General features: G+C 41.1%; 21 protein-coding genes, 4 long non-coding RNA genes, 2 other non-coding genes and 1 pseudogene across 60 annotated transcripts; 14 read left to right on the forward strand and 14 right to left on the reverse strand.

Moving 5' to 3' along the window:
* Nucleotides 1–1022: 1022 nt before the first annotated feature.
* On the reverse strand, nt 1023–5014 carry LOC147337524 (uncharacterized). Its single transcript, XR_015124814.1, has 3 exons — nt 3817–5014; nt 3034–3111; nt 1023–2563 (listed from the first exon to the last, which is right to left on the reverse strand). It is a non-coding gene; the product is annotated as an uncharacterized LOC147337524 (long non-coding RNA).
* A 5895-nt stretch (nt 5015–10909) lies between these two features.
* Nucleotides 10910–19277, reverse strand: LOC147337525 (uncharacterized). Its single transcript, XR_015130971.1, has 5 exons — nt 18128–19277; nt 15599–15732; nt 13600–13736; nt 13057–13129; nt 10910–12709 (listed from the first exon to the last, which is right to left on the reverse strand). It is a non-coding gene; the product is annotated as an uncharacterized LOC147337525 (long non-coding RNA).
* Nucleotides 15294–26711, forward strand: LOC147337526 (uncharacterized). Its single transcript, XR_015130972.1, has 3 exons — nt 15294–15435; nt 15609–15647; nt 22788–26711. It is a non-coding gene; the product is annotated as an uncharacterized LOC147337526 (long non-coding RNA).
* Nucleotides 23491–36646, reverse strand: irf2b (interferon regulatory factor 2b). Of its 3 annotated transcripts, none has more exons than XM_086305503.1 (9): nt 36421–36646; nt 33417–33509; nt 33223–33322; nt 31880–32056; nt 31700–31746; nt 29890–30010; nt 29354–29506; nt 28431–28468; nt 23491–26584 (listed from the first exon to the last, which is right to left on the reverse strand). In XM_086305503.1, the coding sequence occupies exons 2-9, from the start codon at nt 33501–33503 to the stop codon at nt 26315–26317; spliced, it is 993 nt and encodes a 330-aa protein (XP_086161629.1). In that variant the 5' UTR covers nt 33504–33509; nt 36421–36646; the 3' UTR covers nt 23491–26314. The 3 variants fall into 3 exon arrangements, with proteins under 3 accessions (XP_086161629.1, XP_086161610.1, XP_086161620.1); XM_086305484.1 differs by having other exon boundaries at nt 29890–30013; XM_086305494.1 differs by lacking the exon at nt 36421–36646 and adding an exon at nt 36285–36362 and having other exon boundaries at nt 29890–30013.
* Nucleotides 36647–38317: 1671 nt separating this feature from the next.
* Nucleotides 38318–46722, reverse strand: LOC147337528 (caspase-3-like). Of its 2 annotated transcripts, none has more exons than XM_086305532.1 (7): nt 46652–46722; nt 45942–46007; nt 44902–45047; nt 44427–44555; nt 41620–41795; nt 40544–40664; nt 38318–38754 (listed from the first exon to the last, which is right to left on the reverse strand). In XM_086305532.1, exons 2-7 carry the CDS (start codon nt 46001–46003, stop codon nt 38525–38527), a joined length of 864 nt encoding a protein of 287 aa, XP_086161658.1. In that variant the 5' UTR covers nt 46004–46007; nt 46652–46722; the 3' UTR covers nt 38318–38524. The 2 variants fall into 2 exon arrangements, with proteins under 2 accessions (XP_086161658.1, XP_086161666.1); XM_086305540.1 differs by having other exon boundaries at nt 46666–46706.
* A 1974-nt stretch (nt 46723–48696) lies between these two features.
* On the reverse strand, nt 48697–56942 carry LOC147337529 (caspase-3-like). 2 transcript variants are annotated; one of them, XM_086305561.1, is made up of 7 exons: nt 56851–56942; nt 54099–54164; nt 53395–53552; nt 51090–51218; nt 50467–50642; nt 49771–49891; nt 48702–49516 (listed from the first exon to the last, which is right to left on the reverse strand). In XM_086305561.1, exons 2-7 carry the CDS (start codon nt 54158–54160, stop codon nt 49287–49289), a joined length of 876 nt encoding a protein of 291 aa, XP_086161687.1. In that variant the 5' UTR covers nt 54161–54164; nt 56851–56942; the 3' UTR covers nt 48702–49286. The 2 variants fall into 2 exon arrangements, with proteins under 2 accessions (XP_086161679.1, XP_086161687.1); XM_086305553.1 differs by lacking the exon at nt 56851–56942 and having other exon boundaries at nt 48697–49516; nt 54099–54199.
* A 254-nt stretch (nt 56943–57196) lies between these two features.
* Nucleotides 57197–65117, reverse strand: cenpu (centromere protein U). Of its 2 annotated transcripts, XM_086305677.1 has the most exons (14): nt 64689–65117; nt 62473–62527; nt 62227–62314; nt 61922–62129; nt 61681–61827; nt 61357–61441; nt 61192–61269; nt 61007–61097; nt 59588–59714; nt 59235–59313; nt 58759–58806; nt 57923–57984; nt 57609–57765; nt 57197–57525 (listed from the first exon to the last, which is right to left on the reverse strand). In XM_086305677.1, the coding sequence occupies exons 1-14, from the start codon at nt 64691–64693 to the stop codon at nt 57451–57453; spliced, it is 1305 nt and encodes a 434-aa protein (XP_086161803.1). In that variant the 5' UTR covers nt 64694–65117; the 3' UTR covers nt 57197–57450. The 2 variants fall into 2 exon arrangements, with proteins under 2 accessions (XP_086161803.1, XP_086161794.1); XM_086305668.1 differs by lacking the exon at nt 64689–65117 and having other exon boundaries at nt 62473–62547.
* A 53-nt stretch (nt 65118–65170) lies between these two features.
* On the reverse strand, nt 65171–83820 carry LOC147337531 (long-chain-fatty-acid--CoA ligase 1-like). Of its 8 annotated transcripts, none has more exons than XM_086305625.1 (22): nt 83435–83820; nt 76047–76244; nt 74526–74831; nt 74247–74361; nt 73189–73253; nt 72736–72837; nt 72416–72515; nt 71712–71887; nt 70111–70143; nt 69968–70019; nt 69805–69878; nt 68842–68919; nt 68603–68737; nt 68332–68466; nt 67907–68002; nt 67628–67700; nt 67418–67506; nt 67205–67321; nt 66969–67112; nt 66780–66884; nt 66424–66495; nt 65171–66304 (listed from the first exon to the last, which is right to left on the reverse strand). In XM_086305625.1, the coding sequence occupies exons 3-22, from the start codon at nt 74703–74705 to the stop codon at nt 66164–66166; spliced, it is 2082 nt and encodes a 693-aa protein (XP_086161751.1). In that variant the 5' UTR covers nt 74706–74831; nt 76047–76244; nt 83435–83820; the 3' UTR covers nt 65171–66163. The 8 variants fall into 8 exon arrangements, with proteins under 8 accessions (XP_086161751.1, XP_086161732.1, XP_086161722.1 ...); XM_086305606.1 differs by lacking the exon at nt 83435–83820 and adding an exon at nt 78290–78390; XM_086305596.1 differs by lacking the exon at nt 76047–76244.
* Nucleotides 83821–84117: 297 nt separating this feature from the next.
* On the reverse strand, nt 84118–116697 carry st3gal5 (ST3 beta-galactoside alpha-2,3-sialyltransferase 5). Of its 3 annotated transcripts, none has more exons than XM_086305699.1 (8): nt 116564–116697; nt 109383–109489; nt 96902–97019; nt 89744–89953; nt 88686–88819; nt 86977–87163; nt 86114–86272; nt 84118–85067 (listed from the first exon to the last, which is right to left on the reverse strand). In XM_086305699.1, exons 2-8 carry the CDS (start codon nt 109412–109414, stop codon nt 84810–84812), a joined length of 1098 nt encoding a protein of 365 aa, XP_086161825.1. In that variant the 5' UTR covers nt 109415–109489; nt 116564–116697; the 3' UTR covers nt 84118–84809. The 3 variants fall into 3 exon arrangements, with proteins under 3 accessions (XP_086161825.1, XP_086161815.1, XP_086161832.1); XM_086305689.1 differs by lacking the exon at nt 116564–116697 and adding an exon at nt 115696–116504; XM_086305706.1 differs by lacking the exons at nt 89744–89953; nt 116564–116697 and adding an exon at nt 115696–116510.
* Nucleotides 116698–117644: 947 nt separating this feature from the next.
* Nucleotides 117645–145884, reverse strand: polr1a (RNA polymerase I subunit A). Of its 2 annotated transcripts, none has more exons than XM_086305578.1 (37): nt 145567–145884; nt 144930–145038; nt 144625–144720; nt 144372–144521; nt 143989–144099; nt 143744–143829; nt 143074–143162; nt 142747–142827; nt 141975–142092; nt 141695–141836; nt 141431–141592; nt 141226–141348; nt 140907–141134; nt 140711–140818; nt 140489–140635; nt 138973–139164; nt 138638–138787; nt 138321–138504; nt 137450–137532; nt 135652–135810; nt 135166–135264; nt 134904–135056; nt 133617–133699; nt 133071–133236; nt 131271–131394; nt 130857–130951; nt 130559–130758; nt 129421–129588; nt 128454–128589; nt 128083–128237; nt 127872–128001; nt 127655–127762; nt 121264–121524; nt 118856–119056; nt 118427–118544; nt 118172–118336; nt 117645–117962 (listed from the first exon to the last, which is right to left on the reverse strand). In XM_086305578.1, exons 1-37 carry the CDS (start codon nt 145641–145643, stop codon nt 117862–117864), a joined length of 5058 nt encoding a protein of 1685 aa, XP_086161704.1. In that variant the 5' UTR covers nt 145644–145884; the 3' UTR covers nt 117645–117861. The 2 variants fall into 2 exon arrangements, with proteins under 2 accessions (XP_086161704.1, XP_086161700.1); XM_086305574.1 differs by having other exon boundaries at nt 127655–127765.
* LOC147337534 (small nucleolar RNA SNORA5) lies at nt 132687–132800 on the reverse strand. The gene has a single exon (XR_015125139.1). It is a non-coding gene; the product is annotated as a small nucleolar RNA SNORA5 (small nucleolar RNA).
* LOC147337535 (small nucleolar RNA SNORA5) lies at nt 137229–137365 on the reverse strand. The gene has a single exon (XR_015125134.1). It is a non-coding gene; the product is annotated as a small nucleolar RNA SNORA5 (small nucleolar RNA).
* A 78-nt stretch (nt 145885–145962) lies between the features above and the next one.
* ptcd3 (pentatricopeptide repeat domain 3) lies at nt 145963–153880 on the forward strand. Its single transcript, XM_086305718.1, has 23 exons — nt 145963–146071; nt 147867–147919; nt 148085–148124; nt 148233–148278; nt 148362–148430; nt 148622–148726; nt 148847–148970; nt 149176–149279; nt 149370–149531; nt 149648–149708; nt 150068–150150; nt 150431–150575; nt 150686–150736; nt 150840–150929; nt 151043–151071; nt 151235–151341; nt 151474–151552; nt 151827–151917; nt 152037–152122; nt 152238–152374; nt 152461–152502; nt 152807–152965; nt 153730–153880. The coding sequence occupies exons 1-23, from the start codon at nt 145983–145985 to the stop codon at nt 153773–153775; spliced, it is 1998 nt and encodes a 665-aa protein (XP_086161844.1). The 5' UTR covers nt 145963–145982; the 3' UTR covers nt 153776–153880.
* Nucleotides 153881–172424: 18544 nt separating this feature from the next.
* LOC147337537 (plastin-3-like) lies at nt 172425–182683 on the forward strand. The gene is made up of 16 exons (XM_086305730.1): nt 172425–172510; nt 174755–174841; nt 176127–176278; nt 176521–176650; nt 176779–176911; nt 176991–177072; nt 177150–177315; nt 177719–177858; nt 179064–179159; nt 179414–179600; nt 179687–179765; nt 179856–179970; nt 180707–180840; nt 181076–181199; nt 181375–181499; nt 181663–182683. The coding sequence occupies exons 2-16, from the start codon at nt 174781–174783 to the stop codon at nt 181793–181795; spliced, it is 1857 nt and encodes a 618-aa protein (XP_086161856.1). The 5' UTR covers nt 172425–172510; nt 174755–174780; the 3' UTR covers nt 181796–182683.
* Nucleotides 182684–187430: 4747 nt separating this feature from the next.
* On the forward strand, nt 187431–192243 carry LOC147337538 (cyclic nucleotide-gated cation channel-like). The gene is made up of 10 exons (XM_086262733.1): nt 187431–187519; nt 187784–187894; nt 188228–188419; nt 188502–188612; nt 188786–188892; nt 189050–189537; nt 189629–189907; nt 190006–190104; nt 190991–191368; nt 191491–192243. Exons 1-10 carry the CDS (start codon nt 187431–187433, stop codon nt 191674–191676), a joined length of 2040 nt encoding a protein of 679 aa, XP_086118859.1. The 3' UTR covers nt 191677–192243.
* Nucleotides 192244–193296: 1053 nt separating this feature from the next.
* Nucleotides 193297–196879, forward strand: LOC147337539 (calnexin-like). Its single transcript, XM_086262741.1, has 5 exons — nt 193297–193385; nt 195097–195170; nt 195658–195777; nt 195872–195971; nt 196405–196879. Exons 2-5 carry the CDS (start codon nt 195099–195101, stop codon nt 196485–196487), a joined length of 375 nt encoding a protein of 124 aa, XP_086118867.1. The 5' UTR covers nt 193297–193385; nt 195097–195098; the 3' UTR covers nt 196488–196879.
* A 1839-nt stretch (nt 196880–198718) lies between these two features.
* Nucleotides 198719–205098, forward strand: fgl1 (fibrinogen-like 1). Its single transcript, XM_086305783.1, has 7 exons — nt 198719–198849; nt 201310–201475; nt 201610–201769; nt 201847–201935; nt 203113–203201; nt 203729–203916; nt 204028–205098. Exons 1-7 carry the CDS (start codon nt 198793–198795, stop codon nt 204263–204265), a joined length of 987 nt encoding a protein of 328 aa, XP_086161909.1. The 5' UTR covers nt 198719–198792; the 3' UTR covers nt 204266–205098.
* A 785-nt stretch (nt 205099–205883) lies between these two features.
* Nucleotides 205884–226684, forward strand: snx25 (sorting nexin 25). Of its 5 annotated transcripts, none has more exons than XM_086305741.1 (23): nt 205887–206153; nt 206478–207149; nt 207891–207975; nt 210389–210454; nt 210911–211127; nt 211746–211918; nt 214942–215128; nt 215560–215630; nt 216667–216857; nt 218662–218793; nt 219731–219880; nt 220023–220148; nt 220235–220396; nt 220646–220777; nt 222263–222403; nt 222863–222976; nt 223258–223335; nt 224687–224770; nt 224861–224975; nt 225085–225151; nt 225333–225514; nt 225634–225734; nt 225826–226684. In XM_086305741.1, the coding sequence occupies exons 2-23, from the start codon at nt 206796–206798 to the stop codon at nt 225889–225891; spliced, it is 2994 nt and encodes a 997-aa protein (XP_086161867.1). In that variant the 5' UTR covers nt 205887–206153; nt 206478–206795; the 3' UTR covers nt 225892–226684. The 5 variants fall into 5 exon arrangements, with proteins under 5 accessions (XP_086161885.1, XP_086161895.1, XP_086161867.1 ...); XM_086305748.1 differs by lacking the exon at nt 205887–206153 and adding an exon at nt 206199–206314; XM_086305750.1 differs by lacking the exon at nt 210389–210454.
* Nucleotides 226685–227350: 666 nt separating this feature from the next.
* Nucleotides 227351–245047, forward strand: LOC147337542 (centrosome and spindle pole associated protein 1-like). Of its 5 annotated transcripts, none has more exons than XM_086305797.1 (29): nt 227351–227753; nt 228220–228395; nt 228568–228667; nt 228781–228884; nt 230340–230408; nt 231676–231938; nt 232039–232130; nt 232277–232373; nt 232485–232542; nt 232629–232897; nt 234051–234166; nt 234299–234440; nt 234671–234782; nt 235136–235174; nt 235802–235949; nt 236040–236168; nt 236402–236514; nt 236622–236771; nt 237870–238013; nt 239656–239769; nt 240311–240377; nt 240597–240723; nt 242928–243067; nt 243159–243287; nt 243391–243431; nt 243537–243597; nt 244014–244123; nt 244211–244358; nt 244650–245047. In XM_086305797.1, the coding sequence occupies exons 2-29, from the start codon at nt 228291–228293 to the stop codon at nt 244805–244807; spliced, it is 3345 nt and encodes a 1114-aa protein (XP_086161923.1). In that variant the 5' UTR covers nt 227351–227753; nt 228220–228290; the 3' UTR covers nt 244808–245047. The 5 variants fall into 5 exon arrangements, with proteins under 5 accessions (XP_086161923.1, XP_086161942.1, XP_086161951.1 ...); XM_086305816.1 differs by having other exon boundaries at nt 231700–231938; XM_086305825.1 differs by having other exon boundaries at nt 228568–228640.
* A 212274-nt stretch (nt 245048–457321) lies between these two features.
* il1rapl2 (interleukin 1 receptor accessory protein-like 2) lies at nt 457322–940361 on the forward strand. Of its 5 annotated transcripts, none has more exons than XM_086305892.1 (19): nt 457322–459055; nt 534478–534583; nt 745173–745342; nt 746528–746631; nt 772933–773119; nt 773202–773355; nt 843175–843249; nt 893520–893652; nt 901924–902069; nt 924115–924255; nt 925034–925094; nt 926418–926530; nt 934180–934325; nt 934936–935013; nt 935130–935246; nt 936055–936177; nt 937452–937682; nt 937845–937875; nt 938098–940361. In XM_086305892.1, the coding sequence occupies exons 2-19, from the start codon at nt 534499–534501 to the stop codon at nt 938184–938186; spliced, it is 2184 nt and encodes a 727-aa protein (XP_086162018.1). In that variant the 5' UTR covers nt 457322–459055; nt 534478–534498; the 3' UTR covers nt 938187–940361. The 5 variants fall into 5 exon arrangements, with proteins under 5 accessions (XP_086162018.1, XP_086161984.1, XP_086161994.1 ...); XM_086305858.1 differs by lacking the exon at nt 457322–459055 and adding an exon at nt 524355–524511; XM_086305868.1 differs by lacking the exon at nt 457322–459055 and adding an exon at nt 524356–524511 and having other exon boundaries at nt 926421–926530; nt 938098–940360.
* LOC147337544 (uncharacterized) lies at nt 620520–621399 on the reverse strand. The gene has a single exon (XM_086305845.1). The coding sequence runs from the start codon at nt 621339–621341 to the stop codon at nt 620646–620648; it is 696 nt and encodes a 231-aa protein (XP_086161971.1). The 5' UTR covers nt 621342–621399; the 3' UTR covers nt 620520–620645.
* Nucleotides 819971–821706, reverse strand: LOC147337545 (uncharacterized). Of its 2 annotated transcripts, none has more exons than XR_015131018.1 (3): nt 821572–821706; nt 820638–820827; nt 819971–820499 (listed from the first exon to the last, which is right to left on the reverse strand). It is a non-coding gene; the product is annotated as an uncharacterized LOC147337545 (long non-coding RNA). The 2 variants fall into 2 exon arrangements; XR_015131019.1 differs by having other exon boundaries at nt 820638–821308.
* LOC147337546 (uncharacterized) lies at nt 826228–828216 on the forward strand. Its single transcript, XM_086305901.1, has 2 exons — nt 826228–826729; nt 827620–828216. The coding sequence occupies exons 1-2, from the start codon at nt 826470–826472 to the stop codon at nt 827888–827890; spliced, it is 531 nt and encodes a 176-aa protein (XP_086162027.1). The 5' UTR covers nt 826228–826469; the 3' UTR covers nt 827891–828216.
* A 6006-nt stretch (nt 940362–946367) lies between the features above and the next one.
* Nucleotides 946368–958243, forward strand: LOC147337547 (beta-1,3-galactosyltransferase 2-like). Of its 2 annotated transcripts, XM_086305918.1 has the most exons (5): nt 946368–946510; nt 946779–946955; nt 954297–954474; nt 955450–955686; nt 956036–958243. In XM_086305918.1, the coding sequence occupies exons 2-5, from the start codon at nt 946849–946851 to the stop codon at nt 956633–956635; spliced, it is 1122 nt and encodes a 373-aa protein (XP_086162044.1). In that variant the 5' UTR covers nt 946368–946510; nt 946779–946848; the 3' UTR covers nt 956636–958243. The 2 variants fall into 2 exon arrangements, with proteins under 2 accessions (XP_086162044.1, XP_086162052.1); XM_086305926.1 differs by lacking the exons at nt 946368–946510; nt 946779–946955 and adding an exon at nt 950665–950817 and having other exon boundaries at nt 956036–958242.
* Nucleotides 958244–972935: 14692 nt separating this feature from the next.
* Nucleotides 972936–1030270, forward strand: LOC147337548 (mitogen-activated protein kinase kinase kinase kinase 4-like). 4 transcript variants are annotated; one of them, XM_086305947.1, is made up of 33 exons: nt 972936–973183; nt 974191–974256; nt 986127–986183; nt 988658–988783; nt 988918–989028; nt 990115–990205; nt 990398–990528; nt 992291–992345; nt 992507–992585; nt 993824–993996; nt 996977–997049; nt 997460–997586; nt 997833–997949; nt 998218–998346; nt 1002158–1002223; nt 1006588–1006902; nt 1008292–1008426; nt 1010484–1010621; nt 1012138–1012208; nt 1013541–1013620; nt 1015529–1015608; nt 1015817–1015911; nt 1016507–1016591; nt 1016741–1016908; nt 1017783–1017888; nt 1017986–1018141; nt 1018252–1018395; nt 1018689–1018823; nt 1018991–1019091; nt 1019783–1019932; nt 1024811–1024970; nt 1025356–1025495; nt 1025589–1030270. In XM_086305947.1, exons 1-33 carry the CDS (start codon nt 973127–973129, stop codon nt 1025670–1025672), a joined length of 3801 nt encoding a protein of 1266 aa, XP_086162073.1. In that variant the 5' UTR covers nt 972936–973126; the 3' UTR covers nt 1025673–1030270. The 4 variants fall into 4 exon arrangements, with proteins under 4 accessions (XP_086162073.1, XP_086162063.1, XP_086162083.1 ...); XM_086305937.1 differs by having other exon boundaries at nt 972937–973183; nt 998215–998346; XM_086305957.1 differs by having other exon boundaries at nt 972937–973183; nt 998215–998346; nt 1006588–1006884.
* A 1884-nt stretch (nt 1030271–1032154) lies between these two features.
* myot (myotilin) lies at nt 1032155–1067403 on the forward strand. Of its 2 annotated transcripts, XM_086305988.1 has the most exons (18): nt 1032155–1032270; nt 1038554–1038586; nt 1038836–1039022; nt 1039229–1039291; nt 1039416–1039557; nt 1044322–1044345; nt 1045027–1045146; nt 1045231–1045432; nt 1054511–1054730; nt 1054853–1055814; nt 1057042–1057192; nt 1057370–1057471; nt 1058065–1058102; nt 1059125–1059263; nt 1059378–1059585; nt 1059692–1059857; nt 1059978–1060111; nt 1064973–1067403. In XM_086305988.1, the coding sequence occupies exons 2-18, from the start codon at nt 1038579–1038581 to the stop codon at nt 1065113–1065115; spliced, it is 3009 nt and encodes a 1002-aa protein (XP_086162114.1). In that variant the 5' UTR covers nt 1032155–1032270; nt 1038554–1038578; the 3' UTR covers nt 1065116–1067403. The 2 variants fall into 2 exon arrangements, with proteins under 2 accessions (XP_086162114.1, XP_086162106.1); XM_086305980.1 differs by having other exon boundaries at nt 1045027–1045432.
* LOC147337550 (uncharacterized) lies at nt 1049195–1052011 on the forward strand (annotated as a pseudogene).
* A 107-nt stretch (nt 1067404–1067510) lies between the features above and the next one.
* On the reverse strand, nt 1067511–1072936 carry hdac3 (histone deacetylase 3). The gene is made up of 15 exons (XM_086306000.1): nt 1072756–1072936; nt 1071977–1072059; nt 1071680–1071822; nt 1071338–1071419; nt 1070654–1070710; nt 1070509–1070564; nt 1070290–1070423; nt 1069702–1069782; nt 1069536–1069609; nt 1069385–1069449; nt 1069194–1069283; nt 1069060–1069118; nt 1068731–1068810; nt 1068476–1068633; nt 1067511–1068393 (listed from the first exon to the last, which is right to left on the reverse strand). Exons 1-15 carry the CDS (start codon nt 1072808–1072810, stop codon nt 1068324–1068326), a joined length of 1287 nt encoding a protein of 428 aa, XP_086162126.1. The 5' UTR covers nt 1072811–1072936; the 3' UTR covers nt 1067511–1068323.
* Nucleotides 1072937–1090498: the final 17562 nt, after the last annotated feature.

Raw genomic sequence — 1090498 nt, forward strand, 5'->3', positions numbered from 1 at the left:
AATATATACCCATTTCAATTATTTATTTTTACCAGTGAAACCAATATAACATCTCCACATTCACAAATATACATTTCTGACATTCAAAAACAAAACAAAAACAAATCAGCGACCAATATAGCCACCTTTCTTTGCAAGGACACTCAAAAGCCTGCCATCCATGGATTCTGTCAGTGTTTTGATCTGTTCACCATCAACATTGCGTGCAGCAGCAACCACAGCCTCCCAGACACTGTTCAGAGAGGTGTACTGTTTTCCCTCCTTGTAAATCTCACATTTGATGATGGACCACAGGTTCTCAATGGGGTTCAGATCAGGTGAACAAGGTGGCCATGTCATTAGTTTTTCTTCTTTCCAGCCACGCTGTGGAGTACTTGGACGCGTGTGATGGAGCATTGTCCTGCATGAAAATCATGTTTTTCTTGAAGGATGCAGACTTCTTCCTGTACCACTGCTTGAAGAAGGTGTCTTCCAGAAACTGGCAGTAGGACTGGGAGTTGAGCTTGACTCCATCCTCAACCCGAAAAGGCCCCACAAGCTCATCTTTGATGATACCAGCCCAAACCAGTACTCCACCTCCACCTCGCTGGCATCTGAGTCGGACTGGAGCTCTCTGCCCTATACCAATCCAGCCACGGGCCCATCCATCTGGCCCATCAAGACTCACTCTCATTTCATCAGTCCATAAAACCTTAGAAAAATCAGTCTTGAGATCTTTCTTGGCCCAGTCTTACACACAACAAAGTAAAGCTATTTTTCGGCTACGAGCCCGACACGAGCCCGACGTATTAGTCAGAGGTCCCTTTACTAAGGTTCGGAGCCGTGGACCTTCAGTAATAGTAATAAATCTCACATTCACGTAGTTGTAAAAAGCATGATAATATATTAAGTAATCCAAAGTATTCCGAATACGTTACTGTCATTGAGTAACGTAACGGAATATGTTACAGAATACATTTTGGGGCATGTATTCTGTAATCTGTAATGGAATACATTTTAAGAGTAACCTTCCCAACACTGTTTAAAAGTCATCTTGACCATGCCTGCATTCCTAAACAAAGCTTATATGTAGGGATGGGTACCGGTATCTGGTGCCATGATGGCACCGGTTCTGACATAAACGGTAGTAACCAGACCGAAAAGCAGCGCACATTTCGGTGCTTTATTTCGGTGCTTCTTTTTTCCTGAGCTGTGATACACTTTGAATTCTAGCCAATCATTTTACATTTCCGAGGATAGTTGGCGGGTATAGGTACGTACGTTCTTTTAGAGCAGAGCTACAGATTAAAAATGCCCAAGGCGAAGCGGTCAAAAGTCTGGCTGTACTTCACAGCAAAAGATGCAAACTCAGCAGCCTGCAACAAGTGCTTTAAGGTGATACTGTGATACTGTCAAAGGAGGTAACATCTCAAATCCGATGAAACACCTGGCGACACATAGCGTTTTTTTTAAAAGCCGAAAAATGCGCCGTATTTGATAGCTTGCTGTGAGACCTCACACCGAGCGCATCTACTGCGGGTGTGGTGCCTGTTATCGGACCCGGAGTTAGCAACATCCCTAAAAACCCGAAGACGAAAGTCCTGGCCCCTAGCCCTGCCAGTGTAGCAGAAATGATGACGGATGATGATGGCAGCAGCAGCCGTTCTTCTCTGCGTGAGTAGCTTAATGTTGTTCGTGTGTAATTTACGTTGAGTAGGCTAACCACGTTATTAAATTAATGCATGTAAGGTGAACTAGCAAACATCATCATAGCTACATACGGCTGTCTTCTTGTTTGATTGCAGATACTCCCTTCACCCTGGCCAAAAAGGCTAAAATGACCAAAGAAAAAGTGGGAAACAGTTAAACATGAGAGGTTTTTGGTATCGGATAAAACCTAAACGATACCCATCCCTACTTATATGTAAGTTCAGTACAGAAAATCTGTAATCCTTCATCTGCCTGCTTTGCTTATTGGCTGCTTGCTTCTTCTTTACATGACTACCATCCTTTCCATTCATCTCCACACTGACATCGTTACTATAATCCAACCATTTTCTTTCCTGCCTTTTTTGAGCCAATCAGCCTCCACGCTGTGTGGTTTATATCTGTACTCTCCATCATTTTCCCTTTCAGACTCTCATCGTGCAACCTACCTCCTCCCCATCTCCCCATTTGACTCACAGTCACTCAGAGCTCCATCCATCCTGTAGTCTTCATCTTCACCACCAGCCACTAGACTAGCTTTCTTAAAACCTGTCACCACTAGGATTCTGTTCTGCCATGATAGGTCATCGGAGTCTGATCATCAAATATATTAATATGGCTATCCCGATAAATCATGTTCAATTCTTTCAAGTGCTCTCTGCTATCAGGCAATCGTCTGATTAGATATTTGCATTAACAAACAGTTGAACAGGTTTACCTTCTACACTTGGTGGCCACTTTGTATGTGTATATTTCATTCTTGAAAAAGCAGCTGGGGACAGATGAGCAGTGCCCGTCTATGAGCAGAATAATATACAGGGGACAGGTTGGGCTATGGGTGGAAATGGTGGCAGAGGTCACAGTGCAGAGCTCAGAACTGTGGAGAAGAAGAGAACAGCACAGAGGTCTAGAATTAACATGTTTCATTTTTATTTACACCACTGTAGTTCTCATAACAAAAACTTTGCACCAAAGGTTCCCACAGTGGAACTCCTACTGTAGGTAACAGTGGACTTCTGATAAGTCAGGAGAGCATCAGCTATTAAGACAGATCATCTGAATCCCTCAAATACTTGGACCAAATTGCATCCCGTATTTCTCACATCTAAAAAAAAAAAGATTAGCAGCCTTCTAAAGGGCCACAAAGTTCAGGAGTTATACTGAGGTGATGGCTGACATGGAGTATCGCCTTTACACTGACTACTGAGACATGCAAACAAGGCCAGTGAAAGCTTTCGGAAAGGTTTAGTTACTTGTACTGTAAGCATGCACTCGATGCCATTCAAACTATGTGAATATGACATGCTGTTAAAAGTGTTTCAGCACTTTCAGTTGCTGTTGAATTACCTTTCCACGGGCTTGAAAAGTGAGAGGAGCTTAAAAGCAGATCACAATCAGAGGGGGTGGAAGCCTCTTTTTTGTAAGCTGTTGGATAAAAACCAAGAGCATCTAAAACGTCAGTGCAAAGCAGTAACAAAAAAAGAGATGAGAGGAAAAAAGAAGGAAAAGAATACAGGAATTGGGAAAAGACAAGAATGTTTCGAGAAAGCAGATATTCTGTAAGGAAGGAGATAGAGTGATTGGAGGAGATGTTTAATGGGAAAAGTGAGAGGGTGGTTTAGTGAATAGACAGATGGATGGCTGTAAACAACACTCTGAGGTCATAATGACATGATACAGCTGTAGGACCTGTCCTCCTGACCTGCCATTACCACACACGAACACACACCTCTCCATCGTTAAGGATGGAAGTCACAGTGTTTTCCATCCCAGCAGCAAATCTCAAATCCTCCTGTTCATTTTCACACCAGTAGAAAAATGCATTATCTTCCATTTATTTTATCTTTCCGTCCTAGTAGAGCTGGGCGAATTGATCCAAATATCAACATTATCCATACCAATGCTGGTATTGATATCGGATTGATCTGGTTATAAGCTAACATGTTAGGCTAATGTGAGGTGTCCTAACAATTATAGTTTCCCTCAGATAAACAGTTTGATTACATTCTCGCACCATAACAGAATTTATTCGCTAACTGTCCAAGTCCAACAATGTTAGACCCGCTCCAAAGAAAGTTTTAGTCAACACAAGCTAAAAGCAGCGTTACTTGCCAAAATAGCAGTACTCACTGATGGAAAAGTTCTGGAAGTCCTCAACAGCTCACGTCTGTATGTTGTCATCAGTCAGAAGTTCACTGACTCATCGACCCATATAAGACTCTGTGACAGCCTCCTCTAGAGTAAATAGTTGTGGACGCAGGTAGACAGTGGACAGGAGACATAATGGTCAAATGAGCTGACATGGCTGAATCTCTTTCACTTTCAAAGAGAGGCAGCGAGAATGCCCAACAGCAGAACCTAGACTGAGGTTGGGTTATTTTAACACTAGCTGGGAAGCTTTTGTTGATTTTATGGTAACAAAGTATTGTTGTCAACTCACTTTGATATTATTTCACTTCAGCTGTCTTCAGTCAAATGACGCATGTGTGTGAAGAGGAAAAAGCAGTGCAACAGTAAATAACAGTAAATAACTCTCATACTGAGCTGACATGAGACAAGTGCAAAGAAATTAGATGAATAATTCCTGTGTGTGTCTGATGTCATTTATTATTTCACTAATAAAAACAATTCAGTACATTTATGTTCTTGGATTTATTTATGTGTCCCTTTTTATTTTACAAATGTAGTAATGCCGTATTTAAGGACAGTGTTGACTTCAACACTGAGGAATGTTTCCCAGTCTCTTCTTCACAGGGAGAAATACATCTTATTCATTTAACTCTGGTACTGGATTGGTACTCGGTATAAGCAGATACTCAGAGCCAAGATATGTGTAAGAATTAAATCAGTGAATCAACTACAATACTCAGGCATCAGTGAAAAAAGTGAAAAGAGTATTAGCAGGATTAGAAGCTAGCAAGCGAGGTATGCTAGCTAGCAAGTTAGCACATAAAGATACTGATATACACTCAGATAATCCTTAAAAATTCTAAAGTACAGCATCGCTGAAAACTAAAGAACACAAAAAACTAAATATCAGCAAGTTTCTGGTTCCTTGGTCACCAATATTCAGATTGCATTTCAGATCCTGAACCTAGACACCGTTCTTTACGGATTCAGACCTATTACACGATTCTGACAGACTATTTCTATTTCACTCTTCTCACCCTTTCTTGTGCATATGGTAGTTATTTTAATCGGCACAATCTATTGCACAAACAATTTAAGTCATTATGTTAGCAGGTATCGTGTACACATCGAAAGGAGCCAGCTGAGGTGGTTCGGGCATCTGACAAGGATGCCTCCTGGGCGCCTCCTGGGTGAGGTGTTCCGGGCATGTCCCACCGGGAGGAGGCCCCGGGGCAGACCCAGGACACGCTGGAGTGATTATATCTCTCGGCTGGCCTGGGAACGCCTTGGTGTTCCCCCAGATAAGCTGGAGGAGGTGGCTGGGGAGAGGGAGGTCTGGGCCTCTCTGCTTAGGCTGCTGCCCCCGCGACCCAGCCTCGGATAAAGCGGATAAAGATGGATGGATGGTATCGTGTACACCATGAGATTTTAAAAGGTTAGCTTTAATCTGTGCACGCAAATACGTAAACAGCGCTAAGGAAAAAATTGTAGACGAGAAAATAGTAACAGATTTTTAGGAAACATTTCTAAGCAAGAAAACAACAACTGCACAGCACTGCAACATACTGCAGAGAACAACAAATGAGCTTCAGCCAGTGCAGAGAATAATGCAAAAGTGACAAGCTAACAATAAACGGCTAATGGACAACATGTATCTACAGTATTTTATGAACTATGCCATTAAAACAGTAATTACTTCCATCTTTTTCTCCCTCATAACTCAAATGAATCGACTGAGTTCACTGCAGTCCTTCAGATGTTCACTTCTGCAGCTGTTCCTTCAAGTTGTCTCCCGAAAAACACTTCAGTTGTGTTTTGTGTGATTTTGTTTTTTCTTCTTGCGTTGTCCTTTATCCAACTTCTGTTGTCTTTTGTGTGCTTTTGCAGCATTTTTCTGTTTGCTGGTGCTTTTTTAAGTTGCAGTGCTTTTGAGCTCTCAGGGCCACCAATTCTTTGTCCCCTAATACATGTTTCTACGTCAGCTAGAAGCAGTCAGTTGGTGTTTAGTACAAAGAGGGAGTCCAGCGGCTCTGTTATACTGTGAGGGAGACTTTGATGGAACGGTTTGACTCCATTTGTCCCCTGAGAGGTACGGCTTACTGCAATTCAATACAAAGTTATTAGTTCTCAGTTATCACCTATATTCTCTGATAGAACATTTTTATCCTAAGAGCGGTGGTCTCTTCCAGCTTTACACCCCCCATCCATGGGGAATGAGGGTCATTAAATTATTTGATGACTATGGAAACTAGATCTCAACGTCAGTATGGGAGATTTTTGAGGAATTGTTGCATACCACTCCAAATCACTACCATCAGTCAGGGATACCTCATGGAAAAGTTCCACAAACAGCCTACTCCAAGGCTTTTTTGTGGCAGGACATGGGAACCACACTTTACCAAGACACTGTATGTTGGGTTTTCCTTGAGTTTTTCTCCAGCAGCCTGTTGGCTACATTAGCAGCACTGCACTAAAAACTGTCTGGGTTACAAATATGTCCAGGCATGCAAACACAGTTGAGTTGAGCAAATGTAAAACATAAAAGCTGGCCACCATGATGTCACCCGCTGGTTTGTGCAGTTCAGTGGTGACTTTTTAGCGGTTGTCATGCTGATCTTGTTGTTCTTTTCCATTCTTCTTTTAACCAGACGTGACAAGGAAGAGGTCAGAACAAGAGAGAAGTAGGGTCATTTTCTTATTGATTTCTATAAAATCTGACCTCTTTTTGCATACATGAGTCACCTTCTGCTGGCTATTAAAAGAACACTGGCTTGAAAGCCCCTTGCACTTCGACTACTGTGCCCATTTTTACATTCAGAGTGTGCAGTCTGTGAGTTTATCCCACAGAGATGTATATGCTCCAGGAAACAGACTCAGCCCTGAGTAATCAGAGTTTACTGTCACCACAAGGAGGGAGAGCCAGGTCCACCACACTTTGTTTAATGCTGATAAAATTTAAGGTTTTAAGGCTTCTTTCACTGCCTTTGTAAGACGCCCTCCTCTGACTGCACTTGAGCAGGTTGATATTTTCCAACTCATCCACTCTGAGAAATCTGATTTTACTGGGTGTCTTGTGCAGGGAAGGAAGGAAAAAGCATGCGGTTTGTTTTTTGGGTTTTTTTCTTTACAGCTCATCTCAGAGAATACAAAGATAAGCCAGAGCAGCACCTGCAGAAGGAGGGGAAGGCACTGTTGGACACGCTGTTGCCGAAAGCACAGAAACAAAAACTGTTTTAGACCAAAGATGGTGGTTTGATGAGGCAGCCAGCGCAAGAGAGAAAACAGATTATTTTACCTTTTCAAAAAAAATCTTGTGCTCATTATATCTGTCATTCCTTCTCTTTCTCTTTTCTCTCATCCCTTGCTTTGTTTGTGTCCCATTTCACAAGCTCCGGTTGCCAAGGTAACTGACATTAATTCATACGACCATCGATTCAGCGCTCCACTTATTACTATTTACCTCTGCAAGCCTCTTTGTGCTTGCGTGTCTAAAGCTGGGAGAGACTGCAATGTCTGTGTGTGATTTTAACTTTTGTCAACTTTTATTAGTGTCCAACTTCATATTCATGACTGCCTTTATTTCCCTTTTTCCACAGCTAACTTACAGATATAGCTTGCACACTGCTGCACACTGCTCCATTTGGAGGCTACAGTTTCATTGTTTGTACAGGAAAAATGAAGAAACTGGAGGGGAAAGGTAAAGAAGAATAGAGCAAGACAAAACGCACACACCTCGTGCCCTTAACGGGTCACTTCACAGCACGATATACATGTGAGGTGTTGTGTCACAACACACACACACTTGAACACTTCTGTGCACATCTCTCCTCGCACACACACAGAAACACACACACACAGAAACCACCTGACTTCATTATCTGCGCTCTGCTATCAGGATGTCAGCAGCAGCAGCAGCAACCATGGTAACAAGTAGAGGGAGAGGGAGACTGTTGAGATTCACAGCCACTTCACACCAACGCATCATTAATGTCATTTAACTCGCCCCTCGGTGACACGCGCTCCTCTCCCCGTCTGTTTCCTTCTTTCGCTCCTCTCCTGCTTTCTTTCCCTTTCCTCCCTGTTTCTTCCCCCAAACCTCCTCCTCCTCCCCAGCTTCACTTGTCCCTCAGCCCTCTCTGTCTCTCTCTCTGAGTCAGGTTTTTATGTGGGGCTTTGCTGATGACTCACAATACCTGGTTACTTCCCAAATGGAATGTGTGTGTGTGCCTCATTACAGCCCAGCTGCAGTGCACAGCTGCACTGGAGTCACTGTGAGGGTTAACCTGACCGTTATTCATTTCCTTTGACTCCTTGCACCAATAACAAAGATTATATCCGGTGCTACACCTTCCTTGCATCACATTAGTGCTGGAAATATGCGGGCGTGCCGGCGGAGGATCCCCGCATTAGAAATGAATGAGGTTCCAGCCAGCGAGGTGCGCCCAAACTGTGCATTCTAATATTTGACGCAGCCGATAGCATCTGCTCTGCACAACTATCTTAACCTCTCTGTTGTCATATTTCAATCATGGGTGAGGAGGGACAGTGGCCCGAAGACGCGCTCGGTCGTACACGCTGTGATGGTCTTCCTGTGAACTGGGGCAGTGAGTTCTGATCCATTTGAGGGACAAACCACGAGCCCGAGCACCATATTGTTAAATACAAGGTGCATGGTTTTAATATAAATAAAATGTATCAGTTTAAATCAGGGGCGGAATATCTTTCTAAAGAATACCAGAAAAGTTTCTCTGCTGGGAAAGAAATCAAAGACAGAGCCACGGGAACACAGGGGTGGAGTTAATAGATGGAGTAACACTGCCATCTTGTGGCCACAATGACAGCAAGGCTTTCCAAGTAATAATTCTCTGTCACAGCTTTGAGGAGACTGGGTTCAAATCATTTGTACCAGACGCCATACAGAAGCTCCGAGGCTCTGTAACGGTGGGGTTTGGAGGCTTTTATTTTGAAATAGCCCCAAACTATACATGCATAAGCCAAAAATATATATATTATCTACTTACTTGTAAAATCTACTGTCTACTGTCTCTACTTCCTTTTTACGCACTATTCATCTTTGTGAGGTTATCCTCTCTATAATATGCACTCATCAGACACATTATTAGGTACCACTTGTTAGTATAAGGTTGGACAACTTTTGCCTTCAGAACTGCTGTAACTCTTCATGGCACAAGATTCACCAAGCTGCAAAACTTTGGTCCATATTGATATGATAGCGTCACACAGTTGCACATCCATGATGCCAATCTGTTGTTCCCCCATAGCCCAACAGAGCTCTCGGAGATTGAGATCAGGTGACTGTGGAGGCCTTCTGAGTTCAGTAAACTGTCATGTTCAAGAAAACGGTTTGAGATCTTATCAGAGGTTCTTATTAATATTCTTTTTTATTAATAAGATTGTTGTTATCACTATCCTAAACATTATTATTACTATTGCTATCACTACTATTATCAGAAACAATATTTGTATTAGTACCTGTATCTAAATTTACACCTTAGCATATAATTGCATAATCTCTCTCTATATGGAATACTATATATAATATATAAATATACAATTATTATATATAGAACGCCATAACCAAGTGGCCGACATTGTACACAAAAACATCTGTATGGTCTGGAAGTCCTGAGGTCAAAATGGGAGACGCCACCAACAACAATGACTGAGCTTCGATCCTGTGGGACTTCCAGATACAGATGGACAAATTGGTGATCGCTAACCAACCGGACATAGTGGTGGACAAGCAGAGGAAGACAGCTACAGTGACAGATGTGGCAATACCGAATGACAGCAACATCAGGAAGTAGGAACATGAGAAGCTGGAGAAGTACCAAGGGATCAGAGAAGAGCTCGAGAAGATGTGGAGGGTTATTGCTGATTGTTGTGTAGCTGGGTGGGTTAGACCTAGACCGTTGTGGCAACATCCAGGAGCAGGTGTTGTAGGAAGGTAGGCCAGCTCACCAATATAGATTCAACAATTGACTAGCTCAGTAATAAACAGTCTCCCTGTTTAGGGTCTGGGAGCTTATTTCTCTTAGAGCTGACCCTTTTTCCTTGGGATCTGGGGGCAATCCAAAGCGATCTAAGTGATCTAGATCAGCATAGTTGTGCACTATATGCACACTACAACATGATAAAAATCAAAGAATGATTTCAAAGAATGAACAAGAACAGAGTCACTACTGGCCTGGCCATCAATTACCACTCCCTTACTGATGCAACATGGTACTCCTAATAACGATCATGCTGAGCCATCCTCATGGTCCAGTCTTACCTTTCTAGGTCTCACCCTCCCACCCCTTTTGTTTGTTTCTGTCACGGTCCTGGGTCAGTTTGGCCCAGCATTTTGAGTTTCTTATGTTTTGGTTTATTTTTGCATTATGGATTATTTCTTATTCTCTGCTGCTTTGATTATGATTATAAATATGTCTTATTCTTGGTGAGGGATTAGTTCTTATGTTCATGGTATTTCTCGGGATTATGAGTTATATGCAGTTTACTTTGTGATCCTGGGTTTATTATTGTATTAGTAGGTTTTGTTCAGTGTCAAGTCCGCCTCTCTGTCTAGCCCATGTCTTGGTAAAGTGTGGTTTCCTGTTTTATTGTGAAGGTCTGTGTCTTATGTTAGTGTGTCCAGCTTCGCTCTCCCTGTCTCATTAGCCCTGATCTCTCCCAGCTGTGTCTCCCTCCTGTCTTCCATTCCCTGATTACCTCCCTGTGTATATTAGCCCTGTGTTTTCCTGTGCTCAGTGCTGTGTCGTACCCTCAGATCCTGCCTGTATGGTCCAGTTTGTGTTTTCATGTTTGGTGGGCAATAAAGAGGTTTTCAGTTACATTTCCATCTCTGAGTCCTGCACTTGGATCCACATCTCCACCTGCATCCACACAGACCCCTGACAGTTTCCCTCCTCATCATTATTATCATCAGTGCTATTATTATTATCAGTAAATGGTAGTAGTAGTGATGTAAGCATCGATCAGAAGATGTGGACACCTAGTACCTTGTCTGGGATGCTTGGATCAGCCTGGAAAGAGAAACACTTTCCATTAAGGCTGAAATGCTTTTGACCTTAAGCAGCAAGTACACTGAAAGTTTCTATGAAACCAGAACTGTTTTCTGAACATAAAACTAAAGAATTTTGCACTGTTTAGTTCTCAAACTCACATAAAACCATTTTTTCTAACACTCTAAATGATTAGTGTCTCAGTCACAGAGCTTCATATTTGAGCAGAACTGAACATAACACACGTTATTCAAGGTGTTATTTAGTACCTGAAAGGTGAATCATATCGCCCTGTGGATGAAATCAGCCTTAAGGAAACAGCACTAAAAAAAGCCTATGTGACACCTGAATGCATAATACAATCCCTTCTTGCACCTGTGTATAACATCCAACACCCTCCGGGCAAATTACATATTTTGTTGATCATTGAAGTGAAAAGAGGTAAACCCCTGCAGCTCATCTTAAAATGTTAATGCACCCGTGTTTGGGATTTTTTTTTAGTGAACTTAAAACAACTTTGGCAGATGTGCTTGTAGCATGTATGCCAAGGGACTTTTATTCTGGATTTAGGAATCTAAAGAAATCTACCATGCTGACATACAGAACGCAGTGACCGACAATTTAATTAAAAAATAATACAAAGACATTAAGAGAAATACCCTTTTAAATTTTCATTTCTGAGAACAAAAAGACTGGAAAATCTGCATTCAGAAATGCATCAGTATATTTATTACATGTCTCATCGCTGTTTCACAAACTGTCATGAGACTGTGTTGAATGCTGAACACTGTCAGAGCTGCAAATGACCTCCAGCAGGACACTGGTGTGAATGACTGTCATCCAACAATCCCCATAGGATAGCAGAATTGGAGCTTTTTACAGATAAGAGCAGGTTCACCCTGAATACATGTTACAGACGTTAAAGGGTCTGCAGAAGCAGTGAAGAACATTATGCTGCCTGTAACTTTGACCTGACCGGTTTGGTGACGGGTTAGTCAGGGCTCCTGTGTCCTGCATGAAAGCAATCTTATTCTTTAGAACATCAACATCTTTGCTTTCCTAAACATTTTTTTCTAAATTTGCTATAAAATATATCTCAAATTAGACAATCTGTCTGCATTATTACACTATTACCAGAAACTACTAAATTTGATATAAACTTATCCACAGAGAATCCCAGACCTCCCTCTGCCCGGCCACCTCCTCCAGTTTAAACAGGGGAATTCCATCATGTCCCAGTCCTGGGGCATGCCCAGAACACCTCACCATGGAGGCATCCTTCTCAGATGCCCAAACCACCTCAACTGGCTCCTTTCGATGTGGACGAGTAGCAGCTCTACTCTGAGCCCCTCTTGAATGACTCTTCATCACGAAGGACTGATATCTTCACTGCAGCTGCCTCCTTGTGGGGCAGCAACTTATCCCTGATGCAGAGTGGGCACTCCACCCTTTTCCAGCTGAGGACCGTGGCCACAGATTTGGTAAATCTCATTCTTGCCACTCCACACTCAGCTATGAAACGCTGTGAGTGCTGGAGGCCACCACCTCATGGCTAATCAAGTCCAACAGGACCGCTCTTCAGCTTGATGGTGATTACCACCAACACAGCCACCAACCATCTTGCTGTAGCCTCAACATTGTCTTTTCCGACTAATGTCTCCAGCCTCCCTTAGAATGCTGTCGGGTTCTAGGTCTGTCCATCATGCTCCCCTGCCACCTGGTCTAACTTACCCCCAGCTGGAGATTAGTAGAAAACTCAGCTAACAACTGAGTATCTCTCAACCACACACACTAGTTCAGGCTCCCTACCCACCAGAGAGGTGACATTCAATGTCCCACTTGTCAGTCTAGACAGCCCTGAGCACCACCTGAAACACAATAATGTCATGAAAGCATATTTTTAAAAACTTTTCATTCTGATGATCTGCAGGACTCTCTAAACTAAGTTTGGTCTGCATTTCTTGAAAGATGATATCCCACAAACTGTTGTTTGTATTTACTCCAGTAAATTCTACAAGACATGCTGTGTAAATAAACAGCAACAGCATAGAGCGGTCATATCTCTAAGAAGAAGACAGGAAAAGATCAGTAAAGAAACAATTTCCTCAAACCAAAGCGCAGATGAAACTGGTTGATCTAAAGTATGATTAGTTCAGCATGATTAATATAAATGACACTGATTATTACTAATAAACTGGAAAACCAAAATACTTACCACTCAGTTGAAGTCTTTCTGTCCAACAGCTCCTTTTCTAGACTTGTAAGAGTTCGATTATATGTGGGGAGTGCTGTTCTCAAAGACAGTAAGAAGCAAGTAGGGGGAGAAAAAACAGGAAATTATTTAGAAGCTGATTTGGTCCTTAATGGCTGTGCAAGCATTATAAAAACACAGAAAGTCAATATAGACCTCATACAACCAAATTAGACTAGCACATATAGTAACAGGGACAGCCAGTATGAATGGGCTGGTATCCTTTTTAATAGCAATAATAATAACTGTATATAAATATAAAATCATCTTAGAACAGATTGCTTAAATGCTGGTGTGACGAAGTGCAGCAACAACACCAAATAGTAAAAACAAAAAAAGAAAAACACAGGATTTAGCTACATGGGCTTATTTTTCACAGCCCGTGCTCCGCAGCATCATCTGCCATTCATCTTCATAGAGCAGTGAGTGACAGGCGTCAGGCCACGCCCCTTGATTTGCTGAGGAAGGCACAAAAAAAAGTTTGAATAAAAGAAAACATTTACTCACCAAAATCAGTGTATATTACATCTAAGAATCACAGCAATGGCAACAATAATCTGTTAAACTGAAGCTTCTGCAGCTGCATCCAGGCTTGCTCAAAATATTCCAGAAAAACGATGTGCTCCACGCCCAAGCATGTTGATCTGTGCGAAGGGAGGAGGAAAGCAGTGACAAGGTATTTTCAAACCATATCATTTTATCCTTCTGCTACAGGGAGACTGCCTTTTGTCTGTTTTGCTGCAACATCTTTTAATAATGAAATAAAACAAATAAAAATGACCATTTTGTATGCTTTTATTTTAAATTTTGAGGGCATTTGTATGACTCTGTCTAGTTCTTTATTTTGTCTAAAAACAAAAATTGATGAACCTCTAATAATTTCAGTTGTACTGTACGCACAGCTGGGTGACTTGTTTGTAAGTTTTACATACAAAAGTCCAAAAATAATGAAAAAAAACCGTCAGATAATGAAGTAAATTATAAAATGTAGTAAAGCAACAATAGAAAGAGGCATGAAGGGGAGGCCAAAGGTTCAAGTAAAACAGGCTACCTGTGAGTTACTCTTTATCAGTACAGTATAGAGTAAATGTACTTAGTTAAGTACTTAATATTCCACCACTGAAAAACAAAATTTCATTTAATATTGTTGGTGTGATTTGGAGCTATGTAAAAAACTGAATTGAATTATGTTTTATAACTGCCTACTGACAGATCTATTTTTTCTTTCTGCTTTGCTGCACAACATCCTCTTTTATTCTCTACAAATCTCAGGACAGGCAAGACTGCATCCTGTTGCATTTACTGAAATCAAAAGCAGACTTTTGGGTTTGAGAGTCAATAAATCCATGAAAATGGCTCGGCCTGTAATGGGTTTCACAGCATCATGGACTGCAGTTTCTCAGATGACAACAGTGTACAGCTTAAAATCTATGATGTACCCATTTACATCAGCCAGTACAAAATACTTCAGCCCCGATTTTGTTGGTTTATCTCTCATTTACTGTTTGATTCCCAGCCTGGCCTTTGTAGCAACCATCCTCTCATATACAGAAATATTCTGCTTTGGATGATACAGGGATGTGCTTCTGGTCCTCATCATTTCCAGCAGAGGCCTGACCCGATGGAGACATTCATAAGACTCGCTGCCTTTTTTCTTTTCATTTTTGACATCTTCAGCCAAATTGCTCATGTCAATAATAAAACAAAACCACAGAAGGTGGAAACTCAGGTTTAGCAAAATTGTCATTTTCTGTTGTTTGCAAAATTCGTGACTTATTCCTGTTTAGATGGATCTGCTCCAGGTGAAGTTGGTTCCTCATCCAGGTTGTTCTGCCTTTTATAACTTAAATCGGATATTATAGTTGTAAGCTGCCCTAGAGCTCCCTCTAGTGGCTGCTTTGGGTTCGGTTACTTTGGGAAAGGAAAAAAATGAGAACGTGAAGAAGAAATAAAAGATGGCGGAAAGTGATACCGTAATGTTATCGTTCTAAGCTGATACGGGCCTTAAAATGTTGTTGCCTTGGACAAGATATGTCTGTAAGTATGAGTGTCGATAAAATAATTATTCTTTTGTTTTGTGTAAAAATGGTACGATAATTTGTACATTTGAAAGTTTTATCTTGTTAGCTTGCAGTAAGAGGGTAACAAGCTAGTTTACAATGTTAGTTAGCTAATACAGTATTTTGTACTTTAAGTTTTACGATGGTCAAAGAGAAGGCAATGGTCAGAGGCCATTCTTCAATAAATCAGCGCAAAAAGGAAAATAAGTCTGGTTATTGGAGCATCGTTATCTCGCTGTCTAGCTGGTGAAACTAAGAGACTCAGGGCGAGGACAGCATACAGGTCATTTTTCTCCTATGTGAACCTTCTGGAAGTTTTTCTCTGCCTTTCACTTTTTCTTGACATATTCTCTCAATAGTTCACTAAAAAATATTTCAAAATTCTGATGCTGCCACTTCTCCACTCCCGTCTCTCTCTCTCTGCTTCGTGTGTCATCAATACTTACCTGTGATTAGACCGTCGTTGCTTGTGCATTCCAGTGCTGCACCATAAAGGTAAAGGCTTGTCTTCTCAGCTTTCTGTAGAAATTTCTTCCTAGCCCAAATGTTTGATGAGTTATGGTAGGCAGAGTTTTCCCTTCTGTGTTCAGAAAAGAGTAACTTATGAATGATTTGTGCTATCATAAAGCACCACACATCCCCGTACAGCTCTGCTTCTCTTCTTTTCAAAACCGTTAACATTTTCTCCCTAGCATAAACGATGACGAAGTATTGGTCATTTAAAGAGTGCTTGTAAAATGGGCTCGCCAGCAGGCCCATGGTAAATAAAGGGTTAAGAAACCAAGTATGCTGGAAAATGCACCTGTTAGACATACTGTTTGTCTTTTTGTTTGTTTGTAAAGCACTTTCTGAATGAAGACAGTGTGGAAGAGACAAGATTTTACTTCTTTAAAAGTATGATCTTCAGACGCATTTAAAAAACAAGAAAGAGACAAAAAAATGTAATTTAAAGTTTTATTGAATAAATTTTAAAATATTTTGATCCAATGCAAAGCAAAGTTGTAACACAGAATGTCTCAGTGCAAAACAATCTACATTTAACCCCAAAAGGTTGATTCTGTTCATCTGGACGTAGCGTTTTCAGTGGGAGAAATGTTTTGTCACTCCCACTGAAAACGCTACGTCCAGATGAATAGAATCAACCTTTTTGGGATTTACCTACCTGGATAGCTGAGCATGCATCAACACAATCTATATTTAACGTATGCTAATTAGAGCTGGGCGATATGAGATTTTTTCATATCACGATATGTTTTTTTCATTTCAGGCGATAACGATATCTATCACGATATAAGCCAAATAACTATATTTGTAAGATTTAAATGTGCCGTTGCTCACAAGTAAAATGTGAAATAATCAGCAGCTTGTTTTTATTTAAATATTTATTTCCCATAATAAGTTCAACAGGGTAGATGTACTTAAGGAACATGAGACTTTTTCAGATAAATAAAGGCAAATATTGCAAACTACACAAAAGGCAGCCGCTAAAGCGTTTAAGTTTCAAAATAGAACAAACGAAACAGACTAAATTGTCAATTCCACTTAGAAACAAAATATTAATTCTAAAAATAAATCTTAGTTTGTTTTACAGAAGATCAGACAAAACTGACTAACTTTTGTCAATATCAAATAAACTGAGAACTAAAAGGAAATTCTCAATCTCTCCTTGTTGTATAGCTGAGCTTTTCAAACAGTTTTAACAGTTACTTTAGTCTGACAAAAGCCGAATGACGAATTAGCGCTTCCAGTCAGAGACTGAGGCTACGTCCACACGTACACGGGTATTTTTGAAAACGGAGATTTTCCGTTTTCGTTTTAAAAAATAATCCCGTCCACACGTAAAGGCAGAAATGAAGGAAAACGCTGCTATGAACATGCCAAAGCAGCAGGTGGCGCTAGATTCCTAACCGTGCAGAAATGTTGGCCAATCAGAAGTCTAGAAGCCTCGGTGGGAAAAAGTAAACAAAGCTGGGGCATAGAAGCTAGTGATGGGATTTCCGGCTCTTTCGGTTCGGCTCACTAAAAAGAGCCGGCTCTTTCGGCTCCGAACCGGCTCTTCAGGTTGTTTTGTTGCTTTAATTAATTTATTATTAACAGTATTATAAAATTATGCACAAAAGGAATTACTAACGTAAAAAAAGTGGTTTTATTTATATATGTTTATATATAAATATATGCGGTGGTCCCTAGAGACAAAACACGTACAAACTCCAAGACACATTTCTAGCATGAACTGAACTTCCAAAGCAGAGCTACTAGATCACTTAAATTACACAATTGAAAGCATGTGTGTATTGTTTGTGTATTTATACACAGGCACTCATATATATTCAAATAATTTTAAAAAAAATGTTCATTTACCTGTTACTACCACACAACAAATCCAGTCATTGGTACTTGCTGGCTTGTGTAGCCACTCGGTAACAAAAGTTCAACACTGCCCCCAGCATCCTGGAGCACTTCTGTTGTCTTTTGTACGTGTTTTGAGTTTTTATGTGCTTCTGAGTTTTTACGTGTTTTGGAGTTTGTATGTGTTTTTACGTGTTTTGGAGTTTTTACGTGTTTTGGAGTTTGTACGTGTTTTTACGTGTTTTAGAGTTTTTACGTGTTTTGGAGTTTGTACATGCTTCCGAGTTCGTACGTGATTTGAAGTTTGTATGTGCTTTATCTCTAGGGGCCACCGTAAATATACTTTTATTTATTCACTCCACATAAAATGTAATAAATAAATCATATAATACAAAAATCAACTATTCACATTTCAACTTTTAACTATTTAAATTTTCAGCTTTTTCCTTTTACAAATTTAAAGTGAAACAACACAAAACACTGCAAACCACAACACAATTAAATATAAATTAAAATATGAAAACAAAAAGAAACATGCACATTCTCTGTCAAATGGACCTGCATGAATAAACTTTCTGAATCCTTTATCATCTGCAACTGAAAATAGTTGTGGATGATTACTATACCTTTCTAATGTGACGTTGTTGTCCCTGGCTCTCTTTCTCTCTCTCCCCCTCTGGATCTGTTCCTGTGCTACTGAGTGTAACTACTGCCCCTCCCCCCTCTGCCCAGCGTAAAGCACAAGGCTCGCATGCTGAGTGAAGCAGAAAAAAAGTGCGAGAGAGAGGGTGAGAGAAAAAAAACAAAACAAAACACACGTGACGGCTCGCGATAAGGAGCCGGCTCGCGTCGTTCACGTCAAAGAGCCGGCTCTAAGAGCCATTTCGTTCGCGAACGACCCATCACTAATAGAAGCAGAACCGAGTCGTATGTGTGGAGGGACAGTAACTGTGTGTATATGTAAGCATTTAAACACTGCAGAGAGTAGAATTAACAGTAACAGTATTGTAGAAATCCATTTCACCGAAACAATAACGTGGCGCACAGTGTGACGCATGCACCAGTTTATTGTATTTCCAGACTTGCTTTCGGCACAATTTACAGTGCATGCTACTCTGTTTTTTGTCAGACTTGAAATAGCCGAAATACCTTCACACTACAGAACTTCTTTAGCTCTTCCGTTCGACAATCTCTCCGGCATTGGAACCATCATCTGTTTTCTCTTCGGTCACGCTCGGTTGATTTTTCTAGTCGGCACACTCATTTCCTCCATTACGTGCTGGCTCTATTACCCGCTGGCTGCTTCCCAAACAAACACAAGTGTGGCTTGGCACTTGTGCTGTACGTAACAAGTCACGTGACGTGACGCTGCGGCTGTGATTGGTTCGGCTCTGCGCTACTTAATTTGGATTGGCTGACCTTTTTTTTTTTTTTTTTTTTTTTTTAAGAGGACAAGAGCGGCGAGGTCTATCGCGATAGCTTAATTTCTCTATCGAGTAAAAGTTATATCGCGATACATATCGTTATCGTTCTATCGCCCAGCTCTAATGCTAATTAATGCTAAGAGCGTGTTTTTGATGTTGCAGATGGTAAACTGGTTCACTTTAAGTGTAAAAGAAGGACAAAAAGGTCCAAACAGCTGTTGTGGCCTTCTTTAAGCCAGAGCCTGTTCAAATGGACTGAGACAAAGTCTATAAAATTGTATAAACAGCACAACAACCCCAACCAGTCGCAGCAGATGGCCCCGCCCCTCCCTGTGCCTGGTTCTGCCGGAGGTTTCTTCCTGTTAAAAGGGAGTTTTTCCTTCCCACTGTCGCCAAAGTGCTTTCTCATAGGGGGTCATATGATTGTTGGAGTTTTTCTTTATTATTGGAGTGTCTTTGCCTTCCAATAATAAAGCATCTTCCAATAATAAAGCGTCTTGAGGCGACTGTTGTTGTGATTTGGTGCTATATACATGAAACATAAATCAAACATAATTCAGTTCAGTTTTATTGATATGGCGCCAAATCACATCAACACTATGGGTGGTTCACATCAAGTATCATTAGGATACACAGTTATGTGCATTATGAAGCCGTGCTAACCACTACAAAACTGCAGTATGCACATGTGTATCTGCAGCTTTTCCATCCTTTAGTCTGCTTCTATAGATTCTGTCTTAGCTAATTATAGGCCAATCTCCAACCTTCCTTTCATATCAAAAATCCTTGAAAGAGCAGTTGTCAAACAGCTAACAGATCATCTGCAGAGGAATGGCTTATTTGAAGAGTTTCAGTCAGGTTTCAGAGCTCATCACAGCACAGAAACAGCTTTAGTGAAGGTTACAAATGATCTTCTTATGGCCTCTGACAGTGGACTCATCTCTGTGCTTGTCCTGCTAGACCTTAGTGCAGCATTCAATACTGTTGACCATAATATCCTATTAGAGCGATTACAGCACGCTGTAGGTATTACAGGTACTGTGCTGCAGTGGTTTGTATCATATCTATCCAATAGACTCCAATTTGTGCATGTAAATGGAGAGTCCTCTTCACACACTGAGGTTAATTATGGAATTTCACAGGGTTTAGTGCTAGGACCAATTCTGTTTACATTATACATACTTCCCTTGGGCGACCGTGGCTCAGGGGGTTGGGAAGCGCATCTGTAACCAGAAGGTCGCCGGTTCGATCCCCGTACTCTCTGTCCTGGTCATTGTGTCCTTGGGCAAGACACTTCACCTACTGCCTACCATTTGCGCAACTTCTCTAAAATTAGAAATATCCTGTCTCAGATGGCCAGAGGGGCCGATGGCGCAATATGGCAGCCTCGCTTCTGTCAGTCTGCCCCAGGGCAGCTGTGGCTACAACTGTAGCTTGCCTCCACCAGTGTGTGAATGCGAGAGTGAATGAATAGTGGTATTGTAAAGCGCTTTGGGTGCCTTGAAAAGCGCTATATAAATCCAATCTATTATTATCATTAGAAGACATAGCATAAATTGTCACTGCTATGCTGATGACACCCAGCTTTGAAGCCAGGTAACACACATCAATTAGTTAAACTGCAGGAATGTCTTAAAGACATAAAGACCTGGATGGCCGCTAACTTTCTGCAAATTAATTCAGATCAAACTGAGGTTATTATACTCGGCCCTGAAAATCTTAGAAATATGATATCTAACCAGATTCTTACTCTGGATGGCATTACCTTGGCCTCCAGTAACGCTGTGAGGAACCTTGGAGTAATTTTTGACCAGGACATGTCCTTCAACGCACATATTAAACAAATATGTAAGACTGCTTTCCTCCATTTGCGCAACATTTCTAAAATTAGAAATATCCTGTCTCAGAGTGACGCTGAAAAACTAGTTCATGCATTTATTACTTCCAGGCTGGACTACTGTAATTCATTATTATCAGGATGTCCAAAAAACTCACTGAAAAGTCTTCAGCTAATCCAAAATGCTGCAGCAAGAGTGCTGACAGGGACTAGAAAGAGAGAGCATATTTCTCCTGTTTTGGCTTCCCTTCATTGGCTTCCTGTTAAATCCAGAATTGAATTCAAAATCCTGCTCCTCACATACAAGGTCTTAAATAATCAGGTCCCATTTTTGTTAATGACCTTGTAGTGCCATATCACCTTATTAGAGCACTTCGCTCTCGCACTGCAGGCTTACTTGTTGTTCCTAGAGTATTTAAAAGTAGAATGGGAGGGAGAGCCTTCAGTTTTCAGGCCCCTCTTCTGTGGAACCAGCTTCCAGTTTGGATTCGGGAGACAGACACTATCTCTACTTTCAAGATTAGGCTTCAAACTTTCCTTTTTGCTAAAGCATATAGTTAGGGCTGGACCAGGTGACCCTGAATCCTCCCTTAGTTATGCTGCAATAGATGTAGGCTGCCAGGGGATTCCCATGATGCATTGAGTTTTTCCTTTCCAGTCACCTTTCTCACTCACTATGTGTTAACAGACCTCTCTGCATTGAATCATATCTGTTATTAACCTCTGTCTCTCTTCCACAGCATGTCTTTTATCCTGTCTTCCTTCTCTCACCCCAACCAATCACAGCAGATGGCCGCCCCTCCCTGAGCCTGGTTCTGCTGGAGGTTTCTTCCTGTTAAAAGGGAGTTTTTCCTTCCCACTGTCGCCAAAGTGCTTGCTCATAGGGGGTCATATGATTGTTGGGGTTTTCTCTGTATCTATAAAGCGCCTTGAGGCGACTTTTCTTGTAATTTGACGCTATATAAATAAAATTGAATTGAACTTGAACACCAACCACTCACATTTTTAAAGAATGTGTCAAATAATAATAATAATAATGGATTGCATTTATATAGCGCTTTTCGGGGCCCTCAAAGCGCTTTACAATTCCACTATTCATTCACTCTCACACACTGGTGGAGGCAGCTACAGTTGTAGCCACAGCTGCCTGGGGCAGACTGACAGAAGCGAGGCTGCCATATTGCGCCATCGGCGCCCTCTGGCCATTACCAGTAGGCGGTAGGTTAAGTGTCTTGCCCAAGGACACAACGACCAAGACTGTCCGAGCCGGGGCTTGAACCGGCAACCTTCCGATTACAAGATGAACACCCAACTCTTGAGCCACGATCGCCCTAACAGCAGAGTCCACTACACCTCTGCACTGAGTTAACAATTATAGTTTTTCTTGCTTTGAGCTGCTGGGAGAGTTTTCCTAAAACTTCATGCTAATATTTCTAGGCTGTTCCATGAGCTCTCTGAGAGACCTGTGTGAATAAAAGCCCCAGTTTGTTAGCTGTCTATATTGTGGAGGGTTTTGCTGAGGGGTGTGTTTATGTTATCTACAGGATGGCAGAAAACTGACTTTTCAGACTGTTCACAATATTTATGTAAATCTGTGGCTGATTTAAAAAAAAAAAAGCCCATCATTAGAACCTTTGATCTAATGTCCCAATAAAGAAACTAAAGGAAATAAAGGAGAGAATTTTGAGCCTGGTTTTATCCAGTTCACGTGAAAATATTTCAGCAGATAAAGGAGCCTGTTTAAATGTCACTTTTCAGAAAAACTTTACAAATGTTGAGGTAGGCTCAAGATTTTTGCACAGTACTGTGGAGGTTTTTACTGAAAGCCTTTGTGTAAGAGAAATACAGCTGCTGTTCTGCCTTTGAACAGCAGGTGGCATCCGTGCGTAATCATAGTGGTGTGTTTTCCTTCCTATGATGACGCAGCACAAACATTTACATGTTATGTGAACACATACACAGTTTTTATGACTTTTGATTTTAGTTATTTGCTTTTGGTTAATATTTTGCTTCTCTTCATTACAGGGAATCTAATCTGGTTTTGCTGAGAGCAAAGAATGAGCTACTGCACAGCTGAAGTGAATTCCTTCTGTTGCCTCTTCTGAAGAAAAGCAAGAGCAGCAGAGCTGTGCAGACACAGAGCAGCTGGTGAAATAAGGCCTGTGGATACACAACACTAAAGGCCTGTTTACTATAAAGGAATGCGGTTAGCAGTTGTCAGGGTGACTGGCCGGCCATGAAGCGAGGTCTCGGAAACAAACAGGAAGTAAAATGAGAACTGAGAACTGCAACTGAAACTGAAAGGGCAGTTAGTGCTCTGGCTCAACTGAATGAGCTGTGTGTGTAAAACAAAGCAAACATCTGCTGCTCTGACAAAAAAGCCTAAACCGCAACACACAGAGTATTTTCCACTCAGAACACACTCTGCCTGTTACTCGGATGCAGTCATTGCATGTCCCTACTTGCACAAGTCAGCAGCAAAGCTTTAATTCTTATCTCAGAAGCTGAGCTCGGAGCCAACTTTGGCTCTGCCTTTTTTTGGTTACTGAGGAAAGTCCTCACTTTCAGAGAACTTTGTTTTTACTGGACGCTCTTATCTTAACAGCAATACATATTTACAGGGCCTGTGTCTGGGAAGCTGTAAAAACTGGACTCTGAGCTCTGTGATAAACTTTCAGCAGTTTAAATTTCTTTTACAGGTCGTGAATGAGGCCAAACAGCCTATATAAATACAAAAAAAGTTTTTATTCAGATTTACGTGGTGATTCACATGAAGTCATAATGTACAGACAAGAAACAGTGGTGACAGGTTGTGGTGAAAGCCTCTTTGCTGCATTGCAAGAAGCAGAACAATGATCTGGGTTTTTTTCCTTTCTTTCTCTCGTTTGAACTCACGGTTGCCCTTTATGGTAATAAGCTAAGTGCAAAAGAATAAGACACACCCCTGCTTTGAGTTATCAGTGGCTCTGAATCACATGAAAGCATAAAAATAAACAAACGAAAAGATTAGCAAAACGCACGATACCATGCCATCAACACTCATTGCTGACTTTTTGGTTGTAACGACATTGCGAGAGCAGAAATAAACACGACAGAAAAGTGCACTTTGGGTACTTAAACCTGGTCAGGTTGTTGTTTTGTTTTTGTTAAGGCAATACAAAAAAGGGAAGTGATGTCAGACCAGAAGACAAACTGGAGCTAGAGAATGGAAAGATCACTATAAAAACAGCAGTCCAGTTAATATGGCACATTCACATGTCTCAAACAATTCATCGCGACTGCTATGCATCTTTATTCTGCCTTTGAAGGTTGCGACCAAATGGCTGAAAATTACAATTTTAAAAACCCACAAGGTTCAAAATAAAAAAACATGTTTGTTATGGCTGTAGGAAAAAAAGAGAGTGATAAGTAGTAATAAAAGGCTTTAAATGTCACCCTTGAACTGAAGACTGTCACTGTGAGTTTGTGGCGCTCTGGCAATAAAGGCACATCAAAGATTTGCTATCGAGGAAGCCCAGAGCTCTGTGATTCAGCGAGAACCATAAATAAATTCACCACGATCGTTAATGTGCGTCCAGTGTTAAAATTCTCCAGGAGTTTGGTTTAGAAAATAAAAAGCATAACAAGTCACCTACTTTCCCTACTGTTTTCCTACTTGAGCTCTGCTGAGCTGTGCTTTAGCCTGCTAGCTGCCAACACATCTTGCACACTGAAAACATACTCCCCGCAGCCTGCGAGTCAGGGGCTGGTGATTCTCCACGGGACTTGATATAAACAGCTGGGATTGCAGTTCATCCTTCTGTCGACTTTTTGCATTCCAGCAGCTCGGAGTCATTGTGTTACAGGTTGTGGGGAGTACGATGTGCAGACTACTGTTAACGCAGTCAGGCTAGTGTTGGGCATCACAGGAAAACAGGACGGAGCTGAGCACTGGAATGCTGAGGAGGTCATTCACTCAGCTTAATAGGCTCGTGTTCAGCTCCATCTTTTTATCCTTGTACTCTATGAGTAACTTGGCATGATTCATAGTTTAATTCATAGATTAAAATAATCTTTTCTCTTGGTGCAGCCCCTCAGTTTATGCTCTTTCTTCTGATCGGCTGCATAAAAACAAAAGCTGGGATCGATGGGTGGTTGGTCGCTCTAAGATGACCACGTCAGGGCAATCTTCCTATGATTTGTACTTAACAGGTCTGCTTTAAGAAACTCCTCCAACACAAGGAATTTAAACCTTTGCAGTGCCGACCACTTCCTCATCCCTCCATGCTTCCTGTGGCAGTGCTACCTGCCTCCCTGCATGTGTCAGCAGCAGGCTAAAGCACACATAGTTTGAATCCAGCTACGCTATCAAAAGGCACACGCAATCAATAACAGCTATCCCACCCCTACACCCCACTCTCACAGTCACACACCCCAACACACATGTACACAACAGTGCTGTCTGTAAGGTGCTGAAGCAGCGTGCAGGCATACACAAGAATCAGCTATTTACATTATTAATACCAGTAGGGAGAGGTGTGTGTGTGTGTGTGTGTGTGTGTGTGTGTGTGTGTGTGTGTGTGTGTGTGTGTGTGTGTGTGTTGGTGAGTACTTTGTCCTGAGACAGACAGACAGACACACGCCTGCAGGGCCTCACGATGATTGTCGTCCTCTACACAGATAAAAACAGGCCTGTGATTGACGCCTGCTTCGCCAAAACAGAAGAATTTTTGAGTCACTGCTTATGAACACAAGTGGTCTAACCATGTGTCCCCAGCAGAGCCTTTCACGGCAACACTTGAGCTCACACTGTGTAAGATAAGGACATGATAATGACTGTTGACTGGAAACTGTGCACATCTTAAAATCACAACACAGCGGATGAATAAGATGATGCAAACATAAAGACTTTACTTGGGCATGGCGCCCATTTGGCTACATATTTTAGCTTTTTAAATTTTTATTTATTTATTTACCATTTTTGCTTCGTGCTTGGCAGGCATCCTGCCCTCAAACACCAGCTCCACTCTCTTGGAGTTAACGGACTTTAAACAAAGAACAAACCTATTCATATACACAATAAAATCTTGAAGAACTTCTGAGAAGTAAAAGCTAATTTTGCTTTCAAAGGTAAAAGTAGTGAAATTCCTTCACTGGCGTTTACTCAAGTGTTACCACGAAGCAGCGGGGAAAACCATCAACCAGCGACACACAGTGTCCATGGCTGAGCACATGGTGTTTTGCAGTGGTATGCTACGGTGCACTTGCTCCTAAATTTGATACTGCACATAGGTCTGCAAGTCCTCCACACATTGAAGTTAATTTTTACATCAGGAAGACGTGCAGGAAGTAGAAAGTGACCTTAAGTGCTCATCACTTTGTGCACAAGTCAATGATTTCCTCAAATGAAAGGAAAGAAAACAGAGAAAATGTTGGCCCAGACAGATATTAGGAAAAATCTAATTTTTGGAGGTTTGTCCCTTTTTAGGCCCCACATGGCTCTGACGGAGAAAACAAACATTTTCTGTCTTTCATATGGACTGGATGCAGTGATGCTACTCCCACGTGTTAGGTCAAGAGGAAGTGATGTCAGAGGTTTTCATAATGACACTCGCGCGCACTTCATGTGTGTGAGTGCCTGGCGTGGACACGAGAGAGTTCTGGTTGTAGGTCGGCGTCCAGCCATCGGTGTGGTAGCTGATGAGCGGGGAAGGGTCTCGTGTGCTCGTCACCTTGAAGTTGGGCTTGGTTGTACTGACAAACGTCGCCATGCCAGGAAGAGAACACGGGGGAATCCTGAGAACTGATGTGCTGTAGTCCCGCCTCCAGGCAGCACCGATACCCTGGAAGACAAAAGAAGAAGGTGATGTAGAAATATGATGATAATTTTTTGGAGATTTAAGAAATAATGTAAAAGGCAAACACCTACAACGCTCTATATTACAAGTTTGTCTGTGAAGGTTCTCAGTCACCCAGGTCATCGTAGTCTAAGGAGCTTGCAAAGAAAAGCATCTGGACTTCTGTAAGTTGCTTGAACACGTTTCACCTCTAATCCCAGAAGCTTCTTCAGTTGGAACGTCAAATTGTGGAGAGTCCCAGATTTAAGCCCTGTGGGAGTGGCCTCCCTAGAGGGACATGGACCCCCTAATGATCTTCTACCTAATCACACAAGCCAAAAAGGAAATCACATGACAGGGTGGAGCTAGGTTTCACAGCAGGTTCACCTGAAACCATGGCCCATTGTGACCTCCACCCGTTTTCACACCTTGGTTCGTGTGATTAGGTGGAGGATCAATAGGGGGTCCATGTCCCTCTTGGTGGGACACTCCCACAGGCCTTAAATCTGGGACTCTTCCACCATTTGACCAATTTAAAGAAGTCCAGAGGCTTTTCTTTCCAAGCTCCTTAGCCTGCTTTACATGTCACACATTCATATAATATCGGGGCTGCTGTAGCTGAGGAGACAGAGCAGGTCATCTAACAGCTGGAAGGTTGGTGGTTTGATCCCTGGCTCCTCCAGCTTGCATGTCAGAGTATTCTTGGGCAAGATACTGAGCCCCAAGTTGCTATTTGATGCGAGTGTGAATGTTTGATAGAAAGCACTTAGACCTAGTAAGAAGGGCTGAAGTAGAGTACCATTTATCAAACAGCACTCTATTGTATGCACTTGCTGTGCCTCACATAAATTACAATTAGCACTTAACCTGACATGCATGTTTTTGGGCTGTGGGAACAAGCCGGAATACCTGCTGCAAACCCACAGAAAGGCTCGAGTTGGGATTTGAACCACGAGCCTCATTGTTGTGAGGTGACATTGCTAATACCAACGCTTCCTGCTGTATTTATTGCTACAAAGGTTAAACATGAAACCATTGAAAATGTGACCTGTCTGGGAGTGTGTGCGTATGATTACGCATGCACATGACAAGTAAGACATATGGACTGTGTGGCTGTCACGTACAGGCCTGCAAACAGGTGATTTTACGAAGCCTGTTATAAATAATGTGTTTGGTTCTCAAAGGAGCATAAATTTGTTTCGTGTGATTAGAAAATAAACCTTAAGTCTTGTGACAGAAATCTGCTGGTTTGGTTTAGTTATTAATCTTTTACTGTTATTTTTTCTTTATTTGTTTTTGTTCTGTTTTATTCTTCAACTGTCTGACTTTATATAAAAAGGTTCCATATTATTGTGAGCCAAAACACATGTGTAGGTATTTGTGTGTGTGTGTGTGTGTGTGTGTGTGTGTGTGTGTGTGTGTGTGTGTGTGTGTGTGTGTGTGTAGATTAGACTACAAAAGACAGCTTCATATCAAACTGTTAATATTTGAAAGCAGTAGTTCCTGACAAGACCCTCCCTTTTCTCACTCTCACTTAACATTACAGGAACATTACGCACACGCACGCACACACACACACACACACACACACACACACACACACACACACACACACACACACACACACACACACACACACATAACAGGACTCTTGTGGTCTGGTAGGCAAACTTCACCTGGAGCTTTAAACTCAAAGCGGTGCTCAGAGAAGTAGCCACACGTGCACACACACAATCACACGCCTTGTTCAAGCCGTACGGTTGAAACAGGTAAAAACCTGTTTATCTGAAAATCAGACCGGTTAATGATTCAGTTATTACTCTCTCCCCTGTACGTATAATCAGATACTAACCTCTTTGATGTTTTCTGTATCACTTTCTGTGTCGCTGCCTGTTCAAAAAGAGACATGCACACAACTATTACTCCCTCTTACGTCACACACATCAAAGGGAAAAACATGCAGAAAAATTACGTTCAGTTAAAACCATGATTTACAGCAGAAAACCAAACTGACTACGCCAGCATCCGCCAGTACTGTTCTCAAGAAAACAAGGGATACATGAATGACGTCCATTTGCACCCTGACTCATAAAGTAATGGTGCAATTTAAGAAACACGAGAAAGAAATAAGAAGCAGAAAAAGGAAGATGAAGACTCTGATAGTCCACTACAAACTGAAAGAGGCAGCTCTGCCTGAACGACTGACTGGGGGAAGAAAAAACGATAGCTACACATACACAGAAAAGAGGGTGCTGATGAAATGAGTAATGGCAAATCAGTGAGGCTCAAGTACAATAACCTCACAGCCCCACACATAATAATCACAGTTAGAGATCTGTTTAACAGGAGCAGGTTTTCCTCCTCTCTACAGCTGGATGAGCAGCTTTGCCTTGTTAGTTCTCTACAGGTAGGGCGTAGGAAAGATGCTGGTGGATGTTGAAACCTAAGACAGTGCTCTGACTGGTATCAGCAGGTCACCAGGTCACAGTTTCGATATTTCACAAGTTGATGGAGGCACAGAGCAAGTGTCATTTAAAGAGAGAGAAAAAACAACTGATCTGATCTTGACACCAAGATAATGCCACCGCTCTTCACTCTACAGAGCGTGCTCTGTGTCTGCATTCGTAGCGCTGCTCTAAAAAAGGTTACTATGTGGTCAAAGCTCCTTTGAATAACTACACAGCGGACACTCCTACGAGCCTGCTCCACCCTAACTAACGTATTTATGTTTCTCCTTGTAACAAAATGTGGCGAGGTGCAGTTGTGTTGTCTTACCGCCGCACATAGACACAGGAGAGATCTGCAGCGGGTACGGGTGGGAGGAGCTAACAGTCTGCTCCTCATTCTCAGTGGTCACCTCGATTGTTTGACAGACAAATGGCAGCTGCTCACTGGTGATCACATGGTCTTCAGCTTGACTGTGGATCACTGAGGATGGACAGAGAAGAGTCAGGATGAGTGGGTTCATAATCCTTTGTATCTGTAATGACCTTATATGTGAGTAAAGTACACCAATGTCTCCTCTCCAAGCACTTGTCTTAGTGAAAAGTTGTAGTTGGTGTGACGACAATCAAACTTTAAAAAGTTAAATGATACTGAGTGGAGAAAGGGAGGGTTTCGTCATTGCATAATGTGCGTGTTCACGCTTCTTGTATTTCTCCTTCTGATGCAACACCCTCAGGCCTGCCACTGTGTTACAAACCTGACTCATCTGCTTAGTCATTGTAAGCACAGGTCAAAAGCAAACAGGTAGCACATACACACAAATGGGATAAAGGTAATGGAAAAAAAGAGAGACGGTGGTGTGATACCTGACACACTGTCTGTCACTGTCAGCTCCACTGACTCCATCTTGATTGTTTCATGTTTGGTGTAGTCAACAGGTCCAGCATCAGCTTCAAGAAGACTGTTGTCTGGAGATGGAGAGCTGACCTTCTGGTTTCAAGAAGGAAAAACGATTTTTAAATGATGGACGATCAAAGTCTAAAGACACTTTATTTCCATAACAAAGAGCTGACGTCAGTAATCAAAATAAGCGGTAAGACAACACGCCAAACACCTGACCATACAGCAGAGAAAGAAGAAAAAACAATAAGCCAAGACATACAACTGATTAAAAAAAACTATATATAAAGTTAATGCTACAGTGGGCACATTTTTAAGCATTAAATGGTTTTTTGCTCGTGTCTAAACAGAAAATAAGCCTTTCCCTGACTTTCAGCTATCTCACACTGACTGCTGTTTGAAAGATGCTGGATGGGTTTTCCGCTACAGTCCCAGAGTGCCTTGCCTCTGCTCCCAGCATTAACAGTGAGATTAGAAATGGAGTCACAGTTAAACAGACAAGCTCCACACAACAGTTAGTAAACAATTTGTCCACATCAGTGGTTATACTAATGTTAGCCAGAAGAAAGCCAGTTGTATCTACTGAAACTAGTCAAGAAAATCATATCATGTCATCATGTTGCAGGTTTCCCAGCACTGCCATTGGCAAAAATACATTGAATGGAAAAGCTTATCTGATCAGCTAACTTGATCCAAAATACAAACTTGCATCACACTGAGTATGTGGTACTGGCTGCTCTGTCATGCATATGTTGGCTTCATTGTCATTTGTGGTGGGAAAAAAGACCATCAACACAACGCTGAGTACAGTTGAGTGTTTTAAACACTGTCTGCAGAGTTTGAGTCTATAAAGGAGATATCTACATCACATCTATTCATACACATCAGAAATCCCAAAGGTTGTACCAGGAATATAATAACTTTAATAAACTCTAACTGCCTTGAGCCAGCAAAGAGATGATATGTGTACTTTAAAAAATGAAGGGATTTATAAACAGCTTTGTTAGAAACGAGCTGCCCTGACAGAGAGCATACTCAGACACAGCCTGATATCTGCATCAATTCTGCTATAAAAACACATTTTGCCAAAATATACTGAGCTAACCAACCCCACCACATTAAACAAGTGCACGGCTTCCTTTTTTTTCTTATTCAAATTTCCTGTTCCAAAGCAAACAGCTTGACCCTGTGATGTTCTGCTATATCTGATTTTTTTGACTCCTATTTCTAAGCTCGTTCTTTCAGAAAGTGAGAATAAAAATGCCTGAACAGATTTTCTTAAAAATGTTTTTCTCCAAGTAAAGCTTCAAGATCCACCTATTCAGCAGCAGTTACCGGTCGGACTTCTGACAGGCAGAACAGAATTCCGGTGAGTGTGTGGTACCACACCTTTTTTTCCTGGTAAATTTCTCTGTCATGTGTGGAACTGAGCAACAGTTGATTGTTCAAAGTAAGATAAAATGGCAGGTCGCCAGCTCAAAGGCTGCGTGTCATTTCCAGAAGTGTTTTCTTTGCCTTGGCAGGAAAAAGCGCTCACAACACTTCTTAGTAAACCATTTCTGTCATACCAAACGTGTTACCAAACCAGCCAGGAGGAAAAGCTGCTTATCAGCTGCAGGTTAAAGTTTGAAATAACTAAGTGAATCCTGAAGAAACATGATTGTTCTAACATGCTGCTGGTCGCCAGCACTGCTCCAGGATCTCTATCTTTGCTGTTTCATTCCTCTACATCCTACTGTAGCATTGATGTGATCTCCATCCCGTACGTTTATCTACCTCTTTATTTCCTTTGGACTTTCTCTCCTTGTCTGCCTTCTTCTTTCCTAGAAAAAAAAAGAAAAAAAAACATTCAACTGAGTTTCCAGTAACCTCAAACAACAAAAATGAGGAAACAATTGAGTTTCGAGGCAGAATGATAAAACTGAAAGAATTTATGACGACAGCAGCAGCACTCACCTTTCTTGGCATTTCTCTCTGAGGAGGAGAGCATCTTATAAACTCTGAAGGCATTGGTTCCCTTTTTGATGCTTTTGTCCTTTACCTCCTCGATGTCTGGCAGGCTGTTCATGGCACAGCGAAAATTAGCCTTCCATGTCTTTGGATCAGGACGGTCTACACCTGGCTGGTATTTACCTGATTCAGACACAAGAAGGAAAAAAATCACTAATTTGTCTTTTTGTGGTGGATTTCAGAGAACAGCTTCATCACTATGGAGGCGATCATTTCTCAGCTAACCAGTGTTACCAGTATGCATACTGACTCTTGTTGACTCTATAATATTAGCTACAAAGACTCTACTTGGTTAGTTTTTGCTGTTTAATTTTACAGCAGCTGGTATTATGTGACATGTTCACTTCAAGTCAGATCATAGTGAAAAAACAAGGAAAATATATTTCTTTGTCTTATTACATAAACTCATTTAATATGATACAATTAGACCATTTATTGGTCAAACTAACTATTGCAATCAAGTACAGGCACCACCAACAAGACTGCAGCTGCTTTTAGCTCGATCTGTAATAAAGTAGCATTTCTCTCAGTGGAAAAATTAACCTGAAATATTTAAACAATGTAACAATTTCCCTAATATTATCCACCAATGAGGTCATGTGACTGGTTTGCTTTGTTTGTTAGCAGGATTACTCCGAGGTGAGGGTTTACGCAGCTTAGCAGTGATTAACGTTTGATCTGGATCTGGGAATTTTTAGAGGGGTTCTTTACCACCAAGGAGCAAAAGTTGGACATTTTACATCATATGTTCTCACATACCAACCAAACTGAAATGTAAAAAGCGATTGGGAGACATCATCTGACAGTCTTCAAACGTCCTTCTAGCAAAGATTACACAGATTATGTTTTCTCATTTACTGCTGTAGCAAAGCAGTGGGGATTACCCTTACACAGACATTGTGTGCTTCCTAACAAAGTTACCTGAGAGCAGGTACTCAAGCTGTTCAGCACAGAGCCAGCACACGTGGTGTTTACATCAGGTGAAAAATATGGAGTCAAACAAATGCAAAAGGATCTCATTATTTTAGGGACGGTAAACAAACAAGAATTTCCTGATGTTACTGTTCTCCGTTTAAGTGAAGCTCAACTTGGATCCTTTTTGAATGTTACTGACTGGGGTTAGCAACGAAGAGGAACACTACTCCCAGTGATATCGAAATGAGGCATTTTATAAATCAAAACTCTCTGAACTTAGTCACAGAAGTGTTTCAGTGTGTAGCAGGCATGAAAATCAGAACCGCTAAAAAGGAGAAGCAGCAGCAGAGGCTGCAGTTAAATCTGTGCAATACCCGTGTGTATGGCCCATCTCATGAAGAGCGGAGCATCTTTCTCCAGGTCCCAGCCATGACGGGCAGCGTGCATCCAAGGAATCTGGAAGATCCTCTTCTCCTACAAACAATTTACATTGTTTACATCATCTTGAATTTCAGTGTGTGTGTGTGTGTGTGTGTGTGTGTGTGTGTGTGTGTGAGACAACACTCACTTTGTTAAGCCATTTCAGCCCTGGAATCTGACAGGATTCGATTTGTTCCTGTAACCAGGGTCTCATCCTCATTCGTTCTACTGGCATTGCGGTCTGTGAAGTCACACACACAGAAACGTTATTATGAATGTGTGAGCACTGGTATTGATACTGGGATTCAAAGATGTTTTTTTACACATTATAGCATATTGTAGCAACTTTAAAAAAAATAACAGAAATGCTGTAATACGTGATCTGCCGTGATGCTCACTGTGCAAGAACACTTAAAAAATCTTGTTTCACACAGGATGAACGGAGCGGCTGCACCGAGCCAACGACAAACAAGAACGATTCTGAACCATGAATCACCCAGAGCTACTCAAGTAGAGCTGGAAATTAGCATAGCAGCCCCCCACTGATGTTTTTTCCCCATTCATAGTCATCATTTCAGAGTGAGGTGTGGAACACAGTTGAATCAGATCTGTTTGTGCTTGTAAAGATAAAACTCTTGGCCAGGCTCTTTAATGTGTTCGCAAATAACAGCAGCCATAAAACACGATTCATAAATAAAAATGTCAGCTCATGTTTGTAGCTCTACACTCAGCCTCACACTGTTCCAGAGAACGACACCTGAAATGAAACAACAATGGACCAAGAGGAAAAAATGAACACAGAGCTCATAACCGTCCCAGAAAACTTTAGCCCACCCATGTCGCTACATTTGATTTAAGGGCAGAGTGATGATCTCTGCACACAAACCTGATCAAAGTCCAGTCAGGCAGACACTCCCTGCCAGCGCAGTGCTTCCCCAACAGGTTAAACAAGGTGAAACAGCACAGCATCAAATCCAAAATATCCCACTAGGCTGAGCCTTTCAGCTGTCTCTGTCTTTCAGAGTCTGCTCAGTGAAAGCTCACAATATCACTACAGAAAACACAAGCTGAAAAAGATACAAGGAGTGCAGCACAAATGGCACACATGGGCAAAACACAGGGCCCACGTCCCAATTCAACACAGCCCCTGGTGCCCAAAAATGAAAACTAAACAACCCACGCAAATATCAATAAGAGACAGCTTTGTGTCACCAAATCTCAACGCAAATGACTTCAGCAAACACAAACTGATATTTCACCTTTAAAGTCCTATCAGCGCACTAAGCTCTCAGTGGTTTGCACACCTGAAGCATCTTTGACTTGCTCACTGTTAACAACCCAGTCAAGCTGCCATCAGGTGCAGGGCAAACGCTCCTACAAGCAGATCCAAGTATGCTGCGGGTGCTTCAGTTACTGCTGACCTGAGATCAGTTACACCTGTGCATGCAGCATTCAAAAACAAACTCAAAACCTTTTTTGTTTGCACAGGCTTACACTTGTTTACTTTAAAGCACTGTAATCCTACATGTTTTTATCTTATACATGAAGCACATTAAGTTTACATATGATAAAATGTGCCATTGCTGTTTAACTCAGATGCAACAGGGGGCGCTGCACCGATCACTGTGCAAACAAACTGTGCTGTGCGCTTCAAAAGCAGACTTTGCTGGTCTTGGAAAGACAGACAACCGTCTCAGGTGTTCCCAGCAGACTACATGACACACAGCATCAGTTAGAAATCATTCACACAGGTTACTTACAGTCACACTAGCGACTCAGGACAAGAAATTTATTTATTTATTCACAGATAAGACAGCTCATTAGTTCATATATAGTAAAAACGACCCAGGTATCTCTTCATCCTGATTTATCACCCAAGTTCTGACCGCAGCTTACTTCACACGTTAAAAGCAGCACGCTCACATTCACAAATACGAGCATTTGTTTGTTCTTAAATTACGTCTGTGGATATTAATATTTTATTAATATTTTCATCATTCACAGACATGCAGTTTAACTACAGATATACTTGTAAAAACTTACAGTTTTATTTCAGAGTATGTGACGCTGACAGAAGACATTTTCTAACAGAAAGACAATTGAAGGGAAAAAAAGACCCAGATCTATTTTAACGCATTCGCCAAATTCACTTAACTCAGCACGATGTCATGTTTCCGCTCCGTTTTTCAGAGAGACAGACTGCATCTAAGTCCTCTGAGAGAACAGCACATGTGTGAATACATTTCAATAAGCAGATGTTTAATAGGTGGAAGGGGGAATCATCACAGCGGGACTTTAGGGTTAAATGAATGCGGTTAAACCGTTGACGCAAACTATACTGATTTCTGACCAACATGTCATCACAGTGCGTGGCACTATGTGTGCTTTCTTCTGTTTTTTACTAATTGCACAATGAGGAACATTTGCTGCTGATAATGCGGAAAAATTGGATCAAGAAGAGTTGAAATATGTATTTACACTGTGTACATAACGGTGTCTACACAAATATAGTCCAACTGTACATTTAAAAATATAACATTCAATATTATAACATCAATACTACTTTTTAAATTATTAATAGTATTAGTATTATTATTTCTTCAGTGTATAGCACATTTATTTTTATACTGCTAAACATGGTAAGTTACCTGTCACGGAGTGCAGACAATATAACACTTGTAGTGTTTTCAGTGTAAATAACACGCACTAAGACCTGAATACTGTTCACGGCTCAGTCCCGCTGCTACTCACATTATAACACGGTAAATACACACAGTTACAAACAGATAAACACTGTACACTTCAAAGAGCGGGAGGATGCTAGCAAATATTAACAATTCCAGGTAAACAGCCACATCAGCGCTGACTTTCCAACGTTAGTAACGTGTTTGTTCTGGAGTCGAGTCTGCTTTAGCAGCAGGGGTCAAGTCAGAAGTTTATCGCGCCCTGTGTGTCTACCGCCTGCCACCGAGCTGACCCAAAACAACGAAGTCAAAAGTGAAAATAAATCCCATACCGAGTCATGAAACGCGGAGACAAACTGCAGAACTACTTTCACTTGAGCTAGGGATCCGTCATGTCGCCCTGTAGGAAGTCAGTGTGGCCAGGGGAGCGCAAGGCAGCGACGTTAATATGCGGAAATAAGATGTTACCTGTTAGATTTGGACGGCCTCGGGCTCCACAGTCCCGCTGTCGGAATAAGAAGAGCAGCCAAAGCCGGACAGATTAACGTGTTCGAGGTTTTAAGTGGAAAAGGGAAAGTGTGGTCGTCGTTTATTTCTGTTTCTGCATTCAGACCGAAAGCAAAACAACGGCCGCTTCGGGAAGTGGGGGCCAGAGCTGGAAATCCCCCTCCTGCTCTCGTGCTCTCGCTTTGGGTCGGTCTCGAGCGTCGTGAAGTCTCGCGTGCGCTCGCACACGCCAAAGCGAAGATGGCTCACTCCGTTGTGTTTTGGGGTTTTTAATTATCTTTTTTACCATTCACCTTGCCACGCCACTGCAAAACACCAACATTAAATCACTGCACGACTAGGCTACATATACATAGCTCAGTGACTAGTACCTGAATACATGTCCTGGCTAACTGTAGCAAATACGTGTTTAAATGTGCAAGCAGGTGAAACACGACGGAAATGACTCCCCCTCCCCCCAAATCGTTTATTCTTAGGACATAGACGATCTTTGAGCTGAATTTCATTTTCACTTCCTCTGTGTCTCTCTCCCTTCGTCGCCCCCACAGCTCCTCTTCTTTCTCCGCCACTGCAACTGGAAACGAAACTAGAAACTTCTCACAATTGTGTGTGTGTTTAAGGGGTTGGCAGCAGCACACCTGCCGTTGTGTGGAAAGGACACGTTTGTAATGTTTCTCCTCTAAGTGTGTAGCTGTGGCCCAGAGTCAAGCTGCAGTTTAGAGTAGTGCACGCAGTGATTCCGTTCATTCTTTCAAAAGAAGAATCGAAACTGAGCTGTGCAGTTTCACATGAAAATGTCTGCAAGCTAGCAGCAGATCGACAGATTCCCAACACAGCAGCATGTATGCATGACATGTGTCTGTTTTTAATGGAAACTCTGAAGATAAGGCTTCCACTGGCACACTCACACGTACTGAATTTCCCCATTCGTTTATGATTGTTACATTTGGTGTTATTTGTTCTGCCGGTGAGTCACTCCGCACACTGTTTCTGTTTACAGCAAAGAGAAAACAGCTTTGTCAAAATCTGGGAATGGAAAACGTGATGTCTGAGAAGCTCCAACCTCCACACTCGATCCTCAACAAATGGAAAGTGTGTGCCAGCTCTCCACGGGGTCAGGGTTATCTCTGTGACACACACAGCTGAGCCCGGGGAGGGGTCTGACAAACCTATCCAAGGAGTTTGTATTTCACAGCAGTGGGCCCCAGACAGAAGCTGCCTTCTACGCAGAATACAGACGGTTAAAAAGAAAAACGGAAGAATTAGAAAAAGAAGAAGAAGAAGCTGACAACTGTCTAAACAGAAAGTCTTATTTCTTTTCTCGTTTTCAAATTAGCACTTCCACATGGTCGGTGCATCAAGGGTTAAACTGGGCCACAGTTTCAGTTCCTGAAACCTGCTGAGTCATTAAAGGCCTCTGAGAACCACGTTAGTTGTTCCTCTGGCCTCCTCTAGTGGCTGCATGTTCACACCGTTGGTTCAAAATACAAAACATCTGGCCTGTCATATGGTCAGCTCTATGAGTGTGTGGACTGCTGCTTCTGCACGCCACCAGAGTGGACTTTAAGTCAAACAAAGAAGATGTGACTGAAGTGCGGACCTTCAGCTTCAATTCAAGGATTTTAACACATGTATTGAATTAAATGTTTTACACATAACCTCCCATTTTCAAAGGCTCAGAAAGAACTGATGATTCAAAGTGTTGAACCTGAGTTTGGTAGATGTTCACTGGAACTCTCAATATGAGGTCCAAAAACATGCCATTGTTAGGCCGACAAAACATAAACCTACGACAGACAGCAAAAACGTGCGGAGCGCGCAGAAAATACAGATGGAAACTGTCACAACACTGTTAAGGGTTTTTTTTTTCACTTTAATACAAACATACATCCAACACTAAAACACTAAAATCAATGAAAGTATCACTAATCTAAGTGCCAATTGTGCAAATGGGTTTAGTCACATTTAAATCACTATCATCCTGCTTTGCATCAGCTGCAGCACAGCACCAGACTTTGCATTTGGTCAAGGAGAACAAAGATGATTGAGGTTCAACCATGTAAATCTAGACGGGGAAGTAAAAGTCTTTGGTCAACATAGAGACGATACAGGGGATCTGCTTATTGCAACCAAAGCCAGGCAGGTTGCTGGAGGACTCGAAGTAGCGTGAAACACCATAGTTGACTCGCGTCATGATCTGCATCAGATCCAGCTTCCCACTGTAGCGCTCCAACATCTCACACAACATCAGTATGAACCAGGAGCCGTAGGTTGTGTTTCTCCATGAGTAGTATCCTGCAGGACGACTGACAGTGTTAGCGCTCTTAGAAAACACAACGAGGAGGCGATCGTTCACTATAATACACAATCCTGACACTAATAGTAGCTGGACTGGTGACTGATACAAAACACTGATCTATGGGAGGGCATCTGTTTAGTTCAGCTGTGTGTTTATTATTACTACCATGGTACTCAATTTAATTTAATATCATTTTATGCAGTAAGATATCGATAGAACTGATACCGGGGCTGGTATTGGATCAATACTAGCCCAATACGCTCAATGCTTTAGTTTGTCTGTCCCCTGTAAGTTGCTCCCATTCATCAGAAAGGAGACATGTGGAAGCAATGCTCCTCTCATGCAGGCACACTTTGCTCCGCCCCTCCTCCCTGCTCTACTGCATTCCGATCTCCTGCGGTCATGTGACTCAGCAGCATCAAGCAGAGCCATGTAGGTTGCAGTGAGTGAGAAAGCAACACATTGTTTAGAGGTAAGTTACGGTTGTTAGTCATTGTGGCAGAGGTGTGGCCTCTGGCCTGCTGCAGGGGAGGGACAACACAGTGAGCTCACAGGAAGGCGTGGTTGAAACACAGGTGTGCTGGCTCAGTTCTTTTTCAGTGACAGCAGAGCAGAAAAACGTGTGTGTGGCAGCAGCCTTGGAGTGACCGTTTCCAGCATGCAGAGCACCAAAGCAACAGAATCTACTGCCATAGACAATAAACAGAATAAACTGACAACGCTGTGTGTGTGTGTGGTCCTTGCCACAGTCATCTTAGCTGTTACTTTAGCCGACTGATCACCTAAAGGCTGTATTAAGACATTTAATTATATATCCAGCCCAGTCAAATCAGTTAGCTAAATGATGGTACTGGAGCAGAAAAAAATATACCTCAAAAATGAACCATGAAAGATGTCTGAGTATAATGAAGAGTTGTATTTTATTCATACAACAAATTAAAAACAGATATTCCAGAGTCAAAATCCACGAAAAGCTAAACTAGTTATTGTAAAAAAAAAAATCACAGAGGTTTAGTGGTCACTAAAGTGTGTCCAGAAATGTTAAATTGATGATGATTTATGTCATAGATCACGGCACTCTGCTGTCCTGCATCAGTTGCCTTTTCAAGTTAAAAGTGTCTATATTTGGCACGTCTGTCTGTTTCTGAACTCAGAGTTTTCAGAGTTGTGTTTAATTTTTGGGTTTTTATTTCCATTCTTTCTTCAGGTCATCTGGTTCTTGATATTGTTTCTGTCTGTTTTCATTGGGTTTTTTCATTAGTATCCTGTTCCTCTTTTCTTCTTAGTTAGAGTTTGTTCTTTTATTGTTATTCATCCCATAACGTTCTTGTATCCACATCTCCCTGTTTCAGTGGCTTGTTTTCATTTCCTCTCTTATTTTGGTAGTCATTGTCTCCTGTGTTTTGCATTTAGTTTGACATCTCTTGTGTCATTATCCTAATAGTTTCCACCTTTTTTTCTCCCACATGTTTGAGGCATATATTTTAATGTCCCATTTCTGTATGTGGGCTACATCCCGAGCTTAAAGCATTGATCTTATCGCAGTAAGCGTGTAAATCCCTGTCTCTCCTATGTTCTTTACCAAAGTGTCTATTTTTTACCTGCCATTTCTTATCTTTTAATTTTTTGGAGATCAAGTATTATTTGCACTTTTTTTGGTCTTTTTTATGGACTTTGCCATCAGTTCAAATAAAGCTCACCTTTTCCCACTGCCTTCCATGTGAGTCCACCCTTTAGCCAAAATGTGATGTAGCCTATTAAGATAACAGAAAACACTGTTTGTACCTGGAGCGGTGGAATAGGCGTATAAGAAGTCGGCCTCCACAGGAATCTTCTCAGACGTCTGCTCGTCTCCTACACTGTCGGTCTCAATGACTCCCTCATCCAGGTTTGTACCACGGCATGCCTGAAAAGGAAGGAGAAGCAGATATTATCAAAGCCCTTCTTGAAGCTCCACTTGGCAAACATCTTGAAACATCTGTATAAACATCTGTATAAAGTCACCAGTCAAATTTGATAAAAGCAGCTTGTATGTACTTTTTCAAAAGCTCCATACATCCATTCATTTTCTGTCACTTATCCATCTCTGTGTCGCAGGTACACTAATCCAAGCAGAGATGGCCAGACCTCCCCTACCCAGCTGACTGCTCCAGGTGAGGTGGCTGGGAATAAGCTAGGCGTAACTACCTGAATGTTTCTGGTGGATGGAGGATGTAATGTACAGCTAGACATCCAGTTTTTTGCAAGTATTTTAAATCTTAGCACCAAAAGCATTCAGGTTGTCACAGTCAAGCAGGCGTGTACATCCGTGTGTTTAAAAGTTGTTATAACTTTCCAGAATGGACTAAACCAAAAACAGAATTTCAGGAAAAAACTGTGTCTGTCATCCTCCTGAATACTGAGGAAAACAAGCATCTTTCAGTTGAACTCATTTTGACCAATACAGAAAACAAAATGAGTCGGCTGGGTCTCAGGACTCATGTTGAAGTAGAGCTGGGTGTAATACCAATGCGTACCACAAGATGGTGCAGTGACACAGTGTAACATTATTAAGAGGAACTTGTCATTTAGAAGGAAGACTGGCAAAAGGCTACGCCTCCTGAGGAAATGGGGATAACTGCTCTCTAGTATTTGGTATTAGCTGCACCTGTTTTACGGTGGCATCAACTGTAGAAAGGGAACATAGTCTAAATGTTGTAACATGTAGTAATTAGCTTTTTCTCATTGAAAGTGAGTTTAGACTCCTTATCAAAGTTCCAAAGCAAATTACGATCAATGGAAATATTTTACAACTTGATCAAATACAAATGAAAACATGACTGTATTCACAGAAGTGTAGCACACTGGCATAATTAACTAACCTGAATGAAGAAGAGCTTTGGCTTCCCCACCAGACCCGCACAGTAGTCTCCTCTGAAGCACTTTGCCAGGGTATCGAACCTTTCGGGGCCATCGGTGCCGTAAATCACACCCTCATCTCCATGACTAAGCAGCACACACACGAATGATGCATTGTTCTTGTGGTCCTCTTTGGATGCTGGAAACACAGCAGAGTAGATGGGAAACAATATGAGTTATTAGTCCAGTTGTTTTAAAGAGTGCTACTAAAATAGGTTTAGGTTTTTAGGGACTTCATATTTCTGCAGTACATGTACGCTGTTGGAGCTCCTGCCTATTAAAGCTCACACTCCCAAACAGTCCAGTCTGCTTTTATTTGTTAGTTAGCATGGCCCTCTAACAACTGCTAGCAGAAACACAAAGCTTTGGTCAATTAGGAGGGCGCAGGTGGCTTGTTAACTCACTTTGTTAACTCACTTTTACAGCCACGTGAAAAAGAATGAACACCATTCTCAGTTCTAACATTTTGCATATCAAGTTAAAAATGATTTAAGATAAGGTAAGAAACTTGGACAGGGTGATAAGATCCAGGCTGGAAATCTGAAGACAGCAGGTTAAAGTCAGTTATGGCGTTTAACAGGAAGCTGGTTGAGCAGCACAGACGTGGGATTGATTTATTCCTGAGTACGGGCCACATGTCTCTGGAGCAGGGTGGGGAGGGTGTAGCTGACTGAGCCGAGGGGCAGCTGAGTGTAATGAACTCAGGTGTGTTGCTTGGGCAGTGGCAACACACAAACAGCCTCTGATTAACTCATAATTGGTTGTGAGATCTTGCGTCATGGTGTTGGGGTTAACACTTTGTAACCTTGTACATACAAAACATCCCTGATTCAAGAGGAGACACACACACAGGTTTGTGTACTCACTGTCCTGCTCCCAGTATATGTGAGGGTCGTGTCAGGAAGGCCATCCAGCATAAAGCTGTGCTCAGCCATCATGTGGATCCATCCTCTGGACTGATCCACTTAGAAATAAAGAGCAGCTCAAAGTACCCCTCTCTGTTCCTGAGGATTTACTTCAGTTTGTGTTCTTGCACAAATTTTCACTTACAGCCAGGGGTCAGCCAGGGGTCAGCCTTGGAGTGGATCTATTTTTACCCTGTAACACGCCCATTTCACTAAATTCCAGGGTTCCACCAGGAGATGGCGCTCTCTTCCAAAAAACTTGGACTTGGACAGTTAGCTATAGATGACCTTCTCAGCATTATTATAGGGTCTTTACCTTATAATATAAAGCACGTTGAGGCCACAGTTTAGATTCAATACTGAATAAATAAAACTGAAATTCACATTCTTTTGAAAGCTTTCATTGTAAATGTATAGTTTGACCACTCAGACTTTTTGAGGCAGGACTGAGCAAACAGAAGCAACCTCATGGTGTCTTCCCAAAAACGGGACATTAGAGGACTACAAAAAAGAAGCAGTCTATCCTGACATGTGAATTCCATACGTTTAAGATTTTCCTGCTTGATATTCGGTTTTCGTTGTTTCTGTTAACACCGACAATTTGAAATAAAATAAACAGGCGTGTTGTCAGATCGTTGCACCAACTTCTTCTTTTTAAAGGAATTACTGTTAAGTTACTCTGTAAGTTACACTCTGTGATAAATTCAACATGATGTCACAAAATTTGCAGATGTATTAACAACAGTTTTCGTAACATACTCTGGACCGCATACTTTTAAAAACGGATTTTAACAGTAAAATAAAAATCGAAAACTCTTTTGTGATTCATTTTATTAAAGGTCAAAACACACCGATGGCACTAAGAAGGCTTCACAGACAGGCAGAGACGGGCTTTGCTGCTTATCTCTTCGATCATTAAGAGGCGATGATATTCAAACGAAGCGCGGCCGCTGAATTATGAGCGCTAAAATGAGAAAAGCAAAAGTCCCTCATTTGAACTTTGTCATAAAGTTTGAAGGGGAAAAAAGAAAATGATTGTTTTTGTAACAGAGTTCTGTAAATACTTTCTGTCTCTGAATCCTGGAATAGCGTTTACATGTGTTCGAATCACAGCCGGCATCTAGCGGATATTTGTGTTTGGAAGTCGTTGGCCTTCTGTTTGAACGATCAGCTATGTGTGATTGATTTGATGCTCTGCCTCTCTGACCTGTCTGTAAATGCTGGCCTTAAAGTTACTGCAGCGATTTATCAGAGATGTGCAGAGCGCTGGCGGTTAACGCAGCAATTTACTGCATTTTAAAATGATGCAATTCTCAAATTATTATTAAAACTACAGTTAAGTCATCTATGTAATATATTTAAAGTGTTTATTTATTCATTCATCGTCAGACGGTTCCTGCAGTTTCGCATAAATTCTGCGTGGTTTATTCCCTACAGTCAGGTTTAGGGTCACATGATGATGATGAAGCTTTGACTGAACAATCACAAGGAACCATTTAGGAAAGAAATTAAACAGATATAAATCCTGAATAATTTAAACTGCATAGTTTAAAAAAATCGTAATCTTCAGGTGTTGAGAGTGCTGTTTCTATAGTTGCTCATTAACATCAGGTCTTTTTAAAACCTGGTCAAAATTAAGTTTTTCCACATCTATCTATCTAAATTTATATGACTGCACATACACCTGCTGTTGCATTTGGAGTGTCTCTTTCACAGTGCAAAAAGAGTAAACGAGCATTAAACTGAATCACAAACATGATCCAGCTGCAGACAGTATCAGCTGACAAACTGACTTCAGCATAACGGCACGGGGAGGATCGTTCTCCACACACACGTAAACATGAATGAGCCAAAACTCTTCTTACCATCTAGCATTAGTTTCTTCATCTGCGCCGCAGTCTGGTTATGGTGCACTTTGACCTTGTAGCCCAGCTTACTGAAGGTGTTCTCAACATTGGCAGCATCAACATCTGTGCCATCACGAGTGCTCATCCCTGCAGAGACACACCAGCGAAAAGGCAGCGCGCTGTAAACATCAGCGTCTTCAGTGTATTTTCAAAGAGGACGTGTATCCTGACTTCACCCTGACTGTGACACTTTGGACTGATAACACTGAGCCTGATCTTTGTAGCAATGACACAAACTCCAGTTTCTTTTTGTCTTTTTAATCAAGTGTTTCTTTAAACTGTCACAGCACGATTCCTCTCCGCTGTAACTCCATGAAAGACAGCAGTAGTCAATCACAGTGGTGACTATGGCAACAGGAAGGCCCAGGCAGAGGCCAAATCTATTAGTGTGTGAGTCAGTGTGGCCCGAGCGGCAGGATGGACCCACTGTTACCTATTGTTGGGTGGAAGTTCTTGTTGTTGATAACCAAACAGGTGCCGATGCATGGGTAGTCCATCTTGTAGCGGTAAGAGTCAGAGGCTTCTGGTCTGCTGCTGTTCGTTTCCTTGGTCTTACCCTTTCCTGCATTTGCTTGTTTCCTGAAAGTGTACACACAAACAATGTGATTACCCTTCACTGAAGAACTTAAGAACTTGTTTAGCGGGCATCATACTTAGAAGAACATTTTAACAACTGTGCAGATACATATTGTAGATAAATATCTTTGTTTAGGTCAGGTGTTACTACAATGCCAAAATTGTTTCCAGGGGTCAGGCAATGCTCAGAAAAATTAGAAAAACAACACTTAGTAAGTTAAATGATGAAATGAAAGGTTAATGACAGGAAAATTAGAAAAAGTGCAGCTTGTTTGGAAGAAGAAAGCCTCTTCTCTCTAAAAAGAACACGGTAGCAGGGTTTCACATATCTGGAGAAAACCAAAAAGAGCACCTCATGCTGACTGAGGGGGATGATTTGGGCTTGGTTTGCAGATACAGGACCTGTGCACCAAGCAGACAGGCGTTGAGTCAATCATCAACTCCTCTACATAGCAAATTATTCTAAAATGAACTGTGAGGCCATCTGCCTAATAGCTAAAGCTAAGGCTCATATGATCCTGATGGCACCGGCAAATCTAGAACAGAAAGGCTGAAAAAGCAAAGAATCAACGTGCTGCAATCACCCGAAGTCCTGTAACGAGACCCGAAGAGAGCTGTGCATAAATAAATGCCTGCAAAGTCTCAATGAACTGAGGCAATGTAGCAAAGAAGAGCGAGCCAAAATTGTGATGAACTGATAAGGACATCACTGTAGAGGAATATTTGCTTATACAGAAAACAATTACTTCAAGCTTGTGTGGCTAAACGTGGTTCTGCAAGCTGCTGAATCATTGGGTGTGCATGTTTTTCACAGACTGTACAGCATCCTGCAGAAACTTTATGTTTCATATGACTGTACGCGGAGTCAGACAGTGAGCAGTAATGCACAATAGTTACCACAATTTGAAGAGGCTGGCATCCACCACGTCCCCCTCCCTCTGCTTGTCACCATCAGCCATGTTCCTGTGCACAGAACAGAGAAAGAAGTCACCACAGAAAGAGGACAAAACACCCTGTGACTCCTAACAGTCTAACAGAGCACGCCAAACTGTGCAAGGTCAAACTAGGAAGTTGCTCACATGAATATTAATTGTTTGGTTCAATGCAGTTTATATTGTTGGGTGCATGGAGGCACAGCCTGACATGAAGCAGATTCTGATGTATCCCCACAAAAAAGCAGAAGCTAAACCAAACTTAAGATGTAGCTCATAGCGAAACAAAAACCATATACACCCATTTTATAGTACAAAGGACAAAATGAATCTCTCTATTTCATTACAAACAAAATCTAAAGTTCAATATTAAACTCTCATTTTGTTCCCGGACAATATCAGGATATGAGTTTGATAAATTACCCCAACACTGGGATGAGGTGCGTAAAATGTAACTGCAGACAAAAACTACAAACCTAACATACGACAACTGTGCATTAAATTGTTACTACAGCTAATGTTACACAGTAATAAAGACGAGTGAACAAAGTCCTAAAATTGATATCCCCACGCTGCTTTTTTAAACAGTTTCATTTTAGTTACAGCTCCGTCAGAAAAACATATAAGTGAAACAAAACGGCTCACAGGAGTAAAAACCAATAAAGTGGAACATACCTAAATAAACGTACCCTGTAACGAGACAGTAGAAAACAGTAGAATGCGCTTTTATGACATCTGTGACATAAATAACGTCAAACAGGAAATCTCTCACTTAAGACCTGAGACGGTCGGGACGCCGTCCCAGTGTGGGCGGGAGAAGACAACGTCACTTTTTAAAAATCCAACTTTATTAAGAACAACAAGACATTGTCAATCTTTATATCGGGAAATTTCATTTACATAAATGTAAATTTCAAAACTCAACCCCATCATTTAATTTGTTTTGATTGAAATTGAATATTACTTAAACTCTCTTAAATTAATAAAAAAAAAAAAAAGGTTTATCATTGATTGAAATTCATTCAGAAGCTTTTAACAAACGAGCTGTCATAATTACAACTTTCAAGTACAAAGTTGTTATGAAGTCTGTCACATCCCTCTTTTTTCCTTTCCTTTATTTATTTACCCTTCTTATTTCATTGTACTGTTTATTGTTACTCTTATTTGCCCTGGATATCTACTGTACAAACTGAACTGGAATGACTGACTGTTCAGTTTATAATTTCAGTTCGAAAAAAAAAAAACGAGAACAACAAGACGAAACATCAGGCTGGCAAGAACACAGAAGGAGTAGAGAAGATGCAAGTTAGTATACCATAGAGACAAAGCGCCCGGGGTCTCTACTCGTTCAGACACATTATAGGAGTATATTCAAATGTTTAAAAAGGCGACACGTTGTTATTCTTGTTGCCCATTACTGAGAAAATATATATACAAAAGTAATTGAATGAAATTTTGCTTACTACAGGAGAACTTGGATTTATGAATATAGAATTTGGACAGTATAAGAAGCAGGTTCGTAAATTAAACGTGACAACTGAGTTTAGTGTCAATATCCGTGTAACCAAACTATTCCAACATAAGGAGAAACGAGGCTAAAATAACTTCCTTTACTTTGTTGGTCAAAAAGAATTCTTGTGGTCAAAACTATATTTGTGCCAGCAGATATTTTCCACAGAGCCGGACCAGTTTGGTCGAAAAGAGGGTAGAAATGTGCAATCTCGAAGATACAGGTTCCTTTGTCCCGTTCTGCTTTTTAGAGGTTGGAAGAAAACAAGACTTGCAAATTTCAGCTCCAGAGACCCGAGGACGCAGAATGGGTTCTGTTTCCTGTTCAGAGGCGCGAAGTAACAACGTTACTAAAGTTCTGTGCTTAAAGGACCGCGCCATCAGTTTTTGAAAATATGATCAGTTTAGGGGAATTTTCTTAATTTTTTAAATTGCAGAGCAAAAGAAAATCAAAGCCAGTGAAAAAATAAAGATTCCATAAGGAGGTTGAAATTCTACATCCAATCAAATGTGAAAGTGTCTTTTATTGTGGCAAATTCAAAATTCAGTAATCATTTATCAAGACTGCTTTTTTTCATAAAATGACTTCAGTTATTTGTGAGGCTTGAACTTCTTTACTTGTCCCTTAAACATATTGATAATTTATCCCATGTAATTTTCCATAATGCTTTAGTTTAGACATTGCTGGTGCAACTTTGCTCTACATACGATCTCGGGTGTGTTTGTGGTAGCATTATGTTACAGGTTATATCCACACATATGCTTTTAAAGCAAATACTACTGAACCATCAGCTGACCTGAATTTTCTTCAAACGTTTCAAACCAGCTGTGTGAATGATTTGGTCAGTTGGATCAATGATCTTATTCCTGTGTGTAAAATTCAGAATAAAACAAGTGCGATTTTGACAGGTGATATTAAAGTTTCCTCTGTGAGAGATACGGCATGTAAACAGTTGAGTCAGGTTGAGGTCTGGACTTTGGGCCATTGCAACACAATGAAGTGTCAAACCTACAGCATTGTGTACACCTCCAGGACATTGCGGCGTGCAGCTCGGATCTCAGCTGACCCTTCTCACCCTGGACACAGTCTGTTTGACCTGCTCCCCTCAGGCAGGAGGTTCCGGTCCATCCGCACCAGAACCTCTCGCCATAAGAACAGTTTCTTCCCCTCTGCTGTTGGACACATGAACAATAACCATATGACTGTCCCCGCCACTAACACATGACCCTACGCTGTGTTCACTGCATCATTCTATGTTTGGCACTGATCACCACCTGCACTCATGTATATATCTTTCAACGTAGCACTCTTAATTCTTACTCTCATGTATATATCTCATGTATATCTCATGCACATATCTTTCCACGTAGCACTTTTAATTCTTATCCCTACTTTTATTTTTTCCATGTCTATTTAAGTGTTATTTATGACACCATGTTTGCACTGAAGCACCGCAGCAATTTCCTAATGTTGTAAACCTGCTCAACATTTGGCAATAAACCCCATTCTGATTCTGATTCTGATTCTGATTCTGATCACATGACAAAAGATGGAAGCTGTCGCATCAGTATAAGTTTTTTTTATTGTAATATATTTTTAACTATGGAACTAATAGTGTTTTGTGTTTCCCAAACAAGACCAAACACTAAAATCATCCAACACTGATGTGTTTTTACCTCAGTGCAAAGTGCATTTGGGTATAGTGACAATTAAATCATTGTTATCCTGCTCAGAACACCACAACAGACTGTATACATTCAAGGTGGCCAGAGGGTAGATATTAGGTTCAACCATGTAAATCTAGACGGGGAAGTAAAAGTCTTTGGTCAACATAGAGACGATACAGGGGATCTGCTTCTTGTTGCTAAATCCAGGCAGGTTGCAGGACGACTCAAACTGGCGTGAAACACCGTGGCTGACTCGCGTCATGATCTGCATCAGATCCAGCTTCCCACTGTAGCGCTCCAACATCTCACACAACTTCTGTATGAACCAGGAGCCGTTGCTTGTGTTTCTCCATGAGTAGTATCCTGCAGGACGAGTGACAGCGTTAGCGCTCTTAGAAAACAAGTTTGGACACCACATGTGACACATCAGCTGCGTTGTAGACCAAAAAAAAAAAAAGGAAACAGAAAAAGGGAAGCATAGACAGAAAATGAACAGGACAATGTGTCGATGCTTGTTCTTCACACCCCAACCCATCGGTTTATGAGAATGACCCAGAAGGTGGGTCCTGAGGTCGGGACATCACTCTAAAATGTCCCGTCTGAGAAACTGTTTGTACCTGGAGCGGTGGAATAGGCGTATAAGAAGTCGGCCTCCACAGGAATCTTCTCAGACGTCTGCTCGTCTCCTACACTGTCGGTCTCAATGACTCCCTCATCCAGGGCTGAACCACGGCATGCCTGAAAAGGAAGGAGAAACTCAAAATCGATCTCATATTTGGCACACATCTTGAAACACCTTAGGGAAACTTGGGCGGGCAGTTATTCGAAGCATTATCTAAATGAACTTGAATTTCAGCAGCACCAGGACATATAAACAAAAGTTATCAGTCATACTGGATATTAAGAAAAAGGGTTAAAGGTATATTTTGTAAATTCCAATCTTTAAAAGTAGTTTAAAACCTCCCCACATTAACTAAAGCTCTCGAACAATGTGAAGAAACATCTGGACTTTATATCCAAAACATCTGTGTTGGGCAAGTTGTCCTCAAAGCTCCTGGAGGAAATCAAAGTGGCTAAAAAGTGGGTGTGTTAGCTCTGACTCATCAGTTAAATATAAAGAAATTCAATGGTTACATTTTTTTCATGTACATTTAAAGTGAAAGCACTGTTTTGTTTTTAAAAGTTATAAAACAGATGACAATTAAAGCAACACTTTGAACTTAATAAACTACTAATGAAGACGTTACTATATAAAGACTGAAACACAGGAATCAACATCGCAGAAGTGTACCACACTGCCATAATGAACTCACCTGTATGAAGAAGAGCTTTGGTTTCCCCACCAGACCCTTGCACTGCTTTCCTTTGAAGCACTGTACCAGCGTATCAAACTTTTCACAGCCGTCAGTGCCGTATATGACACCCTCATCCCCATGACTAAGCATCACACACACAAATGATGCATTGTTCTTGTGGTCCTCTTTGGATGCTGGAAACACAGCAGAACAGAGGGGAAACACCAAGGAATCATTAGTCCAGCTGTTTTTAAACAACCCCCTGATGCCAACTCACAAGCCAGTGCTTTTATTTTGGCGGAGCTACTCTAATAGAATGAACAAAAATAAAATTTTCTGGATATTTTATGTTCCTTCACATCCTTTTTCACTCTTCTTTCTCAATGGGCTAAGGCTACTCTCCTAAAACGACTGGGATGATTGGTTAAAACCAAACCAGACAGTGCCTGTTATGTAAGTGTAACTGGTGTAGCTCTATAACATCCGCCAACTGCTAACAAAAAGCTATAGCAACATTAGAACAACTGCCGTCTGGTGGTTACCACAACCACAGCATTTCACTACAATCAGCTCACAGGTTGACTGTAACAGGATGGAGAGGTTTTTGTGAATACAGAGGTAAAGCTTTAACGTCTTCTTACCGTCTAACAACAGCCTTTTCATCTCAGCCACAGTCTGGTCATTTAATATTTGGACCTTGTAACCCAGGTTTTTGAAGGTCTTTGCAACACTGGCAGCATCAGCATCTGTCCCATTACGAGTGCCCATCCCTACAGAGATACACAAGCAGAAAGGTAGCACACTATAAAGTCAGCACCGTCTGGGAATCCTGGAAATAAAATCCAAACAGAATGCAATGATTTAAAATCTCATAAGCTGATATTTTATTCACAACAAAACTTAAAAAAACATCAAATCAAGCTAATACATTTAACTATTTCATTCTAACCCAGATTATCTGTGTTTAATATTAAAGTTTGTTAAATTTAAAACATGTAAATGTGACAACTATTAAAAAAAAAAAAAAAAAAGAACTGGAGAAAGAGGCAAATACTTTTTCACAGCACTGTAGGGTTACCTCAGGTTAACTGGCCACATGTCAGTAACATGGTTGGGTATCATATCATGATTGGACGCCCAGAATCTGGCATTAGTGCCTATGGAACTAACAGCCTTCACATCTGGGAGGGTGCCATCACCATCGTCTTTTAAACTGCATTCTTTATGTGGCTTCGTACTAGAAGAGTACGGGTGCTGAACTGGCCTACCTGCCTCCAGATATTTCACCACCTGCAAACAGCTGGAGCATCACGAAACAGGAACATGACAAATAAGAGCCAGGAGTGCGGTACAGGTAGAGTCCTGATATTAAACAAGAACGGGAGAACGGGACAGCGCTCGTTTCCTCTGCTCTGTGGTCAATGAAGTGTTGGTTCAAGAGTTAGGAGTTTGCCTTGTAATCGGAAGGTTGGCGGTTCGAACCCGGGTTTGGACAGTCTCGTTTGTTGTGTCCTTGGGCAAGACACTTCACCCGTTGCCTACTGGTGGTGGTCAGAGGGCCCGGTGGCGCCAGTGTCCGGCAGCCTCGCCTCTGTCAGTGCGCCCCAGGGTGGCTGTGGCTACAATGTAGCTGCCATCACCAGTGTGTGAATGACTGGATGTGTAAAGCGCTTTGGGGTCCTTAGGGACTAGTAAAGCACTATACAAATACAGGCCATTTACCATTTGGTCTGTGAGATCTGTCGCTGCATTCTGTTTTACATTTTAGTTCCAAGTTTGTTTTGGAACTGGGATTGTAACTGTCACAGCAGGATTCCTTTGTACTGCAACTGCACAAAAAGCAAAGCAGTGCAAAGTACTTCATTTGACTTTTTGTACATTTGGAAAAATGTGGGAAAATCCCATCTCCCTTTTCACTGCAGACACTGGGATTTGTCACAGCAGCAGCTGTAAAATGATCCTACAGATGCTACTACTGTTACACCACAACATGTGCACATTTACAACTGGGTGAAGTGAGAGGGAAACATCTGCACCATAGAGGTGTCATGTCTTACAAATACAACACTATTATTGAGCATAGTGTAAAAAGAAAACAAGCACTCCCCGACATTCTATAAATCTGGATAAGGTTATAACATACAAACACTCCTGTGACAGGAAGTCCAAGAAGGAAGAGTTCGGGTCTTAGGAGGTCAATCAACCACCATTCAATCTCCAAACACGTGCTGGGTAATAACATTTAAAGGATCTTGTGTTGGTCTTCACTGTATTTACATTTTATTCAAGGTCATATCCATGTGAGGTACATGTTTTCTTTTCCTATTGTGATAAGTTAAAAACTAAAAAGACTGTATCAGGTTGTTTTTATGCCACAGTGTGAAGTGTGAGGCACAATGTAGCGCAGCTGATGACATTTGGAAAATTAGTGAAGTTTGGAACGAGCACTGTGACGAGGCAGTTTTAGACGAAGACAATGATCATGAAATGCAAAGTGTCTCAGTCCATCTCAATGACTGTCTAGACCAGGGGTGGGCAATTCCAGGCCTCGAGGGCCGGTGTCCTGCAGGTTTTAGATCTCACCTTGGGTCGACACACCTGAATCACATGATTAGTTCGTTACCAGGCCTCTGGAGAACTTCAGGACACGTTGAGGAGCTAATTTAGCCATTTAAATCAGCTGTGTTGGTTCAAGGACACATCTAAAACCTGCAGGGACACCGGCCCTCGAGGCCTGGAGTTGCCCACCCCTGGTCTAGACCCACTGTTACCTTACCACTGTTGTATCTAGCATTTTATTTTATTCTATTCTATTGTGTACAGTATCTCATAGATATATCAATCCACTGTTTTTTTCTCTAATTTTCTATGCAACTTTGCACTGTCCACTGCTGTAACAAAACAAATGTCCCACACGTGGAACTAATAAAGGTTATCTCATCTTACCTGTTTTTGAGTGGAAGTTCTTGTTGTTGATAATCACACAGGTGCCAATGCAGGGGTAGTCCATCTTGTAGCGGTAAACATCAGAGGCTTCTGGTTTACTGCTGTTCCAGTCCTTTTCCTCAGTAGTCTTGCAACTTCCTGCAGCCTCTGCATTTCCCCTGATGGAGCACACACACACACACACACACACACACTCTGACTCATGACTGCCCTGTACTTAAAACATGAAGAACTTGTTTAACACCGTCACACATAAAAGAAGTTGTTAACAAGACTGTAGCTACTGTAGCTAAACTTGTTTGTTTACCCACGACTTCAATGAAAACGTACAAGAATATCACACAGATTGGTTTTGAAATGTCATTGTACCAGATAGAACTTCAGAGCATTGGTGCAACTAAGCATTTTCACATGTACCATTTTCTTTTGAGCAGCTCTTGTACGCTCAGCTTCTTTACTAATTAATCCTGCTGGTTTAAAACCATACTGTGGCAAACTGAAGAATAAACTGCTGGCTGTCAAAGTGAAGATGACGGTAACATAAGCCACTTGTGTTAAAATATGAAGGAAAACAACCTGAGCCAAGGTCAAATCAGCCAGGAGGTGCACAAGTCTCCACATTTCAGCAAACAGAGCTGCTACAGTAGTTAAGCTTTCTCAACACGTGGGCACTCAGACAGTGAGCAACAACGCACAATAGTTACCCATTTCCACAAACTGCAGCATCTACAGTGTCCCCACCTCTCTGCATGTCACCATCAGCCATGTTCCTGCACACAAAAGGTGGCATAGAAATCACCACAGGAAGATAAAGAAACCAAACACCCCGTGGATCCTCTCCAAAGGTGGACCACACCCCTACTAACGCTTGCAGTTGGTTTAAAAACACATGCATTTTCGTTTAGGCTGATTAGCTTCCTCATTTTCAAGATTTAAGATCAGTGATGTAGATCATGCTATAGCATTTCTTCATTAGAAAAAGGAGAACAATTACTTTACAAGGAAATACATGCCATTCTCAGTGTTTTCAAGAAAGAGCTACACTTTCTGGAGAAGTGTATTTTTGGACTCTGGTTGGGTTGTGCAAGTTGTAAAACTGTGAAAAGCATGACTAAAACGTTTGGAGTTGATTGATGTGCAATTCTTGAATAATAATAATGTATACTTTACTGATCCCCGTGGGGAAATTCCTCTCTGCATTTAACACATTTACTCAGGGAAGCACACACCAACAAACTGGAATGGGATTCTTCTTTTTTTGCAGTCCCAACCTGTAAGGTCATGTAGCTTGATAGAGTATGCCAGATTATACAATCTCAAAGTGGAAAGAAAAACCCCACAACAAGCACAATAGTTACCCTGGAAGCTGTTTGGTAACAGGGATAAGATAAACCTTTATTAGTCCCAAACGTGGGAAATTTTGGGGTCATGGCAGAAGGCACAAGAGCAGTAAAAATAAGAAAAACATTAGACCAGTGGTTTGGTGGTTTGTGGGTTTGGTGCATACACTCAACCTTGTGTTTACCAACATAGAATCTACTTTATGGATTAACTAATATGTCAATATATAAGTTAAAGCAGTTTAAAAGCATACTCAGGAAGAGCCACTCCTGTTAAACCACACCAAACTGTAGCTCATAGTGAAACCACTGACACAACAGGAAGTGTTTTATAAGGATCATGAGAAAAGTTACCTCAGTGTGAAAGAGAAAATAACTGTCAACATGAAAACAGTGAGTCAGTATCTTTCTGTTTGATTTTTTTAAATTAAATTCTGAAACATCCAGATGTTAGTTTGATAAATATAGGTGTATGAGAACACTGCAGTACATAATGTACACGTTGTAAAATATAAAGGTCTGTCAAAATGAAGACTACTAACATAAGCCAGCTGTATATTACGATGCTTATTTTTCCTACATTGTGTGTACTAGTACATGGCACTGGTACATATGCCACCAAGCAACTGGTCACTTAAGCCTGTCGCTTGGTGTCAGCAAGGCTACGTGATGAGGTCATATTTTCCGATGCAGATAAAAGCCTTTGGGTGAACTAAGACAGTTTTCCTCTTTTAAATGGATATTACACTTGTACGGAATGGTGTGAAGGCACAGCAGTTAGTTTCAAAAACAGCAATAGTATTTTATGTCTTTTGTTCATCTCTAAAAATATATTTCATTTTCCTGTAACTGCGGGTGCTGTGCTGAACAGTAGACCGTCGTAAATGACTCATGGCCGATAATCTGTCAAAAACACATCTCTCATGAAAGCCATTTCTGTCACCAAGTAGATGTTGAGATGAAGTTTTGGCAAAATCACTTGTACAGACATTTACCCAGGTAAAAACTGATTGCCACCAAAAATGTCTTTTTTTCAACAGAGATTTGTCCCAGAGAGCTGCAAACAAACATAACATCACAGTTTTATTAAGATATTTAAAATGGCCAAAAAGGGCTGATAATGTAGGTGCAGTAAGGCTGTATAGACATAGGAAATACAGACAAACAGGTCCTGTCTTTATTTTAAATATATAACCCCTCCATAAATGTATGGTCAGTCTATTTACCAATATAAGCACACTGAAACATCAAAAATCAGTTTCTAGCACAACACTGGCATCAGGAGGAATACCAATAATTAATAAATGCCCTCAATGAAATTCTTTTATATTTTAAGTCGCCCATTTAGTGAGCTGGGCTACCTCTGGACCCTAGACCCATGTTCAACAACTCAGGTTTAGAGGATCTCAGCCTGTCATAAATACTGGTCACGTGATCTAGCCAAAGTGAAAAAACCACAAAACCCATGATGCTTCCTGTAAGTTGTTCATTTGACTATTATTAGTTAGGTTTACTTTTGGGGTTAGGACCACAGACTGCTGTTTCCACACACCCATGTGTTTGAATGTTAACATATTCAAAGCAGACTAATACTAAGGAACAACCATTACTGTTTAACTACACCAAGTTAGAGCTAATAACGAAACTGCAATGATAACAAAAAATTATTTACAACCCTTCTATCAGCACGTTCTTGTTTTTACGTTAAGCCAATTGAAATACTTCCACGCACCATACCTGGATGTTAGCTTAATAATTACCCCGTACATCTGTGGGAATATTCCATATGAATTATATAAATGCCGTAAAAGTGAGTCCCACTGCAGACTAGTAGCACAAACTACAAAAACCTAACATACGACAACTGTCCATTAAAGTGCTACTACAGCTAATGTTACACAGTAATAAAGGCGAGTGAACGATGACCTAAAAATAATACTCCCGAGCTGGTTTGTTAAACAATTTCAGTTTAGTTTACAGCTACGTCAGAAAACGCGTTAGTGAAGCAAATAGTTGATAAAACACGTAAATATCAGCGGGAACACGGTAAACCCACGCAGCGAGTAACTCATAAGGGTAAATACGAACGGAGTAGAAAACACCAAAATAAACGTACCTCTTAATGAGACAGTAGAAAGTGCTTTTATGAAGTATGTTACATAAATAAAGCCAACCAGGAAATCTCTGTTAAAAGTTTATACCTGAAACTTTGAGCCAATGGGAACGCCGATTCTGTGTGGGCGGGATGACGCTACTAAAAGACAAACGCTGATTGGTTTAGACAACTATTGTTTAGTTACCAACAATCCCTTCTCTTTTCTGCACAGGCAGGTGAAATGCTGTGACAAATAATTATCAGAAGCTCCGCGGAAATCCCAGTAGCAGTTCAGACTGCTTCCGGAATTTCTTTCCTTTTGTTAAATAAAGAAAGTAACTGAACTACACACGCACACAAACTCTGGTTCCGTTATTTGAATTTATTAAATACAATATGAATGTATTCATATTATTAATCTATAAAACGTGTCACATTCTTCTAGTAATCATCCAGTTTACATTTATGATCTAAATGAACAGGACAGTGTTATATACAAAGCCTTATCTACACCATACATTACAATCCAAACCGTCAAGCTGCTTTCAGTCTCTCATCTCATATTGTGCAGTCTCTGGGAGTTTTAAACGTTCTGCATTTGTGTCATTTCCCAGACTCATTTTAAGTCTCTTTTCTCTCTGCTGTTTTAATGTGCTTCGTCTCCAAGAGCAGAGCTGGTAAGCTGGAGGCCCCGTACTGGAAAAAGGAACCAGAATTCAGCTCATCATTGAAATACACAATACAGTATTTGGGTATTTAATGTTGTTGTGCATCTCTACCGTCTCTTTCTCATTGGGGTGTTTTTGTCTGTAGTCCAGGTACTGTCGGTTGAGCTCTCTGATGTCATGGAGGAAGGCCTGGCTTCGTCTCAGGTCAGCTAACCGCTGCTGAAGTTCAGCTTTCTCCTTCTCCAGCAACCATGCCTGCCTCTCTGCTCTGTTAGAACAATCACACGAGGTCAGTAGTCAGTGAAAGGAAAAGAATGTAAACTTTTACATTCTCCAAGACCTAGTTCTTTCACATAAATGACTCTATAAAGACATAAAAGTTATAACAGGCTGTTTGTAAACCATGTGTGTGAGCTGCTGCTCACCTCATCATCTCATGCTTGGTATCAAACAGTCTCTGCGTGTTTTTACGGATCAAAGAGCCCACCTAACACAGAACAATGGAAACAAGCACTTTACCCAACCTACAGAAATACAAGCTGCTCTGTTATCCTTCAGTGCAAAGTATGGACGCTGACTTTGAGCTAAACATAGGTATCAGTACTCTGACATAAAATCACAGTAACAGTATGTTCATGTCTAACACATTCTGCCAGCTCATACGGAAGGTAAGGAGGCGATATGGAACGATTAAATGACTAAAGTTCTCGTCTTATCTTCCAAGAGTATAAAGTGGATTATTGTCGTGCAGACTAGAAGTTCAAGGACACACAGAAACGTCAAAATGAGCCTATTGATCTGATTTTGACCGTTTTGAATGAGTCAAAGTTGAGAATCATTAACTAGCAGGGAGGTGGTGTGGTTAGATGCTTATGTAAATTCATCGTGATGGGAAGTTTAGGACTTTAATGAGTTCTTTGAACTTTTTCCAGTGCAATGATTGTGCAGCACAAATCTTTAATGACTTAAAAACCAAACAAATCAAAAAACAAGACTTTGTTTGAATCCATTTAGGATTTCCTCCAATCCACACAGGGTCAAAAGAACACAAATATACACACACAATAATATTTAATTCAATGTCCATTAACAAACTGCAGCTTGACTGAGTGCGTTTGGTAGCCTGATCGATCCATTCCAACCAGTCCCGATGTGTGTTTGGGATCCTTGATCAGAGGTGGCGTACTAACATGCTACTAGGGTCACAATTTAGTATTTTACCATGCTTACATTAGTAATGCTGACCAGACGTCATAATTACCTTGTTGTTTTCTCTTTTTAAAACCTTGAGCTCTTTAAGTGAAGTGATCTGAAAGAGACAAATACAGTGTTTGATTTAATGATGGCTGATCAACAAAATGCTGCTGTCTATTAGACTCAATTCATGGAGAAAACAAATCCAAGTTATATCATAAGTCCATTCGTGACATCTAGAGTTTGAAGTAGGATCGACTACTTATTATGTCGTTAGATGAAAAAGGCCTTGTAGGGACCTCCCTGCATTTCATGATGTTTAATGTCAGTAACCAACAAAATACTTAGCATTACAATTGTCACTGTAATCCTGTCCTTCTATAGTGCTTTACACTCTAATATGGCTACACAATGTATGAGTTACTGGTATTACACTGTTGGTTTAATCCAGCTTGTAGCATCCTTCAAAACAACACAGAGTAAAGCTGTGTTGTCCTTGACAACCTCTGTTTGACATCATGACCAGAATCAGGAAAGTCTGACCTTTTCTGTGAGCTGGTCTTTGACATTGCTGGAGAAACAATCAATGGTGTGTCTGACAGCTTTAGACCCCACAGACTCCCTGAAAGCAAGCAGAACAAAGTAATGCTACTGGCAACCTGAATGATTACCTCTACCAGCATGCTTGCAGTTTTCTTGCATCCTGACTCAGCCTTTGAGCTTTTCTAAAGTAAACATCATTGCTTCAATATTTATCTGTGATAGATATCTGTGTGAAACACAGCTGCTGTCAATGCAAAGGCGTTAATAAAAATGACTGTAATGTGTACTTAAAGCCTAGATTACAGGCTACAGAGACGGTCACGGTGAATGAGCGTTGAATTTTGGAAATTTACCTGTACTGCTCACAGAAGTCAAGGAAGGAATCCAGCAGCACCTCCAACTCTGTCCCTCTGTGTTGGCCTCGTTTCTTCCTCCTCTGCTCGCCTGTGCTGGCCTGTTCTGGTTCTCCGGATCCACTGCCTTCGAGGGGAATCATCTCCATTATTTAATCACTCTGAGCAATAATTTTTTAAGGAAAAATGTCAATTACAATTAAATTACAGTAATATTAAATAAAGCACAGGGCCAGGCTCACTGAGATACTTTTCCCAGTGATGTGGTTAGAGTCTGTTTCGGTTCTTTCTGATGAAGGCCAACTGTGACTGCATCAGCCACACATGGGCAAAATCAATCCATACATTCACCTCCTTAGTTTGGATTCCAGTTATTTTAGCAATATAATTCATTAATGTCTCTACTTTATCCTAACAATGATATTATGAGCACATAGTAGCATTGTGTGGTTATACTGGCTGCTTCCTGTCTGGGCAAAAGGTGTGGCCAGGTGCAGTTATGTTATTTTGTGTTTGTTTCCCTCTGTGAGTAAATGGTTTGGCCAAACCACTGTTACCCTCCTTTGTCTTTGTGCTCAGTTTACTCATTTAAGTTTCTGGAAGTCACTTTTTGAGTAGTTATGCTTAGTTGAGCTTCTTTATGAATCCACTAATTTTATTTTTAAATTTGTCTTTTTGGGGGGTAAAATGGTGTAATTGGCTGCTTGGTCCATCACACCAACAGTTGATACAGTTCAGAAACAAATGTTTGTTGTGTTAGTTACAAAAAAACAACAACAACAAAAACCCCCACAACAACATGTGATCAGAACCTTTGCAGTAAGGCGACAGTGTTGACTACAACAGCCTCCCACCTTCATGCCAACTGCATGTTTTGTGAAACACTGCCACAGATACTGATTACAAATACACTCATTGGACATTTCATTAGGTACACCTGCATAGTGTTGGGTTGGACCCTCTGTTGTTTTCTAAAATGTTGCAATTTCTACAATCAGGAATGTGATGGAAACATTCCACAGAGATTTGCTCCACAGTGATATGACAACATGTTCAAGAAACCAGTTTGTCGCGATTTGAGCTTTATGACATGACGTGTTATCGTGCTGGAGGCAGCTATCAGAAATGGGTACACTGTGGTCATAAATGGATTCACATAGTCAGCACCAATACTCAGGTATGTATTTGCTTTTAAATAAAGTTGATAATACTGAAACCCAAGGTGAGCCAAGAAAATATCCACACTATTACACCGGCACCAGCAGCCTGAACCATCAATACCAGGCAGGTCATGCTTTCATGCTGTGTGTACCAAATTCTGACCCTTACATCCAAACGCAGCAGCAGAAATGAAGTCTAATCAGACGTTATGCATTGTAAAAGTGATAACAGACAGTAACTAGTTCTCTTTGCTCTTACCTGATGAAGACTTCCTAGCTTTGGATTTCTCGTACAAAGACTTTTTCATTCTTCCCAAGCTTCCCCTCACGGCCTTCTTTGGACTTGGATTCTGAGGAAATGACATGAAGAAAAAGATGCAAAGTTAGAATATAGCCCATATTTGCCACTGTTGCTCAAAGCTCTGTGCTAATGCTAGTCCATACCCAGCTGGAGTCTACATCCACATCCTCCTCATCAGATGAAAGCACTCGCCTGCTCTTCTGTGGGGCGGGGCCAGAGCTCTGGAACAAATCATTATTTTCAGCACATCTGACATCTCAACTCTATTTTTATTTGAAAGGCTTTATGACCACACAAGAGCTCCTCACCTGTGACTGACTGTCACTTGATCTTCCACTAGCAGACTCACTTTTTCTCTTCTTGTCCTCCTTCCTTTGCTGATTATTCACAGGCCTAGTGGGACACGGACAGACACACACACAGATAAATAAACCAGTAGGGATATAACATAAAAGTCAGTCACTTCAGCATCATTACTCAGACAGTCAAGTTCAAGTTGTTTGTTTAAGTTCTTCCAGAGTGGGGGGGGCAGCTTCTGTACTCACAGTCATAAATATTTGGGTAAGTAGAAAGGAGCTTCTAGAGCTTTGAGGGGTTTTTAATGTCATCACACTCTTTGTACAGGGCCTCACCTTGCACTTCTCCTCTTGGCAGGCTTCTTCCCAATTAAACGCTTCTGTATGGCTTTAGGAGCAGGCTGACTGTCCTTCTCTGGGACAGATTTATGTACCTCCACATGTGGCTCTGCTTGTTCATCTGCAGTGGCTTCCTTCTCAGGGCTAACCGGTGCATACAGGAGGTTTAAAAAAAAAAAAAAAGAAGTCAGCACTCACGTCACAATAAACTAGTAAGTGCACATTAACTATACCTTACCTGGTTTGGCCCTTCTCACCAGCACTTCTCCTGCCCCTCTCTACCTTCTTTTCTTCCTTCCTATTCTCTCGACCTTCCTCTGCCACATTCCTCTTTACAGCAGATCCACGCTGTCCGCCGGTGGCCTTTCCTGGGTTTTCTGGTCTGTTCTGTTCTTCTTCAGGCACATTTAAATCTTCTTCCATGGCGGTACTGTGCAGAGGGTTGCCTGGGCAACACAAGCATCATGTGGTCAGCCAAAGTTCATTAGGAGCAGAAAATGTATAACAACACATGACAAAGGTACTCAGATTCAATAGTCTTACCATAATTTATCTGTAACCCTGCCAGGAAGCTAGCTTTGTCTATAGAGGACAGGTTGGTGGAATCCATTTGATCAAAAGCTGACGCTTTCTAAATTTGAGCAAAACAAAGTGGAATAAAAGTATAATTAGGTGCTTTAAAAAGTTGCCCCACAACAACTATTTTTACGTGTTTTTCCTCAACGATGCAGCAAACAAAAGAAGGACCAATCGATCTGATCACACTGAACCAGTCATGGATGAACTTACTTCGCTCTCCACTGGAGGCGCTGCCGACACTCTGGTTCCCCGTCGCTTTTTGGCACTGCATAAACAAAAGGCCATATGTTATTACAGTTTTTTCTGAATGCTTAAACCCTAACTGTGATTCCTGTAGCACAATCTCTAAAACTATTCAGACTTATAGCAAAACCACTCACTGAGTTTGCAAAACTAAAAGCACAAAAACTGCTTTGCACTCAGTTTGCAATTTTGTAACACACACTTTGCAAAACTGTAGGCACAATTCACTGCACAACACTCAATTACCAAATTTCCAACACAGTCCTAGCAAAAGTATACACATGTATGGTTATCATTAACACTAACTTGCCAACTGTCTGGCACACTTTCACACGTGAAAACTTTTTTAGATAATTAGTTCACTTTGCAATCAGCCTAAGCACTATAATACAGGTAAGCTGTGTGTGCGGAGTACAATGGAGGGAGCAGAAAGAGTGAGAAGTAGAGGAGGCCGAGGAAGAGGACGTGGAGGTGAAGAAGTAGGATGAAGAGGACGACAAGGACAAGGAGGAGCAAGAGGAAGACGAGGAGGGGGGAGAGGAAGATGAGGAGGGGGGAGAGGAAGGGTAGGAAGAGTAAGAAATAGAATTGCTGATGACATCAGAGCTACAATAGTGGACCATGTAATCAACTATGGAATGACCCTGAGGGAAGCTGGCCAACGGGTCCAGCCTAACTCGAGCTGCTACACTGTAGCAAGTACCATAGGGACATCTTGAAATGAGAATCGGTTAGTACAGTCACTTCGCACAAAGATTTGTAGCACTGCCATATGCCAATGAGAAACACACCAATACCATTGATGTAAAAATACTGAAATTGTTACTTTACAGAATTGCTAGATGACCAGATGCTGGGGGCAGAGGAAGCATGTTCACTGCAGACCAAGTAACCCATATAGTCATTATGGCGATTGCAAATAATCCTATACTTGGAAATAAACACTTGTGTTTGTTTTGATGTGTTTGAATAAACACCAGTACTTGAAGTTTGGATCCCTCTATGCTTATGGATCTATGACAGAAGTATGAGCTCAAACTGACATAGCCTACCTTGTGCACAGAGAAAGCAAAAGCCAGATGTGTTTTGTATTCATACCATCAGTGTGCAGTTGGTGCATTGTGTGCTTAGTAGATGATGGCTTGTGTGTACTGTTTGATACGGAAACACCATTTTTACGAAGGTGTGAAGAGTTAATCTAGCTGTGTTTGCTTTTGCAAGATAACTACAATGTTTTGATTATTCGGTGACAGGTTTTCTTATTTGTGTGAAGAGTTTTGCAAAATTAGCCAATAGTTACAAAAAATGTGCTTAAGCAATCAGAAAAAACTGTAACTGGCTCTGGATGCTGGGTTTGTTCACCTACCAGCCTGGTTAAAGAACGCAAGGCTGTGGTGGAATTCTTACCTGGATAGACCCAGGTGAGGCTATATCGATAACGAGAGCCGGTTATATTCTTAAAATACTAAAAGGAAAGTGCTTCATGATTACCTCCTTTAGCAGAGGACTGTCACTTATGTTAATAGAGTAGATAGGCTGTCCCACACTTTACAGTGACACACCACCCAACCATTCAAGACAAACCATCACTCGATAAGTGGCTCACATCGTGTAAATACTCATCTGGGTTTCCTATTTCATGCCACAGTCAGCTAATATATTTTAAACCTTCCACGTTCTACGTTACACCCACATGTGAAATAAAAACATTGAGCCAGTGGCAAAATGTGCTTCTTATTAAGAGGCCGGCTCTTGTGCCGAATGTAGATTAAAAGAAATAAGAGCTTATCTGCTACATCGTTGTTGTTGTTGTTTTTTTTATTGAATGTGAGCAAGCTCAGAGAGATGGTGATCAACATCAGAAAGAAGAGGGCGGCCATACAAATACTGAGAACTGGCTGTACATATAAAGCAGGCTCTGGCTCTGTGAATGGCTCCAAACGAAGCACTTTTGAAGCTGTGACCGCCATCACGGAACAGATACATACCACTAGTTGTCACACTCTATAACACAAGTGTGTTTCTCTTTTCGTTATTCGACAGTATAACTTCCCTCACTGACATCATGCTAACAGCAGCAGGTCAACGAAAAGTTTCTTTTAGCAAACAAGGTGTTCCGGTATGTATAAAGAAATATTTCTTGTAGTGTTGAAATGTTAGAAATCAAAACGGAAAGTTCTCACCTCATTGCGAACAACTGTAGGTTTAGTACGTTATATAAGCTGTTCGTCGGTCGGAGGAGCTCAAACAGCTTCCCGCTGCTCCCGCAAAATAGTTCAAGTTCCGGACTGTACCATTCCAGTCACACAGGGGTGTAAAATAATACAATAAAAATGTGCAAGTGGGGGTTATAGAGATAAATTAACTGCATTCGAGACTCAACTTTAACTTTGCCTTAAGTTGCTTTGAATTCACTATATTCGAAAGAATGTTTACAGTGAGAATAAAAAAAAAAAAAAAGCCAACCCCACAGCGGATTTGAACAGTCCTTATTTCTACGGAATGCGAAAAAGACCATAAAGAACTTTTTTCGAACCTTCGAAAGCAACGAAATCTGGGACACAAATCAGTGACTGATATCAATACAAAAACAAATGCGACTGATTAAATATAACAAGAAGAAATGAGAATCTTTAAATTTTGTGCATTAGTGAAGCAATGTACAAACATTACACCGATTTTTTTAATCAAATATTTTACAAAATGTGACATTAAAAACAATTATAATACAAATCAATGTTATTTTTCCTTGTTATCTAAATAATGCATTATTTAAAAAACCGATTCATTCACCAAATCTCTTCCCTTCCTGAACCCACTATAAAGTAATTAAACATTAACAAGGCTTTCCCTCTGTGTCTGCTCCGTATGTTCCTGAGTGACTTCCCTGTGTACAGTAAGCTAACATTGAATTGTTTCATCTGCTGATCCCCCTAGACAAGCCCTGACTGCAACTAAATTAATTCATGCAGACAATGAAGGAACCAAGTGAAACAATCTTGCTGTTAAAAATTTCAACACTAAAACAAAATCATGACATCAAACTGTCTCATCAATGCCAGTGAACCATTCTGTGTGAGAATGATGCAAAACAAAAGTGCACAATGTGTGTTTGCTTTTTGCTGGCCTGAGATTTGTGATGTGACAAAGTTGAAGTACAAACAAAAAACAGCTTCTTCAGACTCAGCACCTTATCAGCATCATCATCATTAATATTTAAATATCAAGGACTAATCAATTCCATCAACAGTTAAAATTGACTTCCTGTCTTGCGTACCACAGATCCTGTAGTCAAATTATTTTTGTGTTCTGTTGAGCATGACAATCGTGTTGTTTGGCCGTGAGAACTAAAGCGAGTCCTCAGGGTTTGTACTGTAGTGTCCTTGTCTTCGTCTATGTCCATAAAATCACATTACTGATTTGATAAGCACCATTGTGTGTGTGGAAGTAGTTGTTACTTTTAATTAAGCCAGGTAATAAAAAGATAACCTGCTTTGTAGTACAGGCCTGTGATGATGGCCTCAGAGGGTCTCATTCATTTGCTTTCTGTTGTGTGCTTCAGCTTGTACCTCAGTTATTCTTTCCCCTTTTAATTGAATCTAAAGCACCATTAGAAGAGCTGCCGCCTATTCTTCCCTCCCGCTCTCCACTTGTCCTTCTACATTTTGATCCCAGCGTATAACTCGTCGATCTGGGATCTGAAGTACTGGCGCAGTTCGTTCCTCTTGGCCTTCATTGTTGGAGTGAGTAGGTCGTTTTCGATGGAGAACAGCTCGGTGTGAATGCAGATGGCTTTTACCTAAAGAACAGACATGTGGCCAGGTGGTGTTAGTGACAATAATAATATTACTTCTAATATTTGATGGAAAAACAATTCAAAGTATACAGAAATACTTCAACTATGACTGAGTGCTGTACCTGCTCAAAGGACTTGAGGCCTCCTGCCTTGCCCAGCCTCAGCATGTCTTCCAAGATGGCTGCTTTAACTTCCTAAATACAGAAGAATGAAAAAATTCTCAATATATTACTCAATATTAACATTGTTAAGCTGCTGAACACTGGCCTATGAGTCATTCAACCATAAAGAGAAACCTAAACAACAGACGAACCAGTGTTGTGTGTACACATAATAATTAGCCATCAGATTTTGCCTTATAAACCGTTTATATTTGCACATATTTCTATAAATCGCTCCACCTATTTCACCTGCAGCAAAAATATAAAGAAATAAGGGATGGCTCAAGACTTTTGTGCAAGCTTTCTGAATCCATTACCGCTCTGCCACATAGTTCCAGGTAGCTGCCCTGCAATCCCAGCGTCCTCCTGGTCCAGTCAGACAGGAAGTCGGGGTCAGGAACCACCACTGCTACCAGACACGCCTGGAGGCAAACAACATGTAAATGTATCTCATTCAAAGTGGACTTTGTTCTAGAGAAACTTGCAGTTTTAAAGAGAGGACCTACCTGCAGACTGTCTCCATGCACAAATACCTGCGCCACCGCATCACTCCTCATGTAGATGTTCTCTATCTTCTCAGGAGCAATGTACTCGCCCTGTGCCAGCTTAAAGATGTGCTTCTTTCTGTCCACGATCTTCAGGGTGCCATTCTGTAAACAAACACGCGCACGCACTGAATCCTGGTGTGGCCACAGACCACATATGTATTGAGCTTAATGTAATGAACAGATGAAGAACCCACCGGAAGCCATTTCCCAATGTCTCCCGTGTGGACCCACCCATCTGCATCGATGGTCTCTGCTGTTCTCTCTGGGTCATTTAGATAGCCTTGGAATACGTTGGCGCCCTTCACGCACACCTGGAACACATACGCACACGTGACTAGTGTGAATGACTGAAACAACTATGGACATTAAGTAAGCTATATGTGCTGATGTCAGCTTTTTAGTTTTACCTCTCCCTCTCCATTTTCAGCCAGGTAGTTCATCTCGGGTACATCCACCAGTTTAACTATGTTACAGGGCAGAGGCGCTCCAACATGACCTGTTGAGATGAAGTCAGTTTGAGGTCATCTTCAGATCAGTAATCATTTCATACTTTTACATAGTTGGTTAAAGTAGGTTAAGTAAGGTTGGTTAAGTTCTGCAGCTTTGTTATGTGCTACCTGCAGTGCAGTCTCCAGGCATGGTCACTGTGCAACCTGCAGTGCACTCGGTTTGTCCATAGCCTTCATAGAACTGAGACAGAGCACAAACCACAATTATTATTATAATCGTTAGTGATGCTGCTGCTACAGACAGAATTATGCAACATGGAAAATGACAAAAGGAGGGCGGGGTGGATCATCCCAGAGGACATTACTGTGATGTCACATACTACGGAAGTAAAACACCACAGGATAACAGTAGATTACATTCAGCAATTGTGTGTGTGTGTGTGTTACCTGACAGCCTAGTGCAGCTCTGAGGAAGGTGAGAACAACTGGAGATATGGGAGCTGCTCCTGTTATCATGAGACGCACACAGCCACCAAGACTGGCCTGCAGAGGGCAGCACATCACATTATTTACTTCACAGCTGCTCAAATGCATCCCAAACAAACTCACTCAGACATTGTTAATGCTCTGATACTACAGTGTTTTTGTATCGTCATTGTTTGCTCTGTTTTCCATTTTCCTAGAATGGAAAATTTCCTTTTAATAAAGTGGATCCCCAGGTAACGAGTAGGTTGGTATTTATGTTTTTTTTTTAATTTTTTCACTGTTGTTTAAAATAATAAACTGTATATATTCATGGACAATTAGTCATTTTGTCATAACAGCAGCTGACAAAATAGTATTAAAATAAAAGCGGTGCTGGCTCTGAATACCTGGACCTTGTTGAAGATGAGCTTATCCCATATACTGTCTTTCCTGATGATGCCTTTCATGATCTCAGAATGCTTCCTCTTGAAGGCAAATTCCAGCAGCCAGCGCTTCCAGGGTGAGTTGGCCAGACCGAAGATCTACACCAGAAGAATTACCAGGATTAAACAGAACAACATCAGTAAAGCTTACGATCAGCACTGCATTTATGCAAAATCGTATCTTTATAAGATATCATAGCACACAAATGAGCAGAGTGCTTACACTTCTTCATACCTTATCATACATTCTGTTTAAGAGTCGTGGAACCACGGGGAACACCGTAGGCTTCAGCACCTTCATGTCATCTGACAGTCGACGAATATCTCCCTGGAAATAACCAATCCTGGCTCCATGTATCAACATGACTCCCTACCAGACAGGGAGAGGAAATTTGGGACAATGTTATTAAAAGGAGCCTGACACAGCAGGCCGGAAGGAATCCTCCTTGATTTTTAACGACAGGTGGAACAAACCTGCACGACCCTCTCAAACATGTGAGCCAGGGGCAGATAGGACAAATGGATATCATTGGGAAGCACTGGACAGGTGGTCTAAAACAAACACACACAGCAAGCAATCAACACAAAGACAAACACACATGCACAAAGACAGAGATGGAAAGCATTAACCTTCGTAATCCCCCCGCCCTCCCCAGCATGTAGGACAGATGCAGAAAAGACAGCAAGCTTCTTCTGAAGCGGTCTGAACGTACGACTGGAGAGAAGAGGGACGAGACCATTAAAGGTCTTAGTGAGCTGTGTTTTCTCTATCTTCCCTTCAGCATTTTTCCTTTCCTTCTCCTTCCTGAAGCTGCATAGACACTAGAAGCGATGTGCAGTGATGTGGGGACAGGGCAGAATAAAAATTAAGGCTATTTGGTGACTTTGAGTGTCTACTGGTGAACAAACTCCTGGTGATGAAAAGTGGGCAGTACCCACAATCAATAAAGTCTCAACTTCCAGGCAAGCACCTGAGGAAACTACTAGACTGACATACGATACGTTAGAGCTGGGGAGTCAAACATAAGGCCCGGGGGCCAAATTGGTCCAACAAAGACTGCAATCTTTGGACATACATTTTACACTTTTTGTTATATTTTCATAAGTTTTACAGTTTTTCCTACTGATAAAGAGACAATTCATATAACATCAAAGTAACAGACAAACAAATGTTTTCTTTAACTACTATAGAAACTTTAGTTTTCTACATTGAGTCCGTAGTAATTCTGAAATGTTTTCTGTAATTTTGCACATTTATTTATTTACAATTTAAGCCTTAAGAGTCACGGCAACAGATTACTTTCATTTACTAGAAAAACATTTTCATGTTATGTAGAAAAACTCAGAAGGGTCACCACAAGGTCTCAAACGACCAGCTTCAAAGAGATGTGCGATGAGCAAACAGAGAGATGGTCTATGATTACATCAGCACCTCACCCCTGTAATCTTGATGACAGCTGAGCAGTTGGAGACAATATTCCCATGTGTCAACATAGCTCCCTTTGGTTTTCCTGAAAGTGCGTACAGGAGACATGGCAAATATTTTAGTTAACTCAAATCAGAGTGGCTGCATGTCACTGTGAGTCTGTGGATGTGTCACCTGTTGTTCCACTGGTAAAGCAGATGACTGCCATGTCCTTGGGCTGAGGGGGCTGAAGAGATGGAGGTAAAAATGGATCAGACAGCATAACAGACAGCATCCTCAATATTTAGAGACAGTCTAACAGGCCTGTGTTTACATACCAGTGGTTCCTGGTGGTTGGCCTTCCCTATGGCCTGTGCAACAAGAAAAGCAGGTTAACTAACAGATCTGAGAATACAGAGATAAAAGGAAATGATGACAACTGAGACAAAACAACAGGAAACGTAGGCCGAAGAAGTAACCATCTAAGAAACAAATGAAAGTGAAAACAGGCCAAATAAACACAAAGCAGCAAGGACAGCAAAACTAAACTATTTGCCTACTTCCTGGATTATTAGCTTTTTGCACATCTGTCACACTGAAATGTTTCAGATTACTAGAAAAATTTGAATTTTACACAAAGTTAATCAAAGTAAACTTTTCATTAAGTAAAGATGAAAAGCTATCAAAGCCAGTCTGGCTCTGTGTAAAAGCTGTTAACTGGTTGTGCCACCCTCGTATTTGTGATAACCGATAAATCTGAGACGAGCCTGTTCTTTTTGGTCAGCAGTGATTTTCTCCTTGTAACTCTCCCATGATATCATCTCTTTTCTTATTGTTGAATCATGAACTTTGACCTTACTGAGATAAGTGAGGCTTGCATTTCTTTAGATGTAGTTTTATTTTTGCGCTACCTCCTCGATGTGTCATTGATGCACTCTAGGAGTAAATCTGATTATGTGCCCAATCCAGGGATGGTTCACTCGAACGTTTCTAGATTGATCCATTTGGGCTCGCCCTTAGAACTGCATTTGTAACAACTTTGTAACTGATAGATGTCAAGGACTTTGTTTCCTTTTGGTCTTTTAAACTTTATTTCTTTTAACCTACTTCACTTTGTTAGACAGGTTTAGCATTTCAGTGATTTCATGAGTCAGAAGGTTTGACAGTAATCAAATAAAATTAAACTCAACTTTCTGAGAATGTGGTTAATGGCATTTAAATCATGGTTTAAAAAGGGGGGGGATCAATAACTTCACACATAGAAGGTCTGGGAAGCTTTTTTTCTTTGAATAAATGAAGTTATAATTTTAAAAGACTGCATTGTGTATTTACACCTCCCACTGTCACAGCTGGACACAGGGAGGTGTTTAGCTCAGTATACACATTTTGGGTATTTGGGTCAGATCACATTTAAGTGAATCGCTCTGGAGTTCATTTGGACTCGCACAGAGACCACCTCCTCCAAAGCGTCTCATTGTGGTGGTTCTGGTCTGCACCAGAGTGTGATTACTGTGCTCACATCTGTCCAAGTGAACCACACCATTGACACGGATTGAAAGGTGGGGAGCGTCCCTTTTAATTGACAGCAGTTCTCTGCTAGGTTGGATAGGTTTTCTTTCCCCCTTAATAAATGAAGTCATCGTTTAAAACTGCATTTTGTATTTACTCTTGCCTTTGTCTAATATTCCAATTTGTTTAATGATCCGAAAGATTTGAAAGTGTGAGAAATATACAAAAAATAGAAAATCAGGAAGGAATTGAGTACTTTTACAGCACTGCACAAAAACAGAAAACAAAGGAGAAGCTGTTGAAGGAAAAGAATAAAGTTTATTAAAGGTAAAAGCAGAAGAATGAAATAATTACACACAAAAGACAAAGAAATTACGATAAATAATAATAATAATAATAATAAATTTAAAAAAAGAAAAAGCCTTCTGACCATCATCTCCTGCAGGCTGAGGATGTGGATTCCAGCCTGCTGTCCCCGTTCGATCAGGCTGGTGTTCGGGCTCTCCATTAGAACAATTGTTCTCACACTGTGTTTCGTGTTGTTAATGCAGTCCAGCACTAGATTGACTTTATCCATCACATCGCACACTATAGTTGAGATAGAAGCTGCAAAAACAAATAGCAGATAATCAGCTGAACGTCTTCAGAAAAACCTCTGCCATGTATCCAAATCTTCAACATTATGCACTCCACACTGTATATAAATGCCACTTGTTTTGCACATATTCAACTCTGTATATTTTATATATTTTATTATTATTATTATTATTATTATTATTTTTTTTTTTTTTTTTTTTTACTATTTAATTTGTAAAAATGTGTATACACACACACACACACACACACACACACACACACACACACACACACACACACACACACACACGCAGGAAAATATTTAGTATACACATCCAGAAATGCATACACTATTATATATTGTACATATATTTATTAGTTTCAGGTTGGCCATTCTTGTATTTTGCTCGTTTGTGTTGTTGTGTTTGCACATCTCTGTTGCTTGTGGGGCTCGCACACAAGAATTTCACTCGCATGTGCTGTGCCAGTGTGCCTGCACATGTGCTGTGACAATAAAAGTGATTTGATTTGATTTGATTTGAAATCACCATTGTTTACCTTTGTCTATAATATAGCTGATAGCCTCTGTTCCCAGCGTGTCATACAGAGGGACTGACACCAGAGAATAGGTGTAACACGCCAGCTCACTGATGGTCCACTACACACACAAATCAGAATCATCAGAATCAGAATACTTTATTGATCCCTGGGGGAAATTATTTAAACAAACATTACAAGATTAAGTTTGATAATGACTCCGTCGTCAAAAAGCAGCACATTCAGGTTCATCTTAGCACTGAAGTAATGAGGCTGTGAGATCATAGAGCAGCTGCTTGTTAAAGTAAAGACTAAAACCTTGAAAGTGTGCGATTATGTACCTCTGGTCTGTTCTGAGAGAATATGCCGATGTGAGAGTCGGCAGTCTTGCTGTTTCCTTTGTGAAGAAATGCAGAACCCAGATTCTCTGCTTGCTCAATTACCTAACACATAAACACACAGACACACACACCAGCTGTTAATGCTGACAAACTCAACCTTGTTCAGCCTCAGAAATCAAAGTTTGATTTATGCTCATTTTGCCTTTTCACCTTCTCATTTACATGTGATCACATTTAGCACAAAGTTACAAAGTGACGATTTCAGATTTGCATACAGAATAAAATGACGCACTTGCAGAGTGAATGTCACCGGCAAACAACGTGACCAAAAAGACGAGGTCACCTTTTTGACCACCACTTTGTAAACAACTGTTTATACTGACTGCCAACTGTAGCTTTCACCCTGGAGGCCATAGTGTTTATACAAGGTGAGCTAATCTTGGTATCTCTTACCTCTCTGTAGGAAATCCATTCATAAGGCTGTTTTGGCTTCCTGGAGCCGACACAGGGACCGTTACCTGGACGATGAAAGAGAAGAGTTACTACAGTGGAAAGTTAGAGCAACCTAATGTCACAAATTCAAAAGTGTTCCCAGGATGTCTTCATACACATATCCCTATTACACATATAGATGATTACACTTCCTACCCTGCATGCTTGGCTGCTGGCACAGCAGTAAACTGAAGTGTTGACTATTTTGTCAGGCTTCTGGCATTAAGAAAGAGTACACAGGTCCCAAAGTCAAACAAACACTGCGGCATCACTGAGAGTTAAAAACTGTCTAAAGTCTTTCATCTTTAATAAAATGATCAGCGTTGCTGCTTTACCAGGTGTAACAATTAAGTTTAACATCCAGGCATCCATGAAAACAGGATTTAATAAATTTAACGGAGTTAGAAGTTAGCAGGAAGTTAGCTCGCTAGTTTCTACCTAAACATGATATAGCATGTTCTGACTGAGAGATTTCTGAAATAATTTAACTGTGCCTTTCATCTTCTTATCTAAATATGGACTTCTGGTTCCAAAACAACTGACACAATGGCTCTTATGGTTGGCACATACATGTGACAAAGCTGTTCCTCTAATGTGGAAAAACCACATGAGTGGTAATCCATGTCATTCACTTTCTTTTTCAGACCGTTCCTCTGCAAAAATGGAAAAAGGGTCCCATTTTTAAATGCTCATCTTTAAAGCAGCAGCATACATGTTTAATATGAAAACTGTAAAAACAACAGTTGCGGTCTCTACAGCTAAGTTTGCCTTAATGATCGCGTAGGAGGTTAATTTTTACATAACGTGTGTCATAAAATTGTATTAAAATATCTAAATATTCAAATAAAATATCCATCTTTTATATACAGTTTTTGTATTCAACAAAGTCAAAGTTACTATGAGATGTTAAACACATCATCACTACTGCACCAGTGCAGTTAAGGATGAATCTGAATGCGAGCTTGATTTATACAGTAAAAGTACCACATTGGGATTAAATTGTATTACTGGTGACTTACTGGACACTCTGGCGCCTCTGAGAAAGAATTCATACAACGTAGTGGCATCATCATAGATATGTGTCAAGGGACTGTCAGTGGTCAGTAGAACTGATCGGCGTGCCAAATCTCCACCCTCACAATGACAATGAAACAGATTGTGAATGCAACAATAACGACAGCAGCTGGAACGTTTCTGTATGAAAAATCTTGTTAGAGAATTAATGACAGCAAGTAATTTGTGGGTCACATCATCGATCAGCATAACTATCCTGTGACTCTGACAGGGACCAAACTTACCTGAACCTCAACTGACTGCATCTGCAGGTCACAGACCTGTGGGAGGGGCCTGGATCGTGTTGCCAGGTAATAGGTTGTTGCAGCAACCACAGCCCCAATGCTGACTAACACAGGGGTGGACATGTTTCTGACGTAGCAGCTGACATCTAGATCTGGCAGGTTCTGAATAAACTCCTCCATGTTATTTGCGATGAGGTGCCTTCAACAACACTGACTGCTCTGCTCTGTTCGTCCAGGTGCAGTTAGACTGAATGCCCTGAGGTGTGGTTGCAAGCAATATGAAGACGTTTTTGGCCAGGAGTTCACCTAGAAAGAGCAAGAGAAGACACATCGTTATTGTACTTTGAATCTTTTTTTATCCATAGTTTAGTAAAGTAAGTAAGTAAATTTTATTTATATAGCACCTTTCTAGATAAAAGATCACAAAGTGCTTCACACAGGGAAGACAAAGTATAAAACAAAAGCAGACAAAAGTTAACAAAATGAGTACTTCAATGTTTTGGTCAGAAGCCTTGCTGCAGCGTTTTGGACAATCTGCAGACGCTCCAGGGAGTTTTTTCTTAGAGATGTAAACAGTGAATTACAGCAATCCAATTATGATAAAATGACTGCATGAATAATAATCTCCAGTTCAGTACGAGACTTAATTTAGAAATGTTTTGTTAAGTGATAAAAGCAGGCTCACCAAAGTGAGCCGGGTCAAAGATTACCCCGAGGTTCCTGATGGACGATTTCACAAATGTTGAAAGAGGACCAGGAGCATTCATTATCTTAGGTACATGTCTGTCAGGAGCACATACAAGGACTTTGGTCTGTCCTTCATTAAGTTGGAGAAAGTTGTCGACCATCCAACCTTTAATGGATTCTAAGCACTCATTCAGAATCTGCAGCTTAGAAACATCTTGGGACTGGATATCATCTGGGTAGCAAATGCCCTCAAAGGGGCTTAAAATATGCTGGAGAGGAAGTAGATACATTAGAAACAATAAAGGCCCCAGCACAGAACCATGTGGCGCACCATAGGTTATGTTACGACCTGGCTCAAAAGCCGCAACATAAAAAAGGAGACGAATACCAGAGTATAGGTGAGAAGAGGTATTATCTTAGAATGGAATACCAGGTCGGCTAAAATGGCTGATGCCATCAAGGCAAAGACAAGCGAGCTCCCTGGGAAGCTTGCCTCAGGTATGCTTTTATCCACACCTGACTAGGTGTGGCCAATTAGCACCAGCTGAACACATTGAGATGATTAGGGGCTACAGAGGGACGTAGCACCTCCTCCCTCAAAAGGGTTCCTCTAGGACCCCTAAATTCATTAAAAGCCCCTCTGAAGCCTCTAGGTCCTTGACCCACAAACCTGAAATAAAAGTAAAAGCTTAGAAGTGGAAGATGACCGGTATTTAGAAACTGTCACAGAAAAGTATCGTTCATATAGATATGAGGAGAACCACTCCAAGGCAGATCCAGATACACCGACCCAATGTTTCAGCCTTTCAAGCAGAATTCGATGGTCAACTCTACCAACATCAGGAGAACAGAACATTTTCCTGCATCATTTTGCATCAAAATGTCACTGGAGACTCTGAGAAGGGCTGTATGTCTGTGAAGGTTCTCAGTCATCCAGGTCATCGTAGTCTAAGGAGCTTGGAAAGAAAAGCATCAGGACTTCTTTAAGTTGCTTGAAGACGTTTCACCTTCATCCGAGAAGCTTCTTCAGTTCTAGGGTCAAATGGTGGAGAGTCGCAGATTTAGACAGAAGTCAGATATCGGCTGCTGATTATAACCAAATCTTCAAGCCGACACACACAGACAGCAGTGGCTGATGTTTATGAAAGACTTTGGTCTAATGTAAGGGCTGTTTGTTTGTTAATAATAATCCTGTGCACTGAAGCGTGCAACATCTCTTTACTGTTAAGTACAGAAACCAAATGAAAGACTGCTGCTTTTCCCGTACAGTAATAGCAGGCGATCTCGTTCAGCTGTGACTCACGTTACAGTGCAATTGGATCGTATATCATATATTTAACAGATTCTCCCAGGCATCAGATGTATTCGTCCCATTCTGTGCCAGTGTTGTTGTTTAATAGTTGGAGGAGTTCTCAGCATTACAACAAAAACACAGTTAAGCCTCCCTCATCCCAGTTATTGCCCTCGCTCCCACCCTCTCCCTCTCTCGACCCTCATGTCAGGCTCGTGTGTCCCAGCCTACATCTCTCTATGTTTCCTGTTTTATTATTGTGCGTTCCCTGTTCGGTGTGTTTAGTTTTGCTCCCATGTTCATTCATGTGTTTCCACACTAAATACACCTCTGTGTGTTAGTTTTCTGTCAGTCGGGGTCAGGTCGTCTGCGTTCCATGTTTCAGGTATTCGTGTTAAGCATGTCCAGGGTTTTCATGTTCAATTCTAGTTTAGCCAATTTAGGTTATTCTTTATTTTTGTATTGTTTGCTTTGCCCTTTATTTTTGTAATTTTTCCATCAGCTATAACAAAAGCGCTTCATTTTGTCTGCGTTTGGGTCCACATTTCTTAGTCCACACAGTCTCCCAGCACAGACTGTGACTGCAAAGCTGTTGAAGAATAAACAGACTGGAAAGTGTGACATCTTCATGTGAGAACAGATGAAGACGATGACCTTATGGTCCAGACCAGCGGTGGGCAACTCCAGGCCTCGAGGGCCAGTGTCCTTGGTCAAATACAGCTGATTCAAATGGCTAAATGGCCTCCTCAACATGTGTTGAAGTCCTCCAGAGGCCTAGTAATGAACTAATCAATTAATTCAGGTGTGTTGACCCAGGGTGAGATCTAAAACCTGCAGGACACTGTTGCTTGAGGCCTGAAGTTGCCCACCCCTAGTCTAGACTCTAGAAAACACAGACAGCACTTCTCACAGCAACACCAAGGCAGACCCACGATTTGGACTTCTCCTCTCTCAGCTCTTAAAATGAAAGTTGCTGCATTCTCATTAGCAGGATAAAAGAAAAACTGTCTGTAAGACTGAACTGAAGTGTGAGAAAACAATCCTACTTAAAGCACAGCTTGAGTTGAAATGTACCTCAAGAGTTCAGGTTCCTGTATCAGCTGTGCCCTCTCTCACAGTCACATTCTGTTACTCTACATAAACTGCATAACAAAATACATCACTGTTAAATGTTAATGCTATTGTTTCTCTTTTAAGACCAAGAAAAAAAACATTGAAATTATAGAGTGCTCAATTCTTTGCACGTGGTCAAAATTATGAATTCAACAAGGGGTCGGATACTTCTTTCCCCGACTGCACATATGCAGAAAGAGTTCAATCAATTTCAGAAACTTAAATTACAAGTAATATTATTACAGAAAAGGATTTAGCATTTTTAAATAATCTTTTTTATTATTTTGGCAGACCACCCACCAATTCAGTTCAATTCAATTTATGTAGCATCAAATCACAACAGCAGTCACTCTAGCGTGCTTTATATTATAAGGTGAAGACGCTTCCACATTACAAGGAAACCTTCAGTCTAGTTTCTCATCCTTTGATTGCAGAGCGCTTGTTTCACCTACACTAATACTACTCAGTGTTTCATTTCCCAGCACATGCATGACAATAACATGAGCCAGTCTCTTAAACTGGAATAACCTGTAAAAGAAGAGGCTTAGCTGTGAATGCTAACTGTACAACAGTTAATAATAACAGGATAATGCAAGAACAACACACGACACACACTATTTCCGTATCCCCGTGTGTGTTTCTCCATGTTTTAACGTGTTTCTCACCCACTAACCTGTAACAGAGAGCAGCCAGGTGAGACACTGAGCATCCAGTGGCAGGGATCCTGCAGTTTTTACTGCCGCTCTGCCTTCACAATGCACTAATGCACCGTTGACACGCAACAGCAACAAACATTCTTTTAAGAGGTCAGGCGGGGCCACGGGAGCCCTCTAATTGGCTGGCTCCTGGAAAACGATCAGTCTAACTCAAAGTCAAACAATCAATGCATGTTTCTGTAATTTAATCTGATAGTGAAGACTGGGAGACCAAACCAAGCAAAGTTAAACTTGTTCTAATAGCAGTTAAATGCAGAGTATCTTCAAAATTAATAAACAACATCAATGCGGTCTCTTTGTCTGGTGACGCGTCTCTTTCATTTGTCTCATTCTCACACAGTTACAGCCTTCTTGCAAAGGACAGCAGGTTTCAGCAACGCCTGAGTGCCTTCACCTTTGCCACAGTGACCTATGACCCACATGTGGTCAGCTGAGCAAAGGAAAAACTATCTGACACAATGTTCTGGGGCAAAAGTGTGTGTGACCATACATGAAGTTATTTTCTGTCTTGTGATTGTTAAATATTGACTCATCTGTGTTTATCATGTGAACATGGTTCTCAACAGCCTTTAAGCTTAGGACAATATTCCCTCTGTGCTCGGTGCTTTCTATGTCAGCATGACCAGACCAACTTCCTTCTTTAAATCCTGTCAACTACACAACAGTGGACGATCACCAATTACACACACATCACTACAGTGGGCACATACTTCCTCCATGTCTTAAAAAAATAAAAATAAATATTTTTTAATATTGATGGTTAAAGAGCTGGTACTCATACAGCACTTTTCTCCTGAATTTGAGCACTCGGGCGCTTTCATGCTCACAATCATCCTTTTATCTGTATCCAAGCATGAGCTGCTCCTCACAAACACACTCACACTCTGATGGATGCATCACGGCCAACTCAGGGTTTAGCATGTTTTTTGGTTTTTTTTTTCTCTTTTTGCCTGTCCTCTTTGGCTCTTTTGCCATCAGAATTATTGTCTAAAGGCGAAGAAAGATGCCCAACGGACTTACTTTACCAAATTGACTATCCCAGCCTTGCCGTAATGGTCTATTTGATTCACCTTTTATTGTTTATTTTATTTTTTATTTTCACTTGCTAGATACGGGACAGACTGAATGAGGAAAAGAGAAGGGAGAAAGAAAGAGGGAAAGAAAAACAGCGGAGAAGAGGGACGGGGATAAAAAACAAAAACCAACTAAATAAGCAGACAAAAAAAACAAACACATCAATCACCTGGATCACCTGTTGAGAATGAAAAAAGAAAACAAGCAGAAGAAAACGAGAGCAATAGAATAAACAACATCACAATGATCTATGGGAATATGACAGTAAATACTAAATATTGAACATTATTGTGCAGCACCTAAGATCGACAGCGCACAGTGTGCTTTGAGGTAGGAGCCAAAAAGGGTGTAGTTTGTGTGTGTGAGCAGCCGTGTGTACACCTGTGAGCATGGACGCGCTTGTTTTTAAAAGGTTCCTTCATGTAATGATCTGCTAGAGGGTGTGGGGGGGCCACTGCCCCGTCCACCAGGGCATGAAGCAGGTATGGAGGAGATCAAGACTCCAGACATCCAGAGGCCCCCAGAACACAAGAGACCAAGGAAGACCAACAGAGGGGCAGCCACGCCACTGTCCCAGTAAGAGCTGAGGAGAGTCCCAGATGAGGGGTCACTCAGCAGCCGCGGAGCAGAAGCCAGGGGGGGTTGCAGTGACGTGCCCGTGAGCTCCGCCGGCAGCCAGCTGTGCCAGAGTGGCCTCAGGCCGAGAGGCCGAGGCCACCCCACCCCTGAAGTGGCCCGAGCGAGCCCCAGGCTCCAGGCCCCGATAAGGAGCCACCAAGGAGTGAGCCAGTGTGTACCTGGGCGCCCATCCCCGGACACAAAGAACCACCAACGCACCGATGTCTGAGGGCGCCTGCCACCGGCAGGGGAAGTGGTGGTGGGGGGAGATAGGCCTCCATACCTTAGAGGGCCTGAGATGTCTCCAGAGAGGTGGCGACTGATACCCAACCTGACATATAGACACAGACATACAGGCACACACAGACACAAACATCCATTCCCACCCTCATGCTCTCATATGCACTTACTCCACACTCAACCAACGTGGAGACAGACATAAAGAGACGCTGTACACACAATCACACTCCCCAAGCGTACTCTAAGAACCGGGTCTAGGTACCCTTGCCCCTGGAGGGGGAAACTGCACCCAGACCCAGGTGGTGTTACCCTTTTCCCTGCGGTGGGGAGAAGCAGACCGCCCCGACTCCGCAGCAGCAGGGAGGCCCCACACTCCAGACCCCAGTCGGACGGCCAACTCCTCCTCCTGGCCCCCCCGCTCCAGCAGGCCGCAGAGAACGGGGATGTGAGAAGACTCCAAACCTCCCTCCGCCAGGCTCATATGTAGTGTTGATGCATGTGTGTTCTAAGGTGCATTTAAAACCCAGGAGGGCATGGAGCTACCTGCCAGAGAGCAGCAGGTAAGCGCACAGCCCCTCCTGATAGCCCTCAGTGTCTACGTGTATTTAAAATTGAGAGGTGGGCAACGACGCCAGGGGTGAGGTGTACACCCTGATGGTACTTTGGATTCCGTGTATCGTGCCCACCCCCAAGATCCTATATGTATGTGTTATGAGAGTGTGAGTAATGTGAATGTCTAAGATTTTGAAATAAAATTGAGGCACAGGCAGCCAGAAGGGGACAGAGGGGGGGATGCCTCCCCTGCACCCTGGTGCACCCATTCTCATGTGGTACTCATGGCCATTGATCAATGGTCATGAGAATTTGCATAATTACGATTAAGGAACTGACCTCCCAGCCCATTGGTTTCAGTCATTATGCAAATGTACTGTTTATAAGATTTGGGGAAACCTGCAGTCAGCTGAGACTGAAGAAGTCACTTGGATGAGTGACGAAACGTTTCTCCCACAAACGCTACGTCCACATGAACAGAATCAACTTTTGGAGATATAAAGGAGAACATCACAGGATGATACCTGCAGGTCTGACAGCAGCAGGTGTATCACTCCTGTTTCTACCTGGAGACAGCAGTCGCCTCATTGTTCTGACACACAACACAAAACTATCCACAACACTACACACTAACTACACAAGACAACACATTAACTACACACTACAAACACGCTAAACGTCACAAATCTCTCTTCCTAAACAACCAAATGTCGTATTGCCATATCATTTTTGATTGGTCGACATGGTGCATTTTTCCACCAACACGAAAGGGCTGTTTTTTGATTTGGTTTTGGGTTTTCTTTATTTTTTGCTCATAAGCAGAGAGTGCTCGCTGCGCTGTCCTTAGACATTAAACGTGACGAAACTATTGAGGAAAAAACGCTGCATATATATTGTTTATCACGACTCTGGTTTTACGTGGCCTATCAACACAATTTATAAACTGGTATATATCACTTTGTTGCTTTGTCTTTAAGTGGTCATGTGATTGGCTTACCACGACTACTTTATTCTTCCTCAGTCAAACAGCAGCACTCATGCGATTGTTTTGCCCCCTTAGCTCCAGGTGTTGTGCCAAAAAGTTATCGTCGGGCAGAAAGTGATTGCCGTCTGCAGGAGCGCGCAGCTGCTTAAAGGTGTAGCGCCCAGATTACTTACAGCTACTTCCGTACAACTGATGCAGTAAGCTGAGCACAGCTTCAACCGTCTGTTGAAAAATAGTAACGCGACCGCAATTTTCTTGTTAGTAACAGTAACGGCGTTGTAACGATATTCCATCCATTTTTTCCATCCATTTTCATCCGCTTTGTCCGGGGCCGGGTCGCGGGGGCAGCAGCCTAAGCAAAGAGGCCCAGACCTCCCTCTCCCCAGCCACCTCCTCCAGGGGGCATCCTTGTCAGATGCCCGAACCACCTCAGCTGGCTCCTTTCGATGTGGAGCAGCAGCTGCTCTACTCTGAGCCCCTCCCGGATGGCCGAACTTCTCACCCTATCTCTAAGGGAGAGGCCAGCCACCCTTCGGAGGAAGCTCATTTCTGCCGCTTGTATCCGCGATCTCGTTCTTTCGGTCACTACCCACAGCTCGTGGCCATAGGTGAGGGTAGGGACGTAGATCGACCGGTAAATTGAGAGCTTCGCTTTTACACTCAGCTCCCTCTTCACCACGACGGACCGGTGCAGCGTCCGCATTACTGCAGCTGCAGCCCCAATCCGTCTGTCGATCTCCGGCTCCCTTCTCCCATCACTCGCGAACAAGACCCCGAGATACTTGAACTCCTCCACTTGGGGCAGGAACTCATCCCCGACCCGGAGTGGGCACTCCACCCTTTTCCGGCTGAGAACCATGGCCTCAGATTTGGAGGTGCTGATCCTCATTCCCGCTGCTTCACACTCGGCTGCGAACCGCTCCAGTGCGAGCTGGAGGCCCTCACCCGATGAAGCCAACAGAACCACATCATCTGCAAAAATCAGAGATGAGATTCTGAGGCCACCAAAGCGAAAGCCCTCCGCCACTTGGCTGCGCCTAGAAATCCTGTCCATAAAAATTATGAACAGAACCGGAGACAAAGGGCAGCCCTGGCGGAGCCCATCACCCACCGGGAACGAGTCCGACTTATTGCCGGCAATGCGAACCAAGCTCTTGCAACGGTTGTATAGGGATCGAATGGCCCGTAGCAATGGGCCAGACACCCCATATTGTAACGTTGTAACGATAGAAATAGTAATTAGTTAGATTACTCGTTACTGGAAAAAAGTAACGCCGTTATTCCCATCACTGCAAAACACACACACAAATACACCAACACAGTAACGACTAAAGTGTTGTGTTGTTGCACTTTGCCAGCTTTTAAAACACAACCTCCAGCAGCTTGTTCATGCCCCGCCTCCCTTTAGCAGCGGTGCCCGGAGACACATCTGTCTGACAGCGCTGACTGGACTTAAGGTCGGAATGGAAACTCCCCCCCACACACACACCGCACTAGCACTATTAAAAGCGTGCACAGCATTTGTCATATCATAATAATTTATCATATTAATAAGTGCGCGTGCAAACACAGGTTAGTGTTGTTTTCTGTCACGCGCCACCTTTATGGTTTCGCTTGAATATAATTAACTTACCTGATTTCTAAACGGAGCTCGCTTTGATATTCTTCTTAATGCCAGCTGGGATGTGCTGTTCTCCTATTAGCACACTTTCTTTAGCATACTGTATCAAAGCCAGCAAACGCACTATTATTTCTTTCAGTCGTGATTAACTGACTACGGTGAGCTGCTGTCGCTTACTTCGCACCTGTTCCCACGACTTCTTCCCGGTTTCTCGCTCCTCACCTCGCGCACACCTGACCAGCCAATCATGGCATTACATAAGTTTCAAACTTCCGGACAAGTGTTTCTCAATAAGTTAGCAGTAAAAGGTTCAATGCGTAAAATACTAGATCCATGATTCAGCTTTGCGTTCACCAGTCAGTCTTTAAAAGGCGTGTTTTTCTCACGGGTCACTTTATGACAAGATGCAGCGTGGAAGGTAATTTCACTATCAGGGTCTCACATGGCTTGTCAGACCAATCAGCTGGCTAATCACTGGCTCAAAGCAGACTGTAAACTGCTCTCCTTTTAGTGTCACTCAGAGTTAATGAGAAGCAAGTAACTGTCAATATTTAGCCTGCAGCGTCCATCGACCTCCACACTTTGACTTTGTGTGCACCGCTGCAGGCAAATAACTGAACAACATAAGCATAAAAAAACAAAACCAGGCATCAACATACTACATCAAAAATAATGAAAAACTAAAAACAGAAGACTTTCTTCTTTTTTGGACTTTATTAATGAAGACCGACACAGGATGCTCACATGGCTGCGACATATTAAAATTCAGATCAGGAAATTGGATGTTAACATGAAAAAGTGCAAGTCAAATAAAACTACAACGATGTAGAAATAATAAAAATAAAATTATAAATCACATTTTATTTTCACCACAGATATCAAAGATCAGCCACTCGGGAAGAGCAGCAAAGCAGACTTTTTCAATATCACAACGAAGTGAATCTGCTAAAAACAGCTGAAGACACTTTGGTCCAATCTGTGCAACTGAATACAGATTCATTTTGTTCCACTGATAATTTACTGCTGTACAAACATAATTTTAACTTGCATCAGAACAATCACAACAACCATGATACCGAATAACACTGTTTACAAGTTACTGGTCGTGTTCCACAACTAAAAGTAACTCAAATACTGAGAAGCTCCTGATGCATTGCTGATGAGAATCAGTTATTACAAACTGGAAGCTTTGCAACACGTGTGTGTGAGCAAAGACAAGACTGTGGTCCAAGGCCCTTTCTCATTATAAACAAAGCAGTTCTTCATAAAGTGTTTTGTTAAAAATATCCTGTGACTCTTGCTTGACTTCTGTTCAGTGCCTCAGAGAGGATATGAAAATGTTCACACCACAAAAAGGAAGCGCTCTGCACTAGAAGGCTGTGGTGGGTCAGCTGTGGCAGTAGGAGCAGTGGATCCCCCCTGTCAGGTCAGTGATGGTTCCCTCTCTAACCAGTCTTTGCAAGAGCTCAGTCTCTCTGTTCACGTTGTGCATGCTCTGCTCCAGCATGGCACTCATAGGCAGCTGGTCATAGTAGTGCAGTGGCGCCCCGTGCTGGGAGAGGTTGTAGCCAAAGCCTGCCAGGCTGACCTCGTCACACAGCAGGCTAGCTAGAGTCAGCGCAGACACACCTAGAGTGGGAATGTTCTGCAAATATATGTAAAAAAAGGGTTAAACTTTCTTAAAGAGTAAAGACATTTGTTTCTGTCTTCCTGTTGCAGATTTTTCACATCATTTTATTTTCTAAGCAAACTGACTATGGTTGAAGTAAAGAAGGAAAATGGACAAGAGTGAGACACCGGCAAAGTCAAAGTAATATAGGCCATAATAAATAAACTATGACTTAGCTTACTGTAATATGCACAGACAGGTAAACCGATAGTATCACGATATTAGCCTTTTGTTAACACCTTTCCCATGTCTGCCTGTAGCTCATGAGAACAGCAGCTCAGTGAGCTCCATTAGAAACCTCAGCGCTGAGTAACAACTTTATTCTTGTTCAGAATGACTTTATTACTCCAACAGAGTCGAAGACAGAGGTTAACATAACTTGACACACAGAACCACTTCTAAGCTTTTATTTTCTAATTTCACTAATCTGATCATTACAACTTAAATGAGCTCAAATCAGAAATGGTCACATCTGCTGCTGTTAGATAGTACTGCAATAGTCAAAAGTGACCACAAGGGGGAGTTGCTCCAACACAACAGACTGCAGGCTGGCTACAGCAGGCATGACGATTAAACCTGACACTTGGCACAGTGGCAGATGGACAAAGGGATGTTTTACTGTGCAAACAGATATAACTTGTTCTTTATTAGAAGGTTTAATTCCTAAGCTGGGCTAGCCCGTCTTTCTACGTGAAAAATAATAAAAAAAAAAAATACACAATACAAAGGCATTTCAAAAACGACTTCAATGAATCAGTAGTTTAAAAAGTATTTTTAAAACTGACTTCAGTTTTCACTTTAACCAGGGGTGGGGGAACTCCAGGCCTGAGTGCAGGTGTCCTGAATTGCATGGCTAAATTACTCAGCATGTCTTGTTCCCCAGAGGCCTGGTAATGAACTAAGATCTAAAGATCTAAAACCAGAAGGACACCAGCCCTCAAGGCCTGGAGTTCCCCGCTTTATACCAGATTTACGAACAGACACACTTTCACTTAATGTGTGGTATGTGAATCATCAATTACCTGGTCCCAGCCCCACAGGCGTGGCCTGGGAAGAGGATATTTCAGGAGGTCCAGTGCAGTCTCTCTGATCACATGTGGGTTTAGAAGTCTGAACTTACTGGCTTTGAGAGGGATTCTATCTGGAACCTTCTGCCAGAAAAAGAACCAATCCCACAGAGGCTGCAACACAAAGCACAAACTGTTGGTTTCTCAACAGCTCAGAACACTGACTCACAAGAAAACAGCAGTGAGATCTGAGACTGTGTCACACTTTCACGTAGAAGATGATACTGAGGAATTCACAAGTTGACAATGACTTATGGAGCTAGCAACGGAGACGTTACATAATCCAAGAGATCCATGTGATTAAACCACAGGTAGGGGAGGAATTCCTGGAAGCACACTTCAGCCAGACGTCTCACATATAATGTCTGATAAGAGCTTTTCTGATCTTTAAAAATGTCTCTCGTGCTTAGAGGCTATTTGTACTGCACATGATTTTTATTTTTATCTAATACTTTTTCTAATTTATTTTCTTCAAAGCTTGCTTTTATATTAAAATATGAGAATTGATTTCTAATCTTCACCTTACAGACAATCCCAAACTGTGCTATTACAGTGCTGCTACTATTTCCATTCAGTTTAACAGGATCATTCTAACATCTAACTGCATTTAAACATCTCAGTGTTTTTGACTCAGTGCAGCCATCATTATATTTATAAGTAGTCAGATTTTCCATATTTATCTGTTTCTCCAGGGTGTATTCTCCAAGATGGCATATACTTAAATAATATTGCTTTAATCCAAGAACACGAGCTGATTTATTCGTGTGAAGGTGGGTTGCTGGTTAGTTTGATCAGATGAATTCAGCAGTGCTACTCACCACAGAGAGCTTGTTGATCATAGCAGAGCTCCAGCTGATGTCTCCGCTTTTATACACCACCGTCACAAACAGAGTGTCTGGGTCTGTGTCAGCCCAGCTAAGAGGCGTGCCCTCCGGGTAACTCATCCTGATGGTGGTTCGATTCCCAACGTCAATGCTGAACTTTCCCAGTGGACCTCTGTTTAACCTGAGGGACAAAGAGCCAAAAGCCGAATGACTTTCTATAGTAATATTAGTATGAAATCAAGAAACACCCCACGATATGATCCATCCATTCGCTTCCGCTTATCCTTTTCAGGGTCGCGGGGGTGCTGGAGCCTATCCCAGCTGTCATAGGGCGAGAGGTGGGGTACACCCTGGACTGGTCACCAGTCTGTCCAAGGGCCAACACACAGAGACAGACAACCACTGGCGCTCACATTCACACCTATGGGCAATTTGGATTAATCAATTAACCTATCCCCACCAACTGCATGTCTTTGGACTGTGGGAGGAAGCCAGAGTACCCGGAGGGAACCCACGCAAACACGGGGAGAACATGCACGCTCCACACAGAAAGCCCCCGGCCTGATGGTGGAACTGAACTCAGGACCTTCTTGCTGTGCGGCAACAGTGCTAACCACCGTGCTGCCCCCCACGATATGATATTAATCCAATATTTCACTCACGTTGCGATATTATTGCATTTTTTAACAATTTACAATCCACTGCTATCAGCCTGTGAATCTGTTGGTAATTACATGCAATACGTCTCTGCAGCCACTAACTGATAAACTGTCAAAGATCACATATCTGCTGCTGTCTTCATGGAAAGAAAGTCACATCTAACTATTACATTTGCACTCAGTAACCGTCCTGTTCTATAGGAATATCACCCGAATACAACAATAATTTGTTTAGTTAAATATCGATATTTGGTGTTACTGCCACTGTTAGATTTGTATTGTTGATTGTCATTTATGCTTAGAAATATTTACTTATATATGCTTAGAGTTTTGTAATTAGTTGTAGATTGGTAGAGGTTTTGATCCTTGATAGTCTGCAAACTTTGTGTGTATTAGACAGCACTTTGGGAGCATGAGAGGTCATACCGTGTCTTATTGTTTTATGGTAGGATTAACGTAGCTACGTCTGTTCTAGTCTAAGTGCTCTTTGTTTAGATGAACTGCAGGACTTCCTCACCGTGTTATCTAGGATGAACCATCTAGGGTGAGGGGGAGGCTACCCTCTTCCTGACCAAGGATGTTTAACCCTTTGATCAGCAACACACACACACACACACACACACACACACACACACACACACACACACACACACACACACACACACACACACACACACAGGCAAGGTACTCTTTGTTTGTATGTAGACGTCGTATGTTAATGAACCTATGCATATTCATGTAACCTCAATAAAAGGGCAGTGTTACAGGAGGACGGACGAGACCAACTGGAGTCAAGCGGTTGTCCGGTTCTCTCCCGTGCACGAGTAACATGAAGAACTTTGCCTATTTGTGTCTTACTTAGCAGTGTAATTATATTGTCTTAACGTTCCAGCGAATAGGTTTATGCTACAAACCTAACAGCCACCTCAAACATTGCAATACTATGCTGTATCGATTTTTTTTTACCTGGTCAAACATGCATTCAATATGGTCAGGTAGGCTGTTTATTTTGTTCAGGTTTACTCATCAAGCAACAATTCTGACCTGATAATGGTGTCAAAGCGGTCAATCACCGGGCCAAGCTCCAAGCCTTTGAGAATGCCTCCGTTTCCCATGACCAAACAGCGCTGACATTTCCCTGCAGCCTTCTCAGGCTGTGGTGAGTCTGAGGCTGGTAGCTGCAGAGAGAAATTCACACTATTACATCTGTGCTCTGAAAAAGACTGATGCACAGGCGCACAAGTCCGTGGCTTACCACTGACTTGTGGTATATACGTGCATTCAGCTGCAGTGGTATATGTTCTGCATAGTGTAAACCAGGGGTGTCGAACTCCAGGCCTCGAGGGCCGGTGTCCTGCAGGTTTTAGATCTCACCCTGGGTCAACACACCTGAGTCACCTGATTAGTTCATTACCAGGCTTCTGGAGAACTTCAACACATGTTGAGGAAGTAATTTAGCCATTTAAATCAGCTGTGTTGGATCAAGGACACATCTAAAACCTGCAGGACACCGGCCCCCGAGGCCTGGAGTTCGACACCTGTGGTGTAAATGGAACACAAAAAAATAAGAGGAACACTTTCTAGCAAGAGTACGTCAAGTCAAGTGACGTCATTTAAACTTTTGGGGATACTGATGTGATCAGTGAAGCAGCAGAGGGGGTTGTTAATTACTTTCAGCTGCTCTTAATGAAATTAACAACAGGTGCTCCAGGGGAACAAAAAGACAACCGCAGGAGCAAGAGTGGTTCCACAGGTGGAGGCGCTCACATGTTTTCCCTCCTTATCTCTTCTCACTAGTTAGCTAGTTTTGCATTTGGATAAGATCAGTTTCAGGACACCAGCCATTGTCTCACTGCATGCAAGCACGTTGGGGCCATGCAAACTACTGAGGATCATTTTGAGTTGCTTAGCTGCTGCATCTTTTTTTTCACTTTCATTTTTGGGTGTGTCTTTGAATTCAGCCCTCTGTAGGTTGATCATTTTCATCCCCCACCCTACTGAGAAGTGTTTATTATTTTTTGAGCAGTGGAAATCACTCAGACACTGAAGGATCTTAACCCCCCCGCCCAAAAAACAAAAAAAACAAAAAAACCTGCATTCACCAGTTTTTGCAGTTCTGCTACTTTGCTCTGAAGACCTCTGAACCCAAACGGCGGGGGATACAAGAAAAGGTCATCGTTCAGCGGTTCATCTTTCCACAGGAAGGGCTGGACATTGTGACTGGAAGCAGGGAGATGAGTTAACAAGCTCTGTCTGGTGTTGCCAGGGCGACACTGACTCTCTAAGACTCTCTGCACATATTCATGCACCAGCTGCAGGAAGAAGAAAGGAAAGCCAGTGTTGGGAAGGTTACTTTTAAAATGTATTCCACTACAGATTACAGATTACATGCCCCAAAATGTATTTTGTAACGCATTCAGTTACGTTACTCAATGAGAGTAACGTATTCTGAATACTTTGGATTACTTAATATATTATCATGCTTTTTTACAACTACATGAATGTCCTATTGCTGTGTGATTTATTACTATTACTGAAGGTTACTCTCCATACCAACACCAACTAGATGTTTAAATCTTAATATAAATGAATAACAGTAGGTGGACATTAGGTAAGGCTGCACTTTTTGCAGCGATCTCGTATAGAAAACTATTCGGCGCGTATATAAAACAGGTCCACGGCTCTGAACTGTAGTAAAGGGACCTCTGGCTAATACGTCGGGTTCGTGTCGGGCTCGTAGCTGAAAACTAGCTTTACTTTGTTGTCTGGGTCAAATTTGCTAGCGAGAGACAGAGAGAGGCGTTGAAAGGCTGCTCCAACGTAACTTATTGTTTCAGAGGAAAACAGGAACACAGTGTACAGTCGAGTCTTAACAGCTTACTTACAACTGGGCTACACTGGGCTGCATTCTTTAGGGCGATGCCTGTAACTCTCTGCCTTCATAATTTTGAATAACAATTAAAAAAAATATTTCTTCACATCTTTCTGTGGGCCGCAGTAGACGTGACATGGGCCGTGAGATTGTGACACAGGCATTAGAGCCTCTTAATGCGTGTTTTGTTTGGATTTCCACCGGCGTGGAATTACCAAAAATAAGAGAGATCATAGCCGAACATATGAAACAGGAAAAGACCGCTGTGTAATCCATTTATTTCAACAAAGTAACTGTATTCTGAATACCACATTTTTAAACGGTAACTGTAACAGAATACAGTTAGTCATATTTCGTATTTTAAATACGTAACGGCAGACCGTTTTCATCTTAGAAAATAAAATAATGTCAAAAAGGGAATGAAAGTTTAACTGATTGAAAGACATATGGATCTGATAGATGGGATTATGTAAAAAGCTGAATACAACACAACAAGCTGTCTGCACACCAAGTAAAAAGTGTAATGCAGCACTTCACATCCGGGGCGCTTATCTAATTTCATGACCTGGCTCAGGTTTATAAAAAAAACAAAGCAGCTTCAAACGCCACGTCTTCTGTTACAGAGGCTCGTTCTCTTGTGGTTTTTGCATCTATATCAGAACAACAGCGCAGACACACAGGACAGTGTCAGCTCAGTTTCAGGGCCAGTTAATGAAACGATGAACAACTAGATCAGGTTTAATGTGTAAAAAAAACTGGCACCATTAGCTCACGTTACGGCTGCAGTTATCGATTATTTTCAAAATTGAGTAATCAATTAATTATTCCATTGATTAATCGAGCAATAGGTTAAGAAATACTTGTGTTATTATTGAGAAAATGCAAAATATGTAAAAAAAACCCTCAAACAAAGTCAAAGGTCAAATAAGATCTATCCAAATCTAAACAAATCTAAACTATATTAGTGTTTTTGCACTGCTGCTTTACAGGATACAGACAATGCTGGACAACACCTCCCACCCACTCCATGACGTGCTGGCCAGTCACAGGAGCGCGCACTGAGACTATTCATATTACCACTGAATAACACAGAAATCATCTTTCTGTACAACTTCTCCATTTAATGTACAGTTGCACCCTTTCCACGCTCTATAGTGAAAATAACATAAGTTTTACCAGTTAGAGTAAAAAAAAGAAAAAAGAAAAAAAAGAAAAAAAAAAAAGAAAAAAAATTATATATATATATATATATATATATATATATATATATATATATATATATATATATATATATATATATATATATAATTATTTTAGGGGTGCAACAATACTCTATCGATATTGAACCGTTCGATACAGTGCTTTCGGTTCGGTACGCATATGTATCGAACAATACAACATTTATTTTATCAACTTTCCTTCTTACGATGTTGTCTGTGTTGAGCGCTCAGTGGATCTGCGCTCGACAGTGCAGCCTAGGTGGAGTAGTCGAACACAGATTCACTGAGCGCAGCGCAAGCTAGCGAGACAGAAGTTAAGCTCTCCTTGCAACATGGCAAATTGAACCTCCCCCACCCTGATTCAGATGTGGCGTTTGGAACTATTTTGGTTTTCATGTGACGTATGACCCTGAAGGTAAGCGCGTCATGGACTAAAGTAAAACAGTATGTTGGATGTGCCACGCAATGCTCAATTACATGGGTGGGAACTAGTGTGTTAGCGCAGTTAGCGTGTTAACGTGTTGGCCGTCCAGCCCCAGGCACGGGGCAATCCGCGGTATCTCGTTAACTGAGATTTGTTGTGGCGTTAACGTCATTTCAGCGAGATTAACGCTGACAGCACTAGTGGGAACACAACGAATATGACTGCACATTTACTCCGACAGCATCCTAGTGCAAAGACAAGTGGAAGCAGACAAAAACAACAAGCACGTATGCTTTTTTTGTATCGAAAAAATATCGAACCGTGACGCCAAAGTATCGAACCGAACCGTGAATTTTGTGTATCTATATATTTATTAGGGGTGCAACGATACACAAAATTCACGGTTCGGTTCGATACTTTGGCGTCACGGTTCGATATTTTTTCGATACAAAAAAAATGTTCATGCCTTTTTAATTTGTCATTTATTAAAATTATAAATATATATTTTAACTCAAAAGTACAGTTTTTAAATTTAATGTTGCTGAAACAAAAAAGTAATAAAAAATAAATAAATATATCTCAGGGCTCGCAAAATTTCAAAATCCCTGGTAGCCCTTCGGGCAGGGACTCTTCAGTTTTTGGTAGCCCAAAATAAATTTAAGTAGCCCGAATAAAAAAGAGAGCAATTTTTTGATTGATGTTTTGTTTCCTTTACAATATTATACATTAAAGTATAATATTGTAAAGGAAACAAAACATCAATCAAAAAATTGTTGAAAAACAAATTACAACATTGTATAAAAATTACAATCATCAACTCAAATACTTGGTTGTAATTGAACAGAAATTTCTATGAACTTGTAAGAACTGTGTAGGACATGAATCAGTCTGTGTCAGATCCTGAATTTGAAATTTCCACTGAAGTCACCGGTAAGAGGCAAGTGGAACCAAGATCTAGGACATTTGCTTTTTGAAGTTTGCAAAGACTGCTAAATTTTGCCAGTGGTAGTTCACTCTTTGCAACATAGTACGCTGTTTTAAGCTGATTTTCAGGTTTATTTTTAGGATGTTATTTGCAATTGGTGTTTGTTCTGGGAAAGATATTGCAGACTGAGCAATAATGCATTTCTTGCATTTCTCATGGGTTCTAATGGGGGCCTTTCTTAAAATGACTGGTCCCAGTAACAAAAGCGCTTGTCGACTCAGAAATTGATGGAAAACCAACAACACACCCGGCAGAACATTATGTTATTTACACGGGTGCACATAAGTGGTCCGCATGTGCGCATTCGCTGTCAAAATAAAAGACGCGCACCAGATAAGAAGTTGCAACGCACGTTTGCGTCCATATAAAAAGCACTGTTTTTGTCCGTTAGAGTGGGATTTTCACGGCACATTCCGCACCACATCTCTGTGCGTTCATCATTTGTTTGAAGCCAGCTCACCTCCTGCAACCACTTTTCCGAGAATATGTGCTTCTTTTGTGGTTCTGACTCCTGCTGACATTTCTTTGGAGGTGGAGGAACAAGTAATTGCTTAAAGGAGCTTCTTCAACATCTTTAAGAGTTCTAAACAAATGTCTGTCCTCCTCCAGAAAATCTTATGTACGCAAACTTGCAACTTCTTATCTTGTGCGCGTTTTTTATTTTGACAGCGAATGTGCACCTGCGGACCACTTATGTGCAGCCCTGGTTATTTAGCTCGTCATATTGCAGCCACAGAAATTATTTTGTCCATGAAACCATAAGGCTGCACTTTCTTTTTGCCTTATAGTCTGATTTGTCATAACTTCTCCGTTTTGTGGTAAGCTTTTCTTTGGCTGTCACTTCTTCACCCTGACCTGTCTTATTTGGCTCAGCAGAACTAAAATATATATCCTGCTGCTTTTACACATGCACACACATAACGCTCAGCGATTCTCTGCGCGATCAACCTCTCACATGTTTAAGCTTGCTGCGGGAGATTTCACTCGTCATGTTTGCATAGTAAGCTAACGATTGATAAGACGATGTCAGAGGAATTGGTGCGCAGATTATCATCACTCACCAATCAGTGCTGTCGCTCTCTATACACAGTTCGTGCGATTGCAAAGTGAAAGCAAAAAACAAGCGCAAATTCAAACGCGATTTCAATATGTCACATATTGACAGTGGCTCGCCGATGCCAATGACATAATTACCCAGCTACATTTCTGAAAGAATGCAAAAGCATATTTTTCCTTCCTACGATAGCCGACGGGCAGGGCAGAGATAGATTTTGGTAGCCCGACTGGAAAAATAGATAGCCCGACATCCTGGGGCTAGCGATTTTTCTAGCCCTGTATCTGATTGAGGAATCACTCATCTTTGGAAAAGAGAGTTTATTACAGAGAAATGGCTCTTTCCAAAATAAAAGCTATACTATACGCTTCTTCTGGGCTATATTCTCAGCAGCATATTAAACAAATCAGGTCCCCATAAGGAGATTCATGTGCTAACGGCTGTCTAAATGACTCGGGTAAAGTTTGTAGCATGCGTGCTTGTTGTTTTTGTCTGGTTCCACTTGTCTTTGCACTAGGATGATGTTGGAGTAAATTTGCAGTCATATTCGTTGTGTTCCCACTAGTGCTGTCAGCGTTAATCTCGTTGAAATGACGTTAACGCCACAACACGGCAAATCTCCGTTAACGAGCTACCACGGATTGCCCCGTGCGTGGGGCTGGACGGCCAGCACGTTAACGAGCTAACTGCGCTAACACACTAGCTCCCACCCATGTAATTGAGCATTGCGTGGCACATCCAACATACTGTTTTACTTTAGTCCATGACGCGCTTACCTTCAGGGTCATACGTCACATGAAAACCAAAACAGTTCCAAACGCCAGATCTGAAAGAGGGTGGGGGAGGTCCATGTTGTAAGGAGAGCTTAACTTCTGTCTCGCTAGCTTGCGCTGTGCTCAGTGAATCTGTGTTTGACTACTCCACCTAGGCTGCACTGTCGAGCGCAGATCCACTGAGTGCTCAACACAGACAGCATCGTCAGAAGGAAGAGCGCAGGGCAAGCTAGCGAGACAGAAGTTAAGCTCTCCTTGCAACATGGCAAATTGAACCTCCCCCACCCTCATTCAGATCTGGCGTTTGGAATTATTTTGGTTTTCATGTGACGTATGACCCTGAAGGTAAGCGCGTCATGGACTAAAGTAAAACAGTATGTTGGATGTGCCAAGCAATGCTCAATTACATGGGTGGGAACTAGTGTGTTAGCGCAGTTAGCTCGTTAACGTGTTGGCCGTCTAGCCCCATGCACGGGGCGATCGGCGGTAGCTCGTTAACGGAGATTTGCCGTGTTGTGGCGTTAAGGTCATTTCAACGAGATTAACCTGACAGCACTAGTGGGAACACAACGAATATGACTGCACATTTACACCGACATCATCCTAGTGCAAAGACAAAAACAACAAGCATGCTACAAACTTTACCCGAGTCATTTAGACAGCTGTTAGCACATGATTCTCCTTATGGGGACCTGATATGTTTAATATGCTGCTGAGAATATAGCGCAGAAGAAGCGTATAGTATAGCTTTTATTTTGGAAAGAGCCATTTCTCTGTAATAAACTCTCCTTGCCAAAGATGAGTGATTCCTCAATCAGATACAGGGCTCGCAATATCGCTAGCCCGACGCTAGCAATTTTTCCAGTCGGGCTACCAAAATCTATCTCTGCCCTGCCCGTCGGGCTATCGTAGGAAGGAAAAATATATGTCAATGCTTTTGCATTCTTTCAGAAATGTAGCTGGGTAATTATGTCATTGGCATCGGCGAGCCACTGTCAATATGTGACATATTGAAGTCGCGTTTGAATTTGTGCTTGCTTTTTGCTTTCACTTTGCAATCGCACGAACTGTGTATAGAGAACGACAGCACTGATTGGTGAGTGATGATAATTTGTGCACCAATTCCTCTGACATCGTCTTATTAATCGTTAGCTTACTATGCAAACATGACAAGTGAAATCTCCCACAGCAAGCTTAAACATGTGAGAGGTTGATCGCGCAGAGAATCGCTGAGCTTATGTGAGTGCGTGTGTAAAAGCAGCAGGATATATATTTTAGTTCTGCTGAGCCAAATAAGACAGGTCGGGGTGAAGAAGTGACAGCCAAAGAAAAGCTTACCACAAAACGGAGAAGTTATGACAAATCAGACTATAAGGCAAAAAGAAAGTGCAGCTTTATGGTTTCATGGACAAAATAATTTCTGTGGCTGCAATATGACGAGCTAAATAACCAGGGCTGCACATAAGTGGTCCGCAGGTGCACATTCGCTGTCAAAATAAAAAACACGTACAAGGGTTAGGGTTAAATTTAAAAACTGTACTTTTGAGTTAAAATATATATTTATAATTTTAACAAATGACAAATTAAAAAGGCATGAACATTTTTTTGTATCGGAAAAATATCAAACCGTGACACCAAAGTATCGAACCGAACCGTGAATTTTGTGTATCGTTGCACCCCTAATATATACACACACACACACACACACACACTATATCAGTTATGCTACCAATCTCAGATTTGTACTCCACTGTAGACACTATTGGTTTGAGACAGGATGTATGTAAACGTCTGACTTAAGAAGGAAGGAAGGGCAGAGTGCTGCACATGTTGAACTCTTGCAGACCTTTACCCCATCACGATTCTTCACTTCTGAATACAGATAAGTCACTAAACCCACACCATGGACACTCTGCTCTACTGTGCTCTCACCTTTCTATGTGCAGGGTTGATGACCCACTCTGCAGGTTTGATTGGTCCTGTGCTCAGCAGTTGCATAGAGACCAACACCAGGCCGAGGAAAACCACGACAGCTGCTGCCAACACACGTCTGAACACACACACACAGAAAGCACACAGGGCAAACATGACCAGAAATTTAGTTCATTTTATTATAACCCCTTTCATTGAGCTGGCCGCAATTCAATGAGTGCTTTGCAGAAAACAGACAACGTAACAACAAACTCGAGATTAAAAACAAAAAAGCAAAATAAAAGAGGTGAATACGACAGGGCTTGTAAAATGAATACATACATAATTTATTTATAATTTATGAACAAATTTTAAATATTTATTATTTATAATTTGTTCGTGCTAAAAATAGACTTGAAGAAATAAAAAATGGTATTGTGCAAAAAAAAGAAAGCTACATGAGGAAGTAAGTAATTTTCATGGACTTAAACTGTTGGAAATAAATGTGTAAAATTACAGGAAGTATTGTGGATTTTGTTTTTTGTTTAAACTGTAGTCAAAACAGATATTCTTCTGTCATTTAATTGTTTATTTCTTGATTACTTTGTGTAATATGAACGTCCATAAAGGATCAGTGGGATCAGTTTTTATCAGTAGGAAAAGCTGTAAAACTTGACAATACATAGTCCAAAGTGTCTGCTTGTGCCCGTTTCTGCTGAGCAGCAGATCAAACAAGTTAATAATAATAAATGTCTTCAAGCCTGTGAGACTCGACACTGAGCCACAGCTCTGTGGTACATGCACACACTTCTGCACCTCTGATGTTCAAAGACACTTTGTAACTAGAAAAATGTGCATTTCCTGCGAAAATGCAGTGTGGATGCTTTAAAATAAATGACTACAGTCTGATTCAGTTTTTTTCTGAATCGAAACTGTTCACTTGTCTGACTGTTTCATTTCCCCATCCTACATCAGCTATTCTGGTTAAACTGTGTGGTTTAAGAGTCACAGCACACTATCTGAGAACAGTAAGGCAAATATTGCAAACATTTGGCAGACTAGCAGCCACTGCGAGAGGACAGATCTGAGCAGATAACTCCAAGCCACAAACTGTTGTTCAGTATTCAACAGGCTGAAGAAGCAGGTTAAGCTAATAGTCTGAGTTTGTTACATCAAATGATAGTCAGTTTATTCATTTCCTGATTGATAAAGTTGAGCACAGGGCTCATACGACTTTTCAGGGTCAAAGTCAAGCACTTTTAAGCACTTACAAGGTCTATTTTCAAGCTTTTCCGGCACATTATCAAAAAAAGAATGCATGATTGCATCACCTCAGTAAGACTAAAACAAATCATCTTAGGTTGACTTAAATGTCCTTTGTTCCCTTTTTGTTAAAACAGAGAAAAACACACCACACAAAAATACTGCAAAAGCAAAGGGCTGCCTTATATGCATATAGTGTATAAACTGAAAACACACATTTCACTTAAAAATTAAGATGTGAAAATGTGAACAAATCAACCTGTAAGAGATATTCATCTCCCCTTGAAAATAAACAAGCCCACAAAACAAGAAAACTGCACCAAACACCACAAAATAACCCACAGCAAGTCTTCTCATCAGATATTGATGCTTCTTTCCTATATGACACACAAAATAGGAGACAGATGTTTGTTAGTGGGTTTTTTTTAAAGTTTATTCCCAATAAAACTAACAGTGTTTGACTACACTGCTGTCTGTATTATTAAATTATCACCTTTAAAGTGTTTGTGCTGAAAACATCATGTACAGTGAGACAGGCATGGACTACAGCACTGACTGGGAGAGGCTGTGAACAGATGACAGACTCAGTTCAATTCAACATATAAGACTTTAAGAATGCACAAGCATCTATCTAAAATCTGTTTATTTAGTCTATCATCTGTGATATCATTATGTACAGTTATAATGTATTGTATCATCTCCCTTAAATAAACAGGCAGCCTTAAAGTATGAAACATTCATGAACGAAACACAAACATGTGTCTACTGTCTCAGTGGCTGACAGTGTCCACAGGCCTCAGTGTGAGCTTGAAGCCGTTATATTGTTTAAGTTGTTTCATGTGTCGGTGCTCACGATAAACCGATTTTGAAAGTCGGGGAACATCGTTAGAACAAAAAAGTGTCTATTATTTGTGCCCATATGGATCAGTCATATTACCATTATTACCAAAGCCACCAAGTTAATACTTGAAAAAGCTGCATATTCCATAAATATTCCATTAATAATAATAATAACTTTATGTATAAAGCACTTTCAAACAAAATGCTGTACAGCTATTTGAAAATAAAGAGATAAATGAATAAAAGCAATACAAGTTAAAAAACACAATAAAAGTTAAAAACGATAAAAATGTCAAAGACTAAATGGCAGAGAATGGAGACATGTAGGATAGGGTGAACAAGTGGGTCTTCTCCCAATAGTCTTTTTTCTGGCTCTAGGAACTTTTAACAGGCCAGAGTCCTGAGATCGGAGAGCACGGGATGGAACATAAAGGTGTAAAAGATCGGAGAGGTATGAAGGTGCCAAACCATTTAAAGCATGGGTCGCCAATCCCAGTCCATGAGGGCCGGTGTCCCTGCAGGTTTAAGATCTCACCCTGGGTCAACACACCTGAATCACATGATTAGTTCATTACCAGGCCTCTGGAGAACTTCAAGACACGCTGAGAAGGTAATTTATCCATTTAAATCAGGTGTGATGGATCAAGGACACATATAAAACCTGCAGGGACACCGGCCCTCGTGGACTGGGATTGGGGACCCCTGATTTAAAGCCTTGTAGGTGAGCAGCAGGACCTTAAAATCTGCTCGAACCTGACAAGCTAGCCAATGAAGGGATTTCAGTACAGGACTAATGTGCTCACATTTTCCAGTTTTAGTTAAAATGCAAGCAGCTGCATTGTGCACCATCTGTAAACCTCTAAAACTTTTCTTTGGCAGCCCACAAAGGAGAGCGTTACAATAATCGATATGTGAAAACACGAATGCATGAAGAAGAACCTCTGCAGTGTTTCAAGTTATTGTCAGGATATTATTGACGAGACATGACAAAGACGTGCAAAATGCAAAATGTGCCAATATAGTATAATTTAGGTGTTCAGAGCTATGTGACTGAGTGCGCAAATAAGCATGTTGTTCCCAGGTCCAGTTTGTAGTGCATTTGTGGGTTTTTTTTTGTTGTTTTTGAGTCCTTTGATGAGTATTGTAGGTGTCTGTAGAGGTGTATGTGTATATCAGTCCTTCTGTGGTAGTGAGTTAAGGGCCCTGCCTGCTTGGGGGAAGAAGCTCTTGCTCTGGTCGTCACGGTTTTAATGCTGCAAAATCCTCTGCCAGATGGAAGGAGGGAGAACAGTGCATGTGAGGGGTGGAGAGTGTCCTTCACTATGTATCAGGAGAGGTCAGCTGATATGTGCACACCAGGAACTTCACACTAATGACCATCTCAGCAGCAGATCCGTTGATGTGCAGTGGGGTGTGGGCCATTGAGCTCTTCCTGAAGTTAACAACCATCTCTTTAGTCTTCTGAACATTTAGAGACAGGCTGTTATTCTGACACCAGTCCACCAGGTGTTGTACCTCCTCTCTGTATTCAGACTCATCGTTGTTGGTGATGAGACCCACCACTGTTGTGTCATCTGCAAACTTGATGATGTGATTTGAGCTGTACTGTGCAGTACAGTCATGTGTTAGCAGGGTGAACAGCAGTGGGCTAAAGCTGCAGGTCATCAGCATAACAATGAAAGGTTACATTAAAAGAATGCAAAAGAAGACCAAGAGGCAGCAAATACAGCGAGAACAGCAGTGGGCCAAGTACAGAGCCCTGAGGGACCCCGTGCCCCACCGCACAGAAAATCCCTGATAACGACTGTGTTTAGACTGTTCCTTCCCATTCTATGCAAGGCCACCTGGGTTGGCTGGAAGACTGTTTACTTAGCCTAGCAGGGCGAAGGACACTGTCTGGAAACACACACACATACATATACACTGATATGCACACACTCACCCCCCCTCCCTTTCCAAACGCCTTCGACGCTTATTCCCTTCCGATGCAGACGGTGGATCAAGGAGACAAGCGCACAGGCTGCAGGCCCGGATGTACTGTCTAAATCGGCTGTCTCTCACCCTTTACTGCCATTACCCTGCCATTTACCCTGTTGCTTGTCATGTGTTTCTTTGGTGTATTAAGAGTTTTTTTTCATGTGCTATGTGCAGAGGTGTTTTTTCTGTTCTCAAACTGATCTCCCTGTTGGAGCTCAGTCTGGGGGGAGTTATTTTTTTTTCTCTTTATCTTTCCTCATGTGGTGCATTTTCCACTGTTATACCTCTCTGACCTGTCTTCCCCATGTGATGTTTGTGTAATGTATGTATGGTCAGAAGGGTAGGTCGGCGCTGGCAAAGGTCGGCAGCCTTAACCCAATTTCCTTCGAGGTCAACCTTCAGGATCAATAAAGTTTTATTGAATTGAATTGGTCTAAAACCAGACTGAAATGCTTCAAACAGATTGTTAATTGACAGATGCTCAGTGAGCTGCTTGAAAACCACTTTTTCAAAGATCTTGGACAAAAAAAGACAGATGTGAGATGGGTCCATAGTTTACAACCATGTCAACATCCAGAACAAGCTTTTTCAAGATTGGCACTACCACAGCTGTTGCAACATGGCATTTGGGTCTTCAAACTAAAACAGGAAAACAGGAACATAAATAGTGCATCATTGCCAGACCTGGCCCACATCTGGTTGACATACACCCTGCCATGACACCAGTCAGTCACAAGTGCCAGCTTAATACCATAATCGGGCCAGATATGGCATACCACCGCATAGACCAGACCTTCCCAAAGTGTGGGGGGCGCAGAGCCATTGCAGGGGGGGCGCGGTATGAAAAGGGGGGGAAAAAACAAAACGCTTGGACACTGCTAGCACGGGGTGCCCACACAAACGCAAAGCAGGAGATGAAGCATCGCTGAATAAGTTTCCAAACCAACTTCATTCTAAGCCAAAGACTAGAAAATATGGTGAAGCAAATCTTCCCTTTGGTTTCACCTGCACAAGTGCCGAGGTACGTCTCCCTGCAGAATTGCTTTTCCCTGCGTCGGGAGCAGCGTTGGGCTGTTTAAATCACGGACAAACAGGATCCCACAGTTGTTTATGTTTTTAAACCCATTTTGCACAGAGAGCATTTTTTGAAAAATGTATTTATAGCAATGTTGAACATTATTACACAGGAAAAAAAACAACTACATGTAAAATAATCACACCGTAACGCCTCGTCCACACGTAAACGCAAAAAAGGTGTCATGGTCTCCGTGCCTGCCCGGCCAGCCCCACAAGGCTACATGTGTTGTTTGGTTTTCTCTCTCTCTCTCTGCCTGGTTGGACTCACTGCAGGCTCCCGCCCTTGGCCCACACACCTGACAACCATCAGCTGTCATCACCTGGAGCACTATTTGAGGCTGGAACACAGCTCCTCTCGTCGCTGGATGATTGTACTACAGACGTTAGTGATCCTCCCAGCTCCTGTGAACCTGTGCTTTAGTATTCTTGTGATTTGTGATTCTGCTACAGACTTTCCTTCCTGGACCTATGACCTCCCTGCTGTGTGAGCGTGTGTGAGTTTGGGCAAGAAGACGTGAGCGAGTGTAAGAGAGCTTCCCCGTAATTCCCTGGAGTTTGGATTTTCCCTTCACTGTATATATTGTGCACTGGTGCTGTAAATAAACTGTTTTTGGAGATGTCAAACAGCTCTGCTCTTGAGTTTCTACTACCAGTTTGTGACAAAAGGAGTTTTAAAAAAGCTCCGTTTTCGGTGATTCGAAACGCTGTTTACGTGTGGACGAAAGGCCCAAACGCATAGAAACAGCTGCGTTTTCAAAAAAATACCCATATAGGTGTGGATGTAGCGTAAAAGAGTTAGTTTATTTCCTTACTAGCCGTAATTTATTGCAGATTACTTGTTTAATTGTTCACTAAATGCTTGAGGTGTGAAATAAACAGCAATGGAGCAAAATATGGGTGTGTGTGGTTGGAGGATGTGTTTGTGCGTGCGCGCGTGCGCACGGGCGCGAACATTTTTCTTGTAAAACAAAGGCGGGCCCGGCAAAAAAAGTTTGGGAACCACTGGCATAGACCGTGCCATCTATGCCAAGCCTGGCCCATATGTGGCTGACGTACCACTTACCATGCCAGAAGTCAACCAGCAGTGCCGGCTTGACACCAGATGTAGCGACAGACCTGCTTGCTATGTGGGTCTGTGGTTCGACCTAGAACTGGATCCACCTGAAGGTTCAAAAGGCTTGGCACACCACCCCCAGGTCAGAGTACACTTGCAAGTCAGGATGGATATGAAATTTAAAAGGTTCATAAACTGGATCAGACCCGGTTCAAGTTCAACTCCAGCTCATTTCTCGCCGTATACTAACTGGATATGTTTTCCATTCACGGTGGCTTATTTTATCGCAACACGATCTGTAACCATTACTGATGACAAGTCATCATCCCAAAGCTACACTGAAATATTTAAAATCCAGCTTATCCATCTTACAATATGTTTGCCTTTACATTCAATACAGACTCAGAAATATGTCAGTAACAGTAACTGTTCAGTAACATTTACTGACACTGAATTCTGACTCTAGGTTAGGTTAACATCTCTGCCACAGCTGTAACAGAGCCAGCATCTATCAGTGAAGGCTGATGTTAAAATAAAATATTAAGGAACAGTTATTCTGTAAATCACATTCATCATTTTCTATCCAGTAATGGCAGAAATAGTGAGTTTCTCTATAAAGGAGCAGGACTGTTAAAGTCCATTGGTATTTAAATGTTGAGGGCAGATCCGCTTGGTGTCTGTTTAATAGGGATGAGTACCGGTATCCGGTGCCATTATGGCAGACCGAAACCAGACTGAAAAGCAGCGCACATTTCGGTGCTTTATTTCTGTGCTTTTTTTCCTGAGATGTCACACACTTTGGATTCTAGCCAATCATTTTACCTTTGCGAGCATAGTAGGCGGGCCCAGGTACGTACGTTCTTTTAGAGCAGAGCTACAGATTAAAAATGCCCAAGGCAAAGTGGTCAAAGTTTGGCTGTACTTCACAGCAAAAGATGCAAACTCAGCAGCCTGCAACAAGTGCTGTAAGCTGATACTGTACAAAGGAGGTAACACCTCGAATCTGATGAAACACCAGGTGGCTTATAGCATTTTGTTAAAAGCCGAGAAATGCGCCGTATTTGATAGCTTGCTCCGAGACCTCACACGGAGTACATCTACTGCGGGTGGGTTGCCTGTTATCGGACCCGGAGCAACATCCCCAAAGACCCCGAAGAGGAGAGTCCTGGCCCCTAGCCCTGCCAGTGTAGCAGAAATGATGACGGATGATGATGGCAGCAGCAGCCGTTCTTCTCTGCATGAGTAGCTTAATGTTGTTCGTGTGTAGTTTACATTGAGTAGGCTAACCACGTTATTAAATTAATGCACGTAAGGTGAACTAGCAAACACCGTCTTCTTGTTTGATGGCAGATACTCCCTTCACCCTGGCCAAAAAGGCTAAAATGACCAAAGAAAAAGTGGAAAACAGCTAAACATGAGAGGTTTTTGGACAAAGTTTGTGTTTTTTCCCCATTGATCAAGCACTGCTTCCAGCCAAGAGTGATACCATAAATCCCCTATAGCTGCAGAAAAGGCTAATATTGTTGTCTTTTTACAAAAAAAACCCAGCTGAACATGAGAGGTTTTTGGACCAATTTTGTGTTCTCCATTCTTTAAGCACCGGTTCGAGCACCGGTTCAAGCACCGTTTAAGCACCGGCACCATTTCAAAAGTACCGGTTTGGTACTGGTATCGGATAAAACCTAAATGATACCCATCCCTACCGTTGATGCCTGGTGAACTAGAATAACAGGTCCATCAGTCAGTTAGCTCAGTTTCACTTTTGATGGCAGAAACTTCAGGACATGAGCACACAAGTATAAGAAATATGCAGCAGGGCTATAAATCGAGCTTCACAAGACGGCTGTGGAAAGGAAGAACTGGCAAACACGAGAGGACCTGACTACCACTGCTCACCCACCAGGTGCTGTGCATGTCACAACTATCACAACCATGGGTCATTTAAATAATTACCTTTTTTAAATTTATTTATTTATTAACCTTTATTTAACCAGGAAGATCCCATTGAGATTAAAAACCTCTTTTTCAAGGGAGACCTGGCCAAGATAGGCAGCAGCAGATGTCTCACAGTTACAGAAATTACTCAAACACAGGCAGCAACAACACACATGCAACAATAAGTGAAAGAATACAAATAAAATAAAAATAAAATTCAATAAAATTCAAATAAAATAAAAAGTCAGTTAAAATGACAGTCAATCTAATTGAAACAGTTGCATGTTATGGACTTGGCCTCAAGGATTCGTAGTTTAGATTTAAAATCACTTAATGAAATGAATTCAGTCATTTTCCATTCCTTCTGCAGTTTGTTCCAGGCCGAGGGTGCTAAATGGACAAAAGCTCTTTTACCAAGTTCAGTTCGGGCAAATGGAACAGAAAGCAACAAGTAACCATGCGGACGAAGAGAATACCGACCAGCATGTTTCATTACAAGCAGGGAACATATATAAGAAGGCAGCAACCCAAGTATCGCCTTATATATAAAACTGTATAAATGAGAGTTCCTCCGACTTACCAAAGCAGGCCATCCTACCTGAGAGTATAACTCACAGTGGTGAGTCTGAAATTTACAGTTAGTGATGAACCTCAGACAAGCATGATACACAGAATCAACCATTCGAAGACATTGAGCAGAAGCATTCATATATAGAATATCACCATAATCCAGCACAGGCAAGAATGTTGCAGCAACAAGCCGCTTCTTTGTATTAAAAGAGAAACACAACTTATTTTGAAAATAAAATCTCAGTTTTAACTTCAGGTTTTTCACAAGATTCTCTACATGTGGTTTGAAGGTAAGCGAGTCATCAATTAAGATTCCCAGATATTTATAGGTGTGAACCAACTCTATTTTATTAGAGTGGTTACTGATGGGCTTGTTTGGGCTCGTCTCCTTGATTTAGAAAACAACATGAGCTTTGTTTTGTCTGCGTTGAGAACAAGTTTAAGCTGATGTAATGAGTGCTGGACAGCAGAAAAGGCTTTCTGCAAGGAGTCGATGGCTTGGACAAGAGTTGAACCACAGCTGTAAATAACTGTATCATCAGCATAGAAGTGCAAGTTTGCATCTGGCACATGTAGACTAAGATTGTTTACGTAAATGATAAATAGAAGGGGACCTAATACAAAACCCTGTGGCACTCCGCTGTGCACTGTAACAAAGTCAGAACATAGACCGTCAGATTTAATGCACTGAGTCCTGTTACTGAGGTAGTTTGAGAACCATGCCACTGCTCTCTCAGAGAGTCCTGACTGGAAGAGTCTAAGTTTTAAAATACAATGATCAACAGTGTCAAATGCTTTTGACAAATCAATAAAAAGGGATGCACAGTGTTGTTTTTTATCAAGTGCAATAGTAATATCATTTACCACTCTAATTGCAGCTGTGATAGTACTGTGATTCTTCCTAAAGCCTGATTGATATTCAGATAAAATGGCATTGATGTGCAAAAACTCCTTTAACTGCTCACACACAAGAGCTTCAAGAACTTTGGCCAGCACAGATAGATTAGATATTGGTCTGTAATTAGTTAACACTGCTGGGTCGCCCCCTTTTATACTAGAAGTGGCACTGAAGTGGAATAGTATGTGCCACCATCAGCTAATTGTTGAAGAAAATGCAAGACTTCCACAACCTGCCTCCACTTACAAAAACCAAGGTGTTCTCCTTCCATCCTGTGAAGGATTCTCTTTTACTAGAAAGCACTGTGTCCTTTCAAACAGCAGAGGTAAACCAGGAACCACTTGAGGCGATCAGGCTTCTGACTACACTCTTCATGTGATTTACATGCAAAGATGGCAAAGTAATGAAGAAAGAATAGTAATGAATGAAGTAATGTAGTAATAATGTGTCTAGTAATAAAGAACTTACAGCTTCAGATAGGTTAGAACGTTGCATGCAGACTGAGAAAAAATTAGAACAAGCTGTGCCTGTTTTCTGCAAGTTTCAACTGGGACTCTGCCTACATACGTGTAAGCAGTTTGGAATGACATGTGATTAATATCAGAATGAGTGGGAGCTTCTTCTTAAGTATGACACAGACATAGTTCGTCTCCATGGCGTCAAATGATCTGTTTGAACTTTCATTTTATTGCTTTCTTTTGTTAATGTCCACAAAAGCCACAGCCACTGAAAACCAAATCATTTAACATGAATGAGGAAAGTGCTGCTATTCTGTCAGATTCATGTCTAACTATGGGCAAAGCATGTCGGGATGTTGAATAGTTGAATAGTTAATTGCGTATTAAAATTGACATTTTTTAACTTAAATTTGTCATTTCTTAAAATGTAAAGGGATTTACAAAAAACAAAACTGAATTAAAAACATATTTTTGAATTCTGCATTAAAAAACTGATTTTTAAAAATACAATTTAAAAAGTCAAATAAATAAACAATACCTTCTTTTTTTTCTTTTCCACCAATCCTTTTCAATTTCATTTCGATGTCTTTTTGCATATTTTATTTCACAACTCATTATTAAATTACAAAATATTGTATTTATTAGGGGTGCAACGGTACACAAAATTCACGGTTCGGTTCGGTTCGATACTTTGGTGTCACGGTTCGATATTTTTTCGATACAAAAAAAATGTTCATGCCTTTTTAATTTGTCATTTATTAAAATTATAAATATATATTTTAACTCAAAAGTACAGTTTTTAAATTTAACCCTAACCCTTGTGCGCATTTTTTATTTTGACAGTGAAAGCGCACCTGCGGACCACTTATGTGCAGCCCTGGTTATTTAGCTCATCATATTGCAGCCACAGAAATTATTTTGTCCATGAAACCATAAAGCTGCACTTTCTTTTTGCCTTATAGTCTGATTTGTCATAACTTTTCCGTTTTGTGGTAAGCTTTTCTTTGGCTGTCACTTCTTCACCCTGACCTGTCTTATTTGGCTCAGCAGAACTAAAATATATATACTGCTGCTTTTACACACGCACTCACATAAGCTCAGCGATTCTCTGCGCGATCAACCTCTCACATGTTTAAGCTTGCTGTGGGAGATTTCACTTGTCATGTTTGCATAGTAAGCTAACGATTGAAAAGACGATGTCAGAGGAATTGATGCGCAAATTATCATCACTCACCAATCAGTGCTGTCGCTCTCTATACACAGTTCGTGCGATTGCAAAGTGAAAGCAAAAAACAAGCGCAAATTCAAACGCGACTTCAATATGTCACATATTGACAGTGGCTCACCGATGCCAATGACATAATTACCCAGCTACATTTCCGAAAGAATGCAAAAGCATTGACATATATTTTTCCTTCCTACGATAGCCCGACGGGCAGGGCAGAGATAGATTTTGGTAGCCCGACTGGAAAAATCGCTAGCCCCAGGACGTCGGGCTAGCGATATTGCGAGCCCTGTATCTGATTGAGGAATCACTCATCTTTGGAAAAGAGAGTTTATTACAGAGAAATGGCTCTTTCCAAAATAAAAGCTATACTATCCGCTTCTTCTGGGCTATATTCTCAGCAGCATATTAAACATATCAGGTCCCCATAAGGAGAATCATGTGCTAACAGCTGTCTAAATGACTCGGCTAAAGTTAGTAGCATGCTTGTTGTTTTTGTCTTTGCACTAGGATGATGTCGGCGTAAATGTGCAGTCATATTCGTTGTGTTCCCACTAGTGCTTTCAGGTTAATCTCGTTGAAATGACCTTAACGCCACAACACGGCAAATCTCCGTTAACGAGCTACCGCCGATCGCTCCGTGCATGGGGCTGGACGGCCAACACGTTAACGAGCTAACTGCGCTAACACACTAGTTCCCACCCATGTAATTGAGCATTGCATGGCACATCCAACATACTGTTTTACTTTAGTCCATGACTCGCTTACCTTCAGGGTCATACGTGACATGAAAACCAAAATAATTCCAAACGCCAGATCTGAATGAGGGTGGGGGAGGTCCATGTTGCAAGGAGAGCTTAACTTCTGTCTCGCTAGCTTGCCCTGCGCTCTTCCTTCTGACGATGCTGTCTGTGTTGAGTACTCAGTGGATCTGCGCTCGACAGTGCAGCCTAGGCGGAGTAGTCGAACGCAGATTCACTGAGCGCTCAACACAGACAGCATCGTCAGAAGGAAAGTTGATAAAATAAATTACAAATGTTGTATTGTTCGATACATATGCGTACCAAACCGAAAGCACTGTATCGAACGGTTCAATATCGATACGAATATCGTTGCACCCCTAGTATTTATATATGGAGGACTTTCCTGGTCCTCCATATATAACCACCAAAATCATTGCAAGTCTTCTGTGTTCTGAATATCACCTGTGTGCTGCCCAGCGTATCTGAAGCCTCATGCTGGTCTCTCTGTTCTGGGACGTCTTCTGGTCTCTGCTGTAGACTGAAGCCCTCTGACTGTCAGGAGTCCTGACCTGCACACACAGGCATGGCCATTACCAAACATTGAAAACAGTGGATGTTCTATGCATGACTCGAGGTTTTGGTCACTTAAAAATACTCAGGTTTCCTGCACACAGACTTTACTGAGCATCTTCCTCAGCTCATTCCAGTATGAAGGTCACCATATGAGATGAATTAATTAGTGGACAAACACAGCTTTTATTTTGAAAGTTTAGTCACTAGAGCCCAGTATTGGCTATTTGCAGATATTTTGGTGTCTGCATTTATTGGGGGTCATATAATTAAAATTTAAGAAAGGAAAGAGGAGAAACACCCTTCAACTATGAGTGCTAATGTTGCTGAATGCCCTCTGACTAGGGCTGCTCAATTAATCGAATTTTAATCACGATTACGATCTGGGCTTTCAACGATCATTAAAAATGACTGAGCCGATTATTAGCCCCTCCCTCATTTATCCGCGACACCTTAAAGGCCGGTCCGTAAAAATATTGTCGGGCATAAACCGGTCCGTGGCGCAAAAAAGGTTGGAGACCGCTGATTAAGAGGACCCGAGGGAAGCTCGGAAAGCTAAGCAGAAGTTATTTGGAGAGGAGAGTGACTGCTGTTGGTTGAAAAGAGAGGTTAAAAAAAACTTCAGTGGTGTTGCACACTATTTTATATTATTTTTTAAAGTCATTGTTAACCCTTTAAATCCGATCAGAGCAGCACGCTCCGTTTTGTGTAACGATTTTTAAATCCCTGTAGAACCTGAACCGTGTAAGCTAGCGCAATAATTTGTTTTGTATATGAAACCGGAGGAGTTGTACTTACATCTTATGCCATCAGCTTGTCCTCGGTCATGGTTTTCTTCCACATATAGCTTTGCAAAAATTGCATAAAAAGTGCTTGCAGGAACAAAAACATAATATTCCAGAAACACACTTTGCCGATCCGATCAGCTGTTCGTAACACTTCCCACAGTGAAACAGACATCAGCGCGAACTATCGCATGTCCGCCATTTCCTGGCCGAAACCGGAAGTGACGTCATTTTTGCGGAAATGTAGTTTTTTACTTGTAGGCCTTAAAAACCTATACTGGTCATGTTTGACTTTTCTGAATAGTTTCTGTGATGCTTAGAACTCAAATTGCACAGCTGGAAATAGTTTATTTTGATGCACCTGCTGTTTTCTTTGCAAATTTGCATCATAGGATTGTTTTTTCGTTTTTTTTTGCAGTGTATATAAAAATTGGTGTATCTCCAAAATAAAACTATGAAGACACTCAAAATAAATTTCCTGTTGTTGTAAACTATTTTTTGCAACTTTTTTGTATTTAAAGTTTTAAGGGATAAACCTCTTAAATTTCTCCAAGTAGAAATATATGTAAAAAACAAAACAAAAACTATTTTCAATTTTTTTGTAGTTTATTGCACTTTTTTGCAATTAATGTAGTTACTATGGACTTAATGCATACATATTATTAAAATATGGGCCATAACAGTTGTATAGCAACTTGAAATGCTCCCACAAATGGCACTACTACTACAACATGTAAAAAAATAATATAAGCTCTGGTGGACTTGGTTCTATGGTAGGTCTTAAAGGGTTAAATAAATATCGTCAAATAATCGAGATCTCAATTTCAGTGAAAATAATCGTGATTATCATTTTTGCCATAATCGAGCAGCCCTACCTCTGACAGTCACACTCTGTGTCAGCAGCACGTATTTGGACCAAAAAATAAATCTACAAGAACACACGCACACACACACACTCAACCATGAAATTTTATGTAACATCTTATCAGCAAAGACTCATAAAGATCACATCATTTTTATGGAGACTAGCTGACAGTGTAATTACTGTAAGATAATTTGTTCCTTAAAAGCAAGCAAAAACAAAAGCAGTTAAAAACACTATATTAGTGTAACCTGTCACATTGTGCTCTAACTCCAACTCTTTAGTGCACTGTGCTCCACAGAACGTAGGCTTACCACACAGCTGTAACGTATTAACAGTTATTAACTTAAACTGTCACTTGAACTTAAACTGTCCTTTCTGTGCACTTTGTTTTTTAAACATGCATTAAATTAAAGTCGATTAGGTCAATTAAGCATTATAAGGCGGAAGGTGGGGGGTGGTTCCCTTTCTTTTTTGCTGGGAGTTGGCAACCCTATAAGTTAGGTTATTTAATATTTCTGCTAAGTTCTCTTTAAAATACCAGAATAGGAAGGATGGTGCAGCTTTAAGTTTATTAGACTGATCACTTTTGCTGAACTATTAAATATTTTGGGTGCAGTGTATTTTTTGCATGCAGGTGTAACAGAGTAGCTTTAGTTTAGTTTAGTTTTTTTAAACTTGAGTATGAACTTTGTAAAATTATGATATTATTTTATGCCATGTTATACCCCTAATTAAAGATTGTGAATTATTATGTAGTTTTAGTTTGCATTATTCTCCTGAATTAGAAGAAGCTGATAACTATTGCATTAGTTAAACTGATTTGCATTACATTAAATTGCTGACTTGTTGTGAATGAATGATATTGTTTTATGATGCATTATATTGCTGAGTTATAAGAAATACTGTTCGCAGAAGGTTATTGTCTAATTTGTCTGAGTAGAAGAGAACAGAGTGTGCTGGAGTTTTCTGCCCCATTTCAGCAGGAGCAGATAAACAGGGAGCCAAGGTCGTAGCTTAGGCGCTGTGTGAGAGAGAGCATGTGAATGTTTAGGCTTTTTATGATAAGGTGGAGGCACCAGAGGTTATAAAAGTTTGAGCAATGCTCCACCATTTTGAGATTTTGAGGCTGTCTGCATCAGTGTCCATCTCCCACGTGTGTGATCATTAAATCATCGTTTGACTCAACCCGGCCGGACCAGTGTTGTTATTGTGGTTTTTTCTCTTGTCTCCATCCCCAATATTTTGAACCTTAACAACTTATACAAAATGCAGAAAGATATTAAAAAAAAAACGTTTTATTGATTATAAAATATGCTATATCGGTATCAGCAGATATTGAAATTTATGATATCGGTATCAGACATAAAAAGTGGTATAGTGCCATCTCTACCATAGAGTGAGATCAACCAGACTGCATTAACTCAAAACACTCCTAGCCTTCCCTATTTAAGAAGAAGTTTCTAACACATTATGCTTTTAGCATGTACAGCACTTTGTGAACTCTGGTTTTATGTTAAAGTGCTTTATAAATAAAGGTGGTATGGTATGGTGGTACATTAAATGAAAAGAAAGGCAACTTTGGAGATTCCACTCATTGTAAAACAAAACCTTATAATTCTGAGTCAATGCCGAGACCATACACATAAGAACAAGAAGACACCACAACCGAAGACTGCCGGGAAAAGTGGGTGAAGAACTTATTAAATAGGAACCTCCCTGAAACTGAAAAGAAGAAGCTAACCAAAGGACTCAATTTTGCCATTTCTCCACCACAGCTGCCCATAGTGGACCTCATCACAGGCACAGAAACAGCGATACGTATTAATAAATGAATACTTCCTATGAACAACACCTATGAGCCCTTAAGACAAGACCTCAGAAGCAACTATAAAAATAAAGTCATCAGTTTGAGCGGTTTCACTGCATCCTCGGTATCTACAAGTAGGCATCACGGGGCTGTGTGGATTCAATAATACAGGGAGTGCAGAATTATTAGGCAAATGAGTATTTTGTCCACATCATCCTCTTCATGCATGTTGTCTTACTCCAAGCTGTATACCGATATCATAAATTTCAATATCTGCTGATACCGATATAAATCCGATATAGCATATTTTATAATCAATAAAACGTTTTTTTTTAAAAATATCTTTCTGCATTTTGTATAAGTTCATACTCAAGTTTAAAAAAACTAAACTAAACTAAAGCTACTCTGTTACACCTGTATGCAAAAAATACACTGCACCCAAAATATTTAATAGTTCAGCAAAAGTGATCAATCTAATAAACTTAAAGCTGCACCATCCTTCCTATTCTGGTATTTTAAAGAGAACTTAGCAGAAATATTAAATAACCTAACTTATAGGGTTGCCAACTCCCAGCAAAAAAGAAAGGGAACCACCCCCCACCTTCCGCCTTATAATGCTTAATTGACCTAATCGACTTTAATTTAATGCATGTTTAAAAAACAAAGTGCACAGAAAGGACAGTTTAAGTTCAAGTGACAGTTTAAGTTAATAACTGTTAATACGTTACAGCTGTGTGGTAAGCCTACGTTCTGTGGAGCACAGTGCACTAAAGAGTTGGAGTTAGAGCACAATGTGACAGGTTACACTAATATAGTGTTTTTAACTGCTTTTGTTTTTGCTTGCTTTTAAGGAACAAATTATCTTACAGTAATTACACTGTCAGCTAGTCTCCATAAAAATACAGGAAATGCAGAATTATTAGGCAAATGAGTATTTTGTCCACATCATCCTCTTCAAGCATGTTGTCTTACTCCAAGCTGTATAGGCTCGAAAGCCTACTACCAATTAAGCATATTAGGTGATGTGCATCTCTGTAATGAGAAGGGGTGTGGTCTAATGACATCAACACCCTATATCAGGTGTGCATAATTATTAGGCAATGTCCTTTCCTTTGGCAAAATGGGTCAAAAGAAGGACTTGACAGGCTCATAAAAGTCAAAAATAGTGAGATATCTTGCAGAGGGATGCAGCAGTCTCAAAATTGCAAAGCTTCTGAAGCGCGATCATCGAACAATCAAGCGTTTCATTCAAAATAGTCAACAGGGTCGCAAGAAGCGTGCGGAAAAACCAAGGCGCAAAATAACTGCCCATGAACTGAGAAAAGTCAAGCGTGCAGCTGCCAAGATGCCACTTGCCACCAGTTTGGCCATATTTCAGAGCTGCAACATCACTGGAGTGCCCAAGAGCACAAGGTGTGCAATACTCAGAGACATGGCCAAGGTAAGAAAGGCTGAAAGACGACCACCACTGAACAAGACACACAAGCTGAAACGTCAAGACTGGGCCAAGAAATATCTCAAGACAGATTTTTCTAAGGTTTTATGGACTGATGAAATGAGAGTGAGTCTTGATGGGCCAGATGGATGGGCCCGTGGCTGGATTGGTAAAGGGCAGAGAGCTCCAGTCCGACTCAGACGCCAGCGAGGTGGAGGTGGAGTACTGGTTTGGGCTGGTATCGTCAAAGATGAGCTTGTGGGGCCTTTTCGGGTTGAGGATGGAGTCAAGCTCAACTCCCAGTCCTACTGCCAGTTTCTGGAAGACACCTTCTTCAAGCAGTGGTACAGGAAGAAGTCTGCATCCTTCAAGAAAAACATGATTTTCATGCAGGACAATGCTCCATCACACGCGTCCAAGTACTCCACAGCGTGGCTGGCAAGAAAGGGTATAAAAGAAGAAAAACTAATGACATGGCCTCCTTGTTCACCTGATCTGAACCCCATTGAGAACCAGTGGTCCATCATCAAATGTGAGATTTACAAGGAGGGAAAACAGTACACCTCTCTGAACAGTGTCTGGGAGGCTGTGGTTGCTGCTGCACGCAATGTTGATGGTGAACAGATCAAAACACTGACAGAATCCATGGATGGCAGGCTTTTGAGTGTCCTTGCAAAGAAAGGTGGCTATATTGGTCGCTGATTTGTTTTTGTTTTGTTTTTGAATGTCAGAAATGTATATTTGTGAATGTGGAGATGTTATATTGGTGTCACTGGTAAAAATAAATAATTGAAATGGGTAAATATTTGTTTTTTGTTAAGTTGCCTAATAATTATGCACAGTAATAGTCACCTGCACACACAGATATCCCCCTAAAATAGCTAAAACTAAAAACTACTTCCAAAAACATTCAGCTTTGATATTAATGAGTTTTTTGGGTTCATTGAGAACATGGTTGTTGTTCAATAATAAAATTATTCCTCAAAAATACAACTTGCCTAATAATTCTGCACTCCCTGTATAGTCTAATACAACACATCACACAGACCCATCGCTGTCCCTGAATTATTATTCAACAACTTCCTGAATGAAAATGTATTCCACCCAAACCTCAGCCTACTTTTTTCTTTTGTGCATCTATCTCTGACTGCACGAAATGTCCAGAAAAGTGGACATCAAACTCGGAATACTATGCTGAGAAACAAAAATACAAATGTGCAGATCACAGTTGTCTTTTCCTGCCAAACATTTACAAAACGCTTTGTGTTTTGTTGACCCTCGTAAACTGAGTGGCACATGATCAACTCTCTTACCAAGTCTTGTGATACAAGATACATCCTCTTCATTTACACAAGGGTGTAACCTGCGGTTGTCTTCTGATAGGCGCAGCTCTCTTATACTTATCACTTCGTGCTTATGTGCCAGAAGCTAACTTTCCCCCCCCTCAAAATACTATTTAGACTCTAACATCGAAATTTCGACTTTATTCTCAAAATTATTCGTAATATTTTTTTCTTAATGCGGTCCCATTGCTCCCTCGTATTAAATCAGTATGAGTGTTTACTGCATCCCTGCTGCCGTTAAGTGGTAAGAACTCCAGGGACAGATTAAGAAGCCTTTTATAAATGCTCGGAGAAAAGGCCGGGGCGGCGGGTGTCTGACACAGTAAATGTGGCCTGTGAAGGTAAATGATTTTATTGCTCCGAGTCTCTTAACAACCGGCCTACCAGCCCTTGAAAAAGTAAAAATAAAACAAAGCTAAACATTTTTGCTTTTCGTAGCTTCGGCTTTCTCCTTCTTTGCTAACGTCCTGCGCAGAGCCGAGGATTGTGGATAAATGCGCCATAACGTTTTTACAAACGCTGTATAATTAAATTCCGCTAAACTGCGTGAAAATATCACATGGATAATCAACTGCTTATTTACAAGTAACGCAAATATTTTTAATACAGCGAAGCTTTTGTAATAGGACAAAAAAAAAAAAGAAAGATACAGCACCAGCGGCCGACTGTTAATATCGGCAGCTTCAAAATGTAGCAAAACACTGACCAGCAACGAAGGCTCAAGTCAGCTTACAGGCTGACCATTGTGTCCATATCGAACCAAACTGTATTTTACCCCCAACTGCTGACGCCTTTCAAACCAGCTTCTACTGTTTCGCCTCATTTCGTTATGACTCACCCTTCCATAGATATCCACGAGCGGTCACGGCGCATCCTTATCACATCTCGAGATTCTGCAGCTTTATCAGACCACCTTCACTGGTCGGTCCTACCGCAGGAGACCAACCAACCAATCAAATTGCGTAAAAGTTCCCATCATTTCCGTTCTTTTCGTAATAAAAGCCTCCCAACATTTCAGTGTCCCGTTAGCGCTACAAGCAACGGTAGCTGTTTGCAAAATTTGTCCACAAAACATGTTGTAAACTGAAATGCACAGTAAAATCCGTTAGATTTACTCTTAGAACAGTAGTAATGCAGATTTATAAATCGAGATAAATACACAGAACCAACTTTACAGGTTACACAATAAGGTTTAGGATAAATAAGCCAGAGATGTAAAAGTGTAAATAAATCAGGAGAGAAACAGTAGATACATTTTGTCTGGGTGCAGGACTGGATCAATGCACCCAAGTCACACTGGACTGGTGGACTGTGACCTCGGAATATTTTCAACACACTAACTATAGTTTTCTGGGTGAGCTTATGCTTTAAAGTACACACTAATTACTCAGCCACCTACACATTACACATGCAGGAGCTGCTTACTCATGGACACCCATATCATGACGCTCTAGAAAGTTTGGAGTCAGCAGTGACGGCGGTTTTTGCTCACTGTGTGCCTCAGCACTTGGTGATTATGCCAACTTTAGTCATCTTGGATGACCTGTTGCACTTCTTAATCATTATCTCTGCAGTAACAGATATTTTACAGACTGACAGTAGCATCCTGATAGAGTACGGCCCTTGAACACAGTGAGAGCTTTAGAATGACACACATATGTTTGTAAATCTAGACCTCATGACCTCAATTCACTGAAAAGACTGACCTCTGTTCAGAGTCTTGAGCTTGAGCTAGAGTAAGTAATCAGATTCATCTTTTTTTCCTTTACCAAACGAACTTAATAAAGACACTCTGGACCTGCTCAAGGCCTGTCTATAATGCTGAATGACTATTGTTGTGTTCCCAAAAACATAAATTGATGTTGTTTACAATTCAAACAGTCCCAATACTGTCACAAAATACATACATAACAAAAATACAAAATTCAATATTCCTTTTATTAAGAAATGAAAACAAAGTGACTTATTCCATCAGTTTTTATGTTCTTTTAATGAAACGTTGCAGCCTGGAAGGCTTTTGCTAAAAGGAAATAAACATATTTACTGATGCATTCTGTAGAGGATGTAAGGAGCCTGCAGACCGGATCAGCTGTGATCTTATCACATCATATCTAACCACTGTCAGCATCTCTGTCTCTACTGCAGAGGCTGCTTCAGTTCAAAGAGTCCTGTTCCACCTCTGACTACTTTCCCCACCACCAGGCAGGCTGAGGGTGACACTAGCTGATCATGTGATCCTGAAGGGGGGGGAAGAGGAAGAAGAAGAATACTTTACTTAACAACAATGCTGAAAATGTATTTCTATACATTTACTTCTGACTAATGATCAAATCCGATTTAGTACATAGAAAAAACAAAGAGCCTAACGCTGGTAGACCAGTAGCGACCCTCGTAAACTGTGATTTCTCTTCAGCTTTCTATGCTTTATCAATGTTGTCATCCTTACCTAGCATGGTGGCCTGCTTGAGGAATTTGTAGCTGGTCTCGAAGGTCATCTGCTGCAGAGGAGAGGAGTTGGACCGGATTGCGTGTCGGTTCAGTGGCTTATATACACCTTCATAGCACATGTAGTCTGCTACCAGTGATAGATGTCTGGGGTCAACTTCAATACCTGGAGAGAGACGGAGGAAATCTGAGTGATTCTGAGAGCTTTCCTGGTTTGGGGTTTTTTGAGTACGAGTCTAAATAAGAGCATGTTTACCATAGACAGCAAAGACATTTTTGATCTCTTTCTCTATGACCTTCAGAGCCACCTCAATTCCATATGTCTTCGCCATGGCGTGCACCTCATTGGAGTACAGTCTGTTGATGTCCAAGATCTGGAGGAAAATAAATAGAGCTGCAGTGTTGGGACAACTGAAAACATGCAGTCTGGTAAGACAGAGCAACACAAATACAATAAGAAACTGCAGAAGCCTTTCCAAACTACAGAGGCGATATCGCCACAGTTACTCTCTGTATTTCTGATCGGACCAATCAAAATGTAGCTGGAGGAATCTTATCTGTAACCCAGCAACTTGTAACTCTGACCAGCTGTTTACCTTCACTTAATTTAGAAAGGCTTGCAGATGTGCAAAAAAACAAAAAGCCACCCTTATAAGCACGGCATTGTTTCAATTTCACCACCTACATCACTGTACTTGAAGATTTCATGCATGTTGATTCCCTCAGTGTTCAGAACGGTTTCCTTTTCTCCGGTCTTTGTTGTCGTTTCGCTGAGCAGGCAGCGCGTCAGGCCCTTGGTCTCCATGATGACGGCATTCTGGGCCAGCGATGTCAGCACCGAGGTCAGATCAAAGTGCACCTTGCTCACAGGTAATGCCAGGTCAACCTATAAAGGAGACAGATGAGAGTTAATCTACTTCCTGTAGCTGCATACCTTAGCGTCATGCGTGTCAGTGCAATCGCAATACGTCGTAATTTCCAAAAGTCCTCAATTATACAAAACCCAGGCTAAAAACCCCACAAGGATCGATGCACAGGTTGTCTTCTGGAGGGAGATCGTCTTTCACACCAATTGCGCAATTGCACACTGCTGGCACGGTGTCTGTGCACAGAAAATCTGTGTTGCGCACAAAAAAAACCTAACCTGAATTGAAATTAAAATAAATACGTTAACAATTCTGTTTTGCAGTGTTAGTCAGTGAGTGACTGAACGATGCCACCTTATCCCATAGTCCAGCCAATGATGCGATTCACATTCGTATATACGCAGCTAATCAACGTCGTTGACAGGCTATGACAGCGTCCTTATGTGCCGACACCGGTGTTTTAGCTGGCAAAGTGGCGTGGCTGATGTGGAGTGAAGCCACGTTAATGACAACGTGGACAACGGTTGGAGATGTGAGCAGGACAGACAGAACAATTGACGGGAAAAGTGTGGACTTCATACCAGTTTCTAAATTGTGTTGACCGGCCACGTAAAACCAGAGTAAGGCATTCACTTTTGGCTCACTCTTTCTTCACTTCCACACGGGGCGGCAGCTGAGGTGAGGTTCTATTTGGGTTTTATTTTTATGTATTGTTTAAGGGAATGAGTAAATCTGTTTTCCTGTTTTCTTTCAGCTGTGGCAGTCCATGTGTGTCTTTGTTTCCTTCCTTCTTTGCCTTAATTATTTGAGAATAAAAGGAGAACCCTGAGAATAATTCTGAATTAGATGGCTGCTTTTTCTTATTCTAACCGGATGAGCCCATGATGCTGATTGCTTCAGCCCTGAACCTTCCTTCCTTCAAAACAGTTTTGTTGTGTGTGTCAGAACAATGAGGCGACTGCTGAATGTTACAGGTGTTACAGCAGTGATACATCTGCTGCTGTAATCAGGTATCAGGCTGTTGTTCTCCTTTATCTCATAGTGGACACAAATTATTTTTTGGAGTGGCACAAATAATTTGTGTGGCATCAGATTTGATGCAGAACAGCTGATTGTTCTGTAAATAGTTTGAAATGTTTATTTTAAAAAAAACGCCTTCGCTGCATTTTTAGGGAAACAGCTGCAAAAAACTTTGTTTGCAAAACTCAGTTACTTTTTTGAAGAAGTAACTATATAATTAATTGCCCAGCATTGGTCATTATTTACTGTATTTTGCAGACAGAGTTACAGACTCTCTCCCAGACCACAGACTCATAATACAAGTCAGAACTTTATTTTTTTTAAAAAGAAGAAAGTTGAGTTTTCAAAATTGGAGTTCAAGTTATTTTTACTTCCAAGTGTTAACATACTACACAGGTCATGAACAAGATTTTTTAAATTGTCATTGTAAGTGGGCTAAAGCAGTTAATTAGAAGTAGTCTAACATAAATGTAAACGCTGTAATTTGATTATTTTAATAAACCATGTAACTTGGATGGATTCGATGCTGGCGTGACCACAGTGCTCATGTCTGCTGTTGCTCACAGTGGTCCACAGTGGGTCGCTCAGGGAGTTTGTGTGTTTGCTCAGACACATGCAATATTAGAGGGAACATTGTTTCACACCAACCCTCTGGACTACCATCCACCACTCTTCACTGTGGTCTTCAACGTCCTTTATCCAGTACATTCACTGTCCTCCTCTGCACATGTCCACATGTTTTTAGTTTTTATTGTGGCAAAACTCATCAGTTACTCCTGCAGTTTAGACATGAACGCTGCAACCCACAAATCTACCAGTTCATGCATTCACAGCAGCCACAGTAAGAGCCTTTGTAGCCTTCCTCTTTTCAAAGATGGCACCTGATAATGAATGCTAATGACGTGTTATCTTACAGTAATTACACTTAGGAAGGAAACTTGGTGAGAAATGTGCTTAATTGTACAATTTATGATTTCCTTCCTGCTCTTCTACGCAAACTGAGTGAAACTAGCATGACCAGAAGTAGAGGAAACAGTTGCTCCTGAGGGCCAAACATCTTTGCCTGTGTGTGTGTGTGTGTGTGTGTGTGTGTGTGTGTGTGTGTGTGTGTGTGTGTGGGTGTGGAAGCAACAAAGTGAGAGCCATCTCTAAGAGAAAGTCAGTGTTCATTTTTCAGAATCTACTACTCTGACATGCACACACTCACCTCACACCAGAGTTCATGCTTGTGGTCATAGCTGTATCTCTCTATGGCTGCGTTTGACTCCAGCACAGAGTTCACTCTCATCTCACTCTGCGACTCTGCTCCTTCCACTCGTTTTTCTCCCTTCTTCCTCTTCTCTGTTCTCCTCCCGTTAGCCTGAGGCTCCTCCACAGCGTTTGTCTCCTCCTCCGCCTCTTCCACGCCCTGGTCCTCTTTATCCTCTGGGTCATCGCCATTGTCTTCCTCCTCGCTTTCATAGTCCACCTGCAAAAAAATGAGCCTGCTAATCTTTCTGGCCTTTTGGTAACAGGAAGCACGTTTCTTTGTGAAATAAACTGATATCAAACATCAAACAAAGGAACATATCTGAGAATGAAAGTTAATCACGGACCACAGAAACCTCAAGGTGCACGCCCTCACAGACAGAAACTTTCCACCGTACTTCACTGTCTGCACTCCTTTGCCTTTGCATATGATGTTGATCATCTGACAAACCAGAGGAACCTGACACTGAGGGTTCGTTGTGTTAAAGCACATATGTTAAAAATGTGTTTAACACATGTGCTGCATTGGCTCAGATACAACACATTGTGTGAATTTTGACACACTGTTTTAAAACAAAACCCACGCTGTGTCCAAATTCACGTTCAATGTGTCCAACACATTTTGTGTGTCATTCTTTAAACACATCCTTTGTAAGAGTGTATGAGTCTTACAAGTGTGGCGCATATTATAAACATATAAAACATAAAAAGTACTGAGTGAAGATTAAAAATGGCATGTGACAGACAGCGCTGCTTTTATCAAGGAATTCTCAGAATTTTTAACAAACATACATTCAAACTATAATATGATAATTTTAACCGGTGATTTTAACCTGCACATAGATAATCCTTCTGACCCTGCAGCAAAAGAATTCTTAAACATTCTTCACTGTTTGGATTTTACCCAGCACGTCACGCAGCCGACTCACAACAGAGGACACACTCTGGACCTGGTCATCACCCATGGGCTGTCCACCAGTGTGTCCTCTGTTGTTGACTTGGCTGTCTCTGACCACTACTGTGTGTTTTTTAACATCACCGGTTTTATTCAGCGGGAGACCTCGGTGCGAACTGTGAGGAGGCGCTATCTAACCTCTGAAGTGGCTGCAAATTTTACCAGGGTTTTAGACGAATGCCCCCCTGTGATTTTACCTGCACCCTGCGATCTGATTTTTAATCATTTCAACAGCAAACTGAAGAAAAGCCTTGACTCTGTTGCTCCACTCACCACCAAAAAGATTAACGTAAAACACGTATCACCCTGGAGAAACGAAGAAGTCAAAAAACTCAAAAGAAATTGCAGGGCAGCAGAAAGGAGATGGAGGAAAAATAAAAATACTATCAACCATCAAATATTTTGCGAGCAACTTAAAATGTACAATAATACATTAAGGAATTCAAGAAATTCATACTTCGCCAAAATAATCAGTAATAACAAAAATAATCCCAAGGTCCTCTTTTCCACCATAGATCATTTATTTAACCCTGATTTTAACAGCTCCCAAAGAAACCCCACAGACTCACTCTGTGAGCAGTTTGCAGACCACTTCAGGGGAAAAATCAGCGCCATCAGATCTGATTTTTTATCTAATCGCGATATGTTTGTAAACACATCTGAGGGCTCGATTGTACCTGAGGAGACACTGGACAGCTTTGTCCTGGTTAATGTTTTCTCCACAGTGAGACCCACCACATGTCTTTTAGATCCAATCCCTTCTTCACTCTTTAAAACACTTTATGGATTTTTTGAGGCTGAGCTTTTATACATGATGAATTGCTCTCTTCAGTTGGGTGTCTTCCTTGCTGCCTTTAAAATGGCGGTGGTGAGGCCCCTTCTGAAGAAGAGCAATTTGGATTGTAATGATTTTAATAACTACAGACCTGTATCCAACTTACCATTTTTAAGTAAAATCTTAGAAAAACTTGTTTTTACTCAGATAACTGATTTTCTCAATGATAGACAGATCCTGGAGATATTCCAGTCTGGATTTAGGGTGAACCACAGCACAGAGACGGCTCTCCTAAAGGTTTTAAATGATCTTAGATGTAACTGGGACTCCCAAAAGCTCTCAGTCCTGGTGCTACTGGATCTAAGCGCAGCCTTTGATACAGTAGACCACGCTATTCTTTTAAACAGACTGAAACACATGGTGGGCCTCTCTGGTGCTGTACATAACTGGTTCACTTCCTATCTCTCTGACAGAACTTTTATGGTGAGTATGGATACATGCTCCTCTAAGATCCATAGAATGACATGTGGTGTGCCTCAAGGGTCGGTTCTAGGCCCTGTACTTTTTAATTTGTATATGCTCCCTCTCGGCAGTGTCATCAGGAGGCATGGAGTGAACTTTCACAGTTACGCTGATGACACGCAGCTGTACATCTCCGTGTCTCCTGATGACACCAGACCAATGGATGCCCTTTTTAACTGTATCTTAGATATACGATCTTGGATGGCAGAAAACGTTTTACAGCTTAACCAGGACAAAACTGAAGTTTTAATCGTCGGTCCTGAGGCTCAGAGAGAGAAACTCTTGTCTAAATTACAGGCATTTTCACTATGTCCTTCGCTACAAGTGAAAAACCTGGGTGTTATTTTTCACTCTGAGCTTGGTTTTATCCCACATGTTAAACATGTAGGGCTGCTCGATTATGGCAAAAATGATAATCACGATTATTTTCACTGAAATTGAGATCACGATTATTTGACGATATTTATTTAACCCTTTAAGACCTACCATAGAACCAAGTCCACCAGAGCTTATATTATTTTTTTTTTTACATGTTGTAGTGCCATTTGTGGGAGCATTTCAAGTTGCTATACATCAATACAACTGTTATAGCCCATATTTTAATAATATGTATGCATTAAGTCCATAGTAATTACATAAATTGCAAAAAAGTGCAATAAACTACAAAAAAAATTGAAAATCGCTTTTGTTTTGTTTACATATATTTCTACTTGGAGAAATTTAAGAGGTTTATCCCTCAAAACTTTAAATACAATAAAGTTGCAAAAAATAGTTTACAACAACAGGAAATTTATTTTGAGTGTCTTCATAGTTTTATTTTGGAGATACAGCAATTTTTATATACTGCAGGAAAAACAAAAAACAATCCTATGATGCAAATTTGCAAAGAAAACAGCATGTGCATCATTTTACTGTGGGAAGTGTTACGAACAGCTGATAGGAACGGCAAAGCGTGTTTCCGGAATATTATGTTTTTGTTCCTGCAAGCGCTTTTTATGCAATTTTTGCAAAGCTATATGTGGAACGAAACCGTGACCTAGGACAAGCTGATGGCATCAGATGTAAGTACAACTCCTCCGGTTTCATATGCAAAACAAATTATTGCGCTAGCTTACACGGTTCAGATTCTACAGGGATTTAAAAATAGTTACGCAAAACGGAGCGTGCTGCTCTGACCGGCTTTAAAGGGTTAACAATGACTTTAAAAAAAACAATATAAAATAGTGTGCAACACCACTGAAGTTTTTTTTTTTTTAAACTCTCTTTTCAACCAACGGCAGTCACTCTCCAAATAACTTCTGCTTAGCTTTCCGAGCTTCCCTCGGGTCCTCTTAATCAGCGGTCTCCACCCTTTTTTGCGCCACGGACCGGTTTATGCCCGACAATATTTTCACAGACGGCCTTTAAGGTGTCGCGGATAAATGAGGGAGGGGCTAATAATCGGCTCAGTCATTTTTAATGATCGTTGAAAGCCCAGATCGTAATCGTGATTAAAATTCGATTAATTGAGCAGCCCTATAAACATGTAACCAAAATTGGATTTTATCATCTAAAAAATATAGCCAGAGTCCGCCCTATTCTCTCTCGGGCCAACACAGAGATGCTGATGCATGCTTTTATTACCAGTCGCATTGATTACTGTAATGCCCTGCTCTCTGGTCTTCCTAAGAAGAATATTTCAACTTTACAACTTTTGCAAAACTCGGCAGCTCGTGTGCTGACGAAGACCAGAGGGCGGGCCCACATTACACCGGTTTTAGAATCGCTGCATTGGCTCCCCGTGTGTTTCAGGATCGATTTTAAAGTTCTTTTATTGGTTTTTAAATGTCTTAATGGTCTTGGGCCTTCTTATCTCTCAGATCTGCTTTTACCATACGAACCCTCGCGGACCCTGAGGTCCTGTGGTACTGGCCTTTTAATTGTCCCTAAAGTCAGGACACATACTCACGGAGAGGCAGCTTTTCAGTGGTATGGTCCTCATCTGTGGAACAGCCTGCCGGAGGAGCTCAGGGCCGCAGAGAACGTACATGTTTTTAAGAACAGGCTCAAGACCCACCTTTTTAATTTAGCTTTTACTTAGCGTTTATTTATTTTATGCTTATTTATTCTATCCTGTTATTCTATTATTAATTTAGACTTTACCTAATATTTATTGATTTTATTCTTATTCATTTTTTAATCTTCTTACTATATTTATATTTATATTGTATCCTGTTTCTTATTTATTTTATCATTTTACCCTGTATATATCCTATTGTGTCATATCTCCAGTGTTTCCTCAGAGGGCGCTCTCTGCACCGGGGCTGTGATCGACTGTGGCTGCGGGGTCTCTGGGGGTCCTCTCAGCCTGGTTGGGGGGCTCCTTGGCCTCCCTCCTGCTGTGTGCCCAGCCTGGAGGCTGCGGTCTGTGACCGCCTCCCGGTGCAGACGGCTCCCTGTTATAGTGTTTCCTCACTTGGCTCATGCGAGCCCAGCCCAATTTTTACTCTTTAAGTGTGCGCGTGTGTGTGTGTGTGTGTATGTGTGTGGGGGGGGGGGATATGTGTGTATTCACATCATTTATGTTAATGAGAGTGTGGGGAGTGAGTTGGAGGGTGGGGTGGGCTGCTTTTAACTATGTAAAGCACTTTGTGCTACATTTTTTTTTTGTATGAAAAGTGCTTTATAAATAAAGATTGATTGATTGATTGATGTGACATTTCACCTCTGACCCCGCCTTCAGATCTGAAGGCTAGAGTGACAATAATGTTATACAGCCGTAAAACTATATTTCTTGCTGCTATTGTTTGTACTGACAACATACACACGGGGAAGCACATGTTCAAAAGAGCACATTACTTTGGACGTCTGACTTTTTCTTCAAGGTCAAATAAATGAAAATTACTTAGGAAATGATACTGATATATGAAGATTCCCATGTGACTTCTGACCTCATGTCTAAGTTTCACATCTGTTGTGTGTTGTTTTCGATCTGGGACAGTTTCCAATTTCCTTGTACTATTGGCCTGGGTGTGACAGTGCAATTATCTTTCTTTCTTCCAAGCTGACCCCAAAATGTGTTGTGTCTTTAAAGCAGTGTTTCCCAACCACTGTGCCGTGACACATAGGTGTGCCGTGGAAGATGATCTACTTCCACCTGATTAGTACTCTAAGCCAGAAGTTCCCAAAGTGTGGGGCGCGCCCCCTAGGGGAGGCGCAGAGCCATTGCAGGGGAGGCCCTGTATGAATTAAAAAACAAACAAGAAAAATGCTTGGACACTGCTAGCATAATGGACAGGTTTTTGACGGGGCTCCCACAAAAACTCAAAGCAGAAGATGAAGCATCGTCAAACCAACTTCCTTCCAAGCCAAATACTAGAAAATATGATGAAGCATATCTTTCCTTTGGCTTCACTTGCACAAGGTAGGTCTCATCTGCAGAATTAGTTTCCTCTGCGTTGGGAGCACGCGCTGGGCTCTCCAAATCCTGACAAACAGTATCCCACATTCTGGATTTTCGCGAAGATTTTCTTGTAAAAGAAAGGGGGGCCTAGCAAAAAAGTTTGGGAACCACTGCTCTAAGCGATCGCCGTGAATTATATTCTCTTCCAATAGAGGGCAGTACAACTGCCTGCTCTAATTAAAAGAGCTGCCAACTGCCAGTAAAACAGAAGAAGATGAAGAAGACATAATATAATTACATAATAGCCATGCTGTGAGACCACGCAGCATAGTGATCGATAAATATTTGAAAAGAAAAAGCAGTCAGTCTGACCCGAATCCTGGAGAAAACGCAGACCCAGGTGAAGGGCCTAGCATGAGTTGTGGTGTACTGGAGACAAACCGAGCCAATTTCACCATACCTGGTGCGCAGGGAAAAATGATCAATAAGTATAATAAGTAATGAGTACGTGGAGTGGATCAGTACCAAGCTGTTCAAAAACGACTCCAACTTCATCCCAGCGGAGGACTCCCACACCTCATATTTAAACATCTCATGCACTGTGTCTGGTTTCCTGTTTTGTATCTGTCAGCCTCCCCACGATCGCCCACTGGCAGTTGCGACAGGCAGGAAAGAGAGTGGGCTTCAAGCACACACCACATTTCTTATCTTCATACCTCCTCTTCCTGTTTGCCTTTCCTCTTCGCATCCGAAGCGTCAGTATCTCCTTCATTCTCCTGGTCGTCAACGATCTCTCGCTCCTGCTCTTCCTCTCCATCATCTAACTGCTGAATGACAACGTGACAAAGGTTTGTTTTTGCAGTGGGAAAGAAAATGTTTGAACACCACATGTGCTGTAAATGCTTCAAAAGAACACTGAATTAAAAAACAGACCCCTCCTGAGGCAGCTGCTCCATTGCCGTCATCATCCCTGTCTCTGGCGGTGGCCCTCCTGGTCTCCACAGCGATGGAGGCCAGCTTGGCAGAGCGCTTCTTTATGGCGTCGAGGAGGAGACGGAAGAACCTGGAAGGACGAAACAAAGCGTGAGGAAGGTGAGGAACAATGACAGTGCTTCCTTTATGGCACAGTGAAACAGACACACACCTGGTTTCCATGTAGTGGAGGATCTGCTGCGGTGACAACAGCCTATCATCAGAGTAGCGCTCTGGAGGCAGGAAATGGAAGGTGATTTTGAACACCCGCAGCTTGTGGTGATTTTCAATTCGCAGCGTCTCAACCACACCCACCTTCTGCAGCACCTGTTCTCACACACACACACACACACACACACACACACACACACACACACACACACACACCTGCAGTGAGTTCCTCCCGCTCATTCCTCACATGCAGCCACAGTTAATGACAGGCAGGATCAGGGAACATGTGCCAGGCAATAAAGATTAGAGGGAGTGAAAATTGGGAAGGTGAATAAGTAAGCAAATCAGACGCGCAAGAGAAGTGATTCCTACCTCAGCTAGGCACACCCGGGCCAACTTCTTACGAAGCACTTTCACCCTCTTCAAAGCTCTCTTGTTGTTGAGCACTGGAACGCTCATCATGGGGGTTTTAATGTTGGCGCTGGCCACCATCAGGATCTCTCTCAGACTTTGAGGAGGACACACACAAAATGAGAAACTGAGGGAAGGTATAGTGGAAGGCTTTGACAGACAAAACAAAAGCCTCTGACACAGGGATGCTGCCAGCAACCCGCTGCACACGTAGTGCCACCCAACCTTAATGTGAGTATGAACTAAAAATACAGTTTGCCTGTTAGAGGATTTTTAAGTTTTATTGTCATGAAATGCAACTGAGTGATATACTGATAAGTGTTTAATATTTCTGCTTATGCAAAGGTCTTTCTATCATGAACTCTCTGAACAGTCACATCACAACACCACAATGAGTTGTGAAAACAAGCTGTTATTGTTAGATTAAGTTCCAGAAACCGCATGTTCTCTCCCCACGAGTGAAGAGCGTGCAGCTAAGTTCCTGTTTTATCTTTGCTTTGCCATGTGACATCACTATACTGAGTGTATAAATAAAGATGCAAGACAAGTGTGGGGTGTGTGAGTCTTGTTGGGCTCTCACCCGTGCACGTTACCTGCTGAACTGTCTGAGTGTCATTTCTTCACCTGAGTGTTTGATAACTGTTCACCCCTAACAAAACCCTTTACAGACACAGCTAACTGGAAACAACTGTAACGTGTTGGCCCACTCCTCAATTTCATTAATGAGTGTGCAATTTTGTCCGTAATTCTATTTTTTCAAGCCGCCGTATTGTTGTTCGACTGGTTCAACCAGCACCTCATGCTTCCTTCGGCCCACACTTCTTTTGAATCAACCAAGTGCAAAAGCTTATTAAAGTGTGCAAAGACTCTTTTAACGGCACTATGACACTGTTGTGCCCCCACATTTGCGATGAGGACGAGTCATTACCGAGGTATTCCCAAAGTGACGTTCATCTCTCCTCTGCCAGCAAAGTGGAAGGTGTTGAGAGTCATCTGGGTGGAGGGCTCACCTATGGACTGAGCTGCCAGCAGACCCACAGCTTCACCTGGGTCACACAGCGAACGCTGCCACTTATAATGCAGCAGCTGGCGAAGGCTGAGGACAAAAACAGAAAGTTATAGCCTGCACAAGTATCATCTGTCCCAGCTGTTTCCAGCTGTTCTAGGTACATGAGCGTAAAAACCCCTTTGTCTATATTTAGCCTCGAATTACACAAAGAAAGCTCTCAGTTTTCATTCACACGTGCTGTCATCACTTTATTTGGTGGTTCTCGTCCTTCGTTTAATTAGAAATGCACTTCTGGGATCTTTCTTTTCGATCAGGTTTTCCCAGGACTCTGTGCATCCCTCTTTAACAGGAACAGTTTTATCAGGCTTTCACATTACTGTGTAGAAATATTTGGACCACTCCTCTTGGCAACCTTACTTTCCTGGTATTTGGCATTTGTTTACACACAGCTCTTGTAAATTTCAGGCAGACTCACATGTGGACTTTGAGCGCTTACCAGCACTTTATCCTTTTTCAGCTGCTCTCGTTTAGATTTGCTGCTGTGCTCTGAATGCTGCTCTGTTGCATAACCCTATTTTGGCCAAACTGTCAGCCTAACCCTCTAAGAGCACTTTGTATACACAGTTTGTGGTCAGCTCGATCACTGCAAGGTGTCCAGGTCCTGTGGCTGCAACTGGAAATGATCACCGCTCCAACACTTTGTCTGATGCTTGTCCTGATATGATGTGTGGCATTTGTGCAGATGCAGCTTTGCTAACCAATGATGTGGTTCTTTTGTAGAGAGAAGAGCCAAACAAGCCTTTTAGTATGTTTCTATCTGAACTCTCATGAACTTTAACATGGTAACTGAAGACTGTAGAGTCTACGATGTCGCTCTTGGGGTTTTTTGCGGTTTCTATGAACATTGCATTCCTTTGCTATGATGTTTCTCTGCTTTTAGATGTGCTCACACTAGTTCATGATCATTAAATGAAGTGCTTTTGATCAGCAAAGCACAGGCATTCTCTAAAACTGTAATAGGTATTTGTCCCCATTTGAATATTCAGACACTGAATACCTGTGTGTGTCCAGTCTGTCTTGGTTCGCAGTGTCTCTGCTCTGCAGGTATTTCTCTGTGATGCCATGAAAGTTTTCAGAGATTGATCCAAAGCAGACATCAGGCCTAAACAGGCCCAGCGACGGCTCCGGGCAGTGGGAGGACTTCCTGCAGTATTTGGATCTGCTAGCTTCATCCAGAGTGTGCCACTGTTGTACAAGCTGTGAAGTGAACAGAATTCAGTACGCTGTTTATTTCGACTACATTGGAGGTCGGGAGTTCACGTTATACAATATGTGCTGAGGAAGAGCAAACGTACCTGCAGCACAGCAGGATTTCTGCCACAGTCGGCCTCTACTTCATCAGTCTGTTTTAATTTTCCCAGCTTCTTCTGGGAAAAAAGCAAAAACGCTCCTGGCAGAGATGAAAACATGGAAACACAAACATTAGTTACAGAGGCAATGCACAAATATGCATGCAACGATTCACTGGACTCTCCTGATGAAGTTGCTGCTACGACCTACAACAGTTCAAAGTGGTAATTTAGACAATTTTTTACTTTTTCATACAAAAAGAAAAGTTTTACAATCAAACTGTGTGATTGGAAAGAGTTGGGCAGACATGTCAACCATCAGCACTGGTCCAAGATTTTACACTCAGTGCATCTCGAAAATATCATTCGGGCAAATATGTGGGAAATAATTTCCCTGCAAAGACAAACATTTTTACATACCACTCCGTGGACATGCTAACTCTCTCTTTGCTTTCCAGCGCTGGATGGCAGCAAAGTGCTTAGTGGCACTTTGAGGGTCTAAACGTGCTAAAATCTCATCCAGGCCCTGCGACCTCCTGATGACCTGGCAGGAAGGAAACACACGTCTCCTTCATTCAAACTGGCATTGTACACAGGAAGTCATTTGCTCTTTGCACGTCACTGTCACTTATTGTTGCTCGCCGGCAGACATTCAAGCACCAGCTGCCTTGGTATATTTGTCACTCTGACAATTTTACTATCCTGTTATATCTAAATCACCAAAATCCGGCACACGCGTTTGTAGCCGCTTCAACTTATCGCCTCGAAAGTGAGGAAAGTGTATCTCGGGACTCGCCAGCTGTTTATTCGCTCGTCATTTCTGGAGGTCACTGACTTTGTGCTGCAAATCACTTCTTATGGTGGAGGCTCCTTAAAGCTTTGTCCACGTAAGAAGCAATTTCAGACAGATGTGTTGACCAGAGACCATTGACATTTACTCCCAATATACATGGTGACTACCAATGTGAGCGCAGGATAATCACACATGACAGGTTAGAAAATATAGTAGAAGGTTACCTAGGCAACCGGAGTCTGCCAAGCATCAGCTTGAAAGAATGGCGCAATAAACAAATCAGTTCCTGTCTGCTTTGGCGTTATTTTCTGCCTCTATTCTGAGCGCACGTAAAAATATTTGCAAGTGCAAATTTTGCATTTTGAGAAGAAAATTATTTTGCATAAAGAAAAGTTTAATTTAGCAAAAAAAATTCATTTCTATGTGCAAATGTATTTGAGTGTTTGCTATTATCCATATACACACACAATAATGTGTGTGTATATGGATAATATATATATGTAATATATATGTGCCACAAAACCAACCAATCACAAGTCCGTGATTGGTTGGTTTTGTGGCACACTTATAACGGCGTACAGAAAGAGTTGAGCGTGCACGGAGGAAAGCTGCTGAGAGCGCGAGCGACACACTGAGAGCAGGTGTGCAGATGTCTGTGAGCACACAGAGCAGAGATCTGAGCGCGAGGGGCTGTTATTGCATATGTATATGGATATTAGCAAACACTGAAATAGACTTCTTGCACGCAGCAATGAATTTTGTTTGCTCAAATTAAACTTTTCTTAGCTCAAAATAACTTTCTTCTCAAAATACAACATTTGCACTTGCAAATATTTTTACGTGCGCTCACAAAAGAGGCACTAAAATAATAACGCCATAGTCTGGGCGCATTCAGATTAATGTGGCTTAGATTTCTTTTTGTAGCTTCATGCTAAACTAAGCTAACAGTTAACAAATATTTATAGTTTTGTTAACAGCTGGGCTAATACAACAAATCGTCATGGAAACTGCACAGTATTATCTGAGTTGCTGAGCACTAATGTGCTTGTATGCAGTACATATTTATCCCCCACCGAGGCCCATGACCTGCTCCTTCACTGTAGCAGCCATTTTGGCCAGTACCAACCACAGAGGGGGGAGCACTGAATTTGGCTGCGATCTTCCACAGCACTATCACAGGAAGCTGTAATGTGGCTGTGAATCAACAAATGGTTTGTGTGCAAAGTTAAGGTTGCGGTTAACAAGTCGTTTACCATCAAAACCTTTTTATAACTTGTCGAGCTGTACGCAGACAGTACACAGATGATGAAACACTGAGCCAGCCATGCGTGTATCATCAGCCATGGCTGGTAAAGTTTAGCTTTGCAGCACTACCTTGATATGTGAACCGTCTCAGATTACCATTCACATCCTCGCTGTGTTCGTACCTCATAGTTGTCTTCTATGAAGGGGAACTGTCTTGGTTGCAGGAACTGAGTTTTGGGGATATCTAGTCCGTCCTCGCCGTACAGGAACTGGACCACAGAGCCATCGCTGTCTCTTACCGTCAGGTCGTACTGCACTACCAAACCCTCCAGATGTTTTATGACACATCTGCAGAGGAAATGGTTTGAAGGAGGCAGAGGGGCAGATGTGCCATATTAATGACCTTACACTGTGTTTGAAACACCTGCGTTTGATATTCTCTGCTGCTCACTTCCACACATTGCCACATGGAAGCAACATTTCCCTCTGAAATCAAATCAACTTGCTTCTCAATCTCATATCAAAACAGGGTTTCTGGTTACAAATCATCTCTGTTTGTGTTCACTCCAAAACGAAGACTAATGCTTTATCCGACCACGCTGGCATGCAAAGAGATTTACAAAGCAACAGTGAGTAAAATTCGTATAATATTTGCATTTCTTGCCACAGACAGACACGGGGAGCATTTCTGTGTTTTTTGGGGCTTGTGTTAGTAAAACTTTTGTTACCTTTGCAGATATCCTGATCTGGATGTTTTCACGGCCGTGTCGACCAGTCCTTCTCTGCCAGCCATGCAGTGGAAGAAAAACTCCTGAGGATGAAAGAAATGCATCATAAAGGAAGAAAGTATTCAAATCCTGTGCTGTGCCACTCCAGACTCTGATCAGGTGCCTCATATTTGCCTTTATTATCTTTCAACTGTGCCCAACAGAAGCAGAGTTTACTTTAAAAAAACCATCAGCAGCAAACCTGAACTCTAAGGAGCTGCTCTTAGCAGCGAGGTTTAGCTCTCTCTATAGAGCATAAAATGAGAACAACCGCATTGGGATCCTTTACAGGAAGTGGTCTCGGTGGGTTGAACTCCAGTGGTTCTTTTATGGTATGAGTGTGAGCCACCCTCAATGCATAGGGTCTCTCACAGCACGCCATCACGGCTGAGGTAAGTAATTTCTTAAATGATCCTGAGGGTTATGGAACAAAAACCTCAAGTGGAAGACCCCAAAAAAATTCACCAGCACTGAGCCGGAGGATCCAATTGGCTGTCCATCAAGACACTGGACGATCCTCGACCCAGATTAAGGCCGTTACTGGTGCCGACTGCAGCCCTATAACCATCAGATGGCATCTGAGACTGAAGGGCTTCAAAAACAAACGTCTTCAAAGGCCTCGTCTCCTTGGACGCCACAGAATCAACCGTTTGGACCAAACATGCAACACTGAAAGGTGGCAGAGAGTTTTCTTCTCTTATGTGACCCTCGTCTGTGTGGTAACGCCTGTGTTTTTCAACAGGACAACGCTACAGTACACAATGTTCTTTCAGGAGAGTAACATCACTCTTTTGGACCATCCTGCGTGTTCCTCTGATCTAAATCCAACTGAGAACCTTTGGGGATGGATGGCAAGTTTACAGAAACGGACGACAGTTCCAGACAGCAGACGCCCTTTGTGTGGCCGTCTTCACCACTTGGAGAAACTTCGCTCACCTCATGGAAACGCTTACATCAAGCATGCCGCAACGAATTTTTGAAGTGATCAATAATAACAATGAAGCTCCTCATCACTGAGTTCATGTCTCAACTTTGATTTCTGTTTTGGGGGGTGTACGAAAATGAAAATATGATTTTTTGCCATTTTTCAAGCCGTCTTAAACGTTTGAGTGTGGATGTATCTAAATCTACAAGACAGCTAAATGTTCAAAATATCAAAGTCTACCTCCTTAAGTAACGTTATAAAAAAAAAACTTAACCTGGCCGCACAAAAGGAGCTATCATGTAAAAGTGACTTTTAAACGTTACCTGTGGTTTGATGCCTGTGAGGAATCTTCCAGAAACAAAGCCTCCAGCACCGGGCGCAGGGTCGTAGGGCTGGAAGCACGGCAAGAATTTCCCAGAGGGCATCAGTGGAGGCCTACGGCCCTCCAACTCAATCTGACCAAGCAGACAGGAAATCTGAAACACACACCAACACACAGGTCAGGACATCTGTAGCTTAACACACCTGGCTATCAAATCAAAAGGAAAGCCAAGGTGAATGTGAGAGCGAGGGGGAGGGCCGTACCTGCATGGTGTTCACTGTAGACCCCTTGGCTCCTGATTGGACCATCAGCTGGAGGTTGTTGTCTGGGAAAGAGGTGTGTAGTCCAACTGGCATACATACCTAACCAGCATACAAAACAACGTGCACACTGCATTAAACCAAACACGGAGTGAAACCTGTCTGAGGGTGTCTGAGTTATAGAAAGGAACGATCTAATGCTTTAGAAGATGCAATTAAAATGGATAAATCTATAATGTTGTTAAAAACAGTCTCAATAACCAATCATGACAACACTAGAGCCCAACAATAAATCAACTGATCTGATATACAGGATGAGATTAGACGTTTTCTGACATACATTTTTACACATTCAGAAACAAATCAAATGAGTTTCTTTAGACGCCTCCTCTGCAACGACGCAGACATGTGACTGGACCATTAAACCTTCTATTCTTAAAGCAAACAAAGGAGGAACAACGTGGCTCTGAAACAGCAGTGACAGGTTACCTTGTTGATATCATTGTTGACTTGGTTTGCCACTTCTTTGAACTTGTGGTCGGCCGTGATGAAGTCTCTCTGGTCTGGGTTGAGGTGAGCATCCTGCCAGCGACTCTGAGCCTCGGCTTGGTCCACATTGGAGGGCAGATTAAAAGCAGCCTGGAGCGCCTGAATGACAAAAAGAAAAAAGGAAAAACAAAAATAATAAAGCACCGAATCTTTAAAGCCACCATGTGGACAATCTGAAAATATGTAGACTTTGCTGCCCCCTATTGGAAATCACCTAATGCAGCAACCACTTGCAGATTATTATCACCATAATGTGAGTGAAGCAGATACAGGGTTCATAGGCCTTTTTCAGGGTCAAATTCAAGCACTTTTTAAGCACTTTCAAGGTCCCTTTTCAAGCTTTTCCAGCACATGCCCCCCCGAAAAAAAAGAATGCATGTTTCAATTCGCATCACTTCAGTAAGACCATGTGAAAATTAAAACAAACCATCCTCGGTGAACTTAAACACCTTCGTTCACCTTTTGTTGAGAAATAGAAAAACGAACCACACAAAAATACCGGTACTGCAAAAGGAAACGGTCGCCTTATATACATCATGTATAAACTCAAAATGCACATTTCACTTAAAAATTAAGATGTGACAATGTGAACAAATCAACTTGTTAGAGATATTCTTCTCCTGTTGACAAACTGTATCAGCACAATTTATCTAAATTCAGACAAAATTTAAAATATGAGTAGAAAGTGATATTTTTGACTGTAAAAACCAAAAACATGTTTAGCGAATCATTTTGATAACTTGAAATGCAAACAGAAATTTTTGCAAACAACAAAGTTATTTGGTATTATTTACCTAAAAATACAGCCAAGGCTCAGACGTTTTTTATATAACCATTTAAAATTATTTACAGAACAATCAGCTGTTCTGCATCAAATAAGAAGGCACAAAAACTATTTATACAACTCCTAAAATAGTAGGGGTGGGGAAAAAAATCGATATTGTGTAGTATCGTGATATTTTCTTTGCTAATAATGTATCGATACAGGGACAGCAGAAATCGATATTTTGTTACAAAAAAAGTTTTTGTGGACTGGAACTCTGACTTCAGAGCGCTCTCCTTAGAAAACTCAGTTTTTATGGAACCCTGCAGATAACACAGATTCATTTATTAAGAGCACGTTTCTATAGTGGTTAACAGCTAAACACAGCTTCCTTTTTCCCCATTAATTAGCCACATCCGCTATAGCTGACAGTGTCACACTGCACACTACAGACCATTCTACACCCTCTCATCTGATCTTTGTGGCTCTCACATCTCACCACAGCCACGAACTGCTTTCATCTCATTCTTGTCATTCCCACATTCAGCCTACAAGCACAGTGTTTCACTGATGTTTGCATTCACACGTCCTCAGTACGAACGAGTCTTATAACACGTGTTTTCCCAGTGATTTATAAACCCAGCTGCCTGCTGAAACGTCAGCGTTGTAGAAGCGTTATTGTGGACACAGCAGAACTGGAAACAGCCTTACACACAGACACTTAATGACTGTGTACAGGTAAGCGTAATATAATTACTGTGTGTAGTACATATTTATCCCCACAGGCCATTTTCCAGCACCATGGGGCCCATGAACTACACCTTTACTGTGGCAGCCATTTTGGCCAGTGGCGTCCAGGAAGGAGGAAGCACTGAATTTGACAAAGCTGCAGTTTAGTCTCTCTGTGGTGTCAAATGTAGAGCGTGCGTTCATGCTTGCAGGCTGTTCAGTGAAGACCACATTAGCTTTACTCACTTTGGTTCCAATCTTCAGCGACTCCTTAATAATTTTCTTCCTCCGCTTGTTGGCGCCTGGTTTTACCAGGATGTCCTCCACACCTGGGCACAGGTCAAAGGAAAAAGTTAGTGTTTCTGTTCCTTGTACACAACTGACAAACAGGTGAATCATCAGCATTTAGCAATCATTTCCCAAGTGCTGGTAAACAGAGCAAGGAATTTTTAATATATCCCTTTATGCTGGATGGTTACATTATTTTTTCCCCTAAAACCAAAAACTACCAGGATGAAAATGATGATGCAGTTGTGCATCCTTTATGCTGGCTAACAGCCTGCAGTCGTCTCATGCACGTCTCTGGAGCAACCCCAGCCTGTCCTTCTCTGGCAAACCTCTCCAGATCCTCCAGATTTAACTGCCTTCTAGCGAGGACCCTGGTCTTTGGTTCACCCGACAGATTTTAAAGTCAGGACGTTGTGCAGGTCAGTCAGCAACGCTCACTTTGAACTTCTGGAGGTCGTTCTTCACCAGGACGTGTATTTAGGTCGTTGTCATGTGGGACGACACACTGCTTAAAGTTGTGTTTCAAAATCTTCACACATCCTTCATGGTTTCTTCCACCTTGATGAGATTCCCAGTTCCAGACACACTGAAGCGTCCCCGCAGCATAATAGTCCCACCACCGTGCTTCCATGTGGTCTCTCTCTTCCTGCGTTCTCCAAACATCAGCAGCGTTTCTTAGTTTAGTCTCATCTGACCAAAGGACAGCTCGAGTGTGCAGAATCTTTCTCCAGGTTGCTCTCAGTGTACCTGACACATTTGTGTGATTGCAGTAATACTAACAGGGTTCAGGGGAGGAACGAAGAACACTGGTCAGTATCCGGGTTCTTACCCAGAGTGAAGCCTCTGTAGAGCTGCAGGTATGCAGTGAAGAGTCGAGCCAGACAGCTGAGCAGTTTGCCGCTGGTTTCCCCTCCATACAGCTCATAGCAGCAGTGCACCAAACCGTAAGCCGAGGAGCCATAATGAGCTTTGTCCAGAACCCCAACTAACAGCTCCCCCTGACGAATCACCACCTGAACACAAAGACGTTCGAAAGAAGAGGAGAAGCAAGCGTCAACGCCACAAACCAAATCAGAAATACAAGATCCCTGGTCTCCTTTAGTAACTGAGTAATTCGAGTACTTTTGGCTCGAAGAGTGTACATACCTGAGAGTCACACATGCTCTCGGGTTGGTACCCTGGAGTGGCTCGTGGTGGGACCTGGATCCACGCCTTACTAGGAATCTTTGATTTGCCAGCCAGGTTGAGAGGCACAGCTTTCTCTGGGATCACATTCAGCAGGAGGGTCGACACCACCTATGAGGAGCACCGAAATCATCACACAAGAGATGTTGAAGCCATGAATTCCTTATTTTTACTATTAGAGTTCAAGACGATGGATAATTAACACGCTGACCTTTGACTAAACTCTTTCGTTCAGCTTCCAGCATCACGCTGAAAAGCTTCTATTAAAACCAAAACTCAAATGTACGTTCGCTCACCTGTTTTCCCGTCCATAGCTGCTGTGGTTTGAGTATTGCTGGAGGAAGTAACTTCACCCTGCCCGGTTTGTCAGTCAGCCCTCTGTACACCAGCTCAGTGTACTGGTCTTTGGTGAAGAAGCAGCCTCGTATTGTCATCCTTGTTCCTGACACCATGTGGTCCTGGATCAGGCCTGCTAAAGGTTTACCATCCTGAGGAGAGAAGAATGAGAAGGTACAACCTGCAGTTCATGAGAGGAAGGAGGCCCTTACTCCAGATTCACAGTGGAGTACTTCGATGCACGCAATGGAGCGTTGTCCTGCATAAAAACCAGAATCAGGTTTGGGAGTTGAGTTTTAGTCTTTAACCCCAAAAGGTCCAACGAGCTCATCTTTAGTAACGCCAGTCCAGACCAGAACCCCGCCTGCACCTCGCCGGTTAATTTGTCTTTTTAACGCCAACACAATTCTTGTGATCGTGTTGACTAGGGTTGGGTTTCTGTGATCACACACCAATATCTTATTTCAACAATGCTGCATCCCTCTGAAAGACTTTTTTTTTTGCCTTTTTAAAGTCTATTAAGTTTATTGTTTTGGCCCAAAAGAAGCTGCCTAATAATTATGCACACCTAAATAAAGACTTTTGATCTCTTAAGGCCACAACTTCCCTTACTCCACAAATACAGGTCACCTGATGTACTTAGATCCAAAAGTCATTCAAGGTTACGCAACTTGATCGTTAAAAATTAAATCAGTCCGTCTTTGAGTAAAAGTGAAGGTTATTGCTAAGCTCATGGATATGGAAGCCTGTTTCTGCCACTAAAAATAACAAAACAAAACAAATTCATCTTTCTCAAAAAAGTAAATAAATTTTGACTTATTAACTCAAAATTTTGAGAAAAGTAACTCGAAATTTCGAGTTAGCGCTGCCAATCAGTAACCTACGTCAATGACGTCATTTCCTTGTTACCCAGAAGCTGAAGCCCTCGGCTACAAATGCTATGCTAAGCTAGCAGTACTGCAGCCAGTCATGAATGCACACATTTCTGAGTATTTTCAGCGTGGCTTCACAAATGATGAAATTCTTGTGTTATTAGCTGAATCACATGGCGTTAATATCAGCAAACGTACTCTCAAAAGCGCCGATTTGTTGCGATCCGGTTTTGAGTGCACGTTAGTCTGCGCCATATCCTTCCGGGTAACAAGAAAATGACCTCATTCAGGTAGATCACTGATGGGCAGAGCTAACGCCAAGTTTCAAGAAAACAACTCAAAATTTCAAGTTATGGATACTTTTTTAAAATTTTTGTGGCAGAAACGGGCTTCCATACATGAGTCATTAAAACCAGAGGCTCTATTTCCATAAGCAGGAGTCTCCCCCTGCTGGCCATTAGAAATAATAGAAGTTTAGAGGGTTTTTATTCGTGGTCGTCTTACATGTATAATCCAGTCTGTTTATAACGTTTTGCAGCTATAATCCCTGAGACTGTCGGGCTGCAGTGTTAATCCTGTGTACTGTCTGCATACACACACATACCTTGGGGACGAGGTACTGCTGGTCAGTGCTGACTAACGTGTAGGCCTCGGCTCGGCCCAGCTCACTTTGAGGGAAGTGAGCGTTCATTTCATCCCCATCAAAGTCAGCATTGTAAGCTTTACAGTTGGCATAATGGAGCCTCAGCACCTGGAAGATCGAGTTGAGATCAAGTACAGATCAAAGTAATCCACAAAGCACAGCGGCTGAGGAGCTCGGAGCTACCTTCTCTCCTGGTAAGATGCGTGCACAGTGGGCTTGGATGGAGGGTCTGTGCAGAGTCGGCTGTCTGTTGAGCAACAAAACATCTCCGTTCTTTATGTGTCGATTCACCTGAGCAGACGAAACGCAGCTAGTGAGCGCTCACGCAGGGCGTTAAATCTGTGACTGACTGCTGTTTCAATCCACGCAGCTGACTTACGATCTTCATGGGCATCTTGCGTGGACCTGGAGAGGGTGTCAGCAGCTCCTTGGCCACCGCCTCCCTCTGTGCGAGGCAGGTAGGGGAGAGGATGGTTTTCCTGCCGTCCTCGTTTATCACCATGGAGGCACCGGGGTGGACGTTGGGCCCGTTGAGAACGGCCTGCCGGAGCTCCTTCACATTCCAGGGAGTGACTGGCTGAGGGTAGGTCAGCTTGGTGGCGAAAACCTGCACGGATACACAAAACAGCCAGAAAACTTTGAGCTCCAGTCCTGATACCATTTTGATCTCGTCTTCTTTAACAAAGGTAGGGATGTACCATAGGTATTCCTATCTCGTTGGTGCCTATGTACATGTCTGGGCAGATGACAGATCTTGCGGCGTAGTCCACACGTTTGCCCATCATGTGTTTCCGAAATAATCCGTCTTTCTTCTCAAGGATCTGTAACGTAATGTGAGAAACTGTAAGGTTTACTTGCCTAAACCCTGGTCAGCTGTGCTCGTGCTGGTGTGCAGCGAGGTACCTGTCTGATCCCAGGGTATTTCTCTGTCATCAGTTTGTCCATGTCGCTGTCAAAGACGATGTTGACGTGGCTCTGCAGGCGGACCCACACGTTGTACAGTTTATCTGTTAGAGTCGCTCCCAGGATCCCGGACAGAAACGACTGGTCCGTCTGCTCGACAGCCTGAAAAGAACCACATCCACTCTGCCATCACAATCTGGATGGAAGAAACGCTTCAGCTGCTCAGCTTCTTACACTCTTCATGTTTCATCGTCTCCGACTCACCTCTGTCTCCGGGACAATTTTCTCGCCAGCTATGAGGGCCAGGAGTTTTCTTATGATGTCACAGTCCTTCATGACAGCCTGCATGTTCACTGTCTGACCGTTAGTAAACATCTGGTCACCCAGGCGATTGATTGGACGATACCTGACGGGGGAGATGAGGAGTGTAGTGTTTGAATAAAAATAAGCTGCTCGTACAGCAGTAACAGATTACAGGTCGGAGTGGTAGGTGTTTCAGTGTAAAACAAACAGGTGCTACTGTGCCAACTGTGTAATGTTGTACCTGCATGGCGGGACCACAAGCAGCTCCAGGAAGAAGAGGTCAGGGTAGAAACTGCTTCCCCCTTCTTTGGACCACATGCACTCCTCCAGCCCAGAGAACAGACACTTGAGGAAGAAACCTGAAGAAATAACACAAGTAGTGCTTTGAATTCTGCTCACACACACACACACACACACACACTAAAGTTTCGTGACTGTAAGGTGTGCACTCAGGTATTTTTATGACTGGCCACGTTATACATGTATTTGTATGAGAGCATGAGCACGTTCTTAATAAATGCAGAGCAAAAATAAACAATAGTAAAAGCCAAAGCGATCTCTCTCTTTTTTTAAACTTGTTACATTGCATTTTACACATATGTAACGAGCAGCTTCTTTCATGTTGGCTCTCTAACACACCCCCAAACCAAACGTCCAGCTTCAAATACTCAGAAATGCTGTAATCTCCTCACTGAAACTGGAATAAGAATCATATTTTAATACACAACAACCTTCCAGCACAATGAAGTTTGACAGAGCTGAAAGGCAGCTGAAGTTCCCTCTTGTCTTAATGGGACGCTTTGGCCAATCACAGGTTTTTTTCCTACTAAATCACAGGTTAAGCAGTACACGCTGATCTGGGAGAAAAGACTTTAAATCTCACATGCAGCTGAAAGTCAGGGTTGACTTTTAATCCACAAGAGACATGTGGGTGAATGTGTCTGCGTGTGTCTGGAGGGAGGGGCTTAGAAGAGCCTTAAACATGTAACCTGGAGCCTTTATTTCTGGCCTACCTTCCTTTTCCCACACTTTGTTGACGTGCTCTCGAGCAGTGCTGGCAGTCATGTAGACTCTCTTTCCACGCAGCAGATCTTCTGCAGGGAGACATGGTTATGGATCAGAGTGAGAGGAGGTGCGTGCAGCCACCACTAAAACAGACGTATATCAAGTCCACCACAAATCACAATTAACCAGACATTTGTTCAGCAGTGAAACTGCATGACAGAAAAGGCAAGTTACGCAGCAGCCGTCGAGCTAACAGTCAGCTTGATTTTGTGCCACGTGTGCGGACTGTGCTGTGTTTTGTCTGTTTATCTGCATTTCCTGAAAACACTGCTCACCTTCAGTTTTGTCACTGGTTTGAGCTCCTGATGGCATCGTGACAATCAGCTTACTGTTGTGTTCGTGACGCACTGTAGACCTGCCACAACTACACAAACACACACAGAGTGCATGACTAATAATAATAATAATAATAATAATAATAATAATAATAGATTGGATTTATATAGCACTTTTCAAGGCACCCAAAGCGCTTTACAATACCACTATTCATTCACTCTCACATTCACACACTGGTGGAGGCAGCTACAGTTGTAGCCACAGCTGCCCTGGGGCAGGCTGACAGAAGCGAGGCTGCCATATCGCGCCATCGGCCCCTCTGGCCAACACCAGTAGGCAAGTAGGGTAAAGTGTCTTGCCCAAGGACACAACGACCGAGACCGTCCAAGCCGGGGTTCGAACCGGCAACCTTCCGATTACAGATGCAATTCCCAACCCCCTGAGCCACGGTCGTCCCTACGTCACAATAAGGGAGAATATATTGTTTATATGTAAGTATAAACCTCTCCATTATCATGTATTACATTACAGCGAGGGATGATTAAACTTTGACTTGAAGACGACTTTAGAGCAACACTTTTCAACACTGACATCCAGTAAAGACACTATTTGCTGAAATCATAAACAGGATGAATATCAGTGACAGATGTGTGCATTCCATCGAGTTACCCGCAGTGAGGACACTTCCTGGTTTTCATATGGATCTTCCAGAAGTCGTTAATCAAACTGCCTTTCTTCTCAACCAAGTGCTTAATCTGAAACACACACACACACACACACACACACATGCCAAATAAACAGAAAAACTGCACAGCTGACACAAATGCACATCGCAATCTGATTTACGTGCGGTTTTATTTCATTCACAAAACATCTCCATGCATTCCTTCATGAGTCTGTAAGTGTGTACTCACAGGTTTGGTGTTCTCTGAAGTCGCTGCGTTCATTCCAACTGTGGCGTCTGTAAACACCTGCAGCACCTGCACGACCTCATCGACAGTCGCTTTGACATTCTCCTCCATGTACTAACACAAACACACACACAGAGTCAAATGAATCAAACATAAAGAGACTAACACTGACCTGTGATAATTACAAAGCACAGAGAAGCAGAAGTGAAAAAACAAAACAGTGAAAGACCCCATCGTAGGAGAAGCTGCTGCAAGAGTCCAAACTCGGTTCATTTCTTTTTAAATCCCTTGTAAAACTAACCACACCTGTCAAAACTAGTTTGCTCCGTTTACTACACCTGGCCCTGTGTCGGTGCACTTCATGCCATCGTGAGTGCAGAACCCACCTGGCCGAGAACTTGTTCGATCTGGTAGACCTCCTGCATGGCTCCGTGGTCCAATAACTTGAGCTGGTTCAGCAGCAGGTGCATGGCTGCTCGAGGACATGTTAGCATGTGACACGCCAGGCACGAGCCACGGATCAGCAGGTAGAGTTTCTGAAGAGAGAGGTCAGCGCAGACATTAAGGTGAGGAAGGAAAAGCAGATGCTTAACACTGCTACTCTTTGTAAGCGTGTATGTGTGCATGTGAAACGCTTACATCAAAGAACAATGGATTATACACAGGTAGAGGTAACTCTATGTGTCCAAGGTGGCCTGGGCAGTTGTTGAAATCCTGACAGCAGGTTGAACACACCTGGGTAAAAGCAGCAACACACAACCATGAACACATGAAAACAACACATTCAACTGATCATTGTTTATTCCGAAATCTACAGATTCCAGAACATTATGAGCCCTTTTTGGTGGATTACTTCCTGAAACTTAAGCTGTACAGGCATAAAACCTAAATGGGAAATAAAATGGTACGGACTAATCTGTGACAAATGCATCTGAAGATCTTACCTCTTTGATGTCTGCTGGTCCCAGAGCCAGATCATACAAGCCGTTTGGGGCCACATTCCCAACACCATCCAGGAACCTGAAGTTAGTGATGGCTTTCACACTCAACTTTCTGCATGAGGGAAATTCGCAAGATACATAGATTATTAGAAATGCACCAGTTTGTAAACCAAACCTCAGCTTTCACACAACAGCTTGTTGGAAATTAAGAGGACATTAGTCATGACAGGGGCACAACAAGGTTTCACTGGCTATTTTTGAATCATGGTACATAAAGAAAGTTCAGATCAGACATTTTTGACGTTATTATCGATGCATTATGTCTTTACTACAGTTATACTGAATTTCTAGCAGCTCTTGGGTCTGTTCCGAATAGGTGCATATCTGTGTTTACTCGATGACACGTTCTTTATCACAGCATACTGGGAGGCTGGACTGTAAAGTAGCACAACGGTAATAACCTTATAACGGGAGGTCCTTACACGTTTCACAGATGAACACACATTAATAACAACAACACAGCAACCACAAGACATACTATGCGCTTTGTGAAAAGCCAGAACTTCTCATCATGCTGTCTCTTGCGTGTTGTTTTGAACTAGCACTTAGCGCGTAGCTAAAAACCGACCAGCTCCTTCACCTTATCTCTTCGGCGGAGTAAATGCCAAACGACATGCCTTCCAAACGCCGCCATGGCACTTCTTTTCCGAACAACATCTTCTTTGGCGGGGAATTATCAGCACTTTTTACCCGTTTACATAGATTACTTCATGGCGCTCAGTGAGAAGCTATTCCTCCTGTTTCACACGTGGGGCCGTAACACGTAAGTTTCTACGACAGGGGAGACACGAATAGGTATGACTAAACTTTCCACAACACCTGCTGCATGTTTAAAGTTTAAATGACCACACTTAAAGATAAATATTCTTTTTTGTTCTACATGAAAGGGAAAAGTGCACTATATCCTCCAAAATGTCACTACTTGTTATTTAACTCCCCCCTCCGTCTTAGCACAGATAGTTTCGTCCCTCCCAGAATCCTTCAGTTTGTAGCAATATGGCGGCGCCCGGTAGGCACATAGGGCACTCTGTGCAGAGAAACGGACGATTTATTCTATATAACCTCGAGCAGCTGTTGGGCCACAGGTAGGACGAGTTGATAAATGGTTATTTTAAATACGGGCGTTATTCATTCGTCTCCTATGTTGTGTTTTTTATTTGTTGCGACAAGAGTGCGACAGCTGCAGCAGCTAGCGCCGTCTGACAGGAGGTCATGTCTTCACGTCGTTTACATCAGAGAGCTGCTAGACGTGTGAAGCCCCAACTAACCAGCTACCTGCACGGATTCTTAAATGTCTACATTAGTGAGGAAAATAGTAACTAAAACGTTAAAAAGCGTCACACCTGCATTTTCCACAACCATTAACTGCCTTTTGTAATCCTCGGCACATAAGAATATATCTGACACAAGGAGCTAGAGGTGCTGAATAAGCTGCTGAGATGTTAGCTATGACGTGTGAATGTAACAGCTGAAATGTCCGAGTTTGCTTGGAGGACCCTCTGCAAACAAGCAGGTCACAGATGAAACAGTGGCAGAGCCTTACTGATGTGCTGTCTGGCCAATACTCATAGACGATGCCAGATGTACATAATGTGACCGCCGTGAAAGCTTTTTTTTTTTCTCTCCTTTTTCACAAAAGTCGGCTGATGTTAGACAGGAAGTGTGGGAATGAGAGCGAGGCAGGTGTAACAGTGAAGATGTAAGGTGCAGAGGTAGTGATGGGCAAATTTAAATTCACCCAGAATAATGGACGAGAGCACAGGGAAGGTTGGAGACAAGTGTCAGGGAGATTTGTGACAGAAGTGCAGTGGTTCCCAAACTGTTTTTTGCTAGGCCCCCTTCATTTTTTTTAAAATTCATAACACCCCCCCCCCCCCCCCCCCCCCCCCCCACACACACACACACACACACACACACACACTAGGGCTGCCACAAACGATTATTTTGATAGTCGACTAGTCACCGATTATTTTTGCGATTAGTCGACTAATCAGATCATCATCCATTGGACGTAAAACGTTCAGCTTATTGCACCAGCAGCATCTGCTCTTATATAACTATCATTAGCTTACAGCTTTAAGTGTTTAAGGTATGTGCTAACTAAAAATAAAGACAAGATGATAGTTTATTAAATTTCAATGAAATTTGCAGATTGTTTCGGTGAAGTTTAATAAACTCCTTGCTTTCTAAAATATAACAGGACACCGGAGTATATTCTCGAGCATCTCACACTTCTGATAATCAGCTGTCTGCTTGATGTTTATTCAGCTGTGTAAAAACTATAACTTTAATCTCAGCCAAACCGATTTACTCAGGAACAAATAAAATACTAAAATAAGCCAAACAATAACATTTGTAAGTTATCTAAGTGACTTATATATCATGTTTAACCTGAGCAGCGAAAGACAGCGGTGTGTTTGAAAACGATCTGCCGGGAGTCCGGTGTTCTCACGGCTCGAGTGAGCCTTGCCCCGGCTAGATATCGAGCTAGTGGGTAACAGACGTCTCTGAAAACATCGGAGCGCTTTTGAAAATATGTGGTGTCTTGATAAACTGAGCAGATACTTGAGGTTTACACAGCTACATTCTCGCCTGAAAATATGAGCTGGTGACACAACAGACTTGAGCAAAGCAACCCAAACACTTAACAGTTTAATTCTAGGGTGATTTGTTGTGTTGACGTTAGTGGAAAATAAACCAGACCGCTGTTAAGTGAAACATATTTTAGTGTCGATAGAGGAGCGCTTAATTTCAGCCGACAGACCTGTGAGGATACATCATCCAGTTAAAGCAGGTGTAGCGCTGGTCGTGTTTTTAGATTGAAGTGTAACAAGGATGGAAAAAATCATTCTGGCTAAACTGACAAAAATGATCTTTCAGGGGCTTCGGTTGGACCTCAGCTCTACGACAGCAAGCTGCTGAAGCCAATAAAGGTAAATGATATAAATTCAGTGTTTGTTAGTCAGTGGGTTAAATTTAGGAAGCATTTAGATTTCATCAATGAGTTTAGTTGAGCAGGAAAATATTGAACTGAAAGGAGCATTTATTACATCAAAGCTTTCATTTTTAATCTTCACGTCTCGTCAATTGTGTTGCAGAATCGACAGAGTCCGTTGTCATCCCCAGGAAGAAGACATGGTATGAGCTGATCTGACTGTGAAGTGGGGTATTACAGCCTCTCATGCTCTTTTGTTTAAAGCGTTCTTTAAATGAGGCATTAAAATCATGTTTTTCTTTATCAAACAGGAGCAGAGAGGCAGTGCTGGAGGCGCTGGCTTCAACTGTCAGCAGGGTGAGAGCACCTTCACATTTTTCACTGTATTCATGAAGCTGGATTTTTAGCTTGGACTGACCGCCTTTTCTTTGCCCCTGCAGGATCCCACAGCATATCCCTACCAATTCCAGGATGATCCTTACCTCTCTCCCAGGACTTCTACTGAGTTTGTATGTTAAAACATGTCTTTATGCTTGTATGTATATTTAGGGACACTGTTAGTTACATCAGACAGTTTCTCTTTTTATTTAATTCATTTCAAGAGTCTTAGATCAGGTAACGCAGACAACTTTGTTTTTTGCCTGTATTGCTCATTACTCTGCGAGCAACCTAATAAACCAGCTTTATTGTATCTCTGCAGAAGCTGTTCTCTCTCTCTCAGGAGTCCGGCAGATCTGCAGCCAAATACATCGTCAACAACAACCCCAAACTCTTCACCAAAGACTTTGCAGAACCTCATATACCCGTAAGAAATACACAGCAGTGTGTGGAAGTGTGGGTATGTAGTGTAGTGCTGCTCTCGTATTGTGCGGTTCCTTTTCACTAAGCAATTGGTTGTCGTGTCTGTGTGTCGGTCTGTGTGTAGTGTCTGATGCCAGAGACTGTATCCCTGCGTCTTGAGGAGGTGAGTGAGGAAGCACTGAAGGAAAGGATCACCCTGAGGAAAGTTACAGCTGCTGTTGACATGTATGATCAGTTACTGCAAGCTGGTGAGAACACACGCGCACACACACACACACACATGCACGCACAGCATGAATATCGTAAAGCTGTACTCCAAATACTTATTTACTCTGCTATTGTGTGCATCAGTAGTATAGGTGTTGTCTGCAGAAGTTCTTTGCATTTTACAGAATGTTACTTTGGAGCTCAAAGCTTCACATTTAAAAATGTTTTTTTGCAATTTTTTTTCAGGCACTACTGTCTCCATGGAAACAACCCATAGCCTGCTGGACCTTATCTGTCTCTACAGCGACAGGGACCCCGTCCAGGATGGGGAGCCACAGACAGACGACGCAGTGAGTTCCCGCCTGACGTAACATTAAAGTAGCTGCTCCAGTGAAAAGGACGTTAGCACTGCAGGATACTTCTCTGTTTTTTCTCCGCAGGAATTTGGAGAGGAGCTGAAGAAAAGGAAAGCACGGGTCCGCCGAGCTTCAGACTTCCTGAAGTTCACCTGGAAAGAAAACAACAATGCGGAGAGAATCTTTAACCTGCTGCCAGAGCGGGATACACGCTGTTACTCTGCTCTCATCAGAGGCATGGTCAAGGTAGGCGTGCATCAGAGTCACAGGCTAAATGCAGGCCTGCAGCATTGCAACAGCAGTGAAAGGGTCATTTTAGTGTATCCTAATATTCGTGTGTGTGTCTGTGTGTGTCCCCACAGCATGGAGCCTATGCAAAGGCATTCAGCATGTACACAGATATGCTTAACAACAGGCTGACAGGTGAGCTGCTTTGGTTAATATCACTGCTTTGGTTAATATCACTGCTTTGGTTAAATACTGTATAGAGGTCATGTCATTGCTTCTAGCAATCATGTGGCCTTTCGTGTAGTTATTCTTCTCATCATTTAAATGAGTCTTGAACTTAAATTGAATGAATTTTGTGTCTTCTTACGGTGATAAGGAAATATGTTGTTGCATCGAAGATGGAAAAACTGGAGGACTCTTATAGCCCGACTCAGAGTTTAACTGTGGGTGTAATGGGGTGGCCAAGTACTTTTGGCCATATATTATGTATTTTTGTATATATTTTACATTATATATGTAATCTGTTAACTAATAACCCAATCGTTTCCCTTCAGCTGATGTCCACATCTTCAATGCTCTGATCTCAGCAGCTCCAGATGTCCGAGACAAATTTAATGAGCGATGGGACCTCGTTGCTGTAAGACCCTTCACACTGATTTATTGATCGCTGCTGCACAATGCTTTTGTATTTAAAAAAAAAAAAAAAAAAGGCAAACAAACACAAGTAATTTGTCCTGTGGTAAAGAGGTTTTGTATTTACTGCCATCTTTGCACTGGTAGTTTGGTCGTTTCCAACCTTTTAAAGCTAAAGGTCATCCGTGTTCACGCTCTCTTCTCCATTGGACCCTTTCTGGTCTCCTAGTTAATCAAATCAAATCAAATAGTTAATATTCACAATGGCGTCTCCTTGTCTGCAGGAGCTGTTGAACCAGATGAATCAGCAGAAAGTTCGTCCTGACCTGTTGACCTTCAACAGCGTCCTCAAAGCTCTGAGACGCTGCGGCTTCTTGGCCAAAACACAAGCTCTGCACACTCTGAATGAGATGAAGGCGCTGGGGATAGGTAACACTGCCATTCGTGTTTTATTACCTGGTGTTTTACAGGCAAGTCTTATTTTTTTCTCTGAGTGTGTGTGTGTGTGTGTGTGTGTGTGTGTGTGTGTGTGTGTGCAGCTCCCAGCCTGGCCTCCTACGACCACATCCTGGCAGTCTTTTACAAATCAGGTAGCCCTGCAGTTGCTCTCATACGTGACCCTCACAGGCATCTGCGCTGTTTGTCGGCTGCATGCTTTTAAATGTGCATTCACCCCATGTGTTTCCTCTCCAGCCTCTTCTGCACAGAACAACACTGATCTTCTTCAGGAGGTGATAGCTGAGCTGGAGGGACGCATCTTCACCTGCCAGGACCCTGACGATGGTATATCACGGCGCACGACAGATTTAGCAAATGTTTCCTTTTGTTCGGGTAGAACAAACGTGCGGACATGTGGATGGTAAAACTGATGCTGTGTTCTCTCTCTGTCTCTCCAGTTCTGTTCTTCTCCAGCGCAATGAGAATAGTGAGTCCTGCTTTACAGTCTCGACAGTCTCATGGCAGCGTTTGATTCTTAGCTCCCAGATCAGTGGTGACACAATTATCAGTCATACATTATAATTAAAGGAGGCTATGCCCTGCTTATACAGCGTGACCTGTTTCCGCGTGCATGCTTTTTGTCCTTGCAGTGTTTGGACAGTAAAGATCTGGAGCTGGGATATAAAATCCAGAGTTTGGTAGATGTCGGGGAGAACTGGAGGCTGCTGGGAGACTCCTTCCAGCAGAGCATTTACTAGTAAGTAGGAACCCTCTGCTAACTTCCAATGATGTGGTCGTGTAATGCAGTATAATCACTCTGAATCTGTATCTGATCCAGTTATAAGCAGTAAACGTGGGTAGGTAAACAACCATTCTCCCTCCTCTGCAGTGGTCGCTTCTTCAACCTGCTGTGCATGATGGAGCACATTGATGTGGTGCTGAAATGGTACAAGCAGATCATTCCCTCGGTCAGTGCATATCTGCTTCTCTCCGTCTGCTCCATGTGCTTATATTATATGCATATGTAAATGATATTTAAATATATGCACATAATGTCTCAGTTATAATCTGTCATCTTTCCGGGTCACAAGTGCGCTAAGTTGAGAAAAAAAGGGGAAAAACCTGATTTGTTTTGGAAGATTCTTTGGCTGTCTCTGTCTTTATAAAGGAAAAAATAAAGAAATAATAGGTTTCACCTTCAGTCTTGCTTTAACTACCTTTCCTTATATCCTGCGTTTGTAGCTCTACTACCCCAACCCTCAGGGAATGAGGGACCTGCTGCAGGCCCTGGACACGGACAGCCGTCTGGACTTGCTGCCTTCTATATGGAAAGGTGAGTTCCAAGATGCATTGTTCAGTGCATATCTTGATGAAGAGTAGACAATGCATTGATTGTTTAAAAAGCCCCTTCCTCTGCATGTCAGGATCTGTCACATTGACCTGTTTTTTCAGACATCAAGACTCTCGGGCACGATAACAAACCCGATCTGGTGGAGGAGCTGCTCAGCCTCATGGCCAGAGAGAAACACAGTTCTGAGGTCAGTCTGACGACATTTGTGTTATCAGTTTTCGCCATCTGGACAGTGATGTTGAGCGAGTTAGTAATGCCAACCTGAGTGTGTTTCTATGAGCTCGCCTGCCTTTTGCCTGCAGGTTCAGGAGTCCTTTGCAGCATGCGCTCTGGATGTAAAGAGTGTATTTGATTTGAGGCCCAGTATAGAGTGGAGCGCCGCCTCCCTCTCACACATCACCACACTGCTGCTGCGAGCTAACAAGACCCGACAGGCCTGGTGAGAGCGACAGCCGCACATGTCAGGAGGAGAACTTTTACTGTATTCTGACTTGGCTGCAATCTAATGTCACCTTTTCTCTGCAGGGAGATGCTGCAGCTCTTCAAGTCCAGGAACAGAGTTCCTTCGTAAGTCTCACTTCAGACTAGACTCATAATGAGTGATGACAATGACAAAGCCCACACTCCTTCATCATGTCACACATGAACAACAATTGCTATATTTTTATGCAGAAAACTTCACCTGTGTAACTTTATTTAGGACATTTAAAAACTGATATTAAAGAGTTTGAAGAGAAGACAAAAGAAATCCACTTTCTTCTTTTCAAGCTCTCAAAGCTACTGTGAGCTTGATGATCCAGAACCTGCACAGACAAACCCTTGTGTTGGCTGAGTTGCCTCTGACTCTGTTTCCTGCTGTGTTACTCTACAGCGAGGGGCTCTTGAACAACTTCCTGTCAGTGTGCCACAGTGACGGTGACTCCCAGAAAGCAGTGCAGTTGGTGCAGCTGTCTGCAGCCTTCTGCCTGCCAACAACATGGAGGCTAGCAAAGAGAGCACTGGCTGAGTTTGAGCTGACTGAAGAGCAAAGGTAAGCAGGATACATGAGAGAGATATCTGGATAGATATATAGTTTTGTTATTTAATTACAAAAAAACCTCAAGATTGGATATTTGGTTAAATTGCCCTTATCAAGTTACACTGTTACCAGATTTTATGGGTTTTGATCAGTAAACCTGGCATAATTCTGGCTGAGGTCTGGATTTTGACTAACTCAAATGTTCTACATCATCCCTCCACCCGTGGTTGGGGTCACTGCCCTGCTGAAACATTCAGTTATGTTCAGCATCCAAGGTGGCTGGAGGTTATACTCAAAACTTCTAAGGTAGTCTGTTTCCTTTGCTGAAATGTATCAGTTCCACTGACCATAAAACAGCCCCAGAGTGATGCATCCATCACGTTGTCTCATCTGTCCAAACATGCATGTGGTTAATCGTGGCTAGAAAATTCAAGCACCGTAAACCTTTACCACTGGGGGCAGTATTATGAGCTTAAACTTGCAAAAGATTTATTACAAAAAGTGCTTTTATTGGATGGATAGATGGATGGATTTTGAGCTGTTGTTTTCCACTTGGTGAATGATTTCTTCAGACATCAGCAATGACATCATAGCTCCCAATCCCAATGGTCGGGCATTGCACAGCTACAAACATTTCACCCCCATGTCATACTGTGTGTGTGAGAGAGATTGTGAGACTGTGAGAGTGTGAGACAAATAAAATTTGAATTTGAATTTGAATCCCATTTAATCTGCTAAAGCTTACACACTGTATCTCGTCTGTCTGGCCCTTCCAGAGCTATTTTATCTGAGCTGGAGACTGCAGGAGAGCCGTCTGACTGACACAACACCAAGTGACCCAGCGTAGACTCGCATCTTCTAAATGCATACAGAGTCTGTACTTTCCTGGATTATCTCTGGATGTAAAATAAATACAATGTGACCCTGTCCTTGTTTTTTATTGTTTGGTCACTAGGTGGTGCTGTTTTACCTGATTGTTTTCAGCTCTGCCTTTTATGAAAAATAGTTTCATGCTCGCTCAAAACCATTTTAATAGTAGAAGAAGAGCATCTGAAACGTATAAGTGCTTCTTCTGATTCTACAAAATGAATAAATAATAATAATAATAATAATAATAGCACTAGATTTACTGTCCAAGACGGATGGTCTACACAGTTCATGGCAATTAGCTGTGTTGGTGGAGGGGAGGGGGCTGGGGGTGTGTGGATGCATTCAGTGTGTGTGATAACAAAACAACTTCCTGAACTTACTGATAAGCTGCTTCCTTAAATGTCATAATTTGAGATCTGGAATGCTGCTTTGGCCGTTCTTCAGTGTCTCCTCATAGACCTCCTGCATAATTACAAGAAAGTTCCAGATGTTAAAATTCCTGCAGAATCAGGTATGCACACTGAGGCTTTCTGTCCTGCGTGTTTGGACAAGACATGCCGTCTGATATGCATTTATGTATCATTCCATCTCATTCAAACATTGCTCTGGACCTTTAACACAAAATTTTTGGGGCAAAGATTCATTCAAGCATTCGAAAACAACTTTACTACTTATTAAATTTATTGCTATTGTGTATTTATGTTTAGCTGCAATCAGTACAGAGAAAACCCTTACATCATGTCTGTACCTGTGTGCACGTGGGAGGTGCTGGGAACAATATAGGTGTGTTCGAGCGTGTGTGTGTTTCAGTCAAAATAGTTTTCACTCCACCAATCATCAGCCGAGCTGGCAGCACAACCAAATAAGGACAAGTGGACTGAAGAAGGAGGAGGGTGGGGGGGTACTTTAAAATGGGGTGTGGTCTTAGGACAGCATCGTTCTCAAGAGGAACAGCCTATTACCACACACACACAAACACAATCGCCCTCACATGCTCTCACTTCACCCTTATTTCTTCTTCTGAGACAAACCTGAACGATCCGGCTGATGACACTCACCTATTTAAGGCTAACTGTGGGTGTAGCTAAGGGACAGAAGTGCCCTGCATGAGCTGCAACGACGGGACGCGTGTAAAGTTACAACATCAGAGTTTAATTTGCCTTGATTAAAGGATGAAATGTAACCAAATACTTAATACCTTCCAAAAACACAGACACACACACAAATAGTCTGGAGCAACAGTGGAAGCAGAAGCATTCTTTTCTCCCACTCCTTAACTGACTCAGCATGAGTGTGCGGTACTGCAGCGGAGGTCAGAGGTCAAACCTGTTCACAAACACAGGATGTTTTTTTTTGTTTGTTTTTTTTTGAAAATATTTTTATTGAAAAAAGAAAACAGTACTTGCAGTTACCGAAATACAATCAACCTTTCTTAATTTTCCTAAGTAAATTAACATATATATATATATATATATATATATATATGAAAAAAACAACAAAAAAAACAAAAAAACAAAACAACGCCCCCCCCCCAGTCCCACACAGATCAACACAACCATCAAACATATTAGAGGAATATAACAGTAACAAAAGTAGATTTAAACAGGCAATACCTCTAGACTAGCAAAATAAGAGATAAAGGGTTGCCACTTGTGAAAAAATTTGGCTGTGCAACCTCTCAACGTATATTTAATTTTTTCAAGTTTTAAAAAAAACATGACATCTTTAAGCCACCGGGAAATAGTAGGATACTTAGCAGACTTCCAATGCAACAATATTAGACGTCTCGCTAATAGGGATGTGAAGGCTATAATATCCCTTTGTGTGGAATCAAGTGTAAGTGAGCGAGCAGGAATCCCAAACACAGCAATCAGAGGACAAGGATGAAGAGTTACCCCAAGAACAGTTGACATAATAGCAAAATACCTTGTCCAGAAACCTTGTAGCTCAGGGCACAGAAAAAACATGTGGCTAAGGTAAACACAGGATGTTTTTGATACCTCAGTCTGGTAATAGCAGGTTGTTGGTGATAAAAATGAAGGGACATGAGAGGAAAACATCATCGGCAGGAGGAGGATAGGGGCATACTGGTTTGACCTCAAAAAAGCATGCAACTGTAGGTACAGGTCTCTGATGGTGAACTCGCCAAAGCGCAAACTTAGTGGAGACCATGCTGTAGCAATTCCAAAACCATGGAGCGATCTGCCTTTAGAGATTAGACAGACCTCTTTGCTGCCTGTTTTTTAAATCACTCCTGAAAGCCCACCTCTGTACTGCCTTTGACACCATGTGAGATGTTGGTTTTAGTTGTAGTTGTAGTTTCTGAAGAAACAAGATGGCGCCGAGTATGGCAGCCTCGTCGCGAGCTCCCCCAAGCAACAGCTTTTTTCTGTGTTTACCATCTCACCCTCAACGTCGCAAAGACAAAGGAGTTGATAGTGGACTTCCGGAGGTGCAGAGAAGTGCACGCCCCCATCACCATCAACGGCGCTGCTGTGGAGAGAGTGAGTAGCTTCCGGTTCCTTGGTGTACATCTGGCTGAGGATCTTACGTGGTCAGTACACACAAACAAAACAGTGAAGAAGGCGCAGCAGCGCCTCTTCTTTCTCAGGAGACTGAAAAGATTTGGCACGAACCCCCGCATCCTCAGGACCTTCTATCACTGTGCCATTGAGAGCATCCTCACTGGATGCATCACCACCTGGTATGGCAACAGCACCGCCTACAACCGCAAAGCTCTCCAGCGAGTAGTGCGGTGCTCTGAACGGATAATTGGAGGTGAGCTTCCCTCCCTCCAAGACATCTACAGGAAGCGGTGCCTGAGGAAAGCGGGGAGGATCATCAAGGACTCCAGTCACCCCAGCCATAAACTGTTCAGACTACTTCCATCAGGAAGGAGGTTCTGCAGCATCCGGTCCCGAACCAGCAGACTGAGAGACAGCTTCTTCCACCAGGCCATCAGACTGCTGAACACGTCATAGACACCTCAGCTTCACTACTGGAACTTTAACATTATGCACTCCATACTGTACAGAAATGCCACTGTTTTGCACATGTCTCAACTCTGTATATTTTTTATATATTTATTTATTGTTTAATCTATTTAATTTGTAAAATATGTGTACACACACACACACACACACACACGTAGAAAAATATTTAGCATACACATCCAGAAATGCATGTATATATATATATATATATATATATATATATATATATATATACAGTACATATATTTATTAGTTTCAGATGTAGCCATTCTTATATTTTGCTTGTTTTACGTTATTGTATTTTGCACAACTCTGTTGCTTGTGAAGCTCGCACACAAGAATTTCACTCACATGTACTGTACCAATGTACCTGCACATGTGATGTGACAATAAAAGTGATTTGATTTGATTTATTTTAGTTTGTCTGTGAAGGTTCTCAGTCATCCAGGTCATCGTAGTCAAAGGAGCTTGCAAAGAAAAGCATCTGGACTTCTTTAAGTTGCTTGAAGACGTTTCACCTCTCATCCGAGAAGCTTCTTCAGTTCTAAGGTCAAATGGTGGAGAGCCCCAGATATAAACCTAGTGGGAGTATCCCCCCACAGAGGGACAAAAGGACCCCCTGATGATCCTCTAATCGCCTGAGCCAAGGTGTGAAACTGGGTGTGGGTCCCAATCAGCCAGAGTTTCGGGTGTGTTCATTGTGAAACCTGGCCCCACCTTATCATGCGAATTCCTGAGATCAGATGGCCCAGGATGTGAGTGGGCGTTAAGGCGTCTGGGAAGGGATCTCAAAACTGGATTATAGATGGCAGAGAGTTGGTGTCGTAAACCCCCGCCTCTGTTCAAAGATGGTCGCTCACAGTGGACATAGATGCTTCTTTCACTCCTCTTTCAAACCATCTGTCCTCTCTGTCCAAAATGTGAACATTGGCATCCTCGAAAGAGTGTCCTTTATCCTTAAGATGCAGATGGACTGCTGAGTCTTGTCCTGTGGAGGTGGCTCTTCTGTGTTGTGCCATGCGCTTGTGAAGTGGCTGTTTGGTCTCTCCAATGTAGAGGTCTGAGCATTCCTCGCTGCACTGTACAGCATACACCACATTGTTAAGTTTGTGTTTTGGCGTTTTGTCTTTCGGGTGAACCAGTTTTTGTCTGAGCGTGTTGCTGGGTCTGAAATACACTGGGATGTCATGCTTGGAGAAAACTCTCCTGAGTTTCTCTGATACACCGGCTACATAGGGAATGACAATGTTGTTGCGTCTGTCCTTCTTATCCTCCCTCGCTGGTGTCTGGTCTTCTTTTCTCTGCCTCTTTGCTGACTTTAAGAACGCCCATTTAGGATAGCCGCACGTTTTGAGTGCTTCCTTTACATGTGTGTGTTCCTTCTTTTTCCCTTCAGGCTTAGAGGGAACATGTTCTGCCCGGTGGTGTAGGGTCCTAATTACTCCAAGTTTGTGTTCCAGAGGGTGATGGGAGTCAAAGAGGAGGTACTGGTCCGTGTGTGTGGGCTTCCGGTAAACTTCGATGTTGAGTTTGCCGTTCTCTTCAATGTGCATGGCACAGTCCAGGAAAGGCAAACAGTTGTCCTTTGTGTCTTCCCTGGTGAACTTGATGTTTTTATCCACAGCGTTAATGTGCGCAGTGAAGGATTCCACTTCTTGTGTCTTGATTTTGACCCAGGTGTCGTCCACATATCTGTACCAGTGGCTGGGTACTCTTCCTTTGAAAGAACCAAGAGCCTTCCTTTCCACTTCCTCCATGTAAAGGTTGGCTACAATAGGTGACACGGGGGAGCCCATGGCACAGCCATGTTTTTGTCTGTAAAAGCCTTCGTTGTATTTGAAATATGTAGTGGTGAGGCAGAGGTCTAACAGTGTGCAAATCTGATCGGGTGTGAAGTTGGTCCTGTCCTCCAAGCAGCTGTCTTTTTGTAGTTGTTTTCTGACAGTCTCCACAGCCTCCGTGGTGGGTATGCAAGTGAAGAGAGAGACTACATCAAAGGACACCATGGTTTCATCTGGATCCAGGGTAAGTTTCTGGACCTTGTCGGTGAAGTCGGTGGAGTTCTTGATGTGGTGTGGGGTGTTCCCCACGAGAGGAGCAAGGATGGTAGCAAGGTGTTTAGCAATGTTATAAGTGGCTGCGTTTTATTTTAGTTGTTTTTAGTTCCTTCTATGCTATTTAATCTTATTTTTTTATTATATGGCTGTTTTAATTTTTTATGTATTATGTGTTTTATTGATTAATTTTTGCTGTTTTCCTTTATTCTCTTGTTTTTAACTTAGTTTCTGTACAGCACTTTGGTCCTGTGCTGGCTATTTTAAAGTGCGTTATAAATAAAACTGGGTTGGATTACAGTAATTATCATAATTAGTATTATATTTATTTATTCTCATGACTTATTTTTATGATTATTATTTCGATTATTCGCGAGTGCTCTTGATGACACTAATGAATAGCTAACTGTGATTAAAAAGCCAATTAGAGAGACAATTAACTGAACATCATTATTAAAAGGGAATAGTAACAATAACAATACAGCGCTGTAATGTAACAAATAAATTACTCCCAGTTCTCACTTTTTCAGAGTATTATATGTTCTGTAACAACATGTTAGAACAGTGGTATCATGATATCCCTGGTCTCTTTCAAAAACACGGGACTATATAAAAGTTTAGGATATGAAGTATAAAATATAGTAAACAGTATAGTCATGAAGTATAGAATACTTCAGCCGACACCCTCTTTCCGTGTTGTCGTCCAAAAGGATCGTGCACATACTGCATGGACTTAGACAATACTATGTTGTCTGCGTGCTTTTAATATATTGTCATATTCAAATACATGTAAAGAGGAATGCCCACATGTGCATATCAAACCTGTATGGTACAGTTATGGGAAAATGTTTTAGGTGCCTGACATGTTAACCTTCATGTGTTTGATCAGTCCCTGCTCCATTCATCCAGATACAGACGACACAATGTGTCGCTGGATCATGATACCATCGTTCCTACAGACAGTGTATGCTTTCTCTACTGCAAGCTGCTATGGTGATTCTCATCTTTTGTGTGAGAGCCTGTGCTCTATTTTCCCCTAGGGATCAATAAAGTATTCTGATTCTGATAACAGGTGAACAGCATGTATTGGTTTGATTTAGGCTTTTAATCTGGGCCGCATTCCATTTGTGTGAGGGAGTTTTAGGACACACTGACATTGGATAACGCTGTCTGTCACTGCACCTGTAAATTTCCTGTCAAACAAAACGTCTTAAGTTACTTTTTGTTGTTTATGATAATATTTAATTTCCAGCTTAGTGTGACATCTCATTTAAGCTCTGTGAACTCATGGCAGTGTAATGTAGCTTAATGGCTTACCACTGTTTACTCTGATTAACGTGCACCACAAAGACACCTGGCCACACAGCTGAGTAATACAATCCTTACGTGGATACACAGTGTGAGCTTCTGTTCGGTGTATCTGAACATGTGTTTAAAACAATCGATCCATCCTGCCAAAACTGCACAATGCTCAGTCAGTCGGCCTGTTCCTGACTCTCTCCCATCTCCTGCTTGTCCACATCTCTTTCTGTTTCGTTGTGTTTTTGTCAGTGTGTCTCACAGGCATTACTGGAGAGCAAACAACACTCAATTTGAGTGTGTTTGGCTTACTCACGTCCTTTCAGCGCTATCACATGAGCTGGCTGAGCAGCTTCCAGCTCAAATCCAAGGTTGTTGTGTGGCTCTGTGGTCTATGCTTCAACTACTTTTTCCTTTGTCATTTCAATTAGAATCATGGGCAATGTTTGAAGTTGTATTTGAAACAATTCAATATACATTATTATCTTATTATTGTGTAACATTACAAGGCACCAAAAACAAGGGCACTGTGTAGGGCCACACCTTTTACTCTTGCATGAATTGCAAAAAATCCTTCACTAACAATGGAAATGAAGGTGCCAGTTCAAAATGGGTACACTTTTCATTTTTGAAATGAATTCTAACAACAATTAAAGATGCTTTGACACTTTGTGACAACCAATCCCCCCATATGGTTGGTTGTCTCTATTGTTTCAGTAAAAAATGGTGGTAAAAAATAAAGTATAACTTTTTTTCAGACCAACACATCAGTGAGTTTAGACATGAATATCACCTGGTGCTCCTTCCATATAAACCTTTCATTTGAAGTAGTGATAATTTGTGTGAACTTTTCAATGTACAGTCCTGATCAAAAGTTTAAGTGCACTTGAAAAATGGCAAAAAAATAAATAAAATCATATATTGCATGTTTGGATCTTAACGGTTCCAAGCAGAGCTTCAACATGCAACAAGAAGAAATGGGAGTGAGACAAAACATTTTTTGAGCATGCAGTTTCCTGAAAACAATCAGATCAGAGGAACAAGCAGGATGGTCCAAAAGAGTGATGTTATTCTCCTGGAAGAAGTCCCTTGTCCTGCGGGCGCTGTGTGCTGTAGTGTTGTCCTGTTGATAAATCCAGTGGTTACCACACAGATGAGGGCCCTCAGTCATGAGGGATGCTCTGTGCAACATCTGGACACAGCCAGCAGCAGTTTGATGCCCCTGCACCTCCTGAAGCTCCATTGTTCAACTGAAGGAAAAAGCACCCCAGATCATTATAGCGCCTCCTCTACTGTGGCACCTAGAAAACATCTCAGGTGAGATCCGCTCGTCATGCCAGTAACAATGGAAACCATCAGGACCATCAAGGTTAATTTTTTTCTCATCAGAGAATCAAACTTTCTTCCATCTTTCAATGTCCCATGTTTGGTGTTCTCTTGCAAAGTCCAAACGGTCGGTTCTTTAGAGTCCAAGGAGACAAGGCCTTTGAAGCCCTTCAGTCTCACCAAGTGACAAGGCTGTCACTTGGTGTTCGCTCGCTCTGCGGTAGAGTATCACTTCCTGTTCCTGCTCAAACACAGTGGTGTTTCTGAGTAGCTTATTTGCTTAGCAATTTAATTAACAACTTTTAAATACATTCTTTTTCATAGTATAATCTTCACGTGCTTCATCCGAAGCACACTTTCTGTGTACTCACTACCTAATTTATAGCCAAAGTATTCACTCACTGTCTCTGTACTGTTTCGCTAGCTTAGCTTAGCTCGTAGCCGACTCGTTAGCACCATGGCTACTTCACCTGTCCCTCCTGCACTTTCTTGCTCATTGTGTCAGATGTTTAGTTACTCCTCGGCCTCCTTTAGCAGTAATGATATCTGTAACAAATGTAGCATATTTGCAGCTCTGGAGGCCAGGATTACTGAATTGGAGACTCGGCTTCGCACCCTTCATTCACCCATAGCTGGCCAGGGCCCTGTAGCTGGTGCAGCCGAAGATAGCGTAGGCCCCACTAGCTGTTCCCCGGCAGACCCCAAGCAGCTGGGGAAAGAGGGCGGCTGGGTCACGGTGAGGAGGAAGCATAGTCCTAAACAGAAGCCCCAGGTACACCACCCACCCGTTCATGTGTCTAACCGTTTTTCCCCACTCGGCGACACACCCGCCGGGGGTCAAACTCTGGTAATTGGTGATTCTGTTCTCAGACATGTGAAGCTAGAGACACCGGCAACCATAGTCAATTGTCTTCCAGGGGCCAGAGCAGGCGACATTGAAGGAAATTCAAAACTGCTGGCTCAGGATAAACGTAAATTCAGTAAGATCATAATTCACGTCGGCAGTAATGACACCCGGTTACGCCAATCGGAGGTCACTAAAATCAATATTGAATCGGTGTGCAACTTTGCCAAAACAATGTCGGACTCTGTAGTTTTCTCTGGTCCCCTCCCCAATCAGACCAGGAGTGACATGTTTAGCCGCATGTGCTCCTTAAATTGCTGGCTGTCTGAGTGGTGTCCCAGAAACGATGTGGGCTTCATAGATAATTGGCAAACCTTCTGGAGGAAACCTGGTCTTGTTAGGAGAGATGGCATCCATCCCACTTTGGATGGAGCAGCTCTCATTTCTAGAAATATGGATGTTAGGTATTTTAGTACCATGGTAGCATTTACTGGATATTGTTTTATAGTGACATTATGCAGGAAAACTCTGTCATTCAATAAGGCCCCTTTGTTTTAGTTATTTTTCTCTTTGACCCAAGAATTGATGTGTGAGAATCACAGGCTGGTACAAGGTTGAAATACCACAGAGATCACTCCCTCAGCTACATTAGTTTCTTAATCTTTTAGACGCCTGTTGAAGGCCAAATGGTTTGTTTCAGATTTCACTAATGTAAGAACTCTTCGTTTTGTGCCTTGAAAATATGTCGCTGAGATAATCACAATTGTAGCTGAACTAATAAACTACACAAAGGATGCTTCTTCACCCAAGGGCAGGAAGACGCTGCCTTATCTTGGTCTGTACTGGTTTAAACTGATAATCTGCTGTCTCATGAATTTTACCCTCTATATAAACTGTTGTACTTGTGAATAAAGTTGAGTCACTTTGGGAAGACAATCTAAAGCAGTCTCTGTTTTCTTGTTCTCCCAAGCTGCTCCCGAGCTGCTCGTACTAACACGCTGAATGGCATGCTTGAATATTACTTGAGAATATATTTAACTGTTTCCAGGGCCTACTCCGTGGATCGGCTTCCTCCGAGGCGTGGACGTCTATCAGCAGAGAATGTACCTTCACCTATCAGCAGAGAATGTCCCTTAGTCTGTAACACAGTCAAATATATTCTCAAGTAATATTCAAGCATGCCATTCAGCGTGTTAGTACGAGCAGCTCGGGAGCAGCTTGGGAGAACAAGAAAACAGAGACTGCTTTAGATTGTCTTCCCAAAGTGACTCAACTTTATTCACAAGTACAACAGTTTATATAGAGGGTAAAATTCATGAGACAGCAGATTATCAGTTTAAACCAGTACAGACCAAGATAAGGCAGCGTCTTCCTGCCCTTGGGTGAAGAAGCATCCTTTGTGTAGTTTATTAGTTCAGCTACAATTGTGATTATCTCAGCGACATATTTTCAAGGCACAAAACGAAGAGTTCTTACATTAGTGAAATCTGAAACAAACCATTTGGCCTTCAACAGGCGTCTAAAAGATTAAGAAACTAATGTAGCTGAGGGAGTGATCTCTGTGGTATTTCAACCTTGTACCAGCCTGTGATTCTCACACATCAATTCTTGGGTCAAAGAGAAAAATAACTAAAACAAAGGGGCCTTATTGAATGACAGAGTTTTCCTGCATAATGTCACTATAAAACAATATCCAGTAAATGCTACCATGGTACTAAAATACCTAACAATGGACAAATTTATTAAACCCCCCAAAATATGACTATCCAGAGTTGGGACCAGGAAGCAGAGTTGCAGTCTTACACGCCTCTCTGCAGCTTCTCTCCTCCTGCTACCCCCCCAAAAACCCATCTCCATAGAGACTGTGTCAGCTCCTAAACAGACAAAAAACAAACTAAAAACCAGCAACAAACAACTTAAACATAAACAATTACAAAGAAAGAACAATAAAGTATCCACATCTGAACCAAAGAGTAAAACAGTGAAATGTGGATTATTAAATATTAGGTCTCTCTCCTCCAAGTCTCTGTTAGTACATGACTTAATAATTGATCAACAAATTGATTTACTCTGCCTTACAGAAACCTGGTTGCAGCAGGATTATTATGTTAGTTTAAATGAATCAACACCCCCGAGTCATTCTAACTACCAGAAATCTCGAAGCACAGGCCGAGGGGGCGGTGTGGCAGCAATTTTTCACACCAGCCTATTAATTAACGAAAGACCAAGACAGACTTTTAATTCATTTGAAAGCCTGATGCTTAACATTGTCCACCCCAGCTGTGAAACTCAGAAACCAGTCTTACTTGTTGTCATCTATCGTCCACCTGGGCCTTACACAGAGTTTCTGTCTGATTTCTCAGACTTTATATCTAATTTAGTTCTGAGCTCAGATAAAATAATTATTGTGGGTGATTTTAACATCCATGTAGATGTTAAAAATGACAGCCTCAACATGGCATTTAGTCTGTTATTAGACTCAATTGGTTTCTCTCAAAATGTAAAAGAACCCACCCACCACTTTAATCACCACTTTAATCTAGATCTTGTTTTAACATATGGCGTAGAAACTGAACATTTAACAGTGTTTCCTGAAAACCCTCTCCTGTCTGATCATTTCCTGATAACATTTACATTTGCAATAATTGATTACACAGCGGTGGAGAGTAGACTTTATCACAGTAGATGTCTTTCTGAAAGCGCTGTAACTAAGAATATAATCCACCCACTGTTATCATCTTCAATGCCCTGTACCAACATAGAGCAGAGCAGCTATCTGAACGCTACCCCAACAGAGGTCGATCATCTTGTTAATAATTTCACCTCCTCACTACGTACGACTCTGGATACTGTAGCTCCTGTGAAAACTAAGGTCTCTAATCAGAAGTACCTGACTCCGTGGTATAATTCTCAAACACGTACCCTAAAGCAGATGACTCGTAATCTGGGGAGGAAATGGCGTGTCACAAATTTAGAGGATCATCATTTAGGCTGGAGAAATAGTTTGCTGCTTTATAAGAAAGCTTTATAAGAACAACCCCAGGTTTCTCTTCAGCACTGTAGCCAGGCTGACAAAAAGTCAGAGGTCTTGTGAGCCAACAATCCCTTTAACGTTAACTAGTAATGACTTCATGAACTTCTTCACAAATAAAATTTTTATCATTAGAGAAAAAATTACCAGTAATCATCCCACAGATGTAATATTATCTACAGCTACTCTTAGTACCATTGATGTTAAGTTAGACTCTTTTTCTCTAATTGATCTTTCTGAGTTAACTTCAATAATTACTTCCTCCAAGCCATCAACGTGTCTTTTAAACCCCATTCCTACAAAACTGCTCAAAGAAGTCCTGCCATTAATTAATTCTTCGATCTTAAATATGATCAACCTATCTCTAATAATCGGCTATGTACCACAGGCCTTCAAGCTGGCTGTAGTTAAACCTTTACTCAAAAAGCCATCTCTAGACCCAGCAGTCTTAGCTAATTATAGGCCAATCTCCAACCTTCCTTTCATATCAAAAATCCTTGAAAGAGTAGTTGTCAAACAGCTAACAGATCATCTGCAGAGGAATGGTTTATTTGAAGAGTTTCAGTCAGGTTTCAGAGCTCATCACAGCACAGAAACAGCTTTAGTGAAGGTTACAAATGATCTTCTTATGGCCTCTTACAGTGGACTCATCTCTGTGCTTGTCCTGCTAGACCTTAGTGCAGCATTCGATACTGTCGACCATAATATCCTATTAGAGCGATTAGAACATGCTGGAGGTATTACAGGTACTGCACTGCAGTGGTTTGTATCATATCTATCTAATAGACTCCAATTTGTTCATGTAAATGGAGAGTCCTCTTCACACACTGAGGTTAATTATGGAGTTCCACAGGGTTCAGTGCTAGGACCAATTCTGTTTACATTATACATGCTTCCCTTAGGCAGTATCATTAGAAGACATAGCATACATTTTCACTGCTATGCAGATGACACCCAGCTCTATCTGTCCATGAAGCCAGATAACACACACCAATTAGTTAAACTGCAGGAATGTCTTAAAGACATAAAGACCTGGATGGCCGCTAACTTTCTGCAAATTAATTCAGATCAAACTGAGGTTATTGTACTCGGCCCTGAAAAGCCTAGAAATATGGTATCTAACCAGATTCTTACTCTGGATGGCATTACCTTGGCCTCCAGTAACGCTGTGAGGAACCTTGGAGTCATTTTTGACCAGGACATGTCCTTCAATGCACATATTAAACAAATATGTAAGACTGCGTTCTTCCATTTGCGCAACATCTCTAAAATTAGAAATATCCTGTCTCAGAGTGACGCTGAAAAACTAGTTCATGCATTTATTACTTCCAGGCTGGACTACTGTAATTCATTATTATCAGGATGTCCAAAAAACTCACTGAAAAGCCTTCAGCTAATCCAAAATGCTGCAGCAAGAGTACTGACAGGGACTAGAAAGAGAGAGCAGATTTCTCCTGTTTTGGCTTCCCTTCATTGGCTTCCTGTTAAATCCAGAATTGAATTCAAAATCCTGCTCCTCACATACAAGGTCTTAAATAATCAGGCCCCATCTTATCTTAATGACCTTGTAGTACCATATCACCCTATTAGAGCACTTCGCTCTCACTCTGCAGGCCTACTTGTTGCTCCTAGAGTATTTAAAAGTAGAATGGGAGGCAGAGCCTTCAGTTTTCAGGCCCCTCTTCTGTGGAACCAGCTTCCAGTTTGGATTCGGGAGACAGACACTATCTCTACTTTTAAGATTGGGCTTAAAACTTTCCTTTTTGCTAAAGCATATAGTTAGGGCTGGACCAGGTGACCCTGAATCCTCCCTTAGTTATGCTGTAATAGACATAGGCTGCCGGGGGATTCCCATGATGCATTGAGTTTTTCCTTTCCAGTCACCTTTCTCACTCACTATGTATTAACAGACCTCTCTGCATTGAATCATATCTGTTATTAACCTCTGTCTCTCTTCCACAGCATGTCTTTTATCCTGTCTTCCTTCTCTCACCCCAACCGGTCGCAGCAGATGGCCGCCCCTCCCTGAGCCTGGTTCTGCTGGAGGTTTCTTCCTGTTAAAAGGGAGTTTTTCCTTCCCACTGTCGCCAAAGTGCTTGCTCATAGGGGGTCATATGATTGTTGGGTTTTTCTCTGTATCTATAAAGCGCCTTGAGGCGACTTATGTTGTGATTTGGCGCTATATAAATAAAATTGAATTGAATTGAACTGATTGGATCCTCCGGCTCAGTGCTGGTGACATTTTTTGGGTCTTCCACTTGACCTTTTTTGTTCCATAACACTCAGGATCATTTAAGAAATTCCAAATAACCGTCTCACTGTGTCCGACCTCAGCAGTGCTGTGAGAGTGGACACAGCACTGACAGACCCCGCTCATGCAGTTCAACAACCCGACCACGTTCAAAAAGGGAACGTTTTTTTGCCTTTGCCATCAGAACGTCATAACAGCATGACTACTGATAGAAAATGACAATGATTCCACATTTTCGCACAGATTTGCACATGTGGTCCTAAACTTTTGATCAGCTGTAAAACAGCCCTGTTTCAGTTTAAGCCTTATTTTCAATAAACCGCACGCTCAATAAAACGATCTCTACTTTTAAGATTAGGCTTCGAACTTTCCTTTTTGATAAAGCATATAGTTAGGACTGGATCAGGTGACCCTGAATCCTCCCTTAGTTATGCTGCAATAGACGTAGGCTGCCGGGGATTCCCATGATGCACTGGGTTTTTCCTTTCCAGTCACCTTTCTTACTCACTATGTGTTAATAGACCTCTCTGCATTGAATCATATCTGTTATTAATCTCTGTCTCTCTTCCACAGCATGTCTTTTATCCTGTCTTCCTTCTCTCACCCCAACCAATCACAGTAGATGGCCCCGTCCCTCCCTGAGCCTGGTTCTGCTGGAGGTTTCTTCCTGTTAAAAGGGAGTTTTTCCTTCCCACTGTCGCCAAAGTGCTTGCTCATAGGGGGTCATACGATTGTTGGGTTTTTCTCTGTATCTATTATTGTACGATCTACTGCACAATATAAAGCGCCTTGAGGCGACTGTTGTTGTGATTTGGTGCTGTATAAATAAAACTGAATTGAATTGAATTAAAATGGTTTGTCTCACTCCCATTTCTTCTTATTGCTGCACATTGAAGCTCTATTTGGAACCTTGGAAACTTGGATCCAACCATGCAAAATATGATTTTTTTGCCATTTTTCAAGTGGTCTGAAACTTTGATCGGGACTGTATAAGCAGTGAAATGTAGGAAGTTTCAGTGCTGATATAATCTATCCATGATTAAAGCCACAAAACACCTGAGAACAGATAAGAGCATTTGAAGCATTTCCATTAAAAAAATATCAGTAGTTCTTGGTATTTGTTAAAGACAAACAGCCTTTTTGTTTGTTTTTAACTTTTCCAGCACATAGTCTTGACAGTAGTAAATGGCCTGTATTTGTATTTGTATTATATAATACAAAAACAACAATAACAACAACTAGTGTGTTTTCCACAAAATGACCAAGGACCGACATGGACCGATTAGGTCAGACGTGTGATATCAACACAGTTTATAGCGGCCTCTCATGTGGCGATAACAAGCAATGGGACGACCAACCCACAAATTTCTATTCTAATAAGTCATTCTTTTATTACATATGAACACAGAACCAACGATAAAATGCAAAGTTGAAAAGAGTTTTCAAACGACAATAATTCTGTTTTAAAAATGTAGAACAGAGCCTGCTCAGCACTGCCTTTGCTCCCTGTGTAAGTTCATGTTGTGGCTGCTGGACTGGGGTCAGTATGCACTCAGCTATAGCTTTGCATTTGCATGCTGTCTGTGCGGATGCTTGCAAAGAGCTTGTGTTGTGTCAGCAGTATAAGGCAGTTGTTTCTGTCCTGGATGCAATTTACACTTTACCATCACCTTCTTGTTCTTTTATGCAATAAATAAAGGTTTTGTCCATATCTGCACTCCTCAAAATCCATAAATTTTCCTCCTCCTCCTGGCACCAAACCAAGATCAACTGATCGTAGTTGTGGCTGGAGTCAGAGCATATGATCTGGACCAACTTCAACAGGGTGGCATTTGGCTTTTATTTAAAAATATATGTATTAAAAAATGTAGTCACTTATGAGCAGCTGTGCTTCCAAACTTAAATAATAAATCAGTACACTCAGGCACCTTTACAGGCTACACAACAGATTTAAAGAAAAACGAGTGAGTTTGAACGAGATTATAAACAGGTATGCATAATTACAAATACATGCATAGTACAATGCAAATGCACTTGTGCCTTAGACTGCAATGTGTACAGGGCAGGAGAGATGCTTCCTCTATAGCTGCAGAAGTGATTCAGTGAACTCAACACACACACACAATGATAGTTGGAGCTAAGTTGTGAACACAGAATGTACTCAACACATTTCCTATGATTTTGGAGTCTTTCAGTGAGAACATAGTTACAAAACTGGAGCACAGGCTGATAATTGACCTTTCGTTTTTAGTTCCAATGAAACATGAGGGGATGCTTCAAAAAGTCTGCCTTCCAGAGGCCGATCCACTCCAACACCAGTGTCCTCTTTAGCCATGAACGTTATCACAGTTGTTGCAAATGCACTAAGCCGCTGTTAGCTGCTTAACTTGAGCTTGAACTGCAGTAACTTAACTATAGTTTATTATTACTTTGGTTGTAAAGGTATATTAGTAGAAATCAGCTGAGGTGGCACAGTGACCTTTCTGGATGCTCCTTTTTCTGCCAAAGCCCTTTTATAACCACAACACTGAATAAAAAGGATCTTTGCTATTTATTGATGTCAGTTAAAGACAAATCCCCAGGCCAGCTGCAGGAGATTTTTTTGTTTTGTTAAAAGACGACTCAATATATCCAAGCTTTGGCAAACAGAGCTCATTCTCTATGACAATCAGGTTCAATCGCACAGTGTTTTGTGCACAAGCCAGTGCGGTCTAATCCAGCACTCATTAGTCTAGTATAAGGTTACAAAAACGACTAGACACTGGTTTCAGTTTACTTTTGCATCACTGGATTCATTCATTACAATAACAGCCATGAATTGCATCCCTTCTCTGTGTGGCTTTTTGGAAATGTCTCGCTCAGTGTCTGGCACAATCAAGGAATTGTGACAGTTCTGACAAGATGAAACACATCAGTCCACTGAGGGAGAGAGACATCACAGAGCAGGGGGAGGAAGGAAAGGTATGAGAAGAGTAGGAATGGGAAGAGGAGCAGGAGGAATTCCTACATGTACGGACTGGTAGGAGCAGCAGGGCTCTGACTGTTTACACATATTGTTTTAGAAAATGTAATAACCTGTAGAATAATCTGAAGCAGACTATAATTTAAAAATAAGCACATGACTGATGGTGATGCATATTAGAATTTGAGATTGATATAATGAGTTTACTATCTCATTGGACCATTTTGTTGGCTATTACTTACTGTGGGCGATCGTGGCTCAAGAGTTGGGAGTTCGCCTTGTAATCGGAAGGTTGCCGGTTCGAGCCCCGGCTCAGACAGTCTCGGTCGTTGTGTCCTTGGGCAAGACACTTCACCCGTTGCCTGCTGGTGGTGGTCAGAGGGCCTGGTGGCGCCAGTGTCCGGCAGCCTCGCCTCTGTCGGTGCGCCCCAGGGTGGCTGTGGCTACAATGTAGCTTGCCATCACCAGTGTGTGAATGGGTGGATGACTGGATATGTAAAGTGCTTTGGGGTCCTTAGGGACTAGTAAAAGCACTATATAAATACAGGCCATTTACCATTTTACTTTGGATTCATGCTGCCCAAACAAAGAAACTTTTCTGGCATTCTTGATAGAGTGTATGTTTTATTTATTTTATGTTTTATACTAAAGTTTCTTCTGCTTATCTGCACATAGCAGTTACATGTGAGTTGAGTTTAAATAAACATTTGCCAATGATGTTCTTTCAGTGGCACATAGGTGTGGCAACTGCTTTGATATTAATTTAACGATTACAAAAACTTTACTAATGCTGGCTAACAGCAGCTAACAGCAGCTAACAGTAGCTAACAGTAGCTAAAGGCAGTAGTGTTTACAGACAGAAAAGTCTAGGATATCTTCAAAATGTATCACTGTATCACTGTAAATAGATGTGGAGACTTTGAGATAAACATGGACTAACAGCCTACTGTCACTATGAAGAGTGAGATGAGAAGGTAAGAAGAGAGAATTCTGTTAGTGGTGAGATTTGACACACTACTTTAATTTAGAAATTTTACAGTTACACTTATATTATGAGCACTTTATGTAGCTAAGATAGCACCAAGATAGCACTTTCTAACGGGGTGTTCACAGATTTTGAATAAGTTGCTCAGTTTGAGTTTCTTTTCAAATAAATACTCCCACATATGTGAACCAATGAGGAACATTTACACTATTAAAAGCTCAAAAGTATCCTTTGAAGGCAACATGCCGCCTTTCACAACCTAGTGCTTACCTTTGTTTACATGTTTACATGTACAATATATTGATATATGTTTTCATTTAAATAATCTAGAAATTTTTCTTACTCTACCGTTAAACATACCAAAAATTCCCTTATTAAGTAAAAGGTTGTAAGTGGTTGTTAAATAAGTTATCAAAGCTGTGAAAAGATGCCAGATATGAGACCTGCTTCCAGATGGATTATAGTTAGTGTTAATGTAAATAGGCTAAAATTGTTAGAACTACTTACATTAGTTTATATATAATGTATTTCAAGTCTGCCCATCAAAGAGTTTATTGTTTGAAGTTGAGAAACACAAGCTATTAATGCTAATTAAGCTACTGTTAGTGTTACTACATTTTATTTGTTTAGCATTACATATCAGTTGGCCATAAGTGAGTCTTCGTGTTTCTCTCTGTTTCATTAGTGCAGAATTTTATGTTCTTGGTAAATTTCGCCATTGTCTCCGAAGAACACCACAGACAGTGTTTTCTTTTGCTTGGTGCTCAACATGACCGCGGGCATGAGGAGGAGGCTTGGTTAAGGGAAAGGGTGGCGCCGAGGGGGCGGAGCGGCTCCCTTCTCCGGGCGGCGTCAGCAGAAGAAAACGGGACAGAGGGGCAGAGCCAGGCCGACAGAGAGATTGGTTTCCCCAGGTGATTTTGCCCCATCCGCCGACTACAGGTAAGCACAATGAGAGTTTCAGGGCGTTTTCTCGTGACTAATGACAGGAGGGAAAGACTTTTATGCATCGGAAGAAAACAATTTAAAACTCACTGCGACACATCAGCTGTCCGTCCATTCACCTAGAAATCACATTTTACAGCTTATGTGGGGATGCTTGTAGAGACTGTATTCAATAATATTTTAAACATATGCTAAAATACGCAGTATTTGTGGGTTAGATGGCTCATGGTATGCACACATGGTAGTTAAGCAAAATGTCACCTTGTGTATTACTTTTATTCTTATTTCATGACTTTGTCTTCTTGGAATACTATATAACTTCTAAGTTGCGTATATTATTACAGCATATTGTGCGTTACTTGCAGCCTGTCTGATAAAACTCCCACTCAGGCCTCAGCCACACCGTTAATAGACGTGAAAGTGGCTTTTTCTTTCAGTGAGTGCTAGAATGTGATTGGCAGACGGTGCAGCAGCAGCGGCCGGACGAAGTGCGTCGTCACACTGAGCATGTGCCAGGCTTTATAAGCTATGAACATCATTCATGTGCGCGGGCTCTGCCTAATCTATCTGCAGTACAAATTGCATGCAGACAGCCAGACTTTTACAGCGGGCTGCAGTGCTGTTCAGTCAGTGTCACGTCTCACAACAGAGGGGCAATTTTGAGGTGGTCGGTTTGTCCAAATAATAGTCCCCCCCCCCCCCCCCCCCCCACACACACACACACACACTAATAATAATACTCATAAAAGGATTTGGATTTATTGGCAAGGACACGTCCATCTGAAGGTCTGATCTTCCCAAAGCAGTGACACCTGGTGGCGGCATGATATGTACATTTCCTATAAACTGAGTATTGTGAACGAGTTGCTACACAATTAAAATGTTTAGATCATAATACGATATTTTCGAAATAATCCGAATCACATTTTTTGCCTTTAAAAGCCTAAAAACCTGTGAAATCTAGCTTGTAAAATCAAAATAAAAAAACAGCAACACTTTTTAAATACCTCTATGCTGTTTGCACCAGTTCAAAGCAGTAGTGTGATGTGCACATATTTGGGCTGGTTTGCGTTAGGAGAGATGCTTTTCCTTTCTTTATTCAAATAACCGTGGGTATAGCTAACTGCCGTCTGATCACCACTGTTGTCTTTTTAAAGGGGCATTTTTGTTTCTAGTTTTTATAGAGATATTAGAAGGCTTGTATTCAAGTGCCTGTATCCATGTGTATCTGGTTGAGAAACCACTGTTTGCATATTCACGCTCAGCTTTGCCTGTTAATTTGTTTGTCATGCTGTAACATGATCAGGGTGCGTGAGAGATTTTTGTTTCAAGAGATGCAGCCCTAATAGGAGCTCAGTTTTTGGAAAAAAAAAACCTTATTGAGTGAGAAAACTGTTAAAACTCATTTATTATATAAATATTTTTTAATAAATGTATTAATATAAATATGTATTTGTATGCATGTAATTAATTTCTAGTTCAATTTCTGTTATTACCGCAGCCCACCTGCAGTACCTGTGTGGTCCACCAGGGCCCCACACTTTGATAGTCACTGGCCTATTGGATGGCTGTACGAAATGATCCCTAATAACATTTAATATTTTTGGTATCATTGCTGGAAAATTTCACATTGAAAATGGAAATTGGTGCCAGCTGCATATTTGGAGCCGCTCTGCTGGACAACCTGTGTCATTACAACAAGCTTCTTGTCTTCTATTTCTAGCTGCTTTCAATAATGATATTAGTGTATGGCTATTATACCACTCAGGCTCTATGCTGTCATGTACACTGACATGCCATTTCATTAGTTACACCTGTTAAGTACTGAGTTGGACCCCCTTTAACTTTCAACGCTGCCTTTATTCTTCATGGCATATAGATTCAACAAGGTGCTGGAAGCGTGCCTCAGAGATTTTGGTCCATATAATAATGGATTGCATTTATATAGCGCTTTTCGGGGCCCTCAAAGCGCTTTACAATTCCACTATTCATTCACTTTCATATTCAAACACTGGTGGAGGCAGCTACAGTTGTAGCCACAGCTGCCCTGGGGCAGACTGACAGAAGCGAGGCTGCCATATCGCACTGAAGGGCGAACTGAAGCACTGCAGCCAGTTCAGTCACAATGCATGCATAAGAAATCTGCATTTTATAAGCCTTTTATGGTCATTACTCCTGATGCTCTGTGCGATGTGTCCGGAGTTGGTACGCAGCACTTACACGCATCATTTGCCTGTGTAGGTGTCAGGTGTCTCACAGGTGTCGGAATGTCAAAGTCTTTCAGTGCCGAGGAGATGGCGGAGATAAAGGAGGCCTTTAACAAAGTGGGTGAGTAAAAATGTGTGTGTTTGTGTGTGTTCGTTCACATTGCAGAAAACTATGAATTAGCCACTTATTTTTGACTGTGTGGTGTACATGACTGTGAAAAGTGCCTCTTTGTGCACGCCTGTGTACGTGTGCAGGATCTGGCAGACAGAAGCTTTGATACGCCTACATTCCCGTTATTGTCTAAAGCAGCGATCCCCAACCCCCGGGTCACGGACCGTTAGCGGGCCGTGAGAGTTTGGTACCGGGCTGCGAGAGTTGAAGCTCAGGTGTGAAATTGATGATTTTCAGGGTTTTTAACGCTAACTCGGTTTCACTGGGTCTTTTTTCCCATTTTTTTGGTACCAGGCCGCACAGAAAAAATAAAAAACTTACTAGTGCACGATCAACTGTCTTTTCTTTTAAAAATAATCTGAGTGTTACTTCCCATTCACAAAAGACCCACGAACTGCTTTAAAAGCTTTAAAAGTATGTTCGAGGCATCAACTACTTTGGATAAAAGTCATGGCAGAATATTCCAAGATTGCCACAACAGCACACACACACTACCTGTGTGAAGCGGGGTTTTCTGCGGTTCCAGCTACCAAAACAAAATTGCGGAGCAGGCTGAGCATAAGCAACACACTTCAGGTGTCATTGTCTCCCCTCTCATTGATTTAGCATTATGGTGAATTATATATTTTCATGTTCTTTATAAATGTTTTGTAGTCATGCGTCTTATTTTGAAAGAAATATTTACGCGTTACCATAGCGACCAGAGAGCATTAAGGGGCAGAGAGGAGGATGTTACTCTCAATGTTGTTGGTGCATTTCAGGAGGACGCTGCTAATAAAGTTACACAATTACACAGTGAATTTGCTTATTATTAATAAATTTACAAAATAGCACAGTTTTTGTCTTGGTCGTATCATTTTATTTGGTTGTATTTATCTGCGACACCTTAAAGGCCGGTCCGTGAAAATATTGTCTGACATTAAACTGTCCGTGGAGCAAAAAAGGACCGCTGCACTAAAGGAGCAATTCAGTAAATTTTACTCCAGAAAAGTTGGAACACTGTGTCACGTAAGAAGAGAAAAGAATGCCATGATTTGCACATCATTTCAATGGAAAATACTACAGAGTAAACATAAGCTGAGACTTTAGGGCACTGACTCTTAGCATGTCACAATGGCAGCACTTTAAATCTCGCCCTGCATATCTGGAAAACTGTAAATAAAGAAATAAAGAGTAGAAGTTTAAGCTTAAGTAAAGTTCTCTTTCATTTCCTGTCTTGACACACCACGTGTAGATGCGGATGGCAATGGGTACATCTCCTCCACCGAACTTGGCAATCTCTTCCGAGAGGTTGGCTGTCCTGTCCCGGGATACCAGCTCAGACAACTCCTCCAGAAGCTGGATCTGAACAACGACAGCAAAATTGAATTATCAGAGTTCGAGGCTGTAGGTAACACTAGTTAACTAACTGTAGTAATTCACAGCTTTACTAACAGTTTACTCACAGCAGCCAAAAAAGTAAACATGTTACATAAAAATCTGTTTATATACTAATGTACTGTAAAGAAAGGCAAAGTACCATAACATATTAAGTGATAAATGACTTATATTGGTTAATATCTTGACAAATATACAGTAACCATGGTTTGATTGTCTGTAAGTTAGCGTGTGTTTGCATATATATTCAGCTCTTTAAGGAACTCAAGGACGACCGCATAGCCCAGAGTTTCAGGAAAGCTCTCAACAAGAAAGAAGGCATTGTAGCCATCGGGGGCACCAGCGAGCTCTCAAGTACAGGAACTCAACATTCGATCTCTGGTTAGTAACGCCATATATAATATGTGTGGTGTCACCGCCTGGTGGAGTCAGAGAACTCTCTGATCAAACAGCCTCAGGTTTTAGTCGTCGCAGAAACAGATCTGACACTTGGCTTTGTCGTATTTCAGAGCAGGAGCGCTTCGCCTTTGCCAACTACCTCAACTCGGCTTTGGAGAAAGATCCCGACTGTCAGCACGTTCTCCCCATCAACCCCAACACCGAGGATCTGTTTAAAGCTGTCGGAGATGGCACCATGCTCTGGTAAAGCAGTTTTCTTTAGACGCTGTTTGTCACGTTCAGGCAGTGCGCTAAGATGCTTCCCTCACGCTCACTGTTTCAGTAAACTCATCAACCTATCTGTGCCTGACACCATCGACGAGAGAACCATCAACAAAAAGAAACTGACTCCTTTCACCAAACAGGTCAGTTGGTTCCCTTTCACATCTTAATCGTGTGCTGGCTTAATGCGATTTAACCCTTGACCCTTCATATCCTACAGGAGAATCTGAACTTGGCTCTGAATTCTGCTTCAGCCATCGGGTGCCAGGTCGTCAACATCGGAGCTCAAGATCTGAAGGAGGGGAAACCTCATCTAGTGCTCGGGCTCCTCTGGCAGATTATCAAGATAGGGCTGTTTGCCGATATCGAGCTGAGCCGCAATGAAGGTGGAGCACAGATAGATTTGCAGATAGATTTGTCTGTGGAGAGGGAATTTTGCAAACATGCAAAAAGTAAAACACAATTTAAAGGGGACCCATTATTTGTTTTCCTATATTTTCTATCATTTCACTTCCTGGCCACAAAAAAGTGACTCACTGTAAAATGTCACATTGACCCGCCTTTAGCTCTTCACTAAGCTTATGCAGTGTCACTACATTTACTTCTATCCAAAGCTGCACTGACTTCTTTGACAAAATCTGAACCCTCTGTGACAGTTTGAGCCCAGTGAATCCCAGATAAAAAGGAGAGTCCCAGGATCAGAACATGGAAGTTTATATAGCAGTTGTCCTTTAAATACATGCTGGAGTTTAGTTTAGGCACCAGAGTCATTCCTCTCTCTTTGTATAGCTATTGCAGCGTTGCTAGAGGAAGGTGAGAGTCTGGAGGAACTGATGAAGCTCAGTCCTGAAGAGCTGCTGCTCCGCTGGGTCAATTTCCATTTAAAGAAAGTCGGGATGAAGATATCAAACTTTTCTGCTGATGTTAAGGTAAGAAAATGTAACCAGTCGCTTCACTGTTTGCTATTAGAGACTGAATCCTTATTTGATCTTTTACAGATGTTGGGTCACAATTTAAAAAAATCACATTCTCTTCAGGGTAATATGCCTGTGACAGTATAAACACTTCATTCATGGGTTGTAGCTCTGACACACGGGCGTTTGAATAGTTGCTTAGATTAAACATTAAACTAGAATATTTAAATGATGAGGGCAGAATATGCACAAATAGTCCCTGTGAAACAGAAGAACGTTTGTTTTCCACTCATGGCTCTGTTTGAGTTCACATATCTGATATCGTCATGTCAGGCTAAACACAGCTACCTGCTTTTCTCTGAGCTTTCTCTTCATGAGGGACAGCCAATCAGAGGGAAGCTGGCTAAAGGGGAGGGACGTTTTAAAGACAGAGGATAGTTTGTTTCAGGTAGAGGATGAACTGATTGTCTCCACCAAAGCCCAGCATAAGCAAAATAATTATAGGTCAAATTAAATAGATCAGCGGTCCCCAACCACCAGAGTCGTTTGGTACCGGGGCGCAAGAGTTGAGGCTCGGGTGTGAAATTTATGGTTTTGGGGTTTTTTTATCTTTATTTTCTATCGTATTTATCGTTAACTCGGTTTTCCTGGGTCTTTTCCCGTTTGTTATGAATAAATCTTCTTTTTTTGGTACCGGTGCTGTTTTCATTTTGTTGTGCTTATCCGCGACACCTTATCCGCAACATAAACTGGTCCGTGGTGCAAAAAAGGTTGGGGACGGCTGAAATAGATGTTCAGTAAAATATTAAAAAGCAAAGGCAGGTTGGCTCTGCAGTTGGCTGCAATTAACTGTATTCTGCTTTCATATAAAAATTTGTAAATGCACTTTTATTTTTGCACACATTTACACACATTAAACACACATTTACATTTATTTTGCATGAGTATTGTCACATATTGCAACAACACATAATGCTATTGAAATCAACCCTGAATAAATGAATAAATGTCACTCAAAATTCATGTTTACTCTCAAAATGCTGACTTTAACTAATCAAACTACGCTAAGTACAAGTAGAATATAAATATTACATTTAATTGAATTTTACTCCTTCATGTTTGTTGAGGGTGAAGAATCTTTTTTTTAGCGCTGGGAATAAACATGAGCGCTGTCTGACACGGGTCTGTCTCTGCCTTTGTGCACTTCTGTTCCCACGCAGGACTCCAAGGCCTACTTCCACCTGCTCGAGCAGATCGCCCCAGATGGCAGCAAAGAGGATGTTCCCCATGTTAACATTGAAATGAGCGGTCTATATGTGAGTTTGCTTGAAAGGCAGCATGTCGTTTGCCTTGTAGATTCTTTGTTTGTAGTGCTGTTCTAGTCAGGCCTAACCCTTCATACACACCCTGCATACACACACACACAGTAGAAAAATGCCCCAGTGATGTCAGAGAAAATGGTTCAATTTCTTTATTTGAACGCTTGAAAACTGAGAACTAATACAGAGGATGAATCTGTCATTTAAATACATGCATATCACACGCCTCTGTGCCTGTGTGTGTGTCACAGGAGCAGGATCTGGTAAAGAGAGCAGAGTGCATGCTGCAGCAGGCCAACCGTCTGGGCTGCAGGCAGTTTGTCACTGCCACCGATGTTGTGAGTGGAAACTCTAAGCTCAACATGGCCTTCGTGGCGACCCTTTTCAACAAACACCCGGCTCTCACTAAACCAGAGAACCAAGAGTGGATTGTGGAGAGTAAGCATGGATGAGCATTTCCTTTCTCGCTCCTGTAGTCGCTGAGGTAAGATCCTGTGGCTGACTCTGTCTTTCACGATCTCCAGGTGAGACCAGGGAGGAGAGAACTTTCAGGAACTGGATGAACTCTCTCGGCGTCTCTCCAAATGTTCATCATATCTATGGGTCAGTGTGCGATCTGTACCGTTTAGCAACACTCTGATATGTATTTTACATGTGCATGTTCACCTCACACGCCACTGTGTGTGTGTACAGTGATCTGCAGAATGCCATAGTGATTCTGCAACTTTATGAAAAGATTATGGTTCCAGTGGAATGGGACAAAGTCAATCGCCCTCCATTCAAAGCAGGAGGAGGCCACTTAAAAAAGGTAAATACACAAACTGCTTCATTCAAAGAACAGTTTTTAATAAAAGATGTTCACGTGGAAACGACACATACACATTTAATGGGTGTGTATGATGCTCATTTCCAGCTCCATATATTTATGCCTTAGATTGGGTCTTGGTGGAGCACCTTGTTTTGTTTCACACTCGACACACATTCTTCCCGTCTCTTTAAGACAACCGTTTTCTTATTGGCTGCCCCTCATACAGAGACAGTCTAGTCAGCAGATGTATGGAGCTTGTATGCTGACAGTCTAAGCTTAGGTGATCATATTAAGGACATCTTACTCACAGCGATGACAGCCAAGAATAGAAAAACTGTCTTAGTGTTTAGATCAGCCTGAAAGCTGAACTTATGACTCGTGAAATATATTAAAAAATGTTGCAATGTGTAAAACGTTAGTAAAAACAGAATGTATCCAGAATGTATCCATCCATCAACAACATTAACAAATCTCATAAATCCATATTTTACTCACAGTAGAATTTAGAAAAAACTGCATCTACAGATTGACCTTTTTAGTATTATTATTTAAAATGGTAATCTACTCTTTTTAAACATTTGATATGTTTTCTACTATAAATTAAATGTGGCTTTTGAAATTTGCAATGTTTTGTTTGTGTGCGTGTAAAAACTAGGATTCCCAAAAAAGTTGGGACAGTGTATAAAGTGTAAACAACAAGGTGCAGATCCCAAAAATGTCTTTCTGCGCACTGCAGATTGAAAACTGTAACTACGCCGTGCAGCTGGGGAAGCAAAAAGCCGGGTTTTTCCTGGTGGGGATTGGTGGACAGGACCTGTACGACGGAAACCCTACTCTAACCCTGGCACTGGTGTGGCAGCTGATGAGGAGGTGATTTTCTTTTGATTCCTATGTTGGGTTTGCAGTACAATCGAGGACAGATAGGGGGTACTGCTGTTTCAGGATGGAAACCGAAAAAGTCAGAGCTCTCTCACCAAGTTCATCGAGTTTAATGCACTGAGCTGTTATGATGAGACACATCGGTGCACTGATGATTAAAAACACCGGGGCTTATGGGAAATATAGTGCTCAGTAACGAGGCTAATATTCTCACATCCACATGCAGGTACACGTTAAATGTCCTCAAAGACCTTGGACATGGAGAAGTTGCTGGAGATGATGTGATCATTTCCTGGGTCAACAAGACTTTGTCTGGCGCTGGCAAGACTTCCTCTATAAAAAGCTTCAAGGTAAAAAGTTACACTTTGCCAGAGAAAGTATGCATTCATTACACAAACTAGCCAATTACTAGTGTAATGTGAGATATTTTCACATGTATATTCTGTTTTGTCATTGTGGATTATTGCTTGTGAAGAGTGAAAGACCAGCTGTGGATGTGTGATGCTTGTGTGCTCTTCTGTTTAGGACAAAATAATCAGTAGCAGTCTGCCAGTTCTCGACCTGATTGATGCCATCCAGCCGCAGAGTGTCAACTTTGAGCTGGTTAAAAAGGAAAATCTGTCAGAGGAAGACAAACTGAACAATGCCAAGTAATCACCTCTGCTGCTCCGTTTGTTTCCAGTAGTTACTGGGCTTTTGTATTTCATTACATTGCTATCTAGAACCTTAGCTGGCAGTGGGGCATTCTGATTATTACATCAACGTTGTGATGATGAGGTGATACACTCTAATTACCATCCTTCCTTTCTCCAGGTATGCCGTCTCCATGGCGAGGAAGATTGGTGCCAAAGTCTACGCCCTGCCTGAAGACCTGGTAGAAGTCAACCCCAAAATGGTGATGACCATCTTCGCCTGCCTGATGGGGAGAGGGATGAAGAAAGCTTAAAGGAGACACGCTTGCACCTAAAGACAAACAGACACACGTGTAGTGGGCATAGATGTACTGCGTTGTTGTTTTATGTGGTTATTCTGAGCTAACCAAAACAGAGTGAATCCAATCTGAGTGTAAACAGTAAAGTGCAGTAAAGTGGGACTTCTTTAACGGCTACATGATATAAAGGTTGAGGTTTGGTTTGGGGCTTTTCTTTGGATCTCATTTTTACGATCGTTTACGAGGTGATCATCGTCTGTGCTACTCGCTGAGATGAATCTAATAGAGCGCTGACTATCACAGGGTCTGAGCCATGCATGCTAGGACTGTGCGAAGGGGAAACCTGTTAAGAAAATATGAAATTGTGTCTTTATGTTTGTCTTTAAGTTATGACACGTGGCAAATATTCAAAAACAACTACTTCACATCTCACATAGAAGCACCTAATGCTGCCTTTCCTCCATTCCTGAACATATTTAACATTTTCTCAGCTGCTTTTTCCTCTCAACTTCCCATGTGTCAGTTATTGTTCTCGAGCCATAATAATCTTTCATGTATATGACCAAAGCTGTGCTACATTATAGGCAGATAATATATTCACAGAATATAAAACTGAAACCTGTTTTAACCTTCAATGTCTATTAAATGCTTTGACTAGGATTTTTAACCCAGAACAGCACATCTGTAGTGCTTTTTTCTAGCGCTTTGTCTGTAGACGGTCTGTTCCAGCATAACACTTGAATTCAGTAGCTCTGCTTTTGCTGCCATGATGACTGCAATAAACAACCTCAAAGGTTTAGTCCCGGATTAATTTAAAGTCATGCGAGCAATACTTTCAATGTGTTGTGTGCACAATTACGTCTGTTATGGTAAACAATAAAATCTTTTTTCATATATTATCTAGTTTTGTGTTCTGTGTGATTTGTTCTGTTGCCGTTTCAAGCGTGTTATTGCAACAACCACACATTTACTTACTGAACAGAACCAATAGCAGTCATTCATTTCCATTTCCTTAAATATTATTATTGAGATTTTGCTTCCATCACGTAGCAAATAGCACGATGTTATATTTATTTGTATTTAGCAATTAAAGACTGTTTTACATTTAATTGATGGCACAGCTGAGGCTACTCTGAATTTTCTTGGTCTACTGAAACAGGATATCATGGATAAATGTAAGTTTCATTTTTAAGAGAACTCAGACTCCTGACAGGGACTAGAAAGAGAGAGCAGATTTCTCCTGTTTTGGCTTCCCTTCATTGGCTTCCTGTTAAATCCAGAATTGAATTCAAAATCCTGCTCCTCACATACAAGGTCTTAAATAATCAGGCCCCATCTTATCTTAATGACCTTGTAGTACCATATCACCCTATTAGAGCACTTCGCTCTCGCTCTGCAGGCCTACTTGTTGTTCCTAGAGTATTTAAAAGTAGAATGGGAGGGAGAGCCTTCAGTTTTCAGGCCCCTCTTCTGTGGAACCAGCTTCCAGTTTGGATTCGGGAGACAGACACTATCTCTACTTTCAAGATTGGGCTTCAAACTTTCCTTTTTGGTAACGCATATAGTTAGGGCTGGACCAGGTGACCCTGAATCCTCCCTTAGTTATGCTGCAATAGACATAGGCTGCCGGGGGATTCCCATGATGCATTGAGTTTTTCCTTTCCAGTCACCTTTCTCACTCACTATGTGTTAACAGTCCTCTCTGCATTGAATCATATCTGTTATTAACCTCTGTCTCTCTTCCACAGCATGTCTTTATCCTGTCTTCCTTCTCTCACCCCAACCAATCACAGTAGATGGCCCCGCCCCTCCCTGAGCCTGGTTCTGCTGGAGGTTTCTTCCTGGTAAAAGGGAGTTTTTCCTTCCCACTGTCGCCAAAGTGCTTGCTCATAGGGGGTCATATGATTGTTGGGTTTTTCTTTGTATCTATTATTGTACGATCTACTGTACAATATAAAGCGCCTTGAGGCGACTGTTGTTGTGATTTGGCGCTGTATGGTAAATGGCCTGTATTTGTATAGTGCTTTACACGTCCAGTCATCCACCCATTCACACACTATATAAATAAAATTGAATTGAATTGAATTATACATAACAGTCATTTCTTTTGTGTATGTGTGTGCTGCTTAAGTATTACATCAAAGAATTGGCTTTAACTTCAGTCAGTCTGCTCAGCAAACAGCAGCAGGTTAATCCAAATCTTCTACTGGGTTGGGGGGTTGGGGGGGGGGGGGGGGTGGGTGGACTCATGCTTGAGAAACTTTGAGATGATCTGAGCTCTGTGACGTTGATCGTTATCTGAAGATGCATACACTGTGGTTATAAAGGGATGGACATGGTCAGCAACAGTACTCGGGTAGGCTGTGCGATTTATGCTCAATACTCCCAAAGTGTGCCAAGAAAGCATCAGCCCACACCGTTACACCACCACTACCTGCCAGAAGCACTGATAGAAGGCAGCATGAAGTTGCAGCAAATAAGCAGACTCATCAGAGCAGGCAACCCTTTTCCAATCTACTGTTGTCCAGTTTTGGTGAGCATGTGTGAAATGTGGCATCAATGTACAGTACTGTTTTTACCTGACAGGAGCGGCAGCTGGTGTGTATTGTGCTGCTGTCGCCCATCTGCTTACATTGTTGCCCATTCAGAGGTGCTCTTCTGCATGGCTTGGTTGTTTTTGAGTTACTGTTGCCCTCCTGTCAGCTTGAAGCAGACTGGCCGTCTCCTCTGACTGCTGGGATCCACAAATTATTTTTGCCAGAAGAACTGCTGCACACTGCATATTTCCTCTTCTCTCTGTAAACACTAGAGAGGGTTGTGTGGGAAAATCCCAGCAGATCACAGACCAGCCTGTGTGATACCATCAACCACGCCACATTTAAAGTTGTTTAAATCACTTTTCTTCCTCATTCTGATGCTCAAACCGAACTTCAGTGTGTTTCCTGTACAATCATGCCAAAAATTCATTGGGTTGCTGCCCTGGGATTGGCTGATTAGATTCACATTAGCCAATAGTTGAGCAGTTGGTCCTAAGAAAGTGGCCATTTTACTTATGTTTATATTTAGGACTCAAGGACTAAAGAAGTTTATTGTCATTTCATATGGTGTTACCCAGCCTGAAACAAAATGCTGTTTCTCACCAGCCTCTACAGTGCAATAAGCAATACAGTTTAAAAGAATAAGTTTAAAAAAGAGCAGTAAAAAAAAGGCATAAATAGTATAAGATCTAAGTTCTAAAACAAACTCCAGTCACATGTCACATTCGTTTGGGTAGATAGCAGCAGTCCTTTCACAGAAGTCCTTTCACAGATTTAATATAATGATTACAAATGATTTCCATAAACTTTGCAGAAACTATCAGGACGCAGTTACGGCTGGCTTGTAAGGCTGGAACACAACAACCATTTACTCTCTAATGAAGGTCATAGTAAATGGTAAATGGCCTGCATTTGTATAGCGCTTTTCTAGTCCATAGGACCCCAAAGCGCTTTACACTACATTCAGTCATTCACCCATTCACACACACATTCACACACAATCACACACAATCCATTCATCCATTCTGCTTATCCTTATCAGGATCACGGGGAGGCTCCTGAAGCTCATATATTACCCAATATTGAAAGCACAAAACCAAAAAGGAACAGCAACCTAACACAAAGGCCAGATTGCTGCTTTACGAGGGACCGTAAAGGAGCAGAAAGAGCAGAGGCAGAAGCCACTATACTACATCTATCATCAGGGGGCGGGTCCTAGGCCTCAAAAACACAAATCACAGCCAAATGTATGCACAGACAAGCAAACAATAGCAGTGCTAGCGATCCATAACCTTGTTTTAACTAATTTTACATACAGCCTGCTTTGATCTTAAGTGGGCCGGACCAGTGAAAATCTTTCTGTCAGTGTGAAGACTTTTAGCTAAACACTTAATCCCTGAGATGTCTTAATATTGTTATTGTACATGTACAACAATTAGTAAATGCTTTTTAAAATAGAATAAAATTGTAGGTTATTATGTGGCAGGTAGTGGAAAAACTGTAACTTTTTCCATTGAATTGTTTATCTATCTATTTGGTGTAGTGTGAAAGTCTTTGTCAACAGCAAATCTGTCAAATTTATGAAAAAACTGTTTAAAGTTCAAAATCCATGCACTCCTTCACATTTTCCAAAGCCTTCGAGCTGCCCAGGTTGGAATTCTTCGCTGAGCTGATTCTGGTCCCCGGGCCTTATGTTTGATGCCCCTGAGAGTGTTAAATACAAGTTCAGAGTTATCTGAAGCAAAAAGGAGCTAAGCTGTGATTTACAGACAAAGCATTATGTTAAAATGTGTTAAGACACTGATGGGAACCGACATTATATTTGATTTGCTATTTTGCTAAAATGACAGACAGAATCCATCAAGGGTTTAAGTGATGTTTTCAGTGGAGGCAGCGTGCACAGTAGCATGACCTAACATGGGTGGAATGCAGGTAGCATTAACTTTATTGAATATACAGCAAGGTGACTATCTCCAGGCTTAAAATGAGCAGGAGTTGTTTTTGTGAAACAAAGGCTTAAATATTTGCAGCTGTCCTGCAATATAAGAGGGAAAACTGGGATAGGTCAGTTGAGCTTCTGACAGGTTGTTAATGTGTCTGCAGTGCGGTGTATTTGTCATCACTGCAGCAGTGGAGCTGCTATCATGATTGAGAGGCAGCTGCTTCACTTTCTAAATGTGTGCTAGTAATAACTGAGCCAATTACACGTGACACTCGATCCCAGAAATGACTTTTACCCTGTAAGGCACTCGTGTTTTCTGTCATTTTGAACAGACATGTCAACATCCCGTCACAACCAATCAAAACACATGGTGAAAACACGTTTTTGGATAGATGGGTATATTTTTGTGTTGTTTTGTAATCCATCTGAACAGAGCTGAAATAGTGCAGGTGCACTCACAAAAATCTCTCTCAGTAATCAGCAGAATACACACACACATGCACAAAGACACATTTCCAGATCAGAGGCCACTTCAAACGAGATTCTTGAATTCAGATGAGCATGCTGGTGAAAAGAAACACACACATATATGCACGTACACACACAATTTGCAATTTAAACGATGCTTTTTTCCCCCCCGAGTACCACGTGATTGTTCCTTTTATCGGTTACATTTGTTCACTCCATCCACCGTGTTATGTGTGTATTGAACTCGAGTCTGTTCATCGTGTCTTATAGCCTGTAAAAGACGTTGAGTTTTGTTTTGTGTTTTTTGAAAGAAATAATACTTTGGCGAGATGCACAGGATCTGAGCTGATGGACTGACCACCTGAACGCTGGAGCATCAGAACAGTTACCAGGTTTGCTGAATGGATCACTTTTGCATTTCTGTCTCTCCCTCTTATGATCTGTTGTCATAACTACTGTACAGCTTGTTGCTATGTCATCTGGTTTCTGTGGTGATGCTCGACAAAGGATGACCTCGTACTAGATGACCTTCCATATAAGTGCGATATGTGGGTGTGAGTGTGCACGCGTGAGTGTGTGTTCTGACACATATTCTGACATATACAGTCGACCTGGCTCCATGTGTGTGTTTTGTTGTGTTGTGTTCTTTTCGCAGTGAACAAAATGAAAATGACTTGAGTGTTGCTGTGTTTGCGTCTGTAGGATGACGGGTCTGGTTCAGGATTCTCACAGGCTGTCTGTGAAAACATGGACAGAGGAGGAGAGTGACCGAGCTGAGAGCACACTTAGCAGGTACACACACACACACACACACACACACACACACACACACACACACACACACACACACACAGGTACAGGTATTGTTACAGTTTAGTTGATGCTTAAATCCGTATTCTTTCTCATGGCCAGCAGGGGGCGACAACCGTGATAGCAAAATTAGTCCAAGTGGACAGAAGGATAATCACTAGTTTCAAGTTGTTGAAAGCTCTACACACTGTTTGCTGAGTTACATGGTTTGTGTGTTATGTGTTTTGTATGTGCATGAATACACAGAGGACAGTCAATATGTGACGACACTTCTTCAGAGCTACAGCAAATGGCAGCCATTGACAGGAGAGATGCTGGTTCCCAGAATTCCTTTCGGGCCCGAGGGGCTCTGTCCAGGTATGATAGCTGATTTTCAGATGATAATGGAGTAAAACAGTACAAGAGTGAATGTTTTAGCTGGATACAACCACAATAACAAAACAACAATACAACCTTGGTCAGAGGGCCCGGTGGCGCCAGTGTCCGGCAGCCTCGCCTCTGTCAGTGCGCCCCAGGGCAGCTGTGGCTACAATGTAGCTTGCCATCACCAGTGTGTAAATGTGTGTGTGAATGGGTGAATGACTGAATGTAGTGTGAAGCGCTTTGGGGTCCTTAGGGACTAGAAAGGCGCTATACAAATGCAGGCCATTTACCATTTTACCATAACATTTTCTGCCTGTTTGTCTTCAGGATAGTCAGTATGGTGATGACCCTGAGAGAATGGGCGCAGAAGAGTTTGGCTGAGGAGACGGAGCGACCGGATTCTTTCCTGGAGCGGTTCAGAGGCCCTGCTAACATGGACATACAGGCGCCGCCCAGCAGGTTCAGCCACAGCCGTACCGGCTCAGATGCAGATCACGAAATCAGACGCTCCAGACGCACGTGAGGAAACTACAGCTAACATGCAAACAGTGTGAAACTTCAGTTGATGCTTACTGTCTGTGTTTTGGGTTCTCTCTGTCAGGAGAAAAAAGTGTAATATTGTGGTTTTATCTCCATCTGATGACGCGTACTATTACTGGCTGATGGTGATTGGTGCTGCAGCCTTTTACAACTGGACCCTGCTAGTTGTCAGGTAGGGAGCTGACATTGACATAGCTTCCGCTAATACAAACGGTCAAACTCCCTCTCAGAAGCAGATTCCTGTTTGTGTTATTACTCTTACTAACACGTCTCTGGGGCAATGACATGTGTCTGGAATAGCAGATTGATATCATTTTTGTCACTTTGCTGTTTGTATTTCTTTAGGGCTTGTTTCGATGAACTCCAGATGAGAAATGTGCTCATCTGGCAAGTGCTGGACTACACCTGTGATGGAGTCTATATCCTGGATATTGCTGTTCGGCTTCACACAGGTACTCTGATAAGTTTCCATCATGAAACAGACAAGAAACTACTGAACATGAAATATTATGACACTGACCTCTTTTTTGTTCCTGATGGAATCTTAATTCAGGTTTCTAAAAATCCCAGAAGTGGGACATTGTATTTACATTTATTATGTACATCAAGGTTTCTTGGATCAAGGCTTGATGATCAAAGATGTGCGCCGTCTGAGAGAAACCTACATTCGAACGTTACAGTGTCAGTTTGACATCTGCTCCATTCTTCCAACTGACCTCTTGTACCTGATTGTTGGAATCGGCTACACTCCGCTTCTTCGATTCAACAGACTGCTGCGCCTGCCCCGTCTCTTTGAGTTCTTTGAGCGTACAGAAACACGAACGGGTTACCCCAATGCTTTCCGCATCTGTAAACTGATTCTGTACATCCTGGTCATAATCCATTGGAATGCCTGCGGATACTACAGCTTCTCCAAAATCCTGGGACTGGGCTCTGACTCATGGGTTTATCCCAATGCGTCTGACCCTGAGTTCGGCACCTTGTCACGAAGTTATATATACTGCCTATACTGGTCGACCATGACGCTGACCACTATAGGAGAAACTCCTCCACCCGTTAGAGATGAAGAATATCTGTTCCTGATATTTGACTTTCTGGTAGGTTTATAGCTTACTCAAACCCTATACAAAAGGTGTATACTAGTTTTTCCAGTCTGCTAAAACAATTACTACTGGTATTTCTCTCCAGGTTGGTGTTCTGATATTTGCCTCCATTGTGGGTAATGTTGGATCCATGATTTCTAATATGAATGCAACAAGAGCAACCTTTCAAACACGTGTAGATGGACTCAAACACTACATGCACTTCAGACATGTCAGCAAGGTGCTGGAGCAGCGTGTCATCCGCTGGTTTGACTACCTTTGGACCAATCAGAAGACAATTGATGAACAAGAAGTCCTCAAGAGTCTGCCTAATAAACTGAGAGCTGAGATAGCTATCAATGTTCACCTGGACACACTTAAGAAGGTAAAGACCCATATCTTACCCTTTTACCTCACTTGGCAAAACTAGTCAAACGATCTGAAGTTCCTAAATGTTGCTTTTGTGTCTGTTTTTGGACCTAGGTGCGTATCTTCCAGGACTGTGAGGCAGGCCTCCTTGTAGAATTGGTGTTAAAACTCCGACCGCAAGTTTTCAGTCCTGGAGACTACATCTGTAGAAAGGTATCACGTTTACTGGTTTACCTAACTGTATATATGCAATAGATAGAAGGGCTGTACAACGTCACTGTCCAACAATTCTGCTAAAATTTACAAAGCACATACACAAAAATAAATTCATTAAATCTTTCTTCGACTTTCTTACGCCTTCTCCTAAACTGTTTGGTGACTGGACCTCTGAGGCAGATGAGACTTCCCTCAAATTCCTTGAGGCTCTGGATGTGGTGGGGCTGTCCTGGTTGACATGCCTTTGAAAGTTCGCGTGCCTTTGGATAAAAGAAATGGGGGCTGGTTTCCCTTCAACTTCACTTGGATCCCAGCCTCCCTAGCAAGGTCTATGCCAGGGTGCTGGAGAGGGAAGCCCACTTTTTAGTCAAACCTCAAATCCAGAAGCAACAATGTGGTTTTCTTTCTGGTTGTTAAATCCTGGACGAGTTCTTTTCCCTCATAGATATTTGAGGGTGCATCGGAGTTTGCCTAGCCAGTCTAGATGCGTTTGTGGTCTTGGAGAAGACATTCAACCATGAACCAGTGTCCTGAGGAGGATGTTTGGAAGAAAGGGGGATAGGACCTGTTGTTACAAGCTATTGGATCAAACACAGAATTTGCTTGTGCATGCATGAATCCAGGGCTGTACATGCATGTGCATTCTTGTACAAGCAAAGCATTACAACACTTGTAAAAAAAACAACCCCCCCCCCCCCGAAAAAAAAGCTCCATATCATTGCCAATAGCCAGAAACTTCATAGGCACATGTACTTCTTGGTAGCTGAAGCTAGTAACATACCTAGCAATACCCGGTTATCAAGATAGTTGTCATAATTCTCTTTATACAGTGTTGCTGTTAAAAATGCTAATGTATATTTTTTGTCTGTCTTTTTTATCCAAGGGAGATGTGGGTAAAGAGATGTACATAATTAAAGAGGGCCGCCTGGCAGTGGTTGGGGAGGATGGCGTCACACAGTTAGCTGTTCTGACCGCAGGAAGTTGCTTTGGTGAAATCAGCATCCTAAACATCAGTGGCAGCAAGATGGGGAATAGACGCACGGCTAATATTAGGAGCCTTGGATATTCTGACCTGTTCTGCCTTTCCAAACAAGACCTGATGGATGCGCTACAGGAGTTTCCCCATGCCAGGGCACAGCTGGAGCAGAGGGGGCGGGACATCCTGATGAAGGAGGGACTTCTGGAGGAACTGAATGTGTCTGCAGGGGAGGAGTTGGAGACGAAGGTGGAGAGGCTAGAAACCAGTCTTGATCGGTTGCAGGTCAGTACTGTTATGCTGAATATTGTAGCTGGTGGTCTTGTTTCTCATAACACAGTTTCTTGCATTATGGCTCTTTGTTTTTGAAAAATTAGAATGACTAATAACATTGATGTTACTTTCAGACGTGTTTGGCCCGTCTGCAGAGTGAATTCAACTCATCCCAGCTTCGACTGAAACAGCGAATAACGGCCCTGGAAAGCAACATCCCCACAGCAGCAACTGGCAGCGGCTTCCTGTCAGATGCTGACGGCAATGAGAGTATTTCTGGTGGTGACAGTGTGCGAAGTGAAATTACCTTCCGATTTTAAATAATGTCTTAAATTAGTTTTCCTGAAATATTTAGCATAATTTCTTCTTAGAAGTTTCTTTTAGTTTGAAGCTTTCTTAATACCACTGAACAGTTGCTCACACCTTTATGATTAAATATATAGATAAAATTGCCAGTATACAGTAGAGTAATGCAATAAATAAACAATGCTTGAGAGAGAGAGAACCTAAAGACGAAAAATACAGCTGACTTATGTCCTAATTATGTCTTAATCTACTATTTGGCATGCATTAAAGGTACAGTATGTAAAATCTCACCACTACACGTCAGCAGATTGCGATGTGAGAATGTAATCAAATTGTTTATCAGAGGGAAAGTGGGATTTTTAGGACACTTAAGCCTCACATTAGCTGGTATAATGTTAGCTTATGTTTTGTTGTTGTTGCATTTTTTAGTGGCTTTTTGTTAGCTGTCTGAAAACAGCAGGTTTGCATGCCTAACCTGCTGACACTAGCTAACTGTGACAGTAATGAAAATGTTTAAGCCCTAAATTCATTTAAGGACATGAGGCTTGAGGCGAGGAGGAAGAAAATGAGGTGCAAATGAGGAAGGAGAGTGGGCAAGGGTGTAGGAGGTGAATGGAGGCATAATGAGAATGAGAACAATTTTGCCACTGATTTCTAGCCACATACATAAAAAGACGATTACAGCGATGTCCACTTTGGCCACTGTATTTAAGATTTGTGTGACAAAAAGGCAGCTTCCACAAAGCCACTTTGTATTTTTCATGGATTAATTATGAGTTTATGAGAATGGACCAGTTTGTTGGTAGACTTAATTCAGCTATAAGTACAATAGTAGTTTTATGTTAAATAACTTAAAAAAAAAATACTTACTATACCATCAAATCATCTTAAACGTAATCACATAAGTGTGAAGGTTTTTCTGGTCATGTGGTTGGTTTGGTTTGTCTTTGTTAGTATGCCTGTTAGCAGGATTTTTCCCATGGAGCTTTTATCAGTGGTGGGCCTTGCTCCAACTTAGAAATGATTAACTTAATCATCTGAAAAAATCCTCTTGTTCTCAAGAAATAATAATACATTTGGATCAGATATCCTGGGGATTCAGTTCATGGTGTGGAGAGACTTTCAGCCCTGTAAATGATTTCAGACTGGGTCCCTCTTATCTACATTATGCTATCATACAGTGTGCATTTTTAGTTTATGAGGACTCCTGCTGTTCAAAGTGTTCCACTGATCACATTTTCTGTCACAGCCCATTTCCTTTCATTTCATTTCATCCGCTCTAATTAAAGAGATTAATACAGAGCATGTCTTTCATCCTTCTGTCTAAGTGATCACAGATAAAACAGCATGAGTCATTTTATTATTTTCAGTGTTTTTAGCATGCAGTTTAGTCTATTTCTCAGAAACTCTGAAAAAGTATGAACAATTTTGTTATTAAACGGTATATTTTTAACACAAATACTGAACATTTATTAACAATAAATTACATCATTTGAATGCATTCTTTTATACTGTGTGTGTGTGTGTGTGTGTGTGTGTGTGTGTGTGTGTGTGTGTGTGTGTGTGTGTGTGCGTGCAAGTTAATAACGGTGTCATACCCATTATAACATGGTAACTGTATAACTGCGGTCATGTCAGCAACTGATTTTAGAGCAAAGTCCAACACTACATAGCTGTGAGATTTCAGGAAGTGAAACGGGGAAAAATCACTGTTGAAAAGCAGGTAAAAAAAACCTATTTAAAAACAATTTATTTGCCTCGTTGTTCTTTTATTTTCGCCCTTCACTGTTAATCTTTATCTCTCTTGTCGCTGCGTTTCTCTCTCGCTTGCATTTGACTTCATCTTCTTGTTTTCCTCTGCTTTAGTTGCACTTTTTTCTTCCTGCCTCTGATCATTGTAGTCACAGAACAAATAAATAACGAATGATTATGATTGAAATCACATTTTTTCTTCCTTCAGAATCTTTGAACGTGGTCTTAACCAAGTATGCTTAGGTCATGCATGTGTATACAGTAACACCTGTAGACAGTATGAGTATTGCTGAAAATGTGTTAATACTTAGTGTTTCTGACTCATGTCAAAAACTGTTTAGTTCAGTACAATTCACAGTTTTCTGTTGTGTTTTATTATTTATTAAGATTAAAAGACTGAAACACCCCATATTCAGATGATTTCTTACGGGACTAAAATTAAAGTCTTCCTCAATGAACACATTCATCCAAGGGTGATTAGGGATGAAGGACCAGAGCATCTCCAAAACTGTGACTCTTGTGGGGTGTTCACGGTCTGCAGTGGTCAGTATCTACCAAAACTGGGCCAAACAAGGAAAGACTGTGACCCAGTGACAGGATCATGCAAAGGCTGGCCCATGTGGTCCAATCCAACAGACGAGTTGCTGTAGCTCAAATTGCCAAAAATCGTGATCCTGGTTCTGGTATAAAGGTGTCAGAATGCACAGAGCGTCGTAGAGTATAGGGCTGCATAGCTGCAGACCAGTCAGGGCGCCCATGCTGACCCCGTCCACTGCTGAAAGCACCAACAATGAACATGAGAGCATCAGAACTGGACCATGGAGCATTGGAAGAAGGTGACCTGGTCTTCATTTGGATGGTTGGATTTGTTTGCAGCACTTACCTGAAGAAGGCAATCCAGCGTAGGCAGTGTGATGCTTTGGGCAATGTTCGGATGGGAAACTTTGGGTCCTGCCATCCATGTGGATGTTACTTTGACACGTACCATCTACACGCTTTCATGGAAACAGTACGCCCTCATGGCTGTGGCCACTATCACAAAGCAAAAATGGTTGAGGAATGGTTTGAGGAGCACTGTGCATTGACTTGGGCTCCATCTTCCCCAGTTTTAATCCAGTTTAATCATCTGTGGGATGTGCTGGTCAAACAAGAACAATTCATGGAGGCCCCACTTTGTATAACTTACAAGACTTCAAGGATCTGTTGCTTACATCTTGGTGCCAGATACCACAGCACACCTTCAATGGTCCATACCTCAACCATTTAGGCCTGTTATTGTAGCATAAGGGGAACCAACAGAAAATTAGACAGGTAGTCAAACTGTTACATCAGAATATTTAAAAGAAGGTGGGTGGGTGTGGGACAGCTCTGTGAACATACTGGGGACTATGCCAATTATAGAGAATCATCTAGAATCATCTATACTTGAAGATGCCATTGTTGCCAAAAGTTGTTTTTAACTATAAGGTCTGTACTATATATAATAAATGGAATATTTTAATCTTTATTATGAACAAACTGATAAAGGACTACAAAATCTATTTGGCTATGATTGTTGTGGATAGATTGATCAGAGAAAATGAACTGAATTATTTTAAAAGGTTTGGAGCATATAAAAAAAGAGTCTAAAGACATTCAGATCTCATTGCATGCGTGTGTGTACACCTGTACTTGTATTTTAGGGATGGACACCAGCTTTCTGGTGCTGTGCATGATGCTGGCAGCAGATGTGACACCAGCTTCTGCTACAGCAAATGTAAGAGTTTTACTGCATTTATTCTTTTTTTGTATTCACTAAAGATTGTATACAGATTGTATACAGTGTAATATTGTGAAAAAAATGTTTTTTTACTATTATACTTTTTCTTTTCTTATCTTTAAGGCATGCCTAAAAAAAACATATAGAAATCTGCCACTATAGATGCGGGTTGATATAACAGACTAATAGTTTTGCTCTGCAGTCCATGCACCTAGATTACTTACACACCACCTAGTGGTCAGATGTAGAAATGCATGGCATAGAAATGAGTCAGTCATGTTTCCTGCTGATTTTATGACCCCGAATAATGGTCTTGGTCACATTTTTTTTAAAATCCAGTACTTTTGTTTGTTACTTGCCTTCTTCTAATTTTTTGGCATTTTACATTCATGTGATCATTTTACAAGCTGTTTTGATCTTTTATCCATCATTATATGCAGTTACTTTATTTATCTAATGACATATTTGTTTATGTGCGCTCTAGCCAAGCATCATAGAGACCCTCATTCTGGCCACTTTCCAGCGTCCCTGGCTCTGGGGTCTCTATGTCTTTGTTGTTGGACTCCCCATCGTTCTCTTCATAAGCTTCATGTGGCCAGACAAGGTACATTATACTTAAGAGTAGTTTGGTCTTCCAGAGAAATACGACAGCTCCAAAAAAACCTAAATCTTTAACTGTGTGGTGTGCTTGCTTACAGAGGTTTGGTCCCCCTGATCAACCATATTACTATAAGAAGAGTGATGAGGATCAATCAGATGACCTTGAGCTCTCACCACCAAGGAAATCGATAGAAAAAGGTAATTTATTATTATTATTATTATTATTATTATTATTACATGAATGCAACAGAAGTAGTCTATTTCTACAACATGAAATTTAAGATATGTAATGAAGAAATAAGTAAAGCGTTATCTGAGCTCTTAGGCAAAGATCTTGTGACATTAATTACACAGTGTTTGGAAATAGCTAGCTTATATTTTCTTAAAATTAATTCAACAGCCCTTTAAGTTCCTTTGCATCATATTAATTGGGCAAAATTATATATATATATAATTATATACAATTTCCTATTTGTTTTTTATTGGAACCAGACAGTGATTATCTAATTTAGCTAGTTTATAACAATTTTTTGTTTTTTTGACAAAGTCTAAGTAGGATTGTTACTAAACCTGCGGCCGGCCATGGAAACTGTTGATGAAACTTTTTGTCTGTTTCTGTATGTGTATCTAGATTCATGCACCAGAGCAAGAACCTCAGAACAGGAAACCCAACAAACTCACAAGAACCTGCTGAGAAGAAAGGCTAAGGAATGAATGGCATCCCCTTACTTAGGCAAACTAAAAAAATGAATATAACCAATGTATTCGTATTTAGTTGCATATATATGGGTCCTATCATCACCCCACAAAACTGCTCAGGAATTATACAGAGGAACACGAAAGCTAACCTGACACCCCCTCCCACCAACTCACTACATCTGCAGGATATGCTGCAACAAGCTTGATTCACAGAGGCCGAAACCCACAGTTAACTGGACATAACATATGCCGTGTGTTGGGAAATGACACATTACTGCAGTAACTAAGTACTTCTATATATCAGTTCCTCTTGCCTGCTGTGTACATAACTGGTTCCACCAAAAAGTATACCTGTTTTTGAAGCTATGAACTTGAGTCATAAAAACTAATAAAAATTTAAGATCACACCAGAGGATTTTTTTTTAATGTTCATCTTCTACAGTCTTTGCTTGATTCCTGTTTTGGCTGTTACAATTGAACTGTACACTGGCATTAGAGGAAATAATTGCGTTCTTGCTAGAAAATAAGTGAGAATAAATGTCAGTCTGTCCATTAGCCAGTTTAGCTTAGCACAAAGGCTAACTTCTCTATCCACATGCTGCAACATTTTCTAAGAAACATATTTAAGATTACTACCTGTTATGAAGTTTACTTTTACTTGTGAGTAAAAAATGAGAACATCTGTTTGTCACAACAGCTGTACAGATTCTCAGTTGATATCGTGCACACATTGCTTGAGAGTTGCTTGTGATACAGCCACCAGTAATGAGGGAAAAATCTATTCTCCAGTTAGAAGCTGAGTGTTTCTTTGCTGTGACTAGGTGAAATCAGATGCAAGAGTGTGCTACATCCAAGGCCTGTTTATGATTGCCTTGGCCACTAGCTGATTGCTGTGGTTGCCTGTAGTTTGCATGGAAGATACAAACTCTTCTGCAAACACTTGCTAACGACTATTTGAGTAGAAACATTATAGGATGAACTGGAAATGGTGAACATTCACCCTCAAAGTAAAAGTTGCACTTCATTGCTACAGCAACATATTTCAAAAAGTGTAATGTTTTCATTGAAGGCTAATGTTCTCCTCTTCTGGTTTTGTGTTTTATTACCACCTGGAGTGTAGTTGGACAGTTTTTACAGATGAGCTGGTGTGTTCTGTGTAAAGTACAGGCAACCGCGGCAATCTGCAAGCAACCAAAGCAAAAGAGATGGTTTTTTTGCCAACTGGTCAGGCAATACACATTTTTCTGTAGCAACCAGTGGTTGCCAAGCAGTCAGTGACCAGTCTCTAGGACTGCGTGACTGGGCTTTACCAGTCAACTTTCACAGCGACTACCAGCAACTTCAAGCAATCACTTGCTATTCTGTGATTGTTTCCCATCCCTGTGTGACTGGTGATTTATTTAGTTGATCCTACATTTTCAAAAATAGTGGACAAATTAACATCACATGGTTAGTTGTCACATGACCACTCATGCTAAACTAAGCTAACCTGCTACTCCAACTATATATTTAGCATACAGATGTGAGAGCGGTGGCAAGTACCTTGTTTAACTTTACTGAAGAAAAAGGCATATTTACACAATGTATGCCTGCTGTGACAGCCAACACTACTATATACTATTACATCCTCCTACAGCATCACTGTCTAAAGCTGTCATTGTTTGGTTATTAAAGCTTTCAACCAACAGAAAACTTGCCTCTTCTTCCCTTGAAATGAAATCACTAAAAGCCAATTAATACAGTCGAGTCTCTTTGTAATCCTTTGAGACAAAATATCTTCTGCTCTTCCTGCTCCTGTTAGAGTTGACCTTCAGTGGCATTTAGCTGCTGGCAACATCTATTTAAAATGGCACAACACTCACTCATCAACAAAATGACTACTTGACTCTTTAATGACACTGACAAAGAATGCAATACAGATCAGTGATAAGTGGTGGATGGATCTGCAGACTATCATCAAATGCACATTTTTGAAAAGGAATAACTTCAAATAACCTTCTGCTAAAATTGTTTGAAAAAAGTCTGTTCTCTTATTTTATGGTGTTTTCCTGAAACCGTGGCTGGATTTTGGGAAGCGGACATCTGTTCTGGATATTTGCTGCATATTTCTTCACTGTAGAGAATCAGGTATTTGGTCAAGTTCTTCTTGTTCTTCTTGGCCACAAACGTGGTTTTGTTCCAGCTGAGGGGAAGATCCAAATAGCAGCATTTGCTCAGGGGCAAAAATCAAAGAGATAAAACCAAACTGGAAAAAGCGAAATACTTATTCATTTGCAACTTCTTGCCACTTAGGGTGTTGTGATATCCAAACACGAAGAGGATGAGAGGCTCTCTGTTGCTGCTGCTCATACTGACAGCTTATATCCAGTCTCTGTGTGTAAGTACGTGGATCTGACACATTTCTTTTTACATAATTTACCAGGTAGGCTGATCATTTGAATTTAATTTTAAGTTGTATTTACTTCATTTTTTCCTAAACCACAGCAAATGTCAAATGAAGTTCTTCTGCCTAATATATGATGTTAGCTGTGTGTCGTATTGACCAATTAACAATGCAATCTACCATTTAAGCATATTTTGACAAATGATGAAATCAACTTAGCCACGTAACTCTAATTATGTCTTTTTTAACCTATTTTAAATTGCAGGACATATACAAACTCAGAACAGTTCATATTTAAATATTTATGAAGATTCATTGTAGGATCAGATTAAAGTTGTACCACTCAGGAGGCAGAGCCTCAGGTTACCTACCAAGTGGAAATTTGATAGCTTGATCACTGGCTCTTCTGGGGCCTGTTCTTCGTACCGCGCTAAGTGAGTTAGCTGGATGAGATTGTTGACGATTTCGCGTGATCCTGGATCGTTCGGTTCCCCGAAGCCCATCCGGGACTTGCTGTCATAGCAACAGAGCCGTAAGCGTAAACCTGCTGGGGAGCAGGTTTACTTTATGTAAACAGGATTAGATCGCGGCCACGCAGGTATGTCCGCGTCATTCATACGAAAGCAACAGCGATATTCCACCACTGTTTCACCATAAATAAATAACATCAATGTAACTAAAGATAATGCAGCACTTGATCCTTTTATTGATTTCACACAGATACATACAGGTCATTCCCTAAAAAAGGGAAATGTACTATTAACATTCTATTACATGTATGTGATTATTACAGATGTAATTCATATTTCAGAGTAGTAATTGTAAATTACTTTGTGTAATCAAGATGAGAGACCACGGCTATAAAAGCGAAGGTGGATTTGGGAAGTCTGTCGCAGTCATATCCTGTCCGTTTACGCGAGCAACCCATTGCGGAAGGTGCAAGATTGATAAGGAGAGTCCTCAGAATTCAGCGTATATTGCGGGACAGACAGGATCCTTTAGCTCAGCGCGACAGTGTGCTCATAGAGAGATATCGATTTTCCCGTGAGGGTATTATTTACTTAACCAACTTGTTGACGAGGGGGTGCAGGACCACCACCTGTCTTTTTTTTTGCTCTGCCCTTTTCTTGGTTGCTGTTATGAACAAACAAACAGAGTATTCCAGGGTCTCTTTCCAAGAGACGACAAGCAATATAAGTGATAAATATTACCATTCTGTAGAATATTCTTATATTTCACTTTTACTTGTTCCCATGTTCTAGTGGGTCCTGTTGTGGCTCTAATGTGAAAGGGGATATAATATAACATATTATGATATAATATAATGTAATATAATATTGGATAATATGGTGTGATATGATAAATCTACCCTACCGCCTACTGGTGTTGGCCAGAGGGGCCGATGGCGCAATATGGCAGCCTGGCTTCTGTCAGTCTGCCCCAGGGCAGCTGTGGCTACAACCGTAGCTGCCTCCACCAGTGTGTGAATGTGAGAGTGAATGAATAGTGGCATTGTAAAGCGCTTTGGGTGCCTTGAAAAGCGCTATATAAATCCACTCCATTATTATTGTTATTATTGAATTACTTACGAGTTTGATTTGTCAGCAACTTTCTGCCAGCCCTCTCTCCTTGCTTTTGCAGCCTTTGCAGTGTTCCCTTGCGTTTTAATTAAACTCTGAAACTCCTGAAATCCCTCACTCAAGAGTTCTTGCTCTGCTGCCGAAAAATACCGAGCGCGCTCCTTCGACATTTTCGCCGACCAATCAAAGGGTTGCCGATCAATGTTTCTACTATCGATGCGTAGCCCCTGTTGGGCCACCCAGTGATCTCACATTACTTCATCCAGCTATACTAATCGTCAACAACAGGTGTGTTCGGGGAACCGGAATAGCGAGCTCAGAGTTAGCGCGATGATTTGGTCTTGGATGTTTCATTTGATCTTGGATGTAGTAAGCGACGTACGAAGCACAGGGACCTGGTCTGCACAGGCAAGATACTTAACTCCGAACTGCCCGAGTATGTGTCAATGGTAGGCAAAGTGTTTAGGCAGGCAATAAAGAGTGGAAGACTGCTGTATAAGTACCAGGCTATATTTCCCCAAATGATTCAGTTTGAATTGTACAGCCTGATCTTGAATTTAACATAAGAATAAAAGTAAGTATTAAACAATGGCACTTTATGTGGCGTATCAGATTTCAAAATTATAGTTATTCAGCTTGTCAAAACTGCAAATGCACATAAACATTAACTGGATATGAAGCTTGGAGCAGAGGGTTAAATGTTGAAAAGTTTTAGTGATGTGTTACAGGGTTAGATTCAGTTTTGTTGTATAATCTATGTTTCACTCTGTATATCAGCATAACATTGGATACCTATCATATGTTATGTGTAGAGGAGGGAATGAGAATGAATGATGATTCTTACAATTACAGCAGTACAATTATGTGTGTGTAGGCGTCAGACAGTTGCCGTGAGGAGGCGGCTCGTCTGCGGGAGCGGGAGAATCTTCTGAAGGGCCAACTTCAGAAGCAAGAGCTTCTTCTGCACAGATTACAGCTCCTGAACCAGCCTCGTAACAACAAAGTCAGAGGTGACCAGAGCCAGGACAGACAGTATGCAGGTCAGGGCAACACCTTCAGGACTAGACTAAAAATATCTTCTTTGAAAATCTCCTGCCGCAGAATCACAAACCAGATAATGTTTTAAATACAAAATATGTGTCTACATATTTAAATTTGAGGGTGTATGCATCAGATTGCTCCCAGGTCTTCAGCGCTGGCCACAAATCCAGTGGTTTATACAGAATCAAAGCCAATGACAGCCCTTCTCCAGTCCAAGTGTACTGTGATATGAGCGACGGAGGTGGTTGGACCATCATTCAGAGACGGATCAGCGGAGCTCGGACATTTAACAGGTGTGTCTTACATCTAACAGCAAGGGTAAAAAAAATTTAATTATTTACATTTTAAAAAATTTCTATTTGCCTACAAGGTCATGGGAAGAGTACAAGAATGGTTTTGGGGAAATGGATGCAGAATTTTGGCTCGGAAATGACAACCTGCATTACATCACCGAACAAGGTATTAGCAATGTACTATATTATTCTTATTGTTTAAAGGAGCAGTAACTGATAGCATATATTATCAAGTGGAACACAATAATGGCAGAACATATGGCTTTTGTGTTGTTAACATGTTTAATGTTATGTATTTTCTTCTATTTAATCTCAAAAAGCTCCTAAAACATTCAGTGATCACTGTTGACCTCCCTCGGCTTTTATTACCGCTAATCATTTATTTAAGATCAGTTTTTAAAACCTTAGAATGTAACTACAGCCCAGGTAATGCAGCAGTATATGAATGACTAACCTCGTATTGTGGATGGATTATCTCAGTTGTTCTCCTGGCTGAAGTTTGGTCCTTTTACAGCATCCTGCCATGCGATTACATTTGTTCCTGACCACCGAGAACACTCACGTTAACTTTTATCGAGTGGAAAAAAAGTTAGCTTGTTTATATTGTGCTAACATAGCTGTGTCGCTAGCAGTCACGTAGCACATCATTATATACCAGCTAGCCCAACTTCAGTAACCCTACAAACGTCACTGCTGTTTAGTTTTCTGTCTTCATTTATGCTGGAAGTGATAACAGAGCTGTACGTTTTAATTTGTTTCCAAAACTCCGCAGTCAGGACATGCTATATTATATTTAGATAGAAGCTAGCGAGCTAACTCCCTGCTAACTTTTAACTCCGTTAAATGTCATAAATTCAGTTTTCATGGATGCCTGGATATTAAACTGAATTGTTACACCTGGTAGAGCAGAACGCTGATCATTTTATTAAAGATGAAAGACTTTAGACAGTTTTTCAACTCTCAGTAATGCTATAGTGATCATTTGATATATGGACCTGCAGCGGAGTTTAGACCCAGACACGGCTAGTGACGTCAGACTGAACAACCGGATTAGAGGAGATGAGGTGCTAGCTACAGCTACATCTGACCGTCACAGTTTAGTAACACTAAATTCCCATAAACCAAATACAGCCTGTTGAGATGTGATTGGTCAATACTTGGACTACAAACATAAACCAGAAAGCTTTGAGTACAAAAACATTGAATGCATAAAATCACATGGTGCACAAAATAAGTTATTACTGCTTAAAAAACTGCTACAGATCCTTATTGTGTTTGCAGGGGTCAAGATTTTAAATTGGTTTAAAATTGTCATTTTTGTTATGTTCATGTGTTTGTTCCAGGGAATTATACTCTGAGAATCAACTTGGAAGATTTCGATGGTAACCAGCGCTACGCTGAGTACAAGAACTTCAGAGTCACGGATGAAAAGGTAACGATGCTAGGCGACCGCTAAACTAATAGATAGTAGTCTTGACAGTCATTTAATGTGTTTGATTGTTGCTGGGGAAAATAATCTTGAATCTCATGCATGTCTCTGATATATCTTATATCTGTTTTTCTTCTCTCTATGAGATTGTACCATTTTTAAAGGATCGATGCTAATTGAAAGATACTGAACAGAAATATGAAGCTACAGTCAGCTGCTGGTTAGCTTATCATAGCATAAAGACTAAAATTTGGGAATTGTAACATAAGAGGGTTAAGTTTTCTCATTCTGAGTCGGTCTAATTGAATTTTATCCATCCATCAATTGAAGTCCCACTCCCCCAAAACAAGTTCAAGTTCTTCCTGGTGGGTCCCCAGATATTCGAAGACCAGATGAAATTTATGTAATCTCTCCAGTAGGTTCTGGATCTTCCCCAGGGTTTCCCATCAGTTGGGTAACTTGTATCATACTTCAGCTGTTATTTTAAACTTATAGCAGCTGACAATCTCTTATTGTATCCTTCTTTTTAGGATCACTATCGCCTTAGCTTTGGAGTCTATGTAGGTACAGCTGGAGATGCTCTTTCTGGAACCTATCAGGTTGGGGTTTCAGACTGGGCCAGCCACCAAGGCATTAAATTTAGCACCTATGACCAGGACAACGATAACTACAAGGGAAACTGTGCCGAAGAAGACAAAGGAGGCTGGTGGTTCAACAAGTATGGGGTTTGCCCATTCATCAAAAGATTTGCAAAGATGGAAAAGTATTTATCAGTCATCCATTATCATAAAAAATAACAAAAGGATATTTGTTTTTTCACACTCCTCAGGTGTCACTCAGTCCATCTCAATGGCAGATACTATCCCAGTGGGTACTACAACTCTGTAACAGATGATGGTGTAGTTTGGTACACTTGGAGAGGATGGTGGTACTCTCTGAAAACCAGCATCATGAAGCTGAGACCCACTGCCTTCGAAATTGATCCCATTGATGACCCCAATGTGGTTCATCGCAGCCCCGATTCACAGGCCGAAGAAGATCTCAAATCAATTGTGGGTAGAAACTAATTAGAAAACAGTACTTTTACAGTAATACTGTAAACATTTTTTCCTGTGTTATTGGACTATATCTTAATGGTAAATGGCAAGTAGAGAAGTAAAAAGTGGATTAACTCGAATTCATTATTTTTCCTATACCGGTATTGGGAATATAAAAATAAACAACCCTTCTTAGCTTATCTTAGTAGGAGATGCTTATGAAATGCTGTTTTATAGCTCCATGTTACAAGAGGAAGTAGAATGCACACACAGCTGTCTGTTTTGGTGGAGAAAAGGGGAATCTGATGTCAGTGTGTGTGCCAGACACAGGCGCAAACATTGAAGTGAAAGGAGCCATTATCATGTCACTGAAAATAGTTGTAAGAGGAGTTGATATTGTCATAGATAGACAACATAGCACTGAAGCCAATGCTATTTCTTTGGCACACACAAACAGTCTGCCCCAGTGCAGCTGTGGCTACAACTGTAGCTGCCTCCACCAGTGTGTGAATGTGAGAGTGAATGAATAGTGGAATTGTACAGCGCTTTGAGGGCCCCGAAAAGCGCTATATAAATGCAATCCATTATTATTATTATTATTATTATTATTATTATTATTATTATAAATAGAGGCTTAAAAATACTATGCATGGACTGTTATCCACTTACAGGCTGCGGACACACCGTCAACTCCATATTCCTCTTATTTGAATTATAACCATGATTCCAGAACATGCAAGTCCTCCCTGTTATTTCATAATGCTGAATTAACTAGTTGTGTTGTTCTAATGCTGTTGTATTTGTTTCTATTCTTTTATTAAAAACGTTAAATATCAAATTTCTTGTGACACCTTTATTTGAATTCTGACATTTTGTGAGCACATTTTGCTACTCCACATGCCAAATCACTATCACTCAAAGGTGGAATTTAACCTTATCCACAACTTTTTGCACTCTTTATTCTGTACCGTTTATGGCTTACTAAAATAAAATAATAAAATAATAGACTCCCACATGACTTTGTACAGGACTGCTTGCCTACATATTGTGACGAGTAAATGTATGAATCGATGTATGTTAATGTTTAATTTTTCGTCTAGGTCAGGTTGGACTGAACGCCATCGACCAAACAGCAAGGCTTATATGTAATCTGAAGAAGGATACTGACAATAAAAGAAAGCCACCCAGTTTACTTGACTGACAATGAATCCATGAACTGACAACTGTGTATTATCACTGGATCGCTGGATTTTTCAAAGGAGGATGGCTTATTTTATTTTTATAAAGCCTTTTGGAGTTAATAATGGCCTAACTACAAATTTATGCCAATCATTACTAGTGCGTCAATTATGAGAAAATGCAAGCCTGTGATTATCATTATAGAAAGTAGGGATGAGGGCAACAGGAAATCGGAATGCAAAATAAATATGTGTGAAATCTAAATTATCATTGTGTAAATACACAGTATCGCCTTTGTTTAAGCCAGTATCTGTAAAATTAAAAAAATCTACGCAATCATAAGCCAACTATTATCCTGTATCTGGCGGTGTGCTTAATTAGCATAACCAACTTGCCCGATGGGCGGTCCTTTCCCTGCTACAGATAGGTTCAAGCGAAAGCCCCGTCCAATCACACCATCTCCAGAGTTAAAACAGACGCGCCGTCGGTGGTTAATGCCGGCGCTGATTGGCTAACACCCTTTCACGTTTAGAGAGATTGTCAGTCAGCTGGAGCTCAAGTAAAACAACACAGTACTTGTTTTTTTTTATCTTTCAGGGGCTTTTGAACTGGAGACATTTTTTCTCGCTGCGTTTATGGCACCTTTAATACATTACTAAACGGCCCGTGGAACATTCTTTTACGGAGAGAAAAGCGGGAATGTAGCGTTGTTATCGTCCACCCCAATTTTTAACGATAGGTGAGTAAGCTAACGTTAGCTGAAGTTAAATTGCTTAATTAGCACGCGAGCTAGTTAGCCGCCTGTTGCAGTTAGCTTGGCAGCCAAAGAACACAGAAGTTCGAGGTTGCTCGACTCTTCCTTGTATTTTATAAATTTTTTTCTTCCTCGTTTTGAAGCAGGTAACGGCAACTTATGCTGGCTTTCTAGCGTAGCTTCTTGCTAGCTTAGATTGTAAACGACAGTCGGTGAGCTACCCTTCCACCGAAAGTGTCTCCAAGGTGACGGTGGTTGTTTCTCCATCCATTTACTCCCTGCTCTCTCCCTGTCTCTGCTTTCTGATAGCTCCTGACGCCTTTCCCAGGAGAAGCCCGGTGCCCTCTTTTGTTGTCTGGAGCGCCGTGTTGTGGCTGAGAAAGCTCTCGGGGGTCCGTGATTGTTGCTGCCAGGCGGGCCGACGCTAGGAGCGTGGGGGAACATAGCGGCGTGTGTCTGGTGAGGAGATGTCAGAGCGGGGATGCCTCTTTTTGGAGACAGTTTTGTAGGCGAGGGTATACACGAGTGTACACAGTATACCTCTCGCTGGGACTTGGCGTGCAAACCAGCGGAGCGAGGTTTCAGCATAACTAGCAGTGACACATATATGGATGGTGGGGTCGCAGTATGCCCACCCCCTCGAGTACCACTACATCACCGGCTGGAGGGAGAAGCAATACTGGGGGAGAGGAAGCGGGGCCCATGTCCGCAGCTTCTACCTCCTCAATCGGCTCATCTTTCCGGTTCGTCCCAGCCTTCTGCCTGGGCGTGGTGGCAGCAGTAGTATTTCAGCTGGCATGGGGAGGCCTGTCTCTCACCTCGTTCTTCTTAAAGCTCTTCATCTATGTGTCATTCGCCCTCCTGTGTTTCCTGGCTGGGAGCTTTGCCCTGCTGGTCAGGAAGAGTCCTCTCAAAGTCAGCTGCTTTAACCGGAGCAGGAGGCAGCCTTCTGAATGGCTGGAGTTCTTCAACAAGCTCATGGTAAGAAGACCCCTTAAATTCATTAAGGGACATGCAGCACACCTCCAGGAACGCAAACTGTAGCTCTGTGCGACATCTCATTAGGATCACACTGTGTCTCATCAGAAAACATTGTTTACTGCTGACATGCAGACTTATATCTAAGGGCTTTTTGCACACTCTGCGTTATTGACAAACTAGATCTGTTGAGCATCTGATGTTTTACATTTTGCCTCCTGATTTGGCCTTCTCAACCATTCCACCCCCTTGTTTCCTGCCCCAATTAATTTCCTTCCACCTCAGCATTTGTACCCAATCTGTCTCTCTGATGATGTCTCCCGACTCTTTTATCCTTGCTGTGTTCTATAATAGAAGAGGTACAGTCATTCTTCTGGATTTAGCCTGATTCGCAACACTGAGCACATGCATACACACAACAAATGGTAATTTATTCTTTAAGGAAAGCCTTTGGGTGTTTGCAGCCGGTTGGTGGCATCCCTCAGCCCAGCGGCTGCCTTTCATCTGTGATGTTTGATGTTTTGTGGCGCTTATGACTTATTGATGTCGACAGTTGATGAGTATTGTCACAAACATTAGTCTGAGTGACATGTTGCACGAGCTGTGACCAATTTAGGCTGCTTCATTTGTCATGATTTTAGGCCTTCTGGACACACAGTTCTAAGTCCTAGCTCTCTTCTCTCCTTGTATTTCCTGTTTTTATGTTGTTCCTTAACTGGAATTGCCTGTTTGGCTACTTTTCAGGTTCGTTTTTTGGTGCCAGTTCAGGAGTCAAGCCAGAGCAGGAGGGTGGTGGTGTCGCACAATGTGGACAAAACCCTGAAGGAAGGTAATTAGTCACCTGTTTTATGGCACATTTATGTGAATGCATGAGGAGCTATTGATGTGTGAGGAGATTTTGATATTCTAGCAGATGATGTTAAAAAGAACTTAAAACCCCCAATTGCTTCTTCTGTTTCTGCCATTTTTGTGGCATCCTGTCTTTATAGAGTAAAATGTGTGAGCGAATCAGGATTCTGAAATTGGATCATATGACAGTCAGACGTCTGAGATCACTTGAGAGTCAAGTGTGGTCATTTTTTGAAAGGCTTTAAATTGGCGATTGCAGAAGAGTGAGATTTTCATTGATTATTCATGCTACTTTTTTGAAGGACTTCAGAAGCAAAAAAAAAACAAAACAAAACAAAAAAAAACTTCAGAAGCAAACATGAATGTGTCTTCCTCAAAATTTCAGTTTCAGTTATTTCAGTGTTTGAATTCCACGTATAAAAAGTTCAAAATTCCATAAAAAGACTTTTCCTTTAGCATTTATGCTCTTTTCAAGCTCTGCATTATTTTTTGTTTTGTTTTGTTTTGTTTTGTTTGTGGACTCTACCGTAGTAGCTTATCTTACATTGGGCCTCGGTCTAGCCTCTCAGTTCATAACACTGTCTGAAACAAAATGTTTCAGCTCCCTTTCCTGTCCATTAATGCTCCTGATTGGCTGCCACTCTCAAACAAAATACATGAACAGCAGCTGTGGTCTTAACTTTGAGATGACTGTAATAAGGACATCCATTCTCACTGGTGTTATTCAGAGTTGAGAGCTGGGAAAACGTAAAATTTTTAAAATGTAGTACTTTACAGCATCAACACTGCCTTCTCTCCAGTCATTGAATTAGACATATTTTGGTGGCATTACAATACATTGTATAATACTGCACTTCGACAGTGGTGATTCAAAAGGATAGTCATGTTGATTCTTATTGTGGCTGGCTCTGTTTTGAAAAAAAAAACTTTGCTTTTTTTCATATTGAAAACTTGAAGCTTACACAGCATTAAAATCTGTTTTTCACTCTCAGTAGTATTAGGAGACCTTTCCTGAAATGACTGACTGATGGAAAAAGTTTCAACTTCTGTTTTTGACAAAATTGCTGACTGACGGAGCTCTGCTTCTGTCATTCACCACGACCTGTCACCCATCTCTCCCACACATTAAACCAGTAGAAGGTTAAAGACACGTACACACTGGGAGCCGCAAACAGACACTTGCACACCCATGCACGCTCAGTAGATCAGTGCATGTGCCTGCCAAGTAACAGATGGCTCCAGGATTTACACTGAGGGTGTGTGTTTGCACATCCTTCTGTGTGTTTTTAAAAAATGGTCCTTTGATTGCAGTGTGATACAAGTTTGACATTATTAGCTTTATAATCAAGACGGGCTGTGTCAGTGAACTGATGCCTTGATATACCTTGATGTGTTTTGTGGGATTCTTTAGAGTTATGCATTTAAAGCAAGCAGAATGCTTGCATTCTAGTTAGAACCTTTCCAGAGGAGCTTACTGTGAGTGCTCAGCACAAAATACCTTCTGAACTGTGTCTCATTTATTTTATTCATTTTTTTTAAAAAGATGAAGGAGTAGTATGAGAGCATAATGTTGTTTGAAGTGGAAACTGAGAAATGGCGCAAATCCAATTGTGCAAGATTGGTCTTTATCTGTTATTAGAGTGCTAACCTCTCTAACCATTCATCCCCCCTCTTCATCTGTTTCTAAAGCACTGATCCTGGTCAGTTCCAGTGTCTAAAGGCACACATAGAGGTTGTATGGTCGCTTAACTTGCATGTCTCTGGTTAAAGGGAAAAACCCCAAGAAGGTGACAAAGTATGTGCTTTACAGTCATTCCTTACAAGAGTGAATGCTGGTCATGTCCGTTGTGAGTATTAGGGTGCTTCTCCTCCTGTTCTGCAACATACAGTACATGTTGATAATGTGCTGTATATAATCTACAGAGGGTTCACTTGGATCACTGCATACACTTCAAAGACAGAGAGATTCTGCATTTAGTTAAAAGATCACAACAGAACAATTGGTTTGGTTCACACATTAAAACTGAATTTCACAGAGAAGGGGAAGTGCCACACTGTACTTCAAAGCATAACTCGATCAGTATGCAGTTATTCAAGTGATAATATTAATTTAATTTTTACAGTTGAATTCATTTTTTACGTATATGTTGTACTGTTTAGAATACTGGACGAGCTGCTCATATTTGGATTGCATCTGATTTTTTTTTTTTTTTGTGATTTTGCTCTTTGTGCAGTTTGTAAGTTAAAGATTTGACCAGTAAAATCTGTTTTTCAGCAGCTAGTTAAAGCAGAGCGCTCACTGTTAAGCTATGGTGTTCCCAGGGTTAAAATTAACCTTCCAGTTGCAGCCGTCTGTGTGGAGTCTGGGTGTGTTATTTATATATTTCTGTCAGTTTTTTTTCCAGGTGCTGTAGTAGGTGTCTCCTCCTATATTCTTCCTGTAGTTACATCATTTGAAAGTGAGTGTGAGGGATTGCCAGTGTTTTGTTTGTTTGTTTGTTTTTGTGCATCTAAGGGTCAGCTCTGTGATGAGGTGGTGAGCTGTCCAGTTTCCAGTTACAGCTTTCCCCTCACAGAATGAATGCTGGGATAAGCTCTCGGGGGGGAGGGCTGGGGACCGTTTACAGAAAAGCGGGCACAGAAAGTAGATGATGGAAAGCGTGAACCACCCTCCAGCTTTCATAAGCTGCACCTGGGCTTTCGGGAAATGAAACTCGATGCACCCGTTGTGGTCTTCAGTGGCTCATTGAAAACAGAGTTTATACAGGGTTTGTGTTTTGTTTTGTTTTTTTTGTGCATCAAAAGTTTGAAATGTAAAAAAGCCATTTGGTGTTACTGTCAGAAGAGTACTGACTGCAGCTGTTTGTCTATTCTAACAAAAACTGGATTTAGATTTTCTTTTGCTGTCTCCGCAGTGTTTGACTATGCCTACAGAGACTATATCCTATCCTGGTACATTCCTTTGAGTCATGATGAAGGCCAGTTGTACTCCATGCTGTCAGAGGACTGGTGGCAGATGATCGGGCAGTTGAGATCCAGGCTTGCTGAGATCGACCTCGTCAACGTAGTGTGTTATGACAGCATCCGGATTCTACACACACACTTCACCGACCTCAAAGCTGCATCTGCAAGGTGCACTAACACACACTCTTTAATTGTATGAAGTTCTCCCACAATATTCATCACCTGCAAATCAAGGATGGGAAAGCTAGTGAAATAATGTGTTGTTACTGTCAGAGTCACTGAACCTCTAACAGCTTTCTTTGCACAGGTATGACTCACAGTTGTTTATCAGGAAATATGTTCCATCTTTGATTTGTTACTGAAAAAGATTTCTCTTCCCACCAGTGTCCATACCTAGTACCATAATTTTATGTACACAGATGGTGTGAAATTACTGCAATTTGGTCCAGCGTAACCGCATTAAAATCCCCCTTCAGTGTGTGCCAGGTACACTATCACACATGTGTGTGCAGGAAAAAGAACAGACAGAGCGATGATTCACACATCATCTGGTTTTATTATCTTGGCCAGTCAGACGAGACTTATGATTTGATTGCACTGCTGTGATGTCTGGTCTGCCTAATTTCCAATTGCTTGGGAACAATGTAGCAGCAGCAGCAGCATGTCTTTAGAAGCAAAAACAGCGAGCTACAACACAGCTGAAGTATGAATAACAGAGGGAGCGAAGCTTTAGCTCACGTAATATAATCGGACATCTAGGGTGTATGTGTCTGTGTGTCTCCCCAGACCAGAGGAAGTGGCTCGGCCGTTTCCTCTCCATCCCTGTTTGGTCAGTCCGGAATCGGAGCTGGCCTTCCTCCGCTGTGTAGCCAGAATACTACTGCTATGTCTGCTGCCACAAAAGGATGCCAAGTCGCACACACTACGCTGCTGTCTCACTGAAGTCATCACTAATAAAGGTACATAACTTCCTTGGGGATTAATAAAGAATTCTGATTCTAATTGGTCATTGTCACATACATGCATTATTGTTGTCAAAGAATAATATGTTCTGTTTTAATGTACTGTTTATAAGTCATTGCTTTTTTGTCTTATGGATTGTTATTACAAGTAGCAGTCGTTGAATGTTTATATCTTTATTTTGGCTCTACTCCAAGTCATTAAACACAAGAGTACCGTAATTGTCGGGCTATAAGCCGCTACTTTTTGCACCAGCTTTGAACCCTGCGGCTTTTAGTCAGGTGCGGCTTTTCTATAGATTGTCCATGATTTTTGTGATATCGTAAGACGATTTGTTTTGTTTGTTCCGCTGTTGTACGGCACTACGTTGCCTGGCGGAAGGAACAGGATTTTCCCCTGATTTTAGCTTGTGCGGCTAATATTCAGGTGCGCTTTGTAGTCCGGGAAATACGGTAGTTGAATCAGCTCCACAGTGCAGACATGGTGATGAAATGTGCACCATCCTCTTGGTGGACTCCGTTTGTCAGTGTCACACTCCCATAATTGGGGAATTAAACATACGCTGTGAATGAATTTCATTTAAATAGAATGAAACTTTACTCAACACATTAGGACACAATCCATGATAAGCACAGTTGTAATTAAAAACACAAATGGTGTCTCCTTTCCTCTAGTTGTTTAATAGTTGCACCTGCTCAGTGAAAGAGATGTAACACTGAGGTGTTGTTGACATAGATGCATAACACTCGCAGCTCTTCAGGTGTGTTTGATAAACAAAGAATAAATATACAATTCTGCTGAATAGTTTTACTCTTTAATATACAATACTATGTAGAACTCTTGAGTTCTTTAATTTCTTTTGATTTTGCTAGGAAAATAAGAAACGGGTGCAGCGATTTATTGAATCATAGCCAAGCATACATGTCAATACAATAATATAAGGCAAAAACAGTGTCTGTACAATTCTCACTAGCTTTAAAGTCAATATTTGTATGACCACCTTTATTCTTCAGCACAGTCTGGTATAGTTCATTTCAGGTCTTCTTTGGGTGTTGGCTGTCTTTTGTTTGTTTCTGTGTCGATGAACTCACACTGCCTCAGTAATGTTGAGGTCTGCGCGCTGGGAGGCCAGTGTGTGTTCCAGTGTGTTCCCCCTTTTTTTTTTTTTTTTTTTTTTTTAAATATCCACACATGCTTTTACTGCATTGGTAAAATGCAGTAATCATCACTCCATTATCACTTACTCCTGCCACTGATTCTTTTTTTTTTTTTTTTTTTTTTTTTTTTCCTTTTGGACATATCTCCACCTTTTATCCCATTTCTGGTGACGTTTGAACAAACAGTATTTAGATCAGCTGCAGGGTCAGACGGATTTCTCAGGTCCTGTGTCACGTCTTTGTTGGTTTTTGCCTATTACATGACTTTCACTTACTCTCCATCTGCTGTAGATTGCTTTTTATGCCTGTCACTTCTTCTTTTGTCCTCTACTTTGCCAGTTTCCTCATTTTCTTTTACCTTTTTTTTTTTTAAAACCATGTAGATGTAAACTTTGTCAAGATATGACAAGATCACCTTGTTGGTGCATTTTCTGCCTGTCAAAGTGTCCTGCCGTTGGGATTTTTACTAGATTTGAATAAAGAAATTGGAACAAATATTATTGTGACAGGCTTTTAGCAACAAAGCGCCTAAAAATACAATATAAACTGTCTCTTTGCTAAGTTTCCTGGTATGTTTGGAGACAGCATTGCTTCTTTTCTTGAATTAGATGCTTGCTTTTTTTTTTTGAATGAATGACTCATAGGTCAGTGTGGCTCAACAAACAAAAACATTCCTCTGGACAAAGACTGGACTCGTATTCCTTCCAGTCTTTGTACCTTGAATAAAGACCAAGGGATGAGGGGAGTAACAATAGTGAAAATAATAATTTTCTTACAAAGGATTCAACTCAGAGAGATTATTAAATAGCCAAAGGAAAAGGCTTTGCTGCTCACTAGTAGCTCCACCATTAATTTCAGTCCAAACTCAGGCAAAGCACTTCACTACAGCTCATCACTCTCAGGCTGGCACACACTGAGTCCGAGCAACTCCACACCAGATCTTTTTATAGTGTTGGATGATGATTGGTGAGCAGAGCATGCTCCACACTGGTGGCTCCTCACAGGAAAATGTGTGGCAGCTGCAGGCAGGGGAGAAGGAAAGCAGAACACACCCACTAACAACACCTGTTAGGGTTGTAACAAAATATAACAAATGACGAGTGGCCCAGTCTTTGGACATTACTGCATGTTATAAATAATTTAATTGTCATCTAATTATTGAGCATTGCAAAATGTACTCTTAGCTGTTGTAACAGCACTGACTCACAAGGGAAGTGTGGCAGTGAAGCAAGGAGAGGAAAAAAGAATGCAGGAAGATACAGAACACTTTTTCTTCTTCTCCTGCATTGCAGCAGAGCGTCACACTGTTACTTCTGCACTTGGCTCTTGTTTCCAGAGTACATGTTGGTTTACATGGTGTGAAATGAAACAAATGTTCAATTTTGCTGGCCCGACACACGAATCAATGGACTTTTGTTATTTATCTGTAATGTTTTGCTGCATGTTTGAGCTGTTCTGGAAAATTTACCTGATGAAAAACCAGAAAACTTCAAAAAAAGTTGGAATTCAACTGAGAAAAACTGGAATCTTACAAACTCTGTGGTCATCCTTTCCTCTTGAGCAGGTGTGTTGTCAGTGTTGTTTTGAATGCAGCTGTTGTTGTGTTCCTACTGTGAGAAGGAACGATGAAACGATAGTATTAAGAAAATGTGTGATATCTTGATGTCTAGCTGCTGCTCTGTTTCTAGAACTGCATTCCTCAATTTCCCACACCTAGGATTTTTTTTAATTTTTTTTTAATTTTTAAGATCAGTGTCTCATTTTATTATGCGTCACAGAAATCTGTGGTTCTAACTTCATCAAGAGCATTTGTCCGTCCTTTTTACATCAACGTATTTTTATCTTTGTGTGTGTGTGTTCTCCAGTCCTGAAGCCGTTGGTAGAGGTACTCAGCGATCCAGATTCCATAAACAGGATGTTGTTGTCTCAGCTGGAAAAGAGGGAGCAGCAGGCTGAGCAGCAGAAGAAAGCCTACACCTACGCTGCCTCCTATGAAGACTTTATCAAACTGATATCAACTTCTACTGATGTCAATTTCCTCAAGCAACTCAGGCATGACAGTGACAACGTGCACACAGACACACACACAGTAGATGCCTACATTACCTCATTTAAGTAGACTATCCTGTACCTACATAGAGTCAAATTAAACAAACCACGTGTGTCCTTATATACATAATGACAAACATGTTAACCAGGCAGTCTTAGCCACCAACATGTTTGCTGCTCAGGGGTTACCATGGGAACAGACAATGTCTCTGCAGCAATATACTTGATCTAAATGCGGGGTAGACATGATACTGCTATATTGTCTCGTTAGTTTGAGAAATGGTGGCTCAGTACTGGCTTCTTTTTGAAATGTTTCTTCTTTTTGTTTGTTTTGATTTATTTTGGCCTCGTCACTTTCCATACTATATTTCCATCTTTCTGTGACGTAATTCATCTAATAATTGTATTTGTCTCCCGTCTTTCCTCCTTTGTAGGTATCAGATCGTGGTAGAGATTATTCATGCCACCACCATCAGCAGCCTGCCTCAGCTCAAGAAGCAGAAAGGTACAGACAACACTACAGTTTCCTGCATTTAAAACCTCAAAAGTATGGCAGCGTTTCAGTTCACGTTCACTGCCCCTAAAAAGCTAGCCAGGTATGCAATATAGGCATTCATTCATAGAAGTAAACAATAAGAGTACAGTCACAATTCTGCTTGTTTTGCAACAATTTGAAGAGAAGTGATGTGAACATTTATCTGTCAGACACTTGCAATATGCCTGAGTTCAGCCTCGTGTCAAAGACTTTTAAGGACCAGGAAGTGACAATGAAAGCGAAGTTTCAGGACAGCTGTGTGAGCGTGGTTATAATGACATTACCAGAGTGACTTTAGTCGTAAATGTATTGCAGCAAAGGCTGATTCCCGTCAGTTTCAAACTTTTACATACAATACTTACCTTCAGACCCAACCACTGAGTCCCATCATTAGTGTTGCAGGTGGTTGGGTCTGAAGGTAAGTATTGTATGTAAAAGTTTGAAACGGATGGACACACAGCACCAGCTGATACAGATTTACAAACAAAACAAGGGAATGAGTGGATTTGAACTGCCCTGCAGTGCAGAGCCTAATTTTTATTCTCATTGATTGAGGGGGGGAAATGGTCCATAAACTGTCTCCATGTGCACTTTTAAACACTATACTATCTATACTGTGTGATCCTGCTGGACTACACAGTATAGACCAGCACTTTTTCAATTTGCTTTTGGGGATTTTGGAGACCCAGTACTGGTTTCTGTTTGCACAGGCTGTTTGCTGTTGAAACACACAGTCCCTGTTCAGCAGTGAATGAATTCATGAGTACATTTAAAGGCCAGTCGGCTGTAGAAACTGCAAGTGCATTCACATGCTGTATCTGAAAATCAATGACCAATAAAGTTCACTTGCTGGTGTGCTTAGCTTGAAGCACATTTTCATAGAATCAGGCCATCGGTATGTATCAGCTTTATCCCGATAGTTCAGTGGCTCCACACCAGGTGATTGTGCGCCTTTGTGTTATTATGTGGCCAGAACTTGCTCAGACAGACTTTCCCTCTCCCTTAGAGAAAAAAGGTAAAGAGTCAGCAGCCATGAAGGCCGACCTGCTGAGAGCCAGAGATATGAAAAGATATATCAATCAGCTGACTGTTGCTAAGAAACAATGTGAAAAAAGGATCCGCCTCCTTGGAGGGCCAAACTATGAGAATAGTGAGGAAGGAGGGGCCGATGACAACGACGAGCCTCAAAGCCAGAAGGTAAATAATATGTCATGTAACTCAGCGGTCCCCAACCTTTTTTGCGCCACGGACCGGTTTATTCCCGACAATATTTTCATGGACCGGCCTTTAAGGTGTCGTGGATAAATACTAGAGATGGACCGATCCGATATTACGTATCGGTCCGATACTGACCTAAATTACTGGATCGGATATCGGAGAAAAATAAAAAATGTAATCCGATCCATTAAATATCACGAAAGCACCTCACAAAACTTGCAACACACCGTAACTCGCCTCAGAACGTTAGCACGTCGGAGCAGTATGCATCACGTGATAGAGCGGCTGTGGCATGCGGGACCTGTCGGTGGTCTGGATAGCATTTGGAGCTTCGCTAGCAACCCGGCATTTCATCTCCGACAAAGTTATCCCGAGAGAAGTAAAGCAAGTGTGTAAGTCCATCTCTGAATGTTTGTAAAGCATTCCTGCGTTAAGCTTAACAAGCGATATATGGAGCGACTGCCTCTTCTTGCTGCTACTTCAATCATGAAACTGCTTAATGATCAGCTGATCGGCTTTTCTGTCGCGAGTCCGTCTCTCTTCTTTGTTTTTGGCCCACTTTGCACCAGAAAGAGGAAACCAGCAGCTGAACAACAGCAGCACGTTTAAGCTTGATCAGCTGTTGTTGTTAGAATGTATTTAATATTACTTTCTACTCGAGGATCTTTTTCTACGTAGCTGACTGCTGTAACTGTGCAGGGGTAGATCTAGCAAAGTTTAGCCAGGGGGGCCGATAGGGCATTAACAGGGAAAAGGGGGCACAAAGACATACTTTTCTTTCTTATTCTCATTTAAAATGTCGAGCTTTTAATAAATAATTATCTGAATCTTACACCCAAAGTTTTAATCTGATGTAAAATGTATAGAAGTCCATTACTGTATATAGTAACTATTAAGTCTAATATACCCTAGTAAGCTATAGTACTTTTTCCTTTGGGAAGGTACCATCTGTGCAGTCTGCAATTTTGTTGAAGAAAGATGTTGAATCTATTTAATATTTCTTGAAAAATAATTGATTTCTGTGCATTTTTTTTCACACTGCATCAAATTAAGGTTGATTACGTCGATTAAGCATCATGAGGTGGAGCGTGAGGGGTGGTTCCTTATTTTTTTATTTATTTATTTATTTTTGTTGTTGCTGGGAGTTGGAACCCTATTAGTTAGGTTGCTTAATATTTATGCTAAGTACTCTTTCAAATACCAGAATAGGGAGGATGGTGTAGGTTTAAGTTTATTAGATTGATCAGTATTGCTGAACTATGAAATAATTTTTTTGCATACAGGTATAACAGAATAGCTTTAGTGTAGTTGTTGTTTTAAACTTGAGTATGAACTTATACAAAATGCAGCAAGATATTTAAAAAAACAGTTTTGTTGATTAAAAAACACTATATCTGATTCATATCGGTATCGGCAGATATCCAAATTTATGATATCGGTATCGGGAAAAAAGTGGTATCGTGCCATCTCTAATAAATACAACAAAATAAAACTAGTACCGGTACAGAATAAAAGAATTTATTCATAACACATGAGAAGACCAAGGAAAACCGAGTAAACGATAACAAAATAACGCTGAAAACAGATTTAAAAACCCTGAAAACTATACATTTCACACCTGAGCCTCAACTCTCGCGGCCCGGTACCAAACGACTCAAGGACCGGTACCAGTCCGAGGCCCGGGGGTTGGGGACCGCTGATGTAACTAATGCGGTCTCTCTTCATTTCCTGTAAGGTGTGAAATTACTTTGGTTCTTTTTAAAAATTCTCTCCCCTTATGCAGATTCTCCAGTTTGATGACATCCTGTGTAATCCAAGTTACAGGGATCATTTCAGAGTTTACATGGAGAGAGTAGATAAGAGAGCTCTGATAAGCTTCTGGGAACTGGTGGAAACACTGAAAACTGCCAACAAGGTAACGGCTGCACACATTCAAGAGCTCGAGGTGTGACGAGGCGATGGCATTCATACTGAGATGTACACAAAAGTAGAAAATTGGAGTGCTTGATGTAATTTTATTAAACAGTCTTGTATAAAGAAACGTAGCATAAAGCTTTTTGTGAGTCCAGTGCACAAAATCAGACTTGAAAATAACTGCACATAGTGTCAGCAAATGTCTTTTGCTTTAATGTCTTTAAACTTGGAATCTGCTGGTGTGTAACTGACAGTTAAAAGAAACTTTATTCGTTTTATTAAAAGCTTTGGTGCAGCTTGTTAGTTCATCTACCGTCTGAAGCAAACTATTTTCACTCACCTCCTTTATAGCCAGTGATGTGACCAAATTTAGGATGTCCACTTGCATTCGCACCACAAAGACTTCAGGGTAGAAATAAGAAAAACAGAAACTTGAGATTTTTGCTCACAGAGATTACATTAATTCAGTTTTATTTAAATAGTGTCAAATCACATTTGCCTGTTGAGAAAACCCCAACAATCATATGTCCCCCTATGAGCAAGCAGTTGGCGATAGTAGGAAGGAAAAACTCCCTTTTTAACAGGAAGAAATCAGGTAGAATCAGACTCTGGTATGGGCAGCCATCTGCCTTGACCGGTTGAGGGTGAAGGGAGGAAGACGGGACGTTAGTTAGTATTAGTCTCTGGATCACTAACACTAACTAATGATAAATGTAGAGCTCTGTATAAACACAGTGAGTGGGGGGGAAGAAAGGTGAGTGAAGAAGTAAGATAATTTTATTCAGATTATTTGTTATTCAAAACTTTGGTCATGAGCATCAGCCATTGTAACAGTTTGTGAATGTGAAAATATAAATATATATAAATCTAAAAAAGGGAAGCAAAAAATGTTCAAAACGGTGAGAAAAGTATGTGAGAAAATAATTTTTGTTTGACAGAATGAGGTGCCCCAAATTGTTGGGGAAATTTACCAGAAGTTCTTTGTGGAGAGCAGAGACATTCCAGTGGAGAAGTTTCTTCTGAAAGAGATCCAGCAGAGTTTGGTGGGGAACAGAGGAACACAAGTCTTTGTTAAACTACAAGAACAGGTATGTGCTGCTCTGCTTAGCCAGCTGCAGCTACCTGTAGCTACAGCAGCTGACGGTGGATTTCTTGAAAATCTCAAAAGAAAGCTGTTGAACTTCGATCATTAAAAGCGTGTGTAACAGTGGAAACTGACACATCCCTTAGGTTGCTGAGACAATGAGAGAGCGTTACTACCCCTCCTTCCTGGTGTCCGACCTCTACGATAGGCTGATCAGACGAGACGACCATCACAGCCAATCGCGGTGTAGCCCAGAGGAAAAGGGAGAAGGGGTGAGGCATTCATACGCAAACGACACACATGCATACAATACTAAATGAATGTGTTTAACACTTGTTTTTCTTTATATCCTCTGAAGTGCCAGGGTCTAGATACAGGAGAGGTGTGTGACGAGGGCAGTAAAGGAATCAATGAGCAGGCGAGCTATGCTGCTACTAAACTACACCAGCTCTATGACAAACTGGAGTACAAGCGACAAGCCCTGGGCTCAATCCAGAACGCACCCAAACCAGACAAGAAGGTAACAAAATATAGGTCAATGTGCTAAATACAGTCTGTTGGATCACTTCAGTATTGAGTATCAGGATGTTGGAATGGGTTAAACTCCCATTTATCTGATGTGGTCCCTGCTAGAGTATGTGACAACTTTAAAGTAAAGTAGAGCTTTGAAAACACCTCTGAATGCAAAGACTTTTATTTATTGTGGTTCAGCATAATGTCATTTTACTGTAACTCGTGTGCTTATCTGCCTCTGGTGTGTGCTTTGCAGATAGTAAGCAAACTAAAAGAAGAAATAGGAGCCATGGAAAAAGAACACAGCGAACTTCAGCAACACATCACAAGGACTGACTGGTGGTGTGAAAACCTGGGGAATTGGAGGGCTACGATAACTACAGCTGAGGTAAAAGGAAACAACAAACCTGAGTGTAGAAACGAATGATGCACTCACCTAAACAGTTTACAGCAGTCTGCAAGCATGCCCTTCATCCTTTATGCTCTTGCACAGAAGAAACAAATGAGCCACACAGCACAGATAATTTAATACTCTGCATACTTTATGCTTAAGTATAGAAGATAGATTGGACAACACATACATTTGTATAGATCAAGCACATTTCTGTTCTTTATCTATACAGGACTAGATTCACTAAACTTCATGCAGCAATCACAGAAATGGCCCAGTGGGAGTGGAAAGTTCTGTGGTTGATCTACTAACAGTGCACATTAAATTCATAGAAGAACAGAAATCATCATTTAGAGTCAGATCGTGTATGTGTGTGAAAATATTACTGTTACTTTGATGTGTGTAGAAGCATATTTTTCTTTCTTTCTTTAGTTTTTCAGGCTGCATGTTTTTAATGAAAAGTTAGTGTTAAACATTGTAACATTGGATGTTAATCAAAGACACTGCAGGTTTGCCTGAGTGTCTCGTCCTTCAAAACTCTTACACATAACATGCACTAAGGCCAGCCCTAACACTGTCCTATGTTAATGAATATTGACAGTATCTCTATAATGCTAAACGATTGTTTTTCCAGCCGACATTAAATCTGACCCTAGTCATTCACATTTCATTCATTTTGTTCTTTCGTGTACTTACGTGTGTAAATCCTTTGTAAATTTATACTAAATTATAAAAATATATTGTGACAATGAAGGACCCGACAACAGCAGCGTTGCAGTTCAACACATCCTTTATTGACGGACTTCCCAACATGTGCAGCTTTCTGGCTGCCCTGCTCCTGTAGCACACAACACCGCCCTCTCCTCCGGTCCTGGCAACATCTTTAACAGGGGAGACATGATTAGATGATCAGGGTCAGGTGTGTCAGCCTCCCCTGACAGTACACTCTGAACTCCACTGCTCCACCCTTCCCCTGCAGCTGAGCCACACCCCACCACATATATATTAATGTGCCTGAATAAAGAATATCCAGGTTGTGTCAAAAAGAATCCTCTGATTTCAAAGAGCTTAATTTCAAGGCCACTCACCGATAACGACTTAATTGCGCATTGTTAAAAAGAGTGGATCTGTGAGCAGCATAACGACAGCAGTGGCTGCATTGACTCAAAAGTATGGGACAGATTTGACTGTGGTATGGACTAAAGCTGTGTGGCTGGAGGGGGACACATTGAGCACTTGGGAATATTGTTTTTATATTCTTTTTTTCTTTTTTAAAGTATATTCTTTATTTTAAAAAAGTGTCACCTTTTGATATCAGATTCTTTTTGATACGCCCTGTATGGATGGATACTACATCTGTCCATTTTGGGGTTGTGTTTTTTTTTTTTTTTTTTTTTTTTTTTTTTTTTTGGAAATTCCCAAGTAATCTCTCTCCAGAGTAAAGAGGTGGTGGTTTATTGTGTATGTTTGTGTGTATTTCAGGCTGCAGAGGAAGGTGGTGAGACTGTAGCTTGTTACAGTGTGTGTGTTAGCCTGGTGGAAGGAGAAGAAACGGCCAACAGTCGCTGGAGCGTCCAGAGGAAACTCACTGAATTCCAAATGTTGCACCGCAAACTCACAGAGGTAACAAGGCACCAATCCTGCACACATGGATCAACAGCTGCTGCCTTGTTGTTTAAATGCTTAATGTCCCCTGCACAATAAACCAGTAAGGTCATCAGCTCACTGTGTAGCACTGAAATGGAAAGACTCTCAACAAAAAAAATAATGTGATGATGGATTTACTGCAGCCTATGTGCCACAGAAAGCAGAGACTGCTGTTTGTTAGAAGCATTTCCAGTCCTCTGTGTGACCATCTGTGGTCACTGTACAGTGATAAATTGGTTTAGATGAAATCTAATATCTGTGACATCTGGAGAGCTGCATGCTTTTAGTCAGTCTGCTCTATTGACTAATTTATGGTTGTTAATGCATTTCTGAATCTAACAAGAGTAAACAGAGTAGCTGTTGAAATCAAAAATACACATATTTTTGCCTCCTGTTAGTGTAAAATCATCACCTGTTAATGTGTCTCTCCTTCAGTGTTTTCCATCACTGAAGAAACTCCAGTTACCATCACTCAGTAAACTTCCCTTCAAATCTATTGACCAGAAGTTTTTGGACAAAAGCAAAACACAACTCAACACTTTTCTCCAGGTAAACAAGCAGCTGCTGCATCTATATTTTATATCTCTATCACCTGCTGTGATACAATCACAAATGCTTCACTTTATCTCTACATTGTTAATTATAACACACAAAAACCAGGGTGCTGAATCACAACCTATTTCAGTCTATGAAATGTGTGAGCTCTTTTAATTAAATATTACACTGTAACGAGGTCTGTAACCTTACAAAGTCTGTGCTCACAAAAGCTTATTCTGCTTATGATCACAGCTGTTGATGATAACGTCAGGTGTGTGTGTGTCGTGTGTTAGCGTCTCCTAACAGATGAGCGGTTGTGCCAGTCAGAGGCTCTCTATGCTTTCCTCAGCCCGTCTCCAGAACATCTGAAGGTAAGCCATTTCTCATATTTCAATTTTAAAAAGAACGGGGAATAATATGCTTATTTCCATAAATGTTTGCACATTTCTTTTTTTAAAATTTATTGCCTGTACATAACAACAATGGATTTGAAATAAAGTTAACTCAATGGGATTAACTGACATATTAGATCAGCTCTGTAGGAGTTACAGTTTCCCTATTTTTACAGATTCATCAGTGATTGTACATATAATAATTATTTTCTTAATTCTTCACGTTTAATGACTACCAGAGGTTTGCAGCCCATAGACCTCATGCGATGCTGGATTTTCCTGTCTGAGGCTATAAATTTCAATTTTTATTTTTTCATAAAATAATGAAGAAACAGGCCCCACCCAGACGTGAAATTGTTGTCTTGCAATTGTATATTTTATTTAGCGTCTATTAAATGGAAGTGCAGTGACAAAATGCAGTAATTCATGAATGTTACAGCAGTTTTTGTTATCATTCTTTTTTACCTTAAAGTCCTCACCTTATTCCAAATCCACTGTGTGGGTGTACAGTGTGAAATGACCAAAATTGTATCACATATTTCCTTTCTTTTCAAAGCCACCACTTTGTCCTAGAGCTGGGCGATAGAACGATAACGATATGTATTGCGAAATAACTTTTCCTCGATAGAAAAGTTAAACCTACCCTGTTGAACTTATTATGGGAAATAAATATTTAAATAAAAACAAGCTGCTGATTATTTCACATTTTACTTGTGAGCAATATAGTTATTTGGCTTATATCGTGATAGATATCGTTATCGCCTGAAATGAAAAAAAAAAACAAACATATCGTGATATGAAAAAAATCTTAAATCGCCCAGCTCTACTTTGTCCTGTTTTAATACTTTTAAAAGTTAAATAACCATTTAACTTCATTAAAACTCTATTTTAAACCCCAAACCAGAAGAAGCATTAGTTTCCTGTATTAGTTAATCAGCTAAAGTTCTCTGACATGAGTTGTGTTTGTTACTTTAATCTGAAATTTTGACCCTGTGAATTTAATGAGCGGCAATTACTTACATCAGATATGGGCCATTAAATACAAGGTTATTGCTCTAATTACCAGCAGCTTATTGATGCTCTTTTACGCACATTTATGGCTTTGTGCAGTGTTCGAGCAGCAACACTGGCAGAGCCGCTTCATAAGAGGGTCACTACTCATTTGACACTGGCACCATTAATGAGGAGATGCTGATTACAGGGCCGTGTTTGTGGATTCACAGGGATCCTTTCATGTTTCAGACCTTCCTGATAGGTGTGTTATCTGGATGATTTTGTCCATTGTATGCAGACCATTTTATAGTAATGATATCTTGTATAACGTTTGAAGGTGATGTCTATTCAGAAGAAATCCTCTTTCTCACTGGCCTCCTTCCTAGAGAGGTTACCTGGAGATTTTTTCTCCCATACTGAGGTACACACTCATGCACGACGAGTAAAGCAGCATTCCCATGCTGTCCTGCATCCTCATTTGCATGATGTGCGCTGTACGTTTTCTTCATAGGAGGATGGCGATGACGACAGTGACTTGTCAGACTACGATGAAACAGACGGGCGGAAAGATGCTCTGGCTGAACCCTGCTTCATGCTCATAGGAGAGATCTTTGAACTCAGAGGAAGTGAGCAGGACACTGTTTTGATGTTACACACGCTCGTGTTGGTGAATTCTAACTGCCTCAGAGTCTGTTTATCTGAATACATTCCCTCTCTGTCTGTCTTCCTGCTCAGTGTTTAAGTGGGTGAGGAAGACTTTAATTGCACTAGTCCAGGTGACATTTGGACGAACTATCAACAAGTAAGTACTAACAAGTACTCTTTTAGTCAGTGGTCTGGCAGTATTGTTGATCCAGAATAAAATATCTCATCTGTCGAGTCCAGATCCAGAGGCTTTGTTAACTTATGCAAGGTAGAGAGTGTAACACCTATTGTACATTTTCCTGAGATGAAAGTTTTCAGGCCTCTGTTGTGTATTTCAGACAGATCCGGGACACTGTAAACTGGATCTTCTGTGAACAGATGTTGGTGTGCTACATCAGTGTGTTCAGGGACACCTTCTGGCCTGATGGCAAGCTGGCGCCACATATCAAAGCTCGAACGGACTATGAACGCACTGAGACCAAGGAGCGCGCTCAGCAGAAACTACTTGACAACATCCCAGGTAGCAACACACACACAGGCGTGACTTATTATTTCATTTATTATGATTGCACATGTTTGCAGTGTAAAAGAAATAAAGAATAAAGTGCTTGATTCAGCATGCTTTTCCTCGTCCACCAGATGCACTCACAAATCTAGTTGGCCAGCAGAATGCCCGCTACGGCATCATCAAGATCTTCAGTGCTCTGCAGGAGGCCAATGCCAATAAGCACCTTCTCTATGTAAGCATGACACACATTTCCAACATCTGCGTTTCATTAAAACAAGATTTCTTAGCCATTTATTTTTTCCCTGTCTCCCTGTGTTTGTTAGGTATTGATGGAAATGTTACTAAAGGAGCTGTGTCCTGAGCTCAGGGCTGAGGTGGACAGTATCTGAACACATGCATGAGAATGAGGATCGGCTGGTTCGTCTTTCAGGCCTTTCTGTAGCTGACCAATCACAAACTGCCAAGCCAAACAGGGAGAGGGCCATTGGGTGAATCCTCAGACAGAAAGCAAGCTGCGTTGGTCAGAGTTGAGATGCACGAAGACTCTGTTCAAAGAAATTTGCTGTGAACTGGTGAAAAGTTGGCCTGACACTCTCCTGACAAAGCTGCTGACAGAAGGGTGCATCTCTAAACCTGCGTTTGGACAGGGAGAAACCACAGGGACTTCTTCCTATCTAGACTGCAGTCTGATGAGACTGATCACAGAAGAACAAAGTGTATTTTTGACTTAAGCAACTCACATCTGTGTTTTTCTTTTAAAAATAATTATAATTCTTTCACTAGCACTGACATTCAGCATCTGTGCCAGAACAGACTGAAATGAAATGTTTCACTCAAATGTAAATGATGGTGGTTTGGTCGACAACTTCTTTGTACATCTTTAATTTTTAGAGTAGATAATCGACTGACTTGACTAAAGACAAAAAAAAGACAGTCAGACTCGCTGTTGCCCTCTAGAGGCGACCGCTGTGAGTCCCAGCCCACATACCTCTGAACATTCCTTCTACACACAACCTGAGCAACACTTGTTCTGTGATTCTTGTAATAAGGCTTATAATTGTGCAATATAATGTAATGTAAAAGTCATTGTGATGATTTTATTTATGATTTATTATTGATAGATTTTATTTTTACCAAAAATTGTTTAGAGAGCATTTATATAAGCAATAAATTGCAAACAAAAAGCGGTTGTGAGTTTTGCATTTCTTTGGGGGGGAAAAAAAGTGTGTGTATATGTACGTATGTATGGGGGGGGGAAAAAGCACAATGACGTAGTCGCTTGTTTAGAAAGAGCTTAGAGGTCACAGCAGAGATATGCAAGTATTGCGCTACATTTAGTAATGCCAACATATTAAGAGAACAATATTTGTCTCTCATATATAATACACTGTCAAAGATACTTGACTTTGAGTGAAGATTTAAGGTGATAGGAAATATAAATAACTGCAACAGCAGTGAATTCAAGTTCACTGGTGTAATAACTAATAATGGTTAATATAATAATAACTTTAATATTGGCCATATTATATTTACATTACCAAAGTAAGATGACTTTAGTCTCATGAACAACATTAGCTAATTGTTATTTACTAGCTAATCTTAAAATGACTGCTCAGTACAGAAATGAAGCCCAATAATCACGTTTTTACAGTCCCGTGGTCTCAGCCTCAGATACTTATCAAATCAAAGCTCATGTAGAAACAAACAAATGAACAAAATATTTTTTTCTTCATTTCTGTCAAAAAGTGCTGTACGAAACGTTTCCAGCGGTTAGTATCATAGTTGCTAGGCAACCTGGGCAGCGAGACGGAGGCTAGACCGTCCCATTTCACAAGCCTCGCACTTCCGGCCTTAGCGGTCTTTGAGTACGCGGCCCTTGTGGACCTTTAAGGCTGAAGACCCAGAATTGGGATAGAGCCATAGTGTCGATATGCTAGAGAACATGAGATTGAAAAGCCTGTGATATGTGAACGATTGTGTAACTAGCTTATAATGGAGATACAGAGAAAACTTGATTTGATGAATTCCCAAATAAAAAACATATGTTCCTATTAACACGGACACATCAACATAGTTTCAAATTTGAATGGTTTCTGATAGCTGACACATCACAAAGTATTCCTACACAGTATTTTATTTCGACACCTGCGACCGGAAGTACTGCTATTTGTTTGCGATATACAATCGCTCAAGACACCGCCATCCTTTTCAAGCTAACGAACACTGCCTCGCAATCATACACCACCTAATGGTAGGTTTGACTTAATTCTAATAACAACAGTACAAAGTTCCAGTAGAAAGTTAATGCTAGCAGCTCGAAGCCAAGTGCTCATTAGCTAAGATTAGCTTTCATGTGCTTTTGTGGTGTTTTTGCTAACTTTACTTTGCTTTCCATTAGTCAAAGCTAATAAGCAAGCGAACCATAGCAATTTAAGTCGGTTTAAACGAACCAAACACGTTCTGGGCGTTACAGTTACGAGCACTTTCCATGCTACATACTAATTGCATTATTATATTGCTAATTGCTAAGCTAATACAGTTAAGCGGGTTAATGCTATCTGTGCCTGGAACTTGACGCCGGTTGCCTGACAACAGTAAATTAAAGTGATAGAACCGACTTGCAAGCGAAGCGGTGTGTGCTGCAGTTCATATCAGTGACGGCCGTGACGCACTGAACCCTGTATAACATACATTTTTATCATTTGTTCTCGCTGCAGTGAGCTCTCTGTAAGCTCACTGTAAGGAGGATTAAGTTGTTGTTTCCAGCTCGGTTGTGTAACTTCGCCGGATGGAGATGGACGACGAGCTGGAGAACTTCATCATGGAACGCAAGGCGAGGGTGGCAGAGGATAAAGCCTGTTTAGAACAAGACCCCCCATACATGGAAATGAAGGTGGGTTAGAAATAGATAATTTTCAAGGCAGACCTTTTGATAAACGTCTGAAAAACAACACCGTTTTAGACCAAATAAGAAGTTTATTGAAGTTAAACTTTAGCCGCCCTCTTTGCCGTTATATGCTGTAACTAAGAAGTAATGTGGATCTTCTTTTCCTTCTGACTGACAGGCAAAACCCTACCGAGGCTACGGGTCTACTGCTAAGGAGAACATCCCTCCTAAGTCAAAAGCACAGGGAAGAGGTATAGATCCTGGCCACAATTTGTCACGTCAGTTCATACTTTAAGTTAAATATTATTTAAGTATTTCACTTGTCACTTGAGATTTGTTTTGCATAACACTGTTTACCTTCTGTCTCTATGAAATGTTGATGTGTTTTCAGAGGAGAGCTGCAGTGTGGGTCTCCCCCTTGGTGTGGAGTACGAGAGGAAGAAACAGAGGCTGCAGCACGAGCTTCGTATGGACTACAGGCGCTACATGACTCGGGTGACTGTCACACACTGCTCTGTTTATGTGTGTGTGTGTGACACTGTAGCGAGTTTGAGTTTTCAATCTATATGTGTCAGATCCTTATTCTAAACTTATACTTTTATGCTGCAAGTTAGCTATCACTTGTCTCAGGTTTACAAAAAAATTACATATCTTTTTCATTTTCTGAGAATTCTTCGGGTATCAAACTGCTTCCATTCTATAAATTGTTGGGGTTTAGTAGACCCAAACATCACAGTTTGCCACAATTCATCCAGCACTATCATCACAGCCTAAAGAGAGCTGCTAGCATCTCTGAGGCTGAGTTAGACTTCTGTGGGGAATCTTTGTAGATATTACTGATGTAAGTGGCTGAAATTGTTGTTGGCATTTATGCTTGTGTGTGCTGCATTATGGGTTAAGTACATTGTGATTGTGTTTTATACATGATGCCAGCCGATAGCTACAAATAAAATGCTGGGACTTTCCCCCCACCTGGGTCCCAACTCGTTGTCATTTTCCTTTTTTTTCGAGTTTGTCCACTTCTTTGTGGATATCCTCACATCCATTCCTATATCAGTCCCCTCTAGCAATTTGCTAACATTTGTGAGGCCTTAGATTGATCCTCGACATGTAGTTACATTTCCAAGGAGGTGCACTTTAGTTACAATGTAGGGTTTCAGTTGGCTTTGCGGTTACAACGTAGCAATATCATGAATTTCCCGCTTAAGTATAAATCTCCAGTAAGGAGGCAAATTTCACCAACTGACCAGGTCACACCTTTAGATGTGTGTGACTGTGCTGAGTGGGGTTTTTCTCTCCATCGTGGAAAAGTTTGCTGGGTATAGGATTTAGAATAAAATGGAGCATTGTTTCTTTGCAGTTTATTGGTGAGAAACTGTTCAATAAACTACATTTTTTTTTAGACATAGTTCTGAGAGAGATTGCAGACAGATTTCCGTGGCGGTGGCTCGGGAGGTAGGACAGATCCTCTAATCGGACGGTTGGTGATTTGATGTCTTCCTTTTGGCAAAATACTGAATTCCACTGAACTCCCAAAGTGTGAATGTGATGTTAGATAGAAAGCACTTGGACACATTGGGTGAATGAGGCATGTTGTATAAAGCGCTCGTCATGCTGTGTCACAAATATGACAAAGCTGTTTGGCAATTGAAAGACAGTCAGGAATAAGAAACATAGAAACCCAACTGAACATGTGCTCGGCCTGTTTATGTTGCTAATCCTGTGTTAATGAAGTAAAAAATAAGACAAAGGTTTCAGTTGTTCTCCATGTAATACAGTGACACACATGAAATATTACACACTCTACTGTAAACATCAGCGTTGTTGCGTACCTATCTGTACACCTGAGGTCGCAGCTCTAGCATCAAAGCCAGTTTTTAGATTCTAGCTACAGTCTGCTCATTAGGTTTACACCACCTGTTTCATCTCTGCTTTTATTTTATGTTACAGAAAAACCAGTTTGAACGTGTTGAGACTGCAGGACCATTACTCCAGTTCAATAACAGGAGGCCTGTCAAGGTAAATGCCTTAATGTCTTTTATGATTTTAATATATTTAAAGATTAGATGCTTGGCCGAACAGAATGGCTGCTAAAGTGGATGGTAGATGACAGCAGTCCTGCTGAAAAGAATTTTCTCATTTGTTCATTTGGAATAAAACACTTTTATTTACCAAAACACTATAAACACAAAAGACTATAAACACAGTTAAGATGCACTGTGAAAGAGCCCACACATGTTTTCATCAGTGATTCTCAATCCGGGCGACTCTTAGTGGAGCGGTTACTTGTGATGTTACCAGATGTTACATAAGCCATTGTCCTGCATGAATCAACATGTGATTGTTGGGAGGATCATGTTGTGGCAGTGCTGAAGCTGTCCTTTTTCACATGCAGGATGCAGCAGTAGAATGTCTGCTTGCTGGCACTATCTGTCGCTGGTACAGTCACACCTCAAACAGACATTTTCCTTCCTACGTAAAACTCTGTTGGCTCAGAGCTTCAGTGTGTGTATAAAAGATGGAGACACCTCAATATGTGCACAAACACCATGTGAATGTCAGTAAAGACTAAAGTTAAAAACTAAGCTAAAACAATAGATCAGCGATTGACGTAGAATGCTAAACACATCGAGTAAACTGTTGCAACAATAAAGGCTTTCATCTAACTTTATAAGCAATTTAAAGCTGTAAACTTTGAAACAGCACTACTCCAAGTGATACTCGTACAAATGCAGTAGTGACAGCTTGACAGTCCATTAATCCACTCTGATGTGATAATGAAAGACTGTAACATCTAATGTCAGATCAGACAGTAGCTTTGTTACTGTACTTGATTTCATCTAACATGACAAAACAAGCACGGTGGTTCGCGCACAAGAAGGCCCTGAGTTCAATTTCACCATCAGGCCGGGGTCTTTCTGTGTGGAGTTTGCATGTTCTCCCCATGTTTGTGTGGGTTCTCCCCGGGTACTCCGGCTTCCTCCCACTGTCCAAAGACATGCAGTTTGTTGGGTTAGGTTAATTGATTAATCTAAATTGCCCATAGGTGTGAATGTGAGTGCGCATGGTTGTCTGTCTCTGTGTGTTAGCCCTGCGACAGACTGGCGACCTGTCCAGGGTGCACCCTGGGTGTGCCTTATGATAGCTGGGATAGGCTCCAGCACCCCCCACGACCCCGAAAAGGATAAGTGGATGGATGGATGACAGAACAAAGGCAGCCTCTTTCTTTCTAGTGATCTCTGTTTATTTCTTCAATGTTGCCTTGTTATGATGGTGTGTCCTCTAGCCACGCCTGTCTGTGCTCAAACAGAAGGACGTAGCCACTCTAACAGAGGAGAGCAGGACGCTACACAGGCCTCTGTGCCTAGCTGAGGATGAAGAGAGGCAGTCGCCAGCGCTCTTCAGGCATCGAGACAGGCTGGGGAGGCCAACGGACCAGGAGTCAGAGGGAGAGGAGTGTAAAGATGAAGTGGAGCTGATTGAAGGCACAAGACGTATGGCAGTTAATGGCAATTATGAGAAGAGACGACCTACAAAGACCGATGGCAGGTAGAAGATTTTGTTTTTGTAGTGTTGATTTATGTGTTTATGATAAAAGTAGTGTTAAAGATAGTGACTTCTTTCTCCCTCATTTTATTTGTGTGTTTAGGGAAGATTCAGCTAGTGTTACCAGAGATGGACAGACATCCAGAGTGCGGAACAAATCTGCAGATGCTGAGTTTGCCACTGGCCTTTTAATAGGTAAAAAGACTTCCCGTGAGCAGCTCAAAAAACATCATTTGTGTTAAAACAGCTGAACATACAGTTACAAACTTATGAACCCTTTAAATGTGGAAAAGAATTGGGAAAATGAATTCAAGGTTTCAGATGCGGTCCCGTGTTTTCAGGAACAGTTGATACACATGAGGCTTTGCAGAGGAGGAAGGAGCGCTACCGACAGGAGCTGCAGGAGCAGATAGCTGAGCAGCACCGCAACAAGAAGAGGTGCGTCTTTATTTATGGTGCTTACTAGAAGCCCTAAATATTTCACCACTTAGCACTTAGTTATAACTTGCAGTGGCTGCAGAAATGGATACAAATTTGTCTTTGTTTCAGGGAAAAATATTTCGAGTTGAAAGTCGCAGCAACAGGAATAAATGACCCTGAGAAACAGGTCAGCTTACAGCTCATAAGCCACTCTCCTTTGCTCTGAGAATGTTTACACTGTGCAGGATATTTATCAGCTGTTTCTTTATCCAGCCGGACCGAATCAGACAGTTTGGACTGAGCAGAAGAAAAGGTGCCCAGGTGTCAGATCCTGTAACCACAGGTGATAGATCATCATCAAGTGCTCTACCTGACATCGAGAAGATTGGTGCTAGAGAGAGGGAAATGCCTCCCCTCGGGCAGGCTCACGTGGCCTTCCCGTCCCCTTTGCTGGAGTATAGCTCTGCCCTGGGCTTAGGTGGAAGTGGTCTGCCTCTCAACAGCAAGCCTGCCAACCCTGTGACGTCCATGGACATCCCTAGGTAGTAATACGAAACTTTACATCAGTTACAGTCTGAATGATTTCATAATGCAACACTTAAGATTAGGACAGGAGGCAACACTTGAGCAGCAAGTTGGTTGACAGTTTGACAGTGGAGCCAAATATGTCTGCATTGTTTTCATAACGAAATCAGTTAATAATAGCAATGATGTCATACTGCAGGACATGTTTAAATGAACTGAATGCAGCTGTGGAAGAGTAAACAGTATATAATGGCTCATGTCAGTGAGATCAAACAGTAATGATAATACAGCGTTTTGTTTTGGGAATCAGTGTCCAGTACGTGTTTGTGTGTTGAGAATCTGGATCCAGCAGAATTGACAAACACTGTAGTTAACGTTGCTCAATATAAAGATGTATATCGGATGACGATATGAAAACATCTATCGTCTCATATTATACGCTATCGTTTGTTTCGTGGTGTCACAAAAGAAACCGTTTACGGCAAATCTTTCCATCATTTTGATGGTCACTGTAGAATTTGTTGAAGTTCTCCCTTTTTTTTATATTTAATGTAACCACACTACAGACGGACAAGCGACTGTTTTTATGCGTTGTCGTTAGCAACAACGATCGCGTGGCTCCACAATCCGCATGTTTATTTTCCACATAAACCTTTCACAATAAAGTTGAAGATTTGAGATTTTTCAAAATAAACAGAATCATGTGAAATAGTATGCAGAGTGTTTACGGATGAGAGGCCAAAAAACCCCCCCAAAAACCTTAGAGCAGGCTTTTCCCCGCAGCACGCCTTGTAATAAATAGTCACAAAGAAAATTGCGGCCATTTCATCTTATGTAACTCCAGGTACACGACGCCCAGCTGAAAACACTTTGCAAGTCGAGTTGCCTGAGATTCATAGAGTTTACAGAAAATATAAAATTTTTGTGATACATATCGTTGTCGGGACGATAAATATGAGATTTTGGTCATATTGCACGGCCCTAGCTGCAGTTAATGAAAAGGACCTTAAAGAGAAACTAGAATGATTAACCGTTGCAGGGCTTCATGAACCCTTTAAAGACACTTAAAAAACACTAACTAGTCACAGTCCCAGCTGAATCCAGAAATTCATTCAGGATTGAATATTTATTTAGTTACAAATCACATGTTTTGAAATGGTTCCTCCCCAGACATCCTCTGTTTCATCCCCGCCCACCTCCTTCAGTGAGTGATGCATACAGAAGCCCCTACGTAGAGCCACATCACTACGCCAACAGAAGCATGCTTGATCCAAACATGGCCTACTGTAAGTCTGGGTCTCTGTTACATGGGAGTAAAAACACTTTCTGGTCTACATTACAAAACCTGATCTGAGTATAATTGGTATATTAGACAGGTGTTCTACTTTTAGTTTATTATGTGATTGATTTTCTTTCAGACGGGCACATGCCTGCTCCTGGTGCTGGCTTTCCCACGCCCTACTGGAATGTCCCACCAGGGGAAGCCGTGCCCAGCCAGCTTGGTAACCACAGCCCTCAGAGCCAGCACAGTGGCAGCAGCTTTCCTGAGCCTCCTATGCAGTAAATATCTACTCTTACAGTTTTCTAGAAGACAAGATGGCAGTAATTATATCTGTTATACCTGCACACACACAGTCATGTTAGTGAATCCTGCCCAGGCCAAGTAAACTCATTATAGTTTCCAACAGAATGGTAAGAACGTGGCTTTAACTCCTGTTTGTGTTTGCTGTAAGACATGGTAGTAAGACACACCAACCAAAGTGCTCATCGGGTCTCAACTACTCTAACAGGCCCAGCAACGAGACGGCTACTGAACCATCGCATGCCTACATGTTCCCTTCAGAGAGATCCAGATCAGCCAGGGAAAGGATTTTGAGCTACAGGGATGCTCTGAAACAACAGGTAGGTGAGATAAAAGGAACCCTTTTCTTTGTGCTGCCACCACCCAAAGAACTTAAATTTTGTTGGTGCTCGTGATACAGCAAATCTAGTAACAACAGTGTTAAAGTATAAGCACAGAAGAATGTCGATGGATGTGGATTTGATTTATATGATTAAGGGGGGGGGGGGGCTTTAAATCACCAGAGAAGCATTCAGCACCGTTGATATTTAAAGGTGAATAAATTTGGCCATCACGGACGTTTGTGGTGATGATGTTGCTGGGCTCCTCCTTTGTTATTTGACTGAAAACAGTATTGGTAGAGAGTTGAAGGTAATGAAATTTCACTGCATCCTAGTGTGTGATGTGTTGACAGGAAGCTTCCAGGAGTGGAAACGGTGAGCTTTACAGCAAGGTAAAATGGATAAGGTTCCCTGTAAGTTATCTGGAATCAAAAATCCTTCTCATGTATTAGTCGAGTTGGCTGTAGAAGTAATTCTGAGATCCTCCTCTGTTCAGTTACTTCATAACCAAATCCCACCCTGACCCCTTTTATTGTGAAAATCCTCTTTCCATCTGCTTAGCGTGCATTTTCCCCTGGTCTTCTCTTTAGCATACAAGATCACTGCAGACTCCCTAAAATGTTTTCCAGGTAGTTCGTCGCTGTGCTTTGGTTCCTTGTCGTTCTGGTGCAGTAATAACTTAATTCTTCTGCTTTTTTTGGTTCCATATTTGCAGCTCATGTTTGAAAGCTTCTGATAAACTGAGCTGAAATGTGAAAACTGGAACAAATGAAGTCAACACAAGATATTCAGTTTTACTTTTGTTTTGTTTTTTTAAATGTTTTTGAATTTATATAATAGGCATCTTGACACATTTAATGAGAAAACGGTGGTAACATTCATCACTGAGGCTTACTGTTTTCATCAATTGGACAGATAGTTGTGGTGAAAATAGAACATTTCACAGTGTCTTGGGAACATAGTTGTTGATCGCTGACATTTGATGAGTGTTGAATAAACCGAGAAATACTGTTTGTTAGATCCAGGAGCAACAGGAGCGGAGGCGTCAGGAGAGGGAGGACAGGGAGCGTTACGAGGCTCAGCTGGAGGCTGACATGAAGAACCACCAGCCCTGGGGGAGAGGTGGAGGAGGAGCGCCGCTGAGGGACAGCACTGGAAATCTCATTGGTATGTCCCGCTTTGTACCGTCTTTTTATAGTATGCAGCATGTAACGAATTCAGAGGAGCTGTTCTAACTTAGCCTGCCTGACTCTGCAGCTGATCTCAGTCAGATGCACAAGCTGAACAAGGAGGCGTACAGCAACCCGGAGCAGCGGCAGAGGAGAGCCACAGCTGCTGCGGCAGCCAGCCGGACTGAGCACCTGGACCCCAATGAGAGGGTTTCTGGTAGTGTGGCATCCATAGCACTAGAAATATGACTTTGCTTTATTTAGCTTTTGTTTGCTATCAGATTATTGGTGACACCACAGCCATAAAACACAAAGAAAACAGGCTAAAACTGGCTGTTACTTCAATGTTCAGAAACTGGCATCTCCACCGAGTAGCATATCAGAATATCCAGAAACAACAGCATTGAGACTGATACGTTTATTTTGAAAGATCTGTTTCATGTTTTGTAGGTTTCACCCATGTACAAACCCCACAGTTTGCCAGAGGCAAAGTATTTGCCAGCCAGCCCACAGAGCAACAGCTCCAGGAGCAGGACAAGTACAAAGCTTACCTCAAACAGCAGGTAAAAGGCTACGCAGCTGGGGGCATTTCTCCTGTCGGTATTATATGCTACGCTGTCTTGTTGAAAATCGCTGGTTTAGTTCTTTATCAGCCTGCATTTGTTTGCAGATCGAGGAAAAAATGCATAAAAGGGCAGAGGAGAGAGAACGAATCAGGCTGGAGGAAGAGAAGGAGGAGAAGAGGCTGGCAGAGCAGAGGGCTCGCATCCAGAGGGAGTACGAGGAGGAGCAAGAGAGGAAGAAACGAAAGGAAATGGAGGTGAGAAACTAAAATCTGACGGATAGAAAGGCTTCGATTTGATTCGACTCGACTCGATTGGTAATTTGTTTCAATCGAATCGAATCGAAGGCTTCATCTCTGACTTAGGCTACGTTCACACTGCAGGCGAAAGTGCATCAAATCCAACTTTTCTGACCCTATGCAACCCATATCCGATCATGGTATGACAGTGTGAATGGCACAAAACCGATCTGGGTCACTTCTGTATGTGTTACTGAAGACGATACATATCTGCTGTTTGAATGGTCATGTTGCATTAAATCCGTCTTTTACGTCACTGATACAAGACAGACGCCAATTATCAGCGCCGGAGAAGACATCGGGAACGCTTCCTGGCCATCCAGTGAAACTGTTGGGAAGACAACGTTGGAGAAACATGAACATTTTATTTGTACTGTATAATCTACAGATTCTGACAAATCTGCAACTATCCTTTGAAGCACCGCTCCTCTCTAAAACAGCAATAAGGATCATTATTAGGCCAAATGTAAATAACAAAATAACTTTATAACTTAAAGCAAAATTGGGAAATGTAAAGTCCGAAGTCTTTATATTAAGGGCCATCAGTCAAACAATACTGTTTGCTCTGAGTCTAAACAGAGCGTGTTGTGTGTGACGTCTTCTTTTGCGCATGCGGCCGCTTTGAGGGCCGTGAACCGTTCACACTAGAGCGCGTTTGCTGTCACATTTTATTTGCTGCGTGAACAAGCAGAAAAAAAAATTGGATTTGAGCATTAAGACATGCAGTGTGAACGTAGCCAAAGTCACTTTGAGTACTTTGGCAGGTGTTTTTATGCCTGTCTGTCGACCGATCTTTTCTGTGCAAGATGTAGTCATGAAACTGTGCAGATGTGTAGCTGAATTTAAAATCAGGGTTGAGTCCAGAGATGGGCGTTGGCCAACCCCTACAGAGTGAACACGCATGTAGTAACAAGTGCACACAGGTTGGACTGTAAATCATGTTGCTGGGGATTGCGGATGTTGTGATGGTCTCTAATTATAACACATTGCAAGTCTTTCTCATTTCCCTAAATCTTTGTCTTGTGCACTTCCTCTAATATTTTTTCTTTCTCTCAGCAAAAGGCCAAGAATGAGGAGCTGATTCAGCTGGCTGAACAGAGGAAGAAGGAAGCTGAGAGGATAAAGAAGGAAGCAGAGGAGAAGGAGAGTGCGATACTGAGGAGACAGTATGAGATTGAGAGACAGGCACGGGTGGAAGAGGTCAGTTCACAGATGTACAGCTGTGTCACGCTGTCCATCTTTTGACTTGATGCCTACTTAATAATCCAGGTAACAAAATCCCAGAAAGCAAATTGTCCCAATCATTAATCACTAAGAGTACTGATCACAGAAAGCTGTGGAATGGCTGAAATCACAGGATTGTAACATAGTGAAAGATACATTTTCGCCCCCTCGGTGGGTCAGAGACGGTCATTCCCTTTTCACATAAATGGTCTTCGTGACTCTGTGATCCTGCTTCAGTGATGAACTTATACACCTGGACAGAGACGGAGTCACTATGAGCTGGTAAATAGGCGGCTGAGTCCTGGTGTGATGAGGTAGCTCTTCTGTGTTGAGCCATCTGCTCAGCCAGAAGTTGTTCGGTTTTCAATGCTTTGGCACTTGAACCCCAGGGTTAGTATCTCAGGTGTTTGTGTGCGTTGGAAAGTGCTCAGGCACGGATAGATTGGGTGATTGAGAAAGTGCTTTGAGTGTTTAAGTTGAGCAGAACGATAAATACCAGTCCAGTTACTATACTGGTCTTTGTTTTGAGGGACGCGATCCTCGAGGTTGGATCTCCCCGAGTCCAGATGAACAAAATGAACTCCATTGCTCACTTTTGTTAACTGTTTACACTTATTGTGAAACACAATTTGCAGTACTGTCAGGGTTAAAGTCAGTTTATACAAGGAACAGAAGTATGAGATGCGAAGCAGACATCTGATGTTCAGGAATAAAAGTTATCATCCTCCATGTGACCAAATGTCTGCTCAGGTGTTGTATTTATGCTTCATATTTCAAGACACACATAACTACAAAGACTGGAACCAGTGACCAGCTGACCACCAACATACAAATACTGTATGTGTCTGTGTGTTCACTTGAATTATTTGAAGACACCCCTTCATTATTTTGATCCAAAGACCAAACAGTGCCACTATTTGGTTTATCCCTTCCCACATCAGCGGAGTTGAGCTACCGTGCATGGTGCTGGTGTGAGCACTGGGAGCAATTAGTTGGGGTTCAATGTTTTGTCCAAGGACACTCTGACAGATGGACAAGCCTGTCAGCCCTGTGGTTACTGGGCCACCTACCTCCTGAACGACAGCTGCTTCTTTTAATTTCTTTCCTTTGATTAGCTTTCAAGATGAAAATGGCCGTCGCTGATTCCACTCAGGACACTCTCACTCAGTTCAGATCACTTCAGTCCTGCTTTATTGGCATGATGGTTTCTGAAAAAGATATTCTCAAAGCACCAAAATACTATTAACAGCAGAGCAATATAAACATGATGATGTGGAAAAAAATAAAATGAAACAGTTTTTATATCAATATGTTTGATTAAATAGAGCACACAGATTAATTCACAAAGGTAGGGGTGTGTGTGTGTGTGTGTGTGTGTGTGTGTGTGTGTGTGTGTGTGTGTGTGTGTGTGTGTGTGTGTGTGTGTGTGTGTGTTCAATCGTGTTCTTAGGTCAAGATGAAGGTAGTCACCATTTGTAGGGACTTCTTCTCTTGTAGCTACACTGCTATACCCTTCTTCCAAATATTCTGAACAATAAGTTTCAAATAATCAGTTGGCTTATATTAACTGTAGTATTTTAAAGTTTTATGTAGTAAATCACAAGCTGTGTGTCTTCAGGTCTACAGGGAACCCTCACCTCCAATCCCCACTCTGCAGAAGAAACGTGGCCTTCACCAGTATACCCCCAGACCTCCCACTGCTGACAGCCAACACTCTACAGTCCCATCGTCTGTAAGTCTCTTACACTCACTTCCATTAGTCTGACAGCATCTTGAGGTTGGTTTATCTTATGTGAACATGTTTGAGGGTTGAATGCACCCAGAGGTTTTTTGTAAAAGTTGTTATGCTAATGTTACTCATCCAGACTGAGTAACACTTTCTGTGTAAGTTTCAGTCTGTTGCACATGTACACATTTATTTCATGTCTCTTATGCATAGCTTTTCAGAGTTACTCAGGTCACAGTTAGCCGGTGCTAACTACCTGCAACAAGTCTTTTCTACAAGTGTTTGCACAGATCACATCTGTACTGTGATGAATGATGATGTGAAAGGCATTAAAGTCAAAGTGACCCAAGACTCAATGACAGAATGTTACCAGCAGTGTTTTGTATTTAATATTTGAAAGGCTTAAACACAGGCTACTATAGCTGCACTGTTTTTAAGACTTTTCTTGGTCCAGTTTATTTAAAAGTTAGAAAATGTTTAATTTATTTCTCTGTAATAGAATATTTTCTGCTAAAATCCTTTGTGAATTAATCTTTTTGTTTTTAAGGAGCGGTCTCTGTCCGGTCTGCAGTCCCCTCCCGTCCCTGCTTGTAGGAACCAGTTGCGAGCTGCAGGTACTGTGTGAGAGCAAACATAGACGCCTCTGATCATATCTGCAGGATCTTTGTGTTGGGCTCAGTCTCCCATAAACAGTGTTACATTTTCTTTGACACTTAGAGTGATCCGTCCTTTCTTACACATCGACTCGGCTGTGTTTCTTTACGTTTTGTTGGTGCTGAGAAGGGTAATGATATTGAAAACACTGTATCAGCTATAGACTGTGTGTGTTTTAGGAGACCGTTGCGATCTGTTCAGTGAGCTGTCAGCATTGCGTCGGCAGCTCCGCAATGAACAAAAACGCCTGGAGGGTGACCTGCAGCAGGCGGATTGGGAGGATTTAGACTCTCCTCTGAATAACAGGTAAAACACATTCATCACTCATGCTGTAACCTTTGGCATACTAATGGATGCATATACATTTACTGGACTTCATATTGGATGTAGCTGTGCATCAGTTAATGCACATTGCATACTTAGATATTTCATATTGTAACCACCAAAAGTGTTCTTCTCTGTGTTTGTCGACAGCAGCTTTGCAGGCTTTTGCTTTCATGTTGTCACCAGGAGACTGTGTTACAGATTGCTCTTAGTTGTGCTGTTGTTGGTCCTTCAGAAAGACGTGGAGAAGAGTGAAGTTAGCAAGTGAAACTGAGTGTTTAATACACACTATCATTCACATTGAGCTACAATACCAGTAAAAGTTTTGTTACACCTTCTTTTTTAATGGTTTTATTTTCATGACTGTTTATGTTGCAGATTCTCACTGAAGGCATCAAAGCTATGAATGAGCACATGGAATTATGTAGTAAATAAAAAATTGTGAAATAACTCAAAAAATGTTTGATATTTTAGATTCTTTAAAGCAGCCGCCCTTTGCTTTGCTTACAGCTTTTCTCACTCTTGGCATTCTCTCCATGAGCTTCATGAGGTCGTCGCCTGAAATGGTTTTCCAACAGTCTTGAAGGAATTCCCATAGATGCTGAGCGCTTGTTGGTCCTTTTTCCTTCACTCTGCGCTCCATCTCATCCCAAACCATCTGCACTGGGTTTAGGTCAGGTGACTGTGGACGCAAGGCCATCAGGCGCCAGCACTCCAGCACTCTCCTTCTCGGTCACACAGTCTGGAGGTGTGTTTGGGGTCATTGTGCTGTTGAAAAATAAATGATGGTCCAAGTAAATGCAAACTTGATGGGATGGCATGTTGCTACTGGATGTTGTGGTAGCCATGCTGCTTCAGTCTGCCTTCAATTCTGAGTAAATCCCCAAAAGTGTCACCAGCAAAGCCCCCCCACACCATCACCACCTCCTCCATGCTTCACAGTGGGAACCATGCATGTAGAAACCAACGTTCACCTTTCTGTGTCGCACAAAGACACGACGGATGGAACCAAAGATCTCAATTTTGTCTCATCAGACCAAAGCACAGATGTCCACTGGTCTAATGTCCACTCCTTGTGTTTGTCTTGGTCCAGACAAATCTCTTCTGCTTGTTACTTTTCCTTAGTTGTTGTTTCTTAGCAGCTATTTGACCATAAAGGCTCCTCTGAACAGCTGATGTAGAGATGTGTCTGCTACTGGAGCTCTGTGTGGCATTTATCTGGGCTCTAATCTGAGCTGCTGTTAACTTGTGATTTCTGAGGCTGGTGACTCGGATGAATGTATCCTCAGCAGCAGAGGGACTCTTGGTCTTCCTTTCCTGGGGCGTCCTCATGTGAGACAGTTTCATTGTAGAGCTTGATGGTTTTTGCGGCTGCACTTGGGGACACATTCAAAGTTTTAGAAATTTTCCGCACTGACTGACCTTCAGTTCTTAAAGTAATGATGGACTGTCGTTTGTCTTTACTTAGCTGATTGGTTCCCGCTTGTGTGGGAAAATTCTAGCAGATGAGCAGTTACTGAAATACTGAGAGCAGTTTGTCTGGCACCAACAGCTATTCAATGTTCAAAGTGACCTAAACCACCTTTCCTTCCCTTTCTGATGTGATTGGCTGCCTGGGTATTTATGTTAACAACCTCTTGAAGAGATGCAAGTGGCTGTTAATGCTTTGTATAGTTGTGCTTGTACAGTCTTTTTGTATGTTTACAGTGTCTCACCTGTCCGTCTTCTCATTCTTCATTGTAGAACACACAACAGTTTCCCACTGACAAAAGTGGGCGGTGGGGTGGGTGGGAGTTGAGGAGATGAAATAAACAAGCATCTGTGCAAGTGCAGACTTATTGAATTTAAAAATCAAACCAGCAGTCAGAAATAACCTCCATCTCGTCTCTCATTTGATCATAATGAGTCAGTGTGCCACTCTGCACACACGAGCATAAAGATCCAGACATGTTTGTGTTGGTATATGTGGAGATGCAACATGAAATTACAGTGAGGCAGACTACATGTAGCTGAATGACTCAATCATGGAAATGAGCTAAAAAGCTTGGCGACCTACTGCTTATCGCTTTGACCATCGTTGATCCTTGGCATTGTCTAGCAGAACAAGCCAAACTCAGACAAAAGACTGATCTGCTCTTCCATAGAAACTGATATTTCTGTGCGTACACCTGTTTCCATTCCTCCAGGTATCGCGAGCGTGCTGTGGTGGATGTGTTTGATATGGCCAGGCTGAGGCGCCAGGCTCCAGTTCGTAGGCCTAACTCCAGATATACAGAGCCACGAAATTTGTTACGAATCCACGACTCCCTTCAGCTCAAGTACAGAGGTAACACAGTGATCTCAAAGTGTTGACTGTACTCTATTAGTAACAACATTACTTCACTATTATATGTTTACATTTACTTCTAATGTGGTAGATGAAGAATCGAGGTTGGGCTCCAGTGAAGTTCCTAAACTAGAGGAAGTAGGTGGGACCAGCAGACGGAGGCGGGACTACAGGGATTCATATCACCAGTTGAGCAGCCAGAGGTCTACGGTCCAGGACGGTCAGACTATATTTCAATTACTTTTTTTTACCCTGTTATTACTTTTCAACAGCCAAAGTGCCATCCATTGTTGATAATAAAGAATATCCTACTTGTGTTGCAGATTATTTCGACCTGTCCCCACCACGGCAAAATGATCTACTGGTGAGAAATAATGTTTAAGCTGCACAAAAATCCTGTGATTTGTACCGTATCCACCAGCTTGTAGTTATTAGAGTGGAACTGTGAAAAGAGCTGTGTGTATTTCAGAGGAGCGAGACCAGGGGATCTGCAAGAGGTTCTCTGCTGGAGTCAGAGAGTGCTTTCATTGGTAAGACATGGTGAAATAAAAGCATTTTACTGCTGGTGAAATCCACATTCTCCTTTTGAGTCATAGAGCTGCAGGCGTTTCACTGACTTCACAAGACCCGAGTCTTCATGGCAGACAGCCATCCCGAATTCTTTGAGCTGTTACAGTACTGACATCGCTTGTTCTCTGGATCACAAACATAATTTACCTCCTGCTTTGTTTGTTTGTGTTGTTTAGCTCATGCTGGAGAAGTATGACGCACACCTGAATGTATCTAACTTTTCAAGTTGAGAAAGTTTATTTCAGTGGGGCCAAACTGTATACTGCAAAATGACATCTGGAACTTTTTAATGTCGAGGATGCTTTAAGTGACGAGGATCACATAAAAAGTTGCAGCGATGTTTGAAATGACTGACTTTGGTTGTGTGTGTGTTAAGACCCTCTGGGCGATGGCTCGTCAGTGCTGCAAACCCCAGAACCCGAGAAGACTCGTCAGCTGTCGGCCCGGGAGAGGAGGAGGCTTTCCAGACAGTCACAGCGCCCACAGGTATTCTTCTTAAAAACCATCCGCGAGTCCTGGTCAAACACGAAGTTTATTTGCTGAAGTTTTAACTTTTTTCTTCCCTTTTTTCAGGAGCGAGCTGCTTCTGGCCACCCTGTTGGTCATCATGATGATTACTCCGGCCACGCAGTTACCAGACAGCGGCAGAATGAGGATGGGGAATGGGGAAACCGGAACAGGACGGGTCATCAGGCTCTCAGTCGTCGTGGCAACACAGCTGGTACGACTTCATATTTTTTTGTGTAAATGTGTTTCTCGTTGTATAAAAGCCCAGACCAGCATTCAGACCATCTTCAGGATTATGAAGCTCAGGGTCTAATATATCGATCATTATAAAATTCTGCATTAGGATTTTTAATGGGTTTGAAGTTTGCTCGATTCAGTAAGTACAGCATCGTTCATGTAAACCTGCAAACTAACAATATATATTTAGCAAATATTTGTTCTTATATAAAGCATGCATTGTAGCAGTGAAGATGTGTGTTTTCTGTGTTCACTTGTTTTTCTTCAGCACCGCTGGATCTGTCTAACGACGACGACTCTCCTCCGCGGTTTTCTCTTCATAATCGTCAGGGGTCTATAGAAACCGATCGCTGGATACGGCCAGAAACATCAGACACGCTGAAGTGTTTAGACCGTGCGATCAGAAGGGAGCGGCTGGCAACGTAGCACCTTGTCTCCTAAGATTTGGAGGGTCCTTTTGATTTTGAGTGCATAAGTTCAAAGTTGGTTTTAATTTATTGCTTTGATTAAAGATAAGTGTAAGTTACTGTCAAGGAAAAGATGTTTCTCTTTTTGCTTCTGTTGAAACCTCACAGTTGTAATCCAGTGTGGGAACCTTTGTGGTCTTTTACATGTAAATTATTGTTTTATTGAATCTATTTTTAAATAAATTATTTTTTACTTTTATGTACTGTGTTTTGGTTTGCTTCCTTTTACAAGACATATCGCTAAAGCAAATTGCTCTTTGCCTGTAATTTATGTTCATGTCAACAATTTTCCCTCAATTACTCAAAGGTTCAATTTTCTCCCTTTTCATTCATATTGCATGGCAAAATTAAGACTTCACTGCTGCATTTAAATGTGAATTACATATGCCAAGTCACACAAAGTAGCATCAAGTCATTAGGACAGCAATGTCACGATACTGGAATTTCAAATGCAATACTATTTTCAGTACCACAGAGAAGAATTTGATCCTGCAGCAACAGAAGTTATAGCAACCGAGACATATATTGAAAAGATTAACATATATTTTAAACAGATTTTCCCATGAGTTATAAGTTTGATCAAAATAAGTAATTTTCAGATTAAAATTTGATTATTTTGCAAATTTAGATAATTTTCTTGTATTGTCAGAGTAAAAATATTTTCATGTTTATTCATGTTTAATAAATTATTAAACAAATAATTAATTATTAAACACGAATAATTAATAAAGAAATAATTATTCATGTTTGATCTAACTGCAGTCAGCTAGTTGATATATTTTTAATGATAACAGATGGCTAATGTGGCTAATTGCTACATGGCTAATGCTAACATATTATGTATAAATTATGAACTTTTTTATGAATTACTTGTCCATTTTTAATATGTTTTTTGGGCAACAGATGGTAATTAGCCTTTGGCTATAATCTTGTATGTTTACATTCATGTAATTTCTTTTTTTAACATGCACTGTCCCAACTAAAATAAAAAAATAACGTGAGCACTGACCAGGTTAAATTTCATGATGGCTGTTTCATACTGCAGTGTTGCTGAAGCGTGAGCTATAATGACCATGAAAGTGTTCCTAAAGTGTTGGTCAGTGGTATCAATGTTAGCTACTTCAGCTGTGAACTAGCATTTTTGCTACATGTGCTATTCCAGAGCTGAAATGTTTTCTTTTTGTACTACCCAGAAAACACTGCTAACATAGCTGTCATTATTTGTGACTCTCAGCGACGTAAAAAGTAAAGGTTCAAATCTCTCGCAGAAATCGTCACTGAAACATCTCGAAGCTGTTCTATTACACACGGTCTTTCAAGCAGCTCTAGGATTTCTCTTAACTTGAACATCGTTTGCCGCCTTCTGTTCGGTGAGAACTCACGCTGACAAACATCGTGACCTCTCAGGATGAATGAATTATGTTCTCTCTCTATCTCGATAGACCCGCGAGAGCCGTGCTCTACATCGTATCCCCGACCAAAACTAGAGAAAACGGCACAAAAGCTGCACAGCCTGTAGCTGTTTGTTTATCATTTGTCTCCTGGGTTTGATTTTCTGACAAAATGAAAGCGGAGCTGTTTACCGTTGAAGTTCTGGATGTGGCGTTCATCTGCCAGGACGTAATTTGTAGCAGAGCAACACACAAAGCATAAACCAAGTGCTGGTGTGAATCCAAGACATGGATTACTGCCCAAAAGAGACAATTTCTGTTTATTTGTCCACCAAACTCAGTGGCAGTGGGGGATGAACACAGTGTTACTGCTGTGTGTGGTGGGAGACTAGATCTCTGCACTGATTGCAGAGATCGGAGTGTGTTTTTGGCTTTGTACTGGTTCTGCTGGTAGCTGTGCGGTTCAAGGTTGTACAATCCCAAACAAGAGCAAGTGTCTTTCTTGTGTGCCACGTTCTCTCGCCACTGCACACGTCCTCACCTTTTTACTCCTTCCTTCCTGGACTAACACTGTCACCCGCTCACACCGCCTCCCCCTCACTCTGTATGAGTGATGACCCTTTCCAGGATTGGATAGGAAGGAGGATAGAAGCCATCTAAACTCTGCTATGCCCCCATTACTCAACCAGACACCCCAGTGTCAATATAAATGCATACACACACTGCATCCCACTCAGCATTACACTGACTCAGGAAGGCCACAGCAACATAGCACAACTCGCAACTTCATCCAAAAATTGATTGTCCAGGCAAAAATCCTTTCACTTGGTTGAAACAATTTATTGCTCCGAACACATTTTATGGTCTTTAACTTAGTGGCCCAACCCAAACCACGAGAGCGGGAAGGCCTTCGCTCCCCTGTTGGCATGGAGACAGCTGGGATTAATGTCCAATATGGCGTCTATAAAATCTATACTCGGTTGTTTTGTTACATGGCCTATCTAAAAATGTCTGATTTTAGCCGATTTCAAACTGAATCCACGGGTGTGCGTTAAGCAGACGAGGTCCAGCAGAAAACCATCATTTGGATCGCGTCTTCACAGAAAAATCTTCCCCTTAAAATTGCCCCTAAGACTGATAACAAAATGAAATGCATGTGCATCATTAAAAAAAAAAAAAAAAAAAGCCTTAACTTCTTAAGTTCCTGAAATCCTTCACTTTTATATTCACACTCTATGCTGAGTGGCAAATCAGGGATTAATACGTTAGAGACGTAAATATATGATAGAGCTGTGATATTGATAGGTCTGTTCATTTATGCAGTCAGCATTCTCACACGTTTACATTCCAGGCCAATGTCATTAATAGCCCATAGAGGATGTTTTCCAGTCTTACTGAGAGCCTGTGCACACAGTTCCTACAGTGCTCTTTTTGTTATCTTGGATTTAAAGACACATACTGCTAAGCTGTCTGCAGCAGTTCTGTTGCATAATTTTTAACACCTCTCTTGGTCTGATGCCAGTTCCTCAGCAGTAAACACAGGCAGAGGTTTGCCAATCTGCAAAAAAAAACAACAAAAGTTTAAAAATTGTGGAACAGTTTTAGGATAATATTCCTCAATGTAAGTTTTTAAAGTTTTCACAATCTGCAGTTCATGATATCATCAAAACATTCTGAGAATCTGGAGGAATCTCTGTGTGCAAGGGACAAGGCCAAAAATGAGTCAATTTGGATGTTCGTAGCATTTGGGCTGCAGAACTGTCATGGAAATCAGTGCATTAGCTCAGGAACACCTCCTGACATCCACAAAGTGAAGAGGAACGTGACGAAGCTGAACAAGTGGAAAGCAGTTCTGTGGTCAAATGAATCAAAATTTTAAATTGTTTGTAAAAACATGGACACTGTGTCCACAGACCGAAGAGGAGATGCACCATCTGACTTATTGTCAGTGCTCAGTCCAAAAGCCTGCATCTCTGACTTTGGCAAAGCCTCCATCAGCACTGAAAGGTATATCCAGGTTTTAGGCAACATATGCTCCCAGCCACATTATCTCTCTTTCAGGGGAGGGCTTACATATTTCAGCAAGACTAAACAGCATACTACATCTGTTACGACAGCACGGTTTCGTGGTAGAATAAACCCATCATGAAATAAAAAATAAAAAAAATGCAGAAGAAGTAGACCCGGGACTGCTGAGCAGCTGGAAACAGTCAAGAACGGGGCAACAACAACAACTCGTCTCACTATCATCAAATCCAGTGGGCAACTGTGGCCTCCACTTCCTTAAAAAATAAAACGAACACACTACACGTGTGCTCTGTGTGTGTGTCAGTAGCAGTGCAGAGAAAATGCCGCCTGAGTAAATGACTTCGGTGCTCGCCTCGGACAGCGTGCCGAGGATCCCATTCATTTTGGTCAGTGTTATGAATCCTTGATAAGGCTAATGAAAGCCATTGCTCACTTATGCTAATCAGTCTCTTGAATTAGCCTGCCACTGGAGTGCCCTATTAGTGGAGATCACTGTGTAATGGATGATATCAGGGCTGCACTGCCCAATGCAGTTTGAGTGGGACTGCGTGCATGTGTGGATATGAATGATATAAATGATCTCTGCACATCTATATCTGAGTGTTTCGGGGAACAGGGCTGCCATAGTTCAAGCTGAACACAAAGAGGGGGAAAAAAGCTTTTTGAAGATTCTGCATACGATTTTCGATGTATTTTTAAAGTTGTTACTGGAAGCGAGCGACTCCACTGCACCACCACTGGATGGCAGTAGTGCATTACACTGGACTAGTTAATGGTACTGTAAGTTAAAGAGGCTCTCTCCCAAGAATAAATCTCAGACTGTGAAATAACATATTCACACACATGAGCCGGGCTGGGCTCATTTCAGTGGGCGCAGCGAGTATGATTAAAAAGATGAGAACATATTTAAATGTATGCACACTGAGACTGTGAACTCTGCCCATGGTGTATCACCTTCAGCCTTAGAGGAAAACTCACTTCTTTGTTTGTTTGCCTTTTTCTACACCACTCCTTCCTTCTTCATCCTCTTCCCCGCCTCCTCCTCCCTCTCATCACTCATAAAGTTCAAGCCGGGAAGCATTGGACTAAATTTTGGATCAATCACTTGATCATTCCCTACAACATCACCGCTACGCCCAATTTAGCTGACATACACACAGACGCAGACACTTGCCCGTGCAGATACACACTTGTGTGGCCTATCCCTTATGTTACCTCTGGGATGTAGCTGACAAATGACAGCACTACTCATCTGCCAACCTAGAGTCTCTTGCTCGGCAGGGTGTGTGTGTCTGTGTGTTGCAGGAGGGGGGGAAAAAATCGTTGAGGGACATGGGGAGATGGAGGGGAGCACTGGCAAGACTCTCGCTTTGTGATTGGTTGAAGTGAACATCCTGCAGAGTTATGGATTTTTGACAGAAAAGATGGTTTGCTTCGACCATGTTGCGCAGCAGACTATGAAAATCAGGTTATTTTCCTGCTATCTGAGTCCAAACCAAATTTTTTTTTTTTACTATATTGTTATTTTGCACAGAGGACAGCAGCGGCCATAAAAAAGGAAGCGAGGGATGTAAAATGGAAGATAAGAGAGCTTAAAGCTGCAAAGGGCTGCAACATTTGAGGAAATACAGCCTGTAGTGTGATTGCTGCTTAACCTTACCATGTTTTGCCTGTTGGACACATTTTTCAACTGTCATTGACAAAAACCTTCACATCAGAATTCAAACTATGCTTAGTTTGAGTCCAGGTTTTGTTAAACATCTTAATGTTCTTCTGATCTGTGCCCGATGCTACAGAATTTCATCCACCCGCTTCTTATCACCTGTTTAAGTCAACGAGGAAGTAGCGCCAAAAAGGCCTGTGTTGCTTGTTCCATTCTTTTAATTCCCCCAGTTCTTCTTGTGTGATTCCCAAGGCTTTCCGATGCCTGGTGGGACATGTAGTCCCTCCTGGCCAGCAGGAGCCATCTCTGCTCTTCAGGACTGTTTTGAGAGCACTGACTGGAACATGTTTAGAGAGGCTGCAACTTACGGCGACTTCACTGACTTGGAGGAGTACACATCATCAGTGTCCAGCTATATCAACAAGTGCACCGATGACGTCACTGTCTCCAAGATCATCATCTCACGACCCAACCAGAAACCGTGGATTACTGCGGAAGTGCGTGCACTTCTAAGGACCCGAGACTCTGCCTTCAAAGAGGGAGATAAGGTGGCGCTTAGAAGAGCGAGGGCTGAACTTTCTCGGGCCATCAGAGAGGCGAAGCGCGCACACGCCCAGAGAATCCACAACCACTTTAAGGACAGCGGCGACACACGACGCATGTGGCAGGGCTTACAAGCCATCGCTAACTACAGGACGACACCACCTGCCTGTGACAGTGACGGCTCCCTCCCAGATGTGCTTAACAACTTCTATGCTCGGTTCGACAGGCAGAACGACGTGGCGGCGAGGAAGACCACCCCTCCTCCGAACGACCAGGTCCTGTGTCTCACTACAGCTGAGGTGAGGAAAACTCTACGCAGAGTCAATCCGCGTAAAGCTGCTGGACCAGACAACATCCCAGGCAGAGTGCTCAGAGAATGTGCTGATCAGCTGGCAAATGTTCTCACCGACATCTTCAACATCTCTCTGAGCAGTGCCGTTGTCCCCACGTGCTTCAAGGCCACCACCATCGTCCCCGTGCCCAAGAAGTCTTCTGTGTCCTGTCTCAATGACTACCGCCCTATCGCACTTACACCCACCATCATGAAGTGCTTCGAACGGCTCGTCATGAGACACATCAAGACCCTGCTGCCCCCCTCACTGGACCCAATGCAATTTGCATACCGCCATAACCGCTCAACGGACGACGCCATCTCCACTGCACTCCATCTTGCCCTGACACACTTGGACAAGAAGGACTCACACGTCCGAATGCTGTACATAGATTTCAGCTCAGCATTTAACACGATCATCCCCCAACAACTGATCGGAAAGCTGAGCCTGTTGGGCCTGAACACCTCCCTCTGCAACTGGATCCTGGACTTTCTGACCGGAAGGCCTCAGTCAGTACGGATCGGGAACTGCACCTCCAGCACCACCACACTGAGCACTGGGGCCCCACAAGGCTGTGTGCTCAGTCCTCTGCTGTTCACACTGCTGACTCATGACTGTGTAGCAACACACAGTTCAAATCACATCATTAAATTCGCTGATGACACGACCGTGGTGGGTCTCATTAGCAAGAACGACGAGTCAGCGTACAGAGAGGAAGTGCAGAGACTAACGGACTGGTGTAAGGACAACAACCTGTCTCTGAATGTTGACAAGACAAAAGAGATGGTTGTTGACTTTAGGAGGACACGAGGCGACCACTCACCGCTGAGCATCAACGGCTCCTCTGTGGAGATCGTTGACAGCACCAAATTCCTGGGCGTACACCTGGAGAAGGACCTCGGCTGGTCCCTCAACACCAGCTCCCTGCACAAGAAAGCCCAACAGCGTCTCTTCTTTCTGAGAAGACTGAGAAAGGCCCGGCTTCCACCACCGATCCTGACCACCTTCTATAGAGGAACTATTGAGAGCATCCTGAGCAGCTGCATCACTGTCTGGTTTGGGAGCTGTGCCATATCAGACCGCAAGACCCTACAGCGGATAGTGGGAACAGCAGAGAAGATCATCGGGGTCTCTCTACCCTCTATTGAGGACATCTACACCACACGCTGCATTCGCAAAGCCACCAGCATTGTGGCTGATCGGACACACCCCTCTCACACACTCTTTACACTCCTGCCATCTGGAAAAAGGTACCGAAGCATTCGGGCACGCACATCCAGACTGTGCAACAGCTTTTTTCCACAAGCCATCCGTCTCCTCAGCAAAAAGGGACTGACTGATAAACACGCACACACACATACACTAACATTATCACTCAGCTTAACTCAAATACCTCAAAACATTGAGACTGGACTGACTAACCAACACAAGCGCAAACACACTGACCTACACCACCAAACCATCGCACACACCAACCTGTAAATGCTCTTTTGCACAATATTATTACTAGATATATTATTATTATTATTATTATTATTATTATTATTTTGCACTAACTTGTCTTGTAGCACCTTGGTTCCTGGAGGAACGTTGTTTCGCCTCACTGTGTATTTTTAAACTGTATATGGTTGAAGTGACAATAAAGTTGAACTTGAACTTGAACTTTGTTGCTCGGATCTGTCTCGGGGTCTCGTCCTTTTGAAATTCGTGCCCTGGGATGTGTCCTTATCAGTCTTTAAAACTCAGGAGCAGCGGCTCTGTCTGGATTCTTATTCTATGAGCACATCCACATTTTTCTGATCTCGGTCTTACAGTCGCCCCTAAACCTTCACGACCGCAGCGGAGGGTTCGTAACAAAGATCAGCGGATGAAATGTGCACTTCTTAAGTCATCCTCGCATTGTGTCCCACCCTCACCTCATCACAGTCCACATCCCCAGAGCCGGCGTTTGCTGCCTGTTGTTTGAACTGTGTAGGCGTTACACAATGTACTGTATGCACACGGTGAGTAGGTGGTCAGCTCCCAGATTTAAAACTCTTGTGTTTAAAAGAAACAAAAAGATTCTGCAGGAGTTGGTAGTACAGATACACACTTACTATTTTCTTTCTCCCTTTTTTGGTTCAACATTGGCACATTAGAATCATTTCCTGGTGTAAAGATGAGTAAGATCTGTGACAGGGAAGAACACTGCATGCTTATATTGTAGTTACCATAAGTGCGTTAGGGCAGGCCAACCTTGCAGTTCTCTGCTTTGTTCTTCTTCTGAACACTAATGGGGATTATAATTTACAAAATATACATCACGTTGTATTCAGTGAGTTGTATAAGTAGAAATTGATAAATGCATCATAAAAGTGTTTATTGAGGGTTTAGATGGAGGGAGCGGCCTGACTTCAACACAACCAGGCTTCATTTTGTGACCCCTGCTGCCCCCTGGTGGCTGTTTGAACAAAAGCAGATTTAAGCCCAATTTACTAAACAAGGCAAAATCCTCGAATAGAGCTCATAGGTGTGGTGAATTTCACAGGTGATTTACAAAAGTTGCTTCTAAACATAGACACAGTCAGTTCATTTTAATATCAAGCACAAAAAATAAGAAATGCATGAGAAAAAGACGATATCCACACTACGCTAAAGGTTAGTTCAGGGCTACGTTCATCTTTCATATACAGTCTATGGTAGATTCCATCTTCTTTCTTCTGTTTCAGCGCCACCACCCAACAGGAGCTGACAAACGCGATTTTGGTCCACGCTACACGTTACCCCCCTGCGAGCCTCTATCCTTTACCATTCCCCATAACACTGTTTAAAGTTTAAGATTCCAGACCTCCCGTCTCACAGTTGACGTTAACATTTTAACATTTTCAGCTCTTTCTAGAACAACAACAACAAAAAAAGTAAAATGAAAGAAATACCATTCTTGTTTAGTCCATTTGAAAACCAGCATTTTGACTGAGTCTTTTTCTGAGTGTCAGCATTTAAATTTGACAACCTCTTTCATCATATTGCTCCTTTTATTAGCCACTGGAAAAAAAGAGAAAAGACAACTGGTGGACGTTTTGTAGCAGCTGGCTTGTCAAGTCACTCGGCCACTTTAACGAAAGCTGGGAAATTACTGCTTTTACTGGTGAGAATTTATCTGTAAGAGCATTTAGCTCCTTTGTTTGACGTGCTTATCGTTTTTTTTCGCGTTTTAAATCGATAAAATCTAGCATCTGCTGAACTCTGATTCACCTTTCTCGCAGAAATCTAATTCCCGTCCGTGGAAGTGAGGAGTCCAAATTTGAGGGAAATCCCGGAAGGGCCTGCTGAACTGCGCAGAGGTTACTATAATGATGACAGAGCGTCTTCACCGACTGGAGGAAGTGAGGCTGAAAGTTACAGTGAGGCAGCGGTGGGAAGATTGAATCAATGCATCGATGAACCTGAACCTCAGGTTCATCGATGCATTTAAATGTACAGCAGCTTCTGCTGAGCGGGGGACGTGGTGATGGAGGGATGGAGAGAAAGATGGAAATATTTGAAGTAGCGATCAGGTAAAAACAGATGCTTTAATTAGCAGACTAAGAAATGCCTGTAGCTGTGTGTGAGTGTGTTTGATGGCTTTAATTAGTTGAAGTGTGTGATGAAACACAGAGGAAAATCAACAAAGTGGCATCTCTATAAAGGTTAACAACCACCCACCCTCTTCTCTCCTCCCTTCCCTTTCTCCCCAAGTAACAGAGGGACAGAGGAAATGAGAGCTGGACTCGGAATGAGAATGAGCGAGCAGAGACAGAAGAAGACGGAGTAAATGTCTTTAATCAAACAATAGCTCAAAGTGCTATCAACTTTATTTGCTACACACACAAAGACACACACAGGCGCACACATGTTGTTGCTGGAAAGTCTAAGAATTGAATTTTCCCCTCCAGAAACACGGGAGAGCTTTAGCTTCGAGCCTGTGTCTCAGTGTACAGATTACAGGTAGCAGCACAGAGATTACTGTGAAACTGGGGTGTCTACTTTCTGATGTCTCGCCTGCGGCCTGAATGAAGACAGGGATGTTTTTCCCTCTTTCTACTTCACTGCTAGGGTTGTTTTAATATTATTTAGGCGAGAGGAAACAGAGTTTGAGCGTGTAGCCTGGAGACAAGCGATGAGGAATGAAGGTGACAGAAGGGTGGAAGGAGGGGATTTATTTGGGTTTTTTTGGTTTCTTAAATGGTGGCTAAATGTTCACAATATGTGAATCAGAATTTGAGACAACTGTGACAGCCAGTCATTCACAGATACACTGATGTTAACCTGCTGTGTATGTAGCACCTATCCATGGAATTTACTTCTTCCATTCCAATCTCTTCACCACCATTGGGAATACCAAAGAGCTGTCAAAGGATATATAATGACCCTCAGTCACATTCAGTCTGGAGGTGGTGGATCAGCCCAAAACTACATGGGAGGAGCTTATTAATGATCTAATGGTAGTTGGGAATAGTCACCAAGAACATCATTGGTAACGCACTGCGCTGTAATGGACTGAAATCTTCATACATCCGCATAAACGTCCTCGTACTCAATAAGGCATATGTACAGGGCTTGCCAGTGAACATCTAAATGATTCAGAGAAGTCTTGGGGGGAAAGTGTTTTGGTCAGATGAAACCAAAAGTGAGCTCTTTGGCATCAGCGTCTCTCCAACTTGATCATGTTTGGAGGAAGAGAAGTGCTGAGTATGACCCAAAGATACAGTGAGAGGACAATGGATGTAAAATCTTGAACGAGAACCTTATTCCCTCAGCAGAACACTGAAGATGGGGGATGGATGGGTCTTGATGCATGCTCAGTCATCCAGGTAAGTAAATCCCAAAAGGTTGATTCTTGATTCTGGGCTTTGATCAGTAGTTGTTGATCAATGGTCATGAGAATTTGCATATTAATGATCAAGGAACCGACCTCCCAGCCCATTGTTCCTGCAGTGGTTCTAGTTTCAGCTGAGACTGAAGAAGTCACTTGGATGGATTTCTCCCACTGAAAATGTCCAGATGAACAGAATCAACCTTTTGGGGTTGTGGATGGGTCTTCCACCATGGCCACAAAGGAGTGGCTGAAGAAGAAGCACATTAAGGTCATGCAGTGGCCTACTAGGATATTTGGTTCCTACCACTATGAATCAGATCTTAGACTTTCACTCAAACATTTACTGTACAAAACATTTTTTTATGGTGAAGAATTGCTTTGCATCTGGTCCAGAAATCCTCACAACTTTTGGTTTCTGTTTAGAAATAGAGTCGTGGATGTACCCAAGAGGACTGGTGATGGTGGCAGTGTGCTTCATTGGACCAGTCTGACTGAGAATATCATACAGGGTGTTGTTGAAACACAAATCGTCAAACTGCCGTGCCAAAGACTTTCATCGGGCCTGTGTGCGTTGTCTGCTTCAATATCTATTCCTATTTGTATTGCTCAATCCTATTTTCCTTTATTACAGTTATTGACATTTTCCAGCAGACCGAAAATCACTTCTGAAGCAAATTTTACACAGTGGTAGGTGTTGTATAGACAACAGTTCCCTTTGTGTCATCATTCAATTGTCCAGGTGTCATGTTTCAGCTGTGTACAGGCAGGAGAAGGACCCAAACTCAAAAAGCTGCTTTATTGCAGAATGGCATGGAAAACTAAACTGGACCATGGATAAACTGACACACACGGAAACACAGCCATGAGGAAGACTACGACACTGACAAAGAGAAACACAGGGCTTAAATACACAGAGGGATAACGAAGGAATGAGACACAGAAGGAGAGCACAGCTGGGAGTAATCAGGCTGGACGAGACAAGGGAAGCAAAACTAGAATCACTCACATGAGACATGGACCTTCAAAGTAAAACAGGAAACACACTGACTGAACTCTAGACATGCAAACTTAACAGCAACTGAGAAGACAGAACATAGGGACCTGAAACATGGGACAGAAAGGCACAGTAGACACAACGTGGACATAACAACGCCACAGGGAAAGAGTAAAACAAAACACAGAACCTCTTAGAAAATAAAACAGGAAACATAATGAAACGCAGACATGACTACATGAACTTGACAACATAACAGACATGAAACACATGAAGGGCAAGGGAGACTTAACAGGGGTTGGAAGACACAAGGGGAATCTAATAACAAAGAACTAGAAAAACTCATGAGCTTAATCATATAAACATCCAAATAAACTAAACTCAAAACACTGGGTCATAAGACCCAGGATCGTGACACCAGGTGCATGTGTGTTTATTTATCACCATCATTTGATCTGTGTCAGATTAAGGCAATTTGTGACAAATAGAGATACGGCTTTTCTGTGTGTGTGTGTCCTATTTGGACTGTAAAGGTAAGTGTGAGGATTTTACTGCTGTTTTATAGTCCATTACAAGCTCTTTACTGCTGCCTCATGGCCCCATTCTGTTCTTTTTATTCTGTATCTCTTTATGGCGTTAAGTATTTAAATAATGGCAGCAGAAGGGGCAGCAGTGCTAGCAGGCAGCTTTTGGCAGGAGAGACAGCCAGCAACACTTCAGCGGCATTCCCACCCAACTGTCAGCTGTCTAACCTCACATTTTTGAAATATCTGAATTACTTTACTCATTCCGTTTATTTGATAAATAAAACTCCTGAAATATGCCACATCTGACGGAAAATAAAAACCGAGCGGTTTTGGTCAAATTGTTTTTATTCTTTAGTGACAATAGTGTCAGGCATATTTCAAACTGTCTAGAGATGAGAAGGACCCCCCCTCCTCCCCCCAAAACTTTAATATTGCACTCCTGTAATAGCCATGCATAGCAGAGGCTTAACATGGACAACCAACTTATTTTTTACGAGATTTTGCTCGACAGGTCGGGTACACTAACCTTTCCAAGTACAGAGTTTTTAATGGGAGAGCAAAGAATGGTCAGAATTAGTTTAACAGTCGTGTTAGAAACCCTCTCTCATACATGTAGCCATGAGATTAATCTTATGGTCTGCTGACCTGAAAGTGCCTCATGTGTTAGTACAAAATCCATCCAGAAGTATTGTTCTTCTAATCTTTATTAGTGTGAACGCTTGAAAAGCCTCTAAAATTTCTTTTCTCATTACTTAGGTTTTTCTAATTTACATTTAAAACATTTTCAGCTATTTTCCAACTTCTTCTGTGTAAACGTCAGCTTTTAGCAGTTCAGCACTTTGGTTTTCAGGTTAAATTCTGTTTTTTTTTTGTTTTTTTATCTCATTCAAAAATTTTAACTTAAATTCAGCAATTAATTCATTTCAGTGCATACATTCAGATTCAAGCATTCACACTGCAGTTTCTTCAGAAAATGCACTTTCTAGTTTCATTTTCCGTACATTTTTCGCCGTCTATCTCCTTCAAAACCGTTCAACTTAGAAAAACCATTCAAACACCGTTAGATTCCTACGGAGCCCTGCAGGGGACATGGGAGAAAAAAAAATTAAGACAGACTTTTGCGAGATCTCGCAAAACAAACTCGGGATCTCGCAAAACTTTTGCGAGATCTCGCAAAACAAACTCGGGATCTCGCAGAACTTTTGCGAGATCTCGCAAAACAAACTCGGGATCTCGCAGAACTTTTGCGAGATCTCGCAAAAGTTTTAGCCGCATTCTTCGGACGCTGGCTCGAAGCCGACCAGGAGGTCGAGGCACGATGTGCCGGGAAAGCGGTGTTCCTCCCGGCTCTAGTAGGTCTCGACCTCCCGTTAGCTTCGAGCTAATGGGAGGTTGAAGGCCGAAGAATGTGGCTAAAAGTTTTGCGAGATCCCGAGTTTGTTTTGCAAGATCTCACAAAAGTTTTGCGAGATCCCGAGTTTGTTTTGCGAGATCTCACAAAAGTTTTGCGAGATCCCGAGTTTGTTTTGCGAGATCTCGCAAAAGTTTTGCGAGATTTCGCAAAAGTCCGTCTTAATTTTTTTTCCTCCCATGTCCCCTGCAGGGCTCCGTAGTTTCCTATTCTTTTGGACATGTGTGGTTGTATTTCAATGGGGAGACCCTTCAAATTCTCCTTCAACTTACTCCTCTTTAAACTGTATCTACTTCCACATACATTGACGTAGAGCCACCATTAAAACTTTAAAACAAAGACAAGACATTCAACTATTCAACTTGTATTTATCTTTTTAATATCTATTATACTTTTTCTTCAGTTCCAGTTTAAGTTTCATCCTTTTTTTCAGCCGTTTCAGAGTTTATAATGAGTGTATATGGGACGGACTGTTGGCGCTAGAGTGAGACAGCTCAACTGCTAGAGTGAGAGGAGGGGGGAATTAATCTTAAAATCTTTTCTTAAAACTGCTGCTGTGTCCACAATGTTCGCTCTACAGCCATCATTTTACCCTCAAAACGTAGCCATCGCTGTCCTCTTTCATCCAATGTGTTTATTATTGCAATAGGTGTTATGGTTCTTTCATAAAGGTCACCAATGCACGGCCTCCTCCCTCCAACTCTTCCATAGACTCTAATGTTAAAATGGCTCAGAAACTTCTTTTGAAAATCAGAAGTACCGGCTGTCTTTACACTGTCACCACGTCCATATAATAAACTCCACGGGCATGAAAACTGAGATTTCAGTAGACTGGACATTGCTGGTGCTCACGATGAAAGAATTTTGTCAATACGACCTGTACTTTTCATTTGGGAAGGATTTGTTTCGGGCTGACATTTCTATTCATTTTAAGCAGCAAAAGTGAGGTGCATGTCTGTATGCATGTGTATGGAGCCATTGGGTGCAGTCACTATAGCAACCAGGCTCACACCTGCCTGCCTAACGAGCTCTCTCTCACTGTGCCAAGATTCATCTTAGTCTACGTTCACACTGCAGGTCTTGATGCTCAATTCCGATTTTTTTGATCAAATCCGATTTTTTTGTCTTCTCGTTCACAATACAAATAAAATGCGACAGCAAACGTGCTCTAGTGTGAACGCTCAAAGCGGCCCGCATGCGCAAAAGAAGATGTCACACACAACGCGCTCTGTTTAGACACAGAGCAAACAATATTGTTTGACTGATGGCCCTTAATATAAAGACTTCGGACTTCACGTTTCCCAATTTTTGCTTTAAGTTATTTTGTTATTTACATAATAATGTAGATAACCTAATAATTATCCTTATTGCTGTTTTAGAGAGGAGCGGTGCTTCAAAGGATAGTTGCAGATTTCTGTCAGAATCTGCAGATTATGCAGTACAAATAAAATGTTAACGTTTCTCCAACGTTGTCTTCCCAGCAGTTTCACCGGATGGCCAGGAAGCGTTCGCGATGTCTTATCGGGCGCTTCTCCGGCGCTGATAATTGGCGTCTGTCTTGTGTCAGTGACGTAAAAGACGGATTTAATGCGACTTGACCATTCAAACAGCAGTCGCTTTCTGAAACATCGGATATGTATCGGATTCAGTACCACATACGAAAGTGACCCAGATCGGATTTGAAAATATCGGATTTGTGCCGTTCACACTGTCATACCATGATCGGATATGGGTCGCATAGGGTCAAAAAAATCGGATTTGATGCGCTTTCGCCTGCAGTGTGAACGTAGCCTTAAACACTTCTCTTTCAACTGCTGCTGTGTCCACAGTGTTTGCTCTACAGCCATCATTTTACCCTCAAAACGTCGCCATCATTGTTCTCTTTCCAACACCGTGTCTTTCAAAGCTCAGAGATGTAAACTTTTTAAACTGTGTGGATCCAAGTGGAGGGATCACATTTTAGTCATTCAGTGATTTAAAGAGTATTAACTTTTAATATTCATTCAGATGTTTTCTGACTCTAAAATTTATTTTCTCATTACTTAGGTTTTTCTAATTTACATTTAAAACATTTTCAGCTATTTTCCAACTTCTGTGTGAATGTCAGATTTTAGCAGTTCAGCACTTTTGTTTTCAGGCAAAAATTTCTGTATTTTTCATGTAATTCAAAATTTTTAACTTAAATTCAACAATTAATTCATTTCAGTGCATACGTTCAGATTCAAGCATTCACACTGCAGTTTCTTCAGAAAATGCACTTTCTATTTCTGCTTTGTTGTGCAAGAGCTTAGAGTTAAGCTCTGAATACACTTAAGTTAGAGTTCAATAGCTGAGAGTGGTTTAAGACGTTCCTTTGCCACGGGCTGCATATAAAAAGCAGGGCACTACCACCGAGGCACCAACGTTTATGTTTTATACCTATTCTAGTTTCTGCCTTACTGGGTTTTATTTTTGGAGCCAGGAGTGGCCATATTTAGATTAGAGGGTGGTCCTAAGTTATCACCTGACATTAACAAGCTTGGCTAGCAAGCTACATCTCTGAACTGTAACCTTGATTAGTGCTAAGCAAGAGACAGAGAAACTTTAGAACAGTGAGTAGTTTCCTTTCCAAAACTGAAAAACCAAGTTTTTGGATCTTTACCAAACAGCAGGCAACACAGTTTGTCAGAAATACCATTAAAATGATCCATAGTGAAGAGTGACTCTAATTTACTGACATGTAGCTAACAGCCATTGGCTATAGCAGCCTACGTTGGCACACATATCAGTTAAAGTTGTCACATCTCTACTTTTAAACCTTAACCAAATCCACCTGGATTAGTTCTAGAAGGATGAAATCAGCCACAGAGATCAAAAAATGTTTAAAGGCTTTAAATATGTAATTTTCATGGCTAAAGTTGGGCTTTTTTTAAACGGGAGTCTGTGGTGATTCACTTTTGGAGCAGGCCCCAACTTCAACTTCAGCTTCACCAGTGAGGAACATGCAATTGCAAATGCACAAACATGATTAAAAATAACTGCACAGCATCCTCCGTTCAGCATAAGCTGCTGTACATTTAAATGAGCAACTCTGCCTCTGCTGCTCGCGTCATTTTCCCTGCAAATGCAGATTGAGGTCCAGGATTCATTTATTCAGTCTTCCCACCACCGCCTCACTGTAACTCTCACCCTGACTTACTCCTTTCACGAAACCTTTACTGAGAGAAAGCACTGAGACACCACTTTGTAGCCCAGCGTAATGTGACTTTTTAAAGAGACACCATTCAAAGCAGCCATTGCATCAAGCCTGTCCAATTCAAGTGCTTGGATTAAAGCCCAGCTGCAGACGAGTCACTCGTAGAACTGGACCTCTTCTGACATCATTGAAAACACAAAATGATATCATTAAATCATGTGCACTTAACCACTTAAAGCATCATACACAGCTGGAAAGTTGCCTTCTGTGCAACCTTCAACCTTATGGCCATTAATTCAAAGATCTGCCTCTGTGCCAGTGTGCAGCCTTCAGCTTTAGCTGGCTGAATGTAGCATGTAGCCACTGTTGATGGGAAGAGAGCAGCGAGTCAGACTGCTGACAGGACAATATTAATGCAAAGAAGGTTATTTCTGGCATAAAACGATTCCTTCATTTAAACTGATTGGTTTAAAAAGTAAAAAATAAAAAAGAAGTAGTTTTTGTACAGATAAAGGACTCATCGCAACAAATCATCATTTAGGAGAACAAGCAGTGAATCCACAAAGGCTGTTTCCTGTTGATTTTGAATGGAGCAGCTCCAGGTTTTGCCTGCGTGTGCGTCATTATGAAGCATCTGTTCAGCAAACAAGAAACAAAAGGGAAGAGCAGCTATACGGTGCCCGCGCTGGGTGCAATCCATCAGCACACATCATGAACTGTGTGTGCGTGGGTGAGTTTGCTGGTGACGGCGGTGGGGGTGTGTGCCTCAGAAGTGATTAGCGAGTGTTTTCAGCTCTCAGACGTGTCACGGAGGAGGGAAGTCAAACGACGCTCCTTAGCGCCCACACACACGCAGCCCGGCACAGTTTGACCCGAGTCTGTTGTCATCAGAATAGGTTGCTAATTAAGAAGAGATTCTCTCACACTGACAGCTTGTCGCTTGCCTCCCTACCCAAGAATCTTGTGAGGGACCGAGGGTATGTATATGTGTGTGTCACAGCACTGTTGTGTGTTGTGTTCTTCTGTCAAAGAGCTGTCCCATACCGTGAAGGGCCAGAAAGGTGATTTGTCTCCCTCAACCGTGCTCTGTGTGTCAGCGAGTGCCGCTGTACACAAACATGCACTTGTGCAGTGTGCACACAGGGCAAAATTAAGTTTAGTGCACAACTCTTACATAAAAGGAACACTTTTACAGAGAGGCTAATACCTAGTCTGCTGTCACTGTTTGAGCACTCCCAGCGCAATCTTTAAAGCAGAATCCCCCCTTCCCAAAATCAGTTTCATAAAATGTGAACATTAACATTTATTGCAGTGCTGTAGCACTTGAATGCATTAGTTTTAGACAGCTGCAGCCCTCTAAACTGGCAACTAAATGACTTTGTGTATTGACGAAGGTGTCACTTCAAAGCTGCAGGCAGTAATCGCTCAACTCTTTAGCTCTCTGCAGCTCTTCGCACTATGTAAGCAGAAAAAAGGACTTTTTTAACCTCATCCAGCTTTTTCTTGGTGGACACTGGGCAGCACATAGTGACTGAAAATCTGGTGGCCATGAAATATGGGGAGGTGTGCTGACCCCTCAATATATTCTTAAAATAAAACACCAAGCTGTTCCTAAACCAATCCGGAGATGTCTGCCTTTGGCCTTCTCCTCATCTAGGACCCGCCCCGGAGGCATCCTAGTCAAATGCCCAAAACACCTTAACTGGTTCCTTTTCATGTGGAGGATTAGCGGCTCTACTCTGAGGGTGAGATCATCACCCTCTTTCAGGCTGAGCTACCTTTCGGAAGAAACTCATTTCCGAATTGGGTAAATTATTTATTTTATGGACAAAGGTATTCATATTACTTCCACATTCTATTTTAAAAGGGGATGAATATGTGAATCAGAAGAACAACTCCACAAATTAGAAATGAGACCACTGAGGATTGTGTAAGTGCAAAGTAAATGCAGCCTCAAAGAGGTGCTAGCATGGCTGCTGACTGTCTCGGGTAATGGACACAAAACCAGAGGGAAAACTTCAAATGATGGTGTTATCAGAACGACAAAAAGAGCTCCAAACAAATGTTTTTATGTTAATATGTTTGCTACTGCAGGCTTATATAGTAGACTATAAGTGACTATTTCAGTTTTATCATGGTAAGCCGTAGTTAATGCTAAATGCTAACTGTTAATGCTAACTGTCGTTTTCCTTTAATAACAAGCTCATGAATTCAGGCTCAGAAAATGTGGTGGTTGTAAACAAGTTCTGCCATGAGAGGTCAAACGCACTGCAGTTAAGAAAGCACCAAGCAAAAGACAACTTTTGTGCACTTTTGCAACATTTTTTAGTTGCTGGTCCTATCTTAATTTGCAGTGCATCTAATCTCTTAGATTCACTGTCCAGTCCTATATAAGGCCATCTACTTGACATCTGCAAACACTTTGAGTTTACGGGCTACGCCGCTCATTTTAGGTAAAAAAATAAAAATCTAGGTCATACTATATTTTAGAATAGAGGGTTATCAATGCTCAACAGCTAAGGACTCGTTCTGCTTTCCTCGAAGCTAAGAAGGTGAACATGCCTTTTCTTTTACATTGTTAATGAGGACAAGTCATGTCTGGTGTGAAATGGGCCCTTTAATGCTTCTTTAAATATATTTTACTTACTGAACTGCTTTAGGACTCTACATGTTTTAAGCATATTCCATTTCTTAATTAAGTCATTGTAATTAGTCACTATCAGAATCATTATCAGGTGTAACGTATGTGGCTGTTCTTCCAAAGCATTTAAAGGAGTAGAAACATTAATCCCATATTTCTTTGAATAACAACTTTAACTTTAATGCTTATTTTAAATAATAACTCCATATTTGTAATTATTTATATGTTTTTGTTCCCTAACTAGTCATCATTTTGGGCTGTGCTCTCTCTCTCTCTCCAAACTGAATAAAACTGAAAAGATAAGGAGACATGAAGTAGACGAGCGAGGACAGAAACAGAAAGATAAAGGATGAAGTGAGGAAGAGATGATGAATGAGATAATCATTATCAAAATCCCACTACCCCCCCTTCCCTCGTCTCACTCATTCTGTCTCTTTGAACAAATTAATATCTTGATCACTGATATAATAAACTGTTGTACTGCTGTTCTCATGCTCCTCAGGGGAAAACACAAAGAGAGGACGAGGGAGGCAAATAATCTTTAAAAGGAAGTGAACTGACAAATAGATGAGAGCCTGTTTATGTGTGCAAGTGTGCAAATGAGACTGAATTAGAACTACACACAGTGAAAGAGCCTCATCCATATTAATACACTGCAGGTCATCCGCCCCACTCCTGGGACCGATGGCTTCCCTTGCTCTAATAGATCACACGCCATCTTTGATCACATGGGTGTTTGTTTTTAGAATGAACTCAAATTCAGCTTCGCCTGTGATATTTCAGCTTATTGACACTTGCTTGGCATTTTAACTTCATTACAACCAGTTTCTTTCGCGCTGGTGGACAGTCACCATGTGCTGCTCTGTATGTCCCAAACAGACTTTATTAATGTTGATTCCAGTTTGAACTCTCGGGGTTTTCATTTTGTTACTGATGGTGACTTGATCTGATTTTTTTTCCCTTTAGAAAATCCAGTTATATGGTTGTTGCACTGTGGGTGGTTATAATCCTTGTGTTGTCATGCTAGGACGTTTCTGTCTGCTTAAAGCATAAACAAAATTTACCCTGCAGGAGTTTTCTGAATGAACACGACAGCTGATCTTCTGTATTTTCAGCTGGTGGTGGTGGAAACGGTTGTAGGTCACAATCAGCCAGGGTTTCGGGTGAGCTCATTGTGAAACCTGGCCCCACCTTATCATGTGATTTCCTGAGGTCAGATGGCCCAGGATGTGAGTGGGCGTTAAGGCGTCTGGGAAGGATCTCAAAACTGGATTATAGATGGCAGACAGTTGGTGTCGTAAACCACCGCCTCTGTTCAAAGGTGGTCACTCACAGTGGACATAAATGGCTTCTTTCACTCCTCTTTCAAACCATCTGTCCTCTCTGTCCAAAATGTGAACATTGGCATCCTCGAAAAAGTGACCTTTGACCTTTAGATGCAGATGGACAGCTGAGTCTTGTCCCGTAAAGGTGGCTCTTCTGTGTTGTGCGTTTATGAATGTTTGGTCTCTCCGATCTGGGCATTCCTCGCTGCAATGTACAGCATACACCACATTGTTAAGTTTGTCTTTAGGAGTTTTGTCTTTGGGATGAATCAGTTTTTTGTTTTTTGTCGGTATGGTGATGACAGAATGGGAAAGTGGTAGAGATGTAAAGAACAGAGCAGCATCCAAAAAACCAGGAAAGCTGGCAGATGAGTGTTAACACATCTTTCTTACTGAACTTACATACAAGCTTCATCAGTGGTTAGCAGGTTTTCCCCTGTGGAAGAGAGGAATGTGGTGATACTGGAGCTACTTTTACCTGTTTTCTTGTCATTCATATTCACAAGAATAATGATGGGCTAAATCAACTCAACTCAAGTCATCCCTTCCCAGATGCCTTAATCCCCACTCACATCCTGGGCCATTTGACCTCAATAAATCACATGATAGGGTGGGGTTAGGTTTCACAATGAGCTCACCCAAAATCTTGGCTGATTGTGACCTACACCCATTTTCACACCTTGGCTTGTGTGATTATGTAGAGGATCAATAGGTGGTCCATGACCCTCTTAGGACACTCCCATAGGACTTAAATCTGGGACTGCACCAATTGCTCTGAGAACTGAAGAAGCTTCTGGACGAAATGTCTTCAACAAAACTTAAACAATTCCAGACACTTTTCTTTCCAAGCTCCTTGGACAACTCAAATCAAAATTCTTTCTGACCACAAAATTAAAAGTGAGCTCCCTGAAAGCAACGTAGTTCTTTGTAGCCAACAGATAATCAGGTTTTCCTGACTTCTCAGGAGTTCGGTATCCTATGGGGACTATGCTTCTATTATCGGGACCAGGCTCCCTCTTACAGTTTTTCGGGGGAAATTCCCTCCTCAGGGAGTAGAATATTCTGAAAGTCTAGAACCTCTTTTTGTACTTTTCAGTTTCCAATTTATTTCTGTTTGTGTGACCTTTTGCAATATTTTCTGGGCCTCGCCTGAAGTGTTTGCTGGGCTGACAGATCTGAGCATGACCTTTAGCGTGGAAGGAAAGTTTCTGGATTTTGCTAGAGATAAATAAATGTATTATCATGAATAAATCTTCTGTCAACTTGAAAATACAAAGATCATTTTCTCTGATCTTGATTTAATTATTTTTAACCAAATTACAAAGAATGAAGTCTTGATTGACTTTAAGCAGATATCAGAATCAGAATATTTTATTAATCCCAGAGAAAACTATGTGGTCACAGTCGCTCCAAGACAGTAAGAACAGTAACAAATTAAAGTCCCAATATAAGATAATGCACTATACAAGATATCACAAAATACCTCTAATAATGGAAATAGACCTAAAACATAAATATCCCAATTACACAAAATTGAAATATAAATAAAGTTGAAGTTGAACTTTGCTATTGTCTCTGTAGATGATGTGCAGATATCATATAATGATATATTGGTAAAATGTCTTTTTACTTAATTTTTAATCAATACACAGATTTAACCTGGAAATAATTAAATGCATGCAAATGCTATTATGGCTGATTTTCATTTCTCGATTTGTGTTTTTCTCTTGGTGTAAGGAAGGATCACAGTAACAATGTTGTATTGTATCTACAATTTAACTATTTATGCTAATTAGTGTGTGTTCTCACGCCATAAAACTTGCTTTCCCTTCTTGATAATCAGAAAGATCTTGTTACTGTCACAATGTGCTGCCATGATACTTGAAGTGTAAAGCGCCAAAAAGGCAATAATGCAAAGCGAACTAGTTGAGAAGCTATTTAACGTGCCACAGATTTGTTCACCTGTAGGAATGATTTCTTGAAGTGTTCTTTAGCAGGGTGAAATCAGTCTGAGGCAGAAGCAGCTCCACTGTATAATGTAGACCAGATTAGACCACGTCTACCAAGTTCACAGTGTAGCCCTTTGCTTGCTTTAGTGGCCTCTGACACAAAATGTTCCTGACCCCTGCTGTAGTCTGTTAGAGCTGCTCCAGCCTGCATGGCTGATTGACAAGTATTTTAAAAGGACATCTGATTGTGAACAGGTCTGAGGCTAAACTGTTCAACATCACTGAGGTGTGTTGCTGCATAAGTTGAACAGGCACCAAGATCATGTGAGAAAGCAATTTTCTGAAGCATAACTTTAATCTAAATCCTAAAGCTGACAAAATTATTTGTGGGGTTGCAAATCAGGCATATAAGCAATGGCTTTGCAATCAAAGAACACACACACACGTTAAAATGTATCATCTGTATGCGAGTATGCTGGTACGATGGGGTGAAAATCTTGTAAACTGTAGTAAATGCGTTTGCTTTTATATAATTATTGGCTTCTGTGAGTTTCCTGAAATGAGCAATCAATGATGCATCACCTACAAGCAACTAAATCCAAAAAAACATGACACACTGACGCTGACTCACAGCTTGGTTTGATAAAATCAGAAAATGGATTTCTAAATTCAGTCATGATTTTTTCCTTTTTAGCTTTAAACTGTTTTTTTAACTGTGCATCCAGGGCTTACTCGAGTGCATCCTGATGAACAACAGGAAAAAAAAACGTTCCTTTTTATCCATCCATTCGCTTCCGCTTATCCTTTTCAGGGTCGCGGGGGGTGCTGGAGCCTATCCCAGCTGTCATAGGGCGAGAGGCAGGGTACACCCTGGGCAGGTCGCCAGCCTGTCGCAGGGCTAACACACAGGGACAGACAACCATTCACACTCACATTCACACCTAGTGGCAATTTGGATTATCCAATTAACCTATCCCCACAAGTTGCAGGTCTTTGGACGGTGGGAGGAAGCCGGAGTACCCGGAGAGAACCCACGCAAACACGGGGAGAACATGCAAACTCCACGCAGAAAGACCCCGGCCTGATGGTGGAATTGAACTCAGGACCTTCTTGCTGTGCGGCAACAGTGCTAACCACCGTGCCACCGTGCTGCCTACGTTCCTTTTTATTGCTGTTGAAATCTGTGACCGTCACACTGGAGCTTTAACATCCACACGCATAAAAGATGCATTTACATTTAAACTCTTAGATTCATCTAGTTAATCTAAAGCATATTCACAAACAAATGAATAAACTGTACACTGTCCTCCACCTAAGCATGTATGCATTCACCCCCCACACACCTCATTACAGAGACAAAGCCATTCTTTTTGATTCCAAGCTGACGTCAATCCGAATCATCGGCACTCCCGGAGCATCTCAAAGGGGAGGGGGAACGAGGAGAGCAATCAACCCGATTAGGAGAACGGTGGATTCACAAAGTGGTTGACACCTATGGGGGAAATGTGAGGAGCAGGGAGGGAGACAATTGTGTTGGTGGAGGTACTGTCTTGTCTTGACTCCTCTCTGATCAAATAGGGTCTAAAATATTCCCAGCCAGGCGTGAAAGCGGGAATAAGAAATGTGCTCGTGGCTGAGGCAATGGAGGGACTTTTTGTACAAGGATGCCACGATGTTGCACTACCTGGTGTGGAGAGAAAACAGGAAACCAGACGGAAAGAGGTAATTGGACAGCTTTAAAAAAAAGTGTCTCAAAAGAATGAGGTGAATCGAAAAATCCAATTATCATCTCTATATCCTACTTATTCCCCAACACACTCGCACACACATACACCAAAAAAGAGATCTGTAGCAGAGATTGTCATCCTGCTGGTCGTCACACGCCTACCTCAGACGAACAACACGGGTCAGGACGCACAATCGCGCATCGGTGTAGCTCGACTTGTTGTGCTATGACGCAAGTCTTCTGGGGAACACAGCAGGTCGGGGCACACACATATCTGCACATACAGAATAGGTAAAGGTAGGTAAAAGGGTACTGAAGGAAACTGAGATGCTGACATGATGCTTCTCCAGTGCATACATCTGTGCTGTGAATATGAAATCACCAAGAATCAGTGCTACACATGCAAATGCTTCACAGCTAGCGTTTAACTGGATAAACTGCAAGTCGCATTTTTCGTGGTGTAGATGATGTGACTGTTAATCTTTCCAGTGTTGGTTTATTAAACACTTACTTGGTTACTGTTACTTACATACAGCAACCAAAGAGCCAGACTTTCTTCTCGTTTTAAAAGTGAGCAGTATTACTTTTTGAAAGGTTTTCAAACTTCTATTACTAGAAACGTGTCACAAAAACACAATTTGTTTTCATTTCTTTAGCTGAATCTATGAAAAATGCCAAAGATAACACAGCTTGACAGACACAAAATAGCATTTTTTGCACCAGGAAAACACCCCCCAGCAGATGAACTGTATCTGTAAGTCATGTCCTTGAGGAATAGGAAAGAAAAATCCAGCAAAGACCTGACAGAGGACCTGAGAGATGAATCTGGTCCTCCAGTTGATCAGTTTCAGTTTACTGTTCACTGAAGGCTAAGACAGGCTTCCTAAGCCATTCTTAGGAAAATCAAATGCCAAATGACAGATGAACTGGACTGAAAGTCAGCGCCAAGAGGTCTGATGGAGTGACGAATCCATAAGTATCTATGGAGGTGGCCAGGAGGTCCAACAGTGAGTGTCTATAGCCATCTGTAAAGCACGGTGGAGGCTCTGTCAATGTTTGTGTTAGCATTGGTCTCTTTAAAACTGAGGAATTATGAAAGCTGAAAAGCTGTCAGAGTTTGATCTACTGTCAAAAATAATCTGAAAAGGATCTGACTGGAAACAGCTTTTTTAAAATGACAGAGATCTCAAACACACTGCCAATGCAGTAAAAGCATACGTGGATAGAAAAGCACACAGTGGAACACAACAGTCATAGATTGGTCTCCCTAGAGGCCGGACCTCGACACTAGTGGAGCAGTGTGGGATAATGCTGACAGAAAATAAAAAGCAGCAACATCTAAAGAAGAGCTCTGAAAGAAGCCTAGAAAACGATTCCTGGAGACCAGTGTTGGTCAAGTTACTTGAAAAAAGTAATCAGTAACTAATTACTGATTACTTCCCCAAAAAAGCAATCCCGTTACTTTACTGATTACTCGTTTTCAAAAGTAATTAATTACTTAGTTACTTAGTTACTTTTTAAAAACACGATTTACAACCTGAATAGGTGATAAAGTGATAGATCTTTCAGCCCAATTCTACTTTTTCTGCATAATCCATCATACAAAATGTAATCAAATGGAAAAGTCCCTTTTAAAACTTGTTTTATTAGTTTTGATCTTTTAACTTTATGCATCAAGCAAAAATGTAATTATATGCAACATTCTCTGACTGGAAGAAATTTGTTTAATATTTAAACCTATTTTCTGCACATTCCAGCACAGAAAATAATTTTCTTTTGTGTTTACACTCACTCTTTCAAATAGATGCAAGTAAAAGACAGCAGAAAATAAATAAAGTCAAAGACTAGCGGCCCTTTTGCTCTATTTTAACCTGTAAAGCAGGAGTGGTGTAGGCGGAGGTTTACCCTGGAGCAGGTGAGCCGCAGCGGTCAGTGGAAGATTCCGCGAGTTTCTCTGTGAGTTTCCCATTACGTCGTAGCGCACTTGGTACTTGTTTGGAAGTTTAGGGGGTTTTTTCGCTGTAAAAAGAAGTTTTCTTCCCACGCACAATGGACGCAAATGTTTTTGTCACTTTTTATGGAATCAAACTCAAAGTAAGGTCAGTACTTCCACGCTTTAAACGCTGCACGCTCACACTCTCTCCCACACTCGATATATGATCCATTGTTGATCTGCACACAGCTGTTGTCACAAACGTCGCACTCGCCTACGTCACTGTCGTGAGACATTCTCACAAAAAAATCACGCTTTTAGTAACGCAGTAACGCAGCGTTCCTACGGGAAAGTAACGGTAATCTAATTACCGTTTTTGCAATAGTAATCCCTTACTTTACTCGTTACTTGAAAAAAGTAATCTGATTACAGTAACACATTACAAGTAATGCGTTACTGCCCATCTCTGGTTGAGACTTACTTGTAGAAATGATGAAAAGGCTTTCCTTAGAGAGCTCAGGCTGTGTTAAAGAATAAAGGTGTTCACACCACATTTTGACTTTCACACTCATTAGAATTGTAGAAACACTGTTTTTGCCATATTACATATACACACACACACACACACACACACACACACACACACACACACACACACACACATATATATGTGTATATATATATGTGGAGTCAACTGCAAAGGTTGGTACCTAAGGCAGGAGGAGTTGAGGTCAGGGAGAGGAGAGGAGAGGCACCAGAGTGCCTTTGGCCTTGTAGTGGGTTTATGATTGTGGACGCTTATTCCTGCTCTGTGGGGAAGAGTGTGTTTGATCATTTAACCATTTGATTTTATGCCTTTTCTTTTCAATGGTTCTTCAAAGCTTTTTTGAATTGGCACCTAAATGCAATCCCCGCTTTCCTCTATATTTTCCACTGCAATCTTTGTAACTTATGATCATGATCAAATGCAGGATCAAGGCGGAAGAAAGGTGCAGAGTTCACAAAAAGACTACAGACAAAGTCAGTGTCATTCTCAAAATATTTAGTAGATGCCTGTACCTGGGAAGACCTTGCTCAAAATAGAATAAACATGGAGAGATAAGGAGCCATAGATGTGCTCAGACAGGGAGCCAAAGTGAGAAGCAGGGAAGTATGAAGGACTCCAGCACCTTACATTAAAGGACCTCCACCACCATCCCGCGGGTGACCCTCATACACAGTCACAGATGATCAAATGAGTCTTTTATAATTTTTTTTATCTCAGTGTTCTCATACAGTAAGCTGGGTGTTAGCTCCCAGTGTGGTGTCAACACACCACATAACACTCCAGATTGCTGTTTGTGGATAATTATAGTTCTCTGTTGTATGCTCAAAAAAAAAATCATGACTTCTTTCAATGTAATTTCTGAGAGAACAGAAAACAGTGACGTTCCTGGATTGATCTGAAGTTATATTTCTTTGTGCTGTTTTATACCCACAAATACTATTGGAACAACTGTCAAACATATTTTTGACAGGACTATATTAAATTGTTAGAGCTCACTTTGTCCAAACTTTAAAGCAGATGTAACATACTTGTGATTGCTTTGTGATTTTTTTAAATAAAAAAGTAGTTACTGTTGTGATGCCAGAGGTCTGTACATAGTCGAAGAGAAGTTGAAGTTCACAGACGCAGCAAAGCAACCTTGTGTCAAACAAAAAAACAGACTCAACCAGCTCATTCTGGTGCCCCTGAAAACAGCTGGTTGTTGTATGTTGATACACATTGTTTCACAGATTTATTCATCAACATGTGTGAAAGTATCTGAGAAACTGACATTTTATGTAAATGATGAGTAGGAGAGGTGAAGTCGGTCTACTGTCTGTTTTTCTTTGGTTGCGTGCGGTGCAGTTGGAGCTGGAACAGCCTGTTTCAGACATCAGCTGAACTGGCTGACCCGCATAGTTTAAGATAATTAAAAGTACCAAGAGCCGATGTAGAAGAGGAAGAGTGTGTGTGTGTGTGTGTCCAGCTTTGCCTGCTTCTTTTTTAAAAATATTTTTTATTATTTGAGGTGTACTGTTTCTGTCTATTTTATGTTGTATTAATATCCATCCATCCACTTACCCAATTGTTATTGTTATTAGGAGGGGGTAAGCCAATCCCAGCTGTCGTAGGGTGAGAGGCAGTCTATCACAGGGCTGTGTGTAATTAGCAGCAATACTTTGATTTTGTTAATACAGAGGTGAAAGAGTATTTTGTCAAGGAGATTTGTCACTTTCTCACCTCTGTACATTACACTACTTCATTCAGATGCTCCCTTTACGTTTCTCCACAGTAGTCATATGCCTCCATCTCACCCTATCCCTATCATCCTGCGTGTCCTCCTTCACTACATCCACAAATTTTCTCTGTGGACAACTGCTTTCCATCTGTACATCGTATCAGCCAGCTCTCTCTATTATACACACCAGTCTCCTAACAACTCTTTTCCTTGTCTGTAGAAACAGTAGCACAGTTAACATCGGCACCCTGTTGGCCAACAGTGGCAGAAACTGTTGTTAACCTGGTCCCGTACCATGTCCAGTATGGAAGTCTTATTCTTTACAATTCACATACTTGTTTTTGGCAAAGACTTTACAACGGACGCCCTTCTTGACACTACGCTCTCCATTTATCTGGGTTTAGAGCTAGTGCAAGTAGAACGCTAACAGGGGATATGAAATCAAATGTGAGGATGTGATTATGGCCATTTCTATACACAGTCCCCCCGTTTTTCTCATTTCCTTCGGCGAGAGGAAAAGCAGCATTTGGTGATGTCCATGAGCTGGAGACCTGCCTAAGGTGCAATGATGCAAATATTAAAAACAGCCCTTATGTTTTCACAATTCGCTTCACACTGGTCAAAAGCAGTTTTATTTACTGTAATAAAATCACTGCATTCACTTGGAAGAGAGAAGAAATATAAAAGTGAAACACAGTTCAAGAAGGTCTGAGTGGTAGGGAGGTCCAGTCTCCTTGAGGCTAAATCCAGACAATGACAATCTTTCCATATGGAAAAGAAATAGTAAAAAATTAATAAGAGACTTGCATAAGATGTGGCCTACTTCATATAGTGAATTGCATAAGGCGTATAGATTTACTCATGAAAGTGGCCACTTTCTCATTACTTTCATATATTGTTTTAGTAAATATCCAAAACATACAAGTTTCATTTATATAATTCAATTTATAATTGATTTATATAATTTCATACAAGTTTCACACAAGACAGATACAAACTTTATAACATTTATATATATATATATCCATATGGAAAAGATATATATAAATCTTGTACGTGCTTTGTCTTTAGGGGCCACCGTATATATTTATATATAAACATATATAAATAAAACCACAGTTTTTTTTACATTAGTAATTCGTTTTGTGCATAATTTTATATTGTTGTTAATAATAAATTAATTAAAGCAACAAAACAACCTGAAGAGCCGGTTGTGAGCCGAAAGAGCCGGTTCTCTAAAAACAGCCAGAAATCCCATCACTACACTCTGCACTTTGAATACTCCGTTTGCCTGACAAACATCATCATTCAGATGTGGCATGCTTCTTATTTCTATAAAATACTACAAAGTGTAAGAGCCATTTGGACACAGATATGGCTGTTACAGTTACAAGCTGAGTCAGTCTTTGGTAGACTAGGCAGGTGAGGTTACAGCTCTGTGGCTGGTTGTCCAATGCTCCTACAGGGAGGCATATTTGGGAGTGCCGTGCTTCTTGTTTGGCAAATGAGCTGTAGTAGCCACACCCTGAACTGCAGGACGTGTGATGCTTTTGGGATCTTGTATCAATTTCCCAAATGTTCTGAACTCCAGATACATAACATTTTTCCCAGCTATTGTATGTTTTTTTTTTTTTTTTTACTATTTTTCCCAGTGCGCATTTGAGGTATTTTCTTTCATTTCCAAAGGACAGAAACAAAGTACTGACCTGATACCAATACCAGCATTGCTATCAATACTATTGATATTTGTAGCAATTCGCGCACCTATTACTTTTTACTAAAAGAAAGACATTTTTAGAATGAATTTTTTTCCTCCAAAAACTATCCATCTAGCCATCTCGGGAGAGGAGGTGCAGCTGCATCTTCTCCGGCTGGGTTCTGGCTGTTGATGGCCCCTTCTGTCCCCAAACTGTCTCTTCGGTTTATTGCCAGCTTTTGTTTGGCTCTTCTTCTTATCATTAAATATCTCCCCCCATTAGGCTCTATTTCCCGAGAAGCCAGAACAGCTATTCACCACATTGGTTTCCCTCCTTCCAAGCTGATTTAACATCATTTTGCCTTGGTGCCTTGTTTGCGCTGCAAAATATTCAGCGTTGGCAAGTCTGCACTTCCTACACAATGACATCAGTTTCTTCCTGAAAGGAAAGCAAAATCCCTCCAAATAATGCCTCTACATAACTTACTTGATATTGCTTTTGTATATAACAACATTCTCATGATATTAGTTGTTTTTTTTAAACATACACTAATTAACATTTTTTATCTCACTATTTTTCTTGGGTTGGCCGTGCTTTTCTGCTATTTTGCTGTCTCATCTCCCATAGACATTCCTGTTTTGCATTTTGAAAAATGTTCTGGAGGAAACCTGCCACTCAGCCTATGTTCACTGGCACTGGCAGTTGGAAGGAGGCTGGGGTTAATGACTGGGCTTGTAGCCCAGCCGCACAGCACATAACTGTGGCGCTAAAGATTGAATGTTGTGTGCCATCTAACATTTAATCAAGACCATGTTTCCCCCTCATTCATTTTAGTTGCCCAGAGGCCAACATAACACCCCATATTAGCTTGAACACGGAATCATTAAAGAGTCACAACAGCATTCAGTAGTAATAGTTAATGTTACTCTGATTGCTCTCTGGTTACTTCAAGCGTAAAGAATAATAGGAATTTAGGAGGTTACATAAAATTTCTTTTTTCCTTGTAAAAGTAAAAATTGTTAAAATTAAAATTATATACTGGAGTCAAAATTAATCGAAGATGATGGGATTTTAAACATTTTACTAAAATAAAAGACAAAAAGCAAAACAAATGTGAAATGTGTACTACTGTCTATATTGCATTTATAGCTCTCTCCACAGGAACTCATACATAGTTGCAGTCAAATACTTGTTTTTTCATCAGTACTGTGGCAGACATCATATATTTCTTGGTTATGAAATATATTTTCCACAGTGTTGTGCGCTTTTACATAGCCTGGATGAAACAGCACAATATGAAAGGCTGGTACATCATATTGAAGATCTAATTTTAGAAGTTCATCTTAGGAAATGCATACGCTGTTTTCTCAAATAAAAACCTGTAGATAAATCATGAGTCATCATTTAACGGTGAGGGTGGCACAGTGCACAAAAAAAGATCACACTGTGACATTACTCATCAGGTTCTAAACTAGTATTTTATTATTCTTTAGTTATTCATTTATAAAACCTTACATACTGCTCATCGTCTGGGCCTTCAAAGTATGGTCTGAGTCCATTTTGAACAAGAATTCCCTCATAACATACAATTACATCTGAAATTAATAAATGGATGATTAATGCTTAATTCCATTTACAGTGTGTAAAATTTTCACCACTAGATGTCAGTAGATTGCACTTTGGCTTTCTGACCTCTCCAATTCGAGTGCATAATCGTAGCATTGGTGACCCTGCGGTACATGTTTTAGTCAGCCATGAGAGATCAAAAACATTAAATTTAGACTGTCTATAGATTTATGCCTAAATTCGTGGTGTGTTTCTGCTATAGTCTGGATGGACCCGCTTTCTGTCCACAGTTTACCTCAGCTGTCAATGCCGACAAGCTTTAGAAGCGTCCATCTTTATTTACTCCGGAAGATGCTTTATAACTTTGACTCACTGACAAGTGTCGTACGTCTTTCACAGAGAAGCTCACTTCTGACTGATGACAGCAATACTGAGGTGAGTTGTTGAGGATATGCTGAACTTTTTTGATGCTGTTAGCCAGTGTTAGTCTCTGTTAGCCAGTGTTAGCTGCTGTAGTGGAGTTTGTGAAACTACCTTTGACGTGGAGGAAACTTGATTCTCTGATTCTTAGTGAATAAACTTATACAATGTGAGAATGTAATGAAACTGTTTATCAGAGGGAACATGTGATTTATAGGACCAGTGTTGGGACCAGTGTTGGTCAAGTTATCAGTAACTAATTACTGATTACTTCCCCCAAAAAGTAATCCCGTTACTTTACTGATTACTTATTTTAAAAAGTAATTAATTACTTAGTTACTTAGTTACTTTTTAAAAACATGATTTACAACCTGAATAGGTGATAAAGGATAGATCTTTCAGCCCAATTCTACTTTTTCTGCATAATCCATCATACAAAATGTAATCAAATGGAAAAGTCTCTTTTTAAAACTTGTTTTATTAGTTTTGATCTTTTAACTTTATGCATCAAGCAAAAATGTAATTATATGCAACATTCTCTGACTGGAAGAAATTTGTTTAATATTTAAACCTATTTTCTGCACATTCCAGAATATAATTTTTTTTTTTGTGTTAACAGTCAGTCTTTCAAATAGATGCAAGTAAAACACAGCAGAAAATAAATAAAGTCAAAGATTAGCGGTCCTTTTGCTCTATTTTCACCTGTAAAGCAGGAGTGGCGTAGGCGGAGGTTTACCCTGGTGCAGGTGTGCCGCGGTCAGTGGAAGAATCCGGGAGTTTCTCTGTGAGTTTCCCATTACGTCGTAGCTACTCGGTGCTTGTTTGGAAGTTTAGGGTTTTTTTTCGCTGTAAAAAGAAGTTTTCTTCCCACGCACAACGGACACTAATGTTTTTGTCTGGTTACAGGTAAACACAGTTAAACACTTTATCATAAAAATCATTAAAGGATCATTAATACTATTATTTTATTACTATTTAAACTTATAAATGTTCGTTATAAGTATTCATTCAATATCAATTAATTCTTTGAATACAAAACTTTTCCCACACTGACTGAGATGGCAGGTTAGATGTTTTTATAACTTACTTTTATATATTGTGGGTATTTGTGCTTGCCCAGTTAATAAATAAACCAGTGTATGTTGGGTGCCATCTCCAACAACGATGAGGCGGCCTACATGGATGAAGTGAAGAATCTGGCATCATGGTGCCAGGACAATCACCTCCAGCTGAACGTCAGCAAGACCAAGGAGCTGGTGGTGGACTTCAGAAGGGGTCAGCACAGAGACTACAAGCCCATTATCGTCAATGGAGCTCCAGTGGAGAGGGTGCAGTGCTTCAAGTATCTTGGTGTCCACATCTCCTCAGACCTGACATGGGCTGCCCACATTCAGGTCCAGACCAAAAAGGCTAGGCAGCGCCTGTATCACCTACGACAACTGAGGAAGTTCAGGGTCTCTCCAAAGATCCTCAGGATTTTCTATACAGGCGCTGTGGAGAGCATCCTCACACAGAACATGACATCGTGGTTTGGGAACAGCTGTGTGAAGGACCAAAAAGCTCTCCAGAGAGTGATCCGTACAGCAGAACGCTGCTGCAGGATTGCTCTCCCCCCGCTTCAAGACACCTACACCAGGAGATGCCAGACTAGAGCAGCGCAGATACTGAAGGACCATCCCATCCAGGCAACAAACTGTTCCAACTTCTGCAATCTGGTAGAAGGTTCCGCATCATCCGGGCAAGGACAGAGAGACTCAAGAGGAGCTTCTATCCCCAAGCCATCCGGCTTGGGGATAGAAGCTCCTCTTGAATGAATATTCTTGAATGAATATTCTTTATTGTCATTGTCACAGGTACAATGAAATTGAAAGATGTCTCTGGTCAGTGCAACATCACAAAAGATAAATACTTAAAAACTATAATTAAATACTTAAAAACTATAATGATAGGATATAAAAGATAGAAATACATATAAAATACAGTATTCTCATACCGTAGATACACCCAAGCAATCCAGGCCTAAGGCCCCATACAGACACTCAACATACGACCTAGTTGATATATCACTCAAACAATCAATCACTCAATCAATTTGTTAGCGCATCCAACAAAACATGTCTGAAAGCATTCCAACATCAAGGGCACAAATGACAACAGGGGCAATGAAAGTCATCTACTTTTAGTAGCATTGAGACATGATATTGCAATTGGGTAGAAACTGTGTTTGAGTCTGTTAGTCCTTGTGTATGTTGTTCTATACCGTTTACCTGAAGGCAGCAGTTCGAACATGGAGTGTCCAGGGTGTGAGGTGTCCTTTATGATGTTATGGGCTCTTTTGAGGCAGCGGGAACTGTGTAGGTCTTTCAGTTTGAGGAGAGGGCAGCCGATTGTCCTTTGGGCAGCGTTGATTACTCCCTGGAGTGCTTTCCTCTGAGCCCCTGTGCAGCTAGCGTACCATATGCCTATGCAGTACGTTAGTATGCTTTCGATGGAGGCTCTGTAGAAAGACACCAGCAGTCTCTGTGTGATGTTGTTCTTCCTAAGCACTCTCAGAAAGTACAGTCTCTGTTGTGTCTTTTTCAGTAGCTCAGAGGTATTCACACTCCAGGATAGGTTTCCCTCTATGCTGACTCCCAAGAAGCGGAAGTCTGCCACCCTCTCCACATAGTCGTCGCTGATGATTAGTGGTTGGATTTCTGTCTTGTGTCTTCTGTAGTCAATTATGAGTTCTTTGGTCTTTTTCGTGTTTAGGAGAAGGTTGTTATCCTTGCACCATGAAGATAGCCGCTCCACCTCATCTCTGTAGGCAGACTCATCTCCCCCAGATATGAGCCCCACCACAGTAGTGTCATCTGCGAACTTTACAATGGCGTTGCTCTGGTGGGCGGGGGTGCAGTCGTGTGTATAAAGCGAGTAGAGCAGTGGACTAAGCACGCAGCCCTGTGGCGACCCAGTGCTTAGATTTAGGGCTGGAGATGTGTAACATCCCACTCTCACTCTCTGTCTGCGGTCGGTGAGGAAGCTATTGATCCACTTACAGGTGCTGTGAGGAAGCCCTAGGTCTTTTAGCTTGGCGTCCAGTTTGTATGGAAGAATGGTGTTAAATGCCGAGCTATAATCCACAAAGAGCATACGCACATAGCTTCCTTGCCTCTCCAGATGTGTTAATGCTACATTGAGTGCTGTTGCTATGGCGTCCTCTGTCGATCGGTTTGCTCTGTAGGCAAACTGGTGTGGGTCAAGGCTGCTGGATAGGGCTGCTGTAATGTGGTAACGCACAAGTTTCTCAAAGCACTTCATCACCACCGGGGTTAGTGCCACTGGTCTATAGTCATTTAGGCTAGAGATATGAGATTTCTTGGGCAAGGGTATTATGGTGGAGGTCTTGAGGCAGGGTGGGACGTTTGACTGTTCAAGGGATTGGTTAAAAATCCTGGTGAAAATATAGGCAAGCTGGTCTGCGCAGTCTCTCAGCACACGTCCTGGTACGCCATCTGGGCCGGCTGCCTTCCTCGGGTTAACAGCCCGCAGGGTGCGCCTCACTTCATGCTCCTCCAGAGTGATGATGGTACTGCTGCTGTGGGCTGTATGGTGTAGCTGTTCCTCTGAGGCATAGGGTGCAGTGACCTCAAAGCGTGTGAAGAAGATGTCTTGAGTCTCTCTTGAGTGTTTAGGGCCCGGATGGGCCCTAAACACACACACCCACCCTCTCACATCATCTATAATTGACTGAGACAGGACTCTCTTCCAGATGCTAAACCAAGGCACAATGTGCATTCCAAATTCCTTTAATTTTAAATATGTTTATATCGTCCATTCTGTAAAATAGTCAGATGTCTATTCATATTAATGTACAGAATTCACCTGCTTGCTGCTACTACTGCACATTCACCCAATGTGTGTGTGTGTGTGTGTGTGTGTGTGTATATATATATATATATATATATATATATATATATATGTAATGTTCTTCCTCTACCCCCCCCCCCCCCCATTTTTGCACATGTCGAGGAGCGTGTCAGGCTACATTTCACTGGGTGTTATACTTGTATAACTATGAATGTGACAAATAAAGAACCTTGACCTTGACCACAACCTTCAATAACTTCACTCCAATTAAAGGAAGTGAAAGATATGATATCCTTGACTTTCCGCGTTGTGTCCTTCCTCGTTTCCCCTCAGATATTTTCCTTCTCTCTTCCTTTCTCTCTCTGCTCCTCTCCTTCTTTTCAAATTTGCTGTATTTTTTAAACCTTTATTTAAACCGAAGAAAATTAGTGCACATATTAGACGTTCATAAATTTGTGTCTACCACGCTGATAGCGGAATGGAGAGAGAGCAGGGATTGTACAAACCTTTACCTTAGAATGTGAAATAGAAAAACAGAAGAAATGAGGATGAGCCAAGAGTTTCTGTAAAATGGAGAAAAGTGAAAAAGTAAATGAGACCGATCGTGAATCAGCATGCAGCTGGCCTCTGCAAATCTCAGCTCCTCCCATCTGTCTCCTAAGTGATAATTATGTCTGTCTGTGCACCGCTGTATCTGCTCATTTTCTTTCCATCCTCCACTCCCGCTCCTTCACCAAACCTCTTAACAATGATTATCTATCACTTAACCTGTCCTTCTTGTTGTCTCTTAAGCATTTTTCTTACATTCCATCTTCACTCCCTCAGTTTTCCACCATGTGTCTACTGCCCGTGTCCCTGCTGATTGAGCCAAAGAAGAAGAAGCGATTCTGAGCTCTTTGTGCTTCCCTGCAAGCTACAATGGAACTTTAACCTGTTGCCTTTGTTTAAGCTCAGATTTGGGTGTAAGAACGATGCCATCAACATGTATTTTCTGTCCCCGGGTTTTCTACAACATCTGGGTTCAAGTTGTACAATGAAAACTGAGCCCCGAAAGTTTGTGAAGTCAGACAAAAACTTCTTGTTACACTTGCTGCTGTATAAATTGGTCTGACAGGAGATCTCCTATCTACTCAGCTCCAGATCTACAAGTGTTCTAGTGTGGAAAAAATAATGGGAAAGTATATTTTTAAAATGACTTGATTTGGTTATTTCTATATCACTGAATATATAGTACAAAGAAAAGTAAAGGTTGAAGAATAAGTGGAGAATCTAAGGAACACAAAAAACATAAGGCTTTGTCTGCAAAATAAACTATAGCAGCAATGACATAAACAGTTATTAACATGAACAATTAGGGGTTTGCACATTTGCACAGAAAGCACAGAGCACCGCACCGTGCAGAATATTGTGTATGTTTTATTGTTTGTGATTAATTAACGTGAGTTTCTCACTTAATCTCTGGCTCTCTTCCACAGAGTGTCTTTTATCCTCCCTCCCTCCTTTCACCTTAAGTCTTTCATATGTAAAAAAGCAGCTTTTTCCTTCCCACTGTCACCAAGTGCTTCCTCACAGGGGGGTAGAAAATCCTCCTTTCTGTCATTGTTCTGTTATTTTATTTGTGCATTATCCTACTGGAAGGGGGGAGTGGTTGCTATGGCAGCAGAGATGGAAAGGCAAGAATTTTTACTCTTGGCATGAACAGATTTTACAAGACATGGTGATATTATAAATTTTATTTATAGCACATTGCAGTACTGTACTGTGGAATTCAGCGTGATTTAAAAGCTTAAACCTTGTATGAGGTTACAGACTCTGTGCACTTCAGCTAATGCAGGTGACTGGAGCCGTTTCAACTTTGGTTTGAGGCTCTGGAAGATCATTTCTAGTTTTTCAGGCCTGAATAACAGCAGGTGTGAAAGAGGAAAACCATATAAGACAAATGGACAGTATACCTATTACATGCACGCTTTCCCTTATTTTCATATGAGTGGTCAGGTGAAGGAACAGTGATGAAGACTGTTGGGGTCACTACTTAAGTAATCTGTTATGCTGCTCGTTGCATTACTTCCTCTTTACACTCTAAAATGACCTGAAAGACATTGTCACAGATTAAAAATGTAAACCACAGTCCCACACACCAGCAAAATTTCCCAAAGTTCCAGAAGTTGGGATTGGATGCACTGCACATGCTTGCAAAGAGTTCTGTTAGCACTATAATGTGGTTGTTTCTGTCCTGGATGTAGTTTCCCCTTTATCATCACACTCTTGTCCTTTTGTGGAATTAAAATGAAAGCAGTGTCTATATCTCCACTCCTCAGTCCTTCTGCACAAACTGACATCAGCTCAGTTCAATCGAGCTTCTGTGGGATGTGCTGCACAACCAAGTTAAATCCACCTTGCAACTTACAGGATCTTAAAGGATATCACAGCACAGCTTCAGTGGAGTCCATGCCTGGACGGATCAGGGCTGTTCTGTTAGCTCAAAGTGGACCAACACTAAATCATGCAGGTGGTTATAATATATATATATATATATATATATATATATATATATATATATATATATATATTTCCCCGGGCGCCTGTTTAGTGGGCTGCCCACTGCTTCACTGAGTGAATGGGTCAAATGCAGAGAAAAACAAGTAATTTCCCCATGGGGATCAATAAAGTATCCATTATTATTATTATTATTATTATTATAATGTTATGCCTGATCTGTGTGTATATATACACACACATAACTGAAACAGCTTATTTTAGAAAGTGGTTAAAGAGAAGTGCAGCACCGAGGTCCGGTATAAGAGAACTGAGCAGTGAATCATGCAAAGCTACTTTAGTGTCCAAAAATAAAAATTAGGATCTGAAAATGAGCAATAATAGGCGCCCTTTTATAAAAGCCACACTTATTTTGGAGTCATTTTTTGTCTGCCAGTGTTCAAAAAGAGTAACATTATCTTGATAGCGTATTTTAAAATGCACGACTGTTGTCACAGTTGTATTCATACTTTGTGAACATTGATACGGCCTTTAATCTGTGATCTACAGTGTTATGATATTCTTTGCTGACAGTTAAAGAGAGGCTTATTTTTTTCATCGCTTGTTTCATAAAGCTTCTAAAAACTGTCCAATAAAATTGTACTCATATCCCTGTCTGTAAATCAGCCCTCTAATCAATATTAACGAGCTAGCACCAGGATTTGTCTCTTTATAAAAATCACCCGAGAGTCCTGAATGCCGGGTTTTCAGCTTTGAAAAGCTGGGAACAAAATAAAGGGCTTTAAAAATTTCTGCTCAACTGTGCACAGGCTTGTCATCATATATTTATCAACTGGCTATTGCAGATTAGAGCAGCCTCTCTTCAGATCACACTCACGGTGTATAATCATTAACCAGCGATAAGAGCTTTTCTTAATTTGTAAAAATGAACAGAGTTCCATATACTTAGAACATACAGGTAGTCGAGCCAGTTTATTTGTACACCGTAGTCTACATGCAATCAGGGAAACAGCCCGGTGCCACACAGTGCTTGATTCAGGGAAGATGTGGTTTCTTTTTTGCAGTCGGTGAGGATACTAGCATCAGTGACTGATATATAGAGTTAAGGTTCAGTAGCCAAAGAGAACTGCAGTAGGTGTGTTTGTTTCATATTCTCTGCATGATTTCAACCTTTCAAAAGCCCTTATATATTAAAGCTGCATTAATAAATTTGTGAACACCAGGGCTCTGATGATGATGATGATAAGGCCAGGAGTTAGTTTTCCAGTTCATCCCAAAGCTTGAAGTTGAATGAGGTTTGTCTCGGAACTGCTGTTCCAACGATCCTTCAGTTTTTTCAATTCAATATCATTCAATTTTATTTTATTTACAGAACACCAAATCATAGCATGCCATCTCCGGGCACTTTACATGCTAATGTCAAGTCCTTACAGTGTTACTGAAAAAAAAAGGAAACATTCCCTTTGGCCACCATGAGGAGAAAAAGAGGGAGGCTGGCTGTCCGCTGCGACAGTCTGGGGTCGAGGAGAGCAAAGAGAGAAAAAAATATTACCGAGCCGCAGACACCTGCAGGAAGGCAGAGGCAGAGAGAGAGGCCAGAGAAGAAACAGTACCAACAACAGGAGAGACAAGTCACAAGGTTCATAATATACAATAGAAGGATTTAAATGCATGGAGAATGAAAGGGAGGAGAGGTTGTCGGTATATTTTTGTGTTTTCACCAGGAGGCTGGGCCTACAGTATAAACACCTGAACCAGCTCTAACTCTAACTATAAGCTTTATCAAGAAGAAAAATAAGGCTGATGGCAGCAAAGACAAATTAAGTCTGTCTTTACTAGGGATGGGTACCGGTTCTGACATAAACGGTAGTAACCAGACCGAAAAGCAGCGCACATTTCGGTGCCTTTTTTTCCTGAGATGTCATACACTTTGGATTCTAGCCAATCATTTTACCTTTGTGAGCATAGTAGGTGGGCCCAGGTACGTATGTTCTTTTAGAGCAGAGCTACAGATTAAAAATGCCCAAGGCAAAGCGGTCAAAGTCTGGCTGTACTTCACAGAAAAAGATGCAAACTCAGCAGCCTGCAACAAGTGCTTTAAGCTGATACTGTACAAAGGAGGTAACACCTCGAATCTGATGAAACACCTGGTGACTTATAGCATTTTGTTAAAAGCCGAGAAATGCGCCGTATTTGATAGCTTGCTGCGAGACCTCACACCGTGCACATCTACTGTGGGTGTAGTGCCTGTTATCTGACCCGGAGTTAGCAACATCCTCCAAGAACCTGAAGAGAAGAGTCCTGGCCCCTAGCCCTGCCAGTGTAGCAGAAATGATGACGGATGATGATGGCAGCAGCAGCCGTTCTTCTCTGCATGAGTAGCTTAATGTTGTTCGTGTGTAATTTACGTTGAGTAGGCTAACCACGTTATTAAATTAACGCATGTAAGGTGAACTAGCAAACACCGTTGTAGTTACATGCGGCTGTCTTCTTGTTTGATGGCAGATACTCCCTTCACCCTGGCCAAAAAGGCTAAAATGACCAAAGAAAAAGTGGAAAACAGTTAAACATGAGAGGTTTTTGGACAAAGTTTTTGTTTTTTCCATTGTTCAAGCACTGCTTCCAGCCAAGAGTGATACCATAAATCCCCTATAGCTGCAGAAAAGGTTTCTGGACCAATTTTGTGTTCTCCATTCTTTAAGCACCGGTTCGAGCACCGTTTAAGCACCGGCACCGTTTCAAAAGTACCGGTTTGGTACTGGTATCGGATAAAACCTAAATGATACCCATCCCTAGTCTTTACTGGCCTCCACAATCAAAAAGTCCCATCCAATAAAGCAACTTTGGTGTGTGGTGGAATGACAGATTCACACCTCTGAGGCAGCTGGATGAGCCTGTCATGTCAACATTGCCCAGAATCTCAAAGGAACGAATCTATAGCACAAAGTGAATGAAGAGTCATGAAGTGACCAGTGTGTGCATAAATATAATATATGTCATCTTACTGGCCATGAAGGTATATCCATGCATCTCTATAGACCTGAAGTTATTTACCTATTTTCACATGTGCAAAAAGGAGTGTGCGCTTACATGAAAACATCACCACAGCTTGAACATATATGCCTGTTTCTATGCAGTAATACATGAGTGTGCTAAGGTATTACGTGAGGAAGATGACATGAAAACTGAAAAATATGAGCTAAATAAAGTTGAAAAGTATGAACTGGATTGGGAAAGGAGGGGCGAGGATGACAAGAGCAAGGAAGAAAGATGAGTAGAGGAGACAAAAAGGACAAGGCAGGAGATGTCACATACAGGATTTTGCTTGTGTCAGACCATGCGTGAGCAGTGTGTGTGTGTGCGAGAGGGATAGACAAGAGGGGAAAGGTTGACAAGCATATGATGTCATCAGGTGACATTTAGTTGACAGGGGCCATGCAACAGATGGGGCCGTGGGTTGAGAATGAATGTGCATGTGTCCTTACCCATGGCGGTCCTCATTGGTGTGTGTGTGTTGGGCATGGGGACACCTTTGGTTTCAGAAGTGATGTGACACTAATTGGTCCAAAAGGTTGCAAGGTTCAAGTTACACGGTGGTCATGTGGCGATCACGGTCAAAGTTTGCAGTTGCTCTGGCTTTTCAGTTATGCAAACTCTTCAGCTTCTTTTAAGCGCCGACCCTTTCCTTCATCAGAGAAGTACAGAATACAGAGTTCAAAGGGCACAGCTGGAAAGAAGCGGGAGACTAGCACCATATTGTGAATAACGTTTCCAGTATGCTAGTTCTGGGTAGGATATGTTGTGTTGGGTACCCGGGCAAACTGGGATACAGGACCTCCTCCTGTCAGGAATAAAAAAAAGTTTGCTTTTTGAAAACAAACTTATTGGCACTCACTGTTATGCATTCTTTTTGCCTTTGAGCACTGTCAACGTTGAGCGTCACAGAAATTGTATGGAAAACAAGCTGCCTTTCACAATGTGCTCATCTGAAAAAATTTAAATATCTGGGCTTGACAGTTGTCCAGATGACAGCCTGAATGAGGAGGGTAACGACACCACAGGTCATTCCTGAACAACAGATCTTTGGGAGAGTGGTATCTCCTCACTTATTAATACAAAGAAGGGAAACGTGTGGTTGGAGAAGGTGCACAAGCAAGATCACCACAACCTTGAGAGGAAAGTTGATTCAAGAATTTTGGAGATCTTCACCTGTCAGAAGCATCTTACCTGGAAAAAAAGAACTGAACTTTTGTTTAGTGGTCCAAAGTCCTCTTTTCTAATGAAAGTAAATTTTGGATTTATTTTGTAAACCAAATGTCCTAAAGTGTAGAGCAGGGGTCTCAAACTCCAGGCCTCGAGGGCCGGTGTCCTGCAGGTTTTAGATGTGTCCTTGATCCAACACAGCTGATTTAAATGGTTAAATTACCTCTTCAACATGTCTTGAAGTTCTCCAGAGGCCTGGTAATGAACTAATCATTTGAATCAGGTGTGTTGACCCAGGGTGAGATCTAAAATCTGCAGGACAACGGCCCTCTAGGCCTGGAGTTCGAGACCCCTGGTGTAGAGGAACAGTGAAGAGGAACAAAAACCAAGGAATCTGGAGTCCTGTGTGAAGGTGCAACAGTTTACAATAATTAAAGGTGCCAGCTGTCTGCCAAACTTGTCAGCACGTGCTTCCATCTTTCCATCCAAGCTTTATGGAGATGCTTGGATGCTCTTGCTGACCATGTTGTTATCGTTGTTGAATGACCAGCAAAGTAACCCATTGCGAACCTCACATGACATTGATACAGTAATTCTGATAAAGGAGCTCCAGCCTTGTACTGAGGGTATAAATTAATTAGGCTATTTCTATGAAAGAGTGATTTACTAGATTTTGGATTTTCATGAGCTATGAGCCATAATCACCAAAAAAAGCAATATACAATTTTTAGAATAAAAGTTTTGCATCTTCGAGAGACACTATAGATGTCTCATAGCATGTCTATAGAGAGACTGCAGTATGAGCAGCAGCGTGCATTCTGCCCATGTGTCTGCACAGGTCTACAGGTAAATTGTTGAGCACAGGCCACTGGATTTGTTACTAACACTCTGCAAGTGCTGCGTGTCCCATTCACAATGACTGTAATGACACATGTTAAAATGGGTTTGTTGCCTAATTGACTCTTTTGTCTGTGGCTGAGTGTGTGGCATTCAGACATGCACAATGTGTGACATGCAGGGTGAAGTCGTGGATAGAGTTATTGATCACTGTTGTTCCATCAGACGTGCACAAGATGACTTAATAACTTGTTTGAAACATTCTTTGTGAAAGTAAACTTTTCATAAAACAAACTCTGATATTTGCGCCCTCACGGTTCTTGATGTCTGCACTTTTAGCCTCTGTATACTTTATGATCACAGTCTTGGTTGTCTTTAGTTGTTTATCAGCCAGAAACACAATTTGAAAGTTCCTGTGGTTCAATGCAAACATTTCTCAGACTGATTTGCATAACTTACAAGCACTTCTGTTTTATTACGCTATCTTTAGGTCCTGAATGTTTGGAACTGCAGGTAAGTTGACATTAACCCTGGAAAAAATTTATGAATTGTTTTAGAAATTACAGTTACAATACAGCATCACACAGGGCACCTCAGGTCATTAGCACAGTCATTATGTCCTTAATTGATGTCAGTACACAGAATCTAAGAGGCTTCATGCAGTGTTTCCTGAACAATCATATCTTAGGAATTAAAAGTAATTGGAATAGATTTTCATACCTCAAACTAACTTTCAGTAGCAGGATGATGGTCAGAGGCCTTGTATTACCTTTTCACCATCCAATCCAGCCAGTGTGGTCAAACATCCCAAAGGGGAAATGCTTCTACATGTCTATTTAACACTGCAGCATTCTATATATAGACTGGAATAAACCTTTAATATTAAGGATTTATTTCAGTTCAATCACAGGGTTCTGTGCTTCCAACTATACTTGTCTCACTACAGAAGCTTCCTAGAGGCAGCCTTAAAGAATTCAATGTGACATGATGTCTAATTTCTTTAATTCTAACTTCAGAAAACCTGCAGTTGTATTTCATTAAAAAACAAAACAAGGTGTCTTACGAGATATTTTGCAATTGTCTTCAGTAGTACTGTGAGAAACATTCGAGCTGCTCTTTAACTCTCACATTAAACCAGTATAATTTTTTTCTGATTTTGGTAATGAATGGAAAATCGTTGCCTGTGGTAGGTATGTATGTATGTATGTATGTATGTATGTATGTATGTATGTATGTATGTATGTATGTATGTATGTATGTTTTCCATTGGGCCATTCTATATTATGATATTCTATTGGTGCTCAGTTGACCTGTCAAAAGGTGCAAATATATACAATTGTGGGATTTGTCTAAAATATTTGCATGCTCCATATAGATGCTGACACTCACTCTGCGTGAGGTAATGTTTATACACACACACACACACACACACACACACACACACACACAGACACACACACACACACACACACACACACACACACACACACACACACACACACACACACACACACACACACACACACTTCAGTGTGTGTCCTTAAAAGTGGGCCTTAAATAGGACTTAACTGTTGACCATTTTAAATGCTCATGAGTACTGGACAGCAACAAAGTCTATGTCTCCTTGTTGCTGCAGAGCATATTTATTGCTTTGGGGTGTTTAAAACAGTCATGTTCTAGCATTTCTGCTCACTGTGAGGAATGGCTAGCTCAATGGTTTGGAAAACGGCAAAAATGATTCCTGAGGGAGATTACAGCATAAAATACTGGGGAATACTGTAATGTAGGTTATGGAAAGACATGCTTTAAATGCACTGTGCAGTACCACTTATTGAAATGACATAGTGATATGCTGACGTACTGATACTGTAAAGCCCAACACTCATGTTTCAGCCTGATTTGCTTGGAATAAGACTTTCAAGAGCTGATGGATATTTTTTTTGTTTTGTTTTCCACAATTACTTACAGATAATTCAGTATATCAGTGCATAACTCTCTGATGTCTCAATCAGGCAGAAGTGACTTTTTCATGGAAAAAGTGTAATTTTTTCATTGATGTGTTTCAGTTACAGAGATGAATTTTGTTATTGTTGAAGGTTTGGAAAAACACTAGTAAAATACAAATATTCTAAAATCCTAGGATTAGGGTTGGGGTCATCACCAAATGATGCCTAAGAGCTCAGAGGGTTAATAAATGGCTGATCGATGTTGTGTCTCTTCATGCTCCACTGGGCATGGTCAGAAATCCAATTCAGCAAGTACAGCAACCAAAGCCTTGCCAAACAAAAACCTGCGTTGAGTGCATGGCGTCACGCCTACTTTAATGCTTGGCTTCCTGAAGAAAGAAACAATTGCGATGAAAAATCAAAGACAGAATGCATACCATTGAAAGAGCCAGCTGTTGGTACAGTCTGGCCTATGTTTGACCCTTCTGATCCAAGTTTAGAGTTTTCTAACATTTTCTAACCTCACTTTAAATTCCATCACATCCTTGCACCAAATATCCAAGATCTTGCGATGTGACATTGAGGTTGTGATTTAAGACAGTAAATTCTATGATAATTCATATTATGGCAACCCTGCTGCACAGTAGCTGCACACATTTACACAAAAACTGCAGCTTGAGTCATAATTTTACGTCAAACCTAACTGCACATCCTTTCTCGATATGTGGGGTAAATCAACCACTTTGCATCCCATTTCGTGCAAGCTCATTCTTATGGTAGAATGAAGGTGTGCTGATCTGTCACTGTCTGAGACATACAACTGCCCTGCTTGCTCCAGAGTCATTAACAGAGAGAGAAATGTGAGGTGACATGCACACGCCCGTACTGTAAAGATGCCAGGATGGAAATGTGTCGTGGCATGTAGATCAACTGTCGGTTTAGTGACTGCTTTGGCATCTGTCACTTTCTTTGTTTCCCATTGATACTTTCCCCCTGCCGTAGTCAGTCTGTATTTACACTGCCCATCTCATTAGGGCCCGAACACTGAGAGTGCGAAGGCCCTATTGTATCTGCTCCGTTGTTTCTTCTTCTTCTTCTTGCAAAACAAGGGCCTTTTTAAGGGCTTTAACATGCTCAAAAACTCATGAAATTTTGTACACATGCCAGGCCTGGTGAAAAATTTTGTATTTTAATGGTTTTACATATGATCACTGGGAAATGGCTCTAGAGCGCCACCTATGCGTTGTTAAATGCAGGTCTACTACCACATCGTTTGAGCTACATGTATGAAATCTGGCACGCATGTGTATCATGCCAAGATGAACAAAAAAGTCTGTGGGCCCATTGACGCAAACCCAACAGGAAGTCTGCAATTTTGAAGTGAATGTGACATTTTGGCTCTAATTTTGCCATTTCCATGCCTCGAACTTTTTCAAATTCCTCCTTGGGATTTGGTCGCATAAGCTTCATCTTTGGTCAGTGTCAACTACACACCTGGGCCATGTTAAATTGTGGAGCTTTTGAGTTTTTACAATACGGTGAGCCGGTGGCGCCACGGCGAATTTCGATGACTCGCCATGAAAATCTTATTGCTTCTCATTCTATCATACATTGTCCGATCTGGACCAAAGAGCACACATATGATAAGGCTCCACCCCTGAACATATTTCAACTGCCATATTTGACATCAGCGACAGTGCCACCTAGTGGGAACAGGAAATGTCATGTTTTACACTTTGGGGAATAGTATTGTGATGGGTGACATCTGCAGCCTCATATTTCTCCAGGAAAGCCTTAAGGAGTTGGTCTTGGGTTACAGTGAAAACTGTGAGTTTTCACGAAAGGGTGTGACCCCTAAAGCATGGCGAATTTTGATGTCTCGCCATGAAGAAACAAATAAGTATAACTCAATGAAATCCAGTCTGATCAGTACCAGACTTTACAGGCATGATGTCACACCGGCCATGAACAGATTGATATGCCCATTGTCAGGAATATGCAGAGCGCCACCTAGTGGCAACAGGAAATGTCATGTCTTTCACTTTGTTGTACTGATTTTCTCAGGTTCATCACGGCCACCTCAAAAGCGGTGAATGTCACCATCAGTCCTTCATGATGCTTCAGTGCGAAAATTGTGACTTCAAAGTGAACGGCGCACCCTGGTGGCAACGCGGTTCACCGTGAAAGATGAAGTGGCTTTTGAGGGGCTTGGAAAGTTTTAAAAAAGTCTTGAAATTTGGCGCACCCCTCCAATGTGATGAAGGCTTTGTTGTTATGTGATCATTTTTACTGAATAGTGCGAAATGGCTCCACAGCGCCCCCTACAAAATTTCAAAACATCAGCCCTTGCTCTGTGTTTTATCTATGAGTCTGAAACCTGGTAAGCTTATAGAAGATGTCAAGATGTACAAAAAAGTCTCTTGGAGCAATATCCCAAATCCAACAGGAAGTCAGCCATTTTAAAATTAATGTGTAATTTTGTCGACATTTTTCCCTCTTTTCAGGCACTTTGACGAAGTCCTCCAAGGGATTTGGTCAGATTGGACCGATCTGCAGTGCGTGGCATCTAAAGACCTTTGTGATGTTAAATTGCGAAGCTTTTTACATTAAGGGAAACGGGGTGGTCATGGCGGCACTTAGAGTTTGAATCGCTCGCCAAAAAGCAGTAATCTGGTGTCACTCAAAAACACAATGTCCAATCTCTCCCAAACGTCGCAGGCATGATGAAACTCGAGCACGGAAATGTTTGGTATGCCATTTGTCAGTAATGGTTAGAGCGCCACCTAGTGGGACAATTACAATCATGATTGAATGAGATGAAATGTTAGCTGGTGGTTAAATGCATGAATTCCATCAATGTGACATCAGATCAGACGTGCTGGTTGTAGGTGTTGGGCGTGGCTCGACACGCCGGGGGTGCGAGGGCCCTCGTAACGCTGCTTGCAGCTTTAATTTATTTTTGCTTTTCATACTGTCCTCCTTCTGAGACACCTGTCACTATCTTGTCCTTAAGGCTACAAACGCGTCTCCTCGCCTTAGTGTCACAGCAGGCGTATGCATGTGAGTGATTAAGCAAACGGCATGTGTGTAACTGCACTGGAGTGTGTGGTGTGTCCAGTCTTGTCAGCCATTCTGTCAGTTGAAAATCATGTTTAAGTCACCGAAGGCTGCAAAGTAACTTCTTTACACTGGAGCTGCAGGCTAGTCATTTTCAACAATATCCCAGCTGTTGCCTTGTAGAAATGTCAATGACTTACTGCACTTATAATGTTGTTTTTCTTTTGGATCTCTTTTCTTCCAGTTTGCAGTTATGTGATTGGGAGCTTTTAATACACTGAGACCATTAACTGGTTAAATGTACACAGTTTTCATTTGGGCAAGATTGGCTGAACTGTCATCCTTGTTATTTTAAGCCCTTGCCTAACTTGCCTTGTCTGCTCGCTGCTCATTTTCTTTCATTTCTTCCTCTCACACATCCATCAAATGATATATGTCAGATCTGCCAGGACTATTAGTTTCTATCTATCACTGGCCAGGTCGCGCTGATGCACCATCTCGACTTTCCCTCCTTACAGTCTCCTGTTTGAACTCTTCTTTTCTGCTACCAGCAGCTCGATCTTTTCACCCCTTGCAGTTGATTTGTGTCAAAGAAAAATTGTACAGAAAATTAGTTGATAAGGTTGAGAAATACATTCTTGTCATAAAGATAAAAACAACACCAAAAGGAGGTATAGCTCTTCAGGTCGGCTCTGTCCACACATTAAGTATGTGCTTTCCAATTCCACCTCACATATAATGTCTCCCCCCTCCTTTCATCACATTGCAATGTGCAAAATATGCACAGATATAACTTCATGTAGGAAGTATAGCAAGTTAAGTTGGTCAAAGAGCAATGAAGCTATTTCACATACACTCCTATTTTAATATTGTCTCACAATTGTATCATAGACGGATCCATATGGTAGCGCAATGTAATGTGCATCATATGCCAGGCCTCCAAAAATGATGTAGAGAATGTCTGAATCTTTTTTCATTTTAGCAGAAACAGATTCATTCACAATGGTCATCAGAACCATTGAGCTCCTTGATTTTGGAAGTGCCTGAAACTCTAAATCAGAAATTCTGTGGCCAGGCTTGTTTGTGAGGCTCACCTCCCCCCCTCTGCTCCTTTCTGGCATTACACCTGACTTTCTAAGTTTAAAATATTGGTATTGGGGATATTAGCCTTGTTGCGACCCGGCTCAAAAGCCACAACATAAAGAAGGAGACGAACACCAGAATGTCAGTGAGAAGAGGTTTTAACTTAAAATGCATAGCAGGTTGGCTACAATGGCTGGCACCACCAAGGCAAAAACTAGTGAGCCCCCCTTAAAGCTTGCCTCGGGTATGCTTTTATCTACACCTGACTAGGTGTGGCCAATTAGCAACAGCTGAACACACTGAAGAGATTAGGGGCTGCAGAGGGGCATAACAAACCTTTATCTACTATACTTGGTATTGATCAATACCAAAAATTGGACAATATTGGCATCTAGCTTTGGCCTCAACAGTGCCTCAAGTAGGAACTCTGTTTGTCAGCCTTTTTGCGTTACTGGTAAAAAGGAGTTGATTTGTACACAAAGATGAAAACTTATCCACAGCTTTTGGGAAAATTTGCTGCAGCAAATACAGAACAACATGTGCTGGTTGCAGCCTTTAATATTAACAGTCCGCTCTCCTTTTTGCTGTTCAGGAAACATTTAGAATTTCATTTGAATGTTTACCTGCCCGCCAGTGCCGTGTGTACTCATGTTTTCCTACCGCAGACCCAAGGGAAATACAGCCTTTACCCTGGCAGCATTTGTATCTTGCCCTGCCCACTGAATTATTAAAAAACATATACTTTCATTATACCCATGCAATGTGTTGGTTATAGATTGATTGTCTTGACATTTGAGAAAAGTCTCGAGGCATAGAATTTCAGGCAGGTGAGGTGCTGAGTTAGAATCTATGAAAGCAGCATCCGGGAAATATTAATTTCCTCTAACCTGGATATGTCTGAGTTGACTTGATTAGAACTGGACTGTGGCCTCTCTCTCTCCCTCTCTCTTGCTCTGCCTTCATTGTAGGTGCAGAGGTGTGTGTGTGTGTGTGTGTCAGTGTGTCAGTGATGGATGCATTGCAGATGGTCTAAGCTCCATCTAATTATGCTGTGGACACAAGAGGAAGTTCTGCACAGAGGTCACTCAGGACACACATACATACACAGCAAAGAATCGGCAAGTGAATCTGCTTCAGGTGCTTCTGCTAATATACTTTATCTTAAACAGTCTGCCAAAGTTAGAAATGTCACTGAGATGTAGACACCTTCACCACTTCAAGGTTACTCACTTATATTTTTCTATTGTACATGGAAATCTGTACATTTGCACATCCTCATTAGCATTTTTAAACATTTTATAAATCATCATCAATAATTATGGTGTCCTTAAGTCACTGATCCTCCACTAAAGGTTAACAAAAGTGCACACTGACTGCTTCTGTTAGTACTAACTGTAGACTGCGTGGATCTAATATAAGGCATTCTTAAGACAATAAGCACTTCAGTGTAAACAGGTAGGTGAGGTAGGCATCATTATAATATCATCATACAGACTTGAGGTCCAAATGTTGGGAAAAATACTCCTTTTTGTAAAGAAAAGAAAAAGCTGTTGAGCTATGATGAACCATCTGTTGAGCCCTAAGCTCTGCTAAATACAGTAAATGTTACTGAACAATGTTCTGAAGTTTTTCTAACCCATAGCAGGAAAGTAATTCCCCTCGATCTACAAGATGCTGCCTTCAGCACACTGGTTTAATTCACACGTTGGTAAAATCACCGTGCACTCGATTGACTTTGTAAGTATGTCATTGGATTTTTGCAAGAATGCAGTCACGGAAAGATTACTGAGCCGGTCCATAGGTTATTTGAAGCGACTCTTATTATTTCTTTTTGGAAAGTTAAAAGAAAAATCAACCACAAAGAAAAGCAGACAAGAGAAAAATAAAAAAGTAATCAGCACAAAAGATGCAAACTGGAAAAAGGAAACACACACACACACACACACACACACACACACACACACACACTCTACAACAACTTTGTGTGTCTTACTGTCGTGAGGGCATTTACTCAGTCTGCATAATGCATTTTAAACAAAACAAAAGGAAACAAAGAGAACTCTCGGAAAGGTTAAAAAAGTAGCAAACCACAGCACTTCAACTCTTGCCATTCTGTAGACATAAATGTTTCGCTTTACGGGCTCAGCCTCACTAATTCCAGTTAAGGTAAAACATTTTCCACCTAAAGTACAGTAACTGATTGTTATTGTGTGGATGCTTAAAGCATCCACACAATAACACTAAAAGCATCCACACTATTGAGTTCCTTCTTGGTGTTTCCGTACACTTTTCGCCGTGGATCTACTTCCACAATTTATGTGCTATTTTCACTGTTCAAATTTTAAACCATTCTGCTATTTCTGCTAATGATGGCTATATCTTTTGGTATTTTTCACTATTATACTTTTTAAAATATGAAGCTTTTTTCCTTTAATTTGAAATGAATGGGAAACTTCTGCAATTCTGCTAAAATTTGTTTTTGAAACTTAACTACTTCCTCATATTTTCACGTAGAACAACCATTCAAACTTTAAAATGATCTCAAATTATTGGGCTATTCAGGTATAAATCAGCTTTTTCAAATCTTTTACTGTTTTACTTTTATGCCTCTTAAAGTTTTGAGTTGCAAAATTGTGATTTTTCACAAAATACATGCGTTGTTATGGTTGCTATGCTCTTGGCTTCCAGTGTACCACTGAAGGTTTTGCAGTCTTCTTTTCATGTCCGAACAACTTCTTGCTACTTGCTCAATTTTCACTCAACTTCCACAATTATACATCGAAACGTAGGTATTTTTGCTGGCTTTCTGAAAATGCCACTATCATTGTTGTGGGATTCATAGACTTTTGGCAAATCTCCTCAGACCAACACAAAGTCGGAAAACTCTCCATAGAAAGTCAATGGAGAGTTTGTTCAAAATCACCGCTTGATTTCTGTAATGAGAGGCATTTTCGAATCGTCATATCTCCTTAATGAAGCAAAGTTAAGACATGAGGCTTGTCCCAGTATATCTTCAGACACTCCTGACGCTCACAATTCAAGGATTTCTTTCTCACCTATTACCGTTATGAAATGAGTTAGACTTGTTTGAGGGTAGGAAATTCGTCCTTCGCTCAAATTTCTTCAGATTTCAAACTCTGGAAATGAACCACTTTTTTCTCTCATCATAACTTTTTGTTGGATTTCCACAGAGACCTGAAAATTTCCATGACTGTTCACCAAAGCCTGCTGTCTCTTACGGTGAAAGAATGATATCAATGCTCCAAATAGATTTAGAGTTACAAAGCGTTATTTGAGGGCAAGTCAAGGCAGTTTTTGCTTCGCTCTACTCAGTTATGGTGCATTACAAGTCAAATATCTTTAATAATTCATATTTTAATGATAGATTGTTAACACTTTAAGATTCCCCCATCTCTTCTGAACAAAACGTTGTAAGAATGACCGTTCTAGCCCCTACGGTTAGGAAATTATGGCCATTTGTTTGAGGGGCGTCCTCACTATGAGAAATAGACTGCAAAAATCCTGTGTCTCTGTGCTGCGTGCACCTGTTTTGGCGGGAAAAAGTACACAGCCTCTCTGATTGGTGGATTCAAATTCAGCAGCTCCCAGGCTGCTTGACTGAGCTAGAAACTTACTTCTCTATCCCTGTGTGTGTGTGTGTGTGTGTGTGTGTGTGTGTGTGTGTGTGTGTGACAGAGAGAGAGAGAGAGAGAGAGAGAAAGCCTTTTAATGGGATGATCTCATTGTAAGATTTAAATTCAATATATTTAGACTGGTTGACTGAATTGGATCTTGTGTGTGTGTGTCTCTCTGTGCATGTGTGTTTCCTTATGTGTACATATTTGTGATTGTGTGGCTGTTATATATTTTTTTGCTGATTTTTTTCATTTAACAAGTATATTTGAGGGACCCTCAGCATGTTCAGCATTTTTTCAGTTGTCCATTTTGCTTTTCCAATTTTTCTCTTTAAGTTATTACTATTGTGCTAAATCATACTATTTCTGCTATTTTATAAGATTTGTGTTAAATATAGTATTTCTGCCAAATATAGTATTTCTGATTAATTATAGTTTTTCTACAAATCATAGCACAGTATTTTTGCTTTTTATAGGATTTGTGCTAAATATAGTATTTCTGCTTTTTATAGGATTTGTGCTTAATATAGTATTTCTGCTAAATTATAGGATTTCTGCTTTTTATAGTATTTGTTGTAAAACATAGTATTTCTACTAAATGTAGTATTTATTCTTAATCAAACTATTTCCATATATTACTGCCAGGTCCCCAGGCAGCCAATCCTCTGTGAGGACTGAGACATTTAAATTTACAAATCAGGGCCTGCATGGCTTCCCAGCCAGCCAATCATATCTGAGGTTTGAGGCATTCAAATTTGCATATTGAGGCCTTCACGGCTTGTAAGCCAACCAGTCATCCATGTCATATATCTCTAAAAATTCACATTTTTATTTTAAATAGACAACACTTGACGATTCCCCCATCTCTTCTGAACAAAACGTTCTAAGATGACCGCTCTAGCCCCTACGGTTAGGTAATTATGGCCATTTGTTGGAGGGGAATCCTCAATATAAGAAAAAGACTGCAAAAATCCTGTTTCTCTGTGTTGTGTGTGTGTTTGTAAAACCCTGCACTTGGTGCACCAGTTTTGGCGGGAAAAAGGTACATAACCTCTCTGATTGGTGGATTCAAATTCAGCAGCTCCCAGGCTGCTTGACTGACTAAGAAACATGGTGTTAACAGCCCCAGTTCACTTGCTGCTGCTGCTGTCTGTGTGTGTGTGTCTGTGACAGAGAGAGAGAGAGAGAGAGAGAGAGAGAGAGAGAGAGAGAGAGAGAGAGAGAGAGACAGACTTTTTATGGGATGATCTCATTGTAAGATTCAAATTCAATATATTTAGACTGTTTGACTGAATTGGATTTTGTGTGTGTGTCTCTCTGTGCATGTGTGTTTCCATATGTGTCCATATTTGTGATTGTGTGGCTGTTATATATATATTTTTTTCATTTAACAAGTGTATTTGAGGGACCCTCAGCATGTTCAGCATTTTTTCAGTTGTCCATTTTGCTTTTCCAATTTTTCTCTTTAAGTTATTACTATTGTGCTAAATCATACTATTTCTGCTATTTTATAAGATTTGTGCTAAATATAGTATTTCTGCCAAATATAGTATTTCTGTTAAATTATAGTTTTTCTACCAAATCATAGTACAGTATTTTTGCTTTTTATAGGATTTTTATAGGATATATTATTGCTTAATATAGTATTTCTGCTTTTTAAAGGATTCGTGCTTAATATAGTATTTCTGCTAAATTATAGTATTTCTGCCATTTTATAGTATTTGTGCTAAAACATAGTATTAATTTAAAATTACAATATTCATAGTTCATCACAGTGTCTCTGGTAAATCACAGTATTTCTGCTATGTTGTACTATTTTTCTAAATCATAGTGTTTCCATAATGTTTAAGTATTTCTGGCTAAATATATTCTTTCTGTTATCTTATACTATTTCTCCTAAAGTCTTGTATTTTTGAGAAGTTATCATGTTTCTGGTAAGTTAGAATATTTCTGCTAAGTTCTGCTATGCTATTGTATTTCTGCCAAGTATTATGTTTCCTCTAAGATATTGCAGTTCTGCTAAGTTATTAAATTTTAGCAAAGTTCCTTTGCTTCTGCAAAGTTTTTACAATTTCTGCAACTTTTCAGCTTTTTCAGCTAGTTTTTGCATACAGCTTCAGCTTTAAAGCATCCACACTGCATTTTCGCATGAAAATGAAAATTTTTCTAGTTGAGCACTAATTTTCAAGTAATGCATTTCAATATTTTGTGTGAGGAGCATGTTTTTTATTATAAAAAAAGCCACTTCTCCCACAAAAATGCAACATCCAGATGAACAGAATGAGCTTTCTGGGCATGATTGCTTATTTCTGCTTCAACAGGTTCGGGCTCTGGCTGCTGTGCTGGGGCTGGCATACACTCAGTTTTAACATCACTCTGGCTTCTTTAACACTAGCTTCGTGTTAGCATGCTGTGTTTGCAGATGTTTGTATTAGTTTTCTTCTAACATCCAGAAGTCTGCACGATGTGTTTCATAGTTTGTAACAAGCCTTTGACAGGTAAACATAACATGACCGAAAAAGCAAAAAAAAAAAAAAAAAAAAAGAGAGAGAGAGAGAGTGTTGACATAAGAAGAGAAAATGCTCTCAATTATGGAGACAGGCAAATGGTTCATTTATGTTTGATGTGTGTTTATTCCTCCCTAAATATCGTCGGTGAAGTTTGCCATGCACGTCAGATTTTCCTGCGCATTTTTATACCTCTGCCAACAGAGAGAGAGAAAAAAAATCACATTCTAACAGACAGCTGGTGCTTAGAATACAGTTGAATAACTATTAAAAAACAGATGATATTTAGATGATAGTTCAGTCTAACACATGTGCCAGTGAACCATTAAACGTCTGTGAAACTATGCAGTTATGAAACGTAACTTTAACCTCAGCCAAACCGATTTGCTCAGTTGTAAATAAAACAGCGAAGTAAACGTGACCCGACAGACAGAACCTGAGTGAATGAAGTCCAGCGTTTAACCACTGAGAGCTAAAACTCAGCTGAGGTTTCAAAGCTGTGTGCCGGTGATTGGACATCAGCCGCTGATGAAGCTGTTCGCCTATAAAGTGCTCTGTAAGGAAACAAGCTCCAGCAGCTCTGCGCTCGGGGAAAACACTATATTTACTTATCTTGTGCAGAAAAATGCGCTGACATTGCTTTATATCGAGTACCGGCTGCCCAGTTAAACTGTGACTATCACCAGGTAACGTAGGCGTGTTTCTTGAATTAGCAGCAGGTGTTAAACAGCTAACAGATGAGGAGGAGAATGCATGCAGGTAAACTGAGGGTCTGTTGAGCTGATTGCTGGTTTTGTGAGAAAAATGTCAGCTCGTTCTTTATGTTACAGAAGCACAGAGACACAAGACCAGGCGGAAAGAGACGATCGTTCGGTGAAAATGAGAATCTGCGAATGCAACATGTGTACGGAGCCCCGCAGGGGACATGGGAGAAAAAAAAAATTAGGGAGTAAAAAAAAAATTAAGACGGACTTTTGCGAGATCTCGCAAAACAAACTCGGGCTCTCGCAAAAGTATTGCGAGATCTCGCAAAACTCCAACAATGGCGGCAGCTACTTAGTTGTAATATTACTCTTTCTGGGTCACAAAATACACTTTTAAGATATTTTGAGGCGTGAATGTAGTTGTGTAAACATCAGATACCTGCTCGGTTTACAAGACATCACATATTTGCAAAAGTGCTCCGACGTTTTTGGAGATCTGACACCCACTAGCTCGAAGCTAATGGGAGGTCGAGACCTACTACAGCCGGGAGGAACACCGCTTTCCCGGCACATCGTGCCTCGACCTCCTGGTCGGCTTCGAGCTGGCAGCCACTAGCTCGAAGCTAACGGGCGGTCGAGACCTACTACAGCCGGGAGGAACACCGCTTTCCCGGCACATCGTGCCTTGACCTCCCGATCGGCTTCGAGCTGGCGGCCACTAGCTCGAAGCTAACGGGCGGTCGAGACCTACTACAGCCGGGAGGAACATCGCTTTCCAGGCACATCGTGCCTCGACCTCCCGGTCGGCTTCGAGCTGGCGGCCTCCGAAGAATGCGGCTAAAACTTTTGCGAGCTCTCGCAATACTTTTGCGAGAGCTCGCAAAAGTCCGTCTTAATTTTTTTTTTCTCCCTAATTTTTTTTTTTCTCCCTAATTTTTTTTTCTCCCATGTCCCCTGCGGGGCTCCGTACATGTGGAACACGGAGAGTGGAATATGTAAACAAACCGGTTAACGTAGCCCCCTCGGTGCACTCTGCATGCTAATTGTTAGCAGAGCTAGTGAAATCTCTTAAAACATCTGAGCACTTTTGCAAACATGTTCTATGTTGACAACCTGACCAGACATACGTCGCGACATTCGCGGCTAAAACACTGTTAAAAGTGTAGCTGGTGACAGAAAAACGGGGTATTTTAAAACTACACCACCACCATTGCTGCCTGTGATTTGATCTGCATTCTGGCTGCCCCAAGTCTACACAAGCAATCGATTATCTAGGATCGACCTGTTTTGACTTACTTTGCACGGCAACCAATCAAATGTTAGAGAAGCTGCATGGGCAGCGTTAACCCCGCCCCCTGAGTTTGATGGGTGAGGCTGACAGATAAAATTATTTCATGATGAGAGCCAGGCGCCAGGACTGCCATAATGAAATAAATAAATATATCATTAAATAATTAATTAAATGTGTCAATAATTAATTAAATGTGTCAATAATTAATTAAAATGTGAAATACATAAATAATTAATTAAATGTGGCAATAATTAATTAATTAAATGTGTCAATAATTAATTAAAATGTGAAAACCATAAATAATTAATTAAATGTGGCAATAATTAATTAATTACATGTGTCATAACTATTTATTTAATTAATTAATTCCAATTTTAATTAATTATTGACACATTTAATTAATCATTTAATGGTGTATTTAATTAATTCATTATGGCAGTCCTGGCATTCCATAAGTAAGAGGTCATCCACTGGGACAATGGGAATGTACAGTATGATGCACACAAGATTTACACAGGGAGAAAATCTAAAAAGAGAAGAAATGGGAATACACCAGGGTTTTCTTTAATTGGCACAAAAATACAAAGCGCTACATGCTTCATGAAAAAAAAAATGTATCTGTATATATATGTAATTGTTACAATCCTGGACATGATGAGTACAGAGGCTTGGACTCTGGGTTCTAGAAATAAGACTCTCTTTCCTGTGCACCTTCGTTTGAATCAATGTCTCTAAACTGCAAGCACATGAGACATTTTCAGACACCTTATTTCTATACCCTCGTGTACAATGTGCAACAAATCAAGCATAAAATAAACGAAAACAGAAAAATAATAAATAGTGGATCTTTAACATGAAGTTCATTTAAATCACCTCTGTCAGTGCGCCCCAGGGTGGCTGTGGCTACAATGTAGCTTGCCATCACCAGTGTGTGAATGTGTGTGTGAATGGGTGGATGACTGGATATGTAAAGCGCTTTGGGGTCCTTAGGGACTAGTAAAGCGCTATATAAATACAGGCCATTTACCATATTAATGTTAATAGTTTAGGAGACGCATGCTGTTGCAGCAGTTCGGTACTTTCCTTTGTGGTGTTTGGTTTGGCTGCTGCTGTGTGCAAGGGCGTAGATTTGGTTTTGGCATTGGTGGGGACGGATGATTCAACCACTGAACCCTGCCCTGTTTCTTTTTTTCCCCTTTTTGTCTTTGCTTCTTGATAAAAAAGGAGAAACATACTTGCCTACATATACTATTCTACATGCTTTTAAACCATTTAAAATTACAATTCATAGTTTTACATTTGAGTTATATAATGTTAAATTACTATTAAACAAATGACTGACTAAGTATTTTAGAGTTTAGTTTACTTCAGCCATATTTCATATAAATCAGGTATCATACAAAGATAAAAATAGCTTCAAATACAGTCATGACAATAAAAGAATATGACTTTAAGGACTTAACAACATTACTTCAGTTATAGTACACCAACATCTCTTATACAGGGAGTGCAGAATTATTAGGCAAATGAGTATTTTGTCCACATCATCCTGCATGTTGTCTTACTCCAAGCTGTATAGGCTCGAAAGCCTACTACCAATTAAGCATATTAGGTGATGTGCATCTCTGTAATGAGAAGGGGTGTGGTCTAATGACATCAACACCCTATATCAGGTGTGCATAATTATTAGGCAACGTCCTTTCCTTTGGCAAAATGGGTCAAAAGAAGGACTTGACAGGCTCAGAAAAGTCAAAAATAGTGAGATATCTTGCAGAGGGATGCAGCAGTCTCAAAATTGCAAAGCTTCTGAAGCGTGATCATCGAACAATCAAGCGTTTCATTCAAAATAGTCAACAGGGTCGCAAGAAGCGTGTGGAAAAACCAAGGTGCAAAATAACTGCCCATGAACTGAGAAAAGTCAAGCGTGCAGCTGCCAAGATGCCACTTGCCACCAGTTTGGCCATATTTCAGAGCTGCAACATCACTGGAGTGCCCAAAAGCACAAGGTGTGCAATACTCAGAAACATGGCCAAGGTAAGAAAGGCTGAAAGACGACCACCACTGAACAAGACACACAAGCTGAAACGTCAAGACTGGGCCAAGAAATATCTCAAGACTGGTTTTTCTAAGGTTTTATGGACTGATGAAATGAGAGTGAGTCTTGATGGGCCAGATGGATGGGCCCGTGGCTGGATTGGTAAAGGGCAGAGAACTCCAGTCCGACTCAGACACCAGCAAGGTGGAGGTGGAGTACTGGTTTGGGCTGGTATCATCAAAGATGAGCTTGTGGGGCTTTTTCGGGTTGAGGATGGAGACAAGCTCAACTCCCAGTCCTACTGCCAGTTTCTGGAAGACACCTTCTTCAAGCAGTGGTACAGGAAGAAGTCTGCATCCTTCAAGAAAAACATGATTTTCATGCAGGACAATGCTCCATCACACGCGTCCAAGTACTCCACAGCGTGGCTGGCAAGAAAGGGTATAAAAGAAGAAAAACTAATGACATGGCCACCTTGTTCACCTGATCTGAACCCCATTGAGAACCTGTGGTCCATCATCAAATGTGAGATTTACAAGGAGGGAAAACAGTACACCTCTCTGAACAGTGTCTGGGAGGCTGTGGTTGCTGCTGCACGCAATGTTGATGGTGAACAGATCAAAACACTGACAGAATCCATGGATGGAAGGCTTTTGAGTGTCCTTGCAAAGAAAGGTGGCTATATTGGTCGCTGATTTGTTTTTGTTTTGTTTTTGAATGTCAGAAATGTATATTTGTGAATGTGGAGATGTTATATTGGTGTCACTGGTAAAAATAAATAATTGAAATGGGTATATATTTGGTTTTTGTTAAGTTGCCTAATAATTATGCACAGTAATAGTCACCTGCACACACAGATATCCCCCTAAAATAGCTAAAACTAAAAACAAACTAAAAGCTACTTCCAAAAACATTCAGCTTTGATATTAATGAGTTTTTTGGGTTCATTGAGAACATGGTTGTTGTTCAATAATAAAATTATTCCTCAAAAATACAACTTGCCTAATAATTCTGCACTCCCTGTACATTAGCACCAGTGTTGGTCAAGTTACTTGAAAAAAGTAATCAGTAACCAATTACTGATTACTCCCCCCAAAAAGTAATCCCGTTACTTTACTGATTACTTATTTTCAAAAGTAATTACTCAGTTACTTACTTAGTTTTTTAAAAACACGATTTACAACCTGAATAGGTGATAAAGTGATAGATCTTTCAGCCCAATTCTACTTTTTCTGCATAATCCATCATACAAAATGTAATCAAATGGAAAAGTCCCTTTTTAAAACTTGTTTTATTAGTTTTAATCTTTTAACTTTATGCATCAAGCAAAAATGTAATTATATGCAACATTCTCTGACTGGAAGAAATTTGTTTAATATTTAAACTTATTTTCTGCACATTCCAGCACATAAAATATTTTTTTTGTGTGTGTTTACACTCAGTCTTTCAAATAGATGCAAGTAAAACACAGCAGAAAATAAATAAAGTCAAAGACTAGCGGTCCTTTAGCTCTATTTTCACCTGTAAAGCAGGAGTGGCGTAGGCGTAGGTTTACCCTGGTGCAGGTGTGCCGCAGCGGTCAGTGGAAGAATCCGGGAGTTTCTCTGTGAGTTTCCCATTACGTCGTAGCTACTCGGTGCTTGCTTGGAAGTTTAGGGGTTTTTTTTCGCTGTAAAAAGAAGTTTTCTTCCCACGCACGATGGACGCTAATGTTTTTGTCACTTTTTATAGAATCAAACTCAAAGTAAGGTCAGTACTTCCACGCTGCACGCTCATACTCTCTCCCACAATCGATATGTGATCCACTGTTGTTCTGCACACAGCTGTTGTCACAAACGTCGCACTTGCTTACGTCACTGTCATGAGACATTCTAGCAAAAAATCACGGTTATAGTAACGCAGTAACGCAGCGTTCCTACGGGAAAGTAACGGTAATCTAATTACCGTTTTTGCAATAGTAATCCCTTACTTTACTCGTTACTTGAAAAAAGTAATCGGATTGCCCATCTCTGATTAGCACTAAGGGAACACTGAATGACCTGGTGGGTTTTGTCCATAAAACTTCTCATCTAAGATTACCACAAAGTAAAAGATCTCTCAGCAAAATTATGCAACATTTTAGGCACTATTGCCCCTATCAAATCAGTGAGCTGGGATTTTTTTTATTCTAAAAATGAACTACTGTTACAGCAACAGACAAGGACTACTGGTGTCCCACACAACAACTCAATGTCCACTATGTGAAGGAGCCAAACACATGCCTTCGCCTCTCGTTAACTGAGATAAACTGCTGGCATATTGGTTTTACATCTACCGGTATACCAGGGCTGCCCAATCCCAGTCCTCAAGAGCTACTATCCTGCAGCTTTTAGATTCATCCCTACTCCAACACAGCTGAATCAAATGGTTTGATTACCTCTTCAGCATGCCATCATGTTTGGCAAAGGCCTGATAACAAGCCATTCATTTGATTCGGGTGTGTGGGAACAAGGATGCATCTAAAAGCTGCAGGACGGTAGCTCTCGAGGACCGGGATTGGGCACCCCTGAATACTGTCCAGTCTCTCCTGGTGGACATGGCATACAGCAGCATTGTTTAATCTCATTCGAGTCACTGTTAACCTTACCCATCTTTTTAGTCTTCTGAGAGCACTGAAGCTTCTTCTTCAGCCTCAGTACATGCGTTTTATCCTCAGATTAAAATTATTATTGTGTGCTTGATGTGCCTCAGCTTTGGCCCTGGCTCTTCCCCTCTGACTGCACTTGGACATATTGCCACCTGATAAAATAACACATTGATTCATGCTATATAAAAAGTGAGACATGTCAGATTCTTTGTCAACTATACACTAATGAATCAATTTACATCAGCAGCCTAACAATTGTCATGATAATAAATACTAGTTAATCTATAGCACCAAATCATCAGTCAGTCACCTGTGACCTCGCATCTTCACCTCTGTCTGAGCTACAACATGGCAGAGCTGCCTCTGTCACCTGATAAATAACAGTGAGACATTCCAAATACATGCAGTCACACATGTGCTTCAAATACAGTCATGAACCATCAAGTCATCATCCAATTTCACCTTGATCTTGTATCACCATTACTCTCTGAGCTTTGTGTTGGTTGGAATATTTGCAAAATCATGACTACCTCATGATATTTTGTCTCATAAATTAACCCTATGAATATGTCAGTACCATTAGGACGAAATTGTGTCACCAACATTTAACGTTAGACATATAATTTTAACAGCCTCTGTAAACTAATATCCTGGCTTGCTCAAGGCTGCCGTTTTCTCTGACAGTTTCAATCAAAATTAGAAATGCTACTCTGGGACTGAGATAACTAATAGTGCTGCATGTTGTGCAGTTAGTTTCCAAAACACGTTATTCATGGTTACATACAGTTTTAGATTGATGTGGGCCAAAGCCTAGCATAGCCTGTAATGTTATTATGACGGACACATTTTATGAGTGAACTTGGCTTTAAGTGACTTACAGGTTTCTTTGAAAAATACTTTCTTATATCCAGGTTCTTCCTTTTTGCTGCCATCCTCCTCTCCTCCTCGCAGCGCAGGTTTGCCACTGCTAAAACTAAACAGAGCTCCCTGAAAGGCACAGCTAATCACATTGGCCATATTTGTCACATGACGTAGGACTCCAGTAGAGAACATAATTTAACTCGTTCTGCACTGCTGGGTGAATGAGACGTTGACAGATGTTTTTTTTTTTTCTTTCTATCGGGTTAGTTTTTCTTTACTCGAAGAGATCAAATTATTCGCGGGGACAATTCAATAATCGCTGGATATTGGTGGGGACATGTCCATGCCAAATCTACGCCCTTGGCTGTGTGTATTGAATATAGCACGCTTCACTTTTTGCTGGGCGAACCACCACTACAGTGGACTTGTTCTTCTTTGACTGGGTTTCGCTGTGAACTGTGTTACGGTTGAATTCCTACCCTCGCATAACATCCAGGCAGACAAAGTAAGGATACTCAGCTCCCCATGGATTACCATGGGATATGACTCTGAAATGCAGACCCTTCTACCTACCAAGGGAGTTCACTGTTGTAGTGATCACTGTTGTTTAGATTCCACCTACTGCTAATGCTAACTCGGCTCTGAAGACAACTATACAGCAGCTTTAGCAGAAAGGTCAGCCGCTATCCTGTTTTCATTATTGCTGGGGATTTCAATCATGTGGATCTAAAGGCAGTGCTCCCCAAATTCCATCAACATGTGAAGTGCGATACCAGAGGATTCAACACACTGGACAAGGTCGACTGTAACATCAAACTGGGCTACAGAGCTAAGCAGCTACCACATTTGACCCAGTGTGACTACATGTTACTGATTATTCCCACATATACAGAACTATGGCAACTTGCCCTGATGATACCGTTTCTGCAGCTGCAGGGTTGTTGGAAAAGGACTAACTGGGGCATTTCTGAATATACAGACCTGGAATTATTCACTGGCAGGGTACAGTGTAATATCAAAACCTGCACTACACTGTTACTGTGAAAAAAAGCATCCGGGTTTTCCCCAACCAGAAACCCTGGATGACTAGGGAGGTCCAGCAGGTGCTTAAAGAGAGGAACTTGGTACAGTTTCACTCTGCCTGAAATCATCCACCATAGTCCCCCCCTCCAAAAAAAATGTTTCAAAAGACTGTTCATTCCTGTTCATCCCTCCCATCAAAGGTAGGAGATATGATGGGATGATATGACGTGACATATAGTACTACACATGTGATGGTGTTCCTTTCTGCTATTCTGCATAGGCCTGAACCCCCCCTCAGTGAGCTTGCTAATAACACTGGCCACGGATACCGACTACAGAATGGAGCAACCACCTCCTCTACATGACATCACGCTGTATACCAGGAGTGAATGACACATCGATTCTGTGATCCACACCACTAGGATTTACAGCAACGACATCGAAATGTCACTTGGACTGTAGTTGGGTGGTAACAAAGAGAAGGAAGGTAGTCAGAACTGAGGGGTCTGTACTACCAGAAGGAAACATTGCAGACAACTACACCTGATAATCCCACAGGCAAATAGGAACCATGAAGAGGCTGGTATGAAAGGTACAGCCAACAAATACCTACAGAGAGTAAGGCAAATCCTCAGGAGTCAGCTGAATGTAACAATGAATAAGAATAAGATCCGGGAAATCAACACCTACACCCTGCCAGTGATCAGATATCCTGCTGGAATACCCACTGATATCAAGACAAGGAAGCTCTTCACCATGCATGCAGAGTTTCACCCCAAATCCAGCACCCTGAGACCGTATGCTAAGCGGAAGGAAGGAGAAGGACTAGTGGCTGTCAGAAACACTGTCCAAGATGAGACAAACAGCCATGTGTACATCAGGAAGATTTCCACTACTGTCCATGTGCTTAGTGAATATGTCAGGCAGCAGAAACCCAAGAAAGAAGAGGAGCAAGGAGAAGAACCACCATGGAAGGACAGGCCCCTGCACGGTGGCTGGACAAAGCTGGACTGACAGCACAGAGGCACTAATCATGGCAGCACAGGAACAAGCTCTGAGCACAAGATCCATTGAGGCTGGGGTCTATCACACCAGGCAAGACCCCAGGCTGTGTAAAGATTCAATTCAATTCAATTTTATTTATATAGCGCCAAATCACAACATAAGTCGCCTCAAGGCGCTTTATAGATACAGAGAAAAACCCAACAATCATATGACCCCCTATGAGCAAGCACTTTGGCAACAGTGGGAAGGAAAAACTCCCTTTTAACCTCCGGCAGAACCAGGCTCAGGGAGGGGCGGCCATCTGCTGCGACCGGTTGGGGTGAGAGAAGGAAGACAGGATAAAAGATATGCTGTGGAAGAGAGACAGAGGTTAATAACAGATATGATTCAATACAGAGAGGTCTGTTAATACATAGTGAGCGAGAAAGGTGACTGGAAAGGAAAAACTCAATGCATCATGTGAATCCCCCGGCAGCCTATGTCTATTGCAGCATAACTAAGGGAGGATTCAGGGTCTCCTGGTCCAGCCCTAACTATATGCTTTAGCAAAAAGGAAAGTTTTAAGTCTAATCTTGAAAGTAGAGATAGTGTCTGTCTCCCGAATCCAAACTGGAAGCTGGTTCCACAGAAGAGGGGCCTGAAAACTGAAGGCTCTCCCTCCCATTCTACTTTTAAATACTCTAGGAACAACAAGTAGGCCTGCAGAGCGAGAGCGAAGTGCTCTAATAGGGTGATATGGTACTACAAGGTCATTAAGATAAGATGGGGCCTGATTATTTAAGACCTTGTATGTGAGGAGCAGGATTTTGAATTCAATTCTGGGGAAGCCGATGAAGGGAAGCCAAAACAGGAGAAATATGCTCTCTCCTTCTAGTCCCTGTCAGTACTCTTGCTGCAGCATTTTGGATTAGCTGAAGGCTTTTCAGTGAGTTTTTTGGACATCCTGATAATAATGAATTACAGTAGTCCAGCCTGGAAGTAATAAATGCATGAACTAGTTTTTCAGCGTGACTCTGAGACAGGATATTTCTAATTTTAGAAATGTTGCGCAAATGGAAGAATGCAGTCTTACATATTTGTTTAATATGTGCGTTGAAGGACATATCCTGGTCAAAAATGACTCCAAGGTTCCTCACAGCGTTACTGGAGGCCAAGGTAATGCCATCCAGAGTAAGAATCTGGTTAGATACCATATTTCTAGGCTTTTCAGGGCCGAGTACAATAACCTCAGTTTTATCTGAATTAAGAAGCAGAAAGTTAGCGGCCATCCAGGTCTTTACGACTTTAAGACATTCCTGCAGTTTAACTAATTGGTGTGTGTTATCTGGCTTCATGGACAGATAGAGCTGGGTGTCATCTGCATAGCAGTGAAAATGTCTTCTAATGATACTGCCTAAGGGAAGCATGTATAATGTAAACAGAATTGGTCCTAGCACTGAACCCTGTGGAACTCCATAATTAACCTCAGTGTGTGAAGAGGACTCTCCATTTACATGAACAAATTGGAGTCTATTAGATAGATATGATACAAACCACTGCAGTGCAGTATCTGTAATACCTACAGCATGTTCTAATCGCTCTAATAGGATATTATGGTCGACAGTATCGAATGCTGCACTAAGGTCTAGCAGGACAAGCACAGAGATGAGTCCACTGTCAGAGGCCATAAGAAGATCATTTGTAACCTTCACTAAAGCTGTTTCTGTGCTGTGATTGTAACGGAGCGGAAAGGCTGATTTTATTTCCAAGTTGTTTTGTGTTTTTTAAAAGGAAGGAGACCTTCCTAAAAACGGGCAGAGCAGTGGAGCCGCCAAGGGAAACACACAATTTAAACTGTAAGATTAAAAATATAATTTATTATATTTAAATAGTTAAAAATGTAAGATCAATTAAAACAACCTTGGCCAAGGGATAACACAATAAAAATCAATAAAACACAACATTAAAAGTCCAGTGGAATCCACCACAGCATAAAAGTCCCAGGGAGTTAAGAAATCCAGCGAAGTAAAAGGGAAACCCAGCGGAGTCCTCTCCTTCCTTTCCGCATTCGCGTCTTGATATGCTAGAGAAAGGGAGGAGCGGCAGTCACTATTCTTCCGGCAGTTTTTATTCAATAAAAGGGGATAAGTCAAAGACTTACCCCGGGTGGGCAGAGCTCTCAACTCCGCCCGCCGCTTCTTAAAAACTGCAACGCCACACAGCCGTCCCGTGCCTTCCGCTGGTGCTGTCTCCGCTCTCCCCGCTGGTACTGTCACTCTCTGCACTGGTGCCCTGTGCGCTGGTGCCCTGTGCGCTGGTACTGTCCGTTCTCCACTGGTGCCCTCTGCGCTGGTGCCCTCTGCGCTGGTGCTGTCCGTTCTCCCAACGCCCAGCTCCACCAGCCCCTTCGGCTTGCAGGCGCCGCCGCCGCCGCCGCCGCCTGGCACCACTTACTCCTGGCCGTCATTCTAGCCTCTCGGTCGAACTGCTTCCTTTGGTCTGCCAGGCCCTCTTATTGGCCTCTCTGGGATCTCTCGCAGGTGTGAACAGTTTATTATCAGGTAGGGGCGGAGTCTTTCCAGGACAGGTGTTCAATTTAAATAATAAAAACATGCAATAAAGCTCATACAAACAAACCCAATATTAAAATATTAAAACAGATAAAACATTGCAAAACATGCACAATAAAAACTCTAAATAACTTGTCCCGTTTCACCCCGTGACATCCCCCCAAGCTGAAAGATTAGCAGTCCCTGCTAAGGCCCAGCTGCCAATCATGAAGCTTTCTTGGAGTCCGGTTCCGTCTTCTACCCCCAAGCAAAAATATAACAAAGTGCACCATTCAGTCCAAGGCCACCAACGAGCAATCACTCTCACGTCCTCGTAGCATCGCTACCCGGAAGCCATAAGGTCCTACACTGCACCCGGCTGCTACCGTGGGGATACTTCCAGGCCTAACCTGGATCTCGTGCTTAATCCCAAGCACTGCTGCCCCACCTCCCGCAAGCCTGCAGCTGACCTCCCATGACAACCTCGGTTGGACGTTCTTCATTCATTCTTGGTGTGGCCAACACTTATACTTGTGCACACTGTCCATACTCATCTGCTCAAGGGTCCTTAGCTTTGGCTCCAACAATCCATCCTCCATCTTCTTCTTTTGTCCAACCCTTTAAACTTCAAACATACCGGGGCACCAGAATACACATACATCATCTTTGCTATTCCCCCAGCTACCCCAACTGCTCTGGCTCCGTATCCTGTCGACAACGCCAATTATGTAACGGAGCGGAAAGGCTGATTTTATTTCCAAGTTGTTTTGTGTTTTTTAAAAGGAAGGAGACCTTCCTAAAAACGGGCAGAGCAGTGGAGCCGCCAAGGGAAACACACAATTTAAACTGTAAGATTAAAAATATAATTTATTATATTTAAATAGTTAAAAATGTAAGATCAATTAAAACAACCTTGGCCAAGGGATAACACAATAAAAATCAATAAAACACAACATTAAAAGTCCAGTGGAATCCACCACAGCATAAAAGTCCCAGGGAGTTAAGAAATCCAGCGAAGTAAAAGGGAAACCCAGCGGAGTCCTCTCCTTCCTTTCCGCATTCGCGTCTTGATATGCTAGAGAAAGGGAGGAGCGGCAGTCACTATTCTTCCGGCAGTTTTTATTCAATAAAAGGGGATAAGTCAAAGACTTACCCCGGGTGGGCAGAGCTCTCAACTCCGCCCGCCGCTTCTTAAAAACTGCAACGCCACACAGCCGTCCCGTGCCTTCCGCTGGTGCTGTCTCCGCTCTCCCCGCTGGTACTGTCACTCTCTGCACTGGTGCCCTGTGCGCTGGTGCCCTGTGCGCTGGTACTGTCCGTTCTCCACTGGTGCCCTCTGCGCTGGTGCCCTCTGCGCTGGTGCTGTCCGTTCTCCCAACGCCCAGCTCCACCAGCCCCTTCGGCTTGCAGGCGCCGCCGCCGCCGCCGCCGCCTGGCACCACTTACTCCTGGCCGTCATTCTAGCCTCTCGGTCGAACTGCTTCCTTTGGTCTGCCAGGCCCTCTTATTGGCCTCTCTGGGATCTCTCGCAGGTGTGAACAGTTTATTATCAGGTAGGGGCGGAGTCTTTCCAGGACAGGTGTTCAATTTAAATAATAAAAACATGCAATAAAGCTCATACAAACAAACCCAATATTAAAATATTAAAACAGATAAAACATTGCAAAACATGCACAATAAAAACTCTAAATAACTTGTCCCGTTTCACCCCGTGACATGATGAGCTCTGAAACCTGACTGAAACTCTTCAAATAAACCATTCCTCTGCAGATGATCTGTTAGCTGTTTGACAACTACTCTTTCAAGGAGTTTTGATATGAAAGGAAGGCTGGAGATTGGCCTGTAATTAGCTAAGACTGCTGGGTCTAGAGATGGCTTTTTGAGTAAAGGTTTAACTACAGCTAGCTTGAAGGCCTGTGATACATAGCCGATCATTAGAGATAGGTTGATCATATTTAAGATCGAAGAATTAATAAAGATGCCCCTGAGACAATCCAGCATATTACAGCAGGGGACAAGATGCTAGCAGGCAGGGCATACATGGAACGCCATAACCAAGTGCCTGGTATAGTGTACAGAAACATCTGTGCTGAGTATAACCTGGAAGTCTCCAGGTCAAACTCAGAAATGCCCCCTAACTTGGTTGAGAATGACCGAGCTAAGATCCTGTGGGACTTCATAATACAGGCAGACAAACTGGTCATGGCTAACTAACCTGGCATAGTGGTGGTGGACAAACAAACTGCAGCATGTGACAATTAAAAGCCACCCTTTAGCTATTGAGAGTGACTCATGGTCAAAAGTAGCCATTCATTTTACTTGAATCCTTGAATCTCGCTCTTCCTGATTACATCCCTTTATCTATTTTCTTACCACGTTAATTTGACCTCTCTCTGTCTCTTCCTCACTCTGTTGTTGAGACTGTGGTCCCTCCTGTACTTCTCTACAGTCACAGCCTCCTGTGCTGTGAAGAGTTGTTACTAGTTGTTTCTGGTACTGCTGAGACAGTAAACTCTGTTCTACAAGCTGTGTGAGTGCACTGTGATGGTAGGGGAGGTCCCAGTGGAGTTAAGAGATTTAAGTAGGCAATCTAGTGTCGGTAATGAAAATGAACAAATGGGTTTGTAGGGCCGGTGCTCAGCAACCTTTCAATTCACCCATCGACCCAAAAGTGCTTTGGCCCACTGGGAAAATGCCCGGCATACCAGATTACTAGTCTGGGCCTGCAGATTAGATAAACTGCAGGAATGTCTTAGAGACATAAACACCTGGATGACCACTAATTTCCTGCTTCTAATTTCAAATAAAACTGAGGTTTATTCTACTAGGCCCTAAAAATCTTAGAAATGTGATATCTGACCAGCTGCTTCCTCTGGATGGTATTACCTTGGCCTCCAGTAACATTGTTAACATTGAGGTTTTCTCTGTTTTCTCTGTATTATTGTAGGGTCTTTACCTTCCAATATAAAATTGCCTTGAGGGTTACCTTGCCTGTAGGGCTATTGTGATTTGGTGCTATAAATAAAGTTTAATGGAATTGGTTTTTCCCTCTCGAACCAGCTCTTGACTTTATCACAGAGTAGGTGAAGTACTGTGTCACATGCTCTCCTGTAATAACTGGAATATGGTATATGCGGCCTCTTGGTACAGGCTTTTCAGTTCTTTTATAACAATCCGGTTGTTAAGTGATGACGTGACAAATCCTACTTCCGGGCCTAGAGTAGTCTGCGTTTAATATGGCTTTTGTGTTGTTAACATGTTTAATGTTTTGTATTTTCTTCTATTTAATCTCAAAAAGCTCCTAAAACAGTCAGTGATCACTGTTGACCTCCCTCGGCTTTTATTACCGCTAATCATTTATTTAAGCTCAGTTTTTAAAACCCTAGGATGTAACTACAGCCCAGCCAGCAGCAGTATATGAATGACTAACCTCGTATTGTGGATGGATTATCTCAGTTGTTCTACTGGCTGAAGTTTGGTCCTTTTACAGCATCCTGCCATGCGATTACATTTGTTCCTGACCACCGAGAACACTCACGTTAACTTTTATCGAGTGGAAAAAAAAAAGTTAGCTTGTTTATATTATGCTAACATAGCTGTGTCACTAGCGGTCATGTAGCACATCATTAGCTACAGCTAGCCAAACTTCAAACTTCATAACCCTACAAACGTCACTGCTGTTTAGTTTTCTGTCTTCATTTATGTTGGAAGTGATAGCAGAGCTGTACGTTTTAATTTGTTTCCAAAACCCCGCAGTCAGGATATGCTATATTGTATTTAGATGGAAGCTAGCGAGTTAACTTTCTGCTAACTTCTAACTCCGTTAAATGTCATAAATTCCGTTTTCATGGATGCCTGGATGTTAAACTCAATTGTTACACCTGGTAGAGCAGAACGCTGATCATTTTATTAAAGATGAAAGACTTTAGACAGTGTTTCAACTTTCAGTAATGCCATAGTGATCATTTGATATATGTACCTGCAGCGGAGTTTAGGCCCAGACACAGCTAGTGACGTCAGACTTAATGACCGGATAGTAATGGCGTGGTTCAGATTCTGGGCATTGAGTCAGTCATTCCTCTAGCATATAGCTCACCTGCTCAACCATGTGAGCTATAGTTGCACCCCAATACTGGACATTTCTAGGACTGCCCTTTCTTGTCAATTTCAATTGCAACCAATTCTAAAGGGGCAGGATTGAGAATGAGCAATTCCAAGCCTTAGGACATAGAAGCTGATAAAATAACGACTTATGGGCACGAAGATGAGGCATGGCCTCAAATGAAGGAATTCAAGCACTGAATTGGTTTTGAATTTGGGAGGATGGAGACTGCATCAATGAAACTACCCTGATTCTTGTCAGACTATTTACTGGTTTGTTTTCAAATCAAATCAAAATGTATTTCTATAGCACATAATAATGCACATAATAATACAACAAACTTGACCAAAGTGCTTCACAGTCGGGCACATCAATAGTATAAGACAGTTAGAATAAAAACAGTTAAAAGGAGGGCAAGAAAGAATATGGGTAAACAGCATAACTAGCCACAAAGTAACAAACTAGTTTGAATCAAAAGCCAGACTAAAACAATACGTTTGAAGACGCAATTTAAAAGACTGGATGGACTTGGAGGAATGAATGTAAGGACGGAGGTTATTCCAGAGTCTGGGTGCTACAATAGTAAAGGCACGATCACCTCTGGACAGCTTTGAGATTTTAATGTAGAGAGGCAAAGCTGTTGATTTGTTGGATGATGTACATTTTAGAGATGGACCGATCCGATATTACGTATCGGTCCGATACTGACCTAAATTACTGGATCGGATATCGGAGAAAAATAAAAAATGTAATCCGATCCATTAAATATCACGAAAGCACCTCACAAAACTTGCAACACGCCGTAACTCGCCTCAGAACGTTAGCACGTCGAAGCAGTATGCATCACGTGATAGAGCGGCTGTGGCATGCGGGACCTGTGGTGGTCTGGATAGCATTTGGAGCTTCGCTAGCAACCCGGCATTTCATCTCCGACAAAGTTATCCCAAGAGAAGTAAAGCAAGTGTGTAAGTCCATCTCTGAATGTTTGTAAAGCATTCCTGCGTTAAGCTTAACAAGCGATATATGGAGCGACTGCCTCTTCTTGCTGCTACTTCAATCATGAAACTGCTTAATGATCAGCTGATCGGCTTTTCTGTCGCGAGTCCGTGTCTCTTGTTTGCTTTTGTCCCACTTTGCACCAGAAAGAGGAAACCAGCAGCTGAACAACAGCAGCACGTTTAAGCTTGATCAGCTGTTGTTAGAATGTATTTAATATTACTTTCTACACCAGGATCTTTTTCTACATAGCTGACGGCTGGTAACTGTGCAGGGGCGGATCTAGCAACGTTTAGCCAGGGGGGCCGATAGGGCATTAACAGGGAAAAGGGGGCACAAAGACATACTTTTCTTTCTTATTCTCATTTAAAATGTCGAGCTTTTAATAAATAATTATCTGACACCCAAAGTTTTAATTTGATGTAAAATGAATAGAAGTCAATTACTGTATATAGTAACTATTAAGTCTAATATATATACCCTAGTAAGCTATAGTACTTTTTCCTTTGGGAAGGTACCATCTGTGCAGTCTGCAATTTTGTTGAAGAAAGATGTTGAATCTATTTAATATTTGTTGAAAAATAATTAATTTCTGTGCATTTTTTTTCACACTGCATCAAATTAAGGTTGATTACGTTGATTAAGCATCACGAGGTGGAGCGTGAGGGGTGGTTCCCTTTTTTTATTTATTTATTTTTGTTGTTGCTGGGAGTTGGAACCCTATTAGTTAGGTTGCTTAATATTTATGCTAAGTACTCTTTCAAATACCAGAATAGGGAGGATGGTGTAGGTTTAAGTTTATTAGATTGATCAGTATTGCTGAACTATGAAATAATTTTTTTGCATACAGGTATAACAGAATAGCTTTAGTGTAGTTGTTGTTTTAAACTTGAGTATGAACTTATACAAAATGCAGCAAGATATTTAAAAAACAGTTTTGTTGATTAAAAAACACTATATCGGATTCATATCGGTATCGGCAGATATCCAAATTTATGATATCGGTATCGGTGAGGTGTTCCAGGCATGTCCCACCGGGAGGAGGCCCCGGGGCAGACCCAGGACACGCTGGAGAGATTATATCTCTCGGCTGGCCTGGGAACGCCTTGGTATTCCCCCGGACAAGCTGGAGGAGGTGGCTGGGGAGAGGGAGGTCTGGACCTCTTTGCTTAGGCTGCTACCCCCGCGACCCGACCTCGGATAAGCGGATGAAGATGGATGGATGGATGGTATCGGTATCAGACATAAAAAAGTGGTATCGTGCCATCTCTAGTACATTTATGGAAAAAAAGAACAGGAATGCAATTAGAAGCTGTGGAAGTGAGTTTCCTTTAAAGACCTCGCCTTTAGGGATAGCTTCAGGAGCTCAGTCATTTGAGAGGATCTCACAGAACTACTTGTTGCCTGTATCAAGAATAAAAACATGAGTTTTTGGGGCATTAGCCTAGGTACTGGATGCATTTTGGGTAAGTTACAGGTCCACCCAGGAGAAGCTCTCATGATATGCTGAATAGATCAGGGCTCTCAGCTAACTCACAAAAACCTCAGTCTTGGAAGAGCTTGAGGTCTGGGCTTTGTTGCCCCCAGTCCCATAAACAAATAAGCAGTCTGAAATGGATGGATGGCTGTATAGATAAGATTAAATTGAAAAAACGTTGAGATCAACAATTTCCAAATCCTTGAATGGACCAACAAAGAGAGAGACTGTGTGTTATGAGGAGCCCTAAAGTGTGACTGCTGAGGCTGAATTACATTATTTTCCCCCAGGAGGCCATGTAACGGCGACCATGACTCTGATCAGACAGGGCAGCTTGTGTATAGTTATTTATGTCATTAGTATCACAAACGTTATACAGCTGAAGAGAGGGAGCAGTTATTCATATTGATTTTGCCTGAAGCAAAACTGAAATTAAAGCATATTAAATGCATGATGCAGCATTAACAGGAGTACTGTGGCGTAAAATCAGATGTGAAAGTTCTCCATGGTGTTTAAATGTATTATAGTGGATTATATACCTCTGACTATGAGACTGCAAAAGAATTTATACATAGGAGAGGCAATGGATACATTATCACACATGAGAGATGAATATAAAAGCGACACAGTTTGAGATTAATAATCCTTTTTTTCTGTCTGTTTCTGTTTGCAGGTTTAGGAACCAAATGCAATCCAGGCAGACTGAATTAAACAAAAAAATGAGCCTATTCATTGAGGGTTTTGGGAAAAGTCTGTGAAACATAAAGTCCAAAAGCAAAGCAAAGCTAAACTAAATCCACAACAACACAGGGTCAGGAATACAAAGAGACATCATAGATGGTCTGACAAGAAACAAAGGGACACCGAGGTTATAAGTATACACAGACACACCAAGAGGTAATCTGGGGAACTGGAAACAGTTGGGTAACAAGACACAGCTGAAAACAGTCAATGCAACGAGATGAGAAGTCAAACTAGACACATGACAACCATCAAAGTAAAACAAGAAGTCACAGATGAACACTGTCATGACTCAGGGTTTGTGTTTATTAATATTATCCTATGTTCTTGTTTATTCTGGTTATGTATTCTGTTAAGATATATAAGATATATAAAACTCCTTTGTCCCCACATGCCATTAGACTGTTTAACTCCTCACTGGAGGGGAGAGGAAATGGGGACAAGGAAGGGAGGGAACAACTGAGCTGTAGTGCTTTTTTACACTGTGCAATATTTGCAATCTTTGTTTTTTTCTTATATTCGACTGTATAAAAGGCTCTGGGATTTTATGTCTATGTGTGGGGTGGACTCGTAGGAAATGACATAGGCAGAAGTTGGGTGTAACGCCATGCTACTTGAGAAGGGGAGATTGTTTTCCGTGTTAGTTCTGTTTACCTCGTAAGCTGTGTTCCTGGTTGCCATCCTTCACGGTGATGCTCCAAGTGTTAAGTTCATGACTGGAAGTAAGTTTCCTTAAATGTGTTTATTTTCCGATTCTGATGTTGGCCGCGGCTTTAGTTACATTCTACCGCGTTGTAGCACCATTTTTTTTTTTCATCTCGTGACTAGAGGCATGTGCCGCTGGCCGCTGCCATTATGTAGTAATTTTATTCGGCCACACGATGGCGCCAAAGTCCCTTTGTTTACAGTAGGAGTGGATGTTTCGGCTATGTATGACATTCTCACTGTGCTTATTGTGTCCTTTCTGTGTTTGGAGCAAGAGATGTAAGATTGGCATAGTTCAAATCATATATGTTGTGTTATGTGTATATTCAGATGGATGTGTTGGTTTATTTCATTAAATTCTTTATGTTTATCTTGGTGAAGCTGTTGCTGTATATATTTATATACTCATGGCAACTTGTTTGTTACTGCAGACTGCTGGCAACACTGAGCATCTAGGTGGCAATAAAACAGCTGGCGGTGACAATCCAGCAAAGTGGAAGCCTGTTGTCCTCCTTCCTGTATCCTGACCGATACACCATCTTGTTAGCTGCTGAACCTAAAAGAACTAGCCCTCACCAAGTACTCCTCAACATCGACTGTCCAATAATCACTGTGCAATATACTCAAATGTGCAATAGTATTTATCCATATTATATATTGTGTGTTTATATGTGTATATTTGTATATATGGTATATTTATGTTTAATCCTTATATCCTTAATCTGTAACATGCAATCCAACCCTCCACCTCGTGATGCTTAATTGACGTAATCAACTTTAATTTGATGCAGTGTGGAAAAAAAAATGCACAGAAATAATTTTTTTTCCAAGAATAATTAAATAGATTCAACATCTTTCTTCAAAAGAACTGCAGACTGCACAGATGGTACCTTCCCAAAGGAAGAAGTACTATAGCTTACTAGGGTATATTAGACTTAACAGTTACTATATACAGTAATGGACTTCTATACATTTTACATCAGATTAAAACTTTGGGTGTAAGATTCAGATCATTTTTTATTAAAAGCTCGACATTTTAAATGAGAATAAGAAAGAAAAGTATGTCTTTGTGCCCCCCTCTCCCTGTTAATGCCCTATCGGCCCCCTGGCAAAACTTTGCTAGATCCGCCCCTGCACAGTTACCAGCCGTCAGCTATGTAGAAAAAGATCCTGGTGTAGAAAGTAATATTAAATAAATTCTAACAACAGCTTATCAAGCGTAAACGTGCTGCTGTTGTTCATCCGCTGGTTTCCTCTTTCTGGCACGAGGTGAGCAATAAACAAACGAGAGAAGGACTCGCGACAGAAAAGCCGATCAGCTGATCATTGATCAGTTTCATGATTGAAGTAGCAGCAGGAGAGGGAGGGAGAGAATGAGAGGCAGTCGCTCCATATATCAGTTGTTAAGCTTAACGTGGGAATGCTTTACAAACATTCAGAGATGAACTTGCACATTTGTTTTACTTCTCTCTGGGATAACCTTCTCGGAGATGAAATGCTGGTTAGGTAGCGAGGCTACAAATACACACAGCCGCTCTATCACGTGAGCACACTGCTCCTACATGCTACGGTTATGAGCCGAGTTACGCCATATCCCAAGTTTTGTAGGGTGCTTTTTTGATATTTAATGGATCGGATTACATTTAAAAAAAAAAAAAAAAGAATTTCTCCGATATCCGATCCAGTAATTTACGTCAGTATCAGACCGATACCGATACGTAATATCGGATCGGTCCATCTCTAAAAATAACATGGGCACCACTGCCAATCCCATTGCTAAAAACGGCCCAGTAAAGAACCCAGTAAACACGATGTTCCCTGCTGTCAGCGGTCACGCAGGAAGGTAGTGCAAGTGTCAGTCAGTGTAACAGTAAAAATACCTCATGGAAATGCTTCATTTCAGCAGGTTTCAACATAATCTAATCATTGGTCTAATACTAATATGCTAATCTTCTCTGCATAATATACATCCTCCCTCTAGGTACCATTTTCTGCAAATTTGATCTTGACTTTGACTGTTTTGCTGATGACACCCAGTTATATCTCTCCTGCAGGCCTGATTCAACCCTCCCTCCTCCTTCCCTTACTATCCAAATTAAAATCCTGGTTTAGCTCTAATTTTCTCAAGCTCAATGAGAATAAAACTGAAATCTTCCTTATTGGCTCGAAATCCAACCTTTTTGAAGGTGAACCATTTCTCACTCACCATCGATAACTCCACAGTTTTCCCTTCTCCTCAGGTTAAGAGCCTTGGTGTCATCCTAGACAGTTCACTCTCCTATAAATCGCACATCAATAATCTCACCTGTTCTGCCTTTTTCCATCTACGCAACATTAACAGATTACGTCCTTCTCTTTCCACCCAGTCTACGTCCATTCTTGTCCACAGTCTCGTTACCTCCCGCAGTGATTACTGTAATTCTCTTTTGCATGGTCTCCCTCATAAATCCCTCCATAAGTTTCAACTGGTTCAGAACTCTGCTGCTCGCATTATTACCAGAACCCCTCCTGCCAGCACATCACCCCTGTTCTTCAGGAACTTCACTGGCTCCCAGTGAAATTCCGGATAATATACAAACTTCTTCTGCTGACCTTCAAGGCCCTTCATAACCTTGCTCCTGCTTACCTGACTGACCTTTTAAGCACTATCTCTTCTGCCCGCTCACTTCGATCTTCTTCTTTTATCCAGCTTGCTGTGCCTTCTTTCCACCTCAGCACCATGGGAAGCCATGTTTTTATTGTTCTTCATTGTGTCATTGTTCTATTATGTGTTTTATCCTGTTGTACAGTGTCCTTGGATGTCTTGAAAGGTGCTTTCTAAATAAACTTTATTATTATTATTATTATTACTGATACCTAGTTTTCCTTCATGCATGAAATCCATAATAGTGACTTTCAACAGAAACAGGAGGAAAAAATGAAAATTTATTCACAGAGAAATAAAAGTTTATTCCAAAATGAGCTGTCAAGATAGATTCTTCTGTTTGTCTCCTTAATGCAGTTTTAATAAGAAAGTTATTGTCCCCGTGACTGAACACCTCTGTTATTTTCCACGTGGTAAAAGTGCTTTAATCTATATCCAAGTACATTTATTAGATGGGATTAGATGGTCATAAGAAACACAAATTCAACCCTCTAACTTTTACATTCAAGTTAAGTGATTCTCAAGCGTAGCCTAGAGAGCAATTGCCCTAATTTTTCCAGCAAAGAAAAAGCCAAGCTATTAATGGCTTAGCAAAGATAAGCCCAAACGGTGTTAATAAAAGATTGGATAATGATTTTTAAAGAACGGAGAGGGGACAGCACATAGGGCAGAAATAATTAATCACCTTGAATGGAAGTGGAGAGGAAAAGAGATGCAGAGCTGGGGAGGCACAAAAAGGCGAGAGAGGAGGGGAGATCAGGTGAAAGAAAAAGAGTCAAATGACTTAAGAGGAGGAAAGGGGAAAGGAAGGCAAAAGGTTAGGGGGAGACGGGGAAGAGATGAGAAAAAGATAAGGCCAGTACTATAAAAAGATACTGACACTAAGCAGCAATAATTAGTCTTCAGGTATGGATGGAAAGATAAGGATAAGAGAAAAAATAAAAGAGAGAGAAGACGGGATTGATGCAGGCGAGATGAGGGGGAAGAAAAAGGAAAAAAACAGTTTAGACATTTCCCATCAAGACTAATCTACGGAAGGAGTTAGATGATTAGTTAATCATCACTGAAATTACAAGTAATCAAAAATAAAGGGTTTAGCAGTCTCAGTGCCCAGGCAGTACTTTTGTAACAATAAGATCACAGTGATTAGACTGACAGCAGCAGATAGAAGAGGGATGCCGCTTTTTTTAAAGGTACATCAACAAAGAAATTACATGCAGTTGAGTCCAGTGTGGAAATGTCACTGAAGTTAACAAGGAGTGGATTCATATCTGAAGCTCTGCTACCTGAACTTTTTTTGTCCAATGTTCTCCTGCAGTTCTGTCAGCTGTAGTCTGTCATGTTCCAAATATGACAGCCATTATAAACACAGCATTTAAACTCAGTTCTTTCAGTAACCTTTCTCTCTAAACATACTGATGAACTCAGTTATTTTGGGTATCTCACTTTATTCTACATTTGTTACCCCCCACAGTGGCCCGACATCCACTTCAAGCAGAAAGTGGAGGAGATGTGCAGGAGATGAGAAAGTGAGCAGGGTGCTCTCAAGCTTTCTTATTGGTGTCCATTATGCAGTTACCTGAGAAAAGTTGGGAAATATAAACATAATCATGTCTTGTTGTTGGCTGTCATCCTGATTTTGACTGAAGTGTATTGGTACACAATCATGCTATATTCCAAAATTCTGGTAATATTACCATGTACCATAGTCCATGTACTATAGGGTAAGGAGTCAGTGGTCTGTGATATGTTTCATCTGATAAATGTCTTGTTGGTCATGTGTAGGTAATCGGGGAAACAAACGGTTTGATCTAAAAACAGAAAACATAGATAGTGTCCTACAGAGCAAATTAACGTACCGCCTGAAATAGGGTCTATATGCAGAATAGTCTATAGAACCATTGTGATTTACACATCAGTCACCATGCTATTTCAATTTGAAATAAAAGGCAGCAATGGTATTTGTTCATAGCATGGGGCTTTATGCATTCCTGTAGATGCGTATGCATACTCATGTGCATGTTGTTTTTCCATTCAGAGTCCCACTGTGGCAAAAACAAACAAGTTATTATTCCTGCTGCTTTCTTTCCTTTATATCAAATCTTTAAACAAATTGATTTTTTTTTAGCAATAATTTATACACACACACACACACACACACACACACACACACACACACACACACACACACACACACACACACACACACACACACAAAACAAAAACCTGGTTAAATTTCCTGGCACTTCAAGATCATAAGGAAAGAAGGCTGTTGTGGTCATTGGCATGCTGAAGGGGCCATACTGTGACGGGGATACAAAGTGGAGGCTTTCCTCACAGGGGGCAGCTTTGGTTTTGTAACCAAATGTTGCAATATGGAAACCAATAAAGCGGTGCCAATCGAAGTCAACAAGAGCCACTTTGAAGTTTTGTAACAGGCAAAACTGTAAATTTTCATCCTGGAGCAGCTGCGATTTTTGAACCTGCAACATAGAATGGCTTTTTTTTTTTTTTTCCATCTGGAGCATATATACTATAATTTAACTCCTTGATCAAAGCCTGCTTCATTGCACACAGGACCAGGGCCTTCCCATAAGAGATCCAGGGCTGCCAAAATGCCTTGTCCCACCTGAGTTCCATGGAAATACAACATGTTGAGTTCAAACTTGACAGCGTAATTGTTGTGGGTGGCATTCAGTGTCCCCTCAATGTCAAAGTTACTGACTTTGGTTTGGCAGACAGTGCATTGTCTGCAGTGGTTTCTGGTGTCTGTGTGCAGACGATTCGTTACAGGGCACCACAGGTCATTCTACAAATTACAGATTTGGAATATCGTCTATGATGTTCTGGTGTTTATCAGACACACTCAAGGCTAGCTATCAGACTATGCCCTGGATGGTATGGATACTCCATATCATTATGTACTAGAAAACCGCAGCTAACAGAGCTGGAGATTTAAGTCTGGAGAAGAATTCTAGCCACAGGAAATGACACACAGAAAGCTTAAGTGTCTTGATAACCTTGATCAATTAAAGGAGATAAAAACAGAACACCACAACGATGGCCTCTCTAAGAGTTCCCCCAGAGACACCTACATTGATATAAAGAGCACAGAAGGCCAAAACCTTGTGGTCTTTCCACAGCAAGGCATCGATTTAAATATCCAAAACCCAGTTGTCTAACTCCTATGCTTAAGCACAGCAATGAAGAGGTCAACATTCAGTCTGAGACCAAAAACAGCAAAATCATAGATGCAAACTTTCCAAACCCTAAACCAGTCAGAGCAGATGACTGTCCCTCCCTGAACTCAGTTCTGCCAAAAAATGAAATTTTTTCTTCCCACGGTTGCCAAATACTTGCTCATAAGGAACTGTCTGATTGGTGGCGTGGAAAATACTCTAGGGGAAATAGCTATTCGTAACCTGCAAATGCAATGGACTTGCACTCATATAGTGCTTTTCTATTGTTACTGACTATAAGTGCTTTTAACTCACTCGACATTCACACAGAACTTTATTTTATACACTTCAAACACTTTACCTACTTCCCACCCATGGCCAATTTAGAATGAACAATTAACCTAGCATGTATGTCTTTAGATTATGGGAGGGCCAGAAAATGTATTGCTGTAAGGAAACAGAGCAACATGATATGACAAAATGATCCAAAACCACAGTTTTCCTTGATTTAACCCATGCTGGTGGATCTGAACTCCACCTGAATACATACAGTATGTGTCATCTCAGGACACGCAACAGCCTCTGTTATTGTTCACATTACAGTTTGTACGCAAACACACACTCTGGGATTCTGAGTTCTCAGAAAGTTATGGATGGTTTTGGTACTATACAGTAAATTTGAAATCACAGATGCACCATGGTGGCCTGAGGCAATCTGAGTGTCAGCTCTATAACTGCAAGGTCAAAAGTTCATGCCTCCGTGGCCCGGCCAGGCTGTGGAAATGTTTTCAGTAAGCCAACATAGTGTGTCTGTGGTAGAGGTGCAGACTTTCTGGCTGGAAAAACTTTTTCTCACTAATAAATATATAATGCTGATAAAGCTGATAATACTGAGTGAGGATGTATATAATAATGCTTCAACCTCTATGGCTCAATTGTTCTTTTGATGAGTTGTTGTTAACATGGGGGAATATATCGATTAAACTGTAGTGCAGTAACCTTTTACTCAGGACCTTCCCAAAACGACGAGATAATTAAAAACTTCAAAATAATTTTCTTTCTACACAAAATATGGTACTGTATGCAGTGTTATGTTGTCAAATGTTTAAAAGAGTCTACTCTTCTTCAGTCAATGGTGTTTCTCGATATAATACAATATGATATTTGGGCATTTATATATAACCAGTATGCCAAAAAAAGAAGGACAAGAATGTAAATAATATAAACTCCTCTGCAATTGGAGGCATGTCCAACAACAACGCTGCCACTAGATAATTCACAACATGATCTAAATAAAGCACAAATTCAGACGTTCGTTGGCAGAACACACCTGCTAGAGTTGTTCATATAAAAATAACAAGTGATCAGGCATTTATTTTGAGTCTCAGTCTCTCAGAAAGGAAATCAGAAAAAGAAAAAATAGACACTACCTGAGAAAAATCTAATGAGAACAGCAACATTAAACACTTGTCCCTGGTTATTTTTGGCTTTGACATCAAAATGATGTTTAAGACTAGTTTATTAAATGTTGTTAGGTTCCTTTCATGTCCTCTCTCCTGTCTAATCAGCCATGTCTTTCTGTTTGTTAGCTTTGCTCTGTGTCTAAGGCCATGCATTTGTGTCAAGTTTGCATGTTTCTGTCTCAGTATTCGTTGTTTCTTGTTTTATTGTAATGACTAACTTCCTGATTATTCCTGATTTGCTCCTGCTGTGTTTTCCAACTGTTTCCATCTCCCTTGTTTATTTAAAGTGCTGTTGTTCCTCTTGTCTTTGTCAGAGCGGACTGTTCACATTTTAGTTTCCTTGTCTTCTCTCCCCTAGTGTCTCCTAGCTCCTCTGAGGTTTTAGTTACTTTACTTTTGGACTTTTTTTGCTTTTTGGAATTTTTGTTTTTTGTTCTCGCAGTCTTCATCAGCTCAAAAAACCAAAAACAAACCCTTTTGTTTAATTGCATCTTCCTCTCAGTGTCTGCATTTTAGGGGCTTGTTCACCACACACCCTAACACTCTGAAAAATGACTTGCCCCTCAGTTCCCACAATATCAGTTATGACCAAATGAAGCACTACGATACCCGTCCTGTGGTAACAGTTATCAAGACTGCATCAGTTTGTCCTGTAATGTAGGTCTGACACTACAGGAGCTAAACGGGACTGGTGTTAAATTTTTCTGTCAAATCTCAAACATGCACACACAATATCTGGAAGCAGCACTTTAAACACATGACAAGATATTAAGGTTATTGTGCCAAGGGGAGCGATAGGCAGTTTCATGAGATCTTATTAGGGGTGAAAATGACAGACAAAAATAGAGACTTGAGCCTGAAAAATTTGCTGGTTGGTTGTTTGCTTTGACGGAGAGCATGGGTTCCTGCTCTGCAGATTGCTTCACCTGTTTTCTATCAGAAGTCATTACCATGTGGACCAGATCTTCAGGTCATAGTGAATCATTCACAAATGTTTCTCCTGCAATCTTCCTCTTCCCATGTTTGTTCCCTGTTCCCAGCGATTCCATTCAGAGCTTAAGGACAGACCGCACTCCCCAGCTTTTTGCCTCCTTCCAGAAATTCAGTCTCTATTGTTTGAAAAGGCTTCCTAGGATCCCGAGCTCTCACCAGCTAACTACGTGCCGTCCTGGAACTCCTCAGCCTGTAAGACAGCTGTCTTCCTCCATCCCGGACTCAGGCACCTCCCATTCTCTCACAGTCTGCCTCACAGTCTAGCCCACAGCTTAGACTGACAACGCTGAGCCAGTGAACAAACCCAAATCTGCCCTTTGAGTTAAATAAAGACTTTAAACCTGCTGTTACTGTTGCTCAGCTTTACAACACAGCTGCAGATTAGCTTGTTTTTTCATCAAATTACATCCCCTCATTGATTTCAGATAATCTCATCGAATTGTTCAGTTGAAATCAGGTGACTTTCAACGTTAAGTCAAGTTCCATAACCCATTCTTCAATAACTTCTGCTGTGTTGGAAGATATCTCATACTCTCTCTGTGCCATCAGTACATACTGTTGGCATGAAGCGGTGTACATGAATTGCAACAATGGCTAAGTCGAGTGTTCCAGTTTCCCAAAAGAACTTTTCCTTGACCATTGTCACCGTCTTCTATTGGACCACGATCTTACACTCATGTCTCTATCCAGGGTTTTAATAGTTTTGCAATTTTCATTAGTTTTTATTTTTATTTAGTTTTGACTTCAGATTTTCTTTTTTATATCAGTTTTAATTAGTTTTTACCAATTGTTTGCTAGTTTAGTTTTTATTTTTTTTGAAAATCCTTAGTTTCAGTTTAGTTTTGATTAGTTTCAGTTATAGTTTTAGTTGTGTTTGCAATAATTAAGTGTAACAAAATCCCAGTTTCATCATATCAGTCATTCTCTTCTGCTTATCCTTGGGTATGTTGCTATTCCAGCTACCATACCCTGCACAGGTCGCCTGTCTGTCGCAGGGCTAACACGCAGAGACAGACAACTCACATTCCCACCTATGGGTTCTTTAAATAAATAAATAAATAAATAAATAAAGGCAGATGAACAACCATTGATACCAGGTAATGATAAAATGTATATCTTGGCCCCAATGAGACTATTAACTCTTGCAGCACCGGGTGTTCGTAATTTTGGTTCAAGTGAATTGATAAACTTTTTGAAGGCAATTGACTCACACAGTTATGTAGATATCCCCGTCCTGTTGTCTCAGGATGCATCACGCTGTCTTGCCTGGGGTTAGCTTCTGTTTCTGGGGATGAGGGTTGAGTGTGCTCCCTTACCTTCTCAAGGTAAGCTAGGTTAGCCTTCTTGTGTGAGCTTTTCAAGTGCACTTTAAGGTTTGTGGGATTTTTTTCCCTTTAGAAATGTCCCTCATAATTTGTCTCTTTCCACTACAAGACACTTGCTTTATCCAAAACACAGTCATATTCAAAGTAATCCCAAATTGGACTCTGGCGCTTTCTTCCGACTTTTCCTGACATGATTCTGCGCGTGGACGGAGCAGAAACACAGACGACTCGACTAACGTACTTGCCACCTGCTGGCATAATGAGACACAGCAAGAAAAAACTCTGGAAACTAAACTTCATTTTCACCCTTGACAATTGTATGACACGCACACATCTACGAAAACTAAACACATTTTTGCTATAAATTCAGTTAATTTTAGTTAGTTTTGTGAACACTCATTACAGTTTTAGTTAGTTTTCCTTTTTTTGTTTTTATTTTTATTTACGTTAACGAAATGTTTTTTCACTTCTAGTTTTCGTTATTTCGTTAGTTTTAGTTTTGTTCATGTTTGGATTACTTTTAGTATGTATGAATTTCTACATACGATGAGCACTCTGCAAGACCTACCCCTTAGGAGGTGGTCCTGCAAAGACGTGTAGCCTTTATCAAAGTTGCTCCTAACCTTTCTCAACTTAAAGACCTGATCGTGTATTTGCTGTCTAATACAGTCTTACCATCCTTTTTAATTTTATAAGAAAGAATCTAATTTTCTCTTCAGAATCAGTACAACTAAAATATTTTTGTAGCAAAATTGAAGTTTTGTCCTGACTACAAAACGTCTCATGATGAGCAAGTTTACTGTCTTCATTAATACTTTATAGACATTTTGGCTAAGGTCCAGAGAACAGTACCACTTGTCTTTATTTGGTGTTATGTAGTTTTTGCCCTCTGTTGTGTTGTTTTATTTAAAAGGTGCTCTTGGCTGAATACTTGTCAAATGCTTGACACTTCCAGAGTTTTAACTTCCATTTGTAAATGAAAAGATTTACACGGGTGAGACACACCAAAAGCTAACAAGATTCTTTTTTTTGACGCTTAAAGAAAATTTCAATTTTTCATCTGGTATTTTTCCCATAAATGTGGCTATTTTGATCCCTGAGATTTTACTAATTTAGAACACCTTGCATGCATCCCATTTCTCCCAATTAGATCCTTAACTCGTGTCTTTCCTTGTCCTTTAGACAGTAAAAACAATCAAAGAGAAAGGAAATGGGGTTAAAGGTTTTTTGTAGCAAGTTTCGATTAGTTTAACAATTATCCGAGTCTCTTATATGTCGAATCATTAATAATACTTGTGATCTGGGTGCAGTAAGTGTAAATAGATCTTATTCTATTCAGATTTAATGTGGAGGGCGTCTACAGTTCTGACTTACAATATAATTTCAGTGCTTCTTTTCAACTGTGTAGCTTTCCACCTTCTCACAATTAAAAACTTTACAGTCCCCTACTTGTACAAAAAATATGCAGAACAACTAACTTGAGGTCTTCCTGGTCAGTGTTGCAGTCTCAGGCTTGATAAAGGACATATGAATTTGTTTAATAAACCTCACTGGACCAGAAAAGGATGACGGTCGACTTTGCCGTATCTCTGAGGACACACAGCCAGAGAAGCAGCAATAAGAAAATAGGAACAAGCTGGTGCAGGAAGCAGAACAAATCAGAATGAAGGTATCAGCGGCTCTGACATGTACGGGCATGTTTTGATGGAAACAGTTACAATTTCTTGTCTAATTTAAAATGTTTGGAGGGATCATTTGCTTATGAATTATTGATTTAGGAAGCTCAGATGAATGGCTTTTTCACTTTACCAAAGTCACCTGCTGCCTCTGGCAGATATGATTTCACTTGACATTTTGCATATGGTGTAAAGTCTCAGTCATGCTTTGCAATTCAATGAGCTGAGGTGGTGAAACCACAGCTAAGTTAGTGAACTAGTTCATCAAATTAGTCTGGTTATGCAGAGATTACCTGTGAGCACAGACCTGGAATAATGTTGTGTTGGCAGGTTCTGGCCAGTTGAAATTGTAAAAAATATTAATGTTGATTTGATTACAAGGAAAATTTACATGTAAATTTGTTACATAAGTAAAATTTTACATTTAATGCAGTACAGTCAAATGAAATGTACCTGATTGATTTACATGCAGTTTATATCGAGCATAACTGCCAAGAATAACTTTTTTAGTGTGCAGTGTGTGAATTGTGCATGTAGGTGGAATTTCATAGTTGACCTGGGAACTTAAATAACAGACAAACACAGAAAAACCTATGGTTTCATGTGCTGTAATTATTAATCATTTTGCAGCATAATCTATGCCACTTTGAACATCAAAACCAGCAGATGAGATCTTGGCCGTCATTAGATCAGAATCAGAATGTGTATTTTTCTTAATAACTTGGCAGTCTTGGCAATCAGAGAACAAAAAATTATAATTGCAAATGACACACTTCAAAAACTATTTTTCCCATCTTTTGTCCAAAGTACAGTGTCTGGGCAGGGTTATGGTTATCGCCTATGATAATGTAGACCACAGAGGATTATAATACAGGATTGGAAACAATGGTTACATTAGCACAAGTTTCAGCTAAAAGAGCTCGGTACAGAGGCCAATACTAAGTGTCTCAGTGCAGGTAAAGAGGGTGGAGGTTCTGTGATGCCAGCACATCATTATATTCGTTATATTTTTACTGTATAATTCCTCAGCTGTTATTATTCTGATTGTTACCTTTATATCATGCTGGTCTTCTACAGCAAATACAATTGTGCTTCAAATAAAGCTGATTTAAACATCTATGAACAATGCAGATAAAAACTGTATTCAAGAAATGCATCTGTTGGATTATTTTCTTTATGTATTCACATTTACAATACAGCAGGAACTCAGCGTAATTGGCAATCCACAAATATAATCAAACAGTATATGAGCGACTTTGGTCTTTGCGATGCATGGCGCTCCCTTCACCCCACCAGTAAGGAATATACTTTTTTCTCACATGTCCATCACTCTTACTCTCGTCTGAATTATTTTTTGGTCAGCAGCTCACTGCTAAGCGACATTTCAGACACTGAGATTCACCCTATAGCTGTCAGCGATCATGGTCCTGTATCTTTAACACTAATGCACAAGAATAATACTACGCCAAGTAAAAACTGGAGATTTAATATATCACTACTTAAAGATGAAGACTTTATTAAATATTTTAAAAAAGAGTGGCACTTCATATTTAGACTATAATGACACTCCCGAAACATCAGCTTCTGTTCTATGGGAAGCAGGGAAAGCTGTGATGAGGGGTAAAATAATTTCTTTCTCATCACATAAAAAGAAAAAAGAAAACAAAAATATTCAGGAATTAGAAAAAAATATCAAATCACTAGAAGAAGCCTACGCGTCCCACCAAGATCAGGAAACATTGAACAAAATATGCAAAAAAACCCCAACTAGAATTAAATGAGATAATTGATAAAAAAACAAAATTCTTAGTACAAAGACTACGCTTACAAAATTATGAACATGGTAATAAATCCGGTCAATATCTAGCAAACCAGCTAAAAATAAATAAAGAAAAAACAACTATATGTGATGTTCAAGATTCATCTGGGAACACAATATATGAACCGATACAAATAAACAACATTTTCAGGGATTTCTATAAAACGTTGTATTCACCACAAATAAACCCATCTAAAAAGGAAATTGATCAGTTTTTGGACAACATAACTCTTCCAAAATTATTAGACACTCAAGCAATGGCACTGGATTCACCACTGACACCAGGCGAACTCCAGGAAGCCCTGATAAGTATGCCCAATAATAAGGCTCCAGGTCCAGACGGCTTTCCTGCAGAATTCTACAAAGAATTCTGGACGATTCTAGCACCAGTTTTCTACCGAACGTTGTTGGAAATTAAAGAAAAGGGCAGACTTCCATCAAATATGAATTCTGCAAACATTAATCTCCTGCTAAAACCAGGCAAAGACCCTGTATATCCCTCAAGCTATCGTCCAATATCCCTTATAAATGTAGACCTTAAAATAATCTGCAAAGCTCTCTCAAAGAGACTGGAGAAAATAACCCCCCCTTTTAATTCATCCTGACCAAACTGGTTTCATAGGCACTCATCAACAAATACACGTAGATTACTTAATTTGATAGACTACTCATACAGTAAAAACCTAGAAACTACAATATTCTCTTTAGATGCAGAAAAAGCATTTGACAGAGTTAACTGGAAATTTCTATTTGCAACTTTACACAAATTTGGTTTTGGATCCTCTTTCATAAACTGGTTAAAAATATTATACGATTCCCCAACAGCTTGTGTCAGAACAAATGACCAGACATCCTCCAGCTTCTGTCTCTTGAGGGGCACCAGGCAGGGATGCCCACTCTCCCCTTCACTGTTTGCAATTTTTATTGAACCACTAGCAGCAGCAATTAGACAGAATTCAGTAATTAAGGGCATAAAATGCAAGAACGTGGAACATAAAATCAGCCTTTATGCGGATGATGTGTTACTCTTTCTCCAAAATTCACAAACCAATATCTCTGGGGTGATTGAATTGATAAACTCTTTTGCAAGAATATCAGATTACTCAATTAACTGGTCAAAATCTACAGTTCTACCGATTAATTGCTCCTTCCATAATTCCTCTTCTACACCACTGCAATCGGGAAATATAAAATATTTAGGTATTAATGTTTCTCCCAAGCTTGCAGATCTAACTAAATTAAACCATATCCCACTTTTAAAGAAGGTAGAAGATGATCTGGCTAGATGGAAATGTCTACCCATATCACTCATGGGAAGGGTTGCCGCTATAAAAATGATGGTCTTACCAAAAATAAATTATTTATTCTCAATGATCCCAACTAAACCGCCACAAGATTGGTTCAGATCTCTAGATTCATGTATGTCCAAATTCCTTTGGAAAAATAAACCCCCACGTATAATCTTAAAAACACTACAAAAGACCAAGGATAAAGGAGGATTAGAACTACCTAACTTTCAGCACTACTTCTTAGCCAACAGGCTTCAGTTTATCTCAGGATGGCTAAAACATACCCTCTTAGATGAACCTTGGCTAGATGTACAAGCACTTTGCAATAATCTAGAGATTTCAGATCTACCATTTATCAGCTCAAACATCCAATGACATGAATGCTTTAAAAGCATCAACATCAGCTCTTCTCTGACAGCATGGTGGGAGTTTCTAAAATTGACGGAGTCTTCATTAATCCCATGCAAACGTACACCTATCTGAAACAACCCTGACATATTACAAAACAATAATATGATAAACTTTTCAGATTGGAGTGGTAAAGGAATCAAATATTTAGAACATATACTAGAAGGAACAGAATTTATTTCATTTGACAGACTAGTTACATAATATGGGATCAACAAGAAAAGATTTTTAGAATATCAACAAATTAAATCCATAGTAAAAAAGAAATTTAAACCGGGTCAAGTTGAACTACAAACACCACCAAGTGTGGTTCAATTTCTTACTCTTAAAACCTCCAAATTACTATCCAAAATATACAGAATGCTTTCTAAAACAGATGAATCAATATCACTTCCTATTGCAAAATGGGAAGCGGATTTATCAGTTAACTTAGACCAAAACTTCTGGTCTCAGATTTGCTTAAAAACCTTTCATCTAATTAGAAATCCCAGTCTTCAATTAATTCAATACAAAATACTACATAGAGTGCACTATACAGGTCATCGGATGTTCAAGATGGGCTTTACGTCTACCAACAACTGCTCACACTGTCAAACCAATACACCGGACAATTATATCCACGCTCTTTGGTTCTGTCCACCAGTTCAGAAGTTTTGGCGCGAGATATGTGAAGACTTATCGAAGTGTCTGAAATGTAACATTCCAACTTCCCCTTTAGTGTGTTTGTTGAGCAGCTTAGATAATGTCACTACAGATAAGAATATAGCCCATATGGTTTTCACTGCCCTATGCATAGCCAAGAAAATTAATTAATTAAAGTTAATTCTAACCAATATAGAAATTATCTATTAGATTTCATTAGTCTCGATACAGCCTCTGCCACCACATCAGATCAATTGCTCTAGGCTCCTTTGATTAGCTCCATCACCTAGTGGGGGTGGGGGGTCCCACCTTCGCTGTTGTGATTGGTGTGGGGGTAGGGACAGGCTTAGGGCGTCGGGGGGTTCCCCAGGAGCATCTTCCTTGGGGGGCTCAACCCGGGGTAGCGGTCATGGCCTATTAGGGGCTCTGTTGGCTCTTAGGTGGAGGTTTGCTCGTGGCTGCGTGTAGCGGGGCCAGGGGAGGGTCTGTGCTGACGGACGTGGGTTACTGACCTGGTAGCCTGGCTGCCCCTGGGTGGGTCCGGGACGGGCGTGAGGTTCTGGGGGAGCTCCGTCTCTGGGCTGGGGCCCTGGCTGGGCCTCAGGGGCTTGGGTCCTGATTGGTATGTTGCTGGGGTTGTGGGCGGGTGGGTGTATGGGGGCCCGGCCCTGGCGCAGGGTGCCACCAGTGCATCGAGCCACCTGGGGGGCTCTTCAACTGGTGGGGGAGGTTGTTACACCTTGCAGGAGCTCTCCTCTCTTCAGGAACTCACTCTGCAGGAGGGGGAGATACAGGAGAGGTGGAGAGGTGGAGGAAGATCTCAGCCTGGGCGTCTATTGTCTTGTGTAGTCTGGAACATGAGTGGATGATGGGGTGGGTGCAGTTTTCTCTGTGGTGGGGTTGGGTGGGCTGTCCCGGGCTCTATGGGGCCGGGCGGCGCTGCTGTTCTGGGCCCCGGTCCGGATGGGCCTGGGCCCCCTTTTCCTGGCGGGTTGCGGAGTATGGGGGTGCCTACTGGGGTCAGCGGGGGAGCTGGCCCCAGGAAGGGGTCACTTGCCCCTCCCTTCCTTCCCTCCCCATCTCCGGCTGCCTCCCTCTTCCCGCTCCACCACAATCACCCACACATGCAGGGCCTTGGGGTAAAGGTGTGTCACCAGGGTGCAGGGGAGGCATCCCCCCCTCTGTCCCCTTCTGGCTTCTTGTGCCCCAATTATATCTCACAACTTAGACATTCACATTACTCACACTCTCATAACACATACATATAGGATCTTGGGGGTGGGCACGCTACACGGACTCCAAAAGACCATCAGGGTGTACACCTCACCCCTGGCGTCGTTGCCCACCTCTCAATTTTAAATACATGTAGACACTGAGGGCTATCAGGAGGGGCTATGCGCTTACCTGCTGCTCTCTGGCAGGTAGCTCCATGCCCTCCTGGGTTTTAAATGCACCTTAGAACACTCATGCATCTACACTACATCTGAGCGGGCAGAGGGAGGATTTGGAGTCTTCTCACACCCCCGTTCTCTGCGACCTGCTGGAGCGGGGGGCCGGGAGGAGGAGTTGGCCATCCAACTGGGGTCTGGAGTGTGGGGCCTCCCTGCTGCGGTCTGCTTCTCCCCACCGCAGGGAAAAAGGGTAACACCACCTGGGTCTGGGTGCAGTTTCCCCCTCCAGGGGCAAGGGTACCTAGACCCGGTTCTTAGAGTACGCTTGGGGAGTGTGATTGTGTGTACAGTGTATCTCTATGTCTGTCTCCACGTTGGCTGAGTGTTGAGTAATTGCATATGAGAGCATGAGGGTGGGAATGGATGTTTGTATCTGTGTGTGCCTGTATGTCTGTGTCTATCTGTCAGGTTGGATATCAGACGCCACCTCTCTGGGGACATCTCAGGCCCTCTAAGGTATGGAGGCCTATCTCCCCCCACCACTTCCCCTGCTGGTGGCAAACGCCCTCAGACATCGGTGCGTTGGTGGTTCTTTGTGTCCGGGGATGGGCGCCCAGGTACACACCGGCTCACTCCTTGGTGGCTGCTTATCGGGGCCTGGAGCCTGGGGCTCGCTTGGGCCACTTTGGGGGTGGGGTGCCCTCGGCCTCTCGCCCTGGGGCTCGGTCACTCTGGCACAGCTGGCTGCTGGCGGAGCTCACGGGCGCGTCACTGCAACCCCCCCTGGCTTCTGCTCCGCGGCTGCTGAGTGACCCCTCATCTGGGACTCTCCTCAGCTCTTTCTGGGACAGTGGCGCGGCTGCCCCTCTGTTGGTCTTCCTTGGTCTCTTGTGTTCTGAGGGCCTCTGGATGTCTGGAGTCTTGATCTCCTCCATACCTGCTTCATGCCCTGGAGGACGGGGCTGTGGCCCCCCCACACCCTCTAGCAGATCATTACATGAAGGAACCTTTTAGAACAAACGCGTCCATGCTCACAGGTGTACACACGGGTGCTCACACACACAAACTACACCCTTTTTGGCTCCTACCTCAAAGCACACTGTGCGCTGTCGATTTTACGTGCTGCACAATAATGTTTAATATTTAGTATTTACTGTCATATTCCCATAGATCATCGTGATGTTGTTTATTCTATTGCTCTCGTTTTCTTCTGCTTGTTTTCTTTTTTCTTTCTCAACAGGTGATCCAGGTGATGGATATATGTATTTTTTTTTGTTTTTTTTGTCTGTTTATTTAGTTGGTATTTGGGTTTAAAAAAAAAAAAATACAATAAGTAGGATTTTCTTCACAATTCAGCCTTTGTCCTTTGTGTGTGTGCATACATTGTATCTTACATTTGTTTTCCCGTGTCTTTAAAGGTCTTATTTAAATTCACTTTGCTGCATTTGTATCTTTGTTCTCCATTGTTGCACAAACAATGAGAGACTTATGAAAGTTTAGAAGTATTCAGCCGCCTGGTGCTCACACATACTTGAGCTGTGGTTGTTGTGGGTGACAGCCGTGTAAAAATAAAGTTTAATTGGTCAAACTCTGCACAAGCTGTAACCTCTATGTACAACTCTCCCTGCTGGTAGGGACTCGAGCATAAAATTAGACCTGGATGTCCTAGCTGTGGCATTAAGGGGAAATGCTCTTTTGCTACTCCACGTGTTTCACTTTTCTTAGATGATGAGAAGACATGGAAGGACAAGCTCAAACCTCACCAGCTGGCTGTCAAGCCATAAATACACCTTTTGACGCCTCCCCTCCTGTCATCAATAGCTGCACACCGGAGAGCCTGAAACTGTCACAGTGGAGCTGCGGTCCAGAATGTATTTTACCATCCACACTTTTACTATAGGTATGGGCGAGGGTGCTGAGGTGAGGGAGATGACACTTTAACGGTTCCTGTGGGGATGCTGCATAAAAACAATGATCTCTTCTCCAGCAGGGAATCAAACCTCAGCTTCCCACAAGAAAGCAAAAACACAAGCATGGAATTATTAAATGCTCTGTAGTCTTTTCTGTACTTATTAAAGTATTGCTGTACTTTTTAATAAACTGCTGTCTATGCAAGTTCATGTAATTGTATTATATCAATTAAAGGTAATGCCTTATAATACAGCCTGCCCCATACAATTGTTGGGGTTTTCTCTGTTGTGTTATTGTAGGGTCTGCCTTATAATATAATACCATGAGGCAACTGTTGTTGGGATTTGATGCTGTATAAATAAAATTTAATTAAGGATGTAATTTCCCTTTAATTAAATGGAATTCCATTTAATTAAAGGGAAATTACAATGTAATAGTATTTACATAGAGATATTTAAAGGTGGGGACAGTAGAATAAGGGATCAACAAGTCAGTCTAAGGAGCTTGGAAAGAAAAGCGTCTGGACTTCTTTAAAAAAGCCCCAACAGTCGACTAAAATTGTATCTCAAAAAATGACTCAAAAGACATCACTCCGACGTCACTGTGTGCAGTGGGATCATTGTATATTTTACACATGTTTGTATGGGATATTGTATTTGTTTTAAATGTTATATACCTATGTGGTATGTGACTTTTGTTGCCATGATGCCAGGTCTCTCTTGGAAATGAGATTTTTAATCTCAATGAGATTTTTTACCTGGATAAATAAAGGATTAATAATAAAAAATTTGATCTCAGAAAGGGAACTATTGTTTGTTTTTTCTGCTAAATTACCAGGGAACTTTGCAGTATTTAAATTACTTATGCAGTACTTAACATTACCTATAGTATATTTTTTCTTTGATTCCTGTAAACACCTGACTTGTTGATGCCTGAAGGTTCTTAGTCATCCAGGTCATCGTAGTCTAAGGAGCTTAGAAAGAAAAGTGTCTGGACTTCTTTAAGTTGCTTGAAGATGTTTCACCTCTCATCCGAGAAGCTTCTTCAGTTTTTAATGTGGGTGTGTCCCCCCAAAAGGGACATGGACGCCCTATTGATCCTCTACCTAATCACACGAGCCAAGGTGTGAAAATAGGTGTAGGTCACAATCAGCCAAGGTGTCGGCGGAACCCGCTGTGAAACCTAGCCCCACCCGGTCATGTGATTTCCTTTCTTGGCTTGTGTGATTAGGTAGAGGTCCATGTCCCTCTCGGGGGGCCACTCCCACACGTCTTAAATCTGGGACTCTCCACCATTGTAATTCCCCATTTTTTTTCTAAATAATTTTACCATTTACTGTTTACATTTTAATGTAAATTTCAATGTTTTTAATATTTAATACATTTTAATACATGACAGTAAAACTGGTTTATTCATTTTAATTATTTAACTTATTTGTTTGTAACCAGGTTAAAGAAAAACAAGAAAATGTAAAATAACAGTAAAATTACATGATTAAACAATATTACTTTTATTAATCATGTAAATTCCCTGCACCTGTCATAGGCGTTTGCATTACATCCAACCCCCCCCCCCCCCCCCCCCCCAAACCAGTCCAAAGTTCAAACTTTGTTGGTGGTCCATGACCCATCCTGGACGTCACACCCAATACAGACATGATCTGCACGTCTACAGTATGTGACATTCAGTGTTTAATTGGATGGGAAAGTATTGTAGTATTTTGATGTACATTGTATTTTTCGGGGGACATATTATGGTATGGCTTAACCTTGCCTAAATTCTGGGTATCTTACATATTATGCTGTAATTTTAAGTTCAGAGTAAAGAAGTAAAATAAAAGTAAAAAGCAACAGTAAAAACAATAGTTAGTTATGCACATCAACATAATGAGTATTAAATAATCATAAAAACCCCCAAAGATGTAAAAAAGGCAAAGTAAGTCTTGTCATATTACGGCACCAACAAACATAATATTGTTTGTTTTTCTGCTAAATTACCAGGAAATCATGCAGCACTTACTTAAAATTACTTATTTTAGTATACCTACCTTTATTTGCATTTGCATGTAAATATAATTACAATTTAGTTTCAAATAAAATACAATGAATTTTCATTTAATTGCAGATAAATTATGCCCTTATTCATAGGTTGTATTATGAAGTGTTACCCATTAGAATTGTAAGATGACTTTTTTGCTATGCGAACCTTTCTGTTCTGTACACACACTTTTTCTGAGGATGTACAAACAACAAAGGAAAACAGGTGTGCTGTACACAAAGAGTTAGAAGTACAGACATGAAAGAAATATAAACAAAATACACCCACACATGCATACAAAGTGGATGTGTATCCACACACACACACACCATGCATAAATGTAAATAGATTTGTTTACACATTGTAGCCTATTCTAAGATACATTGTAGAATCCATCGAAGAAATGGAAGTCATCAATATTATGTATTGGGCTTTTCCAGTTTTGTGTGTTTGCGTGTGCGTGCATCTTGTCTCATATTGATTCACACTGCAGGCTACAAACCAGTCAGTGAACATGCTTCTGAATAAAATAAATCCGGCCTTAGAGGCAAAGCCTCTTGACACAGAGCTGTCATATCCCCTTATTCTCTGTCTCACACACACAAACACACACAGTTATGTTCAACTACCCACTGGTGCGATTGCAGCACCACTGAATGATTAATCACACCTGAGCTCTGTGTGTGTGTGTGTGTGTGTGCCACAAAAAGACAGTGCAAGACTAGGTGAGATTTGGCGAAGAAGAGATGGCTGCTCTGTCTCTCAGCTCCACACATGACCCTCAACCCTTTGGATGGAAAGATGAGACAGCATGCAGGCATGCATGGGCACATGCAAGCCACCGTCCCTTAAACTAACTCGATCCCTCAGTGAGGTGCTTTGGGCCAGGCTTTGCTACAGGTTCTGTTTGTTTTGAAGTGATGTGGTGATGTGCAACACTTTTGAACAGGACTGTGCTGATGGGCGACATGTTGGTGTACTGACCTGAGACCACCTTCTTCACAGACATCATCTTTTGTATGGATCATGTTTAGGAGACATCCATTTGTGAATAAGCATGATGCTAGTTACCCACACATTTGAACCCTTGTTTTAATGTGTGAAATAATTCATTACAGATGGTTATGCTTCTTTTGTTTAGAGCTTGTTTAGAGTTCAACTAAAGCGTTTTAAACTCAACCACTCACTGCAAGGTTTATGCCTTATATCAGCAGAACTGATAGTAACTCAAATTATTTTTATGCTTCATCCACAAGTATGTAATTTGGCATCTTAAGACAATAACAAAGTGCTCCACTATTTTTTTTCTGCTTTTTTCTAAAACAGTACAACAGTTAAAATGAATGAATAACAATAATTATATGCAATACTCTTTAATCAAAAACAATTATTGTTATTCATTATATTCTCACATTTACTGTTTTCAAAAAAGCAGAAAAAATCTTTAAAGCTCTTTATTTTGATTAAGATGCTGATGATTAAGTGTTTAATGTTATGCTTAATTAAATTCTGACTTCTGAGAATGGACGAAGTTTGGTGTCACCAGGACTCTTCCTAGAACTGGCTGCTCAGCCAATCTGAGCAATCGGGGTAGAAGGGCCTTAGTCAGAGAGGCGATCAAGAACCCGATGGTAACTTTGACATACAAGAACCTTCCAGAAGGACTATTTTTGCAGCATCACCAATCAGGCCTGTATGGTAAACTGGCTAGACAGAAGCCATTCCTCAGTGGAAGGCACGTGACAGCCTGCCTGAAGTTTGCCAAAAGTCACCTGCAGGATGCTCAGGCCACGAGAAACAAAATTCACGTACATAAATACACAGGAAGGATAATGAGGGACGTGCGAGGACACGGGGAACACAGCTGACACTGATAATCATAACAAGACAGGGCAGGAGCAAACCTAATGTGACGTACACTAACAGGAGACCATCAAAGTACAACAGGAATTACACAGACGCAGACCGGATAGCGACGGAGAACATGGGGAGAGCACAGACATAACAGACTGGGAAGGCATTGGATAAACTAAAACACTCTCGGGGCGATCGTGGCTCAAGAGTTGGGAGTTCGCCTTGTAATCGGAAGGTTGCCGGTTCGAGCCCCGGCTCGGACAGTCTCGGTCGTTGTGTCCTTGGGCAAGACACTTCACCCGTTGCCTACTGGTGGTGGTCAGAGGGCCCGGTGGCGCCAGTGTCCGGCAGCCTCGCCTCTGTCAGTGCGCCCCAGGGTGGCTGTGGCTACAATGTAGCTTGCCATCACCAGTGTGTGAATGTATAGGTGGATGGATGACTGGATATGTAAAGCGCTTTGGGGTCCTTAGGGACTAGTAAAAGCGCTATATAAATACAGGCCATTTACCATTTACAATAACATCAAATAACAAAAATACAGTAAAACACAAAACACTCGGTAGAAGTCCCGGGACCATGACATTCTTCTTCCAAAAAGACGACGACAACAACAAGCACACATCCAAGATAACAAAGACGTGGCTTTGTAGCCACTCTGTGAAAGTCCTGTGAAGGTCCTTGACTGTAAAAACTCATACTTGAATCCACCTCAGCAGCTTTGGAGAGGTCTGAAAATGGCTGTAACATGACAAAATGTGGACGCACTGTGAATGCTTCCCAGATACAGCTACTTATGGTATCACCCTGTCACTCTTACTATGTTCACACCCAAAATAATGCACATCAAAATAACCCAAAGATAAACCCTGGCTTTAATCATGTTGTACACAGTATCCTGTAAACTATTTTTCAATGTTAGTATTTCCTATGACAGGGAGATGGGGATAAGATGTTTCTTTGACTGTTTCATTCGACAGTGTTGCTGTTAAGCAGCCGTCAACCTCAAAATAACTTCCACTGGCAAATTTCCATCAGTTTGTAAATACTGTGTCTTCAACAAGCTGAAATTTAAACGGAACAAATCACTTTCAACAAGTGCTCGCTTGGCATTATAGCACCTCTAACCAACCCTTACACTAAACTCTAGAGTTTAAAAAACAGAGTTTGTGAGTTAGTTTCGTTTCCTGTTTTTTTTTTTTTTTTTTGTTTTTTTTTTTTTATAGTGACATATTCTCCTGTGGACTTAGATTTTGTTTTTGTCCACACATCTCCTGATTTTCTCTCCTATGGATAGATTTTTAAAAGTCCTGCACTCTGTACTATTGCATATTTATGTACAGAGTGTCATTTCTAATTTATGCACTTGGAATATCAGCATTTTATTCCACAGCTGTTGTTAGAATTTGAACATGGCACATCCTTTTTAAAGTTTTAAATGTTTTTTTTATGTGGGCCAGTAGGAGATGTTACTTTGCTCTGTTCACATGTGCTTTGTGATTCAAAATTCATGTGGTTTTAAACATTCGAATCATTCATTCATCATGCACAACTAACCTGGAATTTGCACATGTGCACACGTCATTAGAAAATGGTGACACAAACAGAGTCTGCCTGTCTCTGTGTTAGGCCTGTGATACACATTTCACTTGTCCGGGGAGTTCCCTACATCGTTCCCTATGACAGCGAGGATAAGTGGTTAAGGAAACAGGTGGACTGACTTTCCCCGTAAGGCTTGTTAAAGCTCTTTGTAGACAGTTTTTTGGACTTTGGCATTTACCTGCCACTTGCATGTGCTCTTGTCTAAAATGACCACCTGTAAATAACCACTGCCTGAAATTTAAGATTTGGATTAGGAGCTTTCCAATACTGTCTGGTGTCCTGTGTTTGGGTTCTTTCCACGGTGACTCATTGTAACGCACAGCTGTTCTACAGGAAAACAATACAGAAAATAAATATAAACGGAGGTGAAAAATGGCTTTGTATCATAGTATATTACTCATGCACAGTACTGCTTAGAATCAAAGTGGATGCATCTGACCCACAAAGTAAAATGAGCTGGACATCCCTGATATGCAAAGAACCAACGAACTTTGCAAATATTTATTAAAATTAAGCATAAATTACTACAAAAAGCGATACACTGAGCTGGTGTCCCTTATTGGGAAATATTCAACTCATGCTTCAGCATTTTGCTTTTTTCTCCTTCTCTGTTCGACTTTTACCTTTTTTCCTGACCTTAAACTTCACCAAGCAGCTCGTCTCAGTGTTATCAGTAGAGAAACAGGTAGACAGTTGCTATATGCGTCACTAAGAGACATGATGACATCATTTTTGTCACCAGGTTACAGTAGGGTGACTGTAGCAAAAGTGAGAGTCATGTCAAATGTGTGGATTCAGAGAGCTGTCAGCTCAAAGTGACCGTGAAGCCTGTGAGAACTGTTCTGCCATTAGTCTGTTGTTCAATCAGATGTAAATATATTGCAATACTGTGCTATTCTTACAGATACTACCAAGCTCTTATTTTTCCATCTCATCTGTGCTGTGATTTCTGCTTTTAGCTTCTTTGTTAAAAGATTAAAAAATGTAAAGCATCACACACTGTGTGTTCAAAGCCACTGACTGCCAAAAGAATGAGTATCTTTTAATGGAAGGAAACAAAAGATTGTGAATTTCCAACATTCCACTAAGATAGTTACTAGGATCAAGAAACATTTGAGGAAACATTATCCACCTCTCATATGCCGGAAAATAATAAAACTAGAGATTAGAGTTTTGTGCAATACGAGTGTTCAGTTAAGCTTTTCTATTTCCAGTGATGCAGTAGTGACTCATGCCAAAGCTCAGTAGGCCTGGAGATGGAGCTGCACCAAAGGGCCTACGGTGTGAGTCACACTCAGCCCCAATAGGATGTGCTTTTAGAGCAGCACAACAGAGCTGATTGTCATGAGTCATTCATGGTACCAACATTGTTTTCTTCAAATCAAAGCATTAATTACAGAGGCTTACAAAAGCATGTACCATACTTTAGCCCTGGAACAGAGCAGAAAGGTGTTCAATCCCTAAAACAGGAAAGCAGAGTAAACCATTCTCTCTGAGATCGTTATCATTGCTCTCCATTAATAAATCTAATAGCTGTCACAGCGTTCTACAGGGTGGGCCATTTATATGGATACACCGTAATAACATGGGAATGGTTGGTGATATTAAAGTCCTGTTTGTGGCACATTAATATATGTGAGGGGGCAAACTCCTCAAGATGGGTGGTGACCATGGTGGCCATTTAGAAGTCAGCCATCTTGGATACAACTTTTGTTTTTTCAATAGGAAGAGGGCCATGTGACACATCAAACTTAGTGGTAATGTCACAAAAAAGCAATGGTGTGCTTGGTTTCAACGTAACTTTATTCTTTCATGAGTTATTTACAAGTTTCTCTGTGTTCACAGCCATTGACATGTCGAAGAGGTTAACACGTGAGGAGCGGATCGAAATTGTGTTGATATTTGGTGAACGCAGTAACTGGGTCATTGCAGCAGATTTCAATGCAAGACAACCTACGAGACCACCCATCTCCCATGCTACAGTTAGCAAACTGCTTGCTAAGTTTTGTGAAACTGGTTCAGTGTTGGATTTGCCAAAATGTGGTTGCAAGAAAACTGTCACTAATGAAGAAACATCAGTAGCTGTCCTAGCTTCATTCAGCAAGAGCCCACAGCATAGCACTCGCCGCATGTCACTGGAGAGTGGTATTAGTCGAACATCCCTTCGGGGGATATTAGCTACTCCAGCTACTGCAGCATGTCAACGAGGATGAATCCAGATCAGCGCACAGAATTTGCAGAATGGGCAAAACAAAAATTGGAACAGGACCCTCAGTTCACGCAGAAGATTTTGTTCAGTGATGAGGCAAACTTTTATGTGAATGGTGAAGTTAACAAAGAAAACCACCGCTATTGGTCTGACACTAACCTACATCGGATGGATCCCTCCAAGACTGCTGGAACAACAAAAGTGATGGTTTGGTGTGGTATATGGGGTACAACGATAGTGGGTCCATTCTTCATCAATGGAAACCTCAAGGCCACTGGATATTTGAAATTGCTACATGATGATGTGTTTCCCTCTTTGTGCACTGAAGCTGGCACGTTCCCTGAGTTTTTCCAGCAAGATGGTGCACCACCACATTATGGGTGAAGGTCCGAGCATTTGATTGGTCGTTGTGGGCCAGTTGAATGGCCCCCAAGCAGTAGCGGTTTTTGATACGGGCGACACGGGCGGTTGCCCGGGGCGGCATCGTGGTGGGGCATCACGGGCATCAGCAAAAAAATTTTTTTTAAAAATGCTCGTACTCATGCTGCCCCGACGTCAGCCAGCGCATATTGGGAATGGCATAGGCACCGATCGGTTTTCTGTCGCCCATTTGCTGGGAGTAAGGGCGCCCTCCATTTGCGAGGTGCGCCTGCTGCTTGCGGCGCAGAGAGGAGAGGGTGGGGCGGCGGGGGATTCTCTGATCGGCTGGAGCAGCATCTAATAACCAACTCGCAAAATAAAACAAAATAAAAACAAACCAACAAACACGAAAACACCAGACATTATAATACAGACTTATAATTTGCACTGATGTTTTTTCGAAATTCTATACACGAAAAGTGAGCGTGAGAGCCCTCGGTGCACCTGCTTGCTGCTGAAGTCAAAGTAAACTTTATTGTCATCTCCGCTACATACAGTCCAGTATATAGAGAGACGAGACGACGAGGCTCCAGTTACAGCAGTGCAAGTAAACAAACAATAAATATAAGAAGAGTAAGAAAATAAATATACACTTTAGGACTCAGGGTAAAGGGATCAATAACAATTTAAAATTTACAGTTTGATGATTTAAAGTCTCACACACAACCCGTCAAAAGGGGAGGGGGCTGCTGCTACCAAATTAGTGATGGGTCGTTCGCGAACAAAATGGCTCTTAGAGCCGGCTCTTTGACGTGAACAACGCGAGCCGGCTCCTTATCGCGAGCCGTCACGTGGGTTCTCTCAGCCTCTCTCTCGCATTTTTTTTCCGCTTCACTCTGCACGCGAGCCTTGTGCTTTACGCTGGGCAGAGGGGGGAGGGGCGGTAGTTACACTCACTAGCACAGGAACAGAGCCAGAGGAAGAGAGAGAGAAAGAGAGCCAGGGACAACAACGTCACATTAGAAAGGTATAGTAATCATCCACAACTATTTTCGGTTGCAGATGATAAAGGATTCAGAAAGTTTATTCATGCAGGTCCATATGACAGAGAATATGCATGTTCTTTTTGTTTTCATATTTTAATTTATATTTAATTGTGTTGTGGTTTGCAGTGTTTTGTGTTATTTCACTTTAAATTTGTAAAAGGAAAAAGCTGAAAATTTAAATAGTTAAAAGTTGAAATGTGACTAGTTGATTTTTGTATTATATGATTTATTTATTACATTTTATGTGGAGTGAATAAATAAAAGTATATTTACGGTGGCCCCTACAGACAAAGCACATACAAACTTCAAATCACGTACGAACTCTGAAGCACGTACAAACCCTGAAGCACGTACAAACTCCAAAACACGTAAAAACACGTACAAACTCCAAAATGCGTAAAAACTCCAAAACACGTACAAACTCCAAAGCATGTAAAAACTCAGGGTGTTCATACTGGAGTGCAAAATTAAAACCAATGGAAGATGGTCAAGAAAAGTTCAAAGCCATCAGGTCCTCAGTTTAGAAAAAAGAGAAAAGAAGAGGAAGCTAAACGAGCAACAGATACAGGTAAGCAGATGTGTCATTGGATAATGGCAGGTCATCCTGAAACAATCAGAATCAGAAGACTTTATTAATCCCTAAGGAAATTATGTGTGTTACAGTTGCTCCAAGAAGAAATGGTAAAAATAGCAACAGTAACAGACTAAACTCCAAACCTGTTATCATTGTATGACGAATTATGATGGCTGTTTGGTAGCTGTTTGCATACTATGCATACTCTCTCTCTCTTCATATGTGTGTGTGTACAACAGCTTTGTGTTAATGTACAGTCCTTAATATGTTCTATGTGTGTGTGTGTGTGTGTGTGTTTGTGGGGGTGCCGGGGGGGGGGGGGGGGGGCAGAGGGAGTGTTCGCCCAGGGAGCCAAACAGGCTAGGACCGCCACTGCCCCCAAGGTCTCAAAATCTGACCCCCTTTGACTTTTATCTTTGGGGTCATCTGAAGGCAATTGTCTATGGTGTGAAGATACGAGATGTGCAGCATCTGAAACTATGGATACTGGATGCCTGTGCTGGCATTTCTCCTGCGGTGTTGCTATCAGTGTGTGAAGAGTGGGAGAAGAGGGTTGCATTGACAATCCAACACAATGGGCAGCACATTGAACACATTTTATGAGTGGTCAGAAACTTGTAGATAACTCATGAAAGAATAAAGTTACGTTGAAACCAAGCACACCATTGTTTTTCTTGTGACATTACCACTAAATTTGATGTGTCACATGGCCCTCTTCCTATTGAAAAAACAAAAGTTGTATCCAAGATGGCCGACTTCTAAATGGCCACCATGGTCACCACCCATCTTGAGGAGGTTGCCCCCTCACATATAGGCTACTAATGTGCCACAAAGAGGCCTTTAATATCACCAGCCATTCCCATGTTATTACGGTGTATCCATATAAATGGCCCACCCTGTACTTCAGGCGCTTCACTGACTGCAGAGTGTGTTTGGTTGAGTATAAATCTCAGTTCTGTAGTATTCAAATGTTTCCCAGAGAAGAGGGATAGAGTTAAAGACCCGGTCACAAGGGACGGGCCGATAACCTTGTGCACCGTGAAACAGGAATATTCTTTAGGTGCGTGGCGAGTGGTTGGTGGTTGCAATAAGTTGCAAAAAGTGTGCTACACCACAAACCTCCTCTGGTTGCTAACAGTTTGGAACTTTCCCTTAATTTGCATGGAAGAGTTGCTGTCTAACCACTGAGTGCCTGTAAAACTTAAATTGCAACACAAACCACATAGGAAAGGAAAAGTAGAGTTCAGCACGCACACTTAAATGTTTATTAGTTGATAAATGTTGTTATTGTTGCCACAAGTTATTTTTTTAATGTTCCCCAGCCCACCTTTCTTTTGTTGCGTTTTCTTTGTGCATATACACACAACCTTTAGGTTTCTTCCTGTTAAAAGGGCCTTTTTCCTTCCCACTTTTGCCAAGTGCTTGCTTATACAGGGTTGGCTGGTTGTTGCAGTTTTCTTTGTATTATTGTGCGATCTTTGCTTTACAATATAAACCATCTCAAGGTGCCTTGTGACATGAATATGTGCGATACGAATGAAAATGAATGGAATTCATTTGTCAGTAGCGGGAGTCGGTCAGACATCCAGAAACTTCCAGCTGCTCACTGTCTCCTGCAGCGGACCTGCAAATGTGCAGTGGCAGGTGATTAGGGGTGGGTTTTTATAATCGATTCATCGATTAAAATCGATTCTGGCTTGGATAACGTAAAATCGATTCATTAAAATCCTGAATCGATTTTTTTAATATAAATTTATTTTGCCCGAAATGCCAGAATCTCTGGTGACATCTCACAAAATTTCAAGAACCACCAAACAGTTAAGACAGTAAATGAGAGCAGGTACACGGATTCTGCACATAGACTTAAACACACAGCGCGACCCGCGGATCAGAATCAGTGAGATGTCGCCTTTCTCACCCGACGGCACGGACACGGTCGGGGCTGAAAGCCGACAGCTTGCTGATTCTGATCTGTCGGCGGGTCCGCACTTTGTGTTCACGCCCTTTATGAGCCGATTCTAAAGCTGTTAGTTTGATCTCTCTCCAAACAATATTGACCGAACCAGCAGCAAAAGAAGATTCACATAAACATCGTCATGAATTCACTCTGACTTTTACTGTTTTGCTTCCACCGTGATGCACAGCTCTCTCTCTCTCTCTCTCCCTCTCTCTCCTCCTCTCTCTCTCTCTCTCTCTCTGTACTTCAAGAACAGTTTCGCTTTCTTCATTATTCGCTTGCTTGTTACGCACCAGTCTACTGTTGTTTACAGCGCTGTCAGCCGCTGTTTTTTTCCTTTTTACATTCTTCCGAAAAGAAAACCTCATTTCTGCTGTTCAATACTGAACAAATTTAAACTTTTTAAAATTATTCAAAATGCAAAACGCTTAACCGTGTCTCTAATAAAACCGCTGTAACTTCAGAGGTGATGTTCATATGTTGATTAATGGTTTTCTTTCGTTTTTGATGTACTGTAGAATATTTTTATAAAATCCCAGGCCAGGAAAACCTTCATGTTTTTCTGTGTTTTAGCTTCAGCTACTTTGGCACAAAGGCATCTGCTGTGACGCTTACACCTGTGATAAAGTCTTGCGTCTGTCAGCTTCCTTTTTATTGACACAAAAATATGTAAATGTACTGATCTGAATTATAATATTTCTGACTGTCAAAATTTCCCAGATTTAAATCGAATCGAATCGAATTAAATTGAATTAAATCGAATCGTGGATCGAATCGATTCAGGACCTTGTGAATCGGAATTGAATCGATTCTAGAAATCAGTGACGATACCCAGCCCTACAGGTGATTTCCTTTGAGGGAGAGCAACCTGCGGCCTGTCACCATGGGTCGGCGGCATCTTGGAGATTACACACAATCATGAGGCAAACCTTTGTCTGCTGCAATAAGCAGTCAATGAAGCATTCGAAGACACTTCCAAGGCTGCACCGAAAAAGGAAAAATGGCCAATTCTCTCTCAGTCATGAATAACTGCACATGATACTCCAAACATCCTTTAGTCTGGATCACTTAACCACGCAAAGAGGAACTCAAGGTTCAGTGTAAGCAGCATGTGGGTTGGAAGGTTTAAAAAAAATTCGGATTTGTTGAGGGTAACAGATTCTTTTCTTTTCCAGATTTGAACACAGAATGGAGACTTGCCCATTAGAGGAAAAAAGTGGAAAAGAAATGTGCAATGTTTAAAGAGCACAAAGACAAAAAAAACAAAAAACTCTATGCACTTCTGCCTGCCTGTGGGATAATTTGGTCTTATGAACCAGTTTATAATGTTTAATGGTCTATTGAACACCAGATGTAAAGTGCTGCTCACCTCATACACTTTGCCAATTCAGATGGTTCCAGTGTTCCTTTTTTTTTTCTCCATCCAAGCTGGAACACAGGGTAGCATTTTTTTCTGATTAAGCAGAAAAGTGATAAAAACTGTTTGCTGGAATCAACAGATGAGAGCCTTGACTGCAAAGTCTTTGGAAATTTGCTTTGAAACAAAGAAACTGAGGATGGAAATGATTAAAACTCACATTGACATGAACACTCCAAGGTGACGGCACAGATGTTTTGTGAGGTCATCACAGATTCTGCGTTTTTAACAGCAGGAAAGACATCATGATTTAGAGGAGCTCGAGATAGCAAACTTATTCCAGTTTCCCTGAGGCATCCTTAATATCAGCCAGTTTCTTTGGGACTTTCATGAATGAAATGAAGTCGATAGGTTAATAGAAGATCAAAGCTTTCAGCTGAGCTCTGTTGGTTTGCCCAAGGAAAGAGAAATTCCTCGTAGCTCAAATTACTGTGGGAATTTGCGTTTGAGGATTTCTGTATGATGTTATACAGCATGAACAAGCAAGCAACAAAGTCAACTGATAACATCTAAAGATTCAAACCTAAAAGGTCTTATTTGAACTGTGTGTGTGAAATTCAAATATAACTAAATTTCTGAGATGTGCACAGAATTAAAGTTTTTAAATAAATCATTTCTTTAATTTATGGCAAAGAGTAGAGAGGTTACAGGAAAAGTGGATCGGAAAATGTCTTTAGCAAAGTATTTTTTTCTGCACACTGCATTCGCCTTCCTGCTGTCTCTGTCATTCTCTGCTTCCCTGCTGTAGCCACACACTAATATCCTTGACATCATCCCACAGTATCAAAAAGAGTGGCATGATACAGGTTAAAAATTTCCCATGAGCTAAAGACAAACAACAATAATGATAACAAAGATGTCTTTTCCAATTGATGTCCTTAATGGAACAGAAACGGTTGTGTCACGGCCCATTTACAACTCATCTTTGTTGGTTACGTTTAATTATTTGAGATATCTAAAAATATACAACCCCTCTCTATGCTAATTATAATCACAGTGACAATCAGCCACGAGAACAATGTTTAAACGACTCTTTTAGTGTTTATAAATAATTGTTTATTTTAACAAGCATAATATAAAAATAACAAATTCAATTAAATGAGCAATTTGGAGACAATTATTCCTTTAGTCAGAATGTATGATAAACATATTTGGTATAATTTACATAATGTAACTAAAAGCAGTTTATCCTGCAATCAGTTTATGTATGTGTTCACCTTAGCTGTTTAACTGTTAGCTGCTGATTATTCTGTACTTCAGTTTGAGAACAGAAATTGAAATTCTTTTGGCTATGTTGGTTATTTCTGGAATGATCAGAGAGGAAAAACGAGCCACGAGGAATTCAGCTGGATCAGCCTGCAGCGTTGTGCATGTCAGTGTGTGTGGAAGAGAGAGAGGGTGTGTTCAGGTTTAGTGCGCAACCTCATTTCACAGAGAACACAGGTTGAACAGTGTCAAACGATTGGTCACCCTATGACTCCCCCTGAGGCTATTTCAGGGACCGCACTCTCACACAGAGATGGCTGAGGTCTCACAGTGGCGCAGTTGGACAGCACGCAGCTCAGTGCTCGCTTTCTTTCTGCCTGCTGCCTTGTCACTTTCTGCTATGCACTGCTGCCGCTGCTTCGTCCCCTGCAGGAGAGACGAGGAATTGTTTAGGCTGCTTTCAGCTCATCCAAAGCCTCCTCAGCACACCGCTTCCCGGCAGCCCCAGACGACAGATGGCCTCTTTGCAGTTTCAGGCTAAACTGCAGGGAGCCGACAGCAGCAGGAAAGCCCTGATAGCCCAGCAGCGCCCGTCAACCCCGCAGCTATCTGCAAGCTTAAATCACGATTCTCCCAGTAATGTGGAAAAGAAGCAAGGGTTTGCATGGGTGGGGCAGTGCATTACATTTCCATTACCTAGAAGCAGTCAGTGGGGGCCTGACTTTGTTTGCAACACTGTGCCAGAGAGCAAATGAAAAGTGAACCTGCAGGAAAGCGAAAACACAATGAGCAGTGATTGCTTTGTTTTATTCTCTTAACTCTAGAAATGTTGACAAAGTGGTGACATCAAATTAATAAAGGGAGCAACTTTGCTTTAAGTGACTTTTTACTTGTTCTGATTAAAAAAAATAGACCTAATATTCTTTACAGAGTTCCATGAATAAAAATTGGTTTTTAGCTTAACTGAAAGCTTCAGCAGTAAAATGTAAGTAAAATCATATACTACTCCTTGAAGACGCCCCCCCAAAAAAAATAAAATAAATAAAATTGGTCGCAGCAGATGGCCCCGCCCCTCCCTGAGCCTGGTTCTGCCGGCGGTTTCTTCCTGTTAAAAGGGAGTTTTTCCTTCCCACTGTCGCCAAAGTGCTTGCTCATAGGGGGTCATATGATTGTGAGTTTTCTCTGTTTTGTATTTCCTTCCAATACAAAGAGCTTTGAAGGAACTGTTGTTGTACTTTTGCACTATATAAATAAAATTAAACTGAATTGAAAATTATGACATTTACAAGGTTCAAGCTGAATGTATTCTTGTAATAATCCTGTAAATACTGAATTACTTTCTTTTCCTCAACATGTTATTCTAACCCTGTGCTCTGTTTTCACAGGATATATTGTTTCTCTCAGATGGGGGCTTCATTGCATATCCCCTGGTGAAAAAGACCAATCAAAACAAACAAAGTAGAAATATGGAAAATATAGGCCACTTAAAAAAAAAATTAAACACCACTAATCTACATTAAAAAAAAATCATAAACCTGATAAATGACTGTAACAGATCTTAATTGATCCTTTGTAAGCTGTTTAAGGAAAGTTTTGGCACTTTTTTGATTTCAATGGTAAAGTTATCATTTTGGAGGATGAAATAGTCTCATAGTATTATTAAAAAAGGCAGGAGAGCTTTGTCAATAATGAAAACATTGCTGCTCTCCCTTCACTGCCTAAGATTGCCACCCAACTTTCTAGCAGACATACAGCCGTCCCTAGTTATGAATCTGAGTGCAGAATGATATAAATACATTGGATGAAGAGAGCAGAGGCAGAAGAGTGTATGTGATCTATGCCACCATAATCAATGACAGACAAACGGCTGACTGAACAATTTGCTGTTTTACTGCAGCTCAGGCTTGATTAATTACTTCATTCTATATTTGTTATACTTCACCTTTAATGACTTTGTTTATTTAAATGAGTTTTAGAGCATAGCTAGAAACAGTCATTTATAAGTTTGTACTCTTTGAGTTTATGTATCGCAGCATTTAATTAGACACACTCTGTTGTACTGCATGTAGAGTACATGAGAGCGACAGCTCACACCGAGTGCTTTGGAGACAACGTTAGAGAAGCGGAGATGGTTTGGACATGTTATAAACTATGAAGTGGACAAAGGATGTTGAAGGTGGAAAAGAGGAAGACTTCAGAGAAGATTCATGGATGCAGTGAAGGAGAGGCTGGTGTGACACAAGAACATGCTAAGGATAAATAATGGCACACACTGTGCTGTGGCATTCTCTTTACTATCATTAAGGATTGGCTCATTATGTTAATATTAGTAGAGGATGTAAATAAAAAAACAAAACAGAATGTACTATTTGCACAAAACGCTGTGTTTGAGAAAGGATGATGTCTCATGACATACAATTTATAATTACAAATCAGAAGCTTTATTTTTAAGCCAATAGTTATTTATGTCAACACTGAACAGTATGTTGACTCATAGGGACAGCCCACACAGCTCATTATTTTTATTGAGCCCTGTTTCTTTACTTCTTTACTGCCCTTTCCACCCTACTGTTTACAGAGCTGGTAACATTTAAACTAACTATCTAACTCTGACAGCTCAGTGAATCTTTGGTCCATATATCAGAGTGCAGACCAATCAAAGCTGGCTTTGGCACCAGAGTTTGGATCTGTTTGTTTACAGTAATTATCCTAACATCCCAAAATGAATGTCATTTATTGGTGTTAAAGTGCTACTCATAGCGTCTGGTAAATCTGTTTAAATCCAATAGTGTTTAATTCTTGGCAGAAGCTTGACGGGAGCGCAATAGCTGAACAGAGAGGCCAGTGATGAAAAAGGAACCTTTCCCCCGGCTCATTAAATCACAGCAGTGGCGCTCTTGTCATGTCGAGCCTCCCCAAGAAATAACCCTGCAGACTGTTCCAGGATATTGACCAGTACTTTGAGAAAAGCTTGTCTGCGGCACTCTTCTCGCCACTTAGCTGTAGCCCGACTCAGATTTGGGTCTCCATCTTAGCTTCTGATGTTTTCCTTTGGCGGTGCGGCGGGCATTTAATAAAAGATTCCACTCGGAGGATCTGTAGAGATTTATTGGTCCAAATGGTCGACTGATGGAGGGAGGCAGAGGTAGGGAACCCTGCCAGCTGACAGGAAAATGCACGCATGTGTGCACCAGTGCAATCATATTGTTCTTCGCTCCTTTCTCACTCTATGCTAATCATGCAGTAATGCCAAAACACACCTACACATGCGGGTGTATATTTTAGAGAGGAAAAGGCGCTCGTGCTAACGTACTAATCTGCATTCAAGCCCCAGCAGTAATTTACCTTAACATCACCAACCTGCCTGGTGCAAAGACACAGTGTGAAAGCGTCAGCGCCAGTGCACGTGGATGCCATAACTGGAAGTGCTAAAATATGTGTGTGTTTGTGTGCCCTTTGCAGTAATCCATTCTCCAATGCAGAGTATTTTTAATTAGTCAAGAAAAGCTCGAGAGGGGGTGGTTTCTGGGTGCTGGTCAATTTACAGCACAGACAGTGACATTAAACAAAGCCTCAGCTTCACAAACACACACTCGTCCTTATTGACTAATGCACATACACATGTTCAAACAATAACACAAAAAAACAAAAAAACATTAAAAACCAGCCATAAAATTGAAGCGCTTGGTCCAGAGTTACGCGGTTGTGTGAAGATGTGTTGTTATTGTTGTTGCTGTAATGTGCGCTTGTGATAATCAGTATATTGACTTACCAACATAATAAAACATGCCTTGTTTGCCATTTGGGAGCTGGAGGCACTCATCGCCGTTGGATTCATCCTGTTTATTTTTATTAAGGGATTTTAAAGCATCACTTTGTGGAAATATGTGTTTGCCAGTGCTGCTTTGTAACAGCAACCAGGGAACATAGAACTGGATTAAATAAAAAAAGCCAAAACAAACAGTTTTTGACTTTAGGGCTCCACAGTGTATCACCCTTTTCATAATGAGCAAAGCAAATGTTGTTTTCCATTATTAAAACATTTGTTACACTCTGTCCTCAATAAGTGTTGTCCCGACTAATGTCTGCTGCGAAATTCAGGCAATTTAACACTCCTCTAAACAGAAACTGATGAGCAGAACAGTTTGGCAGGTTCATCAGCGAGAGACTGTTGGTAGAAAAGAAATATCCCAAAACATTCTAAGCTCTTAATAACTAATGCTGTAGAATGTGACAGAAAATTCATTAAATGACATAAAAATGTCTTATTTATATAGAGAAAGCCAGACAGTGTAGAGGAGTGCAATCAGTGAATGTGGAAAAGTCTCCAACAAGGTGGAGCCAGTGCCCTGCAGGGCAGTTTCAATCGAGGCTACTCCTCAGTTGACAACCTTGAAAGTAAAACAGCCTTTTAATGGTCCTGTTACTAGTATGTGCTTGTTACAGTGGTTCATTCATTTGTTTTGCAAGTGTGACAGTGACAGTTTTGCAAGTGTGACACTGATCCCAATCAGGTTTGTAACATGCTACAAGTTGCTAATTGATGCTAATGCTAAAACTGAGTTCAACCTAGGCTTGACAGATATTTTATGATAAACTAGGAGAACAAGCAAAATGTTGCATCTAATTATAAACTGGAAAAAAAAGCTGAGCTTAATTTTTGGGACAAATTTTAATTTTTTAATTGTATTATTTTAGTGTAAGTGAAAAATATCTGCAGGAAGGCTGCTGCTATGTGTTGAGGTAAAACAGCGGCTTTAGGGCTTTTGTGCCAAAGGCACAACAAAGGACAAACGATTGAAAGGAACAAGTCTACTGATGTCTGTGCAGAATCTGCCATGTCATTAGTTCTAATTTTGATTGTGTTCTTGACAGCACATTAAAATCATTAGGATCTAGTGTGACAAGTGTTGTTTTTTAGGTGTATACTTTGCCTTTGTTGCCTTACTAAACACAGGCTTTGACAAACAGCTGTATCTGGATCAGATCCAGTGCTATTTTGAAGGAGGTCAAGTTCCTCTCAGAAAGGATGTTTGTGTTATGGGTCCCAAAACAGAATCCATACCACAATAACAAATGATACTGGTTCAGTGCCCTATGAATCCCTTAAAACATGAAAGAGTCAGAGAACAGAAGACATGAGCCACTTGTGTTGTTTCACAAATTTCCTCTTTTATCAGAATTAAGAGATCATAAGTAAAATTAAAAACTTCTATAAAACCAGAGGTTCTGGAGCATTCGCTCGAGTGTTAGCACAAGGCCATAATCCTTCCAGCAAGTTGACCCTGAGATCAGACCATGCAATGCTCAAAGAAACTGCTAAAACCCAAGAGCTACATCTCAGACTCTGCAGGCCTCAGTTAGCGTGTTAAATATTAAAGTGCATACGACATTACAATCAGAGAAAGACTGAACAAGTATGTCTTGTTGCCAGGCAGCACAGCTTAGTTTTGCAAAGCTGCCTTTGAGTAAACCACAAGACTTATCTGGACTTTATTCACAGGACCGTGTTTGGTGAAAACGGTGTAAACCAGCCCAAACTCCTCATACCAACTGTCCACCAGCTAGGCCAAAGTTTGCTCGTGAAACGGGGCAAGAATCCTAAGCACAGCAGCAAATAGTAACATGTAGTTGTCGAAAAGAATTGTCACGGCTCACCTGCACCTGTCTCAGTGACACTGGAGAGAGGACATCACTCACTGAAACCATAATAATGACAGGTTCTTGGCCCATGATGTCCCATTAGACGACCTCTAAAAGACTCTATTTAAAAGTTCCAACACCAGACACAGAGTTGGGGTTGAAAGCCTACCATTATAGCTTGCCACTTATTGCACCCCACTGCACTCTTGATGAAATCCATTTTGGTAATAGGGATAAAGGAGCAAATGCATAGGTACTACTACAAAGCATTCATTTGAACTGATCACAAATACTGCACTCAAAGGACAGGCAGCTCCAGCCTCTGCAAACTTCATGTAGTATGAATGGAGTACGTCAAGTACAGTGCAGCAGAAGTGAGAGCTGTATTTGCAGAGTATTTTCTTAAGAATTGGTTTTTTGCTCATAGGTCTACACTGTTACACATGCAACAATTTAGCAAAACATCAAAGAGACACCAAGCCAATGTAGAAAGTGGCTAAAAGAACAACAACAAAAATAAGAATTTGGTCCAAGTTACTTTCTTTACCAACTATGAGAGCATTATCATTATTGAGGGATGCGCTCTTCTAATTTGTTGTGCAACAAAATATGTGTACTATATCAGATTCCAGCAGTCATAACAGGTGGTAGACTTGTTTTTTGCTGGCAGTAAGCCATGCAAGTTAACACCTGTCACCTGACCAGAAGTAATTCAGCACCTACCCAAAGCCAGCCAATCAGACATAATGTAACACTTCTCCATTTCTCTACAGATTTGTATTTGTTTACAAATAACCCCCATTTAAACCTCATACTTCATTGTGTCACTTCAAAGGTACAAACTTACTTTGAAAACTTTCTAAATCTTATGGGAGATTTCACTTTTGGTGTGTGTATGTGGACCTCATGCTGTGGGTTCCAGCCCTGTTATTTCAGTGGCCATCAGCGTAATGGTGAGCACTTTTACAGCCACACACACACACACACACACACACACACACACACACACACACACACACACACACACACACACAGTAGGAAATAAATGCTGTACATTTGCTTCCCGTAGCTCGAGCCCTCCCTGCAGTATAGCACCTTGTTGCTTGTTATCCACTTTCCTGTGACTAAAAGGTGACCTGTTTGTGCAAGTGTGCAGAGGCATAAGTGAAACTGAAAGCAACATTATTAAAAATTCACAAGGAAAATTAAAAAGCATGCAGAGAAGGACGCAGATTACGCTAAACCTCACCAACTACCAGGCACAGACAGACAATAATGTCAATAAAGAGTCTTGAATAAACCATTAAATATGTAAACAGGTAAAATTGTTTTACTGCGTGCAGCTTCAATAAAAACGAAACAAACAAAAAAGCATCTGGTTGGTTTGTTAGTGAGTATTTTCTCAGGGTTTTCTGGAGAAATATCACCAAGGAAAGGAGTAAAACTCAGTATTTTTACTCTCCGGTTGGATGTTCTTAGCCTTATCTCTGTCTCTGCCCTTTCTTTTTATGTGTCACTGTGTTTCAGTAACTATTTGAACTTGTGGTCAGGGGTCAGCAACTGCTCTCAAACAGCCCAATTTCTCTTTCTGTGAAAGATGCACGTGTCTCAGTTTTCTCCTGCATTCCCACTCTTACTTATGTGGATTGTGGATGTCGTTTTAACAATTTATAAAAAGCCCAAGTAATTAAAAAAGTTTCAACACTCCGGTACATTTCAGAGCATTTAAAAGTACATAATTACTAATCTATTAATAAGCATTAACTGTCTTACTGTGGTACATGTTTTTATATGAATGTCTGAATTTACTAAGTCCCAGTATAAAGCTGCTGCTATGACTGGTAATTACAAACGAACCCAGTCACAGTGAACACCCCATCTCCATATGTTAGCGGACTTAGTTACGCGGTCAGGCCACTACCACAGTGTCAACTAAAATATCTGATGTGTTGCTGTGAATTTCATATTTCACACATGATGAATCATCTACTGACTTTTGGTGATACCTTGAGTTTCCCTCCAGCAACATCCTGGTTTGGATTTTACATCAAATTTTTCCAAAACTTTACAGATGGACTCTGATGAAACTTTAATGCTCCCTTCAGAATTATATGCACTTTGGAAATTGCCTTTTTTCATCCACTCGAAATTCACATTTTGGTTGATGCGCACATAACGGCATTTCTGTTAGCTTCAGCTGCCTTGCACACCTTGTTTTATTCTGTGCTAATTAGCAAATATTAGCATGCTAACATGATTAAACATTAGCATAGTGTTAGTATATCATCTACTTAAAAGGTAACTATCTGTTTAAAAGGCTGGTTTTAATCATTCCAATATACATGTAAATGACTAGTGGGTGTCCATCTGGAGGATGAAACACTTCAGAAAACTGAGAAAATCACATTGTACAGTGATAAAACTCCTGGTCTCCTGTTGGAACTTTGATCGTCTGGCTTTAGAGGATGTAAGTAGTTTGATATCAGATCCGGATGTCTAAAACCAAGAATTTTATACAATGTCAAACCTGAGACAAAAATTCATAGCATTAATAGAGCTGTATGACATCATCAGCAGTCTGTAATTTCCATAAAGGTTTAAAGAGACTGGCTCTAACAGTTCTTTCTAAACTTTATGAGGTAGAAAGCTGGTGAGAATAAAAAGTAATAAAGGTTATAAATATCCTGGAATGTGATTCACAACTAAAGCATGGATAAACACCTAAAGCATATTAAAATCATCAGTCATTTCATATAGTGATGAACAAATGTAAGATCACCAGAGGAGGCGTCAGCCTTGTAAGCAGTAAAATAGTGCTCTGTAACATGTTAAATCCTGTGGTGGTATGTGTACTTTAATCCAAACCATATTTAATGCTTAAAACTGGCTAACACCTGCCTCATGCAAATTTTCATCGCTCTTTTAAAACAAATTCACATATAGTTTCATTTCAATAAGGTGTCATAATCACCATCAAATAGAATCATAGCTACCTGCAGTGTGTGTGTGTGTGTGTGTTTGTTGCGCTCGAACACACACACACACTGATATGGGAGTAATATGAACTTACACTGGGAATTCAATGGGCTGATAACCTCTGAGAAAGACAGCTTTTCGTGCACAAAGTCAGATACACACACACACACACACACACACACACACACACACACACACCTGTATCAAGTACTGATTGAGTTTGCATTTGTGTATGTGTGTGCATGTGAGTGTTTGTGTGTGTAACTTACATCTTTATCTTGTCCCAACAATAACCATGTCTCCAGCAAGACCTTTCATTCCCACTGTGGGGAAATAGGATTAGTGTACACACACTCACTATCTCTGACAGGGTCAACACACGCACACACGTGCACACGCACGCACGCACGCACGCACGCACGCACACACACACACACACACACACACACACACAAAAGCCTGAGGCCAATATTGCTGCGCTACAGTACAGCAGGATGTAACCATTAATGTCTTTCATTGTTCTCTTGTTGCCAAACAGTGGCTGATAGCATATTGTGCATGAGTCAGTGCATTGGTGCTGCCATTTAACCTTTGGACGTGCACCGTCTTAGATGGGAGATATTAGCAGCTTTGCCCCTACCGTGTGGTCTCTCTGTATCATATATGAGATGCAAACTGCTCAAAGAATAATAACAATGCATGATGATGCAACCGTGTGAGTAGGTGTGCTCCTTAGCAGAAAACCACTGATCACCTCAGGGCTAGCTCTGCATTTACACATCACAGATAAGTGAGGGGAAAAAAACAAAACATCTTCTGACTGCTGCTTTAAATGTACGAATAGCGTATCGAGGCAGCAGGAGTCTTGACCTGCAGGTTTAAACGGCAGACCTGACAGGAAAATGTGGGAGAAGAGAGGGAAGTGGAATTTCCCATCATAACTGTTGTGGACCCTTGAGCCACATATTTCACTGCCAAGTGCTTTAGTTCAGGTGCCCGCTGGCTAGAAGTAGAAGGCCGTTGGGTATAACATATAAACATTATAAACAGAAAGATTAAATAATGGGATATGTGGTTAGTTCTCTAATATAAGAAGAAAGGTCAGCAAAGCCAAATGTGTTTATACTCATACTGAGTCCAGGAACCCTGTGAAAGAAGTTCTAAACATTATGAAGCTGGACACTCTGGTGACAGTGGCAGAGAAAAGGACATTAAAGAAACTGATGGACATTATGGACAATGCTGGGCATCCTCTGCACATGGCCATAAACAACCAGAAGAGTCTGTTCAGTGACAGGTTGCTTCTCCCAAAGACAAGAACTAACAGACTTAAAAACTCCTTTGTCCCACACGCCATCAGACTGTTTAACTCCTCTCTGGAGGGGAGAGGGAGGGGAAACAGGAGGACAAAGGAGGGAACAACTAAGCTGTAGTGCCTCTTCACCTCACTGTGCAATACCTTTTGTGCAATACTTTTGTAAATAGTCAACGGTGCAATAGACTCAATACTTGAAATGTGCAATTCACTTGTATTTTTATTTTTATTCCTATTTATTCTATTCATCCCCTTCGTATATTTTATTTATATTGTCTCTGTATTTATATATATGTGTGTGTGTATAACTCTGTAACTTCTGTCGGTGCTGTGCTTTTTTGGAAATCGAATTTCCCAGAGGAACCCACCCGAGGGATTAATAAAGTTCTATCTTATCTTATCTTATCTTATCTTATTTTTCATAGATTCTGATGTAAATCTAAATGAGGCATCGTTTTCCTGTCTCGCTTTGGTTTTATCTTCAGGCAACTATTTGAAGCCAGATCTCAGGTGTGGGCAACGTAACATCCCAACTGTGCTCCTGCCCTCTCTGCCAAAGAATTCTTTGTGTTATCTGTCCCCACAGTGTTTCTTCTCCATTCCCTCCCTCACATGTGCATCTTGGCTGGGGGTTTGTTCCTGCCTTGATCTGCACTGAACTTTAATCTTTTTTAATTCTTAGTAATGCATTGCCATTGTCCATGGTACATTATGTGCTCAATGCCACGTGCTGTGCAGTTTCAGAGCAACCCTCCCCTATTTTCCTCAGGTGTTCTTTGTGTGATCATCTGTCTGCCTGAATGAGCTGATAAGATGTTGTGCCTTAACTGAAGAGCATGTTGTTTTGTTTCGATCCCCAGAGCGCTTTATACTTATAGGATTATTAAATAACCCCGTGTTAATATGCCCATTGCAAATGGTCCTCTTATATTTTTCCTTTTTTATGTCAAATATATAGTGTTACAGTCGTGGGTGCTTATGTTAAATATGACCTGAGTTTGACGCCCCTGCAATAGAATGCCACTTGCAGCAGTAACACGCGCTTAGAGCAGAGGCTCCAGCTGTCCATTCAGCCCTAACCCTGTCAGTGTTTTCCAAAGTGATTCGTGAACAGAATGTAAAACACATTTACATGTATAGATTCATTCCAAATGGTCCTCTTGTATTTTTCCTTTTTTATGTCAAATATATAGTGTTACAGTCGTGGGTGCTTATGTTAAATATGACCTGGAGCATATACTCAGGCTTCAAACTGCTCTTAATTTTCAGATTCAGGTCCTTTTAATTCTACTCCTGGAATATTGACTTAAAAAGAGGATAAATATGGTCATCAATACTTTATGTATTGTGTAATTGATTATCTGGCACAGAAACCTGGCTGTAAAAATAAAAATGCTCCACCCACCTACTCATTAGCATTTGTGTTTGTGAAGGCCATCCAATCAGGAAAAAGTTAGATTAAAAGAAGTCTGGCCTGGAAGAGAGAGGAGATTAAACACCCTGCAATAGGACAGTGGATAACCTGAAGGCCTACATTAATAACCAGTGTAAGACTAATAATTATTTTGAACTGGAAGCTGCTTTCAGCTGGTGTTGAATGTGAGCATTATCAGCTTATCCTCAAGTCACAGTCACCAAATGGCCCTGTTTACTCCTTTATACTATATATTTTGCACGTGTGAAGTGCCTGCTGCTGACAAAACTGAAAACATATTAATGCACATACTGTCTCACCTGTGACACCATCAGTGGGACCTCAGATGTGGTCACATTGGTCTCATTTTGCTCATCATTTTTGACCTGATTAACAGGTGATCCAAAGTTTAATAATACTCGATGGCCGCTTTATTAGATACACCTGTCCAACTATTTCACCAGCCAATCAAAAGACAGGAACCCAGGACCAGGACTTGGTCAAGACAACTTGTATCAGACTAATAATAATAATAATAATAATAATAATAATAATAATAATAATAATAATATATACTTTGTGAATCCTGCAGGAATTTTTTTTTCTGCATCCACTCATTCAGTGAAGCAGTGGGCAGCCACCAATCCAGTGTGACGGTACCTTGCTCAGGAGTACCTCAGGGTAACCGTTCGGTGGATTTGAACCCCTGACTTTCCGGCATGGGGCAAACATTCTACCTACTGAGCTGTCTCTGCCCCAAAATGGTTGAAGAAAAGTGATTAAAAGTGGCATTGTTGCTAGCATCAGACAGGCTGGTCTCAGCAGTTCATAAACAGATGATCTACTGGGATTTTCCCACACAGCAAACCTCTCTAGAGAGAATAGTCTGAAATAAGAAAAGCAAAGAAAAAAAGAAAATAAACTGTCAGCTGAAGTTCTCTGGAAAATATCAGAAGTTAGAAGAGGATCACTTTCTTTGAGCTAATAGAAAGACAACTGCAACTCAACAGTAACAATAAATCAACAGTAATTTATTAAAACCAAAGTATGCAGAAAAGCATCTCTGAACACACATTGAACCTTGAAGCTTTGATTGTTTGCAGTAGTGAAAGATCAGACAATAGTGCCACACTGTCAGTGATGAAACGGAGGCTACAGTTTGCATTAGCCCTCCAACACTGGGTAACAGACGCCTGGAAAACATCGTCTGGTTTCATGAGACTTGATTTCTTCTGTAATATTTGGATGGTGGAGTCAGAATTGCATTAAAACAACAACAGGCTGGATCCTGTACTAATGATTCAGGCTGGTAGCAGTAACATAAAGGTTTGAGGTGTATTTCTTTGTCATACTTTAGCACCTTAAGTGTCACAGCTTACCTGGCATTTAAATGCTGATTATGTCCTTCCCTTTATGACAAATGTCTGCCCATCTCCTGATGTTTATTTCCAGCAGCATCACACATCAAGTCCCATGTTTCCAGCAGCTTGTTGAATCTGTGCCATGAAGAATTAAGGCACTTCTAAAGACAAAGGGGGTCACACCTGGTACGAGCTAGGCGTAACTAATGAGATGGCATTGTGTATGCACTCATCACTGCACCAAAAGCATTCAAAGAAAAATCTCATTCCTCAATTACAGCTGAATGTGAAAAGAAAGAAACAGTCTTTGTTTATGTGGTTTTGGATAAAAACATCAAAGACCGGATGCAAACATAAGAAATGGCTGAGTGCACTGCAGCCATAATTGTTGTGGTTTTATTGACAGATGTGAACTCCCAGCTGTCCCCTGGACTGAGTTCCAGACAAACAAGCATTAGCAGGCTACAAGCTGCCAGAACAGTTACTGTGTGAAGAGCTGAGAATGATGTTACACATCATACTTATACAGACCCTGGCAGCGTGGTGGATTTATTTTGCTGTCATGCTATTTTCAATCAATCTTGTATTTTCCTCATATTTAGGCAGGAAGGAAGAAGGAGGAATTTCATTAGAGGTTGTAATGCGTGTTGTGGCTATAAATTACCCTGTGTTTGTTTCATCCTTTCAGCCAGAGCCAAATCCAGCCAGTGTATTAGTTTAAGCTCTATTACTGAGTTATTTCAAATCTTATTTCTGGATCCAGTGTGCACGTGTGCCAAATGCTTTATGACCTTTTTTTTTTTGCAGTAATCTCTAACTGAGATTTCTCCTGTAAACTGTTAAAATTATAAAGCAGAGGAATAAATTATATATATGATTAATACAATGTGATGTATCTCACTCTACCGAACAGTGAACTGAAAGTTTTGAATGCAGCTTCTATCAAAAGTCATATCTTGCAACGATCTCTTCAAAGACTTTGTTTGTACTTGAGTAAACTACTGGATTGTGGCAAGGCAAGGCAAGGCAAGGCAAGGCGAATTTATTTGTATAGCACAATTCAACAACAAGGTGATTCAAAGTGCTTTACAGAGACATTAGAAACAAAAACAAATAAAAAGCATGATTTAAAATTGATTAAAACAAGCAAACAAACAAACTAACTAAACACACAAAACAGTAAAATCAAAACAGATAAAATCAGAAATAGATAAGATCAGTAGTTAGTGTAAGTTTTGAAATTTAAGCTTAAAAGTGTGGATTTGGTGCTTTATTCAAATGCAGCTGAGAATAGGTGAGTCTTCAGCCTGGATTTAAATAAACTGAGTGTTTCAGCTGATCTGAGGCTTTCTGGGAGTTTGTTCCAGATATAAGGAGCATAAAAGCTGAATGCAGCTTCTCCGTGTCTGGTTCTGACTCTGGGAACTGATAAAAGACCGGATCCAGATGACCTGAGGGATCTGGAAGGTTCATACTGGGTCAGGAGGTCACTGATGTATTTTGGTCCTAAACCATTCAGAGCTTTATAGGCCAGCATCAGAACTTTAAAGTCTATCCTCTGACGGACAGGCAGCCAGTGTAAAGACCTCAGAGCTGGACTGATGTGGTCCACTTTTTTGGTCTTAGTGAGGACTCGAGCAGCAGAGTTCTGAATGAGCTGTAGTTGTCTGACTGATTTTTTAGGTAGACCTGTAAAGATGCTGTTACAGTAATCAAGCCTACTAAAAATGAATGCATGGACTGATAATGTGCTGATAGTAATTATGCTGCTGCAGATCAGTTTGTGAAAGACACTTACAGTCAGTCACTGTATAAACTGGGGATGTTCCTGGTAACTAATTTTTAGTCAACTAAACAAGAGAAAACAATGTTTAACTAACTGCCTCGTGTAAAACTAAGAAACGGAACTAAGATTGGAATGAAGAGTGGTAGAAACTAGGAATTTCACTGTTCTCATGTATGGAAGCCTATTTATATTTACAGAAATACAACCTGATGACCACGATTGGGTATAAAAAGAGAACCTTAGAGATGTCGTTTTTCAGAAGTAAAGATGGTAGAGGTTCACCAATCTGCACAAAACTGTCTACAAATTGTGACAATTTTAGAATAATATTCTTTTATACAGTACATACTGTAGATGTCATCAAAAGTTCTGAAAATCTGGAGAATCAAAAATCAGTTCTGGATGCCTGTGATCTTTGGGTCCTCAGGTGGCCCTGCTATTAAAACAGGAATGATTCTATCTTGGAAATCACTGCACGGGCTCAGGAACACTTCCAGAAATCATTATGTGAACACAATGTACTGTGCCATCCAGAAATGCAGGCTGAAGCTCTGTTATGCAAATCTTTCTGTCGCTCTTCTCTAGGCCAGCAGAGCAACCTTCCCAGCGTTTAACACACGACCCGAGGCGTCTCATAGTAACGTGAAAGGTAGCCTTATGGTAGTAGAATATATGTTTACAGACATTGCTGGTAAACCCGTGTGTCTTATTAGTGGAGCTAATGTGGCTGTAATTAAGAAATTTAATTTAAGTTTGTCCTTACAACAGATGGAGCGCCGGTGTTGTGCGGTGAAAAAAGCGGACTAGTCAGCAGGATACGTGTAAAGATGCAGGAGGAGAACTGTACCGGTGAGTTAACAGCATATCACTGCATCACACACCAGGAAAGGCTGTGTGGTAAAGTCCTAAAAATGGAGCATGTAATGATCACCGTAACGCAAGCCATAAATTTTATCTGAGCTAAAAGTTTAACCGTCAATTTCAGTCTTTTATGTGGGAAATAGATTCAGAGTTTGCCGACATTCCTCATCATACAGAGGTCCGTTGGCTGAGTTGGGATAAAAATTCTCAATAGAGGTTTTGAGCTCAGCAAGGAAATCTGTCAGCTCATGGACATGACATGTATGATGCGGTGAAGGCATTTCAAGTGAAGCTGTCACAAATGCACCAGTGCAACCTGCCTCACTTTCCCTGTTGCCAAGTAATGTTGAACCAAGTCAGCGGACCTGCTGAACTGCACCTGTGCAGATTCAGATGGAGCTGCAGTGTAATGATGCACTCAAGGAAAGTACGATACTGATTATACAGTTACAGTTTGATGATACAGTTTATTAGTTCCATTCCTGAAGCAACGCCCAGCTCCGTCTACATGCGGCTCCAACCATGTGTATGCTTTTATTTATTTTTTCTGGGGTTTTTGGCAGCATGTTCATATTTCTAACTTGCATAATTTTGACAGGATATGTTTTTATGAAGAGCAAAATATTTAAAGTTACATTTTATTTTTTTAAGTTTATTTAATCTGGAATAATATTCCTGTCTGTTTTTATTCGTATTTCTGTTTAAAAAACATTGTTTTAGTGTGTTCAATAAATATTTATCTTGTTTGGCCCGTGACCTAAAGTGTGCCTTGAGTTTTGGCCCCCTGTGCAATTGAGTTTGACGCCCCTGCAATAGAATGCCACTTGCGGCAGTAACACACGCTTAGAGAAGAGGCTCCAGCTGTCCATTCCAGCCCTAACCCTGTCAGTGTTTTCCAAAGTGATTCGTGAACAGAATGTAAAACACATTTACATGTATAGATTCATTCCAAATGGCTCTCATGCCTTTTCACATAGCGTGGGAATGTTATGTGTTGGGATGAAAACGTGTTGAGGCCAGAGGTAATTACAAAAGGACTGTGATGGTTTAATAGTGCATCAATGGCTGTAGAATTAACAGCTAGCACATCTGGAATGGGCAACATCAATGCTCAAAGGTTTTGTAAAGGTTTTAGAGCAACATGTGCGCCCATCCAGGGGACATCGGTTTCTGCAAAGGCCTTGCATATATCAGCAAGTGTGCTTAATTGCATACTGGATTTACTATAACAGGATGCATGGCTTCATAGTAAAGAGATGGTTTCTGAACTGGTCAGCCACGACTGTTGGTTCAAGGTTCAAGGTTCAAAGTTCAAGGTTCTTTATTTGTCACATGCATAGTTATACAAGTATAACACACAGTGAAATGTAGTCTGACACGCTCCTCGACATGTGCAAAAATTGGGGGTGGGGGGGGGTGTAGAGGAAGAACATTATATATATATATACATACATATAGTATATACACTGGGTGAATGTGCAGTAGTAGCAGCTAGCAGGTGAATTCTGTACATTAATATGAATAGACATCTGACTATTTTACAGGATAGACAATATAAACATATTTAAAGTTAAAGGAATTGAAATGTACATTGTGCCTTGGTTTAGTGTCTGGAAGAGAGTCCTGTCTCAGTCAATTATAGATGATGTGAGCGGGCGGGTGTGTGTGTTTAGGGCACGGATGGCTTGGGGATAGAAGCTCCTCTTGAGTCTCTCTGTCCTTGCCCGGAAGATGCGGAACCTTCTACCAGATTGCAGAAGTTGGAACAGTTTGTTGCCAGGATGGGACGGGTCCTTCAGTATCTGCGCTGCTCTAGTCCGGCATCTCCTGGTGTAGGTGTCCTGAAGCGGGGGGAGAGCAATCCTGCAGCAGCGTTCTGCTGTACGGATCACTCTCTGGAGAGCTTTTTGGTCCTTCACACAGCTGTTCCCAAACCATGATGTCATGTTCTGTGTGAGGATGCTCTCCACAGCGCCTGTATAGAAAATCCTGAGGATCTTTGGAGAGACCCTGAACTTCCTCAGTTGTCGTAGGTGATACAGGCGCTGCCTAGCCTTTTTGGTCTGGACCTGAATGTGGGCAGCCCATGTCAGGTCTGAGGAGATGTGAACACCAAGATACTTGAAGGACTGCACCCTCTCCACTGGAGCTCCATTGATGATAATGGGCTTGTAGTCTCTGTGCTGACCCCTTCTGAAGTCCACCACCAGCTCCTTGGTCTTGCTGACGTTCAGCTGGAGGTGGTTGTCCTGGCACCACGATGCCAGAGTCTTCACTTCATCCATGTTGGGCAACATTGCTCTTCCAAGAGTCCAGCAACTGGTCTCCCCTGTTCCCAGACATTTATGGACTGTTGCTAGAAGAAGAGCGAATGCTGCTCAGGTGTAAGCATGGTCCTGTCCCTTTTTTGAGATGTGTTGCTGCCATCAAATTCCAAATGAGCTAATATATTTCTCTTAAAATAATGCATTTCCTCTGTTCAAACATTTGATATGTTTTCTCTGGTCTGTTGTGAATGAAATATGGGTTTCTGTGATTTTATAAATCATTTAGTTCTGTTTTGTTTTGGGTTTTTTTTTTTTTTTACATTTTTCACAGCATCTGAATATTTTTGGAATTATGTTTGTAAATGATTGTAAATGATTGGGTCTTGATGAATAGATTACAGAGATCTAGATGCTCAGTGCTTATGAAATACCTATACCTGATTATAATCTGGATTTCGCTCGAGAATAAAAAAGAAAACAAACAAAAACATACATCTTCTGCAACTTACTCCCACATCTCCCTTCAGCCTCTTATATTCTCTCTTCTTTGTGTCTGTTCAGTTTCTCCCTCTCTCCTCTCATGCTCTCTATAATCCAGCCATCCAGGGATGCTTTGGACAATAAAGCTGTCACAAGTCAATCTCTCCTGATAAACCAGTTCTTCCTGCTTTACAGCCAATGATGACAGTTTCCACGCTCCCAGACCATTTCATTGGATGAACTCCAGGAAGTGTTTGGATGGCGTTTTTGTATATCAAATCCTGCTTTGGGAAATGGGCTTACAGTGCTCAACACATCACGCCAAGAGTGCAGCTGTACACATAAACACATGATCACAAGCACAGACACACACACACTGTTTATGGTGCTCAATATTCACACACACATACTCACTTTGCATCATGTGCATGGAAGTGACACAGATTTGTGAAAAACACCACAGATGGATATTTCTTTTTGAATAAACACAGTCAAGTGATTGTTCAGCTCTTTCATAGTAAGGTTGTTGTTTATGACTGTGATCAATGTGTCCAAAACTTTTAAGCCAGTAGACCTAGAGTATATTTTTCCCGTGTGTGTGTGATGGATGTGTCTCTTTTTCTCTGTTAACTGCTCCTTCGGTTCAGGATATCACAAAGCAAACAACACAAACAACAAGGGCACCAAATAAAAAGAACAACTCAAAGAACCACCACTATACCATTATTGAGAACAATGACCATAACAGTAAAATCATCATCATCATCATTACAGAATGCAATTCAAGCAAAGACTGATGCTTTCTAAAATGATCAAGATTCAGCACGGTCAGCTCCGTGAGAATCCAGTCTGCAGCTATATATTTACATAAAGCCAATTTTCTCGAGTAAACAGTGCCATAAATGTCTTGTATATTTGTGCTTGCTGTCATATATAAAATTAACACTGCAGTGTTTGTTGTAAATAACTGATTCAGACAAGCATTAAGTTGCAGTTTATATTTTCAGGTCTATCCAGACATGACCTTTGAATGTCTGCATAATTTTCATGTTACACTTATTAAAATGTGCCTGAAACCTTTGGAGTTTATCAAACAATTAGTGATAGTGAGCTGAATTTAGAGTCACAAAAACAGATGTTTTTTAATCTTTATTTCACTGTTGCACTCCAGTTATAAAATAAACAATTTAGCACTAAAAGGATTCAGATTCAGATTCCCCGACGCACTCAACACAAATTTTACAATTCTCTCACTTATAAGTTCAAATGAGTGGAGTTATGGGTCAGTAAATGTACAATTTTTTGAGACATGAATGCTCCTAGACCACCCACAGGTGCGAAAGGGGAATTTTTTTCTTCGTGTGTGTGTGTGTATATATATATATATATATATATATATATATATATGTGTGTGTGTGTGTGTATGTATATGTATATATATATATATATGTGTGTATATATATATATATATGTATGTAAATATATATATATATGTAGCTTGAAAAAACCTGGATCCCCCGTAGCCGGTTACCAAGATTACGTGAAGTACCCTCAGAAGGTCTGCTGGATGATGTTAATGCAGCACTATGGACAATACCTACAACCACGATTACCGACACTAACAAGCTGATCTACAATATGGCAGCAGTGATCAGTGAGATGCTTGGCTACAAGTTGAACAGCCACAAGGGGCAGTACCCTCCATGGAGAAGGAGGCTAGAGGGCAAGATCAAAGTAGCACGGAGGGAGGTTAGCCAACTAACGGAGTTGCAGAAAGGTGCGACAAAGAAGGTGCATAAGAAATACAGCAAGCTGTCCATACCTGAGGCCTTGGAAACTGCCAAACAAAATGGTAAATGGTAAATGGCCTGCATTTGTATAGCGCTTTTCTAGTCCCTAAGGACCCCAAAGCGCTTTACACTACATTCAGTCATCCACCCATTCACACACACATTCACACACTGGCGATGGCAAGCTACATTGTAGCCACAGGTGCCCTGGGGCACACTGACAGAGGCGAGGCTGCCAGACACTGGCGCCACCGGGCCCTCTGACCACCACCAGTAGGCAAACACGGGGTTAGTATCTTGCCCAAGGATATTTGGCATGCAGCGAGGAGGCAGCCTGGGATCGAACCACCGACCTTCTGATTAGTGGCTGACCTGCTCTGCCACCTGAGCTACAGCCACCCAGTAGCAAAGTAACAAAGACTCACAGCCTTGGCCAGCCGCTTGAGGAGGTACACCAGAGAGATAGAAGGCAGGAGAATAAACCAGCTGTTCTCCACAGAACCAGCAAAGGTGTACTCTCAGTGGCAAGGGGACAATAATAATAAGAGAACAGCACCACCAAGGCTGGAGACGGAGCAATACTGGAAGAGCGTATGGGAGAAGGACGCAACCCATAACGGCAATGCTCAGTGGCTAGTGGATCTGAGGGCAGACCACAGCGACCTCCCTGAACAGGGTCCAGTAACCATCACAGTGGCAGATATCCAAGAAAGGGTCTCCAGTATGAAGAGTTGGGCAGCACCAGGGCCCGACATGGTTCACGCCTACTGGCTAAAGAAGCTGACTGCACTCCACGAGCGTCTGGCAGCACAAATGAACCAGCTGCTAGTTAACGAGAGACACCCGGAATGGCTAACTGAAGGTCGGACGGTCCTGATCTCCAAGGACCCCAAGAAGGGACCGGTCCCCTCCAACTACCGACCAATAACCTGCCTCAGTACTACATGGAAGCTCCTGTCAGGCATCATATCGGCTAAGATGAACAGGCACATGGGTCAATACATGAGCGGGACACAGAAAGGAATTGGCAAGAATATCAGAGGCGCAAAACACCAGCTACTGGTAGACAGAACAGTCAGCCGAGACTGCAAGACCAGACTGACCAACCTGTGCACTGCCTGGATTGATTACAAGAAGGCCTATGACTCAATGCCCCACAGCTGGATACTGGAATGCCTAGAATTGTACAAGATCAATGGGACCCTAAGAGCCTTCATCAGGAACTCAATGGGGATGTGGCGTACAACACTAGAGGCCAACTCCAAGCCCATAGCACAAGTCACCATCAAGTGTGGGATCTACCAAGGAGATGCTCTGTCCCCACTGCTGTTCTGCATAGGCCTGAACCCCCTCAGTGAGATCATTAACAAGACTGGCTATGGATACCGACTACGGAACGGAGCAGTTGTGAGCCACCTCCTGTACATGGATGACATCAAGCTGTATGCCAAGAGTGAACGAGACATCGATTCACTGATCCACACTACCAGGCTATACAGCAATGACATTGGAATGTCGTTTGGACTGGAGAAGTGTAGTCGGATGGTAATAAAGAGAGGGAAGGTAGTCAGAACTGAGGGGATTGAACTACCAGAAGGCAACATTGCAGACACAGAGGACAGTTACAAGTACCTGGGGATCCCGCAGGCGAATGGGAACCATGAAGAGGCCGCTAGAAAAGCTGCAACCACCAAGTACCTGCAGAGGGTCAGGCAAGTCCTGAGAAGTCAGCTGAATGGTAAGAACAAGATCCGGGCCATCAACACGTACGCCCTGCCCGTGATCAGGTACCCTGCTGGGGTAATAGGCTGGCCAAAGGAGGAGATAGAAGCCACTGACATAAAGACAAGAAAGCTCCTTACCATGCATGGAGGGTTTCACCCCAAGTCCAGCACCCTGAGGCTGTACGCTAAGCAGAAGGAAGGGGGCCGGGGACTGGTGAGTGTCAGCACCACAGTCCAGGATGAGACAATGAACATCCAAGAATACATTGGGAAGATGGCCCCAACTGACCGAGTGCTCAATGAATACCTCAGGCAGCAGAAACCCAAGAAAGAGGAGGGAGACGAGGAACCATCATGGAAGGACAGGCCCCTGCACGGTATGTACCACCGGCAGATAGAGGAGGTGGCTGATATCCAGAAATCCTACCAGTGGCTGGACAAAGCTGGACTGAAAGACAGCACAGAGGCACTAATCATGGCAGCACAAGAACAAGCTCTGAGTACAAGATCCATAGAGGCTGGGTTCTATCACACCAGGCAAGACCCCAGGTGCAGGCTGTGTAAAGATGCCCCAGAGACAATCCAGCACATAACAGCAGGGTGCAAGATGCTAGCAGGCAAGGCATACATGGAACGCCATAACCAAGTGGCCGGCATAGTGTACAGGAACATCTGTGCCGAGTATAACCTGGAAGTCCCGAGGTCAAAATGGGAGATGCCCCCAAGGGTGGTGGAGAATGACCGAGCTAAGATCCTGTGGGACTTCCAGATACAGACGGACAAAATGGTGGTGGCTAACCAACCGGACATAGTGGTGGTAGACAAACAGAAGAAGACGGCCGTAGTGATTGATGTAGCGGTTCCGAATGACAGCAATATCAGGAAGAAGGAACACGAGAAGCTGGAGAAATACCAAGGGCTCAGAGAAGAGCTCGAGAAGATGTGGAGGGTGAAGGTAACGGTGGTCCCCGTGGTAATCGGAGCACTAGGTGCGGTGACTCCCAAGCTAGGCGAGTGGCTCCAGCAGATCCCGGGAATAACATCGGAGATCTCTGTCCAGAAGAGCGCAGTCCTGGGAACAGCTAAGATACTGTGCAGGACCCTCAAGCTCCCAGGCCTCTGGTAGAGGACCCGAGCTTGAAGGATAAACCGCGATCCGCAGCGCTGTTGAAAAGGCTGTGGAAGTCCCTGTATTAAACACGTAGACCTGTGACACAAAAATCACCAAACTCGGACGACCACAGACTGTTTTCCTTTGTGGTGATGAAGGAAAATGCTGGGTTGGCATGTAAAAGGGCATTTATTCCCTTCAAAGACCTGCAGTTCAAAAAAGCGCCCCTCCGACAGCCAAACCCATCTGTTCTCTGATTGGATTGTTACATTTGTGATTGACATGACATTGACCAATCAGATGAAAGGAAGAAAAATAGGGTCAAAATCCGTACTTGTAACTTGCAGGGTTTTTTTTTCTAAGTCCACACACAAATCTTTTTTACGCACACACAAATCTTTTTTACACATACAAATCTTTTTTACGCACACACAAATCTTTTTTACGTACACACAAATCTCTTTTACACATACACAAATCTTTTTTACGCACACACAAATCTTTTTTACACATACAAATCTTTTTTACACACACACAAATCTTTTTTACACATACAAATCTTTTTTACGCACACACAAATCTTTTTTACACATACAAATCTTTTTTACACATACAAATCTTTTTTACAAGTACAAAATATTTATGACCACATTTTGAGCCCATAGCTTACCTTCAGGGTCATACGTCACATGAAAACCAAGATAGTTCCAAACGACAGATCTGAATGAGGGTGGGGGAGGTTCAATTTCGGCTAGCGTTGAGGCAGTTGCCATGTTGCAACGAGCTTAGCTTCTGTCTCGCTAGCTTGCTCAGTGGATCTGCGCTCGACAATGCAGCCTAGGCGGAGTAGTCGATCATTTCATCATTTCACAGACCGGCCTTTAAGGTGTCGCAGATAAACCATAAATTTCACACCCGAGCCTGAACTCTTGCGACCTGCTACCAAACGACCCGGGGGGATCGCTCCCCTACCACATCTGTGGGGAACACAGCTGCTGACCAAATGAGACAATTAAATGGTAAATTAAACGGGTTCTTATTTAGCACTTTTCTACCTGAGCAGTAAAAACACTTTATACAATATGCCCCATTCACTTATTGTTAGGATGCCTGGGTCGTTGACCCAGGGTATTTGAGTTTCTTATATTATTTATACTTTCTAGTCTTTGGTTTCTTTGAGTTCTGTCTTATGGTTTATGTCTCTGTCTTCTTTAGTTGCTCTGTCTCCCCTATCACCTGTATCCCCTTGTCTAGTTCACGTCTCTGTGTATCCTTAGTTCCTATATCCCCGTGTTCAGTCAGTGTTTGTGTCTGCCCTGGTCCCACGTCTCTGTTCCCTCTGTGGTGCCTGCATGTGAGTCTGTGTCTTTGTTCAGTCTGTGTTTTGTGTTTCCTGTTTTACTTTGAAGGTCTCCTTGAATCGCTACCTTATCGTGGTGGAGGGGTTTGTGTGTCACAGGGATCCCAGGGGCTATGTTGTCTGGGGGCTTTTGCCCCCTGGTAGGGTCTCCCATGGCAAATTGGCCCTGGGTGAGGGACCAGACAAAGAGCGATTCATAAGACCCTTATGAAAAGGACACCGAGGGAACAGTTTACCCTGCCCGGGATAGGGTTACCGGGGCCTTGCCCTGGAGCCAGGCCCGGGGAGGGTGCCCGAGGGCGAGCGTCTGGTGGCCGGGCCTTAGTCCATGGGGCCCGGCCGGGCACAGCCCGAAGAGGAGACATGGGCCCATCCTCCCGCAGGCCCACCACCCGCAGGAGGCGCCATAGGGGTCGGGTGCATTGTGTGCCGGGTGGCGGCCAGGAGCGGAGGCCCTGGCGGACTGACCCCCGGCTGCCAAGACTGGCAATAGGGACATGGAATGTCACCTCTCTGGTGGGGAAGGAGCCTGAGTTAGTGCGTGAGGTTGAGAGGTACCGGCTAGATATAGTCGGGCTCACCTCTACACATGGCTTGGGCTCTGGAACCAGTCTCCCGGAGAGGGGCTGGACTCTGTCTCAGTCTGGAGTTGCCCTTGGTGAGAGGCGGCGGGCTGGGGTGGGTATCCTAATATCCCCTCGGCTTGCTGCCGGTACGTTGGGGTTTTTCCCGGTGGACGAGAGGGTTTGTTCCCTGCGCCTTAGGGTGGCAGTTCAGAGTACCCAGCCTTCTTAGAGTCCCTGGGGGGGGGGGGGGGGGGGGGGGGGTGCTGCTGGAGGGTGTTCCACCTGGAGACTCTGTTGTCCTGCTGGGAGACTTCAATGCTCACGTGGGTAACGACAGCGAGACCTGGAGGGGCGTGATTGGGAGGAACGGCCTCCCTGATCTGAACCCGAGCGGTGCTCTGTTATTGGACTTCTGTGCTAATCACAGTTTGGCCATAACAAACACCCTGTTCGAACATAAGAGTGTCCATAAGTGCACGTGGCACCAGGACGCTCTAGGCCGTAGGTCGATGATCGATTTTGTAATCGTATCAGCAGATCTGCGACCATATGTTCTGGACACTCGGGTAAAGAGAGGGGCTGAGCTGTCAACTGATCACCACCTGGTGGTGAGTTGGATCAGGTGGCGGGGGAAGACGCTGGACAGACCTGGTGCACCTAAACGCGTAGTGAGGGTGTGCTGGGAACGTCTAGCAGAGGCCCCAGTCCGCGAGATCTTCAACGCACACCTCCGGCAGAGCTTCAACAGCATTCCGAGGGAGACTGGGGACATTGAGTCCGAATGGACCATGTTCAGCGTCTCCATTGCCGAAGCTGCTGCATTGAGCTGCGGCCGCAAGGTGGTTGGTGCCTGCCGTGGTGGTAATCCCCGAACCAAATGGTGGACACCAGAGGTGAAGGGAGCCACTAGGCTGAAGAAGGAGTCCTATCGGGCTTGGTTAGCCTGTGGGACTCCGGAGGCAGCCGACAGGTATCGACAGGCCAAGCGGAATGCGGCTCGGGCAGTGGCTGAAGCAAAAACACGGGTGTGGGAGGAGTTCGGAGAGGCCATGGAAAAAGACTTTCGGACTGCCTCGAAGAGATTCTGGCAAACCGTCAGACGTCTCAGGAGGGGAAAGCGGTGCTCTACCTGCACTGTGTATAGTGCTGGCGGAGCGCTGCTGACGTCGACTGAGAAAATTGTCAGGCGGTGGAAGGAATACTTCGAGGACCTCCTTAATCCCACTGACACGTCTTCCGAGGAGGAAGAAGAGTCTGGGGATGAGGGGAATGACCCGCCAATTTCCGGGGGCGAGGTCACTGAGGCAGTTAAACAACTCCTTGGTGGCAGAGCCCCTGGTGTTGATGAGGTCCGCCCCGAGTTCCTGAAGGCTCTGGGCATTGTATGGCTGTCCTGGTTGACACGCCTCTGCAATGTTGCGTGGAGATCAGGGGCAGTACCTGTGGACTGGCAGACCGGGGTGGTGGTCCCCATCTTTAAGAAAGGGGACCGGAGGGTGTGTTCCAACTACAGGGGGATCACACTCCTCAGCCTCCCTGGGAAAGTCTATGCCAGGGTGCTGGAAAGGAGAGTTCGTCCGTTAGTCGAACCTCGGATACAGGAGGAACAATGCGGTTTTCGTCCTGGTCGCGGAACACTGGACCAGCTCTTTATCCTCTCCAGGATACTTGAGGGTGCATGGGAGTTTGCCCAACCAGTCTACATGTGTTTTGTGGACTTGGAGAAGGCATTCGACCGTGTCCCTCGGGGTGTCCTGTGGGAGGTGTTGCGGGAATATGGGGTGTCTGGCCCATTGCTACGGGCCATTCGATCCCTATACAACCGTTGCAAGAGCTTGGTTCGCATTGCCGGCAATAAGTCGGACTCGTTCCCGGTGGGTGATGGGCTCCGCCAGGGCTGCCCTTTGTCTCCGGTTCTGTTCATAATTTTTATGGACAGAATTTCTAGGCGCAGCCAAGTGGCGGAGGGCTTTCGCTTTGGTGGCCTCAGAATCTCATCTCTGATTTTTGCAGATGATGTGGTTCTGTTGGCTTCATCGGGTGGGGGCCTCCAGCTCGCACTGGAACGGTTCGCAGCCGAGTGTGAAGCAGCGGGAATGAGGATCAGCACCTCCAAATCTGAGGCCATGGTTCTCAGCCGGAAAAGGGTGGAGTGCCCACTCCGGGTCGGGGATGAGTTCCTGCCCCAAGTGGAGGAGTTCAAGTATCTCGGGGTCTTATTCGCGAGTGATGGGAGAAGGGAGCCCGAGATCGACAGACGGATTGGGGCTGCAGCTGCAGTAATGCGGACGCTGCACCGGTCCGTCGTGGTGAAGAGGGAGCTGAGTGTAAAAGTGAAGCTCTCAATTTACCGGTCGATCTACGTCCCTACCCTCACCTATGGCCACGAGCTGTGGGTAGTGACCAAAAGAACGAGATCGCGGATACAAGCGGCAGAAATGAGCTTCCTCCGAAGGGTGGCTGGCCTCTCCCTTAGAGATAGGGTGAGAAGTTCGGCCATCCGGGAGGGGCTCAGAGTAGAGCAGCTGCTGCTCCACATCGAAAGGAGCCAGTTGAGGTGGTTCGGGCATCTGACATGGATGCCTCCTGGGTGAGGTGTTCTGGGCATGTCCCACCGGGAGGAGGCCCCGGGGCAGACCCAGGACACGCTGGAGAGATTATATCTCTCGGCTGGCCTGGGAACGCCTTGGTATTCCCCCGGATAAGCTGGAGGAGGTGGCTGGGGAGAGGGAGGTCTGGGCCTCTTTGCTTAGGCTGCTGCCCCCGCGACCCGGCCCCGGACAAAGCGGATGAAGATGGATGGATGGATGGATGGTCTCTGTCTTATCTCAGTGTGTTCAGTTTACGCTTCCTTTTTTCTCGTCAGTTCTGATTTGCCCCAGCTGTGTTTCCCTCCTGTTATTCATTCCCTGATTGCTCCTTCTGTGTATTTAAGCCCTGTGTTTCTCTGTGTCCGTGTCGCGATCTACCGTTTATTTTGCTGTGTGTTTTGTCCATCCACCGGTGTTAGTTTATTTTGAGTTTTTTCTAGTTATGTGATGTTTGCGTTCAGCATTAAAGCTGTTTTGGTTTAAGTTCTGTCTCCGGAGTCTGCACCTTGGGTCCTATCCCTGTCCGCACACAGCCGTCACCTAACAGAAGATCGCGACCAGAACATGGACCCAGCAGACTCCGTGTGGTATCGGCGACCCGCAGTTTCTGCCTTCCTCAAGGAGAGCGTGAGGCAGGAGGCTGGGCATGCCCAGGAGCTCCAGTCACCTTTTTATGGGTCACGTTTGGCTTTGGGAACGCCCCGCAGCCTCCAACCTGCCATGGCTACGGCCGAGCCAGCGCCTATGCCTCGGGCGATCAGGTTGAGCACGTGCTCAATCTCTCCAGTCGCTACACCTCCGCCTTCACCCCTGGATTACCAGTCCGACAAGAGGGTTAAGCGGCGGAGGAAGAAAGATTATGTGACGCCGGACGTTAGACTCACTCCACTGCAGTCCTTTGCTCTGTTTTTGGGACTGCAGCGTTCTGAGCTTCATAAACTCTCTGATTCCTCATCGCAGCCCGGTCCGTTGGAGGATTTACAGCCCAGTTTGCCACCCCCCACTTCCCGGAGGAGGCGACGCTCACACCGTCACCACTCTTTTTCTGCGGAGCAACTCCTGGTTGTGAGTTATGATTGCTTTCGTTCCTCTGAGCTGGAAAAAAACAATCATATGAACACTGCTAAGACTGAGACTATTAAGACTGTTAGACGTGGTGGTGGTAGGAAGCTAAAAAACATTTTAGAGGAGTCTGGGTTTACTGAGCCTGCTCCTTCGCACAATTGTGTTCCTGCTCCCAGGGCAGCTCGGGCCCAGCATCCCCCTGCACCTGTTTCAGTGTTTCAGGTGAGGGAGGCTGAGGTCCAGCTGGTCCCTGCTCTGGTGTCTAGGCTGGCTGAGCCTCTGCCTGTCGCTGCACCCGTACCAGCTCCTCGGGTGGGGACAGCAGCTGCCCAGCCGTTGACGGTGCCTGTCCCGGCTCCCAGGGTGAGGATGACCGGGAACCAGTTAGCTCCGGCACCCGTACCTTCTCCTCGGGTGGGAGTGGCTGGTGTTCGGCAGGTACCCGCACCTGTTTCTGACCTCGCTGGAGGCTCAGGTGAGCCCGTCCAGCAGTTTTCTTCAGGTTCTGGAGGCTCAGGGGAACTAGCTTAGCTTACTGCTAATCCACTGCCTTACCCACCATTAATACCATCTTTACAACAGTCGATACATATTAAACTTCTCTCCATAGCTCAGACATTAGCTCACCTATCGGCTCAGTCACCTGCTCAGTTACCGCCTCAGTTGTTTGCTCAGCCACCTGTCTCTGCTGGAGGGTCCGAGGAACCGCTTCAGCCGTCTCTTCCTGCTGGAGGATCTGAGGGGCCCGTTCAGCTTCCTGTCTCCGCTGGAGGGTCCGAGGGGCCCGTTCAGCCTCCTGACTCCGCTGGAGGGTCCGAGGGGCCCGTTCAGCTTCCTGTCTCCGCTGGAGGGTCCGAGGGGCCCGTTCAGCCACCTGTCTCCGCTGGAGGGTCCGAGGAACCGCTTCAGCCGTCTCTTCCTGCTGGAGGATCCATGGGGCCAGTTCAGCCTCCTGTCTCTGCTGGAGGATCCGAGGGGCCCGTTCAGCCACCTGTCTCCGCTGGAGGGTCCGAGGAACCGCTTCAGCTGTCTCTTCCTGCTGGAGGGTCCGAGGGGCCCGTTCAGCCACCCGTCTCCGCTGGAGGGTCCGAGGGGCCCGTTCAGCCACCCGTCTCCGCTGCAGGGTCCGAGAGGCCCGTTAAGCCACTTGCCTCGTCAGCTGGGGGTTCGGGAGGACCCAGTCAGCATGCCCGGCCAGCCTCCTGTTCTGCTCCGTCGCCGCCGGTGCCTCCCGCCTGGCCGGCCTCCTGACCTGTTTTCTGGGCTCTTGGACCATCAGCCTCCGGGCCGGCCCCTGACCTGCCCGGGTTTGGACTGTTGTGCCGTCAGCCTCCAGGCCGGCCCCCTGAACTTTTTCGAGACTGTTGCCTGGGCCTCTGCGCCTTTCATGGGCTCTTTTGTTTGTTTGCTTTTGGACGATGCCTGGGCCTTTGTGCTGTTGTTTTGGACATTGTTCCTGTGTTTTGTTCTGTTGCTTTCCGGGCTCCATTGTTTGTTCTTTTTTTGTTTCTGGCTCCTTGTTTGGTTTTGTTTTGAGCCCTCCATCCTGTTTCCCCCGCCGCCCACCCTGGTTGGGTTGTTTTTTTTGTTTTTGTTTTGGTGTTTTGGTTTGGGGCTGTCTGGAAGCCAGCCCTTAAGGGGGGGGGGGTACTGTTAGGATGCCTGGGTCGTTGACCCAGGGTATTTGAGTTTCTTATATTATTTATACTTTCTAGTCTTTGGTTTCTTTGAGTTCTGTCTTATGGTTTATGTCTCTGTCTTCTTTAGTTGCTCTGTCTCCCCTATCACCTGTATCCCCTTGTCTAGTTCACGTCTCTGTGTATCCTTAGTTCCTATATCCCCGTGTTCAGTCAGTGTTTGTGTCTGCCCTGGTCCCACGTCTCTGTTCCCTCTGTGGTGCCTGCATGTGAGTCTGTGTCTTTGTTCAGTCTGTGTTTTGTGTTTCCTGTTTTACTTTGAAGGTCTCTGTCTTATCTCAGTGTGTTCAGTTTACGCTTCCTTTTGTCTCGTCAGTTCTGATTTGCCCCAGCTGTGTTTCCCTCCTGTTATTCATTCCCTGATTGCTCCTTCTGTGTATTTAAGCCCTGTGTTTCTCTGTGTCCGTGTCGCGATCTACCGTTTATTTTGCTGTGTGTTTTGCCCATCCACCGGTGTTAGTTTATTTTGAGTTTTTTCTAGTTATGTGATGTTTGCGTTCAGCATTAAAGCTGTTTTGGTTTAAGTTCTGTCTCCGGAGTCTGCAGCTTGGGTCCTATCCCTGTCCGCACACAGCCGTCACCTAACACTTATTCACACTTTTTAATGCATTTAAGTGTCTACGAGCAACTTGTGGTTAGTATCTTTGGAATGCTTTCTATGACGTTAAGAAAATAAAACAGGAAGAGAGACACAAGTGAACTGAGAAGCACAATAAACTTCACACAAATAAACAGGGCAACAGAATGGTAAATGAAACCAATAAACCCAAAGTCACTAAACTAAGAACTAGAGGCCAAATGAGAAGGAACCAATACCCAGCATCAGAAGATAACAACATTTATAAGGAAATACAAAATAAAACAATAACAGAAACTATAAAATAATCCAGAAGATGAACCTCAATCACTTCTCAAAGCCCAAAAGGAAACTAACAGAAAGCTGCAAACCAGAGCCCAAGACCCAAGGAACACGACACATCCACTTTCATCAGAAGTGAAATGACTAGCTGAATACAATTTCTAGTACTGGAGTGGAGCCACTTTGGAGGAAACACTGCTACTAAAACTGTTGAATTTATGTTGCAGGCTTAGTGAAATGGAGACATTTATTCATTCTCAAATATCCTAAAGCTTCCATGTGAGCACAGTATGTGACAGCTTAATGTGAATTTCAGTGTTTCTCAAGGTTCTGCAGTGTTTGATTACTTTAGAGAAAAATCATTATTTTGTATTAAAACCAAATATAGAAGCTAAAAAAGCGAGTCAGTGCACTTCTTAGAATACGTCAATGCAACCTTTCCATTTTTTGTGATATTGTTTATGATTTCCACACAATTTAACACCCACATTTATGCAGCATGCATTACAAATGCATCAAACTTTTTATAGCTTAAAAACATTTTGTTAAATACTCGACACTATTATCCTTATTTGTGTATAATTTACATTTACAGTCAGTCACCTGTTTAAAAATGTTTCTCAGCTGGATGGAATAAACTTTGAAATAAATCTAATTCTAGTCATTTTTACATTTGAGCAGTGACTACAGGAATGCCTTAATAGGATTGTTGAAAACTTCCTGGCGATAGCTCAGTGTTCATTTTAAAGCTGCGTTTACACATGCAGGAAAGAGTGTGGCTGTCAAGATGTAGACGAGTGAATCAAGCTTCAAAGAAGACAATATCTGAAATATGTGAACCCTTTATTCGGTGAAACCCTGCTGTGATTCACTTAAAGAAGCTTTTTTTTTTTTTACATTTCCATGGAATGAACCGCTAGAATCGATCTGATAATAATATCAGCGTTGGCATCAATAATGCCGATATCTGGACCGATGGATGGAAGATTCACATTTTGACATGTCTGTGTTTGAAGCTGAAACGTGTTCATTTTTGTTCCACCATGAAGAAAAAGGAGACTATTCATCAGTGAGTGGCGTTAAGGTGACTGTTTTTGCGGTTCGGTGCCATATAAATAAACCCGACTCAAACTGAAACTGAATTTGCACTGTGGCATACTTTTGCTATTCACTTTGACCATGTACCTGGTAAATTGTTAAAGAGTTGAGCACATTTTTCTTATTATTGTAACAGGATTTTGCCACACTTCACAACATTTATCCCCGTGGCCCTGGTGATAACAGTCATTACAGAAGAATGATAGCTTTTCAACAGGGGGCACCAAACTGCAGTTGCTGACTGCAGCTGGAACTGTTTCAAATATCCACAATTATAGAAGCGCCCGACCCTTTTGATAAAAACACCATTGTATTTAGCCTTAGGCTAATATTCTGTTTACAAATATGATATTTTTTAATCAAAGGAGCTGAGAGCATTCTCCTTTTGCTTGCATTTAATTCAGCAAGTCAAATAACTCACACAGCCTGCAGTGCTGCCATCCATGACCTCTGACCTCACCGTGGAGGGCTCCTGCAGTCACCATTGAAGAGCAACACTGATATATAATGTTTTTTTCCTCTGTTTGTTTTTCTGACTTGCAAACAACTGTGACAGGAGGGTTTACGTATTCTCAACAGTGATAATTTGTATGTATCATTTTTAAACAACCACTGTTCTTTTTATTTTTTCTCTACATATTTAATGGACATCTGCATTAAATAAATATGTCTATCAGATGCAGAACATGCCGAAGAGAGCGGCAATGATAAATTATTCACGGCAAACAGAAACCTCCATCCGAAAATTAGATGCGAGAGCGTTTTTGTTCTGGCTCTCCTCCTCTCTTTACCTCTCTTTTTCACTCTAATGCTCTCTCGCTCTTTCGCTCTCTCGCTCTCTTCTGCTCTGCATTTCTCTCTCTCTCTCTCTCTCTCTCTCTGCCCACTCTCTATCTTTGGAGTACCTGCCAAATTCTCTATGATATTTCCCTTTGAGAGGGATAAAGAGAGATGAGAGGGAGGCAGGGAAGCAGAAAGGGATGGATGGATGGAGGGAGATTTGGGGAGTGAGGGAGAGAGCAGAGGGACCGAGGGAAGAAGGTGATGGAGGGAGTGGAGAAAGGAGGAGAGGGTGTAGGCAGGTAGAAGAGACAGACTGACTGGGGGAAATAGTAAATTAAGGAAGGAGTAAAGGGAGAGAGAGAGCGAGAGTAGTTCAGTATATCTGTCACTATGTTTTATTACCTGGAAGGGACCCAACATAGAGGAGCAGGGAGCTTAGCTTAGGTTTTCAACAAGCCCACAGAAGTCCATCTCTTTGTCTCTCTACAGAGTCAGAGGTGAATAAACTTCAGGTGAACTTGTGTTCAGCTGCACTGAAACCTGTGATTAAAAGAGAAGTCACTAACTGCATAGTGCACTGTTTTTCTTTTTCGCTTCAGTGTCCAGGGCTTTCTTATATCATATATAATCTCAAAACTCATGATTTCCCCCCCAAAATAAATAAATAAATAGGAACAAAATTGAAAAAACAGCAAACAAAAAATATCAATTTTATTCCTTAAATGCCTAAAGTTTGGGTGTACGATTTGTAATTTGTGGCTGCCGTAGTTTTGGATGACCATCTTGCAATGTGCAAAAAAACAGAATAAATCAAGAATGCTCAAAATGAAATGTTTGGTAGTACAATAAGCAAAAGTGTAACTGAGTTGACCCAGTTGAAGTGTTTGGTACAGCATGTTCTCGAGCTATTTTCACCATGAGAAGAAACATTTCAGTCTACCTACATCAAACATACTCCACTGCTGTATACCCAACTGTTTACTTTCCAAAGCTTCCCAACTGCTTTCTCATTAGCACGCTCTTTGGTCAACCCCTAGAAAACGAAATGAGGACACTTTGGTTAACAACACATTCCTTGTAGATGTGAGTTGCTAAGGACATGTTCTTTTTAGAGTCTAGACTAACCCGCAGAGCTTTACGTCTGTGAAATTAGTCATACACAATGAGTACTTTCATACCGCAAAGGAGAGACTACTGGCATGCTACAGAAACCTTTCAGTCAAGCACACTAAATCTGGAAAACGTTTATTTTAGCTTCAGGTTTTTTAAAATTTCATGCTTGCTAGGTGGTGCTCGGTGAGGTCATCTATCTGCAAAAGGCCTTGTTGCTTCAGTGTTCCTTTGAAAGTGGCTTGCGATAAATTCATACAGTTGTTGAAACATCAGTCTGTAGGCACCTTAAACACTGTTTGATTTCACCTCTTTAACAGAACAGATTCAGTCAGCCTTGGTCTGATATGAGGTGAAGGCTAAAACTGAAAAAAGAACCTCACCTTTGATTAAATTGTGTGTTAAATATGATGTCCAGGTACACGGTTTCTCAACCTGTTTTTCTCTTATGACATAAAACTGGACTTCTTGATACTTAGTTACACTTAGTAGGTAATATTTGAAAAGTGGGCTTTGTGCCACTGCCGATTCAATCTTTGGTATATTAATATGATAGGGGAACTCCACCTTAGCACCACTTAAGTCACCTAGAGAAAACCCCCAAATGCTTAAGCTGAGCTGGAGATAGTAATTAGCAGATCTGTTTGTGGTCACAATGGTTTGCTTCCAGGTCTTAGTGTGGATAAGTGTCTCTGTGTTAGGATACTGACACATCATATGAGTTTATTCACTAAGCATCAGAGGCCAACAATGTTTCATCGACTTAAATTTCATCGACTTAAATTTCACTAATACTGACTAACAGCAGCTAAATGAAACTAACAGCAGCTAAATGAAACTAACAGCAGCTAACACCAGCAAAACTACACCGCTTACTGTCAGAAGAGTTACGGGTATCGTCGACAACTCACCTCAGTATCACTGTCATCCATCTGAACGGAGCTTCGCTGACTCTTTGACTCGTATTGTACTCCTTTCTCAGAGTTTTACAGCTTTGGCCAGAGTAACTAGATGAGTATGCTTTTCACCGCTTTTCAGATAGTGAAAAATTTCCAGGGCAGATCATGTCTGGAGTCACTTTGCTATCTCTGTAAACTTGTTACTGATAGAAGACTTTTTAAGGTAATTTGGGAATAAAAACATAAAATACTGCAAAATATTTAATTGACATATATCAATTTTTTATTGGTGTATTGCATTTTTTTCATATTGTTCAAATATGTTAAAATGTAGTTTGCACATTTGTTTTTTTAAACAAACAGCTGTTATGGACTACGGCTGAATTTAATGGCCGCTTGCCCCTCCCTTTCTTCCCTCCCCATCCTCAGCTGCCTCCCTCTTTCCGCTCCACCACACCCACACACACTCACGCAGGGCTTGGGGTGCAGGTGTGTCACCAGGGTGCAGGGGAGGCACTCCCCCTCTGTCCCCTTCGGGCCGCCTGTGCCGCAACCTAGACATCCACATTACTCACACTCTCATAACAGATACATATAGGGCCTTGGGGGTGGGCACGTTACACAGCATCCAGAGGATGGTCTGTGTATTCAACCCACCTCTGGCGCTGGTGCCCTACCCTCAATTTTAAATGCATATAGAGACTAAGGGTTTTCGGGAGGAGCCGCGCTGCTCTCTGGCAGGAAGCACCATGCCCTCCTGTGTTTTATATGCACTTTAGAACAGCATGCAGCAACACTACATACAGTGGGGCAAAAAAGTATTTAGTCAGCCACCGATTGTGCAAGTTCCCCCACTCAAAATGATGACAGAGGTCAGTAATTTGCACCAGAGGTACACTTCAACTGTGAGAGACAGAATGTGAAAAAAAAATCCATGAATCCACATGGTAGGATTTGTAAAGAATTTATTCGTAAATCAGGGTGGAAAATAAGTATTTGGTCACCTCAAACAAGGAAAATCTCTGGCTCTCACAGACCTGTAACGTCTTCTGTAAGAAGCTTTTCTGTCCCCCACTCGTTACCTGTATGAATGGCACCTGTTTGAACTCATCATCTGTATAAAAGACACCTGTCCACAGCCTCAAACAGTCAGACTCCAAACTCCGCCATGGCCAAGACCAAAGAGCTTTCGAAGGACACCAGGAAAAGTATTGTAGACCTGCACCAGACTGGGAAGAGTGAATCTACAATAGGCAAGCAGCTTGGTGTGAAAAAATCAACTGTGGGAGCAATCACCAGAAAATGGAAGACATACAAGATCACTGATAATCTCCCACGATCTGGGGCTCCACGCAAGATCTCATCCCGTGGGGTCAAAATGATCATGAGAACGGTGAGCAAAGATCCCAGAACCACACGGGGGGACCTGGTGAATGACCTGCAGAGAGCTGGGACCAAAGTAACAAAGGTCACCATTAGTAACACACTACAACGGCAGGGAATCAAATCCCGCAGTGCCAGACGTGTTCCGCTGCTGAAGCCAGTGCATGTCCAGGCCCGTCTGAAGTTTGCCAGAGAGCACATGGATGATACAGCAGAGGATTGGGAGAATGTCATGTGGTCAGATGAAACCAAAGTAGAACTTTTTGGTATAAACTCAACTCGTCGTGTTTGGAGGAAGGAGAATACTGAGTTGCATCCCAAGAACACCATACCTACTGTGAAGCATGGGGGTGGAAACATCATGCTATGGGGCTGTTTTTCTGCCAAGGGGACAGGATGACTGATCCGTGTTAAGGACAGAATGAATGGGGCCATGTATCGTGAGATTTTGAGCCAAAACCTCCTTCCATCAGTGTGAACTTTGAAGATGAAACGAGGCTGGGTCTTCCAACATGACAATGACCCAAAACACACCGCCCGGGCAACAAAGGAGTGGCTCCGTAAGAAGCATTTGAAAGTCCTGGAGTGGCCTAGCCAGTCTCCAGACCTCAACCCCATAGAAAATTTGTGGCGGGAGTTGAAAGTCCGTGTTGCTCGGCGACAGCCCCAAAACATCACTGCTCTCGAGAAGATCTGCATGGAGGAATGGGCCAAAATACCAGCTACTGTGTGTGCAAACCTGGTAAAGACCTATAGTAAATGTTTGACCTCTGTTATTGCCAACAAAGGTTATGTTACAAAGTATTGAGTTGTATTTTTGTTATTGACCAAATACTTATTTTCCACCCTGATTTACGAATAAAGTCTTTACAAATCCTACCATGTGGATTCATGGATTTTTTTTTCACATTCTGTCTCTCACAGTTGAAGTGTACCTCTGGTGCAAATTACTGACCTCTGTCATCATTTTAGGTGGGGGAACTTGCACAATCGGTGGCTGACTAAATACTTTTTGCCCCACTGTATGAGCAGGCAGAGGGAGGTTTGGGGGTCTTCACTAACCCCCGTTCTGTTAACCGTCGGGGCTGGGAGGCTGGGAGGAGGTGCTGGCCGTCAGATTGGGGTCTGGGATGCGGGGCCTGCCTGCTACTGCAGATAAGGAGGCGGTCTGCTTTCCTCCACCCCAGAGAGAAGGGTTACATCTCCTGGGTCCGGGTTCAGTTTGCCCCTCTGGGGTCAGGGGTACCTGAACCTGGGATATAGAGTATGTTTGGGGAGTGTGATTGTCTGTGCAGTGTCTATTTGTGTCTGTCTCCACGTCGGGTGAGTGCCGAGTATTTGTTTGTGTATATGGGAGTGGGAATGCACATTTGTGTCTGTGTGCACCTGTTCGTCTGTGTCTATATGTCAGGTTGGGTCTTAGGCTCCACCTCTCTGGGAACATCTCAGGCTCTCCGAGGTATGGAGGCATATCTCCCCTCACCACACTCCCTGCCGGTGGCTGATGTCCTCAGACGTTGGTGGGTTGGTGGTTCTTGGTGTCTGGGACTGGGCACTCATGTATGTACCGACTCACTCCTGGTGGCCGATTGGCAGGGCCTGGCGCCTGTGGCCCGACTGGGCCCCTTCCGAGGGGTGGGGTGCCCTCAGGCCTCTGGCCTCTGGGTCAGAGTTTCGGTCCTCTCTGGCACAGCTGGCTGCCAGCAGAGCCCGCGGGCGCGTCACTGCAAAGCCCTCTGGCCTCTGCTCCGTGGTTGCTGGGTGACCTCTCGTTTGGGGCTCTCCTCCGCCCTTCCCAGGAGGGTGGCACGGTTGCCCCTGTGGTGGTCCTCCTTGGGTCCTCATACTCTGGGGCCTCTGGATGTCTGCCAAAACCCCCAGAAGAAATAAATGAAAGCATACACAAGGTTCGAGCCGCATGTAGATGGAGCTGGGCGTTGCTTCAGCAATGGAACTAATAAACTGTGCGGGCCATTCAGTGTCGTACTTTCCCTTCAGTGTCCCATAAGAATGCAGCTCCGTATGAATCTGCACAGGTGCAGTTTCCACGTCAACTGTAAATGGGTTGTGAAGCAGCTCGAAATTCTCATTTTGTGCTTCAAAGTCACCAAAGCGCCGAACTCAGTGCGCTCCGTTTATCAGCAAAGTGCGCATTTGGGAACACTGTTGCGCTGACTTGGTTCAACATTACTTGGCAACAGGGAAAGTGAGGCAAGTTGCACTGGTGCATTTGTGACAGCTTCACTTGAAATGCATTCACCGCATCATACATGCCATGTCCATGAACTGACAGATTTCCTTGCTGAGGTCAAAAGCCCTATTGAGAATTTTTGTGTGTGTGTGTGTGAATGGGTGGATAACTGGATGTGTAAAGGGCTTTGGGGTCCTTAGGGACTAGTAAAGCGCTGTACAAATACAGGCCATTTACCATTTTTTCCCCAACCCAGACAACGGACCTCTGTATGATAAGGAATGTCGGCAAACTCTGAATCTATTTCCCACATAAAAGACTGAAATTGACGGTGATTTAAACTTTTAGCTCAGATAAAATTTTATTACATGCTCCATTTTTAGGACTTTAACACACAGCGTTTCCAGATGCAGTATGCTGTTAACTCACCGGTACAATTCTCCTGCATCTTTACTGTCATCCTGCCGACTAGTCCACTTTTTTTCACTAGTCCAACAAGTTTGTCCCAGGGCAGTTTCATATCAGTTACACTTTGGAATACGTTTCTGCTCAGGCTCACATTGCCAAAATCAGTTTTGTCTGGACACAAGGCGTCACACACCTTCATCATGCAGCTCTTCAGAGTGGTACCGGGCTGATTTGGCTCCTCTGCTACAATAAAACTTGCTTTCACAACAGCTTCACTTTGTGATTTTGCTCTGGTGAAAAACGTCTGCTGAAATGTCAGATTCTTCTTTAGCTCTTCTACTTTCTGTAGTTTCTGATCTGCATTTAGGTTTTTCAGCTTATCCTGATGTTTTGTCTCGTAGTGCCGTCTTAAATTAAATTCCTTAATTACAGCCACATTAGCTCCACTAATAAGACACACGGGTTTACCAGTAATGTCTGTAAACATATATTCAGTCTCCCACTGGTACTGAAAGCCTCTGCTTTCAGAATCAACTTTTCCCTCCACCATTGTGAGCAGCTAGCTTCTCAATAACAGAAGTTTGACTGACTTGATTGACGTGGGAATGTTCTCAGCTAGCCTAGCATTCGGAAAGGAGGCTGCAGCGCTGCATTTTGGCATCTTTAGTTTGTGTGTTATTAGCGCCTCATTTCGCCAGGCCATTCATAACAATAAATAATAAATCTATATAAAATGATCTCACGGGCCAGATATAAATGTCGGGCCTTGAGTTTGACACATGTGCTCTAGCAGATCGTTACATGGAGAAACCTTTTGAATACAAGCGTGCTGATGCACACAGGTGTGCACACAGGTCTTCACAGACACCAACTACACCTTTCTTGGCTGCTACCTCAAAGCACATTGTGCGCTGTCGATCTTGCGTGCTGCACAATAACATGTTATATTTAGTATCAACTGTCATCTACTGTTAGCTAGTTTATTGTGATGGTGTTGTATTTATTATGTTGCTCTTTCTTTTTTTGTTTGTTTTCTCTTCTGTTTTTTCTTATCTCCATACAGGTGATCCAGGTGTTTTGTTTGTTTTTCTTTTTTCTTCCCCCCTTTTCTCACCATCTCTTCTCCCCTCTATTTTTCTTTCTCTCCCTCTCTTTCTTCATTCTTTCTCCCTGTCCTATCCCCCAGTCATGTCTGTCCTGTCTGTAACAACCGAAAATCAAATCAAATCAAGTTCCTTTCACTGTAACTAAGGGAGTTAGCCCAGCTCCTGAAAAACAAACCCACTGTTCTTGAGTTTTTGAAGGCCACATAAAGTTTGTAACTCTGTAGAGATAGACTGCAGAAAGTGGACGATCTCTGTGAAACTTGCACCTTGTTGACCCTGCTCTGTGATTTTATGTGGCCTTCCACTTGGTGTCTGAGTTGTTTTTATTTCCAATCGCTTCCACTTTGTTATAATTACACTAACAGCTAACTCTGGAATATTTAGTAGACTCTCTGCACAGGCGATAAGAAATAAGAAATAAGATAACCTTTATTAGTCCCACACGTGGGAAATTTGTTTTGTCACAGCAGGAAGTGGACAGTGCAAAAGTTATGAGGCAAAAATTAGAATACAATAAGAATAAATACAGTACACAACTGTACAGAATAGAATAAAATAAAATACTATATACAGTAGAATAAAATAAAATAAATATACAATAAGATAAAAATAGAATACAAATACAAATACTATATACAACTGAGTAAAAATACAACGATGACAGAAAGGATTATTGCACTTAGTATTATTGCATATGTATGGATGTGTGTGCTTGATCAGTTATCCTATCACGTTACCATGCTTGAATCCACTGAGCTCCTGAGAGGGACCCATTCTTTTCACAAATGTTTGTAGAAGCAGTCTGCATGTCTAGGTGCTGGATTTTATACACCTGTGAACATGTAAGCAATTGGAAAACCTAATTTCAATGATTTGCATACATGAGTGAATACTTCTGGCAACATATTGTAGTTTGTAGCATGTGAAAAGGTTAATTATTATCACAAAAGTCTTGGACATGGGGCTAAAGTAAAAGTGCATACCTTCAGGCAGAATTTGCTCTAATTTCACCCCTTGTGGTAAATAATTACATTACATTAAGGTACACATAAGTCATCTGGTACAAGCTGTTATGTTTCTTTAGAAAGAACTTGATTTTCTGAGACTATGGGAGTGGGCTTGAACAGCCACAACGTTAACTGCTAGATGAACTCCAGAATGAAATGACATTACATTTGGCTCACATATCCAGCACATCAATTCAGGAAAAACTGGCCTCCATAGGATCATAAATGTTCCCCATTAAGGATTTCCCATGGGTACTGTGTGCTGAAAATGGTTTGTGTGTCTGTGTGAGTGCTGTACTCACTAAAGATGAATGATTTTGAGTCTGGGACACTTTGCATTCATTGCTCATCATTTTGCTGCCCGCAAGGCTAAAAATGTTTTTTTTTTCCATAAACAAGAGAGAAATACTGATGTACAAACCAACAATGCCCACTGATCTATTCCCCTTTTTATGGCTGTTCTGTGTTTAATTGGATAATATGCATTTGTGTGTCCAAGATAAAAAAAAACCCCAACAAAAACCAAAAACAAAACATCATCTTAGGGAACTTTGGGACTGCTGCACCACTTCAGAAGCATCAGTTTTGTCAGGCGCAGTGGCCCGTGGACATGGGATGGACTCAAGCGCAGATTCAAAACCGGAGGCCAGGGGTGAGGTGTATACGAAAAGAGACTTTATTTTTACAATGCTCAGAGGCTAACAGAAAGTGCAGACTAGAATCAATGAACATAAACTAGATGTCTGAGGCGAGAGAAAAATACTGTGGTGAAAACTAGATGGCAGGGATAACTGGGTGCAGGTACTGGGCAGGGAAAACTGTGGCGGGCCCGGGCACTGAAACAGAGGACAGAGCAGTCAGGGGAATCCCACAGAGGGTTGCGAGTGAATCTAAAAAAATAGTACACTGAGCTGTCTTACAAGCTTGCAGGTGGGGGTTGCGTGGAGGGGGGAGGCAGGAGAGGTCCAGGTGGGTGCTGCATGCAATGCAGGGAGGCAGGCAGGAGAGAATGGCAGCTCCAAAACGGAGAGGGGTTACCGGTGGCAGCAAACTGGTATCCAGGAGAGCTTGGTAGGTGGTTTTCAGAGGCTGACAAAAAAAAACAGAGATACGGTTAATACACACGATTAGTCACCAAGGAACGGACGTGAGGCCGAGAACTGACTAAAGTTGGCAGATAATCTGGCGAAGACCAGTTGAGTGCGCCGGTCATAAATACTGCTGGTCCGATTGCCATCAGGTGAGGAACAACAAAGACTCCACCCAGTGGGGAGGAGCTGATGCTGTGGAAAACCACCCAGACCACGACACTACCCCCCCATCAAGGGTCGACCCCCGGCGACCGAGCCACCCGCGGCCCGCGTCGAGCCCCGTAAAAAGCAGAAAGCAAAGCAGGATCCAAAATCAAGGAACGAGACACCCAGGACCGCTCCTCAGGCCCATAACCCTCCCAGTCCACCAAGAACTGCCGGACCCGTCCCCGCCGACGGACGTCCAGAATGCGCCGGACCGCGAAGGCAGGATGCCCATCCACGAGCCGGGCGGGAGGAGGGGGAGCGGAAGGAGGGCACAACGGACTCACGACCACCGGCTTGACCTGGGAGACGTGGAAGGTCGGGTGAATGCGCAGCGAGGAAGGCAGCTTCAACCGCAGCGCAGAAGGGCTGAGGACCCTCTCCACCTCGAAGGGTCCAATGAAACGCGGGGCCAGCTTACGGGATGCCACCTTGAGGGGAACGTCCTTAGCAGACAACCACACTTTCTGCCCAGGGGAGTAGGCAGGGGCTGCCCTGCGGCGACGGTCCGCGTACAGGCACTGGCGAGCAACGGACCGGCACAACGACCGACGGGTCAACCTCCACGCCCGCTGACAACGTCGGAGATGGTGTTGGACCGAGGGAACCTCGAGGTCGGCCTCCTGGTCGGGGAAGAGAGGCGGCTGGTAACCTATGGAGGCCTCGAAAGGCGAGAGGCCAGTAGCAGAAGACGTAAGCGAATTGTGAGTGTATTCTGCCCACGGCAGCAACGAGGACCATGAGGCGGGGTTGGAGGCAGCGACACAACGGAGGGTGGCCTCCAGTTCCTGGTTGAGCCGTTCGGCCTGCCCATTCGTCTGTGGATGAAATCCTGAGCTCAAGCAGGGTTTAGCCCCGAGAGCGGTGCAGAACGACCTCCACACTCGCGAAATGAACTGAGGGCCCCTATCTGACACGATCTCGCAAGGTATGCCGTGGAGTCTGAAGACCTGCTCAGTCATAATCTTGGCTGTCTCCGTTGCAGTGGGGAGTTTGTTTAGGGCAATGAAGTGTGCAGCTTTGGAGAATCTATCTACCACAGTGAGAATTGTGGTTTTACCTGAGGAGACGGGAAGGCCAGTGACAAAATCCAACGCAATGTGAGACCAGGGGCGATGAGGTATAGTGAGGGGTCGTAAAAGTCCAGCTGGGCGTAGTGAGCTCGATTTGTTACGTGCGCAGACAGGACAGGCAGCTACATATTCTTTGACGTCTTTATCAATAGTCTCCCACCAGAAATACCTTTTAAGGAGTGAGCCTGTTCTCCCCCCACCCGGATGGCAAGAAAATTTGCCCTTGTGGACCCAATCGATCACCTTAGGGCGAGCCACGGTGGGGACATAGCGTCGGTTCGGAGGGCCCGTGCCGGGGTCTGGCTCAGTCTCCAGCGCACGGCGGATGTCCTCCTCCACGTCCCAGGCGACAGAACCGATCCTGACTCCTGCCGGCAAGATGGTGGGTGCATCAGACGGGTCACACACAGGGTCGAACTGGCGGGACAGAGCATCCGGCTTGGTGTTGCGGGTGCCTGGTCGGTAAGAGATGGAAAAGTTAAATCGAGTAAAGAATAGGGACCATCGAGCTTGGCGCGAGTTGAGCCTTTTGGCTGTGCGTAAATAGGTTAAGTTCTTATGGTCAGTCCAAATAGTGAATGGATGCTCTGCTCCCTCAAGTAAATGCCGCCATTCCTCCAGCGCTAGCTTTACAGCAAGCAACTCCCTGTCTCCAACGTCATAATTCCTCTCCGCAGGTGAGAGGCGGCAGGAGAAAAAGGCGCAGGGCTGAAGCTTAGCAGATGAACCTGAACGCTGGGACAACACCGCCCCGACCCCAACGCCTGACGCGTCTACTTCCACGACAAAAGGTTTACTATGATCGGGATGGATTAAGACCGGCGCAGAGGTAAACAGTTCTTTCAACCGGGAGAAGGCGGCGTCGGCCTCTGGACTCCAATGGTAAGGAAGCTTAGAGGAAGTTAGACGAGTTAGGGGAGCGGCTACTTGACTGTAATTCCTGATGAAGCGGCGGTAGAAGTTCGCGAAGCCCAAAAACCCTTGTAAGTGTTTTTGTGAGGTAGGTAGTGGCCACTCCGCTACTGCCTTCACTTTAGCCGGATCTGTCTTCACCTGCCCCCCTGCAAGAATGTAACCCAGGAATGACACAGATGGTGCATGGAATTCGCATTTCTCGGCTTTGACATATAATTTGTTCTCCAACAACCGCTGGAGTACGGCCCGGACATGGACTCTGTGTTCCTTGAGGTCCTTGGAAAAAATCAGGATGTCATCGAGGTAAACGAAGACAAAACGATCCAGAAAATCCCTAAGGACATCATTCACTAGGGTTTGGAAAACTGCAGGTGCATTAGTGAGGCCAAATGGCATGACTAAATACTCGAAATGTCCTAAGTGTGTGTTAAACGCAGTCTTCCACTCATCCCCCTCCCTGATTCTGACTAGGTGATATGCGTTCCTGAGATCCAGTTTGGTAAAAATGGTGGCCCCATGGAGGGGCTCAAAAGCGGAGCTGATGAGTGGTAATGGGTATTTGTTTTTAACTGTGATGTCATTAAGGGGCCGAAAGTCGATGCATGGACGGAGTGTGCCATCCTTCTTACCCACGAAGAAGAAGCCAGCACCCACGGGGGAAGTCGATGGTCTGATGAGTCCAGCCGCCAGTGAGTCTCCGATGTATTTTTCCATGGCAGCCCGTTCAGGGCGTGACAAGTTGTAGAGACGGCTGGAAGGTAACGTGGAGCCGGAAAACAAGGTAATGGCACAATCGTAAGGGCGATGGGGTGGTAGGGACAGTGCCTTATCTTTGTTAAAAACTTCTGATATGTCATGATATTCGGGGGGAACCGCAGAGAGGTCAGGGGTGCAGTTCTCCTTGCTAGAGGGCTCAGTGGCCCCAGGTGGGGCAGCTGAGACGAGACAGTTGGCATGACAATATGGGCTCCAACTCACGACCCTCTGTCCCACCCAATCCAGGTGAGGATTATGATGTCTTAGCCATGGGAAACCTAAAATTATGGGCGTGTCAGGGGATTGTGAGGTGTAAAAGATCAGTGTTTCTCTGTGGTTGCCGGAAGTGATCAAGGTAACCGGTGCAGTGCGATGAGTAATGTAAGAAAAGACCTGATCGTTTAATGCCCTAACTGGAATAGACGGATTTAACTCAAAAAGAGGGATCTGAAGCTGTTCAGCAAATCCCCTGTCGATCAAACTCTGCTCGGCCCCTGAATCAACCAGCGCTGATGAGACGTGGGCTCCCTGACCGAGTAAGAGTGTCACAGAAAGCAAAAATCGGGGCTTGGCGTTAACCCTGGTACCGCCCACCCATATCCCCGGACCTACCGGCGGGCGGTCTCTTTTCCCTTCTTAGGGCAGGAAGAAATCAAATGCTCACCGGAGCCACAATAAAAGCAAGAACGTGAACGGCGGCGCCTCTCTCTCTCATCCACCGTCAGCTGGTAACGCCCGATCTGCATGGGTTCCGGTTCCGGTTCACCACCCCCGGTGCCAGCAATGGGAGTGGACGGCTGAACCGGAAGCGGTGGCGGGGGAGAAACGACCGGAGATGACCGCCGCAAGGACCGACGGGAACTGTAGTCCCTCTCCCACTCTCTCTCCCGCAACCTGCTGTCAATGCGAAGTGTGAGGGAAACCAACTCCTCAAAAGTAGCGGGCTCATCCCGGGAGGCCAGGTGGTCCTTCATCTCATCGTTGAGAGAGTGCAAATACACCCCATGCAGAGCCCGATCAGACCAGCCCGCCTCGGCGGCGGCGATGCGGAAATCGATTAGGAAGTCCGCAATGCTCCGCCGTCCCTGGCGAAGATGCAACAGCCTCCGCGCCGAACTGCATTCAGAGGTCGGGTGAGCGAAAGTTTTCTTAAACTCTCTCAAAAAGTCATCATAATGACAAGTCGGTAACGGATGTCTAGCTAGATAAGCCTCTGCCCATGTAAGGGCGCGATCGCGCAGTTTCCCGACTAAATAAGAAATCCGCACAGTATCAGAAACAAACGAGCGGGGTGAGCGACCGAACGCTAGCTCGCACTGAAGGAGGAAACCGCTGCATCCCCCCCGGCCGCCAGAAAAGGGTTCCGGCTCCGGGGAGGCGGCATCGCGGAACATCGGCGTCTGCAGAGGCTCAGAATCCGCAGCGGGCTGAGGCGGCGGCGCGGGTACCGGTGCCGACGTACTGGGAATGGGTTCGGGTTCAGGGGCAGTGGCTGACTGAAGGTTCTGAACCGCGGATTGCATCTTCTCTTGCTCGTCAGTGAGTGAGTTAACCTTCGCCAGGAGAAACTGGAGCGCGTCCTCGTGAGTACCAAGAATGGCGCCCTGTTTCGAGACGGCAGTCCGGATTTGATCCGCTGAGTCCATATACTGGCCAGATTATACTGTCAGGCGCAGTGGCCCGTGGACATGGGATGGACTCAAGCGCAGATTCAAAACCGGAGGCCAGGGGTGAGGTGTATACGAAAAGAGACTTTATTTTTACAATGCTCAGAGGCTAACAGAAAGTGCAGACTAGAATCAATGAACATAAACTAGATGTCTGAGGCGAGAGAAAAATACTGTGGTGAAAACTAGATGGCAGGGATAACTGGGTGCAGGTACTGGGCAGGGAAAACTGTGGCGGGCCCGGGCACTGAAACAGAGGACAGAGCAGTCAGGGGAATCCCACAGAGGGTTGCGAGTGAATCTAAAAAAATAGTACACTGAGCTGTCTTACAAGCTTGCAGGTGGGGGTTGCGTGGAGGGGGGAGGCAGGAGAGGTCCAGGTGGGTGCTGCATGCAATGCAGGGAGGCAGGCAGGAGAGAATGGCAGCTCCAAAACGGAGAGGGGTTACCGGTGGCAGCAAACTGGTATCCAGGAGAGCTTGGTAGGTGGTTTTCAGAGGCTGACGAAAAAAAACAGAGATACGGTTAATACACACGATTAGTCACCAAGGAACGGACGTGAGGCCGAGAACTGACTAAAGTTGGCAGATAATCTGGCGAAGACCAGTTGAGTGTGCCGGTCATAAATACTGCTGGTCCGATTGCCATCAGGTGAGGAACAACAAAGACTCCACCCAGTGGGGAGGAGCTGATGCTGTGGAAAACCACCCAGACCACGACAAGTTTAGTCGTTTATAGAAGGTTTTAAGGTTTGCTTAAGATTCAGATCTTTTCCAAAGACAAAAGCGTCTTTTCAGTTTCAATTTCTAGACTGACTGCTTGACATTTGCATCCAGAAATTGTTGGTATTTAGTGGAATCCAGTCCCAGCTATTCATTTCATTAATCCTGCAAATTTCTAACTATATGCTTCACTATTGCAAAAGTGTTCTTTTAATCAACTGCTCCCCCCCCCAAAAAAGAAAAAAGACAGAGTAAGAGAGCTCAATTCTGGCTTTATCTGCCCACATCGCTTGTTTCCAAAATGACTTTGGTTTTCCAGATGTTGCTTTGCAGACTTCAAAGGCACACTTCACCTGCAACCGCTTCACCAGTGTCAATGTCTGATGGCTAATGTAGACCCTGCTGTGCATCAGTGCTGCACAGAAATGTGCATCAACATTTCTGATAAACCTTCCAGTAGATCCTCTGGCTTTCTGCCTGCTTTTCCTGCTTTTAAAGCTCTTGCCACAACTCCCATAGCTGCCTTTAACTGCCATTTATTAATGTTATTTCACAATGTGGGAACTGAAAACTCTTTGATATCTTTTTAGAGCTATGCTCTGGTTTTTGGGTCTAAATTAGCTTCATTTAAATCCTCAGCCAGTTGCTGAGATTACTACATAAATATTTTAGCTCAGAAACTGTCAAGAGGTGAGGATTTTCTGACCTGCTGTAATGAGTTAATGAACTACTAATACTTTACAAGCATATTTCGCAATTACTGTTAAATACTGTATTTTTAATGTTTTAAGTCCATGAAAGAAAAAGTAAAAATGTATTACCATATGCAGAAATATGCATTTTTAATGCCCTCCATGTTTTTTTTTACAAGAAGTATATAGGTTTCAAAAATTACCAATTTGTAAAGTCTTAAAATATATATTCATATTTTAGATGCAATTCTTATGAACTTGTAAACTGTACTGTACTTTAATCATGTCTCAAATGTGTACATTTCACAAAGACTTTCCTACTACCTGGTAAAAAGTAAGAATATCCAGGTTTTCACCTGAATACGCAGGTTTTGTTGTTGCACATGGCATTGTTCGTTCTGCTGTACAGTGTGATTAACATCTATATATAAGAGCAGTGAAATGTACGCATACTCACACACATGGAGAACACATGAAACCCTGGACAGCTGGTTGAATGTAGTTGAAAAATTGTGCCAGAGGATTTTTTTATAGACATGAATTACACATGCACAAACAAGCAGTCATGTTTTCATGACTTCAGAACACATTATATTATATAATGAAGAAGACATTATTTATTATAACTACTGACTTTTAAAAATGCCTTTTGATCAAGTCATCAAGACTGCTTTGACACATGTGTCTTCTTCTGCTTGGGAGTACCAAATAGAGTGTCTGTCTCTCTCAAACACATTCATGCACTTTCACCAAAACAGAGCGCGTTTGATCACATTATGTAAATTTGGTAAAGCGTTTACTTGTGGCATTACAGTTCCACTGTTACATAAACAGCTTCATTTAAAGGAGGAGGTCGAGACGAAGAGTGAAACGGGAGTGGGAAGGATTGAGAGCCTGTGAGTGTAGAGAGAGAAGGACGGACACGTACCTAGAAAACAGGAGTCATTGGAGAGCTTCGAGAGAAATCCCAAACAAACAGAAAGCTGTTGGCTATTCTTATTATTCATTTTTATTTACTAGAACCTCTATTTTACCAAAACCATAATTGGTTCAGGCGTACCTTTTTACTCAGTGTGGACAGTGAGGATTTTAAAATGACTTCTATTAACAATCAAAAAGACATGACAGTGTTACTTCAGAATTTCTTACTTAACTCACATCATCTGCCCGGCTATACCAAACATTTGAACATTACCTCCATCTGTCTGTCTGTGTTCTCACTGATATATTTTACATTTGTGATGACTTGGTCAGGCCTGGATACCTTTGAAAACACCAAGATTGCTACATGATATGTACATTTAAAAAATAATACAGAATTACTGTGGGCTTTTTACTTGTCACATGAATGTGGCACCATACTACAGTATAGATACAGTGGGGCAAAAAAGTATTTAGTCAGCCACCGATTGTGCAAGTTCCCCCACCTAAAATGATGACAGAGGTCAGTAATTTGCACCAGAGGTACACTTCAACTGTGAGAGACAGAATGTGAAAAAAAAATCCACGAATCCACATGGTAGGATTTGTAAAGACTTTATTCGTAAATCAGGGTGGAAAATAAGTATTTGGTCAATAACAAAAATACAACTCAATACTTTGTAACATAACCTTTGTTGGCAATAACAGAGGTCAAACGTTTACTATAGGTCTTTACCAGGTTTGCACACACAGTGGCTGGTATTTTGGCCCATTCCTCCATGCAGATCTTCTTGAGAGCAGTGATGTTTTGGGGCTGTCGCCGAGCAACACGGACTTTCAACTCCCGCCACAGATTTTCTATGGGGTTGAGGTCTGGAGACTGGCTAGGCCACTCCAGGACTTTCAAATGCTTCTTACGGAGCCACTCCTTTGTTGCCCGGGCGGTGTGTTTTGGATCATTGTCATGTTGGAAGACCCAGCCTCGTTTCATCTTCAAAGATCTCACTGATGGAAGGAGGTTTTGGCTCAAAATCTCACGATACATGGCCCCATTCATTCTGTCCTTAACACGGATCAGTCGTCCTGTCCCCCTGGCAGAAAAACAGCCCCATAGCATGATGTTTCCACCCCCATGCTTCACAGTAGGTATGGTGTTCTTGGGATGCAACTCAGTATTCTTCTTCCTCCAAACACGACGAGTTGAGTTTATACCAAAAAGTTCTACTTTGGTTTCATCTGACCACATGACATTCTCCCAATCCTCTGCTGTATCATCCATGTGCTCTCTGGCAAACTTCAGACGGGCCTGGACATGCACTGGCTTCAGCAGCGGAACACGTCTGGCACTGCGGGATTTGATTCCCTGCCGTTGTAGTGTGTTACTGATGGTGACCTTTGTTACTTTGGTCCCAGCTCTCTGCAGGTCATTCACCAGGTCCCCCCGTGTGGTTCTGGGATCTTTGCTCACCGTTCTCATGATCATTTTGACCCCACGGGATGAGATCTTGCGTGGAGCCCCAGATCGAGGGAGATTATCAGTGGTCTTGTATGTCTTCCATTTTCTGATGATTGCTCCCACAGTTGATTTTTTCACACCAAGCTGCTTGCCTATTGTAGATTCACTCTTCCCAGTCTGGTGCAGGTCTACAATACTTTTCCTGGTGTCCTTCCAAAGCTCTTTGGTCTTGGCCATGGCGGAGTTTGGAGTCTGACTGTTTGAGGCTGTGGACAGGTGTCTTTTATACAGATGATGAGTTCAAACAGGTGCCATTCATACAGGTAACGAGTGGGGGACAGAAAAGCTTCTTACAGAAGACGTTACAGGTCTGTGAGAGCCAGAGATTTTCCTTGTTTGAGGTGACCAAATACTTATTTTCCACCCTAATTTACGAATAAATTCTTTACAAATCCTACCATGTGGATTCATGGATTTTTTTTTCACATTCTGTCTCTCACAGTTGAAGTGTACCTCTGGTGCAAATTACTGACCTCTGTCATCATTTTAAGTGGGGGAACTTGCACAATCGGTGGCTGACTAAATACTTTTTTGCCCCACTGTATATAGCATAATATAATGTAGTCTACTATAGTATATAGCTTATAATGTATAGTTAAGTAAATTTATAGGATTGTAGAATATTAAAATATTAAAGAATATTATAGAAAGTTACAGGAAACAGGTTGGAGGAAAAAAGATGCAATCAAAGATGGGTTTGCTACTTCAGCACCATGGACAGCACCATGGATTTTTCAATACATAGCACAATTAGGCTACAATTAGGCTACAGATATTTCTGAGCCATTGTTCGGGGTCATGGATTGTATCTTGTAAAAACCAAAAAGCCAAATGAAAGATCCATGAGTCAGACCTCTCAGACACAATGCGAAAACAGCAGTGCATGCTGAAATCCATTATTTCCAAAGGGTTGCGTCATGCAGCAACACTTCCTCACTGCACTGAGCTAAGTGTGCTACTCAGCAAACCCCATGTCTATGTTCAGAGTTCAAATGAATTTAACTTATTTAACACAAGTTTGAGTTTGTGTTTCTTACAAGCAGGCTTGTCAGATGATATTAGTTAGTTTTTTTGTGTGTGTGTGTGTGTGCAGGGGGGGGGGGGGGGGGTAACGTGTAAGCTACATTTCTAATGAGTCAATAAAGTCTACAGTTTTGTAGAAAGCTGTTTGATCCCTTCCTTATTTCTTCTTTTTCCCTATTTTTTCACACTTGCATGTTTCAAATCACCAAACCTGCCAAAGCACATTCTGCTTGGCCTTCAGCTGCCTCCTGCAGGTTAACCACTCGGTTTCCACCATTTGCTTCAGTAATTACAACTATGACAGACACCAACCATCTTGCAGCTGCAGCTTTGTGCGGCAGCCTCAACAATAGAGGTGTGGAACATGGTCCATTAGGAATCAGTGTCCTCAGTCTCCCCCAGACAGTTGGAGACGTTCTGCCAAAGGTGTGAGTTGAAGATCTTGCAGACAGGGTCTTTTGCTAGGCATCCAAGGTGTCAGGGAAGGTGCAGGGAAAACAGCCCTCTAACAGCCTCTGCCCTTGGCTGTCTCGACTGTCCTGCTACATAACCCTTGTGTGCTTCCGCTTCAGAACGTGACCTGATGGCTGCACATTCTCCTTCAGGATTTTCTGGTGGAGAATAATTTATGGTTACATCAATTATAGCTATTTGTCCAGATCCAGATCCAGAAGCAGCAGACCGTCACCACCACCATGTTTGACTCTATGATGTTTTAGTTTTTTGTTTTTTAAAAAATGAAATGCTGTGTTAGTTTTATGCCAAATGTAACGGGACTCAAAAATTCCAAAATCTTCAGCCTTTGTTTCATCATTCAACAGAATATTTTCCCCAAAGTCTTCGGGATCATCAAATGGCAGCTGTGAGCCGAGCCTTTAGAAACAGAGGAAACACTACAGAAACACCATCTCACTTTAGTTTTACACATCCTTCTTTGACTTCAAACACAAACCAGTGTAGTGTTAAAGATTTGGTTTTTTAGGCTTGAATAGTTACACCATTAGTTTAACTCAGAAGCTATGGTCTTCCAGGGAATATTAAATCAGAAAGCAGCAGAGTGAGGCTGTCAGCCTTGAAGGTCTGGGGGCTGGAGCAGTTAGGCCATTGTTTTTGAAACCTGGGTTCTCTGGCCATTCAGAGATGATTAAGTACACCCAGTTATTATAATCCTTTTGAATTTACAGTACCACTTTTTTCCTTTCCTTTTTAATTTTCTGTTATTCAGTCACTGTCAATGCTTAAGTGATAGGTCAATGTTGGGGTCATTACAAACTCTTTCTGTCTACTATTTCTCAGCCCTGGAGAAAATAGCCTTTTAACAGGTTGACTTTTAAGCATTCATGGTATCAAAAGTCATGTAAACAGCTAAAGAATAACACTTTAACCAGAACGTGGCCTTGAGCCCAATTACTCACTGCAAGTCATCTTACGCTTAACTCAGCACTGTTATCACTCTGTGTACAGCACAGACAGTCTGTGTGCACCCCTGGGGAAAAGTATCTCCTCGAGCACGGGTCTAATACTGAGAATCAAGTGCTCAGATCCATGACATTAAGAAATGTTCACAACTAAAAGGCTTGTGAGAACATAAAGCACATTAAAAGAAATCCAACACTAAGTACAAAATGGCACAGACTGGTTACACAAGTGTACAGCTGCTAAGTGGCTGTGCAAGCGAGGCGGAGAAAATCAAACGGCTTTGGATCAAAAGACAAAATATAATTTTTCCTCTGTCTCAGATCTGTGTGTGTGTGTGCGTGTAGGTTTATCCACACACAGGAAACAGTGTGGGCTGCATGCACTCCGGGCGATTCCGTTTTTTTGTGTGAGTGTGTGTTTGTGTGTGTGTGTCTGTGTGTGAGAGACAGAAAGTGAGCATGTAAGAGAAAAAGAGGAATTGGGAGTGGGTGTATGCAGTGTTTTGCAAGTGTGTATGTGCATGTGTGGGTGTGTGTCAGAGAGAGAGAGAGAAAGGGGGGGGGGGCGAGCAGGTCTTTTCTAAATGAGGGGGAGACTAAGAGATCAGTAGAGAATTAGTCACAGAGAGAGATCTCCTGCGCCTCCAATATCCAGTATTTCCTTTACTTTCTTTCTTCCCTTCTTCACGCCATATCCTCTCCTCTTTTCTCCTCTCTGTGATTTTGCTGCACAGGCTTTATTTTCTCTTTTTATTGCACAAGAAATCAGGTTTGAAGTGTATATATGCGTGTTTATACATAGGCCTAATTATATACTCAAAACAATTTAGCTATATGAATATTCCATTTATGAGAAACCTGTTTAACATGCGTAGCTTTCATCCATATTTAGCCAGTCAACATAGGAATGTATACTATGCGGAGCATAGCAGCAGTTCCTATTAATCTCTTTCCGCTGCATTAAACATAAGCTACTGTTGCTGAGTCAAATAGGAAGAAGGAAATGTTGTGTTACATTAGCTGGTTTATTAATGACAGCTGGGATGGTCAGGAGCAGTGCGTCAGAGCTGCGTTGTGAACGTAATCTAAGGGAGATTTGAACTCTTGTATGAACACTTTGCATCTGAGCCCTCAAATCTTTCCCAGTCAAGTTTACTTTGCGGTGCTTATTTCATGAAGGAGTTACAGCTGTGCAGCACTGGAGCCAACAGGTAATCAGAGCATTGTTCAGCAGCTACGTTTGCAGTTTTAGAGTAGATTTGAACCAAAAGCTGCGGTAATAGTTGAAACATTGGTCATTGCTTGCACGGACTGTGATGTCAGCACAACCCATTTACATTTTCACTTGAGGCGCATTGGACTCGCCGCAGTCTTTTCCTAAACGATAGGTGTCCCAACTCAGAAAACTCATAGCATCAGCATCAGCACCGGTACAGGAAGAATTTTAAACAGGAAATTAAATGATTGCTGAGGTTTTTCTATCTACAGTCTTTTTTTTCCTTTTAAATAGAAGGACTCATCTTTTCCAGCTGATGCAGCAATCTTCCTCCAGGAATCTCTGTGCTACTACATTGATTTATATATTAGTGAAATGGCAGGAAAGACTGACCCACTCATACACTCATGTACACTCAAACCTGGCTGCACTGGCTGCATGCGCCAGGTTACAAAAGTCCAGAGGTGCACGAAGAGTCGAAATGATGCCAAAGTGTGCTGTGGGCTCGCAGCTTTGATGTCGCTTTTGGCATACGCCTCCTTTCACAAAGGTGACAACAACGACCATATCTCTGAAAGTTGATTCTGTTCATGTGAGCGTAGCGTTTTGTGGGAGAAACGTTTCGTCATCATCCAAGTGACTTCTTCAGTCTCAGCTGACTGCAGGTTTCAATCTTATAAACAGTACATTTGCATAATGACTGAAACCAGCCCACTGAAGGAACAACAGGCTGGGAGGTCGGTTCCTTAATCTTAATTATGCAAATTCTCATGACTATTGATCAACAACCACTGACCAAAACCCACTGATCAATGTCCATGAGTCCCATTTACAGAGAGTTGGGGAATGGCTGCAATCACAGCATTGTAAGATGGTGACAGATGTACTCTTAGGCCCCCTCCTCGATTCAGAGATGGTCTTTCCCTTTTCACGTAAATGGCCTCCTTGACTCCGCCCTCAAACCAGCTTTCCTCCCTGTCCAGGATGTGTACATCCTCATCTTTGAAAGAGTGTCCACTGGCCTGTAGGTGTAAATAGACTGCAGAGTCCTGACCTGACAAGGTAGCTCTTCTGTGTTGTGCCATCCGCTTAGTCAGAGGTTGTTTGGTTTCCCCGATGTATAAATCCTGCCAATCCTCCTGGCACTTAACTTAGGTTTGCGGTACACATCAGCTTTTAGATGTCCCCCATTACTGATGGTAATCTCACAGTCTAAGAAGGCTAACCTGCCACTTTTCATATCCTCCCTGGTGAACTTGATGTGTCGGTCCACTGAGTTAATGTGATCCGTGAAATGTGGAACGTCCTGAGATTTGATTTTCACCCAGGTGTCATCCACATACCTGAACCAATGACTTGGTGGTGTTCCAGGGTAGGATAACAAAGCCCTCTTTTCGAGACAGAAGGATGCAACACCGAGGATGTGGACAAGTGGGTGAAGAATTTGTCTGACCCCATACCACAGGCTGTACCCAAGGGAACCTACACCAGGTCTGTATGGTTTAATGAAGATACATAAACAGGGTGCACCTTTAAGACCGATTGTCTGCATGATCAACTCGGTGACCTATAACATCTCCAAGTTTCTGGCTTCGATCCTCAACCCGCTGGTCTGAACATCACATCCAGAACACTTTTGTTGAGAAGGTGAGAGATGTCATTATGGAGGTAGATGAAACCATGGTCTCGTACGACGTTACATCTCTCTTCACTTGCATCCCAGTCATGGAAGCATTGGAGGTAGTGTGTAAGAGATTACAGGATGACCCCAACCTCAGCAACAGGACCACTCTCAGCACCGACCAAGTGTGTTTGAGCTGTGTCTTTGCTATCGTACCCTGGATAACAAAGCCACCAAGCCATTGGTTCAGACATGTGGATGACACCTGGGTGAAAATCAAATCTCAGGATGTTCCACATTTCACAGATCACATTAACTCAGTGGACCGACACATCAAATTCACCAGGGAGGATATGAAAAGTGGCAGGTTAGCCTTCTTAGACTGTGAGATTTCCATCAGTAATGGGGGACATCTAAAAGCTGATGTGTACCGTAAACCTACACATACGGATCAGTATTTAAGGTTTGGCTCTCATCATCCACTGGAGCACAAACTGGGTGTCATCAGGACGCTACAACACAGAGCGAACACCATCCCCACTGACACAGCGGCCAGGGAGGCAGAAGAACAGCACATCAAGAAGGCCCTGAGTAAATGTGGTTATCCCAGCTGGACTTTTGTCAAAGCGGGAAAGGCTCCTAAAGAAAGCTCCAGTCGATCCAGGAGAGAAGGACAACCGCTGCCCAAGCGAAAACCTGTAGTGATCCCATATGTGTCAGGAGTATCGGAGCAGTGGAGATGCATTTTTTCTAAACACCGGGTCTCTGTGACTTTTAAACCCCAAAACACGCTGCGCCAAAACTTGGTCCACCCCAAGGATCGGGTCCCCCGACACAAACAGAGTAACATAGTGTACGCTGTGAAGTGCCAGGAGGATTGGCAGGATTTATACATCAGGGAAACCAAACAACCGCTGGCTAAGAGGATGGCACAACACAGAAGAGCTACCTCGTCAGGCCAGGACTCTGCAATCTATTTACACCTACAGGCCAGTGGACACTCTTTCAATGATGAGGATGTTCACATCCTGGACAGGGAGGAATGCTGGTTTGAGGGCGGAGTCAAGGAGGCTATTTACGTGGGTTTTGGTCAGTGGTTGTTGATGAATAGTCATGAGAATTTGCATATTTACGATTAAGGAACTGACCTCCCAGCCCGTTGTTCCTTCAGTGGGCTGGTTTCCGTCATTATGCAAATGTCCTGTTTATAAGATTGAAACCTGCAGTCAGCTGAGACTGAAGAAGTCACTTGGATGAGTGACGAAACGTTTCTCACACAAAACGCTACGTCCACATGAACACAATCAACTTTTGGAGATTTACTTACCTGGGTGATTGAGAATGCATCAAACAACAACCATAAACTCAGTCTAAGGGTAACCTGTTTGTGTGTGTTATGTCAGATGATGCATTGTGTTCTGGCATATAAATAAGAGGCAGGAGACAGCACTGGATCTCTGGACTCTTTACTGTAAATCACTTAAATATCTGCAATATATAATACATATACAGAACCATGAGCTATGTGTGTTGTGCGTCTGCTAGGCCTGCCCTCCTGGGGGCCCTCCAGAGTCACAACACATAGCCAGGAGATTAAAACACAAAATGAAATATTTAATAAAAAGGGTGTTTTGGGGAAATTCAGATGCACATATGAATTTCCCCATATGCCTTACACATATGCTACGTAAGGCCTAAACAAGTCATCCATGGCTCCTTTAGTTCTATAATCCAAAACCTTTTGCTTATTTTAGAAGCACGTTTCACCAGACTGATATTAGACAGCAGGAATAGAAGACCTTGCAAAACGCAAGAAAAGCATTTATCCAGGCAGAGAAGCCACCTGCGTATCACAGACGGTGGTCATGTGCTAGAACACGTTAATGTCATCCATAACAGGTCTGAGACATGTTAACTGCATATTCTTTAGTCCAGCTTTGAACATGCCTGTAGGCTTATTGCTGTCCACAACATCAGGAAGAGAAAATTATGTTCCAGTTAGAATTCTAAACTGTAACTTTGTGCATTAAAAGACCCCCCCCCCCCCCCCCCCCCCCCCCCCACACACACACACACACACACTGCTTATTCTTCTCATGGCATATGACATATATCAGAATTTTCTGTCTGCAGCCCCAGCAACCACATGTAGGGTCTCAGGACATTTTAACAGATCTAGCCCCAAATTCTATATGTAACTTGTATGGAAGGAGTGTTGTCCTCACATCCTAGGCACGAAATTCAAACTATTTTCTGGTGTAATAAACAGACTAGAATAAGCTATGAGACTAAATTATCATCATCAGTGTATCTAATGACATTTCAAATCAACTTTCTGCACTCCGGTGCTGTTGCAGTAAAATCCCTCAGTGAATTCAACTGATTAATTTAGTGTTTCTTTGCTGAGGAATTCATTCAAGTACAGTGTATCATTTCATTTTCAAAAGTTAGTCTCTTGCTCGTACTCATTTAATTCAAGTACCACTTTAGTTGTGTCTCATGAAGAACAGGCAAACCTGGTAGTCTCATCTGCATGCAAAGTTTAACATGGCAAGGTGAGACCTGCGCCAGGACGCCCAAAAGTGGAAAGCGCATGATGAAATTACACGCAATCCAATTTGGTTGTGATGAGAATTTGTTTTGGTCCCTGTTGACTTGTTTCAACACTGTTAATGAATGCTAACAAGAGATTTTGCTACCTATGAATCAAATACCCGTCACACTGGCACTCAGAGTTTTGGAGCGCTTCTTTAAAGAGCCAAAGCCTATGATCAGTCTGCTGGACGTTTTAAAGATGTCAAGTCTGCCCTCATGTTCAGATGAAGCTTGCGGAAATCAGACAGATCAATTTAAGTGAGGACAGGAGATGGAAACCACAGAGGAATGCTTCAAAAGAAAATGAGGATTAGACAGACTTGAGGAGAACATTGAGGATGAGTGGACTTGAAAGAGGGCAATGAAGAGAAAACAGGAGATGGATATTTAGGAATGAATGGGAAGGATGTGGAAATAAACGATGAAAGCGCTGAAATATGAAGAGACTAAAAAAAACGGGGTACAAGAATAGTGTGAACTGCCAACCTTTAGAAAATGAAACAGATAGGAGAAGAAGGATGACGAGAGAAATGCAAATCGAAAGAAGAGCCGAGCTGAGGACAAACAAGGGGGAAAACAGGCCGTATAAGAGAGGCAGTGGATTTGGAGTTGGATGGAGGGATGCATGCATGGAGAGTCTGTTGGCAGAGTTTAGATTTTTGAGGGAAAGAAAAAGCCTTTAGAAGAGTTGTTAGGGGAGCTACAAAGAGATCCTTGCTAAGCAACGGAGGACGAATGAGTGGGAGAAGCATGTTGCACTTCAAAGTATCTACTCACCTGGGAGGTTTGTGAGTATGTGAATGTATGTAGCATATGTCATCAAAGGTGCCATTTGAAGTCAAGGGCGTAAAGCTATAGCCCACTTAATTAGCATCGCCCCTGCATTAAAGGTGGTTGTAATGGTTGGTAGTCACACAATTAAAAGAAAGAAACAGGTCTGAGTGGCTTACATTCGTGGCAGATGGAATGGATTTTAATAGTACCCGAAAACACAATTTCATTTCAAATCTTCTTCTAATGTTCATTTGACAAAAAATCTGGTGGTTCATTCTGTTAAAGCGGAACATGCAAAACATACTTAAGTGTAAATTGTACCTTTGGAGGACCTGTGGAATGACCCCAGGCTATATCGTGGAGCACGTTGGTTAATGCAGTGAATTACCCTTGGTAAGCTGAGGACAAGGAACACAGCGCAGGTTAGGTTAAAGGTTCACAAACCACCGAACTGAAAGACTCAAAATGCAGAGATGTTCATTATTTAGTCAAGACATGTTTTTGCTACATATGTGTGTTTTTTTTGTATACATTTTCTTTGCAATCAAGTAGCTTTTTCTTTTGTAATGATACTAACAGATGCACACATTCAGGCTGTGCAGGAATGCTGCTGTGCTACAAGTACAGGGAGTCATTTAGTCTACTGGTTCAGGGCTGGATTAGAACATTGCTTAGCAGTGATGGGACTTAATCTTGATGATAAAACCAAGAAAGCACAATTAACTTTATCTCTGGGTGTATGAAAAATGGAATCACCTGCTTCTAATCCGCCCACATATCCCAATGAGATGCAATTAGTGTTCTACCAAATGCTCTTGTCACTGCGAATAAAAGGATGACAGAGGAGATACATGGCATCCCAGATGGGTGGATATGTTTTATACTGAAGAACCAGCTCGACTTCAAAGTTAAGACATAAGCCAAAAAAAAAACAAACAAAAAACAAAAGTAATAAATGCAAAATTATTAACAAAATTGTTTTCTGAAAAAAGGACTATGAAACATGTTACTGGTTTCATAATTCTCGAGGTATAATAAGTCTCTCAGCTCTCCTTTGTGCTGCTTTCATTTAGATCACCGGTGGCCCACACAGTGCTTGTGCTTCCTTGTTCTTCACCTGTGATCAAAGCCAGTGGAGAGCACATGTGGGTTTCAGCACTGCAGGCAGAGAGCAACAAAAGTTGACTGGCAACAAACTGAACAGGTTTTGATTATCTGCTTTGATCCTGTTTAGTCACAAGATTAACTTTCTAACGTTTACAGAGATACCGATGTCAAATTTAGGACTATGGAAAGCAAAAAAAATAATAACTAAAAACCAAAAATCACAAACGTGAAAAAATTATTTACAGAAGTGTAATGAAGTGTGGTGTTTGCGTGTGGGTTCTCTATGTGATCTCCTGCAGATCATCTGCAGATTTTTTTTCATAAAAAAATTCTTCAATTCAGAAAAAATGGGACACACTATTTAAAATAGCTGTAAGTATTCAAGTGTCTTGCATAACCCTGATATTGACATCCTGTCCTCTTCAATGTTCATTCATTTGGTATTTTTGGCCTCAGACCAACTTCCTTTTCAGCTCTGTTCTGTTCTCTACTATGCTGATAGTGCCTGTTATTTACTTGCTTGTTGGCTGGGTTGTTAAGATCTAAATGTCTTTTATTAAAGTTTTAACTCTGAGATATTATTTCACATCGTGGGTCACATATGGCTCACTTTGAATTTAAACTGGACCAGCGAAACTCTTCTTTTTGTCAGTGTAAATAAGAGAAAAAAGCACAATTTCAACAATACATATCAGTTTTTCTGCATGATAAAGAGACACTGCTGTAGTAACAGAGCAGGGCTCTTAAATTGTCCAAAGTCTTTGGACTTAAATTGTAAGAAATACATTTGTGAAATGACAGAAAAGGTTCTGGTATGTCATTACCAAAACCTGTTTTTTTAATTTATTGTGAAGCTACAGTATAAATGCACATCTTTATAGTCACATTGAAAAACAGGAACATTCTGTAATTCCATTGTTTATCTATTATGTATTTACTTTGGTGTGGTATGAATGGCCAAGAGAAAATGTCACAGAGTTTAGCCTCCTTTCCAAATCTGCCCCTGCTTTAACTGTCAGCTTTATCTGTAATAATTTCCGTTATTACACTTTTGTAAATACAACCTAATGATAAACTCTTTGAACCTTTTTACCTTTTTCAAAAATAATAATAATAAAAAAATTATCTTTCTTTTTAAGGTGCACTGTCTATTTCTATAAGAAATGGGCTGAATGGATATTACTTATAATTATTATTAAGTTGTACACCCTTCACCCTCCTTATCCATCTCATGGTTCACACCAGCTCTCCAACATCTTCATACCTACAGCATAAAGAAACTACAGTACATAAGTACAGTATGTAAAATGCATTTTACAGACAAAAAGGGGGTGGGAGTGGGCGACGGGTAACTATAAAATAGCACATTTAATTAATATAGGAAATGCATAAAAAATGTGGAGCATCTCTATTTTGAGAAACCTAGACTAAATTCATATTAATAATAATTAGGAAATGCCCATAATGCTGAACTGATAGATCAAATATCCACTCGTTGACAGCTTCACATGGCTGAAATATTAAGACAGGAGTCCCTGACGGCATACCTGTTCACAGTATGAAAATGCTCCTCACTCAGCAAGCTAATTGTGACAACATGGCTCGTTTAGACTTGGCACATTAGTGCAGCGACACAGACAAATCTGTTTACTTTTTTATGTGTCGATGTTTCAAGCACAGCTGCTGTCACTGTGGCGGCAGATGAACCTGAACTAATTTACACACACAGCGAGAACACAGAGTAGTTCTCGAGAACAGGTGGAGGCAGTTCGTGGTAATGTGCAATTAATTGTGAGAAAAGGTTTGAAGAAACTATGACTTTTGTAGGATAATCAGAGTCTGGATTTGAAAGTGAGTATAGAGGAGGAACACACCCGTTTTTTTTGCACCATTTATAAAAATCTGAACCACACAGTACTATAAAATGTTTTATATTTTTTATATTTTTATATTTCAAAACACATGCACACTGAAAAAAATCCAATGAAAACACAACACAATGTACGGCTTTAGATGAAGATACATTAAGATATTGTCTGTATTTTTACAGATATTCTTCTGTATTATTTAACCAGGTATATATAAAATGTAATTTTTCAAAAGTGTGGGTGACCCACTGACCCCTGTCCCATCTGAGCAGATTACTTGGTGTGTAGCAATGGTTTGTATTTGAAACATGGAGAGTAAATACTGAAGATTTAGGAATGAAACGCTGGTTTGTAGATGAGCTTTTTCAGAGCAAATTAAATAAGATTTTGTGAAAAGGTTTTGTGGATTATAACCTTTATTTTTGTGGGATTTATAGATGTGTGCTCAAAAGTCCAGTGGATTTAATCCATGGACAATGGCACCTGGGGGCGAACGACAGTGAAACAGCAAGAAGAACTCCACACAGTGGAGTGAACTGCAAACTCAGGATGATGTAATAGTTACAGATAAAACCGTCAGCTTCATGTACTGGTGAGCGACTTCACAGACAAACATAATAAAAAAGCTTTGACAACATTGCATTGGTGTCATTCTGACTGTTCATTCAGGAGATTTCTGCTCTTTTCCTTGACACCAACATGTGGGGAAAGATGATGTATATGATATAAAACATGACATTTGGAGACATGAGACATGAGACGGAGTTAAATGCAAATAAAATGATGTCAGATTTTCATATCCCTGAACATTGAAAGGTCACTGCAAACTCCGTCTAGCTGCCTATGTCACGTAAAGGAAGAAGAAATGAGATGAGAATCTGATAATAGAACCATGAAAATTAGAGTGACAGACACACACAAAGAGGCCGAGTTATACAGCTATACAAATGAAATGTAGTTTCAGAATTACCATATTACATTTCCTCACATAGCCCTTAATAGCATGCTTCTCTTTACACATTTTACAAAAAGCTTTGCTTGGACAAACGTGGCAGAGGAAATGAGGAAAGTGCTGGACAATCAATCAAAAAAATGAGAGAAAGAACAGATCAGGAGTCAAAGTCTTACCAAGCTGCAGGAGTGTGTGGGGTAGGGAAATAGATTTTTTGAAATGCCTCCGAAAATGAATCAATGGCAGTCTGAATAGGAAGGAATTTAATATTTAATAAAGCAGCTTCTTATCTATTGAAGTTAAAGGGAGAGGTTTAGTAGGAGCCCCAGCTCACTATTGTAAGTGAAATATCACTCTGTGTGTGTGTGTGTGTGTGTGTGTGTGTGTGTGTGTGTGTGTGTGTGTGTGTGTGTGTGAGAGAGAGAGAGAGAGAGAGAGAGAAAATGAGTAGGAGAAAGCTTTTGTGAAACACTATGTGTTCATCCCAAAATGTTGGCGTGCTAATACTTTTATTTCCCAATATCTTTGAATATATTCGTAACCACCGACCAGTGTAGCTGTGTAAACTTCATCTGCACATGCAAGATGTGTGTTAGCACAAAGTTTCAGTACAATATAGATCCATTACTAATTTACTAACATGGCTGCTGCATTTGATTTAGATTATTTTAAATCTATACTGGTATAATACATCCTCACTTGGTGTTAGGCAATCATTTTCAGTCCAGTCCTTATACCCGACCATTTTCCAAGTAATGTTACACAACTTCGCTAACAACCCATTTTAAATTGTTACCTTAGACACTTTGTTACTAGCAGCTTATTGAAAAAACAAAACACACTATTTGATCTTATCTGCTCCTGAAAAATGCCAAAAGTTTGTTTGACAGCAATAACATGGTAACACCAACGAAGGTGATTCCCAAAGTGCTATATGATGTGGATAAACTGCATCTGAAAGTCATTCCTCAAGAGATTCCAGAAAGAAAAAATCCAGCACCTGATACAGAACCTGAGACATGGATCTGGTCCTTTAGTTTACCAGTTCACTTTTCAGCACGACCATTATCACAAACACATATCCATCTGCCCATGCTATCAGTCACAAAATGATGTCTCCAGAGCTCAGGGTGCCACATTACCAACACTTGTCCGTCCATCCATCCGTCCATCCGTCCATCCATCCATCCATCCATCCATCCATCCATCCATCCATCCATCTTCTTCTCCAGGGCCTGGGTCGCGGGGGCAGCAGCCTAAGCAGAGAAGCCCAGACCTCCTTCTCCCCAGCCACCTCCTCCAGGTTGTTCGGGGAAACACCCAGGCGTTCCCAGGCCAGCTGAGAGATATAATCTCTCCAGGATGTCCTGGGTCTGCCCCAGGGCCTCCTCCCCATGCCTGGAAAACGTCACCCAGGAGGCGCCCAGGAGGCATCCTCGTCAGATGCCCGAACCACAAACGCTTGTTTTTAAATTAAAGGCTGTCGCAGCAAACACTGACTTTCAAGCTCATTAGACTTGTACAAACTCTGTTTTTATTTTTCATCCTGTCTTTCTGTTTGTATTTGTAGATGTTTTGTTAAATCGCCAACATTTTACTAACTGAAAAAAACGAACCACAAAAAATTCTCGACTGCTAGGAGCACAGTCAAGAGGTGAAGTTCAGTGAGTTGAATCAGCTGTGGCGATGCCAACCACACAGCTATCTGAAACACTTACAGGAGACTGTAAACATTATTATTTCTGCCATAAAATTAGGCATTTTCACACAGGGATTTTTAAAGCCAGCCAAAGTAGACCAATAACTTCTTGGCAAACTAATGATTACTTTTTCAACTTTGGGAAATGTCTGCTTATTTAATATCCACCTATTCTGGCTTTCTAGTACACCAAGCCACTTTAGTGTCTGGCTAAAGTGAAATATATACACTTTCCCTTTAAAGGGAAGTCTGATTGTATAAATTCTGCATACTGTTAGCTCTTTCCAAAGAAGAGCCATTAATCTACAGATGTACCTCCTCGGGCACTTGATTATAAATGCAAAACCAGACCTATAGGACTCAGAAAGGTGTGTGTTAAACTAATACTGCATTTCTGTGCAGCACATGGAGCTAGTGAACATGTGAGTGAGTATTCTGTTTTAAATCACTTCAGATTAAGCATACATGTGCTACGTAAGTTGGTTTTTATATATAAGGGCTGAGGCATGGCAGGGTCATCAAATGACTTATACACTATGTGGCATGTCATGCATTTTTCTTTGAAGATTTTTTTCCCCAAAAATCTCAAACTCATTTACAGTTCTAAAGTGAATGCAACACGGGTCACCAAATATGGCTTTCATCACGCTCTCTTTGAGGTCAGCTTTAATCCCTTATGGAACCTCAAAGTAACACATGTCTAAATGGATTTGTCTGAATCTGATGATGGGTCTGGCCTGTGCAAGTTTTAACTCCTTCTGTGTGACAGCCAGAAAAAAAAAAGGCAAATACAAGCTTATGAAGTGAAGGCGATTTTTGCCATCAAGTAGAACATTACGAAATAAGTTAATCATTCTTATAATTCTGATTCCAGGTATGATGTCCACCAAGAATAGCTTAGAAAATAAAGCCAAATAAGTTCAGTATTTATTGAGCACTGTCAGTTATTTTGTATTATGACCCCCCCCCCCCCCTTCCCCCAAGATAAGTGTGCTCCAAACCTAGAAGCAGGTAGATCTTTATGTCCAAATTTATGTCCAAGTGGTTTTGTGCTTGCATGAAATTACTGGCAAATATTAAATGCCTGCAAAAGTTATATAACCTTTCAGGAAGTGCTGTGTGTCTGAGCATGCCGAACAAAGTCTCAAAACACTTGCACCAAACATCCTTAACCTCAGAGTCTCAGGGTGTAAATGCTGTGATAGCATCAGTAGTATTTTTGCTATATATGTATTTAACATTATAAAAAAACATACATACATAGCAGCGTGTTCATGTTCTTCACGGGTGCAACAGAGCACTGGATAGTAATGTCATCCCATTGCATAAATCCCCGTAACGCGCCCCTCCCCCCTCCCTCCAGTAGTTTAAAACATGCAAAAATGATTATGGAGGTTTTAATGACTTTGGTGCTCTTTTGGAACAAACTGGAACTTTGTGCTCCTTTCTGGAGTTTCCCCTTTTATTTAAGTCTTCTAATGGCTTGCTGTAAGATGGACACACAGAGTTATCTCTAACCTCGCTGGTTAGCGCTGCGATTAAATGCTTGCTTAAGGTCAGTCAGGGGACTTAATAAATATGAAAGGGGAGAAAACTAGAAAATGGATGACGAGGCAAAGTGAGGCGGTAGCTAAAACGGCAAGTCACCCTACTGGACAGCTGAGCTAGCACTGAAAAGAAAGACCGAGACTCTGTAGAGAGAGAAAGAGAGAGATGGAATTGGAAGATTTCGGGTGAATGAAAGGGGGAAGGAAGAAACAGAGAGAGAGAGAGAGAGATGTAGGGAGAAAAATCAAGTGAGTGTGTCAGAGCAGAAGTGTGTGTGTGTGTGTGTGTGTGTGTGTGTGTGTGTGTGTGTGTGTGTGTGTGTGTGTGTGTGTGTGTGTGTGTGTGTGTGTGTGTGTGTGTGTGTGAGACAGAGAAACAGAAATAGGTGTACCTAAAGATGCTGACTATGTAATAAAACTCCAGTTGATGGGTAAGTGGATTTCTGTACTTGACTATTCAGTAGAACATGGCTCACACACTGTAAAAAGTAACACACAGCAGCCTGTTTTGCCCTGTGTCTAGAGCGATTGAGATTATTATAGTACTATTCTATATATCTGTTTGTATTCTACAACAATCTGCTGTCTACTGAACCTGACAGTCTTCATGGGGATAAAGAACTATCTAGATCAAACACTGGACCACTCGAACCACCTGAATGCCACATAGTGTTGATGCAGAGTTTTACAACGCTTATAAACCGTTCAAGCAGCTTGTTTTTCTTTTCAAACGTTTTTGAATCAAATATGTTTTATCTTCAAACTGACATTTCTGCTTTCAGGACCTTGAGACCTGATAGTATGATGATCACAACAGCAAGGCTTAGAGCGGATGGTGCTGCAAGTAAAAAACATTTCCAAAGTTTTCACTTTTTGCAGTGTGTGCTTTTAGCTGTAAGTGGTGCAGGGGGAACTATCCTCAAATCATCAACTTTCCTACATGAGAGGGTTAGGAGAGCTAATGCAGACATGAGCAAAATATATCTACAAAAAGCTACAAATATGCAAGTCCACAGTGGTTGATTTAATGACACTGAAAAACTGTCAAGAGGAAACAAGTCACATGATTGAAGTCAGATTGAAGATTAACTTGTGTTACATAAAAGCTAAAAAGGAAAATTACTGTAAATTAATTTGGATCAGTAGAGTTGTGATTTGTGTTGTAATCACTGTGTCCACGCATCTGTCTGCTGAGTCAGGCTAGTGTACTCCTCGGGCCAGTCCTAAGCCCACTTATTCGGGGAAGATTTCACCATGATGGGCATCAGGAGTTAAATCTTTTGCTAAATCAAACATTCAGATCTGATCAATCAGTTAATAATGACTCCTTCTGGTGCTGTTGGCCAACAGGGTGCTGATGGAAACTTATTGTTGGCTGAAGATACTCTAGGAGGCAGTGGAGAAATGGAGAGAGCTGGTTGATATGATGGAGGGAAGGAAGGCAGATATCTATTTGCATGAAACCAAATAGATATCTGCAGATATCTATTTGAAGGGAAGCAAGGCCAGGAACACCAAAGGTGGATTCAAACTGTTCTACCCTGGTGCAGAAAGGAAGAGAAATGGAGCAGCAGAGTATGTGTGTTGTTGAGGTGAAGAGAGCATCAGACAGGAACAAGATTTTGAAGCTGGTAATCAAAGGGCTGTTACTGAATGTTGTCAGTGCATACACCCCACAGGTTGACTGTCAGGATACAAAGAGGAATTCTGGAGTAAGTTGGATGAAGTGGAAAAGAGTGTATCGAGGATGGAGATGGTAGTGATTGGACTTTAATGGGCATGTAGGTGAAGAGCACAGGGTGATGAGGAGGTACTGGGTGGTTATGGTGTTAAAGAGAGAAATGGAGGATGGATGGTGGTAGATTTTATGGAAATGGCTGTGATGAGCGCAAATTTCAGGAAGACGCAGGAACACTGAATGTCGTATAAGAATGTAGGAAGGTGCACACAGGTGGACTACACTTTATGCAGACAGTGCAATCTCAAGGAGATTGCAAAACAGTGTTCTTTTGGGGGGGGGGGGGTTATTCTGTAGGATGACTTTGGAAAAAAAGTACAAGAAGTAAAGGCAGAGGCAAGGATTAAGGTGTGGAAATTTAAAAAGGAAGAGTGTTGCACAGAGTTCAGGAAGGAGGTGAGACAGGCTCTGGCTGGTGGGGAAGAGATAGCAGATGAGTGGGAAAGTACAGCTGCAGTTGGTTTTTGCTTTATCACACTCTACACAGCACCAGATCTAAATACAAATAAATATGAATAACTATAATACTACAGTGCTTACCTCCAGAGTAATTCTATGACTGAGCTTAACCTTCTTGTGACCTGCTTGTGAGTCCTGGTGGAGTCATAGGAAGCTCTGGTGCAGAAGACTGAACTGTAACCTTCAAAGGAAAAGAATGAACCTCAGACTCACAGAGCTAACACACAGACATAATGGCAGCATCATCTCAATGACTGCACACTGATTGTCCCATGGATCAGTGAACAAAGACACAGGACAAATGTTCATTGTGAATACATACTATATCCAGCATATAAGCTTTAAACTCAAAAGTTCTAAGAAGTCAGTCACGTGAGGGGACTTTCTTCAACTGGTTGTAAAACATCAGCTTTGCTTTGCTTTAGTAAGCTACCACAAGTTTGTCTCTCATAGTTATAGTGAAGCTGGAGCTGATATACAGTTATGTAGTTTTCACAGGAGTACGCCATTACTGCTTCCATAGGAGCTAAAGGGGTAAGTAGCAGTCATGTGTTGCTGACTAAATGTATTTGCAGCTTTGGCAGCCACTCCTGGGAAGATTGTGGCTTTGTTCACATGCACGTGAATGCTGCAAACTAGCAAACAGCTAAAATTGCAAATTCATCCTAAAGGTCAGACCATGCAATGCTTAGAAAACTTCTCTAAGAAAAATAATAATAATATAATAATAATAACTTTATTTATAAAGTGCTTTCAAACAAAGTGCTGTACAACTAAAGGGATAAATAAAATAAAAGTGATACATAGCAATACAGGTAAGAGACACAATACAAGTTATAAATAATAACAATTTAAAAACTAAAAGCCATAGAATTAAGACATGTAGGATAAGGTGAACAAATGTGTCTTCAACTTAGCTTTAAAAACCTCCACAGAGCATGCCTGCCGAATATCTTGAGGGAGGTTGTTCCACAGAAACGGGGCACGAAAAGAAAAAGCACGCTCTCCAATTCTCTTTGTTCTGGCTCTAGGAACTTTTAGAAGGTCAGAGTCCTGAGATTGTAGAGCACGAGATGGAACGTAAAGATGTAAAAGGTCGGAGAGGTATGTAGGTGCCAATCCGTTTAAAGCCTTGTAGGTGAGCAGCAGGACCTTAAAATCTGCTCGAACCTGACAAGGTAGCCAATGCAGAGATCTCAGAACAGGGGTAATGTGCTCAAATTTCCCAGTTCTTGTTAAAATGCGAGCAGCTGCATTTTGCACCATCTGTAGACCTCTAAAACTTTTCTTTGGTAGGCCAGAAAGAAGAGCATTGCAATAATCAATACAGGAAGACACAAATGCATGGACAAGAACCTCTGCAGTGTCGCTTGATAAAACTTGTCTGATTCTGGCTGATGTTCCTCAAATGATAAAAGGCGGTCTTTGTTATCTCTTTTACATGAGATTCAAAGGAGAGCACCATGTCCAACCACACACCCACGTTTTTTACCTTGTTCCTGCAATTTATGGCACTGTCATCAATTTTCAAGATGAAATTTGTGTGGCCCAATGACCATCAACTCTGTCTTATCAGTATTTAGGAGCAAGAAATTATCTGATAACCAGCCCTTAATTGCAGATAAACAACATTCTAGTTTAGAGACTTCAGCACAATTTCCAATGGTTAAAGGAACATAAAGCTGCAGGTCATCAGCGTAACAATGAAAGGTTACATTAAAAGAACGTAAAAGAACACCAAGAGGCAGCAGGTACATAGAAAACAGCAATGGTCCAAGTACAGAGCCCTGAGGGACCCCATGCCTCACTGCACAGGTCTCGGACAGATCATTTTTAAAACTAACAGTCTGAGATCTCCCAAGCAGGTAAGATCTCAGCCATGAGCCAGCCAACCCTAAGAGATGCATCTCAGACTCTGCAGGCTTCATTCAGTGTGTCAAATGTTAACCCTTTATAGTGCTTGTCACACTTTGACTCTATTTGCATAATGTAACATTGATCAGCTGTACAGTTCGATTTCTCTTAGTTTCTTTTGGACTAGGCCTCTCTGAATTCTGATTCAGCTTGGCTCTGCAGTTGTGTTCTGGCCTCTCACTATGCAGTAGTTTAGACATCAAAGGAGTTGGTGAAGATTACATTTACAATAGAAGACCATATGCTTTAGTTGGAAGGAAACAACCCTTTCACTTGTGATCATACCCACAGGCATGCCAGATGTATGAAATTCCATATTTGAATAACATCGGGGATAAAGGGAGTGCAGAATTATTAGGCAAATGAGTATTTTGTCCACATCATCCTCTTCATGCATGTTGTCTTACTCCAAGCTGTATAGGCTCGAAAGCCTACTACCAATTAAGCATATTAGGTGATGTGCATCTCTGTAATGAGAAGGGGTGTGGTCTAATGACATCAACACCCTATATCAGGTGTGCATAATTATTAGGCAACGTCCTTTCCTTTGGCAAAATGGGTCAAAAGAAGGACTTGACAGGCTCAGAAAAGTCAAAAATAGTGAGATATCTTGCAGAGGGATGCAGCAGTCTCAAAATTGCAAAGCTTCTGAAGCGTGATCATCGAACAATCAAGCGTTTCATTCAAAATAGTCAACAGGGTCGCAAGAAGCGTGTGGTAAAACCAAGGCGCAAAATAACTGCCCATGAACTGAGAAAAGTCAAGCGTGCAGCTGCCAAGATGCCACTTGCCACCAGTTTGGCCATATTTCAGAGCTGCAACATCACTGGAGTGCCCAAAAGCACAAGGTGTGCAATACTCAGAAACATGGCCAAGGTAAGAAAGGCTGAAAGACGACCACCACTGAACAAGACACACAAGCTGAAACGCCAAGACTGGGCCAAGAAATATCTCAAGACTGGTTTTTCTAAGGTTTTATGGACTGATGAAATGAGAGTGAGTCTTGATGGGCCAGATGGATGGGCCCGTGGCTGGATTGGTAAAGGGCAGAGAGCTCCAGTCCGACTCAGACGCCAGCAAGGTGGAGGTGGAGTACTGGTTTGGGCTGGTATCATCAAAGATGAGCTTGTGGGGCCTTTTCGGGTTGAGGATGGAGTCAAGCTCAACTCCCAGTCCTACTGCCAGTTTCTGGAAGACACCTTCTTCGAGCAGTGGTACAGGAAGAAGTCTGCATCCTTCAAGAAAAACATGATTTTCATGCAGGACAATGCTCCATCACACGCGTCCAAGTACTCCACAGCGTGGCTGGCAAGAAAGGGTATAAAAGAAGAAAAACTAATGACATGGCCTCCTTGTTCACCTGATCTGAACCCCATTGAGAACCTGTGGTCCATCATCAAATGTGAGATTTACAAGGAGGGAAAACAGTACACCTCTCTGAACAGTGTCTGGGAGGCTGTGGTTGCTGCTGCACGCAATGTTGATGGTGAACAGATCAAAACACTGACAGAATCCATGGATGGCAGGCTTTTGAGTGTCCTTGCAAAGAAAGGTGGCTATATTGGTCGCTGATTTGTTTTTGTTTTTGAATGTCAGAAATGTATATTTGTGAATGTGGAGATGTTATATTGGTTTCACTGGTAAAAATAAATAATTGAAATGGGTATATATTTGTTTTTTGTTAAGTTGCCTAATAATTATGCACAGTAATAGTCACCTGCACACACAGATATCCCCCTAAAATAGCTAAAACTAAAAACAAACTAAAAACTACTTCCAAAAACATTCAGCTTTGATATTAATGAGTTTTTTGGGTTCATTGAGAACATGGTTGTTGTTCAATAATAAAATTATTCCTCAAAAATACAACTTGCCTAATAATTCTGCACTCCCTGTAGTCTTCTCCCAGTTTGTGTCATTGTCATTTCAGACAGGTGTCCTGGAAACTCTTGTGTACATTCTTGACTCGGCTTGTTTACAATGTTGATTTTATGCCAAAATTAGCGCATTAGTTACCAGGCTAATTAAGGGAGAGACCCTTTTTCATCACATTGATTTTAGCTCCATGTCTTTCTTGATTTTTATCAAATGTTACTTATAAATCTCATGGATTTATGTTTATTTGTACCACAAATATTAATGTCACATTTCAGATCTTCAAGGTTACTGAGTTCAGCTTTGCGCTTTGCTCTAATTCCCATCCATCCATCCATCTTCATCCGCTTTGTCCGGGGCCGGGTCGCGGGGGCAGCAGCCTAAGCAAAGAGGCCCAGACCTCCCTCTCCCCAGCCACCTCCTCCAGCTTATCCGGGGGAATACCAAGGCGTTCCCAGGCCAGCCGAGAGATATAATCTCTCCAGCGTGTCCTGGGTCTGCCCCGGGGCCTCCTCCCGGTGGGACATGCCTGGAACACCTCACCCAGGAGGCGCCCAGGGGGCATCCTTGTCAGATGCCCGAACCACCTCAGCTGGCTCCTTTCGATGTAGAGCAGCAGCTGCTCTACTCTGAGCCCCTCCCGGATGGCCGAACTTCTCACCCTATCTCTAAGGGTCTAATTCCCTTCATTCTAAATTGTCTTTTAGTTAGTCAACAAGTTTGTACAGATCTTAGGACTGATTTTGGCCCAATCCTCATTACAGACACTCCTTTAGGTTTTCTGACAACTCAAAACTTCAGATTCAGAATCATAGATTTTCTGTACGATTGAGGTCTGGAGACTGGCTCGGCCAATCCATGACTTTAATGTGCTTCTTCTTTTAGCCACTCCTTCATTGCTTTGCTGGTAGGTTTTGGGTCATTGTCATGCTGGAAGACCCATCCACAACCCGACTTCAGTGTTATGGCTGAGAAAAGGAAGCTCTCAACCAAGATTGTACAGTAAATGGCTCCGCCCATTAGCCTGTCAGTGTGCCCTTAGCAGAAAAAGAGCTTTAAAGCATAATGATTCCACCTTCTTGCTTAAGTGTGGGAATGATGCAGGATAATCCATTACAGTGTAGGGTGTTGCCAGTGGTGTTCTTGATTCCTGTGATCCAAACTGCTTTCAGATCATTAGGAAACTTCTTCCATATAAGAAGCTCCTTCTTGCCTCATGAGGCAAGATCTTGCTTCTCACCAAACTTCTTGCTGATGATCTTGTAGCTCGTTCTAGCCTTGTGCAGGTCTACAGTCCTGTCCCTTATGTACTTTGACAGCTCTTTGGTCTCACCCGTGGTGATGGAGCGGTTGGAATAAACTGATTCTGTGGACAAGTATATCTGTAATTGACTGATTGATTTTAATCTGGGTTCCACAATCATAATAAATTAACACCAGAATCAGAATACTTTATTAATCCCTAGGGTGTCATGGTCCTGGGCCATGTTGGCCCAGTATTCTTAGTTTTGTGTGTTTTTTGTATTTTGTTCCCTATTTATGCCTTGGTTCCTAGGTTATTTAGTTAAGATGTTCCTTATTTGGTTACCTCCTGTGTGCCCCTGTGTATCTGTGAGCCCTCGTCTCTCCTTGTGTTTTATTCCAAGTTTTCCCCAGCCTGTTATGTCTGTGTTCTACCCGTGCTCTCTCTCCTCCTGTCTGAACCTCTGTGTACTTCCTGTTTTACTTTGACAGTCTCTCGTCAGTATGCGTCATGTTGTGTTCACTCCTGCCCTGTCTCGTTATGATTATCTGTGTCAGCTGTGTTCCCCGTGTGCTCCCACTTCCCTCGTTGACCCTCTGTGTATTTATGTGCATGTCTCCCTCAGGTCAGTGTCGCGTCGTCAATGTCTCCTCCCCGAACCTGTGTGTCTTTCTGTGTTCCCTCGGTCTTCTGTTAGTATTCCCAGTTTAGTTCTGTTTCGTTGTGAAACCTGCAATAAAGCAGTGATTTTGAGTTCAGTTCCTGTCTCCGTGAGTTTTGCGTTTGGGTCCTCATCTGCCTCCACACAGCCAGTTCATGACATAGGGAAATTATGTGGGTTACGGTTACTCCCCCAGGGCAGACCCAGGACACGCTGGAGAGATTATATCTCTCGGCTGGCCTGGGAACGCCTTGGTGTTTCCCCGGATAAGCTGGAGGAGGTGGCTGGGGAGAGGGAGGTCTGGGCCTCTTTGCTTAGGCTGCTGCCCCCGCGACCCGGCCTCGGATAAAGCGGATGAAGGTGGATGGACGGTTACTCCAGTCCATGATTCGATGAAACACATCAAGCTACACTCCCGGTATTACGTACCAGCACTGTCAGATCATCGATTTTATTGGATAACGACCGAACATGTAGCATGTTACAGCAATGCAGTAACATATCTTATTATCTTTCTTGCTGTATTGTGGCCTTTGACATCCTATATAACCATTTCTTTGAGAGATTTCTTAAATTCAGGAGAGTATTATAAAATTTGAAAACATTTGTTGTACTGTAGCTTCTTTTTTCTCCTAAATTATGTTCCTTCCAAACAGGCTGGTGTTGTTACTCTTCTAGAGGTAAAATAAATCATTTACTGTGCTGCAGAGGATTTTCTAGGAAAAATGAACCACCTCATGGGTGTCTAAACAACAAACATGGCTTTCATGAAGTGGGTAAAGGTTAAATCACTATTGTATGGTATAAAGACAGAGAGAAGCAGCAGAAATTGCAGGTTATTACTTTAAGCTTCTCTCATAAAGAAGAAAAGTGAAAAAGTAATACTTTTGCCCTGCTGGCCCGTTTCTTAAAAAGCGATACTGTGTTTTACTTTTTATAAAGACTTCCATACTAATACACAGACCGCTGAGATGGAAGCATCAATGTGAAAACAGCTCACACAGCAGATGAACAAGAGCAAGATCTCTTGATATATGAGGGCTATCAGGGTTGATGAAATCAGCCATCCAGGTTAGTGAAGTCAGAACAAAGACAGGGTTACTGTAAAGACACAAGGACACACGCGCACGCTGTAAGATAAGGGTATTTCCTAAATCCTTTCCCAAAGGTACTTGAACGTCCCTCAAATACAGAGTATGCTCCCTAAACGGATTACATCGGTTTGGAGACAGTGTGTGTGCGTGCGCGGGCGTGCATGTTATCCTCCATTAGATTGACTGAGATCACTATCTCTCAATTCTCCGGCATCTCGGAATAACCTCCTAGCAGGACACACAAACACACTCATGCACAACACTCACCTGCACATGACTTATTGCCCGTGTGAATACAAGGACAAAGATAGACAGGAAGTGAAAGGGAGCGCAATAAGAAATGACAGTATGGCAAAAGGGAGGCACAGGAGTCACCAAACACTGTAGACCCACATGGTGATATAACCATATCCCGAGTTTATGGTGTGTGATATCCAGGTTATCTCGCCTCCTCAGTATATCTGTGCTATCTGTGCATTTAGTTGTATTTGTATGTCTGTGTGGCTGGGTTTGCATGCTTGTGTGTTGATAGTGCAGTAATGGGTTTTAGCGCAGTGCTGAAGAGGGTTTTTAAATGGAATCAGAAAGAAGCAGGGAGGACAGGACAGACTGCTGATGTCAACACGGAGAGATGAGATAAAGTCAGTTTAGAGGTAAAAGGCGGGGGGTGGTAACAGCGCAGGACTGGACCCACAGGAGAGGCTGTTGATGCCAACGATAAGACTGAACTGGAGATGCTCAAATCCCATCAGCATCAGGAAGAGGCTGAATACCAGCTGACGGGCTCACAGAGCGAACAACTGTGTGGCTGCCCGGTTTCCTGAATACTAATGGAGATATTTGAGTCACCCACATGGTGATTAGCTTTCTGTCAAATAGTAACTAAGTAACAAAACACAGGAAACAAAGATGTGATTTGTTGAATTTGCAGTAGTTCGGTGTAGACATTTGATATTTATTGTTTATTTCTAAGCAGACATGAAGTAATCCAACTTGGTAGATTAACACCATTTGAAAAGGCAAATCAGCTTTCAGGCCCCTCTTCTGTGGAACCAGGTCCCAGTTTGGATTCTGGAGGCAGACACCCTCTCTACTTCTAAGATTAGGCTTCAAACTTTTCTTTTTGATAAAGCTTATAGTCTGTTTGTGGATACATCATTCTCATTTTTATCATTAGTTATTAATATCCAGCTCTCTTCCACAATTTGTCTGTGGAAGTTTCTCTGTTTCCTGTCAAAAAAAGGACGTTTCTTCTTCCCACTGTTGCCAAGTGTTTGCTCATAGGGGGGTCGTCTGATAGATGGGGTTTCCCTTTATTATTGTAGGGTAGGTAGGTATTGTAGGGTATTGTAGGGTTTTTTGGTTAATATGTTTAATTATTTTATTTTAAAATATGTAATTTTTTAAAAACCATTGTTGGTTTTAATCAAGTTTAAACCAAACCAATCCACTGGATTTAGCTACATTCTGGACCGTGTTTCTGGAATGCAGTAGCTAGCGAGCTGATTGGAGACCGTATTAGCCAATCAGAATTTTTGTGGTTGGTTGGTTTTGTGGCACACTTATAACGGCGTACAGAAAGAGTTGAGCGTGCACGGAGCAGAGATGTTGAGAGCGCGAGTGACACACTGAGAGCACGTCTGCAGATGTCTGTGAGCGCACAGAGCAGAGATCTGAGTGAGAGGGGCTGTTGTTGTGTGTGTATTTGGATATTAGCAAACACTGAAATAGACTTCCTGAGCGCAGCAATAAATTTTGTTTGCTCAAATTAAACTTTTCTTAGCTCAAAATAACTTTCTCCTCAAAATGCAACATTTGCACTTGCAAATATTTTTACGTGCGCTCAGAATAGAGGCACTAAAATAACGCCATAGTTTCTAGGAACAATGCTGTGAAGCATGTTCTCTTCTTTTTTAGAAAAAAACAACAACAGGAGGACAAACTAGCGTTAGGTGGCATATCTTCTATCGAGGGAAACCACTTGGAAAGGCTGTCTCATCCTGAAGTCATCTGTCCCTGCACAAGCTTTTGAGATACTCACTGTACTTGCCCTTTCTGCCTCTCGGTCACAGTACCCTGCCTATCTCTTCTCTCTATCATTCTGTCCCACTCTCTATTATCTTGCTCCTATTCTACGCCCTCTGTCCATCTCTCTCCTGCTATCCGTTCTCAATTTCACCCTCCCTCTCCACTTTTTTTTTCCATCCTCTTCTATATTGAGTTTTTCCTTTCCAGTCACCTTTCTCACTCACTATGTATTAACAGACCTGTCTGCATTGAATCATATCTGTTATTAACCTCTGTCTCTCTTCCACAGCATGTCTTTTATCCTGTCTTCCTTCTCTCACCCCAACCGGTCGCACCAGATGGCCGCCCCTCCCTGAGCCTGGTTCTGCCGGAGGTTTCTTCCTGTTAAAAGGGAGTTTTTCCTTCCCACTGTTGCCAAAGTGCTTGCTCATAGGGGGTCATATGATTGTTGGGTTTTTCTCTGCTCTGTATCTATGAAGCGACTTGAGGCGACTTATGTTGTGATTTGGCGCTATATAAATAAAATTGAATTGAACTGAATTGAATTATATCGCTTGTTCTGTCACCCACCACTTCTCTGCTATGTGCTCCTGTGTCTTTATATCTACAGGGAGATGGTTAAATGCTCAAAAATAAGGTGTTTTGACGCTGACTGTGTTATTCAAAACAGACTGATATCTACCATTTAATGTCCCTCCACCTCTGAAATTTGGTGTGAGCTTAAGACGCCACCTCTGCCGCTCTGTCTCCTGAAACACCACTCGTGTTTCATTGTGTGGGTGGAAGGTCGACCGTCTATTACGTGTAATGGAGCAACCTGATATGAAGCTGTTTTCTCTGTTTAGGTCTACAGCGGACTGTCTGAACATTTCAGTGAGTAAAATTCAAACATGTAATAACCCTGTGAGATGGCCGCAGTAGTAAATATTTTTAAAAGTGGCATTTGAAAGTTCACCCAGCGGTTGGTGACTGTGAGAAGCTTTGCAGAGTGTTTTGATCTGAATGACTTTCTCATATTTTTTATCCTTTAATGCAGAGCAGATCTTTTGGAATCATAAATTAAAGGCCAATTCGCTTTTTATTTTACACTTTAAACAAACATGCTCCTCTATGCATGCTAGCAATCTGTCCAGTGTCCATAATCAACCGCTGTATAAACTAATGTCATAATACCCTTTAAAATCAGGAGTGTTGAACATGAGGCCCGATGCCTACAATCAGCTCCACAAAGACTCCAATCTGACCCACTGAACTGCTCTGGGAAATGTGAAGGGAGCATAAATTTGGGGCATTTAACAATATTTTAAAGTTGTTGTTTTGTTTTTTTTACGGCTGAAGATCTCTGCTGAAGATGGCTGTTCTTACTGTACCAAAGTAATTAAGTTACATTTTAACAATTCAATGACAGAAAGTTCCTGTTTTTTGGACAGTGGCATGCCAGTACTTTTTCTTGAATCTTACACATTTATTTCTTACTACTTAAGCCCAAAGAGTCATGCCACAGATTTCTTTCATTTAGTACAGCAGCATTTGTTTATCATGTACAAAAACTGAGACATACTAAAAACAGACACCTCTTTTACTTCTCTTAAAATATCTCTTAAAAGGATTATACGTGTAGTTAAACTTCTTTACACTGACAGAAAGGGGCGTTCCACTAGCCCAGCCCACTGAAGATTAAAGTGGGATGTGTGTGGTTTGACATTTCAGCTAAAGGTCCATCAGTAGTGGACTCATGTATTAAAGATGCCATTTGGAGTCACAGCGTGTTTACGCGGACTATTAAAAAGCAAAAAATGTGTGACTATTGAGTCAGTTTCCTAAGTGAATACAGAAGTCCACGCAGGATGTTTCACTTCTGATCTTGTGCCTTTTCTAAACATCTACAGTGACAGTATTTACTCCTCATTAGATACTGTAGGCAGCTCATCTCTTACACATGTACTACACTGTGTATATAAAGAAGATGTAGCGTGAACATCAAGTCCATGTGCATCAGGTACAGGTGGTCAGGTACACAGTCACTGTGATTATGCACATCAAAGTAGACTTGAAGTGGGAAAAACACACTGTGAGCCTTAACAAGTGATAGACAGCAAGGGTGCTTCAAAGGGCATCTCTAACACTTTCTGTGTAGATGCAGCTTCTCGATACAGCTTGTGCTTTCTTCTAGTTCCTAGTATGTAGAATAGAATAGAATAGAATAGAATAGAATAGAATAGAATAGCCTTTATTGTCATTGTACAGAGTACAACGAAATTGGAGTGCCACTCCCTTGGTGCAAGTTTCAATAATAAATATAAATGTAAAATATAAAAAGTACAAAAAAAACAATCGTAAGTACTCAAACAATAGTATGTACAATATATACAGGATAGCAGCATTAATATAATGACAGTATGAATAGCAGCATAATATAATGACAGTGACGGTATGGAATAGGTTCAATTGTTTTTGTGCTTATTTACTACGGTGATAGCTCTGGGAAAGAAGCTATCCCTGAATCTGTTTGTCCTGGTTTTATGTGACCTGTACCGTCGGTCTGACGGTAATAGTTCAAACAGTTGGTTGCTGGGGTGAGAGTGGTCCTTGATGATATTGCCAGCTCTGCTGAGGTACCGAGAGTTTGCAGTGACCTCCAGGCTGGGCAGAGAGCAGCCAGTGATCTTCTGGGCTGTGTTGATGACCCTCTGCAGTACTTTCCTGTCTGCAGCTGAGCACCCTGCATACCATGTTGTTATGCCGTACGTTAGGATGCTCTCTATGGTGGCTCTGTAAAATGTCACCAGCAGCCTCTCCTCCAGGTTGTTCCTCCTGAGCACTCTCAGAAAGTGGAGACGCTGCTGGGCCTTTTTAACCACCGCTGTAGTATTTGCAGTCCAGGAGAGGTCATCAGATATCTGCACGCCCAGAAACCTCATGGAGTGTACCCTCTCCACACAGCTCCCGTGAATGTAAAGTGGGGCCGGGTCTGCTCTGCCCTTCCTGAAGTCCAAGATAAGTTCTTTAGTTTTCGTGGTGTTCAGTTGGAGGTTGTTAACTGAACACCACTCAGTCAGTCTGTTGACCTCATCTCTGTAGTCCGACTCATCCCCCCTTGAGATGAGTCCAACCACTGTGGTGTCATCCGCGAACTTTATGATGGTGTTTGATAGATGGGTAGGGGAGCAGTCGGATGTGTAGAGCGTAAACAGGAGGGGACTCAAAACACATCCTTGTGGAGACCCGGTGCTGAGTGTGATGGTGCTGGACCGGTGGGGGCCGAGTCTGACAGACTGTGGTCTATTTGTCAGGAAGTCCTTGATCCAGAGGCAGATGGGGGTGGAGAGTCCCAGGTGAGACAGTTTCTGGACCAGGATCTCCGGGATGATATGATTGAATGCTGAGCTGAAGTCCAGAAAGAGCATTCTCACATAGCTTCCTCGGTGCTCCAGGTGACTCAGCGCAGTGTGGAGCGCTATGGTGATGGCGTCCTCGGTGGAACGATTTGTCCTGTAGGCAAATTGGTGGGGGTCCAGAGTGGGAGGCAGACCGGCCCTGATGTGCTGACAGACCAGTCTCTCAAAGCACTTCATCACTACAGGCGTAAGTGCAACAGGCCTGTAGTCATTTGGGCTGGCCACAGCTGTCTTCTTGGCGATGGGGATGATGGTGGAGGTTTTGAGGCAGGGCGGGACGGTGTTTGATGACAAGGAAAGGTTGAAGATTTTAGTGAAGACTCCGGTCAGTTCGTCAGCACATGCTCTGAGAACCTTTCCATGTATTCCATCAGGACCTGCCGCCTTCCTGGGATTCACTGACCTTAGAACACACCTCACTTGGTGCTCCCTAAGTGTTAGTGTGCCAGTGCTGGGGGCGGGTGGAAGTGGTGTGGCAGCTGAGGGCTTGGTCGTCCCAAGGGGGCGAAGAAACGGTTTAGATCCTCAGCCAGTGAGGCATCAGTCCTAGATGTTGCCTGGTTATTGCTTCTGTAGTTGGTAATGTGATTGATCCCCTGCCACATTTTTCTGGGGTCGTTGTCAGCAAAGTGATCTTCAATCCTCCTCCTATAGGCAGCCTTAGCTTTCCTGATGCCTCTACTCAGGTCTGCCCTGGCCGCCCTATACGCAGCCCTGTCCCCTGACTTGAAGGCAGTGTTGCGGCTTTTTAGGAGGGATTGCACTTCGCTATTCATCCAGGGTTTTTGATTTGGAAACACCCTGACCCTTTTGTTGACGGTGACATTGTCAACACAGTTCCTGATGTACGAGAGTACAGTGTCCGTGTACTCCTGGAGGTTGTGGCTGGAGAATAAATCCCATACAGTTGTTGAGAAGCAGTCCTGCAGTTGAGAAAGGGCTCCTTCAGGCCAGGTTTTTATTGTCTTTGTCTGGGGCTTTGTTTTTCTCAGCAGGGGGGTGTAGGTGGGGGTGAGGGACATGCAGAGGTGGTCAGATCCAGCCAGGTGGGGGAGGGGTGTCGCTCTGAAAGCATGCCTGATGTTTGAATAGACATGGTCCAAAGTGTGTTCTCCTCTCGTAGCAAAGTCCACGAACTGGACAAATTTAGGAAGCACAGTCTTTAGGCACGCTTTGTTAAAGTCGCCGGCGACAATAAAAACCCCATCGGGGTGGGCAAGCTGTTGTTTGTTTATGGTGTTGAGCAAGAGGCTGAGAGCCGTGCTAACGTTAGCATCCGGCTGTATATAAACAGCTATCACAATAACTACTGTAAACTCCCTCGGGATGTAAAAAGGTCTGCACGAGACTGCCAGAACCTCCAAATCAGGAGAACAGTGTGTGTGAATGATCCTGCTGTTACAACACCACTCGTTATGCACGTAAACACATAGCCCCCCTCCTCTGCTTTTACCTGAGTTGCTGTTTTTGTCATGCCGGTGTAGCGTGCGGCCTGCTAACTCGACTGCAGCGTCGGGAATCAGCGGGTGAAGCCACGTCTCCGTAATAAGAATAATGCTGCAGTTACGTGCAAAGCTTGTGTTGGCTATCTGTAGCTCCAATTCGTCAAGTTTGTGGGTGATGGATCTGGCGTTCGATAGGAAAAGGCTCGGAAGTGCTGGCCGGTGTGGAGCCCGTCTGAGCCCGACCGGCATCCCCTCTTCTGCTTTCTTTGTGGTGCTATATCTGGCTAAGCATTATATTAAATGGGTCTTATTTTGCTAATTTCCTGCTTCATAACATTGCTACTGTAAAAGATTACAAGGTGGTAAAGGTAGTACAAGAAAAACAGTGGCGGTGTCTGGAAGATGTCACATCAAAGGTCACTCTCTCCTGCATGTATGACCATCATAATTTAACTTGTTACCGTGAACACGCCCTGATCACTTCTTAATGTTCACAGTCATTAGCACTGCTAGTGTGGCTAATCAGTTAGCTGTATCCCAGATGTTCTGTGGATCCAGGGGTCATTCTGGCTCCAAGCTGCTTTAGTCTGTCTGTTTCCTCTTAAACAGCTCCAAAACTGGCCCACTTCAAGTGTGTTAAATAGATTTTAAAGAGGCAGGTGTGTGTGTGCTTCTCTGGGTTCAGAAATAATAGAGATAATAGAGAGAGAAAAACCAGTCTGTGTGTTTGTGTCTATGTGTGTATACATTAAAACTGTATGTAGCTAAATGTAGGTGGATCAATATTAACTAAAAGGTCAGTGATTGGCCATCTGCTCTTCAGTACTTTTGGGGCACAGCCAGCTGCTCGGTGTCTCTCCAGAAAGCAATGGGCCAGATGAGTTGTTGTTTGACCTGACAGTTACTTAATAGTAGGAAATTACTTGGAAACCCACCAACACCTCAGTTCAACAAGCGGTTGGTGAAGCTGCAAAACTCTTCTGACAGTAAAAAGGAAATTTCTGCCACTGCAAATCACCACAAAGGTATTCCTGTGAGTGTGTGACAGATGGTAGCATGCAGGAGATGGCCAAGTTCCACTCAAAGGCATCCACTCAAATGAGCACAAAACTTTCCCAAAATGAGATTATGTCACAGCATTGCTTCAGTTTAGTTTAAAAGAATCATGTTCAAGCTGTGATCATCTTCTACAGCAACCTCTGTAGCTCAGACACATGTGTTTTCTCATGTGGACTCTTCAGAAAGTGGTATAAATCTCTCAGACACAGTCAAAGTTGGGGTGTATTCAGCAGACTTCTTGAAGACAATGAATCTCAGTTTTTGAAAATGCTTACTTATAAATTGCTGGCACATTTGCTGCACATTATGAAGTGCAGATCACTTCATAACCAGCAAATATATTTGATACCTCTGTGCTGTTGCTATCCAAAGCTAATGCCATTTAGATGTTGAAAAACATTCTTGTGTGAATGAGACATGGAATCTAAAGCTCTTTGAAGCAGAAAGTAGAAAAGTGCAATACAAGAACCAGTCCATTTACAACACAAAGCAGCATCGGGTGCTGCTGCTAATATGTTGCTAAAACCCAAAGTATTTGGCATCTTTGGACCAAATAGTGATCTGACCCATTGATAACACCTGTAAGGGGGGTTCAGGTGTGATGGAGGAAACACACTTGGAGGCAGGAGCTCTCTTCACCAGACGTGCAGTTCATTTCCAAAATACCAATAACCAGGCAGCTCAGGTTGGTGGAATGAACAACAAAAGAAGAAACTTGTGCAAACTCCCCAAAATGGTTAAAAAACAAAACAAAAGGAAACAAAGGAAACTTAGAATCAAACCCCTCCAAAGAGGCTTGGAATTTACTGTTTCCTGTTTGGAGTCTGGACTTCCAAAATTGTGGCAACATGGAAAAGCGCAACTTTCAAACATTCTGGTAATACTGATAATTTCACTTTAAAACAATTACCCAGGAGACCCACACATTCAAAACCATTTATTGCATAGTATGAAAATGATGACTTAGGACAATTACCAGAAATATATATTTTATTTAAGCTAAAACTAACCAGTGAAGTATTGGTCCACAGCAACAATAGCCTCACATTCACAACTAAGATAATAAATATATAATAAAACAATAGAAATGACCATTCTAGTGTGCTGCGGGTCAGATAAACTCTTAGTCCTCCAGAGGGCACGGCTTACCCTGTAACAATGCCATAATAATATATTATGATTTCTTGTTCACTGTCCGGTGCTTTTTGAGTGATGCCTGTCTGTTATTGTAAAGATCCTATCCCAGCCTTCATTCTGAAGTCTGAATAACGACTTAAATGACAAGCTGGAACCAACAGCTGACCTATAACATGCATAGATGGAATGTATTGTATTCATGCAAACAGAGGAACTATCCTGCCTACTTAAATAATGTGAGAGCTAGCTGTAGTTTGACTCAACCACATGACAATTAGACAAATTTTACAAAAGGTTAAGTTACTTTACTGCCCACCATAGAACCATTTCTGCATGTTCTAATGTTCTCCAACATGTGTTATGGTCAGGAGCCGGACTGGGCCAGGGAAAACAACAGACAGTGTTCTCACATGCCTAAATGCCTCACAAACAAAGAGAGAACTGTGTGTACAAAGCCACACAAAACACGTAAAACACCCAACACATGCACACTCAGACAATCCTGCTCCCTAGCAAAGCAGAAGTGACGCCTCCGCCTGTGCATGCCAGGAACATGCAGAGAGTGCGCAGGAGAGTGAGAGAGGAGGATTGGGAGAGAGACACTGTGTCTGTACAGAATGTGACATGCCTGCCAGTGCATGCCAAGATCATATGGTGCCAATCCCAAGCGCAAAAGCACATAAAGAGAAATGGGATTCAAGCAGCACCGAGTCCAAGTGAGTGGGATACTGGAGCAAGATATAGAGCATTTATTCGCATTAAACGTGCATGTGTTTCCACTGCGACACACCAAGTGATACTCTCACAGGTGTAAGAGAGCGTTAGTGCACACAGAACGTGCAGACAAATCATCTTAATGACAGAACTACACATTTATTTGACAAAAGTCATTATCAGAGAAAATGAAACAGAGAAGCAAAGGGAGGAGATTTCAGGGAGATTCTCACATTCATGTAATCCACGACAACTTTTCAATCTTTAACTGTTAAAAAGAAATGAGTGTATACATGGAAAGCGGGCTTGCACGGATTGTGTTTTCGTTCGCATGTGCTTGTTCACGCAGGCGATCGTGTCATTGTTCATGCATCCTCAAAAGAAGTGCTAACTGAAGTGTAAAGAAACTGGAATATGAGTAATAACTGTAGCATAAACACTGAGGAATTTTAGGAGCTCCCAGGCTTAAATGTCACTATCTGTGAGTCAAAGCTTTACTTAACTGCTTATTAGGTGTAGTAGAAACTATAAGGTGGCTTTGTAGTGAGTCAAAATTACCTCAAGCAATAACCCGAGCAGACAAAAGCACTCCAGCATCATTCCCTGTGGGCCAGTCATACGTGTTTAATCAGAAATCAAACACAGGCCGAGGCTGAATTAGAAAGGCTCTACAGCAGTAATATATTTTGCTTTCAAAAGAACAAGGGTTTTTGTTTCTCGAACAGGTAATGCTGAATTTCCATTTAGTAAAGCAACACTATGTATTCCAACTGAAGATAGCTGTCATCAAGTAAATTGCTCGAGTTCCTGCAGCTTAACAGCAGTTTTTCATTCCATTTCATGGAAAATGTTTTTGCAGGAGGCTTTATGAGAGAGTCCAGGTATCTCCAGATTTGTCATAAATGTGTCACTATATTCAAAACACTGCAGGTATTAGCATCTCAGCATCTCAAAACCCATTTCAGAGACATACATTTACTGAAAAATTGCCTTCATGATGTCTCACTATTGCTTCTTCACGATATAGCTGTTCAGATGAAAGTCCTAATGCAGGTAAAGTGAAGGGAACATTTTGTTTCTTTCCAGCAGCTCATGGTGGACTAATATATCGTATTGCTACCTGCAGAACAGGAGTGAACGTCGGTCAAAGTATTTCAAAAATACACCTGCATAGACACGAGAAATATAATCATCAGGAATAGCAAGAGAATAAAAATGTAAAAAAACTAAATGCACTGATTTAATCTCAACTTGACTAAGCACATTTTCACAATTAGATTTAATGGGGCAGTTGCATCAAGTTACTCCAAAGAAAGAGATCCTAAAATGATGACTTAAAAAAGAGTTATTAGGAAAATCAGCTGAAAACAAGAAGCCCTCTGTTACATTCAGATATACCGTGAGGCCTTGGGTCTAAGGGAACCAAGAGCCTTACAGTGTGGTTAGATTTATGACGACTAGAATAAATCCAGCTGAATTATTTGTTACCCATCAACACAGATATGAGACTTAACACTGAAATGCAAATAAGAATGGCGATGGTGGCAGGATGTAAACGGTGTGGAAGTGAACGCTTACTGACTGGCTAACAATGCTAGACGATCAGTCTCAGCTTTTCCAGCAGTGCCCACTACTCTGGAAAAGTGAAAGCCGAATGGCTTTTATCTACTATGGTGCCCACTGCTAGAAGGATACTACAACTACTACTATTATTACTATTACTAGTAAAACAACTGGTACTTCTACAACTAGTACTGCTAGAGGAGAAAATGAGCTTGCTTCTTTCTGCTAACCTCATGCTGGAGTAGACTTTTCAGTCCTCACCTGGTTGTGATTCTGGAGGGTTTCTACAGTCGGACATGACGTGTCAATCAGGCATAACATCATGACCACTGAGAGGAGACGTAGGTAACACTGATTATTTCTTCATCGTGCCACCTGTTAATAGGTGGGATACTTTTAGGAGAACTTGAACATTTTGTCCTCAAAACTGATGTTTGAAACAGGAAAAATGTACAAGGGTAAGGATTTGAGTGAGTTTGACAAAAGCCAAATTGTGATGGCTGGATGACTGGGTCAGAGCATCTCCAACACTGCAGCTCTCGTGGGCTGTTCCCAGTCTGCAGTGGTCACACTGCTCTGATAGAAAGATGTCAGAATACGTAATGCATCACAGACCAACACAGAGCTGTTGAGCTAATCAGAGTAGCTTCACCTGTTGTTTCCAAAGGAGCCACAAAGAATATCTTGAGAGCCAAAGACTGTTGCAATATTCAGACTTTTACACCAAAAATCTAACTGATGAAACAGTTGTGATAAATCCACCTGCGCGGTTTCATCTAAGCAAAACTGACAGCAGTGCAGTGGTATTTAAAGAAAAGTGACCCAAGGTGGCTCAAGGACTTTTTAGATAGAATCTAAATATGTATAGTGATGTTGAAATGAGTTAGATTTTCACGAAAGAGCAAGGAGGAAGAGACAAAGAAAACAGCAGCAAGTTGGAGTAGGAAAAGTCTATTGACTCAGAAAAGAGGCGGGACAATAGGGGGCAAAATCAGCCTGAGAACAATGGTGTAAGCTTCACTTTCTGTATGTTTGATCTTCTTTGTTTAATCAGTACAGAAACAGATGATGATGATAGCAATTTCTTGGCAAACAGTTGGCAACAGTGTATTATTATGGGCTTGTTGTCATAGTAATAACACAAAGATCTTCACAAAAATGGTGCCAACCAACTGCATCTTACAACCCTACACTCCAGACAGTGAGCCTATTTTAGACAAGCTGTTGTTCACTGAGAAATAGTTGTCACATGACGCTAGTTAGAAGAAGTTTGAAATAAATAAATAGATGAATAAATAAGATGGAGCTTTAAGTTGTTTGGAAAGATGGCTGGTTTCTGTAACCTCTCTGGGTCCATACTCATTGTACAGGTGAACAGTCAGAGGACAGGATGCTCTGTAATCAACAAACTCACGTATTCTACAACAATTTTAGTGTCTAGTGTGTGATAATCTCTCAGTTATGTACCAGAATGATTACCTGGAACCATATGCAAATATTTCCTTTATACAAGTAAAGCCAAATGGAAGTGACTTGGTTCAAAATGCTGCTGCTCGCCTGCTAACCGGTACCAAACGGAGAGAGCATATAACCCCAATTTTAGCCTCTTTACACTGGCTCCCTGTCCCCTACAGGATCCAATTTAAACTCTTACTTTTTGTTTTTAAGTCACTCAACGCCCGAGCCCCCCCCTACTTGTCAGAGCTCCTCTCTGCCTATGCTCCAGGAAAACCCACGAGATCTAGTTCAAAACTATTGTTGTCCATTCCACGGACTAACCTCAAATCTCGTGGTGATAGATCCTTCTCTGTGGCAGGTCCCAGACTTTGGAATAGTCTCCCCTTTAATATTAGATCTGCTCAAACTCTTGAGCAATTTAAATCTTTACTAAAGACACACTTTTACGCTCTGGCTTTTAACACATTATGACCCAAGCATTTTGGATTTATCTGAATTAGTTAGTATTGTTTCAATTCTTCTATTTTATTGTTTCTATTGTTATTATTGTATTACACTGTAGTTTTTAATTTTATTGTTTTTGTTAAGCACTTTGTGCAGCATCGGCTGTTGGAAATGTGCTATATAAATAAATCTGACCTTGACCTTGACCTTGACTTTGTCGGGCATCAGAGAGATCGTCTGCATGCCGATACTTAAACGACAGAGAAAGAGGAACATTTTTAGTGTTTGCGGGATATTGACTGAAATTTGCTCCGTCAGCTGCTGACTACAGTGGGAGCGCACACAGATGGATGTTCACACACCTTCCTACGCATGCACACACGCAGCTACACACACAACCCGCACACAGACAAAAAACACACAGTGTTCAGCGTAGAGCTAATCAGCTGTCTAATCGTCTGTCAGTTCTCATATTCATCATCAGGTTCCGGACATATGGCTCTGCTTTGATCAGGAGACTGTGTGTATATTTGTATGTGTGTGTGTAGATTCTGATACTAGACTCCATGGAGGGAAATAATCAAGAGGTAAAACATTAATAAATAAATAAATTAATTAATTAATTGATCTGTCTGGTTAAATATTCCCAGTGGCAAGATTAAGTGTTTTCTGATCAGATTAGCAGGAAGATTTTTTTTAAACAGACCATTTCTAGTTATTTATTCTTTAAATAATGCAGTTAGTGTGTAAGTATGTATGATGCTCATTTTCAGTTCCATTTTTTTAAGCTCTGCTAAAGTAGATTTGCATAATTAACAGTTCAAAAATATTTGCTCCTTTACATTATACTGGTCTTGGTGCACACTATCAGTTTATTATAAGCGTCCACCGTAATTCAAAATATATCTAAAATATATGCAGAAAAGCCCCATAAGAGTTTTTTAAGACAGAGAAAACATCTAAATCAATTTGGGCTAAAAATATATCCATGGGACCTTTGTAAAGTTTTAAAAAACACCATTAAATCATATGTGGAATAAGAAAATAACAAAAAACTTCTCTTGCTCAGTGTTTTATAAACTTTAACTTCTATAGTAACATTATTTGGCTTTTCTTTTTTGCCAGCAGAATTATAAGGCAAATTAAACCTGGCTGAAACTGCTTTTTCCAAAAATCTATAGTATAAAGATAGAGCAATGACAAACAACATAGTATGCCTAGGTAAACTCTACAGTTAAACCACTGTTGGTAAGAATGCTCAGCGATCCCACACTGCCACATAAATGATCATCATCAACACAAACAGAGGAGGAGCTTCAAATAGTTGACGATCACTGACACAAAGACGCTCAGGTTAATATCCTACACTGTAGGATAGGATTGTGTAGGACCTACACAATCTAATTGCCCTATAAGGTGGAGTACATGGAAGCAGTCCAGGATATGTCAAATATAACACAGCGTTAGGATGTTAGTCAAACGTAATAGGAAGAATTTCAGTTTTGCATTACGACAAATCTATCACGGTTACCTTAAAGGAAGTTCCTCATTCACAATACTGATAATAAATACTCAAACACATCTTGTCTGCATAAACTGGGATTTCATTTTGTGTATTTAAACATTTTTACAGATTCTTGCTTTCCATCTATGAATCTGCACATTACAATTGTAGTGCGATTAAAGGGTGAATTAAAGTCGTCACCAGATGCAAATGATCTCGCACCAACAAGCCCAACAATGAAATAACTCTATAAAGTATAATATGTTGACAGCAACCTGCATTCATTATTTTTTAATCAATATGTAAGAAAACAGAAAAGACTGTAATTCCAAAATGTAATAACTTAAGTTGAAATGTAACATGAGGCTGAAACAAATCCAGACCCTAACCATGGATGAGCAGCTGGTGAATCTTAAGAGGTAAGGCTTAAGAGGTAAGGAGTCTTGGTGAACTTGCTTTAACAGGGAAGCTCAAAGGAACCAGAGCCACTGCCCCTGTAGGGTGATTTAGACACCCCATGAGGATGAACACCAGCTGCCTTCCTCTGGAGGTTCTCCTGGTACATCTACCTGGTAGGAGATTGAGCAGACCTAGCACACTGGGGAGATTATATATCTAATCCACACCTTGGGAGCTGGAAGATGTTACTGTGGAGAGGGACATCTGGACTTCCTTGCTTAGCCTGCTGTCTGCACAGCATGACAACATGATTAGACAATGATCATGAATCTGCTGCACCGTTCAAATCTGTTGTGACAGTCATGGTCTGTGACCAAGTTAGGGGAACGTTCTGCCATCAGTGCTGATGGGTGGATCGGTTTAACAGTGAATTTGTCAGAACTTTTCTGTTTGACTGTAGCATTTGTTTTAAATGATGCCCACGATATTATATTGTATTTATAGATGCAAACAAAGACGCGCATACACAGCTTTTATGCTTCTAAGCCCCACACCAGCCTGCAAAAAACAGTCAGTGTCGTGAACATATGAACTCATATGTTGTACTTTTCATACTGGATCCATCTGTGTGACAAATCTTACAGATCTCAAAGTGTGCATGTGTGTCTGTGTGTGTGTGGGGTGGAGGGTGGGGGGATCACTGTTCAAGGGAGCAATTAAAGTCTTTCAAAATGTGTATCTTTCTTGTCATGTTCCTTCCTCTTCCCCCTAAAACCCCCAATCCCCTTCATTTTTAACAGTTTCTTTGAATACTAATTGGACAGCCATCTTTAGAAATCTAATTACGATGTTTTCAAAATATAGACAGCAAGTGTGCATATTTAGTATTTGTAGTCCTACAGTCTTTGAGCAGCCTCAAAAACTGTAGATTGAGATTTTTGAAGTATCAGGATACTTTATGATTAACAAATGCCAACAAAAAGATTGTTTTGACTTACTAGAGCTAATTTTCCAAAAGAATAATGTGGACTGAGACATTCTGAGACATTCAACAACTGGACACCATTTTTTTAATATTTAACATTTTGAGCTGCGTTTACTGGGTTAGGCTTCAGGTGTCTGTTCTGTATGCTGCACGTACACTGCTACTATTCGTTCTCTGTCCTGTAGAGCGTAGAAAACATAATGAAAGAGCAAGTATCACTTGTTTACTGACTTATTTTAACAACCTTATTAGAATTATTTATTAGTTTGCAGTATTCTTTATGCACTTTTATTTGCTTAAATTATAGTTATGTATGAATGGTGATTAAGGAGAACAGCAGTGAACTATGCAGTCTCTCTCTGGTGTTTTAATAAAAAGTGAATGGGTCATTATGTTTTTACATTCATGGCCAGCAGTACATGTCATTCTACTTTTCACTCGCTGGGCCCAAAACTGAAAAGGGAGGGAGGGTGGGGCACATAAACAGGAACGAACAGCTTGTAGAACTGGGGGGACATATGTAGATGAAGGAGCGCGTTTGGAGGCGTGGTCCCGCTCCTGAAACTCTGATACTTTATCTCCAATTGTGGCTCGTTGTCTGCGATTCTCTGGTTATAAAGAGATGGACATGGTCAGCAACAATACTCAGGTAGGCTGTGCTGTTCACACAATACTCAGTTGGTACTACTGGGCCCAAAATGTGCCAAGAAAATGCTCTTGCACCACCATCACCTTGAACTGTTGATATAAGAAAGGATGGCTCTGTTTGGTTGTTTAAACCAAATTGTCACCCTACCATATGAATGATGCAGCAGAAATCGATGCAGCAACATTTTTCCAATATTCTACCATCTTACTTTTCAAAATGTATCCTCAGTTTCCTGTCATTAGCTGAGAGGCATACAGTTTGGTCTTCTGCTGCTGCAGCCCATTTGTTTCAAGGTTGAACGGTTGTTACAAGTAGTACAACAGTTTTTGAGTTACTGTTGGCCTCCTATCTAACCTCTAACATCAATGAGGAATCTTTGCCCAGAGAACTGCTGCTCACTGGATATTTTCTCTTTTTCATGCCCTGCAATTGGTTGATAACATATTTCCATTAGCAAGAAACTGAAGAGGTGTATCTAATAAAATGTCTGTTGAGTATATGTTATATATCCTTTTAAAAGACCAAAGTACGCTGTATAAGCAAAACAACTGGGGATCACAAAAATTTCATGTTAATGAAACCATCACTGCTGCTTGGGTTCAATTAAATGTACACGAGCGTGGTGCCAGTCTTTAAAACTGTACCAGAAAGACAGTTAAGCTGAACTGAAACCACATTGTACGGTTAAACATTTTTAAGAAACACAACTAGTTCCAAGAATGCAAAACCTTTTCTCGTCTGTTTCCTCCGTTAACTTCACTATCTTGGTCTTGGTCTACCGATTTCTTGCCTGTGAGTTACAGTTTTCTTCTTCCTGAATACTAGTTCACACTCTGCCTGGTGGCTTTTATCCATACTTCTGAGCTCTCCCTTGGACATATTAACCAACAGCTGCTGATGAGATGGAGATTCCTTCCCCCAGCTCTGAATAATTGGAGCCTTGAGAAAGAGAAAACATAGTGAAGTGCATCACTGCTGAAGGAGATAAAGGTTCCTGTGCTGTCTTTCCTCGAGTACGCTCTCCACACAAAATGGATAAAATAGCAGTGCTGACCGGGACTAATAATAGCATCACTTGAGCAGTTTAGTTTTGGGGAAAACTGGTTCTCCCTTAAGCCTGAGCTGTGGAAGTTTATGCTGATTCAGACAAACTGTGGTACACAAGTCAGGACCAAAACAAAAAGGAGGAGATGCTGTTTTAATATCAGAAACAAGTGGTGAACAGTTGTGCCTCAAATCAAGACTCGGCTATCTCATACAGGAAACGCTCCTTCTTCTCTGAGTTTGCTTCAGTCGTTTTTACCTCTGGGCACAAAGCAAAGGGCACAGCCTGCCTTCTATCAGAACAGATGATAAAAATGAAAGCCAACTCTGCAGTCTTGATTCGTGGCAAGCGGAGGAATGAATTCCCCTCACTTCTACGGGAGAGGATTCAAAATACAGAGGAGCCTCATTTACTCAACCAATAAAGGTTCAGACCCTTCACTTGTTGCAGCCCTTCATGGCTTTTATTCAAGGCCCAGATGGTTGCAACATACTGATGCTGAAGACAGATCTACACTTCAGTTTGAAAGTAGGCCCTAGACACTGTCTGAGAGTGCAGTGACTGCATCATCACTACAGAGTGGGTGTCTCTTTGGTATTTGCCAAAGACTGTCTTTGGAGCCCAACTGCTAAGCACTCAAATCTTGGAGCCGATTTGTGTGTGAAGCCACAGGTCTGCTCACATTCCCTGAGAGACCAAGAGCTCAACTGTCGAGCCGATTGAGCCATAGCAATTTTCAAAGAAAGCCTTCACTGACAACTTTAAGTGGGATGAAAACATTTCCCACAGAGTCATTCTTCTAAGTGAACCTCTGTATTCATGACTTCTTTTGTCTCAAATGTGCCTCGAAGTCAATAGAGCCATTAAACACATATTGTACCAGGCAATATTTTACTCAATGTGTGTGCGTATTTTCTGTATTTTCCTCACACAAACATTAACAAAAAACAAAAAAAAAACCAAACAAACCATGAAACATAAACATTCCATTATTTGTAAGTTTATTGTGGTGTTTTTAGTCATTCGTTGAATTTTCACTAGGAATGGGAACTGATAGGAATTAAGCACCATCACTTATCGATTCGATTCCTCATCGATTCTCATTGGCTCCACTTTGAGACTCACCACCATCTCTAAGCAGAATATCAAATACATTACATTCATGCAAATTTATTACATGCTGCTGGTCAAATGTTTGTGTATGTTAGAGGTCTTTCTCCTCTTTGTTGTGATCATTTCTGGGATCATTACTCACAAAAAGTAATGTATTACACATACTACACACAACACTTTTCTTAAAAGTAACAAAGTAGGTTATTTAATTACACACAGGAGAAACACATTCGTTATATTACTCATAACATCACTTTCATGTTACTCTGTAAAATTATCTGAAATAAACTGTCTCATAATTACCAGTTAACAATATAAACCTGCAGACTATAGCCCCACACACCAGCACAAATCACATCCTAGTGATTTTTCTCTTAGTATTTAGATATGAACACAAAGCTGACAGCACAAATTAAAAATGAAAACCAGCACAAAGGGACTTTTTTGATTCTACTGCAGAAACATGAGCAGGTAGAAACACGCAGCCTGACTGCTTGTCAGTTTGTGACCTGTTGAATTTCAGCAGTGGCTCACTTTAACACGGTGCTGGTCTGGGGTCAGCATCCACTCAGCTTTATTCCATAATAAAGCTCAACATGCTAATGCAAATGTATGCTATCGCTAAGCTAGCCAAAAACCCAAAGTTCTGTTAACTGTATAACTGAGTTGTTTCTGTCCTGGAGCAGTCTCCACTTTACCATCGCGCTCTCATCCTTTAACAGAATACAAATAAAAGTAATGTTCATATCCACACTGGAGACTGTGCCACTATTTTCCTAATCCGACACACAAACTGAAATCAGCTGATCATAGTGAGAGTGCAAGAACCGATTATCAGGATCAACAGGCAGGCAGGCTAATGATCCAAAAAACTGGACCACTCAATTCCCATCTCTAATTTTCACCCCATTTAAATTCTTGATTTTTGCTACCAGAAACATCTGCTGATGTTTGCACGGCACAGGATTGTCTCCAGTTTTCTAAATCATAATGGGTAGTGTCTTTTTGGGGCTGCAAGAAATCAGCTAAAACTAACCTATTCTTATAAATCTCAATAAACTAATAAGGAATCTCTGTATGTGTGTGAGTTCTCCTAGTTCTTGCCTAGATTAGCTTTAATCTACTTCAAAAACAGTGTATTTGGGGGACTTGAGTAAGTGCAGTTCTTGACTTAAAAAAAAGTCTCATCCTCGGGGCTTTCTTCCTGTAGCTACGTGAATAATGGTTGGAGCCCGTTGCCTTCACTTACTGGGACAACTGTGCCTATAACACCAAGCAATGAATAAAAAGTGAATAGAAAAGAGAATTCACTGGAAAGCCCTTTTTTTACGCTTCACAGGTGTTACGGTCGCTGACCTCTAGTGGCTCTCCCTCTGTGGAAGAGGTTTTTTTCTCCTTTTTCTTGTGTTGCAGGTCTGCCTCATGAGCCACAGCTGAGGTGTGTTCCAGCTCGACAGCCACGGCATATAGTCTGCCATCCTAAACTGCCACACCCCTGCCACGTCCCCCATTTTTGGCCAGAGCTGTGAGCTATAGTGTTTTGGGCAGCAGGCCTTTGTGTGTGTGTGTGTGTGTGTGTGTGTGTGTGTGTGTGTGTGTGTGTGTGTGTGTGTGTGTGTGTGTGTGTGTGTGTGAGTGTGTGTGTGTGTGTGCGTGCGCGTGTGTGTGCGCGTGTGTGTGTGTGTGTGTGTGTGTGAGAGAACTTGAACTCTGTGAAACTTTGGTTTTCTTTCTTTTATTGTAAGCAAAGGTGTGCCCTTACTGTGTTAATTAGTTCGTCGTTGTGGAAGCAGGTAGGGGTTCTCTGCCATTTTTGTTTCAACTGTTTTCTCCTGTTTTGGTTAGACAGGGAGCTCAGCCATTGTATTTTGTTTTGGTTAGAGAGTACTTGGTTTGATTTTTAGCTAAAGGGGGTGTTTTGTTTGTTGTTTTGGCCTTGGAGACCCTGAAGAAAAGAGCTTCCCTGTGTTTATTTTTACTGTAGTAGTTTTGGGCAATAAATCTTGTTTAATGACTTCTATTCTCCGGTAGTTCATGTTTTCTCTTTCACTTTGTGTTACCCCTCACTCCAGTCAACACTTCGTTTTTAAGTGGGGCGTAACATAAGTGGGGGCTCGTCCGGGATTATTTTGGATATGGCACAGTTTAGCCTGGGTGATTTTATAGCTAAGCCTGCACTGGACCAGCCTGATGCATGTAGGAAGGAGGATTTATGTGCTGTTGCCGCGCATTATGAAATCCCTGTTGCTAAGTCCATGAAGAAGAGAGTGTTAAAGACTCTTGTTGTCAGTGGGTTTGTTGGGAAAGGTGTGTTCCCTTTAGACGTGGATGGGGATACCGCGTCAGTCCTCGAAACCTCTGATCAGCCTGAGGTTTGTGCTGAGGAGGGGGCGGGGACACCTACGGTGGTCAAACCAGGTGGGGGAAAGCCACCAGCCTCTCTTCCACGGTTTGAGCCCTTCTCTGTCGAATCCAGTAATCCCAGTGTTAGTGCACGCGTAAAGGTACATTTGGCTCGTCTTGAACTTGAGGCCAAAGAAAGGGAACGTAAGGATGAGCTTGAGTTCAAGCTAAAGTGTCGGTGCTTTACCAATTAATTGGTAAAGCACAGGAAGTATGGGCAGCTCTCACTATCGAGGACAGTCTTGTGTATGACAATGTCAAAAGCGCTATACTCAGAGCCTATGAGTTCGTGCCTGAAGCTTACAGGCAGCGTTTCAGGACCCTGAGGAAATCCACTGCTCAAACATTCCTTGAGTTTGCAAGGGAAAAAGGGATACTATTTGATAGGTGGTGTCAAGCAAGCAAAGTTTCAGAGTTTAACGCACTGCGTGAACTGGTATTGTTGGAGGAATTCAAAAACTGTGTACCTGACCGTACAGTGCTGTACCTGAATGAACAAAAAGTTGCCACTTTGCAGGAGGCAGCTGTCCTGGCAGAAGAATTTGCTTTGACGCTCAAAAGCGTGTTTGTGGGTAAATCTGAATCACTCTATCATGAACAGATGAAAAAGGACACAAAGCCGCACCCTCAACAACCTAGGGGTTCCTCGGGTTCCAAGTCTGATAGACAATGTTTTTACTGTCGCTTATATAGTTTCTGAGTGTTTGGCTCTTAAACGTAAACAAGTGCCCCAGCAATTAAAACAAGCTAAAGGGGTTGGCCTAGTCAAGTCGCTGAACTCACCCTCTCATGTGACCATGAGTGAACCTGATAAGTGTTTTAAACCCTTCATTTTCGATGGTTTTGTCTCCCTAACAGGGTTTCCTGGAGATCAGAAGCCCGTGAGAATACTGAGGGACACGGGTGGCTCACAATCATTTCTATTGGCCGACGTTTTGCCAGTCAGTGATGAGTCATCTTGTAACGCGAGTACAAAAGTGCAAGGTATTGGGATGGCCTACATACCTGCACCATTACATTGTGTTCATGTGCAGTCGAAGTTAGCCTCTGGTTTTTTCAAGGTTGCAGTGAGAAACTCATTTCCTATTCAGGGTGTTGAGTTTATAATGGGAAATGATATTACTGGGGACAAGGTACTCCCTGTTCCTGAAGTGGTGGATAAACCCAGCTGTATCCCAGAAGAGGATGAGCTGTTGAAATCCCACCCTGATGTGTTTTCTGTCAGTGTTCTTACCAGGTCGCAAGCTCGTAAGCTGGAGGAAGTGAACCTGAGTGAGACTGTTCTTGGATCTGTTCTAACTGGGGACAGAGAGCTGGCTGCTAGCCCTTCTAAACCAGCACTCAATGAACAGGGTCTGCCTACTCTGTCTGAGGTTCTTCCTTTGCCAGTCTCACGTGAGTGTTTGAGCCATGCTCAGGAAAAGGATGAGTCACTCGCTAAGTGTTTTAAAGAGGTAAGCGAGTTAACAAACAATAAAAAGGCACACAGGTTTTATCTTGAGGATGGGTTACTGCTAAGGAAATGGGTCTCAAGACCTGCATTACAACAGGAAGGAGGTGATGAGGGTTGGGGGGTGGTACGCCAAATAGTCATTCCTAGGGATTACCGAGGTGGCATATTGCAGCTTGCGCATGAACACCCATGGTCAGGTCATTTAGGAATCACTAAAACCTATGACCGCATTCTTCAGCACTTTTTCTGGCCAGGTCTGAAGAAAGACGTTGCCAAGTTCTGCAAAACATGCCAGGTTTGCCAAATTGTGGGTAAAACTAATCAGACGGTGCCACCTGCTCCTCTTAAACCCATCCCGGTAGTTGGGGAGCCTTTTGAGCGTGTTTTAGTGGACTGTGTGGGTCCTCTACCCAGAACAAAAGTGGGTAATGAGTTCCTCTTGACAATCATGTGTGCCACAACCCGTTTTCCTGAAGCCATACCACTTTGAAAAATCACCGCTCCTACTGTAATTAAGGCTCTACTTAAATTCTTTTCAACATTTGGTCTGCCTAGAGCCGTTCAAACTGACCAAGGCAGCAATTTTCAGTCAAAACTGTTCAAGCAGACTTTACAATCACTTGGTATCAAACACTTCCCTTCCAGCCCTTACCATCCCCAGTCACAAGGTGCACTAGAAAGATAGCACCAGACCATAAAATTGATGATGCGAAAATATTGTCTGGTGACTGACAAGAACAGGATGAGGGACTGCCATTCCTACTGTTTGCAGCTCGTGAAGCAAACCAGGAGTCCCTTGGTTTCAGCCCTGCTGAACTAGTTTTTGGGCATAGCGTGAGAGGGCCACTAAAAACTCTGAAAGAACAGTTTTTATCTGATGTGCAGCCGCAATCAAATGTGCTTGAGTTTGTCACGCAGTGTCGGGAACGTTTGTACCATGCTTGTGCAATAGCTAAGAAGTCTCTGTCAGCAGCCCAAGGGAAAATGAAGCGGCAGTATGACAGGAAGGCAGTGCAGCATTCTTTTAAACCTGGTGATCAGGTACTCATGTTGGTGCCCACATCTGGTCCATCTCTGTCAGCCCAATTTGCGGGACCATATGTGGTAGAGAGCAAAGTCAATGACACAGACTACATTGTTCGCACTCCGGATAGAAGGCGAAAAACACGGCTCTGCCATATAAGTATGCTGAAACTGTTTCACTCCAGGGAAGGCGATCGTGAGGGCTCCATCTCACTAATTTCTGTGCCCATAAACCATGATGATGGTTTGGTGAAGGGTAGTGAAGGTCAGCAGAGTGGCAGGCTCGCAAACTCAGAGGTTCTTGGTGCCTTAGACACGTACCTCTCCTATCTTCCTCATGACGAGAAAGATGACGTGAAAAATCTGATCCAAGCGCACCCTAATCTGTTTGGGGATGTACCATCTAGAACCGCAGTGTTAAAGCACGACATTGACGTGGGTGATGCGTGTGCTATTAAGCAACACACATACCGGTGCCCCCCACTCAAGAGGGAATTAATGAAAAAAGAGGTACAGTACCTGCTTGAAAATGGTTTGGCGATACCTAGCCGTAGCTCTTGGAGCTCTCCATGTCTGCTGACACCAAAGTCGGATGATTCTCTTCGTTTTTGTACTGATTTTAGGAGGGTAAATGCAGTCACAGTCCCTGACTCATACCCGTTGCCTCGCATGGAAGACTGCATAGACAGTATTGGAGCCGCCACCTACATACCAAAGCTAGATCTGTTAAAAGGGTACTGGCAGGTTCCTCTAACTAGCAGAGCCTCTGATATTTCAGCATTTGTTACTCCAGACCATTTCTTGCAGTACACAGTGATGCCGTTTGGCATCCGGAATGCACCAGCCACTTTCCAATGACTTATGAACTTTGTGTTAGCGGACATTAACAATTGTAATGTGTATTTGGATGACATTGTGGTTCTTCTTGCTGGACCGATCATGTGAGTACTCTGAGGGATGTTTTTGCTTGTTTAACCCAGGCTTCCCTAACTCTGAACCTGGCAAAGTGTGAATTTGCCAAGGCGGTAGTGACATACCTCGGAAAACAAGTAGGACATGCCCAGGTGCGCCCCGTGAATGCAAAAGTGGAGGCCGTACTGAGCTACCCGGTTCCCACCACAAGACGGGAGCTCAGGCGCTTCTTGGGTCTAGTGGGCTACTACAGATGTTTCTGCCGGAACTTTTCGACAGTAGTGGCTCCCCTGACTCATCTGTGCAGTCCAAAGGAACCCTTCGTATGGACTGCTGAGTGCCAACATGCATTTGACTGTGCCAAGTCTCTCCTTTGCAGTGCCCCTGTACTGGCTGCTCCGGACTTCAGCAAGGCCTTCAAGCTGGAAGTGGACGCAAGCGCTACTGGCGCTGGAGCAGTACTGTTACAGGATGGAGTTGATGGCATCAGTCACCCGGTTTCCTACTTCCCAGCTAAGTTCAAGCCTCATCAACTCAACTATTCCACCATTGAGGTGTGTTCCAGCTCGTCAGCCACAGCATATAGTCTGCCATCCTAAACTGCCACACCCCTTCCATGTCCCCCATTTCATTTTTGGCCAGAGGTGTGGGTGTGTGTGTGTGTGTGTGTGTGTGTGTGTGTGTGTGTGTGTACTTGAACTCTGTGAAACTTTGGTTTTCTTTCTTTTATTGTAAGCAAAGGTGTGCCCTTACTGTGTTAATTAGTTCGTCGTTGTGGAAGCAGGTAGGGGTTCTCTGCCATTTTTGTTTCAACTGTTTTCTCCTGTTTTGGTTAGACAGGGAGCTCAGCCATTGTATTTTGTTTTGGTTAGAGAGTACTTGGTTTGATTTTTAGCTAAAGGGGGTGTTTTGTTTGTTGTTTTGGCCTTGGAGACCCTGAAGAAAAGAGCTTCCCTGTGTTTATTTTTACTGTAGTAGTTTTGGGCAATAAATCTTGTTTAATGACATCTACAGTATTCTCCGGTAGTTCATGTTTTCTCTTTCACTTTGTGTTACCCCTCACCCCAGTCAACACTTCGTTTTTAAGTGGGGCGTAAAACAGGTAAAATATATTTTACAGATTATTAGCCAATCCAAAATTGAAAGTACTCTTTTCTACTTTAAATATTACTGAGAATGAAGTGTATTTAAAATCTTCAAAAGACTACAAAAGCACAATAAAATATCTAAAGTAGGGCTAAAGCAGTAATCAACCCAGCCTCATATAAATTTTAGCAGTTTTTAGAGAAAGTCCACACAGACTAAGACGTGTAGTGCATTAAAAAAAAAGAAGTGCATAAATGATTTTTTTTTATTCTGGTTTGAATTTTTCCTGGAGGGTAGAGCATGATTGTATCCCTAACTGTGGCCACATATGTCTCTTTAGCCAATTTTAGGCATCCCTTGTTGACAAGATCCTCGCATCGTACACCAAAGCTAAAACAGGCAGTCTCCTTTCCAGGGACAAGGTCCAGCATATTTTCCGCACTGGTAGGTGCCTTGCTGGCTGTCTGCTCCGCTCCATCTAGGAACCGCATGACACTAGGGTGAGGAAAAGGGCAGCTAGGATTGCCAGTGACCCTAAACATCTAGTTAACCATCTGTTCCAAAGCTTTGCATTCTGAGATGGTCCACAGTACCCTGACTCACCTGTCCATACCTCCAGCCTCTATGCACAAGCTATCAGTCAACATAACATGTTTTAGCAAGACTCAACTCTGTGAATGGAAGAATTGTCTCTCTTATGTCTATTAATATTTAAGCATTTTAAATTTGCATGATAATCACAATATTTACTGTCTGTATAACCCGGTGTGAATGCATGCTATGGCACATTTTAGCCTCATAGTCTCCGATGGGGATAATTCACTGCGTATATCTCTCTCTCTTCAGTGTAACTTATTCTGGACTTACCTTAAAATAATGCATTCTCATTCCACTCGCTCTCAAAGCTACAACTGCACTGTTTGTAAGAGTTCCCAAATGTACATTTGTAACAGTTTCTCATTGTATATGTTGTCCCGTGTTTTCTTTTTGAATGTGTCTCCTCTCTGTTTCACGTGCATTCTGTTGCCACATCCTGTTCACATTGTTTCTGTATGTAAGTGACAGAAATGAAGAAAAATAAGCAGCTGACACACTTTGCTTTAAATTTCTAAATATTTTCAAAGTAAAGGTGTTGGTAAGTAGTAACTTAAACAGGTGAGGCATAAGGATCCAGAGACTCCTCCCCTCTCACCTCTGTAATTTCTGCCTAAGATCATAGGCCAATTAGCCAGGCAGCATGTGGAGGTTTAACTGCAGTCACAGTTTCTCATTTAGCCATGAAACTTTCAGTCCCTGACCCGAGGAAAATGGTCATTGGTGACTGAAGCATGAACTTAATGATATAGTTTCTGTTTTAACTGATATTGTTTCTCATAATTGAACTCGTGCTGCACTCTCTGGAAAAGCATTACAGATAAGAAAAACACTACCCCCCGTATTTTAAAATAGAAGTGTAACAACAGTGTTTCCCCTCCTCAAATTAAAGCCTATAGACCCTGTTTAAAAAAGAAACAAATATCTAATTCCTGATAATTCTACTAAGCATCCTTCCTTCACCATTAAATGTTTTTTCCCATTTCGCCCCCTCAGATAATTTCCCTCAGTGGCCAAAAGGGGGCAACAATGTGGCACTGTTCACCCTCCTGACGCAACAAAACCCCAGCAGCAACACTTGGCTATCCTCGCTGTCTCCTTCGCACGCACTCCCTCTGTTACGAGCCTCCCTTATATATTTTTTTCTTCTAAAACTTTCTCTTTTTACCCCTTTGTGTTTTTCCCTCTAAAAATAAAGATCTGTAGCGTTAAAATGCAGGTAAGATGATATGAACACACCAACTCACAAACACTAAGAGGGAAAAATAAAACAAAAACTAACTACATAAAAAGTCCAGTTTAATGTAAGAAAATCGTATCTGTGCACCTTCACCTCGTTTCTTTCTGTTCGCCACTCTGGCTGTGGTTGTGTGTTTGTGTGTCTGTGTAGTGCTGAAGGAACAGCGCCGTTCGCGTGGGGAGCGAGAGCAGCCCGGTGCAGTCTGTCCCAGTCATTTCTATCAATGTCTCATCTCAACAACACAAACCCTCCGTGTTACCCACGACAGTAAACCAGCTGACATGGGCACGGGTTTAAACATCAGCACACACAAAAACACAGAAACAAGAAAAATGATATTCCTTTAATTTCTTTTTTCTTTTTTTTCTTTTTTTCTTTGCCCAAAGCGCTCTCTCTCTCTCTCTCTCTCTCTCTCTGGCTTCTCTGCGCTCTCTTGTGGACTCTCTTAAGGCACTTTGGATAAAAGCCTCCGCGAGAAATGGCAGATTTCATGTCTCTTATCTGTCTTTCTGTGGGCAGGTAGTAAAGTATCTGAGGGAAACGGATGAGCAGGGTAAGTATTTCTGGAAGAGAGGGGGAAAAGAGGCGCTGTTTCAGCCACCGAATCAAAAGTGGTGTTCCTCCTTTGTGGTTTAATCAGAGGAGCAGACACTTTCCTCCTTCCAGTCTCCTCTTCTTCTGGTCCCTTCATCGTTCTGTAGCTTAAAAAAGGGAGGAGATACTGCTCCCCCTGTTCCTCCTCCCCATCTCCGCATTCCTCTTCATCGGGTTGGTGGACGACCCAGAAGAAGCGGCTGAAGGCTTCGCGCTCTCCCCTCCTCTCCCTTTTCTCCCAGCGCTACGAGAAGGATTTCCAAAAGTCATTTCAAGTAGACTTTTTTTGTGATTTTGGCAGCAAAGCACATTCCGGGATTGTGTCCAGGAAAGAAAAAAGGTTGGTTTAACACTCTGACCTGTAAGGGACACATTCCTGGAGAGGAAGAAAAGTAAGAAAGGGGGGAGAGCAAAGAGGAGACAGCAGAGAGAAATGGAGAACACGCGCAAGCTATTATTTCCAAAAAGGTCTTTTGGGGAAAATTAGGGGAAAGCGGAAGCCTGTTCCTGAATTACTGCGCTGTAAGTAATCGACCGCTGATTGAGTATGGACTCATTGTTTTTATGAGCTGATAGATTGGCTGACTGACTTCTGGAGATTTTTAACGGACAAACTTTGAGCTGTTGGAGTGGATGTGAGGAGAAAGGTGAACGGTGCACTGCAGCTTGATTCTCATGCCTCTCCAGCAGCCCCTCTGGATCTACTTATTGATGAATCGATACACTGACGATATCAACCCACAAAGCTGGAACCTGCAGATTATTACTTGGTCATTAAGGACACATTTCCTGTCATTCCCTTCAGCTGTCTTGCAAGCAGTGAAACTTGGAATGAACCTTATATAAAGGAATTATACATGACTTTTAGAGAGATCATAAATCATAAAATATTAAGTACCTCAACATTTCTGTGGGCACACATTGACTGCTGCTGGCGCGTTAAATCCCCTGTAGAGATATTATAGGGACAGAGAAAAACCTCCACAAAGTGCAACAAGGACGAACATAAAGGCGTCATTTCTACTACAGCGCCACAGTATGAATATTGTAAGAATTTAATAGAGATTATTTGAGTGCCAGCGCTTCTCGGGATTCCAGTTTGGAGATTGGAAGTTATTTTTGGCTGCGCAAAGTAGAGCGACTCTTCCACACCATTGCCCGGACAGAGTCAGAGAAAAGACTGAACACAGAGGTCTGTACCTGCTTTTTCTTTGTCTTCCATCCTGTCCTGGAAGAAAGGAGCGGGATACACGGAGGGCGGAGGAAAGGAAAGCTAGAGAGAAAGAGAGAGGGAGAGCGGGGGAGATGCCTAACTGCGGTTAATTGGAGGAGACTTTATCCTACCAACATCTCGGAGAAAGAAGGAGAGAAGAGGAAAAGGGATTTTATTCCTTTTTATAGCCAGAGAGGCTGTCTGAGGGTCTACATCTCATTTTTTGGGGGGCAGAGGAGAGAAGAAAACAACCTTCTTCGGCTGTTTATTTACGCTTATATCGTCCCGTCACTTTGGAGAGGAGGAAAGAAAAGAGAGCCAGTGCTGGGATTATTTTTTTTAACCTTTGTGTCTGGTCAAGATTCCGTTATCTGCTTGGATTCGGGATTAGTTCCTCTGAAACACCAGGTAAGAGGATGTCACGCTCCGATTTAACGCCTATGTGCGCGTAATGAGTGCGGGTGATGAGTTTACTTCTCGTGCTGAGTGTGTGTGTGTGTGTGTGTGCGCGCTGGCCGAGTGTACGAGATAGCGAGGGCGCGAGTCACAGAGAGAGAAAGAACGAGAGAGCAGGGAGTGCGCCTGATCCTCGCGTGTGTGTGTGTTTGTCAGAGGTGAGAGACTCAGGTGAAGAAGAGCATTTTTACGCGCGAGGAAAGGGGGAGAGAACACGGGTGTCGTTTATTTAGGACGTGCGTCCATTCGTTAGTTACAATCGTTTTGATTGGATACAAATTCAGGCTTTGACACTTTGATTGGACAGTTTTGGTTTTTAAACTCACTGCAAGGCCAACAGGCTGCCTGCTATTCATGCATCAGCGTACACGTGGGCGGATAAAATAACACGAGTGTGCTAAAAGCTGGACATCGCGGGTGAATCGCATTTCCTCCAGGGAAGCTCAGGGACTCTCAGCCAGAGTTGTAGTGCGATATAAAGAGTCGGCATCCAAGCAGGAAATATTGTTCATTCTGAACTCACATCCGTGTCTCTAAGGTTGCAGAGGACTCAGCGGTCTCTTTGCGGTCGTTATTCTGCGTCGCTTGTCTCCTTCTTTGCTATTCCTTCCCACCTCAGTCTTCTTGCACACGCGCTTGTCATTTGTGTCCTTTTCTTTGTATGTTTGCGTGACCTGGCAGTTTGTCTCGCTCTGGTCCCTTTGGGGTCATTTTTTATGTCTTATGATCTTTAAGTTTTGCATCTTATTGTGTCTCTCTGGTTATTTCACTTCTTTAGCAGCTCCAGTACTTATTTCTGAAGTCCTAGTTTATTTACCTTCTGCTCAGGTATACTCATCATATGCTCTTAACAAATACAGGCATTAAAACAAACAAACAAAAAAATACTGGATATGCTCCAAAATGTCTCCTCGGCTGCGTGGGACGATGCATCTTTGGGTGAAAGAGTGTCGTTTAGGTTCCACTGTATAATTTTCCCATTTGTTCAAGTCTTCCCAAACACAGATGACCGTTTGTCTGAGTGCTTTACAAACAAGCAGGTGCTCTCTCACTCCCCATTCCCCCTCTCTCTCTCTCTGTGAGGATGAACAGAGAGAGACTGTGTGCGTGTGCGTGTGTAAGTGTATGTAAAAAAGATGTGTAGTGCCAGAAGGCAGTGGCAGAAAGTGTGAGTTTATAGTTTTAACACTTTGTGTGAGAGGAAAAAGGAAGAACAGACGTGTATTCAAATTGTGCATGTGAGTGCATTGCAATGCACCAGCAGGATACACACACGCACACACACACACACACACACACACACACACACACACACACACACACACACACACACACACACACGTGCGCGCACACATGGGGTGGGATGTTGGGAGTTTAATTATATTGGGCGTTTAGCAATAAGGTGCGCATCAATCGTCAGAATGGACGGAGGCCGTGCACCCACCAGAAACTGCAGGGGTGTGTGCGCTGATTTATTGTGTGAAGCTGATGTCATATAGATCTGATCAGCAGGTAGATGAACCGGCGGCAGGGCGACTCTGTCACACTGACCAGCATCAGCCATCTATTACAAAGATGGAGAAGGGGGTGGGAGTAATTTACAGCAGGGGCGCATAGATGGGAGATTGAAGGTACTGGAGAAACATCGGGGCAACAGAAGAGCAGTGGTGAGAATGTTCAGATCCATTACAGCGATGTGTCAGAACAGTCCTGCAAGCGAAGCTGTCAAAGTAAAAGAACTCATTACGCAGTAAATGGCCCTCGTGATTATTAATGTTAGTAATGTTATTGAGACTTTTCTCTTGTGATATTTTAGATTATTTGAGCCGTGTAACCCTCAAACTGTTCCAGCTGCAACAACAACTAACCTGTCCCTGCACACCTTCACTCTGTTTGTGTGTTGGTGTGGAGCCTCTGACACATTAAGTGGTATTCCAAACCATCTTGCATAAAGTGGACGTAACTTGGCCTTAATAGATCCATCCAATGGTAGCAGAATAAATGCTGATTGGAGTATTATGTTTCCATCAGAGAAAGGTGAAAACATAATAAAAAGTCCCATATTTTCCATCTCACTCAACGCCTGACTGTGCTCAGTCTAGTTGGCCTGTCGTAGAAAATACCCTTAAAAAGTTGGAAGTGTGTAGACATGCCCAAAGCTGGAAGGTATTTACTGTATAAAGATTTTCATCACATGTAAATTTTCCGTCTGAATAAAACATTCCCACATTTGGCAACAGCTTCACAGCTGTAAAGCCGAACGACCGTGGGCTATATGGATTAGAAAGACTTGGGAGAATTTTCAAAAGCATCATGTATCCTTATCCTCATCAGCAGGTCACAGCCCGATTAGAGAAACTTTCTGCTTTGTTTTCATCTCACCATAACTGCAAACTCGAGATACTGGAGAAAATATAAGTCAGAAATTGATTTATTTGAACCTGTTGAGTCCAATTAAACTGCAACTTTACCAAGTTTGACACCAAACAATGCTGGATACATTTGAAATATGTAAATGTTGAACCGCACACTTCTATGTACATGCGTAAAAATGATCAAGATACCTGAAAAGTGCACTTTTCTGCGACGCTTCAGTCAGTGCGTTTAGCTGCCCTCAGATTCTGGAGACAGCAATGAGAGAAAACTTAGACACAGAAAAGAGAAAAAAAGGATGAAACTAAAGATCAGTAGCAAGAAGTACAACGCGCTCACAGCAGGCGGAACCACGGAAAGTTGGAAGAGGAGCAGAAAAGAGGGGTGATGAGGAAGAAGGGGAGAGGAGGAGTATAGCGCAGAGGGAATTGCTGCTGTTTCTTCCATTATAATTGTTTCGAGGCAAAGCTAATTCAGTTGAGCACCTGTTATATATTGAATCCTTGTTAAAACGATGCAATATACTGTACAAACTGAAAAAAGACTTTTAATGTCAACATTGAGCTATAATAGCTCTGCACTTACAAAAAAAGAGAAATTTTGCCATAAGGGACAAAATGATTTGCAAAAGAGCTGAGGAGGAAGGAGACTCGTACAAGGAGGAAGTGAAATAAGAAGAGAGAACAGATTTAAAGACATGAAGCAAGAAGAGAAGAGAGAGTCATAAATTGTGGAGGGGATGATGAGGTACGAAGAGATGCTGGAAATATATGGGAGGAGGAAGATTGGCTGGAACGACAGCGGGATGAATGAGAGCGAGTGTGAGACAGATATACAGGGGATGATGTTGAGGACACTATTCTATGCTATACATTTATGCATTATCTTCTCAGATTTAAGTTGGAAAAGATGTTGATTTCAAACTTCACAACTTCTTTCCAGGCACTTTCCTAAACAGCAGTGAGGAAGGATTTCCTTTAATAAGACAAAGACAGACTCGCCTGTGTTACTTACCATCGCTTTGGGCCTGTTGTCCCACTGTGAAGAATTAGATTCTCTAACACAAACAAAAGTCACCTCAAGCTATTGCTGTGGGAGCACTACAGTGCAAAAATGAAAACTCACAACATGCGTTGAAGGTTAAGACATTTTTTATACTAGAATATCCACTTTATTTTAATATTTGTACACACCTGATGATTCCATGCCTGTTTTTATGTCTGTGTTTAAGCATTAACCCGGGGACGTGGAAACATTTATTGTCTGATTTAAAACTGGAAAACGTGATCTTTCCCCAACCTTAAGCAAAGGTCTTGTGCTGCCTGAACCTACATGTGAACCCAGCCTTGGGTGTGAGCCGAGCAGTTTGAAGCCGCTCACAAGTGTTACCTCTGCAATTACACAACATTTAAAGATAACTTGGAAAGCCACTATATAGAAATGCCTTTTATTTGTACAGGCAAGCTTGGTATACAGCATATTGTATATGCTGGATTTATTACATCTTAATCAGGCAGTTTCAAATAAGTAAAATTCTCCTTTATGAGGGAGACTCGAGAACAAGAAACAAAACATTTTAGGACAGTTTGGAGTCCTTACCATTTCTATGTGTAGACTACATCAAGCCACTTCTAGCAAGCTTTGTATGTACATATGAAATATGTAAAGTTAGGGTTTTACTGGATCTTGAATTTCATTTTCAAGATTTAAATGGGAGATGCAATGCTTTAGAAGCTTAAGCAGAGACGTTTTATATATGAATACTGTTAGAGTTCTTCTTGACTGTAAAGCCTGTTCATATAGAGAACTGTGGGGGTTTTGTGCACAATGCAGGGCAACCTTCATATAACTCAGTCATTCTCTACACAAAGCCTAGCTTAAGTTTACAATATAAATGTTAAATGAAAGTCTGCTGCATATATACTTCTAAGACATTGTGTGTGCTGGTCAGCTTTAATTGCAGGAAAGGCACAGGCACATATGCAGGATACCATGAACCCACTCTTTTCTGTATTCAGAACTAGTGTGGGATTAGGGAGAGCTAGCTGAATGGTGTTTAAATGAGAATGAGTGTGAGCCAGGGCCTTGGCTGGGGTGGGTGAGCTGGACCTACTGCTGCGGACGACGTTTCCAGTGTGAAGAATGAAATTTAGATTTCAGCAATTAAAAGTTGATGTTTATTCATGTGTAACATGTACGCAATGACAAACTCTTCTAATCCAGAAAGGTCCCAGTACAAGAACCAGGCTATATCAGTTACTAATATGCAACTAACTGAAAAGGCTGTGACTTGAACAGGTATAGCATTGTAGCATATAGCATAGTATAGAAGCTTCTTGGAGGTAAGAAGGTTTAGAAACTTCTGAAAAACACTTGTTATCAGGTTGATTAATCAAGTTGCAAACTCGTTGTTTAGATCTCACCTTTCGTGGGAACGCAGCTACACCTACGAATGTTCACTTTTGACCTTAAAGTTGTGAATTTAGAATGCTCAACCTCTTCAGGGGGAAATTAAAAATCAGTCAAAGACTTAAAGGGTTCATCTAAAATCGAATTATTTGTTTAACTCTTCTTTCTCTTTACCCGCTTCACGGAGCTTGATTTATTTGGAGCTCTGCTCTTCTCCGCTCTGGATTTGTCTCTTGTGTTTTACATCGAACCCTCTGATCAGTCGTATGCCGCATGGCATGTGCGATATTATTATGACTTGTGTATTGCAACATTTCAAAGAGCAGCTTTGATCAAAGTATTGTCATACAATGTGGGAATCCTTATTCTTCAGTGAAAATCCGGCATAATTTAATCTCATGCAAGATAAAATGATCAAGGAGCCTATTTTGTGTCATATGAAAGAACTCGTTCAGTGGCAAGACGCAGTTATACATCAGACTCGTGGTTAATTCTTTATTGAATATATGAAAAACATTAGAACACTTTTTTGCGATAAAAGAAGTGGAAACTCCCATGTAGCATGTGTATACTTGCATATTCTGTGTATTGCAGTTCTACTTAAAAATAGCTCACCTTTTCTTAGTTTTTGTAATGTTTTTTCAGAGACAGCCATCTTGTCTAAATAAAAATGCTTTTGGATTGTATTACAAGAAAACTCAGGGTGTTTAATCTGCAGTGGTCAGCTCCACTGCCTGAATGATCAGACTTAGGCTACGTTCACTCTGCAGGTGTTAATGCTCAATTCCGATTTTTTTGATCAAATCCAATTTTTTTGTCTGCTCGTTCACACTACAAATAAAATGTGACAGCAAACGCGCTCTAGTGTAAACGCTCCAAGCGGCCGCATGCACAAAAGACGACGTCACACACAACGTGCTCTGTTTAGACTCAGAGCAAACAGTATTGCTGTTTTAGAGAGGAGCGGTGTTTCAAAGGATAGTTGCAGATTTGTCAGAATCTGTAGATTATACAGTACAAATAAAATGTTCACGTTTCTCCAACGTTGTCTTCCCAACAGTTTCACTGGATGTCCAGGAAGCTTTTGTGATGTCTTCTCCGGCGCTGATAATTGGCGTCTGTCTTGTGTCAGTGACATAAAAGACGGATTTAATGCGACATGACCATTCAAACAGCAGTCGCTTTCTAAAACATCAGATATGTATCAGATTCAGTACCACATACGAAAGTGACCCAGATCGGATTTGAAAATATCGGATTTGTGCTGTTCACACTGTCATACCATGATCGTATATGGGTCGCATAGGGTCAGAAAAGATGCGCTTTCGCCTGCAGTGTGAATGTAGCCTAAAAGAACATTTCAACATATGAGTTACATTTTTCTGCTTTATAAAAAGAGTGATTAAAAATTTCAGGGTAACCAAAATGAAGGGTTTACAGATTTGAGTAATATTCTATTTGCAGAAATGTTAGACAAGGAGATCAATGCTACTCTCATATGTCTAAATATAAAGCTTTAAAAATGTAAAATGTTTCTGTGTCTTTACTCTGGCCTGGCATGTTAGCCAACTCTACAGTGATGAGCGGGTAGAAGAGAGAGACACTGCTGTAATTTTGCTGTTGCTAGTTTGCTCTGGTTTTGCCTTTTCCGTGGCAAACATCATACAAATCAAACAGCTAAATAAAACTGATAGACTAGAATAGTTCTTCAAAAGTTCAAACTGTGGGTGTGTATTTATGCTAGCCTAGTTTGCTAGCCAGCAATCTTTAGTGCTTGGACCAGCTCTTCAGTGAGACGTAGGAGAAACATCTCATCTCAGACTGCACAAGTAAAAACCAACTTACATAGCACCACCGAGTTTCTGCCATAGTCCCCTACTCTAAAGTCTATTTGCATGTAACCTATGTAAACCCAGTTTCTAATGAGCTACCACAGAGCCCATCCTTACAGCAGGAATGATGATGCATTTCTGCAAACCGAGTTATCAGTAAAATCTGCTTCAGAAACAGGAACGTCACAGCTTCAGGATTATTACACCCACCACCAGAGATGGAAGGCGCTAAGTATTAAAGTATTAAAGAGGACTCCAGCTACATAGCACATGGTCTGTTCTCATTTCTTTTCTTAGGAAAACACCTACAGAGCATCAGAGCTAAGACTAGCCACCTCAAAGTTTTTACCCCCAGGCAGGAGCATTTTACATAACCCATCCTTTCTCTATATATCTATGTATCCCCTACAAATGTTTTTACCTACTTCTGCTGCTGTAGCTCATCTGCCTCCAGGTTTAACAATGCATACCTCGACTGGTTACTTAGTAGTTATTTGAGTTACTTTTAGATCAAAACAGTCTGGCCATTCTTATCTAACCTCTGACATCAACTCAGAGAACTGCTGCTCTCTGGATATTCTCTGTTTTTCTCTGTAAACCCTAGAAATGGTTGTGGAGCAACCAGCCACATTCAAATTTGCCTATTTTTTCTTTCTTCCCAAACGTAATGCTCGGGTTGAGCTTCAGCAGGCCACTTTGACCATGTTAACATGACTACATGCATTGGGTTGCTGCCATGTGATTGGCTGATTAGACATTTGCTTTAACAAGTTTTTTAAGCAAAGTTGAGTTTAATTCTGAAAATTTCAGCAAATGTTTTAAAGAAGTAAAAAACTCTTCCTGTATCAGACAAATATCTAATAGCCAGCATATCCATCTGACTCTGAAGTACTTTCATACCATGCCAAAGTACTATCCCAGAACAACATGGTCATAGCCTTGGGCAGGCCAGAAACCAGCAAGCACTGGTCATTTGAAATATCCCTGTTTCAGCGCACAGCTTGATAGCAATCGACAACAGCTTGACAGCTGTTTTAATCCTACTCATGGTGCTAATGGCTAATTGTTAGTCTTCCCACTGTGTTTATTAGACCATTTTTTTAAGTTCGAACACACTGTTTCAGAGAAATTATTGGAGTGGGTAGATTTCAAGTGTGGATCCAGGCAAGCGCTGGCAAACTACTCTACACTTCTGCTGTATTTAAGATGTAACAATTTGCTGCTCATCAGGCCTTTTAGTTCATTAGACATATTTTTTTCACATTTGTCTTTAAATAATAAATGTGCAATATCAATTTAAACCTACTTTATGTGTTTCCTCATTAATTTGTAAATTTATACAGCGAGGTCCTCCAAAATCTAATCAGATCATTTCTCCACCCGTGGTGTAACTTTAAGATATCATGCGCACAGAATCACAGATGCCAGCATGATGCATGATGGGTCACTTCCCATGTGCCACGCGAGGAGGGTTTGGGTGAGGTTAAATTGAACTTCTCCTCATTCCGGCTTTCAGAGAGGAGTCAACCTCTGCCCATAGGGACAAACTGCAAAACATTCAGACTAAGCTCTCAAAGCGGCCACCTCTAGCACTACATCCACTTCTGCTACTATGAATAATAGTAAAGCACATTGTTATGAAACTATTATGTTGCCGGCAGGTCATTTCACATGTCTCTGGAGGTCAGCCTCAGCTCAGACTGGCGCCCCACAGTTGATAAAGATTCGGTGACTCAGAGTCTTACTCATCATCGACAGGGTGGGGGCCTGCTGACGTGAAGGTTTAAATCAAGATGATCCAGTTGAATGTTGGTGTGCTCTACGTGATGACCTCAAAGTGCTGTTGAAGTGAGAGTGCTGACTTTCACTAACTAACCTCAGCAGAAAGACTGACATAGATATTTGTGGGGCAACGTACGTTCTGTCCATCAGGGTTAGAAAGCAGAAATACCATTTGCTGGTGTAGAAAGTTGAGTGTTTCCAGAAAGTACACACAGTTATTAACTCTCTTTGTGGAAGACATTTTGGTCAACGGCCTCTTTCTGGCACGGAGTCACTTGATAAAAGAGGCATTATGCTTTAATGAGACTGGATCCCAGAGTGAGACTGCATTTTTCTTCTTTGTCCTAAGTGGAGAAAAAAAGTTGAAGACACCTTGGCACCAGAGCAACAGCAGAGTATTTTATTTTGCTGCTGGGCTGTTTCACGTTACATTTGTTCTGGTAGAAGATAAACGACATCCTGCATTTAAACCCCTCTGTCTAAACAAGCAATAGACTTTAACCGTAAATGATCAGTATAAAGGAGATTTAGTTGTCACAATGAGTACCGTGTAAGTTTTCCATTTTTTTGTGTGTGTACGTGTTGACGAGTTTATAGTTAAGCCTTAAATGTACGAATCCCAAGCAAGCAGCAAGTGCTTTAGAAATCATGAAATAAATGTAGGGAATTCCAAGAAACTCCATGTATGGCTTAAAGGCATTTACTCTAAAGAACTGGGACACAAATGATTGTTTTTATTCACGTTACATCATTCCCTGTCTCCAAGAAATAGGGATATGGTTAAATAGGGTTTCTGTAGAAATAGAAAGTGTGTGTGTTCACTTCATGAATTTCTAATGTTTCTCTTCTGTGTAAATGAAAAGAGATCCATTGGGGTTAAACAGAGCTGATTACACAAAACCCTAATCTGTAATAATAATTAATTCGATGTTTGTTTGCTGTGTGTTCGCTGAATGATGGTGATGATGTTGGTGGGCTTGTAGTGGTAAAGCATCCAGAGGTAAATCTGCTGAACCTCAGTGCTAGCCGGTCTGGGTTGTAGACGCCCCTCCCTACAAATAAAGCCACAGGTTTTGGCTGAATAGTCAAAAACACGACATCCTTCTTAAACACAGTCTTGACCTTATAGCAAATGTCAGTGAAAGAACTAAAGGAGAATTCATTAGGAGTTAGGAAACGACAATCACAACGGAATCTAACCGCACTTAGATAATTTGCCCTGGAGAAGTGGATAACCATGTCAGAAGTATTTAATGAAAGAATAAAAACTGTTAGTGAAATTATTGCTCACCCACCTGTTTAGTTATATTTTCTCCCAACATTTTGATGGGAGCCAGATATTTTCTTTTTTAAAGCCTGAACCATGAAAAAATTGCCAAAAAATTCAAAGAGTTTAAAAAAATAGTTTTTATTGAACCTTCTGACAATTTTTTTATTCTTAAACATGTGTGATTTAGAATTTATTTAGATTTTTCAGGGAGACTAAAAATCACACTGATGATGTAGAAGTCTCTAAAAGTCATGTATTGAATATGATATGCTTGGTTTTAAAGGGTGAAGGCTTTCAGCACTCATGATGATGATGATAGTGCGTAATATCGTTTTCCAACAAACAGGCACATTGTCATAAACCTAATTAATCCAGAGTGGGCGCAAGATTACTCCTGAAGACAGTGGCCAGGATGGACATCGGCATTCTACCCAGTCACGTTTTATGTATGTTGCTAGAGTACATAGTACACCTCATAAGTTACTTTTAGTTATAGATCACAAATAGCTCTTTCAAACTGTGTATGATTATCTGATATTTCTACATGTACATTTTCATTAGGTCTTTGTCCTTCTCCACCACTGCTCTCATTTCCACACCATCCTCCTCAAACCTCATCTCCTGAAATGAAGTCAGGGCTCTAACACATGAAAACGTGCATAAACATGCCTATTTATTTACAACTATGTCGCACTTAACTGACAACACATCAGTTAAACAGCAACAACAGCTGGTTACAAGCTAATGTTAGGCTTGAAAGTTCTAAAAATCCCCTGTTAAATTACATTCTCACATCATGAGAGCTGTTTTTGCTGTGTGTCCCACAGTGTTAGATAAATTTCGAAGATGATTTTATTAATGACAGCTAACAGCAGCTATCAGCGCCAAAGTTTTACAGCCTCCTGTAAACTCCTCCTACTCCTAGAGAGTAAATAGAAGTGGACGCCCAGTATGCACAATTATTAGGCAAAAGAGTATTTTGGCCATATCATCATTTTTATGCATATTTTCCAACTTCAAGCTGTATAAACTTGAGTGCTTATTGGATTTAAGCATATCAGGTGATGTGTATTTGCCTGATGAATGAGGGTGTGGCCTAAGGAGATGAACACTCTATATATACTCTCTTCCTCAGGCAAAATGTTATTGAAAAGAAGGGTTTGCTATATTGGTCACTGATGTCAGAAATGTTAATATGTACATTATGAGTATTTTTATTATTCTCATTTTCACAGATGAAAATAAACTAGTGAGATGGGAAAATGTTTGTTTTTTCAGTTTGTTGCATAAAACTTCTGCACATTAATAGTTGCCTAATAATTGTGCTCATATATATATTCTCTTAAGAAAGACAAAACCTCACTTTTACTTTCCTAAACATTCAGGTTTAGGTTCATTAACATTTTGGATTGACCGAGAGCACTGGAGTTGTTCAATAATAAAAATAATCCTCAAAAATACAACTTGATTAGTATTTTTGAGGATTACACTGTGTGCACAAATAATTGTGCACACAGTGTATGGACACCCAAGTTAAACAGCAGACTGGGAGCCTACAGTCACTACAGGGGAACGGCAGCCAGAGCTGTTTGTCCTACAGGAGCCACCATAGCCAGGACTGAATCGGGAGGGGTAAACAGAATTTAGTTGACCACAGTCTACAATCTACTGACATATAGTGGTGATTTTACTCTGTAATTTATCATTTATGATGATGTGCACAAGTTATCTTATGATGATCATTTAATTTCATGGCCAGTAATATGGTGCACTGCTCTGATTTATAGCATTACCTCCTTTCACCAAGCATGATCTATTGTATACTGTATGCTATAGGAGGTAATTTGCATTTAAATTCAATTAGATTCAAACAGCCCTTATCAAGGCTGCCTCTCAGATAATTATGGGTCAATTCACTTACTTCGCAAGGAAGGTAAATATCACTGAGGTGTTGATCAAATATGACAATCTTACCAGAACCATAGTAAAAGTGAGCTCCACTCAATAACGAATGGTTGGTGCGATGCACGCCACCATCACAGCATTCACAGGAGCATTATACAGAGAGCTGAAGATTGAAAAGGTGTTAAAAAACAAGGACATTCGGCACTGGTAAATTTATCTTGTGAGTTAAATGCGTTTGGCTAATTTGGTAGTTTTTAAGGTCAATGATCTGCATTGATTTTATAATTGATTTTATAATTGATTTTATTGTGCAATAAGATGACCTAACCCAATCCTTTTTTGTACATTTAAATGCCTGCACATTTGTTAAAATTAGTGACAGCTTTCTGTATAACTGTATTTGAGTGAGCTGACTGCCATAATAAACAGATGAACTTATTTTAAAGGAAAACACATCACTTTTACGAAGATCACTTTGAAGACTGGAGGTTATGTTGACACAATTCTACAAGTGTTCACTGCTGCTTTTCTCACCCTCCTACCTCTGCTCTATTTTATCTTTGCTGTCAGCATCATCTTCTCCCCCTCAGTCAGTATTTCTACCATTCACTTGCCTGCACCCTGGTACGTGCAAAATCTCTGAGTTCAGCTGAATCTGAATGCTGTATAGGGGTTGTAAATGCTGCATATGTAAGTGAAATAATATTAAAAATATAAAGGATAGGAAATGGAACTATTTCATAGCCCTTTCATCCCTTTATGTGTTATTTAATTTGCCTTATCCTCTAGACCCTCACTCCTCCTCCTCCTCCTTCTTCTCACTGTGACTCTCCAGTTCAGCCTTCAGCACATCTACTAGTGTGTGTAGCCTCCCCTTAGTTGACTTAACATGGTCTGACAGGCCAATCCCTATGGATTCTGATCAAATAGAGGAATAGTGTACACAGCAGCAACAGTGCAACTCCAGCCTGCTAAAGCAGCAGCCATAATATGGCAAAGATCAGCGTCGTGCAGAACTGATTCGACATGTTTATCTGCTGATTCTACTTTGTTGCACACGCAATTTTAAAGGCTGTTATTAGGCTCATGGCATCTGTTTGAGCACACTGCAGAGCTTTTCTTGGTCTCCAGTCAATTACTGTACTTTACATATTTTACCTGTGCTTCAGATGTTTGACACTGCTGTCATTCATGTTCCAACAATTTGCAGAATTCATTGGTGCCTGAGCTTTTATGCAGAAAGTGTAATTGTTCAACTGGTGTGTTAAGCTTAATGCAGCTGTAAGTGAATGGTGCAGTCAAAGGTGTCCGGGCATAAGAGAGCTCCAACTTGTTGATATAGCTACTACTGCATACGGCTCTGTGAGATGAAATATAGGAAAATGTGTTATTTTAAGAATTTAAAGAAGATCTCATCCTTTCCCAAATTCTTAGCCTTAACCTTATCATTCCCCTACTACTACTGCTTCTATAAGTAAAATCACATAGTTTTGTGATAATGTAAAAAACTAGAAATAAATACAGTGCTTGCTGGACATGTACAGCAAACACAGACAGTTAAAAATAACTTAGCCAAAAATAATATGAAAAATGTAAAAAAAAAAAAAAGTAAAATATTGAAAAGTTACAAAATAGCTTACAATGTAGCAAATCAATGTTGCCTTGTAATTTGTTACAGTGGCTCGTTGTGCAGTCATTTACATATTTGCCCATCAAGCAAAATGTCTCTGGTTAGATTCCTTTGTATTCCTTTGTATCCTGTCCTGACGGACAGGAAGCAGCACGTGAGGCTGGGGAAGAATGTCTCGGACTCCCGGACCATCAGCACCGGCTCCCCTCAGGGCTGTGTTCTTTCTCCTCTGCTCTTCTCCCTGTATACTAACTGCTGCACCTCCACCCACCAGTCTGTCAAGCTAATCAAGTTTGCAGATGACACCACCGTTATTGGACTCATCTCGGACGGGGACGAGTCTGCCTACAGGAGGGAGGTTGAACGTCTGGTGTCCTGGTGCAGCCACAACAACCTGGTGCTGAATGCCCAGAAGACAGTGGAGATTATTGTGGACTTCAGGAAGCACACAGCCCCACTCCCCCCCATCATCCTGACTGACACCCCCATCACCTCTGTGGACTCATTCCGCTTCCTGGGTACCACCATCACCCAGGACCTGAAGTGGGAGCCCACCATCACCTCCGTCATCAAGAAAGCCCAGCAGAGGATGTACTTCCTGAGGCAGCTGAAGAAATTCAACCTGCCAACACGGACGATGATGCAATTCTACACTGCAATCATCGAGTCCATCCTCACCTCCTCCATCACCGTGTGGTACGCTGGAGCCACTATCAGGGACAAACAGAGACTGCAGTGTGTTGTGCGCTCTGCTGAGAAGGTGATTGGCTGCAGACTCCCATCTCTGCAGGACCTGTACACCTCCAGGACACTGCGGCGTGCAGCTCGGATCTCAGCTGACCCTTCTCACCCTGGACACAGTCTGTTTGACCTGCTCCCCTCAGGCAGGAGGCTCCGGTCCATTCGCACCAGAACCTCTCGCCACAAGAACAGTTTCTTCCCCTCTGCTGTTGGACACATGAACAATAACCACATGACTGTCCCCGCCACTAACACATGACCCTACGCTGTGTCACTGCATCATTTCATGTCTGGCACTCATGTATATATCTTTCTACGTAGCACTCATAATTCTTATTCTCATGTATATATCTCATGTATATCTCATGCACATATCTTTCTTTCTACATAGCACTTTAATTCTTATTGTTTGCACTGAAGCACCGCAGCAATTTCCTAATGTTGTAAACCTCAACATCTGGCAATAAACCCATTCTGATTCTGATTCTGATTCTGATTCTGATTCTGATTCTGAAGGACGCAAAAGAATCAAAGTGGTTTCTTTTTTTCTTTTTTTTTTCTTTTTTACCAAACTAACTTTGAAATATCATTTATATATAATGTTTTACTGCCCTAGAAAAGACATCCATCTGTGCTTCTAGCATCAGAATAAATCACTGCAGATGCTGGCTGCACAGTCCTGTGTTTTCTGGACTAACTTGAGGGCTTTTTAAAAGTGTGCTGAAGTAATACAGCCTTGGGATGAACTCTTCCCAGTGACTAATGCTGTCATGTAGTGGGAGAGTGGAGGTGATTGAATTGTGAAAGTGTCTCAAACCAAATTTATTTGAAAGTGGATTTTCTCACTGTGAGCTTTTCTATAATTTTATGTAAAATGTTGTAAAATGGGCTAAAATGTGCAGCACCACAGATGTGGGCTCTGCTTCCTCGTGAGTGAAGGACAGTAAGTTATCCGAGTTTTTACGCCCAGGTTTCACTGGTTGGAATACAAAGCCAACCCCGTTTTAGAATCTGACATGAATCATGTTTTCTAAAGAAACCACTGTACATTCAAAAATCCCAAATGAAGACGGGCCTCTGGTGTTCTTATCTTTCAGCAGCTGAACTGGTTGCTTTAAGCATGATGGGCTGCACAACTTCAGCAGTCTTCTCATCCTGCACCAACAGCGGTTTTCATGTGCTGATAATGATGATCACCTGGATTGAACCGGGCTAAGTTAGCATGTGAACCTTAGACAAGGTTAAATATATACTTCTTAGCAGTTTCAAACGAAAGTGTCAAGGCCTGGCTGTGATCAAAGAGAGCTACAACTAAATTTAAATCAACAGGGATTATAGATGTCACAGCCAGTTTGAAAAGCTTCAAATCAACAGTGGAGCAATTGAAGCTAACAGGCACAACACAGTCACAGCCTGCTAAGTGCCAGCGTTGGTACATTTACTTATTCAGAAATCAAGACCCACATTTAACTTTATCATTGCATTTGGATGCAGGTTCTCAGCGTTTTATTTGATTTTTTATTTAGTTTAGACAGCTTATTTACATATTAGCTACTGTAAATATATAGAAAATCTTTAAAATTCCTACATATTTTATCCTCACAACGATTCACAAGATGTTCAGTAGAGTACTAGCCTGAGTATAAATGTGTACGAGTGCATGCAGACTTTAAAACGACAGGTTAACCTTGCTGTCCTCTGGGACTCTTGGTTTTCATTCCTCTCAGCTTACCAGAAAATAGAAACGGAGTATGTGCACCAGCAAAAATAACAAACAATGGATGCTTCTTCCATCCCCAAGTGTCCTGCTCTTGAGCTCTCTTTTCTTTCCCTCCCTCGCACTTTCCTTCTTCTCACCCTCCATTTATCTCCGTCAGCCTCTCTTCATAGCAGCCATGGCTTTATTAATGGAGAGAAGGAGGGAGACGCAACACATTTCTACTTTCACTTGGCTAGATTGCAGACTATCAGAAGGATTTATGAGTGTTATGGTTTTAGACAACTTCAAAAAATATGGATCTCTGAATTTAAGTTTAGGTAGAAGCAGCTGCAACTGGCAGTCTGGAGGGAGATACGATTTGAAAAAAGCTGCTTGGCCACACTGTGTTGACTGCAGCTGGAACATTATAATGCTAAGCTGCACCTCCTCCTTGGCCAGTGGGTCCACACTGGCATGAGCTCTGGTGAGTCAGACGGTCTGAATGAAGCTATACAGTTCAAATTGTCTCTTTTTATGCCAAGAGCTGCTCTTTGTCTTTTTCGTTTTGTTTTTTGGTAGATTCGGATTTTTTGGGTTAACATTTCTCAGATCAGATTATAGAATTGAATGTACGCCTCGTACCATGCAAAATGCGATTAAAGGGCTTTTAAAACAAACAGTCTTTTAAAGCTAATACAGTCAACATTTTGGTTTCCAGCAGGCAGGAAACTGACTGAATTTCTTGGTCTGATAACTTCATCCATTAAGAACCACAGTCGACTCACAGAAAGGAGCATGTCACACATGACCTTTATGTAAGGTTTACATGGGTAAAAGCTCCACTTTCCTCCCACAGTGCAGACAAGAAGATTTGGTTAGTAAACGATGTAGGTGGTATAGCCCTGCGAGCAGTATGCAGTAGGACAGCCTGTAGTCACCAGCATCCCTGCAAAAGATAAGCAAGTGTAGGTTGTAGCACACTAATGCAGAAATGCGCTGCCATAAATTTGACTAATCTTTCTAAAAGTTCTCAGTATTGTGAGAAGATCTTTATTAATAAGGTCATGTTGTGGGTGGTGTAGTTGGCTGCATTATACCGAAATTCCTGTGTGCTGACACAGAGGACAAAATGTTGAAATGTATTAATATGATGCCATCAGAAACTAGGAAGAAAAGTAGAACTTTTTATGCTATCTGTATAAAAAGAGGGACGTTTTCTGAAAGTGATTATGTTGGATAACAATAAAAATAATAAGAAACAATAAATAAACAATGAATACTGTGTTGAAGGCCAGACTAACCAAATTAATGTTCAGAATCTGGTTGAAAAATGGCCTGGCCTGTATTTATATAGCGCTTTACTAGTCCCTAAGGACCCCAAAGCACTTTACATATCCAGTCATCCACACACTGGTGATGGCAGCTACATTGTAGCCACAGCCACCCTGGGGTGCACTGACAGAGGCAAGGCTGCCGAACACTGGCGCCACCGAGCCCTCTGACCACCACCAGTAGGCAACGGGTGAAGTGTCTTGCCCAAGGACACAACGACCAAGACTGCCCAAGCCGGGGCTCGAACGGGCAACCTTCCGATTACAAGGCGAACTCCCAACTCTTGAGCCACGATCGCCATGTGATGCCACCTCTAAATTATTATCAAAAAACATAATTATAAAACATGAATTAGTTTTTAAAATTAAGCCGGTAAATTCTAAATGAATTTTGATATGAAGTTAACTAAGTCAAGTGGAATAAATAAAGAGGATGTACCGACCTTAACCCAAACAATGGAGCAACATTGTTCTAGTAGAACTAAAGCAGTCATGTAAAACTTAACATAAGTATTTGGACAAAGAAATATGTTTTCAGTAATCTCTCACCTGGGTGTTTAAACAATGATTCAGGAACCTGACTTGGTTAATTGTTGTGAGGAAACACAGCAAAGTTTTACAAATAACAGCACATGCATGTTTTTTTTTTCTTCAGTCATCCATATAATCAAACTAAGTGTGCAATAAACTTTAACTAAAGAGAGAGCTGGGCATAGCAGAAAAATCAATGCAACACGGGGCGATCGTGGCTCAAGAGTTGGGAGTTCGCCTTAGAATCGGAAGGTTGCCGGTTCGAGCCCCGGCTCGGACAGTCTCGGTCGTTGTGTCCTTGGGCAAGACACTTCACCCGTTGCCTACTGGTGGTGGTCAGAGGGCCCGGTGGCGCCAGTGTCCGGCAGCCTCGCCTCTGTCAGTGCGCCCCAGGGTGGCTGTGGCTACAATGTAGCTGCCATCACCAGTGTGTGAATGGGTGGATAACTGGATATGTAAAGCGGTTTGGGGTCCTTAGGGACTAGTAAAAGCGCTATATAAATACAGGCCATTTTTCCCACTCTTTCAGGACTTTTTTTGTCAGAAATTCTGCTTGAGTAGAGCCACCAGCATTATCAGAGAGGCCTTACACCCCTCACACAGACTATTCACCCGTCTGCCCTCAGCAAACAATACAGTGCTGCCAGGATCTGTAAGGGCTTTTTTCCCACAGGCTATTAAAGGGAGTTGAGGAGTTTAAATACACCACTTCTACACTATCGGAGATTCATTTACTTTATTTTTCCTGCTCACTCAAACTCATCTAGGAAGCAAGATACCTATGAGTGTGTGTGATTGACACACACTGAAACAAAAGCATCCTGGAAGTGATGACAAGGAGAAAGAGCGAGAGACTTAAGAAGGAGAAACTGGCAACTGAGCCCAAACCTGTTTATGTAAACATTCATCTTGGCTAAACTGCAGATAGATTGGCTTTACAAACACATGCACAGCAGTGCGAGGTAATAGCTTCAATCCCACCTTTCTCAGTAGATACACTCCCGTGAATACAACACACAGAAAGAAGCGAGGCCGTTTGTAATTAAGTTCTACATGTGCAAATCCAGTTGTGAAGCATTGCTTATGAGATCGGCTGTATAATCGCATCGCCCCAAAAGGGAGAGACCGCTTACTTAGCATTTAAATAGGTTCCTTTGCCCCTGCAACTGTGCATACACACACACGCACGTGTGTGTATACGACACTAATATTACACTACACTGTATTTCCCTGTGTGTGCGTGTGTGTGTGTGTGTTTGTCCCTGCGGGAAACGGGAAAGAGCGTACATATGATCGAGAGAGGTTTTGTCTGCATGATAAGCACTGCTAGGTATGTGTGTGTGTGTGTGTGTGTGTGTGTGTGTGTGTGTGTGTGTGTGTGTGCAAATCTTGCCTTTAGATTATTTCCTAGCAGTCCCAGTGGAGCATTGTAGTGTCAATAGAGCAGGTTTTAAATGGCATGTAGTGGGAATATCAGAGGAAATTAACTGCGTGTGTATTAAATCTTTGTAAGGTTACGTGCTTATGTTAAATTCATGCTAGGGGTTTTATGATTTATGGTTGGGGAATTAATTCCTGTTGATTAACTATGCATAAAAGCAAAAAGACCCATCGTGTTGTTTGTTTTACCGTGTATGTGTGTGTGTTTTCCACTGGGAGATATTGCCAAGGCAGTCGACTTTGCAGAGGCATTGTTATTGAAATAAAACATAATGTCAAGTTGTGTCCTGAAGCTCATCTAGTCTGCTCATGCTCAGGGATTTGGCCTTGTGAAATGCAACAGTTGTTCTATTTTCTTCTGTCTCTCTTTATTTCACTGAGTCTGCAGCACAAAATGAGTTGGCACCGTTCCCTTCTGAAGAGGGGCGAGCTTTAGAAATGGATTACTTAATGGGTTTTACACTGTTGCACAGTGCTTAGTCTTGTCAAAAAGTTAAACGTGTCCTGTTGGATATTCTTAAAGTGGATTGCAGTCAGAACAGTCCATGTTATTTTGCAGCATGATGACCTCAGTGGAAGCACCACTCACTGGCTTCTAAAGCATCCGATGACGTCTCTATAAAGTCATCCTTAAAAAAGAAAAAAAGAATAAACTCTGAAAATGTCTGTTAGAATCAAAGACGTTATATGAATTTGCTTGAGTAAAATCATCTCCAAGTAAAAGCTGAACTTTCTTGTATCATGTAAGTGTATCTCCAGCAACTCTGCAAACACTGAAATGTCTTTTAATCATAGGACCCATTTTGTTTGTGTTAGATTGTCATGGGCAGTGTTCATCAACATATCAATGTTTTATTGCTTAAAATGAATTGATTTAGTATTGTTATAGTTTTGTGTTGATTCTTGACTTCTGTTATTTTTTACCTCCTGTGTTTCCTCAGTCTCCACTGTTTCATCTGGATTTGTTTTTCATATCACTTTCAGGTCACTTCCTGTTTTATTTTGAAGATTAGGTCCTTCCTTAGCTTTCTATATTTTTCTTGTCATCTTTCCTGCTCCAGTTATTGTCTTGACTGGGTCTCTGCCATTGTGTGCATTTGTTACAGGTTTTATTTAGATACTAAACAAATCTCTCTCCTGTTGTCAAGCCTCTCTTTTTGTTTTTTGTACAGTACCTTTTTTAAAAAACCCACTTTACCCACAACCAGTCAAATTAGTGTCTGGATATCGTAACTTCAACTGGCAACAGCCAGTGGTACCCCTCAGCCTCCTAGTAGATGCAGGTATTGTATGAACTCTGATCTTAAGATCAAAGTCAGTCAGAGTCAAAACCTTTAGTAGATACAGCTATGTTATCAATTATCAGATACACCAATACTCCTGCGTTGCGTCCACCTGTCTGCCCAGAAGGGTGACGACTATACTGAATCAACCTTTTACAGCTGAAGAGTAAAAAGTAAGAAATATTTGTCAGATCTCGAGTGTAGAATGACATTTGTGATACATAATGTCGTCATAATGTGGTCAACAAGCAGAGGTGTCAGTTAGATATTAAAAAAAACCCTGCTTTTCATATGAAACTGGGTCTTGGTTGGTTGTAGTACAGGACACTGTGTGAGAGGCGTCAGGAGATTGTCTCCCAAATGATAAATAATCCCTCTGTGATGTCAGGTTAGCTCAAAAAACAAAAATCAACCCTTCATCTCATTGTAAAGGTGTCATCACATCATTAAAAGGTAGCACCACCATCATCAACAGCATCATGGAAGAAAACCTCACAGTCTTTTCTCTTTCTTTCTTTCTTTCTTTTTTTTTTGTGCTGCAGGTTAAGATGCACTCACACAGAAAACTGACCACTGTTCATTTTCAGCAACATTTAGCAGCAGCTGACAGGTGATGACTGGAGTGCCGCAGGTTCACTGATAGAGCTGATCAGATCTAAATGAGCTCTTGTGAGTCTCGACTGATGCCGTGTTCCTCTAAAGTTGGGATGTCAGACATGGGGGTGATGTGTCTCCCCGGTTCAGCGTGTTCCAGTGATAAAGACAGAAGTTTGCTCATTAGCAAGGTAGAGCCATTCACGCATCATTAGCAATCTAGCACAGTGCTTAAAAACAGCTCAGTCATAGCCTGGTCAGTGCTCTACGCAAGGCTTACTTAGGCTACGTTCACACGTACCCGGGTATTTTTGAAAACGCAAATTTTTCTATGCGTTTGCACCTTTCATCCACACGTAAACGGCGTTTTTGGTCACTAAAAACCGAGATTTTTAAAAACTCCGGCCAGGGTGGATATTTTTGAAAACAGTTTTTGCATTTCAATCAATCAATCAATCAATCAATCAATCAATCAATCAATCAATCAAAGCTTTATTCGTCACATGCAGGTTGCCCTGCAGTGAAATGGGACCCCCCCCCCCCCCCGATCTTACACCTATAGCACAAATATTACATGGGGTTACAGGTCGGAGATTGGTAGAATCAGAGAAAAAACATTGAAATGTACACTACAATGGGGAAAGTACAAGAGGAAAAAAAGAGACCCCTACTCATGCTATGCTTCCATGGTAGGACAGCATGAGAACAGGAAACAAAAAAAACTCCTCTGCACAAAAAAGCACATAAATGTCCACAGCACAACATTGTGAAGACATGACAGCGTTTTCCTTCATTTCCTTCAACAGCGTTTTCCTTCATTTCTGCCTTTACGTGTGGACGGGATTATTTTTTAAAACGAAAACGGAAAATCTCCGTTTTCAAAAATACTCGTGGACGTGTGGACGTGGCCTTAGTGAGTCACAAATACACAGCAGGGTATTACAAAGTGATGTCAGCTCTCACTGACATAACTTTGTAGCTTTATGTGGTCGGCCACTTTGTAGCTAACTTGTTGCAGTTCCAAAAGTCTTTGACTCTGTACAGTAATAGCATGAAATGCACAAATTTAAACAGTAGTCACAACAAGTCAGTACTACTCTTAAATTCAATGAGCTCTTTAACCTCCTAGGACCTGGCGTCCCCATATGTGGACATCACATTTTGGGTTATTTAGACCAAAATACTCAATTCTGCTCTACAAGGGCCTGATATCCACTTACGAGGACATTATGCTGCTACTGTTCTATCAAAATTTTAAACGAATATCCTCATATGTGGCTCTTATTTTTCTTAAAAACAAAAATAAGGTAAAAAAAAAATCTGGTAATTCTTTGTTTTTATATTAATCGGGCCCCAATATGCCCAAATGTCAAAGAGAAATTAAAAATGCATGCTGTGGAAGAGTTCGGGTCTTAGGAGGCTAAAATGATCTATACAGAATCGAAAGTTTTATGACGACTCTGTGGTGGTTGGATGCATCCATGTGGGTGATGAGACAGTATCAGGCTTTGGTCACGTGGTGCGAGCAGAATCATCTGCAGCTCAACGTGACAAGGGAATGATTTTGGACTTCAGGAGGACCAGGAAACCTGTGACCCCTGTTTCAATCCAGTGGGTCAACGTGGACATACTGAAGGACTATGACTAACTCGGACCCTGCCTTAACAATAAGTTAGAGTTAAAAAGACCAATGCACTCTAAAGGAAGAGTCGTCTTTATTTCCTGAGGCGGCTGAGGTCTTTTGACGTCTGTTGGACAATGTTCAGGATTTTCTGTCTGTTGTGGCCAGTGCCGTCCTCTGTGCTGTTGCATCCTGGGGCAGCAGGTTGTGGATGCAACAGCCTCCATGAACTGATCTGCAAGACCAGTGACACTGTGGGGATGAAGCTGGTCTCTCTAAAGGTGGTGTTTGAGAGGCGGACGTTGCCTTAGTTAAGCACAATGCTGGACAGCACCTCCCACCCACTCAATGACGTGCTGGCCACTCACAGGGGAAAAAAGAAAAGATAAACCATTCATGTCAAATCAAACTATATTAGATTAGATTAGAAGTCTTTGTGTCTAAAACATCTTAATACTAAAGCTACTAAAATCATAATTATTGAATAATCATTTTAGTTCTAGACAATTTTTAAACAGGTTCGATGTGCTTCACATTTTAAATGTAATTTGATTAATTTCTGAAAAATATAATTTCCTCTCAATTTGTTTTATTATTCCACAGCTTCTGGATACCAAGTGGCAACTGACATTTATACACTTTGTACAAAACTGGAATGATGCGGTAATTTACTAAACCTACAAATACTGTGACCATTTAAACCTTGAGCTAGGGTCATTCATTGTCATTCATTCAATATTAAACTCAGTGTACTCATAATTTTAAATGACAATTTGACAAATGAAAATTTGATCAGTGGATAAAAATAGATTACTGAGGGTCAGAAACTGGAAAAAGAGAATATTAACAGGTAATAAGTCATTGATGACAACCCACATGCCCTTATATAGTATCTGACACCCTCACTGCAATGATGATAAAAATAAATAATATTATCATAACATTCCTTTCATTACACATGTCTGTGTTCTTGGAACAATGTATGTTTGTTCTCTTTGAATTGTGCTGAAAAGCATATTGTTAAATGAAAGAAGAGTTTAAGGGACAAATCAGCTATTACTATTGAAACATAATATGCCATATTGTTCATACACGCTCAGCTATTTAAAAGAACTTATTCCTGTTTCTACAAAACAAGCTAGAGAAAATCTACAGTTTGTGCTGGAATAGAAACCTCCCAGCTTGCTTTGAAAATAAAACAAACGCACACTTACGAAAGGGGAATACGATATGATTGCACCAAACACCCTGCCAGGGCTTTTTATCCCCTTCATTTATTCCAGTATGACATAAGATGTCAATAAGTAATAGGGAGAGGGAGCACATGCATTTATTATTCATAAATGTCTTGTGTTATCAGAGAAACATGCTAGGACGTTGATTTACGACAGCTTAACATTGTACGAGAACAGAGGAAGAGACAAAGGGAGCACATGACAGGGGAGTAAGGGGTGGGGAAGCGAGTTGGGGGGACATGCTGAAATCAGTGTGATTACAAATAGCATTCATTATAAGCCCCGGAAAGAACAACAAAAAAGAAAGGTTAAGGTAACAGGGGAAAGGACACAAAAAAAATAAAGGGAAAAAAGGCCGTGGAGTTGTTTTCTTAAACTACAAAACAGAATTTAGTGCAATGGTCATTTACAGTAAAGTAACAGTGATGTGAATATAACTGCACATGTCAAACTATGACAATCTAGGTTAAAAAGTCTGTATCTGTGAAGTTAATAAGGTTCCCTGATGAACTTTAGCAACAGGAAATGAACAGAAGATGGTGTTCATGATTTACTTTGGATTAAAACAGGAGCCTAACACAGAACTTTGAGTCCTACACATAAACAGCCTCTGTGGCCCTTCTTACTTTCTTGATAAATGGAGCCTTGTTCTTGCTTTGGAAGTCAGGCTCAAGAAATTGGAGAACCCGCTTTGTACCATTGAAAATAACCTCAAAGCTAGCCAGGCCCTGTAGTCAGTGAGGGCTAGCCACCCAGCAAAGGTAGCTAAGCCCCATTTGTCCCCCTGCAGATGTTCCCAAGCAGCCAGAAAACCAGACCGCCTGGGTGACTGTAGCCTGAAACTGAAGCCCCTGGTACACCTCCAACCTGCTTACATTTCCATTAGATCTCCTTGACTTGGGAACACACCGTCCCATAGTTGACCTTTTGTTCTATCTCCCCCTGCTCTCCTCTCATCATCACCTCACCCTAACTGGTCATGGCAGATGGCCCCGCCCCTCACTGAGCCTGGTCCTGCCGGAGGTTTCTTCCTGCTAAAAGGGAGTTTTTACTTCCTACTGTTGCCAAGTGCCTGCTTATAGGGAATCGTTTGACTGTTGGGGTTTCTTTCTTCTTGTAGGTTCTTTCCCTGGTGGATATCACGTGCCTGGCGGTGACAGTTTCTGTAATTTCTATCTATAAAAATGAAACTGGATTAAATTGAAATGAATCCACATCTTTCTTTGAAGGTTTAGGTTTAGGGTGGCCAATAATGGACTATTCATATGTCATATTTAACAAAGATCTATGACATTATCATAAGTCTGACCAGTTTGAACCTCAACAGCCTCAGACTGCTGGAGTCGGCAGGATGAGCCATTAATTTATGGTTGCCTGTAAATGCTTTTCTGTGGTGCTTTACTTTCTTCATTTTATTATTTTCGAATTACCTCAGAAAAAAAGCTTAAAAAGCAATCTGAGTTTTCTAACATATTTTCGACTCTCTCTACCTCCTCCTCCTCCTTCACACCACCCTCAGGGCAACCTTCATTTTCCTGTCTCTTCGCTTCCATCATCTTCTACCACATTCACTATCTGTGACACAGACAAGCTCCTCCACAAGCATGAAGCACGCAGCCTGTAATATACTAGTTCTCAATCTTTCTGTTGCCAAGCCACATCAGAGGCTAAAATCATGAAATATCTTTATATTTGTTAAAATTTAAATATGTGTCCAGCTGTTTAACACTAAAATGATAATAATGCATTAGAAAAAATAGGTTTATGCTATGTGCAATGATCATACTGCTCAGTTTCTTTTGATGTTATCAAACACAGATGTCATATATAGTACATGTTGCGGATGTACTGGGTGGTTACATGAAAACATTCGCGAGTGTAGGCACACGTGTTTGTGTGTTGCCAGATGGTGCTTCATTAGAACTAGCAAAAGTTAAAATACATACGTTGCCATGTAAGTGATGGCCTACAAATGTTTTTCTTTTCTTTTTGTTTTCTAACAATTAAGAAGCAGTGTCATCATAGGAAGTCAATGCTTCTTGCATTTAGTTGCCACTGTGCAGCTATTATGTGATTATGTATAAACCCTGCTTCCTGGTCCAAGCTGTCTTTAAAAAGGCTTTTTTCTTTTTAACGAGTTGTAATGTGTTCTATCTTGTTTTGTTATAAACAAGCCCCCCAAGATAATAGCCACTCATTGTGAGCCTCTCTGGCTTCTTATTAGCACAATCCGTGTGCAGCACACGTTTCAGTTTTTAAAACCTTTCAATGTAACTACAACCCACAGACTTCCAGTTTGCCGGACACCAAATACTTCAGAAAATAATCACTCTAAAGCGAACTAAGATTTGAATGGATACATGATGATCCGAACTATGCAGCAGCATATCAATGACTAACCTCGTGCTGTCATTTCAGGTCTTCTTCTCAGTTTGATCCTCTTTCAGTGCCTTTTCCCTACCATATGATTTCATTTGTCTCTGCCCATCAGGGACCCTCATATTAACTTTTACTGAGGGGGAAAAAGCTAACCTTTATCCTCCATCTTCACTGTGCTGATGTGTTTATAATCATCAAAAACCATAGCTATGTAGGCAGCCGCCAGGTCGATCCACCCCCGTCATTTGTTTATAACTCTCAGGGATGACACAGTCTTTGTTTGAGTTTGGGAACCAAATAAGTTTGGATCCAGAAATGGCTAATGACATCAGATTTAAGAAGCAGATATAAGATTACCTTGTGTCTCATCAATTAAAACAATAATAAAAATTAATAAATAAATAAAAAGCAACTTTTAGGACCCATTCCACCACTCAGGTCTTGGGTAGTGAGTTCCACTTTCCCACCATTACCACTCATAAAAGTTATTGTGTGTTTCATTGTAAATTCTGGTGTAAATTGATTAAAAAAGGTTGCTCTGTATCATACTGTATTACAAAGTGAGAGAACTGTGAGCAGCAACTTTTCCCACGAATGGCTCATCAGCTTTAAGATAAAGACTGACACGATGGGAGAAGAGACAAAGTAAACGTTATACAGGAGATGAAGTGAACATAGCATCCGTGACAAAGGCATTACTCAAGCCACTGTGGATATTTAGCCCTGTAGAAGAAATTACTCAAAAAGGAGGGATATGAAACAAATGCAAATTTAAAACTCTGAGTCTTCAGTGCTGTGAGTTTTAAATGAGGGTTTAAAGGGCAAGGTAGATTTTAAAGTATGCGAACTGTAAAATGCAAAATGAGAATCATGAATTCGCACAACTTTAACACCGATTAAATGAATTGTTATGCACGAAGAGTTGAGTGTTCTTCTCTTGTTAAAGGTAATTTCGACTTTTTCGTGAAGATTTGTTTTAACATTTACAGTTCAGCTATATTTGAAGGGAGGAAGCAGGACTGTTTGAAGTGATGCCGTCAGAGAGACTGAGAGAGGATCAGTGCTACTACCACTGTGTGTGTGCAGGCGATAAATCATATCACCATTCAGCTTCTTTTACCCAACTCTTATTTCATTGCTCTTTTCCTTTCGGTTCACTCTTACCTGACCCCGATCTTTTCCACTTTTTTTTCCCTGTCTTCCATTCTTTACCTCCTATTTTTCACTCCTACCTTCTCATTCTCATTATTGCCAGTGTGCGACCTTAGCTGACATCTAGTTGAAAGTTCAAGCAGGTCCAAAGGTCTAGAAGGTAGAGCACAGGCACACCATCCCACATCAGCACATACACTCAGCGTTGCTTAAGCTCTGGCGGGTTACCTTTAAAGTTACTCATGTGTGTTTGTGTGCATGTGTGTATTTGTGTGAAAACAGGTGCACATTTATTTGTAGGCTGACAACTTGACTGCTTGCCAGCTTCTTAGTCCCTGTATGTCTGAATGTGTCGTGCCAGGGTCAAAGTACAGCTTACACAATGATGCCAATTAAGAGTGCATTTAGTATAGCATTGCCTTTTGACCTCAGTGCAGTTTAAATTACGTGCAGCAACTTCACGCAGTACTGCTGCACACAGGCACCATCACTGGCAGCTCAAACTGGTTTCTTGAACATGACAATGACTTTATTATTCTCAGATGGTCTCCTCAGTCAACCAGATCTCAATGTGAGCACATTTGGGATGTGACAGAAGTGGACATTGGCATGACGGATGTGTGAAGCAACTATGTGACGCTATTATGTCAATAAGGACCAGAATCTCTGAGGAATGTTTCCAGCGCCCGTTTGAATCTATGCCAAGATGAATTCAAGGCTGTGGGATCCAGTACTAGCAAGGCACACTATACATAATAAAGTGGCCAGTGGGCGTATTTTGATACACTAAGCCATTTTATTTTATTTTATTTTATTCTATTCTATTGTTTACAGTATCTATCTAGTATTGGTATCTTATTCCAGTGTTTTTCTCTAATTTTTCTATGCAACTTTACACTGACCACTGCTGTAACAAAAAAATTTCCTACGCGTGGGGCTAATAACGGTTATCTTATCTTATCTTATTATTTTAATATCCATACCTTTGAAAACATTCAGTATTTTAAGAACATTAAAATCAGTATTTTCACACTGACATCACCACGATGTCATTTTATAATACGATGTGCACGTCATTCCAGACAAAACAACACACTTTTGTGCCTGATTTCCGGGTTACAACTCCATTTTCCAGGTGAAACTACATGACTCACTATGATAGACAAACAGAACTGTAAATTATAATGGCAGCGCAGACTTGTGGTAATAATAATGTTCTCGCCTTAGCAGTAGTTACACATGCTTTATCATTTATTAAAAGTATCTTTTCCCTGCTCACCTGCTGGATACACATTGCTCATACAGTATGTTCTTTACGTTTTTATTTGTTGTAATGATGAAAATGAAACCAGGAGCCTGATCTCTCAGCATGAAGTCGCCATCATTCTCTTCAGACCGGCTCCTGTTTGACAGTGACACAGCAGAAAGTACAGGCTGTCATCGCCTGATCATCCCTCAAGAAGAGCAAGAAGGGAAAAGATAATGCAGGAAGATGTTTTCGCTTGTTGTAAAGGTGCTTATTATTATTATTATTATTATTTTGATTAGAATTTACTTCTTTAAACACTGATGCAACAATGGCAGATACTGAAAAAAATAAACGAAGCTGCTTCTGTGTATGCCAGTGTTAAGTAGATAGTGACGAGAGAGGAGAATGGGAGGAGAGAGAGACATGACAACACTGCACTGGAACAGGATAGGCGTAGGATAGGGTGTAAGTGCTAAAGAGGATCTGGCCTCCCCTGTTTGCTCACTGTGTCAGGGAGAAAATTACTAACATCCCTACTACAAGTCTTCATTTGCTAAACAGATGCTGCTCAATGCCAAATGGGTCATTACACCAACTAAACTGTGTGCGAGTGTGCTTATGTGTGCATGCAGTGCATGTGTCTGTGTGTGTATGTGTGTGTGTTACAGGTGTCTGCTGCTTGTGTCATTTTGCAGAAAGTGTCTGCGTATGTATTATGAATTTGTATGTTACTGATGAGAACATATGGTGTTTCCATATGGAAATGTGATGGTTTATGAAGTCATAGTACAGAGTGACCGCTAGTCAGTGTGTTTCATCTGCTGTCTATATTAAACTCCACATCATAGATTGTTGTTTTCTTATTACTTTAGAGGATAATAGGATCTTAAATTTACCGTTAAATTCACCTTCGTTATCTGAGAATAACTGCGATCAGTTTTCTTTCTTATTCATCTTTTTTCATTTATGTCAGTGCAGATACAAAAAATTTTTTTCTGAGTGGTGACTGCTTTTGATCAGGAGAATAGTGCAACAAGTCTGCCATGCTGAAGTGCAACTACTACTTCTAACATTCTTCCACTAGGTGTTAGTGGAAGAATGTCCCAAGAAAAGGGACGCTATTGTGGAAAAAGTTAATGCAATACGAGGTAAGTCACGTTCACGTGAGGAAATAAAAAAAGAAAAAATGATGGCGTTATTTAAGGCAACAGACTGAAGAAAAGGTCACCGTTAATAAAGCTGCAGCGAGGAGATGGGCGGATGTCCGACAGAGGAAAAGCCTTTAACCCGACTGGGAGAAACAATACTGCAGTCACTCACGTGATGGGACTTCATGGAATATGATAAAGGAAACCGACGTACAAGGTGACTGATAAGGCCATGCAAATGGAAATATGAACTTAATTCAAAAAATCAATATGATTCAGTTAATAAGCTGCTAATGCTCTGGTTTTCATATTGACAGGGACAAACTCAAACAAATTTATGATGCTGTCTTTGGAGACAGTGATGACCTTGATTGCCTTTCACAGCTCTTCAACAGCTCTGGGAGAACAGTATGTGCAAACTGCTACTGTAAGATAAACACTGTCTAACTTGCACGGATGAACTTGGGGCCAAATCTGCATATGGACACCCCGTATAGGTCACCAGTCAGTCAGAGGGCTAACACAGAGAGACAGACAACCAATCACATTAGGGTCACACTACCAATTTTAATCACCAGTTAACCTAATCCCATGTATTTCATTAGACCGTCGGAGAAAGCTAGGTACAGGTACAAAGGACTAACGAGGGAAAAAACTTTATTTAATATATACTCTATTTTTGATGTTTCCATATTGTTTCTAATTAGGATTAAGTAATTCTTATGACTCAGTTGTCAGCTGCAAACATTTTGACGCTGCTGGTGATCGAGCCGTTTCATCAGCCGCTTATTTTCCTGAAACAAGTCGTCAGTTATGAAGCTACAGTCATGTGGACATCACAAATAAGGATGCACGTCATCCTAAAAATGTGAGAAACATGCTGTGTAACTAGGAGTCTTACGCCCTGCAATGTAAATGTTAAAAAAATATGTATATGGTTTATATTTATGAAACATGAAATGCACAGTGCCGCTCCATTACCTATTTGATGTATAGTTTTTTTTCAATTCCTTGTTCTTAAAAGAAGAATAGAAAGAGAACAGGATAGAGAAGGTTAAACATGTGCATTTGAAGTCTTGTAAATACAGCTGCATGTGTTTCTTTCATTAAATCGTTTATTTTTTTCTGCATTATTTCTGGAGTTGGGAAGAAAACAGACAGAACATTACAAAGCTAACTTCTGGCAGATTATATCTAAAACAGGTTTGTGACTGATGAGATCACTCCCCTTGTTATTGAAGGTAATTTCCTGATGCCAGTTTTAAATTTTAATTTCTGGGATCAGGTTAAACTCATTTGACTGTTTTGTCAGCTCAGACATTTCTTTATCATTTCACAGCTTTGTGACGTGCTCACACCCGCAGGACCAGAACAGACTTTTAATGAGAAAGTGAACATTTCATTTTGCTAACCCTAACCCTCATTAACTCCTATTATGTGCTACCCTTAAGGAGAAAACAGATTTGTTACCAACCTGAAATAAAGTCATTTCTTCAATTTCAAAACCTGCTCTTTTTTTTTTTTTTTTTTTTTTTTTTAAATTTGATTTTTTTTTTTTTTAGCCCTCGAGTTGATGCTCTTAAACTAAAGTTCAAGATAAGAAAGTTCAGGCCTAGAAATTAAATTCTTAATAACAGGTATTCTTGTCAAAGCCATAATCATAAACAGGAGTGCTGTTATAGGACATAATGGATAGAAAGGATATAAACATGAAGAAGGAAACATAATGACAAATATTCCATGAAGGTTCTTGAAGTATCTTGAAATAGTTTGTGGCCAGTGTGCACTCGGGAATAAAAGCACAGTTCTGGCCAAATGTCAAATTGATACATTTGTATATATCTTAATAGAGATTTATGTCCTTGTCAGGGACCAAGCAGTAAAGCATAAAGGACACAGGTGGTTTTAATTCAAAACGGGTTTTATTGACCCAAAAATATGAAAATATATTTAACAAAGCCAAAACTTAAACAGGCAGACCAATAAAAGAGGTCAACTCAATAGACTAAACTCAAGATAATAATTAACAAAACCACAAACAAACATATGGTAAACTGACCTGCTGAAATGACACACAGGGGGACTTAAATACTGGTTTAGCTAAACCAAATGACACACACGGGGGAAAACAAGATGGCTGCCATATAACCAACTAATACAAAACATTTAAACAAACATGAAACACCCCCCAGGCAATGAAGCATGTGGTGCAATCCAATTAGGCTGTCAGTAGTACTTTAGGTCTCCCAGCCCTTTGCCACACCTTTTGCCAGACAGGAGGAGACACCAACCCCCAGGTAACTCAAACAAAGAAAGATGTATTAATATAACATAAAACAGAACTTTGACCTTGCAAGGTTAATATGTGTGCACGCCATATAAACATTGGAAGGTGTGATGGAAAAATGAATACATTTAATTAAGAAACGATATTGAACAATAAATAGAATATTTTAAAGTAGTGACTGTAAATTAAACTAAAGTGAATCAACGGGTGGTGAGGTGTGGAGCTTACCATGTGTGGCATGCCATCACAGTCCTGTAACTTATTCGGTACTTTAATGCTACTAAATAGGAACAGAAGCTATACTAATACAGGTATGCTGTATATCTGTACTCAGTGCACCGATACAGAAACTTTACACTTCATATAAATCTTGTGTAAATCACAGCATAATGTCCACAAACCCACTCACACACATGATGGAATAAAGGAAAACCAAGTGTACTAACATACAGGCATGGATCACATACCGTACATATTGACCTGCAGCAAGGCGCAGCTACAACACACACCTACACAAAGGCATTTACAAGATGAAGCTGCATACACAAAATCATTAAGCCAGGCATGCACAGGGACCACTGTGGTCTTGGAGGCTCCATGCTGAATGTGATGTTATTAGAAGTGGCTTAATGGTGCCATATTGTGTCCCTTCGCAGCCACTCACACACACATGTGCATGCACACACACAGACTCAAGACACAGACCATACACTTTCCTGTGACCACGAGCGTACTCATACATTCAGTGACGTCGATGTCTTTCTGCTCGCTTTTTTTCATATATTTCCCAATAGATATACATGTTCATAAGCATCATGACGTAAACTGTACTCCCATCACAGTTTTTACATTTTAATTTGCTGCTCCTGGTTACTTTAGCTCTAAGAAGTTTTAAAAAATGTTGTAAAAAAATCTACATTTTTATGAATATATTTTTAATATTGCATGCAGTTTTGTAACAACATGGAATAAACGATCATGTATAATGTGAAACAGTAGACTTTTCATTTTGTCATCCCATACAGATGGTCATATTGCCCAGAGTCCTAATGACCCTATTTATTTAGTTTAGTTGGTGGTTGAAAATCAGTGTATATGTCTAGAATGACTGTATGATACAGTCAGGTCTCTGTCAATTAAAACCAAATGAATGAACTAGCAGAACTACAAAGTAACACAGTAGAGAACTCTGACTAGGTCAGCTCTGTGACTTAGTATCTAACTAGCGGATAGTTGGCTGACTTGTTGACAAGACTACGAGTCTTAAGTTACCGGTTCATGTGACGATGACTCAAGGTGACCAAATGACTGGAGAACAAGGTCACTAGTTGGGTAATTTCTATACATTCATGTATCCATCCTCTTCCACTTATCCTTATCAGGGTGGTGGGGGGCTGGAGCTTATCTCAGCTCCCGTAGGGCAAGAGTTTCACCCTAAAACAGGGGCTAACACAGAATAAGCACCGATGAGGAAGCTGGAGGAACCGGGAGCAAAGGTCAGACTTTGATTTCTTGCAAGTAAACAGTCTGAGTCGATTGTAAATGAACGATTCCTCCAATGCAATCTAAAAGCCAGTGGCTATGACAATGATTTAGCTTGTATTAGCATGTTTTTCAATTTTATTTGCATTTATAATCATGTTCCTCAGCACAAAGAACAGAAAGGATTCTATCTATTATCTGTATATCCAGGCTACACTGCAAGCCTAGAAATAAAATGAGCAAGAGAGTCATGTGATTGCGAGCAGCAGCCAAGCAAGGAACTCCAACGCTTGCTCAGTTACAGCTGCCTCCGTGAAAATTGCAGCATTAAAACAACCAACAAATCTATAAGGCACGTGAGAGGGCAGCGTGTGACTGCTTCCAAAAACTGTTGCAATTAAGCCGCAAAATGCATGAAATCATGAAAATGATTATACTTGTGATTTTCAAATGCATGTTTGTGCATAAAGAAAGCAAAAGTAAGCAGTGAGAGTGGCATTGAGATGCTGCTGAGACATGCTGAAGCATTCTCGAGCTTGGATCATTAGACACAGCGAGAGTACAGGCCGGTAGGGGAGGGTGGACGGTCGTGTTTGGGCACGGTTACAGCAGCAATGCCCAGTGTGAATACACCCAAAGACACGTGAGCCTGGATGACAGAATGGCTGTCTCAGTAACTGCCTGGCCTTTGCTTCAGGTAAATAGCTGATGTTAAAATGGCTACTACTCCAGGTGACTGTGTCTGAGTAGATTAACTTGATGCTAATAAGACAACCTAACGTCAAAAAAGGGAATGATGAAATCTGATGATTGGAACAACACTGCAAGGAGTGACTCACCATCTCGGTGTGTGTGTGTGTACTTGTGTTTACGTGTGCATCCAGTTTGGTCTATAGTGAAATAATTGTAAACTTGTTCCTGTAATCTGTACTGACTAGCAATCAAGTGACTAATGCTGTGGTGAATGCTGAGAAATAGCCATTGATTTGTGCCCCCCCCCCCCACCCCCAGCGTGGGTCTAACTATGTCCCAGTCTCTGGCCTTGTAGGTCTTTTCTCCACTCCCTCTCTTCCATTTCTCTCCCTCCATATCTCTGTGTCCTTTTTGCGTTACCTCCCATACGCACAAATCCTTTTTCTTTCGTTTTTCTGATGCTCTGCCTCCTCGTCTGTCTTTCACCACCCCTCACAGAGCCATGAGCATTTTAAGGAAAAATCCATTTCTCTTTACCCAGATTATCATATTGCTCCTCTTAGTAATAGAACCAGCCTGCCTAGTCAATAGGATTGTATTGGAATACAATACCCTGCTGAATGGAGCAGGGGTGGATCACGGATAGCCACTAAAACTGTCTCGGTGTTGTCCTGTGCAGTAAAAGAAACATTCCTCAATTTTCTTTAAACAAAGTCTCAATAGAAAGTAATTACTTTCCAAAGGCAAGTTTCCCTGATTTTCTTGCCTGTTTAAGCTTTTACCTTCTCTTCAATTAGCCTGAAATGTGTGGCCCTGCTATAGAAGCCATATTATTTTGCATGCATTGTTTTCCTAAAACACAAATCTGAGTTTTAATAATAGCTCTGTGACAAGTTAAAGCGCTCGTGTTCCAAGTGAAACTGCAGCAGAAATAGTAAAAGTCAGCCATGAGTTTTACAACAAAGTCATAGCTGTTTCTGCAATTGGCTGCTTGACTGGACACGTTTTTTTTTTCACACCTATTTTGCTAAATGCAGTGTTTATTACACAACAAATCTTTGCTCGCCTCTCGGCGGTGGTAAACCCGTTAGCCAGGGGACTGTTGTTTTTCTTTTTAGCTGTTTTTCTTCACATTTTTAGACTTTTGTCCTTCTCGCAAGGAGATGGAGAGAATGTTTAGTTGTTTTGTGCTCGCTGGCGACTTCTATGACTGGAGAACAAGGTCACTAGTTGGGTAATTTCTATACATTCATGTATCCATCCTCTTCCACTTATCCTTATCAGGGTGGTGGGGGGTAATCAACAGCTCGGCAGCTGCTGATTACACCGACAGAAAAATCTCTCTGTTTCTTCTCCCATCAATACTCACCTTCTTTCTTTTTATTTGACTTTCTCTCTGTCAGAGCTCGTTCTTCTCCTTCCTCTATTTCATTATTTTACCCTCATCACTCTTTTCCATTATCCCTCCAACTTTTTTCTGTCTTTGTCCTTTCGACATTCCTGTATAATACCTACAGCTTCTTTCTCCGTGTGTATTTTCTTCTCTCTTTTTCATTCAGCGGTAGATATCAGCACTATTTGGAATGGAAGCACACCTCTTTCTGTCCACCTCTAAACACGCCTTCGGCTCCATTTACTATTTGTACTCTTTTTTTTTTGGACATCATTCCCTCCCATTACTCCCATTTGTTTCGGCTTTTTCTCTGAACCTTTAGGTCCATTTTGTTGCTATCTGCAGAAATTAAAAATGCATGCAGGGGAATTTTCAGGCACAAGAGTGAAAGTGCACATGACCAAAAACAAACCACTCATTGCTTTCCTGCTGCTCCTCTTCCTGTGTCTCTCACGCCATCCCCTCCTTTGTCGATCTGATATGTGACATCATATTTAGAATCAAACTATAATGTGATATTTAAAAATCCCCATATACCAGTTTCTTTTCCTAAATGTTGCCAATGCAAACACAGGCAGTAGAACTTTAAGCAAAGTTTTAAAGATAAAAGACATTTTATGAAATTTTGACCTTATTTGACCTTGAAGGAGAGGTTAGAGGTCAAATCCCACATGTATTGTAAATCTTAATACGGTACTTTCTACATGTTGAAAACACACATGTAGGATCATAGCTTCAAAGTTCTTTTTTGTTTAAAGTCAGAATGACACCCAGACTAAACGCTACCAGAACCTCCTTAGGGCAGGTAATTGAATAGAGGGTGTGTCTTGATGCATTCTTGATCATCCAGGTAAGGAAATCCCAGAAAGCTGATTCTGTTCAATAGATAACACTGTGGCTATTTTGGAGCCAGAGGTGATCATATTTGGCTGACAGGGTGGCTTTGTGTGGCCATCACAGACATACAGATCCCTGCTGATTAGAGTTAACATATGAATAAAATGATAAAAGTGTAATCACTGAATAAAATGGAGCATAGACTTCTTGGACAGGCTTTTAGTACAAATAATCAAACATCAGCTCATAATAATTGACAGATAATTGCCTAAAAATGTTTAATAGGACATCAACACTATAAACACTATCTAGCAAAAATCCTACAGCTGCAGGAGCCTGACACTCAAAGAGGCCAAATATTGAAAATGGTAAAAATAATAATAATGATATTAATAGTCTGAATTAATTAGATCTTTATTGACTCTGACTCCTTAACTAAATGTTTTCAGCTTTTGCTTTCTGTCTAACAGCAGTCTAAGCTCATCGTTCACATGAGATAAGAAGCCTGGAACTTTGAGACAAAGCCTAATTAATGTTCACAACCTGCAGCTGGAAGCAGCATGAGATACAAAACACTGATTAAATATGTATATTACACTAAGGCCACAGTGAAGACAAATCAAAGAGTTTATTTTACCTCTGGCTTTTTTAGAAAACAGAAAATAACTATTTTACAGGGAGGGGTGAAAACTAAATGCTCCTTTTCTGCTCAGAGCTACAACTTCAATGCTGACTACTACGGACGCTACAGGCCTTTGTAATGTTTGACTTACAGTAAATGCAAATACCATCAGTCTTAGAGGTTTAAGTGACACATTAAGCTGTTTATTGAGAAACAATCAGAGTAGTAAAGAGTGAACTGAATCTCACACTCGCTGCTGACCTATAGCTTAAAATAGCAGCTAAGAAACATGTCAAAAACACTAGTTTCCTCAGAGTTCCCTCATGTTACCCCCCATTTCCAAAGGCTATGTCTTTACAGGGAATATGTATACTCATTCTGCTCGATGTTCCCATGAACTCATCATGACCTTCAATTTAAGACTACAGAAGTAGTAGGAACTTATATCCTACTTATATGTATCCCATGCCCCTACAATTAGATATGATAGATCACTATCTGTAGATGCTGGATTATGTCCAGTGAGATGCTGCCATGTTATCCCTATAATGTTGTTTTGTTTAAACCCAGTATTCTTTTTTAGCTCTACTTTGGTCTCCACCATCTCCTCTAGCTTTATATCGGCTAAATCCTTTACTGCATTAACCAGCTAGTTGCTAACTTCACCTGCTCTTATGTGTTTAGTGCGTAGAATTGGGCTTTAAAAAACCCTTTAAAATGGCTGCATTCTAAGACAACCAAAACAGCACCATTCAGGTCCGTGAAAGCCCAAAAATTTGGCTAAAATGATTCAGTTCATCTCATTGAGAGAAATGGATTATCGCTCATCCAAGTGACTTCTTTAGTATCAGTAGACCTCAGATTCGTGAAAACGACCAGTGGCATTGCATAACAACAGGCTACTTAGCTGACAGCAACCTGCAGTCAGCTAAGACTGACAAAGTTTCTCCCACTGAAAATATTACATCCAGAAGAACTGAATTAACTTTCTGGGATTTCTGGGAATTATTGAACACGCATCAGGACACTTTGTATATTTTAGTCGACTGCTGTCAGACGGGACCGTAGCAACACATTTTAATTTACATACATGTATTTGTCTTCACAATGTTTTTCACCAATGTAATGAAGAAATGACAGGCGTTAGAGGAGATTCTTTTAAAGGCTGTTGTAAATCAGGTCATATTAAGTAAACAAAATAGAAGAAGAGTTGAGACACATTAGCTCCAGAGATTTTGTACTAGCACTCAAAACTTCCAGCCTCCAAATGGTTTTGTCATCTGTCACCAATTTTTTTTTATCATAGTGTCATGTTGAGGCTATATTCAGGATCTGTAGCTCAATCTTGGATATCACATTAACCCAAAGTCTAGGTGCAGTTGCCTCTTATACACTGTTATGCATCAAATACACACTGAGCCCTATCCTCATCTTTTCTGAATCCAGATGAAGAAGCGATTTGCCAACTGCTTCTCAGATAGAACCTCAGAATAAGGAGGTGAGAGTGAGGAGGAGGCGTGATATGCAGGCAGAGTCTTCTCTCTGTTCTTTCACCCTTGTGGGGGGAGAAGGGGGGGGGGTCCAATGTTCCGCTCTATTCTCCTCCTTTGACGCAACAGGAGTACGAAGAGAAATGAAGGGAAGGAGCAAGAGGAGGTGCCGTCTTGGCACACACTCACCCCCTCTCCTCTCATCTCCTCCTGGCAGACAAGCTATCTGACACTACTGATTACTCATCTCATTACAGTCTGCACTTAACCTCTAAGTGTACGTGTACGTGTGTGTGTTTATGAATCACCTCGTAGCCACACTCGATTGTGTAAACATGCATCCACGACTGCTCCCGTGTGACCTTTTTTATACATTTGAACGTGGCCCCAGTCCACTAAACAGACTCCAGGAAATACTTGAGGATGCCGTTTGATCAAATAGCATTTGATCTGATACATGTGCGTTTAGTGTGTTCAAGCGTGTGCTTACCAGCTGTGTTCGGCATGTGTCATATGATCATGTCATGCTAGCAGGAATACCTCCAGGCTTATCAGTACTGTGAACTCAGCGGTACTTGTGTGTTTTTAGAGTTCATTTCTTTAGCATGGTGAGTTGAATGTCCTCAAGCTCTTGGCAGCAATAGTAAAAGAACCCACTATCTGAATTTGGTGGGTAAACACCTCTGGGTCTTCTTGAGGAAACAGTGGAGTGTTTCCATGATAAAGGCTTAAGTCAGTCGGTTATGTTGTCTGTTCATATACAGGGAGTGCAGAATTATTAGGCAAGTTGTATTTTTGAGGAATAATTTTATTATTGAACAACAACCATGTTCTCAATGAACCCAAAAAACTCATTAATATCAAAGCTGAATGTTTTTGGAAGTAGTTTTTAGTTTGTTTTCAGTTTTAGCTATTTTAGGGGGATATCTGTGTGTGCAGGTGACTATTACTGTGCATAATTATTAGGCAACTTAACAAAAAACAAATATATACCCATTTCAATTATTTATTTTTACCAGTGAAACCAATATAACATCTCCACATTCACAAATATACATTTCTGACATTCAAAAACAAAACAAAAACAAATCAGCGACCAATATAGCCACCTTTCTTTGCAAGGACACTCAAAAGCCTGCCATCCATGGATTCTGTCAGTGTTTTGATCTGTTCACCATCAACATTGCGTGCAGCAGCAACCACAGCCTCCCAGACACTGTTCAGAGAGGTGTACTGTTTTCCCTCCTTGTAAATCTCACATTTGATGATGGACCACAGGTTCTCAATGGGGTTCAGATCAGGTGAACAAGGAGGCCATGTCATTAGTTTTTCTTCTTTTATACCCTTTCTTGCCAGCCACGCTGTGGAGTACTTGGACGCGTGTGATGGAGCATTGTCCTGCATGAAAATCATGTTTTTCTTGAAGGATGCAGACTTCTTCCTGTACCACTGCTCGAAGAAGGTGTCTTCCAGAAACTGGCAGTAGGACTGGGAGTTGAGCTTGACTCCATCCTCAACCCGAAAAGGCCCCACAAGCTCATCTTTGATGATACCAGCCCAAACCAGTACTCCACCTCCACCTTGCTGGCGTCTGAGTCGGACTGGAGCTCTCTGCCCTTTACCAATCCAGCCACGGGCCCATCCATCTGGCCCATCAAGACTCACTCTCATTTCATCAGTCCATAAAACCTTAGAAAAACCAGTCTTGAGATATTTTTTGGCCCAGTCTTGACGTTTCAGCTTGTGAGTCTTGTTCAGTGGTGGTCGTCTTTCAGCCTTTCTTACCTTGGCCATGTCTCTGAGTATTGCACACCTTGTGCTTTTGGGCACTCCAGTGATGTTGCAGCTCTGAAATATGGCCAAACTGGTGGCAAGTGGCATCTTGGCAGCTGCACGCTTGGCCTTTCTCAGTTCATGGGCAGTTATTTTGCGCCTTGGTTTTTCCACACGCTTCTTGCAACCCTGTTGACTATTTTGAATGAAACGCTTGATTGTTCGATGATCACGCTTCAGAAGCTTTGCAATTTTGAGACTTCTGCATCCCTCTGCAAGATATCTCACTATTTTTGACTTTTCTGAGCCTGTCAAGTCCTTCTTTTGACCCATTTTGCCAAAGGAAAAGACGTTGCCTAATAATTATGCACACCTGAGATAGGGTGTTGATGTCATTAGACCACACCCCTTCTCATTACAGAGATGCACATCACCTAATATGCTTAATTGGTAGTAGGCTTTCGAGCCTATACAGCTTGGAGTAAGACAACATGCATGAAGAGGATGATGTGGACAAAATACTCATTTGCCTACTAATTCTGCACTCCCTGTACACTGTGAAAAAGTCTTGAGCCACATCTTATGTCTTTATGTTTTGGTTTTAAGAAGTTAGACTTTGAAAGACCCTCTATGCCCAAGCAACTGTTTCTCAAAACTACTTTAAATAAACACCAGCAAGAAAGTCTGTCTTTGGACATTGGCTGCTTTTTCACTCGCTAGCAGTTTAGTCCTTGTACCCGACTGTTTTCAGAGGAATGTTTTGCTTCTTTCGTCAATTAATATTGATCTTTGAATCATCCCTAATAGCACACAGGTCTGGCCCGGATCTGGTGTCAAGCCGGCACTTCTGACTGACTGGTGTCATGGCAGAGTGTATGTCAACCAGATGTGGGCCAGGTCTGGCAATGACAGCACTGTCTGTTTTCCTATTTTAGTTAGAAGACCCAAATGCCACGTTGCAACACTATACTGCTATGGTAGCCAACGTTTCAAATGCAGGTTTGACAGGTTTGTGAGTGTACACTTTATCCAAAGCCTAGTGACGGTTTAATCATGTTTACCACTGTGGCTGTAGCTCAGGAGGTAGAGCAGGTCACCTACTGATCGGAAGATTAGCGATTCGATCCCTGGCTCCTCTAGTCTGCATGTCAAGAGTGTGAATGGGTATGAATGCAGTTAGGGAGCACTGTGAGTGATTTGGGAGAGTAGAAAAGCGCTTTATAAGAATCTGTCCAGTCACTGTCTGAACAGAGATTCGTCATGTTAGTTTTGCACTATTATGTTCCGGCACATGTTGTTATTACATGGCTTGATTAGGGTATACATTAGGCTGACATCTGGGGCCAGAGCTGAAACTATTCTGGGCCAGCACAGGACCAGCAGTGTATCTGCAACTGGCCTTGTGCTGGCCCATGTGTGGGCCACCTCTGGCAAACCAGATCTGGGCCAGAACAAGGCCGTCATTCTTTGCGATATGTGGGCCATGTGTAAGCACATTGTGTGGGCCAGATCCGGGCCATACCAATTTTGCTATGTGGGATTCAGCATGAAAATTAGCCAAGTAGTGTGGTTTTAAATGATCCCAAATACTGTTAATGCTGTAAAAGCATAACTGAATAGAAAAACACCAGTGAAATGCTATCAGCCATAGACAGAGCCCGAACCTCAACAGTGTGGGAGCACGATCAGATATCAACAGAGAATGGAAGAAAAGTCAGCCAACATCCAAAGAACAGCTTTGAATATCCTTCAAGAAGCCTGGAACACCAGAGAGTTCAGGCTGTGTGGAAAACTAAAAGTGATCATACTTAACGTTGACTTTTAAGCTTGTTAAAATTTTACTATCTCTGTTTTTACATCATAAACTGTATTTCCATTCCAAATTTATATTAACTACATTGGACTATAAATTATATAGCTTTGTATTAAATATTCTTATATATTTTTGTATACTCCAACTTTGTGGAAAACCCATGTTATCCCAGTGTGAACTGATTGTTTCAAAGAGCTTCTTATCATGTCTGTTGTTGTTTGCTCTTTTACATCCATCATTACTGTTCAAATAGATTGTGGTCAGTTTATTCTGATATTTGGGGAATTTTATTTGGTTTTCAAATAGTTCTTGATACTTCTTCTTGTTAGGTAAACTTAATTTGGTCCAAATGTCCAACTTAGGTGTTAGGAAAACAAGATTTTAATATCCAACCGCTGTGTCTGATATAATCCGGTAGCATTATATTTACTGTCCATCCACTGACATTCTTCTGTTCTGAAATCAATCTAATTTTGGATTAATACTTGGGACAAAGACTTTATGATCTATGCAGTGAGTATATGGTCACTTTATAGCTGTCAAAATAATAAAATAAGTATGCTTGCAACATTATGAATGGTGGTTATGTAAACTTTGAAAAACAAGCCACAACCATGTCCCTGTATGAATTGAAGGTCCACTTCAATTCGTTAACAGAAGTGAATCTCCTGCTATCACCCTACTGTAAATGAGACGTTTTCTATGTTTTGGGTAACACCGCCCAGTCAAATTACTAAACCCAAAAGAAAAACAATATTCTGTCGACCTGGTTGCACAAATGCTCTGTATGTGGACATGATATTTTGTCCTTCAGCTGAACTAGAATCTCGCCATCCCTCTCATCGTCAGCCAGAAGGTCACTTTCTACCTGCAGCCAGACAACATAATAATCTGAATCTGACATAGAAGCCTTGTGTGTGGATTTCTGAGTTTGTGTCTCTTTTGCACTACTTGTATGTTTGCATTTGTGTGCGCAGCTCGCAAAATTCAATTCAGGGAACCTAGATGGCCTGAATCTTGTTCAAACCAAATGTGAGTTTCCTCTTAGCCTTCGGTAGTAGATACCTCGGATTTGGCACTGGGAGCAGAAGCTAGTCTTTTTTGGCTCTAGCTGTCATTACAATGTTCCCTGATCCCCCCTAAATCCCCATGGGTTCTTCCATACAGTCGGCTCCACCATCTTTTCCAGTCCCGTCACTAGGAGGCTGTACACTGACGTGACATTACAGATAAAGGGACGAGGCAAAACTCTCCTTTTGTTCGTGGCCAGGGGACACAATGTTAAATGTTCAGTTTTATCAAATCTGACTGCTGCAGTCATGTAACGAGTGGCTGTAAAACACCTGCTAAATGCACAGCTCGTACTGCATTGTTGATTTGTATGTTAATGCCATAACTGGGGGTTAGGCTGATGGGAGAGGGAATAGGTGGATGCACAATAGCAGTGAATTGATATAAAGAGGCAAATGGATACAAGTGAACATTTTGTCCTTAAAATTGATGTGTTAGAAGTAGGAAAAATAGGCAAGCTTAAGGACTTGAGTAAGTCTGACTTGGCCTCCAAAGTTCAATCCAATGAGGCTCTGTTTTTAACATCTTGGTCCCAGATACCACAGCACAACTTCAGAGGTGCAAGCCTGGACCGATCAGGGTGTTTTGGCAGTAAAATTAGTCACAATATTCGTCAGCTGGTCAAAACTTTTCAGCCTGTGCTGTTTTGTTAGTCTAAATGAGCTAATTCTCAAACTTAAGCTTTGGCACCTTCACAGGTCCTTTAGGTATTCAGTTTATTTGTGCTACTGCTGTTTAGAATAACTTTGTTTTTTACAGGATAATAGTAACATTAAACACAAAACACTATAGATGAGTCATCATTGGCTTCCACATTTTTTTTTCTTAAGCCATTCATATGAATATTTTCTTATATGTGGCTGTACTGGTGAAAGGAGACAGACACCAAGTGAAAGACATCCACCACCTTTACACCCTACAGCCTTAACTGTGCTCCAAAATAATCCCCCAGCAAATGCACATCTTTCAGCAAATCACTTGGCCTTTTATTTCAATGAAATCACATTTCCATGACCCATCACTCACAACCAAATGACCTGAGACTGAACACATTTTTACTGGATTTGTTGATATACTCATCAGGTTCACCTTCAAATAGTGTAATGAACAGAACTGAAATCTCTGTTTACATTGTTTGCATCTGTTTTTACTATATCCAGTCTCGGGACTTCATCTTAACTAAGGCTAAAAACACTCAGGGATGGAAAAAGTGCCACCTCCTCTTAGATGGATGTGTTGAATCTTTAAACAACAAACCTTGGTTGCATGCAGGTAAAAGGTTTGTGCAAAGAGCAGTGGAGGGACTGAATCTGACAAAATACAGCCTTTTAACCATCGGCAATAGTTTGATGATGACTTCACTTTTCATGAGCTTTTCTTAAACTTTATTTAACAGAACAGGAAACCTTGGCTCACTACGGCATGTGTGTTCCCCGAATCTGTGATGCATAACTTTAATTATCTAACTATGGACCTAAATGTGAGTTTAAAGAAGAGTGAATTTATAATTTATCAAGCTGTTCACAAGTATTTTGGAAAGTAGGTCTGTGTGTTTAGTAAAAAATAGATGTGTGAATGAATACCTTGCATCAATTAGTTCCCCTCACTGTTTAAAACCACACTGGTGCTTGACTAATTTTCATTATCTAGAGTCTCAAAGCTATTTTAATGTGATTGTAATTCACTGTTGGAGCCTGCTGGGACATGGCTGCTTTCTCTTTCCTGTGGCTGGACGGTTCAATGGCTGGTTGGCTCTGTGTTTCCGCTGTTGCTCATGTGTGGTGAAGTCTCACTTGGGACTTCTCAGCTACTTTCCGGAGGGTGGTTTTGGAGTTTGGAAAGCTAACTCTGAGTGGCTTAGAGCTATAACAGTAATTGAGTTGTTCTAAGGCACAGGAAAGACATATTAGAGAGCTGGAATTGTGTGGCATTCTCCTTTTGAGTTCTGCATGAACAGCCCTTTGCCATCATTTCTTTATTGATCGTCTTTTAACGCTCTAAGGAAGAATATTGACTGCTGAGTTAGCCTCTGATTTGTGTAACTCGAAACATAATGCGCCTGTGTGTGGGTGTGTGTATTAGTTGTGATTGCATCGCTGCCTGTGGCCACGCTGCATCCTAAATAAGACCAAATACATACAAAAAATGACTGCCTCAAAATTGTGTTGAATATAAAAGCTGCAGGTCTGCATAGGAATCAGTAAGAAAGCACGAGAACACGGAGAACGGGCTCGCCTGGAAATGCTTCAGAGCACACTTTTGTCTGCTTGGTACCTACACAACAAGTCAAACTCAGCAGTTCACAAGAGGTAGCGTGTTCCTCTGTTGTGATTTCACTCTCCATTCTTCTCTCAGGTGTTTGAAAAATGTCTCAGATAAATATTAGATGAGCAAACATCAGCACAACAACTTCAAATGATTGGAAAGGGGTATTCAAACAAGCAACTGTGGCATTTTGGGTTGTTTCTGTTTCCCCATTTAAAAGCAGTAAATGGGGCTTGCCCCTAAAAGTACACTCCTGTTTTAGCTTTCGGAGCACTTGAAAGAAAATGCGAGCACTTCTATTTATTGTCACACACTCTGTTTTGTCCTTTGAATTTTGCAGTATTCACAGAGAGGGCTTTTTCCAGCAAAAAGTTTGTTTCACTGTTGACAGGAGAATGTGAAAGAAAGGCATGATGAAGCTTTCTCTCTGCTCTCATTAATTCACTTTAACTGTATGCACATTTGAAAGGCAAAGGAGGAAAAAGCTGAAGCTATAAAAACAGACAGGATAGGAACACTCAAAGAGAGAATTATTGTACAGCTGTTCTGAGTTCTCCCCTGTGCAAAGTACAACTATGGCAGCTTTGACGCTGGACTTAAGCAGCGATATGTCTAAAAAACAAGTGTAGAGACTTGCTTGTCTCAGTTTACAAGGATGCCCAGTAGAAGTATCTGCAAATATCGGGGTTTAAGCCAACAAAAGATTTGTTGAGACTGTGATTTTTCAACAGAAAAAAAAGATCTTAGGTCATAGTTATAACAGTATATGTCGACTAGGGCTGAACGATTATGGAAAATAATCTAATTGCGATTTTTTGCCCCAATATTGCGATTGCGATGCGATTATTTTTTAAGGTCTTTGTCTTCTGTATTATTAAACAAAGACAAGCAATACATCATATAGTATGGCCAATACTATATTACATTAATTTTAAACTGTTCTTTCCTGGAAGACAGACCTCTGTTATGATGACATGAGGTGATGCATGAATTGATGACTGACATTTTTATTTAACTTCTTCAATCACAACAGTATATTTGAACATACACAATAGTTTATTTTTAGCTTACAAACATCTGAGCATAAAGTGCTGACAAGGAACCCTGGTGTAAACATTAAAATGAAAGTCAGTACAATGTGCAGATTGCAGAAATATACATTAAAAAAATCTGTGGCTTTACCACACTCAGTTTTTCGACATCTGTGAACTACTAGACAGTCATTCAATTAAAAAATAATATTAAATAAATAAAACTAATAAATAAAAAATACACACATCTTACTGATCTCTGCAGTCAGTAACATTACACATAAAGTGCAAACATAATAGCAATTGTATAAACACACACACAAACACGCCTTTAAAATTTAAAGGCGTGAAATTGGACGGTCTAGCCTTCTGATTAGCTAATCAGAAGGCTAGTTCTGATTAGCGTCACCGCTGTCTCGGTGGAGTTTAATAAACTCGGCCGTCTGCTTCTTGCTATCTAAAATATAACCAGACACTGGTGTAAATTCTCGACTGTCTCATACTTCTGTTTAATAAGTTTTCTGTTTGACGTTTAGTCAGCTGTGTGAAAACCAAGGAGGAACCCACCCGGGGGATTAATAAAGTTTTATTTTATCTAATCTAATAACTTTAATCTCAGCCAAACCGATTTACTCACGAACAAACAAAACACTGAAAAAAGCCCAACAATAACATTTTTAGGTTGTCTAAGTGACTTATATATATTATGTTTAACCCGAGCAGCGAAACTCCGCGGTGATCTGAAAATGATGTGCCGGGAGTTGTGCCGTTCTCGGCCGCATCAGTAACCCTCGAGCTCCCGGCTAGCTGTCGAGCTGGTGGGTAGCAGACGCCTCTGAAAACGTCGAAGCACTTTTGCAAATATGGGATATCTTAATAAACCGAGCAGATATTTGATGTTTACACAACTACTTTCTCGCCTGAAAATATGTTAAAAGTTTATTTTGTGACCCAGAAAGATTAGTATGAGTAATTTTAAAACTTAGTAGCGGCCGCCATTGCTGGAAACTGGAGTTTGGCTGGGCCGCGCTATGAATTCTGGGATATGGTAGTAATTTGGACAGCCTTCGGCGCGTCGCTGTGACGTAATCGGTCTACAAATGCGGCCTCAGGAGGATGCAGCCCATGAATTTGGACATGTCCAGAGTATAATCGCAGCCTTTGCGGTTAGAAAATTGCACTTGATCATGTCGCGATATTATCGCAAATGCGATATATCGTTTAGCCCTAATGTCGACCAGGTATAAAATTATGACCACCTGCCTAATATTTTACTGCCAAAACAGCCCTGACCCATCAAAGCTTGGACTCCACTAGACCACAGCCATGAGGGAGTACTGTTTCCAAGAAAGGGTGTCCATGTCAGCAACAATGCTTATGTAGAAGGTACGTGTCAAAGGAACATCCACATGGATGGAAAGACCCAAAGTTTCATCAGAACATTTCCCAAAGCATCACACTGCCTCTGCCGGCTTGCCTTTTTTCCCCCATAATGCATCCTGGTAGCAGTTGTTCCCCAGGCAAGTGGCACAGACTCACCCATATGGAAAATATATATATAAATCTTATAAAGTTTGTATCTGTCTTGTGTGAAACTTGTATGAAAAGCATATAAGAGTGAAAACAGATATAAGATCCCTTGAAAAATTATATAATGAAACATGTATGTTTTGGATATTTACTAAAACAATGTATGAAAGTAATGCGAAAGTGGCCACTTTCATGAGTAAATCATGTAAGCCTATGATTTACACATATAAGTTTTTACTATTTCTTTTCCGTATGGGCACCCAGCCATCCACAGGATGTATAAGAAAAGATAATTCCTCAGACCAGGTCACCTTCTTCCATTGCTCCATGGTCCAGTTCTGATGCTGCTGGGTTCACTGTTGGTGCTTTCGGTGGTGGACATGGATCACCATGGGGACCCTGACTGGTCTGCAGCACCGAACACAACAAACCGTAATGCTCTGTGTATTCTGACACCTTTCTATCAGAACCAGCATTAACCTTTTCAGCAATTTGAGCTACAGTAGCTGGTCTGGATTGAACCACACAGGCCAGCCTTTGTTCGTCATGTGTCTTGGCTGTCCGTGAGGATGGTACAGTGGCTGGTTCACCAATGTTTCTTCCTTGGACCACTTTTGATAGATACTAACTGCTGCAGACTGGGAATACCACACAAAAGCTGTAGCTTGGAAATGTTCAGACCCAGCTGTCTGGTCGTTGCAGTTTGGCCCTTGTCAAACACGTCCGTATCCGTATGCTTGCATTTTTTACTTCCTTTTAACATATAAACTTTGACAACAAAATGTTCTTGCTCCCTTATATATCCGACCCACTGCAGGTGCCATGATGAAGAGATAATCCTTGTTATTCACTTAACTCCTCAGTGCTCATAATATTGTGTCTGATCATTCTTTCTAAATCTGATGAGTTCTGAAAAAAAGATGCTGATAGTAAAAAAACAAAAAAAAAGTTTTTTATGATTTGAGCCTGTTTTCTTTGTTTCTTATGTTCTTTTTGAAAACAGTAACCTTTTACTCAGCACACATGTCAGCACATCAGCTTCTCATGCTGGTAGAAACTGCACTGATGATGGATCTTACACTGCATGATTTTTGGCTGAGATGAAAGTTAACAGTCATGACTGAAACATGGTAAAATCTTTAGGTATCATCCCAAAACAGTGGTCCTATGAGACTGTGAGACACATTATCAGAGACTTTAGAGCTTTGGTGACCAGCAGCAACATTCAAACACAAATTTAGGAATAAATTCTAACAATGTAACAACCAAGTAGAAAGAAAATGACAACATGTTCATATATAGAATGCATTTTGTGGAGGTGCATTGCCAAAACATGCTAGTGACATGTCTAATGATGGACCTCTATACAACTACACTGTACCACCTTTAAAGACCTGAAGGAAAAGGCACTCCACTGCAGGTGCAGGTTTTTGATAGTGTAATATAAAATTGATTCATACACACAATCTTCATCCATTTTCTTGGAACAGAAGCTACTGCAGAACCAGGACTGCCATTCAGCTCAAACTGCATCAATTTCTGATTGTTTAAAAGAGAACAGTGAAGCAAATGTAAGAACACAAAAAATCCAGACATTTCTTTGGGAGTAATTGATGCTTCTGGTTATTGTATCCTCTGTCTGAGACAAAGGTAAATGCAGCATAATGAATATGGACACCATATATATACTGTTATTATCCTGTTATTGCGTGTCTGTCTTTGGCATGACTCTCACCACATTAACACAGCGTGTGCGGAAATGTGTGAGTGTGTCAGTTTGTCACGTTGAAGACTGAACACACAGTTTCTTTGATCACATCATATTGGCTTATGCAAATATTTGAAGCACAAAAACACACTCGTAATGAATAATTTCCCCTGGCGTCAGTGTGAAGTTTCTCATTCATATTTGTTTTGTTATTTCATCTTGGTATGAAGACAAAGGGGAAGATTTTTGTGTCAAGAGGGTTGCTTTCATTTGTTGTGTATGGTTTCATTTCAGTGACTTGTTTTACATGTCTAATCATCAACAGGCAGACTCAGAGAGGCAGAAGCTGAGAGAAATGTACCGATGGTTCATTAATTCTATTGCAATAATGACAGTGGAGCATTAATAGGTTCAACACTCTACCATAGATGGGTACAACTTGAATACATCACCAGGTAAAAGCTCAATTAGCAGGTGTATAGCCACCAACACTCACACCACTCTCATGAGATTCTGCTCCGTGTTCACATGATTACATGACATAATTTCTTCTGATTAAATGCTGTCAATTGACTGTTTTACCATTTCCCAAAGGTCTTCTAATGGATTCAGCTGAACCAGTTTGAGCATCAGAGTCATTATAAGATGTTAAATGACCATAAAGACATGAACATTCTCAGCAGCAACTCTCATGTTGCTGCATTCAAAGCACTGTTAAGAGCCCAAAATTGATCACAATAAAAAAACAGAAACATACTTTACAGCTTTACACCACTACTTACACTCTAGATATTAAATATAAGGCAGGTTAGGTCCATGGATGCATGCTGTTGAATCCAAGATCCTACCATCTACAGAAAATTTCATTTGTTAGGAAATATTATTCTAGTTTACTGTGTCCAGTTTTGTTGAGGCTGTCCTCAAACGTTTCTGCTTTTTCTTTGGAAGGAGTGGAAGATGGTACACACCATCAACTTGGTTGTTATAAATGTTTTGCATCGTGAGACACTTTTGTTCTTACAATAGTTGTAAAAAGTGATTATGTTGCAGTTTAGCTAACTGAAACTGTTCTCTGTAACGATCCAATATCAAAGTTGGTGGGATTACATTGTAACTTAATGCTGTTGCAGTATCGGTTGTCCTGATTGAGATTGTGGGAATTTGTGTATTTACAAAGGACACCTACTTTAAAGGCAGATGATCATTTCTTTTTCATATTTGTCACACTTAAATGTTTCAGATCATAAACAGATTTTAATATTAAACAAATATGACTGTAGTAAATACAAAAGGAGATCCAAACCTGCCGTACTCTTTGTGAAGAATCTGGTCTTAAAGCTGATTGAGATGCTGTGGCATGACCTTAAACAGGCCGGCGATGCTTGAAAACTCTCCACTATGGCTGAATTACAATAAATTTGCAAGAAGAGTTGGTCAAAAATTCCTCCACCTCTTGCTGCCAAGTGTGGCAGGAGCAGTTATTTGGTTTAGGAATAACTTAATTTAAAGTTATATTTTATATTTACTCAGGTTATCTTTGTCTAATATTGAAATTTGTTTAATGATCTGAGACAAAATTTGAAAAAAGGATGGGGGCACTTTATGTATATCCCTCAGGAAGTAAAAGGGAACAAAAAAAACACACACAGAAAAAACGAATTGCACATTGATATCAAACAACATAGATTCAAGAGTAAACTAACTATGGTAAAAGCCACGCATAGCTGTTGTGGGAGGTTTTTTGAAAAAAAACAAAAACATTCCAGTACAAGTTTTGGAATGTCTTAAACTTATAGCCGAGGCTGAGAAAAATCAATTGGCACACATACAGTATACAAGGCTTTCAGCTTTTAAGAGAGAAACCCCTTTGATCTCTGATTTCTTTTATGGCAGATGCTTCACATCTGCCTACACAAACACAGCACTGGATGCGTCTTCTGTATATTCATACAGTGTTTTCAGAAGACTGTATCTGTGCTTAAAGTGTGTTTCCTTGCCTGTTTCTTTGTATGATGTGTGTAGCGTGTATGCATGTGTGTGTGATTGTCAGTGGTGGGTCGAATCAGCGTGGCTGGTGCTTTGTGTGGGCGGACAGGCAGACAGCACCCTACTTCCAACCTGACAGCAAGTATCTAGAGACAGAAGGAGAGCGATATGGAGGAGCTTGTGTTGGAGAAAGGTTCTCAAAATACTACAAAAAATCTTTAATGTAGTGTAAATTGTTTCATTTGTTAAGGTTCGGTCGAGTTAGGGAAGAGAAGAAAGCAAGCCCAAGTCGAAGTAGGTGTCAAAAATAGTGATCTTTATTACACTCTGTGCACAAGAGTGGGAAAAGACAATTTGCAATCGAATCCTCTCGTCAACTGAAGCATCAGTCTCCTTATATTGCCTTTATGACATCACAGTTGGATCTTTACTGGAAATGATCTCAAATGATAACAATTCCCCGCCTATCCCAAAGTTTTCCCTTATATAGACATCAACTGCTACTCTTAAGAGAAAACAAGTGTGTATTACATTGTGCATTTTGTGAAAGTGTATTTATCAGAAAAACTGTCCTCAGATGACCCTCCTATTATTACTAAGTGTGTAGGTGACCGTGCGTGTGTTACATAAGTGCGTGCATGTAAGCAGAGACCGGCGTACGTGCAAAATTACACGCAGGCCTGCCAGGGCCCAACAGGACTCGTGGATCTGTATAGTGTGACTGCTCTACTCTAACGTGCAACAACTTTATATAAACAGTCAGTGTGGATTAATATAAACAGTCAGTGTACATTAATATTTGCTCAAAGTAACACAGATGTAATTAAAAGATTATACTGTCAACAGATTCAACAATGGCAAGTGAATAATCAATGATAACTGATTGTGAGAATACAAAATAAAATATCTCCTGATCACACTCCTCCTCTTTGGCCTTTTGAAAAAAGGCCAACATTTAGAGATATTGTGTCACTCCTCCGTCCAGGCGGCTTCTCGCAACGGCATCATATGTTCCGGACCAGCTGACCCAGCTGAACCAGAAGCTATGGCCCTGCTCACCAGATTACCCAACACCTGCCTCACCAGAGGAATGAGACAACACCCAATCAGCAACAAACCTAGAAAAACTAGAAGAGAAAACATGGCAGACATAAACAATCCCTTATATTGCCCAAAAACAGATGTGAACCAATCTCCCAGCCTTGAGTTCACGCCTGATTGCTCATGCATGGTTCTAGATAACGTTTTCAAATTTTCCAGCGCCCGCGTGACTGTTCCGTCCGGAGCTGTATTGTTGGGAATAAAGGTGCAACATAAATCTCCGAACATCGCGCACACGCCTCCCTTCTCGGCCAATAACATGTCCAGCGCCATGCGATTTTGGATTCCCATTAACGACGTCGGACCTAATTGTTCTGCAAGACCTTCCACCGCGTCCCTGGTGAGATTAGAGAGTCTCAACACATTATAATGAACATAATTAATGCGATCAACATTTTTATTAGGAGTCACCCACAGAAACACACTTTCAAACCCGGCCGCTATCTGATCTACTAACTTATACTCATCTGGAACTCCTCGGGGAACCCCTATTGAGTCTATCCAGGTTGGCGAGTCCCGTCTTGGATCATACTTGTGGATAGCTCCTGTGGCTCTCCTCCGTCTGGCTGTAGACACATTCGCACCTTGCTGTGGAATTGTCTCTAGCCTACTGCCCATGAGCATCAAAGGTGCAGCTAAGCGCACCAAAGCACACGTTCCCACACTCCCCAAGGGAACCTGCACCAAAAGGGTGTACTCCCCACAATAATAATATAGCCCACCTCTCGCCCAGGTGCCTATAATTGTGCTTGGGTCACTTACATCATTGGTAGTCCTACCTGTGATTGTCCTCTGGCACCAGCTTGGATTAATCCTTCCTAGCCTAAATCTCACTCTGTCTGTAGAAAACTCAAAACATGTATAATTATCTCGTTTTGGTGTGAATGAACCTGGTTGTGTGCGTTTATCAATTGGCGGATATAAACCTGACAAAGTGGTGCAGTTACCTGTGTCCACCGCCTCTCTAGTTAATCTCAACATGCAATTATATCCCCACTCATCCTCTGGATACAGAGGAGCGGGTTCAGTAAACAAATGTGGTCGAGCGGTAGCACAAGCAACACAATCAACCACTTTCTGCTCCTTAGCATTTTGAGCCACCCAATCTAACCAAAGATTCCTATCTCCAAAACCTGTGGCACGCTCTATCAACTCCTGAGGTTTTAACCTAGTATAATCAGTGGCAACAAACCATTTTTCTTCTGGATCCTTGTAAGTTACTGTCTCTACGGGATCTGTTTGCACCGTGAGATTCAGTGCTGAGTCATTTCCCAGCGGTTTAGACCTGGGATTAAATAAATTCACCCGAATTAACCCGAATGGATCTGTCCCTACTTTATCTACCCCTACTACTAAATAAAACGCACCTCCATCAAACCCAGGTTTGTGCGTGCATGTAAGCAGAGACCGGCGTACGTGCAAAATTACACGCAGGCCTGCCAGGGCCCAACAGGACTCGTGGATCTGTATAGTGTGACTGCTCTACTCTAACGTGCAACAACTTTATATAAACAGTCAGTGTGGATTAATATAAACAGTCAGTGTACATTAATATTTGCTCAAAGTAACACAGATGTAATTAAAAGATTATACTGTCAACAGATTCAACAATGGCAAGTGAATAATCAATGATAACTGATTGTGAGAATACAAAATAAAATATCTCCTGATCACACATTCTAAATCAATCTGTAAATCTAATCAATATTTATCATTTTTCTTTCCTTCTTCTCTTAATCGTGTTTATTACAAGTGTTTGCAATCGACCTTTAATTACTACTACATGAAAACTTAACATTCCCTTGCACAATTATTTCACAATAACAGTCTCATTGACACATAAAGACACCTTATTGGCCAGGCTTTTAATGTGACAGCTGAAGACTACAAATGGATTAAACACCTTTTTATACAATATCATCTGCAAATTATTGTCACTCATGCACACATGAGAGAGCATTATCACTATTATAACTATTAATAATAACTACAACTATTTATTATTACTAACTAACAACTATTATAATATTAAATTATTAGATGGCCATCTGCTGGACACCGCAGATGGCCCCGCCCCTCCCTGAGCCTGGTTCTGTTGGAGGTTTCTTCCTGTTAAAAGGGAGTTTTTCCTTCCAACTGTCGCCAAAGAGCTTGCTCATAGGGGGTCATATGATTGTTGGGTTTTTCTCTGTATGTATTATTGTAGGGTCTACCTTATAATATAAAGCGCCTTGAGGCGACTGCTGTTGTGATTTGGCGCTGTATAAATAAAACTGAGTTGAACTGAATTGAATAGATGTAATATTACCAAAGCGGTTATGGTTACATTTTATATATTTTATTATATGCATTTTAATCCAGACTATATTAGACTTTTTAGCTTGAGTTTGATTTAATAACTTTTAAAGTGTAAATATTGTGAAGTTCAGATTTTCAAATAATTGTTTAAAAGCTCATTTTGAACTGGTGGAAGAAAAGTGCACTGATAGTCAGTAATAGAGTGAAGTGGTCTTCTGTGTTATTGCTTACTGTTACTATTATACTGCCTTTTTACACTGTTGGTGATTTTTTTTTTTTTGTCTGGATGTGGTGATGTGACCCGTGGAAGAAAAACAGGGATAAAAGGAGAGTGCATGGTTTCCTGGAGAGAGAAAGACAGTAGGAGGGAAAAATGGACGATGAAAATATTAAAGATGAAATGAGAGACCGAGCCAGAGAGAGAGGGGGGGCTGCATTCGGCTTTGACAGCCCATATTGTATCACTCTGATCCCGGCTTGGCTCTGATTGATGGCATAATTACAATATGGATATGAGATATTTACATAAGGCAGCCACAGTTATTCACAGCCAAATACTTTTCGCTGAACACATGACCCCACAGCTCTACATAAACCATGTTGTCGGAACAAGAACGCTGTAAAGAGGCACTTCGTGTTAACATCAAAACACTTCCACTGAAAATATATGCTGTGCTTCTGTATAAGAGAGTATACAGGATCCTGTATACTCGCTACAGTACGTGTACATGTGATAAACACATGGAATTTTTCCTTGACTTCATGGCAACACTGTTTGGCATTTCCAAGATCATTGGCATTTTGCTGAGACGTTTTATGTCAAAACATGGAAAGATGCTGGGTATCCTGATTTGTATGTTTTTATATGCTGTCAGTGTGTCAACCTGGTTTTCGCTTTGAAGGAAGAATCTGGTAATAGCCACACTGGGGAAATACTGCAGCACCTTCTCAAAGCAACATTTTCATGTCTTAAAAGTGAGAGGATATTGTTTTATAACTTGATATCTTTTAACATGTTTCTTTAAAAAAGCAGTAGACAGGCAGTAATGACAAGTGTTGGCAAATATCTACATGCTGACAGAAAATGCTAAGTTTATATGCCAAATATTAGAACAACTGTGCATTTTGGAAATCGCGCCATGAATTGTTTTTGATCCATGATAACAAGACACCCTGCATACAAAGGGCTGTGTGCTTTCAGTTTGAGTATAAAGGGAAAAATGTCAAATATCCAAATGTCAGAGTTATCAGGGAAGGTTAGCAAGGAGCAGCAGCATGTTATTCCTACAGTCTTGGACAGGTCCAGTGGTATTTGTGTACATGAAGAAGCCTGTCTTGGCCCGGTGCTATTTCAGGGAAGGTACCATGACAATAACTACTTATTTCTGTCATTTTACATTCTACAGACCTTCCTCCCGAGTCACACATTAGGAAAAAGGAATTGATGTGTCCGTAAAATAACACCCTGCTGCTGAACCTGACTAATATAGCCCCTAATTGTCCCACTGTTGCATCACTCATCATATTTCAGGAATGTAAAATGTTACCAATTACTCATCTTTAGTCATCCATCCATTTTTAAATGCTTTCTTAGCTGCTTCCAACTAGAGCTGAAACCTGGAAATGTATGTGTGTTAAGGCCCCTATATTGAACTCCAACAGCCAGGAGGCTGAAGAATATAGAATATACTCTGGCACTAGAGAGCAGCGTGTTTATCCGGTATCCCAGGTAGCTGAAATGGCAGCAGATATTGTCATCTCCTGGCCTTAATGAGGAGCTTTGAGTTGCCCAAGAAACTGGGGACATGGACACTGATATGTCCATGTCCCTATATGTCCATGTCACTGATATGTTAATTAAGTTAATTGCTCTTGCTCTTGACAAAGGCGGTCGCACTTTTTCTCCTCTCCTCCTCCTCCCCTCCCTTAGCTTCCCTGCTTAGCCCTTGTCTAGACTCGTGTTTTTTGTATTACTTTTCCCTGGAACACTCTCTCACAGTCTGTTCTCTAAAACCTAAAAGAGGAATTATGGATTTGATCAACTGGTCCCTAAATGTAATTGACACCCTTTTCTCAACGAGAAGTCTGGGCTTGGGTGAGCCTGAGTGCTGAAGACATCTACCTATTCGGAACCATGATAACAGGGTTCTGTCTGATCGCAGCTGGCTTGGCCCTGGCTTATCGAAGATTTAAGGAAGCAGAACCGGCTGTTCAAACCCCCACAAGGCTGCCTGCTGGGATTGAAATGATGGGATGAGGCGTGAGTTTCTCAAAATGGGCTCATTGAGTGCAGCAAGGAGAAGATCTTGGAGAAGCTTACGGCTGCGGTGAATAAGAATAAGACCTCTGAGTGCAAACTGGATACATCTTGGAGGGGCTCGCTCGGAATAACACCTTTGAGCGCAAATTGATGACATCTTGGAGAAGCTCACTGCGGTCGTGAGTTCTCAGAAATCGGCTCTTTGAGCACAAGAAGGACAACATCAATGAGCGCAAGTTTGATAACATCATGGAGAAGCTCACTGCTCTCCAACGGGAGATTGAGAGACCAGTGTCAGAACAGCTTTGAAATTCATATGAGTTGTTTGCACTAAAGTAAAAAACCACCATCACTTCATGCTGATACCCCGTTTGGCGCCAGCTGCGGTCTCAAGGCTGGAGCTGAACAACAACACTCTGATAATGACTGTGTTTAGACTGTTTTTCCCATTCCATGCAAGGCCACCTGGGTTGGCTGGAAGACTGTTTACTTAGCCTGGCAGGGCGAAGGACACTGTCTCAGCTGAACTCTGGACACACACGCACACACAGACATATATACACATGCAGACATATACTCATCCCCCCTCCCTTTCCAAACGCCCTCGACGCTTATTCCCTTCTGATGCTGACGGTGGATCAAAGAGACCAGCACACAGGCTGCAGGCCTGGATGTACTGTCTACATTGGCTGTCTCTCACCTAGAGCTGGGCGATATAAGATTTTTTCATATCACGATATGTTTTTTTCATTTCAGGCGATAACGATATCTATCACGATATAAGCCAAATAACTATATTTGTAAGATTTAAATGTGCCGTTGCTTACAAGTAAAATGTGAAATAATCAGCAGCTTGTTTTTATTTAAATATTTGTTTCCCATAATAAGTTCAACAGGGTAGATGTACTTAAGGAACATGAGACTTTTTCAGATAAATAAAGGCAAATATTGCAAACTACACAAAAGGCAGCCGCTAAAGCGTTTAAGTTTCAAAATAGAACAAACGAAACAGACTAAATTGTCAATTCCACTTAGAAACAAAATATTAATTCTACAAATAAATCTTAGTTTGTTTTACATAAGAACAGACAAAATTGACTAACTTTTGTCAATATCAAATAAACTGAGAGCTAAAAGGAAATTCTCGATCTCTCCTTGTTGTATAGCTTAGCTTTTCAAACAGTTTTAACAGTTACTTTAGTCTGACAAAAGCCAAATGACGAATTAGCGCTTCCAGTCAGAGACTGAGGCTACGTCCACACGTACACGGGTATTTTTGAAAACGGAGATTTTCCGTTTTCGTTTTAAAAAATAATCCCGTCCACACGTAAAGGCAGAAATGAAGGAAAACGCTGCTATGAACATGCCAAAACAGCAGGTGGCGCTAGATTTCTAACCGTGCAGAAATGTTGGCCAATCAGAAGTCTAGAAGCCTTGGTGGGAAAAAGTAAACAAAGCTGGGGCATAGAAGCAGAACAGAGTCGTATGTGTGGAGGGACAGTAACTGTGTGTATATGTAAGCATTTAAACACTGCAGAGAGTAGAATTAACAGTATTGTAGAAATTCATTTCACCGAAACAATAACGTGGCGCACAGTGTGACGTCAAAAAATGTGCACACCTTTGACGCTGCGTTTTCTCCGTTTTTCTAGTCCACACGTAAATGCAAAAACGGAGTTTTCAAAAATCTTTGTTTTCAGTGACCAAAAACGCCGTTTACGTGTGGACGAAAGGTGCAAACACATAGAAAAATCTGCGTTTTCAAAAATACCCAGGTACGTGTGGACGTAGCGCATGCACCAGTTTATTGTATTTCCAGACTTGCTTTCGGCACAATTTACAGTGCACGCTACTCTGTTTTTTGTCAGACTTGAAATAGCCGAAATACCTTCACACTACGGAACTTCTATGGCTCTTCCGTTCAACAATCTCTCCGGCATTGGAACCATCATCTGTTTTCTCTTCGGTAACCTTCGGTCACGCTTGGTTGATTTTTCTAGTCGGCACACTCATTTCCTCCATTACCCGGGCGGTACGGTGGCTGGCTGCTTCCCAAACAAATACACATGTGCGGCTTGGCACTTGTGCTGTACGTAACAAGTCACGTGACGTGACGCTGCGGCTGTGATTGGTTCGGCTCTGCGCTACGTAATTTGGATTGGCTTTTCCTTTTTTTTTTTTTTTTTTTTTAAAGAGGACAAGAGCCGCGAGGTCTATCGCGATAGTTTAATTTTTCTATCGAGAAAAGGTTATATCGCGATACATATCGTTATCGTTCTATCGCCCAGCTCTACTCTCACCCTTTATCCACCCCTGTTGCTTGTCATGTGTTTCTTTGGTGTATTAGGAGTTTTTGCTGAGGTGTTTTCTTCTGTACTCAAACTGATCTCCCTGTTGGAGCTCAGTCTGGGGGGAGTTATTTTTTTCTCCTTATCTTTCCTCATGTGGTGCATTTTCCATTGTTATACCTCTCTGACCTGTCTTCCCCATGTGATGTTTGTGTCATGTTTGTATCGTCGGAGGGTAAGATGGCGCTGCCATTGGGTGCAATAGGTCGGCAGCCTTATGACATTTCCTCTTGTGGGACTAATAAAGGTATATCAAATCAAATCAAAGTTCAACTGATTTTAGCACTGTATAGAGCAGCGGTAGCACACATGCATGTGAAAAGGAAAGTATTCACACCCTAGATCAGCCTCAGCAGAGCCTTACTGCTTCCAAAGAAATTAAGATGGTAAGTAGCAGTCACCATTTAATTAACTGGTAATCAGTAAATGCAAGCACCTCTATAAAAGCAGAACTTTTGGGAGTTTGCTGATCTGGAGCATTTAGGTCAGGAGCTCTCCCAGACTCCACAGGCCTCAGTTAGCATGGTAACGGTTACAGTTCAAGATAGTAAAATTAGAAAAGGACTGGTTTGTTTAACAACTTTGGCTAGTTTGGAAGGGTTGCCAGATAAAAAAGCCTTTTCATTCCAAAAAGAACGTGGCAGCACAGCTTTGTTTTGCAAAGACGATTCTGAACAAACTGCAAGACTTCTGGAACAATCTCCTTTGGACAGACAAGATGTTTAGCAATAATTCACAGTGGCACTTCATACCAGCTATCAAGCATAGTGGTTTATGGACGATGATTTGGGCTTGTTTTGCAGCCACCGGGACCGGGACACCTTGGAGTCATTGGCTCGACCGTGAACTACTCTTTATACCAAAATATTCTGGAGACAAATGTGAGGCCATCTGTCCCACAGCTAAAGCTTGGCTCAAATTCAGTTCTGTGATAAGAAAATGATCCCAAGCACAGCAGCAAATCTACAGCAGAATGGCTAAAAAAAAAAAAAGAGACACGTGTTGCAGTGGCTTAGTCAAAGTCCAGACTTCAACGCAACTCCAATATAGAGAGCTGTGCTTAAATAAATGCCCAGAAACCTGAATGAGCTAAAGCAACTTCCTAAAGAAGACTGGGACAGAATTCTTCCACAGTGATGCACAGTGTTGGGAAGGTTACTTTTAAAATGTATTCTACTACAGATTACAGATTACATGCCCCAAAATGTATTTTGTAACGTATTCCGTTACGCTACTCAATGAGAGTAACGTATTCTGAATACTTTGGATTAATTAATATATTTTCATGCTTTTTACAACTACATGAATGTACTATTGCTGTGTGATTTATTACTATTACTGAAGGTCCACAGCTCCGAACCGTAGTAAAGGGACCTCTGTCTAATACGTCCGGTTCGTGTCGGGCTCGTAGCTGAAAACTAGCTTTACTTGGTTGTCTGGGTTGACTTTGCTAGCGAGAGACAGAGAGAGGCGTTGAAAGGCTGCTCCAACGGAACTTATTGAAAACACGAACACAGCGTACAGTCGAGTCTTAATAGCTTACTTACAACTGGGCTCGTCAGGCACTCTACTTGGCTGCAGTGGTTATTATTATATTTACATGCTTCCAGCTCCCATTTCTGCTCAATGACAACTCATACTTTTCCACTCTCCTTTTTCTCCCTCCTCGCGCTCACAGACACATAACGGGTATGGCAATTCTCCCTGCAGCACGGACTACACTGCCCATGAGGCTACATTCTTTAGGGCTATGCTTGTAGCATTCAGCCTATTAGCTTAGCACAACAACAACAAAATGGCGCTCTCTCACCCAGGAAACACACAGTCTCAGAGAGCGTCACCCTGTAACCATGGCAACCGTAACACTGCCACCTGCAACAACAGAACGTAGCTGTCAAACAAAACCCAAACAGTCCTGACCCGCCACAATATGAAACAGGAAAGTACCGCTGTGTAATCCATTTATTTCAACAAAGTAACTGTATTCTAAATACCACCTTTTTAAACGGTAACTGTAACGGAATACAGTTACTCATATTTTGTATTTTAAATACGTAACGGTGGTACATGTATTCCGTTACTCCCCAAGAACTGGTGATGCAAGAGACTGTTAAAATCATACAAAAATGATTACTTCAAGTTTTTGTTGTAAATGTGGTGCTACAAGCTCTACAAGAACTATACTTGACTTCACATAGCGCAGTGACACAATTAACTTTACGTTTCTTTATCCTATAGATTTTACTAACAAGTATGTTTTTGTGTATCCAAATTCTTCATCTCCATTACATCATTAACATCATTTTTTTTCTCATAGTTATACACAATGCAGCTCTATGGCAAATCAGTCAAGGTTTGAATACACCAACAATTCTTGTCATGCTGATTTTTTTGGGATTTATTGATAAGAAAAATATTATAGAAATATTTTTCAATTAAAAATGTAATTTATGGACCTTTGTTCTCATGCTGCATGTAGCTTGCCTGTGCATCCACCTTCGCCTTATTTTCTTTGATATATTTTATTTTCCCTCATACCTTTTTAGTTTCATTTTTCTACATTTCTTATCCACGTACTTGCTACCCCATGTGAAAGAGCAGCCGGTGCCCTCTGATGCGATGGGAGGTGCTGCTAAATGGCAAATCGGTAGTGTAATGGTGAGGGTGCCTCTCTGCAGCAACCTTTCTTACCTGCTAAATGGTGCTGTTAAACAGCGCAATAGTGAGGAAATGGGGATCTGCTGAGAGCAATTAGATCATTCACTGAACAGGTGGTGCTGCATTCATTAGCACACACCCTGTGCTGTGCATGTGTGGGTGCGTGCATTCAGGCGTATGTGTTTCTGTCCTGCAACCTTACGATCAGGCATCGCAACAGACATTGATTTCTTTTTATTTTTTTTTTGCATTTCTAAAAATCCTCCAGACAAACCAAAAACTCTGCTCTACTTCCCCACTCAAATAATTTGTAAATATTTATACTAATTTATTATTAAGTGTCCCTTTCCCACTAAAACTGGCCGCCACAAGAGACTCTTGTTCCCAGTGTGTTGACTAGAAGGCAGCTGCCTCCTCTGGTACCATCAGCATCGTATTAATAACCATGAGAAGTGGATTGAGCCTCATCTTTACATAAATTGTAGGCAAAAGTCAGTTGGAATCGATTCATAAAGATCTCGAGTTACTCCCGACGCAATTTATTCACCAATTTAAATTACAAAATGTGCTGTAGTAGTTACACATGCAAAAAAGTAACTAATATCCAAATGTGGAGTTTATTCATCGTATCATTCATTCATTCATGAGACTCATGTGTCTCAAAAGGATTAGTTTGCAAGCAGATGTGCATTTTTATTTCAAAGGGAAAGAACATAGACTACATAGCTGTCATGTACAGTGTCCAGTCACTTGTTACTAATAACAGTAATTTTATTAGTAAGCATAACAGTAAGTTGATTTTAAACTACATCTCACTGTTAGTGAAACATTTTAAAACTGTGTGACTGCAGTTCCTCTTTAGCTTTTCACATGGTTGATGTCATTCAGCCTGATGCATGGTTTTCACATGTTTTAAAAGCTTTGCATGCATATGAAGTACATGTTTTGCAAAAATGTCAAATCAGTGCTTTAGTATTGCCCAGTTGCCTACTTAAAGCAATGGCAATGATGATGATGTTTAGAACATTTAAAACTGACACTTAAAATAGCTCCCAGTTTTTGTTTTATTAACACTTGAATGTTTGAGACATGGTTTTTCACAGAGGTGCTTTGTGATACGTGAGTTTTTTGCACTTATGAAGTTTATATGCATGCAATGCCATCAAAGAGGTCTCTGATCAGTCCCGAATTCATTCTGCATCATGACAATACGATATACAGTACGGAAGAACAAAGAACTTCATCGCTTTTCACTTGGGGCAATTTCTTTGAAGCAGCTTTTTGTACCCAAAACACAGCAGCGAACACAAGGAACAAACAAGTAAGCTCAGTTTAAAATAAATCTAAATGTGGAATAAACTCCCTAACAGTCTGTTCATGCACATTTATTGGCAAATGGTAAGATCAAATAATAACATGTCAAGTGTCCTTGAGTGTTTTGAAAGGTGCTTTTAAATAAAATGTATTATTATTATTATTATTATTGTTAAGAAGATAAAGTTCAGTACTGAAAACTTTTTATGCAGCCTGGAGTCAAAGTAGAGAGGGAATTATTAAACTAAATTAAAAATAACTAAATAAAAAATCGTTAAAAAGAAGGTAAGACACGGTGACATCCTAATGGCAACACCAAGTATTCTAACAGGAAGTTAGAATACTTGGTGATTTCTGGGGGATTTGTTGGTTGTAAAAAGAATTCATATCTTTTCGCTTTACTCTGATGATCTTTAACAATGCAGATCAGACTGCTTTTAACTGTAAGGTTGTGGAACCAGCAGCTCAACAACAACAAAAAAAAGCTCGGGAGACTTAATAAAAGATTGATAAAAGTGAGAGAGGATGACAGAACTGAGAGAAAAGGAGTTTGCCAAGGAAGTGAATTCTCTTTTGCGTCTGCTTAAAAAATAATCTCAGATTTCACATTAAATTCTCATCAGAGGTGATCACAGAAAAAAAAGTATTTGTATGATCTAACCTTTTCCACCTTTGCATTATATGTGACGTACTTTGACCATTCAGCTCTTTGGTTTCAGATGCATTTTAGATACAGAAGAATTTTGTGGTCTGAATCCAGAGAAGGGTCATTAAGTGGTGGACAATCAGCTCAGTCACCCAGTCACAGTCAAAGAGACCTACCCCCACAGAGCCTTTCACCATCACGGACTTAGGCTGAAGTTACCGTACATGAACAGAGAGAAGACCCTGAAACAGCCAAAGATAACGGTTGCTGATTTGAATGCAAATGGGCTCTCAAAGGATGTTTACTGCGGCTTTTATTTAACATATCAATAAAAACCTGACATTTTGAAAGCATTTTCATTTTATGTTTATGTCAGGTGAATCAGAGAAAAAACACCCCCCAAAAATAAGCTGAGTAACAGTTTACTGTCATATTTTACAGCAAAACAGTGTCCTCGCAGATTACAGCAAGTGCGCCGTAAAAGAACGGCATCATCCTGGCAAATCTAATCTGCCAAAAACTGGCAGATTTTTGGCAGATAGCAGGTGCGACAGAAATCACAGACAGGTAGGGTGTGCTGCAAGGTTCTTCATAGATCTACCAATGCATTCACCCAGCAGCCTCACCCTTATCTACATAATTCCCCGTGTGATAAAATCAACCACACTTAAACCAGGTTTTTTCTCCTATAAACCATCGATGGCAGGTTACGTCCTCTGCCCCTCCATCAGAGGGAGAAGTTTAATTTACTAAGGAATCTGACTTCCCTGATTCTGAAGGCCATTTCTGGTGTCAGACACGCCAGTGTGAGGATATCAGAAATAGCTGCCGTTCTTGCTCTGTAATGTTTGGAATTTCCAGGGACTGGCGTGATAAGCATTTGCAGGCCTGAGGGCACAACTTGCTATGCTGATAAAGTAGAGAGAGTGACAAGAGTGAGAGAGTACAAATAAAACAACCCAACAGTGATGAGCAAAAACCACAGCTGTCGGACCTCGAAGCGAACAGGTTCCAGCAGTAAAACATGATGCCGGCCTCTGGTCCTGTTAGTTTGATACAGACGACTACATGATCCTCATCCATTGAGAACAGACTGGAATGGGCTGCCTGGTCTTCCTGTAGCTACAGCTGATGATGGGGTTAGAAACTGGCATAAACTGCATACATGATTCCAACCTTCCTGCTGTCAAACGCACAGGTTAATATTGTGGATCTATTTTTTAGGTAGTTCATTACATCACTAACATTGGATATGTACTGCATTTAGTTCAAGACAATGGTATATATTATCGTAGTTTTTGGTATTGATGACCATAGATGACAAAATGCCATCTATGGTCTGTCTACAGAGGCTGGTAAGGAGGAAGCTGATGTAGAGTTTACATTTTTAAAGGCAGCCTGCAGAGTTTGTGACCACTGGTGGTGCTGTAGAGTAATGAGTGGATTTTTGTTTGTATTACACACAATTACTGATAGATATTTGTCCAACATAACATCATTGTTGTGATTCACTTGATGGCAGTAATACACCGGAAGCTACAGGCTTCAAGAAAGAATTTATAAAATGTATTTAATTTTTAAAAATGGTTTAATTTGAAAGAAAAGTCCATCATCCATCCGTTCATCTTCTTCTGGTTTATCCGGGGCTGGGTCACGGGGGCAGCAGCCTAAGCAGACTCGGCTTCCTCCTCGGAAGATGTGTCAGTGGGATTAAGGAGGTCCTCAAGTATTCCTTCCTTCCAGACCCTCGCCCTCGAGCACCCTCCCCGGGCCTGGTTCCAGGGCGGGGAGGGTGGCAGGGTAAACTGGCAGGGTAAACTTTTCCCTCGATGTTTTCCTCATAAGGGTCTTCTGAATCGCTCTTTGTCTGGTCCCTCACCCAGGACCAATTTGCCATGGGAGACCCTACCAGAGGGCAAAAGCCCCCGGACAACATAGCCCCTGGGATCCCTGGGACACACAAACCCCTCCACCACAATAAGGTAGTGATTCATGTAGTCATTCAGCGTAATTATTAAACCTCAAGTCATGTTCTCTTTGATTTAAAAGAATATCACCAGATTGCTGTAGTGTGATTATACACTTAAAGCTGGTCCACATATTCTGAACTACTATGTAAATACATAAGTCGGATTAGTCTTTAAAACTAGCTGGTCAAAAGCGTACTGAAGTACTGATGTCATACCAGCATGGTGAGTTATGTGCGTAAAATCTTTAGTGTCCATCTGTTAATTTTATCCTGTTCTAAGTTTAGAAAAAGCTTGCCGAGTTATAAACAACCAGCTTGCAGCACACACAAGCCACAGATGTTCCTGTGCTTTTTGTGTGTCAGAGCCTAGTGCTGCTTGTGCAAGATTTAATCAAGGTACTCACATTAGAAGAGGCGTGCATAATTGCACGGGGCTTGATGACTGTGCACCACATCTCTCAAATTAGGGACTGCAGATGGAACGGTCATACCTTTCACGCCTCATCCCGCTGCAGTTGAATGGATGTAGAGAGTTTGTCGACTAGAATGTATCCTAAAAGCATTTGTGAGTGGCAGATGGTGGTCAGAAGCAGTACCTGAGCTTGTTCTGTGGAGACTGTGGTTCATTTCTAGCTCCATGTAGCGTTCGAAAATGAATGCAGTCTGTGAGTGTATGTATATAGAGAAGCGTAGTGAATGTAAAAACTTGTGTGAAGTATATGTTTATAATTATGATACGCAGCAGTTGTAATATAATTAAACTTTTCATCACATTAACATAATGACAGCATCGTGTTTTCATGGGCCCTGCTCTAATCACAGTTTTAATTATAATCAAATAGTTTTTTACATGCATTTAAATATTGCAACAACTTCAGTTTGCACCATCTAAGCACGCGTCATCATGAAAAGCTAATGTTTATCATTTTAGATCTATTCTGCTCAGCTCTTTTCCTCAGACCGCTCAGAGTTTCTGTTCTGTTAGGAAATCGATTTATCTTTGGTATTTCAAATGTTACATTGTTGATAAGAAATGGCGATAGCAATTAAAAGGAAACAAATTTGTATTCATTTGCCTTCCATGACAGCATGTAGTGACAGACAGTGACAAGACAATTTGCTCCAGTGGATGAGAGTGGCACTTAGGCTGCAGTGGTTATCACTGTGGCCTCACCTGGCTGGCTGAGACCTTTCGATCTCCAGTTTGTGTTCTCTCGGAGAATATAAAAAACATCAGAGTCCATCAATCCAAATACAGGCTTGTTAGGTTAGCTGTTAACCCTAACTTGGCTGTAGGCAGGAATTCGGCCATAAATGTAACCATGAATGATTGTCTGTCTCCATGTGTTGGTTCTATGACGGATCCACCTCTCAACAAATGACAGCTGGGATTGGCTACAGGCCTAGTGCCAGTTCTGAATGGGTGCTAGATAGCCTCCCAGTTTTTAACATCTGGAGTTGTTGGAATGAATTGGCGCACATTCCACATATTGACCAAAATGCTTCCTGCTCCTGACCTTAAATGACTTCTTCCTCCTTGGAAGTTGCAAACTCTTCCACTGCAGTTAGTTTTTTTTTCTCAGGGCTATAGTTAGTCATCAGTCCAACTCCAGTAACCAGTGATGGTTCTTAGCATGAAGGTTAGGTCATCCTGGTCTCATACACCAAGATTCTACCTTCATGACACAAATTAGGTGGACCTGAAAGTCGTTCCAAAGCTGTACATTTCATGGGAATCCTGACTAAAAAAGATACCAACACCTGATGTGCTCATAAAATGCAACTTTCAGCTATACAAAATAAATATAAAAGTTTATTCTGCATTCAAACACAGGTTTTAAATACGCTGCAGTGAAATTTCAAATGAAAAGCAAAACCTGTGCTGGCACTCTCAATGTTCCTGCTGCAATAATGTGTACTGATTGTGGACATACGTTTTAAATGGTTTACTGCACATATCCAGTATTTTATGGGTTTGTCACCAAAAAAAAAGGCATTATTCATTATTACTCTTAGCTTTTATGGGGCTCTCACTAGACTTAAAAAAAAGCTCTATTAAATGGAGGAACTAAAACTCCAGGCAGAGTGGCTGCAGTTGTTATTAAATGGGAAATGGCTTTAAAAGTCAGTGCAAATCTGGTTTAGTGTGCACGGTTTCAAACAAAACAACAACATCAGTTGCTTTAAAAGAACCAGATCTGATCTGCAGACATATACTAACATTCATCGCTGGAATGCAATAACAGTGGTGAGTCATTGGCTTGTTCTGTCTTCACATTTATTCACATTCCTTTTGTTTCTTTGTGCCATTCCTGTTTTCAGTGATTTCAGGACTGCCACAAAATTTGAGTTGAGGTCACACTCAACAGCTGAAACGCTTTTGTGTCACAGAATAAACCGCTTTGCTCAAGAATACTTTGGTGAAATGGGTACTTGACACAAAGACAAAGAACATGTAAAAAAAAAAAAAAATTATATATATATATATATATATATATATATATATATATTATGTTCTAGTGTGTTTTGTGTGATTGCTGTAGAATGTTTTCTTTCACACATGCAATTATTTTCTCGTATTATAAGAATTTTTTGGAAGCTGTATGAAAGAAAAACCCTGAAAAAAAGTGTAACAGACTCCAATAAGAGTGCACGACACCAGACTGAAACCAATTACACCTCCTCTAGCAGAGATTAAAAGGACGGATATCAAATCTTTCATAATGATGACGAGGCGGCTTACGTTTCCATGTAAAACACAGACTGCCTCTGTAACCAAACAGCATGACTCATGCACTTTGGGAGAGAGAGATAGTGTGACAGAATAGAGCTGCAGGCTGTCTTTAATATTGGATGTGTGGCTGAAGCGGCCTAATGGCTTAACACTAGCCTGTTTGGGACAAGAATAACCTCTTATCTGTGTGTGTGTGTGTGTGTATGTGGGCTGGGCTTAGCGGTGGTGGTCTGCAGTGTGTTTGTGTGTATTTTCATGCCTGTCCATCTAGTACTTTTAAGTTAATTAGGATTTGCATGTTGTTTACAATTAGACAAACACACAAAAAATGGACAAAATCTTGTCCGGATGAGATTATTATAATGACACCCCTCTTGGTTTTGCAGGCATCAAAACCAAGAGGGTTTGATGCCTATTGCATATTCTGTTTAAGCAAACAGAATATGGGCTCTACATTAAGAGCAGTATGTTTTTGGGACCTCTGGGTTGAAAGTTAAACACTTCTATCGCACACGTTTTATCCCCACAAAAGCACTTTAATATGCAACCTGCCTGAGTGCCGTGCAATGTGTGCCTCTGCATTATACACACACACTGACCCTGCTGAGAGCTCCCCGGGCTCCCGTGTTCGGATATCATTATCAGAGACAGACAGACAGAAAAGCAAAGCGACAGAGGATGAAAGATACGAGTAATGCTTTAATAGTGTTTGTTCTGCGCTGCACCCTCTCCTCTCTGTTTGTGCATTGATAGAGCTCACATTCACTTAACCCATCGCTGATGACAACTTTTTTTTTTAAACAATTTCTTTTTTTCTCTCCCTCTCTGTCTTTTCATTTGCTTATTTATGGTCTAATTGTTTTCTTGATCATTGGGGCTTTGTTTAAATATCCTTACCTTCTTATCCTTGCTACCGTGCACACATGCATGGCATCAGCTTCCAGTGATGTGCTTGCATTCACCTTCCTGCATTCACGATGGATCAGACCTGAAAACGAGCTGCTGCCGTTCCTGCCTGAACAAATGTGTCAGGGTTCATGTGTGAAAGAGCAGAGAGACAGAAATTGACCTTGGTGAGGCAGTGTGTGTGTGTGTGTGTGTGTGTGTGTGTGTGTGTGTGTGTGTGTGTGTGTGTGTGTGTGTGTGTGTGTGTGTGTGTGAGATGGAGAGAGTGTTTGGTGATTGGGGGTGGGGCGTTGGGTATGTGAGAAAAGGGGTGTTAGGAGAAGACTTTACCCTCTATGAGTCAAAGAAGGTTAGCTTAACGCATAAGGGAAAACAAGAAAAATGACGCGCTACCTTCTGGGCAAGGCATCAAGTTATGAAATTATGCATGATAAGATTAAAACAGTTGTTTCTAAATTTTGAACTTCTTGATCAAAGCCTGATGGACTACAAACTGGAAATCAATCAATAAATAAATTGGATAATATTTGTTGTTTGTAAGTCTTTATAAATACAGTGGTACCTCGTAGATACAATGGTGTGAAAACATTTTGCCCCCTGCGTGATTTCCTAATGAGGTCCCAGGACTCAATGGTAATTCAACAATTGGGTTTTATTGACCCAAAAATATGAAAGATAATTAACAAATCCAAAATACTTAAACAGGCAGACCAACAAAAGAGGTCAGCTCAATAAACTAAATTCAAAATAACAACTAAAAAAAACCTCAGACAAACAGACCCCCTGAAATGACACATGAGGAACTGGTTTAGCCAAACCAAATGACACACAAGGGGGACAATTAAACAAACTTCAACCACCCCCCAGCTAATCAAGCATGTGGTTTAGTCCAATGAGGTTGTCAGTAGTAGTCAGCAGTATTTCAGATCCCCCAGCCCTTTGTCACACCTTTTGCCAACCAGGAAGGAGAAGCCAACCCCCAGGTAACTCAAACAAAGAAAGATGTATTCATATAACATAAAACAGAACTTTGACCTTGCAGTGTTATTATGTGTGCGCGCCAACACTGGAAGGTGTGATGGAAAAAAGAATGAAAGTAGTGACTGCAAAGTAAAGTGAAGCAACTAGTGGTGAGGTGTGGAGCTTGCAAGCAGAGTATGCAAAATAAAAAATAAATGACTACACAAACAAAAAGTTTTCATCTAATTGCACAAATCTATTTTCCAGTATTTACTTATTTATCAGTATAGACGGTGTTATTGATATTAGCTTCCCTACTCTGAAGTTTAATGTGGCATTAACACAAAATATAATAGGAATTGCCCAGATATTTTGAAAATTTAAGACTAGCATCATGAATAAAGTATTCTGATTCTGATTCTGATTTTTAAGCAACATTCATCATTATTCCAATACTCCTCTAGGACTCAGTGCTAGATTTCTTAGGTTTTTTAAGTCACGAGCGTTACACCCAGCACTCACAGGACTTATCTAAGTTTGTGTGGATTTTGATGTAGGTTTATAATCTAGATAACACCGTAGAAAATAATGCCTAATCAATTTGTCAGAATGTTGCCTTTTAGGTTTAAACTTGTCAAAGACTAAAAACACACAAAATCCAAAGTGTGGGTTTAACACTGGGACTATTTTGCATTCCTAAACTATGAGTAATTAATTAATTAATTTGTTTCATATTAAAAGTAGGTGTTCCAACATCTGAGCAAACGCAGCACGCTTCTGTTTTTCAAAGTAAAAAAGCTGTCACAGTTTACTCTTCCATATTGTTAATGCTACGATGTCGGCGTGTTGGTGATGTAAAAGTCTTCAACATCTTTTATATCCATATCTTGTTGCAATAACATAAATTGTGAACAATAATAATGTAATGCCTAAATGTAAAATGAGTGCTATTGGTCATGAATTTCAGAATATATTTTATGGTTTGTCATCTTTAAATATTATAACAAACTCTTGAAATGTTGTCTTAAACTCTCAGTTAGGCTTTGGCAACAGTTTTGTCTGCTGAATTGTCCTGTAGCAGGACTGAGTAGCTTCAGGTTTTTTGCGTAGCTGATTCTCTAATCTTCCTCCTCTGGAAGGCAAAGGTAAAAGCTATCCTACAACTATTTGTTGAAGTTTATGTCTCAACAGTGTAATGCCTTGATGCCAGGCTCTATTGGGATTCCTCGTCTCTTTCTTTTTATGTTTTTTCTTTATCAGATAAAACTCACAAATACGTCTCACTTGTCAGTGCATGCCTTCTTTTCTCTGTCTTTACCTGAAGACAACAGCTCAATTTAGCTTCTCTGTTATAATAGAACATAATCTTCCAAACTATCTTCTTCAGGCTATGTTGCCTCTTCTTCACTCTAACAGGGTCAGGAAGAGACAGATTTATTCCATAAATCCTGCTTGGTCTGTTCCTCACGTGTGCATGTAAATTTTAACGTTATGAGTTGAATGCTCTCCCCGTGTTTGCGTGGGTTCCCTCCGGGTACTCCGGCTTCCTCCCACCGTCCAAAGACATGCAACTTGTGGGGATAGGTTAATTGGAAAATCCAAATTGCCATTAGGTGTGAATGTGCGAGTGAATGTGAGCACGAATGGTTGTCTGTCCCTGTGTGTTGGCCCTGCGACAGACTGGCGACCTGTCCAGGTTGTACCCCGCCTCTCGCCCTATGACAGCTGGGATAGGCTCCAGCGCCCCCCGCGACCCTGAAAAGGATAAGCGGAAGCGAATGGATGGATGGATGGAGTTGAATGCTTTTGATTAAAAAAAAAAACACAAATAAGGATTCAACTTTATTGTCATTACACATGTATAAATATGGGTAATGAAATACAGATTGCATCTCATCAGAAGTGCAAGAGCAGTAAGTGCAGTAGGAGCAGATAAGGAACAGATAAGGGTAGGATAAAAGGTGAGAATAGTTATGAACAGATTATATACAAGTAAGTTGAGTATACAGATGTTTATATTGGTATACAGACAGCAAATATACAGATGTGCTGCACATATACAGATGTATCGACGTGTGGTAAACAGATCTACAGAGTGCTATAAATATATCTACAGTAGTGGAGGCGTAGCGCTTTGAACAGACTATAATAGTGAACAGTGTACGTTGTATTACAGAGACTATGCTATGTCAGTGTCCTTTACTATAGCAGTAACAAGTATCAATCACTTTAAAATGTCACCATGAACTTGAGAAGTTCTCTGTGCAAGGTCACCGTAGTTTTGGTTGTGCTGTGGACCTCTAGCATGACCAAAGCATAATAGAACATATATCACGTAGTGGAAAAAATTAAAGAATTTAAAACATGCAGTGTAATTGGACACTAAAGTTTTAGCTGAGAAAAAAATAAAATGTTAAAATAAAGAAAAAGTTTGCATTCGTACAGAGTGAGGAGAATTGGTGCTTTCATTATTTATTAGCACCACACTTTATATTTGCATAAATTGAAAATGTTCATTAAGTTTATTTTGGGCTTTTAAATAAATAACTGAATTAATTTGTTCCCCCAAGCAGTACAGCGTTGGACTAGAAGTCAGACAACATGGTTACAGAAGCAGCCACTCTGACTTGTTCAGCACAGGTGCACCCAGCTTGCCCTGGTACTGTTTGTGCTGGCTTATTGGAACACTCCATATAACGTAGCCATCATTAGCATTATTAGATGCACCTGTGCTCTTCTTGGTGTGACAAATGTGTCAAAATGTTTGCTGTGAGAAACAATTATTGTATGTTGTTGTGTCATTTTTAGACCTTCTTCTTTTCTAAAGTCAAAAAACAAAATTATGCTAGAGAGACTTTGTAATATCATAATAACTCCTTGAAATAAAGTAGAGCTGAGGAATTTCTAATTTACACACACACACACACACACACACACACACACACACACACACACACACACACACACACACACACACACACACACTCTTCATCTTATATGTGTTCACTTGGATTTGTTCCCATGGTTTTAGAGCTCATATGATATGACACACACATATCAGCAATATTCACGTGTCTCCTCAGCAGCTGCTTCATTGTTCAGGTGATTTCAAACTACAGTCATGATTCAGTTAATTCCAGCATCAAATGGATGAAAAGCACAACAGAATGAGTGCTGGTTTAGCTAATCTTCTATTTCAGTCTTACCCTCATTTACTCTGTATGTGGTAGGCACTGCAGTTTATGGGGGGGAAAAGAAATAAAAAAAATGTAAGAATTAAATATTGAAGTGATCTGAGCCCATATTTAAATCTAAATCAGTCTCAGTATTTTGAAATTGATATTTTGATTGATTTTTTTATCATTTTTCATCAATAGAACATTTCATGAAGAAATTCATTCATCCAGCTCACAGTCACAACAATTTGACTCTTTATATTGTAATGTAAAGACCTTACAATAATACAGAGAAAACTCCAACAACCAGACGAGCCCCTTTGAGCATGCACTTGGGGACAATGAAGGAAAAACTTTTAAGAAACCTCTGGCAGAACCGGGGCAGCCATCTGTTGATTGGTCCACACACGTCGTTTTCGTTGTTACTTTAACCCTAAATATACCGAATTTCCCAGAGGAACCCACCCGAGGGATTAATAAAGTTCTATCTTATCTTATCTTAAATACATTCAAAATGTTGTCATGTAGCCTATAGAAGAAAGAGTAGACTAGAAACAGCATTTCTTTTCACTGTTGCTCTCTATAGATGAGGCAGATAAATCTAAAAAGACTATTTGACTATTTACCTGTGACCAACATGCTTTTGATGATGATGGAATGGGAAACATTTTGAAAATCTGGAAATGTTTGTATTTTTGTAAATGGCCTTGCTGATTTCAATTCATTGTTGCGTGTGATTTTGATCAAAACACCAGTATTATTGATGAGAAACATGCTGGCCTGCAGGTTACTAACCAGTAACCCAAACCTCAGCACGGTGCTCACTCCCGCACAAAGTATGAACTTGTTCTGACGGCCTCTCTTTCTCACATTCCAAACAAATTAACACTCCTAGTGTCAAGTGTCGTACAGCACACCAGGAGCAACATTTTTGCATAATTTGGTGTAAATTACTGTAAATTAGTATGATGCATTTAATTACTCTCCTCTCAAAATGTTGCACTTTGAAAATGCCCACCAATACATGTCTCGAGGGCAGCTGCAGAAATACCTGCGTGCACGCTTTTAGACACTGCAACGCTTTGATGAATCCCAGCAGTCTATTTCTAACCTCAAATTAGGATTTTGCACTTGTGCAGGCTGTTTGTAAAAACTACAGCCGTTTCTTATTTCCATACTCCATACTGTTTCCCACCTTGTCTTTCTCCATACTCCTGGTTGTGAACCAGAAATCAGTTTCAGTATGTCTGCTGTCCTCCACATGCATTTCAGGAACTGAGACGTCCTACATCGTGGCAGAGCACAGGACACAACACGTGACTTTGCAATTACACTGGGTGCTTGTTAGTGCCGGGTTTTAATGACAATGTTGCCTCCTGCGCTGTCTCTTACTCTTTCTCTCTGTCCTGTTTCCCAAAGGTGCCAGTGGAGAACAGAGAGATGAAGACTTTATCTCTCCTCTTCCTCCTCCTCCTCGCCTCGGGAGCCTGTGACGACGTCAAGTACATCTCCAAGAGGAACTCAGGTAGGATGAAGAGCCTCGGTGTTTGTTGTCATGTGGCGTACTCTGCTTTGTTGAAAACGAGCCTTTCTCTCTTGAACATTCTCAGGCTTTTTATTTTTGGAGCTTATTGTTGCTTTGTTTTTCTTGCTTTGTTTCACTGCCAGCACTCTACAGTCTTCTCGCAATAATGCTAACTCTTGTCTTTTGTCATTATACTCCACCTCACTCTTATTCTCCTTTTGCTGTCAAATATAGGGTGTCTCTCAATGTTCCCCTGCAATCTGCTCTGCTCTCATCCTTTATGATGTATTGACATCTCTTAAGTTGATGCAACGGACACTCGCTCCCACAGCTTTTCCCCCTCATCCACAATCACCACCTCTGCCTTTCTTAGATAACACTCCTCTCCAAACTCTATCTCAAAGCTCAGAATGGCTGTCTCTCCATTTCTATCCCTCTCCTTTTTCTGCTGAGGGGGTGTAATGATCAGCCCGTCTGACTGCTGCTGTCATTGTTGCTGCTGCTGTGCTCATTTGTGTATCGGCAGGCCCGGTGATGACAGATCTGCTGATAGTCTTTTATTCATAATCGATTTGTTGTGTCACGCTAATCGTCTTGACAGAAGGAGCTTGATTGGGATATTGATGTATGGCATCAATAGTTTTGTGTGATACTATTCGGTGATCTTGGTACAGTGCTTTGCAGAAGCCTTGAGTAATGCCACATTTCTTTATATTTTGCTCCCAAGGAGCCAGACTCTCTTATCATTTTTAAAATGGAGCAAAAGTTCTCCAGGTTTTCTCAAAGTCTTTCTTAGACAGCATTTGTTACCATTTTTTGAGCTGAATATAAAAGAAAAATGCCTAAAACTTGGCATATCTCACTTTCCAGTGTGTTCCTAAAAACAATTTCAGGAAACTGGACACGTTGAGGACAAACAAGTGGCAGGTCTTAAAACTATCTAAAGCAAATGAACAGTATCTGAAAGTAAAGAAAAAAAAATCCAGCAAATACCTGACCCCGATCCTGAAAGACATGCATCTGATCCTTCAACCGATCCATCTACTGTACACTAAAGCTTCATCAGACATGGCCTCAGTGGAAGAGTGGCTGCCAAATGCCATTTTTAAGGAAGGAAAACTGGGAGAAAACGCTGAGGCATGTCCCATTACACAGGAACTGGACTGAAAATCAGTCCTAACAAGTTTGAACATTTTGGTTCAAATGATCATCAATATTTACAGATGAGCTCAGGAGACAGTCAAAACAGCGAGTGTCTGCAGGCATCTGTAAAATCATATCAGCTGGTGGTGTTTGAGATTTTGTCATAACTGAATGCAAAAAAGTAAGGTCAGATTTTGCATCCATAACATCTGGAAAGCATCAATGATCCCAAAGTAAAATCACACCTGGACTGAAAAACACACAGTTGAACACTATCAGTCATGGATTGGCCTCCCCAGAGTCGGACCTCAAATGTATTGATACTGTGTGGGATCATCTTGAACAGAACAACAACAGCCAAAGAAGAGCTTTGAACGTCTGGAGAAATAATCCTGAAGCAGCCTGAGAGAGAAGAAAGCGGCCTGAGAGAGTTCAGACTGTGCTGAAGAATAAAAGACTAACTGTACAAACTCTGTTTTTGCCTTCCATACTATGTTTCTATTTATGTTTCCAAGTTTCCTAGTAACATATAAAGAAATGAGGAGTAACTCAAGACTTTTGCAGTATTGTATGTGTGACGTAGAGGTGAGCTGTTTAGCATTTTGATTCATTTTCATGTTGCCTTCATACTTGAATGGAGCATTTCACCTGCGGTTTTACACTCAGGGAATCTTTCATTATAAATATTACCTACAGCATCTGTAATTTTATTCTCACACGCTCCTGCCAGATCCTGAAAGTGATAAAAACACAGAAAATTACCCAGCGATTTTTAGCAAGCTCAGGTCATCTAATTATAACAATCCAGTTAGAATTGATTCCCCTTTAATATAATCCTGTCTCACTGTTTTGCTTGCTTATAAGTGAGCGTGTTGGTCCTGGTGCTTTAATCGAGGGGATACGAGGGCAAGCATAACAATACTTCAGAGATTCTTTGTAATTACACACACTCAGCATCTGAGAATTGCATTACAGCACTTCACCCAACCACTGTAAGAAAAACACAATTGTGGTTTGTGTCTGCTTGCTATACTTGATTTTCCTGGGAGACTTCATACCTGGTGGAGGACAGAACTGCATGGTGAAAGCATATGGTTTATGAGGTGCTGTTACACTACTATTATTACACACTGTGCATGCAACATTTACTTATATAAACAAAAAAAATCATATGACTATCAAATAGCTATTTTTGCCTTGGTTGCATAGTTTAACATAATTAAGCTGAAATGAAATCATGGGTAGAAAAATGCAGGACATGACAAAACTTGCAGGGAAACCCCAACCCCACCCTTACCCACTTTCTTCATCTGAAGTTGACTTTCTCTAAAAGGAGCTCAAAGGTCGAGGTCACCCACAGAACAGACCCTGCAGCTGGCAGCCAGTCACTGAGAGTTAACCTGAAAAGATGCTTGCCAAAATGCTTTCCGGCCCACCCTGAGATCCGCATAAAGTGCTTCTTCCTGGATACAATTTTATGGAATAAAAAAATAATCAAAAACTTTTTGACAACAGCAACAAAAGAAATATCACAGTTTCTCAACGTTTGCTTCTTCGTGAGAATCAAACTTGGTGAAGATGTTTTTAAGACTAGTTAAATTGTTTTCTCTCCACGTCTGTCTTTGGCACGCTCGCCCCTCAGCCTGCTGACTGTGTGTGGGTAGGTGAGTTGGTGGGAGTCTTTGTTTGGTGTTTGCCATGTATGTGAGCGTGTGCGGGTGAATAGACCACTTCTTGACATACCAAACTGTGACTGTGTGTGTGCTGTATATATCCAGGTTCTAAGTGTATGTGTGTACAAACTCCCCGAGTGTGCTTCAGTGTATCCTCTCTGTATGTGTGCTCTACTTCTGTGCATGTGTGTGAGTGGGAGAGGTGTGCACAGAGCAATTATGTGATCAGAGCAGAGCCAAGCGGACATTTATGTGGGCGAGCGCTACAGTTGGCCAAAGATAGTCTGTTAGATTTTGTTTCTCTTTTGTTGTGTGTGTGTGTGTGTGTAACTGGACACCATATGGATGGGAACTACCGTTTCCTTGTATCAGTCTCTGCATTGCTCTGATGCAGCACCTGCTGCAGTTAGAAGAGACACAATGTGATTGGAGAAAGCTCTACATCAAGGTTGTTTTTATACAAATCAACACATTCATGTAAAAATGGCAGTGTGAGACTTTATGATCCTTACACAGAAATCCTTGCCTAATTGTGCATAATGACAGGACATTAAATCATCCTCATTATTCCCATGAATCAGCTGATGGTGCCGCTGATTCATCTCTACTCACTGACTTGGTAAATCTCACACAGGGTGCACATTTAAACTGCTTTAGCCTGCACGAAGTTCTTGCAATTCTGCAAGCCACTCTGCAGCCCAGTCCACTGCAGTTCCTCTTTCATCGTGTAAATAATTTAGCCAGTGTCATGCATGTTGTTACTGCCTGCTCTGTTCTGATGGCTCATAAAAGCCAAATATAAATCACTACAGCTGGAAATAACAATCATCGTTTGATTATATTGGTCCTGACTGAACTGCAGTTCAATCCTCATGTACAGAAGCTGACACCTGACTGCCACTCAGAGGTCAGGTGTCAGCTAGTATATGCATCATCAGCGCTCAAGGTGCTCAGGTTCGGTCCTTGGCTGAGAACGCTTCAGCGGGTCTGATATTTGCTGACAAGAAGATTTTTCACTCCAATATTATATAAATAGAAAAGTACAGGAGAGACTGATGGGCATCTTTCTGCCCGCCGAGAGAGCTCAAACACGTTGGCAACCATCCATATGGGCAACTCTTTGAATGGAAGCTGCATTTTAAAGAATGATCATTACAATTTGGAGTAAATAAGCTGAAATACAATATGAGGAAAATGAGACTGAAATACAGAGAAGCTAAACAAGGAATCCTCATGTGAAGGGACAAACCTGACATACTTTGGCTCTACCAAGATTTAAAATGTCCTTTGTAACCTGTTACAGAGCCTGTTTAGAAATAACACAAATTTAGAATTCATATATTTTTTTTCTCAGTCTAGACTTGTTTTCACTGAGTCAGAACAGCAATTTCTAATTACAGCCACTTCTTTGGGTTATTGCACAGCTGAATGACAACGTTCGCCATGAAGGAGGTTGATTTGAAGTTTTTGGTAATAAGAAACTAAACCATTTGGGCACTTTTTGGAGCTGAGTCAATGCAGGCTAGGGAATGTGAATCCCTTACTAGCGGTAACTTCTATGGCTGTCAGCTGAGTGTATTTGACCTCTGTGCTTTTAAATGACCCGATTCATGAATATCGATGAGAACTACTCATCAAAGAAGATGCTGATCTGAATGAAAACTACTATAACTAACAGCTAAACAGAAAAACTGTCTGATTTTAGACAGACACTGAGACAACACTGCCACGATGCGGTCAAATAAAAATGACAACATTGCCGTCTGCAACATTGTTACAAGTATCTAATCATAAAATCACCAAAAAACAGTAATAATTTCGCACCACGAGACTGTTTACAAAACAGTTTAAGGAAGCTAAGTGAATATTTGAGGCAAAAAGGTAATTGTAGGGCTGCTCTTCACTTACTAACAGCTTGAGGTGTGCATGCAGATTCAAATCTTCCCTCGTAAGCTTTTCTGTAATCTTGTTTATTGTGCTGTACAGACTGTATGCACGTTGTGAAGCGGTGTACATTTAATATATCATTGGATGAAATATTTCAGCACTTTGCTCTGGCTCCTCAGTCATTTCAGTATTTGATCTTACAATTCAATCATTCCTTATTTATCTGAAAGGCTATGCTATGAAAATCTATAAATCTGATAAAAGTTCTGTCTACAGCTCTGTTCACTTTGAAAAGTTTGAATTAGCTGCACATCTTCAAAGCTCTGTATGACTGAATCTGGGGGATAAATGCACTCGCAAAGTTACCTAAAAAGATCTTACATAATTTCATATGTTAGAGTTAGACCCAAAAAATATTTTATGTATAAATTAAACTTTATAATTTATATATTTTTTAATTATAATGTCAAATCTAGTTTATATTAATTGGTGAGTCAGTCGTTTCAAGCTTTAATTATGTTACATGCGCAGTTATTACTTTTCAGAGGTTTAATGTTTTGTTAATTCGATTTTTTTCTAGATTTCATCTGAGCACCTGAAATTAAAATTAAACTGAGAGGTTCCAAACTAAATTTGCCTGTGATGTCACGTTCTATTAATAAGATAAGCACCTCGTGACTCAGAGATGGTTGGATCAAAACCTGAATATCTAAACAAGCTAACTACATACAGTATGTGATGCTATGTAGTTACTTATCAAAACCTGAATATCTAAACAAGCTAACTACATACAGTATGTGATGCTATGTAGTTACTTATATAGCACCTTTCATAGAGTCACAGCCAGTTTATCGTATACATCAGTGGAAATTAAACAATACAAAACCCTAAAAAGTAATGAGAACAAAAAGATTTGTATAAATACTGTTTATAATTTGTAAGAATGAAAATAACAAAACAGAACAACAATGAACCAAATGCAAATGTAAGGATTTTATGATTTAATGCTCTAAGCACAGATGCATAGATGGATGGGTTTATGCATCCATGGATACATTAAATATTAGGAGTGTGTATAAAAATGTGGATAATCTCAGAATGAAAACCTGTGAAGTAAAGTTGAAAGCAAAGTTCAAAATCAATCAAATATTGATTGTGGTGGTGAAATGAAGGAACTTTACAAAAAAATGTGTCATCATCCAAAATCTTTAAAAACGGTATGCTTTACATTTTTTACCAGCTCACCTAAAAGCTACGCTACCAGTGTTTTTGCATTTTAATACCTTCATTAGTAACACTTTAAAAATATATATATTTAAGTCTACCTTTCTAAATGATCTGTTCCTTACTTTTACTCCTAAGCTCTTTCTCTGCTGGGCTCATTCTGGCAGAGCCTCAGGAGTACCGCATGCATGTATGATTCATTTTCATATTCAACTTTTCAGTGACCTTGCTTTTTCATCTATCTGCACTTTTATTTCTAAAAATACATATTCAGGTACAGGACAGCTTTCCTTTACACAGCAGACATGCTGAATTGTTAAGGGAAATATCAGAGTGCAGCTAATGATGTTGAAGTAACTGCATTTATACACAGGCAGAAGTGCTTCTTAGATTAGCCCATTTTGCTGAAAGTGCTAATGAGCTCGACAGTTGCTGCACAGGCATGACAATGCTGGAAACAATGCCTGGAAGTCATGAAGGCAGCTGCATAAACACACACGCAGTCACATGCACTGTTTTCATTCAAGCAGAATTTTGCACATAGCACGAGCCAAAACCACAGAACACACACACACAGCAGGAATGTCTACACAATAACACACTCACACAATAACACACATTATGTGCTTTAATGTGTTAAGTTGAACGCTGATCATTAACATCTTCATCATCCACATGTTATTTTAGGAAAACCCCACCAAACCAAGGGTAAACTATTAACCCAGATGGCGAACAGAAATACGATTACAACTCTGTACATATTTTTATCCTACCTTTCTTATTTTGGAATTAGATGGAATGTATATGTCAAATTCAGGAAAGAAAGAAAAACCTTGCTTATACTGTTTATGCCTTACACTCTATATTCTACATCCATTCTCATTTACATGATACTCTTTAAAGACTCTTCATGGCTGGCCCCTTTATGAAGTGCAGATACAGATGTTTTGCAGTGTTGCAGTGAGTGAATGTTTGTTTGTGTGTGTAGAGGTGACTGAATGCCCTTGTGTGCTTGCATGTGTGTGTGTGTGTGTGTGTGTGTGTGTGTGTGTGCGCCTGACGCAGCTAAAAGCTGAGATCAAAGAGCGATTAGATCTCAGAATGGTCTAATCTCAAATCATCTCCCATGCATGCAAAGCAGAGCAAAGACATTTTAGATGTGTGCTGGTGTGTGACACAGACGGTGCTTACTTCACTTTGGTGTGTAACATATCTGCATTGTACAGATTCAAAACACATGCTGCCCTTTGCTCTGAGAGCGCACTGCAGCTGATTTTGCACTGGAAGCATCTGAAGTTGAGCAGAGTTTTAACTTCTGCTGCAGACAATTTTTCCACAGTGAAATGTTGACGCACGTGGTTTTCACACTTGGCTGTGATCGACTTTGCTGCACAATGAAGATGAATGTCAAACTCTGTAAAACAGCAACATCTATGAAAAGAGACGTTGCCAGAAAAACAAAACGATACCACTTACTGATATTGTCCCATTTGCTTTATTAGCTCAAATGAATGGGTTTGTTTGTGGCAAATAAATCATTTATGGATGCTTTAAACATCTGCTGTGCAGTATTAAGAACTCGCTTTGGCTCATCAGAAAAGTCCTCCTCTAGTGCACCTACATTTAATAAAATAAAAAAGTTCAGTGAGCTGTTGATGTGATTGTTGTTGTTTCAGTTCCAGCCAGTCACACAAATCCGTTGGGCTTGTTTCAGGAATGGCACAAACCATTGGATGACATGAATGGCATCTAATAGCTTTCTTTGTTGTGAAGAGGCAGGCCACTATTATACAGCAGCTACTGTATGTGTAGCTCAGGAGTATGTGTGAGCTGGGGAAAGGCTGCAGGGCCCACGAGGCACAGTAGGAGGTGTCCAGCTCACGTGACATCATACCAGAGGTGTCAAACATAAGGCCTGGTGGCCAGAAAAAACCACCAAAGACTCCAATTTGGCCCACTGGACAGCTTCTGAAAGTGTCCAGTGTTGGTGAAGGAAGGCATCAATTTTGGACTTTTAACTGAAACAAAACTTAGGTAAAAAAAAAAAAAATCTGGTAATTCTTTGTTTTTACATTCCTCAGGTCCCAATCAACCCAAATAGCAAAGAAAATTTTAAAATGCATGACATGAAAGAGTTTGAATCTTAGGAGGTTAAGGCTAACTGGGAGTCAATGCAAAGGAACCAGTGAAATGCGGTCTTGTGTGTGTGCCAGTTACAATGTGGAATAGAGATCATCAATGGACTGTTCTGGGAAAGAGCTGTGAAGACATGCATAAACAATTTAGAAAATTTAGAAAGAACTCAGAAAGTTGTGGAGAGTGTAACATCCACATCACAGTGCCTGGTAGAAGCCTAATCTTCTCCTGTGTGGTTGTTTAAGAAGCACTGTGAATGTCATTGCCACTTGTGTAGGCAGAAAAAATTCAAATGACTTATTCACCACTCTGGAGAGTGCAGACAGACAAAGAGAACAGGAGACGGAGCAATATTCAACATTTATTGCATATTCTACTATAAGAGCTGAAGAGAGCCAAAAACAATGCTGTTAGCTCGAGACGCAAATATGAGACGAGTAACAAAGTATTGTGATATCATTGCTGTTTTAGCTTCATCTCAGTTAGCAGACAAATGAATGCGTTTCACTAATCATCTGAAGTATTGACAGTGTGGACAACAGCAGGATAAAGGTTTAAAAGGCTGCATTTCAATGTTCAGACTTTCTCAGCTTCACATATTTTGGAATGATTAAATGAAAAGAAATGACATAACAGCTCGCTGCAAACATCTAATGAGGAGAAAAATGAACAGTAGCGGCTCATTTTCCACTGTGATCTGTCAGTGAAGGCCAGGTATTATAATATAGCAGAATATGTAGAAATTGTCTGTTTTTATAGAACGCTGCAACATCAGTTACCGTGTGCAGCCATGGCAAGCTGCAGCACAAAAGACACAGGTAATTACTGGTTGGCCAGTTTCCTTCCCTGACTTAAATGCCACATGCTCAGTTTATAAACTGTACATCTTGGGCGTTCAAGAAGCACCAGAAAGGGACTGAAATTCTATTGGTCAAACACCTTTGGGAGATGGATCCTGATGCTTTCTTGCCAAATGTAACAAAAAAAAAAAGTAATATGAAAATGAGTTCTCCAAAGTGTAACTAAGTCAGTCAGCATCCTGTAAAAGCTAAAGAATTTGAAGATGCAAACTTTAACGGAGACGAGGAAGATGGACTAAGCTACATATACAGTGGGGCAAAAAAGTATTTAGTCAGCCACCGATTGTGCAAGTTCCCCCACCTAAAATGATGACAGAGGTCAGTAATTTGCACCAGAGGTACACTTCAACTGTGAGAGACAGAATGTGAAAAAAAAAATCCATGAATCCACATGGTAGGATTTGTAAAGAATTTATTCGTAAATCAGGGTGGAAAATAAGTATTTGGTCAATAACAAAAATACAACTCAATACTTTGTAACATAACCTTTGTTGGCAATAACAGAGGTCAAACGTTTACTATAGGTCTTTACCAGGTTTGCACACACAGTAGCTGGTATTTTGGCCCATTCCTCCATGCAGATCTTCTCGAGAGCAGTGATGTTTTGGGGCTGTCGCCGAGCAACACGGACTTTCAACTCCCGCCACAGATTTTCTATGGGGTTGAGGTCTGGAGACTGGCTAGGCCACTCCAGGACTTTCAAATGCTTCTTACGGAGCCACTCCTTTGTTGCCCGGGCCGTGTGTTTTGGATCATTGTCATGTTGGAAGACCCAGCCTCGTTTCATCTTCAAAGTTCTCACTGATGGAAGGAGGTTTTGGCTCAAAATCTCACGATACATGGCCCCATTCATTCTGTCCTTAACACGGATCAGTCGTCCTGTCCCCTTGGCAGAAAAACAGCCCCATAGCATGATGTTTCCACCCCCATGCTTCACAGTAGGTATGGTGTTCTTGGGATGCAACTCAGTATTCTTCTTCCTCCAAACACGACGAGTTGAGTTTATACCAAAAAGTTCTACTTTGGTTTCATCTGACCACATGACATTCTCCCAATCCTCTGCTGTATCATCCATGTGCTCTCTGGCAAACTTCAGACGGGCCTGGACATGCACTGGCTTCAGCAGCGGAACACGTCTGGCACTGCGGGATTTGATTCCCTGCCGTTGTAGTGTGTTACTGATGGTGACCTTTGTTACTTTGGTCCCAGCTCTCTGCAGGTCATTCACCAGGTCCCCCCGTGTGGTTCTGGGATCTTTGCTCACCGTTCTCATGATCATTTTGACCCCACGGGATGAGATCTTGCGTGGAGCCCCAGATCGAGGGAGATTATCAGTGGTCTTGTATGTCTTCCATTTTCTGATGATTGCTCCCACAGTTGATTTTTTCACACCAAGCTGCTTGCCTATTGTAGATTCACTCTTCCCAGTCTGGTGCAGGTCTACAATACTTTTCCTGGTGTCCTTCCAAAGCTCTTTGGTCTTGGCCATGGCGGAGTTTGGAGTCTGACTGTTTGAGGCTGTGGACAGGTGTCTTTTATACAGATGATGAGTTCAAACAGGTGCCATTCATACAGGTAACGAGTGGGGGACAGAAAAGCTTCTTACAGAAGACGTTACAGGTCTGTGAGAGCCAGAGATTTTCCTTGTTTGAGGTGACCAAATACTTATTTTCCACCCTGATTTACGAATAAATTCTTTACAAATCCTACCATGTGGATTCATGGATTTTTTTTTCACATTCTGTCTCTCACAGTTGAAGTGTACCTCTGGTGCAAATTACTGACCTCTGTCATCATTTTAAGTGGGGGAACTTGCACAATCGGTGGCTGACTAAATACTTTTTTGCCCCACTGTAAAGCGACTTGAAGTGCAAATCAAGTATTCTGAAGAGTCTGCAGGTTCTCATCTGGATATGAAACACTTTAAACAGTGACTGTGTAAGATTTTAGTGATATTTAAACTTGTAAGATCGGCTCTTACAATGTGCTGATTGGGCATGCAGTACTTTTTAATAATCACAGAGATTGGGATCTTTTTTTTAAATGTCAAATAACTCTTCAACCTAAATAAACATAAAGTGAAAAATATAAAATGTAAGGTTTATGTATTGAATTAATGAATAACTAAGGAAGTGTTTCCAAGTAAATTTCACTTGACCAGATTCCATCAAAAGTAACATTTTACATTATACTTACTGTATGTAACAAAATTATATGAAAAATTTACATGTAAATAAATTCGTTAAAGTTAACATTGGGCAGATTTTTATTTTCTTTTATTTTTGTTGGAAGAATGCAGAACTGGCAACAAACACAAAGAAAAGAAAAAAAATACAAGTAACAGTTTTTCAATCATCATTCTTAATATGAAGTATAAATCATGGATGAAGTTCTATGCCCTCATAAATATGAAGCAATATTTTTTAGTAAAATGCTACTGAAAAACTGAATGTATAGCAATCATCATTAAATTGTATATTTTATATTATACTCATGTAGCAAATTACATGGAATATGCACATGTAATCATATGATTTAAAATCAGTATTTTGGGTATAAATATTTTGTAAGTGTAAATCTGTTTGGTTAAATCAGTGGTTCCTAAACTTTTTTTGCTGCCCCCCCCCCCCACTCCCCGCGCAAACGCACGCACACACACAAACACATCCTCCAACCACACACACCCATATTTTGCTCCATTTATTTCACACCTCAAACATTTAGTAAACAATTAGGCAAATACAAGTAATCTGCAATAAATTTCAGGTAGTAAGAAAATAAACTACTAACTTTTTTATGCTACGTCCACACCTACACGGGTATTTTTGAAAACACAGCTGTTTCTATGTGTTTGGGCCTTTTATCCACACGTAAACGGCGTTTCGAATCACCGAAAATGGAGATTTTTTAAAACTCCTTTTTTGCGTTTATGTGTGGACGAGGAATACAGAGTTCGTCACGCAATGTCAAAGGTATGTGCCTTTTATCACGTTACGCTGTGCGCCACGTTATTGTTTACATGAGATGAATAGCAGAATGGCAGATAGAGACAAAATACTGTTAATCTGACTATGTGCAGTATTTACAGGCTTACACACACACACACGCAGTTACTGTCCCTCCATTTACAAAGGCAGAGGCATCACGGTGTAATTATTTTACATGTAGTTGTTTTTTTACTGTGTAATAATATTCAACATTGCTGTCAATACATTTTTCAAAAAATGTCTCTCTGTGCAAAGTGGGTTTAAAAACAAACAGCTGTGGGATCCTGTTTGTCCGTGATTTGAACCGGGGGAACAAATCGTGGCAGGATCAGCCTGATGTTATTTGTATCCCGCTGTAACTTTGCTGTATAAAGAGCTAATATCTCCAAAATGTCAGGAGTAGTTAGTCATTACAACAAGTGTTTGTGAACTAAAAATCAAGAATGTGGGATGCTGTTTGTCCGTGATTTGAAGAGTCCAGCGCATGCTCCCGACGAAGGGAAAACCAATTCTGCAGGGAGACCTACCTCGGCACTTGTGCAGGTGAAACCAAAGGGCAGATATGCTTCACAATATTTTCTAGTCTTTGGCTTAGAACGAAGTTGGTTTGGAAACATATTCAGCGATGCTTCATCTCCTGCTTTGCGTTTGTGTGGGAGCCCTGTGCTAGCAGTGTCCAAGTGTTGTTTTGTTTTTTCCCTTTTCATACCGCGCCGCCCCTAGTGGGCGGGCCCCACACTTTGGGAAGGTCTGGGTTAAATGGGTAGAAGAGGTCCTGCGACAGTCTGCCTTCAGTTTTCACATTGCTCCCTTAGCTTTGGTTCATGTGAAGTAAAAGGCTCAAGTATTAACGCATTAGTTAATAAACAAAAATCTCAACTTTTACATATAGAAATGCAACAGGACATTTTGGGAACACAGCCCAAAAAGTATTAGTAACTACTTTGGCCTTTACTCTTGTTACTGTGGAATTACTGAAGTGTGCAGTGTTAAATAAGTGCAGTGTGTATGTAAATATGTGTAGTTACCACTGGTTAAGTATAGATATGAAACAGAACATAATTTTCTTGTATGTGATTAAAAACACGATATTTAGTATAAAATGTTTTTACCTCAACACTGCTACCTAACATCTCTCCACAGCATGACTAATTAAGACGAGTGGCTTTGTCAGAGAAACACGTCCACTTGACTTTTCTCCACTTTGCTTTCAGCTCTGCCTGTGTGTGTGTTTCTGCTCACACAATAACCACAGTACTCTCTTCATGTGCTCTCACTACTTTCTCTCCCTCAGTTTCAGACGCACACAGACACACACTCACACAAATTTGCCTCATAGTTGCCCTTCTTAAATTAAAGATATCACACTCTTTGTGTGGCTTTTGTGTCATCGTGTGTGTCGTAGTGTCTCTGTCTACAGTCTACATTCATTTTAACTCAAATATATAACAATTAAGAACTGTACTTAACATCTGTCTCTGTTTCTAACATCGGTTTTGTTTCTCTGCCGTACTTGAATTCTAACTGCATCATATGTGTTTGACAACAGGTCTTCTTAGACCGGAGCAATATGATAACCAAATGTGTTCTGTCTTCCCACAATGGAGCTGGTGCTGTTTTCACACTGTTCCTGAACAAGGGCATGGGTTTTCTCTCAGGAGAAGCTTTTATTGCAAAGCCTGTCTGCCTGTGTGCTCTGGAGCACAGGAGAGGGAAAAAAGCTGCTTTGATTGGTGACTGACTCTAACCCCCTCCACATCCACACATAATGTGTTTCCAAACTTTTTTCTATTTGTACCAGAGGTATAAAAAGCCCAAAATATAACCAAAAGCCATCCCCACAGCCTGCTGTAACACTTCGTACCACTAAACTAGATGTCAAAACTTCTCTGGATATAACAGTAGTGGTTATATATACATAGCTAATTTAAGAAAAAATTAACATCTTGATACTGGTGAAAAAAAATGAAAATATTAAGACTCGTGGAAAGTACATTGACTAAGTGTTGGTACAATACTAAATACAATTCAATTAACTTTTATTTATACAGCGCCAAATCACAATAACAGTCGCCTCAAGGTGCTTTATGGTAGACCCTACAAAAATACATACAGAGAAAAACCCAACAATCATATGACCCCCTATGAACAAGTACATTGACGACAGTGAGAAGGAAAAACTCCCTTTTAACAGGAAGAAACCTCCAACAGAACCAGGCTCATGGAGGGGCGGGGCCATCTGCTGCGACTGGTAAATTATACTGTGCAGTCAATTATCAATCATAACATCCTAATCCAGAGATTCAGAAACTTTACATTTTTTCCAGTCTTCCCAATTATACCTTAAGGATTTCTGTCATCTTTGTCTCTCTCTGTTTATTATATTTTATTCCAGCATAGTTGGTGTGGAGCACCCACAATTTTGTTGTACATGTACAATGTCAACATAGAGCTATTTGATTCTATTCGATTCTATTCTTTCTTTGTCATTGTGTCACTGTCACAGTGAGAAACATGAGGTCCTCCTCATTGGTACAAAACCAGCACTATCCAAAATTGAAAGTTTTTCCTTAGTCATTGACAGTTCCTCTGTCAGCTCCTGCTCACAGGTTAAGATTCTGGGTATCATCCTCGGTAGTACTCTATCCTTCCATTCCCAATTTAATAATATTTCCAGGTCAGCATATTTCTGTTTCTATCTCTATCTTCTATTTCTATCTACATAACATCAACCACCTTCCCCCTCACTCCCCATGCCACTGCTATCCTTGTTCATAGCCTTGTTACTTCTCAATGGATTATTGTAACTGCCTCCTCTTTGGTCTTCTTCACAAATCCCTTCTTCCCTTCTCAAGCTTCAGCTGGTCCAGGATTCAGCTGCCCCTATTATACTTTCTACAGGCCACATCACTCCTGTTCTGCAACAGCTTCACTGACTCCCAGTTAAATTCCGAATTAACTTCAACACCATCTATGACCTCGTCCCCCCACACCATCTATGACCTGTCTGATATCAGAAATACTGATTCACTGTCACTTTTCAAATCTAAGCTCATGATCACATTTGCACTAATTACAACTTTTTTGTTCTCTTTTACTTGTTTTTTGTTCATTTATTATACAAATATTATCATTATTGTCTGATTGGCTTCTTTAGGTCATTTAGTAACTGATAAGTAAAATTGTGAGAATAAAGTTCAGTTAGAATGATGAGAGCCTTTGTGGCTTTTCTCCCCACCCGACCCCACTGCATCCTCTGTATCTTCACCATGTCTTTGTTGTGCTCCAAGGTCATATTAAAGATTCATCCATTCGCTGGATCCACAGTCAAATATTGATAAAGGCTGACACCACTTTGACTCTGTACACCTAACGGTTCCCATTCTGCATGCACACCTATATTTGTATGCACATACAGACACACACAGCCTTGAATGTACTTATAGGGCACACAAATAGCAAAATGACTGCTACTGAAACAGGAGAGGCTAGTGTGATACCCCAACCTTTGCTGAATATGTCATACATTAACACCCATTTTGCCCATTTCCTGCATCATAAAATGCTTTCATTTAGACCTTATCCACATTGGCTAAACACTTGAGGATAATGTCACATTATAATGTAGGCAGAAATACAAACAAACAGTCAGACAACAGGACGAACGTGAGCAATGGCTCAACACATTATCGAACAACTTGATAACACTGACCTGACACAAGTTTAAAGGCTGTTCTTAGAATCATTTTCAAGCAAAAAGCATAATCCTTGCAAATCAACAAAATCCTCAAATTGAAGGCACCAGAAATAAAGTGCAATGATGCTACAATAATTTTAGCAATAGTGCATATTGCAAAAACTCTATATTGTATTTGTATTGTGGTGTTCTGCTACCACATCTGCAGTTGAATTCAGCATATTTTCATTCTACAAGTCTTTCTTAAGAGTGAAGTGCCCAGTCCAGGTCAGGGACCAGATCCTGCCCCAAGTGCAGGAGTTTAAGTATCTCGTGGTCATGAGTGATGGGAGAAGGGAGATCGATAGACGGATTGGTACTGCTGCTGCAGTGAAACCAGCGCTGTACTGGTCCATTGTGGTCAAGAGAGAGCTGAGTGTAAAAGCGAAGCTCTCAATTTCCCGGTTGAGCAATGTTCACCTATGGTCACAAGGTTTGGGTAGTGACCAAAAGAACAAGATCACGGATACAAGCAGCAGAAATGAGCTTCCTCCGCAGGGTGGCTGGCCTCTCCCTTAGAGACAGGGTGAGAAGTTTGGCCATTCGGGAGGGGCTCAGAGTAGAACTGCTGCTCCTCCACATCGAAAGGAGCCAGTTGAGGTGGTTCGGGCATCTGACAAGGATGGAATAACACCTGGGTGAGGTGTTCCTGGCATGTCCCACAGGGTGGAGGTCCCAGGCCAGACCGAGGACACTCTGGAGAGATTATGTCTCTCGGCTGGCCTGGGAACACCTTGGTAGCTGGGGAAAGGGAGGTCTAAGGGCTTAGGCTCCTGCCCCCACGACCCAGCCCTGGATAACTGGAAGATGGAAGTCTTTATGTGTCTGGTCTACAAAGTCTTCAGACCCATGTTCCACACTCACAAAACTTTTGATCTTGTTCCAGTATTTCTAAATAAGATATGAGGTTCGTATGGAAGCTTTTAAAGGATAAACAAGTGTGACATCACAAGTATGGGAATTCAGTCAGTGAATGGAGACTTGGGGCAGGTAGAATATGTGCTGTATAGGTTATTTGGATCAGTAGTTTACTGAACTCTTTAGTTGGGAAACAATGGTTTTACAGCTTTCAGCTGTCCATGTTGTCCTTTTCTGGGACAAGAATACTAAACTTTGAATGACGTTATGATAATTTTCCTTTTTCATTTTGTGGGTCAGTTAAATAAAGCTACTACAATTCATGACAGATTTATTAGACGACCGCTTTATGTAAGGTTTATATCAAACCTGAAGCCCCCACACAGTCTGACCTGGCAACACTGTAAATGTTAAAGGAATGTTAACAGCCAGCTGACAGTTTGGCCATACTTGCATCATCACGCAAGCCAGATGGAAAATCTAGTTTTCTATTCAGCTTATCTGCCTCTTCTGTACTCTTCGCCCCTCTCGTCTCCTCCATACTTTTCCTTCTCCTCTCTCCCTTCTGTTTCTGTCACCTCTGCTCACATTTTAGTGTTTTTCTGTTTCTACTCCCCCTCCTCACCCATTCCTTCACCTTTTTCTTGCTAATTTCTCTTGAGTCATCTCCCCCGATAAAACTTCTAGCCCATCTCCTCTTCTTCCACCCTCACCGCTTTTCCATCACTCTCTCCCTCCCCTCTTCTGTCCTGCTGTCCCTGCTCTCCCCTCCTCTGATCTGCTCTCCTGGCTCAGGCCCAGCTAAATTACCAGTTCTACAGAGCGATGGTGACAGAGTGCAGAACTTAATTACACACTGGCTGACAGCAAGGACTACGTGTTAGATTTTCTCTGTCTCCTTCTTCTCTCCTTTGTGCTCTTCCCCACCCCCACTGCCTCATCTCTTCCTTTCTCTTTGTGTCTTGTGTTTCCTTTTTATTTCCATACTTGTTTTTTTTCTTTGCTTGACTCTTTTTTGTCTCTTCCGCTTATTAATTGCTGGTTAAGGCACTGTGCTCCATGTTGTCTCAGTGTGCTTATTATTGTGTGAGAGCCTTTGGGGGGAAACCAGCTAGCAGCATCTAGAATATGTGAGTAATAGTGTAATACGTGGTAATAGTCTAAGTTTCTACCTAAGATTTTAATGCTGAAACACAAAAGTTGCTTTATTTGAGTTTTTTTACTCTTTAAAATTTGACACCAATTTTTTTTAATATGAAACACACATATTTTTTTCAGAATTAAAGAAAGAAGCAATCACTTTCACTTGGTGGAAGAATTTGCAGATGCTCTTAAGCAGACCTTCCTCCTGGGCGTGGAGTTAACATCACCCAGATCATGAGGCCTAATTTCAGCTGCAGCTTCACGCTCAACCAGCACCAGCTGAAGCTCTTCATGCCTGTAGAGAAGTGCCAATCAGCAAAACAGTAATTTCTGTGTTTCCAAAATTGGAAGCATCTGACCTTTCATGGTTAACCACCACTGTTTTTGGTTCATCAGCAAGACAGCGGTAAATAAACCAACATCTTTACAAGAATATGTGACAATCCTGAATACAAATTCAAGGGAGAATTGCGTGATAACAGAGATGGCAGATGTCACCCCCACGCCTGCCTCCATAAAGCCAACCACGAAACATATGAGCAAATCCCAGAAAGTTGATTCTGTTCATCTGGATGTAGCGTTGTCACTCATCCAAGTGACTTCTTCAGTCTCAGCTGACTACAGGCTTCCCCAGCCTTATAAACTGTTCATTTGCATAACAACTGAAACTACCACCATTGACTAACAATGAGCCATGGGCTCCATTTCATGATTGTTAATATGCAAATTGTCACAACCATGAGCAAATCACGTTGTTGCATTACTTTGTGCACAGCAGATGTTCACCACAGTTTCAACTGTGTGGTTGCAGCCACAGCAACTCATTGTTGTAGTACAGATGTAGATGAGTGTATCTATGAAATCAGTTTTCCTCAATGCAAACGCAAAAGAAAGGCCTGAAGCCTCTAACTTCCCCCCAATGCATCCGTGTGTGTCTGTGTGAATGTTAGATACAAGTGTTTAGGTATAGATAAAAGCTCTGTGTGTGTGTGTGTGTGTGTGTGTGTGTGTGTGTGTGTGTGTGTGTGTGTGTGTGTGTGTGTGTGTTGTTGGGGGAATGAAATGTGTGGTAGAAAAAACACTTTGAGTGTTCAAATTAGAGGTGAAAGGTGCTATAAGTACCAATCTATTCACCAAATAGAACTATTATTATATTAAAGAACATTTTTTAAGTCATCCAACATAAACTTGCGTACATGTACTTTTATGACCTGAATTAACATCTCTTACATATTCATTCACACTAAGGAAAACTGCATTTGGAGACCTCAGAATAACCAAACTGTGCACAATGGATTTAGGAACTTGTTGCCTTTGAAATGGTTGCTTCACAGGCTGCGACCATATGCAACCATATATGGCTGCATTGTCATAAAACAGTAATAAGAGGAAGTCAGTCTGCTATCAATCGCCATAAAATGTGGTCAAGCTGGCAATTACATGTAATCTATTTGGGAGAATAAAGCTATAAACTAGAAAAATTGGAAAAATTCACAACTCTGTAGTTTATTGCAAATATGTTTCTATTTACATGCACAGAGATTCATATTAAAAAGAAATTAACATTTACATTCAGAGTCCAGTCAGGTCACTAATTATAAACAAAAATTTAGAAATTCTTCCACAATAGTGACGTAGTCGCTGCAGGACTGCGTCATGTCTTTTGGAGACATAGGCACTTTGTTTTATATAGGCATACAGCCACAATAAAACTAACAGAGTGGAGTTCCCTATTGCAAAGAGCTCTGCTGCAGTTGTGTTGTGCTCACTGACAGAGCAACTCAGATTGGTTGTAGTAATCATTGCAATAATTTGCAACTGGTCACCACATGGGAAAAAAATTCAGTCACTGGACATTAACCAGTTTATATCAGTGAAAAGGGTATTCTCATCCTATTTTTACTGTAGTGTAATGGAGAAATTAAATAAAGCCTTCATGGTAACTTCCCAAACAACTGCCCAAAGATACCAAGATGACTGCCAAGTGGCAAGATTTGCTTATATGTAGACTTTAATGCAAATATTACAGTGTGCAATGAGCACGATCAGAATTCAAGAATAGAATAGTTAGCAGCCTGATTTAAAGCAAAACAGAAGAAACCAAAGACATCAGCAATCAGAAAAGCTGAAGGATAGGAGAGCGATGTTTTAACTTTAGAAAACATAGAGAGAGAGAAATTAATAATCTTTCTCTCTCTCTCTGTGTATTTGTACTGGTATCTGTGGGTGTGACATTGTGAGAGTCTTTTTGGACATACTTGCATCTTTCTGCACATCTTAGCTGCTTGTGCGAGTTATGCTGGTAATTAATGGGGGCTGCGTATAGTCCCTTGGGCATCCTGTCAAAATTAATCATTGTCAAACACACACACACACACACACACACACACACACACATACATTCCAAGTGTTTCCTAAAATAGTCTTTATCCTGATTTTATGTGTGTTCTGCACATAAATACACAAAGATTCCCGTGTACGTTATATCATGATGTCAGCCTATAATCAGCCTGTGAGAAAGAATTACACACAGTGTTCACATAGTGCACACACACACACACGCACATGCACACACGCGTTTTCATATCTTAGTGAGGACATCTCATTGACACAATGCCTTCCCTAGCTGCTAACCCTAACCCTCAGCCTAAACCTAACCAAAACCTAATTGTAACCCTGACACCAAAACTCGTGGGGACGGGCATTTTGTCCACATAGGTGACTGCTGTTCCCCACAGGAATACTAGCCTGCCAATTTTCTGTCCTCACAAAGATGTCTAATGTATATGTGAATGCAGAGATCTTCCAGCTACAAGTTGGGATACAATCAAATGTTTTTCCATACATTGAAAGTTAAATTAAAAACAAGTTTAAAAACAGTTCTGTGTTCTCTTGCATTTAAAATTCTGAATTGTCTTGAATGTGCTCATACATATTGTAGTTTTACACTTCAATTGTAAGGCTTTAATCATCTTTAGTTTAAGATATGGATGATTTATGACTTCAGAATGTGTGAGCCCTGGTACACCCTGCCTTTCGCCTTATGGCATCTGGGATAGACTCCAGGTTTAGATAAATATCATGATTTGAGTTATAATACGTTTTTAGTTTGCCATGTTGATACGTCCCCACTGGACAAAGTACTGGCTGTGCATGTGACATATACTTCGATTAGGCATCACATACTGACCACTGACAGGTGAAGTGAGTAGCACTGATTATGTCCTCATCGTGGTGCCTGTTTAGTACCATGGCACCCTGCCCACTGGCAAAAGTGTGGACCATGAAGCACGGGATAAAGGTGGCCCAGATTGTCTGCGTTTCTTACGTGGGAGCACCTGGCACTACAATGCACTATGGGAAGAAGGCACGCTGGCACAAGCAGTGTGATGCTTTGGGCAATATTATTCTGGGAGAACATTGCAGACAACATATACCCTTTTAATGGAAACAGTTTTCACTGATCGCTGTGGCCTCTTTCAGCAAAATAATGTGATATTCCACAAAGTGGAATGGTTTGAGGAGCACAACAACAAGTTTGAGGTGTTGACTTCTTCAAATTCTCCAGATCTCAATCCAATCGAGTATCCTATGGGATGTGCTGAACAAACAGGTCCGATTCATGGAGGCCGCACCTCGCAGCTTGCAGAACTTAAAGGGTCTGTTGCTTACATCTTGGTGCCAGATACCACAGCACTAGTGATGTGCGGATCAATCCTGAAATATCGATTCCTCCAGTACCAGTTATTTATGTTCTAGAATCGATTCTCACATTAAAATATCAATATTTTTAGTAATTTAGGGTTAATTTGTAGTTTATCATTAACAGCAACACAGTGGAAAGAAACTATAACATTCGGATTGTCTACATTCAAAGGAACTACTTCCTCTTCCGCCTTTCATAGTCATGTGCGAAATACGGCTGTATAAATGTCTCGAAGCCCCTTGGCGCGCGCACTCACAACAATGGCTGAGCGTAATTGTGCGGACGTATTTTACCTCCAAACAGCTGAGACATGGTTTTAGTCCAATTTGTCTCAATTCCATTGCTAATTTCATTGTCCTCGTGTTTCTTTAATGGGTTAAATCGCAGAGAAGTGATTACTGTAATAGACTGTCCAGAGAGTGAAGTCAGATGGCACATTAGAGCCAGCATGGTAAATGCCATCAAAAAGCAAAGGATAAGGAAAAATGAAGATGATAAACAGAAGGCAGGGAGAGAGCAGCAACCAGCAAGAAAGCGTGAATAAAGATCAGAGTAAGAGCTGTAGTTAAACGGTCGAGTAAATGACTTTTCAATGTGAGAGTCTCCAAGGACGAGACAGAGAACGATGTGAGGTAATAATGAACTCTCAACAAAGCCTGTGACCTTGCGTGCAAGCCTATATGTACATGTGTGTGTGCTGGTGTGTTTCAAAAACACAGTACGAGGGTGGCAAGAGTATGGCAGATTGACTCCATAGGGAGTCTGAATGGACGAATGCACAAGTGGGACTGTGTGTGTGAAAGTAAGTGCTAAAGCATTTGAATGAAGGGCAATTAAAGGATAGCGTAAAAGTCCCTGTTTAAATGATGGCTGTAGTGTGAGGCCACACTGCTGTGTAGCTCTGTATTGACATTGTAATTACCAGTGAATAATGTGGGTCTTATGTGTGCATTAATGCATGTGTGTGTTAGCATGTGTATCAAGTATATTCACTTGGAGAAGCCTGCTATTGGCATTCTAATTAGACTGAATGATATACTCTCCCTCTTAACACCAAAGCAGAGCTGTAGATAGTGCTGGTTAGGCTGTATTGCAGAGCCATTTGGTTCCAATGCAATGCCTATGGCTGTTACTGGATTATTATATAAAAGAGTAAACTACTCTTATACCTTTACAAATTCTTTTTCGCAGTGAACTGTAAAAAAGGGAAACGTTCTCACTCTAAGTTATCACTTTACTTTATTATTGCACTTTATCATGAATGCACTTGATACCCATTATGTACAATTTTTAAATGTTTCAGGTAGTCAGATATGTCATTTGTTGTGTCAGTATCTTAAATGCAACATCAATTAAAAACATGGGACACTTAGCAAATATGTTTAAATATAACCACCGGCATGGTGGTTAGCACTGTCTGGTTAGCACTGCAGTTGCCGCAATTGCACCATCAGGCCGAGGTATTTCTGTGTGGAGTTTGCACGTTCTCCCGCTTTGCGTGGGTTCTCTCCGGGTACTTCAGCTTCCTCCCAGCGTCCAAACACATGCAGTTTGTTGGGTTAGGTTAATTGATTCATCTAAATTGTCCATAGGTGTGAATGTGAGCGCAAATGGTTGTCTGTCTCTGTGTGTTAGCCCTGCGACAGACTGGCGGCCTGTCCAGGGTGTACCCTGCCTCTCGCCCTATGCCAGCTGGGATAGGCTCCAGCAACCTCCGCGACCCTGAAAAGGATAAGTGGAAGCAAATGAATGGATGGGTATAAACATATTTCTGTTTAAATATAAACAGAAAGCAAAAATTTGCCAATTAAAAAAATCCATATTTTATTCACAGTGGAAAATAGAAAACATATCAAATGTTTAAACTGTGAAAATGCAGCTTTTTAAGAAAAAGAAAGGTAATTTTGAATTTGATGGCAGCAACTTGTCTCAGAGAAGTTGGGATAGACCCATGTTTACCGTCTTCTTTTCACTACCGTCCATAAAAGGCAGGCCAGTTAAGCACCCGGACTCAACCGTTTTAATACATGCAGTATGAGTTTTAGCCTCATCTTTCTGAAATATGCAAAGCCTTCCCTGAAAAAGGCATGGGAGGACAGAAAAATATGTCGCTCTAAAAGCGACACATATCTTTCAGCATTCAGTGCTTTTCCAGATGTGCAAACTGCCAGTTCTGTAGGCACTAATCAGCCCCCGTACCGTCAGAGGTGGAGGTTTTTGAACTGAGCGCTGATAACAAGCTGGATCTTCCCTTAAGTTTGGGGGATGTGGTGTCCATGTTTTCCAAAAAAGAATGTCAAATTTTGATTCATCTGACCATAGAACAGTTTTCCTTTGGCCCAGAGAAGACAGAAATGTTTTTGGATCATGCTCATGGCTTCTTCTTCATGCATTTGTGGAGGTTACAGTGAATTGTGTTCACACCAAATTATTTTGTGTGGGTTTATGAAATTTGCAAATCATTCCATTTTGTTTTTATTTGCATTTTATACAGGATCCCAGCTTTTTGAGAACTTGGGTTGTAGTTGCCACAGGACTGCATGCAAATTTTCTGTGCTCGTTATGCCACTGTCATGGGAGTGAAGTTTCTTGCACACAGCCAAAATAATGTGTAAAATGCTTATGCCTTCTTCGACAGAAATCTGGATATGAACTCCCAGGTTATGTTCCAAACGGAAGAAAATGCAATGCAAAAACCAAATCCAAATTACTAATGCAAGTTACCAGAGACCCTGAGAGACTTTAGTGTTGGTTATAGATGCCTAGAAATGTGAAATAAGGATTTTGTTGAGCTTGTGCAGCTTTTGACTGAAACTCATCGGCAACAAAATGAAACATTCTGTTTGAAATTCAAATTCAAATTTGGAAAAGAAAATGCTGGTCTTTTGGGTTCTTTAATTCAGAAAAGTTGTATGGATTAACCAGGACACAGTTACACCTTCATCTCGGAAGTGAGCCTGTATTCTTTTATTTGCTCTTTCCACTATTTGAACCTTTCTTCTTAATCTTGGTTCAGAGTTGGCTTTGATCCCATGGACTTTAACCTTGTTGATAAGGTTAACAACTATGGTGAAAGGAGCATCAGGCTGTTTGTGGGTCGTCCTCTAGCATTTATGTTGATAACGCTTTGCAATAGTTTTTCTTTTTTGCTGCGCACATTGATACCTAATGGCACTTATCTCTGTTTATAAAAGCTGAATGACATTTTTGAAACATCACCACTTCTCTAATTTTGTCCAGGAAAGATGAAAAGAATCCAACTCGACTCAAAGCATCTTTGCTTCATGTTTTGGCAAACAACCAAGCATGCAGGTACAACTGACAATATTGCTTTTAATTTCAACATTTTTCCAAATAGATGTGAGTCTTGGATTGTAAGGGCGCTGAATACTTTTGCTCATGTTTTTGATGTTATCTTCTTCTCGCACCCTCTTTCTCTGTCTCTCCTTTGTGTCTTCCCGTCTCTGCCCTCCCACTCTCTTTCTTTGCCCCTCGTTCATTTTCAATAGAACTTGACAGGGAATCATTAGCTGCATAATGAAAAGCAGCAGACCAGTAATATATACCGTCACTGTCTATTACAGCCTCCTTAGCCTAAAGACCCTGACTGTTAATGAGGCTATATTATGGTCTTTTAAAGTCAGAGTGGAAGGTATAAGTATCTCAGAAATGCTTTTAGATTGGAACACAGACAGTAATTGTTGTTGCCTAGAAAGTGATGAAAAAGCTGTGTGATATATGCAGCAATGTGCTGGCTCCTGAAAATGGTTTAATAATTATTGTCCCCTTTGTAGACTAATGAATGGATTGGTAATGCAGGTTTGGGTGAGTCAAGGAAAAAGTTCTATTAAGGTAAAAGCACTTCATTTAATCACAAATTCAATCAAATAGATCTGTGTACTTTATTTCAACCCAGCTTTTAAATATCTAAGTAATTTAAGTACAAATCTCTTAAGTTTGTCCCTTTTCAAAGCTCACATAAATGAAATACTCTCAACCTGTTTAGCTAAAGCTCAAAATGTGAATTTTTTTTTTAACCTGTGCTGTTTTATAGTTTTCCAAAAACTTCCCAAACAAGTCCCCAGTGTTTGCTTGATAATGTTGGGAGGTTCTGTTAGCACATGCATCCATATGGGTGCAATGCATAGAAATAAATACCTGCTAATGAATACCAAAAGGACCAACACCACAAACACTGGTCAGTAAAAGTGTCCTAAAACGTTTAAGCTTAAAAACATTCCCAAAAGTATTCACATAATCCAAATCAGCTTTAATGCCTAATTTTTGTACTTAGCTGGAAACATGCTCATTTATTTGCTAAAGCTGGTCATTTTAACTTAACAGTCTGGGAGTCTGCATTGTTAAACACAAGAAAACAAGCTTATTTTTCTTTGTCACTAAGATGCAATAACATGTGACATTTTATACCATAATGTGTAAAAATGAACGATAACAGCGCTGTATCTTGAAAGCATGCTTTGCCTGGCAAGCAGGGTGTTTTCATTTGCATAGTACACTGTTTTCATCCTACCAGAAAAAAAGCGAACCACAGTTCTTTTTGCACCTAAACATAAGGGGACACATGCACCATAAATCCACTGACAGTTACACAAAATCTCCAAGAAGCCTCAAATCTTAGCTTTAAGTCCTCAATCAAAATACAAGTCACATAACAAGCCACAGGTTAAGTCGAATGTCTGTTTGTGCAAAATGTTCCTCTCCAAACAATTTCACAATCTCTAGCATAATATTAGTGTGCATGGGTCCAGTTGCGTTAAAAAAAATTAAACTGTTTCCCTTTCTGTGTCCATTTGGATTTATTCTTCAGTAATTCACCAAAATTGAAACATAACCAAAATTCAAAGACCCGAGTACAATCTGTACTTTTCCTTGGCTGAGTGAATGGTAAGCTCCAAGTAAAGTCACAAGCTGCTGGTACTGAATTTAGGGTCCAGTTTTCGAAAGTCACCACATTCATGGCTCAAGTCTAGGTCATGTGATTACTGGTAGGAATTCTGCAAAAACAAGGGTAGAAGTTATTAAAAGGAAGTCAGATTTTCTACTTATAGAACAATGTTTGCCTGTTAGCCAAGTTAGAACCACCAGCTTTTACCACCCACGGTATTTCCAGTTCCACCTGCTGAGTCTATATCTTCTTGCCAATTCTGCTTGGAACAAAACTTTAAGGCAAAGTTCAGATTAACTTAAAAAGCAATTGTTTAAAATTAAACTTGCGCATTTAGGACGCCCCACACCACCAACTGTTCTTTCAAGATTTAGACTGTGTACATTTACAGCATCTTTGAATTATGTAAAGGATCATGTTGTTACATGTAGCCAAATGTGTGCCTGATTAGCTCCAGAAAGAACTAAAAATGTCCTTACATGCAAACCGTAGTCAAGATCTTGGTGTATATAGTCTTATTTGTACAGATGCCTATGTGTGTGAAGAAGATACACACTGGACCCAGAAAAGTGGGGACGGAGGAACAGATAACTTTTCACAGCTGACAACAGTTGGAGATTGGAAACGTAATAGAGATATCAGCAAAAGCTATCATGTTCACTGTAGTGGAATACACATTCACATAGATGCATGGACTGCTATATTGCATGTGTGTGTGCAGATACACATTGAGTGGACTGAACTGGTGCTGGAGAAAGAAAGATTGGAAAACTATTAGCTGAAATGTGATTTTAGTGTCTCCAAACACATTGCAATCTTTTTCTCTGTGGTTCTGCACTCCCTCTTGCAATCTTTCTGCATGCACACATATGTTCACATTGACATACACACTCACACGTGTGCACAAACAAATTCTTTTTTCTTCCTCTGAACATCCCCGTATTATAGGGCTGCTATTGAGATGCCAATGGCCTTGGGGAAAGTGAGACTGGAGAGGTTGGTGGGTTGAGAGAGGTGGCGATCATATTTAACAGAGAGCAGAGTGTGACAGGTTTTTGATTTGGGACTTTCATACAGATGTAACATTACATCTAGGGCCTGGGAACAGAAAACAGCAGCCAACATGTACCCATCTGTTTGCTGAGGACTCAGGTCAATAGACGATAACTTCTCAGGAATCACAGTTGCTCCAGAAACAGCCACTGAAAAATCATTTTGCATGGGGAAAAAAATCCTAAGAGGCATCAGTAGAGTGTTTGGTATTCACTTTAGAGAGTGTTTATGGCTTATATGGAGGGAACTATTCTTGGGGTAGGTATAAGAGTCAAGTTTAAGAGCTAAATTCAGCTTGAGCAACTGGAAGTGAGACTCTTCACTCCTCCATACTTGGTTGTTATGAAATCTCATCATTGTGTAATAGACTAAAAATAGTTTTGTATAAAACTCTGTCTGCATATGGCAGCTTTGAAATATCTAAACAAAAAATGTATCTGAAAAGTTTAGCTTGTAGAGCTGGAGCGCTGATTATTTCTGAGAAACCCAAGCTAAGCACATTCACCACTGGGTCCAGACTGAGGGTTAAAAAACATTTTAAGACACACATTCCCAGATATACAGTTAAAGGAGACCATTATCAGATATTGCCTAGAACCCAGGTGCCACAGGGTTTTAAACATTTTACGGTGACACATTTTAATACCCAAGTAACAGGATGTCTCTGTTTAGTTTTTGTCATACTATAACAGAACAGCTGTACTCCTGCCTTTGCTACTGAAAAGCCATTATTATTATTGGCATTGCTGTAAATCACATTTCTTTGGACTTTGGATTGAGCTGTGTTACGTTTCGGTGTTGTCAGTGTTTTGTTTTTGCGTGACTGTTATGTATTTCCTGCTTTACTTTGAAAGTCTGTGTTATCTTAGTGTGTTCAGTTTACATTTTCCCTGTCTCGTCAGTTCTAATTTGCCCCAGCTGTGTTTCCCTCCTGTGGTCCATTCCCTGATTGCTCCTTCTATGTATTTAAGCCTTGTGTTTCAGTATGTCATGGTCGCGATCTTCCCCCCCGTTGTAAATAGTTTGACGTTTTGATGTAAATAATTATCGTATTTTGCTTTGAAGAAACAGTTGTCGATACTTTCGTTTTGGGATTTTTGGTGGTGAGCTTTAGTGGGGTTTTTTTTTGTGTGTGTTTTTTTTTCTTTATTTTTACTTTTTTTCGTGTTACACTCCGGTTGCCTAGGCCGGGGTGTAACATATGGGGGCTCGTCCAATCGCTGGGGGGTCCGAGGAGGGACGGCTTCGGCCTTCTGTCTTCGCTGGTGGGTCCGGGGACCGCTTCGGCCGTCTGTCTTCGCTGGTGGGCCCGGGGGCCGCTTCAGCCGTTCGCCGTTGCTGGAGGGTCCGAGGGAGGGACCGCTTCGGCCCGGGGTCCGCTCCAGCCTTCATCCGCCTTCGTTGGAGGGTCCGTGGGACCACTCCAGCCTTCGTCGTCTGCTGGAGGGTCAGGGGGACCGCTCCGGCCTCCATCAGTTTCATCTGCCTCCGCTGGAGGGTCCGTGGGACCGCTTCAGACTTCATTTGCCTTCGCTGGGGGGTCCGAGGGACCGCCTCGGCCTTCGTCGTCTGCTGGAGGGTCCGTGGGACCGCTCCAGCCTTCATCTGCCTTCGCTGGAGGATCCGAGGGACCGCTCCAGCCTTCTGCAGCTGGTGGGCTGCGTGTCCGTGTGTGCAGCTGGTGGGCTGCGTGTCCGTGTGTGCAGCTGGTGGGCTGCTCGTCTGCCTTCGCTGGAGGGTCCGTGGGACCGCTCCAGCCTTCATCCGCCTTCGCTGGAGGGTCCGTGGGACCGCCCCGGCCTTCGTCGTCTGCTGGAGGGTCCGTGGGACCGCTCCAGCCTCCACCAGCCTTCATCCGCTTTTGATCAAACTTTTCACTTGGGGTTACATGTTTGATTTTTTGGGTAGGGGGAAATGTTACGTTTCGGTGTTGTCAGTGTTTTGTTTTTGCGTGACTGTTATGTATTTCCTGCTTTACTTTGAAAGTCTGTGTTATCTTAGTGTGTTCAGTTTACATTTTCCCTGTCTCGTCAGTTCTAATTTGCCCCAGCTGTGTTTCCCTCCTGTGGTCCATTCCCTGATTGCTCCTTCTATGTATTTAAGCCTTGTGTTTCAGTATGTCATGGTCGCGATCTTCCCCCCCGTTGTAAATAGTTTGACGTTTTGTGTTTTGATGTAAATAATTATCGTATTTTGCTTTGAAGAAACAGTTGTCGATACTTTCGTTTTGGGATTTTTGGTGGTGAGCTTTAGTGGGGGTTTTTTTTGTGTGTGTTTTTTTTTCTTTATTTTTACTTTTTTTCGTGTTGCACTCCGGTTGCCTAGGCCGGGGTGTAACAAGCTGTGTCACGTTCAGTTTCACTGATGACCACACTGGGAAAAGAGAGTCACATGAAGGATCAGAACCTATACTATGTAGTGGCATGGCAATGCAAAATAAATGCCTCTCAGAGCTTTGTCAAGTATAATTGGGCCTACAATACAGCCAGCTCAAAACATCGTAGGCCACATATTCAAACAGCTGACAGCTAAAGGTAGTGAGGAGCAGTGTTGGGACTAACGCGTTATTAAGTAACGCATTACAGTAACTACATTATTATTGTGGTAACGAGCACGGTAACTAGTTATTATGCCAAAACCGGGAACGCGTTACTCGTTACTGGGATTTAGATAGGCTCGTTATTCGTTGCTTCGTGTGGTGGCTATCGCGGAGCTTCCACAGATTCAATAACATTAGCAAGTGGTGGAAGCCAGCAGGTGGATGAAGGAAAAGGGAGGCAGGAGGAGAGACCCGAAGCGGCCGCTGGTCCGAGAGTGTCAGGTGAACTGAACTTCAGGTAAGAAGTTATAACCTGCAGTCCATCTGGGTCAGATATAAACCAAGTTTAGTTGGAGTTTATTTTCGTTGTGCTGACATTTTCGTACTGCATGCTAGCTAGCATGAAGGAGTTTCTATACAACTGGGTGGTGCTATGTTACTGATATTGAACTTTATTTTGTTCATAAGGTTAATTATTAGAGTTGCCAACCGTCCCATAAAAAACGGAATCGTCTCGTATTCAGAGAAAATATTACGGGTTTCGTTTTGAGGTGAAAAGAAACACAGTTTGTCCCGGACTTCAGCTACAATGAAAAAGACACAAAGCTGGAGTTTTTCTGCGTCTTTACGCTGTCAGCTGCCTCTTCTCCTCTCATCCTCTCCTCCCTCTCCTGTTTCTACTTCAATCATGAAACTGATCAATGATCAGCTGATCGGCTTTTCTCTCTTGTTTATTTATCGCCAACTTTGCGCCAGAAATAGGAAACCAGCGGATGTCGCCCTAAACAACAGCAGCACTTTTAAGCTTGATCAGCTGTTGTTAGAATTTATTTAATATTAATTTCTAGTATCAGCTGATGTTTGCTGGAGCCACAGCTGTAAACCTGCTGGTCATGATGTCGGTTTGGTTATGTGGTGAGATGGAAGCATGAAGATGAAACCAGGAGATGTCCTTACTGAATCATCAGAGCTGTGATGGAGAAACAGGTTTACCTTTTAGGTGACATGAATGAGTTGAAGGGAAGTTATGAACTGTTTCTGAGAGATAAATAACACCAGGATCCTTTTCTAAGTAGCTGACAGCTGGTAACTGTGCAGGGGCGGGTCTAGCAAAGTGTTGCCAGGGGTCCATGTAGGGCATTAAAAGGGAGAGGGGGGCAGAAGGAAATACTTTGTTATTCTCATTTAAAATGTCTCACTTTTAAAAAAATAATTATCTGAGTCTTACAACAAACAATTGATAGATTGATACATATATACCATCAGAACAGTGTACATCACTGTCACAACAGCGTTTATTTTCATTCAAAGGCTTTATGATTTTTCCTATAATGGTGGGCCGGTCTCCAGTCAAAATGCCCGGGACGAGTTTTTTTGTCCCAGTCCAGCCCTGTAAGCAGCTCATCTGCAGTCTGGTGTTACCTACATCTTCCTATTCAGAAGGCAGAATTTCCGAGTTCTGAGTACAATCGAAAGCACCACGACTGCAGTTTTTGTGTTGGATGTAAAAAGCAGGCTAGGATAGAATCAGGTGTGGGATTTCTCTCGTGGAAATGTGCACATTATTTTTTCCTTTCTATAGGTGGCACAGTGCACTTGTGGCAAGTAAGCAAGTTAGAAGACTGGCACTCTTGCTGGATATCCAGTTACGGAAGCAACACATTAACAAGAGAATTCTGAGTAAAACCAAAGTTACTTTCCCTCGTAACTAGTTACTCTGAAAGTAATGAGTAACTTGAAGTAACTGAGTTACTTTTGATAGAAGTAACTAGTAATGTAACTCACCCCAACCGGTCGCAGCAGATGGCCGCCCCTCCCTGAGCCTGGTTCTGCCGGAGGTTTCTTCCTGTTATAAGGGAGTTTTTCCTTCCCACTGTTGCCAAAGTGCTTGCTCATAAGGGGTCATATGATTGTTGGGTTTTTTTCTCTGTATCTATGAAGCGCCTTGAGGCGACTTATGTTGTGATTTGGCGCTATATAAATAAAATTGAATTGAATTGAATTAACTAAGTTACTAATTTAAAGTAACTTACCCAACACTGGTGAGGAGCAAAATAAATCCTCATGTTTGTTCTTCTCACGTGAGTCTCAAATAACCAGTGTTACACCCTCAACATCACAACACAGTGGCATGAATGACAGTGTAAAGTTGATCACATGAAACAAAAAAAGAAACAAATATTTCTGTCTCTGTTTCCTGTCACTGTCGTTTTAGAGTTTTGATGGTTCTGTGGATTCAAAATTATGATGCGAATTATTACTTCTTTACGACAATTACCATCTCATGTGCAAATGGATACACAGGCCTGTCTTTATGATCCATAAAGGCATCATCATCATTGTTAGGTTGCTTTCTAGCTTGCATGTACAATGAAGGTTGGAATTTTGAATTTAGCACATGCACTGGGCAAACCTTGATGCACTTGGCTAGCTAAACTAAACTAGGTGGATCAAACTTCATGAAAACCTACAATAACAGGGATAAGGGTGTGGTAATAATATTTGCACAACAGTCAAAGCTAACAGGACACTGTCAAAGTTCAAGATTTCATTAACATCAGCATCTCTTTGAACCCGTCAAACAAGTCGGATAAATGACAAACAAACAAAAAGTTTCTATGCAGTTTAGACGTTTACTGATCAGTTTTAAATATTAGCAGGACACTATTTTTCTCTGCCTTTCAAAATTGTTATTTTGGCAACAAAAATGACGAAATTAGAGATATCCCCTTGAAGTGGTGATGTTTGAAATGGTTAAGTTTTGTTGTTACATTTACATTTTTGTTGTTTACACACTCCTCACATTTACAAGAAAATAATGAATTGTGCTCTAATTTTAGGTAAGCACTGAGTGAAAGTTGTATCAAAAGGATAATGCTAACATTATTTTGGTTGTAATGAACACTGGGGCATTTTTTTTAATTTTCAACCTCTTCAGCTCAAAAAAATGTCAACATTCACGTTACACTGGTCCCTCAGTTCAAGCTCAGCTTCGTCCAGTGGCCATGCTCATTTCCAGCTCGTCAGCTTCTGAAAACTGTCCTTCTACGGATGTAACGGTGTTCCAGAGCAAGCATGTGTTGAGAAGGACTGGATATCTAACTTAAAAATTTCTCAGGCTTACCTGAATAAAAGTTGCCCATCTGGCATATGAGCGCCAAAACAGTTTTCTAGCCCCAGGTTTTCTTCCATGTTGCACAAGCGAATGCACTGTGAAGGATCTTTTTGTAAGATGGAATCTAAAGGGGTCTGTGCTATGGTCCCACAGAGGCCACTTGCTAGTGTGACTCACCAGTGTTCCTTACCTTTAGAGTGTATGCAAGGATGACTCAGCATCAGTCTGTGTACGTGGCACCGAACAGAAACTATTTTAAGCTATCTAAGCATTGTTGTACGTGCTGTGTTTAAACCTTATGGCTACACGAGTACAGATTGAGAATGAACACACTTTGCTAGAATGGGAGAGGGGTTTATGTCAGCTCGTATTGCTGTTTTGTATCCCTCTTGGGTGAGCTTATTTTGCACATGCTGACTCGGTCACACTGAAATGGCATCATATTTTAGAAGCACTGGAGAAATTTTTTAAACATAAAACCTTCCTTGTTTTTAGTTGGGGTCATCTTGTCTCATTTGATAATCGTATTACAAGATAAAAAAAAAATTACTTTGGAGTAAAAATGATAATTCCTCTGCCATTCATTCATCTGGGCTTCAACAGCTTGAAAGCTAACAAAATAGTTGCTACCTCACCGTTGCCTCTTGGAAATCAACATTTAATCAAAATATCGACTTTGCGATAAATTTACATGTTTATGTTCAGTGTTGGGAAGGTTACTTTTAAAATGTATTCCATTACAGAATACAGAATACATGCCCCAAAATGTATTCTGTAACGTATTCCGTTACGTTACTCAATGACAGTAACGTATTCTGAATACTTTGGATTACTTAATATTATCATGCTTTTTACAACAACGTGAATGTACTGTTGCTGTGTGATTTATTACTATTACTGAAGGTCCGCGACTCCGAACTGTAGTAAAGGGACCTCTGACTAATACGGCGGGGTCCCTGTCGGCTTGTAGCCGAAAAATAGCTTTACTTTGTTGTGTGGGTCAACTTTTCTTGCGAGAGACAGAGAGAGGCGTTGAAAGGCTGCTCCAACGGAACTTATTGTTTTCGGAGGAAAACACGAACACGGTGTACAGTCGAGTCTTAATAGCTTACTTACAACTGGGCTCGTCAGGCACTCTTCTTGGCTGCAGTGGTTATTATTATATTTACATGCTTCCAGCTGCCGTTTTTCCTCGATGACAACTCGTACCTTTCCACTCCCCTTTTTCTCCCTCCTCGCGCTCACAGACACATAACGTGTATGGCAGTCCATTCTCCCTGCAGCACGGACTACACTGCCCATGATGCTACATTCTTTAGAGCTATGCTTGTAGCATTCTGCCTGTTAGCTTAGCACAACAACAACAACAACGAAAAGGCGCTCTCTCACCCAGGAAACACACAGAGAGAGAGAGAGAGAGCGTCGCCCTGTAACCATGGCAACCGTAACGCTGCCGCCTGGAACAACAGAACGTAGCTGTCAAACAAAACCCAAACAGTCCTGACCCGCGACAAAATGAAACAGGAAAGTACCGCAGTGTAATCCATTTATTTCAACAAAGTAACTGTATTCTGAATACCACCTTTTTAAACGGTAACTGTAACGGAATACAGTTACTCATATTTTGTATTTTAAATACGTAACGGCGGTACATGTATTCCGTTACTCCCCAACACTGTTTATGTTGAAAAGCTTCCTTAACAATCTTGGGAGAAATGCTAGCAACAACGGCTAAAAGGGAACTTTAGCTAACACTTAAACTGTGACTGTAAAATCAGGCTGGAAGGTTTGAACTTGCAAACAGAATTTTTAAATATGTTCACCTCAAGCTTTGGAATACTAATAAAGTAAAATGTGCATGTACAGACAGTGAACGTCATTATTAGTTTGTGATCAATTTGGATTGTTTTTCAAAGTGATTTCTTACCATTAGATTGGTCAGTTATTCTGTTTTGTTTCTCAGTTCATCAAGTTCTCCTGGTTTTGTGTAGCAAACAAGAAGCCTGATAGATTCATTTATATTTAAAAACCTTTGTAAGTAACCTTTAGTCCATTTCAAGTTGGTGGTTGAACATGTCACAGCAATATATAATGACAGTGACACAACAGTAAGGACTCTCTGTCAGCCTCTGTTAATATGTTTTTACTTTTTTTTCTGGTTAATGTTTTAAAACAATCTGTTTGATGATGAAGCATTATCTTCTTAAGACCTAAAGGTCCATGGGTCACACGGAGCTGAATATCTTTTAGTTGTTTTGCTCTTCTATTATATATGGAAACACAGTGGAATAAACTCGCATCATTAGAAGACTAGGCAGCCATGTTTCTGCTGAAACTTGCATATGGTGTCTGTATTTTGGCTTTTGGTTGTCCAACCAGTCCAGTCCTGTTAAAGGAGGAAACACTTTGATGACTACACAGTTAAATCTTCTACGATCGCTCAAGTAGAGGTTTATAAGAATTATTGCTATGAGGTGATGCTCTGAGGTGGCTATGCTTCACTGTGTGTGTGTGTTTATTAAGCTGTTTCCTGGCTATTTTCTCCTTCTTTGTGTCAGGGCCTCCCAGGCAGCATCAGACTGTTGCTGGTCTTCAGTTCTGATTACACACTTCTTTAATCAAGGCTTCACATGCTCTTTGAACCACTTCTTTCCTCCTTGGGCATCACACACTCATCGGCAAACAGTCGGTGAGGCCATTTTTAGCTAGATACCTTGCACTTTAAGAGAAAAGTAGAAAACGCACATTCCTATTTCCCATGTAGAAATGAAAGATGCGCACAAAATGATGTTGATAGAACATATTATACTGGCAAGACCCCACCAGAGCCACGATGCTGGTGTTGCCGGTGATAACCACCAAAAACGTACATGTGTAAGCTGTCATTTTAAAAAGAGAGATAGGAACATTTAAGGGACATCGTACATGTAGTGATTTCTATGGTTAATAACACATTTTGATTTACATTGTATCCAGTTGGATTCACATCTTGACTAATGATCCAATTTACCAGCGGTAACAGCTGACTTCTTAGTACATAATTGAGAGAGATCTTCACAACATCTATAAGTCTAGGATATTTAATTTGAGATTGAGTTAAAGAGGAAATCGAGTACATAAAGACATTTATTCATACAAATCAGTAAGATTAACAATGGAATAGAATAGACACATAGGTGGGAAATAATAGGGGTGATCAAGCTTTAGCTTTTTTTAAATTTAAGGTGGGCATATGTCGAACCTGTGGTTGCTGCAAACCAACAAATGCTAGCTTTACAAGTGCAACAACTTTAGAAGAACAATCGTAGTAAACCTTCACGTTTTACCATAGGTTGAAACCTTGTCCTGAAAATTACATTGATATACAGTAATATTCCCACTAGCTTATGAAATTTTGTGATAAATGTAATGTTGTTCAGATCATATACTGAACATAACAGCTTGTATAAACAGGTGGTGTTTGTGCTCATGACGGTTTTATATTTCACTCTTGCTTTATGTGGATAAACATATCCAAGAGCACTCCAGTCTATTTTCTTCCATTGTAGGCATACACTTTTAATTATTTTGTTTTGGTATCTAAGTGCTGCCAAAACACAGGTGACCTATGCAGCGATACTGCTCCTGAATGCATATTGTGTTGACACTGACAGAGGGGCTGCTGCTTCTGCACTGCTTTCACTTCGCAGCATGTGTCCGTGTCTTTGTTAACAAATCAGCAAAGCAAATAATCTTAAGATATTTTCTTTGTTTTCTTTACAGTGTCCACGCCTGGCAACTAAAGCATAATTGACATTCATGTAGTTTAGGCAACACAGCACATGGTAAAGTCAGCCTCTTGAATGCATATGAACAGAAGGATAGATGCATTGTCAAGGACTCTAAACTGTCAGCCAATCGATAAAGTAAATTAAAACTGAGGCATGAACTTAGTTTCATTGTGATTCAGTATGTTATCAGTAGCCCTGTGCAATGTGTGTAATTGTTCTGTCTCCTAATACTTGCAGTTAATACATCTAATATATGTCCTGATTTGAATTGTATATCTGGATAAATAGTGTTTACCCCTTTGTGTACTTTGTGTGTGGGTGTGTGCAAATGCTCTGTCTTGCTTTTCCCTTCTGACCATTTTTCAATTAAAAAACACTAATATCCCCAAGACTGCTCTGCCCTAGTTATTAGACAGATGCGCGCGCACACACACACACACACACACACACACACACACACACACACACACACACACACACACTTTCCAGTTTTTCTGAGTCCTGCCTACAGCATCATCCCCCACTCATCTTGATTGTATAAGAGCACTAAGTCTGTGTTTGTATGTCCCTGTCTGTGTGTGTGTTTTCATTTTTTGTTTGATATATTTCCACCTGTGTGCATTTGCTACATAGTAACTTGACGATTTTGAACTCCTGAACCCTGCAGTCAGGATCTAGTAGCTCTTGTATCATGTGTGGAGGGTTTTGCTTGCATGGTTTTTATCCACTTGTTACCTTAGACATAAGGGTCACTGCAAATCCAAATAAAATTGTTACGATGAGCTTTATCCTATGATGAAACGTTTTTATCCTGATAAAATGGTCTATTCCATCCATGAGGGATGGTGTACTGAGAATTTTCTGGTTGTATTTGATAGCCCATTACCCGTCAAGAGAAAGCTAGAGACAGAGCGATGTCTGTATGTTGCCTGAATATGTTTCATTGCAGGTTCCTTGCATTTACTGGGACACGAATCTCAAAATGTCCCTGAAGTCAGACTTGTTCTTAAATTGTAGCTCTCTAAATGAGAAAGGCCCTATGAAAGATCTTAACTATATACTGAACCTCAGCATTTTTTCACTGATATGCAGATGACACCCAGCTCTATCTGTCCATGAAGCCAGATAACACACACCAATTAGTTAAACTGCAGGAATGTCTTAAAGACATAAAGACCTGGATGGCCGCTAACTTTCTGCTTCTAAATTCAGATCAAACTGAGGTTATTGTACTCAGTGCTACAAATCTTAGAAATATGGTATCTAACCAGATTCTCACTCTGGATGGCATTGCCTTGGCCTCCAGTAACACTGTGAGGAACCTTGGAGTCATTTTTGACCAGGACATGTCCTTCAATGCACATATTATTGTCCTTCAATATTTAAATTCAGGTAATATTTTAAATAGTAGAATTGTTTAGTTATAACATCTGATATGTTTACTATGTTCTATGGAAAAATGGATTATGAGATTTCCAAATCACTGCTTTATAGTTTGATTTAAGTTCTACACTATAACCTAGATACCAAGAAAATAGTGTTTGAACACTTAGTGAAACAATTAGAGATGGACCGATCCGATATTACGTATCGGTCCGATACTGACCTAAATTACTGGATCGGATATCGGAGAAAAATAAAAAATGTAATCCGATCCATTAAATATCACGAAAGCACCTCACAAAACTTGCAACACGCCGTAACTCACCTCAGAACGTTAGCACGTCGGAGCAGTATGCATCACGTGATAGAGCGGCTGTGGCATGCGGGACCTGTCGGTGGTCTGGATAGCATGTGGAGCTTCGCTAGCAACCCGGCATTTCATCTCCGACAAAGTTATCCCGAGAGAAGTAAAGCAAGTGTGTAAGTCCATCTCTGAATGTTTGTAAAGCATTCCTGCGTTAAGCTTAACAAGCGACTGCCTCTCCTGCTGCTACTTCAATCATGAAACTGCTTAACGATCAGCTGATCGGCTTTTCTGTCGTGAGTCCGTGTCTCTAGTTTGCTTTTGGCCCACTTTGCACCAGAAAGAGGAAACCAGCGGCTGAACAACAGCAGCACGTTTAAGCTTGATCAGCTGTTGTTAGAATGTATTTAATATTACTTTCTACTCGAGGATCTTTTTCTACGTAGCTGACGCTGGTAACTGTGCAGGGGCGGATCTAGCAAAGTTTAGCCAGGGGGGCCGATAGGGCATTAACAGGGAAAAGGGGGCACAAAGACATACTTTTCTTTCTTATTCTCATTTAAAATGTCTAGCTTTTAATAAATAATTATCTGACAGCCAAAGTTTTAATTTGATGCAAAATGAATAGAAGTCCATTACTGTATATAGTAACTATTAAGTCTAATATATATACCCTAGTAAGCTATAGTACTTTTTCCTTTGGGAAGGTACCATCTGTGCAGTCTGCAATTTTGTTGAAGAAAGATGTTGAATCTATTTAATATTTCTTGAAAAATAATTGATTTCTGTGCATTTTTTTTTCACACTGCATCAAATTAAGGTTGATTACGTCGAGTAAGCATCATGAGGTGGAGCGTGAGGGGTGGTTCCCTATTTTTTATTTACTTATTTTTGTTGTTGCTGGGAGTTGGAACCCTATTAGTTAGGTTGCTTAATATTTATGCTAAGTACTCTTTAAAATACCAGAATAGGGAGGATGGTGTAGGTTTAAGTTTATTAGATTGATCAGTATTGCTGAACTATGAAATATTTTTTTTTGCATACAGGTATAACAGAATAGCTTTAGTGTAGTTGTTGTTTTAAACTTGAGTATGAACTTATACAAAATGCAGCAAGATATTTAAAAAAACAGTTTTGTTGATTAAAAAACACTATATCGGATTCATATCGGTATCGGCAGATATCCAAATTTATGATATCGGTATCGGTATCGGACATAAAAAAGTGGTATCGTGCCATCTCTAGAAACAATTGCTCAATTGTAGGTAGTACTTGATAATGAGAAGAATAAAGATGGATGCATAGAATCGGTGGTAGGAGCATCCTTTTTCTAAAGATGTTAGAGTTTCATAAAGTGCCTCCTACTTCTACTCTGCAATATTACAAAGCATTTACGGTGTCCTTAAAAACACCAAGTTCCATTGGCTTGAACCCTTTTTGTTTGTTTTCAAAGGAAATTTAACAAAAACTGAAACCCCACAGTTAGAACAAGTTACAAATAGTAAAACAAAATAACTTTATCAAGTATAAAGAATATTCATGCAATGAAAAGCAAATAAGTTCTTGTCACCTTTTCGCTCCCAGTACTGCTGCCTGGTCAGGTATCAGAAAAAAATAAGATAAGAGCAAAATATAAATGGTTAATGCAAAGCTTATACGAGGACACTTACAAACACCAACCCAGTCCCATTCACTATCAGTCAACAGTCATCTACATATGAGTCACAACCTCTTTTATTGAGTAAAGTGACAAATTCCGATTGAGTGAAACTAACTAACTCCAAGTCTGCCCCTGCTGTTTTCATGTCTGAGCGGGTGCTGTTTGGCAGATGAAAAGGAAAACAAAATCCCACACTTTTGAAAAAGACTGATTGACTGGGAAGGAGGATTATTAATCTTTTCAAGTGCCAAACTGGATTCAGAACATTATGTCTTTTCTGCCAAACGATCTGCTCAAATCTAATTAGCATCACAGAACCAGACAGCACTTGGGATTTCTTTTTTTCCCCTGCCTTTCAAAGTGTTTACGAGAAATAAACTGATGGTTTTCTGTCCAGATGAGTGATAAAGTAGACAGCAGAAAACAGTTTATTTCTCGATCTCCCCATCGCTCTCTCTGTCTTTCTCAGTAATGAGGTTCTCCTTAATTACATTTTAATGGGCTGGAAACAGCTGCTGCTGGTTTATATCTCCACTCACTCCTCGCTCCTCCTTCATCTCTCGCTCTTCTTCATCCCTTTGCTCAGTCATCTCCACCTTCTGTCAGCTTCCTTGCTGACCTCTGCCTTTGCTCGATGTCACTTTGTGTTTGTACACTCAGAGCCAGACAGATTAAAAGTCTAAGTGTTTGGAAACACTCTTTAACTTTTATATTATCTACAAACACTACATTAGAATAAACAAAAAGATATTAGGTTTTAGCAGCATTGGGTCTCAAATACTGAATGAGTAAATCCTCTAAGCTAATTTGATTGGGAGGGAAAAAAAACAACAATCAAAGGTAAAATTGGATCAAATGAGTGACTCATAAGCTAAGCACGGTGAGTGAAAAAGAGACTAATTATTTTAAAGGTCTTTAAAAAAAGCTCTTTGGAAACTATTTAATTATTTTTCCAATACAATTTAGTGGAGTTAAAAAATGAAAGGCCTAAACACTCCACTGCTGACAGACACACACAAACTCTGTGTTCGATGAATGTAAGAAGTGAGGGAATATTCAGAAACTGTGGGCATCAGCTACAGTTTGGATTCCTGATACACGAGCATTAGTAAGTGTTTCCTCGGGCTACTGGTGAATAATTGGACATTTAGGCTGTACTGACACCACTAATAATACTGCTCCTTATGAAATGTGTCAAAAGCTTTGATGGTTTTAACAGATGACATCCTAGCAGTGACTTGAGCTCTTGACATGGATGACTTGTTAATGTTCCAGTCGGTTATCTCTTAGTTTTCTACCTGAACAGAGTGGAGGATTGGGGAGAACAACAAGAGGTCGCAGATTGTGACTGAAGGTTATGTTTGGATCCTTGAAAGAAAGACTTTTGTCTTGTTCATACTAGAGATGGACCGATCCGATATTACGTATCGGTATCGGTCCGATACTGACCTAAATTACTGGATCGGATATCGGAGAAAAATAAAAAATGTAATCCGATCCATTAAATATCACGAAAGCACCTCACAAAACTTGCAACACACCGTAACTCACCTCAGAACGTTAGCACGTCGGAGCAGTATGCATCACGTGATAGAGCGGCTGTGGCATGCGGGACCTGTCAGTGGTCTGGATAGCATGTGGAGCTTCGCTAGCAACCCGGCATTTCATCTCCGACAAAGTTATCCCGAGAGAAGTAAAGCAAGTGTGTAAGTCCATCTCTGAATGTTTGTAAAGCATTCCTGCGTTAAGCTTAACAAGCGACTGCCTCTCCTGCTGCTACTTCAATCATGAAACTGCTTAACGATCAGCTGATCGGCTTTTCTGTCGCAAGTCCGTGTCTCTAGTTTGCTTTTGGCCCACGTTGCACCAGAAAGAGGAAACCAGCGGCTGAACAACAGCAGCACGTTTAAGCTTGATCAGCTGTTGTTAGAATTTATTTATTATTACTTTCTACTCGAGGATCTTTTTCTACGTAGCTGACGCTGGTAACTGTGCAGGGGCGGATCTAGCAAAGTTTAGCCAGGGGGGCCGATAGGGCATTAACAGGGAAAAGGGGGCACAAAGACATACTTTTCTTTCTTATTCTCATTTAAAATGTCTAGCTTTTAATAAATAATTATCTGACAGCCAAAGTTTTAATTTGATGCAAAATGTATAGAAGTCCATTACTGTATATAGTAACTATTAAGTCTAATATATATACCCTAGTAAGCTATAGTACTTTTTCCTTTGGGAAGGTACCATCTGTGCAGTCTGCAATTTTGTTGAAGAAAGATGTTGAATCTATTTAATATTTCTTGAAAAATAATTGATTTCTGTGCATTTTTTTTTCACACTGCATCAAATTAAGGTTGATTACGTCGATTAAGCATCATGAGGTGGAGCGTGAGGGGTGGTTCCCTATTATTTATTTATTTATTTTTGTTGTTGCTGGGAGTTGGAACCCTATTAGTTAGGTTGCTTAATATTTACGCTAAGTACTCTTTAAAATACCAGAATAGGGAGGATGGTGTAGGTTAAAGTTTATTAGATTGATCAGTATTGCTGAACTATGAAATATTTTTTTTTTGCATACAGGTATAACAGAATAGCTTTAGTGTAGTTGTTGTTTTAAACTTGAGTATGAACTTATACAAAATGCAGCAAGATATTTAAAAAACAGTTTTGTTGATTAAAAAACACTATATCGGATTCATATCGGTATCGGCAGATATCCAAATTTATGATATCGGTATCGGTATCGGACATAAAAAAAGTGGTATCGTGCCATCTCTAGTTCATACCATGATTCAGTAGCTTGTGGAACCGCCTTTAGCAGCAAGAGCTTGAATTAATTGCTTTCTGTATGGTTTTATCAGTCACATCGTTGTAAAGGGTTAGAGTTATAATCATTTTCCTGTTGTATGACCCAATTTACCATTGGCTGTCAGAAAGATGGCCTTATATTTGTCTCTAGAATACCATCATCGCCCTTCACGACTCACTCCACTCGTGCCCACCCACCTCACCAATTTGAGCCAGCATGTGAGTACCTTCATCAGTCAGGCCACACACATACAGGCTTTATATTGAGACCAAGTCCTTTTGCACTGCTTCCAAGCACTTTGCTCTCCAGTGTGTTCTGTTGTTTTGAATATATTCCACTAGTATGTATATATTTCTTTTGCTTGCTATTTATTGCTGATGTATTTGCTATTTATATTTTTTTTACTCGTGCACAGCTGGTGTGCAGGACCCATAATTTCATTATACATGTACAATAACAATAAAGAGCTTTTCCATTCCAGTTAAGATTGTGAGTCACGTGGACATGATTACATCACAACATGTATCAGCTATGCTTTCACCCTTCCACATCCCAGTGGCCTTCCTTTGGCTGAACTGCACAGCAAATCCAGCATGTCCAAATTAACACTGTCAGATTTGATTTCAACACTATTAAAGTATTAGAGTGTTAATTTAACTCTTTTTGGAGAGTTGGTACGTTAACTCTGATTTAGTGTTAAACACCAAATCTGTCTGGAGTTGATAATTTAACACTTTGTGTTAAGAGTTTATATATTAACTCTCAAAGAGTATTTTAGTTTAACTACGTAAGAGTTATCTTCTAATTAATTCTAAAAAGTTGGAATTTTCCTGTTCTGAACTTCTAGAAATTTCTTTTGGAAATAAACATTTACTAAAAAGACGCAATGGTTTTTGAAAAACATTTATTCTGAACTGTGCACCACAATTTCAAAACATTTTCTGAAAGATGTAACAGTGTACATGTTCTCACTTTCATTAGAATTTTGTTTATCAAAAGGTCTGACATAGGTGAGCTGGTAAATGCAAATAACAGCATTCTCATCACTTATTTCTTCAATACAATATGCATGTCCTTCATTCATCACTTTGTGGAACTTCAACGCACTTCTGCTCTCCCCCATATTCCATCTTCATATTCACAGCATATTCTGTGTGGAGATTGATTAAAAATTGATAAAAAATTAGTTGACACTAATTAATTGCACAAATAATCTGGTAATCAATTGCAGCACAGTAAAAAAAAAGGAAACATTTTTGAGCCATTACTTGTGTAAAGTATTTTCCCAAAAGACAAGGACACAGACAACAGGTAATACTGAACGTAAAACCTCAACCTTTTTCATTTTTACTTAAACCATGTGCACAAAACTCTGGAGGGATCTAAATGCTAACGTAGAACCCAGTCAGGACATCTGCTACTGCTGTTTGCTCGTTTGTTTTTTAATGGGAGATCATTTTCAGGCTTCAAGTAGCACCATTATACCAACATTTCACATTCTAGACATTGTTTTAGGTGTATTTGACCAAAAATTTGACTGAAAATTCACATGCAAGCTTTTTTTCAAGGCTGTGGTATTTGCCCGCAAACAATACCTTTCAGCTAGCTAAAACAGAATATTATGCTATCACCGAGCAACATGGCTAATGCCTTTCACACAGCTTTGTCTCAACTCCAAAGAGCCACAGAAGTAAAAGCTCATAATAATAATTGAAACAATCTTTGAAAAAATGACTTACCAAGCATGGCAAACAACTCAAATATGTAGAGCAAAATGTTCTGAAACGGCTTCACTTCAGCTTCGATTGGAGCCTATGGTGCTGGGGGCGGAGTCTGTGAATTTACTCTATTGGTGTCATAGCCCCTCTAGGAGTACAGAGTTGAGAGGTCAAGAGTTAATGTTTCCATTGTAACACCTCCAGATTTGACATTTTTAACACTCGGTTTTAACTACTATCATTTTACACCTCAGAGTTACATTAAAAGAATGTGACTCTACTTAGAGTAAAATTAACTCTACTTTTGCAAGAAGACTACTAACACCAAAACATTTAACACTTTTGAATTTGCTGTGTGGATATGGTCTTTTGCTGTAGCAACAAATCCATCCCTATGTTCAACAAGTGCTCACCACAGTTGCAAAAAATGATTATGTGTGTAACTGTAACACTGTAACCTTTAATGTCAGCTCCTACTAGTCTGACCTTTCTCATCTGACTTCTTGAGTTTGTTCTTATTGAACACAGACAGTGAAAAATACCAAGGAATACAGCGGCAAGTTGAAGAAAGGACCAGAGTGTCTCCCCAACAAAAACTGCATATAGTCTAATCACTCAAATCCTTTTCAGTAACTGAAACCAATTTGACTCCCATGAAAGTTTTTATTTTATCCTACTTATTTACTTATATTGATTTACAACTTCTGTACATTCATTAATAGTGACTTTCTGGCTTGTCTCTCTAATTATCTGGTGAGAAAATTAGAAGACTTATGTACCGTATATAAACCATATATATAATTTTGAAAGGGTTGTGATGTCTCAAAACAAACACAGCAAACTGTGCAGTTATCAGAAGTGGTGATTTCAGGATTTGACTGTGATTATCACACTTGATCCATTGTTTTGTGAAAATTTTTAACTTGTACAGAAATACTTTCTTCCACAGTTGCCTGGCAATTCAACACACATGTCAACCAGCCAACATTTAATCCAGAGCCTAAAAATAACCTTCAGCTGGTTGCTAGCTATAATTCACATTACTCTTGGTGATGGTGATGTTTTTTTTAACCTATCCGAGATGCTGTCCAGCAGGTGTGAGAGCTTTCATAAAATCATTGACTGTTGTGGATACTCCATCATTGTAGAGCTCTTTATGTCAGTGTGAATGAACTTTTAATTCAAAATACCAAATGTGGTATGGAGTTAGTCTCTACATAATTTATTTAGAGACTAACTCCATACATAAGTAAAAAAATAGCAGTAATAGGGGATGACCCATTTTCCCGGACACATAGTAAAATATAAAATAAACAAGACTTCACCCAGTCGATGATTTTGCTATTCATTTATAACTGGGACATTTTTTGGCAATAAAATGCTAAATGGGTGTACTTAGGAGGTACAGTAAGTACTAAAATTCTGCATCTTCTGACTCTCCCTTTGTCCCAACACACACACACTGGAGCAGTTTTTCTAACTTATTCTTAAACTTTTTTTTTTTAGTTGCATGTTTATGGGTGATGGTCAGGCAAAAGAAGACCAATAGTAGGAACAGGGGGAAACTGTGGTGCGATACATACAAGATTATGAGCAAAAGCTAAATAAGAAAAGACACTGAACATGTTTATCCTTTAAGAAGAGAAAACTTCAGCCTGTTGTGATTAAATGGATGCATTTCTGGTCCAAAAAAACCCCTAAAAAACCCACAACAAAAAAAACAACAAAGGGTGTATACATACACATGCGCGCGCGCACACACACACAAAGTAGGAGGAGCAAGTTTGATGGTCTTAATTAGGGACTCCAGGGAAAAGAAGACAGAAGTCTCCGATGCTCCGTAGCAATTAGCCTGTATCGATCTGCCAAAGGAGAGAGAAAGGGTTGGAAAAGTGACAAATCAGGAAGAAGACTACATAAATGCTCATTTGAGATAAATGACAAACAACTAAAGAGAAAGGAAAGGGGATAATAGGTGGTACAGAATAAATGAAAAGGAGGGAAAAGGGAAAAAATGCCACATAAAGACACTCAGTAGTCCATAGACATTAACATCGTCAGGCTCTTACTGTCTCTTTCAGCAGATTAGCTGATTAGCTTCATGATAACAACTATGAACTGCATCAAATCGTCTCATATCCACACACACAAACAAATCAATTGAAAATCCCTTTTTCTTTTTAATTGTCCAACTCTACAAACTTTTCTCCAGCTCATATCTCATAAAGTGACTCTCCACTTTAGAAACTCTTCACTTTTATCTTGTCGTTCTTCAAGTATTAAGAGACGATTTTGCCCAATTAGATTTAATTATGCTCTTAATCCATCCCCACTATGTGCGTGTCTTCCCTGTTCCTTTGAAATGGACCGTACAGAAACATCACAGACAGAATAATTTTCCCTCGGCAATGTGATAACCTTTAAGTGTCACTTTAAATGGACTAATCTGAACTAAGCTGCTAATCTTAAAATGAGGGGATAATCTCTGACTGTCTGATAATCCAATATTAGGATTAGCACTTCGTGCCAATTCAAGTGGAGGCCTGGGTCACAGTGGACTGATAAATATGGTGTGTGTGTGTCTGAGAGCGTTTGTAGAGGAGGTGAGCGTGTGTGCACGCATACGAATGGGTCACTTCTTTTTCCGTGTGTGTGGGTGTGCCAGTGTTTCTTTGTCTGCGAGAGGGAGTGAGTCAAGGTGACTGTCTGGGGGTTAATAACTACTGACCCATAGATGGGACCAGAATGAGGGGCTTAAAATACACACGCTCAGAAAGTCTTGCTTAATTCCTGTATTTTGTGTTTCTCCTCAGTCGGATCGTCATGGCCTGTCCAAATTGACTTGACAATATTCTCACCAGGAATTAACACAGATGTGTGTGATTTAAGGGGCATCAACACAGAAAGTGGTGTGGTGGCCAGAGATGATAGAAAGGCAGTGGCAATCAGCAACTACAACTGGTGATGGGGGAAATAACCACAAGGAATATAATGTGGGCGGGCAACCTGTCAAACTTTTCTCAACCTTGTCCTGAGTGATTAAAGTGAAAGACAACAGTGAAAGATATTGCTGATTGACATATGAGAAGAGACCAAACGGAGGCCACTCGCCCATCGGTCACCAACAGGTGTTTAGGCCTGGACGCATCAGGCTTTAGGAGGTGATTTCACAGCTACTCTCAGCAGCCTCTGACAACCATTCGCAACCAGTTTGGGAATACATTTTTCCTTTGAGACCAGTTGTTGCCAGTAGGACCTTATTACCTTTCACAATGAAAGCAAATAAGTTTTGTGGATTTGTTAAATGGGGTCCACAGGGTGGGACCAGAAGGAAATCTGGGTTGTGGGTCTTTGTTTCAAGCTCACCGTTGCAAAATACAGGAGCGAGGGAATGTGAGCAGTCAAATCAAGCGACTGTGAGCCGCACGAACTCCTTGACCCATTAATTAGGAAAAGAGCTTTCAATGGATTTAGTTGAATTTACATTGAGATGCACTGAGCAGGATAACCAGAAGGAAAATTTGCAGTTGCAGTACGGCATTAAGATAGTAATGTCCTCAACAACTCAGAGTTGAGAAATAGTTTTCTATACGAGATCACTGCCAAAAGTGCAGCCTTACCTAATGTCCACCCCACTGTTACTCATTTATATTAAGATTTAAAAATCTAGTTGGTATTGCTTTCAGAGCTGCACATGGTTATTTGCAGCTAGCGAGTTGTTAATGCTAGCCATCAAGTCTAACAGTCTGCAGTCTATGAACCTCAGCTAATGTCGGCTAATGTTAGTGTGGTGGTGAGTAGCCTTCAGTAATAGTAATAAATCACACTGCAATAGTACATTCATGTAGTTGTAAATAGCATGAAAATATATCAAGTAATCCAAAGTATTCGGAATATGTTACTCATTGAGTAATGTAACAGAATAAGTTAAAAAATACATTTTGGGGCATGTAATCTGTAATCTGTAGTGGAATACATTTTAAAAGTAACCTTCCCAACACTGTCTGTATCACTAAATCAATACAACTAGCAAGTTTTCTGGTTGGAAGAGTGCCCCAAATCAGTGGCCCAAGTATTCCTTCTATTTAGCTGCGTTATCATGAAGTTATCATGAAGCTGGTTTAGATTTTTTTATTTTTTATTTTTTTTTAAACCAAGAGTGTTTTAGGAGATTTTTTCCATCCATCCATCTTCTTCCTCTTATCCGGGGCCGGGTCGCGGGGGCAGCAGCCTAAGCAGAGAAGCCCAGACCTCCCTCTCCCCAGCCACCTCCTCCAGCTTATCCGGGGGAACACCAAGGCATTCCCAGGCCAGCCGAGAGATATAATCTCTCCAGCGTGTCCTGGGTCTGCCCCGGGGCCTCCTCCCGGTGGGACATGCCCAGAACACCTCACCCAGGAGGCATCCATGTCAGATGCCCGAACCACCTCAACTGGCTCCTTTCGATGTGGAGGAGCAGCGGCTCTACTCTGAGCCCCTCCCGGATGGCTGAACTTCTCACCCTATCTCTAAGGGAGGAAGCTCATTTCTGTCGCTTGTATTCGTGATCTCGTTCTTTCGGTCACTACCCACAGCTTGTGGCCATAGGTGAGGGTAGGGATGTAGATCAAGGTTCAAGGTTCTTTATTTGTCACATGCATAGTTATACAAGTATAACACACAGTGAAATGTAGCTCCTCGCTCATGTGCAAAAATGGGGGAGGCGGGGGGGTAGAGGAAGAAATACACACACACACACACACACACACACACACACACAATGGGTGAATGTGCAGTAGTAGCAGCAAGCAGGTGAATTCTGTACATTAATATGAATATACATCTGACTATTTTACAGAATGGACGATATAAACATATTTAAAATTAAAGGAATTTGGAATGTACATTGTGCCTTGGTTTAGAGTGTCTGGAAGAGTCCTGTCTCAGTCAATTATAGATGATGTGAGCGGGCGGGTGTGTGTGTTTAGGGCACGGATGGCTTGGGGATAGAAGCTCCTCTTGAGTCTCTCTGTCCTTGCCCGGATGATGCGGAACCTTCTACCAGATTGCAGAAGTTGGAACAGTTTGTTGCCAGGATGGGATGGTCCTTCAGTATCTGCGCTGCTCTAGTCCGGCATCTCCTGGTGTAGGTGAAGCGGGGGGAGAGCAATCCTGCAGCAGCGTTCTGCTGTACGGATCACTCTCTGGAGAGCTTTTTGGTCCTTCACACAGCTGTTCCCAAACCACGATGTCATGTTCTGTGTGAGGATGCTCTCCACAGCGCCTGTATAGAAAATCCTTTGGAGAGACCCTGAACTTCCTCAGTTGTCGTAGGTGATACAGGCGCTGCCTAGCCTTTTTGGTCTGGACATGAATGTGGGCAGCCCATGTCAGGTCTGAGGAGATGTGGACACCAAGATACTTTAAGGACTGCACCCTCTCCACTGGAGCTCCATTGATGATAATGGGCTTGTAGTCTCTGTGCTGACTCCTTCTGAAGTCCACCACCAGCTCCTTGGTCTTGCCGATATTCAGCTGGAGGTGGTCGACCGGTAAATTGAGAGCTTCGCTTTTGCACTCAGCGTCTGCATCACTGCGGCCGCTGCACCAATCCGTCTGTCGATCTCCAGTCCCAGGAGATTTTTTTTTCCCCACTTTTTTTAAACATGGGAATTCAGTATTGTATGTTATCGTGGACCTTGATGTGTGTGTGTGTTTGTGTATATTGAGAGGGGGTTTGCACCATGAAAAGCATACACACATGCGCACAGAAGCAGTGCAATTAGGTACATGCCATAGTACAAGCTTTTTCGTCAGAAACCCCAGAGTCCATTTAACACTGGAAAACGCTGCAGGTTACAGAGCTAAAACACGAGCTTAGATGTGTGTGTTTGTGTATATTTGTGTGCTTTTGTGAGTGTGTGTTGGTAGGTTCTGCCCCCCAGTCTAATTGAGTTTTCAAGGAGCTCTTATCCTTTAAAAGAATAGTGGTGTGTGCTTGTTTGTGTGAGTGGGGGATGGTTGGAGGTTATCATTTTCATGGTGTATGTGTTTGTGTGTCTGTCTTTCCATACAAATATACCATTGTGTGTATTTGTACCCTATATAATTTTGTACCCATAGCTCATAATCTTAATGACTTACATAGTTACTTTAAATCAAATTGTCACGCGTTACCATTTTGCTTTTTCTCTCTTCATATCTCTGCAGTGTCTTTTACTCAAAATGGTTCAAATGCCTCATTGCAAACCTGTATGTTTATAAAAACGCACAATTCAAATCTTAATTATGATCACAATCTTACAATCCTGGGGTGTTTTGGTGTAGCTATCCTAAAGAGTCATATGTTTAGTGTTTGAGGAGAATGTGCGATTTTTGTAGCACCGTGGTTTGAATGTCATTCTTGCTATGACTTGGCCACGGGCACCTGCTAAACTGAGTGGCCTGTGTGGATAACTGTAGCAAACCCGCACGCACGCACGAACTCTTAGACACTCAAAGGTCATTGTCTACCCCCAATTGTTCTACTGGCAAACACTCCTCCCACTGTTTTCTAGTATCATCTTGTGGCCCCTCTGAATAGTAACTGACACTAAAGCAGACTCCATTTGCTCGTCACCGTCCTCGGCTACCAAATAAGCACATCAAATTTCAAGAAAAACTCTGGAAGCCATACTACATTTGGTCTAGATTTCATTTTGTAAGGTTATACAAACAAAAGTTTTGTGAGACTAAACACTGACACAGCGAAAAAAGCTATAAAACTATGAATAAAATTGTAGAAATAATTTCATGAAAATGATGATGATGATGATGATGATCATCATCATCATCATCATCATCATCATCTCTTAAAATATTTTCTCTTCAACAGCCATATATATTATGACCAGTGAGTGCAACATGGTATATTCTAATCTTTGCCTAAATAAAATCCATCCATCCATCTTCTTCATCTTATTAGGGGCCGGGTCGTAGGGGCAGCAGCCTAAGCAGAGAAGCCCAGACCTTGCCCTCTTCAGAGCCACCTCCTCTAGCTTGATTAGGGTGAATGCCAAGGCGTTCCCAGGCCAACCGAGAGATATAATCTTTCCACCGTGTCCTGGGTCTGCCCTGGGGCCTGCTACCGGTAAGATATGCCCAGAACACCTCACCCAGGAGGCATCCTTATCAGATGCCCGAACCACCTTAAGTGGTTCTTTTCATTGTGAAGGAGCAGCGGCTCTACTCTGAACCCCTCCCGGATGGCTGAATTCTTCACCCTATCCTATCTCTAAGGGAGAGGCCTCTTTCTTTCGGTCACTACCCACAGCTCGTGACCGTAGGCGAGGATGGGGACATAGATCGAATTGACACCACGACGGAGCAGTACAGTCCGTCTCTCAATCTCCTGCTTCCTTCTCCAATCACTCGTGAATAGGGATGGGTATTGATAAGATTTTCACGATTCCGATTCCATTTTTGATTCTGTTTAACGATTCGATTCTTTATCGACTCTCTTATCGATTTTTAAAAAAAAAGGAGAACACTAAGTTCAATTAGCTTAGAACTTTGTTTTATATCTTCTCTTTGAACAAGGTAGAAAATTAGGAGTAACATGGCCTTACAAACCCAACAGTGAGATCTTAAGAGATCCAGCCTACGGCTCTTCAATGGGGTGTCACAGGGTCCCCGGGGTAAAAAAAAATTGTAAATGTAAAATAATAAAATAAATATTCTTCTGTTGCAATAACAAAGTATAACATAAATTATTCTGTAGCAATTACACAAGAATATCCAGTAATGTCCCTGCCTACAATTAAACACATTCACTTACCGAAAATCGGGACATCTGCTGTGGCAAATGGGTGCAAGCCTTTGACCTCAAACTTAGTCACTGCTCGGTGATATTCGTCTATCCTGGCCTGAAAGGAGACGCTACCGGTAGACTGCAGCGAGAACTGCCAGCATCTGAGCCAGACTCTGTCCGTGTCTCTCATCGTGGTCACCTAAATGCACAGTAATGGCAGGTTTTGTAATAAGGCAGATCGCGCTAACATAATATGCACTGTTAGTTGATTATTTACCTGCCGCATTAACGGGAGAGGACGTGCAAACGTTACCGCTGCTGCTGGGTTGAGATTCATGAGTCCGGAGCGGAATTAAAAACACGACATTCATTTAAGGTTATCGTGTGTTTTGTGAGCAAATGCTTTTGCATATTCGTAGCGTTTCCTCCCTTAAATGAAATATCTACTTTGCAAGTATTGCAAGTTGCCCTGTTGTCATCCGTTCTCGTAAAGTATAACCAAACTTTTGAGCGTTTGAGCCGCCATGTTTCCTGCCAGGTATCGTTTGCAAAAATGGCAAACAATTCCAAGCAATTGAAACAGTGGGAACCGATTCTCAACAAGAACCGGTTTTCGATACCCATCCCTACTCGTGAACAAGTAAAATTCATTTTTAAAATTATATTTTCTATAAGGAACACTTTTGTTTAAAAAATATAGCTGCTGTGTTATTTTAAAAATGAAATATAATCAGAAGGTACCAAGAAATGCCCTTGATTAACTGATCACCAGTGAGTGTGAGCACCTCTGTAACAACAGGGATGTTGGCAGTTTGCTGGGTTGGAGCATCCTGGTGTGTGTTAACACAATGCCACCATCTACCCAGTAGTTGATGTTAAGTCTAATTGTTGAATGTTGCCATTGTGTTTCTTAAATTTGTACAGTCTTAGTTCAAGCAGTAGGGTCAAAGCCATTCCTTTGATCCTGACCACCTCTCCAACCACTCTGTGCTGGGGGAGGTTTTATTGTAGATACATCCTATCTGAAAGATCTGTTTCTTTTGACGTAAGCTTCCTGGGTTTACGACCCTTTAGTCAGCAGGAGGTCTGACACACACGCACACACACACACACACACACACACACACACGTTCACACATATACATATACATCAAATGCTTTGTCTTAGAACCAAGGGGACGTGGCTTTGTTCTGACGTGTTTTGTGTGAACTGTCTCTCAATAAAAGGTAGCAAGAGGAGGTCAGATCTGGGGGTCATTTTCGTGGTGGACACAGACGAGGCCTCCCTTGCGCAAATAATTGATCAATCGACTGTCTTGTTTTCTTCATGATGAATAAGTCTCTAGAATTAGCGGGGCTTTTGGAAACACAGACCCAACAGTTGATGTCTCAGAAAATTCACACCAACCATCAGACCGTGCAAAAACAAAACAAAAACAGAAGCTAGAGTTAGCCATCTAAACGAGCACAACACTGAACAAACGTGTCTTGTTTGAAATGTCCCGTCTCTTCCCTCTAAGAAGAACATTGTGGAGCAACTTAGGTTCATACAGTTGAATCTGAACACACCACACAATTTCCTTTGGACATACAAGACCAAAGTGGAGAAGCATGACCGTAATGCAGAGAACCATGGCACCAGGACAAACACTGCACATTAAATTTCAAGCACGGTGGGGGAAGGCTAATGATTTGAGCTTTTTTTGCAGCCACAGGACCTGGATACCAAGTCAAATATGAGGCCATCTGTCATCCAAAATGATCCAAATTGATCAGAAAATTTATGGAAGAATCACAGCGCTGCAACAACCCAGTCAAAGTCCAGACCTCAGCCGAGTCCAGGCTTTAAAAGAGCTCTACATAAAAAAATGTTCAGCGCTTCTCCACACCAACGTGAGAAACTGATAAAGTCATACAGAAAATCTTTATGCCAAGTTATTGCTGCTTAAAGGTGTTCTACAAGGTACTGAATCGTGGGGTTTAATTAGTTGTTCACATGGCTGCATACAGTCTTGTATAAAGTTTAATTTTCATAGGGCTGTATTTTGTCCTCCTGGATGTAGCTTTGGGTGTGTCGGGGGAGGAGAAGAAAGGAGAGCAGGCATTTTCTGGGATGATTCATTACCATGCTGGATTACTGTTTTATCAAATCAAAGTCCTTTCTAAGCCCCTTTTATTCACCCATTATTTAGCTCACATTAAATCACCCCTGCTGTAAGTCCGGTTGATGGGAAACATATTAACTTACTAGCTTCTACACCCCTGTTGGCTATTGATCAACAGCATTCAATTAATCTGATTAATTAGACCGCCGTGGCAACACAGAAGAACAGTCAGCAAGTCTTTATGTCTGCTCAGAGGGTCGTTAAGATACACACCTGTGCACATAATTGGAGCTGGTTTAGATTTTGCTCAGCATGCAAATATCCAACACAAAAGCACAGTCCACATAAAAACAGAGCACATACACACACACAAAGAGAACCAATCACACATAGCAAGAGAAAACATATTTAGAAGTTAAATAATGACTGGAAACTACTTTGATTCAGAATTTGAGAAGAAAAAAGCGAGCTCTCAGTGCAGCCGTTTGTTTTATGGCTTTGACACTAATAATAAACTGACACCATTAACAAGATGTGGATGAGCTGCTAAGTGTTTGGGGGAGTGAGGTTAACTGAACTAATAAGTTGAAGTCTTTGATTTTGTAATACTCGTGCTAATGCTATGCCCTCCCCAGCTTTAAGTCATTGTAGATATGTTCATCAGTAAATTGTGCTAAATAATGAAAGCTTTCCAAAAAGTTTGGATTGTTAAAGTAAAATAAATCTTATTTCACTAAAGCAGCTGTCAGATAGTCTGTTAGGTTTTATATTTCATCTGTATGTTCAGTTTTGGGGGATTTGAGCAAATTTCATTGTCATTGTTTTCAAGGAAACTGTGAGAAAACTCTGGAGGGAAGCACAAGTAGAGCATCATTTAAATGAGTTCATCTAATAATACAATCAAAAGGAACAAACAAAGAAAAAAAAAATACTTGAAAAAAAAATTATAAATCAGTTGATATTACCACCATAAACTGAAAGTGAAGTAAAATGTGCTTTTAACTGATAGAGCCCAAAGTAAAAGAACAAAAAAATAAACCAAGGCCAAAATCTAATCAGGAGAACTTAAAGGCAAAATGCAAAAACAAAAATTTAAAATACATAACATCAAAAAACAAAACAAAAAAAAAAAACACAACCCAAAAAGTAATAAAAGAAAGGACTATCAATAAACTGGGAGCTGTTTTATCATCACACTGGGAAATACTGTACATGTTTTAATGAAAGAATACAGAGAAGGATAAATAACTTGGGGTTTAAATTGGTTAGTTTAGTTACATTAAACATGGCATGGAAGTCAAAACTGGAACACTGAACATATCAAGAACGCAAGAACAAAAAGGAAACAAATAAAAAGAAATGACAATTGACTGAAAAGTACAGAAAGAGTTCAGGAACATCAAAGAAAACTGCATGAACAAAGACTCGCAATGTAACAAAATAAAGATGTGAGGATTCAGACAAACAAATGGAAGCAACAAAGAAGTAAGAGGAGACTGATTCTCACAGTGGAGTCACAATAATCAGTCTAGGACTACACATTTACTTGGTTTCTCACTGTTTAATGGGCTGTTGTATTTACCAGAAGAGTTACACTGTAACTGCCTTTTTCTTTGTACATATGGAATTAACTGTCACTCCTGTCCACTGAAAACAAGAAGCTGAGGCTGCAGTTTGCATTGGCTCACCAAAAGTAGACAGTAGAAGTTTGGTCACCACTACTCCGAGGTTTTGTAAGGATTTTTGTAAGGATGTAACCTGTCCTTACACACCATGTCACAAAGCTCAAATCATACCGGTTTCTTGAACAAGGCCATGGATTCATTGTGCTCAATAGGTCCCCACAGCCACCAGATCACTTGGATTTGGTGAAAATGGAGATTCTCAACATGGAATCCGGAGTAGCTAAAAGTTATACTGTCAACGCGGACCAAAATATTTGAAGATTGTGTTAAAGATTTAACAAGTTGCTGTGAACAAAGGATTAACATGGTTCTAAAGGCAAAAGGTACTAGAAAAGCTTCCCCGATTAATTTCGGGATTTTGAATCCTCTGAATTATTATTGTTTCAATGAGAAACTGAGTCATCATAGTTCCTCCACACCTCTCACATCTTCAAAACATGGGCTGACTAAACCATATAAACTTTTATCTGGTTGCCATTATTAACACTTGCATGTTTGGGGTTGTTCTGTCGAGTCGGTGCTTTGAGTGACTGATTATTTCATCTCCTGTTTCCTTTCAAGACACTGCCTTGATCATTTTGGCTGCTGTCACTTCTCTTACAGTTTCCTATTTGAATCTCAGTGGCGCTCCACATTAGTGTACCATCACTGTACAGTTTTCTGGGAAAAAGCAACAACCCTGCGCAGGTATAGACCTTAATGGATTTCAAAGGGGTTTTTTTCTTACCTGTATTATTTCATTTTCAAGCTACAGAGGTAACCGAGCGCAGCAGGAATGCTTGTCGCTATAAAATGAAATGTCACACTGTGGCATCAAAAGAGCTTTGGACATAGTGCCATCTACAAAAATCTAAGAAAGATCAGAAGTCTGAAGAACATGCAGTGAGCTGTGTGACACAGTCACCACACAGGTACAAGAAGTCATTAAAAGAGCAATCGTGTTCCGTGTCAGAAGGATGAGTGCACACACGCACACACACACACACACACACACACACAGAGGAAGTTATAATGAGGGCAGGGGAATGTGTGTGCAGAAAACTCCCACTAACACACATGCTGCAAAGTGGTGCACACATGTAAATGCCTAAAAACTATTTACATTTTGGCTACGCCACATGACCACCACCGTGTCATTCATATGCTTGCACACAGGCACTGATGCATGGCGGGTTTTGAAATGCAGCCTCCAGCTATGAGACGGGAATACGAGTCAGACATCGCTGAAAACTGTGGACAGAGTTTAACCCCCTGCTGTTAATAGAGAGAAAGCCAAAGAAATAGAAACATTGCTCCAAGCTGGGAGAGGTGAGAAAGTGAGACAAGAACTCAAACTCCGGGAAGGGGAAATAAAATGAAGAAAATTAGAAAGAAGGAAAGTTGCAGGCAGTGTCTCACAGGTGTGATGTCATTGATTGAGAGAAATGAATGGAAAAAGAAGAAGAGGCACAGAAAGAGAGAGAGGGCCAAAGAGAGTAGGTGTTCTTTTGGCGGCAAATATTTCTCATGATCACACACACTACACACACATGCACACAAGACCACTTAAAGACACATACAAACCTTGGGTCATTCTGACACCCAGCGAGGTGTTGTTTTGGCATCTAAATCTTGGTCAGAGAAAAGAGATAAAAAGATTAAGGTCACATTTGTGCCTCCCTCAGGTGTTTTAGAGGGAAAAGTTACAGTAAGACCCATTCAGACATGCATTCTATTCTGTTAATCTGAGGAAATCTGAGTGTGTCGCCTTCATGTTTGAATGCACCCTGATCACGCTTCCTCACAAGACAGGTTGGGAGTCTTACTATCTGGGTTAAACCCAGTCACAGGGCAAGAACAGCAGCAAAAAACTGAATATTTGGGGACTCAAACTGGGATTGAAAACTGTTTTCAAAATGTTATATATCACTGATATCATTATTATCATTATTTACACATTATCATCAAATTGTTAAAATCAATGACCAATTAATACAAGCTACTGTGCAAAAGTCTTTATGAAAGTCTTTCAAAGTTTTGCTTTGGACACGGGGTGTCAAGTGTTAGCTGAAAACTTGTCATATCTCATAAATTCTGACCAGGACAGATGGACTACAAAAAAGGGAAGTGTGGCAGGCCTATGAACAGCAGCATTAGTAACAGAAACAGTATTTGAAAGTCATGTCCTTAAGAAATAGAAAAGAAGGACCTCACACAGGGCGTGAGAAATGCATCTCGCCCTTCAGTTGATCCAGCAAATGTTCTCTGTGGCTATCAAGAAGCCATTATTAAGGAAGGGAACCAATAAGAGAGTATGCCAAGTTAAAGACAAACTGAACTGATAACCAGCAGAGACTAGTCTTATGGATCAACAATACAAATGTGATTTTTCTGGCTCGAAAAACACCTGCATTCATATGTACATCAAAACTGATGTACTGTCACAGCGGCCACAGACCGATAACAAAACTGGACTCAAACACACTCAAGACCCACAACAGAGACAGTACGTCCATTTAGCAGTTTACCAATAGCAAGGTGGTGGGTGAAGGACTCTTAGGAAGGGTGAGTATGACTGATATTGTTTACTGGTAGCCAGGATGAGCTTGGCTTTGAAGGAGAGGATCCGGGTGAGTAATGGCAAAGACTGGCTGACCTGAGTTCCAATTGGGGGGGGGGGTGTGTGTAGAGGAAGAACATTATATATATATATATACATACATATAGTATATACACTGGGTGAATGTGCAGTAGTAGCAGCAAGCAGGTGAATTCTGTACATTAATATGAATAGACATCTGACTATTTTACAGGATAGACAATATAAACATATTTAAAATTAAAGGAATTTGGAATGTACATTGTGCCTTGGTTTAGAGTGTCTGGAAGAGAGTCCTGTCTCAGTCAATTATAGATGATGTGAGCGGGCGGGTGTGTGTGTTTAGGGCACGGATGGCTTGGGGATAGAAGCTCCTCTTGAGTCTCTCTGTCCTTGCCCGGAAGATGCGGAACCTTCTACCAGATTGCAGAAGTTGGAACAGTTTGTTGCCTGGATGGGACGGGTCCTTCAGTATCTGCGCTGCTCTAGTCCGGCATCTCCTGGTGTAGGTGTCCTGAAGCGGGGGGAGAGCAATCCTGCAGCAGCGTTCTGCTGTACGGATCACTCTCTGGAGAGCTTTTTGGTCCTTCACACAGCTGTTCCCAAACCACGATGTCATGTTCTGTGTGAGGATGCTCTCCACAGCGCCTGTATAGAAAATCCTGAGGATCTTTGGAGAGACCCTGAACTTCCTCAGTTGTCGTAGGTGATACAGGCGCTGCCTAGCCTTTTTGGTCTGGACCTGAATGTGGGCAGCCCATGTCAGGTCTGAGGAGATGTGGACACCAAGATACTTGAAGGACTGCACCCTCTCCACTGGAGCTCCATTGATGATAATGGGCTTGTAGTCTCTGTGCTGACCCCTTCTGAAGTCCACCAACAGCTCCTTGAGAGAGATAGCTGGAGGGCAGGCAGGTGAGTTATTTGTATCTTCCAGAATGTAGCGGTAATCTGAGCTGAGGTTGAAGGTAAGTGGCAAGGAAGGTCCGAGGGAACTGTGGTACAGGAAAGGAGAGTCTGAGTGGAGATTAAATCCTCAACCTGCTTACCCAGGATCAGCTTCAGGTGTGTAGGACTGCAGGATAGATGATGGCTCCGCCCAGGGGTGGAGACCAAGGGAACTCAGGTGCCTGGTGGAATTTTCCAGTCATACCTCCAGATTTATATATGCAGTATCATATATAATCATATTTTGATCCACCATACGATATCATCTGGAAAGCATCTGATTGGCAGCAGCTCCATTTTTTGGGATGAAAATGTTCCCAAACATACTTCCAATGCAGTAAAAGCATACTTGGACAGAAGAGCATGCAGTGGAACACTATAAACGATGGACTGGCCTCCCCAGAGCCCAGGACTTAACATTATTGAAGCTGTGTGGGATCAAGTTGATAGGGAAGAGAGCAAAAGGAGGCAACATCCAAAGAAGAGCTTTGAATGTTCTTCAAGAAGCCGTGAGAGCTATTCCTGAAAACCAGATCTGTAATTAATATAAGATTTTAATAAGATTTTCTCCCCATGATGGAGCAAAACAGTTTGACTTGTTTTAAAACTCAACAATTTTTAGATGCTAAATGTTGTAACTATTGTTTTAGTTTAGTTAACTGCAATCTTAGCTTCTTTTCAACATGCATTAATCAGAGTATTCACTTGGAAAATTCAGTAGTTTTGAGTTTTTAAAGAAAAAGCACCTACGATCAAAGACAGGTTTATGTTAAGGCTCACAATATAACATCCGCCCACTGAATGCAGCTGTGATTTAACAGGTCAAACAAGTTCCTCCAGCTGGAGGAAAATCACCAGTTACCACTAGCTACCAAAGCACTCACATGTATGCTTTTGTTCTTTCGCCAGAATCACTCCCGGGATGTGTAATTTAACAGAAAATTTATTTTGATATGAAATGTCATTACTAAGAGAACCATTTAAACCATTTAAAAGGGCAGCCTCAACACCCACTACATCAGTTTAGCTTCTGTATGCCTGAGGCTAAATGAGATTGTCAAACTGGAGGCAGATTGTGGCCACAAATTGTTGGAGTTAAGAGGCCAGCAGCCACAGATGATATGGGAGGTGGTGCGTGGCAGCAAATGAAAGAGGCAAAATCACAGCCGAAGGGCTGAAAAAGTGACAACACTGTAGCATTTTTACATTTTAAGCAGCTTTCATATATTCACATTGTTTGTTATAACAAGTAAAATTAGCATAAACCATGTTAAAAGGAGGGCTGCTACTACATAAAATCAGGGCTGTAATCACAAATATGCATAATATTGTTTCAGTTTAGAGACATGTGTTTTTCCTTTCTTTCCTTTTTTGCAGATCTTACATGAGCGACACATTTTACATATCATCCAAATCTGCGAAAGATCAGCACAAACTTTTTCTTTTCCTTTATTTTACACTTTGTTTTTTAGTTCCCATCCTTCCACCAGCTCTGCCTCTTTATCTGCTCTAAGCAACTGTTGTCTGACTACTGGAGGTATTGTGTAGCTTGTCATTGAAAACAACAATAAACAGAAGCAATAATGTTGATTATAAGACACATAAAGCACTTTAGTTCAACATATTCTGTGTTGAGAATAAGTACAACGCATATGAATGTTCGCCATTATGTAATAACATGATAAATATACATGTGCTGTTTGGAAAACTGTTGTTATTGTTTTTTGTTTTATGTTTTTACAGCTTTATCGTTTATATCTGCAGATATGGCTTTTAAACATCAAACTGTATAAGATTTCAACTTAAATTTAAGCTGAGGCTAAAAATAACTTTTGTCAGAAGAACCCTCTTTGACATGAGCTCGAAGGACTACAGTGTATCTGTCACTGTACGTCTGTGTTTGTTGGTGAAAAAGTTAAGCGTGCATGTTTGAGTGAACAACGTAATCACTAAAAACTGAAGAATGTTAATCTAGATACGAATTCTCGGGCGCGAGGGCTGCATTTGAAGGCACGAGTAGTGCTATGAGTAGTCCTAACAGAGAGTCAGAGACGGAGCAGACTCTGAGTTAAAAATGGAAGCTGTTCATTCCTGTGAGATCTCATATGCTGTATGTGCGTGTAGTCATCCACGGTATCAGTGTGAAGTACACCTCTACAGATCCATTAGAGAACTGAGGAGTATATTTTCAACCTCTCTTGCATACAGTATATGGTCAGCACTGAGAGTGTATACACATATACATATAGGTTATCAGTGAGTGCGCTTACAGCTGCAAGCTAGTCCTACTTGCTGCTCTTACACAGCATCCTTCACAAGCCAAAACACTGATATAAAACACAATACATTACATAATAATTCAATGTGATAAACAAACTTGAGTGGAAAATGTTGGGATCAATAAAGAAAAAATGGGGCAAAAGCTCAGCAGTCGAACTTACATACACGTTAGGCCAACTTTAACTCTAAAGCTACAAACAGATATCACTGACAATGGCTGACATCGTGGCAAACTTGACTGATTGTTAATGTGTTCATGAAAATATTGACATATTGCATTTTAACTAACATTACCTTACAATCTGTTCAGAACAAATACAAAGTATTTCTACAGCACCATTACACACAGTGTCTATGCAAACCAGCAGAATGTTGTGCCATGCACCTCGAAGAGTGAACTCGCATCAGTTTGAGTCGTAACATGTTTCACTTTCAACAAATGCTTTTGACACCTCATCAGCTGACCTTCTCCTACACTGCCTCCTAAGCTCCTGTACTGTAGGTGACAGAAATAGAAGACTAGTGTATTGGAGAGACGTGTGAACAGCTGGAGGTGTATTAATAAACTCTCCAAGAGGCCTTGGAGAAAATTAATCAAAGTCACTTCATAGGCAAGTAATAAAAGCATCGTAGTGTTAGTTCCATCTATTGGAAGTTGATGTTGGGGGTGAATGATCCAAGTACATTCCAACAACTGAAGTCCATATTTTAGAGATCCATTACTGTAATCTTTGGATGAAGTTAGCATCTTTCTTGATGTCGAGTCTAGGACTTCATAGAAGCTTTTTATGTTAATGCTGAATTGAAAAATGTGTGTATGTTAATATGTTTTCAGATTATGTCTCATAGTGTTTGTCTGTCTGCTCATATTTCTCCCACAAAAATGCAAATATGAAACAAACAACAGCATGACAAGAGCAACAAGAGCATCAACAGCCAAGCAAATTTACAAATGTGTGCACTGTAATAATTGTATTGGAAACAGAAGACTCTCTGAATGACAGCTGGTTTGTTCTAAATAAAAGACTAGACTGTATTGATTTCTGAAAAACACTTGATAAAGCATTGAAGTTAGACAAAAGCACAGCCATGGGCTAATGTTGCATGTCTGTGGCATTCAATTATACTACAGCCAGTGGATATTTATTCTGAGCATCTTCCAGAAAAACCTCTAATACCCCGCCTGCTTCAGCGTATCAGCCAGTGTTGTGTGCAGAGTTGGCAGTTTTCTGTACAAAACCAATACGATGCCTTTAAGAGACCAAGCTGTAGGAAGTAAGTTATCAGCAGTGTGTACAGGGTTGGAGGGAGAATTGTATTTTATTTGGAGTCCAGTGACTGATGGAGCTCCTGCAAAAATAACTGATTTATATTGATATTTCTATACGGATACTGAAAGGAAGAAGGCTGATAATTTGTCATTATTATCAAAACTTGTCTGCAAGCCAGAATGTGTTGGCATCCATGCAAAGGTACAATCAGACACTTAATGGACACAGCTAAGAGACGGGAAGATATGCTAGGAAGTATTGAACAGTATTTTGATGTCTTTACATATCTTACAACCTCAACTTGGATCACACAGGCAGAGAGTGGAAGGTGGGTGGACAAATTACACTACTCAAGATTCAATGTTGCTACTCAAAGTGTAGCAACACACTAACAAGTGGCTAAAAGAAACTTTGGCTGTTTTTGTGCTAATAATTTAAAAAATCCTGTTCAATTTTACCACAGTACAATGCACTCACCACAGCTAATTTGTATCCCTACTTTATTTCACTTAGGGAAGCAAAGTGCTCTGTGTGGAGGTAACCTAATTCATCTGCAGTTTAACATATGCCAGTAGCTTATCCCTCACACACAGCCACACAGCCACACACACACACACACACACACACACACACACACACACACACACACACACACACACACACACAGCTCCAGTAAGAGATAAATTGGATGCATATAAATTTATGGGGAAGACAATAAGTCTTTGTTTCACAATATTCTGGCATGGGCTACACATGCACACAAATACCCACAGAGCAGCATTAAAGCCCTGATGCTTACACACACACACACACACACACACACACACACACACACACACACACACACACACACACACACACATATACATCCGCATGTACGCAGAATGATTTGTCTACTGCCAGATTCTCATTCAAAGTTAATTTGTTACAAGGGAAATCCCGATCCCTAATGCGCGTGTTTGTCTGATTTAAACATTTGATGGATGCGTTTCAAAGCAACCTCTGACCTCAAACTTCCCCACACATGCAACGTGTGTTTTTCAAAATTAAAACTGCAATTGCATGTGTTTTAACAGTAGTAGTTAAAAGTAGTAGTAATACAACTCTTGTTACTAGCATTTTAAAGTTGGATTTAATTTACTCTTTGCTACCATGGCAATTTCATGGAACTGTGTATGGACAAGCTAGTGGAAAGAAATCAACACGTTCCACAAAACATAATCAGGAATAAGAGGATGTGTAGCTAAAAATGAGAGAGTGGCTCATCTGCCCAACACGTTGTAACAGACGTTTGAGTCACGCACGTTTTTGTGCAAATTTAACTTTCTTTAAATTTTCAGTTGTTGATCAGATGTTTCCATGGTAGTTCCAAGCATTCAAACACTCAAAGCAGATGTTTAAATTGAGGTCATTGGTGAGCTGCTCTACTCATATTTCATAAAGAAGTAATAGCTCCAGAGAGTTCAGGGTGTAAAATTTAAGCAGCTATCTTTAGGGATGAGCTCGTCTGATGGCTTTTCTGCCAATTTGGAGTAGCCTGAGAAATCTCAACATCTCTTGGATGGATTAATATGACGGCCTGTACAGAAATTCATGGTCTCTGGATGATTTATCTTAATGGCTGAAGCCTTTGTCCTTTTGTCCAGCAGGCAATTTAGCAAAAGGAAGACAAATTTAAGTCTAAACATGTAGATAGATTGGAAAAAGATGGCGACTGTCACAGTTATTTATTTCACCTTAGTGATGAATTCTGGTCAGTTTTCTGTCTAGCAGTAGTTACCAGACATTTACCATTTCATCTGTTTATCTGTCCATCCATATTTTCAAATGATCTAATTCAGGGCCACGGGGACGCAGCTGCCATGGGGTGAGAGGCGGGGTAGACCCTAGTCAAGTCTATGAGGCTAAAGGCTAACAAAGTGGGACAGACAACCATTCATATTTATATTTACACCTACATCCAATTTAGAATAAGAAGTTAACCAAACCCTGTGAATGTCTTTAGACTGGAAGTACTCAGAGTAGCCCACACAGATAAGCTCCATACAGAAAGGCCCCAGGCTGGATTCAAACCCTGGGTCTTCTTGCTGTGAGGTGATCATGCTAGTTTTTCTCTTTTGTTCCATTATTCATGAGGCCTTTATAACTCAAACTGAGATTTATATATTTGTAGGACTTTTTTTTCATTCAGTTATAGCATCACCAGAATCTGTAGGTAAGAATTCTGACCATAATTATTAACCTTACAGTGTAAACTGAACTATCAGCTTGTTAGAACTGTTAATGTGAGCCTGCTAGTACCCAACTCAAAGCACTGCTGTGCAACTTAACAGCAGCACTAGCATGGCTCAAGACTTGAATTTGAATGTTATTTACTTTTTGTCACAAATTAAGAGAAAAACAAGACACAACATGACCGCTGCTTTTCTGAATAAGGCTATCCATTCATCTCTATCATATGATGTGCATTAATACTGGTATTAAATATGATGTGATATAAAATTGTCACGGCAAAACATCAGTGATATACTGATGCCATGCATTGGGTTAGACAGCCAGTGATAGCCATGTTAGGGAATGATGATCATTTACAGTAGTACAAAGAAAGCTCTGTCATTTACCTACAATGCTTTGTAAAATATAGAAGAAAAAAATATTTTCCTGCTAAAGATGGAAAATACCAACTTGTTTTATAACTTGAGGCACAAGCACACCATCGAGTATAGCCAGGCCATGAAGGCAGTGGAAGGAGGGGACACTAGCAGCTGGTGATGCGGGATGCAGAACTAAACAAATGACTCCACTGAGCATCGCTGGAACACTCGTTAGTTGAACTCCATATGACAGGAAGAGGAAGCGATAAATGAAAATTACTGATGCAGTTACATGGTGGAAAAGCAGGCCTTTAAGCAGCTGGTTAAAAATGCTCAACCCCAGTTACAACATCCCATTTTGAAAATATGTTTCACTTTTACTGTGCAGGCTCCTGGTGAAGTCATTATTGTTGTTAAAGTGTTACGCAGCTATGTTATAGCTTCACTTCAAATTCCTGGGGAAAATACTGCCCAGGTTACTTGTGTGCTGTGACTTGTGCTGTGTCACTGGATACATTGCTGTGTCACTACTATTGCACTGTATTGCCACTTCTGCTGGCCTGGCAGCAGCATTGTGACAACAGAGCCACACTTTGAATTAGGTGATCTGTCATCAGTGACAGTAGCTCATTGGAAAAGAAGGCTGGGAAATGTTCTTGATTTTGTTTGCACTAATAAATGCTGCTGTCTGCACGCTGCAATCACAGATAACATGTTGTTTAGTATTATTTTTTCCTATATTGTCAGAAATGTTATTTTCCAAATTTCCATGAGATATTGTGATACAACGTTAGAGCCCTATCACCCACCTTTTTTCTTCACAGTGGTTTTGTTCTTCTGCCTTAAAATTCCCTTAAATCATAAATAAGGCATAACTGGAATGATATGATTGCATGCACTTTATGTACATCTAGTGGCAGCAAGAGGTGAAGCGTGTGTGTGTGTGCGTGCGTGTGTTCATTGCATCTGAAGTTGTAAACATAAACAGGGAACCTGCCAAAAAAGAACTTCATTACAAAAACAATCTGGGTGGGGAGGTCAAAACATTGCTAATATCTCAAAAAATTGATTTAAAAGTTGCTATTTAGTTTCTGCTTGAAGTCACAGAAGTGAAAAAATGATCCTTTCCAAGTTTTCTTGGAAGTTTTTTTTCTTTTTCACAGAATAAAGAGTGCAGAGTGAGTCGTCGCTGCTAGTGGAAGCCAACTGCTTTGCTAACATTCTATACGTTTTCAGCAGCCAACTTTTCCTGTGAAACCAAACACAGAGATACTTTTGGATCTGTGTGTGTGTGAGTGCATGTTTGTGCGTTCTTTAATACTTTTTCAAAGGCTTCTGTGGCTGCATATTTGAGTGCTGGGTGTGTAGCATATGAGTGTGCGTGCACGCTTGGACGCAGCATGGAAACAATGACGTCAGCTCAATTAGCTGTATCTCTTTCAGCCCTTACACACGTGTGTGTTAAAGCATGGATATGGAGGTAACACACCGTGCAGTGAGAGAATTGCACAGTCAGGCAGGTGTGCGTTCCCTCTCACACTTTCACACACGCACAATGTGCGCTCAGTCACCCTCGGTTACATTTGGTCAGAGCTGAGTACATCTAACAGCCGAATGGAAGATTTTTTGTGAGGTGTGTGTGCATGTGAGTGTGTTTGATTATGTCTGGTGTGAAACACAATGTTTGGCCCACGGCCTGGCAGATTTTAGCGGAAGCCTTGGATCCAGATCACACTCACGCTGGGAGTGAGAACAATTCTATGAGGACACACCCACACAAACACACATAGACTACACACATGCACATGTAACAGTGTGGGAGGAACACTTTTGTCTTTGTCTTACCCTTTCCTACTCATACCGCAAAGCATTGTCCTTTCTTCCTTCCTTCCTACCTTCCTTCCTTCCTTCCTTGTCTCCAATTTAACTCTACTTTTTCATGCACATCTGTAAAACTAAATCCTTTGCCGATCTGAGAATATTAGAAGGAACCTTTGTGTTACAGTGGGGCAAAAAAGTATTTAGTCAGCCACCGATTGTGAAAGTTCCCCCACTTAAAATGATGACAGAGGTCAGTAATTTGCACCAGAGGTACACTTCAACTGTGAGAGACAGAATGTGAAAAAAAAATCCATGAATCCACATGGTAGGATTTGTAAAGAATTTATTCGTAAATCAGGGTGGACAATAAGTATTTGGTCACCTCAAACAAGGAAAATCTCTGGCTCTCACAGACCTGTAACGTCTTCTGTAAGAAGCTTTTCTGTCCCCCACTCGTTACCTGTATGAATGGCACCTGTTTGAACTCATCATCTGTATAAAAGACACCTGTCCACAGCCTCAAACAGTCAGACTCCAAACTCCGCCATGGCCAAGACCAAAGAGCTTTGGAAGGACACCAGGAAAAGTATTGTAGACCTGCACCAGACTGGGAAGAGTGAATCTACAATAGGCAAGCAGCTTGGTGTGAAAAAATCAACTGTGGGAGCAATCATCAGAAAATGGAAGACATACAAGACCACTGATAATCTCCCTCGATCTGGGGCTCCATGCAAGACCTCATCCCGTGGGGTCAAAATGATCATGAGAACGGTGAGCAAAGATCCCAGAACCACACAGGGGGACCTGGTGAATGACCTGCAGAGAGCTGGGACCAAAGTAACAAAGGTCACCATCAGTAACACACTACAAGGGAGGGGAATCAAATCCCGCAGTGCCAGACGTGTTCCGCTGCTGAAGCCAGTGCATGTCCAGGCCCGTCTGAAGTTTGCCAGAGAGCACATGGATGATACAGCCGAGGATTGGGAGAATGTCATGTGGTCAGATGAAACCAAAGTAGAACTTTTTGGTATAAACTCAACTCGTCGTGTTTGGAGGAAGAAGAATACTGAGTTGCATCCCAAGAACACCATACCTACTGTGAAGCATGGGGGTGGAAACATCATGCTATGGGGCTGTTTTTCTGCCAAGGGGACAGGACGACTGATCCGTGTTAAGGACAGAATGAATGGGGCCATGTATCGTGAGATTTTGAGCCAAAACCTCCTTCCATCAGTGAGAACTTTGAAGATGAAACGAGGCTGGGTCTTCCAACATGACAATGATCCAAAACACACCGCCCGGGCAACAAAGGAGTGGCTCCGTAAGAAGCATTTGAAAGTCCTGGAGTGGCCTAGCCAGTCTCCAGACCTCAACCCCATAGAAAATCTGTGGCGGGAGTTGAAAGTCCGTGTTGCTCGGCGACAGCCCCAAAACATCACTGCTCTCGAGAAGATCTGCATGGAGGAATGGGCCAAAATACCAGCTACTGTGTGTGCAAACCTGGTAAAGACCTATAGTAAACGTTTGACCTCTGTTATTGCCAACAAAGGTTATGTTACAAAGTATTGAGTTGTATTTTTGTTATTGACCAAATACTTATTTTCCACCCTGATTTACGAATAAATTCTTTACAAATCCTACCATGTGGATTCATGGATTTTTTTTTTTCACATTCTGTCTCTCACAGTTGAAGTGTACCTCTGGTGCAAATTACTGACCTCTGTCATCATTTTAGGTGGGGGAACTTGCACAATCGGTGGCTGACTAAATACTTTTTTGCCCCACTGTAATTAAAATGAGGACTCAGGCTACACAGCAATTTAAAGAACTAACAAACTACCAGTGGTCATTTTTATATCCCAGAGTATGCATCCAATTAAAAAGAACCTCAATATCAATGACAGAAAAATGCATACACACTCATTAGGTGAAAACAAATGTTGTATTTAACCCACACATAAACTGGAAATTCTGCATTCAAACATTGCAGTTAAATGCCTGGAAAGGTCATGACAGAGAGAGGAAAATGGTTTCACATGCCTGTGTCTGTAGGAGGAGGTTATTCAATGACCACATCAACAGATAATTAAGCTCCTTAAGTGTTAGATGCCTTAGTCTTTGAAGACTGACTGTGTGGTTGCCACTTGGATGAAGCTTTGAAACATTAAGAGGGTTTATTTGAAAATACTGGTGCATGTGCATCTTCATGCATACCTTTGATTTCAGTCTCACTGTACTCTAATGACTGGTACACTCCTGCTGCTGTCTTTTAAAACAGTGATTGATGGGAACTTGTGGTTTTTCCCATAGTGGTCCCAACAGTTCACTACAGTGTTTTCTACAAGCTTCAGCATTGCATTAGTATGCACTTCAGTAAAACCCATTAGTACCGAGAAAATTTCCGCTGAAAAATTCACAGATTGGTCTCTAACGTCCATCTTTGTGTCAAAGTTTCATGCCAGGAATGTGCCAGGGAATGTCAGCCCATCTATTAGTTTACGTGCAGGTCTTTTTTTACTTCTGTTTTTCTTTAAAACTTCTGTTGTTTTGGGCAACACCTAAAAAAAAATCTTTACCTGATTTAAATTTGGCCAAACTCACATTAATTGTTATGGTCTTGGCAACACTATTGTATCACTATCTAAAAGTTCTGTTGGAACCACGTTCTCATGTTCTCTGCAGTGTCTCAGTTTTTTCAAGCACAAAGTACTTTCCACAGGAAGAATGACTGTCATTGCTGTATTCCTTTCAGTGAGTTGATTTAAGGCATTAACATTTAGATGTGTCTAGGAGAGAACATTCAGAGGAACTGAGTGCCAGTGTACCATCTTTTCAGAGCACAATCACAATGCACGAGTTTTGTGCCACAAAATTTAAAAAGTGTATAGATCTTTTCTCACTATCTGAGCCACTCGCCAGATTTGCCTCATTGCAAGTAGAAGATCACTATTTTGATACACTGCAAAGACACAAGTTCATTGGGACATAACACGACTTCCACTAAGGGATCTACACCAGTCCATGCCTCGACAGGTCAGGGCTGTGGGACCAACACAATATTAGACAGGTTCTCCTGTTATATCTGATCAGTGTGGGTTAGTTTTAGTCCATATGTTTATCCCCAATAAAATGACTGTAATGAGTCTTTAATGCCTTTAATGCCATGACAATGGATTATCGTGGCTTTTTTTTTTTTTGCTCATGTTGGCCACAGGTTCTATCGTAATGATGCTGTCTGAAGAAAAACAGGTCCGTCCACTGACTTTCACAGTGGTTGCCAGGCTCTACACAACCTTTCCTGTCTTCCACACACAACACACTACATCCAGGCAAGCATGTCAGTGTCTTGGTCTACATGTGTCTGTGTGCGTGCAGAATGAGCCGGCGCTGTTAGTAGCAGCCAACTGCTTTGCTAATGTTCTATATGTTTTCTGCAGCCAACTTTTGCTGTGAAACCATACACAAAGACACGTTTGTATATGCGTGTGCGTGTGTGTCTGTGTGTGTGCAGAGCTGTCTTTTCCTTTGCAGACAGGTGCACCAATTATCTCACTATCTTTCTCTTCCTCAGTCTTCCTCTCTCGCTTTCTCCCTCTGCCGCTTCCTGCCCGATACCCTCTATTCACACCTGCTAATTATCCCTGCACAGCTATGGATATGTGTGCGTTTGCATGTGCACATGCGTGGCATTCTGCCTCCCGCTGAAGCAACCTGTTAGGTCCAGCAGTAACAATATATCCGCTGCCACATCCACACGTGCACGCGTGCATATACCAGATACATTTATTCTTCTGGTGTCACCGCAGGATCGATGCAAGATGTTAATTAGGAAAAGCTGTTTTTACACCACTGGTAGCTCGAAGCTCATACCCTCCTGATTGCAGCGCACAAACATTTACCAGCATATTCATTGCAAATTAAACAAGAGAAAACACTGCAAAGGGTCATGCCGCTCGCCACACAGTGACAAACATCTCTCAGTGAAGAAGTACATCAAAGACAGCCTGTTTGAGTTCTCTAGAAAGGAGCGGCTTGATTCATTCGTTTTTGCAATGGGTTAGTGTTTTCTGTCAGTTGTGGCTGGGGTCAGGTTCACACACTCTATATGTTATTCTTGATGGTGGGGTGTTTTGTGCCGGAGAAACAGAAAAACACCATCTGATGTTGTTCACTTTGTCACGAGCTGAGCAGATGGACAAACAGAACAGTCAACTAGTGTTTTTTCAGACACTTGAAATATCGAGCACACGGACGTGGGTGACAAATTAAATACAAGCGCTGGATAAGTAAGGTAGAGAGGCGCAGAAGAAGCTACTTTCAGCTGCTCCCTTACTCAATGAATGTAATTTAAAGATAACAAAACTGTTATCCTTTTATACAGATAATGGGGAAACAGTTACAAGACCTCAAGCAAAAGAGTTGTGTGCTCAGACTGCGAGCGTGTACAAACTAACCAGCACCACCATTTTTAATGATTAAGTGTTTGCACCGTTGTGTGATGGCTGAAGGCCTTTAGACGTGTTAAATATTGTGTATTATCTGTGCCTACACCTTCACTTTTTTACAACTATAAATAGCCACATATCTGAAGCTGAAGCAAGGCTTTTAATTCATCACCACCTCCGCCTCCCGAAAAATCCTGACAATAGGTTGGAGCTTCTGTACAGGTGTTCACCTTCCCTCAAAAGGTTGTCCTTCCTTTTGGGTGGGAATTCATTTACAGCCCCACCCTCCTCCCATTATCAAGTGCAGTTTCAGCATTATAATTAGAGGGTTTTGAATTAATTTCTGAGCACTGTCGTACAGCAGGTTGCCTGTACTGCAAAATAATGTCCCTGAAAGCATCTCTGTGCAGATACGGCTGCTAACAGGCTGCTTGTGCTCCCATATGGAAAAGATATATATAAATCTTATAAAGTTTTTATCTGTCTTGTATGAAACTTGTATGAAAAGCATATAAGAGTGAAAACACATATAAGATCCCTTGAAAAATTATATGATGAAACTTGCATGTTTTGTATACTTACTAAAAACATATATGATTTACTCATGAAAGTGGCCACTTTCATGAGTAAATCATATGTTTTTACTATTTCTTTTCCATATGGGCTGCGCCGTTAGTACCAATAAATAAATCATTCTTTTTTTAAGAGATGTATATTTCATTCAACAAAATAGAGTATTAAAGTTCTTGTATTGTGGGATTAGATTTGACTCATAGGAGAAATAATTGATAAATAAATGTGTCAGCACTGCGACAAACAGGAGACCTGTCCATGCTGTACTCTCTCTTTCCCTAAGACAGCTGGGAATTGAATCTTGGATAAGTGAAAGAGAGTGGATGGATGCATTGTAACTGAGGAACAAATAGTTAATTCCCTAAAATAATTTAAAGAGAAAAACTTCACCAGTCGGGGTGCTACCAGCGATCCAGGAGTGTGATATCTCTGAAGTAGGTAGAGTTAAACCGAATGTGACGGTCAGTTTGGAAGCTAAATGTCAGCGAATGAAAATGTGTTGAATGACATACAAAAACACACACAAGTCATAACATCTCCTCTCGCCCTCTTCATCTTTTCCCTCCATCTCCGAGGTGCCACCTTGTCCTCCTCATTAGATCATCACTGTCTTTTTCTCTCATTAAAGGTCATGGTGAATAAGAGCGGTTGGTAAATAAGTTCAGTCTTTGCTGACTGCGGGCAAATGCTTATAAGTCTGAATGTTTTCTGCAAAAAGAAGAAAGAAGGATTAGAAAAGTGGTGTGTGTGTGTGTGTGTGTGTGTGTGTTTGGGGGGGGGGGTAATGAAATAAAAAAAAGATTGCCATTTTCATTTTCTTGCAGAGACATACGGGGGACAGAAAGACGCAATTACAGACAACAACCAGACCGTGTGTGTGTGCACACAGACGCACACACACCCTGAGTCACAGAGAGATATGGCATTTAGCAGCCATTGTCTTTTATAAGCAGAGTAAATCTAATTCATGGACTGGAGTGCGACGCCAAGCAATGTTAGTTTGTCATCCAAATGTCAGCTGTTGGAACGCAGTATGCAAATTCTGAAGATCGGAAGATAGACAGAAAGGCAGAAAGCAGTTTAAGTCTCTTAAGGTCTGTCCCACTCCCAGCTGGGGGTGGGGAAGGGAGGAAAATGAGGGGCTTGGTTACCGCAGTACACCGAGCCTCATGTTTATGTCCAACCCTTCCCAAACCCGGCGTGGAGCAGGAGGGCCAAAGAGCGTCACAAATCAAACCTGTAGCGGCGGCGAGACGGAGCGACAGAGCGGGTCACAAATCAAATGCGCTCTATTGCGGGGACAGAGGGTCAGTGCACGTTACAAATCAAAGCAGCTCCGTCAGTGGGATGGCGGGTGAAACAAATCACGGTGACCCCATCTCGTCTGCCGCTTGTCCAAGTGTGAGAAGGGAAAAAATAAAAAGTTGGGCCGTCGTTGAGCCTGACATTAAAAAGACAGAACGAGAGATCAAATGACAGACAGCGAGAGTCGAGTGTAGCGTGACTGCTGACACTAACAGAGAGGAAGAGCTCAGAGACACACATGCTTAGTCTTGTTACTGTTATTACAGACATGTTTGTCATTTTCTGTGTATGGGCTGATGTCGTTGTGTGTACCTCCATGCGTGAGGTTGACTGTAATAGTCTTCCAATTGGGGGGCAGTCATGCAGAGCCGGCACATAACTGTGTGGAGATTCTCAACCCAACGAGCTGTCGATTACCCAAAGAAAGCGTTTGTTGATTTTTATATGCGGACGAAATTCTTCCACCCGCTTCCCTTTCTCGCTCACGCTTCACATTTCCCTCGAGGCTCAGTGTGTGTGTGTGTGTGTGTGTGTGTGTTTGTTTGAGAGTGTATTCACCTATGAAATACCTTCTATGTACCCACCATCATGCTTGACATGCTGCAGAGATAGCTCAGCCCTGCTGACCCCTTCATCCATGCTGGTTTGTGCTTCTCCAGCACACACAGACAAGTTAAATCATCTTTATATGGAGACGGGGATCGTTAACAAGAATAAATCTTTCCTGAAAAGAAAAGATATTAAAAAGGATGATAGAGGGTAGAAATAGCTGTAAAGTTCATGAATTTCAATTTTAGTCGTGGTAAATGTAGGAATCTTTATTGTTGACATAATGGACTGTAATTTTTCACTTTGTCTTCAGCGGGACAAACGCAGGTGAATCAAATTTCAGTTTAACAATGTCCCTATTCCATCACATGTCTCACTGAGCCATAACAGAAAGTGAACATACGCCAGGAACGAGGATTGCTGGCCTTAATGGAATCCATTAGATTTTAGTTCAATCATTTGAAGTGGAAAGGCTCTATCGGACTGAAAGAACAGAGATCTAAAGGGGCCAAAATGGATACACAAATCCTATGACTATAAACCCTTAAGAAAAGAGGGAAGGCAGAGGGAAGGTAGGAGATAAAATGTATATTTGAAAAGCAAAAATCATTATTATTACTTCATTGGGTAACCAAATAATAAGCACACTTGCTGAATAGCTTGGTCTAAGTGCTCTGTTTTTAAAATATCGTATTGTAGAATAATAAGTGCCAAACCTTCAAGTTTGACCAGCAGACTGCTGAAATATGGCAGACAAATGTCAATGTTGGGTTGAAACAATTTTTTTGTTTGTTTTGTTGTTTTTGTGCAGATGTAGCAGGTATTCTCCATGTGTGAGTACCACTAACATGTTTCTGGCCTTGATCCCAAAGCAGAACAAGATAATCCCACATGAAATGAATAAATGAAAGGGTAGGGATAACATGATGAGATTATCAAGCTTACCAGTCTACTCTGAGTGGACCACCAGATGACCATATGTCCAAGAGTGCTGAGGCTTATCAGGTGCCTGTTAAGTCTACGGAAATTGTAACAGTGCAGATTTGATATCTAAGAAGGAATCGCTGAATGGACGTTTTCATTACTCCTATCTATAGAAAAGAAGTGTGTGTGTGTGTGTGTCTTTGGTTTGGAGCCATGCCTTAACAAATCCCCCGTCATTACATCCAGTCAATACAGCAGATAATTGGGCCAAATCATATCCATATAAAAGCTTGAATCAGAATTGTTGCATCACTGACACTAACCAGGGTGCTGGACTCTATTTCAAATTCAAATTGCAAATTTTATTTGTCATTTTATTCTTTCTCTATTTATTTTTTATCTGCTTGTGACCCAAAAGAGAATTTTCTCGTCTCCATGGTTGGGCATTTCGATTTCATTCTAATCTACTATATATCTGACTGTGCACTGGACTCACTTATTTACGTGGATCCAAATTAGTTTGAATGTAGTTCATACTTTCTTTGAACACATTTTAAACGGTCTTTCAAAGCTAAGCTCATGCTGCTACTCAGATCTCAACCTAATAAGCGGTGACATGAATGTGGTGGGAATTAATTCAGCTTACTCCTCTTTTTAAGAACATTTACTCATCAGTTTTGTTTGAAATGCACCCTATTAGTACAAAGTCATAGTAAACAGAGTAAAACTCGTGGAAATTAAAGGAGTTCGGGCTCTTGATGAGCACCAACTTCTGATTTATTTCCAAGCTGATTTTGCAGCAGAGCTTGATGTTCTCTTCTATTGGAGAGTGCAGTTTAGTCCAAAACAAACAATCAGGGCAGTCAGTTAGTTTTTGAGGTTATTTAATAGAAAAAAAATATTATACTTATAAATATACATATGTTATTATTTAATAGTGTGTTTGATTACATCTTTCAAAAATGTATGCATTCTCATAAATGAATAACAAGTTATTAAAAGAAACATAGGAGCAGGCGTGAGTTTCTGAAAACTGCCATGTTCTCCCACCATGTTTCAATACAATCACTGAGAAGGACGTCTCCCTTCTGACTAATGTAGTTTTATATTACTCACTATGTGCAGCCAGATACGGGCATATATGTAGTACACCAAATGTGGAGGAGAGGTGATTTTGTAGGTGTTTTTGTCCATGGAGGGACATTGAAATTCATGCTTTCACCTTCATAAGCAAGACACAGTATGATGGTTCATACCTATGTTTTATCACCGGAGAAGGAGTGCTAAAAAACAATGCAATGGAAAGGACAGACACAACACGACCGACATCTTAATAAGATGTCATTCTCTTCCTAGAGAACACTTACAGCTGATCAAGTTCAGCTGCTAAAGAATTATGAAACTTTCAGTGTAGGAGCAAATAAAATATCTGCATTATCGCAGATAATTATGCTTAATTTATAATTTATACCTTTAATTTGACATTTTTTATGTATATTTATCTGAAATATATAGATGGCAAAATTTACTACCAGGAACTTTGTGGAAGTGGTTTTGGGCTTTAGGAGCCAATTACTCAACCTTAAAAGAAACTTAGTAATGCTGCTTAGTTCAGCTGGTACTTATCAGCACAGACCTTTAAACTGCAGCAAAATAAGCACAGAGAATAAATGGGCTCACTGTGAGTGGGATAAATGCACTTTAATAGTTGTACCAACAGCAGAGATAGTAATAACTAGAGGATTATTTGCAATTTGTAAATCAGTAAAGCACACGTGAGCCATATTACATAACTCTGATGTAAGCGCCGTGCTTAACTCTCTGAACCTTCTTAAACTGTCTCTCATGGACAGATGGACACAAACGGCACACACCGGCCAACATCAGTCACAGTGAGGTGTACATGTGCACATGGTTAGCTGCCTTGGCTAAACTATTACTGAGTAAAGAGGGCCGCTACGCCTCTTACTCTTCTGGATTACACACCCAGTCCATCACTGAGTGCAATAAATAACATGTTCACCAATTGGGATATTATGCGCCTACTAGGGGTGCAACAATACTCGTATCGATATTGAACCGTTCGATACAGTGCTTTCAGTTCGGTACGCATATGTATCGAACAATACAAAATTTTTAATTTATTTTATCAACTTTCCTTCTGACGATGCTGTCTGTGTTGAGCACTCAGTGGATCTGCGCTCGACAGTGCAGTCTAGGCAGAGTAGTCAAACGCAGATTCACTGACCGCAGGGCAATCTAGCAAGACGGAAGTTAAGCTCTCCTTGCAACATGGCAAATTGAACCTCCCCCACCTTCATTCAGATGTGGCGTTTGGAACTATTTTGGTTTTCATGTGAAGCATGACCCTGAAGGTAAGCGCGTCATGGACAAAAGTAAAACAGTATGTTGGATTTGCCACACAATGCTCAATTACATTGGTGGGAACTAGTGTGTTAGCGCAGTTTGCTCCTTAACGTGTTGGCCGTCCAGCCCCACGCACGGGGCGATCCACGGTAGCTTGTTAACGGAGATTTGCCGTTTTGTGGCGTTAACGTCATTTCAGATTAACGCTGACAGCACTAGTGGGAACAAAATTAATATGACTGCACATTTACGCCGACATCATCCTAGTGCAAAGACAAGTGGAAGCAGACAAAAAGACTGCTGAACACGTCATAGACACCTCAGCTTCACTACTGGAACTTCAACATTATGCACTCCACACTGTATATAAATGCCACTTGTTTTGCACATATTCAACTCTGTATATTTTATATATTTTATTATTATTATTATTATTATTTTATTTATTTTTTTTACTATTTAATTTGTAAAAATGTGTATACACACACACACACACACACACACACACACGTAGGAAAATATTTAGTATACACATCCAGAAATGCATACACTATTATATATTGTACATATATTTATTAGTTTCAGGTTGGCCATTCTTGTATTTTGCTCGTTTGTGTTGTTGTGTTTGCACATCTCTGTTGCTTGTGGGGCTCGCACACAAGAATTTCACTCGCATGTGCTGTGCCAGTGTGCCTGCACATGTGATGTGACAATAAAAGTGATTTGATTTGATTTGATTTGATTTGAAAAACAACAAGCACGCATGCTACAAACTTTACCCAGGTCATTTAGACAGCCGTTAGCACATGATTCTCCTTATGGGGACCTGATATGTTTAATATGCTGCTGAGAATATAGCCCAGAAGAAGCGTATAGTATAGCTTTTATTTTGGAAAGAGCCATTTCTCTGTAATAAACTCTTTTCCAAAGATGAGTGATTCCTCAATCAGATTTGTACCTGCAATATAAAGTTTGGACCATTTAATTGAACTTACCGGGCATAATCTTAATGCCTCTTTCCTCCCATTCAGTCATTCATTCATCCGTCTTCTAGTCACTTATCTTGGCCCGTGTGAAAACAGCAAGCAGAGCATAAAAACTGAGATAGGAGACGCAAGCCCTCCAGCATATCCAGGGTCTGCCCTCAGCCGTTCCTGCCTGTAACACAAAACCACCTATATGATTCCTCTCAACATGATGTAGCTGCGGCTCGATAACTAAGCTTCTCCCAAATTGCTGAGCTATTCAGCCTTTTCCACAGAGCGTGACCAGCTGCCCCATGGAGTATCCTCATCCCTGCTGCTTGTTTCTGCCATCTGATTTGTTTATGATTACTAAAATCCTGTGTTCCACAGAAAAGTGTTGGAGCTACAGATTCTAAATCCTCTCTTACCTTTTGTGTTTTGTGTGCACAAAGACAAAGATGTGTCTGATGCTACAGTAAATATTCCATCCACCCATTTTTTATCACTTATGCTAACCTCACTAATTGCATGTGCTTAAGAGTACCTGGTGAGAACCTGCAAACTACACACAGGAAGGTCCTGGCCAGATTTGAACCTATAGGACCTTGTTGATGTGAAGCAGCAGTGCTAATCACTGCATCACTGTGCATGCTATGCAGCATTTAATACCAATGAAAGAAGAAAAATGCTATACTTGAACCTTTAAGTTTAGCTTTTGTTTCTTAGTCGATCAGCATCACACTTTGCTTAGAAAGTTCAATCTTTAGAAAAGTTCATGATTTATTTTCTGAGGGCTAGGTGAAACTTGACTCTGGAGGTGATCAGAAGGATTAGAGCTCAGAGGGAAAAACTTACTCTATCAAGAAACTACAAACTGTGCCTGCCAGTGCCTTTAGAGCTTACTAAGTAGTTCACTTATTCATTGTTCCTGCAAAGAGCTGCAGGTGCCAGTAACGTCTGTCAGCTTTGATTATACTGTGATATGAATATTGCCCTCCCACTAGTGGACAAAACATACATTTTCTAAAAGGAAATAGATATCGAGACTGCTATCTGCTGACTTGATTGATTCAGATGAAAAGTACATTTCATTTGCTATATGGTGTGTACCATAAAGCTGTATGCAGTATGACAGCTTAACAGTGGCAAATTCATGAAAGTTTAAATGAAGAGGGACTAATCTTTTACTTTTATACCTTTAGGATCAATAATTTGTGGTGACATTGTCATAAGAAATGAAAGAAATATGCGTACCATATTGCATAAAACAAACTATGGGTCAGACATCTGCTTACCTTCAGATTGGACAGGCTGCCTGTGACTTAATAAATGATGAGATATGACAAATAATACATGTACTGTAATTGTTGGCGTGAGATGACTGGCACAATATAAATGTGCTTATTATTCCTCAAGACACAGTTGTGATAGAGTTGAATTAGCATGTGCATCTCACCTCTCCCTGTGTGCTTCATCTTCCTGTTTCCATTCATGTCCGCTTTTGTCTCTCCCTCCCTCCATCCCTTTATTTTACCACCACTCTACCTCACTCCCATCACTTCTTCTCAGCCCCTCTCTCTCATCCCTGCTGTTTGGTAAAGATGACTGAGTGTGAAGATATGATGAAATATTTCCTGTCATCATTATGAATTAGCCTTTGCACAAACCGGCACGCACACACTCCTGCAGATGTGCATACACGCATGTATGCACACACACAGCAAGGCCCATGTATCATATCAAGGTCTCTTGAGACAGTTTAACAGTGATGTCATTGATCTCAGCTGGCTATCATCACAGAACCTGACACATACTGCAACAAAGCACAGCCAGGACACTTTCATGAGGCCATATCTGGGTCTAAGAACATACATTTGAGCTGAAGTGAAGAAACTGATGACTAATGCAAATGGCTTAAACACCTGCTGCATATATATGGTATATGGCTGACATGTAGTACAGAAGATGTATTTTTTTTCTTTTTCTGCAGGTTAGTCTTTTTAAAAAAAGCTATTATACTGTAGTACCTTTGTGCCATAGCTGGAAGAACTAGATAGCCTGTCTCTGTAGGTTTGTGATATTGATGCAAACCTACACAGAGGCTGAGAAGGTGGAGCAGGTCATCTACTGATTGGAAGGTTGGTGGTTTGATCCCTGGCTCCTCCAGTCCGTCTCCAACACGCTCTCATCCCAAAACGTAACATATTACGCTATTTGACAAATCATCGGTATGTTACGCTTTCAGCCACTCCACACATCTCTATGTTATGCATTCGGAAACATGAGAACCTTTTGGACTTAATCTACACATGTACATTTATTTTACTATCATGAATCGCTTTGGAAAACACTAACTAACACGATTAAGTTTGAGGCTGGAATACACGTCTGGAACGTGTGTTACTGCCGAGAGCGTCATTCTATTGGATTCCAACCACAATCCGGCGCATATCATAGGAACGCGGAAGGTTACCTTTCACGTTCTACTTGAATACAAATAATCTGAACATTTAAACCTTGAACCTTTCACTTTGCGTTTGTTCATACTTAAAATTTATATTTTAATCATTGAAGTTAAAAATGGAAAAGAAAATTTGACACATAATTTGCTGCTAGAAAATAAATGCCTTTTAAAATATCAAAATATAATAAAACAGGTTTGATTAAATCTGGGAGTCTGTAATCATTTGCCCCTTAAGTGCAAACAGGCGTGGATGGTTCGGATGGTTCAAAGTAACCTGGACAGCAGTTAGTCTTCACAAGCCAAGGCATGTATCGTGTGTTACATGAAACTGATCTAGGCACTGTTATCTGTACAAGTTTCATGATGCTATTAACCAACAACTGGCAAATGAATAATACCAGATAGCACACAATAACACAATATAACAATAACACAATATTCTTATCTAAAAGCCTTAAACATCTCAGTGCAGAATTTCAATGCGATTCTGGTTCGACGGTCAAGTCAAAGTAAACATAGCTGAGACGTCTCCATAGCTGACACAGGGAAGCGGGCTACTTCAGAACCCTCTGAAAGAGTAATACACTCTGACTTGTACCATCTGCTGCTGTCTACCAGCCCCCCGCCAAAGCTGAGCACACTGCAATGAAGGAAAGTGGAGCAACTCAAGAGAAAAGCAATCGTCATGATGGAGAAAATGTCTTTTTGTTTACTATGCTGTTATTTTACTTCAGTGCTGAGCAATGCTCCTCTCATTTCCAAATGAAGAGGCTGTGTTGTGTTATCCTTAAATATAGATGAGAAAAAAAACTATAATAGCCTCACAAATCAATATTATTTTGTCATTTTGGAGAATAATGGATATATTAATATGGATCCCGAACAGAACTGGACACAAATCCAGCTACAGGCAGAGGCAGATTCTTTATAAACTCCAAAGCAAAAACTCAAATTATTCAGGCCACTCTAGAGGCTGGCTCTAAAAGCCACAGCACAATAGCTCATTCACTCATGCATGCTTTGTTAGCCACAACATGCAACGCCTTTGGCATGCAACAACTGCTGCACTGCAATACACACAGTTGTGATTTTGAAGCAGAAGCCTTAGTTTTCGACAAGAAAACAGGATCTTGTCATGCAACGTCTGGGCGTTTGCTCAGGGTCGATTGAGTTTAGACTGGAAATGGAAGTAATAAAAAAATGGGAATAATAAATGCTTTGATTGATTGATTGAATCTTTATTTTGAACATGTTGAAAAAGTATAAAAAAAATAGAATTAAAAGAGACAAATGAACAAAGCAAACAAAAGGAAAACGAGCAACCACAACTCCAAATAACGTCCATGTTCAAAAAGGAGCAGGAAGAAGCATAAGCTTATTTAATCCCACCCCTTTTCCACTATCTAGTATCAATAGACTACAGAAATACCTCCTTGCAATTACATTATATGTTATGTGTAATTTTTTTTTTAATATATACACATATATGTTTCTATCTATCCATACATACGTATATACACACATACGCACATATACACATTTTCAATAACCCCATTAACACCTCAAGGATACACAACCTACAATTATATATATATATATATATATATATATATATATATACCCATACCAACAAACCCGTGCATGCGCACACACATGAAAATATTAGACAAGAACACCCTATCAAATCTCTACCTTTTCCCTGTACCCTGTAAAAACCATATCCTTAAACCGCTTTTTAAACTGCGCCATGCTTGGACATTGCTTCATATCTTTACTTAGTCTGTTCTACAGCTTCACTCCACACACAGAGATGCAAAAACTTTTTAATGTTGTACGGATACGAGGATGTTTTAAATTTAATTCCCCCCTCAAATTGTATCCCCGTTCCCTTTTAGAAAACATTTTTAGAATATTGTCAGGAAGCAGGTTATTTATTGCTTTATATATAATTTGTGCTGTGAGAAAATGAACCAGATCTGTGAATTTTAGAATTTTTGATTTTAAGAATAGTGGATTTGTATGATCTCTGTAACCAGTTTTATGGATTATCCTTATGGCCCTTTTTTGTAATATAAAGATTGATGATAGCGAACATTTGTAAGTATTGCCCCAAACCTCTGCACAGTAATTCAAATACGGTGCAATCAGGGAACAATAGAGAATGTGGAGTGATTTGTGGTCCAGAATGTGTTTTACTTTACTCAAGATTGAGACACTTCTTGAAATTTTGTTATGTATATGTTTTATATGAGACTTCCAGTTTAATTTATCATCTATAATCACACCAAGAAACTTATGTTCAAGTACTCTTTCAATTTCCACACCATCTACATGAATCTGCACTTGTGCATTTCTAAGGGAATTCCCAAATAAGATAATTTTAGTTTTACTTAGATTTAGCGATAGTTTGTTCCTGTTAAACCATTTTTTAATTTTGCACATTTCTGAAGTAACTGTATCCAGCAGCTCCTTTAGATTCCCCCCAGAACAAAAAATATTTGTGTCATCTGCAAGTAATACTAATTTTAATATATCAGATGCCTTACAAATATCATTTATATAAATAATAAATAATTTTGGACCCAGTACAGAGCCTTGTGAAACACCACAAGCAATGTCCAAGCATGATGAGGAATGGACACCCAGCTTCACAAATTGTTTCCGGTCACTTAAATAATTTTTCACCCATTGCAGTACAACCCCCCTAATCCCATACCGTTCCAGTTTATTAATTAATATGTCATGATTGATTGTGTCGAATGCTTTCTTGAGATCCAGAAATACTCCAGCTGCATACTGTTTCTGATCTATAGCATTCGTAATCTCCTCAATTGATTCGATTAATGCCAGAGATGTTGATCTTTTTGATCTGAATCCATATTGACTGTCAGAGAGTAATTTATATTTATCTAAGAATTTGTCTAATCGTTTATTAAACAGGTTTTCTAGGATTTTGGAGAATTGTGGTAGTAAAGAAACAGGCCTGTAATTTGTGAAGTGGCGTCTATCCCCGGTTTTATACGGCGGCACAACTTTAGCTATTTTCATTTTGTTTGGCACTTTTCCCGACTGAAATGATAAGTTGCAAATATATGTTAGAGGTCCTACAATTCCTTCAATGACCTTCTTGACGATTTTCATGTCAATATCATTACAATCAGTAGATGTTTTATATTTACACATGTGTTCAATGTCAATTATTTCTTTTTCCTCCACTGATGTGAGGAACATTGAGTTAGGGTTCCTATCAATCAGGTTTTCACTACATTCTACTGATGGCAGTGACTCAGGAATTTGTTCTGCCAGTTTTGGTCCAATATTTACAAAATAATGATTAAAGCTGTTGACCTTATCAGCAGTGTTTTCCATAATATTGCCATTATCGATAAAGTATTGTGGATAACTTTGTTATTTTTAATGATACCGTTTAAAACATCCCATATTCCTTTCATATTATGTTTATTGTTGTTCAATATTTTACTATAATACTCCTTTCTACATACACGTATAATATTGGTCAACTTATTTTTGTATTTTTTATATTTATTTTCAGCATCTTTTGTTCTTTGTTTTAGGTATTCCCTATAGAGTGTATTTTTCTTTTTACATGCATTTTGTAAACCCTTAGTGAGCCATGGTCTATCTGAATATTTGTGCTTTCTGTTGTATTTTATTGTTGGACAGTTTTTATCGTACAACTCCATGAATATTCTTAAAAATATGCCATATGCAATATCAATATCAGCTTCTTTGTACACATTGTCCCAGTCCTGATTTAATAGATCGTTCTTAAATGCAGTCATAGTTTCTTCTGTCCTTACACGTCTGTATCTCAGTTGTTCTTCATGCTGATTTTTCTTATAATTAGTGTCATAAACTGCAAAAACTGGTAGGTGATCACTGATGTCATTAATTAATATTCCGCTCACAATGTTGTTTTCCATATTGTTAGTGAAAATATTGTCAAGTAAGGTGGCACAATGTGGTGTAATTCTGCTAGGCCTGGTTATTTTAGGATGTAAACTCAAACTGTACATAGTGTTTAGGAATTCGTCGGTCATTTTATGCTTTTTTGGATTCAACAGGTCAATATTAAAATCACCACAGATAAACATAACTTTTTGATTTGTTTTAGAGAATATTTCCTCTATGAAGTCATTAAATACTTGAATACTAGAGCCAGGTGTTCTATATATACAGCTAATTATTACATTTTTTTCTTTTTCCTTATAAATTTCAATTGTTATACATTCTAGTAAATTATCAATTACAGTTGTCATACTTTCTACCACCTTGTAGTTTAGGTTTTTATCCACATACACAGCTACTCCCCCTCCACTCTTGTTCCTTCTATTTACAAAATTCACTTCATATCCCTCCAGTCCAAAGTCCATTCCTTTCTCCGCATTGATCCATGTTTCAGAAATGGCAATAATTCCAAATGGATTTGTCAACTCATTTAGATATTCCTTTATATTGTTGAAGTTGGCATACAGACTTCTGCTATTAAAATGGATTATTGATAATTTATTTTCCGTGTTGATGGTGTGCTTAAACTGTTCATCAGTGAAGTAGCAGCAGTTACAGCTGATGTTGTAGAAGAAATTATTTTCCGGGTCTATATCCTTTTCTAAGTCTAGAACATTATGGTCTGTGTATCGAAATGTTCTCAGTTCCAGATTATCATAAAGAGAATTCCAATGAGTTATGTTGATATTGTTGCCGGATGCAGATGAAGTTCTTTTGGACTGTGCCATGTGTTGTGTTGTGTGTCACGTCACATGTGTATTCATACCTCCAGAGTAAGTTGACCTCAGTATTTGTCCAGCTCTTCCATATTTCTGATGACCAACACTTTGGCTTGTTCCGGTGTTCCATTGAGTTTAATGAATACTTTACAGTTGGTGGTCCATGTATTTTGAATTTTTCCCTGTTTCTTCAAGTAACGTGCTTTCCTGGCAATGTCCGCATTTCTTTTTATCAGATGTTCGTTCATGAAGACATCGGATCCTTTCAGTTTCTTTCCTTGTTTTAACAGTGCTGTTTTCTGTTTTCTGTTTGCAAATCTCACAATGATGGCTGGTTTGTCACTGTCATTTTTTCGGGGTAGAGGGTGGCAAGCCTCAATGTTGTTATAATCCACTTCCACACCTTTGGACCGTAGAAAGGTAACCACTTGATGCTCCATGGAGTTGACATCTTCCTCTCCTGGCCCTCCTACATTGTCAGTGGCGACCGCCCGGGCGTATGACCGGGGTTTGATGCGAAGCCCCGTGATGATAACATCGTTCATCCGGGTGTACTGCTCCAAATCCGCCACTCTGTTCTCCAGGTACGCCAGCCGCCGATCCTTCTCGGCGTTCTGGATGCGGAGAGCCTTAACTTCCTCGACCAGGTCCAGGATGGCTTTCTGCTGCAGTTTGACAGTAGAAATCTCCTCTGTCATAAACTCCAGCGACTTCTTAATATCGTCTCCTTCCTCGGCTGACAGAACTTTTTTCGGGCCCATGCTGAGAGACGCTCTTGTAGCTTTGCCGTGACGACCGGCTAGCTAGTTGATGCTAGCGTCCTTCCTCTCACTCCAAATGTCTAGGTTAAATGTCTAAGTTAACATTACGGTCTTATGTTACAATATTTTATGAAGTCACACCATTTACAGTCTTTAACCGAGTGAGTTCACTGACCTATACATGGACTATTAGCATCTACAGAAGAAATGTCAGAATTTCTAACCTTAGGCATACAACAGAGCAACAATTGTCACACAGTTCATTGGATAAACATTGTCCTTTGCATGTATCCATATATTGAACTTTTTTGAAGACGTCTTTCTGACTAAATTTCCTTCCTATACTTGTACAGTTTTATGAAAATGGGCATCTTTCAACACATCTTTTCTAAACAGCTGCTCAACACTGGTAGGATCTCATGTGATGTTCAGCATTGTTTTGTGCTGCAAAAAACATCTCATTACTTTCAGAGAGTCGAAAGATGAGTTTAAACTCTGAATCTTAGAACACATGACTGAGCATCACCAGAATCTCTGCACGATCCCGTTTTCCACATCACTTGGTTATAAAACAGAAGTTAAAAGTCAGTGCTATCGATGGACAAGGCTCCACAAAACAAGGAAAAGATTTTAAAAAATCCCAACAGATTAGATAATAGAAATGCACGAGAGCTAGAAAGCTCTTAGGGTCAGTGGTTATGTTAATGTCAGCTGTCAGAACCAATCCATATGTCTGTCCGATAAGCAGTGATGTTGATGGAGGATATGCATGTGACATACCCAGATAGCAAAAATTATGACAACACTTCACTGCCTTATTCCTAGAAACTGAAAGCTTGTATACATATAGTCAATACATGCTGCAGGATAATCTGCAGCATATGCTGTTTTTTAGGCAATGGTAGATTTGCAACAATATTTGGAAGTACACATCCTGGTTCAATATAAAAGCACCAGTTTGAGTTGTGTGGTTTTTTTGTTCTGTTTTTTTTGTTTTGTTATTGGCATTAACAGATCAATTCTAATTTGTCAATGCTTAGAAGCCTAAAAGGCTTTGTTCCAGTAGGGAACTGCAAAACTGTGACTACGTCCAATGAGGTCAATCAGATAATAAGCTGTCTAAGGTGAACTTTCATTTTTAACTTGGTATTTGTTTCAAGATGAGTTGGTTGGATGCTGGGTTAGAGCATGGCTATTCAACTACGAAGTTAGTTGGGCCAGATTTTCAAACCGAGGAATTTATCTGGGCCAGATATTTTTTTTTAAGCCAGTAAGCAGCAGATCATGATCAATTTCAAACCCACACAACTGTATTGAAAAACAAGTAATTTTTTTATTCATTTTCCCCTGTAAATCTGGTGACCTCTCACAAATGCACACCAAAAGGTCCATTTAAAAAAAGGGAGCTATAACTAAACTATTTTTTGCACATTTGAAATAATAATAATACACTCAACAAAAATATAAACGCAACACTTTTGTTACTGCTCCCATTCCCCATGGGATGGACGTAGAGACCTAAAATTCATTCCAGATACACAATATAACCATCCCTCCCAAACAGTGGTCACAAATCAGTCCAAATGTGTGGTAGTGGGCACATCTGCCATATTGAGATAATCCATCCCACCTCACAGGTGTGCCACATCAGGATGCTGATCTGACATCATGAGTAGTGCACAGGTGTACCTCAGACTGCCCACAACAAAAGGCCACCCTGGAATGTGCAGTTTTGTCTCACAGCAAAATGCCACAGATGCCACAAGCAATGAGGGAGCGTGCAATTGGCATGCTGACAGCAGGAATGTCAACCAGATCTGTCGCCCGTGCATTGAATGTTCATTTCTCAACCATAAGCCGTCTCCACAGGCGTTTCAGAGAATATGGCAGCACATCCAACCGGCCTCACAACCGCAGACCTCGTGTAACCACACCAGCCCAGGACCTCCACATCCAGCAGGTTCACCTCCAAGATCGTCTGAGACCAGCCACCCAGACAGCTGCTGGAACAATTGGTTTGCACAACCAAACAATTTCTGCAAAAACTGTCAGAAACCGTCTCAGGGACGCTCAACTGCATGCCCGTCGTCCTCATCGGGGTCTTGACCTGACTCCAGCTCGTCGCCGTAACAGACTTGTGTGGGCAAATGCTCACATTCGATGGCGTCTGGCACGTTGGAGAGGTGTGCGCTTCACGGATGAATCATGGTTCACATTGTTCAGGGCAGATGGCAGCTGAGAATGTCCCAGTTCTTGCATGGCCAGCATACTCACCGGACATGTCACCCATTGAGCATGTTCGGGATGTGCTTGACCGGCGTATACGACAGCGTGTACCAGTTCCCACGAATATCCAACCACCTCGCACAGCCATTGAAGTGGAGTGGACCAACATTCCACAGGCCACAATTGACAATCTGATAGACTCCATGCGACGATGTGTTGCACTGCATGAGGCAAATGGTGGTCACACCAGATACTGACCGGTTCTGGGTCCCTAGACCCCCAATAGCGCAAAAAACTGCACATTCCAGGGTGGCCTTTTGTTGTGGGCAGTCTGAGGTACACCTGTGCACTACTCATGATGTCAGATCAGCCTCCTGATGTGGCACACCTGTGAGGTGGGATGGATTATCTCAATATGGCAGATGTGCCCACTACCACACATTTGGACTGATTTGTGACCACTGTTTGGGAGGGATGGTTATATTGTGTATCTGGAATGAATTTTAGGTCTCTACGTCCATCCCATGGGGAATGGGAGCAGTAACAAAGGTGTTGCGTTTATATTTTTGTTGAGTGTAATAACAAAAAACATTTTGATAATTCCCTTTCAAATTAAAATATTTTGCTGACCACTCACTTTTCCTGCCATGGATGGAGCCCCATCCGTCACAGACACGCTTCATATCCAGACCATTTTCCTCAAAAAGAGCTTAAATCTTCTCAAACATTATTTCGCCAGCTGTGTGTCCCTCTAACGGTAGTAAACCGAACAATTTCCCATCCAAAAAACGGACATATACGCATAACTGTGCATTATCAGTTCTGTCTGTGATCTCCTGCTATAGACATTACATCAGTTTTCTTCAGGTCATCTAACAGCATTTCAAACTCGTCTGACGCCAGAACTTCAACTCTACGAATATTTGAACTGTCCTACAGGGGTACGTTTTTAATAGCAGATGTCACACTTACTTTAATTTTTTCATCACTTTTCACCGCATCCACCACGGTCAGCATGCAGTATTTCATTGTTTCAGAATCTGTGAAAGGCCTTTTCTTCTTCGCCAAGAAGCAAACACGAAGGAAAGATGCTGCAGCTCTCTCTTGGGCTGTACAGGACCCTCACCATGGTAGTACAACTCCGGTTGTAAGATTATTAAACTCGGTAAAATGAATAAGTATTTGTCAGTCCAGGCAGGGTTAAACCGACAGTTTTCATTGTCAATTTTGCGCTTTTGGAGTGAGAAAGACATGCTGTTGTCGCATCATATATTACGATGATTGTTTAATATCTGTACATCACGGTGCATTGTGGGTTAAATATTGCTAGACTACTAGGAGTGTTGCATTCACAGTCTACACTACGCTGTAGGAATTTTTAATTTTTTTAAAATTAATTAATGAATTGATTTTTTGCGTTTTCTCTGTGTTTCTGCCAGGACCACAGGCAGGGCCACTCGCAGGTTGCTTCTGGGCCGCATTTGGCCCGCGGGCCGCCATTTGAATAGGCTTGGGTTAGAGCATAGGTGTCAAACTCTGGCCCGTGGGCCAAATTTGGCCCGCAGCCTAATTACATTTGGCCCGCGAAGCCATACCAAATTACTATTAGCGCTGGCCTACTGGTATTATACAGCTAATATATATATTGTTTAGTATTAAGCTTTGCTTGTTCCATATTCAGTTTTTCAGCAAAACTTGTTTTAGTCCATAAGAAAAGATTCATTCTTATATCTAGAGGAAGATTTTTTTTTTCAATAAATATTAGCGTTAGCCCGCGACTTTGTTCCAGTTTTGAATTTTGGCCCACTGTGTATTTGAGTTTGACACCCCTGGGTTAGAGTATCTTCTCTCTGATAAAGCGTAGTATAATAACAGCAAACATCCTCACATGAAGGCCTTGCATGAAGACCAAGTAATTTATCTATAAGACACTAAAGTTTAGAACCGCTGACATAGAGCCGCTCACATGAGCAAGTTTGGCTATGTCTCGGTGCTTTCTATTTACCATTCACCGTCCAATGAGTGCATCAGGAGCAACTCGAGGGTCAATATCTTACCTACATATACTTGGACTTAGACTCTGGAGGAGCCAGGGATTGAACCTCCAGCCGTCTGATTAGTAGATTCAATTCAATTCAATTTTATTTATATAGTGCCAAATCACAACAAAAGTTGCCTCAAGGTGCTTCATAGGTACAGAGAAAAACCCAACAATCATATGACCCCCTATGAGCAAGCACTTTGGTGACAGTGGGAAGGAAAAACTCCCTTTTAACAGGAAGAAACCTCCAGCAGAACCAGGCTCAGGGAGGGGCGGGGCCATCTGCTGCGACCAGTTGGGGTGAGAGAAGGAAGACAGGATAAAAGACATGCTGTGGAAGAGAGACAGAGGTTAATAACAGATATGATTCAATACAGAGAGGTCTGTTAATACATAGTGAGCGAGAAAGGTGACTGGAAAGGAAAAACTCAATGCATCATGGGAATCCCCCGGCAGCCTACATCTATTGCAGCATAACTAAGGGAGGATTCAGGGTCACCTGGTCCAGCCCTAACTATATGCTTTAGCAAAAAGGAAAGTTTGAAGCCTAATCTTGAAAGTAGAGATAGTGTCTGTCTCCTGAGTCCAAACTGGAAGCTGGTTCCACAGAAGAGGGGCCTGAAAACTGAAGGCTCTGCCTCCCATTCTACTTTTAAATACTCTAGGAACAACAAGTAAGCCTGCAGTGTGAGAGCGACCTAGATGACCTGTTTGACCTACTAAGCCCTCTTCACGATACTTGACCTGAAGACAATAGTTTGAGACATGACTGGGGCAGTGTTTTGTTTATTTTTATATTGATGATAAGCTGGCTCTGCTCAGTGGTTAGCACTGTCACTTTACAGTAAGAATGTTATTCAGTCAAACCTTCTGGTTTGTTTGGTCCTTTTTTGGGGGGAGTTTGCATCTTCCCCCATTACCTGCCGTGGTTTCCTCCAGGTTCTCCAGTTCATTCACACAGTCAAAAGGTTTGTTTGAGTGATTTGACTTTAAGTTGGTTATGGACATGAATATGAACATCTAATGTTGTCCGTGTAAACTTTTTGATGAACTGGTGACCTGTCCATGTTTAAGAACAATGCACATTAAGGTTTCTCCCACACGAGCACAGCAGATGTCCCAGATGTTGAAGGAACCCTGCTGAAATGACTAAGGTGCAGTTGCACTAAAATGGTACTAAACACATGATAATGTGAATTTTATCTGACCTGATGTGTCAGTTTGTATGGACTGTCAGCGTCCTGAGATTCCCTATAGAAAATCTGTCAAGCTAAGGAGAATTTATTTAAGAAAGACTGGAAGCTCAACGCACTACCAATACAACCCATTTTCAAAAGACTTTTATCCTGGTTTGAGTCTTAATAACACTAAAATGTTTTCTTGATTGCTGTAATATAACAAGTGAAGCATTCTACCAAATTATACTTTGTTTATACAACAGCTGCCAAAATGTGGTTGATTTTTCAAGTTCCAAAAAGATGGAGTACCATATTGTAATGACTAAAGTACCTTGTAATAATAAATCAAGCCTCTGTCTTCTTTCTAGTTCCTATTTTGCTGGATGAAATTGTCAAAACACAGAAGGTTTCTCTGGGAGGAAACTCTAAGCAAAGTGACACAGTATGTTTTGATGTCACTGAGGGTGTGTGACCTAGCCTGACCTGAAGGTATGGGGCTTAAAATTAGAGCAGGAAGCAGATGATCTGTATTATTATTTAAAAGAAATATAAAAATATAAAAATCCTTTCCTATGTGCAGCTGAGCTGAATCAGTTGTCTTTGTTGTCCTGCATTTATAAAAAAAAAAACATTACAATATTTTATGTATCAAAATGTCTACACACTCCCAATAGTGACCTGCACTGTAACAGTGAATCACCTTTTAGCCGTTCTTTATTTATGTAGCTTCATAACTCCTCATCATCATCACTGAGGTATTTTCAGAGATAAGGCACCACTGCCAACATTCCTCTTTCTAATGACTTTGTAGTTGTTGCCGTTTTCCGCAAACTTTGAAAGACTTTGAAAGACCAAACAACACGTACGTCCAAACTTGAATTTAATTAGGGTCACAAACGCTCTATTGAACCATGTAATTTTTCAAGCGTTGTGTGACAGGACCAAAAGACAAACAGAAGTTATTGTGAGGGCAAAGCATCACAGAGATGCCTCTTTTTTCATACAACCCTGACTACTTGTTTTACGAATGTCAAACATGTATTTTTATTCCAACTGTCCACTCATCTGCAGTTGATACAGATGTTGTCTGTATTATTGTAGGGTTTTACAGTGCAGTATAACGACTGTGAGGTGGCTGTTGTTGTAATTTGGCACTATATGAATAAGACTGGATTGAATTATGTGTATATCTTGGGTTTTTTATATTTGCAGAGTGAGTTTTTGCTTTCATCTTCAGTGGTGCTGTTTCTGACAAATGGACACAACAATGGAGCCATTTTGGTCAAGAGTAGCTCCCGTGGCTTGCGTCCCATCTCTTTTAAGCCTCAGGCAGAAATCTAAAAGCTGTTGTACCGTGGTTTGATAACCTACCAGGGAGCAAGTGGGCTGAAGGTGGGTGAGGTAGAAAAAACACTGTCACACTGTCATCAGCAGGCCAGCTTGGCTCTTTTGCAGAAATCTTAATGCTTTCTCATAATACCAGACAACACACCAACACATACAGTGAAAAGTTCCTTAGTGTTGCTGATCATAAGGAGCAGTCACATGCTGCTGTATGATCTGTGATTTATGCTCTCATCTGATTTGCTCCAAGCAGTGTCAGCAGATACAGAATGAAGCACACGTTCAGGTACCACACTTCTTTGATATGACAGCAGAAACAACACTTATGTGACTGGACAACTGGAAATAGATAGGAAAGAGAAAATGTACAATATCATTCAAAGGTTTAAGGAACTTTATAAGTTCATATATTTATTCATCATTGTGTCTTATTGGTTGAAAACCCAACTTTTTCATAACCCTTGGAGACCAAACTAAAAAGAAGGGAAAGTTTCCATAGGTGTGTCCCAGATTGAGTTTTTTTTTGGATGAGCCCTTCCTACTAATATAAGGACACGGAGGTCACATACAGTTTCTTTGCACTCACACTGTCACAGACCCACACCATGCCATGCCCTTTCAGAGAGATTAATGTTTACCTGCACACATCTAGATCAAGTTTAGACACACACACACACAACGATCACTAAACACTTACTCTGGTTTTACTTTACCTATTTTTATTGTGTCTCATGTTTATTTTTTCTTTCTTTGTTCTTTTTGAAGAATGCATTGACCTTCCTACCTACCCATCTCCTCCGTCTGACTGAAAGAGATCTTTTTCTTTTTGGCTGTCATCTACGAATAAAGCTCTTAGCTGTATTTCATGATGTGTTTACATGAATATAATAAATTCCCCATTTGACACGTCTTCCCAGATTATCTGTTGTTTGCTAGAGGCTTATCAGAAGTGACACAGGAGGGTTGGTGACTGTGGCAATCAAGCCCAGAACCCTGGCAGCATGAATATCGAGCTCTGAAATGCACCTCTAAGCGTTACAGTGTGGCTCTCCACTCTTTCACTTCTTTTGTTTTCGCTGTGAACTGATGAGTTGTGTCAAAGTCCAGTTTGTGTTGTTTATTTTGTCATGTGTGACGCTGAGTAGCATTGACTGCTGTCTGTCTGTGGGCGACTCTTGTCCAGACCTCATGACGTCCTCGCTAATGGACCCCTATCAGCTTCGGTCACATCACAGCAGACTGGCTGTGCACTTCAGCATTCAGCTTTTCCTCTCTCTGCTCCTCCAGGGGAGAGTAGGTTTGGATTTAGCACTGGTACGTGGATAAACTCACATGTACAGACGAACGTCGTGACAGAATGCCTAATGACATTATAACCATGCCCCTGTTTTACTCACAGCACTGTAATATATGAACCTACTTGTTGCGTATGTAAAAGAATAGCAGCAGAACCGCTGACTTTTTCAAATCACTAATTGTGTTCACTCTGTTTTTTAACATTCACTGTATAATTGGCACTTAATTAAGAGATTTCTGGCTTTTTGTCATTATTTTGCAACACTGCTATCAGCTGACTCATATTTTTTTTTCTTCATCAGTAATTAGACACCTGGCTTTTGGAGTCTGGTAGCTTGAAAGCAGTGTACTTGCCACGCACACTTTCAGTCACTTTGACTTGCAATTAAAAGCATCGGGTACTCCAGAGTCTGTTTAATCTAATGTGTAGGGGGCTGTATTTAACACAAGTCACAGTCTTCTCCAAAAACCTGAGTGTAAAACTCAAGTTTCCACCAAGCAACATTTGGGGCTAAAAAAATGAAGCCAATGATTGGCCATCAAGTTGATGCCATTAAAGGCAACTCAAGGCAGTCCCCATAGGGTCCAAATGTCCAAACGACTTCAAATAATTAACAGCATGTTTACAGCCTGGTACCAAAAACAAAAAAACAATTGCATGTTTAGATAGTTTTCTCATTCATAACACAACACAACCAAGTCATTACAATTGTAGTTCATTACTCAGAATGAACAAGCAGATATACTGTTTATATGTCTGTGCATTGCACCTGTTCAGCCTTTCAATGCAGCTTGCTAACCAACCTTTGCTTTCTCTATTAACCAAATATAGTAACTTCTGCCACCGAGAAACCAGTGTGGTGGATGGAGTTCAATATGTTAATGTGTAGACTTCAAAATGTAAAATCCAGAAACTAATGGGTGGTGTTTAGACAGGACATGAGTCCATCTTCTGACTTGTCATTTCTGCCTGCTGCTTCTGCCTTCATATGCAGATGCAGATCTTTAAAAAGGGACAGTTAGCAACTACATGCAACTTTTCCACAGAAAGCACACTGTTGTACCAACTCCAAAAAACAACTTCAGATGTTTCTGTGACGCCAGGGACTTTTAGCAAATTGTTAGTTTAAACTTTTGATGCACCTAACATCCACTGTAATGTTTTATTTAATCTAAAGTAAAAGATGGAATGTTTATTTTTGCTGTTAGATTTCTGGTTTCGTGGAAAAGAAAAAAAACCCGGAGATCCACTTACCTGCAGGATAATAGCATGTGTTGAAGTCATTTACAATGAACACCTAGGTGATGGCTTTAAAACCTAATGCTCTCAGTTATACTGTCTTGCTTATATAGCTAGCTGAACCTTTATTGAAGGCCAAAGGAAATGAAAAGTTGAAGGAAGAAATTTAGGTTTGACTTGCTGATGACAGCTTCCATACTGGCATAAGGATGATTTTTTTAATAGACAAACTGTAGGTAGAAGAAAGTAGAGCATGTAAAAGTAACAATTTCTCACTTTATTTTCATTGTTCGCTGGGTGTTCGATTGATGATATGTGCTGTGAATATCGTTTAGTCCGTCAGTCTCCTGAAGTGGGTTATTACTTTTTTTTCCTCCAATTGTAAAACACGCACAAAAGGTGTATCAGTCATTTTTGCCACAGTTTGTCATTTTGTCTTTCACGCTCATCAAATGTCTTATGATCTTTAGATGCTTCGAAGTGGAAAAAATGCCGTCCCAGTAATGTTATGCAGCTCTATATGCTTTTCTTCCTGAGAGGCTGTAATAAAGTTTGCAGTCAGGCTGTGAAAACGTCTGACTGAAGTCATTTTCCAAACGCTGGTTCATATTTTTCTTAAGCCTTGTTGTACTGCAAAGTTTTGAGAGAACAGTAAGAAGACGTTGGTGGGGCTGCATTTTGATTCTGATTCAGGAAGTTAATGAATCAGAGCGGATTGATTGGGTGCATGTTAGACGAGAATGGTTTTGACACCAGGGTTTTCAATGGAGGTGATTTGTAAGATGCTACTCTCTTTCCATAACTCTGGCATAACACATAAAATTAAAAAAAAAAAAAAGCACCAATTAGTACACTTTGTTGAAGCCGGGTGTCTTTTGGTGTCTGTGCCCAGAGGCACTGGAGTACAGTATCAGTGAAATGAATCTATCACTCCTAATGTGTCATTTGTCACTGAGCAGGGTTATCCTTGTGATGTTTGAACCCAAACCACAATCTTTTCCTAAACCCAGCCGAGTATTCTAGTTTTCAGCACCTCAACCTAAAAAGCAGCTGAAGCGAAATTCAAAATTGGGGAAAAAAAGAGACAAACTGTGAAACACAAACGTCCCAACTGCATGCAACCCACCTGCTCCCACCTGAAAAACTGGTAGTTTATGCCTCTGGCACTCCATCCCTACTAATGCAGACTTTGGGGTCTCTAAAAAGAAGCTTTTATCTTGTGGCAGCTGATGTTGCAACTGCTGCAGCCTCAGTGAGATACTGTACTGGACCTATAATGGGGGGATGCAGGGTGAGAATGCTGTGGGATAAACAATGGATGTATCAAAGTACTAGAATGCTATGTGTGGTCAGCACTGCTAACAGTTACTGTATCAAGTAATCAGGCTGAACAAAAATATCTTCTTTGTGTGGATGTAACACCTCTGAATTGAGATTATTTAGCTGGGAAAGTTTCACAAGTGGTGCAGCTATTGTTATCCCTGATTTTTACAATGTGTAATTCTTCATGAGTAATTGATTACATTTTTTATATTACCCTCATCGGTAGCGTTTGCATTTAAAAAGGATCTTTCTACACATTCTACTCTATCCTACATCAGTTTCACAACAAGGACTCAAATCATTTCACATTCGTTTAATGTGCAGTCATTGTAAGGCAGCTCCTCACTCAGATCACAGGCTGGAACCCACTAAGAGGTTACCCTGTGATCTGACATATCGTATACATGTGTGGAGCATATCATCAGGTTATTATGCATATGAATCCGTTTCATACGTGAACCAATTACCCACCAAGCTGTCACTGGGAAAGGAAGAAAAAAGAAGACTGGGGAAGAGAGGAGGAAAAAAGGTAAGATGAAGGAAAGCAGAAAAATGTGCTGTTGGCTAAGCGAGCATATAGAGGAAAAGTGGCAGAAGCGGAAGCAATATATGAGAAAAAGGCAAATAAAAGAGGAGAGAACTATTGTAAATGGGAAGAAAGGTAAAAAGAGTACGGGGATTAAAAGACGGAGATGGAATAGAGGGAACGGGGAATGAAGAAGGGCATGAAGATGGACAGTGAAGGAGAAATGGAAATTGGAGCGTGCACGATTTCTTGTCTGCTCCACATTATTTAAATAACAGCATTGATCTGCTGAGACCACAGCACCCCTATGTTAGCTTCATATGAACACACACACACTGTACTCTGGATAAATACTGGATGGATTGTCTCAATTTTGACACAGAAATCTTCCTCTTGCTGTGAATGTTGATGACATTAGTACAGATTCTGCCATCATAATGCTGGTTTACGAAAGTAGCTCCAGCAAAGAATTGCACTGCAGTTGCCCCGTCCAAGCCAGGGTAATCCAGCCACTGAGGAGGCTAGGACTAGGATGTGTGTGTGCGAGGCCCCGGGTAGACCCAGGAGATACTAGAAAGATGACATCTTTCGGATGTTAACATCTCGGTGAGCTGGAGGAGATGGCTGGGGGATTGGCTTCGCTGTTTAGGCCACTGAGCCCACATCACAGCCTTGAGTAAGCAGAAGGAAATGCACGGATGGATCCAATCATTCGTTTTTGATGACTGTCTCTTTGTAAGTTCCATTTCAATTTAACTGTGAAAGCAAAAAACGCATGTAAAACATTTTTGTTATTCATTTTTTAGGAAGTAATTATTCAGCAGCGTCTATAGGGCCTACATCCTCAGTTATATAAAATTATAACTGGGCAAAAATAACCATTGCAACATTCAGGGTGAACTTCTGTTGAGCAGAGAAGTCATGGGTTCGTAACATGCGTGAAGGCTGATTGGAACATGTTGTACAAGTTGACACACAGTGCAAAAATAATAAAAACAGACAAAAGAGAACCTTGAAAAGACAGCCGCAGGCTGGTAAGCATGGCTTAGATGTGTAATTCAGTCTTTATTACAGTTTAAAGGCAATGCGTGTAACAGAATTCCTTTATAAATGCGTCCCTTTCCTTTTGTTCTTTGTTTGGTTCAATTTCTCCTTAATTGCTTGTTAATGTATAATATATTCTTTATGAATGTAAAAACTTAAAAACAAGCAATCTGGATACAGTAGAGACTTGATCGTTGGTTACTTATTGCGTGAATGTTGTGATTTAGAAATGTCTACTTGTTCCACTCTGTTAAAAAAATAAAGGCAAAAAAACTCAACAACAGTAGAGGTTTCTGGACTGAGCCAATATCTTGCGAGTGTGTGCTTTTGTCACAGAGAGACAGTGTCAATCTTACGGGAAGATAGCGTCTCCCTAAAAGATTGACACAATCTCTTGTCAAAATATATCTGGCTCTCTTCTGTGTCAGTTTTGGTTTATCTTCCCCAAACACAGAGTGTGCTTCTGCACAGAAATGAAGAGCTCCATGTCAGACATCTTTCCACTGTTCATCAGTTTAACCTCCATTACTGTGATATGACCAAGACATGCAAGATACACACAGACACACACGCATCAACAACCAGAAGGCTACTGAAAGACACATACATCCACTCTGAAACATTATCTTTCTTTTGTTTCTGCTGCACACACACACACACACACACACACACACACACACACACACACACACACACAGATATGAACCCACTAAGTCTAGTGGGAGGCTGGTTGACTGGTAGAGATTCTGTCAGGGCTGTCTTTACCAATCAGGATCAAACTCCGCCCCCAAACCTCTGACCTCATCATCTTCGCGGGGCTGTCAGACAAGTCTGCTGAGACAGCAACTTTACTGAGGCGTGGACCTTGTGGGTGTGGGTGTTTGCATTTATGCGTATTTGTGTGTGTGAATAAAAGTATGAGTGTGAACCAGGAAAAAAGCTAAATATATGTATTTATCTCAGTATTGTCTCTAAATGGTTTTAAGAACTGCAGTGATGTAATTTGTGATCATGAATCATTCGGACTCAAGTTTTTTTTTTTAGTTTTGTTTAATCAACGTGTCATTTCAGCATTTAACCTGTCTTGATTTGAAGTATGTCGCTCTACAGGAAATTAATCTCACACAGTGTCCATCCAAGTTTTTATTGGCAAGTGTGCTGTTGTAAATTCTTAACAGTCTAACTTGAAAACATTGGCAGAATGCTAGTTTTTTTTTTTTTTTTAGCAAAACACTATTTCATTACAATTTGAATACATTATTGTATCAACGACAAGACAAAGAGAAAACAATGTGCTGGAATTTTTGGCTATAAGGTAGAAATAATTTCTGTAGAATAAGAATAACATAAAGTAGAATTGCTCTTCTCTTGTTTTCAGGTAGTCAAAGATTATCCCTGAATCAGGAGATACTTATGTTGAAAAGATGAGCATTTTCTTATATAATTAAAAAACCAAGCTGCCTGACACATGTGTGCCGTAGCTGTCCTCAGTTCTGTGACCTACTGTACCTCACTGCAGTATTTCAGTGAGTCTTTAGAACTGTTCCAGTAACATTCAGGTTTTGCAAAAAAAAAAAAATGCAAATAATTTGTCTCGTGTTGTTGTCAAGTTGGTCTCAGGCTCTGAGTGACCTTTGAATTGGCCCCGTGCACCACTGCTATCTCTGTCTTAATATGAAAAACAATAATTAAAGGGGTATTTCTTGTATTTCCTGGGAGCTTTGGCACTACATTACCCAGACATGTCATGTTATGCAATCAGCACTTTTGCAACACCGCGTATTTTGTTCTCTTTGTCTTTGTACATTTCTCCTGTTGTCTTCAAATTCGATTTTCTATCTTCTTCTTTTTGTTGTAAGATGGTATCAAGCATCTGTTGTATTTTGTCTTTTGCCTCCTTTTTTATTATTTCCTACATCGCTCTGAGCTCACCTATTAAAATACATGATGGCACCATTGCAGATCACATTGTCCTCTCACGTGTTTACTCTGAATAACCTTAGGCCAGATAGCTGTGTTTGAACCACCATGTGACCTACAGTATTTTTAGCACTACTAAGTTTTTTACATATGAATAGCTAATGTGATGCTGTTAATCTGTGCTTATGCCTCTTGTTGACTGGTTGTTTCATGTTAACGGGCTAGCATGCTCCCTCTTTATATTTGTGTGGCAGGAAAGCAAGCTGTGTTTTCAATGCTAGCATGAAACAGAAACACAAAACTGGGCCTGGTTTTCTGTTGAGCCCCCTAGGCAAAAACTCTGAGTCAGTGTGAGCCCTTTTTTTTTTCTTCCTCCAAACATCTTTGCATCAAATACCATCATGCTTCTTTTAAATGTTGCGCTTAACGAGCATGCCAAATTCTTATGTACCCTGACGGTGTTAGAACAATTGAAAACAACATGTCATGTGTGGTGATCTTAGGCTTCTTTTGTTCCACTTTGTCTTCAGATAGGTTAAATGAGCTACCCTATTTCATAATTCAGTGCTCCAAAGGCCAAATTATGAGTAACTCCTTCAACCTAGTTTCTAAAAGCATCACAGCCCTAAAGGCCTTGTTACACCGGCAGTTTTATCCTGTTCAATGAAACTGCTCAGTAGCCAACAGCAGAGGAGTGTGACTGTGGAGCTTTGATTAGACAACAGTAAAAGACTAGCTAGCCACTTACTGTCTCCCATGGATGAATTAATGCATATGACTGTGAGGCAGGATGCTGTATTTATCACCTATATGGGGCATTTTCTTGAGCAAGCTGGGTGGAAAATAAAGTTTTGATAGCAATGTGGAAATCCATAGATGTGTGGGTCAATTTTACTTTGATAGGGGTTTTGATGCAGTGAGTATTTGGTATTCCATTTGAATCCATTTCTACTTTGAATGCCAAGAAATCTGATGGGGTTAGTATGAGATCAGCTATGACAAGGGAGATGAGTTCTAGATGCTGGCAATGCTTTATCTCAGCTTAACAAAATGGGCAAGCAACCAGATCTGAGTTAAATCAAATTACCAAGTGACAAAGCTGACCTGTAATACTCCAGCTGCCACGTGGAATCTACTCAGTGTACCGAACGTACTGAGTTTCTTGAAGGTGAAATGGTGCATACAAAAGACTGTGTTCAGTAGGGGCCTGTAGTTCATTTCTGGCTCACCATGCCCTCATGAGTTAATCCTGCCACGTTCACTAGAGAGCGTCTGGCCTGTTAGATACAGTTTGTCTTGGAGCGGAAAGCCACAGGGGACACAGCAGCATCACACCCAGACACTCTTTATATGCTTAACTTAAGATTAATTTAAGAGGTAATCTTATTTTGACGTTAATATAAAAATCTGCACGGCTTAACATTGTACCTCCTATTATTCATCTTAATAGCCACTAGATGTAATTAGTTAATTGATGTGTTTATTTGTGATTGTAATGAAAGTCAAAGACTTTGTGGTAAATCAGTGACCTACACTGTAAAAGGAAGCCTGCTCAGAATACTAACACATAAACACACCACAGTCCAGGCTGTGGGAATGACTGTATGTACTGCACCTGTTTGCCTATCTTGCTCAATTTTACCATTGACCACAAGCGATATGATTGAAGTCTCGGTGCACGCTCAATCATCCAGGTATGTAAATCCCAAAAAGGTTGATTTTGTTCATCTGAACGATTTCAGTGGGAGAAACGTTTCGTCACTCATCCCAGTGACGTCTCAGCTGACTGCAGGTCTTTGATGAGCTTTGATCAGTGGTTGCTGATCAATAGTCATGACAATTTGCATATTAATGATCAAGGAAGTGAGGAAATTGTTCATTCAGTGGGCTGGTTTCAGTTATTGTGCAAATGTACTGTTTATAAGGTTGGAAACCTGCAGTCAGCTGAGACTGAAGACGTCGCTAGGTTTCCTTACATTAGTAATGTCTTAGTAATTTACCTTTTTATAAGATAAGATAAGATAAAACTTTATTAATCCCTCGGGTGGGTTCCTCTGGGAAATTCGGTTTCCAAAAGCACAGCACCGACAGAAGTTATAGTTATTTGTTACACATTGCAAGTATTTACTCAGCTATCTGTTTGTCTAACAAATATTTTTCTGAAATTCGTACATGGTACAGCCGGGTACCAAACGTAGTCGTTTGGCACCGGGCCACATGAGTTGAGGCTCGGGTGTGAAATTTATGGTTTTCAGGGTTTTTATCGTTATTTTTTTAATCGTTTTTTATTGTTAACTCGGTTTCCCTGGGTCTTTTCCTGTGTGTTACTAATGAATCTTATATTCTTTGGTACCAGTACTGGTTTTATTTTGTTGTATTTATCCGCGACACCTTAAAGGCTGGTCCGTGAAAATATTGTCGGACATAAACTGGTCTGTGGCGCAAAAAAGGTTGGGGACCGCTGGTCTAGCCCATATAGCTGTCTCACACATTTCCATGTGAACATTACACTCAACGTCTTATGACTCAATTTACAACGCTCAGGCCGTAGCTGAACCTCGCAGATGTGGAGGATAATCAATCCTTAAGGAAACAGTGCACTTGAATCTTGTCTACACTTTTGCAAAGATACTCAGATTCAACAGCACTGACTTCATACATTATAGATTAACTATTCTGGTAGTCTTGACACTTGCTTCCTTTCTTTAATGACCTTTCTCGCTGCACAAGGGATTGTACCTAACTTTTTAAAGTTGTGCTATATATATTCTTCACTTCACTTGCTTACACAGTCACGTACACATGCATGTGTATGTGTACGCACACACAAACATAACATACAGTTAGCTCTGTGTCTACCCTCTCATCCTCATGTTTCCCAAAAGGCAGAGTTGAGTAAAACTGAAAAATCCCACAGATGCAGTGTTGTGCCAGGCTGGATGGTAGACACTCCAGGGATATGTACGCACACACACACACACACACACACACACACACACACACACACACACACACACACACACACATCAACCCGGAGTGCCGAGGTAAGCGGGTGTTTGACAGTAGACCTTCAGGGAGATGGAAGAGCTTTCACTGTCCGGAGGGAGGAAGCGATGGTGAGGGGGAAAGATAAAGATGAAGGAAAGAAAGTGACAGAGAAGCAGGAAGTGAAAGGATGAAAGCTGTACAATTAAGAGGAGAGTTACAGTGACTCAGTGAAACAGTTGCCCTGTTTTACGCAAATTTTCATCATACTGTTGGTTACATTCTCTTTTTTTTTTTTTTCTGCCTGTCCCATTTGGCTCTTTTGCCATCAGAAGATGCCCAACGGATTTACTTTACCAAATTGACCATCCCAGCCTTGCCGTAATAGTCTATTTGATTCACCTTTTATTGTTTATTTTTTTATTTTCACTTGCTAGATACGGGACAGACTTGAATGAGGAAAAGAAAAGGGAGAAAGCAAGAGGGGGAAAAAAACAGCGGAGAAGAGGGACGGGGATAAAGGGCCAAAAACCCCAAAAACCAACTAAATAAGCAGATCACCTGTTGAGAAAGAAAAAAGAAAACAAGCACAAGAAAACAAGAGCAATACAATAAACAACATCACGATGATATATGGGAATATAACAGTAAATACTAAATATTAAACATTATTGTGCAGCACGTAAGATCGATGGTTACATTCTCTTGTTTGTCTTCAGAACTACGTCAAGCAAAAGCTCAGGAAATGATTTGATTGACGAGTGTTCTGTGTTGTATTTTTTGTCTGGGACCACGTGTTCAGAAACATACTTAACAAGCTGAACACTTCGAATGTTAAAGAGTCCTTGAGGCAAAGTGTGGAGTAGTTACCAAAATGAATGAAACATATTGGGTATGTTATTTGTTCTCAAGGTTTTACAATCACTACTATTGTACCGTCACTGCCTGAAGTTATGATTATATTTTATTAATGAACCAGTGAAAAATACTTTTCCTGTTAGATTCACATTTTAAAACAGATCAGATTTATTTTTATATTTGAATTTAAAAAAAAGAACATCATCATCAGTTTAACTTACCACATCCAGACCTGATTGCTGCAGACCTGAAGGACCCAAAAATCCCCTTAATGACAAAGTGAAAAAGGCTAAAAGATCTCAAGGAGAAACACATCATGCCATGATTTAAAGAAACTTAAGAGTAGATGAGAAACACATCTATCAGTCAAAGACGTTCCAGTCTGGAAAGGTTTAAAAAGCCATTTCTAAGGTTTGATCAGTGAACCACAGTAAAAAGCCATTAACCACAAATGGAGAAAACTTGGAAAATGGGGGAAGCTTCCCATGAGTGGGTACTTCAACCAAAACAACTCATCCATGTGGTCACAAAAGAACCCAGAACAACATCTAAAGAACTCACATGACTCAGTTAAGGTCAGAGTTCATAATTCAACAATAAGAAAGATGCCTGGCATGGTGGTGGCAGTGTGCTGGTGCTTCAAGACCTGGGCGGCCTGGCATGAATTTTGAAGTACAATCTCTGGCCGTCATTCGTGTCTTGAAGCTCAAACACATTTGGGTTTTATGCAGCAGAACAATGATTCGAAACACGTCAGCAAATCCACCTCTGAGTGGCTCAAAGAGAGAGAGAGTAGAGTCAGAATACTGTACTGAAAAACCATGAGAGCTGCTACTGTTGTGTTGATGAAAGCAAGACTTAGAAATGCGGTTCAAGGAGGAAGCGAGTCATAGTGTGTGTGTGTCTGTGTGTGTGCGCTTTACACCCCCACAGTGTCAGGCTTCTGTCCTCCACCTGTGTCCTGAATATAAATGAGAAGCTGAGCGCTGACTCTGTCTTGGTTGTTGATTTGGCTCTTTTTTTTAATGATGTTCTTTCTAGTTTTTTTTTGTTTGAGACACTGAATCAGGAGCCAGGTGATGGTTGAAACGTGTCATCAGTAACTAAAACCACACAATCTATTTCATACAAGTGGCAAATTAAATGACTGACAATTTCTTTATTTTCAGGTTTCATTCGTGCAGACATCCACTTTCACTATTTGGAAAGTAATTTGACCAAACATTCATGCTACCATGCTTATGTTTTTTTAATTAGTTACATGTTATTCAAACATGTCTAAAAATTTGTTATTTATTCTCTGGTTTTTGGTTGCTTTCCAAATGTAAATATGCACAAGCAGTCCTTTGATATCTGCGTCTATGCAGTAATGTCCAGCTTAGCATGAAGTCTACATGAGGAGGCTTTTTTTAAATTTACATTAAATGTATTACACAAGTCTGGTCTGCTGTAGCATTTTTTAATGTAGAAAAATGTATACCTGTGGAATGTAGTTTGTTGCAAACATACAAAGAAAAAATTCTCATATGCCAGCACATAAAAAATCATTATCGACATGGTGAATAAGCACAGAAATAAATACATGTTTTTTGATCTGGGCACAGTGGAGTGGTATTCAACACTCATAACAGGAAGGTCCTGGTCCTCTCTTTAATTAGCCCTGTGAGCTTTCCAGGGTCTGCCCCGCCTCTTGCCCCACAGCAGCTGGGATAGGCTCCAGCCCTCTCAAGATAAGTGGAAGACGATGAATGGATTTTATGGTCCCCCCCCCCCCCCCCCCCCCTTAAAACATGATGCTGTACCACCCACAGTGACATTTGTTGTGTAAAAATATATATGCTTGTTGTGACCATTTCAATTTCAGTCCCTTGAATGTTTACTAATCTCAGGCTGTTTAGATGACAACACTGTCCTATTTGAGAATGACGTGAATTTGGATTTCCCTGCATTTAACACAATTTAACAACATGAGGACCATGAGGACCCCTAACCTTGACATGACAGGCTTAAGACAAAAAATCTAAGATAGATAGTTGGTTACTGAGTGATGTTAAAGCCTGTAGGGGTAACAAAGAATTTAGAACAGGAGCCTTCAAACCAATTGCCTCTGTTGCCACCATGATCAATCCAAAAGCTGAATGCTTACATTATTATTGTGACTACAGCATATAGTTGGCCTAAACACTGCCTGAACCGAAAAGTAAATCCCTCACAGATAAGCAGGAGTTGTTCATTACATAAGAACATTTAAGAAATAGATGGAGGAACAGGCTTTTAACCAAAGTCGAAACAAAAGCAAAAAAAAAGTATGGAGAGAGAGAGAGAGGGAGAGAGAGAGAGGGAGAGAGTGAGAGAGAGAGAGGGAGAGAGAGAGAGGGAGAGAGAGAGTGAGACTCCATCCTGTCTTTATGAACCTCGTAGCTTTTCTCTCCCTCCTTCCTCTCCTTCCGCTCCTTCTTTCCGTTTGCCATTTAACCTCGCAGTATTGTGTGACTTTTATCCCCGAAGACTTTATAGGTTCATAAACTCTGTCCGACCATGTGAAGTGAACACGCACACACCTCACCCCACCAACTGCCAAGTTGAGACGCACACATACACACAAACAAATACACACACATTGGTCTGGGCTGAAAATCTCTGTCTTTATGGAGCTATCTATTGGTCTGTCCAGTGGCAATAAAAGACTCTACATCTCTCATCTCTGTGAGGAATGGATAGGAAGTTAACTTCCAGTGGGTGGAGGTGTTAGAGAGGCCAGTCAGACTGGCATGTTGTTACAATTTACTACTTCATCACGCATTACTCTTGCAAAGTGTGGCCCTGCTACTATTGAGTAGGAGAGCAGCAGAACAGTGAGGACAATCCATTCTGAGATTTTGTCAGAGCAGTTACTGCTAGCGTGTGATACGCTGACTCTCAACGTCACATCTGCCATTTATTTGATTGTAGAATTTACTCGCTTTGCAATTCTCAAAACTTGTGATGTGATGAACTGAAATTTAGCCTAAACAGTAGCAAACAGTCATTCGTCAGCATATTATATGTGCACATGTTGTTCTAAATCCATATGCTTCTATAACTTGCACTGGAAGAGTCCAAATTACAAAGTATCATATTTACTCTCCTGTGAGTGGAGAGATGTGCAAATATCCATCTCTCCACTCACAGGATAATGTCAATATTGGGAAATTGTGCAAACACAGAATTATGTTCACCATGCTGAATGAACAAAGAGGTTTTTTTCCCCCTCCAGCACTTACTGCTGTCATAACCATATTATGTAATTATGGCTTTAAATGATGATAGTTGTGGTTGCTCGTGGCAGGGCTCAATATTCCTCTGCTTGGTTCAAATTGACTCTGGATCCAGAGGAAAGTTTGTGACAATAAAATTTTTCATGTGGTCTGTCACTAACTGAATCTCCAAAAGTTGATTCTGTTCATCTGGACGTAACGTTTTCAGTGGGAGAAACATTTCGTCACTCATCCAAGTGACTTCTTCAATCATAAGCAGCAATAGATGTTTGATGCGTCTTCAGCTTCAAATATATTTGTTATGGTTGTAGGACAGACAACAGTAACCACTGTGGCTGCTCAATCCATCACAATAAAATCACAAATTACAATATATGTTCAAATGCATGAATAGTGGTCAAACTGCAATGTATACAGCAGTACAAATGTTGACATAGATGAATAAAGGAAACATTACAGAAATATCACGATTTTTCTGTTTCTAAGCAACATTTCAAATTCAGTATTGTTCTCATTAATAGAATACAAAATCTCTTCCCTGGGCACCAACAAAAACAAACAATCTTGGCACTGAATGAAACTTTTACAGTCAGATTGTTCCCTGGACCAAAGAACATTTTATTTTCTTAATATGAGTTGCTCGCACATTTAACACTATCTGCTGTGGCTTGATGATAAAATCATGCCAGACCACAGAATTGTCTTTTTTTTCTCATGTGCTGTTTGTGTCCAGTTGGTTTGTTAAAGCCTCACAGTGAGTTGTCTGGTCCAAGCAGCCCGTGTGTGTTTGTGTGTGTTTTGGCGGCAGCCATTAGACCACTCTGAAACAAGAACTAGAAGAGGCCAGAGGCTCTCTCACTATCCTTTGTTTCTATCTTTGCTCTCCCCCGTCCCTCTCTTCCATGTTTTATTTATGCTTGCTCTCTCTCCCCCTTTCCCTCTCTTTCTGTATTCCCTCCCACTTCTCATTCACATATCCATCCGCTCCCTACATCAACTCGCTCTTCCCCGCTCCACCCTTCAAGCTATTTCCAGAAGAGTGACACAAGACAAAAGTGCCTCGCTGAGCTCATGTATTTTTAGAGCACGCACACAAGCACGGGTCAATTGTGGTGCCGGAACAGGACTTATGAGAAGCCTTTCACTTAGTTTGACATGATTTCACCTCAAAGCCTCATAAACCTCTCTCTCACACACGTTGCATTCAGGTGCTGCGGGATAGGTGACAATTACATAGGCATTACATGAAACTGAAGAATAATGGGGTGTAATAATTTACAGTGAAACATCCTCTGCATGAATCCTCCATCACAGCATTCCGGAGCATTTGGATTTCCAATGGATAATGGCTTCCTGCACATATGTCCATCACAGGAGGAGAAAATAAATAAATGAATAAATAGAAGCTCTACTGGTGGCCGGGACCTTCAGTTGGGATTATGTTGTGAAGCTTCACAAATGCTGTTTTATTAATTTCAGGTGTTTTTAGCTGTCAGGAGGAAACCACACATGCAAACGTTGCCTTCTTTATTTAAATAACCTGCACACGCTTCAGTCTGCAGTGGTTGACCTCACTGACTGTAGGGCGGCTTCCAAAGTCAAGACAGATTATTTCTACCAAATGCATTTTAGCACACATCCCCCCATCCCGTAACAACCTTCCTAATTCTGATGAACCTGTGAACCTGAACAAGAGAGTGGGAAGAGCTGCTTACGTCTCCTCCCATTTGTTGTTTGTTCTCACCACCGGGTTAAGCCTTGTTAGCATTGTATTGTAGCATAATATTTAGTGTATTTATGCATAACTGGGATATGGAAATTCATATGTAAACAGATTAGCTTGTGCAGGACTCTAGAGGAATATTAGCTTTTATGTGAAAGTGTGTGCTCGCTGAAACTAACTGCATGCTAATGTTTTACAGACGTTTGTTGTTGTGGGAAAAGCCATTTCCTTAGTGACTATAACGAAGTCTGCTGTATATCCTCTGGCCTATCACTATATGTAATCCAACCCCCCCCCACCCCCTGCACAAACTGGCCCACAGCCATCCGAAGTTAAAGCCTTACTGGTTGTTGGGGCCGTCAGATAGCATTATGTACTGAGTCTTTTATACCGGATGTTTTATTCACTAAAGGTGTTTTTAGCTGTCAGAAAAAACACGGCAGAGAGAGGAGGTCACACACATCTACGTGCCTACACTTAAAACCACAAAGGTAGACAAGATGTTCTTACCTTTATCAAATTATTAGTACACACACACACACACACACACACGAGAACAAGCTGCTCGATCACTTTAAAAATCATTTAAAATGCAGGAGACGAGTGGACCCCATTTCAAATGGAGCAAGCTGAAAAGCGGAGGATGCCAAGTTGAAAGAAGCAAACGCACATACGTACACACAAATCATAAAAGCAGCAGCAGCATGAGAACAACTTCACAGTCAAGTGCAGAGCATGATGTTTTTTGGCTGTCAGGGAAATGTGTGATGTAGAAGTAAATATTAGCTGATTTAGGAGAATTCCACTCTGGTTGCAACATATTTGGAATAAATGCCTGTTTTCATATAGGAGTCTGATCTTGTTTGCTTTCAGAAAGCTTTGTAGTTGCAAAGTTGGCAACAAAAATCAGATGGAAATAGTTTGTAACAGTGGTCTAACAGCATTAGGTCTCTGGTTCAGTTCTAATTTGACTGCTCTCTTTGGCCACATTTCCCCTCTGTGTGCATTGCACTGTCTGAATAAGATGCAACATAAATGTCAAAGAATAAACTTCAGTGTTAGAGGACGGATTATTTGGGAAGGCTCACTGACAATAAGCTTAGAATAAGGTGCTGTGGCTTTGTGCCACTGGGGAATGGATCTTTGCAGCTGTGATCATTCTGTCAGAATCAACCATTTCAGCAGCGGCACTGTAAATAAAACCTGCTTTATTGCTTGCTCAGCACTTCCTTTATTGGAACCAAAGCTGACTAGAAGTTTTATTTGAACTTAATCACCCTCCTCCGCCCTTTGGTTGGACGTTGCTTGGTAGGATATCGCAGCTTTATTGTAACTGATGGAATTTAATGAAGGTGCTCTTTTACTGTTTGTTACGTGTTTATTCAATTTAGATGACAGCCTTTGTATAAGATTCAAGAGTGTGCTCCTATTATAGATGAATCCCCATTTCACTCATATCATGGAAATATCACTTATACAGACTTACAGGGGACATACAGTTGTGTAAAAAGCTAACTTTTATTCTGTTAGGTTTAATCAAAAATCTACCTGAGATTAAAAAAAATCAAATATGACACAGAATTTTTTTTTTCTTCAGTTTAGTCAAAGTGCATACTTTTCCTCTACAGCATTATATTAGGGGATATTCTTCTAGCCTCCCAACGTTACCTGAGGCACTAGCTTTTTGTGTTTTCCTTTCAAAATATCACCAGCTTGTTGTCTCACTGGATTTGTGGGGACCTATAGATAAAGGTAAATGACCTTTAGTGTGGCTCTTAGCTGGTAACCAGTTTTTCTGTTCGGGCCAAATGTAAAGAAACATTGCTGCAGTTGCATTAGACAGGACATTTATTTTAAGGATGTTATTGGTGACAAAATCTTGAAAAATTCTAACCCAGTCATTTAAAAATGAAAAGTAACAGTAGAAGTGGTAATATGTTGATCCGCTAGCTGGACATATGGACGCTTTCTCGTTGCAAACATGGGATGGCTGAGTAGTCTGAGGTGCAACATGTTGTATCCACCCCAAACATTTTCTACTGCTTATCTGGGGCCGTGTGGCAGGGGCTGACCCAGACCTCCCACTCTCCAGCTCATCTGGGGAAACACTGTGGCGTTCCCAATCTATCTCTCCATGGTCCTGGTTCTACCCCGGGGCCTCCTCCCTGTAGGACATGCCCGGAGCAAATCACCTAGCAGGCTTCCTTGTCAGATGCCCGAACCACCCTAACTGGCTTCTTTCAATGTAGAGCAGTAGGAGCTCTACTCTGAGCCCCTCTTGAATCACTGATGTCCTCCTCCACCATTTCTCCAAGCAAGATATCAACCACCCTTCTTATTTCCACTGCTTGTATTCATGGCCTCATTCTTTAGCCTTCAGAATAGCTAACAATAATAGGCCTAGCAACAATTTTAGGCCATGATTAACAGAATTGTTGATGTTGGGTTTGTAGCTTCATCTGGTGGCAGATGGCTGTATAACAGCATTGGGCATCAATTAGAAGTCAACAATTAGATTAAGCGACTAATACATCTGGTACCAAGTAGTGAGAATAGCGACAATTAGTTGTCTAGCTGCACACATCCCTGATCGTTGATCCTTTGTAGAAGTGGTCAGTAACTGCCTCAGTAATAACTGGACTATCCAGACACATTTTCAGCTGCTGTAGTTACTCATGTTGGCATACACTTCCACAGGGCTCAGACGACATGCTGCTACTGTTGCTCTCACTCACACACCAAACAGGGGGCATCCCTCACTTCTACAACAGTGGACCTATGTCTCACACATGTTTTCCATCAGGGTACTTTCACAAAGAAGAAGACTCTGCCCGAAGTAAAAAAGTACTAAACACTGAATATAATTTTTGTTTTAAATGTAACTGAGAATGTGTTTTTCTTTAAGTGTGCGTACTTGAGGAAATAATTGATTTTTTGCCACACGAGGTTTATATGGAGTACCTCTCAGCACTTCTTTCACTGCTTTGAGCAGCACCTGTTAAAACCACCACCTTCCACGTGCACAAACAGGCACCATACACTTTGAATATTTAAGGCTGTCTTTCCCGTCAAAGCCACACTTCATTACTCCTATTCTTTTCCTGAGGCAAACTGACAAGGCATCCCTCTGCTAATGGATTAGGGTTTAGAAAGTATGCGTGCAGGTATTTGCCGAGCAGACGCTTGTGGACATACTGACCAATACAACCTAATGATGTATTCAAATTAGACCTTTGGTCTGTGGGCTTGGTATTGAGTATGTGCAAATTACAGAGGGGATCTGCTGTATATACATGCATTCTGAGCCATGGATATGTCTAAGGAAAGCGGAAAAGGGGTGTACTCTGTCAAAAGGTTGGGGTTTATATGCAGAGCCTGTCAGGATTAAATTTATGGGACTCTGTTCTTTTAATTGATTCATGTTTGCTTTCAGGTGAAGCCCTTACCTCTTGTGTTGTGTTTAAACTTTAGCTTTAGTCTGGACCTTTGCATTGCCCAAAGGCCCATGAACCTATGTAAAATCTGTGTAAAAGCTCTTGCGCGTATTTGTGTTGATGCTTATTTTTGTGCGTCAGAATACTTTAAGTTGATTGTAGTGGCGTGCAGGACCTCTCTCATACTAATTAGCATTGCAAATCTCTGAGCTTGTTTAGGAAAATCAGCTCATTTTGTTGCTTTTAATTTGATGTGTCATGCTCTCTACCCCTTCCTCCCCACCTCATCTTCCTCTTCCTCCTCCTCCATTACCACTTCTGCTTTTGAATTTGCTGATGTCCAATTCCAAAGGCAGGGTTTGTTTAGCTAATCGGATCATTTAGCTGTTTTAATTTCAAACCTCAAAACGAATTTTCCCACTCCTCTCCATTCCTTTCTTTTATCCGGGGCTGTCTTCTTCCCTCTGGGCATTCAGTTACTCCCTTTCCCCTCACTCTGTGTTTTCCTCTCAAATTTCAAAGCTTATTTATATAATCAGCTCATTTAGCTGGTTTTATTTTAACAGCATTTGGAGACCTTTTTTTCCGCTCTCTATCTGGATGTTTCCTCTGTCTTTTCCTTTCATGAGTCACAATGTAGTAGCCATTTTCTGTTCCTCTATTTCTGTCCTCTCTGCTTTCTTGTTTTCCCTGCTTCTCCTCTCTTTGCATCTGTGGGTCTCTTGTCATATTGAATAATGCACCAAAGGATCCGCATCGTTACGACAGTCTGTTTAGCTTCGATAGGGTCTAATTACGTACATTACATACGTAACACTCATCTCTGATGTCGCTTTTAAGCTGTCAGATGTGTTTCATCTCGGGGCAGTGAGAGATGCTTTTTGTGGTTAGGATTATGTTGTCATCAAGGGAGAGAGACTGCATGGAACAAATCCCAATCATGACAAAGTAATGCTTTTACCCAAGCGAAAGAAGATTAACAGGTATAAAGACGACTTTTAGAATTTCGAACATCGGGATCATTTTACTGATCGTAGAAAGTACTAAACAGGCAACAAAATTAGTTGTGTCATAACTTTTGTTAGCTGTCGAGATTTCCTGAAAAAAGAACTCCAACGATATCACAGAGATGCCATCATGACTCTGGGATTCATTTAGAAAAAAAATCCTGCCTTACAAAAGCAGGGGCATGAAATTTTGAAAAGTTTGGACATTTGGAGGCAGAGATGTTTTAACAAAAGTCCACAGAGTGTATGTAAAAGAGAAATGTATCCCCTGTGACGCCATCAGATTGTTGTCTTCCGTTGTTGAAGCATCGCTTTTGTTGTTCTGACACATTTGTGTCATTCTGGTTCTTGACAACTGGAAAAGACAAAACTAAAGAAGCAAGGACAATGCACAGTCTCAATTACAAAATAACCACGCCCTGAAGGACACATGACTGTGACTGTCTCAACCCAGTCCCCAATGTCTTAAGAGGAAAAGAGCAGCACATGAACCAGCTCTCAGCCAGCGTCAGGTTCTGGTTGGACTCACAGATGAGTCTCATAACACCCGATGAGTTCTGTTCATGTTCGGTTGGTTCTCTATACAGTCTGAGGTCTTTTTGCAATTTGCCCCCTGCTGGCTATTCAAAAGAATACAGCTTTAAGCTACAAGCATCAGCTGGACTTTTCATACCCAGAGGCTACATACATCTTTTATGTACAGCCTGTGGAAAATTCTGAAATATTGAATTGTATCTTGGGAAGTGCAGTATCCAGGCACTTTGGAAGTCATTCTAGATTAGGTTAGGGTAAAAATGCAGATATTCTGGCTTGTGTTATGTTGATATTCTCCATTCTTTTGCTAATCCATGTGGACACTATCACAATCTTAACAGACACATACACAAGCTTTTCAGGAAGTTAATATGAATGTAAATCAAATTCAGTCTTATCATCTAAAGCTGAGGAGATTTGCAGTTTGCATTTCTTAATATACTGAGACTACTGAAAAAATAATTCAAGAACACTTACACGGGCAATTTCAGGAACTATGAACAAGCTCTTATTCAGTTGGAGGGCTTACTGGTCAGTCATCATCAGCTGTATTTTACTGGCAGTTTGAAACATCTGTTTTAGTTACAAAGAATTATTCTAATGAGCTCTGCCTATAAGAGCCTTGAGAAAACTAAGTGCCATGGATAGTTCCCTCTTGTTCAGCACCTTGGACAGCAGCCCTTACACACTTTGTACAGCTGTGCTGCACTTTTTCTACATTCGCTAACAGAGTGTTGTACTTCTTGATCCTTGTGAAGATGAAAAAAACAGAGATGTCCTAATGCCATTATCTGTAATTTAATTTAAAAATATTGGAAGTCATTCACATTAAACTTAATAGTTAAAATCTCTACAGGAATCTCTGATGGAGAGGAGGAGCTGCTCTAGCTCAGCCTAAAAGCTTGCATGATTTCAACAGGCCTTTATATGCATTCACAATTAGTATTTGTTTCTGGTTCACAGAATTTAGCACAACACACACACTCACGCAGCTCTAGATGTTTTGTTGTTACAGAGCCAGAAGTGTATTTTATTCTGTCTGCTGCTTGTAAAAAGCCCAGCTCATCCACAGGGTCGAAACCATCTATGAGGCTATAGAATTTGATCTGACCCACTGCCCGTTCCTCACTTTTATTTTTGTGACATACAAACACGCTTTTGAGGGTCTAAATACTCTTTACCATTAAGAAAACTACATTTTCTTAAGATTCCACATGCAGCTGCTTTACTATGGGCATCTAATAGGAACAAGATGGTACAAAATAATACACTGCCAGCATCCTAATCCCTCCAATCTGTGGATGTAGCCCAGACTGCCAAGTATGACAAATTCTGTCCAAGCTGTGACACAGTATTTAGCTCCCAATGCTGTCCAGTGTAGCTAAGACTGAGAATTCATGCTGGCTTTTCTTCAAGATTTCTATTACATATCTGTTCTCTAAGTCTTAAGCCCTGCTGTATTTCCACACACGCACACGCACACACGCACACGCACACACACACACACACACACACACACACACACACACACACACCTTATTGCATCTTAGGTCACAGTAGCTATGCACATGCTGAGGTCATGCAAGTGGCTGAGGTCAGGGTCATACTTGGCCTTAAGCAATTCAAACGCGCACACACTCAGTCTGTCTACATATGGCATACACACAGAAATACACACATTGTCTGTCTCATGCACACACACACACCTATTGTCTGCATCCATTAGCTTTGCTTTGCTGCACTGACCTAGCACAGGCTAGACCTACTTTGTTTTTGTGTGTGTGTGTGTCTCCTTTGGTCTGCTTCCCAAGTGGAGCATATCTGAAGGTATAAGGCACTGTTACTTCCTGCACATGCACAGACCCACCTCTCCTGGTTAGATAATTGTCTGTTTCGATAAAGAAATGCTGTACCTGAAGGGACGCATCACTGTGTGTGTGTGTGTGTGTGTGTGTGTGTGTGTGTGTGTGTGTGTGTGTGTGTGTGTGTGTGTGTGTGTGTGTGTGTGTGTGTGTGTGTGTGTTGTTGGTGAAGTGGCTTTGAGAGCGGAGAAACTTGCTCTAGTTAAAAGCTTTTCTTAACCTCTTGATTCTGATGCTGTTGTTTAACTGTGGTGAGAACACATGAGCTGATTAAAAGATGTCTGTAAGTCTGATTAGCCGAAGGTGCCAAAGGTGGACAGGTTGTATTTTGCCTCCATGTTCCTCCAGCTCGTGTATGCACGTACTAAATGTAGCTGCAGCTATCAGGAGGCTCTTAACAAGCAGCTATTATTTTTTTATTGCAACAGCTTTGGGAGCTTTTGTGCAGGAAAAGCAAAGAGATCCTCAATAGAATACACTTGTGTCACTTAAGTGTTTGCTGTTTGAAGTTTTAGCATCTTGGCAAGCTGTAAATATCTTTAGATTGCATATCTGTGGCATTTTGAATGCCTGTGCTAAGCCGGATTAGATCTTTTGATGCAAATGGTTTTCACATGAACTGCCAGGCATGGGGAAAGTTTTGCTGTTTTGGATGGCGACTAATTCCTGGTTCCAGCCAGCTGCCCGTGGGATTCTAAACCTAATATGTCTACAGAGTTCACTGGATCTTACATGGTAAATAAGCTGCACATTTCATCTTCAATAGTCAATATGTATATCTTCATAATAGATGTTCTATTATTCAATTGTCCTTTTATGTTACCAATATAGATGTGATAAGGACTGTTCTCGCTTACCAATTTACAAGAAGAAGAAACCAAATACCAAATACCTTATAGTGATGGAGCCAAGCCTAAATTGTTTTTTTTTTTACTTTTTAAAGTCACTGTTTAAATATAACTTTCAAAATTATTGTACAGGAAAAGAATGTCTGCTTCCTTGTAAAGTGCCTGAAAATTAGGCAAGGTTAATAGACTCCAAAATGTAGCCCACGCCCCAAAAGGTACTTACAGTATAAGATGGGAAAATCTTTGTTTTTCTGTAAAATTACCAAGTAAATAAAATTACTTATAGTATAATTTGTGTTTCCTTTCATCTAAAATATATGAAGTTATCCATTTCTTAAAATTACTCATAAACTACCTAAAATTACTTAGATGCTATTTAACTTTACTGACAGTTTAATTATTACCTCTTGTTATTCTTGTAATTCTAGTGGACCTAAGTATTTGTACATACATTTATCTGCATATATTTACGTTGTACTTCCAAATAAAATATACTGAAATTTCACTCAATTCATTATGCCCTTAGTCGTGTTACCAAAAAGTCATTCCTGTGTCGCTCCTGTCGTGTTGTGCGACAAATTCAATTTACAGATTGGGTTGCCTCCTAACAAACAGTCGGTGTTCCAATGGCTACTTCACCTGTCAAGCATCCCAACGTTTCCGCAGGGGCAAAGCAGAGGAAGCAATCATGAATCATTTTGGTTATTCAAAATCACTTCATTCACTTCTCTTCAAAGATTCATAATTGCTTATTAAGTTGTTCATTCACTTCTTCCCCTGAGCTAAGCCTTTACAGCACTGTTTAAACGCACTTCAGTGAACACATCGGTGCTTACATGGTCCTAACACTGATTCACAATGTCTTCAAATCCTTTGGTGTGGTGCTAGTTGCAGTTATCTTCATTCAAGTACAAAAATCTAGCAGCCAGAGATCCAGTCGTATATGCACTAAACACTGAGCTTCACTGAAAAAGCAGAATGAGATATCGCTATCTGGTATGTTATCATTTTTTTTTTGTATTGTGGAAGAAGACAGCTTTGACCGAGCATGAGACCTGTTTGTCCTTCCTTATCAGACACAATGCAATGCACACTGTCACAGCCTCTGATTCAGATCCAACACTTGATCAAAGTTTCCTCTTAGAAGTGATGTTTGGTTCAGGTGTTCAAGACAGGAAACACTCACCAAACTGTTCCTCCCGTGTTCAGGCTGTGGGTCATCATTTCCCCTCACACTGTCTCATAATTCCTTCCATACGGCACTTTATTCTTTCATTTATCGTCCCAGATAAAGAACAGCTACACGATGTCTGCCCCCCCTCCCCCCTCGCGTGTTATTAGTCAATGCTGTGGTTAATGCAACACTGCTCTGAGGTGAGTCTCATCTCCAGAGATCATACACTCGTTGATTGGATTATTAATGGTATAGATTAGTTTATAGCTGTAATCTGAATGCAGGATTGATTCCAAAATAACTTTAATGGGAATAGCATTATTGATTACTTAATAACCCTGACTGTCCCCACGGGAGGAATGCATTGATTGTGCATACATTGGAAGAAGCACTGTGTTCCAGCCACCGGACAGAAGAAGACGAATGTCACCGTTTTGCATGCCTGATCCAGCTGATTTCTGCAGATCGAGTAATGTCTTTAGTGCCACCGATTACGCGGGTTAAAGCTAAAGGAAACACGACACAGGCTGAACGAAGCAGCTCTCACAGGAGCTCGTGGTCTTTCCCCAAATGAGCCACAGTAAGCCAGGGCCTGAGAGTGAGGAATGAAACCTGGGATGTTTTACGGGGTCTAACATTTTAGCGTGAATTAATGTTCGACTTTCACACTAGCGCTGTTTCAGGGCGCCACTGAAATGCGGAGCGGGACTTTGCGAATGCAATTAAAGTCAAGGAAGTTAAGAGCTGTGAACCTCTTCTGCTCCCCTGAGAGAACAAAACAACAATACCCAGTGAGCTAGCAGACAGACAGAAATTTACACACACAGGCTCAACGTGCCATTAAAGTATTATTGTTCTTTGGTTTATTGTTACTTTGACATTTATCTCTTCTCTTTGCTCTCTTAGCTTTTTTTCTGTCCTACCTTACTTATTGTTGGCTTTACTTCTGCATCCCTAGTACTGACATTACACATACCATTACATTTACTTCTGCCGTAGAAAAAAGGCTTCCTTGAATGACACCGAGGTGAAATGAAGGAAGCAAGAAAACTGAGAGAGGAGAAAGGCAAGGCTGAATGAGACATAATAGGAAATAGATGGGGTATGGCAACAGACACAAGGGTAAGGGAAGAAAGCTTAAAGGAGAAAATGGGAAATGAAGTATAAAAGAAGAGAAAAAAGTTTTAATATTGGTGCCTATATCTATCCGGCCCTGGGAGGAGAGGAAGGATCGGCACTTCAGAGAGTTACGGAGGTAAATGAGGAGCTGCTGTCGATACAGTCGATATAGTTAAATCCTTTTAAATAACATACACTGAGTCAAGCCAAGAATTTGGGGAGCATCAAATACTCCTTGCACAGCTAGTTTGTTAGAAATACACTATAAAATTAACACAGCTGGTGTATCTGCGTATGCTAGGCAGTTAAGGTGTTAGAACAAAACAAAAGTCTCCTGATTGTTCCAATAACTATTCTTTTCATTTTATTTTCTGTATCCATAATGTGGATAAACAACAACTGTCCACTTTGCCCTTGATGACAATTGCCAGCTGCAGTGCAAATGCAAAGTCCCAGTTGCATTGTCAGAAAATAGTAAGGGTGATACAAACAATGACACTTGTTTATGTAAAGGTTATCTGCAGCACAGGGTGAGAATAGTATGTTACTATTCGTTAAACAAATCCACAGAACAATAATTGTCCAAACATTTCATGAACATCATGTTTTTACCTTACAGCAAGACTTCTGTTTATATAAGTTGGTGGTCAAGTTTTTCCTTCAGGCGTCTTCAGGATTTCTCTTCATTGCAAACGGTATTGAAAAAAAGATGCAATGCTTGAATCCAGACAGACACACCCTGTGAGCTCGTGCACTTCTGTGGAGACGTAAAAAAAGACTGAAACTGAAATGAGAAGATGCCAACTTTCCTCAGCTTTAACGTTTTCCTTTCACTTAACAGCTTAAATTAATCAGGATGCTTTACACACCTTTTCATGCTGTAGACTTTTTATTATTTTACTACTGAATTGAAATGAATAATGTTACCTTTTCTTTGTGTTTCCTGCAGATATAGCCAGAATGATTGAAATGTTCTGTTATTCAGCCGGTTTGATTCTTGTCTATAAAATTACACCAACTCCCAAAGACAAAACTAAATAAGAGGAAGAACTGACTAAGTGCTTTAAGCTCTTCTAAAAAACTAATTAGTCGGTCATTCTGAAAAGCTTTTGACATTTAAAATTGAGTTGGATTTGTATTGGTCAGCATCTGCAGTCAAGATGAAATAAATCGTTGGAACTGGTTGAGTAACATGCACGTCCACAGAACTTTAGTCCCTAACTAGTTAAACCAAATGTGGCATAAATAGTGTTTGAGCCAGAGGACCACAGTCACGACCCTCATCTGAGAACACTCCTCTGATCCCTTTCTCTCTAATATCAAACTATTATTTAAAAAAAACTACAAAAACTCACAAACACACTATTCCTAATTAAATTATTTGATTTAATGGAACCGAAAACAATGTAAATGCTTTTAGCAAGACTCCATATGTACTTTTAATCAAGAAAAAAAGTCTAGCAAATTTGAAAACATAGCTGTATGTTATAGTTAAAATGTATTATATAGTATTATAGTATATTTTGTTTATATTATATATAGTTGCAGTATATATTGTAATATATAGTATTATACCAGAAATGCTAGCATGGATAGCCCTTTAGCTGAAGTTAAATAGCAATTAGTGTCTCTTTGTCTTTGCTGGTTTAGCGTTAGCTAACTGCACCTATGTGTGATTAACACCCTTGTTAGTAGGTACATAATTAATTAGTTAGTTTTTTACATTATTTTAATTCTTAACTTGGATTGGTTAAAATCACAGATCACCTTGTAAAGTCCATCTGTGTAACTTCAGCTATCTTCTTCTTTTTTCTTTTTTTTCAAGCTCAGCAGTAAAAAAAAAAGACCTAGTCCTCCCAGCCACGCCTCCTTAATTAACACTTACTGGTCTGAATGCAGGCTCAGTGAAATTTGTTGTCTTGTAGTTTGTCTTCAAATTTAAAAACATAAAACTGAACAATTCAAATGAGGCAAGTTTAAATAGCATTCACAAAAGCCACAACAACAATAGCAGGAACAATAGTTCTAGCTACTTGTTTCACATCCAGTGAACAAAATGCTTTTCAGCTAAAAGCATGTTAAATGCTATATGCTATACATGAATTACCAAAAGGTAAAGTAACAAGAAAATTGTTCAAGATAAAGTTGTTTACATCCCCCATCAAACTTAGTTTGATATTTATTTACCTTATTTGGTTAAGTAGTTTATAATTTTCTAAAGTGTGTTAGTGCCATCAAACATCAATCTTCCTTCCTTTTACCACTTTTATTGCAGTCAGTGGGCACAGTAGTGACTCTCTGGAAAAGGCCAGCTGGGCTAATTTGACCTTGCTCCTGGCCAGTCCTGGCTCAGAAATTGTCTGTTTCTGATTGCCGATGTTATTTGGAAAATAACAATCTTGATTGGAATTTGAAGTTTGCCTTTATGAATCTAAGAATGCTTTGCTGCATATCCAGACCTCAGGGCTCTGCGGATGCTTAAAAGATAGACTCATAGCTCTGTTTGGAGACGTGTACGTGACAGTAGCCTTGGAACTTTAGGACTTACATGTTTACTTGGATTGGCTTGTGTTACTGATCTTATATTGCTGCTCTCGCTGTTTTTGTCACTGTGACACACACAAAACGACACAAATAACAGAGGTTGTCTCTTTTTCAACCCCCCTGCTCTCTGGCTCATTATCACTCTCTCTCTCTCTCTGCTTTGCTTTGGATAGAAATCGTTGTGTCTTTCCTGTCAATACGTTGTCTACCCACGCTCACTGCTATATATAGGAGCTGCCATCTTCCCACAGTCCCCACATCCTCTCCTCCTCCACCTCTTCTATTCAGCTTCCCATCAAACACACTCATTTCACTTCAAAACAAACGTGGAGTGATAAGGAAAAATGAAGGGAAAGAGAAAAAGAAGGAAGAAAAGGAGAAGTATTTGAGAAGAGAGATGAAATGGAACAATATGTAATAAAACTGAAGAGACAAGATGAAAATGAGAGCGACTTAATGAGATTTTTATGGAAAGGGTTAAAATAGTGAGTTACCTGGAGTGAACAAAAGCAAACGCTCTGACAGGATCATACCACAGTCACCTCAGGCCTTCCAGCTTTTGACTGCCTGCACTGTTGCTGATCAAGGAGCTAAAACATAGCCGACTCGTATGTGTGTTGTAACTGTATCTGCATGTGCAGCACCATGTGAATGACTTCAGAAGACAACAGAGCAGAGCTGTTAGCTGTTAGATGCTGGGAGATTGCTGAAGCGCAGGAGCGTAGCATGTAATTAAGAACCTCGGTTCAAACGCTGGTGCTGGCAAACATCTGACTTGCTGAAGTGTCCTTGAGCAACAGTCTCTCACCTCTCCAGGGTGCTGTTCTGTAGCTCAGTGGTTCCTAAATGGTGGGCTGTGAAACAAGTCCAGATGTGACATTTTTACATATCATTATGATGTACAACTGCACAAAGAGGTGATTTCAGTCCCTCATTTTCTTCTTGCTAATACAGGATGGTTTGAATTAGAAGAGCTTTACATATGACAGAAGTCCCTGGGAACTTTCTTCAACTACTACCGACACAAAATCTACCCAGATTTTGGGTTTGTGCAGACCTAGTATGTCAGCTGTGCTAAGCAAACGAAACAGGTGCTTGGAAACAGAGCTTCCCTTCTGAGAGACATTTACTTCAGCAGGTTGCATATTTGGAGTAGGCATTGTAATACGGCAGTAGAGTTGCAACATTTTTACATAAACTAATCGCAGGTGCTTCAAATGGAGCATCCAATAAAAAGAAACGCTTTTGATTGCATGAACGAAAGCAGACATGCCTTTTGATTTTAGCCTACCTCTTTTTTTTAATCCACAGTTATAACTGAAGCCAAACTCCTCCTGTGCTTATAATTAGTGAGATCCCTGCAGAAGCTATCATGGATCAGATGTGACTGTGGCTATTTTAGCTTGTGGTGTCTCAAAGGCACCAGGGCTTCAACTTCTGCATTGTACAACAACCTAATTATGAAAGAAAGAAAGAAAATAATTGCATGAACAGGACAGCTTGGTTGTGCATTGGTTAACACTGTTGCCTCACAACAAGAAGGTCCTGGGTTTGAGTCCACTAGCTTGTTGCTTCTGTCCTGCCTGTGCTTTCATGGGTTCTTTCTGAGTACTCCAACTTTCTTCCTTAGTCCAAAGACATGCATGTCTATTAGGGGTGCAACGATACTCTATCGATATTGAACCGTTCGATACAGTGCTTTCGGTTCGGTACGCATATGTATCGAACAATACAAAATTTTAAATTTATTTTATCAACTTTCCTTCTGACGATGTTGACTGTGTTGAGAGCTCAGTGGATCTGCGCTCGACAGTGCAGCCTAGGCGGAGTAGTCAAACGCAGATTCACTGACCGCAGGGCAAGCTAGCGAGACAGAAGTTAAGCTCTCCTTGCAACATGGCAAATTGAACCTCCCCCACCCTCATTCAGATGTGGCGTTTGGAACTATTTTGGTTTTCATGTGACGTATGACCCTGAAGGTAAGCGCGTCATGGACTAAAGTAAAACAGTATGTTGGATGTGCCATGCAATGCTCAATTACATTGGTGGGAACTAGTGTGTTAGCGCAGTTAGCTCGTTAACGTGTTGGCCGTCCAACCCCACGCACGGGGCGATCCGCGGTAGCTCGTTAACGGAGATTTGCGTATAGTATAGCTTTTATTTTGGAAAGAGCCATTTCTCTGTAATAAACTCTCTTTTCCAAAGATGAGTGATTTCTCCATCAGATAGATTTATTTTTTTTATTACTTTATTGTTTCAGCAAGATTAAATTTAAAAACTGTACTTTTGAGTTAAAATAGATATTTATAATTTTAATAAATGACAAATTAAAAAGGCATGAACATTTTTTGTATCGGAAAAATATCGAACCGTGACACCAAAGTATCGAACCGAACCGTGAATTTTGTGTATCGTTGCACCCCTAATGTCTATCTCTCTGTGTCAGCTCTATGTGTACCCCGCCTTTCGCCTTACGACAGCAGGGAAATGAAAATAGAATCACAAAATATAATCACTTTGCAGCTTTCTTTGCAGGAACTCTCTGTTGCTTCGGCACTAACTTTATTTTATATTAGAATCAGGTTGATTGGCCACGAACATGTTTTGCTCCATTCCTTTCAAGTGTTCATATATTATATAAGTATGTGCGTCATCTGAAACATCGGTGGTTGGACGAGGTACCAGAAGGTGCCAAATCTTCATTACGTCAGCCCAGTGCTGGGATCCCTGCAGAAAGACATAAATAAGACAAGGAGGGATTAAGAGGCAAGGAGTGGGAAGTGAGGAAAGGAATCAAGGATGTACAAACTAAGATATAAGAAGAAGTAAAATCTGGTGCATAAAATGATATTTGGCCACAGTGTGTCACATTTAGTCTTTTTGGTTAACCAGTCTATTGGAAGAGATTAAAATAAAAAGTCAGTGTATGCGACTGTTTAAATAAACCACTCGTGGATGTGGATCCAGATGTATTTGCATATATAAAACAAATCTACTGAAAAATACAGAAAAAAAAGAATTGTAAATGTGCACCAGAGCTGAAGAAATCCAAATGGACATGTAAATGCATTTCAGGAGAAGAATAAACATAACAATGACAGCCATATGCTCGACTGGATAACAGGAGTTAAATGTCAGGACAGGAAAAAAGATGCTGCACAATGCAAAACTGTTAGAACGCGGCGTGTAGTGGTGGTATAGTTTATGCTTGAGTGAAATATTCAGCGATTTTTTAAATCCTTCTTTTACCGAAGCAGCTGTGTGGGAAGTGTCCCACACAGCACTGGCTCAATGTGGCAGTGCTTTTTATTCCCGGTGATTTTTTCTAGTGTAGAACCAGAGAAAACTTCTAGAGTGTGATTTCTATAATTAACGTGGGAGGTTAGAGTAACCCTGGAAGTACAGTGTGTTAACCTCTCTCAATAATGAACACACCAAGACCGGTGTCTGATGCTGTTTGTGTGTGGAGCCATGTGCAGGCTCGAACACTCTGTGTTCTTATATTTATTCTTAGGTCACAAACGCCACTCTGTTACCGGGGTGTAGCTGCTCGTCCACCACATGTTTCTGTAAATGAGAGGAGCAGGGACGATGTTAGGGCGGAAAACTTGTACACACAGTAACACATGCACCTGCTTTCTGTACTGACATACTGAAACTGCTTCCACTAACTTTGGTATAAAAACAGCTGCTTTTTTGTATCCACTGTATTACATAACTTTAATATTCATAATGTGTCCGGAGCTCTTGGCTTTGTGTTGTGAATCTAAAGCAAGAACATGCTGCTATTTTTAAGCAAGGTCTGGTAATTTAATATAGAGTTGTAACGTCAGTTCACTGACCAAGTGATCACAGAACCTGAAAGGATAAAAAAAGATAAAAAAGATAACGTTTTTCTGATTGCAATGCAAGTTTAAATTAGCAATATTTGAACTTACTGCATTCATTTTTCAAAAAGCGCTACACGTCTTTGTTTGATTACTCTTTAAATTATTTGTATTTTTTGTTGCCACATTCTGTTTCTTCATGTATCACACGCAGCATCTCAGCTTTTCTAGAAACTGGGTTTTACTCTGAGGGGAAAATTGATATTTTCGGTGGGTTTACAGAGATGCCCACAACATTTAATGCACCACACACTTTTATGGCACTTTGAAATGTGTGTATGACACGCCAGTCTCACAAATACAACCACACAAAAGCTTATCTTAACTGAATAGTGACTCAGTAAACCACTTGTCTGAACAGTCTGTGCGTAGCTGAAACGTGCAAGCTATAACCTGTATCATGTTAGCTCTAGCTAACTAGCTGTTTTTTTGTACAATCTGAACCATAAATGTACTCATTGAGTTTTTTTTATGGAGAAATATATTTTTATATTTCGATTTATTTTATTTATTTATTTCTTTTAAATAAGAAAACACCTCCTAAGATTTGTTTTAACTAGTTCTAAAATTGTCCCGTATCATGCTGGACATGGAAACAGGAACAATTTGAGTTGAGATGAATACTGTTTACATATGACCTTAGTTAATATTAAATCTATCAGAACCTATGAAACATGTATGCAGCGTTCACTTTAATAAAACAGAAGAGGGGTCAGTACGGTGCACTTGAATACTCACCTACATACATGTGTGGAAAAGCTGAGAGTGATGCTAAAGTGGTTAAATATTGAGAGGGAAGCCTCTAAGAAACAGCCTTGTTTCTCCACTTGAATCTTAACAAGCAGCGGAGCTCCTTGAAAGGATTTTGCTCTCTGATATTTTCTTTTTACACCACGTAACACTTGAACCAGTCTGAGTGATATACCAGATCCCTATTGATACATCTCTATAATTAGTGGAGCTTAAACGATTCTAAATGACATAATGATGAACGTTTTCACCTGAATCATGTGATGAACACACTTATGATCAATTCTAGATGTTGAGGGAAACTCAATACAGGATGGCTGAAGTAATTCAGCACATCAGAATATGTATGACGGACCAAACTGTCATGATGTGTGTGAGACAAGATTTCTGTATAAACCAATCACATCAAGGGCAAAATCTCTTTTGAATGACAATACAGCAGAAAAATAAAGGAACCACAGGAATCCACTCAGGCACAGGTAGACTTAAAGTCAGTTTCAATTAACTGGGAAGGACAATTTCTCAAATAACAGCATATCTTTGATATGGACACTTTGTAAGAACTATTTGAAACAGGGTGATCACAAAAATGACAGAGCTCTGAGCTCAGCTAGAGACTTGCTTTGACTTTTGCTGTTTTCTACCTAAAGAGCTCACTAAAAAACAGAGGGCAAAGTGAATGAAAACCAGCCGTGTACCTCACTGAGCTCTGAGGAGATAGCAGGCCTCACAGGCAAGTGACATTTAAACACAGACTAGACTGTCTGTGTTTTAGTTTAATATTCACGACTGAGATTTGTTTCTTGGACATAACGTTCATGAACTCAACCCTGAGGTGAACGGATGACCCAGAAAACCTGACCAGATGCACGGTCAGCTCTCCACTCAGCCTGAAGATGTGATGTGAGTGATGTACACTCAAAAAGGTAATGCTTCCTAAAAGGTCTCCAGTGGTACTGCATGATATTTAAAGGGCCTGAAACATTTACCAAGTGCTGTACATGACAAACATCTGGGATTTATTCAAGCATGGATCCATATTTAACTATAAGCTCACGTCAAAGCCTCTGGTTATCTTTTCTAATCTGCCTTTTATTTTGATAGTGGGTTATGATTGAAAAGTCTTTACCCTTACAGCTAAAGCTATTTAACTGGGTCACAGAGAAAGACGGCTAAGAAAATGAAGAAAGTAAAAGAAATCCCACTGTATTTCTTCCTTTTTTCCTGGGTGCCAGTTGTTTAGCGTATTTCCTCTTTTTTCTTTAGTGACGTGCAAGTGCACTTTGGGTTGTGGCAGCTGTTGCATCACTGTCGGTTAAAGGGGGGCATCGTTCTGACCATGACAAGCCAACCTGGAGGTGCAACACATTGGAAAGCATTGTCTAAATAGCTAAAGTTGCATTTCTTATCCTTTTTTTTTTGTAGCTTCCAGCTTCAAGTGTGTTTCTCTCAGACAGTATGCTGTACATGTGCAATCTTCTGCTGCTAAATACTTCACTACATTCACTGGTTGTTTGCTAACTTACGGTAGATCAACAGTTAAACAGAACAGAGCTTGTGGAGGAGGCGATAACCTGCACACTGCAGACATTTAGCTGAGGGTTTCAGTGAATATTTACTGGTTACCAATTGGATCCACTGCTAAAGACAGATAAGTTGAGCTATCTATGCTAACATAGTTCTAGACTAGTAGATTCGACACTTAGTTGCATCTGACTCTGCAACCTTAAAGATAACACCACTTGTATTATCTCAGCTTTAGCTATCTTTTTTACTAGGACTGAGTGTATACTAAAATATGTGTTGAAGGACATATATAAAGTCCAAATCTAGGCCATCTATGATATCAGCACAGCTCACCTATTGGTTTGAAGATGCATAGACAGATGGGGATTTTGATTCCCTGGAAGGCATCTACTTAAAGTTATTGAAGAGCAGTCACTGGACTTGCAGTTTGTAGCAGAACACAACCCAGTAAGTGCTTTCCATTTCAAGCTTGACTTTGCTGACATGACACATTGCTAAATTACCCACTAGCTTGTTAGCATGCATAACCCTCCCAGCTAAAAAAATGTTATAGCTTGAATATTATTAGCCACAGAAGCTGGGATGAAATGACCCACAGGAGAATTTTGGTTCTCGTTCGTTTCTTAAGGACTGTGCTCAAAGCAGATGCAATATTAAGAAGCTGAAACATTGTTCGGTTTATTAAAACGTGTCCAGAAAATAATTCTGCAAGTCACAATATGGTATCTCTGCAGATTTAAAATCACTGCAGAGCTGCAGGCTGGCGCAGGGTAGAGTGGAAGTAAATATGACACAAAAATGCTTTTGTGTGTTTTAAAGAGACGATGCTCGAGTCGACACCTTATTACATCATGAAAGTGTGAACTTGTGTATGACGATGTGAAAATGTTCAAATGTTTCCACAGCTTTTTGCCTCGACGGTGGAAACGGGTTCATCCGAGGATTTCATACACAGATTGTTCCAGCGTAGATTTCTGAGTGATCACCAATATGTGTGTGTGTGTGTGTGTGTGTGCGCACCCACACACACACACACACTCACGCTGTGTAAAACAATAGAAAACATAATGCCTCAGTGGAGGGGAGAGTGAAATGAATAGAGAAAATAGATTGGGGTTGAGCAGGGATAACATTTCTGTGTGTGTGTGTGTGTGTGTGTGTGTGTGTGTGTGCGCGCGCGCGCGCGCATGCGCAGTCCTGCTGGATGGGCTGATATATTTATTTAAAATAGAGCAGCTAGTTGTTAGATTCCTTTGAAGCTTAATGACATCAAATGAGCAAAACATATTGACCAAGCCTTTCCTCCCTCTCTCCGTTTCTCCATCTGTTAGTTGTTTTTCCTCTCCTTTAATAGTATCTCTCTACAAATCCCTCGCTGCCTCTCTTATTATCTTTTCCCTCCTTGTCTCATGCCCTTTCACTCGAGGTTTCCTCTTCTTGTGTCCCTGCTGCCGTCCAGTGCTGCTTAAAAGAAAGCAGCTTCTTGAAAAGCAGCAACTATTTCTTTTTTGTGTAAATGCTGAACAAATATTGACCTCTTCTGTGATTTTTTTAGTCACCCTTCTTTGAGTATGCACACGTGAGGTAGAGTGAAAGTGTGTTACTCTGCATAAGTGTTAGCTCCCCTGTGTGTGTGTGTCTGTGTATTCTTTCACTTGTTATGTGGGTGTATGCACATCTGAATCTGTGTGCAAATGTGTGTGCCTGCTTCGATTGCTGGGGAGAATCACTCCTTGGAAACAGAGACAGTAATCACTCGCACACACACACACACACACACACACACACACACACACACACACACACACACACACGCACACACAGACAAGCCTATTCTCTCTGTTCACAGTGTAATGAGGCAGAAATCAGAGTCAAGCTGTGAACTTATGAAAAAAGATGTAGATGAATGGAGGCCTTGCCAAGACTAGAAGGCCATCAAGCTGTTCTGTTTATTGCTGTCTCATCCCACTCACATATACACGACTGTATTGTCAGTGAAATGGCTGTTAGTCTTTAAAGGCGCAATCTGGAGAGCCTTTGGATTGAAGTATTTCCCACGTGGATTTCTTCATTTTGGGTTGCACTCAGAAAATGAGCTTTTGGAAACTTTCCTGTCCATTGTGACTGAAACTGTCAGTTTAATCCATACTGCAAGCACAAGGGAACATTTCTCAGCCACAGGATGAGTGAACAGTGAAAATGTCTCGCAGCGTGGATGAATGATGAGCTGTATATGTGGCCATCATCATAACACATCATAAGAAATAGCTAATTGTAGAGCAGTGGTTCTCAAACTGTGGAGTAGGCCCTCTAGTGGGGCGTTGAGTCAATGTGGTTCTTCTGGTATTACAATTTTATTTGAATACCATAGGAAGGATATGGACGGAGCATGGGTGTGTGAAGCAGGAGTTGCTCCACTATCCTCAGGCAAGGAAAAGATGAAGAAGAAAGAGGCACCTCATGAAGCCACAAAGGCTGTGAGGATAAGCATGTTTATGCTCCAACACTGAATGAATCGCACATCGGTGTTACGGAGGACCGTGATGATTCTGAGCTGTGACAATCTGAGCTATCGATAGAGTGTGAAGCTTGAACTTGCAGTCTACCCATCACATGGAGTCCTGTGCTGGATATTAAATGTATTAATGATATAAACTCATCATTATACTAACAAATCTACACGAATAAATTACATTTAAAAAACATCTCCAGTACCAGCACAATGAGGTCCATGTAATTATACTGATAATAATACAACAAGTACAGAAAACAGAAACTTTGTTTTACTGTGAATATTATAGCCTAACTATACTGGTTACACTAAATTTGATTACATTTACATAAACATTACAAACTTAACACAAAAAGGAAGGAAATTTGTGTTTGGTCAATTAATTCTTTTTTGTAACAATGCTTCTTGGCAATAAATCTTATACTGGTGGAAAGCCTGTTTATTGCACCTTAAATGGTGCCACATTTGTAAAGAAAAGACATTTGTGGGTTGAGCAGCAGAGTTGAGTTTGTGGGCTGAACTGCTTGTTCCACTATTGACTCTGACAATCAGGAGCATGATTAGCAGGAAATGGTTGGCGTCTGTTCCAAGCATGCCACATTTGACCGAGCAGGATACGGCAATGCAGCAACTTCAAGCTGATGCTCCACACAACCAAGTTGCAGTGTTATGTGGAGTGAGCCCTTGTACTATTGTTAAGATTCAATATTGAGGAAGGGTACAAGAGGTGATCGAAGAATAACCACACCGATCCGGCCGGGTGAAGTCAAACGAAGATTTTAATGAATACACGCGTGGGAAGACAACTCTGTACGCAGACAGGAAGTAGTCTTCGACTTAATCAAAGCATGAACAGATATTTTATAGCATCAGGGTTTGTTTACTGACGCCCCTTCATGCGTCACAGATACATTTTATACATAGATCAGATCAACATCATCATGACTTTTCACCTAGAAAATCATCTTCTATTTTCATGGCTAGCCCTTCCTGTCTACCTTTCAGTTCTTGTCTTGTTCCTCTTTCTTGCCGAGACACCAAGAAACGGTTCCTCTTTTACCAAGACAATTTTGCAGTTACAGCCAAACATAACTAACCTCTTCCTCTAAATAAATCTAATTTAAAGTGTGTGTGTGTGTGTGTGTGTGTTGACCTCACATGCTCTTTGTGTCACCTCTTCACCTACTGTCTGTGTCTCGTCCTCAAATGCTCTTTCTCAATTCACCTGTTGCACTTCTGACCTTTTACCAGACCAGAAGCTCACTGAGACTATGTGTATGTCTTCTACTAAATAAATGTTTTAATCAAGAACCTCTACTAAACCTTAATATAAAATGACCTGATATAAGTGTTTTGTAAGCATGTATTGCGATTCCTTCTATGGCTCCAAGTCACTTGCACAATAGATTGTCCGAACATCGCGCCGAACAAAGCTTCCGACCCCCAATTAATTGACCGAGCTCCAACTCTTTAATAAGCACAGATATGCATTGTGTATAAAATAGTCATAACTGCTTAAGGCCTTCTTAAAGCTATCTGTTACATTGTTAAAGCCTCGTCTTAGCCTGCGGCTCAAAATAACTTCCTGCTTTCACTTCTGCATACAACTTCCTGTCAGCCTGCAACTCAGTCTTTCTGAAAGAGACACTGTTTAAACCTTGGAATGCAATATCCATGCTGCAGATTATATTATTAATGCAATGACAATTATTTAACAATAGCAGTAAAATAATTTCCCTCCTCGACACTATCTCCAAATTGAAGGCCAGGTTCCATATAATATATAACAGCAGATGTCAAAGACAGTCTTCTTGTGGTGTCGTCCTCTTGGGAGGCTCATTTTGCAGCCTGTTTTCCTCACCTTCTCAGAACTTAGGAGCTGTATGTAGTCTTCTACAGATTTGCAGGACAATATGGCCGATGGCTTTCCACCTAGACAATCCAGAACAGAGTGCACACACCAATTTCTTGTCTGATAGGGCTGCCAGGAGGCCTGCAAACTTCATGCTTCAATCATCCAATCCAATAAAAAAAACACCCAACAAGAGTCAATAGCATAGTAAGCTGTTTGGCAATGGCAGAACTGATTTGTTTTTTCATGGGTGCAACCCACATACTCAACTCTGCTGCTCAACCCACAAATGCATTTTTCTTACAAACGTGGTTCCATTCAAGGGGGAATTACAGGCTTTCCAACAATATAAGATTTACTGTCAAGAAGCATTGCTACATGTAATGGACCAAGAACAAATTTCCTTACTTCATTATGCTAAGTTTATATAAAAGTCCAACCCTATACAATAAAACTACAAGGACAATAGTGTCTTGTGTTTTCTCTTTTTCTTTAAGTTGGAGATTAACACTGCTTTTAACTGTATGAGCAGGTTTTTTTTGTCTGTTTTTGCATAAGGAAAAAGAATGATTCAAAAAGGAAAATCAAGCAAAACGTTTTAGATTATAATACTCTGTAGACTTGCTGTTATTTTGCACGTGGGGCCTAAATGTGTGTTGTTTCAGCCTGCCCATTTTTTCTCTTTATTCCTTTTAGAATTTCTGCAACACGCACACTGTAAATCAAGTAAAGGCTAAATGCCAAGGTAAATAAATAAATAATCAAAAAAACAAGAAAAAGCAAAAAAAAAAAAAAACTTTCAGCCAGTCAATTTCAACTACCACTGTGCTATCTGAGTAAAAAAAACAGAAACTGTAAACAGCTAGCCTCTGAGGTATAAACTCTTGAAATTATACACTGCAGACTCATCTCCCCCACTGTTCTCACCATGGCTACTTATGTGAGCAACATGACTAGTGCCTGTCAAAGTGAGTCATAATGATTAGTTCTCTGCTTCCAGCTTCAGTGGTAACAGGAGCTGTTAAAACACAGAGATGATTGAAACATTTCTAAAGAACTATATGAGGCATTTATTTGGTGTTTAGGAGGACAGGAGATCCATATCTAGTTACATTTTTAAGAAGATAATATATAATAAAAAAAATGATATGTATAATCCATAATAAGTTTCACAGTTACATGTATCCCATCTTTACAAATATGCACTGTTGTACTCATTTTTTTAAAAAAACCTCAAATTGGACATTTTTAGGTACCTTACACGAGGTCAATGAATCACTACTTGTTGATGATGCTTAAACTATGTTATTAATATCTAATAACTAATAACTGATAACTTATGTTATTTTAAAATTATGTTAATGTCTCTCTTTTGGTGATGTTTTTTCAGTACACAGGATTTAAAATTCCACTGCAGGTTCCTCAGCTAAAGGTCCTCATGTATGGTTGTAGAATCATTTATACAACATATACTAGGCAATAACTAAAAAGGCTTTCCTTCTCTCTACACCTCTGTTTTCCCGTGCTTCCAGAGCAAGTGTTTCATGACCCTCTAGCAGACTGCAAAGCTGGAACAATGCTCACAGTGTGTGTGCGATCAATGGCCAATCTGATTATAATTAATGTGTGACTGAGTGGGGTTCGAGTATACACATATATGTATATATATGCAGGATAGTGTAAAATATGATTTGGTAAGAAAGAAGGAGGGGGTGCAAGCTATGAGCAAATCTATATCTTTCCTTTCATCCCTCTTCTGATGCTGGTTGTGGGCAGATCTCACACAGTTCTTTATTTTTAAATTTTTTATTTAAGCCACAAATACGTATACAGCACATTTACCCTCCCTACACCTGCCTTGTTCACCAAGCGAGAAATAGGAACTCATCATAATGATGAAACAATTGTGCAATAATTTCCCAAATTGCCCTCGTGAAACTCCACAGTTTTGCTGGACAGCTAACTTGTTCAATATGTATCATCTTTATTTGCAACACTGCAAAGCAAATGACACATTTCACATCGTTCCATAACTAAAAGAAGATTGCAATCTCATGAGTTATATTTATATTCAGGGAGCTCTACGAATGTACACGTGTGCCCATGAAAAGGATAATAGCTTTCCTCTTGAGGTGTGCAGCAGGGAATGATAGCAAAGGGGTGTAAGTGAATAGATCATCCATGACAGCAGATATATTCTTCATGCGTCAACAGGACTGAGGTGAAGGTGGATTGCAAAGCAGCTTGCAGAGGAGGCAGCGAGTGCAGAACAAGCTAAAGCTACTTAAAAGCATGCCCTATATGAAACTGAGATCAGCTGGTCTGCAAAAATAACACCCAGCTGATATAAAGTGGCATTTTCTTATATAAAAAACATAAAAAGAAGTGTTAAATTATGTTCCTGCTCGCAGTTTATAGTAAGCGTAGTAAATTGTCCTTTTTCAAACAATATTACAGTTGCATGACTTACTAAGTTACAGAGTTGAGAGGCCACAGTTACTGCATAGGAAAATGGGAAAGCCTGAATTTAGCTATGGGAGTTGTGATGGTTGAGGGTTCATAACTGGTTTAAATGGTTAATGTGTTTTATAGTTCTGGGAGAAGAGAAAAGGTCACGACTGATTAAAGAATCATAGGACTGATCAATAAAGCATGGAGGGGAGAGAGCGGAAGAATTAAAAAAGGAATGGTGAAGATGAGAAGTAGAGGTCATAATTTAAACCTTAGGGAAGGATGGACTTCTGTTGAACGTTACAGGACATGAGTGTGTGTGTGTGTGTGAGAGAGAGATGGAGGGAGGGAGAGATTTACCAAACATGGGTTAAACATGTGCATCTTTCCTTAATGTTGCAGAATTTCATGATAACACTCACACAAGCGCTTCCACACAGTCAAAGTCAGCAAAGCAGCCCGTGAAACGGTCGCTTTTCTAGTTTTTTTTTTACTTCCATTTTCTTCCCCCTTGCTTTTAATCCATCTTTTTTCTTTCTTTTTTTTTGGTGAGTGTTCATTCTTTCTCATCTTCATTTTTTCTTCTTTTTGTCCCCCAGAGGCTTTTCCCATTTCCTTCTCACCTCTTTTTTCCCCCCCTCAACAGACATAAAGTATTTCTTTTCTCTTGCTTTTCTTGTGCCAGTCTGTCTCATATTGCCAGAGAAAAGTATGTTAGAAAAGAACCGACAGCCTATAAGATATTTTCTGTACTCAGAGCCAAATCCAGCCCATGTCGGTACTTATGTTAACATTTCCTTCAGGTCACAGCTAAGACAGCTGAAGTCTTCTAAGGAAATGTTAATATTATACAGAAGAGAAACAAAGACCTTTCCTTGTTAAATACTAAAGATCAAATAATTACAGATTTCTCAGCTGTTTCTCATATGTCATACATGTTTGCAAATTCTTTCCCACCATCTCTTCTTTGAGGGATAAAGTTTTTATTTGGATGCACAACAATGGAGGACACAAGAAGAACTGGTAAGTCTAAAAACCATCTACAGCAGATGGACATTGTGTGAAAGTTTGTCCTTAAGGAACAGGAAAACACCCAGCAAAGACCAGACAGAGTTTCAGTATCGATATATCAATATAGAAGATGGGCGTATCTTCTGACCACCCATTGGTTTGGGGACTGCCATTCTGAAGGAGTTAAGCATTTTCTATTTCTATCATATGGAAAGTAGCACTATGGCATCACAGATTGGTTTTGAATCTTCACCATTACTATTATACAAAAACATCTGTCACGTGTTAATCGATTTAGGAGTTAATGACCAGATGATTTTCCACTTTTAACAAAACTGACTGACTTTAGGAAGACTACAGTAAAACACATGGATAATGTAGGGTAAGCATTCAGAAACAAAAATGAAATGTGAAGGATTTATTTGATACTTTACACAACATATCCCAAAAGTTGATTCTGTTCATCTGGGCGCTTTCACTGAGAGAAACATGTCGTGACTTCTTCAGTCTCCGCTGACTGCAGGTTTCCCCAACCTCATAAACCGTACATTTGCACAATGTCTGAAACCTGCACCACTGAATGAACAATGGCTGACCATTGGATACCCTGGCTGAGGCTGAAATATTGTTTCATGCATCTTTAAGCTGACATCTTCAAATTGCTGCTCATGTAAGACACGAAGGATCTATGTGATGTCTATGTTTTAATTTCAGCCGTTGGATTGTGTCATGTGGCTGACAAATAACATACATTCAATCAAATCTTATGAAACCTATTTACATTCTCTGAATATTTCTCATAACTCACCATTAACTTAAAATTGGGGCCTATTTTCTTTTTGATTTGTGAGAACAGACCATTTTGACGATGTGATAGTTTCTCTTGTCATCTTTCTCATTACTTTCTTTCTTTTGTCTGTTATGTGCAGCACTTTCTGTCTGAGAACAAACAACCTCCTTCATCACGTTTGCCTCGCAATCTGTCAGCAGGTCATTTATCTAAGTGTGTGTGTGTGTGTGTGTGTGTGTGTGTGTGTGTGTGTGTGTGTGTGTGTGCGCGCGTGTGTGTGTGTGGTAGTTTTTGTGTCCCAGCATTTGTGTGCCCTTGCTTTGACATTTTTTGGTCCTTACAGTGTCTGGGGATACGATATGTGTTATCACCTATAAAAATGTACAAATGTTTAGTTTAATGTGTTTGTTATCTCTTAGCATGTTATTGCAGTACGCTATTGACATACAGTAACTCCAGAAATGCCGCTCGCCCCTCTTTTTCCAGAGCAAGTTTAAAATTAAGCACCATTGGATTCAATTACAAGGCAGATCGCACACAAAGCTTGTGAGAATAAATATGCTAACTTTCACATACTGACACACAGGCACAAAAACCACACACATATGCACTGACATATGCTCTTAACAATAAAGAGCACATCTTTGCAGCTGGGGTAAAAATAAACACACACTGTTTGAGTGTGTGGTGCATATCTTAAAATATATTTTGTGTTCCAAGTGAAAAGCTTCCAAACACCAGTTTCAGCACAACACATATAAACAGCTTCCAAATGCATATGTATGTGTTTGGGTCATACCACTATGTGAATATGTTTACCCCTCCAATCCTTTAAAATCTGCAGAAATCTTTTTCTGTTGCATAATTATTTCTTTATTTTTGGAAGATTTTCTATCAGCACTAAGACTCTAAAATCAATGAGAATGATTTAATTATTGATGTTTATGCAAAATAACTGGTTTGTCCCAGTAGACGAGGTTTCCTCTGAGCAGCGAAACCAACATAACGATAACAACATTTATCTAAATAAACAAGAAATGAAGATAGTGGTGAGACTTCATAAAATATCTGTGCACATGGGGTTAAATGGCTATAAGGTATAAGAAAAAAACTGACTTTTAAATGCTATTAATGGGGATGTTAAATAATAAAATACAACAATCCCGAGTATCTTAAGAGGTTTCCACTCTCAAATGGAAATGATATATTTCCTACCAACAAGCTGGGAGAATTCATCATGGTTTCTTCATAGCTGAATATCAGTCCTGCCAACGGGCATCCTAGTTAGATGTAACTAATTGGCTGTTCCACTTTAATCTCCTCCCCACTGCTTGAGCTTCTCACCCTGTCCTTGAGGGTAAATGAAGGAAACTCCTTCCTTACACATATATCTTATAATCTTATTTTTTCTGGACTGAACAGCCTGTGCAAACGTGCCCAGGTGTCCTTTAGCATCAGTTTCTGTTACACACCAGCTTATGGCAATAATACAATGACTTTCACTCCCAGTTCATTACATACAGAGCTTTGTCAGGACTACTTTGCTTCATAAGGAGCTGGGAAAGAAAACGATTGGAGATGTTTCATCTCTCATCCAAGAGGTTTCTTCTGTTCAACCTAAAGCTGGAGGAGATTGTCGGGTATTTAAACATAGTAGGATTTGTCCCTTAAGAAGATCATTGACCCACTATTAATCATGTGGCTTGAAACAAAGTGTTTTTTTTTTTTTAAATAGTTAGGGCATGTATCATTACCACCAGAGATTTCATGTGGAGTCACAGAGAGATCTTGTCCCACCCTGTCATGTGACATGTTTCTCTGACAAGTTTCTCCCTTGGTGTCTAACTTTCTCTCCTTTGCATCTTCACTGATCTGATGAAGACCTAGCAAATAGCAACCAGATAATGCTTGTTTTTAGTATCACTTATGTGTTGATAGAAGACCGGTTTATCCCTTGAGTTAGCCTTTTTTATTTAATGCTTTAATGATGATACATAGCTGGAAAAAAACACACATTCCTGTGAAAATGATCTGATTGGTGGACTAAACTTTGGATGAGTGATGAAGCAGAATACCTTCAGAAAGCCTTGATCAAAGACATTGAAGAAGACACCTTAAAATGACAAAGGGCTCCTAGAAGCTTAATTTCTTGTCTTCTAGGAAGCCAAGAAATGAGGAGTGGCTCAAGACTTTAGTTTGGTACTTTATGAAGCCTTTATCCAACCTGTGTCCTAATGTAGAGTTCTCTAAAAATGGATATCTCTTGGCATAAGGCACTGGATGATGTGTCAAGCCACTGACAGTAAAGGACACCTTGTGTGTATCTTTGTGCAGCAGCATCTGAAATTAAATCTGACATCTAAGTAGGCATGTATCCCCCCAAAAACATATTGCTCCTGGTGTCCTCCTCTATTATAGGACCACTCAGTGCCTCTGCTCCTACACTGGAAGATATTTTTCATGGGAACTAACTTTGAGCTACCTTAGTTTTTTTTATTCCACTTACATGTCTCTCTGCTGTCTAACATTCAGTCTCCTCTGGCCTGCTGTTATTAAATGCCTGTCTGAACTAGACTGTTACATCTTCAACTTAAGACTGAGACCACTCACCGCAGAAGTATAGTCCACCACCTGCATTAGCTGAATTTAAGTAGGTTTCAAATTATGTGTGTCTGCACAGTGACATGGCCACTGTTCTCCCCTCTTCTTCTTCTCACCAACCTACACTTTGTAGCACAAGGGACTATAACAGTCCTTACAGGAAACACAAAAGTCCACACTTTATGTTTAGATGCAGGTTTGTTTTTCTTCTCATTTCTAATTCAAGAGCATTATGATGTACTGTGGTGGATGCACCATGCTAGAACTTTTGTTTGCTGCACTTGGGGTAAGATTCAAAGTAGAACTCCGAAAGGATACCAGATGGCCACAGGGTACAAGTGAGAGGTGTCACTTTATTCAATGGTTTTTATGTCTCAATTTGTGAATATTAAAACTTCAGTAGAATAGAATAATACATTCAACATGATCTTTAGCCATCACAAATGCATAATTCCAGATTTATAACTGAGGAGTTTTGCTATCATGATCCCTCACGAGTGATGTCAGGAAAACAGTGAATGAATCTCAGATAAAAAAAAAGAGAATAGGGAAAGAAATGAGAGTCATCCACAGTAATTTTGTCCCCTGAGAGGCCAGCGTCTTCTCGGTGAAAAGATGAGTCAAGGGTTTAAACAGTGGAGGCTGTGAAAAAAGAGCGGTCGGCAAGTGGAGAAAGAAATTTGAGTGGAGCCATAACGTGAGTCAGAGATGGATGATATGTGGGTCATGACTCCATGGTTTTCTGTGAATCTGTCTCTTCCTCTTCATTACTCACATGACCTGATCCAACTGGTTGTTTCAACCAGACTCAGCACTCGCTGACTGGATGGATGGATGGCTAATTGACTGGCTAACTGATGAATGGATGACCGATCCAGTGTCTGAATGAGTTTATTCTGGGTGGATGGATGATGATGATGGATGATAGACTGATGAATAATCAGGGATGCACAGATTAATGGTTAATGAAGAATTTAGCATAAGGTCAACACACATCAATAAATGAATCACCAGATAGTCTCTGCTGATATCCAGCATCATCCAGCATCTAGAGTTGTAATTTGTCTCTTCTTTAGTCAAAGATAAACATTATGTGTTAATTCAATTACAAACTTCTCTCATTAATTTGCTACAGCTTCATCTGTAATACCCTTCACACCAGTGATATTAAGGATGAACAGTAATATTTTCAGGTAACACCTTTTCTTAATAGCACAAAAGTCATTGCCTACACTAATTCGCTCCAGTCACAGTACTCTGATCTAACTGATCTAACTGTCCATGCAGACAGTTTAAATAGTTAAACAGCTAAAGGTCTATACTAATTTTGTTCTGTAGCAGTTTCACTGATACAATGAACTCTATGAAAAAGATGGAAGTAGTCAGTTTCTTCACTTCATATTGTAAGACCTTAATGTTAGCATTTTGATTTAGTTCATCTTAGCATGTTAGCTAATGTTAATTTTAGCTGCTGCTAGCATGTTGATTAGCAAGCTGCATCCATGAAATAAAATAAGATAGATTTTCACTCACCAAGTCAAGGATTTTAAAATTGTGTTAAATTCAGAAAGTGCGGATCCTGGCAAATTTCCTTTTTCCCTGATTAGATTAAGTGGTAATTTTTTTCAAACAAGTTAAAGCCAAAACACATAACTCCTGAGAGTGCCTTTGGGTCTAACGGAGCAAAATCATTTGTTTATATTATATTTATTTGTTACCTGTAAAGTTGGCATTTTTAATATGGGGGTTGATTAGGATTCACTTGTGGGTCTAGCTTCACCTGGGACTTTGGGGAGCTGCTTTTCATACTTAGCCGTGGCCTCATATTTCAGCATCAGATGTTGCTGCGTTAGAACCCAATCCTCAGACTGAACAATCAAACTGATTAACATGTTGGATAAAGTTCAGTCTCTACATGCAATAACATTCCCATTCCCACCTGAATCCCATTATAATATAATTGTTTCTATAATAATGGTGCATTACTTTTATGGTAAAGTTATTGTTAAAAGATTACTATTATCAGCTGAATCACCTGAGCATCAAAGACAGAAGCCTTTAAAGCCCAGGAGTCTCTCTCTGTGACCAGTTTTTTTATGAAATCTCACGTATATAAAGGGTTCTTATTTTAATACCTAATCTTGTGGCTTCATTTTGGGATTATATGACAAGATATGCATTGTACCTGTGTCGATAGCACATACTGTTAGAAAGGGAAAATATTGTTTGGAATACTGGCTGAATTCTGCATCTTTGTATAAAGTTCCCGTGACATGTGGTTAATGGGTACTTGGCTATAGCAGGCCCCTAATTGTCACCATTAATGCGGCCATAATGGCTAATGACTGAAAAGTATGGTTATGATATAGCTAGGGTATGGGAATTACTGGAGTCGTGGTTAAAAAATTAGACCTCAACCCTCCAGTCTACATAGAGGATTCTCAATGAAAAATCTTCTTATAGTATAGTACTTATAGTACTTGGCAGTAGCTACAAAGTGGAGAATATCACTTCTGTTCAAATAAAAACATGCTGTAGTGCATCAGCTTCATACAGAGGAACAGAGGTAAATGCCAAATTACAAAGTGCTGTAATTTCCCTTTCTATTTGCTGATGTGCTCTCTTTTGCTTGCTTAAGATAAATAATTTCCCTCCAGTCAAGCCTTTCCTGCTACAGGAGTTTACTCAGGTATTGTAGTACTGCCGTATTTCTCAGCAGTACTACGATACCTCACCGCACAGTCTGTTGGGGCTTCCATCCAAGTGTTAATGTAAATGCCACGAATTGGCAGAATGAAAAATAAATTTCAACTGCAAAACAAAAAACATTTGCTTCAGTTTCAAATGTTTGGTGTTTTTGTTAAATAAAGTCAGAGACATAGGCTACTGTAACACTTGCCCATCATACCTTCCTAAGATGATGGCTGTTCATCTCTACCATTGCTTGTATCGTATTTCTTGTGTGCATTAGACTGTAAGCAGTGTCAGAGTTCACTTCAAGTCTGCCTGGCAGTTGGATGGAAACTTGCTTTGTGCCAGTTTGCTGCAATGGCTAAAGGGGGGGATTAGTGGGCTGCTGTCCCTGGCTGTGAGGCCCTGACCTGTGCGAGGACAGCAGCCCTGTCCCCTCTCTGCCCTTCACCATGAAAGAAAACAGGCTACTAAAGAGGTAGAGGGATAGCTCATTAGCAAGGCACTGCACACATTTCTCTTTATTCCCTATCTTCCTACATCGTTCCCTCGTTTGCCTCTGGCCCCACATTTCTCTGGGCATCTCCTGATCCTGGCCTATTATCAGACACCCGTCATCAGTAAGTTCATCCAGACAGGTAGCCACAAGTGTATCAATTTCTCATCAGGGAAATAAACACTATGATTTGTCCACATGTGGCACTCAGGCGGGTACAAACACCTGAACCCAGGGTGACTAAAGCGGCCGTCATTGTGTGGCTGTGAAATAGTAAAGTGAAAACACCGTGGCAGGATGGTTGGCATTGGTGGAGATCAGTCAACCGCATCAGCAAATTGCTTTCTATTTGCCTGAAGGTGATTTTGATACACAAGGGCAAGAAGAAGGACAAAATAATGGGGGAAATGTTTTCAGCAGTAAAGGTGGGACATTTGGTTGAGGAGTAAATGACCAGTGTTGGGACTAACGCGTTATTAAGTAACGCGTTACAGTAACTACGTTATTATTGTGGTAACGAGCACGGTAACTAGTTATTATGCCAAAATCAGGAACGCGTTACTCGTTACTGGGATTTAGATAGGGTCGTTACTCGTTACTTCGTGTGGTGGCATCGCGGAGTTTCCACAGATTCAGTAACATTAGCAAGTGGTGGAGGCAGCAGGTGGATGAAGGAAAAGGGACGCAGAAGGAAAAGAGACCCGAGGCGGCCGCCGGTCCAAGTGTGAACTGAACTTCAGGTAAGAATTTATGACCTGCAGTCTATCTGGGTCAGATATGAACCAAGTTTAGGTGGAGTTTATTTTCGTTATTCTGACTTTTTCCGTACTGCGTGCTAGCTAGCATGACGGAGTTTCTATACAGCTGGGTGGGTGCTATGAAGTTAATGATGTTGAACCTTATTTTGTTCATAAGTTATTAGAGTTGCCAACTGTCCCATCTGGTATTCAGAGAAAATATTACGCGTTTCTTATTGAGGTGAAAAGGAACAGTTTGTCCCGTAATTCAGCTACAATGAAAAAGACACAAAGCTGGAGTTATTCTGTGTCTTTGCTGCACAGCTGCCTCTTCTTCTTTCATTCTTCCCCCTCCCTCTCCTGTTTCTACTTCAATCATGAAACTGATCAATGATCAGCTGATCGGCTCTCTTGTTTGTTTATCGCTCACTTTGCGCCGAAAGAGGAAACCAGCGGATGTCGCGCTAAACAACAGCAGCACGTTTAAGCTTGATCAGCTGTTGTTAGAATTTATTTAATATTAATTTCTAGTATCAGCTGATGTTTGCTGGAGCCACAGCTGTAAAAAAAAAAAGCTGCTGGTCATGATATGGTTTGGTTATCTGGTGAGAGGGAAACATGAAGATGAAACCAGGAGATGTCCTTACTGGATCATCAGAGCTGAGCAGGTGATGGAGAAACAGGTTTACCTTTTAGGTGACATGAATGAGTTGAAGGGAAGTTATGAACTGTTTCTGAGAGACAAATAACCCCAGGATCCTTTTTTAGGTAGCTGACAGCTGGTAACTGTGCAGGTGCGGATCTAGCAAAGTGTGGCCAAGGGGGCATGTAGGGCATTAACAGGGAATGGGGGGCACAAAGAAATACTTTTCTTTCTTATTCTCATTTAAAATGTCTAGCTTTTAAAAAATAATTATCTGAATCTTACAACAAACGATTGATAGATTGATGCATATATACCATCAAAACAGTGAACATCACTGTCACAGCAGTGTTTGTTTTCATTCAAAGGCTTTATGATTTTTCCTATAATGGTGGGCCAGTTTCTAGTCAAAATGCCCGGGCCAATTTTCTTTCCCAGTCCAGCCCTGTATGCAGCTCACCTGCAGTCTGGTGTTACCCACATCTTCCTATTCAGAAGGCAGAATTTCTGAGTTCTGAGTACAATCGAAAGCACCACGACTGCAGTTTTTGTGTTGGATGTAAAAGGCGCACATGACTCTGTGACGTAGGCTAGAATCATGGCAGCAGTCAATGACGGTCCAGGCGTGGGATTTCTCTCGTGGAAATATGCACGTTATCATATCCTTTCTATTGGTAGGTGGCACAGTGCACTTGTGGCAAGTAAGCAAGCTAGAAGACTGGCAAAGTTATGGAAGAAACACATTAACAAGAGAATTCTGAGTAAAACCAAAGTTACTTTCCCTAGTAACTAGTTACTTTGAAAGTAACGAGTAACTTGAAGTAACTGAGTTACTTTTGAGAGAAGTAACTAGTAATGTAACTAAGTTACTATTTTAAAGTAACTTACCCAACACTGTAAATGACAATGGTAAAATGCATGCTGACAGCACAGTCAAGATGTTTTTAGGAACCTTTTTTTAAAACTGAATTAGACTTTGTTTGTGTTAGCTTATTTATAGCCACGTAGTCCTCAGAGTATTTAGTTAACACTGAGATGGCAGCAGAGATTTTAGCTTCTATAAGTTGCAAGTTGGAGTCATTGTGGATCTGTCTTGATCCAAAACAACTCCCAACATCCCAGCTGATGTGAGTCCTCTTTAACTGATAAGGACTGAATTGTACTGATGGTGCTCTTTCCCAGTCATTTGGTGTGAAAGTATTAGTTACGATATCCAACTATTTTTTCATGCTTACACTGCTACTTTAAAACTTGATATTCATAAAACTGATAGCTACATGGTACTAGAGATTTAAGGGTATAAGAGTTTATTTGCTAACAACGCTAGATCCGCTTTACAGAAGTTTTCTGGATGAAGTTAGTTTCATTGACTCATCGACTCGTATTGGATTACTTTTAAGTTTTACAGTTTTCAACAAAGGGAAATAGACATGCACACATTGACAGAAGAGATAAATAACGGACTAACGGCCTAAATTTACTGCATATGAACAGCAGCCAGTTGTTTGTCCTACAGCAGCCACCATGGCTTGAATTATGCATGAATTGAGCTGGTAAGAAAACAGAAGTTGGCTAATCTACTGACATGAAAGTCATGAGATTTTACACACTGTACCTTTGAGTCCAAGCTTGTGGCAACTGGTTTTTCTAAATTTTGTATTTACTGAGATCCCCCTGTTGTCACTGGTCATGTTTTTCTTCAATGAGACAATTAGAACATTTTTTTAGTTGCTCAAAAATCTACCCAAAGCAGATTTAAGCAGACTCTGTTTTCATTTTCACACATGAGTTACAGCATTAACTTTGGTCACCGACTTTTCTACTCTGCATTTAGTGGAAAAATTGTGGTCCACCCCTGAATTAATTTAGGTTGTGCACTAAACAGAACAAGCAAACATTATGCTGTTAGCTCAATAATGACTAAAAAGGATGCAGTATGTAAAATTCAAAGTCATATCCCTCACTCGTATTCATTGGATCACCTAAACTTTCGGACTGAATCTACCCAACAAGTCTTATTTCTTAAATAATAAAAACAAGAAATTATGTAGCATTAGTTTATCATACTTTTAAAGTTGGCATGTATTTTTAAATCTATTCCTTTAACCCTGAGGTTTCTAATGCAATCATTTCAAAACATTTCAAATAAGACTTCCTCCGTCTTCCCCAGTGTATTGTGTATTTCTTCTCCGGTCTCTCCTAGTTTCATCCCATTTTTACCCAAATCCTTTTGTAAAAGGCCCAATGAAGCCGTGTCATCAGCATATTTAAAAAGACTGTACTGAGACTTTTAATCTAGAGTTCATTAAGCTACAGGGGAAATAAAGCTGTAGATAACGGGGATCCCTGCGGAGCTCCTTCTGCTAACGAGGCTTTGTTCAGACATACTGTAGATCCGCTGAAACAGACACTTTGTGCTCAGTTTAACAGAAGATCTGTGATCTACACAATGAAGCATCGGTTAAAGGCCAGGTGTGCAAAATGTCACTGTTTTAATTTAAGAATGAAACTTGTGGGTGTTAACAGGTAAACATTGTCACAGCTGCATAATTTGTAACATGATGAGAAATACTCACATGCCATGGGGAATACTCAAGTATCTGGTTACATTTAGGTTGAAGGTTTTTTTGAGGTTTTTCAGGATAAACCTGATGAACTGAAATGATCAGAGAAAGAGGAAAAAAGGAGAGATTGTTCAGCCTGTCGGACACAGACACTTTTTATCTTTACTTGCAAAAATGAAAACTGTTATCTTGTTTGCTTTTTTCTTATTATTTAAATCTTGGTTGTTTTACCTCTGCAAAGTCTCCATTACACCATTTCAAATGAATTACTGGAAAAAGAGAGATGGAAATAAATAGATAGTAACGCAAAGGGATATAATAAAGGTAGCAACACAGTCAGAAAAAGGCAGGAAATGAAGGCAATATTTTCCCTTCCTGGATGACGATGTTGTATTAAATCTGAAGGCAGAAGCCAGAAATTTCCAACCTGTTCTTTTTTCCAGAGGAGAAACAGTATTGCACAGTTTACTTGTTTATCACACTGCTTAGAGTTTTTGTTGATTACTAGAGTAATAAAATGACAGCAACAATTAATACTGAAGCATTTTCAAAGCCAAAATAATCAGCGATGTGTTGGGTTTATTTTGGTTTTTATTTTGCAGAGACACAAAATGCCAAACGCAGAGTGCATCATGCACAATGAAGAAGTGTGGGATGTTCATTCACAAGATATAGTGAATGAACATAGCTGGTAAATAGCTGGTATTTTGTTTGAATAATAATAAATCAGCATTTGCACTGAGAACAGATGTCAGAAGCACATTTGTTTCTGTCACAGTGTCGATCTGCTGCCATCTAATAATTTCCTCAACAAACAGAATGCATAAAAGCTCGTACACAGTAATAACAGCAATGCTTAGGGAGATAAATTAATGCTCTCAAATGCACGGCTACAAATTTAAATGATGATCAACTAGTTTTCTTGTGGCCAAAGCAATAACACCAGCAAATCAGTCTCTCAGAGCCATAATATCTAATAGGAAAAAACAATTCAGTGAATCTGATTAGAAATCAATACAATATGACATATTTTTAAAGATCACAAACAGTAATTTCTTATACAATTTAGATCTATTAATTGTTATAAGTGATTGGAAAGGCATAGTTTATTCTTCTGGTTTCTTTCTTTGTGAAGTCCTACTTTCAAACTTCACTGTTTTGCAGCTATAGTAATTAACTGTAATATAATTGAAGTTTTTGGTTGTTAAAAATGGCAATAGGTGCAAAACTGTTGCTAATATTACTGCAGCACATTCAAAGCAACAAGTCAGAAATTTAAGCAGCCACAAATTTTACATCTGCACCATTTGTTGTCTTCATCGTCGATAAAACGCACACAGAGGACATCAAGCTGCTACAAACAAGACCAAGCTCATCAAATCTGTGCCACACAGTCTGGTGCAGTTTAAACTCCCATGTATTCTGTATGTTTTGCATGGGGCGACACATATTTCGGATTAAATACCTCTCTTATATAACACTAAAGCTTAAATTCCATTTGTTGAAGCCTAATACTGTAAAATGTTATGTAACATTTAGGCTAGAGATCTTCTCTCACTACATTTGGGTTGATTGGCAATTATGCTGCACATTAGGAAGAAGCTAAAACGAATTGCCATCCAAAAAAAACCCAAAAACGTTTACATTTCTTGCCCTCACTCCCCCTGTTCCCCCTTTCACACAGAAATAGCTGAAATTTAATTAAAGGTCCAGGTGAACATTTGTGTTTATAATACTGCGTTAGCTTCTGCCTGTCTGGCCCGCCAGTAAAAATTCCATTAATTTGGCGATTTCTTATCCCCAGTTTGCATATTATATGCACGCATACACACACACACACATATCCAGTATCACTTCCGAAAGGACAGAAGGTAGGATTATTTTAGGGTAATCATGCACATTAAAGGATTCATGCATGAAAACTGTTTTCACATAAACTAAAAACCGTCATCTTTCATAAACTCTTGTGAGACTTACATGAGTCTGAACTGAAGAGCAGACTTTGAAATATTTGGATACCAGAATGTGACTCAACTCATCAAATAATATAGATATAAGAGTTTACTCTGTGAGACGTTTCTTTTTAATATAGAATCCGGTAATGTAAGCACCCTGCTGCTACAGTGCCTAAAGATAACACATTTAAAAAGATATGAAGTAGCTCGGGGCGATCGTGGCTCAAGAGTTGGGAGTTCGCCTTGTAATTGGAAGGTTGCCGGTTCGAGCCCCGACTTGGACAGTCTCGGTCGTTGTGTCCTTGGGCAAGACACTTCACGCGTTGCCCATTGAAACTGGGCCCACTGTTCCTTGTTTCCAGTACTTGGGGTGGTCACCTGATGTCCCCAACCAATGAATCCTATCCTCTCCCCACATCCTTTTTATGTTAGCAGTGCAAAGGTGTAGTTGTGAAGTTTTGAGGACATAAATAAGTGATATCTGCTCATGTATTGAAGAAGCCTGCCATTGTCGGAAGTGAGGGTTATTCACCTGCGTCTGTGTGAGTGTCCTTATGCACTTAAAGAACCACTATGTGGAAAGTAATTACAGACACAGAGAAATAAAAGGTAGGAAGGAGATAAAGAGAGAATAAACGATGTTGTGGCAGAGAAAATTGTCAAGGATGATGCATAAAAGAAAAAAAGCTAAATAAAAGAAACAATTGAAGTAAAGAGCAGGAGATACAAATGAGCTGAATGACACATCACAGAGAGAGAGTGTAGAGTGTGATTCTCTGCCTGCACATTAAACTGTAATGCATGTAAATGATTTTGCAGCATTATGATCAGTAGATTGTGTAGAACCTTTAGCAAGATGTTACATTATCATCTAAAACAGCTTTAAATGATCAAAATCACCTTAATTATAAGCCTTGCAAGTCTTAGCTCATGTTCTTCCTCCTACAACAAAATCATCAGCAAGTGTTTCTGCTGTCTTTGTTCCACTTTCTACGTTTCCTCTCCAAAATCTGAAATATTTATGGATTTTGAATTTCCCGCAAGCTCACAAAGTAGCATTGTCAAAAACCTGTTGTAAACGTTTGAGAAAAAAATATTTAAGCCTGTGTCATAACCAATTTCACCCCTGCCCTCTGAAAGTGAATGATTTCCACATTCAGATATGCTACCTTCATCTGCTGCGAGAGGCGACTGCTGACCGTAATCAACCCGACAATCGCTGCTCTCACCGTCAGTGCAAATGTGTTCTGTTGAACTTTGACACCTGCTGTAATGGCAAAATCAGACAATAAATCAGTCAGTATTACACAGTGACTGTTGTATAAATGGTGCTTTGCTTGTTGACTTTATATCAGTAAAATATAAACACATTCATCATAGATTCATTATAGAGTGGATGGAGTTCTTAAAAAGGCAGAAATAGTCTCACTTTAAGGCTTTAAATGGGATGACTGAGTCTTAAAAATCCCCATTATCCAAGTTATTGTCATAAATTTCCAATTTGGTTTCTTCCTGGTCTACTCTCAGATGAAGACAGAGTTGGTTGCATTACACACCCTGTTTGTGTTGTGGTGCCTCAATTTTGTCCCAGGATTTTGAACTTTGTTAGATGTTGGACGTTTAGTCTGTTAGTGTTTCATAGAGTTTGGTATTTATACTTACCGGGCATTTTATTGGCTACATCTTTCTAAAGGTTGGAGCCCCTTCAGAACCACATTAATTCTTGTGGCTGAAACATGTCTCTGAGATTTTAGTCTGTATTGACATGATAGCATCACACAGCTGTACATTCCAAAAGCTTTACCACATCCCAAAAGTGCCCTGTTGGATTGAAATCTGGTTTCAGTACAATGAACTGTCATGTCCAAGAAACCTGGTAAGCAACAATACTCAAACAGGTTGCTCAGTTGGTACTAAGGGGTCCAAAGTGTGCAAGAAAATGTTCACTTATTATTACCTGAACACCTGCAGCATGAACCAATCACACAAGGCAGGACAGATCCCTGCTTTCATGTTTTCGTTCATAAATCGAGATTTTTCTAGTCTCCAGTTTTGGTGATTCTGTGTAAATCTTCTGTTTCCTATTCTAAGCTGACAGGAGTGACACTCACTGGGATCTTCTGCTGCTATAAACCATCCACTTAGAAGGATTATGTGTTGTTCATTGAGAGGCTGCTTATTTTAACTGCTTTTTGAGCTTTTTAGCAGTCATTCATGTCTGCCCTCCGCTCACTGTATATTTAGTCTTTTTTGGACCATTCTCTTGGTCCTACAGATGATTGTGTGGGGAAATCCCAGTAGAACAGCAGTTTCTGAAATACAAGCCTGTCCTCCAAATTCAAATTCACTTTTGGACCATGGCTGCATGACTGCATTGAGTTGCTGCCATGCGATTGATTAGATATTTGCATTAACAGTTGAACAGGTATATCTGATTGTGTGTTGTTTCATATTTCCTTATATACCTATGATATTATTTCATATATGTGTTTCCTTGCTGGTGTAGCCCATGTGTCCCTAATTTTGTGCTTTCTGTATTTTGTTCATTGTGCTTTCCTCAGGAGACAAATATTGGACTTTGTGACAACAACCAGCCGAAAACGCTAAACGGTCGTCAAAAAAGAACCGCACTCCACGCAGCAGATTGTGACACAGTGTGTTTCACTGCAGAAACTTCATTTCCAGAAAAGTTTGTTTCTTTGTGTCTTTTAACACAAATTTAATTAGCTAAGCTCAGAGGGGAAAAAGTGTTTTCTATTTACAAAACGTGTTTTCATATAAAAATGGACTAATTAAAATTTAAGAAATGATTAATGCGATTTATAAAAGTTTTGAAAATGGCATTCTAGCTCAGACTCGGCGTTGGGACGTGAACAAAGTAAAAAAAGAGACGACCTGACTGATCTGCTTTCTTTTGTCTATGTACACCTTAAATATTTCAGCTGGCATGAACTACACATGCTGACAGACCAACAGTCTTCAATTTCTAGTTGAAATTTATATATGATATTGAATTCATTACATCATCAGTCAAGATAACCAGAGATTGATGAAGAAGCGTGTCAAAGCTCAGAGCAAACCCCCTGAGCTCTAATGAGTTTTCCATACCATTGAACCCTGCAGTTGTGAGTTTGCGTTGATGTGAGATTAGTGCGTTTAATTTCAGAACCAGCACAGAAGAAAACATGAAGAAATGAGCAATTAATCAAATCTATTATTTTGCCTTTTATTCATCTGCTGATGTGAAATCCATATTTGACTGAAAACAAGCAGCCAGAAAAGACTGACGGCAAAAATACTGATGTGAAAAGTTTGTGCGTATCATTACACAACTTCAGACGTTTCTTATAAGATGGATAATAATCGAGTGTTACGCATGCAGATAGAAGTGCATTATCAGTTTGTGTATCTAAAGGACTGAAGGCACAGTAGATCTGAGTATTTAAACTACATTTTGACAAGTTCGCACTAAATGTCTGAGTCCCCTTCTAAAACATATATTTCATTTCTTTAATATCTGTGTTTAGTGATGCACATTACTAAACATAACTAGCTAATCAAACAGTTATCAGCACATAAACAACACAGGACTTTGGGGACCTTTGTGATAAGCAGTGTTGGTCAAGTTACTTGAAAAAAGTAATCAGTAACTAATTACTGATTACTTCCCCCCAAAAGTAATCCCGTTACTTTACTGATTACTTATTTTCGAAAGTAATTAATTACTTAGTTACTTAGTTACTTTTTAAAAACACAATTTACAACCTGAAGAGGTAATAAAACGATAGATCTTTCAGCCCAATTCTACTTTTTCTACATAATCCATCATACAAAATGTAATCAAATGGAAAAGTCTCTTTTTAAAACTTGTTTTATTAGTTTTAATCTTTTAACTTTATGCATCAAGCAAAAATTAAATTATATGCAACATTCTCTGACTGGAAGAAATTTGTTTAATATTGAAACCTATTTTCTGCACATTCCAGCACATAAAATAACATATTTTTTGTGTTTACACTCACTCTTTCAAATAGATGCAAGTAAAACACAGCAGAAAATAAATAAAGTCAAAGACTCAGCGGTCCTTTTGCTCCAATATCACCTGTAAAGCAGGAGTGGGGTAGGTGGAGGTTTACCCTGGTGCAGGTGTGCCGCAGCGGTCAGTGGAAGAATCCGCGAGTTTCTCTGTGAGTTTCCCATTACGTCGTAGCTACTCGGTGCTTGCTCGGAAGTTTAGGGGTTTTTTTCGCTGTAAAAAGAAGTTTTCTTCCCACGCATAACGGACACTAATGTTTTTGTCACTTTTTATGGAATCAAACTCAAAGTAAGGTCAGTACTTCCACGCTTTAAACGCTGCACGCTCATACTCTCTCCCACACTCGATATATGATCCATTGTTGATCTGCACACAGCTGTTGTCACGAACGTCGCACTTGCTTACGTCACTGTCATGAGACATTCTCACAAAACAATCACGGTTTTAGTAACGCAGTAACGCAGCGTTCCTACAGGAAAGTAACGTTTTTGCAATAGTAATCCCTTACTGTACTAGTTACTTGAAAAAAGTAATCAGATTACAGTAACACGTTACGCGTTACTGCCCATTTCTGGTGATAAGGTGGGCTGGCTTGCATTGTGTGGTTCCCTGATTAAGGCCTGAAACAATGAATGTTTTATACTCACAATAAATCAAAACCAAGAGGCTGATGCTTGTTGTGATGAATCTGCAAATAATTATCACCTTAGCATTGTAGCGCTTTCAACATTTAGAGCAAAGGCATGGCCCATAAAACCAGAACGCAAGCTAACTGTTTTCATCAGCACCGTTTCTGCCTGCGTCCTGGAGCTATTTACAGTGAGAACACACTGATGAGCCAACTCTGCACTGCCTCAGCCCCAAATGGGAGAAAGACAAAGTTAGCCTCTAGATGTTAAACGTGTTTCCTTAACTTCTTTCCCCATGAAGACGACATGTGATGACCTCCCCTGTACCCTTAATGATACATTTTGATACCTGAGTGTATATTAAATAAAGATGCAGTGTGACAACCATCACAATCCTTTCCAAAGATCACTGCTTAGGCAGAGACCACCCTCACTAACTTGTGGTGCAAACCGGTCCTTTTCTTCTATAAGCAGGCCTGAAATATGACAGAAATCACTCAGTTCAGAAAAAAAGTTCAAGAGTTGATCCTAGTAGACTGTCAAGCTGTAAAGAGTTAAAGAATAGGTGACAGCTGAAAACAGGGCAACTGCATCGGATCCAAAATCAGATATGTCAGGTTTAAATACTGACGGCTGATGATGACGTCTTTAGTAATGGTGAATTAATTGGTTCTGTAAATCCTTTGAAGTTGTTGACATGGTTACTACATTGCATATGTTTTGCAAACCTCAGAGGTGGGAAGTAACAAAGTACAAATACTTTGTTACTGCGCTTAGTAGAATTTTCACGTAACTGTACTTTACAGTTATTTTTCTGACAAGGTTTTACTTTTTCTCCCTACATTTTTAAACCAATATCAATACTTTCTACTTTTAAATCATATTTGTTACTTTTGGTTTAAGATGTTTTAGGACATTAAGACATTAGCATTCCTAGTCACCACAGGTGGAAAGATTGGTGAAACTATAAGTTATTGCAGCTGCTTAGTCTCTGTGGGCTGAACTATTTTGTTATCATTTTTTTAAGCTAAAGACAGTTGTGCATTCACGTGTCAGGACACCAGCAGTTTTAGGAATACCCAGATAATGCATTAACAAACATGCCACAATCAAAGTCAGTCGAGCTGCACACCTGCATCTGCAGGATTTTATGCATTGGACTGCAGCCGTGTGATTTGCTGATTGGATAATTGCGTGAATAAGAAGGTGTACAGGTGTGCAATCTAAAGTTCTTGGTGATGTTTTTTGCAGTGAAACAATCAATGAGTTCCCAGTGTTAACATTGCAGTGGACGAGCAGTTGTAGCCTTACGGTTGGAGAAAAAAGCGACAGATTTAGACACGATACAGACAGGCAGTCAAAAAGATAGACAGGAAGTTAAAGAGACGAAAAAGCTCACCGCCTCTGAGTGATTTTCACTCTCTCCTCAGCTGTATAATTTAGGCCATCTGCCACAGCCACACAGACACAAACACCTCAAAGACGCCGCGTGCATGCGTGTGTGTGTGTGTGCGTACCTGGATAATGATGGCAACAATGTTTTTTTTTCTTTTGCATCTGTGTCCTACACATACACCTGTGTGACTCAGTATTCTTTGCTAATGATGACTCTGATGTGCTGTGAACAGACACACACACACACACACACACACACACACACACACAGATTTTCGTTGTATTTGTTTGGTGAAGGCATTTTAATTTTACTGTGATTTAATTTCACAAGTGTAGCCAGCTCTAACAAGCAACGGATTATTAACTCAGCTCATCTTATTCCAGGTTTTTTTACAGGTATTTTTGTGATGAACACCTGCCGCCGGATTCTTATTGACACATGAAGCAAAGTGAAAGCCTGTGAACTGTAAATATGTGTCAAAAATACCACAGCAATGCAGCCAAATAAGTTTTATTTGCTCTGGTTTTGAAACACACTCAGTAATGAATGCCTCTGGAGCTCAGCTATTGATTCTAGTGTGAATCTTTTAAGTTGTTATTTACAGGACTCTTTTTTTTCATAGCATAAAATTTGCAGGTTGGACCTGCATACACTTTAAAAGACAACTCTAGCAAAATGCTTCAGACATCACCAGTATCTCACTTTGAGGTTTACTAGCAAACAATTTTAGCTATTTTTCACATTAGGCACCAAAATGAAGAAAATTCTTTAGCACACATCTCCTGTCCAATGCAGCAAAAAATGCTGGAAGTAAGCATCAGGAACTATCAGAGTAAGAGCATGCAGCACATGAATTTCAGGCTGCAAGGATGTGAGTTTTTGTTCCACACATACATTTGCTTATACATTTGGAATGGCTGTAGCTCAGGAGATAGAGAAGGTCATCTTGGTGCTACAGTTTACATGCCAGAGCAACATAATGAACCCAAAGTTGCTCTCTGGTGTGTTCATCAGAGTCAATGTAGGCAGGAAACACTAGAAAACAGGGCTTGTATGAACTGGTGAATGAGGTGTGTTGTATAAAGTGCTCTGCATGCACAAGTTGGGTTGAAAAGTGCTATGCAAGATCCCGTTCATTACCCATTTAGTGTAGACAATGTCTTAGCTCTTTAACTGTACTATGCTATGTTATACATATTATTTACTATGAAATAGTAGTGTAATTGACAAGGAAGGATCCAGGACTGTGCAAAAAAGTCATTTTGCCAGGAAGGGATGGCTTTTCAAGGAAAATGGGAAACACATGCACTGATTCATTGAATATGTGCAAGCATACATGGAAATACAGCATGTAAGGCATGGTATCTTTACTCTTCAACACAGCATGAACTCTCTTACTCCAAAGTAGTCTTCCGGAGTAGTTCTCCAGGCTTCTTGAACAACATTCAAAGCTTTTCATTGGATGTTGCTGCTTTTTGTTTTGTTCTCTGTCAAGATGATCCCGCACTGCTTCAAGGTTGCGATGAGAGATCCAGGGAGACCGACCTATGGCTAATAGTGTTTTGGCAGTGTGCTTACTGAAACATGAAGCCAATGCAAAACAGATGCTGTTTACATCTGTCTGTTCAAAATTCCACAGTGAACAGATTCATGTCAGTCCACTAAAAATTGTTTTTTGATTTGGACACAGGAAAGCAAGTTAGAGTAGAAAAAGTAAAAGGTAATTTCTGGAGTTTCAACATAAACACATAAAAACATCCATCATGCATTTGCCTAAGTACATTGTGTGTATCATTTTGATCAGCATTTGAAACTATGTTTACATGTCTGTTCATCAGCTTGCTATCTTCTGCCTGTGCAGGAACACTGCAGAGCTTCCTTGTGAGTTCCCACCACCTGCAGATCAATGTAATGAGGTGAAATCATTAGTGTAAAATGGGAGCTCCACATTGTGAATACAGTTGTGATGTGGGGGTCAAGCGGTGACATGTGATGTGAAAACAGTGTCCTGTTTTGCCTTTTTTGTAATGTTTGGTGCAGCCAGATTCACACAGACTGCTGCAATTACTAGCTCTGCCTTATAAGATTTATGAGTTATGGACTCGCTTTAATCTCAGTAACCTCTTTTTTGCTTTGCACGGCTCACAATTACCGAGTGCATCTTGAGAATCATTCAGTTAAATTATGCATCAATAACTACGATGGGAGTAATTACCTTAAGCTAATTCATGCTTTCAGGCTTGAATTTTGCAAATACACGGGTCACTTAACACATCAGCGTTTCTCAAAGAAGAGTTTTTTTTCTCTAATTGGTGTCTGAGGGGAAAAGAAAGAATGAATTACCAAACCTTACTTAGAGCTTAGACATCAGCACCTTATGATTACAATAAAAGTCATTTCAGTGTGCTCACTATGGCCAACTTGATTCACACCTGTCCAAACACACAAAAACATACATGAACACAGCATATCTTTGTCACTCTATGTCATGTCGCACATGCGCGCGCACACACACACACACACACACACACACACACACACACACACACACGTGCATTCAGGCAGTGGTTGTTAAGTAGATAGTGCAGTGTCAGCAGTAGTGACATGTTATTAGCTGGAAGAGGAGTGCCTTTTGACATGTGGCTGTGTGTGTGCTTTTCATTTGTTTGGGTTCCATTGCAAGCAGACTGCTGACACTTCATTAGGTCTCCACTACAGTGTGTGTGTGTGTGTGTGTGTGTGTGTGTGTGTGTGTGTGTGTGTGTGTGTGTGTGTGTGTGTGTGTGTGTGTGTGTGCGTGCGGTTGGCTGTGAGAGAGAGAGAGAGACTGACAACTGCAGGCTCTGTAATCACAATATAATGGCAAAGCTGCACAGAATCAATGATTACACATAATTAAAATGGACAGAAGAAGAGGGCAGGCAGGTATACAAGTAAGAAAGATGGAGAACAAAAGAAGCTTGTGAGGAAGCAGTCACAGCCAGAGAGAGAGAGAGAGAGAGAGAAATAATGGATGCTGAGCGATCATTACTGCTTCCATAAATGTAAAGTACTACAGTTAGACTAGTGGGCTATCACCCATACTGATGTAAATTCTAAGTGCTTCAGTCATGCTAATTTGATTGCACTGACAGCCATGACAGAGACGCAGATGCAGAGAACATTATCCATATGATAACCGACTTGGCTGACACCCTGTGGGCTTATTAAAGTGCTCCCCGTACAATTAGCAGCGATAGGCGGCGAATGGCAGGTTGATATTTGCTGCAGAGCCCCAACATGGCTGCCACACGGTTTCATTAAGGTTGTGACAATCAGTGTTATACATGTCGTTTGCATAGACAGCCAGTGTCAGCGATAATGTTACTGTTAAGTGGTGCTGCAACGTGCAGGTTATCAACGCGATGGTCATGTCAGTGGCTGATGCTGAGGCCATTAGGACGGTGCTTTACAGAATTAGACGATGCAACAGGCTGCTTGTTACGGTGAGCGCAGGCACTTGTAGCAGGTCGAAAAGGAAGAGATGCGAGCTATGGTACTATTCATGTTTAGAGTGAAAAAACTGACACATTGACATCTGAAAAGGTGCAGATAGAGTGGGCGTTTCAAATCTTTGGCTTATCCAACATGTCAACCCAAAGTCAAAAAAAAAAAAGTAACGGTACATTTCAATTAAATGAGAACAAAACTATGCACTGATTTCACCTTGGTTTGAGTAAGACTGGTGAACCTAAAATATCTAATTATTGATGATCTGATGAACACAGACTTTTCTCCCACCTGCTCCAGGATGGCGAGAGAGGCTTTGGTGTCCTTCCATAATCTGTTCTGTGAAACCAGCTCCCAGTTTGGATTCAGGAAACAGACACTCTTTCTGAGATTATGTCACAGTGGTGGGTCTGCGACCTGGTATTTGTGTTTCAGGGTTTGAATTAATATTCTTTGATTATTGTTATTCATGGTTTTGGCTTTTAAGCTCTCAGTGATCTTAGTTCTCCCTCCTTCAGTGTTAATCTGTGTTTTAGTCTCTGTTCCCATGTCTACTCTGTGCCTTTCCCCCATGTTTCATGTCTCTATGTTCCTGATGTCTCTGCAGTCACTGTGTTAAGCTTGAGTGTCTTGAATCTGGGTTTTGGTCTTTGTGTTTCCTGTTTTATTTTGATAGGGCCTTTTCCTGTGTTCAGTGTATTCAATTTTGCTTCCTCCTGGTCTCGTTATGTCAGATCAGTCCCAGCTGTGTTTTCGTCCTGTTTCCCATTCCCTTGTTACTCCCTTGTGTATTTAAGCCCTGTGTTTTCCTCTGCCCATTGTACCCTCTCAATGCTGTGTGGTTTCCTCTGTGCTCCTGACAAATTCCTAGTTCCCTGATCCTGGTTATTTTTCTAGTTTGAGTACCATGTTTCTAATGGTGTTTTTTTGTATTCAGTGTTAAAGTCTTTCCCAGCATAAAGCCGTCGCTCTAAGTTTACCTTTCCATCTATGGGTCTTACATTTGGGTCCCTCATCCTGCCTGCCACAGCACAGACCTTGACAGATTAGGCTTAAAACTTTCCTTTTTGCTAAATCTTATAGTTAGGGCTGGATCAGGTGACCCTGCTACCTTAGTTATGTTGCAAAGGGACTAGGCTGCTGGAGAAGTTCCCATGTTTCTTCTTCACTCTGGCTCTCTTCCGCAGTGTGTCTTTTGTCCTGTCTCCCACCCCTCACCCCCAACCAGTCATGCTGGCCCTTCCCTGAGCCTGGATCTACTGGAGGTTTCTTCCTGTTAAAAGGGAGTTTTTCCTTCCCACTGTCACCAAGTGTTTGCTCATAGTGGGTCATGTGATTGTTGGCTTTTTTTTTTTTTTAATAGTAGGGCCTAACCTTACAATAATGGAGTGGAGTGAAATGGAGCTCCCACAGTTAACTTGCACTAGAAAGTAAACCCACAAATGTAGCCTATGTGTACTATGAGTGTAGAATTTGTGTTGTTATTTAGTGTTTAGAGCTTTGGAGCTTTCAGGATTTATCGTCTGTTATTGCTACAACAAATACCATACACAGCAGTTTATATAGCAGTCAAGCTGACCGTATTTATTCATTTATTTTTACATTAAATAATTAAATAGGGTGTGCAGCAGAGTGGTGCCGTGGTTAGCACTGTCACCTCACAGAAAGAGGCTCTTTAGCTTGAATTCACAGCTGTATGTTGTGAACATTGTGACGTCCTCCCACTGTCCAAAGACGTGTGCGTTATGGTGATTCTGAAACAGCTGTAGGTGTGAATGGTTATCTGTCTGTGTTAGAGTTACTACAGACTGACGATCTGTCCAGAGTGTACCCGGACTCTTGCTAAACGACAGCTAGGAATTTTATTTTCATTCATTTTAGTTTCATGTGGCTACCAAATAAGGACTTGTAATGCAGAGTTACAGTTGTGTCATTTCAGTCACTGTAACCTGACACTTCAACCACAGCAGAGGTTTTAAGCACATTTGCATTTGCTCACAAGGTGCAAAAGAACAGGGAAAAGCCTGTAAGGCCACAACTAAACCAACATGTGTTTTGTGTTCTTCAAGGTCCAGACAACATTTTAAATGGGTGTAAGTTATATGTGGATGTGTCTTTCATAAAATGTCTTTCAAAATGTGCTTGAGGATTATAAATATCAAAATTATAATTTGCATCCAAATACCATCTCACATTTAACTTCTTACATTGCTTTTACATTTCACATCTGCCTTTCTTTCAAGTTGACCCCAAATTGTGTTAGTTAGTTAGAAATATGCATATATAAGCTTCCATTTGATTGATTTATGGCATGCAGCTTAAAAACTTTTTGTTAGACTAGAAGAAATATTGTTAAAGATTTTACCACCAGTGGATTTTTCTTAAGCTTTTCTCGTGCAGTCTGAGCTGTAAGCTGCCTTGTTAAATCAGACGGGCGTGAATTTGCTCAGTCTCGTGCCTTTTCATGTGTCGTTGTTGTGTTTTTCTTGTTTGCGAAAGAATGATGCTCCCTTCTTTGAAAGTGCTGCATGAATACAGAACATTTCCAATGAATGTACTTTAATGTTTTGTTGGCGTTAAGAGAGCAGAATGCTGTTTGTAGTTCTCGGGTTTGGTTTGGAAACAAAAACTACAATTTTTGATGCTTGATGCTGATGTGTGTGGTGTGTCAGTGAAATGCAGTCCAGGAAGAGGGAGCAGTCGTCTTCTTCTTTAGTGTCGCCATGAGGGATCATCGGCCTCCATATCAATATATCCCCAGCATCCTACTCCTGTACCAACCTTGTCTTAACCTCTTGAAGTCTTCCACCTCTTCTTGTTATTCCCACAGTCTCCAAATTATCTTGCCTGCACGCTCTTCTTCACGTCTCCCGTGTAGTTTCAGTTTCATTAACCAGGTATTTGAACACATCCACCTTCACTACATCTGCTCCTTGTGGCTTCACTCAGGAACTGGATAGAGTGATGAGATCCCTGAAGGTTAAACCTTGATCCAGCATTTCCTTCCGTTTTTTGCTTTTGTTTTTTTGGGGGGGTTTTTTGGAGTGGTGTATCCCAGAGTCAGCCTGTGGCAATTCATAAGCAGCAAACAGGACTTAATCATTAACATGTATTCCAAAAAATCCCAGTTCTTCTTTCACAGAGGATGTGCTTTTATTTTTTATGCTTTTGGATTGGGGTGGCTTCATTAAAAACTCTGTTAAACATGAAAAAAAAGAAATATGCAGTTATATAATGAGCTGAAGTTATTCAGCTTCTCACCTGTTGTCCAGGATCTAGACCTACATCATCTTTACTTGTGAAAAAACAATACTATTCCCTTCAAACTAAATACTGAGCTGCCATGGCGAAGGTTTGCACTCGCAGAGTACTTCTCGTTTCCCACATCACTGTTACAGACATTTTATGTTCCATTGTTAACCAGCAGAAATACATTGGGAACACAGTGTCAGTACAGCAACAGCAACATAGTCATTCAACAGGGCTCTTTTGCCACGACTCAATCTGAACTCCCGTGTGACGTCACATTCAGTTGAAACAAAGAGCCTCCTTCACAAGCTCCTTCAAACAGGTATTTTCCTACAACCATAGACTAGAAATGGCTCGTTCTTCGATGCAAGTGCCATTAAAAAGGAATTGTTGACGCATGGGCTAATGTACCTTTATACAGCCGTTCAGTTTGCAGTGCAGAGATGAGAATTGTACAAAGAAGCAAGTAGACATTATATGACTGTCCCCAAGTATGACCGGGCTGCCTCATTTGTTGCTATGAAAATGCTCAGAGCGTCTAACACGACACGACTTCAAACTGCAGACAGAACAATCGCTCCTCAGTCACAATTCATTATCTTACCATTACTTGAAGCCACTGTCAACACCAGTGGGGTTTACTCTCTTTTGTTTTATTTTTGTTATTGCAGTATGTGAAACCTTGTATCACTGAAAGTAATATCTTAATGGTGCTTTTATGACAGTTTTAGTGTGTACATGATGTTTACTGCTGTACTACTGCAGCAGCCTGAGGCCACAGGGCCATACGCATTAGGCCAGCAAACAGGTGTTTAATGGAGTCTGGACAAATACACTAAGACCTCTGCACTCACACGTATCTATCACACATACACCAAGACACACACACTCAGTAAACAGAGGGGAATGAGAAAGAGAGGTCTGCCTGTTACATGTATCAATCATTTCTTACAGATGCGCACACCTCAGCGAGTGACTGCTGAACACACACATGCAGGCCTGCACACAGACTTGCCGGTCAGTGTTTGTGTGTGCATGTCTCACAGAGGGAGGTCCCGTAATGAACAACAATATGTTCCGTCCCAAATTATCTCCCCTGTTCACTCCATTAAAATGTCATAGGTCCAAATGTTAATCTCTTCCCCTTGCGGTTTAGCAGAGTGACATTTCACAACTGTCCCCTAATTTGTTCTTCAAGTGCACACAAATTACCTTCTTTTCTGTTCTAATTCTTTAAAGTCCTCCTATTTAGAAATATCTTTTTTGAAATGTAGCACTTCTTTCAACTTTTTTTCTTTCAAGATTTTTTTTGCATATTCAACTACTAGAAGCCATTAAATCCCATGTGCTGGTCCTTTAAATCTAAGAGATTTCACAGGGAAATCCTTTATTTCCAATGGAATCAAAACAATCACAGGCTTTACCTGGAAGGGGGGACTAAATCACTTTTACTTTGGCTAATTTTGACATATAAATTTTGACAAAGGCTGTCTCCAAGGAAACAGAGTCCATGACAAGGAGCACCGCTCACTGTTTAACCTCCTCAGTTGAATTACTCAAGAGGAAAGGTTGGCATACAAAGGCAAAGATAATGTCGAGTCAGAAGAAGGCCCTCTTTCTTTGATGAAAAAAATATGTGGATCAAACAGGCTTTCTGTGCTTATAGGATATAATCAAGCATGACACATCCTGTGTGACTTTACTTGACAGACTTGGCAATGCAAAATTTGTTTTCAGTACTCTGTCACTAGAGTTTTGCATCATTTCTTTTCCTCCACAGTTTGACATCTCTGAAAGAGTGACACATCTCTTGTATTAAAAACACAACTGCACACAACAGATGAGATTAAAAAGATACATCCATAATGAATTTAGCCTGTGACCATTCGTTATTAGTACCCATTTACTGCCTAAAACGTTTAATTAAAAATGAATGAAGTGAAATTATTACACATCTGCAATGTTCATACAAATCAGCCATCCTCAAGTTGTGTCCTGTGAGTCCTGCATTTGGGTCTTTCATCCTGCGTTTCACCTCAACAGTGAAATATAGAACTGAAGGGTGAACTAAAAGAGGCAGTTTTATTGCACTGTAGCAAAAAAACATACTAGGAACCAAAAACCCAAAAACAGAAAACTAGAAACTAATGACGAGGAACTAGGACACTGGGAAGCGAGACAACTAAACTGGGAACAGAGCTAGAAAAGTACGATGACCACAGAGGGGGGGACACACAGCATGGTGACAGTACGACAACAACAAGGAAAACACAGGGCTTAAAAACACTGAGGGATAACGAGGGAATGAAACAAGGGAGGAGAACACAGCTGGGAGTAATCAAACATGACGGGACCGAAGGGGAAGCAAAACTAAAAACACTGACATGAGACAAGGGAACGTCAAAGTAAAACAGGAAGTGTGACACAGAGACGTGGACTTGACACTGAACAAAGGGAACACGGAGCACAGAGACCGTAGTGACATAAGACACGATTGACTGGGGAACAAAATCATAAACATGAACCTGAACCTAAACACGAGGACAAAGGAACAAAACCTAAGAACAGAATTTAAAGAGCAGAGAAGAACCTGAGCACTATAAACACAAACCAAAACACTAGAAGTCATAAACACGATGAATTCACAGATTAACATCAACAACAACATCAAAACACTGGGTCACCGACCCAGGACCGTGACATTCACAGCCATTGGTATCATACGGATGCCAGTATTTGGTGATTTAAAAGTCTGATGTATCCTCTATTTTTTCACAAATGAAACATAAACAGAACTTTGGTTATGTGCAATTATTTATGATAACTTATTAAGATAATCTGACAATGCAGCTGTCTCAAAACCTGAGTTGCCAACAAGGAACTCGCAGCATGCCCTGTGGTGGAAAACAAATGCAATATCAACACTACTAAAGGGTGTTTCTTACATTTTAATGTTTTGATTTATCGGCCATTATAAACAGCAATAACAAAATATCTGCAAATAGTGAATATTGGCCAATGTATCGGTCCGGTTTTCGTTGAAATATTTTTCTATCTCTGTTTAGCAGGAGCCACTTATCTGTTATACTGAATGTATTATCGTAGAGATTTTTCCTGTTTACAACCTCACAGCAAGTTGATTTACAATATGAAATTATTTTGTGTATGGATGTATTCGGGATGGATGAGTACATCACCTCTCTAATAATTTCAAAAGTATGAAAATAAGGCTAGAGGTTGCCTAGCAACAACAGGAAAATTATGGAATCATAAGTTGTTATAGTTATTTGTTATTCAATGTGAGATTTTAAAAATATAAATAAATTAAAATATGCTGTCAGGTACACATTCAGCAGCTATTAGTGTTAATTATTTATTGAGAATATTAGTGCATTATGAGACCTCATGGGGGATGTTTTCCTGTTAAGTATACCATAGCTCCTCTTTTAATGAATGTAAAGAGCGTGCTTACCCAAATTGCTGTTAGTTTACTATTAGTACTTAAGTAAAAGTCTTTATCACCAAGCTTCCAGAACTAAATATTTTGCAGTGAAGCCTGGGCAAATGTTGCTGTGCCTCTTACTGGTGTACTGAGGCCTTTTCGGCTGATTTATTTGCAGTCTGAACTACAGAACTGTATGCTACAGATAAAGTAGCAAAATACCAGCACAGCGTGTGTCGAGGGGTGCAGAAGAAACTCCTTTCATGCCAGCTGTGGTAGCAGCGCTTTCTAAAGACTGACCTAAATATTTTTCAGAGGAGAGATTGTGTTTTTGAAGAACCAATTTGCGTTTCTGAATAAACATGTAGTCGCATAATGAGAGGGTGAGATTATGAGGGGGAAAAAAGAGAGGAATGATAAGTGTGAGGGCTGAGCTTAAGATACTGAGGAGTGTATTTGCACATGCAACATTTTGATACTATGAGAGAAATCATTACAGATTAAGCACCGTGGGATCTTTGATTTTGTAGTGTATGGATTGGAATGGGGATAAAATACAAGGTTTGAAGGAACATTAGCAGAAGCCAAAAACACAATAACATAAAGTGTAATGGAGGAGAAAATGTTCCATCTTTGAGTTCAAAGGAGGAATATGTGAAGTAATAGGCTGGAATCAGGACCTGAAATGAACATTAAGCTGCGACTCTATTGCTGGGTGAAAAGATGGGTTACAAAAGTGCCTTCACACCACCATGCTACAGTTTTGAAGAACATTTATTTCTTACTTCAATTCAAATCAGTGATGATGAATGGCTTATGTATACGAGTAGAGTCAGTGGTTGTTTTTCAGGAGTTGAGTTCCAGTGTCGGGTAAGTTACTTTAAATTAGTAACTTAGTTACATTACTAGTTACTTCCATCAAAAGTAATTCGGTTACTTCAAGTTACTCATTACTTTCAAAGTAACTAGTTACTAGGGAAAGTAACTTTGGTTTTACTCAGACTTCTCTTGTTGCTTCCGTAACTGGACACCCAGCCAGACTGCCAGTCTTCTAGCTTGCTTACTTGCCACAAGTGCACTGTGCCACCTACCAAAGGAAAAAATAATGTGTATATGTCATGGTCCTGGGTCGGTGACCCAGCGCTTTTAGTTCGTTATCATTTTCTTGATGATGATTGTTTAAGTTCTATGTGTTATATTCAGTCTGCCTCTGAGTCCGCGTCTGTATCTGTCTGTCTATGGTGTCACCCCATCTGTTTGTGAATCTGTCTGTTTAGTTCAATGTCTTGTCTGGTTCCATGTGTCTGAGTTTCCTGTTTTATTGTGAAGGTCTGTGTCATATGTGAGTGTGCTCAGTTTACGTTTCCCCTGTCCCGTCAGCTCAGATTCCTCCCAGCTGTGTTGCCCTCCTGTCTCTCATCCCCTGATTACTGGTGTGTGTATTTAAGCCCTGTGTGTTCTCCTGCCTGTTTCGTCTGTGTTCCTCCATGTCAGTCTGTGTTACTCGGTGTCCTGCTCGTCTCTCTGCCTCTCATCCCCTTTTGTATCATCTCAGGTTTGTCATTTAGCTTTCCCAGTTCAGGTCTTTAGTTTTGTCTTCCCTCTTGCCTGTTTGCCTTCTCACCCCTGTATAAATAAACTCACCGGCATCTTATCCACTGCCTGCATCTTGGGTCCTTCTTCTAACTACACACGGCTCGCCTCGGCAGCCGTGACAGTATATTTCCACGAGAGAAATCCCACGCCTGGACCGTTGTTGACTTCCGCCATGATTCTAGCCTACGTTACAGCATCATGTGCGCTTTTTACATCCAACACAAAAACTGCAGTCGTGGTGCTTTTGATTGTACTCAGAACTCAGAAATTCTGCCTTCCGAATAGGAAGATGTAGGTAACACCAGACTGCAGATGAGCTGATTACAGGACTGGACTGGGACAAAAAATCAGCCCGGGCATTTTGACTAGAGACCGGCCCACCATTGTAGCAAAAATCATAAAGCCTTTGAATGAAAACAAACACTGTTGTGACAGTGATGTACACTGTTCTGATGGTATATATGTATCAATCTATCAATCGTTTGTTGTAAGACTCAGATAATTATTTATTAAAAGCTAGACATTTTAAATGAGAAGAAGAAAGTATTTTTTTGTACCCCCCTTTCCCTGTTAATGCCCTACCTGGCCCCCTGGCAACACTTTGCTAGATCCGCCCCTGCACAGTTACCAGCTGTCAGCTACTTAGAAAAGGATCCTGGTGTTATTTATCTCTCAGAAACAGTTCATAACTTCCCTTCAACTCATTCATGTCACCTAAAAGGTAAACCTGTTTCTCCATCACCTGTTCAGCTCTGATGATTCAGTAAGGACATCTCCTGGTTTCATCTTCATGTTTCCCTCTCACCAGATAACCAAACCGATATCATGACCAGCAGATTTACAGCTGTGGCTCCAGCAAACATCAGCTGATACTAGAAAGTAATATTAAATAAATTCTAACAACAGCTGATCAAACATGCTGCTTGTTTAACGCGACATCCGGTGGGTTCCTCTTTCTGGCGCAAAGTGGATGATAAATAAACAAGAGAGAAAAGCCGATCAGCTGATCATTGATCAGTTTCATGATTAAAGTAGCAACAGGAGAGGGAGGGAGAGAGAATGAGAGAAGAAGAGGCAGCTGTGCAGCAAAGACACAGAGTAACTCCAGCTTTGTGTCTTTTTCATTGTAGCTGAAGTCCGGGACAAACTGTTCCTTTTCACCTAAATACGAAACGCGTAATAATTTCTCTGAATACGAGACGATTGCGTTTTTTACGGGACGGTTGGCAACTCTAATAATTAACCTTATGAACAAAATAAAGTTCAACATCAGTAACATAGCACCACCCAGCTGTATAGAAACCCCGTCATGCTAGCTAGCACGCAGTACGAAAAAGTCAGCACAACGAAAATAAACTCCAACTAAACTTGGTTCATATCTGACCCAGATGGACTGCAGGTTATAACTTCTTACCTGAAGTTCAGTTCACCGCTTCGGGTCTCTCCTCTTGCCTCCCCTTTCCCTCATCCACCTGCTGGCCTCCACCACTTGCTAATGTTACTGAATCTGTGGAAGCTCCGCGATAGCCACCACACGAAGCAACGAGCCTATCTAAATCCCAGTAACGAGTAACGCGTTCCTGATTTTGACATAATAACTAGTTACCGTGCTCGTTACCACAATAATAAAGTAGTTACTGTAACGCGTTACTTAACAACGCGTTAGTCCCAACACTGTTGAGTTCTGCCTCTTAGTTCCAACTTTGCTTCAGATACAAAGACATTTTGGATAATTTCATGCTCCCAACTTTGTGGGACCATTTTGGGGATGGCCCCTTCCTGTTCTAACATGACTGCACAACAGGGCACAATGCAAGGTCTATTAAGACAAGGATGAGCAGCTTGGTGTGGAAGAACTTGACTGGTCAGGCCTTCTCATTCAACATCAGTGTCTGACCTAAAAAACGCACTTCTAAAAGAACAGTCAAAAATTCCCATAAACAGACTCCTGAACCTTGTTTAGTTGAAGCTGTTATAGCTGCAAATGATGACATCATATTAAATAAACCCTGTAGATTAAGAATGGAAAATCACTCATTGTTATATGTGTGTGAAGGTAGTTACTTGTGGCAATATGCTCTATGACCAGTGTAGGGTTATCGCTATTTTTTCATCATCGTCAATTTAAAAGTGAAATGTAACAGTTACTGGGGTTGTGAAGTCAAAGTTAACTCATTCACTGCCAGCCATTGGCAGTGAATGAGTTAAACCCATTGACTCATTCACTGCAATTGACAGCTATAGACGTCAATGGCAGTGAATGAGTTAAACCCAGTGAATGAGTTAACTGCATCATTGTCACTTTTATGACATTTTCCCTTCTGCCACTGTTTTACCTCCAGCTCCATAACCTCAATCACAAAAACTCTTTTTAATTTCACTTGATTTGCAATTTCCCCAAAAAACTCAATATAATCAATCGAATTTTTCATGTGTACCTAATGCACTTGTATGTTGGTTTTGAAGTGTTTGCAGGTCCAGTTAAGGAATAGAGACCAATAATGTTCATTGTTGATAAACTCCTGGAAATAAAAAGTAAATTTCACAAGATAGAAAATACCTTTCAATTTAAATATTTAACGCTGTTTTTTCTTTGGGGTCAAAAGCTAAAAATATGGGCTTTGTTTCATGAAGCAGTAGCAGTAGAAACGTTAACAGTTACACTCTAAGAGTAACTTAAGTATGAAATACCTGCTCTGACAATTCAAAGATACAGATGAGGACTGATGTTTTATGTTTCCAGTAAAATAGGTGCTGTTTTCATAGTTCCATATATGAACGGAAAACGAATGTTAACAGTTATTTTAGTTATTTATCAAATAATTAGAAACACAATAATACATTATTATTCTGTATATATTATATTATTATAAAAGGGTTAGATGTCATGATTATGTAAGTAATAATATCAATCAAGGCAGCTGCTCTGAAATCAATAAACGGCTGTCGCAATAAATCAACTAAAATGAAAAGGAAAAAAAATCATTATATTTGCCCCAGAGTAAAAGCAATACATGCTTTCACGTCTTTTTTTGGCGAATTTTTTTAGAAAAAAAGTCGCTAAGGGGTCTGAAAACTCACTAAATATAGCGACAAAGTCGCTAAGTTGACAACACTGCTCTGTTTGCTTCTCTTTCTCTCTCTACTTTTGATGTGCGTTTAAGAAAGGACTAAACTGACTTTTAACACTTTTAACATAAACTAACTCCTGATCTAGCAAAAAGAAAAAAGTGAAAGAATTTGAAAAAAAAAGACTGTAATATTAAGGTACAGGTACACTCTTAATTTTCAGACAGTTTGAATGGAACACAAATCTTCTCAAACACAGGAGGAACTGGCTTTAAATATTCTGTTAAACATAACATATTACCTTGGAAATAAGTTTCAATACTCTTTTACACAAAACAGGAAATATATATGCTTCTTGACATGGCTTCTTAATGATAAACCAGTGTTTTCTTATGGATTATTAATTCATCTATGAAGCTTTAGTACAGGGGTCTGCAACCTTTAACACCCAAAGAGCCATTTGGACCCGGTTTCCACGCAAAAGAAAACTCTGGGAGCCGCAAATACTTTTTGACATCTAAAAAGAAGATAACACTGTATATATTATTTTTTTCCTTTATGCTTTGTGTGAACAACTAAGGTGTGTTGCTTATGAAATCCATGAAGTGCTACAGAGAAAATTACATTTTTATTTATGTAATAAACACATTTTGAACTCTTAAAGAAACATAACAAAAGGAAAGACACCCAGCTGAACTAAAATGATCCAACAAACAAAAACTGTTGTGAGCCACGACCCTTATATTGCCTTTGGGGTTTTGGAGCCTTGACCTGACTTTTAAAAAATAACTGGAAAAAAGCACTATGCTGCTAAAAAATTCTGCCTAAATATGTATTTTACCTGGTTAAGGTGTGTGGCGGGGCGTGGTCTGTAGCGCCACTGCAGGGGAGGCGGGCGGACCTGAGCGGGACCCGCAATCACACCTCGCCACCTTTACGTCTGTGCTATCTATGCTGTTGTGTTGGTCTATGTCGGGCTGTGAGCTGAAAAGCTACAGCCGGCTGTATGCGTACAGCAACCGTGTGTGAAAAGTGGTCAATAAAGAGATGCTGAAAAGCGTTTTCATACAAACATCGTCGGGTCTGCCGTGATATGTTTACAATGGAACTTCTGCTCCTGAACCTCTGCGCACAGCGTCTGCAAATCGGGGCTGTACGAAGTCACTTTCATCTTCACGCAGGACTGTAAGCTGTCGTCTGTGAGGCGTGAGCGGGGTTTGTTTTTAACATAGTTTACGGTGGAGAACAGCTGCTGACATAATGTGGATCCGAAGATCCATAATTGGCATACCTGGGGTTAAAAGTCTCGCACGGCGTTTTGGCGGGTACACCGGCTTCCGCAAGTATAACGCTTATTTTGAGCGATGAAAAAATAATAGAATATAATTTTATTTTTATATTTCAATATCACAATAATCTTCCAACTTAGAACTGCAAGTTAAAAAAAGAACTAACATAAATAAAATACACTTCAACTAAATACTTCTAATTTATTTTCCCAAACCACGCGGAGCCGCACTATAAGGACTAAAGAGCCGCATGCAGTTGCCGACCCCTGCATTAGTAGAAGTCACAAAGTACAGACCTGTTGTAAATGAACACTTCTTGGGTTTTCAAAGTCATACTAACAGCTTTTTATTTTTAGAAATCCATTGGCTCGTGGCTTTATGAAGGATATGAGTATTTGTCAATGTTAATGGAGTTTTCAGTTATATTTCGTTACAACTGCAATGTTTAACGGTTAATGATAGCATGCTAAACCTCGGAGCCACTTACTGAGTACAACAGTTCCCTCATTTGAGGCACCATCTCAAGGTTTGCTTTTTGTTTCATAAGTAAATTGTGACCTTGTTTTGTGCAAAAACCTGTTCTCCTGTTCTCTTTATTTACTGTTGAACAGCAAGAGTTAGCATGCTAGCACACCAAAGGTAGTAACCTCAGCAAACCGTATATCTGCTCAATGTGAAACTGTCACAATGTCACAGTGAATAAATCAGTTACTGTATGCTAAAGGTGCTTATTAATGTTTACAGAATACTGCTACATATTAGTATTTGTTGAGGCAAGTCAACAAACTTTTACAACAAGCTAATAAAGTCACGCAGCGCTTCGTGAAATTGCTTCTTTGTTAGATTAACGGCTACTTTGGGATCCTCTTCCAAAAGGAATTATGATTCTGTATGTATGCAAAGCCACCGTGGATAATAAAAGGAAGAGAAGTACCATGAAAACTTTTGGTATGATAGATGCTGAGAATATTGCCCATCTGACGAGTCTCAAAGTGCGCCGGTGTGTTGGGACCTAAAAATCCAGTTGATAAATCTCAGCACAATGGAGAAATGTTGACAGGCAAACAGAGGAGCATTCTCTTCCACAGCTGGATGTACTGGAGCTGTTATGGGACTGACAAATCTTGAGTTTCTGCTTTGCGTGTGCATCAGCTGGGCTTTAGCAGTGTAAGCCAGGTTTTGAGGCTGTCAATGTCTCTATAGCCTCTAATCCATGTGTGGAGTGAAGGGTGACCATCTCTCCTTGCTTTCTCTCTCTCTCACTCAGTCTCTATAGCGCTACCTAAGCCTCTTTTCACCCCAATTTAACACCAATCGTCCTTTGCACAATGCTGCCCATAGCCCTAACATAACCTCTGCATGCATGCACACACACCCACACACATACCGCAGCTTCCCCCCGTCATTCCTTACAATTGTAGAAGCATCATTCTCCTTCCCTGTAATCTCCTTTTCTACCATTTTCTCTAGCTGTTAGTATCTCTCCATCACTAGAAATTTATCTCAGTCTTTCGTTCCGCATCAATCATAGTTGGTCTTTTATTTGTCTTTCTATCAGAGAAATGATGAAGCTATGACTGAAGTAAGAGTTAAGAGGAAAGGTAGGAGATTTAAGGATAGAGCCAATTTAGATGAATTTCAAAGTCTTTGTAGGAATTTAGACTCAGGCCATTCCCATTAGAAGAAGCCAAATTGGAGAAATCAGGTACCCAAAGTTAGTTTGATTTTATCTTTAATAAACTTGGCAAACCTCCTGGGCTTATATAGCTCGTATCAGGTTTGACTCCATTAATGAAAAAAAAAAATGTCTGTTTCCTGCGGTGAATCCAAATGGCAAAAGCAAAGTCTGTGTTTAGCTTGCTGAGATTTCTAGTCACCGGCTACAGACCCAACATTTCTATTTATAGACTGTGACACAACTGTTGAGCATGCTAAAAGATAGCAAAGTGTTCTGTACTGAATGCTGGTCTTTATCCATCCCACTATCCTTTGAGATTTCGATCTTGTGGTGGATTTCACCTTGCTCTCTGCAGATGGAGCTCCGTGCTGTGTAGCAAAATGCACGCAACGCTCATTTATAATCGGAAGGAAAGAAGCACGAGAAAGGTGCAGATATAACAGAAGCCCTGCAAAGATTTGCATGGGATTCAATCACAGGCCGATGATGGATGCATAAAGGATTAAGAGCACAGACAACATGTGACATAAATACAATTCACTAGAGATTCACATATAATAACAGAACTGTGCAAAATGGGTTTTGGTTAACACGGCTTGGCAATGCTCAGAGCTCTTCCAAAATATAGAACTTTGAGAGGTGAACAAAGAACTTATTGGAAGTCTGAGTGTCAGAATTTTCTGGATTTGTTGATACAGTAGAGTGTGTGTCCCTGATAAGACATGAAAGCATTTTACAACAGATTTTTGCACAGCGCTGTCTACTGGAAATACAACGAAATGCAAATAAACAGTGAACTTCACATTTACAAACAAGGAAATCAGATTATTATTCAAATGTTCCAGTGTAATAAATCTATACAGTAAGTAAAATTCCACTTTAAAAGACTAATCATAATTCCAAGTATATAGAAAAGCCTGTTTTTAAATGAATTGTACCTAAATTATTCAAAGATCACGTTGAGGTTAATGTAAGAAGGAACCTTTAGCTTGGTGCATGCACAGAGTTTTGAGAAGCTATGAAACACTACAAATGCAGATTATGCAAAGACCACTTTAATGTGTCTCTGTAGAATACTTCACATATTTCACCTCCCAGAATGCCTGAGCAGAGAGAGGTCCCAGGTTCGATGAAAAATGCAGACAGTGTGGACCTTCCTACAGAATGCATGAATTGGAAAAGGAGGAGACGAGGTGAAAAGGGCATGACTGGAGGTTGTGCAGAAATGTTTTCTTCTATTTCAGACCCTCGTCTCTTTCTCCTTCAGGTTGCTAGGAGGAGGTATCTTTGGCGGCTCAGAGAGAGGAGTATTTAAAAAAATAGCGTACTGACGCAAATAAGGGGGGAAAAAGGTGTACAGATTAAGAAAGCGAGACAGCAAGAGGTACCACAGAACAAATATGCAGGATGTAAGGGAAGATGTTTTATATTTCAAAGCTGGCCTCTGTGTGCAGTTAGGAGGAATAAACTCTGATGCCTCCCACTCAGTTTGGCCTCAAGCCTCAGTATCCATGTGAACATGCCTCTGTTCTAACTCAGTCAGATCTGCCCCGGTGCTGCAAAGGATTGCAGTCTCTGGCTGGAGACGCTGGGTGGGTGAGAACATCTCTCTGTGCTTGAAGTATGTATGAGACACTCCTGTACAGGCTCTCTGGATGGAGCCCAAATGGAACTTTTCACTCAGTTAGTCATACTCTGTTGTGGTATAACATGAATGTGCATGGATACACAGAGGAGATTTAGGGCACTCACGGGGAGATGCTTTTGTGACTACACGCCAGGTATATTAACTTACAAATGTGGCTACAGCTGAATCCATCTTTTTAAAGCAGCAGGGCTCTTGGAATCCAGTTTTCACTTGGTTAGGCAAGATTCCTTCTAGCATACAAAGAAGATACTTGGACACAAAGAATGTGTCGGTCGCATAAAACTAAAAGGTCTTCCCTGGTGCTTCTCAGCTTATTAGAGACATGAGGCGAGTCGTAATTTGGCATGTATGAAGCTCCAGATGTTAGAAGAACTGAAATCATCCATTGATATCAGTTCTTCTGCTGCTCTGGGGGCAAAACATTGTAGCAACAAATGGTTATCAAATATGGGATTAAATGTTACAATTCAAAAGCATGCAAAGGGTTCATCAACAAAGCATTCAGAGGGAGGAACCATGCAACGCTGCTGAGGAGGCATGTGCTTAAAGGAAAACAACTCTTTCAAGGCCACTAGGAGAAAGCAGACCAAGCTACAAACACAGCAATAAAAACTATATAAAATACGCCCTAAAGTTCAACAGTTAAACACTTCGACAGTGTTGTAGAACCTCTGGTTTAACATGATCATGCCATTATAATAAAAACAGGTTCATGGATTTTTTTTCTTTCTAGTGGTGGCAGTTGGATGAGGGTATTTCAGTGTGTGGAGGATATTTTGGCACTGAGTGACAAAGGTACTGTACTCTGATTGTTGGGGTTTGCTCTGTATTATTGCAGGGTCGCTGTCTTTCAATATAAAGGCAACATTTCATGCTATATAAATAAGACTGAATAAATTTGGGGTGCAGGGCTAATAAAGATAAGCAGAGGAGAATGGATATATAAATCAAATTGAATTGTACAAAATATTTGACAAACTAAAGTAAATGGCTAAAAGCAAGCATGTATCTTCAGTATTATATGACTCATGCAATTAAAACATACATTACCCTGCATCTTTTTCTACCTCCCAAAAGCTCAGTTTCTCAGTGCAAACCTTCACACGTCTTGGTTTCTGTCACAGTCACAGCTGGTCCGTCCCATTATCGTCTCCCCAAACTCACTTTCATTGTGTTTTGTGAGATTTTGGGGTTTTATTTCTACTTTCATTGTGTTTCATACAGATTTCATTGGATTCTGTGTGCTTCTGCAGAGTTTTTCTACTTGCTGGCGTTTTCTTAAGTAGTCCATTTGACCTGTCAGGGCGACCATAAATTTGACCCCCATGAGACCTTAGATTGATCAGGTCCTATAGGCAGCAGACAGGAAGGAAGGAGCATGAAGACCCCCGGATGGTAATTGGATCCTCACAGTCTGGAAAATCAAGAAACAAAGGGTGCAAGACGGACAAACAGTATAGATTTTAAAAAAAAGAGGAAATGCCATGAAATAGATTGTTGAATGAAAAATGTTGTTTTGATGGTCACATATTGGCCAGACATTAGTTGCAAAGCCCACTAATAGCGCGTGTGTGTATGTGGCGTGCATTCGTGTGTGGCCTCTAATTGGTGGCTGTAACTGGGTTTCCTGCAGTGACTCAAGCTGACTGTGGGGATAGCGATACACATTTGCGCGTGCACGTGTGCGTGCAGAATCACAGACGGGGCTACAATTAATGATGGCAATAATGTCAACACAGAGCTGAGGCCAGTGAGAGAAAATGGGAGGAAAACGAGATGAGATGGGGAAAGAGGAAAACAAAGGCAGAAAGAATCTAATGATTTGCTACTGTATCTTAAAGCATCTCTCCCTCAAACTTTTTATTTGAGCAGACAGAAAAGAACACAGGAAATGGGAGACGAGATCACAATTTAATGCTTTGAAATAACCAGTGACATTTTAAGGGACACTAAAACCTGAGTAAATCCATTAATGATCATTGATTTTGAGAAGTGCCTCTTATAATGTGCTGACACAATCCTTTATCAATAAAACTGAAGTGTCTACTTCACCAATCGACACTGCAATCTATATCCACTGTGGAAACTGCTAGTCCTCATATTTTGCCTAATAATAAGGGCTGCTGTCAGTGAGTGGCTTTACAAAATAAAAGCACACTTTTTTCTTAAAAAGTTAAATAAAAAGTCCAAAAACCTTGGACTTTGGAATCCTTAAGAAACACCAAATCCACTGAAGCGCCAATAAATGTGATTGGTGGATTAATACCATCATACAGTGTGAGCTCTTGTTTTGTGCACTGCATCCCGGAGTTGCTTCCAGCCGACAGCATGGAGATGCTTTCCTCAGCAATAAGGAAATAACATCCCAAAGTCTGTCTTACATCCTAAATGCGTCCCTTTTTTTCCTTCCCTGTAATGCATTCATGGTGCAGGTTTCAAATGTGCATTCGCTGAACTTTAGCATCTTGCTAGCGCCACAGAAGAGGAGTGAGCATAAATGGTGTAATGATTTCTAAATGGCAGGTCATTTCAGATGTAACTTTTCAATCAGCTCAACAAACATCAGCAAAAACAAAGTGTCGCTGTGTCTTCTGGGTAAATATGCAGCTGCTGTACTTCCCAGGCAGAGGAAAATCAACTTTAACACGTTAATATGTGGCACTCAGAGATGGAGAATTATGTAAAGAGAGGACAGACAGATTAGAGATTATTTTTAAAGTTAAGAACAAGTCAGAAGGAAAAGGGAGCTTTCTAAAGTAGAATGCAATAACTTGCAAATCTCACAAACCCAAATTTTATTCACAATTAAACACAGAAACCACGTCAAATGTTTAAGCTGAGACATTTTACTATTTCATGAAAAATATTAGCTCATTTTCAATTTGATGACAGAAACGTTTCCCCAAAAAGTTAGGACAACCCATTTTAAAACATCTGGCACATCATGGTACAAGAACAAGAACACCTGCCTAGAACTGATATTGTCCAGATGTAAAGGTGTCCGATCAGAGTCTATTTTCCTTTTGTAAAGTTCGCTCCAGGTTTTTAAAGTTAACAATTGAGTCCAGTCTTGCCTCATTTATTTAGGCTTTATCATCCACTAGTACTAGGATTTGGATAACATTTGGCTCAGACGTTAATGTTTCCCAGGCATTTCATGTAACAATGTTACCTGTAAAAGTTTATTTGTTTAGCAAATACTAACAAACTGGCACCATCAGAGCTCGGAGAACTGCTGAGTCTCAAAGCTGGCTCCTGACGACTGTCGCTTTTAGCATATGGGGAAAACATTCTTGCTTATTTGCTTTTTTTTTTAAACCACAATGTTCTTGTCACAAAGTCATAAATTCCTGGATACAGCAGCAGTGTCCCTGTAAAGTTGTGTAAGGGGAACCTAGTCGCCACATATAGACTATGTCTGAGCCTACCACTGGCTCTTTCATGCAACACTTTCACTGAAACATTTGTTACCATTTTTAAAATCCAGGAAACGACCACAATGAAACAAAGGGGATTTTGAAAACGGTAACATGTTGCCAATGGCGAAGCTTATACAAGCACATCACATCCAGTGAGTCAGACTAGGTTGGCTGAAGACTTGTGGGCTTTACCCAGTTAAAGTCAACACTATTTCTTCAACTGTTTTACAATGATTCCTCATATAATGATTTTCTGATACAAACTCTAATGTGCTCTGCTCCCCTGTGAGATCAACAGGGCAGAGGAATCAAAACCGTGTTCCTTATGGAGGATAAACCTCTGCTGCAGTAACGCAGCATCCTGCGGTATTAGAATTTCCTCGTGTCTGCAATCCTTTACATAACTAATTTTTTGGCCTTACATCCAAACAAAGACACACAAAGTACATGCTCATTCATGAACACAAGCGTCCTCAGCCGACCTGTTTGCCTGATTAAAACAAATCCTGCTGACAAGTGAGGGTTTATAGTGCACCTGAGGATTCAGTGAGTGTGTTGTTGTGGTCAGGGTGAGTGAGTGCTACAGTAACTCAGAGTTCGGGGAACTCTTCCTGTGTATGTATTTGTACATGTGCTGCTCAATAGCTGTACTTACAGATGTAGGTGTGTGTGTGTGTGTGTGTGTGTGTGTGTGTGTGTGTGTGTGTGTGTGTGTGTGTGTGTGTGTGTGTGTGTGTTGGTACCTGGTATTTAATTCTCTCCCTCAGCAAAGTTACATTTGCTCCCAGGAAACAAGATTTGGTTTTAAGCTGTAGGTCTATGTTCAAACGTGTGTGTGTGTGTGTGTGTGTGTGTGTAGTAGTACATGTGGTACCGGTGTAAAGACGTGACTTTTTCGATGTACACTGTTGTCGTCAGTCTTTAGCATTTCATGGGACTGAGGAGATTTTCTGCTCCTCATAAACCAATTAAGAGTGTAAATGGGAAGTCTTCTTCTTCCTCCTGTTCTTCTTCTTCTGCTCTTTTCTTGTCTTCTCTTCTCCTCCCTCTTTCTTGTTTGTTTCACTGTCTTTTTTTTAATCACCTAGCAGTCTTTATCTTCATTTCTTTTCTGCTTTCCATCTTTCCTCTCCACTTTTGTCCTGCTTCCCTCTGTCCACCTCTCCTTGAATCCCCCTTTATTCTCCCCTCCACTTTATACCCCTCCCCATCCCTCACTTCCTCCCTCTTCTCTCTGTTTTAGATTAATTTGATCTTCTCTGTACTATGTTGTAGCCATAGGGGAGAGTGTGTGCGATAGTAATCTCAGCTGTCCGATTATATCTTGTTGCTCTGGTGCTGAACCATGAGATGGTTTATTGATATTTTGTAAGGGAAGATATTTTCTGAAGATGAGTGTGTCTTGGTTTTTATCCCTGATCTAACTAGGCAACTTGGGGATTAAAAGCTCCTTTCAACTAAAACATGCTTCAGGGCTCTTTGTTCAAAAAAATTCAAACACTTAAACTACAAGTGGGTTTTCATTTTCTGAATTATTTGTGGATCACATACCAAAAGCTCTCAGGATGCATTAACGTTGGAAAGATAAAGATTATAATAGTTTCTAGTGTGATCAAGTTAATCCAAAAGGCAGGCAGGATATAGATGAGTGTATAGTGAATTGCATATTTAAGGATTCACAAGGACCCAGAAAGAGAGGAGTAGCCTTGTAATTAGCACCTTTTATATGTCAGCAACATAAGCTAAGCAGCTGTTGCGTTGCCATTTAGCTCAAAGCTTTACAAAGCACAGCCTGACTCGTTGATGGAGAAGACATGTCTTGTTTAAAGACTTTTACTATAAAGTTATCTCATATTTTCAATGAAAAGTGTCCTTATCTTGCAAAAGACTATCTTGAAAATCGAATGGCACGTGTGTATATTTGCCTCACGCGTTGTCTAAATGGACTTTTACACAGGATATAACATGAGTGGTGTTTCACTGCGCAGCTTCACAGATCTGCCAAGGTCAGAGCAAAAAAAGTGTTTTTCAAAACTAACCCAAGAAAAATGTTTGTTTCTCAAGTAATCAAGAATCTGTAAAAACCTGGAAAAAAAACATTTTTCACTTTTTGTTAACTCTGTGGTGTAAAAATAAAGCCACCTCTGAGAGACGTATAATATTGTGTACTTTGTTTGGGACCAATGGAAAGACAGCTTTGGTGTAAAGAAGTAAAGAAATGAACTGAATGAATAAAAATGTATTAGAAAACTCCACCAAGCTATATCGTCTGCCAACATCAAGCTTAAAATACAAAGCTGACATTTCAACTTGGATAGAAACTGGTTTTCAAGAAAGGAATAAAAGAACTCACCAGTTCTCAGTACAAATGCAGATGTGTGTGGTATAATTCAGGGATTTTAAATACACAATACTACCGTAGTCTTTGTTTTGTCTTCTGGATAGCTTTTTTTCTGTTGGCTGAACAGACAGAAAGTGCACAGCAAACTTTAACCAAACAGAACAAGTTTCAGAAATATTGTGCAGCGGTGCCATTATTGTGCCCTCTGTCACGGCCCCTTAAGTTCAATTTCAAAATCTCAGTGTCTCGGAGATTGCAGCTTATTTTTAAGGACTTTTTCACTTTTTATTAACTCTGGGAGGAAAAGTAAACCCACCTCTGACAGAAGTATAATATAGTGTACTTTTGGGGGGACTAATGCAAAACTTTGGCATGAAGAAGTTGGAAATGAGCAGACTGAAAAACTGTAGTAAAACACACTAAAAGTACTATAGCATACCATCTTGAAATAAATGTAAAGTTGTCTCACATTGAGTGTTTTGGCGATCACCATGAGTGATGATGGTGTGAAAGTGTTTGTGTGTCTCTCTGAGATACACTCTCCAGTCTGTGCCACGCCTTTGTAGCAGCTGGGATGGGTTCTCGGATTGGTCCTACATAAGTAGCCTTGATTATACTTTTTACTCAAAGGTACAGTAAGTAGTTTTTTGCTCTTATTCAATAGAAAAAATAATGTTGTATTCGTAAATATACATTGATATACATGACTAATGTTTAATTATGTTTTTCAACAAATTGATTTATTCTCATAAACTTGCTTTCTCTCCTCTTTCATTTTTACCTCATCCTCTTCCTCCTTGTCTTAAGCTTCATCTCCTAAACTGAAGTTAGGACTCTAACACACATTACCATTTGTATTTATTCCAGATATTATCGAAATTACTTAGTGTCCACCAATTAGACATCTGTAAACAGCAGACAAGCCAGCTAAACAATAACAAGCTATAACAAGCAAAAAGCTAACATTACATCAGCTAATACTAGTCTTAAGCATCCTGAAAATCACACTTTCCTTCTGATTCACTTTTTGACGGCCTTCCTGCATCATATAAGAGTCCAACATTGTTAGATCCATTTCAAAGTTTCACAAACGCCAGCTAACATCGGCTAACAGAAGCTAATAGTGGCAAGAACAGCAGCACTTACTGACATAAAGTTCAGAATATCCTCAGCAACTCACCTCAGTAATGCTGTCATCCAACAGAAGTGAGCTTCACTGACTCATTGAGATGTATCGAAAAGTTTTACAGCCATCTCCAAAGATGTGGACACCCTACATATTGACAGTGCAAGATAAAAATCAGCCTGCACTCACTACAGGTGAACAGCAGAAAGACTTGTTTGTCTTACAGCAGCCAATATAGCTAGCATTATGTACTTGAATTATGTACTCCAATATGAAGTTTGAACTTTGTGCACAGTCACCTTTCATGTAATAAATTGGCCAAATGCCTCAGGACAGCACAGGAGCCTAAAATATTGGCCAGTGTATTCTATTCAAATCTTTAATACTAATTTTATTTCTGATTAAATATTCTGATTTCTTGCTTTGTTTTTGATGCCCTTCATGTAACTTCACCTAAATATCTGGGTGACAACCAGGCTGACTGAAAAACTACTGATGTAAAGATGCATTTTTAATACATCTCCTCTTGATTGTGTGTTTCCTATGCACAAAAGCATAAATCTGTGCTCAGGTGCAGAAGTTTCTTGTCTTCTAAAATCTTAAATTCTAATGTGCTGCAAGAAATAATCCCTAAGTTACTTAAGTTGCATTTGATTGTGTGTCCCCCACCCCGCCACCTGGAACCAGTGGGTTTGTTCCCAAATGTCTTTCCATCCACCTGGTGTGCAGCAAGGAGTAAATGAGGCGCTCCCAAAGTGAGGGAGTTTTTTAAAAAAGTTATCATATTTTGACCTCAGAACTCACATCCCCTTAATGCCCAGCTTTCTCTCTGTGGCCTGAGCCCACCGTTTCAGTCTGCTCATTCTTGGTTTCTTTCCTCTCGCTGTCAACACGCACGCAGACATACACGCTGGGGAAGACATGTCAGTCAAGATGGATGTTTAAGTTGGACCAACATCCCATATGGCAGCGTGTCATTTATGTGCGTGCGTGCATGTGTGTGTGGAGAGCTTGTCCCACGGGCTGTGCCATAGAATTTGGCACCGTTCAGCTCTGCTGCATCCAGTCTGCTGTTGAGATGGTTAAAATATTCTCTCTCACACACACAAACACACACACACACTCAGTCAAACATCTCCATCTCGCTGCTCAACAGCTCTGAAACTTTTTCAGACACTGTGCAGGATGTTCATGACTCAGAATTGTGATTGAAGATGTTTACTTGCTGAAACGCTGCCATAACTGTTGAAGAATACTGACTTTAATACCATCATTTGCCTCAATACGATTATTAGAAATACTGAGCAAGACGAGCCCGCCTCTCATAAATGCTGAACAAAGCAGTGCATGCGCTTTTAAGATGTGAGTTCATCACAGCTATGAGAAATAAATGAAGAGTGAGCCTTTTTCACTCGCTTCCACCCATTTCCTGTTCATACCTGAAATAATAATGGCACTTACTTTAACCTGACATCCGACATGGTTGCACTTCGCATCCTATTAGTTCATCCAAGTATGTTTCCCCTGACCTTGACAGCATCTCGGAGTTGAACATGTTCCAGACTCCTGGTTTGTTCTCTAATTTCGCTGCAGAATCCGTTATTTTGCAGATCTGATCTTACACATTCATAAATTATTCAAAATATGCTCGCTGTGTGTCAGCACTGATTCGACAGCTTCCATCTTACACACATAGCACACGTGCTAAAGCATCCACATCGGAGCAGAATGACATCCTACACATCCAGAAGTAGGGCCGCCCTGCACAGACTGTACTCGTACACATACTCACACATTTCTTTCCTTGTGAATGCGCGCGCGCACACACACACACACACACACACACACACACACACACACACACATGCATTGAGTCTAAACCTTGATGACTGGGTCTTTTCCTATCTGATTGGAAGTGCAGTGTCTGCAACTCTTCCTCTGTCCTTCACAAGCAGAGAAAAAGAATCACTCCTGCTCCTTTCCTTCCTTTTCTCTCTCTCGATATATTTTCTTCAGCTCTTTTACGCCTCGTATTTCCACTGCATTTTCCTCCACCAACAGTGACTTTTCCCCATATTTAGACCTGAGCCAGGCAAAGGAAAAGTAGCAGAGTTCTACTTGAAATGTCATGCTGTCTCTTTAATATAGAAGTTGGTAGCTTGTGAGGAACTCTGTCATCTGAAAGCGTTTTTTCCCTGATGCATCATACTGGCACCTAATGATGTGTGCAAAAACACATCATTACTAAAGTGAACTACTGTGAATTTGGTAGAAGGCGGCAATTTTTAGGTGACAATGAACAAGTGAGGTTAAAGGTCGAAGTCTTAACGAGAGGAGGGACGCCCTACTGTGCAAAAGTTTTGAGCTACCCCTCTTTTCTTTATATATTCCTTCGGAGAAGCCAGACTTGAAATATTTCAGAGGTCTTGAGAAACAGGGTTTTTGAAGGTCTTTCAGGGTTTTTCTTTGGATTAAATGCTTTTCACTCATTTTTAGTTAAGCTGCTGTACCTCATGTAATAACACCTTACTTGTTACTTTTTTTAGAAGGAATGTATTACGTTACTTTATTATTCACTGGAGAAAGGAATTTGTTACACTAATTACGTTACTTTTGCGTTACTCTGTGAAATGATCTGAAACGCATGTGTAAATAGCAGTAAACAATATGAACCTCAGACTACAGTTTAAGACACCAACACAAATCTTCATCCTAATGAAAACACACAAATTTCTAGTTTTTAATTAGAAAAATTGACAAAATAACACTACACTGAACATTGAAGCAATATTCAAAAATGGTCCAAAGAGACAGTAATGCTATTGCACAAACATGCACAGGCAGAAATGAAGGCCACACATTATCTCTTTTCCCACTTCGTCGAACAAAAATGACAACAAGTTGAGAGGCAACAATGAGCTATTGACCTACAACTTGGTATATTTCAACAAAGTGTACAGTATGTATCTAAAAACTTGAGGAAACTAGACAAGAAGCTGGATATTATCTCAAAGTCTGTACTTAAGAAGGAATTAAGAAGAAAACAAAATCCAGCTAAGATCTGACACAGCACCTAAGAGGCACCTCTAGTCCTTCAATTGATTCATCAGATGTTTGCAGAAGACTGAAGCCTCATCACGAATGATCCTACTGGAAGGTGGGGGTCAAGGCGGTGGATACTGGGAAATAGCAAAATATAAAAAAATAAGGGGAAACTCTCTTTCTTTGCATAGTTCTGTACATTCACAGAACACGGTGGAACCACTAAAGAGCAAGAAACGTCCACTAGGTTGAAGAGGGAAAAACTAAGAGTAAAAGTTGTTGGCTCAGAGTTGTACAACCAACAAAGTTCAAAGTAGCAGTTTGCAAGTCTTCCATGCAAACTAACCCAGAAACCTGCTAGGTTGGCAGCACTACTGTATGTACCTCTATACTGTAGCAGCAACCTCCAGCAGCCACACTCCAACTGGTTGCAGAATAAACACCATTTGCTAGTGACTGGGATTACTGGGAGTCACTGGCTAATCTCTAGGCCTGTGTGACTGGGTGTGAGTGCTTACTGCCAGTCACTGTGAAATTAACTGCTAAAATCCCAATCATGAAAATCACATTTTTCCATCCTTACATCTGCACTTTACATCCAGCAGAGGGACTTCAAATTACTGATAATGTTACTGCATAACTGTTTGATGTGTGTAAATGGGGAACAGCTATTAGTTACCTAAAAGCAGTAACAGATATTAATAGCTTAATTCGCTCTTCTTTTAATGTGTTTTTTACTACTATATCACTATTAAATCACAGCTCTGTGCTCGCAAAGGTATTATCTTGATTTTTACATAAGGATATAATAATGTGATCTATGTCATCTCACACATGATGGTTAAATTTAATGTGCCTAAATTATATGACATTACCACAAAACAGGCATTCATTCCTGAGACCGCTTGACATTTGTGTCCCGAATCACTTTTTTTTTTTGTCGTGTCGCTCAGAGCTGAGATCCTCAAATATACCTATCGGCCCTCGACAACTTGGCAAAATAACATGTTTTCAGCAAACAATCTGCACCAAAAAACTCTGATTGCACCTTATACCATGTCACATGGAGAAAAACACAATTTTAATGTAGGGGAAAGTGCTTTTTCAGTGTCTCGCTAAGACTGCTGGTGTCTAAAAGCACCGTGGCTGTCTAAAACAGAAAAGGACGATGTGTTTTCCCCTGACAGGCATCATTTCAGGAGCAATCTGAGCATCATTTCTGTGGTTAAAATTTTACCAAAATGCAAAGGTAATGCTTTGTTGTTCATCACTTTCACTTTATCTGCAAGTTAAATTCTGAAAGAATGATAGAAAGCGCTTTTGTTGAATCACAGCTAATAAATACAAGTACAAATAAAATGAGTGCTAATTACAGGCTTGATGAAGACGATTTCAATTTTTTAACAGCCTCTGTGAACCTTTTTGTGCTCTGGAGTATAAATGTCCTTGGACAACTTGCTACTTTTCACAGCTCACCGTTAAGACAAGCTGTCGCTCCCTCTCTGTCTTGCTTCTTTCTCACTCCTCTTCCTCCTGCCACTCTTCTCTATCTTCTCATCTGTCTTTCTACCAAGCGCCCCTGTCTGTCATCTCCCATTTCCTCTCCTCACTCCCCACCCTCCTCTTTGCTGAGAAGTCATACATCTCTCAACCTCTATTTAGCCCCCATTTTCATTGCTTTCTGTCTCTTTTTCTTTGCTTACTGTGCGGGACACTTTGTCTGTCTCTGACACATGCTGTCTGTTAATCAGCAGCGTATTGGACACCCATTCACTTGGCCATTATAAAAGCCTATTTCTGACCAGCGTGACACACAATATTATAAACTCTCTCAGCTGTCTGGCTAGTTCCGCCTCCCTCTTTGCATTATTAAGATTGACACACACACAGTGACAGCCATTTACAGCTGTGGAGCCAGATTCGAGGCTGAAGGTGCCAAAAATTGCTGAAAAATACTGAACACTTCTCGGATGAGAGGTGAAACGTCTTCTAGCAACTTAAAGAAGTCCAGACGCCTTTCTTTGCAAGCTCCTTTGACTACGATGACCTGGATGACTGAAAACCTTCACAGACACTGAACACTTCTGCTCAAACCTCAAAGTAATTGTGGGTTTTAAATGCTTTTTGGACCTCAGCCTGATTAGCATAATTATGATATTTCATTACATGCCTTTTCACAGCTTCCCACAAATCATCTGTCAATCAAACAGTGTGTGCACCACAGAGACACTTTCCCTTGGACAGCTCAGTATGGCATGCATTTCTGGCACTCTTTTCTGTATTTGATGATTTGTTCAGCCTTGAGGTCCATCACTGACCATGTTTACAAAGCTTTATTCGTTTATTGGTCAGGACGAAGCCTCTTGGTGTTCATCAGCTCCTGAAAGGTCTGTGATGGGTCCCACCTGTAGTACAAACAGGGGCTAGATGACGCAGTAAGATGTGTCCATTTACTGCTGCTAATGCATTTCCCTGAACACCTAAAAAGCACCAGTGCTGCTTTTCCAAGGAAATAATTCTGCCTGCAACCAGAAACACAAACACATCACCTTGTAAGTGCCAGAACACAGAATGTGCTCAAAATTTGCTCTGCTCTTTTTCCCTTTTTGCTGTTTTCTATGTAAAGGCTGGAAGAATGCTAAAACAGAGCATTAAACTACTTGGGACATTTTTTCCAGATGAAACTATAGGATCTCTCTATAATCTCACCCACTTTTTATTGATGTGTTGAAGCTTTTTACCCCCATTGTTTATTTTAACTGCACATTTTGATTTAGTTTTAGTCACAGTCACCGATTGAAACATCATTTAGTTTTACTTATAATTTAGTCATCTTAAGTGTTTTAGTTTCAGTCAACTTAATATAAGATTATCATAGAATAAATCTAAAATCGATTCAGTTCAATTCAGTTTTATTTATACAGCGCCAAATCACAGCAAAGTCAACAATAATAAATACAGAGAAAAAACAACAATCATATGACCCCCTATGACCAAGCACTTTGGCCACAGTGGGAAGGAAAAACTCCCTTTTAACAGGAAGAAACTTTGACTAAACTTTGACATTGTGACAACAATACTTTCAGAGGAAAACACACTGAGATGGAAAATACAAAATAATATATATAAAATAAAATCCCCACTTGCCCTGTAGGTGGTTTTTATCCTTCAAGATCAGGTCCTCTACCAGAGGCCTGGGAGCTTGAGGCTCCTGGTCAGTATCTTAGCTGTTCCTAGGACTGCGCTCTTCTGGACAGAGATCTCGAGTGTTATTCCTGGGATCTGCTAGAGCCACTCGTCCAGCTTGGGGTCACTGCACTATGTGCTCCGATTACCACTGGGATATCTGTTACCTTCATCCTTCACAACTTCTTTTTGCTCTTCTGGCAGGAACTTCCATTTGATACTGAGCAGCTGATTGCATGGGACTAGTCCCTGCTGTGGATCTTTGGGGGGTCAGGACTGTCCGGCCTTCAGCTAGCCATTCTGGGTGTATCTCATCTAATAGTAGTAATAGTAATAGTAGTAATTTGCACTGCCAGACGCTCAACTTCTTCAGCCAGTATGCGTGAAACATGTCCGGGCATGGTGCTGTCCATCTCTTTATACTGCAGACCTGTTCTTGGATGTCTGCCACTGTGATGGTTACTGAATCCTGTTCAGGGAGGTTGCTGTGGTCTGCTCTTAGATCCAGTAACTACTGAGAATTGGTGTTATGGGTTGCATCCTCCTTCCAGATGCTCTTCCAGTATTGCCCCATTTCCAGTCTTAGTGGGGCAGTCCTCATATTGCCCCCTGCCACTGAGAGTGCACCTTGGGTGGTTAAGAGAATTACAGCTGTTTTGCTCTCCTGCCTTCTGTCTCTCTCGTGTACCTCTTCAATCGACTGGCCAGGCTATGAATCTGTGCTTGGTTTTCTAAGTTTATAAGGCCTCAGGTATGGAAAGCTTGGTGTAGTTCTTAGGCACCCTATTCTTCATCGCACCTTTCAGTCTCGGGCAACTGCTCTGTCTACCAGCTCTGATAGTGCAGAGGGAAGTTGGCCAGCTGATCTTGGCCTCTAGGCCCGTTTTCCATGGAGGGTACTGCTCCTTGTGGCTGTTCAGCTTGTAGTCAAGCATTACAGCAATTGTGGTTCAGATCAGCTCATTTGTTTTGGTGATAGTCGCAGTAGGGATTGTCTGTAATGCTGCATTCAAATCTTCTAGTAGACCTTCAGAGAGTACTTCAAGTAATCTTGGTAATCAGCCACGGAGGGACCAGGTTTCCAGCTTCACCATGATCCTTTGTCTTAGGTCAGCAGAAACCCAAGAAAGAAGAGGAAGGACATTGAAGGACTGGCCCCTGCATGCATGTATGTACCACCGGTAGATGTAGAGGAAGTGGCTGACATCCAGAAATCATACTAGTAGCTGGACAAAGCTGGACAGAATGACAGCACAGAGGAACTAATCATGGCAACACAGGAATAAGCTCTGAGTACAATATCTATAGCAGCGGCGACCAGGCAAGACCCCAGGTACAGGCTGTGTAAAGAGAATCAAGCATGTAACAGCAGGCAGGGCATACATGGAACACCATTTCCAAGTAACTGGCATAGTATATATGGAAAAATCTGGGCCGAGTATGGCCTGGAAGTAGGAAGAAGGAACGTGAGAAGCTGGAGAAGTACCAAGGACTCCAAGAAGACCTCAAGAAGATGTGGAAGGTGAAGGTAACAGTGGTCCCGGTGGTAATCAGCGCACTCGGTGCAATGACCCCCAAACTAGGCGAGTGGCTCCAGCAGATCCCAGGAACGACATCAGGGATGTCTGTCCAGAAGAGTGCAGTCCTAGGAACAGCTAAGATACTGCACAGGGCCCTCAAGCTGCCAGGCCGCTGGTAGAGGACCTGATCTTTAAGGAAACTTCTAAATAAATATTTTTTTGTTAGACGGTGTTTTCAGGGGACATGATACAAGTTAATAACCTGTCCTGAAAGTGTTCCCTTAAAAATAATTTGAAACGGTCCTAAGCAAAATTAGCTGTACTCTCACATGCTAGTCGATATGTCTCCTAAGAGTTTGAAATCATAGAAGATTATTAACTTTGACAAGAAGTGTTAAGTTTTGATTTAAAGAGATAGGGATGAGACCAGAAAGCCAAGGCCAGTAAATGAATCAGACTGACTGCAATTATGTCTAACACTTTATTTATTTATTGGCAAGCTCCTCAAATCCTGGTTCTTTTATCATAGAAATTCAAGGTAGTTTCATTGAGATATCCTTAAGACATTATCGAACTCATGGCTCCTGCTGTATCACACATCCCTCACCCAGCCCCTTTAAATGGTAAATGGTCTGTATTTGTATAGTGCTTTTACTTAGTCGCTAAGGACCCCTAAGCGCTTTACACATCCAGTCATCCACCCATTCACACACACACCTTTAATTACATCACTTGTCATAGTAATTATATCAAAAACACATGCAGACAAACAAACACAGTCTATAATGAGCACATGAGTTATTAAATATTTGCACTGTTAATTACATGCACCTCATTAACTAACAATGATAATTTGTGCAACAATTCACTGAACAAAACGCTTGTGACAGCAACTCTGCTATTTATGGAACAGTTTGATGATTTTATCTAAATGTGGGATAAATTGTCAGTGCTGAATGCAGAGTGATTTTCCCATTTGATGGCATGACAGTGAGCAGTGGTAGAAAGTAATTACAGATCGTTTCCATAATTAGGCTAAAAATGCATTTATATGAACTCCATTATAACACAAAAGACCTGCAAACAAAATACTGCATATTTCAAAGTACTTTGAAGAAATGGGGGCTTTCGAGCTACCCCTCCTGTTTTTATATTTTGCTGGAAAAATGGGAAATAGGCGCCACGATTTATTGAAGCATCTGCAAACATAAATGGAAATACAGTATATTAGGTGAAAATTGAGTACTATCACCTTTATTCTTCAAAACAGCCTGACCACACTTGGCCACACTTCTTCAATAATTCAATTATATTTGATTTGAAAAGCCAGATTTAAAAGTTGTGTTTTAGGAGTTTTTTTTTTTAAATTGCCTGTAGTTTGCTTCCCTAATATCTTCAGTCTGGTTTTTGGTAATTTGTTGTTCATTCGCGTATTTTTCCTCTTCCTGAGGATGGCCTTCAGTAACCCTTCCACTGAGACCCTGTCTTATGAAGCTCTGACCAACAGCACACGGCCCAACTGAAAATCCAGATGTATCTTGCAGGCCCCCTGCCAGGTCTTTGCAAGATTTTTATTTCACTAATTAAAGGAAAGACTTCAAAATACTGTCCATCTGTTGCTGATAGCTTTTCGGTCTGCAACCTCTTCTTTTGTCTCCAGTTGTCCATTTTCCTCATGGGACAGAGTATAAAGAGATATGCCATGTTTTCTTTCAGCTAATAGCTCTTCTTAAATCACCTTGTTGGTGCAAATACTATTTTATGTCTGTCAAACTGTATTATCCTTTCTCCCATTTCCTTAGTTGAATCTACAAAAAAGCCCAAATGCATTATTCACATACTGCTAGTAACAAAGGGCCCAAATGTCTGTGAAGGTTCTCAGTCATCCAGGTCATCGTAGTCTAAGGAGCTTGGAATGACCCTCTTTGATTGTGACCTACAACCGTTTTCACACCTTGGTTCGTGTGATTAGGGAGAGGATCATCAGTGGGTCCTTTGTCCCTCTTAAGGGGGATACTCCCACAGGGCTTAAATCTGGGACTCTCCACCAGTTGACCCTTAGAACTGAAGAAGCTTCTCGGGTGAGAGGTGAAACATCTTCAAGCAACTTAATTCCAGTCCAGACTGGACTTAAGTTGCTTGAAGATGTCCAGACGCTTTTCTTTCCAAGCTCCTTAGACAAAGGCCCAAATATTACATTTAAAATTGGTTCTTTGCTAAGTTTCCTGTTATGCATAGACAGTGTTGCGGAGTAATGGAATACATGTACCGCCGTTACGTATTTAAAATACAAAATATGAGTAACTGTATTCCGTTACAGTTACCGTTTAAAATGGTGGTATTTAGAATACAGTTACTTTGTTGAAATAAATGGATTACACGGCAGTACTTTCCTGTTTCATATTGTGGCGGGTCAGGACTGTTTGGATTTTGTTTGACAGCTACGTTCTGTTGTTCCAGGCGGCAGCGTTACGGTTGCCATGGTTACAGGGTGACGCTCTCTCTCTGCGTGTTTCCTGGGTGAGAGAGCGCCTTTTTGTTGTTGTTGTTGTTATGCTAAGTTAATAGGCAGAATGCTCTAAAAAATGTAGCATCATAGGCAGTGTAGGCAGTTTAGGCAGTGTAGTCCGTGCTGCAGGGAGAATGGACTGTCATACCCGTTATGTGTCTGTGAGTGAGGGAAGGAGAAAAAGGAAAAGTATGAGCAGTCATCGAGCAAAAACGGGAGCTGGAAGCATGTAAATATAATAATAACCACTGCAACCAAGAAGAGTGCCTGACGAGCCCAGCTGTAAGTAAGCTATTAAGACTCGACTGTACGCTGTGTTTGTGTTTTCCTCCGAAACAATAAGTTCCGTTGGAGCAGCCTTTCAATGCCTCTCTCTGTCTCTTGCAAGCAAAGTTGACCCAGACAACAAAGTAAAGCTATTTTTCGGCTACGAGCCCGACACGTATTAGCCAGAGGTCCCTTTACTACGGTTCGGTAACAGTAATAAATCACAGCAATAGTACATCCACGTAGTTGTAAACAGCATGATAATATATTAAGTAATCCAAAGTATTCAGAATACGTTACTCTCATCGAGTAACGTAACGGAATACGTTACAGAATACATTTTGGGGCATGTATTCTGTAATCTGTAATGGAATACATTTTAAAAGTAACCTTCCCAACACTGTGCATAGACACAATACAACAATTCTTGAATCATACATAGGTCAGTATTGTGGTTTAAAAAAACAACAAAAAATAAAAACCCTCTAAAAGTGATCAGGTGGAACTGGACTGAGAATTGGTGAAAAACTGTTCAAAGAAAAACTTTGAAAGACCTTCAGAGAGAAAAAAAAAAGTTTGGCTCCTTGGAAGCAAAACATAAAGAAAAGAGCAGTGCAAGATTTTTGCACAGTACTCAATGCTTTTAAAGTCAAATGTTACCCAAAGTAACCAGTAATAACAGCTGTTGTACAATAATGTGAACCTTATTTGAGTACATATTTCATTTTTTTTACACCGATGTCGTCTGTCAGTGTGCGTGTGTGTGTGTGTGTGTTGGGGGTGGGGCGTGGGTTCTTAGTACAAGGGGTGACTGTTGGGGTAGCAGCAGGTAAGCAAGGTGACCCTGGACAAGGGTTAGGGTGCCAGGTTTGGTGACAGTATCCCACTCCTGTACATTCTCTTCAGAAGGACTGGCATAAACATACTTGCACAGGAATCCCACAGTCAGCTGATGCTGCCAAATTTGTCTTTAGAGTAAGTTTTCTGCACTCATGTTTTTTTCTCTGCTGTTTTCAAATAGCTTGTTCAAATGAGTATTTTTAAATTCACTGACAGAATTTGTTTTGCAGAATTTCAGTACCTTGCAAAGACACTCGGTTAGAAGCACACACACCGAAGTCACCGCAGTCGTTTCCAACTTCACAAAAAGACCTTGATGTGTTTTAGGTCCTGCTCAACTAACCTCTGTTCCTCTTTCTCTTTCTCACAATATTTCCATCCAATATCTCTTTCCTACACTCTTCACCTCTTTCTGTCCAGGAAAATAAACCCTGTGGCCTTTACAGACACAACACACCATCCCTGCGGTTATTCCACAGTTTTCAGAGTTTTGTCTCTTCAACCTTAAATTTGATCTCACACTTTCAAGAACAATTTGCCTCCTTCGACTCCGATTTTGTTTAGATGTTTATTTAAAGGTGCTGACAGCTGATATGTGCTGTACTGTTGCATCAGATTAAGATATGCACTGAACCTGTTTCTGCTGCTGTTCAGCAGTTTCACCATCAAACTGCGCAGCTCCGCCGTGCTTCGTTTAAAATATTCAGCACAGTTGCTGGGTGACACACAGAGAGATGGGAATACAAAGTGATTTTGGAGAATGAGAGATAGGTGGGTAAAGTAGGTGGAGTGCAGGGAAGATACAGTGAACAGATTTGGAAACTGAAAGAAGAACAGAAAGGTAGAGGGAGGTGGGAAGTGCCAGAAAAGAGATTTTTTTATTTGATGTTGTTTTTTTACTGTACTGGTTTTCATGAAGTGTCATTTTCTCCACATGGCCCACTGCCCACTTGTTGTGCCGTCATGCGTGTGTTAGTGAGTCTTTTTTCTCTCTTTGGCTAAAGGTTGCTAATTCCTCCTTTCAGCCATAACCTCTGTCCGCTCCTAAGACATCATTTATGACTGCAATGCAAACAGTCTTGCAGACACAGTGTAGAAGCTTCATATGAGACTCATATTAAAGATCAGAATGGGGAAAATGTTGCCTTGGGCTGATTTTGGATCTCACATGATTGTTGGTTTCATGCAGAGTACTTTTAATATTTGTAACTGCTCATTTGTGTCTGACTTGTATCCACAAAGCTGGAGCTTTGTTTGTTTTGTTTTTAGTGCACATTGGGGGAAATGTGATAGTGATTTTCAGCTTTTTTTAAGTTTACAATGCACTGACGTAGCTTTTCATAATTACATATGTTATACTAGTCCTTGGTCCACCCCTTCAGTTCCCCTGTAGGTCAGCTGATTGGTTTCCCCTTTAGAAGCAAAGGGTGTTCAAACATCTGGTGGGTGGGGCTACTGTACTCAGTCAGACCTGTATGGCTGACATGATTGTATATCTGCAGGCAAGCACTGAGAACAGAGCATAGAAGAAAACTGCCTAAGCCAAGCTTTGAAGCCCAAAACTGACTTTAGACTGGTCTAACAGTTTGACACTTGGCAATATTTAACATGAAAATCCACCACTGAGTACACGCATGACAGAAAATAGTAATAATTTCAAAACTGAATTTAAATCAATCAGTGGTCCCAGTGCCAGAACATATCTGAGTATAGTTGATTTGCATCTCTTTATGACCACAGTTCACCAGCATCACCATGATAACGTAGAATACCACAAAGCTGAACACACTGAGATCAGACTCTGAAAGAACACAGTTAGAATACTGTAAAAATAAAAAGAGTTTAGGTTCCACTGCTATAGTGAGCGCCGTGGTGCAACTGTTGTTGTGATTTGGCCCTATATAAATAAAATAAAATTGAATAGTGGCATGCAATGATCTGTGGAGAACAGTATTTATTATATCTACTACACAGCTGTGCTTTTTGCTCTCTTTTAGTCTCCACTACCTCCACAGTGAAATATCCTCTTCTTTAGCCTCTACGATCACCAACAACAGCTGCTAATTTGTCTACTGGGCTGCTGCTGGGAAGATAGCAGTATCGTATCGTACTGTATAGCTTACGCTGAGGTCACCCTTTAAACTAGTGTATTATGACCTGGCTCAAAAGTCACAACCTAAAGAGCGGAATGATGTGGGAGCACGATGAGGTCTGGCAAAAAAGGCATTTTCCCCATGCTGACCGCAGGTGTGCCTTTTTCCACACCTCATTAGATGTAGATAATCCACAATCAAGCCCAAGCAACACCCCGAGACTCTTACAATGTCAATGTAAAGAGGGGGTAGGGGTTATAAGGGGCATAACAGAGGGGCTTGGGCAAGATGTGGACCTGGGTCCTTTCATGAGCTATCAAATATCAAGAACATACCTGCTTACAATGACTTTTCACATTTTCTATTATTGTTTGAATATGAAAGGTCAGCCAAAGGGGGGACAAAATCTTGCATAATTAATGCACAAATAGCTCTTAAACCCATATTCCATTTCCCTAGTAACTGCATTCCTTGGTTGCATTTGGACTAAAAGAGTATTTACTTTTTTTTTTTTAATGGACACGCTAGTTGTTTTCAGAATCAAGGATTACCAGTGAAAATGAAGAGGTACAGAGCACATTTCATTTGTGAAACTGCAGGACTAAGTGCAGCTCGTATGAGAGGCAAAACCAAGGGAAAAGGTCTAAAGGTCATCTTTCCAAGCACACAGTGAGAGCTCTACTCAACTCAGAAATACTAGAAAAATAATCAAAAAATGTTAATAATATGTATGAATTCTTCCCACTGGTGTGAAATCTCCAATAAAACATAAAATAAAGTGGTTGAAGACAGATGGTTTCATTGTGAGAGAAAATGCATGTGCAGTGAACGTGGAGCCCAAGTAATAATGTCTGAAACTGATGGAGTCGGAGCCAGCAAGTTCAAGACTAATGCAGAGCTGTGCATCATTGAGAAAGACAGAGTCGGGGAAAAATTTTCAAAGCAAAGCTAGGTCTGACTTTGGAAGCCAGGGCTAAAGACAAGCATGCAGCGCCTGAGCTGTGGTCAAGCAGTGAACTATTGAATGTGCGATGGATTCATTGTTTTAATAAGTGCTTTTAAACAAAGAAAAGAAGAGGTCTGAAACTCACTGAAACCGACCCTCCTTTCCCTTTTTTAAAATCCTTGTCACACTTTAGCCCATCTCCCCCTCTGTCACTCTGTGGGGTGCTGTCAGTGAACAGGTGTGCAGCTACTTCTTTTTATTAATGACGGGCAGGAGGAGAGCAAAGGGGACCCTGTGTGTGTGGAGGTGTGTGTTAACACACAAGAGAGCTGACAAATACGGGAGTGAGTGTGCTGCATGCTCCATCGACACAGTGATAAATTGGGCGGGCTGCAGACGTGTATATATAAATTCACACAACAACACAAAGAAGCAATTTGATGGAGGACAGTGCTTTTAGAGCTTCTTGTTGTTTGGTTCACACACTTCACAAAAATTCACCGAAAGCTTAATTTTCCAGTGTCTTTGTTAACCTGGCAAGTAATGCTGGAAAGTTCCTTAAAGAAACGTTGCTTTTTAAATCCTCATTTTTTAAACAGAACCCTCACATAGGATGTGCCTAAAACACTACAGCCTCCCCCACCAACAGGCTGGGGAGGGTAATCAGAAACAAAGGAATGTCTTTGATCATGCTGCTTGAACTAAGACCTACAAATTTAAGTAACACAATGACAACATTTAACAATTTTACTCCAACACCGTCAGTCTTACTGTCTATAAACATAAGTGCTTCTTGTTGTTTGAAAATGTTACATTTTTATTAGTTTCCATCTTTTTAATTATTAATATTGTATCGAGGGTATATGTCTGAGGCAAGACTTCAAGAAATCAGTAAATCAGGTATTACAACGATAGAATCACAGAAGGTTTTGAAAGTAGTTGACTCACAGTCTTGTTGGCATCCAGTCTCAATAAAAACGTCAATCAATGCCTCATCAGGCAAGCTGCAATCAAATTTTTATCAAACTAAAAAATACAAAAACTAAATGTTTTACACATCTAGTTTTAGTTAACTATAACAACATTAGTCTGTGGCTTTAAGTCACAGAGCAGCCTGCAGTTTCTGTGCATCACAATTGTATCCAAGCACATATTGTAATTACCACACCTTCCTTTCTGTAATGCAGAGTAACCAATGGTTCTCAAACCTGTAGAAATGAAGGCAGATCTGCCTCTTAAGGCACTATATTGGTAGAAAGAGATATCTGCATGTATATATGCTAAATCCCAAAGCAGGGTGAGATTTTTGATATCCAGAAGATTTCTGGTTTCTGTTTGTAGTCTGCTTTAGTCTGAATCTTACTGAAGGGTTACTTTGGAGGTTTTGGTTGCATGAAGCTAAAGAGTGCATGTAGAGATTAAAAGAGGGAGCGCACTGCCCAAGCATGTTGTGTGACTGACACTGATATCCACTGGCTATACTAGGAATCACACATTATTATCTAGTCACCAGAGGCTAAGTTGTTGGCAGTGAGTGGGTTGCCAGATTGAGGAAAAAGAGATCCCTATATAATGAATGAAAGCATTAGATGATTAACAGAGTATGCATCAGTTTAAGTGTGGGTGGTTTTACTAAAAGGTAGTCAGAGCAAAGGTCACGTTGACCTGTATCTTTTAGGAATAGATTGTATGGCTGAATTTAAAAGCTTGATTCCAGAATGCACATTAAGGGGATAAGTGTAAAAAGTAAAAATAAGACTCTGCACAAGCACACAGATCACCTCCTTCATCCCGCTGCTTTAAAAAGATAATAATCCCGATAAAGACACTGGGGACTTTTCATTAACCCTGAGATTCACCAGTGAGATCAAAAAGTAATAAAAGCAATCATTTTCTGAATAAACATGAAATATATCACTGTTTTAGGCTCACGAGCCTGCACAGCCAGGCGAGATTAGATTTTAATGATCAACAAGGGGAAAGTGGGCTGTTGTGGAACCAAATAATGAAATGATACAGCAAACAGAAATGTGATGCAAGCAACACTGTGGTAAACACAGAGAGATGCATAAAGTGGAAGCAGATGAAATCTGAACATTGTAACTTGGATGCAGGTAGCTGATGGCTTCCAACATGCTGCTTTTATTTTCATTGCCCCCTTTTTTCTCTTCTTACATCACCTCCCGCTTTTTCATCCCCACTTTGCCTTTTTTCATCTTGCACAAAAAAGTCTTTTGTATCATTTTCTATTGATCTGATCTCCAAGGTGTCGTCCAGTTGGTTGGGTCTGTTTACATTTCTGTTTTTCTAGTTTTTGCGTTCTGTCTCTGTTCTCCGTCTAATCCTTTGAAGGACTTTTTTCAATTACCCAACATGTTCCCCACCCCAAAAAAGATTTCCTGTCATTTTCACCATTAATGATTTGGGAATCTAATTTCCACTCCACTAAGCATGAGATCGAACACTGAGTCCGGAATTCCTACTATGGCATCCTGGCACGTTCCTTTCTTCAGATTTTCCATTTTATAAGGGTAGATTTCTACACACACCAACAAGAGGGTAATGATTTTCCTGGGTAATAGCCTCCATGCATAGCAGATGGAGTGGCTGACTGTAGGATATCAAGAGTGAGTGGCTGTTTGGTTGAGTGGGAAATATGGTCTTAGTATTCAGCAAACACTAACATTAGCTCTAGTGTGAGATATGTCATCAATCATCCCAACCCTGATCACATTTATTGGTGTAATTATACCAGGCTACCACGTGTAACTTGGCATTGATTTATCTATGTTGCAGATGCTACAAACTGTCTTCTGTTTCTCATCTTCCTCTTTTTTTACCTTTTGTTTCTGCTGTCATTACTCATTGAGGAGTAGCCTGATAGGGAAACATTATCTACCTTCTTATTATCTTTCCTGATAAGATCCTTTATCTGTCATCCACAGGTGCTTCCTTTGTGTCTCCTCTCCATCTTCCCTCTATGTTTCCACCTCTCCTTTCCTTCATCTATCCATATATACCTCTTTGAGAGTCATTATAGTTAATAGGAAGGCCAATGTGTTGTACTTCCCAGGGAAATGGGACTCATTGTTTCTCATTAAGTACTTCCTATCAAAACTACTCCTTCATCCTCAATCTTTCCCTCTGCCGCCCATCCTTTTTTTTTGTTTTCTTTTCAGCATTTTCTCAAATTATTTGGGCCTACTTCTCTTTCTGGTTCATGACCTGATTTGCAAAACTCAAGTCAACATTTTGAAGATATTTCAGACTGCGCTATGCTTTATTTCCAAGAATCAGTTGCACATAGCACAAGCAGTGGCTGAGTCAACAAGCCCGTGGCAGAACTATAACTCAGCTGGAAATGTTAAAGAGTCTTGCCTCCAGCCTGACCAATCAAATCACATTTTCCCTCCTCTTCAAGATAGCGCAATCTGTTACAGGGCACTCTGACCATTTGGTGATCGGAAAGTCCAAAGCAGTTCAAAAGCAAAAGCTCCTTCTGGGAGAAAACAGATGTTGTCAGTTTACTAATGGAAGGCTCGTTTTCACTGAGATGGGAAAGTCGTTTCTGTTTAATAAACCAGTCAGTTTATAATTGTAGTAGAAGTGTACAGCACTGTATTTTGTTAGTACCTATAAACCTTGTACTGTCCTATGAAGGCTTTCATCCAGGAAAAAAAAAGCAAAGTGGGGCACAGTGTGTGTCCGTGTGTGTGTGTGTGTGTAGAGAGAACTAAACACACTTTCAAGTGGTTTGACCTGTTTCTGGTTAACCAAATTACCAAACTGGAAAAGGAAGGAAGGAAGACGTCCACAGCAATTCAGGGCGATCTAACACTTGGATCAGTACCTTCAGTAAATATGTTACCTGGATGATATGGGTCTTTGCATTCACATTGGTAGAAAAATAACATGTGACAACAATGTGATCCCCTGGACAGGTCGCCAGTCTGTCGCAGGGCTAACACATAGACACAGACAACTGTTCGCACCTTGGTGAACCTTGACTAGACGTGGGTTCACCAAGCAGTCACAGAAATCTGGCTTTACTTTGAAATAAGATCAGACTAAGAGGCACATCAAATATAATCATCCTCCAATCATCACCCACCCAGCCATTTAGGGTAAATTTAGGTGTCAGCCATACTTTGTATCCAAGGTGGACAAATTTGTGCAGTCATAATAGATCTCTGACTACATTATCTCTGAATGCACTCCATACCCCACATTTCTGATCCACGTTTAACCTGAAAACCAATTTTAACAAAATATGCAGTTTCTATTCTTATCTCTTTTTCTCGTGCACTTTCATCACAGGCTAGTCTTTGAACAATAAGACTAGCCTAAACACAGGAGTATTCTTATAGAATTTTATTTTCATTGAAATTCACAGCTTATAATGGCTTTATTGATTAACAGTGACATTAATGATGACGGTGCTCTACTACAGTCTGTTTTAGGTCAAATAACACTAAATGCAGACTTTTGTGTGTGATTTGTTTACATCTTCTTCAAGTAATATAGAAATAAATGTGTCAGTGTGCAGACGTACTGCTCCAAGTATTAATTGTTCTGCTAGTGCCAGAATAACTAATCCACTTTCTAGGCGAATCTAGATGAGCTTAAACAGATTTATAAAGACAATTTAAGAGGTTTTTTACCTACAAGCTAAATAAGCCAGCTAGATCTTAGAAATATAATATTTATTTATATTTTATGACACTGTTATTCTGCCAGTCACATCAGGGTTTCTTATTATCTTTATTAATGATAGTTCAACTCAGTCCACTCAAACATGCACTCTCATTCATCAGTAGAATCCACAGGTTAACTCAGATGATGCTTTCAGTTTTCACAGCTGCAGTTTTCTTATCAGTACATGTCACTTTTTCCCTTTGTTTTTTGTAGGCATGTGCATCTCTGTGTGTGCTTTCTCCTGTGAGAGTGAATAAATTTCAGTCTGTTTGGTAGCATTAGACAGAGGGCAGATTGTGGTCAACTCCATTTATTCAGCCCAATGCATGTGCGTGAAAATGTGTGTGTCTGTTAATATGAGGTTGAGTGTTTTACTGTGTGTCTTGGTTGTAATATGTGTGTGTACGTGTATGTGCGTGTGTGTGTGCTGTAGCACTACAAGCCTCGTATGCTGATAGATGCTGTTGTAACTCCGTTGCAATGAATGAAGGCCATAACCCAGACAGGTATTACCATATTCATATGGCTCACAAAATAGATTGCTTTGGTTTGTGTGTGTATGGATGTGCGTGTGGGTTGTTGCCCAGCTAACACTGTGAGAATCAGTTTGAGTCTTAGTCCACTGGAGTGGGAACGATTTTGAGGATACCTTTAAAGGGTTAAAATTTGAATTGGGTTTAAGTTACAGCTCGGGTGAGGGCTGTTGTTAGGCCCTTAGTTTTGATGGCTGAGTTGAAGGTAAGTGGCTAGGAATGGATTATGTATGTGAATGCCCTCACAGTTACACCCATACATAAATCTATGTGAGTGTATGTGTGTGTGTGGCATAGATTCACAATTTGAGCCGGAGTGCAACTTATTCTGAGAGTCATTTTGAAAATGGCAAACACGCGCAATGTCACGCTTCTCCTCGGTCTGCGGTGCCCGCACACAAATGCAGCATGTCCTCGAGGCGTACATATAAAGCTCTATCTAGGCTAAAGCCTATTCTCATAAAATGTGTTCAGAGAAAATAAGTAACCATCAAGCTGGCCGTGCACTGAAATTGAACATCAGCACAAACCACTGGGCCAAATGGCAGGTACACTCTGTCTCTCTCCCCCTCGCTCTTTCGCCTTCTAATCTTGCTCTCTCTCTCTCTCTCTCTCTCTCTCTCTCCTTTCTTTTCTCTTTTTTCTTTCTGTCTTTTCTCACCCATGGTGTAAATTGCCCTCCAGTGGTGATAGACTGTTGTGTGTGTGTGTGTGTGTGTGTGCGCACTCATGTGTGTACTTGTCTTGTCTTTCCAGTGTGTGTGTGTGTGTGTGTGTGTGTGTGTGTGTGTGTGTGTGTGTGTGTGTGTGACTTCATACTGCTTTTTTGTGTGTGTGTTTGTCCCTGTTTGTGAATATGGGGATCATTACCTGTGTGTGCGTGCGTGCGTGTGTGTGGGTGGGTCAGGTCAAGCTATTATTATGGCAGCGGCTGTAGTGGTATTGCAGGGGATTGTGGGAGGCGTGCAGACAGGCTGGAGGCTCTGAGGGGCTTTACGTTTGAGTGACAGGCCTGGACTGAATATTCGGCTCCCAGCACAAACTACATAACTCGCATAGCTCTTAAATTAAATAAAGCATACATGCCCAGTATTGTCAGTGTTATTGTTAAACTATATTCATGTTGTCTAATGTGTGCTCTCTAAGGAAGACTGAAACTTATGGAGTAAATTTAAAGTTTAAACTTGCGGGCAGCTTATTGAAGCACTTTTATAGTCTTCTCTGGTGTCTAGTAGAAACAACCCATCAGGATCACCAGTATAAGATGACTACTGCAGGTATAGCTCAAAACCGCCAGAGTGAAAGGTACCTCCATGCACACATTTATATGGGCTGTGATAGTGTAGCTGGTATTGTGTTCGTGTTGTGTGTGTGTGTTATGGTGAAAAAAATCTGGCAGGTGTTTCAATATTTCGCCATCTGTCTGTAGACAGATATTGTCAAAACTCAAGATCTCATAGGCATGCAAAACACCATCATTAATCTTTGCAGTACACGGTGGTCTCTAATGGCCTCAAAACAAAAACAAGACGAAAGGATCTTTTAAAGATTTATCCAGGAAGCGTGCCTCACCAAACTATGTACTCATGGCACATCAGCAAAGAGTCGTTAGCTCAAAGAGATAATAATAATGGAATGGATTTATATAGTGCTTTTCAAGGCACCCAAAATGCTTTACAGTACCACTATTCATTCACTCACTGGTGGAGGCAGCTACAGTTGTAGCCACAGCTGCCCTGGGGCAGACTGACAGAGGCGAAGCTGCCAGGACAGAGAGCCCGGGGATCGAACCGGTGACCTTTTTGTCTTTTTAATCTGTTATATCTTGTAAAGCACTTTGTGATCTCTATCTAGAAATGTGCTATATAAATAAAATTTTACTTACTTACTTACTTCCGGTTACAGATGCGCTTCCCAACCCCATGAGCCTCGGTCGCCCCCAAGCTATAGAGATGAAGCAGAAGATCTTTGGTATGGCCATGTCAAAAAAATACTACAGCCTTCCACCTGTAATGCAAACAATAGTCACAAAATAGAAAACACAAACACAAAATAACCACCTATAGTCCTGTCTAAACTATAGAATTTAGCACCGTGGATAGCAATTCCCACTTGTGGAAGTCGACAAGACGACAGTCACACATCTTCCAATCCGGTATCTATGGGCAACCTCTGATCTCCAGGGAAATACATGTGACTGGTTGACGAATGGTTACTGGATGTTGCCTGCTGTTGCTGGCTGAAATATGTTACAAAAATACTACCACTCATTAGCGCCACCCTCAGCCTCCTAGCAGAAGCACCTATGGTATAAATTTAAACATCCCTTGTGAATGTGTGTGTGTGTAATTTGCAAGCAATCAAAGCAATCACAATGAGGTTCTTTCTCCAGAATTTCATACCTAATTGCGACCAATTTGACCTAGCTACAGCAAACAACCTCCCAAAATCAATGACCAACAGGCCGACCACTACAGGTTTTTTCCTAATAGCAACTAGTAATCATGCAGTCCAGCTGATATCTATGCAAGATTCTTTGCCTCCTCCTTTACAGCTATTTTTGTCAAACAATGATGACAAAGGTTTTGACAGTAATACTGATAACAACCGTCCATCTAATCATACATCCATCAGTTTTTCACCAACAGCATTTCTTTTTGACAAACCATAATTGGATTTCGGATCTATAAAAGCTCATTTCTGTGGATTATATCTGCAGTTTTAGGTCAGTAGCCAGAGCTTGTGGTCACAGGTGGAGGTGGAGACACTGATCGACTAGCTTTGCCTTCACACTCAGCTCTCTGTTCACCACATCAGACTGTTACAGGGTTTGCTTCGGTGCCTTTGCAGTTTAAATCAGTGAGTGCAAAATACTGCAAGTGCAAGTTTAAGATCACTATTAGTATAGACTGCAGTCTTGCACTCTCCAGTGCTGCTACACATCTTTGGCTAATAACAGAACACTTATAATAATCAAATAAGTCTGCAGCTTTCCTGCTTGGAACTCATTTTTACGATGCTTAAATGTCAAGTTTATTTTATTTCCCAGTATCCTATCAAAGTGTTCAAATCTTACAGGATAAGATCAAATCTGGCAGAATAAGACTAAATAAAGCTAAAGCAATTTTGAAGCATCAGAAGAACTAAATGTGTTATTTATGGTAAATTACCCTGTTGCAGTTTAGTTCAGTGGGAAATACATTTGATGTTTTGTAATTTTTGTTGTTGAACATGATTGTTTCTGCCAAAGGGAAAAAAGTGCAGCCTGTATATAGGTTTGTGTCACAGTTCTGGGTCGGTTCAATCCAGTATTTTGAGTTCTGATGTTTGGTTATTTTTGAATGATTGTTGTGTTTTTCAGATGCTATTATTATTATTATTATTAGAGTTCCATGTTTCTGTTTATTCGTGTTTCAGGATTTGTGTCTCATATTTAGTATTGCGTTCCGTGTGTTATATTCTGTCTGTCTCTCAGTGTCGGGTCTGCGTCCTTGTGTAGTGAGCTCTTGTTTCCTGTTTTATTGTGAAGGTCTGCGTCTCATGTGAGTGTATTCAGTTTTACCTCCCTTGTCTCTTCTCGTTAATTACTCCCACCTGTGTGTAATCTCCCTGTGTTTCTCTGAGTGTATTTAAGTCGTGTCGTCTGTTGTTGTAGTCGCTGGTCTGTCTGTGTATCCATCGTATTTCATCCGTGTGTTCTTCCTGCTGTCTGTCATCACTTACCTCCGCCCATCCTTCTTCATGTTCATTTTCTGGTTCGTGTTTTGTAGTTTAGTTGTTCCCAGTTCAGATAGTCTGCAGTCCAGTTTACCGTTTTTCTATTTTGTACTTTACTTTCAATAAACCACCTTCACACCTTTACAAGTGCCTGCGTTTGGATCCTACTTCATTATCTCCACACGGCTCACTTCACTCGCCGTGACAGTTTGGGACTCTGTCCATGCGTGTGTGTGTGTGTGTGCGCGCGTGTCTATGTGAGTATATTTGCCCAAAACTCTCTCCACTTTTCCAGACTCTGAAACTTTGCCATTTATTCAGGGTTATTTTCATTCTGCCATTTGGGAGCATCCGTATGCAGATACAACTGACGGGAATGATATATCTGCCCATGCTAACACCTCGCCCACACATTTAATATGTCTACAGACACACACAGCTGCACTCCCCCATACACACACACACACTCTCTCTTCTGGCTTATATATATATATATATATATATACACTAGGGGTGCAACGATACACAAAATTCACGATTCGGTTCGGTTCGATACTTTGGTGTCACGGTTCGATATTTTTTCGATACAAAAAAATGTTCATGCATTTTTAATTTGTCATTTATTAAAATTATAAATATATATTTTAACTCAAAAGTACAGTTTTTAAATTTAACCCTAACCCTTGTGCGTGTTTTTTATTTTGACAGCGAATGCGCACCTGCGGACCACTTATGTGCAGCCCTGGTTATTTAGCTCATCATATTGCAGCTACAGAAATTCTTTTGTCCATGAAACCATAAAGCTGCACTTTCTTTTTGCCTTATAGTCTGATTTATCATAACTTCTCCGTTTTGTGGTAAGCTTTTCTTTGGCTGTCACTTCTTCACCCTGACCTGTCTTATTTGGCTCAGCAGAACTGAAATGCTTTTACACATGCACTCACATAAGCTCAGCGATTCTCTGCGCGATCAACCTCTCACATGTTTAAGCTTGCTGCGGGAGATTTCACTTGTCATGTTTTTTAGATTAGATAGAACTTTATTAATCCCTCGGGTGGGTTCCTCTGGGAAATTCGATTTGCATAGTTTGCATAGTAAGCTAACGATTAATAAGACGATGTCAGAGGAATTGGTGCACAAATTATCATCACTCACAGATCAGTGCTGTCGCTCTCTATACACAGTTCGCACGATTGCAAAGTGAAAGCAAAAAAACAAGCACAAATTCAAACGCGACTTCAATATGTCACATATTGACAGTGGCTCACCGATGCCAATGACATAATTACCCAGCTACATTTCTGAAAGAATGCAAAAGCATTGACATATATTTTTCCTACAATAGCCCGACGGGCAGGGAAGAGATAGATTTTGGTAGCCCGACTGAAAAAATCGCTAGCTCCGGGACGTCGGGCTAGCGATATTGCAAGCCCTGTATCTGATTGAGGAATCACTCATCTTTGGAAAAGAGAGTTTATTACAGAGAAATGGCTCTTTCCAAAATAAAAGCTATACTATCCGCTTCTTCTGGGCTATATTCTCAGCAGCATATTAAACATATAAGGAGAATCATGTGCTAACAGCTGTCTAAATGACTCGGCTAAAGTTAGTAGCATGCTTGCTTTTTTTTGTCTGCTTCCACTTGTCTTTGCACTAGGATGATGTCGGCATAAATGTGCACTCATATTCGTTGTGTTCCCACTAGTGCTTTCAGGTTAATCTCGTTGAAATGACCTTAACGCCACAACACGGCAAATCTCCGTTAACGAGCTACCGCCGATCGCTCCGTGCATGGGGCTAGACGGCCAACACGTTAACGAGCTAACTGCGCTAACACACTAGTTCACACCAATGTAATTGAGCATTGCATGGCACATCCAGCATACTGTTTTACTTTAGTCCATGACTCGCTTACCTTCAGGGTCATACGTCACATGAAAACCAAAATAATTCCAAACGCCAGATCTGAATGAGGTTCAACTTGCCTGTTGCAAGGAGAGCTTAACTTCTGTCTCGCTAGCTTGCCCTGCGCTCTTCCTTCTGACTATGCTGTCTGTGTTGAGCGCTCAGTGGATCTGCGCTCGACAGTGCAGCCTAGGCGGAGTAGTCGAACACAGATTCACTGAGCGCTCAACACAGACAGCATCATCAGAAGGAAAATTGATAAAATAAATTACAAATGTTGTATTGTTCGATACATATGCGTACCGAACCGAAAGCACTGTATCGAACGGTTCAATATCGATACGAATATCGTTGCACCCCTAATATATACACGTATATATATAAATATATTTATACACCCACACATGCACATATACACACAAACACATATTAACACATATGCATAAGCACATGTACACGCTAAGATAAATGGATTATTGGAATTTTTCTTTGGTTATGACCTGAAACACAGGTCTCACCTTTCTCGTGTGTGTGTGTGTGTGTGTGTGTCTGACCTGTGTTAAACATTGTCTCAAACAAATCACATTAGTCCAGCCGACCAAACTAATGTGATTTTTCTATTAATGTGATGCCCTGGGTGCATCCTGTGTGTGTGTTAGGTGTTGAGTGGACTACACTAACATCTTCAGTTCGTGTCAGCTCATTAATTTACAACCACCAAGTCTGACTGGCCAATTCATTACTTAATTCTTTTACACACACATTTGCGCAGACACATACACACACTCGCACAGAATTTCAGGCTTTTTTACCTTTCTCATGAAAAAAATGTTGTTTTAGTCTGTGAAACTGTGTGTTTCATGACAGATCGGCACAGTTTTTATGACTATCTGTCAAGCTTGTCACTGATTAAATGACTGCTGTTGGTGCATGTGTAGTGGGAGATGAGGACGAGCACTAATTTGAGAAGGTGAATGAGTGATCGTGTGTGTAATAAATCTGCCGTGTGTCTGTACATGAGTGTGTGTGCAGTGATGCTGAATCTCTCCTGCCACAGTATGACTTAATGCATATTGCTAAATCTATAAATGTACCAGTTAAGTATGTGGCTGTAATTTTAAACCGCAAACTGGTGCAAATAAAGTCGTTAAATCTTTGGTAGTGACTTAACTCAACACAAATTACACCTGACACATCATACAGAGTGCTAAAACATGTTTACATTGACTTATAGAGCTAGCCAATGTAACGATCCACAACCTGTATCCTGTGTCCAAAAAGCACAGACCCAGCAAATTTTGCCAACAATGGCCCAATGCCAGTGAATATGCTACTGAGCCATGATTATATATATTCCTGTTATGACAAGCTGCTGGGACAGACATGTGTTTGTATTTGATTCAGTTGTATTTTTGACGTGGGATACTTTGTATCACAAGTAATTTGGAGTTAGACCAGACCAGTGGTTCCCAAACTTTTTTTGCTAGGCTTACCTTTGTTTTACAAGAAAATCTTCGCAGGTGAAGCCAAAGGCAAGATATCATATCTTCTAGTCTTTGGCTTGGAAGGAAGTTGGTTTGGAAGCATATTTGACTATGCTTTTGTGTGGGAGGTGGGAGCCCCATCAAAAACCTGTCCATTATGCTAGCAGTGTTAGCTAAGCTAAAGCCAAACCTTAAACCCAGATGTGCATATTAAAATATACCCACATAATAAAATTGGTAAGACTCGGATCAGGCCCACTCAATGTGCTTACACATGGCCCACATACCGCAAAGAATGATGACCCTTTGGTGGCCCAGATTTGGTTTGCCAGAGGTGGCCCACACATGGGCCAGCACAAGGCAAGTTGCAGACACACTGGTGGTCCTGTCCTGGCCCATGTGTGGATTACCTCTGGCAAACCTGATCTGGGCCACCAAAGGGCCGTCATTCTTTGCAGTATGTGGGCCATGTGTAAGTTGTGTGCAGCCACGGGCCAGTTGTAGACACACTGCTGGCCCTGTGCTGGCCCAGAACAGTTTCAGCTCTGGCCCCAGATGTCAGCCTAATGTGTACCTTAATCAAGCCATGTAATAACAACATAGTAGTGCAAAAGTAACATGACGAAACTCTGTTCAGACAGTGAATGGACTGACTCTTATACAGCGCTTTTCTACTCGCCCAGATTACTTAAAGTGCTATACACAACACATTCACAATATCTCACACTTTCTCTAAACTGAGTGCTTCCTAGCTACATTCATACACATTGACACTCTTGACATGCAGACTGGAAGAGCCAGGGATCGAACTACTAACCTTGCGATCAGTAGGTGACTTGCTCCAACTCCTGAGCTACAGCCACCCACTGGCAACGATGAGTAAACCGTCACTAGGCTTTGGATAAAGTGTACACTCACAAACCTGCATTTGAAACATTGGCTACCATAGCAGTATAGTATTCCAACATGGCATTTGGGTCTTCTAGCTAAAATAGGAAAACAGGAACATAAATAGTGCTTCATTGCCAGACCTGATCCACATCTGGTTGACATACACCCTGCCATGACACCAGTCAGTCAGAAGCACCAGCCGGATCCAGGGAAGACCTGTTTTCTATGGGCCTGGGCTGCATAAATCAAACCACAATCGAGCCAGATATGGCATGGCATGCCATAAACAGTGACGTCATTGCCAGACCTGGTACACATATGGTTGACATACACCCTGCCATGACACCAGTCAGTCAGAAGTGCCAGCTTGATGCCAGATCCGGGCCAGACCTGTTTTCTGTGAGCCTGGGCCCATGAAGCAAACCACAATCGAGCCAGATATGGCATGCCATCACATAAACGGTGCCATCTATGCCAGGCCTGGCCCATATCTGGATGGCATACGTCTTATCATGCCAGAAGTCAGCAGTGCCAGCTTGATACTAGATCCGGGCCAGACCTCCTTGGTATGTGGGTAGAGGACATGTTCATCTGAACAACTTTCCTCCAGATTCCATTTTCCTTACTTAAGTCATGCTGTGATATTGTGGTCAACGGTATCGTTCCACTGCTGGGGGGAAAAAAGATGATATCACAGCCAAATTTTAGATGCCATTCAGAGCTTATGGTCTGTTCTAATCCAACTAGCATACATACGCTATTTATGACAACACTAATAAACAAGAGGGGGAGAGTACAGATGAGAGACAGAAGAGGTATTTTGAAGTGGATGACAGAACCAGAGGCTTTATTGCTACAGGCTGTAATTCAGAGGGAAGGCCTTGTGGCAAGTGCCTGAGGGTGACAGTTAAAACAGAGCACAGCTATCTGAGGCTCAGACCACAAGGAAAACTAAAAGAAGTGAGAGGAATGAGGGACAGAGAGGAAAGGAAAAAAACAGAAGGGCAAGCTCTTTGTCTTTTTTTTCGACCTCTAACATCTCGCCATCTCAAACTCGTCTCACATCTACAAGTTGTTTTCTGTTCGTTCTTGTTGACCTGGACTCACCCCAACACTGCCGCAGCACACTTCCTCTTTCATCTGTTCCTTTGGTCATGACCTCTCCCTCCATGTTTCATATTCTGAATTTCTGTCTTTTTATCTCGCACACATTTTCTCCAATTACTAAAGCAATACTTAGTAAGCAGTCCTTACTTTTTTTTTCATACTTGGTGTATGAAAAAAAACTCTATACAAATAACAGTGAAGAGAAACATTTGGTCGTAGGGATGAAATCAAAAGAAAATAGAATGAACTTTGTTCGTCTGTTCTCACAAGAAGTTTATTTCTGACACCCTCCTGTGTTTGTACCTTCAACATTTAAGAAAAAAATGCTACACTTTTTTTTGTAACTCGTTTAATCTTCCACTATGTTGCCCCCCCTCCCTCCCCTGAAACAAAAAAACAGACTAACTGTTAAAAAATTTACATTCAATGTTCTATTGCTTTGAAGGTAAAGAATAATATTATCAAAGAAATGAGATAAAACAATATCCCTGTCACTCACACTCTCTGGCTCTCTCACATCCTCGTTTCTTTCTCCTGTCAAGCATTTTTCTTTATGTTTTTACTTATACATATCTTATATAAACCCTTGGCTGAGTGAGGATTTTTGTTTTTGCTGTTTATGTTCGTGTTTCGCTTCCTGTGTTGTTTGAGTTTTAATCAGTGTTTCTCTCTCCTGCAGTATTTGGTGTATAATGGTGTATGTCCTCAATATTTCTCTTCTCTGTGTTCCCCCTCGCAGTGGATGGATGCATTGACTGGTCTGTGGATCTGAAGGAGTACCACGTATTGGCTGGTGAGCCTGTTCGAGTTAAATGTGCCTTGTTCTACAGCTACATCCGAACCAACTACACCATGGCCACAAACGCCAAGCTGCGCCTCATCTGGTACAAGAACAAAGGCGATGCAGAGGTGAGCGTCACTGGTCTGAACTACAACTGATGTGGAAGGAAAGATGAGGCAGGGAAGAAGAGTCATGAATTTCAAGGAAGACACCATGAAATGGAAATTTAAAAAGTTAATTACCAAAAAGCATTAATTTAACCTAACCATAACCTGAGCAGCCCTGAGACTGCTTAGAACACGGATGTGACCTCTGCGCCGTTGGCTTTTGGAGTCTGCAATTTTGAAGCCTCGGTATTAGCGATTTTTTGTTTTTTTAACACCACGTGCCATGGGTTATCAAATAATGCCACTCGGTTAGCGTGCTGTTGCCATAAACCTTATTGGTGCAGCTCACACAAATATCTGCTCATTAGTGCTACATACAAGAATTTTACACTTCAAACCTTCATGTTTGGTCTGTACCACGCAGCAACAGATTTTCAGTCAGCACCTGAATTTGCAAAGTTAACAAACCAAGACCATGATTTTTTTTTTTATTACACCAACTGGAATAAATAAAAAGATAAGTTTTCCCCCCAAAAAAGCTGGATTAACCATCTGGTTGAGTGGAAACGCTCCACAAATTGGAGTGTAGTTTTTCATGTTTAAATTTCTTTCCAAAAAGGTAACAGAGGTCCTTCAAGCTGTAAAAAACTCAAAAACATTCAAGCATTATTTTTAAAGAATAATTTGCTTTCTCTAATTATTATAATAACTGTAATTATTATATAAGTATAGGTATATGTAAGCATAAATTTGAAAGTACAAACCTCCTGGAGAAACAGGTTCAGGGAGGGGCGGCCAATCTGCTGCGACGAGTTGGGAGTGAGGGAAGGAGACAGGACAAAGATTAATAACAACTAATGATTAAATGCAGAGTTGTGTATAAACATGTAGTGAGGGACAAATGTGAGTGAAGAAGAAATCAAAGAAGTGCACTCATTTGTGTTTATCACTAACTTCCATAAGCCTGTGTATATTAAAATGTCTCAAATTATGAACAGCATATCTGAGTAGCAAGGTAATACTTGGTATATTATTAAAATGTATAACATTTTTTCATAGCAACCACATTACCGTTGTCAATTCTTGGTCAAGAGGAAGTCGTTACAGATTATAGATACATGCTCTGTATCGTTGATTCCATTAATACATATTATAAGAGTCCTGTTATATTAGATTGGATAATCTTCTACTTATTGTATCTTTTAGGAGCCCATCATCTTCTCGGGTCACAGGCTGAGTAAAGAAGATGACTCCATCTGGTTCAGATCTGCTGAATTGGAAGACAGTGGATTCTACACATGCGTTTTAAGGTAATGTGGATGCATGTCAGTGCACAGGCCTGTCTGACTCCATTCTGACCAGTATCCTGGCACTGTAATGCATCAACCCTGAAGTAAAATAACTACAACCTAGTTTCTCTTACAAAGTAGGATTCAGAATTATTTCTGGTTCAGATGGGTGCATTGTTTGTGAGAATCACATAAACACAGCTCTTCTCCCCAGACGGGAGCTGGGTCAACGTGAACACACTCAACAAAACACAGGCTTTATTTTGAAGTTTCACTTGCAGCCCCAGCACATTTACTTCATAAGACTAAATAAACAGAGTAAGGATTTCAGCAGCATGCAAACAAAATATCGTTGGCCCGACTCTGACCTGCAGCAGGGTTCACGAGGTTGCTGCTGCATTGTGGATTTCATGGGAACAAACTGAGAATAAATTTCTGACTGACTCTCTCTACACATGTGGTCCATTTGCATAGCGAGGGCAAGAAGCAGCACTGTTTCCTGTCTGAATGAAAAAAAATAAACACTATTTTATTTTATGATTAAAAGCCCCCTGTTCTTACTAATCAATCAATCAATATTCAAAACACAGATGACCGATGGATTACAAAACGTTTCATCATATCTTAAGCTGCTATTTTATTATTTGACAATTAGTCAATTAGTAGGAAATTAGCATTTTTTGAGGTGTGTTTGCAATATCAGAACATTGGTTTTATGCCTTGCAGGTGAGTGTGTGCGCCTGTGTGGACATTTGGTGTGAGATGGTGCACCTGTGCTTGCCAGTTGAGTGGCATCCTGCCAGTTTATTCAATTGAAAATGTACAATATGACAGTTGGCACTACATCAGAAACTGAGCCCTGTAAGGCCCTCTAGAAATATGTGTTTATGTGTAAATTTGTAATGACAACGTAGTGTGGTGGAGCGGGAGGAAACAAACAGAAACAAATCTGCACAACTGCTTCAGTTATTGTAGTATAAATTCAAATTCAAATTTTTATTTGTCACACACACACAACCATACACAGTATGACATGGGGGTGAAATGCTTGTAGCTGTGCAATGCCCAACCATTAAATGACAGTGGTTTTGCAGTATTTACAATTTACAGGTTACTACAAAAGTTTACAAATTAACTTAGAAATTTACAGTAAAAAAAATGTGCAAATAGTAGAAAGAGATTATAAAGATTTTAAATTATAGGAAGTGTGCATAAAGAAAAACCAGCGTGCGTGTGGTGATGTGATGTGTGTGTGAGAGTCCAGTCTTATAGTGACGTGTGTGGGAGAGTCCAGTCCTACACCTTGTTCAGGGCCCGAATAGCCTGGGGGAAGAAGCTCCTCCTCATCCTCTCTGTTTTGGCCTTAAGGGAGCAGAAGCGCTTCCCAGACCTCAACAGTGAGAAGAGTCCATTGTTGGGATGGGAGAGGTCCATCATAATCTTCCTAGCTTTGGACTTGCACCGCTTGGTGTAGATGGACAGCAGGTCAGGGAGCTCTGATTGAATGATGCGTTCGGCCGAGCGCACCACTCTTTGCAGATCTCGTCTGTCGTGCTTGGTGCTGTTCCCAAACCAGGTGCAGATGTTTGCCGTCAGGACGCTCTCGATGGTGCAGGAGTAAAAGTTCTTGAGCACCTTCATTGGCAGATGGAAGTCTCTAAGTCTTCTGAGGAAGAAAAGACGCTGACGGGCTTTCTTAACCAGGGTGTTGATGTGACAGGACCATGACAGGTCCTGAGTGATGTGGACACCCAGGTATCGGATATATATATATATATATATATATATATATATATATATATATATATATATATATATATATATATATATATATTACACTTATAAGCTGTAAAATGTATTTATAAAGATGTCTTGTGGAAAAAGTTAATTATATTACACTAATATCTATTTTTCCTACAATATTTTTCCCAAGGTGGTGCAAAGATAGCTCGACACTGCAGATAACCAAAATAAACACACTTATGAACACAGAATGACACCTAAAGATTACAAAAGATTTTTCTTCCTTGATGTCATTTATTAGACCAAACTTGGAGCACGCTGGAATTCTTATGGAAGTAGCTCACAATGAGAGGAAGTGACACGCAGCATTGTTTAAGTAAAGACGGATCAACTGGAATGGCATCACAGTATTTGTTGAAATTAGTGAGGAAAAAAACAAAACAGTAAAAAGGTTAATGGGAGTCAGGCTTCCATCAGTGAACACAGAACTTCAATATCAGAATGTCATGCAGAGTTAAATGTTGGAAGTAGCCTCGGAAGAAGGTTCTTCAGCGAGAATGTCCTGGAGGCCTTAAAGTGGCACAATCACAGGGTAGCTCTTAAAGCTTTTGTAGAGAACCAACAAGATGGTCTGACGTCAGAGCTGCAGATATAGGGACTTTGACAGCGTGGAAAAGTGGAAGCGACAGAGAAAAACAGAAGTGGAAGAAAATCATGACTTCAACCATATCTGGCAGAAGATGAGAGCAACCACAGATTCTAAAGCTTTGAAACACATATCGTATATAATGACAGCTGAACTTAATCTGCCGATGTGGACCATGAGATGTAGTCGTATTTATTTTTTTATCTTTTCCCACAAAGAAGAATTAACTGGATTGATTACATAAACATGCATTCAGATGTTTGGGGTTTTCTGTAACAGCTTTTTATTACTTCCATATTTTTTAACACAACAATGTTGCAAACGAAGGGTGACAAGGTGAGAAAGTGAAGCAGGCAGACAACATGAAAGAAACTCTACATTTCTAAGTGGAAATTGAGGTAAACAGTAACATATTGACCAACTGTCATTGCCATTTCAGATTTAACGTTACCATACGGTGGTTAGTTAAATGCTGTCACGTTTGGTTTAATCTCCAAAAGCTACACTGTGATGGATTTTTTTTACCACCCTTTGAAAAATCTGACTTGCCACGTGCTTGTATCCCAGTTAGCCACAATTAGCCAGTGTTTCATTTGGAAAAAAGGAAGCTTTGGTTGCACCAGCAGCACTGCTCTCCTCTTGTTTTATTCAATAAATCACTCGACCTGCTTTGTGCTTGATCCTGTTTGTCTTCCTTCTCTGCATCTGATACCTTCTCTACCTCAGCTTTCTCCTTTCTGTTTCCATCTTTTCCCCTTCCTCTTCCTAGCTGTTTTTATTCCCTCCTACACCTCCTCTTCCCTTCATCCTGCCAGCAGCTTCTGTCCTCTACACCTGAACCACCTGTTTCTCTTTCCTCACTCCTACATACCATGTTCCATTGTTTCCCATTCCCACTCCTTTTCTTTCCCCACATCAGCGTCCGATTCCTTCTACCCCTTCATTGCCCTCATCCTCCCCCTTATTTGCTCTCCTCCCACCTCTTTTTTTCTGCCAGAACTTGACACCTATCCTCCTTAATAAGCTCTCTCCCCCCCCCCCCCCTCTCTCTCTTCCTGTCTTTCCCTTGCTCTCTCAGCATGACAACCTAATTAGGGCTTGGTGTCTGTCATTGTCTCAGGGTTTCTTATTAGCAAGCACACATATACACACACACATAGACACATACACACAAAGAGGCACAGTCCCCCCTATCCTAATGGTGAGCCACCAACTGGATCCTATTATACTGCTGAAGGTTGTATCTAGAATTTGTAACCATGTACAGAAACTGCAACACAGGAGCAAGACAAATTCTACTTTCAAATGTGCTTATTGCCCTCGTACACATGTTTTTGTTGCTATAATAAAGAACAGGCGAGATGTGGCCTGTTGCATACAGTCAAAAAAACCATTTTCATGATTAATTTAAATTTTACTCTTGGAATTCAATCCTGGCATTAAGTGCAGTTCAGTTTACAAAAGTGAAATTAAATTTGATTTGACATTTGATTATTTTCAGCTGGATTGACATAAAAAACCAATAAAACTGTGTAATAGCTGATCTATCTTCGTACGATAACATGAATCCTCTTTGCAGTATATCAGCATTTCAGGATACTGGAATATCTTTTGCAGATGGTTGCACATTGTTTGCCATGGTAACATGAATTTATTTATTTATTTTGAACAAATATGGATAAGTATATGAACATATAACAGTTTTCAGTGTAGTTTTCATGTAGTGTGTTCCTGTAATGTGTGCCCATTTAAAATAATCTTTGCAGAATATTTAATGTGTTAAAGAAATCTTAGTGTTAGCACAAAATACTGTTAGCTGTTAACTAATGCTAAGAGCTAAAGGTTAAGCTGTTAATTATCCAGTAAGAGCATGGACTGTTTGTAAAAGGAGTATATGCAGCGGTGCCTCATTTATCGCGGGAGTTATGTTCTAAAAATAATCCGTGATAGGTTTATTTTTTACAATTTTCATAGATGTTTTAAGGCTGTAACACCCCTCACTACACGCTTTGAACACTTCTCAGACAGGCATGAACATTTTCACACTTCTCTCATTTAAACACTCTCAAACCTTCATAGAAAAATAAGTCCATATAGAATGAAACCAAAGATCAAATCCTGTTTTCAGGTCCACAACATGGGAATAGAGCAACTGCCAGAGAATTCAACATTAGTGAATCAATGGTACGGAAGTAGAGGAAGCAAGAAGAATGAGCTGAGGAATGTTTGACTTATCTGAATGTTTTGTTTCACTTAATGCGCCTTTTAATCCGAAAAATACAGTCACTTCTATGTTCCTTTAGCATGTCCAGAATTCCAACATTTTGTGCGACGGTTAGCATCTTCCTCTGCCTTCTGGGAGCTACCACAGGTGTCTTTGATGGTGCAAAACGTTTCGTCGACATTGTTGTGTTTGTTGGGGAGAAAACTTACAAACAAACAGTACAGCACTTCAGAGTCACTCTGCTAGCGATCAAAGATTTATGTAAATTTGAAAAGCTGGACGCTTTCTGTACTGTACAGGAGACACGGAGGAGATTAATTGACAATGGTCTACAGCCAAACAGGACGCAGAAGATAATGCGCTGTTAAAAAAAAAGCGAAAGGTGAACTGCGTTATAGCGAGGGATCACTGTATAGGTTTTGTGCTCTGCATTTTAACATCTTGGTGTTAGTATTTTGGCCACCCACCACATTTGGACATGCTGACAAATCGCCTAACCCTAACCTGTATACACACGACTTTTCACCTACCTTAATTTTTTAACCTACCTTAATGTCGTTTTGTAGGGGAAACCAACTGACGTAGGCCAAAGCCTTTCTTGACTCGAAGTTAAACATTTAAACATGTGAGTCTGCAGAAACTTTGAACATTTGAATTCAGTCTTCTGGGTAGTCTCATAAATGTTTTGTGATAATGTACAGATGATAAATAATAATTACACAATTAACAGCTATTTAATCAGTATTTAGTGTGAACACTAACCGAAAATGTGGCAGATATTCTATGTTTTAAAAATGTTATAGAAAATTAAACATGCATATTCTGCTTTGCACGTCTGTGTGGGCTTTATTAGTTTCTAATTGCTGCTTCGTATTCGTCTTGTTCGTCAGAGCTGACAAATGTATCGAGTAGATTATATAAGGTTTAGAAATGCAAAGGTAAACCATTAATCATCTTAATATTAAAATCTCGTATCACTAGCTTCAAGCAGTTTAAAAAAATCTTTGAAAACAGAACATATTTAAGCTGAGACCATGGCATTACAACATCTATGTTTTAGAAATGTATCGTATATAAATAAGAAACCTGTTTAGTCTCTGTCTCCTGCATATTTGACCATTCATCTGTACCCCTCCCTTCTCTCAACAATCCACCCCTCCATTAATCTTTCTAAACCCTGTGCTTGTCAGCAGTGATAGATGTGTGTGATAAGATATCTAGATCATCTTTAGTGAATTAACAAGCCGTGACAGAGAGGGTCAAGGGGAAAATGGGGAGCTTTTCTAGGAAACTTTTTTGTTTTCCTTTTGGGTTTCTCTATTCTAACCCTGCTGCTGCGGTGCGGCACAGTGCACCGTATATGCAGACTGGTAACAAATTAAAGAAATAGAAAATCTGAACTCTTAATCTCTACAGTGAGGGGGATCCTGTGGGCTGTGAAAATATGTTTTCGAATAGCAGACCTAATGGCGTTGTGCTTGTTCGTAGCAAAAGGGTGTCTCTTCTTTCCCAGTCAATTCTCACTGGTGTAATGTGATCTTCTCATGAGTTCACACAGGAGCTGGTCCAAATACAAGCTACAAGAAAAGAAAAAAATCAAACTACTTGTCCTGTCTTGTTTTAAAAAGTGAAAACTAAGTTGAATTCTCAAATACAAGATAACACTCTGTTGGCCTAAGGCAAAATAATTGGGATTCAAAGTCCACAGTGATCCTTTTGATAACCTTTTCAAAGAGGCTGGCCTTCTTTAATTCATGGACTACGTCCTGAGCCTGCGCTGCGCTTTACAGCCGGCTGCATTATGTGTTCATACTTGTTGTTGAAAGACCTCAAATTATTTTAGCAATTTATTAAATGAATGCGAGGAAACAATGTGACAGTGTGAATGATTCTGTTGTGAACTGTCACCAAAGTGTGCTGCTTCTGTAGCTTCACTTTCAATACAGTCAGACTCTCAGCTTCAGCTTTAATGCTTTGGTTCATTCTCACAGCTGCTGCAGAGAGAAAAAAACAAAACACAAAAAGAGGAAAATCCACTGTTTAGTACCTCGTCATCAAGGTACAAGTCAGTGACATCGTGTTGAATGGGGAGGAGGATTTATCTGCTGTAAGTATTTTCCTGATACTGAAATATTGGGAAAAACTACACTGAAGTGCTGCTGTATTCTCCCTCCAAAGGGAGGAAGTATGTCATTGGCTCTGTTTGGTTATTTGCGGTCTAGTATCCACAGATATCATTTTCAAATGTTGTGTGATGGTAGACAGAAATAAAAGATCAAGTTAATTTGATTATTACTTAAGTTTGGTAAAAATTCGAATCAAGGTCACACCAAATGAAAAAATTTGCAAAACACTATATGTTAGCCGTATTCTATGGATCATCAAACTTCACAATAATATACAGTATACTAGTTTTTATTGACAGTTTAATTCTTTTTTGTAAAATTCATTTTAAATTTGAAGTATTTATTAAAGGATTAATAATTCATTTTGAAATATTGATTTATAAATAGTGTTTTTGTCTTAAATTAAATAAATAACAAATTACTTTAGTAATTAAAAAAATAAGCGAATAATTATAAGAGAATTCATAAATGAATTTACAAATGCATATTTTATTGCACAATTCATTATTTAAGTGCAGAATCCTTTATTTCGATGCGTGTGACTCTTAGGACATGAGTACGTTGGTCGGCAAAGCATTTGACCTTGACATTCACTGCTGGTGCCCAAGGTCAAATCGGACCTTGAAAAATCATCTTCAAGAAACCGTATGTAGTGATATATCATTTGAAAGGGCATAGAGAGAGCTCTACAATACGTTTTTATTTTTCCAATACAATGCCCTGCAGCAACACAACACACTGACGTCATCATTTTGTAATAAAAACATCATAAAGCATCCAAGTTTTAGTACAGCCTCTGCCCTTTGGGGAAAGCTGTGCTCTGTGAGCACTGTTGTTCGATGTCTGCGTTAATAAGCTTGCCATATGAATGTAAAAGGCTATATGTCAGTATAAAAAGGATTTGATATATTATTTTGCAACTTTTTTTTCACTTTGCTTACAATAAATGAAACAAAGTACATGAGTAATTACACCAGTTTCACTCAGGTCTCCCTGAATTTGTGTTGCTCTCTGCTGCAAGTGACAAGCCAAACAAATCCAATTGCAAATGAAATTAGTTTCTTTTGATGTGATGACTGGTTATCGTTGTTATACCTTACAGAAAAATATTTCTGCATTTATACATAAATATGGCCTAAACACCACTGAGTTTTGTGAAATCCAGTTAAACAAGTTCAGTTAAACTAAACTGTGCTGAACATCCTCTGAAGGCTCTCCTTCAGAGATGGTGGTTAACTGGGACGCCTCCTGGATGCCTGCTACGTGAGTCATTTAAGCATGTCAAAGGTCAAATGTGTAAAGATTTAAAATGTTCCAGTGTTTGTGCAGGTCTAATATTTAGAGGCAGACTAATCCAGAGTCTGGAACCTGCAACAGACAAGGCCACCGTGAGATTTAAGCTTAGACCTTGGAATGGATATGAATCATTTTGAACCAGACTTCATGTTTTTTTTCTGGAGAATGAAGAGATAAGAGCTCAGATGGGTAGGAAGGGGCTCCACCGTTTAATGATTTAAAATCAAAAAGTAACATTTTAAATTGGATCCTGTAAGTAACATGAAGTCGGTGTGAAGGATTTCCATGTGATTAAATTGTTTTACTTTAGCATTATGCAAGTTTTTTATTCCAACTTAATTTAATTGAGTTGATCTATGATTACATAGTCCAGCTACTTAATGCTAACAGAAAGTAATTTATTAATATGGAAATCTGTTCCATGATTATTTTAACTTCATTTAAAGAGTTGTTGGAGTGTTCAACAACGTCTAGAGTCGGGTTAACATAAAACTTGAATGGATATTTAACAACTTTCACACAGCTGTCACTCCATCCATCCTCTTTCGCTTATACTCATTAGGGTTGTGGGGGGACTGGAGCCTGTCCCAATTATTATCATTGTTTCAAGTACATCCATGATATTTCTTAAAACAGGCCCATATTTCACAGATCGGATGAGCTGCTAATGCTGGATTGTAGTGGTGTTCCTTCAGGAGGGCAATGGTTGTTGGTCAGCATCCTCTTGGCAAATTTCTGAACACAAACATCGGCAGATGTATGTGGCCTCTCACAATATTACATGCTTTACTCTTGGAGTGATCTTTGTTGGTCGACCTCCTCTGTGAAGGGTGATGAATTTCTTTCACGATATGTCTGACTGACTGATGAAGTCAACACTCTTTAGAAATGGTTCTCTAACCTTTGCCAGCCTGGACAAGTCTTTTTTGTGAAGCTCTCAGAAATGTTGTCATCACATACGTCCAGCTGTTCTATCATTCGATTATCCAATTCTAGGTTGTGGGAAGCTGGAGCCCCAGTTGTCATATATAGGGCAAGAAGTGGCATCTGGTCAGAATGCCCAAGTAACACACACAGGCATGCAATCATCCACGCTCACATTTACAACTACACGTTCCGTCCCACTGATAGAAATTCTGAGTAATTTCACCCCTGAATTAACTGCTATTATTGGTCACATTTATACAGAAATTTAGAAAACCTCAAAGGGTTTACACACTTTTAAAGGTTTAGTAAAGTCCCTTGTGTATGTTGTAGTGGGTGGGTTTGCGAGAGGGGTGCAGCCTAAAGACACTGTTAAAAAAAGTCTAGGTGAACAAAAGTAGAGTGACATTCCTTCTCAGGAGACCGTAACTGGAAAATAACATTGTCCAAGTGAAGCAGAGAAACAGAGATGTGCACAGGGAGGGAGCAGAAGAAATGGAGGCAGGTGGGCGGGAAGGAGAGGGAGAGAGAGAGAGAGAAAAGAAGGTAAAAAAAAAAGAGTCAAGGAGAAAGTAGTTAAATTGGAGGGGTGGGGAGAGAGGGCAAATACACGGAGAGAAAAACACAGGACAGTTGATAGAGAGAAGATGGAATTATACAGAGAGATGAAGGAGAGAGTTGGAAGAGATGGAGAAATGAGTAGAGGAGAAAAGAAAAGCAAAAATCCATTTTCTCTGCAGGTATAAGGACCTCAGTAGGGAGAGAGAGCATGCGGCGACTGCCCAAGACCCTCCATACGCACACTATGATTAGGACTATGGCACACACACACACATATACACACAGACATCATGTAGAAAGAAATTGATACACCCAGCAAGAGGTCTCACTTTACTTTTGAGGCTGTAGCGCTGCAGGAAAGACATTGCACCCAACCTCTATCCTGCAACACTCGGTTTTCTCTCAGACTGAAGCAGAAAAGGAATCAAAAAGTAGATGGAGACACACACACTCACACACGCAGATGAAGGTGAAGAATGAGAATGGCGAAGGACAAAATGATGGAGAGGACGACTCCAAATGAACAAAATAAGTGTTAGATAGTGAACGAGGTAGCATGAGATGAAAGATTTCATGCCTCTGGCTTTTCCCATTCTTCACTTCAACACGGCACATTAGATGGAAATGCAACGTGTTCTCTGGGAAAATGAGTAACTAGACTGGTTGAAATGCTGGCTGGCTGCTCTCTAAGGTTAAAAAAGAGAATTGTGGTTGGCTAGCTGAGCAGTTAGGCGGATGAAAGGTTGTTTCAATTGGTGACATCTTGGCAGGACAGGCCATTTGGCTAGGTAGGGTCATTGGTGGGTCAGTCGGGTGGCACAGTGACAGGCTGATCGGCTAGCTGGTGTTTTAGCCGACTGACTGAGAACTCTGTCCGGTGCTCTGAGTTTCTGATTGCGTGGTTGAATGCTGGATTGGCTGTAGGGACACTTGATTTGATGGCCAACATGCTGGCTGTCTTTGGCTGTTAACTGTCTGTCTGTCTGCTGATCAGGCATTGTTCTTGGTGTCCAGAAGTCCATTCTGTAGAACTTCCTGATGACTCAAAAACTAGCACGATTGCAATGTTGTAGATCGATAATTGATCAAACACAGAACTCGAGGTTACTGGAGCCCACGTACCACCACACAAAAAGCCAACAGTGGTTCCCCTTTAGAGTGAAGAGTGGGTATTTTTTGCTAAGACTGACTACAGACAGTGAAATCGCTGTGTGGATAGAAATTTATATTCAAATCAGTTCAGTTTTATTTATACTGTATAGTGCCAAATCACAACAGTTGCCTCAAGGTGCTTTATATTGTAAGGTCCTAGAATAATACAGAGTAACCTCTCTGGTAGGACCAGACTCAGGGAGGTGCAGCCACAAGAGGGGGAACAGACACAGGTTACATGCAAATGTATGTGCAAGTTCCCAGGACCGTAGTTTCTGGGTTAGTTTTTACCAATACTGCCATCCATCAAATCAAGAGTTGCAGTGTGGCTGACATCTATCACAGCTGCCATCGGAATGATTGCACCAAATAATGCTGTTAATGAAATCCCACTTTCATTGCCACGGGTGATTAGATATACATCGCAACAGTGAATATTTTTGGACAGCAGTTGAAATGTGAAACATAACACTGACATTTCAAGTTGTCAGTGAATATTTTGCTCAAATCATATGAGCATAATCTGAAGAAGGCAGGGTTGAACTATCGAGACAAAAAGGGCCCACGTTGACATTTCTCCTGACAGACGACTTTTTGTGGTCTGCAAACCAAAAAACCAAAAAACAACAACCCAACAACCCCAAAACCCTTAGAGAGGAGTTCAGGGCGAGTAACTGGGCATGCAATCTGTTTGATTTTAACAATGCAGCCCTCAGCCTGAAACCCATCTGTGACCAAACGAATGTGTACGTTTTTCTTAACCATGGCAACTTTCTTTAACTCTTTAACAAACTTTAATACAGGTGGCAGATCAATAAACACTTAGGCTTGTAATTTTGGAAGGCAGTAAGTAATTCTGTGTATCTTTTTTTACATATTTTTTCTGATGCCATAGTTAATGGCTGCACAAAATAAATTGCTGTTTTTCTGCTGAAATTTCACCGCCATTACCCTACCTCACATCCCATCAAGCGCTTTCACCTATCTGCGGTTGCTGGTGAAGTCAAATAAAAGACCAGATTCTCATTTGCAATTTCATTTTTAAATTTCTGTCTTTATGCGCACCTCTCCCTGCCACACTTTCTCTCTCAGCTATTCCCCTGTGGTAAGGCACACACACAAGAAATACACACAACATTGTCACAAGGGTGTTTTCTAATGCCAGCCAAATGTTTAACCTTTCTCTTCATCAGATTACCAGACTCCAAGCAGGAGATAAAGACAGTGAGTGGAAGAGGAAGAAACAAAGAGATGGAGAGAGACGAGAGGGAGGTAAAACAACGATGGCAGTAACAAAGTAAAACAGAGAGGAGTGGGGAGTGAAATAGGTGCAGAGAAGGAGAGAACGGTCATTTGAAGTTTCTTTGGCAGTCCTCAGTGACTTGGCAGCCACTGAGTCGGCACCAGTCATTTGCCAATATGGGCTAACGTGTGCCAGTGCATGCCACGTTGAGCCAATGCCTGCTGCCCTGGCCAGTTTTTTGGGAAAAAAAAGAAGAAAAAAACGAAGTAAAGCCTTGGTTTTGACACTTTGATGTTCAAGGGGTTTTAAGGATGCTCTGAAATATGATGTGACTCAGTAGATTTAGAGAGGAAGGGGCTAAAGCAGGGTGAAAGGAAGGGCAGAGGAGAAATTGTGAAAACCAAGCCACCGCTCCAATGTTAGCAACACAACTCTGTAAAGTCTGATCCTCACAGCTTCTACAACTCTTGCTTGAGTGTCCTTCAAGTACACTTAGACTGTGATCTGCAAAGTCACTCGTTTAAGCCTTATTGAAATGATTTCAGGTCGTGGAAGTGGAAGTTTTCCTAAGATGGTACATCTGAATTATCCATTGTGCTGAGTTTAAATTTAACATGCAAAGTAAAAAGGAAGCACAATCAGGACCTCGCCTTATACATGTGATCACACAGAACTACCTCGCACAAACTGCACATGAAGTGCACGTGTGTAAACTACCCTTTTATTCCATCTATTATGTATTTTTATGTTCCTATTTAGTTATATAATAATAATAATAATAATAATAATGAATTGCATTTATATAGCGCTTTTCAAGGCCCTCAAAGCACTTTACAATTCCACTATTCATTCACTCTCACATTCACACACTGGTGGAGGCAGCTACAGTTGTAGCCACAGCTGCCCTGGGGCAGACTGACAGAAGTGAGGCTGCCATATCGCACCATCGGCCTCTCTGGCCATCACCAGTAGGCGGTAGGTGAAGTGTCTTGCCCAAGGACACAACGACCGAGACTGTCCGAGCCAATTACAAGACGAACACCCAACTCTTGAGCCACGATCACCCATATATATATATATATATATATATACAATAAGTACTCCAAGAGTCCAAACCTCCTCCGGGTAATTAATTTGGAAGGAATCGTTTTTTATTTACATATATTCAGTTTTGTTCTTTTAAGTGTGCTTTAAGTTTGTAGTGCAGTAAAAATAAGAGAAGAGTAGTGTGAAAGACGCTTACTGTGATTATACCAACATGTAGGAGTAGGTCATGGATAACAGGCACTGATGTGTAAACAACAGACATGAATAACTTGAGCTTATTACATAATATTATACTACAGTATATTTCTAACTAACCAAGCAGCTCATTCTCTTAACAATGTAAAAGTAAAAAGTGTAAAAGTGAGGTCAGAGGTCAACTGTGACATAATATTTGGATCCAAACTATAATGTGATATTTAGAATTCCCTATGCTTACATGTTATTACAAGCAATGGCAGTTAAATAGCTCTATATAGCATTACTCTATTAACCTTGAAGGAGAGGTCAGAGGTCAAATGTGAGGTCAGAAGTTAAATGTGACATATTTACTTTCTATATGTTCACAGACTGCACTTGTAAGTTTTAAAACTTTTAGCCCATTTTTAACCAATAAATCACTGAGTTGACCTTGAACGCCTGAGTGGATGTAAGCCAGATTTGAATGGATCATTAACATGGGGCCACTCTGCACCCCTACAAAGCTGAACGACAATTCATTTAAAACTTTTCAAGCTATCGTGTCTACAGACAGAACGTCATGCAAACGCTACCAGAAACACAACCTCCTTGACGGACCCACCTGACATTTAACTGGGTGAGAAGATGAAGAAAAAATATTTTCTTAGCTCATGGCAAAAAAAAAATAGTGTGGTTGAATATTTGAGTCATTGTTTCCATTTAAATCCCACAAAAGACCAACATATGCTGCCCTGAGATGTCCAACAACCAACAGCTTGCTGATTTATTGGGAATCTAAAAAGTCTTTACCCATCATGAGCGTTAACCTGGCCTAAATTAACACTATATTTCATTGGCTGACATTGCTGCAAGTAAAGCCTCACAGTAAAGTTTGGTTCAGCAAGAGTGACTGTGTATATCATGAAGAATGCATTACTGCCACCTGTTGATCACTGAAAACAAAGTAAAAAAACGTGTTAATAACGTCTTTTTAAAGATGCATACAAACTACACGTACATAAGAATCGAGTGCAGTATTCTGTAAATGACAGGGGAAGCGTATACACATCCAGATACTGTGTATTTACATCATGTTCACATAAACATGAACATGAACCTGAATGTGACCAGGATCAGTACATCACATGAATAATTAGAACATCATGCTTGCATAACAAACTCATTTCACAAACATGCCGAGGGATAAAAGGACTTAGTTCTGCACACAAATAATGTACATAAGCGCACACACACACACACACACACTCAGTGGAGTCACCTTGCCTAGGAGACTGCAGACACTGTTCAAACACACATCGGCTCTCATGCTGGGTCTGTAACACAAGCTAATCCCCACACTACAGTAATAGTAGTTGTACTTTTTACTTCCTCACTTATTTAATAACATGAAAGAACTGCAACATTTGGAACATTCAGGGGAAAAAAGGGAGACAATTGTTTTTAGGCACACAAAATTTCCTCCCTTTCTGTTTGTAAGTGAACACGTTGCACATGTGAACCTATAATCCAACGTTGTTGTTAAAGCTTTATTGGTATTTCAGCGCACAGTGGACTTGTGTTTATGATGAATTTGGCAAAATAAATCTGTAATAAAAAAAAAATTGCAACATTACAGAACACAAAAATCGAAAGATGTTTTTCATGGGTTAGTGCAAGTGTAAAAATCCACTGGGGAAAAAACCCAAAACAATGAAACATTACAATTATGTACCTTGTTTATTATGTGTTTTTTTTTTTTTATCTAGATTGGAAAACAGTGCAGTGATGATTTCAATCAGTATTTTTTCCTCTCATATACATTGTGTGAACAAAGGCAAGATTGTTGCTTATCAGCAGTGACAGGTATTGATCTGTGCTTCACAAGTTGGGGTTGCTGACCTTTCATATCAAAGAATATTAGCGCTCCAGTGAAACACACAGATGCGCACATGCTAACACAAAAATGATGGAGAGCGTGAAAAAGGTGCAGCTTTACTTTACTTTACAAATCACACAGCAGCCGACACGGGTACACAATTTCTGTGTGTCAGCAAGCCGACAGAGGCTGCTGCGCATCTCTCTGACAGCGTGTTTGTGTCTTCTGTTTAGCAAGTGCTATCAGAGTGAAATGAGTTTTTAATGAGGTTCCAGTTTGTTTTGATGCATTGCAGATTTTTTTTAAATCATAAAATGTCCTAAAAGGTCTTAAGAACATGTAATGGTTAAAAATGACTCACATTTGCATCTATTCTTATTAATGAAAAGCTGTGGCTTAAAAAATTATAATTTTCTTACAGTGTCATTAAAAAAATCTGCGTTAAACACTTTCTACACACAGTATTTAAGACCTCATTAAAATATAGCTTGTTGTGGCGTATGGATCCATATATAACCATATGAGATGCACAGAAATGTCTCGGCCCATGCGTGTGTATGTGTGACTGTCTCAGCGTGCAGCAGTGTCCACGCTTCCTCTCTCTCGGCCTGTTCGTTAGATTGATAGTCAAATTAATCTGCAGCTCCGTGCAGGTATAAACACGCTGCCTGCTGGCCAGGATACATCCCCCTCTATTAGCTCCATAATTCAAAGCACCCTCCAGCAGCCTGCCCTGATCATAGGAGGGTAATTGCAGGAAGGGTGCGCCTGATTTATTGACGAGTTGGATATGGTGGATTACAATTTGATTTGGAGATTCATTAACGGCTCATTTAGCATTTTGTGGAACTGGAATTTGTGTCTTTTTTTGGGGGGGTTTCGAGACTGCTCCACAACAAGAACAAAACACAAATTCTGCACAAATATGAAATATTAGCGGTCAGCCAAAGTGCAGTATGCCTGCAATTGTTGTAGAAGTGATGCTGCCTTGCTTGAGGACACTTTAGAAGCGATTATGTAGCCTCTGACAGACGTACAGCAGTCGCATCAAATTAAGATCAGTGTGACAATTAAGAAAAAAAGAAAAATCATTGTAGCCTAAGAACGTGCTGTCTCTTTGCCAGTATCATAGCCTCAAACCAGCATGGACATTAAGTCTTACTGTAACTGTGACTCTACTACTTGGTAGTGTGTTGTAAAATAAAGGAAAAAACAAGCAGTATAGATTTCAGTGCATAATTTTGATTTTGAACTATCATTTTGCAAGCAGTCTGAAGTGCTTTTATTTGCTGATTAGCTGATTTGTCAGCTGTGTTTCAAGTTGAAAGAGGTTTTCGGCTCACACCTGGTATCTGTTTCATCATGACAGCACATTCCTCATTTGCTTTAATAAATGCACATGGGCAGTCATAAAACCACACATCCCCACATGTGTAAAAGTGAAATCCTATGCTTTATTCATACACTTTCCTTTGCCATGTGACAAAATAACAAGCCGCACTCAGCAGACGGTGAACACGTACACATACACACACATGCAGGCACATATGCAGATGCTGTGTGTTACGTGAGCTTAATGCAAAAAATTGCTGATAACCAAAGTGTTATGAATGTCGGCTAATCACATTAGATGCAAAATGGCAGCCACAAATCTTTCCTTTCACCTTTGAAATCTCTTTTTTCACCTCATTCACTGCCAGTAAGACAAGAGGCAGCTTTGCTGGACAGATTTTGCTGGCATTAAATTGTCGGGTCGAGCCTAATTTATTTGTAAGCCATGTTTGCTGCGAAAAGGCCTACACAGAGCAGCAAAGGACACACTTGATGAAACTGTAGTTAAAGGGACCTATTATGTGTTTCCTTATTATCTGTCATATGCATGCTGTATAGTGGCTGCATAGTGTAGTGGTTTGCACATCCACCTAGCATGTAAAATACTCCACAGTGCACTCCAGAGACTCGGATCACTTGGGCGGTGTGTCAGGAATCCAGTGTAAAAGTTCAGGAGCGAATGTTTTAAATAATGAGATCCGTGAATATAGGTGGGTTTTTTGTTGGTTGGAATAACAAAGAGAGTGGGTACCCCCTAATATGGCCATCACAGCCACACACAACTATGGCTGTAACACATCCTTCTATATACAAATTGTGTTTGGCTTTAAGAGGGAAAGAGGGGGTGTTTTACGGACAAATGATGAACTTCAGTGCTCCTGGGTTCCTGTAAGATAGATAATAAGGATTTTGAACTGTTAATCCAAGATTAAAATGTATGGCATTGGAAAAGAGCAGAACAGGTCACCTTTCATTTCACGGTTTAAAGCATGTATGTCATAAAGTCACCCAGAGATATATTCTATAAAAAGATAATGAGATGATGTGTTTCCTGCCCTCCTGATGTATATTTCCAACAGGACCAAACTTGTGGTTAAAAATATTTAACTTTTATTTTAAAAATTGAATAGACTTAACTGCCATCTTACTGAGAATGACATGGGAAGGTGCTACATGCTGAATGTTAAGCTTATCAGCTATGGTTTGAACTTTTGGTCCATATCCACATATAAAAGTGCCTCTGAGTATAAACTCTGATCCAGCCAAGCAGGACTATTTATGACAGCTCTGAAAATACAAGTGTGTAAATATGGAAATAACGACGCTAAAATTATAAAGCTGTTTGTTGATTAATGCAGAAAAATGTTTTGCGAAAGCAGACCATTCACCTTAGTGTTAAGCCTGGAAATGGTGGAAAAACAGCACCTTCATGAAAAAATAAGTATTCCAAGATATCAGAGACATTGTCAGACAGTTTGTTTAATTACACTTCATCCTGATTACAGTACAATGCAAACTGTACTAAAAACACATCAAATTATTGAGCGATTTTTGTTTTGCTGACTCTTTAATGTCTCCTATTCTTACAGGCTAAGAAGTAATGTCTTTATTTGTTTAGATAAAATAAACCTGTCAGTATAGCCAAATTGCACACTGAGACTAGCACGTACAGCACAGGTATGGTTAATACGTCAAAAACAAATTGGGCTGCCAACATCGTGATCACTCCTCCCGAAAATGGTCCCAATAAACACCAGTGGTCTTATTGCTGCTTTGTCGGCCTGGAGCATGTGCACATCTCATAAAAATGAAATGGCCTAAGGCTATGAAATGCAAACATATCTCTAATAAGATCTAGATGAACCTTAAATACCATCTCTGGAATCTAATCTGTAGCACTCTATTGCCTCTGTTACTCAGTGTTTCAAAATCTTTTCTCATTTCTGTGTCTGAAAGCAATTTTCTTGTCTCCTTAATAAAGTCAGAAATGTTCTTAACTCTTGACACATACTCACATTAGCAGCTATCTATAGGGCTGAGATGTGCCATTAACATCAATTATTTAGTAATATTTAGTGTGTGTAATGGGTAGAAAGAAGCTTTCTACACAATGGTAAAGAGCTTTAGTGTACACTAGGAAATATATTTTATTATAATGTGTTTGCATTTATTTGGATATTTTCTGTCCCACTATGGCAAGGTCTGCTATGGAGGAAATGCTAGATAGAAAAGAAAGAGAGATCTATCTATCTATCAACTACTGGTCATGTGATAAAAAATTGTAAATACATTAAAAAATGTATTTCTGGCCAGTGGTGAAAGCCTGCTTGTGACTGATTTGGTTAGTTGTTTGCCAGGAACACACTGACTGTTCTGCAAACACTTGCCAGCTATTCTCTTAACTGTAATAAACTAAAACAGTGAAACACAAACTGGAAATGGAGAGTGGTAATTATGGTAATTATGTTGTTCTTGTCCTCCTTGACCTAACAGCTGCTTTTGTAGACCATAACATTTTACTGTCTCGCTTGCACCATCTTGCAGGCATTCGTGGTACTGCTTTGAAATGGTTTAGAGCAGGGCTGCCCAATCCCGGTCCTCGAGAGCTACCGTCCTGCAGCTTTTAGATGCATCCCTACTCCAACACAGCTGAATCAAATGGTTTGATTACCTCTTCAGCATGCCATCGTGTTTGGCAAAGGCCTGATAACAAGCCATTCATTTGATTCAGCTGTGTTGGAGTAGGGATGCATCTAAAAGCTGCAGGATAGTAGCTCTCGAGGACTGGGATTGGGCAGCCCTGGTTTAGAGCTTATGTTTCTGACAGAACTTTTAGTGTTAACTTTTTAGGGTATGAGTCCTCCTCTGCCGCTTTTCAGTTTGGGGTCCTGCAGGGCTCAATTTTAGGGCCTCTGCTCTTTTTCATTATATCTACAGCCCCTGGGAACCATCCTCAGAAAGCATAGAATATCCTTCCACTGCTATGCTGACGAATGTCAGATTTATCTGCCTCTGAAGCAGAAAGATGCCTTCTCTATTAAACCACTTCTAACATAAATTGCTTGCTTGCTTGAGTGTCATCTGTCAAACAACAGGGGTGGCTGTATCTCAGGTGGAGCACGTCACCTACTAACCGGAAGGTTGTTGGTTCAATCCTAGTCTGTTCCAGTCTGCATGCCAAATATCCTTTGGCAAGATACTAACCCCAAGGTTGCTCTCCGATGCATCCATCAGAGTGTGAATGTGTGTATGAATGTTAGATAACAATAAAAACTTAGAAAAATAGCTTGTGTGATTGGGTGAATGAATGAGTTGTGTAAAGCACTTTGAGTGCTCAGAGTAGAAAAGCGCTATATAAGAACGAGTCCATTTACCATTCAAGCAGAAGAACTTTCACCTTACAGCAAGATGATTTGGGTTTGGACCTCCTGGTCAGTCTTCCTTATTCCTGTGTGACCACACGTTGGATAACCAGTTAAGAAAATGGATGAAGTTCTGATATGTTCACACACAGGTAGCATGACATTTGCTGGAAATTCTTAATAAAGAAATTTGTTTTAGTAATTTTAGGTGATTTGCTTTGTTTGCCACTGATCTGTGATGTGCAAACCTTTGCAAAGTTTATGTCAATGTTCAAACAGAATGCAGGCATATGTGTGGCTTCTTCGATCTGGGTAATTTGGAGCTGCCTTTGAACAGTTTGTCCTAGACTGGATATTTTGGCAATAACACTATTTTACCATTACCTGAAATAACGGATCATTCCTGGGAAGCTAGTGATGTAGTCTTTTCTTTGTAAAAGTATCATTACTGAGAATTTAATCAGATGAAACCGGAAAATCAAATAGCAGATGCTGATAATATCCCTTATGTTCTGTATGTATATTTAGGAAGAAAAAGTATTAAATTGATCTGAAGGATGTTTGATTTCCAGGTTCTTGGAATTCTTTTTGAAAGAATACAATTAATTGACACAAGAAATGACGATACCTGTTCACGAATATACGCTATTATTTTATCTTTTTTTGGTTCATCTCTCTATTTTTTTCTGCTTCATCTCCTTCTGCTTTAATTTGTAATTTCCTAGACATCTTGTAATTTCTTGAACAAAGGCCATGGACACATTTTAATTAGATGTGGATTATAATGAGGTTTTCCTGAACGTGTTGGATATTCATTTCATATAGTAGAGCATGTTCGTTCTCCTCTAATAATCCCAAATACAGTATATTCACGGTTGGTTATTACTTATTTGCCCTGCAGGTAAATGGCAATGGAAAAAAAAAACCTACCCCCTGAATATCTAATTATGATAACTTCATAATTCCAGCTGCAGTGACTTTTTTTTTCGTTGGTACAGCAAACCAAAAATGTGTACGACTCTAACTTGTATCACATTAAATAGACAAATGTCTTTAACTTCAGGGGCATTTTTACTAACAAAGCAATTTAAATGTATTCACATAGCGCCAGATATGAACACACACCCACACACGTACCAACAATTTGCATTTATAAGAGGCGCACAGCATGTGCTAAATGCTTCTGACACAGCGTTTGCATTGCGGTCTAATTGAATCATCATGTTTACAGTGCGATATGCATAATACATTCTTCTTTACATAGTTGTTGTTTTCACAGTTTAGTGCCAGGCTTCCAGTGTTCAGGTTGAAAGGGGAATGGGGGAGAGCTTTTGACAAAGCCCGATAGAAAAACAAAAAACAGGGAAATGTGGAAAGACAGCAAAGCGAGAGAGAGGACAGTTCTGCTTCAGTTCATCTCAATCCAATATGCATTACTGGCATGAATGTATAGAACCAAATCATCAAAGCTACAAGGTTAAAGTATGTTTTTAACATAAAATCAATTTGTGGGAAGTGTTTATAAAAGTATATATGTGAGGAAGAGCGTGTGTGTGTGTGTGTGTGTGTATATATATATATATATATATACATATAGATATTTAATTCAAGTATTTTGCCACACATTGATATTGCCCGTGGTAATAATGGATTGCATATATATAGCGCTTTTCTAGGCACCCAAAGCGCTTTACAATTCCACTATTCATTCACACACTGGTGCAGACAAACCGCAGTTGTAGCCACAGCTGCCCTGGGGAAGACTGACAGAAGCGAGGCTGCCATCGGCCCCTCTGGCCAACACCAGTAGGCGGTAGGGTAAAGTGTCTTGCCCAAGGACACAACGACCAGGACAGAGATAGCTTGGGAATCAAACCGGCAACCTTCCGGTTACAGATGAGCTTCCCAACCCCCTGAACCACGGTCGCCCTGGTAGTGCACATGAGCCGCAATCCTCGTTTGTTGTGCAATTATGTAAAATAAATGAGGATTGCGGCTTGTGCGCATTACCACAAGCTGGGACATAGCGACAGAGAGTTATCGATGATGCAAGAAGGCAGCAAACAGTGCCGTTTTGCTAGCAGCAGCTGGCAACACAGGTGTTTTTTGATGTCAGTGCTGTGACATTCCAGCTCCATATTCGCCCCGCTTTTCGGGATCTCTATGACATCATATTTAAATGTACTAAGTAACATTATGCATCGTGACTGAGAGTCATCAACATCAACGTTTGTGTTGATGACTCTAAGCCACAATGCACGGGGGTATTTTAAAGGGAACCTGTTATGCTCATTTCCAGCTCTGTATTTTGCTTCTTTGACTCTTGGCAGATTATCCTCTGTCGGAAGTTTTAACCCCACATCTCTAAAACTGTCATTTCTTCATTTTGGTTAGACCTTGCCTTTTTTCTGCAAAATACCTGGTACACAATGAACTCACTGACAGTAGCTTTACCTACTTACTGTAAACATTTAGGCTAAATGTATTTAAAAAGCTGATGTAGCCTCTTTAGTCAACCTGCTTTGATACCACTTTAAACATAATAACAGCTAACGAGGGTTAATGTAATTATAAAGAATAGCTTAGCTACATTGTACAGTAAAAAAGCCCATTGCCTTTACTAAAAATGTCGTATTGATTAGGATGGAATAAGCACATTCTTGTTATTGGTCTAAAAAAAGACGTCTTACCTGTTGCAACTGTTGTCCTTTCTTCTTTAGGAAAAACAAACTAATTTAACTTAAATTAAAGAAGATTTTTTGGTGTACTTTAACCCTCTAATATCAGGAGATCATTAAATTATGAATGGCAGATAGAAAGTGCTTACATAGAAAAAGGGATTAGGTGAAAGAGGCAAGTTGTCTCAAGGCCATCTGACAGAACACTTTAATCAGTTCAGCTGTCTAAACAGTTGGTCAACAGCTCACATTTTTCTCAAGCTGTACTCCTGTAAAGACAGTCTGAAACATGTGTTTACACTTCAAGTCTATTTCTGTCATTTATGGGCTCAAATACAGGTGACCTGGAGCTTGCCTTGCCGGAAACGCATTCGTTTTTAGGGACATATGGAGCTCTGGGATTACTGCTGCTCTCCTACTGACGTGCTCCTGTCTTGCACCTGTTGACACAGTGCTGGTGTGGAAATCATTTGGGCTGATACGGTCCATATCTTTCTTTCTATTTAGCTATTTGGTCTTTTTTTATTTATACATAAAGGGTGATTAAGTAGCTAATATGAACGTGAAAACAAATCCCAAAAAATAAGAAGGGTTAGTAAAAGACTGAATTATATCTGATTGAGAGAAAAAGACAGAGAGGGACAGAAAAGTCAGAGAAGCGTATAGGATAAGGTAACCGAATCACTGGAGGAGAAAACAAGATGCTGTTGTAGGCTGGAGATAGATTGATGAGGAGTAGAAAAAACTGGGGGATGGATGGATAAAAAGCTTTCCAGGCCTCTAGTTCAATGCTCAGTGGTCTTGGTAAGGTCAATGACAAAAATCCAGGGTCCCCTGTAAGACAGACACACACACACACACACACACACACCCATTGTCCCTTAACCTCTCATCTAAGTGGATCTAAACCACTTATCCCATCAATGCTCTGTGTGTGTGTGTGTGTGTGTGTGTGTGTGTGTGTGTGTGTGTGTGTGTGTGTGTGTGTGTGTGTGTGTGTGTGTGTGTTGGGCAGGGTATGTGCATGAGGGAGTAAGACTAAGAGATCAATGCGCTGTTTTGTGTTTGGAGGTGAACTTGGGAGAGCACACATAGCAAAGTCTGCCCACACACAACCACAAAACCACACACACACACCAACAATTACAATCACCTTGAGCAGATATTAAGACTTCAAATCGAAAACGATGTTGAAAGCGTGTTGCATCACGCACATGAAAGAAAACTTCAAAGTTCGCTTGTTTTGTTTCATTAGAAAAATTTGGCTCAAGGACACGCTGTCACACATGGCGTTATGACGGCAGCATGTAACTGTGAGCTGTAACCTCCGATGTCTCGCTAGCACAAATAACAACACACATTTTATCAACACAGTCCACAGAGCCTACCTGTCTTCGAGGTAATTGCTTCGGCTCTGTTTTTGCACATCTGCTGCGACAGGGAGCTGCATGCTAATTGCAGCAGGTGCAAAAAGGCAGGGCAGGGGTAAACCTTAGTGGACGGGCTTCTGGACTGAGCTGAGAAACATTTTATGTGTCTAGAAACTACTGTACGAAGTGGGCTGAGGTTTATCCCTTTGGGGCAGCGCAGCAAGCTTTTGCAGTCCCTCTGGCTTCTATTACTTTTCACTTGTTTCTAATGTTATTCTCTTCTTCCCTTCCTCTTACTTTTGTGTCCCCCTGTATCTTACATCCTAGTCTAACGCTGGTCTTTATCTCTTTGTCTAACCTACTTCTATTTTGGTTAATTCCTGTTTTACTCTGACAGTTAGTTTTCTCATATCTTCTTTTTGTTTTAGTTCCCTTCCCTCCTTGTTATTGTTTGCTGTCCTTATTAGCTTCATCTGTGTTTGACTGCTTTCACCTCCACCCAACCAGGCCCCTGTGTAGTCTTGCGTTTCCCTTTGTCCTTGGCAGATTGTATATTTTCCTCCCACGTGCTTCAGTGTTTCTCATCTTAATCTTCAGTAATGTGGACCATCTGGATTTTAGTTTATCAGCTTTTTAATAAAGCTTGCACTATCTATGTCCACAAAGCCTGCTTCTAAAACTCCTTTACAGTTACTTTAGGCACTAGTAGACTGTCAATTTTAGTTGTACCGGCACAAGTTCTACTTTGAAGGTGAACGGAGATTACATCGAAGGCATTAACTTGCAAACTGTGGCAATCTGGTGACAACCAAAGCAACTGCAAGGAGGTTATTAGTGTAGTACTGTATAACTGTCTGTGACTATTAACTGTGACTATTAACTATTAAATGACTATTATTATTACACTGTTAACCTTTTGGAACGTCACAGAGTGCACACTCTTCTCTAGCAACCGGTGTTTATCAGGCTGACACAATTCACTCTCTAGATCAACATTAAAGGGCTTTAGTAGTTGATTTCACAGTAACTACTAGCTTCTAGCAACCTCCAGCGACTAATCACATCATACTTATAAAAATGACCAGTGCCAAATTGTCAGCAACTCGTCTCTGTGCCTGTGTCAGTATGACCTCACTTGTCCTTTAGGTGTTTTGTATTGAAACAAGTAACATGCTGCTTTTGGAAATGAAGGCATTCGAGGTTTTAAAACCCCAAACGAGTATCAGCAATGCTAAATGCTAATAGCTATTCTCTGTGCTCGCTTTATAAACAACATCTTTTGCGTGCTAACCAAAATGTTGCTTCTAGAGAGGCTGCTCCCTGATATTGTTGCCATAAAGATAAAAGTTAATATGTGCAGGAGTGCTCTGGATCCGATTAATATCTTTGTACAAACACCCCAAACAGTCAGTTTTGATTCAGTTTCCTAAATACACGCAGTGGTACATTTTTACATATTCATTGCCAGTTTTGTCCACTGTGCAGTGGTATTATGGGCTATTTGTTAATAATAATTTTTTAAAAAAGGATTTATGTAATTCAAACTCATTAGTCATGTAAAATGCCACGTCAGGAGAAGGAAATTCAACATAATCATCATATATCACAGGCTCTGGTCACTTATCGTACCTTATTGAAATATTAATGTGGAGAACAGCTACAGGTGTGAATATCGTGCTGCTTCAGGCCTCTGAACAATAATCCACTTGTGGGCTCTAAATGCAGCTCTGTCTCTGTGCTACTCATCAGTTGTTGTGTGAAGTGACTGACGTGACAGTTTTCTTTAAAAGCAAAGCTGTTGCAGTTCGCTTGTTTTGCTCCTTGGTTGACAGTAGAATGCCAGTAACCACAAAGACTGATACTTTGTTTCTTAGTGACTCTATTTGTCATTCAGCACTAAACATTACCATTTACCCTTTGTTGTCAAGGATGGATCCTAACAGTTTAATCTCATAATTGGTGTATATAATTATGTCAAATTTTTCTAATTTCTTTCCTTTAAAATGTTTGATTTCAATCAAAGTGTATTTTATTTTTAGAGCACCAGTTCTCAAGTACAGTTATCTTTGCTCACTGCGATCTGCAAGAATGAAGCCAATGTATAGCAAGGCTTTTTATGAAATCTTTTGTTTATGATGGCGTTTGTAAAACCTCTTATTTATTGCCAGTTCCTTGAATGGTGTCAGTGAAAAGCTGGGATGTCAATGGGCCTATAATTTCACCAGAAATAACCAGAACAGAGCCAAAGGGTCCACCCTGCATTTTCACCAGAAAATAGCTCTGTTTGACACAGATTATAAGACTTTGACAGTTTGAGTCTCGGTGTTGAACAAATGGTTGAATAACTCATGTCACTGTTGTAGCTAACTTTTGAATGGATAAACAAACCAGCTAAAAACAAACCCACTCAGATTGATTTCAGGGTGCTTGAATTGGCTTAGAAACAACTGCATAGATGGGTTATATTTGTGATGTCAAGTGGTTTCTTTTCTCAACAACTCCGAGAAAGATGTCAACATGCAGTGATACAGAATACTTTTTTATGTATATTTTTAATCTGTTTAGGAACTCCACATACTGCATGAAAGTGTCCATGTCGATGACCGTGGAAGAGAGCGACGAGGGAAAATGCTTCAGTAGCAAAATCCGCCATCTGGAGAAAGCTGAGATAACCCACAGCAAAATGATCCACTGTCCTGATATAGAAGACTATTTGGCTCCATATAAACAACCGCAGATGACCTGGTACAAGGTATGGCATGAACACAGAAAAGTTTTTATGAGTCTTCTGTTTAAGGTTGCGACTGATCTATTCTGCCTATGTCTCCTGTTAGGAGTGTGAGCTGGTTGAATGGAGAAGCTCCATCATTGTTAATACCACACATATTTGGATACCTGAGATAGAGGAGGGAGACGGGGGAAATTACACCTGTGAATTGCAGTATGGATCCAGATTGGTGCGAAGGACAACGCAACTCAAAGTCACAGGTAGGACATAATGAATGGATGGAGATGGGATACAGTCCAAGAGACTGGTCACTAGTCCACTGGCAACGTTCGGTTGCTTTTGGTGTATTGCCAAGCAGTTGGCACTTGATTTCTAGAGGTTGCTGTTGTTGAGGATACTGCACTTAAAACTGTTATTCTGTTATTGCTTTGCTAACACATTGCTGCGGTTGCCTGTATTTTCCATAGAAGACCACGCACTAACTGCTGAGCAACGGGAAAACTGAAAAAGTGCAACACAAACTGGAAAAGGAGAATGTTCATAAAAATGGCGCCTTACTCTGAAACCAACATAGTTTAAAGGACACACCTTTTACTTTGAAGGCAAGGGTCCCCATTTCAGGTTTGCATTGCTCTTTTCATAGTTTCACTACAACTAGGGGCAATGGCAGCCATGGACCCCCAGAAAGTACTTGTCAATGGGTCAGGAAATAAACTGATTTGTAATTACAAGAGAGTCACTGACTGACCTCAGGTGTACTTGGCTAGGGCTTTAGCAACTGAGACACTGCCAACAACCTCCAGCATCCACTCACAACATTCACTCATTTTTCCCTTGTGACCAGTGGCTGTCTGGCAATCACCAGTTAGCCTCTAGGCTTTAGGGTTAGGCCTCTAGATCTAAAGGCCTGGGCATATAGAGTTAAGAATATGCATCAAATTCTGTCAAGAAGACTTCTGCCTGGAAGGACTGCAATGAGAGAATGGACAAGAGCCAAGAATGCAGCTACTGGGTATCACAATCATTTTCCAACCTCTAACAAGTATACAGCCGATTTGTTAAGTGTATCGTCCTGAATATGTTCTCCTGACTGAATTTGGTCCGTTTACAGCATCCTGCCATTGATTGCATTTGTCCCTAACCATCAGGAACCCTCACGTTGACTTTTATCGAGTAAAAAGATGAGGGTTCATCCTCCAGCTTCAATGTGTTTATGTAGTGCTGACATAGCTGTGTCGCTAGTGATCACGTAGCACATCATTATATACCAGCTAGCCCAACTTCAGTAACCCTACAAATGTTGGAAGTGATAGCAGAGCTGTACGTTTGAATTCCATTCAGAAATCTCTCAGTCAGAACATGATTAGATTCGACACAGCGAACACCATGAGACCGGACAGTGTGCGCACCGCGGATGACGTCAGTGCGCACACTGTGTCTGAGGAGGATGTGCGGAAGTGCTTCAGGAAGGTGAACGCACGGGATTCCCGGCCGCGTCCTCAGGTCATGCGCGGCTCAGCTGGCTGGAGTGTTCACGCACATCTTCAACCTTTCCCTCTCTCTGTCTGTAGTCCCAGCCTGCTTCAAAATGGCCACCATCGTCCCTGTACCCAAATCCTCCACCATCTCCTCATTAAACGACTGGCGACCTGTAGCCCTGACCCCCATCGTAAGCAAATGCTTCGAGAAGCTGGTCAGGGACTTCATCTGCTCTGCACTACCCGACTCACTGGACCCTCTACAGTTTGCATACCGCCACAACAGGTCCACTGATGATGCCATAGCCCTGACACTACACACTGCCCTGTCACACCTGGAGAAGAGAGACACGTATGTGAGGATGCTGTTTGTAGATTACAGCTCAGCATTCAATACCATCGTTCCCTCGAAGCTGGACAGGAAACTGCAGGATCTAGGACTGAGCAGCTCCCTCTGCAGCTGGATCCTTAGCTTCCTGTCTGACAGACGCCAGGTGGTCAGACTGGGCAGCATCACCTCATCCCCCATCACACTGAACACTGGTGCTCCACAGGGGTGTGTACTGAGCCCTCTCCTGTACTCACTCTACACCTACGACTGCACAGCCACTAACAGCTCCAACATCATTGTGAAGTTTGCGGACGACACTACAGTGGTGGGTCTTATCACCAACGGTGATGAGACGGCTTACAGGGAGGACAATAAAAGTGATTTGATTTGATTTGATTTGCTATATCATGTTTAGGTGGAAACTAGCGAGCTAACTTCCTGCTAACGTCTAACTCCGTTAAATTTAATAAATTCTGTTTTCATGGATGCCTGGATGTTAAACTTAATTGTTACTAGAACTGAGCGTGATAGAGCATCACACATTAAATGAGCAACAGTAGTGAGAAATAATCAAAAGCAATATGGACTATTGAATTTGGTTGTAGAGAATATAACGGATGGGACGGGCAGGGATTTATATCACTAAAGCTTTGCCAGCTACTGCTTTGCAGTGCCAGCATGTGACTGGAAAGGCACCGTGTGCCCGTTGGGTCAGGAATACATAGTATTTGGTATTCTACTGGACATATTTTCTATTGCATTTTTTTTAAGAATTGTAGAATTGATGAATTACCGTTCCATGGATTAGAGGTCAGCTGACTACCATCAGAGAAAGCAAGTGGACTTAAAATATGGTCAGAATATGTACTCTGCTTCCTTTTAATATACAATGGATCCCTCAGTGACTCCAGAGCATCCATTACTTTGACAGATCCCTCGACTCAGCAATACATCATTCATCATTACTACAGCACTTTTAAAGTTTCTTTGAATGCACATTTCAGATCTACGCTAAAACAACGGGGTACATTCCTGGTATCATTTTGTATATTTGCATTAAACTTTGAATATTTAAAGCTTCAGTGGCTTTTGACTTAACTTTCACTCAGCAGAAACATCTGCTCCGTGCTGTTATGTCTTTAAGCTTACTTCCATCTGCGCTTTTGTTATGTGTGTGTGTGTGTGTGTGTGTGTGTGTGTGTGTGTGTGTGTGTGTGTGTGTGTGTGTGTGTGTGTGTGTGTGTGTGTGAGCGAGTGTTTTGGGAGGAGGGTTGCAGTCCTGCTTGTGTTTTGCTGTTGTGTCATGTACCATGTGCAGTCGGTCTTTATGAGCGACACACTGTGCTACTTTTGTCCTAGCACACATTCTTAAACGTGCGCCTTGATTTGCTTCGTACATTGTGATATTATTTGCATTCTGACACTCGTATACACACGAAGGAAACAGTCTAGAACACTTACTGCTCCATTTTACTCATATTTTGAATCCCAGAACCAAATTCAGTGTCCTTCTCAACTCGCACTTCTTGCTATAGTTCAGATGCACAGCTTCCTCTTGCAGTGTAGGGCTGAACAGGCAGTACTACATTTCTTGTGTTTGGTGTTGTTGAACGGGTTAGTTTCTATTGCACCCCCTTGTTGAATTGTCACATTGGACCATATTTTAGGTTGTGACAAACAGAGTTTAAAGGTGAAATCAGATACGAGCCTTTTACTCCAGCTTGAAGAAAAAGAGTCATATCTGTGTTGCAAGACCTCAACATATGTTAAACAAAGGAAGTTAAAAATTCATATTTTTGATGTGTTGTCTGAAACCCAAATAAAACATACAAGAAGAAGGATGTTAAAAATGATGCTAGTGAGTATTTTATCACTGTATTAAACTTACAGAGCCATGGCTAAAGATTTCTTTCAAAACTATCTATACTTTCCCAAAACATTATGATGCTTTTTTTTAATTAGCTCACAGTAAATGAAGTTTGGTGCACATTGGTAAGATATTTCGCGTTCCCCGATACACATTAGAGTAGTCATCAAAGGAATCTGACTTTCTTTGTATACTGGCTGTTTTCACTGTCATTTTCAGTCCAGTTCCTGCACTTGATATTTGTTTGCTAAGCCTTTTAACACTATCCTATGAATAATTCAAGCATAAAAAGGTAACTTAAGGGATGAACCAATGTTTTGTCTACACATAACATACAACCAATCACTCTGTCAGAGAACCAATTTTAGGTTGTACATTTAGATAATTTGTTATTAGCATCCTGTTAGAAAAATAATTCTTCAGTTGAAACTTTGAAAATTTCCAAAGATAACACAGTCTGACATAAAATATTATGTTTTGGATCAACAAGATGATTACCAAAGAGCTAGTAGCTAGAAACATGTCTTTATGATGTGCAGTGTGTAATTACAAAATTAATGAAACTGGACAAAAGAGAAACTGTCTACAGTTCACGAACAACATCTGATGGTCATGTCCTTTAGAAATAAGAATGAATCCAGCAAAGACCCGACACAGGACCTGAGAGATTCATCTGGCACTTCAGTTGATCCATCTAATGTTCACAAAATTGGTCATAACTTAAAATATTGATAAAACTGAAAAACTCTTGTTGGCTTATATAATGTATTTAACTATATTTTTACATGTTTCAGTAAATCTCTGCATCTATTTGCAAATTTTTCTAGCAAAGCATAAAAATAAATGAGGGTTGGCCAAAGGCGTTCTCGTATATCCTGGTTACACAGTGTAGACAGAAAGGTAAAACAGCTTTGATTATTTCCCCCAGATTCTGATCGAGCAGACGTGAGACAGCCTCGTGTGAGAGTGGTCTGACTGTGGCCATAACCAGGGATGGCCTGTATAAGATATACTACTATATTGTTGTGGTAAAAGCAGGCTCACTCATGCAGAAAGAGCATTCAGGAGACATCTTGCGTAGAAGCATTTATTGCAGCATGCTCAGCCGAGGAGAACAGAATGCAGTATTATGGGTTGATGTAAAGGACCTGTCCACTGTGGGAGCTATCCTGATAAAAGCGCGCATGTACTTTCATTTTTATTTATTCACTTCTTGACACAGACAGTGCCCACTGATAAACTGAAAAAAATCACATATAATAAAAATGAGTTAGTAGTCCTATAACCTCGACTTCATTGTCCCTGGCCAGTTCTTCAAACTGCAACCTGAAATTGGAATAAATTTGAGTGCATTGCTCATTCCTCTCTGCCTTTGTCACTTTCACAGAAGCAGCTATGTGGCAGAGAAGACATGCTAACGCCAGGTTTTTTTTCCTAACAGGCTCTTTGGTGTCTCCAGACAGATGCTGAGTCATTACACCGTTCCTCTATAACCCTGCCTGAGAGATCATTTCTCCACATATACCATAAGACAGCTCAGGTTTTCTCTATGGATGAAAGTAAATACAAAGCTTACTGTGAAGTTTTCAAATATTTCAAGGAAACGTAAAGTAAGTTCTGAAAAAGAAACCTATTGCTAACACAACACAGTTTATGAAGAATATCAGAGAATTCCAGCTTGACTGAAGTTAGAATGAACGACGTGTAAAGGAAAATTGAGACCTACCACTGTTGCAAGGGATTTTTTTTAAATATAAATGGTGAGATTTAGTTAATTAGCTAATATATAAACAATCAAATAACAGTGAGTCCACAGGAGCAAAACAAAAAAAATTACCAGAACGTTTGCTGTAAGTAACATCATGTAGTTTCACTGCTCTGGGACAATAAAGGTCAAAATGGGCTTTATGTGGCCCACGATGTAAAAAGAGTTGGACATTCCTGGTTTACACATTTATACAACAGACTTTGTTTTCTCCTCTGCAACAGGCTCGGTTTCCTCACTTTAAATATGTTGTTTTGTGTCACTAATTTAACACAGTTTCCTAAAAGAGGATGAGGCTACAGCTCGTGTAAAAATATGCAAAACATGTCATTTCATTATTCTGAAAGCACATAGTGAGGTACATTATTATTATTTAATAACTGTGACATTTCTCATAAGAGATATGACAGGTCCTGCTGGAAGAATTGTTCATAAAGAATTTTTCTTTATTACGTTTCATGCCAGCTAAGGCTGCATGCTGTTTAGATTTTACCAGCTGTTTGGTTTTATTTTTGCCTGCATCAGATAAGTTACCTAAATGAGCAGGGAGGCAGACTAACGTATGGGGATAGACAAACTCAGTGATGCAATGTGAGCATGAAGCTTTGTGGGTTTATATATGTGTCAGCTGCATGCTGCACATGCCAACTGCTATCAGGCCAATTTATCTTGCCCCATTTAGGAGGTTAGAGTAATTCTTTGACACTTATTTCATTTTATTCATCTGCTTATATCTATGACTATTTCTCACTGCCTCCAGGGCTTAGGGACACATTTCTGGCCTTTCCAAGCCGATGCCCATGACCTACTGCAAGTTTGTGCACTTAAATTCATACTGTATCTTGTATTATGTAATGGAAAATTCAACATTTGAGAAGGATGCTTCAAAAACACTGTAATGATCTGGTTTTCGAGGATTCTTGGAAATCAGCATCTGCAGTGGACACTTACATTAATGTTCAGACGTGTGCTGATGTGTGCCCGGGCCTCATCTAAACGTCTCTGTCCTTGATCCTGTAGGTGGGTCTGTGTCTCTTGGCAACAGGCTTTCTCATCATCCTTTTCACATGAAATTGAGATTAAAGTAAAGAGTCGGGCAGAGCCGGCAGATCGACTTTTCCCTTCGATGTTGAATCCAGGTATTGGAAAAAAATGCAATAAGAAGAAACATTTTAAATGTCACACTCTCAACAACTCGTTTAAAGCGCCTTTCTGTTACAGCTCTCGTTTAAATATTTAAATAGTGTGATTAATTGCTGTCTCTAAGAAAAGTGTACACTTTATAAAGGAAGAGAATGCCTTGTGTTAAAGACGCAATTCTCTTATTGGAAACTGGAATATTTTTCCAGACTGTAACATTTGGGATTACTTTGCATTATAGCCGTTACCAACTACTTGCTTGTCAATCCAGTTTCCTAGAAATGACGTTTGTAAACATTCATATTGTTTTCCCAGTTTATCTACCCCAACTCATCGCCCCCAACCAGTCACAGCCGATGGTGGCCCCTCCCCTAAACCTGGTTCGGTCAGAGGTTTCTTCCCGTTAAAAATGAGTGTTTTGTTCCCACTGTTTCCAAGTGCTTGCTCAAAGTTGTTGGGTTTTACTCTGTCTGTATTATTGTAGGGTCGACCTTGCAATATACAGATTATAAATAAAACTGAAATGAATTGAATTAAATTGAAATAACAGGGGACAGTGTTATTGCTGGATGGAAGATCTTCGAAATAATGCTTTTTGCATGGAGATGTTTAGAAGAGTAGGTCGGTTTTCTTCAAATCAACTCAACTAATGTTTATATTTCAGTTTATTATACAAGTGCATATTTGGATGTTAAGAAGTGAATGGAAAATTGTGGGTGAGGAGGCAGAAAGAAACTGTCCATGAACAGAAAGTGCAGCATGGTGTACAGACATAAAACCCTTTGAGGAACTCTAGGTTTTGTGACAGTGGGCTATATAAATAAGACTTTTCTTACATAAGCAGGGCCCAATTATGAAGAAATACTGTCTGTGAGCATGAGAAATATATCAGAATATACTGCTGCTCTGACATGAGCGGCGCCTGCAGTTGAGGAGAAAAAAAATCCAAATGCAAACATTGCCTCTCTGTGCCTGTGACACCCTTTCAGAGGGAGATTCTTCATCTTAAGAGTTTCACTTCTTCTTTAAGTGCAGGATAATAATCATAATTGTTGGAAGAAGAACAGGTATGCTATAGCAGAGCATATTTTGTGTACAACTAAATGTGACAAAAAGCTGTTAATATGGTCTATCCAAGCAGCTGAACGGCAAAGTTTGCACAGTTGGTGTAAATACATTACTTAATATGCATTTTCTGCAGATGTATTGTGGCTTATACAAAGCATATTCTTACCCTGCCTAAATACAACAGGCATCACAGGCAGTTAGCTGAATAGCATTACTAATGATGGCATGCATGTGCTATCTGCTGCACATACTGAAGCTGTGTGCTGTATGTCAGTAGCCTCTGGTTACACTTTGGGGCTGAGGATGAAGGTTTGTTTTTAGTTCCTTTAGTTCTGTGTTCCTAAAGTATTGTGCATGTGTGTGTATGTGTGTGTCTGTCTACATATCACAGAGTCCAGAGTCATATAGCATTACAATTGTTGTCTAAGGACCCTGCATACACACAAATGCTTAAGGAAATATGTACCCACAGAGAAACAGATGAAGCAAATCCACGGTCCGCTGGGTAGAACAAATCTGACCTGGTCACATCAGAGATAATTCAGGGTCAATGGAGCATTCAGAGAGAGGAGAGATAAATAACAAGGAGAAAGTGAATTACAAGAAGAGGGAAAGAGCAAAAAAAAATAATAACAGTAATGACCTGTCTGATCAATGCAGTCATTGCAGCAAATTGTAACAAGAAAATAGACTCAATCGCTTGAAATTAGGATCTTTGATGTAAAACCACAGGATAAATGTGTAATAGAGCACACTGTGATGTCTAAAATAAAAACATTTATTAATAAAGATGTAAAATGCAGCCAAAACTATACTTTCGTTATAAAGACATGATGGATTTAAATAAGTAGAGTGACAGCTTGGCCATGCTGTGCCCTCTGTTCTGTTGGGATTTTTTTCGTTATTTCGAGCATTTAAGTATTCTGATGTTGGCGTTTAGTTCAAAGCACAACTACGCACAATCTAGAGCACCATCTGACATAAAGCTGTTTACAACTCAATCGCTCTACATGATCATCCAAAGGACTTTTTGTTAGTTGCTGAAATGACAAAGTGAGTGATTCTTGGAGGAAGTGAAACACATTTTTGAAAGGATGTTTCTGCAGGCAGACAGAGGCAAAGCTATAGCAGGCTGAACTCTCTAATTTGTTTTTGTATCTGTCGAGTCCCACGGTGAAGAGCTCCAACAGCCCTGAGCTGCCTTCAAGGGCAATCTGCTAGCTAGCACAGCATAGCTCTGTGTGTGTGTGCGTGCGTGCGTGCGTGCGTGAGTGCGTGTGTGCGTGCGCGTGTGTGTGTTCTGGCCTGTGAGTAAGCACAAACAAAGAAAAGTAGTATATCTGATGCAGCCTGTGCTCTATTTTCATGTGTGTGATACGGAGAGAAAATCAATAAATGTGGACACCTGCTCTGAAATTGGCAATAAAAGCAAATCAAGGGAAACATTATCAGATATGTGACAGATCACAACTATTTCCCATCACAAAATTTTTGCATGGTAGTGTTTCTTTAATGTTTACACATTGCTGATTTGAAATGAACACTGCCATTACAGAGATTATAGGATTTTGCTGACAGCTCCACAATCACATTAGTATTACATGATGTCAAAATAAAGAAAGAAGTGAAGACATATTAATATTGCTGTGGTGTACAGTGTAAGGTCAAAAACCAAACAAAAACAAAAATCACCATCTATCTATTTTTTTACCTCTTATGTGGGGTCGGGTAACTTTGGCAGCTGCCCACGCAGAGATAAGAAACCAGCCTGCCCACTGTGTCTCACCGAGGGTGTCTCCTTTTTGGAACAGAGTCCAGAAAATGAAACTAAGAAAGTCTTCCAAAGAAATGACTCTCGTTGTTCCAGAGCTCACTGAGGCAAGCCCGACTATATCTAGTTGGTATCTCTACACCTCACAAATCAACACCCCCTGCAGGTGGTGATCCCACAGGAGTGAGGGCCTATGACTCCTCTTTGGTCTGTGCCCAGCTGGGCCCAACGGGCTAAGGCCCAGGCACCAGGCCTCCCATGAGCGCCCTCCTCAGGGCCCTGATAACCCTTTTCTGGACAGGGTAAACTGGCCTGTTGATCTTTCCTCGTTCATTGGCGTCATAAAAGAAAACCTCAGACTCTAATATTTTGTTTGAGTTTAGTGTTGATGACGTAGCATCGCTTTATGTCACAACACTTACTTTGATCCCGTGTTGTCGGGCTGGTTCCTATCCCAGCTGCCACAGGACGAGAGGTGGGGTACACTGTGGTCAGCCTATCACAGTGTTTCTTATTATTTGATTGTGCTGGCCGTAGCATTTCTGTAACCCATCTTTTCTTTTTGTTTCATGCTCTGAGCTAATCTGTTAACATTTGCTCAAATAAACAACTTCTACATTTTTAAGCCGCCCTCTCACTGTTTTCGGCTTTTCCTCACGCTCTTCCCATGCATAGCCATTTTTCAAGAAAAAAACTCATCCATATTTCAGAGGCAAAGTAAAATGTGTGTTAGCAAAGTACACAGCATTCAGGCTAAATTTAACTGCAGAGGATTTCTCCATTGAGGTGTGTGTGTGAGAGCAGGATAGAAGCAGCGAGAGAAACAAAGAGTCAGAGACAGAGAGGTAATTTATTGTGGCGCAAAAATATTTGGAACCTCACTGGAATAATGTCAAGACTAACGCAAAATTATTTCCCCTGCATCCCAGTTTTTCTCTTCCACACACACTCACAGAGACAGAGATGCTTTTAAAAGTTTCTCTTCTGTTAAACCCACTCTGTGCACATCTATTACTCTTACACATATAACACACATGTACTGTGTGAACGTTTTGTTCATGCATGCACGTCTGTTTTCCTCTGTGTGGCGAACAGGCTCGTGACCTATTTAGATACTCACCTTCTAATTCATTGTGAAATTGACTGTGTTCTCCAAAGACAGAAGGCAAAATTGAAGTAGAGACAGGCTGCAATAGATACAAGGAAAAGGCATAAGAACACGTTATTCCACTGTTCTTTTGGGCTGATTTTGAGGGGGAATTCATTATTTAAAAGTTAGAGCTCACGGCTTGTTTGCTGTAATGTTAAAAAAGATAGATGAAGCCAATTTGAGCCTCCATCTTCTGTTCACTGTAACCAGTTCACAGTATTTAGGCTCAGGGCACAGTTGTATTTGTCAAAATGTTGTTACATCAAGGTGCCTTTGGCTTTCCTCTCCAGCCAGTGATGTGGATGACTGAGCCTTGCTTACTGTAAATGAAACTACTCTCCACAATAAAAAAAATGACTCTGTGGAATTTGAGAGATCATTTTATAAAAACAATTTATTTAACATACCTTTGATTTAATTCCAAGTCTTGTTTTAGAAACATATCATGATGAGCGGTAATTTCAGCAGTTGCACAGCTTGAGGAAATCAGAACACTAATATCTAACTAGGAGATATCAGACATGTGGATACTAGAAAAACTATTTGTTTTAGTGTAATTAACAAGTTGAAAACAGAGCTATTGAATGTTTTCCACAGGAAACGTCATCGTGATTATTGGAAAATGGTAATAGGGCTGTGTGAAAATTCACACTGAAGGTGCGAAGGCGGTTAAAGTTGAGTTTTAGAGAAAACAAATTCTGAAATGCTGTACACTGTAATGAAGTTTGATGGGTACAGACGAGTAATTTTTAAAAATCAAACATGTGGAATGAGTCAGCTACAAAACGTAACCACTGCCTCTTAATGAAGGGTTCAGTTTTTAATGAAGTGGTCTTTGCATCCAGCAAATAATTGAAGGTCGCTCAGCAAAAATACGCACATATAACACTTCTGGTTTTTGTGATGTGTGTGCTGACTGGAAACGCTGTATGTTGGTACGTAATTGTCCTTTTCTGTGTTTAATTGTTGTTCAACCATCTAAACTGCACAGTGGTGGGAAGGTTTCGTCTGTGGTGACAATTAGAGAGTGTTGGACTAAAGATGATGGTGCATGCATCAGACCAAGTTAGTTCATAAGAACAGAGCTCCTGCACACCATCTCACTTTAATATCTGGAACATGCAGCTACAGCCTGCTCCCTATTGACTTGTGTGTCTGTCCCTCTGTGCCTTCTGCTTTACTGGGATAAATGACTTCTGTCCAAATATTGGCCATTTTAAGGCATGTGCTAGACTGAATTATTTTTCTTTGGAAGACTTTCTTAGTTTGAAAAAAGTAAACACGATTTTTGCCCTGTGTTACATCAAATTCATATGTTTTTATAAAAAGCAGAGCAGTGGTTATGCTTGAATGTATCTGTTTTTCTTCACAGTAGGTTTATATTACCTAGACAATTGCTTTATTATAAAACATAATCATTCAGTTGTGGGTTTTGCATCTGCTGCCAGGGTTACAGCCCACATCTTCAGTACATGCAGAGCAGCTGTGGGTTTTTTACACAAACTGCATAAAATATGATTTACTCTCGTTCACTCTTTAAAAATATTATTATAACTGAAAAATCCTTGTTGAAAAGACACACACATAGTGTCATATTTGTGTAGTAATTAATGTCAATGTGTTTAAAAACTGTCTTCAAACTACCTACAATATTAATTCCATAATGATGCTAATTTATGCTAGCAATACCAAAATCACAGAGTGCTTTTATTACATAAAAACAGCTTAATGATAAAATTGTAAACAAAATTCCAGCAGGCTTCAACAAACTTGTTTTTTTAATACTGTTGTTCAAGACCGTATTAAAAATATTTTTATGTCTATTTTCTTTTAAAAAATAAAACCAAGTAGATAATTATTTACATCTCAGGCTCCAGTGGTGTGGCGACTGACGCATGTGCTTGGTAAGTTAAAAGACACAAATCCCAAACAAACATCGGTGGACTACCTGCTGTAGTGCCCCCTTGTGCCAAGGAAGCAGCCAAAAGTAAAACCAACTGATATTTGGTTGGGGTTTTTTTTGTTACTTTTATGGTCTTTTTTAGGTTAGTCTTTTGAGGTTGGTGTTACCCTATTAACTATCAAAATACCAACTGTCATAGTTGATGTTTACTTTATGTTGAATAATAGTTTTTCACATCAAATGGTATCACTTTAATCATTAAGATCTGTTAGCTTAGCTACACAGATGGGGTTTTATGACAGAACAGTTTTCATGCAACAACATAAACGCAGTGTTTAGAGAAGAAAAGCCAGAGGATTCCTTCAGTCAGTAGAATTAATTAAAGAGGAATAACAGATTGTCAGTTTCCTCCAAATCCATCTGAAAGATGTTGACTGATGACTGAAATACTGCACCATAAGCTAGCCAGCTAACCTGCTTATTTGTAGCTGGAACTTTCCTGTGATAGGTGCATACTGCTAACATCCCAAAGAGACAAGTGAGTAGGTGTGTCTGTATACTCTTGATCTATCTTTTGATCACGTTTCAGTTTATATCACTAGGCATAATATTTCTCTTGCACTCTCCTTGCCCTGCTAACAGTAAGAAGTCAACCTGATAATGTTGTTTAGTTAGTTATTAGTTTATTAGTTAATTTCAGCCGAAAAAACTTACTTTGACTTGTGATTTCTATTTTTGTAGTGATTTAATTCAGATGTTAGACTTAAATGTATCTTTTGGAGACATTTTTTTTATACCCTGCTTTTGGTGTGTACATAATAATGCATGTGTGTGCATTTGGCTCTAGTGATTTAATATCCTTTGTTTTTTTCCACTTGAAACAAGATTCAACATGATTCAACCACTGGGCTGGAAAATAAGGGAGTGAGGAGCTCTATCATGTATACACATATAGTTGCACGTACAAGATTAATTTGTCCACTGTTGCTGAAGGAAGGCAAAAACACATGTTCTTTACCTACACACACAGTTCCTTGGAAAAAGGACACAAAACACCGTGGATGTTAACTTTGTCTCCGAGTACTGCTTTTCCCTCTCTCACAAACACACATAAGAAAACCCAGTGGTCAAGTTAATTGCATTAGACCACCTTAAGATGCAGACCCTTCTGTGTCTCACACATCGATACCTCTGACAGAGGAAAACAACAAAACAACAAAAAGGACAAAACAGGGAAAAAAGCACATGAAAAATGCAAAAAAAAAGAAGATTAAAAAAAACCTATTTGAAGAGGGAACAAGTGAAACAATTATGCTAATTGGTTTACACCAGGTTACCCACTCCAGGACATCTGTAGCAAACTTTGTTTGGCCTCCGTTGGTTTGACAAATATTATCCGTTGCATTATTATCTGTGAGCTTTGGAAAACGGCATCTCATCTGTTTCCTCTCTCAGAAAAGCAATCTGCGCTAAAATAAAATCTGTGATTATTAACATTTGTTTACCAAGCAGAGAGCTCTCTGAAACTACTTTTAAAAACAAGTCTTATATCAAGTAGGCTCAACGTATTACAACTGAGGTAGATCCTGTTCTGTGAGATTTTGCTCTGTGATTCTGCGATGAACATGTCTGCGTAAACATGTTTTGTTTTCTGTATAGCATTAGCATAAGAGTGCAAATGAAATATTTTAAGACTCACTTCAGTTTTATTTATACAGAATCATAAATCACAACAACAGTCGCGTCAAGGCGCTTTATATTGTAAGGCAGACCCTACAATAAGACAAAAACCCAACAGCCATATGACCCTCTATGAGCAAGCACTTTGGCGAGTCAAGTCGGTGCTCCTGTTAATTTTGCTGACCAATAAACTTCATCATAGTTTTCATCAGTGACCAGGACAAAGTTATGAGCCAAGATTAGCTAACTTTGTTAGCAAGATTCAGCCATAAAGGAGGTGAAGTTCAACAAAGTGGTAACCTCCAGGACTGCTAAAAACACAGCTTGCAGCAAGTGTGTGATCTGCTATATGGGATAAAATTATAGACTTTTATGAGTTTGTCACTTAGCAATAATGAGCTTAACTAAGCTAGCTAGCAGTAGCTGACAACTTAGCTTATCTTCCATCCACATGTCGATACTACTTTCAAAAAAACAAACTTAGTAGCTAAACGTTAATGATTTGAATCTGGCGTCTGAATCCAGGTTAACACATGGTGGCCAGCTTTTACACTGAAGAGGGTCTAACTATTTATATGAGCTAACCATAAACTTAAATAAATAAATGAGCACATTTCCTTGAATTTTATGTTAATAAATATGTTAATATGTTAATATTTAAATATTAACATATTGAAAGATCGCCCTGTAAATGCATGAGCACACAGTACATCAGAGAAAAGTGAACACAGTGAAAAGTGGAGAGGACATTTAGGAATATGTCTTCAAAGTGAGTTGGTCAAAAAATGATGTCTGAAACTGTCTGCTGACTTTACAGTACCGCTCCTCTGTGATAGCAGCCGGTGTACACTGACCTCAGATAGGAGGAAGAAATGAGGAGCATATGGGCCTTCTATGCTGCACATCTTTGACACACATACCAGAAAAAAGGACAGGTCTAATGGAGAGCATTTATTATTTGCAGTCCATTCGTTTAGATGCTCCAGGTCACTTACTTCTCTGCTTTATTTAAAACAGAGATAATGTTAATGAAATTATATCTGTGTGTGTGTGTGTGTGTGTGTGTGTGTGTGTGTGTGTGTGTGTGTGTGTGTTTGTTTGTTGCAAAAAATAGTAGGAAACATTATTTTTATAATAAGTCATTTCCTATCACATCTCTGGCCTTGTTTGAGCAGAAGAGTGATGCTACTGTCTCCATATACAGTAACAGTATCACATAACATATTTTCATTACTAAGTGATGGTTTGTAGTACTTTTTAAGAGCCCACCAGTGGGTTATAGTCACAGCATAAGCGCACAAGCCAGTCACCCACCTTCACACCATAGTTCTTACCAAGGTTATTATAGTTAACGAAAACTAACGAAATAACGAAAACTAGAAGTGAAAAAACATTTCGTTAACGTAAATAAAAATAAAAACAGAAAAAGGAAAACTAACTAAAACTGTAATGAGTGTTCACAAAACTAACTAAAATTAACTGAATTTATAACAAAAATGTGTTTAGTTTTCATTGATGTGTGCGTGTCATACAATAGTCAAGGGTGAAAATGAAGTTTAGTTTCCAGAGTTTTTTCTTGCTGTGTCTCATTATGCCAGCAGGTGGCAGTATGTTAGTCGAGTCGTCTGTGTTGCTGCTCCGTCCACGAGCAGAATCATGTCAGGAAAAGTCAGGAGAAAGCGCCAGAGTCCAGTTTGGGATTACTTTGAATATGACTGTGTTTTGGATAAAGCAAGTGTCTTGTAGTGGAAAGAGACAAATTATGAGGGACATTTCTAAAGGGAAAAAAATCCCACAAACCTTAAAGTGCACTTGAAAAGCTCATACAAGAAGGCTAACCTAGCTTACCTTGAGAAGGGAGCACACTCAACCCTCATCCCCAGAAAACAGAAGCTAACCCCAGGCAAGACAGCGTGATGCATCCCGAGACAACAGGACTGGAATATCTACATAACTGTGTGAGTCAATTGCCTTCAAAAAGTTTATCAATTCACTTGAACCAAAATTACGAACACCCGGTGCTGCAAGAGTTAATAGTCTCATTGGGGCCAAGATATACATTTTATCGTTGCCTGGTATCAGTGGTTGTTCATCTGCCTTTATTTATTTATTTATTTATTTATTTATTTAAAGAACCCATAGGTGGGAATGTGAGTTGTCTGTCTCTGCGTGTTAGCCCTGCGACAGACAGGCGACCTGTGCAGGGTATGGTAGCTGGAATAGCAACATACCCAAGGATAAGCAGAAGAGAATGACTGATATGATGAAACTGGGATTTTGTTACACTTAATTATTGCAAACACAACTAAAACTATAACTGAAACTAATCAAAACTAAACTGAAACTAAGGATTTTCAAAAAAAATAAAAACTAAACTAGCAAACAATTGGTAAAAACTAATTAAAACTGATATAAAATTGAAAATCTGAAGTCAAAACTAAATTAAAATAAAAACTAATGAAAATTGCAAAACTATTAAAACCCTGGTTCTGACTAAGAATGTAGTGACTATTGTCAGAATCATTAAGTGCATTCATAAACTAAATAGCCTAATATTAAATCCATAAAGTCTTCCAAAACATTCATTCCATGTTTTCTCTTTAAATTCATTACCCAAAACCCAGAAACAATTATTGATAAAAAGTGGAAATGCAGGGAGACTGAAGTGCTTCTTTTCAGAGCTTATAACTCACAGCAGTTTATTGTTTCTCTTTTTATCCGACATTCACATCGTTTTATTTAATCAGTTAGTTGTCCTTTTTTTGTTCTTTCAGTTCCTTCCCATCTTTTTTCTGCACGTTGAAACATTTCCCCTGCTTTTCCAACCTCATGGCAAAAATTAATCTCTTAGTTCTCTCTCCTGTGGCTCATTTTGTGGCCTGTTTCTTTACTATCGTACTACTTACTTATGGCTTCTTCTGTATCTTCATCACTGCTTCTATTCTCTTTCCACCAGCTCTTTCCTGTCCTTCATTTCTTTTTACTCTTACATTCAATGCATTCAGAAACAGGGATAGTATTTAATAAGGCTTAACACTAGGGATGCACCGATACCGATACTGGTATCGGGTATCAGGGCTGATACTGTAAAATGTGTGTGTACTCATACTCGTAAAGGTTAATCGATACCATGAACCGATACTAACTTATTTCATTAATCAGAGGGTGGCTTGTCATTTCTGTTGTAGTTTTTTAGATTGGCCACTAGGGGGACATCCCGCGCTAAACAGGCACAGGGTTAGGCGAGTGAGACTGGCGGCTCCAGATAAAAAAGAGAAACTGGAGGCTGCTGTAGCTAGGCTAAACAAAATGTCAGCAGTGTGGACCGGAGCAGCCAACTTTAACTTGGGTTTTGGAAAAGCGATGAAAAATGTCAAGAGAAAATCCACGGGCAGTTAAAATAACAGAGACTCTGATTCATTTTATCGCTCTGGATGACCAGCCAATGCCGGTCGTGGAAAACAGAGGATTGCACCATTATCACAATTGCGATAATGGTGCCAAAACTTTCTGAAGAGGTAAAGACAAGCAGTGTGTGCGCGATGTCAGTCCTTGGTTTAACGGCACAGTGGACTGATGATCCACGTGCAGATGGGGAGTTTGTTCGTCAATGCCAAATACTTTCGTTATTTTGTTTGTTTGTTTACAATATGGACACATAAAGTTTATTTTATTTTCAAACCTAATTTGTATTTATTTTATTCCAGACAGAAGTGTTTATTTATTATTCTGAAAGCTCGAGTTAGTGCCAATAGTTCAGAGATATTTTGTTAAATTACAATGTGGAGACTCTGTAATAATTTAACAGAAGTGCTTATTTTTCACTTGAAATTTTTTTGTGGTCATTTTTAATAAGATTTTATTTTTTTATCAGCAGAGAATAAAATAAAACCTGTCTTCCAATTCATTGCATTTGTGTGTGTGTGTGTGTGTGTGTGTGTGTGTGTGTGTGTGTGTGTGTGTGTGTGTGTGTGGTAGGGCTGCCACAAACGATTATTTTGATAGTCGACTAGTCACCGATTATTTTTGCGATTAGTCGACTAATCAGATCATCATCCATTGGACGTACAGTGTACAGCTTATTGCACCAGCAGCATCTGCTCTTATATAACTATCATTAGCTTACAGCTTGAAGTGTTTGTGCTAACTAAAAATAAAGACAAGATGGTAGTTTATTAATTTTTAATGAAATTTGCAGATTGTTTCGGTGAAGTTTAATAAACTCCTTGCTTTCTAAAATATAACAGGACACCGGAGTATATTCTCCAGCGTCTCACACTTCTGATAATCAGCTGTCTGCTTGACAGTTTTAGCTGTGCAAAAACTCTAACTTTAATCTCAGCCAAACCGATTTACTCAGGAACAAATAAAATACTAAAGAAAGCCAAACAATAACATTTTTAAGTTATATATCATGTTTAACCTGAGTAGCGAAAGACGGCGGTGGGTTTGAAAACGATTTGCCGGGAGTCCGGTGTTCTCACGGCTCTAGTTAGCCTTGCCCCCGCCTAGCTAACGAGCTAGTGGGTAACAGACGTCTCCGAAAACGTCGGAGCGCTTTTGAAAATATGTGGTGTCTTGATAAACTGAGCAGATATTTGAGGTTTACACAGCTACATTCTCGCCTGAAAATATGTTAAACGTTTATTTTGTGACCCAGAAAGAATAATAAGAGTAAAGTTAAAACTAACTAGCTGCCGCCATTGTTGACAACTGCGCTGGGCTGCGCTATGAATTCTGGGACATAGCTTCTTCTTCTTCGGGGTTTAACGGCAGCTGGCATCCTTGTACATGCAGTGCTGCCATCTTCTGTTTCAGTCCGTTATTACACTCTTAAATCCTACTACTTATTCCTGCGTCCTTTGTGATCTTACAAAGCTTCAAACGATGCGTCGACTATTAAATTAGTCGTCGACGATTTTAATAGTCGACATAATCGTGACTAGTCGACTAATCGTGGCAGCCCTAGTGTGTGGTAGAAGTAACGGTTTTTGTACTCTGTATCAGCAAGTACTCAGATCCAAGTATCGGTATCGTATCAGTTTGAAAAAATTGGTATCGTTGCATCCCTACTTAACACTATGCCTTGCTTTGTTTTAGTAGTCCCATTTTGTACACACTGCACATCTGATGACCATAATAATAATGAGAAGAAGACAAAAAAGAGTTCTCATAAATGATGTCATAAAAAGAGAGAAAGATGCATAAAGGTTGGAAAAGGATGAGGTAATGGCAAGAAAAGTGGAACTAAATTTATTATAAAGCATGTCAGCGTAACCTTTTAGTGACCTGAATTTCCTTTGTGCTGTATGTAATCTGACTCAGAGTAATTTGTATCTTTGTAACAAGGGAAACAGGACAGGAGAATCTCTCTGAGAAGGTTATTTCCACCTCAGACAGACAAATTCATCATGTGTGCTCTGGCTCTGTGTATGTGGGTTGCCTTTTTGGAGATATGCACACATAGCGCACACTCACCTCTGTGTGTTTCCTGTCGTTGTTGTATGATTGTGAGCATCAGATCTGATTTGGCCAGACAGTCTGACCTCCGGTGACTTCTCTTTCTGTGAATATTAATGTAGTCCTTTGGCTACAAATCCTTCTGCATCACCCTCATTGTGTGATTCACTAAAATTGCTTTATTTACTAATGTACTTCCAAATGTTTCAGGTGGAATAATTTTACATGTCTTTATAGGAGTTTCAATTAAAAGTTTATCTGAAGATTACAGTTTGCATTTTGGTTGCAACTTATTATCTTTACTATTTCAAACACATGATTCTTGCTAATATTGTGTTGGTTCCTCTTTTGCTGACAAAACAGCCGTGACCAGTCGAGGCTTGGACTTCACAGCTAAAGGTGCTCTCTGGTATTTGGCACCATGTTGATGTTAACAGCAGATCCTTTAAGTCCTGCAAACTGCGAGGTGGGGCTCCATGGATCCGACTTGTTTGTCCAGTACATCCCACAGATGCTCGCCTGGATTGAGATCTGGGGAATTTGGAGGTCAAGTCTACACTTCAAATTCGTTGATGCGATCCTCAAACCATTCCTAAACCATTCCAGCTTTGTGGGAGGATCATTTACCCTCTTGGAAGAGGCTACAGCTATCATGGAATACCGTTTCTATGAAAGCGCCCACATGATTTGCAGCTTACATCCACACAGACCCTTGTCCAAAACATCACACTGCCTCTACTGGCTTGTTCTCATAGTGCATCCTGGTGCCAGGTGTTCACCGGCTAAGCAACACACACGCATCGAGCCATGCGTGCCACGTGTGGTAAAGGAAAACATGATTCATTTGACCAGGCCACCTCCTCCTGATGCTCACGTCCCCTTTATTGACTCTTTCTGTTATTTAGAGGGGCCAGCATGGGCACCCCGACTGGTCTGAGTCTATGCAGCCCGATACACAACAACATGTCAGGCACTGTGTGTTCTTACACGTTTCTCTTTTCAGCAGTTTGAGTTAAAGTAGCTCATCTGTTGGATCAGAGCACATGGGCCAACCTTCATGCCCCACCGCCGTTCCTTCCTTGGACCACTTTTGATAGATACTGACTTCTGCACACTGAGAAAAGTCCACAAGAGCTGCAGTTTTGGAGATGCTCTGATACAGTCGTCTAGCCATCGCAATATGGACCTTGTCAAAGTAGCTCAAATCCCACTTTTCCTACTTCCAGCATCTTTGAGGACAAAATGTTCGCTTATTCCCTAATATATCCCATGCACTAACATGTCCCATGATGAACAGATAATGGTTCATCAATACTGTCCAACAGTGCATGCCTGCATCTTAGATATATTCAACTGCCGTGTCTTGCTGTCATTTTGTATGATGCAGGAGAAAATGATTAGCAACAGATAGATAATAGCATAGATATAAAGTTCTGAACAAATTCTGATGAGGGCCGTGTTGTCTTCACCAGAGAATTGGTTTAGAGATGTCCAAAAGGCAGGAGATGTTCCTGATCAGCAGTGTTGAGGACCAGTGGTGCGAGCACGGGCAAACAACAAACTGGCAACAAGGTGTTAAGGGATGTGCTGGGAGAACATCCCTCTAGCCTCGCAGGTATCCTGTAGCACCTACGCATCGTTGAATTGGAGCTTTTTTGGTGACCGACATCATATTAGGCAGGTGGTTATAATGTTTTGACTCATCAGTGTATAATCAGCTCTGGAGAGCTGATGAGATGTTTTTGATGTCTTCTGTTTCCACAGTTTGAAAGCAGAAGTAGTCCACTGACATCATGTAAACATATCTTCACAAAAAAAGCGTTTTTACACAAAAAGGCTGTAATATTTTAAGACGGTATATTGTCTTTTCCACGACAGTTTCCTCAGAGGGAGAACTGCACCAAATGTAATTTCAGTGTAATTTTCCTTTACGTACTGTGTGTTAAGTGGAAGGAAGGACAGAGAAAGAGAGCCAAGAGACACAGAGAGAGAGCGAGGATGAGATGAAATGTGACACAGGTCATTACACTGGACTTAATGAACCCTGTTTGCCTTGATAACCACCCTTTTCATTAACTGCTGCTACACAACACCCTGTTTGCTCGTGACATACACCCTCCACTCACTGCCTGCCCATTGTCTGGGACCACAGAGTGAGACATTGGGTTAGATGAGAATGTGATTAATGAGACATCAATTAATTAGAGACAATTACAAGTAGCTCTCACTCCCTTTGCCTCGTCTTTCTCTTTTGAGCCTCAGGTTGCTTTTATTTATGTTCAACAAAGCTACGTGACCTTAACAAACCAACATTATTCCAGATATTCTGGTCTCATAGAAAAATACTCAGCGTACTGACTCTTGTAGCATTTATTCCACTGACAATAAAAGATGTGCTTGAGGAGGTGCAGCTGAAGGATATCGTCATGTGTGTCTTTTCCATTACTTACTGACCACACGTACGTGCTTGATTTCCTTCACATACTGTATAAATTACAGACAAAAGGCCGCTGATCAAACTCAATGAAGGGTGTTACGTTTTGGTGTTGTCAGTGTGTTGTTTTTGGCGTGACTGTTATGTGTTTCCTGTTTTACTTTGAAAGTCTGTGTTATCTTAGTGTTTTCAGTTTACGTTTCCCTGTCTCGTCAGGTCTAATTTGCCCCAGCTGTGTTTCCCTCCTGTGGTCCATTCCCTGATTGCCCCTTCTATGTATTTAAGCCTTGTGTTTCAGTGTGTCATGGTCGCGATCTCCCCCGTGTTGTAAATAGTTTGGTGTTTTGTTGTAAATAAATAGTTTGTTGTAAATAGCTGTAAATAGATTTGTCGATACTTTCGTTTTGGGATTTTGGTGGAGAGCCTTCGTGGTTTTATTTTCTTTATTTTTATTTTCCTACGTTGCACCCCGGTTGCCTAGGCCGGGGTGTAACATATGGGGGCTCGTCCGGGATCGCTGGAGGGTCCGAGGGCCGCTTCAGCCTCCGTCTGTCTTCGCTGGAGGGCCCGGGGACCGCTTCAGCTGTCCGCCGTCACTGGAGGGTCCGAGGGAGGGACCGCCCCAGCCTTTGTCGTCGCTGGAGGGTCCGTGGGACCGCTCCAGCCTTCATCCGCCTTCGCTGGAGGGTCCGTGGGACTGCTCCAGCCTTCATCCGCCTTCGCTGGAGGGTCCGAGGGACCGCTCCAGCCTTCGTCGTCTGCTGGAGGGTCAGTGGGACCGCTCCAGCCTTCATCAGCTTCGTCTGCCTTCGCTGAGGGGAGGGTCCGTGGGACCGCCCCAGCCTTTGTCGTCGCTGGAGGGTCCGTGGGACCGCTCCAGCCTTCATCCGCCTTCGCTGGAGGGTCCGTGGGACCGCTCCAGCCTTCGTCGTCTGCTGGAGGGTCAGTGGGACCGCTCCAGCCTTCATCGGCTTCGTCTGTCTGGATCAAACTTTTCACTTGGTGTTAAATGTTTGATTTTTGGGTGGGGGGAACTGTTACGTTTCGGTGTTGTCGGTGTGTTGTTTTTGGCGTGACTGTTATGTGTTTCCTGTTTTACTTTGAAAGTCTGTGTTATCTTAGTGTTCAGTTTACGTTTCCTTGTCTCGTCAGGTCTGATTTGCCCCAGCTGTGTTTCCCTCCTGTGGTCCATTCCCTAATTGCTCCTTCTATGTATTTAAGCCCTGTGTTTCTGTATGTCAGGGTCGCGATCTTCCCCCGTGTTGTAAATAGTTTGGCGCCTTGTGTTTGGTGATGTAAATAAATGTCGTTTCTTGCTTTAAATGTCGTTTTGGGATTATTTTTGTGGAAGCCCGTATTAGTTTTTTCTCGTGTGTTTTTGCCTTATTTTTACTTTTTTCGTGTTGCACTCCGGTTGCCTAGGCCGGGGTGTAACATATGGGGGCTCGTCCGGGATTGCCTTCGCTGGGGGGTCCGGGGACCGCCCCAGCCTTTGTCGTCTGCTGGAGGGTCCGTGGGACCGCTCCAGCCTTCATTCGCCTTCGCTGAAGGGTCCGAGGGACCACTCCAGCCTTCATCCGCCTTCGCTGGATGGTCCGTGGGACCGCTCCAGCCTTCGTCGTCCGCTGGAGGGTCGGTGGGGCCGCTCCAGCCGTCATCAGCTTCGTCTGCCTTCGCTTCAGCCGTCCGTCTCCGCTGGAGGGTCCGAGGGACCGCTCCAGCCTTCTGCAGCTGGTGGGCTGCGTGTCCGTGTTTGCAGCTGGTGGGCTGCGTGTCCGTGTTTGCAGCTGGTGGGCTGCTCGTTTGTCTTCGCTGGAGGATCCGAGGGACCGCTCCAGCCTTCATCCGCCTTCGCTGGAGGGTCCGAGGGACCGCTCCAGCCTTCGTCGTCTGCTGTAGGGTCAGTGGGACCGCTCCAGCCTTCATCAGCTTCGTCTGCCTTCGCTGAGGGGAGGGTCCGTGGGACCGCCCCAGCCTTTGTCGTCGCTGGAGGGTCCGTGGGACCGCTCCAGCCTTCATCCGCCTTCGCTGGAGGGTCCGTGGGACCGCTCCAGCCTTCATCCGCCTTCGCTGGAGGGTCCGTGGGACTGCTCCAGCCTTCGTCGTCTGCTGGAGGGTCAGTGGGACCGCTCCAGCCTTCATCGGCTTCGTCTGTCTGGATCAAACTTTTCACTTGGTGTTAAATGTTTGATTTTTGGGGGGGGGGAACTGTTACGTTTTGGTGTTGTCAGTGTGTTGTTTTTGGCGTGACTGTTATGTGTTTCCTGTTTTACTTTGAAAGTCTGTGTTATCTTAGTGTTTTCAGTTTACGTTTCCCTGTCTCGTCAGGTCTAATTTGCCCCAGCTGTGTTTCCCTCCTGTGGTCCATTCCCTGATTGCCCCTTCTATGTATTTAAGCCTTGTGTTTCAGTGTGTCATGGTCGCGATCTCCCCCGTGTTGTAAATAGTTTGGTGTTTTGTTGTAAATAAATAGTTTGTTGTAAATAGCTGTAAATAGATTTGTCGATACTTTCGTTTTGGGATTTTGGTGGAGAGCCTTCGTGGTTTTATTTTCTTTATTTTTATTTTCCTACGTTGCACCCCGGTTGCCTAGGCCGGGGTGTAAAATATTATCTTTTTATTTGCTCGTGTGATTTTTGTGTCCCCGGGCAGGATCTGGAATGAAGCAGACATACTGTAAATTTATTGGACAAGGTCGCTAATTATTATGACTATTTAAAGTCAGCACTCTCAGACTGTGAAATGCTTTTAATACTTGCTTTGATTTTGTATAACAACGCTGTTTGTACTTCTGTTGTGATTTGACTTGCCAGTGCGTGACTCAGGCCCTGTTATTTCAATAGGGTACTCGTTTTCATCATGGCCATCTCTCTCCTTCTCTCTTTCTATTATTTTTCAATCTACCTTTCCACCCTCCCCAGTGCTTGTTATTTAACAGGCTGTTGCATGACTCAGAGCACACTGTTACAACAAGGCTGGTGCTATTTTTTACTAGGATGAGGTTCCTCACCGCATAAATCATTCAACCAAGAGACACAGACACAGTGTCTACCTCTTGTCTTTCTTCTCCTTTTCTTGCTGCTCACTGCTTCACTACATTCATGTTTTCTTTTTCTTTCCTTCCATCCCTCTCTCCTCTCCAGCCTAATCAGAGGCAGGGGTAAATGAAGAGTAGATGAGCAGAATGGGATATTGGGAAGAGAATGGAGTTGCAATTAAGGATGTCTCCAGCAACAGAACATCATCACAAAATCAAAAGACCTGATTGGATCCTTCAAACTGCTTTAACTGAACTGAAGAAGTTTGATGCTGTATTCCGTGCATACTTTCTTAGGAGGAAAAGTCACGGTTAATTTATCAGGGAGTCATGTTGATTTACGCAATTGATGAAACTGATGTAAATGAAGCTTGCCTGGTAATGTCTTCATTTAACAGCAGTACTGCTGAAGACTCACTGATGCAAGTGGACAGCGAATGTTGGCCAATTTGGTTCAGTCCAACAGATGAGTTGCTGCAGCGTAAACTGCTGAAAAAGTTTCTGAGAGAAAGGTGTCAGAATACACAGTGCATCACAGTTTGCTTTGTGTGGGACTGTGTCGCCTATACTGACCCCTCTGTACTGCCAACAAAGGGCACTTGAGCATCAGAACTGGACCATGGAGCAATGGAAAAAGATTACCTGGTCTGATGAATCACCTTTTCTTTTAGATCACGTGGGTGACCAGATGCATGTGGTTTGGTTACCTGGGGAACACTTGGTACTATGAGAAGAAGGCAAATCAGTAGAAGCAGTCTGTTTTGTGCAGTGTTCTGCTTAGAAACCTTGGGTCCTGCCATTGCTGCAGATCATGTGCACCCTTTCATAGAAACAGTATTCCCTGATGCCTGTAGCCTATTCCAGAAGGATAAAGCGCCCTGCCACAAAGCAGAAATGGTTCAGGAATGCTTTGAGGAGCACAACAAGTTTGATGTGTAGACTTGGCCTTCAAGTCCCCCAAATCTAAATCCAGTTGAGCATCTGTGGGATGTACTGGACAAACAAGTCCGATCCATGGAGGCCCCACCTTGTAACTTACCAGTCAGTTGTTAACATCTTGGTGCTAAATACCAGAGCACACCTTCAGAGGTGTGCTCTGGTTACATAAAAGGTAACATTTTGTTACATAAAAGGTAACAATGTAACATGTCTGCGGAGAAACACCTGCAGCTTAACAGCTGGCAGCAGCCCACAGTACAACTTTCTTGCATCCCGGCATTTTTAAAAGGATTTTAGTGGTCACATCTGCTGCTGCTCTGTAAACTATTTATAGGATAATATTTATTATTTTAGTTATTTTACTGTGACTCCCACCACTGATGTATACAACTTAAACGTTTTATGTGGGCGTGTGTGTCTTATCAGTGTTTCTTATTTCTCTTTGTCACTTCTCAGCATGTATTGATCCGTGCTGCTCAGATTCAAGAGAGAAAGAATAATAAGAGTGGAAGAAAACAAGAGGCCCACACTGAAAAACAGACTGAAAGAGAGCGAGTCCACGTGTGTGTCTGTGGACGGTCTTTTCACCTGCACTCATCCACGTGTTGTTTCCCATCATTATCCCAGACACAGCCAGCGAGAAATTCTGACATCTATTCAATAAACTGTCAGCACAATCAGCATCGATATGTTAGAAGTTTGACGAGCAATACTGCAAACACAGCAGAGACAGAGGCAGCTGTTTATCTGACGCAACCCCTGAAATATTCCACTACAGTGTACAGAGCGCTGAACTGGCTGCAGCTTTCCCTGCAGACAGTTTCATTTCTCCAAGGTTTCTTTTTTCTCCTCTTCTTATTCTCTTTTTTTAATCAATCATATCATCTGATACTGAACCAAACTTTACTCTCAGTTTTATTCTAGTAATTTAACATTAAGGAAAAAGATTAGTTAGGAGTCTCAGTGCTCTTTTTCTTTGTCAGATACAATTAATCTGTACATTTTCTACTTACCCAGCATGCTTTTTTTGGTCAGAGGATAAACGTTAAAGCTTAGATTGAGCAGTCACAAGGTGTATTCAAAGTAACTGCTATGAGCTACGTAATTGAGTGTAATTGGTCCCATGCTCTTGCAGCATAAACCCAAACATGACTTTATCAGTCTTATAAATAACTAAATTCGAGTTGACAGCATCTATAAAAACTAGAGAACAGAGGAGAAAGGAAACCAAATTAAATCTACACTAATGTGGGACTAAATCCATCCTCCCTGTGTTATCATTTCAGCTGTGGTGAAAATGTTAAGGGTCCACATTTAGAAATTTGGCATATTTGTTCATGTCTCCAGAATGTCTTATGCTCAGTAGTGCCAGGCTTTCTAAATCAAGTTGCATCTTTAGTAAATAAGGTATTTATTTGTTTTTAAACAGTAAAGGAAAAAGTTTAACAATGCAAGGATACAAAATACACAAAACAAGCGGGAGAGGAATAAAACACATAATAATAAGAATAAAACAATCAAATTAAAAATGCACAAGTCAAAGGTAAATAAATTATAAATAAACCTTATCAGTAAAGTTAAAGATGAATAAATTTCAATTAATGCATTGTGACAGGAAACAAGAAACCAAGTTATAACTAACAGACAAGAGATGGTGAAACTGAGACTAAAGGAAAAAAAATATGAATATGAATAAAAGAAACTGAGTGGAATATGAAATAAAAAAAAAAAATCATGAGCTGAGGAAAAAACATGAGGAAAACATCAAAAATACAAAAACAGTGAACTTGACAAAAACAGTGAGGCAGTAGCTTTGCATACTGTTGTTTCTCTTCTGCCATCAGCGTCAGAGCTGGATCATTTTCACTGCAATCACCAGGCCTGGACAATGGCTAATACCTGGGTGTCTCAGGGTTTTTTTCTACATCACGGATTGCTGTAACACATCCTCAGGGCTCATGTGTAATGATCTTTTCACTTACTCTCAGGTGAAATGTAAAAAGAAAATGTGGAAGAGCGAGTAAAGTTTTAACAGACTTTGCCATTAGTGCTCAGTCTTCTGTCTGTGGTTGCTGTGGCCACCCCTGGCCAGCTCTTGGCTCCGCCCCTGCATATGAACATCTTCTAAACGTGAATAAGTTTCACATCTAGTTTTCACTGAGTGCAGCTGCACCTCAGCCTCCTTCACAGATTCTCTCGTAAAAAATATTTTTTTCATCTTTATTCCAATCCTGTGTCTGTAACTGTGGTTTGATGAATTGTGGATGACCAGAAGTGTTTTACCACATTTATTCTATCTTTCTTCCATCTGGAAGTCAGGAAGAATAAAGTACAAACCTGCTGTGTGAAGTGAGGATCCAATGGTCTGTGACTGATCCAAAGCTTACATTTCACTTCAAACAATAAAAAGAAAACGAACGAAAAGCTGAAACTGAGATCTTATTTGTCTTGTGCTTCTCTGCATAGGTGATAGATAGGTGTTTCATGATTTGGTTCAGTGGATGAGCTACCACTAAGTATTTCCCAGTATATTAGCCTGAAATGTACAAGTGAAGATAAAGGCAGATGGGACAGGACTTGCTCTCCACCAGACTTATAGTCATGTGAAAAAGAAAGTTTGTTTCAAAGGAAAATGTGCAGTCTTGTGTTTTGGCAGTTTCCTGGTCTGGAGTGTTCAGGTGTGTGTACACACAATGCCACAATCTTCCCAGGTGTGGAAATCCTTGCACAGCCACATATTGTTGTTTGAGCAGTAATAGGCACTGTGTAGTAGCGGTATGATTCAGCTATCTCTCACTCATGTTAAGAAGCATGGGTAGGATTTGTTCATTTAATATATGTCAGGGACTTAATGAGTGGCTACACAGAAGGTCCGGGCTTTTAAATAACAGCTGGTAACACAAATAATTAAGAAAATATGGCAATTTATTGGTTAATTATATAAATCTATCCCACACACAAAATAAGCTCGTGGCCAGTGTTGGTCAAGTAACTAATTACTGATTACTTCCCCCAAAAAGTAATCCCGTTACTTTACTGATTACTTATTTTCAAAAGTAATCAATTACTTAGTTACTTAATTACTTTTTAAAAACACGATTTACAACATGAATAGGTGATAAAGCAATAGATCTTTCAGCCCAATTCTACTTTTTCTGCATAATCCATCATACAAAATGTAATCAAATGGAAAAGTCCCTTTTTAAAACTTGTTTTATCAGTTTTAATCTTTTAACTTTATGCATCAAGCAAAAATGTAATTATATGCACCATTCTCTGACTGGAAGAAATTTGTTTAATATTTAAACCTATTTTCTGCACATTCCAGCACATAAAATATATATATTTTTTGTGTGTGTTTACACTCAGTCTTTCAAATAGATGCAAGTAAAACAGAGCAGAAAATAAATAAAGTCAAAGACTAACTTAAAGTAAGGTCAGTACTTCCACGCTTTAAACGCTGCACGCTCATACTCTCTCCCGCACTCAATATATGATCCATTGTTAATCTGCACACAGCTGTTGTCACGAACGTCGCACTCGCTTACGTCACTGTCATGAGACATTCTCGCAAAAAATCACGGTTTTAGTAACGCAGTAACGCAGCGTTCCTACGGGAAAGTAACGGTGATCTAATTACCGTTTTCGCAATAGTAATCCCTTACTTTACTCGTTACTTGAAAAAAGTAATCGGATTACAGTAACGCTCGTGACATATTGAGTAAGTGATGAGAGAAAATAGTGTCACATTACAGATATACACACACTAATGCAAACAAAAAGTCACACAAGCTTGTGACATTTCAGAGACTGGCCTTTCTGACCGTGTGTGATATACAAAGTGTCATGAGTGTTTAAGAGTGTGCTAAATCCAGGGTAGCATATTGCATTAATAAGTGTCAGCATAAAGAGCTAGTCGGGCCTCTGGCTTGGTTTTACTATTCGTTCTGAAAGAGAAAACAGTCTTCAAAGGTTACACTCAGACAGCTGAACTCGTATGAGCATTATTACAGCATTTTCAGCTGTATTTGTGAGGATTTCTATGAATGTGGGTGGGCAGCACAGAACTTTCTCATGTTTTTATTTGAGGAAAGGTGCATGAATGCTTCAACACATACAGAAACTTATTTACACAACCACTTTAACTGCTTATATTAATCATGGATCAAAGAATATCCATACTGCTTGGCACTGACAGAAGGCAATAACTCGAATAACCACTTGTTGTAACTAAGATGAGCAGGTGAGCCTCTGTGAATCCAAAACATCCTGCAGATGGGCTACAGCAGCAGAAGAGCACACCTAGTGCTGATCCTGTCAGATAAGAAAGGAAACAGAGGCTAAAGTTCACACAGACTCACCAACATCGGGCAATGGAAGATTAAGAAAAAGTTGCCTGAACTGATGAATCTTGATTTATGCTGTGACGTCATATTCATAGGGTCAGATTGATGCAGAAGACCACTTTTTTAATCTTATGTTTGTCTCTTTTAATCAGTCACAGCCACAGAACTTATGGACAAAACTTCTATGCGTAGCCAAGTGGCAGAAGCCTTTCACTTGGGTGGTCTCAGAATCTCATCTCTGCTTTTCACGGATGATGTGGTTCTGTTGGCTTCATTGGGTGATGGCCTCCAGTTTACACTGGAACAGTTCACAGCGGAGTGTGAAGCAGTGGGAATGAGAATCAGCACTGTCCCCACTCTAGGTCATGGACGAGTTCCTGCCTCAAGTGGAGGAGTTTAAGTATCTCGGGGTCTTGAGCAGGAGATCGACAGACAGATTGGTGCTGCAGCCACAGCGATGCAGACGCTGTACCGGTCTGTTGTGGTGAAGAGAGAGCTGAGTGTAAAAGTAAAGCTCTCAATTTACTGGTTGATCTACGTCCCTACCCTCACCTATGGTCACGAGCTGTGGGTATTGACCAAAAGAATGAAACTGCGGAAACAAGCAGCGGAAATGAGCTTCCTCCAAAGGGTGGCTGGCCTCTCCCTTAGAGATAGGGTGAGAAATTCAGCCATCCAGGAGGGGCTCAGAGTAGAGCCGCTGCTCCTCCACATCAAATGGAGCCAGTTGAGGTGGTTTGGGCATCTGATAGGGATGCTCCCTGGGCGCCTCCTGGGTGAGGTGTTCCAGGCATGTCCCCCCGGGAGGAGGCCCCGGGGCAGACCCAGGACACGCTGGAAAGATTATATCTCTCGATTGGCCTGGGAACGCATTGGTTCCCCCAGACAAGCTGGAGGAGGTGGCTGGGGAAAGGGAGGTCTGGGCTTCTCTGCTTGGGCTGCTGCCCCCGCGACCCGGCCCCGGACACAAGAAAGAAAATGGACGGATAGATTTGTCTCTTTTAATTGTCAGTTTCAGCTGACAACGTCTGGACTTTGGGTTGTATGTGTTAGCTTTATTCCTTTCACATGGCTACTCTTCTCTCATCCTGTCCTAGAAGCCAGAGGGAAAGATGTTAATTCATTCATATAGCATAATTGGATGATCTGAGCAATCACATGCTTGTGTTCATGTTTAAGGAATGTGTGTATGAACTCACAAAGAAGTTCACTAACAGCCAAGATTTTCCCGAAGCATTCGATTTTAAAGACCATAAGCAAACAAGCCTTCCCACAGACTGCTTAACATCCCCACAAGCAGATTATTAATTCATCACGTTAATGTCATAATATTCACTTCTTTTTCCAACCTTGGCACTAGCGCAGCGGCCTTCATGTTTTGAGGCAGTTTACCAACAATCCTACAATCCTTCTGTCCAAACGAGCTGTGCGAAGTGTCACAGATGATTGACTGTTTTCACTGAGCCTTTCTATAAAGACCAGACCTGAAAGAAATAACTTTATAACATCCTCCCTTAATCCTTCAAGGTGAAGTTACTGTAAAATCTACTGCAAATAATGAGACAAATCAGAGGAAAACTAAGAAAAAAAACTCTTTTGTTAAAAAATGGAGTAAACCTCTCGGAAAATGTAGGAATCCAGGAATTCAAATAAAAAATAAAAAGCTTGTTTCCAAACTAGCAGAGCAAGAAATTCATTATTTGAGGGAGAAATTGGCTCCAAGAGTACAGCCAGTTTTATAGTTTCTTAACCAAATCTCACAATAGTCTCAATTTCTTTCATTTTTATGCCTTTTTTTCCCCTGTTTCCCATCTTACGTCCTGAACTTTTACTTCCTTCTTTTTCTCTCTTATCATTCTTTTTATTCTTTTTTCCTATCATCCACCCTTCTCTCTCTTCTTCCATCATTTCCTTCACCCTTTCTCCTCACCCGCATCCTTTGTGTATTTTCCTCCATCCTCATTTTCTCTCATTCTGCCTCATCTTCCTCTTCCTCTCTCCCCTCCTCCTCCATCTCATCTGTCTCTTGCTGAGAGTCTGCGTCAGGGCAGATAAATGTTGGACAGATGTTATGTAGAAGTCTCGCCCTAGGTGGCTTTACTAAATAAGAGTGTGTGTGTGTGTGTGTGTGTGTGTGTGTCGCCTTGGTTGTCCTCAGCCAAATAAGAGGAGAAAAAAAATGCCTCAAGTTGTTTCCAGTACATGCCCCATGCCGGCCTCAGCGCTGTGTGTCTGTGACACTTAGAGGCTGTTTTCTAGTCTTTAGCGGTGTGATGCTCAGATTTAAAAAAAAAGCATTACCTTCAGAGTGCACAACAGATTTCCTGATGCTCTTCTGACATTGCATACATTTGGGAACAGGAACATTTGGGGTTTGTTTTGTTTTTTCTTTCTTTGATTGCTTCACTTGATTTCTTTTTACTTTTTATGTTTCTTCCCCCGTGGACAGCAGGACAGAAAAAAAGAGAAAAACAATGAATGAAGAGGAAGATGGGTTTTCCTTCCTGCTCCAGCTCTGCTGGTGGTCAACTTTTCGCGCTCTCTTTTTATCTGTTAGAGCAACATTTAGCACTTTGGTATGATTAGCATTGCTAAGGACAAACATCCGTGTAGAGTAATGGAAATGGATTTGGTAAGTGGACTGGCTGATTGAATGGCTCGGTCAGTGACTGACAAGCTGAGAAAATGAGAGACTGACTAATTGAGTAAATTGCTAAATGACTGAGTCACTGACCAGCTGTTTGTTTACTTACTGACTAAGAGGCTGAGTAACCGATAGACTGACTAAGCTTCCATCCAACACTGCCTGCTGCAGAAGCGTGGGAAGATTTCAGTGTCTGGGATTGACACACGCTTATTGACAGTAGAGTAAATCGTTATTCACAAGCACCTTTCTAACCTTACTGAGCACTTCAATCAATTTTACACTGCAGTTGTCATTCAGCCTTTTGCTCTATTTTCTGAAAAAGCTAATGGTTAATTACATATGAAGTTCTGTACACACACACACACACACACACACACACTATTCATATAGAATTTTATTTCGAACATGCAAATATAATTTAAATAACAAGAGAAAAAAACAAAACTTAAAAATCATCAAGTTTTCATGTATATATCTATGTCAACAGCATGTGTGTGCTCGAAAGGATGAAGTTTACATTTTTCCTGTTCCTACCACCTTATTTCAAATTTCATTGCTTACAAATCCATATCCAGAATTTAACATTATTTGCTTCATATATGTTTAACTATGTGCAGGTTTAACACACTGAACATACACAAAGAAAACTAATAAATAACATTTTCAGCACGTAAACCAAAACAACAACAAACTACATTTTTACATAAACTAATCACCCTGTGTTTAACACCCGTTTAATCTCTGAGCTTATTTAATATCTATGTGACAAACACCTTAATGAACACTTAAGCTTGGGTTACACTGGCCTTGATATTATTGTGGGGACATCTCAGCGACATAATGCTTTCCCTAGCCGCTTACCCTAATCAAAAACGAACGCCTAACCTAAACCTAACCATAACCATAACTAAAACCACATTTTGAGTCTCAGAAATGCCTTCAAACTTCTGGGGAACAGGATTTTGGTCCCCATAAGGGCTGTTGGTCCCCGCAAGGATAGTAAACCACTACAGCAGTCCCCAACCTTTTTTGCGCCATGGACCAGTTTATGGCCGATGATATTTTCACAGGCTGGCCTTTAAGGTGTCGTAGATAAATAAAACAAATCAAAACCAGTACTGGTCCCCCCAAAAAAGAAGATGTATTCATAGCGCACGGGAAAAGACCCAGGGAAACAGAGTTAACGATAAAAAACGATTTTAAAAAAACGATAAAAACCGACAAACCAACCGCTGAACTACTATACAAAAATATTAATACATGTACACACAACACACCAAATCCATATCACTCTAAAACTAAAAAAAATTTAAATTACCAGTTACCTTGAACCTCGATGAAGTCAACCCACCTTCTAATTAGTTGATGAAGCCTCTGTGTTTGCTATTCAGAGAGACAGTCTTGCTTTATGTTGATTGATTGTATTTAATGAATAAGTGAGCTGTTATTTTGTATTATTTATGAACTGAAGCAAATGATTGGCTGATAGAAGAACTGGAAAGTGTAAGGATGTTATTTTGATGCGTACCACCTACCTAAGTATTTTTTGCAGACCATGTACACCTTTTCTTGGAAACAGTATTCCCTGATAGCTGTGCTCGCTTTCAGGAATGCTTTGAAGAGCGTAACAATAAATTTGAGGTGCAGACTTGGCCTCTGAATTCCCCAAATCTCAATCTAATGGAGCATCTGTCAAATGTGATGGATAAACAAGTCCAATCCATGGAGGCCCCACCTCTGAACTTACAGGACTGTCGCTAACATCTCAGTGGCAGATACCACAGCACACCTGCAGGGGTCTAGTGGAGTCCAAGCTTCGATGGGTCAGGGGGGACTAACACCATATTAGACTGGTGGTCTTATTCATGCACCCACTTTTGGCCTGTTTTATCATTTCCTTCACATCGTATCTTTTCTTGAATACATTTCACATCAGTCTGCATTAACCCCTGGGTGAAAACAGTCCCCGGAAAATGCACAGTTGTTCCCTGTTTAATTGTTTACTCATGGTTCTCAGCTGTTTAAGCACATCCCCCCAATAAATCGGGACAACACTTGGAGAAGAACAAGCATGTTGTTGGGATTTTCATGGGATTTACCCACACTGACAGAGGCTTCTGAGTTCTGCAGGTGTTTTTGATCACCATGTTAAATTACTGGGTGTTACTGCACAGAATTGCAAGATGCATATGACTCACTGCATGACTACATGAAGGAGTAAGAAGCTGAACATGTCTACTTCTTATTAGGTTTAGTTTTCACATCTTCATGAAGCAGATGATGATGATTTTATGGCTAGATTTGACAGTACTGAAATTATAAACATCTCTTTTCCTCCGCCTGTTTCCTGATAATAAAATGTGATTGTGTTAAAGAAAATTGGAGATAGAACGACTTTAAATTTGCTCTCTCTAGTGATTTTCTAGTAGCTCCTCTTTAGAAGTAAAGTCTGGTAGAGGCCTATTTTCTTGCAAAAATATGCACCGCAATATCAATACCTTTTTGAAATTCATTCCAGCACTATCTTTATATGGCCTTCACACAGCCTTGAGTTTCTGCCGGTAATGCAAAACACCGCTGTTTGATTGATGAACTCTGGACAGTGTGTAAGCCTGCCTCTTTTTCCTGTCTCCATGTCTGCCATCACTGCAGTGCACAGAAAAATAAGCTGTTGTGTTTGGGAAAAGTGAGTGACAGCAGGCAGCAAACAGCCAGACACCAGCTGAGATCTGATTCACTGAGATCAACAAACTCTGCCTCTGCTGCTGTAATGTGCTCTGTTTCACACTGTCAGAGAGTGACAGCTTTACTGACTGGCTGACAGATTGGCTGAGTGACCGTTTAACTTTCTTTTCTTTACTTTGCTCTCTTTTTCTTTCTTTGAGCAACATTTAGCCTTACTGGCCTGCATAAACACAACCAGGCTGTCTATACTCAAACAGCGTTAAGTAATAGTAGAAAAAGGCCTTTAGGGCTATCACACGTAATATTGTAACACTAATTTCCCCAAACACCCCGACTTAAAAAAAAAAGGTAATTCATTTGCCCACAAACACACATACAGAGAGAACTCGCAGAGGAAGACCCGCCCCCACAAACATAACAGTGTATGAACAGAGAATAAACGCTTCTATACATACACATAGACACAGCAATATGAGCATGGAAACACACATATGCAATAAGGGCTATTATGAGTTAATTACTTTCCTTAACCTAAATCAATCACTCCTAAAGAAGTAGTGCGTGTGCTTGTGTGTGCCTGCAAGCTATTAGAGCCAAGACACGAAAATCTGAGCATCTATGTGTGCACCTTCCCTGTGGCACAGCAGCATTGACCCCTATTAAAGTGTATTAATAGACAAGCTAACTGTTCAGCATTAGAATCTAAGAACTTATAGCCAAGATAATATTGTATTAAGACTGCATGTTTGTGTATATGTACACATTTGCACAGGCAAGGTTATCTGAGCTAGCTTCAGGCTGAAATGGAGATTTCCTTGTCAAGAATTCGTGATTCATTTTCTTTCTCATTACCCTGCACTGTAACGCTGTTATGCAGATGGAGTTACCTTCTGGGTCCAACATTTGAAAGTTTTTACTTTAAGTTTCCTGTATATTATAAAGCATCACACAAATTTGCTCGTGTTTTACATCACCAGCTTTTACTGATACACAGCTAACCCATGGAAGAGGGTCTGCTATTTTACCTCTATTTGAAAAAAGGCAAAAACACTGAGCCTGTACCTGAAGCTAGTAGACATGTCATTTTACAAAACACCCAACACCTCTGCAGGTTGGACAGGTTCATTATGTCAGTGGAAACTTATTACAAAGCTGTCAAAGATCGGAACAAGAACAAAAAGTACCCTTTAGTATGTATGTGTGTGTGTGTATATATATATATATATATATATATATATATATATATATATATATATATATATATATATATATATATATACTGACATTATTATATAATGTCAGTATGGACCATGAATAATTGAGGGGCAGTTCTAAAGGCAAAAGAATCAACCCAGCACTGGCCACGTGTACCTAATTATGTGGCGGGTGCGAATGCTAAAGTAGGTTAAGATAGTGAACATACAAAATACGACACCTGCAGATTCAACAAACACACATTTATATCCAAACCAGAACTGGGGCATAGAATAGGTCATTGATCACAGACTATGAGACTTCAGCATTACATACTGTGTTTATTGCACCACAGAACATGCAGCGTTTAATAGTCTGATGAAGAGCAGGTGTTCTCGAAGCATACTTTGAGCAGTGCAGTAGATGAGCAGCATGCAGCCGCAGGGTTTGGGATTTTTTTGCATAACATTTTTATTGCAAACCAGGTAAAAATATAAATCCTTTAAATTGAATCTTTTTCACATTTTGTAGGAAAACAAAGAGAAACTACAGTTTATCATAGAGACAAAATTACAGCTACAGCCATTAAATATACTTAATGGGGACTCACTTTACTGACTAGGCAATACATTTTATATATATAACAGTAGTAATAAATGCCTATTATTTATTTTGTTGCATACATTTGTCACCCTTCCAGTTTTACAGGGTGAAAATATGCCTGCAATCTGGGAAAATCCATCTCGCTTTTAAAGTAATGCAATTATTAGGTTTCTCCTAATTCAAAAAATTGAGGTTGTTCTTAGATTACCAGAAACCCAACAAATTGTGCAGTATTTGTGTCGTGTACATGTAATAATTTACCAGCATGTTTTCATTGTTTGCCAGCGTGCTGAAACAGTGTTTCACTCTCCAGGTCAAAGTGACACAAAAAACATGAAAAATAGACAATATATAGTGTGTTGGCACGGTAACATTTTTACCTAGGTATTTATTTATTATTAGCTACAATGGCACCTACTCAGATTATTAATATAATTAATGTTTGAATATCAACTTTTATATTGTCTGTCAATAAGTCACATTTCATTCAGTGTCACAAACTTTGAATCTGCATATTGAAATGTTAAGTTTGAATTGCACAATATTCTATTTATTTTATTATGTTTCTTGCTTCTGGCGTGGACTAAGCATGGCCTGAATTGCCGTTGCCCCAAGTAATATATTAGGAATGTAGATAAGTGATTAATCTTTAATCATAAATCACAATATCAGTTTTTAATTATCAAAATTGAGAATAAAATCTTTATATGATCTTTATATTTTACTGATACTGCTGAAGTTCTTTTCTGTTCTGCCATTTTTTCATTTATCATATTACCTTAAATATTTCCACTATATTTATGATCAATAGTCATTATAATAGTGAAAGGAATCTCAGGCGTGTTATTACTTAGACCAAAAACACTGGAAGCTAAATTACACATCCACAAGAATCAACATGTAAACACAACGTATCTGAAATAATGAGCACAACAACGCTGAATGAGGAATTTGAAGGTGAACAGCGAGACTCAGATGCTTGCTCTGTCAAACTCTGAGCTACGAGTTAGTCTTTTACTTTTTCTTTCTTTTCTTGTGAGCTGAACGTCTTTGTTATCCGTCCCCCCAGTGGCGATGGAGGCACATTGTTGCCAAATGATCGCTTAGGCCCCCTCCACCTCCCTAATCTGCAATATGTTCAGTTTGGCATGTCTGCTAATATTTGATACCTCTGGGGCACCTCAAAGACACACACACGTACACACAGATCTGCAATATGCTCCATTTGGCAGATTGCCTCATAATTGGTACCTTTTGCACTTGTCGCTCGTACGCACAAACAAATGCAGACACACAGGTGTATGAGGAACGCTGTGAATTTCATTCATAAAAAAGAAGTAGCATGTAAGGATCGTTATATTGGTGGAAAACAAAACTCCGTTTCTGAGCTTTGACGAGAATTTGCTTCATTCAAATTTGATCTTGGGAACAGAGGCGATCCCTCACAATCGACACAAACACCCCGGCTTTCTGCTTGGCAGAGCGAGACACAGGCAGGCGGGCAGGCGGGCGGGCAGGTGTAATGTGCCATATGTTGACTTGGTTAAAAGTGCAGCCCTCTTGTGGTCTCATTATAGTATCCAGGTAGATTTTTCTTAGAGTCTTGCTGTTTCTCACACACATTAATACACACATTATTTGTATCAACACAATGTGTGTCAGGAGGCGTTTAGCTGCATATCACCACTGAAAGACTGACTGGAAACAGAGCGTGCAAGCAACATCGGGGATGCAGTCTGAGTTGTATTTCTCATTGACAGGATCTGTAAAGTGCAACTTTGCTGCTGAGTCAGCACACACACACACATTTTTGAGAAGGCAATAAAACAGGCAGGACATGTTTGGCTCCCATTAGGTGAGTTCACTCTGGCAGGTTAGCTGTTTGATGGTCAGGTTTGGTTTGGATACCCATCGATCCAAACCAGCCAGCAGCAGGATCTGAAAATAATGAGCCCATATTGTGCAAAAGCAGAAGATGTCAACCAGACCACTAACGCTGTGACATTATTTTTCCAGTATTTAGTTTCTCACAGCACTAGTTTTAATATACTAGACGGCACAGAATATATAGAACGTGAAAACCACACTGTCAGCGCTTAGTTGATAAGGATGAAAATATGAATTCAGACATGGCATGAATGGGGCCCTGCATAATTGTTAAAGAGAGAAATGGTCCCCTCATTATCTGATGAGGCTGTGGTTAGCTTTGACCAGACTGTGCATGACTTTGGCTCTGTTACACTCAGCCAGGTTTGGCCTCTGTGTAAAGACAATACAAACACTGGTGGGAAGCCAGCAGCTCAAAAGACTGTGTCTCAGTGCCACTTGTATATTAGGCCATGGCAAAGTTTTACCTGTTTTCCAGCCAGTAAAGTCAACTCAAACTTTGTGTGGCACAATTACAAGTCAACATTGTAAAAGGCAGATAAGCGAGACACAATGTGACGCCTGAAACCAACAACACACAAACTTTTGGAAACTGGCAAACCTCAGTATGAGGATGTAGACACGCTCTCTGTGGTGGAATAAGGCAAAAGTATTTTGCACTGTAGCTGTAAATGTCACTTCCTCTGCTTTTGTTAACCAAAACAAAACGAGGTCAACAAGAACAGACAAGCAGAAAGAAACCCTGTAACGCTGATTTGACTTTTCAGTCGTGCTGAGATAAGCAAAGGTGTTTCAAATTCAAATCACTGTAATTTGGATTAGTCTCGCAATACATCATCATTCAAACTATATGATATCTGACATGTTGCACAATGTTTTATTTAAATGAATTAATTCATTTAAAGTTAAACAACAAAGAGAAACTGCCTCCCATTGTCATGCTTCTGAGTCTTTGACCCAGTGTTTTGTGTTTATTGGTTAATTTATATTCTCAGCAAAAAAAAAATTCTGTCACAACTTCACCTGCTTCCAAGGTGCACGAAGGGGATGAAGGAATTCACAAAGCAGGAACTCCAGCAACACTTGAGGGAAGATGAACAACTTTAATAATTCTCATGGCCCTGATGAAGGCCACAAGCCGAAACGCGTTGGTCAATTATTAAAGTTGTTCATCTTCCCTCAAGTGTTGCTGGAGTTCCTGCTTTGTTAATTTATATTCTTGCAGTGTTGTCATTCGTGGGTTTCTGCTCGTGTTTATTCTTAGTTAGTTTAGGTTTCTGTTACTTTGCCTTCCCTGTGTTCCTCGTCTAATCACGCTTGTCTCCATGTTCCCTCTGTCTCCCCAGTCAGTTGTGTCTCATGTCTCAGTGTCAAGTCTGCGTGTTTGTGAATGTCTCCTGTTTCACTTCAACGGTCCCTGTGCCAGTGTATCTAGTTTTGCCTCCCTTATCTCATTATGTCTTGATTAGTTCCAGCTGTGTTTCCCTTTTCCTCATTACTTCCTTGTGTATTTAAGCCCCGTGTCTTCCTTTGCCCTTTATCGCTTACATTGCATAAAATTGTTTATATAATCTGCACAGTAATATAGCATTTTTTTCATATAATAGCCCAGCAGAACTTATTCAAATAGATTATCTTGAAGTAGTGAAAAAACCATACACGGACTTTTTTAAAAGCAAGTTTTTCCCTTATTGTATGCAGTGGAACAGTGGTGAACCTTCCCAGGATTGGCCAGCTAATCAAAAATAGTGATTGGATGATCCCCACGACTTTTGTGAAAAAGTTCTCTGGACTGACAACTTTTTGGATGGTTTCTGTCCCGTTACATCTGGTGTAAAACTAACACTAGATTTCATATAAAGAACATCATATCAGCAGTCAACATGGTGGTAGTGCGATGGTCTGGGGCTGCTTTGCCGCTTCGTGACCCGGATGAGCTTTAATTGACGTAAACATTAATTCTGATCTCTACGAGAAAATCCTGAAAACTAAAACAAATGCTTTGGCATGACCTTAAACCAGTCATCCATGCTCAGAAACCCTCTTACATGCAAAGAGGAGTGATCCAAAGTTCTTCCACAGTGATGTGAAAGACTCATTGGCAATAATCACCAACACTTGATTGCAGTAGTTTCCGCCAACGGAGGCTCAAGCAGTTATTAGGTTTCGGCGGCAATTATTTTTCACATAGGGCCGCTGAAATGCACTTCATTAATTGATCATCAGTGAGCGTAAGGACCTCTATGAAAGCATTTTATAGAAGTTTTTCTGGCTTGTTGTTCCGGAAGATTAAGAAGTGTGTGTGGATAAAATATTTCCAGGAGTGGGCGCCCGAGTACAGAGCCTCGCAAGGGACATGGGAGAAAAAAAAATTAAGATGAACTTTTGCGAGATCTCGCAAAATAGACTGCAACCTTCGCAGGTCGAATTTGAAGGCCAAGTCGGTGTATCCTTCGTGACGCAACCTATCCCAGAATTCATAGTGCAGCCCAGCCAATTCGTTTCCAACAATGGCGGCAGCGACTTAATTTTAATATTACTCTCTCTGGGTCACAAAATGAACTTTTAAGACATTTTCAGCCTAACCCTAACCCCTTGATTGTCCCTAAAGTCAGGACACATACTCACGGAGAGGCAGCGTTTCAGTGGTATGGTCCTCGTCTGTGGAACAGCCTGCCGGAGGAGCTCAGGGCCGCAGAGAACGTACATGTTTTTAAGAACAGGCTCAAGACCCACCTTTTTAATTTAGCTTTTACTTAGCGTTTATTTATTTTATGCTTATTTATTCTATCCTGTTATTCTATTATTAATTTAGGATTTACCTAATATTTGTTTGATTTTATTCTTATTCATTTTTTAATCTTCTTATTCTATTTATATTTATATTGTATCCTGTTCTTATTTATTTTATCATTTTACCCTATATATATTGTATTGCGTCATATCTCCAGTGTTTCCTCGGAGGGCGCTCTCTGCACCGGGGCTGTTATTGACCGTGGCTGCTGGGTCTCTCGGGTCCTCTCAGCCTGGCTGGGGGGCTCCTTTGCCTCCCTCCTGCTGTGTGCCCAGCCTGGAGGCTGCGGTCTGTGACCGGCTCCCGGTGCAGACGGCTCCCTGTTATAGTGTTTCCTCACTTGGCTCATGCGAGCCCAGCCCAATTTTTACTCTTTAAGTGTGCGCGTGTGTGTATGTGTGTGTGGGTGGGGGGATATATGTGTATTGAGAGTGTGGGGAGTGAGTTGGAGGGTGGGGTGGGCTGCTTTTAACTATGTAAAGCACTTTGTGCTACATTTTCTCTGTATGAAAAGTGCTTTATAAATAAAGATTGATTGATTGATTGAATGTAGCTGTGTAAACTTCGAATATCTGCTTGGTTTATCAAGACATCACATATTTGCAAAAGTGCTCTGACGTTTTCTGAAAAGTCTGTTACCCACCATCTCGAAGCTAACAACAACAACAACAACAACAAACATTATTTATATAGCAGATTTAAAAACCAGTGGTGTAACAAAGTGCTTAACACGCAAGAGAGTAGGATGAAGTAACAAGGAAGGATGAGGGCTATGGCAAGGTACCAAAACATGCTAGCAGGTTGAATGGCATTAAAACACAAAAGCAAAAGAATTGCATATAAAAGCATAAAATAAAACTAAGTGTAAAGGATAAAACAGCCAAAAAATGAAAAAATGATTAAAAGTAATTAGGACTAATCCGAGATAAGAATAAGCATTAAGCTAACTAACAAGCAAGCGTTAACTGCTAGAAAAGGCGAGGCTAAATAAGTGGGTTTTTAACTGCGATTTGAAGGATCGAATGGAGTCGGACTCGCGTATAGCGATGGGGAGGTTATTCCATAAATCCGGTGCAGCCAAGGCAAAGGCGCGGTCACCTCTAGTCTTCAGCCGAGATCTCGGCAGTACCAAGAGTGACTGGGAAGATGATCTTAATGCTCTAGTAGGACTGTATGATCTAAGCAGCTCAATGAGGTAGCTTGGCGCTATATTGTTAATAATTCGGAAGGTAAGCAGCAGGATTTTGAATTGAATGCGATAATTAACGGGAAGCCAATGCAGATCAGCAAGGACAGGGGTAATAGAGACACGGCGCCCACTACCAGTAAGGAGACGAGCAGCCACGTTCTGAACAATTTGGAGTCTATGGAGAAGAGTAGAGTTAAGACCGAAGTAAAGGGAGTTGCAATAATCCAACCTAGATGTCACGAAGGCATTGATAAGCTTTTTAAGGTGCCTATGCGGGACATAATGTCTGGCCTTGCTAATAAGACGCAATTGATGGAAGCAAGATTTAACAATAGAAGACACTTGTTTGTTGAATTTAAAAGAGCTATCCAAAAATACACCCAGGTCACTAACGGTGTCGGTGAGGAAACTGTTAAAGGAACCGAGGGCGTCACGGAGTTGGCCACGGGAGGTCCAGGCTCACTACAGCCCGGGGGGAACACCGCACTCCCGGCACATTGTACCTTGACCTCCCAGTTGGCTTCGAGCAGGTGGCCTCTGAAGGATGCGGCCAAAACATTTGCAAGATCTCGCAAAACTTTTGCCTCAATTAGCATGCTTAATATTGAAGTTCATGACAGTAAAATTTGAAAAAAATTGAACAAATATGTTTTTTTGGGGGGAAAGGATGCCGAGAGAAAGCATCTTCACTCTGAAAAGGGCGCGTGAGAGAGAGAGATATTATTTTAATATTATTATTTATTTTGCACATAAATATTTGAAATCAGAGTGTCAGTCAGAGTGATGCTTCATTAGGCTCCTACAAAAAGTTTATTTGCTCACGTCTTCATAGCTAGTAAACACACTGCAGCAGTCCTGAGGGCAGCAGCCACACAAAGCCTGAACAAACAAGTCCTACATCTCCTGCTAAGTACCAGCGTCCCTCTCAGGCATCGCAGTGGTCTTCAGACCTGCTTGTCCTGGAGCTGTGGAGCAATACGGGGACTGAGCCCTAGAGAAGAGGCTCACTTTAGAGCTAATCCACTGAGGCAAAATCCAGTGGGGAGGTTTCTCTGGTGCTAATGGGATGTTGGAATGATGAGCGTGCTGCCTGTCACTTCATTTCCTCAGCAAAATCATCATCTGTGTTCACTGGAGCATGGTGAAAATTGGCACCCTAAAGGCAGAATATAAAGCTTGACAGAGAGCCATATTTTGTCCTTCTCGTGTTGTTTAAGGGCAAAACATAATCTCAAGTGTCTTTACCTCAGAGGCAGTTGAGATTAGTCCTAAACAGACAATCTTGCTTTTGTTGTTTGTTTGTTTTACTTCAATCACGGCGTTGTGGTTCGCCAGTTTAGGACTGACCAGCAAACAAATGGACAAAGAAAGAGTAAAGCAGTACTGGGTCCAAGAACCTTTGTGTTACAGCGTGTGGAAGATCTTTTTGAAGTGTGTGCCGTGCAGCGATTCCTTCTTTGTGTGTCTGCTGCTTCCAGCATCACAATTACAAAAAACTACAAAAACTGCTTTCAGTGTCACACATGTGTATGCAAAGATGTGTGTCTGATACAGTGTGAGGATGGGACGCTATTACTTCCAGTATAATATGCTAACCAGTCATATGCCTCCCTTAGAATATTTTTAACTGGAATAACTCCCACTGTTGGAACTTCAGGTTCAGGTGATGGTTATGATACCATGTTCTCGACTGCAGTGATCGGGTTTTCTGTCAGAAGTTCAGCTTCAAATTAACATAAATTATCAAATTAAACAATCACATGGACTCAATGCAGTTAGACATGTACAAATGTCAGGATGAGCAGCTGACGTTCAAAGTGAGCATCAGAATGTGGAAGAAAGGTGACCATTTTGAACATGATTTGGTTTTTGGAACCAGAGTATTTCAGAAACTGCTGATCTGCTGGGATTTTCCTGCAGAACCATATTTAGAGTTTACAGAGAGCAGTCTTAAACTGAGAAAACACTGAGTGAGCGGCACTTCTCTGGGGGAAAATGACATGTTGATGCAGAGGTCAGAGGAGAATGACCCGTCTGCTTCCAGCTGATAGGGAGCCAATTATTCAAACAACCACTCATTATACCCAAGGTATGCAGAAGATCAGATGAGATAGAACTGCAGGAGACCTAAATGGAGGAAATTTAGGATACTTGTGCTCAGAAAAATATGAGATAAGTGGAAAAACATTCCCATGGTCTGATTTTCTGCTGCTACATTCAGATGGTAGGGTCTGAATTTGGTGCAAGTAAATATGAAAGACTGCATTCATTGTGGCTTCTATCAATGGTTCAGACTGCTGTTGGTGGTGCAATGGTGGTCTTAGTACCAACTTAGCATCATCTTTATGCTACAGCCTAACAAAGTGTTGGTGCAATCCAATGGAACACCGTGAGGATGTGATGGGACAGGAGATTTTCATCATATTGTAGATTTGCAGCTGACTAACCTGTGTGGTGCTATCATCTCAATATGAACCAAAACTTCTGAGGACTGTTTCTATCAGCTTGTTGAAGCTACAGTATTAAAATGAAACCAGTTCTGGAGGTACAAGCAGGTCCAACCTGGTACTAGCAAAGTGTGACGACAGATCTAAGACCCCTGTCATTGTGTCCTTAGTGCTCTTTTCATGGAGTTAAAGCTATCCAATAAAGCTGCCAGAATCTATGTTACACCACCTTAGAGCCTTTTAATAAAACTCTTTCATAATTTCTGTCTGCTTGTAATGAATATTGTTAGATTATTTGCCCATGTCTTGCCTCTGTCTATTCTTTTTTTTTTACATAACTGCTTTCTTTCTCCCTGTAGCATCTTTCTCCATTTCTTTCTGTCTCTGAGCATACAGATAAGTGAATATGAAACAGACATCATTATATTTCCCAGTCCTTTGCAAACACAAATCTTACACCCCTCGGCTAAGCAATGAATATTTTCTCTGTGTTTTACACTCCTTGTTTTTGAGCACACACACACACACACACACACACACACACATGCACTATTCAATTCCATTACAAAGAGCACTGTCATCAGTTTCTCACTTTCGCAGTAGTGATTCCTTCATATTGTTTTAGGAGCATTATTTAGATTTTTTTATAAACATCTTCAGAAAACTTCTCTTTTGCACCTCAGCTACTTCTTACTTGAAGTTGTTTGTAATGTTTAGCACTTTTTGCCACGCAGATGCTGGAGGATCTGGGATGTACTGTAATGACTCTAAGGTTAAACAGTTTGTAGAAAGTACTGTGCAAGCTCATTTACATTACAGGTGCTGTAGTCAGCACACACTGGCTTAGCTACTGACTACACATGCTAATTATCCAGAGATTTCTATTAGCAATTCCTGTGAATCAACTCTGAGTCATGACCTCCTCTTTAACATGTTTGTTTTTCCGAGCTGCACAAAACTCTCCAAGGGATTTTTCTTCAGTCAGTACTGACAAACTGGACAAACTAGTAGATTTCTTTTTAAAGGCAAAACATGTTTTTTATTAAATATTTCAACCAGTTAATCAGCTTTCTTGAAATTTGATTCATATGTCCAGGGGCTAAGGTGATAATCTGTGAAGTATTTCTGCTGGTGAGCTTCCCCAGTCTGCCATTCAATCCAGTGTATGCCGTGGAGATAAACACTCAGCATGTCAGGTAGTAATATTACCACATGGTCCTGCCCCCACAAATTAATGCTTGTCCATTCAAAGAAACATGATCCTGCGTGGTCCAAAAGAGAAGAATTACTGGTTTTAAACAGAGAGATCTGAGTTCTTTGTGAAACTTCATGAGCATACTGAAGCAATAATTACATGGGCAGCAGTACAGCAGTAACAGTAACAAGATCCTGGGTTTGAATCCATCAACTCGCTCGGCCTTCCAACGTGGAGTTTGCATGTTCTCCCCGTGTTTGCGTGGGTTCCCTCTGGGTACTCCACAGTCCAAACACATGCAGTTAGTGTGGTTAGGTAAGCTGGTGATTCTAAATTGCCCACAGGTGCGAATGGTTGGATGTCTTTCTGTTCCAGCCCTGTGACAAACTGTAACCTGAAAGAAAGAAGGAAAGACTGAACGTTTTAGCTGCCTATTCTCAAACTGCCAACTTTCACAATCTATTCATTGGAGCCATTGGAACAGAAAAACACTACTTGTTTTTTTAACAAAGTTAAAAGGACTGTCACTTACGTAGCAGTGCTCATGTGAATAAATGCATGTAAAGTATCTGTCGTTTTCATCAGTGTTGATCCTTTTGATGCTGCAGGACTTTTTGTAGACGCGCATCTATTGAGCACCATGCATAAGCACACACTGTATGTGTGGTAAGGTTTTTTAACTGATCATCAGCAAATGGGTGTTCACAACATGTTTCACAGAACTGAGAAAATAAGAGCCAAACAGTAAAAACATACTGCAAGTTACTTCAGTGCTGATACTTTACTTAGTTTAGAATACAAGCGAACAAACTGCAGATACAGTAATAATACATCAATAGCAAATTATGGACTTAGCTAAACTGAACTGGAGCCACACAAAGTCCCAGATTCATATCTTTAGTTAGCACACGATTAAATGTAGGTAGTCATCAGAATAAACTATTTATGCCCCAAAATAATAACTTTAAGTCATTTCAGTGTTTATATTTTTCCATTTTGTGACATGGAAAATTTACACTGTAAAATGTCAGATTTGATTAAATTTGGTCCAATGACATATGTTCTGCCCTCGCACTTAACTAGGCAGACAGACAACCATCATCCCATGTAGAAAAACCACACCGTTGTTCCTTTCTGGTGGATTTATTTGATTGGATGCATAGCATGGCTTTGTCGAAATACATGAATGGATGAATGGTAAAACTGTAAACAAACACAAAATATCCCATGTGAGCTAATATAAGCAAACATTCTTACAATTAGAAGATGCTATGACCTGTTACTATGCAAAGCAAAGCAGAACGAAACAAGCTAACAAGCTAACGTTAGCGGTTAGCTAGCGCTAATTAGCGTTTAGGCTAATGACTAATAAAGCACATCATTGAGTCAATTTGCTTTCTCAAAATATCACAAACAACACACGGTAGTTAGTGCTAACATAAAACACAACAATACTGCCAACTTACAGACTGTGCTGGCTTAAGAGGTAGCATAGGCAGGCACAGGAGTAGCAAACTGTCCTTCTCCCGTTAGACAGGAAGTAATGAGAAGTAGCACTTCCGGTAGAATGTCAAAATAAAATGAACAGTGTGCCAGAAACGAATAAAGATTGCATGAACTTGTATAACACTACATAACATGAGTGGTGACTCTTAAGGAGCCAGAACAACATATACATGATTGATATACATTCAGTTTATACCAAGCAAAATTTCCTTAATGAATAATTATTTGAAATAATGAAAATAAAATAAATTTTCATATATTTCACTTACATTTCACTCCAAATTATTGCTTCATGTTTACGAGTGCAAATGCATTTTTTGCAGTGTATGGAGCATTACAATAGTTTTAGTTCAATCTTAATAAATATTGCAGGACTAAACTTAATACTAAAAAAGTAAGCAAAGCTCGAGTTCAGACAATAATTCTGATGGCTAAAGAACCAAATGGGACAGGCAAAAAAAAAGCTTGAGTTCCATAAATACAATCAAAGAAATTTCTCATGCTTTATTATTTACCCTGAAAAGGTGTAGTGTTGCAATAGTGAAAAAATATTTTGTATATATTATCGCCTGTATCTCTTAACCTCTCTAAATTTGTCTCTCTTAGATGAGTCATAAATAAATGTTAAAAGAAGACGATTAAGTAGAATTAGAAGCAGCAAAACAGGAAAAACAGTTTAGTGAAAAAAAGAGATGCATGAATATAATTCCCAGGAAAAGGTTTGATTTTAAAGCAGAGGTTATGATGGTGACAAGTAATTTAATTTGATATTATTTGACATGGATAAATTGGGTCAATATTACAAAGAGCTGCTAAACGTTAAACTGTGGCTACACGTCTCTCTTTGTACGTCCCTCTCATGGGTTACAGGTCTGGTTAAATGACTCTGAAATGACAGAACCAATTAATTTAAAGAATTTATACACGGACAACCATAATGAAAGGCACTCCTATAACTCTTATCCAATTTGTGCATGTGGAAACAGCTACCATACAAGATGAACGCAACTGTCACACCTGTGAGAAACAACAGACGTTGTTGCCTTTGTTTTATTAGACCATTTATAGTGCTGAGAAAATAAGGCAGAAGTATGACTCTTACATGGCACTCAGTTCTTCTGGAGTGTGAACACGACACTTTCCTGAATATTTCATGCCTGTGTAAGCACTCCTCGAGATGTATCTTTGAGTGTCTGTGACTCAACTGCTGTATGATGTGAAGATGAAACCCAAGAGGAGCTGGTCTCCACTCAGGAAGTATCTGTACTGTGCAGACACGGTGTAGCCTCAGTTATTGTTGTTGGTCTGTGATGCCCTGTGTTCCATGGCCCTTAAGTGGCTGAGACGAGCACAATGAGTGCATGGTTGTGTCAAAAAACACACAGCAATCCACAAACAGTGTTTACACAATTTCCAGGAAAGGCAAACTCGCAATGAAAAGAATGAACCGGCAGTTTTCCGTTAAATCTCTGCTGCTCATTTAGCATTTCATATCACCCTCTGCAAATCTGACTGCATGAGAGTCTTTTGGCTGCTCTTTTATCTTTTCCTTATGGCACAGGATCACTGCTAGTAACTAGAGATGGACCGATCCGATATTACGTATCGGTATCGGTCCGATACTGACCTAAATTACTGGATCGGATATCGGAGAAAAATAAAAAATGTAATCCGATCCATTAAATATCACGAAAGCACCTCACAAAACTTGCAACACGCCGTAACTCGCCTCAGAACGTCGGAGCAGTATGTATCACGTGATAGAGCAGCTGTGGCATGCGGGACCTGTCGGTGGTCTGGATAGCATTTGGAGCTTCGCTAGCAACCTGGCATTTCATCTCCGACAAAGTTATCCCCGAGAGAAGTAAAGCAAGTGTGTAAGTCCATCTCTGAATGTTTGTAAAGCATTCCCACGTTAAGCTTAACGAGCGACTGCCTCTCGCTCTCCGGCTGCTACTTCAATCGTGAAACTGCTAATGATCAGCTGATCGGCTTTTCTGTCGTGAGTCTCTCTTGTTTGTTTTTGGTCCACTTTGCGCCAGAAAGAGCAAACCAGCGGCTGAACAACAGCAGCACGTTTAAGCTTGATAAGCTGTTGTTACAATTTATTTAATATTACTTTCTACACCAGGATCTTTTTCTACGTAGCTGACGGCTGGTAACTGTGCAGGGGCGGATCTAGCAAAGTTTAGCCAGGGGGGCCGATAGGGCATTAACTGGGAAAAGGGGGCACAAAGACATACTTTTCTTTCTTATTCTCATTTAAAATGTCTAGCTTTTAATAAATAATTATCTGACACCCAAAGTTTTAATTTGATGTAAAATGAATAGAAGTCAATTACTGTATATAGTGACTATTAAGTCTAATATATATACCCTAGTAAGCTATAGTACATTTTCCTTTGGGAAGGTACCATCTGTGCAGTCTGCAATTTTGTTGAAGAAAGATGTTGAATCTATTTAATATTTCTTGAAAAATAATTGATTTCTGTGCATTTTTTTTCACACTGCATCAAATTAAGGTTGATTACGTTGATTAAGCATCATGAGGTGGAGCGTGAGGGGTGGTTCCCTATTTTTTATTTATTTATTTTTGTTGTTGCTGGGAGTTGGAACCCTATTAGTTAGGTTGCTTAATATTTACGCTAAGTACTCTTTAAAATACCAGAATAGGGAGGATGGTGTAGGTCTAAGTTTATTAGATTGATCAGTATTGCTGAACTATGAAATATTTTTTTTGTATACAGGTATAACAGAATAGCTTTAGTGTAGTTGTTGTTTTAAACTTGAGTATGAACTTGCAGACTTGCAAAATGCAGCAAGATATTTTAAAAAACAGTTTTGTTGATTAAAAAACACTATATCGGATTCATATCGGTATCGGCAGATATCCAAATTTATGATATCGGTATCGGTATCGGACATAAAAAAGTGGTATCGTGCCATCTCTACTAGTAACACTTCTCATTTTAGATTACCCGAGCCTTCAAAGCCACAGGCTTCAACCTTGCTTGTCAGTGTGGCGACTCCCACGTGGATCTCCTCGTTTGATGGCATAACCACTCATTTAAACAATTTGTTGTTGGCGTTAGCTCAAGGCTAAATAAAAAGGGTCTGTTGGTGCCACAGTGCTGGTATGAATTTGCACAAGGTAACACACAAACCTTTAATGAAAGGTATTCAGACATCAGCAGCAGTAGACACAGCTAGAACCACTTGGACACAGTTCAAACCCCCCTCTGTACCGAGCATGTGTGTGTGCTATTAGCAGATGGGGACAGCGGCAGGTTGTATGTGCGGCTGTGCCCACATATGTGTGTTGTAGGAGGTCCTCAGTGCTTCCTCAGTGCTCTTCATAAAATGACCTCGGGAGTTGTGGGTGTTGACATTTTGGAGCCTAGCCAGCCTAAGAGCTCTCTAAACAGACATAACGCATCGCTGCAAAAGCCCTTTGTGACCTGTAAGGTATCCGTGTGTGGGTGGGGGAGTTTCCATTCAAGCATCCCCTGAGAGCCTTTGAGCTTCTTCTAAAAACTTTTCAAGCTTCAGGTTAGTGAACTTACTGGAGCAACGTAGTTGTTAAAATGTAGCATGTTCCTCATAGGAGTTTGTGGAGCGCAAAAAGGGGCTGAAAGACTGGATGTAGTCAAAGGAAGGGGGGAAAAAGCTTGAGATGAATAGCATTATCACGTCATGGCTTGCTAAAAGTTTGACATTTTGTGTACAGCTTGCTCTACAACCCCCAAGTCGCCACTTGGCCTTCTCAGTATTACAGATAACTGTGGTCACTAAAAACAAACAGTCAAAGTGAGAAAACGTGTTAACTTTTGTTCTCAGAATTTGTCTCAGTAGTCTGACTATCCAGTTGTTAAGTGATGATGTATGAAACCTGCTTCCAGGTCCGAACTACTCTGTGTTTATTAAGGCTGTTGTGTTTTTAACATGTTTTAATGCTTTGTATCTTGTTCTATTTAATCTCAACAAGCCCCTAAAAACAGTCAGTGATCACTGTCGGCCTCTCTCAGTTTTTATCATCACTGTTCATTTTAAAGCTCAGTCTTTAACTACAGCCCAGCCCCTGCAGCAGTATATTAATGACTAACCTCGTATTGTGGATGGATTATCTCAGTTGTTCTCCTGACTGAAGTTTGGTCCGTTTACAGCATCCTGCCATGCGATTGCATTTGTCCCTAACCATCAGGAACCCTCACGTTAACTTTTATCGAGTGGGGGAAAAAAAGTCACAACACTGATGAATCCTTGTCTCAGTGCAATCCTTCACATCCTTTGGTTTCTATCACTTCTGCAGCTGTTGTCATTGCTAATGTATTTGCTTAGATTTTGTGTTTAAAATATTGCATTTTTCTATTTGGTGATGTTTTTAAGCTGTAGCATGTTTGACCTCTCAGGCTCACCAGAGAATTCTGGTAGAAAGAAAAAACAAAGTCATGACCTAAAAACATTTTTCAGTGGCACTAACCCCTCTATACAATATTGATACATCACAACTTTCATTAAAACTGAATAACGTGTAGCACTGCTTGAATAAAAATAAATGCTACAGACACATTTATATACACAATAAAAGTTGCCTGGTTGCTGTAGCTAAAGACTAACGGTGTGTTCACACCGAACGCGATGGACGCGAATAAAACGCCCCAAACGCCCCTAATTTGACGCGTGTACATTCGCGTCTCAACGCGTGTCCAAGAAAAATCCATCGCGCGTCAAAATATGATATTTTGACGCGCGTGAACCGGAAATGTGGGAGGAATGTGGGAGGGAGTTGTGCCAGACCGGTATCTTTGCAAGATGGCAGCTATCGAGCTAGCGCTTGAAGAGAGAGTCTCCCTTCTCTATGTACTGTGGAGAGCAGAGCAGCAGCGTAAAAGACGTCCTCGCCGTACCTGGGTCCATCAGGTCCTCCAGAGGCATGAGCAGTTTGGTGAGTTTCACCACTTGCTCCAGGAGCTGCGCCTGGATGACGGCCGATTCCAGCGCTATCACCGTCGGCCAGTTTGAGGACCTGCTTTCCCTCGTCGGTCCCAGCATTGCCCGCCTAGACACCAACTACAGACGCTCAATCCCACCTGCAGAGCGCCTGTCCGTCTGCCTGAGGTTAGTAAAACTATTTAATACGGTAGTCCTTTATTGATATCTGTGCTAATATGCTAATCCATCCAGTTATACACTGCTAACATGGATGTGCTATGCTAACAGTGAATGCTGTCGGTGTTTACTGAAAGCAAACTGTGGTACAGAGACGACTCTTTATAATATTTCTAGTGATACTCAGAAGGTCTCATCAAGTCCCGATTTAATTCGATTTATGCTGTTATCAGTGTTTGAATGATAGCATGGCTGTGGTGTCACATCAATGTATGCGCTCGGTGTTTGCTGATATCAAACTGTAGCATTAGGACCACTGAGTTAACCTTTGTAGTGATACTCACTCCTTTTTATTTAGACCTGGTTTAATTCTGGGATAGTTGAATATTTGTATATAATCCCTGCAGCTGTCAGACTCTATAGCAGGGGTCACAGCCTTTATTAAAACAGAGTTAGATAAAACTGTGAACAGTTTGGTTCATCTCTAGTTACATGGTTCTATCTTGATAAGCTATGTCTTATCACAGATTAATTTTTCAAAAATATTAATGATTTAAGCAAGGAAAGGGCTACATGTCAACATACAACTCTTTATTTCTATTAATGTCTTACTTCATTCCTACCTGATTGACATGTTTAGGAATTATGAGTGATTGGCTCACTGTAGTTGTGAAAGTTGCTACCAATCAAATTATGATATGTTAAAGTTAAAACAAAACACAACTGTTTTAGATATTATCTAATATACATTTTGTAATTATCCTTATAATTACAAAAGGTTTTATGTAAGATTCATGTTTTGTGATTTAAATCTGACATCACAAAAGTATTTTGGAATTTGAATGATGTATTTTGTAACTGCAGTACACATAATACTGATTTTGAACAATTTTGTCCAGGTTCCTTGTCACCGGGGACTCCTTCAGGACCATCGCGTTCAGTTTCAGAGTCGGTGTGTCCACGGTGAGCCAGATCACCCCCCAGGCAGCGACGTCCATCTGGGACTGTCTAGTGGACGACTTCATGGCTGTGCCTTCACCTGGAGACTGGCGCTCCATCACAGAGGGATTCCAGGAGCGCTGGAACTTTCCTCTGTGCTGTGCAGCTCTGGATGGGAAGCACATCCAGACAAAGGCACCCCATATATCATATAGGAGACACACACATTGATATACACTAAATATTCATTTCATTTCTTTTTTGTGGTGCCCAAATTGATGCACCTGCTTGATTTTGTTTAAACAATTATTGCACACTTTCTGTAAATCCAGTAAACTTCTTTTCACTTCTCAAATATCACTGTGTGTGTCTCCTGTATGATATTTAACTGACATTTTTTATTGTAACAACCAACAATTTATACAGGAAAATAATGTCTATTAACAAGGTTGCCCAAACTTCTGCATCCCACTGTATCAGTATATTTTGTCATTAGTATAATATGAAATAAATTCTACATGTGTCAAGTCGTGTGCCAACATTTGCTGTGTAGTAGAACTGAGACATTAGTCATTATAAACATTTATTTGAAATAATATTAAGTCTCAAACAGAAAAACATTAAACATAAATATATAAAATATAAGAATTTACAGAGAGACAGGAATAAAAAGGACCAGCTGCTCTCCAGAGCAGGAACAAGGCTGAGGAGGAAATGCTCCATTGGAGACTGGTGTGGCCTCTTCAGGGACTCCAGGATGGCCAGCTCCACCGCCGATGGACCGTCCTGGGACCCGTCCCTCATCTGCCTCGGAGCCGTCCTCCTCTGTGGGCCTGTAAAACAGCACAAAACACAAAGAAATGAGAAGGCTGCTACTAGATTTTAATTTCAACATTGAAAAAAAAAAAAAACAATAACAGGATATAATCAGATTGGTTGTAGATATTTAGTAAAGGTGATCACAAGGGAATCCCACCGACTAAAAAGGTATCAGTGCTTGCTGTACATATCTGTGGGTGCAGCAGCAGGAGCTCAGGGACTGGGGATGCTCTGCTGCAGAATCAGTTGGTTCTATCAATACAGTATTAAATGTTAAAAGGTTCGATATAATAATCGTAGAGTAGACAGTGGTCCCTCATTTATTGCAGGGGTTCTCAGAATAACTAGCCCCTGGTCACAGTTCTCACAATTGATTCTCAAAGTGCAAACCTTTGTAGATTGCAAAACGTAAAAGTATTATTATGCCGCGGTTTGTCTTCATCTGCCCGCCACTTTCGTGCGCCTTTTTCCCTCACGGTGCAGGTGTCTATTTCCGAATGAGGCTCATAGTTATGGGTGTTTTTGTGCTGTTCTTTCTATTGGACGCGATGGTTATCAAAACCAAACGTGATAAATTTGGCAAGCGCAGGAGATTTGTCAATCAGGCTGCAGAATGCAATGCTGTACTGTGCAATAAAAAATCAGCGAAAAAGCAAAGCAGTGACGGATGAACAGCGGGACCACTGTGTGCTGTTTATTAATAAACAATAAAATATATTCCTAAATGATAACATGCATAAAAGCAGAACGGTATTTGTACGTCAGTGGGAAAATAGCGGTGGCTTGCTAGCTTTTGTGCGGCTTCCCCGGGTCAGTGAAAACTTTCAAAAGAGAAATGAATGAACTTACCAGGTTGCCCGATCTCTTCACATATCTTCCTCCAAGCTCGGTCCTTTTTATTCCTGTCTCGGTACTGAAAGCAGCTGGTGTTGTACAGCTCCGAGTTGTTTGCTACCGCATTGATTAGCCTTCCCCTCCATTGAAGTATGAAAGGCTTTGGCTGGATCTGCCCCTTTGACCTAGGTAACAGCCACGTCACCAGGCTCCTGATTGGTTGTCGCGGCGCGATTTGACGCTGGAGTTCAGATTTTTCCAACTCGAGCGGTAGACGCGAAACGCGCGTATGCACAAAATGCAACACAAAAACTCACGCGCGTGGTTTTATTCGCGAGTCAAACGCGCCAGACGCGCTACACTGACGCGCGTTTCACGCGTTTTGGCGTTTTCGCGACGCAAATCTGCTTCCGAATTTTCGCGGGACCCGCAATCGCGCGTCATCGCGCCTTTCCATTGACTTTACATGTAAACCTGACGCTCTATTCGCGTCCATCGCGTTCGGTGTGAACACACCGTAAAAGACAAAGTTATTTAAATCCTCTCTACACTAGTGTCATTGATTTTCATAGATAATGGTATTCATTCTCCTGGTCTGCCCAGGTGGCATCAATAGTGACTTAACAATATTCAGCTTTTATATTCAGATCAATACATCCTAATCCCCAACATTGATTTTACATGCTGAATATGTATGTCAGTGAAATGTGCCCCTTGTCACTTTCTGTTTGTTGTCCATTTGTTCCCTGTGCATGTGGAACACACAGAAGATTATACCAGATCAACACATGAGCATTTCTTGGTATGGATGTGGGAGGCATGATACTGGGGTAGGACACACATTCTAAGTGTTAAGTGTGTTTACATTGTTCTTTGGTACCCAGTCTTGTGTGTGGTGCGAACAAAAAACCCTCTGTAATAACTTTGGATGGTGAACAAACATAAGTTAGAATAAATCAAGAAATGTCAGGGTTCAGATTCCCAGTCATAGAAAGTCCTCTGACGGGATAGAACCGCGACTATGTGTCTCTGTTAGGCAGCACCTACATGTTATCTCCCAAACTGCTCGTCCACCTCCTGCCTCAGTCGCCCTCTCGGGCTCGCAGCTTATGTACCAAACCTGAGGAAGACGTTAAACTGAGCTGGATTAAAATGACTTGTGTTCAAATCACAAATGCATTGTGAGTCATCAGGATTCTGCATTTACGAGCTTATCAAGCTTGTTTTTTATTTTTCCATTTGAAAGACACAAGCTGAAGATTTATATAATTTTTTGTAAATGATGACATATGTGTGCACGTGATGTACGTAGACGTATAGTTAAAGGTTAGGTATGACCTCTCTGCTGACAAAATATGTGAGTGAGAGACAGAGAAAAGGAGATTTTGTCACTGTCTGGACCCCACTCACCACTCTCACTGTTCATTGGCTCTCTCCCCTCCTGTTAATGTCTATGTGTATAAAAATGAAAAATGCATTAATGGCTGAATACGGCCTAGAGAGTGACAGTGCATTGACTGATGACGGAATGAACAAGCTCATTATTAAAGGTCTTATCACCCCTCTGCAGATGCACTTACACACATGCGCACACACACACATGCGCTCACACAGAGTGTGAGAGAGAGACCTCAGTTGTTCAATGTCATGAATGCGTTTGTCATCATAATCAACACTTTGGCCTAAAATCACCTTTTTGAAAAGTTTTAAAAGGACCTTTTGTAGATCAGTGTTGTCCAAAGTACAAAAGCTCAGATGTGATTTCTCTGTAAACACGTAGAGACACACATAATGGTGCGAGTGGTGCAGTGTTGGCGCTGCTAGTTTAAGTGAAAAAGACGTGGAAAGACAGTCGAGGAAGTCATCTTAATGACTGAATGTTGAAAAAATAAATCTGCTTGATGTATTTTCATCAGCTGTAATACAAACAAACAAACAATCATACGTTCATCTGCGATTATCAGAATCATCATTCAGGGTGTTACATTTTCGAACACCATCATGCTTTCCCAGTTTACAGAAAGATGAATCTGCCAGCTCATACCAAACCTTCATGACAAACTTTATAGTCAGAGGCTGTTTATCTGTTTTTAAGGTGGTTACATCCTCATATCCCTTAAACATTCATGATGTTGTGATTATATAACCTGTAGGTAACTCAGAGTCATGTAGAAAATGGCAATTTAGATATTTATCTAATTACCAGGAAAATGGACACAGTCTAACAAGGTGCATGGATACAACACTAATGCAGCAGATATGAGAATAATTCTGCTCCATTTAAATTCAGACCTTCACATAGTTTTTCCAATTATTAATAATCAGTATTGACTGGTAATTATATATAACAGCTGGGGGAACTGCTTCCATAACAGTAATGGTATTAGCCAGACTCATTCATTATGATGCGCATAAAGTATAAATAAATATATCCAAATGCAGCTTAGTCTGTTTTTTTTTTTCTTACCAAGCAGAGGGACCAAGCTAGACTTGACCCAAAATGCAATAGAAAATTTTACATTTTTAATACATTTTGAAGCAGTTACAGTAATGAAAATACATCAAAGGTGTCACTTTAGCTCATCGTGCTATTTATCCCCCCCCCCCCCTCCCTTTTTTTTTTATTTTTACCACGATTAACCAGATTGGACCAAAGATGTACGATGTAAATGTCTAAAATATAATATATTAGTTTTCTTTTTAATTTGTACCATCCTGAATGTTTTCAGCAAACACATATTGCCAGCCAGACACCAGATGATCAATTTTGCACATCCTTAAAGTTCATTTTAGTGTCATTATTTAACTATGGTAATGTTACTGATTGTCATTTTGTTAGCTAATGCTACAACTATTTCTATAGTGAAATCAGAAAACAGGAATATAAAAGTAAGAATTTATAATAATGGAAAATGGAAAAGCTTTAGGGCGCCGGCCCTTTGAGATGCCTGCACTAGACTTACCGCTCAATCTTTATCCCCACCCTCACCTGCTATCACGAGCTTTGGGCAGTGGCTGCTCCTCCCTTAAAGAGGCTGAGGAGTTCAGCCACATGTTTTTAAAGAAATGGAAAACTTTGTTACTGATAGCAAAGCAAATAGTAAAATCCTCCCTTTTTATGCTTCCCTTAACTTTATTTTATCGAGCTACCTTCCACCAACCGATTTCTGATTTCCTTATATAAACTGTTCAGTCATTATGTTCTTTTATTTTCTTCTACTTAATCGATTGCTACTTGACTTGCTTTTATTGTGTGAAAATAATTCAAGAAGCTGATGCTTTACTTTCCACTTCGGCATCTTGACGGTTATTCAACCTGTTTAATACGAGCCATTGTGAGAGATTGAAAGCACTTTAGCGTACAGATAGCAGAAAGATAATTAGCTTAATCTCCATGGGTGGCTGAGTCCCCTTCAGCCACTATGATGGAAATAGTGTGCGTTCCCATCCATGCTGTCGGTGGGACCAGCGGCAGTTAGGTAACAGTCCCTTAACTGATTTGAATCAACTAATTAGAATCACTAACTACACTTCCTCCCTCCCTCTCTCTATCACACACAGATACACATGTCTGTGTTTCAAACTGGAGCTGCAGCAGCCAGCTGTGCTCGTCGATAGCTTCTCGTTATTCATATGCCGCTTATTATCTGTTTTAGTGTTCAGCTCTAAGTCATCGCGATTCTTTCTCTTTCAATAATTGTCTTATATTTCCTGCTCTCGCAGTTCTTAGGTATCATTTTTTGCAACTAGCCACAAGAGATCAAAAATCTCTGGGGGTCACAGTCTAATGGGTCTTCGTTGTGATCCTCAGAAGAGAATTTTACCTTCGACTGAGACTCATCGGCAGGCTTCAGTCACAGTTCCTGCATTAACGCCTGTTACAATTACATTTTAAATAAAAGGATGTATTTCATGGTATTTCTGTGATGTGTTAGTGAAAATGTGAATATAAGTTTTAAAGTTCCCTGAAAAGGTTTTGTAAAAAGTCGTTTTTACAGTTCACTGTATGTTTTTGTGTCGGGTGGCAATTCTAACACTGCAAAACAAACTATTTGAATAAACTGGAATTGAAATGAAATGTTCAATTTCCTTTCTGCAAAATGCAAAAGACAAAACGCCTAACCAGTCGGTTTTATAAGATGGAGAAAAGTAAAGTGACACTCTCTACACTTTCTGCCAGTTAAAACTGTTCACCTCGTACCTGTCATATCCAAGCTCGTCTGTGTTTTTCTTTTCATCTGCAAACCTCTCTCTCCCCTCCAGAGCCCTTCATTTTTAATATATGCCTTTAATCATTCAGCTCAATGTGCAGCGTTAAGGGAGAGCGTTTGTTTCCTCCATCAGGGTGTCCCTCCAGTGTGGCACTGCTCCTGAGCAGATGGTATCTGTGATAAGGACCTACAATGAATATGCATCCCTCACCTCGGCACTTGCACCGGGGTCACATTAAAGCCCATCGATCTCACACACACACTTGCTTTACACTGCGTCCTCCACCTTCGGGCCCGTTCCAAAGAGTGCTTGTTGCGTCAGAAATTGGCCTCGGCATATTTCACACAGCAGCAGATCATCACACTGACATTACAATAAAGCTAAACTGCCTGAGAGTCAGTTTTCTGTTACTACAAGGCTTTTTTTTCCCTTGCTCCTGATGATGATTCACGCTTCACATTTTCTTGGAAGATCTTAAAAAGGTCTAAGAATGTGTATGTTTGGAACAACACTTAAAGCAGTGCAACACACTTAAGCAAACCAGATAGTTTGTTTATAAAAACATGTTTTTTATTTAGCCGTCCCTCTGATATACCGTAATTCCCGGACTACAGAGCGCACCTGATTAAAAGCCGCATGCTCTAATTTTAGAAAGAAAATCAATTTTGTACTTGTACAAGGCCGCACCGGATTTTAAGCCGTATGCGTTTCACTTGTAATATGAGATATTTACACAGAAATATTACACGTGAGGATTTTTAACGTTTAATTTAATCCGTAAGGTAACATAAACATGGTAACATAAACGTTATGGTAACATACAAAAATACATACTGCAAATGCTTCTTTTCCTCGAACAGCAGCTGTAACACGGCTTCCTGTAAGTATACGTACGTATCAGTAACACACAAATTACGTTGCTTATGGTTTTTTTACGTAACAGTGCACAAACAACATTACAACTCTTAACAACCGGTAAAAATATATACCGTGCACAAAAAAATGCATTAGCCGCACGCAAGTATAAGCCGCAGTGTTCACAGTGTGGGAAAGAAGTAGCGGCTTATGACCCGAAAACTACAGTAGTCATTTCAAATCCCGTCCATCCTGGTCAGTCTGTTGCTTTAGATCAGGGCTGTCCAACTCCAGCCTCTGACTGACCAATTGATATATGTCCTCTTCGTCTCAGCCACCTCTCTCAGCACTCCTGTCTGCTTTCTTCATCTCATTTTTCTTTACTAACCTCTGTATTTGGAAAAAAAGCCTATCCTTCCTCATTCCACCACCAAGTCCCATCTTCTTGGCGCTGTCCCTCACCAAACTATGAACTAGTTACCGGTATCTGGAATCTCTTCTCTACCACCAGGAGCCTGATTCAACTCTGTGCAGCATTCTTTCATCTTCAACTAACACCATTTAATCCTTGCAGCTTTCTCAATTTACCAGTCATAGTCCCTACATTAACATTTAACGTCCCTACTCTCACCTCTGCTTTCCTGGCTTTCCTTCATTCCTGCTGCTTCTGAACACCCTGTCATAGAACCACAGCCGACCCGGCAGCATTTCCATGCTTTCCAGGATCTTTTATTCTTTCCAGTTGCTGTACAAACACTCGGCTGCAGCTTTGCAGCTCCCAGCCAGGCACATACCACCAACAACAACCACCATTCAGGAGCTGGCTCACCCTTTAAGCCGGTGAGGCGTGATTGCGGATGCCGCGAAAAAAAGTGATCTGAGTAACTCTGAATGCTACCAGTCAGGCTGCTCTGAGTATTTCACAAACTGCTGATCTGCTGGGATTTTCCAACACAACTATCTCTCGGGTTTATAGAGAATGATTCGAGGAAGAGAGAAACAGATATAGAAAAGAGAAGTGAACAGCAAAGAAAATGCCTTGATGATTTTAGAGGTCAGTAGAGAATAACCAGACTGCTTTGAACTGACAGGAAAGCGACATTAACTCAAATAACCACCGATTACATCCAATGAATGCAGACACGCATCAGATGTCTCAATTTCTACTGAGACATTCTTGTGGTAGGGTCAGACTTGGATCCATCCGTCCTCGTATCAATGGTTCACGCTGCTGCTGCTTGTAATAGTGTGGGGGATATTTTCTTGGTACACTTGGCTCCTTAGTACCAACTGAACATCTTTTTAATGGCACAGCCTGCTCGGGTATTGTTGCTAATCATGTCCATCCCTTTATGAGACAGTGTGCCCATTTTTAAGGTGTTTTCTATCAGGATAACACAACAACAGCAACTGTGTGATCCTGATACGTCAATTCAGACCAAAATCTTTGAGTAATGTTACCCACACTTGTAGTTTAATTTATGCAACAAAGTATTATGGGAGTTCTAAAGGATAAAGGGGTCCAACCCACTTCTAGCAACGTCTGTCTAATGAAGTGTCCAGTGACTGTACATCAACTGTTTCTGCTGACTGACTAAGGCAACTCTTTATCAAATCTAACTGATTGTAAAGTTAAAGATTTTAAACACCAGTAAGTACGTTTTCTCTTTGGTACGGTCACCTCGAGTTTTGGCAGCTCGTAATGAAAACACCAGCGTCAGTACGTCATTATGAATCTGATGTCTTTGTTTGTGTTGAATATCTCTGTCAAATGAACAAACTTGCAAACATTGCTGACGTATATTGACATCATTTCTGAAAGGTACCAGCTGACTCACAAGTCGCTCTCAAAGTATCCCAGCATAAAATGAATATGCATGTGTGACTCATGTACACACAGACACACTAGCAAATAAATAAATGCTCATGCATGGAAATTCACACTCATTTTTCACTAACATGTTCACACACCCACACAAGCTTATTTGCATATCAGTGGGTACGTTCGTGTCTGGCCTACATTCACAACAGTAACGCTGAATGCAAAGCTTACACGCATATATGAACACACAAGTGCACGCACTCTCTTTCTCGCTGAAAGTGTTCACTCCATCCACTGAGACAACACAGATAATTCACAGATAAACATGCATACATTTGCTGCAGTTGTGCACAGGTGGCACTTTTATTTTTACTTGTGCGTGAAAATAATTATAAACCGTCTCTGGAGCAACCCCAGCCTGTCCTTCTCTGGCAAACCTCTCCAGATCCTCCAGATTTAACTGCCTTCTAGCGAGGACCCTGGTCTTTGGTTCACCCGACAGATTTTAAAGTCAGGACGTTGTGCAGGCCAGTCAGCAACGCTCACTTTGAACTTCTGGAGGTCTTTCTTCACCAGGACGTGTGTTTTGGGTCATTGTCATGTAAGACGACAAAGCTATGTGCCACGCCCAGTTTTGCTGCTGACCGCTTTTGGTTTTCTTTCAGAATCTTCACACATCCTTCATGGTTTCTTCCACCTTGATGAGATTCCCAGTTCCAGACACACTGAAGTGTCCCCACAGCATAATGCTCCCACCACCGTGCTTCCCTGTGGTCTCTCTCCTCCTGCTTTCTCCAAACATCTTAGTTTAGTCTTATCTGACCAAAGGACACTTTGAGTGGGCGACCGTGGCTCAGGGGGTTGGGAATCGCATCTGTAACCGGAAGGTCGCCGGTTCGATCCCTGGGCTCTCTGTCCTGGTCGTTGTGTCCTTGGGCAAGACACTTTACCCTACTTGCCTACTGGTGTTGGCCAGAGGGGCCGATGGCGCGATATGGCAGCCTCGCTTCTGTCAGTCTGCCCCAGGGCAGCTGTGGCTACAACTGTAGCTGCCTCCACCAGTGTGTGAATGCGAGAGTGAATGAATAGTGGTATTGTAAAGCGCTTTGGGTGCCTTGAAAAGCGCTATATAAATCCACTCCATTATTATTATTATTATTAGAATCTTTCTCCAGGTTGTTCTTAGTGTACTTCACACATGTTTGTTGTGATTGTAGAGCTCTTGTTCATCCCTGTTGTTGTTTTTATGGTACTCTACTCCAGTCTGGCTCTAAGACATTTTTCTTGGTCTGCAGCATCACAGTCATTCCTGTGCACAGTTCTAGTGACTGTTATCTTTGATACTACATTTCCTGACTTGGCTAAGTTAATCTCTTGTGTCTAAGCAGTTGTTCCAAGCTCTTTAGAAACGTCTCTAACTATTGGTCTTCGAAATCTTTCTCGTCCTACCTCAGTCAGGCGTGTTCTGTCCTGGGGGTCTCTCTTTGAATTTCTTAATGATACTTCTCACTCCATTTCTTGGCATTTGGAAACATTGTGATAACTTTGTATACAAATAATTGATGATCCCCAAAGAAAACTCATCCTTAGAACATCTACTGGCCTTTAATCCTTTTCTGCTTTATATTTCACAGGGGCTAATAATTTAATCCTCAACCGTGCTTTTGAAATGAAGTGGAAGAGAAGTACAAGAAGTATGTCTGTGTCCCTCTTTGTAAAGCTTTGCTAACATTTGATTAAAAAACATTCCAGTAATGTTTCACTTTACTTTGAATAGGGCATAACATACATCCTCGATGTATCCACACCCAGCATAAATGTCTCCCGTGTCTCTGCCCATTCCCTGCTTGGACATTTTACAATTTCCCAAAAGGTCAAATCAATTTGATATACAGAATGTAGAATCTGATTATGCACACTTAACAGCACAAAATGTGCGCCTTTTTTTCTGTTGCCTTTTGAGAAGAGGAGGAATGACACAGTGGATCGGTCCACAGCAAGCGCTTTGGCTGAGATTACATTAACAGTCATTCACAGCCAGTTAATATACAGTCAACCAGGCCAAAGGTAGACAAAAGCTTCCTTTTGTCTACCTTCTGGCCTGAACATATGATAATTCATTATTTGATGTTTCTGAGCATTTACCGCCCAGAGAATATTTAATGAGGAATGAAAATCACACATTTATTGGATCTCAAATCTTTAGTTTTGAGAATCACCGAATGTAAACCTAGTATGCATGCAAGAACAGGGTGCCTTTTTTCAACCAGTTGGTTTCAGTTTTTTTCTTATTCTTTTTCTTTGCAGAAGAAAAAAAACAACATTACTGTGGACATGAACATTCAAAAGGTCAAAAATCAAGCAACCCTTGAAATGCTGAAGTCATTCCATTTGCAGTCCCAAATATTACGGGCGAGGCAGCAGGAATAATGATCATTATGTTGAGAAAATGGCACTGATTTGTAATATTGTTTTTAATGCTAACAGGAGAGCTATGTCTCAAAAATTTCAAATTCGAGTAGAAGTTCACATTAGGTTTGATGACATAAACAGTTTTTCTTCCATCCAAGATTCAAGCTGAAGGAAAGCAATGGTTTAATCTATGTGAGCACCTGCAGAGCTAAAATGATCAGAGCTGGGTGATTCTTATTGACAGACATGTTGCTCAAATTACTTGGAAATGCTCTAAAGTTTCTGACCCTCAGGCACAGTAATATATGACAACAGGGATGTGCACGCATTTACAGCTTCCTTGAATTGAACAAAAATGCCAAAGTTTATACAGCATCCTCTGTAAAAACTGCACTAAAATAAACGTTGTCTACTTTATGTGGGGTCTAGCACGTGATTATTACTGTGCCCTGCTGAATGTGCCACACTGCAGTGAACTGTGTAACTATAAAAAGTCTAAGTAAAGAATCATTTTCAATTCAGTCCAATTTTATTTATACAGCACCAAATCACAACAACAGTCGCCTCGAGGTGCTTCATATTGTAAGGTCGAACCTACAGTAATACATACAGAGTACATTTTCAGTAGTACATTTTCCATCCATCCATTCGCTTCCGCTTATCCTTTTCAGGGTCGCGGGGGGTGCTGGAGCCCATCCCAGCTGTCATAGGGCAAGAGGCAGGGTACACCCTGGACAGGTCGCCAGTCTGTCGCAGGGCCAACACACAGGGACAGACAACCATTTGCGCTCACATTCATTCGCACCTAGTGACAATTTGGATTATCCAATTAACCTATCCCCACAAGCTGCATGTCTTTGGACGGTGGGAGGAAGCCGGAGTACCCGGAGGGAACCCACACAAACACGGGGAGAACAAGCAAACTCCACACAGAAAGACCCCGGCCTGATGTTGGAATTGAACTCAGGACCTTCTTGCTGTGCGGCAACAGTGCTAACCACCATGCCACCGTGCTGCCTACTTTCTTTAAGTCACAACACATTTTGGGGTCAAGTTGAAAGGAAGGCAGATGTAAAAGTGAGGTCAGAGGTCAAATGCGATGCAGTGCGGTATTTTGAATCTTTATATGGTACATTCAACGTGTCGATAATACACACCACACATGTAAGAGTCGTGGTTTCTAAGTTTAAGGGTTTTTGGCAGTTTTTGACTGATAAATCATTAAGTCGGCCTTGAAAACCTCAAAGGATGTTCAGTCAAAACTTGTCAACTTCCCGTGCTTACAGACAGAAGGACATGCAAATATGACCACAAACATAATCTCCTTGGTGGAGGAAAAAAGAAGAAGAATTAGTTGTAGGTATGTCAGCAGTTAAACCACACCATGTGTCTAACTTCTAGAGCAGTCCTAATGAAAACAGGCAGCAATTTGTGCAATCAACAGAGTCACCTCACAGCATGCAGACTCTGGGTTTGAACCTCCTAACCCCCCGGCCATTGGTAGTGCCTGCAGGGCTTGCCTCTGTTTCCTACCACAACCCAAACAGATGCGTGTCAGGTTCAGTGGTGAGTCTAAATTGGTTATGGTTGTGAATAAAAGGTCAATTAAGCGTATAGAATAAAGTGCTTTATGAATACATGAGTCAAATTAGACCAAATGTGGCTAAAAAGCTCTTTGAGTTATCAGTAAATGTGAGGTAGATGGCAAACCATTTCACGCCACTTATTCCACAATCAGTTTTCACCCAGTAGATCAAATTGCTGCTGTCCTCCATCGTCAAACTCAGACTGAAAAGTGTTGGAATTCAATTTTCTATCTTTGATTGTTGTTTAGTTTTAGTTCAGCCCCAGTCCTGTTCTCAACAACCTCATTTCCAGCAGCAACTGTTTTTAGTTTTGATAAACCAAATGTTTGCTACTACTTCTCGCTGATGACTGAAATTTACATTTATTTTCTACACAGTACAGCCAAAAAAACAAATCCCAAGCATATTCATTCAGCAGGTCCTCTTTGCTTTCATTTTCTGGTATTTTCAGTCTCCATTTGTGTCCTCACACCTCTCCATTTCATCATCGATTTAAACAATAACACAACCGAAAAGCAGCGAGTTACAATGAATTGTGGAAACACAGTGTTGTTGTTCTGTCCTATGAATTTTTTATGCGTTCATCGCTTCTTAGATGGTAAAGAAGTACAAAAACAAAGACTGAAATTAGCCATTGTGAATCACTGCTGCGGGGTGGAAATTAATCATGTGACGCATCTGTTGGCGCCGTCCTAGCACGCACGTAAGCACCGACAAAACACACCCTCTGCATCACTGGTGTCCTGTAATTTTCGACACAAGCAACCATTTTCAAAAGTTCAGCGATCTCTAATTCCTGCTGCTGCCTTTCTATGAGCCTGGCTGATACACGTAAACAGCAACCCCATCATTAACATCTATTTGAAGCAGACCTTTGATTTTAATTCAAGTTAGCGCAGACTCAGAACACTCACAAACACAATTTTTAGTCTTTTTCATAGAGAATTGACACATGCATGTACTGTTGATTTTCTAACCACATGACACATGGAAGCAAAGTCCAAACTCAAAATGGGAGATTATGGAAATATTATATTCAAAAGGACAGTTTACCGCACATAAAGATATATAGACGATTCAAACATGGATACAGCACCATTGTTTTTTCACAAAGGGACACATGAGCTCCCAAATGAAATTGTGAGCCATGAAATTTGAAACACAGTAAGCCAGAAAGACTTACAACTGTAAATGGGGGAGGATCTGTGCAGCGGTCGTATAGATGTGTATAGCGAAATTATGGGAAGATTGTGAAAGAGGAGAGGAAAGTAAAAGAGGAGTGGAGCACAGAAGAGAGGAGAACAAGAGTAGGTCTAGGTGAAGGGTTGTCTCATTAATCTTAAAAGGGCACAGCGGCACCTTCAGAATGCAAATGAAACTATCAGTCTTGTCACAGAAACACGAGGATGGAGCGATGGAGAGATTGACAGTGTTACTGAGGGGAAAGGAAGAAGTAGAGAAAGAAAAGAAAGAAGAAAAAGAGATGGAAAGAGAAACCTGTGTTGAGTGCTTCTGCCATGCTGCAAAAGTCACATAAAGAGCATTTAATCCAACGTGGGAAACTATCTGTTTCCTAAAAGTCAAAGTAATTAAGGCGTCGTAGGTGAGCGAGTGCTTTTCGACTCTATATTTACTCCTGATATTAAGCCTCAGCTTTGTTCTTGCGCTTGTTTGTGTCTAATGGATGCTGAAAAAAATGTATCAAATGAACCAAGTGTTGATTTTCACACATAACACTTGCAATCTTTATTTTTATGCTCGAGCAAATCTCGCACCACCAAACATTTGGCAATAAAATAAAGTTGGATAAAGCTAGAAAAGAACCAAACCACTATAATCTAAAAAATATATATCGCTCTGCTGTAATGCACGTGTGCATATGATCATATGGATTAAAATCTACGTTTGTTTGGCTTCATGCAGGATTGTAACCCCACACTTCCTGGTAGAAGTTCAGTGATGTGCTTGTGATATTGTACCATTGTGCCTAATCGCCTATGCAGCACCAGATCTGGTCTGAAAGACACGTAATTGGCCAAAGTCTCTTGTCATGGCCTAGATTTTGTAAAGCTTAAAAACAGAGCTCACAGGTGGTGCAGGAGTCTGGTCTCCTCTGAGGCTGTTTGAATTACAATCTGCTGAACAGCTCTTAAATGTAAGAAGCTTTAATAGCTCTACAACCCAGCTGACTGATGGTTGATGTTAATTCTCACCTCCTCCTGTATGACAGGGCATTTTATGCAAGACACTGAACCCTGAATTGTTTCCAGTATAAGCCAAGACTTTGAATAGTAACTCATTTTTAATGATCACAATATGAGTTAATCAGCTGGTGCTTAGTTAACTCCAGAAACCACCTTCATGTGCTCAGACACAGAATAAATTACGTGTGGAATAGGACAGGCTTTTAAGGGAGGACAGCAGTATTGAGGATTGTTAGACACTGGGAGGTGGTGAGGGGGGGAAGGTGTCGGGCAGCACGGCGCGCTGGCTTTTCAGAGTCAGTGAGGTAAAATGGGAAGGTGGTAGGAGTGGAAGCAGAGAGCGCTGCTGGTCATCAGAGGACAAAGGCAGTTCATCAACAGGTTCACCTGCACAGGGACAAGAAGGAATCATTAGGTGAGAAAAGTTGTGTTGTGAGCTGTCTCTGTGACTGAGGCAGCATCTAGTTGGTGTGACAGCTGGGTAGCTCCATTCTCTTTATATTTGGCTTTGTGATACTGCAGGCCGTTGATCAATTGATGGGGCAACGGTCAGCTCTCCCTCAGGGCTCTTCCTGACAAAACACTGCACTTTCGGGCTCTACGCCTGCAGTACAGCTGTGGTTTTCCATTGTTTTTCTATCAACAGCGTAATGTTGTAAAATGAATGTTTCTTTCTAAAAATGGCAACTCTGTAAAGTGATAATATATGTTATGTCCAAAGCCCAGCATACTTTTAATGATGATCTCCTTCCTCTCTTTTCTCTCTTTCAGCTCTCCAGACCACACAACCTCCCAAGGTCCTTTTCCCCCCAGACAGACAAGACACAGTGATAGAAGTCACACCTGGTGAGGAACAGCAATTCCTCTCTATTTCTTTATCCTTGGTTTCGGGTGATGATCCTCTAGGTCCTTATTTTTAGAATGGCATCTCCATTCTGGGTGCAAAGTGCTCATCACTTTGGTGTCTCTTCGTGGAATGGCGTGCTCCATCAGGGCGTTTCCACGAACACTTTGGTTTCAGCCTGTGGCAGCGCATGTGATCCGTTTCACTTTACTGTGGCCTTTCAGGCATGCGTGAACTTTAGCGATGGAAGTCTACTTGAATGTGTTAACGGTTCTGCATCTTGATGATGAAAGATGCAGCTAAGCGTACAAACAGCTGATTGATCGATTCTGCAGATCTGTCATTTACATTTAGCAGTCATTGTCTTTTTTTAACTACTGCAAATAAAATATTTAGGGTCGCCTCACAGGAGTTAAGTTAGTGGAGATTATTAGCTGTGTCCCAAAACCTAGGCCGCATCCTTCTGAGGACCCAGCCTTCGCGGTCTATGTGGGCCGAAGCCTTCAGATTTGCGTCACTGCTGTCTCAGTGGACTTTAATAAACTCGGTGTAAATTCTCGATGTCTCACACTTCTGTTTAATCAGTTTTTTGTTTGACGTTTATTCAGCTGTGTGAAAAAAACGGAGGAACCCACCCGATGGATTAATAAAGTTTTATTGAATCTAATCTAATAATTTTAATCTCAGCCAAACTGATTTACTCACAAACAAATAAAATACGGAAAAAAGCCAAACAATAAGATTTTTAGGTTATCTAACTGATTAACCTGACTAGTGAAAGACCGCGGGGATCTGAAAACATTTTGTGGCGAGAGTCCGGTGTTCTCGCCGGCTCTGGTGACTCTGGTGGGTAACAGACGTCTCCGAAAACGTTGGAGCACTTTTGTAAATATGTGGTGTCTTGATAAACCGAGCAGATATTTGAAGTTTACACAGCTACATTCTCGCCTGAAAATATGTTAAAAGTTTTATTTTGTGACCCAGAAAGAATATTAAAACTTAGTAGCTGCCACCATTGTTGGTCCATTTATCGTTGGGGTTTTCTCTGTATTATTATGGGGTCTTCACCTTACAATACAAAGTGCTTTCTGGTGACTGTTGTTGTGATTTGGCATTTGGATATGATTGGCAGTACTGTGATGGGATCCTGCCCAAAACCACATCCATGACCTTGACTTCTACTCTTTCTTCCTGTACATGTATGTGAAGGGAACACTACTTCAGCATTTGAATTTCTCCATTGTCGTAAATGGCCTGTATTTATATAGCGCTTTACTAGTCCCTAAGGACCCCAAAGCGCTTTACATATCCAGTCATTCACCCATTCACACACACATTCACACACTGGTGATGGCAGCTACATTGTAGCCACAGCCACCCTGGGGCGCACTGACAGAGGCGAGGCTGCCGGACACTGGCGCCACCGGGCCCTCTGACCACCACCAGTAGGCAACGGGTGAAGTGTCTTCCCCAAGGACACAACGACCGAGACTGTCCAAGCCGGGGCTCGAATCGGCAACCTTCCGATTACAAGGCGAACTCCCAACTCTTGAGCCACGATCGCCCCGTGGCTCAAGACTTAAAGACATAAAGACTCAAGACATAAATCATGACTTGAGAAATTTCCCATATACATTTCAGTCAGTGTGTTTTTATATGAGCAAACTTCTTCTAAGTTTAGCCTGGTTTGTGAATCAGACTGAAGCCAATTGGCCAAAAATAATCACATCAGCTGGTATAGCTCCTTGGGGCTTTGTAAAAGGATACTTTACTGAACCCTGAAGGGTCATTGGCTCCTTCGGTTAGAAAGCTAGAGGTCAGCTTTGACCACTGAACAGGAGGCAGAGATTTAGAGTCTCGTGTGAGATAATGCAGAGACGGTGGCTCGCTGAGCCTGTCACCGTGCACTTTATCCATTGCAGTCCCGTCGCGTCTGTGTTCTTTTATTTCCCCCAGTCAACGACTAACAATGACTTATGTGCAGATATGTTCTCAAACCAATTTACTCTGCGCTTAAATATTTGCAGCACCCACACGGCACTCGCCGCAGAGCTGTCTTATCTACTGATGCGACCTGGCAGAGAGTCAAAACCGTGACATTTAAAAAATTCCCGTCCTTTCACTTCGACTCATCTTCAGTAGATGATTTTCAGATGAGAGTAAAAGTTTGTTTGGATTGGTAATTTATATCAGCCTCAAAAAAATGACATGTAAGTGCCGTCGCCGTAGCAATATAACGAAAGCAACAGGAAACGTGACGTCTAACAGGAAGGTGAAGAAAAAATCTATAAGCTGCTCATGAAAAACCAAGACAGGTGAGGTGAAGAATCTATGAGAGAAACATGAAAAATTCAGCGCTGAAAGGATCTCATTAAGATTTGCTTGTGTACCAATCAGTGTGCGCTGTGCTCTGAGGATGGCCCAGTTGGCTGCCTTCGTTCCCAGCTGCACGTGTGTTGTGTGTGTTTAAGTGTATAAACCCATCATGCATGCGCGTGTGTGTGTGTCTGCCCTGCTGTTTGGCGGTCTTTCTGACAATGTTAGCACTGTAGGCAGAAATGTGTTTGGATGTGTGCACAAGTCTGCGCATTTGTGTGTTTCCATTAACTCCAGATTGATGTAGTAACAAATAGGCCCTAAGGCCTCTGTACACTGATTGCAGCAGGGACACCTTTTAATGGGCACTGCATTCTCACCCCTACCAAACACAAACACAAACACACACACACACACACGGCCACAGTGTGGACCCTGTGGTACATTTTTAATTATCATCTTGTTTTAACCTGGGGGAGATTTACATCAGCAACCACAGTTATGTTCTTCATTTTCCTCCACCCCCCTCTCTCCTCCACTCATCTGCTCCACTCTTCTTCTTTATATTTACACTTTCACTCATTTTTTTCTCTTCTTTCCATCCTTTTATTCTTTCTGTCTCATTTCATCTTCGGTACCTTCACTTTCTATTTCCTTTAATATCGGTTTTATTTACTTTTTCCTTCTCTCTGCCGTCCTGCTCGCCACCGCTTTTGTCATTATTCCATAATGCCTTGGGTTATACATGCGATTTCCTGTTACTATGCCGACATGGTCTAGAGGCAACAAACAGACAAAAATAACTATTAAACATAAATTTGTGATATTTGTGTTAAAAGAAATCAAAAGTAAAATCAGAAAAGCTAACAGTGTTTGAGGAGTTCTACACACGTCCCGGATATCCTGGAAATTCATCCTTACTCTGAATGTGCAGCTTTGTAATAAATGTTAAGTACTACTGCTAAGGATGAGCAACTTAAATATGTGAAAGAGATGAGAATAAATGAGTTATTGGAAGACTTGCTGTGTTTTTATCTAATCAATAGTAATACTTTGGATGGAGTCCAAAGAATAAAATATGTTTTCTGCCTCTTTAAACACATTCAGAGTTTCCATCTCTTAATACATTTTTGTTGCCAATTAAACTCTTTGATTGTTTCCAAACTGTCACAGTCAGAAATATATTCAAATTGGAAGTCAAAAACAAACATTTCCAAAACTGGGCATGTTTAACTGAGTATTCAGGAAACGATCAGTTCCCATTATTTTTCCCAGCATAACAGAGAAATGGAAGTGACAACGCAGCCTGACAAACGGAGCATAAAGATTGAGAACCAATGTGAGTATAAGATCAGTGTTGCTGAAATTATGAAACACCGCGATATGACTCGCAGTTTAATTTAACACTGTAAAATGTGCTTTCTGCTCATCGCAGGCTCAACAAATTAAGGTTCATCATTTAATTCAATAATCATTGTTCTCAGATCGATATTTAAACCCGGTGAAGCTCAGCTAATTGTTGGACTGTCACACGCCTCTGACGTCTGTCCATCCATCTTTCTCAGACATCCACCCTAACGGCCTCCAACTCTGATTTCTGTTTCCATCTATCTGTCAACTCCTCACAGCAAAGTGTTGCTATTCTGATGACCAAGCTGGATCTATGATCCAAACACAACCTGCCAGCTCATTTCAAATCTATCGCATGTGACTCATTCAGTGCAGAGGGTGCCGCTGTAACGCTGTCGTGCTTCATGTCTTTGGCATCAGTTTGGGATTAGTTGTTGTTGGGATACTTTGGAACCATTTCATTGATTTAAGGCTGTTATTTATTGCCTGATTTGCATTGAATGGGCAGAGGAAGAACTAAAGAGTTCAAAATCTCTCTGCGGGCTGGTGACTGGGACGTCATTTTGAAAGTAGTCGCAGTTCTAGAACTTTTCCTGAGTAACAGCCCCATCTGAGATTTTTAACATGCACTCATTCACGCGACCACTAGAGGTCTACTACACAATCAAACTCAGCCATTCATAAAATTCAGAGCAAGCTTTTTAAGGCATCTAAATGCTTCACTTCTTTTTCAGTTTTCTCCTTTATTGAGATTCTTTTAAGTGATTCTCTGTTTTATGGATGTTTTTCTTGTTTTTGGCTGCTGTGAGACATAAATAACATAATAGCAAAATAATATCTAAATAAAGTACATCTGACCTTATATTTAGATTTTATAACACAACGAAATTAATTTGCTTCCAAACTTTTTGTTTTAAGACAGAAATATTGCTAACATCCAGATTATAAAACAACCAAAGTTGGCTTAAAGTTGGTCCGTCTCCCCTTCATAGCTGTGCTGCTGCTGCTTTTAAATCCCCACTTTGTGTTAGACTCACCCAACCTTCATGTCAGGGATCGTCACCGATGATGAGAGTCGGGTCTCCAGCTGTGACCCAGAGACCAAAAAGCAGTGTTTAGTAGTAACGTGTCCAAGCCCGAAGGTGGCCGATCTGACCGGCAGCGTTTTTTGTGTTTTTTACTGACACTCTCTGTGTTTTGTTCCATAAATTATCCTTCAACCAGTCCTCAGCTGCTGATGTTCATTTCCCAATGACACGCCAAGCACTCTGGGAAATTAAATAGCCTTCATGGAAATCACCTAAGCACACACAGGCACACAACCTGTGCTTTTTAGAATTATGCAGATGAATTATCCACGTGGACGTCAGGTGCACATTCGCCAAATTTATTCTTGATTTTGATAAACATTTGAAGTCGTTGCACAGATTGATGTTTTCATTTCAGTTTCATTAGCTGCTGCCTGAGTTTAGACACCACACAAACAAGTCACGCTCTCTGATACTTTCACACACAGAGCAGTATTAGATGCTGCTGTGAGGTTTGCTGTGAAAGGCAGGGGAAGATAAGGAGGTAAGCTTTCTTCTCTTTACTGCCCCCCCTCCCCCTTTTTCTTCTCTTTCTCCGTCTGTCTCTGTCTTTTTCGTATTTATCTCTCTACGTCTGTCTCCCTCTGTGCCGTGTCTGCCTCTATCTCACCTTCCTTCCATCTGTATATCTTCCCTCCATCACACTCTCTATATCTCTGTCCTTTTGTCTTTCTCTTTAAGGCTCATTCAGCCTTTTATTTTTTCTTCAAATGCTTTAAAACTGTGAGGCGCTATATCAATAATCCCCTTCAACCTGTCACAGACAGATAATGTGAGGTAAGAGCGGGATAAAATGAATGCAAGAAAGGTCTTAATGTTTCCGACATCCATCCTTCAGAGAGACTCTGGAGTCACCGTGCTGCATCATTCTGCACCGAATTCCATCAAATGATCGGCAGCAGAAACATACAGTGGCAAAACAGGAATGTTATTGCTGTAGTACCACCTAAAAAGTAAAGGACAGAAGGTGAGGAAGGAAAAAATGCATGAAAAGGAAAGATAGAAGGAAGCAAGGAAAAACAAAGTACATAGGAATGAGGGTAAATGCTTCTGACAACTGACAATAACAATACGTAAAGCAGTTTTATGTGCAATAGTGCATAGTGCATAGTTGATTGAACAAATTATGAAAAAATGGGGGGTTGATAACTTGTCAGGATGGATGCATAAAAAAGTTGGAAAGAGGGGCATAAAAACAGCTCAGAAATGAAAGAAAAGTAAAGCAAAAATTGGCAAGAGAAGAAAAAAAAAAGTTTAAAAAGGCAGCCGAGATATAAAAAAGGAAAGAAAATGAGGACGCGATAGAAACAATGGAACAACAATGGAGGAGATGGGAAGTGATAAAATAAGAAGTGCAGTATGTAGATAGAATCAAAGGGAAGAAGTGAGGAGCAAACAATGATGAAAAGGAAATAAGGAAAGGAGAAATGTAACTCTATGAATGTTCAAAAGACTCTCGTGTTTCCATTACAGAAGAAGAAGAAGAAGCCGATCACAGTAAGATCAGTGGGAGTCAAGTTTATTTGTGCAGTGCAGTTTACTTAAATATAATCAGTGTGCTTCAGGTTGAACTGCATTAAAATTAAAACAATTATGTAAGCTAATCGATTAGACCTGTTGATTAGGTATTTGCTTGACTGACCTTCTCAAAGTGTCCTTGCCGTGTTCTGACTTTTTCATATGGATGCTGAGAAAAAGATAAAAGTGTCTTTGCAGGCAGTTCAAAGGGAGGACACAACTGTACAATAACAACAAGGCTGAGAGGCAGGGTCCAAAAAGAAGGTGTTACAGCTGTGGAAGAGTAACGGAAGGAAATTTGTAGACTGAGTTGAACTAAAGTCCAAAACACACACACACACACACACACACACATACTAAAGAAGTCCTTTAAACACAGAAAAACAGGAACAACAGGAGGCTGCTAGAGTAAACTCAAAATGCAGACATGCGACAATATAGAGTCCAAAGATTTTTGGACGGAGATGCAGTTTTTGTATTTCTTCTGCATCACAGTGGATTTGAAATGAAACAATTAAGATGTGATTAAAGTGCAAAGTTTCAGCTTCAATTCAAAGGTTATGACAAAAAAATATGAACAATAAATGTTACATTACAGACAGCTTTACACACAGTCCCAATTTTAATTAAACAATTCTAAGAATTGCTTTTAATTCTGTATAGACTAGAGATACCGATATCATAAATTTGGATATCTGCCGATACCGATATGAATCCGATATAATGTTTTTTAATCAACAAAACTGTTTTTTAAATATCTTGCCGCATTTTGTATAAGTTCATACTCAAGTTTAAAACAACAACTACACTAAAGCTATTCTGTTATACCTGTATGCAAAAAAAATTATTTCATAGTTCAGCAATACTGATCAATCTAATAAACTTAAACCTACACCATCCTCCCTATTCTGGTATTTGAAAGAGTACTTAGCATAAATATTAAGCAACCTAACTAATAGGGTTCCAACTCCCAGCAACAACAAAAATAAATAAATAAAAAATGGGGAACCACCCCTCACGCTCCACCTCATGATGCTTAATCGACGTAATCAACCTTAATTTGATGCAGTGTGAAAAAAATGCACAGAAATCAATTATTTTTCAAGAAATATTAAATAGATTCAACATCTTTCTTCAACAGAATTGCAGACTGCACAGATGGTACCTTCCCAAAGGAAAAAGTACTATAGCTTACTAGGGTATATATATTAGACTTAATAGTTACTATATACAGTAATGGACTTCTATTCATTTTGCATCAAATTAAAACTTTGGGTGTCAGATAATTATTTATTAAAAGCTAGACATTTTAAATGAGAATAAGAAAGAAAAGTATGTCTTTGTGCCCCCTTTTCCCTGTTAATGCCCTATCGGCCCCCCTGGCTAAACTTTGCTAGATCCGCCCCTGCACAGTTACCAGCGTCAGCTATGTAGAAAAAGATCCTGGTGTAGAAAGTAATATTAAATACATTCTAACAACAGCTGATCAAGCTTAAACGTGCTTCTGTTGTTCAGTCGCTGGTTTCCTCTTTCTGGTGCAAAGTGGGCCAAAAGCAAACTAGAGACACGGACTCGCGACAGAAAAGCCGATCAGCTGATCGTTAAGCAGTTTCATGATTGAAGTAGCAGCAAGAAGAGGCAGTCGCTTGTTAAGCTTAACGCAGGAATGCTTTACAAACATTCAGAGATGGACTTACACACTTGCTTTACTTCTCTCGGGGATAACTTTGTCGGAGATGAAATGCCGGGTTGCTAGCGAAGCTCCAAATGCTATCCAGACCACCACAGGTCCCGCATGCCACAGCCGCTCTATCACGTGATGCATACTGCTCCGACGTGCTAACGTTCTGAGGTGAGTTACGGCGTGTTGCAAGTTTTGTGAGGTGCTTTCATGATATTTAATGGATCGGATTACATTTTTTATTTTTCTCCGATATCCGATCCAGTAATTTAGGTCAGTATCGGACCGATACCGATACGTAATATCGGATCGGTCCATCTCTAGTATAGACATGACAAAATAGTGAGAGCACGAGGACACAATCAGTAAATTATAGTGAGGGACAGAACGCAGACAAGGTGAGAGGGAGCAGGAACAAAAGCAGGCAGGAAATACAGTGGAAACCCGGCTTACGAAGTTCCCATTTAACCAAAATTTCAAGTTACGAAGGCACTTAACGGCAATATTTCTGCCCGTGGTACGGCAAAATGCCCACGTAAATAGATAAAATAGAAAATTTAAAAAAATTAAATTCCATAATGTTATATACATGTACACGTACGTATGTATGTATGCATACGCATGCTTTCTTCAACCTCTGCCACATCCTCCTCCACCAAGAACTTCATCTTCAGCCAGCATCGCCTCACTCAAAAGACGATGGAAAAAGGTGCTTCGACTTACGAAAATTTTGACTTACAAAAGACCCTCTGGAACGAATTAATTGCGTAAGTCGGGGTTCCACTGTAAAACCAGAGTAAAAGAGGACAACAAGAGAAGCTCATGCAGAGAGGAAGATTCTGACGGCCAATATGGGAGAAGGTAATAATACATTAAAAAACACACTCAAACTGAATACTGTGGCCTAGTTAGTTGAAGGAATTCAGGCTCTACATGTGGACAAATCCAGAACTTGTCAGACTTGTGGCCTGTACTCCAAAGCAGGATTTGGCAGATAATTTAGGGGTAACTGGGTTTTCAGTATCACAGAGGCGGTGCTTAAGGAGGAGTTATACAAAACCACTGATAACCACACAATTCTTCAGAAACGAGCCTCACCATTTCCAAAAGACTCTGCGGACCTCTCTGCATGTAAGAAAGTTTAAAGTTTTTAGAGACTATCAAGTTTTCATTATTCCCTTACAAGCATCAATAGGAAATACAGTTACTCTGAAGCAAACAAGCCTTAATATGGAGATCTTGTAAAACAGAGAACCTCATACTTAATGGAATCATAAAAATTTCCAGGTAGGCTAAATATACTTGGCAGTTTGAATTCTGTTTTCATATTTGTTTGTTATTTGCTCACGCACCATTTAACTGCGATGCTGATTGAGGCTGATTACACACAGTTGGCATTTTTTAGTGGCTTTCTCTCCTGGCGTCAATTACACTTTCCTACAAAGCACTTTTCCACTTTGATAAACAGTACACACACACATATATATGTATCTTTTTAATCCTTTTCCACACACTCGCACGCTTTAGCTATAGCAAGTGCTTGTGCACTGCATTGTGTTTTTAATCTCTCTGTATTATTTCGCAGAGGTGGGACCAAGTCATTGTTTTGCAAGTCTCAAGTCAAGTCTCAAGTAATGTCAGGCAAGTCAGAGTCGAGTCTCAAGTCACTGGTGTAAAAGTCCAAGTCAAGTCACAAGTCTGAAACTTTGAATTTCAAGTCCTTTCGAGTCTTTAAAAAAAAAAAAACGAAAAAATAATGTTGCAGTTATGCTAAATGTAAATATTAGACCATGTAATTTTAAAATCTGTGTTTTTCTCAACACATGACAAAATAGTGAACTTAGAAAATATACACAAATTGTGAAATTGCACCTCTTTAAAATGCAGCTCAATTAAACCTAGCTCCAAGAATAATTTTCACCGACAGTTCTGAGATAAGCTGCATGTTATTCTTGGATGCGCTTGTAGGACCGGCTTTAAAATCGCATGACAAAAATATCATACACATTAAAAAAACTGTATCACCAACGTAGCCTGGACAACATTTGCTAGTTAGATGAAGTCAGCTATCTCATCGTAGCATATTTATATGCATATTTATAATCATACGGTTCTTGGAGTGAGTGCATACACTCATGAAGTTTAGTAACTTCCGGTCACTGCAACAAGCCCAGGTACAGTTTACCGACAGATGGGTGCAGGACCTTGAAATGCACCGTGTAGAACGAAAGACCATCGTACGTATCATAAGTTTACCAGTCTCACAAATTGTCGTCATAAATACACATTCGTTAACCGTTTATTAATAGGACCTTTGAGCTCAATGGTAATTAATTAGTAGTGGAAATAATTTCTGGTACCCATCACAGAAATGTAGCAGTGACAACAATATTGTATGCTGTAATCGTACTGGACAATTAGTGATACAAAAAACCTGTTTTATCCTGTGAATAAAAGTATATGTTTTTGTCAATGTACCATAATAACAGAAGCGAAACGCAATATTGTGTCAGGACAATTCACTATTTATGCACAATAAACAAAGGAGCATAGCGCGACAATTTCTGTTCAGCGCCAGACTTGCTTGTAACCTATATCACCAATTATGTTATGAAAATGACGTATTAAGTACTAAAAAACACTGACCTTCGTGTAAATGCTTGGAGCAGACTAACCTGTGAGCTGGAGTGTTCTGGGACGTTATATTTGATCTTTGAATGGCTGCAATCCAGGGGCCTGTTCTTCGTACCGCGCTAAGTGAGTTAGCTGGATGAGATTGTTGACGCGTGATCCTGGATCGTTCGGTTCCCCGAAGCCCATCCGGGACTTGCTGTCATAGCAACAGAGCCGTAAGCGTAAACCTGCTGGGGAGCAGGTTTACTTTATGTAAACAGGATTAGATCGCGGCCACGCAGGTATGTCCGCGTCATTCATACGAAAGCAACAGTGATATTCCACCACTGTTTCACCATAAATAAATAACATCAATGTAACTAAAGATAATGCAGCACTTGATCCTTTTATTGATTTCACACAGATACATACAGGTCATTCCCTAAAAAAGGGAAATGTACTATTAACATTCTATTACATGTATGTGATTATTACAGATGTAATTCATATTTCAGAGTAGTAATTGTAAATTACTTTGTGTAATCAAGATGAGAGACCACGGCTATAAAAGCGAAGGTGGATTTGGGAAGCCTGTCGCAGTCATATCCTGTCCGTTTACGCGAGCAACCCATTGCGGAAGGTGCAAGATTGATAAGGAGAGTCCTCAGAATTCAGCGTATATTGCGGGACAGACAGGATCCTTTAGCTCAGCGCGACAGTGTGCTCATAGAGAGATATCGATTTTCCCGTGAGGGTATTATTCACTTAACCAACTTGTTGACGAGGGGGTGCAGGACCACCACCTGTCTTTTTTTTTGCTCTGCCCTTTTCTTGGTTGCTGTTATGAACAAACAAACAGAGTATTCCAGGGTCTCTTTCCAAGAGACGACAAGCAATATAAGTGATAAATATTACCATTCTGTAGAATATTCTTATATTTCACTTTTACTTGTTCCCATGTTCTAGTGGGTCCTGTTGTGGCTCTAATGTGAAAGGGGATATAATATAACATATTATAATATAATATAATGTAATATAATATTGGATAATATGGTGTGATATGATAAATCTACCCTACCGCCTACTGGTGTTGGCCAGAGGGGCCGATGGCGCAATATGGCAGCCTGGCTTCTGTCAGTCTGCCCCAGGGCAGCTGTGGCTACAACCGTAGCTGCCTCCACCAGTGTGTGAATGTGAGAGTGAATGAATAGTGGCATTGTAAAGCGCTTTGGGTGCCTTGAAAAGCGCTATATAAATCCACTCCATTATTATTGTTATTATTGAATTACTTACGAGTTTGATTTGTCAGCAACTTTCTGCCAGCCCTCTCTCCTTGCTTTTGCAGCCTTTGCAGTGTTCCCTTGCGTTTTAATTAAACTCTGAAACTCCTGAAATCCCTCACTCAAGAGTTCTTGCTCTGCTGCCGAAAAATACCGAGCGCGCTCCTTCGACATTTTCGCCGACCAATCAAAGGGTTGCCGATCAATGTTTCTACTATCGATGCGTAGCCCCTGTTGGGCCACCCAGTGATCTCACATTACTTCATCCAGCTATACTAATCGTCAACAACAGGTGTGTTCGGGGAACCGGAATAGCGAGCTCAGAGTTAGCGCGATGATTTGGTCTTGGATGTTTCATTTGATCTTGGATGTAGTAAGCGACGTACGAAGCACAGGGCCCAGGCCATCCGTCGTGTCTTTGTTACTTCGGAAACATGGCTTGAACAATTTCTCTTCAACAACGTAATCCGATAACAACCGATCTCTTTACCCGTCGGCTTCCCGTGGCTGTCATGCGACCGGCTATTGCAGTTAATAATACAACGGCTTCTTGACATTTTTGTGTTTCTTTTTATCGCTGTATAACTGATTTTAATTGAAAGCCTGCGTGCGCTAGTACCGCTTGCCACGAGTTCCCAGAATCCTTTGCGGTTCTACCCATGAATGACGTCACATTTTCAATCTCTATATAATATGCATGTTAAATTTTATATTTGGGGTAAAATATCAAGTCTTTTCAAGTAAACCGGTTCAAGTCCAATTCAAGTCCCAAGTCATTGGTGTAAAAGTCCAAGTCAAGTCACAAGTCTTAGAACATTTTTTCAAGTCAAGTCTAAAGTCATAAAATTAATGACTCGAGTCTGACTCGAGTCCAAGTCATGTGACTCGAGTCCACACCTCTGTTATTTCGACCTCTTTTTTTGGTAATATCAGTTAACCCCTCCTGTTTCTGATTGGTCACCACTCTTGTCATGTGAAAGCCTCATAGCTAATTTGGAGAACCCTGGCTCGACTGAGGGAGCTGCGCTGCTCTTGCCTGATTGCCAACGTTCTTGTAAGCAATGCCAGAGCATCAAAAGGATTTCCTGGATATGTTGAACTCGCTTGATAATCAGTGTTTGGGTTGTTACACATTACCCATTACTTTTCTTAAAGTAATGCACTGCATTGCTTTTCTTAAAGTAATGCAGTGCATTACTTAATTACTCACCAGAGAAAGTAATTCAGGACACTACTCATTGTATTACTTTCTCATTACTCCAACAAATGACCTGAAACACACTGTCTCATAATTACCAGTTAACAACAGAAACCTACAGGCTACAGTCCCACACACCAACACAAATCCCAATCCTAATCAGGACAAATGTGATCTCTTACTGTTTAGGTGTGAAAACAAAGCCGAGGACACGAAGCAAAAATGAAAACCAGCTCTAAGAGTCTTCAAAGCCATCGTCACAGCGATTCTACTTTAGAAACATGAACAGATAGAAACAAAGGGTGCAAGCCTGACTGCTCATCACTCACTTCAGGCTCTGACTGTTGGACTGGGGTCAGCATACAGTCGGCTTTAGCATCACTCTGGGTTTTTTGCTAGCTTTGTGTTAGCATGCTGTCTGTGCAGATGCTTCCAAAGAGCCAAAGTTCTGTAAGCAGTATAATGTGGAGTAATGTTTTTATTCTGTACTGTAGTGTACTTGTATTGTTTTTTTTAATGAAAATATCTCCACTACTGCTCGCCGCTCCACCATTGTCCTCCTCTGGCAGCTAAACAGCTAATGTTAGTGCTAGCAAGCAGGAGGAAAAAAGGACGTTTGATTGATTTTTTCCCCCCTCTCTATCACACGTAGGAGACACGGTACATCGCATTACATAAGCTAGTACAAGGTGTTTAGCCTTTCCATCAGCATCATAATGTTCACACGGACAGTTCTCTCCCTCGATCTAAACGGGCTTTTGACAGACAGGAGAGCGAAAATAGAGTGAAAATCAAAGTTGTGAGGGTGGAGTAAGAGCATCAAAGGGATTGAGAAAATAATTGCAGTTGAAAGGATGATCAATATGCGATGGACGTGCAATAAAGAATGGGTTTTGTTCTTTCTTTTACTCCTGCTTTCATTTGTCATCGGGGGGCTCATGAATATGGTAATCTGCTTTTGTTTGCTACCTTGATAGAGAAGGAGGGACTTGCAGAGAGAGAAAGAGAGATAGAAAACAAAGAGGGTGAGAAATGTCTGCAGTGGAGCTGAGATGGTGAAAACACCTGTATCCATCTGTTTTTACAGGAAAAAAATAACGGCAAGAAAAGAAAGAAGTGGGCTCCAAGGTCACAGGTGTATGTCGCTGGGAGAGAGGATAGTTAGGAAGAAAAGTGAACCATTTGTAGCCCAAGGTCAAATAGTGGTTAAGCCTGTCTATGTGTGTGTGTAAGGCTTACTGTGTTGGGCGTACGAGGCAAATTACTGCATTTGAACAGAATACGATAAAAAAGCATTAAATCATCTTCCATGTCATGTTTCAAAAATGAATGAAAGACTCAGGTTTCAACCTGCAAGCCTGCAGTATTATAATTATATGATGCAGGAAATGAGGCCATTACTGGGTAATAATTAGATGTTTTTCAGTGCAATGACAATGAAAATACAGCATTAGATACTGTATATAAGAGGTAAGAAATTTACATTGAAACCACATATCATTCACAGGTTTTTTCACCAGTCGATGCCGGCTATGCTCAGAATGTTTCATCACAGTTTGACAATAGATTTCTTTCTTTCTTTTTTATTTGGACAGTATAAGAATCAGTTATCACACAATAATGCCACATTATTAGCTTTTAAAGTGGTTGTAGAAGTCATTCTAGGAAACAGTTAACTTTTAATCATTCATCCAGGCAGTAAGGAAAACTGTACACCTTCAAAGTAAAGGTTATGCTTTACCACTGCAAACAATCAAAAGGCTCACTTCATACTTTGGAGGTGAATTGTCTAACTTTTCCAGATTGCATGTCACTGTATGCACACACATGTATGCACATCTTCTGTACAAACTATGGTTGACCATGGAAACATGCAAACCTCTTTGCGATCAAGGCGATTACAAGTGTTTTGGTGTAACATTGTATATCTCTTTTCGATTAATTTCATGCAGTGCCTACAAGCAACCTCTTGAAACCCAGCTGGAGAATACACGTTTTCCCTAACACCTGTGGTTGTCAGATACTGACCAGTCTCTAGGCTTATGTGGTCGGGGCCTTAAATAGTCATTTGAACACCTGTTAATACTAGGATTGTATTTAATGCAACTTTAGAGTACGATTTGGACGTTAAAAGCAGGCTGTATTTTGCACATATGAGGGAGGAGTGTTTTTGAACTGGTGACATTTGTATAATTATTAATTAGTCTAGATTACACTGGGTGCTAAAGTAGTTCTCCAAATCTGCAAATCATCAGATGTTGTACTTCCATAATTTTGAAGCTGGGGTGAGTACTATGTGTGTTTGATGTAGCATCAACATACAGCTGAGAAGTGGATCATGCCGGAGATGTTTAAAAATATTTCTAAGGACAGAAAGGTAAATCACATTGCTGTGAAGTCACATGTCTTCCCTAATGGGGAGAGCCTCCAACTTTAAAGAACCACCTGTCAAGCTTCAGGGACGAGGATTTGAAACCCAAACGACATCATCGGAATCTTCCTTTTTTCCTCTTGGTTGGCACACTGACTTGAGTCAGTTGATGTGACTTCAAAGCTGCATTTTAGAAAGCAAATACCTTAAAGCCTCAGACCCCGAAGCTGTAGCTCAGCATTTAAGTGTGTTCCTTGATCTCCGGTGTGAGACAGACTCTGATTGATTGAAAATCAAGTGCACTGGTTATTTAACATCATTACACAGAAAGGCAACAGTGTGGCATTAACCTCGATTAATTATTGCATAATTTGATGCCTGGAGGCTGTAAATATTTATTATTCACAACAACATTCATTCTTTCAAGTTAGTTTGTCTGTTTAGTGAATTACATAAATATCACTTCATGCCTTTAGCAGGCAAATAACTTTACAAGGAGGTAAGATTATATAGAAAAACATATGTACAGCATGAATTTGGTAGGTTATTTTTTTTTCTTCTGTTATTTAAGCCAGATGTGTCAGAAAAATCCGAAAAGATTTGGCTTTTGTTAAAAAGTCATATTTTACATGTCTTTGGTTTTATGATTTCAAAAACCTACCACTGAAACTCAAACCTCAGTGAGTTAGTTTTTGGAGTCAAGACAAACAACCTGGTAATAATACACGTAGTCCAGTAGTTTGTCCATCAAATGGACTAAAAGTTGTCAATAAAATCAATGCAAAAACAAGCATGCAGGCATACAAGTGAGGATTTGGAGGGACACAGTTTTCCTTGTAAGTTTGCCTCTGTGCAGCATCACAGTGAACTTTAAATAAAACAATCTTGATGTGATTGAAGCACAGCTTTAATTTGATAAAGTTGACACTTCAATTATGTCTTGATTCTTTGTACACAACCACAATGGATTGTAAATCAGAGGATGTTTTATTTTTTTAACTTATGTCGTTGCCCAAGGGCAGCAGGTGGTGCAGTGGTTAGAAATGTCTCCTCACAGCAATTGGTCCTGCGTCCTGCTCGTGTCTTCGTGGATTCTCTCTGGGTACAGTCCAAAGACATGGGGGTTAGGTTAACTGGTGATTCTAAATTGGCTGTAGGTGTGAATGGTTTTCTGTCTCTACACTGTAAAATATAACTTGTTGTTTCAACTTAAAAATATCAGGTAAAGGGCTGCCTTAAAATTTTAAGTTAAGTCAAGAAATAAAGTTTGTTCTTGTAACACAACCAAATGTTATGTTGAAAAATCACATGTTGTCTAAACTTTCATCTTAGTTTAGTTGACTGAGATTTGTTAATCAGTTCAACTCCTTTAATTGTCATTTTTACTTGGGGAAACCCTTTCAGCTAAATTAAAATAATCTATTTATTAAACTCTTGTCCTAGTTCAGTTGACTTGGGTTTTTTAGTTAATTCAAATACTTTAGTAGGTCTTTTAACTTAGTTAAGCTAAAATAGATTCCTAACATAATCTGTTAGCTAAATTGATTTAAGTTTATTAATTAACTGAGCTCCTTACGGTAGCTGAGTGAACTAAATCAGTTTCATTTTAATTATCAGAGTTGATTGACTGGATGTAAAGAAAAATGTGTATTGAACATCTTAAGTTTTTTTTAAGCTTTCTAACACCCATTTCAGCAAAACTACCTGTTAGGTTTATCTTAGATCTCAGGTTTAAATATCTACATTCCTTTAAATAAATTTTCTGTTGTTTACAGAAAAAAAAAAAACTCACAGATTCCATTAAAGTGTATCTGATCATTTCAGGCAGAAGGTTTGTTTTAAGAACATGACAAGACAATTACTCATGAGCACCCAACATTCACCATTTATTGTGCCATCTTAGTCATCTGAGAAACAGAAAAATCAGGCTCACAATCCATCAAAACTCAAAAGTTGCTCCCTGTGAAACAATAAATTTGAACTTGGTCTTGAGCCCAGTTTGGGTGAAGATTAAATTCTGACCAATACTCTAGGAGCAGTAGTGATTCTTGTGAAGTAACTACATAAAGTCTGCATTAATGTAATGTATCAATGGGAGACTTGCTATTTTAGAAAAGTTATTCTTTACATTTGCAAAATTTTAAAACTTCACTGTGCTCAGTCACACCTGTTAGCATAAAACTTGAAATATTAAAATAGTACAAAACCTTTGATAAGTGACAGTAAAGATCAGTTTATAACAACTAAGACATCAAACTCTTGTATTTGTCTTTGTTTACAATTGCAACAAATTCCACAGAACCAATATCTCTGAAAATGAGTGCATGCTTCTGAAACATTTGATAATATGAATATTTCAGAAACATTAGTTTGAGTCTGCTCAATTGCAAAACAAAGGAAAAACTACTGACTTGCATGAGATAAACATCTGCAGAGTCCACCATTATATTGTTGTTCACATAAGTTTCTTAAACCATGAACAAATGAGTAATTGTCTAATCTGGAATGTAAAGTGTAGTCATTTAGTGACATACAAAAGTGAGAATGAGAACTTGCAAGAATAAAAAAAAAAAAACAGTAAAATAAAAACTGTCCTTAACACTAAGGCAATTGTATGCTGTGAGCATACTATTACAGTTCTGCTTGGCGTTCTGCAAGAGTCTGTTTCTTAGACCATGCACTAGTGAGATGCACTGCCTTCCACCAATATTCATTAGGACGTTCTGAATGACTTCAAAGATGCCCTTAACTTCCTTTGGATAGTCTATGCTGAGGGCAAAAAGAAGGCCCATCAGCATGGAAATGGCACTTGAGACATCCCTCAGATTAGACAGGATTACTGCCGCCTCAAGGACAACCAACACATTGATGATGTCTTCTTCTTTCACCATCACAATGCCAACTTTCATCCCCTTAGAAAACGTGTCTTCAATACCTGTCAGCTATAAAAGGGTTCAAAGACAAAATAAAATAAAATTACACAATTACACAATATCCCTCGTGCTTAAGAATTCATGTCTTTCCAAAGAAGAGCCATACTGATACCTTGGATGATGGTGATTGGCTTTGAGTAACACTTATTAGTTGTTAAAGTTTTTTCAGAATGAGATATGCACCCCCCAAATCCATTTCTTGCTTTAAACAAAGACCATGTTCATAAATAACTGAGCATGTCTTCAATTGCAGAATTCAAACAAAATTTTCAATTTAAATGGTAAATGGCCTGTATTTGTATAGCGCTTTATTAGTACCCTAAGGACTCCAAAGCACTTTACACATTCAGTCATTCACACACATGGGTGGATGACTGAATCGTGGCTCAAGAGTTGACAGTTCGTCTTATAATCGGAAGGTTGCCGGTTTGAGCCTCGGCTCCGACAGTTTCAGTCATTGTGTCCTTGGGAAAGACACTTCACCTGTTGCCTACTGGTGGTGGTCAGAGGGCCCGGTGGTGCCAGTGTCTGGCAACCTCGCCTCTGTCAGTGCGCCCCAGGTTGACTGTGGTTACAATGTAGCTGCCATCATCAGTGTGTGTAAATTTAAATCTACTTATGCCAAATATTGGCTGTGCTCTGAACCAAATCTGGCTGAGAATACATGAAATGTGCAAACTGCAGCTACACTACAGGATCAGATTGTGGCTCGATCGACAATGCTTCTTTAATCAGTTTATTGATTAAAGTTTACCCCCCCCCATATTAACAGCATAAAAAAAGAGCATATAGACATGGCTGAACAGGTTGCATAATTGGCATTGAATATCAACATCCACCTTTACCCAGCTGCCCAATGACTCTGGGCCAGTAACCTTTAATTGCTTACCCAGTCTACACAATCTCTTTTCCAGGGTCCAGGACATTTCACCAAAGTATTGCCCCCCACAGCTGTAGCAGCCACTGCAGGCCCTTAAATATCCTAATATCTCTGCCATTACAATATACAATGTGAGAAATCAAACGTAAAGCTGAAGTGAACAGTACAGCAGCGAAATGTCAAAGACCCTGGTGAAGACATGAATAAACACAAGACACTAATAATATCAATGCTAGCTTGCCAGTTAGTTTCTCTGAAACCTAGACCAAATCCAGTGTCAAAGATTTTGTAATAATACATTTGGTGAGGAAAAAGTACACATGTTATCATGTGGTATCTATTGTTTCATATATGCCACATGTTTCATTTAAAATCCACTGTGGTGCTGTCATTATTAAATTTACTAAAAGAAACAATGCTAACCTTCACAGTCTTGAAAGTGTGTGAGGGATCTTCCTTTAGAAAATGAGGTCCTCTGTCCTCTTCCTTTGTGTAGGGATCTGGTCAAAGAAGTCAAAAAGAAAACAAAAACACTTTTTAAACAGTGTTTATGAAGCTCCAAATTCACAGCTTTTTGATACATAATTCCATCAATAAATGATTATCATTGGAGATTTTGAATCAGGCTTATCAAGACATTCAAGTAGAATATGATATCCAACCTACCACCAATATACACAGTAAAAGTTACCACACTAAATGTCCAGTTGTGAAATATGATGACAGACTTTACTTATCAGCTTTCTTTCAATGAGTTCATCAGTTGAACTGGATAACCTAAAACTTAAACAAAGGATTAGATTTCGCAGTTGAACACTTACATCATCACCGAAGCATTTTATGAGGCTGGTTAGCCTTCCTATGCCGCTCTTAATTTTGTACAGCTCCACGAACCTTTCCATAATGGTCAAGAACAGCAAAAAGAAACCCTTTCAGGTCAACAGATGTAAGACGGGCAAATTCTGCTTCAACCTGAGCAACAGAAGAAGAGGGGTGGAGAGTAAAGGGCAGAATAAAAAAGATTCTTTGAGACCCAAATGTAAGCAAACCGTCATCTGAGGCCCATTAGAGAAAACACAAACACACAAAAGCAAACAAACAAAAAGATGCACTTTACCTGAAAGGAAAGGAAGTTCAGAGAACAATAAGCTCTGTCTTGAAATCTTTTAAAGTAGAATGATTGTGTGATGTAAAACTTTAGTAAACGTGCGATTAAAAGAACACTGAGTAAAAGGACAAGTAACAATTTCCTTATTCCTCAGATGTTTAGCTTGATGAGCAATACTGTTTTAGTCCAACTGCCTCATTAAAGTTACACAACAGGCTTTTTACATTAAAGCCAGCAAGTCCATTATATACTCCCTTTTTATATCTGAAATACTGTGCACATTCTGTGTATATGTAGTGGACGGCAATTTACCCAAAAGAGTGCAAAGTTTGCAAGTCCACCTCATTTAAATGACAAAGTCAGATGTGATCATCTAGACCTGTGAAAATAAATTAATGACAGCAGGTATGGATGTTATTACAACCACAAGAACCTAAACGGTCTGCTCCATTGCTTTTGTTAATGAATCATTTGTTGGTAGCACGTCTGAATATTTAGTTTATGCCACCTGCATGCGATCATCAATAGTGCAATATTACTTCTTAAGAAGTACCCTGACACTACAGTCTTTATATCATTTGTTCTACAGAGCTATTAAGTTACAATATAATCTGTGGTGTTTCCAATATGACAAAATGCACAAATTGTAACTTACCATTTGACTCCACTGACAAAAATAAATCCCCAGCATCAAGTTTGGCTTCACAGACCTAAAATAAGTAAAATAAAAATGTAAGTTATAATTATATTGTTTTCGCCATTTATTCATGTTTGCTAATTTTCTGATATATTAACAATGTTAGTTTTGTTACAATACAGGGAATGCAGTTCAATTAAAAGGTAAATTATGCAAAAAAAAAAAACCAAAAAACTTCTGCAGTATACCATGCCAAAAATCAGTGTCTCTTATGCCAATTATTTTATCACTATAGCTCTTTTAGAATGGAAACTCACACAATCTAGTCATACTGATCACAAGAGTTCAAAAATAAGTTAAAATAGTGAGCTGTTGTTAAGCATAAAGCATTTCAGGGTAACAAATAACTGCACAATATAATTAAAGCAAAAACTGGAGGACTATCTGATAAAATCTAATATAATGCTGGTTTGTAGACCATATTTTGTCTCAATCCTCAGTGCACTCTTGCAGCTTAGCATGCAGCAGTTAATAACAACTTAAGTGATTACATAGGGGTAAACAGATGACAACAAGCATGCCAAAAAGTTCTTTTTGAACCCAGTCAGTTATTGGAAATATTGCCAAAATGAACTTCCACCAAAATACAACAGCCTGTGAACTTGAAAGAAATTTACAAGTACAGAGACAATATGAAATAAGCTTTATTAATTAGCTGAGTTAGCTTGCTAATATCGCAACAGTGATTGAGTGCACAACCTTTAAAGCTAGCGGCACAATACTTGTGATTTGGTCAGTGCCACATTAAACCCATAAAAAAAAGGCCATATGTCAGTTTATTAGGTCAAGTTTGGTCCTGACACACAAGTTGGACCTTGTCGGCTAAAGTTACATTAGCTAAAGCAAACATTTCGGTAAAAGAGAAAACCCACGTCATGCCATAAATTCAAAACATGTTCCAACTTTTGTAGCTATCTTTCCTTATAGTTATAACCAATGTTACGCACCTTGAAAGCATATTCCAAAGAAGACGATTAGAAAACGTCCAAGTAAAGTGAGCATGTCGTTAACCGCCAATTCCCCTCGATAGCAGTCACGTGGGACAGTTTTGAATCCTGCTGTGCTCAACTTACCTACATTGTCAAGTTCACATAAGTTGCTGATTTAGCTGGACATGAGTTTTCAAGTTAGCTTTTTTTGGTGTAATTGGGACATTTTTAACTTGTAATTCTATGTTATAACAACAACTTCAGTCATCTATCATCAAACTGATATAGAATAATATGTTGAAATAACAAACATCTAGAATTACATTTTACAGTGTACGTGTTAATCTGGTGACAGTTTGACGACCTGCCCGGGACGTATCCTGCCTCCCACCCTGTGACAGCTGAGATAAATTCCTGCAACTCTAAAGTGGATACGTTGAAGAGAACGGATGAATGGATGGCAGTATCCAAATACTGATGGGCCTAAGTTTATGGAGATACAGATTCCCTCTGTCATAGTTAGATTTGTAGAGAGTGTGTACCTTTTTCTAGTGAGTCCAGATTTTCACCAGTGTTAATTTTGTTTCTTGAAGTCTGACTTTTTGTCACACAGACATATTTTTACCATAACCACACAGTGTTATACTTTATCCATCATCCAATGCATGCTGATCTGCTGAATAATGTGTATAATGGTTGTGTACAGAGTTTCTTACAGCCAATAAGATGAAGTTTTCTAGTTAAATGGACTATTTTTGCCTTTCTGGTTTCACCAGGCAGTGACCTTCAGCCCTCACTGAGAAAGATGGTGCTAGGTGGCTACATATGAGAATTAACGCACACATAGGTCTGAGATTAACCTTCCATTTCAGTAAAGGGTGGGCCATCCACTCTGGGTTAGGGCTACGTTGCTTCCCCAAGTGGAAGAGTTTAAGTATCTGGAGGTATTGCTCCTGAGTGAGGGAGGAAAGCAGTGAGAGCTTGACAGATTGATTGGTGCGTCTGTAGAGATGTAGAAATTGTACTGGGATGTTGTGGGGAGGAGAGACTTGGGCATGGAGCTGAAAATATTGATTTATTGGTCAGTGTTCCTACTTTCATTTATGGTAAGCTGTGTGTAGTGACTGAAAGAGTAGTATCATCAATACAAGAGGCAGAAATGAGCATCCCCTAAAGGTGTTTGAGGTTAGCCTTAACGGATTAGGTACAAGTCTAAGCCACCTTTGCTACACTGCTGGGTACAATATGAGTTTTCATTCCGTAACAAAAGCCCACCCTTATCTTATTAGCTGGGTGGGTTAAGTCAAGGTTCGGGAGGAGCAGTTGTCCTCGGAGTGCCTTCTACTTCGGGTGATTCAAACATGTTTAACTGGGATGGATGGATTAATGCAACACAGTTTACAGTAAGCTAATTAAAGTGCCTTAAATTATAACTCAATAGTTAAGAAGCTGCTGTCTTTAAAAAAAAAAGAGAGAGAGAGAGAGATCCTGGCTGTTGTTGTACAGTCTTTTCTGTGTTTCCATCACTGTCCGTTTAATTCTGCTGCAGTATTCCCACTCCTCCTCTGTCTTCTTCAAACCCCCACTCTCTCAGCGGGATAAGGATCCTGTGGAGTCAGAATTGGATTTTTATTAAGAACAAATCCCCTTTGAAAATCCACATAAAGTACACCACTGAGTGTGTGTGCATGATATGTGTGAATGAAACTGAAAGGATTAATGACTGGAGTGAGACTGGATTTCCACCATGCAGTGTCTGCAGTAACTACAGTGTCTGTTGCTTTACAATATCAGAGGTGTGCTGACACATAATATGGTTTCATGAACTTAAGATGTTTCTTTTTTTAAACTTAAAGCAACCAATGTATCAAATTGTGGTTCATATCTGTCATTGTTCAAAATGTTACCACATTTAATGGTAACAAACCATACAGAATCTGGGTAAAAGGTTATTTCTATTTGCTAGCCAATTTGAAAAACGTTACCAATAAACTTCTATCTGTATCTGATCTGTCCACCCATAATGAACTTACCATTATATAGCTGGTACTGGTTGTCAGATGCTGTGAAGTAAACAGCTACAATTTGGACGTTTAGCAGTGATGGTTATATTTCTTTTGGTAATGGTTCTTTTTGGCATCAATCAACAATCAATCAGTACAACTGACCTCCTTCTATTGGTCTAATTTGATAGAAAATAATAATTATATCCATCCATCCATCTTCTTACGCTTATCCTGGGCCGGGTCGCAGGGGCAGCAGCCTAAGCAGAGGCCCAGACCTCCCTCTCCCCATAACCTCCTCCAGCTTGTCCGAGGGAACACCAAGGCGTTCCCAGGCCAGCCGAGAGACATAATCTCTCCAGCGTGTCCTGGGTCCGCCCCGGGGCCTCCTCCCTCTGGGACATGCCTGGAACACCTCACCCGGGAGGCGCCCAGGAGGCATCCTTGTCAGATACCCGAACCACCTCAACTGGCTCCTTTCGATGTGGAGGAGCAGCGGCTCTGCTCTGAGCCCCTCCTGGATGGCTGAACTTCTCACCCTATCTCTGAGGGAGAGGCCAGCCACCCTTCGGAGGAATCCCATTTCCGACACTTGTATCCGCGATCTCGTTCTTTCGGTCACTGCCCACAGCTCGTAACCATAGTTGAGGGTAGCGACGTGGATTGACCGGTAAATTGAGAGCTTCTCTTTTACATTCACCTCTCTCTTCACAATGACGGACCGGTACAGTGTCGGCATCACTACAGCTGCAGCACCAATCCGTCTGTCTATCTCCCACTCCCTTCTCCCATCACTCGTGAACAAGACCCCGAGATACTTAAACTATAACCCAAATGTTTCAGGGGTGACATCTCGTCTACATAGTTTCAGTCCACTCAACATCAAAGATAGTCTTTGAGATTACATGTTAATGTTCTATGTCATATATGTTGTTCTATCCACCGGACACCCAAGCTCTTTTCTTAGGATGCTATGATGAGCAGAAGAATCAAATCTAAGGACCAGCACCTATACTCTCTGTACTTACCATTTCTACCACAGACTTTTAAGCTGTTGATTTACTGAGCTGAACATTTGATGGTTATTTTACTCAAAGATAGTAATGGATCTTTAAAACTGCAACATATAGGTATTAAAATAACAAATTCCACCAGTGCACTTTATATTGCCTAACAGAATAATTGATGCATGTTACCATTACATATTCCTCTACAAATTTATTGTGTTTACAGACGTAGCCTGACGGCCATAAACTAAACTAAAGTGCTCTGCAGACCTGAAATGTGCTTCAGGCTTTCTGTGGGTCTCTTCTGGATTACAGTTTTTAGACTGTAGACTCCAAAGCTGATATTTCTTTGCAATGTTTATTCAGCTGTAGAGAAAACAATTGCAAGTCAGTCAGTCCAATGAATGTATAAACAAAGCTTTAAACATATCGTGTGGTGTATTTGTTACTTATTTGCATTATCTTCAACTTCCCCTTGAGAGTTTCTCAAATATATTGACTTTCATTGGTTCTGGGTGAATTCTTACCCCATAGGTCCTGATCATGAAAGACCATTCATTCAAACAATTGTTTGTTAATTTAGGAAAAAGCACTTGTTTACAACATGAGTTTTCATTCCCTAACAAAAGCCCGCACTTATCTAATTAAATTTGGTTTGTTGTTGTTCTTACTGGGGGGGGAAAGATGTGTTCCCTATAGCTAATTTTACAACAGGGAAAGAAATCATTGTATGCTAGACACAGAGAGTAGAACGAAAGATGACAGCAGTGTTTGTTTTACATGACAAATATGCGTTTTCTCTTTTATTGTAGAAAAAATCATGGATTCTTCAGTCTCCATGTCGGTGCATTAATTTATTACATTACATGCATGTCTGTGGCTTCATTTTGTTGGCCCGTGTGTGTGCATGCTCTCACAGGGCACCACTCTTTTTTCCCTTTTTTTAATCCCTCTTAACATTTTCACACCTTTAACAGCTGTGGGAGCAAGAGCAAGAGGAGAGAAATCATAGAGGAATCTTAAGTGGAATAGTTTGTTCTATCACTTTTAGATGTGTAATGGGGGTCAAAGGGTCTCTTACGCTCACTCTCCCGCCACAATAGGCACAGCTGCTCATCTCACTAGCCGTAAAATGGGTTTTTATGACCTCAAGATAGTGATACACAGCATGTTTTTGACAACTTTGAAGGACAGTAATGCTCATAGCATTTCAAAACAAGGCATTTCAAACCCTCAGTATTTTTGTCTGTGGTGCTTTTTCATTTTTTTGGAGCCACACATGAAAATATTAAGATAAGAGGGTGGAAAAAAGATGGGTGAGGATAGTACCAGACTTTATAACAATAACATTCTTGGATAGCAAGCTACATTCATTGTAACTCTATAGATGCAACGATAAAAACATACATGCCTGCTACTTATTGCTAAACAGAGATGGGCAATAACGCGTAATCTGATTACTTTTTTCAAGTAACGAGTAATGTAAGGGATTACTATTGAAAAATAAGTAATTAGATTACTGTTACTTTCCCGTATGTACGCTGCATAACTGCATTACTAAACCGTCGTGATTTTGTTTGTGAGAGTGTCTTATGACAATGACGTAAGCGTGTGCGACGCCTGTGGCAGCAACAGACGTGTGCAGATCAAAAGTGGATAATATGGAGTGAGAGAGAGCACGACCATGCAGCGTTTAAAGTGTGGAAGTAATCACATTACTTTAATTTTTAGTCCGTAAAAAGTGACAAAAACATTAGCGTCCGCTGTTCACTCTGTGTGGGAAGAAAACTTCTTTCTACAGCGAAAAATTAAACTTCAAATCTGAGCGAGCAGCGAGCACGCTGCCACGGGAACGTGACATTCACAGAGAAACCCCCTGGATCCCCCCACTGACATGACTGCTGTGGGCAAACCTCCACCCGCCCCACTCCTGATAAACAGGTGACAATAGATTTAAGAGCTGCTGAGTCTTTGATTTTATTTATTTTCCACTGTGTTTTACTTGCATCTATTTGAAAAAGTGTAAACACAAAACATTATTTTATATGCTGGAATATGCAGACAGTAGATTTAAATGTTAAACAATTTCTTCATGTCAGAGAATCTTGCATATAATTTAATTTTTGCTTGATACAATGTGCATAAAGTTAAAAGATTAAAACGATTAAAACAATTTTTAAAAAGAGACTTTTCTATTTGATTCAATTTTATATGATGGATTATGGATAAAAAATAAGATAGGGCCTAAAAGTCTGTTGCTTTATTACGTATTCAAGTGTGTATCATGTTTTTTTTAAGTAACTAAATAATAAGTAACTAATTACTTTTGAAAATAAGTAATCAGTAATGTAACGCGATTACTTCTTTGGAGAAGTAATCAGTAATAAGTAACTAATTACTTTTTTCATGTAACTTGAACAACACTGTTGCTAAATAACACTGCAATCTTTCAATCACCAAAACAAGCTTGTTTCCACTACCACAGTGGTTGTGTTGGCTAGTGGCTCGTTGTCGTTAGCTGTCTGCTATGCCTCAACATACCAGAACGCTAGCATCTAAAACCACCTGTGTTGATATATAACTGTCAAATCAGTGTGGCCATCTGTGTAAATAACTGTGTTATTTACATGACAAAACTTTTCAACATGTAAATCTATAAGGACTGACTCTCTTCTGGAGGTTCTCTCTGCCATTTGTAATCTTACAACAGCAGTCATTTAAAAACTTGCAAATTTCTACTGGCCCAGAGCATTAAACAAATTTAAAAAAACAAAAATACAGAGCACTCTACTTTTGTTTTTGTTTTTTCTTTTTATTTCTAGTCAAAATGACCGAGGGAATTCACAGCATTTCTGTCCATAAGAAAAGAGAAAGCAGTTTGAAGGTAATTTCCAAAAGTCCTACGACTATTTTCTTTGCACTCCTCTCCTGATGTAGCTGATGTATTAAGTTGAATAAAAGAGCTCACAAATGTGGCTAGTTATAAATATGAGTAAAACCAAATGACATGCCTACAATTTTCTCCTACAAGGAGTGTAAATGCCCTTGGATATTGAGTTAAAATTGCTTTGAGAATACAGTAAAGACTGCTCTCCTGGTAGACCATCAACTGACTTTCATGGCGGCTGCCAAATCTGAAAACATTGTTTCACAAATAGCTTAGATTCTGTTTTAGCATTTTTAACCACTGCATGCTTGTTATTGTCCTCAAAAATTTAACAGAGGTTGCAGGCGATTCTGAATGTGAGGTGTCAGAATACACGGTGCATCACAGTTGTTTGGTTTTGGCAACAAAAAGCAGATGGTCACATTGTTCTGTACATATACATACATTTATTGCATGCTACTTTGAGTCTTAATTTTGTTATTCATTCAAATAATGGGCTGGCCTCACAAGGCAAGGCAAGGCAAATTTATTTGTATAGCACAATTCAACAACAAGGTGATTCAAAGTGCTTTACAGAGACATTAGAAACAAAAACAAATAAAAAGCATGATTTAAAATTGATTAAAACAAGCAAACAAACTAACTAACTAAACACACACATTTCACACCTGTTCGCGCGATCTGAACCCTTATCGTAAGGGGAGCTACCAGTCCTTCTGTGGACGAGCTACTTTCTATTTTAAATTCCCTGAATTTAAAATACTCTCTAGACCCAGTCTAGACCCAGCTGGGGAGCTACCCAGAGCTCTAAACCCACTTAACAAACAAACAAACAAACAAACAAACAAAACAGTATATAAAATCAAAACAGATAAAATCAGAAATAGATAAGATCAGTAGTTAGTGTAAGTTTTGAAATTTAAGCTTAAAAGTGTGGATTTGGTGCTTTATTCAAATGCAGCTGAGAATAGGTGAGTCTTCAGCCTGGATTTAAATAAACTGAGTGTTTCAGCTGATCTGAGGCTTTCTGGGAGTTTGCTCCAGATATAAGGAGCATAAAAGCTGAATGCAGCTTCTCCATGTCTGGTTCTGACTCTGGGAACTGATAAAAGACCGGATCCAGATGACCTGAGGGATCTGGAAGGTTCATACTGGGTCAGGAGGTCACTGATGTATTTTGGTCCTAAACCATTCAGAGCTTTAAAGGCCAGCATCAGAACTTTAAAGTCTATCCTCTGACGGACAGGCAGCCAGTGTAAAGACCTCAGAGCTGGACTGATGTGGTCCACTTTTTTGGTCTTAGTGAGGACTCGAGCAGCAGAGTTCTGAATGAGCTGTAGTTGTCTGACTGATTTTTTTAGGTAGACCTGTAAAGATGCTGTTACAGTAATCAAGCCTACTAAAAATGAATGCATGGACTAGTTTTTCCAGGTCCTGTTGAGACATCAGATCTTTTATCCTTGAAATATTCTTGAGGTGATAGTAAGCTGATTTTGTTATTGTCTTAATGTGTTTTTCTAAGTTTAGGTCTGCATCCATCACTACACCCAAATTTCTCGCCTGGTTTGTGGTTTTTAGATGTATGGATTGAAGTTCTCTGGTGACCTGTAATCGTTTTTCTTTGGCGCCAAAGACTATTACTTCAGTTTTGTTTTTGTTTAGTTGGAGAAAATTGTGGCACAACCAGTCATTAATTTCCTCAATGCATTTACCAAGAGCCTGTACAGGGCCTCGGTCTCCTGGTGACATTGTGATATATATGTCAGGGATAGCTCAGTAGGTAAAGTGGTCACCCCATGATCGGAAGGTCGGCGGTTCGAATCCACTTAACGGCTACCCTGAGGTACCCCTGAGCAAGGTACCGTCCCTACACACTGCTCCCCGGGCGCCTGCTTAGTGGGCTGCCCACTGCTTCACTGAGTGAATGGGTCAAATGCAGAGAAAAACAAGTAATTTCCCCATGGGGATCAATAAAGTATCCATTATTATTATTATTATTATATTTGTGTGTCATCTGCATAGCTGTGGTAGTTTATTTTGTTGTTCTTTATAATCTGTGCCAGTGGGAGCATGTAAATGTTAAACAGAGATGGAACCTTGGGGAACTCCACATGTGATACTTGTCTGCTCTGGTTGCTTCCCAACCAGAAGCCGTGGGTGGATAAAACCATCCGCGACGCTCTGAGATCCCGCACCGCTGCCTACAACACGGGACTCACGACGGGGGACATGGACCCCTACAAAGCCGCGTCATATAACGTGCGGAGGGCGGTGAAAGAGGCGAAGCAGCGCTACGGGAGGAAACTAGAGTCACAACTCCAACAGAGTGACTCTAGGAGCCTGTGGCGGGGACTAAGGACAATAACGGACTATAAAGCACCAACAACCGGTATGACGAACGTGGCCGTGACTCTGGCAGACGAGCTGAACACTTTCTATGCTCGCTTCGAGGCTGCAGCTAAGGACTCCAACGATGCTAGTGTTAGCGGCGCTAACGGCTGCAGACAAGAAGATACTGCCAGCACCGGAAACGTGCTCGTCATCTCCGAGCATGAAGTAAGGAGAGCCTTCAAGAGAGTGAACACCAGGAAAGCAGCAGGGCCAGACGGCATCCCAGGTCGTATCCTAAGAGACTGCGCATACCAGCTAGCTCCTGTGTTCACTGAGATATTCAACATCTCTTTATCTCAGTCGGTGATCCCCACATGCTTCAAAGAGTCCATCATTGTTCCTGTCCCGAAGAAACCCCACCCTGCTTCTCTCAATGACTATCGCCCTGTAGCCCTCACCTCAGTAGTGATGAAGTGCTTTGAACGCCTGGTCAGAGACTTCATCATTTCTTCACTACCAGACACACTGGACCCACTACAGTTCGCTTACCGTCCAAATCGTTCCACAGACGATGCCATCTCTCATCTCCTCCACACATCACTCACTCACTTGGACACTAGAAGGGGGAATTATGTTAAAATGCTCTTCATAGACTACAGCTCTGCATTTAACACCATAATTCCCTCCACACTCACCACCAAGCTGGAGCATCTGGGACTCAGCTCATCTATGTGTCAGTGGATCTCCAACTTCCTAACTGGCAGACCACAGGCAGTAAGGATGGGCGGACATGTCTCAGCCTCCACCACTCTCAGCACTGGAGCCCCCCAGGGGTGTGTCCTGAGCCCCCTGCTGTACTCTTTGTACACATATGACTGTGTGGCCACTACCAGCTCCACCACCATCATCAAGTTTGCTGACGACACCGTCGTGGTGGGCCTGATCTCTGATAACAACGAGACAGCCTACCTGAAGGAGATTAGGAATCTGGAGAACTGATGCCAGAGGAACAACCTCCTTCTAAACGTCAGTAAGACAAAGGAGCTGATAGTGGACTTCAGCACTAAGCAGGAGAGGAACTACCAGACCCCCGTCATCAACGAGTGCCCAGTGGAGAGAGTGGACAGCTTCAAATACCTCGGAGTTCACATCACGCAGGACCTGTCATGGTCCTGTCACATCAACACCGTGGTGAAAAAGGCCCGTCAGCGTCTCTACCACCTCAGACGCTTGAGAGACTTCCAACTGCCCTCCAAGGTGCTCAGGAACTTTTACTCGTGCACCATAGAGAGCATCCTGACGGGAAACATCTTAACCTGGTTCGGGAACAGCACCATGCAGGACAGACGAGCTCTACAGAGGGTTGTGCGGTCAGCTGAGCGCACCATCCGCTCCGAGCTCCCTGACCTGCACTCAATCTACAGCAGGCGGTGCTGGACCAAGGCCAGGAAGATCGTGAAGGACCTCAGCCATCCCAACAACAGACTGTTCTCTCTGTTGAGGTCAGGAAAGCGATTCCGCTCCCTGAAGACCAACACAGAGAGACTGAGGAGGAGCTTCTTCCCGCAGGCGATACGGTCTCTCAATCACACCACCACACAGTACTGACCCACACATACAGTTCTTACACACACACTGGACTTTCTGGACATTGTTTTCACTTCATTACTTAAATCACGCTGCTGTTATTGTGTATATATTTATTTATATTTCTTCATACATTCTTATATAGTTCTATATTGTGTATTTTGTTGTACAGTTATTTTATTTTCAACTTTAATTTATATATTTTATCTTATTCTCCCAGTTAAATTTACCCTTCATTCTAATTTGTGTTGTACAGTTATTTCATTTTTAACCTTAATTTATATTTTATTCCTTCCTAGTTAAATTTACCCTTTTTAATTTTTCATATTTATTTCCTATCTTATTCATAGCCTTTTCCTTTTTTGTTTTCTTTAGGTCACGAGCAGTTGTCCAAGCATTTCACTACATATCGTACTGTGTATGACTGTGTACGTGACAAATAAAATTTGAATTTGAATTTGGATGTGAAGTTACCTATTGATACAAAGTATTTCCTGTTTTCTAAGTATGTTTTGAACCAGTTTAGTACAGTTCCTGAAAGACCTGCCCAGTTCTCCAGTCGTTTGAGTAATATGTTGTGGTCAACTGTATCAAATGCTGCACTGAGATCCAGTAAAACTAGGACTGACATTTTTCCACTGTCTGTGTTCAGACATATGTCATTAAACACTTTTGTCAGAGCGGTTTCAGTGCTGTGGTTCTGTCTAAAACCTGACTGGAAGGCATCGTAGCAGTTATTCTGTTTTAAGAAGTAATTGAGCTGTTGAGAAACTGCTTTTTCAATGATCTTACTTAAAAATGGGAGATTTGAGATCGGCCTGTAGTTTTTCATTTGTGTCTTGTCAAGATTGTCCTTTTTCAGTATAGGTTTGATTACAGCAGTTTTTAGTGGTTCTGGAAACACACCTGACATTAAGGAAAAGTTGACGATCTCTAACAGGTCTGACTCCAAAGTCTTTGAGACCTTTTTGAAAAAACTTGTTGGCAGGATATCTAAACAGCAGGAGGAGGAGTTCAGTTGACCTAAGATGTCCTCCAGGTCTTTGCTGTTAATCGGGTGAAACTGTTTGATGGTGTTTAAACAGTTTTTCGGTGGACACAGTACATATCCTGGATCTGCTGTTGATGTACCAACTGCTTGTCTAATCTTTTGGATTTTGTCTGTGAAGAATTTGGCAAAGTCATTGCAGGCCATGGTTGAATGAAGTTCAGCTGCCACTGGCACAGGAGGGTTTGTTAGCCTGTCAACTGTAGAAAATAAGACCCGAGCATTATGGCTGTTTTTAGTGATGATGTCAGAGAAGTAGGACCTTCTTGCACTCCTCAGTTGTAAATTATAATTGTGAAGTTTCTCTTTATAGATGTCATAATGAACCTGGAGGTTTATTTTTCTCCATCTGCGCTCAGCTTTCCTACACTCTCTTTTTTCATTTTTCACTAGTGTGGAGTTTCTCCATGGAGACTTTTTCCTTCCAGAGATAACCTTCACCTTAATGGGGGCAATAGTATCCATTACATTTAACATTTTTGCATTAAAGCTATTGACGAGCTCATTGACTGAACCTTTGGACAGGTCAGGTGTTAATGGGAAGACCTGGTTAAAGATCTCACTACTGTCTTCAGTTATACACCGTTTTGTGATCACTGCTGTTGATATATTTGTGTGGGCTGAGATTTTACTTTCAAAGAAAACACAGTAATGATCAGATAAGCCCACATCAGACACAGTAATGTTTGAAATGCTCAGGCTCTTGGAGATCAGTAGGTCAAGAGTGTGTCCTCTATTATGTGTGGCCTCTGTTACATGCTGAGTCAGCCCAAAGTTGCCCAGAGTGTTACTCAGGTCTTTAGTCCCTTTGTCCTGAGGGTTGTCCACATGGATGTTAAAATCCCCAACAATAATTACACAGTCGAAATCAACACAGATCACAGACAGCAGTTCACTGAGGTCATTAAAAAAGTCTGTGCAGTATTTGGGAGGCCTGTAAACATTAAGAAACACAACTTTGGATGGGGCCTTCAGCTGTAAAGCCACATATTCAAAAGACTGAAAACTTCCAGGAGATAGCTGCTTACATTGAAATGATTCATTAAATAAGACAGCAACCCCTCCTCCTCTCCTGCTCACCCTGGCCTCACTGATAAAACTGTAGTTAGGAGGGGTCGTCTCGATGAGAACAGCTCCACTGTTATTTTGGTCCAACCAAGTTTCAGTTAAAAACATAAAATCAAGGCTGTGCTCAGTGATTAAATCATTAATTAAAAATGTTTTCCCAGCTAAAGATCTAACGTTTAATAAAGCCAACTTAAGTGTTTTAGAGGCATTACTTGTCCCCTCGTGTTTGGGAGCAGTCTGTGGCACACAAGGTATGTTTACTATATTTAAAGATCTTTTAGAATGCAGCTCTCTGTGTTTTGACCAGGCCACATGTCTCCTTCTGTCACCTAAAAGTACAGAAATTTTAAAACCTTCTAGTAAACAGGGTCCCAGCTTCTCCTGGGAAAAGTCACCACTGCCATAATCCTCGCAGCCCGGACCCTCCACACATCACACATCAGACTGCGGAGACAAAGCATGGAGGTGGTAAGGAGGAACTAAGGGGGGCGAGGCTGGGCAATGTGACTTCGATTGCTCTGTTGAGGGTGGGGCTCGGTGGCGAACCTTTGGCTGCTTTGGTGGGGGGTTTATGGGGGACAAAGAGGGATTGGGCCGGGGGGTAGATCTGAGCCCAGCATTGACCCGCTCCATCATCTCTTCAGTGAATTTCAGGTGTGGGGAGGAGGGAGAAAGATGTCTCTCCTTTCTGAGGCTCTTCCCGGGTGGGGGCAGATGGAGCTCCTCCTCAAGGTTTCTGCTGGGCTTTGTCTGTTCTTGGAGTACTGTTTGTTCCTCTTTATGAGATAACTCCTCGTTTATCTCAGCCTTGGCTCCAAGCACAGATGGATGACGTATGGAATAAAACAAGTTGGAGGTGAACAGTTTCACCCCTGACTTGTTAAAATTAAATCCATTTGCTTTAAACAGATGCGTGCGTTCCCAAAAAATATTAAAGTTGTTGATAAAATGCACTGAGTGGTCAGCACATGCTGATATAAGCCATTTATTCAGTGTAAACAGCCTGCTGAATCTCTCGTCTCCTCCTCTGACCGGCGGTACAGGCCCACTGATGAATACAGCTGCATTCAGAGAGTTTACAGTGTTTAATAATCCAATAAAGTCCCGTTTCAGAACCTCCGATTGTTGTTTGGACACATCGTTTGACCCTGTATGCAGGACAATGTTTGTCACAGTTGGATATTCATCTGCAATTTGAAGAATTCTCTCCTTCAGGATGTTGACCATATCGTTAGGAAAGCAGAGGACTTTAGTGTTCTTACCGCACATGCTTTGTACATCCTTTACAGCAGAGTCACCCACAATCAGCGTTTCAGGCCTAGCCTTTAGCTTTCCCCGTGGATTTTCAGGCCTTACTTCGCTACTTTTAGATGGATGGTTATCCGATATAGATCCAGGGTCCTTTGATAGTGGAGCAAATCTGTTCTGCAGTTTCACATTCAGTTGTTTTGAAGGTTTGTTGTTAACCTTCCTATTCACGGTTGTCCAGTCCTGTTTCCTCTCGTATACAGGGGTAGAAGAGCTTCTCTGTCTCGTAGGAAGTGAAGGCCAGTCGGTTTCAGAGATTTCAGCTCGCTGTGCCCTGCCTGTGGTACGTCCTCCCCCTTCCAGGAGACATGATTTATGTCTTGGTTTTGCACCAAGACAGTCCAAGGGGGGATTATCGCTTGAGGATTTATAATAGTGCACAGAGTCTACTTTCTTGGTCATGTTATCTGTGCTCCTTAGCTGTGTGCTAGCTTGCTCATCGCCATTGTTTTGAGTCAAAGGCAAGGTTGTTTCATTTCCACACAGTCCATTTACCTCCACGTTTACTTCTAAGCGATGAATTTTTGTCTCCAGTGCTGCAATCTTCTGCAGGAGGCTGTGGTAGTCATCTGTGGAGAGGGAAGGCATCTTGTTGCTAGTTAGCCTAGCGGTTAGCACCTTTCTAGGCTATCGAGGCTGCTCGGTGCCCAGACGCTGTAATCAGGCTTCAGCTGTGTCTAGGCCACAGACACACGGAGCGCTGAGGATAAGGTAACTATAAAAATGTTGCTGTTTCTGTTAAGAACACTTTAGTCCTAATGATCTATAAGTGTCCAGAAGCTATCGCAGGTAAGCTCATATGGAAAAAAGGGAAAAAATCAGCATAAAAATCGGTAAAAATCAATAAAAGAAGCAAAGCATTTAGAGAGCAAAGAGATGAAGCGTCCACACTCACAAAGGGGGAGGAGTAAAAGTGAACGGACAACCATGCACTCTCATAATTTGGTTTGCAGCTGAATAATGACTAAGGCAACAGTTGGAGCTTAGATGACACTGTTTTCTTTTTGCACTGCTTGTACTCTGAATCTGGCTCTCAGATAGTGCTGGCAGTTCATTTGAGCCCAACATCCGCCAATAAGAGAATGTGACAAGAGTGAACATTAGGTCAGTACAGACACTGCCACAGCAGACTGCTTTGACACTGAGCTGATGATAAAACTGTCTTTGTTGGGATAATGCTAACGAGTCTGATCTGACTCATGTAACATTTATTTATTTGTGTAATGTTTAGCTTTCTTTGTACTGCTTTGTGTCTAACCTACTTCTCAACAGGAGCAAATCAGGTTGATTGACATTCAGACCGGCACAGCATGTTCCTAAGACTATGTAGTGTCATCATCCTCGCTGTAGGATGCCAAGGTGTATCTAGAGATGCAGAGATAATTCCAGAATTAGTGGTAGGTACTAATATCCAAACAGCCCTTTTCCAAATCACCCAAGATTGTTTTTGCTAAAACTAACAAATGTTTAACCGTGGCTCAGGTTTCAACTGAGGATATTCAGTACAGATGTATAAATCATTTTAGAGGCTTGATGAGTGATAAATTAAGTCAACTAAGAACGCTTTAGAGTGTTTAGAGAAAACAACACACTCACAGAAACACACCAGCACCTAATTGAAAGTCACCAGTTAACCTAGGATAGCTGAACCTGTTATCCATCCGTTCATCTTCTTCTCCTTGTCTAAATTGGGATTTCGGGGCCTCAGGGAGGGTGAAGCCCCACCCGACTATCATAGGGTGAGAAGCAGGGTATACCATAGACATTTTGCCAGTCCATTACAATGAACCTTCAGTACCTTTGTTTACTACTACTCAGTCTCTCTCTGTCTCTCTCTGTCTCTCTCTCTCTGTGTCTATATATATATATATATATATATATATATATATATATATATATATATATATATATATATATATATATATACTTTTATATTGAGCATGCCCTTATTGAACATTTCACATATTGAAACCATTGAATGTAATAGTATTGCCTGCACTGCAGTCCCTGCTGTTCACACCTTTTTGAAACCAGGTAATACGAGGAAATTGAAGTTTGGCCAAAAAGAGATAAGAACTCAATAGTTTTTGTTTGTTTGTTATTATTCATAACAAGGCTGTGTATGATATGAATGTGTATTATTTTGAAGTAAATAATGTGTAATATATATTTTACATGTATATCTACTTTAGTTCGAGAATTAAAGTTGGACTGGAGGAACAGGTCTCCTTTAAACGGCAAACCAAACTTTCTCTCTAGTCTATGAGGATCTGCTCAACTGGGAATGCTGCAATAGCTGCAGCCTAAAACTATTTACAAAATTAAATCTGTCCAGTCATTTGAAGGCCTACAGCTGTTCAAACCACAAATGAGTCACACAAATCAGGGACCAAATTTAATTTTCAGTGCTATCCTGTTTTAGTTTACTTTGTTCACCATTGGCTCTAAGATAGAGAAGTAGAACACTCTTGGATGATTTGGGACTCTCGGGTAACAGCTGTCAGTCAGCCATCACCTCCCACCCAGTTCTGTCATGAAAACCCCTCAACACACACACAGTTTCACCACTGAGACCAAAACTATTAGTACTCCTAACCTCATGTGGGTTTTCTTGATTTTTCTTTTCTTCATCCTTTATTTTACTTCCCCTCCTGATTCCTGTTTCTTTATTCAGCTCACAGCCAACCACCCCAAAGGCTAAAACCATCTGTTCATTCCTATTATCATTTTTATTCATCTTTTCTGTCCTTATTTCCAGTGGTGGCTTGGGACCTACCTGGGTTGGACTGCAGGCTTACACACATCTTCTGGCTTAATGTGAAGCAAAATTGTCCAAACTCTAGACATTGATGTTTATTTATTAAGATGCACAAATTGTTCAAAACCCCTCAGTGTGTCTCCCCCAACTTCCAGACAGACCTCTCCCAGAAGCAGTATAGAAATCCCTCCTGCCTTACAAGAAAATGCTATTGCTTCCATAACCTTGTTAGCAATTGATAAGAAACTGAAAAGCATGGGGGATTTTTAAAAAAAAAAATTGATCATTTTAAATGGGACATGTTTGTTACAGTGTTGCAGTTCAGTCTTTAAGTCATTAGCCGTTTCCGGGTCCAAACTCCGCTTCAGTCAAACGAACGCTGCGGCCTCACTGAGAGTTAAAAACTGTCTAAATTCTTTCATCTTTAATAAAATGGTCAGTGTTGCTGCTTTACCAGGTGTAACAATTAAGTTTAACATCCAGGCATCCATGAAAACAGAATTTATTCAATTAACAGAGTTAGAAGTTAGCAGGAAGTTAGCTCGCTAGTTTCCACCTAAACATGACATAGCATGTTCTGACTGAGAGATTTCTGAACAAATTCAAACGTACAGCTCTGCTATCACTTCCAACATAAATGAAGACAGAAAACTAAACAGCAGTGATGTTTGTAGGGTTACTGAAGTTGGACTAGCTGGTATATAATGATGTGCTACGTGGTGGCTAGCTACATAGCTGTGTTAGCATAACATAAACACAATGAAGCTGGAGGATGAACGCTAACTTTTTTCCACTCAATAAAAGTTAACATGAGGGTTGCCGATGGTTACGGACAAATGCAATTGCATGGCAGGATGCTGTAAACAGACCAAAGGTCAGTCAGGAGAACAACTGAGATCATCCATCCACAATACGAGGTTAGTCATTAATATACTGCTGGATGTGCTGGGCTGTAGTTACATTGTAAGGTTTTAAAAACTGAGCTTTAAAATGACAAGGTCACAAGGTCATCTGCTAAACAAAAGTTAGCCTGTTCGATCGCTAGCTGTTCCAGTCTACATGGCAAAGTATCCTTAGGCAGGACACTGAACCCCACAATGCCCCTGGTACGTTCATGTGAATAGAAAACACTTAGACATATGAAAATGGGGTTGTATAAATCTCTTTGAGTAGAAAGTAGAGTAGAAAAACACTATATACAAACCAGTCCATTTACCATTCCAGTTTGGCGTGTCTTGCCCTATTGAAACTACAACTAATATAGTTCACAAACCATACCATTAACCATCAATGATGCCTTCACCCATGTGCACTTGTGTGTACTCATACCATCAAGTTGCTACCCTTTGAAATTCACGCTGGATACAGTGACCACTTCGGTTTCCTGATAGTAATTTTCAGAAGTGTTCCTCAGCCCATACCACTGAGCCCAGTCCATTTTAGGACCACTTTCCAGATACTTGGAGTCTGTCAATATTATAAACTATCCACCATTTGCTGTTTGCATTAACTTTTCCAGTCCTAAGGTATCATTAATCTGCATAGCTGTTTTATTTATATTTGACAGTGTCTTAACTTTTTGTATTTTGCTGTAATTTAGAATCAGGAACCAAACTATATCAGTTCTAAATCTGTTGGAGATGTTGGATTTAACACACTCCCCTTGTGGCTGGTCATTTAATTAACCTTGTCAAGCATATCTGATGTAATCTCCAATCTAATTTCATCTGTTAATTTAAAACCGTTCTTAACGAGGCCAGCCCCCCAGCTAATCAAGTGTCAGGTATAGATGCATTAAGGACTTGGTTAATTAGAGCTGTCAGAAAATGGCCAAATATGGACAGAGAAGGAGGCTGGATTTCCCTTTATTACTTTCCTGGGAGAGTTATTATTTTCATGGGAATCACCTCACGTGGTATCACTGTGTGACTGGGAGTGTTTGTTTGTGGGGATGAATCGAGACGAAGAGGACGATGAAGGAAGAGTGATAAAGTCAGATATGAAGAAATATTTAGTTTATTCACAATAATCAAATATGACTCTTTCCAACTTGTGGCAGCTTCATTTCCTGTTAGACAGGAAATTGGGCCTTTGCATTTCAAGGAATGATTCCCCATCTCATATTTATCAAATAATATGCAGTTTCTCTCGAAGGAGTGTAATGTCAAATTATATTGAAAATTTGCAGGAGGCTTTCAAACAGTTCCATATCACTGGAAACATGTTAAAAATGGACTTCTGTGAAATTACTGGCAATACTTTCATTAACTTTTGAACTTTTCGATTCATTTTCTTTTTTTTATCCAACTTTCTCTGATTTTCCATCAGTATTAAAAATGTTTAATTGCAATGATAATTTAAAAATAAACCATTTGTTTTTGAATTGCCAGCTACCTTATTAAACTGTCTGTGTGAGTGTGTATACATGTGCATGAGTATTTCAGTACATAAAAGGGGTTTAATAGGCTCAAATTCCATCAGAACCACCTCATCATGGTTAGTGATGGAACCTCGTTTATGGGTTCTAAAACTGTATGGTTGATCAAAACTAAATTAGCTTGGCTTCTGCACTCTAACACCATCTGTTGAAGATACTATGTTAATGTGTTAATTAAACATAAATTTTACATCTAAAAACGACACCGTTGCATATTATAGCATTTTACTCCTGTCTCTTTTCTTTTATTGTAATTTAGAATCAATAAAATTGTAACTATTCAAGTTCAGGGATGCTAGAAAAATGTTACTGTAGAACTTGTAGAGTTCAAGTGGTCAGCTCATTAATGCAAATGTCTAATTAGCCAGTCACATTGGCAGCAACTAAGTGCATTTAGCCATGTAGACATGGTCTTGACGACAGTCTGAAGTTCAAAGAGTGAGCCAGAACTGTCAAGAAAGGTGATTTTAGTGGCTTTGTATGCTGCATGGTTGTTGGTGCTAGGCCGGCCTGTCTTGAGTATTCAGAAACTTTTCCCACACAACCTTCTCTGGGGTTTAGAGAGAATGTTCTGAAAAAGAGAACATATCCAGTAAGCTAGCTCTGGGTAAAAAATGTCTTTTTGATCCCAGAAGTCAAAGGAGAAGGACCAGATTGCTGAAAGAGTTGAGTTGATTAGCTTAGTGTGAATTAGCTTAGCAAAAAGACTGGAAGCACTGGGAAATACAGATAGCTCAAACTATTCTAAAACAACAAACACTCATTTTAAATTCTATTTTGTGCAGAGTTTAAAGATATGGACAGAAATGTATTTTAACTTTGGACGAGCAATAGCTGTAGCAACCATAGCTGCTCCCACTGTTAAGCTAATCGAAACAGAGCTCCTGCTCCAGTGCACAGACATAGGGCTGTTTGATACAACGATTTATATCGGATGACGATATTAAAACGTCTATTGGGTCATATTACGCTGTCGTTTGTTTCGTGGTGTCGTAAAATAAACTGTTTATGGCAATATTTTTTTCATCGTGTTGATGGTCACCGTAGTGGCTATATTAATTTCTTAGTTCTCTCTTTATCTAATATATTTAATATAACCACACTACAGTCGGACAAGCAACTGTTTTTTGTCGTTAGCAACAACGACAGTAAACCCAGCGTGTGGCTCCGCCATCCACTTGTTTATTTTCCACATATTCCTTTCACAATAAAGCTGAAGATCCTGTTGAGGTTTTCAAAATAAACTGAATTTATGACAAAATACATTATTCTCAAACATCAAATTTCAGAAAATGGTGGCTGTTAAAACTTATATCTAAAATATATGGTTTAATGCATTGGTCAAAACACTAGCCATCACAAAACACAGCTGAAAACACTTATAGAAATCCAAGTTAGGGAGAAGGAAATGCAGCATATAATAAAAGAAATAGAGAAATTACAGCATTGACCACTTGGCAACAAACAACAGTGACTTTCCCCTAAAAATGTATCTGGCACAAAGGATGGCGTTTCTGAGGAGAGTCGGTGCGGTGTAGAGCCTCCCTAAAAATAGAAAGGATTGAAAATTAAAATGGAATAATTTGTTAGAGGCAGGATGTCTGGAAATAGAAGAAATGAAAGCATGAACAGCCTCCCAGGTTACAGCTGAGCTGCCCACTTACTTACACGTGGCTGTGTGTGTGTGTTTGCGTGTGTTTGTGTGTGTATGTGCGCTTGGCCTAAGTGTGTGAACATGCATTTCTGTATGTGAGCATTCAGCTTGTGTGTGTGTGTGTGTGTGTGTGTGTGTGTGTGTGTGTGTGCGCGCCTGTGTCTGAGGCACCATCTGTGTTGCCATGTGCAGCTGCGTTCCCTTGGAGCCCAAGACCCGAAACTCAGCTGTTACCAAGACAACCCCCACACACCCCATACCTGGTCTACACACAGACACACGTACACACACCCACAGCATTTCAAAATCACCTTAAGGTCTTACACTGTGTGTGCTTTTAAATGAACAGATGGACTGAGATGGATCATTCCTCAGAAAGTGTGTGTGCGCGTGTCTAAGAGGGAGACAGAAACACGCAGTGACAAGCAGATGGGAAGTCTATGTTTCAGTTCTGGATGACTTTCTCTTTTACTCGAGAACGTGCGACATGTGTGATGTGAGGCTGATCTTAGTCTGCGCTAAAATACATATATACAAGACTTTTGTTTTGGAAAGAATTTCATCATGTTCATCTTTTTCTGCTTGTTAGGTCTATTCTGCTCGGAGCATTTAGAAAGTTCCCGTATTAGCTTTTGCTTTGAGAATATTGAGTCATCGGCAGGGCTGTGTGCACAAAGAGCTCCCCTTTCTGAACAAAGTGCATAAAATCTGAGCAAGTGTCTTGGAATATAAAGTCACGGGTGTACCCATGTAATGTCAAGACCATTAAGTGTACCATAAACTGTTAAGAGAAACATAAAGTATATATAAACTTATAATAATGACTTGTGCTCTGGAACATATTATCACCAAGGTTCAGCTGCCGCGATTCATCCATGCACCTAACTGCATTCCCTTCAGCACTTCCCTTCTTTCCTTTAGACAGATAATTTAATTTTATGCTGCGTGTTATCAGGGCCCCTAACCTGGGAATAGACATGATAATTAACCTCTTAGCCACAGTGCATAATCCCTATAGATTATGCAACGTGCCCATCAAATATACAAGTACACTATTTGTAAATCCAGTATTTATGTTCTTCCTGTCACTGGAGTCTTTTCACTGCTTCACAAATCCAGGCTATTTAGCAAGCCCCTGAAGGTCCAGACCTCTACGATGAGAACCAGTGGTATGTGACAAGAGTTTTTAGCAATATTTGACAATTGGTGCTCCTAAATTAAGGCCAGAGTACAATCTGGCTCCAGAGGAGCTGTCTGGACTTGTTAAGAGTATGAGTGTTTTTCCAGCCGTGTGCAGTTCTTGCAGATTTTTTTTTTTAACTCTCTAGCACAGAGGCAAGATTTATGTGGAAAGGATCAGTGCGTTGGTTAAATCAGTGTCACTGAAGCATGCTGCTGCCAGAATTAAACAATGTGCTTATGCAAGCCTTGTCTAACTGTGGCTAGCTGTCAGAAGTGGATAGGGTCTTTGCTCCAACATCTGCTGGGTCCTAAAAAGGCAGCATGCAGAGGGCGCACAGAGAAGCAGAGGAATATGTTTACTGTCTACCTGGAATAAGATATAATGGCTCTCCATATTTCAAGCTGACATATAAATAGTACAATATCGTCAATATCGTCATGTCGTATTCAATATGACATGAAAATTAGTGACTGAGGCTGTAATCACACAGTAAAGTCAATGATATCAAAGACACCTGTGTGTGCACTTCACTTTACAAACTGAGAGGCCACCTCCATCTTTTAGATACAGTCTATGACCGCAACCTGTCTAAACACAGTCAAAATAACTAAAAGCCAAACTGGACTGTGCGTATTTACTCCTCAAATAAATGTGCCACCTTAAGATTGTTCTAACCTACTGAGGAAACTAAGGGAAGATTATTGCACCCCCTTACAGCCCAGAGGTCAAATAAGCTAGCTATGTGACACAGGATGACACAAGGGTACAACAGATCAAATCCAGGCAGTTTTTTGAAAGCCTCAATAGGGAGAGAGCAATAGCAATAGGGTTTTTAAACAGATATGAACAGTTGCTGTTCTAAGTTGGTTTTATTTACTGGCTCACAGGAGCTTCACAGTTCTCCCACAGAGTTCTGTTCGGTCCTTCATATCCACCAGAACTCGTATTGGTCCAATATAATTTTATTGAATCATTCGGTCTGTCTTCACTCTTAGAAACCTGCCAGAGTAGAAACAGTTGAATCAATCATTGGATAAAAACCATCCAGTAATTCAGTGGAATGACTTAATTGAAACTTAAGTATCTGCTCTGAAACACAGCCAGGTTTCCCCTGACAACCATAAATATCCAGGGGAGAAGGGACAATTCAATCCAATAATATGTATTTAACATTAATCTCGGTGTTAAGTAGGCCAAGGTTTAATAAAAAGGGTGAATCGCAGATGATGGGGGAATATAAAAATATATGACAGTCAAAGTAATTCTGGGTCTGTTAAGTGATTTTTTTTTCTTTTTTTAACCATACTTGTCAAGTCAAGTGATGGAGGGTTCTCTCAGTGTGTGTGTGTGTGTGTGTGTGTGTGTGTGTGTGTGTGTGTGTGTGTGTGAAGGTAGTTTTCAATGATTCATTTCCCTCGTTAAGAGTTGTCCTACTTCTCTCCTACAATCCTTTACCTGAATGTTTTCTGCTCTTTTGTCATTTCCTTTAGACACACACACACACACACACACACACACACACACACACACACACACACACACACACACGTTTGGTATGCTGTCCAGAAAAATAATCTCATTGACATATACTGTTTCAGAAGTACTTTGATTATTCTGCCTGTCGTACTCTTTACAACAGTTCTCGTGTAAGGTGCATAAAATCACCTGGATTTGCATAATAAAATATGCATTTGTCCGCACATAGAAAGCACACTGCAGGTGAAAGATTTCTATAAAAGGAAAGAGGGAGAGCAAGCAAATGAAAAGACAGACGAGGGACAGCATGACGACAAAAACATCTTGACGCACAGAGGGAAAAGGCTGGGAGGCGAGGAGATTTGAGCGAGGATCTATTTTAGTGATAAAATGTGAAAAGCAAAGAACAGGGAACCCCAAAGAGTGACAAGTGAAACAGACTAATGATGTGAATACCAGCTATAAGATTTACAGGAAGTGAGTAAGACAGACACCAGATTTATATGAATTTCCCATCTTATCGTGTCCCTTTTCCTCACTTTTCATCTATATGAAATATTGCTGGCATCGCAGTTCAGTTCATCCTGGAATTTGGGATATTGCTGTCAAAACAAATGACATAATTCAGAACCGGCGGGTGTTCAGTGACTCTGCTGTTCATTTGAGACCGATTTTAAATGTCAACTTAAAACAAACGAGCTGATTTGTACATCCACCAAATATTTCGGTAACAGTAAGATTCATATTAAATGTAATATTGCATGCCACTATGTGCCTATGTGTAGCTCATTTACTTGACAAGCCAAAGCCCACTAGTTCAATTCCCGCAGGAGATGCAAACCTCCTTTGGGGTTATATCACTACATCACCACTGCTACCTGGTTTTAGACAAAGATATCCTGAGTAAATGCAAAATTCTTTCTTTTTAAAGACAGATTGTCATCATCCACACTGAGGGGTTTAAGTGTGGACGGCCTGTTTAATGTTTTGGCAAAGCCAATCTGCAGTCACTTGCCGTCTTCGGAACAGCTTTGGTGCATCGAGGAGGCAATAAAACGGCAACAAAACAGATTCAGTCTTTTGTCGGTTAGTGATTAACAAATCTGTTGCCATTTACATGCACAGAGATTCACATTAACTTCTTACTTTCAGAGTTCAGCGAGAATCTCATAGATTTGAAACTGAAAGTTCGTCCACTCGATGTAACTAGAATACAACCAGTTGACAACCACCTGAGTCGAGCCGTTTGTTGCATATTGACACAAAGCAGATGAGTTGTCCTGATTGGTGCAACCTGACTTTGATTGATTACAATGTGTTAGCAATCTGTCAGCATTCATAAATTAGTTGGTAATTATTTGCAAACTCTCACCAATCTGGCTGAGAGTAACTGCAATCAGTCTGAGTCACAGTGCAAGTGTTTGCAGGCAGATTGCCTCCCACCAAGCAACTTGTGCATCTGCCTTTGAAAGAGGTCCGTCAGCGATTGGTCAACTACTTGCAATGGGTCTCGGACAGAAAAATAAATCAATGCAATCATGGAGGAACCGTTGATGTTTACTAGTTGCAAGGAGGTTGGGATACAAATTTGTCCACACAGGTTGTACACTAAGGTTCAACAGTTACACATCTTGTTTGCAAATTTTTAATGGCTTGTGTTGCTAGAAACATTTGTCTGCTTTGGTAGTTTTAGTGATCTAAAACAAAATTATGTGGAGCTGAAACTGAAACTGTGAAAGGCAACAAAGTGCTCTAAACTGCAAAGGACAACGGCACTGCTCACTGCGTGAACCCCCAGGACAAAATCCAGGTTTTGCATTAACACCTCTGAGTTTGTGAAAGTTCTCTGTGTTGCCTACAGTTTACTGTGGACACTCATTAACCTGCACTTCGATAGCAGTTTACAGTGCTGCTTACTTCACACACAGACGCTATCCTGATGAGGATGCTAAGTGCATTCCCACAACCTTCAAATTCAGAGTGGTTTCCTTCAGTTCAAGATTAAATTGATTTGTTCATTTCTTTAGATGTATCTGAAATGAATAAACCCAGTGTAATAAATGAACAGCAATGAGAACTTTTCACTGTTAGAATGCAGCACGAGCCTTTGACAGGAAAGGACCTCAAAACGCACAAGACGGGCCGAAGGAAACAGATGTCAATGTCTGATACCAGCAGCTCCTTTTGCTTGGATAAAAAATGAATTTAAAAAACTAAACCAAGGACAAAGCAAAGTCTGGACCGATTCTCATATTCAGCTGCTTCTTTATGTGCATCTCTAAATGCCAGCGACGCTACACTGAGGAGTACAGACAAGGCTGTCGGGCTACAATAACGATACAAAGAGGTGGAATCAGATTGAATTTGACTTTGTGGTCACATGACTTCTGTTTGCAAACTCACTTGTGATCGGGGAGAGTGAGTCCTTCCTCTGTTTGTCACACCAAAGAAAACAGAACATAGTTGTGATCACACAGAGGAGCAGTGTGAAACAGTGATGCACCAACTTGAGAAAATTCCTGTCAGTCTTTCTTATTAATGACAACAATACAGCACCAGCCCTCATTTTTCCTCAGCTTCTCACAAATATCCTGCCGCTACAGCCACAAATAGGAACGATGACTCGACTCAGCTGTATTAAATGCAGGCTGCGTTTCTATTTACTGGAGAGATACGCACACACAAAGTCACTCGCCCACACTGACACACACCCTCACGCCACACAAGTGCAAACAAAGTTGATGATTTTAATCACCATAGCATGCTGAGAACACAAGCACACCCTCGGGGTGCTAATCAATTACTGCAGAGCTCAAATACACACACCTACTTACTCGCACAAACACACACACACACACACACACACAATCAAGCTAAACTAATTTCACTCCAAGCCAGATTTTTTTTTCTTTTTTAAGTGATTTCTAAAGTGTGTGTGTATTTATACGCCTGTACTGCAGGATGATGTCTGACTAGGCTCAAAGGTAAAAAAAAGAAAAATCCCACGCAAGCCCACCAACACACACACACACACACAAGACATGTGAGGCTTCAGTGGGCACTTTTTCTCTGAGTTTGTTAGAAATTCTAATTTCGAGACTGGCAGAAGTCAAAGCCTCCTCGTCCTTTTCCATCAATCAAAATAAGCAGCGCAGTGACACCAAACATAAAGACATTTCCATATGAAAACAGTTGCGTTTTGGCATTGACCAACTGAAGGAAACCTCATGTTTATTCAACCTGTAACCAGTTTGTGAAGATTTTTACTTTTGCTGCTCTAAATGTTTTGAATTTCTTCTGAAAAAGATAATTACCCCCCAAAGCTTGAAAGGAAGAAGCTGCTTTTCCCACGCATGAAAAAACAACACCTTAAGTGTTAACTTTACACAGACATACACCGAATGTTAACATTCACTGTTGGTTCATGACTGTGCTGACAGAGCTATCATTATGATAATACCAAGGTCTATCATAATTATCTGCTAATTGACTGCCTAACGAGGTAGCGCTCATTAGAATGCTCATTAATACTCCATCATCACCACTGATAGCTGTAATCATAGAGTGATGGGGGTTTCAAGGTCTTACATGAGTGTGTGTGGATACTGTCTGGCCATAGATGTGTATTTACATGTGATTTCATAGTATTGCTGATTGATTCTTCCAGCAGTAATACATTAAAGGTACACATCTGTTGAATATGGAGCTCTGCAGAATCAAAGCTTCATGGCTCAAACTAATTAAGCTGCAAGTACACTATGCAACTGAATTTAATGAAATACTTTTGTTAAACCCCTTGAATTAAAGCTGAAAATTTGCACTTCAGTCACAATTCGGTTTTATTTATATAGCTCCAAATCACCATCACCTCAAGGCACTTTACACTGGAATGTAAAAATCATACAATACAGAGAAAACCCCAACAATCAGACAGCCTCCTCTGAGCAAGCCCTCTGTGAAAGTGGGACGGAAAAACACGCTTTTAACAGGAAAACCAGAGGCTCAGGGAGGGGGGGCCATCTGCCACAAGCGGCATATTAGTGAATATGAATCGGCTCGAAATATTTTCTGTTCTGTCAGTAAATGTGCGGCTAATTTAAACTTTAATATCATGGCGCTATAAACCTGAAATGATGAAGTTGTCAATGCGATCAATCAATGCGATATTTGATGGGATAAGTTAGCGAGGACAGGGGTGATGTGCTCATGCCTTCTAGTGCCGGTTAAGAGGTGTGCTGCCACATAATGTGAATATAAACAATAGTTGTTGTTTTTTACAGTAATTACATAAACAAACACAATTGTGTCTGAGAGTCAAATTGAGTCATTTGAAATCCAGTGAACTGTTCAAGTTTGTCAGAAAACTTGTCCAAGCATGCAGTTAGCTCTATAAACAAATAACTTCTTGTAATAGCCCCTTTCATTGAGTACAGAGCTGCCAGGTATGTAGTGGTCTGTGTCACATCGCTCTCCTCCAGAGCTGCTGAGAAAAAGAAAACTGTTCACTTTGCTTTTCAACAAAAGCTCCAGATTCATTTGAAAAGTGACTGTTTTACAGTTCAAGCACATTCTTCTTTTTTCTCAGGTCATATTAGGAGTCCATCGACATTCTTTCTTACTCACTATCACAGAAAATTTCACAGTTTTTGTGATTTGGAGGAAAATCATCCCTGAATTTGTAAAGCTTGAAAACAGTCCTCATTGCTTTTGCAGCTTTGCTAGCAAAGGTTCTGATGTCCAATCCCACTTTGCATCAGTCAGTTTCTCGTATTTCTCTCTCTGTTTAGTTTCATAATGATGATTCAAATTTTAACCCTTAAACATACCAATCTGCTCTCCACAAACTAAGCACACAGCTTTTCCTTTGACTTCAGGAAATAAGCACTTGAAGGTCCAGGTCTTGGACCCTGCATTCATATTTTGGGGCTAGCAAAATCAAGGGGACCGTACAGGAGGATCTTATGAAGTAGATTTGTAGATCCTTAGGAAAATCATATATTTACCATGTAAGATAAAAAGAAATCCACTGGTGCTGACACGTGTTTGCCTCACTAACACTACATTTCCTGTGTATGCCACCTGTTGCCACAGACTCATTTGCTCAGGTGAAAGGTTGGCAGTGCTGCAGCTTATGATACACAGCAGTATTTTACCTAGTGTGATTTTGTTTCCTCTCATGATTTCAGAAATGTGTTTGCACACTTCTCTTTAAAGTGATATTACTGTCACCAGGAGGAGGCAGCAATTATTTCAGGTTCTCATTTCAAAGGGACCCTGCAGGCACCCAGCTACACACCTCGAGTAGTTTTCTGCACTGGCTCCCTGTGGCTCCCTATCATCCGGACACCTCTTTGGAGAAATGAGAAAGGATATAAACCAAAATGTGCCAGATTTGTTTAATGACTCCTTCTGTGCTCAACTTTCAGTGTGGTGTCATCTTTAATGTGTGTTTTACCTTCAGCCTGGACTGCAGCTGGTTTAAAGATTCAGCTGCAAAACAGTGCAAATTCATCCTCCGTGTGGCACTGTGTGGCGTCTAACATTGCTGTGCTGTGTGTTGCAGGTATGCCTCTCAGTCTGGACTGCAAGGCATTTTTTGGCTACAGTGGAGAAAACAGAAAGCCCATCATCTACTGGATGAAAGGAGAAAAATTTGTTGAAGAACTTGCAGGGCATATTAAGGAAACTGAAATGAAGTAAGTAAACTATTTTCTAGAGAACCACTGATTCAGTAACATACTCAAAATGATCCTGAAATCAGTGTCCTGAGGGTGGGGGGCAAGTAAATTCTAAGTACATCTACTGCAAGACAGTATCAATTACATTCTCTCAAGTTTACAGGTTTCTATTGTTAATTAATTTCTGAATAGGCTCGACTCCAGCTGCTCTCCTCACACTGTCAGGATCTAATTTGGTCTCTCGTGATTTATGACTCATTGAGGGTTTTCTGACAGCTTTCTTCTCAACTTTTCTAAAAAAAAAAAATTATGAATTCTAATAATAAAGTTAAATTGAATTCATTTTCTCCCCTATTGGGACCAATTACATTGGAGTCTATTGGGAAAGGCATGATTGTCTGCGGGGCATCAAATATCATTAGAACAACCTGCTGGATCGCTATGGTAACCATCAGAGAATTTACATTCTCACACATGTGCACACACACACACACACAGTCGATGTGAGTTAAGAGAATTATGTCTAACATCCATTAATTACACATAAAACAGTTTATCATCAAAATCTATAAAAGATGAAGTTGAAAGCAAAACATTTTATTTAATTAATCTCCGTTGTTCAGTCGGGAGGCGGGAATGATGGTGGTCTTGTTGCTTTCTCCAGTGGGTCAATGCAAAAGGTGTAAAATGAGGTAGAGACTTGACTTGCTACACCCCTGCGTGTTGCACTGAAACAGTCCTCAAGTCTGTGAGTCCTAAACCTGTCCCAAAAGAACCAATCAACAACTGAAACCGGAGACATATTAGCCAATCACGTTGCAGCGCATGTGCACAGTACAGGGGGAAAATGTTTTAGCTTAATTCAGGTAAAGTTTGCTGACTTTGCTTAAAATCTTTTTTCCCTGTATGTTGTATTTGTATACATTAATATGGCTTCATATTTCAAGTATATCCCACCAGAGCACAGAGAACAAATGATCACAGTTATCCGACATAGATTTTTGGTTTTTATACTTACTGAGATAACAAGTAGAGCAATACGCCTGACGTCACACACCTGAAACAGTCAGGACCTGAAGTATGCACACGCATCAGTGCGAATACTTGATTTGGTAATCTGTTACAGTTACAGCTACTGATTAGATCTTTAGGGGCGGGACCAGGACAACCACAGATATCTATTGAGTATACCTGAAATTTAGAGTGCTATAAAACACGACACTGCTTTTCTGTGTTTTTTCTTTTTCAGTGGGTGATCTCGTATAACTCGCCTCATTTCAAAGCATTTGCCCTTTTTCACTCTGCAAAGCGAAGAAGCTAGAAAGTTATTTCAAATCTTAGTGGAGATCACAAGAAGTTCAGACAGACTTTCCCAGCGCATCTAAGACAGCAAAGTATTTCAAACAGCCTGCAGCATGGTGGTCATCTTTTCTGTAAATAAATGAGCCCGTGAAAGGCTCTGGAAGTGGTCTTTGAAAGTAAGATGGGATAAGGTAGGCAGGATTAGACCAGACAAATCCAGCCTGACTCTTAACTCACCTGTTAATACTCATGTGCATGAGTGCTGCAGACTCATGAATCATAATATTTAATTTGTGTATGGATTTAGCTACTTCAGTTATAGCTACAGCTGCATCATCTCCTCTAAGCAACAGTAGTCAAGCTAAATAATGTGCTACTACCTGAGTTCATGTTGGAGACGTAACTGCAAAGTTTAGGTCCGATGGGGTTCAATGTTTAGTAGATGAGCACTAAATGCTACTGACTGCTGTTGCAAATTCAGCACCTGTGTTTTAACTGAGCAAAACATTTAGTCCATGGGTCATTCCAACCGCACATCGTGCCAACTCCAATCTGAAGGTCCAAAGTTTGAACATATATATTGAGTGCTGAGAAGTTTTAGCTTCATATATCAAATAGTTTTTAAGATACACTTTTTTGAAAAATAGTCCATCGGCCCACTACCACGCACTGAAATATGAGTCAACATTTGAACATGAATATGTCAAAGACTATTAAAGATAAAAGCCTGAAGTTTGCACCGGTCTTTCTTAACATCAAAATAAATCAGGATCTTTAATGTGGACCAGATATATTTCAAATGGTCTGAAAATTTTAAATTTAAAAAAAAATCACACACTAACAAAGAAACTTTACATTCCAAAAGACAACCAGTAACAATTTCTGAATGGTGTGTTGTTGAATTTTACAGTAATACAAAAAGAAAGCTGGATTTTCACGATGGTACTGTAACTGTAACTCACAGGTCCTGGAAATGAAAAATATGAAAATATTTAACAAAATTATTTTCAGAGTTATATTTTTGGGTACCATCTGGAATTTCGTTTTATTCGAAGAGGACAATCTGCTGAAATTTTAATTTTTGTGTTTAATAATATTTTTTGGCTTTATTGGATAGTGAAAGTCAGGAGAGACAGGAAAGCAAGGAGAAGCGGGGAGACACACAGAAAAGGGTGACGGGTTGGACTCAAACCCGAGCCTTTGCAGGAGTATGCTTGATGATCAGGCAGAGTGCATGTGGTGATTTGAGATGGACAAAAGTTTCATTCAGTTCACACAGGTGGGGCTGTGGTGGTCTGTAGTTTTGCTTCTCCCTTCATTATATCTTTAAAATGATTTAAACTGACAAATATTTGGTTTGGTTTTCATCCTGCACTGTGACCTGGCCAATCATGGCCTCTTTAGATTATCACATCAGCTTATTAATTTTAGACATAATAAGCAGTCGTATGAGAAGCAAAAGCCTGTTTGGTTTTCTTTAAGCGCACTACTTAAACTCAGTTAATAGCAGGTTGGAAAGATTCTGGCAATAATGAATGTACCATCTACACTGTGTGTGTCACTGTTTTTCCCCTATTCAGGTTAATGCTGCTCCCTTTTGAGCAATACTTCTGCACCATCGCGTTAAAGAAAAAGTGCAACATAGTAATGTAATCTAAATGTTCAAACTGCAGCACGTGGGCATTAGTGTGGTTAACTGACACACTAAGAGCTGTAATCAAAGCTTTAATATTAGAAAGTAAAATGCTCACTTCTGCTCAAAGAGCCTTCACAGGTCATGTTATCAGCCGAGCACAGCAATACTGATATGAATGTTTATCTCCCCTAAAGGGAAATCCTCTTGCCCTCCTCCCTTCATGGGGGAGGTCACAGGTCAGAGTCAGCATAGCAACAGTGGCTCTGAAGCCAGGTGACCTTCAGTGTCTTGCTGGAGGACACTCCAGCAGCAGAGCTGATTACCAATCCAAGACTGGAACCTCAAGAATGTATCTGTGACTGCTAATCCACCTCCTGCCCTCTGAAAATGTTCTCTCCTGGGAAAATGATGTTGTAGAGAGCAGCACGGTACATGAGTAGGAGTGTTTAAACTTGAAACTAATCATGCCCCATAGTATTAAATTAACCTCTGCCTGATGAGTTCTCAATCTTTCAGTCCAGTCCTCTGGCCACCTCTGATCCAATCATACTGCTATTCCAAGTTCCACAATCGCACTCCAGCAGGTCGACTCCCGCTGTGATGCCCATTAATCTGTCCACTTTAAGCTCCCTTCCCCACGTCCTGCAGCACTGGCCCGAGAACTTTGTCTATGTCTGTTTGCATAGTGTCAAACACAGTCTCGTAGCCTCTGTGATAATGGGAATACCTGTAATTACCAAGGCTTGCTCTCTTACTGACACACTCACACCCTGCAGCACCCAAGAGGATGTGATAAAGCTGCGAGTTTGTGGAGAAAAAACTCCTGCCAACAAGTGCCTCTCTTTGTGAAACCTTACTTCTTTTTCTGGAAAATGTAAATCCATAGTCTAAGTAGTTTAAGTATGTTGGGTTAAAATAGCAGGCGAGACAATATATATGAGCAGTATCATCAGTTTTACTCCAGCTGTTGGCTGAGCTCAGCTTCACCGCTGTCCAGCTTCTTCACGTTTCTGCAACTCAGCTATCACAGTCCGCAGCTCGTTCATGTGCAATGAATTGGTAATTACAGTATTTCCACTTGGGCCAGTGCTTGCTTCATATTTTCACTTGAAGGCAGCCCATATGTCTACTGATGCAGAGAGGCCTTCTTTTACCTGCTTGAAATTCACATCTGTTGTCCAGTCCAACTGCTGTCAAAGCCTCACTGCTTCACTGTTCACAACCTCATCATCAACCATTATTTTACCTTATATTTTCTTTGTCATGAAGCATGGTAGTTAGCCCGTTCTAGGTGCTAAAGTAGGAGGGAAGCAGGGTTTTTATGTTAAAAAGTTGAGGTCTGCATTGCAATTGGGAACACCTTGAAACAGAAAGGTTTATTGTATGCTTCCTGTCGGCAGTGACAAGTACAACGGTCTGAGGAGACAAAGCATCAATAATACAGAAACGAGTTGTTTGATCCACGATGGGTCCAGCTCGCAGCTTAGAAGACTGAATGATGTACTGCAAACATCTTGCTACTACATACTGTACAACAGGGTACCTTCAGAGGTCTGACCTGTGTTATCGCTACACTCCAGTGGAGAAGTTCAGGGAGGTACAGAAGGAGAAGGGCACTGTTGACATGAAGTGAAGAGTTGTAGGATTGGAAACCTGGGAATCTGTTTGAGGAGGAGAGTAGTACCAGACTTTTGGGATAGTGGAAAAATAGGATAAGGCCACAAACAGACTGTCAAATATTGCCAGCCCATTCCTCTGGTGGATCTGCTATCAATAATATTCCATAGCTGACTTGATTTCTTGATTTATAAGCTGTGAGACCTTCTACTCTGGGCTTATTCCTTCTTGCAGCTACCTGGATTCAATTCTGCCCTAGGCCCTTTGCTGCATGTCATCCCACCCATCTATCCTTCTGGCTGTCCTCAGTATCTGTGTCAAAGAAAATGCTAAAAAACTACTAAAAAACACACACACACACATATATACATATACATATACATATATATATATATATATATATATATATATATATATATATATGCACGCACACAGTGCTGACCTTTGAGATACAGCTTGGGTCTGGGTGTATCTAAGGTATCAGTTTCAATAACAAAGACTGATTTATTGTTTAAAGAAAAGTGCAATTGTTGTGTTTTATTTTCAAATCAAAGTTGCACATCCATCAAAGCCTTCAGACATGAGCGGAGAAAGAGAAGAGCAGAGATGATAGATATGATAGAAGAGCACAGTGTGTGATTTTTGTTCGACTTTTGGGACCAGCGACGATGACCTTCTTAGATCTAAGTTCAGTTAAGCAAACTTGGCCTGATTCCATTTGGTGAGTCAGTTCATTTGGTTGAAGTGAGCTGTGTGGTCACATCCACAACAGCAGTCATCGCAAGGCACTTTATATTTGAGAGGGAACCCAGCTGATCAGACAACCAGCCCCATGAGCAAGCACTTCACATTGGCAGGGAGGAACAACTCCCTTTCAGCAAGAAGAGACCTGGGGAGGGGAAGCCATCTGCTGGGACTGGCTGTGGGTGATTGGAAAGCCACAACAAGAGATGCAGGCCTTGATATCATCAGAACAGCAACACAAGTGGAGGCAAAGATGATACAAATGATGAGCATGCACACAGTGCTGACCTTTGAGATACAGCTTGGCACATACATGTAGCTGAACTCAGAGAGGAAGGATACTTTGGCTGATGGTGTCACGTTCACCAAGATGTACAGATTATGAGGAGAAAAACTTGTGCTTTTAACAGTGACTTTTATTTTGAAATGTACCCATTTAATCACCGGAGGACAGAAAGAGGAGAAGGAAAGGAGATGTAGGATATAGATAGCTAATGGCTAGAAGGTGAGAAAAAGGGAGAGGAGTGATGTGTTTTAAACTAAGCATTTTAGCAAGTCTCATCTTTTGACAGCAACCCCTGATGCACTGTCCTAGGAGACTTCAAAGTGATGCACACACTGAAAATCTCTGACACGGAGCAAGGAAAAAAAAGACGTACATGCAGAGATGGTGGTAGTCATTTTGCTGTATGTCTTCCGGCACATTTGACATTTTGAGTCTCATAACCCTTTCTGTAATGTTATCCATCATTATTAACCTGCATTGAGACTTCACTGCTCTTTCTGTGCCTCTGGTGCCACGAGGGAAGAGGAAAGCATGAATATTTAGGAGGTTAGAAGTTCAATTCCCAATGGGAATGCCTGTGCTGAAAGTTTGCGTGTCAATTTTCTTTGCATGCAGCCACTTGGATACAAGCCTCAAGTGACAGATACAGCGCATTTCTGTGGTGAATTACAAACAGAGCTGCAGGAAAATGACTACACAGTGTCTCATCGCTGCTTGTCATGGTTGGACTGTGCCAACTCCCATGTGGTTCAACCCCTGTGTGTATTACAATGTGGCCAGTCTGGATTACTGTACTGTACGCTGAGTCAATGCAGCACATACTGTACAGAAGAAGGATAACAAAATCCTGTGGACCATCTCGCCTGTTTCTGACAAGAGTGCTGATTCTGCACTGAAAACGCTCATTATTTCCAAAATCCTGCTGCCTGCTTGTGTGGTTGAACCAATTACTAGAGATCCAAACCAACCCACCCCAACCTGCAACTAAACCAAGACAGGCTAAACATCAACAATATTACTTTTAATTTATTTTTCATTTTTTTAAGTAATCTGATGCTTCATTGCGGTAAAATTTGTTTTCTACGCTTAACGTTGTATTGTCTTTATTTTTCATATAAAAGAGCTCATAACACTCATGAAGTATAACTCGCCACATAGTGAAGATGTTCCTGGACTGTGATCACAGCTTAATGTAAAAATAATGACTTTTTAAAGACTTCTGGTGTCATTACCCATGTGAAACTTTGAAAGCTTGTTTAGGTGCGACTTAACACTTCTGGTGCTGTCCCAGTCCCAGATAATTTGCTCTGAGGTTCAATTACTCAAGTATTAAAAGCTGACTGAGGGTTCAGTTCACAGCATGTTTGTTACATAATTATCTTCCTCCTGAACCGCTGAAAGATTTCGTTAATAGATCTGCTGGGGCACGTAAAAATGTCAGTTTGATAAAATCCTCATTCATACAGTAATTGTTCAATCACAGCTTCCACAGTTTTCTAGGGTCTATGATTTAACAACTGGACAATCAAGCTTTGGGTTTTTCTACATCAAGAGGTGAAGAAGTGCACATGGACGCCAAAGCATCTGGAAGGGTCTTTGTTTGTTTGTTTGTTTGTTTGTTTTTGCTTTGTTTTCTTGTATTGACTTTCCAAAATATGATAAGCTATTTATGCACAACATGTTTATTTGATGTCAGCCATTAATGTGAGTAAGCCAGGATAATTAGTTTTCTGCTTTCAAGTCCAAGAATAAGCAGTCGTTAGCTGCATGTTGTTTTGGGGGTTTTCCACATAACAACATTAGCTAGCTAATGAATCGCTAGATTCCTCACTCTGAATTTAGTGGTGACTCGAATAAAAGCTTCTGCTTCAAATTTTTGAGGATGCTGACTTTTTGATTTGCACCTTCTCCTTTCACCCTCTTTCCCGTCTTTTCCAACGGCTCCAGCAGAAACATTAAACAGATATCAGCCAGCCAGTTCTTCTTAATGAGCTAACTCTACCACAATTGTGACTGTAAACGTCATAATGTCTTGGAATTAAAAGACAGGCATACCTGCAATAACATACAACAGCTGTGAACAGAAATGAATAGAATAAATAAATGCAACAAATGCATAACGGTGTCAATTACATGAAACTAGCTTTTATTAAATAAATGTTCAAATGTACCCAGCCTATGTGGCTGAACCATCTGTGCCACTGCTCTGAATCTGCCACCTGAGCTAAGATCTCACTGGTTATGGCTGAACCTCACCAGGTTTAAAGGTGCACTCTGTGACCCTGACATCAGTTCAGTCTCCTCCTCCAGCCCCTCTTCCTCACAGCCTCACAGGCTTAAAAGGAGTATGACCTCACCATAAGGAGAGAGCTTTTTCCAGCTGTCGCCAGTGTTTTCCAGACATGGCTCCTTGCTTCTTCTGCCCTCATTTCTTTTCTTTTCGCTCTCTCTTTCTTTTAAAATCTGCCCTATATACTGTGCTCTATAGCGCCATGTTCCTTGTGCTTCTTCATCTTTAATGGAACAGATTAAGAGGCAAGGAGATTCTCTCATCTTTAAAATTTACATGTGTTTACTTCCCTCCTGATGCAATTTGCATAAGTAGAAATTCCAAGTTAAAGTCTTGAGTGTATTAGAGTAAATCACAATAAAAGATTTAATATCACTGCTTTGTGAATCCACTTCTCGCATGTTTCTTTTCCAGGGTGGTGAGGGAGCATTTAGGAGAGAAGGAAGTGCAGCTGTCCCTAACATTTGATGCCGTGGAGGACGGAGATTTGGCCAACTATACCTGTTACGTGGAGAACCACATAGGGAGGCGCAGCGGTAGCGCTATACTGCAAAAGAAAGGTAGAGCTTTCCCTTTTCTTCGCTCCTGATTTACTGGTTTCTGTTAAACTTGTTAGGCAAAAAAGAAATCGACAAATATTGGCCTCCAGTGTCTTTAAGAATGACAAATGATCACATGTGCATGCTGGTCCATTCACTATCAAAGCAAAAATGTGTTATCTATACAATCTGCTTCCTTCTATCAAACTATTAAAAAGTAACACAAATAATTACCTTGCATTATAAAACAACACAGTTTTTGTTATATGAAAGAGGACATAGGATGTTTGATGGTGACACGGACCGAGCGCTGAGCCACCAGAAACCAGCTTTCTGTCACAAAACACGTTACGATGCAGATGATTTTGTTGGTAACACCAAGATTTCTGAAGTAACATTAATGCTTCACAAAGGAGGACACAGACATCTTAGATGGTGCTTAGGATGGAACCTTGAGGCACCCAAAAATATGTTTTCGATTACAAAACATGCTGAGGAAACATAGATTCTATTGAATAGAACAAGTTTACCCAGAGTAAGGTTGTGGATTTTAAATGTATTTTAATATGAAGTCAGGTTAGTGAAGCAGCATTGAAGCAGAGTGCAACAATGAGCGAGGTAATCGAGTTCTGTCGTCTCATACATACCCATCAACTCATTGTTTGTTAGTTAACAGAAATGCAAAAACCTTTAACATTTCAGTCAGTGCTAAAATCTGATAGGGACATTTCCTTCTCTGGGATGTTACATGTGACATTAGTAAACATGGTCACCCCTCCCTGAGCCTGGTTCTGCCAGTCTTCTTCCTGTTAAAAAGGGAGTTTTTTCTTCCCACCATCACTGAGTGCTTGCTCATAGGAGGTCGACCGAAATGAATTAAATTGATTGAAATAAATTTTCAAGCTGTTGGTAATATTTTCCATAATTACAGGAATGGGATGACATTGGCCTTAACTGTCAGTAAGAAAACAAACATGTCAGATTCTCTAAAGATCAGAAGATTTCATTAAGTGCATTTAATCCTTAAGCAATGTTTGTTTTAAATGACAGGTTTCTGAGGTGCATTCATTCAAAGAAGCATAATTTTTTGCTTCCACGTTAGTTTTACGTTGTTTTTTGTACTCTGGCTTGCTAAATATAAGACCATGTCTGCTCCAGTTACCTGGGACTATTCCAGTCTCTTGTTATGATTCTGTTAACAAGGAAAACCCATCCTGCTCAGTGTTTTCATTGGGTAATAAATATTTGTGGATGTGAACAGCTTCTGAGATAATTAAGATTTAAGCCCATGGCGCAGCCATGTTTTTGTCTGTAGAAACCCTCGTTGTATTTGAAATATGTAGTGGTGAGACATATTTGAAATATGTCCATGGGCTCCCCTGTGTCACCTATTGTAGCCAACCTTTACATGGAGGAAGTGGAAAGGAAGGCTCTTGGCTCTTTCAAAGGAAGAGTACCCAGCCACTGGTACAGATATGTAGGCGACACCTGGGTCAAAATCAAGACACATGAAGTGGAATCTTTCACTGCGCACATTAACTCTGTGGATAAAAACATCAAGTTCACCAGGGAAGACACAAAGGACAACTGTTTGCCTTTCCTGGACTGCGCTGTGCACATTGAAGAGAACGGCAACCTCAACATTGAAGTTTACCAGAAGCCCAAACACACGGACCAGTACCTCCTCTTTGACTCCCATCACCCTCTAGAACACAAACTTGGAGTAATCAGGACCCTACACCACCGGGCAGAACATGTTCCCTCTAAGCCTGAAGGGAAAAAGAAGGAACACACACATGTAAAGGAAGCATTCAAAACATGCGGTTATCCTAATTGGGCGTTTATAAAGTCAGTTTTGAGATCCCTTCCCAGACGCCTTAACACCCACTCACATCCTGGGCCATCTGACCTCAGGAAATCACATGATAGGGTGGGGCCAGGTTTCACAATGAGCTCACCCGAAACTCTGGCTGATTGTGACCCACACCCGCTTTCACACCTTGGCTCATGTGATTAGGTAGAGGATCATCAGGGGGTCCTTTTGTCCCTCTTTGGGGGGGAAACTCCCACTGGGTTTAAATCTGGGACTCTCCACCATTTGACCTTAGAACTGAAGAAGCTTCTCGGATGAGAGGTCAAACGTCTTCAAGCAACTCAAAGAAGTCCAGACGCTTTTCTTTCCAAGCTCCTTAGACTACCCTACAATAATTAGGGATGGGTATTGATAAGATTTTAACGATTCCGATTCCATTTTCGATTCTGTTTAACGATTCGATTCCTTATCGATTCTCTTATCGATTCTTTTTTTTTAAAAAGGAGAACACTAAAGTCGATTAGCTTAGAACTGTGTTTTATATCTTCTCTTTGAACAAGATAGAAATTTAGGAGTAACATGGCCTTACAAACCCAACAGTGAGATCTTAAGAGATCCACAGCCTACGGCTCTTCAATGGGGTGTCACAGGGTCCCCAGGAAAAAAATGTATATGTAAAATAATAAAATAAATATTCTCCTGTAGCAATAACAAAGTTTAACATAAATTATTCTGTAGCAATTACACAAGAATATCCAGTAATGTCCTGCCTACAATTAAACACATTCACTTACCAAAGTGAAATCGGGGGCATCTGCTGTGGCAAATGGGTGCAAGCCTTTGACCACAAACTTAGACACTGCTCGGTGACATTCGTCTATCCCGGCCTGAAAGGAGACGCTACCGGTAGACTGCAGCGAGAACTGCCAGCATCTGAGCCAGCCAGACTCTGTCTCTCTCATCATGGTTATCTAAATGCAACGCACAGTAATAGCAGGTTTTGTAATAAGGTAAATCGCGCTAACATAATATGCAATGCTAATTGATTAGTTACCTGCAGTATTAACGGGAGAGGACGTGGAAATGCTACCGCTGCTGCTGGGTTGAGCTTCGCTAGTCCGGAGCGGATCAAAAACACGACATTCGTTGAAAGCAATCGCGTGTTTTTTGAGCAAATGCTTTTGCATATTCGTAGTGTTTCCTCCCTTTGATGAAATATCTACTTTGCAAGTATTGCACGTTGCCCTGTTGTCATCCTTTCTCATAAAGTGTAACCAAACTTTTGAGCGTTTGTGCCGCTCAGGCGCCGTGTTTCCTACTGGGTAAAAGACGCTACTCAACGTGATGACGTCATTCGGGGCGACTGGAATCAATAAGGGAATCGTTTTTAAAAGTGGCAAACGATTCCAAGGAATTGAAACAGTGGGAACCGGTTCTCAACAAGAACCGGTTTTCGATACCCATCCCTAACAATAATACACACAGAGAAAAACCCAACAATCATATGAGTAAGCCTGCAGTGTGAGAGCGAAGTGCTCTAATAGGGTGATATGGTACTACAAGGTCATTAAGATAAGATGGGGCCTGATTTTTTTAAGACCTTGTATGTGAGGAGCAGGATTTTGAATTCAATTCTGGATTTAACAGGAAGCCAATGAAGGGAAGCCAATACAGGAGAAACATCCCGCCTCTTTCTGGCGACAGAGGCCAAAGCCCAGAGAAAAAAAAAGGAAGAACCTAAAGAGACATTAAGACAGAATAGTAAAGCACCCCTGAAGGAGCAGATGAATTGTCTGTCTTACCCCAGCTATCAGCAGAAACTAGTTTCCCTGAATGCCCACTATATGAAACCAATGTATGTAATGCAAGAAAGCAAGGACAGGCAGAATTGGAGAAATGTGAAAAGAGATAAACAGGCAGGGAAACGCAGCGGGAGGCCGAACGGGGCAAGGAAATAGAGAATAGGGCCGAGGTAACAGATGCAGACAGAGAGATAAAGATTAGGAAGGTGAGGGGTGACTGAGAGGATTGGGAGAGATGAAGAGAGGAGAGACACAGAGAGGGGGTGGACTAAAAACAGGCCTTTCTCTCTCCTGCTGGATGCCTTGGGTGTTAAATCTATCTTACTATACTTAACTAGCACCCCAGGGACGGACACACACACACACACACACACACACACACACACACACACACACACACACACACACACACACAGACACACACCTCCAGAGGAGGTCAGAATGAGAACTGTAGGGCCCTCATCACTTAACACTGTAATTACCTACAGGAAGCTCTGTGTGTGTGTGTGTGTGTGTGTGTGTGTGTGTGTGTGTGTGTGTGTGTGTGTGTGTGTGTGTGTGTGTGCATATACAAAAAACGTATACACATATACTTTCCCCTCATGGGAGGCATTAAGTTGAATGGGATTGTTTTGTCAGTGTGTGTTCTCCCAACACACACACACACACGGGCGTGTGCATCAGCACAGCATGAAACCTGAAGTAGGTGTATGTACATGTTGAAAGCGTTCTTATCAGCTCTGCCTACAGGAGCAACCGCACAAGCAGCTGCAAATGAAGTCGAGGTATTCGATATGTTGGCGTGCTCTGTTCCACAGCACGCTCACACCGTCTTGTCTGTTTGTTTTCTTTATTTCCTCTTTAACCCCTGGCTCCAAACAGTATGGCACAAAAAATGGTATGCAGCCATTTTTTGCACTTTCCACATCTTAGTTGTCCCAGAGCTCAAAACTCTTTCTTTCTCAGCTTCTCCTCGTTCAGAACTCCCGCTCTGTAATCATCTAGACTGAAAGAAAATGAACAAAAGATAACAGGTTTAACCTGGATTTAGCTCACTACGTACTTCAAGAAAGAAGCTTTTCCTTATAGCTCATCACCTGTTGGGAAGTTTTTAACTCGGGCTTTAAACCAGGTTTGTCAAAGTCATTTTACATCTCAGGCCACATGTAGTTTGATCTGAAGTGGGCTGGACCAGAGAAACTTACCTTTTACTGAAGTAGTTTACTTGCACATTTAATTCCTGGGATATCCTAATATAAGAAAAAGAAGTGAAATTTAAACAGCACTTCTTGCTTTTCTCTGCATTATAAAGAAAAGCTGCAGGTAATGAAAGAAATCTGTCAGCACAATTCTTTGGGCTTAAATTGTAAGAACTTAATGACCAGAATGTCTTTGTGAATACACAGAAAATATCCTGTTTTATTTATTTTACAGTGGAAACTATATATGCAAAAAGACATTTCTATAGCAGAGGGAAAAAAATGGACTTTTTCTGTCGTTAATTTTTTTATCTATTACTTCATTGGTTCATACAATATGAATTATTGTTGGGGAGGTTGTTATAACTAGGGCAAGTTATGAAATGTATGAAAATACAGTTAAAAGTCCTAAATTTATGTCCTCCTTCACATTTTCCGAAGATATCAAGTGGACCGGATTGTCTTTATTGGGCCACTTCTGTTCCCCGGGCCTTATGTTTGACTCCCCTGCTTTAGACAATGTCCCAAACAGCTAAAATAAGGTCTCAGTTCCTGACCTCCATCATCTCCTCTGTCATGATAGTTCTCCATATTTAATTGCAGAATGGTTATGAAGGTTATAACTGTTTAAATGAAACTGCGTGTCCGTGTGCCGCTCCATGATAAACGAGGACAGCACTGAAACCCGAGCAGCTGGCCTCAAAAGTAGCTGAGACTTGCTGTTTAACAATATGCGGAAATTAAGTCTGAGTCTCGGGGTTGACTTGTATAGCAATTAAACTAATAACCACTTCTGAGTAAAAAGAGTGTTTAAAAATGACCAGTGCCTTTCTTTGAGCAGACAGATCACTGCAGCGCTCTTTTTCTCGGTCTCTCGAAAACAACAACAACTATAGATTTGAGTTTATTTAAAACTCTGCGGCTCAGCTATTAACCACAACCAGAAACAGAGAACGTTAGTCTATTTTCTGCTGCTCTGTGTTGGCTTCCTGTATGGTTTTGGGTTTATTTTGAGGATTTTCTCCTATATGCAAAACCCCCTACAGCAAAGCAACAGCATCCCTTGTTTACACTTCCATCTTTTAGGAAACCACAGTAAAGCTTTTTTTAACTTCTTGTACGCTCTGTTGCACTTTAAAAAAATGTTATTATTTATTGGGTTCATTCCACCTTTTAAAAAAAGAATTTAAATATGAGAACTCTGTTTGATTACATCCTCTCTCAGAGGTCTTTGAGGTCGAATTAGTTTTTAGCCCACTTTTATCAGTATTAATGTTGAGGTTTCTATTCTTTGGTAACGTCCTGCGTAGGGATGGGTATTGATAAGATTTTAACGATTCCGATTCCATTTTCGATTCTGTTTAACGATTCGATTCTTTATCGATTCTTTATCGATTCTTATTTTTTAAAAAGGAGAACACTAAGTTCAATTAGCTTAGAACTTTGTTTTATATCTTCTCTTTGAACAAGATAGAAATTTAGGAGTAACATGGCCTTACAAACCCAACAGTGAGATCTTAAGAGATCCACAGCCTACGGCTCTTCGATGGGGTGTCACAGGGTCCCCAGGAAAAAAATTGTAAATGTAAAATAATAAAATAAATATTCTCCTGTAGCAATAACAAAGTGTAACATAAATTATTCTGTAGCAATTACACAAGAATATCCAGTAATGTCCTGCCTACAATTAAACACATTCACTTACCAAAGTGAAATCGAGGGCATCTGCTGTGGCAAATGGGTGCAAGCCTTTGACCAAGAACTTAGTCACTGCTCGGTGACATTCGTCTATCCTGGCCTGAAAGGAGACGCTACCGGTAGACTGCAGCGAGAACTGCCAGCATCTGAGCCAGACTCTGTCTGTGTCTCTCATCGTGGTCACCTAAATGCACAGTAATGGCAGGTTTTGTAATAAGGCAGATCGCGCTAACATAATATGCACTGTTAGTTGATTATTTACCTGCCGCATTAACGGGAGAGGACGTGCAAACATTACCGCTGCTGCTGGGTTGAGATTCACGAGTCCGGAGCGGAATTAAAAACACGACATTCATTTAAGGTCATCGCGTGTTTTGTGAGCAAATGCTTTTGCATATTCGTAGCGTTTCCTCCCTTAAATGAAATATCTACTTTGCAAGTATTCCAAGTTGCCCTGTTGTCATCCGTTCTCGTAAAGTATAACCAAACTTTTGAGCGTTTGAGCCACTTAGGCGCCGTGTTTCCTACTGGGTAAATGACGCTCCGCAACGTGGTGACGTCATTCGGGGCGACTGGAATCGATAAGGGAATCGTTTGCAAAAATGGCAAACAATTCCAAGGAATTGAAACAGTGGGAACCGGTTCTCAACAAGAACCGGGTTTCGATACCCATCCCTAGTCCTGCGTTTATTCCCCTGTTGGAGTCATAAAGACGAACTGCGCATAAGTAAATAGTTACTAGTTTGAGCCAGAACCACCAGAGATTTGCCAATAAATGGTTAGTGCTGAACCAGTCCTGTATCCTCAGCATTTATTGTAACAAACTATGAACTGGAACGTTGTAACCAGCTGGATGTTTGTGTGAAAATGAATTTGGTTTCAGTTCTAAGCAAATATAGCTTTAACCTAAATTAATTGTGTTTGCTCTTTATTCTTTTTTTTCTTCCTGGTAAAAGTGAGTTATTCTTTCTCACTTTCGCCAAGTGCTTGCTCATGGGGGTATCCTCTGATTGTTGGGGTTTTTGCTGTATTACATCCCCAATCAAAAGTTTAAGACAGCTTGGAAAATGGCAAAAAAAATCATATTTTCATGGTTGGATCTTAAAAAGATTCCAAGTCGAGCTTCAACTTGTAACAAGAAGAACTGGGAGTGAGACAAAACTTTTTATTGAAAATAACACTTAAACTGAAACAGGCTGTTTTACAGCTGATCCAAAGTTTAGGACCACACCTCCAAAAAATTTCGTAAACCCCCCAAAACAGAAATCAAAGTTCAGACATGAACTCAGTGATGAGGAGCTCCACTGTTATTGTTGATCACTTCAATAATTTGTTGCGGCATGCTTGATGTAAGCGTTTCCATGAGGTGAGCGAAGTTTCTCCAAGTGTTGAAGACGGCCGCATGAAGGGCGTCTGCTGTCTGGAACTGTCGTCTGTTTCTGTAAACTTGCCATCCATCCCCAAAGGTTCTCAGTTGGATTTAGATCAGAGGAACACACAGGATGGTCCAAAAGAGTGATGTTACTCTCCTGAAAGAACATTGTGTACTGTAGCGTTGTCCTGTTGAAAAACCCAGGCGTTACCACACAGACGAGGGTCACATAAGAGAAGAAAACTCTCTGCCACCTTTCAGTGTTGCATGTTTGGTGCAAATGGTTGATTCTGTGGCGTCCAAGGAGACGAGGCCTTTGAAGACGTTTGTTTTTGAAGCCTTTTGTCAGGATGAGGTCGTGGACGAAAGAAGGAGGACCCAAACGCTGGACTCACAGGTAGGTGAAGATTGGTGTTTTATTGTCAACGGAGTGAACAAACAGAACAGAAGTAGGAAACGGCTGGCCAGCTGGACGACTGACTGAATGGATGAATGAAAGACTGACTGACAACTGACCGGCTGACCTGACGGAACTGAACAGAGGACAACCTAACAGCGGCGAGAACAACATCACAATAACATCAATGACACGACATTGGACTGGTTGAACTGAGGGACATAAATACACAGGCTGAGTGATGAGAGATTAGAACCTGGTGAGTACACAGCTGAACATAATGACCTAATGATAAACGGGAAGAGGACGGAACATAATGCACATGGACCAAGGCTAACACAATAAAACAGGAGGTGAAGCAGACAGAATATAAACAGTGAACATGAACTAAGAATACTGGGTCAAAGACCCAGAAACCCTGACACCTTTCAGTCTCAGATGCCATCTGATGGTTATAGGGCTGCAGTCGGCACCAGTAACTGCCTTAATCTGGGTCGAGGATCGTCCAGTGTCTTGATGGACAGCCAATTGGATCCTCCGGCTCAGTGCTGGTGAATTTTTTTGGGGTCTTCCACTTGACGTTTGTTGTTCCATAACCCTCAGGATCATTTAAGAAACTCCAAATGACTGTCTTACTGCGTCCGACCTCAGCAGTGATCACGTGCTGTGAGAGACCCTGCTCATGTAGTTCAGCAACCCGACCACGTTCAAAAAGGGAACATTTTTTTCCCGTTGCCATCAGAACGTCATGACAGTGTGACTACTGACAGAAAATGACAATGAATCCACATTTTTGCACAGATTTGGCCTTTTTAAGGCATATGGTCCTAAACTTTGGATCAGCTGTAAAACAGCCTGTTTTAGTTTGTTTTCAGTAAAATGTTTTGTCTCGCTCCCATTTCTCCTTGTTACATGTTGAAGCTCTACTTGGAACCTTGTTAAGATCCAATCATGCAAAATAGGAATTTTTTTTTGCCATTTTTCAAGTGGTCTTAAACTTTTGATTGGGACTGTATTGTAGGGTCTTAACCTCTCAGTAAAAAGCTTGTTTGTGATTTGTGCTGTATGAATAAAATTGAATTGAACTAAATATTTTCATCTGGCACAGACTTAATTTTAATTATTATAATAAAGGTTTTCAGGTCTATGTTACATTGTTACATACACTGTCCTCTGCTGTAAAGCACTTGACATTTCTCATATGAAAAGCATGAAATAAGTAGTAGCTCTTAGGGATTTTCTTGTACTGAAAATTCGTTGACATTAACTATATTCCTTTTGCACACACTGTGACTTACTCACTCACTGGTGCCAGTTCAAAGACAGCTCCATCTGTAGTGTCATTATTTTATTTAACTTGGGGAAGTTATAACATAATAAATTGCTTGATTCCGTTTTTGGATTTTACATCTAAAGGCACTATACTTTCTGATTATAATAAGAAATAGAGAAACTGCTGACCAAAGGTTAATCATAACTAAAATGAAATTAAGGTCTCTAAGGGAATATTTAAGCCTTTTAGCAATAAATCACAGCGCTCAGTCTTTTAAGAAACATGTCACACTGGATGAGGTCATCTCTGCACATCAGATGCCAAGTTCAGCACAAAACACGAATATCACTTCAGTTTGCCCAAAGAATATATAATATGTGTTTATGCATAAAACACTTATATTACACTGAGCCATTGTAATCAGGAAACCTGCTGATTAGCTGGACATGGATGTTTTTGCAGACATCTTTGTGGACTGTATCTGCTGCAACACTGAAGCATCTTTAGACTCCCTGGTTTGGTTTTACAAATTCATGCACTGCATCAGCTTAATTTTTTTATTTTTGTTGGCTTGCACAAAATTTCTTTGGATGCTCATTTTTAAAGGCGCACAGGAGGCTAAGGTGCCAGGCTCTGACTGAACAGAGGTTGCACACAGAATTCGAAGCAGAGTCACAAATTGATTCAGTTGCTTTTAGAATTGGTACACCTCTCATTGCTGGGCCTTAAAAGCCTATTAAAAGACTACAAAGGTCACAGACACAATCAAGATGTCATATTTTTCCCTAAACGTTTAACCAAATGCAGTAAACAGGTGTAGTGATGCACTAGATACAGTGTAGGAAATTCTTATTTTGTCAGTTTATAACTTTTATGTAATGTGTTTTTTGGGGAGTATGATGATGTTCCATCTCTCACCATTAAAATAAAACCAGCATAAAAATTAGAGACTGTTCAGTCCATTGTAAGTGAGCGACCTGACAAATTCAATTCGTATGTGCTCAGCTGAACTACAGTTAAAAGAAGAAAAACAGCCACAAAAACAGAACTGTTTGTACAGTCAGTAACTATCATCCTTAGTCCGACTAAGCAGACTTATTTATAATTCCCACTTCAAGTCAGGGCTATTTAAAAGTTCGCTAACAGAGCTGACTGTTCCAAAGCCTCCTGCCCGAAGCCTCGGAGCTCATAAGGTCACATTTGGGTGCCAGAACTCGACATGACAGCCTAAACAAAGCACAAGTTATCTTAAGTTAGCGCAAGTTATCAAAGCTTGATTTCCTGCACTGAGTGTGTGTGATTGAATTAGGGTGTGCTCTCACTCTGCAGTGACCCAAGGTAATGGGTTGATGCATCTATGTTGCACGCATGCACTCACATGGACACGTGCACCTACAGTACACACACCATCCACATCTGCTTATTGCAACTGACAGAGCATAAAGAGCTGCCTTCAGCACCGTGACGAGAGTCTTACTAGAAAGAAAAAAATGGAGGCAAGGAGGGAGATGGCCGGAAAGATCGGGAGGAGGATTGAGAGAAATGACAAACTGGAGGATAGATGGGGAAAGACATGGACTTAGTTTCTCAAATGTCACTCAAGGGTTTGTTCGGGGGTTGTAAGGCTTTGAGTTTGGGCTCACCACAGGCTCCGGTTTGACAGGATTGAACATGGATTTATGGATGAGGAAGGGCAACAAACTCCAGACTTTCCCTTCAATCGCCTTTCCAAATTTGATATCATACTGTGTCCCTTTCCTTTTGTAGAACACACTTTTTTCTTTACAGTAGGCCCATTTATTCTGAAGCTTGTTTACGTGTTCATCAGATACTTTCCACTCCACCTTCATGCCATTATACATCTTTATTTGTTCTGTGCACTAGCTGCTCTAGCTATTTACGGCTATTGTCAGGATATTTCAACTCAGAATGAGACTGACGCTGCATTGGGATGGTAGCCAAACTCCATGAATATGACTAATGAGCAAGAATTGAAGTTGTCTTAATCTAACAGTCAAAGCAGCAACGCTCAGGTTTAAAAAATGAAGCCAAAGTGAACAAACACAAATTGCAGTTCCTGAAGTGGCCACTTGAGTTTGGATCATGCATTTCTATCTGATCTTTAAGTGATGATGTGATGGATTCTGCTTCCGGGTCCAAACTACTGTGTTTATTAAGGCTGTTGGGTTTTTAACATGTTTTTAATATTTTGTATCTTGTTCTATTTAATCTCAACAAGCCCCTAAAAACAGTCAGTGATCACTGTCAGCCTCTGTTGGTTTTTATTGCTGCTGTTCATTTTAAAGCTCAGTTTTTAAAACCTTATGATGTAACTCCGTCCGTCTGGTCCGTTTACAGCATCCTGCCATGCGATCGCATTTGTCCCTGACCACCAAGAACACTCATGTTAACTTTTATCGAGTGGAAAAAGTTAGTGTTCATCCTCCAGCTTCACTGTGTTTATGCTAACCATAGCTGTGTCGCTAGAGAGCACGTAGCACATCATTATATACCAGCTAGTCCAACTTCAGTAACCCTACAAACGTCACTGCTGTTTAGTTTTCTGTCTTCATTTATGTTGGAAGTGATAGCAGAGCTGTACGTTTGAATTCTTTCAGAAATCTCTGTCAGAACATGCTATATCATGTTTAGGTGGAAGCTAGTGAGCTAACTTCTAACTCTGTTAATTTAATTCTGTAATAATCCTGTTTTCATGGATGCCTGGACGTTAAACTTAATTGTTACACCTGGTAAAGCAGCAACACTGATCATTTTATTAAAGATGAAAGAATTTTAGGTTTTAACTCTCAGTGATGCCGCAGTGTTCATTTGACTTAAAGACCTGAAGCGGAGTTTGGACCCGGAAACGGCTAACGACGTCAGACTTAAAGACCGATTGTAGCACATGGGGGTGTAGCTGATCTCTGTCTATGTGCCCTTTGTTGATTTGGTTAGCCCCTTTTTTCTTATTTTTTTGTTATCTTTTATATACAGTCTCTGCAGTCTTTATACATTGGAACCACTGTATATAGACTGTATATAGACCACTGTTTCTGAGGCAGAATACAGTATCTGACCTGTCTGCACAGAGAGCCTTTAAAAACCTGCCTACTAGATAGAATATTACTATAGGCTGTACTAATTCCAGAGGCAACACAAGGTTTGAGTCTTTAAACACTTCATGGGTCCAAACTGAACAATGGTGTGACAGATGGTGTGTTTGGAGTCCAACATTCAGATTATTTTTTGCTATTAATAATTGTTGTTTTAGACATAATACTTTAGCAGCAAATGCAAAAAGCATTCCTGTCAAAGCCAGATGAATGAGATAAAAAACAAACGGGGAGAAAGAAAGCAAAGGCGGTGGATGTGAATGAGCTTTCAGTGCAATAGCATTGGGCTGTAAAGCCCGAAGAAGAGAACGAGAGTCTGAAAACTTATGTTAAAAAAAGAAAATCTTTTATCATATTCTTTCCTTTACATGCAGACACTGTCACCATTACAATTCCCAATTCTTTTTATGCCTAATAAGTAAAAAGCATGCTTAAAAATCCAACTTCAAAATTCTGCACCCATTTTCCTGTGTGCTGATATCAGGAGACGGCAGCAAGTGACTCATTACTAATGGAAAATATCTGAGAAAGATAGATGAAGGGGAGCCAGTGGTGACAGAGTGGGTGTGGGGGGTGCAAACTGAGAGAGGAACACAGAGCGAGGAGATAGGGATAGATATGGATGAAGGCAGGAGACAGAAGCAGAGATTTCTAAATGTGACTCATTACAATGAAGCAATGTGAGTTAACTTTACTGTAGAGCAAATATTTGGCAATTACTGGAATTTCACTATTTTTCTTCCCGCTCTTAGACCACCACCCCTCTACTCCGTCCCCCACTCACTGCTGTCCCTGCTCTGTCTGCTGTTAGGCGTATCTAGTGAAGGTAGTGTTTGGCTGATGGGAGCAGAAGGGTTAGAGAGACGTCTACTGGTGAAATGTGGTAACTTCAGCTGGTTTATTAACTGTAGTGGTGAATAAAAACAAAGCTGCATGGTGGAAGACTTTAGAGATGAACTGCACCAGTATGTCAACAATATTTCAGAGCAGATCTTGTGTTTTATAAATTTATCCTTAAAAATAGCCTTTATTTTGTCATGCAATTGCAAAAAAGCATGACTTGGCCATAAAATCAAGAAAGCAAAAGAACTCAAATTGAAAAAAGAACTGAAAATCGTGCGATAAATACATTCCAGTTACAGCTAGTGAGGAAAATACAGAACTGCCAAAGCTGGAATTTAACGTCTGAATCCAAACGAACATTTGCAAAGAGTTATTCGAAATCTGGGAAATTATGCAAATTATTAACACATCTAGGATGACATGTTTAGTAAATTTGACTAAAAAGGCATCACAATTATATGCAAAATAACATTAAATTCATTAAAGATTAATGCATCTTACAAATCAGTGTAGAAAGCATCTACAAACAGGCGCTCTCATTTTATGCTCTTAATAAGAGTTTTAACCCTTTCAGCATAGTGGTCACTACAGTGGACAGCTATTCAAAGGCTGTTTTCTTGTATTGGGGTCAGTGTTGATGGGATACTTGCTCATAAAACACTACCTTGGACACTGATGCGTCACTCCATACCTGCCACCCACTGGTCAGCCAGTGGACATGTAAAAAAACCTCTTATGTTTAAGAAAAACATCCTGATTGAGGTTGTCATAATTCATGCATGAAAGGGTTAAATGTGATATTGTGTGGTTATATTAAGCTTCCAGGGTTTCCTGCAAAGACACTGCTTACAACTGAAATCAACAGATCTTGAACGTTGTATTTTTTTTATACAATTATTATTTCTTCTTGAAAATTCTCAAGCGCTGCTATTTCTTGACATTTTAATCATGTCAGTATTATACAGTATCCCAGATGTTCAGCACAGGAATGCATCCTGCAGGGTCACACAGATCTTATTGAACATTAAGTAGAAAGTTTAGACGACTTACTGATGAAGTACATTTTGCTCGTGGCACTTTACCTTTGCATTATCATGATCCCACATTGCTTCCATTTCTATTATAAATGACCTCAGTGTGTTTTTATTACAGTCAAGGATTTTTATCAAGTTCTCAATTTCTGATCACATAACTAAGAAAAATGTACTACTCTATTGTTTACAAAAGGCACAATAGTACAGTACCCTGTAAAGGTCTTACTAAGGTTATTAAAACATGTGCAAACACAGAGACAGTTCTAACAAGCTTAAGTCTTAGATAGTCTTCAGGAATCGTTCTCCAGGCTTCTTGAAGGACATTCAAAGCTCTTCTTTGGATGTTTCTGCTTTTTGCTCTGTTCCCTGTCCAAAGGATCCCACACTGCTTCAATCATGTTGAGATCCGGGCTCTGTGGAGGCTGATCCATGAGTGACAGTGCTCCATGGTCTGTTTCTCTGTCCAGTTATGCTTTTACTGTATTGGCAGTGTTATGGATCACTGTCATGTTGAAAAAATGAAGCTGGTGTCATTGCATGGTGGATCAAAATCTGACAGTATTTTTCTGCATTCATAATTGCATCAGTTTTAAGAAGCTCCCCAACACCACTTACTGAGATACAGCCCGAAAGACAAAGGCAGTCTCCACCATGGCTGTAGGCATTCACTGGTGTACATCTTTCCTGATCTCCATACATACCGTAATTGTCGGGCTATAAGCCGCTACTTTTTGCACCAGCTTTGAACCCTGCGGCTTTTAGTCAGGTGCGGCTTTTCTATAGATTGTCCATGATTTTTGTGATATCGTAAGACGATTTGTTTTGTTTGTTCCGCTGTTGTACGGCACTACGTTGCCTGGCGGAAGGATCGGGGTTCAAGAGTGGTATGTTGGTCACATGTCCGTCCACCAGGCAACGTAGTGCCGTACGAAGTAGCGCGAAAAACAAACTTCAAAGTAGCGCTACGCGTTCAGTGGGAGGCGTGGATGACGAGCGGCGATAAACTTGCGAAAAGCAAGTTATGCTCAACTCCACCGGTGGAATCTGACAGTGGAAAAGTGTGAAAACATCCACGATCACCAACGGATTTTGAAGGGCTGGACTGCTGCATGATGGAGAGGAGGACACCGCCACGGCCCTTCAGAGGGTGTTCGACTCTGACACTGACAATGAGGATTTGTTTGGTTTTGAAAGTGACAACGAAGGAAAGAAGCGGAGAGTGGATGACGAAGCCATCCTGAACCTGTTCGTTTCCGACATTGGAGAAGAGGACTTTGGTGGTTTTAGTGCGCAGGAAGATGAGAAAGATGGTGGTGAATGACTGACTTTTCTTCTTGTTAAAGCCGTGTCACTGCACCTGAGCCTAAAAGGTAGTCTGAATCTATTTTTCTGGTGTGCTGTAGGTTACTGTTATGTACTACATTTGTTACTCATTTATGAAGCACAGCACATGTGCAAATATGTACCCATAACTTGTTTTTCAAAATATTAATAAAAGGGGTGTGTCTCCAAACAGCCATCTCTTTCCTGACAATTCCCTTTGTGCATATTCTCTTACATATGATAAGTCAACATTGAAACACCTGCGGCTATTAGTCAGGTGCGGCTAATGTATGTACAAAACAGGATTTTCCCCTGATTTTAGCTTGTGCGGCTAATATTCAGGTGCGCTTTGTAGTCCGGGAAATACGGTACTCATAATCATTTTAATCAAAAATTTCCCCATTTGGAGTCATCACTACATTATACCTACTGTCTGATTTTCAGTCCAGTTCTTGTGTAAGTCAGCCTCAGAGTTTCCTCCCTGTTTCCCTTCCTGAAGAAGCGCTCCTTGACAGCCACCCATCCACTGAGACCATTGCTGATGAAGCTTCAGTGAACAGTAGATGGATCAGCTAAAGGGTCAGATGCATCTCTCAGGTCCTGTGTCAGGTTTTTGCTGGATTTCTTCCTGTTTTTTAAGAACATGACATTCGCATGCTGTCTGTCTGCTGTGGATAGCTTTTCAGACCTGCCACATCTTCTTTTGTCCTCCTCTTGTCCAGTTTCCTCATTTTTTTGACTGCACATCATGTCGAGATGTGCCAGAGCTGAGAGCTCTTTGGGAATCGTGTTGCTTGTGAAAAGATTTTGTTTTATATCTGTTAACTTAACTCTCTGGTTTGTCAAACCATCAATATTTTTTATAGATTCAGCTGAACAAAAGTTGGGTTTTTGCAACAGCCTAAAGATACTATTTAAAATTGGTTCTTTTGATAAGTTTTATATTATGTGCAGAAACAACCGACGCTAGTTTATCCCTAGTTTGTCCCTAGTTTGTGTTTGTGTTTAATATCCTGATTACTGTATTAACCCAAACACAAAAAGGTCAGAGAAGAAGACAAAGACGACAACATATTAACTGTTAAATGTTCTGTTTAAATATTCTTGTTGTAGAGTTGTTAAGAATAAAACGTCGAGCATGTGCATCACAGATATGATCACAGGGTCGTGTTGTTCTTCATTTAGCCAATTATATCTGACAGTTTGGAAAAACAGGTAGTGTTGTGTCGCCAGGCAGTGTCTGATATGTTAGCTTAATAGTTATAATGACAGACTAATACTGTATCGTCAAAACCGAGAGCCGCTTACTGAGAGACACCAGAAAATATTAATTAGGGACTTTAGTTTAGTTCAGACAAAACTACGTGTACTGCAGTTATTATTGGGTGCAATTGTTAATGTACTTTATGTTGAATTTTAACAATGGACTCACTTACCCTCTACTATAGTGTGTGCTATTCCTCACCATGACTTGATAAATCCATCCAAATAACTGTGTGTGTGTGTGTGTGTGTGTGTGTGTGTGTGTGTGTGTGTGTGTGTGTGTGTGTGTGTGTGTGTGTGTGTGTGTGTGTGGCGGGTACACTAATGGATCATATTTCCCATGGTGTCATTCACCAGCCATGTTCCATTAATCTTCCATGCACTCATATTGCCTTGATAGTACTAACATCCATTCACACAACACAGTCTCAGCTCACACAGGTGTGTGCCCGACGCGCTGCTGTAATTTCACCTGTTTCTCTTTATCTGAGTGGTGGACTTACTTTGTAGTCTGCAGTTTGGTGAAACACAGCATTACTGCATGTTCAATATGGTGACCCTAAAAAATTAACTAACTGCAACCAGTGAAAACATGCACGCAAACTGTAAAACGTGCACTGATGACTACATTGTAAGTGCCGTTTATATTCCACCACAAGCGGACACGGTCACCGCCTTATGCGAGCTGCATGAGGCACTCACACAGCACCAGACACAACACCGGGACGCTGCGCTTATTGTGACGGGGGACTTTAATAGCGCCAACCTCAAACGCGCAGCGCCGAACTTTTATCAACACATCACCTGCCCCACCAGGGGTGAAAGGACACTGGACCACTGCTACACTACGGTCAAGGACGGCTACAAGGCACAATCCCGCCCCCCGTTTGGCAAATCTGATCACGCCGCCATCTTCCTCATGCCAAAATACAAACAAAGGCTGAAACAGGAAGTTCCGGTTCAGAGGAAGGTCGCGCGCTGGACGGATCAATCGGTGGCCGCGTTACAGGACGCACTCGATGACGCAGACTGGGGCATGTTCAGAAACAGCTCCGACGATGACGTCAACGTGTTTACGGAAGCGGTTGTGGGATTCATCGGGAAACTAGCGGATGATACCGTGGAGACAAAGACTATCACAACGTTTCCCAACCAGAAGCCGTGGGTGGATCCGCGACGCTCTGAGATCCCGCACCGCTGCCTACAACACGGGACTCATGACAGGGGACATGGACCCGTACAAAGCCGCGTCATATAACGTGCGGAGGGCGGTGAAAGAGGCGAAGCAGCGCTACGGGAGGAAACTAGAGTCACAACTCCAACAGAGTGACTCTAGGAGCCTGTGGCGGGGACTAAGGACAATAACGGACTATAAAGCACCAACAACCGGTATGACGAACGCGGCCGTGACTCTGGCAGACGAGCTGAACACTTTCTATGCTCGCTTCGAGGCTGCAGCTAAGGTCTCCAACAATGCTAGTGTTAGCGGCGCTAACGGCTGCAGACAGGAAGATACTGCCAGCACCGGAAACGTGCTCGTCATCTCCGAGCATGAAGTAAGGAGAGCCTTCAAGAGAGTGAACACCAGGAAAGCAGCAGGGCCAGACGGCATCCCAGGTCGTATCCTAAGAGACTGCGCATACCAGCTAGCTCCTGTGTTCACTGAGATATTCAACATCTCTTTATCTCAGTCGGTGATCCCCACATGCTTCAAAGAGTCCATCATTGTTCCTGTCCCGAAGAAACCCCACCCTGCTTCTCTCAATGACTATCGCCCTGTAGCCCTCACCTCAGTAATGATGAAGTGCTTTGAACGCCTGGTCAGAGACTTCATCATTTCTTCACTACCAGACACACTGGACCCACTACAGTTCGCTTACCGTCCAAATCGTTCCACAGACGATGCCATCTCTCATCTCCTCCACACATCACTCACTCACTTGGACACTAGAAGGGGGAATTATGTTAAAATGCTCTTCATAGACTACAGCTCTGCATTTAACACCATAATTCCCTCCACACTCACCACCAAGCTGGAGCATCTGGGACTCAGCTCATCTATGTGTCAGTGGATCTCCAACTTCCTAACTGGCAGACCACAGGCAGTAAGGATGGGCGGACATGTCTCAGCCTCCACCACTCTCAGCACTGGAGCCCCCCAGGGGTGTGTTCTGAGCCCCCTGCTGTACTCTTTGTACACATATGACTGTGTGGCCACTACCAGCTCCACCACCATCATCAAGTTTGCTGACGACACCGTCGTGGTGGGCCTGATCTCTGATAACAACGAGACGGCCTACCTGAAGGAGATTAGGAATCTGGAGAACTGGTGCCAGAGGAACAACCTCCTTCTAAACGTCAGTAAGACAAAGGAGCTGATAGTGGACTTCAGCACTAAGCAGGAGAGGAACTACCAGACCCCTGTCATCAACGAGTGCCCAGTGGAGAGAGTGGACAGCTTCAAATACCTCGGAGTTCACATCACGCAGGACCTGTCATGGTCCTGTCACATCAACACCGTGGTGAAAAAGGCCCGACAGCGTCTCTAGCACCTCAGACGCTTGAGAGACTTCCAACTGCCCTCCAAGGTGCTCAGGAACTTTTACTCGTGCACCATAGAGAGCATCCTGGCGGGAAACATCTCAACCTGGTTCGGGAACAGCACCATGCAGGACAGACGAGCTCTACAGAGGGTTGTGCGGTCAGCTGAGCGCACCATCCGCTCCGAGCTCCCTGACCTGCACTCAATCTACAGCAGGCGGTGCTGGACCAAGGCCAGGAAGATCGTGAAGGACCTCAGCCATCCCAACAACAGACTGTTCTCTCTGCTGAGGTCAGGAAAGCGATTCCGCTCCCTGAAGACCAACACAGAGAGACTGAGGAGGAGCTTCTTCCCGCAGGCGATACGGTCTCTCAATCACACCACCACACAGTACTGACCCACACATACAGTTCTTACACACACACTGGACTTTCTGGACATTGTTTTTGCACAACACTGGTCACTATATTCTTCATTTCCGGTTAATACTTGTACAGCTGCTGTTATTGTGTATATATTTATTTATATTTAGATTTCTTCATACATTCTTATATAGTTCTATATTGTGTATTGTGTATTTTGTTGTACAGTTATTTTATTTTCAACTTTAATTTATATATTTATCTTTATCTTATTCTTCCCAGTTAAATTTACCCTTCATTCTAATTTGTGTTGTACAGTTATTTCATTTTTAACCTTAATTTATATTCTATTCCTTCCTAGTTAAATTTACCCTTTTTAATTTTTCATATTTATTTCCTATCTTATTCATAGCCTTTTCCTTTTTTGTTTTCTTTAGGTCACGAGCAGTTGTCCAAGCATTTCACTACATATCGTACTGTGTATGACTGTGTACGTGACAAATAAAATTTGAATTGAATTGAATTGAATTACAACTATCAAACCTGCAAAAGTGTGGCAGTGCGAGTGTTCTCTCGTGTGTACCGAAGGTGGAATTATTGTCTCTCTAGCCTTGTGAGCCTTTACTCTTAAACAAGGGAAAATCTTTATCTGAAAACGTGTTTTTAGTTTGCCGTTCACAAATTCAATATTTTTCCTTCACTGTCAGACTGTCAAATGTGGTTCATGTGTTTGGAAAGCTCGACCTTTTCTTAAACATAACCAAGCAGGTTTAAGTAAGCAAACTGCAAATAAAAGCTAAAAAGGAAAAAGACCTTCTGAAAAAAAGCTTCTCTAGTCGATGCATGTTGTGAAAAAAAAACTATTTTAAGCTACAACTACGAAAGCAGCAGCAGTAGTTCCTACTTCTGTGTAAGTTTATACACAGTGGATTGTAGTAGCTAACATCTCCATCACCTGAAAGTAGCCATATTTGAATCACTACATGCTGCACACAGCTTTTATACCATTTCCAAAGAGCAAAATGCTTCACAACTTTTCATCTGTTGCTGGGAACACTGGGTGGATGTAAAGTGGTTACATGATAATTCACTATGAACCTGCCAAAAGTCAAAGACTGAGTGCTTAGAGAATGTGCCACTCAACTGGGGAAGTCATTGTTGTGAAAGTCTTAACTTTGACCCAATGCAAGGACTTCTGCATTAAATAAAACTCAAAGGCTGACGTCTGTCTGCTAACATAAGTGTTAACATCTGCATGTGTCTACCTCGTCCCTACCACAGCTGCATGAATGCATTGAATGAGCTACTGAAGTGCTGTAGACGACTCTGTTTTGAGAAATGTAAAGCCAGAGATATCAACAACCTTTCCCTACCTTCAACACCAACCAGTGGCAGCAGATGGCCCCGCCCCTCCCTGTACCTGGTTCTGCTAGAGGTTACTTCCTGTTAAAAGGGAGTTTTTCCTTCCCACTGTGGCCAAGTGCTTGCTCGTCGAGGGGTCATCTGATTGTTGGAGTTTTCTCTCTATTGTAGGGTCTTTGTTAATTTATTAGCTTCTAATTAAATAGACCGCCAGATGATTTTGTGACTCTCATGTTAGCGCATCTGGTCCAGTGTGTTTCTGTGTGCATTTGTCTTTTTCTGGGCTTCATTGGTGTGGTTTTCTGCGCTTTTTTTTTTGCAGGCCGTTAATAACGCCTCTAAATGCAGCTGCGAGTTATCAAAAAACACATTCAAATGAAAAGCTGATATCAGCATTCTGCATGTTTGTGTGTGTTTGTGTATTTTGTGTGAGTGAATGAGTTTCCAGCTTCACTGCCGATTTGGAAAAATGTGCCAATCTGAAGATAATTGAAGTAAGATTGTTGTCAAAGCAGTCAGATGTGAGCAGTTTATTTAAAAAAAAAGCATTATCTAAATATGTTTTGAAAAGCTCTGAGTTATTGGGGGGGACTTTTGTTCTTACATCAGTTAGTATTCCTCCAAGCAGACTGATCACTGATATAAATTTGTTGCTGTGTATCTCTGGCAGATATGTACCGTCTGGAGTTAGCTGGAGGCCTCGGGGTCATATTGCTGCTGCTGGGAGTCCTAACCGCACTTTATAAATGTTACAACCTGGAGATCATGCTCTGCTACAGGAGACACTTTGGGAGTGATGAAACTGAAGATGGTAAGCTATTTTGAGTGCTCCCTTTTTCTTCAGCACACTGCAGAAGGGGTCAGACAGGTATCAGAGCGCTGAGCGGTATCAGCATTGATAGGAAGATCAGAGAACTACAAACATGGAGCAAAATGAGAGTTAGACTGTTGCTGCGAATGAAACAAATTAAAGCAAAGGAATTATGCTATTGAAGTAGGATTTTCCTGTAGGGCTTCTACACATAGCATAACACAGACTGCAGGATGAGTCTCACAGTACAACACTGTACAGCACATAAGATGCACAAGCCTGTAGTGAAGTCAAAGAAGGCAATTAATAGAAACAACAGCAGAGTAAATGAAAATGTGTTTTTCTTTTTTTCATCTATTGATGGAATAAGGAGCTACTTGTGCAGCACTTTTAAAAAGTTACACTGACAAAGCAATGCAAGATCACTCCCCGAACAAAACAGCGAAACGGCCAAAAGGAAAATTATAAAGATGTGAGTTTGTAGTATTGATTTAAAGTATTGATTTCAAGTTTAGGTCCTAAAGCAGCTGGATTTTCTTAGCCGTGCATTCACAAGTCCAAAACATGAATTACGGTTTTCTCATCAAGTCTACATGTATTGATGATCAGGAGCTGTCTGCTGTCTTTTAGTGCAATAATTACACAGAAACTGCTAACATATATATACTGTATGAAGCACTGTACTCACAGAAAGACGGGGAAGCCTTGTTGATTGATTTGTCAAATCTTCCAAATACTCTTATTTACTGTCCCATGCTCTCTCTGTCTCTCTCCACAGATAATAAGGAGTATGATGCCTATCTGTCCTATACTAAAGTGGACCTTGACTCATTGGGCAGGTCAGGTTTCTTGGATGTTTTTGTGCAGTGCTGTGTAAACAGATTAGGCGCTAAACTTAAAGTGAGGATTGATACAAATGAAACAAATATCATGTTCAGTTCCTTCAAATAGCAGCAAACACAAAATACTTGAAATCAAATCAGCATTGCCCCCTTTGACCTGCAGAAAAGCTCTGATTGTCTCTGATGTAGAGATACATAGAGAAAGCGAAGCTGATGCAATAGCGCCTTTATCCTGCAGGGGGATCTGTGAAAAGACGCATAACAAAGGGATTACCTTTGCTGAGGAGTTCATGGGCTCAGTGCCTTTGTATAAGTCATATTTAAAACATTACATTCATTTCATAAATTATGTTCTCTTTTGGAGTCAAAGATGATGATGAACTGTTGTCATATAAGCTGTCCTCAATTTCTCAGTCATATCTTTCCTCTCTGGTTTCAAAAAGCTAAGAAAAAGCCACAGGTAAGGCTTCAGTAACCCCTAGATGATGCCATGGTGGCTCAAACTAGCTTTCATATATATATATATATATATATATATATATATATATATATATACACACACTTCCTGTGAGCATAGTTCTTTGCTTCTGTGGTTGAAACGGTTTAGACAAACCTCCCTTTTATATCGAAGCGTGGCAGCCACATGAAAAGGACTTGCTAGCCAAAATTTTGTCTGGGCTACAGACATGTTTATTAAAATACTACTTGTTGTATTGTTAGCAGTAAGCCTGGTCATGTTAAAAATCAAAAAATGAATAAATAAATTCATAAAATGTGCAGATGTTTGATATTGACCAAATTAAATGCAAAAAACTAAACCTGACAGCCCTACAGTGAGGGGATTGAGAGGCTCCGTTACTTTGAGGAAAGCATTCTGTTGGCATAGCTTCAGTTTACTTGTCACCTCAGAAGGAAGGCTCACCGTGAATCAATACAAATTTGCTCAAAGCGTTCACCTTTACACTCTGATTAAACATCTCTGTCCTGATGGAAGTGGCTCCTTCCTGGATGACAATGCAGTGATCTGCATGCTGAGAAGAAAATGATGTAATCACGTGCTACAGTCTTTGTACTCACAAGATCAGCTACGAAGATGCAACACGTGCTCGTCTGCACATCAAATGAGGGAATATCTTCTGGAATGTAGTGCTCCATCTCTCCTGTGGAGTTTAACAGAGCAGGGCAGCCCACATCTTTACGATGGGTTCCCCTCTAATTTTCCACCTGTGTGCAGGCGTTTGTAGTTAAGTGCATTCGCTGATTGATTTGTCTGTTATCTGATTTTGAATTTGGAGCCATGTTTGTTATTCCCTCTCCCAGCAGGACGAGCAGCGACGAGGAAACATTTGCTTTGGAGATCTTGCCGGATGTTTTGGAGAAACATTATGGATACAAGCTGTTTATACCAGACAGAGATTTAATACCCAGCAGTAGTAAGTATAAATCTGTGTATCTACCTACACACATGCACACACACACTCTCTCTCTGTGTAACTCCAATCCCCGCTACCCAGAATTCATCTCTCTGTCAGAATAAATAAGAACATATGTGGATCTTCATCATAACACACTTACAGCCACACACGTATCTATGTCAGCTCTCAGATGTACGCCACATGTACCACATGCCTTACCACAATTTCATTTATTTGTTCACAAACACACACGTACGCACACACGTGCATGCATGCTTGTACCCTCTCACAATTTGTCATCATTTCTTGGCTCCTGTGTCACTCTGTCCAACTGGAGGGGAAAATATGCTGGTCAAACCTGGCACATTCACAAACACACATATACTGTATTTATATATACAGTATATATATATATATATACTGTATTTATATATACAGTATATATATATATATATATATATATATATATATGTATATATATGTGTATATGTATGTATGTATATATATATATGTATATATATATATATTAGGGGTGCAACGATGCACAAAATTCACGGTTCGGTTCGATACTTTGGTGTCACGGTTTGATATTTTTTCGATACAAAAAAATGTTCATGCCTTTTTAATTTGTCATTTATTAAAATTATAAATATATATTTTAACTCAAAAGTACAGTTTTTAAATTTAACCCTAACCCTTGTGCGTGTTTTTTATTTTGACAGCGAATGCGCACCTGCGGACCACTTATGTGCAGCCCTGGTTATTTAGCTCATCATATTGCAGCCACAAAAATTCTTTTGTCCATGAAACCATAAAGCTGCACTTTCTTTTTGCCTTATAGTCTGATTTGTCATAACTTCTCCGTTTTGTGGTAAGCTTTTCTTTGGCTGTCACTTCTTCACCCTGACCTGTCTTATTTGGCTCAGCAGAACTAAAATATATATACTGCTACTTTTACACACGGACTCACATAAGCTCAGCGATTCTCTGCGCGATCAACCTCTCACATGTTTAAGCTTGCTGCGGGAGATTTCACTTGTCATGTTTGCATAGTAAGCTAACGGTTAATAAGACAATGTCAGAGGAATTTGTGCACAAATTATCATCACTCACAGATCAGTGCTGTCGCTCTCTATACACAGTTCGCACGATTGCAAAGTGAAAGCAAAAAAACAAGCGCAAATTCAAACGCGACTTCAATATGTCACATATTGACAGTGGCTCACCGATGCCAATGACATAATTACCCAGCTACATTTCTGAAAGAATGCAAAAGCATTGACATATATTTTTCCTACAATAGCCCGACGGGCAGGGAAGAGATAGATTTTGGTAGCCTGACTGAAAAAATCGCTAGCTCCGGGACGTCGGGCTAGCGATATTGCAAGCCCTGTATCTGATTGAGGAATCACTTATCTTTGGAAAAGAGAGTTTATTACAGAGAAATGGCTCTTTCCAAAATAAAAGCTATACTATCCGCTTCTTCTGGGCTATATTCTCAGCAGCATAAGGAGAATCATGTGCTAACAGCTGTCTAAATGACTCGGCTAAAGTTAGTAGCATGCTTGCTTTTTTTTGTCTGCTTCCACTTGTCTTTGCACTAGGATGATGTCGGTGTAAATGTGCAGTCATATTCGTTGTGTTCCCACTAGTGCTTTCAGGTTAATCTCGTTGAAATGACCTTAACGCCACAACACGGCAAATCTCCGTTAACGAGCTACCGCCGATCGCTCCGTGCATGGGGCTAGACGGCCAACACGTTAACGAGCTAACTGCGCTAACACACTAGTTCACACCCATGTAATTGAGCATTGCGTGGCACATCCAACATACTGTTTTACTTTAGTCCATGACTCGCTTACCTTCAGGGTCATACGTCACATGAAAACCAAAATAATTCCAAACGCCAGATCTGAATGAGGTTCAATTTGCCTGTTGCAAGGAGAGCTTAACTTCTGTCTCGCTAGCTTGCCCTGCGCTCTTCCTTCTGACTATGCTGTCTGTGTTGAGCGCTCAGTGGATCTGCGCTCGACAGTGCAGCCTAGGCGGAGTAGTCGAACACAGATTCACTGAGCGCTCAACACAGACAGCATCGTCAGAAGGAAAATTGATAAAATAAATTACAACTGTTATATTGTTCGATACATATGCGTACCGAACCGAAAGCACTGTATCGAACGGTTCAATATCGATACGAATATCGTTGCACCCCTAATATATATATATATACATACACACAGTGTTGGTCAAGTTACTTGAAAAAAGTAATCAGTAACTGATTACTGATTACTTCCCCAAAAAAGTAATCCCGTTACTTTACTGATTACTTATTTTCAAAAGTAATTAATTACTTAGTTACTTAGTTACTTTTTAAAAACACGATTTACAACCTGAATAGGTGATAAAGGATAGATCTTTCAGCCCAATTCTACTTTTTCTGCATAATCCATCATACAAAATGTAATCAAATGGAAAAGTCTCTTTTTTTAACTTGTTTTGTCAGTTTTAATCTTTTAACTTTATGCATCAAGCAAAAATTTAATTATATGCAACATTCTCTGACTTGAATGAATTAGTTTAACATTTAAAGCTATTTTCTGCACATTCCAGCACATAAAATAAAATATTTTTTGTGTTTACACTCACTCTTTCAAATAGATGCAAGTAAAACACAGCAGAAAATAAATAAAGTCAAAGACTAGCGGTCCTTTTGCTCTGTTTTCACCTGTAAAGCAGGACTGGCGTAGGCGGAGGTTTACCCTGGTGCAGGTGTGCCGCGGTCAGTTAAAGAATACGCGAGTTTCTCTGTGAGTTTCCCATTACGTCGTTGCGCACTCGGTGCTTGTTTGGAAGTTTAGGGGTTTTTTTCGCTGTAAAAAGAAGTTTTCTTCCCACGCACAATGGACGCTAATGTTTTTGTCACTTTTTATGGAATCAAACTCAAAGTAAGGTCAGTACTTCCACGCTTTAAACGCTGCACGCTCATACTCTCTCCCACAATCGATATGTGATCCATTGTTGATCTGCACACAGCTGTTGTCACTAACGGCGCACTCGCTTACGTCACTGTCGTGAGACATTCTCGCAAAAAAATCACGGTTTTAGTAACGCAGTAACGCAGCGTTCCTACGGGAAAGTAACGGTAAACCAATTACCGTTTTTGCAATAGTAATCCCTTACTTTACTCGTTACTTGAAAAAAGTAATCAGATTACAAGTAACGCGTTACTGCCCATCTCTGCGTATATATATATATATATATATATATATATATATATATATATATATATACATAGAGAGAGAGAGAGAGAGAGAGAGAGAGAGAGATATGTATAGGAATTTCTTTTACTTATGTATTAATCACATTATTTTATTGTATAATGCCTTGGTGCCACTGGATTTTAACATGTCTGACACCCATACAGTAAGACAAATGGTGGGGGTGTAGTAAGGAAGTTGGGGGAAGCAGACCAGAGTCTTTTGTCTCCTCGAGGACTCTGGGAAGTAGCAAGGGAGTGTGAACCTTAAGGTGTGAAACAGCTGTGTACTGCCTTTTGTTCCTGAAGAAGGTATTTAACTGAGAGCCATGCTAGACTCAGAGAACTCTGCTGACCGTCTGTCCCGCGGACATGCAGGGGCTCCATCAGGCTTGATTGTCTGCTGTCTTTGTGTGTTTGGATTAAAGAATGTTAGCTACCGCTCACCGCTCATTTGCAGGCTTTATTTAAGTGGAAAATTTCCACAACAATATATATATCTCTCTATATTTATAGAGATAGATATATAGAGATATAGATATAGACACCTCAAACAATGTGGTAACATGGCACTAAATACAACTGACGTCTTTTGTAGCAAAGATGTGACTGTCATCAAACCAGGATGTGGTGCTCACACAGGTATTGTTAATAATATCTGATGCAAAGCCCATAAAAACATTTGTGTCGTTTTGGGTAGCATGTGTGAAACCAATCTTGCACTTCCAACACGCTGACCTCTCTTATGAACTTGAGGGATATCCCATTGTTAATCTAGATGTCAGCCCGCCTTTGCAGATATAACAGCTTCACCTCCTCTGGGAAGTCTTTCCACAAGGTTTAGGAGTGTGTTTATGGGATTATCTGATTGTTCTCCCAGAATTGTATTTGGGAGGTCAGACTGGTGTTGGACAAGAAGGCCTGGCTCGCAGTCTCATCCCAAAGGTGTTTTTTCTGGTTGACCACAGAGGTTGGGACTCTGTGCAGGCTAGTCAAGGCTTCCACACCAAACTCACTCATCCATGTCTTTATGGACCTTCCTTTGTGCAGAGTTGTGCAGTCTTGTTGGAACAGGAAGGGGGCATCACCAAACCGTTTCATCAAAGTTGAGAGCATGAAGTTGTCCAATATGTTTATATTAGCTTGTAGTTAGGGCTGCATCAGCTGACCCCGAATCGACCCTTAGATACGTTGGAATAGGCCTAAGCTGCTGGGGGCTTCCCCTCTGTGTTTATACACCCCTCTGCACTTGTCCCAGCTAGTGAACTAGTGATTAAGATCCTTATTTTAGGTTTGACAGCATTTTTATTAGATAATGGTAGATGGTTGAGCATGAAATGAGGCTGCGGTTTGGAGAGTGAATACATTCAAAGGAAGAGGGCGAGTGGGGCACGAAAACAAAAAATGAACAATGTGTAGTGCTGGGTGGGTCATATGAACCAGAAGTGTTCAATATGTGTCCTTAGACATTTTCAGCCCAGAAAGTTCACTCAGTCATTCAAGGAAACTGAGCACTAAGTCAGAAGGAGAGCAGAGTAAGTATTGACTTTACCAAGTGGCCAAAAACATGGTTACAAATATTACGATCATAGTCTGTGTTCGTATGTCTCTTCTATATCTCCGCCTAGACTCCTAAAGTAATCTGGATAATTAAAAATATATTATCAACATTTTTTTTATGCATAGAATGTTACATATAACAATATAACACTCAAATTCATACAAATGATATCTCAAAAAAACATCAACATTAAACGTATGTCTGTGAAGGTTCTCAGTCATCCAGGTCATCGTAGTCAAAGAAGCTTGTAAAGAAAAGCGTCTGGACTTCTTTAAGTTGCTTGAAGACGTTTCACCTCTCATCCGAGAAGCTTCTTCAGTTCTAAGGTCAAATGGTGGAGAGTCCCAGATATGAATTCGCATGATAAGGTGGGGCCAGGTTTCACAATGAACTCACCCGAAACTCTGGCTGATTGGGACCCACACCCAGTTTCACATCTTGGCTCAGGCGATTAGAGGATCATCAGGGGGTCCTTTTGTCCCTCTTTGGGGGGAAACTCCCACTAGGTTTATATCTGGGACTCTCCACCATTTGACCTTAGAACTGAAGAAGCTTCTCGGACGAGAGGTGAAACGTCTTCAAGCAACTTAAAGAAGTCCAGACGCTTTTCTTTACAAGCTCCTTTGATCAACATTAAATAATTTTTATTGCTGTGGTACTTTGAGGAATGTGTCATTCTAATTATTTTAATAATACGTTTTTAAATAAGTATTTATTAAGCAGTGTCCCTAACACTGCCTCAAACTGACTGCTTTGTCTTATATAATGAATATGTAGCTTTCAAAGAAAAACCTAAAAGAGCACATCCTGCAAAGGCCTCTCTAGACCAGTATGGAAGCAAACTGGACAGTCCAATTAAAGGTAGTATAAAAATAAATAAATCTAAATAAATAGGATATTAATTCTAATTAGTAATGTCTGAGGTCTCTGAGGTCTAATGCGTGAAATAAAGTAATACAGCTATCATTTCCTGTGTATTAGCATTTTGGTACCAAAATCCCACGTCTCCTTGTCCTCAAAACATCAAACCAAAAAATATACACCGACTGAAATAACCGTATAATGTGGCACAAAAGACACATGCTAATATGTGCTCTTTGAATTATTTAACATTTTCTCCTAAAATACATAAATATGTTTACTTAAGTATGGTTCATAATGAAAAGCCACACTTTACGTGACCTTAGCTAAAATTATGCCCCTTCCCGACGCACCCAGCAGACGAAAAAGTCATATTTCCTGTGTTTGCCCTGAAAACATCCGAAAAACAAATATCCCCTGTGCATATAACATGTAACTTTTTCCAGGTTTAAATATGCCTACACTGAACAAGAGTCTTTTCTTTGGTAACCAAAGCTGCTGAAAGAGCAGCATAGCAATGCGACCCAAAACACACCATTCAATTATTCACTCCACTTAACCCTCTGAAATGAACAGGAGAGCGAGAAATAAATAACAAGGAACAGAAAGCAGTGGGTACAGGGTCACTGGTTATTTTATTAATTGATTTACATAATCCTCACAAATGGGGGAGCAGGAAGCAGTCAAGGGCAAGAGAGAGGCAAGGAGGTGTTAATGTGAGAGGGAAAATGTAAAAAAAGAGAGGCAGAAAGGCAAACCAAGAGAAACAGAAAAGAAAGAGAATGAATTTGGGGATGTACTGTACTATTTGTGCCCCTCAAATTGAGCGTGAAATTGCAATGTGTTGTTGGAGAGTCTGTCATTAATTTAGTTAGCAGAGATGGAGAAAGAGAGAGGTATTTAGACGGGGTGGGGGGAGCCGTGGTTCAATGAACACAAAGTTTTCATACTTTTTCTGTAACTACAAATTTTAGAAATAATGAGCAATGTGTTCCAAGAAAACACACACACACACACACACACTGTTGCAAAAAAGTAATTGGGTTGTTTGTTAAGACAGGTTTTCACTGGGTTTGGCGTGGAGGCTACTCTAATGCTGAAGCATAGTAGCTTCACCTCATATTAACTCACCGTCCACATCCCATCACCTGCCACTTCTCCTCGTCAACTTCACATATTCCTCACTTAGTTATAAGTAACAACCGGCGATGGTGGCTCAGCACAACTCTGATCCCCATTTAAGAGCTGACTGCATCGTGCTGTGTCAGAGCCAAAGTTCTTGCACAAGCATTTCTGTCACTCCGTTATATCCACCCGTCACTCACCTCAGGCATGTATGGACGAATGAACTTGACACATGCAGGAAGCGGGGGCAAGTGTTGCTGTGCGAGATGTTTCCCTTACATACTGTGATGGTAATTCACTTCTTGCCTCCTGCTTTGTCTTCGTCAAAGCTGCTGGAGCTTTCCGTGTAATCCAACAAGAATTAAAACCTCTCAGTAATTCTGGAGAAAGAAATGCACGACTGTTACAGGATTAGTTCAGCACTGACAATATTAAGAGCAAAAGCTTATTAACCTGCTTTTTTGTCACTTCTGTTTTGGCTCACAACAAAATCTGGAGACACAGGAAACTTGGTATTACACCATCATGTGGATATTCATGGAAACTTTTTAGTAATAACAGAATGAAAGGAAAAGTTTTCTTTTTCAATTTCAATTCAATTTTATTTGTACAGCGCCAAATCACAGCAACAGTCGCCTCAAGGCCCTTTATATTGTAAGGTAGACCCTACAATAATGCATACAGAGAAAAACCCAACAATCATATGACCCCCTGTGAGCAAGCACTTTGGCGACAGTGGGAAGGAAAAACTCCCTTTTAACAGGAAGAAACCTCGGGCAGAACCAGGCTCAGGAGGGGGTGGGGCCATCTGCCGAGTTGTCCCTTCTCTATTCATTATTCTTACTCTCCATGTGTCTCTCCCAGCCTACATTGAGGACTTGGCTCGTAGCGTGGAGCAGAGCAGACGTCTGATCATCGTTTTAACGCCAGAGTTTGTCGCCAAAAGAGGCTGGAGCATCTTCCAGATAGAGACACGCCTCCACTCCATGCTTGTTACTGGGGAGATCAAGGTATGAATTCAGAGGTCAACGGTAAAAATCTAGAGGACAGACATTTTTCCAACTTGATTGCATTATTATTCTTAACAGTTTGAAAAAAGAAGGCAAGAAGACTTCTTTAGGTTTGTGAAGACCTTTGACCTCACAAGAGGTTTCTTTAGTTAAGGTGGAGAGTCCCAGGTATTTAAACGCTAGCTGTGGTTGTTGGCCCACTATTGATCATGTGAGTCATCAGATGAATTAAAGCCAAAAATAAGGATAAAACCACTGTGGGACTGTCCCACCCCATCATGTGACCTATTGAGGTCGTCTGAGTATGATTTGGGTGTTTAAGCATCTGGATCTCAAAACTTCATTGCAGGTGGCTGATAACTGAGAGACGACCTCTACTAGGGGTTAAATACTTGGAGCTGCCCACCTTTTGTTTTTAGAACTAAAGAAGCTGCTTGAATAAGAGGTGAAATATCTTTACAAATTTAAAGAAGTTCATTCACCTTCTGTGTTCAAGCTCTTACTACTACCATAACCTGGATTACTGAGAACCTACCCGGACATTGCATTATTACATATGGAGAGTTTTGTTGGCGAAGGTCTTCTGCTTAGAAATCTCTCCGTGTTCTAGGTGATCATGATAGAGTGTGCAGACCTGAAGAATGTCATCAACTACCAAGAGGTGGAGGCACTTAAACATACCATCAAGGTATACAGAAAGAGCGGATGAATGAAAGGATGGAGAGTTTATGGGGTGACCTGAAGAGTTATCACCGGCCAGAATGGCAAAATCTTTTTTTTTGTAATTTGTCTCCTTCTCTTCAGGTTTTATCCATCATCAAGTGGAGGGGTCCTAAGAGCAATGAGCTGTCATCTAAGTTTTGGAAACAGGTGGTCTACGATATGCCCGCTAAACGCAGAGAGACACTGTCCAGACGTCAGGTACACTGCGTCTTTTTTCTTGTATTCTCGATATACTTTATCTTTCTACAGTGGTATAGCCTCCACTCTGGGACTGATTTATGACCTCTGAAAAGAAATTTCATAAAAAAAGCAAGTCTACAATACATGTGCGACTATAAGTGATAAAAACATTTTGGATAGCATGTGAATTTGTTCATGTGTCATTATAGAAACCCTTAAACTCAGACATCTTGATCTATACCTATATTAATAATGTCCATTTCATGCATGGGAGCCAAAAAATTCTACTGAGATGTACTCTTTCCTTGGGCGCATTCAAACAGGCAGATGGCCTTTAAAATGTCTGCAAAACACAGGTAATGTATTAAAATTGGAATCACAGCAAAGCAAAATGTGTAGATGTTTACCATGCCTCAGGTTGTGTATGCCCTGATTAGCAAATAAATGTTTCCTGCTGCTTTCTTTCCTGAAGAATGATGCTACACAGAGAATATTAACAACAACCGCAACAGCGTGGTGATATCATTCTAATGTCTTCTTCTACTCTAATAATTGATGTCATGGAATCTAGATGGTGTTTAAGTGTGTAAAGGTGTGTCAAATTATTTTATGCACCAGGGCTTAGATTATGCTACTCACCCATAGGTGGAAACTCTGAATAAAGTTGTTGAATGATTGTATGTCTCTCTGCGTTGACCTTGCAAAAGACTGTTAGCAAAGAAAGACTCCAGCACCCCATAACCTCCAACAGAGGGAGGGAGGATGGATGGATGGAATCGATGGATCGAATTTTGACTCACTGTTGGAGGAATCTCTGTGTTAACAGGTAATGGATTCTGGTGAACAGGGCCTCTTTGGTGACCTACAGACCACAGTCTCCACTATTGCCATGACAACCACTTCTGCCTCCCTGGTGCCCCCTAATGAGAGTCGGCATGGACACCATCAGGTCAGCACATGTCTTTTAGTTCGAACTTTTATTAATTAGTAGATGGTTTTTCTCAAATCAGTGACCTTGGCACTGCACTATGACAACATTAATCTTAAAAACACAGACTTAGTTGATCGTTGTTACACCTGTAAATTAATTTTTTCCTGAACTTTGGGCTACCTTGTGAGAGCAGATGATCAGGAACAATGCATTGTTACCTGTTTGATAGGACAGGAAAGAAGGAATGTTGAGCTCCAGCATCTGGGGGAGGCCATGCAATGACTGATAGTGCTTCATTGTGCATTTTTCTATCCAGGTACACTTTTACTGGACTTTTACAGTGTGTTTGGGATCAGTGTCATACTGAAAAAGCCAGTGCCAGTCAAATGCTTTCAAGATGGTTTTTACATGGTGGATCAAAATCTGACTGTACTTTTCTGCATTTGTAATTCCATCAATTTTAAAAAAGCTCTCCAACATCACTGGCTGATATGCAGCCTCAAACCATGACGGAGCCTCCACCAGGTTTACCGGTGACTGTAGCCACTCACTTTTGTACATACTGATTACAATTCGAACCATTTCACATTTGAATTCAAGTCCTCTTGCCAATGATTTGTAGTCCAATTTTGGGTAATTTGCCATACCTCAATTTTTCTCCCTGTCTCCATCCCTTACCCCAATGACTTTCTTAGAGCCATTCTTCCACTAAGACCATTTCTGATGAGGCTTTGGCTTTGGTCACCAGGACATTAAAACTGCATGTATATAACCACCGGTCAACTCTAATAAAAACTGAATAAAAAGTTTTCTGACTTTGTCCCATGATAAAGTTTTACAAGTTTTTCTACCACCAGTTCAGTTCAGAATTCTTTGACTGCCATGGATCTCTCTTTAATGTTTGTGACTATGTTCTAACTGTTTCTGTACTTCTTATGTTTCCACTGCTGTGTTTTCAAATGTACAGTTTGGACTAGAAAGTTTGTTTCAGTTGTTTAAAACTTGCCTTTGAATTCATATCAGACGGAATTCGGGGATTTCACGTTTTCCTGTGTTTAGCTCTATTTTGAAAAATAAGTGAAACTCGAGCTTGAATTATTTTAACACATTACACTTAAGTTCATTTACATTTATTTCATTAATTTACAATTATCTTGTTTTCATAGTTCACCCAGAAGCTAACAGAAGTCTACAAACAGCATTTTCATGATGAATGCTTCATATTTAGTTGCCTCTTGCAATAATGCTGAAGCTAATGAAAGTTACTAGAAAGTCATGTCTTTTACACACAGGTCGCCTTGGCAACAGAGATCCCTGACTACAACCAGATGACCTTGCCATTAGGAGGGGGTCACAGTGCTACAGCAGCTCAAATGCGGCATTTCTGCCGCAGCTATGAGTTTCAACTTCCCCCACAGCCCTCACCCCCACTTCCACCTCCCTCCACAGTGCAGTTCTCCACTCTGGGCCCCGGGGGGCGCCATGTCTATTGCAATATCCCTATGACACTGCTGAATGGACAGGTGGGAGAAAAGACTAAGCCACTTATACGTATGATGTTCTTAGTTAGTCCCCAGCACCCAACATCAGCACAGTGTATCCTTTTCTAAAGTTTGCTTGCTGTTATCTGTTTGCATGTACTCAGAGCTTAAACACAATAAAAATAAATCCTCTCTTCTCCCCAGGGGTTCAGAGCAGTTCACTGGGGAACAAGAGGTCTGTTTGAATAAAAGAGAATATAGAAAGAAAACAATATCTTCATATCATCTAGCCTGAAAACATGCTTATTCTAACAGACTGGGAAACGAAATGCAGTACAGTTCTTATGTTTAAGTCAAGGGCACAGTATTGGCATGCAATATTTTGTCATACCATAAAATGAAGCACCATTATATGGCAAGGTTAGTGCTAATCATGGTGGTGCTGTGTGTTTCCCAGGTGCAACAGAGCAATACCCTTGGGAAGAAGCCAGAACTCCACCTGAACAGCACCTTTGTACCCCTCACCAGCAGAGAACTAAGCTCTGACATCTGGTAGTTGGACTTCTCAGCTGATACTGGAATACAGACTGCTTTTCACTGGATTCGTGTAGACTGGCGGGTCGTCTGGTTTTCATCAGGTTTTTGGACTGTGTGCAGACTTGGCGTTGGACTGCCCATCGACTGCTTTTGGGCTACTCCTTCCCAGCTGTGAATAAAAGACTACCGAAAGACCGCAGAAGGCTTGGTGTCACACTTATTAGGGGAGTGGTTGTAAACTGTTTACAGAAAGACTGGGATTATACAAAGGATTGCACTCTGATTTTGGACCTATTACCTGGTAACAGGCTGATGCCAGCTGGAATGTACACTGCTGGCATGACCATGTGTCCTTGACACACTGGCAAAAAGTTCCTGACTGGTCATGCTGAGTTTGTGGAAAGGAATTAGGAAACTTAAGAACTAGAGAAGTTAACGAAGGCATCCTGAGTACTTCAATCGTGGGTATCCACCGTCTATAGTACTCTATTTGTTCAACAGGCAGGCAGGTTGGATCTTGGAGCACTAAAACAGCACCTTTTAAGTCTGCTCACAAACCAGCTGCTGTGAAAACCAGTTGACTTGTCAGCTCAGACAAACAAGACGTAGCGTAATCTAAGAATGCCAATTGATCTACTTATGCGAGTTCTCATCTACCTGTTGACTAGGTGGCTTGTCGGGCAGACAAAGCAGACATCAAGCAATGATTTTGGAATACCAGACCACCTTAAATCAACTAGTCAACCTCTTGAAATATTGCTCTACAGCAAGCTATATAGCTACCTGGTTTGGCTCTCAGGAGCTGAACTAGACTTGAGAAATGTTTTTCAGCAAGAAAAACAAGAGGGGGTGACACATAAAGCGAAGGCTGAAGCTGCTTAATGACTGAGAAAGCACAGTTAGGTAGAAACTAGCTAGTTGCATAGACTAGTTGGCTGAAAGAATAGCTAGTACTTGAGGTAAGTGTGTTTAAGGGCACAGCAAGACTGGAAACCAGCCAGTCCATCACCAACAGATGAACTGTCAGATTTAACACCAAGCTAAAAGCATAAAGGACTTGGCTTTTTTCTATTTGCATGACCACCCATTTAGATTAAAAAAAAGAATAATAATCAAACAAACATAGATAAAAGAGTAAATGACACAATCATTTGTCGAAGCCTCTTTTAATATGGAGGGTATAAACATCCTATGTTGATACAGTATATTTGTTTTCTGTCTGGCCATGATTTAATGATAAAAACTGATAAAGGAAAAAAAGGAGGTGTCCCTCCAAAAACATTTGGGTTATTTATTTTGTCACGTTTTATTTAAGGGTTTTATCCTTTTAGAAGGTTGTTGAGAATTTTTACCAGGCTTTGTTTTTACTGTCTGTTTGTTACAATAATCTTTGTACAGCTTCCATAACCTCTGTATAGACCTATACATGACAGTGATTTGTTCCCTACAGTTTTTGTTAACACTCACATTAAGTGTTCTCTGATGGCTCCACAGCCACTTTTTTTGTTGCCTTTGTTGTGTTTCTCTTTTCATCGATGGATGGATGTCTTACGGCAGTACGACCCTGCTAACGGACTGATATTTTGAACCTTACCACTACCAGTCAGCCAAAAGGGGGCTTCACTGTATAAAAAGCTGTACTCCGAGCTGAATCAGACCACATTCTTCTTTGTGAGCTTTAAAAAAGAAAAACAAGATTATTAAGATAATATTTAAGCAAAGTGGGTAATGTTTTGAATTTACACAGAGCTACTGTCATTGTCTTATTAGAACCAATGAATTCTGGATATTTGAGATTGTTTGATACAATAATTAATTATTTCAGTTGTTATATTCAATGGCAATATACAGTATAGTGGTTGTCCTTTAATTTCTGACTATTTCTTTGACTATTCTTTGGATATATTGGTTGAATAATTTAACTGCGAGCAAATAAAACTTATATGAGTTGTTTTATAGATTTTGGATTCACTGTTGTCTGACATGGTCAACTTTTTTCCTCTCTTTTTTTTTTCCCGGACAACTATTTTTTTCTCATTTTGTTTTTATTGCTTAACCAGATGTGATTTCGCAAGCGGTCTGGCATTTCCTCCAACTGTCAGCTTACTTTGCTTCACCCCTGTCACGAATCCTTTTCTTCGAATTGCACTTCTCATGGCTTTATCCTCTTCTCCAATGGTCACTTAAATTTCCTTGTAAGCTGTTAGCTTACTCAGTGACACATAGTTCTTTGCCCAGTGTCGAAAGGCATGAACTAAAACATTTGCCTTATCCAAATTTTCAAGATGCGCTGCATGGAGTTGAGCACAAGGAGTGAAGCTGTCCAACAGGCCTGGAGCAAGCAGGTTTTTAGAGCGCCTGAGACGCACTGAGATGGCGTTTTCGCGGAAGGAAAACGCAGCGTTTTCAAAACGCTCTCGAAAACACATACATTTGGGTGCCGTCATGTGACCAATTATACTAAGATAGTGGAGGGCAGCAGTTGTTTTGTTTGCTCTCAATTTTGACAGCCCTGTTAAAGATTAATATCAGTCTGTACATGCTCCAGATAGCATTTCTTCAAATTCCTTAATTCTCACTTGCTTTTGCAACTTTGTACTTTTGTGTTACTCGCAGCAACAACTCCACCTCATTGTTAGTCCATTTAAAAAACTCGGTGCTTTTCCTCGACCTTTTGCCGCAACAGTTCAAAGAGCCAGAAAGTAAATAAACGACAGACAGAAATGAGGCAGGTCGAATCTTCTTGCGTTTCACACATGCGCAGTACTGGGACATAGGCGTTTTCATCCATTTCAATGTGGACACACAACTCTGTGAAAATGACTGAAAACACTAGTGTGGATGTGGAGTGTTTTCAGACGGAAACGCAGTTTTCAAATCTATCCGGGCTAGTGTGGACGTAGCCTCAGGCTGCAATTGCGGCACTTCACCGGGATCAACACTATCAACAGTAGCTCCCCACCTTTTCAAGGGACCAAGTGAGTATTGCAAAGGACCCACGGCTACACCACATATTTGGCGCACCAAAACGTACAGTGAGGGTGTGCTGGGAACATCTAGCAGAGGCCCCGGTCCGCAAGATCTTCAACTCACACCTCCAGCAGACCTTCAACAGCATTCCCAGGGAGACTGGGGACATTGAGTCCTGTTCAGCTCCTCCATTGCAGAAGCCGCAGCACTGAGCTGCAGCCACAAGGTAGTTGGTGCCTGTCGTGGTGGTAACCAAGCCACCAAGCTGAAGAAGGAGTCCTACTGGGCTTGGTTAGCCTGTGGGACTCCGGCAGCTGATAGGTAGATAGATAGGCCAAGTGGGCGGTGGCGGAAGCAAAAACTCGGGTGTGGGAGGAGTTCGGAGAGGCCATGGAAAAAGACTTTCAGACTATCTCGAAGAGATTCTGGCAAACGGTCAGGCAACTAAGGAGGGGAAAGCGGTGTTCAACCTGCACTGTGTGTAGTGTGGGTGGAGTGCTGTTGACTGAGAAAATTGTCAGGCGGTGGAAGGAATACTTCGAGGACCTCCTTAATCCCACTGACACATCTTCCGAGGAGGAAGCAGAGTCTGGGTATGAGGGGAATGACCCGCCAATTTCCGGAGGCGAGGTCACTGAGGCAGTTAAATAATTCCTTGGTGGCAGAGCCCCTGGTGTTGATGAGGTCCGCCCTGAGTTCCTGAAGGCTCTGGAGGTTGTAAGGCTGTCCTGGTTGACACGCCTCTACAATGTTGCGTGGAGATCAGGGGCGGTACCCCTGGACTGGTAGACCGAGGTGGTGGTCCCCATCTTTAAAAAAGGGGACCGGAGGGTGTGTTCCAACTACAGGGGAATCACACTCCTCAGCCTCCCTGGGAAAGTCTATGCCAGGGTGCTGGAGAGGAGAGTCCGTCCGTTAGTCGAACCTCGGATACAGGACAGGGCTCTAGAGTGCGACCAATTTGGTCGCAAATGCGACCAAATTTTTCAGTGGTGCGACTAAAAGAAAATATTTGGTTGCACCTGTGCGACCAACTGTTCAGGTAGCAAAAAAAATAAAATAAAATCTGCAACCTTCCCTGTGGTCAACAACAGACACACATTTTGCCCCTATCGTGGACTAAACCAATCAGAGATAGTCAGGGGCGGGACCTCTCTGATTGGCCGTGATCCAGTTGAAAGTGCAGGTGGAAGTGGGAGGTGAGTAGCTTGAATAAAGCGATATCAATTCATTAAATCCTGAATCGACTTTTAAATATAACTGTGTTTTGCCAGAAACGCCAGATTCTCAGATTAAAGCTCACAAAACCATTTCAACAACAACCAAACAGCAAATGAGAGCAGGTACACGGATTCCACACAAAGACGTAAACACAGAACGGACCCGACGCATCAGAATCAGCTTTGTCTTTCTCGGCTTTCTCACCCGACGACCCGTAGACGGACACGCTGTCGGAGCTTAGCGATTCTGATGCGTGCGGTCCGCGCTGTGTTTACATCTTTTTGCGCTGATTCTGAGCTGCAGGTTTTGTCTCTCTCCAACCAAAATTCACCGAGCCAGCAGCAAAAGAAGCAGCAAACTGCGCTTCACATTTGATCAATGTCGTCATGAATTTTGCTGTTTTGCTTCCACGACTATTAAAATCACACTTCATGCACAGCTAGCTCTCTCTCTATCTCTCTCTGTACTTCAAGAACAGTTTCCTGTTTCCAATCTCTGTTTTCTGTATTATTAATTCGCTTATTACCCACCAGTCTACCGTTGTTTACAGCGCTGTGGCTGCTGTCTTTTTCTTTTCTTTTTTTCACTTAAATGACCTCGGACAAGAAAGCCTATTTTTTCTGTTATTCAATACTGAAGAAATTTTAACTTTATATGCAGAACATTGTAGAATATTTTTAAGGTTATCTGCTATAAAAAGCCAGACCAGGGAAAATCTCCTTCATGTTTTTCTGTGTTTTATTCTCAGTTACTTTCACACAAAGGCATCTGCTGTGATGTTCACAATTCTGAAGAAGTCAGTACTGATAAATGATCAGAATTATAATATTTCTGACTGTCTGAGGCTAAGTTGAATCGAATCGGGACTTTGAAAACCGGAATCGAATGGATTATAGAAATCAGTGATGATACCCAGCCCTAGTGAGCAGCCTAGGCACCACAGAAGTGGATGTAGCTGTAATAGGAAAAGAACCATTGCTAACTTTTCTGTTAAGTTAAGGCCTGATCCTTCTGAAATTCATAGCCAGTGCTCGGACATGGTGTCATCAGTCTTTGAATGCTGAAAAAGCACAGTGTATCCAGAAAAACACATTATATTATATAAATTATTATAAAATTTGTGTACGCCTAACTTTTGTGCCGGTACGCCTAACTTTAAAAAGTTAGGCGTACCGGTACGCCCATGGCAAAAAGTTAGTCTAGAGCCCTGGATACAGGAGGAACAATGCGGTTTTCATCCTGATCGTGGAACACTTGACCAGCTCTTTATCCCCCCAAGGATACTTGAGGGTGCATGGGAGTTTGCCCAACCAGTCTACATGTGCTTTGTGGACTTGGAGAAGGCATTCGTCCGTGTCCTTCAGGGGGATCCTGTGGGGGGTGCTCTGGGAGTATGGGGTGTCTGGCCCATTGCTACGGTCCACATAGCTGGCAATAAGTCAGACTCGTTCCTGGTGGGTGATGGGCTCCGCCAGGGCTGCCCTTTGTCACTGATTCTGTTCATAATTTTTATGGTTCTCAGCCGGAAAAGGGTGGAGTGCCCACTCCGGGTCAGGGACAAGACCCTGCCCCAAGTGGAGGAGTTTAAGTATCTTGGGGTCTTGTTCATGAGAGATTGGAGAAGGGAGTGGGAGATTGACAGACGGATTGGTGCAGCGGCTGCAGTGATGCAGAAGCTCTCAATTTACCGGTCAATCCCCTATCCTCACCTATGGCCACGAGCTGTGGGTAGTGACCGAAGGAACAAGATTGCGAATACAAGTGGCAGAAATGGGCTTCCTCCGAAGGGTGACTGGCCTCTCCCTTAGTGATAGGGTGAGAAGTTCAGCCATCCGGGAGGGGCTCAGAGTAGAGCCGCTGCTCCTCCACATCAAAAGGAGCCAGCTGAGGTGGTTCGGGCATCTGACAAGGATGCCCCCCGGGCGCCTCCTGGGTGAGGTTTTCCGGACATGCCCCACCGGGAGGAGGCCCCGGGGCAGACCCAGGACACGCTGGAGAGATTATATGTCTCGGCTGGCCTGGGAACGCCTTGGTGTTCACCCGGATAAGCTGGAGGGGGTGGCTGGGGAGAGGGAGGTCTGGGCTTCTCTGCTTGGGATGCTGCCCCCGCGACTCGGCCCCGGATAAGGAAGAAAATGGATAGATAAACAACATTATAGCACTTATTAAATAGTTACATCAGTTACATGTGACATTTATACATTGTTTTTTTTATACAAACAGCATTAACAGCATGTTACAGGTTTTACTTGAGCTTGAATGTGAACACTTATTGCAAAACCATATACAGCAAGACTGAGTCATCAGCTGAGCCCGTGTGTTAGAAAATAAAAACACTTCAAATATACTGAATACATTCCCAGTTTTTAAGCAGCTTGGGAAATCTGTAAAGACAGTTTCATAAAAACTGATGACTTCTACACTACAGTCAATTACCACAGCAGAAATAGATCCCACGAGACAAAACAAATGATAGTTTTCTCAGGCAGTCGTCCGTCTCGACTGCGGCTGACAAGTTTCCACTTCCTGTGTTATCAAATCGAGCTGAGTTTAAAAATGCAAGAACTTTTGAATCTTTGCAATGTTCACACACTCAAAAGGTAGATTAAACACTTCCGCTAAAGACTGTGGTTACAGGGTAGACAAAAAAACAACAACTTAAAAAAAACCAAAAACAAAGTATGTGATGCCGTTAAAAATTATGTTAAAATCAATCGACCTTAGTCAGTAACATTAATCTAGTGCATGCTAACGGATGTTGTAATAACAGAGCATTTTGTTTTATGTAGTTTACTTGCACTCGTTTCTGCAAAAATAAAAATAAAGGTAAAAGCACAGTTCAAAGTACAGTTTCTCTCCAAACAGCTGACACTACTCATCTCAAAATGCAACTGAAACCAGTAGCAGTCACAGTGAGATCAGTATGACAGTTCCACATGACATTTTTTCAATGTACATAAGAGCAGTAATGTATCAGCTTTATTTAGTATAGGCAAGAACTTGTCTGACAAATTTACATACTTCCTTATTTTTCAAGCTGACTGCGTTACAAATCTATTTCTCAAGCATCCCACATGGCAGACAACCTCAGACATTATCATCACTGTTAAAGGAAATGCATTTTGGCCACGCTTTAGCATATCAGTAAAACTGCTTCTGAATTTTGGCTTCATTTCTGTCTGATAAATGACACAGCGTATAAACTCTATGTTGTTGTTCAGCTAAGGTTCAGTTTTTAGTAACTGCCAAGAAACAGACGACATTACTATTTATTTGTCCTGATACATAAAAACTTAGAACTGAAAGAGGTTGCACTTTTTTTATCATGACTGCACACATCACTGAAACTGTAACGGACAGTGTGATTGCAGAATTAGAAAGCATGACAATTCTCTTTTAATAATGCCGCTAAAATCCCAGGCAGTATTAAATATGTGACCCTCCTTCATACTCGTACTTAAAAAGAATTACAGTCTAAAACTTGAAGCTGCTATCAGCTTCTAATTAATAGAAATGTGAGCATCAGTTTTTCTCACGCATTAGTTCCTTTCATGTACTGAAGCTGAAACCCAGCTGTGGCCTTTCTGTGTGTACTTTACACTAATCGTTGTGCCTGTGCGGCTTTCTTCAGGTATTCAGCTTCCTCCCCAGATGCACAGAATGGCACGTTAGATTAAAATGTTGTTCTAAATCAGTCATGAGCACGAGCCAATTGTATGTGCATAGAATACAGTGCTGCATGAAAGTATAGCTAAATATGGATTCTATGGTGAAGCACTATAAGTTTTTTTATCTTTTAGTTTAATTGTTGATTTAAATGGGGGGTGGGGGTGGGGGGTGCACTTAATCTTATGAGCTAGCTAGCTTTTTCTTTTGTTTGCAATAAAGTTTTTTCACATTAAAAGTCTCGTCGAGTCTAATCAGTGGGACAAACTCTTATTGTGAAACACTGCTCAACTCACAGAAAGATGATTCTGTTCATTTGTTCCGTCTCACCAGAAAACAGAAGAAGTCACTACTACTGAAATGCAACAGCCAGATGAACAGAATCAGCTTTCTGGGATTTCCTTCCTTGGATTTATCTGATTGAACTTACATCAATTCAGCAATTGCAGAACAAAAAAAAGTCGGAGGGTTGGGAGGTAGGTATTCCATCGATTCCACTGTTTATTTAATTAAGAGCTTTTATTTGTGACTGTTTATGAAGCAGTTTTAAAGGTTTTATTATTCTTGTATTTTTCTTCATGATGTATCTTCCATATTTGCTTTAGATAGCAATCAGTCAAAATTTAAAAAAAGACAAGGTGTCTGTAAATCTATGTAAAAAGAAATGCTCCAGCTCGTATCCAGACATATCTGGTAAAGTTGATCTTTACAGCTCATTACAATGCCACTGATATTTCTTCACAGTGGTCTGTGGCTGGTCTGAGCCTCTGGTCTCAATGAGGAAGTATGTCTGGTCTGAGCCTCTACAAGCGCAATGCTACAGAATAAAAAGGAATTATTCCGATCTTGTCTTGTACCAAAGCTTATACCAGAAATCATTCTTCACCTGCTGAAAATGCCGGAGAACACAGTTTCCAAAGGGTAGGTCTAATTTTTCCTTTAATTTCAAACATGCTAATGTGAAAGTATAGCACAGGCTGAAGGCTCACTGTGGTTTTTAAATGGAAAGCTTGTCTGGATGATTCACTCCATAGCAGGGCATATTACAGCCAGTTAATGGGTTGAGTAGCAGTGCACAAATATAATACCCCCTTATATAGTGACCGTAATATTTACTCGGATATGCTATGATGCCTACAAACCCTTCATTTTACAACAAAGTAATAATATTAGTAAAACTACTGACTTATGTGCCTTTATTTTTGACTTCAAATAGATCTACTTCATGTTTTTTTTCTTGTTGTGAACTATTTGTGTAATAACATTTTTTTAAATGTATTTTAATGTAATGTTTGTATGTAAATTATGTAATACTGTGTAAGTATCTGACATTAAGTGACAACAACTTATGGACCTAAGGGTACAAATAATATGCATCCGTTTCCATTCTGGGTTACATGTGAAGAGTAGTTTGGGTTTCACTTTATTGAATAAGGCTACATATTCTGTCTCATTACAGTAATACTTATTCAGTTTGTGGTAACATTCCTAACAGAAGCTTATTTTCTTGGTAATCTTATGACTCCATTATTACAAGTACGCCCACATTATCCTGAGATAGGAAGAGGCAAAATGTTTCTCAGTTGATCCAGCAGTGGACAGCTAAGTGCTATTTAGAAGATCAATAACACTTTAACTCATTTGCAGTAAAAAATAAATAAATAAATAAAAAGACACTCAGTCTGAGTGTCTGACAGTCAGTTAAGATTTTGCATGTGACGCCATGTGCAAATCCCCCAAAATGCTTTATTTTTCTGCTAATACATCAGGCTTATCTCTTATCTGTCTGGGTTTTTCAATGTGGGACTGTGGGACTTCCATATACAGACGGACAAACTGATGATGGCTAACCAGCCAGACATTGTAGTGGTGGACAAGCAGAGGAAGACGGTTGTGGTGAGAGATGTAGCGATACTGAATGACAGCAATATCAGAAAGAAGGAACACGGGAAGCTAGAGAAGTACCAAGGGCTCAGAGAAGAGCTCGAGAAGATGTGGAGGGTGAAGGTAACAGTGGTCCCCGTGGTAATCGGAGCCCTCGGTGCAGTGACCCCCAAGCTAGGCGAGTGGCTCCAGCAGATCCCAGGAATAACACTCGAGATCTCTGTCCAGAAGAGTGCAGTCCTAGGAACAGCAAATATATTGCGCAGGACCATCTACCAGAGCTCCCAGGCCTCTGGTAGAGGACCTGAACTTGAAGGATAAAGACCAAGAGTGCGGATGTTATTTTATAGATATTATTTTGTTGTTATCCATCTCATTGTGTTTTTCTCTGAAAGTATTGTTGTCACAAGAGGATCTGAACTTAAAGACCGCTCCCAGGGGCGAGAGGGGAATTTCTTCTATACTAGCTTCTAGTTTTGCTTGACAGTGTGTAGAATAAACCTGATGGCACAAGCTCCTAGAGAACTTAATTAACCGAACGATTTTTAGGGCAGTGAGCAAAACCAAAGCTAGCTGAGCCCGAAGTAGCTGGAAACCTGTGTGCTTATTCCAATAAACATAGCAATATTTTCTCAGTATGTTTTATTTCATAAATTGATTTATTGCGAGCAACAGAACTGTTATCAGGGTTAGATAACAGAGATTTACAGAAAAATACTTTTGGTGACAAATCATTTATAAAGGTGTGTTGGTTTGACACACGCTCAGGGAAGAACCACTTTATTTACTGAGGATTTCTGGGATTTCAGCAAGTACCCTCTGCCCCGGTTAGCGTAACTTTAAAAGGTTGTCAGTTTTGGTTTTGCCCCGTTAAGTGTGCTGCTTTTGTTGCCAGGGTTGTACAGTTTAGCAAAGACACATATGACCCCAGCAATGGTAAACACTGTATACCAGTGCAGCCTGGGAATGGCTCCCAGTCTGTGTCACACTTAACTGCAAATTGCCCAAAGGCCCCCATTTCCCTGTGTGTGGTTTAGCCACTGACATATGTGGGGTGACCAGTCCTTTGTAAAATGGTTTATCAGGTTCGCCAAGTTTGTAGGTTGAGACCGCATGACCTGTTTCAACCCAATAAAAATGTTTGAGCAGCAATGTTGTGGATTTTTTTGTCAAAATTTGCCTTTCATACATTGTGTCAGGCCCCAGTGAGTTTTATAATACATGGTGCATGCATTCCTGTCTCTGTAGGTACAGGAGCAATTTGCAATTTTGCCATTTAGTCCTGCCTGAGGAGGTTTATGGCGCACAACTGCAAACACACCACCTTGTTTTTATTGGGGTTTTTTTTTTTTCCTTTCAGTGCAGTCTCACGCTCAGTGTGCAACCCTGCTGCAGTTGTATCAGTTTCCACCGCTATCCTTGCTTTGTCCTGACCTGCCTCTGTCTCTGATTTTTCTGTTTGACATCTAAAAAAATGGACGGGGGAGGTGAAAATGTTGGCTTGACAGAGCAGATGGCGTGTGTGTGGCTGTGTCAACTGAGAAATAGATGCAATGGGGGAGGAGCTGTTTGTTCCTCTGTTGTTAACAGAGGTGCTGCAGCTTTTTTAACCAGTTCTTCTCCCGCCTGATGTTTCAGGTTTCATGTTTCGGCTTTCGCGTTCCATGCTCCTAGTGTTTAGTGTCTAGCATTTAGTTTTGCCAAACAGTTTCATAAGATAAGATAAGATAAGATAACCTATATTAGCCCCACACGTGGGAAATTTGTTTTGTCACAGCAGGAAGTGGACAGTGCAAAAGTTATGACGCAAAAATTAGAATACAATAAGAATAAATACAGTACACAGCTGTACAGAATAGAATAAAATAATATACTATATACAGTAGAATAAAATAGAATAAAAATATACAATAAGATAAAAATAGAATACGAATGCTATATACAACTGAGTAAAAATACAACGATGCCAGAAAAGATTATTGCACTTAGTGTTATTGCACATGTGTGGATGTGTGTGTTTGTTCAGTTAAAGTCTTTGTTGTGGAGTCTGACAGCAGTGGGGAGGAAAGACCTGCGAAATCTCTCCGTCCCACACCGTGGGTGCCGCAGTCTCCCACTGAAGGAGCTGCTCAGTGCTGTCACAGTCTGCTGCATGGGGTGGGAGACGTTGTCCAACAGGGATGACAGCTTAGCCGCCATTCTCCTGTCACTCACCACCTCCACTGGGTCCAGAGGGCATCCTAGAACAGAGCTGGCCCTTCGGATCACCCTGTTCAGTCTCTTCCTGTCCCCAGCAGAGATGCTGCCGCCCCAGCAGACCACACCATAAAAGATAGCAGAAGCCACCACAGAGTCATAGAAGGTCTTTCATACAAACAATCATGACACTTCTATGCTGAAAACCACTTTCTCCAGTCCTTTAGATAGAAATTGAAGGGTAGAGATTAGTCAGAGCTTTGAAGGATCTGTCTTACTATTGTATGTTTAAAGTAGACTGGCACTGTCCCTGTGAATAATTTTTGTTTTTAAATCAACTTTCATTTGCTTGAGAAACCTATTTAAAAATATGAGATCTCATTTGTTTTGCTTTTGCAGTGGGGCAATATGTACTCAAACTGGTAGGAATGCACAGCATGTTAAGTCATGTTGTGCCTAAACACGCACAAACACTAAAAGCATATCCACAGATAATCAAGAGTTGTCAGGACATGACATCAGAGCAGAATCTGTCTAAGGGTGCTCACAGCGTGTCATGACCCATTTGTGCAACACAAACCACACAGGCAGATCAACACGAAGAGCTCATTTGCCAACTTCTGCATTTACATAAGTTACTGAAGTTGATCAAATAATCCATTCTTCACCTCCCGAAAATGTCAGAGCTCCCCATTTCCAAAGGGTAAGTCTAATTCTTTGTTTTACTTCAAATATATTGACATAAAAATGTGAAACAGACTGTAGGCACACTGTGGTCCTAAAATGGAAAATGTTTTACTTATAGGAAATTATGTCCAGCTATGACATGGATTAGTTAGACTTATTACATCTTGAGTAGCAATGTATAAATATATCATTTTTAATTACTGACTGTAATCTTTGCTGAGGCTTTGATAGCAAACAGCAGCAAAGGCAAAAGTCATTCTGTAGCTGCTGTTGCTTCAATGCCTTGAAACTCTTTTTATAATAATATTCTAGTAATAATGTTATTTAAAACTACTGCATTATGTTTATTTACTTTTAACATTTATCGAATTTGTCTTTTTTTCATTTTGTTACCTTTTTTATTTTTATAAAAAAAATATAAAATATGTTTTTTACCTGTTTTGTAAGTGATATATTTAAACATGTTTTTAAACATTTGCTCCCCAGTTAATTTTGTCATGCACAAGCTGTCCAAAGACTGTAATACAAACACTGTAAACCAAATATTGTAAAAGAACACTGTACCATGTCTCTGGTTGTCTTTATAAAATGCAGATTAATGATTCGAATGGAAAGGCTAGAACGCGTTTAAAAACGATCCCTTCAAATTGTGTTTAGCTGTTATAATTTCTCATTTGAAGGAGCCACACGACATGTAACGGAAATGCTGTATTGTCTGTTGCTGTGTACTTGTTTGTTTTTGTTGCTAGTTATATGAAAAGACATAAGTGATAAAGATGATAAACGATATACAGTTGTTAACCTTTTCTGGATTTTAGCAAATACGTTTTCTTTAACTGAGCAGTGGTTCTATGTAGGAATGAATTCTTGTTTTCATAAATATGTACTCGTCCAGTACTTGTCAGCAATGAGGTGTGACAGTGAGACACTGCTAAACCACATAACCTTAGTTTCAGTTATAAACTAAAAATGACTAGCCTGAAAAGTCCAAAATACATCTGCAGATGACTTTTTGTTTCTATCCACTTCAGAGCTAAATGTGAGGAGTAGTCAGGGTGTCACATTAGTCTTTTTACATTGCTTTCATTCTGCTGATTAACTACTGAATAAATGCCTTTAGGGACATTAGCAGGTGGCACATACCTATATATTTTGTGCACTTACAGTAACTTCCTCAATTTTTGGTTGTTGTAACTCTGCTATTACAAGCTTGTTGATGTTCCCCATTTAGTACACTAAACCTGGTAGTTATCAAGATTTTATAGCCTAAGACTCATAAGACTGTTTGAGCTGCTGTTGATGACTTCTTGCAAACTCCCAAATAATATAAGTTATTCTTGAGACACACTGGGGCTTCATATAACATTAAAGAATTATATTCAGAAATGTATAGATAACTTTCAAATGAAAATGTGTTGATGCGTCATCTGGTTCTACATTACAAACAGGAAACTTTAAAATAGTTGTGGTCACAAAACCCAAGTCTACAAGGAAGTTGCAAGTGTTGTGGTTATCTGACTGCCATACACAGAAAAGACTAACAAATGACAAGGACTTCACTCAGTGCTTAAAGGATAACTTTTAGTTATATCATGCAATTAAAGGAAGCATCCTAAAATTGATGTCCCAATAAATAAGACAGTTTTTTTGTTTTTTTTAAATGTAATTACAATATTTTTTAATTTGCACAAAAGAAATTCATCTGAATCTAGACACAATTTGATTGTGCTTGAAGCTACAGTGTGTAAAATCTCACTGTCAGATGTCAGTGGATTACAGATTGCAGTCAGATCTGTTTTCTTAGCCTTCCCAACTGCATTGCATAATCTTAGCTTTGGTGACCACTGTAAGAGAAACACAGTTTAGTCAGCCAACAGATATCAAACAAATAAAATGTGATGTTTGCAAGACACACTGTCTTTATACACGTTGACTGTTATGGGGTGCCATCTAAATTTAAACATATTTGAATGATTTCAACATTTGGAAATAAATCAGGAGTAAAAGCAGGATATGTGTCAGTTAAATAATATTTTGATATTTTTACCTCAAAATCGCCCTATGACCTGTTGTGAGTGTAGGCTGTCAATCACCTGTTTACCTCAGCTGTCAATATGCAGGGTGTCCAAGTCTATCTACTCTAGAGGAGGATGTAAAACAACATCAAAGTCAATGAGTCTGTTAAACTGACTTGGACACTTTGTGAATAAACTCTCATGAAATGAGAATACAATTAAAATGTTTGTCGAAGGGGAAGTCTCATTTTTAGGACATTCGATACTGAAATTAGCTGCATTAATGTTAGCTTACGACCAGATATTATTTAGGTGGCTTGTTGTCACCAGTCTGGAGATGGGTTGGTCACATGTCTAATCTGCTGACAAAAAGTAATTGTGAGAATGAAAATGGAGTTATGATTCTGGGGTTGCCGTTTTATAGGCTATAACATCAGAGAAAGTTTTGGTTCCTGCCTTAAGAAGTTGGGTTTCTTTTCTGTTCTGCCTTTAGCAATGTAGAAACCTCTGTTTTGTCAGTATTTATTGTTGTGTCTGGTTTTGGTTCTTCCTTTACAGGTCCTAATTAAGTGAAATGACTATGCATTATGTACATTTGGTATACCGATTTTCACAAACTGCATAAATACCCAAGTCAAATCTGCATGAGAAAGGATTAACTTTTCTTTTTTTGTTGTTTTTTTGTTTGTTTCTTTATTTTTTTTTAAAAAAAAATCCCTAACAATATATATATATCAATATTTTATCTCTAAATCTGAAACTATAAAATTCAAGTAAAAAACAAAATAGTGTAATTAGTTTATGTGGCTTGTTGTCAGCTGTGTGGTGACGGGTGGGTCACATGTGAATTGTGTACAATTGTGTCGTTGTAACAATATTGGGAATAGATAAACATGCATATGCATATTTCCATGTGTTAGAGCCCTGACTTGAGAACAGGAAGTGAGGTTTTTTTTAAGTACCACACACTCTGTTAAATAACCTGAAAAAAAAAACTTAAGGTATGTTTAAGCTTTTTTCTCAATTCAGTTCAATTATTGTAATTTGTAGAATTTGATAGAGTTTAGCAGAAATTCTTAGTTAACTTGTGTTAAGTCCACAATAAAGCGCACACAGCAGTGCCACAGGCTGGAAAAACATTGTGACTCTTAGAGTGGTGGCATGTGTCTGATGTGAAAGCAAAAGTCAAAGTGCTTTCTCATTTCAGCCCAGCAACAGTGAGCTTCACCGCAGCCCTTCACTTGTTCCACATTGTGTCAGCCTTATTCCAAAATGGATGGAAATCATGTTTCACCTCAAAATTGTACACACAGTACCCCAAGTACATGCAAATTTATTAAAAAATCAAAAACATAAATGAATGTAATTCATTTTGGAATCAGCTGTAACATGACAAAATGCAGAACAAATGAACTGCCCTGGATACTCTTAAGTGCTTCTGCAGTGCTGATAAATACTAATCACTTTAACTTCTTTGCAGTGAAAGGACTCCGTGGATAAAATTTAGAAGATGCTTGTGGTATGTGGCGGCTTTGATCATGGTCGGGACTTTAGTGATCTACAGCTCCGTTTTCCAAGAATCATGGTCTTTAAACCCAAGGACATCCACCCCAAACTCAAGTACCTCTCATGACAGTGTACCTCCTCTAGTTGACGAGGTAAGTATATTCACTGGCCTCCATATAATCTGTGCAAAGGCAACACTAACAATATTATCTCTACAAATTAGTCACAAAAGTGATCAGTTGGTTGTTCGATGTTTTTCTGAACTGAAACTAGTTAACTAGTTAAGTTAAAGTCATCATGATGTAGTCGTGTTACCGTGATGTTCTTCATCTCATTTTATCCATTTATATTTAAAATATTTGAAGAAATACATGTTCATAATTATTATGACTGTGACGTATCAACGATTTCTTTTAGCTAATTAAACACATAGTATATGTTTTATTAGTGGCAGCTCAGGGTTCTCTAATTTTCTGAAATGGGGTGGTCAAACAAAATTTATAGCATGGAAGATGGAAGAGCACCTGTCTGCTAGGAAAGGATCCTGCACTAGAGTTTGAGAAGTACAAGCTCTATGCTGAGGTCGGCCTCGCCTCAGTCACAACTTCTTAGTTTCCTCGTCACTTCAGAAGAACTGAGGTGACAAAATTGAAGCTGAACAAGAGAACAGAGAAGAAATATGGGAAGTTTGTAATGAAGGGTTGTCATTTTATTCAGCTGTAACATCAGAGACTTGGTTTCTGTATTTTCAACATAGAGTGGGTTTTGTCAGTATTGGTTTGTGGCCCTGGATTGGTTTGATTTCCTGCTTTACATGACCTATTTTAACAGCTCCTCCCATCTAATAAAGAAAACTTAAATAACGCTGACTGTGTTATGTACATTTGCTATACTAGTTTTCACAGACAGCACAAACAGCCAAGTCAGATCTGGACAAGAGAAGATTAACTTTAATTTTTTTCTTTCTTTTTTAAAAACATACATATTTTATCTCTCATTCTGAAGCTCATTTTAGAAAAGATGCAAAATTCAAATAGAAAATATGAATCTAGTATTATCAAGTACAATGCACAAAAATCACCAGCCTTCTCTGCTTGCACAGATCTCAGTCTCATTATTCCTTGCAGTACACTGTGGCGTACCCACACGAGTACCATTTCATATTGGATGAACTGAACAGATGTCGGGAGGAAAGCCCATTCCTGGTTCTAATGATCCCGGTTGCACCCCACAACAGAGAGGCTCGTCACATGATCCGCAGCACGTGGGGGAATGTAACAACGGTGCAGGGCAAAGTGGTCAGCCACTACTTCATACTGGGACAGTCCAGAGAGGAAAATGGAGCAGAGACCATTGAAGAACAAGTGAGTGGCTTCAGTCCATTGTAGTAAACTTTCCACACATTTCCCTTCTTGTTATCATCAGGAATACATAGTACAGGGTGAATGAGCTACACCAGATGATTTAGAAAAGTCACAAGAGAGTCGAAGCAGAGGAAGGAAAGAAGGATCAGATTCCAAGCAGCCAAAGAAAATCCAGTACAAACACAACTTCCTTTACTTATAAGATTTCGATGTGGCTTGATCTGATTTAGTCTTTTCAGACCACTCTACCAAACATGTATCATGTTTGCTGTATCAATGAGTGAGTTAACTGAAGAATCATTACTAATTATTAATTTATTAAATGATGCTTTCAATTTCACTTTCTCAGCTGTTACGTGAAAGCCGGGACCATCGTGACATTCTCCAGAGTGACTTCTTGGACAGCTACCATAACCTCACCATCAAAACAATGCTTATGTTTGAATGGCTCAGCACCCATTGCCCCCAGACCTCCTATGCCATGAAGGTTGATAGCGACACGTTCCTCAATGTGCACAACCTTGTCGGGATGCTTTTAAAGGCCCCTCAACATCTCTACATGACAGGAAACGTGGTAAGGTTTGCTCCTGTTCTTCGAGACCAAAACTCTAAATGGTTTTTGCCGTTTTCCACCTTCCCCGAGTCAGTCTATCCAACTTATGCCATTGGACTGGGCTATGTGTTCTCTCTGGATTTAACCAGGAAGATACTGGAGGCTGCTCAGCATGTCAGAGCTCTTTACATTGAAGATGTGTATGTGGGACTGTGCATGAAACATCTGGGTATTCCACTGACAGATCCTCCTCGTAATGATATGTTTATGATTTGGAAGCCATCAGACACGGACAACTGTTACTGGACTTCTGTCATAACAACATTGCTGCACAGCTCTAACCAGCTTTTGGACGTATGGAAATCTTATCAAATTCAAGCACAAAGTGGATGTTAAACACCTGCTTCTTACTACAGTGCGATGAAGAGTTTTTCTATTTTAATCATTTTAATGATTCAATATGATCTTTATGTCCGCTGTTAGCTTACTGGTCCACAATGAAGAATGTAAATTTTACAAAAGCGCAGGGAGGGATTAAGATGTTTACACTGAATTTTTTACATTGACGTGTCATTTGTTCCATGACTACGTAGTACTCAGTTGTCGCCAACTAAGGATAGAAACCTATTTAGGCGCACATCTGTAAATAAAGTCTTATTTATATAAAGCGGCAGTGACGATGATGCTGTCACAGTTTGTTGCATTTGTATTTGTTTTATTGTCGTGTTCAGGTCAAATCTGATTGATTTACAAACTAAAGACTGATAAATATTGTGTTTTACATCTGGTTGCCTCAAGGCCTTACAACATCCTCCACACTATGCACTTGAACATATAAAAGCGATGAGCACCGCTTTCGTTGAATTTTGAGTGTTTTAATCAGCTTTGTTACATCTGTGGCGTTCCCGGTCAAAAGTGACTGCCATAGAAAATGAATGGGAATCCACCCCTCACCCCTCTTGCCCTCTGACCCCCTGAAAAACCCACTGAATGACCACCAGTGTAGGGCAAGTTACTTTGAAAAAGTAATTAATTATAGTTACTAGTTACAGTATTCTAAAAGTCATTAATTACTTGAAAAGTAACTATTGCGTTACTTTAAAAATAACGTTTAACCCTCTGGGGTCCAGGGTATAATCGGCCATTTTTAACTACTTTTGATTTTCCCTCCACATTTCACCTTTAAAAACGATTTACTTTGCCTTGTTTGGTATCAGTCTTTTCAGCACATCCTCACGTGTCTGAATTTACAGTTATGTTTTCATTTTGACATACTGTATTAACACAATTGATCTAAAATCAGACAAAAAACAATATTTATAAACTGGTATATATCGCTTTGTGTCTGTTAGGTATTTTAGCACTACGGTTAGCATTTACTGGATATTGTTTTATAGTGACATTATGCAGGAAAACTCGGTCATTCAATAAGGCCCCTTTGTTTTAGTTATTTTTCTCTTTGACCCAAGAATTGATGTGTGAGAATCACAGGCTGGTACAAGGTTGAAATACCACAGAGATCACTCCCTCAGCTACATTAGTTTCTTAATCTTTTAGACGCCTGTTGAAGGCCAAATGGTTTGTTTCAGATTTCACTAATGAAAGAACTCTTTGTTTTGTGCCTTGAAAATATGTCGCTGAGATAATCACAATTGTAGCTGAACTAATAAACTACACAAAGGATGCTTCTTCACCCAAGGGCAGGAAGACGCTCCCTTATCTTGGTCTGTACTGGTTTAAACTGATAATCTGCTGTCTCATGAATTTTACCCTCTATATAAACTGTTATACTTGTGAATAAAGTTGAGTCAATTTGGGAAGACAATCTGAAGCAGTCTCTGTTTTCTTGTTCTCCCAAGCTGCTCCCGAGCTCGTACTAACACGCTGAATGGCATGCTTGAATATTACTTGAGAATATATTTGACTGTGTTACAGACTAAGGGACATTCTCTGCTGATAGACGTCCACGCCTCGGAGGAAGTCGATCCACGGATTAGGCCTTGGAAACCGTTTCCTTCAGTGTCTTTGTCTTTAAGTGGTCATGTGATTGGCTTACCACGACTACTTTATTCTTCCTCAGTCAAACAGCAGCACTCATGCGATTGTTTTGCCCCCTTAGCTCCAGGTGTTGTGCTATAGTGATGTGTCGGTCGCAAACGAAACGGCTCTTAGAGCCGTGAATGACGTGAGCCAGCTCCTTATCGCAAGCTGTGGTTTTTTTTTTTTTCTTTCGCTCACCCTCTGTTGCACGTTTTTTCTGCTTCACTCTGCACGCCATTGCGCTGTGAAGAGGGGGGAGGGGCGGTAGTTACACTGGCAGTAGCACAGGAACAGAGCGGGAGGGAGAGAGAGAGGCAGGGACAACAACGTCACATTAGAAAGGCATAGTAATCATCTACAACTATTATCAGTTGTGGATTATAAAGGATTCAGAAAGTTTATTCATGCAGACCCATATGACAGAGAATGTGCATCTTCTTTTTGTTTTCATATTTTAATTTATATTTAATTGTGTTGTGATTTGCAGTGTTTTGTGTTGTTTCACTTTAAATTTGTTTAAAAGGAAAAAGCTGAAAATTTAAATAGTTAAAAGTTGAAATGTGAATAGTTGTTTTTTGTATTATATAATTTATTTATTATTTTATGTGGAGTGAATAAATAAAAGTATATTTACGATGGCCCCTACAGACAAAGCATGTACAAATTTCAAAACACGTAAAAACTCAGAAGCACGTAAAAACTCCAAAACACGTACAAAAGACAACAGAAGTGCTCCAGGATGCTAGGGACAGTGTTGAGCTTTTGTTACGTAGTGCCTACACAAGCCAGGAAGTACCAACGACCGGATTTGGTGTGTCGTAACAGGTAAATGAACTTTTTTTTTTTTATTATTTGAATATATATGAGTGCTTGTGTATAAATACACAAACAACACACATATGCTTTCAATTGTGTAATTTAAGTGATCTAGGTCAGCGGTCCCCGACCGTTTTTGCGCGATGAACCGGTTTATGCCCGACAATATTTTCACAGACCGGCCTTTAAGGTGTCGCGGATAAATACAACAAAATAAAACTAGTACCGGTACCGAAAAAAAGAAGATTTATTCATAACACACATGAAAAGACCCAGGAAAACAGAGTTAACAATAAAAACGATAACAAAATGACGCTGAAAACCGATGAAAAACCCTGAAAACCATACATTTCACACCTGAGCCTCTACTCTTGCGGCCCGGTACCAAACGACTCACGGACCGGTACCGGTCCGAGGCCCGGGGGTTGGGGACCGCTGATCTAGGTAGCTCTGTTTTGGAAGTTCAGTTCAGGCTAGAAATGTGTTTTGGAGTTTGTACTTGTTTTGTCTCTAAGGGCCACCATAAATATTTATATATAGACATATATAAATGAAACCACTTTTTTTTGCATTAGTAATTCCTTTTGTGCATAATTTTATATTTTTGTTAATAATAAATTAATTAAAGCAACAAAACAACCTGAAGAGCCGGTTCGGAGCCGAAAGAGCCGGTTCTCTAAAAAGAGCCGGAAATCCCATCACTATTGTGCTCGACCAAGGGTGTCAAATTCATTTTAGTTCAGGGGCCACATGGAGAAAAGTCTATTCTCAAGTGGGCCGGACTGGTAAAATCATTGTATATATAACTTAAAAACAACAACTTCAGATTGTTTTCTTTGTTTTAATATGATCAACATAAAAATAAATCTAGAGCCTGTGGACAGTATGTTCAAAATAGTACAGGCACAACATAGCTATTGATCATAAAACATCTCAAGTTATTTGAAAATTCTGAGGACAAAGAACACACAAACACACAGTGCTTTAGTGATTCACAGCAGTATATCACAGATCACAGAACTACATCAGGGTGTCTCATGCAGCACTTTCAGTGGGGTTGCATAGTTTATTTGATTCCTGATACCTGGCATCTTTTAGCTTTCACCAGCTCATCAATATCAGGCTTCACATCCTGAGCAGCAGCTAAATTCAGGATGTGATTCGAGTGCCTGTGCGTGAGCCTTGAGCGCAGTTTTGTTTTATTTATGCTCATTACAGAGAAAACTTGCTCACAAAGATACGTGGTTCCGAACATGCACAACAGTTTTGCTGCGAGGGCTGTCAAGTTGGGGTAACCTGATAAGAGATTCTGATAGAATGTGTTCAAGCCAGCTGCGGCAAATTTGAAATATATCCATGGGGCAAACCCCCGAGCTGCTGTCCTGGGGCCTTTGGGTTGGAGAGTGAATTTGTTTATTATTATTCATTCATTACTAACATCTACACCATCAGAGTGACTGTTTTCTGCAGCAGGAAACATCGCGTCAAAGCTTAAAATCTGAGAAAGTTGATTAATTCAGGATTCTTGCATTTACCACATCCTCCTCTAAACACACGCACACCCACCCACACTCAGACCACTGTCACACCAAATCGAACTCATCCGGTAGATATAACGCTGTCGGAATTTGTTTAACCTCCTACTAATATCAACTAAAGCCTTAAGCTGCGCACTGAAAGCGACTGCTCGTTGCACGTCAGTGTCGCAGAGTAAGCGGCTGTAAGTGACTACTCTTTTTTTTTTTTTTTCATACTTTAATTAAATTTATGCACATATTACAATCTCTCGTTGGGAGACAACATTAGCGCAACAACGTCTTGAAAAGGTTGAATAAGAAACCAGACGAAATAGGAAAGTAAGTGACTACTCTGACCGACGACTGGCCGCTCGCGGGCGTTCCGAGGTCTGGTTACCTAGGTAATCCTCTAACGTATTTACCGCCAGGTCACATGTCAATCACCGTTATTCCTCGCAGTAGTCGCTCACCTGGAAGCTGAAAAAAGTTTGACTCGGGTCCTGCCCACTTGCTCCGACGTTAATTCGCCTGTAGTCTTTCTCTGGGCTCACTGCCGCGACCAGCGTGTACGCAGCTCTTTTTAAAGTTATGTTTTCGACATTACATCTATTTAATAAATTCACTAAAACCGCTTATTTCTCTTAGACTAATGTATGCAGTTAAACAATTACAAATACTGCAGTCTCTAAAATAATAAACGACGAGCAGTTCATTTTAAAAGACTTCTCTTTTGCCTTCTGTTGAACATTTACTGTTGCTCATGAATAAGAGCATTTAAAAAATATCTGATGATTCAAAGATCTCATAGAATAATCGACAGACTACTGAAATACTAAAATAATTTAATTAGCAGATATTTTTTTACAGGGGGCCTTATAACATGTGTATTTGTAGCAGTTTACATTTTAGAGTACAACATTTCAGGAGGACAGTATTTAAATGAATCACTGACTCATGATTTAGTAAGGTTTCCTGCAGAAAAAAAGCCTCATTGTGCAACCGATGAATACTTACCAGTAGGAGTGTTTAGTTCTTTGGAGTGACATAAAGATCTCAATTCTAAGAATATGTAAAGTAGTGCCAAAAAAGTTGTTGTCGGGTGGGGTAAAGAGTCTTTATCCCAATTGACAACATGGAGAAAAGGGTGTGTCTGGTTGATTATTACAAGGAGCCAAGCTATGGTTACGCTGGTGTGAGTGGTGAGTTTCCTCACTACAGGATTGAAATCAAGACTTTGATGTTGCCGTTCTAATACATTAATTTTATTTTTTCCTTAATCATTACAATACTTGAGTTAGTTTCAACTTCCCCTCATATGCTTGGCAATCTGCTGACTTCTTCAACTAGACATATGTCTGTACAGGAAACCACAACCACATTCTGTCTGGTGTGTGTGTGAGAGAGAGAGAGAGAGAACGTGTGTATGTATGTCTGTACGCAAATAAATGGTAAATGGTCTGTATTTGTATAGCACTTTATATTTGTCCATAAGGACCCCAAAGCGCTTTACACATCCAGTCATCCACCCACACATTCACACACTGGTGATGGCAGCTACATTGTAGCCACAGCCACCCTGGGGCGCACTGACAGAGGCGAGGCTGCCAGAGTCCGGCAGCCTCGCCTCTGTTACATCTGTGGTGTTCCTGTCAAAAGGGCCATTTGAAATGAATGGGAATCCATAAATTTATATTTATGTAATTATTATAAAGTATAGAAACAAATTACTTTGTAATGAACTGAAAATATGTGTCCTGTATATTGTGTACTCAGTACAGAGTACTCGGTAGGGTTGTTTTCTTGGTTAGCCATGCTTCTTGAAGAAACGGCGCTCTCTTGTGGTAATTGAGTGAACAAAATGTAGTTTGGAGTAAAAAATGTATTTGATTGGTTTAACTGATTGATTCACTTTTAATAAACACATGAAAACATACATTTTGAAGGGTTAAAAATGTAAATTATCTATTGTCTTATGTAGTCTGGAAGATGAGTGGATGGTGGGGTGGGTGCAGTTTTCTTTGTGGTGGGGTTGGGTGGACTGTCCCGGGCTCTGTGGGGCCAGGCGGCGCTGCTGCACTGGGCCCCGGTCTGGCCCAGTGCGGGTCGCGGAGTATGGGGGTGCCTACTGGGGTCAGCGGGGGAGCTGGCCCCAGGGAGGGGTCACTTGCCCCTCCCCTCCTTCCCTCCCCATCTCCAGTTGCCTCCCTCTTCCCGCTCCACCACAACCACCCACACATGCAGGGCCTTGGAGTAGGGTCACCAGGGTGCAGAGGAGGCTGCCCCCCCCCCGTCCCCTTCTGGCTGCCTCTGCCTCAATTTTATCCCACAACTTAGACATTCACATTACTCACACTCTCATTACACATACATATAGGATCTTGGGGGTGGGCACGATACACGGAATCCAAATTACCATCAGGGTGTACACCTCACCCCTGGCGTCGTTGCCCACCTCTCAATTTTAAATACACGTAGACATTGAGGGCTAGCAGGAGGGACTATGCGCTTACCCGCTGCTCTCTGGCAGGTAGCTCCATGCCCTCCTGGGTTTTAAATGCACCTTAGAACACACATGCATCAACACTACAATGAGCGGGTGGAGGGAGGTTTGGAGTCTTCTCTCACCCCCGTTCCCTGCGGCCTGCTGGAGCGGGGGGGCTGGGAGGAGGACTGCGGTCTGGAGTGTGGGGCCTCCCTGCTGCTGCGGAGTCGGGGCGGTCTGCCTCCCCCCACCGCAGGGAAAAGGGTAACACCACCTGGGTCTGGGTGCAGTTCCCCCCTCCAAGGGCAAAGGTACCTAGACCCGGTTCGTAGAGTACGCTTGGGGAGTGTGATCGTGTGTACAGCGTCTCTTTATGTCTGTCTCCACGTTGGTTGAGTGTGGAGTAAGTGCATATGAGAGCATGAGGGTGGGAATGGATGTTTGTGTCTGTGTGTGCCTGTATGTCTGTGTCTATATGTCAGGTTGGGTATCAGACGCCACCTCTCTGGGGACATCTCAGGCCCTCCAAGGTTTGGAGGCCTATCTCCCCCCACCACCACTTCCCCTGCCGGTGGCAAACGCCCTCAGACATCGGTGCGTTGGCGGTTCTTTGTGTCCGGGGATGGGCGCCCAGGTACACACCGGCTCACTCCTTGGTGGCTCCTTATCGGGGCCTGGAGCCTGGGGCTCGCTCGGGCCACTTCAGAGGTGGGGTGCCCCCGGCCTGGGGCTCGGTCACTCAGGCACGGCTGGCTGCCGGCGGAGCTCACGGGCACGTCACTGCAACTCCCCCTGGCTTCTGCTCCGCGGCTGCTGAGTGACCCCTCATCTGGGACTCTCCTCAGCTCTTACTGGGACAGTGGCGCGGCTGCCCCTCTGTTGGTCTTCCTTGGTCTCTTGTGTTCTGGGGGCCTCTGGATGTCTGGAGTCTTGATCTCCTCCATACCTGCTTCATGCCCTGGTGGACGGGGCAGTGGCCCCCCCACACCCTCTAGCAGATCATTACATGAAGGAACCTTTTAAAAACAAACGCGTCCATGCTCACAGGTGTACACACGGCTGCTCACACACACAAACTACACCCTTTTTGGCTCCTACCTCAAAGCACACTGTGCGCTGTCGATCTTACGTGCTGCACAATAATGTTCAATATTTAGTATTTACTGTCATATTCCCATAGATCATTGTGATGTTGTTTATTGTATTGCTCTCGTTTTCTTCTGCTTGTTTTCTTTCTCAACAGGTGATCCAGGTGATAGATAGATGCATTTTATTTCTCTGCCCATTCTGTTGGTTTTTGTCTTTTGCCCTTCTCCCCCGTCCCTCTTCTCAGCTGTTTCTCTTTCCCTCTTTTTTTCTCCCCTTCTTTCCCCCAGTCAAGTCTGTCCCGTATTCAGCAAGTGAAAATAAAATAAACAATAAAACGTGAATCAAATGGACCATTACGGCAAGGCTGGGATGGTCAATTTGGTAAAGTAAATCCGTTGGGCATCTTTCTTCGCCTTTAGACAACAATTCTGATGGCAAAAGAGCCAAAGAGGACAGGCAAAAAAAAAAAAGTAAATTATCCTATACACAAAGGCTTAAGACTCCTGTCTTTGAAAAATGCAAATAACTTTTTTTTACCATGAAAATATATTTTCTTCATCCAAAGGGAAAATGGATAATGAGTAAAACAAAATAAAAAACATAAAAATGATTTCAGTTACCAGGAAATTTGTTATTTAAAACACTTTTTAAAATAAGTATTGAACACGTTGCCAATTTTCCACATGTTAAAGTCATATTTCCATGAAATTCTCACCATCCAATCATCTCAAATAGTGCACATAAATAATGAAAGGATGCCCTTAGTGGTATATAATAAGACTGAGCCTTTCTAAAGTTCCTCTCCTGGTCCTGATTCAACTGCTAAAACCTGATGTGTCAATCAAAAATGCATGTTTCCATGGGTGTTACTGTTATTTAGACCTTTATCTTCCTATTTATACTAATACACAAGTCCCTAAATCTGAGACACTGCATGTCCCTGGTAAAAAAATCCGAGATGACCCGGTGGCTTGGTTGCGCCATAGATGGTAAACAAACCGGGTTTCATTTTTTTCCTCACCAAATCATCCTCTGTTTGCCTGCTGCTTAACATATATCTAAGGGCTGGTGTAACCCGTTCATGTGTTACGCCTGTTGTTCTGCGTTGTGTTCTGGCGTGAAAGTAAGAGGCAGGAGACAGTACTGGGTCTTTGGCTCTTTACTGCACATCTGCAACACAGAAATATGCGTTCGATCTGTGTGTGTCATGCGACTGCCAGTACACCTCTCCTCCGGCCATGCTGAAAGGAGCTGTGCCTGCAGCTTCATTAATGTACATTAATGTAATGAATCAAATACAACAAATTGTTTTAAAACATTAACTTAAGCTCTCAAAAACAAAAAGCACAAAATAAATAATATGTCACTGAAAAAAACATCAAAACAACTTATAAGAACAATAAATGAAAGACTGCATCTCCAAAACATAAGAACATCTCCATACCTGCAACACAGAAATATGCGTTCGATCTGTGTGTGTCATGCGACTGCCAGTACACCTCTCCTGACGAAGGAAAAAAGAGTGCATGCTGTTAAAAAAAGAGACTGCCGCGAGTACGCTCTCAAGCCGCTAGCGATCAGGCTAACTTAGCATGCTAGCATTTTAGCTGCGTTCTCGACTAAAACTCATTATAAGTGTATATTAGTGAACTCCGCCCTCCACAAAACTTATCCCGAATGAGTCTCTTAATGACAAACAAAAACGCGGCGGTTCGGCTGTATTCACACTGCAGCTTGGGATCCGAACAAACTTTAATTAGCTGAGAGCAACGTGGCAGTGACTTACCTCCGGCCATGCTGAAAGGAGCTGTGACCGGGGCACACATGCACGCGCCTACGTCACCACGCAGCGCACACATGCACATGAACGCACACAGACTCGGATCACACAGGTAGGAGAGTGAGATGCAAAAATGACATATTTAATCCAAAAAAAGAAAGTGTTTTGGGTGAAATTCACAAGTATTTAACACATATGTTACACTGGCAAATGGAAAGTAAGGCATTACTGTAATTGTATTGCATTTGTATCTAACAGACAACTGTAATCACATTATATTTTAACTGTCATGGACTGGTTTAATTAAGCATAAGCTTTAGGCATGCTTTAAAGTAGGGTATGTTTTAGGGAATGAGCCTAAAGCATATACTCGGTATATAATTGGTAAATGAAGGAAGTGCCTTTGAAACAGCACAGATGTAGAGATAACGCTGTGTAAGTTATATTTGACAGAAATGCTGCTTCTGTAAAATGACACTTTTGTGAAAAGTTTGCACTCTTAATCTTCCTCATCCATGCTACAGTAATGATACTACACTGCACAAAGACTACTGTCTGAATGAAGCTTAATCCACCTATTTTTGACTTTAGTGAAGAGGTCAGGTTATTGCTTCAGGTTATTGGAGGTTGGTGTGCATTTGATTATGCACAGCTCTTTTATTGTCCCTCCACAGTATTTTAATAATTAGCTTTGACTGGTTCATTGCAACACATTGATTATATAATTTTTCTGCCATTCTGTTGGTGGTATGCTTGGGTTAATTGTCCTGACCCAATTTCAACCAAGCTCCAGGTTCTGGACAGACAGCCTCTTAGTTGACTCTAGAATATTTTTGTATACAGAGACGTTCAGGGTCAACCGCAAGGCCTGCAGCTGCCGTACAAGCTCCACCATCATGTTTGACAGTTGATATGAGGTGTTAGTGCTGATATTCTGTGTTTAGTTGTTGTCAGGTGGCGTTGTGCATTATGGTCAAACACCTTCACTTTGGTTTCATCTGTCCACAGGACATTGTTCCAGATACCTTGTGTTTTGTTCAGATTCAACTTTGCAAAGCTAAGCTGTGCTGCCTGGGAAACCTTCCAAACATGTCATACTTGTTCATTCTTTGTCTAATTGTACAGTCGTGAACTTTAACGTGTAACATGCTAACTGAGGTGTTTGAGATGTCACATTTGAGTTTTCTGCAGTTTCTCTGAGCATTGCACCGTCTGTGTTATGAAAAATACCGGTGGACTCAGGAAGCAGAACTCACAGAGGCACAGAGTTGCGGTGAAACAATTTATTTACAGTGAAGGAGATGAATTTTCAAGGACAGTGTATATACAATAAAATGTGAATGGAGACGCCAAGCCTGGGACGTGCAGGTAAGGAGACGCAAACTGGTAGGGCACTCGATCTAAGGGAGAAGGAGCAGGAGAATTAGGAGGGTCTTGCCCAAAACCGAGAAAAGCATAAAAGAGACTTTACCGAGAGTTGGAGAGGTTACTTGGTACTGTTTGCCAAAAACCTCCAGAAGGGAAACAAACCAAACAAGGCGACCCGGAGAAACCGAGAGATGAGAGTCCAGGGGAGGAAACAAAACTCCGTACAGTCACCAGTGAAAATAATCTACAGGTTCCAGTAGGCAGGCTGGCAGATCTTCAGGCACTCCAGAAAAGTCAATACTCCGACACTAGTCCTCTGTCAGGCAGCTCCTGAAGAACGCTTCAGAAGAAAGCGTTTGACAGGTAACAGGTGTGCCAGGTTCATTGAACAACCGCCCCGCCTACCTATGCCAAAAAAGGAAACACACAAACAAAAACACCGGGCAGCCATAACCCGGCTCCTAACAGTCTGACCTTTGCCGAGACATCCACTCCAGGGAAGACTGGGGAATGTCTTCATGTTTTCCACTTGTAATGGAGTTGTTCTTTGTTTCAGAGTGTGTTTTTGTTTAGTTGTTTCTTTTATACATAAGTATATTTACTTAGGAAAATGAAGAAAGGTTAATTGTATTTCAGTAAATGCAAGTACTGTGTTCTTTTCTTTTTTCAATAAAAATATTTGTCGAGAGGCACTACACAAAAAATAATAATGCAATCAAATCAATTTTGTTGTCCAAGACTCTACCAATGTCCCACTCCCACAGCATTTATTGTTATTTCATTTCATTTGTTTATTAATTTCACACTTGGTACAACTATTCAAACAAACCAACCACACTTTCTATCAAAAAGCACTACAACCATGTGTGAAAAGGAGCAGGAAGAAGAAAATATTCTTATTAAACCCTGCCCCCTATCTGCAATCCAATTTATATTACAAGTGGGCACCAAAAATCAGGGAACAAACTAACATTAACATTTATCTCCGGTCCTAACCCAACCAAACGACAAATTTACAATCAGAATGCTCCACATAGTAACGAGGAGAAAAGTAAAATTAAAATAAATAAAACAAAAAATTATAATGGATCCTTTTTCAATGAACTCCAATTTCATTCACATTCTTCATATTGAGTTATCGTTTTAAGCATGTAACACTTTTTAAAACAATGTAAATTTATACAATTCTTTAAATTATAATGAAGTGAGTTCCACAGTCGTATACCCCTAACCGTTGGACTCATTAATCTTTGTGTAGTCCTAGCTAACTGATGCTTAAAATAAAATTTCCTTCTGCTATCTTCTCCCCTTGAGCACAATAAAAATACTCTTTGTAACTTAAAGGGCAAAATATTATTTTTAGCCTTAAACATAATTAATAGTGTCCGGAATTTCACTAAATCTCCTAATTTTAATAATTTCGATTTTATAAATAATTTATTTGTATGTTCTCTATATTTAACATTATGAATCATTCGTATCATTTTATTGGGAAAATATTGAGTTTTTTGTGATTTATTTCAATAAATGCTTCAGATGTTTAATCTGGCATTTAAAGGGTTAAAATCCTGAAAACAATTTCAAAAATTGTTCAAAAATCGTTTTTACTCAGCCGTTCTTTCAAATATCTCAAAATTTAAAAAATCTCAAAATTTAAAAAAAAAAGATTTCCTGCAAAAATCCACACCTCAGGCTATCACACATGCCTGAGGTGGGCATAAGGGTTAAAGAATCATCGTACGTGTCCTGGGCAATATCAGACAAGTAGAAAAAAGCTGAGATGCATTAAAATAACATTAAGGATATTGGGCCGACTTGCTGCTGTCCTCTCAACACACGTTTCTGTCACCCACACTCACAACGACTGCTCTGCCTGCTTTTGCCTGCAGATGTCGCAACTGAGGCACCGAAATCTGAATTTCAATCAGGAACACTGTAACAAATGTAAGCGTCACTTAAACTCAAATTTCTGTTTTTCTTTGAAAACATTTGTTTAAAGTTTTTCTTTATATTTTAATAACACTCTTGTCTCTCGAGAGACAAACTGCTCTGCCTCAAAGGACCAGGCAACAGAAATCTCATGTCGTGTTCAGCAGTAACACATAAAGTAAAGTAACAAGCAATGTAACATATTACATGCTTCAGGAAGTGCATTTAAATCTTACAGCTGGTATTGTATTAAAGAAAAAGGTAAAAAATGAAATGATGTGTATCGCACTAATTTATCTGAATACATGCAAGGTTTTATATCATTCTCCACAGCTTCAGATCAGAATGTAATGTAAGAGAGAACACAAGCATTGATACAAAGTTGATCATATATTGCAGACTTTTGCTCCCAATGACCAGGTCTTATAAAGCCCATAAGTTCATATGATTGATTCCTTTGCCATTGCTCATCCAAACGTGCAACAGAAACTAAAGAAGAAAAAAGCAATGAAAATATGTTCACTGGTTCTAAACAGAAAGGACACAGTGGTGTGCCAGTAGCTCCCATCCCGACAGTCATTGATTATCCACGTGCACAGTGTACAGCCTGAGCTGAACTGTCGTTTGGTTGAAAATGAAATGCTGTTAATCATTAACTGCATAAAATATCATTGTAATTACATGCCATTAAAAAAAATCTTACTTTTTTAAAGAAAACATTTTCTTACATGCAAAAATAAATAAATTATCACAAGTAGAATAATCTCAAATAAAAATAAGTCATAGATACAGCCCAAACTAAGGCATAAAATAAACCTTTAATAAGCCTTTACTCTGCCTTCTTGGAATGTGTTCTTGCATGAGCAGATAAGAAATAGATAGAAATAGCCGTTGACATATTATAGCAAATATGTTAACTGTTTTCAAATATGCAGCAACACAGACACACACAGAAGAGAGAGACAGACATTCAGCCTCTATCACTCAGGAATTTTCTTATTCAGTTGTTTCACAGAATGTCTTGTTTAAGTTGGATGCACGTCCAGAAATCTGTGTGTGTGTGTGTGTGTGTGTGTGTGTGTGTGTGTGTGTGTGTGTGTGTGTGTGTGTGTGTGTGTGTGTGCCCGTGCAGGCAGCTGACCCTGGCATGAAGAGGGCCACTGTGTGAAACCACAGAGAAACCATTCTTCACTGCGACACACACATTACACACTCGCAGCCATCCACTCCCTCCCCCTTCTCTAACTCCTTAATTTGTCACATTCACCGAAACACACAAGCGCACAGCACAGAGGGAGCAAGAGAGTCACTTGCCATCTCTCATTCTTTTACACAGAAGTCTAGCGTAGTCTTTCTGTTTCTCCCCAGCACATACACATACACAGTGACTGTGTCCCACCAAGTAATGACCCTTATTTCACCATCCTGACTCAATCGCTGCTTCGGTCAAGAGACTAAAATGTAAAGCACAATTCCTCCAATACACTTTACACTTAAAAAACAATTATGTGTGTTAATTAACTAAATAGAGTTCAGGGATACATTTTTTGTGATGAATCATCCTCAGCACTCATATTTAAGCATAGAACTGTGCACAAGTCTTGAGCCACCCTTAATTTCTTTATATTTGAAGCTAATGCTGTTTTATATTGTTACTGTTTTCTTGCCTCTTTTCCCTCTTTGTTATGCCACTATTGTCACATTGTTACTAAGCTGTAATAAAAAGTGCAACAGCCATTTCTTTAGCTAAAACTATGAAAAGTACCAAAGATGACACAGTTTGATAGCAGCAGTTATAGTAGTAACGTAGCAGCAAGGCGATTCCAAAGAACTGCTGATAGCTGAGAGCTTAGCATCGTGATGTGTCACAAACTCTAAGAAACTCACTACCTTCACCAAAGCCTCATCAGAAAAGTAAGGTATGCCAAATGACACAAGTAATGACTGAAAATATGTATCAACAGCTAACTAAGTGGTGGTTCCTAATTTGAAATATTTATGTAAAACTGTTGTTCTTATGTATGGAAGGAGATCAGGAGCCATCTGTAAACCACAGTGTTGGCTCTCATGGTTTGGGGTGGCATTTCAGTCAGTGGTTGTTGGGCATCTTGTCAAAACCGATGAAAACTACAAAAAATGTCGTTTTGATCCACCGTGCAACTCCATCTGGAAAGTGTCTGATTTGCAACAGCTTCATTTGTACTTTTTAAAGAAATGACAAGTTTGCATGAAGCTGAATCCACACTGGAAGCGATTCGCTCCTCACCCGCGGCTTTGGAGCTGACAGCTGCTTACCTGCACATGGTGAAGGTTTACCCACATTGCCTAGCAGCAGTTGCACGTAATTCCTTGAAGACGCTAGAGGTTTTTATTCACTGCCAGTGCTGAAGTAGCTTAAGAGAGTAATTGTAGTTACTTGTTAGAGTTACTTATATCCTGTTTGTGCATTTTTTGCACACGTTTTAATAAAACACTACATTTATGGCTCATTTTCCAAACAAAAATATAAAGAAATGAGGTTTGGGTCAAAAGGTTTGTGCGATACTGTACAATATTTTTTATTGTGTAACAACAGCAGACGAATTGTTTTCATCATTTTCTTTTAAGGCAAATGCACCCATCACATATTTACCTTTCTTTTTTTTTAGTTTGTCATTAGTATTATTAAAGGGAAATTGAATCAAAAGCCCAAATTTGATTTTTGCATTTCATACACTTATGTATGAATAGCAATGAACTAAAAAGAATATTTTATGATATATTATTTAATCCTATTTTACCTATACCAATTATGAACCTAGGTTTTTTCACTAGAACCTTAAATTGGACAGTAGGTCTTGACATAGAAATGTGGATACATTACATTACACTACATGTTAATTTAGGCTTTATTATAACGGCATTTGTTAATCACAGGTTGAGTCTTTAGTCATGACACTGTGTGGTAAATCAGCCATTCAGGTGTATAAGGATCACCACCCTCATCCATGGAAAACCTGCTGCATATACTTTAAAGACACATTCCTTACCAGTTTTCCCATTTCTGTAGCAGCATTAAGAAATCAAATTACTTGGTATTAATTAGAATTATTACTTACAAATGTGCTACTCTCATAATTACATCTTAAAGTACATGCTATGGAAATGGTCTGTTGCTACTAGCAACAGAGCTACTGCTAGTTGTATCAAACTTTCAAGGTTCAAGTGTGAGTTAACCTACTAATGCATTACATCCTAATCTGTATAGCAAAATGAATAATAATATGCAGCAAACTCACCGTGTCCCTTAGAGTAAAGAGTAGAGTAGTATAGAGTAGGTATGTATGTATTTATTTAAAAACTGTGAGTGTAAGCAAAAGTTCCTTCTCACAGACAAGGTCTTGTTGAGTGACTTTTTTACTCTGCCGTTCTTTAGATTAAAACAAAAAAAAAACAAAAAAAACCCTCCTCGGTAGAAAAACTAAATGGTGCTGGCAACATTGCGACAGTGTATAACCACAAAAACGTCATGGTTGTCAGAGTAAGATTTATGCCATATACTGAAATATAAATTGCTATAAATTTAGTATATTGTAAATAAGATATATTCATAACATATCTATGATATGTTTTATCTGTCTCAAAAAGTAACAATAAAGACTTTACACAAAGAAAAATCGCAGTCTGGAAAGACAGAATAAGAAAGACACTTATTCTGAAAGGTGCAGCCGGATGTTGCGTGTTTTCGGCGACTAGCTTGGTGAAGCTAAACTTCAGAATGGACCCGACTAGAGAAAAGCCCGTTAGTGCGTAGCGTTGGGAGACAAACTCTGACCGTCCATGTCTTGTTTACACATATCAACATACTGACAAAGTTTCTGACAGCAATGTCGAGAGAAAACACCACGCGAAGTTTGGACAGCATAGACCTCGCTGCTTTGAGAGTAAGTAAAGAAACCTTGCTTCTTTTTTCTGTATATACATATAAAAGGTAATGTTAAACAGTGTGGGATGTGGTGGGTGTTGCTTGAAAATTTAACGGTGCTTTCAAGCTGCAGCTGAGTAATCAAACAGTGATTGGTTTTTGTGCCTCGTCTAACGGTCGGTACTCGCTACTATTCTTCACTGTTACACAAACTCAGTGTGCTTTAACTTGGCGTGTAAATATAGCGTGTCGTGTGCCACGGTGCCTCCTGTCTGCTCTGTGTCCTGTTTGGTGTCAACTTTACAAGCTGCACTGTTTACACAAGGTTTCTCCCGGTGTAGACTTACCGAAAAGTTAGTGTGCAACAATGCAACAAGTGACCACTGAAATAAACAGAGTTTGTTTAATGTTTAAGATGCAGTCCAAGTAGCGCACAGCGTGTTTTTTCCCAACTGTAATGTTTAGTTGCTACTTTATTGTGGCCTCATGCTGCTTAGTCGTTTGCCTGTGTGACTACAAATATTTGATATGACATTAGGTGTGATGATGTTTCTGTAGCCACTCAGGCCGTGACCTAAACATAAGCCGTATTTAGCCAGTGTCACTGTTCTGTTTTTGTTCTGTATTTATTCCTCATTTTTGCGTAGGGAAACAAAGAAATGTAACTTAAGTGTTTTACAGCTTTCATCAAACTGTAAAATTAACGCACCATCCTCCACTAACAGCCAAACTGATTTTGTTCTGATACAAATTGGTGCAGTCTCATCTTCAGCTCAAACTCTCATCTACATTTGCAGTCCCACTTCTTCAGTCCCCATCCAAGCATAACTTTGAGTTGTACCCTCAGCTCTGAGCAATGAAACTGTTTGTCATAGTTTTTCTTGGCACTAGCCTGTTGCATTTGACTTTGCTGCAATGTCGCATTTCCTATACACTATGTTGCTTCACTCGAGAACAAACATGCTTGGATTTCTCAGCATGTTGCTGTTATTTTTAATAACAATTTATTTATTTGTATTTTTTTAGGATCCAGCTGGGATCTTTGAGCTAGTTGAAGTAGTTGGCAATGGGACCTACGGTCAGGTGTACAAGGTGAGTACTGCCGTGATGCGTTGCTGCACATTGTAACATCAACAGACACATGAAAGTATCATATGTAGTGCTTTAAATCTAAACATTGTTTAAATGGCAGCAATAGTAGCTTCCTGTTGTCGTCTTTACCTTACAAGCTAATGCGAAGCTAAACATGTAGCAGCTGTTGGCATATGCAGACTCATGGTGTTACGGTTGTAAAACGTCATTTCTGGTAAAAGTTGCAACAGCTACTTCCAGTTAATTAGGAGGGAAAAAAGATACTTTTGTTTACTGAAATATCCTTTAGCGCACACACACACACACACACACACACACACACACACACACACACACACACACGTGCAACTAGAGCATCTTTTAAAGGCCCTGGGTGGGGCTCACTTCCTTATCGCAGTATCTGTTTATATATGTGTGAGTGAGTGGTTTGTGGTTGTAGAAGGTGTTTAGTGTTATTTAGGCTCCTGCAGCTGGTTGTGCCCTATTTTCACACGAGTTTGCTAAACCACTAAAGCTGATGCTTTACCAGCTGCACTGTTTGCTACACCTTTGTGGGTTAGTTTCATCTTTGAGCAACTGAGAGCTTCCTGGGTGAAAAATTATTGTGGTTGAGGCCGTTTAGGAGGGGTCAAGTCATGAATGCCTATCTACCTGCCCTATAACAAACAGAAATGTTTGCATGATTTCAGATTAGACATAAGCAGTGTTTCCACTACTTAGACCTTGTGTGGTAGGAGCTGGGTAGATTTTTATTGTTTTGTTGTCATCAATCTAGGAGAATAACACCAGTCAGCTCGCTCCAACTTCAGTCCTATGTCTTGTTTCCTCACCAGTGAGCTTAGCTGACAGATTATTGTGGAGGCTGTTCTCAGCATCATTCTGATGCTTCTCCAGAGTGGTAAGATGAACTCCAGCTCCACTTACTTGCTCTAGAATAATAACTGCAGTTGCCAGTTTTAAAGATCCACTGTGAGCTAGAAAACCTGTAGCAGGCGGAGACTACTACACAGAGCTCGCCAAGAACTAGCAGGTGTGATCCAGAACCACTGGGTTGGTGTGTGGATATGGGACGAGAGACTGTGTGGACAGATGTTTGAAACAACATTTTTTTTTTTTTTTATTCCACTGTGAATTATGGAAAAGGAACAATGTTGTACATGAAGGGCAGGATACATGTACAACAAGTGTAACTGTTTTGGAAGAAGCAGGCTTTAGGTTCTCCCAAAAGTTTTAAAGTAACAGGTTTATTTAAGGAAGAGGTTAAAAGTTAAGGGCTGAAGGATGCACATAGCCAATGATGCGTTCTCAGAGTTGTCCATGTCTTCGTGGGATTAGGTGACACAGAAAGTAGGGTGTGTGTGCCATTTGATTTCCTGAAAGAGGATATGTTGCAAGCGATGCACAGGACAGTCAGGCCTTACAGGGTTCTTTCAAACCGGGGAGGAAAATCACAAATTTCATGCTTGGTAAAGATTTTTTTTTTTCAGGGCTAAAGCATTAACAAATGTGAGTAACATTTAGTAGAGCATTAACAAGGGAAGAAAAACAAAAACTGATAAACTGTGAGCTGAATCACAGCAGTGATTCTAATGACTGAAGGCGGTACCATGTCTGATACCTTTTTCTTTCTGTGTACTGTATTCTCTAATGATGCTTGACCCTGCTTGAAAAATTACTTGTGTAGAATAGTTTAAAAAGTTAATTGGCTGGCCCTCTATGTGTTTTTAACTTTCTTAAAGAAATGTTATTTGGGGCATTTTTCTGCCTGCATCAGTACAAATAATGGAGCCGCAGTCTGCCAGCACTCTGCTGTGGTTTAAAAGCCTCGCTATAGGTAAAGTAATAATGATGGTGTGTAGCTCTAACAGGCAATCAATCAGACCTTAATGAGGCTGAGCAAATCTGGTTTCCCATGTACACGGTCTTATAATGAGAGTGAGCCTCAACCTGGGAAACCATGAATGCAGCATGGCCTGGAGAACAATAACTGGCACTGCACACACGCTCTCCTCACCCCGTACAAAAACACTTGTGGATTGATGTGAGTGCTGACATTGCATCTGGGCTCTTCCTTTGTTTATTTCTTCATGCCTCTGCATTGAATGATAGGTGTGTAGTATTGTTGGATGAATAAGAAACTTTGATTACCTAAAGGTGAGCACCACGGATTAAAATGCCACCATTATACCGGTAATTTTAATTCAGATCATTTAAGGTAGTATTAGAGGTATAAAACTAACAATCACACAATGCCGTATGAGCTGCACATGGTTGTGCTGAAGGTCTCTTCTATTTAATAGGAAGAAAATCTGTGAGTACAATAATCATACAGCAATTACCGTTACCCACAGTGAAACTGCTATTGCAATACAGCAGGAGAATCTGGTGCAAGCATTGCCTGAAGTTGCCCTTTGTTACACGTAGCACACAGCAGGAGATGGTGCCTGCTTGCAACTGCAGATTCCCCATTCGAGGTGCTACCTGAGCATGCAGGAGGCATATTGCATCACCTCACCCAGTGTGAATATACCTCCTCAATCCTCATGTGGATTCAAGTCAAGAAATCTCATACTTACACTCACTGATTTACGTGTATTCACGTGATCTGAGAGACCATTCCTGTCTACCTGAAAGGAAATGTTTTTGGAGACAGAAATGCAATCAGTGTTGGAACAAATGTAACTAGTGAAGCAGTTGATCTGTATAGAAGGAAAACTAAATGAGGGCATGTTAGCTGTGATAGGATGTGAAGAATCCTACAATAAGTACTGCCAAAAGGGAGAGGCAGAAGATGAAGGTGGAACAGGATCCACCAGGATGGTGTTTTGTTTTTTGTTTTTTTTTTATGTGCAGGTTGCTGTTGCTGTCAGTCACAGTGATCCTCTGCTTGGTGAAAATGTTTGTATTCCAACTTAGGTTATGTTCCCAATCAGTTCTGCTCTAAATTGAGGCCTCAGAGTTGATGTGCATCAGGAATTGATTGTAGTGATTATGAAATTTTCCCATGACTCATGTACACATTTGATTTTTGATCCAGCAATTGTCAGTTAGACATCTGATCCCGTGTCAATCAAACCCCAGTGTCCACTGGAACAGACACCGGAGCAAAGTGTGCCCAAATTATCCTCATTTTCATCTTAATTGAGTGGAAGAGCCTCCTGGTCAGCAGATGGGATTTTCTGACATGCAAAGACAGACACAATTAGACGGCATGGAGAGCAGAGAGGCCTGGAGACAATCAGGGCTTTTCTTCAAAATTATCCCAGAAACAGACGCCAGGAACTACTCAGGGAATCAAAGAAGCTTTAGTGCTTTTGTGTTCAACCTCATCTAAGGACGTGACAATTAGAGAACTTAGTGATAACAGATTCAATAAACCAGTACACCAATATAAAAAGTCCAGTGTGTTCACTTATAAGTGTAGATTTCGAGATGTTTGAAAATTAAAAGATGAAACCCATTTGCACGATACAAATAATAGTAAGAGTGGTTATTCCATATAATTAAATCTGACACCGTGCTGCACAGTGCACCCTGACAGTTTTTGGCACATCAAAGAACAATACCTTGCAGCGACCCAAGTTCCCACAGTATAAATGCAGATACAGATTTAAACATTTTACTGTACATCTTTGATAATTTGCCCCGTCTTAAAATATAAAAAAACGAAAGAAAATGTAAAGAGACTGCAGATGTTTTATTGCTTAGAAGCAAGGAGGTGCTCGACAGAAGAAATGGGTGACACATGCACATAAATATATTAAAATGCTGTGTTGGACATTCGTAGTGCATGGTGCGTGCTTGTCTTATTCACCATATACACATCATTCACACACACACACACGCACAGGGCGTTTCCCTGTTTGCAAAAGGAACTTCCCTTCTGCGAGCCACTGCTATAGAGTCATCTGTGTGTGTGTGGGTATGTGTGTGTGTCACACTGTGAAAAAGCCAAACTCTACTAAAGCACAGACCTCTGAGCACTGCTGACGCAACACAATTTTCCTTAGTAACACTGACTAAAGTGACTGCAGTATCTTAAGCACAATATTGTAGCTTTATAATTTACAATGATGCCACTATGATAATTAGTGTGACTAATTTACAGCAGTTGGAATTTTTTTTTTTTAACTATTTGTGTGTCACTGACCTGTGTGGCTGAGTTGTGGTAATCACATGAATAACAAAAATCAAGAATATCAATGTAAATTGATCCGTAAATGAATGTGAATTACATTTGTGATGGGTCAAAGAAAGTTTCACTCGAGCATCTGTGCAAACTTTGACTCGGTGTTGAAACCATACAACAGCTGGCTGTAGTACCACTCTGACTGAATCACTTGCACTTCCTCTTTCAAGTTTCAGTTGCATTGCTTCCCTTTCTGTTATTCACATATCATCATTCCTGTGTTGCTCATGAGGAGATCTGCTGACCAAAATCATGTCCAAATGTGGACTTGGACATTCACAGACTGATCAACTGTCAGTCTGCGTTGACAGCACAGACTGACTCCTTCCCCCAGCTCAACACTTTCTGCTGCCACACAACTAAGAGCTTCCTTACATTAAAAATGTAGTCACCTAATGCTTCTTTATTAGATGTAACTGAAATGAGTAATAGCTTTCAAAGTTAAAGTTTTAGTTTCTTAGGTAAGTGTTTGTGGGGGAAGGTGTGAGCTGGAGCAGAATGGGTAGTATTAGAAATACTGTGTTTGTTAACAGTGAAGCAGAGAGAGAGAGCGAGACAAAGGGTAAAAATGGAGAGGAAAGTGAGTGAGGGCAACGGAAGGAAGGCAGAGGTGAAAGCCAGAGAGACAGAGTGGAGGGGAGGAAGGAAGAGGGAGAGAGACCTATTAAAGAGAGAGAAGAGGAAAGCGGCCCCCCATGAGGGTTAGAGCTGCAGTTTGTGCTGATTACCCATGTGTCCCAGAGCTGTGAGTCCAATTGTTAGAACATTCATAAAAGTATCTGGCCTCCTTACTTTACTTTCTAAATGCCAGAACTATAATTAAAAGTACTCGAGTGATTCAGCGCTGAACTCGGTACAATAGTAGAGCTTGTTTAAAAACCAGAGAAATCAGTATTTGACACTCTGATAGAGTCAGACAGTATGAAGCCAACCTCACAGTTTCTCAATCTTAGAATTCCCATAATGCATTTGGCTTGCCTGGTCATTACCTTTCACCCACCTCCTAAGTTTGTGATGCAGGCTCTGAGTGTGTAATGACTATTGCTGTCAGTTAGGGCTGTTTTCCCAGACTGTAAAAAATTATTAGGATTCTTTTTCATTAGCTCTTTGTTTTTATTGTGCATTCCTTTTATTTCTTTTGTGGTAATAAAATAAGAGAGTATGTGGTGAGAGCCCACAGATTGGCCAAGCTGCTATTCATCTGACTGCTTGTACATGTAACATGCATAGAAAGCAAAAAAGGAGCTGCTTGATTTTTCCCAGTTCTCCTCTGATGACGGTGTGGTGAGTTTACCTTTGTGGAGTTTACACCCATGTAATGAAAACACTGCAGCTTTGAAACTGTAGTTCCAGCTAATGAAGGTTACATGTGAATGGAAAAGTAGAAAAAAAGTTTTAAAAAAGCTTTAATGTGCAAAATAAAGATAATTATGCTAATTCAGCCCTCATCACTTCACAGGATATTACCTGGCCTGGTAATAGACATAGCCCAGCTCCTACCACAAACATTCCCACCAACACAGCTCATTATTGAAACTGTGACATTTGATTGACTTTTTGACTTTGGTCAAAAACTCCCCACATCCCATTGTGATCAAACATGTGAAATGCATCTGAAGGTCCCACCCCAGCTAAAGCCCAGTGGATGTGGGACTGATTTCCTCGTATGAGATACCAAAACCATTTTCACTCGTAGGCCAACCAAAGCCTTCAGATCTGAGCTGTCATATTTAATCGTTTTAGTAATTGTTCTCTGCTGCTGCTGTTTCTCATTTCTCAGTGAACGCTCACGTGTCCCGGGATTGAAACTGCCTCTCTGAATTTCATGTGGTGAACTTTAGTAATGCAGCCTCCACATGTGCAAGCACAGCTAAGCTGAAATAAAGTGAATCTTTTGTTTGGGTGTACACTTTTTATCATGCACCTTATCAACATCACTGAATAAGAAATAACCATTCATGTAATATTATCACTGGAGGTTCATGTTAATAATAGTGTTACTTAACTGTGGCAACTTAAAATTGACTCATATGAGGGGAAAAAGACTTGGACTATCGGTGTGGAAAATGATCAGTGTGTGCCAGCAGTGCTCCAGACAAGTGAAAATCGCAGGCCAAGTGTTCTGGTTCCTTGTGGTTCTGAGCGGTGGTTACTGATTACAGACTAACTATTAATGCTGAGACATGTTAACAAACAAACTAAAAGCTAAATGAACTTCAGATGATAACTGATGGTTTCTAGAAACCTTTTCAGCAAGTTTGTTCTTATTCTCTCCGCCCAGAGTTTTCAACTGCTAAAAGTCAAAGTCGCCTCAAACACGACTGGTCTGCACTGCAGTGTCGTCACAAAAGACTCCAAACAAAAGACCCCACAGAGCCAGTATCGAAAATCTATTCTGCATATTCATGTGGAGATATCTGTCAATAGATATTACTCCCATCCTAACTTCAACCGTGACCCAAAGTCTTCAAAACTGAAGGTGAAGTGAAAAATGTCCTCATTAGGGCTGTGCGATATGAGGACATGTATCGGATGATGAAATTAAAACATCTGTCGTTTCATATCGGATGATATTGTTTGTTTTGTGGTGTCGCAAAATAAACAGTTTGCAGCAATATTTTTTTTTTTCATCGTTTGGATGGTCAGCACATGGATGCAGGCACAGATAAGTCCCAGCATGGCCAGTGAAGATGAGGCAGAACCAGGTAGCTCCAAACAAATCGAGGACCAGCATGGACATGGTTTGGTTCTGAAAAGTCTGATACTGGCCAGAAAACTGTACTATGCAAATTATGCAGGAAACAGGTCTCCACCACAGACTCAAACCTGACAAACCTCTACCACCGACGCAAGAATCACCTGAAAGCGTGTGGAGAGAGTTTACAGATGAGAAGCAAAAACAGCCGTCAAGTGCTCAAAATAAACCGTAGACTCAAACGTTAGAACAGGCTCTCCCCCGCAGCACGCCGTGTAATAAATACTCACAAAGAAAATGGCGGGGCTACACCTCCTGTCTAAAAATACATAGTTTCATGCATCCGTCAAAACACTCGACTCCAGGTGCACCACGCCCAGCTGAAAACATAAATGGTAAATGGTAAAGTCAAGTTGCCCGAAAGTCACAGAATTTACAGAAATGTCTTATATGGATATGAGATTTTGGTCATATTGCACAGTCCCCAATCTGTTCTCACAAAGCTATATGAACACAAACACATGCAGTTACTGCCACAGACCGTATAGCAGATAGACGTAACCACCATGATGTCACCCCTTTGTTAGTGAAGTCCTGTTATGGAGCCTTGAGCATTTTTTTTCCCCAATTGCCTCGTCACACCTCCTTTCATGGCTCAGCCGATATAACAATTAGAAAAGTAGCTGCTGAAGTTTCAGAGCAAGGAAGCTGAGACACCTGAAGCTAACCACGGGAGTCGCCCCCTGCTGGCCATGTGAAAGAATGCAGGTTAAAGGCACTTCAGCAACGGCTTCACTTTTATGTGAACTGGAAGCTACATCCATCTTTTATACTGACTAAGGTTACAACCGTATAGGCTTTAAGTGGCACAGTTTCCACACTCAGTTTCTTCAGGAGAATTAATCTTTCACATATCCACGTATGTAACCAACATATTGATCTTGAAGGGGACAGATACAGCGGGTGGCGAGACTGACACTGAAGCAAGAGCAGGACAGAAAGAGAGATGCAGTGAGACTGTTTCTCTCGTTTGTCTCCGTGCTGTCTGTGTTATAAATGTCTCGCTTGTATCTGATTAGCATATGCATGAATATATTATAGTAACCTTTTCACTGAAACGATATTTGTAGTCTTCCCTTAGAGAGTGTGTGTGTGTGTGTGTGTGTGTGTGTGTGTGTGTGTGTGTGTGTGTGTGTGTGTGTGTGAGTGTGTGAGAGAGATTCATGGACTTCAGGATGCAAAATAAGAGCAACATTTTTCTCCAATTAATTCTGATGGAGAGACCAGACCCCTGTTAGTGTGTGCATGCGCGTCAGTGCGGCGTATTTTTAATGAGTAACTAGATCAGCTGAGTGGAGAACATTTCACACTGGTTTGCTGTGGTGGCAGCAAGCAGACACCATCAAGTGTGATGGGACAGGAAGGCCATTTCCTTATTTATTATAGCCAGGCTAGTGGATGACTCCATGCCACAATTCTTTGCAATTATGGAGACACTGTCCTCTACTTTAGGACACAATCAAGGCCAGGATGAAGAGACGGCTTCACATCACAGCTCATGCTCAGTGAAATGTGTGTGAAGAATTCCAGCTGAAAAGGGTTTGGACTGGCCGAGGAACACTTCAACCGACTGTGAACCAAGTCTGCATGCTACTGGTCAAGATGTTTAGTTTCACTGTAGTGACCAAAACACTGACATGCTTTATATCAAAGAACACATGGCGTGATAAATAAAACTTTTCAAGGATTCAGGCTCCAGCTGCAGCTCACTCTCTGGGCACTGTTCACTTTTCAGGGAAGATTATTTTATTTTTAATATCTTTTGATTTGTTTCTTCTTTTTAAGAGTTTGAAGTGCCATCAATATCAGACCAGAGCTACATGACAGATGTTTACTTTGATGTTTTGTTGAATGATGTTTACATGAATAACTTGAGCTCATTGGATAATATTCTACTGCAGTATATTTCTAACTAACCAGGCAGCTCCTCTTCTTTCTCTTGACAACACTTTCTTTAAAGATGTCACATCTTCATGGATCTATTTCTAAAATAAATTGTCTGTGCTGAGTATCCCTGAAGCCTACAGCAGGTTTGCCAGCACATTGTTAGTTGTTTCTCACCATCTTTCTGTTCTTGAACAGTACAGTCTATTTGCTGTGATAATAAATATTCTCCAAACTTCCCATTTGTTATTTCCCACGATCAGCCAAGAACTCCCGCCTCGTACCATGATTGAATTCTGTTTTCTTGAGACATAATCAAAAAACATGTTGACGCAAAAGGATGGATGCTGGTTTTGTTAGCCAGTAAAAGTAACCTCGGTGCTCGTTGTAAAAAAAAAAAAACAAAAAAAAACACTCTTTCACATAAAAACTGCACATTTGTAAATCTTTAGTTCAGTTTAACTTGGTGACTTTCCATTCATGCCACTGCAGTTGAATGACTTGTCTTCTATTCATAAAGAGGAACAGGCTAACTATAACAGGACACGGAGCTACAAAATATGCCACCCACCATTCAGCTGGATTATGACAGACGTGTTTATGCCGTCAAGCTTGTTGCAAACTCCTGAAAACTCCTCAGATGTGGAAATGGTCGATGTAGACACACATGTTTTGACACCCTGCTGTCCTCCAAGTCCAAGCTGTACAGGGAGTGCAGAATTATTAGGCAAGTTGTATTTTTGAGGAATAATTTTATTATTGAACAACAACCATGTTCTCAATGAACCCAAAAAACTCATTAATATCAAAGCTGAATGTTTTTGGAAGTAGTTTTTAGTTTGTTTTTAGTTTTAGCTATTTTAGGGGGATATCTGTGTGTGCAGGTGACTATTACTGTGCATAATTATTAGGCAACTTAACAAAAAACAAATATTTACCCATTTCAATTATTTATTTTTACCAGTGACACCAATATAACATCTCCACATTCACAAATATACATTTCTGACATTCAAAAACAAAACAAAAACAAATCAGCGACCAATATAGCCACCTTTCTTTGCAAGGACACTCAAAAGCCTGCCATCCATGGATTCTGTCAGTGTTTTGATCTGTTCACCATCAACATTGCGTGCAGCAGCAACCACAGCCTCCCAGACACTGTTCAGAGAGGTGTACTGTTTTCCCTCCTTGTAAATCTCACATTTGATGATGGACCACAGGTTCTCAATGGGGTTCAGATCAGGTGAACAAGGAGGCCATGTCATTAGTTTTTCTTCTTTTATACCCTTTCTTGCCAGCCACGCTGTGGAGTACTTGGACGCGTGTGATGGAGCATTGTCCTGCATGAAAATCATGTTTTTCTTGAAGGATGCAGACTTCTTCCTGTACCACTGCTTGAAGAAGGTGTCTTCCAGAAACTGGCAGTAGGACTGGGAGTTGAGCTTGACTCCATCCTCAACCCGAAAAGGCCCCACAAGCTCATCTTTGATGATACCAGCCCAAACCAGTACTCCACCTCCACCTTGCTGGCGTCTGAGTCGGACTGGAGCTCTCTGCCCTTTACCAATCCAGCCACGGGCCCATCCATCTGGCCCATCAAGACTCACTCTCATTTCATCAGTCCATAAAACCTTAGAAAAACCAGTCTTAAGATATTTCTTGGCCCAGTCTTGGCGTTTCAGCTTGTGTGTCTTGTTCAGTGGTGGTCGTCTTTCAGCCTTTCTTACCTTGGCCATGTCTCTGAGTATTGCACACCTTGTGCTCTTGGGCACTCCAGTGATGTTGCAGCTCTGAAATATGGCCAAACTGGTGGCAAGTGGCATCTTGGCAGCTGCACGCTTGACTTTTCTCAGTTCATGGGCAGTTATTTTGCGCCTTGGTTTTTCCACACGCTTCTTGCGACCCTGTTGACTATTTTGAATGAAACGCTTGATTGTTCGATGATCACGCTTCAGAAGCTTTGCAATTTTGAGACTGCTGCATCCCTCTGCAAGATATCTCACTATTTTTGACTTTTCTGAGCCTGTCAAGTCCTTCTTTTGACCCATTTTGCCAAAGGAAAGGACGTTGCCTAATAATTATGCACACCTGATATAGGGTGTTGATGTCATTAGACCACACCCCTTCTCATTACAGAGATGCACATCACCTAATATGCTTAATTGGTAGTAGGCTTTCGAGCCTATACAGCTTGGAGTAAGACAACATGCATGAAGAGGATGATGTGGACAAAATACTCATTTGCCTAATAATTCTGCACTCCCTGTATAGCTACGGGACCAATTGTTCATATCAACAATATTTCTTTGGAAATGGCCGCGAGCGTTTCTAAGAATTGGCTGCTGAGGGGGAAACAGATGAATAGGCAGATATTTGTTACTTTTAAACTTGCCCCTCATTTCAGTGTCTGTGTTTGTCTGACTTTGTCTCTCTGTATGAATCCTGACTGCTGACTGATTGAATAATGGCGAGTTTGTCATGTCTGGTGGTCTGTTTCAGACACATACACTATACACTCCCACAGAACTGTCATACATCACAGCTTAAAGGCTTATAGAGTAGCTACTCTAGTATCTTGTCAGCTTTCTGAGTCATGACATGGTTTTCAATTTTCCCTTTTTCACCTGACTGCACTTTACAGCTCTGCTCCTCCATCCTGACTTAGTCTCTCGCGCTCTCTCTCTCGTGTCATGTCCTGTTCTTTCTGTCTGCGTCTTTCAAGAGAAAATGAAATTAGGTGGACTTGCCCGAGTCCATGAATATTGAGAATTACATCACAGTCCAAGTATTGACTCAGAAGAGTTACAGGGAGAGCGGGAACACTTTGTGAGCGTTCATCTGTTTACAGACTCCAGCGTGGGACAGTTGTTGTAGTCCTCGTCAAACATTTAGAGGCTAATCTTTTATATTACGATCCAGTTGCTGCCTGTCTTTCCAAGATGCACAGCTGCACTTGTGATTTAAGAAATTTGAACTGGTGCAGAATATTTAACAGAATCTCTACAGTGATCGTATCTCATTGTGTGTGTTTTCCAACAGGGCCGTCATGTCAAGACAGGTCAGCTGGCAGCTATCAAAGTCATGGAGGTCACAGAGGTAAGGGTTCATTACCTCACTACTCTCAGAGTGTACCTGTGTCATCATGTGTCGTGTTTGAGGCAACGCTGTCTCCTGCTCAAAAATAATCCTTATTTATCTCTATTTTATTTCGACATCCTTTTTATGCTCCACCTGTTCTTTACCTGGAATGTCAACTTCTCAAATGCATCCTTTCATGTTCAAACAGCCTGAGCAACACCATAAACACCAAACACTATTTGTGCCATCGCATGAACTACCTGACGACAGTTTGATGGAGAAATGAGGGTAATTCTGCTAATGAGCCATTGAGAGCAGGCTGAAGCGATGGATGGCAGACTGCGTTACACAGTATATAACTGACAGAACATCATAAGATGCGTAACGACCAAAGTGGAACGTTAGTGTAATTAAATTCAACACCACCGTGATAATCATCCTGTTAACATAAATCATACATGACAGCCTTTAATACGTGACTCCTGTTTGAGGGTTTTGCATCGAGATGACCTGTTTTTCTTCAGCTCCTGGATTAAATTTACACATACTGTAGTGCAAGAGTTTCTTGCAACTTATTACACATACAGTTGAGTTTTCTCGGTACTAGGAATCGCTGAATATACAGCTGATAAAATAAGCATTGAACACGTGACAAATATAGTTCCAGATTATCACCAGATGTTGGCAACAACCCATCCAATCCATGTGTTCGATATTTACTTTAACCGCTATGGTTGTGCCCTCTAAAGAAAAACAATCCCTTGTACTATTATAGCATGATGTCCGGTAGACATGTAATATGCAGGATTGAAAGAAAAGACGAGACAGTTTGTGGTGGTGTATTTCTCTCCAGAGACCCTGCTCTCGGCCTACATCCTAGTCCTAAGTACCCATAGCAGTACGCGTTGTGTGAACGTATGGCTCTGTAATAACCTCCACACACTGTTTTTATGGTTTATGATGTCAACCACTGGCTTCTAGATTCCTCGCTTTGGAGTTTGCTCTTTAACTTCGTGGCCATCTTGATCTTAAGGTGTCAGGTAACAATAGGAGTGTAGGTTAGCCAGCTGCATTTCTAAACTGTGTGGGTATAACACACAGTTACCTACTTGGGGAGGCAAAGTACCAGACTAATGATCAGAATTTCACTAACCAGAGCTGTGAAAATGCTTCAAAAGGGCACCAATATAACAAATGCAGTCAAGAGGTGAAGCCTAGCGAGCAGCTAGAGCTTTTTTTGTAAACAGCTTATGTTTGCTGTTAGAATGAGTGAGTTCCAATCTTAGCATTTAGCAAGGTACTGCTCCACAGACAGGCTTGCATGGCTTTGGATTTATATCGGTGTGAAGTAAAATAAAATGTTAAAAGATCACAAAATCCAACACGCTCAGTCTTCTGTCTTGATAAAATCTTATCAAGAGGGAATATCTTTGGGTTTTGGTTTCTTGTTCAGTAATGCAGCCAAACTGGAGAGTTTAGCACAGACTTTGTCATTTTTCTCTGTTTCTTACATTTTATGTAGCAGATAATTACGTGATTAATGGAGAGAATAATCAGACAACTAGATGACGTGTCAAGAACTCGTTAGAGCCTCCCCCAGAAAAAGAAGTCAAATACAAATTATAGAGTGCCTGAATAAATTATATTACAGATTGTTCTGACATCTAAACGTCGTAGTTTCTTTGTGTGGATGTGACAGCAGGAAATGCTTGGCTATTATCTGCCTTCTTGCAGACACACACACACACACACACACACACACAACCTCGTCGTAGGCAGAAGCCTGTGTGTTTCAAACGGAAGTGAAAGTTCAAACTCTGCCTTGTCATTTTTCTCCCCTCCTGTGAAGATTTAAGGGAGGGCAGCGACTGTGAGAAGCTCTCTGTTGTTTCCACTTTCCTGATTAACAACCACAGCCAGCTTCTCCAGCTCTCCTCTTTTCTTCTGCTCTCGTTTCCAGATCCCGAGTAGATTTAGGAGTCCAGTGAATTGGAGAAGTCACAAGTCATTTCCAGGATTTATACTAGGAAAACAAAAAGTGCCGCACACAGTTTCCTCTGCTTTCTTTTTGTCCTCTGTCACGTAAAGTCGACCAACCCCAGTGGTTTTGTTGTGGGATGGGAGTAGTTGAGTTAAGGTCCAGTAGCTGGGTGAGAGATCATCTAAGGGTTATAAAACAGATTCAAGAGGCTATTTACCTGGATGTGTTTGTGATTTTACATTTGGAGCGACACTTTAAAACTTTAAATAAACAGGTCACATGTCCAAGGCAGAAGGGCCACTTTTATAAAAGCCTTGAAACCTTTTTGAACCCAACACAGAAGCATCACAGCGCCGTAACACCTGCTCTTCAGACAAACACCAGGCAGCGCCATTTTCAATCACCTGTGAACGGTCAGATGACCATGACTAATAATGAAATTCCAGTTAACACATGGCAGTAATATTTTTGTCACTTGTTTGATTCCTTATGTTTTTGTTCTTGTGTTTAGGAGGAAGAAGAGGAGATAAAGCTGGAGATCAACATGTTAAAAAGTTATTCCCACCATAGAAACATTGCTACTTATTACGGTGCCTTCATTAAGAAAGGCCCTGCTGGACAGGACCACCAACTCTGGGTTTGTTAACTCGTCACATTTGTTTGTTCTTCAGCACAAACTGTGGATTATCTTAGTTTTTATTAAACAACTGCTGTTCTTTTGGGTTACCTGTGTCAAACACCACATGTTTCTGCTATTTATTTCCCATATAGTTAGTGATGGAGTACTGTGGCGCTGGCTCTATGACAGACTTGGTGAAGAAAACCAAAGGAAACTGTTTGAAAGAAGACTGGATTGCTTACATCTGCCGGGAGGTGCTCAGGGTAAGATCAAGCACACAGTTTTTTTTTACCTTTATAAGTGACCATTTTAAATAAGTATAGAAGATGTGAGCTTTCTGGGTAATGCAACGATGCTGTTTGTGTCAAACCCTCCATCGTCAGCTAACTCTGTGTGATCTAATAACACAAACAAACACTCAGCAGGGACCTCTCTCTGCCTGCGGTGCTGTTTTAGTGTTGGTTAAAAAAAACGCAGGTAGTAACTTGTTTGTGGATGTAAGCGTGGTTCAGTGTCTGGTGTTGTAAAGAAACACGATGGCTGCTTTTAGTGATTCTTTGCCAAAACATCAAAGAGCAGCCAAACTGACACTGATACTTCCTCATGTTCAGGGATTTATTCTCTCGTATGTTTCCCACTGTGACTCGGGGGGATTTCTTCTTTTAGTTATATACTTAAAAGGCCAGTTTAAAGCACATCTCTGTAAAATGTTATGGTTATCATTATGAGAGATCACGAGGTCCTGAGAAAGGCTCCGGGATGTTTGCTTCGCTTTCTGTGCTGGTGTTTGTGGCTCAGAGACATACACAGTAACATATCAGCTTATATCAGCCCCCGGTGTCCTTGATGTTGCCGTTATCTGCAACAAAAATGAAACGGAGCTCATTTTTTTTTATTTTGTTGTTTTTGTAGTTGTAAAAAAACTTGAGAGACAAAGGGCTCTGGACTGTCGCCAGAGTTTTCTCCACTGCTGTCAGCCATGCTGTCTCCCCATTGTTTTAACATCACAACACACGCACGCACAAATACACACAGAAACCATGGTGAAGTCATTGTCTGAAATAAGACTTACTTCCTGTTTATTTAACCCACTTTGAAGAAGTGAGAATGCAAATACACACACTAAAACTGTGCTTGAGTTACTCGGCCACTCAGTAACTGCCTAAAGTAAGGATGTCTACTGATGGACTTGAAGCTAAAAGCTAAATCCTGCTCTCCGTTCAGTAATCCTTCAGACACGTGATCTAAATGCTCTCCGAGGGCAGCGTTTGCCCCTTCGTATTTATAGCGGCGGTCATCTGACCGTGTGTGCACGGGAGTGTTTATATGTATTCATATTTGTCTTCCAGGGCCTTTCCCATCTTCACTCCCACCATGTGATTCACCGAGACATTAAGGGACAAAATGTTTTGCTCACAGAGAATGCCGAAGTCAAACTGGGTATGACACACTGACACATGCGCTGTGGTTCCTCAAGCAGACGTAACCCCTGGGAGAACAACAGAACAATCACACAGTCATATTCAAACACATAAATCTCACGACCACAAAGACGCTTCTGAAAGTAGCAACAGTTGTGGCTGTTTTTCACACATGAAACCTTTATTTTTTTTAATTTTATTTTTTTTGCAGTTGACTTTGGCGTGTCAGCCCAGCTCGATAAGACGATCGGTCGGAGGAACACCTTCATCGGTACTCCTTATTGGATGGCCCCGGAGGTCATTGCCTGTGATGAGAACCCTGAGGCTACATATGACTACAGGGTACCTAATTTCAAAGACACAGCCTTGTTTCATTTTTGTTTTTTAAGTGAGAATTAAGGCAGTTCCCAGCTGCTTAAGGTGGTTTATTTGTTATCTAACATGGTGCAGACTATGCTGTGGACAAAGTGGAAGTGGCTATATTTTAATATTGAAGTTATTCAACCACACATACATGGAAATGACTGATAAAGATGAACTACTTTACACTTTTACAGTTTCAGTCATCTCACAGCTCATGAAATCCAGATGCAGGGAAAGCAGCATTTGTGTAACTGTGGTTGCTTTGTACTGTAATGCTGAGGCATTATGCTGAGTGTGGGTCACCAACCACAAGTCATATCTGTTGTGCCACACGCATGTGAGACACACAACCAAGATTCAAACATCTGCTCTTATTATTGCTTTTGCTTCGAGCTCAGTTTAGTTTCACTTGGTTTCCAGAACTCATTGCAGTGTTTCACTCTAGTTTTTATTAGTTTCAGTCTTAGTTACTAAAATGTTTTTGGATTTATCCATTTATGATTGAGGAAGTTCAAAATAGGTAATACAAAATAAACACAAAGCTTCCTGTTATGTAGACACTGCAGCCATGAAAACCCTCCTGAGTTGACAAATTTGACCAGCGTGACGAAGAGCAAGTCTGCAGACGTTTCCTGTGTGTTGTCTGTTTTAGTTATTTTTGAAAGTGCGCAATATTATTTTTTCTTCTTGTTTAGAAGTTTTAGATGTGAGTTTATGTTTCATCAACTCTATTACCTTTTACGTGAGGGTGTCAGTAAAGCACTTTAAGCTGTTTGTTGCTGTGTAAGGCAAAACTCACTTGGAGGTCACAGGTTTGCTTTAGTCCTTTTAGCTGAAACAACGTTGTGTTGACAGCCAGGATCAGTTTCTTCTTCAACATCGTTGAGGGGATAAAAAGTCCAGTCGTCGCCTTCAGTTTGACTGGCTGCTGAGGAACACGTGGTTCTGGATGTTATTGCTACTTCGCTGCCTTCCTCATGTTTTCCAGCTGACACTGTTGAACCATGTTAGTCTGCCATGGCTGTGTTTGGTCCTGACAGCCTGACACTTTTAATTATTGTTCTGAAACACAGAAAAAATCATTCTTAGTCAGACTTTATCTTGTGTTTTCATCTGTAATGTCTGTCACTAACCAACACGTGTCGATTCGCAATATTGAGCCAGTTCAACACATATCACCACACGCAAGAAGTTCATTGTCTGTGAGATGGCTTGCAAATCGCGTCGACCATGATTTAATTCCAGCGACGCCAACTTCTGTGACGTAAAGTCGTGTAGCGCTCGCTTCTCCTGCCTGTCAGATGTGGGCTGAGAAACAGCCCCGGTCTCATAGCAGCACTCAGAAATAAGTCTGCGTAAACATATATTCAACAGACAGCTTCCATAAATATAAGAAATTCACCAGAGTGACAACATCTTTCAAACACAGTCCAAAATCTTTTTGCTGTGTTCTTTTTTTTATGATGCAAACCTCATCCAAAATCTTCACGATAAAGTTCGAGTTTACTGAGTGACTGATTCATTTTATCGTATTTCGCAGAAACAACCTGAGACTGTTTTTGAAGAAATTTTATATTAATCAGATCTCACACCCACGATCTGTGAACTCTGGAGACTGTTTCTGTGATTCCCAGACCTCGATGCACTACACCGCTTTTACTAATTACATACAGTCATTTTAAAATGGTATCCAAGGTTATTAGCTACAATATAACCTTTAACCCGCCTGTCTTGTTTTTAGAGTGACCTCTGGTCTTTAGGCATCACGGCCCTAGAGATGGCAGAAGGAGCCCCCCGTAAGTTAAAAACGCATCTACACACATGCACATGACTAACTGATATGCTGAAGTGTTTTACACTACATCGTATGTATTTCCCTTCTCATTTGTTCATTTATTTTTATTTTTATTTTTTCCACATCTGTGACTCTGCTGCTCTCGGCCTGTGCCCTCCATAGCTCTGTGTGACATGCATCCAATGAGAGCGCTGTTTCTGATTCCTCGAAACCCTCCACCAAAACTTAAGTCAAAGAAATGGTAAGCCCTAAACACACACACACACACACACACACACACACACACACACACACACACACACACACACACACGCAGCAGGATGCAATCAGCAGTGTTTGGGATTTCTCTTCTAAAAACAGGGCCTCTGAGGGGTCTTTGTTGTGGGTTTCATGCATCTGATAAAAGATCTTCCAGCACTCTCGTCTTGAGAAGAAAAGGTTGAAAGTAATGGGCATGTCTAGATATATCAAGATAAAGTTTTTTTCTTGGTTTTTTTTTGTTTTGTTTTTTTAAAGAAGTCCAGTCATCCAGATTAAAAACCCACTGGTGTGTGTGTGTTCTGGATTGAATCCTATTTAGGGTTTGATTATCAGCCTCTTTCCTTTCTCTCTCCATATTTTCTGTGGATAATTGATAGGCACTTGTTGAACTCATGGTGGAACTGTCATGCTGTCTTTCATTCAGTATTAATGTCATCTGAAAAACGCTTTCTATTGGTGCTTTTAATAGCGTCAATGATTTGGGGTGAACTGCTTTCCCATTTCACTCCAGGCCCCCTTGAGGCAGAAAAATAAAGCAGCCCCACATTTTCCTTCCCAGTTTTCTATGACTTTACACACGGCGCATGTCACTGATTGTAGAGTGCTTCTGTAGGTAGATATCATCGTAAAAGTTGGACTCGTTATTTTGGATTTGCTTTTCCTCGGTAGAGTAGCGCTGGGAGAGGCGATTCTAGCTTTTATACTGTGGGTGAGTGGAAATACTTATTTAAGAATTATGTGGAGTGTTATGCAGTTCAGTGAATTGAATATTTATTTAATGTTGTCTTCTCTTCTGATTTGTTGAGTTTTATGGTTGGAACTACAATTTGTTGCTGGTTTTAACCCTACAAAAGCATTTTTATCATATTTGCTACATGAGTTTCTGAGACCTCCATCTCCTCAACATAATCAATACTTGCCTAAAAAACCTTAAAGTCTTGTTTGTTTTTTGTCTAAAATTAACATTGTTGCTAACAAAAAGTTGCCAAAAGCGCCGAATGTATCAAATGTGATACAAAAAATATATCATCAACAACATGATATAGCAAAAAAATAAGTGGATTTTAAAAAATGAGTCTTTAAATTAGTGATTCGGTTTAGAGAATTTAGTGTATTCACAGAAATGTGGAGGAGGTTAAGTGATACTTTGTTACGTTAGTGTGTCTGTTGTTAAACCTGCTTGTAATGCTTTCACATTTGTCTGTATTTTGTCTGCAGGTCGAAGCGTTTCTTGTCGTTCGTTGATAGTTGCCTGATCAAGAACCATCTACATCGACCCACCACAGATGTCCTACTGAGACACGCCTTCATCAAAGACCTGGCTAACGAGAGACAAGTTCGCATCATGCTTAAAGATCATCTGGACCGAACCAGGAAGAAGCGAGAGAAAGGTCAGGGCAAATAAAGGCAGTAAATTTAAACCATAAACAAGCTATTGGCTGTTTTCCTGCTGTCTGTATACAGGGTGGTTTACAGTGACAGAAGCTAGGGCTATTTTTCTGCTCATAGGCTGCTTCACATTTTCCAAAGTCATCCAGCGAGCCAGATCAGAGTCTTTGCTGGACCACTTGTGTCCCCTGGACCTTGGGTTTGACACCACTTCTCTGCAGGGTTCACAGTTTAATTCCACGTAAAACAAAGGCTGTCATATCTGCACTACGCTGTTAGAATCTGAAAATCCTTTCAGGTGTGTCTAAGTGTCAGGGGTTTTTCAAAGTAAAATGTCAGGTTGAATTTATCACCATGTTTTAAAAATTGACGGTATCTTCTGGCTTTGAGCCCAGCCGTGGTGGATAACGCCGCACACTTGAGCTGAGAGTGGACCAGCTGCTCTCACGGCAGCAGCAGCTGTTTCGCTCAGGCTGCTCAGACAAACACAGCATTTTGCCTCATTTCTTGCCTGCTGTTTATGGAAATGATTCATTTGGTTGCCATTTGGTACTTTTGCATATATTCTGCTTTGTTGTATCTTCATTCATTTTGTCAAAGCTTATGAAAACATATTCTGATGCTAACAGCGCCGGCGAGGCAGACGAGGAGAGCGCAGCAGCGGGAGAATGTTAGGTCAGGCCGAAGGGAAGTCTCGGGCTGACCTTTGCTTTCCTTTTTCTGCTGCATTCTTTTATAACAATGTCTCGCTCACAAAGATGGACGAACGAAGCGAGGACGAAGGGAACAAAAGGCATAGAAACAGACAAAAGAACAACAAATTAGGAATGTGTAACACGAGGAAGCAAGCTGTGAGACGTATAGTGTGAACGTAATTTATCCTCCGCTTACTCTGGATGAGCTGCATGTGCTGAATCACTGATGCCAAAATGTGCAGTCAGACAGTGAGAAAAACAGTCAGGACGGAGATATTTATGACTCTCTTTGCTTTGTTCTCATGTCAGTATTCAGACAGTGTAAGTAATCCTCATAATGTCTATTAGCTTTATTTTTCTTCATTTGCAAAAGTGAGAGAGAGAGACGCTGAGGGGAAGTAAGGAGGAAACGAATCACCATCTGGTTCTAATCTTCTGTTGGCTTATAACAACACTCTAATGACTGGTAGGCTTTCTGCTGTATGCGCTGTGTGTATGCAGTGTGTATAAGGCCATATTTGTGATTTAGTGTGTGTTTCTGTTCCCCTGTGCCCCTCCACAGTAATGAAATGTTGGTAGTGTTACTGTGAAGAGAAAAAACTTTGCAAGTTCTGCAAGAAAGGGGAAAAAAAAGAAAATCAGTGCGTCCGGATGTGATGCAAAAACGGATGTGTCATTCATCATACCCAAGAGTGTAGTTTGGACAAAGATGTCTGTGTTTTGGAAGATGAGTCACTCCAAAAAGAAATGATTAAAGTCCCACTTTTCAGTCAGGAAAAACTAGGCCGTCCCCTCCAGTCCTTCCCGTGTCTTTCAGCTTTCAGTCTTTCAGCCCTTCAAGCATGACATCACCACCATATAAAATATGCTTTTGCCCTGTTTGTTAACGAAAGTCTTCTTTTCTGCTTCGAACAAATCCACCTGTGTTGCGTTGCCTTTTTGGCTTCTTAATGGCAACATATGGTGTGTCAAGTTGATGTTCAACTCACCCCAAGCTCCTATCACACCATATGGTGGCCAAATGTTGTTATAGGAAGCTGACTGGACCCATCTTCATGTACCCCCTTGGAAGAGTGATTGATTTTAGTGCAGTGTTCATGAAGGCGGTCCTGGTTAAAAATGACACTGGGATAGTAGCATTTTTAAACATTTCCTACCTGTGCTAACACATGCTTGCATGCATTGTGTTGCCGTGTGTCCCTTGATAAAAGGTGTATGTGGAAACGAGAGACACCTTTTAGATGGGGAAGCACTGCTGTCCTGAAATCTACTACAGCATAAAACTCTGCTCCTTTAGGCTTCCATAAAGGAAGCCTCTTTCATTTTTTGCTGAATAACTTTGCCCACACTAGACTTTTGTGTGGCTTTGATAATGACAAAATTGCTACTGGCAGCAGACGATGAAGGGGGAAGAGGGTAGGGCATGGAGGAAATTTTAATGAAATAGCGGCTTGCTCACAAAGCCAGAAACACAGATGAGAATTCCCACCGCGGTGCTGACACATCAGAATCGTTCACCCAAGACACCACCCGTGAGCGCATCGCATTTCTAACGCGTCAATTTACAGTAGAGCGTGCAGTGCAGCGTGTGGATGGTGCGACTCGTCAGAGAGTCTTCACTTTCTCTGCATCTGGGGCCAGATGCATGAAGGCCTGGTGACTGACGTCATACAGTGGCTGTTTGTGCATCAAGTTATTTGAAATGTCAGTGAAAGGAAAGACAAAGAAGAAGCAAAAGTGAAAGAAATGCACTCGCTCGAAGTAGAGAAAAGAAACTGTTTTATTTTGGAGTTTCAGTTCTGGAATAATAAAAAGAATAATCTGTAGAAAAAGAGAACGAGAGCATTGGTGCTGCAAGGCAAAAAGGAGAAATGGTGTAACCACTCACAGCACAAAAGGGCAGATTATTACTACAGCAATTTATTTAAGCACCTACAATTACCAAAGAGAAGAAAAAGTTTCATGAGGTTCAGTACCCATTAAATTATGTGCCAGATGACTTAAACTGGAGATATTCATACAGATGTGCGTCTGTGCGCTTCTGTAAACAGGACAAAATGTTCTGTGATATCAGCTGTTTGCCTAAAGGTGAGATTGTGTCTCAGCTTATTTTTCATCGGCATCATTTTGGGTTTGACTCTGAAAAAGTGTGAAGTATCAGGACCAGTGTCCATGTGGGAAAAGGAGTACGTGTATTTAAATATCACCATGTTGGGTGCTGCATAGTAACTTTTTACTGTATCCACTCCTCCTCGCTTTCTCTTCTCTCTCCTTTTTACTCTCTCAGAGGGCCCAGAGTATGAATACAGTGGCAGTGAGGAAGAGGATGATGAGGTCACAGAAGAGGAAGGAGAACCCAGGTAAAGCTTTGTCACGCCAGGCAAAATATTATTCACCAGAAATTAAAGCAGGACTCAGTTACTACATGATCCTTTGTGAAGTAATAATCACACTAAGCAACAAGCTGTCAAGCACACATCATGCGTCTGCCATATAAACATATAAATGATTTTTTTAATTGTTATTAGGTCTTAAGTGATCATTGCTACTGAATCACTACAGGTCATGTTTTATTATAAGTCCACAGACAGATGTTGCTGTCCCTGGATGTCAAATAGCAGATGGTGCCGTGCACAGAGCTCACTCACTCCTAGAGTGAGATTAATGTGTGTGTTTTTGTTGCTGTGACCACTTTCCCTTCGTCCTCACGTTAACTCGAGCACGTCACTCGCACTTGACTTAATGCCGCTCACGTGTCTCTCTCCATCAGCTCCATAGTCAATGTTCCCGGCGAATGGACGCTGAGGCGGGAGTTTCTTCGACTGCAGACAGAAGATCACGAAGGCGGCAGAGACGTAGGGCGCGGAGGAGGTGGTGGAGGTCAGCGGGGACAACAGGTAGTTTGTTTTGTTCTGTGCAGTTTTGTCTACATGCATATAAATTTTAGTAAGATGCAGAGAATTACATGTGATACATTTATTATGAGCAGCAGGTTATTTTACTGAACTATTTCACATTTAGCAGTTAGCTTTCAGTATCGTGTCAGGGTTAGACAGCACTCCGCTCAACGGTGGATGAAGTCAAACATGAATCGGTTTTCTTAGTTGCATTTTAAGTGTGGTCATGTTGTATTTGACATCCAGGCGTTGCAGCAGCACAGGCAGCAGCTGGAAGAACAGGAGCGATACAAGCAGCAGATCCTGGCTGACAGACAGAGGAGGATCCAGCAGCAGCAAGAGCAACGGCAAAAGTTAGAGGATGTAAGTGCTGTTATTTACAGTGGTTTCCATAGGATTCACTCCGCATTGACACATTAATAATAAAATATTAAGAGCGAATATAATATTTTATTGTGTGTGCTTAACTTCCTCTTTCACCTTCCTCATATCGAGTCTTTAAACTGCGACCGTTGTGACTTTATGTAGTTTTACTGCAGGGAACAATGTCAGCATAAAGCCTTAATGTTTGTTTAATACTTACATTTGTTAGGTTGATTAAAACAGTTCCCTTTGTTGTTGCCTGCAGCAGAGGCGACAGCTGACAGACTGTGCCTTTCAGTGGGGAGAGCTGCAGGAGGTCTTCCTTGGGGAGGAGTCTGAGCTCCACGACAGCAGGATCTTAGTGGATGAGGGAAACAAGAGGAGCGACAGGAGACAGGTGCAGATGAACTTTTGACTTGGTAGCAGTTGGAGGATCTTTTTATACATGCATACTGAGTCCACTGTAGGTGTAGTGGTGAATTTCCAAAGCTTAGGTTTTACAGCAGTGTTATGATAACCTTACAGGAGACCTGTTACGTTTATTTGCAACTTTATCTGAAGCGAGCCCTTTTTGTCACGTCCTGAGCTCAAGATGGTTCAGTTTTCTCTATGCGCAGATAATATTAGCAAAGCTAATATGGTAGATAACCACAACTTAATGAAACTGCTTAATATATTTATCTTAAACAGTTACCATTGTTGTTGGTGCTTTCCAAAAAAGCTTGTTTGGTTTGTTAATATGATGTCGCTTGAGGAGAGGACAAAAGCTGAACTGCGTGAAGGTGGACAGTGATTGGTTTAAAAACATCAGATGTAAGCACTGATTCTTAGCTGACCAAACAGCTGTTGGATGAGCTGTAACATGTGTCCCAGGCTCTCCCACCGTGTTCATGTCTTTACCACCTTCTTCACCTGACAAGTTTTCCACCTGTGATGGTTTCCCAGGGTTTCAGATGAGTTTAAAAAAAAATGATCAGAAGCATCAAGCAGACACACAGCAACTTTGTCACTTTGTTTCTATCATATTCACGTGCTCGGTTGTTTAATTAATTAAAAAAAAGCTCCCGAGGGGAAGATCAGGCTCCATAGCTGCTTAATGCTCCGCTGTGTTCGTCACCTGGCTGCTAACTTTGTCTGCTGCCTGGTGCTGGATAAGTAGTCTACAGTGCATTAAACAGAGCCTTTTTTGCCAAAAACAGCTGCCTACTGAGATGGAAATGATGCTGATGAGGACTGTCGGGATGGAACAAAAGTGAAGACGTGCATAGTGATAAGTTACTTCTTGCTGAAATGTCTTCCCAGTAGGCTGACTGCTGCATGTCCTTACTAACCCCTGTGTTTGAGACATAAAAGCCAACACAACAGCTGAACGTGTATATGTGAGTGATAGGAGTGATAGGCCCCTGAGAGTCTGACCTGGGTACCAAAACTGCTCTGACCTCCAACAGCTAATCCCTAAAACATCTCATGTCTTTAGATTATAGTTTGAGCAAAGTTATATAATGTCTGTGAAGTAGCTGTCAGAGGAGTTACTTTGTGACAGGTGACTGAAACACTGTGTGTGTGTGCGTGTGTGCACGCGCATGTGCTATCTACATTTGGTTCAAGCTTCAGAAAATAAAGCTGTGATGATGATGATGTGCACGGCACTGATAGCGGGTGCACCTGTCAGGCTTTGTCACTTGGGTGATAAAAACACACCTTCAATGTAACAGAGTGATGAAGGACCTGGTGTAGTCTTCTCAGTTTTTGAGGACTTAACTGGTGCAGGTTAAGAATAAAGTAAAAGAGGAGGTCTGTATTTGGACATTTTTTCACATTTCACTGTACCGCTGAAAGTTTTCTGAATTATTTGGAGTTTGAATAAGTTTTTTTCCCCCATCAAGACTGTTTCCCCCCCCACAAAGCTACAACATGAATATGTTTTACTTCATTAAAACTCCGTTTATTGCATCACAGAAACCTGAGACCATGAGAATGACCTTTTCTGTGAGGCAGTGTTACAAAGTAACTGTAGATATGTGTGTGTCTGTATGCACACATTTAACAAAGTATGCTGAGACGGTGAACTGTCTGTATCAGTTTCAATCATTTTGAGCAAAGACACAAAGACACTCTTTTTACTGTTTTAGAAATTCATTTTTTACTCATTAATTTTGACACATGCTTAATGAATCTATTCCATACACCAGTGGGTTTCAATAGGTTTATATTAACACTGCAGAGCAGGTTAGTGACTGGGGATTCTTCTTGTTGAAGATGCTGTATTTAAATGCTATTAATATCTGTCTTATTTTAGTGTGTGTGTGTGTGTGTGTGTGTGTGTGTGTGTGTGTGTGTGTCAGGGAGGTATCTGTACGTGTTAGTCTGATTACCTCAAAGTCATTAAGGTCAGCATGTGTAATGGATCTATCTGATGCTTCATTAACTTTCACTGTATGTGTGTTTAATTATGCGACAGGTTCAGTGAGCACATGATGTGATCTTGTATTATGTCAGATGAATAACACGTCTGCTGCTCCCAATCATCGCACACATCGATTGATTTAGCAAGTATTGCGTGATGTAGTTCAGTTCACTGTCAGCGGCTTCAGACTGTAGAGGTCGCCTCTCCAACTGGAAAGGGAATACTCATTACACAACCTTACTTTTTACAAATCTAAATGATTTGTAGCAAGTAAGGTCTGATTTCCCTTTAAAGAGTTGCAATGTGACATTTCTTACAGTAGTGGTCAGGATGGGTTCCAGTTCTCACTGGATTAGTGGTGACGGTCACTTAAAAGGAGCTACAGCTGCAGCATGGCTCTGCTTTAATCGTGATGTCATGCTTTGAATCCTCCTGTATCGTCACAAAAACTTGGCATAGTTGTTTTTGGCCTTTTTTAACTTTTATTGACAGATACAGTGAAGAAATGACTGGAAAGCAGAGGGAGAGAGAGACAGGAGAAGGCATACGGCAAAGGGCTGTGGGCCGGACGCGTATGCCATGTGGTCGCCTGCTCAACACACTGAGCTAAACTGGGCCAGTGTGTTTGACTGGATTTTAAATCATCGTTCTGACTGGCACACATTTTCATGGCTTAAACCTGAGTATAAAATGGTTTTCTGGCAAAATGCAGAACAAATCAGCACAATATCCTTTATTTCTATTGATTGGTGACTTTCATCTAATACCACCAGAAGGTCATAAACCACACGGTCCAGATGACACATGTGAACAATACATCGAGTCGGTCACTTGAAGCTGGTTATAAAAGTGATTCGGTGCACACGCAGTTTTATCTTCTATCACTTTTACAGCAGTAAGCTTGTCTGTAGGCTGCTACAAAACTGTGTTGGTGCCTAAAACTAAAATTATCTTTCTATCAGTTGAACAGGAGAGGATTTTATTGTGCAAATTACCAGTAACTTACCAGTTTAAATCAGATTAAGGTTTAAAATGTGCGTGACTGTGGTTGTGACCAGTTTGAGTGACAGCTGCGAGCTGTCTCTGAGGGTTCACCTCAGAACTGAACCTCGTGTTTGTGGTTTTAGTTGCTTTGGAGGACTTTTAACACATCCGTTCAATCTAAATACAAACTCATATGTAATGTCACTGTGGCTTTGTTCTTGTTTTCCTGTTGTCACGTGTATCACTGTAGAGTTCAGTGTAGCATGATTCCTGTCTCAGGTGTAATTGTTAGTGCTTCCTTGTTAACAAAGCTGTAATTAGTTTGTAGACTCAAGGCCTCGGTTCTCACCCTGCAACAGTTTTGTCCTTGCGCGTCCTCACAGTGGCACCATCGATTGCTCGCAGATGAGGTGAGCTTCACCTTGGATCACTGCTCAGAGGGCGCTTACGTTTGTCCTGCAGACATTTGATTTGTAATCAGGTTAAGCTGCCGTTTCAGCTTAAACCCTGTTGAGTGTGACCCTTCACATCAAAGCCCAGTGAACACAATTTGAAGCCAATGGTGCAATCACTGAAAATATTTACATAGATTAGATTTGATTAACCAGTGTAAATGCAAAAAAAATTCAGTTTGTGCTACTTAGTTTTTTCTCTTTTTTCAGAGAAATTCAAATGAGGTTATAATGAAATATTTAAAGTTGAGTGTGGCGGCTAAAAGCTTCGTGTCATCTTGCACACTCTGAATATTTTAGTTCCCACCTCCTCAAAACCTCAGAACATCTTAATTAAAGTGTGTGTGTGTGTGTGTCCTGAACAGGATCAGGCAGGCAGACAGTGGAGTGCCGATGTGTCAGTGAGGCCTCTGGACTCTGTGGCGGAGCAGGTAACAATCCTTCACTTCATATTTGTTCATATATTTGCTTGTTTACCTGTCACTCACATACGAGTGACAGCAGGTGAATTTTCTCTTGAAATATTCCAAATGTGAGCCGATCCTTCATGTGGTCGATGAAAGCAAACAGCGTGGGAGTGTCCAGACTGCACCTCGTGTCTCTTTTTCTCTTGCTTTCTTTCACCATCTCTGTATGTTCTTATGAATGTGTTGCATGTTGTTAGATGTGTTATAAACCTGGATTCTCTTTTATTTTTAACACTTCATGAACAGCATCAGTGTAAACTGTTAACTTCTCTTATTTCTTATAGTTACAGCTTTTTTTTTTTCTTGTAGCCTGACAGTAAAATTGAAACTATTCAAAGACTTGTATTTGTTTAAATCTTTCTTAAGTAGAAATTTTCTGACATGTGAGGTGAGAAAAAATGTGTTGCTGATAAGAGAATAAGGTTTAACCCAAAGACTGAAATGCAGACAGAGAGACAGCAGCTGGCTGTTGTTTGCGTCTCGGGTGGATGGAAGATGAAAAGATGTGCGAGTGAAGGCAGATGAAGAGTCAGAGGTGAAGCAGGTGGTGGTAATTGATCGTCTGCGTTTCATGTTTGAAGTGAAGTTTACGGAGGGTGACAGACCTGTTTGTTCTGGTGAAGTTTATTATTTAAAGTTCTCAGTCAGACATTAGAGGTTTGTAATTTTCAGTGTGAGACTACTGCAGGAATGCAGAGAAGTCTCTGAGGAATCACTGACTTACACTTTACTGTACCGATAGCATCAGTTCTCAGTTTAAAGCCAAACCTTATCACAGCTTGGCATCTCTTTTTGTTTTAAAAGGCTTTCCTCTCCATCTCTCTCTCCACTGATCCCAGCACGCCTCCTATCCTCAGTTGGGTCCTCCTTCCATCCATCCCTCTGCTCGCAGCATGGGATCTCTTTCACTCCCAGCAGCTCTCTTTTAACTTGTCTTGGGATGATACTATCTAACCTCAGTAGATGTTTCAACATAAAAATTTGCAAAACATGGTTATATTTCTAATGCTCATACTCTTCATCTCCTTCTTTAGTTCTAAAGACGCACATCTCTGTATTGTTATGATTTTGTGGTGTGATTAATTTGTACTCCACCGCCTGCACTGACTGTTAAATGGTAAATGGCCTGTATTTGTATAGCGCTTTTACTAGTCCCCCCTAGGGACCCCAAAGCGCTTTACACACCCAGTCATCCACCCATTCACACACACATTCACACACTGGTGGAGGCAAGCTACAGTTGTAGCCACAGCTGCCCTGGGGCAGACTGACAGAATAATTACATTATACATGATCTTTTCTGATGTGAGAAGTACACATGTATTGTGTGTTTGAGTCGATCATTTTTCCTTCTTCAACAGTTCAGTCTGGTTTGGTGTTCGGTGACTTTTTAGACTACAAACAGAATATCAGACCTTACCATGACACTGAGTCAGGAAAGACTGCGTTTCGAGTGATCGTGGAGTCGGGTGTGGGTGAGATGGTTAGGTTGGCGAGGCAAGAGTGGACAAACTGTGCTTGTGGGCAGGCAGATAGAAACGCAGACTGGTGGTGGAGGCAGAGTGAGAGCAGGCAGGTGAAGGCTGCTTTTGTGCTGCAGGAGGGTGGAGGCTGAGCTGGGCACACGAGAGAAGTGAAGAGCTGACAGTCAACTGAGTATAAGAGACTAGAAGCACTAAGGTGACTAAAGTGGGCAGCTACTAAGTTAAGTTAATTGCAGTTTTGAGCCCCAAATGTTCATCTGAGTGAAGAAATCTGATTATTTATTTATTATTTTATTTTATTTAGAAAGAGGGGCAATACATATTAATGAACATTTTAACAAATGTAAATATGCCAGATTATAGCCTTGGGCTAATTTCCATCTGCAGACCCTCTGACAGGTTGGTGTTAAACACAAGTTAGTAAAAACATACAGAGACAATATTTACAGATCATGTGACAAGGACAAAAACAGTGATCACATTATACTAGAACAAACAATGACAAGAAGAGTGGACAACAGAGGACAGTATAGATTTCGATAACGGAAACACATCAATTATATTGCACAAACCCCAGTAATAATAATAATAATAATAATGGATTGGATTTATATAGCGCTTTTCAAGGCACCCAAAGCGCTTTACAATGCCACTATTCATTCACTCTCACATTCATACACTGGTGGAGGCAGCTACAGTTGTAGCCACAGCTGCCCTGGGGCAGTATTGCACATGCGCTGACTGTCCTGATACAGACCCTGTGCACGAGAAAATGCTTCCTGTTCCTGTTAAAACTTCCTGTTTTAAGACCGGACGTAGGGTTGTACATTTCCGGTAGCTTTACTTTGAGGTCAATCGCTACTGTGAAGATGGATTCCTAAATTATGCCCAAAATTGCGTAAAGTTACAAAGAGCAGAGGTGGGAACACTCACCACTGCTGTGTCATAAAAAAATCAAATGATCAATTTTGACGTTTGAAGAGTGCAGATCGATTGGTTGTTTACATCACTCAACACGAGCAGAACTGCATTACTGCATGCAGAAGACACCTCGTCCACATCTCTGTATAGTGACAGTTCTTATGATTGAAACTGGGAAATGTTCAGCATTCAAACTACAGGTGAACATTAGTCAAAGGTTTTCCCATTATGTCGATATGCACAGGGCAGCAGCAGAGTATGGCAGTCTGAGTTTTACTCATTTCCATCACTGTAACAGAACACATGGATTTCCTCTGTTGTCTGTTTTGGTTCTATTTTCTCTGTTCAGATGTTTATCTTGATTGAGGTTTATGTTTTAGCTGGAAGAAAAACAAGCTCTGGTTTGAGATTATATATAGATCTGAAATTAGTGATAGTGATTCTCTATTTTGTCTCCGTCTCACAGTGTTGGACAGCAGACGGTGTGTTTGTAATGTTTCTGTGTGTAGGCCTTGTGTTCAGGCGCAGTTTAGTTAAACAGGATTAGGAAACTATGCTGTGCATTCTGACTGCGGCTTCCATGTTGTTTCCTCATTCTCAAGAAAACTGCATTAAAGTGATTTAAAGCAGTTTTCCCTCGATGGCAGCAAATACCTGAGCTGCTGTAGTTGTTGTCTTAAGCACAGACTGGACGTCGTTGTTAAATTGTTCTCACAAATCCTGAAGCGATTTTTTTTTTTTAACCTACTTACTTTCCCCGTGTTTCTGTTCTCTAATAAACCACTATAACAGTTCAAGCTTTAATACGTCATATTTATTGTCATGTGACTAATGTGACTCTGGCCAAATCAGACCATAAAGCAGAGCGTGCAGTTTTAACAGATCTGATACTGTGTGCTGAAGGCTGATCTGCTTTAAATATTGCCAGGATACATAAATTCATCCATGTTTTTGTAAAAAAAAATATAATTTTAAATCATGTTCCGGACAATATAAAATTCCTGTTGGATGTGTTTAAGAAATGAATACATTTATAGTTAAATACTGATGTGCAGACGACACCATTGGCTGATTTATTTACAGCTTCATTCCTGTCAGTGTTTGCTGTTTAATGAATGTTTCCCCTGTTTGTTGCTTTACCAGTTTGTGTTGTTGAAACTAGCTTAATAGGCCAGTGTGTGTTATATTTCTGTGCTATATCTGTGGGCTGAGCCTGGGAGTGTCCTTTTCATTGGGGATGCACAGCTAACATTTAACACAAATGACCTTTGTTACCCTCATAGTCGGCATATAGTTATATACTGTATTTGATACAGATGTACAGAGTTAGTTGTACATGAGTTGGAGTGGACCAAACCACGTAGCACTGGTTAGGACAAATTTGGTGCCATATAAAATGGGGTGTCAGCACTAGATTGCTAAAATAAAGCTTAAAACGAAATTTTGTTAGCAAAGAAAATCAATAGCCACGTCTTTAGTTTTTTCTACTACAATTGATTGCTAAGCATGACCATTTAAATTGACGACTTAAAAGTGACCGTTGTACAGTTAAAACACTTATTTTAAGTGTGCATATTAAGCCATTAGGCCATTTAAAAAACCACTCTATCAAAAAAAGGGTTATTCCACATAAACTATACGTACATTTAGCTGAAGTCCATTTGTCCCGCTATAATTGACATTTGAGTAAAATCACATTTTCATGTTCATGGGGCATCTGCCACTTAAATCACTTTGACACTACTACTAGTAGTTAAATGAGCAAAGATGTCTTTGTTCATGTGATTGTGTTACATTTGAATCTTGTGAGTAGCTTTGTAAACTGTTTGGGTGTTACTTTGTAACACAGTATACACGCCGTTTAAGAAGGACACTTCCAGGCTTTGTCAGTTTGTATTTCTGCTCTTCATGTTTGCTACATAGAGAGCAGTGGCTCCAAACCAGCTGCTTCAGCGTAAGGCCCAGCATTCGCAGTCTCGGCTTCAGTCGCAAGCCAAGTCCCAGCCCCTGGCCCAGCATCAGCAGCCCTCAGCGGGCAGGAGATCCCACCGCACCCTGCCCAAGGACCAAACCCAACTCCTGTCCCTGCAACACGACCACAGACACAGGGAGAAAGAGCAGCAGAGGAAAAGAGAAATGCCTGTGGCATCACCCCACAAGCTAACGGCTAATAGCGGGAACACTGCTGCTGCCGCCGCCGCCTCTCCCAGGCGCTCTCCAGTCAGTCAGAGCTCAGCGGTAAACCCTGCCCCCCTCAGCCTGCTAGCATCTTCATTTCTTCTACACCCTACCTGGTCTTTTTGTACTTTCTCTTCTTGCTCACCGGTGCGAATATCATGCACTTTTTTTATTTGTTGTCAAAGTGCAAACATTTCATTTTTGCAACGCTGTGATGATTTAATCAGCTTTGGCTTTATTGCTTTTCATGTAAATGCATGATGACAGATGAAAGACTGTCTGTGGGGGGTGGAGGCTGAGGATGCATGTGGTTTCTGGCCTCTATTCATATCATCGAAGCTAAACCACACAAGGAACATGAACATGACCCACTGGTGCTATTTACAGAAATATGTTGAGACAGTCACATGATCGTGGTGATTGAAAAACATTTGTTTCTGCTCCTGATGTTATATTAGACACTCTCCAAACCACAAATTTCTGAACATGTTGAAAATATTTAAGCCTGAGCGCCTCGAAAGGAGAACAGGTTGAAACACAGTCAGGGCTTCACAGAGTCTGCCTTTAGGACTTTAATGTCAGGGAAGCAGAGCTGTGTCACAAATATAATATGCTTTTCGTTATTTTTCAAAGCTATACTGTACAATAGTTTATATTAAACATTAGGGCAGCTCAGCTCAGTCTTCAGACTAGTCTAAATGCACAGTTTCATGGCTGCTCTGTTTAGATTTCCTTTATTTTAGCCTTTGGTTCCGTGTAATAAGAGACTATTCATAATATGCTCTTCTCAGAAACACATCTCGCCTGCCATCTCCTCTTTAAATGTTTTGCTTGTGAGGGGCAGCGAATCACAGGAAAGTTTTATTAAAATAGGGTTGGCTTAAAGGGAAAGCTGTATATGTTAAACAAAGACGCCGGTATAAGATAGATGAGGATTATTTTGAACCAAGAACCTGACAAGACGACTCTAGAGTCCAAGAATGAAAAGATGGTGCAAAGATCAGCATAAAAAGTTCCCTTTGAGGTTTTATATTTTCATATGTTGTTACATGCTTGTTGAGAGATTAAAGGCACATTATTACATAAACTAGACCCCCCGATAGTTATGTGGACAATTTCAGTGTATAAACTGTTAAAGAAAATAAACTTTGAAGTAAATCAAGACTTTTTTTTTCACCCACGACACTTCAGAATCGGTTTAATTTGCCCTTCTTCTTTCTGCACAGGCTGTTTTTGTCTCTTTAGTCACTTCTCATTAGAAACATTTTCACAGTCTCAGAAATGGCATCTTTCAAAATGTCATACACCTCGATGATAAAATTCAAAACTCATTCCAACCTTCATTCTAACCTCATTTAGATTAGCTCCTAACCAGACGACTGTGTCCGTTTGTTTATGTCTATTTAACAACAGACATAAACAAACTTAATGGTTTGTTTTATATTTTAGATGGACTTCCACGAATCAAACTTAGCCAAATTGCTTTTAGCTGCTGGTCTTCCTGGCCAGATGCACTCGAGGCTGGGCTCCGGAAGCAGCTCTAGTCCTTGTACCCCAGCCATGCAGAGAGCTCACTTCATCCAGGTATACAACAGATGTGTCACATAGCTCATGCATGCAATTGTGCAATTCTAACACTTTGGGTAAGGCTACAGTCCCACTAGAGAAAACGATGAATGGAGACCGCTGTGTGACCAAAATTATTGCAGTTAACTTTGAAAGGATCACTTCAACGATGGGGACCAAGTCTGGGGACCACTCAGGCAGTTGCTGTCTTCAAACTTTGGCGCATTAAGTTAGTGATGAAATGGCAACAAGGCAACTTTCAGTTTTGAGTAGGAAAGGGCATTAGTGCAGTTAATTAAGTCTGTTCCCATCAGACTTGTATTGTTGTATCTGAACCAGGGTGGACTCACACAGCCAACAATGCACAATCTGCAGATCAAACATGACCGTCTTAGACTGGGCCAGATCTAAACGTGGCAAATGTACCAACAAGCAGACATAGCTTGTTCATTTCTTTAATCGCCTGCATTTTATTAAGAGCAAGTTTGCTCATCAAAAATGAGGGCATGAATAATGCGTGCAGGGTTTCTGTTTTTCTCTCTGAAACGTGGCATTTAGAATAAATGTTTATAAGGGTGAACTCTTCTGTTACACGTTGCTGTAACAGAATGTGTGCGTGGTCCTGAGAAGAGAGACTCGGGTGGAGTGAAGTTACAAACTATTCCTCCATGAAACCTCGAATCTGTGTCCAGCAGCTTAATGAAGATGCTGTTATTGTGCTGTGTGCATAAATGCTTGCATTTATGTTTTTCTGCAGTATGTGAAACTGAGCTTTGCACCAGGGCCTTGCTCTCTGAAGAAATGTTATGTGCGTAGTTTGTTGGCTTTGCTACTGATGGTGCAGCTGTGATGAGCTGATAGAGAGGAACAGGAACACTCCTGAGTGATAAGATCAACCCCAACTTGACTGTCATTCATTGCGTCATTCACAGAACCTGCGGATCATGATGCTGTAAAACATGATACAGAGCCAAAGGATTTAACGTGTATAATAACTTACAGATGGAAGTTTTAAAAACAGCGTTTTGTCCCGTTGCATTTGGACATTATTTCTTATTAATAATAGCATAGCCGGTCAAATATCAAAGTCCAATTAATAGCTGGATTTTAAGAAAGAAGAAGCTAAGAAATAAATGTTGCCGCTCCTCTGTGTGTGCGCACTGCTGAGAAACAACAGGGAGATTGTGTACCGATTTAGTAACCTGAATAAATGCCTGAAACATTGGAAGCTGCTCTGCTCGCTGGAAAGAAGGAAACGACATGGACTGGATCTGGATTCTCCGTCTCCTCACTTTGACACTTCAGTTCTGCTCCGTTTCAATAAAATCTGTCTTATTGCAGAGGAGGAATATGTGGAGCAACAGGACAAAGCCAAAGTTTTGGCACTGCACACAGTTTTGACACATCCAGCCGTGACAATTACGCACTCTTTCTGATCGCAACTCTAATTCCAAATAAATGAGCATTCCTAGCAGCAACTATCGTGCATGTTGGATGAAGATATGCGTTTCACTGTTAAATTTCGGCAGTGTTCAGTAAATAACCTGCCACAAACCTTTGTAACTTGGGTTTTGATGGTGCAGATAAGTTGCACTAGTTGCAACATGTTGACAATCTGTCTACATTTATAAATGACATAGCAATTAATCACAACCCTTTGCCAACCTACTAGAAAGTGACTACCCTCAGTCCAAGTCAGACCAAGATTTGTTGCCTTATGTTGAAAAGTGGTCAACCAGAGGTTGAGGCTGCTGCACGCTCGTGCCACAACTACTTGCAATTAGCCCCAGACAACAAAAACAAAATCACCATCCAACTATTCATTCTCCTTGGGGGGGTGTTGGAGCCTATCCCAGCTTCCAGGGGGCGAGATGTGGAGTACACCCCGAACAGGTCCCCAGAATGTCACAGGGCCTATTTACTCACAAACCTCTGGTGTTTCTTGGTCCCTCGGAGGTTGCCGTCCTGCTTTTACTCCAGTGTGACTGAAGCCTAATATGCTCATTTCGGATAAATGCTAAGTGCTGTCACGAGGTACTATTTAATAACTTTTTACATTTTTTTTTTTTTCCCAGAATGAAAATCTTCGTTCAAGTCGGGATGCCCCACACAGCAGCTCTATGTCAGACATGGCCATCTCCCCTTTGTCCCTATTTTCTCCCGTGTCCCCAACTGACAGTGTCTTCTGGGACTCTGTGGAGACTCCACCCAAAGTGAGTATCATCTGTTTTTAGTTTCCAGCTCCTTACTGGGTCACGGTGCAGATTTGATGATTGGCGTGAACGAGACATAAGTTCAAGTGATGCATTTTGTTCTTCTGGCTCCCACCAAAAGAGGAAGTCTTTGTTGTGTCCTGCATCACATGAGCACAGGATAGAGAGTGTGTGCGTGTGTGTGTGTGTGTGTGTGTATTTGGCATCTTGTATTCTGATCAGTTGCCCAGCTAAGGAAGTGGTGCATTGAGCACGAGGTTGTTATGCGGCTGGCGTGTTTGTCGTCAGTCTTTTGTGTGTGCAGCAGATAGGAGGGGAGGAAGGGACTGTGTTTTACCTCGAGGTTTGTTGTGAAATGCCCCCAACTAAAATCATCTTTCTCACATTTACCTCATCTCACCTGCTAATATCGCGGCTCTCCCTGCTAAGTGATGTACAGAGTCGGTGTATTTACCAACAGAACACCATATGGGGTTGATGAAACAACTTATAAGTACTACAGAGACAGCAGGGGGGTGCAGTAAAGCTGTCTATTTGCTGTGTTATGTTGTTGATCTAACAGGAGGCCATATGGTGCTTATAGAGAGAGCAGCTAATAAGTCAGTACACTTTCTTGCAGTGTGGTGACTTAAACAAAGGAGTGGCTGTGAAAACACTGGGTTAAACAACACTACAGTGTGAGTTATGAGGCAGACATTAATGACTTTTCCTGTTGCCTGAATTCACATAACTTACCCTCTGAATAGTATTATGATGAAACTTAGAGGGCATTTTTATAAATCCCTAAATTTATAAAGGTTTTGAAATGCTCTTAAAAAAATGTTTTAAAAGCCTTATATTTGACGTGTCTAGCACAGTTGACGGGAAGCGATAGACACTGGTGCAGCTCAGTGTCTCTGTGGGTGTCTGCGCTTGTGCAGATGCAGGATGTGGGCAACTCGTGAGAAGGACGATAGGTATTTCCACAGCTCTCTTCCTGCATTCCTGGGTGTGTCTTCCTCTCTGTGACTTTGTCACTTGACCCAAGAGATGAGAGGTTAAAAGGCTGCCAGCTGCTTGACCGAAAAATACATACACACACACACACACACACACACACACACACACACACACACACACACACACACACACACACACACACACACACACAGATCTGAAAAGAGAAATTGCTCCGAGTCAGATAATATTTCCACACTCTATGATTTGGACGTGGCTTTGATGTGTTAAGAGGGGCAACATTGAAATGTTATGAAATAGCAAAGCCAAATGGTCTCATTAGTTTCTCAGTAATAAATGTCTCCTCGAGGGTTATTAAAGATTTTATTGCACTCTGCTCTGCAGCCTTTCAGGCATTGTAAATGTAAAGGTTTCATAACCACATAAACCTTTTTTAGAATTAGCTCTAACATACTTTGACTCGACAGAATATTTAGTTTGAAAACAAAAAATGAAATAATCAGGCGGGAGCTTTGTGTCCACGTGGTTTTATTAAATCTATTTTGCTTTGATCTTTCAGGTCCCAGAGCGCACCACCTCAAAGTATTACTGCAGGGAACCGATGATGGGACACAAGAGGGCTGCCTCAAGGTAGAGCACTAATACATGATGTCCATACAAGAACCAGCACTTGGTTCACCAAGTCGGTGCCAAACGTGGCTGCTAATGCTAGAGGGCTAACACGCGTAGGCTACACTAAGCTAGGTCCTGTTCATAATGTTAGCAGGTTGTCATTACAGTTCAGTCTGTACCAACACAATGAGTCTGGTGTGTGTGCAAAATTTGATTTGTCTGAGGCAATTTTTTGGATCAATTTTTGTATTAAAGTGTGTAATGTGATTGCCATTAGTAGAGACCATCACATGGGTTTGTGACAGAGCAGAAGTGTGTTTAAATGTTACAGGTTGCTCATTTTTCACACATAACAATATCAAAAACTCAGCAAGTGTCACTTGCAGTGACAAACCCACTAATAACTTTTAGCAGCACTTCAGTTTCCTCTTTCTTGAAGCGGACTTAAGTGCAGTTTTTTGTTTTACAGAAACCCACTGCACACCACATCTGAAGTATTAGACAATAGCAACTAGCTAGTGACCGAATGGGAGCATGCAGCATCTAAATGACTAAACTTTACCCCAGAAGAGAGCAAAAAAAGATCAAATACAAAAACAAAGAGGGAAACTTGAGACTCTTACATGATGACTGTTGGTTTAACAACCATGTTACTCATTGTTTGTGGTGCAAGCAGCCATAAACCTCACCTGGGTTCTTCTTCTGCTGAGAAATGAACTCTTGGAGCAGTCAGCACAGACACAGTGTTTGTTTTTTAAAATGCACACGCCAATGCACGGGAATCAAACTCGATAATTAATGAGTTTTAATGCAGTTTCCAGAATCACAGTGAGAATAATTAGCTTCAGATGCAAAGCGTTGTTCAGCACCTCATTTGTCTACCAGCTCTTCACATTATCACATTATTTTACTGGTGTATATATCATATTTAGTATAAAATATTAATTGATATGAAGTTAAACATTTTATTTTAGTTGTAGTAAACTCTAGTAAACTGTCTTTTAAGCTGGCGAGTCATTTTTCTTTTAATGCCTCATTAGAATAAAATGTCTCTTTACCACAGTGTTGTTGGGCCTGATTTATTGTTGGTGTTTGTGTGGCGCTCTAAGTCAGCATGTCGGCATCCAACTCGGGAGAACAGCAGATCAGATTCATTTAGCCTGGATGATTATTTTTGATGAGATGAAAATAATGGTGGAAAAACTGTCACTGCAGTGACGGCGTGAAGGACGTTCTCAGATCAGGACAGAGAGATGTATAGTGTTGATCACAATTCAGCTCACTTCCTGTCTTTAACTGTCTTTAACTCTGCGTCTGTAATGCTGTCTGTGTGTCTCTCTCGCCATCTAGTGGCAGTCCAGTGTCTGCAGCAGATAAGAGTGGGAGGTGTGCGTCCCATGGAGGCTCCTCTTTAAGCAGCAACCATCCAGGTGTGTGATGCCTAAACACAGCTCACCTCACTAACCTCAGTCCTGTGCTGTTGGAGTAACAGAGCACAGTGTCCTTGCCTTAGGGTTCAGTTTATATTGTGCACTAATAATCTTGGTTCTGCCATCTTTGAACAGCTAAAAGCACTCGTGTTATTTTAGTAATGACATGTGTTTGCAGTGTGTTTGTTTTTGACTGCTGTTCTCAGCAGCGCTTCAAACTTGCACCTTACTTGCCCATGTGTGTGACACTAGTGTGAACAGCGTATGTGGGTGTGATCTCATGGGTGCCTGGCGTGGGTTGGGGGAGGGGTGTACGCATGCAGAGTACACTGCAACAGAAAGCACAACAACAGAGCGATGTATTCAAAGCCTGCCCTCTCCACCCGCGTCTCCGGCGAGAAAGAAACAACCAAGTCATCTTTTTCAAAGTTCTGCTTGGTGTGTCCTCTGTGGTCGGCAGCAAGGAAGCTGCACTTCTGCTGGGATAGACAGAGGGGAGAATATGTTTAGGATTTCAAAGTTGCCCTCTGCGTGTAGTTGGAAGGAAACACCGTTTGATGCCTCCCACTCAGTTTGGCTGCTGGCCTCAGCCTCCTTTGTTCGAAGTCACAGATCAGACATTGTTCTTGACAGTCGTGTAGCTCCTCTGTGGTTAGACGAAACCTTTATCTACTCATGCTACAACTGAGAGAAAGCCGCTTACTGCTTTGTAAATAGTAAAAGGAGCGTTTGATGTCTCGATTTATTGAATGTGTGATACTTAGGCTTACTTAGGTGCCCCGATGATGTTATTTCCACGAACACTTTTGATTCCAGCAGCACAGAAAGACTTTCTTCTCTCTCACGCTTGATGGAAACACAACAAACAGGAGTTGTTTCCTGTTTTGTTCCATAAAACAAACTCTTTATAAACAGTCGTTCTTTGGGTATTTAATTACCTTCTTGAACGACTTGATAACCAACCCTAATGTAACTGTCCTGTAAGTCTCTACTTCATGATTACAATGCATCACATGAATCTGTGGAAAATATAAAGGGAGTGTTTGAAGTGACAGCATGACAAAGGCTTTATTTTTAGTCCATTGTTTTTGTTTTACAGGCTAAATCTTTACTGTATTGATTTAGTTTCTATTGTTAAAGTTTGAGCTGCAGTATTGTGCAGTTTTCAGGGAAATGGCTCTAAAACCCAACAGTAAACTACCAACCAGCACCAAGAGCAGTTAGACACCAAGTGGTGAGCCAGATACTTCTGTCATGTGGAGATAAAAGAAAATAGAAAGAAAATAGAGCCCATTTGGACAGAGCGCAGCTGAAATGCTAGTGTATAAGTTTAAGTAAACTGTGGGCTGGACTTTTAAAAGGTGGATTGTAAATCACTTTTCTTCAAATACACTATGAACAACATGCCTCTGTCTTATGGAAACTTAAATATATTTTTATTTTAAATCACCTGGGCAGTTTAGGGAGTCATTATTAAACATTCCCCTGGAAGCTGCAGGTGTATGCTGGAGTTTAAACAGCACACAGTAATGCAGTGACATGAAGCTGAGATTGTGGTTCACACATTTGCCTAACGAGCTAAAGATTGTCCGTTCGATCCCGGGAGGAGATCCAAGTCATTTCAGTCTTTTCCCAGAGAGGGCATCCAACATTTAAAAAAATCTGTCAAATCAAACATACCGAGCTGTGGTGACCCTTTGTGAATAAGGGAGCATTTTTTAGATTCAGAAGTGTTGCTGTAGACAATGAGGACAGTACAGCTCGAGTAACCTGCCTGAACTAGCTCACAGCCTTGGGTCCATTTACTGTCTTTAAAGCAGTCTGGCAAGAAACAGGTATATTTACACATGAGATTCCACATGTAACTCTCACACTGATTACTGCTGCTAACATATGTGTGTGTCTTAGGTTACTTCAAGCTGGAAAGTCCCCTCCTGCAGCACCACCCACACAGGAAGCTGGATAACATAAGCAGTGGACACACACAGGTAAGTGTTGTTGGAGCATGTGTGCAGTCTCACTGGTTTATAGAGTTAAATTGTTTCAGTATATCATAGTATCAGTACAAAGCATGCATGCACATGTCATCTAGATCCCTCTTCCTCATTGATTTGAAACTTGCTTCATCACATTAACGTCAATGATTTTTCTCTCTGTCCAACTCATTTTTCCGGCTACTTCCTTTTCCTCTCGCAGGGAATAAAACCCGCTCTGGGTCGGCTTAACAAGGCCGCAGAATACTCTTCTTCTAGCGATGAAGTCGGCAGCAGTGATGACGAGGAGCGAAGCGGGTAACCAAACACATCCTCAGTGTATTTATGATGCTGTATTCTTATTGTTAGAGGTTATTGTTTAAGAAATGTTCCCATCAAGCTCATCATGTGTTTGACCTGCTCGACAGTTTCTTTTAGCAAAAAAACTAAGTGTCCTGCTGCACATGAAGGAGTGAAGCAACTCTTTTAGTTTCCAAACAGCACTGTGACGAAACATGATGTGTTGCAAGATTTTTTTTAAACTGATATTTAGAATCTAGTAAAAAGTCACAAAATTAGTAATTCTGCTGCATCTACTGGGAGAAATGAGCACTGAAATATTTCTGCTAAGTATGAAGAGGAAATGAAATCCAAGTCTGTTTATTGTGATTTCAATTCCTGTGGCAGTAAACCTGGGAGAAGCCAAGTATCTCATTTGGTTTAACAGACCTGAAAGCAAATTAGTGTTACTATAGTGTTGTTTGTGAGTTAGTCACAGTCTGAAACAGCAGGTGTCATTAGGATCCAGTGTGTTGCTTTTATTGCTGAAGGATGCATCAGTCTTGTTTCTAACTATGAAATATGACATCTGCAGTCGGTCTCTAGTCTAAAATCTCGAGCGGTATGTTTCAAGGTCTGGCATGTCCAATGGAAAAGGGAAATACTTCAGAGGAATACCCGACGGCATCGTCCTGCAGCCTCACCACAATCTCAACCAGGTACTGAGCAAACACAACCACAGAGCACACGTGACTGTCTGCTCTGTGGTCGGTTGTGTAAAAAAGCTGACTTCCTAAAGCTTTAACATTCATTCATGTGACGCCTCACAGTTACTCAAGTTACATCCTGTCCTGGTATTGCTCTATAGATTTCGCAGTTGGGTTCAGATGACACCTACTTGCTACCAGACCTTCTGCAAAAAATTTCTTCCTCTAGTCCTACCCACAATGCATTCATCCAGCAGCAGCGAGCACGGGAACTTGGCTATTTGAGATCGCCCACATCTCCCGGATCCCCCACACACCAGGATCTACATGTAAGTAGAAAATCAGCACAGATTTCTCAGAGCTTTGCTGCTTTACTTCTTCTGGTCATTGTCATCATCAGCATCCCTGTTTATCATTCAGTGTACACTACGGCGACGTTCAGCAGTGTTGTTTATAATGAAAACAGTATATCATGCTCTTTATTATGTTGCTGTCATACTGTCAGTTTGTTTCAGTGGTGGATGTTCACGTTGAACACTGTCAAAGTAACTGCTGTGAGCCAAAAGCTCTAAACACTCGATGTCTTTTTACTCTTGAGATCAAATTGCATTGCTTTTGAGGGGCAACCAATCACTCAAAAGTTATCTTATATGATGAGGGCCTTAAAGAAAGACAGAGGATGAATTGATCGGCAGCATCAAAACCCAGTATAACATAAATATGGATTATTTTGAACTATGAATGAAAGCTACTCTAGTAGCATCCAAGAACAAAAGAATTAGATTGTAAATGAGAATAATAGTTGTTTGTTTTTTGTTTGTTTTTAAGACAAAGTGCTGATTAAGTTCAGATGGACTTACAGTTGTATCAGTATTAATGTCCTTGTGTTAATAAATGTCAACAGACTACTTGATATAAACCTTTGGGCTCATTATCATAGCCAAGGTTTAAATAAAGCGACAGACTGCATTAGTTATAAATGTCCACCAGAGGGAGGTAGTGGCACAGGCTGGGAGCTCAGTCTTCCTGGGTTTCAGTTTGGATTTCGAGTTAACGGAACTGTTGTTACTGATGTATGAAAACCATAATTTGTAACTGGTAAATGGTTTATGGTTTCATAACTGTAACTGCCTGTTGTGTTGTTTTTTTTGTTCGTGTTTTATTAAAGTATAAAATCTCTTCCCTTGTCATTGTGCTCATCAGGATATCGGCAGTCCTACTGGTAAAAGCCCGACATCATCATCTTCCTCCTTCCTGCCCTTCATTGATCCACGATTGATCCCCATCTCATCACCACCACAGAGCCCGAGTGAGTTTTCTACCAGAGAGCCGAGCTACAGTTTGCTTTGTGAGCACAGTTTAGTTTTATTTTTTAAACTTTTATCTTGAATCATTTTTGCATTCAGCGGGCATTAAGGGCGAGCCACTGAAGAGAGAGAACCACAGGAAGGGCTCCGTGGTTAACGTGAACCCAACCAACATTCGACCACAGAGCGACACGCCAGAGATCCGAAAGTACAAAAAGAAGTTCAACGCGGAGGTTCTGTGTGCTGGATTATGGGGTATGTAGTTTTTATGTGTTTTATGTTGTTTGTGTTTTTAAATGAAGTAGATTCTTTCAGAAAATGATACAAACTGTGTCAGTGTTGATATTTTCTGTTTTGACGTGCAGGTGTGAATCTGCTGGTGGGCACAGAAAACGGTCTGTGGCTGCTGGATCGAAGTGGTCAGGGAAAGGTGTACCCGCTCATCAGCAGGCGACGGTTTCAACAAATGGATGTACTTGAAGGACTCAATGTGTTGATTACTGTATCAGGTATATGTGCTGCATGTTCAAATGTTCAGAGCTACAGAAACAGTGACACAGAGTGCAGCACTCTGCCCTGCATAATGATTAAACTCTGCTTATAAGTTTTGCACAGTAGTTCAAAGAGACCACATTACTGTAACTGTTTAACAGGTTTCTTCAGGTAAAACTGACACTTGTGTGTGGATGACTGCTCGATATTCGTGCTCTGTTCTGGTTTGCTCCGTCACCTCAAAGAAACTGATTGAAACTTTGTCACACTGAAGCAGGAGTCGTTTGCATCCTTCCCTCTCTGTCTGTAGGAAAAAAGAACAAGCTGCGTCTCTACTACTTGTCCTGGTTAAGGAATAAAATCCTGCGTAATGACCCGGAGGTGGAGAAAAGACAGGGCTGGACGTCAGTGGGTGATTTAGAGGGCTGTGTCCACTATAAAGTGGGTAGGTACACTAAATAAAAACAGAATGATATTTTACAGAGCTTCAAACTAATGCAGGTTACAGATGTTGTGTATGTAGTGATCTTTAGGAGCTACGTGTAGAATATGTGGTCTCAGATTTTTCACGCTCCTTACCGCTTGTTTTGTTTCTGTTTTTCTGTTTTCTAGTGCGTTATGAGAAGATAAAGTTCTTGGTGATTGCCTTGAAGAATGCTGTGGAGGTGTACGCTTGGGCCCCAAAACCCTACCACAAATTCATGGCCTTTAAGGTTGGTAACAAATTAATGAAATGCAATAAAAATAAGAGATACTGAAGATACAAGTTCATCAGTCTGTGGAGCTGTGAAATACTAATATCATGGAAAGTACTACTTATTCTACTTATTAGAAGGTTTTTTAGATGTTTGTAGTAATCGTAAAGTCACACAGTAGTTTATCTCAGACTTTTCTTCTAGTTGAAAACTTGAAGCACCTTCCTTTTTACTAACCAGTGTGTGTAGTCATGTAAACAGGCTGACATGCTGGTTTTAGCATGCTAACTAACAGCACTACAGACAAGGTGAAGCTAAGTTTAACATCGCGGTGTAACACCTAAGAACATCAGCCTGCTCAGCTTTCCTTTCCATTGATCGATTCATTGATTAAGTGGGTTATTGCTGTGTTATTTCCACAGTCGAACACTTGCATGTACACAGACAGGACACATCAGGTTCTGGGTCTCATAACCACAGACTCTCAGCAGAGATGTGTCCCATTTCTGTTTGTCCTCTGAGGCCTGAACTACTTTCTCTTCCATACCGTGTCACAGGCCAAAAATGGAAGAATTAGGTGGACTATCTTAGGATGGCAGCTTTTGTGACACTGCATTATTATTAATGGAGCAGTTTCACTTTAGATTATGTAATTAGGCTAATGTGCAAACTTATGTAACTTAATCATCGTGTCTGTGTGTCTGCCCAGTCCTTCAGAACTCTGCCTCAAAAGCCCCTTTCTGTTGACCTGACAGTGGAGGAAGGTCAAAGGTTAAAGGTCATCTACGGCTCCGTGTCTGGTTTCCACGCCATTGACGTAGACTCTGGGACACCATATGACCTCTACTTGCCGACACATGTAAGCATCTGCTCCGTTCTTCGTACTCTTTGAGGATTGTGTCATCACTTCGACTCAGGAGGTTGTGCGTGTCTGTTTGCATGTTTTGTTGGCACTGTTTTTGCCATAAAGGTGTGTGTCGAGTCTGTGATGTGGGATAGTTTGAGGGTTTCCCTGCTCTGCTCCATCACTGTGGCTCAACCTGTAGTTGTCATCGTGAGAGTTTTACATCTTTAAAGACTAAACCGATGTCTGATCTCTGTACCTGCAGCTTTCTGTTAAAGCAGCTTATTAAGTCATTTTCTTTCATTTATCAGCTCTCCAGTCGACCATATCACCTCACTCTTCATCTCTTAGTATACATCTCAGTATAGCCCTCCTCCCACTCACAGTCATGTCAGTCATTACTTTCCTGCATTTCTGCTGTGTTCCCTCCACTCTCCTCCAACACAGTCGATGGCTGTCAGAAACTATTCTTCCATCCGCTTCCTTTTCTCCCTCCCACTGTCACTCTATCATTCAAGGTACCACTGTTCATTTTCTCTTAATTTCATCGTCTCTCTTTCTGCATTTACCAAAATATCATTGCTCGCCCTCACTCCGTCTGTGGGAACTAATATCAAACTGTTGTGACTCACGTTCATAGGTGGTGTTTGAACTTTCATTAAATCTGCAGACACTGACTTGAGTGAAGCTGCTGTCACAGATCTTTTATGCGTGTACGCTGATTTTTCAGCTGATGTTGAAATGTGGATGTTTTGACGAGGCACTGGAGCGTTTTATCATTTCCTGTGTGGCTGTGGAGGAGTTTGATTTGTGATGTTCTCTAGAATTAGCACAGCTTGACCCAACAGATTCATCACAGACTCGACACCGCCTCCTGAAAATGAGACCGACACGAGCAATGACACTAAAGGAGTCACATGCTTTAGTGTCATTGATGCAGGTGGCTGTAGCTCAGGTGGGAGAGTAGGTCACCTACTAACAGTGGCTGGTGGTTCGATCCCAGTCTGCTCCAGTCTGCATGCCAAATATCCTTGGGCGAGATACTAAGCCCATGTTGAAGCCGTCTGTTTACCATTTACATGTAGAAGGTGCTGTTCTCAAACTGTAACGAACCACAGCAGACCCGGTGACATTTTCAAGCTTTTCAGCTTTATTTACACCTGCACAGCAACAACCAATACAGGATCCGATATAAGCTGGCGAGGCGTGATTGTAGATGCCACTCAGGCGCATCCATCTCACCTGCAGTGGCATCGCAAGCCACACCCTGCCACATAAACCTAATAAACTGAGACTCACAGTCCAGTCAAGTCACCACCCTCCTTAGAGGGCCTTTAAATTAGGCAATAACACATTGTACACCATGTCAAACTAAGCACACCCTTACTACACACTACTGCTGCATTCAGGCTTAATTTTTTCTAATGATGTCTTCATTATTTCCTGATATGTAAAACCTTTAGAATTGAATGAGGAACCGTGACTGTATATGCTATAGCCTCAGTATCTGCATCAGATTCATTTCAGTTTATAGGTCACATACAAAGCGATTTAATCTCAAGTGGGTTGTCCCAGTTAAACTTTGCATAATAACCTCACTTTCACCTTAAAGTACACTCTGAAAACATTCACGGTTAACGACACAGTCACAGCACTGATGAACTGGAGCATCTTAGGTGTGTTTTCAACACCTGTGGCTACAACTCTGCATGATCTCTTTGGTGAAAGTAAACGACTGCATTTGGTGGCTGGAGTCAGCACGGCCAGTATTTCTTTGTTTGGTCCTTGTTGGGAACATGTAAATCTGATTTGTTTAGTGTTTAATATTTAGAAAGGTTACGCTGTAAATGTATTTGTGTCTTTAACTGTGACCAATCGCCCACTGCTGGTACAATTGGAGCAGTTATTATTCTTCCTCTGCTGTATGTGGGCATGTAAAGCTCGCTGTAGCTTGAGTGAGTCATATTCACATTCTGACACATCCTGTTAAATATGTTCTTAGCAACAACTGGAGAGGCCCGAGGCTCAGTTTATATTAAAGTGGTTCAACTTTACGCTGGAAACATTTTGGCTTGAGCCTTTATTTAATCAGTCTTTCCAGAGTCTGAAGGTAATCTGATTCCATCAGTTGATTTACTGTGCAAACTATACAGCACTACATGTGGTGTGGAGTGTGAGTGGGTGGCTGGTTGTTCCAGTTTAATGGTTTATTTAAAGATGTTCTTTATATTTGTCCGCCTAGCATCCATACGAGGAACGTTTAATCATTTTGTGAGTCATTCTGAAAGGACTCGTGTCACAATTCGATTTTTCGGTCACAAATTGCTGCGTGGAGTTAAAGCGATTATAAATTTTCTTTCTGTGAGGTTGTTTTTTTGTTTTGTTTTTTTTTATACACCCAAACACACACAGCACCCCTGCCACCGCTAAACGTGCTACTTTCTGTAAGCAAGGAGGAGTTGGAGACACATGAAGAGAGAAATTAGCTCTAAAAATACACCCCTTCTGTCCTCCTTCTCTTACCATCATTAACTCTCTGTGTGTGTGTGTGTGTGTGTGTGTGTGTGTGTGTGTGTGTGTGTGTGTGTGTGTGTGTGATAGAGAGAGAGAGAGAGAGAAAGTGAGTGTGTGTCCTGACCTGCTCCCCCCCCCCTCCCTCCTGTGTATATTAAGCGAGCCTGCTCACAGCTGTCTACTACACCGGTGCCTTATGCTGCTGCTGCTTCGATATCATTTCTGCTCTCCTTCCCGTGTTTTCCTCTTTTCTTGTCTCTCTTACATACACACTGGAGCTTTCTGCCAGACACACTCAGCTGCAGCACTCCTTTAAACCCACTCACTTTCTCTTTCTTCACGCACACTGGAGGAACCTTCACACTGCTGGGGCTTTTCCCAGTAGCTGTTATCTGATACACACTCATTCTTGTCTTAGGTGCATACCCACACACACATACACACAATCAGTTAAAGACGTCAAAACAGTGATTTCTGTTACTGTTAAAATCAGTTCACCTGTAAGCAAAGCCTAACCCTCAAACGTTTTCTCTCTCTCTCTCACACACACACACACACACACACAATGTGCCCACCCACTTAAAGAAGTATACACACGCGCACACACACGCGTACAGCCATCTCCTGTTGTTGCCTGCAAACTATGTAACAATGCTGATTCCAAGGCAGAGGATTAAGATTGCGTTGCGGCTGTGGATGCCTGTTCTCATGCTCAGGATTGTGGTGGCTCACACTCTGGTAAGGTGTTCGGTGTGAAGCGCAGTGTTTGTGTCGGGCACAGAGCTCAGCCCAACATTTTCTTCTTTTATTGTAGGACTTTTGCTTCGGTGGAATCTGTTAAAGGATTCATTGACGTTGCAGTGTTTGTCCTAATATCTGTAGTTTGTCTGATATTCATGTTTAGAAAGTTGCAATGATTTATTTTCATAGTTAAATCTTGTCAGACCTGCTGCAGTGAACGCTTGGTTGGTTGGAATATTTCATAACTAGTTTGCTAAAAGTGTCTGAACAGATATTTCAGAGTTTCGCGATTAAATGAGGCTTGCAACAAACAAACACCTCTCCTTCACGTTTATGGACTTTAAGGTTGTGCGATATATAAAAATGTTCCAATCGACAGTCCAATAACCGATGATAGGAGGAAAAGTCGTGCAGCTGCAGACTTTTTGATGGGCGGAGCAATGCAATCATGCACGGACTGATTTGCGCATTTTAAATTTCTAAGTTTTGTTTGGAGGGAATATTTTAGCTTCTTTTCTTGTTTGTTTCAGTATTATTATAGATACTTTTTGGATTATTCATTTATTTATTTGAGATGCGCCAAATCCAACAAAAGACTTAACTTTACATCAGAGGGTTTTATGTTCACTGGAAGAGACATTTTGATTTTTAACTTACTTCTTGTTTAATTTGTATTTGTTGTTCGGTCGAGTGTGTCAGACAGATAAACACTGGAACAGCCTGTAAACACGTTACAGTGGGGGAAAAGCTCGTTCCTCTTTGTTTCCAACATTGTGGTTTTTTTAATTTGTTGTTTGTTAAAACGGCGCTGTTATTTTTGACTGCTTCTCTTAGCTTCAACCAACATTATTAACAAATGTACTCACGGGCAAAAAAAATAAAAACGATCAGCGAAAGGCTCCGCCTATCGTCGATAGTCGATGTATTTGTCCAATCACCGATGGACCCTTTGATTTATTAGAAACCTGTTTCTGAAGCGTTGGGTTCATCCTTCAGCTGGATAAGTAAATGGATCTTATCTGGTTAGATAAACATCCTGAGCTGTTGTGAACATGTGTCTGAACTGTTAAATATATTCCTAGGTCACTACTTTGAAGATGTTCTCAGTGAAATAATGTAATAACACTTTTCTGAATGGATTTAAATAAAGTTAAAGTTAGATAAACTTAACTGAGCAGTGAAATGCGTCTTCGAATAAAATCGAATCTCTAACTTGTTTTTTTACTTCCTCCTGGAATTTTATCTTAAATACAGGCTGCTGTGTTCAATCTCTGTTAAAATGTTTTATTAAATTAAGAATCTGAGTATCTGGTCAGTTCTGATACAATGCCGCCATATTTAGTCAAGGACTTTAGTTTCATCATGAAATCTAGTCTTTGAAATAAAGTTGTGACTATGGATTTGTTACGTTTGATTGTTGCAATGGTTGTGCATTTAGACCTGAACCTTAGTCTTTGGATCACCAGTGACTGTAAGATAACATTTAAATAGCATGAAGGAACAGCCTTCATGTTTTCTGCAATCCATATAGATGATAGTATTTTCTGGGGGTTTTAATTTGGGTTTTTCTTTCCAAACAATAATTAAAAAAAAAAAAACGAGTGTTCATGTTGTGTTTGTGTGTGCGTTACTCTGCAGATCCCGGGTCCCATCCGTCCCCATGCAATCATCATTTTGCCAAACAAAGCTGGAACAGAGGTCCTGGTTTGCTATGAAGACGAGGGCGTCTACATTGACACCTATGGCCGTATCACCAAGGATACAGTGCTGCAGTGGGGGGAAATGCCTACATCTGTCGGTAATGTTGGAGCACACATCTTTATGCAAATGCTATATACACCCATAAAGGTCTATTTTTGTACACAGTGCGTCTTTGTGCAGGTACCACTAACAACAACCCAATTGCGATGATTAGTCAGGCACTGCTTAACATCACTGTAGATTTTTCCAGTTCGACTCACTAGATCTGGATGAGCAGCTGTCCTGCCACTGAGAACTTAACCTGAACCACATTCAGTGGAGACAGATCAGGGACAGGGTGGGCTAAAAATAAGATGGTAGTCAATCTGTGTGTGTGTGTTTTTGGGGCATGGAGATGAGGCAGTATTCAAGTATAAGGAGTAAAAATGTAGGAGACATATTTAGACTGTTTTCTCATACTCGTCTGTTTCTCTCCAATCCAGCCTACCTGCAGTCTAACCAGGTGATGGGTTGGGGAGAAAAGGCCATAGAGCTGAGGTCAGCGAACACGGGGAACCTGGAGGGAGTGTTCATGCATAAAAAGGCTCAAAAGCTGAAGTTCCTGTGTGAAAGGAATGACAAGGTAGGAGGAACCTACGACAAAAAACAGCCTCACTCGCTTTATTTATGCACCGTTTGTTTGATTTCAGTTCCTAAAAGCACCGTCTTGTTGCAGGTTTTCTTTGCGTCGGTGCAGTCGGGCGGCAGCAGTCAGATTTACTTCATGACTCTCGGACAGAACTCTCTGTTCAACTGGTAACACTGAGACCAGTTACCTCTGGGATCGACTGGTGGGCGTCTGCCTTCATTGTTCTGGGTTATCCTGGTGATGCTTTGTTGTGTGTTTTTTGGCTTTGTGCTGACCTGCGTTGACCTCCGTGAAGTGGTGGATACCATTGCAAGAGTCTGCTCGATTCCTCCATCCGTCCCTCAGCCTTGTGCAGTCGCCATGTTAAACCATTATGATCAACGATTGAGCTGGTCAAAAATCCGCCTGCAGGAAAAAAGCTTGAATTCATCGCTCCATCATCGACTACTGACGCGTGGATCACAGCACTGACGCCTGGACATGATTTGCAGCACAAACACACATCCACAGAAATGTTCAAAGGTACAAGCAGCTGTGCCAGCGTCTTTTTTCCTTTATTTTACGTGACGCTTCACCAAAACAGAGGGCTTCACGTGGACGGTTGTTCTGGGATTTCACATGAACACCTGGCTGTTTGTTCAGCGCCTGGATTTTTTTTCTTTTTTTCAAGAATCAATTATGACTTAATTATGTGCTTAACAAGTATTTGATTGTGTGCGTTTTAAAATGCCCAGCTCTGGATCATCGGCATCCTCACACCTGGATCACAGTTGTTGCTGCACACACCAGAGAGTAATCATCACTTAATTTGTGTTTGTCTGTCAGTAGCTTTGTTCACTCTGTACATCACCTGGGCATTTAATGAAATGTGGGCTGCTTCATATCATTCCATCTTTGTTACTCGTGCCATGATTACGTCCTTGGAGCAGTTTTAGATCCACAGTGTTCGCTGCCTGTCTGCAATACCTCAAAACTGTTCCGGTATTTATGAAGTCCTTGAATTGATAGAATTGCTTTTATCAGAGTGGTAGAACCCAAACAAACTATCATATTACTGTACTGACTCATGTTCTAGTTTATTAAATACATATCACTATTTTATTTAATATATAGCACTATCAAATGTTAGATAGGAATTATTTTCTCACGCAACTAGTCTGCAAATTCGTTATGAAGTGAGGAAAAAAAAAATACTGATGGGTATATTTGCTGCGTTGCATAGTTTGAATTAGTTTGAATATATGTTGCTAGCACAGCCCCTCCCCTCGGCTCTAAGTGTGAGAGGTCAGTCTACCACAGAACTGGACCACGTCATTTAAATCGCATTTCTTTTTGCAAAGGACCTTAAAAGCCATTTACCATAAAAGGAGCAATTTAAATGTGCAGCATAAATAGTGTAGATAAATAGAGATATAAAGCAAGTATAACTCGCTCTTTTTTTTTGTATAGCTTGTATATAATCCTGTAAGATGCACTGTTTTCTAAATATTTTATTACACGCCATCTTTACATATATGTACAGAATTGCAGGCTTACGAATGTGAAATTCAATCTTAAAACAGAGTCGTGCATGCCCCCCACGGTCTTTGATTGTGAATGTGAGCTGCTCACAGGACTCACAAACTTGGCTGAATCGTCTAAAATCAAATGTGAATTCTGTTTGTTTGATTTTCTTGTTGCGTGTGTAAGAAAGGTGTTTTGCACAGTTGCCCTCTTATACGCGTTACATCAAAAGCCATCCTGTCGTCAGTATTGAAGAGATCACTGCTAACCTTTGGATCAGTATTTGTTACACTACCCACTGTCGGACCAGTTTTTGATGGGGCAACATGTTGAAAATATAAAATATAGGATATGTAGTGAGTTGGGCCTCTTTGTCTTTTATTCAATGAGCTTCAAAGCAAGAAACCAAAGATGAAAGCTTTGATGTATTTGCTTCCTTGATTCTAACAGATTATTCACAAGTGACAACTGATCTCATTTATGAATCAAGTTATTAATTTGATAAACTCTTAGATCACCTTGGAAACTCACCCAGGCCCAAAGTGTTGCAACAAAATACACACAAGTCAATGTTACGAGTGTTTATGTATTAAATATCACAGATGTATGCATTAAGTATTATTTGCTTTGGTAAAGGTAAAGAAATCATTGCGGTTTTCTTACCTTCAAATGTGAATCTGAGTATTTATCCATTTTATTATTCTGTTTCTCCTCTGCGAGATTTTGCTTAAACGGCTAACTTTATGTTTTTTACATTATCCTGCACACTCTTGAATTTTGTCGTTATCATAATTGTGCCAAATGTTTTTATATACATTGATACTTTAATTTTACTTTTATTATAGACTTATGACTTGTGAGAAATATTACAGCTGGTTCTGTGAGAATATTTTGAACTGGAAAATGAAATTTTTGTCTTATTGCTAAGTTTTAATCACGTCTTACAACGATTCTTTCGGGGACAGAAGGTGTTTGATTGTCTGACGTACTTAACAAATAGCTTAACGCGGCTATTGTGCATTAACATAGTGGATTGTGACCTAATATTACCAGGCTAAGAGGTGCTCGCTAACAGGGCCAAAATATGCCGTAACTATTAGCTAACTTGCAGCTCCTAGCTAATGCTGTTAGCTGTTATATGAAAGCAAAGCTTGGCTAGCAGTACCGAAATGAGTCACTTGTCTCATAAACAAAAGGACTTGTACACACGTAGCATACTTTGCGCTAATATTTACATAGATTCAGATTGTAAGGCACCTTAAAACTGTTATCCTTGTTTGAAGTGGATAACAACTGAAATTAAATTTGGTTAGATTAAATTCTGGCGAGCATGTCACGAGTAAATACACCTTACCTAGCTTGCTTTTTTTAAATTAACTTTTTTACCAATAATGTTAACATTTTTTAAAACCTGTAGGCTACTGTATATGTGGGTTTTTGTTTTAAGTATGGAATAGGACAAGTACATAGAGACTGTTGCTGTGCTAGCTTGTGGTCAGGCCTACAGGGAAAGGTGACAGTGTAGAACCGACAGCTTTGGTCAGGTTCCTGAGCAGGACCGTGGCCAGACTAGACAGGAGAGCAGACCAAAACCTAGTGCTCCACAGTTCTTATAGTTTTTGTTCAGCTCTAACTTTCAGTTATCGAACAGCCTGTATCTGCTCATCCTGCTTCCACACTCTGTCATACACCTTTAGGGTATATGCTGGGAAATAAACCAGCTCTAAAATGAGTTCTGACTCCATAATTCTCATTTGTCTTCAAAACTGATTAAATTGCAGAGTTCATTATGAAATTCTGTTACAATAACCACTTTTCTTTTACATGGTCTAACATTGGAATGATTGAGAGTATCTGTCTTTCTCTCTGGACTGCTTTAAGTAACAGCATATGAAATCAGCTCATCTGCAAGCTGACCAGTTTGACACCTAATAACAGTTTCCTTTTTATCAGGGTTTATCCATTTATGATCTTAAGCTACTCTTTTAGAGAATGAGGATATTTTTCTGGTTTATTTGAAGCAAAGTGCCTGCTGCTGCCACTCTTTGCTCCCTGTTGCTTAGCACTGGACGATCGCTGTATCACTAATGAGAGCGCGAGGGAACAGCGCACTTCCTCCTACACCTTCCACTGGTTAAAAACGTGATAGATTCTGTATCAGGCCTGTGGTGACTCACATCCTTAACTCTCCCACAAACTCTTTTTCTCTCACTTTTCACAACTCGTTTCCTCTTGCTGCCACTTTTCATCCCCTCAGCATCTTTTCCCCATCTTCAGCTTCATGCTCCCACCCCTGGCTGTCTCTTTAGCTTCCCACATCCGCTTCCTTTTATTTCAGTTCGGTTCACGGAGACCTGTCGCATCAGATTGCACATCTTTATTGCACCAAGTAGATTTGCACAGCTTTTCAGATTAAAAGTAAGGTTTAATTGATGGAGATGGACCCAAACATTTAGCCCAACCTCGTTATTTCTCCGGATTGTGTTGCAAAGTAGGATGAAGCGTGATACAGGACGGAAAAAAAATGAATACAAAGCAGCTTGCGTTTTTGCAGTATTCACTTAAGTGTCAGCTGTTGTTTTCCACCCTGTGGATGTGATGTGTGGGAGAGTGTGATGAAAACTGGTGTTTAAAAAGGCAGAATTCAGTCTTCAAGGAAAGGAAGGACAAAGTTGGAGGAAGTAGTTAGGAGGTTTTAGTCAAGTGTCAATAGGAGGAGCGAGGAAGAGGCTTCAAGAGGCTTAATTTCTTTAAATAATACCTAGAACATATGTTTAGATATCTATATAGCTTTGGTTGTGATGAAGAGAAGGAGGAAGAGGATGTGAAAGGGGTGCTGACTGCATACATTGGCCTTTTAAGATTAAATATTGACATTTATTGCGTCATTCATCAATAAGCAAAATGATTTTCCTGGTGAATTTTGGGGGGGGGGTGGTGATATTTTCCAAAATCCAACTAATTACATGTTACATACATGGTAGTCTGACTTTATTCTTTAGTTGGAAGTTTTTGGTGTTATTTGACCCACAGAACCGTTGTTTTGAGATTATATAAGACCAAATATTATATGGCTAAATATCTGAAAATATATCTGTCTGCTCCTGTGTCATTTATAAGATAATTCTTTTGATACTTTGGTATATTTTTGCACTGGACCTTTGTTTTATGCATTGTACACTGTACCCCTCATGCTTTGATACGAACGCACACTAACTCGTGTTTCCATGTAAAACGGTGAGGCCACAATAAATATGTTGAATCAAGTATCGTCTGTTTCTTTCTAGTTTTCACTGATAGGACGACTTTATTTAATCCACTGATGGGTTGATTTGCACGCTGATATTTCTGATCACACTGCATCTGTCAAAGTGACAAAATATGTTGTGTTTGTCCTTGTTGGCATCAACAGAAACATTCTGTCACTCATTTTCTAATGATGACTCTAATATACTGAAAAGAAAAAGAATATCACATATATGTTTTTAATGCATTTCCCATTTAGAAAGGATCATTTTATTAGACTCAGATTCCTGTTGGCCAAAACTGAAGTGGGGATAGAAGCCACTAACATCGAGACATCCATGATTTCATCAGGCCACAACTGACCTTCTGCTTGGAGCTTATCTCAAGCAGCAGAAACCTGAGAAAGAAGAGGACCAAGGAGAAGAACCATCGTGGAAGGACAGGCCCCTGCACGGTATGTACCACTGGCAGATAGAGGAAGTTGCTGACATCCAGAAGTCCTACCAGTGGCTGGACAAAGCTGGACTGACAGCACAGAGGCACTAATCATGGCAGCACAGGAACAAGCTCTAAGCACAAGATCCATAGAGGCTGGGGTCTATCACAGCAGGCAAGACCCCAGGTGCAGGCTGTGTAAAGATGCCCCTGAGACAATCCAGCACATAACAGCAGGGTGCAAGATGATAGCAGGCAGGGCATACATGGAACGCCATAACCAAGTGGCCGGCATAGTGTACAGGAACATCTGTGCCAAGTATAACCTGGAAGTCTTGAAGTCAAAATGGAAGACGCCACCTAGGGTGGTGGAGAATAACCGAGCTACGATCCTGTGGGACTTCGTAATTCAGACGGGCAAAGTGGTCATGGCTAACCAACAGGACATAGTAGTGGTGGACAAGCAGAGGAAGAGCGTGATACCGAATGACAGCAACATCAGGAAGAAGGAACACAAGACGCTGGAGAAGTACCAATGGCTCAGAGAAGAGCTCGAGAAGATGTGGAGGGTGAAGGTAGCAGTGCAGATAACTATAACTAGCACTAGTTATAGTGACAGGGGGCGATAGTGATAGGGAACAACATTGAAAATCTCTGTCCAGAAGAGCAAGAGCGCAGTCGTAGAAACAGCAAAGATGCTGTACAAGGCGTGCGAGCTCCCAGACCCCTCGCAGAGGACCTGTAGGGATCCTGTATGGATCAATGTAGGTTTTGCATATTCAGGCATGTATTTTAAACTATCCCAGAAGCTTCTACGTCCATTACTTTAATAAGTGAAGCCTTTTGGAATGAGATGATTCTGTTTGATGTACTCAGTATATTGCATCAGTTAGATCTATGTGAAATATGATGAATAAAGCCCTGATGAGCTGAGCTTGAGTGTGATCTGTTTTCCAAGGTTGTGTATTCACGTCTCCCTCCGTCTGTCCGACTCTCTCTGGTTCTCAGGTTTCTACCCAAAGACTCACTGGCACCGGTTGCAGGTTTTCTGGCCCCTGTCTCTCACACTTGGATGAAGTTTGGTCCGGTCATGACGCCTCCGCCACTTTTTGTAATTTCAGATGGAACAATATATCTTTATAGTTTGTGCAGCAACGTGCAACAAGCTAGCTCTGTGTCAGCTATCCATGGTCATTTGGATTTGGCATTAGCTGTGCACATTAGCACAAAGGCATGAGGCACCGGCTGGGGCAGACTTGAGCTTCCCTATTCTCTTTGACCATTAATTAACACTTCACTCTGCTCTAAATTTGCTCCTTCCGTACCCCTCTAACCAAACCCCACGTGGCTTCCTCTCACCCCCCCTCCTCAGCCTCAGATTCCCCCCTAACCCCGTCCCACACCCCAACCTCTTCAACACACACACACAAGCTCCTGCTTGTGGAGCGTCCAGTAACCAAGCCATGACTGGCAGCCACACAGTCATATAGCAGTTTTGGTTTTAACATTTGGATTTTCTGCTTGTTGGATCAATATATTTGTTGTTATTCTTGGTTTTGTGGCCTGCTGGGGATAAAGCAGACAGGTAAGGATGGGGATATTTTTGCGGAAGTTCACTTCAGATGGGTTAAAGATTGTGTTGAGGATGCAGAGCTGCCTGTTGCTTGTCTAAATTAAGCTAGGAGCATATGACACACAATTACAGCATGGAGGAACTTGTGCAACCCAGCTTGCATTTCAAATCATTAGCTTTTCGGTAGAGACATCCAGAAAGTTTCGCAAAAGTGTAAGTCCAGCATGTGTGGCATGCTTCAAGCCCTGCTCCTTGTCAGGATTCAAAGAAAAGAGAAAGCAAAAGTCAAGTTAATCAGATCATCAAATGGTGTAATTCATTTGGTCCATGGCCAATGAGATCCTGATACTGCAGGCAGTACTGGAGTGACTGAGTTTGCAGCCAGAAGGAAGAGGACAGCTGGAATGATCTGTCTAAAGTTATTTATAATTTATATGCTGCGTCATGTGCTATCTAGCTATATTTCATTGACAATAGTTACCTCGACACGCTATTATTTTAACTACCAACCTTTGTAGCTATGTAACTTCCTACCTACATGCTTATCTAATAACCTACCTTTCTACTCGCCTATCCATCTGTTGATCTACCTACTTACTTTCCCCTGGCTGCCTTCAGCTTCTAGTGACACCACTAAAGATTCTTTGTAGTTACTGTTACAAAACGGCATATATCAAAAGAGAACATCCCAATGCACATCTTTAAATTAGCACAATGATAGTCTTTGAAAAATATATAGGCACACTCAAAGACATTGGTGCAAACTATCCACATAGGATATCGAGTGCAGCAAATGAAGAGGGGAATTTAAAGGGTATAAATAAAAAAAGGAACTGTGTCAGTTACATGTCCTGCAGTGTGAGGCAACATAAGACATACCAGCCAAATTTGAGCTGTGTGTGTGTACAAGCCTGGCATGCCTGTGTGACACTGTGTTCAGCCACTGGGTTCTGGTTGGCCAAAAGAGAGATCAGGTGACCCAGTCTGCGCTAAATTGGTCCTGTGCACAGCCAAGCTGAGGAGGTAGGAGAATTGGAGAGTCATAGGTTGAGGACTAGGACGGTTTCTGGAGTGATGCAACTGAGAAAATTCAAAACGTAATTTCTCTTTGTTATCAGTAGTCCCTTTACAAAGAGTTGGCCTTTGAAATCACCTCTTCACTAAAAAATTAAGTCACTTATTGATAAATGGCTGAATAAGAAAGAAGAGCATGTGCAAAAAGGGTGTAGCTATTGCAGTATACAGTGTGTTAAGTCGATGAGTTGTACAGGGAGCAACAGGCAGGAATGATTTCCTGTGTGGTTCAGTGGTGATTTTTGGTAATTATTTGGTGTTATCCAACATTGTCTTTATCTTGGACAACATCCGCCTCTCCAACACCACTTTAAGGGAGTCCAACTCCATCCCCACAACATTACAGACCAACATACCCAACAACTATGTTGGGTATGTTGGTCTGCTCTGACATTCTGCTCTGAATTCCGCAAAAAATTTCCAACTGGGAATGTCAAATTTCCGAATTCTGACTTATTTTGGAACGCACCAAAACAACCATTGTTACCAATATTAGCATTTAGCTTAAATTACTACTGTATCTGAACAGTCTCAGAGAAACGCTGGAGTGAACCAAGATTCATGCTGTTAGAGAAGATACAATTTAATTCCTTATCATATCCTGCTGCTATCACAAAACATCATACCATATACAGTATAAACTGACACTAATGCTACATTCACTTACTTAAGAGTCTTCTATTAATTACAAAGATATTTCCTGGAAAGACCCATGTATTAAATATATTTCTTAATGTACAACAATGAATAGTACTAGATTTATAGTTTCAGTTTTTCATAAATAACTAATAATAGCTGTGTGCAGTATGCATCATGTAATGCTACTTTTATCACAACTATTACAACTGAGTAAAGCAACAGTGTGTGCCTTTTTGTATCTTTTCTCTTTGCTGGTGTGCTCTTGGTCTGGTCACAGAGATGTATGGAAAAAGTTTAACATGATGTTTGTGTTTGTGCATTTTGCTTAGCCTGTTATAAACCTCCTACATTCAGTGGTTAATACATTACTCTAGATTTTTGGAGGGTACTTTTCAAAGCCCACAGGTTTATATAAAGGTTGCTTTGTTAGCTAATTTTAACACGGTCCACTTCATTCTGGATTTCTGCTCTAATGTGCCATTCCTGTCCACAGCTGAGAGCTGCTAGTGGCTGAAAGCTTCATGGTGTTGTGTACACCAAAGAGGGATCTGTTTAAATGAGCAAGGCTGGCTGTTTCTTCCTGTTTGTCAGAATCTCCTCGTCGACTGCAGGACAGCTCAGTTTTCTTTGATAACTGTAAATGACACATCTATACATGCTGTTAGTGTATAAAATAGATCATTTATGCTAATAACACAGGTTGGAGGATACGTTTGTGGCACCTGTTAACTATCACCATTCACCGTTTGTAATAGCAAACCAAATGACAAACAGTCATCACCATGACTCATCTCCAAAGGCTGGCTTTCTCCTGTCAGGTGAGAACAGGTGCACTGGAAATGCACTTACTGGAATACTGAACTCAGACAGAGTGCAGCCATCTTCCTCTTTCCCCGTGTTACAGAATCAGTGGGCTCAACATGCTGTTAAAAATACCAGCCATGATTCTTCATTGACACATCAGTGAGCAACACGGAGTCGTGTGCCATACGCATTAGCAAGCCATATTGACAAATTACATGCAAATGTTCAGAGTAGCAGTCTGCCGTAATAGGGACCTACGATTGGTCTAAAGTTATGTGATTTTACATATGCATTATACTGTATTAATGCTTCTCACCACACAGACCAGTCACTGTATTCAGAGCTCTGGTGCAGGAGCCCACCGAACTCCTGGCCATGTTTGACTGGGTATGGCTTCAGGGAAACAGGAGGTCTGAGATGGGTAGCATCTTTCCTCTTTGAGGGCTGCTAAAGGCCAACTGGCAATAAGCTTCTGGACGATCTAGTGATGATGTTTGTTCTCCTTTGGATTCATGTTTTAACATCTTCTGTCAGTCTGGACGTCCTTTCGTCTCACTTTAAACTTTAGGCACTTAGAAAAACTTAATAATCTGAAGTCATGACAGTCTACATCGGACACCCAGGGAGGGAGGTCATACTGAGAAGCCTCCAGCAAGTTGCATTATGGGAAATGTAGGGTCTAATACTGCTCAGTCTTCACCTACACTAAAGCAAAAAGGATGCCACTGTCACCCGTGTCTTTGATTTGCCTGCCGTCAGATAATATCAATGTTACATCCTTGTTTGGGACGTCACTGAACTTGGCTGTCACTGCTTGTGTGCCTCTGTCCATCTGTTGCTTGCCAGGTAGTGGATTTGTTGCACTGCATGAACTTGTCCTGTCCTGTTGTCGCTGCCACAAATTCTGCAGTTATATAAGAGAGACAATTGATACAAAGGGTTTAGCAACAGTTGCTGTTGTATCAGCAGTGGGCTTTAGTACGCGCACACACAGCTGTTTGGAGTGATTATGTGAGGGGAAAACTGGATGTACACACGGATGTCATACATGCCTTAGTTGTTTCTTCTTTCTTAAGCTGTGATCCTCTCATTTAGACAATGTTTAGGCTGTGTTTATTTGACTGCTGTGACCCCATGTAGCACAACTAGTACAAATAGTAACCCAGCTAAGATGTACTGTTGTAGATTAAATGTATATAATTCTAGAGTAAAGACTTTTCTTTACCTCTGCGACTTCGACATGGAGATGCGTTGATTTATCACAGCTCAGACAGTCTGTGCAGTGCTTAGGAGGTGACAAAGTTTAATTTAGCCCAGAAACCTGAACCTCAGGCAGCTCCTTCTCTGAAACCAAGACAGACCTCCCAAGGCCGGAAGGCTGAGATCTGAGGGAGTCTTTTGGGTGTATGAGTCTCCTTATGCCTTCAGTTAGCTCAGATATGGCCATGCTGTTGCCAAACAAAGTCATGGAGAAACAGTGACCTGTTACAAGAGTGATTTGGTGCCCTGTTTGAGGAATCCAGTGTGTGAGCTCAAGCGTTTAAGCTTATATGTTTCCACGTCTAACTTTGAGTCTGCGTAAGCGTGCGTGACCATTCATTTGTTTGGGGATGATAAATAGTAATACAAAACATTACTGTGTTTGTATATCACCACCTGAAAGAAACAACAGATCAATAGAAATGCATGTAATCAAGCTTGAATTTAGCTGTATTAAATATAACTGCTGGAGGTTTCTTCCTGTTAAAAGGGAGTTTTTTCTTCCCACTGTTGCCAAGGTCTTCCTCAGAGGGGATTGTCTGATTGTTGGGTTTTCTCTCTAAGGTCTTTACAATATAATTTGCATTGAGGCAAATGTGGCTGTAAAATGTAATTCAAGGCAAACAAAGTGTTGTGTGTTAATTAGTTGTGAAATCCTGTTTTGAAGCTTTGAGTTCAGTATTATAAATGAGGGGTGGAAGTGACTGTGAAACGAACAGCTTGTCAGTTACAAAGTAGCTCCGTCCTGCCTTATTATCTGTTTTACTATCATTTGGACAAAACTTCTTCTTGTTGCAGTAAGATAGTTCTCTCCATTCTGGCCATTTGGAAGAATGCAGATTTAAGGCACATCTTTTTTTATACAGTCTATAAATTAAACCTGTCTAAAGTTTCACTAGACGTGAAATCTCATAATTACATAGGCTTTGTGCATGTTCATTGATCCAAACGTGACGTACAGTCCTGCCAAGATGTTGTTTTAATCAACACCCGACTGTGTGTCTTTTTTAAACAGGGGCTCATCCAGCTTTAATCTCAAGCATTTTTCTGAGGCGTTTTCTGGCCAGGGATGCTCTCAGAAGATTTTACTGATACCAGTGCCGACATCAGTTTTGTTTATAGGCCTACACATGTTCAGCATTAATCCAAAAATGTGTTACTTATTTGATGGTTTACACAAAACAGAAAGACAGCAGAAAGGAGGCTTACAATCCAGGAAATAATTATTTGATCTCTGGCTGAATTTTTAAGTCTGCTCACGTACAAGGAAATTAATAGTTTTTAAATTTTATGCTTGTTGCAATTTAATGGAAAGAGACAGGTTATCGACCAAAGACAGAAAGAAGTATTTCATCCCCTAAAATGCAGTCAGAACAAGCTCCCACAGATTGGCTCAATCAACCTACCAGTCGATCAGTTACAGATTCGCTTGATCTCAACTCGTATGTATAAAGCACACCCGTCCACATGATCAGTTTCTTCCATTCCAACCTCTCCATCACCACGGGCAACACCAGAGAGCTGCCAAAGGACGTCAGGGACAAGGCTGTAGACCTGCACAAGGATGGACTGGACTAAAAGACCATCAGTGCGCTATAATGGATTGAAATCTTGCGATGCAAAGTCACCCTGCTCAAGAAGGCACATATACAGGCCCGTTTTAAGTTTGCCAGTGAACATATAAATGATTCAGTGAAGGGTTGGCAGAAATCAAAAATGTGAGAATGTGTGTGACCCAAAGAACACCATCCCAACACTCCAGCACACCTGTTTGAACCTGTTTTTCTGCTAAGGGTACAGGACAGCTTGACTAACATTAAGCCCCATTAAGAGGCCAATGGATGGAGCAATGAACCATAAAACCAACAGCCAGAACATTGAAGATGGGTCATGGATGGGTCTTCCAGCCTGATACTGACCCAAAACATACCGCCATGTCATGGAGTGGCTGAGCCCGTCTCCAGAGCTCAGTCTGACAGAAAATCTATGGAGGAACGTGAAGCTTTGAGTTGCTGAGCAGCAGCCAAGAAATCTAAAGGATTTAGAGAGTTTCTGTAAAGAGGAGTGGACCAAAGTCCGTCCTGAGACATGTGCAAACCTGCTGAACAACTACATGAAACGCCTCACCACTGTGCTCGCCAGCAAGGGTTTCTAAGCCAAGTATTAAGTCATGTTTATTAAATGAAATGAAACTACCTTCAAATTAGAGACTGTTCACATCTTTGTGAGTAAACTCACAAATTCAGCGGGAGATCACATAATTACTTCCCCACTGCACATGTGACTCGTGTGCAGAAGCAAACAAAAACTGAACCGTGTTTCGAACTGTTGGAAAAAACATTGAATTAATATGATTTAATGGGTTGGAATCTAATTCTTGATTAAGATCTTATTAGTTGCTAAAAGTCTGTGCTGGTGCTTTGTAAAATGAAATGTATGTGTTCAGTCATACCTGCAGACACTCATTTCTACAACACTGTAGCACAGCATGTTTGAGAGTGTCCCTTTGTCTTTGCAGGACCTCTGTCACTGCAGCCTGGAACATGGAACAGTAAGTTAGACCTGCACACAAACACACGTTTCCTTTTCATGAACCATAAGTAATACTTGACTCAATTTAACCTAATTTTATCATAAATCTTTACTTTAAATTTCTAATGATTGTAAGATGGAGACTTACTTTTTGTCCTTAACAATAAGGAAAGAATCCCCACAGTGTGACTCTGTATACAGACTTATGTCCTCACAACCCGAGGAAGCATCCAAACACAGATTTATTCATTTCATTATTGGCGATTAGAGTCCAGAAGGTGCAGAAGAAGACAAGCACCATGTCTCTGACCATCTCCTCCTCCTCTGCTGCTGCATCCTCCACTCGTGAGCTCTCCTCCTGCTCCTCCACCATCTCCTCCTCCTCCTCCTCCTCCACTCTCCTCGGTCAGAGACACTCCAGCCTGGTGCAGCCGCTGTGTGTCAGCCCTCAGAGGGTAATTACAGCCATTTAAAATGAGTCATTTCACCTCATTCGATAAAACACACGAGTATGTTTCATTAAGGGGATAAACTGGTTAAATAGCTAAATGTCATTTTAATGTCCTGTAATGTTGACAGCAACCTTTTTGTAAATAAAGAAATGGACATGGCAAATGATTTTCAAACAAATTAGGTGATTTATATTATTCCATTTCCCCAGACTCAGAGTCCCATCTACAACCAGCAGCATTCAAGCAGCGCAGTGGCGCCCACATTTGTTAAGGTGAAATAAATGTGCACTCTTGTATTTGTTCATGAAAGTGCACAAAGAAAATCAGAAACCATACTCATATGAACCTGTTGTCATACCTTCTCTTGATCATGGTCATCATTGCTCCCTCTGCCAGTGTCTCCACGACGTGTCTACGGTGAAGGGTCAGCTGGTGGTCCTGGAGTGCAGACTGAGGGGGACTCCGCCCCTGCAGGTTATGTGGTACAGAGAGGATGAGCAAATACTGGACTCCGATGATTTTAGGATACTCCGCAAGAGTGAGTGTTTTCATACTTGCTCTGATTTTCCTAAATCTTGGTTCTAACATGTGCCCTCCATACCATTATAAGAGACAGTAATTAAAACTAGACAGCGGAAGGGGGTGATGGAATACACACCCTTCTGCACCTTAGGGTCAGACACACAGGGCAAACAGGATTTAAGCTCTGAAAAAAATGTTTTCCTAGAGAAAACTATAATTTGTATCGCAAAGATTTCTTCACCGTGACTGAAAGCCACTTCCAGTCTACAAAATATTAAATTTTCATATCTGTAGAGTTTATTATATTGATGTGGTGACAGTGTAAAGAATTTCAGTGAGCTGAAATTTGGGAGCCGATTTAAATGGACCTCTATGGGGAACAAACAGGGAGGAGGCTGCACTTTGATGGCATTTGCGAGGAAACCGTTACTCCTATGTCACTGAGGATGACACTGAATGAAAGAGGGCAAGGATATATATATATATATATATTTATTAGGGGTGCAACAATACACAAAATTCACGGTTCGGTTCGGTTCGATATTTTTTCGATACAAAAAAAAATGTTCATGCCTTTTTAATTTGTCATATATTACATTTTCACGGCACATTCCGCACCACATCTCTGTGCGTTCATCATTTGTTTGAAGCCAGCTCACCTCCTGCAACCACTTTTCCGAGAATACGTGCTTCTTTTGTGGTTTGGACTCCTTCTGATATTTGTTTGGAGGTGGAGGAAGACCAAAGTAATTGCTTAAAGGAGCTTCTTCGACAGAGTTCTAAACAAATATCTGTCCTCCTCCTGAAAATCTTATGTACGCAAACACGCGTTGCAACTTCTTATCTTGTGCGTGTTTTTTATTTTGACAGCGAAAGCGCACCTGCGGACCACTTATGTGCAGCCCCGGTTATTTAGCTCATCATATCGCAGCCACAGAAATTCTTTTGTCCATGAAACCATAAAGCTGCACTTTCTTTTTGCCTTATAGTCTGATTTGTCATAACTTCTCCGTTTTGTGGTAAGCTTTTCTTTGGCTGTCACTTCTTCACCCTGACCTGTCTTATTTGGCTCAGCAGAACTAAAATATATATTCTGCTGCTTTTACACACGGACTCACATAAGCTCAGCGATTCTCTGCGCGATCAACCTCTCACATGTTTAAGCTTGCTGTGGGAGATTTCACTCGTCATGTTTGCATAGTAAGCTAACGATTAATAAGACGATGTCAGAGGAATTGGTGCGCAAATTATCATCACTCACAGATCAGTGCTGTCGCTCTCTATACACAGTTCGCACGATTGCAAAGTGAAAGCAACAAACAAGCGCAAATTCAAACGCGATTGCAATATGTCACATATTGACAGTGGCTCACCGATGCCAATGACATAATTACCCAGCTACATTTCCGAAAGAATGCAAAAGCATTGACATATATTTGTCCTTCCTACGATAGCCCGATGGGCAGGGCAGAGATAGATTTTGGTAGCCCGACTGGAAAACTCGCTAGCCCCGGGACGTCGGGCTAGCGATATTGCGAGCCCTGTATCTGATTGAGGAATCACTCATCTTTGGAAAAGAGAGTTTATTACAGAGAAATGGCTCTTTCCAAAATAAAAGCTATACTATACGCTTCTTCTGGGCTATATTCTCAGCAGCATATTAAACATATCAGGTCCCCATAAGGAGAATCATGTGCTAACAGCTGTCTAAATGACTCGGGTAAAGTTTGTAGCATGCGTGCTTGTTGTTTTTGTCTGCTTCCACTTGTCTTTGCACTAGGATGATGTCGGTGTAAATGTTCAGTCATATTCGTTGTGTTCCCACTAGTGCTGTCAGCGTTAATCTCGTTAAAATGACGTTAACGCCACAACACGGCAAATCTCCGTTAACGAGCTACCGTGGATTGTCCCGTGCATGGGGCTGGATGGCCAACACGTTAACGAGCTAACTGCGCTAACACACTAGTTCCCACCCATGTAATTGAGCATTGCGTGGCACATCCAACATACTGTTTTACTTTAGTCCATGACGCGCTTACCTTCAGGGTCATACGTCACATGAAAACCAAAATAGTTCCAAACGCCAGATCTGAATGAGGGTGGGGGAGGTTCAATTTGAGGTTCAATATGTATATGTATGTATATATGTATATGAGGAAGAGGGAAAGGAAGTTACAAAACAAAGACAAAACCAGTGTGTCAGTGTAGTTAAAAGGGAGTTTTTCCTTCCCACTGTTGCCAAAGTGCTTGCTCATAGGGGGTCATATGATTGTTGGGTTTTTCTCTGTATCTATGAAGCGCCTTGAGGCGACTTATGTTGTGATTTGGCGCTATATAAATAAAATTGAATTGAATTGAATAGTTATTGGCATCGGTGATCCACTGTCAATATGTGACATATTGAAATCGCGTTTGAATTTGCGCTTGTTTTTTGCTTTCACTTTGCAATCGTGCGAACTGTGTATAGAGAGCGACAGCACTGATCTGTGAGTGATGATAATTTGCGCACCAATTCCTCTGACATCGTCTTATCAATCGTTAGCTTACTATGCAAACATGACAAGTGAAATCTCCCGCAGCAAGCTTGCACAGAGAATCGCTGAGCATTATGTGAGTGCGTGTGTAAAAGCAGCAGGATATATATTTTAGTTCTGCTGAGCCAAATAAGACAGGTCAGGGTGCAGAAGTGACAGCCAAAGAAAACTGTCACAAAACGGAAAAGTTATGACAAATCAGACTATAAGGCAAAAAGAAAGTGCAGCTTTATGGTTTCACACAGCAAAATCTCCAGTGTTAAATTAACACTAGAGAGGGTCTATATGGGTCCACACCTCTGAGTGTTAAATACAACACTGTTGAGTGTTAAATTAACACTTTTGACAGTGTTATATGTTTAAAAGTAACCTAGTCAGTTTTGAAGATTAACAAAGACTAACACTGAGCAGTGCTGATTTTCTAACACTGGAATATTTCTAACATTTTGAGTTATTTGAGTCCCACTGAAAACACTACGTCCAGATGAACAGATTCAACCTTTTGGAATATAGAATGCAAATGATGGTTGATAAATAGCTGGGTATGGAATATGACCACTGGCTAATTAAGGCCAATTCATAGCCAGTCGCCTCAAGGGACTTTATATTGCATGGCAAAGACCCTACACTGTAAAAGAAAACCCCAACAATCTAACGATCCCCTATGAGCAAGCACTTGGCGACAGTGGGAAGGAAAAACTCCCTTTTAACAGGAAGAAACCTTCAGAAGAACCAGGCTCAAAAAGGGGCAGTCATCTTCCGCGACCGGTTGGGGCATAGACAGCATTGTTTGTTGGAAACATGAAGCCAATACAGAAGAACCCTAAATGTACATTCGGTCTGAAGTCTACCAGATGGCAACAGCTAGCCTAATTGAAACCTACAGAAATCTATAGGAAAACAGCTTTCTTTCTTTCTTTCTTTCTTTCTTTCTTTCTTTCTTTCTTTCTTTCTTTCTTTCTTAGCTGGTTTTTGCAATCAAGATGGCAACGGTAATAATGCTCATCTTGATGCTACAAAATGGGACTTCAGAGACCAATGGATGATGTTACTGTAGCTATATCAATGTTTTATACAGTCTATATTCTATACTGTCTATGGGGGTTGAGGGGACAGAGTTGCAGTGGTGTATACAAATGGGAAGTCGAAAGATGTGAGTGGAGAAGAAATGCTCAGTTCCCAAGCAGCCTGAGCCTTACTGTGAACTGCCTTTCAGTAATAGGCATAGTTGTAGTGAGAAAGAGCAAAATGCAAGGCAGCACCTCGGAGCAATGTTATCCATCGCCCCTGATCCTCTTCCTCCACGGCCCTGTCTGTCTGTGAGATGAACTTTTGTGGGGATGTCCGTGACTGTTCATGAAATGCTGGGCTTCTCCATCTTCTGGGGCGGGCCTACGGTGGAGCTCTGAAGATGAGGTGCTGCTGAAGATCATGAGTCCTCCTGATCCTGAATGAATTTCAGTCCAAAGTCTTGTAACTCGTATAAAGTTTAAATGAAGTACGGCCAAGCGATAGGGTCCCACAGTGACCTGGGTTGGTGCCTTTTTTTTCGGGTGCTTTCCCATTCAAATGAATGGGGAAAAATTCTGAAGTTTTTTGGGAATTTTGCAGAAACCGTGTGACAAATCGGTACCCAAAGTCATAGCTCACCATTCCCAATCGAGCCGCACAAAATGATATAACATGTTGGGGTTGTCTCAAAGCTGCGGGGTGAGTTTCGCAGCAAAATTTCACATGATCAGATGTTTCGCAGCAGAAGAAATTTCAGACTGGGGCTGGGAAGAATAAATCCGACAAATAATAAGAAGTGTGCTACTGCATAGGCGACCTTAATAATCATTAAAAAAAAAAAAAAGACTGAAACTAGTAGAAACAAAATTAAACATTTTCAAACAATAAAAACTAAACTGACGTAGGAAAAGCTACTCTGGAAACTAACTGCAACTAAACTGGATACAAAAAAATCAAAATCAAAGCTAATTAGAAAATACTAAACTATAATAGCTGGTTTGGATGAAGGATTAAGCAGAAATACACTCCTCGATCTCACCTCTGAAGAGTGTGTAAAGATCCACACCCTGCACTCAAACATCTTTTTATCCCACGGTTAAGAGCTCACACGGGTCAGATTAGAGGCGCTTAGATGTTTTCTATCCAGAAACAGAATTCAATATATACAACTCTGAAAATATTATTACCGTGTAAATTCTCCAGAAATGATCTCATCTCTTTGCTTATTCTTCCAGAGGCCAGTTCTGCATCAGTGCCGGGTGAGTACCTGATGTTAATTACATTCAAACTCAAAGAGAAGCCATTTCCCCAAAGTGTCAAACCTACTCGACATTGTAAGATACAAAAAACAAAAAAACAAAGTCTCTGAAATTACTAAAAGTGATGTTTCTGTGTTGTTATTTAAATTTTCTTTGTTTTGTTTTGTTTTTGAGAGAATCCATGTTCCCCTCTGCAGGTGAATAACTTTCCAAAGCCTGTAAGATCAGAGAAGAAACATGTGCCCTGGATGGTTTATGGTATCGAGCTTATAGAGGATGGAGCATGGATCACATGACCAGAGTCACTGAACTATTAATTTGAGCCTCATGTCTGAATCATCAGTTTTTAAGTCTCTTTAATGGTAAAGTCAGGGCTTCCTGTACTGATCGAAGTGAGGTAGTTAAACCAAAGAGGCGTCTTGCGATCGCAGTAGCTCTCTGTGATGAGAGGGGAAAGTTCTTTCCACTAAAAGAAAGTGAAACACTGACAATTTTACATGTTGTTATACAACAGTGCTACTGGTCTAAGACCGTAAAAGGCCTCCATCTTTAATTGATATGGTCCGTTTGATTTGATAATAGGGGTGTGTTTCTATAACAACCAGGAGCAGTGCGTCTTTGATCATGTGTGAAACTGCAGCCCTGGCGTCTTGATTACCAATGCTGTGTTAACCCCTGCAGAGGAGCTGTGTACGCTGGTGATCACTGAGGCCTTTCCCGAAGACTCTGGCCTGTTTAAGTGTGTGGTCCACAACGCTTTCGGCACTGTCTCCTGCTCAGCCATGCTGGAAGTTTATGACGGTGGGAAGTCCAGTTGTACATACCACAATGTTTTCCAGTTAAAAGTTCACATAGTGACTCTGTTACTTTACACCCCACACGCAGACCTGGACGAGCAGTTGGAGGCCGAGGCCATTCATCAGGAAGCTGTTTCTATCAGGCAAGATAAAGAGGCCATGTCCCAACAAGAGACTTTGTCCTGCAGAGCAAGCAGCAGAGACTTTCCTCCAGGGCTGTCAGACAGTATCAACCTCCCTCCTCCTGAGTGGCCTGACAGCGCTGTAGAAGATGACATCCCTGTTGCAGAGTGAGTGCATGATGGTCTCATGAACATCCAACAGTATCTACAGTGCAGTGCAGTGCTTTTGCATGTTTATCACACTTACATGTTTCAGATCATCAAAGAATTTTAAATATTAGGCAAGGATGACCTGAGTAAATACAAAATGCACTTACTTTTTCTGTGTGAACAAATAATTGCCTCCTGAAGCTAATAACAGCTTGTGCCACCACTGACAGTAAAAACTGCAACCAAGCTTTTGTGATAACTCACAATGAGTCTCACCGAGGATACATTTTGGCCCACTCTTCTATGCAGAGTTGTTTTCATTTGGCTTCATGGGAGGGTGTTTGATGATGAATGGACTATTTAAGCTCATCTTGAAGTTCAAGGTACAAACTGACATCCTGAAGGATTACAGCAAGTCTCAAAAGCAGCAGAGCAGCCCCAGACCATCTCACCATGTTTGACTGTTGGATCATCATTTTATGAAACGCTGTGTTAGATTTATTCCAGATGTAACAGAACTCACACTGTTGCAAAATGTCATTCTACTGCTGCAGTCCCAAAATCTTAGAAATGGCCTTTTAACCATTTCCAGGCAAATATTCAAAAACCTAAGAAATCAGGAAGTGGGGAAAAACACTTTTCACAGCACAGTACAAATATTACATAACTCTGATGTCACTGTTTATGCACACTGATATGTATTTGTGGTTTTATGGCACTATTCAATGTGTATGACTCTACATCCCTGTTTTGTATAAAAAATACCCTTTTTTATTTACGAACTTTAGTTTGTTTTATACTGTATGGTATTGGATATTTCCTTTACGCATTTGTAGTTCTACTTTTATCCAGATGAGGTCGCTGTTATATTATTGCATTATCTCTCTCACCTGACACCGTACAGTCGATACTCCATACTTCTAAGAACGAGCCAGAAGTATGTTTGATAATTGATCAGAGAACAATTTCTACTTTCGGGGGAAACATATTTAAATTTACGCAGTAAATAGAAATAACATGTGTGTACTACGTGTAACGATGCTGAGCTTTCGGAAAAACTAAACCAATCTGCCAGACGTGCGCGGTCACGTCACTCCGCGTGCTGCTCGTGAGCGCGCGGTGTCACCTGTTGCAGTCTTGCCTCGCGCTTCTTCTCCTCAGTGGAGTTTCGGGGGTCGCGCTCTTCCCGCTTCAGTGAGTCCTCTCTCAGGTTTAAGGACAGTGGTGTGGAAACGTTTACCGAGGTAAGAAAGCCCCCGCATGTGTCTGCACCGGTAGCGGCAATACGCATGTTTTTACTACCTGCTGTTAACTTTGGCTGTTTGGACTCCAGCTCGTTTAACTCCGTACTATCGCCGCTTTTTAATCTTCCAACAGGATAATTTTCCTTCCTTGTTTATATCGTGGAAACCTGATATGCTATGTCCTCCTTAAAAGGTCAAACTATGTTTAGAGCGCTTGGAAAGTGAACTTTGGTCTATTTAGGGGGTCGGTGTCATTTGGTTGGTGCTGTTTGACCCAGGCTGTGGGGTAGACGTCATAACTGAAATTAAGCCAATTAAGACATTTACGACGCCGTCAGGTGCGAAACGGTCATTCATCGCTTTTCTGGAGTAGCTTTCAGGCTGTCCTTTCTGTGTATACCATAAATATGTGGCTTTATTTAGCTGTTTAGCTGTGTTTGGTGAGCACAGTCCCCGCTCGGGCCAAGTGGTACCTCAGAATGGGCTATGAGCTCATCAGTACAGTGGCAACTCTACCTTCAAGCCACCGGTGTGTGTGTGTGTGTGTGTGTGTGTGTGTGTGTGTGTGTGTGTGTAAATTCCATCCAAAAGAAGACTTCTCCATTCTGATGTGTTACTATGATGGGTTTAAGCAGAACCACAATGGATCATGAACCACAAATAAATTCTCAGTAAAATAAATATAATATATAAGTTTAGTAATAGGCTGCAGATAAAAATAACATCACTTCACTGATGCTGTTCAGTAAGTTGGTTTTTAGTGTGTTGCTTTGATTGTCCTCATTCTTCGGTTCACATTCAGCTAGAGCGAGTGTTTGGCGGTGTGAAGTATGTTTGGCTGTCCAGCCTATATGAGCGTTCAGAGCTATGATCTCATCTGTAATGTGAAGAGCAGACATGGCGTTGGTGTCCTTCAGAAACCCCCCCTCTCCCCGGTCTTCCTCTGTGTTACACACAACAACAGTTGTTCAGAAACTGTTGGCAGCAGTCTGGCAATTAAGGTCAAGTTGAGGTTCTTTGGCCGCCATCAAGTTTATCTGATTATCGATTAAATTATTTGATCAGGAAGAGGAAATTATCTGAGGCTGGCAAGGCATCTGTTGGTTTTTCCTACAGTAAAAATAACAGCCCAGATAAATGATGGTGCAGTGTACCTATTATGGCCGGTGTTCTGAGAAACCATCCTACTCTGACAAAACGTCCTACCCGTATTATAATTTGACGGTGACTTGCGACTAAACCTAACCATAACCTTAACCTTAAACATAACCTTAAGAAGTATTCTGGATGGGTGAGAGAAAAAGAAGTTAATTCGGCGTTGGTGTTGTGCGCCTGCGCCGCGTCTGCTCAGAAACATTGGGTAGGATGTTTTTTTTTTAGTTTTTTTTTTTTTTTTTTAGGTAGGATTGATTCCCAGAACACCTGTTAAAGAGCACTTTAAAATCTGAAAATGAATGGGTTCGTTTTCTTTGAGGCACTTTGTGTGACCCAGCTGGCACATATAGGAGTGACTTTGTTTTCCATTTTCTTCCTTTTTTCTTTTATTAAGTACCCACAACCACTCACCCCCACCCCAAGTTCCATGGCTGTTACCAAGATATAAAGGGAAATGATAGAATCAAAGAATAGATTCATATTATATCGTTACTGTGTTGCAGTCAGTGAACTTCCATGGAAGTCTTTTTGTGTGTGTGTGTGTGTGTGTGTGTGTGTGTGTGTGTGTGTGTGTGCGCGCGCGTTAAACGGGTTGGGTCACCAGTAAAGTGTCTGCACCTGCCAGCCGATGTCCGAATACCAAGATTAATATAGCTTTGCCCACTTAATCACACAAACACACACACTTTCACAGGATTAGATCACAGACGCACACGGGCACATATATCATGTATTCAGACAGTAGCATTTAAAACACACACAAAAAAAATCCCACACATGGATCAACACATTGAATGCACTGTCATTAATTAACTGAGCCTCTGGCAGGTTAATATCCACTTACACAAAGCAGGAGCGTTTAACCAGTAGGCCTGAGCAGGGTCTGTTTTTTCAGGCCTTCCTCATATTTCACCAGGCTTGTAGGTATATGACACTATTTGTGTGGATATGAGGAATTAACCAATCAGATCTGAGAAAAATTAATCAGAATCAGCTGATTTCTTTGTACAGTGACTTTAGGATATTTAACAAAACCATGCAATGCAGTACATGGGCGTTTGCTGAAAGGCATTAGCTTTTTTTAAAAATTGTGTTGTTTTTTTCCCCCAGAAAATTTCAGCTGTGTACAAAAGTGTATAGGGGGACAGTCGGTGCTGAAAAACACATATAATCTCTGTTAAAAGCTGCAAAGAAATCATCTTTATGCCCGAGTCCCTACTTCCGGCGCCACTCCGAGCTGGCAGCCAGTATCAGCAGCTCCAACCTGACAGAGTCCTTTTTTCTCTTTAATATATGTTCCTCTGTTGTTTTGTGTTTATTGTTTTTGTTTTTCTATTGTGGACTGCTGTCCCCCACAATGGAGCTCAGAATTCTATGGACAATGGTGTTCTTTATTACATTTTTTACGGCGTCTTTGTCCGGAGAGCGCGTGGAGGTCCGACCTCCCATTGTTTACAGCAGGGATCAGCTGTTAGCCCTCGGAGCCTCCGCTGCCCTGCCTACCGCCAAGCAAGCTAACATCCCCCGTGAGGTGAGGAGGAAGAGACGCGGTACTCGAGCCGGGATCGGGCGTCGCAGTAAAGTTAGGAGGTACCGGCCAGCGATTCCATCTATTATTATGGGGAATGTGAGATCTCTCCCCAATAAAGTAGACGAACTGGCAGCCCTTACCCGACATCAGAGGAGCTACAGGGAGTGCAGCCTGATGTGCTTCACAGAGTCGTGGCTAACTGCGCTAACTCCGGACTCACACGTAAACATGGATGGTTTTCATCTGATCCGGGCCGACAGAACAACGGAGAGTGGTAAGAAGAGAGGAGGGGGTCTGGCTGTGTATGTGAACCATAGATGGTGTAACTCTGGGCATTTATCTATCAAAGAGACGCTATGCTGTAAGGACATTGAGCTGCTAGTCCTGCACACTGTAACCAGCAGACTCCAAACACAGCAAACTCAGGCCCTTTTCCTGATCTCTGGGGACTTTAATCACATCTCCCTGTCCATCTCCAGTCTATGTATAAACCTCTAGTACACAGAGAACCAGTAGTGAAACGCACCGTAAGGAAATGGTCAGCAGAGACTGAAGAGGCTCTGAGGGACTGTTTCCGTTCTACTGTGTGGGACAACCTCTGCAGCCCCCTGGAGGATGACGTTAACAGCATCAAAGACTGCATTACGGATTACATGAACTTCTGTGTGGACAACACCGTACCCATCTAAAAGGTACGGTGTTTTTCTAACAACACGCCATGGATAAATCCTGAAATTAAGGCTCTCCTCAAGGAGAAGAAGAGTCTTTAGATCTGGAGACAAACAGGAGCTGAGAGTTGTTCAGAAGAAGCTGAAATGGAAGATAAGGCAAGGAAAGGAAAACTACAGGAGGAAGATGGAAGAGCAGCTGCAACAGGACAACATCAGAGGGGTTTGGAACAGCCTGAAGACAATTTCAGGACAAAAACCAACCCCACAGGCTGCAGGAGACTTGGGGTGGGTGAATGACCTAAATAAATATTTTAATAGGTTTGATCAAACACCCACCCCTCCCACAGCATCGTCCCCCCTGCTGCAATCTGCCTGTCCTTCATCTCAGGACTTCACACCTCTCAGCTTCACACCTCCCAGCTCCCAGTCATTACACCCACCCCCGGCTTCTGTGGACTCCAACATACACACCCCTCCCCCAAAATCCACTCTTTCTATCTCAGCACTTCAAGTGAGGAATGAGCTTCGCAAGATCAAGGTACGGAAGGCTGCAGGTCCAGATGGCGTCAGCTCCAGGCTCCTGAGATGCTGCGCAGATGAACTGTGTGGCATCCTAGGATATCTGTTCAACCTGAGCCTGTCACTGGGGAAAGTACCACAGCTGTGGAAGACATCCTGCGTGGTACTGGTACCAAAGACCTCCCATCCCAAGGACCTCAGCAGCTACAGGCCGGTAGCCCTGACATCGCATCTGATGAAGACCCTTGAGAGGTTGGTTCTAAACCATCTGCGCCCCCTGGTGAGGTCTTCATTGGATCCGCTGCAGTTTGCTTACCAGACTGGCATTGGGGTGGAGGACGCCATCATCTACCTCCTGCACCAAGCTCTGACTCACCTGGAGAAGCCTGGAAGCACTGTGAGGATCATGTTCTTTGATTTTTCCAGTGCTTTTAACACCATCCAGCCACGACTTCTGAGAGACAAGCTGGAGCTATCGGGAGTGGACCAACACATGTCCCAGTGGATACTGGACTACCTCACAGAACGTCCACAGTATGTGAGGTCACAGGGCTGTGTCTCTGACACGCTGGTCTGCAGTACGGGGGCCCCACAGGGACTGTGCTGGCACCGTTCCTCTTCACCCTCTACACTGCAGACTGCTCCATCAACTCCCCACGCTGCCACCTACAGAAGTTCTCTGACGACTCTGTCATAGTCGGCCTCATCACAGGTACAGACTCAGAGTACAGACAGTGGACTCTGGACTTTGTTGACTGGTGTCAGCAGAACCACCTGCTGATCAACGCCGGGAAAACCAAGGAGTTGGTGGTGGACTTCCGGAGACGCAGACCCACCACACTGACACCGGTGAACATCCAGGGAGTGGACATTGAGATAGTGGACTCTTATAGGTGGGTGTTCACCTGAATAATAAACTGGACTGGAGCCACAACACTGATGCTCTTTACAGGAAGGGTCAGAGCAGACTCTCCCTGCTGAGGCGGCTGAGGTCATTTGGAGTCCAGGGAGCGCTTTTAAAGACCTTCTATGACTCTGTGGTGGCATCTGTCATTTTTTACAGTGTTGTATGTTGGAGCAGCGGTTTATCGGCAGCTGAGAGGAAGAGGTTGGATAAACTCATCAGGAAGGCCAGCTCTGTTCTGGGATGCACTCTGGACCCAGTGCAGGTGGTGGGAGACAGAAGGACCCTGGCCAAAATAACATCTCTGATGGACAGTCTCCCACCCCATGCATGTAAATGTTGCTGAACTGCAGAGCTCCTTCAGTGACAGACTGCTGCATCCTAGATGCATGAAGGAGCGTTTCCACAGGTCCTTCCTCCCTGCAGCTGTCAGACTGTACAATCAGAACTGCTCCCAACAAACATAGATGTTTACATCTGCGCTGTAACTGCAATAAGTTAATCAACCGATTCACACTACAACCTGCTTTGCCTCTTATCTGTAGCTATTTTTATTTAAATGGCCTGCATTTGTATAGCGCTTTTCTAGTCCCTAAGGACCCCAAAGCGCTTCACACTACATTCAGTCATCCACCCATTCACACACACATTCACACACTGGAGTTGGTAAGCTACATTGTAGCCACAGCTGCCCTGGGGCGCACTCACAGAGGCGAGGCTGCCGGACACTGGCGCCACCGGGCCCTCTGACCACCACCAGTAGGCAAACATGGGATTAGTATCTTGCCCAAGGATATTTGGCATGCAGCCAGGAGGCAGCTTAGGATCGAACCACCGACCTTCTGATTAGTGGCTGACCTGCTCTGCCACCTGAGCTACAGCCACCCCATATTATTTAATTTAATAACTGTACAATACTCTCTGTATATAGTAACCACTGTCCTTGATGTAAATATGTAAAAATTGTGTATGTTTCTGTTCCATGTCCTGTGCACTGTTTGTTTGTATATCTGTCTTTTTGGCTGCTGTTACAACCAAATTCCCCCTTGTGGGACAATTAAAGGATTATTCTATTCTATTCTATAATTTAAAGACTGGATCATGACTTTGTTCAACAGAGTTCTGACTATTTCAGTTCTTCTGAGCTCGATGGAATACTCATGAATGTACCGGTAGTTCACAATGTTTATTATGAAGTTTATTATAGAAGTTGTTTGTTTTTTGCAGCAGTAAGCTACACTGTTGCACATTTAAAGCCTGACAGCTCCTAACACTGCTTTTTTTTTTTTTTTTTTTTTTTTTACATGACCGGATTTCATATGCATGTTACATGGACGATAGACACACTAAAGCTTTTACAGCAGTCTATACTTAAAATTCTGTTTAACTGTATGTGTATTAAACTGAGAAAGGTTAAACAGAGCGAGGGAAACAAACCGATAAGTGTACTGAGCAGAGATGTTGGCAAACTGGCAATTTAAAGTGTTACACTCTTCAGACAGAAGTTTTCAGGCAGCCAGTGTGCGCTATTTACTGATCTGCTGGTGTTTGCATTTATAACTGCCAATAAATGGAAATGGGAAGAAATGGGAGAAGCGACCTTCAACTGTGTTATGAGTTTGTTCATTAGAAGGCACTTTGTAAGAGTTGGTGATGAGACAAACAACCAGCTGATCTGAGCAGAGTAACTACACATAACAAATGTCTGATTGGTCTGTATCAGATTTTTAAATCCCCAAATATCAGTACTTGTCTTAAAAATCCTGGATCAGTCGGACTCTACTTTCAAGAAGCAGAAAGTCCACACAGATGCATCCATGTCTGTTAAAACATGCCAAATATTCCCAAACTGTAGTTAATTTGGTTCTTACTTATAGATTAAAACTCATGCTGTCAGAATTTTGAAACCCCCTCAGATAACACAGTACTGTCCAAAGCTATAAACCAACCGCTTGGGTAGAAGGAACATCACTGATCTTTAAATCCTCAATCCAATCATGCTAACCTGAAACCGTTAAATGACTGAAATGTGCGTATTCAGAGTTCTCTGCTAATATGTACACATCACAGATATAGTACCAAGAACATTTCTCCTGCTTAGCATGTCTAGCAAAGATCATCGACACATTAAGTTTTCACCTGTAAAAAGTCCTGATTACATATATCTAGGGGCCCATTTCTTTAAAATAAATAAATAAAATGAAAGCCATGCAGCTCTTTTTGTTTGTTTTCATTAGACTCCCAGCTTTACCATTCTCCAAAGACAGTTTTATATCCTTATTACAAACGCTTTGTAATGAGGATATAAAAGGAGATATAAAATAGGCCAGAGATTACACACACCTCCACTTACAGAACACTTTACACTTGTCTTTTGTGCTTACACCACTAAGTCTAACATGCTTCAGAATCTCCCAATAAGCATCTATCAGACGGCGTTGATTCAGATCCAAGGTTTTAGGCTCTGGGTCAGCTGATGCTGGCTAGTCATCTTGTGCCCCCAGGAGAAGTGCAGAACAAGTGTGTGGATGCAAGGAAGTGTGTGAGAGCGCGTAAAGAGAGGGAGACTGCTATTGTCATTACTGCTCCTGCGTAGCCCAGACTTCGTGGTAGCCATGGGAACAACATTCTTTCCTAGTAGAAAAATAGAGGTCGAGCCAGGCTCGGTATTACAGGAGGAAAACCAGCGAGTGGGCTGAAATGGGAGTAGATATCTGTTACTTTCATTAAACAGCCTCACTGGTACCGTTTCAGTTATTTTGAAACATACTGTAATCTTTTTTTTTTATTTTAAACAATACAAATACACTTTTTATCATATGGATCGCACACATGAGTATTTCAGTCACTACTTCAAAGACATCCCTCCCACCTCAAATGACTGTATAGCTGTGGGAAACTTGTGTATCCCGTAAAATGTGTACAACACCAGACTCCACATTTTGGAACCAGAAGTTGGTAAACGAAGAACGTGGACACATTGGGGGTTATTGAGAGAAAAATCCTTTACCTTTGAGGGACTTGTAGTAATATATTTTAAATCTACAGCTAACACACTTGTCTTTATGGCAGTTTCCCTGAACCTCAGCTGGCCAACCAGTATTCTGACGAAATCTTTGGGCGGAGCAAGGACGAGATCGCCCTGAGCTCAGAGGGCCAGAGGTCCCCAGAGGTTACTGCCCAAACTTGTACGTCTAGCCCAACCCCACCACCCTCACCCTCACCACCGCCAGAAGTCAAGGAGAAAGCCCAGGCGCCCAAGCTGTTCACCCCAAGCAAGCTCAGTTTCACAGTAAGAGTATTTCTGTTGTCAAATGTAAAAAGCTCAGAATTTTTTATTTAATCATTGCACTGAGATGTTGCATGATCCAGTCTTATTCCATGGTGCAAATTTGGTTTTCCTCTTCATTCCAGTCCTCCCAGTCAGGAGGCAACAACATGAACCTGTCCGACCTGCCTACGTTCACTCCCAGCACGTTCCCTCCCAGCGCCTTCAACTATGAGCGACCGAGGCATTTTATTCAGTCTCAGCCGGCCTTCCAGGCACCCAGCTACGACAGTGTGCTGAAGGAAGCCCAGGAAAACCAAAACAACTCCCAGCAGAATCTCAACAGTGCCCAGAAAAGTCCAAATGTCCTGGAGACGCAGATTCAAACTAAAGCCATGTCCACACAAAGTCAGTCATTTTCTCAGTCCGCGTCAAAGTCCTTGTCAGAGACCCAGTCACAGCTTCAGTCACTGAGCCTCAGTCACAACCAATACCAGTCCGCCGCACCGCCACAGATCCACATCCAGGCCAACGGAACAGCCAAGAGTTCTCCGTCTTCATCCAGCCTCAGCTCCCCTGTCTCCACCCCGGCCTCCTCTGCTGTACCTGCTCTTTCCTCCGCCGGCCCTATACTCAGTCACTCTCCCACCTCCTTCTCATCTCTCCCATCCTCATCTCTCCCCCGCACCACCATGCGCTCCACCATCACCCTCACCCCTAGCGTCCCCAGTGCTACTGGCCTTGGCAGCGCCACCTTACCTGCTAACCAGGACAGCATGTCGGCCTCTGCTGCTTACCTCTGCTCAGTGTTACCCTCCCAGTCCTCGTCCAAACTGTCTCCTAACACCAACCGTCCCCTCTCCTCCACCTCCCCCTCCCGCTCCCCACTCGCACCCTCAAGCCCTCTCCTCCCTCTGAGAACCTCCTTTTCTTCATCTGCTCTCCCTCAACAACCTCCGCCAGTGTCTCCTTCCCTCCCATGCTCCCCTCTCTCTTCTTCTTCCTCACCCTCCTGTGTCCCACAGCAGCCTTTCACTCCCAGCACCCAGAACAGTGTACAGCCTGCTGTGGTCTCCTTACCTGCCAGCTATAAGGGGACGCCAAGCACGTGAGTTGCTCGATACCTCAGTTTACAATTTGGCATGCACATTATTACAGTCGGTACAAATTCAGTTTCTGATATTTTGACATTGAAAATAAACCAAAACACAGCATAACTCCATGCAGCCTCCAAACTGATGATAAAATTGAAACATTTCTGTCAGAAAGTTTAAACAAAAACTTCATGAAGGAAGAATTTATCCCAGGCTGTACCGGTCGATCTACGTTCCTGTGGGTAGTGACCAAAAGAACGAGATCGCGCAATGAAGCTGTGGGCTTCCTTAGAGATGGGGTGAGAAATTCAGCCATCCAGGAGGGGCTCAGAGTAGAGCCGTTGCCCCTCCACATCGAAAGGTGCCAGTTGAGGTGGTTCGGGCATCTGATAAGGATGCCTGCTGGGAGAGGTGTCCGACCGGGAGGAGGCCCCGGGGCAGACCCAGGACACGCTGGAGAAATAATATCTTTCAGCTGGCCTGGGAACGCCTGGCTGTTTCCCCGGACAAGCTGGAGGAGGTGGCCGGGGAGAGGGAGGTCTGGGCTTCTCTGCTTAGGCTGCTGCCCCTGCAACCCGGCCCTGGACAAGCGGAAGAAGATGGATGGATAGCTGTACCTAATAGATGGCTGCCTGAGTGTACACACTTTGAACAGATGTCAGGTTCTTCAGAGTTTAGAATAACTTTTAACCAGCCATGGAGCTTTGACAGGACTCTGTACAGTCCTGTGAAATGAGTTAAAGGAGATTCTACTTATTTCTCCGTGTTTTTAAGTGTTGAACTCAAAGTAATCTTTATTTTATAATAGGCACTCAGTCCAACCATTGTCTCAAAGCTATTTAGCTCTCTCTCTCCCCAAACTATAATCCAGCTTTCCTGTTATTGGCTGCCTGTACAAATAAAAGATTTTACTAACAGGAGGCTGGAGCTGCTCACGGCCCGAGCTGTGTGCATAAGACGACCATAAGAAGAATATCCGCCCTTACGCAACGTTGAGATTCAAGAAAAAACAACCCAGCAGTCTGAAGCCTAAGCTTTTAGCTTTAGTCATGTTTAGTATGAGCATCCACCAGTACTTTATTATTGTAATATTTGTTGTAGTAAGTATGCATATAATCCTTTCAGTGCATACATTTGTGCTTTCTTTTATATATAAGAAAAAAGAAACGTCTAAATAAAGTAGGACACAGGAAGTAAGGAGAAGGGTTCAGTTCTCTCCCTCCTTCCTTTCTACTTCACAGCCTTCCCAAACCCATACTGAAGAAGGCTATAGCTCCTCGACCGTCCTCCGCCCGCTCCACAGATGAAGACATTCAAGGTTCCAAAGACGCTTTGATTCAGGATCTGGAAAAGAAGCTTCGCTCAAAGGAAGCCAGGAGGAGAAACAGCCAGGTGTGCCCCCCTCCTCCACCACACACACACACACACACACACACACACACACACAATGTCTGTTTGAAGAGAATGCAGTGCAGTAGTTTACCAGAAATATCAGTGACCCATTCTGTGTGTTGGTTAAAAATGATGTAATCAATTAAAACTTACCAACATGAAGCTTCATTTTTACAGAAGCTGTCTTACGAGGAGCGCATGGCTCGTAGGCTGTTGGGTCCAGACAACACTACCTACATGTTTGACCAAGACAATCTTTCAGACTCACAACTCGACCAGGTACAGCTTTGACTTTCTCCGTTATTATGAAAAAATTTCCAATCTCAAGAGAGCATTTCAGAGTGTGCTGCAGGGCTGACGGTCATGCTGGCCCTGTTCCAAAACCCATTAGCTTTCATTTAGCTGTTAAGTGAAGACCTCGCATTAATACAGTCATTTGGGTTTGAATAGCAGAGCAGGGAGCCAGTTTCCCTCTCGGGGCCTCCTGATGGGCTCCCAAGCTTGAAGATGAGAAAGTGCAGCAGTATAATCAGCAGCCACAGCGAGCGGCTTCACACTGTCATTTTGACCACGTCACTGTGTGTGTGTGTGCGCGCGCGGGATTGTTCTGTCAAAAAGCCTGTTGCTCACAGGGCTTTGCACCATCTAATTTCTCTCACACACACATCATCCTCTCAAGCCAACGAGGTTGTCAGCAGCTTTTTCTAGCTTGTTTCTGGGAATGAACCTCTCAGTCGTGACAACAGCACCATTGTGTCAGCACACACACACACACACAGTTGCTGTCATTCCTGTTGACCTGTATGAGCTAGTTTTCAAAGCTGAAACCTACAGTGTGATTGTGTCAGTTTATCTCAGTCTTTCTGTTACAGCCAGATTCACCAGAAGGAAGACACACGGGTGGACTATGGTAAATACAACTTCTACATTTGCACAGAATGATTAATCCAGGTTTCATTTAATGTTTATCCAGCATCTGTGCACTTGTGCACTTCATCTGCAGGCTAAAAAACAAAATGGCAATTATTTATAAGTAGATTTGATATTTTTAATCTGTCTGATGCTGCAGGTAGCACTGCTAGAACAGAGAAGGCTGGCAGGTTGTAGTAATTTAATCTAAGCTAGCAGTTTGAGTACAAGGAGCTTGTGTTTGAGCTTGTTTTAAAATGACTTTGTAAACATGCCTCTGGTGCTGGGAGCAGCTGAAAATGCAGCTTTATTTAGGCTTAATCTTGTTCAACAGCAGGTTTGCTGTAGGTGTGTAACATCCCTGATCACCGTGTCATTATCACTGTTGTTATTAACCTGCTGGAAAGAAACCCTGGTTGCCCAAGCTAAATTCCTATTACTTCTGTTTAAATCTTATAGTTTTCCACAAAGACCTGCTCCTTTAATAATATCATATGCTTCCATAGAGGTGATGCATTTAGGCACAGTGAAGGATGTTGGGGCATCAAGGGTTCAGTTTAGACAGTTTAGAGTACGTCCTGACTTCCTGGCTCAAACAGTAGCTGACCATTCAACCTGTTCAGCATCCTTTTTTTGTCTTAGTTTATTTTTTTGAATTGGCTAAAACTGACTTTATATCTGCAGAGTCTGTGCTGCATGAAATGCAAATGTATACCATTCTAATAGCAGATCACTGAAGCAAGAGAAAAATGAAAACAAAGTTGTGAAATTATACACTTTACCTCAGTTAAAGCCTCAATTTAAAACAAAAGCCAAGCAATTAATCGTTGTGAAAACCAACCCCAGCTGTCTGCTGGTAAGGAGGCTTAAGTTCTTCATAGCATATTTGTGATGTCAGTGGACAGAAAGGGAAAAGCAGTCGGTGTTAGTGCATTTGCTTGCGTGCGTCTGTGTGTGGTCACTAGTTTCCTGTAAAGTTCAGTCATTGAAAGTGAGGTTATAAATAAATAATGTCCTCTGCAGGGGGAGGCACCACTCGCGCACAGATGAGAGGGGTAACGAAGGATTGGCTATCCAGGAGAAATGTTACGCGCCTCGCTTCCTGCAGGTCCCCCCAGACCTCACAGTGGAGGAGGGGCGCTTCTGTAGGCTTGACTTCAAGGTGGCTCTCTTAAGACTGAATACTTCATGTAAACTTTACCAGAAGCCTAACAAAATTAGGTTCAATAAGCTGTTTTTCACTAGTGATGAATCATGAAAAATGTGTTAATTTCAGGTGGGAGGCCTCCCAACGCCCGATGTCTCCTGGTATCTGGACGGTAAAGCCATTCGTCCAGATGACTACCATAAGATGCTGGTGTGTGAGAAAGGGATGCACTCATTCATCATAGAGATTGTGACGGTGCATCATGCTGGTGTGTACGAGTGTGTGGCCAGGAACCGAGCCGGGGAGAGCAGATTTACCATGAGGCTCAATGTAATCGGTAAATATTAGCATACTGTGCTCTTCGTCATGGCGACTGATTTAACGATACCGCCTTTCACCGTGGGAGAGGACCTAATCACATGTATCCTCGTTCGTCTCTGCAGCTCAGGAAGCGCTCCGTCCTCCTACCTTTGTCCAGAAGATGGTGAACTCCAGAGCTCTAGAGGGCGACACGATCAGGTTAGAGTGCAAAGTGGATGCTTCCCCTCCACCGCAGCTTTTCTGGAAGAAGGATAAAGACATGCTGCGCATTGACCCCAACAGAATGAGGTGCGTCAGCTTAAGTTCAGACTCCACTGTTCAGGTGATGATACCTGGCATCGACTCTGTGATTGTGACACTTTAGCCCGTATGTGTAACTTTGCAGTCTCTCTCACTGTTTCACTGCAGTCTGTACCAGGACGGGTCAGGCCGCCAGTGCTTGTTGATAGAGAGGGTGATGAAGTCAGATGCTGGCTGGTACACTCTGTCTGCCATCAACGAAGCTGGCATGTCCACATGCAACGCCAGGCTGGATGTAGGAAGTAAGTCTGTTCATTTTTATATGCAAATAAGCTCTGAGAGGCCGCCTCAGCTATCTGCTGCATGAGATACGACACGCTGCTCGTTACCATAGAAGCCCAGGCTGTAAAATCAAACACCAGATGGAAAACGCTGTGTGCCCGGTGTCTCCATGAATCCCGCTCTGTCTCTGGGAGCTCATCAAACAAATGGCGCGTTATGTGATCGAGCGGAAACTCGATGAACGCATGAGGCTCCGAGCTGCCGAGGAATACGGTATAATCGCCGAGCGATAACTGTGAGGCAAATACAACACTGCTATTAGGTTTCTGCTTTCTCACATAACACCATCTGCTCCGTGGAGAGGTCCTCCATACACAGCAAACATGAAAGTGAGTTTAAAGCACTTTGTCTGAACCAGAGCTCAGAAACGGGAACTCATCAGGAGGTTTTTAGAAGTGAAGACTATGGCGTTATTTTTGTGCCACTATTCTGAGCGCACGTTAAAAAAAACATTGTGCATGTGTTGCATTTTGAGGAGAAATTTATTTTGAGCAAAGAAAAACTGAATTTGAGTGAACAAAATTAATTGCTGTATTTCAGTGTTTGCTATTATCCACACACACAACAGCAGCCCCTCTCGCTCAGTTTTTGCATTTGCGCTCGCTCGCAATGTGTTGCACGTGCTCTCAACATTTCTGCCCGTGCGCGCTCAACTCTTTCTGTACACCGTTATATTTGTTCCACAAAACCCGCCAATCACAGACTTGGATGCAAAAAAATGTGATTGGCTGTTTTGGTCTCCAATCAGCTCGAAATGACGAAATGCAATATCCCAGAATCCATTTCGTCCAAAACTCAAATGAGGCAGTGGTGGAGGAACACAGAGGGGCGGAGTTTGAAATATTACTCTTTCTGGGTCACAAAATAAACTTTTAAGATATTTTCATGCGAGAATGGTGCTGTGTAAACTTCAAATACCTGCTCGATTTATCAAGACATCACATATTCGCAAAAGTGCTCTAACGTTCTATCGGATTGTCACAATAGAGTAATGTTTTGCCCACCGAGGTGTTAAGTCGGTTATGTGACTGAATAGTGTGGATTGCACTGGGTTAGGATGTTACTCAGTGATGACCAGTGTTGGGTAAGTTACTTTAAAATAGTAACTTAGTTACATTACTAGTTACTTCTCTCAAAAGTAACTCAGTTACTTCAAGTTACTCGTTACTTTCAAAGTAACTAGTTACTAGGGAAAGTAACTTTGGTTTTACTCAGAATTCTCTTGTTAATGTGTTGCTTCCATAACTTTGCCAGCCTTCTAGCTTGCTTACTTGCCACAGTGCACTGTGCCACCGACCAATAGAAAGGAAAAGATAATGTGCACATTTCCACGAGAGAAACCCCACGCCTGGACCGTCATTGACTGCTGCCATGATTCTAGCCTACGTCACAGCGTCATGTGCGCCTTTTACATCCAACACAAAAACTGCAGTCGTGGTGCTTTGATTGTACTCAGAACTCAGAAATTCTGCCTTCTGAATAGGAAGATGTAGGTAACAGCAGACTGCAGATGAGCTGCATACAGGGCTGGACTGGGACAAAAAAATCGACCTGGGCATTTTGACTAGAGACCAGCCCACCGTTATAGGAAAAATCATAAAGCCTTTGAGTGAAAATAAACAGTTGTGACAGTGATGTTCACTGTTCTGATGGTATATATGCATCAATCTATCAATCGTTTGTTGTAAGATTCAGATAATTATTTTTTAAAAGCGAGACATTTTAAATGAGAATAAGAAAGAAAAGTATTTCTTTGTGCCCCCCATTCCCTGTTAATGCCCTACATGCCCCCCTGGCAACACTTTGCTAGATCCGCCCCTGCACAGTTACCAGCTGTCAGCTGCTTAGAAAGGGATCCTGGTGTTATTTGTCTCTCAGAAACAGTTCATAACTTCCCTTCAACTCATTCATGTCACCTAAAAGGTAAACCTGTTTCTCCATCACAGCTCTGATGATTCAGTAAGGACATCTCCTGGTTTCATCTTCATGTTTCCCTCTCATCACATAACCAAACCATATCATGACCAGCAGGTTTACAGCTGTGGCTCCAGCAAACATCAGCTGATACTAGAAATTAATATTAAATACATACTAACAACAGCTGATCAAGCTTAAACGTGCTGCTGTTGTTTAGCGCGACATCCGCTGGTTTCCTCTTTCGGCGCAAAGTGAGCGATAAACAAACAAGAGAGCCGATCAGCTGATCATTGATCAGTTTCATGATTGAAGTAGAAACAGGAGAGGGAGGGGGAGAATGAAAGAAGAGGCAGCTGTGCAGCGTAAACACAGAATAACTCCAGCTTTGTGCCTTTTTCATTGTAGCTGAATTACGGGACAAACTGTTCCTTTTCACTTCAATAAGAAATGCGTAATATTTCTCTGAATACCAGACGGGACGGTTGGCAACTGTAATAACTTATGAACAAAATAAAGTTCAACATCAGTAACTTCATAGCATCACCCAGCTGTATAGAAACTCCGTCATGCTAGCTAGCACGCAGTACGGAAAAAGTCAGCATAACGAAAATAAACTCCACCTAAACTTGGTTCATATCTGACCCAGAGAGACTGCAGGTCATAACTTCTTACCTGAAGTTCAGTTCACACTTGGACCGGCGGCCGCCTCGGGTCTCTTTTCCTTCATCCACCTGCTGCCTCCACCACTTGCTAATGTTACTGAATCTGTGGAAGCTCCGCGATAGCCACCACTCGAAGTAACGAGTAACGACCCTATCTAAATCCCAGTAACGAGTAACGCGTTCCTGATTTTGGCATAATAACTAGTTACCGTGCTCGTTACCACAATAATAACGTAGTTACTGTAACGCGTTACTTAATAACGCGTTAGTCCCAACACTGGTGATGACAGAGTTCAGTGTGTGAAAATGCAGTTGAAAAGCACAGCGTCTGGATACGTCTCCTAACTCTTTCCATGTTTATTCATCTTAATTAAAATGAAAAACATTTGATGGTGCAGAGTTTAGTCCAAACGTTTTTAATCTGACACCTTAGTCAGTTGATAACATTTCAGACTTAGACCAGAAGAGTAGAGGTTATCTGATCTTAACTTTAGGCCTTTATGCTTAATCATTTTTAAATTGTTCCTGTTTGTTTTTTTTTGTTTTTTACATCATAGCCTTTCAGTGTTGAAAATGTTTTTAAAAAGGAGGGAATAGTAATAGATACCATAGTTGTGTCTTCATACAATGCATTATTACAAGAACTTTACTAAAACAGTATTCAGTTAGGGCTCAGCAGCAGGGAAGGCTGATGGTGAACTGAAAGGAATGCTAAATGCACTTTAGCTTAACCTCCTAAGACCCGAACTCTTTCGTGGCATGCATTTTTAATTTCTCTTTGCTATTTGGGCTGATTGGGACCTCCATCCAAGCATCCATCTTCTTCCGCTTTAGCCGGGGCCGGGTCGCGGGGGCAGCAGCCTAAGCAGAGAAGCCCAGACCTCCCTCTCCCCAGCCACCTCCTCTAGATTATCCGGGGGAACACAAAGGTGTTCCCAGGCCAGCTGAGAGATATGTCTCCGGCGTGTCCTGGGTCCGCCCCGGGGCCGCCTCCTGGTGGGACATGCCTGGAAAACCTCACCCAGGAGGCATCCTTGTCAGATACCCGAACCACCTCAACTGGCTCTTTTCAATGTGGAGGAGCAGCAGCTCTACTCTAAGCCCCTCCTGGATGGCTGAATTTCTCACCCTATCTCTAAGGGAGAGGCCAGCCACCCTTCAGAGGAAGGACCGATGCAGCATCCGCATCGCTGCGGCCGCTGCACCAATCTGTCTGTCGATCTCCGGCTCCCTTCACCCATCACTCGCGAACAAGACCCCGAGATACTTGAACTCCTCCACTTGGGGCAGGAACTCATCCCCGACCCGGAGTGGGCACTCCACCCTTTTGCGGCTGAGAACCATGGCCTCAGATTTGGAGGTGCTGATCCTCATTCCCGCTGCTTCACACTCGGCTGTGAACTGTTCTAGTGCGAGCTGGAGGCCTTCACCCGATGAAGCCAACAGAACCACATCATTTGCGAAAAGCAGAGATGATTGGGACCTGATTAATGTAAAAACAAAGAATTACTTTTTGTTTTTACCTGATTTTTTTTTCTGAGAAAAATTAGATCCACATATGACATTTGCTTTAAATTTCAATGGAACAGTGGCAGTAAAACGTCCTCGTAAGTGGATATCAGGCCCTCGTAGAGCAAAATTTTGGTCTAGACAACCCAAAATGTGACGTCCACATATGTGGACGGCAGGTCCTAGAAGGTTAATAACAACATATATCAGTGAAGTTTAGCTGAACTAATTCTGTACCAGACAAGAGTCTGCAGCCTCGTCATTAAAGAGTAGAACGTTTGCTTTGAAAATATAAAAAGGTAAATTACATTAAGTGGTGAATTTCTATGTTTACTAAAGATGTTTTTTTTTTTTGTTTTTTTTTTAAATTATCAAATTTTAATGGTGACATTATTGTATGTGGATATGATGAGTTGGTGTTGTGGGTTTGTCTCATTCAGGCTTGTGGAGGTGAACACTGTGCATCCACTGTTCCTGCATATATGTGCTGGTCACATATCTGCCTCTGAGCTATGCTGTACTGTGGCATGCAGGGTAGAAGAGTTATTTTCAGACACCTGGCATGAGAGGAATTTTTCTCCCCTGAGTGTTAGTAAGATTTGATGCTGCTCTCAGGGACAGGAAAGGTGTTGCTCTGCTTTCTTTAAAAACTTTGATTTATAATCAAAGTTTAAATAAATAATCTGAAAACCCAAAACAATATATTAACCCATCGTCTCTCCGCCCCTACCAGCCCGCACAACTCCGGCCATGAAGACTGCTCCTGCTGGCTCCAAGACTCTGAAGCTGCTGTCCTCTCTGAGCCACGTCCCTGCTCTGACGGTGGAGAGCCCCGCCCAGCACACGGCGCCGTTGTACGAGAGCGAAGAGCTGTAGACCCACACGCTCCCACCCTCCACTAACCACCATGTCAGAACTGTAAAGAGAGGAGCCTCTGACTGTCGCGTCAGGGCCGAAACATGAGTGCAGACTAATAATCATCGCAGCGCGCACAACTCACAGTAGTAACACATTCACTAAGCTTCATGCAACAGCAAAGCACATCTGCCATCTTTACAACACTTGGGTAAAATGATTATGATGCAGCATTGGAGACTTTTTACTGTGGGAGAGTTTAGGACTTGTTCTCGTCCATGTGCTGCTGTTTGTCACACTGTTTCTGCCCATCTGTCTGTCTGCTCTGCTTTTTCCTCTCCGTCTCTTCATGTGCCCGTCCTGGCTGCTCTCAGCAGAATGCGGCTCCTCGGTCATGGATGTATTAATAGAGCTGGGTATGTTGTGGCACAGGCTGCGCTGCTGTCAGGTTTGGTCCCAGTGGGCAGCCACATTACTGCAACATAATCTCCTCCAGTCCAGAAACCATTTTCAAAACGCACATTTCAAGCAATGATGACAGGACACCGGCCATATGTTACTACATGTACTGAATATTTAAAAGGTTCTTTAACATTTGCACATTTTAAGTTTTTTCCCATGTCTTATTGTAAAATCTGTGATTGGAGCAGGCCAAGTCAGACAAACTGGATGCTGCTGCACAGGGGAGGACAAACATCCTCTGCACAGCAGTGCATGTGTTGCAGTGCACCCTTCAGATAAACTCTTCTATGGTAGAGAGTAGAAAACAGAACCAAGTCTTCCCACAATCCCACACTGTCTCTACACATCACACTCACTCCACTTTAATCCTGACAGCTGTCTGCTTATCACTCCTCTGTCCATCCATCCATGTTCTTAACCACTTATCCAACTTGGGGTTGCGGGGGGGGGGCTGGAACCTATCCCACCTGTCATGGGAACAGACAGTAAAAAAAAAAAAAAAAAAGATGGACGTAACCACTGTGACGTCACTGATTAGTGAAGTCCCCTCTGAAGCCTCGAGCCGTTTCCGTCTTTGGTGTTTTGAAACAGGATGTGATAGGGGAGGGGCGACTCGGACTGTGAAACTGAGAACACCGCATGCTTGTGATTGACGCGTCGTTAGCCAATGAGAATATCCTGGACATTCCTCCTTTCTGGCTCTAATAATAACCGTAATTCCATTATTCAGTGTAACCCGAAACTAGTCACGGAGTCATCAGGAAAGTGTTTACAGAGGTCACACAAGAAGAAAGCCTAGGGCTATTTTCCCCCATAGCTTCTATACAATCAAGTCTTTTTGCAACCAACGTTGCCCCCTGTTGTCCATTTAACAACAATGCAGCTTCAAAGCAAAGCATCGGCTCCACTTTTTAGACCTGCTTAAAGTTACGTCCATCTTTTCTGTGCTGTCACAGGGTGAGAGGTGGGGACGCCGTGGACAGGTTGCCAGTGAGGAGAAAGAGTTCTGTACTCGTGAATTACTGCTAAGGATCATTTTGTGTGTCCTTGCATTAATGCTGCCTGTGGTGTGTCTGTAACGCTTTTTAAATGATCAGATTCTCTGCTGTTGTATGAATTTAATCGGGTTGAAATGTTCTGATACAGTTTATGTGACTGAAGCTTTTTATCAGTGTTGAGACTTTTCATGTGTGCAGCCTTTTGCTGCTAAACACAGGCTGCCATCCTGATACCTGAACCCAAAACGTGCTCTGAACTTTAAACGTTTACACTTGGTCACATCTGCAGTGCAGATACGTTTGAACTCCAGACAGAAAATGTTTTTTCCTGTTAAGCGTACAGGCAGGTATCAGCATGTCAGCCTCAGTCTGTCTTTTGGTGACTTTATCCAAATGGATTCATCAGATATGCTTAATTTGCGTGCTTACATTGAAACTGCTTGCTATTACCAGCCTAGAGCTCACGTCACAAAAACCAAGATGGAAACGTGTGTTCTGTGGCCATGAAAATCTGGTGTTGACCCCTGTGTGGCCACGGCCTCGCAGTGACGGTTGTTTGCTGAGGTCTGGATAAACTACATTTTCTGCCTTAATGTAGTCCCAGGTGTTACAATAAGTAGTTGGACTAACCAGTGTCCTGTACTGGTCTAATCCACTGGTTTAGCTAGTTGATCTTCAGTTGGTCACTAAGACATGCGGCTCAAATGGGGTTAAACTTTTATAAAGCACAGGACTAAGTCATAATTCAGAGATTTTAAACTGCAGTGTGTACTCTCCTGTACTGTTTGTTGTGACAAGAACTTCTAAATATCACTGGATGAATGAGGAATAAAGTCTACACGACCTTGACCTCCTGCATTTTTCTTTTTTTGATCAGCTTCAGTTCAATGTCACAATGTCGCCCTCAGGTGGCAGCAGAGAAAACGTACAGATAATGTGACACACACACACACACACACGGGTGAGTCAGTTTATTAAAAACAAGTTGAAGACGATATCAAAATTGACAAAGCTGTTTATGACTAAAAGAGGGCAAAGTGTTTCTACTGTGGCTGCCAAGACCACAGACAGAACTGTTCATCTGCAAAAGCATGATCAGATAATTTACAGGCTTCATCAGCAGTTATCCTCAGTTTTGTGCAGAACAGCAACGGGTACCAGAAGAAACTGGAGCATGGGCAGTTCTTGGATCAGCTTCTGCTCGGTGGCCTTGCATACAGAAGCTGCCAGATCAGTGAGAGTTGAAATAGTGCCCTGCTCTGTGCTAGTGCTGGACTTCTCAGAGCTGTAAGGCACATGAATAATGAGTATATTTGAGATTGTGTCTTTGAAAACTTCAGCAACCATCTGAGCAGGCCTGTGTGTGACTAATGCCACCGAGCAGGCACTCCCACGTTTGTTTCTTGTTATGCCTTTTCCTTCCCACCTGGTGCTAACTTGGTGTTGCAGTTTTTTCGCCTAATGCGCTCTGCCCTCCAACCAGCTGCTCACAACTCCTGTGGACTGACTGGTGAATCTAAATCGTAGGCTGTGTGCAGCAGAAGTCTTTCAGAAGCCAAACATTTCATTAAGATAACATGAAGATCATGAGCAGAAAAAAAATGAAACAAAACATCTGGAGCACAAACGAGAAAAAGAGCAGCACGTCTGATATATGTCACGTTTCTGTGTGTATACAAAGACCAGAACGCACAGGAGTCTGTTCTCAGTCTTTCGAGTCCTTCAAGAAATGTTTTCTTTGTTGCACCACAGGGGATTTGAAAATACCGTCAAATTTCTACGTCGCTCTCTTTGTCGTTGTCGTGGTCACCATCGTAGAACTCGTTTGCTGCCTCCGGCCTGTGGGAGTCACGTCATGAACAGTGAGGATTGTGCACACCAATCTTTTATAAATACACGCGTGTTGCTGACTCGTGCTGACCTGGTGTAGTTCTCCTCAGCTCCCCTCTCATCGGGGTCGGGCTCGTCGTTGCGCTCGTAGCTCAGCATGTCGGACGGGACGTCGTGGATCTGAACGCTGGGCGCGTGGTTCAGCATTTTCAAGTTCTCAAACACCGTCTGACGGATTTGCTCCAAATACTGCAAACACGTGAACACAGCGAGAGGGTCGGCCGACTGCATGTCAGGATCTCTACTGTGCACTTTACACCAATGAAAAGAGGAATGATGCTTTTACCTGTCGGGAGTTCTGGTTTTCTATCCTGGTGCTGACATCAGGGTGCAACGTGAAGTCTGGAGCAAAGTACTCAAAATACTCTGCAGACGAACCAAATCAGACAAACAGGATGTTCCAAGTATTTCTGTTCACTTTCCTTCTTGTTTCACCCGCAGTCCTCTGTAATGTCACGTGTAGCGACTCTAAGAGTAACTACTAACTGGCTTTTAATTTGTTGTTTATGCATAAATCATTTTTCAGGCTCATTGTGACATCCTGGACAACAAGAACGCACAAAAACAATCCAACAAAGATATTAAAATCTCACTGAAACATGAAACATAGCTCACCGCTGTAAGGCAGCTCATCACTGATGGATTCATCCAACAACAGAGACGTCTCATAGGTCCTACAACACAGCACAGATTATTATCATCATCATCATCTTAAAGCTGTATTCATGGAAAGTGCACATCAGACTGACCAACAGCGAGCCACGTTCCTCACTGTGTATCCTCCTCCTCCCAGAACCAGCAGAGGGATCTTAAAGCTCTTCACAAACTCCACACACTCACTGAAAACCACACACACACAGATTATGTTGCAACTATCAGTACTCATGTGCTGGCTGTTTAAAAATATTTGAGTTCAGCTGGAAAAAACTTTATGTCTCACCCGTGTCCTCGGATACTGAGGTTGAAGCAGCCCAGCCTGTCACAGCCCAGCGAGTCCGCTCCACACTGCAGACAGACACACACCAGGTGAGGCAATCGCACACACGCAGATTAAATCATACAGAAGCAAATGATAGGAGCTACTGACTGACCTGCAGGACGATGCAGGTCGGCTGGTAATAATCCACCACCTGTCTAATAACAGGCTGGAACAGCTGCCTGTAGCCTGAAAACAAAACATGCAAACACGTTGGTCGAATCTCATGTGATAGTCACAGAACAATAAGAAAGTGTGACCTCATGTGTTGTTGCTCTCACTCTGGTCATCGATGCCGTCTCTGAGAGGAACATTGAGGCAGTAGTACCGGCCGCTCTCTGCCCCGACCTCGTACATGTCACCTACAGGAAGCAGAGCGAAGAACAGATGACGAACTTCTGTTGTTGCTGGACTTTCAATTCCATTCAATGTTTCCACAGTCAGAAAAACAAACACTACTTTAGAGTCTTATTTAAAAATAAAATAAATAACACTGCTAAACAGCTGACTCAGTGACAAAGGGCAGCCCGGACAGAGTCCAAGACAAACTTAATAGGGACCAAACGGCTCATAACAACAGGGTCAGATACACCCTGAGTCTACGGATAGAAACCCGCCTGGAATACACTTATCATTTATCTGCTTATACAGCTGACAGAGGACTACTTCAGTATTTCTATGTCTTTAAATTGGACTTTTGGGGCTGAATATTCAATTCAATTCAATTCAATTTTATTTATATAGCGCCAAATCACAACAAAAGTCGCCTCAAGGCGCTTCATAAATATGCACGCAAGTAAAATAATAAATGATATAAACACCACTATGTGGACAGCAAACATTTGTTAGATAATTAAAGCTGCATTTACCTGTCCCTGGGAAAAAGTAGTTTCCATATTTGTGAAAGGACACGGTCATGACTCGGTCTGTGAGGTAAAAGGCTTCCTGGACGCCATCGCCATGGTGAATGTCTATGTCAATGTAAAGAACCCTGGGGTGGTACCTTGAACAAGCACAGAGCAGGAGATTTATGTCACAAACAGACACGGTAAAGATTCGAGGAGAGTTACTCCGGAGCGCCGTCTTACTTGAGGAGCTCCAGTATACTGATGACGATGTCATTGACATAGCAAAACCCAGAGGCCTACACCAACACAAGAACCAAAAAAGACATTTAACTCAAATGAGCTGAACAGAGAAGACACACATCAATACATGTGGCTTTGTTCTAACCTCAAACTTTTTGGCATGATGCAAACCTCCGGCCCAGTTTATAGCAATGTCACAAATCTGGAAAATAAAGCAGAGTCAGCATCAGTTAGAGCTCACACCTTTAACTGACCACGAAGCTGAAGACCATGACAGTTTTAAAGGATGGAAAGCAAAACAAGAAATCAGAAATGTCTTTGATGAGTAACGATTTTAGTTTTTAAACACAAACTAAAATTTTCTCACAAAACTCCTCAATACTTCTCCTATCCTCCCTTTAAGTTCACTTTTTTCTGATTAGCTGCCCTTTACAAACAGAAAGGGGGTGTCCAAATTCATGGGCTGCATCCTTCTGAGGACCCGGCCTTCACGGTCTACGTGAGGATACAGCCCATGAATTTGGTCACGACCAAAGACTGAACAGCAGGTCTACTGCTGCTGGGAGAGAGAGAGATACGTTCCCTCCAGCAAACATGAAGAGAGGCCTTTCTTCTTCTTTCTTACTTCAGCTAGAGAGCCTTGGCCACATAGAACAATCAATGACTCAACCTACTCCTCAAGGATATCACATAAATGAGTGTCTCTGACGACACTTTAAGTTGTAATTCAAAATGAAACCAACAGATGCCACCCTAGGCTACCTCAGTCTTGTTTTGTTTTTTCTCTGTAGCACCAAAACCATCAGCTGGGTTTATGTGTGCGTGGTACCTTGTGGTTGAGCTGAGTAGCCCCCTGTAAGGATGCTCCCGTGTATCTTGAGCAGAACTCAAACAGTCCTGGAAACACCGGACTAAAACACACAGACATGAAATATTTAAGTTATGGGTTTGTCAGCCATGATGATCAGAGAGGCTTTTATGCTGAAACATTTACAATCCTGACAGATGAGATGTAAGAAAAGGAAGTTAGCTGCTTGAAAACTACAGTCCTTAGTTCCTATGGAAGCAGTAAAGGTGTACTTAGTTTTTCACAGGTCTTGTGAAAACTTCATTAAATCCTTCAGATTCTTTTTCTCGATAAAAACGTATTTAACGAGAAAGAGACACTCACCAGTCATCTCCCACATTAAACGCGTTGAGACTTTTTGTGAAGCCCTGCATGTTATTGGGGCTGACCTTCTGTAGGAAGTCAATGTAGTCTTCAGAGTGGAAGCGACACATGTCATGCTGAGACGCTTTGTAGGGCTTAAACACCTGGTGGGAATAAGAACATTTGATAGAGTGCAGCATGAACTTGTTGTTTCTAATAAAAAACAAACAAACACAAGATTTATCAAATGTTTTTTCAGTGTGAAAAGCATCAACAGGTGTGAACACGTGACAGTATCTGTCACTACTGCTCGCTCACCATCATTTTCTTGTAAAGTCCATAGTGCAACACCAGACTGTGAGTGAGAGACAACCGGTGAGGCTTCATCGGGTGGCCAGCACCTAACAGAAACACACAGTTCATGCATTACAGGGCTTATATCTGCATCTCACAGACATTAATCAGGTCAAAAAAAAAGAATTAAGTGTACACATTATGGCTAATCACCTAAAAGAGAAACACGGTTGAAATTGGTACAATTTATGACGAAAGAGATTTGGAACACTGAAACAGCCATCCATGCGCTGTTACAAAAGCGAAAATACTTGAGGTAATTCGCAAAATAAAAATAAAAAAATAAGCACGGTAAGTATATCCTGTGAGCATGCGTATTGCAGCACTAAAGTTTGAATTTGTACAGTGTATCATTTCGTAAAAGCAGCATTAGCGTAGACAGACATATTACTTTATTTATCGTTACTGTTACACAACCGCCACGTTATCCATTCAGGACACCGTAGGAAGCACCGAGACATCCTAATAAAAGCTTTACAGGCAAATACTGAACACAGGGCTACAATACGCGTCAATAACGTTACATCTTAAGGTTAAAGGCGCAAGCAAAGCCCAACTGTAATATATAAACAAATCAAATTAAATATTAAAGCGTAGCAGTGACGCAAAACTAAATGTTAAAAAGAAAGAAAAGAACTGAGAAAATAAGAATAAAGCACAGTCTCGTACACATTAGCATGTAGCTAGCTTTCCTTAGCATCAGCTCCCTGAGTAGGCCGGTTCACTATAATAATTAAACTTACCGTAGTGGAAATTGCCCACGTCTGGGTCGTAAAAGTAAGATGTTCTATTGGTCATTCTGAAAGCAATGTCTCCCGACTTTCTACGAAAAACTGTTGTCGTCTTTGCAGCTACAAAACCCGCATTTTTCTTTCAATTAGCAGATAGCCGCCATAGTAAACACCGAGGCGTCTGCGTCATCACACGGAGACAGCAGCGACGGGGAGGGGATGGGTGGGGCCACGGAGCCGGAAAGAAAAACAACAAAACAGCCGCGACAGATGGAGAGAAAGTTACACTAGCTTTCTGTATTTTTCATTACATGAAGGTAAAGAAGTGCAATTAAAAAAGAGTGGAAAGATACCTTGAGCAATGTGCTTAAGTTATACAGTACATATAATATACAGCTTACTTTAATAAACTCATCCACACATAATTAAAACTTATATTTTTTACAAATCAGTGCAAATACAAATCCCCTGGTCGGGTCTTAAAATTAGGAAAATAAAATCTCAGACTGAACAGCATAACACGGCATATGATATACACTGTGTTATTTATTTATTTATTTTTAAATAGAAAATACAGAAGCAGTGTGTGAAAAGCCAATGCACTTTTAATGTTTCAACTGTGATTGAGAGAGTAACACACTTGATTGGTGTGAGTGTAAAAAGTTTTAGCAGTTGGCTAAAAGGGCATTTAAAAGAATTTGAAGTGCATTATTCTGCAGTGAGAAACATTGTAGAATAATCCGGTCTGTTTTAGATCCCTCAAGCAGACGTGTGTAACTACCACACACAGAAAGCTCCGGGACCGGATAACATCCCAGGTCGTGCTCTCAAAGCATGCCTTCACGATGTCTTCTCAGAAATCTTCAACTTGTAGTGCCCTCATGCTTTAAGAGGACCACCATCATACCTGTCCCAAAGAATCTGAGCTGCCTCAATGACTATCCCCCAGTAGCATTCACCTCCATCGTTATGAAGTGCTTTGAGCATATAGTTCACATCACATCTTTACTGCCTGCTAAGACCTGCTAAGGATTTATTTTCCTTTCTGTTTACCTGTATAAATCCTATGTATACCCAATGTTACACAAACCTGAGAAAAAGAAAAGAAAACAAAGCTTATCCTAACCATTTGCAAACCAATTTTAATCAGTTTTAACCCTCTTTTTGATGTATGTCATATGCAATTATTATTTTTCTTTGCTCCCCAATAGCCACAACTTGGACAAACAGTTCAATAAATCTGATCTGACACTGTTAGAATACTTTTCTGGTTAAAATCTGTTGCATGCTATCACTTGGCAGTGTCAGGTTTAAATGTAGTTCATGTTTACCTTTGAGCTATTTTTAGAGGATTATTTTGCTATTCAGGTGATTTTGACAGCATCTATTATTCATCCAAGACAGCATGTCTCTGCAAGCTTACTGACAAATTAGATGAGGACGAATTCAGAACAGCACCAAAGCACTAACAGTGGCACCAGTTTCATTCTTGAACACCTGCTCATTTAAAAATGATGAAGCGGAACTTGCTGGAGCTTCTCTGCATCATAAAATGCTTTTTTTTTTAAAGAAAAAAAGGGCAGACTGTATACACGTGGCAATGAAAGGACGCTAACAGAGGTAGGAAACAAAGCAACCATGTTACTGTCTATCCACTGTATCCAGCATCAGTAAAAGTCAGTAAGCATGTGGTCGCACTGTGAAGCTTTAAAAGTTTAATGTCTTTCAAAGATGCTCCCACTGAAATTTCCTCTTCATCATTTCCTTCACCTCTTTGTGCCCGTCTGTATTCTTCTTGTCTTGTCCACGTGTGTCCTCCTTTTTTTCTGCAGTAAAAAATAAAAAATCTGTGTGTGTGTGTATTCATATCCTTGTGAGGACTAAAAAATTGGAAGTTTACTATACTTGTGGGGACCAACAGCCCTTATGGCAGGGATGGGGAACTCCAGGCCTCAAAGGTCAGTGTCCTGCAGGTTTTAGATGTGTCCTTGATCCATCACAGCTGAATTAGATGGCTAAATGACCAAATTTCTGGTCCCCACGAGTTTGAAGGCATTATAGAGACTAAAAATGTGGTTTTAGTGTCAGGGTTACAATTGGGTTATGGTTAGGGTTAAGGTTAGGCAATCCTTTTTCATGGTTAGGTTTAGGGCTAAGGGGCTATGCCCCAGCAATATGCCACACCACACCACAAACACTGGTAAGGACCAAGCAACAACTTCTGGCACTGGAAGCTTAAAAACCTGGCTCCAAATCCCAGTCAGTCATTATAAAAGAGGCAACTTTACAGCATCATTACAACCTGTTCTAAAAACAGTTTGGTCCCTAAGGATTTTGGAGAAAGGTGTGAAAAAGGGAGGGCAGGAGGGGAGGATGGGAGATATTATTAAAAGACAAGGACTGTTCAACGAGTAAAATTCAATCACTTTAAATGAGAGACTGGATCTATGCCTGTGTTGCTGCATGAAAGGTTATATGAAAATCCCAGGGGAGTTGATACAGTTTAGTGCAGGGTAAATGGGTTATTGTGCAGTATTGTGGTTAAGTTTATAGTAACACACTATGTTGGGCTGGTGTACAGGAGGGGAAGGACAGGTGGTCATCCATGAATTTTAAGGAGTGTGCTGGAGAGGCTGGCACAACTAAAGCCTTCACTCTGCAGTATGTGTGTTGGCTTGTCAGTCGTTTTGCGCTGGAATTTCTGGAGGTATGTTTGATTTTTCTATCTGCGCCTGTTTGCTTCCTCTCACCCTGTCTCTGTTTCCCTCCCTGCTCCGTGTTTTTCTGCCTGGAGCTAAAAGGCAGTGCTGCTCTGGAATTGAATCATTTATGTATTATTCATTGCTGAAGTTGCAAGTTACAGAGAGTTCAACACAGGTTAGCACAGGTGTCTCCATCATTAAGAATTATAAGAATTTACCTTTAGGCACTATTTAAAGCTCCTTTTATTTCCCCAAAATAATATTGAACACAAATTGTTTGTACTGGGGTTTCATGTCTTGTGGGGGAAACAAATGTTTGCTAGAAGATCACATTTACAGTAAACAAGCTGTCCTTACCAGAGCTCGACTAACACAGAAATCATTAATAAAACTATTTTGAAAACTTAAAATAAGATAAGATAACCTTTATTAGTCCCACACGTGGGAAATTAGTTTTGTTACAGCAGAAAGTGGACAGTGCAAATTTACATAGAAAAATTAGAAAAACACTGGAATAAGATAAGAATAAGATACTGAACACAACTGTATAGAATAGAATAAAATATAATACTATGTACAATAGGATAAAATAGAATACAAATGCTATATACAATTGAGTATAATACAATGATGCCAGAAAAGTATTGCACTTAGTGTTATTGCACATGTGTGGATGTGTGTGTTTGATCAGTTGAAGTCTTTGTTGTGGAGTCTGACAGCAGTGGGGAGAAAAGACCTGCGAAATCTCTCCGTCCCACATCGTGGGTGCTGCAGCCACTGAAGGAGCTGCTCAGTGCTGTCAGAGTCTCCTGCATGGGCTGGGAGATGTTGTCCGACAGGGATGACAGCTTAGCCACCATTCTCCTGTCACTCACCACCTCCACTGGGTCCAGAGGGCATCCTAGAACAGAGCTGGCCCTTCGGATCAGCCTGTTCAGAGTCTTCCTGTCCCCGGCAGAGATGCTGCTGCCCCCCTCCCCCAGCAGATCACAATGTATAGATTTAAATGTATTAATGTATAAATGTAACTTTTTATTTGCAATAATAATTTAATGTGTATAAAGGACTGAAGCCAATACCAAGATGCATAGTAATACTAATACTACTAATAATAAAATATTAATGACAGGTGCACAGTCATTACCACTATTCATGTTGGACAACCTTTTGTTCAGTTTGCAGCCAATCACAGAGCCAACTTTAATCAGTTTGTTCCGTCTGTTGCTGTCACAGGTTCTCCCATCAGACAGCACTTCCCACGATAGACTAATGACTAATAGAAAATCTGCATCGTTCTGCAACAGGAGTCTGCTCATCTCTTTTCTGTAGCCTCTGTCTTGGTCTCCCAGTTCAGCCGATGCAGACACCCAGGTACTCGTACTCCTCCTCCACATCAATATCCTGTCCCAGGATAGATGCTGGTCACACAACCTTCCTCGTCCTTCTCAAGTCGATCCCCATCTTTCAGACAATTCCTCACAGACCTACTGTGCTTGGTGTCTCTCAAGCACAGCAATGTAAAACACACAATTTATGAGCGACACAATGAACACTATAAATAAACCACAGTATAAACAGTCTAAATCCTTATATAAAAAATACAGGATTACAAAAATTAATACCACAGAATGTACATAAAGTGCAGCTGCAGTCTGGCAGTGTGAAGCAATGTGACAGTTCAACTGTTTAGAAGGGAGATGGTGAGGGGAAAGAAACTGTTCTGCAGGCTCTACCGTCTACCAGAAGGCAGCAGGTCAAAAAGTCTGTGTCCAGGGTGTGAGGGGTCTATGATGATTTTCCCTGCCCGTTTCCTGGTTCTTGAGAGGTGCAGGTCCTGGATGGAGGGCATGGGGGTGGCGATGATCTTTTCTGCTGCCCGTACAGTCCGCTGCTGTCTGCACTTGTCCTGTTTAGTGGCTGTGATGGAGGACCACAGGACAGACTCAATGACTACAGTGTAGAACTGGATCAGCAGCTCCTGTGGAAACCTGTACTTCCCCGGTTGTCTTAGGAAGTACATCCTCTGCTGGGTCTTTTTGCGGATGGAGGAGCTGTTGGTCTCCTACTTCAGGTCCTGGGAGGTGGTGGTACCCAGGAGTTTGAAGATCTCCACAGTAGACACAGGGCTGTCTGATATGGTTGAGGGCTGTCTCCTGAAGTCCACTGTCATCTCTACAGTCTCAAGCATGTTCAGCTCCAGATTGCGCTGACTGTACCAGAGCACCAGCTGCTCAACTTCATGCTGGTACGCAGACTCATCACCATCCTAAATAAGGCCAATGACGGTGGTGTCATCTGCACAATACTATTTAAAGGCAAACTAAAGTCCACAAATAGGATCCTGGCATAAGTTCCCGGACAGTTGAGATGTTGCAGGATGTCCCATGTTCACTGCATCATCCACCGACTTGTTTGCCCAATAATCAAACTGCAGGGGGTCCAGATGGTGTCCCATAAATCATCTGTTAGTGCTCTTTATCCTTCTCTTGCTGACACATCCAGCCACTGCAGAATTGTCTCTCTGTAGGTGGAATGACCCAAAGTTGTACTGAAAGTTTAAGGTGTACAATTGAACTGGAATGGAAACAGCAGAGTCACCTGTGAAGCTCCTGTACTGCACATCTGCAAATCAAAACAAGTACTGCTCGCACTGCAGCCTGTCTGTTTGGTAGTCAGTAATCCATGATACACACGGTGGATACTGACAGATCCTCACTGTACAGTTGTCACGCTCTAGAAAGGAGTAAGCTCTCTGCAGATTTGATCATCCACTTCCACATTAGGTCTGTATGCAAACTGCAAAGGGTCAACAGATATTTTCATCTGTGGCCTTAGGTGGGAGAGCCCAGTCCCTCCAGTAGCTGTGTCACATGTGATGTGGTGGTGACTACTACAGTACAGGAAGTGGACGGGAGGTTTGCCTTAAGAAATAAATACACAAATGTGACTCACAATCGCAGACAGACCAAAATCACTGAAGGAAGGCCTGAGTGTGTGGTGGAAGAGGCACACGGGAATTGAATTAAAATACATTTTACTAATATTACCAACTGGTGACAGCAGCCTTCTCTGGATATATCCAGTGCTGAATATATAAATAACACTCAGTTATAACACAGTTATAACACACTGTTGATCCTGCAGCCTGTAAAACAGTCAACCTTGGACCTTTTAAACTTTAATAACTGCATCACACTTGTCAGAGTTCGAGGCTTGTCAAGATTTTTATTTGTATAGCTATGAAGTGTGTGTGTGTGTGTGTGTGTGTGTGTGTGTGTGTGTGTGTGTGTGTGTGTGTGTGTGTGTGTGTGTGTGTGTGTGTGTGTGTGTGTGGGCTTCCTCCTTAGCTGGCTTGTTTTGGCCCCAGGGTCCAAATCTGTTCTGTCAAGCATCTGTCTCTGCCGGCTTGTTAACACACACACACACACACACACACACACACACACACACACACACACACACACACACACACACACACACACACACACACACACACACAGAGGACAAGCGACCTCTCCAACTCATGCCTGTGTGTTATCGCCATGGCAATATAGACAACACACAGAGGTGTTGTCTGTGACATATATAAGTAGTAAGTATCATTTTAAAGTGCATCAGAGTTTAACTGCAAAGAGACAGAAATCCACAAAAACTGACACTGATATTTGCAGTTACCTACTATCAAAGTATCTATGTCAAAGTTGAGGCCAGAAAAAAAATGGCAAGTGAGCTAACAATAAAAAGTTTGCTTGTATTTTATCCAACAATGACAGGATTATATTAAGGTCAATATGAATAAATCCCAGATGTTTTTTTCGAATCAGGAGGAAAATCTCTCTTCCACGATTTTTCTTTCAGCTTGTACATAATGTTTTTTTCTTCCTTTGGTTTTCCTCTAGTGCGCAAAGGATGTCAGGGGAGGTGTTTCAAACTCCAGCATGTTTCAAGGTTGCCAGCAGAACTGAAAAGCTGGAATGGAAGAAGCGCTGTGTAATTCTCAGCTGTCAGCACCTTCCTGTTACATGCGCTAATGTTGTGCATATTGCCTGGACAAATTTAATGCACTACATGCACACACATTTGCTTTTGATTCTTCATAATCCAGAAAGAAACTTTGAGGTTAAATTTGAAGAATGATGCTGTTGCTTAAGTATCTTATTTAGGCCCCAGTCATGCGGGCCGAGGCGGGCTGGCAACTACCTGCAACCAGTGATCACTAATGAAAAATGAATACCCTGACCGGTGAGGACTTTGAAACTGATTGCAAAGAGTCGAATGATGCTGCACTAAAAGCCTCTTTGCAATTGTTTTGGTCACTCGTGCATTGCTGCAGTTGACTGTAGTTTGAATGGATTTACTTGCTAAATGGTTGGGTCAGGGCGCCGGGTCTATGAGCCAGCATTTTGAGTTCATTTTGTAAGTCTGATTTTTTTATGATGTATTAGAGTAATGGTAAGTTCTAGTGTTATTATTAGCGTGTCTTTGTTAGGTTTTGTTTAGTTAAAGTTTCATCCATGCTTCCTTGTTTATGTGTCATATTCTTTCTCCTGTGTGAGTCTCTTGTCCTCTATGTAAGATTTTTAATTATGACTGTGCCTCGTTCCCCTTATCTGTTTTCCTGTTCCTCTCCTTGTGTATTATTCCATCTTCCCAGTCTGTTCTGTGTTTCATGTCTGCATTTTCCATGTCATATTGTCATCTCATTACTACTACTACTGCCCATCTCCCCTCCGGGCCGCCAAAGATAGATCTCCAGAGATTTCTGTCCTAGGCCATTCTTTCTAGATGGGACCAGGTGTAGCCCATCATTTTTGCTTCTGCCTCAAGTTCTCATCACCGGGTGTTTCTTGGGCGGCCTCTCTTTCGCTTGCGTGGGGGTTCGATCTGAGAGCCTGATATTTAAAACCTTTTAGTTTGCACATAATAATAGCCTATTTGGTGGTTTGGTGGGCTGTGGATCTTCCAGTTTGCATGTCTAGTGTATCTTGTCTTGTGCCCAAAATCGTCTTATATCTTTTATATATAACTGCGAATGCATAGTGAGAGAGGCTTAGAAAGGGTGTATGCCTGCAGGTGTAGCCATCATCCTGAACTTGTGCATCAGGTGTTATTGTTCTTTAATTCTCATACAACATTCATCAGTTGCACCAGGACAGTTACCAAATGCCTCCAGGACAGCTTAGTGTGCAACGCTTTGGCTTAAACTTGTCAGCGGTGCTGCTTTCAGAGGGTGATGATTGACTTTGTCATGGAGGCTGAATCACTGGACTGCGCAGAGCATCCTCATTCTGTTTCTCAGGACAAGAGAAAGAAGAACTCCAACTCCCCCAGTGTCAATTACACTTCAGTCTCACCAAAGTTTGGCTTTGAAGCTTGAAATGATGGGTGTGTATTCCTGCAAATATGTTAGCATCTTTGAACAGGCCCATCACCAAAGCTACACGGAGAAAGGCAAATAATGCCTTAAGAAGAGTCAACAAGTTTTGGCAGTAAACAGTCCTCAGACAGTCTTAGTCATCAAGGGCTTATTAAAATGTTGCCCATGAGGAACATTAAACTGGAATTAATTATGAGACATTCATTTAATATCTTCACCAAAGGATTAAGCAGACTGAGTAATGTGACTCTAATGTCTCTGATATAACTATTTCTACATATACACAGGATATGTTTAAAATACAAAGCAAAGCAAAATGCTGACAAGGTCGGGTTTGATCTTCCTGGAGCCTGGACAGCAGGAAACTTGAGTCTCATCACTCAATCATTGAGTCTCTGAGGAATCCTAACTTAAAAGTTTTATGATCTCTCCAGATGACAAAAGGCTGTTCGGCCCCCTCCAACTAATGTTGTCTCTCCTCTAGAGCCAGTTTCACTGCGAGTAACTCGCAGTCTCCCACATCATAGTTTTTCTTGGGTGGTGTTTGTCAGTGTGAAAAGAAGGGCCAAGGCTGCAGCTTACCTTGTGGGCCAGAGCGCTGAGCAAGTATTGCCTCCACCCCTGAGTCTGATTCATCTACGGATGCATATTGTAACAACCCTTATTGTGTTATAGCACCACTAGGGGGGTTGCCCTACTATTGTAGTAGTTGGGGGAGTCTCCTAGTGGGTGTGTGAGTATAGCGTGGCAGCCATTACATGCTGCTCGTGTTCTGTTCTCAGGATAGAGCTCACCATTGTAACGGCCTGGCGCCGGCGACTACCGATCCCCGCACATGTATGTACGGACAGAGTAGAGCTGTGGAGACCTGGCTTGTGCGGTCTTATGTTGCTGACAATGAATAAAGGTCTGTTGTTTAATTTAACTGACTGGCTTCGAGTTATCCGGCTAACCTCCCAGTGGGGCATGCCCAGAACACCTCACCCAGGAGCCACCCAGGAGGCATGCTTGTCAGATGCCCGAACCACCTCAACTGGCTCTTTTCAATGTGGAGGAGCAGCGGCTCTACTCTGAACCCCTCCTGGATGGCTGAACCGCTCACCCTATCTCTAAGAGACAGGCCAGCCATGCTTTGAAAGAAGCCCATTTATGCCGCTTGTATCCACAGTCTCGTTCTTTCGATCACTGCCCACAGCTCGTGACCATATGTGAGAGTAGGGACATTGACTGAGGAGTATGATCCCCTGTAGTTTTAACACACCCTCAGGTCTCCCTTCTTAAAGATGGGAAGCACCATCCCAGTCTACCAATCCAGAGGTACCGCCCCTGAACCGTCGTGCGGCGCATAAGCACAGATGACAGTCGGGATCTATTCCCTGACCCAGAGGGAACAAACCCTCTTGTCCAGCAGGAAAAACCCCAATGTAAAAGCAGCAAACTGAGGGGATACTAGTCCGCCTCTCATGGATATTCCTTGTACTACAGAAATAATATTGCCAAGTATGCGACATAAATAAGATTCAATTGTAACAATCAGATTTTCCTTTCCAAGAAACATAAACCATTTCCTTATGACACAACATGATGAATACCTGGCTATCCCAGTGACAGTAAATCACTCACTGCATACAAGCAATAAAAACTTGAATCACTGTAACAGTACAACACACATATATGTGTATTTTTACTGACTGATAAATGAGCTGTGAAATGCTGACAACAGTCACCGTGCAAACAAAAGCCAAAAAATCAATTACAGATGTGCACATGGTGTTTTACAGCTGTGTGGCTTTGACAAAAGGGATTTAGAACTTTGTTAATATGCTCTTAAATTAAAGTTTGGCTGTGCAACAATAAAATATTTTAATTAAAATCAGCAGAGATCACAAACATTAGAAAGAAAAAAAAATTGTGTTGTAGCTGTGGAGGCTGCAGGTTTGTCTGGTAAACCAAAAAGGGAAGTGAAAAGTAAACAGCAGTTCCCAGAACACTGAAAACGTGACCTCTGAGCAGTAAAACCCACTTTATGTGACTTATGAAAATATTCTATGAGGCACACCAAAAAATTCTCCTGATCATTAAATTGCTAATAATTTTAGGAATACCACAAGACTGAGTAACATCAAGCTTCATGAAACAAACAGAAACCTGTTGAAGCAGGCACGGCTGAATTACAGTTCGCAAGTGTTCACAAATGTTGAGAAGCTCCACTTCCCTCAGGAGATTTTTATGAAAATGAATTCTTCTCATGACCTTTACTTTTATGTAATTGATACAACTTTAATACTCATAATAATTCCTTTGATGCACCTGGAAATTATGTAAATTCAACACAGCTCATAAAACCTAACAGAGGCATAACAATTAGGAAATGATGTGAATGCGTTTTGTAATGTTTACTTCATTTTGTCCTCATGTAATGGAAGCTACGTGATAGCGTGTTCATGTAATTTTGTTTGAAGATCAATTTCATGCTTTCTGTCGACTTCCAGTGTTTCAATTCAATTCAGTTTTATTTATACAGCCCCAAATCACAACAACAGTCACCTCAAGGTGCTTTATATATATTAGACCCTACAACACGTTTTCAACTTCTGGATGTGGTTAGATGTGCAGCAGACCATATCCATCTTCAAGTTGGTGACTTGTCACTGAGCAGTTTTTTTCTTTTTTTTTGTCCTTTTGTGGTGGACCACTGGAGGGCTCCACTCACACCCAGTTCTCAGGAAGTGTTGCTGTGTTTTGGAGGGGAAAGTATTCAGTTGTGTGGTGATGAGGAATAAACGAGGAGTGTTAATCGAGAGCTCTCGTGTCGTCTGTGTTTACCTCCACACTTTTTCTAATTTTTCTAAGGTGTAAATACACTTGCTGCCCTGGAATCATGAGCTTTGGAGAGGGTTGGGATTTTTAAAGGGCAGCAATCACATATGCTGATGGCTCAGGGTTAGGGCAAGATACTTGTCATCAATAATGAGTTAGCCATCACAAGGTATACAAATATTTGACAATGCAGAATATTTTAACTTACAAAATTCCTCCTAAAAATGATTATTATCATTATTTTTCTCAAAAAGCAGAAACTTGAGCTGCTGAAAATAAAAGACATTTGCAACACACTGTAAATGCTTTATAGCCCGTTGGCTGATGGAATCTTGGCTCCGTGAAAAAGCTGGCGATGAAGAGAAGAGAGAAAGTGTGTGACAAGAGAGAAAAGATGGGAGACATACAGGTGCTTCACTTCCTGCAGATACATCAACACAGCTGGGCTGGATAATAATGCGCAGAGTTGAAAGAAGAGAGTGGACAGGACTGGTACCAAAAATACAGAATGATAAAGAGAAATGAAGGAAGGAAACCAGACCCATGAGACACAAACATGTTCACAAACAGATCGACACCTGACAGGCACGACGAGGTATTTGCAGCTTTCAAACAAAGTCTGAGAGAATTGTTACTGTTCTTCTTTGTGTCACTGTCACCTTTGTACGGTTGACCTTTGTGGGGCTGAGGCTGATCACAACCCTTTAGCTCTGACTAGTGCAAAAAAAAAAAAAAGCAATGCATGTTAGAAAATGCCAGACATGCCAGACATCGTGGTTTGGGAACAGCTGTGTGAAGGACCAAAAAGCTCTCCAGAGAGTGATCCGTACAGCAGAACGCTGCTGCAGGATTGCTCTCCCCCCGCTTCAGGACACCTACACCAGGAGATGCCGGACTAGAGCAGCGCAGATACTGAAGGACCCGTCCCATCCTGGCAACAAACTGTTCCAACTTCTGCAATCTGGTAGAAGGTTCCGCATCTTCCAGGCAAGGACAGAGAGACTCAAGAGGAGCTTCTATCCCCAAGCCATCCGTGCCCTAAACACACACACCCGCCCTCTCACATCATCTATAATTGACTGAGACAGGACTCTCTTCCAAACACTCTAAACCAAGGCACAATGTACATTTCAAATTCCTTTAACTTTAAATATGTTTATATTGTCTATCCTGTAAAATAGTCAGATGTCTATTCATATTAATTTACAGAATTCACCTGCTTGCTGCTACTACTGCACATTCACGCATAATGTTCTTCCTCTACACCCCCCCCCCCCCCCCCCCCCCCCCCAATTTTTGCACATGTCGAGGAGCGTGTCAGGCTACATTTCACTGTGTGTTATACTTGTATAACTATGCATGTGACAAATAAAGAACCTTGAACCTTGGACAAGCAACTTCGTCTGCTTTTAGATTAAATTCAACAAGACTTATTGTTACTGACCTGTCTGAGACCTGTTTGACTCTTAAGTAACATATCGCAGCGCTTTCACTGTAATAGCGTCTGTTAAATGGTCAGTGGTGTGGAGGTGTCACAAGCAGGAGACAGCTTAAACTGTTTTCATTTACGGCGTTTATAGTATCAGGTATCACTACTTGTTTAGGGTAAAAATAATTATGCTGGATAATTTTACCTTAACCCTAAAAACACGTAAAATAACTTACTTTTTAAACTGACCATGGTAATGAGGTAACATATTTTACATGGTCTCAGTTCACTTTAGGTTTTTTCTGATAGCCCACAGTTAAGCTTAAATTCTAACATACTAAGTTGCTAATATATCAGTGTGAACAAGGTAAACATAGTTAGAATAATGTGTCCCAGGAATCCCAGGGGTTATTGTTGGGGGCTTTTTGTCTCCTGCTAGGGTCTCCCATGGCAAATTGGACCTGGGTGAGGAAGTAGACAAAGAGCGAGTTAACTGATCCTCGGCTACTGAGAATAGCAACTGGGACATGGAATGTCACGTCTCTGGTGGGGAAGGAGCCTGAGTTAATGCGTGAGGCTGAGAGATACCGGCTCGATACAGTCGTGCTCACCTCAACGCACGGCTTGGACTCAGAAACCAGTCTCCTGGGAGGGACTGGACTCCGTCTCAGCCTGAAGTTGCCCTTGGTCGAGGTGATGGCCTTGCGTGGGTATCTTAGTATCCCCTCGGCTTGCTGCCTTTATATTGGGGTTTTTCCCAGTGGATCAGAGGGTTTGTTCCCTGCACCTTCAGGTACAGGTCCTGATTGTCCTCTGCGCTTGTGCACTGAACAACAGTTCAGAGTACTGTGTCATCCGCTGAGAGACTTCAACGCTCATGTGGGCAATGGCAGTGAGACGTGGAGGGGTGTGATTGGGAGGAACCCGAGCGGTGTTCTGTTACTGGACTTCTGACCACAGTTTGTCCATGACAAACACCATGTTCGAAAATAAGGGTGTCCATGAGTGCACGTGGCACCAGGACACTCCAGGCCGCAGGTCGATGATTGATTTCGTAATCTTATTATCAGATCTTCAGTCTTATATTCTAGATACTCAGGTGAAGAGTGCTGCTGATATGTCATCTGATCATCACTAGCTGATGAGTTGAATCAGGTGCAGAGGAGGATGCTGGACAGACGTGGGGCACCTAAACGTATAGTGAGGGTGCCCTGGGAAGGCCTGGCAGAGGCCCTGTGCACAAGATCTCCAACTCCCACCGATTCAATTTAATTCAATTCAATTTTATTTATATAGCGCCAAATCACAACAAAAGTCGCCTCAAGGCGCTTCATCACCACCACCACCAGCAGAGCCTCAACAGCATTCCAAAGGAGACTGGGGACATCGAGTCTGAATGGACCATGTTCAGCATCTCCAGTGCTGAAGCTGCTGAGCTGTGACCACAAGGTGGTTGGGGCCTGTGGTGGTGGTAACCCCCAAACCAGATGATGGCTCTACCTGCTGACTTCGACTGAGAACTTCATCAGGCCACCGCCATTGGGATCTCCTTAATCCCACTGGGTCGTCTTCCGTAGAGGAAGCAGAGTCTGGGGACGACTCATCTATCTCCAGCAATGAGGTCACTGAACAACTCGCTGGTGGTAGGGCTCCTGGGTCGCTCTGACTTCCTGAAGGCTCTGGATATTGTAGGGCTGTCTTGGTTGACACACCTCTACAATGTTACGTGGAGATCAGGGGCGTTACCTCTGGATGGGAACCACCATCCCGATCTGCCAATCTTTAAGAAGGGGGACCGCAGAGTGTGCTCCAACTTTACAGCCTTACTAAACTATGTTTATGTTTTATATTTTTGTTTAAAAATTGAATATTCTCATTCACCTACTTTATTGTACACCTGATTGTCATGAACCGAAGTTCCACGCACAAGCTGGACCCAGGAGCAGAACACACACACACAGCGGTACGAGAGAACAAAAAATAAACTTTATTATAACTGAGGGTGTCCCGGGAGGGTAGAAGGGAAAAAAACCGCACGGAACCAGAAAAACCGAGGGACCGGGAGGTGAATCGCACAGGAACGCCGAGAGCGGGACTGTGGGAGGCTGAAACAGAAAAAGGAAAAAAGGATTATTGGGGTGCGGGAAAACGGCAGCATACGAGGGGAAGTAGAGTACGCGTCTTACGATGATAGCGGGGCCGAGGGAACCGGAGGGAGGGGTGAGGGTCCGTGGGGAGAAGCTTCAGAAAGGTCGAGGCGGCTGGGGCTGATTGTGATCCAAATTCCGGACAGGCAGGTGGACAGGCTGGTGGCTCAAACACGCCGAGCTGTGATCTGAGTATACAAGGCAGAGTTAGTGTTAGTTCACACGGATAGGTTTACATAAGGGCTTTCCCGCAGGTGTACGTTACCGCTGAAGGACGACTACGGACTGGCGTGGAGCAGCAGGCTGGGCAGGATTAAATAGTCCACCTGGTGATCGCCCTGGATGGGATGCAGGTGTGGAGTTAGCAGCCACGCCCACGGGAGTGGGCATCCCATCAGCACCTCGGACGCCGGGCCGCGGACCATGACACTGATATCACTTTGCCTCACCATATATGCTTATAGAGCCAGATTGCATCTGAGAGCACCTACTGACACTGTCATTGGACAATTCCACCTTCTCTGGAGCTGTAAAATTAAAATAATGATAATAAAAAAATTTTTTTTTAAAACTGGTATGGAGCCCAGCAGCTGAATCACAGCATCAGCTAAACCACAGTCAACAAGTGAATAATCTACCTGATAATATGTAGAACAGAGCCTCCCCTCCACTAAACCTATTACAAATACACTAGAGACTTCTTTTCAAATGTGTGTAATCACTTTCTTAGTCTACAGGAGTGTATTATAGGGCAAAGAGACAAAGAGAAAGGGAAAATGGCTTATAGACATATAAGGGGTATTTAGGTGAAGCACAAAGAAAGAGAACTTGAGAGCTTACGGGATTACTGCTCCAGGAACAGAGAGGAAGATCACCAGAACATCATACAAAAGTTAAGACAGAATAACAAAGCTTTAATCTGAAGTCTTTGGCCGAGAGTCTCAATAGACAAAGAAAACAAGTGAAATCCTACACCGAGGCAGAGAATGCTCCCAGTGATGGGAAAACAGCATTTTGCTGAAGGTCTTTTTCCATAGCGTTTTATGTGTGGGTGTGAGACGCATCACATTCAGACATGGTCAGACAAGTGTCTCCTAGGACATTCCCGCAACTGGTAAATAAGAAAAAAAAAGATTTTAAATGGCTGAAGATGAGCTGGAAAAAATAAAATCTCACACACATCTAAAAATTATTAAGAAAGAGGGAAAAAATAGAACGTCAAAAACGTTTTTTTATGTATTGATTAAAGAAAGTGACAGAACAATAATGGGGAGACTTGGCGGAATGGAACTGGCACCAGAGACTATCATTAGTATGATAAGCTAACGAGTGAAATATGTGTTTGCATGTGTGCGCACATGTGCAGTTGATAGAAAAATGAAGAAATTAAAGAGTGATGCAAAATTATAGCTATTTCTTGATTAGAGATACTCAAGGATTGGCAAAGTAGAAATGAATGTACTTACACTGGGATGCATAGAAAAAAACCCAAACAACAAATTTAATAGTAATAATTTAAAAATACTGCAAATAGAGACAAAAAGTTCACTTCATATTTTGGTATGCTCTATAGTTTGTCAAATATGGCTAAAATAATATAATATGGAAACTGGGACTGAGAATAAATATGTGCTAACATATAGTATTTTCCTGTTAGTTTTTTTTTAACATATGTTACAATACCTAAGGTTAAAAAAATTATAGAAGAAATGGGGAAACATTACAGCTTAACATTTTACATTTTACCCGTTTACTGTAGCTGATATCCATCCACTCGTGTTAACTAATTAAGGTAGGTTGAATCATTCAAGGCCATTTTATGTAGCATTTTTTCACTGTGTTCTCTTGATACTGGAAGTCCCTGTACTTTTCTCTCTGAGCAGAGCTACACATATGTAGACCTACAGTTGTATGTCTGCGTGTGCACAGCTAAATGTTAACATTACCTGGCAACAACACACGCTTCAAGGACAACATTAAATTTCTGAGAATAACTTTATTGCCCAAATTATGTACTGGCTGTCACCATCTTGGATTTCTAGCAATAGAAATAAGCTTGATTAGATGAGACAACAGAGTGCATCTGGCTAACCAAACTTGCTAGCATTAGCACTCAATACCCGCTAATTCACGCTGCAATGCATGCATAAAAAGAGGCAAATAAATTATAGAATTTTACTCACTGAAACATGTTAGTACAGTTAATTGCACAGAATGCCATAAACATAATAAGAATGCACTAAAACTAAGAGAAAACCAAGGAGGCCTAGCTTAGTAACTAGATTTGGCTTAGGTGTCAATTACCAGCCCGAAGCTGCAAACTTGCCAAAAAACTTTGTACCCAAACGGGCTGTACCCATACAATAACTTAATACTATGAAACAAACAAGTTGTACATCGGAGATGAAGAAGTCTTTGCTATTATAAAACTAATGTCCTCAGAAGCTCATCGTTCCAGCAGCGTTCCTGTTTGTTTGCTTCTTGAAATGTTTTTCAGTTTTTCCAAGAAGAAAAAACTGATGAAAAAACTGCACAAAATATAAAGTCAAGACCCAGCCCCCTCGTAAATGTAATTATTTGTACTGTGTGGCTTCAGTTTTGGATTCTAAGTTCATGGACAGGAGAAATTTTGAGTATAATAAGAATAATATTCTCCAATGGAGGAATGCAGGGAGGTGGGGTGGAGAGAACAGAAAGCAAAATATTTCTCTGAGTGTTTTACAAGCTTTAGCTTGCACTTTTAAACCTCACATTATTGGCCTAAGCTAGGTGAAGTAAACTACATAAAAGTGAAATGATTGGAGGGGCTGGAGAACAAAAGAGCTCTGCAACAAAAGGCCTATTCATATTGACGTGTTTAGTTAGTTGCTTAGATCTTTCCAAATAGTAACAATAAGATCAAATCTATTACAGTTTACATAACACATCTAATATTCATGTTTAGCCAAGGTGTACCGCAGTCCAGACTTCATGTTTCTATGAGGTAAAAAGAAAATTCTGTCTTCAGGCCTGTAAAAACGGCTGTGTCAACAGAGCGCAGGTACGGTGCCACAGTGTTAGAACAGCAGGTATTTCATACAGCATCAGGGCTTAAGGCACAATTAAACAGCTCAAATGTCCCCATCTTGTTTAATTCATTGTAAATCTTATGTAGGCAGATCAAATGAATAACACTGAATACCTGCCAAGTTCTGCAAAGAGAGAGTCGGCGTGTGTAGCCGCAGGCTCGATATCTGTGGACAGGTTATGATAATTGGCTAATATGCATTCACACACTGTA

The sequence above is a fragment of the Aulonocara sp. 'chitande type north' Nkhata Bay genome, linkage group LG2, assembly GCF_057382095.1.
Source record: "Aulonocara sp. 'chitande type north' Nkhata Bay isolate Kocher_YH1m ecotype deep benthic linkage group LG2, A_spYH_male_GT1.1, whole genome shotgun sequence".
Taxonomy (NCBI): Eukaryota; Metazoa; Chordata; class Actinopteri; order Cichliformes; family Cichlidae; genus Aulonocara; species Aulonocara sp. 'chitande type north' Nkhata Bay.

Bases quoted from the DNA above. Each gene is read 5' to 3' on its own strand.
- irf2b (XM_086305484.1), bottom strand. From the start codon at position 33,503: ATGCCAGTAGAACGAATGAGGATGAGACCCTGGTTACAGGAACAAATC. The intron at 29,507-29,889 runs GTATCACACCAC...GTCCATCCTCAG, and splicing joins AGTGACAGACAGTGTGTCAG to TGATCCACAGTCAAGCTGAA. The intron at 26,585-28,430 runs GTTAGTATCTGA...TTTGTCTTCCAG, and splicing joins ATACAGAAAACATCAAAGAG to GGTATCGGTGCTGCCTGGAG.
- LOC147337528 (XM_086305532.1), bottom strand. From the start codon at position 46,003: ATGGCTGATGGTGACAAGCAGAGGGAGGGGGACGTGGTGGATGCCAGC. The intron at 40,665-41,619 runs GTTAGTTAATTA...CTTCCTTTTCAG, and splicing joins CAAAGCTCTTCTTCATTCAG to GCATGCCGTGGTACAAACCT. The intron at 38,755-40,543 runs GTACAAACAGTG...GTCGTCCTGCAG, and splicing joins CGCCTATTCCACCGCTCCAG to GATACTACTCATGGAGAAAC.
- LOC147337529 (XM_086305553.1), bottom strand. From the start codon at position 54,184: ATGCCACCTTTTGTGTGCAGGAACATGGCTGATGGTGACATGCAGAGA. The intron at 51,219-53,394 runs GTAAGATGAGAT...GTATCTCTGTAG, and splicing joins GAACTTCCACTCAAAAACAG to GGATGGGCACTCGTAATGGG. The intron at 49,517-49,770 runs GTACAAACAGTT...CTCGTCCTGCAG, and splicing joins CGCCTATTCCACCGCTCCAG to GATACTACTCATGGAGAAAC.
- cenpu (XM_086305668.1), bottom strand. From the start codon at position 62,547: ATGGCCTTTTGTTTATGCAGTGCCAAAAAGCGACGGGGAACCAGAGTG. The intron at 61,098-61,191 runs GTATGGACTAGC...TCATTTCCTCAG, and splicing joins TGGATGTAGACTCCAGCTGG to AATCCAAGTCCAAAGAAGGC. The intron at 57,766-57,922 runs GTGAGCAGCAGC...TTGTTCTAACAG, and splicing joins ACCAAGCATGAGATGATGAG to AGCAGAGAGGCAGGCATGGT.
- LOC147337531 (XM_086305596.1), bottom strand. From the start codon at position 74,705: ATGGAGGAGTTTATTCAGAACCTGCCAGATCTAGATGTCAGCTGCTAC. The intron at 72,838-73,188 runs GTAAGAGATACC...TTTATGTGTTAG, and splicing joins AATGGATTTCCTACAGAGAG to GTAATTGAGCAAGCAGAGAA. The intron at 67,113-67,204 runs GTGGGTTCTTCA...GTTTGTTTACAG, and splicing joins ACATTGGGAAATGGCTTCCG to AATGGCACCCTGAAGATCGT.
- st3gal5 (XM_086305689.1), bottom strand. From the start codon at position 115,728: ATGAAGAGGATGTATCTTGTATCACAAGACTTG. The intron at 109,490-115,695 runs GTAAGAGAGTTG...CTGTGTGTGCAG, and splicing joins ATCTTGTATCACAAGACTTG to GTCAGGACTCCTGACAGTCA. The intron at 87,164-88,685 runs GTCAGAATTGTT...TTTGTCCCTCAG, and splicing joins CGCTTTGACACCATTATCAG to GTTAAACAGAGGTCCACTGG.
- polr1a (XM_086305574.1), bottom strand. From the start codon at position 145,643: ATGTTGTTCGGAAAAGAAGTGCCATGGCGGCGTTTGGAAGGCATGTCG. The intron at 144,100-144,371 runs GTGGGTTCTGCA...TGTTTGTGTTAG, and splicing joins TCGAACAAGTTCTCGGCCAG to TACATGGAGGAGAATGTCAA. The intron at 141,837-141,974 runs GTACAACATTAC...CTCCCCCGTCAG, and splicing joins CTTGTGGTCCCGCCATGCAG to GTATCGTCCAATCAATCGCC.
- ptcd3 (XM_086305718.1), top strand. From the start codon at position 145,983: ATGGCGGCGCCCGGTAGGCACATAGGGCACTCTGTGCAGAGAAACGGA. The intron at 149,709-150,067 runs GTGAGCTGCTTT...GTTTCCCTTCAG, and splicing joins GCTTAACAACAGGCTGACAG to CTGATGTCCACATCTTCAAT. The intron at 150,151-150,430 runs GTAAGACCCTTC...CCTTGTCTGCAG, and splicing joins AGCGATGGGACCTCGTTGCT to GAGCTGTTGAACCAGATGAA.
- LOC147337537 (XM_086305730.1), top strand. From the start codon at position 174,781: ATGTCAAAGTCTTTCAGTGCCGAGGAGATGGCGGAGATAAAGGAGGCC. The intron at 174,842-176,126 runs GTGAGTAAAAAT...CACCACGTGTAG, and splicing joins GGAGGCCTTTAACAAAGTGG to ATGCGGATGGCAATGGGTAC. The intron at 177,073-177,149 runs GTCAGTTGGTTC...CATATCCTACAG, and splicing joins TGACTCCTTTCACCAAACAG to GAGAATCTGAACTTGGCTCT.
- LOC147337538 (XM_086262733.1), top strand. From the start codon at position 187,431: ATGACGGGTCTGGTTCAGGATTCTCACAGGCTGTCTGTGAAAACATGG. The intron at 187,895-188,227 runs GTATGATAGCTG...GTTTGTCTTCAG, and splicing joins GCCCGAGGGGCTCTGTCCAG to GATAGTCAGTATGGTGATGA. The intron at 191,369-191,490 runs GTCAGTACTGTT...TGTTACTTTCAG, and splicing joins CCAGTCTTGATCGGTTGCAG to ACGTGTTTGGCCCGTCTGCA.
- LOC147337539 (XM_086262741.1), top strand. From the start codon at position 195,099: ATGGACACCAGCTTTCTGGTGCTGTGCATGATGCTGGCAGCAGATGTG. The intron at 195,778-195,871 runs GTACATTATACT...GCTTGCTTACAG, and splicing joins GCTTCATGTGGCCAGACAAG to AGGTTTGGTCCCCCTGATCA. The intron at 195,972-196,404 runs GTAATTTATTAT...ATGTGTATCTAG, and splicing joins AAGGAAATCGATAGAAAAAG to ATTCATGCACCAGAGCAAGA.
- fgl1 (XM_086305783.1), top strand. From the start codon at position 198,793: ATGAGAGGCTCTCTGTTGCTGCTGCTCATACTGACAGCTTATATCCAG. The intron at 198,850-201,309 runs GTAAGTACGTGG...ATGTGTGTGTAG, and splicing joins CTTATATCCAGTCTCTGTGT to GCGTCAGACAGTTGCCGTGA. The intron at 201,936-203,112 runs GTATTAGCAATG...TGTTTGTTCCAG, and splicing joins GCATTACATCACCGAACAAG to GGAATTATACTCTGAGAATC.
- snx25 (XM_086305741.1), top strand. From the start codon at position 206,796: ATGCCCACCCCCTCGAGTACCACTACATCACCGGCTGGAGGGAGAAGC. The intron at 223,336-224,686 runs GTAAGCCATTTC...TAACGTTTGAAG, and splicing joins CGTCTCCAGAACATCTGAAG to GTGATGTCTATTCAGAAGAA. The intron at 224,976-225,084 runs GTGAGCAGGACA...CTTCCTGCTCAG, and splicing joins GATCTTTGAACTCAGAGGAA to TGTTTAAGTGGGTGAGGAAG.
- LOC147337542 (XM_086305797.1), top strand. From the start codon at position 228,291: ATGGAGATGGACGACGAGCTGGAGAACTTCATCATGGAACGCAAGGCG. The intron at 232,543-232,628 runs GTCAGCTTACAG...TTCTTTATCCAG, and splicing joins TAAATGACCCTGAGAAACAG to CCGGACCGAATCAGACAGTT. The intron at 232,898-234,050 runs GTAGTAATACGA...GTTCCTCCCCAG, and splicing joins ACGTCCATGGACATCCCTAG to ACATCCTCTGTTTCATCCCC.
- il1rapl2 (XM_086305858.1), top strand. From the start codon at position 524,479: ATGATTCCAACCTTCCTGCTGTCAAACGCACAG. The intron at 843,250-893,519 runs GTGAGGAACAGC...TGTGTGTTGCAG, and splicing joins AGTGATAGAAGTCACACCTG to GTATGCCTCTCAGTCTGGAC. The intron at 893,653-901,923 runs GTAAGTAAACTA...TTTCTTTTCCAG, and splicing joins ATTAAGGAAACTGAAATGAA to GGTGGTGAGGGAGCATTTAG.
- LOC147337544 (XM_086305845.1), bottom strand. From the start codon at position 621,341: ATGGGCCCGAAAAAAGTTCTGTCAGCCGAGGAAGGAGACGATATTAAG.
- LOC147337546 (XM_086305901.1), top strand. From the start codon at position 826,470: ATGTACTGTGGAGAGCAGAGCAGCAGCGTAAAAGACGTCCTCGCCGTA. The intron at 826,730-827,619 runs GTTAGTAAAACT...AATTTTGTCCAG, and splicing joins CGCCTGTCCGTCTGCCTGAG to GTTCCTTGTCACCGGGGACT.
- LOC147337547 (XM_086305918.1), top strand. From the start codon at position 946,849: ATGCTACAGAATAAAAAGGAATTATTCCGATCTTGTCTTGTACCAAAG. The intron at 954,475-955,449 runs GTAAGTATATTC...TATTCCTTGCAG, and splicing joins TACCTCCTCTAGTTGACGAG to TACACTGTGGCGTACCCACA. The intron at 955,687-956,035 runs GTGAGTGGCTTC...TCACTTTCTCAG, and splicing joins CAGAGACCATTGAAGAACAA to CTGTTACGTGAAAGCCGGGA.
- LOC147337548 (XM_086305937.1), top strand. From the start codon at position 973,127: ATGTCGAGAGAAAACACCACGCGAAGTTTGGACAGCATAGACCTCGCT. The intron at 1,010,622-1,012,137 runs GTGAGTATCATC...TTGATCTTTCAG, and splicing joins CTGTGGAGACTCCACCCAAA to GTCCCAGAGCGCACCACCTC. The intron at 1,018,824-1,018,990 runs GTAGGTACACTA...TCTGTTTTCTAG, and splicing joins CTGTGTCCACTATAAAGTGG to TGCGTTATGAGAAGATAAAG.
- myot (XM_086305980.1), top strand. The intron at 1,039,558-1,044,321 runs GTGAGTGTTTTC...TTATTCTTCCAG, and splicing joins TTTTAGGATACTCCGCAAGA to AGGCCAGTTCTGCATCAGTG. The intron at 1,059,586-1,059,691 runs GTAAATATTAGC...TCGTCTCTGCAG, and splicing joins CATGAGGCTCAATGTAATCG to CTCAGGAAGCGCTCCGTCCT.
- hdac3 (XM_086306000.1), bottom strand. From the start codon at position 1,072,810: ATGACCAATAGAACATCTTACTTTTACGACCCAGACGTGGGCAATTTC. The intron at 1,072,060-1,072,755 runs GTAAGTTTAATT...TGTTTCTGTTAG, and splicing joins CGTGGGCAATTTCCACTACG to GTGCTGGCCACCCGATGAAG. The intron at 1,069,284-1,069,384 runs GTGAGACATAAA...TGTGGTTTTCAG, and splicing joins CTCAGTATCCGAGGACACGG to TGAGTGTGTGGAGTTTGTGA.